This window comes from Miniopterus natalensis, chromosome 6, assembly GCF_054644295.1.
Source record: "Miniopterus natalensis isolate mMinNat1 chromosome 6, mMinNat1.hap1, whole genome shotgun sequence".
In the NCBI taxonomy this organism is placed as follows: Eukaryota; Metazoa; Chordata; class Mammalia; order Chiroptera; family Miniopteridae; genus Miniopterus; species Miniopterus natalensis.
This window is the reverse complement of record NC_142086.1, coordinates 61,732,140-62,769,023: the sequence shown is the minus strand read 5'-3', so window position 1 is coordinate 62,769,023 and position 1,036,884 is coordinate 61,732,140. Positions and strand designations below refer to the sequence as shown.

Sequence of the window (1,036,884 nt, the reverse complement as noted above, 5' to 3'; positions counted from 1 at the left end):
TAAAGAAGAAATAAAATTTCCCACCATGTAATGATGTCATGTGTTAATTGTAGGCACCAGTAGTAAAATCCAGCAGTTTAGGAATAAGCAGAGGGTTCCCAAAGAAGGAAATCTGTATAAAGGAAATAGGATTTGAGTTGGCTTTAGATGACACGTTAGAGATAACTAGACAGAGAGGAGAAAGAATTGAAAGAAAACAGAAATAACTTGTCATTTCAATGGTGCCGCCCTACCTGACCCAGTTTGCCTGAGTGGAGTTGTGCAAACACTCCTGGACCGTCTCTGCCACCGGGAGTACATAACACCTCGGTTAAGTTTTAGAAAGCATGAAATGAAGCATGCTACAGCACAGTAGAGTGTTTTCCGGCTTGGTCTTTAAAGTTCTTCCTTAGCAGTTTATGTCTTCTCTCCCAAAGCAGAAAACAAATATAAGTTCATGGCATTTAAGCTCACTTCTTTCTTTTCTTTTCTCTCACATTTCAGTGTGAAAAGTGAACTTCTGAGTAGAAAATCTGGGAACTTATATCTAAGTGTTTTTAAAAATATTATGGCATCTCTGGTTCATTCTAAACACAAAGATGCACTTAATTAACAAAAAAATAATAGTAGTAAAAGAATTGAATAGAAATATAACAAACGCAAAGTAGTTCCTAAGTAACTGCTTAAAGATCATACTAAAATATTAACTAAATGGTCAAAAAAAAAAAAAAAAAAAGATTAGATAAGTCCAGATTAAGTACTACTGGTAGGACATAGAGCATTTTTACATATGATCAATAATGAAGTTGATAAATAAATTTTATTGAATTGGTAGGCAATGCTAATTATACTTAGCCCTGAAATAAAGCTTCAATGTGTTCAGAAAAAAAGCAAGAATTTTATTAGTTTAATTACTTTTAAGCCTCTGCTTTTTGCTTTTATAACTGCATTTGTGAACATGAATCCAAAGTTTTGGCGAGGTTTATTCCTTTCACTAGCAACTGGGTCAGAATCTGCATATAGGCCTTACCTTCTGCAAAAGGCAACCATCTGGACAGAAAAGAAAGTTGACCTAATAAAACCAGCTTAGACATCCCCCAAACAACTTGTGTATATTACCGAGGTCTAGATCTTCACCTGGGCACCAGGAGGGATAGGGAGTGTAGTTGCTCATTAGAAGAAAAACCCAGACTCAGATCCTGCTAATGAGCTAGTAGGAGAAAGGTTAGATGCTCTGGGGATTGCCCAAGCACACCTAGTCCAAATGGAGTGGCCAAAACTTGGCTAATGAGATGCACAATATAATACTCCTTAGCTAACAGTTCCAATGTGAGTACTCCATAAAACACATTTTCCTCCCTCAGTGTCCCATTCTGCCAAGAGGCCTTTTCAAATCTCCTCACAAATGCAGCAGTATCACCCTCTCACTTTCCCCTACGTCTAAAGGTTACTCCCATGCTGTACATCATCTAATCATGACTCCTGAGACCTCAGCAAGGTCTCCTACCCAGGTCGCCAGGTCTAATCAGGAAAGCAGAGCTCCCTACAGATCTTTCTAAAGGGATATTAAACACAGGAAATAGTTACAAAGGTGCTGGAGGAGATGCAAAACCTTAAGGGGTGACGAGAGAATGCTTAGCTTAGCAGAAAGCTCCCATCATCCCAGGAGCCAGGAATGCTCAATAGAAACTGGGACCACAGAAGGAAGAGCCGAATGGTAAACTGGTACCACAAGAAGAGGCACAGGCATTACCATAATTTTCTCAGCATGCAAGAGGGGAAATAAAACTCTGGCCTCTTGATTTCTCTGCCTTCCAATTTCTTACTAATTTTCTCTGTTGGCCAAAGCAGATGGAAACCAGCAGTGTCAACCGCTTGTGATACTGAGCTGGTGAAGGCAGGGAATGAATCTAAAACCAAACACTTGTTGACATAAGAAACATCCAAACCTGTAGAGAATTTTTATGAGTTTATTTGAGTGAAACTGATGACATGTTCCTAGAAACAAAATCTTAAGTGCTCCAGAGAGTAACAGCTTTGCAGTTTCTTTTATACATTTGAAATTAAGGAGGGAATGTAAGGAAGATTACCTGGAGGTGGGGGAAGCAAGGCTGGGATTGGACTACAGAATGTTTAGGTTGGATTACAGTTTAGTTAAGATTATGTGCTCTCACCTGCCCGGTGTGGCTCAGTAGTTGACCGTCGACCTATGATCCAGGAGATCGCAGTTCGATTCCTGGTCAGGACACATCCCCAGGTTGCAGACTTAATCACCAGTGGTCGATTCCGAGTGCAGGAGGTGGCCAATCAATGACTCTCTCATCCTTGATGTTTCTATCTCTCTCTCTGTCTCCCTGAAATCAGGCATTTTTTAAAAAAAATTCTTAAAAAAGTTATGTGTTCTAACCTAGGTGTGATGTAACCTTCGGAACACAGAAAAGTACTGTCAGCATTCTCCCTCTCTTTAGGGAACCTGGTGTTTTTGTTAAACAAACAACAATAAAATAAGAACACAAACATCAGAATGGTAAGCTCTTTCACCACTACAATCATAGAATGTGAAATAGCTCCCTGCATTCTTCTACCCGCAATCATCTCTGACCTCTTGAACAAGAGCCAGGAGTTAGTCACTTCATTTTCTAGGGCACCTACAACCTATCCATGAAGCTGAAGTAAAGGCAATAACCTTTAAGATATGATAAGTCAGTAAAAGTATCTAATGATTTCATTGGATCCATGAAATAACCAAAGTCATGTAATTCTTCATGAATAGTTATCTTGTATTACTTCTTAAGAAAGACTGGACTGAGTGGCTGTAGAGAGTGTTTTCCCTGCCCTGACACTCAGATTCCCTATATTTCATCTCTGACCTGCTCCTTACACAGTTATCATCATCTTCCTGGGGTTATTATATTATTCATTGAGATGGTATATATATTTTTTCCTTATACATGTAGATAAAACTGTTCTAACATATTTATCAATTGGTTTTCTGAGCCCATAAAGCACCTGAAAATCTGATTTCCTAGTTTGTCTATTTGATTTTTTTTCCTTTTAAAGTCAGTGTTTAGTTTTTGTCAAAGTAATACATTCATAGCGTTTAAATACTCAAATAGTTCTGAAGTCATATGATAAAAAGCAGTCAGCCATTGTTATCAGACTTTTCTCTCCATAGAAAATAAATTTCAACTCTTTTGATTACTTTATGTGGCATTTTCTTTATATTTATAAATATCCTGGTACCATTACTTTTACTCTCCAACTTTTATTTTGAAAATTTTCAAAGCCACAGTAGCATCAAAAGAATGATACCTTTTCCTGAGATTCACCAGTTCTTACCATTTTGCCACATTTGTCTTACCCCTCTCTCTTTTGACTGAACTATTTGGATGTAAGTTGTACATATTATGACATTTCACAATCAAATACATAAGCATGTATCCTCTGAAATAAGGTCATTCTTTTCCAAATGCCTTGTGGTTTTTTTATGACACTGTTTAAGTAACTCACAAGCTATAAATTTCAAATTCAGAAGTCGAACTGATAGTGCAGCATATCAATTGATCATTAGAGGATTGGTATTTCTATTTGGCCTACTAGCACATTCCTGATGCATTTACCTGCACATCATAAAATCTGAATGTAGCTCCCTGCATTTCTCTACCTATTATATTCTCTTTGATAGAAGTTATGAGTTCCATTTCCATTGTTTCCTTCAATCGTTAGTAGAACACCTGTCTTTTACATCTACTAATAACTTTCGGCTGATTTGAACAGCTGGTCACTTAGAAGGATCTCACACATACTTGCAACTGTATAAGAATTGCTTTAGGCAACACCAAGACATTTGGTGTAAGATGTTCTTTGGATCTTCCTGCAACATCCACACTTACTTTACCCTAAAAGCAGAAGGAACTGAACATGATGAAGGTTTCAGCCTCTATCTTAATAACCCTGTCTTCCTCCGCAGGCATATCCAGACCACCATTTACATGTACGCTTACACTGCTTGCCTCAGAACCCCCTATGAATGCTGCAAGATGAGAGACCAACATATGTTACACAGGAAGTGGCGCTTTCTTGCCACCTATTAATCCTAGGGCACCAGTAGTAAGAGTTCTTCTCCTTCCACAATTTGGAAAACACTCTACAAAGAAATTCACTTCTGCTATATCTAGGAAAGGGCATGGGGAGGTGGCATGTGAACTAGCCTAGGAGTCCTGAGCTGTTCCTGCCTAGGACAGAGGTCCAGGTGCCTCCTCGACCCTCCTTCCTTTACATACTCAGGAATCAAGGCAAGGGAGGGGACCTATTGAATCCTGATCCTAAGAGTCTAAAATACATCCTTGCTGAAGGTATAAAACAAGGATTCATCTGGATCTCGGCTGAGGCCGGGGAAGAGACCAAGAAGAAAAGATAGAATATGCACTGTTGGGTCGTTTAGGAAAATAAGTTGAAATTTAGGTCTCCAGTGGGAAGGCCCTTTCATTTGCAGCCCAGAATGTGTAGCTAAGACAAGAGCAGATCTTTAAGGGTGTTTTAGGTGCAGGAAAGTTAATCTTTGATTTTTCTTTTTATTTTGGAGAATTTAGTGACCACATGTCTCTTCTTGTCAGATTTACCTTTTTGGCCAATAGAGATACAGATCATTTATGTTGGTGCTTGCCCAGTGTTCTTCAATGTCTATACTTTTTTGATCATGGAAAGTTTTTGTTTGTGTGTCTAGTGAGAACCCTTGTTTATTTATAGCTTATAAAAGAGCAATCATTAATCATTAGCTTTTCTTCAAAATGATCCTTCTAGTCCAGGAATTTTGGCCAAAGATTAGCTTGGCTTTTAAATCTCTCCACTCGTGTTCCCTTTTCCTGCCTCTCTTTTCATGGGCAGTCAGAACAAGGAACCAGGGCATCTGAATCTTTCCCAACTAGAAGAGTGATTTTCTAACTTTTTTTTAACCCATAAGAGGAACGCCATTTTGTATTTAGCTGGTTTTATTTTTTTTTCCTAAGAAAACCCAAATTCATGTCTTTCTTCCCAAGGAGTACTTCAACTGTGCAATTTATAAAATTAAATATTTAATAACTCCCATAGACAGGCTCAGGCACTGTTTTCTAAAACAAACGCCTCCTAAAAGAGTTAATAAAACCTTGATTTATATAAGAATATGACATTTATATTTCACTTATAAAATTACATAAACAAAAAACATTTCAGAACTTAAAAATTACATAAACAGAAAACATGTAAAATTATCATAAAGGGAAATGCCAAATGGTGTTTTATATTAATGACTTCTAAATACTTAAAATGGACACAGAGGAGGAAAGAATCTTTAAAGGTGGCCTTCACATACATTTTTTTTTTTAACTTATCTGAATTGTTTGGAAGCTGTAGTATGGAATTCTACAGTCATGTTTCTCGAAGTGTTCTGCATAGATCAACAGTATCAAAATTTCTAGTATGTGTGCTTAAATGCACATTCTTCAGCTCTATCATAGATACCCTCCTGATGATTCTCACCTACACTAATGTTTGAGAACTATTATAAGGGGGAAGAAAAAGTGAAGTAATTATTTGAGAGAAAAGATTTTTAAAACATTAACCATCAACAATAACTATAAATATAACAGTAAATGCCCACGTATTTGGAGATGAGTGTTGAAATGTTATTTACTAATGAAATGACATGGTGTCCAAGTAGGGTACCATTAATGCTGAGTGGATCATTGTTGAAGTGGGGTGATGGGAACATAAAGTCATTATTATTCTGCTTTCATATGTATTTTAAATTTTCCATATTACAAAGTCTTTTAGCATGTTGTTACATGCTGCTCCCAAATTAAAGAAACATTGAGCATAGAGTGACTTACCATTTTCCACATGAGGAACTAAGAGAGATTAATTCCACTTGTCTTGAAATCATTCAGTTCACATCTGGTATTTAATCTAATTGTGATTGTGTTGATACGATTAAACACACACAAATTTGTATTTGAAAGTATTTTTTTCTTTTGAAAACAATATTCTATGTTACAATAGTGATTTAAAATTATGGGTGATTTTTTTTTTTTTTTTTTTTTTTTACTTTCTTGGCATTTTTCATAGTGTTTCTAGTAGCACTTATGAATTATAACAACTGTGATGTGACATCACCTTTCATTTTCTGATATTTTTCTTTCCCATATGACCTTGTCTCTCTTGAAAATAATACTCTTACTTTGGAAAGACCACTTTAATATCTGGGATCAGTGGAAAGGGTCATGTCTCATTTATTAACATGTTGGAGTCTTTGTCCCTTTAGTCTTTTTTGATCTGAAGAAAAATAACTTCATTTTTTTCTACTAGCCCCAAATACTCTGAGGCATTGAACTTTTAGCCTCTCAATGCCCGGCAGCTTCTTTTTAAAGAGCTAAACTCTTCTTAGATTGGTTTGTACAAGTAAAACAATTTGAAGTACATCCATAAGTTTTATAAGATCAATAGACTGGTCTGTGCAGGAGATGGCAGAATGGTACTAAGAGCTGTCCAAGCCACAACTTTCTTTTAAACAGCTCAACAGTCATTTTAGACAACAGCAAGACTGAACTAACCAACACATCCCAGCTTCTGCCAAATATACTGTTGTGTAGACAAATGGTAGTTGATTAGCTTAATCTAAGTCAAGGTTGGAAAAGTCTACAGCCATGAAAGTGGAAATAGTCTAAGACTTAGAGAATATTATATTATAAAATGATGTTTTAACATTTATATCCATTTAAAGGAGTAGGGAGATTACAAAGGAGGAATCCAGAGGACAAGAGCTTAAATAGAAGAAAATATTTTTTTAAAATCAGTTCACTTCCTGTTAATAAATGCAAAACTAGGCTGTTTGAGGGGAGCATGCTTTGCCTCTCTTTCTGTCATTGGATGTTGTTGACTGGGCTTAATTGGTAGTGAGTGGTGATGACCTGGGCTTCTACATATACAAAGTCATTTCTAGTCAAAAATACATTGTCTACATAAACAAGCAAAATTAAATTGTTTAAGTATATAGTCTTTGGTGTTAAAATTATGAAGCAAAACAAAGAAGCAGTTCTCACAAGGGTTGAGTTAGGGATTTTTTTGTAAGGTGAGAGGGAGGATTATAATTGGGAGCTGGTGCACAGAGGGCTTCAGGGGTGCTGACCGCATTATCTTTCTTGAATTGAGAGGAAGCTACATGCATATTTGTTTCTACAATAATTAATTAATCTATATAACTATGTTTTATGCCTTTGAATGTACATTACATTTTGCAGTTTTAAGAATGTTTAAATAAAACAAAAAACTGAACATCTGGTTTGGTAACCATGGCTCTGACCAATCTGGAACAGCAACCAAACTAGAATTTCCAAGATGTATTTATATTCATGTATATATGAATATTCACATTTTTATACATTATTTTATTTCTTCAGCAAATGCACCTGAAGCAACATTTCTGGCATCTGGTTAAATTTAGAGGAACCCACTTTCAGCTAATAGTTCATATTGAAATTTTTGGTTTGAGTTCTGTTATGCTTTAAATCCTTTCTTAGCTTTATATTCTTTTATAATGTGATCTCACATTTCCTAATCAGCTCCTCTAACCTGTCTTCTACAAGGTCTCCCAGTCAAATTTCCAAGGACATTTGATGTTCTCTCACTAAACATGAAGCAATACTACTTAGAAGTAACACTATTTAGAAGGCTCCCCTAGTGCTCCCCAGTCCATGCAAAAATAGAGCCCAGACTAAAGCTGAGATAGCATAAGTCACCTACACCTGACCACAAAGCTGAAGATAGGGTTGGGTTTTTTTTTAGGCCAAGAGTAGTACTCATATCCTATTACAACCTAAAATAAATCCTATTTGAATGAATGACTATGTATATAATTCATTTAATCCTAGGCTTTAACCTTTGGTAATAATCAATATCCATAACTTCGTTCATTAGAATTATAGGAACTCTTAACACTCTTAAACTGGAGCCCAGACACTCCCAGGGAAACCCTAGCCCACCGCTTCGCACCAAATAAGAAATACAAAGAGATGAAAGAAGACGAGGGGGAAACTAAGGCTTTCTAAAGAGCGCTACATCTGTACCTGCGGCGGGGTTACTAAAATGGAACAGAAGACACGTGTGAGCTGGACTAGGCGCAGTGCCAAGCCCCTGTTAGTTACTGCTCGCCATCCTGACAACATCTACACAACATCTACCCCTGTCACTGCTGCAAGTCATCTCCGAGCCCCCGCACCTCTCAGCCCCAGCTCCCCACATCCTGCTCCTCGTATTTAGTCGGCTTCTCTCCATTTATTCCATTGCTGTGCCCAGGGCTTTTTTGTTCTCTGACTCCCAACATTTAGTGTTTAGTGTTTTTTCCTTCAGAGCTACTTCTGCTTCTAAAAAAATAAGAGCCTTCTGCAGCCTAGATTTAATTCACCCAAGAAAACAGTGAAAATGTGGGGGTTTGGGGGCGGGAATGTGCCCAGGCCGAGGGTAGGTGCTGCTCTCCCAGCCCCACTGCGGCGGTGCCGGCGGCTCTGTGCGTGCGGGCGTGGGGCTGGCGCCGCGGTCCTAGGACGCTTGGAACCCAGGCACCCAAGGGGCAGCCACAGGAGCTTCAAACTAATTTAAATATTTGAAAACTCCTTAGAGAAAAGCTCTATTTTCCCAAGATAAGAGTACAGTAAATTATTGTAAACAGTTTGCTTAGAAGACAAAATATTTGTCTGAGCTGTCAGTGGAGAGAGAAATTATAAAAAGCACCTTTGGTAGTAGAAGGTTGGGAACTACTGCTCCAAGGAATACGGATTTAGGCTATTTATATCCTGAACAGAACCTAACATATGCAAGAACGCCATAAATATTAAACAACTGCCTTTCAGGAGTGACATTGTGGTGAGCAGCTGACACTCTGAAAGCGATTAGCAAGGCGTCCTCAAAGAAATCCTTGATCCTGTGCCACTACGGAATGAATGCTACCGCGAGGAGACTCCGCACAAAGGGAACTGGGCATTATAATGCTGCTTCCAAGCCTTATGAGGTTCGGAGGAAACTGGACTAAGTTCCTTTGGCGGTGGCAATCAAGCTTGTTCATGGTTGGATGTGGTCGTTTATTGTCGCTAGGGACTGGTTGGTGTGTCCCAGGAGGTAGGCAGGGTGCCTTTGCTTTGGTTCTCATGGCTGAATGAGAAATTTCATAAAACACACACTGAATAGATGTGTTCCTAAGAAGTTGTCTATAAAACGCACCCTTGGATGACCCGAGTTCTACTGCACCTCTGCCACGCCCTTGAACTGAGTATCCTGGGCAAAGTTGCTTAACTTCTCTCAACCTCTGACTAGTGAGAATAATAATATGAAGTTGAAGATCAAACAATACATGTGAAAACATTTTGCAAACTGTAAGGAGAAATTTTTTGTGAAAGGGCCGGAACTATTTTATTTTCCCCATGAACTTCAATTATATTATTAAATACGCTGTTATTCTTGTCAGGTTCAAGGGGTAATTATCAGCATGATTTGTCACCAAAACAGCATGTGTCAATTGCATCAGAGTCAAACAAATTTAAATTCCTTATATATAGCTTAGAATCACTATTTGTAATCTGTAAAGATAAAGGCTTGTTAAATTAGACATGAATATTTAAATATAAGGCAAAGAATACACAGGTATAGATAAAAACCATTTAGGTTACAAATAAACTCATGTAAATACATTTATGATGGTTTTAGCATATAAATAATAGATGAAATGTGCAAAAACTTAAAAATTAACATTAAAGCAAATTACCTTTGAAATCTGTTTGAATCAAATAAAAAACAATATTAAATATTTGTTTTACAAGTTTAAAACTGCTTTGATTGCTCTGGGCTGAGTAGTATGCAGTGAGAGATTGATATATATGAATTTTTCAGACTTCTTCCTTTTATTTTTTTCTCTGGCTCAGTGTCTGCTCCTAAACTTTTTTCTTAAAAGGTCCTAGTCCTTTATTTCACTGAGGGAAACAACAAAACAACAATATAACATTCAGAGAATTAAAGGGTCAGCTACCTGCTTTATTAGAACAGAGTCTTGTGCTCCAATGTGTTGCTTCTCTAAAGCAGTAAAATTGCTAAAATCCACATTGCCCTTGAAGAGAAAATAAAATACAACAGTTGCAAATAGGTTGGAAACTGACAATTCCTGTGTCAGCCGCTCTAGGGATGTGGTAGGAAATTGACTTTTGTAATGAAGTGTTACTCATGCCTTCAAACACGGGATTACTTGTTGTGCCTCCTGGGGTTAAGACACGGATGTCACTCTCTCCTTCAAAACCTCATGCTTCTTAAAATTGTGCTGGCTTTCTGAATTCAACACTTAGAGCACACAATTATTCTTCGTTCATATACTTACTGGTCAGGGAATGTTAGAACACACGTGATGCCACAAATATCTAATCCCATTAATTTATTCCATGATTCAGCATTAATTTACTTGCACCCATCAACCACCAAACACTGAGTTAAGCATCGTAAAGACTAGGTTAGACTGCCCCTTTCATGTATTTATAATCCAGGGATCTGTGTGAATTTGTGTAACCAACTATTAAAGTGGAATATAATATTTATAATGATAGAGATGGACACAGGATGCTGCAGAAAAGAGAGGAGTTGCTAAATGTCCCACAGGCATACAAAGTAAGAACAATGATCATGAAAGTCATGTACACACCAAAACATTCATTTAAATATCTATAACAATATATGAAAAATAAACAGTATACTCTTAAACAACCAATGGATAACAAAAAAAACAAAAGAGAAATTAGAAAATATCTTGAGGCAAATAAAAATGAAAGTACAACATACCAAAACTTATGAGGTGCTGCAAAAGTGGTGTTAAGAGGGAAGTTTATAGTGTACACACCCCCATTAAAAAAGAAGACATATCTTAAATATTCTAACTTTACACCTCCAGGAACTAAAAAGAAGAACAACCTAGTCCCACATTAGCAGAAGGAAGAAAATAATAAAGATTAGAGCAGAAATAAATAAAATAAGAAATAGAAAAACAATGGAAAAATTCAATGAAACTAAGAGTTGATTTTTTGGAAAGACATGCAAAATTGACAAGCAAAATTGACTAAGGAAAAAATCTTAAATAATTAAAATTAGAAATGCAAGAAGAGACATTACAACTGATACAACAGAAATAATAAAGATCATAGATAATTATGAACAATTATATACCAACAGGTTAGATAACTATCTGAAATGAAAATTAGGAAATCAATCCCATTTATAATAGCAATGAAAAGAATAAAATACTAAGGAAGTGAAAGACTTTTACACAGAAAACGAAAGGACATTGATAAGAGAAATTAAGACACAAACAAATAGAAAGACATTATATGTTCATGGATTGGAAGATTTAATGTTGTGAGAATGTCAATATTGTCCAAAGCAATCTATAAATTCAATGCAATCCTTGTCAAAATCCTAGTCACAATTTCTACAGAAATAGAAAAGAATTCTAAAATTTATATGAAATCACAAAAGTTCCCAAATAGTCAAATCAAACTCAATCTAAAGAAAACTAAGCTGGAGACATCACACTTCCTGATTTCAAAATATAATACAATGCTGCATGATACGGACATAAGGACAAACATATAGACCAATGGAACAGAATACAGTCTAAGAACAAATTCAACCATATATGGTCAACTGATCTTCAAGGCGGTGCCGAGAATACACAATGGGGAAAGGATAGTTTCTTCAACAAATGATGCTGGGAAAACTAGATATCTTCATGCAAAAAAATGAAATTGGATCCTTGTCTTAATAACACCTCCAAAATTAATTCAAAATGGATTAAAGACTTAAGTGTAAAAGCTGAAATTGTGAAACTCCTAGAAAACAAAACATGAAAGAAAACCTTCATCGGCTTTGGCAATGATTTCATGGATATGACATCAAAGGCACAGGCAACAAAAGCAAAAACGGGCCAGTGGAACTGCGTGAAACGAAAAAGCCTGCGCAGTAAAGGAAAAAATCAACAGAGTGAAGTGGCAGTCTACAGAGTAGGACAAAGTACTTGCGAACTAAAATATCTGATGTGTTAATTTCCAAAATAACAAAGAAATGAAATGGGTGAAACTGATTTTAATAACATTGAATTTAAGAGAGCCAAAATATTATTTTATCGATAAAAATTTCATACTTTTGTCATACTAAATGTTTCCGATTCATTGTGTATTTTACACTTAGATACTTTTTAATTCACATTAGCTGCAATTCAAGGGCTCAACATCCACATCTGGCTCGTGGCTTCCATATTAAGTAGTGCAGGTATAGATAGGTAATGTCTTAATTGTTAGAATAGAGCTGTATATAAGATATAATAAAAGTGTGGGGAGGGGCATTTAAAGCAGCCTGTAGGACAGAAAAAGCTTCTGAGTGAGGAGAGGGCTGAACTGAGACTTGAAGGAATCAAGGGAATTATCTATCGAGCATAAAACTCCAAGCAGAGCCAAGGCAAGGGTCAAGGCCGGGCCTGATCGACTCAGTCAGAAAAGCTACCATGAACCACTCTTAGCTCAGGGAGTTTATTACTTGCACTGAGAGTGAAAGGAAGACCAGCTAAAAGTGCCAGCACCCTGAATCTTTTCCTGCACACCAAAGGGTGACACAGAACATAAAGGTGCTGGTTGACTGCAACATGAACCCTAAGAGACCCCATTGCTGAGGAGTCACTTCCAGACGCAGCTGAGTGGCGTTGCGGTCTGAGGCTACCGTCTAAAGGAGGTAGGACCCAAAGCCCCGCGCCTCATTAGAATGGGGGAGACTAAGCAAATAAATCCATTTTATCTGCTTCTAGATTTGATACATTTATCTGTTTGTTTCTTACTCAACTTGTTTCTGAAAGAATTCAAAGAAGATTCAGTTTTACCTATAACGTGTACATCTCTCCCACAGAACATGAAGCCTGAGCCACCGGACTGATTTTATGTGACTGAGGTTCCATTTTGCATTTGTCTGATATCAAAGCTCCTTGTTATGAGAACTAAAATGACAGAGGGGGTGAGATCACTTCAAATCCCTTTAAGGGATTAAATCTTGTCACACAGTCAAATCAAGCTTTCTTCCTTGACTTAATCCAATGTATTTATAAGTTTATAGTCTTTTCTGGCTGTTGTTTTTTCCCTTTTAAGGATTATTCCTGAAACCTGTCTGCACATTTATGAGAATTATTTTCAGTTTTTTCTTCTAGCCCCAAAGTTACTTATAAATGCTGTTCGATATTTTTCCAAAGGCAGTGAAATATTCCAAGTGACCTTATCCCACCTTGTATCCTAAGACTAGCAGCCCACATCTGGACTATTCCCCAATTCTCAAAATATGACTGGCTCTGTTGTCCAACTACACTAATAGCACAGTGTTTGTAGCTAACATTGATTAATTACTATGTGCCAGGCACTATGCTGAGTTCTTTGACAGACATTAATCCATTTGATCCTATGTAACCCTATTTAGTAGATGCTGTTCTTATTCTCATTTTATAGATTAGAAAACATATAGGTTAAGTAACTCCAGTTAATTCATCCAGTAAGTGAGGGGATTACAATCCAAGCAGCCTGGCTCCAAAGACAGAGTACTTTCCTCTGTCCTATCTCTGCCTCAGTGCTGTACACAACTGACAAACATTTACTCCATTCCATATAATTTAAAGCTTCAAACACGATCTCATGTTCAAGCCACCTAATGTGTATTTTTAAATTAGCTAACAAAAAATACATAAGTCACCTTGTCCCCAATTTTCTTCAGATCCTCTTGAGTCCTACTGGGGTCCCTAGTTGGAATGTGGATTCCATAGCCGCAGCTGGGATTCTCCTCTTCATCCTCTGAAATTGCATGACTTCAACCCAAGGCTTTCTTACCAACCTTCTGTTTTCCAAAGTCGGTCACATAAGAATATGTTATCACCACGCCCATAGAGTTTCAAAAACACAACCAGCCCCAGAACAATAGTAACAGCTATTACTCTATGCAATGTTTCTCTTTACAATTCTATTTTCATAAAAGTTGAGTAATTGGTCACAGACAAAAGTATGGTAATTGCCAGATGGAAGAAGGGTTAGAACAGGTAGAAGAAGGTATGGGGGGATAAATGGTAATGGAAGGAGACTTGACTTGTGGTGGTAAACACACAACACAATATACAGATGATGTACTGTAGAATTGTGTGCCTGAAACTTGTATACTTTTATTAACCAATGTCACCTTTAAAAAAGTGGAGTAACAGATTCCAACACATTTCTTAATTTTTAGGTCATTATTTTCAAACAATTTTTCAACATTAATACACCCAAAGGATAGTACCCCCTTCCATCAGTAAGGGGGCTCATTACAGCAGTGACTTGAGGATATGGAGATGAATGGGTGCCAAAAAAAAGAATGTGTAACTACACAAAAGGGTTGAAAAAAATGTACCCTAGGTGAAACTTATATTCCCTCTCAACCCGAGAATCACCATTCTGAATATGAAATTAGAGAATCTGTGATTACGTGAATCAGGGAATCATACAGATCCCTAAGGTACACGAGGAAGACATTGAGGTCCAAGTTTTACCTGGTGTCGGGCATTTTGTTCCAATTCCTTAGAAGCTACCACAAGTAAACTTCATAACACTTACAAGATATATTCCTAAAGGAGATAAATTATAAAACTGAGATTTTTTATAACCTTTGATTAAAAACAACTCTACTTAAGAATACAGCCTCCTCTCTCAGAGAACAGTGCCAATAATATTTGACTCATGTAAGAAAAATTGGAAATTTTTAGAAGTGGACTTTCCAGTACTCAGCTCTTTCCTTCCACAATTCTATAGGGGATACCTGAAGAATGATGAAATAAACTGCCTTCAGGATGTTACATTAAATATTGATGGACCAGATCAGAGATAAACAAAGCTCTTTCAAGGCTCTTATGACCAGCAACACTTGAATCTAATAAATAAGTCTTTCTAATATGTCTGTCAGAAGATGTGGTCATGAAATGATGCACAGAAAAAAGATTAAGTACCCAACACCCTTCAAGCAATGTCCAGGGAAGTAGCACTGGGCATACCCAAGAGTTAAGTAATGGCAATATCTTAATAATAATATACAGGTGAAGCTGTCTTATTTTGGGGTCCTTCAAATCTTGGTTCAAATTCTGGCTCAGCAGTTACTACTTGTGATAATTTGAGAAGGTGGTTCTGAGACATTCAATTTTTTCAACTCTAAGACTAACAATACCTACCTCATAGGGTTTTATATAATAAAATAATCAAATAAGGCATATAAACTGCTTATCATAATACCTGACACAAAGTATGCACTCAATAAATATGAGTGAAGCATGCCAAATTCAGAGATGGCCCCAAAGATTCCCTCCTCTCCTGCACACACCCCATATAATCACTTCCCTCGAGTGTGGCAAGAACCAGTGAACATGGTGGGGTATCATTTCCATGTTTAAGATTCCTAATCAGTTGACAATAAGCTAATCAAAAGGAAGATTATCCTCAGTGAGTCAGGCTTAATCATGTGAATCTTTTAAAATTAGAAGGATTCACCTGCTGGCTTCAAAGGCAAAGCCAACAACCATATTGTGAGAGAAAGTATCAAGGGCAAAGGTCTGAGGGTGATCTCTAGTTGCTGAGGGTAGTCCCCTGAAAATCAGCAAGAAAATGGGGAGCTCATAGAGATGCACAGAAATAAATCATACCAGTAACCAGTGAGATTGTAACAGGATCTCAAACCTCAGGGAGAATGCAGCCCTGGCTATTTTAATTTCATCCTGATGAGATCCTGAGCAGATGATCCAGTTAAGCCATAATTAGACTCCTAACCTATGGAAACAGAAAGATAATAGATTTGTGTTGCTTTAAGCACTAAGTTGGTGGGAATCTGCTAAGCAGCTATAGAAGGTTAATACAAGTAGTACCTGTTGTTCTTGTGCTACTGTTACTATTACTATAAATTAACATCATGCAACTATATTCTTTCTGAGTCTAGGCTTACCTCAACTTTCTGATAATGTTGGCATCTCCTATAGCTTGTTTAATAAGCAGAAAGTGCTGGTTAAGATAATAATTATAGAATATATTTGGTATTTACATTTCACTTTCATTTACTGGTAACACCTGGGATGTCACAGCTCCTTAGAGTAAAGAGCAATTAAACAATCACTCCATTTTTCTTATTTGCAACATCTCAGCTAGTGGACCTCATTCTTAAATTAGTTAGAGAGCCACCAAGGAGGACTAGTTCTGATCTTTGCATTAAGCAGTAATGCAGATGGTTTAATAATATTGAGACTGATGAGATTCCTACCTAACTGACTCCCTTCTCACTAGTAAGTAAACCATACAACAGACTCTATTTTATATTTCAGATTCATGCATCTTCATTGATAACATGGATGAAGCCATAGCATACAAGAAAAAGGTGTCATATATTATTTGTAAAAAGTAAGGGTAGGCAGCAACAATTATATCAGCAACTGATGACTGGAAGAGATTAGAAGATTTAGTGATCATGGCTATATTTCCTTTAGAAATGACAACCAGAAGCCACCCGTATCTTGTTTACGATCTCTAAAGGCAATCTTCTAAATGTCTCACCGTTATGACATGAGCTATTGGTCAAAGTGGATATTGTTTATGTTTTTAAGTAAGCATTTTTTTCTGAGTTTTCTTAGAGGTATCCTCAGAAATAACATTTTTAGACTCGATTAGAATGATCACAAGACTTTTTTCCCTTGACAGTTTGAAGTGATGAATTATATTAAAAGATTTCCTAAGCTTGAATCATCTATACTTTCCTGGAATAAGTTCTACTTGGTCATGATAGATGATGGCTTTTAATGTAAAGTTATATTTGATGTGCTTATTTATTTATTTATAATTTGACATGCTAATATTTTATTTATAATTTAATATTTATTTATAATTTATATTACTAAACTATATTGACCTAAAGTTTGTTTTGTATTTTTTTGTCAAGTTTTGTTATTAATGTTCTAGTTTTAAAAATCAATTTGGATAGTTTTCTCCTTTTTGCTATGCTATGCAATGTATTATGTAGTCTAAGCATTATATGTCTTTTGAAGTTTTAAACAATTGGGCAACAAACCACCTTGCTTCAGAGATATGCTAGAAATAATTATTTTATAACTATAATCCATTTTCTATGTTGTTCTAATTTATTTTTTTAATTATTCCTGATTCAGTTTGGAAATTTATACTTTCCCAGAAAATAATATATTTTGTCAAAGTTTTCCAATTTAAAACTTTTATTTATTTTTTATTATCTTTCTTAATTTTAATCTTGTTGGCTTTCTTCTTAACTAGAATTGTTAAGTAACTCACCTTAGTTAATCTATCAAGTCAGCTCAATTTTGAGAAGTATCCTGATAACATTTCCAACCCAAGCTTTCTGCAAAAGACCACAGGTAATGGCAAGGTGATACCTTAAACTATTCAATTACAATGAGTGATGATAATTCACTAAGTGAAGAGCATTATGTTTGGGTTTTTTGTAACATGTGGAATACCAAAAATTATGCAAATTATAGTTGAAATATGGGAGAGAGTTCAAGGAACATATTCTGCTAAATGACAAAGGAATCCCATCCCACAGGAATGAGATAAAATAGATGTAAACACAAATATGGCTTTAAAAATGGTGTCCATTTTATATGCATCCTTTCAAAACATAGATCCAGAGCATAAAGTAGGATCACCATCGATCATATATTTATGAAGCCAATTAAAAGATAATGTTTTACAGTAATAGTATATTCAGGTATAATGCAAAGAGTAAAATAAAAAATTGTCTTGCTGATCTGATTAAAGTATAAGATAAATGGATTGGCAACTCAGATTCAGAACATAATTTGTTTTTCCCAGGAGAGCTGCTCATAAGAACACAATGCGATGTCTCTATTATGTCTGGCAGGATCATTTATGGAATATTATCTTCTCAATATATTAAGTTAATCATTTTTAATTTGATTTAAAATGAGCTTCTGGATCCTTAGCCCACTCTTCTCCACATCAGAGAGGTAGAGACATAGTCTTTTGGGGGTTCAATTTGTTTTCATGGAACCAAAGTATCTGAAAGCTCATGTAAGATACCAAAGCTATTTTCTGATTTTAGCACCATTCTGGAAAACTTTGAAAAAAACATTTGGGCAAACTGAAAGGTACAGGGTTAACTCAGCTAATGCCTAGACTGCATACTTTTTTTTTAACCCTCACCTGAGGATATGGGTTTTTATTGATTCTTTAGAGAGAGGAAGGGAGAGAGAGAGAAACATCGATGGGCTGCCTCCTGTATGCGCCCTGACTGGGGATCGAACCTGCAACTTAGGTCTGAGCCTTGACTGGGAATCAAACCCAAAACCTTTTGGTGTACAGGGCAATGCTCCAAACAACTTAGCCATCTGGCCAGGGTTAGACTGCATACTTTTAAATTAAAATGTTTTCAATAATTTCTGGATGGTTCATGCAGCGAACTAGAAATTGTGATAATGTAAAAAGGTAATAGGCATAGATACTGAAGTACTTGCAGTGATGGAAGACTTAGAAATCAATAAGAAAAACGTGTTTTATGCACCTAAAGCTTGGATGAATACAGTATTGGGGGAAAACCAGGAGCTTGGTCAACGATAGCAAGGAAGCAGAATAAAGAGTGACATATACTTTAAGGAAATGAGAATTTCTATAGAAATACAGAGGAAGATATAGTGTGTGAGTGACAGCGATGCGCGGGACGTTAGAGAAATGACTGGATGCAGAGAGTTCGGGTAGAAGTCTATTGTAATAGTCCATGCCAAAAAAAAAAAAAGAACCCTTGGTTCAATTCATTTCAACAAATATTTATTAAGCACTGACTGTACACCAAGTACTCATCTAGGTACTCAGACTAATATTGTGAACAAAAGAACTAGCATCCTTGCCCTCCTGTGGCTCATGTTTCAGCAATTGGAGGAGAAAGCGATAGGAAACAGAGACTGACAGCAGGAGACATTGAGAGCTCGGGCTGGCAGGGCCTTCTTGATGCTGATGGTCAAGGGAAGGAAGACTTTCAAAATCAGCTCTATGGCTTTAAACCTAAGGAAAAGGTGGAGTAGAAAGACGACTGATAGCGACGGAGCAACCTATTGCTGTGACAAGGACGACAATCCTCACGTCCTAAACTGGTTACAGCAGGCCAGAGGGTAGGCGGAAGAGACAGGAGAGGTTCATCAGCTAACAGCAGGGCAGAAACAGCGGAAGGCTGCTTGCGTTCCTGAATGCATATTAGAAATTTGAATTAACTTCCAGGTGGCTCTTTCCAGGATTGTCCAGAAGAGAAGAGCCAGGCGCAATCAGCCACCAGAAGACTCTGGCTCTTGCTTGTACGAGAACTTTCCCCAAAGCTGCCACCACCACCCAAAGGAGTAAACGCATCTTCCTTACAGACTATGCACCTGCCCCAGAACTGGCTCCGCTTCCCCCTTCCCCACCCCCTCTACCTTTAGACGATGTGGATTATTTATTCTTCAAACTGTTTCCATCAAAGAGCCCATCAACTCCAGTACTAAGACATGTTTTCTTTTCCACCTCGCCCTGCTGCTGGTGCTTCAGGCTGCGTGCCCCAGGACCTGGTCCTTTTTGGGGGAGGCAGGGGTAGGTGTGGGGGGAGGAGCTAGCATAAGGCTCAATAAACCTTTTCTTTCAGAAAAGCTTTCAGTCTTGCAAGGGTTTTGTTTAACTGCTGAATGCCTCCGGTGCCAGCAGCAGGAACATGAAGATGAACAGGGAGGTGCACCGTCCTGGAAACGTGACTTGTGTGATGACGGTGGCAGTTCTGGGTAAGTTGAAACTTTGATTCAGGTAGGATATCCTTGGGAAATATGCAACAAGACAATTGAAAAGTGGTTTTGAAATTCAAGAGAGAGGTGAAGCTCTGAGAAATCTGGTTAAGGGGTTATTTACCAGCTATCGTCATGTATGAAATCACCAAGAGAAAGCGGCCAGAGACGAAAGCCGGACGCTGATGCTTCTAAGAATACAACTGTAAAAGTCAACCAAGAGGACTGGGTTACAATAGTGACAGGGATGGATACGGAATAGCCGGAAAGGAAAACTGCTGGGATACCACCAAAGTAAGACTGACCTGGGTTAGACAGTTTCCGAAGGGAGTTATCAATACCAAAATGAGCAGAGATTGAATAGAAAAGACCAGAAAGAAAAGTGGGAGTTTATAGGAAGAAAAGCTAAAAGGGATTGTTAGTTAACGATCAGAGATGGAGAATATTTATGTACACTAACCTTTGAAGAAAGCTTGGTGGTAGGTTAGTTCCCAGAGAATTAAACTCCCCGGTCACTCATGAGAGTGAGGTCGAGGGTTCTTGGGGCGCCGCTGGGGGTGAAAGGAGCACTTTTCAGAAACCCCCACGGGAGGCTGGTATGTGGAAGATTCTATTGGCCTGGGGTTGCATTTCCCTGGTTCCGATTTCCCATTTTCCTCAAGCCAGTCCTGAGAGAGGGCAGCTGGGAGTTCAGCAAAGCCAGAAACAAGGCCAGTGCCCAGAGTGTCTGTTACGTGTCGCAGCCAGCGTGGGTCAGCATCTGAGCTAAGTCAAGTCTGTTGAGCCACGTGGGGCACAGGGGGGTGTGCCCCTGCAGCAGGATTCACAGGAGCCAGGCCCTGGAGCCAAGACAGTGTGGCTCCTTTGCCCAGAAGTTTGTATGTTTAGATTTCACGCCCTTGCAGTGGCACATCCATCCTGGCCAATTTCCCGTCTCCAGGCGTATTGACAGGCGAGCATTTCCCCAGGCCACTCAGCCCTGACTGGGCCTGTGTCTCCACTGCCACTGTCCAGCTCCTTTGCCCATCAGTCAGCGGGGAACAGGCTTGGGAAAGCGTTAAATGCAGCCTATTTGTAAAGCTGTATCGATGGCATGCCTATGTTACCTGGTCCCCCCTTTCACTCCTTTCCTGTTAAATAATAACCAGGTTATTACCACGGCATCAGGATGTGTAGTCAGCAGGTCGAAGTAATTTTTTTGTGTGTGGGAGAAATAATTAAAAGGGATTTGAGTATGTTTATAAGCTGAAGGGGAGCAGAATGTACCACCCAAAATATGCCTCTTTCGCAAAGGATTATTTTGAGCTGATTATTTTGAGAAACCACAGACATAAGGGAAACTCTGAAAGGTGTAGAAATTCCCTTTTTGTAAGAGAAACTCACATTAGAAAGGGGGTTGTACCAGGAAGAGAGTTATTACCAGAGATCACTATTTTCCCTGAAAGATTTATCTCCATGGCAGGACAAACATTTCCTCTTCTCACCTTCCCATGAATTGCCTTCCTCCCTTTGAACCCCCAGACCCCTAGCTCCTTCCTTAGCTCTGGATCCTACCTAAGACTCAATTATCTGGCTGCCTTTTGAATCTCATATCTTTGTGGGGCTCCTTTATTATGTATGTAATTAAATTTTTTTTCTCATGTTAATCTGTTATTTATTACAGGGGTGTCTCAGCCAAGAATCTAAAAGAGTAGAAGTAAAATGAATTTTCCTCTTCTACAAAGTTAAAGAGAAAAAGGTACAGTCAAACTGAAAATCCAAAAGCAGGTGGTGATAGAACAGTTCTCGGAAGAGACATGATCACCTGGAGTCGACCAGAGTCAATGAAAATACAATAAGGCATTTCTTATGTCAGGCAAGCAGGGGATGCTATATGAACAGACTTCGAGTTGCAGAGAATAAATCAGAGGGAGTTTATCTCTGAAGGCTTAGGTTTTACTAAGTATAATAGGAGGAAGGTGCTATGCCAGGTTTTCAGGTGATAAGAGTGATGAGAAAGGTGATAAAGATGATGGAAATTACTTACATTATCACCTTTGTCTTCCAACACCTTAGTGAAATTCAGAATTTAAACCAAGAAGGAAAAGAAGAGAGAGTCTAAGAAAGGGTCATGTGCTTATGGGAGATACTGGAGGAAGATCTGAACTTGAGAAGGGAAAAAAAACAAACACTGCCTTTCAACTCATTGGAGGATGGCTTTAGAGGGTGTAAATTCAAAAGAAAAAAAAAAGAAAAAATTAATTCCTGGAAAAAAATTTATGTGAAAAGGCAGAGGTTCCAAAAAAAAATCTAGAATTTACTTGCTTTGGTAATTAACATATATTATCATCACACATATTTTGAAATTGATAAATTTCAGTAACAGTGTCATATAAAATGTTTAGTTATCAAATGGAACTCTGCTTAAAAAGCCAGTATTTTAATCTAATAGAATTAGTGAGCATGAAAATGTAATAAATTTATAATATACTGGTTTATGTGAATGGATATGTAAAAGTGAAGCTGGGTGTTCACATTCATTTATTACCACAATCATTGCTACTAGTGGCAATTGAAAAGATTTATTTGCATTTCACCAGGTAAGACAAGGAAAGCATTTTATATGGATCACAATTCCTGAAAAGAGTATCTGAATTTGTATCTACTACACTGCTTTTCAAAGAGTGGCATAATCACAAGGGAAATTCACCGTATGCCTGATTGCAAATGTCTTAGTTGAAATGCACTTTTTTTTTTTAAGTGTTTAATCCTTTCCAGAGACAAACAGTGTTTGATTTAATGATGGGGTAAAAGGACTGAAAAATAAAATATGAATAAACTGAAGTCACAAAAATGAAGAATGGATGAAACAATCCTATTTCAGAGTAATTCTAAAAATTGTTGTCTTTGAAAAATCATTCACTTTGAGTGTGTTCCTTATTAGGGAGCTATTTTTCATTTTTAATTTCTCTTCATAAATCAAGTTTTTGGCTTTGTTTTTAAACTTTAACTGATGATCTCAAAATACAATGTTCACTTCACCATAGTGTAGAGTCTATAGCACTTTTTTCATGTTTTGTACCATGATTATTATTATGAATAAAAGCAAAATGCAATCAATATTCATGACACTTCATCTCAATGAAAAATGACTAATGCAAATCTAACAAAATATAGTACAGATTGAAAAGATGACAATTTTAATAATGATACTCAAAGAAATAACACAAAGTAATATAATTACTTTAAGAAAAGTAATTCTTCTTTAATACTTGTCTTGTTTTTCCTGTTTTATGTTTCCTATCCAAAGTTGCTTTACATTAAAATAATTTGCCATTTTCAAAAACTAAAGTGGGTCTCAAATTTAGTTCTCAAATATTTTTTAAAAGTTCTCAGTTTTTCAGTTTGAACAACACTATTACACCAGGCTATAGGTATCCTGTGTGGACACACCAGGCTGCCAAGAACACCACATAGATTCTGAAGCCAAGGTGTTTCTTGAACTTTGTCTGCTGATTGCATGCATCAGAATCACTTAAAATACGTACTCCTGGGCTATCTCTGAGACCTATTGAGCCAGAACTTCTTAGGAGTGGTAGCCAGCAATCCGCAAATTTAACAATTTTTCTAGGAGACTCATTCACACTTAAGATTGGGAACCACTACCTAGTGTTATGTCATAGTGTTATCAGTAGGGTGCCATCTGAGGTCTTGAGGTGGAAGTGGAGGTCTTAAGATGTTGCAGGTGGACATGGAGGTCTTGAGATGCTGCAAGGAAAGGAATTTCCTGAGACTCACAGTGGAGGATGAGTGATCTTTATTTCTGTGGAATTAAACCCCTGGGTTTCTAATATCACATTTCCCCCCATCTTGCCAGGGAAAAGTCCAACCTTGTCTTCAACAGAGCTAGAATTAAGGCCACTGCCCAGAATCTCCACTCCATATTAAAGCACAGTCTAGTCCAGCATCCTGTGTGTGGAGTCTGCAAGGCCATGGGTCATGCAGCTTCTAAGGCCACATAGCTATGGAGAAAGAGCAGGTGAGCACATGGGGCAAGTGTCGGCCACAGAGCAGAACAAGAGAGAGGGAGCTCTTTGCCTCAGGGATTTTACCCTTCCTGGTGAAGCCACCCAGATGACCATGCTTAAAATGTCTGACCTCCCCTTTGCTCTCTTCTTAGTATTAATATTAATAACTACCAATTATGACAATAACAATAGCTTAAAATTTTTTATTGTTGGGGATGCAGTAACAGATAAGTGAAAATAGACTGAAAACTAGAGTGTTGATTTCTTTGCTTGAAATATATACCATTATAGACTTAGCCACCTACATTTAGTTAAAAAAAAAAAAAAGTGATATTGTCCTACCTATGGTAGGCATAATTCTAAGATGACTCATAATACATACACAGCCTGCATAATCCCTGAAACTGAGAATACGATGAATTTTTCTCCCATTATTAGGTTATATTATATGGGACAGTTGATTTTAAGAAAGAGAAATTACCCTGGGTGAGCCAGATCTAATCAGGTGAGACCTTAAATGGAACTGGGCTCTCCCTGAAGCCAGAGATTCAACGCTTAAGAGAGATTTGACAAGATTCCCCATTGCTGGGTTTGCAGATAAAAGGGGCCATGTGGCAAGTTATGCTCTCAGCCTCCAATGACAACCAGCAAAGAAACAGGGACTGTAGTCTTACAACCACAAAGAACTGAATTCAATCAACAATCTCAATGAACCAATTTTCTCCCAGAGCCCCCAAATGAAAATACAGTTTGCAGACACTTTGCTTTAAGCTCTGAAAAAAACCTGAGCAGAGAATTCAGTTATTCCATGTCTGAAATTCTGGCCTACAAAACTGTGGGCTAACAAATGGGTTTTATTTTAAGCTGCTAAATTATGGTGATTTGTTTCACAACAATAGAAAACTAATACGTACCCATTTTGCTCAAAGGTGACTCTGGCCTGTGGTTGATAGGTGCTTTTTAAGCTCAGCTACTCTGATCCAAACTTGACTTCTCTGAACCATGCATATGAATGAGATTGGTGTTATGAATCAGCAGATTTTAAATAGCAAAGTTAGGTTTATAGAATCACCAAGGTCTGTGGTGTCTAGGTTTTAAAAATGCATTAAGAAGCCCTGGCTGGTGTGGCTCAATGGTTAGAGCATCAGCCTGTGCACCAAAGGGTCACAGGTTTGATTTGCAGTCAAAGACATGTGCCTGGGCTGCAGAATTGATCCCAGGCACCGGTTGGGGCCCATGCAGGAGGCAACCAATTGATGTGTCCCTCTCACATCTATCTCTCTCTCTCTCCCCCCCTCTCTCCCTCTCTTCATCCCTCCCTCCTTCCATTCTCTAAAAAACAATGGAAAAAATATCCTCCTGTGAGGATTAACAACAAAAAAAATTCATTAAGAAATCATTGATAGAAAAAGCAGAATCCCAAATAGTTCAAAACTCCATCAGGACTGATTTTTAAAAACTCTGTCCAAGTTTATATGTTATAATCAACATTATAAGGTAGATTAATATTTTAATCTCTATAACCAAGGAGGCATTAGAACTTAATGGGAGTCGATGGTTCAAGATTGTGCCCTAAAGCTGCCAGCCTAAGACCTCATTCTCAGAACAATTCTTCTCTCCACCAGAGAATCTCATACTTCTATTCAGCCAAAATCAATCATTTTTCTCTTAATGTGTTCATGAGTTACATCTACTTGCCATTATTTCTCGTAGTCACACAAGCATTTCATTGAATATTTCTATAAATAGTTCCCACATGCCCATGCTTCCTTTAATGACTTTGGGAGTCTAATAAAGTGATTAGAACTCCTTACCCCTGCTGTGGCCTCTGCTAAACGAAGTGAAAATACCCCTCCTGCTGGGGTTAACCCGCCAGCAAAATTCAAATGACCCACCAACAAGTACATCTGCTGTAATTTGACTTTCTTTGCCCTTGTTACTTTTTCCTACTATACTATAAGACCTTTCATTTTTCCCTTGAGGCTCTAAATTCCTTTTCAATTATTTATTTGTGGAGGCACTTCTACAGATAAAATCAGGCTGATTGGTCTTCTAGCCTTCCTCTAACTATTGGAGTTTTTAACATGTCACTTGCTCTCCGAAACCTCACAGCTTTCTAATTAATATGTGTTCACACATGACAGGGGCATCTGATTTGCCTTATGTATTCCTTAATTGTTCAATTATGGGTCCCAAATATCCAGATGAACAGGTGTATAGTTGTGATCTTGCCGAGGAAAAATGTGGCAGTGAATCTCTGAAACACAGAGTCAGTAAGATTTTGACAAGTAGTTTTGCTAGCTTAGGAGGTAATATAGAGTGGCAGAATATTTAGACATAAACTGTTCACCGTTTTCTCAATCTTCAAGAAATGTGAGAAACAAAACTGGGTTTGGTAGAAGAATTTCTCTTATTAGACTTTCTGATTCACAGGTTTCATACTGGTGGAAGGAATCTTGGTTCTTTGGCAGTTTTGCCTTTAGCCCTCCCGTCTGGTGAGCAGCACCTGGTCTTGGTTCGGGCAGCCGGCCTTTCCCACTCCATCCATGGATCAGTCAACACTGAAAGTGCCGACTCCAGGATGCACTGGTCGCCCAGGCCTGGCCGCGGAGGCCGCGTCTCCAGGGGGGAACGCATCGCCATGGTGGGCCAATAATAGTCTGGAGACTTTCATAAAACTTCGGGGAAAGTTTTCCTCTGGGGTTTCCACATGGCTTGAGAAACCTCTCAAGCTGTTATTGACCAGATTTGCTCTTACCTAGGGGAACCTACCCGAAAATGACAATGATCTAGGAGAAACCAAAACTGAGAAGAGAGAGTGACCATCTCAGTGTCCCATCCTTTGAGATGCCCCACTTAGCCCTGCCTGAAGGTACACTGCCCCGCATTTTCAATTACTGGGGCCAATCAACCCGCCTTCCTAGCTAGCTCCTTTGGGCTGGGTTTTTAGCCTTGCACCTGAGGGAATCCTGCCTTAGAGGAAAGGTCTCTCTCACAAAAGTTAAATCAATTCAAGACTCTACCCTTTGAATTTAGTAAAAGTGACATTATAAAACTAATTTATTGACTTAATAATTTTTGAACGGAATATAATCAAACTCCCAAAATACACCTTTGGTGATCATTTTAAAGGCATAACCATTTACATAGTTTGAATTTTTCCTGTATTTAAAGGTGCTTCAATGATATAATCTCATTAATTCTTACAATGTCCTTTTGCGCTAGCCAGGGGACAGGTATGCTTATCTAATAATATAACAGTCCTGTTCTCTCTTACACTTCCTGACACATTTCAGTGAAGGTGGAATAACACAGCATGAGGTCACCTGTGTAAGCACCTAGAGAAAACAATAATTACTTCCCTAATGGTGTAGGTAGGCTATCACTGTGCAAATCAGAATAAAAATTACAGCACAAATGCATCACCTGTGAGGAACTTTTAATAATGTAGGTAGGTGGATATAAAATGTATGCGATACATATTATATGCATTATACAGTCTTTTAATCAACACATTTTAATGAAAGTCCTTCTACTTGTACTTCATTATATGTAAGTTATATCTCAGATATTTGTATAATTCATAATTATAAGAATATATTTATTAAATGGTTACTATATGTAAATCCTTATAAAATGTATATTTAAAGTATATGAAAATATAAAATTGAAATATGCTAAAAGTAAATTTATATGTTCCCCATTATATTTCTCCTCACTTTATAAAAAGTTTTCTCCCCCCTTTCAATAATATAGCACCTATTTAGACTCCTTAATAAAGCAAGATTGGGGTAGAAGATATTCCCACATTGCAAATACTTTTCTTATTAAGATCCAAATTACATTTTAATTTTTAATAAAATTTTTTCTAAAATATATTATACAACCCTGGCGATTTAATTTGCTCTTGATGAGCAGGTGGCCTCTTCGTGAGCATCCTTCTGGGTTATAAAATCTTAAATGCTTCTGGACCTATTAAAATATAGAGCCGTGTAAACCCAAATGCTATGCTTTATGAATTCATATGTCTGCTCTTGATAGTTTCCTATATTTTTTAATTCTGTGGAATTTGTGTACCTTTCAATAAAATCCTTATTACTTTCTATTCCAGCTAGATGTTTTAGGAATGTGTACAGGAGGCAAAAAATCAACTACATGACCCAGTAATTCCACTCCTCAATATAACACACCATAATACAATTTCAAAAATGTTCAGGGAAGCGCTATTCATAGTAGCCAAAAACTGGACATAATCCTAATGTCTATTAACAGAACTGATAAATTAATTTTAGCATATTCGCACAATAGAATATTACATAGAGAATGAATTACCTGCACAAAATGATATGGGTAAAATTCCTAAACAAGAAGTTGAGTCAGTTAAGCTGAGCATAAGAAAGCTTGGTGCATGGAGGTTTGTAGTGACTGGAACCAGATCTGGGGTGCCAGGTGTCAGTAACATTCTGTTCTTTGATTGTAATCCTGGCAACACAAGTGATGACATTGAGCTGTGATATGATGTGTGCACTTTTCTGAATGTGCTTTATAGTTTGGTAAGAGTTTACTCAAAAATAAAATAAAAAATGAATTGATAAATGCCTTTATTTTTGTACTGAGCACCACTTTCAAAGCACATGTATTATCTCATTTTATTCATCCAGACAATAATTGTTTGTTCGTTTTCTGTCGTGATTCAAGTCGTAGGCAAGAGGCTGGGGATGCAGCACACATTAAGGCAGACACCTATGGTCCCCGTTTTCATGGCGTTAACAGTCACGTCAGCTTCATGACCACCCATAATGTTCCTGCAAGGTAGGTAGAAAAGGGATGGTCTTTTGAGTTTTGTTTACCTACATAGAATACTATTAAAAGTACTGATATGCTTCAGAGAAGAACCCATTTGAGGGGCAGCAAATGCAGTATGTGAGAGAGAGGGAAAGATTTAAAAGTGAGAACACTGAGGACAAGAGAACAGATCCCAGAATGCAGGAGAAGGAAAGAAAAAGTCTAAAGTGGAAATTATCAGGGGGTCATATGCTGTTAGCAGAGCATGGACTAGAGCCAAGAACCTAACCCCTCAACCACATCAAATTAATTTTTCTTCATTGCTGCCATTTCTAGTATGCCAACGAATCCTTTATACCGTGCACACACCGACACGCATACTTCAAATAATAAGCTTTGGTCCTGTGTGCATAGTCCACCTTCATCTGGTGGTGCGGTGTGTTCTCAAAGGGGCATGCAAGCCGAGTTTCACGGGTTAAAACCACGGTGGAGATCTTTGCTTTCTCTGGCAGCAGGGAGAGCTAGAATGGAAAAGGGGGGAAGATGAGAAGTGTGAGGGTCAGAAAATTGAATGGCATTAACTGAAAATGTGGGAGGAAATTTCTCTTTGTAACCCATCAGTTTGGATAGTGAATTTCTGAATACCTTGGGATTTATCAACAAAATACTTCCTACGAAAGCAAAGATTTAAGCAAGAGACAATGCCATGTGCCTGGGGCCCCGGGGAGAAGTTTCCTTTATGTGTCAGTCCAGGTCCTGCAAGAAGCAGGCAGTACAGTGGAATTAAGTGTGGAAAAGATTTACAAGGAGTGACTGAGGGGAAGCGAGGAGCTTGGAAGAGCCAAGGGACTGCAATGTAAGTCTGATTCTTATAAAAGAGACAGAGAAGGAACAAAGGCTGGTAAAGAGTCTTAGACTAGAGGCACTTCTAAAAAATTTTAGTAATAGCAACGCATAGCCCTCAAACCAAAGCTGTCCGTCAGACACATCCCCATCCCCTAGCAGTGGGCCTGTAATAGTGCCCTGCTGTGCTCTGCCCTGGGCCGGGGCAGCCTCCAGAATGTGAGGATAATGGTGTCTGGGGATCTTTAATATGGTAAATCTTCATCTGGGGAAATGCTCTTCAGACCAAACAAAAGCCCTTGTGTGTCTGATCCAGTTTATAAGCTCTGTTCTATCTATATACATCTCTCTGATGATGTCAAGGGTGACTTAGGACTGGTGGCAACTTGAGTTGTTGACAACTTGTCTTTTTATCTCTGGATACGTAGAAAGAACATCAGAATGAACAGCACACTTGTCTACCCACAAGAGTATTAAGCTTCAGGTGTCAAATATTAAACTCAGCACTTTTTACCACTAAACCTACCTCTTTCATAGCCTCTTTCTCAAAGAACTGCAAGGTCAGAAACCTGCCAGTCATCTTGTATTCACTATCCCTCAGCAAGTCTAACCTTATGTTATACCTGGCCAATATCTTTTTTAAAATTTTTGTTCAAAATATTACAGATGTCCCTTTTTCTCCCCAATGACCCGTTCCAGCCTGCCCTACCCCCTCCCCAGTCCCTCTCCCCACCATTGTCCGTGTCCTTGGGTTGTGCATATATACATATAAGTTCTTTGGTTACTCTCTCCCCCTCCACCCACCCATCCTCTATCCCTCTGACATTCATCAGTCTCATCTATGCTTCCATGTCATTGAATCTATTCTGTTCATCAGTGTATTGAGTTCTTTAGATTCCACGTATAAGCGAGATCATGTGATGTTTGTCTTTCTCTGCCTGGCTTATTTCACTTAGTATAATATTCTCCAGGTTCCTTCCACACTGTCCCAAAGGGTACAAGATCCTTCTTCTTTATAGCTGCGTAGTATTCCATGGTGTAAATGTCCCACAGCTTTTGTATCCACTCATCTACTTGTCCAGTCTCTTAAAAACCTCTCAGACAAGCCCCCAAAATCTCTCAAATAAATCCCCTTTTCCCTGTCTCTATTAATACTGCCTTGATTTATATCTTTTTCTAAAGATATAAATTTTGGTTATGCCTCTAAATTTTGGTTATGCCTTTACATATTAAGCATTAAATCTCTTTCAAGTAAGTGTATTATCTCACCTAATCTTCATAGTAAGAGTGTGACAGTGTCTTAGTTTAACTTCTAAAATCGTACATGAGAACGGTCTTGGGTAGAAAGCAGAGGTAAAGGAATGAGAAGGAAAAGTCAATACAAGATACATTATCATGGTTACTACTATAAGCAACAGGAGCTGGGATATCTGAGAAATAAACAGAATGCCTCCAATAAATGACCATCCAAAAGGTGAGACGTTATGGTAAAGTAGGGCTGCTGTCTCTCTTGGTAAGGACTGGCAGATGGGCCAGATTTGCACTGATTGAGAGGCTCCCACAGCCCAGTATCAGAAAGAGAAAGCACACATTTGAGATATACAACACACACTATTACCATAGAGAAGTGAGTCTGAGCTCACATGGAACTGTGAAGCACAGCTGCATCTAAATCCAAGGTAAGCCAAGGGGAGATGACAGAGCACCAAAGACATCTGTTTCTGATAAGGAAAGAAAAGCTTTGAGATTGAAGTAACCAAGCAAAGTAACCAAGCTAGGATTTATAACCAGGTCTGACTCCAAAGCTTGTACTTGTACTACTATGTGCAAGAAGTTTCAGCTAACTTCAAAAATAGAAGGCTGCAGTCCCAAGACTGCCCTCAATTTGACACCAATTGTAAGTTTAGGGGAGAGAAGTTCCCAAAGCCACCCTTAGTTTCAATAATTCACTAAAAGGACTCATAAAACTCACTGGAATCTATTATACTCATGGTTACAATTTATTACAGGGAAAGTAATAAGTATAGACTAAAATCAGACAATAAAAGAGATGCATAGGGCAGAGTCCAGGAGAGCTCCAAATGTAGGCTCCCTTGGCCTGCTCTCCATGGACTCAAGATGCACTACATGTGACAATACTCATGGGGTATTGCCAATCAGGGACGCTCACCCAAGCATCAGAATTCAGAGTTTTTATTGGAGGTGCATTACATAGAATTGACTGATTGTCCATGTGGTTAATCTCAGCCTCCAGGTCAACTGATACCCATGACTGCTCCCTAAATCACATGGTTGCTCTCCCTACCATAAGCTTATAATGTGTGACTGATCCCACCCTAAGATTTGGTAAGGGCCATCCCCCATCCTGACCAAAGATACTCCTGTCAGGTTTGACATAGATTACCTCTCAGAAGCTGATGGCCAAGGCCAGACCCCTCTACGAGCAATGCCAAATTCTTGACTATACACTATGAAATATGATTAATCATCTCCACCATAAAATGTAGGCATGACTGTGTCTTTCCCTTCCTTGAACACCTTCTGTGGCTCTCATCACCTTCAGAGTAACGTCCTTACTGGGCATCTCAAGCTCTGGCCCCTGTATACCTTTCCAATCCCATACCTTGCACTTTTACTTTTGTGTACCCTACAGCCTTTCCAAACCACCAGCACTTCCCCTAATGACCCTGTCCTGTCCTCGGCAGCCTGACTAGTAAAAATGGGTGACAGCACATAGACACTTTACCAAAAAAAAAAAAAGTGACTTTTCTTCTTTTTCCTTTGAGTAGTTCAAACAGAATAAGACAAGCTCCTGAGACCTATGGGTGTATGTGGAGAAGGTGCCTTTTGATGAAATGTCCTTTGAGGAGAGACAGTGCCATAGAATCAGAGAGAAGGAGGGATATACTCTAGCCTGGCAGGTGAGTAGCTGAAGTAGAATTGAGTCTCCCAACTTCTTTTTCACGTTTGCAGCAAAGACAGATTACTTGGACCTCCATCAAACTCTCCCACGTGTGGCCCTTTCTTATTTCAGGATTTCTGCAGATGCAATAACTTCCCTCCAGAAAGCAAATGCAAATGCACATGTGCACACACATCTATGTTTCAGTACTCAGCTCAGAATGTCCTCCCTGACCATAGTCCCTTTCCTCTCTCTTCTCCAGATGGCTCACTCCCCTTTTTCTTTATTGCATAATTCCCTCCAAATCGTTATCAAGGTGTATTATTACTGCTTGTCTACATTTTTCCTGTGGCTGTGAACTCTGTGACAGAAACCATACCTTTTATCTTTGGGTCTTTATCATCTAGCACAGGGCCCAATAAAACTGGGATAAATATTTATAGACAGTATGAGCCAATAAGGAAGGAAGGAAAAGAGAGAAAGGCAGGACGGAAGAGAGAAAAAGGAAAGGAGGAGAAAGTGGGGGAGGAAGGGAGGGTTGAAAAATCAATTGGTTTGCAGCTATGCAGAGAAGGGATTAATGCCAAGTTTAATAGAATACTATCTTTTGAAATCCCCCAATCCCCAGCCCCCAAGCAGCAACCCTGATTCTGATGGCAGAGTTTAGTTAGCTCAAGGATAACACATGGCATCAGTTGAGTGACATTAAACTGCTCATGAGTTCATGCCCAAACCAATTCCCTCTGCAGGGAGATAACATTTCTGTAGTCTTCTGTGGTACTTTTAGAATCTCTCCAGGCTATGGTGGCAACAGATTTAGTAGACAAGAGGGAACTAGCAGCACATCACATGAACTGAACTGGAAAATGTCCTGGCCAATTAACAGCAAATGTCTGTGGCAATTAACAAACAGCCTGGGAACAAAGACTGTCTATATTGTTATGCTCAGTCCTGGAATGTTTATTGTCTCTTCATGTCTTTGGTTTTATAGTTTCAACATTTGAAAGATGTATATTCTACTCTTGCACTAGTTTGTAAGCTCCCTTGAGGACTCAAACCCATCTAATGTATCTCTTTATTCACACAGCACCTAGCACAGTGTTTGACTCAAAGTAGAAATGCCATAAATATTTTTGAAATAAATAAAAAATTCTCCTCCAAACCCGAAGCTATAGTTTAATCTTCTACCAGGTGTCCTCAGCATGGTTGGGTATATAAATTAAATAGTGTGGCTTAAACATTTCTTCATACTTTTTAGTTGCATTTATCAAAAATAAAATGGAAAAGTTAGGTTTATATCAGGAAGGACATTTAGAGGTCATTTAGTTCGACTCTCCCCTTTCAGATGAGAAGCCTATTAAATTGGCTTGTCTAACATGATGAAGCTGGAAACTTGGCAAGACAGATGTCAGAAGCCAGTCTCCAGACTCTCAGTCTAGTGCGCCTTTTACAGCAAGTCTTTTCTTGCTACTTCTTTCTAGTAATCAAGACAACAGGGTGTTTTTATAAAATAGCTTAAGAAAACATAAAACACTTTGGTACATGTTGGTAGTTTTCTCACTAACACACACTAACCAGCCTCGAATCTTTGTTAGTTTACATTCAAGAGCCACTTCTGATGGTTTGCCATCAACCCTTTTGTCTTACCTCCTTGAAAAAATAGAGGCCAGCAGCCAAGTTCACGTTTTATTTCTGATTCCTTCCTGCCTACTTCCGGTTGCTTCTGATATACAAATTTATCCCAACTTAATTTCCTCTTGGTTAACCTAAGAAAAAAAGGCTGTCCTCTTCATTTCAAACCCAGCCTGCCCTCCTGGCGCTTGATCTAAGTACTTCTCATCAATAGTCAAGAGATTTGTTCTCTAGCCTACCCTCTCTCCTGAGGCTCACATCTCTCTCCAGCGACTGGTACCACACACAGGCTCCAGCTTCTTCCTTCCTAAAGCCTCCTGACCCTCTGTGCTCGAATACCTGCTCCCAGTTCTATGCTCTCTCATTCAAACATTTTGCAAAAACACACTCATCTCACTTTGTAGCTTCACTCATTTCTCATCTCACTATAGTCTGCCCTCAGCCCCCAGAATGCTACCAAAATTACTCTACCCAAGGGCACAAATTGCTTCCTGATTATCAAGCACAGAGGGAATTCTCAGTCTCATGTGCCTACCTTATTTCTTTCTTTTCTAAACAACTCCCTATACTTTCAGTTTTCATTATTCTGTACTCAATTGATCACCTGAAATGTTTTTGATCATGATCATTTTTTTCCATTTTTCTGTGCGGGTTTTTCTTCTTCTGCTTACAATTGAAATGTCCATTTCCCTCAAGAAATATAATCATGATTTCAAGTACCAATATATATTGACCACCACCAAATCTGTATTTTCTTCTCAAGAAATTCCGATATTCAAATATATGTATTCATATAACTAATGGGTTCCATGTTCATGCAGGATAAGCACCATAAACTCAATATCAAAGGTCAGTTTAACATCTTTGACCCTCTCCCCATCTTATACAGTAGAACCCCACCAAAATGTTCTACGTGGGTGTCCAAAAACTGTGTCGGAGAAAATTCAATGTCACTTAGTGTAATGTTAATTGAAAAGCCATCTATAAAATTGTAATAGGCACAAGAGTAAAGATAGTGAAACATATATTAAATATAAATAAAAACATATATTGACTATAAAGGACTGAAAAAGTCTTAAGTGGTCACAAGGCACTCACTGCCCCACGACCCCTCACTCTATAGTCCTTCCCCCTATTTATTTACTAATTTTTCTTCTTGCCCTTGTTGTTCCCTCTTTGAAAACTGGGGCTGAGATGATTATTGGAACCAATCACAAATTCCGTTACATCCAAATTCATGTTAAGAATCAAATTTGCTAAACATTTCATCTTACCTGGTGGCATCACCATCAACCTAAGTGGTATCTCTTAGAATAAAAACTTGGGGGCCAATCCTCCTTTATGTTACACTCTATACGCAATTAACCAACAATTCTTAGAACCTGTATGTCTTTCAAACTGACTTTTTTAAAAGTCCCCAAATGTTGATAATGTTTCCTGACTTTACCCCTTTCTGGACTACCCACACAACCTTGTCTTGCGTCACTGCATCCTGGCCTGTTCCATTCAAACTGCAGAACTGAGATTCCAGAGAACGTGGAAGGTACTCAGGCCCTCTCTGGCCCTACATCCCATAATCCTGCTTGTGATTTTAAAACAGGCTAAGGTTTTTCACACCTCAGTGGTTTGCAGTTTCTTAGATAGAATCCAGAACCACCTTATTGTTCACCTGGCAGATGCCCATTGCCCTGTTAAGACTAACCTTAATTTCATCGATGAAGAAGCCATCTCTGGTTTTTCCTTCCTCTCGCCAATAAATGCAATTGACCATGCTCAATTTTTGGTGTCTACTCTTTATATGTATTCGTGTGTCTTTTAAAATATTTATAACATTTAATTACTTTTTAATAACTTAGTCACTTTTTTCTCTTTCCCACTAAAATTGTAAATTTATTGAGGAATGAGGCCAAATGCGATTCAGGGTGCAGATAGTGGACACAGGGTATGCATAATTATTTTTAAAGCTACATTACGTTTTATGCATTGTACAATATACTCACCATTTCTTAAAATGAGAAAGTAAAAGACAATACTAAGATGAGCCCCTAAGGTCATCTGGAAGCAGACATCCAGTTAAAAACAATAGGTAGGAAAAGGGAAGCTAAGACAGAAGATCTAGATAAGACAAAGAGAAAGACAGAGTCTGTTTGCTGTCACTTCCCAAATCATGGTCCCTCTTTTGAAATGAATCTTTTGCCTTGTTTTCTACTCTTTTTTCTTACCTCATTAGTGAGAGAAAGCCTCCATTGGCCAGAAACATGCACCAACACTGACCCCTCTAACTCAACATCTAGATAAGAAACTAGCAAAAACACCAAGCATGAAGTAATAGAGAGAATTTCCCCCCAAATAAGTTTGTTGTACCCTCCAAAATTACTTCATGTACTATTATTGTACACAAATGACCTTACCTAGCCTCTTATTCTCTTTCAATAGCTCTCATCTCAGACCCCCTAGGGGACTAACAGGATTCTAACTTTACCTTTATGTCATAATTTAAATAATAAATTATTACAAATAATACATATCCAGATTTAATGTTTTCCTCATCGTCTGCAAGTACCTATCTGAAGAAGCAGAACATGTTGATGGGAGCCAGGTGTTCCAATGAAAGTAATGTGACAGTGACAGCTTGAGAATTTTGATGCAGAAAGGACTTAGGGGCTGTCATTTGACTGGAATCAGAGGCTTAGAAACCTATCTGAGGGATGTGTCAGCCACACATGCTCACTGCTTGATTGGAGAGTATGTTTCCTTTGGGGGAAGGTTAAGGAGAGAAGTGTGGTTGATAGGGATTGTGAAGGGGGTACATCTTCCCAAGCCATCGTGACACGAAACAACATATGTACCTGGGTTGTTGAGATTTGGGGTTTGGGTTTTCACTTTATGCACACACCAAAAATAACAAAGCAAAAGGTTATAATTAAAATACCTGAAAATTAATGAGTAATCATAGTGATGGCTATTTCTGAACCGGAAAAAAGTAAAATTATATGAAAGGGCAATGATGGGAATCAGTGTAAAAGTTTCTTCAGACTATGTTTAAAGGTATAGAAAAATTAGTACAAGAGCCCTGCTTCTACCTTCCTTTATAGGCAAGCTTTAAGTTTAATGATTGGGCATTATGTCTTATTTTATATCACTTGCTTGAAAGATGCTATTGCATGTATTGACTAAGGAAACATTACTAAATTGTGGACTCAATGTCCTGAAATTCACTGAAGGCAGAATAGCATGGGTGGAATCTCTTACTTGCCTTAGCTTTTATTTGAAAAGAATTTGCAGTGTGTGCCATCAGACGGCCACACATTTTCCCTAAACAATAGGTTTTATCCCCTAAACTCTTTTTAGTTACAGGGTGGCATAATGTGACAGTAAGTGTCTCCAAGTACTAGTCAAACCAAATTACGCTCTTGAGTCTGTGCGTGCTCTGCCTGTTGATGGCAATGTGCCTGCTCTATCGTCCTTCCTCATCAGCTGTCTTGCTAAAGTGTGCAATGAGTAATGACTACAGGGTGATATTTAATAAAAATGCGACCCGTGACTCTGAGCCAAATGTGACCCCTACTATTCTTCTACTATTAAAGACTAATTACCCATTCCCCATGCAATTACAATTGCGGGTGGCAGAGATCTTGGGTTGCCAAAATATGCCGGTAAACTATTTAATTTTTAAAATTTCTCAACATATGAAAGGCTAATATTGATATAGAAATGCATAGGAAGTAAAAAGTCTGGCTCTTGGGAAAATTAAATGTAAATAACCTTGCTTCAACTAATTTGGGTGAGAGTTGCAACATCTTTTTAAACTAGCTTTTACATAGGAGATGAAATGAAGATGCCAAAGATTAATGCTGTCAATTTAAGTGTCCAGCATGTATCCATAAAGGCAAACATATAAATCTAAAGCAAACAGAATTGCATTGCTTAATTTCTGCTTATCATTCATTACACAATTGCCAGGAAGTTAACCATTACATTTTGCAAATCCATCACATCTTAAATTCATTTTGGAGAAGTTCCTTCTTCCATTATTGCACTGAGCTTTTATGGACCTCTGATGGCTTTCAGAGTAATCGGTACAGAGGATCTGTAAGATTAGCATAGACTAAAGTTCTGAGAGAAAGCAGATGAATGTATTCTCCACTCTTCTCTAATTTTTTTCAGTGCCTCAAAACAAAGAGCATGAGCTCTTAACCTGGGCCATGACACTTTGCTTTCAATGGTCAAAATGCTAGCAAGGAAAAAATAAGTTCAGGATTTCCAGTCACCTGTTGCTCAATATGGACATAGTAAGCAAATTGTAATTTTTATAATGCCTAAAGCCCACTGTTTTCAGCATTGGAAAAAATAATTTAATATTATTTTGTAAAGTAAATCTATTTTGTAATAAATTAATTTTCCAATAACAATACACTTCATCTACACCCTCATATTTCTTAGTTTGATATTTTATTAGTTTTGCAATTAAATGACCTCCCTTTTTCAGACAGTGGGGGCTAAAGAAGAAGATGTAGAAATGTTTCCTGCCTTTAAGATGTGTGTGTTTTTAATAGGTCAGATAAGCATACACAAATATAGATACAAAAAAGATAGCATACATGTAATAATAGAAGCAGGTACAAGGAGGAATAGAGGTGCAATGGAGCAAGTGGTCAATTTGAGAAAGGAAAAGAGTAAGATGGAACCTGAATTTTGTCCAGCGGCCTCACAGTGAAGACGCCTGTTGCACTGAATCGTGAAAGATAAGAGGTGTTTGCCATGTATGTGGTGATCTAGAAACAGGCCCACACATTCTTTGACACTCCCCACACCAAGAAATGAAGTCTAGTTCCCCTGCTCTTGAAAAAGGGTGGTCAATACTTCTAAGGAGTAGAACGCAACGGAAGTAACACTGTATGACTTTCAAGGCCAGTCATAAAAGATGCTGCAGCTCCCACCAGACTCTTGTTTTATTGATACATGTCTTTTTGAAGACCAGAGCCATCCTGTAAGAAGTCTGACCCTCCTGAAGCTGCCATGCTGAAGAGACCATTTCAAGAGAACACATAAGGAGAGGTGCCCAAGGAGGCCGCTGTTTCAGATTCCAGTTTTCTGAGTCATTCATGCGTAGGGGCCAACATGTGAGTTAACAAGTCTCAGGTAATTCTAGTTCCAGCCACCATCTAATTGCATCCACATGAGAGACCTCACTCAGTAAGGACCACGTAGCTAAGCCCCACCAACTCCAGTACCACCCCTGAGTGTTGGCATAATTTATTACACAGCAGTAGATAACTATAAAGGAGACGGTCGGAGCAGCCTGACACAAACTATGGAGGCTCACAACAACACCCTGGCGTTTCCAAGCGAGAACAAGTAGCTGAGTATGGCCAAAGGATATAGTTTGTGTCAGGGCAAGACAAGAGACAGGACTGAAGAGATTAGCAGAAGCCAGGTCATAAGCGGTCCTAATAATTTATGCCAAGGAGTTTGATTTTTATCCTGGAACCAATGGATATTCATCCACATTTTGAAAACATGTGTATTTATAAATATTAGTTTATTACTTGTGAAAATGTCAGGATACTATATTAATTTGTGAACACACACACACTACATTGTGAGTGTAAGAAATAGCATGCACCCTGGCCGATGTGGCTCAGTGGGCTGGGAGTTGTCCCATGCACAGAGGGGTTGCTGGTTCAATTCCTGTTCAGGGCACATGCCCAGGTTGCAAGCTCGATCCCCAGGAGGGGGGTGTACTCAATGTTTTCTCACATCCATGTTTCTCTCTTTCTCTCCCTCTCTCTTCCTCTCTCTAAAAATCAATAAAAATATTTTTTTTTGAAAAAGAAAAGAAATAACATGCTCTGTGTCTTTAAGTCTCTGGAAACGCTGAAGAACTAACTGCTTAGATTAGCACTTCACTTTACTGAAATCAAAGCAGCCCCTCCTGGCTAATGGCTTGTCCAGACATATTACCAGTCAGGGGTTATTTTGTAGTCAACAGCTTCAGTGGCCTTGGCTTTATTTAGAAGGATTTCAGTGCTTCATTGAAATGGTTCATCTAAGCACTGTGCACACGGTTAACCTTTTGTGGCTATCAAGATTACTTAGTAAAAGTCTTTAATTATAAGAACCCGGAGTGGAACAGAGATGAACATATTTGCCAAGTTCACACAGCTATATAGCACTAAAGCCAAAAATCAGATTTATACGTTTTTTCAAGTAGTGGTTCTCTGCAGAACACTTTGGACTGGCCAACTAGCGGCCGTGGTGAAAAGAAACCAGAATTGAGTGGTAAAGTCCTTAACGCTTGCTTGCAATTATGCCCATAGAAATATTTTGGGGGCTGGCAAATACTAACATTTTGACGATCTATAGCTGCAGTTCATTATTATATGTGTAGCAGAAAACATGTATCTGGAGTTCATAGAAGACAAGAGGAAGAAAAGGGTTTCACAGCATAGGGTCTGCTCGCTGTATATATTACATAAACATTTATTTTCACAGTGTATTTCTAGATTAAAGGGACACATTTGAAGAATGTGACTAGATCTACTTAAGGTAAATTTGGGGAGATAGCCTGTTATAATGAAAAGACTATAAACTCTAGAAACAATATTGCAGGGTCTTGTCCTATTGCTTCTGAATTTCAGCTTAAGGTCCAAGACTGAGAAAACTGGATGATAGATTCTCCCTACATTCTAAAGAACCACACAACCGTGTGGGGCTGTAACTTAAGGCAGCAAAATCGGTGCAGCAGCTGACCCTTACTATCTGGCTATATAAAACAACTAGTTTACCAAAGAGTTTAATCATGGTAAAGAGTTATCGGCCTTGCCTGGCCAGTGTGGCTCAGTTGGTGTGAGCATCACCTGGTACACCAAAAGGTTGTGGGTTCAAATCCTGCTTATGGCACATACCTAGGTTGTGGGTTTGCTACCCTATCAGGGCACGTACCGGAGGCAACCAATAGATGTTTCTCTCTCACATGGATGTTTTCTCTCTCTCTTCCCCTCCTCTCTCTAAAATCAACAAACATATCCTCTGGTCAAGATTTAAAAAAAGAAGAGATATTGGCTTTGTTGGAGTATGCCACCCGAGCCCCCAGTCCCAACCTCAAGATAAGTCAGAACACATTTTTTAAATGGTAAAAACATCAGGCATCTCTAAAAGGGAACCCTGGGAAACTCACTCCCCACCTGCCTATGGGGAGAAACTGGTATCATCCCGGACCCTTTACAACATAGAGACTAGTCCCTGCCTCTCACCTGGAGGTCTCTAGAGGGAAGAAGGTTAAACTGATCCGACGGCGAAGCAGGTAGAGAGGGCAGCCGTGGGGAGCACTCTGCGCCGAAACTGTCAGGGAGGCACGTGTGCGTTCCCGCCTGCCAGACGAAAGGCAGGGTGCCAACATACAGCCGGGCCCAGGAGCAGGGCATTCCACGGGGGGCTGGAAATGGGCCTCACTGTGGGGAAGCGAGTGTAAGAAGTCAGCCAGGCCCCACGGCCGGTCAGCCGCGGCACGGCTCAGCGAGTGAGCGCTGGCCCGCAGGCCAGGAGGTCAGGGCTTGATAAGCGGCTGCGGGCTAGACCCCCAGTAGGGGACGTGCTGGAGGCAGCTGATCAGTGACCCTCTCTCATCATCGATGCTTCTATCTCTCTCTCCCTCTCCCTTCCTCTCTTTGAAATCAATAAAACATACTAAAAAAACAACCACCAAGTTAGCCAGGAAGTGATCTCCTGTGTCAGCCAGCATCTGGAAGCTGCCATCAATGAGGGCACTGAGATGTGAATCGCTAGAGCCTTTCTGCGAAAAAGACATTACTTTGTCCTCCTACTCCCATCCCCCTCCAGACCCCCACACCCCCCGACACTGACTCTGAAGCAGCCAACTACACAGTAAGTGGAGAGGAGTGAAAAGGCTACAGGAGCTTCATCGCTTCTCATCTCTGCTGCCCCCCCAGCTCAAAACTTAGCGGAGCCTGAGTAAAATTTGAATTAGATGGATGTTTGAAGATTTGTTTTAAGAAGGATTATACTTGGTAATACCTGGAAATCAAAAAATCCTTACCCTGAAAGTGACTTGAAAGTTGTACAATCTCTTGATCAAGTGATGGGGAGACACAAAGGATCTTTTCCGAACGCCAACTTGGAAGAAACAAAAATCTGTGCCCTGATTATAACCTATCAGAATATCACTCATTCAGTGAAGTGGTTATTTAGAGAGGAGTCTGAATGTTAATACTGTTTCTTCAGATCTGTTTGAACCCAGCTTCATTCATGAAAGTGGGACCATGAGACCCATGTCACAGGCCTTGGGAGGAATAACTGAGGAAATACATGTATAACATGTAGCCCATCGCTAATGCTAGCATTCTGTTGCTTCTCTCCCTTCTCTTAGTTACCATATTTTTTTTTAAAAAAAGGGTTAAGGCAGCTTACAACTAGGCTGCTTTATTAGAAATTGAAAGTCAATGTAATTAAAAGGAATGAGTGGCGTATGAGCCAACAAAACAGCCAGTTTTGTTAATACAATTAGGCCTCAAATTTGAATTTATTAAAGATCAAAAAAAAGAGTTACGAAATTCTTATCTGATTAAAGGAAACTTTCCAGTTCTTCAGGAAACAAAAACTCTTTTGGGGTGTGAAACCATAAAATAATTTTATTATATAAAATATTATCCAAGAGACTCTCCTTTTATTTATTGCTGTCTAGAGATTCCAAAGTTTATAACCCAATTATATTGCAAAGGCTCATTATTTCAGTCTGTAATTTGAAATTCACAAAGATGTTTGAGGCCAGTCCATAAAAGCTGCTTAAGCCACAAAATAGCTCATGGTTGTGCTGTTACTGCCATTCCCTGAGATCCATTTCCTGGTAAAACAGGGGCCTTGAATGTAGCCTGTGTGTGCATGTGTGTGTGTGTGTGTGTGTGTGCACGCGCACACACGCGTGTAAGCAGGCACCCATGCACCCTCACAGAAAATAGAGAACACATTTTAAAAAATATTTTCTCCTCTAATTCATCAAATTTATCTTCGATGTCCTTCCTATCCTTCAATGTTGCCCACCCAGGCCTGGTCCATAATGTCCCAAGTGCTCTGTTTTCAAATTATTTGCTTTTCTTTCTCCAAACAAAAGCTCATATTGGCAAGGGCCATCTGAGTTTAGGAGGAAAACAATCTGATAAAAATAAATCCATCCATACTAACATGAAAACGCCTAAAAGCCATTTACAATTTCCAGAAATGTGGCAATTTTATCAGAGCATTCATTTTAGAGCTCAAATATTCTAATTATAGGAATTTCAGATAGCATAACAAAATGAGGTAAAGAATATCTACCAAAACCCAATCAACATGGCCTGTGCCTTAGAGGTCCAAGCCTTTGTACAGCACCCGTCCAGTGATGTCCTGAGCTGGGACGATGGACCGACAGGGTAAGAATCAGTTTACACATGGGCTGTGTATGAATTGGGCCTTTCTCACTTAAAGTTTGACTACCTTTATTACAAAATCTAATTCAATATATACCTCTCATTTATACTATATATTTTTTATTTTTTTAAAAATATATCTTTATTAATTTCAGAGAGAGGAAAGGAGAGGGAGAGAGAGAGATAGAAACATCAATGATGAGAGAGAGTCATTGATCGAGCCCCCAACCTGGGCATGTGCCCTGACCGGGAATCGAACCCTGATCGCCTGGATCCCAGGTCAACGCTCAACTGCTGAGCCACGCCCAGCCAGGCTATACTATATTTTTAATTAAACTGGATCACTTGCAACAATTGTAGATATTTCAAAATTGTTAATAATCAAGTTAAATGAGAAAGAGAAGTCTGCAATAGAATAACCCCACTGGAAAAAAGAAACATCTACTTGATTTGTCTAATGGGAATGAGCTGTGAGTTTACCTAAAACAGAAGCCAAAGAGCTTCTTGAACTGGTGAGGCCCACACAGCAAAGACTCTGCACTTCAAAGGGCGTTTATGTTCCTGTTCTTTTCCAAGATTTTCAGTGTTTTGGAAATAGCAATCAGGCTGTTCACTTAAGTGTGATGAATGATTTTTGGAGCATCTCCTCTTTAAATTTAGAGGACTTTGGAAGCGGTAAACTGTCCCAGTAGTCAACAACCCTTAGTAGGCTCCAGGGAGCAGAACAGTAGATGGAACAGTGAAAGATTCCTCAGTCACCCTTTATGACTTACCATTTTCTCTCTGAATTAGGATGTGTTGTTTAATAAATATTGGTGTTTATTTGGTTGGAGCAAAGCATTGTTAAAGTGTTTTGCAAACAGAAAGAATGTCCTTAAATTTCTCTAACCCTCCTTATTTTTAGAGGCTGCCTGGTATGATGACCCAGAAGACAGAAGCCTGAATTTTAATGCTATGTCTGTTAGTAAGCCCTTGTTGTGACTTTACTCAATCAATAAAGTTCTCCTTTTTTTTTTTTTCAAAATATGAAGAGTTACACTACACTCTGTACGGTCCCCTCACTCAACCCTGGCTCTTCTTAAGCTCCACTGCATGCCCCTTAAGTTACTGCCACCCCACAAAACCCACGCTGACCCCGGCAATATTCTTCAAGATTTGCTTTCAACACTGCAGTTTATACCTCCCAATGAGTGAGCAATGACCGCTGGGCCACTTTGCCTTAATATTGTTAAGTCATCTGCCTACTCATCTCGTTTTGTCACTTTGAGATGTGGTAATTGCCTACTTTATTACTGATTCAGAAATTCTGCTGTTTGTGAGTGTCTGCTATCACTTTCTAGTTCCTCTCCCCACCTCACAAGCTCCATAGCAAGAAAATTTCATAAGATGATATTTTTCTGTTATTTAGTACAAACCACACGGAAGCTATAGATCAAGAGCTTCGTGCTCCACCCCGTAAAGAAACGGGAGCATGTTTGAGTTCTAAAAACCATGATGACTTTTTGGTCTTAAGTGATTCCATTATCTTCTAATCCTCTACATTCAGGGCCTCTGGTTAATATTTTTCTTTAATAGCAGGAGTCTATAAATCTACTTTGTAACCAAATGTATTGAATATTCCTTCATAACCTTTCTAAAATTATCCTTTCACTTTTATTACCCAGACTGTCCACTTTTTCTTCTTAAATTAGTCTAACTTTCCTTTGTCTGCTCCATTTAGATTTTGGATTCATCAGCACGTTAATGGGAGCCGCAACCTTGGTAATAGAGGAGATCACTCAGCAATACCACAGATGGAGAGCAAACTTTAGGGTCAGGCATAGAGGAGGCATCAAAGAAAGTGATCAAAAAACATTCACAAGGGGGGAAAAATGCTTGGTAAGGAAAAAAGTAAGAGTGTTATCCAGGAAGCCATGAAAAGAGATATTTCATGTGGTAAGTGGGAGTAGGATGCATACATGGGACAGACTTCCTGTGAAAAGATAATTTGAAGAGATCTGACAATATGAAGATAATTAATAATGAAACAAAAACAGTTGCAAATGACAGTTTGCAAAAAAATTGCAACATGAATGGTAGATGAGTAAGGTTCCACCATGTTTACAGGTGAATGAATGAAAGAGTTAGAATGTAATAGACAGAAAGGAAGAGGTACAAGGGAAGTTGCTGTTTGGACTGAGGTTAAGAATGTTTATAGAAGTAGCTAACAGAGAGAAAAAGATAAAAAGTATAAGAAAGAGGAGAACTGAGGTAAACATTTTTAAAGTGGCCAGACCCAGTGAAATCTGGAATTGGATAATAACAATTTAAGTAAAAGCAGGTCCCCTCAATAGAAACTTTTTCCCAATTAACTTTTCATTTCTGTGACTATTGTTTTCTTTCCACTCTAGTTACTTAATGACCACATCTATATTTGAAGTTCTGCTTCACCTAGTCTCTATGTAAGAAAGAACATTGTCATTCTATTGTATCAATGTATCATAATGTTTACTATTACTCACCAATAAACATTTTTGCAGGGTCTGCTTTAAATGTAAGTGTTTAGGTTTTACATAAGTGCTCTGCTGATTAAGCTGGTATTTTTATCTTGTTCTCTGCAGATTCCTATGTAATAAATAAGAAAAGAATGCCCTCAAGTTATAAGGCACTTTAGAAACACAATTATATTAGAAGAAATGTATTCTCCTGGAAATAAAACACACCGTAACAGAGGTTTGATGAAGGGAAGGACATACTTTGAAAATTTTATTTCTCAGTTAAAATATCTGCTGCAGCTTTGAAAAGGGAATCGCTAAAGCTCTCTTAAATTAAATAATACCCTACCGACAAATACCAAGAGGGTAATGTTCAGTTTTACTAGAGTTTATTTGACACCTGACAAAATAATTGGATCTAAGACAATCATTAAAATCATAGGCTACTAAATTACACAGTGAAGAGTCTATAGGTCTTGGTCTTTTAACCCAAGGAAAAGGAGCCTCAGTCCACTTGTCAATCACTTCCTTAGATATGGCCTCCCATTTGGGATAATGTGTTTCAAGTAGTGGAAGTGTTGCAAATTAAGCAGCAGCTCTGTTTATAGAGACAGTATATACATGACTATTAAAACATAATATGAGTGTGACATCTGATGGAAACAGTCACACAGAGTTCGACCACAAGCATCTGTCTCTGTAGTCGCATCCCACAGCAATTCCAGCTCAACTCCTGGGGGATGCCCCATGATGAGTTCAATGGTAAGAACCCACACAGCCTGGAGCAGGGAGTCTGTAGTGTTTCTTCCCCACTTGGAACAAATTAGCCCTCCCAGTTTCAGTCCTCAATGGAGGTGAATATAGATTGGTTTCTATTTAGACCTAATGCTGTGTAAGCCACCCACCAGTGTTCCTCTCTGTTCTTGTGGAAGCGAGCACTGCAGGGCACCAGCTGACCAGGTCCAGCACGTGCTCACAGCTTTGTCCTACAGCTCCAGGAGATTAGACAGTTAAGCCAATCTTACTTAGAAAAAAAGTTCCGAGTTGATGAAAATATATTTCTTTCAACCCATAAACAGCCTATTCTAAATACACCTGGAACCATGCTGGCTTTTAGATGAAGCTGTGAGTGTAACTGGAGATAGGTAGAGGTTCATGGCCACAATAGAATGCTATCGTATTGAAAGGAGGGATTAATGTCAGTAGCTGGGGTCATATTCCTTATTAAATACATGTATGTAAAACTCAGGATTAAAATTGGAAATATGTATTTTTAACAAGTCTTTTTTTTTTTTTAACTTTTAGGAGAAAGTCATGATTATAAAAAATAAAATTTGAAGTCATGCTTAAATATTTTAATTTTTGCCCTTTTCTGCCACCCATGACCTCAAGAATTCAAATAAATCAAAACCTCCTCCTTTAGAACAAGTACAGATTATAGTATCTATAAACATTATGTGGTACATGTGCAATAAGGAATTAATTAAACAAATTTGCTATTAACTTGTCTATAGTGCAAAATGTTACTATCACTTTTTATATTTATTGTAAAGATGCTGCGAAAACCCAAGAAAGAAATGTCTCTTGAATCTCATTTTCAAGAAAATCTGGCTTTCTGAACAAATAATTTGGTTTTTATATATGTTTTTATATAGTAGGAGTTTTAGAACTTGCTTCATTCTCTACTTTTACTGCTGGGATACTCAGAAGAAATCTAGAAGCATGAGAGACTAGCATGCAATTTTGTACTCACTGCACCATGGACTCTATTGTATTTATTCTTTCACCTCAAATTCTTTATCTATTTACTTTTTAAAATGTATAACAGTACAGTCCTATGAATATTTGAGAGCTCTCTCAGTTGGCTTCTGTGTCTCCTTGACATATACTCATTTTCACCAGGTTCTTTTTCTTTTTAAATACTTCCTTCCATTCTGGCACTAGTAGATTCTCCAGATTCATCTTCTGTATTTTCTGTTCCAATCCTAGAATCAACCATTTCTCCAAGGAACCCTGGTTCATTTTATTGGGAAATAGTATTGGAAACCAAGACAGGGGTCTAGGTGTATCATTCAGACTAGATCCAAACTGACAGAACAAGAAAATATGTGTGTACACTAACCCATATAACCATTTCTGTTTGCAACCATGTGCATCTCTATCAACTAAATGAGAGTTTATACTGATGTCTCCATTTCATCACCACATGGATTATTCTAGCCTTATCTGTACTTTCCTACTCCACAGTGAGACATCTGGCTCGGACTATCCACCACTCACTTACCTAATGTTCAGTGCCAACATTGGTACATATATAGAAGTTTCAGAATTATCAGCCTTTCCCCTCATGGGAAAGTCTTTATCAGTGCCTATGCGAAGTTTCTTTGCTGTTAGTCTTACAGACGCCACTCATTTCCAAAAGGACTTAGGTCAGCACCATTCCCTCCCACTCTATTCAATGAGGTTGTTTCAAACATTTGTAATTCGGTTAAATTCTCTCATCACAGTGCGCAGTCCTTCTTGGGAAACGCTAACCTCCTAATTTTAAAAAAATGATAGTTATGTACATTAAGTTTCACTCTTTATGCTGTAACATTCTATGGGTTTTAACAGAAGCATAATGTCATGTGTCAGTCATTACAGTCTCGTACAGAATAGTTTCACCACCCTCAGTGTATCCTCTGTGACTCACCTACTCTCCTCACCGCCAAACCCCTGGAAACCACTGATACTTTATGGTCACGATAGTTGTGCCTTTTCTCAGTGTCATATAATTGGACTCTCATAGTGTGTAGCCTTTTCAGATGGGCTTCTTTAACTTAGTAAGATGCAGTTCAGGTTCACCCATGTATTTTTTGTGGTTTGGTAATTTCTTTTATTTATTGCTGAATCACATTCCATTATATGAATGTTCCACACATTTCTATCCATTCAGCTATTGAAGGGCATCTTATTTTTGCCATATTTTGGTGATTATGAATAATTCATACATAGTTTTCATGCATCTACATTCAACCTCCAACAATTCATCAAAATTGCCATTTAAATGTTCCTACCAGCTTATGGTTGCACTTCGGGTGAGAAGATCTTGACTGTGACTCTCTGGATGCATCTGTTTTTACAGATTTCTGGGTGGCATGTAGTCCTGTGACCTCAATTATCTTATGGGTTCAAGGAAAGTTGTTGATTTTCCATTTGTTTAGCTTTTTCTTGCTGTAGGTATAAAACTGCAGACTTCCAAGCTCTCTCCATGTTGGAACTGAAGCCAGAAGTTCTATTTACTTTTCATCAAAGCTGTCCCTATCGTAAGTTTTAAAAATAGAGAAAATTATAGCCATGGAGAAAAAATTCTAACCTATAATTCTATCACTTGGAGTCACAGTTTTCTCTTCAAGACTTATTTGTGTTCAACATTTAAATTTTAATATTATATTTTCACAGACTTTAAAAAATTACCATAAGTATTGATGTATTTTATCTTCCATAATAAATATGCCAAGTTCTGCTTCATATTTTGCAGACCATGGAGCAAAGCATGCATTGTTATTTTCTCCTCTTTAACTTTGCGACTAGTAAAAATTCCTCCAGATATTGCCACATAAAGTTAGATTTTTACCAAGTTCTACTCAATCAGCTACTAGATTTACTAGATTCATTCACTTCATAAAACTTACTAATACTTTCAGCACATGAACACTGACATCCTCTAAGCTACTCAGCGCCACAAACATTTGAGACATATAATTGCAAAAGAGAGTGAAGCATAAATATAAGGTGTAAGTGCAGAATGAATGAGAGTTAATGCTTTTATAAAGGTTAATTACATAAAAACTAAGTAAATGCTTTGGACAAAACTAAATAAAGATCATCAAATAAGGAATGAACTATGGAATGGAAAGATTTGGAGGAAAAATCCTTAAAAAAAATCTAGGAAGTGTCTGCAAGTATTATCTTACTGTAGAAACTATTAACAGTAAATAATAAATAACTATATTATTTATATTGTCTTTATATTGTGTTTTTAATATGGTTTTTATTATGTTTTTGTTATAAATTTGACTTGGAATCCCAATCATCTGAACATGCTCCATAATAACAGTTAACATTACTTAGCGCTCACACAAATGAAGCATTGTTTTAAGTGTTTTAGATGCTGCACCTTTAATTCTTGCAATAGTTTCATGATATAAGTTCCATTTGTATCCCCATTTTATAGATGAGAAAACAGATGCAGAGGCCATGAGAAACTAACCCCAGGTTGCACAATTTAAGGAAGTCAAAGAGGTAGTTGCCCTTATCCCATGTTTGTATAAATCAAAAACCAAGTTATGAAGAAAACAATATAGCCGTTTCACATAAAGTTAAACAAGTTTTTGGTACAACCCAGGAATTCCACTTTTGAGATCCTACCCAAGGGAGATAAAATGATATGTCCACACAAAAACCGGCATGGGAATGTTCACAGCAGAATCATTCACAATGGGCAAAATGTAGAGACAGCTCAGAGTCTGTGAGTGAAAAGATAAACGAAATGTGGGTTATCCATACAACGAAATATTATCCACAAATCAGCAAGTACTGAAACGCACTATGACGCACGAATCTCAAAAATGTTATGCAAAGTGAAAGGAGAAAAAAAACGACAAACAAAAGATAGCATATTGTATGATTCCATATATGTTAAATGTTCAGAAAGGGCAAATCTAAGGAGACAGAAAGTTGATTAATATTTGCCTGGAGCTAGAAATGAGATGGGAATAAAATCTAAATGGACACAAAGAACTTACTGGAGTGATAGGTTCTAAAACTGAATTGTGGAAATGGTTGTAAAACTCTGTAAACACACATCTTTGAATTGTGTATTTTAAATGGAGGAACTTTATGATATGTAAATTATACCTCAATAAAGTTGTTTTTAAAAGTTATGGACAGGAACTACGTAGAAGAGATGGTTGCACAACTTTTGAATGTACTAAATGCCTCTGAATTAGACACGTTTAAATTGTTAATTTTATGTTATGAGAAATTCACCTAAATAAAATCTAAATAACTAAAACGTTATGCACATGGACAGGAGTGTAGGTTCTTGTACTATTTTTAATTTTTATTTTAGTTTTCAGTGTATTTTTTTAAATTTTATTTTTGTTTAAAATATTACAGATGTAACTTTTTCTCCCCCATGACCCGTTCCACCCCGTCCCATCCCCCCCCCAGTCCCTCTCCACACCATTGTCCGTGTCCTTGGGTTGTGCATATATGCATATAAATTCTTTGGTTACTCTCCCCCTCCACCCACCCGCCCTCCTCCATCCCTCTGACATTCCTCAGTCTGATCCATGCTTCCATGTCATTGAATCTATTCTGTTCATCACTGTATCAAGTTCTTTAGATTCCGCATATAAGCAAGATCATGTGATGTTTGTCTTTCTCTACCTGGCTTATTTCACTCAGCATAATTTTCTCCAGGTCCATCCATACTGCCCCAAAGGGTACGAGATTCTTCTTCTTTACAGCCCCATAGTATTCCATGGTGTGAATGTCCCACAGCTTTTTTATCCACTCATCTACTGATGGGCACGTGGGCTGTTTCCAGATCTTAGCTATTGTAAACTGTGCTGCTATGGACATAGGGGCACATATATTCTTTCTGATTAGTGTTTCAGGATTCTTAGGATACATTCCTAGGAGTGAGATCACTGGGTCAAAGGCAGCTCCATTTTTAATTTTTTGAGGAACCTCCATACTGGTTTCCATAGTGGCTGCACCAGTCTGCATTCCCACCAGCAGTGTACTAGGGCTCCCCTTTCTCCACACCCTTGCCAGCAGGAGTCGTTTGTTGATTTGTTGATGGTAGACATCCTAACAGGTGCCAAGTGATACCTCATTGTGGTTTTAATTTGCTTCTCTCTGATGATTAATGACTTTGAGCATTTTTTCAGTGTCAAGTAGTTTTCCAAGTACAGGTCTTTTACATCCTTGGTTAAGTTTATTCCTAGGTATCTTATTTTTTTAGTTGCAATGGTAAATGGTATTGCTTTTTTAGTTTCTCTCTCTGAAAGTTCATTGTTGGTGTATAAGAATGCCCTTGATTTCTGGATGTTGATTTTGTATCCAGCTACCTTGCCAAATTCATTTACCAAATCTAGTAGTACTTTGATGGCGTCTTTAGGGTTTTCTATGTACAATATCATGTCATCTGCAAATAATGATAGTTTTACTTCCTCCTTTCCAATTTGGATGCCTTTCATGCTTTCTTCCTGTCTGATGGCTGTGGTGAGAACTTCCAGTACTATGTGGAATAAGAGTGGTGAAAGTGGACATCCCTGTCTTGTTCCTGTTTTTAAGGAAAATGTTTTTAGTTTTTGACTATTGAGTATGATGGTGGCTGTAGGTCTGTCATATATGGCCTTTATTATGTTGAGGTATGATCCCTCTATTCCCACTTTGCTGAGAGTTTTTATCAGAAACGGGTGCTGGATTTTGTCGCATGCTTATTCTGCATCTATTGATATGATCATATGATTTTTGTCTTTCATTTTGTTTGTGTGGTGTATCACATTTATTGATTTGCGGATGTTGTACCAGCCTTGCATCCCTGGGATAAATCCCATTGGTTGCGGTGTGTGAACTTTTTAATGTATTGTTGGAACCGGTTTGCTAGTATTTTGTTGAGGATTTTAGCATCTATGTTCATCAGGGATATTGGCCTGTAATTTTCTTTCTTTGTAGTGTCTTTATCTGGTTTTGGGATTAGGATGATGCTGGCCTCATAAAAAGAGTTTGGGAGTTTTCCCTCCTCTTGAATTTTCTGGAATAGTTTGAATAGAATAGGTGTTAATTCTTCTTTGAATGTTTGGTAAAACTCGCTTGTAAATCCATCTGGTCCAGGACTTTTGTTTGCTGGGAGTTTTTTGATTACTGCTTCAATTTCACTAGTTGTTATCGGCCTACTCAGGTTTTCTGCCTCTTCTTGATTCAGCTTTGGAAGGTTGTATGCTTCTAGGAATTTGTCCATTTCATCCATGTTGCCCAATTTGTTGGCATATAGTTGCTCATAGTATTTTCTTACAATCCTTTGTATTTCTGTTGGGTCAGTTGTTATATCGCCTCTTTAATTTCTGATTTTATTTATTTGGGTCCTCTCTCTTTGTTTCTTAGTGAGTCTGGCTAAAGGTGCATCAATCTTATTTACCTTTTCAAAGAACCAGCTCTTGGTTTCATTGATTTTTTGGTATTTTTTTTTTTAGTCTCTATGTCATTAATCTCTGTTCTGATCTTTATTATTTCCTTCCTTCTACTTCCTCAGGGCTTTTCTTGCTGTTCTTCTAATTCTTTTAGTTGTTGTCTTAGTGGTTCATTAGATCTTTTTCTTGTTTCCTGAGATAAGCCTGTAATGCTGTGAATTTTCCTCTCAGGACTGCTTTTGCTGTGTCCCATAGATTTGGGGGTTGTTGTATGTTCATTTTTGTTTATTTCCATGAAGTGTTTGATTTCTTCCTTGATCTCATTGGTAACCCATTCATTGTTTAACAGCATGCTATTTAGCCTCCATGTGTTTGAATATTTTTGAGTTTTTTAATAGTGGTTGATTTCTAGTTTCATGGCATTGTGATCTGAGAAGATGCTTGATATGATTTCCGTCTTCTTATATTTGTAGAGACTTGCCTTGTGTCCTAACATGTGGTCTATTTTTGAGAATGTTCCATGCACACTTGAGAAGAATGTATATTCTGCTGCTTTCGGACGAAATGTTCTGTAAATGTCAATTAAATCCATTAGGCCTAGTGAGCCATTTAAGGTCTGTGTTTCCCTGTTGATTTTTTGTCTTGATGATCTGTCCAATGCTGAGAGTGGGGTGTTAAAGTCCCCCACTATGATTGTGTTGCTGTCAATCTCCCCCTTAAAGTCCCCCAAGAATTTTCTTATATATTTAGGTGATCCTATATTGGGTGCATAAATGTTTATAAGGGTTATTTTCTCCTGTTGGATTGATCCCTTTAGTATTATGTAGTGACCATCTTTGTCTCTTGTTATGGTCTTTATTTTGAAGTCTATTTCATCAGAAATAAGAATTGCTACTCCAGCTTTCTTTTCCTTTCCATTTGCATGGAATATTTTACTCCATCCCTTCACTTTTAGCCTGTGTGAGTCTTTTGCTCTCAGATGGGTCTCTTGTAGACAGCATATATTTGGGTCCTGTTTTCTTATCCATTCAGCTACTCTATGTCTCTTGATTGGACCATTTATTCTGTTTACATTTAAGGTTACTATTGATATAAACTTACTTAATGTCATTTTTCCTCTTTATGCTGACATACCTTTCTCTCAGTAGTCTTTCTTTTCCTTAGAGCAGTCCTTCTAGCATTTCTTGCAATGCTGGTTTGGTGGTACTGAACTCCTTTAGCCTCTTTTTGTCTGGGAAGCTCTTTCTTTCCCCTTCAATTTTAAATGACAGCCTTGCTGGATAAAGCAATCTTGGTTGCATGTTCTTGCTTTTCATTACTTGGAGAACTTCATGCCACTCCCTTCTGGCCTGAAGAGTTTCTGTTGAGAAATCAGCTGTCAGCCTTATGGGGGTTCCCTTTTAGGTCACTGCTTGACTCTCTCTTGCAGCCCTTAATATTTTCTCTTTGTCCTTGACATTTACCATTTTAATTATGATGTGTCTTGGAGTGGGTCTCTTTGGGTCCCTCTTGTTTGGAACCCTCTGTGCTTCCTGAACTTGTGTGGCTTTCTCCTTCGCCAGCCTAGGGAAATTTTCTGTCATTATTTCCTCCATCAAGTTCTCTAGCCCTTGCTCTCTTTCCTCCCCCTCTTGCACTCCTATAATGCAAATGTAGCTTCATTTCATGTTGTCCCAAAGCTCCCTTAGACTGTCTTCATGCTTTTTAAGTGTTTTTTCTTTTTGCTGCTCTGATTGAATGATTTTTTCTACCTTGATTTCTAAGTCACTTATTCTATCCTCTGTTTCACTGAGCCTGCTTTTAATTCCTTCCAGTATATTCTTGATATCAGAGACAGCATTCTTTACTTCTGTCTGATTTTTGTTTATGTTATGTATCTCTTTTTTCATGTTTTTCCTAAAGTCCTCGATCTGATTCTCTATTGCGTTGTTTTGCTCTTTAAGTTCCTTGAACATCTTCATCATCCATACTCTGAACTCCATTTCTGATAACTTGCTTAACTCCATCTCATCAAAGTCTTTTTCTGGCAATGTTTCCTTTTTTTTTAATTTGGGTGTTGTTTCTTTGTCTCCCCATTTTGGTAGGTCTTAGTGTCTGTATCTATATATTAGATATATTTGCTGTCTCCCAGTCTTGTGGGATGGGATTTTGTCTTGTGGATCCAGTGGAGCCCAGAGGTGTGTTTTCCTTATACTTCTGAGCTCCTTGCTCTAGGTGTGTCCCTTTTGTGGGTGTCCTTTTTGTGGTTTCTTTATGTTCTCCTGTTGTGGTTGGGTCTAGATTATCATTGGCCAGTCCTTGGGAGGACTATCCTCTCAGGTTGGCTAACTGTGTCTCAGCTCCAACCTCGTCGTGTAAGCTGTTGTACAGGTGCTGGCAAGGCAGGACAATACACAACTAAACTTCCAGGAAACAAGGGGTATCTTACAAAATATCTTGACAGTCACAATGAAAACAACCCACGTGAAAACAGAACTGGGAGAGTGAAGGGAGAACACACACACACACACACACACACAGAGAAAAGCTTAAAAAAGAGAGAGAAAGAAAAGTAACGCTTAGAGAGAAGTATATTGTTGTTAATAGTGATAAAAATTTAGAAAATAATAATAAACTAAAATGTAAAAAATAGAGAAGCTACTGGGAGAAAATAGAGGCAGAGAAAAGATTCTGAAAGAAGGGCCAGGAAAAATGAAGGGAGAGAATAGGAATAGGATAATAGTTGAAAATGAGAAAATAAAAAAACAATAAAGAGAATAAGAGAAACTAACAAACAAAAAGACAAGAAGACAGAAGGGAGGATAACAAAAGAATGACAGAAAAGAAGAAGAAGAAGAAAAAAGAAAGAAAAAGTTATGCCAATGGATCGAGAGGAGAGAGAGAGAGATAACCCAGGCAGGGAGGGAGTCCAGTAAGACATTTGGTGGAAACTATAGAGGACAGCAGTAAAGTTGGTTATAATGATAAAGTTGCAGTCGTTAAACAGGGATATCAAGAAAGTCTTGATAGTAGAAGCAAGGATAAAACAAAACAAAGCAAATACACAAAACAGAGAAACAAAACTAAAATCAACCTAAGCAAAACAAAATTCTTTTACTGGAAAAAAAAAATTAGTTAAAAAATGTTTTTTAAAAAATTTTTTTAAATTATTATAAAATTTTAAAAAGAAGAAAAAACAAATATTTTTTCCTTTTCTTTCTAAGGGAAAAAGATAAAAAGCAAACAAACAAACACAAATTAAAAAAAAAAAAAGAAAAAAAGAGAAAAAAAGACAGTCAATCGGGTTAGTTTCTTCCGGGCAACTCATGTTGTCTGAGGGTCACTGTTTTGTGTGCTGGTTTCAGTTCTCCTCGGAGGTGCTTGTGTATCACCCAATGTGAGGAGCCGTCTAGGTTTGGCTCTGGTGTCCTTAGGTAGATGGTTGATCTGAGGCTCTCTGTGGACCACCTCCTCTTGTCAGCTATTTTGCAACCTTGCAGTTGCCTGGTCTTACTCCAGAGTCTTCTATAGAGTCTTTAGGGTGCAGGGTGGCTAGTGTAGCCCAGGGTGTCACTCCTCTTAGAGGTTTTGCTGTCAGGCGCTCACTCTGTGGGTGTTAGTCTCTGCTCCACCGCCAGCTCCTCAGTCCCTCCCCTGTCCTCTGATTCTAGTCCCCCAGGCTCTGTCCTGCTGCAGCTTCAGATTGATTTCAGCCTGTTGCCTTTTCTGTCTGGGCCGTTTCAGCAGCCTGGGCTTGGTGGGTTCAATTAAAGAACATTCTGGTGAGCCCTTTGCCTGCCCAGCCATCAGCAGAGGTTTTCAGTGTTTCCTCCAGATCCCAAACAACAGTCCCTGAGAGTCTTATTCCTGTAAAGTCCTCCTGTGAGCTGCTCTCCTTCCCCCTCAGGACTGTGTCCTGCGGGGTGTCTGGGGCCTCAGTGAGCGGGACCCGCTCCTTTCCTGTTGGGGGCGGTGCTCCTGGCTGCGGGAGAGGCCAGCGGGCTCCGCCCCTCCCTGCTCAGCTCTGGTTGGCTGGTCGCACCAGGCCCGCCCCTCAGACCGTCTACTCTGCAGTCCCCAATGGCAGCCTCCGCTGGTCTGTCCTCCCAGGGCACGCCGGGAAGGTGGGAACCAGTTCCCAGATCAGACTCACAAACACACAAAGCAACACACAGGCAGAGTCTGCAATGCAAGGTCCTGCTGCCTGCGTGCCAAATCACCCAGCGGGAGGGGACCCAAAGTCAGCTCCATGCAGGTCCCCACACCGCTGGTCTCAGCAAAACTGGGGCGGCTCCACGTGCCACCAGGGCGCCCCTCAGGGCTGGTCACAGATCCACAGATCCCAGCCCCTCCCACCGGGAGCTCAGGGCGGGAGGGCTCCTCCCCTTCCCTGAGCCATGCAGATTAAATGCTTTCCGAGGCTCAACACAGTGCCCCAGAGAGGGGCAGAGGGTCCCCATGTGTGGCTACTCAGTCCCAACCTCTGGTCTCTTACTACTCGGGTGACACACGCTTTGGGACAGCCTTCCCTATGGTCAGTGCCCTGAGCATTAGATGCTAGTCACGTCCGCCATTAGAAGCTTTGTTTCTCTAGGAAGGAGCCGTCCCCTCCTCGCAGACTCCCCGCTCCCTGGGCCCAGGGTCCCTCTGCCCTATGCGTGGGGCGCTCCCTCCCCTCTCTCTGCTCCGGGTGTGGGTTCCCCGCTTTTGGAGGCCGTCCGCACTCCCGAGGGGAGGGAGCTTTGCAGCCTCCAGGCCTCGGGGCTCAGAGCCCAGCACAGGCTTCAGGGGGGCTCCCCCTTCCTACGCCCCCTCTCTTACCGGACTCCGTGATGTGTCCTCAGTGCTCCCCACTCGCACTCCGTCCACTCAGGTATGTTTCTCTGGTTTTCCCAGCTGGCTCCGTAGGATTTTAGGAGGAAATCGAGGCCGTGGCTGGGAGCGGGGCCTCTGCCGCTTCTCACCGGGCCGCCATCTTCCCTCCTCCTGTATTTTTTTAAAGTTTGTTTTAAATGTTCCTATTAATGTATTTACTTTTATAAATGCAATTCATATTGTCCAAAGTTTAGTTAACTTTTTTTTTTTTCTGTAAGGGGCAAGATAGTGGAAATTTTAGGCTTTGTGGGGTATATGTTGTGTGGAGCAATTACTCAACCAGGCGGCTATAACAGGAAAACAGCCATAGGCAATGAGTGAGTGAGTAAGAATGTTTGTGTTACAATAAATTTCCTTTATGAAAACAGAGAGTAGATTAGATTAGTTCCTTGTGCCATAGTTTGCCAACTCCTGCGGTAGTTAACAATAAATGCTTCAAGATGCTTAAGAAGGATTTGGTCAAAGAAGTGTTTTTTGAAGATAGACTTGGTGGTGATGTACATGATGATTGGAAGGAGGAGGAAAATAGAGGCAGAGAGAACTTAAGAAGCCTGAGGTTCAGCAGACTTGGTTGGAGGCATGAAGACAAAGGAGCGATGTATATTGTGTGAATAGGTCAGGTGTTTGGATTATATGTTAATCCCCTGTAGGACTTAGAACTTCCTCTTTTGAGAACTCATACAAATAGATTATGTGTCAGAGTAAGTCAATGTTGATTTTTCTCCTTCCATTTTTCTTTCTTGGCAAAAACAATAACCAAAGAACTTACGGATATTCAAAAACAAATCTCTCTCAATGTTTATGGGTGTGAATATGGGTATGTGTGTGTGTGTATGGGTGTATGTGTGCTTATGTGTGTGTATGTGTATATAGGTATATGTGCGTGTATGTGTGTATGGTTTGTATGGTGTATGCGTGTATGTGTGTGTGTGTGCGTGTGCGTCTATGTTATAGTCCAAGGAACCACAGGAACCAAAGACCCTAAGAAAATCCATCAAGTGTTTTAATTTTTAATCATATTACTTAGTAAAAAAAATAATGAGGATGTGACAATAAGAATGATGCTGAGGAGTTCATGTCTCACAAATTGCCATAACTCTAACACAAAGCAGGGTTGATGACTGAATAATCTCCTTTGAGAGGAGATAGGAACTAGTCCACTTGGTCCTTTATTTCTCTCCACAAAATTCTCTTTTATAAAATGCTGGCATGGCAATTTCCTGTGAGTCAATGAGCGAGTAGAGTTGACTACACTGTTTAGCAGATGGAGAGAAGACCCAGGGGGATTTTAATTTATTTGGTCAAGATTACTCAATAAAATATCCTTTCATCTAGGAAAAAGACAAAACACTATGAATTCCTAACTACATGACCTCACAGCCACAAACTGGAAAGTGAACAATCCAGTTAATGAGCCATTTTTTGTCTATTTGATGACAAAACATTGGTTTGACTCATATTACTTTTAAATTAGCCAGCTGTTTGGGTAATGTCATGCAAAACAACTGGAATTCCAAACCACCCATTACTTCTTCCGATTTAATTGCATAGCCTTATAACTGTTAGCGAAAGAGCATTCACTCATTTGTTCATGCACTGTTTACTGGATAAGCCCTTAGTGAGCGCCAGCTCTTTCCCAGGGCAGGGCACTGCACTTAAAGGAAATAGAAAGATGAGTGAGACACAGCCTCTGCCTGGGAAGTGTTTATAACCGCATAGGGGATATAAGACAATGAAACAAGTATTGGTAAATAAATGGTAGAATGTGATAAGTATCGTATTTTGACCAAAAGTCAGGTGCTTACAACCTACCAGACTTCTCTCTTTGAGGAAAGAGCGTTTGATGCCGCTCTGGTATATTGGACTCAGGTTTTAGTATTGCCACTTAATAGCAGTTTGCCATCTGCTTAGTCACAGCTTTTCTGAGTCTTAGTACCCTCATCTATGAAAGAATAGGTTGCAATATTTTTGTTAATGTTTTTCCGACCAGTGCTATCTTGAGTTTCAATATTTTAAGTAGGAGAAGGATCGGAGTTAGAGTGCCTTTCAGAGAAAAGAGAAAGCTGTGATGAATAGGTGGAAACATAGATGTTCCTGAGGACACAATGGATCTTAATTGATGCCGATGAGTTAGGCATACTCTCTCAGTAAAGGAAACAACATAGCCAGCTATATATGTAAAAAATAATAATAACATAGAGAACAAGACCTACATTTGTGGGGTAAATGTCAGAAAATGAAATCTGCCCAGAAAACTGGGTGGAGGTGGCAGACTGAAAGTAGACAGAACTGTCTATGACCAGTATTTGGTGGGAAAAGAAAGAAGTCTTTGGGTCATCTCCTCTTCTGCATAGACAGGAACATGGGGAAAGGGAAAGTGTGGGAGTGGGAAAGGCTCTCCAGCGCAGGAGTTAACATCACAGCAGGTCCGTCTGGGTGCTGACAAGCCACACTGCACCAGTAGAAGAATGAAGCATTCGTATCCCACAGTGCAGGGAATGAAAGAGGCACCAGGATTTATCAAGATTCGGTTTCCATAGTTGATGTGTTGTGGATGCCTCGGACCACCTTATGGAAATCTCTAGGACTATAACTGACTAGGTGAAAGGCAACCTAATGAGTGAACATTATAGGAGGGATCTGGAAGTTTAATTCACACAAACATTAGGATGAGTAAAACAATCTTTAGTTCAATATTTGTGCTAGAAAGTCTGTTGTAAAGAGCAGCCTTTCTTTTGAGTTAAAATTAACAAATCAGTATCATTTAGAGCAGCAAAAACAGGAACTTTCTAATTAACATGAGCTTCAAAAGCTGTGAAATCTTATGAGTATCTGAGATACCTGAAGGATTGACCCCTTCCCCTAACGTCTCACTGATAATGATTTTTATCCCAGAGGACAAGGCAAAGCAGAAAGTTTAGAATTTGGGCGGACCAAGTGTAAAACTACAGAATATGGGCCTGGATATGGATCTAGACCCTGGGATCAAATCTATGGCACAGAGGCTTCTGTAAGTATGAGTGGCCAGATGTCCTTCCCTCTCCCCCAAATACAATCCAATTCCCTTTCTTTTCCCCACCCCTCCCCCCAAAGAAAGAAACAAAGCCCAGAATGTCACTCTGAACCTTTCTTTTTGCTAGAAATGTAGAAAAATTTCAGTGAATAAATATCAGTGATAACAACAGGGAATCTACCCTCTCTCTGTCTGGAACCAGAGACTACAAAAGGCAGGCCAGAAAGCCACCACAGTAGCTCCACAATGGAAGAACCCTGGGGAACAGTGGAACAATGGGGAAGAACCCTCCTAAGAGTAGACTCAACTCAGCTCTGTCGTCTCTGCCCTCAGGAACTTCAGGATATCCAGAAATTCGGAGAAAGAAAAGCCATGCCACATGAATCTGGATAAATATGATGGTCAAGTGCTTTTAGAGTGAATATCTGATCCAACCAATATTGGGTTTGGGCACCATGAGCAAGTCCTACCAGGTGCATTATCATGAGATTGAAGTCCCTTGAAGAGATGGTGGCCTTCCATACTAGCAAGCAGCTGTGTGATATGTCCTGTTTCACCAGGCTTGGGATTAGTGGATCTGCTGCAGGTTAATTTTCTCTATAGCTTGTAGAACACCAGGGCCAGCACCAAGCACTACGAGATATTTAACCACATCAAACATGTCTATTGTCTGATGCCTTTATTTTCTTAGAAACAGCCATGACCTGGGGCTCCTCTTCTTGCACTTTTTGGTATCTTCAGCATCTGAACATAAGGTGAAGTTAAGGTGAAAACTGAAGTCAGTCCCTACAAGCCTGACTGTGGGATGTGCCCAAGGGGAGCAGCACACCATCCTGCTCAGTGACTCAAGGGCATTTCCAGAACAATCTAAGAGGATTGCTTTGTGGGAGATTAATGACCTAAGGGATCATTTCAAAGAACTGTTGGGTAATAGGATCATTACAGAATCATAGTCCATATGCCTCTTCAATTGTGATAGTGAAAAGAGAGTCTGAAAAAAATTAAGAGTGTGAATTATCATACTGTTAATTGCTGAACTAAAAGCGATCAATAGACTTCTTGTTAAGAACACCTAGAGTTCACCTTGTTAGATTTGCAGAGTGGGTCTTACCAGATAGCAGTTATAGCTGATGAATAAAGGGAAGAGAGCTTTTATCAGAAGAGCAAGGTTACATCCATTTGAAAGGATGCCTTAGTCTCTCTCAGGGGGCCCTGCTATAAACCCTCAATAGACAAGTTTGTTTGTGACAGGAACTTTCTTTCCTTGATTGGAAACATCTACAGTCTCTTGAAGGTGATATGTAAATTACTTCTCACCTGGGTGTTAACAAAGGCCCTGCTACTCAGGGAGCACTTGCTGTCCATGTCCCACCCAGATCTTCTCAGTGCTCACTTCTAAGCAGAAGGCTGCTTGCTGTGAGTAAATGCAACTTTTTATTTGCTACTTTTTTTTCTAGCACAGTATGCCAGTTACCAGGGCAAGACAAAAGTGGTAGTTCATGTCCTTAGAAGCATGCCTCAAGCAATAAAGTGTGCTCCTCTCTCTCTAGAGATAATTCTAAGGTGTGTTCTGCACATACTCCCAGAGTTCCCTGATGGAATCAAGCTCCAGTTACTCACAGTTGTAAAATTTACTCTCTATTGCCTTCCCTTTCCCACTTCACTTCCCTGCTCCCCTACTGGCGTTTCCTGGGACTACCTCACTACTGGCTCTCAAATCTTTGTCTCTGTTTGGTTTTAGAAGAATCCAAACAAAGACACTCAACAACAAATCTTGATATAAATTAATCTCAAATATTTTTTGCTCTAGGTTGTTCCTAAAGATTAGGAACACAAACATATGTATACACTTTTCATTTAAATGCAAAGCTTCTATCTTTTTCTACCTCTTGACCCAAAATAAAAAGAAAGGCCAAAAGTTTGTAATTTTAAGATACAACCCACATCTTCCCTACTTGGTGGTCACCTGAGCATCTTAACTGAGGAAAAGGGAAAGAGGAGCTCAGGTCTGCAGCCTCTAGGCCTTTTAACACCTTGTTTGAAGTTTAGCCCTCGATATCACCCTGCAGCTTAGTAGAAGAGCAGAATGTCACATCCCACCCAGACCCACTGAATAGTCCAGCTTTTTGAAAACTATTATTATTTTACAATTTAAATGGTGGTTTGTTAGCTATCTTAATTAATTTGTATTTTGTATTGGATCACAGCTACTCAGAGTTGTATTCATTATATTTCTGGTTCATGGCATTCTTTTTTAAAATTGAATTTATAGGGGTGCAGTTGGTTAATACAATTATATAGGTTTTAGGAGTACGATTCTACGATGAATCATCCATATACTGTACCCTGTGTTTACCATGCCAGGCCAAGTTTCCTTCCATCACCACTTGTCCCTCTTTTACCCTCTGCTACTTCCCCCCACCTCCCTTTCCCTCTGGTAATCCCTGTGTCCATGAGTCTTTTTTTTTTCCTTTGCTTAATCCCTTCACCATTCTCACCCAGCCCCTAACTCCCTCCCCTGCATTTTTTTTTTTTTTTTTTTTTAAACAGGACCTCCGGGCAATTCATATGCACATTATAGCTGGAGTGTCACTGTTCTCAGACCCAAGGCTGGTCTTTTGAAGAAAAAGGAAGCATTATTTCCATCAGCAGATCTTAGCAGCTGCAGCTCTCTGCTTAGTTGTAGTCTATTATTGCTATGTCAAGTAACACAAAGAGTTCTAGAATTTTCCTTTGCGTAGGGCTACCTGGGTATAGATGAGATTTTGACCAGTTGCCACTAGGTGTAATAAGCAGCCAGGTGTAACAATGCCCTGCAGCCAAAGAACCAAGAACACATGTAATTGAACAGGTTGAGTTTATTACTCAACTTGGTTTCCTGAAGAGAGAACAAGCATCCTGGGGAATCCCCGGGTGTCTCAGCAAGAGGTTGTCAGAAAGGACTTATTAAATGATTTGGATTTTAGTTGAGTGATTTTGGAGAAGGTCCAAGATGTCAGGTTTTGCAGTGAATTGAGTGCTATCAGAAAGCAGGGATAATTCTGTAACTGGGTATCTCAATAAATCTTATCTATAGGGAGGGCAGCCTACAGTGAAGCTAAGGCTATAATTGGAGAAACCACAGCATGAGAGTGAAACAAAATGTAAATCTGTGTTTTCCTTTGTGGTGTCTCAGATCCCCTATGCCACATTTTATCACCCCTTAATTTGAATCGAGGGATTAAGGATACATACTATTTGTACAACAAAGCCTTTATACAAGCCAAATATTTCCTTTTATGCTCAACACAAGAAAGGATGATATATTCTACAGAAAGGGGGGAGAGCCTAGTTGTGATGGATTTCTTTTATTTGGTAAGCAACTTTTTATTTCCATCTACAGTTTGTAAAATGTTCTCATTATTCTTAGAATCCAGGGATTTTTTTTAATCCTCACTCTAGGATATTTTTTCCATTGCTTTTCAGAATGAGTGGAAGGAAAGGGGTGCTGAGAGAGAGAAACATCAATGGGAGAGAGACACATTGATTGGTTGCTTCCCACATGTGCCCCGACCCGGATCAGGGATCAAGCTTGCAACCGAGGTACATGCCCTTGGCTGGAAAGGATCCCGGGACCCTTCAGTCTGCCAGCCAATGCTCTAACCACTGAGCCAAACAGGCTGGGTCAAATCCAGGGATTTTTATTAGGACATATTTGACCTGTCTTTTCCTCTCAATCTTGCATGGAATTTGCTAAATCCCATCAATATGCTGATTCCAATCTATCTTCAGAATAGGGCATTTTTTACTACTGCTTATGAAATTAAATAATTTGTCTTATATCCATTCCTGTTTCTCCCTCTAGAACCTATATTATTTGAATTTTAGGGTTTTTTAATTTATTCTCTTTTATGACTTTCCTCATTATTTCCTTTTGTGGGTGTTTTTTTAAAATTTATTTTAAAGCATTTTTTTAAATTTGATATTTAAGACCACCCATTCAAGTCTTAATAATTGCCATTTTATCTTCAAAATAATTTGTTCACTTTTTGTTTCAAACACCAAGTTTCTCAATTTCAAAAAAATATTATTTATCTCCTGAACTGCTTATCAGTCCCCTTTAGCAGTACTTGGCTAAGAGCCACCATTGGTGGGATTTTATTTTTCTCAGTGGGATTTGGCTCCAACTGCTAATCTACCTTAATATGTTCATACCACAGGTGAAGAGAAATGGAGCTGTTTCTGCATCTGTAGGCTACCCAAATTTTAGTGTGCCTATGGGTCACTTGGAAATCTGATTAAAATTCTCGTTCTAATTCAGTAAATCTGAGTTGGGGCCTGAGATTCTGCATTTTTGTTAAGCAATCAGGTGATACAATTGTTTTGGGGATCAAGGACAACCTTATGTATAACAAAGGACTAGACTGTATGGAACAGCAGTTTGTCAGTCCCAAATAGATGCATCATGGAGGCTTTTTTGCTTACATCCATATGCAAAAGCTATCATTTCCCAGGCCTTGGTGTTAGAAAGGATGCACACCACCTGTTTGGCTATCCTTGCTGGCTGGGGGCGACTGGTAGGTTTTCCCAGGAACACTCATCTTCCTCCTGGACATTTGTGGTTCTCTGTAGGGCAAACTCTCTCTCCACGTAATTTTGATCAGCACCTCATAGCTCTCCATCATTGGTCTCTAGAGGCATTCTAAGACCAGAAGGACAAAAGGTCTTTCATTTCTCTCCATCTGTTCTGGGAAGAGCCAAGGCCTGGCTCATGCCCTCCAGGCCCTAGTCAGTTGGTCCAGCAGCTGCTTGGCTCAGGAAGGGTAGTTTGCTATTGATTTTGGATTTGGGGGACATGTTCCAGTTGCCATTTTCAAATACAGAGAAAGCCTCTACTATATCTGTTAAGCCAGGAGTGGTTTTCATGATAATAAAAAATGTATACATATTTTTAAGTTTAGTATCTCTGCATTTGATCTAAGTTTCTGTAAAGAGCCCAGGTTTTAAGCAGAAAAAAGAGGGGGAAATAAGATGAAATTGCAGGGGACAGAGTTAATATCCTGTTAGAGGAAATTCCCTGTGACATTTCACTGAAGAAAGTCAAGATGATATTTTAAAATTCAGGGTCCTGAGCAACTAAAAAAGACAAATATATAAGCAATTGAAAAGAGGGCAGAATCACCACCAACTCTACTCCTCTTTCTTCTATGGGAGGATCCTGACATTGTTGGGCATATGGGTAAATGAGAATAAACTTGGTACCTGGGTGTTCCCCCTCCCTGTTCTTCAGGGAGGGTGGCATCATCTTTGTACCTTTCCTTGGCACCATGACAGAGGAAGCCACGCCTATGTGCTGGGCAAATGCTAGCAGTCTTAGTTCATGTCTGTTCCTTCCTGGAGACGTCCAGATATAAATTATAAGAGACTTTCTCTTTTTTTCCAAAAGTCAAAACTATATTTTTTATATTTATTACAACTGGTTAAGGCAACAGTGATGTATACTCCACAGGGACCATTTTTACCTTGTTTTAATGAGGTTGGTCTGTATGGAGTACAAGGAACAGAGCAGCTGCAGGCAGAATTTAAGGGGCTGCTCTGAAGCAGGAAAGCTCTCCCTGAGGAAGGAGCTGTGCCTTTAACAGTGTGACCTAATGGAAGAGCTCCAGACATAAAAATGCAGCATTCCCAAGGCTTGAGGCTTTCATTCTTCTGTAACAGCTGCGGTGAGAAAAACTCCCAGAGAGACTGTAAAGGAGCAGTGGCATTGTCATTATCATTCCTGTGTAAAGAAAAACTCTTTTATGTTTAAAGGTTTTCTTTTTCCCCATTTTATTTATTTTTCTTTTGTAATAGTTCTATCCATTTTATAAGATATCTCTGAAAACTTTTAAATGTGATTTCAGGACCAATACACTAGCTCTAAAACAGTAAATACTCATTTTCAGCTATCCAATGCAGTTCTACTTAAATTATTTTCTTATAAAAGTTCAAAAGATTATCTGTTTACAGCCTTCATGCCATCTCTGGGATGGTGGGGCACGTGTGTGAACCAATAGCAATGCAGTAAGAGTTCAGGAATCTATAGATAAACTCTGCAATGATGAAAACTTATTAAGCTATATTTCACCTACTACATTGGGGACGTAATCATAAGACTATAAATCTAGAAGAAGCCTGTGGAGGCTATCAGACTTATACATTTCTCTCCAAATAGCTCAAAACCATTCAATACTAATGGTTGTTTTCTTTATAAACATTTTCCAGTCCAGAAAACCCATAATTTTCAAGGTTTTTAAAATCATCCAATTTATAGGAAGGGCTTTTATTTATCCATCTAAAACCTCACTCTTTTTAGTAATTTTTATTTCAAAAACTGTAGGATTTTTATTTTCTAGAGGAACCAGGAACGTCAAATGAAGAAACCGAGTCCTGAGAGTGGTCAGGACTGGAACTCTGTCTTCTGACTGTTAACCCAAAGTTCCTTCCAGTTATTCTGCATGTAATAGTTTTGTAAAATACCTTCACACACCACTATTCAGAGTAACTTGGTCTTTTCCTTTGTATATTGTTAGTCTATCACAGTATAAGAAAGGATTATAAAAGAATATATAAATGCAATACAAATTTCTTTAAAGGTATGCTGCAACTGGTTAGCAAATTTTCATGAGTTAAGATAAAATTGTTGAATCCATGTTATTTTACTCATAGGCAAAATGAAGAAATTGAAAGAGATAATTTCTAAGACATCTTCCTATTTACCACTATTTAAATCAATTCAGTTTTGCTTTATGAAAGTTTTCTAATACTTTCAACATTAAATGTTACCCACAAAAATACCCAGGGCTTCATGATATGTACATTTATAAAAAGAAACGGACATGAACTTTACAATTTAGCGGAGTGGTATTCATGGAAAAGATCTTTCTGAACCCAGCCTGTGTTTCATTAATGTTATGGGTATTTTGTCTGCAGTTATGATCTTACACTTTATGTTTTCCAGTTCTTTTCTGAGCTCCTAAATTTTTATTTTTTTTTTAGAAATCAAGGTTAATCAATCCATCAGAGATCGGTATGACATTCATCTACAAATTAGAATTTCTTTTTATACTTCAAAGCTTCTCTCCCACCCTCAGGAATACACTATAATTTCAAAGACATACTCTTCATAAACAGAACACAGAAATGAATGGGACGTGGGGAATGGATTAGAATTGGTCTTTGGAAAATAAGAGGGTCTCAAATTGCCCATTCTTTTGATAATCTGCACTGAATGAATAAGACCGTGGGTCTCCTGCAACTTGCTGCAGGATTTCTTCCTGGCAATGTAACGGAGAATGGAATGGTATCTCATCCCAAAGGAACAAGTCATGTCAAAACCATCACAACTTCCTTTAATTTCCCCCCTCTTCTCAAGGCTTCAACTGCACTTTACCCCATTAATCTCATGATCGACAGATGCCCCCTCTTATAATGTTGCTCTAATGGAGTCTCCTGATTATAATGGACTCCGCTTCCTTTCCCACCTGAAAATCTCTTAGCGTCACTCATTCTATGTCTGCATTACATAGAGGAAGCTGCCAGGGCTTAACATTCAGCAGATCTGCCTGGGTCCAGTACTTCGCAGCTAAGCAACCTTGTGCAAATTATTTAATCTCTCTGATTTCAGTACCCTTAAAACGGGACTACTACTACTTCCACCACAGGATATTGTAAAGATTCAAGATGAAGTAGGTTTATGTCATCTATGTAAGTGGGCTTAGTAGATTGGCTCTAGTTGGCACACCATAGGTGCCAAGAATTTGTTATTTTTATCTCTGAGGAAAAAGTGTCTTTCTTCCTCAGAAAGGCTAATTTATCCTGTCTCCTGTGGGATCACCAGATGCCCTCCACATCTGCTCAGTTTTTTTAGTCATTAAAAAATGGTCCCTCTGGGCTTACAGATGTGTTCACATATACCCTTTTTCAGTGTATAACTCTATGATAGTCAATAAATGTATACTCTCATGTAACCATCACCACAATAAAAATAAAGTTCAATTACCCCCCCAAAATTCCTCTGAGCCTTCTCCATACCCCCAGTTTCTGGCCACCATTGATCTGTTTTCTATTCTTATAGTTTTGCCTTTACAAACATGTCATATAAGTAGAATATGTAGCCTTTTAAGCCTAACTTCTTTAATTTTGTTTAATGCATTTGAGCTTTCTCCATTTTGTTGCATGTGTCAGTCATTTGTTCCTTTTAGTTGCATACCATTGAATGGGTACACCATAGTGTTTTCCAGTTGTGTGTTCTCCATTCTCCAGTTGAGGGGCATTTGTTATTTACAGTTTGGGGCAATTATAAGTAAGCTAAGGCTGAGTTTTAAATTGCCTTTGTTGTACAAATTATTTTTTCATTTTTACATTTAGCTATTTGAGGTTGAGAAGTAGTTGCCTCTTCCATCTCTACAAATTCCCAAATTCATAGATTCTATTATAGTATTTTTCATTTATGCTTACAACAGTTTCTATCTGAGCTACCTTCTTATAATATTTTGCCAGACTCAGGCTATGTTAGCCAAAGCTTGTTTCTATTATTCTGTTTTCCAGTCTTTTCCCCTTAGAACAAAAAGTTCATGAGATACATAATTAGTCATCCACATCATTGTGAGCAACAGTTTTATGGTAAGTTTTGTTACTGCAGAGCAGGGAGATATATTCCAACATCAAATAATAATTTTCTTCCCACCTGCTTCCCAGCCTTTATGCCAATGCAAGAAATTTTGGGTTTTCTATTACAATACTGCCAAAATTCTAGATATCAATTTTACATTAATTATTTTATAGTGGAGTAGCAAACCCACTCACTCAAAATCTAGTGACTAAACACAACAAAATTTACTTTGCCCCAGTGCTTCTTTTTTTTAATTTAATTTTTATTGTTGAAAGCATTACATATGTCCCCCTTTTTCCCCCACTGACCCCTCCACCCTGCTCCCCCCCCCCCAGGCCTTCACTGCACTATTGCCCATGTCCATGGGTTATGCACATATGCATATAAATGCTTCGGTTCATCTCTTCTCCCCTCCCCCTCCCTCACTGCTCCCTGTCTCAGGCCGGCAGGGAGAGGGCATTCTGCTCACTGTGTCACTCAAAGAGCCAGCCTGACAGAAGTGCTGTCTCAATATGCATTTCAGCTATTACTGTAACAGCGGGAAAGAACTGGCCAAAATAAGATACAAAGCCACACCTAACTTCAAAGAAGGTGAGGAAATACAATCCAACCTTATGGCCAAAAATAGAGAGCTAACGGTGTATGAAGAACAGCACGACTACAACAGGGTCTAATCCCCACCCCCAAGTGTTTGGCTATTTCTTCCAGCACCATTCATGTATTATATCCTTTGCTCAGCAACTTCAAATGCCCCCTTTATCTCTTACTTGATTCTCATAGGCCATAAGTCTGTTCATTTAGGTCTTTGTTTCTTCCTGTAACTGGCCCTCCAGCACCATATCCATCTAAAACACTTGAAGAGGTGGGCAGGTCCTCCTTCACTACGCTTCTGTTCCACACATTGTAGGGACTCTTGTTTCCACTTATGTATTATTTACAAGACTTATTTTATCAACGTATATACACAAGTGATAAGCAAACAAAGACAATCTAACAATAAAGAAATACATAAATAAAGCATGAATATTCTCCCTTCTCCTTACCAGTCTCATTCTACTGCTAAAACATATCTTTGATCTATGTTTTGCCAGTTATAGTTTATACATGAACATGCATATTTTTATAGATTTACAGTATACTGCTTTGGAGGGCTAACTGTTTAACATAATTCGGATCACATTATCCATATTGTTTTACTACTTGTTAAAATTTAATTTGGTTGTGGATGGGAAACATGATTTCAAAACTTTGAAATCTGTTAATATATTTTTATGGTTCAGCACATGATTTATCTTAGTGCATGTTCCATGTGTTCTTGAAATGAGTGCAAATTCTGCAGTTGTTGGATACAGTGTTTTGTAAATGTCACTTAGAGCAAGTTGATTGATAGTGTTGTTCAAGTCTTCTATGATGATCTGTACTGATATTTTGTGTAATTATTATATACTGAGGGAAGTATTAAAATCTCTAACTTTGGGAATTTATCCATTTCTCCCTTTAATTCTATCCATTTTTGCTCTGTGTGTTTTAAAATATTAAGTCTATTCACTTAGGATTATATCTTGATGAATTGACTTTTTTTATTATAAAAGAATCCTTTTATGTGTAATGATGCTTCTTGCCTTGAAGTCAGTGTTGTCTGACATTGGATACATACCAGTGTGCGTATGCTGAGTGTTTGCGTGGCGTATTTTTTTCCATCCTTTCATATCATATGGATCTTTATTATTATATTTACAGTGGCTCTCTTGTAGGCAGCAAATAGCTGGTGTTTGCTTTTTTATGCAGTCTGATAAACTCTGAATTCAAATTATTAGTATAATTGAGATCAAATCTCCATAATGTTATTTGCTTTCTATTTGCTCTTTGTTTTTTTCATTTTCCTTTTCTGTCTTGGGGTTAGTAAAATTTTTAATGTTTTATATTATCTCTTTTATTGGCTGTTTAGCTAATATTGCTTTGTGAAGTGTTTTGCTTATTTTTGTTTGTTTTGGCACGTTTCCCCTAGGGGTTACAGTATACATCCCTAATTAATCACAGTCTTCTTGAATTAATATTGTGTCACATCACATATGATGTAAGAAACAGTGCTAAAATTCAGTTTGCATCACTCATATTCTTAGCACTAATGTGTCAGATATTTGCTTCTATGTGTATTAGAAATCTCACAATGTATTGTTTTAATTTTATTTTATGTAATCTATGACTTAAAGAATTTAAGAAAACAAATTACCTATAATATTTTATCTTTACCTGCGTATATAATATTTCCAGTATTCTTCATCCCTTCTTGTATTTCTGAAATCCCATGTGGTATCAATTTCCTCAGCCTGAAGACATTCTTTTAGCATTTCTTGTACTCTGGCAAATTCTGCTGGCAACAAGTTCTCTCAGTTATCATTTCTCTGAAAATGTATTATTTTTCCTTCATTTTCAAAAGATATTTTTGCTAGATCTAAAATTCTAGGTGAGACTTCCATTCACAGCCAATGAGGGAACAAGATTGTTTTAGAATTACCTCTTTCTGCCAACTAGAAAACGGAAAAATTACAGAAAACAACCATTTTCAGATAGTGGACAATCAGTAGCATAGGACTGTGATCCCTGAGAAAAGGAAAACAAATGAGTTGAGTCCTGTCGTTTCCTTGGCTCTCTGATTGGAAGTTATTCCCAGATTTTAGCACAAGGAAGACAAACCCAAGAAGAGTCCAACAATACCACTGAATTGAGAAGTCAGAGATTGAAGACCAATGCGGCTGGAATTTACATAGTTTAAAATAATGGAATACACAGAGAAGGAGTTTTGTCAATTTTCATGGGGTCCTTTTCTTCCAGGATTCAGACTCCTTACATTTTCTGTATGATTTGGTTGCCTTTAAACAATCTTGCTTCTTACGTTTCCCCCAGAATTTTATAATTATTAGCAGCAGAAGAGTGAGTCTGATATGCTTTATTAATAGAAGCCAGAAATTCTATAATTTTTTTTAACCTACAATATATCTTAGATACCTTTCACATTAATATTACATATTACATCTTACTCTTTTTAGTGCCTGAGTAACATTCCATAGCGCAAACATAGCACAATTTATTTAACTATTTTTCAGTGAAAGACAAGTTAATTATAGGATTTTACTATTAGAAATAATGTTTTATTACAAATATATCTTTTACACAAATTTTACAAATTTGTTCTAAAAATGTTATAGGTTAGAGTCCCAGAATGGAAATTTTGGTGTCCAAGGGTCTAAATATTTAACATGTTTATAGTACTTACAAATAGGCTCTACCAAATTAAATTTTACAATATATATTTTCCTGCTTCATTTACTCATCAAGAATAACTTCAGAATCAACTTATCAAATTCCACTTGTAAATACCATTAGAATTTCTTTCATATTTTTAAATTTTTTATTTATTTTTATGTTTTCCATATAATTTTAATTTTCTGTTATATTTTTAGCCTATTAAAATTTCTGTTGCTGGTGTCATTGGTGTTGGTTATATGGTTAATAAACTTTGTTTTATATTTCCAGCAAAAATTACTAAAACATTAATTAGGGAAATTTTGAAAAACACAAACAAAAAGATTTTAAATGAGGGAAAAAAGCATTCCCTTTCTTCTTAGGACATTTTTCAATTTATTTCATATGCACAGGTTTTGATTTTAAACAAATTGATCATAATGTATATAAAATATCATAAGATACTTTTCTACTTAACGTATGAAAAGCATTTCTTCTCTTGTTATATACTCAGGTTTTTTTTCAGGTTTGATTATTTTAAATAACACTGTAGTGATTATGTACAATTCATTTATAAGAGTTTCCCAGAAGTGGAATTACTTGGTATTGTTGCATATTTAATAAATATTGCTAAATTGCTTTTTAAAATATTTGAATAGTTTGCATCCACATTATTAAAGTATCTATTTCATTATACCCTTGACAAATATTTTTATTTCTTCTAATTTCATAGACAAAATAAATGGTTTTCTGTTTTTTTCAACTTACAGGTATTTTATCAATTATAAAGTTGAACATTGTTTTATAGGCTTATTTTCAGTTAATTTTCTTATATTGAAAATTATTAATGTCTTTCAGTCACTTACTTTTGTTTCTCACCAGTGCCACTCTCATCTACTAACAACCTGATCACTGCCCCTCACTTATTAAAGGCTTTGTAAAGTCACTCAGACTTTCTTAATTTCTGCAATTATTCTGGCTATCAATGTCTATCTAATATCTTTGCCTCTCATTTTGTTGATTTCTCATTTCCAATGACTTCCATCCTTACTTCCTATTTGCCACACTCTCCTGTCTCACTCATCATGGCAAATGTTTCTTAATGTCATCAAGTCATAAATTTAGAATTTCCCTTTGACCTTAACCTCTCTCATCCTACCAGCTCTCCTAGTGTTACCATAATACTTTGTCATTACCATAATACCATAATTTCCAAGTACCGAAGAATTACCAATATTCTCCGTCAAAATCTATGACCTATCTGTAAAACACTCCTTATTTTCAGATCCCAAACTCCATGAAATATTTTCATTACCATTTTTTAGATTTTACCTCTCTGGCCCTTTGTGTTCCATTATGTATATTATTTTAAAAACTCAACCCATCTGAATCCACCTGTCCTCCTCCTTTCTAAGCATCCTTGATGAATACTGCTAATGATTGGCACCCTTAAAATTCAAGATCGTTTGCCTCAACTGAGCCTTCAGTGCTTTGCAGAAATCCTGTGTATTTCCTCTAGTTGCTTCCACTTACAACTGTCAACAATTACTACCATAAACTTCTTCCCTTTCCTTAAACTAGCAAGAGGCCTCTTCTAATGTCACTTTCAGAACCCAATCCCAATTATTAGCTCATAGAAAACAGCAGCCAAATTTTTCTCAACTTCTTTCCACTCCATTGTTATTTTACACTCCCCCATTCTCCCTTTTTCCCTGACACAAAACGCAAGGTGTTCTTTCTCCTAACGAAAGTCAGTGGCCTCCATTCTTCATCCTTTGGTTTTTCTGTTTCACCAAACACTCCAGGTCTCTCCTGTGTCTTCAACATCTCCAGTGATCAAGGTTTTTTTGTTGTTTTGTTGTTGTTTTTTTTGGTCAGCATTTAACTCTATTTAAGTTTTTCTCATATTTAGAGAGATAGAGGAAAGAAAGGGGGATGGAAGGAAAGAAAAAAGCAAAAGAAAGGGGTCAGAGAAGGCAGGAGGGAGAAAGAGAAACTTCATACAGGGCTCCATTGACTAATACACTTGACAAATAAAAGGTTATGATAAACGTTTGTGGAACAAATGCTGAAAAGCATTAAGTTTCAGAGTGATAAACCTTGATTTATGAGCTTCATGGTGTCAAGGAAGAAAATTGTATCATCTTTCTGGAACTGTAGGTATAAATCCAAATAATGTCTTAAAAGACATACCTAAACCCCTCCACCTATTTTGTGAAAACAAATATCACATACAAACAAAAAATAAAGTATGATGCACATGTATGTTTCTTAATCATATACTATAATGGAAATAAGGTGTAGGTTTTTCAGTAGAGGTAGAAACATTTCAAACAGACAGAGGGCACTCTTAACTGAATTCAATACAATTCCAATATATAAATTAACTTTACATTCTAATTATGTTATAAACATATTATTTGTGTGCATTTGTATTTTATTTTGTTCAGATTTCACTGGTTTAAGTTAAAAGGAAATTTTGTACTTCTCAAATCTTAAAAATATTTCACTGTGTAGCAACTTTAAGGGTAATGATTTGCTTTAAAAATAATGTCATTCATACATGTCAATACAGCATTTCTTTCACAAATTTATTAATCTTATCTAATTACTTGGTTCCATAAATTATTAAAAAGAGTTCAAAATTTTATCTTCACATTAAATGCTCCAAGTGAATACATTTTAGAATAATTTAAATATTAAAAGCAGGAGGTATAAGCTCACTGTACATATGGATTCTTATAAGATTTCAGACTACCTTTAAGAATAGATTCCTTAAAATTTTTTGAATATACACTAAGACCTGAAATTTATTATTTCACGCACCAGATGTCACTGTTTCTCCATGCCAGTAAAATGAGCTAACAAATTTTGGCAGTTAAAAAAAGACACAATTTACTCTGTAGTTCTATTCTTAAGTGGATACCCAGCAGAAATGTGTGTAAAACAAAAAACAAGACCACAAACGTTCATAGTGACACTATTCCAAATATCCCAAAGTAGAAAGTTCCGAATGCCATTCGAGAGGAGGTTGGATAAATGCGTTGGGGGTATTTACACACAGTGGAAAACTATGCAGCAGCGAGAACAAAATAAACTACAGCCACAGGCAACAAAATCTCAAAAAAATGTTGAGTGGAAGAAGTCAGATAAAAAAGAGTATATTGTTAGGATTCCATATCTTTTATAAAGTTCAAATACACGCAACACTCATCTCTGGTTTAGTAGTTAGGTTAGTGGTTACCACTGGGGGGAGATTGTGACTGGAAAAGGGAGAAAGGAGGCTGCTAGGGGTGTGGTAACCTCCTGTCTCTTAACCTGGATGGTTGTCATAGGGGTTTATTCAGCTTATGAAAAATTATTGAGTTATAATTTTATGATTCATAAAATTTCGTTTGTGCTAAAATGCAATACAATTTTGTTTGTGTTATAATTTATTTAAATGTTTAATAAAATAATTATAAAGAATTCATTGAAGCTAAGTTAATAAAACCCTTGAAGGCCTACTTGAGATACAGTTTACATTGAATGATTATACATATTGGGTAAAAGTCGAGAATTCCCAAGCTTTCCCCTTGAGTTGATTTCAAGTCCCTGAATATGTTTGTTTGACTCCCATGGCTGCTTTCTTCTGTTCCGAGAAAAATTCCTTCACTATTTCTTGCCATCCATCCTGCTCTGGATACAGGAAACGCACCTTTCGCTGATCAGCTTCATTCTCCATTACGCCAACCATTTTCTTCTACTGACCCTCTCCCCTCAGCCTCTAAACCTGTTTAAGTTTCTTCTATCTTCAAAAACAAAATAATCCTCTCTGCTTCTCTAGCTCCCTCTAGCTAGTATACTATTGTCCAGGTAGAAAATACTTTTTCTCTACCCTCTTATGCTCAGTATTTGAGGGCCTGCAAATGAAGCTGACAAAAGACAAATTAGCAAGAGAAAAAAATACATTTTTTCCTTTCATAGCCAGGTGTCCTTGGTTCCATATCATCTCCTCCCAAGCACATTTCCTATGGCAACACATAACTCCATGAATTTTGTTTTTCCTAAGGTCACGAGAAGCCTTGATACTGTAATCAGCTTTTGCATCATTTCCGGAAGCATTTCACACCACTGAGAACTACTCTTTGGATAGAGCTAAGCTGTCTGGAATTCATAAGTCCTCAGCTACTGGAAAATGGTGTGTGTGTGTGTGTGTGTGTGTGTGTGTGTGTGCACATTGGGGGAGAGGGGTGAATTTAGTCCTTTGTACTCATTTAAGCCACAGCATTAGTATACATTTTTCTTTAGGTAAAAATAAACAGCAATATCTTTATTCCTCCACATTAATTACATTATATATGGATTGATTTTTATTATTGTGTAGATAGATTATGTTTACTATGAATCTATCTTTCACATGATAAAGACAGCATTAAAATTATTTGTTAAAAAGGGGAGCCACTGGATATGACAGTTTGAGAACCACTGGTATAATTTGTGGACCAGCTACTCTGTTAAGTGAGGGTCAAGTGATGCTCCCTGGCTGACCATTACCACCTTCCAGTTTCACAAATAAACCATAGTGATGGCCAGAGGACAGAAGCAAAACTTACTTACTCATACAAGATTCTCATTTTAAAGCTGATTCGTCTCTTCAGTGCCCCAAATATTTCAGTCTGTCCAGTGCCTAAGGTAGGTCCTAAGGGGATATTTGCAATAACTCCAATAATTTTGATCTCTTGCCCCATTCTTGCCTACCATCAACCACCACGCTCTTTAAACTCAGTTTAACTCAGACATTTAAACTGTCCACTATTAAGAAAAGGGGTATAGTTGCTGGTGGCTTATTAAATAAATTGTTCTCTTGGTGTTGAAGGGTGTGTGACAGTAATGATCTGTGTCAGGCAGAGATCTAAAAACTTTATTATATTCCCTCATTTATCCCTGCTATGAGGGAAATACTTATTACCATCTGCATTTTGCAGGTGAGGAAAGTTAGGCCCAGAGAAGTTAAGTAGCTTGCACAGGATCACATTTCTTTACAATGAAAGAGCATTGCAAATATGAATTCCCAGTGTTGTTACTTATGTCTAGGGAAATTCTACCGTAGTATGAGAGCCAACGTTACACAGGCATCTAAAACAAACAGTAAATTAGTGTGGGATGAGTCTTCCTAATATCAGGAGATGTGACTGAGTCTCTGCTCACTTGAAATGGGGCATAAGATAGAGCTGACCCTACCAAACTTGGTTTCTGTTGTGCTTGTTGATTTTTTTTCTTTGCAGAATTTCTGGATGAAGGAATGTCTCATAGCATATGTATCTATTTCCAGATGCAAAGAATCTGAGCAGAGGCACTTCGGTAGCCCTATGAATGGCTTCAGAAAGTGTCTTTTTTCTCTGTTGCCTTCAGCTAGGAATCGCGCAAATTGAAAAGTGATACCACTTTTTCGGATGATTATTTTTTCTCAGTATTACAATTTTTTTAAAGCTCTAAAACACCTTAAATGACTTTTGTACATTAAATGATATTTTGACATTATGATTTCAGGCTAGGACACACCAACCTATTTATCACAAGATCGTCTAGTAAGAGAATATCACCTGAACAAATTTGAATTCTACATTATGTTTGGATATACTCAAAATAGATAAGTAGTATTTTCTTTGATTTTTTTTTTGGGGGGGGGTGTATTGTGGACTTGGACTATTGCCAACTATTTTGTAGCACTCACATTTCGGCTCTATTTTGTCCTAACCACCTTTATCCTTAAAACTGTTTGTCTGAGCTAGACCGTAAGTGAAGTTTTATGTAAAATATCCAAGAGCCTTAGAAGGACTGAAAAAAAAAAAAAGGTTTAAAATGGTATAAAAAGGAGAAAAGCATCACAAAAAATGGTATAAAAAGGAGACTGTATCTGCCAAATAATTATTTCCTTGCACCCACCCATCCCATTCACTCTACTATTCACCATCTTCTCTCCCTCTACTAGCAGGTGCAATAAAGTATAGTTATATTACATTTTAGGTACAAACTGTGTTTACTTTCAATTTTTTGTTACTACTTATGTTAACTTGTTTCTGTTGTTTAATTGAGATGTTTTTCTCTCTGCGAACATTTTTTGGTTACCTTGGATTGACATGGAACAGATCATAAAATTTCCCATTTAAACAAATGCTAAAATTGTGTAACTTAAGATCTTTTATATTTCAGTTTTCAGGAAAAATTAAAGTTGCTTAGTAAAGAATAGATGTACTTATCTTTGACTTTTAGACCCAAACTCAGATTGCTTCTTCTCTACCCGGCCAGGGTTATATCTACAGAGCTCCCATTGCACAATAGGAATCTCAAGGAGGTGCTCCAGGCGTGACCTGGGAGAGCGGCTGTGATTTAGCCCATTGTTTCCACATAGAGAACAAGTGAAAAGAAGCATCACTGTGAATAGGACACCAGTGGAAAATTTTCTCTCTTGTTATCTAACAATTACAGTTAAGAATCCCTGGTAGTATCTTATATATTACACCATAATTATCATGAATCTGATAAATTAAGGAATGGATAAATGGGGGAACTCGGGTACAAATTAATATTGACATTGATAAATCTCCTTGTACTTGTTAACGAAAATGAAGAGTAGAAAGTATTCTAAGAACTATAACACATGAGAACACAAAAGCTCGGCAAATTTCTCCTCTGTGACTGGGTTGTTTCCTTTCATCCCTCCCTGCTCCCTGCCTCCTCATGCCCATTTTAAAATAAAAATGTCAAGGGAAAACTAATCAATAGTATTATACCAGTATAAATGTGTATAAAAATATAATAACATTAAAAACAATAAAACTAGGTACTTTAGTTTATGTAAGGTAAATTGTGCTGGCTTAAAAATTTCTTCCTGAATAATTATATTAAATTTTCAACCAAATATTATTTTATTATACCTTTTTAAAAAAAATTTAGGCCTTGTTTCTATAATCATTAGAAGCTAAATACGTATATTTCATGTGGTAAAACACTGTCTTTTGTATCTACTCAATTACAGTTTAACAGGGAACTCCCCAGATCCAATCTGTCACCCTATTCTGCCCTTGTCTACTCACTTAACTTTAATAGTAATATATTAGATTAAGTTGCAAAACTAGTCTTTTTTCCCTCTTAATCTTAAAAATAAAATAAAATGGGTGGATATAGTATGAACTCAGGTGAATTCACTGGCTTAAAACTATTCATTTTTATCTCATTTCACAACCATCCACAAAGTCACTGAGCATCTGAAAAGCACCTGGACTGTGCTGAGCACTGAGTATTAAGAGGGGAACAAAAAAGACAGAATCTCTGCCCTTACGGATCTTAAATCCAGTGGGAACAATAAAAAATAAGGCAGGCAATCCCTTGTGGGGTGTTGTCTAGAAAGTGGAGGATGGCTGTATGCAGTCCCTTCACTCCTCTCTTCTTTCTCACCCAGAAACACTTCTCTAGCTAGAGGGCAGTATTGGGGGAAAAACTTACTCTCTACAGTTGGAGTTAGTAGCACTCTCCAAGATTTAGGTATGCCATTTTACACAAGAGGAAAGTGAAATTAATAAAACTAACTTAATTTTCCACCCAAATTTACATATTAGTTAGTAGTAGAAATGGAATTTGAGCCTCTTGCATCAGAGTTCATAACCAAGGATGGCTGGCATATCTTTCACCATTCATCTCTGCAGATGGCGAAGCCGTTCTTCCCAGAGGAAACACTGAAGAGAGTAAGGAGGGAATTGTATCAGTGGAGCCTGGAAACACTGTAACACTGATTGCCTGCTTCTCTGTTCTTAGGATATGTTTCCAAAAGGTGCTGGTTGGAGAATATCATTGTCCCAATGGAATACGGTTAAAAAGAGACAATTTTAAACCAGAGAAAAAGTAGGGGCATGGAGAGAAGAGAGAAGTTGAACCTTAAACAATAAGACCATATAGCAGCCACCTAGCACTGCAAGATCATTTATAAATAGGGGCTGTGTTGGCCAACAGAGGCAACACTAGGGCCTACAGATAGTGGGAAGCCAACAAGCAGAGACAGATGTTGCAAGCACTGAATCCAGAGCAGCTTTGAGGGAGCCGACTTCTAGTTACCCAGAGAAGTGCCCCTGCCCAGCTGTCAGGCAGGGAAGACAAACCTGATCTTACACATAGGCAAAGTAAAGGAATTATGTCTCTGGTTCCTGATATTTGGGTCTACTCATAGATATTGAAATGAATATTAACTTCATTAGATTAGAGCGTCAAATTGATATAATTTTAATAGCTGCTTTTTAGCAGGCATTATTCTGTTTTATTTTTTTTTCATGTCACTGAATATATTTTATTAATTTGCTTGCTGAACTTTAATTTTCATGAGAGGAGGGAATTTGTCTGTCTTGTTTACCTCTGAATCTTCAGTGCCTACAAGAGGAACTGACACAGAACAGAGGTTCATTAAACAAATATTTCTTAGGTAACTGACTGGTGGAATTGATTAACTCATTAATGGTGGACAAGTATTCCACAGACTCCTCCTGAGCCTTGGGTAAAGGAGGGTAAACAATGGTGTCAGGAATGAGAGTAAAGAAGAAATGTTTCAAGCCTATAAAAAAAGAGAAGAGGCAGCCTCAGAGATGGAGTTGGGTGTTAACAGCTTCACTGCCTTGAGAAAAATCGTTACCTGGCCCAGCCACCGTACAGTGGGTTTGACTGATGTACTAATCCCTTCATGCTGGTGGACTGCGGGGCTATACCTATGAGATTATTCATTCCTTGGTGAGATGCGATCTAAGTCACTGACTCAAATCTCACTAATGACTTTAAAGATAATTTTTATTTAATGTGGTACATTTAATTCATTTTCTTTCTTCTTCCCGTATCTTTTAAGTTTGTGTGTAAAATAGCACCTCAGATATGAAAATCAGAAACCTCAGACATTTGTGTTAAATTCCTGACACACTGACTCACTTTCAAGAAAGGTAAAATCTTCCTCTTCTCTCCATTTAAAAATTAGGTGCACATGGTATAAAGTTGGATTTAGTTGATAACTTGGGAGAAAATGTGAAGTAGCTTTTACCTTCTGAAACCAGAGGGGGGAATTTTAGCCAACAATCTAAGTTTAATACCTAGCTCAGGGCTTAGTTACTACCTGGAGTCAATGTTCTTGTACCATTCGGCCTCAAAGGGATTTCTTACCTTGCTCTAAGGATACAATAAGTGCAGAGCCCATACTACCTGTTCTAGACTTCACATTTTTAAGATAACTTTAACCAAAGGTGGATGCTTATAGATGAAGTAATTTAATTCACGTGTCTCATCTTTGATATTTAAGCATACCCAAAATGCAGATTCTTCTGGCACAGTACCCTGTCCTCTTATTTGAAGATCTACTCTACCAACTCCAGCCTACCAGTCATATTCTTGTTGACTGCCCTCCAAACCCTTGCACTTACTCGATTGTCAGCTATTCTTATCTGCATATTCAGTCTCTTTAGAGAAAGTTTTCTTTATCTCTTTGCTCTAAAGTAATGTCTCAAAGGTAATTTTAAGCTGTTCATTGGATAAATATTTAAATTTCAATAGTTGTATTTTATTTTATGTGTATTAGAAAAATATATATGAGTCATTTTTGCACATTGATTTTTTTCAAAACAGGCAAAAATGATGAGTTGGTTTAAAGAGAAATATTAAGAAACATGTTAGTATATGTAGAGGGTAGAGATGGCAAAAATCCAGAATGACTTCTGTTTAAGAAGTGCTACATTAATGTAATCCTGATTTTTATTGAAAACTCCAATTTCATTGTCACTTTCTCTAGTATGTGCTATGCTTTGCCTTATATCCCAGCTACCATAAGGCCAGTGGATGTCAGCTGCATTCTTCATTATCTTTTCCAGATCTTGACTTTCTCTGTCTTCATTTGAAAACTGTCCTCCTTTGAAGCTCATATCTTCAAACTATAATACTCTACAAGCCCCATCTTTTCACTGTGGACTATGGTCAGATCAGTCTCTTATAGACATAAAAAACTTGAACATTCAACTCATAGTCTTATCCTCTAGAAGTGTGTGTGCGTGTGAGTGTATACAATTAATAAAAGTAATATACCTCTCTACTTGTGAAAATCTGGAAAATACAGATATTAATGTTGTTTATCATTATTAATAATTTTTTTTAAATGTTAATAATTATCAATTTTGCTTATATATCACTTTGTTTATACTTTATTACTTGGAGTCTTTATGTTATTAAGGTATCTATCTTTATAGCATAATATAACAAATATAATATGGCCTTTATAACTAATTCTTAATAGCCTAGTATAAGTATCAACATTTAATAATCCTCTTATTGCTGGATACTTAGGTAGTAATGAACTTTCATTGCTATATAAATGAAATATAGACATCTTTGCATGGACATCTGTGGATAGTTTGTTTCTCCAGTTTGCATTACCCTACTTGGCTAGATTCTCAGAAGAAGAGTTGCTAGGTCCAAGGTCATAACAATTTTGAAGTGTAACTGGGTAAACTGAGGCCTCCCAAGGGCATACATAAAGAACAATAGATGGTTAGAAAGTAGCAAACAACCCAGCTTTGGTGCTTTTGTGGTCTAAAGCTATTCCATCTGCAATCAGCCTTTTGTTATGCTGAGTGGGCCTTGGGAATTGAATGGACTTTTTGAGAAACTCAGAAACACTGGGAGGAACAGAAGTGAAAGAAGGAGAGGAGCGGCATGTGAGAGTAACCAAGGGTAGTGAAACCCTGTGAGAATGAATGGGGATGGTTAAAGGAGGGATAATGGGGTTTAGGAAAAACCTTTTATATGGAGCCTACATTCTCTTTCACAAAAAGCTTGTAATGTTTGTTCACACTTTGTCTTCAAGAAGTTCAGACAGGTCACATGGAAATTCACAGAGGCTGGTACACAAAGGCTTATAAATGCAAACTTCAAAAGAATATCTGCAAAGCTTGCATGCTATGAATCTATAAAGTAGGTATCTGGGTTAAGGCTATAAGCTTTGGAACACAAAAAGCTATGAAAGAGGCTTTTAGCTGCTGCCTGATGGTTTTAAATTGGGGGGGGGGGGAGCATGGAGGAGGTGAGACTTATGGAGGGCAGTGGAATGATATTTTCCAAGTTTATATCTTAAGAACTAGCTACAAGTATGCAGGGGTGGACAAAAGTAGGTTTACAGTTGTTCATATGGAAAATAATACAATAATTAATAAATAAGTTAAATAATAATACAAGAATAAACTCTATTTTTGTTATCCGAGAAAAGCATGGATGGCCTTTCTCTGTTGCTAGTGGGAGTAGGGTCCTAGGGGTACTGCTAGAATAAGCATTTCCAGGGGCCCCCATGGGAGGATGAGACGTGGTAGAAGCTTTATTTGTGTGAAATTACATACCTGAGTTTGCAAAGTCCCATTTCCCTTAAACCAGTCCTGGAAAATGTGCAGCTGGGGATTCAGCAGAGCTAGAAGCAAAGCTGGTATCTAAAGTTTCCATTCCATGGTGGAGCTGGGCCCATTGTGTGGTGTCCACAAGGCTGTGAGCCATGTTGGGGACATAGGGGAGCTGAATGAGCTCATCCCCTGCAACAAGAGTCCCAAGAAAGCAAGAGAGAGAACTCCTTTGTTTAGGAGTTTATACAGGGTGGGGCAAAAGTGGGTTTACTGTTGTTGGTTTGAAGAATAATACAATAATTAATAAGTAATAATACAAGAATAAACTCTGTTTCTTGTAAACCTACTTTTGCCCCACTCTGTATTATGTTCTTGATGAGATGCAATAGCAAGTAGATATCGTATCACCTCTCTGTGGTTTATTATTGCAGAGAGAGAGATGCAAGGCTGACTAATCAAGCCTGAGTCTCCTGCCAGCTTACTGTGAAAACATGGGTTTGGAGGAACATGTTAATTAATACCACACTGATATGATCAATCCAGGGGAAACATGTGAGAAGTTCTGCAGTACAAATGACCTGGTAGCTTTAATGAGAAATGGCATGAACTGGGGTGAGGAGAGTTGTTAGTACGCAATACAAAGATGTTCACATTACAAAATGCTTGTAATGTTTGTTCACACTTTGTCAAAACACGGGACACTTTTCTAGACCTACTGGACCCCAATATTCCAATCATGCTCCTTCCAGACTTCTGATCAAAAGGCTGAACCATTCACCTAAATTTAGTACCTAAACTCCAGGTATGCTCTTACTTTGGACCACTTCTCTCTACACAAAGTGAATGACCAGATGAACTGGCTGATGCCCTGTCCATTGAGAGGGTTACCCTTACCACTGTATTTCAGGGCCATTCTTTAGTAGGGAATGTAGTAAAAATAGAAGATTTTCAGCTTGAGATCATATATAAGACAATTCATGCACAGGTACAGCTCAAACTTTCTTCCTTCATTGGCTGGTAATGGAGAACCCTGTCCGTGAAGCTGTTAATGCAGCGGTCGTGAGTGACAGGGTGGTTGGGTCATCTCTTCTTGCAGCTCACTCATGCTCTGTGAACCTGTTTGAGCCCAAACCTCTACATACCACTTTCATCTTACAGCAGATCGCTGTTGGGCTTGCCCAGTGTTATGACTTGATGGGTCCTGTATAGTTTTACAAAGAATTACAATTCTCTTTCCCTTAATAATTATAATTGGTACTTTTGGATCATGAATTTGTGTTTGATAACGGAGGAGTGTCTTTTTCTCGACAGTCCTATCAGATTCATATGGGGTAAAGCAAACCATTTTCCAAAAGTAAGGGCATACGGTAAGGGGAGAAATGTAGCATATGTTCATTGTGCAAACTGGAATGCTAGGATGGAAAGATAAATGTTATTATCAATAGATAACAATCTTATACTTAACAGAAAAAACCATGAAAGTGATGAAGAGAAGAAACCTCAAATGTACATACTATACAAAGAAAGTTGGCAGAAAAATGTTATGTAATATTTGGAATGGGTTACTTTGTCTCTGTCTATACAAGAGTTATTAAGTCGTTTTGTATTCTAGTAGTCTTTCTTTTTCTCAATCATTAGACAATCATTTTATTTCTATATTGAAATGAACTCTAAATCATATTTAGAACTGTTTGCTTTAGCTATTTAAGACATGCTTTAGTATAGAAAATTCTCAGATATTTATGCTAAGCCATCCAACCAATAAATAGAGCTTGGGCTGCACATACTATTCTTCAATTGACCAATCGACCTTAAATGTCTAAAAAATCAGTGTTGTGGATTTGAATAGTTTCAAGTAGGTCTGTTCTAAAATATGTACAACATATTCCATTAGTACATAATTGTTGACAGAGAAGAACTATGATCTGTATCTCTAAGATTGTCTTTCCTTATTGAGCTGGAAGCTGGCCACCTTGGAACACATTCTCAGCTAATGTTCAAATTTGGCTTGAAAATCTCACTTCATTTTTGATACAGTCTTTAGTAGCATTCCTGAAATTAGTTTTCAAAACTATAAATGTGTTGAGGCTCTCTGGCTAGCTAACTATTGCTTCTGTTATGTAGTGAGTTAGCAACAGGTAATGTGGTAACAGTGTTTGGACTGTGCCATTGTTGGCAGTGAGAAAACACCACCAGGTGTTAGACCAAAGGAGTCAGGTTGGACTTTGGTTCAGCAACCTTGGTACTTAAGTTCTGGTAAGAAAGAATTCAGAGTCAAGATTCAATCTATAAGAGAAAGTTTATTTAGAAAGTCACAGAGGTAGAAGAAGCGAGCTGTAGAAAAAATGGGGTCAGAAAGCAAGTTACAGAAGCAAAAGATGGGCCCTTGGAGCTTAGGAGAAAGAAAGGTAAGGTAATACACCTCGGGGGGAGGAGAAGTTGGGAGGGGAAAGGCAAAGGCACAGGGCGAGGTCCTAGGAGACCAAGCAGAGCTGGGTCCTCCGTTTTGAAGGTTTTTATCGGGAGGTCTCAGGGGAGGCTCCCAATAGAATATTCATCAGCTTTCCAGGTGTATCCTTTCAGGGTTATGGTCTCTACTGATTGGTCCAAGCCGGGGGGGGGGGGGGGGGGGGGGGCGTTATTAGTCAATGCAGCTGGTCCTGATGTCAGCCATGGTCTCCTTTGTCTGGTTTTGCTGCTTTCCTGGACCTAGAGCTGAAACACAACTGAAGCCTAAATGTTATCCCTAGGGTTAGCGGTTAAGGAAGTGATTGTTCAAGGGCCTGCGTGTGTGTGTGTGGGTGGGGGAGGTGCCACATGATAGCACTCTTCAGCCCCTTGTTCATTCTCTGAGGGAGTCTACCATATGACTAGTGACATGCCAGGAGACGAAAAGTCAGGGTAGGGTCAGAACCACATGACCAGTGATATGAAAGGTCAGGGGCCTAAACCACAAGACTAGTGATATGCTAGGGGAGGAAAGGTTACCCAGGGTGCAAGGTCCTTGTTTTCCCAGTTTTGCCCGTTGCTAGGCACCCAGGGCTTTCTGTCCTGCTGAGCTTCTGTACCTGGCCCATGTGTGTCTAACTGCCTATCACTACACTGGTTTGAAGTTAGAAAGAACAATACAGCCTTTTGCAATCTAAACAATCCTTTTCAATATCATCTTAAAAAAGTAAAATCTTAGCAAAATCGTAAGTAAAAGTCGTATTAGCACAGTAAGGTTAAATTCAGTTGTGTAAGAAGGACTTATGTCATAAAATTGATAGAGCTTAATTATAATTATTAAAATCTACCCATGAAACAACTTGAAAAGTGGATCTCTCTATGCTTTACATTATTAACATTAATTAATGATGGATTTAGAAGCTTCAAAAGCAAATGCTTATGAGTCAAAATCCACCGTTGGATAAATTCACAAAATGCTCAAAAGCCCATATGTCACAGTTGAGTTCTAGAATGCCATGAGTTCAACTAAAAAGTACATTGAAGTGGACACAGGTGATTGAGGTGTTAACACTCACACCAAATCAGATGATGAATTATGTCTCCACCAAAAATGAATAGAATTATCTTCTTGGAACAAAATATATCAGCCAAGGTAATTTTTTTTTTAGATCTGATTTGACCAGATCTTCTTGGTTCCCAGCTTTAGTTTGTATTGCCTATTTGTCTAAAGCAAGTCACATGCATTCACATTACAGCCAAAAGTGCAAAGGTTCTCTTAGAAAAGCTTCCTAATCTCTTTATTTTCTGGGCTTTAGTTTTGTTTTCTTGCTTTTAGTTTAAGGGCTTCACACCATTTAAGGTTTTAACTCTGTTCCACATTAATAAAGTTTTAAGGACAATGTTTGCCTCAGCCCCAAGTCTTAGGGAAACTGAAACAAAGAGACTGGGATTCTCATTTTACTTAGGGTTTCCCAGTTCTGGAAAGGTTAATCCCCTCAAATATTTCCCTTTAGTAGGCACCTCCAATTCTTTTATCCTGCAGAAGAACTCCTAGGGAAATGCAAATCATTGCAAGAATCCGATACAGGTTTTTTCTCCTCTCTTTTTTCCTTTCTTTTGTTTCTGTTTGAAAGACTAGGTAGAAAGACTAGCAAGGCATCCATTTTTATCTGCTAGAGAACACTTTTCTGTAGTCTTTGGTGCTTACAGTAATTAGGAAATAGAACTGCTTCTGATTTTTGTTACATTGTCTTTCACTCCAGTCTTACTGTTTTCATGTTTGTCTAAAGCAACTTCCGATTTCACATCTGCCAGTTACCCTTGGTCTCATTAAAACTTCAACTGAAAAACCTTTCTTTCAAAATGTTTGACCCTATTTAGACAGGCCTAGCTAAAATTCCTTCCATTCTTTAGTATTAATTAAATCCACCTTTCCCTTGGCAGTTCCATTGTAAAAAAATAACATAATAAAAGTGAATAAAAAGAAATCCAGTCAAAGTAGAAACAAAGGGGAGGGAGAATGAAAGTAGAAGAAATGGTTACTTGTTGGGACTCTTGAACTGTATGGTGATTGTGTGCGGATACATAGTAAGAATTGTAACTAGTTTGCCTTTTAAGTTCACTCTCATATTCAGAGTCCCTTCTAAACTGACACTACAGAGGGAACATCACAGTTATTAAAACTAAGCAGAATGCATCCATCTGGCGAGCCTTTCAGGAACCCAGCCCACTAATTTTTGCTGTGGGTTGGATGACTCACCCCAAGATGCAGCACAGGGAAGAATTTCCTCATTTTGCAGAGCTGCCAAATCTCATTCATTGGAGCAGACGCTCCTCATTTGGGGCTCATTTTCAGATAGTTGTTTATCCGTTTAAATATTTTATTTTTTTTTAAAAACCTCCCTCAGTAGAGGGAGTTTGTCGTGATTTTCTAAATAGAGAGTCAGCATACTCCTCCCTCGCCCATGATGCTTCGGCTTTCTGGCCACTGAGCCTAGTTTTCCCTTCCCCGGCTCTTTCACCTCAGCTACAGCTCTTGGCCTCATTTGTTCCTTGAAGCCTCCAATTTCTTTTTCTATTGAGAATTTACGCCACTTGAAAAGAAATCTTTTTTCCCCTGCCGTCTTCCTTTTAAAGCTGTTCTTCTAGGCTCCTCTTCACTTACCCCCTTTATTTTAAACCCTCCCAACGACCGTGTAGCGAGCGCACGGCGCAGGCTCGGGCGCGGCACCCTCCCAGCATCCCGCCCGCCCAGGGGGCGCCTTGGTCGCCCCGTCACTCAGGAGAAACAAACGCACCTCACCCCGCAACCCGCACAAGGTCCTACAGCCGGGCGGGACAACGCCGAGCGTTACACGCAGCCATTCGGCTCCGGAGGCACACGTTAAAAAATAACTTTTAAAAAGTTTTATTAGATACAGAGACGTTGTACAAAATACGCAAATTATAGAAGAGCTCATCTCTCTCCCGCCATGTGACAAGTTTTCCGTTGCCGGGCACTTGCCATCCCCGGTTCCCCGGCCCGTGCAGCCCCCTCGGCGCGCGTGTCTATTATGACTCAGCGCGGCCCGTGCGCGCCAGGCGGGGACGCCGGCGGGGGCGCGGGGCCGCCGCTCGGGGGCGAGGGCTCGCGCTCCGCCCGCTTTACGGCTGCTGAAAACCGGCCCGCGCCCGGCAGCCGTACCGCAGACGGGCCCGCGCCCGCGCCGCTCAGGTAATTGGAGTCTTTCTGCTTTGCAAGTGTAGCCAGAAGCAGCTCGGCGCTCCGGGGCGGCGCGGTCTCGGCCGCGCGGTCCGGCTCCCTCCCGCCCCGACGCGCACGGCTGAGGCGCTGCCGCACCCTGCGCGGGTCCCGGGGCGCCGGGCCGGCGTCTAGCCCCGGGGGGCCGGGGGCGCTCGGGCGGCGGCGGCGGGGGCGGCGGCGGGCGGGAGCAGCGCCGAGGGGCGGCGCGCGGGCCCCGGCTGCGGTCGCCGCGGGGCCTACGCCGGCCCCAGCGCCCCGGTCCCCGCCCACCTCCGCCGGCCGGCCGGCCGTGTCGGGAGCGGCGCCCCGCGCCCGCGTCTCACGTGTCCGCACGCGCACGTGCCCGCCGGGGGCCCGCGCCGGCCGCGAGCGGGGCAGGTCCCGCGCTGGCGAGGGGAGCGCGCGGGCTGGGCGGCCGTCGGGGCGGCCTGCTCCAGGACTGGTGCCGTCCCGGTGCCGGGCTCGCTCCCTCCCCGGCCGTGCGCTCTCCTTCTCTCCTGCGCGGCGCTCCATCCTCTGGTCCCCACCCGCCGCTGCTTCCACAGCCTTTACTTTTTTTTTTTTAATCTTCCATTTTGCCTCTTTTTTGGGGTATCTCACCTTTGGGTGTCTTGTGTTCTTTCGTCCCTCTCTGTTCCGAAAGCAAGTACACATACAGGATTCTTTACTTTCGCTGTGCTCTTTAGCAGCTAGTCATTGCTTGCTGTGGCTTGGACATCCCGAGGAGCAGTCCTGAGTGGGCCCTGGTGTGTCCATGGGACCGAGTTATTGAGCTGTCCTACTGCCTCAGGTAGCCGTGCAGGGCACAGACATGGGTTTGTCTGAAACCGACCTTCAAGACCTAGATGACGGGCCTGCCCCTGTCAATGGACTGCATCTTGACAAACATAAGCGGTTATACCATAGGTTCCTGTAGTGGTCACTCCATTCACTGCAGTCCACCAACAGTTCCTTGAATGGCAATCGAGGACAGCCAGTGACAGATGAGAGAAAAGAGATTCAGTTACTGTCTTCCAGAAACTCCATTCAGAGACACCCCCCCCCCCAAACAATTTGCAGTAATCTCTGATCTCAAGACTTCTGGGAAATATAAAAGTAACTCGTCTTCACTGGGTGATCTAATGTATTATACACTTTTACTGTAGGACCAACAAGAGGGAAATGATAAAATATATTAATTGCTTACATAAAGCATTTTCAGGTTCAAGTTGAGAGCTCAATATTTATTTAGTCAACAAATATTTATTGAGTGCCAAGCATTGTTCTTGGCACTGCCTTCTTGGAATATACATTGTAGTGGAGGGAGAGAGTATATATAATAAAGAGAAAAATACAAGGTGATACTGTAACACGTGCTACTGAGATACATAAAGCACAAAAGTGTGTGTGTGTTTAGTTTAGAGGAGGATTGTAAGGGAAGACTAGAGGTGACATTTCAGTAGACTTCAAGCAGGTGTTTTTTCTTCCGTGTTTTATTTCCAGCCAGGAAACTCAGTCTTCAGGCTTCAATGGAAAGGGAAAGTGCACTCGGTGAACCAGAGGAGAAATGACTCATATAGACACGCCTCCCTGTCCCTGACCCCTGATTGGTCTGTCTTTATGCAAATGAGGACTCCAGGTCCTCACAGTTTGTTTGGTCCAAAACACAGCTCTGATTGGTCAGAATGGAGCTGCTCTGATTGGTTTGTTGAGGTGGGAAATATAGTTGCAGAGCTCTGATTGGATGGGTAAAGCCACAGCCCTGTTGGTAGAAATACAATGTGGGGAATTCCTTTGTAAGGACTGGGTCAGGTGGCGCGAACATAGTGCTAGTGATTCAGAGTGAGAGGCAAACAGCTTACTGCAGGATCTCCCTGAAGCGCCCTTTGTGTAAGATGCCCTTGTATGGAAATGGCTTCTAGACTCTTTTTTTTTTTTTAATTTGAGCCCAGTTAAACCACTGAGAACCCTTCTTAGTAGGTATCTTCTTTCTCAGGGTCCACAATAAGTATGTTAGAGAGGATGCAACAGAAGAGATTATCTGTTGCTGGGATAATGCGCTATATGTCTGTAGTAATAAGGAAGGAATACTGTATGGACACATGCAGGTGGAGGGAGTGGATGTTCTTTTTGGCTCATTTCTCTTCCCTCCTCATGGTGAGTAGCAGGCAGTTGAGGTCCAGGATAAATTTGTAGGAAATGTTCTTTTTTTCAATTTGGTCAGGGATATATTTGATGAGAGAGTACTTCAAGATTCTGAGAATTTCTTGAAACAAAGAACTTGGTGTTTTGTTAAGGAAAGAAGAGGAGGAACTTCTACCTTGAGTTCTCCATGGGTGAAGACTTGAAAAGGAAGTCGAGATAATAAAATAAAGGTAGATACAAAGGAGGAAATAAGCAAGATCATATGAAATCTGGGAAAGGCTATGATGAGGAAGGTGAAAACATTGAATCTTAACTCCAGCGCTGCTGTATAAATACAGTAAAGTTCTAAGAATATTACTGTCACATCAAAGAGACACTTTATATTTTACGACCAAAGTAACGTAATGGAGAACAGTGTTGGTGGTGAATTTACTTATGGAGAGGCAGTACAAGAGGTCTGATACCTCTGGAAAGAGATGATAGCTTGGAATCAGTTTCAGGTTGCATTTTGAAAATGATATGATAACACTGGACTGCCAACATATTAGGTGTGGAGGAAAGATTGTATTTTAACAACATTGCTCATGGATATTGAACAATTTGAAAAGATGGAGAAAATTGTTGGAGTTGGAAATAGTAACTTGTTTGAGATGACTTTCTTTCAGTTATTTAGGCACCATTTGTTTATTGAATCCTAATTATAAAACAAATACTTGTATGAGATCTTGGCAGGGAATGGTGATACCAAGATGGAAATGACAGAATCTCTGTTCTCAAATTATCATTTCTAGTAGAGGAAAAATAAAAGAATGTACATTAATATTCTGAGAAAATCGATGGCTGCCTTATGAAGAGTACTGAGGACTTTGAGTGATTAAAAAAATTATTATGGAAATCACCAGACACTCAAAAATAGAGAAAATAGTATAATGAACTCTAGTGTACTCAACACTCTTCAAAATCTATCAATATTCTCTTGATATTGCATATTGTGGGAGAGTAGAGAAGGGAGACATTGTTTCTGTTTGTAGGTCAGAATAGGAAGACACCACGAAGCCTCTCCTATATGGAAGGGTAGAAAAGAAGATCAAAGTAACTTGTAGAATTCTTGGCTCTAGGCTGTACCTGTTGGACTTGCTGTGCAGCTTTCTGTTGCTCACTTGATCTCTTTATTCTTCCCTTTCTCTGGAAAATGTGGTTGTTACTCTACCTACATCAGGGGGCTGCAAGCTACAGGCATCAGGCCATATCCAGCCTGTTTTTGTATTAAAGTTTTATTGGAACACAACTGTACCCATCAGTTTATTGTCTGTGTCTGCATTTGTCATAGACTATGTAAAGTTGAGTAGTTGAGACAGAGAGGGTATGGCAAGAGAAGCCTAAAATATTTACTGTCTGGCCCTTTACAAAATGCTTGCCAAACCCTGTTCTGCATGATCTCTGAGATTCCTTTAGCTCAAATATGTTAGATAATCTATTGAATAGCAGACTAAAGATTAGTAAAAATAGCTAATACTTTTTGAGAATTTACTTAGAGCCAGCACTGTGATTTTGGTTTGTATGTGGTAATTCATTTAATCTTCCCCCAAACTCTATCAGGTCGGTTCTATTATTTCTACAAATGAAACTAAGACATAAGGTGGGCAAGTAACTTGCCCAAAGTTACATAGTAATAAGTAGTGCACCCAGGCAGTCTTCTGTCAGCATCCATATCCTTAACTGTAATGCTACATTTTCTTTGGAGGCATAGAACAAATATGTATGTGTGTAAAGAATTTTAGGTCATCACAGAATGAAAATTCATAAATCAATGATTTGCACTTATGTAAAATCCTATATTGTGATTACAAATGTAAAGTCTTTAAGATGCTGACTAATCCTGAATATACATTACAGTAGAATAGTGTATGAAATTCAAATGTGCCTGGATAGAAAATTCTAGTACATCATCATTTTCTCAGGAAGGCTAACTGGATTTTTGACAGCAAAACACTTTACTTAAAAAGTAAGTAAATATAAAATGATACAACACTAGGAGCCTATTATTGATTCTTATGATACTATTTATCAGTTTTTAGGAGGCCATCTCTAGCATGTGACATGATTGATGGAGAAGATTAGGAGGTAGGGCCCTAGAGTTTTAGTTTTTTTTTACTGCAAAATGAGGAGGCAGCTCATTTTAGGACTTCCTACAACTAAAAAATATGATTATGTAATTTTTTACATGGTACATTCAGAGAAATGGATGAGGTAACAGTGTTGAAGAACAGATTTGTTAAGTCAAAAATTTAAGCTCCCCTTTTTTCTCTCTATACACACAAAAACACATGTACAGATGTGTATAAACATAAATATAAGCCTGTACATATAACTATAAAATCAGTGTGATTTATAGTTAGTTATATTTGGTGTGTAGGCAGTTAACCATCTGTCCTTATATTTGTGTTTTTGTATTTGTTTGAAGGAATAGATAAAAATTTTTCCCCCTGACCTGAAAACACAGTTATGTGGAAAGTGAGTCTTGATGAATTCCTTGACCTCTGTGATCTGGAAGAGTGTGTCATATTTTCTTTAGCAAAATTTGATCCATTGCTCAATTTGTTTGCCAGTTAAAAGCAAATAGTATGCCTGAAATCAGGGTTTTCTGTTTTGCACTATTGCATGGGATATTGATGTCAGACAAAATTGTAATTTAATTGTTTTGACATTTTGATCTGAATGATTCAGATAAGAAAGACAATTTATCTTGCATAGAAACCTGGTATTTTGAGCTCAGCATGGTTTTTCACTAACTACTTATTTATAAATGTGGTTTCAGTTTTTCAAAAGATAGGTTTTAATCAAATAGGAAATTTATGCTCTCAGTATTAATTACCAAAGTATGACTTGATTGGAATATATTACAGATATTTTATTTTTTAGATATTTCAGTCATGAAAAAAACTTTAGAAGAGCTATAAATCTTTTAAAACAGATAATGAAAATTTATTTTATATTTTTTTACTTTCATTGTCTGTAATACAAGTGTTGTCTATATTACAGGTGGCTTTTCACTTTTTCACAACCTTAACATGTAAAATTATTCATGAATTTCTTCAGTTTTAGGACTTTATTTATTATATTGGTCCAGCTTTATCTGTTGGTAAATTTATAATTCTGCATAATCCGTGCTCTCTTATTCCTATGTACTGAGTCCAGTTATCATTGGTGATAAAATAAATTACCTCAAATAATGCATTCCTAAATGTACTTTGGGTCTCCGTATCTTTTTACACTTAGAAACTTGAGAAAAGAAAACAACACAAGTCAGAAGCACTTTTAAACACATCATAATCTCTCTGTAAATAGTAGTGTCTTTTTTCAGTTTTTTGTTTTTTAATTTAACGCCTACTCAGTAACTTGACAACTTCCTGGGGCACCTCCTGATTCTAAGAAGCACTTATATCCTAGTCAGCTCCCAGAGGGCACCATTTAGGGTTTTTGAACCAAACCTGAAAGGTATTCCCCTCTAGGCTTCAGAACTCTAAGAGTGTAACCAAAGTAAACACCTTCTGGTGCACTTGCAGTACTTCTTTGAAATGCTGGTCGTAGAAGTCAGCTTGAAATTTTTAATTACATTTAGGTGATAACAGCATCCTTTATCTGACCTTCTCAAGTGATGTGAATCTGATTGAGAATGACTTGGACTATTTCCCTAAATTTAGTTTTGCTAAATTCCCAGAAAACCTTCCAAATAAGAACAAGATATTTTCAAGCAAAATGACTGCTAATTATTCAGGAAGCCTACTGCTCTTCTGTGTTTATGATTGTGAAAATGCTTCATGGCTTTACTGCTTATTGTTGAGATGAGACAGTGTGTGAGTGATGTTTCCCAGGGAGGCTCTGGTTCCTAAAATAAACCCCTTTCTAGTAAGTCACAGCTGAAATCGTACAGTGCTAGTGTTACCGGTGGAAATGGAGTCCTTGGGGTGCTGTGAAAAAATAATTTCCTGAGGCCCCCATTGGAGGATGGGGTTTCCTGGAAAGCTTTATTGTTGATGTAAAATTAAGGAGGTTCCTCTCAAGGGTCCCATCTCTGTTCATTTCCCTGTGGAAGTCCAATCTTGTCTTCAGTAGGGCCAGAATTAAGGCCACTGCCCAGAATTTCTGCTCCATATTAAAGTCCAGTCCAGCGTCTGGCTAGCTTAGCTTGTGTTCCTAGCTGCAGTCCATTGCATGTCGACTGTGAGGCCATGGGCCTTGCAGCTCCTTAAGGCCACATTGCTATGGAGAGAGAGCAAGTGAGCTCACAGGCAAGTGCCGGTTACGGAGCAAGAGAGCAAGTGTGAACAAAAGGGAATTCTTTGGGGCTTTTAACTTTCTAAGTTTTCGTGCACTTCTGATGGGGTCCACCCTGTGGCCAATCCATTGTTTCCCAGGCTAGACTGACAGGCAAGCACTTTCTCTACATCACCCCAGCTTCACTGTGCATGTGCCCATCTTCCCCTTTGTTGCATCCCTTCCCCCAGTGATCTGCAGGGAATGGACCCATGGTTTCCTGGTGATGATGCCCAGATGACTGTGCTTAAAATGTCTGGCCTCCCCTTTGATCTCTTCTTATTATTAATATTAATTAGCTAATTACAATGATAATACTAGCTGTTGTCCCTTTTAGATTTTCCCAAAGATAGCCCAGTCATCAAGGTTCTAGTGGCTAGCTCAGAATTGGCCATCCTAAATGATTTTCAAGTCCCCACCTTTGAGCTGGAAAATAAGATGATGATTCTCTAACTGGGGTTCTGTGAGCTATGTTGGAGGGCTCCAGGCCACATATTAACATGGCTATCTTCTTGGAATGTCAAATTTACAAAAAAAAATATTATGTTAGAGAACATAGTTAAGTAATTTAACTGGTAAGTTAAATGTTTGAAAACATAAGTGAATTGTCTTTGACATCTGACACAAAATACATGCTTTTTAAAATAAAAGTTGAGACTTCAAAAGAAATTTCTTTTGGCAGATCTCTATAGAATATATTTTCAGACTCTAGGAAAGGACATAGGTTGATACATATTTACATTATATTTAGTCCCATTAAGTTTATTTTTTAACCATCAAATATTCAGATTGTTACCATTATCCACCTGCTTTGGTTGACTTGCTTTCCTGGTGGTTATCCACAGTTATCTCTTAGATTTGTGGGAATAATGTTTCTCTTTACTTTTTCTCTGTTTTCCTATATTCCTGGCATTGAGTACTATAATTACTGTAATTTTAGATATACAGGAACTATAAATATACAGGAATTTGAATTTCTGAATCTATAGATATACAGAAATTTGCAAAGGTAATACAGAGAAGTCCTGTGTTTCTTTTACCTAGTTTAAAACTTTTGTTGTGGAATGTTAGACATTCATGTACTTGAAGATAGGGACCCGATGATACCCTGCGGTTTCATTCATCTCTATGACTAATCCTTTCACGTATGCTGCACTTGCCCAGAAAAAACTTAGTAGAGAAGTTGGGGAAGCCAATAGAAAGAGGGGTCTTGTCTGTAAGCAGCCTTATATCTACTTGTGGAACCCAGATTGGAGGAAAATAACATTATTAAAATCACTATTAAATGACACTGTGCCACACTTGATTTTATGGGTGTTAATGTCTACAATAAATGCATCAGGATCACTCACTTTCTTATTTTATTTAACCAATATTATATGAGGGTAATTATTCTATTACTAGGGTCTCCAAAGTTTTTCTGGATAGGTTTTCTTAGAAGTATTTCCAGGCAATCTGGGATTTTGGTCTCACATATTGTTATATTAACAGTGTAAATGTATTGTGAAAGTACAGATTACATATACCTTAGTTTTAATAGCTTACTTAAAATAGTTTTTAGCTTTATTTACTTGAAAATTTGTGATTTCAAACATATGGAATAGCTATCTTCTGGCTGGATTTCAACTTTATAAGTAATAAATTAAAATCTTTTTGGAATTTGGGTGATACTATTGAAATTTCGTACTCTGATAGTAATAGCTGCTTCTCCCTTAGCCCTTCCACATTCTTTTTAGGTTATTTGAATAAAGCAAAGAATTCCTGTCTTTCCAGTTTTTACTTGGTTATCTAAATATTTCTTATAATATTGTTGTTATTGTGATAGTTAATTAAACATTAGGTCCAGATTATTGTCATCTTAATTATGTTCCTTGTCAATTTTCATTTCAATACAGATACAGACATATATGTATAAGTATATATGTTTTTTCATTTTCTTTACTAATTTTAAGTCGGGTATATGGTAAGGGCAAGGCAGAGAGTGAGCATGTTCAACTTCTCAAATATATTTTATTCTTTTTTACCAGTTGAAATGATTTTTCCAAAATCCTTAATTTCACTCAGAATGAAAAATTTAATTTATTTTAATGGTTATTAAACATTGAACATTTTTAAAGTTAATTTTAAAAAGTCTTGGTATTTACTTTTACCAACAATAACATGATATGCTGCCTTTGCTCTCTAACCTCTGTATCAACATCAGTTTGGGAATGTTGGTGTGAATCTCATGGGACTGAGGGTTTAATTTACTGCCAGTATTAGAAACAGTGATATTGGTGAGATTCAAGTGACTCATCATTACCAGTTCTTCCCCTGAATGGAAGAAGTTGCTTTTGACTCTGTTGCTATCTGGTGTCTATTAAAAAAAAAGCAGCTGTTATCTTCTTTTTTTCAGTATCAAATATAAAAATCTAATTGTGTGATTTTTTTTTCATATCATAGTTACCAAGAATTCATTTTTAAAGCGAGCAAAAAGCTACATAATAGAAGCTGGATGTGCTTGTATTATACCCTAGACATTTTCTTAGTACATACCCAATTTGAATTTCTCTAAGCAATTTTTATGATAAAAAACATCACAATATGTTCAGGATGAAGTAGCTTACAAAACCTGTAAATTAATGTTTGATAAAAAAGCACATTCCATTATATTCTATATCTCTGATTGTTTAAAGAATTACTCTATTGCTCATATCTTTGCTTTATGTACTTTTTGAGTAGTCAAAAAGAAATCTTTACCCCTTTTCACAGCACACGTTTTTGTCTACATAGCTATTCCTTCCTTCACTTTAAAGACAAAATTGCACCGAAACCAGTAAAACATTGCTCATTAATGCAGCGCTAAGGACGGGGGGGAGTGAAGGAAGGGTCTCGCCAGTTTGGCACCTACATTTCGGTGGCTCTCTCTTAAGCCGTTATAAACTCTTGGAGGACGTTTGCTTTGGCCTCGTCAGGCAACTCATGTCTTCCTTGACCCACTGATTATATATATATAATCATCTTGAAGAATTTTAATTTTTTAAATTTATAAAGTGGTACACCGCACCCTGCCATGCGAGGATTATTGTAAGAAGAAGTTAAGGGGGACTGTGGGAAAACGACATTGTCATATATACGTGAGCATCTTTGGCGTTAGTGGACCCCGGGTTTAGATCAGTTTTCTTTCTCAGCATTCCATCATTCGGTGATTCTTCACGACGTGGTGGGTCTCTCTTTTCTCCTGTGTGAAATAGGAATGATTTTTACCTACCTCAGAAGATTATTTTGAAGTCTAATCTGATAATAATGTATGTGAAACACATAGTCCATTGCCCGGCACTTGATACTTAATAAACGTCATTTCCCTTTCCTTTCCCCTCCCCTTTTCAACATTTTCTCCTTCTCGCCGCCTTGGGAAGGGAACCTGGTAAGATCAATATGGGCTTCGATGCAGCCATCTCATTCTCTGTTCTTTGCCAAGCCCCAAAGAAGGGGCTTCTCTTTCCCAAATGAAAGTCTTTGCTGAAGTTAGTGTCGGGGTTTCCTTGTGGGTGAAAGACTGGGGAGATTTTACAACTCGCCATCCACTAACAGTTGTCTGCTATCTGATCGCCTGACATTGTCTCTGCTTTAAAATCTCTGGTGGCTCCTCACTGCCTTTGGGATGAAGCTAAATTTCTTCGCCCACTGAAAAGGCCCATTAAAGTCTGGCCTCCATTAAAGGCTCCACCCTCATCTCCTGCCTCTTATCCTAAACCTACTTCTTGTTATAATTCCGCCAACCCCACCCTGAATATAATTCTCCTTTCATCTTCTCATCTTTTCACACATGGATATGTTCAGCTTTCTCCCTTCTCTGAATGACAGGTGTCTATGTATCCGGCAAGACCCAGTTACACTGTCTCTTTTTGTGAATGTCCCCTCCGCCCCTAGCGCCAGGCACCCTCCCTCCACTGTGGTCCTGTGTTCCCTTGCATATGTGGCTACGTTTATTAGCAGTTCTCAGCGTGTCTTCATTCTTCCCTCCCCTCATGATCTGTTTGCCTCCTGGGCACCGTTCTCAGAGTGTGCTTATTAAACTGATCAAATGAATTTCTCTTCAGAACAAAATCTGAGCACCCTGTAATGTGCTGTAATAATAGCAGCTCAATCTAAAGATACTCCCAAATTCCACCCCCACCGCCCATGTGAAGATATACTCCTCCAAGTAGATGTAATCTAATGGGTGTGCTTTACCCTGAGCCTTGCTGGCTGCACAGAGGTGGCCTAAGCTCACATCAGGCAGGATTAGTGGTTGAAGATACAGCTTCATCTTACGATTTCACTGCCTTTTGCTGCTTAGGTAAAGCTGGTATACTTAAAGCGAAGATGGATTAATAGACAGGAACTGAGAATTTCCTTTACCTGAAAGGGTCTGTGAATAGCCCGTAGAGCCGGGTCTTGCCCCTTTGCAAGATCGTAAAGGTGGATGATATACACGTGTGTGTGTGTGTGTGTGTGTGTGTGCGTGTGTACTTGCAGGGATGGTGGGAGATAGGTGGGTGGGTGAGGGGCAGCAATGAAGAGGATGATGAATCCTTTATTTGTACAAGTGAAGTTTGTTTCTTGATAGTCCTCAAGGATACCTGAGGTAAGTAGGTAAGGAGAACATTTGTGAGTAAAGACGCAGGAAGCTTGAGAGTATAAAGTATGTTTAAGAGTTGTATTGAGCCTATGTTACGTTTCTTGGGGCTACAAAGATGGTCAGAGTATTAAGTCAGCATTTCTAGGCGGAGGGAAACCTGAGGGAATGGGCAGGAGAGTCGGGGGAGGTGGCCTGAGGGAAGGGATGGTCCAGAGGAGCGGTTCCCAAGGTCCTTAGGAAATGTCCACCCGTCTTTGCCAAAATGAGAAAATAAGGGTTATGCAGTGAGTTTTTCCACTCTCTTTTATTCCGCAATTATATCTGTCTTACTGTTTTGAATAATGTTATTGACAAAATACCTCAATCCTCTCATATGTTTTTTGTTTTGCTTTGTTTTAAATGTATCGGTCCACGAAGTCCAAAAGATTCAGAGTCTGTAATGCTATTTAGAGAGAAAAGACCCAGGTGAGACCTCTAAATAGAAGACTGAAGACTGGGAGATATGGAGGACTAAATGCTTGGGGTGAGAAAGATGGGAAGAGACTCGTGTGTTTTAGGATGGAGGTGATGTCAGGTTTGAGGATAGCGGGGAAGTGGGGGAAATGGAAATAAAGGATGTTTGTTCAGTTGGCTTTCTCAGGGCCAGAGTTAAAGAAAGCTGGCATGTGAAGAACACGCTGCGGACAGTGGCTTGGAAGAATGCTTATTTGGAATTCTGAGTTTCTGCACTGATTTCATTCAATAATCTTAGCCCAGTTTTAGAATCGCTGAGTGCCTCGCCCTCAAAATGGGAATTAAAATGCCGATTTTTAGAACACTAGGATTCTCAGATGAAGTGTACCACTGTGAGCTTCAAAGATGGTTTCTTCACTTTGAAATAGGATTCAGCTGAAGCTTCTCAAAGTGGTATTAGAGTTCATAATGAGAGCAATCTTGTAGCTTATTCATGTTTTCAAAGCCACCTGCATGTCATATCGCGTGTGCTCTGTAATTATGAAGTGATGTGAAAAAAATTACTTAATTTTTTGGAAAGTAGCCTTAACACGTTAATGGGATACCGGCAACGTTCCTGAGATGAAGGTTGAGAGCTGCTTTTCAGGTGTTCTGACTTTATAGGAGCGTGAATGCGTGCTGCTAAAGCAGGTGGAAACAAACAAAACAAAAAACAATCCCCCGCCCGCCAGGAACACCCGTGAATAACCCCCAGCCAATGAGAGGCTATGCTGGAGCACATTCGGAGTTACGCCCGGAATCAACAGTGGAGTAAAGCTCAGGGAGAACTTGGTTTTTCTTCTTCGTTTCAGCGAAGCCCTGAGTGAGTTTTCCTTTTGGATGGGGAATTGAAAGAATTCAAAGATCAATTTTGTGTTTGGTTAGCTTTTTTGTTCTCGTGTAAAAACAGCGTGGGAAAAATGGGAATATTTAGCATTTATTCCTATTTGAAGAAGTTTGGATGGAAAGACCCAAGTGCTATAGATCATGCATGTAAGACTTGCTTAGTGTGTCATTTTCTGATAGCAAAGCACAGCTACTTAAAAATAGAGCATTACTCTGATTTATTATATTAATTTCAAAATGACTTTTCTGTGAATGTTTTCTTTGGAAAAAAAACATTTTATGTTTATAAACTTTTTTTTCTAATCAGCATAATGCAGTCATTGCAGAACATTTAGGAAGCCTAGAAATGTATAAAGAAATGGGAGAATTCACTACCCAGGGATGCCCTTTAAAATCTTGCCATTTCTTCTTCGGATTTTTTCTATTTTATTTTCTATTTTTGAGGTTATACCAGACATTTTAACATTCTGCTTTCTCAACATAACATATATAGTATGTTTTAAATATCATTTTAAACTCTATCAATATAATTATTCGTGACTGCGTGGTACAGCGTCTTACTTGAAGATCATAGACCTGTTTGTGTTGTTGGACGTCGAGTCACTTGCATAAACATTACATGTTTAAATTAATCCAGGTTTGTTTTGCTGTTTTTCCCCTTCAGCTGTGGACGCTTATTGAAAAGACCCTCTAAGATTAGACTTTTCATTCCTTCTTTCATCCTCTCAATTACATGTGAACTAATTCCTGGAACTTTTCCTTCCCTATTCTTTGTAATCTGAAAAACTCATTGTGTCCACTGCTGGTCTGACAGCCGTAGCTTAGTTGTCACGGATGTACTGCAGTTGTCCAGAGTGTCTGTGGCGCCTTTCATTAAGTTACCATGAGCCTCCACAGGAGGTCTTTATGCAGCTGGAGAGCCATAAATATACTTTGAGAGAACATATGCAAAGAACCTAAATAGAACGTAAGGAATTAAATACTACTTATTCACTGTACGGTTTAAAATTTTTTGCTACTATGAAGCATTTACCTCAGCAGTATGCAAAATGAAGTGTTTTTTGCCAATCTTAATAATGATGGCTGCATGAATTATTGATTTTTTAATGTATAATTTATTTTTTTATCCATCTCAAGAGTACAACAAGAGTTTGTCAGTATTATAAACATTTTATTGGCTATTTGGGTCATATCTGAGTTTAATAATTATATTCTTTTCAATACATTTTTATCATTTTGTAGGAAAAGATGGATAGTGTTGCAGACAAGATTACTGAACAAAATGCTTGGTTTTTAGATTCCTTGATAAGGCTCTGTGGATTTTCTCCTGGTTTAAGATCTTTGTATTCATACTGGAAAAAATACTGCTACTTTGTGCCAAAGTAGATTGCTGTCCAAGTGAATATGTATTTCTTTGGGAAACTTTCCTAAACATTTCTTTCCCCAAACTCTATGGTAATTATTTTGAAAAGTGTTTGTGAAATAAAATAATTCAATTAAGAATGTTGCAATTATTTCTGGAAATAGTCACAAAATATGATTATAAACCAAGGTCTTCATTTTTTGATAGTATTAGAGTTTCTCTTCCACAGTTCTCTTATACAGTATACTTAAATAACCCTACGGCAATATTCTGTGTATGTATGTGTATGCACACATGTGTGTATGTGTGAGTTTGTTGTTTTTCAAATACCTGTATGTTAAAATTACTTTAGCCTGGCCGGGCTTGGCTCAGCGGTTGAGCGTCGCCGACCTAGGATCCAGGAGATGGGGGTCCGATTCCCTGTCAGGGCACATGCCCTGGTTGCGGGCTAGGCAGCCGATCAATAGCTCTCTCATCATTGATGTTTCTATCTCTCTCTCCCCCTCCTTTCCTCTCTCTGAAATCAATAAAGATATGTTTAAAAAAAATAAAATAAAATTACTTTAAAGAATGAAAAGCTTATCTGTCATTATGTAATAGATCTCATCTCATTGATGTGGAAATAATAAATTGTGTGTTCTATGGTGGTATTTCACTTAGACTATTTTAGAAGTTTTTTATATAACAAGATATGATTCACCCTTTCCCAGTTTTATTGCAAATATGTCTTTAACTTTTAATATCCTATACCTTTAATACCATTGTTTTACATGGAGGCATTAGAAAAGTATTAGTTTGCCCATAGAAGAATCATGATTTTTGTTTTTAAATAATTTTCCTTAAATATTTCTTTTAAATGTTATTACTTATTTACGTAAAGGAATCGTTATAACCAGTGCCTTTATCCTTAGTTGTTACAAAATCCTTCAGAACTCAACATAAATACAGTTCTAATGAGCAATTGGATAAAAGGATACATCCCCTGTCTTTCCAAATGGAAATAAAATTAGAATTTGTAACCAATTTGTTTTTGCAAATCTACTGACATCATAATTAAAATTTCTTTTTCTATGGTTTTTAAGTTAATTGAATAGTAAAGTAATTAATTCTCAAAATGTTTAACAAATATCCATTACTATGGACTATTTAAAATATTTTTAGGAACAGAAGTAGGGAAGGACTATGAACACCAATGAAGAGTTGCTAAGATGAAATGGAAAAGTCTTCAGTATTCTATATGTTTCTCTATGGGAGGTGCTGAGGCTCTGAAAAATAAAGATAGATTTGGAGTCAAAATGGACAAGCCTGAGATAATGTAGAGAATTAAGTCAGTGTTGGTAGAGAGATGTGAGGATATGCATCTTTGAGTTAGGAGATGATCATTCTCACGGCACACTCTTCAAGTGAAAGTGAGAAAAGGTGAAAGGTCCATTTAGGACAACACTCAGCGAAGTCACCTAAAATAAGCCAGGTCATACCACGCAGTTAGATTTAGGGAAGGGCCCTATGGAATCTCGTTTTTATTTTCCTTTTAATGGTTTGATTGATTTATAACATAAAGGGGCTTGTAGACGCTGGTTTATAAAAATGCTGACTCAGCAGTCCCGTGCCCTGTTCTGTCATCTCGTTAGAAAGCTACTTGTGAACAGTCTGGGTGCCTCTGGGCTTTAATTGGCCACGAGAACGTGCAGAGTTTTAAAGGGAAAGTAATTGTTCAGCCTCTGATAGCTTGGGCATAGTGAACCACCTTCTTTAGATGAATGCCACATAAAACAAACTATTGTACAGAGGAGACAGGAAAATAGTTTTGTTGCTGGGTCTGGAAGGAGGGATTTGCAGGTTTTGTGAGATCCTGCAGAGAGTCAAGCAAAATCTGCATTACAGCACATTATCTCCTGTGGGGAAGAACCAGCAGGACTGCTTGTGGTTCTCAACTGTCTCTGCTCTGTACGCGTGTGTCCTACTAAGTAAAAAGCCTTCCGCTCCTGGAAACAGTAACAATGTTGGAACACTGAAAGAACAGGATTAAATAACAATGAAAAATATCAACTCTGTGGGAAGGACTTCATTGCCAAGCTTGACAAGAAGCCTGGGAGTCAAGTTGAAGGGTGGTTAGAAAGGCTGATGTGACCTGGCATACACTATTTTAAGAAATAGATATCACATTGGAAAGGGAGAAAACCATTAGGTTGGATGAAGAATGCTTGATTTGTAGGCATATCTGAAGGCTTTTTTGGTGAGAATACTCAATACCAAATTTAATGCTACAGTTTAGTAATCCTCTCCTTCCATTTTTAAAATTTTGTAGTCAGATTTTCAAATTTACGTTCTCTCTAATGCACCTGTTTAAAAAGAAGTAGAAGTGGCTGAAGAATGCAAAGTTGAGTAAGAAATACATTTAAAAGTAATCACTAGAGGGTAGAAGGCTAATTTTAGAAATTATGAAGCTGATGTGTGTATTGGTGGGGAAAATAAGGAATTCCAGAAAACCTCATATTTCTTAGTTACGGTATTTCCCGGTTTTAATCTTTATTATTTTCTTGGTTTAGACCTTATTGTCTTTAGTTTGTAGGCTGATTCCACAAACCAATGTTCAAGTCCTTTAAAAGTGTTTTATATTTAAAGCATATGAGACTGTAGTACCACCTTTTAACCTGTATTTGTAACAACTTTTAGCTTAAAGTTAAACAACAATCAGTTTTATAGTAGAACTTTAAAAGTTAAACTCTAAAATAATTTTAAAGTTAGTTGTTAGATTCATTTTTTTGGGGTGTGATTTTACCCTAGTTTCTTATATTTACTTATTGTAATTCTGGCATTTTTCAAGGTGAGAGAAAAGCTGTCTTGTCATTAAACCATATACATTGTCTTAAGGAAAAAGCTCATTACTGCTTCACATAGCAGTGGTAGGGTAGTTTGTTAGCGTCAAACAATTTTTAAAATAAAATTGTTGCAATTATGTTTTCATTTGACAGAATTTGTCTAACATAATAACCAGTTGCTTCAGGATTTTAATGCATTAAAGTCAGTTAAATAAAATGTTTGGTTTTGACAAAATTCCAAGTGAACATTAAATTAGTTTAATCCATAGATTATTTTTTATTGGATTAACTGTCATTTTCAAGTAGATAATACTCTAAGAGCCTATTATGATTCATTTTTCAAGTGAATATGTTAAGTGAAATATCAAAGTGTTGCTGATATTTTCCTTCTTGTAATAATTGGAATAAATTCTTGTAGAATACACAGGAAGTTAGTGACCACACTGTCATTTTTAAGCATTTTACAACATTTATTGAGCAGATGGTTTATATATAAAGAAGAAACCTTGATATCGTACTTTAGGAACAATGCTTTCATCATTAAAAGGCTTTGGTGATTTTAAAATTTATCTTTTTTGCAAAAAAACCTTTTTTCTTGAAGAATCCTTCTATTAAAGAGATTGGGCGTATATGAATGATTCTCTGTGCATATATTTTTAAAAATAATTGTTGAAGTAATTGATATTAAAAAAAGTAATTTGACATAATTGAACTGGAAAACTTTTGTCTTCACATATCAACACAATTAGTAAAATATGCTAGTGACCATTTCCCAAACAGGAACTGTTTTTTATTCGCCTTCAAATCCCTGAGTCTAGTGCAAGTGTTTGTCGAGCTCACAGTACATATTCAATGATGTTGACTGAATGAGTTTCAACATCTTCTCTCATAAAGTCTTACTTGTCACTATTTAATCAAGCTAAGATGCCAAATTTGTTGTATAATCCATTGAAAGTTCAAACAAATTTAAATGTTTCCAAATACAGTTGTTAATTATATTTGAATTACTGTGCTTTTCTGCTGTGAGGAGTAATCATCTGAATTAAATCAGGTGTCTAAACTACAATGTATTTTTCCATCTAATATGTTTGCAATATTTTATCAATTTTCCGTGCATAGAAAATATGTTTCTGATATCAGTCTTTTGTTTTGGTCAGTTCTTCGATATTTTCCTTCTGCTTATTAATTTATACTCATCTTTCTTCCTTGTAGTCTTATACCCCGATGTCTAAAAATGCATGCACCTTTTTCCTATTATTTTTATTTCAAAATTTTCCCTTTTCTTAATACTTCCACTGCCCAGTCTTTAGTGTATTTGCCTGTTGGTGGGTATATTTGTTAAGAGAAGTTTGCTGTAACAAAGACACCCGGCATTTAATGTTGGGTTGAATAAGATAGAAGCTTGTTTCTCCACAAATCGATGGTAGAGTAGTCCAGACTGTCAGAGTGGTTAGCTCCACAAGGTGACCAGTCCCAGGTTTATTTTCTCTTACTGTGCTGCAGTCTCCCAAGACATTGTCCTTGTTCGCAAGGTTAAATCTGAATCACTGCCATGTCCCCATTCTAGTTTTAGAAAGGAAAGAAAGAGCACAAGTACAAGGCATGCAATTTCCTTTTAAGCAAGTGGCCAACATTTTTGACACTCCATTGGTTAGACCCTGTCACATGGCTACGTATGGCTTCAAGGAAGCTGGGAAGTGTGGTCTCTCTACAGGTGCCCATCTGTTCAGCTAAAACTCTGTTACCACGAAGCAAGGGAAAAATGGATTTAGGTGACCACTGCTAGTTGCCAAATTGCATTTAAATTATACTGGTTGAAACAATTATTCTTGTTTCTTTTGTCCAAAGAGGCAGTTAAGGGAAGGATACAGTATTCCTGTTTTTGTGGAATGTGTCTGCTCCGACCTAGCAGCGTGGTGTGTTAAGCATCATTAGTAAGACTCCCAATGAGAAAGGTAAATCTTAGGGAACGTTCATTGTGCTTAAGGCCGGGTGAGCCCATGTAAGGACTTTCCCTTTAGTATCAACCTTAACAGAATTTGGGTTGGAGGGGTTATATTAAGGGTAGTTTGGGTTTCATACACAGGACACCTCTGTACTTAAACATTTTTCTTAGTGTTCAGGTCACTGCTGTAATTTTTCATTTTCTTTTGCAGAACTTTGGTGAAGTCATAATTCCCAGTGATCCTTTTAGTATATTGTCCATTGTCTGAACTATCTTAGATTAATGAATGTAAAACTTATTAGAAGAGTTTTTCTTTGTGATTTATATATTCTATCTTGGAATGTAAGGCTTCTCATATTAAGGCACAGTGGAACTTGTTGCATTGTGGAAGCCAAGGGAATTCAAAGACTCTCATATATTGCTGGTGGAAGCCTAAAATATCAGTCATTTAGAGAGCAGTTTGTTAAGATTTATGAAACTTATGAATGCATATACCTTTTAATACAGCATTTCTATTTCTATACTTACACATGAGACATGACGTATTTATAAGGTTGCTTGTTACAACATTGCTTGTAATAGTAAAGATTGGAAACATCCTGAGTAACCATCAATTAGGGACTGGTTAAATGAACAATAGTATTTGCAAAAAAATGGAATACTATATAGCTATATAAAGTGATGAAGCTGTTTAAATACTGAAATGAACAACTCTATGATTTTGTATTATGTGGAAAAAAAGTGACGAAAAATATGTGATAAGATTCCTGTGTAAAAAGGGAAAAAGATAATATAATAATATATGTTTATAAGCACACAAAATATCTCAGATAATTTACAAATGCATATGGTGGAACCAAGACATCTTTATTTAGGAGTTACACTGTAACCTTCCCCTTAGGAAACTTAACTTTATCCTTCTGAAATTGTCTCTTTTGAGAATCAGGATTTATTTTCTAGTCTTGATCTTCTGGCACATTCAGTGATCATGTCTGTACCTCATGAGAAAATTCTGAGTTAGAACCTGTCTGGGACTGAGGAGTTCAAATCATTCGTGCAAGACAGCCAGGTGCTCTTGCTGTCTCTCCATCTATCTTCGCCTTCAGTTAGCTCTTAATCATGTTTATTATACCTTTTCCAGTTTGAAGATCATTCTGTTTGATAGAACTAAATAGGAATCGAATAGTTCCACTTTCTCTATCATTTGTTTCCATTCATTCAGCAAGTGTCTATTGAACGACTAAGTACACAGCACTGCGCTGGATGCCTGGGGAAGTACGGCCCTGGAAACTGGACTCATCCTCAGAGACCACCAGCGCAGTGTGCGTGTGTGTTTGTGTTTGGGGGGAATTGGTATCAGAGACAGAGGGAGGCATCACCGAATTCCATTTAAAGTATTTCTCTCTGTTTTAAAGTTTCAAGATCTCTTTGTTTCTTTGCTTTACTGTATTTATTATTTCATTAAACTTGAGCACAAAATCATTGTTTTTTGCCAACCATAATATTCTAAGTATTTACCACTAAGCATCAGTTGTGTCTCACAGTGGAATGAATCCCAACCAGATGTTGTTTCTTATAAACCATCTATATAACCAGCTTTTCCCTGTCCATATTTGTGTTTATTTTCCTATATCACTACCCTTCATGGATGGGAGAGATGGCAATATCATCTAGGTTTCGGTGTCCTATAATTTTCTACCTAGGACTGTGTAGATTTTTTTTTTTTTCTGACAAGCATGAATGTGGCCCAGTATAAAGGCCACAGTCTTTGGAATTAGAGGAATTTGTGTTCAAAGGCTGACACCTCTTCCAGTTAGCAGGAGGATTTTCCCTGTGTGTCTTAAAAATGTCATACCTAAATTTCCAAATGTGCAAAATGGGGCGAGGCTAATAATACTCATGTGGGTGAATGTTAATTATCTCCTACTGTTTGCCCTGCCCTGCCAGTCAACTTGAATCAGTAGATCTGGTTAGTGGTTGAGGATTGTTACTACCTTTGATCTCAGCCAGGAGGCAGAGAGGCAATAGGATTGTTGAATTTATTTTTATTTTTATTTTTTTAAATATATCTTTATTGATTCCAGAGAGAGGAAAGGAGAGGGTGAGAGAGAGACAGAAACATCAATGATGAGAGATCGAGCCAGCAACCTGGGCATGTGCCCTGACTGGGAATCAAACCCCGATCGCCTGGATCCTAGGTCGATGCTCAACCGCTGAGCCATGCCCGCCGGGCAGGATTGTTGAATTTTGAAAGCCTTCCTGGCAATCTGAGGTAATCTGCCCTAAGAAAATACTATTTTCTGCTTAATTAAGCCTCATCTACAGAGGACCTTTCATTTCTATACTCACTTTTCAGTGTCAGGAGCCATGATCACATGTTATTTTCTCCTCTGGCTAATAAGTTACCTGACCTTCATGAAGGTAATAAGTTACCTTTCCCTTCCTGTGAACTCTCATTTTATATGTCAATGGAATTCCATCTCAAAGTTGGGACATTAAATGATTTCCCATTCATGATTACTCTGTCTACTTGCCAACAAGTTGTTCTTACTGAAAAGACACTAATGTGTCTAGACATATTTAAGAGCTGTTACAAATTAAATTAATCATTAAGAGATTTTCTTACCTCATGAGAATGATAAAAGTTGCAGATTGTGTGTGTGTGGGGGGGGGGGGTATGGTAGTAATTACGTTGGGGTAAGAAAGATAAAATATATCTATTTGTTCTGGAATTCACTATTTAATTAGATGTTATTTGAAATGAAGAATGCTTTCTTGATAAGTTCGTATTTTGAGTCTAATATAAAAAACATCCTTCACAACTTGGCTCAGTGGGAATTATATACATTCTCTAAATAATGCCTCACTGAATATAACATGTTTCTAGTGAAAATTTCTTCAGGCCATTGATTCACAAATTTTAATTAACAAAGTTGAAATTAAGTTTCTTTTAAAAACACTGAATCTAGTCATGAGGATTGAGTTTGAAAATTCAGGTCACAGGTTTCCATTTATAAATGAAACATTCTCAAGTCATGTTAGGGATGAACATTTTTGACTGAAGAATTATAATGTAGTAGTTAATGAGGAATGAAAATTAAAGTGTATTTTACCAGGGTGATTTTTGTCATTGCTGTAAGTGTGAACCTAGCTAACCTATAAACAGGAGTATTTGAAAATCAATAATATTTACATAGTAATTGGAGTGAACAGTTTGATAAAATCTGTATTTTGTAGTTTTGTTTCTTAAATCCTCCTGCTACCACTCAACTTTAAATCTTTTACTTTCTTGCATTTAAACCGTATTTCTTTCTCATGGGACTCTCTTTTGCAGAGTTGCTCTGATTCTGTTCATTCCTCAAATGCTTGTTGCATGTCTGTGTCGGGCATTATATACTAAGTGTGGGATCCGAAAATGAGTGGGACAGGTGTTTTGCTTTCAAGGGTCTTCTAGTATGCTACTGAAGACCTGCATATGCATTTTCATTGTTATATTTAATTCTCAGAGCAGGTAAAATAGCTGAGAATTTTGTTAATAGAAAGCATTTATTAAATGTTTAGCCTTTTTCCCTATTGTATTGGAATGGAGCACAGGCACCATCCTTCCCTGTTTATTAGTCATTCACAATTTGATATTGACACTGTCCTTAGAATAAGACTTGGTTATATGTAAGAATATAAGACATTATCAAGGAAACAACTCAAATTTGGGAGGAGAGGCTTTTTCATAGGGATTAGGAAAAGATTTAGCTCTTTAGTTAACAGCTCATAGCAAAATAAATTCTAAGATAGAAGTAAAAAAAACAAGCTACTGATAAATTAGAAAAAGTAAAATTGAGTATCAAACATCGGGAAGGGAAGGGGATTTCAAAGTCTAAAAGCAAAGAAACATGCCATTAAGGAAAAGATGGACTGATTTGATTAAATTAAAATTTACCTGCATAAAATAATTGGAAGGGAAAGAAAATGAACTATTTGCAGAAAACAAAGTGGACAATACTGATGTTGCTGCGTATATAAAATACATTTCAGAGAAAATATTAAATTATGAATGAGATATAAGGGATGATCATAAAAATAATGAGTCTAATATTTTATATAACTTGTAAAATTTGTTTCTTTTAGTGTCATAGAAAAGTAGTTGTAGGGATTAAGTTAGAACAGAAAAGAGTAATTTATGGAAGGATTGACTAAGTTTCTAATTAATGATACAAACTGTTACATTGGAAGAATCACAGTCTGTGAAATGCCAACATAAATCAGGCACTCATTCTGCAAACATTATTTGAAGATTTAATATGTTCCAGACACCATATTAACTGCTAAAATGATAAGTATGAATGATAAAGATCTATTTCTCAAGGAATTCACAGCTCAGGAATGGAAGACTTTCCTTCCATCCCCTCCTCTCTTTTTTTGTAAGGCTAGGTCATCAGTACACATACTCGTCTGTCCCTTGGAACAAAACAAAACAAAACAAAACAAAAAACAAAACAAATTAAAAAACCCCCAGATTTATTGAGTCCTCAGAAGGAAGAGGGCCTTGTGGTAGGTGTATGGATTTTAAGATAAAAAATGAGACTGTCATTAAGGTGTTAGTCAAGGAGATAGACAGAGGAAATGGTGGTTAAGAGATACCAGAGATAGAAGTTATTCCAGAGAATACAATCTCTAGCTCTATGAAGGGAAACGCACACTGTGTTGGTACATTCTAAAAATTAACACCAAAATATTAATGCATTTTATTTGTTTAATTTCTACACTTAACAAAATTAAAAATGTCACTGCTCTTTTTAAATATAATGCTTAATGAATTAAATGATCAAATCCTTGTGATAATATCATTCCTTGTCAAAGACCCCATTCAAGTTTATTAAGGTATAAGGCGGTTTTGCCAAAAATCTGTCCTTGTGTTATTCAAAGGCTAAAATTAGACAAGTAGACAGTCTTCTTTTTTGACATAAAGGACACAATTATTACTGATAGAATGAATTGTGCACAGCAGGAGAGGAACATAATAGCCAAGACCTTTATAGCAATGAGTTATGTGCAGATTCTTTCTGTGTTTGACTGTTATTTTCATTAATATTTGCTTTTTTATTTGCTGTCATATTTCCCCCTTCTCATTTTCAGTATTCCTCTCTTTTCTTTAGTTTTACTTCCATTTTATAGTTAAGGTAATCTCTCCTGTAGTGTATTATAATGTTCTAGTTTTCTCAGTTTATTCAAGTGGTCCATTTAAATTTTACATTTAAAATTTTTTTCTAGGTATGTAAATGCCCATAAATGAGTATGATCCTTAAAATATGTTTGCGTGCTTTATAAACTTTGAAATAAACTATACATTTTGCATGTTATAGAATTGAGAAGGTTAATATTTTAATAATAGTAAATAAAAGCTCAGGTATGGATTAATTCTTATAAACAATTATGTACTTATCAAATTCAGTATTTGTTGCATTGTGTTCATTTTTCCTGTTGATCACTGGATGCTTGTTTATGCATTGAATGAAGTGGTTTTATTAATTATACTCAACTGAACTTTGGTCAACAAACCTGTTTTAAATTGGAATTAGTATCAAAGAAACTAGTTGTCTAGGGCAGGTGTTGAAGCCTCAGGGACCAGATGTCTTTTTAAAAAAAAATTGTCTTTATTGTTGAAAGTATTACAGATGTCCCAGTTTTCCCCCCATTAATCCCCTCCATCCTGCATCCACCCTCCACCCCCAGGCCTTCCCCATAGTGTTGTCTGTGGGACCAGATGTCTTTTGAGCTATTGGTCTCACAAAACATTTCCTGTGGAAATTGACCCTTACTGGCTTATAATGAGGACTGAAGTTCTATGAAAATTAAGGAGCAAAACATACAGCAAAATCATCCAAAATGTGCATACAGTCTTCAGTTATGAAATAGACACCTTACGGTCACTCTGTCATGTAACTGGAGTTTGGACCAACTGTGGTTGCCTTGATATGGCTCTGGGGCTGGACTCTCATTCAGGTGACTCCTGGCTCTGTGTTCTTTCTACATTTTTTTTTTTTTTTTGATATTTTGTTTGTAACAGGAATAAAACCACATGGCAAAGGTAGGAAGTAAGAATAAATCAAGACTCGTACTTAATGTGTGTGTTCCAGTGGAATGCTTATACAGACACCTCCATTCATTTTTAAACAGGCGCTTGCTATGGATATGCGCTGAGACTGACACCTTCAAATCACAGAACATCATGTTGAGTGAGAGCTAAGGAGCAGCGATTTGCATTAAGTTGCTGCCTAAATTGGTTAATTGGCTTTCTTCAGAACTCCCTTGTTTAAATTTTTTTTGAAATAATAACAGCTACAGCATTAAAAGACGTCCTTCTAGAGCAGGATTTTGCAAGCTCTGGTTTAGCTGTTCAGTTCTTATTATCGGGAACAAATCTGCAAGTGCCCTGGAGCAAAAATTACCCGCACATAGATTTCCTCTAGGGAAGGATTAAAACTGGCAAGTCAATGAGCTAAAGAGACTTAGCATTTTTGGTTTATAAACATTATAGGATAGGTGAATATTGTCCTGAGGAACTACACAAGTATTATTCTTTCACTGTTATCCATGAGTTTTTTCTGTGGGAACTGTTATGAAATAACTGTAGGATAAACTTGGTAAAAAAGAAAAGGGGTTTCATAGATTAATGGAGAAAAGTCATTGGCTATATCTGTGCAGGAAGAGTATGACTGGAGAAGAGGTTACTACATTTAACTGAAAAGAAAGTGGCCATTTTCCTCAATTATCAGTTCTTTAAAATATGGCTTATTTGTCATTTTGCATGTGGAAACTTTATGGTCTATTTACGATGCAAATTTTTAAATTGCCATTAATATATTTTATAAATATTTATTGGATGTGTTTTCAGAAACTTATGACTGCTTTAGAAGGGGAAATTTTATCTTGCGTTTTGAATTGTATGTTCTGATATATTTTTATTTATAGAAATGTGCAATTGTAAGATTTATGGCAATTTAAATTTAGCTTCTGGAAAACAAGACTTCTTCCCTGTACTGACAGTCTTTAACAACGTTTCTGAGAACTGAAGCATTAGAAGAATAGTACTGTCTTATGTGTTGTGAAGTCACACAAATAACTAAAGGCTGTTGAAATTAACATTTAAACTGTCTAGGGTATATATAGGAAAATGTTTATAAATCATTTGTTCAAATGGGGCGAAGAGGAGATGAGTCAGTTTTAGACATCAGATGTAATTTGGGATATCTTTTATCCCTCTAATTCCACAAAAATATAAGGCTCATCAATAATCTCATTAAAATATATTAAATGTGCATTGGAAATCAGTTGAAAAGATATTCAGTGGTAGTATTCATGGGTTATTATGAATAAATATACTTTAACATTTTGTATACATATACATAAATGCCAGGTAGTTTTTGTTTTAAATATAGTCTTTTTATCCCAGTAACATATCAGAATATACTTTTTGGCTGACCTGCACTAATAATAGTGGAAATCTGTCTTTTAAGTATTTGTGGTCTGATAAGTGTGGCTATAGCTCCTTGTGACTTTAATTTAAAAATCTCCGAGTTTGAGCTTCTGTTTAATGTTTTTATCCGTCAAATTTGAATTTTCTTTTATGTAAATTGCCACTTAATTGCTCATTTTTCTGTTGGGTTGTTTATATCTGCCTTACCAAGTTTTATACCATAGAGTTTCATTGCCTTCTTTAATTAATATTTTTCCTAAATTTATAATTTGTTTATTGAGTTTATTCATATCTTTTGCCATATAAAAGTTTTTAAAGCTTTGTATAGTCAAATATATCTGTTTTCTTTTATAATTTTATAATATATTCATATTGACCATGGTTTTTAGCTATAAGTTCAGTCTCTTCAGTAGATAGAGGTCTATACAGAGTTTCCTTGAATTAGCTTTTATAGTTGATGTCTTCTTGGGAGGTTTCCACTTTGTAAATGTTCTTCCTCTATTTCTTTTTTCAGTGTCCTGTAGTTTTCTGAGTAAAGGTCTTTTACATCTTTGGTTAAGTTTATTCCTAGGTATCTTGTTTTTTTAGTTGCAGTGGTAAATGGGCCTTTTTTTTAGTTTCTGTTTCTGAGAGTTCATTATTGGTGTATAAAAATGCCATCGATTTCTGGGTGTTAATTTTATATCCTGCTACCGTTCTGAATTCATTTATTAACTCTAGTAGTTTTTTGGTGGAGTCTTTAGGATTCTATATGTACAATATCATGTCATCTGCAAATAATGACAATTTTGTTTCCTCCTTTCCAATTTGGATACCTTTTATGTTTTCTTCCTGTCTGATGGCTGTGGCGAGGACTTCCAGTACTATGTTGAGTAAGAGTGGGGAAAGTGGACACCCCTGTCTTGTTCCTGTTCTTAGGGGAAATGGTTTTCGTTTTTGCCCGTTGAGTATGATGTTGGCTGCAGGTTCATCATATATGGCCTTTATTATGTTGAGGTATGATCCTTCTATTTTCACTTCTTAATGTTTTAAAGGTAATAGAAAATATTCTGAAATATCTGACTTATTATTTAGAAACATGCTGAAAAGACTGAAACACATAACCATAGCACAACTTTTTTATATAAGTGAGCATAGGTGTTATAGGCTGAATTGTGTCCCCTACCCTCCCCGCCGAAAAAAAAATCATGTTGAAGTCTTAACCCCTAGTACCACAGAATGTGACCTTATTTGGAAAGGAGGTCTTTAGAGAGGTGATTACATTATTGGATCCTAATCCAATATCACTGGTATCCTTTGAAGAAGAGGAAATTTTGACATAGACATGGACAGAGCTTCGGAAGACCATGTGAAGACGGAAGATCTATAAGCCATGAAGAGAGGCATCGAAGAGATTCTTCCACACATCCCTCAGAAGGAGCCAATCTTTGTTTTTTTCTTATTCTCAGATTTCTAGCCTCCACAACTATGAGGAAATAAATTTATGTTGTTTTAAGCCACTCAGCCTATGTTTTTTTTCTTGCGGCAGCCCTAGCAAACATTTAATTGGATCTAGGGTAAGTAGAAACAAATACATTCTGAAAGTCCTAGAATGTGAAAAGGAAAGCGGTTTCATGTGACTGAACAAATTACATATACAACGGAAAAGCGATCCTAGTTCTTCCATATTTTTCACTCACTCACTCACTCACTCACTCACTCACTCACTCACTCACTCGCTCGCTCGCTCGCTCACTCACTTAATTCCTCAGCATTTACTTAGTTCTTAAACATTTTGTTAGGCTCTATGGGCAAAAAACATTTATTTGGTATTGTCTATGCTCTTGAAGAAATTCTGTTAGAGATGAACCAGCCCAAACCGTCTTTGTTAATGCAAACATTTTCAAGTATATGTTGGTTATAACATCAACCTTGTATACAGAAGGCAGCACTTAAAAAAATTATGGTTTAGGTCATTACTGCTATTTTAACAATCTGATTACGTGTCTTCAGCTGATAAGGTGTCGCAAATAGAGATCCGTTCTGTAACCTAATATTATAGAGTGAGGGGGGACATTTTTTTTGTAAAAATTCTCTACCACTATCTCCATAATCTCTACTTCACTGAGTTTCACCCAAGTGCGAAAATGAAAAATTATAACCTGCCAAGCATCAGTGGCAGAGTGAAATGAAAAAATTGCCAGTTAATAACAGTGATGCCTCAAAAAAATTTCCTGGCCAATTTAACATTGCTTCATCCAAGGTCACTTCTCAGAGCTGATTATTTTTAGTAATTTGCAGATGAGACCTTTCTACCTTGGTCATGGTTAGTGAAGATCAGAAAACGCCAGAGAAGGTTTAAGACTCAAGGTTATCTGTTTTACTCAAATAAGACACAAACCACAGTTCCACTTTATTTTCTTAAAACCTAGCAGAAAACAGTTTTCAAAGAAATGAAACTTAAAGCCTGTGTTCTCTTTTATTGGAGAAAAAAAGTTATTCTAATGTAAAACACCGGGGGTAAGGGTAACAGAAGAACACTATTTAGTAAATCCTTAAATAGCATTTCATGTGGAAAAGAAATCCTCAGGTAGTTTCCTAGAATTTTAGTCTGATGATTAAAAATAAAATCATTATAGATTGTATTTTATATAACTATTATGACTGGCTATGTAGATCATTTTTAAACCTCTAGAAAACTTTGAAATTTATTTTGTCCAAGTTGAAATTACATAGTAACTAATCCTTTATAAAATAATCTTATTTTTCTTAAGCTTAAATAATTCAGTGAATATAGACATGTAAATAGAAAACTATTTTTCCAGTCACAGATAAATTTTATCGATTTTTTTTAGTATATATTTTCCACACCCGTGTATATATCTCTGGGTGTAGAGAAGAGAGAGAGGTGAGTAGAAGGGTAGATTTTTTTTAAATGAGTTCACACTGAAGATACATTCATATTTTATCTAGCAACTTGCCGTGGACATCTTCCTATGTCAGTAATTATTGGCTTACATTCTCATGTTTAATGGCTTCAGGTTGCACCCATAGAACCTGATATTGATGAGCATTTAGAATAATTAGTTTTTCACCATATAAACAGTTCTGAAATAAATAAAACTTTCTATATCAGATTATATCATAAATTTTAAAAGTAAAAATGATCGGAAGTTATAGATACCTGTGCAAAATTTGCTCTACAAAGATGGAGTTCCCAGCGATGCCACCTTGGCCTGTTTTCTTTTGGAAAGGTTTTTAAGCTTGAGTTCATTTTCTTTTTTTCTTGATTAGGGATATTTGGGTTATCTATTTCCTGTTGAGTGACATATTTCAAGGAATTTTTGTTTTATTGGTATTAAATTTATTGGTATAATCATGATATTCTCCCCTTATGCTTTAATTTGTATATAATCTGCGTGATGTCCCGTCTCTCATTTCTGACACTAGTAATTTGTGTCATTTCTCCCCTTTCCTTGATCCGACCGTCTGGGGGATTATCAATTTTACTGATTTTTTTCAAAGAACCAGCTTTTGGGTTTATTGATTTTTCTATATTGTTTGTAACACCTTCTATTTTATAGATATCTGCTTTTACCCTCATTATTTCCTCCTTTCTGTTTATTTTGGGTTTCATTTTTTCTTTTTAGTTCCTTACCTGGAAGCTTAAGTAAGATGATTTAAGGGTTTTCTTTTTTTTTCCAGTATAGGTATTTAAAGCTATACATTTTCTTCTCTACACTGTTTTAGTTGTATCCATAAATTGTGATGTAGGGTGCTTTTATTTTCAATTCAGATATTTCTTAATCATCATGATTTTTTCTTTGACCCCTGTGTTACTGAGAAGAGTGTGGAATTCTAGTATTTGGGATTCTTCAGATCTATTTCTGGTATTGATCTCTCATTTAATTTCACTATGGTGGAAAAACATACTTTATATGATAAGAATCTTTTAAATTTATTAAGATTTGTTCTCAATGACCAGAATATGGTTGATCATGATGGTTAGTCCACATGCACTTGAAAAAATTGTGGAGTGTTCAACAAAGGTTAATTGGGTCAAATCAGTGGAGAGTAGGGATGCAAACCTGCTACATACTTACTGACTTTTTCCTGTACTTATTCCATCAGTTATGAAGAAAGACATGTTGAAATTTCCAACTGTATTTTTCTACTCCTCTTTAACTTGTGTCAGGTTTTTTTTTTTTTGTTTTGTTTTTTTAATATACCTTTATTGATTTCAAAGAGAGGAAGGGAGAGGGAGAGAGAGAGAGAAACATCAATGATGAGAGAGTCATTGATCCGCTGCCTCCTGCATGCCCCCGAGTGGGGATCGAGCCCGCAACCCGGGCATGTGCCCTGACCAGGAATCGAACCCCAATCGCCTGGATCCTAGGTCAACGCTCAACCCCTGAGCCACGCCCGACTGGGCTAACTTGTGTCAGTTTTACGTGATGTTTTTAAAGATATTTTATTAAATGTGTGAACCTTTACTAATGTATGTCTTATAATGAATTAGCACCTTTATCATTGTGTAGCTCTCCTTTTTTTCTGAAATCACCCATTGCCCTCTTACCTTCTTTTCTGGTATTAATGTAGCCGTTACAACGTTCCTTTGATTAGTGTTTGCATAGTATTTCTGTTTCCGTCTTTTTACTTTTAATTCCTTTTACCTTTATATTTAAAGTAGTTTTTGTTGTTAGGTAGAATATAGCTCTTTAGTCAATCTCTCCCTTTTAATTAAGTTGCTCATTCAATTTGTAATCTATGTGATATTTCTATGTTTGGGTTTAAATTAAGTGTCATGATGCGTCTTTTCTATTTCTTCTATCTGTTGTTACTTTTCCTCTCTTCTTTCTTTTAAAGCAACGTATTTTATGATTCCTTTCTATCCTTACAATTTCCCCATTTTCACTTTTTTTGTTCCCTTTTTGTTCAGTGGTTATTCCATGTTCTACAACATAATTATTAACTTATCAGAGATCACCATCAAATAACATTAAGCTGTTTCATGTAAAAATGTGGAAGCCTTATAAAAATATACTTCCTTTTCCCCTTCTCTCATTGTTTTCTTGCTTTTATAATTTTGTCTCTCCATATGTTATAAACTTTGCAATAGTTCACTATTAATTTTGCCTTAATTACATTTTAAAGTGAATAAAGTGAGAAAACTTATATTTTGTATTTACCCAGGTATTATTTTCATAAGTCTTCATCTTTTTATGAATGCAAATTTCTGTTTATGTCATTTTTTTTCTATGTCAAGAACATCCTTTCATGTTTCTCATATGCTGGCAAAGAATTCTCTGTTTTTGTTTGTTTTGTCTTAATTATTTTACAAAAATATTACATTGGACCTGGATTTCTCAGCTGATGGTTTTGTTGTTTTCCTGTGGTTGTTAGTGTTTTGTTTCAGTTTTCTGGAGTTTCGACATTGTCTTCTGTCTTTCAGTTTCTGATGAAAAGTTGGGTATAATTCTCAGGTGTTTTTTTTAAGATAATACATCTTTGTTTTTTTAACGGCTCTCACTAAGGCCTGATCCTCTGGAGTCTCCTCTCAATGTCGCTGTTTTCTGATTTATTGCCATTCTAAATGGCAGAAATTTTTCTCCCAAGCACTGTGAGCTCTGAGAATTGTTTATTTTACTGTTTTATAGTGACTCTTTTGCTGGCCTTCTCACATAGGACAGATGAACAGCCTAACTGCTGTAGATTTTTAGAACTTTCTCTATATTGCATCTATAGCCTCTTTCTTCTTTCCCACAAATTGACACTTCCTTGGCTTCCTCAAACTCCAGTCTTTATCTCCTCAGCTCAGTGAGGCAGCCAAAGACTATCTGGCTTCCTAATTCCAAGCTACGTCTTGGAAACTGCCTCCTTGCAGCAGACTGGGGCAATCACAGGGTACCCTTCCTTGGTTTCCTTCTCTGAGAAATCACAATCCTGTGTTACCTGTTGTTCAATGTCTAAAAAGAGTGTTTTTATATATTTATTGTGGTTTTCTTGTTAAGGAGGGAGTGTGAGTCTGGTTTCTGTTACTTTATTTTTATTGAAGTGGAAGCCTACAATTTCTTTTGAACAAAAATGTCCAGTGCCAGAACATGTTTGAATCCCACTGATGTGCTGATGTCTTATATATATATATACCTCCACCTGCTTGTAGATTGCTTATTTAGCTACATACATACCACACCAATTTAATTATTTTATTCATTTAAAATTAATATATATTTTAATTATAGTTAATTTTAAGATTATAGACTTGACACATTTAGAATCTTATGTAAATTTCTAATATTCCTCAGGTATGTCTTTTTTTATTACTGGTAAGATCAGGGGGAGCCCCAAATTATGTCCTGTAGAAGTTTGAAAACCCTTGTGGTGGGTATAGGGGATGAATAAGGTGTTTTTTATCGTCAATGTTATTTTCCCTGAGCTCTTGCTCTTTATTGGGTAAGATCAGCTTAGAGATCCTCTTGTCTTGTGCTTCCCAAGTTTACTCTCTGCTCTGTTGACTCAGATGTGAAACTCAGCTTCATTTACAAAACCCACTCACAAAGGCCTATGAGATTACATTTCAGTAAATATCTGGGTTTGGAGGAACATCATTGCAGTGTAGTAATACAAACAATTTCACATAAAATGAGACATCCCTATCTTTAAAAGTTCTTTTGTTACCCCAACATCATACTTTTATTTTACCCTGTGCTTTACCCCATGCCCTGTCTTTGCCTAATTCAGTCTTACTGATGTCCTTTTTCTCTAACACTCTTTTCCTCAACTTTCGCCTCTCTACCCACCCACCTTTAAAATTTTGATCATTTCCAGTGTTTAGCGATCCCTTTGGTTATATTAGGGCCTACTCAACTAGAACCTCTTAGCCCTACTTTAATCCAGTAAGTCATCACTGACTTTTTTCTAAATTCTTGCACCCAAGGTTAAGATAAGTGACTTTTTCACCCCATTATATTTGTAAAAACAATGCTCTATATTTTTGCATTTTATATTTCTATTTTAGTGTTTAAAAATGGAAGGTGTGTATTTCCCTCAGAGATTTACGGCTGTGGTGGCGTTCCAGATGCTGCTCCCTTCACTGTGGTTTTGAGGGTGTTATACTAAGGGAAATAGGTTAGACAGAGAAAAGACAAATACTTCATGATCTCACATTTGGAATCTAAAAAACACACACACAAAGAAAACACTTTATTCATAGGAAAATATCAGATCTGTGGTTACCAGAGGTGAGGGAGGGATTTGGGAAAGGCCTTCAAAGGACACAAACGTGCACTTATACAATAAGCACTAGGGATATACTGTACAACAGGATTATAGTTTATACTGTTGCATGATATACAGGGTGGGTCAAAAGTAGGTCTACAGTTGTTCATATGGAAATAATATTATAATAATAAAAGAATTAACTCTGTTTCTCTTACCACTGTAGACCTACTTTTGCCACACCCTGTATATGAAAGTTATTTAGTAAATCCTAAGAGTTTTCATCCCTAGGAAAAAGAATTTTTGCTTTCCGTTTTTATAGTGTCTGTATGAGGTCCTAATTAAAGTTACTGCAGTAATCATTTCTCAGTACAGGGGAGAGGTAAAAGTGGGTTTAAGAGATTGATATCCAAAATATATAAGGAACTCATACAACTCAATACAAAAAAATGAACTATCCAATCGAAGAATGGGGAGAGGACATGGAAATTACTACTTTGATTATCAGTACCTAGTAACTCACTTCTCTTTGCAAACACTTCAATTTACCTGATAATTTTGCTTTACTAACTAAGACTTGTTTTCAAAAGTGCTCACAGGCCCTTTATGCATTCCCTGGAACTGATAACTCCTTTCTCATAGCTGCCCTAGGAAAACCACATCACTGAATATTTATCTTAGCATAATTCAATTGGATAATTTGAAAAGCTTACTATGAAATTATTCATTGAACAAAGATGATAAAAATTTATTTGTATACCGTTGTCTAATAAAAGTGGTTTATTTTTACATTATCATTGCTTAAAACCATGGCTATGTGTTGTTTGGAACAAGCTCTTTGATACAGTTACATTTTTGTAAAACTTCCATTAATTTTTACACAATGAAAGGATAAATTATGAAATGCATGGTTTTTACGCTTAATGGGAACAAAATTCAAACTGAAGTCATTTTTAAATGCTCTTATACACCCAAAAATAGTAATTTTTTTTTTTTTTAATTTGAAAAGAAGCACAAAGTATTGGCAAGGCTGTGGAGAAAAGGGAACCCTTGTGCACTGTTGGTGGGAATGCAGACTGGTGCAGCCACTGTGGAAAACAGTATGGAGCTACCTCAAAAAATTAAAAATGAAACTGCCTTATGACCCAGTGTTTCCTCTTCTGGGAATTTATGCTAAGAAACCCAAAACCCTGATTCAAAAGAATACATGCACCCCTATGTTCATTGCAGCATTGTTTACAATAGCCAAGATTTAGAAGCAGCCCAAGTGCCCATCAGTAGTTGAGTGGATAGAAAAGCTGTGGTGCATTTACTCAATGGAATACCACTCTGCTATAAAAAGGAGGAAAATTTTACCCTCTGTGACGGCATGGATGGACCTGGAGAGCATTATGCTAAGTGAAATAAGCCAGTCAGAGAAAGACAAGTACCGTATGACCTCACTCACTTGTGAAATTTAATGAACAAACTGAACTACCAAGTACAATAGACTCATAGGTCGAGAGCAGGCAGACAGCTGGGGGTGGAGGATGGGGGAGGGATTGAGCACAAAAGGAAAAAAAAAGAGAGAGAGAACTCATGGGCATGGACAGAGGTGTGATGACTGGGGTGGCGGGGACGGGTGGAGGTGAAAGGGCATAGACGATAAATGGTGGTGGAAAAAAAATATGTATGTATTACATCAGGAAGTGAATAAACTTGAAAACCGATTATATGAGAATATTATTTCAACTTTTAAATTATTTCTTATGTTTTTAAAAATATAGTTTTACAAATGTAGGTATTAATTGTAAGAACCTCCCTTATTATAGTGACTTTTAAGGTTAAGTTTTAAATGAATGTGGTTTTCCTGTCGTAAAATACATATGCTTTCAATGTAGATTGTGATGTTATTTTTTTCAATGTGAAGTTTATTTTTTCTTTTCTTTTCTTTAATCTTGGTAGAGAAAATAAACAAAGTTTCATACTCTGGTTAAGACTTGGATCTGTAGTTTTCTTGGGGGTGGGTGGGATGTAGCTATTTACATACCATCTGCTGGTTATCAGATGTTACGTAAGGGACTCTGTGCTAGTGAAACATTCTTTTGCCAAAATAAAACATTGTATATCCCTGTCTTTAATTTCCCTGCTTCCAAATTAATATCCTAGCAGTTTGTTTTCTTTTTTTTAGAATTATATTTACATGTTATGTTTAATTGAAAATGGTGTTGATACATGGGTTAGGATGCATTTTTCTGATAAGGTATATATAAAATGGCGCATGTTTCTGATTTTTACCTTGGATATTATTTTCTGTCTCTAAATAAGTTCTGAAAAAATAATATCTGAAGAAAAGCTAGCTAAAACTTGTAGCTTATTTTATTTTTGGTAAGTTTTGAAAAGTTTTAAATTCAAGTGGAACATTTAAAATTTTTCTTTTCTTGAGAGCATTTGAAATCTTGCTCCTGGGCATATGTTGTCAGCTTGTCTCAAATGGACTCTTATGAAAAAATAAAAATTGTCTTTTCTTTTTTGAAGAGAAGAGATTAATTTTCATTATAGGACCAATGTGGCACCAAGTGATACATGGCACCAAGCTAAATAAATGTCCTGTGATTGCTCCTTAATTGTGTCCTGACTGGGGATCAAACCTCCAGCCTTTTGACGTATGGCAGGATGCTCCAACCAAATGAGCTGCTGCCAGGGTGAGCCTGGTAAGCTTTTTAAGGAAGTAGAAGTAGCAGGCTTTACCTTATAAGTCTCTTTGTATTCTGGAGTTTTTCTAAGGCAAAGGCTCAGTTATTTGAATTCTCCAGATTCAAAACTCTGAAGCTCTGACGTTATAAATATATATTTTCATTTCTGTGAGTCAGCAAGGTATCTCTCCTCTCTGTGTGTCTATCTCTCTGTCCCTGTCTTTCTGTTTCTTTTACATGCACACACACACACACACACACTCACATTCACACACATCCCACCTATAAGACATCACATCAGACAAAAATATTAACGAGAGTTTTACTAGAGGTAATAATCATGGCTCAAATCAACATTTGAATAGTGTGCTCAATATATGGACTTTATATTAAACACGGGGATCGCATTTTCAAAGGAAATAATTTTCTCATAGGTTTTTTTGAAGCACAAATCATTCAACATTTTCGACATTAAGATCAAGGTTAGCCCTCAGCAAAGTTGGTGAAATGAGTGAAGGCATGAAAGGCTTTGTTTGGGGGGGTACGTGCTCCCTGCCTTTCTTTCATTGCCCTTTTCTTACCCTTCTATTTTCAACATCCCTTTCAAGAAAAAAAAAGCCACATACAATGGCATTCTGTATATCCCACAGAGTCCAGTGGGGTCACTGTCCTCTACTTTGTGTCCTGTCCTTTGTTCTGGGATTGATATGGTTGAATGGACTATTTTTGCCGTCATATCACATTACCCTGAACTTTGAGACAACTAACCTGGTTAGGTGATACATTACCCTGAACTTCGAGACAACTAGCCTGGTTAGGTGATAAGACTGATGTTTAACAAACTCTCATTTGCTTTATTAAAATGCTTAAACAGTGAGAGTACCCCTGAAATCCGCATAGAGTATCCCGTGAGGAAAACACATCATTTGTGTGCATAGATTCTGGTTATACTTAATAAATTAAAAATGTTATAGTTAGAACTCATATTCTGTCACTTCAAAGTAATTTTGGCTTAATTTACACCAAAAATAATCTCTGTAGAAGCAGAGATCAGTGATGGTAACCTACTGAAGAAGCATTCTGAAATCTCTTACACAAATGCATTTTCTTTAAGCTTTCTTACAACAGAGATATGTAATAGGTTGGGTTAAGTTTGAAATCAGAACCTAAAACAGGGTGGCAGCAATGGAGTGACACAGGAATAGCTGCTCATTACCAGCTGAATGAATTGAAAACAGATGAAAGATAAGTTCTGTTTCCCAGGATGTTGCTGCCTGCCAGAACTAATCGCATTTATTTTAACCCACCTCAGGCTTTAGACTGCCTGTTTATCTCATCTGTGGGAAAATGTCTTTCCTTATTTATGACTTTGCTACTCTTACATTGCTAGGTCATTGCCAAATAGCGCTTAAATATAACAACATAATTATGTCTTATTATTTCAGTCTTTGTAAAATCCTAGGATTTCATAACACTATTTTACTTTCTCTTTATAAAATTCAGTTTGTGAACAGAAGTACAATAGGTACTTCTTTCTCTTTTTATAGAGTAATAATTGACTTAACAGTATATTAGTTTCGTGTATACAATGTAATGATTCAATATGTATATATATTGCAAAATGATGACCACAAGAAATCCCGTTAATATCCATCACCGTACATAGTTAAAAAAATCATTTTCTCACAAGGAGCATTTTCTGAATAACTGGTGTTTGGATTCCCACTTATAAGCTTTCAGGAGTTTCCCTCTCTTTCTCCATCTACCCTTTTTGGCTTGTACTTCTCTGCATTTGCCTCCAGGTCTTGTTTTGTGGTCTTCTTTGCCAGTGGTGTCTTTGTCCAGACAGTGTAGGGCGTGCTGGCTCTGCCAGGAGGTAGTATTCCTATGCAGACACTGAATCATGGTCTTGGCCTCAGTGGCATTTAGAGCCCAGAACACCTGCTTTTAAATCTCAGCTTTGCTGCTTACTAACCCTGTGACTTGGACAAGCACCTCTCTGTGGCACAGTGTCTTCATCGTTATATAATGAAAGTAATAATAGCGCCTACATTATATAGAATTGCTTTGAATATTAAATGATTTAATAAATGTATAACACTTGATATATTGCTTGTCATACAATTAATATTTATTAGCTATTAGTGACAACATCATGATCACTTTTATAACTTTTCTGTAGGTAACAGTAGTAGAGAAGTAAGTCTTAATTAGTTGAATTCTTTATAGCAATTGCATTTTGTAACAGTGAAATATTTATTAGTGGTTTATCACTGAAATAATTGAGAGCCATATTACAATTACTAACATTTTATATTCAGAATTTTGAATGTGTTGTGTGTTATATTATGTAATTGAGGGTGGGGTGCAAGGAGAAAGTTGTTATGATGCTTAAGGTTACTTGTAGTAACTTTGTTCTGTACTACTTTCTGATGTAGCGAAATATTTAGATTTCTAGGAAAGCGGTATAAAATTGAAGCCCATCTGAATGATACATAAAGGTCTTTCATTTTTATTTAAAAATGCCATTAAGCTTTTAATTGATGTGCATACTGTTTTGTCGAGTTGCCAAGGAAATTCAATGACAGCAAACTTAGGAAGAGCTTTGCCTAGTTGGCAAGTTTTAAAGAATCTCTCCCAATGGAGAGAGGAATTTGCTTGGATAATATAAAACAATACCCAATAAAAACATCCATTACATTTTATTGAATTATATTCAAATATAAGTGTCTCTGATGTTCTGGGATTTCAACGTATATCTACAAAAATTCCGCTTGACCTCAGTCCACTTCTTGCTTTCTGCTTCATATTGAAAATGGGATGTGTTACTTCTCAAGATGATACACTAGACTGGGGCATGTCAAGTTACGTTCTCCCAAGCCACATCTGGCCCTCAATCTATTTTCATAAGCAAAGTTTTATTGGAACACACAGCAGCCATGCTCATTTGTTTACATACTGTCTATGGCTGCTTCACATTGTAGCAGCAAAGCTGCATAGTTGCAACAGAGACCATATGGACAGCAGAGCCAAAAACATTTACTATTTGTACCTTTACAGAAAAAAGTTTGCCAGTCCTGAAGTAAATAGATCTAAATACACACATGAGCACTTATTTCAACCTGATGTTTCATACTTTTTCTGCAGGGAAAATGACCTCTCCCCATAAGATTTTACTATGAGTATTGATTAAAAATGGCTACTGTTTCATGTTTGTTAGTATTTCCCTTTTCATTTGGATTATAAACCCCCATAGGATGATCAATGCTGTAGGAATATCCTTATATAAAATATAAAATATTGCAAATAGAAAATAGGAAATGTGACTATTAAAATATTGAATGGGACAATGGATTCATCTTTTATATGATCACATTATTTTGTGAAACTTAACTAATTTGTTAAAGCAATTTATTGAGGTAAAAAAAGCACATTGAGTTAATAGTTCATATGACTTGAAAATAAAATAAAATTAAGGGTATTAAAAAGCATTAAAACAAGCTATTGTGAACATCATCTAGTTCGTTCCCATCATTAAAAATAACCCTATTGCCCATCCGGGTGTGGCTCAGCAGTTGATCCGGGCGATTGGGGTTCCATTCCCGGTCAGGGCACATGCCCCGGTTGCGGGCTTCATCCCCCGTCGGTGTGCAGGAGGTAGCCGATCAATGACTCTCTCATCACTGATGTTTCTATCTCTCTCTCCCTCTCATTTCCTCTCTCTGAAATCAATAAATATATATTTAAAAAAAAAATAACCCTATTTATTGATGCTTGAGTTCATTCAGCCCTGTGTTTGTATATATGGTGTATTTCTCCTCAGCATTTTTCACCAATTTTCATCAGATTTTCTTTCACTTTTCCTCATTTAGTTCTATCCTTGTTAGGTGTTATTTTCATAACTCTGCAAAATTTTTGGATTCTTTAAGTTCTTTCTCAGTTTGGAGTCCAGAATTGAGAGCACTCACCTAGAGCTCTCAACAGTGCAAAAATGATAGGGAGATTGACCTCTAATCCATGTCATCTTGTGAGAGGTATTGTGCATCATAATTCTCATCAGCAAATAAAATCCAGTAAAGACCACCTCCCTAAAGTCTCTTTTCTCTTTTTAAAAATAAATTTGCATGAACACTGGGAGTAGACTTTACTAGGAGCAGAATCCAGTGAGAGTTAGTCCTATGGAAGGATTTCAGGACTTCCTGTAGTTCATTTGCACATAAGTATAGTTTACCTGCTTTGGGGAGATGCTGCCGATTATTTAAAAATCAGAGATGAAAGAAGCCCCAAAGCAAGGCGATTTATTTGGTTTCTGGTAAACTCAATTCTGTTTTGTAGCCTTTGAAACATGGATTCTATGAGTGATACTATTAAAATGCATACTCTAGAGTGTATTGTTAATCGTTATTGCTCTGCTGGGCCTCAGGGCTCCCTGTCTGCATTGTAATGCAACTTTTCTTAAGATTTACATTTGAAATACCAATGCGTCTTAAGATATCTCATATATTTCTATGTATCAAATGGGATTCACAAGAAGTGAGGGCTTGCCTCTGAAATAGAAATATTAAATTTTTCTTAAAAAGGTGTAGAACATTTTAAAACAATTTTTTAAATATGTTTTTATTGATTTCAGAGAGAGGAAGGGAGAGGGAGAGATAGAAACATCAATGAGTCATCGATCGGCTGCCTCCTGCACGCCCCCCCAATGGGACTGAGCCTGCAACCTGGGAAATGTGCCCTGACTGGGAATAGAACCATAATCTCCTAGTTCATGGGTCAACACTCAACCACTGAGCTAAGCTCCCTGGGCAAACCGATGTTGTTTTTATACTTCTGAAATAAAATGTAACCCTAGTGGTTGTGTTTTAATGCTCCAAGAGGTAGGTGAAGTCATCAAGGACATTTATAGTATAAATAGAAATGAACAATTGGTACTTCATTTATAATATAGTTCAATGCACCAGCCATTTATTGAGCCTCTATTTTGTGAAATCCCAGTTCAGACTGTGGGGAATGCAGAGATGATGTCTGATCTCCATGTTTGGATGAAGAGTTGAAAACAGACATGAGCATATATACGTTTTAGGGTGTATAGTTTCATTACCGTGACTAAAGCTCCCATCTTTTGAAGAATATAAACAATACCAGAAATGGAATGTGGAGTTCCAGATGAATGCACCAGCATTTAATTGTTACAACAAATACATGCAGTAAATATTATTAATTCTATAGATAAAGAAATTAGAACCTTGTTAGTTTGTCAAGATTTATAATTAGTTCATTTCTCTAGGATCTAGAATTCTAGCCCATGATGCTATGGTTGCGTTGGCATATAAAACGCCAAAATCCATGTTCTTTCTATTTGCCATGCACAGATTTTCTTTTATGCAGTTTACCAGTTCAGCAAATACCTATGACTAATAGATGATAGATACTGGGCTAGACCCTGGATTGGATTCCATTTTCTCTGAACATTATAATTTACACTTTCTTTTTTCAGAAGTGGTTTTACAGTAGCTTTACAGTGGCACCGAGCACTTAGTATATGATCAAAGAACAATTAAATGAATAAACAAAGTGATAGATTGCTTAATTTGGAATTGCTTAAATTACAAAATCTAGTGAGACTTTACCTTGCTGATATTTCCCTTTTCCTTGGCAACTTAAAATACAAAAATTAAAGCTTTTAAAGTTTAGCTTAAATTGTATTTGCTGATATTTCCATACAAATACTGAGTACCTGGAAAGTGTGTCTTGAGTTGGTGAGTCACACTCCATATTGTTCTTAATAAACACAGAACCCTTTTAATAAAAAGAAGCAATTGTTCTGTATGGCTGACATTTATTTAGATAACTGCTTTAGAATGTTTTCTTCTAATTGAAAGATAAGAGGAAAATAAACTGGGCAATGGTTATTAAGGACTGGTTTAGCTTTTCATAGAGATTACATTTTTCCAGTTACTGGGTTATGATGTTGAAAATGAAGGGCAGGTTCCTTGTTGGGGGAAAGTGTTACAGTAGCCCTAATGCAAAATCTCATTAAAGCAACTGTCAGGATCCCTCAATTTTACCATCACCTCCCCTATTCTGTAAGAAGCAGCTGTCGTTCTGAGTGAGTGTACTGCGAAAGAGACATTTACAAATAAATGAAAAATGTCACAATTGATTTTACTCCTTCCAGGATACTGGATGTCAGCTTTGTCACAAACTCTCTTCTTTACTCTGTTTTAGATCTCCCTGCTGGACACTGGTAACAGCTTTTGATGGTTTAGGGACTCTCTCATTTGACCCCAGGTAAGCCCTATATTGGTGACCTTTTATAAATATTTGTAAAATATCCAGCAGTTTGAGAATATAAAAACCTTTCCCCACTTCTTTCTGTAACTGATGCATTCAGATGTTGGTAACGTTTACTTACATTTTTGGATATTGAGGGAAATTATTTCATGCATTACAAAACATTGTAAAATTATACCATTTTATTTCATATGATCTTTTCCAGTACAATGATTTGTTATGATCATGCTTAATCTAATAATAAAACTAAAAACAACGTTAGTTGTAAAGAAGATATCTGGGCATGCTTTTCCTATATTTTGAAAAAACTCAATAGATGTCTAAATTTTTATCACTCTTTCAAAAATAATTTTATCTCGAGTATGTAAGTCTGTTATATAATTTATATAAAAGATCATTGATACACATTGGTTATTGCCATCACCTTAAATCAGCCTATAAGCAGTATTGCTATCATGCTAACATTATTGAGGTCTTAACTCTGAGCCATTTACTGTGCTAAGCAATTATATGAATTAGCTTATATAAATGTACCACAGTGGCACTTGAATCCTAAGTTAATATGGATTTGGGAAAAAAAAAAAACTAATTAGAAATTGCTAGCAGTATTTTTTATTATGGATATTAAATTAAAGGAAAGTAAGTCTTCATATAATTATATTTTAAGAGATTTTAATCAATATAATTCATTATAGATCATGCTATCACTTGAGATTATTTAGCTTTCTACTTGAAAGATCATGGGATGGACTAATTAGGTATATTTTGCTTCTCTTGGAAAATAGAAGTTGAAGCAATTCACTGACTCATTCAATAAATATTTATTGAGCATCTATTAAGTGTCAAATACTTTACATTGAAGACATGGTGGTGAAGAGTATGTATCTGCTTTCTAAGAGTTTACAGTTTAGTGGGAGTCAGTCAAGACAATGGGCAAGTACAACATAGTGTGATGAGCGAAAACAATAAGGATAGGCATGGGAAATAAGGTGAGCAGCTAAGCCAGGCCAGGGATTGATGCTCAGGGAGTGATGTGGTGATGGAAGGTGGAAGACTATTTGGTTACAAAGTAGTTTATGGCATCTAAAATACAGTAGTTAAGATAGGGAGATATGGCTAAAGAATTAAGGAAGGGGCAGTTCATGAGTATGCTCATGAGCTATATTTAGGAATTTAGTTATAATTGTGAATGATGGTAGTTAAACTAGGAAGACTTCATCTGGTACTGGACATTCTCTCCAAATCAAGCTGGTTGAATTTTCATAGTGCCCGAGTGCTGTATATATTAACCAGGAAGCTGAGCCAGTCTTCCACTTTTTTTTAAATACTATTTTTGAAATATGTTTTTCTTGATTTTAGAGAGAGAGGAAGGGAGAGGGAGAAAGAGAGAGAGAAACAGTGATGAGAAAGAAACACTGATTGGCTGCCTCCTGCAAGCCCCCTACTGAGGATCAAGCCCACAACCCAGGCACGTGCCCTGACCTGGAATCGAACCTGTGACCTCTTGGTGCATGGGATGGCACTCCACCAACTGAGCCACAGCGGCCAGAGCAGGCTTCCTCTTTTATACCTATATAAATAGAATTTATTTCCTAGAATATAAGGTATTTGAGAGGAAGGACCAGGGCTGATTTACCTTATTTTCCTAGGATTTATTGCAGGACTTTTGCACATAGCCAGCTCTCAGTATTTGTAGTGTGAGATTACAGAATCAAATGTAAAAACCTGGAAAACTGAATAGGTTGATCCAACAGGGTCTCCCACTAAAGACTGACTGTTTATCGTCATATACTCTTCTTTGCCCTGACCAGTTGTCACAAATGGTAAAATTCTTTTCAGCATCTCCTCTTTACTTTTAGATTCATAATAAGAGTCTTCATCGAAGAAAATCAATACGAAATGCAATTTTTGAAATAAACAATGTGTCAACTGAAAAATAACAATTATATGTCAATAAATTTTCTTTAAACAACCAAAAAAAGGTTAAGAAGAAACTAAGAAGAGGTGAAGAAAATAATTTAGCAAAAGAAGAAATAGCCAAAATATTAAATTTTTAACTCTAGAAAATATATATTCAAAAACACATTATAAAAGCTTTCTTTTGTAATGAGATATAGAGAAGATGTGGTAGCAATCATTAAATTAATATGATATTGTAAGATAATGTATTAAAGAGATAGATTTTACTTGTAAGAAAAAATAATTTAATGAGGAGCCTTTAAAAATATGGTGATTCAGCCTCGCCGGGCGTGGCTCAGTGGTTGAGGGTCGACCTGGGATCCAGGCGATCGGGGTTCGGTTCCTGATCAGGGCACATGCTCGGGTTGTGGGCTCAATCAGTGACCCTGTCATCATTGATGTTTCTACCTCTCTCTCTCCCTCTCTTTTCCTCTCTCTGAAATCAATAAAGATATATTTAAAAAAAATATATATGGTGATTCAGAATTACCAAATTACTTTTGTAGTATATATTAGTTTATAGTGTCGACAGTTATAGAAGCAGAGATACCATTCTGTATTTCTTACCATTGTAAGGTTCTCCATTCTAGAGACTCTGACTGGTCTTTCTGAGATTTTTACTTGAAAATGTGCTGCCTATGGTCACCTTGCTGCCAGATTGTCCTTGAGACCAGAGGAGCATTTCTGTGAATTCTTTTTGCTGTGGCCACATGAAGTTCTGGAAGGACTATAAAGATTCACCTAAGGCTGCACAGAGTAGGATATAAAATCTAAAACCTAACTATATAGAATATTCAAGCATTCGGGGAAATATGAACAAGGATGCCAAGTTGCATATAGAATCTGTCCACCTTAGACTAGCCAGTCATTGCCTTGCTGCCTATAGTGTAATGTTAACATTTTGCAAAATGAAGGTGAGTCAGTTCTCAAAGAAATGATGCCTGGTGTTTTGGAATAATTGGCATTTATGTGGGTTGCTATCAGTCAAAATGCAGGTTAAGAAGAACTGAGAGTGTGTGAAGGGGATCTGGATGCGCTCCCCTAAAATATGCCTCTTTGGAATAAGAACTATTTGAGCTGAAGGTGTTTGCCTTATCTGCCGAAAAGCAGAGCCTCCCAAAAGAACTCAGAAGTCATTAAATCGTCTTCTGAGTAGCAACTCTGATTTCACTATGTTACAGAGTAGGAGAAGGCTTGTCTCTGCTGTTTGCTGCTGGGGTGGAGTTCTTGCTGTATTCCAAGAAGATGAATTTTCTGAGACTAGCATGGGAGGATACAACATTGTAGAAAGCTTTATTTCTGCGGAATTATACCCCTGGGTTTCCAAAGTCCTATTTCCCTCAGTCCAGTCATAGAAAAATTCATATAAGAAGTGTAGCAGAGCTAAAATCGGCGCCCGTGCCCAGAGTTTCCTTCCCGTGCTGGAGCCGGGTCCAGCACAGCATCGGGCTAGCGTAGCTTGTGTTCCCCGCTGCAGCCCATTAGTCCCCTGTGTGTGAGAGCTGCATGCCTGCCTGCCGCACCAGCAATGCAAGAGAGCCAGGAGCCAAGTGAACGAGAGTCCAAGAGAGCCCAGCCGCGTGTGGCTCAGTGGCTGAGCATCGACCTAGGATCTAGGAGATCAGGGTTCGATTCCCGGTCAGGGCACATGCCTGGGCTGCGGGCTCCATCCCCAGCCGGGGGCGTGCAGGAGGCAGCCGATCAATAACGACTCTCTCATCATTGATGTTTCTCTCTCTCTCTCTCTCTCTCTCTCTCTCTCTCTCTCTCCCTCCCTCTCTCTCCCTTCCTCTCTCTGAAATCAATAAAGATATATTAAAAATAAGAGTCCAAGAGAGATGAACAAAAGAAAGCAAACTCCTTTGTTTAGGGGATCATGTATTGCCAAATGTTCAAGCTCTTGAAGTGGCCATGCCCATTCTAGCCAGCCATCTCTTGTCCCCAGGTGTGATTGACAGGCAAGTACCTTCCCCCTGTCACCTCAGCTTTACCAGACATGTGTCTACCTTCCCTTTTTCGGATCCCTGGGGAATGTGAAATTGCAGCTTCCTGGTGAAACTGTCCAAATGACATGCTTATAATGTCTAGCCTTTTTCCTTTGCTCCTGTTCTATTATTAATAACTACGTAATTAATTAAAACAATATCAACTACACCTAAACAGACATTGCCACAAGGGTCTTTTTATCTTTCCATGAAGCCATTTGCTTTTCTGTAATGGCCCTTTCTCCTCCCTCCCCCTGGTAAGTTAAGTATATAGACCCCAAATTCTACTTACCCCTTGTGTTACTCTTTTGTCTGTGGACCAATGTGTATGCCCCGTGCACATGTTAATGAATTTCTGTTTTTCTCTTGATTTGTCTTGTGTTACTCTAATTTACCAGATCCCAAACATGAACTTAAGATGGGCAGAGGGAAAAAATATTTTTTTCCTCTCCCACAATTGACTGCCTAATGTTCCTTAACAACTAATCACGCTGAGTACTTAGGATTTCACTTTAGGGTCATTTAATAGGAACTTGCTTCTCCAAGGTGAACACTTGGTCTAAACTAATTATTGGCATCTGATCTGAGTTTAGCAGCCCTGCCTATAGTCTAAAGCATACTAACAATGAAGAGATGAAAGCTGAACCACAAAGGCACTCTAAATGTCCTCAGAATCCCTCTAACATGGGCTTTTAGCAAACACATCCCCCTCTGTCTTTAATAGCAAGTATGAATTTCTAGTAAGTAAAATAAAGATTTGATAATTTTCTTTAATGTAAAAAAGAACCCAAAGAAATCAGCCCCAAATTCATAACACCTTATAATAGAACAACAAATAACTTTTAATAAATAAGACAAACATGATTATTTCCTTAGGGTAGGGAATCGAAAGTTCACATAATAGAATTTCTCTAGTAAGAGCGAGTTTAAAAAAAAAAAGGCACAAAGAAATGGCCAAACCTGCCAGTGGGATGGACACACTGCAAGCTGGAAAGTAAAGGGGGGGTGGCTTCTGGCTGGGCCGGGCGGTGGTCACAGCGTGAGGCGCAGGCTGCCTTGTTTCTGGGTAATATCCTGTGCTTATTCATTCCCTTGGTTTTCTTCTTTTGCTTCCACTTTCTGGCTCTGACAGCACCTCTTCTATACCATTACCCTGAGAGCTCCTTAATATCTGCCTTTAACAAATTTTCTCTGTACGTTAAAAAGGCAATTAATTGTTAAAACACAAACAACAAACAAACAAAAAACTTGCAGAGCAAGTGGAATAAAACCAAACAGCTTTCTATGAAAGCAACTACACTACTATCAGGAAGACCTCTTGTGAAATTTTAACCACAGCATTGAAACTGGCGTGTTGACAAGGAAAACTTTTATTGTTTTTAATTGTCTTGACAAAGGTGTGTAAATCTCCTCCATTCCTTACGGTTTATTGAATGGTTGTTCATGGCTTGTCTTGTCTTTTTCTTCAATGTAGCTATGCCATTTCCAGGAACTGAGACAAAAGCAGTCTTTTACATTAGGACAAAGCCTCTTCCCAGGAATACAGTGTGGCTCATGACAACTTATTGCTTGGACACTAGGGAATTTATATTTGGCTTTTCTTAATGATAGGTATTTTGAATTTTTCTATAGAAAATTTGATAAAATTTTATTCTCTTAGTAGTTGCCACCCATCTATATATGTTTTGCCATTAGGACATGAAAGGGGGGAATCAAAACATCCCTCAAACTGGAATAATACAGTTTCTATTTGGGACACATTTGTCCTACTGAAAGTAAGGTTTTGCACACTGAACCGAAACTTTTCTCACATTTCTTTCTTACCATATTGCTCCCCTTCAACTCCAAACTCTTACTAGATATTTATTAAAATTCAGGTAACATGAATTTCCGAGGAAACTTTTTAGAAACTCCTTCCTCTCAATACCTATTATGCTACATCTCACATTCCACTTAATTTTAAATGCATTTAATTTTTAATTTGGAATGAAGTAAGATAAAAATTATGAAGAGAATTTCATGAAGAATCCTGATAGAAATTATTTTTGTTCATCATTTAGCTGAATGATCTTTTATAAAATTTTTAGACTAATTTGTTTTCTTCTAAATTAGAAAATTGGAATGGAATGTGTGACAACATAGCTTAATGTGTGCCAAAGCACAGATTCAGGTCAGGAAGATAAAGGACAGTTAAGTTAAATAATATGAAGGTTATTTGTCTAGAGATTTGACAGATGAAAAGGTACAATATGTTTATTTAAGAAATTTAAAGTGGGTTAAACAATCAACCATTCAACATATCCTGCGTATGTAGACTGTGCATGAAAATGTACTGGATGCTATCAAATATTTTAAAAAACATTCAAGAAGCATTAGTGGGCTCCATTTGTTATTTTCATTATTATGGAAGGTAGAGGAGTTCAGTATCTTTCCTGCTACAAATAGTTTACAGCGATAGGAAAACAAAATAGTCAGTGACAAAAATAATACAGAATTGGAGACTAGGAGCATATTTCAGTAGATGCTATTTATGAGGTGAAGACCGCATAAGTGAGAGTTAGTAGAAAAAGGTTATGTCTGTGTGTGGTAGAATTTTCAGGGAAGGCATTTTAGACCATGTGACTTGAACTATATACTGTGATAGATGGGGACAATCTGGGTAGATGAGGGAGGTAAATAGAAAACTTCCTATTTTTTTTTCTTCCTTGGGTGACTGAACAGCATGCACTCTAGGAGGTAGTGTCAGGAAGGAGGTAGTGTCAGGAAGAGTGGTGTAAGAAGGAGCCTCAGTGACTGGAACAGAGGATTTGTCCTGGGAAGTTACTGAATGTGGGGAGAAGTAGAGTCAGGGTCTTCAAAGCCAGGCAGAGTAGTTTAAACCTAGGCAACGGGCTGCTGTAAGTTCTTGCGCTGGGGTGCCGTTAGGAAGTGAACATGAGCTGGATTGGAGGCAGCCTGGCCGGCTGGGAGGGAGCAGTGGACATCCCTCTATGCACACGAGGAGTAAGCTGAATTAGGGTAGTGATGGGGGGAGTCTAGGAAGAAATACAGTGTAAGCCATCAGGCTATATTTTAGTGATACTTATTTCTTATTTACAAATTTGACACATGCCAGAGACAGTAATTAGCAATCAGGTTAAATTATTTTGATTGCCTCTTTTACATTTAATGAAAAACATCTTTAAAGAGCTACTTTCTAAGATGTTTTATAGTCCACTCTCTCCATAGTTTCTCTTTTGCTGTTCCTTCATTCTTTCCAGCTCCCTCTTCCCTTGGCCCTTTTTGCTCTGTCCTTTCCTTTCCATTTTCTCATCTAAAAGCACACTTTTAGGGTGGCTTTTATTAAATTATTTTTTAATAACCATCCATCATTTAATATAAGTATTATCTAAACATATTTTAAAGTCACATAGGCTTAAATTGAAAACATAGCAACCTTCTTATATATCTTTCCAGTTCTGCTCCTAAGGGACCATTTCAACTGTTCTATTTTTTCTTCTTATAGCTCTATGCTTTTATAGTTATTTCTTAATATATAAATTATTGATGTTATCGTTGACTTCTTTTTTGGTTTGTTTTTTGTGGAGAATTTTTTTGTTTGTTTTGTTTATTTTATTTTTTAAATTTATCTGTATTATTGAAGGTATTACAGATGTCTTCTTTTTTTCCAGTTGACCCCTTCTTTTTTAAGATCTGTAATCAATGTGCAAACATTTATTAAGCACCCAAGAGCCTTACTCAATCTATTGAGAATGGAATTATAAAACATATTGGCTGGTATTTTATATTACTATAATAAAATTTTGGCAGATTGCTACTATTAAAGCAGTAATATAAAAATAGTGCTTAAGGTCAGAGGCAAGGAACATCTTCAGCATAGCTTCATTTATGAAATGTGCTAAATTAAAAGACACAAATACTTCTAATTTTGACACCTTCCCCAGTAGGTTAAGTAATCTTAAGTTTTGCCTAACTGAATTTATAATTAATTATGAAGTTTGCTAGTTTACAATTTTGGAAGGATGTTTTTAACTTTAATATTGTAGGTTTGATTTACCCAACTTTGCATTTTTGTCCACCAAACTGAGGTGGACCAAATAAGTGGCCTCACTGTGGTGGTATATGGCTTTCTTAATTGAAGCTCCCAATCTGCCCCCAAATTGTCACATACGTTGGGTCCTCCTGGACACAAATCCTATATGTGACTATTTTCCTATGTGATGATCTTCTCAAAGCTCTGATCCTGCTCCCAGCTTTACTTTGTTTACATTATATTAAAAAAAAAAAAAAAAAGTCTGATGCAAGGCAGTTAAAAGAAAGACTTAAATTAAAGCCACTGTGTTATTTTCTGTTGGCTAAATTGCTATACACTTTGTTAAGTGGGCAATTTTTTTCTCTCTTTTTTTAAACACTAAAAGTCTTTATCTGTTGACCATTGATGTGTGTTATCCAGGATAAAGTCAGAGATTCAACTAAGTCTTTAATTCTGAGGCATAGAAGTGTTTAAAGTATGCTTATGATGTGTCCAATCAAGCATTTAGTTTCAAAAATAAGTTTCACTTTGTTGTTCATCTTTCTGGGGTAGACATTCATTTTTTCTCCTTGTATTAGAGAATACAATACATATTTAACAACATTTTAAATAATGATAAAATGTATGTGGTAAAATAAATATTTAGTTCTCTATCTTTTATCTATTAAGTATGAATTCCCTATAAAAAGCATAACTTGAATAATAAAGGTTTCCACAGTGTGTGTTTTGAACATCACATACTTTATTTTAGGCAGAATGTCAGTCTAAATGTTTCCAGTCTGCCCTTGACTTTAAATGGAAATAAATTCATTCAGTTTTCTATAGGTGCACTATTTAATGAAACCAAGTGTCTGTCCTGATGTATGATACAGGCGCTTTTTGTAAACATTTCCCAGGTTAATGTATGGTCAGTGTATGGCTAATATATTCCCAGATGCTGCAAACTTTTTTGTATAGGGGTAGACAAAAGTAGGTTTATAATTGTATGTGAAACAGTTTATTCTTATTTATTATTGTATTATTTGTTTGTATTACAACTATAAGCCTACTTTTGCCCACCCACCCCTATATTCTTCAAATTTATTTTTAGCCAGTTTATGTAGAGAAAAATGTATTTATTTATCTAAATTCAACACATGCCTTTTAATAAAATCATGTTTAGGGAAGGACTGGGTATAGATAAATGTCAGAAAGAGGTGTATTCTATTGTTAGAATGTCAGAAAGAGGTGTAGCCTCTCGAGAAAACATGTAACATATCAACATATCGATGGGCTTGAATGTGGCTTGATGCTGAGAGGCTAAGCTACTGCATCCAGATCAGCTGCTTACTAACTACATATCAATTGCTTGGTGATCAGGAAATACTGGTTTAAAAGTAGTTTATATCATAATATAGTTTGCCACTTAGAATTTTAATGTGTTTTATGAAATTTATTGTATTGGGGTTAATGTTTAACAAATACTAATATTTCCATTCAGTGAAACAGGACAAAGACTTCGGATTAGCTTTTTCATGTCTGATTTTCAGGAGCTATATTTCTGGCATTCGGTGGGAGATGCCTGGACTCTTTTTTGAAAACATGATACAGTGGAAAAACATAGGCTTTGGCATCCATGGTCCTTAGTTCAAATTTTGCCACTGCTACATTATGTATACCTGGGCAAGGTTTGTGTTTTGTGCCTTACTTTTCTCCTAGGCACCCATGGGGACAGGGTGGGTAGCTATAATACAAGTGTTAGGGCTGATGAACCTGAGGTCTTGAGAAGTTGTGCTTTGTTGAAAGTGATGCCTTTAGCAAACAGCCAACTTTTGTGTCTCCAAGTAAGGTTTTTGCAAATCAGGTTTTATATGAGTGACCTAAATTCTATTTTAGTCAGTAATTACTACGTTTTATATTTAGAGTAGATATTGTTAGAAATGCAAATAAATAATGCAAGTTCCTTGCATTTAAGAGATTTTAAAGCTTGGGAGAGTGGAGGGGAGACAAAAATGCATTTAAATGACCATGTGGAAGGTGAAATATCCAAAGGTTGTAATAGTTGGGAACATAAGTCAGGCGTGACAGGACATGGAAGAAAACAAAACAGAACTAATCTAGATTGTATATTTAGTCAATGAAATGCCTGAAAGGTGTTGTGGCTTATGTGAAAGAAAACTGAAAATGACCATCATTTGTTTAGGCTCTAAAGTTAGTAGGAGTTTCAATTAGTAAGTATAGTCTGTGCTAAAAACCATTTGCCAAAATAACTCTTGGTATGAATTAATTCTAAAAGTGTTCAAACACTTCACTACAGGTTCTATGCAATGTGCAGCCCATGGAAACACTAAAATTAGAGTGTTCTATACAGAGTTTGCTAGTAGCATTTACAAATGACAAACTACATTTTTGTTCTAAAGGGATTATGGACTTAATGAGCGCACTCTACAGTGTGCCAAAATTTATGATAAGAAAAAATAATTAAGCAAGACAATGTAACTGCTTATTGATGCTTAATGGAAATGCTTATGTACTCATTAAGTTTTAGAGGATGGAAAACTTAGTTTGTATCTTAATTCATTCCACTTGGGTTTAGGTGGGAATTAGGTTTAATGAGTTTTAATAATACCCTTGAATTTGATATTCATCTTCATCTAGGACACTTAGCTCTATACTACTTTAAGTAGTACATTAAGAAGAAGATAAATTCTTTCTTTGCTTTCATCTGTTCTTGAAAAAATTTGAGTGTATATGGTTTAGAATTAGAGTAATTTTTCATTTCTTGTGATTCAGAAAATGGACAGACTGGGATTTCTAGGAACATTCTTTGCAGTAATGGGTGATTTCTTGTTTTACATCTAAAGGTGTTGCTATCAGATGAGTATTAGGTAATTCTGTGTCCTTAAATACACTAAAAATTGTTTGTAAAATTTGCTCTTATTTTGATATAGTCTGTGAAATTTTACAGTTGGATGTAACTACCACATTATCTTTTACATATATATATATATATATTTTTTTTCTGTAAAATATAAATTGATTCCAGAGAGAGAGAAGAAGGGAGCGAGAGAGAGGGAAACATCCATTTGTTTCCCACCCACCCGTTCATTGGTTGCTTCTTGCTTGTGCCCTGATCGGAGATGGAGTCTGCAACCTGGGAGTACTGGGACGACACTCTAACCAGCCAGGGCAGAATATCCTGTAAAATATTTATATTTTCTCTACGAAACAAAAGAAAAACTAAAGAAAAATTACTGATTCTTTTGCTACCCATTATGCTTTTTTAACTTTTCTGTAAATAAAACGGTATCAGATTTCATGGTTTTCTAAGCTGACTTTTATTGCTAACAATATATTTTGAATATATTTTCATGTTACTAAATACAACATAACATAATGACTGCAATTTAATAGATGTACTGGAGACTAAGTTCTACCACAATTTATTTATTGAATATATTGTTGGACATTGAACTAACTTCCTTCCTCCCTCCCTTCCTTCGTTCCTTCCTCGATACTACAAAGACTGCTGCTGTGAGAGTGTTAGCTAACTACAGGCACATGGTTTAGTATGTTCCAGCTCAGTGTTTTATAACATTATTTTATTTTAACATCACCTATGGTTTAGAAACTACAACCATTATCCTGTTTTACAGATAAAGAAACTGAGACTTAGAGCAGGATTTAAAGTATCTGTGGCTTCAAAAATTATTATCTTAACTAGTAAGCATACAGCCTGTCTTTAAAAAAGAAGAAGAGCTACACTGATTAAACACTGTAGTTAGTATGGTTGAATGAGCGATTTCTTGAGGAAGATAGTGATTTTGATGATTAATGAAGAAGTTCAAGAGGCAAACATGGAATCAAAGAGAGCTCCTGTCTTGTCTTAAGTCGGAGCTGCTACAGGCTCCTACTAGACTCTATATGGAACTTCTTTCTCTGGCTCTCTCATTTCTCACTTTAATTCTAATAGTTTAACTTCTCTGTCATCAGGCAACTGTATTTCAATAAGGTTTTCCTTAATATAATACAGATTTAAGATGATAAGTGAAATTGTGAGCAGTTTTAGTTTACATGTCAGGGAAAGGAACATGTGTAGCCATTAAGGTTAAAGGGTCCACAGAACAAAGTGGAATGATTCACCACTTACGTGAGCCTTCTATCTGCTGGGTTTTATCCTTATGTAAAAAAGATGTAGAATATTTTGGGCGACTGCTACTGAATTTTCTCGTAATTTTAGCAAGTATATATCACAATTGTGTTCTTTTTCTTTATAGGTCAGTATTAACATTTATTTGAACATTTAACATAATTGGAAAACTAGATAACGTTCCTCTTTGGCTTGCCGCTTTTCATTGTAAAAAATATTTTCCTGTTTCTTAAGTAAAAAAGAATACATTTTCTTTGTTGAAAAAGAGAAGCAGTTTTAGAAAATATTGATCGCGTTTTCAAATCTGGTGGTTCTTTCTTAATATACAACAAATCACTTATAGAATTGTTTAATTTTTTTCTCAGCAAGTAACTTTTATTAAGAATAGCATATCTGCAAAGCTCACTTTTTTAGAATATGTGTTTTTGAAAAGCAAAGATTCATATATTGAATGAAATTATAAAATTTATAGTGCATTTTTACAGAAATACATTTTGCTTCAATAACAATCTGTAATTACATTATAATTACATTATAAAAAGAACCTTTGAAGCCATATATTTTTATTTTGTTAAAATAAAATAAATAATAATGATGTCCAAATTTGTTTTACATGTTTAACATGTAACAAATTACATTTTGTTTTGGCCTTCTTATGCCCAACAGAAACTTAAGTTTCTTATTCATTGGCATACATAGAATTATACACCAACAAGCACTGTACACCTAGTGTGTTGACTTTTTAAAAAATGCAACTTTACTTTTAGACTACTATGAATTTCACTATTGTGAATATAAGAAATTGAACTTTCTCAGGAGTTTCAGCTCATGTAATATCTCTTGAAAAAAATTAAAAAAAAATCTCAAGGGCCTGTTATACTGCTCTTGTGTTTGATTAACATCAGTACGATTTTCTGTGTTAAAATGTAAAGAATTATTTTAAACTCTGGGGATCATTTCCTTGGTTTGTTTTCTTCGCACTGGAAATATTTTGTTACAGAAGAGTCCTTTAAGTGGTACCTCTTCATTCGGTTTTCCGTAAACATGCCATGGAATTTTTCTGTTTCACATTTGCTCATGGAGAAATGTTTGCATCCACTTGCTAGCCAGTTTCTAACATCATGGGGTGGGAATCTGGAAGGAGCCTGCACTACTGGTTTGTGGGGAGCTAGTACATGGAAAGTTGAACCATTTTTGTATTTCTTTTTAAGTATCTCTTTGTTGGGAGTACCCCAGTGTCACCCGAGGTGTAGTGTCTGATTCACTAGGAGCGCTCACAAGGCTCAGCGTATAGCCATGGCTGTGATCTCGCACAGACAAAGGAGAAGGTGCCCTGGAGACGTCTGGGAGAAACCGAGCACAAGCTTCCGGGGCCCTCTTCCAGGGAAGTCACACAGGAAGCACTGCGTTCCTACAGCAATGACTGGTGACAATCGTGAAATGGTGCCAACCAAGGAAGTTTCCTAGAGGCTCAGCACCCAGAGTTTTATTGGATGATGGTCATATACACAGAAATTACAGACTCTAGAAGAAAAGCAGGGGTTCAGTATAAACTATATTATTTATACAAACAGTGTAGGTACAGTATGAGTCTTTCATCAGCTATGGGAATGGTGGGAACCCTCCTGAAATTCAAGGTCTCTACTACTAACATATTATGTCTGAGCAAATCACTTTTACCTTTTCAAATCTCAGTTTTCTTCTCTCTTGAATAACAAGATATCTAGGTAATATAAGAAATAATTTCTTATTCTCTAGTAATTGAAATCTCAGTTTTATGTAGATTGTTTATTGGTCTGTGTAGATCAATGAGATCCTTTTAAATTACTTTTTACTCTCACTCCCAGAAGTGATTTATTACAGATGAGGATTAGAGGCTTCTATTGCACTTAAGTTATTTGTTTTGATTTTTCCTACCTTTATAAATTTTCAGATCCAAATGCAAAGTTGTGTCTTATATGTTAAAAATTCAGATGGAGAAATTAAGTTATTGACTGCATAGTCTTCAAGACAATGGGTATGAAAGGTGACAAGGCAAGTATTTAATCCCTATTTTACAGAGGAGAGAACAGTAACTTCGAGGAGTGGTCAACCTGTAAATGCCTGCACAGCAAATGCATCGTAGAACCTAAGAAGAATGTATCCTAACTACCCGACAGGTCATTCTTAGAGACTTTTGGAACCTCCAGTGACTGGAACATAAGTGTGGCTCAGTAAATGTTAGAGGGATAATAGTTGAATAAACTTGGAGCAGTTTAGTCATCCTCTCATCCAACAAACCTTTTTTAGAACCTAGTTATCAGAACATTTCTCCACTCTAACATTCTGCTATGATTTGATTGACGGTTTTTGTAATTACCTTCGATATTTTCAATTCACCTTGGACCTGGCTTTTGCTCTTAGAAACTTCATCCCTTCTTAGAACATTAGTTTGTGCCTTTTTCTACAAGTTTCTCCTTTACTCACTTCCCGTCTCTCATTTACTGGGGCTTCCTGGTAAATTATAAATTTTATTTGTTCTCCTGGTCCACTTTTATGTACCATTCTGGTTTAGAACAGACAAATATTTCTCTTTGTCCCTGCTCAGACCATCTTTGAGATAGAAGCTCCCAAAAGCATCATTTCAAAGAAAACCCTGTGATAGAATAAAATAAAGCAATTTGCCATTTTCAAATCAGTGGCCACTCTGGTGGAAAATATGTTCAAGTGTTCTTGTAAGTGAAAGAGAATTACAGTGCTTGCTGCTGTATTATTTCTTACAGTGCTTTAAATGTCCTGTATTGACATTTCCCTTCTTAGTTGGATTTAAAGAACAGCTCTTTAGATGCTGTTAGATAATTTTATTTTGTTTAAAATTCTTTGGCAATTGAATTGGAAATTTTTTTTAATAATTCTATTTTGTAAATATTTTTCTAGAGTAACAGGTAACATAACTGTAACTGATTTTTTGGTATTAAAATGCACCTACTAAATTATTTCCAAAGATTCATTTAATTGAATATAAAAATTATTCCATACTGAAAATATTATATGTTGACATCAAGACTCCATGTTTTGGAATTGTATCTTGTACTTTTAGTACCATATTTTACCCAGCACTTTTATAGTTCTGTACTTAACTATAGGCATCAAAGGAAGGAAATACTTTTAAGTATCAGCCGCCAGAGGGAAGGAAGGGCAGGGCCTGGGTGGAGGTCGGCAAACAGGCAAAATGAAGACATCTGTAACAGTATCAACAATAAAAATAAAATTAAAAAATATGTAAGGATATAAACACAAGTATCTGATCCTACAAAAATGTATAACAAAAGAACCATTTAACTAAAAACATTCTGTGGAGCTATGGAGTAGTCATGGTAACAAAAAGTTATACTTGTTTTAAACATTTGTATATTTTATCATGTGGAAAGGCTTTTAGTTCTTAAAATTTTCCGTTTTCCTCTCAAAGTTCTGTCTAAACTATCTCCTAGATGAGAAACAAATGTTTGGCTTATTTTAATGGTTACATTAGAGAATCTACTTAACATTTTAAAAACAGATTTTAAAACAGTTACGGGGGAATATTTGATATGTAGTAAAATACACATACAAAGTGTAGAATTTGTGAAATTTTGACTTACATATATACCTGTGAGATCATCACTGCACTGAAGGTAATGAACCTGCCCATCACTCCTCCTGATCCTTCTCGCCTGCCACTCCCAGCCCCAATGTCTGTTCCCACTGCTCTGCTTTCTGTCACTGTATTATTCCTGTTTTCTCCCTCTCCCCCTCCCCTCCCCTCCCCTCCCCCCCTCCCCCTTCCCCTCCCTCCCCCTCTCCCTCCCCCTCCACCTGTGTTTCTCTTACACACAATGATTTTGAGGTTCATCCATGGTTTAGTGTATTTTCATACTTCATTTCTTTTTATTTCTGAGTAGCATTACATTGTACGCATATTCTATAATTTGTTTATCCATTTACGTATTGAAGGATTTAGGGTTGTTTTCAGATTCAATCTGTGAACATTTGAGTGTAAGATTTTTATAGGTAATATGCTTTTATTTCTCTTGGGGAAATACCTAAGAATGGAATGGTTGGGTTGGATTGTAGGTGTATTTATTTAGACCTTTAAAGAAGCTGCCAGTTCTAAGCAGCAATGCATGAAAGTTGCATTTCCTTTTCAGCCTCCCCTGTTTTTAATTTTGCCTGTCCCTATCGTGGCAGTGGTGTCTTGTAGCTTTAATTTGCATTATCCTTACGGTAATGGGGTTGAGCATCTTTTCCTGTGCTTATTTGCCACCTGTATATTTTCCTTGGTGAAGTTCGTAAATAACTGTGTTCATTTAGAAAGTGTATTTGTTTTCTAATATTGCTCCTTGAGGATCTTATTTCCGGATATAGGTTCTTTATCAGCTGTATGCTTTACAAAGTATTTCATCCTAGTCTGTGGCTTGTCTTTTCCACTTACTTAGCACTGACTCTTTCACTTATCATTTTCAACTCACTTTGAATCACTCTTTTGGTGTCATATCTAGAAAGTCTTTGCCTAACCCAAAATCACAAAGATTTTTCTTTTATGTTAAATTTAATTCAAGGTTCCATTGTGAGTTAATTTTTGTATATGGTGTAAGTTATAGATCAAAGTTTACTTTGGGGGGTTATCGATGTGCAATTGCATATTCCTCTGATAAAAGACAGTTGCTCCAATGACTTGTCTTTACATCTTTTCCAAATTGAAAGTGCATATAACTGTGGGTCAGCTTCTTACTCTTTATTTTCTTACACTTATTTTTCAGTCTTGATACCAATACACAGTCTATTTTAACTGCTTTTTATACAATTTTTTTCAAATAATTAAAAATTGAACCTTATGTTTTAGAAGGAAAATGGGTTTGCTCTCACCTGCAGTAGATACATTTCAAATCACACTAAGTTTTCTTTCCAGTAAGAAAATAAAGGGCTTTTGCAAGGTTCATAGGAGTTCATCTGATTTAGGTTGGAAATATTTTAATAAAATTCAAGAATTAAAATCTTTAAATATGTATTGATGTTGATGGCACTATTTAGCTGGAAGAATAATAGTTAAGAACTACATATAAAAAGTACAACAAATTAAAATACTTCTATTATCCCTATTTTTGTATTTTGGGGATTTTTTTGTTTGCATCTAGTTGACTGTAAGAGTGTTCATAGTTGAAACAGATTTTCGAATAGTGACTACCACGATCACCAAATAACAGATTATCATCCTCACTACATTATATTTCGTTTTACATCATTGCATAGATATTTGAGAACAAAGACTGTGAGTAATAGCACAGAAGAATCATGTGGACAAAGATATGATAGATTAACAAAATAAAATAGCCCAGTATGGCTCAGTGGCTGAGCATTGACCTAGGATCCAGGAGATCAGGGTTCGATTCCCGGTCAGGGCACATGCCTGGGTTGCGGGCTTGATCCCCTGTCGGGGGCGTGCAGGAGGCAGCTGATCAATGACTCTCATCATTGATGTTTCTATTTCTCTCTCTTCAGCTCCCTTCTTCTCTCTGAAATCAATAAAGATATATTAAAAAAATAAATAAAATAAAAACTATAACCTCTTGGAACTTGGAATAATAAGAAAGGACTTTATTATGTTTGAGAATACCTTTAATACTCAAGTGATAAGAAATTAATTTTTTGAGTGGTAATTGCTAATTCTCTTTGGAAAATCTACAATTAAGTGACTTTTTTGTGGGAATTGTGATAATCATAAATATGGGTCTTATCAACTAGGGTATTTGATATAAGTGAGAAAATAAAGTTATATTCTGCAGTCTTTATACTCTACTGTTCAGCTTAGGTGGGCAAATGAGCTAGATCAAATGCTATTTTAGTGGTGAAGGAGTTGTAGTAAAAATATGCTAATAAAGCTAAGGGTCAAATCTTAAGGCACATGTTTGTCCCAGTTAATTGTAAAATGTATAATTAATAAATCATATATGAAGTTAGTGTGGGCTTTGGATGGCAAGATAGCTTTTCTACTTGATATGTTGAAAAATTTATATCATTTTTCCTACCAGTAAAGATACTAAACAATTTCATTATTTTTAACTGTATTAATTTGACAATTATAATAGGAAATTTACTAAAATGAAAAGTGAGTTTTTGAAGTGATATAACTTTAATCTTTTCCTCATTTTCATTTAACTTCATCTTCTATTAGAATTCCAGAAAGCCTAATCATTTTCTTAGCTTTCCTCACATTTACCCCATTGCTTTCTAGAAGGAAAACAGGCTCATTGTGGAAGCTCAGGCTTTTAAAATCTGTTTATTGTCTTTTCTTTCTTCCCTATAGATGTGTTTTCTTAGATTTAGAAACACACACACACACACACACACACATACACACACAGAGAGCGGGAGCGAGAGTGAGAGAGAGAATTAAGCAATTCGGAATTTTCGTATTACGTGGACTAGACATATTTTAAGGTAAGAGTACTTAAAGCAAACACAAAGAACAGGAAATAGTTCTTTTTTAAGGATAAAAATATTAGTCATTTTAGGAACAAGTAGAACTGATTTAGACTTTACATGCTCAAATCCTTTTTATTTTGAGTTATCTGTAGAGAAGGCAGCATATTCAGTTCATCGTTTAGGTGGGGGAGAAGATACCACCCCCCCTGACTCTTCCATGCTTATATCAAGCAAGGAAAAAAGCCTGCTGTGGGAGACCAGATGGTCTGAGCAGCCTCCTGGCTCTCTTGCATGCTGGTGTGGGGGTGTCCTCGTGCAATTCAAAGACGGGAGGTAAGAGGGGAAGAATGCTTAGGAAATGCCTTTTTGTTTTCCACACTCTTGTCCAAACACTTCATGTGTCAGAAGTGAAGGCTTTTTTTTACGAATTATTATGGGTCATTTACTTCTAGGCTTTCTCTTCCACTAAATTATACTTAATAGTTCTCAAAGCTAAACTAATACAATAACAACCCCCTCCCCACCTTTATAAATTTTGCACAGTAGTTTATAGCACTTACTGACCTGTATTTCAGGTCCGTTATAAACTCCTACGAACTTAAGGCATCTGAAGAGTGAAGAAATTGTGCTTCTAAAGCAAACAGAAAAATAAAAGTTCTCTATGCCTTCAACAGAACACACTTATTAAGCATGTTTTTAAGCACATTTTTTAAGTTATGTGCTAGGGACCCTGCAAGGTGCCATGAAACATAAATGAGATAATCTACTAGTGCTAAATTAATCTGTCTGTCCAGTCATCATCCAGTTAATTACAATCTTTGTCTCTGCCCTTTCTCAGTCATACATATATCCCAAGAGAGTTGCATTGAGCAATTAATTGGCCTTCCCTCATTTTATCTCATTTATCGTGCACTTAACAGTTGTAAATATTAAAGTTTTACCTTTTAAAAGATCATAGACCAATTGATACCAAAACAGATTTTGAGTGTGCAAGGGTTTTTACCACCTTCCCTCTAGAAACTGAGCTGGATTATACTGAATTCTGAGTGACCAGCTAACTAATGATTCCTAAAGGGCCTAGCAATGAATTTTTTAAAGTACGGATGAAAAACATTCTTTCATTAATTCTTATATTTCCTTCTTTCTCTTAGCATGGTTTTCCTGCTCCTTGACTTTTCACTCAGCCTTTAGCGTTCAGGGGAATGACTGCTAGGCATCCTTTCTTTTGTGCAGGTTTTGGTGTCCCCCCCCGTCACAGCTGCCCACTAAATGAATTTGATTTTCCCTGACTCTGAAGTGAAGCATAGTTGTTTTGAAACATCTTGTTTGTCAGACATCAAGACTGCTCACAAATGTGGCACTCGTCCAGGCAGAGACTACGGGGATGGAATTAATAACTGAGCAGGTGATTAACAGGAGCGCACTAGGCCAGGTCAGTTTTTGTTCATGATCTGTGAAGTCCCTGTGTCAGTGATGGACACGAAGGCCAACATCTATTTGATTTTCCCCCTTTTTTTCTTTATGTCAAATAGACAAATACAAATGAATATTCTTATATTTACATACAAAAGTTAACATACTAGAGACTATTTATTGTTTTTTTCTTTTAAAAATAAATCTTGAAAATATATTTGTATTACCAATTATAAAGATTCATTTTTTTTCTTTTTCTTTTTTAATTGAGGTGTCACTGGCATACAACATTACATGTTTTAGGTGCACAGCATAATGATTTGAGATTTCTACATATTGCAAAATGTTCACCACAATAAGTGTAGCTAGCATCCGTCACTATACATAGTTACAAATTGTATTTCTGGTGATGAGAACTTTTAAGATTCATCCCCTCAGCAATTTTCAAATATGGAATACAGTATTATTTACTGTAGTCATCATGCTGTACATTACATTCACATAACTTATTTATTTCCCAGCTGAAAGTTGATACATTTTGACTCCCTTCACCCATTTTGCTCACCCTCTACCTCCTGCCTCTGGCAAACCTGTTACCTATCTATGAGCTTGTTCTCTATTGTTTTTGATTCCACACATATAAGTGTGATAATACAATATTTGTCTTTCTCTGACTTATTCCTCTTAGCATAATGCCCTCAAGGTCCATCCTTGTTGTGGCAAATGACAAGATTTTATTCTTTTTTATGGCCAAATAAAATTACATTGTATATATGCACCACACCTCATTAATCATTTATCTGCAGATGGACACTTAGGTTGTTTTCTTATCTTGGTGACTGAAAGTAATGCTGCAGCGAACATGGAGGTGCATATATCTTTTTGAGATAGCATTGTTATTTTCTTTCAATAAGTACCCAGAAGTGGAAATGCTAGATCACATAGTAGTTCTATTTTTAATTTTTTGAGAAACCTCCATACCGTTTTCTATAGTGGCTGCACAAATTTATATTTCCATCAATCCAACAAAGATTGCCTTTTTTCAGCATCCTTGCTGTTACTTGTTATTTCACCTATCTTTGATAACAGACAGTCTAGCAGGTGGAAGGTTATCTCCCATGTTTGATTTGCATTTTCTTGATGATTAGTGATGTTGAGCATCTTTTCATGTACCTGTTAGCCATCTGTATGTCTTCTTTAGAAAAAAAATGTTTAAGTCCTTTGCACATTTTTAAATAGGATTGCTCATTTTTTTGCTATTGAGTTGTATGAGTTATTTATTTATTTTGGGTATTAACTTCTTGTTAGATCTATAATTTACAAATATTTTCTCCCATTCAGTAAGTTGTCTAATTTTGCTGATGCTTTTCTTTGTTGTGCAAAAACGTTTTAGTGTGATGTAGTCCTACCTGTTCACTTTTGCTTCTGTGGCCTTTGCTTTTGGTGTCAAACTCAAAAAATCGTTGCCAAGACCCATGTCAAGGAACTTACTGCCTATATTTTCTTCTAGAAGTTTTATGGCTTCAAGTCTTCCATTCAAGTCTTTAATTCATTTCTAGTTGATTTTTTATATGGTATAATATAGTGGCTCAGTTTCATTCTCTTGCACTTGGCCCTCCAGTTTTCCGAGCACCATTTATTGAAGAGACTCTCATTTCCCAATTGTACATTGTTGGCTCTTTTGTCGTAAGTTAATGGGCCATATATGTGTGAGTTTATTTCTGGGCTCTCTATTCTGTTCCCTTGATTTGTATGTCTGTTTTTATGCCAAAACCATACTGTTTGCATATGCTCATACACATATGTCTATCCACATGTATCTATATCTAATAGTGAATTTGATCAGTACCTCTTGTTGGGCATTTGGGTTATTTCTAACCTTTGCTATTACAAACAGTATTGCAGTTTATATATCATTTAGCACATGTCAAGCATATCAGTAAGACGAATTTCCAGAGGATTGTTGGGCCACAGTATATTTCAGTTTTGAAAAAAAAATTGCCAAATTGCCTCTCTGTGGTGGTTCCGGTTTATACTAGTCCAAACAATATATGAGGCTTTCTTTTTCCGCTTTGGCAAACCATTAAAGTGTATTGTCAAATTTTATATTCTTTCCAATCAGTGGATATAAAAACAATATATTAGTGTAGATTTCACTTCATTTCTCTAAGTGAGCTTAAACACCTTTTCATACATTTTAGAGGCATTTGTTTCTCTTTAAATTATTTGGTAGATAGTTTCATGGGTATGGTTTTTCATACAGATTGAATGAGGCCAGAAGATCCAATCCCACTGACAATTGTACAGAACTCTTCAGGAACATAAATATATCTTTTCTAAGGACTTATTTTTATTCTCAGTAGACAATTTTGATATACATTTTTAGGATTGAGTCTTTGGACTTCTCACTTTTATACTGTAGGGTAGCTGACTCTACATCTTTAGGTTCACACTTACTTAGTTTTCTTCAAACATGGGACAATAGAATTTCTAAATCAAATGCAGGTTTATATACCCAAATGTCTTGTTGATTTTTCTTTTTTAAAAAATTCTTCATGGCTAATGTCATCATGATGTCTGGATTTTACTAGTCTTAACTCTTGAGGGCAAATTCATTTTCTTTAAATCTAAGGTATTGACAGGACACTGTTGCTCTCTGCTACTAACAGCACTTTTATATATAGACATAATATTACTTTTTAGTCTTTTAGACTTGGTTACAGTAGTTTTTTTGTTTTATGTTCTTTTACTCTATTGCTTACCAACATACAGTAAAATAAAATACATTTTGACTTCTATTATGAATTACTAAGATCTGTTGATCTTCTCTTTCCATCTTCCTTCTGGTTTGTTTTACTCATCTAGTTGTCCTTGGGTTAATCAACCGGGATTAAGAAATTGCCATGTAAAATTATCTGTTCTGTCTTCTTTATTTCTTTTCCAGTTAAGTGGTCTGGTCAATAAATTGTGATACTTGTCATCTCTGGATTTGAGCCTTAAAAGCTGAAGCAAAAATCTCTAGAGCCCTCTTTCCTTTTGGCCCAATGATAGTGACAGGCAAGACTCAGCATCGTGAATACACCATTGCTTGGTTCTTTGAGTAACTAGTATGAACAGAGCCTCCTGCCAACCCACAATAGAAGCAGGGTACAAGCCACAAATATCCATTGTGTTAAGCCATGATGATTTGGAAGTTTTTTCTGTAGCATGATTAAGTCTATTATGTCTGAGAGGGATATGCTTTTAAAGGTAATAAGACGGTAGACTCAACAGGATATTGTGATTGACTAAAAGTACCAAGTGAGAGAGAGAAAGAGAAATATAGGCTAATGACTTGTAAAAAAAGATTATCTATTAGATTTAGTAGGTAGGTTACCATTTGTGATCTTCAAGAGCGTAGTTTTGATGACATGATGAAGGTAACTATACCAATGGACTACAGAGTAAATGGGGGATATAGAAGTAGAGACAACTAGGATTGGAATCAACATCATGAATTACGGTACTAGACTAGCTGACTATGAAATGTCTGAATTGGAGCAAAATGTAAACATATTTGCTCCAATTTTAAGAAAATTTTACAAGCTATATTACCAGAAAGTGAAGTTAATGTAGTATAAAAAAAACAAAACAAAACAATATGACTACATTTAATAGAATATATAAACAGCCTTGGGAAGTGAAAGATTCTCAATGAATAATAGGACTGCAGCTATTTCTGTTTTCCTTTTAAAATTCTACCTTCAATTTATATGACAATTATATAAAGAAATTTATTATTTATTTCTAAGACTTCAGTTCTTATTTGATTGCTTTTCAAAAACATTAATTTTAGTTTTCTAAAGTTGATATTTTAAGAAATGAAACAGGTATCATCTAGTTTCTATTTAGCTAACAATTCAAGTGTAATTTAAACTGTAAAATAGACACATTGTCCATTGTGGCTGTTTTGCAAATACAAGTAATGCCATATTTACATATGTTTTATTGTCACCTGTAAATGAAACATAATGACTTAATACAAAGTTATTAAATAGCAAGCAGCTGAGATACCATTATGCAAAGTGATGGCAAAATTCAGCATAAATCTGTAATATATTAAGTGCTGCCAATTATGTAATTTTATTCTAAGTTGTATATAATCTGCCAAACTGTAACTGTGTGCACTTTTGAACATGCTGCTCCATGAATTATTTTTTTTCTATTAAGTTTTAAAAATCTTGAATACTCACCAAAGTACCAGGCCATTTTTTTATAATATATGTGGAATCTTAATAAAGAGTCTGGAAAGCCATGCACACTTGCAAGAGGAAGCAAGATATATCAGATAATCAAAAAAGTAACATGGGATGGTTCAATGTGGCTTATTTATTAAATATGTAGTGACAGTTGTCAAAATAGCTATTATAGACTTGTATTAATATAGAATCTAGTCAAGGTTAAGCATTTACAGTAAGTGTTTTATTACAGCAAACACTGCACTATACTCCTTAGGGTCAAATCTGCAGGCATTTAATTTCAGCAATTGCTATAATAGAGGCATTATGATAATGTCTCAGCCTCTCGGGCACACATAGAGGTTGGATGCTATTATATTTTTTCTTTTCCTCTCTTTTAAAGCCTTTGTCTATAATCCACACATTACTTGGAAAAGGAAGGATTTATACTCTTCTTTATTTGAATTTTGGAACTTAGTTTTAAAGGTTGAAATAAACGTCGTCTAAAAGAAAAAAGTAATGTTATGTTACAGAAAAGGGAATAACTTTCCACATATTTTAGATTTTTGGATATGAGGCACTCATCATGAGGACCACATCTATTGTTTCTGAGTCTCACCTTCAAAATTAATGAACAGCAAAATGTTTTATATTTCCCGTAAGTAAGCTTAAACCTAGTTATTCTGTCAAACTTTTTGGTCATTGATTTGCTATTTTTAAAGGAGCATGATTTTATAAGGTGATTGTCTTTTATCGAATAACTTATTAGCGATAATTACTGTCAGCAAGATTCTTACAGTCTAAGACATAAACTATAATTTAAGAATTTGGTATTACATGGTAGTTACGTGTGTAACTTGTATATCATTTTTTACTGAGGTTACAGCAAGAGGAGTGTGAATCTATTATTTTCTTCACTCAGATATCTGGAAAATACACAATATTGCCAAATTGTTGCAGATTTCAGTCATCCAAAAGTATATTTTGATTTTGGGGCGTGTGTGTGTGTGTGTGTGTGTGTGTGTGTGTGTGTGTGTGTGTGTGAGTGAATTCCTAGTATTGGGCTCAGTCAGTAGATATATTATGGTTTGAGTTCTAGCTTGAATTTGTTTATTTGTTAACTAGTTTTTATTTTAAAATAGTAATTAAATCCATATACTGTTGTTGACCTGTGTTCTTTAGTTGTCTTTTTTTTTTGAAGGCTGGAAATTTTTTATTTTTTAAAAAAATATATCTTTTTTGATTTCAGAGAGAGGAAAGGAGAGGGAGAGAGAGAGATGGAAACATCAATGATGAGAGAGTCATTGATCGAGTCCCCAACCCGGGCATGTGCCTTGACCGGGAATCGAACCCTGATTGCCTGGATCCTAGGCCGACGCTCAACCGCTGAGCCACGCCCGGCCGGGCGAAGGCTGGAAATTTTAAAGTGTAAAGATATGCTCAAAAGGGATATCAGTTACATTTTATCAGAGAATATGTTATATCACTCTAATTTCAGAAAAACAGCATCATAATTTTATCATTCTCATCTGTTGATATTTTTGAAATGTTTTCCTTAAATTAAGTATTTAATTAGACTTGTGGTATAAGAAAAGACATGATGAAGCCATTAATATCATTAAAAAACAAGACTGATCAAAATCTTTATTTTCCATAAATAATAATATTACAGTTTGGAACAGGAAAATTGAACAAGGACCCAACTACTCTTATTCCTATCTAAGCTTTCTGAAGGCTAACTATGTCACATCGTTTGAAAATAAATAAATTTGAGTTGTTTCCTGGACACAGGAGTTAGTATGACACCTACATTGTAGATGTTTCCTTGACCGCCTAGTTTTTGGTTAGTTTTAAAAGATACACAATCTGAAAGCATACCTGTGTCATCTGTGTTCTTTAATTTATCTGTGCCCAAGGGTAATGACAGCATCTCACCTCTGATATTAGCAAAGCCTGAGCAAGCAGATCTTTGGAAGCCTATTATCTGTGCTGAGCCCTAATGAAAACAATATCTGTAACACATAAATTACATTATCTGTGATTATTTATGAAGGTTAGTGAACCCAGATTGAGAGAGAAAAATGTGTGGGGATAGAGGGCCTTTAACTGTAGCCAGGTCTGTATCTCTTGAGATAGTCTAGGTTACTCTATAAAAATATACTAGTCAGTTCAGGTTGACAAGTGCAAATTTATTCATTCATTCATCAAGTATTTATTGAGTGCCTACAATATTCCAGGCACTGCTCTAAGTACCAGGGATACTGTGGTAAACAGGAAAGAGAGCAAGGTCCATACTTTCATGAATCTTAATGGGAGGTGGGATATAGCGAACAACAAAAGTAGAAAAGTAAAGGATAATGATAGTGATCTGCAGAGCATGAAAATGGGAGTGATGTTCTAATAGGCAACGTGATAGAGTCTGTAGATTAAATCGTCAAGAAGAGCCTCTCTGAAGAGGTGACCTATGTGCATATATAAAACTTACATGAAGGACCCAACTGTATTTTGAAGCCTATGAGGGTGTTCCCAATGAAAAAATACACCTCTGCTGTGGTCTGAATGTTTATGCCCCTCCCAAGTTCACATGTAGAAGCACTAATTCCCAGTGTCATGGTTTTAGGAGGTAAGGCCTATTGGAGATGATTAGGTTTAGGTGGAGCCCTGCACTATCATCTGAAGGTCTCCTAGAAGAGTGTACAGGTACAGACCTGGAAATGAATTTGGGATGTCCTTGGAATGGAAAGAAGGTCACTAGGAGAAGACCCTAGTGAATAGGGCAGAATAAAATAAGAACAGGTTCGGCAGGAGCAGGATCATGTAGAGCTGTAGGCCAGACTTACGTATTTGGATTTTCATTTTAACTGAGAGTGGAAATTATAGGAGGGTTTTAAACAGGCAAGTGACATGGTCTGACTTATATTTTTTAAAAATCTCACTAGTTGCTGTTTTAAGAATACGTTGTCAGAAGAGGAAGCGTAAGTCAGAAGACCACTGCAGAACTCTAGAGGAGATGGTGGCTTGGGAAATTCTGAGTGATAATAGTGAAGAAGTAGACGGGTAGGTGGGCTCTGGATTTAATGATAGGTTAAGTTTGGGAGATGAGGAAAATCGAGGAATCAGCTGTAGCATTGAAATTTTTGTTTGGAATATCTGGATTCCATTTGCTGAAAAGACAACTTGTAGAAGCATACATTTGTCTGTGGGGGAAGGGAGTCATGATTTCTAAGCTGAGAAGCCGATTAGATACACAGACAGAGCTGCCATGAACACATATGAGTCAGGGTCTTCTGGGAGAGGCTAGGGCTGGTGGCGAACACTTTGAGACCGTCTGCATGTAGATGGTATTCAAAACTGTGGTATTGAATGAGGTCATCCCCAAAGCGTTTATAGATCAGTAAGACTTACATTTTTGTGATCTCTGGGAAAGAGCAGCTGGTGAAGTAGTTGGAACACTGGATGTGTGTGCCTACAGATGCAAAAGGAGGCTATGCCCCAGAGGAAGGCAAGCGAAATGGTTTTGCTTGAAGGAGAAATTTACGGCTCAGTGAAACAAAGTACACACACACACACACACACACACACACACACACACCCCTTAAAACTGGGAATAGGGTGAAGAGCAAATACCTGCACATATTGTGTGTTTTTTGAAGATTTTGTATGTACTTCAACTTCCTACAAACCTACTCACAAAGTTATTTTTAAGTTTTGTTATTGGTACTGAAAACTTATCTTTATTTTTATCTTTACTGGTTCAACAAGTAATTGTCAGCCACCCTAGCATAACTTTCAGTGCGAATCTCCATCCTGCGTGATGGGTAAATACCCTAGGGAAAGATGTCATAAATTTTTATTTTATACCATCTCAGGGAACTGTTGTTATTTGCTGCTATGCATTTTGTTAGTTCTTTGAATTTTCACTAAATCTTAAGACATTATTGTGGACATATTAAAGCTGTATTATTTATCAAGCCAGCATGATATCTCTTGCAGTTATTCACTGGAAATGCACTAACTTGGTCCAATTCAAAAACTCCCTTTCTCCTGGCTTTTCAGTTTTACACTTACCCTTACTCTCATACTCTTTCATAAATTCTATATTTCAGATATATTGATTTATATTGAATAACCCATTCTTATTATTCATATTTATTTTCCCATTCTAAAAGAAAAAACAAAGCTTTTTATTATTTGAACATGTAACAATATGCATAATAACACATATTCTGAAATTGGCTGTTACTCAGTTTCATTTATTAACACTATTATTCTGACAACTGAAGTACCGTAAATGGATTAACAAAGCTATGCTATTACACATACTCTGGAGAAACTCTCAGGCCAGGCTCTGCATCAGAATCCCTTGTGGAGTTTTAAAAAATACAGTAGCTAGGGCCGAGAAGCACTGCATGAGGCTGTATTTTAGGAGTACCAGCTGAGCTCACTATATCATAGAAATATCCTAAAATATTGATTTCAATCTTCTGCTAGTGAAAGGCAAGGGGCAGAAGCATAAAAACTTTGTGCTAGCCTGAAAGAAGAAAATCGACACCGGTAACATGACTTTGAATGGGTGAGAGCAAGAGAACAGTGTTGATGGATTAGAGCAGTATTGTTCTTCTACCCTCTAGGATGTCAAGGTTCAGAAGGAGTCATTGCCCAGGTTCCTTGTCAATTCAGAGACATCTGAAGATGTGGAGCCACGGGATAGCAGAACCCCCGCCTTGGACCTGTTAGTAGTTCTCAGTCATAAGACCTCACAGTGTTCTTATCTCCAGCTCATTCTGCAATCAAAACACTTATTTTTTACTTTAAAAAGAATGACACTACAATTCACATTTATTGTAGAACAATTATGATAATAATCTGACAAGCAGAAATAACTACTTTTACACTGTTCTCATGTTAATATTCTTCCAGACTTCTCTATATCGGCAGTAGAATATGATATGAGGCAAGTATATTTTCTGGTTAAGAGCACAGACTCTGGAGCCAGGTTTACTAGTATTGAATCCTTGTCTTGTCACTGACTAGCTCTAAGACTTTGGGCAAGTTTCTTGCTTTCCTTATGCTTCTGTTTTTCTGTTTTTTTAGCCTATAGAGTGGGGATAATAATGCTATGTCTCTCATCGGGATGTCATGAGGATTAAATGCATTAATATATGTAAAGTATTTAGAATAGTGCCTTGCACATAACAAGCTCTCCGTAGGTGTTAGCTATACTATTACATGTGTAAAAAATATAATTAACAAAGATTGGATAAAGCCACATTGAGCAGCTTTGAAAAAAATTGCAAATTTCAATGAATATTTATCTATAGATTAAGTAATTATTTATTTAGCACTGACTGTGTGCCCAGCACTATCATCTAAATTAACTTTTTAAATAGTGTTCTGCTTTATAGATTGTACTGCATTTTATTTAATCAGCTCCCTAGTAGTACACCTTAGAAATTATTTCAATTGTTTAAATACTGTAAATAAAACCATATTCCTTGAAGCTAATTTTGTGCACACATCTATGGTGAATTTCTAGAAATGTCTGTGGCAAAGGGTATGCAGGTTCCAAAGGCTTTTATTATTTACTGACAAATTATCATTCAGGGAGATTGTATCATTTATGGTCACATCAGTGAATGAGATTGGAAGGTAAAGATCTTGAGCAAATGTAGTTGACTGAGGCATAAATCATTTCTGGAGGATAACTTGAGAATTTCAAACCAACATGAGACATTAGAAAGGTAGGAAGAGCCATAAAAAAAAACCCCACAGTCAATAAATCAAAACTGATTTGAAAATTTTTGTCACCAAGTTAATCATTTTAGTAAACTTGCAGCAAGTGGAATACTAGGTTATTAAATATTAGGGCCCATGATGGTTTTTAATCTTTGTATTGCATGTTAGGGTATTTCTTAAAGCTAAGCAATTATCTACATATTTGAAAAAGCCACAAATAAAAAATTCCTTTATTTTTTTCACTTAGAGGTTATGGTATTATTTGTATCTGTTCACATTAGTTAACAAAACCCAAAATATCTTGTTTTTTGGGAGATTGGTACTAGATATTTCCTTTGTGCCCCAAAGACTAGCATTAGAAAAACATAAAGAAGAACAAATTTTCTTTCTTGGAATTTTCTTGGAAACTAGGCTTATTTCCTAAAGCTCCCTACTGTCCACAAGAGTGAACCTACCTACTTCTCCCTTTGGGTATGTCTTAATCGATTAATCAGAGCCACTGATTTTTTTCTTCCATGGAGATATACAAACCTTTTAAAGGCTTGTCTTGATATTCAATCCAACTTTGTCTTTCTTGTTTTATGTTGAATATGATAAAACAATGCAATTAATTCATTGTTTGCTCCAAGTTGAAATATGTACTTACAATTCCACTTTTTAAACCTGGTGTTTAAATTAGTCAATATTTAGCAACGCACTGATAGGTAAGATTTAAAAGGACACTAAAAAGGTTTTTATTTCTTGGATTTTAAAAATTGAAATAAAATTACAAATTTATTATAAATATAAATGTTTTAAAATTCATTTTGAAAGAAAATTTTTATATTTTATTCATTGTGTCCATCTCAGTATTAAAAAACACAACAAGTCCTAGCTGGTTTGGCTCAGTTGTTAGAGCATCATCCTGTGGACTGAAGGGTCCCTGGTTCGAGTCTGGCCTAGGGCACCTACCTCGGTTTGCAGGCTCAATCCCCACCCCAGTCAAGGCACGTGCGGGGGGCAACCAATCGATGTGTCTCTCTCACATCAATGTTTCTATCTCTCTCTCTCTCCCACTTTTACTCTCTCTGAAAGGGCAATGGAAAAAATTCCTTCAGGTGAAGATTAAAAAACACACAAAAGGAGTATAGCTTATTGAATGTCAACAAAATAAAACCCACAGTTACATAAATGAGCAGAGCAGTATTTCCCTTTTAGTAGTATAACATATTTATTAAGTTATTAAGTTCTAGTTTTAGTCTTCTGGGTCCAAATTTCAATACCACTATTTGCTTGGACTAGCTGTAGAACCTCTCTAAACCTTAAGGTCTTTATCAGTAAAATGGGCATAGTAACAGGACTTTTCTCATAAATCTTTAGTTTCTTTTGGTGGTGCAATGGGGATTAACCAAGAAAATCCCCACTACATTTAGCACTATTTGAGAGGTAATAGATATTCAATAAATGTTAGCTATAGCTATTTCAGTGAAATGCAAGGAAAACATTTAAAAACAGGTTTCCATTAGTATCACATGTTTCCTTTCTCCACAGTTGCTGCTGGTACGGAATCCAGAGAGGTGAACAGATTTCCCCTTCTTAATAACACAACCACAGCAACTACAGCTGTGACTGAGGAGAAAGCAGAACTAACATCTCTTCGAGGGGAACCCCCTGATTCAACAGACATTATTCATTATTGGAAGGCTGTGAGAAAGACTGATAGACTAAGGACCTTGGCTGATCCTCTGGGGATAGATAAACTGAAAGATACCCACCCGATAATCATTTTTCTTGTTAACCTTGAGATGGACAAGACTCCATGAGTCGTCCAGGTTTCTTCTGAGAATAGGTCCACAAACTACATTCTTTTCAGCCTGGCCCTCTGTATGTATGTCTTAAGTCTCTGAGAGATAAAAGGTTAAATAGGGAATTGTGTTTGGATTAGTTGGACAAGTAGGACTTTATCAGTCCATGACAGATAAAGTCACAACAAACTACAGAATATTTCCTGATTCATGGTGCTGTAGTAGTAAGTATTAGCATTCTTTATTACTCTACCATAGCATAGAGAGTTTAGAGGATGTCTCTGTTGTATCTGGTAAAAGAAAACTTGCTGTTTGAAGTTGGTAGTAAACCTGAAGGATGGAGCTTGGAATGCAAACTTCCTATCATCTTTCCTACAGGGCACTTGATGCTTGGATGAGTAAATGAAGTAAGACAAGTGAAAAGTTCACCTTGCGTGCTTAAAGACCTTAGAAAAATTGTGATTACTATCTCAGGATTGCTGTAACAGAACACATTTTGTACTTTTTCCCTCTCAGAAAGTTCGGTCTTTTCATAATCATGAGTTTTTAATTCTCATGTTCAAGTGCAGCGTTAGCATAGAATGTACAGACTTCTTCAAAGAGCACTTCTGTAGGTTTTTGTTTAGTTGGTTTATGAGTTTAGATGTTGTGGGTTTTGTTTTTTTGTTTTGTTTTGTTTTGTTATTGGTCATAATGTCCCATCAACATAACTCTGTACTTCTCAATAATTACCAAAATTTTTATTCACTTAGCTGAAATGATTTTTAAACATTTTACTGTTGCTCTAATAACTACTCTTAAGGAAATACCTTAAGTATTAAATAAGTGATATACCTGTGTGAGTTATTTTTTAAAAGTGAGATTCAGCATAAAATAGCTATAATAGCGAGTCATGTTCAAGTTTTCATAGTATAAATTGCCTGATTGAGAGACATTATTCAGCAATTTATTATGAAGAAAGCTGGCCTAGAGTTTTATAAGATATTTTACAGGCTAATGGAGTTTTAATTTTGGAATGGAGTATTTCTTTTTTAAAGATGGGGTAGTAGGCTATATTTTTAGACCTTCCTGAGGGAGCAGTCCATGAGAAAGTAATTAGAATCAGTAGTTGGGTAAGGATCTTGACCAGTGATCAGGAATGATCTACATAATTCTGATATCAAGGAATCTGTTCTTTGAGCCTTTTCCATCTATAGGTGATTTATAAGATATTTAAAGTGAATATGTTTACCTGATCTCATCTATAGAATGTGCAATGTATGAGAAATCATTCCAGAACTGCAAAGTTTTCTGATTTGGATCCTCACTAACAGAGATCTTTGCTTCTGATAAATTCTCATTTCCATTATTTATCTGGATAACAATGTACCTAAACAACAGTTATCATAAGCCCTAAGAGATAGGTCTGAATTCTTCCTGTAGGATATATTATGGCCTAATGTTTTTCTTGCAAGGATAAATTTTTTAGCACAGGATTTGAATGTAATGTGGGAAGTATTTCTTCAGTTGTTATGTGTGTGAGGTGGTGTGTGTGTGGGGGGGCGGGGCGTGGAGGGTATTTCTCGGATTTTCTGGCTATCAGTTGCCCTACTTCCAACTAAGCAAGTAAGATGGTATGTGGACAGGCTAGCAAGTTGAGTGCTCAGACTTACTGTAATCAAGGCTTTCAAATTCTCTTCTGGGGCAATATGAATAAGCATATACATTCCTTAGGTCTTGTAAGATAACATTATTCCAGAAAACTTCTTCTCATCAACCATCCTAATGAATTATTTTAACTGTAAATTGCTTAGTGAGTTATCTTACTATCAGCATAAACTCTTTAATCCATATACAGTATAGTTGGGCTCAGGGACAATTTGAAAGAGCAGTAGAATAATTACTAGGAAATATTTTCTTTGTGTTGGTATATGTCAGGTGAGTTTCTAAGAGTTTAATGAGTTTTAACTGATCCAATCCTCACTTTTGAGAAAGATATCTATTAATATCCTTATTTTGCAGATGGGAAGATTAAGGCATGAAGAGATTTTTGTAATTTATACTTGCTTAAAGTTACACAGCTAATAAGTTAGTGAAATTCCGATCCACACAGTCTGGCCCCAGAGCCCACACTCTTAATCAGTATGGCTACATTGCTTTCCTGAAAAAAGGGACAAAGCTGATTTTTATGTAGTAAGTAAGGTTGTCTTCTTATGTAGACATATAAGTTAAAGACTTTACCCTCAGACTATGGCTAATACCATTCAAACTCATGAATCAAAAATCCTTGGATCAGTTGATTTTCTTGTTCATGGACTTTTATGCCTGTGAGCTAACAGTGCTCCTCACCTGACACTTATCTTTCTAACATGATAGAGGACAGATTTCCTGTTAAGACACCCATCATGTGCAGCATGTTAACAACCTCAAAAGTAATGATGGGTGAGTAATAATTGAGACTAATACTGATGATTCATGAAAATTACTAACAGATGCTGGCACAGTTCTGAGAGCTCTATCATATTACACGGTCATTGCTGTTGTAGTTTATGAAATAGTCTACAGATTTCTTGATTTCCCTGTGATGTTTACATGGTGCCAGCATATGGATGTGTAAATTTAATGGTTTATTATTTTAGATTGTAAATGATTAATAAGACTGCCAGGATTTTTTTGTGTTGTTTTTTTTTTTTTTTTAGTCAGCTACTTTAGGGTGTAGCTTAAAGGGAGGAAAAAAAAGACTACTAGTTTTACTATCTATGTCAATTACAATACTTTGACATAATCATATCATTGCCAATATTGAACTTTGTAATCTATCAAAGAACTTAAAGGCAGCCTGGCAAAGTAGTTGGAACATGGGACAATGAAGTTGTTTAAATTCTGTGCTTAATGCTTCCCCCTGATGCGACTCTAAGCCTATTTCTTACCTCCACCCAAGTTTCTTCTACTGAACTGTAAAAGATAAATTATTTCATGGCATTGTCAAGAATAATTGCAAGACCCTGATCATCTCTGAGCAAAGGATCGTGCTGAGAATGGTGCTGAGTCTAGGCAACTTCGCTTTGACTTTTATAGGCTGTTCTTCCTTCTTGTTCCTTATGTATTTCATGTTACAAGGACTACAGCCTACACTACTCTCTAGTGCTACGCTTTTATTCCTGAACTGGTCTGAACTGCGGGTCTTCTTAACACTAGTGATCCAGCCTAGTAAACCAAAGAGGGGCCTGTGGAGACAGTGTGCTATGGCTAGTATTTTGCAGATGTGCCTGCTGATAAGCATTATGGAGATCGTATAGATTTCTATGTCCTTTAGAGATTCTGACTTCCTGGGCCCGCACTGGGACATAGGAATATATATGTTTTAAACAGAGATCCAGATGATTTTGATGATAAGGCAAGCATAGAAAGCAGGAGTAAGTTATGGAATTCATAATCCCTATGCCACTTAACAGTGCTGAAAATATTTAACTTCCTGAGACCTAGTTTACAGGTGCCTAATACGGATGTTAGTTCCTTTTCTCTTAGTTTTGCTGATGGAATCCAGAGTAAGTAAACATTAAGTGGTTAATGCTTTGCTTCATTTTTTGGCCACCTCTTAGCACTTTCTAGTGGTATACTGGTAATTGTAACAACTGGCTCTCTAGAAAGTCAGCAATTGAGAAGAGATGTGCACGTTCAGCTTTGGTGCGCTGGAAGAATCTGGCGTCACTGTCTCCAAGTTGTGTATTTCTTCTGAAACCAAATTTCAAAGATGCCAGCTAAGGGCCAACCTTGCAAATGGGCCCTTGTAAGATTGTAGTCTCAGGCGTGTTACATTAACCCTTCTCTGCACCTTCTAACGAGCCTCTCTCTATACAATCTTTTTCTCTCTCATTTCCATCTCCATATTGCAGCAGAGAGGGCCATTCATAATGCAAATCTGATCTTATCCTTCCTTGGCTTAAAACTCTTCCCATGTATCTTTTCTAGTTCTCAATAAATGGGGAAAAGGGATTCACTGGGATCAAAATTGTTATTGCAATGAATATATTCTGATTTTGTAATATGATATATCCATTCACTTATTTTAACTTTAGGACCCATAAGAGTTTCCCACTGAATGCTGTGATTGGGAATTCCCTTTACCACCACTGCTCATTTCCTGGACAGAGTTGGTCTCTCCTTGCTTCGAATTGCCTTAGCAATTTAAGTTTTCCTTTCATAGCACTTAATACTTTCTCTTCTATATTATATTTATTTAAGTGTATTCTCATCTTCATATTATAAGCTCTTTGAGGAGACAATGCATGTCTCACTCTTTTTGTTGCTCAAATTAGTTCCCATAGCAAAATATTTAGAATGCGCTTAGCTTTCAGTAAATATGTTGAAGGAGTGAGTAAATGACTAAAAGTGAAAAGTAATGATCTGTACTTTATCCTGACTAGTTACTTACCTAATTTTATGAGTGGCCATTCAGGTTAAAAATCCCAATAAACTAACAAAATTAGTAGGATATTTAAGTGGAAATTAATTACAAGTCTAATTTTGAAAGATCTAGTCATAGACTTTGATTTAGTGAAATGAGATTTAAGTGCAGATTTTTTTTTTTTACTCTTTGCATCAATTTTTAAGTAGTTAGAGGCTTTTATTTTCATTTTCTCCCTCTAAAACCACATTTCAGTGGAAGTTATTGTTTCATTAAGGCTGTGCTAAATTATATACACAGAACATATTTTTAAGATTAAGTGAAAATGGTGAGTTTCTACTCAGCCAGAAACTATGTTATTTCTTCATATCAGAAAGTCAATTAGTTCTCTCAAGTGACATTCTGATATATTTTTTATCAGGCAAAGATATATATATATATACTCTCAGTATCCTAATAAAGAGAATAATGAGAGAATATAATTTGTTCATGCTAAACAATTTTTAGTGTTTATCAGGTCTTCAGGAGTAACCTGTATATATGTTCTTAATAGTAAAGTTAAGAGCTCTTAGATTTGGACAGCAAAAGTTAACCTAAGAGAAGTTGACTCAGTGTGTATACCTGCATATATAATTTCTCTATACAAATTTAAAGTAAATATATAGATTGTTAAGCAAATGTATATACTTATGAAGATATTATCAGGACTTTGTGTGCTACTGTCTATTTTGAAATGCTAAAGGCAAAATGTTAAATTTTCATATCTGTTACGTGATAAAAAGTCTCTTGAGGACATGCCATTGTTACGTCTGTGGCAACCATAAGCATGTTGTCTCTGGCTGCAATATGGAGATGTATGATAGCAAGCCCACGTGCCATTCTAATGGTGCCTTATCTAGTCTACTGTGACAAATAATTCTACTCAGCTTGTCAGTGGTGACAGCTGAGACTTTTTGCTTAGATGCCTTGACAGTGCTTGTATTAAACAGCTAGAGCCATACACTCCATTAAGTTTTTGTAAAATGAACTGCCTGCTTCTTGCTGTTTTGCTGATAGTGGCAGCAGTTGTAAGCTAATCCTCTCCAGTTGTGGATTGCTCGACTGAGTGCCTTCACTCATTGACAGGTAGTAGATCTCATAGTTTTAGTAGAGTGGCTACAAGGTTGATAGCTATGATAGACATGGCCTAATTTATTTTATAACAGATTTTCTAGCAGTTATTTACTTTAAATTAAGCTCCAGATATGTCCCTAAATAGGAGAAAAATGACTTTCTAGATGGTGAAGTCATTGATAATTTTTTCTCAACATTTATTTGTACGCTCTTGGTACAAAAGGCATAAACACGAGAGGGCATGTCTCTGTTAACTACATCTACATTTAAGTGGGTCTGTGCATTAATGAAAGCTACATGTAAAGAACATATGTTTAAGTAAATTTCAAAGAAAGTAAATAAGGATTTTATATCTTAGGCAAAATCAGATCATTGGAAATACTGATACTTGATTGTTTTTAATATATGGAGAAAATATAATTTTGAATTTTTTCTCCTGTAAATGGATAGTAATTCCTTTGAGTTATTTCTTACTACATTTATGTGTGTTACGTGACACAGTCAATTCCAACTCCTAGTGACACTATGAATGAGTGATGTCCACAATGTCCTGTCCTCGACAGCCCTGCTCAGCTGCTGTAAACTCATGCCTATGGCTTCTTTTATATAGTCAATCCATCTCATATTTGGTCTTTCCCTTTTCTTGCTGCCTCTTATTTTTCCCAGCATTATTTTTTCCACCAAAGAACCCTGTTCTCATGATGTGCCTGAAGTAGAACAACTTTAGTTTTGTCCCTTTTGCCTCCAGCAATGTCTGAGGCTTAATTTGCTTCTAGGATCCACTTGTACATCTTTCTGGTGATCAAAGGCATTTGTAGAGTGTCCTCCAAGACTGTATTTCAAATGAAGACTTCTTCACCATCCAACTTCTGCATTCTTTTAGTAATTGGGAATATGAGGGTGTGGATAATTTTAATCATGGTCTCTAATGACACATCTTTGCTCTTGGTAGTCTTCCCTAATTCTTCTATTGCCACCCTCCGAGTCTCAGCCTTCTTTGAATTTCTTGGCTACGGTATCCACTTGAATTGATGACTGAGCCAACAAAAGCAAAATCTTATAATTTCAGTGTCTTCGTTCTCTATCTTCAAGTTGCATATTCTGCAGTCATTATTTTTGTCTTCTCAATTTTCAAATACAGTCCTGCTTTGGCACTTTCTTCTTTCACTTTCATTAATGGCTGTTTCAAAAAAAAGGTTGTTTCATTTCAACATTCTGCCAGTAAGATGGGGTCATCTGCATACCTTAAATTATTGGTACTTATTTCAACAATTTTACTCCTATTTCCTCTTAGTGTAGCCCGTTTTTGTGTGTGATGTTTTGTGTACAGATTAAACAAATAGTAAGACAAAAATGCATCTTTGTCTGACACCTTGGTCTATAGGAAACCATTCTATCTTCCCACATTTTATCTTGACAGTAACTTCCTGTCCACAATACAGGTTACACATCAGGACAGTCAAGTGCTGACTGAAGCACGCCCATTTCTTTCATATCAACCCAAGGCTTTCCATGATCCATGCAGTCAAAGGCTTTACTATAATCTCTAAAATATAGACTATCCTTCTTCTGAATATCTTTGGAGCACTCCAGTATCCAAACAATTATTGGAGTTAGATCTAGAGTGTCCCTTTCTTTTCTGAATCCAACTTGAACATCTGGCCTTTCTTGCTCCATATAAGGTAGACAACTTCATTGAATCACCTTTATCATCACTTTGTTTGTGAGGGAAATCAGAGCAATAGTCCTATAGTTACTGCACTCCTGAGTATCTTCTTTCTTAAATATTGGGATGTTTATTGAACATTTCTAGTCTGTGGGTCACTGTTTTATTTTCCATATTTGTTGACATATTTTTGTTGGGAGTTTTACAGATTCAGTCTCTGTGGCTTGAAATATTTCTATCAGTTCCCCATCTATCCCTGGTGATTTATTTTTTTCCCAGTACTTTTAGGGCAGTTTTCATTTCCCTTTCTAGAATTATAGGTTCTTCCTTATAGGATCATCTTCAAAGGTATCTGTCATCTTTAGTGTCTTCTGTTTAGATTTTCACCTTCCTTTTATTGTTTCCTCATCAGCCAATGTGCTTCCTTGTTGGATATTTAGCATCATAGTCTAGGTTTGAATTTCCCTTTTATTTCCTGAATCTTGTGGTAGAGATCTCTGATGGTTCCTTCTTTGTTTTCTTCTGTCTCCTTACATTGACCATTGTAATAGTTCTCCTTATTTTTATCTGATAGTTATTGAAAAACTGTGTTCAAGTTTTTCAATCTGCTTTTATCACCTTTAACTTTTAATCTCTTGACCATCTTTAATAATTTGTAGTGTTCTCCTGTCATCCATCTCAATGTTTTCTTTTCTTTTTACTGCTGGCATTGCATTTTCACATTCTTCCAAAATAACATTTGTAATTTCAGTCCACAGTTCTTTTGCTTTTCAGTCAATTAAATTTAACAGTGCATATGTTTTTTATGGGGACTTTAAATCCATCAAGAATGCTATTTACATTATATTTTGGCACTATGGTTCCTTTAGTGCTCTTCTTCAGCTTTACTCTAATGTTTGATATTAACAGTTCATGGTCAGTATCACAATCTGCTCCTGGTCTCGTTTTGGCAGAGAAAACACAGCTTCTCCGTCTCCTGCTTCCACTTACACAGTCTATATGATTTCTATATTGGCCATCTGGTGATATCCATGTGTACAGTCATCTGTTCAGTTTTCTGAAGCATGTGTTTGTGATGGACAAGTTGTTGGCTTTGCAGAAACACACGAGCTAATTTACTGCCTCATTTCTGACCTTTAGTCCAAGTTTTCTGACAACATTTGATACTGCTTTATTTTCTACTTTTGCAGACCAGTCACCTACATTTACCAGCATGTCTTGACTTGGTGTGTGATTAATTTCTTCTTGGATAATTGTATAAAAGTTCTCAATTTCATCTTTTTCAGCCTCTGTAGTTGGAGCATAGACTTGAATAATTATGTTAATAGGTTTTCCCAGAAGTCTAATTGATGTTATTTAGTCAGGCCTTGTGTTGTAGTTCCTAACTGCCTGGACAATGACTTGCCTCAGTATTAAAGCCACTCCATTTCTTCCGAGTTTGTCATTTCCAGAGCAGAACAGTTTTAAATTGCCTTACCATCTCATTCCAGTCCATTTTAGTTTGTTACACCAAGCACGGCAGTGTGTGGACATTCCATTTCTTGCTGTAAAATTTCTAGTTGACCTTGATCTGTGCCCCTTCCATTCCACGTTCTGACTGTATGTGTTGTCCAGCATTGTACTTTCCTTTCACCTGTGTGCAGATCAGCTGGTAGATGTCCTTCCCACTTTGTTTTAATGTTGTTATTAGCAACAATACTATTCACACTTGTTCTTTGAACTTCCCCTTTGAGCACTAAGTCATATATTTTGGATTGTTTCATCATTGAGTTTTCAAGGTAAAACAAACAAACAAACAAAAAGTAAGAAAACAGCAGTGGTTTACCATTGGCTTCTGCTGCTCAATATGTGAGTCTAAACCTATGTTCTCATGTCCATAGTGTCTCAATCCCCAAACACCTATAAAATGTAAGCACCCCTGTGATATTGTACTTACACATTGTATTAAACTGTATTATATAGTCATGTTCCTTTATTTCTTCCTCCATGGAAAGGTATACGTGTAATTATTCTTCTCTAGGTGTTGCAAAGACAACTTTTCTAAACATATACCTTAAATTTGACTTGAAAAGCCAATAAAAACTTTGGTGCTCCATTTGTAGGTGGTTTTAATATCCTACCTGTGATCACTGGATGTTACAGTGATACAAAAATAAGTGTTTACAAGGTTGACAGTTAATTTTTATAGAAGTTTAGAAATCAAATTCTTAAAAAAAAATTCATATAGCATATTCATATTTTTTATAGTATTCTGTGTTTTTTTTTCAAAAAAGTTAATCTAAGTTCTTATAACATAGAATACAATAACCTCTTATAATACCTCACTGGGTATATTGTGCCTAACAGCACTTCGGTGAAATAGGAAAGTTCTGCTATGGTTTTGAAACACACTTTTGCAGATGTTAGTAATTATATCGATTTGGAAATTAAGTTGTACTTTTGTCTCCAAAGCTTTTAGATCTCTAGCATAGGATAAAATAAATTTTAGTTATATATGAGTACTCCTTAGAGTGTTGTTATCTTTGTCCCAGATTATATATACTCTTTCAGTTAATGTTCTAAAGATGAGGAAGTATTTTATTCAACTGGGTGGGCGAGATTTTATGCTATAAAAAAACTGTTCTCTAGTATGGAATTAATTAACTCTTCACATGACATAGCCAGCAATTAGAGACCTAAAAGCAGTAATCTTACAAATAACTTAGTGCTCTCTAATAGTGCATTTACCTAGTGCAGGTGACTGTATCCTGCTGTAGGCCATTTTGCAGGCAAGGCTTTCCTAGGGCAAGGAAAATTACTTCATTATTGTAGGAGAAATGAAGGTTTTTGTTGAATCAGAAAGCGACCCAGAAAAGGCTCGCCCACAGGTCCACCTGCACCTTAATTGGGAGGAAGCTGTTAGGTCACTTTGAAGAATAAAATGTGCACCTTTCTTTTAAGAGAGACTGGGACTGGGTCTCATCTGGGCTTCTTTCAGTGGCTAGAAAGCCATCTTCTAGTGATGAGTAAGACAGCATCCCACAAATCTTTCTGCCCCAAGCTTTTCTGCCAGTGGCTCACTTTGAAATGCTAGTGGCCAGCAATTGATAGAGGTGGTTTTTTTCTCTCTCCACTCTTTCTGTTAACAAAAATAGATTGGAAGACACAGGGAATTCAGGAGACAGTCACAAAGAAGTAGTACTGCCACTGAAAGGATTTAGAGGAATGTCCTTTGGGGTATTAAAAAAGAACTTTTTATCTTGTGAGCCCAAGGGAAAATTGCAGGAGAATCTGGTTTGCTTCTTTTAGGGATCTGTATCATTGAATATGTTAGCCAAGCCTGTGCCATTTTAACTGACCTTTGATCTTCCTCTCTCTCTCCCATCTGCCTGTCTTTCTCTTGGTCTGTCTCTATTTCTCTTTCTCTCTAGCTCTCTTTGTCTCTCTCTCTCTTACTGTTAACCACATCTGGGATCTGTGCTAGGATATTAAATAGACATATTAAAGTAAGAAAAATACCTAATATGTAGGAGGCACTTAAAATTGCAAGATAATTGCAAGATAATTGTATGGATAAATTCATCTGTTATATTTTATTGAGTCAAATTATAGCTCTGAACCTTATCAAAGGATCTAGAATACACAGAACCATAATCTTATACAGTACATTGAAAATGTCCTGTGGAAGCTTAGCCCCAAAACACAAATAAATTGAAACAATGTATATTGCACTTATGACAGCTGTTTAATAAAATAATGTAAATCACATATTAATAGTGAACTAGTTTCCACTCAGAGTACCGAATTTTACCTCCAGTACCTAGATGTGAGTCTTAGAGGATTCATAGAATGTCCATAGGGTACATAACACAGTACTTGAGGTTGCAAATGTATGGGAGAGCATGTTTGTTAAACACATAATAGATCAGATGGGAAATGTAAAATGAGCATTAACTTTAACACTGTTTTCTACTCAGGGATTTATCCAATACTTTAGATTATACTTAAGAAAGCAACAGAACATATAAATATAGGATGGTTTAAAGTGAAGTTGGGGGTAAAGTGAAGACTTGTAACATTGTACCTTATTGTTTTTAAATTAGGAATGGCAATGTAATTTTTTGCACAGGCTCTGAATGATGGCTGGCTCTTTATATATCACCTCAGAGTATTTCTGTGCCATTCTGGGACAATTCTTTCAGAGCCATGCCAAATCTAAGCTGGAAATTGCAATTACTGGTACCAAGAGGTGTGTATAGGCTTCCTCCTAGTATGAAATAGGAAACCACCTCCTGTCCTTGTCAGTCTCCAGAGTACACACTGTTTGGTTATCATATCTCATGCCAAAATCACACAAGTCTCCTTATTCACTGTATAGCTATTTGGGGACTGCCAAAAAAGTAGATACTGGTAAGTAAGTCTCCCACTAGGAAAGCCTATAAAGTAAGTGCCAGCTGCTCCTAGGATAGAAAAGTGGATCCCAGGGACAGTTAGATGTTTCCCATGATAGAAACATACCTGGTTTCTATTCTTGGTGTCTTGGCATTCTTGATTACTTGTGTAGAATGTTAATATTTCAGCATGTACACATTTAGATTTTTGTGTGTTTAATTGTATATACTTATATCACAGGTGATAGTTTTAGTGCTCATTAAATAGTAATACTCAGTTTGTAAAAAGTAAGCATAGTGGTCTCAGTATCAAGGGTAAATGACTAAAATGATACAATTTGAAAGTTTTAATTGATTTTATTTATAGTCATTCAAATTCTTTGGGGTACTGAATATTTTGCAAAGACCCAGGAATACAAAGATTAAAAGGTTCATAGTTTTGGCTGTAAAGCAATAAATCTAGTGGGAATGACTTTTAGTCAACAATTTAAGCTCATCAAGAGGGTCAACTTAATTGGCAAAACATGGTCTACTTTTTCTTATCTAACTCAGAAAATGTTGGACTACTTAGAGAAATAATTTAACTCTTTAAAAATAAATTATGTCTGTTAGCTGGCAAGCTCTGTGCTACTAGGTATCTTAAAACAGACACTAAAAACAAAAAGAAATAATAAATTTAGTCATTTAAGTCACATTACAAGTCTCTTTTTAACTAGGGGTTTATATGGGCTAGAAACTTTTGGACATTTGTAAACAAATTTTACAAATGTAGGAAACTGTGTGGTAGTAAAAGTGCTTCTTTACTGGAAAATATTTTTTATATAGCACAGGATTATTTGACCTGTCAATCCAATTTGGGGGAATAATAAAAACAAACTGTACATAAATAATCAGGGTCCAAAAGAGATCATCCTGACAGAATTAGTTAGATCTACATCTGCACAGTAGTTTTTCCTTATGTGATGGATAATAATGAAGCCTGATGTTCCCTGAAAGGTCAAATGAAAGAGACATCTGTGGTTCTGCATATAAAGCTACTATTTAGCAGGTGCAGGAATCTAGGCTGATTTTCCAAGGATAATTGAGTAGGGAGTGGACCTATGTTCTTCTTTTTAATACAATTTGAATATCAATTAGTGTAACTGTTTATACACTTTAAAGTCTTGATGTGTCTTATATAATATCTAAGAAGGAAATTATATATGAACTTGTCCTCTAAAATGGATCATAATGAGCTATTTTCCCTCTTCACTTACATTAAGAGGAAAGCATCTTAAATTGTAGGAGGAAGAAACTAGTTTACTAGTTTAGGCACAAAGAAGAAATTCTGATAGCATTAAATCCAGAACTGGCTGTCAAAGAGGTTTTAAATTTTTCTTTCTTTGTGCCTTTTAAGAATGCAATAGGTAGTAACTCAATATGGATGGTTTAGGTGTAGTCATTTCTTGAAGGGTATATACAAAACGATTTCCTAAGGTCAGTACTGCTTCATAATTCTGTGCTTTCATTACCCATTTTAAAATTTGTTCCATAAATTGCTTGTCCACTTTTAGTAAATGGCTATATTTCCTAGAGAGAAGGTTGAATCAAGAATCTCATAAATTCAGTGATGCTATTGTGGAGAAAGGTGTGAGCCTTATAAGTATCAAAATATTACATTCAGTAAACTTTCCCATGTCTCCATGCACTGGGGCTTTACAATCTTTTATTCTCTCTGTTTAATTAGGTATCCCAGACATAAATTAGATTTTTGTTTACTGTAACACAGCTGTACCCCAAAGGAAAGGGTTTTGAGTTAAAGCAGTTATTTCCTGCCCCAAGGACTTTATGAACCAATAAGCTTAGGACTCAACCTTGAGCTGATCTACTGAAAGATATCAGGAAGCACATAGACATTTTCCCAGTGTTATAGGCTAAAAATATTGATATTTTTCCATTTTTTACTGAGCCAAAACTTGTTTTTTTAATTTTTAAAAATTTATTGATTTTAGAGAGAAAGAGGCAGAGAGAGACAGAGAGATGAGAGAGAGAGAGAGAAAGGGAGAGAAAGACATTGATTTCTTATTCCATTATTTATGCATTCATTAGTTGATTCTTGTACGTGTCCTGACTGGGGATTGAACCCACAACCTTGGCATATCAGGACAGTGCTCCAACCAAGCTACCCTGCCAGGGCCAAGAGCCAAAACTTTCAAAGTTTTTTGTATAGATTCTACTTTACTTGGTGATCACAACAAAATATAAATTCAGAAGCACCTTGAATGTCTTGATATAAATCTTCAAAAATATCTTCTGTGCTCTTATCTACACTAAGACCTACTTCTTGTAAATATTATCTTAGTTATCAGAACAACTGTTAAAAGAAAACTACACATTGCTTTAAGTAATTGTAACAACCTCTAGTACTAACTAAAGTTAACAATTGTTAGTAAAACTAAAGTCAAAGCAAAAGGATATTTGAGAAACGAAAACAGTCCCTTTACCAGTCAATGAGTATCACAGAAAGCTTACAAATAAATAATGGTGCCTTAATCTAAATCTTTTTAAAAAATAATGCAGAGATGTGTCAAAACAAGAACAATTGTTACCATTTTCAATACTCTGGCCAAGGTTGAAGCAGAAGCAATCCCTCACAGATATTAAAATTAGATTTATGCCAGTATTTACTAAAGGGACACAGATGGGTAAATCATATTGCTTCTACCGTTTTGTTACAGATGTTTGGTGATATTGTTTAAATTCAAATATGTGTTTTCTCTGTAAATACTCTGAGCAGGGTTTTCATTTATACATTATTTTTGAAATTAGCTTGAACACGCTTTCCAATACTAGTATCCTGGATTTTCTTGGCTTTTCATTGTTGCCTTTCTATCTCTTTATATTTACAGCTGAAAAGTTGATGCCAAATTTTGTAAAACATGTTCTCTTCCATGCTGAGATCCTCTATGCCAACCATCTCCCTGGAGCGTGCGCTTTTTAGTAATAAGCTCTGAAAATGGGAACTGATAATGGAAATACTGGCAGCGCCTTGTACAAAGGGGTGCTCGCCTGTGTTTCTATAATTAGGAATGTGATTAGAAATAAGAGATGCTTTTGGTCTTCAATTTCAAGCCATGAAATGAAGGGATTTGAGTTTGTCTCACTCTTGGCAGACGGTGAATTTCAGCCACACTGCAGCTTTCTAAGTCTGGTCACGAAGAGCCTGTTCTTTGAATTTGTTTTTCAAACAAATAATAACTCTGCTTTCTTATTCTGTTCGCAACCCTGGATACATGGATACATTTTTAAATATAGTTATGTTCCTGATTGTCTTCTTCATGTTCTCAGGTTTTATTCTCTGGTTTCTCCCCACCATTTCCAGAGTTGGGTGTCTTCCCATCTATGATATAAAGCATTAGATAACAAAATAATAACAATAATGTTGACCTGAATGCTTATTGTGTACTGTGTATATACTTGGTGAATTACATGTATTTATTATTTAATTCTCCTGTGAGCCCTACGCAGTTCTTCCTGCTATGATCCCCATTTTACAAATGATGGAAGCAGAATTATATATTTAAAAAGTAATAGAGTCTATATGCTCTGTCATTGTGCTATGTCACCACCCTTTATTACAAAGCGCCCCATCTGAGGATAACCATCTTACTTAAGTCAACCTCAGTCCCCTTTGTCGTTCATCCATACCCATTCTCTTTCACTTGACAGGTATTGGATGTTAATGGGCACCTACTGTGTGCCAGGCAGCACGCAGGGCTCTGGGGATGCAATCACCAATGAGTCCAGTCCCTGCCCTGGAAATGCTTACAGATAATGAAATAACTGTAAACAGTGCCTCAGACAGTGGATCCCAGACTGTGCACCAGGTCACCCCAGGTGCTACGGCAAGTGCACAGGGGAGCTGCAAAACACTGACATTTCTGTGGGAAACACAGCAACATTTCTTAGGTATTATACGAACTACTTTCAGTTTATGTGCTTTTTCTCTCTCAAATGGCTACTAAATTAACAAATACTTCTCAAGCTGTTTAGACGTAACCTTTTAAAAAATAGAGCTATTTGGTATTTCTTTTGGCCTAAAATACTATGAAAAAAATTACTAAGGGCACTATGGACAGAGAAATTTTGATATTTTCGTCAGAAAACTTTAAGGAATCCAGCAAACAAAACTGAACTATTATAGGAACCCAGGATTCAGGAGAACAAAATGGAGCTGCAAAACTGATTTTGCAAGTGATGTCCAGTTGGGTACACAGAAATACTTGTATATTTTTACCACAAAGATATTTAAATAAATCCGATTTAAATGAGCTTGAGTGGCTTCAGGATAATAGTTCATGGGAATTCAAATTGTAAACGTTTTTAAGAAATGCGTCAAAATGCTTTTCTTTTAGCGAGCGAGCTAATTCTATGATTTGGCTTATGTCTAAATAATAAAAACATAGTGGGCCATCCGTCTTACTAATTTGAAGATGGCGTGTTTTGATGCTTTATTACATTGCTTTTAGCCCGAGGCAGACCGCATGCACGGGGTCGGAGGGCCTGCCGCGCTGCCCCGTTAGGGATCTGTGGGGCCAGCCGCCCGGTGGGCAGATGGCTCCTGGGAGGCGCTGGCCCCGGTGGCTGCCGGCTCCCAGCGCCGTCTAGGCAGGGCCGCCGCCAGCCCCTCCCGGCAGTGAGGCCTGCAGCGTGTCCAAACGCCTACCGCTCTTTCATGAAAAGGTGATTATGTGGTGCTAAGAGGATTTGTTGACAAGAGGGAGAACTTTTATTGCACAAGTTTGCTTTCAAGGAAAAAATAAAAAGAGTCAATGAAAAATAGCAGTTGGATCATTTTCTGGAAGATTAGAGAGATTACCACTGGGACTCGCTCCCATTATCTCAGAGCGAAGACTTAACTATACTTTTCATATCAGCGAGAGCGGGAGCGCAGGATGAGAAAATAGGAGTAAGCCGTTAGGGAGAACCTAGGTAGGAGAAAACAATCTGAAATGTAGGATGGGGGGGGGGGAGAAGAAGATCATCGGTTAACAGACGATCTGGACCCCACCCTTGGTTCTGCCACTCAGAAATATGGCCTTAGGCTTGTTACTATAAAAGAGCACTGTAGGGTGGAGTAAATGGGACGATACAGGTAAAATACGCAGGGCAGTGCCTCGCGTACAATCCTTGATCAGCCCCATCTGAATGCTAGTAAAAGGACGACTTAATGAGATATACAAGTTTTTTTCTCTTGTGTTATATAAAAAAAAGTCTGGAAAGTTGCAGTCCTTGCCTGGTGAGGTAGCTTCATAATTTCCTTAGCATCTTGCTCCTGCTTCGCCGCCCTGGGCCTGGGACTTTCCAGCTCCTGGTTCAAGAAGGTACAGAAGCTCCATCCATCAGACTCGGGCTCCAGGCAGGAAGATGGGGAGAAAGAAAAGGGGAGCACGTGTGACAGCTCTGGGCCCCTTTAGATGAGGTTTCGGGGTGAGGCTAAGGTCAGTTTTAAGTTTGAACACACTACACAGTCTTCCAGAAAATTCTACCAATTGTGTATCGTTTTTATACCTTCAACAGTTTTGAATATTGTAATTGGTTTCATCTTTGTCTGCCTGGTATGGGAACGGTTACTTCTAAGTCCCATTCTTTGGATATAATGAGATTAAACTACATACAATTAATTGACCAGCATTTTGTTTAGTTACCTGTTTACATCTTTGCCTGATTTTCTGTTAATATACTGGGTTTTTATCTATTGGTTTACAAAAGTTCTTCCTGTATTAGACCCTTTCTGTCAAGATTTACCCCCTTTTTAAGTTTCCCCCTTTCTGTTTTTAAAGCCTTATTTATAGTAACCATTTTCCATACATCGTAACAGTTTTTTTAAGTAGTTAAAGATGTCATGGTTAAATATATCATGACAGTTAACATTTTCATGGTTGTGGAACAAGTTTAGAGGGATCTTTATCATCACAGAGTATACAGAGCATTTACTAATTTGTTCTAGCATTTTTAAGTTTGAATATCGCCAATGAAATTTTTTATTTTCTTGGAATTTGTTTTTCTGAAATGAGTAAAGAAAGAAATGCTAAGTACTACTTTTGCTTTTATTTTCCAATAAACATTCAGAATTCTTAATAGTAGTTTCTGAATTATGGTCTTATTCCAGCTGATTTGAAGGACCAATTTTATCATACGTAATCTCCCTATGTATCTGATAAATAAAATAAACCCAGGTGGTTAAATTGTGACTAGTGAACAAAGGAGATCCATTCATTCACAGAACTGTTAGTGCCCCTCTTCTTTTATTCATTTTTTTCATCAGGGCTGTGCTCAGTGCTAGATAGTCACCGTTCACGATCTCTGACCCCAAGAATCTCACAATTGAGGTCATTTATATTTATATGAAAATTAACTATGAATCTATTAGAGATCTGTACTGGGATAGAATATTAGAATAATGAAGTAATGAATAAATTATTTCAAGAAAGTTTATAGAGACAAGTTTTGTCCTTATACTCTTGTCAAAAAAACTTTCATTCCTCAAGTATTTGAATATATAGGTCATAGAGTACTGGTGTTGAAACTCATCTTAAAGAGTGTCTGTTTCTACCCCCTCATTTTACATATTGGAAAACTGTGACCCAAAGAAATGAAACGGCTAAATCAAGATCATATCTTGAGTTCTTGCAGAAGTCAAATTAAAACCTGGATTACCAAATGGTCCTTGCATTTGGCTTATCAAGTTATTTCCATAATATATAAAAAAAAGATTCATGGTAATAGAGCTATTTTGCTCCCTCCCCTTCTAACATTTTTTAGCACTGTCGCTTTATTTCTGAGAGTTAACCATGTTTTATTGTACATTATAGAACTCTCTGTTCTCCCTTCTTGCATCTCACATACCTCTGTTTTCTCATTAAGGGATTTTCTTTTTATGTGTATTGGTTCTCTTCACTGTCAGATTAATTCTTCTGCCTTTTATCCACCCTGATTATAGAACTTTTGTAGGGATATGTGTGGGGACGGGTGACTCATTTTTTTCCTCCTATGTGCATTTGTAAGATTTCTGAAAGTTGGTCTCAAAATATATACATGGTTGATGATGAAAAAAAGAGAAAAGACAGACAGTATTACAAACATAATAGTTTTTAAAGATGTAGTAAATCCTACTAAATAGAAAATTTAAAAAACCTCAAAAGGCAACTTTCTTTAGTGAAACACTAGTATCTGGCACTCTGCACCCCATTAGTCTCATCACAGAAAAAAATGAACATAAAGATGAGGCCATCATATTATTAGGGACAATTATGTTTATATTTAATAAGTTGGCTTTCTTTGCTGTGGAAAGTTTAGAAAGGGAGAAGCATTGTTTTTAAGGTGCTAAATGAGTGTGTAGTTGATTAATTAGTGGAGTATGACCTTCAGTTACCATGCCCTTAAGATGAGGGCCAGACAAGTGCTAAGAGCAGTTTATCTTTTGAAGACAGCACCAGTGTTTCAGAATAGAGAAAAATAAATAGCTTGATCATTGGTTTAAGCATCTGACTTTTGGGGGTTTATGTTATTTAATTCCCCTCAGTAATTCTTCAGCAGCATTGATGGAAGCTTTCTTTTAATTTGTATACAATGTCTGAAGAGAGTGAAAGTGAATTTTATGGTCATAATACTCTTGAACTTAAATTTTATGCTGTGCTCTATGTATAATATACTTTTAATAAAGGGTAAGTTCTAAAGAACAATAATCTTTCAGGAAGGGATATTCTCTCAGATCCTAACTCTGACACCATTCTACACATTTGTATCTAATAGGGTAGCTCTCTGCAGGGACCGTCCCTCATCTCCATTGTGGGCTGCTGTTGAGAGGATTAGCATTCCCTTCTTCCTCATTTTTGTAGATGCATATGTTAGAGACTATGTGAGCCCTATGCATGCAAAACCAAAATTCAAATAAGCATGTAGTTCTTGATAAGTGGGCAAGGAAATGAGCAATTTCACCCTGGACCACAAGTGACTGATTAGCTCTGGAATTCTGAAGTTGAAAGGATAGTTATTAGCATAATGTTATGCATAAGGAATGTGGTGGATGTCACTGTACAACTTCCAATATAATATGCCATTTGGGGCATTTTTATTCATATTATGGTATAGTGGTTACTTTTTAATTAGATTTTCCTGTAGTATAAATGAAAGGTAATGCATTATGTGCGTAATGCTTACTCATTTAAAAACCGAACTACGTATTTCTGAAACACAAATATTATTGTAATTTTTCATTTTGTTGGTTAAAATAAAATATTACATAACACACCATTAAAGTATGACTTTCATTATTAATCATTTAGTGACTTGCCCTGGAGTTGCTACTTAGAAATTTAGTAGCTATTTTGCCTTTTCAGGAAGATGCAAAGGATTGCACTTTCATTGGAGTGCACAGCACCTCTTGGGTTCTCCTCTTCGGAGAAAACCTGGCACATCTTTACCATCAGTCATATCATGTTAAAATAAGTTTTACCAAAATTTGTGTTCTAAATTTCCAACTCATTTAAAAGCTAATATAATTCTGCATAGATTTGTAATGCATTCATGCTTATACAATTTATCTTCACTTTTCCTCCTATTTTTCATGTTCAAAACAACAGGAATAGAATAAAATGTTCAGACATTTTGGTCAAGATCATGGTTCTTTATTTAGCCTTTCTCTTTGATATTCTCAGCCACTAGCATTAGCAGGATCTTGACATACTCCAAATATGCTGTAAAAGACACAAATCAATCGGAGGAGAGGAGGGTGAACGGAAATGATTACATTAATTGCTTCAGTAGCTCTGTCTGTGGTTACTAAATAATTTGTTCAACTGAAAATTGGAGGTGAATTAAAAACAACACTGGAAGCTGCATCTTGTCTCTAGAATGTTCTTATGTTACCTGTTTTACAGCCAGATCCCTTGGAATATAGGTGGGATCTACCAACTCATAAAGGTAAAGAGTTGTCCTAGTAGAACTTCTTTGGGTCCAGTTACATGGTTTCCAGTATTCCTGGATAAAGACTCACTTCATTCTAATTTTTTTTTTTTTTAATTTACTTTCAGAAGGTTTGGGTTTATTTTGGTTCTCTCTTATACCCGCCCTTCCCCCACCAGCCCCACTCCAGAAGACCTCAGATATTCTTTTGTGTGACTAATAAAGTCTAGGGAGTAACCATTCTCAGTTCCCATAGATTCCCTGAATATTGTGAACATCCTTTATTGGTCAGATTCTTTCTATTTCTCTTGGCTACATAGTCTTTACTGTATCTGGTCAAATCTTACTTCTGCTTTATTTAGTAGTATCATAAAGACTAAAAGACACATTTAAATACAACAGAATAGACTGACTGGTTCAGGAAAACTCTTCCCAAGAAGTTATTCAACTATATTCATTATAAAATTCTAGTTTTAAAGTCCCCACTAATGTTATCATAACTTTGTCACTCTATTCCAGGTATTTATGAGAAGAAAACAGTCAGTAGGGAAGGTAGGAGCAGCTCATGATTATTGGTTCTTTCACCCTCCTTTTGGCTAAAAGATTTTCTTTGAAGTAGATCCTTTCCAAATTACATTCCCCTCACCTAGTTCCTCAAATGCTGATTACACTTTGTGGTTCTGATTGTTGATTGAAAATGGGAGGGGGGAGAAATAAAAGGTGTATATGTAGTGTGTGTAATGGGAAATTGAATTACTTGATTTTATTTTCAAAATGGGCCAGAGGAAGATAAATGAAAAAATAAGGAAAACAAGACTTATATATTGCAGAATGAATGTGTGTAATATTAAGTATGTATGATATGGAGTATAGAGACTTCAAATATGTGTTGTTTTTCACTATTTTTTCTTTTCAAATAAAGTCCTTACATAAGCTTAAATATTGTGTATAACTTATTTTCTTGTGTCAGCAAATGCTCCATGACATTTAGGTTACTGGCTATGAGGGAAAACTGGCTGTGACATCTGTCAGCACATTGATTTCCAGGGTTGATGCAGATGGTCTGAGCTGATCCCTGGTCTCCCCTCACCACTCCGTTTGTGTCCCTTCCAAAGCTACCTGACCTTCTGAAAGAAGTCCAGTCATGAAGGGTATTTAAAAGGTATAGTCACTTGAAAAAAATTTTTAGGCAAGTTCAAAACTTACTCAAAGATATGTAAATCTGCAGAACAAATAGACAAACTTGGGTGTTGGGATGGTTCCTTTTTCCAGAAGTAGTACAATAAATAGAAAGGATTGAACTTGAGAGCCTACAAGTTGCCTCAGTAGTTACTTACTATATGACTCCAGTAAGTTACTTTATCTTTTCAGCCTTAGTTTTTTCAGCAAAAAGGGTTAATAAATATCTCAAAGTTACAAAGGGTTGTTTGTGAAGACTAAACACCTCTGTTAAAGTAATATTTTTGGATACCATCTATGGAACAGGCACTATAATAGGCATTGGGTCTACCCTACTGTAGAAAATAGGTATAAATAAATTATAAATAACTTATTAAAATGTCCATGCCCTCATGGTGATTACATTTCAGTTTGGAGGGATAGTAATAAAAAATAGATCAGTAAGATACATGCTCTGTATGATAGTGATAAATGCTGTAGGGGAAAAAATAAAGCAAGGAAGGACAATAGAGAGCACTGGGAAAGGACAGGTTGCAATTTTAAGTAAAGTGATAAGGAAAAGCTTCATTAAGATTATTTTAAGCAAAGACTTAAGGAGGTGAGGGGGAGGCACTAGGTATGGGGAAGCACTATCACATTAAATATGACAATTTATGTAAAAAATCTTAGCACAGCTGCTGGCTCAAAGTACAGTAAGCATTGAGTAAGTGTTGTCAAGTATTGTTATAAATAAATTAATCTGGGTTTTAAGAAAGTAATTTTGTTGTGAAATTTGTAGTTTCACTCTGTGATCACAGAAACAGCATGCGGCTGAGTTGATAGTACCAGTGTTTCATTGATTCTCTCTTTGTTGTGTGAAAACATAATCCAAAGAATAAGGCAGACTCACAGTCCCTTGTCAGAAAGACGATTGTTTCAGATACATTTTTTTCCAAAATTAAAAAAACAACAACCTTAAAATATTAAAATAGTAACTATTATTTAAAAATTCATACAGAAACTGATAAAGCCAAGCTTTTTTTCCTGTTTGTTTTCTTACTAGAAGAGTCTTTTAAAACACTTAAAGCTTTTTCTTTACCTTATTATTGAAGAAAGTGGGCCTGAAACATTGACTTTTATCCATCTTGAATTTCATGGAGCATCCAGAATGATGCATCTTTCCTTTCAAATATTTATCCATCACTTCCAGACAAGTCATGTAAGAGGCTATAAATAACAGACAGCTAGAACAGGAGAAAACAGTTTTTTTAATGCCTTGTGCTAAAACTGTCACTCTGGCAGGAAGTAATAACTGAATGCTGCATTATTTAAGGCGAGGTAATAGACTACTTCCTTTTAGAAGCAAATTACTTGAGGATCCGCTGCCTTACCCTCAGAAACCAGAGTTTCCTGAGTGAAAGACTATAGTTGTGAGGTTTGAGGTCAGGTGATTGGCCACTGAATCCTAATGCTTTATACACCAGAGAAGGGTTTCTTTTGAGGATTCTAGTCATCATTCATCATTAAACAAAAAGTGTTGCCAAGTGCACACTTTTCCATGGGGTAGGCAATGGGGTACATTATCAAAGCATAGACTTGGAGCTAGAATGATCTCCATTCGAATCTACTACTTACTAGTGTGATTCTGGATAAATTACCTAATGTCCTGGGATCCAACTTTCTTGCCTGTAAAATGCAAATAGTAGTAATACCAACTTAACTGAGTTGCTGAGAGGATTAGGTTAAATGCTGTTTATAAGGATCTGGACCTTATTTTTTGGTGTCAATAAATCAATACTACTTATGGATGATTTAAAGGTCTCAAGTTACAAAATAAATATACAGGTGTTCAGCTGTTGAGTTTTAAGTGTAGGTATTGCAGTTTCTATAACCTGTTATAGAGGTGCCAAGGAAACATTAGTCTTTCCTGTTACCTCTCTTCCTCTGATTTTTTAAAGTTATAAATACTTTGTTGTTGCAGAAGATCGTGTTCTATTTGAAGGCTCTATATTAAGTCTCAACCTACACAAATCTTGTGTGTCAAATGTCTGTCCAGTTTTAAAAAATCATGTGGTAAATGTAAGAGAGCAGAGTTGTAGACTAACACTATTGTGCACATTAATAGCCCGGGTTGACAGGGTTTGGGCTAATTTGAGTGCCAGTGTATTTAAAATACAATTTCTATTCCCTTAAATAATTATAATCTAATATATTAAAGTCCACTATTTAATATGTCCTACTCTCAAGTACCCTTATTTATAATATTATTTGTGATGTACTTGCTTTCGGATGATAGTCATGACAGTTTTCCCATCATAACTGCAAAATATAAGTCTTTTATCTTCTCTTTCTAGTGGCAGTTATTACTTTGTTCTGTAGGATAACAAGCCAAGGTGGGCCAATAAAGAGAAAATGAAATTAGTTGTTGTGCTCTTCACTTTTAAATTTCTTTATTGTGGATAGGTAAATCTTTATAGGGGATTGAGTTTTACTTTCACTTTTTACCTCATATTAAAATAATTTTATCATTTTTCTTGATGTGCTGTGAACTTAAATTTATAATAGTGTACTTATAATAGTGTTTTATATTGCTATAGGATCACAGTGTTATGTTCAATATTTATTTATGATTTTAATCACTTTTCAAGTTCAGAACTATCAGGATTTCATAAAATTAAATTTTATTTGATTTCTCATTAACATTTTTGATATTTTAAACACTGTTGATAAAACTATGACATTGCTGCAAATTATTTTGTGATACACATTTCTGAACATTGTTAATCTTCTGAACATGTAAACCTTTGAAAACACTATATTATTTTTTAATGTATAATGGTCTCTGATTTTATGTTCAGTAAATGTTTTATTCCATGACTTGTTTTGAAGAACAGGTGTAAAATCATAGGTATCAGGAGGAGGTTGGGCTGCACTGATCCTATGTCGTAAACCTAAACTGTTAATTTCAGAAAATTAACATTTTTACCTGGATTGTAAGTGTTAAAAAACAAAGTTCATACTTGTTTCTTATCTGTGGCTTTGACAGTGCCTACTTACTTAAATGTTTGTATATTCACTTAGGTGCTATCTACTTATTTAGTTTTATAATTTATTAGCTATTGAGTAGGCTTATTTTAAAGTAAATAGTATTTAAAATTAAGCAGTTTGTTCGGGACATTGTTATATTTTGATGTTCACATTGCTGTTGTATATACCAACATTGTATTTTACAGTCTCTTTAGGAAGTCTTTACCTGTTGATGACATTTTCATGTGGGAGCTGAAGGAATGAATATTCATATACAGAATGATCTAGATAATGTCCTGAGAATTCTATTGTTAAATTTCTGTGATTTAACAGAAAGTTTTTCAAATCATTCCTTTTACTGTCCATAAAATAAATAACCATCACTGAAAACAGCCATCAAAATATTAAAATGCAAGTGTCATTATTTACATGTTGAAGGCATTTTGCTTTTATAAAAAAAAAAAAAAATCTGAAAAATATACCCAAGTGGTTAAAAAATAGCAAAATCAGTTTCTCTTAGCCAAGTAATCAGAAAGCTGCACAAAGTCTCTATATAATGCTCATTAAAGAATATTTATATTTGTGAAGCATATCCAAGTGTGAGAATAGTTAAACAATTTAAGCAAATGTATATATGAGACATTATGCAACTTCTAAGAATATTTTATAAGATTAGTTTATGACAGAGGAAATGTTCACAATAAAATGCTATATTAAAAAGGCATGACTATATATTCACTTTGATCTTAGTTTTGATTTGTAGAAATATACACATTCACATATACCTTCATATATATGCATTTATTTTAGGATTTAATAAAGCTCAATATTACTTCTGTTAATGCTATTTTTTTAAGATATATTATCAGTAAAACACATTACTAGTTTGTTTTTAAATAAAGTTTTAGTAACAGGGTGATGATTTCATTTCACCCCTTCAAACAGGCTCCCTTTTATTGCCATGTAAATGGAATATAAACAAAAGTATTTGCTGTTGTCTTAGTTATTCAAATGCATAATACGCACTTGTTGCATTTTAAAAAAATATGTCTTTAATGACTTCAGAGAGAGGAAGGAAGAGGGAGAGAGAGATAGAAATATCAATGATGAGTCATTGATCGGCTGCCTCCTGCATGCCCTCTGCTGGGGATCGAGCGCAGAGCTCAGGCATGTGCCCTGATCGGGAATCGAACCGAGATCTCCTGGATCCTAGGCCAATGCTTAACCACTGAGCCATGCCAACCGGGCTTACATTATTTTTAAAATAATGGCAAGATTTTAGGACTTTTCTACATGGCCTTCATGCAGTAGGTAATTATGGTGTGTCTAGTTTATATCAGGCTCTCTGGTAGGCCAAGGAGATAAAAAAAGGAATAAGAAATGCGTGGGTGTTTTTTGTTGTTAAAAAGAATTTAGTGAAGAGCAATTTTACAATATAGTGCTTAATTACTAATATAGTAGAAGTACATATAGAAAGTTATGAGACCAAGAATCCCAACTCTGGCTGGGGTTGTTAAGGAAGGCTCTAGAGAGTGATGCATCTCAGCTCCTATTGGAAACTGGAGTCAAGGATGAAGTAAGAGGGCAAAGGGCTTTTTCCACACACAAGACCATATGAACAGAAATATGTCCATGACACTAGGAGAAGTTGCAGAAGGAAGACCGGGCTGTTAAAAGAAACAGATAATATTATGCGAACAGTTTGAGCAGAATCAGTTAAGGAAACTATAAGATTATCAGGTTACAGTTATAATAAAGGTAGGTATAAAATATGCTTTTGCATGTAAACTCAGTATTCAGGAATAGTGAAAGAATTGTTCCATGTGAATGAATTTTTCAATAAGTGTTTTGGAAGGGACACTTTATTCATTATTGAAAAATATATATTTCACTACTTTTTGCTTCATTAAACAAACATGGTTTTCCCCTTTGTTTTGCTTCTCTTGGAGTTTTTGGAGTTTATATATAGCTGTGTCTGCCTGGACTATTTATTTAGATAGCTAGAACTATTTCTTTTAATGGACCCAGATTGCTTTATTTTTGTCATTCTCATGGTTGCTCTTTTTACTTGTCTTTCTCCTGATAAGAAGCCCTGGACCTATTTCTAATAGCCCTTCTCTAACCTAATCATTTGACTTAATCAACTTTGGAATTTATGATAACACCATTGTCTAGTTAAAAATATTTGCCCTGGCCGGTTTGATTCCCAATCAAGGGCAAACACCTTGGTTGCAGGTTCAATCCCCTTCCCCAGTCTGTAGGAACATGTGAGGGAGGCAGCCAATCTATGTGGCTCTCACATTGATATTTCTCCCCCCCCCCCCCCATCTCCCTTACACTCTGTAAAAAAACATTGGAAAATTATCCTCAGTGAGGATTTAAAAAAAAAAAGTCTTTGTCACTTATTTTCTGGGTTGTTTAATTAAGGTTGGTGGCATTACACTATAGGTTATTTCTAGATAATTTTAATGCTTTTAAAACTTTATTCATATGCATTGAATAATAAGTTTGTGTATTATTGAGTTCTTTCATATGATGGAACTTTTCATATCCTGCAGCAAAAAGGGAAATTAAACAACCCAGGTGTTCTCTTAAAAGAATTTTGAAAAATTATGTACTTTCTTGAACATTTTCAAAATACACATCTAAACTTTTCTTAAGTTTTATTGTTGCAAAAGATGTAATTTCTTGTTAACATTGCCATTAATTGTATCCAGTGGAATCCAGATATCATAATACTTTGATACCTGTCATCATCTATGTAAAGATACTTGAGCAAGCTCATTATTAATTAGAAAATATACATCATTTCTTTTTCTTTTCTTTTTTTTAAATTCTCATCAGAGGATATTTTTTCCATTGCTTTTTCAGAGATAGTGGAAGTGGGAGAGAGAGAGAGAAAGAGAGAGGAGAGAGAGAAACACTGATGTGAGAGAGACACACCATCGCCTGGGAACTGTTGACTGGCTGGCTGTGATTTCTTTAAACAGACAAAACCCCTGGTCATTTTTATGGTTTGATCAGTATGTGAGAAGAGGAAAGGCATGGTCAGCCTCCACCCAAAGAGGCCTTTTTTTGTAAGGTGGACTTCTGCTCTCCCTTCTCTCCTGTGCTTTGACAAAGGGGATCGGCCAGCAAGGATGCTTGCCCCAGGGCTCCATTCAGGACCAGGATCTCTGGAGAGCAGGGAAAGAGTCAACAGAGCCAGGGTTTCTGGCCCTCGGGGCACCATTCCTGATCTCAGGTCCAGGCTTCTGCATATGTAAGTGTTGGACTTTGCATGTCTTCCTGAGGCACAGGAAAGTCATTTAAGGGGACTGGCATTGTTAGTTGCCAGAGGGAGACTAAAAGCTTGGTGTGATTCAGTGAATAGGGGAAGACATTCAGCTTTTCACAACTTGAGTCAAATTCTGGAGGGAAAAAAAATCACTTAAGGAAAAGCTGTTAAGAAATGCATGCTGACACACCCAGCCCACAGTCTAAACCCCCAAATCAGGGTCACCTGCAGTGTGTACTCTACGCTCCTTCTGGTTCCCCCTCCTCTTCCCTGGATGGAGAACCATTGTCAGATTGCTTGTCATCTGGATGGCTTGTTTCAGCTTAAAAAAAAATTATATCCAGAATAAAAATGTCATTTCATTGTCTTGAAAATATAATTCTAAGAATGCAAAGTGTTAATTAATGATACTGTGCCCCCATTCAAGACTTATGCAATGGTTCTTGTCGTGGCAAACACTGTTTTCAGCCGAGGGAGTAGATTCCCTGCTCTCATGAAGATTATATTTTAGTGGCAGTGGGATGGCTGGGTGCATTGTTGAAGGAGACAATATACAAGTAAACAAATAGGTAAATAAGATATTCATAGATACTGAAGTGGCTTGAAGAAGGGAAGATAAAGTGACCAAAAATGTTGACTTTGGAACATTAGAAAATTTCTGTGTGATGATTTAGTGTCCTTGCTGTGCAATGCTTTTGGAGATACTCCTGTTATTGAATATGCATAGTCAAAATAAGAAGCCAATTCCAAGTGAGTGGTATCTAAGGGTTGCAACATCTCATTGCTATTTAGATGCAACAGTGAAGTTATAGGAGGTTGAATGATTGTTGACCTTGAACTTAATAGTAGGTAAAGCAAGAAGAATACATAACAACAAATACATGGAAAGAGGACAGGATGGGGTTGAAAAGATTCTATATTTCTTTTTTTCTGTCGCAGGCAGAGATTTCCCTTCAGCTCAGTTGATGAAAATGTATCAAATTTAAGGTTACTGCCACATTAGTTCACAATATAGTTTTGTTGTGTTTTTAAGCAAAGAGATCCACTTAAAATGATCTTCATGAGAGTAAGCCCCTTAGGTGGCAAATAGTTTACTCATAATCATTTACTTATTGACTGAAATTATCAGTGAGATCCTGGTAAGGGTTAAACAAAAATAAATGATATACTATTTACGGTTTTAGTGAGTTTATGGTCTGCCAAAGATATTTAATTTGTATTCACATGTCTTTGGTGCAAGAAGATATTTATGTGGCTTAAAAGGGGCATAAATAAAATGAGATGAAAACTTAAAATGAGGGAACTCATTTTCAGTAGGAAGGGCAAAAGAAAGCACCATGAATGGGAGTGGCTGTGGAAGTCTTCAAAGGAGGGGTGTATCACTAAGGGAATGCAGTGAAGGATGTCCAGGTAGAAAATGTAGAGTGAATGTAAGTATGTACTTGGGAAGGTACAATTAAGAAACATAGACCATAATTATTGGTGCTCAAGAGGAATATAAACAAATTTGGGGAAGGTTAATTGATACTCTGGGAGTCCTGAAGAATATCCCCTAAGTGGAGCCTGAGACCCTATATGATGATTTTTCTTTCTCGCGGGATGCAGATAGGATTTAAAAAACTATGAATATTATCTCTTGTTTTTAAGCAAGGTATGCTAAGGGATATGTGCCTGTTTTCAAAAAATAAGCTGCACATCTGCAAAAAGTGGAACAAATATCACCTATAAATTCTCTATTGAAAGTACTTTTTGGTTAAAATTTATGTTTATAAATTACATTTCTAAAAGAGACCACAGAAGACCTGAGCTATGACTGGAATCCATGATGGGAGCGCTTTCTCCGCCCTCAGGAAAGTGATGGAAGGGCGGGATGCCTTTTCTATCTTTCTGCCAGGCTCTCGCGTAGGCTCATTACAAAGACAGTGGCTCCGTCTCGGGCCACGTTCATGTCTATAAAGATCCCCAGCCTCAGGGAGCGGGGAGCAAGGGCACAGGGAGCACTGGGCATTGCTGGCACCACGTAGAGGAAGAATGAGTGGAGAATGGAGCCCATCTGTCTCTTGGTGTCTTGTAATTTCAACTTTGTTGTAATAAATATTAAAATGTAGTGTGTCCATGACAGTTCCTAAAACATTTGGGGTCATATTTTAGTGAATTAAATGCGACACTAAAGAGTTTGGGCTTTGTTTTAACAGGTAAAGGACCTGAAAATTGGCACTTTTTGTTCATATTGTTTTAATTACAAATGACTTACTCGGAGTTATGTATTAAAAATTTTATTTGGTGTTTATGTGAAAATTAGTTTGGAGGAGAAGAAACTTCAGTCTATGCCCATGTAATTGGTAATATTTTCCCCTTACAAAAACAGTTTTCTAATGTACTCTAAAACGTCTAAAAATAACTTGTTTTTTATAAGATTTTTTTCACATATATATTAGAAATCTTAGGTCGATTTAAACATATTTTCTGGCAAGGCATTACACGTTTAATAGGTGTATTTTCCAATATCAGCCTGACTAAGAGAATTTCAACCTTATATACCGTGTCTGAGAAATATAATTCATGCATATATTAAAGGGAATTACAGTTTAGGATGGATTCATAATGATATTGCCATCAAATTTTATGGATCAGTGGAGATTATTAGACTTTCTGGAACCATGCGGTTTTAATAAAGGCCTTAGGTGTAGAATGAATATATTATTTCTTTTTGCTACCCACAAGAGTTTAGATAGTAGATGGCAAATAATGCAAGCAAGCTTTCATGTTATATTAATCAGTATGGAAAGGAATCTTAGATGCTTTCTTTATTCCTAAATGTGTTTATTTCTTAATGAGAGAATTAGAAAATGGTATTTCAACAGCCCTGAAAAATCAGTTTATCTGTTGGCATTCAGCTGAGACCATAACCGAGTAAAATACTAAAGTGGCTTCCAGTGAGGTTTATAATTAGAATTACTGGAGAGTTTAAAAACAATTATTAAGCAGGACCCTTCAAAAATTCTGATTCTGTAATTCTGGTGTGGCCTTGGACTATGTGCTTTTCAATAAGATTATGTCTGGGAAACACAGCTACATGCGATGGGTGGTATACAATAGAAATGCAATAGAAAATAGGAACTGCCCCTTTCATTTTGCTTCCTGGTTTGGCCAAAGGAACACATCAAAAACCAAGTGATACTTTCAAAGCTAGTGAATGATGAATAAAATTAATATAAGCAAATATATATATATATATATATATATATATATATATATATATATGCATTAGAAGTGGACCAAGTATTATTTATATTTTGTTTTCTCATTGTAGTAAAATATAAATAACATAAATTTGCTATTTTAACCATTTTTAGGTGTGCAGTTCAGTGGCATTAAGTACATGGACATTGTTGTCAGCCATCACCACCATTCATTTCCAGAACCTGTTCATTTTCCAAAATTGAAATTTTTTACCCATTAAACCGTAAGTCCCTATTTCTTTCCACATCTCCTGGCAACCACCGTTTGATTTTCTATCTCTATGAATTTGCTCTAGGTTCCTTATATAAATGTGATTATACAATAGTTGTCCTTTAGTGTCTGGAATATATTTCACTTAGCATGTATCAGTATTTTATATTGGTATTAATATTGCACATGGTGAAACAAGTATTTTCCGATAATTTATCAATTCTTTGGCAGAAACTACCATCTGATTCTTTTGTATTTTTCCTCCCTTAAAGCCCTTCTGTGGTATTTACTACACACCACATATATCACATATGCTAAAAGCTAATAAGCAGTTATTGTTTGCTTACTTTAACTCCGAAGCAGAATATTTATGTGGTTTAAACTCAGTTTAATAATTTAGCCTGGGGACACTGACTGGGAGTCAGCTATGATTCTGGAACAAATAAAAGTGAATTCAATCGATCATTGTTAAATTAGAACATTTCTATCATCAGTGCATTTGTGGCAACATTTTTGTGTTTTAATGTACTGTGCCTTTTTTTTTTTTTCTTCCTCTTGGCTATCAGGGGCCTCAAAGACAAAATTAATATTCAGTCTCAGTAACTACTTCATTTTAGCAGTCTGATTGCATGGTTGCCTATAAACATGAGGAATGTGGAATCATAAATTATTTTTTTGGTAGCAAATAGAGTATCAAAAAACGAATGAATCAATGAACCAATAAATAAATATAAATAAGCTAAATCATAGAGTTATTTATTTCTAAACTCTACATGTTTGCTTGGTTGTCAACTTTGGATTAAACTCAAACATATAAGACTAAAAGGAGAAGGAAGACTTCAGGGCCAACCTCACATGGCAGGTATTGGGGTGTGGATTAGAATTTGTGCTCTTACAAAATGTATACTCCTGAAGAATGTTACTAGTTTACACTTTTGCGTAAACTTTGCATAGCTCTTAAAAAATGATATTTATGACTAACTTAAATGTTAGGCCCTTGAGTGAAGTGTTCTTCTTTCTTGATTCATGAATAAATAAAATGGTACACAAAATGCATCTAAAATCAAATACAGTAAAATAAATATAATTTTTGGATTTAGTTTTCAAAATGAGATTCAGATTGTCACTATAAGCATGTACTTGGTGGTAAAAGTTAATTAGGATATAAAATATTTCTCTTCATAATAAAATTACTGCTTCCTGTTTCTGATTAAATAAATGAATTGAACAAAATTTACACATCCAGTGTTAGTATATCTCACTGTAAATAATGAAGTGAAGCATGTGTCAGTCATTGAATCCAGTCATCTTTATGGGTTTTTATCTCAACTCACATAATTTATACTGCCTTCAAAATGGGCTCATAAATCTTCAGAGATTTTTTCAGCATTTACTATTTACATAGGGTCTCTGCCCATCATCAGTTTTAGGGAGCTTATTCACCCCTGAAGGCTGAAAACAGCTTGAAAGCATGTGGGGCTTTGCTGGTGAGCATCCTTTAGAAAGAATTCTGGGCTTTGGGACCTGAAAGTCTCTGGCTGCAATTCTGTCTCTGCCATTGGCTTATGAACTGTGAGGCAGTGATAAAGTTACTAAACCTTTATCAGGCTTCATTTCCCTCGTTTGTAAACTAATGTGATAAAATTTGTGTTGGAGGATTATGGCAGGGACTCAGTGACTTACTGTGTCAATCCCCTGCTCCAGATAAGTGCTCAATACATTGTAATTATTGTGGCCAATAAAGATAAAAATAACAATGAGCTGCTTGTATTCTAATATTCAGTAGTTTTTAATGGTACGTCAAATAGGAATACATCATAATAAACTCTAGAGAATGTGAAAAGCACCTTTTTCACAATTCCATATTGTTGAAGGTATGATCCTTCCTGCCAAAATTCAGTAAGAATCCAGAGAAGAAAGTATGAAAGATTTGTTGTTATAGAAAACTTAAGGATTCACTCTAGCAATAGGTTTTTATCAAGTTAATAAAGTCCATTAAGTAAATGAGAACCCAGTGACATTTATGTATTCAGTAATTAAAAAAAAATTGACCAAAGGGAAATAGTGTTTTTACTTAGAAATATATTAATACATGACAGCATAGCATTTTTACATAATGTATATGGAAACGTCCCTGCAATATCAAACATATGTAAGCACCTAGGATTCAAAATTGGCTAACTATCACCATTGCAGACAAGGAAAACAGTTGATGAAAGGAAATATTCCTCTATGAAAGGAGAGCACAAAATGAATTTTCATCTATAGGCTGTGAATAGGAATTAATTTTGAAAATTTGTTCAAAAATAGAAGGGTACAGTTTTAAAGGTGAAGGTACACACCCACACAGGCACACACACTCATTCAAGAGTGAATTTAATTGAAACAAAAACAATAGCAGTAAAGAGTACAAGAATACATTTAAAATTAAGACAGCATAAAATTTTAAGTAACTGATATTTAGATTTTAATTCTATTATTATAGAATTACTTTAAGCATAGTTGCTTTTGACACCTTAACATTATATGTGTTGAAAATTTATTATTACTATTTTGTGCTGAAAAAAAATATTTATTTTGTAGATGAGCTGGGAATAATTAATGCACATATTTATATATTCTGCCTACTGTATCTTTTATTTTAATAATTGATATAACTCTTAAATAATATTATATTTGATTAAATTATCTTTAGCACAAATGGATTAGACAAAAATAACCCCAATTCTTTTTTCTCTTCTTAATATATCTTTATTGATTTCAGAGAGAGGAAGGGAGAGAGGGAGATGGAAACATCAATGATGAGAGAGTCATTGGTCGGCTGCCTCCTGTGCCCCCCCGACTGGGGATCGAGCCCACAACCTGGGCATGTGCCCAGATGGGGAATAGAACCCGTATCTCCTGGATCAAAGTTTGATGCTCAGCCACTGAGCCACACCAGCCGGGCAGTAACCCCAGTTCTGATGATGTATTTTCTGCTTGCATTCCGGTTTTCAATTGTATGTCTAAGTCACTATTAACATTTGTAGTCTCTTTCCCTAGTTTTTAACTTAAGGACTTTAAATTTTGGTTAGGAATATATTATACTTTAAATATGATCACATTTTTACTTACTAGCACTTTAATACCAAAAATAATAACAGTTTAGGTAAACATGGCCTTTCTGGTTCACCAGTGCTTTTCATGTATATTCTCATTGACTTCTCACAGCCTCCCTGTGATGTGGCAGAGGATTACTTTCACAGCTTTATAGGTGATGAAATTGAGACTCCCTGAGGATAAATTACTTGCTCAAGGTTGCATTGCTAGTAATTATCAAAATTGAGACTTGGACTCACTCTGAACGCTCCTGTGTGCATAGCAGAGCTTACAGAATCAGATGCCTGCAGGAGTGAAAGCACATGGTGAGGCAGCCGAGCAGAAGACACTGGGGGTGACGTGGTTAACTGAGAAAGCCCGCCCTGCCCCAAGGGAACAGCAAATCCTGGGTGTGGCTGTGTTGCCTGGAGCAACTCTGGGGGCAGGCTTTCCAGATTTTTAATTTTTTAAGAGAAGCCCACAATCCAAATTTATGTGGAAATGCATTTTTAAAAAATGTTGACAGTTCATTCAAAAATTGAAAAAATGGCCTAAGCAAGACAGGCCTGAGGGCTGCTGCTGCTGTGTTTCCAGTGTGGGGTGGATCCTCACTCCTGTGTGGAGCGTGTGCGGGGCCACTTGATGATTCATGCAGCTAGTGTAAGGTGGTAGAGGTGTGACCCTAAGTCCCATCTGTGGGATTGTCCCCGTGCTTACGACTAAGGAGTATTTAGTGACAGCCTTTATCGGTTGATTTTCCTGATGGACTGTTTATTCTTTCATCTGTCCAACCCAAATATATTGCATGCCAGCCATGTACCTGGCACTGTGGTGCAAAGAATAATATCGTGTAATGCCTGCTCCAAACATTCTAGTGGTCAGCACATTTCTATAAACAGGAGTTGTTGGAAGCAAAATGGAAAGCTTCATGGTGAAGGTGGCATTGGCAAGTACTTGTTTCCCGTGTAAAATTGCATTCATTTTTAAACAGAGGTTAAGCAGTGTCTGTACGTCCACCTGTGTGAGTAAATAACAATTTAAACATATCCTGTATTTCATGATTTCATACAACTATCCCTCACATAGGCAACCTTAAGATAAAAAGTGCACCTTATTTTAAAAAATGGTTTCTAGTATAGTACTATCTTGTTTCTGTGCAGATAGAATAATACTAGATTGAAGATTTAATACTTAATCACAACCTGGGTTTTCAGTATCTTTGTATTTTCTGACCATACTTTTAATATTTTTTTCTTTTTTGATGCCGCAGAAGGCTTTCACACATATACTTTTATCCAAAGATATATTAGCTCTGTGAAAATATGAAAGTGTGAAGTATACAATAGATTAAAAATTAAACTTGTGTATATTTAACTCTTGCATGGGTATATCTGTAGAGATAGCACGTGTGTGTGTGTGTGTGTGTGTGTGTGTGTGTGTGTGTGTCTGAAGGTTGAGATTGAGAGAGAGGAGGAGGGGGTAAGTGAGGGAGATATGGAGGGAGGGAAAGAGAGAAAAAATGAAAGGTGTTTCATATCATTTGATGAATTGCACTGAGTCCAATAATGAAAACCTGTGACTGTATTTCTCTGTTGCTCTTCTGTCAGAGTTCAGAGCCTCATTTGATTTATGACCTTAGGAACTAGATTGGCATACTTGCAGTTTTTTTTCTTCTGAATTTCTAAATGTATGCATACTTTTATAGACCGTTCTTTTATATACCATTTCATACATGCATATGCATGCCAGACATACAGAAAATCTGTGCTCTTCATAGTTTCTGATTGCTCTGATTATTAGAGTCTTATTTTTCAATTCCCTGATAAATCATATATATCTTTCGTTTCAAGTACTGTTACATTCTTACTGGAAATAGACTAGAGGGGGAGAGGGAAAAAATAGCAAAGAGAGGAAAGAAAGTGTTCCTACACACACTTACCTCTACAGACACACAGACACAGGTGGCTGAGCGGAATGTAAACTGGTCCTGTTTTCCCATGTGGCAGGATGAGTTCACTTAGGGACTGAACATGAGACCTGGGTGCCCATTCCTCATGTCTCTTTTGGCATAACTAGGACCTTGTTTTAGACTATTAAAATCCTTTTAGGCATTAATAGTCTGAAGACATTATCCCTGTGTATCTTACATGCAAATAATATTTCTTACACATTTTCTGAGATCTGGAGATATGTTATAAAGCACATAGATGGAAGAAAATGTAGAAATCTGCTCTGATAAAGCTGTCTGTTTCAATGTAAGCAGCAAGTCAATAATAACAGCCATGATACCAAACATTTTTAAAGTAATTTTTCTTCATTCTGTGCAATGAACTGAACCTTCTGATGGTGGTGGAATATGGACCAGGGATTGGGAGGGGAACTATAACAATACAAAGGTACTTTCTGTTGATAAGAACCTGTTTGTGTGTGTATCTTTGTCTTTGAAATTACTGTGAGGGACATCAAGTGTCTATAGATTATCGATTCTCAAATAATATTCTCCAAGATGCTCCATTAAAAAGGTGATTAAATACATGTACAAAATACTATAGACTCATTTCTTGTGGAAATTCATAGCCTATGTAATATATACTGAGGACTCTTAAAAGAGTCTTTAAAGATTAATATATGCCCACCATTAAGAAGCTGTTGAATTTAGTTTAACCCAGTGTTTCTCCACATCATTTTATCATCGGCCCCTTTTCTCTAAATAGCTGTGTTAACATCTCATAGAACTGGTGTTCAGAAGAAGATACTAGGTAAAAATCAGCTTTGGAGGTGTAGGACTACTCTTAAGAAACTTATTTTCCATCAGATTCCACATATAAATGAACTCATGTGGCACTTGTCTTTCTCTAACTGACTTACTACTTTCCAGGTCCATACATGCTGTCAGAAAAGGTAAGATTTCCTTCTTTTTACAGCCTAGTAGTAATGAATCAAATAAACTAACAGACAAAATCATAGATGCAAAGAACAGATTGACAACCGTCAGAGGGGAGAGGATTTGGGGGCCTGGGTAAAAGAGGTGAAAGGATTAAGCAAAGAAAAAACAACTCATAGACACAGATAATCGTGTGGTGATTAGCAGAGGGAAAGAGGGATGGGGGGTAGAAGAGGGTAAATGGGGGATAAATGGTGATGGAAGGAGACTTGACTTGGGGTGGTGAGCACACAATGCAGTATACAGATCATGTATTATAGAACTGTACACTTGAAACCTATATGATTTTATTAACCAATGTTACCCTAATAAGTTAAAATAAAAGAGGAACTTATTTTCCTTTACAGTGTGATTTTAACAGCAAATGGGTAGTCACGGTTGTAGTTGCCAGCTATTACTGAGGAATGAATTCATGTTATAGGACATGTGGGTACACAGTCACAGTTATTTGTAGAGGAAATTAACAATGCATAATGTGGGAATATATAAACAGAAATGCCTCAACATACCAAGATCCAATGAAGTGTGTTTTCCTTTTCAGATATAGACACTGATTGTTTTATCATACCCTTTAAAAGTAATTCTGTGTAAAAATAATTTCTTGGCTTTAGCCTAAGTCTTTTTTTCTTTCTTCCTGCATTTGGTTCCATTCACTTGTTTTATATTTGCTAGAAGAATAACTGATTAGTTCTTTAATAAAGCCTAGGTGTTCCCTTACCTTTTTCAGGAAGAGAAAATACTTTCTTACCTCCTGTTACTTTGGTCATGTGTCCTGTTCTTTAGCTTTTTATCACTTCAGAGTTGTGCTACCATTTAGAACATGATTTAAGAATTATTGTTCAGGAAGCTCGATGATATGTCTGTGTGGTGTCATTGAACTAAATATTTCCTGCTCAAGTGTCATCAGTGCTTATAATTAAGCTCCTTGGTAACCAACACACAATTGCTATTTAATGTCTGTTTTGACTTTATCTGGGCTATTGGCCTTTGTAAAGTTGTAATTGAGGGGACAACTTGGTTTGTTATGTAGTGTATCTTAGGGACAAGTTAAACCCTTTAATGGATATACAGTATGTAGCCTGTAGTGAGGTCCATACTGCATGTGAACAAAACCTGTAGGAAGGGGCATTGAAAGAGGGTTGAAAAATAGTTTTTGAGCATCTTATGCTAATAGTTCTTTGCATTTGTATAGAATTTTAAAAAATCTGGTTACGTAAATGCTTTATCTCTTTATCTTTTTAAAAAATTAAAGCAGTAAATTAGGCATTATTATTCCCATTGTTTGAAAGGAAAAAACTGGGACACTGCTAATGTTAAGTGATTCACTAAATATTATGTGGTTAAAAAGGGACAGAGCTCAGACTAAAACATTTTTTTCTAATCCCCTGTTTATGCTTTTTCTAAAGTTAGACTTTCATGGTCTTCAAATCATATGCAAAAAGTATATTCTATTTTGTAATCTCTGCCTATTAAATATTTGAATTAGTGGCTTCTGCCTCCTTTATTTTTAAATGATATTTTAAAGTAAACTTATTTAAGGAATCAAAACACACATAAGCAGACAGATCATGGGTTTACAACTTAATGAAATTTCACAAAATGAGCACCACCACGTAATTCACCACCCAAACCAAGAAATGATGTATTACCAGCATCCCAGAAGCCCCTTCCACACCCATCCCAGTTTCTGGCTCTTTCTTCCTAAAGATAACTGCTGTCCTAAAACCTAACATCATAGATTAGTTTTGATATTTAGTAACTTTATATAAATGAAATTTTCTATGAACTTTTAAAAAAATGCCTGACTTATTTCATTCACATTTTTTCATTCACTTTGATACAGATAGTGAGTCCAAAAATACCCTTATAAAGACATTTGATTTACAGAAAGATGACACTGAACACCAGTAGAGAATGGATAGAATTTTCATTAAATAGTGCCAGATCAATTGAATATCCATTTGGAAAAAAGAAATTTGGACTCCCCCTTGCACCACACACAAAAATATTTTCCAGGTGGATTACAGATCTAAAAGTGAATTGTAAAACAGCAAAGATTTGAGAAGATAACTCTGTTAGCCTGGTCATCCGAGAAGCATACACTAAAATGGAATTAGAAGTGGAAAAGAATGACTAGGAAAAATACTTTTGGGGAAAAAATGGAAGAATAGTCTAGGGAGGAAGGAAGAGCTGTGAGACTATAATATTGGTCTGACCTGTTCAAACGAGGGGAAAGGAAGGAGGGCAGGATGGGGAAGTACCGGACTACAGTGGAGTTCTAAGAAAGTTAAGCAAGGCCGGTGGAGTCCTGTGCCAAACCCACCCATCAGAGTAGCCGCACCCGTGATTACTGGGAGTAGACTATGGGAAGCAGTGACTCTCTGAATCTGGGGACAGATTTCAGAGTGCAACAGCTGGGCCACCAGTTGATGATGCTCCTCGGAGTTGGAGATTCATCGCCACTGCAGAGCTGTCGGGGGATATCTGCATAATTCTGTGATCGACAAAGTTTTCTTAAAGGGGACAGAAAACACAAATCATAAAGTGAAACGGAAATCATACTCCATTCAATTAAAAACTTTTGAAAATCAAACGACATCATTTGCATCTGATGAGAAGCAAAACCACAGGATGAGGAAAGATACTAGTGATACACACAGTCCACAAAGAACGCATACATACCAAATATAAAGAATTCCTAGAAATAAGTGAAAAATAGTAGCACAGTAGAAAAGCGGGCAAATTCTTAAACAGGCAGTTCACAGAACAGAATATTCAAATAGTCAGTAGCTAAAAAGTATTTATTTGTATTAATTATCAAGGACATGCAAGTAAAACCGTATTGAAATACCACCATAATGATTCCTTGTAAAATACTGACTTAAAAAATGTTGGCATAGATGTTGAACAAGTGGAATTTTCATACCCTATTAATAGAAGTTTAAATTAATAAGGCCATTTTGGAAACAGTCACTATCTACTGCAGATGAATGTACACATACCTTAAGTTCCAACATACATATCTGCTCCTAAAGTCATATATAAGAAGGCTCCCAGCAACACTGTTTATAATGACCCTAACCTAGAAACAACCCAAGTGTTCACCCACAGAATAGATAAATCAGTTATGCTACATTCATGCACACAATAGAATACTATGACTAATCGAAGTAAACAAGTGCTTCTTATATTTATTTAGCTTGTTTATCATTTTTGGCCGTAATCGAAGTAAACAAGTGCTTCTTATATTTATTTAGCTTGTTTATCATTTTTGGCTATTCCCCATTTTCATGTTTTTGTCTGTTGGGTTTTTGTTGTTGTTGCTTAACTCAGTAGAGCCAGCATTGGGGTGGAATATATTCAGGATTTCTCTCCTTCAGGTGTTTAAAATTTCATAGGAAAGAAAAACATGTAAAGGAAATACTTTTATGTAAGTATAATTTGTTAAGTGGTGAAAGAGAGGCTAAAAACTAGTGCCTTGTGATTTCAGTACAAGAAGTGATTTTTTTAGTGATGTCAGATTTTATAAGGGAGGGAGTATAGAAGCTGATTCTTAAATTATTAATAGCATTTATATGTATGGACATAGCAGAGTGGAACTTAGACTAGTGTTTAAGGAAGTGTTCAACAAAGGTTTGACAGATATTGGAATAGATATTGGAAGGCTCTTAATATCATTAGCCAAACGCTCAAAAACTTATAAATTGAGGTATTGAGAAGGTATTGATTTATAACTTTAAGATCTATCAGTAAACTTCATGTTATGTTCTTCTTTCTGACTTCTTCTACTTAATCTCATTGATGCTTTAGATTCTGAGCTTCTATGAATCTGAGTTCATTGAACACACACACACATTTTTTTCCTCACTTATTTCCAGGAAAGCAGTAGCAGATTATTTGAAGCTTTAGTTTTTCTAGCCTTCCTCTCCTGGTGTGTCATAATATTTAGTAGTGGATGGTTTGCTTTTTGTATGCTAGGCATGTGGTTTATATCATTTATGTCCTTGACCTAATTCCTCTTGGTATTCAGAAGAGGAAAGAGTGGTTGAACCTTTTTATTTCATTCTATTCTGCCATAGTTTCTCTAAAATTAATAAAGTACCCATGTGTGTCCAGTAAATATTACCACAATAAGAGTTAGAAACTACCACTAGCAGGAATAAAAATGTATAGAGAGCATTTAACTTTTCAAAGCTGTTTGTTATTTCCTGATTTTTTTAAAACAAAATTATTCTGAGATTATGATCATGAAATCAATGACCATCCTAAAATCAATGAAGAACCTTGTATAGTAGAGAATTGGAAAGGGCTAACTTGGCACCACTACAGTGTTCTTTTTTTCAAGTGCTATAACTATTACCATGAAATAACTAGCAGAAACCTGTTAGATACATGAGATTTGGCAAAAAAAAAAAAAAGTGATTTTTTTTCTATTTTAGTAAGCATGTCACATATGTGCATCTAGACAATGAATGATATTCCTTCAGAAAAGCTCAAGTTGAGAAGCTGCTTTTATGCTGCACATCTTTTTGATTGAACCATACTTTTTGAATTGATTCCAGGACGAGTTTATGAGCCTTGTAATAAATTTACTTATTTTAGAATTTTATCTTCATTTTATTTTTGACCAAGCTAATACATTGATTGACAACATGCATTAATATTTTTAAATCCAAAATAATTGAATATAAAAGAAATTCACCTTGTACATAAAGACATGAAATAAGAGTAACTAACAAAAGTTAAATTTTTAGATTTCTGGATTAATATTTAGAACAGTAACAATAATCACTTAACTTGTTAGGAACTCACTATAATATCTGAGTTAGAATGCCAACTTAGACTAGAAAAATCTCAATAGATATCCTCTCAACAATGATTTTGAACTTTACTCGTATGACACTAAAGCAGATTCTATAAATATTACATGGTGAAAAGTAAATGATGAAGTGCTTTGATAAATAGCAAATAATCAGTGAGTGTTAGCTATTGAGTTATATATCTTTAAATATCTTTTCAAATTAAATTATTAAAATTTCAATAATTTTAATATAATTAACTACAACATGACCTTGATGTAAAGAGAAAAAGAGACTAATTCAGAAAATTCAATGTAATATTTACTTTATATTGAAAAGTATTTTCAGCTGCTGAGCTTACACTTTGTACGTTTAGCTACTTAACTAATGAAGAGGATTTAAACTATTGTATTTTACCAGTTTTAAAATGCAGATGTTTTAAAACACATTTTGAGAGCCCTAAAATTAGTTATCAAGTGTGCCTATTATCAAGTGTGTCTTAAAACCGCTAGCGTCCAGGGTGAGGGTGTACATACCCAGCATTGCCTGTGCGTGCACAGACTTGTCTTATCCATATTAACATCTGTTCATATTAACATCATGTCAGCTGAGTTATGTGTATTAATGGTATCACACACATTGGGTTTAATTGTTATTTAAAGTGTCTTCAGAAATACAACACTGTGATTTGGCATTGAAATGGAAAGTGATTGTATACACAGAAAGGCAAGGCAGAACAACTGAGCATATATTTTATATCAATGGAGCAAATATCTGTCATTGAAGGACGAACTACAACCTTATATTTTCTTGCAAAGCAACCATAAAGCACTTTACATGGATGAAAGGAAAATACCCTGAAGTAGATGGTCTATTACATTTCGTTACTAAGATTTATGTAAGAGGATGGCCCATCACGCACAGAGAAATGGAACTGAAAGAAAAAAGAAATTGCCAAATCTCTCAGAATAGATAAAGAAATTTCAAAGCAGACAGACTAGCATAACTGATTCACGCATTGTGCATGTTGTTGAATTAACAAACTTCCTATTGACTTTGAACAGAAGCTGGTTAATATCTAGCTAGATAGGATTTAGTTGAGAGAAAAATGGAAATACAAATGAATGGGGTAACATCATCACCAAAACACACAGAATTGGTGTTCACCATTTGGAAGAAAACTCCAGAGAGAAAAATTGAGTATTATTTTAAGAAATACTATATCACCATTACTTTTGATGGCACAGAGCATTCTGTGGAAAATTAGGAAAGTTTACAACTCTGAGTCAAAAGAGATTCGGAAGATTTGGGCTCTAAAGGTGAGGTTTAGGAACACTTTAACAAATTTATTTAGCTTATATTTTACCTCTTATATATGGAAGGCTAATATGTTATAAAATTATTTCTAAATAATACTTTTTTATAAGTAAAATGAAATATTCTAAGTGGGCAGAAGACATTTTGTTATGGTTTCATTGACAGTTTTCATTCTGGTACTGGCATATAAAAAATGGATCATCTACAATGGATGGCATCTTGGAGTTGAGGAAATATAGTATCAACAATAATGAAAAATTATAAATGTAGTTTTATAACATCACCCTGTTGTAAGCTCTATTATTATCTATCAGTAATACTATACTTTCAATTGCCTGCCTTCCTCTTGTGTTGAAATTGCAGTAAAGATCTTTTTTCTTTTCTATAAAACTTTAATATTATACTTATTTGTATTGATTTCTCAAAAACTATAGTTAAAGGCTGTGATGAATTTCAGTATATTGCTTCTTTATGGCCTTAATCAGTCCATGTATTTTCTTTGCCAAATTTTGTGTGCACTCTTGTGGACAAAGTTTCTATAATTTCAGTCGTACTCTCAGAGGAATTTGCTTTCTAAGAATCATTGTTAGAGCTCTGGTTGGGTAGCTCAGCTGGTTAGAGTGCTGTCCAGATCCACCAGGGTTGCTGGTTTGATCCCCAGTCAGGGCCCATACAAGAATCAACCAATGGATGTATAAATAAGTGGAACAACAAACTGATGTTTCTCTCTCTTTCTAAAATCAATTTAAAAAATTAAAAATAAAAATCATCGTTAGAGTAATATATGCAAAATAGAATATGATCTTTAACTGAAATTTGTCTTTCCACCTTTGATTTGTTTAATTAAATTTAAAATTTGAAATTGACCCATCCTTTAGGCTATAGGTAAATATATAATAATATAAAAAGAAACAGAGTTCGACAAGAAGGATTAGAGAGAAGGATAATGGCTAGGCAACTCTTTCTGCCTTTTTGTTTAGGTGGTTTCATTTTAGTGAAGATACACCCTGCAGTTTTCAAATATATGTATATGTACGTATGTATAATTGTGAGTTTTTTTAGGGGGATGAGGTAATTACTGTAGGGCTTTTGATGCAATAATTTCCTACAGATGACATTTTCTGGATATGTGTGACATAAAAGTGAAAAAGGTCATTCCTTCATCCACATTAATAACTCTCTTTCTTGGCAATAACTATAATTTATGGAACTAGTGTCATTATAACTTGAAATCAAAACTATCATTAAGTTGTATTGCTATTGAATTTATATTATTTTCTTTAAGCTAACATAGAGCAAAGAGGAACAGAAACTTGCTCTCTGAGTTTTCCTGTAGGAGTATATTTTGTTTTTAAATTTTGTTTTCAATTTAAATTGAGACGTAGTTTAGATTCTTTACTAACGATAGGAAAAGAACTCACAAGACTGAGTCCTTAAAGGGAAGGGACAGTAGCAGACTCATTTTTTTATTCTCAGATGCCCCCTTAATGGTTATCTCAGAGTAGATATCCTGGTTATCCTGTTTGCCTCTTCAGATCTTTTCTTCTCTCTGCCCTGCTCCAGGCCGGAAAGTTAATTATCAGCGAATTGTACAAACTCACATTCTAACTCTGCTGGCTTCAGCCAATGGGACACACAAGCAGGTGCTCAGGATGTTTATTCTTAACCCCTGTGGGGCTATGCTTGACAGATGGAAGCAAATTTCTCTGACTGTGGCCACATTCCCTGTGATGTGACCCTTTCAACAGCTCCTACGCTTGCCAGGTTCCAGTGACACTGCCCCCTCTCCCTGCCCCCTTCAAGACCCAGGAGCACTCTACCCGACTCATCCTCATGTGCTTTATTGCTGGGTGCCTCAGCCCCGCCCTTACCTCTCCATATGTGCCCTCTGTTTACCCCTGGAACTTTGCTTGAAAGAGTTAATATTAGGTTTATGTTATCCAAGACAGAATTTTGAAATGAATGTAAGAATCAGAATATGTGGAATATAATAAACATTTCATTTAAAAAATGATAGAATGCCTGCCATGCATTGTAGGCCATTAAAAATGTAATATGTGGTTACTTTTCTAGAATATTTTCCAATTTTGTATTGAAAATATATATTTGTAATAGAAAACCATGTTTTTATTATTTTCAAAAAGATTAATATGGTTACATTTGTGAATTTAGGCAAGCTGTTAGATGTCTCAGATTCCTCAATGTTTTCTGCTATAGTTTTTGACTGACAATGCAGTTTTCACTGAATAAGGGTATCTAATTTGGTGTTAATATATGTGTGTTTTTTTTTACCTTAAGAGAGTTTTAAGATACTCTATGATTGGTCATTTTTACATTGGAAAGTTGTTATTATTTACAATGATTAAATATAAAAATTGAGTCACCAAGATAGACAGTGATTTGTTCAAAATCATATTTATTAAAATTTTGTAGGTTGGTTTTGAATGATTTAGAAAGATCTTTTCCCCATTTTATTATAATAATATGTTGCATCTCTGAAAATACGAAAGAATGATTTATTAAAAATGTCATATTCAGTACAATATTGGAAGTTAATTATTGGGCACTTTTTCTTCTTTCTGCCTTCATCATAGGAAACTCACCTGAAACAAATAGTCATTTTCCTCTGCACAATTCTATTAAGAAGAAAGCACACAAGAGAAACATAAATTTTGTCTTATTATTAAAGCTAGTAAAGTATATTCATTTGTGGAGCAAGTGTATTAATATTCTGTATTAAATAAAAAGCCATTGACCCAGAGACCTTTTTCTAAGTACAATTAGTTTATCTTAAAAGTAATATGTGTTGGAGCCTGTAATTTCTTTCAGGTTATTAATAGGAATGCATTGTTTAGAATGATCAGGAAAATCAATGTTGAAACCCTTATGGACAGGATGAACTTGGCGTATCATTCTTGATTGTTATTTGATAGGGAGAAGTGTGGCCTCTACCTGTATAGAGGTCTCACTCTCAATTAATTATGCTTAAATGAAAAGATTCAGCTTCCTTAAAAGTCCTTGGCAATTAAATTGTTCATTAACTTGTGGTTGGAACATACTTACAATTCTTTTTTGAGGAAAATGTTGACCTTGTCCATAGTTATTCCTCAGGTGGCATCTAGTCACGATGGGTTTAGGTTGAAGGTCTTCAGCATCAACCACAGAGTCCTCTGACTTGCTTTTTCATTGGTAACATAGCATATTACCTTCAGTTCTTAGAAAATACTATAACTGAATTCATAACTGCCCAACTTTTGTAAGTTATTTTAATAATTAACATTAAAAATTATTTGAAGGATATGCAGTTTATTAATTCTTCTGCATTATTGGTGTTGATTAAAACTTTTTTTAACTGATACATGTGAGGGGTAGAACATTTTCCAATTAGTTGCTCTTTACTACAGTGACTTAGAACCAGGAGGAACCCTACTAGGCAGGACATATCTAAATGCTGGGCGCATGTGGCGTTCCTGGAGCTGGTCCTGATGCCTGTTGGGGATGTTTGTACTTCTCCCTCAAGCTGACAAGTGGTGAAGACGTAGCATTTAGGATGATACAGGCTATTGCCCAATCTCAGAAAAAGTCCTCATCTCTAGTAGGCTTAAAAATACAACAAAAAACAGAGTTATTTTTAAGATTTAAGAAGCTAAATTATCTAAAATGTCTAGCATAGTGCCCTATATATGGTAAACATTCAATATATACTAGTAATTGCGATTATTTGATAGTATCATTTTAAACTTTAGCTCAGAAAAAGTTCTGTTCTTTTAGAAACACTTTTACTGAACTCCTTGGACTTCTTACTATCCCAGTTTGAAACAAAGAATATAAGTAGTATAAAATTTGCTTCTATATTTATTATAAAAAGTTATTAGGGGTATCTTCAAATTATATTTCCTTTATAAGGATTCATAGGAGAAACTTTGAACAGATTTATCACAAACTTGCTTTTCTCGTTCATCAGAAAGCTTAAAACAAAATCTAACCTTTCCTAGCTGACTTATGGTTATTAACAGTATCAGTTATTTTGCAGAAATGTGATTGTGTCCTGAGGCCTAATGAGTTGCAAAGAAATATTTGGCCCAACAGCGAGATGCATGAGGCAAGATTACTTCTGGAGTTAAGGAAAGCATTTCTGTTGAGAGAAAAGCTGGGAATAGGTAACTGAAAATTTTATTATGATGAGATTATCTGTAGGAAAACAATCAGGAGAATCCTAATTTTGTGATAAGTCTGTGGAAATTCACTTCATGGGAAGGTTAGTGTGGCTGTGTTATTCCTACTACATTTGAATTATTTCTTATAGCACTTATTTGGAACCATTGCCTACGGCATGGCAGGTGTGCTCCACTCTACTGTAGTTGGGCCATTTTTCGAAGCCCGTGAATAAGTGGCATCCCTTGAAACTGTTCAGCGCACAGTCTTTGTGACCTTATATGTGGCTCTTTGTTTATTATGTACTGACATCCATGTGTTTGACAAGATTATTTCATGTAACAAAGCAAAACAAGTCTGTGATGTAAAGCCCAATTGATACTAGGTAGCTGCTTTTTCATAGTAAATTTTATTATTAAATAATATTATAATGTTTACAAAGTAAATTTTTTAAATGCCTATCTAAATATAGTAGTTTATCACTAGAGTTTAGAATCTACCTTGTTTTCCCATTGAAGTTACTGCAACTCCTTTTCAACAGTGAGTGAAGTACAAATAATATAAAATGGCTTTAAATCTTTATAGACATATGTGTTTGGAAAACAATATATCGAGTTGTGAAAATGACACCGAAAAAGTAATAGACACTTTAGTTTGTCATATTTACCATGTTTCTGGGTCAACTGCAATTCACCAATCCCTCTAAAGTGTGACAAGCAAGTAGTTTAATTAAATGGAAAAATACATGTAGAACCTAAGTTTAAAGTGATTAATTAAATAGCATTGCTTCTTCATAACCTCTAAAATATTTTATTTCCAAAAAAATCATAAGTCATGGTCTTCCAGTACATATTCCTGTAGCCACTTGACATATTGCACATAAGATAGCCAGACTGCAGCTAAGCAAAGCATCTCCCATTGACTCTAACAGTTTATCAATGCATAAATCATGAACTATGAGAATCTTTTTATTGGGTTTTTAGAAGCATAGAGTCTTATACTGATAAGCAACTAATGTTTCTTTAATGACTAATTTTAAATACTAGCATCAACTGATACCTTCTTGGTGACATCAGTTAAATATTGTGTATGTCTTAAAATGTGTGTACCAATGTATGTTTACAGGTTATTTATTCAGTGTGTCACAGTTGGCAGTTTAATGGTCTGATGAATGTTTAGTTTCTGATACGTAGGTTGAATGACAGTTCTGTTTGGTGCTCTTACCTCTGGCAGGTGCTGTGTTCCTCCAATTGCTGCTTTGTCTCATAATTTAAGGAAATATTGATTTACTATCTCACTGGGTTGAATGTATCTGGCATTATACATGCCAAATGATGCAAATTTTTCAGCTCCTGAAGTTACTTGATAGATCACTGGAACCAAAAAAGTCCCCCAGGTCTTCATTGTGTCTTCAGAGCGTAAGATGGAAGAATTTATAGCATACTAAGCAACTCGTGCCATAGTGGGACATTCAGCTGCTGAGCCACGAGGTTAGCTGGCTGTTTTTCACTTTTAAATATCAGCAACAGTTTTAATTTCAAGGTAGACTTTAAACTCAGCCCCATGGAAATTGTGTCCATGTCTTAAACAATTCATGCAGAACTTCTCAGTAGACTTGAAAGAAAGAGGGAACTTAAAACTTGTTTATCCACAAATTAAGGGAAAGATGTTTTCCTTAAATTATTATAAGTATGTAGACAATTTTCTGCTAACAGTAAGGAAAAAAAAAAAAAAGAAAGAAACAAATAGGCCTGTGGTTAAAAATGGAAAGTCCTGGATTTCTAAGGCAGAGGGAATTCACTGGACATGAGGTCAGGTATCTAGGTTCTGGGCCTGGCTCGGTATCTAACTGTTGATTAATTTTAGGAAAGATAGCTCCTTTGTGTCTCATTTTCTTTCCTGTAATTTTCTCCTAGCCCCCGCTTTTATATTTGGGGCAGATAATTTTTATGGCTTCTTCAGGTTCAAAATATTCTGTATTTCTTTTTCTTTTTAAATTGTTGACACTGTTACTGCTGTCCACTTTCCTCCCCCACTTTGCCCACCTCCACCCAACCTCCCCCATCCGTCTGCTAATATTCTGTATTTTTATAAGCAACATTGTGCAAGGGATTTAAGTGTCTTTATTAAATATTATTGGGATGAGATGAGACTTATAAAAATCATTTTCTGGATTTCCACATATATTCTTCTGATTTCACAGACAGCAAGTTACGTTTTTAAAAAAGTGAACATTATATTGAAACATACCATATATTAAATGTGCCAATTAAATATATTAAGCTTAAATTATTTTTTATAGTAAAAATCATACCATGAATTCTCCACCCATTAGAAAACAGAAAGTTATAATTACTCCAGAAACTCTCCTTCCACCCAAAGGTAGTTATCATCCTACGTTTTAATGCTGTAGATTAGATTTGTCTTTTCTTGAACTTTATCACGTGAAATCTTAGAGTATGTGCATTTTTTGTGTCTGAATGTTTTCATTCAAAAATATGTTTCTGAGATTTACCCATATTGCTGCTGGATCAACAGTCCATTTGTTTTTATTACTATATATTATTCCATTGAAAGAATATATCGGTTTATTTAAAACTGTTGAAAACTGTTGATTGTTTCTATGAATATTATTGCTCTGAATATTTGTATACATATCTTTTAGTGAATATTTATATGAATTTGGGGGAGATATATACCTAAAATATAATTGTTAGGTTATATTATAAGCATATTTTCAGCTTTAATAGACACCAGGGAGTTTTTGAAAATGGGTGTTCCGATTTACATGCCCAGCAACAGTATATGATAGTTCCAGTAACAATACTTACTTAAAAACACTTGGTATTTTCAGAATGTTTAATGTTAGCCATTCTGGTGGGTTGAATGGTGGTTATTTTTTTTTCTAGATGACTAATAAGTTTGATCAACTTTTCATACATTTATTGGACATCTTTTAAAATTTAACTTACGAGTCAGGGAAGCCAAATTTTATCAATGGATTTACAGTATAATGGTTGGCTCTATAAAAATTTCTGTTCCTGCAAGATAGCTCTAAAATGAATTTCATTGCTCCTATCTAAAATGCCATGAAATCATGGGACTCAAATTTCCCCTAGTCCAATCATACAGTGTTCTTGGCAGATGACAATATCTGTGCTGTTTTTGAAGCAGCCCATTCAATTTGGGGAAGCTCAGATTGTTATTGGGGAAGCTATTTCTTATATTCAAAATCTACATTCATATAATTTTAGTCTGATGACCTAAATACTGTGTGTGTTTTTTGCAACACGTAATAAATTGACACTCTTTGCCATCTGTCAAGCCTTTACATATTTGAACAGAGTTATTTCTCTAGTGCCCCTAGGTTCTATATTTGAAGGCTAAATCTACTTCTCACAACCATTTCACATTTGTCTTGCTTGCTAGACCATTCACTCTTCTACACATTTTTATGAACATACTTGAATTTGTCATTGACTTTCCAAATCTGTGATGTCTGAAATTGCACTTAATTTTCTATGTATTATCCTGAAATGCTGAATTGCAACCAGTATGATCTATAAACAATTATTAATTTTCAAGGTTGAATAATTACTATAATTAATGGGAAGCAGACCTGCTATCACAGGAAAAAATTCTATAGAAATGCAAGTCATAATTTAATAAAGAGCCAAGAACAGAGCCCATTTTTATAAGAAATAATAAAGCATGTAAGTGAATAGTGATGAAAGTGGCCATTGAAAACACAAGTATGTGTTGGTGTTCACAATTGTGTTCATTCTACATTAGACAGTTTGCAGTCTTAAAAATATGTACATATGGATTTTACGTAAATGACCTTATTTTTTTCCCTTGAGAAACTAGTTTTAATATATGTAATTTAACATGAAGAAAACATGAACTTAAGTAAAAATACTGGCTCATTTGAGCATAATGTATGTGACCTACCTCTAATGTTAGGTGTTATTACTTTTATTATTTGTTGAATTCATCATGTGGCAGGTTCTGGTCATTACATATTATTTCAGTTAATATTCACAGTGTAATTAATGCAGTTTTACAGGAGAAAATGGATGTCAGAGAAGGTAAGTAACTTGCTCAGAATCACATTGAAAGTAATCAATGGGGCAAAGTTTGCATAGAGGATTTTGAAACTCCAATGCCCATGCTCCTTCATGCAAATTTTGTTCTCTTGCACTTGCACATGTTTGTGAATTGTATTAGTTTCCTAGAGATGCCATAACAAACACCACAAACTAGATGGCTTAGTACAACAGAAATTTATTTTTTAATAATCTGGAGACAAGATGTCCAAAATCAAGATTTTGTGAATGTTGATTCCTACAGAAGGCTCTGAGAGAGATTCTGTTCCATGCCTCTCTTCTTTCTTCTGGTGGTTGCTTTAAATCTTTTACATTGGTGGCTTATAGATGCATCACTCTGTTCTCTGATTCTGTCTTCACATGGCATTATGTCTGTGTCTAAATTTCTCTCTTCTTATATGGACACTAGCCATTGGATTTAGGGCCCACCTTGATTCAGTATGATTAGCTTGATTTAGCTTGATTACTTCTGTAAAGACTATTTTCCAAATAAGCTCACATTCACAGGCATCAGGAGTTAAGACTTCAACAGATCTTTTTAGGGGACACAATTTAGCCTGCAACCTGCACTTATAGGAAAATGCATTATGCACATTCATCTGTATTTGGATATAGTTAGCATGGAACAGCAAAGTAGCATTATCGACACCAGATGTTTCTAAAGTAAAAAATGGATTTTGATAATTAACATCCCAGTAAATGTTTCTATGCAGTAATCATAGATGTAGTGCAGTTGCCAATGGTAAGAGGATAAACCCAAATTATTTTCAACAGTTTGCAAGCACAAGTGAATTTTAAAGTCTTAAGTAATTACAATTATGGAATTATTACTTCTAAAACAAATACAGTGTCTTCTCTAATTTAAAAAATAACTATACTCCAACAAAAAATTTATCATTTTTAAGAAAGTCAAATCTTTATAGATATTGCCCGTGAAGAGTGGCTTAAAATTCATGGCTTCCAAATGACATCAAATGATTTTATTTATGTGTAATATCTGCTTTTTAAAAACAAACCAACATGGAAACAGCATTTGAAAGCACAAATGTGCATTTGCGGGTACAAATTTGACTTATCTGCCACTGCAGAGTAACAACCACCATTTCTTTATAAAAAATATTTAGTTGTGGTTAAAAACACAGAACATAAAATTTGCTGTTTTAACCATATTTAAGTGTACAGTTAAGTGCTATTAAATATATTCACATTGTTGCACAAGTATCTCTCAAACTTTTTCATTTTGTAAGTAGGAGGTCAGTATGACTCTGACAGGGGTGAGAAGAGAATGGAGGTGGAAGAAAGTGGAAGCAAATTAAATCAGAAGGGGATGGGACTTGTAGGTCATTTTAAAGACTCTGGCTTGTTCCCTGGGTAAAATGGGAAACAGTAATGGGCTTGTGAACATAGTAATGACACACCCTGGCACACACTTGTACATAATCACTCTGGCTGCCATATTGATTAGGTCACCTGAAAAGATGGTCAGTCTAAATTAATGGTGTGTGGATTTTTTGGTTTTTTTTAATGAAAGAAAATAAGACATTTTGACATATGAGAGGTAGGCCAATGGAATACTTTCTGCTGGAGGACTTTCAACATATATCAACCACCAAATATATTTTACAAGCCTACTTTATGTTGGAATTATTCAAGATATTGGTGCTAATAGGTAAATGATGTCATCTGCCTTCAAGAAACAATTTAACTATAATACAAATTCAGTTTCATAATAGAAGTAAGAATGAATAGTATGGGATTTAGAAAAATAAACATTTAGTCTGTGGCGATCTGCGATAGCTTTGTAGATGGGAGTATATTTGATTTAAATCAAAAGGCATAGTAGAAAATCGGCAGATTAAAAAGGTGGAGACAGTCATTCCAAACCATTGCCTTGTTATTGAAGATATTGAAAATGTACAAATATTATTTATGTTTATAACTGAATTTTACTTGTTTTTTAAAGGTAATTATTTTATAAATTCTCTAATTTTTGTTTCCTCAGATTTAGTAATCCTGTACAGGACAAGTTTCTCAACTTAGTTATAGGTGATATGCATTATCGATACTTGGCTGAATGCAGTTTGTTTTCAAGATGTGGCTTAACTTTTGGTCTACCTCTTTCTTTCTAATGATTTCTGCTATGAATTCATAAAAAAGCTGCACATTCCCGCTATCTTTATTAAACATTCTTGAATATAGAAAGTGAATTTCAAGAGATGATTTGTTCATTTAATGACTTTTGGAAACAAGTATTCTATTTTTAAATTTACCATTTGGGGGGGGGATACCCAAAGAAGCTTTGAGGTTACATATTTCTAGTTCCAAAGAGAGACTGTTTAGGGATGACATTTGCACTTGAGAGGTGCTGCAGAAACGGTTCATGTAGTTAACCTTCATCCGAATTGCCAACCTCTGCTTTATCCCATGAAACAACTGGTGAAGGAGAAAATGTTAATTAGGAGGCCTTTCAAGATTAATTTTTTTCATTTTCAGAAAGTGAAGTGTTCGCTACTTTCCACGTTAAATAAGGTCCCTAGCTTGGCAACATGGGCTTTGCTACAGTAATTGTGTGCTCGCAGCAAATACTTGATGGTGGAGAAGACAAGTGCAAAAAGCAATTTTTGTAACAGCCAACCAGAACAGCCTGTTCTGTTCCCAATAAATTAATAGATTTAACCTTGCAGCTTTAGCAGTGTTATTATGCAAATATTCTCTGAGTATTATAAAAGCCAACTGATTCTCTATAGAGAAAGCTGTTTCTTTCTTCCTGAGAATTCTAAGTGACTAGATAATTGACGCATTGTATAACCGTGTTACCTGAAGAAAAAAAAATATTTTCAGTAAATCTACAGAGTTTTATTTTATGTTCCAATGTTTTCAGCAATTTACAGAGGCTTTTACTTAGAACAGTATTATTTAGCACAGTAAATTCAAGTGTCCACAGACAACCTCCTAGAAAAGAAAGGAATAAAAAATATTGTATGGCTCTTTACTTTGTATTATGTTGATTTTAGTTCTGGCAGAAATTAAAATTTCCTTCAGCATTGTTGAAATGTAGTGGTCTGATCATGCTGAACGTCTTCAAAGCAATATGTTTGCGTTCCAATTCATGATGGGCTAGAGAATTGTGCACTAATTATTTGATCAAGTTGATAGCCACTTTGGTTTTTAAAGCTGATCTTAGATTTATACCACATATGAAACACAGTTGAAAGTTCACTCTTGGTAATTGACCAATTGTGAAGACCACTCAAAGTGCTCTTCACTGGATTGAAGTTCCGTGCCTAATGAAGTCTTCAAAGATTTAAAAATATTTAAAAAGAGAAACTATGAGTGGGAACATTGACGACTTCCTTGTAGAAAGGCTCTAGTCAGTCAATGGGGAAAATGATGATCTTGGAAATTAGTTCAACCATTTTATATGAACAATTTGCATATATTATTTTTGGATTTATTATAGCCAGTATTCACCTTATGTGGGCTTTATATTATTAGGTTATATAAGATCAATTTTTTTAATATGTACCCCAAAGTGTTTGTAAAACGTCATGAACCTTACTGGATATGTGTCTAAACTCCCATTGTCTAGTCCCTTCCCCGTCAATCAGGGGTGCAACAGATTTGGAGAGTGTTAAATGCAGCTTTTTGGCAAAGCTATAGAAGTGGCAGGCCTATATTATCTAGTCCCCCTTTTACTTCTTTCCTGTTAATAATAATGAGATCATTACCAACAGCATGAATAACATTACATGAATCTTGGTCACGGATTTTCTTTTAAGTGGTGCAAATAGATTATTCATCCTTGAATAAATGTTTTGTTTTTTTGTTGTTGTTTTGTGTGTGTGGTTTTTTTCGTGTGTTTTCTTTATTGCCAAAACTAGATTTTACACTAGTTAGGAAGAACAGGCTTAGAACCTACATATTTACTTTTGTATATCTTGCATTCTAACATAAATACTAGTATTGATCAGGTAAAATCACACACAAAAATAAAGGGGAGGGACGTCCAAAGTGTGGGTAGGACTTAACTGACTGAGAAGAACAGGGAGGTGTATTTCAATCAAAGGGAACAGATAAAGTAGGAGGCACTGAGCTACTGGGGGAACGCTGGCCCTGAGAGACAGAGGAGGGGAAGCTGGGACAGAGAGGAGAGAGCAAGCCAGAGGCCAGACAACCTTGCAGGAAGTTAAAAGTCAAGGAGAACCAGTGCCTGGGGCAAAGAATTCAATGACTGTTAGACTCCTTTTTCTTGTCAATAGCTACCCATACCCAGTAATTCATTATCTGGGGTTTTTAACGTGTAACACACATACACGTTGCCATATATAAAAATTTAAAACAGACTGGCTGATGATTAAGAAGGGTATAATCACTTTATCAGTTGTAAATTGAGATGTACCTTAATTCATTCCTTTTTTTCCTCTTAGATGCTTAACAAGAATTTTAGCTAACCAGTTCAAGATGACCACAAAACTTACTTTTATATTAAAATGTAGCTATTTCTCCATAGTATCAACAATATGATTATACTTTAAATATCATAGTAGAATATTAAATTAATTTCCTTATTTTAAAATTCATGACTAATTTAATTTTCAGTATGTTCTATAATTAATTTTCGTAGCTCATAAAGAAATACTGGACTTCTAACCAACTTGCATTTGAATAATCTCCCCTGTTGCTGAGCACAAGGATTCCATGCATATTAGGAGCAAGACTTAGCAGGCAATGGGGCTTCAGAATGTTTTCCATCTATCATCTACTGGTTCCTCATTTCCTTCTAAAAAATGCTGTTCCCTTTTGGCCTTCTCTTTGTTATTAGATGGAGCCTACATGTAGGATGTCGTAGTTCTGAAACTGAAGACAATTATTATCTTGATAATTTGATGTACTCCTGTGTGAGGGTGTATACCATTTAAATCTCTCAGCATCAATTTATTGATTTTGTTCAGTGTCAAAGTTTGAAGCACCATCAATAATCTCAATACAACATAATGCTATGCATGGCCCAGAGTTTAGATATTTATTGACTGAGTTGAATCTTACAGTGTCAAAGGGAAAGCACACGTAATGGGATAATAAGTACCTATGACGATATTAAAGCAGATTTAAGAAGTGCACTCATGCTGTTTACATGTCTCAAGCATATTTTTGGTTTCTTTTATAATATGTAAGAATGATAAACCATTTTCTACTTTAAATTCTGTATTTTACCATTGTAATAACAAATATTATAAAACAAATACTGAATTTTGATTTTTTATATGTTATAATTATTATGGCATGACTACTTGGAAAGAGCCAAATGTCCACTTAAGTAGACAAATTTCAATATAATAGGAATTTAACCAGAGTTAAGAGTGTTCAAATTGAACCTATTATAACCAACTTATTTTCTTTGGCTTTAGTGTGCTCTTTTAAAATTGTATGTAATAAAAATGTCAAAATAAGAAGGAAAAAACTAATTAAAAATTGCAAAATAGTAGCAAATATATAAACTTTAGTTTCCTAATACAATTATGATTTATATATAATGATAAATGGATAGAGTAGGTATAGATAGATAGATGATAGATAGATATAGAGAAGTGTGTGTGTGTGTGTGTGTGTGTGTGCATGTAATTAAATATATTTCCTTTTAACATCTTTGAGCCACTTGGTATTTCCTGAACTCTACCTTGGTAATAGAAAATAGAAGAATGGAAAAAATATAAGTAACTTTTACAAAAGAAATGGTAGTTCAACTTGACAAATTTTAATCTTGCTTTAACACTAGAGACTAATATTCATCATACTGTGCATGCAATTTAAAGTGAAAATGAGAATCCATTTTTTTGAGCTATAGAGTGTTCAAAGCTTGGGTTGTTTAAAATAGCTTAGGTTTTTAACATTGTATTAGGGAGAGTTTTTAAAGAAACATTTATATTCATGTCAATTTTTAATTTAATTTTTGTTAGGTTTCAATGCATTACTTTTAGAGAATATATAGGCTTTAATTTTTTTCTCTCATAGACAGGTACTTATTAACGGAATTTGCCATTTCATCCAGTGATTTTACAGGTTAAAGTCACAAACTCTCCTTACACGTAAACTTCTTTGTATATGCTAGATCCATGTTTTTCACTCTCATATCTTGAAATTAAAAATGGTATTACTACTTATACAATTATAGAACCCATATAATATACTTCATGCTTTTAGTGTTTGTGGAGATTCAGTTGGATTAACTAATAAATATTACCTCTCTTTGATGAACAGAAATGACAGAGTAACTGTTTAAACAGTTATTCAAAATTTTTAAAGGAACAAGTAGCCATAAACCCTTGCAAAATATCAGTTTACAAATATATAAGTGCCATTCACAAGTTAAACTCATATAGCCTATTAATCTTAGTATAAAATAGAATTCACGTTTTATAAACCACTTTGGGTAGCTGCATGTAGTCATAATGAATATAATTGAATTTCTTTAAACTATTCAGATTTTCAGTTATTCTAAGTATCTTCACCTAGATTAGGGAGTTTTTTGTGTATTGTTAAAATAAGCTGTAATCAAATTAAAGTGGATTTCATTTTCTGTACTTTTTAAAGACTAATATGACATCTTATAGAGAGAGGCTATCTTTTATGATTGTGTTCTATAATTTATAAATGGTGCCTGGGCATATAGCAGTTATATATTGATTAAATGTGTAGTTCTTTTAAAATTTTATGTACATTCCTGATCACAACTATTAGAAAACTCTGAATGGAAGTTTATTTCCTTACCCTTGTAAGGAACCTGACTCAAACCAGCAAGCTATATCATATTTAACATTGAGGCATTAGGTGAACTCCCATTAAGTCAGAAATAAAGACAAGGGTTTCCTTGTCATCTGACCACTGTGAAAAAGTAGATTTTACCAAAAAAAAGTTTGCTTCCAGATTGTTACTCTTGATTCAAATGTGTTGCTTTCTTCTTACTTTATAAATGGTTACTGGAGAAATGTTTTGTGGGGCAAAAAATTAAATTTGGAGTTTGGATCCTACACTGACTGGCAATTTAACCTTGTTCTAGACAATTAAACTGTTATCTTCAGAATCTAATGAGTTACAACATCAACAACAAAAATCTATGTTATGAAGTTGCTACAGGGACATTCTGAGGATAATAGATATGAAAACACTTTATAAGGGCAATAATAGATTTGGGATGATTATTAACATGGACAATGAAAAGATAAGCTAATTATTTATATTTTGTGAATTTTGAACCTGTTTCATTCCCCCCCTCATGAACTGTATATCCTGCTCATCCATATTTTTTAGTATTCTCTTCAAACATGATGTATTTTCTGCCTACTCCAACCTGACATTTTTAAAAAATATGTTTTTATTGATTTTAGAGAGAGAGGAAGGGAGAGATAGAAACATCGATGAGAAAGAAATACTATCAATTGGCTGCCTCCTGCACACCCCCTACTGGGCATAGAGCCTACATTCCCAACCTGGGATCAGACTGGTGACATCTTGGTTCATGGTTTGACTCTCAACCACTGAGCCACACTGGTCAGGCTACCCTGACATTTTTATTAGTCTTTTTCTTATGCCTATATTCCCCTTTTTCTATGATCCCTGTTCACTAAAGTAGTCCTCAGCCTTCCAGATAACAAGAACTAGTCTTTAAATTTCCCACGCCTACCTTCTTTACCTTGTTCACTAGTTGGAAAAATCCCTTCCTCTTTTTGCCTGTTATGGAGCTTCTCCCATTCTTCTTATTAATTATAGCATTCAGCCTCTGAATCCCCTGCCAATCCAGAGTAGTCTGAATCAGCATTATGGACATCACCAGGGAGCTTGTTAGAAATGCAGAATGTCAGGCACACCCCAAACCCATATCTCTGGGTGATTCTTAGGGATATTACAGTTTGAGAAGCACTGCCCTAATTAATTATAAACTTGGGAGTGGAGAGAAGGTGAAGTCAGGGCTTCTCTGTCTTGCCTTAGTGCCCTTCACAAGGCCCTGCATCATCCATTGCTTTGCACATAAATAGGTGTTCAGTAAATAGATGTTGAGTTGAATTTTATTTTAATATTTTGAATTAAGGAAAATCCAGTTTTAGAAAACTCAGATATTAGGAAAGGATGTTTTAAAGTCAGAGCAAGAAAAAAAGCTGTTCATTATTGATGCTACTCATGTCAACTAATCAATATTTCTTGATCATCAACTACTACTCTACTTTTTCATGCATAAAATATTAGTATGGATCTTTGATTGTATAAAAATAAGGTCTTCAGTCTAACCTTCACCTTCAAAGAATTCATTTAGATAACTGAATCAAAATGTGGTTGCTTTGTCATTCTTGTAAATATTTAATATATGCTATTGGAAGTCAGGATGGAACTTTAAGGCATTGCGTTCTAAGAATGACTGGAAAATATCAAAATGTGATTTTATTAAATTATTTGAACATATCAATTCATTATTTGTGTTGTTATTTTTTTATAAAATGTTGAATGAACCCATAAACAACAATTTTTTATTTATAATTAAAGATGATTATATACTGTAAGATATTTTTTGTGTATGATTTTAAATCGTGATATTTTCCCCTTACATACTTAATTAAAAAGATTTTTGTGTGTGTAGAATTCCATAACAAATTTAAAAGGGTTATGAGTACTATTAATTCACATTTACCTATCTGTCTATGCTAATTATTGCTAATTAAATTAAGTCCATCTCTAATTGGAGGTGGTTTCTTTCCATTGCCTAGAAAGTTGCAAGTCTGCTTATCCCTGCAATCAGCTGATATGTGCTTAGGGAACAGAAACTAATTTTAACATTAGCCCAAGCAAAATGTAATTAGAACAGCTAATCTGATAAAAAATACCCCAGGCAAAAATTCCTTTTTTTATGTAATGCCATTTTAATGGAAATGGTCTTTTTATGAAATGCAAGTGACAAAACTTGAATAATGCCTGTGAGCTTTTTATTTAATTTTGTGCCTGCTAATTTGTTAATAAAGGGAGAAGAGGAGCACTTCGTTCCTACCATTTTAGACATGGAATAGATTTTAAAGTAGAATTTTTGATGTAAATGTTCACTTTTACTTAAAATAACTTTTTTAAAATAACACACCTAGGCTCTATTTGATCCTCTGAAAGGGTTGTGTGTGTGTGTGTGTGTGTGTGTGTGTGTGTGAGAGAGAGAGAGAGAGAGAGAGAGAGAGAGAGAGAAAGAGAGAGAGAGAGAGAGAGAGATGATGACCCTAAGTGGAAGAGCTTTGGGAATTATGCCATGTTGGTCATATTTTTCATCATTGCTCCTTCCCATTTAGTCATTTTACTATATCCAGAGATTTGTGCAACCATCATCAGAATTGATTTTGGAAGATTTCATCACCCCCTCTCACAAAAGAAATGCCATACACATTAGCAGGCATTCTTTGTTTCTCCCCCACTTCCACCCCCAGGCAAGTATTAATCCGCCTTCTATCTCTATAAATTTGTCTATTCTGGATTTTCCAAATGGAATCATGCAATATGTCGTCTCCTGTGACTACCTTATGACTAGCTTCTTTCAGTTAGCACAGTGCCTTCCAGGCTTATCCAACTTGTAGCATGTATTTATTTCATTAGTATTTATTACTGAATAATAGTCTCTTGTCATTAGGCACATTTAATTTATTTATCCATTCATAATTTGATGGGTGTTTGGGTTACTTCCACTTTCGGGATATTATAAATAAAGCTGCTGTGAACATTTGTGTGCCAGTTTTTGTGTGAACCTATGTTTTCTTTTTTTTGAGTATATAACCAGGAGAGGAATTACTGAGTCGTAATCGTGTTTAGTCATTTGAGGAACTGCCAGATTGTTTTCCAAAATATTTCATCATTTTATATTCTCACCAGCAGTGTATCAGAGTTCCAATTTCTTCATGTTTTCTCCAACACTTTTAATTATTTTTATTTGTAGTATAGCCATCTAGTGGGTGTGAAATATTTCCTTGTGGTTTTAATTTGCATTTCTCTCATGATTAATGATCTTTAATATTGGCAATTTGTATGTATTTTGAAAAAATCTATTCATATCCTCTGTCCATTTGTTAATGAAGTTATTTATTTTTTTTATTACTGAGTTTTAAGAGTTTTTGGGTACTTATATATATAACCTGAATACAAATCTATTATTAAACATATGATTTGCAAATATTTTCTACTAGTCTGTGGGATGTCTTTTCATTTTCTTGATGGTATACATTGAAGCACAAAAGTTTTAAATTTTAATGAAGTCAAATTTATCTATTTTGTCTTTTTGTGTCATATTTGAGAATGCTTAGCCTAATCTAAGATCACGGAAATCTTTTCTTATATTTTCTAAGAGTTTTATCATTTAAGCTCTTACATTTAGGTTTATGATACATTTTTATTAATATTGGTGTGTGGTGTAAGAAAGAGGTTCCACTTTATTCTTTTGCATATGAATATCCAGTTTGGCAACACCATTTGTTGAAACAAATTTTCTTTCCTATTGAATTATCTTGACTTCCTTGTCAAAAGCCAATGACAAACTGTGAAGGTTTATTTCTGCACTTCCAATTCTATTCCATTGATCTATGTGTTTACCCTATGCCAGTACCATGTAGTCCTAATTTATAGACAAAGTCTGTAGCTTTGTAGTAAGTTTTTAATTCAGGAAGTATGAATCCTCTACCTTTGTCTTTTTTTCAAGATTGTTTTAGCTGTTCTGGGTCCCATGAATTTTCATATGAATTTAGGATAAGCTTGCCATTTGAACAACGAAGTCAGCTGGGATTTTGATGGGATTACACTAAATCTATAAATAATTTGAGTAGTAATAACATCTTAACTATCTTAAAAGTTTCAATTCATAAATGTGGAGTGACTTTCCATTTACTTAGATCTTTAATTTCTGTAGTTTTCACAGAGAAAGTTTGTACTAGCTTTGTTAAAATATTTTCCTAAGTGTTTTATTATTGATTTTTTAATATTTACTGCATATCCTCCATCTTTGCTGAGCTCATTTTTTTACTTTTTTAAATTGTGTTAAGAAAATTTAATATGAAATCTATTCTCAACAATTTTTTTAAAAAAAATCTTTATTGATTTCAGAGAGAGGAAGGGAGAGGGAGAGAGAGATAGAAACATCAATGATGGGAGAGTCATTGATCGGCTGCCTCCTGCACGTCCCTGACTGGGGATCAAGCCTGCAACCCGGGCATGTGCCCGGACGGGGAATCGAAGCCCGATCTCCTGGATCCTAGATCAATGCTCAACCGCTGAGCCACGCCCGGCTGGGCTCTCAACAAATTTTTAAGTGTATAATCCAGTATTGTTAACTATGGACACTATGCTCTGTAGATCTCTAGAACTTGGTAATCTTGCATACTGAGTGTTTATACACATTGAATAACAATTGACCATTTCCCCCTCACCCCAGCCCCTGGAAACCACCATTCTCCTCTCTGCTGTCCTCTGTTTGACTGTTTTAAACATGCAATATGTTCCTTTGGTGACTGGCTCATTTTCACATAGCATGCTGTCCTCAAGGTTCATCCATGTTGTAGCATATAAGGATGAACAATATTTCATTGTATGTATGTAATATTTTTTATCCATTCCTCTATAGATGGACATTTAGGTTATTTTCATATCTTGGCTATTGTGAGTAGTGCTGCGATGAGTATGGAAATGCAAATAGCTCTTTGAGACCCTAATTTCCATTCTTTTGAATAAGTACTCTGAAGTGGAATTGCTGGATCACGTGGTTATTTCTGCTTTAATTTTTTTAAAAAAAGCCTCCATAATGCTTTTCATAGTGGCTGAACCATTTTACACTCCCATCAACAGTACACAAGGGTTGTAGTTTCTCCACATCTTTGCCAGTACTTGTGTTTTTTGTTGTTGTTGTTTTGATGATAGCCATTCTGAAAGGTGTGAGGTGATATCTCATTGTGGTTTTAATTTGCATTTCCCTGACAATTAATGATATTAAAACATAATGCAATCCTTATCAAAATCTCCATGGCATTTTTTTTTACAGAAGTATAAAATTATAATTTATTACAGATTTATACTTAATTCAGTGAGAAACATTACAGCTATAAGCTGTATTTTATGTTTTGTATTTTATACTATTACTGTTACATACATTATGTCTATACATTTTACCAAGCCAATAGTAGATTGTTATAATTATTACTTTGTATAATTTGTTAGCTTTTAGAGATGCTGCAAGATGAAAGTATTTATTTATGGTGTTTGTTATGTTAACCTTCTTATTTAACATTTCTTTTTCCTATTATTTGTTTCTGTGGATTCAGGTTACCAGCTGGCGTGATTTCCCTGGGATGATATGGTTTTAGCAGGGCTCTCTTTGTCTCTTTCTCCAGTCTCTTGGTTAATCTGTCTAACACGATGAGCAGCTCTTAGGCTCCAGTGATTGCAGGCATAGTTTTTGAGGCTGGTCTCTGAGATTGTTCTGATTCTGATAGGGTTCTTTTTAACTATTGTTTTTCCTGGTTCTCTCTAATAAATTATTTGGCCTATTGTTTAGTCCCTTGCTTCTTTGAAGCTACCAGTCTTTTCTTAATTGCTTGCCACTAAATATCCATTGTTATGGAGAGCACCCATTAGGCTCGAAAGACCCCAAGTCAGTTTCCTTGGAAGAGCTTCAGATCTCTCTGTTTCTATAATCTGCTTCTTCCACCAGACAAAAGCTCTGGACCACTACTCAGGAACTAGGAGCTGGTTAAGTGGCCTGCCCATCTTGGAGTGTTATTCCTGCTTTCCAGGCAGGGTGCTTGTGGGTTAGTACTCTTTGACCTTCTTCTCTTACCTTTGCCAGCATAGAACTTCACCTACAAGTGAGCTGGATCGAGGGTGCTTAGGTTACCGCAGCCTTGTTCTGTCATGCCTCAGTCGAGTTATGAGTGGGGACTGAGTGGAAACAGTGAATCCATACCTTCTTAGCCATACTTACCTGGAATTTAGTCTCTACAGTGCAGGGCAGGAGAATGGTGATAAAATGCTGGTGGTCTAGCTTTTCTGCAGATATATTTTAGCCCTTGGATGAGAGTTGGAGAGGGAGGGAGAGGGAGCCTTATCTTCTTGGCCCCCTGCACTAGCTGTGGCGCTTCCATGATACTGAGCTGGGGAGAGGGAAGGAAGGAAGCAGGTTGTGGCCCAAGTACAACAGACTCTTTCTTGCTGTACTGCGGAATAGTAGATTCTCTTAAATAAATGTTTTTTTCTTGTTTTGCTTTTTTCCTGTGCACCCCTAGGACAAGTTCCATAAACTTTAAAAGGTTGTGTTTCGTACTTTTCACCTCATGTGGTTGTCTCATTGGCGCGGGGGCCTGGAGAGCCCCTCAGGCTGCCGTTCTGGAAGTGGTCTGTTACCTATGTCTTTTAGCATAGGGCACCATGTAAAAATTACTGAGATGCTAAGGGACCATGAGCAGAAAATGTTTGGGAGCCTTTATACTAGGACAAGTTACTAAACTTATCTGTGCCCCAAAATTCACATCTTCAAAATAGAGATAATAATATACACCATGAACAATGGTTTTAGGATTAAATCAAATACATCTATAAACATTCCTGACACATAAGAAACCAATCACAAATTTGACTGTTTTTTTTTACTTATATCTTATATGTTTATTATATGTATGCTATATTTTAAAATGGTGTATAAAATAATGTCATTATTATTATAGCTTTAAAATATTTTTAAAAATATTTTGCTCCATTTTGTTCCTAAATTCTATCTGATGAAAGTGATTGATATAGAGCATCCTGTTTCTAGAGACACAAGTGAACTCATGTTTTTCATGAAACTAATCAAATGGACTGTAAGTAGAAACCAGTAAAAGAATAAATGAAAACCAAAAGCTCTGCATCCCTTTAAATCTGTAATCAAAATAGAAGCCTCAGTTTATGATCTCTCTTGGGCAGTAAGATCCAGTGTAGGAAATAATGGCCCATCAGGTCTTCACATCTGGTCATTACTTATCAGGATTTTCTTGGCCTTGGTCATTATTGTCTAATTTGGGTACGTTTAAAACTGAAAGGCAAAGCCCATGCGACTTGAATGTATGAAAGCCTATTGTTTTTATGACATGGAGAGCTTACTGCCTTTCATTTGCTTAACTTATGTCAAACTTTCAATATTTTTTCTTAGTTGAAGTGGTCTATAGGGTCCTAAGTCTTTCTTAAGGCACATTTTATCTGAAAGCTCCAAGAATATTTTCTTAAATATTGTTTAAAAAATCAAATGTCCCTCTTTTAAAAAATATATATATATATTTATTGGTTTCAGAGAGAGGAAAGGAGAGGGAGAGAGAGATAGAAACATCAATGATGAGAGAGAGTGTTCGATCGGCTGCCTCCTGCATGCCACCCCCTCCACTGGGGATCAGACGTGTCATGCCTGCTGGGCCAATTGTCCCTCTTTTAATCTTTGTTTCAGTACTAAGAAATTTTCCAACTCTAGTATTCAGAATCTATACCCAGAAAGCTACTTTTGTTTCTTACTGGCAAAAATATAGATAAACAATGCAATTGAGATTATGTTGGAAAAGTAAGTATGACATGATGTCTTTGAATTGCCTTTCAGCACTATAAAAATAACTAGTTACTATTTAAAATTAGGGAGTGAAATCAAAGCAGTAAGATTTCCCTCTCTCAGTCAGGAATCATTTAGCTAAAGAGGAACCCACATGCACCCAAACTAACTACACAAAAAGGGGTTCATGATAAGGATCCTAAGAATAGCATAGAAACCCCTTTACTGGCAGTGTCATTGGGCCTCACAGGAACTGGAAATCTACAGTTTCTTCTCTGTCTTTAGGGACATCTATTGCCTCTCTCTCTTTTTTCCTTTTCACATTTATTTTGTTCATATCTGAAAACTAGTTCTCTTTGCAAGGCCCTCTGTGTTCCTTCATAATTTTAGTCCGTATGTGGGGACCAAGTACCAACGTTGGTCCCCTTTTGCTGTACGTTTTCCCATCTCTTCTCCATAGCTCATTGACTCAGAATAGGTGACCTAATTCCAAATTCCTGGTAGAGAAAATATAATTGGCTGAATTTGTGTAAGTTGTCTGCTCTTGGTCTAATTACTGTGACTGAGAGGGTGAAGTCTGCGTTATGTTGGGCTGTTCTTCTGAGAGTTCCAGGTAGAACTGGTTCACTAAGAGATAAAAGACATCTTTGCAGCTCTATTACGTGCTGTCTAGTAAACTCCTTGAGGGAAGAGATCATGTCCTATTAATTTATTTCCCCAGCACCTTGCACAGTTTTAAAATGAATATTGAATAAAATAATCTTCTCCATTTCAAGGTCAATTTGCATTTCTGCCTTGAGGATGCTTTGATGTTGACGCAAATGAAAAGATAGCAGTCCCTTGTGTGTGTGTGTGTGTGTGTGTGTGTGTGTGTGTGTGTGTGTGTGTGGCTATTATTAGGTAACATTTGCCAAGGAGCAATAGTTGACCTTTTTTTGGACAGTGGACTACTTCTCGTCCACCTTAAAGGCATTTTCATACCTGGGGATAGAGCAACAATGACAGCACCACTGCACCTATCCATTCTTATAGACCAGTGGTTCCCATACTATTTTTACTAGTGCATTTATACTAAAATTGTACATAAAACGCAAATAAGTAAAAGGTATAAAAATAGAATGCATGGTTGGAGCAGGTGTGCAAGCCAAGCTCTGTCCCTTAGCATTCATGCTCCCGTCATCCTTCACAGGGCTCTCCGCCAGCCCTGGGGGCAAACCCAGGCATAGGGCCCTTAGGGACCCCGAGACTGTGGCTTGTGACCCACTGCTTATGGATAAAGAGCGAGGAACTTTTAGTGTAACTTGCTCAGTTTTTGAATACATGTATCCTTCTACTTATACATGAGAAAGTGATGCAGAAGATTGTATGAAGACATCGGAAAAAGACTTACTGTCTTTATCTTCCCATTGCTGCAAGTTTCTTAGAGGCAAAATTCAAAGGCAGAAGTTCATTTGGTCAGTAAACCATAACGGAGCATCATATGATACATTTTGCGTTTGGCATAAAAATGTGAATGAAAGGGCCTCTGTTATCAAGACAGAATTGTATCCAAGGAGAGCATTTTTTTTTTTTTTTAATTTCACTGTCCTTAACTTAAAATAACATACTTTGAACCATCAATGGAAAGGGACTTATTTCTGCTTATATTGCAAAAGTATAGAATTTTTTTGCCTGTGAGAATAAATGTTGAAGTAGCAACTTTTTATAAGCAAATGTGTTTGTCTAATACTAATGCATCTTCACAGAACTGTAGACATTAGAACTGAAAGGGACCTTAGAGTTCATTGTAGGCACTGTAATTGCCTAATAAGTATTCATTCATTACTTCTTAATTTGCAACAGAAAATCTAGTTTTGTTCAAGGTGGGTAATGGATCTTAGCAAGGGGCAGTACCATCCCTGTCAGGGGCATTTAGAAAAATTTGAACATGTCTTAGAGTGTCAGAAGGACTAAGATAATATTGACACTCAGTGTCCTTGGGTTGTAGATGCCAAATATCCTGGAATATACACAACTGTCCTGCATAACAAAACATTTTCTAGCCTAAAATGCCCTAGGATTCCTAATAAGAAACACTGGTTTAACCAAGTGCTCTTTATCCAGTTACTTTTTAATTAGTGTATCTGTGTGACCCAGCTCTGGATAGTGAGGTGCAAGGGGGAGTACCCTAGAGGATGAGGATGATGAGAGACTTCGGGGGGAAAATCTTTGTGGTATCAAATAGTCACATATGACTTGCTGTTTAGCGAAGCCTGTGTAATTCCTGAAGCTGTGGCAGCAATCTTACAGCAAAGACCAAAGGCCACTGACCAGCTTTGAAAGAGTAGACAGGGCAGCTCCTGCGCGTCTGTTGATCAGCATGGCATGTCTTGTTGTATAAGTGCTATACTGCTTGGTATGCAGGGAAAAAATAAGTCCTTGGTTAAGCTGTTATTAGTTGATTTTTAAAATGTATCTACAGTTGAAAACAATCATGACAGATATAGCTATCACTTAGGAAACACATGATCTTTGCCCCTCCTGCCATCCCTTTGTTTTATCTTTGAAAAAAATGTGGGGTCAGGCAGGTGTAGTTACCTGAAAAAATTTACCTAGTTATTTAATGGCAGGTTTGAGGTTCAGACACTTTTTTCCTTCATTACTAATCTGAATTTCTCAACTATGGTGTGTGGGACTTTTTTCCTATTTTTTTGAAAAAGAATTTTTATTTTATAATTGATTGCATTAGAAGTCTACATGTACCCGATGAAAAATAATAGACATACCATGAAATTAAAACAGTATTTTGAGTGTGTTTTAAAATTTAACCTTTTACAGGGTTCATTCCCTGATATATGAGGGTAATAAAAGTAGCCTTTCTTAGAAAGTCTTGCTAAATTCTCCAACAGGTGCAACGGAATTCAAAGCACCTGGTTTTTAACAAAAAAGTCTTGCACTCAAATAGACTCTTACATAATGAAAATTATAAAATATTTAAAAATGTAAAAGCAGTGATCATTTGTTAGTTGTCTATCAGATACATAATTTAACAAAATTCTAAAATAGTTTAATGATTTTGATTTTGCAGTTAAAAAACATACAACACTTCAAAACATAAAACTTATACGTGATAAATAAAACTATTACTTTACTGTACAATACTTAAAAATTTATCCTTACAAAGCAGTCATTGCATCTGTGGGAAGATAGGACAGAGATAAAAATCAGAGTATAATCTTTTGTTAGAAAGATGAGTAAACAAGCAAGCACTTATATAGAAATTTTAATTTTGTGTACAACATAGAAGGGACAATTACTTAAAATAGTTTCTGTGCCTAGAATTCTGTTCAAAAGTAAAATATCGTTTTCGCAGAAAGATAATGTTCATTAGAAAGACCTCGCAGTGATGAATTTGAAGGTTTCCAGTAAGTCACTTTATCAGATTCTTGAAAGGTTGAAGCATGCCTCTTTCACACCCACTAAACAGACTTAATGACACAAATTACAAGAGTAAATTGAGGTGACAAGGTAGTGACACTTTATATAACTGATTCAGAAAGGAAATCATGCAATTTTAGAGCTTCAGAAGATATTAGGGATTATTATCTTGTTCAATATTTATCATATTTAAATAGGTTCAAGTACTCACTTAAATACAATGTATCATGGACCCCTGAGGTTCATTTCCATTATTCTTACTAAAAATAACTTAAATATGTATGAACTTGAAACTACATCTACATTTCCTAAGCTTATAGCTTTTCTATAGTCATAATACAAACAGAAGTCTCAACAAATATAAAAACAATAACATTAAAATTCAGTTTATTTCATGTGATGTATAATATTTCATGAAAAGAAATGATTAATATTGAATTTAATATTTAAGAAAATAAAGTCTCAGATAGCGTTCTTTTAAAAATCTATTTCTACATATTTTACCTCAAACAGCTTTGTTTATAATCACATATTGGTGGTAAAGTTTCATAGATCTTATCTAACGTAGTTTTAATTTTACCTTTATTCTTGAAAGATAATTTTACTGGTTTTGTGATTCTAGATAGGTCAACATTTCTTCCTAGGATTTTAAAGATATTATTCTACAGTCTGCAGATTTTTATAGTTACCATTGATAAGTCTACTATCTAGCAGTGGGACTACCATATATCTGTCTTTTCTCTTTAATGGGTTAAAAATATTGTTTTGGTTTTTGACATTCTTTAGTTTTCTTATTGTGTTTCTAGGCTTTCATTTATTTTTCAATCATGTTTAGAAGCCATGGTGCTTCCTGGGTATATAAAGTCATTTCTTCTTATCAGTTTTGGAAAGTCCAAAGCTGAATAACTCTTTAAATATTGCTTTTCCTTCATTCTCTTTCCTTGTGACCACACTGAGATGATTATTAGCCTTTGCATTTGACCCTAAAAAGGGCTGAAACTCTCAAAATATTTCATTACCTTTACTCTCTTTGATTAATTTTGGCTAATTTCTTTAGCTTTATTTATTTATTTTTTTAACATTGTATTCAGTAAGCTGGTATTTAGCCATACATTTCTAGTTAAAACAATTATATTTTATTTCTAAGGTATAATCTGATTTACTTCAACTCATCCTAGTAATTTTTGAAAATAAAGTGTTGCCTTGTTCTTTTCTGTGTTGCTATATTTCTGTAAATATATCACCCATCATTATTCCATTGTGTCTAGCTGTGAATTCTAATTTATAATTTCCTTCCTAGTGTAAAACTTTTTTGGTTATTTCTGCCAAATATTTTTCAAGGACTCTTGTTTTCAGTGTGTTTGAGAGCTTTATTTATGAACTCAAATGTGACTCATCTGTAGAAAATTTGTGGCTTTAATTTGAAGATACCTTTCTTTAAAAAATATTACATTTGATTCTGCTGAGAATTTGGGGGAATTACTGACCTTGGGAAAACTTAATTCCCCTGTAGGTCCCCAGAAGAATCTGGGGGTGTCAATAAATTCTTTCTCTTGCACAGTTGTTACTGATAGTATCCATTTCAATTCTCTCTTTTATACTGTATTTGTTTACTTAGTTGTTGTTTTGGCTATTTGAAGTTTCTGTTACTTCTACTGAAACCTTAAATGTCAGAAAAAATATATTTAGTGGAACATCTAGTTGTTTTGTTGTGAAAATGCCTCAGGGTTATCTAGTCTGCTAAACAGCTCAAGGTGGAAGTTTCCTTGGTAATAGTATTTTTGCCAGGAAGTTTCTATTTTTAGCAAACAACTATATGACTGCAGAAGTAAATTGGTAGACTTCTATTTTTTTAAATAGCACCACTTTGAAAATAACTTCACTAACATTTGATTTATTGAACTTTATATTCCTCATGGAATGTGTTGACACCTAGTGATTGTAATCTTAGATTCAATCTATTTAATGGACGAAACTATTATCATAATATTCTTCCTAAGCACCTAAAATCAGTTCATTGGTCTCTGTGGGGCAGCCGTGAGAAAACAACCTACCTACTAGCAACCAGGCTTGCTTGCCACACTGAAAACACGCTAAGTAATTTTTATCTTTTTATTTTTTTAAAAATTATTGAATTTCTACTTATTTTTCAGGCATGTTCTAAGTTCTAAGGTTACAAAGATTAACAAAACCAAGCCCATTGCCACATTGTTACATTCTAGTCATGGCAGACAGACAACAGCCAGTAAATAAGTAAATAAACAGGACAAATAAAAAATAAGTGTGATGAAGAAAATAAAGCAGAGCGATGTGAAAAACAGACATGACGAAGGAGTATAGCTGGCTATTTACATTGTATTGGGGTGACGGCTCCCCTGAGGAGGTGGGGGTTATGGTGGAGAACTGGGGTGAGCATTTGTGACCAAGGCTTCAGCAATTGCGATGGCCCTGCAGGAAAATGGAGCTGGGCATGTTTCCAACCGAGAGGAACAAAAAGTATCTCAGTGTCGTTGCAGAAGGGTGATTTATTCTTAAAAGAAGAATGTTATGACATTGAAGAAACAGACAAGAGGGAAGATTTTGAATCAGGGAAAATTGTTTGGATTATATTTTATGTACAATAAGAAGACATGTTGAGGGTGTGAATTAGTTGAATGATTATATATTTACATATATATTATGCACATAATATATATTTATATTATAATTTATAATTATAAATTACATATTAAAATTTCAATTAAAATTTGTAATTATACTTGTTACTTTAATTTTACATAAAATTATAAAAATAGTTACCATATTCATAAATATTTTAATAAATATTATATTACATTGTGTCTCACATGGACTTAAGAACCACCACTGAAATTTGTTGCACAGATGCCAGAGAATGCAAAGGCGGTTGTGAGCTATTCATACATCGGAAATCATATCTTTTATTGATTATCTTCGTTAGGTTAAATATATAGACATTTTGTTCCAAGAATCCTTTAGTCTTTCTTTTTGAACGGTTTTCTTGATATAAAATTGACATATAATAAACTACACATATTTAAATTGTATAATTTGAGGATTTTTGACATAGCTGTACACCTGTAAGTTCATCATCACAATCAAGATAAGATTGTCATTACCCACAAAAGCTGTTCCCTGAGCCTATTGAATCCCTCACTCCCTTTCCTCTCCCCAATCCCGGGCACCTACTGATCTGCCTACTCTCATTATTAATTCGTTCTCTCACTATATGTTAGAATTTCGTATAAATTGAATCGCTCAGTATGTACTCTTTAATCTGATTTATTTTGCTTAGAATAATTGTTTTTAGAAGTACCCATGCTGTAGCAAGTGCCAGCAGACTGTTGCTTTTCATTGCTAAGGGGTATTTTGTATGGATATACCACAATTGTTTATCCGTTTACCTGCTGAGGGACATTTGTATTATTTTCACATTTTATCTATTACAAACAAAGATACTTTTAACATTTTTGTACAAGTCTTTATATGAACATGTGTGTTAATTTCTCTTAAGTAAATACCTAGAGGTGGAATGGCTATATCATAACTTTTAAGAAACCGCCAAACTGTTTTCCAAAGTAGTTGTACCGTTATCATTTCCACCAAAAGTGTATGAGAGTTCTCATTTCTCCACATCCCAGCAACCTTTGGTATAGTTACTCTTTTTAATTCTGGTCAGTTTAGTAGGCATGTAATGCCTACCTTCTCTGGTTAAATTCTGTCTAATAGTTTCTTGTTTTAATCAGTATACAGTGGTGTCCTAGTAATGGATATTATACAATATTTAACTTCATTTTTATTTTTCTTCTTCATCTTTTAGGGTAATTTATTAACCCAACCATCTATTCAACGTGAGTTAAATGAGTATATACCAAGTTCCAAGCACTGGAGATACAATAAAGAGTGAGATGCTATACCGCTCTCCAAAATCCAATGTAATTTTAATATATTCCCCATGCTTAATATTTTCCAGTTTATGATAGACTTATGTGGGCGCTTTCTATAAGGTTAAGAGATACGCACATCAGATTATACCTCAGCTTTCAGAGACCTCACACTATCCTTGAAAAGGCCAACAGATAATTGCAAGACATGGTAGCAGAAAGTAAACTCCCAGAATAAAGTACTAAAAATAAATATCCCTGTAGATATTTAGAGAGGATTTCCTGGAGGAAGTTGAACTTCTACCTTTTAGTAATTGATAAAACGTCAATAACTGAATAATATGAAGAGATGAGATAAGTGAAAAACAGCAAAATTCTTTACATTTAAAGAGCAAAGAATATACTGAGTTCACTGGGATGACTAGGTTCCTGGGGATCATGAGAGTTCAGGGTACGCGGTGTTATCCTGACCACAGGCATTCAATACTAAGTGAACGGTTTTTGATAGTTAAATAGGATTCTTAGTTATACAAGATTATTCTGTAGACTTTATAACTTTTAATGGTATAGTGCTCAGCAAGAAAGTAAAGAAGGCAGAGGCTAAATATCCCACGAAAAAGTTTGTTTATGTTTAACTTTATGGACATCTTTAAAGTATATTCTACCCTATGCTGCGAGTTACTTTTCCATTTACTTCATCCTGTAGCAGCTAAAACAACATCCTGAAATTCTGGGGGAGTGTGATCTTTGGCCTCACAGGGTCGAAGAGTTTTTTAAGTCTGTGCATGTTCTGTGCTTATTTGTACACTAAATGCTTTACATTAGAGACTCTCTGGAAAGGGAGATTCTGCTTTATTTATCTACCAGTTCAAAAAGTCGAACGCCATGAACTATGAGATGCTGACAATACTTATTCTAATGCAATGGACTATAAGATGTGGAAGCTTCAAACTGAAGGTCATTCACTCACTAATATATAGCTTTCTTTTTTTTTTTTTTAAACTTTTTTCATGTGTGTGATATGATGAAGTGTTCTAGTGCTGTTCACTTACTACAAAAGTGGGACCTTGGAAAAACAAACTACAGAAATAAATAATTGCCTTTTATGAGTCCTGCTTTCTGCATATACTGACTTAAAAATTATAATCAGTGAGTATCCTACAGTATATTAATATGAGAAGGGGATTCTTTTATAATTGAATAAAGAATATGTACTTGAAGCAAAAGAGAAACATTTATTAGAAGTTATTTTTGATGTTTTTTTATTAGTATTGGCATTTATGAATTATTAATTATAAACCCATACAAATATATATTTGTTTATAATACCAAAAACAACCATGCCAGGGGATAAATGAGACAAGGTTAAAGACACATACACATAATGCACACACACAAACACATATGCCCACATATATAACACATACATGCACGCACACAATGTGATGGGAAGCAAATGTAAGCTTCAGAAGGTAGGGAAATATTAGCAATTCATGCCCTATCCATTAACTAGATAATATGAGACCCACTTATCTCATAGTAGTTACCTTCTGAAGAGCATAATTTGTCCTGTGACAAAGGAGTCTACATATATTGACATAAACTGGACAGCATGTCCATCCCCAAATTCTTAACCTAATTCCTAATGTGACGGTATTTGAGGTGTGGCCTTTGGAAGGTGATCAGGTCGTGGGGGCTGAGCCCTCATGAGTAAGATTAGTAAGTACACATATAAAGGAGGCCCAGAGAACTCCCCATCCCCTTCTGGCCTGTGAGAACACATAGAAAAGATGCCCATCTGTGAACCAGGAACCAGACACTGAATCTGCTGGCACCTTTATCTGGACTTCTCAGTCTCCAGTACTATGAGAAATAAATTTATGTTATTTATAAGCCACCCAGCCTATGGCATTTTGTTAGAGCAGCCTGAACCAACTAAGACGATAACTGATTGCTATAGCTTTTTAATATATTTCAGGACAAATTTACCATGAAAGGAGAATTCCTTTTAAAATTTTAGTTCTGGGTCCATTAAATTGTCACAGTGTTGGATAAGATGAGAGGTCTGTATGTGATGCAACTTGAAAGGCCATTTTTTCTTATACTTCAGACAAGTGGAGTTAATTTTCTAATTAATTTTTGCATATAGCTATTGGCAAAAAACAAAAGTAGAGTTCAAGTCTGGAGATTCCCAATTTGGCATTTTTTCCATTACAGTACTCTTCTTCCTAACACCTATTTAACCCCCGCTTTCACTTTTATAATTCCTCTCTACTTGTTCAACAAATAAATTCTGTAACTTCTACAAATAAATTAAATAAACTCACAGTGTAAAATTTAGCCAAAGAAGTGCTTGTTATCTGAGACTGATTGGTACTGGTAAAATGCCAGTTAAGGTAAACACATGAAATACCAATAAATATTTTGTTATAAATGTTCACATTTATGTTCAATTGATTTTTGACAAAGAATAGTCTTTTCTACAGTAGGGCTGGGACAACTGGATACCTGCATGCGGAAGGCTATAGTTTGATTCTTAACACATACCACACACAAAAATGAATGATAGGCCTCAGCTTGAGAGTTAAAACTATAAAGCACTTAGGAGGAAATGTGAGAGTCACTCTTCATGACTTTGAGTTCTGCAGTTGTTTCTGAGTTATGATACCAAAAACACAAGCAACAAAAGAAAGAATAGATAAATAAATTAGACTACATCAAAATTAAAACTTTTGTCCTATAAAGGACACGGCCACGAGCGTGAGAAGACATTCTGCTGAATGGAAGAAACGATTTGCAAATCATATATCTGATGAATGAATGCAAATATATATAAAACAAATATAAATATGTATTTAAAAGTGGGATGCTAGCTGTATTCCATAGTGCTGTTAGCAGAAAACTGGTATATACTTAATTGCATTCCTTTGCATCACTCCCTTTTAGTCTTAATATAAAAAATTTTGTAGTGTAACCTTCTAAGAACTTAAAATCATCCAAACATGAGAAGCCATAGGCAATTTACCATCAACTGCCATTTGAGAGGATATCCTCACCTTTCCTTTTCTGTTTCTGGAAAGCAATGGGTATAATAAATAGAAGAGACAGAATGGAAATTTGGTGCATTTGCAAGTAGATGTATTTTCTTTTGGAATACTTCCTTTGCACAAACAGAATATTATTTAAGCTATTGTCACCTACACAGTTTATCACTTGCCAATATGTTTGTTTCTTTCAAGTTTACATTCTTGATCCACTGAAGTAACATATCACCTATTCCAATTTAAAATAAAAATTTTATGTAATATGAGCTAAATTTAAATCTGTAAATCTGATCTGAGGAATTTCTAACCTTCCAACTATCTCTCTCTATAACCTTGGCAGCAATCCCTATTTGTCATTAATTTTATAACATATAATTATAAAAGAATGCTGTTTTGTAATGAGTAAAACAAGTTTATAAACTTTATGAATCAAACGCTGAAAATATATTTTCTGTTTGTAGATTTTTTTCAAATATATCTTTTTATAAAACAACAACAACAGGGTTTGACTTCATATATGACTCCTTTTTAAATTGACCTTTTCAGGTTTTCTTGAATTAATAGCATTGTATGCAGTTTTACTCTGTTTAGGACTATGATTTGAAAGGATTCAGAATTTAAACTTTAAATGAGGCATTTTAGAAATACTGAAGTGGAAAAGGAATTTTGCATGGCTGATTTTTTTAATCAAAAGCTTTTTTTTTCTGTTTTGTTTCGAATAGGAATGTTTTTCTTTTTTAAATAAGAAAGTGCATTATTTGAGTCAGATCTTCATGTATATTTTTATCATTAGAGTGGAAAGACCTAGTCCTTAATCTGAACTTTGAACCCAAAATGTTCTGCAGACAGAATTCAGGCATTTGTAATACAGCTACAAGGTTATGTGTGCTTGATATATGTAATTTATTTATTCATTTATTGAACTTCAGCCTCATTTGCCACGAGTGTTGAGATGCCGTGAACAGAGCATGAAGAACAAGGAATATTAGTAGAATAAAAAATAAAGACAAGATAAAAGAAAAGCACAAACTTACCACCTGCTGTTCATACATGCTCACTAGAGTTGATAGCTGAATTTGGCTCTAAATCTTCTGGCAGTCAAAGTAAGAAAGGAGACCTGATCTCTTCCATTATATTCAGTGTTATAATTTTAAAAAATACGTCCCTTCCTGTCACTTAATTCTGAAAGAAATTTTTTGTAGCAAACTTTCTACAGGGAATTGCAAATTATACGGTAATGGAGTTTTTGTAGTGACCAATTTCTTTGATTAAAGGCCTGACACTGAATGCTAACTCCCGGAAGATGATTCTGGGTTTCTGGAGGTAATATAATTCAAATTTCTAGTCTTCTGGTGGTTTGGTTTGATCCAAGGAAAGAATGTAGGATATAGAGAAGCGTGTCCAGGTTTTAGTTTCTACAACTTGCTTTCATAAACTACTTTATCAGAGGGATCAAGATTCTCCTTCTAGAGCGGAGCCAGGTAAGATACTACAGGTAAAAATACTATAGGTAAGATACTATTTAGATAAGCTTTATTATCATTTATTTCTGAAGAGTCCTCGATATTAGCTACCATATTTACTTCCTGGAACTTTTTGGTAGTCCTTTGTGCTAGAATAATGTGAAGATAGGGAGATGTTAAGATGAAATGGCCACTCTTGTTTCTCATACTCAGGAGGCCTGTATGCTGGGAATGACTCCTTTTCATAACAAATCAGTGTTCTCACAAATCGGATGTGGTTAACCGCAGTTTGAATATCTCTTCTTTCAAGTTGTATATTAGTTACAATGCTTTTGCTTATCAATAACAAAACATGTGATTTGGACTGGAATAATGTTAAAGTGAATTTATTTGTAGGCAGAATTATGTGGTAGGCAAAATTCTATGAAGTTATCCCACGATTCCCAGTCCCTGGCATACACGCTTTCTCAGTTATTCAGTTCAACATGCATCTAGGTACTGCTGTGAAGGGATATTTGCAAATATAACTAAGGTCTAAAATAAGTTTTATTTTTTAACTGACAGATTATCTGGGTGGTTCTGAACTAATCATATGAACCTTTTAAAATTAGAGAATTTTTTTCTGGCTGGTTGAGGAAATCAGAGATTTGAGGCACAAGACAGATTTGAGCACCATTGCCTGCTTGAAGATGAAGGACGCTATTTGGCAAAAAATTCAGACAGCCCCGAGAAGTTGAGAGAAATTCCTAGTTAACAGTCAGCAAGGAAACAGGGACCTTAGTCCTACAACCTCAATGAACTGAATCTTACCCGCAGCAAGAATGAGCTTGTTGTTGATGAAATGGTTTTTCTGGGGAATAACTCAGTCTGACCAGAAACCAGAAAATTGATTTTAGCCTTGCTATATCCTGAGCATGATGTCTGTGCTGAAATACAAAACAGTGAGCTAATAAATGGGTGTTGTTTTAAGCTGCTGTTTGTGCAGCAATAGAAAATGAGTGCAGCTATATCACTGAAATTTCCAGTGTAGTGTGGTCTTTAGATGTGATTTATAAAAGTTTTGGCGCCATTCCTCTGAAATTCTCATGGCTTTGTCCCCATGTTTTCCCTCTAGGGGAAAACTGGCTGCAGTAGCTCCAGTTTCAAGTCCATACACTGCACCTTCCAGAAGTAAAGAGATAGCCTATTCACGCACTTCAGCACATAGCATTCCCCAGTCCACCTTGATGATTCAGTTTGTTTCGATCAGTGGGAAAATCTGGAATTGGGTTGGTGGGCAATATTGGAAGCTAAATTTCAAAAAGGCCACTTGAGTGAGATTGTATCAAATTTTATACAAAATTTCTCATTCCACCATCCCCTCCATGCAGATAAAAGTAGCTCTTATGAGAGCAGCTTGATTTTTCCTACTAACTTCATGGCAACAATAGAGCTATGCTTCCAATTTATATTTTCTCATATATTATGGCTAATTAAGTAAAATACCCAGTTTTTCTACTTTCAAGTAGGTACTCTTATTTCTGTTTAAAATCAGACCGTAGTACACTTAATTTTTTTTTACTCACCAGATCATCGTTTATTGTGAATGAATATAACTGAGGAACAGCCAGATGGAAGAGATGCACAGGGCAAGGTGTGGGGAAAGGGCACCGAGCTTCACTGTCCTCTCCACGCACCTCTCTCCACAAATCTCCACCTAGTTCATTCCACTTCTTAATGACAAACATTTATTTTTTCCAAATTATAGACTATGTAGCTTACTAGATATTTTATTCATACTCTCTATGTTTGTTTGTTTCTTGGTAAATCAGAAACTTGGGATCCGTAGGCCAACATTCTGCATGAGGGTGCTGTATCTCTCTGATCTATCCGTGTAGAGAACATTTCAGGATAAACACAAGAATATTTTACAGATCTGATAGACTTTTTTCTTACCTTTATCCCAAGACATAAATTAATTATTAGCTAGGTAGTATGAATTATTGATTCTCAGTATAACCTTTAGACTACTTTCAGAAACAGGATTGGTCACAATGGTCTCTTGATGAATTGTTTAATAATTTCTAATGGGATAAACAAGTGTATATCTTGTCTACCTTCATAACACATCATAATGTTATGATAAAATTTTCAAATGAATTCTAATCGTATGGTCACTCTTACCCCCCAACTCAGCTGCAGTCCATGCAAAAGAGAATGATATGCTTTTTCCTTCATACTGGTGACAACTTTTTAAGGTCAAAAGCTGGGAATAGCTATTATTAGTCAGTTGACTCTACTGTCTGATTACTGTCCAGGAAGAATGATTAAAGATAAACATGTCTCAAATCCAAGTCAGTTTTGGAAGCTGTTCTTCATTGTTTTACTGAATTAAACCCACAAAGCATCTGCAGCAGGCCAATTATTCTCGACACTTAGGTGTGCATTTTGCAACAAATTTATCTTAAATGCTTCATCAGAAGTTATGTTGTATAAAGTCAGAAATTGCACGGGTTTGATGCTGTGATTATTTTATATATTTGCTAATTGTATGGGCTTTGAATGTTTTCCAACCAGATGAGAATTATCAGTACTACTTATCCATTGATGGAAAAAGCCCAGGATTCTTTAAGAAAATACTGGTGATATTCTCACATATTTTACTGATTTATTCCTTTTTTGGGAAACTTGATATTTAAGAATGGGGAGGCATTCTCAAATTTCATTAGGGAACAGGTTTCCTGCTTTCAGTCTGGCTAACAGTAGAACATATTATATCTGTGTATTATTTACTCCCATGAATCAGCAAAAGCCTAATTTCAAGAAATACTGTGTATAATTTAGGATTAGGATACATGGTTACAGAAAACATTCTTGCATTGTATTGTTTTGGCTCCCCAATTCTTTTCTAATGGCTCTGTTACAAAGTATTCTAAAAGAGAGGAATAAAACATGTTACAGACCTTATTTACAGTTTGGGGTTAGGGGGTAAGGTGGACTGTTACGGATGAGGCTTACATATGGCAGTGTCCTCTATGAGGATCTGTTGAAGGGATTTCTCCTAAATTTCTGTTCTGGGAAGACCTGAAATTTCCCTAAGCAATTGGTTTGATTTATTTTTTTTTTGGAGAATATAAATGTCATGATTCATTATGTTTCTTTTTTTCCTTTGATTGCTAAAATGCTCAGACTCGAATGTTTAGTTTTCGCCTCACTGACACGTATCTGACTCCAAATGTTTTGCTCATCAGTCTAAGTCATTTGACTTTTTCTACCTTTATTTTCCATGTGACCTCATTTCCCCATTCACATTTTATCTCATCATATAAAATGTTCTTAACCAACAAATAGTCATCTGTTGGTAAAAGCCATTCTCTCTAATGGAAGGTATAGCTCTAGGAAGATGCCAGAGACAGGTGAGCTAGAAAGGGGCATCCACCTAGCCAGCTGGACCACCAGCTAGCCCTGTGGCGAAGGACTGAGCACATGTCTGAGACAGGCTACTGTTAATCTGTTATTCCTTGTCTTTGTTTGCCTGCTGTGTTTTTTTTCTTCCTTCCCAAGGGGGCTAGCCTCATACCTTTTACGTATTGAGACCTTTGCACAGAGTTCCAAATATGATGATGTAGTAAGAGAGATGTTCTAAATGAACCCAGTCTGTATCAGTAAAAGCGAACTCCACATTTGTGTTAGATATAATAGAAACATATAGTAATTAAGCCCAATGTAAATGCATATATTTTTCATTGCATCAAAATAATGGGGACTCTGTTAATGTAGTGATTCTCTACTTTGGAGATAAAGAAGAAAAAAAAGATGTCAGGGCAATGTTAACCTAACAAGAAAAACAGATGCCTGTCCCAGGGCCACCTAATCAGAATCTCTGTGATTTAGCCCGTGTGTGTGTGTGTGTGTGTGTGTGTGTGTACATATATTTATTTAAATAAATCAGTCAGTCATCCAAGGAGGACTCTGATGTGCAGGTAGGTCTGAGAATCACTGTGATAATAATGTAAATGCTATTTAAAACCTAGCTCCAGAAAACAACTCTCTGAGTTGTTGGGGGGGAAAAAGAAATGCTGGTAGAAAGATATAGCTATGGATATAGATGTAGATATTTGAGACACATTACTATTCACTAAGACACAAATAAAATGAGTGTGAGATTTTTGTGTTGCTTTTATCCAAAGACCTTGTTTTGTATAGAAACAGAAAAGACCATGGTATGTTTGGTTTTGTTCGGAGTTGAAAATGACTTTTCTTCCCAGTGACCTGAAAATCTAGAGTTTAAACTAGAGACCATCCTTCGAAGTGAGGTTTCACTTCCTGAATACGAATCTGAAGATTTTCATGGTGAAAAGGGAGGGAAGAGAGCAGGCCTTAGAGCAGCTTCTTCCCCATCTTGCTGGTGACTCATTTTTTTTTTTAATTGTTGCATTTCCCAGAGAGACTCATTATAAAGCTGAGACTGAAGGAAGTAATTAATTCTGGAAGGTTGATATTGGGCTTGCTGTACCAGAGACTCTCGGTTTGTCTGCTGAAGTGTGAAAATAATGCTGTGGACTGCAGATAGGGGGAGGCAAAAATGACGCGCAGTCTTTTGGCACACATCTACCAACATACAAATTCTAGAACACCTCCCATTCGTAAGAAAACATTGTAATTAGAAGAAAGCTGGGGAAGGAGCAACCATTTTAATCTTTCGGTTCAGGAGTCCAAATGTATGCTTCTCAGAGACCCAGGATAAAAGTTGCCTTAGGTTATTTTTTTTCTACAATTCTAAAATATATTCTCAGTGTAGTAATTGCTTAAGGACCTATATTTCATGTATTATTATTAGAAGTGCCCCTTCGAACTAGTTCAAAATGCTTCTGCTTCCTCATGGATTATTAAATATGTGCTGAGACATGATGCTTTAAAGCATTTCTTTAGAAATATAGAAGTATTAGAGCACATTTTCTTCAGAGTCCATTGATATGTGTACAATTCAGTCTAAAAATATTTTTTTGTAAGAACACTCCTTCCTTAGCCGTGAGATACGCCAGTGAAAAATTCTGCAATGAAGCATTCTTCTATTTGGGGAGTTTATCTTTCTCATTGCCTAACTGGATTTGAGATCACATATTGTTTAAAGTGTTTACAGTTCTTTAGTTTTAGTAATTTGTATTATTAAAATTTTAGTAATTTTTGTAATTAATCCTGATTCGAGACCATTGTGCAATTGATTTCTCTGAGGTTATTTACTAACCAAAATGAGAAGTTAAAGCCCTGCTTTGTGCAATTCAAAATGAAGTCATAGAAATTTAGACCTATAAAGTCTGTACCCTCGTTATTTAATTGATGCAGAACCTGGGAATCAGAGTGGCTAAACGATGCCATCAGAGTACCTAATAGCACAGCTAGGATGCGAAACCATCTTCCAAAAATAGAAGAAAAGGACCTGACTTTTGTTGTCCAATTTTTGCTCTGGAAGACATATACTATAATCCCTTCTTAACAAGATAAAGAAATTGAGGTCTGGAGAGGTTAAGCAATTTAACAAAGTCCCCAGGATGATGAATTTCAGAATTCAGATTAGATCCCCTGTCTAAATTCAGGTGTGTCTCTTCCCAAAGCCCCTGGAATAGCAGTTCTCTTTCAATGGCAGGATCGTGCAGGCAGTCAGCTCAAATATGAGTAGAAGAAAATAAGGATATTTGTGTCAGCTATGGTATTTAAATAAGTCAGCAGATTATGGTAGTAGGACCTGTGAGAGCAGGAAGAGGTGATAGGAGAGAAAGAATTTTTCAAAAGGGGACCTTTTTTCTCTCTCCCTCCCTCCCTCCCTCCCTCTCTCCCTCCCTCCCTCCCTCCCTCCCTCCCTCCCTCCCTCCCTCCCTCCCTCCCTCCCTTCCTTCCTAAAATGTCCTTCTTCTAGTTGTTCTTGAAGCCATGCTGTGTATATAAAAATAATCCTGTACACCTGAGAAGTCTCCCACAGCATCACTGTGTAGTAACCTACAGAAAATAACTGAGTCATCAAGAAAGGTAGTTTATTTTCAGCATGTTCCCTTTAATGTAACAGGATGAAATTCATTAACAAATAGCTCCATAAAAATATATAACTTTACTGGGTTGACATGGGCTAATAAAATTATATAGGTTTCAAGTATACAATTCTGTGATACATCATCTATATAGTGCACCATGTGATTCCCACCCAGAGTCAAGTCTCCTGTAAATCCGTGCGTGGTTCCCTTCCCCCTTCCCTGCCATCCCTCCCAGCCCCTTTCCCTGATAAACGCCACTGTGCCATCACGTCTATGAGTTTTTGTTCGTTTGTTGGCCTCGCTTCAGATCTGAGTGCAGTCCTGTGGTTCTCGACTTTCCCCATCTGACTCGGTTTGCTCCAGCGCGGCCTCCCCGCGGCCCGCCTGTGCTGTTGCGGGGCAGCGTTCATCGTTGCTTGCGGCCGAGTGGCATCCCCTGTGTGTGCCACGTCTCCGCGTTCAATATCTGTTGAAGGACACTCGGTTGTTTCCGTGACTTGGCCACCGAGAATAATGCTGCAGTAAATATAGGGGTGCATCTATCTTTGTGAATAGCTGTTTTCAGAGTTTTCGGGCAGCTACCAGAAGAGGGGTTGCCGGGTCATATGATAATTCTACTCTTAGTTTTTTGAGAAACCTCCGTACTGTTTCCATTCTCACCAGCGGTGAAGGAAGGTTCCTTTTCTTCCGCTGCCCCCTAACGCTCCCTGTTACCTGTCTTGTGGGTGGCAGCCGCTCTAGCAGGTGGGCGGTGGTGCCTCACTGTAGCTCGGACTTGCATGTCCCTGATAGCTAGAGAAGATGAGCACCTTTTCCTATAGCTGAGGGCCGCTTGAATGCCTTCCTGGGAAAAGTGTCTGTTCAGGTCCTCTGCCCGTTTCTTTAATTGGCTTGTCTGTTTTTCTGTTGTGGAGTTGTAAGAGTTCTTTATATATTTTGGACTTTAACCCTTCATCAGAGGTGTTGTTTGCAAGTATCTTCTCCCATTAAGTTGGTTGCCTTTTGTTTCCTTGACAGTTTCTTTTGCTGTGCAGAAGCTTTTTAGTTTGATATAGTCTCGATCATTTATTTTTTTCCTTTGCTCTCTTTGTCTTTGAGGTCCAATTCATAAAATCTCCTCTAAGACCATAAGTTTAGTACCTATGTTTTCTTCTGTGTAATTTATTGTTTGGGCTCTTATATTTAGGTCTTTGATCCGTTTTGAGTTAAATTTTTTGTATGGTGACAAATATCAGTCTAGTTTAATTCTTTTGCATTTGTCGTTCTAATTTTACCAGGACCATTCATTGAAGCAGCTTTCTTTTCTCCATTGTATTGGACTCCTTGTTCGAAGATATTTTGCCCATATACACATGGGTGGGTTTATTTCTGGACACTCAATTCTGTTCCATTGTTCTGTATAAAATGTATATTAAATATTCAGGTTATTTTAGAAATTATTATTTGTGCTATTTTTTTTACCACTGACATTATATAATATTGATAGGCCATGATGTACATCAAACTTCTCTTGGAAATCCCCAACCTCTTTACACTTTTATATTGGAAATAAAGAGGTCAAAATACATATATTTTGTTTGCAAATGGTACTATGCAGTTTTTCTTTTTCTTTAAGCTGTAAGTTTATTAGCACTGTGATTTTAAAAGTGACCGATGTTTTTTTAAATGCTTTTTTTTTTTTAATTTCACAGTGGGGAAGGGAGAGGGAGAGAGAGATAGAAAGATCAATGATGAGAGAGTCATCGATCAGCTGCCCCCTGCATGCCCCCTACTGGGAATTGAGCCGAGACCCAGGCGTGCACCCTGAACGGGAATCGAACCCTGATCTCTGTGCTGTGAGCCATGGCTGCCAGACAGTGATTGGTTTTCTTGATATCAAAAAATGTATTTAACTTTAATGCCTATGTGCTTCATATTCATAAGTTCTTATGGTTTCTATATTTTCTAAATGAAGGACTTAGCAACCAAGGAGGCAGAATAACTAATTAAAACATTCATGACAAGATATAACTCAGGTATTACTCTTAATATTATCTTGCAGATATCTGGAGACATAAAGAGAGAGAGAAGCAACAATATCCTTCTGAATTTGATATGTTTGAAATAATATTACATTTAGAAAACGGAGTGGTGTGCTAATACATTCTGTCAAGAAAGTTGACTGAATTTGACAGCAATCTTATTAAAAATATCCAGAAATAATTTGCTTTGTGAAAGACAGTGCAATTTTTATTTTACTTTAAACAAAAGGTTCCAGAGGATTCATTTTGACATAAACTTTTATTAAAGTAACTTTTGAAGTGTAATTTCAATTTTTTAAAGGAATAGTACTTGTTTATTATCTTTTTTAAACAGTGGATTTCAATATATTTATAAATTTTTTAAAGGAAGATACTGGCATGGCTCTTAATAAAACATTTCTTAGCAAATATTAGAACTCATTTATTTTTCATAATGATAAATAATCCAAGATAAATGAGTTGTATATAAATTATATATGGTACATATATAATTATTGACATAATAATATGTTGACATATTATATGTACATATGGATATATGCATATACAGATATGGATATAAATAAAGATAAAGTCAAATAAGGATATAGATAAGAAAATATCTTGTTATAATCTAGATTATTGTTAATTGGAATTTATGAAACACCATATATTTTAAAGCTTGAGGCAAAATAAAATATTTTTCAATTAAAGAGATGGAACTAAGGTGTTGGAACTCAACCATGAGATGTTTATCAGCAGTGTCATAAATGAAAAAAACAACCCATCAGCATCATTATAAAAGTGGGTGTTGGGGATACAGATGGGACAGCTGTTGTTCTATAATTGTGACTAGATTAATAGAGTTTTACAAGCCATTTAAAACATTGCTAGGGAATACATTTTAGTACCAATTTGGGTGTCTTTTGCTTAATAAATTCTTGCCTTTTGAGTTTAAGTATTTGGCTTGAAATCCCAGATACAAGTTTATTAAAAATTGTAATAGTTCTTAGAGACTATAAAATGAAATGAAGTGCACAAAATGTGTGTTTCCAGTGATTGACTTTAAAATGATTTTTTACATCACTAATTTCAATATTTTCAACTCAAGCAGACTGTTGTTGAATTTAAATTATTATTAAATATTTAACCAGAATGAGAAAAAGAGAGAACCAGAGAGAGAGAGAAAGAGAGGGAGAAACAGAGGAAGAGGGAGAGGGGGAGGGGGAGGGAAGAGGTAGGTGTGGGTGTGTAGTGTATCATTTTTGAGTAAAATTTTCTTTCCATTTCTTGGTAGTTTTTTAATAAAAATAATGTGTGCCCTATATTAACATGTTATGCTAGTAATTACAAAAACAATAATATTTATGTGAAACAGGATGCAACTTTAGATATGACTGGTAATAAAGCATAGTTAGTATAGTTAATAAGAAGAGATATGTGCACTATTCTGTCAAAGGATTTTTAAATTATGATTAAAAATTTACCTTTTAAAATCAAAGCATTTGGAATATGACACCTGACCCCTACTTAGTATTTAATAAATGGTCACTGTTATTGATGTTACTCTATTATCCTTTGAAAATAAGGCCCAAAATCCAATGGAAGTTTCTGTGTCCCAACAAATCAGAAAATATTAGAGGGAAGAGAAACACTTAGGTAGACATACCACTTATACTATATTGGAAGTTTTTAGGATTTTTGTCAAATGAACAGTTGGAAAAATATTTGTTTTTATCAGTCAGTGTTACATAATCTAAAGGGTTGGCAGCTATTGATATGAATACCCATTGCTTAAAAGTACAATCACTTGATGAATTTTTTGAGCAAATATATGTGTGCTTGTGTGTTCATAAGTTTCTTGATTGTTAGAAAAAATTCCCTTAGAACAGTGGAAATCCCATTTGGAATGACTATTTCCCTATGACAATTTCTTTCCCCAGGCCCCTTTAGTTCCTTGAAACTGGCCTGTGTACCTTAATGCTGATTCTGAGGGAATATGACATATCACATATTAAACTAAAATATAAAAGTCTTGTTCAAATAAAAGAAGTTAGATGTAAAGTTTTAATTAACAGCTATTAACAATCTTTCTGAAATTCACCTTTCTCATAGCTGCAGGGCAAGGTTGTACTTCTCACAGTGTGCTCAAGGATGACTGTTTCTAAAGATATGCTATATGCTGACTATGGCTTATGTGCTTTTATATTTTGAAACTGACTATTACAAGCAATTGGGTAATTCTGAGAAAAATCTTTAAAAATCCTGTAAGCCTTTTGAATATTTTAGTAAATAAATATTGATATAGTGATATGGCAATCCCATGTTCATATTTAAATGTATTTTGCTTTTTAAGGAGGGTATTACTATTTTAGGAAAAGGCAAATAAGAGATTGGCAAATATTTGAGTTCTGAAGTATTAAAAAAGAATTGAGAAAAGTCCTATTTAATGCATATACTTAAAGCTACCTATAGATAGGGAATTTTTAAAAAAATATATTAGATTATTTATTGCATTTATTATAAACATTCAACAAATACCTACAATGCTATTTTATTTAAAATATTTATAGATCTAATGTACTTTCTTATAAAAAAATTTCCACAACATTTATGTGATGTTTTTGATGGAATGGTTTTATTTTGCAATAAAATTTCCACTCTTAAATTCATCATGTATAGACTGTGTATCATATTCAGTGCTTCTTAACACCAGCCACCTATGAGGATCACTTGGGAAAGTTTGTTAAAAATGCAGATTTTTGATCCCCCCCATTCAGATTCTCATTCTGGTGGGACCAGAAATGTGACTTTTCACAAACCCAGAGTTGATTCATGGAGGTAGATTCAGCATACATTGAGAAGGACTGTTCTCTAATAATTGAAAATAAATATTAACTTGTAAGATGTATTTTTTTCTTCTAAGGAACACATATCATGTTAATTTCATCTTTTTAGACATTTCACTTGTAATTCCTTTTCCAGTTCCACAAGTGTCTTCTTTATTTTTTCTCATTTAACCGTAAGTAAAAACATGTCTTAGGAGGGAAGTTTTTGACTTGGCAAAGCTATAATCTAATTCATCAGACTTTAGTCTTTTGAGAGTAGTACCTCAAAACAATTAAAAACATAAGTTTCTTCTTAAAGTATTTAATTCTGTTTTAATTAGCAACCTTCCACTTTTTTTTACTTAGTCTCCCCTCACCTGCACTGACATTGATACAGTTTTCAATGAGTCGTCATAAATATATCTGCATCTGTATATTCATTTTGGAAAATTCTAAGGGTAAAGGATCATTCTATACTAAAAATTATTGCGTTATATAAAATGGATCTATTGTATAAATTACATCCACATAAAGCTATTAAAAAGAGCAATAGCTAGCCTTTTTCTATGCACTTGTAAGACACAGTGAGGCTAAGTCAGATACCCTAGAACACAGAGCTAATACATATCAGGGCTAGAATTTGAACCTGATAATCTCTCTTCAGGGCACTTGTAAGCATTTTTTATGACTTACCTGATTTTTGATCCTTTATATAACACTATGAAATGCTAAAATTTATGTAATTTTCTCATTTTACAGATGAGGAAATAAGCCTAAAATTTAAGTAACTTGCCCAAGCTCATAGAGGTTACGGTTTAGCCGTAGAATTGAAACCCAGAGAGATTGACTTATAACTTACATCTATTATTGTTTTTAGTTGATTGACCAAGCCACAGTTATCCCTAAAGCCACAGAGATGAGTTTTTATTTATAAACAACTGCCATAGGTGGTGGCATTGTAAGTGCGAAATCCAGAAAACCATATGGTCTAGAGTTTTATTAATAACTTGCCTTGCTGAGATCCAAAACTTGACATCCAGCACAAATTCTAGAAGACTAAGGCTAAGTAACTGTCCCTAAACTGACAAGTGGTCTGGGAAGGAAATATCAGTCTCCTTTTAACTTGAGTGAGAATAACCTCTTATTTCCATAATCAATCTTATGAAGGAGTTGACTGATTTTTAGAAGTATATTAGTAAATAGGTCATGTACTAAGAATCTGTGATTTGTCACTCTGACTTTCTGACATTTTCTAGACTAATTTCCTGAAATCTCATACCCTGTTGACCACTATAGGCACTAGTAGCAGTTAATAATGATAACTCACCATTACTGAGTGGTTATTATCTAACAAGTTTTCTGCTCTACTGCTTTTAACTCATTAGTACTTAGAAAAACCCTAGGAGGCAGCTGGTACTGTTTTAATCCCTTCTTATTTTTCAGATGAGAGAATCCAGGCATAGTGAGGCTGAATAACTTGCTCAAGGACACACAGCTACCAAGCAAAGCCAGGGTTTGAGCCCTGGCGCTCTTGCTTGGATCTCAGTAATTAATGACTACAATAAGCCTATATCTCACGGATACAAACTCTACAAGAGAGTCTCCAGAAGGGAGGTGTTCACTTATTCATTCATTTCATGTTTATTGATTGCCAACTCCCTGTTATGAATTACCATTGCTGGTAATTAAATATGGTATTAACTATGCAAATTTTATAAATGAACGTGCTATCTTTTTTTTTTTTTTTTTAAATATGTCTTTATTGATTTCAGAGAGAGGAAGGGAGAGGGGGAGAGAGAGAGAAACATCAATGATGAGAGTCATTGATCGGCTGCCTCCTGCACGCCCCCCACTGGGGATGGAGCCCACAACCCGGGCATGTGCCCTGACCGGGAATTGAACCTAAATCTCCTGGATCCTAGGTCGATGCTCAACCACTGAGCCATGCCCAGCCGGGCCGTGCTATCTTTTAATGTATCTTTTTCTTGAATTTAATAATGAGTGGACTATTTAAGAGTAGTCTTTATCTCTTAATTATTTTTTATTCCAGTCATCTTCTTGTTTTGAAATATATATATATGCGTGTGTGTGTGTGTGTGTGTGTATATGTGTGTGTGTGTGTATATATATATATGTATATATATATATGTATATATATATGAACTGACGTGGCATAGTAGTGGTAGGAATAACCTCCAGAGCATTTCCATTTCTCATTCTCTTTTAATGTGTGTGACATTATGGCAGTTAGATATGTAAAAATTGAGTAAAAAATCATTCATTTAGTATGTCTCACTAGTCCTTTCCTTGAATAATAATTCCCTATGGTATTTTGGCAAAGTCAGGTTCTTATCTAATTTAAATGACTCAATTGAAGCAGCTTCAGCTGGGGGTTGATTCTAGAGGCTAATGGATTGCTATGAAAGGTTTTTAACATTTGGCCTGATTTTCCTCCTCTTAAAATTTTAGAGCATTGCTCTGGGTAACTTTCTGTAAGGAACTCAGCCTCTGCTTCTCCCTTGTTTCATGTCGTTTGTGAGTCACTGCCCTTCTTGATAGGTATGATATCTCCTGTGGGATGGTAGTTCCTATAGAGAGAGAAAATTGTACATTCTTCCTCCTTGAATGTGGGCTGTGCTCTGCATAAGTGTACCAAATTATATATTTATTGACCTTTGATTTAAATTTTGAAAATTTAAGTCTAAACCAGAATTCAGACAGATCAGCAGCCAGTCACTTACTAAATTGATAGGTATGAAATCCAAGCCCATATTTCCCAATTTCTATTACACAGCATATCTAAATACTTTTCCTATTTTCATAGATATATGTTAAAATTAAAGCACTCTTAAGTGGATATTGAATAAAATCTTTATATACATTTTAGGCATATTGAATCTATATGCCTTTTTCAAAAGGGAAATAATGCTTATACTGTTGGGTGGAAACATAATGATTTTTTATGAGTAGGAAATACTGTGAACTTTCTAGAGGCTGTCAGTCAATAGTTTATTCTTATTGATTGACATGTGTTTCTTTTAACCTTTACGTAGAGACTCTTCAATAGGTTAAATAACTTTACTGTTGTTTTCTGATATAGCTGCCAAACTTTCAGCATTAAATATAATTAAATATAATACATTGAGGCAAGGGTCTTTCCAGAAGAGCTTTGCTACCCTTTTCTTTTATCACTACCTGGCCATATATATATATAAAATAAAATAAAATAAAATAAATATATATATATATATTTTATTTTATTATTTTATTTTATTTTATATTTTATTTTATTTTATTTTATTTTTTGTATATTCTAACTCTTTCATATCATAGCTGTGGCTTCTGGTGATAGTCTGTGTTTTAGAGAGAAACAATGAAGAAACTAGATTTATTGTAAATTTTAAACATGCCATTTTGTGAAAATTGTCTATATCATATAATAGACAGTTACACTTTTCCACAGGCTTGGAGGTGATTTTTTCTTATTTCTACCCACATACTATCAGGGAAAGTGCTATCTGGCCACATTTGAGACTTAGGGATAGAATATGCATGTTGGAACAAATCCTTGAGTAGCAGAGCCCCATACTGAGTGACAGTTCACTTCTCCTGGTCCCTGCTGAGAATCACTGTGCAAAGGTTTGTCTTGACAGGCAGTCCTATACAAACCAGAGCTTATCTGCTATAGGGCTTTGATAGTTCAATCTATTTTTGGATAGATTTTACACTTTGGTGCTTGGTATGTTGTCTTTCTTTCGGACAGGCAGTTGGTGGCTATATTAGCATTTCCTGAAAGTGTTATAGCAATTCTCACATCAAAGTAATCCTGCTTCTTAGTGTATACCCAAAGAGTTACATTTCAGGGCAGGTGAAACATAATTGATACCTTTTAATCATTTAAAATCTCTGTATACACTAGTAGCAGTTGAATAAACTGAATCTGTCACACCCAGGCCAGTTCATTATGGTCTAATTCAGTAGTTCTCAGATTTTAATGTGCATTAGACTCACTTGAAAAGATGGTCCAAAAACAGATTCCTTGTTCCCATCTACAGAGTTTCTGATATTTATTCTGGGATGGGGCCTGAAATTTTGCATTTCTAACAACTTCCCAGGTGATACTGATTCTGTCAATCCAGGGTCCTCATTTTAAGGCCAAGTAGATTATGGAGTATTGTCTAAACACGATGCTTAAGTCTGTGAATGGGCCCGATCTCATCTGAGGCTCACACTGGAGAACCACCGATCTAATATACTGATAAGCGAACGTATTATGTAATGGACCTGATAGTAAATATTATAGGCTTGTGGGCCGGACAGTCTCTGTTGCAATTATTCACCTCTGCTGTTATAGCAGGAGAGCAGCCATAGACAATACACAAACAAATGGACATGGCTGTGTTCCAGTAAAATTCCATTTATCAAAACAGACAGTAAGCTGTCCCACAGTTTGCCAATAGATTGGCCCATAGCTTGCCAATCCCTGATCTAATTCATCAAAAAGAGACGTGTATCTTTTCCTTGCTCACCAATCACCTGTATCCTTTATAGTAGCCAGCAATAGTGTGTCCAATATTGAGCTAGATGCTGGGGAATATTTAAGAAGTATGAGTATGATATTTCTACTCCCCAAGGTTAGAGTTTAGTAAATGCCTAGGCTGGAATAGATTTCATGATATAAGTGAATTTTGGAAAATAAGCAGAAACTAGACAAAGGAAAGCAGAAAAAATGAATTAGCAAGGAAGACCAGCTAGAGCAAAGGCATGGAGGAAACATTCAGTGTGTTCTTCCAATGGGCAGTGAGAAGATCTGTGATACAGAAAGGGTTGGAAATGTTAAGGGTGACAAATGCCCTTTAGTATTGAGCATACTCTAAATATTGGTGCCGTGATAGGTGCCGAGGGTACCACAAACCAGGACATAATTATGCCTTCCAAAGTCTTAGAGGTAGATCACGATATTAAAGAACCTCAGAGCCACATATAAGTATTTGGAGTTGATATGCTTAGCTCATGGTGGGCTTTCAATGGATGTTAAGCTGAAAATAAAATTTATGTGATTGACAACAGGGAATTTTTATTAGTTCTTAGTCAGTAGAGTGGCTTAAAGAAAACTGTTTTAGGAGAAATCATTGTCCATAAGTTAGTAAAATGATAACCATATAAAAGAATGCTTGTTAATAATATTACATTAATCCCATAGAAACTTTGCTAAACTGAAATATAGCCTGTGTTAGGTTGTTCCTTTCCTTGTGTTTTTGTTGTTGTTTTATTTTATTTGTATATCCTCTACTTAAAAAAATTGAGAATTTGTGTTTTAACATGTTTGTATCAAGCCATCATTAGAAGTAAAGACAATTTCCAAAGAGTTGTACCAATTTGTCTTTCTGATTTAAGTGTATATCATTTGAAAGACTCTTTATAAAGAAAAATTCTCTATAGACAAGTAGGACTTTTTATTTCTGAGATTTTATTCCTAGAACATTAGATACAGGGCCTGGGTGACATCTATTATTAAATAAAACATTTAGTGGGAGACGATGGTAAGTATTTGTGTGATTATTTGAATGAGATAATCTCTAAGCTTCATTCTAGTTCCAGCATTGACTAGGTAATACTTGAAAGGTCCATAAGGAACTAATTCAGGAACATTTCCCCAAGAACCTGAAAAAAATCACATCTTGGTTAATGTATCTCAGTACTTAAAAGTAGAGTTCATTTCACTTAGTAAGTAGAATCTTGAACTAGGGGTTAGGATAGGCAAGGATTAGTCAAAGGCACTGTATTGGACAAGATGACATATGAGTTCTCAGCTCTCTACCCAATTTATGCAGTTTGGGTAGTTTTGGGGGGAGTGGCTGGTCTTCCTTTCCCTTTTATTTTATTTATTTATTTTTTATTTTATTATTTTATTTTTTATTTTTTTAATTTAATTTTTGTTTAAAATATTATAGATGTCCCTTTTTCTCCCCAATGACCCGTTCCACCCTTTCCCATCCCCCCTCCCCAGTCCCTCTCCCCACCATTGCCTGAGTCCTTGGGTTGTGCATATATGCATATAAATTCTTTGGTTACTCTCTCCCCCTCCACCCACCCACCCTCCTCCATCCCTCTGACATTCGTCAGTCTGATCAGTGCTTCCATGTCATTGAATCTATTCTGTTCATCAATTTATTAAGTTTTTTAGATTCCACATATAAGCGAGATCATGTGATGTTTGTCTTTCTCTCCCTGGCTTATTTCACTCAGCATAATATTCTCCAGGTCCATCCATAGTGTCCCAAAGGGTACGAGATCCTTCTTCTTTACAGCTGCGTAGTATTCCATGGTGTAAATGTCCCACAGCTTTTTTATCCACTCATCTCCTGATGGGCACGTGGGCTGATTCCAGATCTTAGCTATTGTAAACTGTGCTGCTATGAACATAAGGGTGCATATATTCTTCCTGAGTAGTGTTTCAGGATTCTTAGGATACATTCCTAGGAGTAGGATCACTGGGTCAAAGGCAGCTGCATTTTTAATCTTTTGAGGACCCTCCATCCTGTTTTCTGTAGTGGATGCACCAGTCTGCATTCCCACCAGCAGTGCACTAGGGTTCCCCTTTCTCCACACCCTCGCCAACACATGTCTTTTGTTGATGTGTTGATGGAGCCATTCTGACAGGTGTGAAGTGAACATAGATGCTAAAATCCTCACTAAAATACTAGCAAACCGAATCCAGCAATACATTACAAAGATCATACACCATGACCAATGGGATTTATTCTAGGGATGCAAGACTGGTATAACTCTCACAAATCAATGAGTGTGATACATCACATAAACAAAATGAAGGACAGAAATCATATGATCATATCAATAGACGCAGAATAAGCATTCGACAAAATCCAGCACCTATTTCTGATAAAAACTCTCAGCAAAGTGGGAATAGAGGGATCATACCTCAACATAATAAAGGCCATATATGACAGACCTACAGCCAACATCATACTCAGTGGGCAAACACTAAAACCACTTTTCTTAAAAACAGGAACAAGACAGGGATGTCCACTTTCACCACTCTTATTCAACATAGTACTGGAAGTCCTCGCCACAGCCATCAGACAGGAAGAAAACATGAAAGGCATCCAAATTGGAAAGGAGGAAGTAAAACTGTCATTATTTGCAGATGACATGATATTGTACATAGAAAACCCTAAAGACTCCATCAAAGTACTACTAGATTTGATAAATGAATTTGGCAAGGTAGCTGGATACAAAATCAGCATCCGGAAATCAGTGGCATTCTTATACACCAACAATGAACTTTCAGAGAGAGAAACTAAAAAAGCAATACCATTTATCATCGCAACTAAAAAAATAAGATACCTAGGAATAAACTTAACCAAGGGTGTAAAATCCCTTTTATTTTTAACCATTGCCGGGATGCAGATGACACCATGCCATTTTTAATCCAGTAAAATACCAAGTAAAAGGTTAGGAGAAAAGTTCCATGTAGCGTAGATTTCCTGGGATTTGTAGCTTAGTCTTAAGCATCTCTGTGAGCATGCCTGTGCCATTTTTGTTAGGGTTCCTTCCTCGTTTTCAGTGTTGAGGGAGAGGAGAAGCCTACATTTGTACTGAGACAATAACTGGTTTCTTGAGACCACAGCCTTGACCATAAGTAGAATCTCAAGGCACTTTTAAATAAAAATTGAGGCTAAGGTAATGAACTTCAAACTCCTATTTCATATTCTTTTTATTCCCCACAAAGGAAATATTTTAGAATGTCCTGAACTGCGTGTGTGGGTGTGCATGTATTTGTGTCTATACTAATGATGCCACTAATCTTGAACCAAGGACTTTGACTTGATAAATTTGTCCAGAATGTAATTCACGTATTAACCAAGTTAGGTTACTCTTATCAAGAAGCTCTGAAAATAATGAGAAAAGAAGGAAAAGAAAGAAAAGTTGTTTGAGACTTCCCACCTGGATGAACGTATAGGATCTAACTTATGCATTTGAATTTTTTCCTGAAAGCAGAGGAATTTAAGATTTAAATTCAGAAATATTATTTTATTCTGTATTTTGTGGTGGAGTACTTTATAACATGTTATTATTCCTGTTATATAAAGCTTAAGGAAGATGTGAGATTTTGAAATGAGGGAGAAAATAATAGAAATGCAAAGAGAAAATAAACTAACCTAACAGAGGGCAAGAATTTTTTACCCTAGTCACAAGCTTGTGAAAATATTGCATTATTGCTTATCACAGCCCATAAATATGAAATATTGAAGAACTAATCTTGGTGTAGGAGATATAAAATAATAGGGATTATCAATGTCCTAAAATACTAAGTAATATATCAATCAGTTATTGAGTGCTTGGTGCATGCTGGGCAATGTGCTAGACACATTATATGCAATGTCTCTAATTCTCACAATAGTTTAACCTGTGTTTTATCCTAATTTTAAAGTAAAGAAATTTATGTTTAAAGAGTTACAGAAATTACCCAGGGTAACACAAGTGTTCAATAGATGTGCCAAGCTTTCAGTCCTAGACGTGCTCTTCCTACTGCACATTTCCCACTTTGGGTAGCCCTTTTTCCTCAAAGAGATAGTATGTAACTTTGTATCCAGTTATGTGGCTTCTGCTTTATCTTTTATTGTGTTTAGTAGTGCATGTCACAAAGTATGTGTGTCATTTAGGCTAGTTAAATTATGGTACAAATGTAAACATAAGTACAAATGAGAGCAAGAAAGCGAAGTATTTGTGTGTTTGTGTATACATTTTGTCCTTGAAATAAAATGCTGTGCTCAAAAAAAAAAAAAAAGTCTATTTAGAGATTCTTGACTTCTAAAAAAGAAAGAAATACGGGTGCTTACAATAGAAAAGAACTGATAAAGTAACTCTGAAAAGCATTAACTAAAGAATAAATTCAGGAGCCAACTTGCAAACTATCTAATATAGCTCTCAATTAAAATTGATCACCTCTGTTTTTTGATTTATGACTAGGAAATGGGCTTTGACTGTTAGGCTCCTGGATGAAGAGCCCTGGGTTCAGCTTGTCAGAGTCCTGTAACCTCAAAGACCCTCTGGTTGCCCTGGGATCATTCGGTTGAGGTAAGTCCTAATTTCTTTAATTAGAATCTTAGACGTTTACTCTTGAATGAACTTTTAATAAGGTAACTTAATATAACTCTATAAAGTGCCAATAGCGGCAAAGGCTTATGCATTCCAAATTCTACTCATCTTTTACTTCATGGACTCGAGCCCATTTTCTGTGCAGAGTATTATCTAAATATTAAATTTCTGTGTGGCTGTTGCAGTTGGTACAATTTTCTTGCCTTTGTGGTATCAATTCGCTTTTATACAATTGTAAATTTTATTATACATAATCAAATTAGTCTCACTTTTTAGTTTAAGTTGTTCCAGTGATTTTACTTTCAAACGACAACAGTGCAGTTTGTTCTACAATATGGCACAGCTTTGCATTGCTTATTTATTCCAAGTTAATACGGATTTGTTAACCTTGTGTAATATCTGTTTGCGTATTGGCCACACATGGGCTGTGCACTTCCATTTAGGCAGTAGATTTTGAAGACATGTTCTGAAAGGAGTTTATAACCCTTGGAGTCCTCCAGTTTGGAGGGAGGAGGGGTAATGCTAGGGTGTGCTTAGAATGCTTTTTTCTACGGAGCACTAACTGCTGTGAACATTCAAATGCTGGTTCAGGCTTATTTCGTATGAAACTTCCCATGGCATGGTGATGCAAAGGCCCCGATGACAGCATAGAAGTAAGAGCTAGGAGATCTGAGGATCCCAGCGTGGCCACCAACACGCTTCAGGAACTCGGATGCACCTTTTGAGTGTTCCCTTGATTCTGCATTGAAGGAGTTAGATTAAATCAGAGAAGGGTGACAAATTCCTGTCCTTTGAAGATCAGGCTTATAATACAAATCTGTGAAGTGGTTGGGAGTGAAAGAGTGGGGAATGGTGGGCCTGTGGGGAAGAGACGGTACCCCTCCAAAACCATTCGTGTTCAAGCATTTTAAACCTGGACAAAAAAGTAAATTGTGTGGAGTGGGGGATTGAGTATGGCCATTGGATTGAATAAATTCTAAGACCATTTCCAATTCAGTAGATGGTTGTAAAATTTTGTTTCTGTGCAAAATACAATATTGCTTAGCACCTGTTGAGCTCATATGTCTTTCATTTTTGTGGAATTAAAAATAAGTAAAATAAATATAAATAGTTTTTGCTTTGGATTTCCCTTGGAATTATACAGCAGGATTAAGGGGAAATTATTATTTTTTTTGACCATAAAATACTTAAATGATTCATCAGTTAAATATATGTGTGTGTGTGTGTGCATATGTATGTGTTAATATTAATAATTGACCTAGAATGAGAGCCTTGAATCTAGTACTATACTCCAAGAACTGAACCTAGCCTGGAAAGTAATGGTTGGCAGTTTTTTCTTCTTTTTTTAAAATTAATATTTTAACTAACATTTTAATACAAATATTCTATATAGAAAAAAGAGAAAGTGGTAGTTTAAATAAGTATATTCTCTAACAATTTTAGCTCTATCCACTTTTGCTCTTTCTTAATTTTCTTTTTATAGTGATGACATATACATATTTCTTTTTATCACCTTTTACTGACTTTCAAACAGATATTTTAGCTGAGAAAATAAGTGCATTTTATCAGATGTTAATGGCAATTAGGCAACAAGCCTAGTGGAAGATGGGAAGTGGGCCAAGTCAATACACTCTAGGGGTCTTATCTATTCTCTTTGGCTCAATTTAAATCAGAATTTATGTCTACTAGGAGATTGAACTCATGACTGTAGAGAGCCATGTGTGTTATCCCAGTGATAAAGAGAAAATCAGAAGGACCTAGAATTTTTATGCCTTTAGTTGGTCCCTTCCATTAGCTTCTTTCTTTATTACTCTTATAGCTTTTCATTTCATGATTTATATGCCTTTGTAGACAGATTCAAATTACTTTGGGCGTGATAAACTGAGAATGGGTGTATTGTGTGAGGCATGCTTTATTGATACATTTCAGGTAATTTTTTCCACTGTTCGTAGAAACTGTTACTGACTTAAAATGTATACTCTGAAAATAATGTTTTAAGAGGCTTTTGCATTAGACTTCATAGCCCAGCCTTGTAGTAATGATTTAAGTACTTGCTGTCTACTTCTTTGATAACCAAGTAAAGAAAAAGTACTTGGATGTTAATGTTCACACTATCTAGACCTGATTTACCCACAACATCTGACAATGACAAGTCTCAGCACTTTTTTTTTATTAACTGAAAAAGTGAAATGTCAGCAGGTATAATCGAAGGTAAGCCATACAAGGAGGCTTTGTAATGATGCTATTTATGTTTAATTGCCTTGTTTTATGGAAGCATTTTATAAAAAGTAATTACCAGTGTGACTAAGCATTTTCTTTATTCTCTAGTCCTATATGTTTATCTTCAGTTGTTTGGTAACACATAGAACATGTGGACAAAGTAGATATTTAAACAACAAACTCAAATATTTATTACATTTCTAGGCTTAGAGAATTAATGACAGGAATGTCTAATCCATTGCTTAGTTCACATTTGCAGTGTGAAAATAAGTAATGCAAGTTTCTAAATTGAGATAGTTAATTGCCACCTTTCTTGTATATATACCCATAAGCAGTTCAGAAATAAGAACCCTCAGATTTAAATTCCTTTCATGCTACAAAAGATGCTCTGATATACACTTAACATAAGTTCACCTTTAGCATTTGACATTTATTAGTCATGGCTTTCCAATGAAGTGTTTAATTGAAATCAAAGTGCCATTGTTTTTAATAACGCAGAAAGAATGTGTATGAATTAAATTTTTAAAAAAGACAGTGGAGTTAAGAATATTTTAGCTCCTATGTGAATATTGTAGTTGTTTGAACAATTTTATAAAATATTCTTATTATCAAAATCTAATTTAAGGTTTAATGATGCAGTAAAGTTGAGATGTTCACAAAGAAACCAGAATAATAACAGTAAAAATTTAGCCACAGCTTAGTACAATCTAACCAAAATTTTCTGGTCAATTAGATGTGACTGTGTTAAACAGAGACAAACTGCAAAAGTAATTAGAAATCACGTATTAGTGAGTAGCTCAATCCTGGAGCTTGTTAAAGGCATTTTGTGCTGCCTGTGATTTGCTACCCCTTCCTGGGTCTCTTTACACCAAAGTAGATGCAATTATTATGATTTTTATTTTTCTTGAGAAGGTTCTTACTCAGCTATTTAATAAATGTGATTTGTCCCAGAATTTACTCCCCACAATTTTATTTTTCTTAAGAAGCAGCCTAGGGTACAAGACTAATTTTTATTTTTATTTTTTTTATTTAGAAGAAGGCAGTTAAATGATCTAACAGCAGCAATTCATTGGAAAGAATAAAACCTAGTATCATAAACATCCTTATAGCACTCAGGAGCTGTTTATTTCTAACCCAGTGGATTATAGGAGAGTCTTGCTGGTATTGGAAACCCCACACAGGAGAAAAATAGGGAAGAACACTGACGGCAAAATTACTGAGGTGCTTTTTATCTGTCCTAAAGTACCCCTCCCCCAATGTGATTTCGTCTAAACAGTGATTTTTCTAGTTAATCTACTCAGCAAGAGATTAGCTTTGTTAAGACTCAATCTATAAGCATACCTTGTTTTATTGTGCCTTGAAGATGTTGTAGTTTTTACAAATTGAAAGTTTGTGGCAACCCTCTGTCCATCACGTCTATTGGAGTCATTCTCCAACTGCATTTGCTCACTTCATGTCTCTGTGTCACATTTGGGTAATTCTTTTAATATTTCAAACTTTTTCATTATTATTATATTTATTATAGTGATTTTTTTTTAATATGTCTTTATTGATTTCAGAGAGAGGAAAGGAGAGGGAGAAGGAGAGAGAGAGAGAAACATCAGTGATGAGCTGATCAGCTGCCTCCTGGGTGTTATAATGATCTTTGATGTTACTCGGGCAAGACCCTCCACCAGCAAAAAGATCACAACTCGCTGAAGGTTCAGAGCATGATTAGTACCTTTTAGCAATAAATTACGTACATTTTTTTAGACATAATGATATTCACACTTAACAGACTACAGTATACATAACTTTTGCATACATACATAGATACATACATACATAACACACAACATAATTTTATATGCACTGGGAAACACAAAAATTTGTGACTTGCTTTATTGTGATATTTGCTCCATTGCAGTGGTCTGGAACTGAACCCACAATATCTCAAAGGTATTCCTGTATGTCTTTTAATACATTTTATTAAAATCATTGACCTATTTTTGGTTTGTTCTATATCATGCTATTAAGTAGTATAAAATCCATAAAAATAATTCAAATATAATAAATATTTAAATTTTATTATATTATTGCTGATAGAAATGGTGATTTTTGTATTATTAGGCTCTGTCCATGAAAATGAAATTATTTAAATTACTTTTTATATTTTCTTTAAGAATGTTGTATTTCAGAAGACAAACTTGAAATAGTTTCTTTTTTAAGAAATAAAAGGAAATTATTTATGTAGGGAATGAAGTCAGTCATTAAGAGCTAAGTAATACTTTAAAGGGAAAGAACCTCGAGTTATCAATGTGTTAGCTTTTATAGATAAGTCAATTATTAGATACTTCCTGCCTAATTGTATAAGTTTTTTGAAGATTTTTGCCTATAGTTTTTATGTAAATTTCAAAGATATCAACTTTAAACCATATTAATCAGGTTGGCAACAATTCATTTAGGACTTCATGCTGAAAATTATCTTTACACAAGTGGCTTTATTTCCTTATGTAACTGAAATAAATCTGTAACATTTCCTTGCAAATTTGACATATGGTCTCTTGTTAACCTAACATGGTATGAATTTCATGCTTGTGTATTTATGAAGTGCTTTCTTGTCCTTGAAACATCTTTTTATATATTTTTTTCCAAGACAACTATTTCTAAAATTTATTTTTTCAAGCTGAATGTTCACATTTTAAATCAAAGATTGTACCTTCGCAAAACTCATTCTCTCATTTTTCTTACTCTTTAGTATATACAGTGTTTCACCATATGCAACATGTTAATATTTTTAAAATAATCTTTAAAATTTTATAAAGATAATTTCATACATATATTTATGGTGAGCCTATTATATGTCAGATACTATATTAGGTACTGGAGAAGCAAAAGTAATCATGCTAGAGTACTTTCCCTCAGGATGTTCACTGTATGGTGGGAACACAAACGATTACAATATAGTACACTGTTGTGTGAGCATTTAAAAAGTAGCACAAAGGTGGATATGATTTTTTTAAACACCCAAATACTTATTTTCAGCCCAGATCAATCTCTTTCACTTCAGATCCAAGTATTAGTGTGATCAGCTTTCTGAGAGCTAGAACACACGTCCTAAAAACCAATTTAACATAACATGACATATAATTATTATATGCATGTGTGTTACTACTTTATATTAAAATATGACAAATGGGTCAACATTTATTTGAAATTACATATTTCTTATTTTTCTGTTATGTAATTGCCATCATTTAAACAAAATATCATTTAAATAAATAATAGTAGAATAATTAAAGGCAGCAATTAGTAGTAATTAAACAAGACTAATTAAATAAGTATTATGTATAAAAATATAATATTTTTATAATGCTTTTTTGTTTCATTATCTCCTCTGATACATAACTTACTTTACCAATTTTTTGAACTTGTATTGGATATTTAAATTTTTTAGACTATGCACATTATTATTAATTTTTAAGATAAATAAATTGGAGATTATTAATGGAGAATTTAAATGGGAAAGGGCTAAACAGATGTTGCCTATATTGAATACAAAATAACAATGGCATGTTTCTTTCTGCCCCGTGGTAAGGAGGATATTTTTACTCTTCCCTTTTCCTTTCCAATAATACTTCTTTGAACTGCATGCAGCTTTTCAGTCACCCCTCTTTTCTTTTAATAGTGAAACTGAATATAGTGACATGTCAAATTTACTTTGATTTGAAGTTCTGCTCTTATCAAGCCTCCGTTACACTAATTCCTGATATTATCCCGATGTGATAGCATCAAGCTAAGTGTTCTGTCAACAAAATTATCTGACCACCTATGATTTCACTTCCTAGGAGCCACCGGTGTTTAAACATTGAGAATCAGAGTCTAGAGGTGTCTCTCTATTTGTACCTACAGCCTTCTTTGGGTAGACCAGCTGTCTGTCAACCAGCAATTTTACTTTCATAAATTTAGCATATAGGCTATTCCTGTCTCATGTATCTGTCATTTTTGCAGACTTCAGAGTACATTGTATGACACCATAAGTTAAACCCCTTTTTCCTAGAGAGTGGTTAAAGGACAGAGATTTGAACTTATAAAAACAAATTGGATTCCAAATGCATTATAGTCTTAGCAAAGAGCAGAGAAAGTCCTTTGAACTTGGCTACCCTTTTCTGCTGATATTTTTTTGGAGTTTTGAAGTAGTCTTAGTTTTTTCTCAACCTAAACATCAAACAACTCAGGTGCAGTCAGTTCATTTTTTTCTAGATTCCTTAAGGCCCCTTAAAGTTCATCAGACAGACTTAGAGAAACAGCACATAAATGTCTACTTTATTTAATTTTTTTTTTTCATTCTCCTCTTCAGTGTATTTCCAAATTAGAAAAGAACATTATTCTTATCACAAAATTTGAAAAAAAAAAAAAAAAAAAGTATGGCTTATCTTGTAGGCACTTGTCTAATGAGGATATATATTTCCATTTCTATAAAGTCCAAAATCTCATTATGTCCTTCTGCACTTTTTGAGAAAAACAAAAAATTATCAGAAGTTTTTATTGTAAAATTCTCAATATCACCAGTGGGAAAATTATGCTCCATTTAGTGGTGTTGTAGACAAGGTGTGCTGGGCATTTAGTGGGTAATATCTTTGCATTGTCTTTGGTCACAGGTTTATAGGCTGATGGGGACTTGTCAAAATTTATGTTCACACTGTCTGTGGAATATGCAGGTAGATGAGTGTGGTAGGCAGGCTAATGGCCTCTCAAAATGTTCATGCCCTCTTTCCTGGAATTTGTGAATGTGTTATGTTATATGATAAAGAGGGGTTAAGGTAGCATATAAAATTAAGGTTGCTAATCAACTGACTTCAAAATTGGAAAGATACCCTTGATTATCCAGGTGGGCCCAATGTGATGACAAAGGTCCTTGAGTGTGGAAGAGGGAGGCAGGGAAGTCAGTGTTCGAGGGATGTGATGCCTGAGACTCAACCAGCCATTGTTACTTTGAAGATGAGAGTAGGCAAACAGGGAAGGAACAGAGGTGGCCTCCAGAAGGGGAAAATCAAAACATTTTCCCCTAGAGCCTCCGAAAAGGAACTCAGCCTTGCTAGTACTCTGATTTTTAGCCTTGACAACTTGATTTTTACCCATTCAGACCCATTTCAGAATTCTGGCTTCCAGAACTGTAGGCTAATAGATTTGTGTTGTTTTAAGCCACTAACTTTGCTGTAATTTGTTACAGCAGGGATAGGACATTACTGCAGTCCTCAAAGTCCAGTGTTTATTTGAACAAGATATCAGTATTCTTTATATCGGTGTTCTTTGTGTTCTGTGGTTTCATAATATCCTCATTAAAAATCTATAAGATGATTTGAAACTCTATTTTTCAAATCATAACACCTAAGAACTAGAGGGAACATTTTTTACGTTGTTGGCATGATTCAATACATTATTTGATTTACTGTAAAAACATGATTGTTAATAAAGTCTGACTAAATCTGGTCTCCACTGGTATAGGATGACACATCTCTTATCAAAGTTTCTCTTTTTGTTTGCCTACATGGTTGCAACCTTTGAATCATGAAATGTAACATTATTTCTTTTTTATAGAATAATCAAGTAGAAGTAGGAAGCATGATAATATTTATGGTGTGCCCACAAGCTAATACATGACCTTTTTGACTAAGCATTGCTTTCTTTGATGGAGACGAAAAAGCATTTGACTGATTTAGAAGAACTTGCCTGTTTCATCTAGGACTTGTAAAATGTACACGTCCTGTGTACTTTCACATTCTCTTTTCTACCATGCCCAATCCAAAATCCCTTGTTTCCTATTGTGTCGAATGTTCCATTTTGGTTACTTACCTCCCTAATCCAATTGTAAGTGTCTTGCTACCTGTCATTAAAGTAATGTCAGCATAACCCAGAAAAGTGAGAATGATTATAATACCAATGTTAGCATAACCCAGTTGGTATTATAATTATTCTCATTTCATTATCTGAACTTAAAATTAAACTAGCATTACTTCAATACAAAGCACATAGTTAAGCCACAGGCAAAGTCAAAGACAACTATTAATGATCCTGATTACAATGCACTTCGGTTGCACACATAAGTCACATCACTCAGATTGACCCAACAGTGGATACTCCATTATTACGAACTGCAAATCATGCTTGCCAATGTCAGTGGTTGGGGAAAACACCGTGATAGTAACTACCAAAAGTAGGTAATCTATGCCATACCAATTTGAAAATAAATCGAGTGTTACATTTAGTCTCAGTTTTTTTAGCCATATGGGTTTTGTACTTTTCCCATAACCTTCTGTACCCATTGATGAAAACTGGAATGTTTTGCATCCTGAGGAGGGGTTCCTGGGTTGTAGGAATTTTAGTGCTTAATCTTGAATAGTGCCAGGCAAACCTGAAATACTTGTTTCCTTAAGACCAATGATAGCTTTTGATATAATTGGTACTCAACATACCTAAAACATAGTCTTATTTCCCATACATGCTCACAATATATTTTCTAACTTGATGTTTTGCACTAAATTGATCAGGCCAGAAACAAAGGAATCATCATATTAAATTTCCTTCCCTTAACCCTTTTTTCTAGTAATTCACTAACATTCCTGACATATTTTAATTTTTTCCTTCTTATTTGCTGAGTCTAGAATGTTTTCTCATGCTTACAAAAATTACAAACACAGAAAGATATACAGATAAAAGTCTGTCTCCTTTCCACCTTGTTCCCAGTCTTTTCAGTTTTCACCTAGACTAAAGCAGTTATCACTTACTAGTTTCATATGCACCTTTATGAATATAAATGCAAACACAGATACAATTTCTTACTGTCTCCTTTGGCAATAATAGCTACAATTTGAAACAGAGAAGAATTAGTTTCATAATAGCGGTCAGAGGTCCTTAGCAATTCTGAAATGCATCAGGTTAAATACTGTAGCCTACTACCCTGAGGGTAAGACAATTATCTTGAATTAGATCTTGGTTCTGCTCTTAGGAGAAAGCTCTCCAGTCTTTGTGCTCCTTTGGGCCTTACCCTGTGGAAGGATCTTCCTTTATCCTTTGTAGTTATAAAGAAAGCGGTTGGACATTTGGAAACTTTGAGGTCTTTTAGATGTCTCATATAGTTAGTCTCTTTGTAAATACAACTCTCACAAAACCTTTTTTCCCCCCTTCAATATGTCTGATTCTAGTCAACTGTAGATGCCAAAAGCCAGTTGACTTTCTTAGATAGTCTATGCATACAATTATCGTTTTATGTTGACTGCAGTTAGTAATAATTTTACCACTTCTTTTTCAAAATATATATTTATAATTTAATTTCCTTATTTAATTATTTTGGCTGGTATCTCCAGCACATAAATAATACTAGTGGTAGTGGGCTTTTGTCTTGTTTCTGATTTTGTTGAAATGCTTGTAGTGTTGCCCATTAAGCACAACAGTGGCTTTTGGGCTAAGCTAGGTATGTCATTTGGAAATTGCCATCTAGTATTATTTTATTGAGTATTTTAATCTGAAATGGTTATTGAATTTTGACAAAGGCTTTTTAACATCTAAAAAAATAAAATATTTTTCTAAGATATATTAATATTATTATAAAATATATTAATAGACTTTCTAATATTGAAAATTCTTAAATTCTTCAAATAAACCTCAGTTATGATGTATGATTATTTTTGTGTACAGTTGTATTTGATTTAGGATTTTTGCTTTGATATTTATACATAATGTTTACTTAAGTGTGTGTGTGTGCATGTGTGTGTGTGTGTTCATGCAAACTTTTTGGACCAGGAGGTTTTATTCTTTAACCTATGCTCTAGAAAGATGTTAGAAGCATTGAAATTATCTGTTCCTTAAAGGTTTTAAAAAATTTCCCCATGAAACCATCTGGGACTGATACTTTTGAAGTTATCTAGTGATAAATTTCCCCATTTCTTCCGTGTAAATGTCTTTAGATTTTCTATCTCTTCTGAGGTCAGTTTTGTAAATTATATTTTCTTAGAAAATTATTAATTTTATCTAGATTTTCAAATTTATTTGCATGGTGTTTAGCAAAATAGTCTATTTAAATTTATTCTGCCTGTGGTTATTTTTCTTTTGTCTTTTATAATTATATTTTTTATTTCTACTTTATTCCTTTAAAAAAAAATCAAGCTTACCAGTGATTTCTTTTTTTCCTTTCCAGCTTTGAATTTGTTTGTTATTTCTACTGTGTTTTTAGTTTTCTAATCTGCCTTTTTCTGTATTAATTTGTTCTTTTTTTGCTTCAGTGTAATTTGCCATTCCTTTTCTAATTGTGGAAGTAGATTCTTAATTTTTTTGTTGTTGATTTTTTAAATGGATAAACTACTTAAGAACAATAATTCTTTCCTGAACAATGTGTTTAAATTTAAGAACTACATTTTGCAGGAAGAATGGGAGTTACATAGTTTATGCAAAAAATGTATTTTTATAGAGAGGCAGAAAACAGTATGGCATATTTTGCTGGAGCAAAACATTTGAATGGGATACTAAACTGAGCCATTTCATGGGAGATCTCTTTACAGATTAAGTAGTGTGTAGTCTGATATTGACTTTTTCCAGGCATATAAGGCTTGTGGTGATGAGTAGTGAACACTTAGGTATGTGTCTGTGTTTTGTATATATGTGTATCTCTAATTTGCCAACAAACTTTCTTATTGATTTTCTTTTTTCCTTAGGATTTTATTATAAAATCAGTCAGAGGGTTAAATAACTGTGTGAGTTTTTAATTTCCCTCTCTTTATAATCTTTAAATTTATTTTTAGATTTTAGATTTATAGTTTTAATTTTTTTCATTTGTGGGGGAAAAAGCAAGTATTAGATGGTGAAATTACTTTTTATAAGTAGCAGTTCTCTGAGGGATTGAATAACTATGTGACTTCTGTCATTAGGAACCCTAAGAAGGAATGTATAGCAGGATTTGAAAGAGGGGTGTGTGTGTGTGTGTGTGTGTGTGTGTGTGTGTGTGTGTGTGTGTGTGTGTGTGTGTATGAATGTATAGAATTGTTTACTTCTCCTAGCCATTGGTCATCTTTTGTTTGTTCTAGCAAAGTGACTGCTGTGGACTGAATTGTGTCCCCCCCAAGTGCATACGTTGAAGCCTTTACTCCTAATGTGAGGGTATTTGGAAATGGGGCTTTGGGAAGATGATTAGGCTTAGATGAGGCCTTGAAGGTTGGGACTCTCATGATGGAATTGATGTTTTCATAAGAAACGACACCAGAAAGCTTGCTTCCTTTTTCTCTACTCGCTCTTTTTCTGTTTATACTCACATGCACCAAGGGAAGGCCATGTGAGGACATAGCAAGAATGTGGTCATCTTCAAGCCAAGGGAAGAGCTCTAACCAGACAAGGACCCTGATTTCCAGAACTGTGAGGGATACATTCTTGTTTAAGCCACTCAGTCTGTGGTATTTTGTATGGCAGCCTGAGCTAAGGCAGTGGCATTTTGTTTCTTTTATGGAAGCCTCTGCTAACTATTATGTCTTTTTTCTTCTTTTTTAAATATTTCATATTATGTCTTTTTCAAAGTAGTAAAAAGAAAATAGTTTTTACCATGGTAGTGATTATAATGGGAGACTGGGAATCTTTGGAAAATGGAGGGTTTTGTTGTTTTTTGTATTTTCTTTAAAGATGCATGTATGTTTTTTTTAAATGCATGTCAGGAAGACTATATAGAGGTATAATAAAATGTGAGTTTATATTGTATAATGAAAATATTTTAAATTTCTAATTCAGAAAGTATTACTTAATGCTTAAGTAAATTCTTGGAAATTCATGATTCCTGTGTGAATGAATATTGACAAAGTATGAAATGAGGACAGCGTATTTCCACATATGCAATATTACAGAGCTGTTTTTTAAGATTAGAAGTTAAGATGTGTTTTAAAATGAGTTGGGTTAGAATGTGAATATCATTGAAGAGCTTGCTTTGGGATTAACACCTATAACTGTGATTTTTAATCTTTCTTTCAGTCCTGTCCTACTCAGTGGATATGACATTCTTATTAATAATGGTAGTTTAGGAAGCTTTTTATGCATTATATCACTTAGTTCTCACTACTATTCTTTGTGAAAGATTTTATTATTTTCATTGTGCAATAAAGAGAGAGTTATATAACTAGATTGTGGAAAATCTAAGGTATAAATTAATTTATGCCCTTAACCATTGAATTAAAATTTTTTGAGAATGTAGCTAATGAATGCCTCTATTAGATAAAAAATCTGGTGAAATAAAAATCCAACAAAGTATTTCCCCTGATGATCACTTTGATACCTTTTTGTGAAATATCAAGTATAATCTTTAATTAAAAAAATAGTGCTTCTACTTTGCTTATGTCCTGAAAACACACATAGTCTGCCTTTGACTGATCCAGTTCTGCGAAAGCATTTAACAGAGCAAGACACATGGTAGGCTCTTGAGAGAAACAGGACATAGTTCCTATTTCCAGTGACTATCAGAAATTATTTCATATAATACTTATTTTATAAAACTATAACTTGAATAGTTCATCAATGATTTCAATAATTCTTAAGGAATTTCATCAGATAAAAGCCATTTACCTGATATATAATAGTAAGAATTTCTAATCAAAATATTGGCCTGTTCATAGTTATTTTTAATGCCTGTAATTCCACTTTCTCTTATGTTCCCAAATATGAATCTGCATGGCCAGCTCTCTGTTGTTGCAATTTCTAGGCTGTAACTTTGTTCATAGTTCTATTGTGTAGGCAGAGATTTTAAGCCTGTAGCCTGCTGTGTTTATTGATCTATTTCTTAATAACTCCGTATCAGGCAATCACATGATTCACGAACGGTCTGGGAGGGAAGAAACACATATTTCATCAGTGGAGACTGAAGTAGCCATGCATTTAGAGACTCTCCTAAGATTTTCAGCCTCCTCTGTGTTATACAGAATGACTGGGACGCGCCACAGTGAGACTTTGACACAAATCCAAATCACAGCCTTCTCGTTCTAAAATATAAATGTTTCTTTAGAACCATTCTGATATTTGCCTAAGGTTGTTTTCCCCTTTATTTTGAATAGCATGTGAAATTTTCGAAGTCCCAAATTAGGTGATGAGCCAAGCGGTACTCAGTAACGCTCAGTCCTCGCTGGCAAACGTGCTTCTCCACGCCACGGCTCTGCTGAGCGACTGGCCTTCTGCCCGGTGCGCCGGGCCAGGCAACGTGCAGCTCCTCTGGTGTCGCCTCTGCTCCATGTACTGGAATGAGATTTTTACTATGTACGCTCATTCGCAAAATCACTGGTTTTTAACATGGCTTTTAAAGAAAGTTTGTCAAAAGCGTGGTGCCAGAGAGCATTAAAGTTTCTCAGTTAAACAGAAAGCTCGCAGCGGCGTGAAGAGGAAAGTAGTCAGTGAACCCCAGTGAGCTGTGCTGAAGCCCAGGCAGCCAGCGCGGGCCCGGCCCGGGGGCCTGGGCGCAGCTCTGCGCGAGGGGCCTGGTGCGAGGGCGGGGGGCGTTTGGAGACGCCGCTGGCGCCTCGGTGCTCCATCTGCCCTGGCTCCTGGTCTCGCGGCCGCACCTTACTTGTTCTCAGACATGCCCTGACCTCTCGTGTCTCTTTGCCTTGTCCTTGCCATTCTTTCTTCTTAGAGCCCCCTTAGCAACCTTGCTTGCTTGGAAATTCCTATCTCCTGCTTTTCAAGATCCCCGCCAGTTCCTTTTTATGTGTTTCCTGATATGCCTAGCTAGGAAAAAAATAATAAAAATAGAGGTCTCGTCTCTGTGTCCCTATAGCACCTCCAATGAATTTCTGTTTTAGCATGTTTTTCACAAAATAATTGTCTCTGTACATATCTGTCTTTCTTTATTAGACTCTCAACTCCTTTAAGGCAACAGAATGTTATTTTTATTATTATTTATGATCAACTGCTTTTGCTAAGCGGGGAAAGTCCCAATACTTGGAGATCACTTTGCTTGCAAAGCGCTAGATTTAAGTACTGAAGTCCAGAGAAGTTATGGCAAAACGCTTTTGTTCTGCATAAAAATACCTGCAAGATTTGGGGTAGGTGGTGGCGGCGAGACCAAGTGCAGGGACACCATTGCCGAGGCCGCTGATGAGCGAGGCCGGGGCTTAATTGATGGGTGGATCCCATGCCGAGCACGCTGTTTAGATGCTTAGGAAGAGAGGCTCTGCCAGTAGTCATGCCTTAGGAGCATTTTGGAAGTGAGAGTCCATGGCATGTGAGAGCTTTATATTCTCCTCTGTCTTTTCTACAAAATACTCAGCCTCTGTTGTCCACCAGTGGTTTTGCTGCTGGAGGATGTTTTGAGGAAACAAAAAGTGATGCTATGGTTTTCCTCAAAGTTGTCCTGGGTTGAAAGCAGAGATAACTTGTCTGGGGATAGACATGTTTGTCTATTGATAGTGAAAGCCTCAGGACTGGTAGTATTTCTGGGACATGATGATCCTCAATGAAAGAATTAATAAAAGGATGAATCATGAATTCTTAGCAAAGTGCAGGAGGAGCCAGTAATTGATTTTAACTTTTCCCCCCCCAGAAATTGAAACTTTTAAAAAATTAGCAAAGGAGGGGAAAGGCACATCATAACCTGAAGAGTTTCTACCATGATTTGCAGCTGCAGAAAGCAGTGGTTTACAGGTTAGAATTGAGGGTGCCAACCACTTGCTGTAAGGTCTCAACAACTCAGAGTAGGGACCAGCAAGGGCTCCTGTCCTGGCTCCTTTCGGTTCTCAAAAAGAGTAAACCACAGTGCCTCAGTTCTACATTTTAGAATCTTTCCTTCCCCTTTGGTAAAATACATATTTCCCTAGGGTGTATGTAATGTACTTTATCTTTTCATGGAAGCAGCATAATTTAGTGAAAGACAATGGAGGTCATATGTTTGAATCCTTGTGCAAACACTCTCTCACCTCCATTAATTACCTTCAGAGTAATTAGTGGAATAGTAACATATGAAACTGAAATAGAGCCTGGCCTATAGTATGTGCTCAATGATATTTCTCTCTCTCCCCCCATCTTTCATCCACACACTTGAAATAAGAAGTCATCAGCAATATCCAAGGGTAAACATTGATAGAGTAGGTGAAGTGCATGTAGTAGGAGCTCTTGAGGGTAGCATCCTAGACACAGAATGAGTACCCGAAAAAGGGGAGCCTCAGGCTCTGATGACAGAAATTCCCCCTGTTCGAATTTTGTGTAAGGCTTCACTTTGGGGTAGCCCTTTGCCTTGTTGTAATTAGATTCTTGGCAATAGAAGGAAACCTGTCCAGAAACCCAGCTTCATGCTCACCCAGTCCTTGCTTAAACTATGGAGACTGCTATATAGATTTAATGTTTGTGTACCCCTCAAATTCATGTGTAGATATTCTAGCCCCCAAGGTGCTGGTTTTAGGAGGTGAAGCCCATGGGTGGTGACTACATCAAGAGGGTGGAACCCTTGTGACTGGGATTAGTGCCCTTAAAGAAGAGATACTGGAGAGCTAGGTAACCCTTTCCACCATGTGAAAACACAGAGAGAAGTGTTATCTGCGATCCAGAAAGCAGATCCTCACCCAGACGCTGAATCTGACAAACCTTGATCTTGAGGTTCCCAGCCTCCAGAACTGTGTGAAATTTCTGTTGCTTAAGCCACCCAGTCTGTGGTATTTTATTATAACAACCTGAATGGACTAAGAGATGTTTCCAGAGTGTGGAATGGCTTAATGGTCTTGTAATGTAGATGAGTATTCAGTCTGTCTAGGGTTGGTTTAACTCCTTATTTTCATTTGGATCATGAAAAAGCAGATACTTTTTTCATATTGCTGGATCACTAGGTTAAAAAAAAGAAATTTGAGCAACATTCCACAGAGAGATTAATTGTTTGCTTCCTACTAGGCCCGGTATAGACTTTCTTTATCTATAAAATGCTTATGTCTATAATTCATAACAGGTTTTAGAAAAATATGTGCATGAAAATAATTATGCCAGCAAGCATTCTGTCTAGTGATGATGGAAGTAGTTTCATCCACGTATTTTTTCTTTTGTCAGTAGAAAATAAGATGTGTTACTCAAGAAATTCAGAATTAACCAGAAAGTCTGTTTTTCATTTATACTACCAAAATTATTTGTGTATTTGGCAGCTGGCATTAGTTGACTATTTGCATTATTTTATAATGGCTGCACTCAGTGCTCTGTTGTTAATTTGTATGCAGTCAGTTTATCTGGAATGATTCAGATGTTTTAAATGTATCTGTTTTTAGATAAGGGGAAAAATCATTTTTCTCTTTTAACGATTTACATAAAAGATCCAGATGCAAATTTATTTGCCTGGGCAAGTCTTGCCATGCTTTTTAACAGATGAAATCCTCGTTTTCCATCCAGATTGATTTGAACATGGTATGGTGCCTTATTAATTGGTAAAGATACAGTTATAAAGATGCTCATGTTTCCTGCTTAACACTGTTTGTTAACTTGGGGAAAACAGGAATATGTAAAAGGTAGAAGCAAGACTTGTATACATGACACACTTTGATGGTGTAGAGGTTCATTGAGGATTACTTTTCAAGTAAAGTAAATTGTTATCGTCAGTGAACAGATCTGCCAGCAGAAGTTTAGAAGTAGGGCCACACCAAATTTAGTTACATGTCGTCTTCTACACAATAATAATAACTTTGTTTGACTACTGCTTCGTGGTCTACAAAACATTTCAAGTGCATCTTTTAAAAATCTATAATCCCGTATGAAGTAGATAGAGCAGGCAATGGTTTTCTTCCCATTTTATACTCAAGGAACCTGATTCTCTGAAGGGTGATGCTGCAGAAAACAGTGGAAGGTCTGCAATTGGTTCCTTCTTGTTCTGATGCCTCACTACCTCTCCACGCGTGTGAAGCCTGTGCATGGCACCACACTTCCAACGTGTTCGCAAAGAAGCCTTTCCTGCCAGGGGAAGGAGCCTCACTGGTGATTCCACAGTGAAATATAAAAAGATGTTGAACTTTCTAACCTAATGGGAAATACATTGGCTGGCTTGAGTCTCACACGTAAATCATTTACTTGTTCATCATGGAACTATGATAGGGACTGTGGGTAATACAGATAAGTGAGTCCCAGATTTAGTGTGATCTTTGATTCAATTTTTTTTTTTAGTAGTGGAGAATTTACTCAATTGTATATAACATCACCAAGGCAGGCCACATGGCTTTGTCAGAAGACAGCTACATGTTTGACATGTGGACAGGCACTGGATGGCCTCTGCCAGCCTCTTGCTGACATTGTTGCTACTTTCTAGGTATATAGGTTAACTTTATAATGCAGCCATTTATAGTGAATTTTTGGCAACAACTCAGAATTGGCAATATTATAAACATGGGCTCTCATTCCTGTGTGAGAAGAAATTTTCTCATCATAGCTAGTTGAATTGTACATACTTATTTAGAGTTCTAGTCAATTGCTTTAGTTATTTTTAAAATTTACTTTCAATTTTTGTTCTTTGTGATTGTTTGTGTCTAATAAACAGAGGTCAAAGAGAAATGAAATTATTTTTTGGAGGGCAAACATAGTGTGTGATCTCTTAATTCCTAGTGATCCCCATAAAGCTGAGACAGTACCCAAGGGTTCTTCATGGGCTCTTTAAATGTAACCTTCCCTTTCTGATCTCAGATCCTGAATCCTTTCCACAACAGTGCACACTGCAGTCTGTCACCTCGTCTCACATGTCAGATTGTCTTAAATCCCTTCTACTTCTAAAGAAAATACTTGTTCCAAGAGAATGGTGCTATACCAGAATCCATTTTCAAGAAGTTAGCGGTACCTACCTTACAATGATAATTGAATATGATTATTCTAATTTGAAAATTTTAATGGGGTCCCTGCTTATGGATTATTTTTATTAAATATCTTTGATATTTTTTACATTGATGATAGTTGGAAAAGCTAACACACCTGCAAGTTTTAATTGTAACCAGAAGCTAGTAAGCTCCTATTTTAAAAGAAAGCTTCCTAAATGTGGAGTAAAAGATATTTTTAATGTCTTGTAGTAGAAAAATAACAAATGAAAACTTACATGACATGTAAAATGTGTGATTTACAATGTTCGAGAAGCAGTAATTAAATGGAAAAAATAGATTGTGTGTAAATGGTTATATTTATTATGATTTATCTAACAGAGAATATAAATAATTTAAAAATCCTATTGTATTTGAATGATCTGTTTTGTGTCACTCTGCAGGTAAACATGTTTCATATTTTAGAAAGTTTCACATTGCTGAGTCTATATGTTCAGCGTTATATGTTCCAAATACATAGTTACGTATATAATGTACTTATTTTGAAACACCTATTGAATTTTTCTGTTTTTTAAATGAAAGAAAATAGTGTATCTGGGGAAATAGTCTTTCTATAAATATATCTTCTAATTTATTTGGGACCTCTTCATAGGAACCTGTTGAGTAATTTAAAATGACTTTGATGTCATTTTGTTACATAAAAAGCATTTTTTTTTTTATTTAAAAGCCTGAGATTTAAATTGCTGTCCCAGTGGTTTATATTTCTGAATATCATTACAAAAAATTTATTTCCAAACTACATTACTTCAAACAGCATATCCCAGTCATTAATTTATTTATGTTCTATTTGTTGATGACTGTAAACAAGGCATGCTATGGCTGTGATTCAGTGTGTCTTCCTGACCTTTTGAGCCAAATTTCTAAAGCTTGGCATGAAGTACACTTGAAATAAACATCACTTACATGTGCAAATCGGATAATTGCTCACACAGCTACCTACCAATTAGTCACTTATTAATGCAATTAGCTGGATTACAGCTAATTTGGGGTAAAGAAAAAAAAATATGTCTTTTTAAAATGAGCCTAAAATCTTTCTTAGTAGTTAGTTTCACTTAGGATAAGAAATTCTCATTCTTTGGCAAATACTAGAGTTTGAGCATAGTTTTAGGTATTGAGGATAGTACCCAAAAATATGGTCACTTGTTCTGGGTACACATACAATATTCATGCCTCCAGTCTTAGTAGGAATGATTGCTTTGGGGAAATGTGAATCATTGTTAAGCTGCCTCTTTCCCTCACCCCCACATTTAATTTATTTATTTGTGTTTGTTATTTACCTTTATCGAAGTGTAATTACACATAAAACTGTAAGATGTTTAAAGTGTTTATAGATGATTTGATTCACACTGTGCAATGATCCATCCCCACTTTAGTTGATTAATACGTGCATTACTTTGTTAGTTTATTTATTCTGGTGAGAACACTTACGTTCTACTCTCATAGCAAATGTCAGTTATACAATACGCTGTTATCTGCCATACATAAATAGATCCTCAGAACGTACTCGTCTTATAGCTGAAATGTTGTGCCCTTTTACCAGCCTCACCCTATTTCCCCTCACACCTAGCCCCTGGCAACCACTTTTCTACTCTCTGTTTCTGTGAGTTGGACTCTCATCTTTTTTAGTTTCCACACAGAACTGATATGCCGTATATGCCTTGCTGTGTTTGGCTTATTGCACTTACAATAATGCCCTCAAGTTTCATCCATGTTGTCTAAAATGGGAGCATTTCTTTCTTTCTCATGGCTGAATAATGTTTCATCTTTTTTAACCTTCACCTGTAGAAGAACACTTAGAGGTTGCTTCCATATGTTGGCTTTTTAAATGAGGCTACAAGAATGGGAGTACAGGTGACTCTTCAATATATGTCTCCTTTGGATATATACCCAGAAGTGCAGTTGCTGAATCATATTGCTTCCCACAGCGGCTGCACCAGTTTCCATTCCCATGGGCAGTGCACAAAGGTTCCTCTTTCTCCACATCGTCACCAACACTTGTTATTTGTTGTTTTTTTTATGATAAAAATTTGTCCATTTACCCTTACTAGTGGATGAATCCCACTGCTCTGCCTTTGAGTCCCTTGATTATTTCTTCTATATAATCTAGTCTTGATAAGCCCACCTCGTGTGTTTTTTAGTTCAGTTATTGTATCCTTCAGCTCTGTGATTTCTGTTTGGTACTTTCTTCTATTATCCTTCTCTTTGTTGAAATTCTCACTTTGTTCATGCATGGTTCTCCTGATCTACATGAGCATTTTTTTTATCATTATTTTCAACTCTATCAGGATAAATCACTATCTCCATTTCAGTAACTCCTGTTTCTGGATTTTTATCTTGTCATTTTATTTGGAACATATTATCTGTTTCTTCATGTTCCTTGACTGTCTGTGGTTCCTGTGCATTAGATAAAACGACTACCTCTCCTAGTCTCAATGGACTAGTCTCGTCTAGAAGAAGAGTGTTATTATTCATCCCAGCCCTAGCTTTTTATAAAAAAAAAATTATATCTTTATTTCAGACAGAGGAAGGGAGATGGGGAGATAGAAATATCAATGACGAGAGAGTCATTGAGGGGCTGCCTCCTGCATGCCCTCTATTGGGGATCAAGCCCGCAACCCGGGCATGGGCCCTGACCAGGAATCAAACCCCAGTCTTCTGGATCCTAGGTCAATGCTCAACTGCTGAGCCACACAGGCTGGGCCCAGCCCTAGCTCTTGGTTGTTCCTCAAACCTTTGCGATTGTCCAAGCCGTTTTCATTCTTCGTGGCTCCCAGTAGGTGAGGATTTGTCAAGACCTATTTTGATATGGGCATTTTCTTATTTGCTTAATGGATAGGAGTCAGTAATCTTGTTTCTGGACTTTTTCCAGATGGAATTGCTTCATTGGTACCTCTACAGTAGGTGTGTCAGTGGGAGGAGATGAATCCAGGAACCTTCTATGTTGTCCTTTTGGACCAGATTTGTATACTTTGCCTCAGTAGTTCTCAGTAGTTCGTAGCCAGTTTCTAGCTATGAAGCTTAGCAAAAGATAAAACTACAATTTCTAACAAGCCCCTGTGACTGAACTGTGGTTTTATGCAGCCTCTTAGGTTTGAACAAAAATTACATAAAACTTTTGTATCTTATTTCCTTATCTGTAAAAGAGTCACAAGGAAATTGTTAAGAAATGATAGGTCAATGAAAGCATATAGTTATCATAATGATAACTGTCACTTACTGCCCCAGTTACCTACAACCCTTTGAAAATATCCTGCTTTGTTTTCTTCTTATAGGTTATAAACTTATAGTTTACCTAATTTTCCTAAGATCACACAGTGGTAGAAGTCAGACTCTAACTTAAGTTTAGCCAACTCCTGAGCTTGGCATCTTTAACAGATGCCCTCTACTGTGCCACCATCTAATCCAAAACTTGACACTAAAGTGATACCTTTGCCCGGCTGGTGTGGCTCAGCAGTTGAGCATCGACCTAGGATCCAGGAGATTGCGGTTCGATTCCCGGTCAGAGCACATGCCCGGGTTGTGGGCACATGCCCGGGATGGTGACTCTCTCATCATTGATGTTTCTATCTCTCTCTCTCTCCCTCTCCCTTCCTCTCTCTGAAATCAATAAATATGTATTTTAAAAAATAAAGTGACGCCTTCATTAAATATTAAGTGAGAAAAAAGAGGAACTAAAACTTATAGTAATTTTTGGATTTCAAATTGTTCTGTTAGAATTGGGGCCACACGGTCGCTAGACTTTGCCAAAAGTCATCCTGTGGCAGTTCTGCCATGTCTCTCTGTACCATAATAAGCTTACTTAGAAAATCGGATTGGTGTGTGCTGCTCATTAGAGACCAAATAGTAACTTTAACATTTGCAATAACAGTACCATTAATAGAAAAATATCTCCTTAATGTTGTAGCTTTAAAAAATAAAACCATTAATAATTTTTTTAAAAAGTATTTTCTTAATTATTGAGCTGTAGCCTTATAATGTAGAATTTATAATAAATATGTATCATTTACAATGTAATATTTGAGGCTCCTTGATGTAAAAGAGAGATTCCAAATAATGACCGTGAATAAAGAGACATAGCCACAATTTCAGGAGAAATTACCCAATAAAGTTACTTTGTCTTTAAATGAGTTTCTAATTTTTAAAGTACAATATCTGATCCTATTATGAACAGTGCAGTAAAACATTAGATTGATATCATTTTATTATATTAAATGTTCTACATTGATCTATAGATTTGACTATAACTTGAAAATATACTATGAATTTAAGTTTCTAGTTCTGTCCAGAGGAAAGTATGAATATAATAATTAATACAATGAAATCTTAGGATTCTGGGCACTGAAGCAGATTATTAAGAAAGAAAAATGTTGAAGTAACATTTATCACAAACTCATTCTTTGACTGTAGCAGAGAAAGTTCAATGAATTTTCAGTATATCTAGTGTTAATGGGGTAGAAAATGAAATCTACCTATGAAAATGGTCAAGTTGATGAAAATTGTAGGGTGAAAATAAATTGAAATTGGATTTTTTAAAGGTCTGTACATCAGTTTTCTTATTTTCTTATTTTCCCTTTGGGTTGGAAAACTCAAAAATAGAAAAAAAGATTAAAGTCCCAAACTGTTTGCAACTAAAGTTAACTAATTAACTTGCCCTCTCCCCAGATTTTAAATTAGAGGCTTAGAAAGAAAAAAGAGAATAATAGAGTTCTTAAAGAAGAGGAGGCCTTGAAAGCCATAAATTCCAGCCTGCTCTTTGTGATCCAGAGAGATTGAAATTTTCCCAGGAACACAGACGTAATTATTGCCTGAGCCAGGGTTATCCACGGGCCCCCTTCTTTCTATTACCTATTAGTTTTTATCAAAGTTTTGATTAAACACCATTATTCACTTACCAGCTGAATTCTAAGTAGAATTTCTAAGTGGTAATTGTGATTTTATGTGCCATAGTTCATAATCTTTTGCTTTAATTCACAGTTTTAACATAGGCAACTTTTGTGTATCATATGTGCAGTTCCCTTTCTTAAGATTTAAAAATAGAAAACAAAAATACATATTGTAGTGCTATTAGGTCAGGGTTTACAGTTAGTTCTCAAGGATGAATTTATAGAAACTTTGATCATTAATAAAATGAGTCGCCACTAACTTTTGGGAAATAAGGGTAAGGATATGTACTCTGGTAGCATTTGGGGGACTGCAGAAGAGGAGAGAAATAAGACCAGTGATTAAGTAGCTAGAAGTAGATGCAGTAATCGTTTTATAGTGTGAATCTTATAACTAAGAACCATCAGGGAAACTTATTTGGGTGCTGAAAGATAATCTGAAGCAAATGGGAACCAAAATTGTTATGGGGAACTTGAAGTTATACGTGTAAAGTTACTTTCTGCCTGCCTTTGTTTCTTTTCTACTTCTGTGACAGTGTGAAAACAACACAGAGGCAGTAAATGGTCAGAAAAATAAAGTGCAATCTAGTGATTTAATTTGGACTGGATAACACATACACAATCACGTGCATGGGCGCACACACACACACACACACACACACACACACACACACACACACACAGAGCTTGGCTATTGACAAATTCAGTATAGCAGCCCAATAAAATATATTAGATACTATACTAAATAGAAAAGATTATTTTAGTATTATACACATATTTTTGTGAATACTTAGACTTATAGTGTCATCTAAAGAACAGATTTTATTACCATCATGGGGAGCATTGAGGGTTATCTTTTGACATTAAATAATAGGTTTTTCTCTTTCTATCAGACCCCCCTCCCTCCCTGTTCTCACTTCCCTGTACTTGACCTTATACTGAAAGGTGGTCAGTTTCCTGTGGGTTTGCAATTTTCAGAAACTTACCATATTTTATTATAGGAACTGAAGAGGTGGGGTAGCACTGAATATCAGTCATATTTGTGTCTTTTCTAGGTAAGGTGAAGATTCTTGAGGGTGAATTCTTTTTTATTTTTGAATGTATGATATGGGGCAGCTTTGCAGGTGACATAGGTTTTTATATTCAGAAGAACGCCATTTTTCAACAAAACAACAAGAAAAGCAGTTTTTATTATTTTCTATCACTCGAGTTTTCACACCATACAAGACCTGCCTGCCAAAATGAATGTGATAGCCTCACCTATCAGTGTGACAGTGAAAGAAGACACCAGAGGAGAGAGAAAGCCTTCCTGGTGCCAGGCACCAATCTAAACGAGTGAATTACTGTTGCCACTTTGAATGATGCTCACACACAGGACCCTTGGGAACAGCGACCTTACTTCCACTGTGGGGTCTACTTCAGGATCATTTCAGATAAACACCCTTCAATAGTTTTAACAGTTTAGGCACTTTGTCCTCAAATTATTGTAATACTCATGTTATTTCAGAGGCAGCTTGAAAGGAAAGAGACTTCTGATTTCTCTGGAGAGTGCCTCTTTATATTACCCTCTTCTCTCTTACCCTGCTCGGGTGTTACTATGCAGTGTTTACATTCAGTTTTGATATCATGGTTCCTTTCTTGGGTCAGTTTTGTTTTCTAGAAGTTAGTCACTATTCATTTCTTAGATGTGGCTATTGGCCCATGAGTCCTGGAGTTTTGAGGAGGTCATTTTGAAGCTATCATTTTAATGTGTGCTCAAAACCCCTGGTATTGTTGATCTTCACCTAACGTCTCACTGAATCCTTGAGAGCCAGTGCTTTCTTTAATTTACCCAGTTTACTCAGGCTCTCGTGAGATGTGAGTCAGAAAGAAAGAAATGTAAGGGATGGGCAAGGGTGTATGGTGTGCACATGTCAATAAGCAAAGCTATGAATTGCAGTAGCTTATTTTTCAAGCAAATTTAAAAGGCATCCTCTTCAAGGAGCCTTAACATAAGTTTATGCCATTTCGGCCACTATCATGACTCCTTTGTCATTATGATTTCTTTCTAGCATTATCATTAGTTAGACACTAGCTGAATCTTTTTTCTTGCTCTAGAGTCCTCCTTTAACTCATTCATTTAACAAATATTTTTGAGTGTCTACTTTGGAATAAGCACTGTTCCAGGCACTTGGCATATATCAGGAACGAAAAAGTGACACAAATCCCTGCCCTCTGGGAGCTTACATTCTAGCAGGGATTAGAGAACATAAAGTACTCTATTATGGACTGAGTGGGCTGGAATCACTTCACTGTCTGTGGACCTTAGGAGAGCCAGCACATGCAACTTCACATTTTCTGCAATACACAACTCCTGGGAGGGCCATGCGCCTGAATGTGCCTGGGAAAGACGCTCCCTGGAATTGTGTGGTACACATCCGTGCAGCCTGGTTGGCAGCCCTGCTGTGGGGCCATGTCTAGTTAGAAGCAACAGCTTTTGATTTAGTCCCGCATGGTCTCTTGGAGAGGATAGGCCTGAGTTTTCTAAAAGAGTGGTTTTAAAAGTTGGTGAAAATAAGCACAAATGAGCATTTAATGGCAGTAACTTAAAGAAATTAGAATTGACTGCTGTTAAACAGAAATAATTTATGCGTTAGCAAAGGATATCAGAGGACGTCAGACTTCAGATCTTCCCAAACCCCAGTGAGAGACATGGTCAAGTTGTTGGCCAGGCTAATATTCCTGTCTAGTGTGAGATCTTTCCAGTTATCCACTAAACTTATCACTGGAAACATCAGCATAATTACCGTAAATTGCAAGCAGTACCTTTTGCAGATCATGTCATCTAGATGTAACAGCATTCAAGTTCTGAGTAGAATTTCTCATTGCCTATCAAGCACCATCGTGCTACATTGCCCCAAAGTTACACGGTGTTGACTAGACAGGCCTGTGCCAGTCACTGTCCACTGCTGGTGCAATGCTCAGAGGCAGACCATGCTCTGGCTTAAATGTGCCAGAAGGCTGAGCCTGGATGCCTTTGCCAGGTCTTACCCCATCTACCCTCAAGAGATAGCTTCTGACTTTGGGACATGTTTATATAAGTGTACAGGGGTTGACTTTCTTTTGCAGCTTTTATTTTTTGTTTTTATTTTCTCAAATGTCCAAAAATAGATTATAAGGAATATCTACACTAAGAGTAACTTCCTTATTGTCTTTTTCATGCACATATTTTTTCCTTGTGAAGTTTCTGATGTAGAGCTGAGTGAATGAGCAAAGAATGCATTGGCAGTGAAGTACAAAGGTTTTGGCTTTGATGGAATTGAAAAGTTTGTGGTTTTAATCTGGGCCAACAAATAAAATAGCTGTCAATAGAACAGAAACATAAAAGTAAAGAGACCTATTAGAAACCATTACCTTGACTCTAGTCTGGGACATTTTGATATAGGTTATGTAATAGTCCTAGGAGAAGCAAGTCACCTAAACAAGCTGGTGGAAATAGAGGAAAGAGGTCTCAGAGTACACAGAAAACCTTTCTGGCAAGTTACTATTTATTTACTTTAGCTTTAGCAATTTCATTTTCCTTCCTTTGAGTCAGAAGATGATAAACTTGTTTGGAGAGGCAGTGCTTTTCCTGGCAATGCATTCAGTGAGGAAATCATGATTTCTTTTATAAGTAAGCATAATTAGACAATATAATAAGGGTATAATAGTCTTTAGCTGGGAGGTAATATGATTTAGTGGTTAAGAAAATTAACTTCTGTGTGAGATAGAACTAAGATTAAGTTTTAGCTCTACTAGTTACTGCTGATGACCTTGGGCATGTAATGTTAACTCTGAGCCCAGCCTCTTCATTTAAAAGTGGAAATTATAACACCTAACATAGGGATGTTGTTATGTGGATTAAATTAGATCATGTAAAAAACTTCTGGTGTTTGATTCAAATGAAATAATCAACCAATTGTTGCTATTACCATTATTTAATTATTTGGAGATTATATTTAGTAGTTTTTAAAAAATAATCCTACTTTTCTTGGAACAAATTAGGGAGATTGCTACATTTTTGTCTATGACATGAGCAGATTATAGAATATGGTTAAAAATTTTAAAAATCTTCTGATCACTCCAAAAGTCTTGGTTTCTGTGGTAGAAAGAATTAATAGTTACCTTAATTATTGCATTATGCTATGGCCAAAAATCATACATTTGATTGAGGTTGTTTGCCTTATTATCATATAATAAATTTTTAAAATGTTTTGTTTTTTAAATCCCATTTTAATTTTTAATTTTGCTGGTATATTTACTCTAAAAACTTTATTATTTGCAATTTAATGCTACCATACTTTGAATACATTAATATAGTATGCCTTTAATTTCATTAATTTATCACATGGGTTGTTTGGTTTTATTTATTAAAATTTGGGGTTGAGTGACAAAAATGGGTTTATTTTATGTTTATTTTAAAATAAAAGCAACCAAAGCTAGGAAATAGCATCTAACCACTGTTATGACTTCTTGGATAAGTGTTTGGAGGAGAGTCTTTTAATAATCATTTTTTCTCTCCAAGTATTTTATATTATTTCTTCAGTGGCTTTTTATTGTTGTTGTTGTGGGAGAATCTCATGGATTTATTGTTATTGTCATTGATATTTTGTTATTTAAATAAATTATAAATTGTAGTTGTATTATACTGCTTTTAGAAAATGTTGTTTATAGTGTTGTTCAGATATATATTTTTTTCATCTCCTTGGTATGCTAAAGGCTAAATCTTGGAAATGTTTTAACATCCTGATGAAAGAATATCCTGCCACTGTTGTTCAAATGAAGTCATGTATTAGTCAGGGTTCTCTAGAGAAACAAAACCAGTAGGGTATATAGAAATGTATAGAAAGAGATTCATTATGAGAGATTGGCTCACGGAATTTTGAAGGCTGATAATCCCACAGTCTCTGTGTGAACTGGAGGCCCAGGAAAGCCAGTGGTGTAGTTCCAGTCCAAACCCAAAGGCCTGAGAACTGGAAGAGCCAATGATGTAAGTCTGAGTCTGAACGTCCAAATATCAAGGGGCCAATGGAGTGAATCCTGGTAGAAGTCCAGAGGTCCCTAAGTCCTAGGGCACTTATGTTCAAAGGCAAGAGAAGATCCATGTTTAGGGTTTAGGGAGACACAGTATTGCTAATATATAGGTGCATGTGATTTGGTGACAAAATGACCAGAAATAAACATGAAGAAGTAACTTGGAGCCTGATTCTGAGGGCTTTATATGTTTTACTAAGATGTTAACATTGCATCTTACACACAAACTAGAGTCATTTAAGGTTCAGCAGTAGAAGAGTTATATCTATGGCCTGTTACTTAGAAAGGTTCCTGCAATGAAAGTACAAGATAAGAAACTACTGGAGAGATTGTTATAAGAAAATAAGAGAACAAAGTTTTCATAGAATTTTGGAGGGAATTTTAATATACATGGAAAATTCCAGGGCTATTTCTAGAGTAAAACTGACAACATTTCATGACTGACTGAGTTTAGAGAGCGATGGAAAAATAAGGAAAAGAGTAGTCACTCCATGAACAAAACCTCTCCTCTACAGGCTCATTAAACCTGCACGCTTAGACAATGGCTTAGGTATGAAGGACACAGGCACATGTTGGCCACAATTTTTGCCTTTATAAAACTCATTGCTTGCTGTTTCTCCTAGTGAGATTTTAGTTTTGATGATCATGACAATAATTTATGAATAAGACTAAACTTTCCCAAAATATAAAAATTAATCAGTGCGTTAAGTCTGATTGCTTTCTTGACAATTTCAACCTTTTGTCTTCAGTATTTTAATGTCATTGGGCTGGTGTGCTACTCTGTTTCTTCCTAAATGACTTAGAGAATGAAAATGAAAATAACGTGTGCAGGGGTTTTCAGGAATAATTTATTACTGCATTAGAGAGAAAGAGAAATGTATTACCCCCCAGATTTTCATTGCAGTTTGCTTTTGAGTATTTGCAGATTCAAATTGAGTAGAGAGGATGTTAATTAGCGTGCAGATTTTTTAATTGTCTATAATAGTTACCTAATTGGTGTTTTCCTTAAAGAATGAATTTAAGGAAATACGATTTGAAAAATGTAGTGTTGTTAATCACGCTGATCAAAGTAGTAGAGACTATTGATTGAATAAAATAAGCAGTTTTTATTGTTTAACTGCAGGCTTTTTTCTGAAAAACAAAGAACAAAACAACAACAAAAACCCACAAAACCCCCCTAGAATTAAATGTTGTTAATAATTACAAACTTAATACATAACAACTCTGACCTAAATCTGGGTAATTTATAAAGATTAATTTATTAATTTTCATGACCTGAATTAGGCCTTCTGCCCCTCGGTCATTTGCCCACCGCACCCTTTTCACTGCCCACCCTTCCCTCCCCCAGCACTGTTCATCTAAACCACAGCTGCTTGCAGTTGGGATCCCTTTGCCCTGCATGTGGCCCTCTCTTACGGAATGCAACAAATAGGTACAGCTCTACCTACCTTCTGTGGCATCCATGTGGTCCACCAGAAACACATGTATCCTTGCCATGCCAAATGGTGAGAATATAGGCTGTTCCACTGGGACGCCCTATCTTAGCTTTACTCTCTCTCTACAATGTTCTTTTCCCACTGCTTAGGCAGGCTCTGAGACAGACCTGCTTGTTAGCTACCCAGACGGACATCTAATCAGGAAATGTAATGATTGAATCCCTTTTTGGAAGCCACCCCATAGAGTCCTTCAGTACAACACTCAGGTCCCACTCTCGGCTTTAAGAGAGACAGGAGCCTCTCGTTATGAACATGGATTCCTCACGAGATAGGCCTTGGGATAGCCCTGTTCTTTCATTTTCTACAGAGGAGACGAAGTGCTGGTTGATAATAGCAGGGCCAGATTTGCCTCCTTATAGTAGGTTCAAGCCGTGTCCCTTCTTTAGATGGCTCATAGATTATTCTCTCTTAAAAGTGTAGTACTTAACACCTTTGACAGTTCCTCACCAAGAGCAAAGTTCTCACATAGCATCCTGTTGCAGGCACATGCTTATTGCACACCTACATACAAGTGGACTCTGCATACCCTTTGCTCTCCTAACCACAAAAGTAAAAGAAAGTAAACTTCTAAACAAGAGACACTCTCTCAGAAAGCCCTGGCTTTCACTTTGTCCAACCTCAGGTTAAAATTTTTTAATTATATGCATATTTAATTTAATGATTTACAAATTTGGTTGTTTGGTTTTCATTTCAGCTCTTCCAAATGGAAGAGTGAAGTTTGTGTTCATACATTGAGAAGTGACAACTGTCAGTAAGAAATGGGCACACGCCCCCTCAGTCCCCTGCTGCCACTGTTAGGGTTATAGGCTTTCTAAAAAGACAGAAAAGTGTACTAAAATATTTGAATATATAAAAATATTTTAATAGCTTTATTGAGATAATTTACATACACAAAATTTATATACACAAAATTATTTAAAGTGTATAGTTCAGTAGCTTTTATTACATTCACAGAGTTGTGCAACCAATTACCACACTCAATTTTAGGACATTTTTCTCAACCCTCCAAAATAATCCCATACCCATTTGCAGTCACTTTCCATCTCCTCATCTTCCCAGCCCCTGGCATTACTAATCTACTATCTGCCTCTACAGATCTGCCTATTTGAGACATTTCATAAAAATAGAATTATATAGTATGTGGTCTTTTGTGACTGGCTTGTTTCATTTAGCATAATGTTCTCAAGGTTTATGCATGTTGTGGCATGTATCAGACTCTCATTCATTTTTTATTGTAGAATAAAATGCACCTGGGCAGCAAGTTCTTTCTTTTTATCCCCAACCAAGGAAATGTTTTTACTAATTTTAGAGAAAGAGGGAGGGAGGGGCGGAGTAAGAGAGAGGGAGAGAGAGGGAGAGGGAGAAGGAGAAGGAGAGGAAAAGAGAAACATAGATGTGAGAGAAAAACATCAGTCAGTTGCCTCCTGCACATGTCCAGCCCAGGGATCAAACCTGCAACCTGGGTATGTGCCCTGACCTGGAATCAAAGAGCAACCTTTTGGTGTAAGGGAGGATGCTCCAACCAACCCAGCCACCTGGCCAGGGCAGCAAGTTCCTTCTTAAAGGGCAATATGAGTGTCACATCTCTGTAGCCAAAATGACTAAAACAAGCATCTTTTAAAAAGAAGTGCTTCAGTCATCTGGATGTGCACTCTGAGAATGATGAATTAAAAATAAGCCTCCAATGCATATTCATTCATTGTCCTCTCTTCCCTAGCAGTTGGAAGGCACCTTCTTCCTTTTTGAATCAACTTTCTTCAAGTAAGAATATTTACACACAGTGGGAGCTCAATAAATGCTGTTGACTGACAGATCTAGACAAGCAAGGCAAATATTTCTTATTTGGACCTAAAGTTTTCTTTTCGTTAACACTGCAGCACCACAGCTCTGGAGCCGCTGCTCACTGAAAGCTTCTCATGAATAACATTGAAGCATATGCTCCATCCAGTCCCTAGTGCCTGAAGGCTTCCTGAATTCCACAGACCTCATTGTGAACTGGAAAACTCATCTGTACGCCCTCAGCTATGAAATTTGCCACTCAGAAAACTACATATTCATAATTTGAGAACCTGTAATGATGCATTGTAACTGACAGATGATCTAATCTCTAGGTGCATATTGCTTTTGATTTTACTTATTGAAGATGGAAGAGATTTCTCTCATTTATATGATGGATCATTATATACTTCTTATGAATCATGGTGGCAGTATCATAAAATTAAGAAATTCCATTGATTCAGTTATAAAGGGCTTCATTGCTCACCATGCACGATAAACCTGCATTATTGTTTGCACATAATATACATATTTAAGGACATAATCCATTTCAGAGTGCACAGCACTCTGTGTGATCATAGAAAAAGCCTTTAAAAAAATAATTCCCTTCAATTCCTTTGTACAAAAGCAATGGAAACAGCTTTGGAAAATAGTGGAAAGCCATACATCATGAGGAATTAATTAACTAAAGTTTATTGCTTCATCCGCTTTAATTGCAATCTCAGTAATAATAAGTAAAGTGATCATGTGCCTTTGTCAACTATCCTAATCTTTTCAAGGGACAGAATACTACAGTCTCCTCCGTGATACCTTGGACACCATCCCAGAAACCCCATCCTACCCTTTTGTAAGGCACCACTCTCTCTCTGTGAAATATACATTAAATTAAGGGAATATTTTAATCACAACATGCATGTATTTCATAGTTTATTTTAGCAAAAATATAGGTAGTATATTAAAAAATGATGATACAACCCTTTGCCACCAACTGTCTTCCTTCTGTTGTTCTGACACAAGGATGTGGTGGAAATTAATAAATAAAACTGGAATTCAAGTCTCTCAAATGATTAAAGAGTTTGAAAATATTGAAAAAATATATTTACACTTAAAGATTGTCAAATGTTAGAGGCATGAAAGTGAAAGTACATTTCCTAGAGATGATGAAGTGAAATGTACCTAATAATATCTAATGTAGGCCTGAGCAACACTACTTTCTCCTGGGAGAAAACAATAGCTTGGCTATTACATTTCATTCTTCTTTCTGTCTTGATGTGAGGTTTGATTTCCTGAAAGACGGAAAGTTAAAGGAATGAAAAATATAGCACAGTATATCCCAACTCTAAACTTCTGTTCGATGTGGAGCTTGGTCCATCTACTGTTTCTGAAATTCTACTACAATTATATACCTGATAAAAATGAGAATTACTTCTTGGGATGAACAGCCCAAGGGTGCTGTCCCAGAGTTAGGGGTATTCACACTGCACTGGAGAGTTATGGCTAAATCCTAGCCAATCCTGACCCTTTGCAGAGCTTCATCACTAGGATTAGAGTCCTATCTGCTTGGTGTGATCAAATGGTGTGAATTTTGCAGCCATGGCAAACTGCCAATCTTTAGGCCAAACCCAGTCCACAGATCTATTTCTTTAAATCTCCGCAGGACCTTAATATATTTTTTTAATACCTTCATGAGTGCCACAATTCCAATGTTGGTTTCTTTAGCTGCCTTATTTGGGGGCATCAACTTTATCTGTCTGGCTCTGAAATGATTGGTGTTTGAGTTTCCCGCAGTGGCTAGAGAAGGCTGCAGAAGTGACGACAGATCCTCAGTCCTAACCTCAAATTCTTATATCAGAAATTTCAGAGGATTTTCAGGGTAACTGTCCTTTAAAAAATACTACCTTGTGATTCTGATGTACAGGCAGGGGTGAAAACTATTGCGATAGTACTTGTCTGGATAAAAGGAGCTTGCCTCACTAGATATATTAACTAGATAACTATACACTGATTCAAGACTTAGACTGTTGCAGTAGTTATCAAGGAAAACACAGTTTCAGTAAATAAACAAAACCTATATTCAGTGATTACTGTGTGCTGAGCATTTCATGCATGTTTTGCTATTGAGTCTTCATAGTAATGGGACCTTTTCTTACTCTTCCCTTCTTGGTTTCTTGACCTTGATCTCTATGTTATGTTCCTCTCCCAATCTGCACATGCCAAGGCCCTCACTCTTTGCCTACTTACCCTGGTGCATTTGCTTCGTAGTAGTTTGTTTTTCAGCTGAAATTATCTTACTTGTTTACTTTTTGTTACCTTTTTCCTCTTCTGGAATGTAAGATCCATGAGGACAGATCTTTATTTTGCTCATGTCTATATTCCACAAACCTAGAATAGTGGGTACTTCATCATCAGAACTAAGTCGATATTTTTATATCAGTGAATGTCTGTGTATTTATTGTTTTCCTTAACTTCCTGTCTTCTTTTGGGTATTGTCTTTCTTTTCCTTTTGATTAGAAAATTTGAAGACTTTATTGAAGCCAACTTTTTAGTGTTTTTTAAAATATGTTTTTATTGATTTCAGAGAGAGGAAGGGAGAGGGAGAGAGAGAGAAAAACATTAATGATGAGTCATTGATCAGCTGCCTCCGGCATGTCCCCCACTGGGGATCGAGCTCAAAACCCGGCATGTGCCCTGACCCGGAGGGGAACCATAATCTCCTGGATTATAGGTTGATGCTCAACCATGGAGCCATGCTGCTGGGCTTTTTTAGTGTTTTTAAAGAAAAGAAAAATTACTGTAGAACATCTTTATATTTCCAAAATAGTATCTCAGTATTACTATAGTTTTTGTCACCCAACCTGGATTATCCTGTTGTATAGGGTTGATTTTTAAGAAGAATAAAGTACATGATAAGAGTTCTTTCTTGTTTCTAAATTATCAATCACACTTACTGAATGGTAGATTCATGTACCTCACAGAGATATTGTTATGGTTAATGCCTGTTTAGTAATTTCAAAATAGTAAGACACCTTGAATCCCTAAGAGGAAAATAGTTCTATAGATGTATATAATTAGGATTACAGTTTTCTCATCTGTGGACCGCAGAGAGAAAATACCTATTCACATTCACAAGGGTATTATTGGGATTAATTAATTAATGTTTACAAAGCAGCCGGAATGTAGGGGAAAACACATTTTCTTTGCTATTTAAAGTGTACTTTAAAGGTGAGGAGACAAATTGTGTTTGCACTTTAGAGTTATTTGCTTATTTATCTTGAATGTGCAGATACATTGCTGCTCTTGCACCTGTCCTTTCCCACCACAGAGCAGACCCTAACGCCCTTCGTACTTCTGTCCTTGGGCAGACCGTGTAGCCCTTTACTTTTTATCTCTATAACGTAAAAGTAAATGGTCAATGCACCATATATTATTTCTTCTTTCCAAAGCTATCTCATTTTGAAATACAGAAAGGTTATTTTAGTCCCGTTTTATTTTTCCTTTGCTGACATGACAGACTTTATTTTGTCCTTTGGATAGGATTTTATGTAAAGCTACTGATTCTTGACATTTTCTACCCAGACAGCTATGGATTTGATGCTATTACTCTGGTCCTTTGCTGTGACTATTGCTGGTGACTACCTACTGCTGCATTTTAATTAAGTGGATATTAAGACATTGGCTCTAGAGGATATGACAGCCTACAGTCATGTTCTCCTCCTGCTGTATTATTTATTTATTTAGCCTTATTCTGTTTGAAGTTTTTGAAATTAAAACTAAGTGTTCATGACTTTTTAAATGGGTTCCAAATGTGAATTTTGGCTCTAAAACTTGTCAGCATCCTCTACTTCCCTATTCACCTTTGCCTCATTACCTCCCTTACAGCCGTGTTTTCAGTGGGTTACAGTGGGCTCTCCTCAGTTGATATTGGTCCTTTTATCCTAATTTTGTGCATATTTCACAGCCAGTGATTGTGAAAAGGCACAAGCATTATTACATAATTAGCTGTGGTATCTTTATACCAATTTCTAGTTAGTTAACTGGTATCAAATGTCCAGGGCACAGCCAGGAGCTCTAGTGAAATTAGTGTCAGGCTGTCATCTGATTATTTTTGCATGATCCCTTGCTTGTCAAAAAAGCTTTACAGAAAAAAGGAAAATTATGCTTGTTATTCTTGTGCAGAAGAATGATTAGTCTATTCTATATTTCCCTCCCACACATACCCTCACTTATCTCTCCTTCTATGACAAGTAGCCCTAAGATTTGTTGTTTTCAATTTTTGTTTAGGAACATTTGTTTCTTAATGTATAAGAAACTTAGGGAAAAATAAGACATCGTGATGAGGAAAGATAGATCAGGTATAAAACTAAATTGTAAAGTTATATAAATGGCATAGGTCCTTGATAGGTTGGAGAAATGCAAGGTTTATTTGAAGGTTAGATAAGGGTTATGCTATGGTAATCCAGAGCAAGAGACCATAACTCAACTTCTCTTCTTCTACCCTCAAGATACAAAAGCTAATATGCTTCTTGTTTTTCCTCTAGTGCATTATCAAATAACTATAGATATTCTGATATAAAGTTAGAACATCTGGCTAACCATCTCACTGTGCTTGTTACACATTGTATAAAAAATAATTTCACAAATCAGAAAAATAATAAAGTTAAACTTCAACTGACTGGTTAACATAGTTGGCTTTATTTTGCTTTAAAGACCCTTGAAGAGATGAGATGAAGTCTTTAGAGTTTAGAGTTGGATTGGAATTCTTTAGAGGTGATGGATTTTTTAGGTTTTTTATTTCTCTTTCCAAACTGACAAAATATTTTACAAGTTAATTGTAATGAAAACATCATGCCCCCTACTACATGAATGCGTTGTTTTATTTACAGTTCTGGATTTTGCAAAACTAAATTATTGGATTTCATTGTTTTGACAGAGCCTTGCCAAATTAACTTAATAACTCTTTTAAGGTGCTTTTAACTAGAGCTAGAGCTGCAAAGACTAGAAGGCTGTATTAAACGTGCCTCATTTAACACAGGGTTTGCCAGGAATATGCTTTGCTCTCTTGACCTCAAGATTTGTTAAATATTAGTTAACTTATTATTTTTCACCTTTAAAATAGTTCAACAGAAGATGGAACTATATCAGCTTATACATTAGGATAAATATTTACATACTTACAAGTAAATAAATCACTATGCTGCAAACTATTGTCTTGTTCTGTGGCATATACAGTTATTTGCTTGGTTAGTTGGCATGTTAATTATTTCATGTAAAATAATCTCTCCCACTTCTATTGGTGTTCTATAATAAAAAGTCTTCTGTCTTGAATCAGATGTTGACTTTTTAAAAATGTAGGATAGAAAAAAGTGTACATATGAGTATGCAGCTTTGATGATGCTATCAGATGTGTATTTGTCTAAAAACTCCAGTCACATTATATGAAGATGGGTCTTTGCAGTACATTCAGACTTTGGTTGAATAGCCTATGTCTGCTTTTATTTTTTGTGTTATATTAACTTAGAGTCACCTATGGTCTGATTATTATAGACCCTGTACCCCAATAGTTAGCATAGTGCTAGATGGAATAACACAATTTTTGTTGAATAAATAGATTAAAGATGTGGTAGTAAACATTGGAAGTTTGTTGTGAGGGGAAGAAAGCGTGAAACTTGAAGTCACTGAGCAATGTTAGCAAATGTTTATGGGTTTAGTATATTGAAGGTTTCACAATAGAAAAATAACAGGTTTCACTGACATATCTTTATCAACTGGACAAAATGTGATAAATTCGTTATGCCAGGCAGAAATTTCTCTATTCAACTTGGAGAGTAATCCTTTAACTCAGAATTGCTAAATGATTAGTCTCTTGTTTGCCATGAACCTTATTGTCTATACCCTTTGTTCAAGCAATTAATCATGCACTACCTTGCAACGTTTCTCCTTGGGTTCTTGCCTTGTGTAGTACTTAGCTCTTCTATTGTTTATGGCCCCAGGACAGCATATCTACAACTACATTATTAAGGCAGGACACAAGGGGTGTGTGTGTGTGTGTGTGTGTGTGTGTGTGTGTGTGTGTGTGTGTCTATGATAATGTACTCTGAACTCAGTAAACATTAAGAAATATTGCAGGTTTGATAGGGTTTTGAAGAATTCCAGAAGACTGAGTACAATGAAATAAGGTAGGACTAAATAATATCCATTAAAAGAGTGACTTTTGTGTAATTATGAGAAAGGACATAGCAGATAAGAGTTTATCCCCACCCTTCACCTCCCAAAAAAGAATTGAAAACATGAAGGGAACCTGTGGGCTTGGAAATAACCAAGAGTTAGTGAATATCGACCAGGAACAGGGGGAAGGACCTAGCTCAGTAATTTGCAGGACATAGTGACAGCGCGTTGTATTCTAAGTACCTAAAGTTTTCAAAGCCTTGTAATATATTAGTATAATAAGTCTGCTTATCTAGGCTTATCTGTGATCAATCTGATTTCCTTCAACTGCTAAATTGATTTGGAGAAATGTGTATTATTTCTAGTGATAAATGAAGACTGGGTAAAATTAACAGCACAGCAGAGGCATATTGCATTTGTAGATTAAAGAATCATTAAATTCAGCTTTAGACAACACCATAGAGAAAGGTGACTTATCATAGATTTCCATGAGCAAAAGTGTCTGGGAAGGTAGCCTAAAAAACAGAAAGGAAGTCAATGTACACATTAATAGGAGAAAAGGATTGCTATAGCAACAGGTCTGTAGCACTAGAAGCAAACTCATACTGTGCATTAAAAGATAATAAATGGTAAATGAATTGATAAGTTATATTAGAAAATGAGCAAAGACTAAATAATGTAAGATGTTTGCCCCTTCTCAGTTCAGGTAATTCAGAGGTAGTTCACTGAACAACATTACAGACTAAGAATTGTTGGACAAGTGTAGTTGTTAACATCAATTTCCCTTCGAAATAGGGCTTAAATCTACTTTTTAAACCTGCTCAGGACAGAGGTATATTGATAAATAGGGAATGAATATTTCTGGGTTTTTATAAAATCAGTGATCAACTTGAATGTCAAATTTTTCTGCATAAGCTGAAACTTCGTGTGCCTTCTAATAACTTTTTATACATTTTTCTTAAGTATTTGTCCCCACCTGATTGAAAAAGATGTTCCAAAGTAGTTCAAATAGTTCAAAATCTCTTTTGGAGTTTTTGTGATATGAAGATTAGATAAAAAGTAGATGATAGGTACATATAAATAAATATTCCTGTTACTCTCTAGGGTAGACTGAAAAAGAGGGACTGGTATCTTTTGCTAAGTTCTTTGGTATGAGTTCAGGCCCTGTCATGAAAGGCTTATAGGCTCTGCTTCTTGAGGGAGAGAAACAATTAGAGATCCTAAAACCTTAACTTTAGCCAGAGGAGTCTCATTGGAATTTGGTATTTTAGATCCAGCAAAATACAGCAACAGAACGCCATGGATGGTAATATTACTGAGTGGTATTGATCACTCAAATCTGTTTTATTAGAGAAAAGAAAAAGGCAGGGGCATAAGGAAGAGGAGACTGGAGGGTGCTTACATTTTCAATACTACCGAGTGCAGGTGAACCAAGTACAGAGCTCTGTGAGGCTCCGCCGAGGGCCCAGGGGGACAGACCTGCGCAGGCATCGCTCCTGGTTACCTAGGTCACAGGTCTCTCACCTCAACCTCAGGGTATTCTAATGCAAAAAATCAAAAACAAAACAAAAAACAGGAATTAGGGAAAAAGAAACCGGACTTCTGTTCAACCAGCATTGGGGAGGAATTTGAGAGATTTGTGTTATAAGGAACAGAAAAGATCATGAAAAGATGAACTAGGTCTTAGGTAAAGAGATTGTAATGAGCCTGTAAAATTTGGATCTTCTTGGGTACTGGAAAATTGTCATCTCTTCTACTACTGAGATCAGTGTCATTGTAAGAACACTGTATCGATTAACCCGTATTGCTTCATTTGTTCTGTGTGGTGGCCAGTAGTACACGAACAGAACCCCAAGACTGGAAGAGAACACAGCTCACAATATTGGTGTGGAAGCCCCTAGGGAGCGCTCGCATTGCTACCAACTGTGGCAGATTGTATTGTTTCTTTTACTTTCTGTCCACTCAGCTGCCACCAAAGAATATCAATGCACCAGAAGGGATTAAGGTTGGGTAAGAAGGGAAAGGAGAGTCAACAGACCCTGCAGAGTATTACTGAGTCAGTCTGCCCAACTGTGACTTAACAATTATAAGAAAGTTATTTTAAAATGCAATTATTTGAGAAAGTTGTGAAATGTCCTAACTACATCTTTAGCCCTCACCAAGGATTGAACCCACAACCCAGGTATGTGCCCTGACTGGGAATTAAACCCAAAGCCTTTTGGTGTATAAGACAGCTCTCCAACCAACTGAGCCACCCTGCCAGGGCTAAATGGCTTTTAAATTTTTCACAAGAGAAGCCAGTTAGAGAATAGTCATGGTGAATAAGCACTTGGCAAAATTAGGTCACTTCAGATTATTTAACATGTGTTTACAGTACATTCTATTAATGATTATTTGTTTTGATTCAGAAAAGAGTGAGTTACTGGGCAATAATATAGGGTGTACATCTTAATAGGTGCTTGGGAAATTGTAAATAAGACATAAATCACCACCATACCTATAGTCAAATTATTTGTCCATTGGTAGTTCTGGATGAACTCATTCAGAATCATTGGTAAATACAATATTTTACCAATATTTGTAGATAGTTCTTTCTCCTAATTACAAAGCAAAGCAAAAGTAAATATATAAAATCTAAGTATTGTTGAAAAATGGTTGTTTTATAACAAATTTATTTGTATGGCTAGTTTTCTCATAAGGAGAACATAATTTAAATAATTATATAAACTAAGACTATTCAGTTGTTTTGAAAAAGGATTTATATTAGTCCTGAGTTTTTTCAGATCTTAACACATAAGATACAAAAAATACATTATCTAACTGGGTGCTTTTTTATCAGAATAGAAGTGGTTTGAATTGTGCCGGTTCAAAGATACACTTGAGTCTATTCAGATTCAAAATGCTTTTGCCTTTATCCTCAAAGAAATTATTTGGTTTAACAATTACTTTTTATATAAAAAAGAATAATAAAGCTTGGAAGTCTCTAATGTCTAGTATAAATCATCTAATACAATTACAGTTGCTGAGCAACTAGAGAGAATGTTAGAAGTCCAAGTTTCAGAGTAGCAAAAAGCCCCATTTGTAGTAGTTGTGCAGTTATTTTCATCATTTTCATAGTGAAGTATATGAGAAAACTTGATTTTGTGAGACTTTTAAATATATTTAATGGTTGATGACAAACAAGTTAGAAACAGAGAGTAATGACCTTTTGCCATATATGATTGTTCTAATTGTTACTCAATAAATCATGTCAATAACATTAATTCATTTACTGTATTTTTGTTTTTTTGTTTTAGAAGTGCTACACGAACTTTTGGTTTTACAAAATAGAATGGTTTATATAATAAAACCAATACTATGAATATAATCTTCCATCATATTTATCCTTTATATTTTGTTCCTATTAAAGAAGGATGAGGAATGGAACAGAGTAGAGAAAATATAAGAATGAAATAAAGAAAAGTGAGGGGTTATCTATATCCATTGACATTCAATTGTTGGAGGCTGGTAACCATTCTCTTCCATAGTCATTGATTGGCTACCAACCCAGGGCATTTTTTTCCTATAGTACTTAAGTCTAACCATCACAGAAAAATATCCTTTGCATAGAAGCTATCAAATGTCAGACAGTATGGTTCTTCCCATATGGAGCTTACCATCCAATTAAAATTTTTGATTTTAAAAGATTATTTTCACTTTTTACTAACACATATTGTAATGCATATTTCAATTGTTGAGAAATAAGTTACTGTGACTATCTAGTATTAGAATTATAATTAAGATATTGCTGATCCTTTAATATTATTTCACTCCTGATATGGGGATTTATACTTATTTTAAAACCAAAATTAAGATTTATAAAAGAGCACTGTTCTCATGAGAAAATTTGCATCATGGAAAAGTTAAACAATGGATTTACAAAAGAGTAAGTAATAGATTTTTCATAACACTGGGGAAGGAATGTAATCTTATCATTGAATTTAAAAGCTGAAATTACTAGCCCAGCATTTTGAATATAATTATTCAGATGTGCTCTAATAGTATGGCTAATTCTTTGAATATATGTGTATGATTTCCTTAAATATTTTTATATGCTGAAAATAGTCTAATGCTAAGACTGGCATTTCTCCAACTAATGGGGTAAAACAGCTATGCATGGGTTATGTGTGCGATGATTTCACTACTCTTTGTCACTCTCTCTTTATAGTTTTGGGTGTGTTGTCTCACAAAAGTAGTGGTAGAATGATTATAAAATATGGGATTAAGTGAAAGTATTGGACATCTATGGAGAAGCTGGCATTTTTAGATCTCAGTTCTTGTCTAGACATAGCTTTTTAAGCAATTATTCTATTAATTAAATATTATGTGTTCAGTTGGGGAAGCAGGTAATGACTTGTAGAGATCCATTAAGTTATGAGACTTTGTGGAGTCTTTGAACTAAAATTGTTCTCAGAAAAGAGACCCAAACTTACTGTATTCTTTTTTGCTATTGATATCATTTGTAGTTACTTAACACTTAGAAACCAAGGTACAGAATTTGCTTTAGGAAAAAGGAGAATCCTTAAAGTTGCTATTTGAGAACAAAATAAAAACGAGTTACTCTCCAGCTGTTCTCTAATGCCTAAATAAAAATGGACTGACGGTCTTAAAATAATCAAGTTATTGAGTGATTAAACCTTTAAGTAAAATGTAAATAGCTTCGAAATTGCACTGAAGAGCAGATATCCACTTAACATTTTAAAAGCAACTAAATTATCTTGGCTGAAGAAATGTTGTTTTTCTCGCACTGTTTTCCCACACATTTTTAAATATTTGGTACTTCTTTATAAGTAGAGTAATAATAATTATTGAAAAGCAAGCCACCTAAATATGTAGAAAATGATTTAATAAAAATAAAAATATATTGCCTAACTTTATTAAGATATAGTTCACATAACATCCACAATATATAAGGAACTCATACAACTTAACAAAAGGAAGACGAACAATCCAATTAAAAAGTGGGCAAAGGACCTAGACACTTCTCCAAAGAGGACATTCAAATAGCTAAGAGACATGAAAAAATGCTCAATGTCACTAATCATCAGAGAGATGCAAATTAAAACCACAATTTGGTATCACGTCACACCTTTCAGAATGGCACCATCAACAAGTCAATGAACTACAAGTGTTGGCGAGGGTGTGGAGAAAGGGGAACCCTAGTGCACTGCTGGTGGGAATGCAGACTGGTGCTCCCACTGTGGAAAACAGCATGGAGTTTCCTCAAAAAATTAAACATTGACCTGCCATTTGACCCAGTGATCCCACTTCTAGGAATATATCCTAAGGAACCCCAAACACCAATCACAAAGAACTTATGCACCCCTACGTTCATAGCCGCGCAATTTACAATAGCTAAGATCTGGGAACAGGCCAAGTGCCCATCAGTAGATGAGTGGATGAAAAAGCTGTGGGGCATTTACACCATGGAATACTATGCAGCTGTGAGGAGGAAGGATCTTTTATCCTTTGGCACAGCATGGAGGGAACTGGAAAGTATTATGCTAAATGGAATAAGCCAGTCAGAGAAAGACAAGTACCACATGGTCTCACTTATGTGTGGAATCTAATAAACAAAATAAGCTGATGAACAAAGTGGATCCAGAGACACAGAAGCATGGAACAGACTGAGAGATCTCAGAGGGAAGGTGAGGAGGGAGAGTGGGTGGGGAGAGATTAATCAAAGAACTTACATGTTTATAAGCATAACCCATGGACACAGACACTGGTCTGGGGAAGGCCTGGGGGTGGGGTAGATGCAGGGAAAGGGGATCAATGGGGGTTAAAAGGGGACATCTGTAACATTTTCAACAATATTCAAGTAAACAAACACAAACAAAAAAACAAAAAAAAAAGAAGAAGAGGAGGAGATTAGAACATAGACACACAGAAGAAGAAAGTCCCTAGAATAAAATTAATCCTACTGACATTTTGATCTTGGACTTCTAGCCTCCAGAAACATACAAAATAAATTTCTGTTGTTTTAAAAAAAAAAAGACATAGTTTACATATTATACATTTTACCACATAAAGTGTATAATTTAATGTTTTTCAGTAAGTTCACAGAATTGTCCAACCATCTCCACAATCTAATTTAGCAGATTAGTCCTCCCCAAAAGAAATCCCATAACTATTAGTAATTGCTCCCCATTCTACCTCTCTCTACATGCCAGTCATTCCATGTGGAACACTCAAGATATCATCTTGGGCTAGGTGGTTCTCTGCCTGAGTCTAACCTTTAAAGGGACTGACAGCTAAAGGCTGACTTCTAACAGTGCTCCTAGGAGTGGGGCCACAGGTCCTCTCTTGAGAATGGATGACAGATTTAACAATCTGAAAATTCTGAATGGAAAATACTATTATCCCCATTTTACAGAAAGAAAATACTGTTATCCAGCTGTGCAGATAATAATTACCTGAAATGGGATTCTAAACTAGGATTGCCTGACTACAGAGCCCTATACTTTATAATGTAATTCATTTGCTTTCTCCGGTTTTTGTGTGGTGATAGAATTTTCAGAAAGACACCAGGTTTTTGGGTTTTTTTCAAGCTCATGTATGCCTAAATAACTTTCCACTGATTTGACTGTAGCTAATTTACATTTTATTCTGCATTACATTTTATAGTATATTTTCTCAGATATAATATGATCAGATAAGGCTATGGGTCCTTACAGCCACTTGGTAAACAAGACAGGATAAGCATTATTATTTCCTATTATATATTCAAGAACAGACACAGAAGTGATTATGTGACTTTACATAGTCACAAGGTAAATAAGAAAACTTGAAATTGAACCTGGCTGTTCCAAGTCCATAGTTTGGATATAGTATTCTTCATTAAGGATTCGTTCATTGGGAACGTGCTTGTGTACTTGAGTGTTTCAGCCTTTAGAGGATTTGAAATTTTATTAGCTCACGCACTAGGTCTTTATGAAGTCCTACTTTAATTGAATATGAGTGTTCCTCTTACATCAGCATTTTCACTACCCTACTTTTTCTTCTTCTCATGAATACCGTAATAGTCACCCTTTGACGTATTCAACTTCTGCTTGTAGTTAACAAAAATGTACACAGAAATTTCACAGTGAAGAGAAAAAACAGCAATAACTCTGTTGGATCGGACTTCCATTTGTTGCTAATAGGTTCTGGTTCTTGCGCATACAACACACTCAACTCTGTCCAAATTGGAGCATAAGGACAATGGCCACCCCGTTTTATCGGTTATGGCATTCACTAGATGCAAATTTAACTTGTGCTAAAATATTCTTTTCCGTTTTGCTTTTTCCCTGTACATATTTTTCTTTTGTGGTTTGCTCATTTGACATGTGGTCATACTGCTAGCTTCACTAAGTCTTTTTTTTTTTTACATGAATTTGTGATTTTTAAGTGTAAATAACTAGTCCAAATACTAGGAGTAGAAATGTGCAGAACAGACTTTAACAGTTAAAATCTTTCTTTCTCCCTTTCTCTCATCCTTTTTTGTATATTATTTATAATATTGGTCCTTACCTTCTGTTTCCTTTTTAGCTAGGCTATAGGTTATTACTAAGATGTGAAGCATCACATAAAAATACCTTCAATTTAAAATAAATCTAAAAAGAAAGTTATATTTTTATATGTCCTTAAAGTTAAAAATAAATTTTTCTTATTGCTTTTATTTTCTTTGTTTTTTATATATATATTCCAAACTAAGTTAGTATGTGATCTTCTTTAAGGCTTATTTTTATACTTTGTCCACTAAAGATATCTGGCTTTTGAATTTTTATATTGGTGTATTATCCTTTTAAAAAATAAGATTTACTTGAAATCTGAAGGTTTTTTTAGAATTATAGAAACATTATTAATGGCAAATGAATAATTTGGTATTTTGAGTCTCTTAATTATTAAAAACATATAGAAATTTCTCACATACTGGTATAATTTGATATAACAAACTCATTATGAAGAGTTAATACTTATGACATAAGAAAATAGAATATGAATTTATTCTTCACAATATGTATACTAAAGGTTAAAAAATCATTAAACAAGGCCTCTCTATATCTGATTAATGTTTCCTCAGGTAGTGTTATAGGACTATTCATGCAATATGGACACATACAAATAGTTAAGTGAAACACAACAGAAAAAGGAAGGCAAAAACTGGGGAGTCTACTTTTTAGTGGACTTTTAAAAATTCTAGAATATTCCCATTTATGAAAATATGTGAGCTAGATACTGTATTTGACATATATTGCATCACAGAATAGAGTAAATGCTGCAAAAGAAAGTCAGTAGAGGAACTACCCTTATTAAAGAGGCATAATAAATTTGTTGAACTTGCTGAAATTCCCATCGTTCCAGGAACATGGCCATCACTTTAATATCTTTATCATTACATAGCTATACTTGGTGAATTATTTCCTCCTAGAAAGGAAGCTCCTCTGATTATTTAATGGAAGATGATAGAAAAACAGGATTTGGTTTAGAGAAAGCTTTAATAATCTACTTAATGGAACAATTAAAGGCCATTTTGTGAAGGGACATCAAAAGATGCTAGACACTTATATTGATTCCAGAACTCCCAAGCCTGTACAAGTTCATGTAAAGTTCCCTGAGGGGACATTACGGACACCAGTTAGAACCTGAATCTTGTTCTCTCTTTGGGGCCTTGATTTAGATTGAGTTGCAATTCCAGCAAGTTCATTTTGGGGTTTAAGATGAATGCTGTTTTCATTTGCCATGAATCAGTGAAAGATGTGTGTCCTCCTTTACTGTGATACCGTGTGTGTGTGTGTGTGTGTGTGTGTGTGTGTGTGTGTGTGTAGGAGTTACCATAATGATAATGTCCAGTTTAACTTCTACTGTCAGAAATAATTTTTTATGATTGAGTACTTTGAAGAAACAGTTATTTTTGACAGATATCTTCCAAAGTGTAGTAGGCCAACGCTTTCCATTACTTAGAAGTTTATGTTGCAATTAATTCATCCTGGAACTTTGACTGCGAAGTTGTTTCTCGGAAAGAGTCTATTTAAACATTTTTAAGCCTTAGATAAATGTCTGGTAAATGCAGCTTGATAATTTTCCAGGCCAAAATATTGCCCTATGACATTTCATAACATGTATTTCTATCACGTTCGATATGTTTCATATAATTTGTCATTATTGACAAAAAATACAAAATTGAGTTTTCCTTGGCTTGTGCTATAAGGGAACCAAACAATTTTAAGAGAACTAGCTCTAGTTTTACAACACTGTTGGCTTCACCTCTTTATAGAAGTAGCCAGCAATACAGCAAAAATGTCAGTTTAGACAATGTATTAATTTGCTAGGGCTGTTATAACAAAATACCACATATTGAGTGGCTTGAACGACAGAACATTATTTTCTCAAGTTTTGGAGGCTGGTAAGTTCAAGATCAAGGGGTCGGCAAAGTTGGTTTCCTCTGAGGACTATGAAGGGAAGATCTGTTCCAGACTCTGGCTTCCAGAGTTTGTCTTCATCGAACTGTGTCTTCACATCATCTTCCATCTGTTTTTCCTCTTTTTCTAAAAATACCAGTTATATTGGATTAGAGTTCATACCGATAATCCCATTTTTACCTAGTCACCTCTGAAAAGACCCTACCTCCAAATAAGGTCACATTCTGAGATACTGAGAGTTGGGGCATCAACATGAATATTTTTTAGCGGGACACAGTTCAGCCTATAACACCTACAGTCACTCATATTAAAAAATGTGCTATGGTTATATTTTTCAGTCTTTTCCGAACATTTCTAAATAACAAAAAAAGATTTTTCAGAATATTTTTCTATGATCTATAAAACACTATATGGAAGTCACTAAGGTCTCTAAAAGTGGTTTTGAAGCCCAATCGTTTCATCAAAGTCAGCAGTAGAGCTGAAAAAGGAATAAGTGATTGATTTTGTCTTGGCTCAGCCATTAACCATTGAATTTGCCCTGGGCACAGTATTTAAATAATCTGTGCAATTCTTCATCTAGAAAGGGGAGTCTATGTCCAAATTTACTCTTCTTATAAGGACATCAATTATATTAGATTAGGGCCCACATTAGTGACCTTATTTTAACTTAATTACCTCTGTAAAGACTGTCTCCAAATGTAGTCACATTCTGAGATACCGAGTGCTAGAACTTTAATATATAAATTTGAGGAAAGATATAATTGAGCATTCTACCCATTACAGAAATTCCATGACAGAAATTTAGACCCCTACATTATTTTTAAAAACTAAACAAACATTGGGCTTGTTAATAACCTCATCCATTGTCAAAATATGTGCTCATAGGTTATGATTATATTTGCCTTTGGTTGTATATCATACTACATATACCTCAGTGATATACAGAGGGGTAAATTGTATTCCCATCCCCTCCCTCTACCCCACACACAAGCGCATACTCTCAATCATTCCTTTAGTAACCTGAAATATGGTATTACCAACAAGGACACTGACACTTAGATGGAGTAATTAGCCCAAGATCATCCTGTGGTAACCCAAGCAGCAGAATTTGATTTCTAATCCAGGTATGTTGCATCCCAAAGCTCTTGCTTTTAACCACTATTTATTCTTTTTTTTGTTTTGTTTTGTTTTTAAATATGTCTTTATTTATTTCAGAGAGAGGAAGGGAGAGAGGGAGAGAGAGAAACATCAATGATGAGAGAGTCATTGATCGAGCCCGCAACCCGGGCATGTGCCCTGACCGGGAATCGAACCCTGATCACCTGGATCCTAGGTTGATGCTCAACCGCTGAGCCACGCCCGGCTGGGCTTAGCCACTGTTTATTCTGACCTTCTTGATTTTATCTTTTTCACACTGCTTTTCTCCTCACCCTGACACCTCTTAGCTTGCATTTTATAGTAGAGCTAGAATTCCTGCAGCCAGCTCAGTGACTGCGCACACTGGAGTGCCTAAGCCACAGGCCTTGTGGTATTAACAGACCTGGTAGCAAACCATACAGTGGAGTATCCCAAGGCCCTTCATATACTTGAGGAGAAAACCATCCTAGATAATGCAAAATGCGGTGAAATTATTTTAGTCCATGCCTTTAGTCACGGGGTGTTTTACAAGAAGTGCAAACTTAAAGCTGATAAATTTGACTTTAGCTGCTTTTTTTTTTTTTTAATTTCTTTTGGTGGCAGGGTAACAGATAGCAAACAGACATCCAGGAAAAAAGGAAACAAGAGACTGAATAATCCACAGGAATCAAGTAAAATGACAAAATCACCTATAATCTTAATAAGACTTAGAATTATGTCCTGAATTGTTTTGTTATAGGGTGCTTAGCAAAATATTCAGCAAACACCTTATATGAAAATATGAGAATGTGATTCTTATCAAAAGTTCTTTAAAGTAAAAATTGATATGACTACATAGTAACACAATTAAAAACAAATACTTTCCAAAGAGGATTAGACATATTTTATCACCCTTCTTAGAGTAATGCATTTAGGATTTTAATTTTACAAGCATAGCTTGTAGCTTCTTATAAACCCTCACTTTACCTCCATCGTCAATCAGCATTTTAGAATTATTATCTAGCTTTCATTCAGTTTATCTTTCTAAAATAGTCTTATCAGGAAACTTGTGCTCTTCAGATTGTGGATAGCTACATGTTCACTGTCAGTAATAAAAACAGATCTGTATATTTCTATAATAACTTTATTCCACAGGAAATTCGTGATCGCATTTTGCTCTTCAAAACACAACTCCCTGGGCTTCCTTCATCTGATAACCATTTCAGATTAGTCATTGATTTGTCTCTGTTGTTGGTATCAGGTTGCAGGCTCTTAAAGGACACAGACTGTGCACTCTGTTACACATCTTTACCCCGTAGCATCCTTTGAAATGCCAAGAACTCTAAAGTCGTTTAATAAAAATCACTTGCATTGATTTTTATCTTTGCAGCCACGTAGGGGAGACAGGTGCCATTTCCTTTGACTTTAAGATGGTTGAACACTCCTGGAGCAGAGATTAGGAGCCATATCTCCAACTCCCAAGCCCAATCCTCAACCTATTAGTGTGATGCACAACTTCTCTTTGAAACACTCTAACTGCAAACATCAATGAGCCACATACCTGTGTGCAGGGCCCGGGGTCCTAACAGCCATTGTCTACAGCTAGCTAGAATTTTCTTTGAAATTATGCATTTGATCTTTAAAAAATTCTATATATATTATATTGCATTTGTTGTACTTATTTGAGTATAACAACAGCATTGCATGTACTTAGCATAAAGTAAAGCAGATGTAGCAGAAAGCCACATTGCCTTTTCAGGTCTTATCTCCATCCCTTACCTGTCACACCTGGAACATTCATGCCCCAGATTAAGAATCCCTGATAAGATATTTCACAGAAATCTCTTTGCTTTAAGGTTGACTATAAAACTAAATGTTTCAGATACAGAAATTCACATGGATAGTACAGATTCACAAAGAGGCTCTCATTCTATGAGATAGAACTTAGAACATTTAGTTTCATGGGACTCTGAGTCCTGTTGAAGCACAGGAGGGTCACTGCGAGGTGAGGGGGAAAGGAGGGGCAAAGGCAGGCTTTTGGTCTTCTACCCTTTGCTTCAAACTGAGCAGCTCCATTCCCACCTGCTTTACGTTTAAGATTTTATTTTGTAAAAGTTTTCTTTTACTATATTTTTCTTTAAAGAAAAGAGATACTAATTGAATTAAATGAAAGAATGAAAGTCAACGTAGAATTTTGAATGTCTTTGAATACATAACTTTTTTCCTTTATTCTATTAGGCATTTATTTTTATATTGACTTTTTTCTTACCAGTATTCTTTTAAACAACCAGCAAAAAGGAACAAGTATGTCAAAGCTAAGCATCACAGTGACTTCGAGCTAAGTGTCATGCATGTATTTTATGCCTGACTGATTCACAATCCTATCCTTTCCAGATGTCATAGAACTTTTCCGTGCAACTTTCAGTAATGGAAGTTCGAAACTGTTTTATGCAGTCCATTATATTGTTGGACACCTCTCCATGTTAGTCAGTTATTTCTTTTTTTTTAAGATAATCTTTTTTGATTGATTTGGGAGAATGAGAGAGAGATACATCAATTTTGTTGTTCCATATACTTTTGTAGTCATTGGTTGCTTCTTGGATGTGCCCTAATCTGAGATTGAACCTACAAACTTGGTGTATTGGGTCGATGCTCTAACCCACTGAGCTACCTGGCTCGGGGAGTAAATTCTTTCTAAAACTGAACAAAAATCTCTTTGCTATAATTTTTGACCCAACCTATACAGTCTTTTAGTCTACAGAAAAGCACAGACCACAGGTATTCCTTATCTCCCAATAACCCTCCAACAGAGGTAGATTTAATGTGAGATTAATAAAACTTAAGCTTCAGGCTCCTCATGTCCAGGAACCACTTCATACAATAACATGAACACCTTCTAAGATGTGGGTGGTGGTGATTTGAAGTATGGAGTCAGAAGCTACTTGATGGTAATTTGTCTAATCAATGTGTAAAATTTTTAAGTGGAAGTTTCTCTAGCCAAGGTTTTCTGTTCTCTGGAATATATTTTGTAATGTAGCGTATGCAATTAAAAGTGCACACCCTAAATATTCTTTTATTTTTGATTGATATTGCACAAAATATAATTCTTTGAGTGTCATGCTTGTAGTGTGCTGTAGTGTATAGCAGCACTATAAACACTGAATACATTTGCGACAGCTGAGAAATAAAAGAAACTTAACAGAGGATTTTTCCTAATTTGCTAACAAACCTAAAATTTTATATGGTATTTACAATGACTGTGAAACCAAAAAAAAACTTTTCTAAAATATCATTAATAAAAAATAAGTATCAGTTAACCATGCCAAAAAAACTCTAGCCTCTCTGTAAAAAATCATTACAATGCAATGATTAAGGAAGCAATCAAGGATATACAGCCAAAAATGTAGGGAAAAGAGTGCTATATCGCTGCCCACATTCTCAAAAAAAAAGGAAAAAATGCTATAAAGGTGTGCCAAGCAGCTAATTAATAAAAAATGTTGACATTTACAAAATTTTTGACAATTTAACATTCTAAATATATATTCACTTTAATAACTAATTTTTCATTTGTAAAATTGTGTTAATTTTTATAAAAAGCCCCTCTTGCATGAACCTTAAGCCATCAAACAACTGATTCACCCTCCAAATATTCAGAAACAATGTTAGGTCGTTGTCTTCTCTTTCCCAGGTCAACATCCTGAGGTGCTTTCCAGCATGGTTATGCTTCCCAGACCTGTCCTCAACCACTGATTCAGGGCCCGTTTGCTCATTGACTAAGGTTCCACTTCCCTGAGGAAACTAGGAATGAGTAGACTTGAATGCTTGGGAGAAGGCGCAGCACAGCTTAGTATAAAATAAGTACATGTTTAGCATCAAACATATAGCTTAGCAGCCTAGAATTTCAAGTTATTAACCCTATTATATTAGCAAATACATCTCACGTTAGCTTTACAATTCAGCTCCCTCACCTATAAAAACAGATGACAATACCTAGCTCAAGTTTGATGAAAATATTTGTGTAAGTAAATAAATAAGTAAATCTGCTATATTACTTGGCATATAGTAGATGGTCAGGTAATGTTTATTATTCTTTTCATTAGTGTTTAAACAGAAACCCATAGTCTTTTCTGTACTTTTCACAGATATGGACAAAGTTTGATTATGTTTTTAAAAAACTTAATGTTTCTCATTTTATAATTGATGAAAAAGCCTGTGCTCTCCTGGTGAGCTATCAGGCAGATTGAGCAATCTGCGATAGTCACTAGTCACTGCGATCGAGCCTGGCTAGGCCTGGAGGAATTTCAGGCAATTATACAGAATTCTGACTTCCTTGAGGACCTGTGGTTGTCAGCTGATTCCAGGAGCTTATGGTAGAACTTCTGCTGCTTCTCTGGGCCGTCTGTGTTCAGTGCTGGGCAGGAAGCCAATTATCTGGAAGGAAAGTAAGAACATGGGGCATTGTTTAAACTAATTTCTTTATATATGGTTCAGTTATCCAGACTGAGAATCACCAATTGCTTTGCCTTCTGACAGCCTCTCTCATGGTCATTACGTATTTAGCACATTAAGTTAAAAAAAAAAAAAAAAAAAGAACATTTGAGGGGAGGATTGGAAGGATAAACATGTATTTTTAGTAGCATTGAAAATGAATTTGAAGTGAGGGAATGAAGTTGTGGTTAAAATCAACTGAAGTAATAAAGATAACGGTAGTAATAAATTATGTGTATATTTAAATTATCTGTGACGTTCATGTTTCTACAGCCTAGGGTAGCAGAGTCACATAATGTACAAGTTAGAAAGACAAAAACAATTGAGGTGATTGGGCTAAGTAGAGAGAAGTAGTTCTATGTGATAAAGAGGCACACACACACACGCACATGCACTCCACAAATAAATTACTAGGTAGAGAAAAACTGACAGACCCAGGATGGGGAGACAAGAGGGAGGGATCTGAGCCGCATGGCTCCTGCCTGCGCACGAGAGCTGCCCTGATCCAAAGAAGTGTTGCCATGTGAACCTGTGGCTGATGTTTTGTTCTCCAGCAAAGCTGGAAATCTGGGATTTTACGGTAAATCATGTAATATAAAAATACTGGACCAGTTCAAAATGAAAACAATACCTTCTGGGCCAAATATAAAGTTAGCCAGGGCTGGTCTGACTCCTGCATAGGTATTTGTAACCTCTGCCCACAGTGAGCTGAATAACTGTTATGGAAACACATAGCCCGACACAGGGCTGGGATCAGGGCCCAGGGTGAATGCCAAAGTCAGCTCAGAGGGGTGGCCTGTGGGCTGAAATGGCTCTCGAATGATAAGCGGTATATTGTGGATCTGAGGATAGATTTATTTGTGGTATTTGTACTTGCATCTTTGGTACAGGAAAATGTATGTGCAAAGGCAGAGGAGTGTGAATGGTGTGTCTTGTTCTCAGATGCTCAACCAAGATGTGACTGTGGGCATTGTGAGGGTTCGGGGAGAGAATGGATGGCCTGCTTTGCTGGGGAATGTACAAACGTGGATTCTTATTTTGTTTTGCCGCCCACTGGCAATTCAGTTTTAGTCCCTGTCTGTCTATCAAGGGACTTAATTTTTTCTTCTTGATATATTTACAGAATTTTTCCCAAATAAATAGGACAAAAAAAGAAAGTGAAAAGCATTCAAACAGAATTTCTGTCTCTCCACATAACTATAGCATTTAGATATACTTTACGAAAGTAATTTCTGCTGAAGCTATGAAGAGGATACAAAAGATGTAAGTAGTTTATATCTTTATACATGTATGCTTTTGGAAAAATTTACTGCCATTGAAGTAGATATAAAACCTGGTTTGCTCTTCCTCACAAGGGTCTGGGTTTTCTGGGGGTTTTTTTTGTGATTATAAAGAGAGAGAAAATGCAACTTACTTTCTTAAAAAAAAAAATCCTTGCAATTTTTCTCATTGAGGGGCCCTAATTAAAATGTTCCATTTGAAGGACTTTTTTGCCAGCACAAATTCTCATTAAGCAAATGCTTTATATTCCTTGCTGGAGTATAAGGCTGCAGTATTCCTAGAGGGCAAATTTGCAGCAACCCAAATACACAGCAACATATATTATTCCAATATCTTAAAACATAGTCTGTACTAGAATTTTTTAATAGGAATGTATTGGTCAACAGATTTTATACTTATCACTTGGGAAAAGTGAAACCGCACTTTAACATCGTCTTTAATGGAGTCTGCCCATATAGCAGAGGTAAGGACAATCTCATTCTCACATGCGAGACTCTCTTCATCTTTAGCATAGGAAAAAAAATTGATTTTGTCTGTAACACAAAGTATTTTGTTTTGCAATATTATTTTAGGATCTGCCTTCTGGGTGTTTTTATATTTTTATTTCCAGAGGATGCCAACAAATTTCTGTGATTTTTGTATAAAGTAAAATTTGTTTTATTTGAAATATATCAATTCTTAACATCTACCATAAGCCATTAATTTTTTTATGTTTAACACTTCCTATTATTCTTGGAGATCACAATTAGAGGGGAATAATCATCATGCTAATTTAAATGGATTATGAGTCAGATTAAGTTTCATAAACTAATTATTTCTTACTCATTTTATTATTATAAATGCATACACTTTTGTTTAATGTCATTTATTTTTAATATCTGTTACATTGAAATTATAACTAAATTACAAAGTTAGTCTGTATATATTATTCAATATTTCATTTATTAATTAGTAATTATAAGGAATTATGATTTTATTTTATTTTAATGAATTTAAGCAAGAAGGCATTCTAGGCATGTACCCTTCTTAACAAAAGAATAATAGAAGAGAGCCTAAATGATTTATTTTATTAGAAATATAGAATTTATTTTGAAAAAAGATTTTAAATTAATTCTTATTAATGTTTTGAGGAAATTTTATTTCAAGTAATAAAAAAACTATAAAACCAGTATTAAATCTGCCACTTATTGCTGCAGTTCTCATGGTTTAGTCCTGTTTAACTAAACCTCTGCTTCAGGCACGCAGGCTTTCCTTCATTTGAAAGAAAGGACCAAGTTGTTACCTACTTCTAGGCTTTTTCTCCTGCACCCATATTACCCCTCATTTCCCCTTGGACATTCCTATGGTTGGGCCCTCAGATGTTATCTCTCTGTTTTAAATGTTACCTCCCTAGAACCCTTTTCATGTCTTGTTATTCTCTCACGTCTCATCCTGCTCTATTTTATGTAACCCTGTTACAATTAGTATTTATCTATTTGCTTTTTTCTCATCTGTCTCTCCTACTCCAATGTAACCTCCGTGAGAACAGAAAACATTTTTGTATATCAGCACCTAGAACAGACGGCAACAGAGATAAATGTTTAAGAGTCACCGAGAACCACACTACCTGGTTTGAATTTTGGCTCTGTCATTTACAAGACCTCAGGAAAGTTTCTTATCCTTTTTGGGTGTCATCTGTAAAATGAACAATAATACAACAAGGATTACATGAATTAATATATGTCGATTACTTGGTATATAATGAGGCTTATTAAATGTCATGAAGCTAGATAATCACAGTGTCTGGTACGTAGTAAACAATCAATAAATATTTCAGGAAGGAAGGAAGGAAGGAGGGAGGGAGGGAGGGAGGGAAGGAAGGAAGGAAGGAAGGAAGGAAGGAAGGAAGGAAGGAAGGAAGGAAGGAAGGAAGGAAGGAAGGAAGGAAGGAAGGAAGGAAGGAAGGAAAGGGTTTTATTGTCAGAAAGAGCAGGATTCGATGCAAGTTCCATTATGACCTTGGCAAAGTTATTTAACTTTAATGAACCTCAGTTTCTCACTGTATAATGAATGTTGTGTTGATGTTCTCGAGGTTTTTGTAGGATTGAAATGAGGTGGTCTTTATACCATATTTTATGACTGACTTTTACTTGAAAAAATATTAGAAGCCCTAGAAATTGTTCCCACTGAAGAACTAGGGTGTTCAACAGCTTCGTTAATCGTCCTTAACAGTTCTAGTCATTAAAATTGTTTGATTATAAATAACAAAAACAATTCAACTAACTTTAGCCTAAATGAATGAAGAAATTAATGAAAGCACATTTATTATAAAAGATTGAACAAGAATTATTCATGATATGTTCACAACCTAAATTTACTGTTTTCCATTACCCTTTTAAACTTTATGGATTCAGTCTTCCCCTTTCCTGGATGAAAACCCTGGTAATGTCATGACTTTTATTTTCATTCCTACAAAATAGAACAGTCCTTCAGTAACTTTAAATCACAAACATAATTTCAATTCAGTAATTAGAACATGCTGGCTTATTAGCTTTCTATTGCTGTAACAAATTAACACAAATATGATGACTTAAAACAAAATAAAGTCATTGTTTGATAGTTTTATAGATCAACAGTCCAATATGCGTAAGATCAAGGGATCTACAAGACTGTACCTTTCTTTCTAGAAGCCTTGGGAAAAATCTACTTTTTCCAGCCTCTAGAGTCTACCTTCATTCACTGAGTTGTTTCCCTTTCTCTTCTTAAAAACCAACAGCAGCAGATCAAGCCTTTTTTACATCACATCTCTCTGACACTCCTTTCTGTTTATTATTCTTCTACTTTTAAGGACTCATGATATTAGATTGTGCTCATCAAAATAATTCAGGGTCATCTTCCATGCCTATGTCACCTGATTAGTAACCTTAATTACATTTGCAATCTTAATTTCCTTTGTCATGTAACATAATAGGTACACAAGCTTAAGGGATTAAGACAAGGACATCTTTGGCAACCATTATACTGCCTGTCATGTCTGGCCAAATATTAAGAAAACCTGCCTTCTAGATTGGCATTTTCTGTAGATTAAGCTTTATAAGACAAGAGCCAAGACACTTCCGTCTTACTTTCTTGTGGTAGCAAACACATTTTACATTCCAGAACTTTTCACGTGGTCCCCCTAAAGTCCCTCTACTCTGGCTAATGACTCGAAGTTACCATTCTCCCAGTTCCTTCCCTTTTAAGAAAAACAAAACAAAACAGAACAATGGATTAGTCTCACAGCACAGCTGTTGCTCTCTACTAAGCAAGTTGTTCATCAATTCCTTCATCAAACCTTCTCTTACACTTTCTCTGATCAATATTAATACTATTAATCAGGCTAAGGGGTCTGAGGGTAACAGAACAGGTTCTTGAAACCATTTCTTTGTGAATTCAGTTGCTGTAGGGTTAAAGAGCTGTTTTTCTCACATTCATTAAGGCAAAAAGAGTCCATGTATCCTGGTACATAAAGTTGAGACACTATACCATGAAATCCAAAGGCCAGGCCTTAGGAAAGACTGAAACTAATGAAAAAGCCATCAGTAATCGAAACCAATTTTTCTCTTTATCCCTTATATCTGTTTCTTAATAGAAATGAGCTTTATTAATCTTTTCTTTCTGTGAATTACTGTTCTGTGGTCCCTCATCTCACATGGGTAAACATGGCTATGGATGTAGCTCCTGACATTACATGTTACAAGCCTGACTTTAATTTTCTTTCAGTCTCAAATGAAAATTCCAGGGAGCAAAATCTCTGATCTCCTTAGTTCGAGTTTTATGTACAAACTGATCCAATCAACTGTAACCTGTGGAATGGACCATAGTACATAGAACAAAATGTTCCATTCCTGTGGACTTGGGAAATAGATAAGAGAGAATCACTGTGACTTGGCAAACATTCCAAAAACTATGTATCATATTCATCTGTAAATCTTCTAATAATAATAATAAAAGAGAAACAGTAATCATTATTATTATAAAAGTATATTGAGAGCCTATTATGATCAGGCCCTGAATTATTATATGGAACTATCACCTCAACTCCTTGTGGAGGTTCAGATGTTTTCCTTATTTTAATAAAAATAAAAGTTGAGGCTCAGAGAAGTGAAATAATTTGCTAAAGGTCACCCTGAGATTAAGTAGTGGCCATGACCTAAATCCGCATTACTCTGACTCCAAAGTTCATCAAAAAGATGTCAACAGAATGATATCTAGTGTATAATTTTAACCAAAAATGGCCTGTTTCAAATGTTCTGTACATTACTAGAGTTTATATCACTATTCATGCCTATAACTGTAGCAATATAGCTATATCTCTCTACATCCATATCATATCGATACCTGTCTACCCATACTGCTCCCTAAGATATACATTTAAAAGTTAATACTGGCTACCTCTGAGAATAGAGTCATTTGTTATTTAAATTTTATATTTTTGTTAATTATCATATATTGTTAATGATCCTAAGAAGATAATTTTGTTTGTTTTAGAAAGAACAAGAAATGTTGAGCTTATTTTTTCTTTTGCTAGGTTTCTGGAGAGTGAAAGTGTTTCTTTAGGTTGCTTCTTGTCTGCTTTCTTCTAGAGCTCAGACAGAATTGTCCTGCTGTTTCCTTTTTCTAAGTAAAATCTTCCCAAACAACATGGTGGCTAAGACACTTGCATTATTCTTTGTAAGGTATGGGTTTGATCTGCTGAGTGACATTTATCTTTTCCCCCACCCTAAATAGTGCTATAGCTTTTAAATTATACTATAGATTTTCTTCCTAGGTCCCTTTAAGGATTTCTTGCTAAAGTTTACAAAAATATCTTTCCTTATCAACCAAATCCATCAAATACTTACTGAATACCTATTTACACACATATAAATGCTCCTTTATATTAGCTATTTAATTAAACAGTAACAAGCTTAAGATTCCATTTAGAAACCAGAGGCATAACTTACAGATAAATCTTGTGGATATCCTGGCATTTTTTGAAAGCATGGTTTAGATCCTCTATTTTTTACCTTTCTAATTTAACAAAAATAACAGGAATCATAAATAAGGCTTAATTTTGTTCTCAAAATAGTAAATAAATATTTCTTTTGATTCTAAAGTAATACATAACTTGTTTTAAAATATCAAAAATCAAGAAGGATGCAGGTAAAAATTAGACAATAATAAATCTATAATGTAGAGATAACTGTTTTTATATTTTTAGCATATGTCATATATCTTGACAAAAACATAACACAACAATATGTTAGACAATTTGTATGTCAATAAATAGTTTTGCATTAATAGCTATAGATTATTGCAGTATTGTGTAATAATTAATTTTTTAAAAATCTCTTATTGTTAGCATTTAATTGCTTATTTTTTCATGTTGTAAACAACACTGATAAATGTTGTAACATAACCTCATTTGCAGACTTATGATTATTGTTTGGGAAAATTTTCTTGGAGTGAAATTTTAAATGGAATGACTTTTCCTTAATTTTTTAGATATATTTGCTAAATTGTTCTCCAGAAAAGTTACATCATTTCTGATCTGCCTATGAAGAAATAAATTCTATTTGACTTGCCTTCTGACATAAAACTCATACCCAGGACAAAATATCTAAAACAATTGTTTTCAGACATTGGAATGGGGGTCTCAGCACTGTGATTGCTGAGAAAGGGGAACTAAATAAGGTGAGCCTTATATTTGCCCTGCCTTCTACTAAGAGGCAATTTCTAGAATATGCTAAAGGGATAAAGAACTGAAACATGTCTCAAGCTGAAGAGATAGAGATTAAACTTTGGGGAGAATGAGCCACCAGCACTTTATATGTGGATATACTTTTGGAAAAAATAGAACTACACAAAGAAAGAGCTTCAGAAATCTGCAGAGAACTTTGAAATATTTAACTTAATAGCAATTAGTACAAAGTATGAAACTTCATGATGTTGACCAAAGAACAACTGGTATGAAAGAGCAGTTACCAGAGAGCTCCAAATTGAACAGTTTCAGAACTCACACCAGCTAGAAATTATTCATGTTTCCACCAACAAGAGTGGAGAGACCTGTTGACTGGCCAGGACATCCAGTAGAGGTCCAAAATTGTCACACACTTTAGTGGTAAAGGCTCTATCATAAAGGCTACTCTAGGTCTTCCCTAAAAAAAACTACAAAAAAATTCTCAAAATGATCAGGCTACTCTACAAATAACATCCTACCCAAACAAAGTCTAACATGTTTAAAGGAATACAATAAAATTCATCATTGAACGACCCAAGTCACGGTGTTAAAATGTTCTGCATCCAATCAAAAATTACCAGACATTCAGTGAAGCAGAAAATTGAAACTCATAATCAGGAGAAAATTAATTAATAGGAAGAGACCCAGAGTGATTAAATTAGCCCACAACTTTAAAATTACTATTATAAATATGTGCAATGATGTAAAGGCAAACAAGAACCTAATGAGGAAAAAATAGAAGATATAAAAAACCTAGAATGTTAAAAATGTTAGAATTTCCAAATTGAACTTCTAGGAATGAAAAATAAAGTGTTATAAATGATTTTGCTGGGTGAGATTTACATTAAAACAGATACTGCAGAAGAAACTACTGGTCAACTGAAGGACATAGAGAAAATATGCAAACATATATATAAAAGAAAAGGGATTGGAAAACATTAACAGCTTTGGTGACCTGCTGGTTATCTATATATCTATCTATATCTATACCAATATCTGTATCTATATCTATATATCACTGGGTTTATTTGTGACATATGTGTAATTAGAGTACTACAAGGAAAGAAGAGTGAAGGAAGGAGAGACAAAATACTTTAAGATAGCAATTAATGACAGAATATTAGTTTTGATTTGTTTAGAATTTGGTGATTATAAACTGATAGATCCAAGAAATTCAACAAAGTCTAAGCATAATTAACACAAACAAAATCACAAGTCACATAATATTCAAATCGACTAAAAACGAGTGACAAAGAGAATAGATGGCAACACCAAGAGAAAAAAGACATGTGGCATATGGAAGAGGGTAAGAAAAACCATAGACTTCTTGTGAGAAACTATCTAAGCCAGGTGACAAGGGAAAAACATATTTAAAATGATGAAAGAAAAAGAAACACATTGACTGAATATTCTATATATAGGAAAGTATCTTTCAAGAATAGAAGCTAAATAAAGACTTTCAAAAAAAACAGAGAATTTATTGTTAGGAGACAAGAATTACAATGACATGTTCAAGGACACTTTTTAGAAAAAGTAAACGTGAATATACACAGAGGGGCAAAGTATAAATGGTAAATGTGTAGGTTAAAATAAGAAAATATTTTTCTCGCTTTTAATATATTTTTAAATGATTCACTGTTTAAAGCAAAAATAATACTCCTGTGCTTTGTGGTTTATAACATGTATAGTACTAAATGTACGGCGTGAGCAGCACACGCGGCAGGGGGAGGGCAGGTGGTAGCAGGTGTAAGTTTCTTGTATGTGAGACTGTGTATTATTTGAAAGTACAGGGGGAGAAGAACCATTTTTTCTTTACTCTCCTGGGTTCAGTGGCTGAGGGCCCTGCAAATTAAGCTGACAAAAGACAGAATAATAAGGGGAAAAAAGTAGATTTAGATGTATATACCTACATGCACTTATATATACAAAGGAATGGGATTCCGGGAGGAAGTTTGAATTTGCGGCTTATATGCCGTCTTAGGCTGGACACAGGAAAGGGAGTTTGAGCCTTCTGCGGGGAGGGAGGTAAATCATGGGAAGATGAGAGGAGGGATTGTAATGTAATCAAGGGTTACTTAGCATGTTTTTTATTCAAATATGTCATTTCAAGTGCTAAGAGTTGTCTTTAGAGAAGTCTTTTCCCTGCTAAGGAAGAGGTAGACACCAGTACAAATGTCAACTTGCGTCCTGCTTTTAAGCAGAAAGCGGAAAGGCAGAGAGCTAATTGCCTTCAGCTCAAAACCATCCTCATGGCAAAGTGGCATATTCTGGCCTCTTCAGAGGGCAGCAGGGATAATAGAAGCATTTTGAATTAATAATGTCCCTTATGCTCTTTATTAATTTTATTTTAAAGATTTTAGGACAAAGATGAAGTATAATTGTGCTATATTTTTAATTAATCAGTCATGAAATATTTATTAAATGCTTATGAATCTGGCAGACCTAAAAACAGCACATGCTCTCAATGTGTGCCTTGAGAGTTGGAAGACAGGGCCGTGTTTGCCCAGCATCTTTTTAAAAATATTGAGAAAATAAAAATTCATTGATAAGCTAGAAGAGAGGCGAGGGGCACAGCGAAATAAGTATTTAACGCTAATTTTAGCAATGGCACCTCTGTCTCAGTTTTTATGTTTACTCATTCTTAAAATTGCTCACATATTGTGAGCCCTTGGCTCTTAAGGCGATCAGATACCGTATTTTCTAGGGTTTTCCCGGGACTTTTTTTTCCTCTCATAGATTTCTCCCCTTTGGGCTTATTTTTTGAGAAATCCATCCAGAAAAGTTATGTTTACCCCTTCGTTTGTTCTCTGATCCCCCTCATCTTGTCGCTGCAGAGAGCCAGCCCGGCCTTAGAGAAGCCTGTCTGGGGGCGCTGCGGCGGGCAGGCGGCCGGCGCCCTGGGCCCTGCCTCCCGCTGGGTGCCCGGGGGCAGGCGGCCGGCGCCCTGGGCCCTGCCTCCCGCTGGGTGCCCGGGGGCAGGCGGGCGGCGCCCTGGGCCCTGCCTCCCGCTGGGTGCCCGGGGGCAGCGGGCGGGCAGGCGGAGGGGGCTCAGCGGGAGCAGTCTCGGAAGCGCTAGGGGCCCGCTGCGATGCTGAACAGAAGGGCTTTCCTGGAGTCATTTTTTCTAGGAGGGCTTGTTCTGCCACACTGTGACTTCATTTAAGAAGAGGGAGGGGGGCTGAGGGGGGAGGGGGAAGAAGGGGGAGGGAGGGGAGGGAAAGGGGGAGGGGAGGGGGAGGAGAGGGGAAGGGGGAAGGAGAGAGGGGAAAGGAGAGGAAGAGGGAGGGGGAGGGGGAGGGGAGGGAAAGGAGAGGGGAGGGGAGGGGGAGGAGGGGGAGGGGGAGGAGGGGGAGGGGGAGGAGGGGGAGGGGGAGGGGAGGAGGAGGGGAAAGGGCAAGAAAATGAAGAAGATGGAACAGAAGGAGAGTTAAAGAATAAAGAGGGTAAAAGAAAAGAGAAATGAAAGAAAAATAAAACGAGCTGCAAAATTAAAAGTGGTGATCTGCTCCCTCAGTTGGAGCCAAGGCGCTCCGTGTTGATCTTAGTAAGTGATCGTTAGCGCTGCTGTGTGTTGGCCGCGATCATCTGTTAAGCTGGCAGGTGAACGGGAGGAATGGATGTTTCCGAGGACAGGGAGCCTCACCTTGACCCCAGCCTCACCTTGGAGGAGAAAGCTGTGGCCCCCTGAGAGCCTGGCGATCTCTCCGTTTAGTCAGGGCGCAACAAGGTCCTGCAGCACATTTGCTGTTATTTTTTTGTCTTTTTTCTTTTTATTTTTGTGTGCGGTGAAGAGGCTGAAGGCTAGAAGATATTTTACCTCACCAGGAATGACTGGGTTCTAGCAAAATATTATCAGAGCTGACTTAGATCATTCTTTGTCATGGAGTTGGAACTTCTGTTTCTAGGACTGGTCATTTCAGGGTGTCTTGAGGGGAAAAAGCACGTTTCTCCGGGCTAATAATACCCTTCAAGCAGTTTCAGTGCATTTTGAAACAATGACATTCTACTATTATTCTGTTATCTTGTTGTTGCTATTAAACCGTGGTGTTCTAGAGTTTCAGCTGTAGATGTTTTTCCCAGCTTTATTGTAGATTTTTAACTTGTCTTAAAATTCTCAAACTGATGAGTTCACCATTCTGTTGTAGATCAGGCTGTTAGCACGCATATTCCTTTCCTTTAACGATTTCCTTAGGGTTTCTCTTGAGGGAGTTTTGCCAGCGTTTGCTGAACAATGGGTTGTTATATGTAAATTAGTCAAGTGTGTTGTGTGTACGTATGTGCGTGCTCGTCATTTATAGTCTCATGATGATGTCACCAGTGGAAATAGGACTGCTTCCACCGAGTCGCAAGGAAAGCATTTTGGAGACCCATGCAAGGAGGGTGAGGTGTAGTGGCAAGATTTATTGGAGCAAAAAGAAAGACAGGAGCCTGCTGTCTCATCCAGGACCCGGTGGCCCAGCTCCACCTCCCTGTGGAAGAAGTCTGGCTTCTGGAGCCTCAGATCTGCATTTGTTCCCACAAAGCCCAGAAGAAGGGCCATTAGCCCAGCATTTGCAGAGCATCAGAGCTTCAGTAGTTCAGTTCTGTCCATGCCAAAGCTTCCGTAGTTCAGCTCACCCTCTGTCCCCCGCCAGCTGGCTTAGTCTCTGTTCCCTGCTGCACTCTGGCAGGTGCTGCACTGCTGCAAGCAGACCCATGCTTGACCCCCAGGGCTGCTGCAGAGAGAGAGAGAATTCGTGGGAACAGACGGGCAGCCAAGGGGCTCTGTTAAGCTTTGTTATTGGTGGAAGTGGGGTATTCTCCAGTGGAAGTGAGGGATGCCTTTGCCCACTGAGTGCTGGGGGTTGGGTTCTTACAATATCTTGAGAAAAAGAATTTTTTGAGACTTGCATGGGAGCCTGAGTGGTCTTTATTTGCATGGAATTATATCCCTTGGTTTGTAAAGTGCCAATTTCCTTAATCCAGTCCTGGAAGATGTGCAGCTGAGCTAAAAGCAAAACCAGCATCCAGAGTTTCCTTTCCATGGTGGAGTGGAGTCCGACGCAGCATCAGGCTGGTTCTAGTCCATTAGCCCCTTGTCTGTGGGCCATGTGGGTGAATGCTGGGGAGCCAGGAGAGTGCGCCCCCTGCACCTGGAGTCCCAAGAGTCCTGCAGGAACCAAGAGAGGGAACTCCTTTTTTAGGAGTTTATCTCAAATCTTCCTGTGCTTGCAGTGGCCACACCTGCTCTGACCAATGACCTGTTCCTGGGTGTGACTGACAGGCAAGTATCTTCCCTATTTTACCCACACTTTTCTGGGCATGCTTCTGTTCTTCCCCCATCTAGTCCCTTCCCCCAGCTGGGGACAGACCAGTGGATACCCTGGGGAGTGTTAAATTGCAGCTTCCTGACAAAGCTGCACAAATGGCATGCCTATAAAATTTGGCCTTCCATTTGCTCCTTTCCAGTTATTAATAACTGGGTTCATTACAGTGGTATCAATATTATCTCAGGCTTGGGAAAGAGCAGGCTTTCTTTCAAATTAACCAATCTCTTTCCTGGCTTTATGTGGGATTGTGCTGGTCACTCCCCCGGCGCCAGCTTTGCTTGTACAGCGTCTGCACCCAGCAAAGGAATTTCCCCTTTACTGGTTCTTCCTCCCCCTGTAATCTGGGGGAGCAGCCAGTTGTTCCCTGGGGAGACTGGAAAACCCTTCTTCCTCCCCGGTGGGGATTAGCATCCCTTTAGGAAGGATGCTGCTTTCCTCTGGGGAGTCTGGAAACTCTAGCTTCCTAGTTAATTCAGCTTAATTAGATATCAGGCTCTCTTTTCTTTTGTTAATATCTAACTAGCTGTTTATGCTAACAATAATACTATTAAATATACATTTAAACTTTAACTGCTTTTTCTTTTTCAAATGATACTTAGACAGCTATCATAACTAGTCTTTCCACGATCATCAGACTCACATTATGAGGCTGAGTTTGCTAACAAGAGTGCATCACTTTAAAACGTTTTGGCATTTGAGCCAAGATTTTATGGGATCCTCATAAAAGTGCATAAATCACTAAACACTATGATTACAGGCTTGTATTTAGTGTTTTGATACACAGTTCTTTCACAATCGTAAATAGTATTGTTCCCAGCAGCAAATTAGAATGCTTTGTAGTGTGAAGGAGGAAAAGTTTCCTTTCTTTCCTTCTAGGTTCTTTTCCTTTCCTAATAATTAAATTGACATACGACAGATTAGCAGGAGAAAATGAATTTAATTACAAGAGCCCCGTAAGAATTTGAGGCCTGAAGGGCAGCCAGGTAATTGAGGCTTATGTAGCATCTGAGCTAAGAAAGGATGTAAGGGGGTTGGGGATACAAAGGGGAGGAATGCCATTTACAGAAAGGCTATGGAGACGTGTGCAAAATAGAGGTTGACCTGCAATACAAATAACTTTCTTTGGTTAAACGTTATGTCTGGCAATAGCTCCCTTTGTGGTACAGGCCCTCTTTCTAATAAAAATTCCGGCAGTTGAGGGGAGAGGTGAAGAGTCTTTCTGAATCCCCTGCGGTTTGATTGTGTTTAGCTCAAAGTAGTCCTCATGCCAAAGTTGCACATTGGGGATAGCCTGCCCTGAACTCTGTCAGTAGTATCACTCCTACCTACTTCCAACTTGGCACCTCTGTGTCTGTTATTTTTAGGTGAGTCATTGTATATCTTAATTATGTGAAATAACCCACAAAGCATCAGTAATTGTTAAGCAATTCTGGTGTGTGTGTGTGTTAACATATAATTAATATAGTTTCTTGGCTTCTTTATTTAATAAAACTGTAGTGGAAAGGTCATTAAAATGACAGTACTCTTCCTGCCATTAATTATGACTTATCTTTTTTTCTTAATGGATACTTGTTACAAATAAAAGAAAGTTATTTTCTGTCCCTCTATCAATGCTGATTTTCCTAAGATTCTGTATGCAGTTTTATGGAAAAAGAAACGATAGAGAATTAAAAGTTTAGTTAGTGATATTGGAAGGATACTTTTGCCTACTGGTCAGTCAATCCTAATACAAAGCACTGAGTAGGCCTTCATTTTTATTTATTTATTTTTTTGGACCAGTTCTTTGCTATTATATTCACATGTATTAAGGAGTAAATATGGATATGTGCATATTGCATTCAACTATTTAGAATTATAATATCAAGTATGTTTGGGAGTGTCAGAAAAGCTTGAGTAAATGAACTAGATGTTGGAGGGTTAAGAGTCAGTGGGATAGAAAATCGTGGTGATAAAGTAGTGACATTATTGAGTAGGCTGTGGAACAATGGACACAGGAGAGCATAGAAACAGTATGACTATGTTTCAGAAAGATCACTCTGGCAGATATAGAGAGGATGGATTAGAGGAGAGGAACAATTCATTTAGTGAGTTATTGTCTTGGCAAGGGACGGTAATTGCCTCACCCAGAGGAAATGGAAAGTTAAGGAGGCGGATTTCAGTGACATTGATAGGACCTAATGACTATTTGAGGAATGTGGGAGGGTGTATTGAAGAATAAATCCTAAGTTTTTGTTTAGGGCAACTGGGTGGATACTAATAGTCAGAACCAGAATAGAGGAGGTAGAACATTTTGGGCCAACGTTTCTGAGCATGAGAAAATCCTGTTTAATTTACCCCTAACCATTCATCTTGTACAATGCATTTCCCCCCCTTTCCTAGCTAACCTAGCTATCTGTTTAACAGCTATGAGAATCAGAAAATTCCAGCCTAGGACTTCTGGGCTGTAGCCAACCAACAAAGTATGATAATTAAGGGTTGTCTTCCACCAGGTGAGTTTCTCCGGTGATAAGAGTTTCCTCCAGGAATAATTATCTTCCCGGTAAGGAGACACCTTTAAATGGAAATTTCCTTTATACATGTAAGTTTCCTTTACAAAAGGGGACATTTATATTCTACTTCTGGGCAGTTAAGGGAGGTAAAGAGAACCAGTTTGCTGTTTCTCAATTGCTGGAAATCAGCCACACTTCTAAGGAGGTATGTTAGGGTGTGTGTTCTGGTAACCTTCAAGCACATCCACCTAATTCTTGGAACTGTAATCTCGGAGATCCATCCTGGTTGCTGAGCAGGGAATTTCCTTCCTGTAAGGGTTGGCAGGATTACAGTTTTGAGAGTTCTAATCCTTTCTCTCTGTGGATAGATATGGTTATGACCAAATTGTTTTTCTCTCTGTGTTATATTTTTTTATTGAGAACATAAGTACCAGATTTGTGTTGTTATTGGATGTATTATGACATTTAACATACCCAGGGTCCCACGTTTTGTAACATACAATGCCAACATGCAAAACTTTAAATAACCATTTCTTTGTTTTTTCTTTTCTTTCAAATTTTCACATATATCTTCCCTTGAAAGTCAGAACTAAACATTTCAATAACTAACCTGACTAGCTCAGGGAAGGCCAGCATGGCCGCCTTGCAAGCTCAGAGACCTAACATAACCATAAAGGATGGTCTGAAATGACAACTCTTTAAACTAAAAGTAGGTTATGATGGGTAGTCATGTCCTAGGACAGTATCCTCCCTGACAGAAGTCAATCTTTACCTTAACTAAGCCTGTCTATTGTCTTTTGCATCTACAATAACATTCCTTTGTAATGTCAGGGTAACTTTCCCTTTCCAGACCCCACTGGAAAAGACCCTAGTGCACCAGGGTGGAGACAATAAATTCTCTCATTTGATCATGTGAATTGTTGACTGTTAACTATCCTGTTCCCACCTAAGTAAAAGATGTACGTGTTTATCAGTTTACTTTTCATCCAATCCCAGAGGTTTCCCAACTTTGCTTTCTCCCACCTCCCTGATCTATCACCAGGGAATTTCATGGAATCCACTGCGTCATCTCTTTTGATTGCAACATATAAAATAGGTTGCAAAATTGCCTTTCTCCGGAGCATTATCTCAATTTGTTGAGATTTTGCTTCCTGGCAGTTGTCGACAGTTAGGCTCAAAGAAAGTCACAAAAATTCTTCATGGGTTTGAATGTTTCTTGCATTGACACGTGTAGTTTAGCTGGAACCCTCAAACTGAACGATAAAGAACGGCGTTTGTAATCCTTCTTTGCCCACTCTTTCCCTGGAGTTTGCTTTAGAAACAGAATGTTGGAAACACAACTAGGTGATGTGGTTAAACATTTTTTGTTGTGAATGTTTTCTATTATGTCGTCTAAGTTGTTTTAAAAAAATGTGCTCAGTAATTTTATAGCAAAATCTCAGAATGCATTAGAAGACATGTTCAGTCTCGGAGACTTTCTTTCCAAGATTCAGAAAATTTTGATAATTTTAATAATTATGTTAGTTTCCTTTTCACCATTCAGTGAAACTATTTGGCCTAATGCTATCCATGCCGTGTGTGTGTGTGTGTGTGTGTGTGTCATACGAAAAGACAAAATTCAACCAGGTAAATCTGAAGATCTAATTGGCTTTATTAAGCAGTTCACGAATGGAGCAGAATCCCATCTAGCAACTAGAAGGCTCTCAGGGGGATCGTACAAAATGAAAGGTTTTTGTAGGAAGAAGGGTGGAGCAAGGGAGCTGTTAACAAAAGAAAAGAAAGGATTATTTTTAGACCAGGACATCTAGTTTTAGGGATGGTTCCAGAGGAAAAGCAAGGGTTTTAGCATACGGATTTCTTCTATCTATGGGGCATGGATAGGGCCCATGGGACAGATTACCTCATTGGTGTTGACGAGACAATTTCAGACTGATGGGTTTAGATCAGATCTTTCTGGGAAAGATTGAAAGGTCAGTTAGGTCAAGTATTAAAAATTGAGTTTTTGTGTAATGGGCTTTAGCCCAAGGGACTTCATTTTAGGTCTGTGTTTTTTCTCTTTATCAGTGTGTTTTAAACGAATGCATTAACTGCCCTAGCCGGGTTTGGCTCAGTGGTTATAGCGTCAGCCCGCAGACTGAACCGTCCTGGATTCGATTCTGGCCAAGGGCACTTGCCTAGGTTTCAGGCTCTGTCCCCAGCCTGGTCGGGGAGCATGCGGGAGGCAGCCAGCAGTGTGTGTCTCTCACATCACTGGTTCTCTCTCTCTCTCTCCCCCTTCCACTTTCTCTGAAAAGCAGTGGAAAAAGTATCCTTGGGTGATGATTAAAGAAACAAAAACAAACAAAACACTAATGCATTAACTATTTTTTTCTCTTTCATTTACTTCTATCTTTGAATCTTTTTTGAAAATTTTCATAGATACCCTCATTCCTTTATCCTTGTAGCTCATAATTATTTGCTCTTGCAGATAAAGTTTTAAACTTTAATTTGTGTTTTTTCCCTCCTGATGTAGCTTCTTTAATTCACCTTTTCTTATGATGGTAATTTTATTCATCTTTACAAAATCTGTTGAAGGCATAGTGTGTGGTAGTAACTGTGCTAGGTGCCAGAGACGTAGTGATAGACACAGAAATGGTCTCTGACATACGGATTGTAAGGACAGAAATAATTAAGTACTATATACAATACTATGTGATAAGAGCCGTGGTGAAAGGACAAGTTCTGAGTTGTTAAGGGACATCTGGAAAGTACATAGAAGAGATTGTGGTGGAGGAACAAACTTTCCCCTACCCTTAAGGTTCTTCTGGCTGGTCTAATAATCAAATAGACATGAGACAGATTAGCAAGAGAAAATAACCAAATTTAGTACATACATATGTATGGCAAACCCACATACATGAGACCCACATGCAGGAGAGGTTCAGAGATAGGAAGGGGGGTTGCGGTGTATAGGAACCCTGAGCTGGGGATGAGGTCATGCTCCCTGGGGGTCATGGCAGGGTGATAAGGAGAGCAGATGTTTAGTAAATAAAAGTATGCCCTGACAGGTAGGTGGGTCAAAAAGGTTATCACTGATAATCCCTTTTGGGCAAGGGCTCTAATTCAAATTCTTCTAGGAGGTTAAGGGGGGATGGGGCAGAAATTTCTCTTGATCCTGCAGCTAAAGTTGCCTTTAGCTCAAAACAATCTGCATACCACAGAAGCACATCTTGGGGTGAGTCATTCTGGACCCCCACAAGGCCTCAACCAAGACTGACTTCAAGAAGAATCCTTGTGTATGAATTAGACAAAGGGCAGGTGACAAAGAAGCTTTCCAGGCAGGAAAGGCCAGAGAGAGACAGGGAGAGGGGAGGAGAGGGGAGAGGAGGGGAGAGGAGAGGGGAGAAGAGGGGAGGGGAGAGGAAGGGGGGGAGCATGTGTGTCCCTGCTACCTTATTAGTATGGGGCAGAGAAGAGGAGGGGAGGGGACAGGAGGGGAGAGGACAGGAGTGGAGGGGAGAAGGAAGGGGGGTAGGGGGGGAGCATGTGTGCCTGTGGTGCCTCATTAGTATTGAAACTATTTCAGTGTAGCTGACTGTATGTTCTGTACAGCAACAAAAACTTTTGAGGTTTCTGGTGTTTATATTTTTACATTTTTCTTTGGCTCAGATATAGAACTCTTTATTCTACTGTCATAATGACTTCCTACATGCCATCATTTAGCTCTTAGATAATGGGAGCTTTATAGGTGTTTGACTAATTTCAGGTGCCTAGGGCAGATATGTAAATACATTCCCAAGTTTGTCATAATGAGTGAGGATTGATGTGTGTGTTTATTCTCTTATGGGGAACTCAGAATGTGATGACTGTAGTGTCTCACTGACAGACATTCCATCTCAGGCTACTTTTGGTGAAGGTAGGTAACACGGCATATATGTTACTTTATGCGATTGTACTAGACAAAGAAGTACTCCATTCTGAAATGAACCACAGCCAGGATTTTAAATCAGAGATTTGTGGCATTAAAATGATTGAATGTGCCTTAGATAATAAATGGTCCAGCTCCCTCATTGTACAGATGGGGAAACTGAGACACAGGTAATGAAAGAGAGAACTCTAACTGTGGGGGGAATTTTTTAATGTCATGTTTGTTTTTATTTCTAATACTTTTGAGAAAACTTGTCTAGTTGTTTGCCTTTTCTATTGTTTACATAATGTATATAATCAATTTTTCATTAATAAGCTAGTAAATATGGTATGTTGCTCTTTTCAAATTGAAAATAAAAGAACTATTAAAGGGGGAGACATTTGAGCCTTGAATTTTTTCTTTTTAAGTGGTCTGACCAAAGCTAAAAGTTAGGGAATTCTAGAGGGTGAAAGTAGAATTTAAAAAAAAAATTGTTTTAGTGTCTAATGGGTCACAGAACTTAAATAAATTGACTGATTTTTGTGATCTACTTTCTCTCTCACTTAAAAATGAATAAAGGTAAATCTCCAATTTGTTGGTCATCCTTGCTAGAGATTATTTCCTGTGAGGCACAGCAGTTTCAGTTGCACTCACTGTGTACCTATTAATAAAGCAGTGCAAATATCTGTATCCTCTCGCAGGTGAGGACCCGAGGCACGCCCAGGGCGTATGGAGCATTTCTTTATGGTCTCTCAGCTCATAAGTAACACCAAGGGTACAGCTGATGTCAGAATGTAGTGACATCGGTGCTCTGTTCCCACTGGGTGGAAGGAGCCGTCAGCGAGGGGGGGAGGCGGGGGAGACCATGGGAGAGGGGAGGGGAGAGGAGAGGCAGGAAGGAGGAGGTTTGGCTTGTCGTTTGCTGATTCTCTGCCCCTCACAGTGTGTAGCAGTCGGACGTTATTGCTCTCAGTGCTCATAATCGTCCTCTGAAGTAGGTGCTATCCCCATTTCACAGCTGAGGAAGCTGAGTCCCAAAGAAGCTGCACTCCTCACCCAGCTGCCCAGCTCCTGTTGGAGACACCCCGAGCTTGCCTTCCACCACTGCACAACCTCGGGCCCCATGCTCTTATCTCTGTGTTTTTAAAACGGTTGTTGCAAAATTCGCTTTAAATTTTATTTTATGTCTACAAGAGAAGCAGATGGGAAACACTAAAACAAAATTCTGGCTCCACACCGTGGTGTATTGGTAGCATCCACCCTCTTTGGGGGGCGGGGGACGATGTAAATGCACTTTGGGACTAAAGCGAAAGTAGGGAATTAGAAGTTAATATTCAAGCGGAAACAAAGCCACGTTTTGTGAAGCACGCATTAATAGCAGTGCATTGGATCAAAGGATGTGATCTCACTTCATAGTAAAACAGGTCCAGCAAGCCCAGGTAACTCAGGAAGCAGAATGGTAATTATTCACAGGAGAAGGCAGGCAGGATACTGTTACAATACTACAGTAGAAAGTCAGGAGGTCACCGAGCTCGCAGGTAACTGAAACGCCTTGGAACTGTTTGGCCCCCTTTAAAAAGAAATAGTAAAATGGGAGAGAATGAAGCAGGTTTGCCTCACACGTCCTTGCAAGGTAAGTGCCAGCAGCCCCGGGAACGTGTGGTCAGGAATTTAAGCAGCAGTGTCCATTCCGGCGTTACAGGGTGTGCGTGTGGGTGTGCGTGTGCGCGCCCCGCCGAGGCCCAGGTGTGCTCCGAGGGCGGGGAGCAGAGGTGGGGGTTGTTTCGGAAGGCGCCAGCTGTCTGCAGCCACTCGACCAGCACAGACAGACGCATCCGTGGAGCACAGGGGGAGCCTTGTGCTCACGCCCCGGTGGAGTGGTGGGGAAATGGTGCAACCAGCCTCTGGTACATTTTTCATGTTAGACCTTTTCCAACAGTGACAGAATATTGATTTTTGTCTCCCCTTGTACAGTTTTTATTTGTAATCAAGTTATTCCATTGCTGGGATTTATTAGCTAAGTGTCCTTGTCCTAATGTAACTATGTTTTGAAGGTAGAAAACAGGATCTCAGAAGAGAGCAAGTCAGTTGGGAGAGCGGTTTATTTTACATGTCTTACTTAATCAGATACCTTTGTCCTTTGAAGGCATTGGCTATGTTGACATTGGCTTGGCTAGGCCTCTATGGTTCCTCATGTTGATAGAAACAAGTACAAGTTTGCTCACACTTTTCACCTTTTTGAGGGAGAAAAGTTCTTTCTTTAAAAAAAGAAAAAAAAAGAAAATGGGCCTAATGCTTATTTTTTACCGTGGTTTTTAGTGACCTATTCTCTTACGAATTATTTGCCACCTTTACAAGTAACATTATAATCAACAGTCTTAAAAAACCTATGTATAATGTCATTTTTATTTGTTTAATTATGTTCTTGTGAAGGTACCACCAAAAAAATCCACAAACCACCTAGTTTTCCATAGCGTACGTATGATCAAACATATATAACCACATCTGTGAGATATAACACATGCAAGAATAACAATAAGATGATTATAGACATGCCTGATGATAAAAATATAGCATCCAGTTTATAGTTAAATTATCTTCCATAATACCTGCGTTTTTTCTTTATTTTCCTGAATCATTTTTCCACTTAATCTGCTTAAGAATCTCAGAATCTTATTATTTATGTATGTTTCCTAAATACATTTTTGAAATACTGCATAAAATGCTATTGTAGAGCATTTTTAATTTAAAGATTAGTTTAAAAAGTAATTTAGTGCATTCCATTAAGAAAAACATGGCAAAAGGCTCCTTTAGCACAATTCTATAAAATAATTTATTTTTGTTGAATTATATGATTCTTACTTGTGCCTGACTAAATTGTGTGAAGAAGTATGTGTTGTTTATGTAATAATGATTTTGTATAAAATGTGTATGAGTGTTTGGCAACCACCTGCGCAGCCTCGCCGAGGACTGGGTGGCTACATCACCTGTGCTGGCATTCAAGGGACTGCAGTAAACTAAGGAACCACCAGGCCTCTCCTCTCTCCCCTGACATCCCTTCATGTGTCAGAATCATGAGTAATATTTCGTTCTTATTTTAGAGTCTTAGACTATGTATAGATTTTCTGTTTGTGTTTTTTTTCTTCTGACACTTCTATGTATGTTACCTTTCTGGTGCTAGGTCCCACTGTAAAAGGGGGATATATATACAATTACTTTTAGAATTAATAATTAGTTTGTATAAGGAAAAATGCACAAAGTTTAAAACAAAAGCTATAGTAAATAATTTGAATGTTGTGGTTTCAGTTAGGAAATGATGTGCGTACATCTATAAACCTGCTGTAGTTGGGGAATGCTTGTGAGATCAGTTCTATCCCAGGGTATTTTCCCTTGCACATTCCATGGAAACCTTTCAATAAGAAATGTGTTCTCTTCTCATCTTATCTGAGTTAAACCTATCCTTGGTAGATCTATAAAGAGTTCATATATATCTTCTTGGAATATTGAAATGGTTCCATCAGAATTGTATTTGCCTTAGGATTATTAAGTGAACCTATTAATCAGGTGAGAGTTAATGAGAAGCAAAGGTACTTGGTTGTTGGTTTTAAATTATTTCTGGATTTATTTTAAATTAAAAAGGAAATCACTATGGGGATAATTTGCAGCTTTATTTGTATGAGTGAAGGTAAGGGGTTTTGATAAGTGTGTTTAATATTTTATAAAAGAAATCTAGATAGATCCTGAATTCTTCGTTTATGTAATGTTCTAACATTATTCTATATCCCGTCCTATAACTGAGCTTGAGTTTAAAAGTATCAAAGTAAATAAAAAGACATTTTGAAATGTTTAATTTTGCCTTGACTTACAGCATTTATAAAAAGATTCTGAAGTTCTACATATGAGTGTCCTCTAATAGAAACAACTGTATTCAAATACTACATTTTGTACAGTAAACAAGTGGGTGATTTGTGTGCTTTGGCTATGAAGATTATAAGTTACAGTAGCTTGTTATTAGACCTCCATCGTGTGCGTTGAATAATGTCTTCAAGACTATGTATCCTATCTAGATTGTCACTGTAGACAGTGTCAGTGATTATTCATTTTAGTGCTATTTCCTGTAGGTCTCTGACATGTTTTTATACCCCAAAGCTAGTTGAGTGAGCCCTGGTTAGTGGAGCCCAGAATCTATCACCATTTAACATTTCCAGTGGTATTGGGAACCTCTTTTTCTCCAAATGAAAGTGAAGGTTATCTCTTTGAGCATTGCCATTTGCTGAGAAAAGGAAGCATCACTTCCTTGCATAATACCTGCAAACTCACGTGCACCACTGAGTGGCACTTGGGTTAGTCGTGACAGTAGTGAAAGGTTATGGCTGGGATGACCGAGGGCGGCAGCTTCCTTCTTGGCAAGGAACTCCCTGGAAAATTCCTGAAGCTAAGGTTTCTCCAGAGGCTACCCTTGGACAGGTAATGGTCACTTACCTTTTTTCTACTTCTCTCAGAATTTTTATTGACTGGTAGGGCAGACTCTAGTCAAAATTGTAAAAAAAGGAAAGAATCTATTATTATCCAGCTATGTTCCTCACCCCTGGAGGCCCTCCTACCTCAGCAACTCAGACCCCATGAACTTTTTCCATTTTATTTCTTCCCTCTTCCTTGGTCAAATATGTCCAAGGCCACTTCCGTCACCGTAAAGGATATAAAATGCAAATTCATTCTTGGGGTTATTTGAATAAAGGGTACCTCTGAGTTCAATACCAGAAAACCTCGTGAGAGATTTCTTTGGGTGGAGTCTCCTCTGGGCTGCTCAGCACAGCCTCGGCACTTAGGCTGCCTACTGCCAGCTGCTTGGATGTGTTTGAGCATCTTGTAATTATAGGCCTCCTTTGTACCTCAGTTCTTCTTAGTTCTCTAGATCTAGGAAACCACACAGGTCTGCAAAAACTAGAACACAGAGGAAAATGTCTCTAAGTCCAGAAGGGCTGGGTACACCCTGTGGAATTCAAGGCCAGCTTTAGACAGCAATCAGCAGAGAGCTCTTTGCTAACACACTGAAGGAGAATTTGGTTGTCAGAGTTAGGGTGGAAAGTCTGTAGATTATTCAATTTTTCAAGGTAGGAGGGAGCTTAGAGGGCCTCCAGTCCAATATTTCAACTTTGTACAGTAGCAAACAGAGATCCCATGAAGAAAATTGTCTTTGATTTCTCAGAAGCAGTTGCCAAGTCTCCACCCTAGCTGTCCAGAGCCTGTAATTTTATAAAGGAATTTGGCACATTATTTTCTGGAGGCATTTACTTTCCTTTTTAAAAAGGGAAAATCGGGCTCATAAGTGCTTTCCATATAGACATCTTTTAGTTTCTATAGTTATGACCTGAAAAGAATTGTGCAGTATTCAATCAGGCTATTGAAACCTGGTCCGTCTCATTTGGGTTTTCTCTTGACTCCATGAAAGTTTCACTGACCTTTAAGACATTTACTTAACTTTCATCACAACCAGGAGAAGTTGGTTTGCCTTGAATGTTTCTCATGATACAGCCAGTTTTTAGAAATTATTTTATTTGGCTAGTGAAAGAAAAAAAAATCTAGGCAGAAAGGTGCCTTAGTGTCTGTGCTCCTAAGTTGCAGCCGGAGGGCAGCAGGACCGTGTTCGCCAACCTGTTACACTGGTTCCCGTGCATGTTTACTCTCTGTGGTGGAGAAAATATCTCTGCATTCATCGTCCTGAACCATGCCTGTGAGTGCCTTGAAATCTTTCTAAAACTCCAGAGAGGACGGGCCAGTTTGTGAGTCTCCCTTCCCAGCTATGGACCTTTAACAGCATTTTCAGTTTAGAGACATGCAAGGGGCTCTTGCTCCAGGAGGAAGACTTTCACTCTCTCATAGTGATAGGGTGGAACACAAAGAACTAAGACATCCTGGAGCTGATACTTTGATATTGAGATAGCAGGGTGTTTTGGAGTTGAAGTTCTGCTGGAGAGGCCTTATCTAAGGACAGAATCGAGAACATTTGGAGCAAGTAAAATTGCAGAGAATGTTAAGGCATGAAATCCCAGGTGCGTCTGATGTACACGGGAAAAATGCACGTGAGGATGGCTTCGGGACTTTCCCCAGGTGCAAGGCAGAATCCTTGGAGCAGGCAAATGACATTTGGATATGAACTCTGACATAGTGTATAAGAAATAGTTAATGAAAACAACATAACTGAGCTGAGGAGATCCCTTTTCCTTGTCTTTTTAACTATAAATAGGAACTTTACCTTATTAGAAATAAAATAGCAAGCAAGATCTTTGAATGGGACATGAGATGAATGTTAGAAACATGGTCCTTAGTTGAAACCTGATGCTGAGGGAAAAAGCAATTTTCAAACACTTTGAAATTTAGAGTTTGTTCCTATACTTTTAAATGGTGTGAAAAACACAGTTTAATCCCCTTTGATTTAAATGATATTTTATGGCACTGAAATTGTTTTAAAGGGAAACGTTTTAAGTTTCAATTAAAGTCACTATAAAATCTTCTTGAAGAAAAGGTGATGCATACCTACAGGATGACTTGATTGTTTAAACATTATTATTAATAATGCAATTAAATTTTTTTCATATATTTAAAAGATTGGATCTGCCTTTGAATATGCTTTCTTTTTCTTAAAGAAACGAAACAAAGAGTCAGTAATAATTTGATGATTATACATGTATAAACACCATGTAATTGCTAGGTTGTATGCCTATTCTCTAGAATTTGGAAAGAGTTTAAACAAATTTAGCTAAGTCAGGGAGGCAGTAAGCCAACATGTGTATTAAAGTTTTTTGGGTGGGAAGATTATTAACCAAACATGTGCTTAACTTATTATTGGGAGATATTACACTTGATACATAACGTTGAAGGGAAAATGGGTGACTGAGAAGATTGGGAAGAAAATGTGATTAGGATGAAAACACTTAAAAAGGGCGTTGAGCTTCCGTTGATCCCTTGAGCTTCTAATCTCTCTTCAGGAAAAGTATATGTAAATAGTTTTGTATGACAGGGCTATTTTGTTGCTCTGTTGATAGATGTTTAACTGTCTCCACAGCTGAACAGTTTGGAAGGTGCATTTATAAATGCTTTTATGATTTATATTGAAATGTAACCCACCTGTCATCTTTAAACCCCTAATCAGTGTATTGCAAGTTGTGTATTGTGTGCTAAAAAAACAGAGTATGACTTAGAGGATAAGTATAAAATCCTGCCTACTAAAAAAACAATCTCCTAAGAGACATATTTTGGAAAAGTCAGCTACTAAATTTAATGTAATTCATATGAACATGCAAAAGATGTGCACATACACCTGTTAAACAACAAAATCAACTTGCTGTTTAACAATCAGACAGTTCTCATTTTGAGAACTGATTAAATTCTTGGAACCTTTCATCTCTGTGATTCATTTTCTCAAAAGTGAGTTCCTTTGAAAACAGGGCATGAGAAACAAGAGAATTGAAGGGTCATCCTGCTTTGTCTTCCTCTTTGTTTATGGACCTTTAATGCAATCACAGGCAAGTCTCATCTTCCCTTCCCTTAAACTATTAACAAATCTTGCAAAATTCTACATCGCATCCACGTTTCTTGATGGCAGATTTCCGAGGTGGAGAAATGTACTCTGGTGAAAAGGGGAGCGTGCTTCCACTCTTGCCAATTCTTGATTATAGGTATTGTTGTATTTTTCTTGGCTATTGTTATAAATATAAACAGGTACTTAAGAATTTATAGAGGAACCTAGGGATTTATAGAGAGTTTCATAGAGGAGATGGGATATAAACTGACCCTGGCAGGTTTGGTAAAAGTAGAATAAGTAGCCAGAATGAAGAAAGTCTTTCCTGACGAAATGAACACTAGAAAAAAGGCCTCAATGGAATCTATCCAAGTAGTCACTTGCTTTAGTCTTCTCTCTTATTGAAAACAAGAAGGATTTTCCAAGAATTTCTACTTTGAAATAGGCTACAAGTTAGTAAGCACAATAGAAAATAAGGTTAAAATAAAACAACAGTTAAAATTTGTATACAAAATATACACCAGAACATGTAAACAGCTACCAAACAGGTCACAAATGTGCTGTCAAGCCTCACAGCAGCCAAAGGAAATTAAGAAATTGGTTTTAAAATTTATGGTGTTCAAATGATATAAAAAGATATCAGTTATTAAAGAGATGCATAGATTTCTCCATTAGAAATGGCTTTAGAAATCAGCATAATTTCTCTAGGTCACAGGAAACAGGCCTACATAGAAGAGAGGGTTTTTATTAGGCAACAATGAGAAATACAGTTTGAAAAGATATAGAGGAAAAGAAAATAGTATTATTGAACTCATATCAGAATCTTAATATGGACAATTTTCTTTTGAGCTGCATAAGCTTCTGCACCATTTTCTGACATTTATATAAAAATAAAATACACAGAAAAAATGTAAACATAAATCTGAAAATAAAAAGAAAGAAAAATAAAACAAAAAAATAATTAAGAGCCCTGGCTGGTGTGGCTCAGTTGGTTGGAGGCCTGTCCTGTACACCGGAAGGGGGCGGGTTCGATTCACAGTCAGGACACATACCCAGGTTGCAGGTTCAGTCCTTGGTCAGGGCCTGTACAGGTGGCAATATATCGGTGTTTCTCATCCACATCGATGTTTCTCTCTCCCTCTCTCTCTCTCTCTCCCCCTTCCTCTCTCTCCAATAAAAAAAGAATAATTAAGAAATACAGGCAATAAAATTTAAATTATTATATAACTGAAATAGTCACACTGTTAAAATTTCACAATATAAAATAGGTCATTTTGAAAAGTAGGCAGCTATATATATTTTATAAGCATGTGGTATTACTCAACGTGTCTCCTCTCCTCTGGAGTTTCTACTGGATTTTATATAGGTGTTTATGTTCATTTTGGCTACTGAGGGTTCAGTCCAGTCACTGCGGCAGGTTTGGTTAGGGAAGGGGAAGTAGGCAGGGCAGGGTCAAAGAGTAAGACTAAAGAAAAGCACATTGGTATGGATGATATTCGTATTACATTATAAATCTACTTTGGAGACTTGATAAGCTTCAGGTGCACTGAGGTATTGATACTGCCTTAAGTTTTTATTTTGGACAAGGGTAAATAGGAATTTGTGGGGAGAGGGGGAGAAAAATTTAGTAAGAAAATAGTAATGTTTTCATTCCTGAGTTTGAGTTCCCGTCAGTTTTAGGCTTATATTTTATATTACTTTTAGTTTAGCATTTGACCTCTAGGGATTTCTTTTAGGCATCATCTTTTTTTCTAGATTACAAAACTTGTAATTTTGCTTATATTTCCAGGAATTAGTAATTACTAAATTGTATTTATCAAAACACTCTTGTGTGACTTAATAACATAATTCACATTGGCATTGGTATTTAGTTCATAGAATCTTCTGGAAAGATAGTCTTCGCATGTAATTTGCATTTACCTACATTGATTAGTTAGTAAATAATTTATCTTTATAATCACATAAATAAAAAGGAGAGGTAATTAGTATTCATTTGGTACTAATTCAAAGGAGGCATTTACTAAGCTTATATGAATCTCACAACTATCTTGGCCTTCTCTCTTCCAACAAACACACCAACTTGTGCCCTTCTAAGACCTCTAGGTACTGATAGTTTCTGCTGAACTACCTATGGTTTGTTCCTTTCTGTCATTCAGCTATCAGATCAAATATCATCCCAGCTATACCTTCTCTAGTCTCTCCAACTAAAGCAGCCAGTCTCTATCTCAATGCCTGTGATTTTATTTCTTTCACTGTCTCACCATAAGTCATTTTTTGTATATTTGTTTATTGCCTATATTCCTGCAGTAAAATGTTCTCTCTCTGAGATGAAAGACCATAGCTGACTTGTTTATTGCTGTATTTCCAGTGCCTAGAACCATAGCTAACACACAGTATATTTTCAAGTATAATTGTAATATACTCAGAACAAAAACAAACATAAAATGCAATTTACATTTATTCCAACATGAAAATTAGTTGAGCATAAAGTAGCAGTTATTTAACATGGTAAATACAAAACAAAATAAAACAAGATGCCTTAACTAAGAAGAAAAAAAAAAGGTAAATAAAAATGTCTTAAAATTGAAGGAGACCTTTTTCTAAAAGAAGGAGCCCTCCTTTAATGCGGAAGGAGGAAGGGGTTGCGGAAACCACATTTCTGGCTCACATAACTGATGAGAGTATAATAAGAGATTGGGAACAGTGCATCAGCATTCAAAATCCGAGAATTTGCTTGTCCTTACTTCTTCTGGCCCTGGGCTTACCTAGAAGAGCTCTCAAGAAGTCTAAGTATGAAGTAATGATGGTGGCGGTGGTGGTGGTGATAGAGGAAGCATTTATTAAGTGTCTGTTAGGTGCCAGGGACTATTCTAAGTGCTCAACATGCATTATTTTATTTAGTCTTCACAACCACCCAGTGAGGAGTATATATGCTCAGTCAATACAAATATAAAATAATTATGTGACTATACCATCCTTATAAACTAGAAAGCTGCCCTCCTGTTCTGTTTGAAATTCATCATCCTCCCCATCCATCAGCACGTAGTGATGAAGAGCTCAGTTTATTTGACACAAAAAGAAATAAGTTTGAGAACTACTGGAGATTAAATTGGTGTTTGCTTATATTAATGCGGAAGGAGGAAGGGGTTGTGGAAACTACATTTCTGACTCACATGACTGGGAGAATATTATTTTTAACTGATTTAGGGTATGTAGGGTGGGGAACAGTTTATAGATGAGAAATATAACAGGACTGCTTTAAACAAGATGATTTTGAACTGTAAGTGTTATATATTGATGAAAATGTCCAGCACTTAAGTTGCAAAAATGACACTAGGCCTTGGGAGAGAGACCTAGGATGAAGTTAAAACACTTGGAAGGTACTGAAACTGAAGTCATAGGTGGCCTCATAGATAGATGAGATTATACAAAGATAGATGTTAAAGTCAGAAGAGGGGGAGAGCGATGGCAGGGCCTAGAAAACACTAACGTGTAACATCTGAAGGGAACTGAAAGACACTGAGATGGGGCTGTGGGCGGGAGAGAAGATGCAGTGGCAGAGTTTATAGGGGTGCGTACTGGGGTTCCCATGCAAGGGGTGAGGCATCCCACCCGACCGAACAAGGCGGTAGCCAGGATTTGGCGGCTCAGAGGGAATGAAGGTGAGGCATGGGAGAGAAAGGACTTGAGGATTCCCGGGAGTGAGGGGCAAGGAGAAGACACCATTACAAAGCCAAGCCATGAGAGGCCCGGGGTCGCAGAAGTCCCCTAAGGGTGTGGGCAGTGAGCACAGCAGGGAGTGAAGGAAGGCGGGCGACCCGGGGAGGCCCTTGCACCGCCAGGGTTCCAGGCCTCTATGCAAGTTTCCGTTTTCACAAATGAAACGGTGTCAGTGAGGGTGAAGGTGCTGGCATAGGAGTGCCCGAGGAAGGCGAGGACTTGGCCCGTCAGGAGCCGGAGGGCGCGCTCCTTCGGGCAGGGAGGTAAGGAGAGCGCGCGTAATGACAGCCCCCTGGTCCCCGGGAAGGGGGCGGCGGGCGAGCCAGAGGGCCTGCACGGGGCGGCAAGGGTGACTTCAGCCAGCCAGAGCCAGGGCGGCTGTGTGGGGCGCTCAGTCCACGGAGGGAAATAAACCCATCGGGCAGAATCAGCCTCAGGGAAGTTGGGAGGTAGGGTCAGCGAATGTGGGAAAAGCAACAGGAAAAAATTGTGGGCTGATTATTAAGACATGAGTAAGTTTGTGTGTGAGTGTGTGTGTGTGTGTGTGTGTGTGTGTGTGAGTGAGTGATTGGCTTGTCTGCAGATTTAGCCAGAGATTATTACTCTGGAATACGGATTTAAGCTTTGCCATGCACCGCCCACCAAGCCTACTCCAGCTGGTTACCTTCAGGTCGCATGCCACTGGCCGAGCGCCGAGCTAGAAGACAGTAGCTTCATTCCAAATTCACCCAGCTTTTGAAAAGCAGCGGGACACCCAGGCTTCTCCACTGCCCCTAAGCTTTTACAGTGGTATCTTCTCACTCATGTAACATTAGAAAAAAACACATGTATCCCAATGACCATGGAACAGGAATGAGACAGACCTTTGCCTCTGTTTGGACAAAGCAAAAATAAGATTGGGATCAATGTTTATTCACTCAGAAATTTCAAGACCATTGGATAATTAGTGATTCACATTAGAGTTTGTATGATTATGTTTTTATTATTACTAATGAAAAGGACAACTAATACAATTGGGCATTTAGTAAATGCCAGTAAGGGGCAAAGCTAGGATTTAAACAGAGGACATATCTGACATCATTGGTTATTAACCTCTGCGTTTCCCAGGTGTACCGAGCTAACGAAAGGAAAAAAACACACCAAAAAAACTCTTTAAGTAGTGTTTCAAATAGTTACCATTTCTATTTATATGCAAAAATTAGTGACTATTAATTTTTATTACTGTAAAGAGCAATATTTTTTTCACAGTGCATTGTATAGCTATATATCTGCTTTCCTACGGATACTGTGTTTTATATAAACCGACATAACTTCCTGTATGCACACACTGTTTTCTGTTTGGGTACATCATGAATTCTCTTGTCCTACCTTGCCTCACATTCTTATGATATTTTCATCATATCTACATTCCTGGCACTTTTATTGAAGGTGATAAAGCTCTAAAACAATAGTTTGAAGTAAATAGGTTCTACTAAATTCAAGACTGTTTTGACAATTAGCCTTCAGTTTGAAGTTTTAGGTGAGGAACTGATGTAGAGGGATATAGATTTACCTCTACAAAATACGCTGTAATGAGGTTTTTAAACAATAGGTGTTTTGCTCATGCAGAGGATATTTCCTCTTCAGTGTTTGTAACTTAACAAATCACATGAAAAAGCCATAAACTCCTTTATATCATCCATAAAGAAAATAAAAAATGTTGCATCACGTAAGTTTGACTTAGTCAATAATTCTAGGCTTAGCTTTAGGGTTTAAAGAGAAAATTATTCCTGCTACACATTTTAATTATACTATAAACTTTGGGAAATAACTATTGATCAGCATCTGGCATGAGGAAGTTGCTGCTTTCTTGTTCTGTAGCTAGTGAAAGTACGCCATACAGGCTAAAAATGAGGAATTTCAGAGGAACCAAAGGGAGTAGACATACAGCAAAGGACATTTTTTTGATTGAACTTGAGAACCTTAAAAATTAGGAGACTTAAAGATCATCTCCTAGATGCAACTTTCTGCTAGAAACTAGGAAACCTCATTTTAGTTAAGAATTATATTACCATGTTTTAAGGAAAAGCTATTATTTAATGGTACTTTTGCTTATCTCTGATATTTTAATGCAAAAATAGGAGGGCCTAATTAGAAACCTTTTTTTCAACTTACATATTTAAGTTCTCCAAAGCTTATATAGAGTGGTGAACATTGTGATTATTATTTTAGAAGTAATTATTTCACACATTTTTATCTTTGAATCAGTAAATTAGGTCAAAACCTTCATTCTGTTAAAATTAGACATATCTAACATCTATGGTGGTAATGATGATGATGAAGATTAGGAAGAGAATAGTTACTAGTGCTGTTCAATTCCAATAGAAATCCCCAGATTGGGGTGAGGTGAAGAAGGAAACGATTCAGTGACAAAGAGCTCAATTGTGATACGGCTGTGAAAATAGCTGGGCTGGAGGTGGCCCTGGGGCCACGTGCCCTGGAGGCAGGCCCCTCTCCTGCCACCCAGCTGTGCTCCTAGCAGGCCTGCTTTGCCCTGTGCTCATCTCCTCCAGGCCACCCTGGTCTGCTCTGTTCTCTACCAGTTTGCCCTGGCCTCTGCTGCTCTGCTCCTCTCTGCTCCAGCAGGATTTTAGTGTTTCAGCTGCAGCCAGGGAAACAGTCTTTGGTAGAAAGGGAAAGTGCACTCTCAGAGCCAGAGGGGACCTGCTTATATAGACAGAAGTCCCAGCCCCTGGCCCCTGATTGGTCCGTCCTCATGCACATGAGGATCCAAATCCTCACAGCATGACTGTTCCATAGGCACTGCCCTGTTTGGTCATAATGGAGCCACTCTGTTTAGTCCCTAAAGAAGCTGATGGGGGATATAGCTAAAATGCTCCCGTTGGCTGGGGCCTTAAGCCTCAGTCCTCCTGGTTGCAACAGGGCTCCAGGAACTCCTTTTTAAGGGCTGGCTCCATGGCAGAAGCACAGCGCAGGCAGGCAGTTCAGCCCATGGGCAGGCAGTCCAGCACTGGCTTCTCCCTTAAGTGCAGTTTGCATGACAGGCTCCTGCTCATAAACGGCTGCTAAGCTCTGCTTAAAAAAAAAAAAAAAAAATTTGAGCCCATTTAGCCACCAGGAGCCCTCCTTAGTAGGTATCTTCCCCACCACCCCCTCAGGGTTCACAATATATATGTCTTGTAGAGCTTCAAAATTCTCTGATTAAACATTCTATAATTATTCCCTCTTGAATTTAAGAATCTAATTAAAAGTGTGGTAATTAAACTTTGATACTGTGTTTGTTGCCTTGTTTGGTCAGTTTGGGGGCCTCAGTATCTTTATGACCCCAGCCATTAAAGATGCTATTTTGGGAGCATCAGCAGGGGGTCAGTATTGGCTTTTCTTGCCACAGGACACCCCCTACCTCCTCACAGTGGGAACTAATGAGTAGTAATCTTCACCCATTTCTTCCCAGCCCCTTTCTTCCTAACCCACAAAGTAATTACATCCATTGGTTAAAGAACCTGTTAAGCAGTCCATGTGGATAATGCCCTTTAAAGTGACTCCAGATGCAGTGGTTTGCACTAATCAACTTAATTTTATGTAAAATCTGAAACTCAAAATATGACTTTTGAAACACAATATGCAAGTTTGTGGTATTTCTTTATAAAGAAAAATGCAATGTTCTCCAATTGTGCTTTAATTTTTGGGGCTGCCATCTACTTTTCTTTGTAACTTTTGTGTATATTCTGGGTATAATCTGGTAAAGATAGGTTATAGACAGTCAATTTTTAGACATGTCAGTTATATGTAAAATTTCCAAACTTGCTTTAATTTTGTTTTAATCTTAAACATTGAAAGAGAAGCTATTGATAGCTATAGATTGTCTTTCATCCACATTATAACTCTTTCCAATGGTATATATTGAGAATTATGTAAAATAAGGCACGTTAGTCAGTGTAGTGCCTCTGAACAAACATTGGTCATAGGATTTAGGCATTTTATAAAAGTTTATGTTTTTAAAGGGGGTATGGGAAGGCTACAGTATGCCAGGTACTGATCCTGGGAATTTTATCCATCACTTCATTTTATTCTCACAACAATATATAAAGCTATTACCAGCTTTCAAGTTACCCTATGTGTTCAAGTCATCTTGCCAGGAAGCAAATTAATAGAGATGTTAATGTGGAGATTATGAGATCCTGGTTCTTGTCTTCTTGAAGGAAAGATTTCAATCAAGAGACAAAGTGCAGCAAAGTAAGTAAGAATTTATTGGCTGCAGCAAAAATATACTTAGGTCAGTGAAACAAGGAAGGGCATAGAAGTTAACAGGAGATCCTAGGCTGGTCTGAGAAGTCAGAGAAAAGGGGGCCTTGGAGACAGGTTCAGGAGGTTCGCCCAGGATAAGCTGCCACTGCCCATTGCTCTCCTGGTTGCAAAGCTCATGGGGTCCCTTAGGAGGAAGAAGGGGTAGGAAATGGTGTGGGCGTACTCCCCTGGGGGAGAGCACACACTAAGTCCTTCATCCTGAGCATATTTATCTCTCTATTGCAAATGGAAACCTTAGGGGAGGTCTCAGGGGAGGGTCTCAACAGAATCTTCATCAGCTGTCCAGGTGTGCTCCTTCAGGGTCATGGTCTCCATGGATTGATTGGTGCCAAGGTCATTAGTCAGTGTAGCTGGTCCTGAGGTAGCCCCGGTGTCACTTGTCTGGTTTTGCTGCTTTTCTGGGCCTGGAGCTGAAATACAGCTGAGGCCTAGATGTTATCTTTAGGGAGGAAAAGGTGGGAGGGGAGGTCTAAACCACACGACCAGCCATATGAAAAGTCAGGGGGTCCAAACTGCATTACCAGCAGTATGCTAGGGGAGGAAAGGTTACCCTGGGGGTGAGGTTCTTGTTTTCCCAGTTTTGCCTCTTGCTAGGAATCCAGGGCTTTCTGCCCTGGTGAGTTTCTGTAACCTGGCTCACTGTCCTTGCTCTGCTCATGTCTGTCTAACTGCCCATAACAGAAAGAGGACAGTTTAAGGAGAGAGGTGATATTCAATTCCTCCTTAGAGAATGAGAAGTTCACCAATTCGATAAATGGAAAAATTATTTTGGAGATAAGAAACCAGCTGTACAAAGGCAGCTGGCATGACTAGTGTGTTCGGAGAATTTCAAAGATTATACTAAGAGCCCAATAAACATGTTACTGGAGTTATGACCTTGTTTTTCTGGGCTAGTATAAAACATATTTCAAGCCTACTGATTACAGTTGAGGTTTAAGGCTAGTTAAATTTTAAACCAAGTGGATGATAGTATCCTGTTTTTATTTCATCTCCGCACATGTATAACTATATTATCAAGGCATCCTAGAAGTGGAGCAGTTGCAACCAAGGGCTAAATGTGTCCTTAAAATGAATTGGATGATGTTTTATTTGTTTTTTCCAATCATGAATTTTAACAAACCAGGTTCTCTGTCCTCCTGACAGCGGAATGAGTTGTACATCAGTCAAAAAAAAAAAAAAATCACATCACCCAAGACAGATGCTTATTGCATCCACCAGAGTAAATAGGACGTTTGTAAAATGTTTAAATAGCAAAAGTATACTTTTCATTGCAGTGTTCTTCATTTATGTAGACCCCAGTCAAGGTTATTTTTCCTTGAGCACTCACCTTCTCAATAATGCTTTTATATCCATATATATTATCCTCACACCCCGGAACCCTAGGTAAAAATCTCTTGAGGCCAATGCTTGCCATGACATGTCATTCACATAAAATGCCTGCAGTCATATCACACATGTTTTGTCAACCTGTACATTCTTAATCACTTTGCTGTGCACCTGCTGCAATGCAACCTGTCAGTTTGGCAGGAAACAGGGCCAGGAAATCCCCATGCTCCCTTCTTGTCCACCATGCAAGTATTTTCACTTGGCGCATTAAGTATCAGTAGGAGAGACTGGAGTTAAGAGGGATTGCTATTCTGTTCTCATATAAGAGCAAATTCTTGAAGAAAATCTGGTCCTTTCCACAAGACAGCTCATCTAAATTGTGGTTAACATCTCTGAAATATGCACATGAGCTCATGTGCAACCTGGTAGCACCCTCTCCATGTCTAGGATGCCTGATTTCTTTCATATGGAACCAAATAAATTTAACATGAGTGTCACTTCCTTGATCACTAATTTTCAGAAATAATCAAAAGCAAGAGTGAAAAAGTAGATTTTAGATGATAAATAAAATAAATGTTCACCATGTACACACATGCAAAAAACTGTGAAGAAATTCAAGAGAGATATGAACCTTTTCGTGGACCACCAGCTGACTGATCTCAGATTAAGGAGTTTTGTTTTTATGTGCACTTTTTAAGAGGCAGGATAAATAGATATTTTCAAAGGAATTTATAATACAAACAGCATTAAGATGATTTCAAACTTTTCTCTAATCAAAGATTGTATAATTCGTTTGATATCCTAAAATATCCCTGTTAGGGCATTTTAATTTTTCTCCAGAGAAAAAGAAATACGTTTTATTTTCTAAAAAAAAAATAAAAAATTCTGGGCTCCTTAATTTATGATTGAAGTCGCTATAATTTGTAGTGTAAAAATTGGAATAGCAAAGAATTTTCTGTGCTTTTGTTCAGCATTTAAAAGCAATCTCAAATTAAAGTAATATATTGCCAGTGAGGATTAAGGTGGTATTATTTACCTATTTTTTGTATTGCATGAATCATTAAAACTAAGTGTGAAAGTGCTATATATATATTTCTTAATATGGAGATAAATGCTTAGGAGAAATTAAAATACCTCTATACTCCTTATATTAATTTTTTAAGTTCCCCATTACTAATCCACTTAAAAATGGATCAAAGTGAAATCCTGTGATCTTTTGGAAAAAATAATATGTATATTGTGAGACCTGTACAAAAACTTAACATTTCAACTGGATATATTTTTATTTCATATGTTATAATGCATAGTATACATTTTACTGTAATCAGATATTAATCAATAGAACAAATAACCTTGGACTTGAACAGAATGATACATTTTACACATATAAAAATACTCTTTAAAATTATTATATGTGCAAAGGTAGGAAAGAATATTGATTAGTGTTTTTGTTGTTGTTTTAAAGATATGTTTTCATTGATTTCAGAGAGAGGAAGGGAGAGGGAGAGAGAGATAGAAACATCAATGATGAGATCAGCTGCCTCCTGCTCACCCCCTACTGGGGACCGAGCCCGAAATCTGCACGTGTCCTGACTGGGAATCGAGCCGTGACCTGTTTTATGGGTCGACGCTCAACCACTGAGCTAGTGTTGGGTTCTTATTCTAAGACTCTATCACAGTCAACCAACAGGAGAGGCAGGACCCATTGAAAACAATTGTGGAGTAGTTGAAGTTTGTTTTTACTCTTCAACTTGTTAGCCGCCTTTTCCTAGTAACATGGCTAACCACCCTCTAGCCCCTTTCCCCTTCTTATGATACTTGGGCCTAAAAAGACCCAAAAGTTATTCACAGTAGATTGTTATATTTGTAATGGTGGAATTTGAAGCATAAGTGGAAGACATGTTTTTGTGTGACAGCCCCATTTATGACCTACAAAAATATCACAGAGGTGACATCTGTTGAATTTTAAGGTTGATGAGGTCTTATTTCCCCAGTGACTGGGTCATACCTAAAATTCCACAGCCTGAAATCTGTATAGCTAAAGAATCCTATTGACTGTGTTAATGATTTATTATCTTCCTCTGTTTTATTACATTTTAACTGCCATCATTTTTAGGATGGCCTGAAGGAGAGGTATTTTGGACTAGGGTCTTCTTATAAGGACACTAATCTCATGAAGTGTCCCTACTCTCATGCCCTCATGTAAACCTAATTACCTCCCCCAAATTCTCATCTCCAAATACCATCATATTGGGGATCCGGGCTTCAATTTAGGAATTCTGAAGTGATACAACTATTCAGCCCATAGCATGTGCCATGCCAACTAATGACTTAAGACTCCTACCTTTCCAGGTCCATTTTCATATATTTTACATCTGTGTAGATACTCGTTTCTCCACCTTTGTATCTCCTCTAAACTTTGTATCTTGGTAATTCAGTGTAACAGTTAAACTTATGAAGTTGATCAATGTACTCTTAGAGCCAAATTAAACTGAGGCCTCCTTTCACAGATCAGCCATGGGGTAAACAGAGATTTCCTCAGTCTCTGCTCACTTCTCCACTCTGCCAGTAATAGGCATCCAGAAAAAGCCCTCTCCCCCAAACCCCAAATGCAACAACAAAAGTAAATATCATTTTGAATATAACCACTTAGTTCCAGGGCTTTTTATTACCTTTCAACTTTGTTTTTTAGGGTTCATTTTTATTATAAATACATTTTACTTAGGTTAAAGAGCCATAACTATTAGTGTCTACAGCTATGGTAAGTGTTTGAAGATATGTAATGTAGGATATAAGTTAAAATTGTTATGTAGAATTGTAAGGGTGAACTAATAAGACCAATAAAGATCTTAGCTCAGTGTAAGGAAGAACTTTTAAAAATGGTGTGGTTTTTTTTCCTCATAAGAAAAATAATTAGTATTATAAGATAGTGAATTCCTTATAAACAGGTTTAGTCCAGCATAAGTCAAATTGCTCCTAGTTAGGGATAATCTAAAGGAGACTCATGGGGTTATATGTGATGGTATTTTAAGATGCTTCTAAACCTAGAGTGTTCTATTCAAATGTTAGTTTGTATGTATATGTTTGCCATAAAATGAACTTAAGAAAGGACACCAAGTGATATCCTGGACCCCTCAAATTTGGTCACTTAGCATCTGACTTTGAATTATCTTTGCAATTAACTTTTGATGTACAATAAAGTGGTAATTATATAGGCATGATTTAATAAGATCTTAAAAAAATAAACAAATTTCATAAGGTACTTTGAGGAAAAACTGTATTTGAATGATTAAATCTCACTTGAACTGAGCATATAGTGAATTATTGATTGGCAAGTCGAGAACCCAGATGAAAGATTTCTATATATTAGTTATATATTAGTTAATGCAATTTTTCCTCAAGTCCTTTCCAAGTCTTCTTTTTTCCCCCCACCTTAATGGAATTAGGCCAAACTCTTGAATTATTACCCTTTAATCCTCTAAGAATATTTATGGCTGGTCAATTAAAACTGCTGAAAGCTGCATGAGAGAAAGTGTTCCTGTGAGGGGGAAAAAACTAGAACATTGCAGAAACCTACATTTTCTGGATTAGGGTTTTAAAAGCACCTTAATTTATAGGTTTTACTTCTGGGATTGTTCCATGTTATTCTACATCTTGAGTCTGTGATAATTGTTTATCCATTTATGAGAAGGAAATTACTCTCCTCAGAATTTTTCTTTCTGGCAGAAAGCTCAATATCTGTTCTGTTATTCTTTCTACCCCTGTAAACTACAAAATAAGGTTAATTCTTTTTTTCCTCACCCCCCCCACTCCCACTCTACTGCTATTTATTGAAGACAACATATATCTGATGTCTGACTCTCTCATAATTAGTGTGTCTCAGAAGAAGCATAAAATAAAAAAATGGCCAGTTAGGTGAAAAAGGAGCCATGCGTCTATCCATTATTTTTATTAAAGAATACATAAAAAGAAAACTCAATGGGCCAATGTATCCCAAGCCCCTAGAATAATCATAGAATTTTAAACCTAATAATTTGCCACTGACTTTTGTAATCACAATTTCTTCCTTTGTGTCCTTGTGGAGGGTTCTTAATAAAATGGAAAACATTATAGAGAACTTAAAAAAATAGACTTCGGTTACTGATTATATGGAGGTTAGAGATATTTTTTTGTTTTGAGTAACAGTATTTTCATAAAACAATTATTAAAAATAAAACCACATAAAATAATTAACTTACTATGGGTGTCTTTACATATTATAAATATCTGATTATGACCTAGAAGACCAACTGAGTTTTTCCCCCCCACAGGAACACTTTCTCTCATGCAATTTTCAGCAGTTTTAATTGACCAGGCCATAAATATTCTTAAAGTTACTAGATAACTAATTTTAATCAATATTTTGAGTGGAATAGCAGACTCTACCTTAATGATTTATTTATTTATTTATATTTATTTATTTATTTATTTATTTATTTTTAAATATATCTTTATTGATTTTAGAGAGAGGAAAGGAGAGGGAGAGAGAGAGACAGAAACATCAATGATGAGTCATTGATCAAGCCCACAACCTGGGCATGTGCCCTGACCGTGAATCGAACCCTGATTGCCTGGATCCTAGCTCGATGCTCAACCTCTGAGCCACGCCTGGCTGGGCTACCTTAATGATTTAAATACAAATGCAAATTTGAAAGCCGTATTATTTTTCCCCTCATGAATCTGGAAGACTTTTTGGAAAGATGAATGCTTCTAGATGGTGTTAATATTAGTTAAATTGAGTGGTACAATTTTTTAAAAAATATATCTTTATTGATTTCAGAGAGAGGAAGGGAGAGGGAGAGAGAGAGTTGAAACATCAGTGATGAGAGAGTCATCGATTGACTGCCTCCTGCATGCCCCCTACTGGGGGTCGAGCCCGTAACCCGGGCATGTGCCCCAACCCGGAATGGAACCTTGATCTCCCAGATCCTAGGTTGACTCTCAACCGCTGAGCCACATCCGGCTGGGCAGTGGTGCAAATTTAATCCTGTATTTCAAAGGTATCAGTTGGCAATGTCTTTAAGAAGAACTTCCCTTCCTCTCCCTTGCCTTCACAGGTGAGCAAACAAATAAATTCACCAACCACATAAACAGAAAATACACTAACATTTTTAACTGGACTTTCACTCTAAATATCAAACTATCACTTTGTCTTCAATGACAACCAAAGCCCTGATTCTGTACCTATAAAAAGAACTTCCATTTCCACACCTGCTCTTTGCCTGAGCCTTCTACAGTCTGATTTCTACTGCTACTGGTATTTTGATGCTGCCCTAGGAAAAGTTACTAATTTAAAACTAGAGGTCTGTTTCATACATCCTTTTGTTTGGCTGCTCACCAGCACTGAGCACTATAAATGTGTAATTTATTAAAATGATGTAGATGATCTTTGTTAATCTAGTAATCAGTGTCATCATCACTTAGCTAAATGCTACGAGGATGCTGCCTGGGCATATATAATTATTGTTATATAAATTGCAGTGATGAATACCTTTATTAGTAGGCTACCAAATACATTTCTCAAATGTACTTTGCCATTTGTTTTCTGGGCTTAAGTTAAAAGAGCAGATGCTCCATTCAAATATTTTTCAGCACCTTTCATTACTCTAGATGCAGATATGGGGGTGAGCAATACCTATAATGTCTCTCCTCTCACGGAGATTGCATTTTAATTGAACATAACAGAAAGGAGACAGATAATGAAATGAAACTACAAAAGCATGAGGTTATATCAGCTGGTGACCATTATTAAGAAGAAAATATAATAAGGTTGTGGACACAAAGGAAGGGTATGGGGATCTGACTTCTTTAGAAACAGTTGTCAGCATGGAACTCTTAAAGGGTGTAATATTTGACCTGAGCTCTAAATGAGGGAAATTATATAGCAATGTGAAGACCATGGGAAAAAATGTCCTTAGCAGAGAAAATTGCAAGACTTAAGACACTCAAACTTTCTGAGGAAGAAACAGAATGTCAGGGAGTCCGGACTATTGTGAGCAAGGACAAAAGAGCTATGAGACAATTAGGGGAAAGAGTAGGCTGTGGCCTGGTAATAGAGCGCTTTGCAGCCTTGGACGTTTGGACCAGATCCTAAGTGTAATGGGAAGTCATTAGAAGGTTTAAAAAGTGAGGCAGTGACATGAGCTGATTTATGTTTTGAAAAGATCACTCTGGCTTTCTGTGGAGAATAGAATGAAAAGGGCAGTTTCTTTTCTCCAAAAAGTTTGCCATGTTTGTAGTGTGAAATGTAGTGTGTTGGAAAGCACAATGACCTGCTCGCACCTGTGCCACTCATTAGGATTCAGTCCTTCGCACTTGGCCTGTCACTCGGTAAGCACTAACAAATGTAACTAACGGTCTATCAACGCAACGCAGAATTGACTTTTAAAAAATAGAATATGTGCCTGAACAAATGCCTGACCAAATAGTTTTTAAATAAATTTAAATGTGATGCTTCTCTGATTATAGACTCACCTTTGCAAAGAAGCACATGGAAATGAATTTAAATGGTTATTATAATGGATTTTAATTCAGTTCCTCAAATACTCGAGTGCTTAGCATGTGCTACATACTTTCTGAAAAATTGCAAAAATAAATCAAATATGAACATTTCCTTCAAGAAACTTGTATTAAAACTTAAAGGCTCCAAAAAAAGGTCTATGTATTTTGTGGCTCTGCAAAAAATTTGTTTGTATCAACATCAACAATTCATTAGTCACAAAAATTTGCTTTGAATTCCATTTAAAGACATGAGACGTTTCACATTTCTACGGTTTTTCTTTGTTTCATGTTTCCATTGGTAATTCTTAGACAGGTTCATTTCTAAGTGAGAACCCAAACTGGTTCTACTGTCTTTCCCTCAATTTATTTAATCTCCTTCATTTTATTTTGTAACAAAATGTGATAGTATTTATTTTTCTCTTCCTATATTTCACTTATTTGCAGTTATTTTTCTACATCCTGTTTATGTTTGGATTACCAAAGACTTTAAAAAATGTTCTCAGCAGCAATTTCCCTGTTATGATCATTGCCATTTTCTATACTGACTGTGATTATCCCCTATCTACATAAACAGTTTAGTTTCCTGTCCCTTCACTTCTTATATTACTTTCCACTTTTATTTATGCACTCTTGATTGCTAAACCCATTTTACTTTATTGAATTATTATTTTCAATATTCACATCTATTCTTTTAAGACTTATTTTTTGAGATTTGCATAGGGTTTATAACTAACAATAATTATTTGCGTTTTATGTCATTTCAGTATCAAGCAGTTGATACTTTTTTATCATGATGGTAATTTTCTTGGTTTTATTACTTTATCTCCCAAGTAGCTTTAAATGATCATCCTGAATAGAAATGTATTTAACATATTCTGCATATTTTACAAATATACTCTGCTGCCTTCACACACAGATACTTTGCCTGGGTAACAAATAATCCTTTTCCTCCCAAAATCTTTAAAGGCAATGCTTATCAGCTTTGTGACATTTACTAACATAGAACTAAAATTTGAGGCAACTCAGCTTTTTGTTTCATGTATAGATAATTGGAAGACTTTTTCTTCTATCTTGAAATTTTAAAAATTCACTATGCTATGTCTAGGTATTACTCTACACTGTTTTATTTGGGGAGTGGGGACTTGGCCATTTAAAACTACACATCGAGGTCTTTCTTAAATTTAGAGAGGGTCGATTTATTGCTTAATAAATTTTTGCTTTCTCTGCCATTCACTGCCTGCATTTCAATTTTGAAAAGCATATTTTTATCTCAAGCAATGAATTCTTTCTGATCATGTATTATTCTGATCATTTCTGTTACTGCTTGTTTTAATTTTTTAATGTAATCTCTTAAATTTATTTTAATGGTGAGTAAAATTTTTTTCTCTCTCTCTTATTTGTTGATACAAATGCTTCAGATGCATCCAGTGGCCTTGACTCAGCAGACTGTTCCTTTGCAGGCTCTTACATTGCAGAATCTTCTCAAACATCTGACTTTTGTCAGTAAGTTTGGTCAAATATTGCGGTGTTACCTGCCTCATGTTGCATGTTTTTAGTTCTGACAATGTAGAAAATGGGTGCAGAGTTAAAACTGTGGGCAAACTCAGAAATAGAAGTTTTTCTTTTTCATTGTTTCTTTGGACTCTGACAGATTTCCTGTGATATTCTGCCCTTCGTATTATAATGCGTTTCCTGGGTTAGAGACATGAAGCTGCAGCGTCTGGTGTTCCTTTACTGCGCTGTGGCGTGTTGGTACTTCCCGGGATAGGTGCTTTCGAATGGAGCCAGGCAGCACTGCTGAAGAACAGTCGGTCCATTTGTATAGGGTTTGCTTGGGGCAGGCACTGCCTGTCTCACCTCCAAGTTCTTTGTGTGAATGGGTTTTTGAGGGAATCAAACAGAGGGCACTCCACTTATTTTTCAGGCAGACTAACTTTATTCAGAAGGGTCAAAGAAGATTGACTCTCAATATCTTGTTTAGCCTAGTTACACTACTTTTGAAAAGCGTTGATATTTCTGGCTTGGGAATAGTACCATTTCTTGGTTTTCAGCTCACATATAAGGTTTCTTTCATTTTTGTACACCAGCATCCATTTTTAATAGACATATGGGGCAGGAGAGAGTAGTCACCTGTGCGCAAATACAACATCTGGAAGCCTCAATTTGAATTAATTTTAGCAATGTAAACACTCATTTTGGTATTAAAAATCTGGCAAGAAGGAGCAATGGTAATGTTTGCATTAAAATCATGATAGAATCCAATTGAAATATTGAAGTAATATGGATTAAGCCTAGGAAATATTGTTTCTTTATGTTTGGAAAGTTTCATGAAACTTGGCAGCATCATCTATTTTTCTCTTCTGAATTATCAGTATGTTAATATTGAAATGATACCAAATGTAAATCAAATGATGTTATTTAAGAATGTATTGATTATCTGTGAATGTCTATTCTTTAAAGCATAATTTCAGGCAAGAGTAACTGAAACTGCAGGCACAGTCAGTGAGGGCTACCCATCTACAGGGCTTGCTGGTGAGGGTACTGCGTCAGAAATGAATCATTTAGGAACCCGGCTGATTTCACTTAGTCTACCAGAACTCTGTACTATAGGTTGAACTATTAAAATTGTGTAGGAGTTATTTTTCCTTTTATGATTTATAATGATTATAAAGTATGTTTTAGCTCATATTACACAGAACCAAGTTTGTTTCCACTGATATTTTGTTTAATCAGCTGACTGGATTTAAATTCAGAAGCATCATAGTATGATGTAATGCTGATATTTGAAGGTCTTGTTGAAGCTGGACTGAGAAAAATGATAGAGCCAAAATGCATAGAGAGATAAAATAGGAAATCGCTCAAATTATTCTAGCCAAGTGGCTACTGTTTCCAGTGAGGGTGTTGGTCTGCAGTTTAAAGAGCAGACTTTCACTTCATCAAACCCCTTCCCTCGTTGCTTCTTTCCTGTTTTTATTGTAGCCAATATTGTCAGTTTACGCAAGAGAAAAAGATAGACTTCCTTGTCCGAGGATCGGATCCTCGAGAGCCCTGGCCTCGGAAACATCTGAAGCGGTGACCCCACCATTTGGGGCGTTCATTGTGTCCAGCCTGCCCACGTTTGTGCTCTGCGCCTGCGTTCTGGTGTCTAGCAGTAACTAGCATAGCTGTGTAATTACATGGTTTGTTTTGTTGTAATAGGTTTCAAAGCACTCTATCATTATGGAGCTGTTTGAATTGTGTTCACTATATCATCATAAACATATAAATTGAGTCAAATTATTTACTTGGCTAACCGAAAACCACAAGTTATTACAGCGTTGTCGCTTTCAAAATGTTGCGTGACCGTCAAACCATTTGATTCCCTTTGTTCAGGCTTGAAGCTCAAAAACTTTGTAATTATTTCCTGTAGCATATTAGGTACAGCTTTTGGAGAAGCAATAGATGTATTCTGTAGACCATGCAAGGGTCCCACATAACTATTTAGACGTGCTTTATAATTCCCATAGCAGCTTGTGGCTTATTTGTAATTGATAACCTTTGTTAAATTCTGAAGTATTTTTTCCCTTTGCCGAAACTTAGACTCTTCCAGCATATAGCAAAACAAACTTACCTTAAAATTTCAGATACTCTTATTAAGTAGTTACCGTTCCTCAAGATGTTTCTTTTCTATGAATTTTCAGTAAGCAATCTAATTATACTTTAAACTACTGCTGGTCTATCAGGCAATAAAATTGTTTATAAACCTTGCTATCTTATAATCTCTTTAACTGATTCTCTTTTCTTCTTCTTCAGGGTTTTAAATAAAGACAAGCAAAAGGATGTGGGATTTACATCTACAGTAGCTTCTTCTAGCCTCTGGTTCTACCCCCGCCTTTGATTTCCCGCCTCCTCGGCTGCTGCCTCCACTGTTTGACTGTGTGTGTCCTTATTTCTCTCATTCTCCATCCCTTGTCTCTCTGCCTCTGTTGAATCTAAAGACAGGTTCCCAACATTCAGAGCCAGAAGACACAAAATATTTATTTTATAATTCATGCATTAAAAACATTGTATTAATGGTCGACAAGACATGACTGAATTATCTTGCATTTCTATAAAAAAAGAAAAGAACACTCCTGGGAATTCTGCTGATTCTTTTTTTTTTCTTTTTTCTTTGATATTATGATTCTCTTCTTCTTATATACCTTTATTTAATTACGATCAAGACCAGGTGATTGTATGACAAGTCTCTGTCAAGTGGGTAAAAGGATATTTTTCTTTAATGCTAAAGCAACTGTGAAAGGAGTTTCTTTTTAGTTTATTGCAAATGCAAAAGTAAGTCTCTCTGGGGACTGGCAGCTCAGGTAGGTGTGTCCTATTTTCCCTTAATGTTTTTGAAAAGAAGTGAAAAGTTCACTGTCACAATCTCCCTATTTGTCCAGGCCATGGTTTCATATTTCAGGTTTCATATTTTGTGAATGTCCTTATGATATTATCTGTATCCTTACTCTCTGGAACATGTCTATAAAAACTGAGACAATGACACTAACCTTCGCCTGTGGTATACTAGTGAAATAGAAGACACACAGGAGCAATGTTTTTCTTCTGTGTTAGACGTTCTTTAGTTGAAATTATAATCCATTTAGAAATATGAGGGGCATGTAGAAAATGCAGAAAGAACATGTCAGAATATAGACATGATGTGAATAAAAGCAGAGAAATGTGGAGGAGTACAGTGGTTAAGGGAATGACGAATTGCCCACTGTGCCTGAAACTAATTTGCCCGGGAAGGAGTGGCTAAGAAAAGGAAACCAAAGTTGTGAAAACCTTTGTATGCCACAATATCCTTGCTAGAATGTACGTAATACCAGACAGTGTTTGTTTATATATCATTCCGCAGGTAATATGTGGTTAGATATTAACTAGCTCCTGCTTTATCTTGATTCTGTGAATAATACTTACTAAGTAAACATAAGATAAGATAATCATACAAAGATTAATATCTTCATATGTAAAAATCAACCAGTTGGGGAATTCACATATTCAAATGGTGTTTTCTGACCAATACTTAACTGATACTATCTCTTGGAGATACTGAGACATAAAATTAAAAAAATATATATTTTTCTATTATCAAAAAGAATGTCTCTCTTAAATATAGGTATGAAACTGCTGGGGAAATACTAGTAAGTAGAAACTAGAAATATTATAAATAATTCCATTATACATCCAATTAAAATTTTACCCAGAAATGCAGAGACAGCTTCAATATAAATAACTCTTATAATGTCATAGTTTATTTTTTTAAAAAATCACTAATATTAACCATTTTTAATAAAATTGAGGATATTGTTGAAATATGAAAACTATTGATTAAATGGTAGCTCAGAGCACAGACTATATATGGGGTCACCTAGCTGTTTTCAAATACTGGTTCTATTACTTCCTAACTATGAAACCTTGGATAATTGATATCTTGACATTTGAGTTTCTTGATATGTAAATGAAAATTGTAAAAATAATTCTGATGATTAAATGAGATAGAACATAGAGAACTGCCTAGAACAGAACCTAACACAGAGCATTAGCTTAATAGATGCCAGCTGTATTTATTACTTGAATCTGCTTAAAGATTTGCAAGCAAGAAATGCACAATTTTTAAAGTCATTTGGTTAATTATTTTAACTGAGCAAGTTAATTATTACAAGATTAAAAAAATAAAAACATACATTTTCTGCCTTTAAATATATAATTTGGTAGACATAAATAATCACATATAGAATGTATCATAATATTGGCAATGCATTATGCAATACTATAATGCAAATTAAGTAATAATGTTTTATTTAATTGGGCTAATCAGGGAAGATTTTCATCAAGAGATTTTTTTTTTTTTTAGAGAGTGGTTTTAAGGAAAACTGTATATACGACATGCTAATTGTCACAAATTTAGAAAATACAATAAAACATTAACTAAAGTAAAAATTACCCATAAAGCCCGGCCGGGCATGGCTCAGCGGTTGAGCATAGACCTAGGATCCAGGAGATCGGGATTCGATTCCCAGTCAGGGCACATGCTGGGCTGCAGCTGATCAATGACTCTCATCATTGATGTTTCTATCTCTCTCTCTCCCTCCTTTCCTCTCTCTGAAATCAATAAAGATATATTAAAAAAAAAAAAATACCCATAAAATAGTAGCCCAGATTTAAAAAAAATAATAATATTTTGGCATATTATGTTATGGTCTTTATATGCATGTCCAACATATATATTTAAGTAATATTTGATCATTTCTTATGTTGAAATTTGTTATTATTTTCCCCCCTCAAAATTATTTTATATAAATTTGACAGTTTATTAAATGTGGGTCTTATGAGTGAACTAACACTAAGGAAAAGTCATTCACTGGCTTTGGGGTGAAGACTGAAGGATAGGCAGTAAAGATAAGAAAATAGCAAATGAGTTTTATTCAGTGAAGGATGGGGTAATTTATTTGGTTTAAAAGAGCAGGAAATAAAATTCCATATTTGAAGGTGAGAGTTAATACCTAGCCCCGTAGCACAGGCAGGATGACACTCCTCGGTGCAGCGGAGAGTGTACCAGAGGCCTCCGCTCACATCACATTGACTGTTCAACACCTCGGTAATAGCAAGTTTTCGCTTAATAGTCACTTCACCTTTGACATGTGGCTTCACCCTCCTCTTGCCTTGTTTTTTCATGTTTAAAATGAGATATCTGAAAGATAGGTCCAGAATCAATTATGTTCCATTCTAAGCCAAACCTGTCACAGAGCCACTGGGTAGAGCGAAGGGAACACACCGCAGCCCTGTTCACCTTAGAGCTCCTCATGGACACAGCGCCCCCCCCACACCCAGCATACGCCCCAGAAATGCCCGAGACCATAAACCATGAATAAGGCTGGAATGTCACCCCCCACCCCAAAGTCATTTTTTAAAGATACGTGTTTTCTGAAGTGGATTCTGATAGCTATCAGTTTGGGTCATCTGGCTAATAGTTTTACTTTTTTCCTGAAACTGGCAATAAAACAAATAGAAACCAATGTGCTGGGGTTGGGGTATGTGACTCAGTTCTTTCCAATCGTGCTGTCCCCTCGGCTTGGACCCGGTGACCGTCCATGAGAGAACCGAGCACAGGCAGGGGCGGTCCGTCAGAGCTTTCTGTGGAGGGGAATGTTAGGGGAGAGAAGGGACTTGCGCTTCTCTTTAAGGTAGACGAGCGGGGCTGCTGGAGACAAATAAATATTGTACTCAGTGGGTGAAGCAGCAGCCCTCAAGACACTGGGAATCAAGCAACAGAAGGAAGGTATCCCCGAGAGGCGGGACACAGAGGCGACTCACCAGCTTGCCAGCTCTGCCCAGGTGAAGACCCCGGGCTGCTGCGCTGGCAGAGGGAACCCAGGCAGCGCGGGGTGTCTCCCAGCCTCCATGGGGACATGGATGGAGCTGGGAGCTTGGGGACGCTGTGGTCACAAGAGTTTCTATTCCATCTTATTGTTAAGCTCCTTCAATTTGGATTTCAGCCATTTTAAGGAAAAGATACCTAATGTACCTTCTTATATGTCATTTTTCTGTCCATTTTCTTATTCTTGAGTTCCTTTTAAAGTCAGACATACCTCAGGCCTGGCTGAAGTCACACGGAAAGATCTGACAAATGTGCCTCAAGTATGTAAGCTGCAAGAACGACAGCCTTTAGAGTGATTTTCAAATTAAATTGTTAAAATGTGTTTTTTAACCTAGTACTTTCTGAAAAATCTATTTTTCTGTGCACAGGCTTACAGCTATCTTCTATTAGGACTGGAAATTGACTTTCTAGCCACTGACACTTGACAGGATGTTTATTTCCCTTTATAACAATTGCCAATTGTCCACCAATTTCTCTTCTCTGGGAAATAACAAAGGTCAGCTGTGATGAACTACACTCTCTGTAGCCTCTCTCTCTGACAATTTCTTTATATCCATATTTGACATTGGTCGTTCCCTCATTTCCCATAAAAGAAAAAAAAACTTAAGACAATCAGTGCAAAATGCTGCCAGTGAGGGTGGGGCAGTGTGAAGACAAAGGTGTTTGCATGGTCTTCTCACCCTGACCACTAAAACCTTACCCATCGAGGACAGAATGTCAGCTCTGATGCACTTTTTTCCTTCCTTTGAAAAAGCTCTGCAGCTTTAAGATAAAATGTAACCTTGCAGTTGCTAAGGTAACTGGATTTTTTTCCTCCTTAGGAATAGCGGAACAAATTAGGTGAAGAAAACTTCTGTAAATTGTCAATACATGGATGCCCTAAGGCTGCAATAGCTAAATGGTTTGTTGGAATCCTAGGAAACCTTATAGGGGCAAGTCGCCTAAAAGGTGTGTTTACTGTTGATCTGACTTGTTTCTTGAGCAATTTAATGCAAATGGATAAATCATAGCCCTCCATTTCTAGTTTTCATACCTTTCTTCCCCTTGTTAATTTTATGCAACTGAATGGCTATCAATGTTCATAACAATGAGGCCCAGGATAGAAAATGTTTAGATGCAATAAAACATGATAAGGTTAATTGTTGGCAATGGTATATTCATAATCAGCACTAATTTAGAATTATGTATTGCTGCTGTTCCCAGGGGCTTCCTTGTGGAGTAGCATCATTCATCTCTCATCACTCTGTTGGAAGGATTATTTATAAAAATATTTGGAATTAGAGACTTGTGGTTTGTACAAGAAAATCCAGTCATTGTGTTTGCTTTCAAAGTATCTCGATGTATTTTGATATTAAAACACATTAGTAATATCTGAGATACTTTATGGTCTCTAGGATGCATATTTTTCTATATTTTAATATTCCTGAAATTAGGATGCATCTTCCAGTTGATGATACCTTAAAATTGCCATTGACCACTGCTTTGCTTTTTAAGTATTTGTAATGTATATGACAATCAATGATGTCATAGATTGGAGGAAATATAGTATTGAATTATTGGTTTGAAGGACTTCTGGTAAAACTTACCTCGTAAACTATTTTCAACTTCTCTTACTAACTAGCGCTTTACCAACAAAACACTGAATTTTCAGACCCATCTTTAGTGAAACCAGCTGTCACAGCAGTGTTGTTGATGTAAATCTTTTCATCTGCAAGTGCTCTGGTGGACCATTTAGGTGTCACAGGATCATCTTTCTCTATCTTCCTGTGAAAGCAGTGCTTCAAAACAAACCAGTAAACAAAAATGGGTTCATTCTGCATATTCTAGGAAGGAAAAGCTTTGTTTGCTAGTTAGTTGTGTTTCATTGGTATTGTCCCCATTCTGTGCCCAAGCATCTGATTAACAAATAACACACATTCGTAGGACGCCTGCCCTGGGACAGAAGGTCTGGCTTGTGTTGGGCTTTGGAGGCAGTTGACTTCAAATCAAGTCACTCACTAGCTGTGCCACCTGGCAAGTCAGTTAATCTCTCTCAAACTTAGATTCCCATCTGAAAGGGGATAATTATATTACTGATTTGGTTATTGTTCAAAGAGCAAATTAAGTTCAGTAATATACAGGGTGGGGCAAAAGCAGGTTTACCGTTCTTTGTATGGAATATAATACAATAATTAATAAATAATAATACAAGTATACATTCTGTTTCTTTTACTCACAGCTGTAAACCTACTTTTGCCCCATCATATATTGCACCATAACTGATAATCAATAAATGGCCTTTGCCTTTTTTCCCTTTCTTCCTTTTACCTACCAATTGAATTATTTTTTCTTTTGTACCAAATTAATGGAACATACCAAAGTTTTATGTGTCACCATTTTGAAGTTATTATTTCAATTTAATATTTCTAATCTGATAAAAAGTTATAACTAGGAAACGTTAAACTGATCTAAGCTGGGAGACTGAAAGAGCTAAAGCAGTTGACTCATGAAGTCCAAGCTGAGGAAAATAAAATTTTAGCATCAATTTTCAAAATAATTTTGTAATCCCTATAATCTAGAGATTATGTATTTCATATGCATGGTATGTGTTTTCTTGTTTTATATTTTATTGTATTAAAATCCCATTAGATAATTAAAAGAAAGTTGTACTCCAGTCTCACTTTCATATATTTACCAATATTATTTATTTTACGTGATATTTTTAGGACTATTTCTGCCTGTTTACCATCCTTGGTCCACCTATGATGGTCAAGTGTTTCAGGCAGTCATTCTCATTTGAAACTTTATTTGTTACATGCTGGGAGCTCTTTTAAAAGTAAGAATTTGATTTAATTTTGTTTCAGCAATTACTTCCAATTTTCCAGATGTATATTATTATCAATCATACAAGGAGCATAGAAGATTGAATTTTCATATGGCCTATTAAGAAAAAAAGTACTTAAATATTCTTCAAATGATTCTTCATTCCCAGTTCTTAACTGGCCATGAATTTAATCAAGAATCCAAGAACCTGTTGATGAAAAAGAAACATAATATCAAAATTAGTATATTTGTATTATGCTTACTGTGTTAAAGTACATTATACATTTCAAGGCAAAATGTATTTTAAAAATGCTTGATCACAACTTTAATTCAATGTTCAATGACATTGAAAAAAGACCTGAAACTTAATATAAATATGGTGTTAACCAGAGCTTTGGTTGTTTAAGATGTTCTTTAATTGGGGTAACGTATGACCCAGAAAATATCCCTCAAGTTTCATTTCAGTCACTCCAAAATACTATTATTTAATTTATTTGAGCATGTCCAGCACAGCAGAACCTTGGTTAGAGACAGTGTGTGTAATTACCTTGTCCACTGCAAGATGTTTAGTAAGTATTTGAAAGCCTTTTCTAAACCAGTTGAGATTAACTCTTTGGAACTCATACTTTATGGTTTAATTAAAAGAAACTTGCAGTTCAATCTCACTTTCATTGCTTTTAGATCTGTTTATTACTGTGTTTATTTTTTTGAGCCACTAACTTTAGGGAATTAAAAATAAGTAAAAACATCAATTGCTACCTGGCTCCAAATATGTTTGTACATAACAGATGGTTGAAATAAAGATCCTACAGAATTTTCATTAAAGTTTTCTCAGCTCAACTGCTAATTTATGTTGTGTATTTTAAGGCTGAAAATAAAATTGTGTCAAATGTTTTTAAGAATGTTTATATAATTATAATTATACTGTAAAATCTATATTAAATACTTAATATAAAAATAAAATATGCTACTTAAATGAACAGAAAGAGGCATATTTTGAAAGCATCCATTTTGATACTTAATAATTATTACTATATAGCATATTTGATTTCATGTTAAAAAATGTGGGATGATTATGAAAGCATATCAAGTATAATAATGAACTCTTTAATCAGAACAATATTTAGCATGGTTATTCAGAATAGATTATTCACTTGTAACTGGATATAATAATTTTATAAGTTGAGTCTATGGAAGATACTTAATTTGTTTACAGAAATAATGAAAATAAAGAGATACTTAACATTTTGGGAGACAGTACTGCATAAATAGAAAACATACATTTTGAAGTCTAGAAGAGTATTTGGCAGAAAATATGTGCTCAATAAAGGTAATTAATTTGATTTAATTTTTAGAACTAAAATATTTAATTACTTATGTTCTTTTGTTTTTCTTTTATAAGGCTCACATATGATTAATCATTTAATTTTTTACAAGTTCTTCTAAAACTGCTTAAAATAATTTGATTTAAATGTAAACAAATTCAAATATCACAAAATTTTATTATAAGTATTCATGGAAAGTATTACTTTTAGAAATTATGTTCTCAGAACTTTTGGTGTCAAAATAGATGTTTGGTGGGAAAATACTTTTGTTCAGAATGCTTGGGCATGGATCGGAGCTTTCCATTGTTCTATTCATTTGTTAGTGTATGTTTCATTCTTTCCATGGTGGTGAAAGAATGCATATCATAAAGTAAAATTTTATCTTATTAAGAAGAAATTATCTTTGTTTATTTAAAAAAATTATTTCAAGGTAATTATACACTTGATGAAAAGGGGCCAAAAATAGGACAAAGTTTTTATATATCTCCAAACCCCACTTCCCCTAATATTAACGATGTAATAGGCACAATACAACTTTAGAAACATTGATATCACTATTAACTAAGGTAGAAATCTTATTTATTTTTCCTCTAATGCTTTATTTTTTTTTTTGTCCCAAGATCCTATCTAGGATCCCACATCTCATTTAGTTATTTCTTCTTAGTCTCTCTAGTGTGTAAACGTTCCCCAGTCTTTCCTCTTCCTTCATGAACTTAACACTTTTTGCGGAGTGCTTATCAGTTATTTTGTAGAGAGTCCCTCAGTTTGGATGTGTTTGATTTTTCTCATGATTGGAATGAAGTGGTGCATTTTTATAACAACACCACCACTGAAGTGATGCTATGTTCTCCATATGTGCGCCATATAAAGGGACTTACGATGTCACCATGCCTTCCTGCTGGTGATGTTAACCTGCTCTCTTGTTAAAGCAGATGTTTGCGAGGACTCTCCACTATAAAATTACTATCTTAATTAATTAATAAATATCTTCAGGGAAATACTTTGATATATGCAGCCCTGATGTCCTAGTGTCTAAGCATCATTCTGCAATATAAGGAACAAGGGCTCCTTGGAAAATTGGTCGATTCCAGGTGGGGCAGTATAAATACAAGATGAACCTGAAACATCTTGTAGTGAGAAAGTTTTAGGAAGTACTCAAAATAGATGCAGGTAGACACAAAAAGCACATGAGCCAAACAGAAGAACCCTTAACGGCTGAAGCTAACACAGTTTGAATGACAAAATAAATACTTTTGGATCTTAACCCATAGAATAATACACATCCATGAGCCCATAGTGATATAATATTTAATTGAATAAGTAACTATGATTCAAAGCGGATGTCTTAGCTTGGACTACTAAAACAAAATACCACAGATGGGGTGGCTTAAATAAGAGACATTGTTTCTCACAGTTGTAGAGTCTGGGAAGTCCAAGATGAGGAGGCCAGCATGGTTGAGTACTGGGGAGAGCCTTCTCCTTGGCTTGCTGGCAGCTAGCTGCCTGCTATTTTCTCACATCGAGGGCACAGAGAGGGAGCTCTCCTGTCTCTTCTTCTTAATGAGGTTACTGACCCTCCCCTGAGAGCACCACTCTGATGACCTCGTCTAAACCTAATTACCTTATGGAGCCCCTGCCTCTACATAGGACTTTCACAGCTGAATTGTGGGAGACACAACAGATATTTAATTCGTAACACTGAGTAAGATACAAGTATTCCTTACAGGAGAATTCTGATTAATAAAACTGGAAGGATGCAGGGCAAATAAACAATCACCATTAGAAGTCAACAATATAGTAATGACATTTGTTCTCTAGTAGGTCCTAAAAGTAGTAAGCAAAAATTTGAGGAGAAACAGGATTTGCATACTCTCTTTCATTTTTATCATTAATAATAATTTTTAAAAAACACACCAGTGTTTCTCTATCTATGCAGTTTTCTTACCACATGTCTAGATGCATCATTTTCAATGCTTTATTCTCAAATAGAGAAAATTATTCATTTTTTAAAACTTGTAGTCTCTGGTTAGGTACCGAGTTACAGAACAAAAATATCAGGTTCCTTTGACTTACAAAATGTAAAAGCTTGAAAGTTGCTAGAAGTCACTTAGTTCAACATGTTCATTTAACAGACGTGAAAACTACAGCACAGAGGTCAAGGAACCTCAGATTTGCAATGGTCTCACCCTTTCATTAACTTCGTAGTGGTCCATGCATGATTAAAGAAATTTGGCTTGTTTAGAAGAGATAGATGCACAATTTTATTTTCAGAATAAGTTATTAGCAAATAGAAATTAACAAGCAAACTAATGATAATTTTATAACAGCCAATTTTAATATTTAGCTCATCAGATTATAAAGCATAGTTAAAATATTCATAGCTTAGTATAAAATTGTAATTATAATAAAAATGCTTATAAATAGGAAGCTGTGAGGAAATATATATTTAGTTGGTGATATAACAGTTTGGAATGATAACCTAAATAAATCTAAATATCATTATATTGGACATTTTTTTATTTATGGATGATTCATTGACTAGTTCACAGGTACAGTGGAACGTGAAACTCATAAAGTCCCTGTCCTACAGAACTTATATTCAAGTGGAGGAAAATATGCATATCTTAGGAGATAGCATTTAAGTTGAGATCGACTAGGAAAATAAAGGAACAAGTCATGGGAAACTATCCAAGGAGGGCAGCAGTTTGTACTGAGGCTGGAAACAGGGCAGATTAAAAGAACACAGGGAACGAGGAGGGGGGGCTTGGTATTTATATTTTGGATTTAATTTTAAGAGTTTGGATTTATATTTTAAATGTAGTTGGAAATCATTGAAGGATTTTAATGAGGGGAGATTATATATATGTGTGTGTATATATATGTATATATACATATATATATGTTTAAGACTTAAGACAACCTAAAGAGCTTTCCTTTTGTATTTTTCTTTTTTTTATCTTTATTGTTGAAAGTATTACAGATGCCCCTTTCTCCCCCCCATTAATCCCCTCTACCCCTATATCCACCCCACCCTCAAGGCCCTCCCCATAGCAGTGCCTCTGTCCATGGGTTATGCTTATAAACATATAAATTCTTTGATTAATCTCTCCCCACTCACTTCCCCTACCACCACCCTTCCTCTGAGATCAGTCAGTCTGTTCCATGCTTCTATGTCTCTGGATCTATTTTGTTTATCAGTTTATTTTGTTTATTAATTCGACATACGAGTGAGATCATATGATACTTGTCTTTCTCTGCCTGGCTTATTTCACTTAGCATAGTACTCTCTAGTTCCCTCCATGTTGTCCCAAAGAGTAAGAGATCCTTTTTCTTTACAGCTGCGTAGTATTCCGTGGTGTAAATGTACCACAGCTTTTTTATCCACTCATCTAGTGAAGAATTATTCCCACTGCTGTATTGGGGTAATGATGAAGGACACAGCTAATAAAAGTGCTCAGATATGTTCTTCACCTTTATTCTTATTCTATCTTTATTACCCTTCTTTTCCTCTAAAAACTGTAGACTTATAGAATTGTGATTGAAGAATTATATAGCTTTAGATCATTCTTTTAAGTACTGTATTATATATTTAAATATACATGAGCATGTGTGTATGTACACATATGTGCTACTATGGTTATATAAATATATTTGATATAGATCATACATGTTGTTCTGGAAATAATTATATTTTTGCTGTGATTTGATTGAGAAAATACCTTTGTGCATATGGCTTTAAGGATTCCTTTCAATAATTCCTTCAGTTAACTCCACCAAACTATAAGTGGGTGTAAAATATTTATATATATGCAAATAAGTAAGCAGATCTAAGTTGTAATCTTCAACATTTGTTTGAGATTTCTTAGCCTTTTCTGTAAAATGGTACCTACTTCAACAGATGTTTGTAAATAAATGACATAATGAATGTAAAGAATTAAACATTATGCTAGCATATAGTGTATACTCAGCAATGTTATTTAAAATTATTTATAATCTGATATAGTGAAATATTTTAATTTTAACCTTCCCTGCTCTATCTTTGTTCTCAAAGCCATCTTTGTTTCTTTCTTAGGGCACTTTTCATAGATCTCTATAAGTTTATCTTTCTTGCCCACTGAGAGAATTCTGCATATGCTACCCAGCAAGGGCATGGGGGGAAGGCTCATGGTAATTTGGAATGTGAAAAGAAACCAACGAAATAACATTTCCCATATTGCATAAATTTTAAAATAAACAGAATTTGGAAGCTGAAGGGCAAGTTCAATTGGGGCATTTAAAAAAAAAAAACATGAAAAAATAGATATGGCTGGGGTTTCTTTTTTAGATTTTATTTCCTGCAATTAAAAAAAATGTGTATTTATTTATAATATATACCTAGTATAGCTTTATTTATGCTACATAAAATGGACTGTAACTAACTTAGAGTGATTTTTGAGTAATTCTTTCCAGAAAAGGTCAGGATGGTATTCTTATTTCTATTGTTTTCATTACTTGGATATTCATCAAATCTCATTGTTGTGTGCTTTGTAGAGAGCCTCAATCAAAGCTTTCTATAGACCTTTAACCAAAAAGAAAAGAAAAAAATCAAAATATGGTATGAATGTCTTTGAAAAAGTGCACTGTGTAGTGTACTTTATACACTAAGAATAATTATTGGTGTCTTTTTAAGATGGATATTTTAAATGCTCTTTGCATATATTGATATTTATGACTGAATTAAATAAAATTACTTTTAACCCAACAAAATACCTGACATACCTTTGAGTTATTAATGAAAGATAGTTCTGTCCTCACTCTCTGAAGAGGACATTGTTTAACACAAATGAAGTATGCTACTTAACATTAAATAGTTTGGGAGCCGAGTCAATCAAAATGCATTTGTTGACCCTAAGACCATGCCTGTATACCACTTAGAATCATGTAATGATCAACCAGTAGTCAGTGCCCAATTCACAGCTTGAGAAACAATATCTAGTTGATAAAACTATAATTCATGTAAAATAATATAGAGCGCAATGAAGAGCAGAGGTTAAATCCTGGGTTCTAGAACCAAACTAGCTGGGCTTTGGTTCCTGATGCAGGAGCTTTGTGACCCAGAGGAAGTTACATACTAAACGGCTGTCTCACTTTTCCATACATAAAGTGGGAAGGATACTAAAAGTGCCTATATAAATAAGATTATTATGAGGATTAAATGACTCGAGTTGTGCAAAGCAATTAGATTAGCTTCTGGTACTAAGGTAAAGGTCTTGTAGCATTTGCTCTTATTACTAAGGACTTACTTGGTTTTGGCAAATGGAGAGCGTAAAGTGTAGTTTATCATCAGAATTCAGGAGACAGAAATAAATCACCAGGGGACAACCTCATCCTTACAGCACTTCCAGAATGTTAATCATCTTTCTAATGGTAGATAAGATTTAAGTTTGCTGGGTTATAAGAGTAAGATATGGGGGTGGAAATACAGAAAGTATTTGGGACGCAGTGAGACTGCTCATTAGAATTGAGTGGAAGATTCTTGCACGTGTATAGTGGAAGAAGAGGCATGAAGACCACATTGACTTGATCCTAAGTTGTGAGGAATCGAGGCTGAACCAGTCGCTTGCCTGTGAAATAAGGTGACCTCTACTCCATAATGATTCATCTGCTTTCACCTTGAATTTTGTAATTCAAAAGTTTATACTTATTTTGTCATGTAGAAATGATTGAATAAACGCAAGTGTTTTTAATAGATGAGATCAATCCAGCGGTGGCAGAATTTTGTGTTGAGATGAGTTTTTCTTCTGACATGTTTGCCAATGTCAAAGTTTCACAATTTATTGGAAACTTTAAAGACAAAATTATTTTTGTGATTTTGAGCCCTGATGGAGGCAGGCAGTGCAGCTTACAGTGTCTCTTTCACCAGAAACGCAGAGTATAACGTTTCATTGCTTTCTCCCCAGGAGTTGCTGCATTACCAGTTAGGATATATCTAACAGCCTATCATTAACCAGGCACCATCAGATCATCAAAACAGAGAAACTGCTGAAGCTGAATTAGATATTCTCACTCTAATAATGAGTATCGTGACACTATATAAAATCCAGACAGGAGCAACAACAAAGAAAGCCCAGGCTAATTTTCTGTACTTCCAAACATTAGATTATTAACTTTATTTGCTCGTCCTGGCTTGATTTTCTGTATCTTACCAGGTATGGGAAACATTGGCTAAGAAAGATATGAGCAGAGGTGGTTGAAAGAGAAATTAAGTCCACTGAGATTTAATGATATTAAAATGAAAAGTCATTGAGCAGTAATTACTACTTCATTACTGATTGGGAGATTGCTGGGCTCTCCTCTGCTTCCTTCTTCCTTAATCCTGCTGGATACTGGGGTGTCTTCAGTGCTTCATTGGTATGGTTTGTAAGCAACAAAACACTGTAGTGTTCTTTATCTTTGGTGAATTTTGCATGAATCGTAACACTGCTTTAAATTCCCAACACTTAATTGTATGACTGTGACTCATAGCAATGTATTTAAGATCACTGTTAGTGCAATGTGTTATTTAGAAAGCAGTACTTCGAAATTTGTAATAGGAAAGATTATCTGCCCGTTGGCTCTGCTGAACCTAGATGCCTTTTTGCTCTTCTAATTAAGGGCACTTCTATTGAATAACAAAGTCGCTTTTCTTTGAAGAGGAAATTATTTGGAACTTTAGTTTTCTAAAACCAGCCCTTTTCTCCCATGGTATGGGCACACTTTTCGTTTCAAATCCTTGATAATTGAGGATATTTTTTCTCTACTTCGAACTATTCTTTCTTTTACAAGTTCCTGTTACAAATAGGTCTTCCTGTGTCTCCTGGAAATCTCTTTATGTCGTGTGAGCATTCAGTTATTAAATGGCATCAGGTGTTTGAAAAGTTGAATCAGGTCTCCAAATTGTAAATCCTGACACAGTTCATTTTTATAGGGTTTCAACCAACTCTGGTGTTCTCTTTCAAATACTCATCACAAAGTTTCTTTCCTCAGGTAAAACCATCTATATAATGAAGCCATAGCAAAAAAAGAAAATTAGCCATTAGTATAGTTCAGTTAAAATTTTGATTGCCAACCATTTTGCCCTATGAGTTAGAATAACTGATGTTATTCAAAGATATCTCCTGTAGGATATCTAGATATTTATACTAAGGTATCTTTAATTTTTAAAAGGATATGAATTCATAGATTCTATGAATATATTTTCTTTCAGTGATAAATACACTGAATTGATATAGTGTACCTATCCTGATCTAGACTTTATTGAACAGCATTTAGGCTTAGGAACTAGATAGAATTGGGTGCTATATATATAAGACTATATATATATAGTCTTAAAACCAAACAAGTGTGTGTGTGTATATATATATATATGTAACTCGAGATTCTCTCCTTAGCTTTCCACTTCTTAATCCTGCTGGACACTGAAGTATCTTTGATGCTCCACTGGCATGGTTTATAAGCAACAAAACATTGTAGTGTTCTCTGTTTTTGGTGAATTTTTCTTGAACTGTAACACTGCTTAAAATCAAGAGAGAGAGAGAGAATTCAAATCAAGTCATTCAGATTGATTATGCATAAAATGGATAAAGAAGTATTTATTTCTGACTACTAATCTGTTAATCCAGATGGCTTTAGATGGCTTTATATTAGTAACTCTCAAATCTCACTTTGAGAAACTCTAAATCTAAAGTCATAAATGAAAACTTTCATTTCAGTGTCTAATTTAATAACAACATTACAAAGCTTTAGGTATTATTTTTTTGGTTTTATGATATATTAAGTTTAGTCATTCAAAAATATTTATTTAAATACCAACCATACGACAAGTATTGTAGGAGGCACTAAGCCAATAATACTCAGCAAGAAAAACATCCTTGTTCCAAAGGACACAGAATCTGGTGAAAAAGAAAACTAAAAAGTAATAAAAATAAAGTTTGCAGAATATTACAATAGGGAAGTACAGGATATTGTTTTATTATCTTAAGTCTTTTACCTGCCATCCTTTTTGGTGGAGCTATGATAAGGTTTATGAAAGAGCGTGTCTGCAGAAAGTCATGTAATCTATGCCCTATGAAAGCAAGCTAATATATTTTCTTAAATGAGTACTGCAAATGCGCTGTCCTGCCTAGCAATAATATTAAGGTCTTGCTTTTCCATTTGTAGGGTATTAGCTTCTGCAACTTCATACAATTCTAAAAATGAAGAGATTCACACATTCAAAGGGTTTCCTGTAAAGTTAATTTGATGTGATTTTTCATATACAGGTTTGAAAATCAACTGCAAAAGATGTTCACTTTCATGTGTATTATTGTTCTACCTTAATAAGCATATATCCAAAGCTGTAGCTCTAACAGTGTTAAAAAGGGACTATCTCTTAGTTGTCTGGATGTTCTTTGTAGAAGTTGGGAGCCTCTGCAGATGCATCAAACTTTCTCACGTTCATGTAGAATAAAAATATAGTTTATAATAAAAATTCATATCCATGTGTCTTTGACATAAACTGTTACCAATTAAGAAGAAAAACCAAACCTCACAGGTATACTGGCCATTACATTGTCTTCTGTAGAATACTCTGATCTGTCATTTTCCTTTTTAGTCCCCTACTTCAACATTTGCAGTTGATTGGTAGTGGTGGTGATATGGGGCAAAAGCCAGGAATTTTTTAACTTTTGAAATAAAGCACACACATTCTTCCTCTCTCTTTCTCTCCCTCCTCCCACAGTTTGGTACTTGAAAACTTTGAGTAACAATAAATATCGGGTTTCTAATTGCACATCTTTTGATACGTAATTGTGTTCTTTTAGGCTTTCTTCTCTAATGACTACCTTATATAATATATTTCAGTATATGGTAAACAGTACTGCAATGTAAGTTAGGGGATGGTTTTCTACCTGAATCTCAACTTTTATAATCACTTCTTCTAACATTTTTTTCTCTAAAGTATAAAATTAATAGGGGATCCAGAAAGTGTAGTAAGTCAAGCAAACTTTAAAAAACAGAGATAGAATACTTTGGATCATTGCCATGTTATTGGTGCTTTTCATTTTCTATATTTCTGTTCTCATAATGATGGGAGGACAGTGATTATTCATTCTGCAAAAACAATATATAGAGAAGCAATGCTGCATAACCTCATGTTGTTATGATAAATGAATTATATTATGGAGAAAACTGTGCTCTGATGGTTGAAAATCTAATTAACATCTTGCTAACTTAGATTTCCTTTAAACCTAAGGGTGAGGGTTCACTGTTCTCAATTTCAAAATATTTGGGGGGTGGGTGAGGCATTCTTATATGTATGCTTTCCATTTCCATAGAGATGGCATTTTGGGACTGAGTCTAGTTTTAATATATGTTTTCTCCATTATGGGGAAATCAAGGGATTATTTACTTTATGCTCTGCATGTACATCAGAGAAGAGTCATTGCTTATATAATAATCTGAAATTGTTTTAGAGTCTAAAATCCCTACCCCTGGACACTGAATATTTTGTTATAGCATGCCTGTACTTGTTTCATCTATGTAAAGTCATATATTTAATGTAGATAGTTTTTAAATGAAAGTCAAAAATAAATGAATTTGAGAATCAAGCCACCAGGTAAAAGCTATTTACATGCTATTATTACTAAAGATCACTTGGTAAAGGTAAAATCAAACAAAAGTTCTGAAGTAAAAGGCCCATCCCCAAATGAAAGATAGGTTATTATTAGAATTACTGTGGCAATCGTTTAATCAGGTTCCCCATGATTTTAGGACCAATACCCAGTAGTTTTTGTTTTTAACTCTCTTAGAAAATCCAAAGAGTACAATAGGAAACTACTTTAAAAGTGAATTTTTTTAGAGCCAGTGGAATGACTGTTTAGAGCAGGAATCAGCAACCTATCCCATAGGCCAAATCCATCCTGATGCCTGTTTTTGTAACTTAATTTTTACTGGGACAGAGTCACACTCATTTGTTATTTATTGTCTGTGGAACTGGAGAAAGTGCTAGAGCTTTCAGAGGGGCACAAGATAACATGTGAGGGTGATAGAAATGTTTTGCTTGATTGCGATGATGATTCCATGGGTGCATTCATGTCAAAACAGATCGAACTGTTCATTTTAAACATGTGCAGTCTAGTGTCCTTCACCTATACCCCCAATAATTGAAATAAAGAAAAAGAGATATAGAGATAGGAATCCAGCTTAAATAATAAAACACATAGAATGCACACCCAAACATTTTATCATTAAATTCAACGCATATGAAATCACTCAGTCAAATTGCCGTAAACGTTTTGCCTTAATGTCTGTACCTATTTCACTAGGGACCAATAGCAGCTTTTCACCAACAATTAGCATCCCCCAAAACATTCTTTGAGTAGCACTACTCTAGGAAACACTAAAGAAAGCTGGGTTAGGGTCCCCATTCCTCGTAGATATTACAATTTGTATAGAAATGAAATAGTTACATAACTATAGGACAGGCTATGGTGTGGTTCCAAAGGCAGCGATTTAGGGCTTAGCAGTGGACAACAGAATGGAAAACAGCATGGCCTTTGGAAGCGATCAGGCTGGGATTCAAACCCACTTTCTTTTCCCTTCTCTCAGACTATAGGAAAGTTATAAAACTGCCTGAAGTCAGTTTTTTCATAGGAGGAAATGATAACAATAATATTCCCTTCATGAAACTGTTTGTGTCTCTCCTTGGCAACATGCATGTAGTAGGTATTCAGTAAATATCTGTTAGCTGAATAAAGTGCCTAAAAAATTTCAGTTCCAGGGTTGCTAAGCAACTTGCCAGAATATAGTTACTAACAATTGCTGATCTCCTGCTGGTTTATGATTCCCATCTGACGGCTGGATTTAAAACATTTTAAAAATAGGAGTCATTTAATTAGAGAATGCTATATTAGTATTATAGGCAATATTTGTAGGATTCAAAGGTAATTTCTCTCCATATGAGTATTTTAATTTTCAGGTTACATGCATGACAGAGACAAACATTTGTTTCATAGATGTCTCCTACTTTTTGTGGAATACAAAATATTTCTAAAAAGTATATATATTTCTTTACAATCAGTTGCTATTTTAAGTTCAAGGTGCATGTATTAAATGTAATTTTTATGGTAATATGTTTGTAAAGTAAAAGCACATTCTAGAGTTTTGGGGTGTTTTGTATTTTTATAAAACAGGGATCTGAAAATATCACGCAACACTTACCAATGTTAGGTGTAGATGTCTCCATTTTCCATCTGTAAAACAGGATTAATGAGAGTCATACATATACTTGGACCTGGGCCAAGCACTTTTTCCATCATAATCTCATTTAATCTGCATAACTAATCTACAAGGTTAATACTAGTATTATCACTTTATAGAAAAAGAAATAGGTTTACAAAGGCCATCTTATATGAGAGGTGGTAAATGGAGAAACTTGCATCAGATTCTTTGATGTCACATTTTCTAGAAGGCCTTTCTTCCATACTGAACTGCCTATTATTTGAGGTTCTTCCATATTTAAAATTCTAATCCTGAATCTCTTAGACAAAACTTGGCCACAGAGTGCGTTACAACACCTTTGTAAAGCAAAAGTCTGAGTTGCCCAAGTTCCCCAAATTTACTGAGGTTTACAAAAAGATATTCTTTAATAGAATTCTCAAATTATTGGAGCACTTGTATCTCTAGACGTCCAAGACTGAATAATCGGAATCACACATGGCTTGGTTCTATAAGTGATTGAGAGACCTATCTTTAAAATTCCTGAAATTTATGACCTGTGAGAAATTTTAATTTTTATTAGTTAGAAAAATGGATTTGGAATAGTCCATTGAAGACTTACTTCCTTCTTACTCTCCAAATATTCTTGAAGTTGTGATAGAAAAAAAGAGTAGCAATCCCATAAGTGCTCTCTAAATCCATTCTACATAAATTTCATGAATTTTTTTCCAGGTTTCCAAAGCCTTACAAGAATTTGAGCCCCTCAGTACTTCCTTTTTTACTTTAATGGTTTTTAATTAAATGCCATTTTAGAAAAAAATAAATACTGTATGTTTGTCCTGTGTAAACAAAATCCTTGACACAAATTCCACAATAGAACTAGTGGTAAAGACGGGAGGTTGGGAGTCACACTGCCTACATTTGAATACTGTTTTCCTGATTCCCACCTGTGTAACACTGAGCAAACCTTTGTGTGCCTCAGTTTCCTTAGATATTGAATAGGAATAATATCGGCACCTGTCTGATGGGATCATTTTGAGGTTTCATTGAGGCAATCTTCTTTAAAGTACTTAGGATAGTGCATAGGTTGGTATATAGTAAATTCTGAATGTGTTTACTTTTATTAATCAGTTTCATTTGTATGGATTTAAAACATTTTTGTGATTATGCGTTTTAATCTTTGTTTAACAAAAGAATAAAGAGTGAGCGGAGGAGAAAGTGTATCAGTGAAGGCAGGAGAGGGGAAGAGAGAGTCAAGAAGGAAGAGGGAAGATGGAAGATGAGAAGGTGACATGTGAAATAAGAGCTTAGGTCTCTTCTAGTTCTAACATGCTTTAACATGTAATGAAAACTGTATACTCTTGTAATTTTATATTCATGCATATTGAATATATAAATATTCCTTAGGCAATTTGATTTGCTACTGAAGCTTACAGACTTAATAAAGGAATCTGCTACTTACAATCCTAAAAAATCCCTGATATATAAATGTGCTTAAATAGGGCAATTGCCTTGTGTGCAGCTGGAGCATCATAACTTACCTATAGTACATTTAGCTCTAGAAGGGTCAAATGTATAATTTCTCTACCACATGATGCTGATTTTTCTATATTAGAGTTATTTTGTCCAGGTTGTAGGTTAAAAGCAACTCTGGACCTTTTCTTCTTTCAAATGCAGCATGAGTGCTTTCTCTGCACATGGTCACATGTTAAGGTAGCACAACTCTTGCAAGAGAAAATGTATAAGGCTTCCTGGGAAAGCAGAGTTAAAGGTTGCTCTTTTATGGTTTCTCTTGGATCAAACTTACAGGCATAATATGAATATGAACTTTTTCTAAGACTAACAATTCCTTTCTTAAATGCTGATCATGTTAAGGAATGGGTTTTGTAATTTGAATTTTTAAAAACTCCCTGGGACATGCTGTTTTCTTAAGGACAGTTATAGGCAGAATGTGGAGTAGAATGTAATAAAAATGAAATTTAGGAAATGAAATTTAGAAATATTGCAAATTGTTCTTCTCTGTAATTTTATAGTCTTAGGAAAAGTCTTAGTAAGAACTTTTAAATTTTGTATTTTCTTTGGCCTTCTAGATTCCAGACTTTTTATATTATCATTGAAGATTAATAATAATATCCGATGTATATGCATATACAGTTATATATATATATGTGTGTGTATATATATGTATATACTATGTGTGCATGTATATTTTGCTTTCCGTTGTCTCTAAGTCATTAATAAAGATTTTTGCTGAGATTTATTTTCAAATAATAAATATATTTTATTTTGGTAGACAGCCATTTTAGGGACTTATAATCAATTTTCTTATATAGATATAGCTATGACTACAAAATGCTATTTTTTACATTTTATTTTTACATATTTTAATTAGACATCTGACACCTTTGACATGTGGGACTTGACATACTGTTAGTTTTGCCAGCTAAACCCTCAACTAAATTTAATTCTTTAAAAAGCAAAATAGGTTATTTTGGTGTCTTCTAAAATATCATTGAAGTATGCAAGCACACAACCATGTTCATGGATGTGCTTGTAGAATTCTAAGTTTTAATGACTGTTAAACTTATCAAAGCCACTGGGAATCATATTGGATAACATTTGTCCCCTTGCTGCTCCAGTTACTATTACTGCTTAACAAATCATCTCAAAACTGAGTGCCTTAAAACAACAAAAATTATTTTATCTTTTGTGGATTATGTGGCCAAGGAATTTGAGCAGCAAACTATGAAAATGGCTTTTATTTCCTCCACGATGTCAGAGGTTTCAGGTAGGAACATTTGATGGCCAGGGTGACTCAACATCTGGAGGCTGGAATCATCTAGAGGCATCTTCACTGGCATGTTTGACTGGCTGTAAGTTGAGTCCTGGACTGTCAGAAATTTTACTCATGGCCTCTTCATGTGGACTTCCTCAAAGCATGGCAGTGGGGTTCCAGAAGCAAATGTTTCAAGAGAGCCAGTTGGAAGCTTTATTGCCTTTTATAACCTAGCCTCAGAAGTTACATAATACCACTTCTGTCATCACTGAAAGCCTTCCTGGTTACAAAGGATAGGGAGAGTTGCCATTAACAGCACTTCTCAATAGGAGGAGTAACAAAGCCACATTGTAAGAAGACCATGTGCAATGGAAGCTACTGTTGCAGACATCATTGGAAAATAGAATCTTCTGTATTGGTATAAAAAAAAAACAAAATCCATAATCAGCCATTATTGGCTCTTTGTGTATTTTGCACCACATTGACTTTAGTGCCATCAAGAGCCTCAAAATTTCACCAGAACCAACATTTTAAATGAACCATAGTATCAACATCTAATGCCATTGCACTTTGCCTTTTACAATAGAGGTAAGGATGATCTTATAATTTGTTGTAGACAGATGATCAGTGTTCTGTCCTTTATGACTTGGCCAAAGAAAACAAACAAAACAACCCTTAGTTACAGTAGCTAAACATCCAACAGAAGAATATGTCTTCACTGCCATCCAGTAGGAGAAGTGTGGAATGACAGCAATACTAATTTACCAAATAATAACATATTGCAGTAGCTGTCCGACTCATGGAATTCCTGGGCTCATAGTACACTGATTTCAGTGGCAATTCTCAAGTTATTATCCATTGACCACTTGCATCAAAATTGTTGAAGGCAGGGTCAGTAAACTACAATCAAAAGACTAAATCTGGCCTGGAGCCTGTATGGCTCTGTTTGCTAAGAATGATTTTTACATTTTTAAAGACTTGTAAAATGCAAAATAGCACAAATAGTAACTAACACAATAGCAAACCAAAATTATATATGTGTGTGTGTGTGTGTGTGTGTGTGTATATATGTATATGTATATGTGTATATATATATATATGACAGAGACTACCAAAACTTAAAGTATTTCCTATCTGGCTCTTTACAGAGAAAGTTGGCTGGCCTAGCATACCTGATAAAATACAGTTTCTTCAGTTTCACCAGTTAATTACTGAATGTGAATCCTGTGGCAGGGTGGTGGACCGTGGGATGGGAGCAGGGTGAGCAGTGAATTTTGGAAACCTGTATCTCTAAGAAATTCCCAAAGAGATTTTTTAATGTCTGCTAAATGTTTAGAACTACTCATTTTGATTGCCTAGAAATACTTGGAACCATGATTGGTTCGGCTAATATGACCAGATAACTGATTTTCATTATTATCTATTGCTGTGTAAAACACAGATTCTGTTTATCACAATGGATTTTGTTGCATCATAGCCAAAAAACAGTGAGTTGAAAGCTTTCTGACTCTGACCAGGTAGCTCAGTTGGTTAGAACATTGTCTTAATATGTCAAGACTGGTGTTGGATCCCCAGTCAGGGCACATACAAGAACCAACCAATGAGTGCAGAACAACAAGTTGATGTTTCTCTCTCTTTCTCTAGTCAATTAATTTTTAAAAAATTAAAAAAAAGAAGAAAAGAAAGAAAGAATGAAAGTGAGCTTTCTTTTCCTGAGAGCAAAGATCCTTTTAAATTTGGAACTTTACATTTTTGACATTTTCTTGATACATTTGTTGTGTTCTTAAAGATGACAAAGCCTTTTTTAAGTTCATAGGAAATTCTAGAAGGTAGTTCCCTAAAACATGAAGGTTGTGAACAACTTTGTTTTTGCTTACAATTTGAAATAATTTTAGTTTGCAACTATAAAGGATTAGTTAAATTATACCTTATTCATAATATGGTGTATTTAGCAATCATTAAGTGGTACTGTAAAAAAATAATTAGTAAAATAGAAGGATGGTCATACTGAATGTAAAATTTAAGTAGGTTATGTAAACAAGGTGAAGCAATTCCATTTGTATCAAATAGCTATATTTGTCTATATGCCCATATCTCTTTATCCGTTGATGTATCTATCCATCTACCTGTTTATTTTCTTTCCTTTCCACCTATCTGTTTAGAGAAAGGATATTAAGAGAAACGACAGAAGGATATACCAAAACATTAATAATGAACCTGCCAACTTCTACTTCTGTAATAGAGTATTATATAAAAAAGAAAAGAAAGCTTAAAGTCTCAAATGACATCACTTCCTAAATTGAAGACCTATAAACCTCTGTGTCAGGTAAAAAGTATTCAAAATGGGTAAAACATATCTTCATGAATCACTTTCCGCTGTGGTGCGAATGCGATTTTCAGGAGGCAAGATAAGACTAAAATGACTGCATTAAAGTAGTGATTATATTCTCCAATTAAAACAGCAAACTAGGGACAGCTTTCTAAATGATATGGTAGGAATAAACTTCCAAGCTCATTATGAAACAAAATGCTAGCAGGCATGACTCAACTGAGGTGACCCCCCCCCCCCAAAAAAAAGGCTGATTGTATTTATTACCTCCAAAGGTGTGAAGGGAGGTTATTCTTGAACACATATTTTGCACTACATAATTTGTCTGTTCTCTCCTTCTTCTTTTTTTTTTTTTTTTTAATTGACCATGGATAACAAGGCTATATATCTTTAGATAAAATTAATATAAAGAGTTCAGGTAATAAAATGTGCTTTTGTTTTTCTTTTTCCTTCTTGGTACAAATATATCTTCAACTTGAAATGCTGTAATCAAAATAAACTTACATTACATCATCTTGCCTCAAAGTGTTTAGCACAACACAGTCAAGTATTGTTATAAATACCTGTTGGTTAATTGTTAACTTTCTATTATCACACTTTCTTTCTTCCTGCCCTAGGTTTTTCTTTCTTAAAACCATTAGTCCAGTATCACTCAATATTGATTCATAGCCTAGGCTCTCATTGCTCTCTCCTTTAAACCCTTTGTTCCAAGCATACTAAACTCCTTTCAGTTTTTTCAATCTAAGATAATTTTCCATAACTTTTTGCCTTTCACCTTGCGTTTTCTCTTATCTTAAATGCCCTTCTCCTACCTAATGCTTTTGGAAAACACGTATTCATTTCTAGGGCCAAAGATAAACATTTCCTTGGTAAAATTTTATTTTTTGGAACTTCTAAATGCTACTTTTTTAGTACCATTAATCCCCCATACCCTACTTTGTACTAATGCTATTATAATTTGTTCCTCTCTCTAACGTGGTACATATCACCTTACATTGCACTAATTTTTCTCTATAACATTTGAAGAAGTTTCTTGTTTTCTTTAAATTTGAATCTCCTGCATTCAGCACCTACTAAGCACCCAATCAGTGTTTGTCTCATGAATGAATCAATATTCCCCTTCATAACTCATTTAACATTAAATATTCTGACCTGATTACACAATCCTCAGGCTACAGCTCAAACCAGTTGCTTTATCCCCACATTTTATACAGAAATTGCATGTGACAGTAATTTCCCTGTCACCTCAGAGAGAATTGAATGAAGAATAAAGCGAGGTGTGTTTGCTCCTAAATGCTGGGTTTGGGCACCCATTGTGTCTGCTTTTACTCTGAGGCACGCATTACTAGAAGTGAGGAGCCCTGCCCTCAATCTAGTGAAGAAAGCAGACATGCACAGGTAAGAGAGGGAAATACTTGATTGAAATGCAGCAATGGCAGGGAGGTTGCTGAATTGATTATATATGTAACCCATAGAATTTAACATTATAAGCTATGGTGTTGCTTGCGAAAGTGGTAACAACATAGTCTGTGCTAAATATTTCTATTTAGGTCTGGGTGTAAGGATGCCTGTCTGATATCAGGTTTGGCCAGTGAGTTGGGGGACCATATGTCACTGATTGCTTGGTACTGTCCAAGTTTACACTTGTCGTAGGACAACTGATGATTTTTAATCATTTTAGTGCCTTCCCCTTTCAATTTCATTAGTGTCCCAGTGAGAATGATAAATAATACATCACATTAGAATTGAGCCATCTCCTTACGGGATGGAATATTAATAACAAGAGCTCATAATGCTAGGAGGTATTATTCATTTGGGGCTGCTAAATATATTTTCATATTTAATCTTCACAACAACCCTGTGGGGAGTTTCCATTATTATAATAATCCCAGTTTTACAGATGAGAAACTGAGGCATATAAAAGTTCAGAAATGTGCCCAAGTCATATGCTAACGAGCAAAAGAAGAAAGATTCCAATTCGGTCTATTTTCAGAATGTGTAAGCTCAACTGCTTTACTACACTGCCTTCTGGTTAGAACAATTTTATTCAAGTCCCACAAGTATATAGAAAACTGGGTTATTAGGACCCATGCTACTCATTCATTCATCCATTCATTCTTTCTTTTATTCATTTCACAAATGTTTAATGACTATCTACTATGTGTCAAGCACTGTCCTAGGCACTAGGAACACATCAGCGAAGACAGCAAAATTTCTACTATTAGGGAGTTTGCACAAGTTTCAAGATTTGGGTGTTTATGCTGAGTTTTCATGGTGCCACCTTGCAGATGTTTTGTTGAAAGTCAATGTTACCACCTATGTACACGTAAAACAACCACAAAAACAAGTTTGGCTGGGTGAGTGGGGAGGGAGGAGGCAGCCTTGAATACACTGCACGTGGTTGATGAGCAGTATCCGTTTCCCTGGACCTTGGCACGGGACAGTCATTTAATTCAGGGAACATTTATTGAGGGCCCACCATGTGCCAGGCTCCGTGTGAGTTTCCTTTAGGCAGATGGCCATGTTAATCTTGGAACAGCAAGAAGAGAGGTCCCTCTCTACTTTATATTTCTATTATTTGTAATTGAAATTAATCACTTTTTAATTACCTTTTTTTCTTGATAAACACCTAACACACAGAAACATATACTCTGTCCCCAGTGGTTAGGTTTCAGGGAAATTAAGATACCTAAAGCTAAATTATTAGCAAGTCTTTCACTCTCATATATAATTGTGTTTAGAGAAAAGCTCTCAGGTGGATTTTAATGTCACTGTTTCTGAGAGTCTATTTAGATATGGCCTTGGCATATCCTACCAGGGGTTTTGACCCCATTAGATGTGATCTCTTTAGCAGAATTCTTATTTGCAGCATCCCACTTGCACTGAAGGGGATCAAGCAGTTTGAGTACTGACAAAACAAGTGAGGACAATAGAGAATTTTACTAAGCCTGACATGCAATATTTGGGGCATTTTAATTACCAAAAAAATTAGTTGTTTTCCATTCCCACTACTGTTAAAGCATTTGGGAAGTGTTATATAGATGTAACTTGAATGCAACTGTTTGTAGCTCCATTAAAGGTTAAATTTGCATAAAAATTAATTCATTAAATGAAAACTGTACTATATTGAGGGTACATTATACTGTGATTGACTAAAACTCCATTTCCTAGATTGACAATGAGGCTTAGTTGCAGTTAGATAATGCTGGTAAATAAATATCACGAAACTCTTAAAATGAATCAAAAAGTTGAGGAGGTTGAGCCATCTGAATACTAACCTTTGGGTTAAGTTCAGCTAAGACAATATATGTGTCTATAGTGAAACATATTTGCTGGTATATTTGTTCTTTTAGTCCCATGAGATATAATTCAGTATACTCAGTAAATAAACCTCTGATTTAAACTAAGAACCAGGAAAGTGAAGATCCAAAAACACAATAGAGAATGTTAAAATGGTAGTTGGTTGGGCATCCTCTTGTGAACCAAAAGGTTGCTGGTTCCAGTCAGGGCACATCCCCAGTGGAGGGCACTCAGGAGGCAGCCAATCGATGTTTCTATCTCTCCCTCTCCTTTCCTCTCTCTCTAAAACTCAATAAAAAATCTTAAAAAAAAATATATGAACATGAACATGGAGACTTGCCGAGTAAAATGTAAACGGGAAAATTTGATGATCTGAGTGGTTTGCTGTGACTCTTCTGTCACGAGAATCTGCTGACTTAAAAGACATTGTAAGAGACGTTCATTAAACATTTATGTATGTAATTAAAGGCTCTCTAAGTTAAGAGCTGGGGTATGCATCTTCTAGATAATTCATTGAATTTGCAGATTCATTTGTGGTTAGTGTAGATTTCTGAAATTTCTACATCCATTAATAATAACGTACTATTTTTTTAAAGGCTCCTTATAAAAATGCTTCCAGAACCTAAATGTAATTCAAAGGGTAAAATTCATTGCCTTTACAAAATGTAATTGGAAACACTTTTTCTTAGTCTTAGAAAAGATTTAAATGGTTATTCAAGTAATGAAAATGGTACAGTGAAAAATTATGGCCTCCTTGGCCCATCAGTTATGCCATTGTCTTCTATTTATACATAACCTTTTCTTGAAATAAAACTATGAGGGGAAGCAGGGTTGGCCACCCCAAAATATGCCTTTTGGGATATTGCTTATTTTGAGCTGGATATTTTTAAGGAAAGAAAGACTCAGGAAAAACCTTTGACCTTCCCTCTAACTACCTAAAATAATTCAGAGGACCTGCTCCGGGAAGGGAGATATCATCATAGATAACTGTAGTGTAATATAAATGGGGTCTGATAGGGAGAGGCCTAGCTAGGTTCTTTTGATCAAAGTTTTCTCTGTGTCTCATTGTTGAAGATGGCCCAGCAAACACTTGTTTACCAAACATTTGCTTTCTGTCTCCATGTAAATTGCCTTCTTCTTAAGTCTGAATCCATACCCCTCCCCAACCTTCTCTGTAGCTCACATGGTATAAAAACTGTAACTGCCCCTCTGTCCCCTGTCTCATTCTTATGGAGCCCTTATAAATACACACATAATAATCTGCTCATCTTATCCTGTTAATGTTTCATGTTAATTTGGTTATTAGTCCAGCCAGAAGAATTTAGAAGGGTAGAAGGAAAATTATTTTTCCTCCCTACCACTACAAATACAATTCACTGCAGACTTGAAAAGCTGGCAAGTGTATCATATCAGGAGATTCTACCAATTTCCACAGTTACTTTAAAGCAATCCCTTTCACATTCAGTGCCAAATAAAGCAAGTTCAGAGAAGGTCCCCAGACTGATTTTTCTCGTTGAAAACCACGAGGTTCCTTTGGGTTTCTCATCATTCTAAAACAACCAGCACCTGCTTTGATATTCTCTTCAAGTTTTTTCTTGAATTTTGGAAAGCAGTGAAGCATTTGAGAGTGTAATGATAGGAATATAAGATGAGCCAATGAGTCTGATTCTTTGTCTTAAAGTCCTGCAGAGAACTAGTGATGACGCCCCTCAAACACAGTGACTGGACAAAGCTTGTGTGGTGGACTCGGACATACCTGTGCAGGAGGGAGTGCTCTGTGGAGAAGGGTATTAAAGTTAAATAAAGAAAACCAGCGAGAGGGGGGCCGGAGGTGACTGGGTTGTGAGGCAGGCTGCCCATGAGGACAACAGCCAGTTGGCTTTGTCTGGTGTTTCCTCATGTGAGTGGGGACCCTCGCGGAGCTGAGGCCCTTTTCCACGGGAGATCCTGACATCACGTAGGAGAGGAGCATGTCCAGACACAGGTTCCCAGCAGAAAAGGCTTCACACGGAGATACTGAGGTGAAAGAGAGCGATACTTGGTAGTGATCAAAGGGGACTTTATTATACCTTTTCTGGCCAGGAGGGTTTCTCCTTTCCCAGGACTGGGCTCTGTCAGGACTCATCACTTCTGCTCTTTCCTTCTTTCTGCAGCTCCAGTCACTCTACTGTGGCTCTCTCTGCTCTGTTACTTTACACATAAAGGATGTTTAGTAAGACTTTTTTTCTCTCTCATAGCATTACTTGAGGCCAAAGAACTGGTAGCAACAGAGGTACCAAGCATTGTTTCCTCCCTCCCTCCCTCTGTCTCTCTCTCTCTTTCTCTCTTTCTCTCTCTCTCTCTTTCTCTCCCCCCCTCCTTTCTCTCCTCCATGCTGCAGGAACTAGAATCAGCCCAGTGAGTCTGAAGGAGGTGAGGAGGGAGGCCAGGGAGAGTGAGAGTAGACTGAACCCCTCTTTCTTTCTGCTGGCGACTAAGACCAGGCCAAGCCTGACTAGGGAAAGGCAAGAGATTGTTATTGCTTGTGAGATACATGCCTTGGTTTTAATTAAACTGTACATTTTAATGTTGATTAAAAGAGATGATTATACAATTCTAAAGCACCCTATGCTGTGAGTTGTGTCCAAGAGAGCACCTAGAGGCTGAGGAGGAAGATCCAATGAGAAAAGTTTTAAACTGTGATTGGAGGAAAATAGTTATCACCTGATTATAAATGTTGAGCGTGTCCTAAGAAACAGGCCATTGGTCAGTATAATATGTTCTTTAAAATTTATTTGTAGGCTTACTTTGGAATCTGTAAATGACTAGCTTGTTAACTTTAAGAGGGGACAGATTAATAGTGTCATCCTGCTGGCTGTGTTCAAGGTGGAAGGAAAACAAGGAAGTTCAATGAATGAATAAAGGAGGCTTTGAGGATCGGCGTGTCTAAATGAGATCGGGGGGGGGGGGCAGTACATAAGGTAGGAGGGGCAGAATTCTGCTGGTGTCTAATTAATTCCTGCCCCAACTTGCTTTGTCTGAATGAACCTTGACAAACTAATTTGTTCTCCATTGCCAATGTTTGCTAATAACGCTTCCTTTCTCTGGGACATCTTTTATGTCCCTGACATGTGAAAAACACCTTCTCCCCCTGTGTATCACATCTTCCATGTAACCTTGCACCACACCGCAGTGAGCCTTCACCTCCAGATGGAACTCACTGCTTGTTTTTTGTTTCAACATTGAACAATATCCAGACTTCTTTCAAAGTCCCTTTATTGCTTTATTGCAACTGTTTACTTACAGGTCTGTCTTTGTCTATTTAATGTATGAGCTCCTTGAGGGCAGGGACTTTGTATTCCTAAAATACAAGCATGTATTCCTCAAATTTAATGTTATGCTTAGAATACACTAGATGCTCAATAACTATTTATAGAATAAATGAAAGAATATATTTAAAGAGTGACTTTGTCCTCAAATTAAGTGGAGAGCAGATAGGTCATCCAGACGGAGTGTCAGGACACCAAGCAAAGATAAAATCTGGATATTATTGCCCAGAAACTCCATTTGTTACATAATTACCTTTTTCAGTTCCTCAGAGTTAAAGATTATGTTACTTCATTGGTTATTGAAATTTAAATTTAAACAGAGTGATTCAGTTACTAATTGCATGTGCATTCAAATCTATTTATTTTTAGTTTGTGTGTTTTTTTCCTCAGGGAATCTTATGTGAAACAAATCTTAGCACCAGTAGAGTTATGTAGTTGAAATTAAAAAAAAAAAAGTTCCATTTGTATATTTCTTTGTTTCTTTTTCTTCTTGCATTACAAATAGTGTAATGTGTTTGTTGAAACTGGGATAAATTTTAATTCTTGATGAGTTCCTTCAATATTTAGACTACTTACATTCAATCAGTGTGAAGTTGGTAAAGACTATCTTCTACAATCATAGTAAATTTAATTATATTCGTTGTTGCTTGTAGATAATGTGATTGCTTATATTCAGTTTGTTATATGAGGCATTTATAAGCACTTAGCCATGCAATCAATTGTTTATGTAGTAACTATCTTTCAAAAAGTAATTATTTCCACAGTATTGGTGTGTTCTCTTAAACTATAACACACAATCTCCTATTTGTGTTTTGATAGTAGAAAAAAAATCTAATCCAGGAAAATGGGAAATGAATTTGGTGGACATCTGCCTTGAGAATAACTGTGACAACAGCTCCTTAAAAATTATTTCATGGTAGTGTACTTCGTGATATTGGAATAAAGAGAGCTTTAGTTTGTAGAAGCCAGGCCAATTTTCAACTGCTTTTGCGGTAGCATATGTATTTGTTTGGGGCTCTTAGCGACTCGGCTGGCATGAAGTTATTGGTGAACTGCTTGAGAGCTATTCACAAGGCCATGGAGGGGTCGAGGCTACCTGAAAATAGACATCTTAAATGCCTTGAAATCAAGTGAAAATAGATTCTCTTATCAGAGCTTACTATACTGTAGGTAAAGCAGATCCTGTGTGTGTTGTACTGCCTGCTACAGGCAGGCCCTAGAAATGAGCAGTTGGCAATTGTTCTAGGAAATTACATCACAGAGGCGCATCACAGAGGTAATTCCCCGAACTTGAACAAGATTGCTGAGCACGATACATTGGAGAATGCCGCTGCTGAATGATTCATTTGGTATCTGGCAAAGATACCAACGTATACAGCGTAGATATGTTCATTCAATGGTGATCTGGGAAAGCAAAGAAATTGAAAAAAAATTAAGCAGGTCTTTCTGGAAGCCTATCTGTTGAATGGTAAGTGATAATTTGTTATCTCCAGGCAAAGTGAAGTTGCAGGAGCACTGAGAACGTGAGAAGAAAGGTTCTTATTTCAGTGATCATGTACCCAAAGTAATATCTTTAGTTCGCATGACTTAATTGAATACAGGCTGAAGCACTCATCATCGGATTAGAGTACATCATTTTTTTTAGTTTATTATTATTTTTTAGATTATGTAATTTTCAAAAGCAAACCAATCCCTTGGATTTGTTGGTGGTATCTTGTGCTACTTTATGAATTGATATTTATTGCTTTTGACAAGATTTGTCCTCACTTTGGCATCAAATTCTTAAGGTTAATTGTCCTTCAAAGGATCTGCTCATTCTGTTTCCTGGTCAGCCCATGATGGGTTTTAGGTTTGTTGGTGTGATGATGGGAATCTTGGGGCCCGGAGGTGGATACTAAAGTGATGCAGACTCTGGCATGGATGATTGGGCATAGCTGGAGTTACCTCCACAAGGTTATTTTAAGATAAAATAAACTAGACATACTATCAGGCAATAAGTGGTAAGGCATATATGCTACATTAACCATATCATTTACTTTTAGTAAGCTACTTAATTATTTTATTCCTCAGGATCCTCATTTATAAAATTATATGGTTGTAAGATTGTAAAAATTGTAAAGATTTTTTTAGCTCTATTTGCCTATGATTCTGAAGTAGCACAGACACTACCATAGGTAATAAACAACTCTGATTCCTTCCTTTAAATTTAATATCATTGAGAACCAATTGAGATTTGAATATCTATGTTAAATTATTACTGTAACTAATAATACCAAAACTAATAATTGGGACTATCTAATTATAAGAGAATGTACCCATTGGGAGTCTTCTCTGTTTTACATAGAGAAAATCCTGAAGACTCTGCTCCAAACCTGCTAGAACTAATGAATTAATTCATTAAAGTTGCAGGATACAGAATCAACAGTTGTGTTTCTATGTACAATAACAACAAAACATCCAAAACAGAACTAAAGAAATCACCTAGATATTAATAACCTTTATTGGAAAGCATTTCGGATAGACAGGAGTTTTGGAAACACAATCTTTGATGGTATTAAAGAAACAAATGATATTATTTTCCAAAAATTACTTTCTCTAAAATATTTATCAGATTTTCTGAAAACCACTCACAGTGCAGGGTGTTAGACATACCTCTAGCTAACTTAGATGGCAGACTTGCCTTTTAAAAGAATAAAATAAAATAAAATGCTCTAGGTTACTACCTAATGTGTTTGTCTCATAATTATACATTTAATTAATTTGACTGTGCAGTGTTAATTTCAGCCAACTACAGAGTAAGATCTAATGTGATTTAGTTGGAAATCTTATTTAATATGTAGCAGAGTCTAACTGGTGGCTTGAAGAAGTATTTAGAATATGCTAAATCCAGTAACAGCTACAGTAGATATCAGAAGAGGCTGAAGATTATATATACTTCTTTACCAAGGAGAGAGGAGACCTGAAGGCTATAAAAAAAGTCTGCACTGTTTGCAGATGATGCTCAGGATGAGCCTCATAGATGTGGATAAATAAATATGCAGAAAAAGTAAGGAACTTATCACAGGAATTGTGTTCTATTGTAGAAAGTGAAAACTCTCTTAGATGGAAATCCAATTTAAAATACATTTTTCTGTGCAAAACTGGAAAAAGATATGTCGCTTTGAAAGCAGACTTACAGGCAAGAATTCCAAGAGAGCCCTGGAAATGACAGCAATTTGATTAAAGATATTGAAGAACATGGGGAAAAAAATAGTTTTTCTATTTTAATTAATTCTTGAAACGGTAGACAGGAGAAGGAAAAATGGTGGACTCATCGGATATTTGAGCTAGAACAGATAGTGTACATATTGTTGTAATTCTAGTGCCCTATCTTCAAGATAAATAAAACAAAGTAAAGATCATATAACATGCTCATGTCCCGTCATTAGCGGCAGCACTAGGATTATAGTTGTGCGGCCTATTGACCATTTGGAACTAGAAGAGGCTATCTGGCAGGCTTTTCCCCTGTTGCAGTTAGAGAATTATATCCTAGCTTTACCTCCGATGACTTGCATGATCCGTACGTAAAACTTGCATAACGCTTCTTATGAACCAGGCTCAGATTTAGACGTGAATTCATCCCGCCGTCCTGACGGCCTGGCCCGGCCTTGCCCTCCAGCGCGCCGATCCTGCGCGGCTCCTTCAGCGCGGCCGCGGGCCGGGTGGGTGTGTGGGATGGCCTGTCACTTCAGTCCTGTTCCGGAAACGCTGAGCCTTCTGTCTTGGATGTGTCAGTGTAAGAAGTGTCCAGATCTGGAAACATTTTAGAGAGTTTATTTGAGCCAACTGACAGCGATTGCCAAGAAGCAAATTCTCAGCGGGTGGAGAAAATGCTCCACAGAATGGCAGTTTGGCAGTTTATTTTATACATTACAATGAAAGGAGGCGGCGTGAGGAGGGTGACATGAAATCGCTGGTGCCAGATTAGGGAGGCAGGAGAAAGCGAAATGGGGAAACCTCTGACACGGGATAAAGAATAAAATGGAGAGACACGTACTTTTTTTATATTTACAGCACATAGAGATGGTATTTATGCAGCAAGATAGCAATGAGGGGTTCAGTGGTTTCTTGCTCTAGTGAGAACATTGTGCCCTGGAGTCTGGAAAAAAGGGGGTTACTCTGACATCCCAACGGTATGTAATCGGAGATGCAAAGAGACAACAGACAGGCTCAGTTAAAGTAAAGATTGACCTTTGTCAAGGAAGCTACAGGCCTAGGATATGACTGCCCACCCTGACTCACTTTTAGTTAAGAAGCTTTCGTTTCAGACCATCCTATGTGGTTACTTTAGGTCTGAGTTTGTAAGGCCACCTTGCAGCCCCCTCCTGAGCTTGTCAGGTTTAGTATGTGGCTCCTTTTTCATCCACAGGTGCACACTCTCCCTCTGCCTCGGTCTCTCTTGGATCAGTCACTCTGGGGGAAGCCAGCTGCCGTATCACGAGCAGCAAGCACTATGGAGGGGACCATGTAGTGAGGAAAAGGCCTCTTGGTATCAGCTGTGTGAGTTTAGAAGAGGGAACTAAGGCCCCAGTTGAGCCTTCTGACGACTTCAGACTCAGCCAGTAGCTTGGCTGAAACTTCATGAGCTATTGTGAGCCAGAGACACCTGGCTAATGGGCTCAGAGACCCTGCATTATATTTAGGCCACTCTTGCCGCTGTATTAACACTAAATTGTGGTGTGTTTTTTAATGACATTCATTGTTTCTAGTTGTTAGTAAACATGATTTTTAAAGGCTGCAGTTTAGGATCTGCCTTAACTGTGGGAAAAAGTTTTCTATTGCCTGTAATTTCAAAATAGGAAAGCCTCACAAGTAGACCAGAGAAAACGTGAGGCAGAAGAGAGTTGTGATATAAGTTACATATGCACAGAAGTTAAGGGAAGGTGAAGAAGTGTGATGCATTCGCTGAGAAGGTGCTGAGGATGGACCCTTACCTCAGACAGATAATTGCCTTCTGTCTGTAAACTGGGAGCTGAAACCTGTTTCCTTGGTTACAGGGGACTTGCTGCTCAACAGTCAAAAGTAAAATGATTTCAAGTGTGTTTATTTCATAGCTGAGTAGGCTAAGAGAAAATATCAGCTTTGCTTATCCTAATATATTCTCTTTATATGACTCTGGTGATGTCAAGCTTAGCATATTATCTAGCTGGAATCACTGATACTCAACAACTGAAAATATTGGGAAATGTGGTGTGTTTCATGTGACCTAGATATAAAAATTCAAAATGAAAGACTGACGAATAATTCATGGGGAACATTTTAAGGATTAATATAAATACTTCAGTCACATTATACCTGTAATGGTTTATAAAAGATATTTGAAAATTTGTATCAAGGATACTGGCATAAAACAAATGAGAAATTTATAGCTGAATTGTATGTTTTACCTAAATAGCAAATAGGGAGAAATGAGAAAAAAATATTACAAAATTATAACAGATTAGATGCATTTTTAAATCTGTTGTGGCAGATTTTACAGTAACTATACCCCATGAGATATACTATATATCTGAGAAGTCTTCCAAGACTCCCTTGACCCAATTAGTTGACCTATCACCTTTATTTACATGTAAAGACACTTAGACTTATTTGTGGCATTGTGATTATTGGTTTCATGTCTGTTTCTGATCATATCTGTCATGGTATCATTAGCTAGCAAGGACTAAGTATTATATGTATTTTTTAAAACGTATTGTTGACATGCAATATTATATTAGTTTTAGGTGTGATTCAAATGTATATAGCTTATTAAGTGATCACCACAGTAAGACTGGTAACCATCTATCACAGAACAAAGTCATCACAATATTATTGACTCTATTCCCTATACTGTACATAACATCCCTGTGACATTTATTTTATAACTGGAAATTTAAACTTCTTAATCCCTGTCATCTTTTTCACCCATTATCCCCACACCCTCCCCCCTGGCTACCATCAATTCGTTCTCTGTATTAATGATCTACTGCTATATTAAAAGAGAAAAAAGTAGCCCAAAACTCAGTGGCTTAAAAACAGCAACCATTTATTATCTAATCATTCCTATAGATCAGGAATTCAAAAGCATTTAGTTGGCTGGTTCTTCCTCAGAGACCTGCTACATGAAGTCTCAGTTAAGGTGTTGGAGGGGGCATAGCTCGGTCGCAAGGCTGTGGGCAGGAGGGCACAGCTCCTTGCACTCAAGACTTTCCCAAGGGGTGGTCCGAACATGGCAGCAGGTTGCCACAGAGCAAGAGATCAAAAGAGGAGAAAGCTCTTACACTTTTTATCCTCAGAAGTTGCAACATATCACTTCTGCTGTTTCCTGTTCATTGAAAGTGTGTCAAAAAGGGATTTCCTAAAGAAATTTATCTTCCACCTTTTAAAGCAAATGTTAAAGAATTTGGGGACACATTTTAAACCACTACCTCAGTGGTACAGGAGCGAAGGGTACAGTTATATGCGATGTTTTTGAGAATTTTCTTTGGAGAAGGGTAGCAGAGAGATGACATTAACTGAAATGAGATGTGGTATGAAAGGAATTTTTTTTCATTTTAAGGACAATATTAAGATCTTAATCTTTCTCTTAACCCTGTATGTACTCTCTTTGTAATTTGTCTTTGCTGCTCTTTCCTCAAGAGGTACAGTCTATTTGTCTATTTCTCTACTTCAGTAATTTGGGCTGGCTTTTGATTTGCTCTAACCAATAGAATATGGCAGTAATAATATATCAGAAGTTCTGAACCGAGGACCTAAGAGAACTTGTAGCTTTTGTTCTCATTTTCTTGCCCTTCTGAGACCACACTGTTAAGAAGTCCAGAATATCGTCCTAAGGGAGAGAAACCATGTGGAGAAAGACCCTGCTTATAGCCAGTTCCACCCTCTAGACATATGAATGGAGTTGTTTTGGGCAGTCCATCCCCAAGGGAACCACCCAATGACTGCCAACACATCAGTGACCCCAGGCAAGACCAGCAGAGGAAACTTCCATGTGAGCACAGACCAAATAGCCCACCCACAGAATTGTGAACAAATAAAAATGTTATTCAAGCTACCAAGTTTTGAGGTGACTGTATGCAGCAATAGATAACTCCTTCACTATATAAGAAACAATTACCAATCTGTAGATGTAATTGAACAACCAGTCAGTTGTAAATCATTTCATGAATAGGTACTTTTGGTATTTCCTGCAAAATTTACTTTTACATCTCCCCTGACCAACCTAACCTTATATCAATACTGTATCTGAAACGTAGAGTATTTAGACTGCTTTTTAGAACTATTGCAGTTCTTTCATTTGAATACCTTTTTCTCATGATTGTTCCACCAACTTTATTTCTCACCTGTTACTTTTAATATACGAATAAAAGGAGGTATCCAGAGATGATTACTCCTGCTGCTGTTATCATTGCCACGACCACTACAGTAATACAAATTACCTTACTATTGGTCAGAGCCCTTCCATGAACTTAACCACCAGCAACTCATTTTATTCTAACACTCTGTGATCTGGGCCTATAATATCATGTCTTACAGAAGAGGAAACCGAGGCTCAGCGTGGTTAAATTAACTTGCTTAAGGCCACACAACTAGTAGGTGACGAAAAGTAACTGGAAGGAGATTTGATTGACTCCATGCACTATTTTCCTAACTGGTTTTATAAGTCATTTAGTTCTACATCAAAATCACTTTCAAGACATGCTCCCCAAATTTTGTTTTGTGATTTGCTAAAAGACAGGTAATTTTGGTCCACTTTTTAGAATATATATATAGGGGAAATTTAATGGTCTCTAAGGACCTGACAGTCATCCTACATGGTATATATCATTTCTATTTTTATGGCACATAAAAGAGGAAGACAAATAATTTCCCAAAGGTTATATAACCTAGGAACTGGTAAGGCTGTACAGCACTAACAGAGGTCTGTGGGGCCCTAAACCTCCAAATCTTTCTATTATGCTCCTTTTCCCTTTTCTTTGAATTTATATCTATTGATAACTCTATTTTATTTCCCAGAGTCCTAGTTCTTCCTCAAGTATAAACTGCTAGCAACAAGAGCATTCTTTAGGCTCTTCTCATAAATGTCATTTCTTCAGGGAGGCCTTTCCTGATCCTCCCAAATTAGCCTGTTTTTCCCCCTGTTACATACGACCAAGGCACCTGTCCTTTCCTTTGTGTAGCATTTCTCACACTTTAAATTCTCCATTTCCATCTCTCTCACTAAACTAGACTCTCCAGGAAGATGAAGACATTTTGTCTTTTGCACTGTGAAAACCTCAATCCTCGCAGAGAGCCTGGTGTGAACTGGTATATGAACTGTTAGTCTATGGTCAGGACTGGTGAAATGGCATTGGTGCATTTAAATGGAATGTATCTGACAGTCTCATAGGGCGGTAAGAAAATCTCAATAATAAGAGTAGAATAAATACAGATTTGAGATGGGACAGTACTTTCAGGACATAAAGGCCATGTTAATGTGAATTATGTTTCATTAGAAGCCTGTCAAGGAATCCAAAGAACTGTTATCTTTGACAACTTTTGGTTGTTGTGCTATCAAAGTACACATCTTAGGCCTTTGCTCTCAAGGAATCAGTGTTGACTGCAAGTTCGTTTCCATGGACACCTAGCAATAGAAGATAGAAAATAAAGCAGAAAAAAACAAGGCATTGATATCATATTGTAGTCTTAATAAAGGCAGAATTAAGGAAAAGTACATAAAAATAGATCACCCGTTCCACTAAAGAAAAGGGAGTCTCATACTGATATGATTAAAATAAATTTAAGTTCTTTTATCATTTCTTTTTATCACTTTAAATTCTTCTTGTGAGATAACAGTATTTAAATAAACAAATAGGTGAGATTTATGTCTCTTCATGTCCTAATTATTCATTCTGATGATTACTAAGCTGAATAATTTCTCTTTGGGAGGAGATAGATAACCCACAAACAGATGACTTGAGACCAGGTAGAGAAAAAATATGGTGGTTTTATTATTCGGTTTCATACTGCAACATTAATACTGCAAAGCCAATCATAGGACATTTTCATACACTTAGAAGTAATTATTTAAAATAAGTACATAAATGTGAAAAATATAATCTATGCAAATCTATGTAAATGGATTTAGTGAATTACTATATAGCATTACTTAGTGGGTTGCTCAGGGTTTCATTAAGTAAAAAGACTAAAGACCTGGGTTATCAAGAGAAAGCTCTTTTGCTCTATTTCAGTTGCTTTAGGAAGTTCATCTGGTCCAAGATGATCAACTTCTCATTAATCATAATAATTAGGGGTAGATTTACTGAGCATTAGTGTAATTTTCAATCATGCTAATAGTTGTGCAGTCCTCTGTTCATTAATATAAATGAGGTAAATTAGAACCATGACATTATAAAGAAGAGGCAGAAGCTGCAGGAACTTTCATGGATCCTCCCTAAACCCCATTAATTTAATTGTAATATGTTGTTCCTCAATACTTATTTTCATTTTCTTTATTTTCTGTTGCTAACGGTTCTTCAGATTGGTTAATAAGCATACTAACCTCTTCATTTAAGTGACTGCTATGGTGTGACATTCTTATCTTGTCTCATTACCTCTAACCCTTTCTCATGTGTTCAGTCAACAAGCATTTATGGAGTAATCACTCATGCTACTTGAAATTTGATATATCAGCACAATAGAAAAGAATTAAGAGACATCTCATCTTCCAGGAGTTCACAGTCCAGAAGTCACTGTGGATTGAATGAATATTATTACTAAAAATGTAAAAGCAATTTCAAAATATAGATTTCTCTCTTTATGGTGTCATTAAAATTTTAATTTATATCTGAAAGATGTCAAGATAGATTTCCTCCTTCATCTCTCATATTTTTGGACATTCCCAGAGAGGCCTTTCCTGAAAACGCTGCCTAAATAAGGTCTGCCTTTAATGGTCTTTATCTCAGCTCTTATTTTTTCCCTCATAGCACTTAAATTTTAGAGTTCATATTTCTTGTGATTATTTCTTTACTTCTCTTCTAAGTTGTAAGCAAATTGAGGGCAGCAACTGTAACTATCATATTGTTTGGTACATTGTGATGCCCAGTTAATATTTCCTAGTGAATAAATGAGTGATCCACTGTATTTGGGGGGCTTATTCAAAGAGTAAATTCTAAGGACATTTGATTGGCCTTAGAATTTAGAATAGGACCCCACTGTCCTTTTGTTTAAAAGAAAGTCTTGGATTCGACCTCAGAAGGTTATTTCATTTAGTTGAGAAATGGAATCATTCTCATTAGCAGAATTTATTTATTTATTTTTTAAAATATGTTTATTAGAGAGGAAATCTCACCTAATTGGAAGAAAAAAATCTCTGGACCAGGGGACTTCTTGACTCCAACTTTATTAGATCTATGGACTTGTAGTGACTCATCTCATTTTTCACTGAGTAAACATTCACTGCCTTCTTTTGTGCTGGGCACGAAGAATAACTCTGGGGACATCATACATGATAAGGTCCCTGTTTTATTTATTTTTATTTTTTTATTTTAAATATGTTTTTATTGATTTTTTTTTTTTTTTTTTGAAAGAGAGAAGGGAGAGGGATAGAGAAATAGAAACATAGATGAGAGAGAAACATCAACAATCTGCTGCCTCTTGCAGGCCCCCCACTGGGGACTGAGCCCACAACCCAGGCATGTGCCCTGACCGGGAATTCAACCAGTGACCACTTGGTTCCTGGGTCCACCTTCAACCACTGAGCCACACCGGCCAGGTGAAAAGGTCCTTTTTTTTTTTTCTTTTCTTTTTTTTAATATGTCTTTATTGATTTCAGGGAGAGGAAGGGAGAGGGAGAGAGATAGAAACATCAATGAGAGAGTCATTGACTAGCTGCCTCCTACATGCCCCCTTCTGGGGATGGAGCCCACAACCCTGGCATGTGCCCTGACCAGGAATTGAGCTGCCATCTCCTGGATCCTAGGTCGATGCTCTACAGCTGAGCCACGCCAATAGACTACATTGCAGCTTGCAAGGTCCCTTTTTAAAAAGAATGTAGTCTAGTTGGAGAAACAGTAACACGGGCTACTCAATCAACTAGCAAACAAAAGAAGTGGGATTTGAACTTACTGCAAAGAACTGAAGTCTGTGCTTTTTCCTTAAAACACACAGCCGTTTCAGAAGAGTTTGTACTTCGTTAAAAACAACAATAGTAACAGCATTGTGGGTCTATCAGAGTTTAACAGGGGTTATATATTCTGCATTTTTGTTTTTAATGTGGCCAGAAACTGGGGTATAAATTGGGAGGGGGGTAGGAGAGATGATAGAGAGAAAGGGAGATAGAGAGATGGAGGAAGAGAAGGGGAGAGAGAGGGAAAAAGAATGGAAGGAAGAAAAAAGAAAAGAAAAGAAAAGAAAAAAAAGAAAAGAAAAGAAAAGAAAAAAGAAAAGAAAAGAAAAGAAGAAAGAGAAAGGAAGGAAGGAAGGAAGGAAGGAAGGAAGGAAGGAAGGAAGGAAGGAAGGAAGGAAGGAAGGAAGGAAGGAAGGAAGAAAGAAAGAAAGAAAGAAAGAAAGAAAGAAAGAAAGAAAGAAAGAAAGAAAGAAAGAAAGAAAAGAGAATAAGAATAAGAATAAGAATAAGAATAAGAATAAGAATAAGAATAAGAATAAGAATAAGAATAAGAAGAATGAAGACCAGGAGACCAACTGTGGAAGCCATTGCTCACCTTGGCAAAGGTAATGAGACAGTAAGTGGCAGTAGAGATGGAGGGGGGAGGGAAAGACTGGATTCCAGAGATGCTGAAAGGGAGACACTCAGTAGGTCCCAGTGATGGACAAATGTAGGAGTGAGGAGAGACACACGTGGGAGAGGGAAACTGTGGGTGAGACAAAGGGTGAGGTCACATAGATCTTTCTGTGGCTTGAGCACCTGGGTGGAGGATGTTCCTGTTCACTAAAGCAGGAGTGTATGCCGAGAGACACATAGAGGAAACAGAAACATTTCAGGTTTGTGTTTCTTTTTAATAGTGTGAGGCAGATTGAAAGGGACCCTGAGCATTTGCTGGGATGTCATAGGCACATTTCTGCTGTTATTGTAGCTGCTGTAGTTTGCTGCCATGACCATTACTGTTGCTGCTGCTGGAGGTCCTCCCACTTTTGAATGTTTCTTCTGAGCTATGTACTGAGATAGGTTACTCTGTGAGTATTTTCTTTGCAGTCCTCACAACCAGCCTATGAGATAAATGTTCATCTTTATTTTCTGCTGGGTAAACTAAGATTCAGTGAGGTTAATTATTGCTAAATGACATTGCTAAATGTCATGAAATTAATGAATGTCAGGTTGGAGATTCAACCTGACGTCAGTGCCGATTCTCTTTTCAGTCAATTTCAAACCGTTTGTGTTTGAAGCACCTGTGAGACATCCAGGTTTGCTAATTTGCAAAGTGTGGATAATAACTGCCTAAATACATCTGAAAGTGTGAAAGTGAGGTATGCTATCAAGAGTGAAACATTGTTATTAAACAGCCCCTAATTTTTCATGCCATTCAATATTAATTACTTTCTAGAAAATAATGTGTTTAAACTATAGATTACCAAATGGTTTGCAATACTAATAAAATCCAGGCTAAAGTTTTCTTGGGAATGCATAATTTGTCCTCTGTATAATGACTTCAATAGACTTTCAAAAGTTTGAAGCTAAAATAAACTTTAGAGATTTTTTTTATAAAAGGGTTTATTTATTTATTTTAAATATGTTTTTACTGATTTTTAGAGAGGGAGGGAGAGAGAGAGAGTTATCTATCAGTTGCCTCTCCTATGCATCCCAATCAGGGGTTGAACCCATAACCCAGAATGTGTCATGACTGGGAATCAAACCAGTGATCTTTTGGTTGCCTGGGAGGACACTCAACCAAGTGAACCAAACTAGTCAGGGCAATTAAAGGGTTTATATGAAGAAGCTGAGATCTAGGCAGAATTTTCAGCTGACAGCCCTTATATTGTATCTGGAGAGACATGTTTTTCTCTCACCTGCATATTGAAGTTGCATAGTGTCAGTATCTTTGTCCTGGTCATGAACTCTCTGGTTGGCTACAATCCCCATCACTCCCTAATTTATTAATCCCAGACATTTTTCACTCAGTCTGCCTAGCCTCATAGTTCCTATGTTTGTGACACCTAATCTGGAGCCATATTCAGTACAGTAAAGAAATTAATTCTGCAGGGGAGAATAAAATCTGTGGTTCAAGATTTCATATCTTTTGGTTTATTAAATTCACAACTAGTTCCCCCCTCTCCTTCCCCATGGTGAAGCATTTATTAGTCTACTAGGGCTACCAAAATAAAATAACACAGACTGGATGGTTTAGGAAACATGCATTTTTTTTTTTTTTTTTTTTAATCTGGAGACTGGGAGTCCAAGATCAAGGTTCCAGTAGGGCTGGTTTCTCCTGAGACCTCTCTCCTTGGCTTGCAGGTTACTGCCATCCAGTTGTTTCCTCCTCTGGCCTTTTCCCTGTGCATGTGCGTCACTGGTGTCTCTTTTTCTTCTTATCCGGACGCCAGTCATATTGGATTAGGACCTATTTGTGTGACCTCTGAAAAGCTTAATTACCCAGTTGTATTCTAAAGTACTGGGAGTTAAGACTTCAGCATATGAATTGGATTGGAAGGGGGACACAATTTTATCCATAACAAAGAGTTTTTGTTGAGTGAATTAAAATATTATTTTGAACTGGTTGAGCCTGCCTCTTACCTAGAAAGCCCATTGTGTTGCAGGTGGAAGTGGGGTCCTTGCGGTGTCACAAGAAAAATAATTTTCAGGCACCCACCAGGAAGGATGAGGTCTGGTGGTAAGATTTACTTGGGTGAAAAGAGAAGGCTGCCCCTGGGTTTTCAATTTTCCGTCTTCATCCTACGCCATGGAAAATCAGGGCCAGAAACAGGGCCAGTGCCCAGAGATTCTGAGCCATATTAAAGCTTAGCCCAGCTCCCAGCTGTGGTCTGCTGCTAGGACGTGGTATCCAGGTGCCGCCTGCAGCCAGTGTTTGGAGTTTCTGTGGATGTCAGGCACATGGCTGCTAAGGCCCTGTGGCTATGGAGAGAGAACGTGTGAGTGTGTGGGGCAGGCCGGTGTGCTAGAGGGAGAATTCTTTGCTCCTTGGGGTTATATCATCTCAGGCTTGGGAAGGACTAGGTGCTTTTTAAAAAAAAAATTTTTTTTTTATATACATCTTTATTGATTTCAGAGAGAGGAAAGGAGAGGGAGAGAGAGAGACAGAAACATCAATGATGAGAGAGTCATTGATCGGCTGCCTCCTGCAGGCCCCCGACTGGGGATCGAGCCTGCAACCCGGGCATGTGCCCTGACCGGGAATCGAACCCTGATCGCCTGGATCCCAGGTCGATGCTCAGCTGCTGAGCCCCCGGCTAGGCGAGGCGCTTTTTTAAAATAACCAATCAACTTCCCAAACTTCCAAAGGCTTCTGATGGGTCCACCCCCTAAGCAATGATCCCTTTCCCAGGCTAGAGGGACAGACCTGATTGCCATTTTGCTCCTCCTGGGCCTGTGATTCCCTCCCCCTTTATCATCCTTCCCTTCCCCGGTGATCTGCGGGGAGCACAGCAGCGGTTCCCTGGGGAGCGCAGGCAGCGCAGTCTCGGGGTGAAGCAGGCGGGCTGGCGCTCCCCCTTGGTTATGCTCAGGGCCGTCCGATTCCCTTTCCTTCTTCCCTTTATTAGCGTCTAGCCGCCTGCACTAACAATCGCTCTCTTTTTACCCTTCGTGAGAGCACTGTTTTGTGTTACGATCATTCACGTACTTGGTTTATCTTCATTAGGAGGTTGCAAGTATCTTGAGGGCAAAAGTCATAGCTCTGTGTCCATTTTGGAATAAATATTTAAGACGTAATTATTTTGATTTAAAAAACAATACTTTCAATCCTGATTTAACACTTTCTGGTCAATTTTACTTGTTTCAAAATGAAAGCAGAATGAATTAAAGGGTTGTTTTAGAAGGAAGGATTATGATTATTTTAAATCACTGAGATAGAAACTGATAATATGGTTTAGTCAGTCATTAAACCATATGTCTGGTTGCAATGAACTGCATGTGTTTGTATCAAGTATATTTTTGTATCGTTTTGTTTATGTAAGGTTAACATAGTTCTAATGGATATTGTTATTAAAATATCTAAATTTTAAAAGATTTATTTTATTTCATTTAATTGTGTTTGTAGGAAAAACATGTTAATATGTATCTCTTTTACCTAGATAACAAGAACTTATTTCAGGTTTAATTTTGCATTCTAGTAACCTAAATAGGAATGGTCTCACCTGTATCCAAATAAATTGGAAAACCCAGTGGATTTCTCTATAGGGACACATAGGAAAAAAAGTATTAACATATGTGTGTATTATGCTACATTTAATTTGTCATTGACCTAACTTTGTCATAGAAGTTTTCACAGAACTTGTCAAATTGAATTAATCACGAAAGGAAGATAAGATGTGTGGAGCGTGGCTTATTTATGTTTTCTTTTCATTGTCTATTTGCTGAAGCATTGCTTTAAGAGCATAGCAATGACTGTTGAATGTCAAGTCAACCAAGTCCATACCTGCCTCTTGCATTTTGCAGGTTTATTTATCAAATAAGTTCATGGAAATAGATGAAAATTTCAGCTTTTTGCTGTCCAGTTAAATTTCTAGCACTTAAAGGCTGAATATTCTGAGTCTTTCAGTCTTTGACTTTACCTTGTTTATTCATTTGTTAACCTAGTCAATTTTCAACAAACCTTCATCAAGAATCTCCTAGGGACAAGCAATGCCCTTATTAGTTGTGTGACCTGAGTAAATCACTGAACCCTTCATGTGCCTTAGCGCTGTCACCGGGTAGAAAGAGTTGGCACTATTCACCAGGGCTGTTGAGGGATTAAACGTGAGTGTTGTGAAAACTCCTGGAACATGGCTACACACATGGTAGGGATCACCCCAATGTTATTTTTCTTTCCTTCCAATCTGGCTCCCTGAATCTACATTTTTATTTGTGATTGTCTGAAATGTAAATGACAGCAATAGAATTATGGAACTTTAAATTTGGAGGATATTTTAGCAATATTTCTGTTCTTCCTCTTGTTAGAGAATTTGAAAGTGGGTCTGGCCTGCTCAGGAGATACAGTTGTGTAGTTGGAGAACATTTATTTAATTTTATCCATGTATTTTCCGTGATCATTATAGCAATAGGCAGGATGGTGAGAGAAAAAGAGAAGAAGGGAAATAAAGAAGAGAAAAAGATAGGCGGAAAGTTTAAACTGTGTTGGCATTATATCCCCTGTGACTTTTGTGATGTAGCAAATGTCTAATTACTCCGTCTTCAGGCTCTCTCCTCTCTCTCGCTCTTTCTCTCCTCTCTCCCCCCTCTCCCCACACTCTCTCCCTTGCTCCCTCCCTCCCTCCCTCTTAAAAAAGACACTTTAATTTTCAAAATGGACTTCATTTTTGATATTTTACTAATTTGGGAAATTATAGAAACTTGCTTTACACTCAATTTGGTTTTAATTAGTTAATTGCCCTTTAAAAGAAAAGTATTTGCCAGTTTCCTTCAGAACTAGTGCACTAGCATCAGGATACCATCTGTATGTTCTTAATATTGGAACCATACAATAGTACACAGCTAAGGATACAGTTCACACACCAGCATACTGGGTTCTGTTCCCACTGCCTTCCCTGAGGGACTTAACAGCTCTCTGAAGCTGACTCAATACCAGTCTTTCTGCTTCCTTTGCTAGATGGGGTTAATTATGATTGTTGACTGTGACAGTAATACTATATTAGGAGAACTAATAATTCCTATATGAAGTGTTCGTGCAAAGGAGTTCTAAAAGGCATCCATGTGGCCCCCGTTATGTGAATCATTTTGTAAATAAGACAGCATTGTTGTGGTAGGCCGAATTCTAAGACGGCCCACAAGATTCCTGCCTCCTGGTCTACCTACCTTGCATAATCCTCTCCTCATGAGTGTGGGCAGAACCTTCAAATATGCTGGGAGAGTTATTCCCTTGATTAGGTTACCTTCCATTACAAATGGTGAGGAGATAGTCACTACCATGATTATATTATGTTATCTGGAAAGGGAATTGGAGTCAGAGGCTTTCCTGCTATCCTGGAAGGAAGCAAATATCTATATTGTGAACTGCCTGTGGAAACCATGTAGTAGGGAAATGTGGGCAGCTTCTAGTTGCTGAGACCAATCCTTGGCCAGAAGTAATAAGAAATTGGGGACCTCAGTCCTACAAGAGCAAGGAACCAAATTCTGCCAACAAAGTGAATGAACTTGGAAGAGGACTCCTAGCTCTCAATGAGAACCTCAGTGTGTCTGGTTTGTGAGATCCTATGCAGGAGGACCCAGCTAAGCCAAGCTCAGACTTTTGGTCCAAGGAAACTTAGATTGTAAATGTGTTTTGTTTTAAGCTGCTAAGTTTATGGCAATGTGCAAAAATAGAAAATGAATACAAGTTTGTAATGTAAACACAATAGACATAAGTAATTCTGTGCTTTAATATTTAATATGATTCATGGGTTTGGTAATTTTTCAATTAGTATTTATAAAGTATAAAAATAACTTTTATTTTGAAAGATCTGAAAGGAGTTTTGCAAAATGATTAATTAGTGGTTTTATAAAAATATTTTTTATTAATTTTTAGAGAGAGGGGAAGGGAGAGGCAGAGAGAGAGAGAGAAACATTGATGTGAGATCGAAACATTGATTGGATGCTTCCTCAATGGCCCCTACCGGGGATGGAGCCTGCAACCCGGGTATGTGCCCTGACCAGGAACTGAACTTCAACCCTTTAGCGTGCAGGACAATGCCCAGCTGAGCCACACTGGCCAGGGCTAATTAGTGATTTTAGTCATAATTTTTATAAACTGTCTTATAGCTTTTGATCATAATTTATAGCAGGATATTGTTGTTTTTTATGAAGTACAAGAAGCAGGTGAGCCTATACATTATTAGTCATAGTCAGAGTTATTTGTTTTAGCACTAGTCCAGTTTGTTTAGGATTTTTTTTTTTTATGTATCGTCTTGTATTTCTGGTAAAGAGCTATGAGCAAGTGCATTTCCGATGTGTTTACCTTGATTCAGTGACTGAACTGCTGATTATGAAAGTAGCTGCTTAAGCTCAAAATTACTGTTTATCTTACTTATTAGAATGTGATACTAGTAAGACCAAACCTTTATGTGTGTGCCATAGATTGCAAGTGTGTGGATAACTCCACTCAAACTCCACTCTCGGTCTCAGGGGTATCACCAACAGTGTGCGCTCACCAAATGGATGTCAGCAGCACAGTCCTAAGTGAAGTGTAGCAAGTTATTGTTAGAGGCCCACAGGAATTCACTGTGTGATACTGAAATGTTTTCATTCTTTTTTGATCCCAATGAAGATGTAAAAACAAGTAGATACTAAAACCCAGCTTTTACATTTCTCACTTCAGTTCAACCCCAGGATGTGGCAAGGGTCCTTGGAGGGTCTATCAGATATTGCTTTCATGTGGTGGAGAATTTCTTCCAGTACCAAGCTGTGAAAATTGCCAAAATCTCAAGGCAGTGATTCAGAAAACATAGGCATGCATGAGATTGGAGGCAATTTTGTAGATGGCGCAATGGAATATTAGGCCAAATAGGATGTAAAGAAACAGCAGTTTTAATCAGCCCTAGCTCAAGCTTCTGAGTAGACAAGCAGTTTTATTTCTCTTTCAGAATTTTTATGCTTTTACCAAAACTGTGACCAAAAAGACAAAAGTAGAGACTGAGTTCCAAGTGGTCAGGGACCATGCCAATGAATGACTGATTTTTTCCCTCTGGTATTTAGTTAGTTCTGTCATTTTTAAACCTAAACAAACAACTAGACTAATATTTTACTAAGCAGAACAAAACGAATTGTGTTAACACACATGATGACACATATTCAGTTTCTTTAAAAACCAATTGTAATTTTTAAAAATTATTTAACTCACATTCATCTACAATTCTTGGTAGGATTCAAATGTAGGGAGGAAAGAATCTATATGCGACTGCTGCCTAATAAAATATGCAACTGAAATATAAAGCCTAATTGATATAGTTATTTGCACATAGCGTTATTTGCCCATGAGGTTCAACATCCCATCTCTTTCTCTCTTTCTCTCTCTAGCCTCTCTTCCCCCCCACTCCCTTTCTCCCTTCTTCTCTCCTCCTCTCATTACTTTAATCTACATTTCTCTGTGTTTTCCAAAGCGTTGCTTTCCCTATGGTTATAATAGAGAAACAGCTGCGATTTCAGACGTCAACTTCTTCATTAAAATCAACTGCCTCAATAACGACTCGGAATCACAGTTTAAACAAATGTGTTACCACCATGACTGCATTATTATTGGGTGGGGATCACAGATCCTTAAGGAGAGTGAGAAAGATTTCTAGGACTTCCGAGCTCAAATATGAAACTTCCATCTCCCTTAATTTCAGAGTTGGCAATATCAAGCTACCATGAAGGCAAGAAAGGCATGAGCTACCTCCCCTCTTACACCGCTGGTCTTCCTTCCTTTCCCCCCTGCTCTTCTGTCCCCGTCTGTTTCTTCTCGGTAATAGTGTGGCTCTGGAGACCCAGTAGTAAGATTGAGGTGAACCAAAGAAAAATGAATTTATTATTTTTTTGTACGTACTCTCGCTGCTTCTCGCTCCCCTTTTGATTCTGTGTCCATGGAATTGGCGTGGAGGTGACGCAGGTTGGCACACTGGCCAACGGGAATGAAGGGAAGGGGAGGGGAGGGAGGGGAGGGGAGGGGAGGGGAAGGGAAGGGAAGAAGGGAAGGGAAGGGAAGGGAAGGGAAGGGAAGGGAAGGGAAGGGAAGGGAAGGGAAGGGAAGGGAAGGGAAGGGAAGGGAAGGGAAGGGAAGGGAAGGGAAGGGAAGGGAAGGGAAGGGAAGGGAAGGGAAGGGAAGGGAAGGGAAGGGAAGAAGACTGAGCCCTGTGGGGAGGCACCTGCAGGAGGGAGAGTGGAGCGGCTGTCCCGAGACAGCGGGGCGTTCCCCAGTGTGACAGCGTGGGTCCTGGGTGGCGGGTCGTGATGAATTTAACAGTTAGCTCTGAGAATTCTAAAACTGGAGCATGCGTATAGGTAGAGCGCTCTCCGTAGGCATGATTTGGTTGCATTTTTGTCTGATCAAAGTTTAGATTCCTGAAAATTATGTATGTACCTTTAGTATGGAATCTTTTAAAATGTGTAAACATTTATACACCTACTAAGTCTAAATAAGTGGATCTGTTCTTAATGAGTTAATAATATCAATATCTAAAGAAAGAATGGTATTTTATTTAATATACAATTTGTACTCCATAAAATGTTATATATAGTATTGGAGAGAACTCATAAAAGACAAAAAGAGTAGAATGAAACAGCCTTGCCTATGGTCAAGGATTTTACTCTTGGAATATATTACAATGATTTCATTATATATGGTCAGAATGTTAGATTTCAGTGAAATATTAAGAGACCAAGCAAAACTTATTTACGTTTATACAGTTTTAATATGTGCCAAGCACTGTTTTAAAAGATTTACATGTTGGTAATTGACATAATTGTTGCAACAATCCTATGTAGCAACTTTTATTATGCCCACTTTACAGATGAGGAAACTGAGGCAAAGAGAAGGCTGAAATGCAGAGAGGTGAATAAACTCACACAAGGACATTCAAGAAAGGGGTGGGATCAGAATTCAAATCAGGAATTTTGCTTTAGAGTTGAGGCTCATTCCACTACCCTTTGCAATGTTTTAGCATCAAACGTGGCAGTTTGTTTAGAAAATAGGGGGGGGATGAAGATTTTAAATTGAAAATTTCTCTATTTTTTCTGTTTACATATAATTTAAAATTATTTAACCAATTTTAATGTCAATTTTAAATTATTATCCTTGGTTGAAAAATAATTTATTCTGAGTTTATTCCCTCTTTTCTGTAATATAATTTTTAAAAAGGAATGTTTAATGTTAGAGATTCATAGCTAACAGAGTGTCTATTACAAAGTATAGAAAGTCATTTGCTAATAGCCAGTTTATTGGTGTATGTGGCAACGGGCAGGGAAAATTTGTTAATTTTGATTAACTATGCCCTGTTAATGTTTATTATAATAGATATACATTTTACAATAATAACAAAAAATCACTGTCTTGAATTACTCTGGAAGGTGGATTTATTTTTCCTGATATGGCCAAGATTGGAGTCTTAAGAATTGACATCGGTATTTAAATATAATTAAACATTTAACTATATAGTGTTCTTGTATATTATGAAACCCCATTACACCAATAATTCATGAAAGGAACCAATTACATTTTAGAATCCAAGAGGCTTAGGAAAACCCCATGAAATGATGCAACAGTTTCCTTAGTGGTTCCTGTATTTAATGTATTTTATGTAGATAAATGTTTAATTTATTTTAAAAAGAAATATTAACTGGAGACTATCTGATGATAAACAATTTTACTTTCTCTGTATCTCTGCAAGTCAAGAAGTAATTCACATGCATGATTGGAATATTTATTTCTCTTTGGATGAAAGGAAACAGAAACAGGGGGTGGGGTGGGCTGTAATCTCTCAGAAGAGACGTTGCCTATTTAATACATAAAAGAAAAAGTATGTCTTAAGATAGTTTCTAAGACAGTCTTCAGAATTTCTCAGTAAATTGGTTTTGGCTCTCTTGACCTTTCCTTGTAGCTCTTATTTTCTTTCAAGAATTTTTATGCTCTCGTCTAAATTTTTCTTATTTGTTCAGATCTGTATATTCTTCAACTGATCACACTATTGTAATAAAAGACTTACCAGGATGTGCTATGATTAAAATTTTGTTCTTGTCTTATGCAAGCATTTTAAAAATTATATAAGTAGCATATAAAATACATAACGATATAGCACTCGATTTTAGCTAATTTAAATGTATTCGTCTTACCTGAAAAACAACAAAACAAAACAAAAGCCAAACAAACAAAAAAAGAAAACAAAGAAAAATGTTACAAACTTAATGGATAGGAGTGCTACCCAGTATTATATATATCATGTCCTTGAAAAAGTACTTATATTATTTTTGAATTGGTACATTTACATGCTTTTGAGATTCTATAAATCTTAATTAAGCAATGGACTGCTTCTAACATTCGACTATTTTTAAATGGCCCCTCATTACCTTCAGGGTAATGTCTAAACTCTTTATAGCCTAAGAAGCCCTTTATGATTTGACTTTTTCTTGCCACTGAGGCTTTATGTATGGTCACTATCCAAATTCTGGGACCAGGTTCCCTCTCTCTTACCTCAGTCCACAGACTAGAGGGGCTTTTCACCTCTCGCTTAGTTGTTGCCTTCTTCCGGAGGCCTGGTCTCAGCCTGCCCTAGGCGCGCTCTATCACAGCACATGTCGCTGCCTATTGTAGTTCCTGCATATTGTCGCTGCATTTGGTCATCTGACTCTTCATCAGTCTTTAAGATTCATGAGGGTGGTGACCGTTTTATTTGTGATTATATTCCTAGAACCTAGTATAACAGGCCCTGTAAGAAGCATTTGTTGATTGGGTGTATGAGTTAAAAAGAAAATGATGTTTATAATGGTAACCTAAAGCACTGAGAGATAATGAAATATTTTCCAAATTTCTAATGACTTTTTAAATTATTCAATTAGAATATTTGATTAATGAAAGGAAAATGTTCAAAGTATGGTACTTTGGGTTAACAAAATTGTTTACAGGGACACATTTTTATACACATTAGGCTTGTTATTTATGATATAAAAATTTTCTTCTCACTTGGTTATGGATTTAAAATGTTAACTTTCCTATGTTTTCAAATTAATTAATTGCAGTTTCAGTCACATCTATTATATCTTTAAAACTGCATTTTTTAAAAAGCTGAAGCTTTCAAAAGTTAGTGCAAAATACAATGATATTAAATTGTATTTAAAACTGAATATTTATTTGCAACTTGTATTCATTAGTTCATAACAGATACAAATAAAGCCCTAGGGTAAAGTCTAGATTTTGTAAACAAGTCTTAAATTGTGACAACAAAAAACTTACTTTTTCTCTTTAAAAATTCAAATTGGTAAATACTAACAGAATGTTAATTTGGTTTTCCCCATAATCATAGAGACTACTGCACAGGAGGAAAAACCTCATTCCCTTTACCCTTCTAGGTTCAAGGGTTGAGGCCCTCCACTCAAAGCAATAAAAGACATTAAAAAGAGGAAAAAAATACAATTTAATTACGTATATCTGGGAGTTTCACAATAAAATCAGACTCCAGGAGTAGCAGGGAATTGAAATTTATATACCATTTTAGGTTAAACAAAGGAAAAGTGGTTTTGGGTTTCTGGGGCAAGTTATGGGAAGGGGAAGGGAGGAAAAATATGATAAACAAGGGTTAGCTTGTTATGCATGTGAGTCTCTTGAGTGATAAGAGATTCCTCCAGGGGCAGTTCTCTTCCTGGTTTGGACATACTTTAGAGTCTGGACAAAATGTATAATTTAAACTCTGTAATGACTTCACTTATTATTTGTTCATTGTTTTTGAATATAAAATAAACTTTAGTTATATCTCAAGATAAAATTCTATTCTTAAGTTATGGGCAACCTAGAATATTTCTGCTGTGTCATCTGATCACACTGGCCCAGCGGGGAGCCGCTCTGCTATCACATTGTCACGCCTGAGCTATCCGATAATGTCATGCAGTGTAGTTTACCCGGGGTCCACGACCAGTCCTGGACCAACGAGAAGAGATGAGGAAAAGGGAGCTGTGTCTCATAGGAAATAAATATCATTTTCTGAATCAATTCAGAAGATTTCAGTTCCAAAAATATTAGATATAGTTGGAGGGTTTTTATAGTTCTATAAAACAAATTAAAGTCAGGGATTGATTTTTTGGAAGGTAGTTTTAAATAAGGATTGCATGTTTAAAGTTGTTTATATGGAAAGCTGGGAGGAACTTTTCAAAGTTGATAAAGCAGGAAAAAGCTGGGTTGTATAAAGATAGGATAAAATTTAAAAGCTCAAGACTGATATAGGGATCATCTTCTACATAGACAAATGGGTTTTCACTGCTGTCCTGCCAGATCAGTGGCTCTTAGCACTGTCTGCACATTTGGGTCATTTTGGCAGCTTTTAAAAACAATGCTGGTGGTTGGCCCTATTCCCAGTAGATTCTGATTTGATTGGCCTGGGGCGTGTGGGACACAGGCATCCGTGCTGTTTAAATCTCTGCAAGTGATACTGTTTGCAGTCAGAAGCTGCCCTAGAGCTTATGTCAACTTGGAAATTGCATTGTTGCCTTCTATTCAACAATAACATTAACAATATAACATTAAACAACATTACAGAATCCTGTTCACTATCAACAATTAGCACATTTCCATAAATAAAAATAAGAGCATTTATGCACATACTATCCACAAACACCAGTTTCTATCACATGTTACAAGAGCCTTGAAATGAACAAAAACTTTATTGGGGAGGAAAATAAAACCTTGTTATTTAGGGAATTAGTTTCATGGAACAGAAAAGCATAAAACTAATTAATATTTTTAATTTACTTTCCAGTATATTTATTCTTAATTTAACACACTTTTATTGGGTAACAACTATGTGGAAGGTACTGTTGTAAGTGCTGGGGATAGAGCAGTGAATTAAAAAGAAATATTCTTGTCTTCATGGAGCTTATATTTTATCTGGGGGGACTTAAAATTCATTTGAAATTTAATATTATGGTTTCATTTTCTTTTGTATTTCTTTTTAGGTTATCTACAAATTTATATTTTGTAATGTGAAGTGCCACAAACTTTTAAAAATAAACATTTAGATTTTAAAATTGAGTCTAATAAAATACTTAAACTTATGAATGATGTAGGTAATACCTTGATGTGTCAAAATTATGAAAATATTCTATGAATGACAGATAATTGAGACCACATTCCTGGCATCCATATATGAAAACCGAAATCACTTAATTGCTCAGTGATGTAGGAGAAAATAGAGTTGGAAGCTTTACTTATATTTATGGAAGTGTATTCTTTTGAGTCATTTTAATTTTATTCATTCAGCATATGTTTTATTTAAACTTTGTAAAAGAACATTAGCTGCCATTTAGTATAATCAGGTATGTCCTGAATCCTATTTTAAAACTCATCACCCTATATGCAAAATTACAAAAAGCTGGAAGACAGATGAAGCAATTAAAATATGTTTCTGTATGGAGATAGCTGTGGGAAAGGCCGTCCTTGAGAATACATTGATTTAAAACAGTGGAGCACAAGCTTTATTGTTCACTTGAGAGAACAGACACATAATAATCTTCACTATGAGTGAGTATTATGTTTGGAAATACTGGCATTCAAATTAAGTACCATGTGTAAGTACCATTACTGTGTGTTTTTGCTCATGACCAAATAAAACCTTCAGGAAAGGGAACGTCCGTATGAACACTGTGCTTCTAGTCTTGTTTTTCTGTACATCATTACCTGGCAGTAGATCTGAGTTATTGAAAAGCAGTTAATATTCAACTTAACCTGGATACATGCAAATTATAAAATAAATGATAGTTTGCTAAGCAATACCATTGCTTAAATGGCATAGTTAGGTTCCTAGAATGATCTGTTGGAACAATTAATTTTGATATCTTGTGACCTATTAACATTTAGTTCAAGGTTTAACAACATACGCCTGAGGGTATGGCAATGAATGTGATGGAAGTTAATTTAAGAACAATTAGGACTTATGCTTTTATCATTCCTGCACTTAGTGCTCTGATAACCACCTGTAAACTTGCTGCGTTTGACATATAACTCCTTATACACAAACTTGAAGATTGCATTTTCTGTTATTGTGGAATAAGAGCTGCAAAAAAAGGTGGGGATCAGTTGTGATACAACCATTGTTGATTCGGAGAAATGTAATTTCTTGGGCTTACTAACAATGAACTGATCAGAAAACTTTTCTTGTCTGTTTCCAAATCCAATAAATATTTTAAACTCACAAAGTAATGCATTTTTTCCTTTGGTGCAGATAATACCTAGTATTGGGTAAGATGTTCTTCTTGTGCATTTTCATTTATTGTATCTCCATTCATACTAACTCCCTACACTTTACCCTTATTTTAACAACAAAACAAATTATTTTGGAGACTGGATTTTATCATTTCTGCTTTGTTTCTTTTGGATCATTCCTTAAATTCATAAATAGGTGCTTCAATTTTCTAATGGCTCTGAAATAATAATCAATTTCTTAGAATTTCTCTTTTCTTAAGAAAAATGATATTCAAAGTATGGAAATATATGATAATTTGCTTTTAGAAACTGAATAAAATATACTGATTGAAGAGCATATTAGTTCACTCTGGAATGACAGTAAAGATGATTATATCAAAATCTAGTCATGCATGCCTCTAAAGATCACCTAGCAGGGAAACATCTTCCTGAACATAAAATTGTGGAAATTAGAATGTTATTTTAGATGGACACGTAGGGAAGTGGTAAACAACCCATTCTGTCTTGTTTATTTGAGTAAAAACTATGGGAGCTCTGGAGCTCTTTATTGGGTCTTGTGTTTTTTTCTAGTCCACTCTCTGCCAGAGAGAAAGAGAAAGAGGCATATAAAGGCCATGAAGAAGCTTTAAAAACAAACAAAAAAAACAAAATGCCAAACATCTGTATTCTCTTCCCCTAGGAGAATCTAACAGGGTTGGGAAAGGAGGAGATTAGGCATATTTCTTTTGGCAAAACCAAACAAACCCTCCCTAAGCTTTCTTGTTAAGAATCTCTATAATGAGAAACAATGAAAGCTGTAGAAAGGATTTAAGTAAATTAAGAGGAGTTCTAAAAAAAACCAGCAACAACAAAAAAAACAAGTTATGAAGCTTCAAAGAGAAAAATGAGGGTGTGTGATTGGAGTTATCAGAAGATGTTACCATTCATTGATTGTTCACCATTTTCCCCACTCCTGTGAGCCAGGGTGTTAGATGCTAGAGTTGGGGGGTGGGGGTGGAGGTGGGGCTCAAACAAGTCTGTCTGTCTCGGAGACTTGAAGAGAAGCTCCCATGAGAACAGGTACTTGATCTGCTTCCACTTGCTCCTTCCCTTCCTCCCTCCCCCCCCCCCACCATATCCCAGCAAAATATAAAATTGCAGTTGTAACAAATGTCATAGGGGAAGATATACATGACCTGATAGACTGAGATGGGGGATTGCCTGAGTAATGAAGATCAAGGGAGACTTCTCAGAAGAGGTGACTCAAGTAGTCTTCATGGAGAAAGCTCCATTTCTGCTGAGGATTCTTATCTGAATAGATAAGTATTAGGATATAGATGCATAAAAAAATTTTAAAAATGTATAAGTTATTGTTATTAAGAGAAAAGAAAAATAAATTAAAAAAACAATACATGCATTAGTTTCCCAGGTCTGCTAAAACAAAGTACCACAAACTAGGTAGCTTTAAACAACTGAAACTTTTTATATTACAGTTCTGGAGGCTAGAAGTCTAAAACCAAGGTGGCAAGGCCATATGCTCTCTTTTCTGAAGAGTCTAGGGGAGACTCTGCTCCATGCCTTTCTCTTAGCTTTTAGTGTTGTCAGCAGTCCTTGGCATTCCTTGGCTTGTGGACACATCATTCCAGTCTGTCTCTGCCATTACATGGTGTACTCCGAGTATGTCTCTGTTTCCATGTTCAACTTTCTATCTTTTTATAGGACATCAAGTTTATTAGGTTATGGGCCCACCCTACCTCAGTATTACCTCTTAACTTGATTACATATGCAGACTCTTTCTAAATAAGGTCACGTTCAGAGGCTGAGTGGGCACGAATTGGGGTGTGTGTGTGTGTGTGTGTTTGTGTGTGTGTGTGTGTGTCTATTCAGAACAATTTGAATCCCAGAAAAGGGCTAAAAATAGCAGGGACATGTCCAGATCTTTTTTTAGGTGTCCTTGTAACTGGAAATAGTATTTGGCTTGGTATTTTTGTGAATACTTGACCCCAACCATGTATGTGATAATGGTTGACCGAGTGCTGCAAAGGCCCTCAGAAGAAGGGGGGTGGGGTGTAAGTACCGTGGGCGTAAAATCAGAAGCAACAGTTCACTTAGTATTTATTTCTCCCTGGCATTCCATCTACAAATTACACTCTTCCATTGTTTTAGGGATCAACAAAGCATAGTATAATACAATTCAAATGGCACCGACCAATATGTAATAGTATAGCAAGAATGGATGGCAATAGACACTAGTTAACTAAGATTTCTCCTGTAAACTGGTGGGGAAAACCATAAGATGTAGATATGCTCATGTAAAATTACAGAGTTTCATCTGCAGAGAGATTATCCAGCTGTTCTGTGGTTAATACAAAAGAAGGCAATATGAATTTCCTTCACCAGATTGTGATTTTGTTAACCTGCGTCCATTTCAGTTTAGAAATTGTCAAAATTTTAATTTGGTTTAAAGATAGATCTTATTATTAATATATCTTATTTCTCTACTAATTATTTCCTTAATTTATATAGTTTACAACGCATTTGTTTAATTAATTGCTTACACGACTCAACTCTTCTTTTCATGGTTTATTTATAACATCTGTTGCTTGTCAGTGGCAAGCACTATTTAAAAGTTGCTTTTGTACCAAGCCTATCAGAAGTGAAGAGCCAGAAGGGATGATGTTTCTTCGCCTATTCATGCTTCAGGGTTTGCACTCTCCTATAAAATTGATTCTGGCAGTTTAGGGACAAAGTAAAATGGCAGAGGAGAGGAAAAATAACACCTAGAAAATGAATGGCAAAAAAGCATGGTGACATGATACTTGAGAATGCATTCTTCTCTTTCACTGACTATTTTTCAGGTAAGTCATTTTAGGTGAATTTACACAGCTAAGCCAATTGGTTAAAAGTAAAAACAGTCAGATTATTATTTTTCTCTCCAATATTGTAATGGAAATAATCTCCTTAACTTCATAAATACTTTTTAAATTTTATTAGTTTAGAAAATTAAAAACTTACGGCATGAAAATCAAAGTTATTATTTTAAAGAATTCAGCTTTTGTCTCTAAAAATAGAAAAACTTCCAATAACCTTTTTTTCCCTAACAAACAAATACATCATTCACTTTGAGAGAGTTGTTTGTGTTCTTTTATGTTGATGAATTGCAGGTTTTTCAGACCACATAGTTTCATCACATAATTTTCTGACCTCAATTATACTTCTCAGAATACAACAGGTAATGATTAATGGACTTGTTCATAGGGCCTTTTAAAAGTTGCTCTTAGAAAATGAGATAAAATCATATTACAGAAGTTTCTACTAGGACAACTTGGATTCAGCAAGGTTGCATATCAGTTGGGATTTTAAAAATCTGTGCTTTAAATCTTAACCTTTAAATTGCTCATATGCTATGACTCAAAAAAAAAAATAGTGAAGATACAGAGGTGTAGTGATTTATTTCAAAAGTCTAATAATACATCCTAACTGGATTGCTTGTGTCATCCAGAAAAGAGACAGTATTACATGATTATTAGTAACATATGAAAAATACATTGAACTAGAGACAGTATCAGTTTACTACGTGTTCTGGGACAAGGGAGTCAAGAGAATTGGGAAGGAAGAGAGGGCACAGACGATGCAGTTGTCCATCCCACTAGAGCAGTGATTTTCAACCTTGTTCCTCTCATGGCACACGTAAACTAATTACTAATATTCCGCCGCACACCAAAAAATATATATCTTGCCAATCTAACAAAAAATAGGTATAGTTTTGATTTATGCACACTGGATGGCTATTGTTGCGTTGGCTGATATCATTTTTTATGTGACAATCTAGGGGAAGAAGAGGTCAGTGCCCCTGGCTAAATAGTCAGGTATGGCATGTTTTTGAAATTCTTGCTGCATACTGTTTGCCAATCTTTGCACTAGAGCATAGCAAATAATTTTCTTTGTGTTAAGGCCTGCTAAATTTTAAGAAAACCAGATGTATATTATAGTTTTTATGCAATATAAATTCTGTTGACCAACCTTTATTTAATTAAATAGCTTGATTTACCTATACTTCCTGTCTTCTTTCTAAAACATACTGAATTCAGGTCCAGGCACACAGAATGCTCTCATAGTTGCCTATCTGGGCACTTCTGCTCCTGTCTCTTGAGGTGTATGTCTACCAGTTACTTACCTTATTGAAAATCAGTGGATCCTTAATAATTAAGAGAGCTGCTCACCAGCATGGCTCAGTGGAAGAGCGTTGACCCATTGTCTAGGAGATCGAGGTTCGATTCCTGGTCAGGGCACATGCCCGGGTTGCGGGCTTCATCCCCAGTGGGGGGCATGCAGGAGGCAGCCGATCAATGACTCTCATCATTGATGTTTCTATCTCTCTCTCCCTCCCCCTTCCTCTCTCTGAAACCAATAAAGACATATTAAAAAATATTTAAAAAAAATAAGCTTATTCTAAAGCCTATCACCCCCCTTGTTGGTTTGACTTGTGCAAAAAGAGAGAAAGTTAAATTGAGGGAAGACAAAAGAGGTGGATATAAAGCAAAATCAGAGAAGAAAGGTAGGAGAAAAGCAAAAAAGATGCTGAAGGTTGGTGAAGATGACAGAGCCAGCGTGTGTAATTAGGTTTCCTTGCATTAAGATTATCTTCATGCTTTATACTTTGGAATCATTGAACTTGTAATCATTGTGAGGGACATCACTGGAAAGATCCCTTATTATTATTTCTAATCTCCAAAAGCAAATAGACATCTGGGCATTAAAAAGTATTACTTGATTTGTTTTCTGTAACAATAGGAGCTGACATTTATGTTGCACTAACTATATAGCAGTCACCCTGCTTTGCGTATTATACATGCATTCATTGGATCCTCACCACAACCAATGATGATGCTTTATTATGATCCCATTTTACAGTTGAGGAAACTGAGGCAGCCAAACACTGGGTGGGGCCTATTCATTGGAAACCTGTATCCCCCTCCCACCAACTACACACAAATTCAGGTTGTTTTGGATGCTTCAAATTGCAGACAACATGCTGTTTTAGATTTTGTTTTCTGGGTCAAACACCTCATTATTCACTTGAGGAAACTCAACTTCAAAGAAGGAAAAAAGACTTCCTCTAAGGCTTGCAATAGGTAGGCTTGCAGAAAGTGAATCCTAAGGTTTAACTTAGGTTTCACGATCTGAATTCAGTGCCCTCCATCATTGAATTTTGGGGCAGGTCAACAGTACCCTTAACAAAATCTTGATACATTTTAACTTCATATTCAAACCTATATAACTATTGCACATTTTAACTTACAAAGTTGCATATGAATCCTTGAAATAATCTGCAAGTTAGACCAGAATCTGCTAAAACACCTAAAGGTGAGGCAACATTTCAACACATGGAGACTCATCTTTGGCCAGAATGCATATATATATATATTTCCCCGTGCCCTATTTCAGGCAAAACCTTTATATTATTCTATTTGTATATGTAGGTTATGACTAAAACTCTGTCTGCAAAACTGTCATCAAATTGTATCTGCTTATGCTAGCAGTGATAAGAAGAATCATCTATTAGAAGTAAAATACTCATCAAGCTGTAGAAATAATGAAAATCCTGCCTGATAAATATTAATTTAAAACTATAACTTTATGACTGTAAATGGTCAAAACATTTAATTAGGTTTATAAAAATAAAAGTGTAAACACAATTGCTGATGATAAATTTACTACTAGATTTTCAGTGTTTAGGGAGATCAGTCTCTGTTTTTGAATTGGAGCAAAATAATATGGCGAGTAATGCACCTACTTTATTTTGTATCTAGGAATTTCACTTAAATGTAATAGACTTTTCTTCATTCCACTTCCCTGATGTTATAAAAGTTTTCCCAAAAGGAGTTCATTTACATTAAAAAGCAGACCAACAGCAGTAGCTGATATGGAGAATGGTATGTTTAAAAGGTAAACATTTTCCAGTTACCTCTACAAAGATTTATTTGTAGAACTGTCTTTTTATACTGCACACGCTTTACTTAAGGTGTCTTGGCCTTGACTTTCATTAGACTTATTGGAAGTGTTTTAGGTTTTGTGTACTTCAATTTACTGAAGAAAGCATATTTCTTGAAATACTTATAAATGCATCAGTTATTCATAGAATTATGCCCTTGATTAGTGTCACTGACTATAACAGTCCCTGATATTAAAATGGAATGGTAGCTTTACATCTGGAAGCCAGCCTTCTGAATTGTACCTGTTAAGTACTTAAGAGAACAATTGGCTAAATAGCCACAGAAGTGCATGGGTAATGTTCACTAAGGAATTTCAAGCTTTGGGCACAGACATTTTTCAATTTTAAAGTTATCACACTATTATTCTTATACATAACTTTTTGCTCATAGACTCTATCAGATTTTACAGAAGGATGCAAAAATGCTTTCTCACTCCAATTGGAGAACTTCTTATTTTAGATGCCAGACAGGTATATTTGAAAGACATAGAAATAACAAATTAGATATTAGCTCAGAAGTCAGCTTTCTCCAGAGGATCTAGTACCTATTAAAAGAATTGTCAATTAATCTAACAGTTCATTGACCTCCCTACATCCTAAATATGTAATATACGTAGTTATAGCTCAGTTCAGTTCAACATGCATTTATTGATCACCTTTTATGAACCAGTTTCTTTGTTAGGCTCTGGAGACAGAAAGATGAATAAGGCATGATTCCTGCCCCTGAGGGGCATCCGCTTCATCAGGGAAAGGCACATAATGTCAATGCAGTGTGGTGCCACAATAGAAATATAGGTAAGCCCGTTCTCAGCCTGAATATACCTTGTGATCTTTCTGAAAGTCTTGCTAAGATTATATCGATCAGGAGTTGGCAAACATTTTCTATGCAGGGCCAGAGAGTAAATATTTTCAACTTTGCTGGGTGTACAATCTCTGTCACAACTACTCAGCTCCCCCATTGCAGCTCAGGAACAGACGTGCAAAATATAAATGAAATGAGAATGAGCTACCTCTAAACCTCTGGTGTAGATAACCAGTAGGTTTTACCTTTAACTTATTCATTCCTTCCCATCACACACACTTTCTTTATTCTTTCTCCTCTCCTCTTTCTGTTTTCTCATTCTTTTATTTTTTTTCAATACTGAGTTGAAGCCACAATCCTAATTATCATGTCACACTGACAGCACTGAAAACAAAGAGATTTCAGTCCCTTGTTTCATGATAGAAGTCTCCGTAATAACAACTAACATTTTAAAACTCTTTGTATGCAGAGCGTGCTCAATTAGAAATTATTAAATTCTTAAAACTGCCCTGTGAGGTAGAAAGCATTCTCATTTCACAGGTAAGGAAAGTAAGCCTTAGAAAGGGGCAGGGATTTGCTCAAGATTATGCAGCTGGCTGAAGACATGAAGCAGCCTGCTAATTGTACCATATCATAGCCACGACCTTTAAAATATGGCCCCGCGCACAAAAAACTCCAGTCTCATTTGTGGGGTCAGTAGCTGGGGTGACTGACCAACTGGGACTGAGGGATTTCCCCAGACAGACTTTCAGTCCTAAAACTGGGAAAATTCTGAGCCAACCAGGACAATTTCATCACTATCAACAGCCCCAGCTCTGTAAACTTGGAATCACTTGGAAATCTTGTTAATCGGGCGATGCTAATGCTGCTTATCTAAGTTTCCACTCTGAATAATAAAGTACCCTTGTCCAAGCTCAATGCAAACCCAGACCTCGTCAGTCAAAAATCTGTGTTTTAACAAGATTCTCTAGTAGATTCACACGTGCAAGTTGAAAGAGCTCTGTTCTAGTTCATATCTCATTGAGTAAGATAATCTTTACCTGTGCATATTTTTCCTGGTGGACGTGAGCCTTCCTGAATATAGCCAAAGCTGTGCAACTCCTTTCGCCAACCTGCCTTATTTTACCTTTCTGGGAGTCCAGATATCTCTTTTCGTACACATTTACCTATTGGCTCATCCCTTCTTTTTCTTAATACCCCAAAACTTTCTCGAACCCACTTATTTAAGCTCAGTGTTGGAGTGTTCATTTCTGTGGCTGTTATTTTACACACACAAAAATTATTCCCTTTGAAAAGACAAGTGTTCAGCATTAAAGGAGGTCTTAAAGTTATTGACTTTTCAACTGTAAAACTGTCCATCAGAATATAGTATATAAATTGTGACCACAGAAGACAGAAAGAATACATCAGCCTGGTGGAAATGAGGAATTCTGAAGCACTCCTACTGAGATATGTTGTGACTTTGAAAGCTGGGTTCACACTTTCACAGCATGTATTGGTCAAACTTCCATCTGAGAAAAAAACTTAAAAAAGGAAAGAAATATCTTTATTGATTTCAGAGAGAGGAAGGGAGAGTGAGAGAGAGAGAGAGACATCAATGATGAGAGGGTCATTGATCGGCTGCCTGCTGCACGGCCCCTGCTGGGGATCAAGCCCGAAACCGGGCATGTGCCCTGACTGGGAATCCAACCGTCATCTCCTGGATCACAGGCCGATGCTCAACTGCTGAGCCATGCTGGCCAGGCCCATCTTAGAAAAATTTAAGTTACCATGTTAATAGTAAATTGGAAAAGCCCTTTCATGAAACCATATATTTATAAAAGTTATTTGGTATATATATATATATTTCATTTTATTTTAAGTTTAAGAAATCAAAATAGTCATCTTTGCTTTGGTTTTAAAGAAGTCTTAGGACTTACTTGGAAATGATATTGCTGCCATAAGGCATCTTCAGAACATTTAAAATTCATGCTTCCTAAGTTAATTTATGAGACATTCCAACAGCATTTGGCTAAGAGCAGGAAACTGAGTTTGCACTAAATACAGTTTGAAATATCGGCTGTGGTTAAGATGTTCAAGGTAATAGCCTTAAGTACTTCCTATTGCTCTGAAAATAAATCCTGTGCCTCCAGCTTGCTAGGCTCCCAGCTCATGATTACCTCTTATCTTTGTACATTATTGTTCCCACCTGGAATGCCTTGCCCTTTTTAAAAAAAATTTTTTTTCAGTCGCAGTTTACATTCAATATTATTCTGTATTAGTTTCCAATGTGCAGCATGATGGTTGGACGATCATGTGTTTTACAGATTTGCACCCCCCCAATATTTCAAGTATTCATCTGGCCCTATACATAGTCATTACGATATTATTGACTGTTACCTGTGCTGTAATTCATGTATATGACTATTCTGTAACTACCAATTTGCACTTCCTAACGCTTTTACCTTTTTCACCCCCCAACCCCCACCCCTCTATCAACCATCAGTCTGTTCTCTGTATCTATGAGTGTTTCTGTTTTTTGTTTTTGTTTTTTTTGTTCTTTAGATTCCACATATAAGTGAAATCATATGGCATTTGTCTTTCTCTGTCTGACTTATTTTACTTCGCATAATAACCTTTAGGTCCATCCATGCTGTCACAAAAGGTAAGATTTCATTCTTCTTTCTGGCCAAGTGGTAATCCATTGTGCATATGCACCACCACATTTTTATTCACTGCTCTATTGACGGGCACTTGGGCTGCTTCCATGTCTTGGCTATTGTAAATAATGTTGCAGTGAACATGGGGGTGCATCTATTCTTTTGAATTAGTGTTGTGGGTTTCTTCAGATATATTCCCAGAATTGGAACCTCTGGGTCACAGGGGAGTTCCATTTTCAATTTTTTGAGGAAACCCCACACTTTTCCATAGTGGTTGCACTAGTCCAGTCTGCATTCCCAACAGGGTATTACACCTGATAAGGCTTAAGATCCAAAATTTATAAAGAACACAGCCAATTCGACACCAGAAAAACAAACAACACAATTAAAAAGTGGGTAAAAGATCTGAATAGACACTTCTCAAAAGAAGACATATAGACGGCCAATAGACATATGAAAAGTTGCTCAAGGCCATTAATCACTAGAGAGAGGCAAATCAAAGCCCTGATGAGATACCATCCCACACCTGTCAGAATGGCTCCATCAATCAATCAATAAACAACAAGTGTCAGTGAGATGTGGAAAAATGGAATGCCTTGGCCTTTGATTAGGCCTGTTTGAGACCCTGAAGCTCTTTAGCACCTACCCCCCAGTTCCCCAGTGCTAGGGAGCTTTCCAAGAGGATGCCAGCCATCCTGACAATTGCTTCCTCTGCCCCCTGGCACTTTCATCTTTGCCACAACCTCTGATGCCTCAATTTGGAGGGTGAGTGGTCTTTCCTTATTTCTCTATTGTTTGTCATGACTCATTCTTGTCTTCATAAATGGATCAGACTCTTCTGATTGCATGGATTGTATCTTTTATATCTGAGTCTTACCAAAACCCAGAACTGGACACATATTCGATGTGCAATAAATACTTGAAGGATTCATTTGACGTGAACATTATTTAATATCACATATGTCACTTATTTTGCCATTATGTGGCTTCTAAACCCAAATATAGCTGGTGGAAGGCATTTTTGTTTCTCTGTTTTAATTTTTTCCTCATAGAACATAGTTCTTTGTGATTGGGAGTCTGAGGTAGAGGGAAAGCAGAGAGCAAAACCCTTTCATCCTCTTGCTAAGTGTATAGGGCCCTTGGGACTTTTAACAGCCGCCTCTAAATCAATTGAACAGATCTTTTCACTAAAAGATGGGATGTAGTTTCCGAAATATTGAAAAGTTCCCATGTCAAGTTGTTATTACAGTTTGCATTTTACATTCAACAAAACATATTTGGACATATTTTTATTAAACCTTTATTTTTCAGATTCTGTAAGCATCTGACTTATGCATTCTTATGTGCATATACCTCCGAAAGGATGAGTATACCAGTTTCTTATAGGTATACTCATTTCATCAGTGCAAAATTTCTATTTCTATTTAATCCAATTCCTAAAAATATATTTGGTTTTATACACAACCCATTATCTTAGATAGAAAATTAGATGCCAAAGATAAATAAATAATCAAAGAATACAAATTAAGTGTCCTGGGATCCCTCTTCTCTCCTCCAAGCCATACGTGTGCCTGACCAATTTCTTTTATAGGGTAGAAAATGTTACCATAGGGGCCAGAAAAAGGTAATGCTGTATAGGTAACCATTTGCACTGCTAGTTAAATTTGGATCAACTCACCAATTGACAGGTGTCAGATGGAGAGTTAAAAGTAGGCTATCTTAGACCAGAAAAGCTGGGAGAAGTAAAGTGCTAAAAATGAATTTACCTCCTAGGCTTGAGGAGAACATGTGAGGCTGGCCCAATGGCAGAAAAACCTGGAGGAAGACGAGCCACTCAAGCTGCCTAGAGGCAGCTGAGCAGAGTTAGGAAGATGGAAAAAGAGGTATAGGGTGAATATCCCAGTGCACGCAGTGATGGGGCCAAGAAACATCCAGCCGCTCATCGAAAAGGAAGTTCCTGGGGCTGCAGATTCACCGTGTCTGAGATGAGACTCGAGGTACTTTATTTTAGAAATACTCACCCAAGAGATTCAGATCATCAGCTAAGCTTTGAGAAGTACTGATTTCTCAGAATTCAGGAGGCCTGGCTCCAGGCCTATTTTGGAACCAGGAATTCAGGCAGAGGTTTCTTAAACTGACTAAAGAAAATCAGGTAGTCTTCCAGAATATCTCTGGCCCAGTCAGAACTGGACTCATGCAGCGGTGGCACTTTGTGTTTCATTTTGAGGAGTTTGGGTTTTCTTCTGTAGGGGAAGGAAAGCTCCAATGGAGGCTGGGGCTTCAAGCTACACAACTTTCTAGAATCTCTGTTAGTTCAATGCCTGGTCAAGCCATCATTGCTTATAAAGTGTCACTACCAAATTATACTCTTATATTGAGCAAATGGATTACACTCAGTAAAAACTGGTATAAGAAAAGGTGTGTTTTTGTTTTTGTTTTGTCATTGTTGTTTTAGAAAAATGCCCTGTTTATTTTATCCTTATATTTAAGTATGTTGTGAAAAAGGGGAAGCCCACATGCAATATTTTTATGATATTCTTCTAATACATAGAATCAGTCTGATGATGAACAGATGCTAATGCTAAATTGTGTCTTTCTAGACCAGTAATTTCAAATTTTAGCTGCCTCAGAACCACCTGGAGAGCTTATTAAAACACAGCTTGTTGGGCCTTACTCCTGGAGTTTCTGATTCAGACTTGGGTAGGCATAGAATTTTCATTCCTAGCAAATTCTCAGGTGGTGCTGATGTTGCTGGTCCCAACACCATACTTTGAGAAACACTGTCCTAGAGGGTAAAGTGAGGAAAAGGAGGGATCAATTTTCATTACTGTTTGTCAAATTTAGTGTATTTAGCATTTAATTTTTGTGAAAGTATTGCCCATAGAATAAAAACTCAATATATCATATATATATAATACATATATATTATATGTATATATATATACACACATGCATATTTAAAATATCTTCCTTTCTATTGAGAAAAAAAGGTAGATTTTATAACAAATTTATGAATCCATAATTTTAGTGTTAAAAACTTTAATTCTGAAAAGGTATTTGTTTTGTTCATTTGTTTGAATTATTACACTCACAGATGTGAAATGAGATTTTCCAAAAGTAGCTGAGTATTACACAAAATGTTTCAATTAGAAGTACTTTTAAAACTCTATGTTGAATGTGAATGAATAATTTGTACTGGATATAAAGATATTAGAAAAATTATAATATTTGAAATCTTAATTGTACTAAAATTTATTATATATTAATTTTGCACTATCACAACCCTTAGTACTTCTGACCTCAGGAATTTGTGATAGACATTATCATAGGCTATTTTCTTAAAAAATAAATAGTAAATATGGACTCTTTAAATTCAGAGGAATAATAAAGTAAATTAAAGGATAAAGAACTATTTACTCATAGTACATGAAAAGGTTAACAATTATTTTTTAGCTCTGTACCGATGTTCAATAACATGGGTTTATATTATTTTTTAAAAATATGATTCTAATTTTCTAAACAAAGAACAAAACCTATATGCATGTGCATATCTCAGGGTCACCATAAATATTTACAAAAATTTTTTTCTTGTAATGAGAACTATCAAGACTGACACTTAGCAACTTGCAAATATACAATGTGGTATTATTAATTATAGTCGACGTGCTGTAGATCACATCCTCATGACATTTTATAACTGGAAATTTGTTCTATTTCTGTGAAAACTGCCATTGAAATTTTAATAGGGATTGTATTGAATCTGTAGGTTACTTTGAGTAGTATGGACATTTCACAATATTAACAATATTAATTTTTCCAATACATGAGCCTGGAATATCTTCCCATTTATTTGTGTGTTCTTTAGTTTCTTTCATCAGCGTCTTATAATTTTCAGCATACGTTTCTTTCACTTCCTTGATTAATTTATGTCTAGGTATTTTATCCTTTCTGATGAGATTTTAAATGGAATTGTTTTCTTAATTTCTCATTCTGATAATTTGTTGTTAGTTTATAGAAATGCAACAGACTTTTGTATATTGCGTTTTGTATCTTGCAACTTGACTGAATTCCTTTGTTTGTTTGTTTTGTGGCATCTTTAGGGTGTTATATACATAATATCACATCATCTGCACACAGTGACAGTTTTACTTCTTTCTTTCCAATTTGGATGCCTTTTATTTCTTCTTTCTTTTTTTAAAATATTTTGTATTGATTTTTTAGAGAGAGAGGAAGGGAGAGGGAGAGAGAAACATCAATGTGAGAGCAAGACATCAACCTGCTGCCTCCTACATGCCCCCTACCAAGAATCAAGCCCACAACCTGGGCCTGTGCCCTGACCAGGAATCGAGCCAACAACCTTTTGAGGTATGGGATGACACTCCAACCAACTGAGCCACAAAAGCCAGAGCTACTTCTTCTTTCTTAATTGCCCTGCCTATGAATTCCAATACTGTGTGGAATAAAATGATGAGGTTGTGCATTCTTGTGTTGTTTCTGATCTTAAGATGAACGTTTTCAGCTTTCCACAAATGAGTATGAAAGCTGTAGGCCTGTCATACTTGGCCTTTATTATGTTGAGGTATGTTCCCTCTATACTCACTTTGGTGAGAGTTATCATAAGTGGATGTTGAATTTTGTCAAATTCTTTTTCTGCATCTGTTGAGATAATCACATGATTTGTATCCTTCAATATATTAATGTGGTATATCTCAGTGATTTGCACATGTTGAACTACCCTGGCATTCCTGGAATAAATCCCACTTGATTATAATGTATGCTTTTTTTCAATGTATTGTTGAATTTGGTTTGCTAATATTTTGTTGAGGATATTTGCATCTATATTCAATAGAGATATTGGTCTGTAATTTTCTGTGACATTCTTGTATGGTTTTGTTATCAGGGTAATGTTGGCCTCATAAAATGAGTTTGGAAATGTATCTTCCTCTTCTATTTCTTGGAAGAGTTTGAGAAGGATTACTATTAATTCTTATTGGAATGTTTGTGAGAATTCACCAGTGAAGCAGGCTGGTCCTGGACTTTTGTTTGTTTGGTAGGTCTCTGATTATTGATGCAATCTCCATGCTAGTAATTGGTCTATAAAGATTTTCTATTCATGATTCAATATTGGAAGCTTGTATGTTGCTAGGAATTTATTCATTTCTTCTAGGTTTTGCAATTTATTGGTGTATGATTGTTCAAACTAGTCTCATTATCCTTTGTATTTCTGTGGTAGTTGTAATATCGCTTTCATTTGAGATTTTACTTGAGCCCTCTCTTTTTTTCTTGGTGAGTCTATCCAAAGCTTTGTCAATTTTGTTTATCTTCAAAGAACCAGCTCTTAGTTTCATTGATGTTTCCTATTGTCTTTGTAGCCTTTTCATGTAGCTCTGCTCTGATCTTTAGTTTTTTCCTTCTACCAACTTTTGACTTTATTTTTTTTCTTTTTCTAATTCCATGAGGTGTAATGTTAGGTTTTTCATTTGGGAATTTTCTTGTTTCTTGAGGTAGATATTTATATGAACTTCCTTCTTAGATCTTCTTTTACTGCATCCTATAAGTTTTGCTATATGTATTTCCATTTTCTCAAGGTATTTTTTTTTTTTTTAATTTCTTTTGGTTTCTTCATTGACCCATTGCCTGTTCACTAGCATGTTGTTTAATGTCCACATATTTATGAATTTTCCACATTTCTTTTTATAATTGGTTTATTTTTATACCATTGTGGTTAGAAAAGATGCTTGATATGATTTTAATCTTTTTAACTTTATTAAGACTTGATTTGGCTGAAGATATAATCTATCCTGGAGAATGTTTCGTAAGCACTTGAGAAGAATGTATTCTGCTTTGGGATGGAATGTTTTATATATGTCTTTTAAATCCATGTGTTCTAATGTGTCATTTAAGGTATGTTTTCTTACTGATTTTCTGCCTCAATGACCTAGTCATTGATGTAAGTAGAATATGGAGTCCCCTACAATTATTGTATTGCTGTCTATTTCTCCCTTTAGGTTTGTTAATATTTGCCTTATATATTTATATGCTCCTAGGTTGGGTGCATAAATATTTATAAATTTTATAGTCTCTTGTTTGATTGACCTCTTTATTGATGTGCAATGCCCTTATTTGTCTCTTATTAGAGTCTGTGTTTTAAGATATATTTTGTCTGTTAAAAGTGTAGGTTATATTTATATATTTTGATAAGTTTTCATAATGATAAACAAAAGGACTGGAATATCCCTGGGTAGTCTCAAAATACATTCTCATTTATTTATTGATGTCAAGAATCCAACAGCAATATTAATTAGCTAATCTTTTATTCTAAATGCAACATCTAGATTTTTTTAAATGATATCTTCCTTAATTTTTACCTTTATTTCAAGCTTACTTATTGGTTTCATATCCAAATAATGTATTTATAAAATATTGTATATTAGAAAGAAGCAAAGTAAATAAAATATTGATAAAACAGTGTTTAAGAATTTGATTTTTTGGCTGAAACATTATTTGGCTGCTTTTGAGTTTAATCACACAAGGTGAGCATATTTAATGAGTAAGAGTTTAGACCCTCCAAAGGTAAAGGTTGATGATTAGAACTGGTGCATTTAGAGTTAAGGGATAGATCGTGATTAACCCCAAACTGAATATTATTGTAAACTAATCATATGTAACACATGGTTGAAACCTGGCCAGTAATATCGCTTTTCATTCTTATTCCCTACAGAGAGAACCAGGGGACTAAGAGAGGAAACTTTTCTATCTATAGTCTAAATAAGTAAATTATTAGACAACAACCATATGGTCTAAAACTATTTAGCTTTATTTTTATTTGCTCAAAGTCAATTATGCCAAATCTTCCAAAGGGATAAATGAACACTGGGGAATATTTTGCTGAAATAACACTACTTTCTCAGAGCCTCAAAGCACTTGACCTTTTCTTGGCATCTCCTGTCCGTTCCCATAACTTGTTCTGGCATCATGACATTGTTTCTGTGTTATTGCTTCAAAACGTTTGTTTGGCAGCACATTTTTCTTAATAAAGATAGCTTTTTAAAGTCATGCCATTTTTCTCTCTGAACTTAAGGAATGCTTATCTCAAAGGATAAAACTGTGTGAAGTCATTGATTGGCCAGCTTTCATCAAACAGTTTTTAGCCAGCTGATAGGAAAAGTGAAACAAGTTTCTCTGATGAGATCTTGCTGCCCAGTGGCTTTTAGTGTAATTATTTGGTGCTTCTTTAGCAGGCTTTACCCCAGCTGTTTGTTCTAGTCTCAGTACAACCTTGTCTACAGATAGTCTAGTATCATAAGGCAAGGATGTTCTTTCAGTACGGGATAGTTCAGGGCTCTTAAATGCCAATAATTGTGCATCTCCCACTGGTTTCTCACATGTATCCTACAAGTTCACACACTTTAAAAATTACATATGCACAATTAGATTGTACAGTGTTTAGTATAAAGCAATATAAGGAGATTGCCATGTTTTAAAAATATACAGGTACTAATTTCAGAATTGCCAGATTTAACTGCCTACTAAAATATCTTGGCTCTTGAGATTTGCACTATTTCTTGATTTACTACATAACACTTATTCTTCCTGGACCTGACTTTGCCCCTTTGATTAATAAAGCCCCTTTAAGGAATGCCAGTTTTATACATGGCCCTGTTCCCTTGGTGAGAGCTGTTGGACCCAAAGGTGGACTTTTGACATAACTTCATAGATTCAGCCACTATAGAGAACCTAACTCTGATTATCCCATTTTGTAGCCTGAGAAATTGCCTCACTGGCCCAGTTTATTGGTAAGTGGACAACTTCCCATATAAAAACTCAGGTACTCTCAAGAAGTGCGTTTTTCATTAATTATAAATAAATTTAATATGTAGATAAAGAGAAAAGGTCAGTATTAAGGTGAGCTGAGGAAGAGTTGGAGAATCTTGATGGTGTTCAAGTTCATAGCTCTAACTATGCCTAAAGCCTTGGTGCATTTTGGCCCATAGCTCAGCTTGGTTGTTCAGTGAGATGCTCCAGTATTCTTATATAAGTTTTTCTATTTTGTTTTATCAAATTTGAATTGGGTTGCTGCTAGTTATAGACAAGAAAGTTCTAACTAATACAGGGGGACAGCAGAGGTCCTGTGATATATGTGCCAAGAGGAAGTGGTCTATCCTGCTTGGAGCACAATGCTAAATTGTGTCCCTCCAGAATTCTACCAGAAGACTATACTTTTTGGATATTCTAAGACTATGCTTTGTGAATCAATTGGTTATTAAGGATTATTTTAATAAAATTAGGTAACATTATGACTAGAAATCATGTTAAAACCATAGAAAAATAGTAAAAGTCTATCACTATTACAGTCCATATGAGTGTTATTATCTACATTATAAAAGACTACTGCTTTAAAAAAAAGTCCTAAAACAAGAATGTATAGCAATGCCAGTAAGATTAATGCATGTAATATGTCTGGAACATACTGAGTGTGTTCAAGCATGAATCCTTATATAGGAGACAGTGAAGAGAGTATGGTTAATATTCTTTGAGGCATTGCAAGTTAATTCAGAAATGAAGTATTTATTCCTGAATAAACATTTTACATAGTCACTGTCTTCAGTAAACTATATTTTCGTCACAGCAGTGTGTTATGGCTCTTATCTTTTTATCCCTCTAGAAAAAGATTGGAAAAGCTCAGGCCTTGAGCCAAATCTGGCCCATGGAACCAAGCCATGCCCATTTATTCACCACTGTCCACGGCTGCTTTCACACTCTGATGGCAGAGTTGAGTAGTTGTGACAGAGGACAGATGTCCTGCCAAGCCTCAGATATACTACCTGGCTATTTCCAGAACAAATTTGCCAACCCCTATTCTAAACACTCATTTCCTGTTTCATGTAAGAAAACTGATTTTGATGTAAATATATTTTTGAAATATATTCAACTTTTCAGGAACAAAACCACCGTGTAAATTAAAAACAAGTGTATACATTTTTGTATTCCCTTTGTCTAGTAAATCCTGTGTGTACAAATGTATTTGATGGATCAGTTAATAAATTGACCAATTCTTGTGACACAGGTTCTCCTGATTAAGTGTTCCATCTGGAAAAACAATTCTTAGAATCAGAATCACATTCATGAATGTTTTTTAACCTGAAAGTTCCTTCAGAAATGGTCCTTCTTATATACAACTCTCTTGATTGTATATAGCTCTCCAAGATTGCTGGAGGTTTTCCTCAGTTCCTTCCTCTTGCCTGTGCTGATTTCACTCCTTGTTTTGATCAGTCTTGAGAGCCAACCTAAGATTAAGAATTTCCCACAAGCTTCAGGCATAACAGGGTTTCGACCTTAATCCCCTGATATTGAAGGTTCATTCAGCTCTGGGTGGCTCACTCTAAGAAAATCGCATCCAACACTGACTAAGTTAAAATCTCACCTCTGTCTTTTACCAGAGTGCTGTTAGGTGGGCTATCTAACTTTTACAATGGCCCAGTAGGCTCTGCACGGTCAGAAATATATACATGCACATGTGTGTAATAGTGGTCTCGCCGCTGCTGACGCATGACAGGTACACTCTCGCCTCTTGTTCCTTCCCCACAATGTCCCTTCTGTCTGGAATGCAGTCTCTTAGATATCTGTGTAGTTTATTTTCATATTCTTCATGATTTCCCTGGCAACTATATTGAAAACTGTACAAGCCCCTGCCATACATGCCCTCCCTATTTAATGTTCCTATTTATTTTTCTTTAGTACTTATCATCACCTGACATAAAATATATTTTACTGCTCCATTTTATTCTATTAGAAATTAACATCTTTGACTTTAGAAAATTTTGACTGCTTTGCTTCATGATGTACTTCTAGTACTTAGAATGACTGGTTCTCATAAAAGATAGGTTGAACAAAAGAATAAATGACATGAACCATTTGGCAATCGTATGTATCATTCATTCATTTGGAAAAGATATAGGTGGTATACATTAAATGCATATAAATTATAGATTTCTATTCCACTTTATTACAGATAAAGTTATAGCTTTTTCCAGGATTAGAAACACTTTTCCACTATTGGAGCAGCTCACTGGAATAAAAGTAGCCAACATTTCCTATTCCTCGGAGTTAGAGTTTAAATCCTGACTCCAACTCTACATATTCTTAGGGCACTGAGATTTTATTTAATTACATTTCAAATCTACAATACAGTAATGGGCAGATAAAACTCATTTTGCACATTTATTTTCTCTACCTCCCTCCAATAATCTCCTTGCTTCTCTCCTACCCTCCTCACTTTCACAGGGCCCTGGATTTCTTACATTCGTCATAGGTTTAGGAATGCTACCTGCAGATTTGAAAGACTTAGGTTTTTATTCATACAGTATCAGTCATGTACATACTAGGAAACAGGGATAAAGAAACATTACGCATAATTATAAATAAATTGACTGTAGATCATCTTATGGAAGCACAGATCTGTAAAGGTCATAATTTGACCCAAAGAAAACCAAATTAAAAAAATCCTACCGTTATATTCTGAGATGAAGCTTAAAAACACAGCCTTTGGTGAATTTAACACTTCAGTATCATGTTGAGCTTCACTGTTTACCTTGTGAAATGAAACCATGACAACAACATTTAAAGGCATTTTCCAGACTTCCCTGTTAGTCAATGTATATGTGTGTGTGCATTTTTGAAAAGCTCTTGAAAGAACATGAGAAGCAGATTCCAAGTAAAACTACCTGAACATTAGGGAAAAGCTCTCCTGCCATTAGAACAGCACGTTAAACAGGAGCTGCTGGAGTGGTCGCTCCCCTGGCCCACCTAGTGCCAATTTTTGTTATCTTGTCTGAGACCTGATAAAGCATAAAGATGCTTAATTTTAGGAAGCACTTATGGTAATACCTATTTGTAACAGCTCAGGCACTAATAAATGTTTGTGTCTTTTCCTGTCTTACTGAAATTATAAAGTAGGATGTATTTTAGTAAACAGGAAAAGGAAAATAATAAATCACTTAGTTACACAGTGGCAGTTAAAAGTCAATTTAGACCTAAATTCCCAAATTTCTGCTAACGTACGTTAAACTCTAATTTTGCTAATTAAATAGAGTCATCTTAGTTTTGAAGAAAAGCTTATGTACATTACTATAATAAAATTGATACCTTACCAAGTATTTTGGTGTCAGAAATTTATACAAACAAGTTTTGTAAGGGTTAAAGTCTCTTAAAAATTATTTCAATGTCATATAGCAATGATAACATTTAAAAGATTTATCATAAATCATGTATTCATTTTTACTTTTCAGTTTTGTTAGCATATCCATTGATAAATTAGTCTTCTATGTTTTATTTTTGTCTTTTTAGAAAAGGGGGCTTTTCTTTATATTTTAAGTTCCTCCTTATCAAGAATTTATCTACACTCGGTGAGGGGCTGCTAGTATGAATAGTATAATATTCAGTTGAAATTACTTCAATATTTCAACTGAAGAATAACATGTATTATACATTTTAATAAATAAAAAGATCAAATTATACTATTTTTTTCATTTATTTCTTTATTCACTAAAGATATATTAGGTACCTTTTATATGTAAGTGTAGTTTAGAAATAGCTCTGTGACATTTCAGAAATTTTTAGGGAAAAAAATTGTTTCTGCTTTGAATTTCCACCCCAAAATCTTATCAAGGAGACTTGATAAAGGTATGATAATTTCTGCTAAAATTAATTGAAATGATTACCAGATGTGAGAAATTTTTAAATATTAAGTTTGCAATATTTTTTTCATAGAAACTATAGAAATAAAAGTTGTTATATGTTTTCCAGATAATCCAACTTTAGCTTATATAACATGCATTTAGAAATAAAATTATTTTAAAGAATACGAAGTATTAGAAGATTATAAAATATGTATTTTAAAAATACAGCAAGGGTTGTAAGTTGAATCCTTCAAAAAGATACATTGAAATCCTAAACCCCGGTATCTATATGAGCTTATTTGAGAATGGAGTCTTCGCAGATGATCAAGTTAAAATAAAGTATACTGAGTTTAGGATGTGCCCTAAATCCAAAGCCACATGAAGACACAGAAACACAGAGGGAAAATGTCATATTATGATGGAAACAGACATGGGAGTAATAGGTCTTCAAGCCAAGAAAAGTCAAGAATTTCAGAACAGATTCTCTCTCAGGGCCCCCAGAGGGAACCAATCCTGGAAATAACTTGATTTCACACTTCTTGTCTCCAGAATTATGAGGGAGTAAATTGCTATTATCTTCAGACATCTACTTTGTGGTAATTTGTTATGGTAGCCCTAGGAAATTAATAGAGTAAGTCTTTAATTTATAAAAGAAATATGGCCAATTAAAGAAAAATCTCACTAAATTTATTTTGAAAGTCACAAAAGATATAAACACGAGCTTCTCTCATTTCAGGAAATTTAGCCATAAGATAAGTTTATAAAATTAATAGGCAGTTCCAACATACCATTTAGGATTAGGTATTGTGGCATAGGATAGGAAACCAAGTAACAACTTCAACAGAATAGCAATTTCACTGTTACTGAAAGAAGTCCAAAGGTAAGCAAGAAGGCTCCATCTGTCCTATTGTTCCCTATACTTCTCACATGGTTTCTACTCTGGGTCAAGATGATTGCTTGAGCTCCTGCCATCAAATCTACATTAGTCGGCTGGAAGAAAGGAGGTGAAGGTCACACCCTTCCCCTTAAAGATACTTCTCAGAAGCTAAACAATATACTTCTATTTCTATCTCTTAGGCCAGAAGTTAGTCTCATGGCCATAGCTTGATGCGAGGCCGACGGGGTGCTGTAGCCTTCTCTCCCAGCAGCTAGATGCAGGGCTAAAGAATCAGGGGTTCTCTATTACTAGTAAAAGAGAGGAGAATGGATATGGGGAACAACCACTGGTCTCTGCCATACCCAACAAATCCAGAAATGAAGCCAGTCCTTTTGCAGCACAAACTTTAATAAAAATCATTAATCTTTACCTTACGAGGCATCAGTTGAAGTCAAAGTAAGCCACAAGTGAGGTGGACCCCTGTAATCAGGACTCTCCATTCCATTGGCTGAGCATCTCAGGGAACTTCATGCTTCTTTCAATTGCCATTGATGCCACCCTCTTTCACATAGACACTGTAATAGCTTCTTCGTAATCTCCGTACCTCCTTAGTCTTGCACCTTGCAGTCTTCGTCTTTTATTGATTCCCAATATCCTAAAGATGATGTCTGAGATTTCAAACGTGGCTCACAGAGTCCTGTGTGAGCCTCCTACCTCCCACCTTCACATTCTCCCACTCCTCACTGTGTTCCCTATGCTGGTCATTTTAGGTTTTCCTCTGGTCCTTCATTGTTTAATGGTTGCTTAATAAGCCTTCAGTATTGTCCCACTGCCAGCATTATTCATGTCTACCGTCCTTACCCAGACAACTTCTACTCATATTTTAAATCTCAGCTTAAATGCTGTGTTCCTGTGGAACCCTTCTTCAGCTCATTTTTATTAGCACAGTAAATTTTCTATGCTTATTTCTTGGTCTTTTTTTAAAAAACTATCAATCTCATTTAGAATTTCTTGTTTAATATCTGTTTTCCTCACTGGAGAACTACCTCTTTTGTTTCACTTTGTTCTTACTGTTTTATCTCCAATGCCTGATAGTGTGCCTGGAATATACTATTAGTAAGAGTTCACTAATTATTAGATTAAAATTATTATTTTTTTAATCCTCACCTGTGGAGATGTTTTTATTGCTTTTTTAGAGAGAAAGGAAAGGGAGAGAGAGAGATAGAAAGAGAGAGAGAGATGTGAGAAACATTGACCGGTTGTTGCTTCCAGTATGTGCCCTGACCAGGATAGAACCTGCAACCCAGGCATGTGCTCTGACCAGGAATCAAACCCTCAACCTTTTGGTGTACAGGATGATGCTCCAACCAACTGAGCTATTTAGCCAGTGCAAAAATATTCTTTAATTCTGTCAGAAAGCTACTCATATATTTTTTTGTAATTCTACATTTGATTTCCTGGAAAAGTCAAATAGCTATTTTATATGAATGGCCATGAGTCATAATGGAGTTATATATCTTACATAGAGTATTTTTGTTGAAGACGTAGCATAACTACATACCTCATAGAATGCATGTGGCAGAAATAACTTAATTGATTTTTAATAGTTTAGTCACATTGATTTACACAAACATGTAGCTTACACCCTATATCCTATGGAACTGATTTGTGGCATCACGGATTTAACTAAGTAAAATAGCTAGCCCTTCTTTTCTGAGTACCTGTTGTGTTGTAAACACCAAACTAAATATGAATGTATTCCGTTGCTAATTCTCACGGCCATCCTGCAAGGTACATGGAGGTAAGTTGCCCAAGGTTACTAAGTGGCAGATCAGGGATCTGAATCTGTCCAACCAATTCAGGCACAGCGTGGATGTCAGAAGGAACAGGGGAAGGTCAGGGAACTCTATACACACCAGAAATCCCCCTTCCTGCAATCTCATCGCACTGACAGTGTGTCCTAGTTTATCCTGCCAAGCTTTCCAGAGCCAGCACGCTGCTTTGCATGTGATTGGCAATCTATGTTTTCCTGAAAATGCTCTCATCTAAATAAAATGATTTTAAAGCCCTGAATGAAGACTCAAACTAAGAATAAAAACATTTCAGTCTCCTCCCAGAATAATTTTATTTTTTAATGATTTTCCCCCACTTTGGGTTATGTCCCAGAATCACTAAATAATATTTCCAATTGCTCTATCTTTTTTGGCACTAAAGCAATTCTCTACTTAATTCTCTGCCTCAGAATAAAACAAAATCAGTGTAGAGCATTTGCCATTCCCTTCTGTCTCCTTAGGGCTGTTTTTGAGACACATGTGCACTGCTTAGGTTTCATGGCTTTTGCTACTAAGCAGAGTTCCTGAAGTTCATTACTGCAAGAAATCAGAGTGGCAAGTCTATGAGAGGTGGTCCCGCAACACCATGTCTCACTCGGTTAGGGTCTCATAAAACCTGTCAGAAATGATATCAGCATCCAGCGCAGTCATGCCACCTTTTGGATAAGAGGTCTCCATGTTTATATTCAAAAGTATCAATCACTCTAAATACCAACTCCTGCTTGTCTTTTCATAGCAATATTCCCATCTGCAGTAAAGATATACGGAGAGGACTCTTCCACGTTCATGGCTCTTATATCAATGTCAAAATTAGTGTATAAAGCATCCATCATATATACATACAAGGTGAGCTGAGAAAGTCTTTTGCAAAGTCTTGTATATTTGGGTGTACTAGGCTTTTTGGAAACAGGCAAATTGACAGGTGCCAGGACACTTTTCATAAACAAAATACAAAACGTAACAGGCTTTGGCCTAAGATCTCTATTAGTATATCTGTCCTGAGGTCTGTGTTCTTAATTTTGGAATTACACTAGAAATGTTTATAAATGGCAGAAATACTTTTATTTTTGTTTTCAGACATGATAAACATAAGCTGTTCATAAACAGATGTGAAATACTTATTGGTTGATTACTTATTGGAAATGGAGAGTTAAATAAGCTCAATTGTGGTCATCCCCAGCTTACTAAGTACGCAAATAAATTAGTTTATAGAGTGGGGTATATTTTTACTACCATAGATGACATGGCATTCAACTTATTAAATGAGGCAGGTGCCACACCACTGTGTGGTATTTTTATGCATAAGAAAACTGATTCCTCACATTTAAGAGCCATGGCACTCCAAAACAACATAATCTACACAGTCCCCCATTCAGACAAGGTACCAATGTTTAATACCCATTGGCACGGTTAGCCTTCCATACACAAATAGTAACACAAAGGCTCGCCCTTAAAACTTTAGAATCTTAATGGAGGCTTATCTCTTTTAAAAAATGTTCGTATTGCAGCATTTAACTTTTTTTTTTTTGCCGATTTATCATGTTGAGGGAGGCGGTTTCCTGATTTCCTCTGTACTTTGTGAAATATCATTTTTTAATTAATGGACCACCATACTCTCAGTCATTGCTGATGATTTCTATTACTGTGTGACACAATATTACACACTCCTGCTATCGTGATTTATATCTTTAAAATAATGTTTACATAAATTATGTGGCCTACACTGCTATTTATTGAATGGCACCACACGGCCTGTCAAGGGTGTTCATGTAAAAGAACCCTACACGCCACCTTATTTCATTTATAGAGCTTAGGATGGCATCTGCCTTGCATGTGGTGGATGTTCGATGTATCAATGAGTCATTTTTTTATTTGGTTGTCAACAACTGTGTGTTCATCTAACTACTCATAGTGGAGCTATAAATATATAAAGTATTATTTTTTGTTTCATTGCTCATAAGCTTCAGCTAGACATGGCTTTGGCAGATTCTAATCAGTAATATGATATAGAACATTGAACATGCACTTATTCTTGTTCCCAGGAAACTAATTGAATCATTAAGTTATAGCCATTAGAAAACTGACCAAATGGTATGAACCTAACTTATGAGCTTACCAATGATCTCATTTCGATTCACTTAGCATTTTCAGCTCCTTTCCTCCTTCCCTTTGCCCTGTGGAACTCTGTGAGGTGGCTGCAGAGCATAACTGCATCCTGCTTAAGAACCACATTAATCTGAGCTCCCTAAATCTATGATTGGAAATACTTAAGAGCCTGTTCTGCTGCATCAAATAATATTACTCAGTATATTTATAACTGTCTTTTTCTTATGTGGCTTCAATTAGATGCCTCCAAAATGTACATACCTGATGAACATCTTTAGTGTCAGCCTGAGACCACAGGTAGAAGCTTTAAACTGAGCTATTGGTAATCAGGAGCTTGTTTTCTAGGCCAGGAAATATGTGACCTCCATGAGAGAAGGGACCAGAGCTCTCCTGTATCTCTGCTGAATCCCAGACCCCATCACAGCACATTACACATACTTAGCACTCAATTAACATAGAGGAGTGGATAGATGGATGAATTAATGAATCAATGAATTAATTTGGAACATCTACAAGCTCTTTGGGGGCATGCATGGTATTCAGCACTCAGGGACCACTCCCTGCCGTGGGGCCTCGCATTAGTATCACCCGATTCCCAGACTTATGATTGGCGTTACTGTGGTAACACATGAAGGGTTGGTAGGTCTTGGTTCTTGCTGGTTTTAAGGAAAATCCAGATATTACTTCTCAGTTGTTCAACACTAATATTATTGTTTATAACAAGATTTGTGAAGAATTTTCATAACATGAAAAGAATGCTCTGTCGTTGTGTCAGCTCAACCTATTGCGTTTAAATGCGCGTGAAAGCATGCCATTCTCTAGGTTCACCTTTCCGCTCCAAAAAAGTCCCAGCTCTCCCCCCACGACTCGATCCTGTTCGTGGTGCTGCCATCCCACCGGTCTCAGGGGAAACCCAGAGCTGTATTTCTAGTACCTCTGGCGCCATGGTGGTTTAGGCCTCTGAAAGTTCCCCCCTGAACTATCGCATGCCGCAGGGTGTCCTACCTGTCCTGCCTTGTTCTAACCATAGACGGTGTCTGACTGCTGGGCCACTGTCTCAAAATATCGCTGAGATTCTGCCTCTGCCCAGGTCAGAGCTCCAAAGGCCCTGCAGTTCCCCCGGCCGAGGGTCAGACTGCCCGCGTTTGCCATCCATTGCGACGGGCCTGGCTCCCCTCACGGCCGGCTCGCTCTCTGCCCCTGGAGTTCCCCCGGGGCTGTCTACCCCCAGCAAAGGTACGTCTCCCTCCGGGAGCCTGGTCTGCAAAAGCTTATTCACTATTATAATGCAGTTTGTCTTTTGGGAGAAAATGCTATCATTTTCAGAATACTGACTCCAGAACTTAAAGCGGCAGCATTTTCATGGCCAGTAGGAATAAATAGGAGAGTGGGAGATAAACTCTTGTACGATTTTGTGATTATCATTGGGAGGATGGTGTACCAGAATCTCCAGCAAGTGAAAGAGATTTGTTTTAAATAGAAGGAAAAAGAGCTAGGAAGCAGTTGCTGTTCACTGGATGTGCCCAGGCCATTCATTCCTTCCTTCCTCCACAAGACTGTCAACTCCATAAGAGCAGGGACCACATCTCCTTTGTTAAACACTGTTTTCTCAGTGTTTGGTGCAAAATATATGTGTTCACTAAATACTTGAATAAACAAATAGTTCATGAAATACTTTGTGAACTATGGTACACCTTGTGTATACAAAGATAAAAATGATATAGTTCTGATCCTCAAATAGCTCACAAGGCATTAGGGACAACAAGCATGGTAGGAGTTGTTAAAAATCAATGTAAGTGCTATAATAAAGATATGTACAGAATTCACTGGTCTCACGGCTTTTTCCATCAGGTGTTTTATATTGAACTTGTGGACAAAAATGCCAAGTTTCTTCCATTTATTCTAATTTCCTTTTGCAGTCTTCTGATGCCAGTGCTTCTTATCTGCAAAACTCTCTTGTGTGGCTTCTGGCATGTTACATTGCTTTTTAATGGGGTTAAGTGGGAGGGGAATATTTATTCTTCTATATTTACATCTTTTTTAGCTTAAGTTGTAAACTTCTTGAAAGTAATTATTTGTCATGATTTTTTGTATCTTTGGAGGCATGTTGCAGAGAACCTTTCTCATAATAGGTGTTTTGTCATTGCTTCCTAATTGATAGATTAAATGCAGTAAATTCCATAGATTGCAAAATAGTGTTACATTTAAAGAATGTGGATATTATAAGGGCACTAATAAGTACTTTGTAACTGTTAATGGAATTATCCTGTATTGGGGGCTACGAGTTCTAAAAGAGAAATTTCAAGAATCTTAATAGTCTACTTGATTTTAGAGAATAGAGAATTGGATAATTATCAGAAAAATGGATTATGGTTTTGGCTCAGATTACAAGCCTACAGTGTAGCATACACTATACCACTAGTATCTTCTCAAATGTGCCTCTCACGCAAGCCCATAATATTTGGACAGTTAGAGAGAATGGTGCGATTAAAGGTTATAAATATTGTTGCTTTCCTATAGCCATGGCTAGTTAACTCAGTTAAAGTGTAGTGTTAATAAGGCCAGGGTGAAGAAATTAATACCCTTTGTGGTCCAATTACCTTTTATTCTATTTCTGACCAGAGACTAAACACCAAAGTCTAGACTGCCAGCTCCCAAAGGCATACTTCAGCTGAGGGAGATTAGCTGGGAATATATTGATGGATCAGCAGAGATCAATTTTACTAGGGAAAGGCAGCTCAAAGCACATATTCCACTAGCATCATTTTAAATGTCCCATTTATGCATCCATTCAAAATTTGTGGAGTGCCTACCTTGGATCCAGCTCTCTACTAGACTCTGGGGATATAAAGATGAGTGGGACACTATATCTGCTCTGGAAGAGCTCTCCGATTTATTTTAAGGGCCTTGTCTTAGTTCGTTCAGGCTTTTATAACAGAGTACCACAGTCTGGGTAGCTTATAAACAACAGAAATTTATTTCTCACGGTCCTGGATGCTAGAAGTCTGAGATCAGGGCCCGGGCATGGCTGGGAAAGAGCCCTCTCCGAGGCTGCAGGCTTCTTGCTGTAACCTCACCCGGTGGAAAGGGCTAGGGAGCTCTGTGGGGTCTGTTTTGTTAGAGCACTAATCCCACTCATGAGGGCTTCACTTTGTGGTCTAATCACCTCTCAAAGGCTCCATGTGCTATTGCTAGCCCATTGGGCATTAGGGTTCAACATACAAATTTAGAGGGGGCACAAACTTTCAGACCATAGCAGACTTCAAAGTTCCTAGAGTTGGTTGTTTTAACTGATAGTAGGATTGTGAAATTTTCTTTCTTTGGTTGGTTGGTTAAAAGATATTTAAACTTAAGCCACAATTTTTACCTAATATTCTTCCAATACAATCTCTTGCCTTGTCAAAATGTTGTCTAGACCTAAATAAGTATTAAATAAACATTTACTTTTAAGTAAATATTCCATATGATCTTTGTAAATTTCCTGAAGCATTTGAGAAGGCTTATAATAAGGCAAATTTGCTATCTAGGAAGTAGAATATTTTACTACATGCTCAAAAATGGACATTAAAAACAACAACAACAATAAACAAGTCAACAACAGTATTATTTGAATTCTGTCCATGTATAAAGTGTTAGTCTGGGTCCTAGGAAAATATAGATTGCAAATATAGTTTCCCAACTTTAAGAAGCATTCAAATCAGCACTCAGGTCATAACATTGTGCCCATTCGGAATATATTATACAAGGGCAAGGGGACACAAATGTAGGTTTACAGTTGTGACTACACGAAACTGAGTTTATTCTTGTATTATTATTTATTAGTTATTGTATTATTTTTTCATATGAACAACTGTAAACCTACTTTTGTCCCACCTTTTAAGTATGCACAAAATACAAGAGATTTTTAAAATTCAAGCATAGTCTTGATTATAGTATAATTATGCCTCACTGTTTCTGAAAATTATTTGGGGTATCTTATAAGTAACATTCATCCAATAAGAAATTAGTGGAAAAGGAAGGAAAGAAACTGATGGGGAATGACAGGAAGTTTATGTCTCTCATGAACTTTGTATCCTTTCTGTGAGAAATGAATCTATTTGGACCTTCCTGTAAGCCATGAGAAAATGAGAACCATCACTGGCCACGAAGCTTTCATTATCAGAAAGTAAAATGTTTATCAACTTCTTAGTTGTTTCTGGCACAAAATCCTAGAAATACTTTACACCGTATCATGCAGAAATGCTGAATGACATCAGAGTCATTGTGAACTAAAATAAGTTTATAACAAATGTGTCTGTTTCTTGACATCAGTAATAAAAATGGAAAGTTTCATATTGGAATGCAAGGTAACAAGGGTGATTCTACAGGAGACCCAGCTATGATGGACAGAATGTGGCACTTTCTCAGAGTATTGTGCTTTTATTGAGGAATATAACTCAGATTCCTTAGATGTCTGTTTGGGTTCCATATCCCTTTCTATTTTCCCTAAATATAATTTATCTCACTCAGTTTATTGATAGGGGTTGGTAGTAAAATGATAGTCATATAAGGTTTACCTTGTAAAGGTAACACAGAGTTTGGAGGCTGTAAAATTCTGTGGGACTATGAGAGAGCAGTGGAAGAATTCTTTAATGTCAGAAAACACTTGGTTCCACCATTTTTGGTCATATTCGTATAAACTACTGTGTTCTTCTCTCCTTCAGTCCCCTCCCCCACACAAACGTGAGGATAATAGTGTACGCTTTCCCTGTCATATGAAGTTTATGAAGTTGACAATAAATAATAGATACGTATGGGTTTTGTAAACCACCCAATACTTTAAAATGCGTAATACATAAGTTTATAATACATACAATTTATATTACAAAAACTAAGTATAAATACATACATATTTTTATACAGCAAAATATTGTTAAACTGGGCCAACCTGCGTTAAAATTCTGACTGCTTGTCGTGACTGGTGTCGCCCAGTGGTCAGGTGTCTACCCGGGCACCAGAGGGCCTGGACTCCCAGCCACGGGCACGTGCCTGGGTTGGTGGTTCAATCCCTGGCCCCGGGAGGCAACCAACCAATGTGTCTCCCTCACATCAATGTTTTTCTCTCTCTCTCCTTTCCTCCCTTCCACTTTCTAAAAATCAATGGGAAATGTTTCCTTGGGTGAGCATTAGCAAAAACCAATCTGACTGCCCAAGTGCTCTATGGTGAGTGTCTATGTATAATTATAAAAATCTCTGTGTGCTTTGTAGAAAGTCGAAAGCTCAAGTAATAGAAAGAAAGTAGGAAAAAAAGGAAGGGGGAGGAGACAATAAATAGCCCCGAGGAGTGGAATACTAAAATGCAAAAAGGCCACAGTGGATACTTTTTCATATTAACATAAAATAATAAGTGTCTGATAGATGAGTGATGCCTTAAAGAGAAAATGCAAAATTGTTATTTTTCTTTATAGGGAACACATTTTATTAGACGTCATAGGTACGTGGGTATGAGAAAAAGTAAATGGCTTATAGGTAAAAAAATTCACTTTTCTAAGAATATTATTGTGTGTATTATATTGAAAAAGGCTTAAACTTTTAAAAAATCTAAGACATTTTCTCCAGAAATCTGAGAGAATATGATATTAGAGTGAAAAAGGGGCAGCAAACTTACTTTTTTGCTGTTTTGCTTGTTGATAAGCTGAATAAGTTGAAAGAATTGCATACACTCTGCAGAGGGTAGCAGCCTTCAGCCATCGGAGCAACACGTCCAGTTAGGGAGCTGAGTGATGTAGTGAATCGCGGAGGTTCAACTGGTGCACACACTAAGGGTATGAGTCGAGGGTGGTCCTGCCACCCACACCAGGCCTGCAAATAGCACTTTATGTATAAAAATGTTTATTATGTATGAAAAAAATGAGAGAAAATGAAAGTGTCTAAAAGCATCTGTTACCTCTTGAGATGATTTAAGTTGTGTAACTAAAATGCTGCATTTCAGACGGAATTTGGATCAAATTGTCACTTTCTCACTTTGGTTGGCAGTAATGATTGCTTTTGATTCTAGATAGTCAATATATAATCCGCTGGTTCACTTTTCTAATTATGTTAGTGTGTCTCCAATGGAGGGCAGCAAATGGGGTGCACTGGAATCTAGGTTGTGATGAGGGTTTTAATGTCCATAGTTGAGGAGGCAAATGGAAAATGTTTTCATGTGTATGCATTTTATCTTGTCAGTGATGGGTAAGACTGGCCAGCACTACCCACTGAAAACCTATTAAATGAGGCAGGATAATGGGTGGTTGAGCAAACATGCACAAATCCTAGCTCTACTGTATCCTAAGCATGTGATCTTTGCCAAGTTCCATGACCTCTGTGATTCTATTTCTTCATCATTCAGAAAGAGACGATAACATGCACTCTATAGCATTATCGCGTTTGTCAAAGTGTTTACAATGTACAGTTTTGGCAACTGCTGTTGTTAGTGTGGAAATTTTCAGAAATAATTTTGACTATATATTTTTAAACCTTTTCATGCAGCATCTTCAAATACATCAAGGAAGGAATCATAAAGGTAGAGTGCATAAGATTTCAAAAAATATTTTAATAGAAAACACTGGAAGTATTTCTTTTAATAGGCGAAGTATAGAATCTGAAAAGTCTGGGAAAAATTCAAATCTATATTTACCCCCATCTTGATTTTATCTCCCTCTAGCGATTCTAACCAGTGAATTATGAAATTAACAATAGAAGAAATATGTTTTCTACTGAAAGACTTGATTCTGCAGATTGAAGGGGCTTATAAAGCTCCAGGCAATATTGCTGAGATAACACACACTTCTAGGTATATTCTCAAGTATGCTGGAGGCCAGTGAATCTTTGAAGATAGGCAAGAGATAGATATTTGGGTACAAGTGGGAAGAAGTGTGTATATCCAGAAAATTCAAATTGCTGACCCAATGGGAGGTAGTAACTTCCTGTTAAAGATGAAAAAGCATCTGTGGTTTAAAGTAAGGGGGAAAGACTGCCTACAGGGGTACCAGGCTTCAGTGTCTTTATGCACAAGGCAGCTCAAGTAATGAATGGGGCTGGCTATACGGCAGTAGGAGTGGGGGCAGCTATGGAGTGGTGCGCTGGGGAGCACATCTAAAGAGATCCCAATGGATTATTCTGAAAACTTATGAGCATGCCTAACAAGCATTTCTACAAGTTGAATTTGGCCTTCGATCTCTCCCCTCTGTCCCTAGCTCATGGGATCCTCTGCATTCCGCAGCAATCGGAATAGGAACCTCCACTCTTTAGCATTATCTCTGCTATCTGTTTCCACGAAGGATGAATGAATGGGTGGATTTGAAGGTTTGGATTTGTGTATTCATTTCCTCAAGTGCTTCCTACCCTCAGAAAGAATGTTAACATCTTGCCACCCCCTCATAAATGTACACATCTATGCGTGCATGTGCATATGAGCACACGCACACACACACATACACACACACACATCCCACTCCTCCATGGAACAAAATCTTTCCTTGTTCATTTAATGTGTGTTGCCTTTGGAAATGGTAAGTGCCAATCAATATATCCAATAAAAAATTAAAATTGTGCTAATGGGTGGGAAATGAAGTTACATACCAGTACTTCCTTAAATGTTCCCAGATCTAAAGCAGCACAGGTGGAGATATACCACGTGAAATGCAAAATTGCATTCCAGTTACAGCTCCAAATACATGTCCCACAAATTTTTACCAAATCAAAACCCTTAAGGAAAAAAACAATATATAGTTTTATGTAATATAATCAGTTCAGTTGAAAAGGCCCATGTGGCCAGTTGCTTAAATATAAATAAAAAACTTAGCTCTGATAATCCCAAAACTATGTTAATTCCAATTTACAATAACTTGAGCATTCAATAAGATCATCTCCAAATTTTTTGGCTTCAGACTTTCTTTTTTTATTTTATCCATTAAAGATAAATGTTGTTGAAAGTTATCATAGTCTTAATATAGTGTGTTTCTAGACAAAAACAAACAAAGAAAACAAAAACAAAAAGAATATCAGGCAGATGTAAAACATGGTAGAAAGTAATTTGCTCCCCCTTACCTGGAATTTATGTGAAATACCTTGAAATGGCAGATGGTTGTTTTTTCAGGTCAGAGCAGGCATTTATTTTGAACACCCAACTAACAAAAAGTAGATTCTATTTGCTTGTTTTTAAGCCCCTTATCTTGTATCTAGATGGAACTAACCTAAAACTGTATCTGGAATTATTCACCTGCAAGAAGGCAACACAAGTCAATACAAACAAGGGCATTTTAGCTAGAAACGGAAATTAATCTGCAGACATCGTGCAATCCAGGTGTGAGCTGCTCCCCAGCAGAAGGCCCAGCAGCCACCGCTTAGCAGGGTGGAAGCTTCCTTCTGCCGGGCGACAGCAGAGCGGGCCGGGGGCTCACCCTCCTGCTCCGCGCGTTTCAGGCCCCATCCCTGCTGCTTCCACGAACCACACGCTTTCAGAAGCATCTTTTACTCGGAGAGGAAGTTGGTCTGAAACATGGGTCACACAGTAGAGAGACTTATTCCAAAAACAGCAGATATGCTGCTATGATGAAATAATTTCCCTCTCTTTTTTTGTTATATTTTTACTCACTTTAAAACATGGAAATCTCTAAATACATGCTTAAGGATAATTGTTACACTTTTGACATAGAATCAAAATAAGGATTAAGGTTCCTAACATGTCCTTGACAGAACTGGACTCGGCAGCTAATTCTGCACTATTTTCTCATTGCCAGAAGTAATTTTATAAAGCCTATGTTTCAGACATTTTAAACGAATAAGCAAATATTATTAAAGTGCTTCATAAAAATTCTACCTCAGAAATTCAATGTTTTCCCTAAGATCTAAAAAATCGATGCATTTAAAACTGAATATCTTCTACATGACTAAAGGAATGTTACGGAATCCCCTAAACTGTATTAAAATTCATAAGATAAATCATCAAAATCATGTATCTTTAGAATCTAAATCTAATAATTAAGTATTATACTAAACTATTATATAATATTAACTATTATATACTTAACTATTTCAACTTTCAACACTTTTGTCAGAAAACAAAATTTTGAAAGTAAAAAAATCAATATTTAATTCTGTTACTTGCAAATTAAATAAAAAGTCTTAGTTTAATCTTAAACGAATCTCTTACTTCAATGTGTTTCTATGTTTTCCATTTATAAATGAATATATTTTTAGGAAATAAGAAGTCCCATAGATTGTATATTTTAATGATTTAAACTGTGGAATTATTGATTCTTTTAAGAAGTAAATGAACATTATACATTCTTCCCAGAAAAATGGAAATATGTATATAAAATCAAAATTTGCCTGCAATTACAAACTATTATCATTTTGTGAAACCTACCAACAGTCCACAAACTCATGATTGAGAACTTTTCATGAAGGATGACAGATGTCTACTGGAAGAACTGAAAATCTGAAGCATTAAAACTCTTCCATTGCCATAGTTCAGCCTTCCTGGAGCAGAGATCATGGACCTGTCTCATGTTCCCATGTCTCTCTCCTTTGGGCAGCTGTTTTCCTTAACAATCTCCATTCAAGTAAAGCTAAAATCCCACTAGGACTTAATCTCTTAGACATATTATTTAATTTTTAAATTTGGGATCTAAGCTTAATCCTGAGAGAGACTTCTGGTTTCTAGTCAAAGGTTGCACCATGCAAGGTTTACTGAAAACACACAAGGACACTTGAGTGGGTCCCTGTGGTTTATTACGAGGTTTACAAGTATAAGACAAACTAGAAAGAGTAGGTGTTGGCAGAGCGAGAACATCAGTTACAAATATATGCAAACTGAGACAGAAAAGTGTCATCTTTGGGAAAAATATAATTCGATGAAATAGCACCAACTTATATATGAGTATGTATTTGTAATTTAATATGATTACTGTAATGTCCTTATTGAAAAATGAAATAAATCTAATTTGAAATATCTTGTAATAAAATGACTGTAGGCAAGGACAATGAAATGAAATGCAAAGCCACCAAGCTGCTCTGAGGTTTCCTTATGGAGCAAATGCCACAAAAATGATTCTCATTATAAAAGAAAATGTATATTTGTATTCCCTCAAGAGGAAAAACACCCAATGAACCTTTGTGTAAGCATTCAAAAGCTTTCTTTAGCATCTTGCAATAGGTTTTTAAAACTTACTTTTATAAAGTACTTTTTGTCAGGCAATATATATGTTAAAAATTAGCAGTTCCTCCAGTTGTAAAACCTTGACATTGACTATAATTGAGTAGGTTAGTGTCGTCGTGTTCATAAGTATTACCTGTCATTTGAAATATGACAGTGCTGTAACTGCGAGACCTTGGGGATGCTTGTGTGTTGACACTGCCATCTGACTGCCTTAGAAACTGCCAGACAGTCCTCTTAATGCCTCTGACCCTGAGATAATTAACATGGCCCTAGAGGCTTCTGCCTTTTGCATTTGCACACTTGTTGTTTAATAAGATGTTTGCTGCTAGCTGTGCTTCTCTCTGATTTTAAAAATAGATCTTTAAGGAGAATGGTACTTCAGTCCATTAAGTTTCTGTTGTAGGTGTGACCTTTGTGTACAGGTTGCTTATATACCAATTTTGTTGCTTTCCTGAAAATTAAAATATATCCTAAAACTGTGTTTTTAATCCTAAATTTGATTCCTATAAATGTATTTCACAATGAGGCAAATAACCAATCTGAAATATAGGCACTAACTTTGACAGTTGTGTATCATGTAGACTAACAAATGATAAAATAGGAGCCAAAAATAAAAGCAAGTTTAAAAGGCTTCAGGGCAGATTTGATGGAATCGTTGTTTCGACATTCCCAAGGGCAAAGAGTTAAAACACCCTACTTCTACTTCCTTTAAGATAAGAGTTATTGATTTACAATTAGCACTGTGTAGAATTTGCAAAATTAGTTTGTAAATTCTGAAGACCTTTTTGTTAATCAGGTTTAAGAAAAAGGACATTTTAAGTGTTCTAGTAAAAATCTTTACTGTAAGAAATCATAAAATTGCAGAATTTACTATTAACAAGTTGCTGTATTTGTTGAATGTATGTATGTAGGTAGGTATTTATGTCTTTAATATGTTTTTATTGATTTTAGAGACAGAGGAAGGGAAGAAGATAGAGAAATAAAAACATAGATGAGAGAAACATAGATTGGCTGCCTCCTGCATCCCCTACTGGGGATCGAGCCCACAACCAGGGCATGTGCCCTTTGTTCATGGGTCAACGCTCAACCACTGAGCAACACTGGCCATCCAGGCTATTGAATGTATTTAGTTATGCCAAAGTCTTAAATGATTGTATGTGAATAGTTAAAGGAATTGGGAATGTGTGTAAATGTATATGTATACACATATACATACATATATATACAGGGTGTGTATATATATATATGTATATATGGTTCTTTCCCTCCAGTTATAGAAGTAATATAAATTCATTATAGTAAATTTGAAAAGTATTGAAATGTATAAATAATAAAATACAAAATTTTCTAGGTTCCAGACTCTAGAGGTAATGATTGCTAATATTTTTGTCTATTCTCTTTTCCTCACTTAGATTTTTTCTGTTCTAATATTTTTTATTTTTTTACATTTTTTATCTTCACCTAAGGATATGTTTTTTAAATTTTTTATTTTTCTAATTGATTTTTAGAGAAAGAGGCAGACAGGGAGAAAGAAATATTGATGTAAGAGAAAAACATTGATCCGTTGCCTCACATATATACCCTGATTAGGGATCAAACCTGTGACACTTTTGTGCATGGGATGATGCTTCAGCCAACTGAGCCGCACCACCAGAGCTATGTCCTAATTTTTCAATAAATATAATATCGATGTGCTTCAAATATTTTTAAAGGCTTCAAAATATTTCATCGAATTATTATTACAATATTAAGTAGTGAAAAGTTACATATATTAGAATATTAAGTGCATTAGAACAATATTAATCAATTTAAACTAAATGAAATGTCATTTTATATTGATAATATTAATTTATCTCTATAATTCTTTGCTATAGTCTGTAAAAATTAATAACACCTAACAAATAAAAAGTAATTCCTAAATAAATTCCTAATTAATAAATTCCTAATAAATAAATACTCCAAAAAAATAAATATGTATACTGGCAATATGCATATGGTGAGCATGCTTTTCAATTGAGTAAATTTGGTGTTTTCTGATTCTTATATCAGAATTTTGTTGCTCATTGTTTATGAATGTCTCCCATGTGTTCACTAAACAAACATTATTTCCACCTTATAGTATCAGGACAAAGGCAACACCCATATGAAACATATCATAAATACAAATATGATATAATTCAATCAGTCAACTAACCCAAACCCAGGAATGTGCTTGCCCAGATGTTCGCACGTTTTACTCCCCCGCTTTGTTTGAGTGTCTTTGCTCAAAGTCCCCTTCTTTTGATGTTCTCACTGCGACCTTGAAACAGGGCCTCCGATCTGGCTTCTCTAACCCAATATTTTCAACATCGCACTCTCACTACCAGAAATTTTATTACAAATATATTCATTTAACCGTGTTACCAAGCTACTCAAGAGTCTAAATTCCTTTAAATTGTATCAAGTTTTAATTTTTTCTAATCACTGCTCTCAACTTTACTACTTCCTCTAACAGTCCCTTAAAAGGGACTCCTGTCACCTTAGTTTGTTAAAGGGGCCTCAGTGTTTAGGACTTGCCTGTTTCTTGCCACTCAGCACAGGCTAAGACTGTGGCCCGTGTTTCTGTGATGGAAAAAGCGGCGAGGCAGTCAGGCCACATGACAGCGCCTTCCTTCCTCCAGGGCTGAGGTCGGGGGGGATAGATGGAGAGGCAGTGGGGGGCCCTTGGTTCTGGCTCCTTGCAAGGGGGTGGCTGTGCTGATACGATGGGCCATGCATGTGTTAGTAGTTTTACCTTAGCTCTCTAATTTTCTGAGGAACATGCGACTATCACTTAAAGGACTTTTTAACCTCAGCAGTGATGTATAACCCCCACCCCCACCCTTTAAGTTGATCCCTTGTCCCTTTACTTGATCTAGGAGCCTAGGGGACCCCTTCGGTGCTAGTCAGAGCGACCAAATCAGAATCAGACTGGAGGAATAAATGACGCTTTGCTGTCTGAGAGGGGAAATCTAAGGATGGTGGAGAATGAAGTCAGTGCAGAGCCTGCCTCGGTGCACCTCCTAACCCTGGACCCCTGATTGATGGAGCACATAGATTCTCACTATAGGACAGAGGCTGCTCTCAAATGAAGAGAAAGCAGGCAAGGGGGGTGATTGTCAGGACAGTCCAAAATCTGGAACCCAGATTTTGGTTTAGAGCAGAAGTCAATACAGACTATAATAACATCTATAAATAAAAACATGAAGTGAAATACTTAACTTTTAAAAAAATGACTGAGAAGGATATTAAATAAAACTTGCATATTTATATCTTTTTTATACATAAAAGAATCCTTTAAAGAGAAAAAGATTAATAATGTTTTTGACATGGAATTACTTTAATAATTACCTCTATAATGAGAAATAAGAAAAAAAAAGAGTTTATTAGCATTTTAGATAAGACTCGACTTGCCTAAGACGTAAGTTTATTGTCTGAACCACATTATTATAACCAACACACTGCCTATGGAGTCACACCTGGAGCAGTATTCACAGCTTCTGGTTTAGACATTTGATAAAGTCATATGCCTTGTATATCCCCAAAGCGTCCCTAAAAATACCACAGAAATTATACTTTTAAACTAGTCATCTAGTTCTACTTGTAATTTCTGCAAATTCAGCATTTGAATATCTGCCACTAAGGGCTTTTTTTTAAATTTCTAATAACTCTTGATGAACTTTAGATCAGTGGTTCATAACTAGGGGACACATCAGAAGCACATGAGGACCTTTAAAATAAACAGATTATTGATCCCAGGTTGAATAATTGATGACTCAGAATATCCGGATTTAAGAACTGAGGACTAGCCTTTTCTTTAAAGTTTCCCCTATATGGTGACCAAATAATCTGTGAGGCAGACTTGGACACTTTGAAAGGGAAAGTGTGTTATTAATAATTGTTTTGGGACCAGTGGTGTAAATTGGGATCGTACAAACCAGAACAGAGGCCATTCTACACAGGGATGGTCTGTGCTACCAGTCCAAACAAGCAAACCTGTCTCTGGTAGTTGCATTCCTCACATTATAGGATCACATGCACTGACAGGCTTGGAACAGTTCCTCTCCTGGCCAGGGAAAATGCTGAACATTCTTTTTAAAGAAAGAAAAAAGAATCTGCTTTCGTTCATACAGATATCTTAGAGTAGTATATCATAAATTTTGAAAGGGATTACACAGAGTTCTTAGGTTTTTCGTTTTAAATGTGGCATATTTTTCATGTCGACTTCTTTATAGTTGGATGTCATGAATCATAAAAAATAGGTAACATGCTGTTCTACTTTGTAGTCTTTGTGCTGGAGTAGTTTCACAATTTACCATTATTTTGCTAGTTTTAAACTTACTGGAGAGGTGGAGCAGAAGAAAGCAGCTTAAGGTGAAGAAGTTCTGGGGTGTGTACTGAGTGCCAAGAGTTTAGTGTAGCAGGAAAGCTGTTCTCCACTTTCCCATCCCGCTTGCACTTAAACCAGCCTGATTTGGGTATATATACATACCTTTGGCCTATTCACTTAGTCATGTATTTCTTTCACTCTTTAGTTTCATATTTTCATAAATTTGTGCAAGATTATACCTAACACTTCCTACTAACAAACACTGTAGACGTTTTAGTTTTGCTTTACAAAGCTATTGAGAGCTTACATTTCTGAAAATATGCACACTTGTGAATAAACATACATATTTGATTCCAGCCTAGATCCCTCTTTATGACTCTTGATCTATGTCAGTCTGCTCATTTAATGTCTTTATTTGGTTGTTTGGAACACTCATAAATCAACATGTCCGAGCCTCAATTTATAATCATTTATTAGCAAACTGCTCCTCTCCCAGTGTACCATTTTTTAATAAACTGGCCCCATTGTCCATCCAAATACCCAAATCTCAGAAACCCATTAATTAGTGGAATAATGTTATTGTTGTTTCTCTCCCAACTAATCAGTACCCTTCATGAGAACAAGACATGTCTTTTGTGTTTTTTCCTCATATTTCCAGCACTGAGCGGAGTGCTTGATGTAAAATAGGCACTCAGTATTTGTGGAACAAAGGACTAGACGTAATTTCACCTATCCTGAGATACTTCTATCCTATGGTAGTACACTTACAGCGTGCCATTTCCTCAGGGGTGAGTGTGGTGTGGAGACCAGTGCTACAAATTATAAATCAGAAGACCTACTCTGTTCTTTGTGCCCCATCTCAACCCCCACTTCTTTACTCGGTAGCATATTCTCTATCACTTTACACCTCTAAAGCAATAGTGATCTCTTTTCCATCTACCATAGTATATTATTTCAAGAATCAGTTGCAATAATAAATTTGGAACTGTTTTGTAAACTGTGAAGTCATTTATATATATATAAAATAAAGCAATTTATTTATAAAGTCCTTTACGGTTATAGGCAAGTCCATTCAGTCTCCACGAAGAGTGTTCATTCTTCTGTTCTTTTTCAAGATATACAATATTAATTCTTCACTAAGATATGCAGAAACCAATATTAAAAAACATGCATCAACTCAGGGCCCAAAAATCTTCATGCCTGGGCACACACCAAGTAACTGTAGATACAGTGTCTGCATGCCGCTGCATATTTACAATACATTTTTATTCATTCATTCTTTTCCTGCCTTAATTTTTCTGTCAGCCTGAAAAGTTGCTTTTTATTCATGTCATGGCCTTATTTTCTGCAACTGCCTCTTGGAATACATTATTATTGATATTTTGCATATTGTGGATATAGCACTTTCCATGTGAAAATTCACTTTTCATGCTGATGCTATGTTTTCTAGGTCTAATGTCAGGAATACATTATTATCAACAACGTTTTGGAGTCTACTGGTTTTCATTTGGTACTTCTTATCCGCAAGATTCTTCAAAATATATCCAGTATAATTAATACTTTTGGCACCTCTAAGATATTGGTATGTAAGAAAATCTACATTTTATATCTAGAGGTTGAAGAAACCACGTTGAGCGCTTGCTGTTTACAGGAATTATGTTTGTAAAGTTTCATAAAGTTTTCATCAGAGCAGTCTTTGTTTTCCTCTCTAAACCTCCCTAAGTAGCCATCAATTACACAAAGCTTTGAGGTCTTTGGAATTTTGATAAGATTCTTGGGAGGCAATATTGGGGCCAGAGTTGTAAGTCTTTTATTTAGCAAGTTCCAGTAATCCCTTTGGTCATGTATGACACTCAGGCAAGCATCCTTTTAAAATGCAAAGAGATGCACATCCTGAGAAGTATGGTTTCTATGTGTCTTCTTAAAATGTTTACCCAGTGTCATTGTAGCTCTGGGTAAATGCTCCCTTCATTTCTTCTCTGCTTGTGCACACATGTAGGCTATAGACGTACATATAAATTAGTGGCAAGGAATGCACTCTTTTTTTATAGTTCCTTCAAAGGGAGTTTTTAAAAATTCATTTTAGGTTTAACATGAGATCTTGAACAGGAATCAACTGTTTAGATTTGAGAAAAATGAGTAGAATGCAATCTGTCTCTCCCTCATCAGTCTGAGACCATCCTGCCCCATGTGTATTGCCTCTGGTGTCACCTCCTATTTGTTCAAATATTTAGACCATAAATGCACTTCTTATCTATCTCATTACGTATCTTGAGTTTTGTGAGAAGACACTACAACTGTTATCTTCATGGTAATTCATTAATCATGAGAATTTTGAGCTGACACAGAAAACTCAAAACATTCATCGACATCCATATAATGCTTAAGCCTAGAAAATGAGCTGCATGAGTTTGTCTTTGGCACCTTTTCTAACATAAAATCTGACAACTTTAGGTGTTTATGAAGGGATGAAATTCTGGTTTCACTTGATTGTTCCATGTGACAGACAGATTCTTGACAATTTTAAAGGAACTTATCTACTCTATGGCAGCTTTAGATATTTTGGGTTTCTAGGAAAGCCCTAATGCAAAATTAGATGTCATGCTTCTGTAATTTTTGACTTTTCTAGAAGGTAAAATTAATAGGCTGTGCGTTCAGCTATTGAAAACTAACAATTAAGAGACTTTACAGTATTGCTTATATAATTATAGGACTATGCTGCTTAAATCTAAATGTATGACCAGGTAGGCTGATTGGATCCATTAAAAATGTTGATAGAAAGAATCTTAAATGTATCAAAGTTGATCAGTTTTTAATTTCTTTCTAGCATCTCTTGCTTCTGGGTCATACTCAGTTGTTAACTGCTTCTTATAGTCTAAATCAGCAATTTTCAACCTTTTTCATCTCATGGCACACATAAACTAAATACTAAAATTCTGTAGCACACCAAACAATGTATTTTTTTCCGATCTGACCAAAAAAGTACGTATAATTGTGATTCATTCGCACTGGATGGCTGTTGTTGTGTAGGCTGTTGTCGTTTTTTTTATGTGACAATCTAAGGCAAAAGAGGTCAGTGCCCCTGACTAAATAGTCAGGTATTGCATATTTAAAAATTATTGCTGCACACTGGTTGAAAATCATTGGTGTAAATTATTCTTTTTGTTATAGTTATTTTTATTTTGGTGGACTGTTTTTTTTGAATGATTCTAGTCACATAAGGTCAAGGAGCAAATGTTCTACTTGCTTTTTAATGTTTAAAAATTATTTCTCCATAATAGGGTGATGTTTTACATTTTTATATATTTCCCCCATTGAACATCAACCCTAAAGACATTATGTTCTAACATAAAACTTTGCTGATAAGACCTCTAAAAGTTCTTTGGTTCTGGTTCCTTTGTAGAAAATCCGTTTTTCCATAAAAGCGTTTAGAATTTTCTCTTTTCCTTTGATCTCATAAGACTCGGGAGTCTTATTTTCATGCTGTGTAGCACTCTCCATGCATACTCCATCTGAAGACCGAATGCCCTTTCCAAGACATTTTTTTTCTATTAGTTCAAATGTTTTCTTCTCTCCTCCATCGTCCCTGTTATCTCCTAGTATTCCTATCATATTTTTGGAATCCTTTAACTTTATTTTATATAGTCTTTCAATAATGATTTTTCCTAACATATGGAGAGATCTCCTTGATGATTTTTTTTTTAGGTTACTATTTTATTATTGTCAAAAAACTAAGAAAGGTCTGATTTTAACCTCTTTGCAGACCAGTTAGCCTGCCAGCGTTTCATGGATACTGGGGGAGTACATGAGACTTTTGCATTAGGAAAAAGAAATGTGTTACTCATAGCTTAGTAGGTAGCATGGGCATCACCATGTTTGTGTCAGTCCCCGTATCTCTAACTCTCATGGGGCAACTGCTCAAATATTACAAAGGAGAAATTTTGAGCTTAGAGAACTGGAATCTTTTAAAGTTGGCATGAAGCATGCCTACTTTCTGCTCCAGAGGTAAACCCCATCTCTCTTCCAAGGCTATAAGCACACCTGCCCTTTGCTCTGGAGAGAAGCACTAAAGCTATTTTCCAAGGCTTCTTGTTATTTAAATGTCCTTGAAGATAGCACAAAACAAAAGGCGTTCAGTGCCATGCTTCACAAAATGTACAGAAATATGACAAACTCAAGCATCTCCCCTCCACTTTTTTGTTTATATTTTTTTATTTCAGTTTGAAAAAATATCTACATATATATTTAGTTTTCAGAATTGAAAGTTTATTCTTTGCCTGATTACCTACATAATCTTGCTTTTTGAGGGGTGGAGGAATACAATATTATCTTAAAACACTTTAAGGTAATTTTTAAGAGTTATCTTCTATTCTCTAGGTAAGTGCTTCTTTAACTTTCTTGTACACATGTCACATAGGGAATTTGTTTAAATGCCGATTCTGGTTTTGTAGGTTTGAGATAGGGCTTGAGATTCTAAATTCTAAACAAAATGTGATGCCACGCTATTGGTCATTGGGCAGCCCTGGGTCTATTATCATTGTTTCCTCAGGCGTCAGGCAGTTCTGTTTGTTGATCATAGTTTAGCTTCTCACACTTGTAATATTCTTCATAAGTCAATGTTGTCCACATTTGTAAATGTAGGTCTCAGATGAATAGTGGCTGATCTAAGCCCCAGTGAAGGTCTTTCCCTCAAAGCCTTCTCCACTGGAGAACTGACATGGGATTTCTTCTCAAAGAAGAAAAGCTTCCTGGCTGGGAACATTGGAGTCAAGAATCCAAAAACGTGTTTCCCCCTGTAAGAATGACAAAAACAGTATCAAAAGTGTCAAAATCAACTTTCAGAACTCTGGAAATATCTAAACACTTGCAATAATCCAAGAAATATTTATCCAAGAGAAACTGCTGAGTTTCAGTAACAATAGCAAGTATGGTGGCATTTGGATTTGACCTGTTTTCATCCCCCTTATCCTAGCACTGTGGGAGCCTCAAAAGCCATCGTCCCTGCAAACACAGTGAAAGCCAGCAGCCTAGTTGTCACTGGAGGGAAAAGACTTGTTTTGGAGCCTCCAAAAACAACGTTCTCAGAGAACTGTCGTTATTTGATCTTCCTGGCCATCCTTGGAAACCTGCATCGCCAGGGCATGCCTTTAATTTACCTGCACTCTCAGAGCTCATTCAGTGAAAACGACCTTTTCTGTGTGAATATTGTTCAGAAACAAACAGTGGCAATTGTTTAATATCAAAGATGCCCAAGAAGACAAGAAGGGTTGGGGAAACAAGAGGATGATTAAAATAATTAAAAGAAAATAGGGAGAATGAGATTGGAGGCTTTGGGAAGCTCTGACATATTTCTGGGAATTTAGAAGTTCATGCACATGTGTCGGGCTGTGTACATGTCAAGGAAATTTCTGAGAAAGACCAAACTTTCACCTCTGGGTGACTTGGAGTTTCTGTGTAAGCAGGATGTGAAGGTAAAGGCAACCTTGTAAACTGCCCACCTGAGTGTTAAAGGCATAACCTGACATATACATATAGCCTCTTGGCTAAATCTTAGCTCCAGGCATTTAAGAAAATCTCTTTGTACCCATTAGATGACCACTAAGCTAACCAAGCAGAAATTTCAGTGGCCAGAAATATAGACTTTATAAATTCAGAAAGTCTCTAAACAAACCTCACAGCAAAACCCAGTTTTACAAAGTTGCCACGATTATACGATTTAAAATACTCTGTTTTCAACAGAAGATTATAAGACATTCAGAGAAAAGAGAAAAAGATTTAGACCATTCTAAGTTATAAGGTATTTAGCACAAAATTATACAGCCAGGCCCCGGCTTTTTCCATAAAACATCCTTTCCTAACAGTGAATTCCTTAATTTTGGATTTTTTTGCAAACTGAGTAGGTTGAGAATTTTCCACATTATCAAGGTATGTTTTGCTTTTGTTTGACAATGTGTTTCTTCCCTTTTGTACTTTACTATAAGCAGCAAGAAGAAGGCAAACCACACTTTTAATATTTTGCTTGGAAATCTAAGATTGAGAGGAAACACGTTTTGTTTCCAATTTTCGTTTTACTAGTAAAATTGAATGTTTCTCTGTGCAGGTTTTCCAATTGCATTTGTTCTGTGAGTTGTCTGTTTGAAAGAAATGTCTTATATGCTAGTTTCTTGTGTTTTTTTCCCTTATAATTCTATAAAAGTTTTTAATATAACATAATAATCTTTTGTTCATCAACTTTACTACGAATATTTTATCTAATCTTGTATGACTATTAATTTTTCCTTACATTTTGTGGCATGTAGAAAATTTTGATTTACCAAATCTGTCTATTTTTAATGTATTTTGTTCTTTTTTTTACTCTATATTCTACATATCTTTTAGTATGTATATACACATATATATATACACATTTTTTTAATATTCTGTTCTCTTGTAGGTTATTAATTTAAAGATATTTTATAATATTATATACAATACTTTTTAATCTAGCTGGGATTTATGTTTATGGTTATTGTAAATTAAGTATTTAAGATGACTTTTTAAAAAATTTCATTTCTGATGCTACAAGTTTTCCAGCTCTTATCTATTAAATAGGCCTCTTATTTTTCAAGTTTTAAAATACTGCCTTTATCATATTATTATCACAAGTTTTTTTTTTTTTGGCCATATTTTTATAGTATTATTTTACAAAATTAAATGCCTCTTAACTTACCCATGCTAAATGAACTTTATGAAAATGGGGGAAAAAGTTTGTATTTCCTTTAGTGTTATGACAACGGTTTTTGTTTAGTAAAGGGACTTTGATGAGCAAAGTTTCTGTTTTTCCTTCTCTGGTTGTTTATAGTCTTATAATAATTTCATTCTTTAGATATTTATTGAGAGTATACTTAAATGAATATCACCTGGTAGATTTTTTGATATTGAGAACTCACTTTCTACAAATAACATGTCTTTTAAGAGTTGTGATATATAGCTCTGGCCAGGTGGTTCAGTTGGTTGGAGCATCATCGTATACACTAAAAGGCTGCAGGTTCAGTTCCTGGTCTGGGCACATACCTAGGTTGCAGGTTCAATCCTTGGTCAGGATGCCTATGGGAGGCAACTGGTAGATGTTTTTCTTCTCTCTCTCTCTAAAATCATAACCTCAGGTGATAACTTCTGCCCTAAAAAACCAAAACTAAAACAAAAATTAAATAAACTTGGTCAGTTTATCCAAACTGACTTTCAAATTTGAGTTGCATCAGAGATTTTAGATGAAATCTTATTAGAATTTTCAGCATAATTTTTTGTTTAATATTTTGATAAAATGATATAGATCAAAGAATAGTACACAATTTTATATGATAAAAGCATAGGTGAAAAGCTCTGGCATTTTACAGTCTATTCCAATTCCTGTATCTAATATTCACCTTTCATATATTCACAACTGGCAAATGCCTAGTTTTAAATAACACATTTGTGTGTGACCTTTTAAGAAAATTACCAATGTCTTTGTTTAGAGTGCAGAGGGCATGGATTTCACAGAGCATTTCTCACTAAATGGAGTGTATTACTCCAGTATCATGGCCATGTTGTCAAGAAGTGGCACTTCATTAAGATAATGTGACCTTTAGAATATTCTCCCAACCTTTTAGTGTGTCTTTGGTGGTGGGATTTGTTCTTTAATTTCTGTGACTTTTTGATAAATTGGAAATAAGATGTAATTGAAGGCTATAGTCTTTATTTCCCTTCAGCTATATATATATATGGGGTGTGTGTGTGTGTTTTCTCAAATAGCAAAAAATGTCAGGTAAAGGATAGTTGTTCAAACTAGGGATTATCTGCCAAGAAAATGTCTATTAGAGCTAAAATCAAGTTGGTGAGTTTATATCTATTGTGGAAAGGAAGAAAGTGAGAAAATGGCTATGTAGAAGAAAGCAAAAATTGTTCTTTTTGCTACTGCATTTTCAAAAAAAGTTGAAAAAGGACCCAAAGCCTTTTTCTTATTTTGTGATGACAGTGAGATATTTTTTCAGTGTGCTTGGAACAATAAATGAAAATTGTTCGTTCATTCAAAGCCATCATCAAAAGTAAAAAATTAATTTCTAAAACCACTTTTATGTAAGAGTTAAAGTAGACAATTTAATGAAAGAGGAAAGAGGATGCCAGTTCTGGTCAGCCCAGAAGTGGCATTTCTTAGAAATCATTTATGTGTCAGTTGATTTATTTATAAAGTTGAATTTTATGATCATAATTGAATCTTTCACTTGATACTTGAGTATCTTGAAATATATCTATCTCCAAGTATTGTTTCTATTTTAATTTATAGACTCTTAGGTGCCACAGCATGTATTTTTTAATCATATCTTTGACAGTTGTAACACTGAGATTATCTTTGTGATGTATTTAAAATGGAGCATTCAGATCACACCCTGAGAGCAGCATTAGGGAAAATGTCAGAGCCTCCCAGCCGGGCGTGGCTCAGCGGTTGAGCATCGACCTAGGATCCAGGAGATTGAGGTTCGATTCCCGGGTTGCGGACTTGTTCCCAGTCGGGGGCGTGCAGCAGGCAGCCGGTCAATGACAACTCTCTCTCATCATTGATGTTACTATTGCTCTCTTTCCTTTTCCCTTCCTCTCCCTGAAATCAATAAAGATATATTTTAAAAAATAAAATAACATATCAGAACCATATGGTGAAAATAAAGGTGAATAGGTTTTTTTTGTTTGTTCGTTTTTCTACTAGATATGTGGCCTTTGACAAACCATTTAGCCTTCCAAGCTTTAGTTTCTGCATTAGAAAAATAACAGTGTAAAGTGGGAATGCATTCAGTTGCAAGTAACAGAAAACCTAGGTATCGTAGTTTTAAAAATAAAAGTTGATTTTTCTCAATAACCAGAAGGCAGGAAATAGGTAGTCCAGAGCTGATGTAGATGCTTAATGATGACATCAGGGGCTCCCTTATTTCTATATTTTTTGTCTGTGGTTGTAACCCCATAGTCACAAGAGAGCTGCTAAACTTCCATGTCTTCTGTCTGTCTTTCCAGGCAGGAAGAAAGGAAAGACAACAGTTTTCTCCTAATGAGGTTTGTTTTTTATTGAGAAAGGGGATTCATCCCTAGCAGAGTTCTCCCTATACCTCATTGGCTAGAATTATGTTATTTAATGTCTCCTAACTGCAAGAGGGCTGAGAAATCAAACATTTACCCTTCGAGACTGAAATAGAGGAAAAAGGAGAAAGCTGTTGAGAAGGGGTGTTGACTAAGCTAATCTATAAAATGTGCTACAATTAAATACTATGTAAAGTATCTTTACCATACCGATGCTCTAGAAATAGTATTAATTCAGTTGAAAGGACTTAAAATTGTCATTATATTTTACTATGGCCTCGTCTAATTGAAAATGTTATCTTTAGTTCTGAGTACATATTAGAGTTAATGCACCTGCAAAAATATGAGGGGAGGATTTCAGTTGTTTTGAAATTATGTCTCATAAGGAAGAGAGGTAGGAAGTAAGGTTGTGCTATACTTGGAAAAGATAAGATTTAGTAGAGGCCTAAGTGTTATTAAAGTATTTGGAAAGAGAAATATATGTATTTACTGTGGTTTACTAAAACTAGCACCTGTGAGGAAGATTGATATTTGCATCAGTATAAAAGAACTTCTTTCGATTAGTGCTGTAAACTTCAGCTACTGTTGAATTAGAAATGACATAACCATCTATTGAATCCTATAGATTGAACATGGAAAAGTCTAATAAATGATGTTAATTATGTTTACAGTCCCCTCCAACTCTAAAATATGATTTTTTTTTTCCATTTTTGATTGTGGCCTGTATTAGGCAGAATTCTTCAGAGAAGCAGAAAAAATGTGTGTGTGTGTGTGTGTGTGTGTGTGTGTGTAATTGGCTCACATGATCATAGACACTGTCAAGTCCCAAGATATGCAAGGTGAGTTGGCAACCAAGAGACTCAAGAGAACCAGTGATGTAGTTTCTGTACAAAGGCCAGCAAGCTTGAGATCTGTGAAGATCCATATAGTTTCAGTTCAAATTCAAAGGCAGAAAAAAAGCCAGTGCCCCACTTTAAAGGCCATCAGGCAGGAAGAATTCTCTCTCACTTGGGGAGAGAAGTTTTCATTCTATTAAGGCCTTCAACTGATTGTGTGAGTCTCACCCATAGTAGGGAGGGCAATCTGCTTTACTCAGTCTACCAATTTAAATGTTACTCTCATCCAGAATCATCCTGACGGGAATTGAACTGTGACCTCATGGATCACAGGTTGACGCTCAACCACTGAGCGAGACCGGTTGTGCCAGAATATGGTTTAACCAAATATCTGGGCGCCCTGTGGCTCAGTCAAGTTGACACAAAAATTTAACCTTCACATGGCCAAAAATGGATAATTTTTCAATGGTGTATTAATTTTATATTGCTGCAAAACAAGATACCACACACTTATTGGCTGAAAACAATACAAATGTATCTGTTTCTATGGTCAGGACTTCACACATAGCTTAGCAAATTCCACTGCTCTCAGTTTCACAAAGCTGCAATCAAGGTTAGCCAGACTGCATTCCTTTCTGGAACTGCGGTCCTCTAGAGGTGGCTTTTGGAAGAATCCATTTCCCTGTGGTTATAGAACTGAAGCTCTCAGCTTGTAGAGGGTACTTATAGTTTCCTGCCTTGTGTTCTCTCCTTAGACAGTGAATATCGTAGCAGCTTGCTTCTTTATGGTCAGCAGGAGAGACTCTCACCCCTGTCACTAAGACCGTCTTATATAGCATAACCTAATCATGAGAGTGATATCCTCTATAGTCCATTATTTAGAAGCTAGTCACACTAATGGACACAAGATTGCACAAAGGTATGGATGCTAGGAGATGAAAATTTATTGGAACCACCCAGATGGTTTTTAGAACTGAATTTTGAAGTACACTGAAGGTCAAACTTGACTGTGGCTTCCAAAGCTTAAGAATCAACTGAACAATTAAAGAGGAAGCTGGACAAGAGAAGAAGAGGTGTTTTCATTCCTAATTATAATTAATAGAGTTTGCTTTGACACTGACTACTTTGGAGATTGTTTCTCATCACGACATTACTCATTCAAAAATGACCTAATAAGGCAAGAGCTCTTATGCTTCAGAATCTATCCATTAGGAAAAATAAAAAAGGCAGAGAATAATAAATATAAACTACAAACATAGTAGAGCTTTAATGATGTCATTTTTATAGTCATTACCAACCTGACAAATGTGCTTGAAATAACCACCCTGTCATTCAATTTACATAGATAGAGTGGTGTCCCTTTGAAAAGCCAAAGTGACTCTAGATATATTCTTATAGCTCAAAGTAAATAAAATATGCTAGGACTTTTTGTATCCATGCTCTGGCTGCCAAATCTCAAAGTTTTTGGGTGTGTGTGTGTGTTTATGGCGGAGCTAGTACCTCAGAAGTTTCCAGTAATGTAGGAGTCTTTCTGTATTTTCCCTGACTTGCTTCTCTAATCTTACCCTATTGACAATTTATAACCCCTGCACCATCTGGGGAACAGACTGTTGGCTGCCAAGGAGACTCATTAACATTCCCCTCCAGGAACTCTTGCTGTTTAATTAGGCTGTCTGCTGGATTCAGGCAGTGAGAGCCTTAGGTGGCTATGTAACAAATCCATGAGTCCATGCATTTCAGATGTCAAGGTCACTAAGATTTCTACTTATACTCAATAAAAAAAGGGAACCCAGATTGTTGGCTGCCAAATCCAAATTTTCAATGACTTTATCTTCAAGGGAACTTTGCATAAAAAATTGATACACTAAGTTGTCCTCCACTAAATTCATAAGCTGTCACTGCTGTGTTGTTTGACAATATTCTAACCCTTAGATCGCCTCGTCTGGCCTTCAGGCCAACCTTCTTGTCAAAACTAGTCAATAGTGTTTGTAGAGCACTATTCAAACCCAATACTGAGACTATTATATGTGCCATAATTAAATACATCCAATTAACTGAATTCTCTGAGGACAGATTATTGAAAGTGTTAGCATTCCAGACATATTTGATGTAAATGGAACAAATGGTATCCTTTTCAAATGCCAAATTGGTGAAATTCTGTTTTAAGAAAAATACCACCCAACTGATGGTTTGGTTAATGGTTGTGGAAAATGTGTCAAGTCAGGTTTTCCAAATTTAGGGATGGAACCATCACAAGTATGTGTCAACCAACTCTAGTACTTTTTGGCTGAGTTAAGTATTCATCAATCTACTGATTCATTTCACTTGTCAAAAATTCACTGATCATTCACCTTTGGCTAGGACATTGGTTTATTGCTATGAACATAATGGTGACTTAGACTAGACAAAGAAAAAGTCTCTATTCTAGCAGAAGAGGCAGTTATTTATCAAACAATCATAAAAAGTACAATCGCAATGATAAGTAAACATATCAATTTCCATGAGATCTCATAATTCAGAGTGTTGACTTAATGTGCTCAACAGGGAAGTGTTTTGAACTGATGTTTGAACTGATGAGATGGGAGTGATAAATTTGGAATATTGAGGTAACATTTAGGGGGAGGAGATAGAGAGAGCCTCTGAAAAATGAAAAAGCACATGCAGATGTCCTGTATCAGGGGAGCAGGCACATCTGAAAGAAGGCTGGTGGAGTTGGTTTTCAGAGAGTAGGGGAAATTGCAATGTATGAGGTCTAAGGAAAAGCTTCTTCAGTCTACCTAGATTGTTAATCTTAAACTTGTCTATCTGTTGCATCTAGAGAATCACCTTCCAGGAGTATCCTTAACATCAGAACCTGGCCTATTTCCCTCAGGCTGTCTTAGCCTAACCCTTCCTCTCATTAAAGGAAAAATAAGTGACTAAGTTAGTGGGTTCAGTTTTACTTTCCCCCCACTTGCCAGTCTTGACTAATAAAGAAGATGGTTAATTTTCATAAACCTCATGGTGAATTTAGAATTATCAGTGGCATTACTTTAAAAGGGGTCTTTTCTGGTAGTGTATTAAAATGCTTGGGCCAAGAAATAGTTTTTAGTATTAACCTTTAAATAAAATAACAATATCTTGTGTGAAGACAGATCTTTTCAAAGCTATTTCACCTGCTTCTGTATTTTCTTCAAACGTCTTTTAGTAAGCTTTTCTTTTTGTCCACATCTATAGAGGAAATGCAATATTGTTTTCTCTGTATAATTATTATTATTTTGGTGATTATATATATTAATGGTAGACTCTGAACTGTGTTTAATGCTTCAGTTTGTTTTGAAAAGAAACAACTCTCACCTCCCGACTGTATTAATCAAATACTCATAGGCTCTCTTCTAAAGAGAGAGAGAAGCTCATTGGCTGCAAGTGAAATCATAATCAAGGTTCAATATATTAAACTCCCCTTCCTTCTCATTATTTTAGTTATAAAGAAATATGTGGGGGAAAAGAAAGAAAACTTTTAAAGTAAAAATAGAATTTCATCTGCTTGTTCTCAAAATGCTATGATATGATCTCTGTTTTGTAGGTTTCACTAACCAAAAAAGGTTACAAGATGTGAGCAATCTGTCAAATACCCCACAACTGGAAGATGCTAGAACTGACATATGGCATTGTTTTAAAGATTTTGAATTAATGCTTTTTCTCTGGATATTTCTTTAAAAATGAATCAATTGTATTTTATAATGTTCTCTGTTTAACAATATTTAATATTGCTAATATTTATATAGGTACTATAATTGAAAAAATGATGCATATGTAGCTCAAAATGATATTTAAAATATAGGCATTCTAGTTGCCAGCTTTATTACACTAGCTATTTTATTATATTAGCTGCAAGGTATATGTAGTAGAATGAGATCTGGGAGCCAAGATGGACCACAAGCTATCTGTGAATTTATGAAGAAATACTTTTATAAAACATAATATTTCTGAAATTTTATAAATAGTCATACAGTCACCATCCACTTTTCTTTCTTTTATTTTTGAATTTAGGAATATGAAGTATTTAAGAAAAGAGCAGCACAGGGCAATAGCACTCATTAAAATGTCAGAAACTATTACCAATGGGAAAAGCCTAAATGAATCAGAATTAGTTCATGTGCAGATGAAAAAGCTAATGGTCTTTTCGTAAGTCAATAATAATTTTTAACAGCAGGGAAAGATTTTTTATGAGCAGGATTGTGATCAGCTGGTTTTATTATTCAGTGCAAATAAAATATGAGAAAACAAATCTAAACAGAAATGCTTTGTCTATTACAGATGTTTATTGCTGTTATATATGTTTTCCTATTTAAAGTCTTCATTTATAAACCACTCAGATACACAGCCTTATATTATTTCCCCCAAAGGAATTAGGTACTCTAGGCTGTTCCATATATGGGAAAAGAGAATATAAGAAAAAGGAGAATATTAGCAGTGCTCAAATTTGAATCTAGAGACATCCAAACTTTAGAACTTTTTTCAGTCTCAAGAAATTTAGATGATTTATCTTGTCTTCCATTCATTTCCCATTGGTATGAAATAAATCAGGAATGCAGTTTAATCTGGCTAATTGTGAAAAAGTATTTTATAACCACAAAATTATATACTGTAGCAAATCGGTGAGCTAGTGCCCGTGTAATGTTGCCTGTTTCGGCCATTCCTAAGTTGTTGTAATGAAAACCTTGCATTAAGGGAGATATATGGATGCAGTTGGGTAAATATAGAAGTCTCCAACTGGATCCAAACAGATGGGCTTTACCCACAACGTGCACTCATACATCACAGTAGCAGATGAGCTCCAGCACAGGTGCGGGAGAGGCACAGAGGATTCTTGGTAAGTTTAAGAAAAAAAGCGGAAAAGCGGTCTTTATTTTATTTAACGTTTTAAAATTTTAATTATTGTCAGAACAGTAGAGACATGGCGTTGCATTAACTTTGAATGAAAAGAGCATTGAAGTCTAGTGCTTTGAGTCTATTCTAACTTTTGGATGAGGTATTAGAAATAGCAACTTCAGCTGGAAGGAAAAGGGCAGGAGCTTGTTTTGGTTACAAAATGTTCTTTGCTGTCCTGAAAAGATTATTGATAGAGAAAGAAACTCAAGGTCATAGGCCATGATGTTTTGCTCAGTCTATGGTAATCTTATTTCTAGAGATTGTTGGCTCAGCTAGTTCTTAGCAAGATGCTGTGAAGATAAATTTGAACTTGGGCTTGTGACACCACTTAACTTGTAATAATGATTGTTATCAGTGACTCTCTGTCCTGTTTGGAGGGCAGGATATTTGGCTATCTGTGTGTGTGTTTTCTAACAGTGAATGACATTTGAAATGCCTAGCTATTTCTCCCAAACTGGTGGCTATGGATTACTACTATATAGAACTATAAATGCATTTTTATAATTTAGGGTAAGAGAATGCTATCGAACCAACTATAATGGTGCCAGTTTTTAAATTTTTGTAGGCCTAACCTTAAGCAGTCATTTGCCAACATCTATTTCACTGTCACTTCCCCCCCTCCCCCCAATCTAGGAACTCACTTTATTTACTAAAGAACACTTTTTACTTGGTGATTAAAAGCACATATATACATATTTTAAATGATTTTGTTCTATATATATTTTTGTGAAATGGGGCAGGCTGTGGTTTCTGTTTGTTGAAACAGTATAAATGTTCAACATTAAAAAAGTCAAGCTAATAGGTAAGAATTCAGGGAAAGGAGATAATGGAATAATAAAGTTAAGTAAACTGTTTTTGAGGAGTTTGTATCTCAAGCTTTTCAGCAGTTTAAAACAAACAACTCCAGAATAAGATCATCTGTATCACACAACTATAATCAAATGTATAAAAATCAGTCAATTTTATAATGGCACCACTTTAAAAAACTTTAACTAATGAGTGGTCCAAATGTTTTCATAGTCCACAGTCCTGCTGAGTTACTCTGTGATATCTCAACAGCTCAGCTATCAGTTAATAGTCAAAGCTTCTCAGCTGTTAAAGCAGCACGAAGGTCAGAAACCCTGTATACCTGGAACCAGGACCACCCCAGGAATTCACCTTGGGTCTCTTCACCCTGAAGTTATCTGAATCTTACATGTCCTTTCTCTAGAGACAGGAATCAACAACAAATCAGGTGACAGAGCTGTGTTGCAAAGATGGCATTGTTATTGGGGTTGGGGAAGAGATTTGCTATGAGGGTAATAGTTAAACTTGGGGGGGGGGGGAATAAAATAAAACAAAGAATAAAAAACAAGCTCAAGCAATGTAGTTTCTGTTCCACAAATAAAGAAATTAAATGATGATGTTAGTCACTTTCATTTCTCTAAGTCCTAAGTCTAGAATATGCTATTTATTTTCAATTGTATCAGTCAGAAAACAGAGGTAAAGATGTAGTCAGGGAAGTGTCCCAGGGCTAAGAACATGAGAGCCTTCACTGCTCTTGCCTAGAGGGCAGGGGGAAGGTGGAACAGTAGTCAGAAAGGAGAGAGTTGTGCAGAGGACCTTATGGAAGGAGCTATGGCCCTCAGTCAAGGGACAGGGCCAACCTGCTGTGACATAGCAGGGAGGAAGCTGAGGAAGAAACATTCAGATCTCACTCCCTTTCTTTCTAATGATCTCCTACTGTTGCCTTCTATTGGCCAAATGCAACTAAAAGCCAAAGGGTGCGGAGCTTGTAGCCCACTTAGGTCAGCTTCTCTGGGCACAGAGTGAGACAGACAGTGGTGGAGTGTCAATCTGGAGGACCAAAGAAAATTTTGCAAATAAACCTTTCATGATGTGTACCCGGGTTTGTAAAATTCAAACTATATTGGCTCAGCTTTAAGCGTACAAAAGGCCTTTGTTAACTTATGAATATGATTTATAATACATAGTATAAAAAAGCACTTTAGCTAATCATTTATTGATTCAAAGATTCCTGTTCAACAGTTAAAATATATATTAATATTACATACTGGAGTGAGAAGTGAAAATAAAATTATAAATCAGCTAACCAGCATTTAACAAGAAGGGCGAGTCATTAGGAAGGTAGCAAGCAGACTTGGGAAATCAAGTGACTTTTGATGTCAGAGCTGAGTTTGAATTCTGATTGAGGCATTGCTATGAAGATCTTATGTAACTTACTTAACCATGGGCACTGTACTGCCCGAGGGAGTCACTGAAAGACCTAGTGCTATTGTTGCAAGGGCTCCCTTGTTAAAGTCTTACTATAAATCCCCGAGGATGCTAATATCAATTCTAGTATACCACTGAGCCTTGTGATCTTGCTTTAAAAATGTTAATGCCTGTTATTAGGCTTCTTTTAGAGTAAAAAACAAAAAAACAAAAAAAACAAAACAAAAAATCCTAAGTGAATCTACATAGAATTTACCAGTGGATATACTTCTGTTACATTTTTATGAGTTTCAGTGATATTCATTAAAACATTCCACAATGACACATGAGGTAAGGGTAATCCCAGTTCAAAAGGATGATTGTCTACCAAACCAATCCCTGTCACTAGAGATGAGAACCAAGGGTGTGCAATTCAAATCATTTTAGATACATGTTCGTGTTTGAAACAAGGAATGTAAGAGCAGGTGTCAGCATACAGTTTTCAACATATGGTAAGCTCTCCCAGTGCAGCTGGCCGCAGTGCTTGTCAAAGGTCAGAGAGACAAAAAGACATAAAGTCAGAAGTGGCTAGGTGCTTCAGAAGCACATTCCAGAAATGGCACCGTTATAAACCATAATTCCTGAACCAAAGAAAAATTACCCTTTTATCAGTAATGTAGAGTGATTTGAAAGCAGAATGTAAATTTAGTTATTTAAGTTTCTATGTATCAGAGAGCAACAGAGAAACAGAGGATGAATGAAGAAAGTCAGAAAGGCATATACAAAGAGAACAGTGTAATAGAATGTGCTTTAAGATTCAACCAGTTGGCTTCTTGAGCATCTATATTTACTGCACTCTGGACGTCAAGTAGGAATTCTGAAATGTAGCCACTGTCGAATGGCTGATTCAGGTTGGCTGTTCCACCGCTGTCTAGCACTGGGCGTATGGGAGGAGAGGTTGATAAGAGGATATTCACATTACAAGGAAATACAATTTTCACAAAGAGAGAATGACATAGCAGCCACCGTGAGAAAGAAGCAATTTGGTTTAGTTTTTACCTTCTCTGAGGAGTCTTTCCTGACCCTCTAAACTGGGGTTACCCTGCTCTCCTGAGGTCTCGCACCTCTCTGCACTATTATATTGCTATCATGCTGTGCTGTGTGTAGTTATTTATCTAAATTTTGCACTAGATCGGAAGTTCCATGAGGGCAGGACTGTCTGTCTCTTCTGTGTTCTATTTAGTGCCGTACACGGAGCAAAGTAAGTGGTCAGTACATGTTTGTACAGCTTGTAACCAAAAGTGCTTGTAACTGAAAAAGAGAGGAAACGGATTGAAGCTGTGTGATCCTGTGACTTTTAATGAGGAATATATATTTGTTCTTTATTCATTGTTCCTGGCAGCGCTTCTGAAACCCTTGGGATTTCCTAAGCTATAAAGGTATCTACTGTTAAGTTAATGAGATGAGTTTGGACCTCAGGTAGGGGCGGGGGCTGGTTGCCCAGAGACCCAGAGGTGTGTTTAGAGGGCGGGAACTTTCAGCCCCACCTCCCTGAACTCTGAGAAGATGAGGAAGGCCGGAGGCTGAGCCAATCCACCAATAGCCAGTGATTTAATCAACGCTGCCTGTGTAATGACGCCTCCATGAAAACAGGAAAGGGTAGGGTTTGGAGGGCCTTCAGGTAAGTGATCACATGGGAATTAGGGAGAGTGGCACCCCTGGAGGGGGCATGGCAATGAACTCCCAGTTTTCCCCCAGTCTTACCTCTGCCAGGCTTGGGAGGAGGCTTCTCAGGAGTTTCTGTGACTGAGGGCCAATTCAGAATGTAACCCTGTTGTTATGAAGTCTACTTGGTAATGCAGTGAAAAATTTAGCATCAAAGAGAAGTAGCTCTAATACTTGAACTGAAAGGAAAAACTCATGAAGAAAATAGTCCTGGAGTTAGAGTTACGATGTGTTGGTTTATAAACATTGGCCTACGTATCTTTTAGCACAATCAGTAACCATCCAGTGGATACAGAAAAATTGCTACCAGAATGCCTTTGGAAAAGTATGTACTTGGTATCGTCCATGTAAAATTGGAAGCATGGGTCCCTCTAAAATATATCCACCGTTAAGAAAAGTGCCAGCTAATTGTGTTGGCTAGATTTGCCATATGCCACATATGTTTTGATACTTTGGAGCAGAGGAGAGCTATCAAAAACTTGATTAAGAAAGTTTTAAATCTATAAGTTTTCAAAATATTATCTTAAACATTTTATATAATCCTACCCAAATGAATACATTAACATTAGGACTTGAGCATAAAATTATTAGACCTCTGTGAAGATTAGGTGAAATGGGGAATTTTAAAATACTATTAGGTTAGTTTTTATTACACATAATGAGAATCTCCCAGATGGTGTAGAAATCATTAAAAATTAATTTTATAGCCACTGGACTTGTCTTAAAGTGTCTTGAACTGATAAGCCTTTATAATTTTCTACTGTTGCTTCAGTTCATTGATGAAGCAAAGTGGCTGGCTTTTTAAAATTGATAATCTTATTATAATTGTTAAAATGTAATGTATTCATTTTGCCTAAGGTGTTTGAGTCCCCACACTGCCCCAAAATTATGCTTTATCACAGCAAATCTCAAATATTTCAATATTGAAAACCCTTTTTAACAAACTATTTGTTATAGACCCATATTATTATAATAGGCCTTTTAATATTTATTAGTCAAGAAAGTGCATGATAAAAAGCTGCCATGAATGCAGTATTGATTTAAGGTGAATATGTACTTATTAACCCAAATGACACTTATACTTATTTGAAAAGTGCATATATACTAATATTTAATACATATTATATGTAGGATTAAATGATTCTTGTAATAGCTTTACTGCCCTGTAGGGAATTTGTGATTTGTGCTCAACCATCGCTCTAGACCTTGTTTAAGAAGATAAACGATGTCAGTGTCATGAAACAAAGAGCATCAAAGAAGATTGCTGTATCAGTGGATCAAAAATGTGTCTAAAGTCTGAAACATGCCTGTGCTGAGGTCTTAGCTGGCTTCTTCTGATGTCACAACAGTTCTAGGACGGAGACTCCTCTTGGGTCACTGTGGTGTATTTATGCACCGCAGGGGCAAATGCAACCATTACAGTCTCTCGTGTTCTAATGAAGTGTATGTGCCTTTTAAAGTTCCTAGTTAATACCACAGCGATTTTCAACCAGTGTGCGCCAAGAATTTTTAAAATGTGTAATCTTGACTATTTTGTCAGGGGCACTGACCTCTTTCCCCTTTGATTGTCAAATAAATAAATGACAACAGCCAACACAACAATAGCTGCCCCCTGTGAATAAGTCAAAATTATACTATTTTTTTGGTCAGATTGGCAAAAAATGTAATATATATTTTGGTGTGCTGCAGAATTTCAGCAGTTAGTTTATGTTTGCCATGAGATGAAAAAGGTTGAAAACTCTGCCACAGACTAATTAATGCCACAGAGTGAGTCTGACATGGTATTAGTGTTATTATTGTTAATAATGTTTCCAACTCTGTTTTTAATTCTGCAAATTAGTTAAGCCCTTATAAACACATGCCATTATGTATCATAAATTTTTTACATTTATTTTTAGAAATAAAATCTCATAATTGGCTTTTTAAAAAATCCTCACTCCAGGATATTTTTTCCATTTCTTTTCAGAGAGAGTGGAAGGGAGAGAGAGAGAAACATCAATGTGAGAGAGACACATCAACTGCCTCCCACACACCCCTATAGGGGCTGGGGACCCAGCCTGCAACCAAGGTATGTGCCCTTGACCAGAATTGAGCCCCAAACCCCTCAGTCTGAGGGCTGATGCTCTAACCACCGAGCCAAATCGGCCAGGGCTAGAGTTGGCTTTTTAAAGGCTACTTGATAATATATCTCCATCTGTTCTGCCCAATTACCAATAAATAAGGAGTTATTTTTTCACTTTTTGTATCTGTCATTTGTGTGCATATAGTTTTTTCTTATAAAAATCAATTTTCATATATACATATATTACATATACATGTACATATATATTACATATTTGTAAATATTTACATATATTATTCTTAACATCTCTAGGAAAAATTACCACATTTGTCACGCTCCTGTAAAAAATGATTAAAATATTTAAACCGTGTCTCATGCCAAACAGACTTGTCAGGTTTGCTCTGTGTGTGTACACATTCACTAATTAATTGGTTGTGTCTGTTGACTACTGAGTGTCATCAGGACAACTGTGCACAGCCACCAATTCCTGATAGCAACATTTTGGCAAGTGCATATATTGGAAGAAATGAGATTTGTAAAACAGTTGGCAGAAAAAGAAGAGAAACAGAAACAAAAGAGCAATGAAAAGGGTAGGAAAATCTGAGCAATGCAAAATACGAAGAGAGATGAAATAGCTCGTTATTCAAGCCCCAGGTAACTTCTTGAGTCTGGTTCTCACAATGTTTCAGCAAAAACTTTGATATTCTTCATATCAGCTGCTATGTTTCTGTATTTTCCAGGACTTTTCCACTTCATATATTCTATATTTGTGTCCCTATAAGAATACTTGAACTTATCAGACCATGCAGGCACATAGATTCCAAAAAATACAGTCTCAGTGTAAAAGCTACAACATCAATATAGGCTGTAGAGTTTGTCATGGAGAATTTACTTCAACTGCCATCCAAGAATAGTGAAGGAGTCCTTGAGCCTTTACCCCAATGATGACAGCATAGCATTATGGTTAGGAACTGGGGAATCGTGTGAATTTGCATTCCCATCCTGCCATTAATAACTGTGACCATAGGCGAGTGACCTAACCTGTCAGTCTTGGTTTCCTTATCTGAAAATGAAGATCAATGAAGAACATATTTCAAAGGGTTTTAATGAGACTAAAGGCATGGTGTAAACTTTCAATAAATGCTAGCTGTTGTTATATTTATAACTAATTTTCTTAGATAGCAAATAGTTGGATATCTACATTTGAGGCCATGTAAAATTATCTATGCATGTCTGAAACAAAAGTGGTCATACTAAAGATTTTTTGGAAAGATTATCTTTCGTCTTTTGATTCTCTATTATTATCTGAGTTAGCTCTGCAATTTTAAAAAGGGAGATGGTCTATCTATCTTGGACAAATACCGCTACTACAATGCTCATTGTCACAAGCATCATGAAAAGGTTCCCAATTGCCTTTCTTGCTACCGATTATAATTGTAGCATATATGTTAGTTATTGAAAATTGAAAAGGTAAATACAGGTTTAAAGAAGCAACAAAACAAGTCTTTCTACTTCTGAATAATAATATCAATGACAGTTTTTATGCATGTACAGAGGTAGGCAAAAGCAGGTTTACAGTTGTTCATATGGAAAATAATATAATAATTAATAAATAATAATACCAGAATAAACTCTATGTTTTGTGTACTCACAACTATAAACCTACTTTTGTTCACCTCTTGTATTTTCATTCCTTTTCTTTTAATTCCTCAGGCTAGATTATAAGAGGTAGGTTATGGATATAAACATTTTAAGACCTTTGATACAGCTATTTAAAGTGATTTCTAAAAGTTTTGTGCTCATTCATACTGCTAGCTGCAGTGTTTTGAGATGGCCAGCCTCTTCACAACCTTGTTGGCACTCAGTGATATTTTTTAAATACCATCAAAGACTTCTAGAGGCCAGACTTATAAACTGAATAGCACAATTGCCTTTACACCTCAGTTATTAATGAGAGACTATTTGGTCAGTAATTTTTTTTCCTAAGCTAAAATTAATTCTGCATGTTTTATATTTGAAAGGGTTAAACAGGATCAATATTTATCATACAGATCAGTAAAGTTGCCTTGAAAAAGACTTCCTTGGTTCTGTAGCAAAGAAGTGATTGCAAGAGTGGTCATCTGACAGCTTTGAGATCAGTCATGGGAATACAGAGCAGCTCTGTATTACTCTTCAACATCATCATCCTAAGTCATGTCCAAGGTAGTCATACAGACAGTGTAATTCAATAGCTCTAAAGAGAGGTTACCACAGTTACCTGGAGCATCAGACAGGAGTCGTCTTCCTAAGCTCATTGTATTAATACAATTATTTTTCTGAATTGAAGTGAAAATGTTCGAGTGCTGTTTTTCTTTAACTTCATTAGTGGCACGCATTATATTCTTATTTATTCTAAAGCATCATGAAGAATGTATTTGAAGTCAGTTCTGCGATGTTATTTCAAATAACTCCTAGATGGCTTACTTGACCTACAGCTAAATTTCAGAGCTTATGTTCACTGTTACTCAAGGGGAGAATGGAATGGAAATCAGTGGTTATTATGCCATTGAATACTCATTATTAATGGACATCATTCTCATAGAAGATGGTGATTGGGATGGAATGATAGTTATAAAAAGCAAACCTCAGTTAAGACTATGGCCACCTATTTAAAACTGCAAGTCCTCTCCCCTTCCTTTACACCCCACTTCCTATCTCTATTTAGGGTTTTTTCCCCTCTGTGCACCATCTTACATACTGTATGTATTTATTTTTTATTGATTATTGTTTTCCTCATCCCACTAGAAGGATGCTCCATGAAGGCAGGGATTTGGTCTCTTCTTTTCGCTGCTCTATCCCCTGTGTCTAGAAGAATACCTGGCAGCCCATAGCAGATGTTCAATTACCACTTATTAAGTTAATTAGTAATCTTACCCAAAATTATATTTTTAGAAAATGCAATGAAAAACAAGGTAAAATCGGTGTGATGTATTTTTGAGAATAAATGCTGAATTGTGTTTAACTTTTGACTCACACCTCTGAAAGATATAGCAACATAACATAATGCTAATTAAAGTTTTTAAAATGCAAGAACATATCTGGTGATATGTAAGGTACATTTAGGCCAGATTTTTATTATTGAACATAAAGCCAGATTTGCAGTACCTGTTGCATACCACCCTTTACCATCCATCGAAGCTGGGGAAATATGGCATTTGGGGTAATGCTGTTATCTTTTTCTCTTTTCATTCAATAATTTCAGTCTTGGTTATTGAAAATGTGTTGGGGAACTAAATACATTGAATTTTCAGCCTTTGTAACAAGAGTACATCAAGTAAAACTTATTCAAAACCACTTGTGATCTGAACACTCCCTAGATATTTGATAATATTAAGGAATTGATGTTAGTTATTTTAGGTAGATACTGGTATTTTATTTATGTTAAAAATGGTCCTTATTTAGAATTACATAATAAGTAATTACACATAAAATAATATGTCTGAGGTTTTTTTTCTGAAATAATATGAGTAAGAGTAGATGGAAACGTGGATGAGGGTATACTGATAGTGGAGCTGGGTTACCAGGGGTTGATGGTTAATATAATATTCTTTCTACTTCTGTATATATTTTCTTCATAATAGAAGAAAAACAAGAAGGAGATAAAGAAGAGGAGAGAAAGGAGGGAGCGTGCAAGAAGACAAAAGTATCTATGAATGGGTAGAGACATATAAGCAACTATTTATAAAACAATTGATAAGACAGAGGTAAATAAAATTATTGAGTACATATTATATATCAATCACAGTTCTGAATCTTTTAATCTTCATAATAACCATATTAGCTGAGTTATTTTATAATTATCGATTTTGAGATGAGGAAATTGAAATTCAGAGTGATTAAGAAACTTGTCCAACACATAAATGGTGAAGCTATTAAAGTTTTATGTCATTGAATCATTATAAGGTGCATTATTTTTTTTTATATTTCTTAAAAAGAAAAATTTAGAATTTTTATTTTAAACTTATTGAAAAAAACTTTTAGGCCTCTTTACAAAAATATGTTGTTTTTTTTATCATATATCGTTCTTTATACATCAAAAAGAAAATACAAACAACATAAATAAGCTCTTTCTAAAACATTTTATATTTAGAGGATGACTCATGCAAATCTCTTTTTGATTCAGGGTTATGGATTCCTCTATTTTTTCATGTAATACCACCCTCTGTGTCATTAAGGGAAGTAGTAATACAATATTCATTAAAGGAATGCTCCACTGTTGTCTCTGGGACTTTATTACAAGCCAGTGGCACCCATTCTGCAACTTTTGATGCTGGCATTTTCCAGAACACACCAAAATATATTGATGGAGTGTTTTCATCATTGACCAGGATCTTAGAGTTTTCTAAAATGATACTTAAAAGGCTTCATAAGTTGAAACCTAGAATAACTGCACTTGTCTACTCAGGCCCAAAAGAATAATGAAGTTAGCATATGCACAAACAAGTAAAATTATGTGACGAGTGCCACCTAGACTAGGGTGATTGTAAAGACTCATTTTGAATTAAAAGATAGTAAAACGTGTGTGGGGGGGCAGTACATGTTTCGGAATAAATAAATTAAGGTAAATTTCTTAGCTGGGTAATGGGTGCACAGGTGCTCATCATATATGTATAAAATGTCTGTTGGAGGAGGTCATTGAGAGAATGTGACTGACAGTTGTCCTGCAAGCTGGACCCAGGCAACTGGAGGCTCCTCATCCCCTCCCCAGTCCTTGGAATGCATGTTCTGCCCACTGTTCCCACAGTGGGACCCATTTCCAAGGAAGAAGCCTTGAGAGAGCCTTATGTTGTTGAGACCTGAGACCATCTGGATGGCATAAGTGACTGAACCCAGTTAAGGCCTCTAGATAAGCATACGATTCTGGGGGGTGGGCTCAGAGATCTACTTATCTTGCGGTTGCCCAAGACCAGCCTCGTCTGTAAGTTCCTTTGCTTATTGAACCTGTCATCTACCAATATGGAGTGGCCTGCCACTTTTTTTGGTCTTTCTTTGCCCTCCACACACTAGGGCCAATTTACAAACCAACAGTGTTATAACAAAAGATTAGATGAGACAGGAAAGATAGGTTGAGACCTACACATACTGAATGTTATATTTCGTGCTAAAGAAATTTTTACTGAAGAAAGTTCTCAAGAAGGGCAGAGGAGAAAACAGATATGCTTAATTTCGAAAGGCAACTCTGATAGAAGCGTAAAATATAGACTAATTATGGCTGGGAGCAGCATTAAGGGGACTAAGAAACACAGGGGACAGAGCACAGGTGAATCTGGGTTACTGTCAAAAGTAGGACAGAGAACTGGGTGAGTGACAAAAACCCTCTGAAATTTCATGAATAAATATCAGGCATATCCTGAATTGTTGCTTTCCTCATCTTTGTGAAAGTCAAATCTTAAAATAGAAATTAAATAAACAAAATATTAAAATAAATTACTTTGGACTCTGGATGTTTTTGATGTCTAAATGCAATACGTTTGTTTTATTTAGAGGTTCTGGTTAAAGGTTGGAACATAGACATATCTAGGGAACTGACACTGTTTTACTTAATACCATATTTAGCTTTGAAACCTATAAAGTCAGTGTCTCAAATGCAAATAACTTTTAAAAGTACTCTTTCGTTTCAAAGATATTGTTCCAATGTAACTCAATAGTACAAGGGATATGTGTGTGGTAATTATTCAGTATCTATTAAAGTCCCATGATAATTGGCATATGGTGTTATATAACAGTACATAATAACATATGATGACTGTAATTAAGCGCATTGACTTAAGACTTTGTCTTTTAACTACCCTCAGTGGATACTGAATGAAGGTAAATTAAAGGTTCATTAAGCTGTGTTCAGAAGGAAAAAAAATGTTTTCAAATGGCAGATGTACTGTGAAGTTAAATGGATTTATTAAGATTGGCTCTTTAGTGTTTTCTCAAGTGCCAAGTCCAGACTAAACTCTTTGAAGTGTTTTAAGAAATTGAAAAAGAACATTTATTTTCACAGTTTATTTAATGTTTTGAGCGTTAAATGTGTAAAACAATTGGGGAGAACATTGGAAATTGGGCTGTTTCTACATCAAAGTGACTTTTGGTGTGTTTTTTTGTTTAATGTTCTGTGTCTGAAAGGAAAAGCAAGGCAGAAGGGAAAACAATGCGGTGTGCTGGGGAAGTAGACAAAACATCTGCGCCCAGCATTTCCCATTCTGATTAGCCAGAATTTACATTTCTAAAAGAAAAGAATTGGGCTTTAGAGTTTGAATGGGAGGCACAGACAGTCACAGGCAGGGGAATATTTTTATTCCTCAAGGCGTCAGGAAGGTATTTAAAATGCCAAAAAATGTAATGAATTTGAGTTTCTTCATATACTTATCATTCTGATAGCATTATTAAGGGTGTGGATAAGCACAGCCATTTATTTAGTAATATTATTATAAATGCAATTTCAGCATTCTAATCCTCTGGCACAGAAATACTGACTCTAATATTTGCTCTTTAAAAAAAATAATTTCTGATTCTAACATCTTATAGATAGGAAAGGGCTTTAGTTTTTCACAACTAACAAACAGATACCGGTATAGATGTGTGTGTCTCTCTTATGAGCAAACGTGTGTGTGGATAGGAAAGGGTGGAATCATTAACCTGGCAAATGGACAACAAATCCTGAAGGCAAAACGTTCTTACCTGAAAGCTTCCCTGGTGTAAGTCTGGAATATATGGGTTTACTTCTGTATATGTTTTCGCAATTCTACTTCTAGCCTGTATAAAATACCTGTACTCTTACTGGGAACAGTTTTATAAAATGAAGAAATTCTTGCTGGGGTTCAGGAAAGAAAGTTGCAGCAAAAGGCAGAGGAAGAATGATAGGAGCTTGCAATACACTCTTCTTTTTAAAAAGTTTCATTGAAATAAAAAATCATAGATCATAAAATGCACCCATATGAAGTGTTCCATTTAGTGGTCTTTTTTAATCGAGTTGTGTTCTTTATATATGCTGGCTAAAGTCCCTGATCAAATATGATTCGCAAATATTTTCTCCCATACTGTGGTTCGACTTTTCACTTTCTTGATGGTGTCCTTGGAAGTACAAAGGTGATTTTGATGAAGTACAATTTATCATTTTTGTTTTTTGACTTGTGCTTTTTACAATACAGTATTGAGATACAAGAATGTTGAGGAAAAAAACACACTGGGCCTTAAGTATATTTTAAAAAGAAAGTTTTCTAAAGCATTTTCGCATATAAGCATCTAGATTATGCTGAATGTCTAAAGTGGGAGGTGGGATGTTGAAGTCAACAACTCCAAGTCAAAGAAAGTTTTTGAAACTTTGGAACAAGGAACAGGCTAGGGAAAGTGACTTTTATGTGCATCTTTTCTGGAAAGGAAGATGAATGTGCAGACGTTTTTCTGAATCTCTAGGGGAGAGATCCCTGAAGAAGCAACGGATGCAAAAGATCCAACATCCAAATAACTATTATTATTCTACTAAATTATGTAGGATACTATTGGCATTTTCCTTATTTAACTTGCTGTCTTTAACAATTTGTTTTTAGTGAATATAAGAAATGTTATACTCTGAAGGCAGTGTTTCACATATCCCAGAAATATACAGACTCTATAACAATTATTAAGGTATTTCTGTGGGTTTTTATGGGTAATCTAACCCTGATTTTTCTTTAAGGTCTTAAATCCTTAAACTAGAAATGATGCCATCAAAGTAGTTTTCAGGTTTCCATATTTACCTTAATGTAACTAATTTTCCAAGTTCGTGAGGGTGCGCTGTCCCAGTAAAATGTGTAGAGTGTGTCTTTATAAAGTGTCTATCTCCCAAAGTTAGCAGCATTTGCTTACACACTTGACCCTTGAATAGCATGGCTTTGAACTGCACAGGTCCACTTACACATAGATTTTTTTCAATAAATATGTAGAGTACTCTAAATGTATTTCCTCTTCCTTACGATTTTCTTAATAACCTTTCATTTTTCTCTCACGGTGGCTTTATATGGGGAGAACCTGCAGTAATCACCTTTCATATACATCCCTTCCTTCCTGTTCCACAATCTGGACATACTTTCTACCAGGCCCTGGTATGTACCTTTTTTCTCCAGTTTTCTCAATTAAGAGAGTAGCCTTGCTTAGATCCTACATGCAAGTACTAATTCCCAGCTTCCTGCTTGAGTTACCTTCATTATTTCTTTAAGTGACTTCTTCATTCTTAAGCCGTATCTAATTTCTCAAGGAACTGCTTTAGTTCTTGTTGTAACCCTCCTTAATTTCGCCACTCCTAAATTCTTATTTTAGATCTCACACTTTACTTTTTGATTAAGCTTCAAGTGTATATATAAGTATGTTTTATTTTTGCTGCTAGAGTGTCATTTGCTTGAGGCAGTTTCTTGCATAGTATTTTGGTTTATAATTTCATAGTTCCAGTGCTTCTACATATTCTTGTTACTTAATTAATCTTAAAGATGATGACTGACAGCCATCATAGGTGCTTACTCTGTCTTAAGAACTGTACTAAGGGCTTAAAATTTATCCATTGATGTCTCACAGTGACTCATAACTGCAGTCATTCTGTGTTGTGTGTATGTCTGGAAGACTGTTTTTGACTTTTAGAAACTTCATGTTAGATATGTAGTTTTTTTATTTCTATCCTGTTGAGTCCATAATATGCATTATGCAACTTACTTTGAATATCATAAAAATTAGTCTAATTCCAAGAATGTCTGATTGCCCCTTTATAAAAACATGTTTCATTTTAGCTTGAATTTATTGCTCAGAGATGAAAAATGAACCCTGATGAACATCAATATTATTCATGGCAGTTTTTATTGTAATTTAGGAAGAAGGCAGAAAGGGAGAGGCACTTTGTTTTAAGAACAGATGATTTAGTAAACCCTAATTTTGATGCATTAAAAAAATCAAGCTTGGTATAGTTTTTTCTTCCCTCCCTATTTTTAAAGAATACATAAAAATATTTTCTTTCCTTTGGAACAATTTGTTCATGCTTTAGGAGCCACTTAATTAAATTATTACCTGCTGGAGCACCATCTGTTTTTGTCCTATAAATAAGAAGCATGGCTTTCTTTTACATAGGCTTGTAGAAGGTGCCAAAAAGCAATAAATATCATCAGCAGATGGACTGAGGCACTTCAATCTCTACACAGTCAGTCTTGATTGTTCTGGGCATAGCTAAATGGATTTTTCTGGATAGGTTCCTTTCAAAATGTATTAAGTGCAGGAGGGGAGTTGTATTAATCTCCCATAGATCTCTTTACATGCACCCCCTCAAGACACAGGACCTGATTTTGTTTTTAACTCTTCGTATATCCTCATTACACTCTTTCTTCTTAATGATATATGTAAATAACTTTATCATGTGTTTGAGGGACTTGAAGTTGGTAATTCTGGGATGGATTTTCCAGGGGTCACTGCTGCAGAGGCAGCTTCCTTCTTTCTCCTGCTCCCATTTCCCCCATTTCCCTTCAGACAACCTTCACATTTGACACACGGCCCAGAGTCTCCTATTTCACCCTTTCACTCTAAGCTCTTATGGTTTGAATTCACTTGTGGTTTTCCCTTTCTACATCAATAATATTCAGGATTTGAGGTGGCTGGGTGTGGGTGGTATACATGTGAGTAATTAACTAATATTAATCAATTTTACTTGTTATTTATCTTTCATTAATTATATAGAATTGATCACTACTACTTAAAACATACATCTATGAATGATCTCATTTGGTTTTCACACACGCAAATCTAGTTTTACCTATAAAGAAAAGTGATTTTCCCTGGAGTTCTTAGTTAGTAACTGGGGATCCAAACTTCAAGCCTACTTCTCTTGATTCCTAATAGTTTATAATTTTAAAACAATGGCAGTTATATTGGGTTTTCCAGTTTTTCAGTTGCCTTTAAGTACAATATTTAACTTCATTCATCAAGTAAGTCTTAGAAGTACATAGAATAGGCATTATATCTACTTTTAAAGTCTGAACGAGCTGAAATAATTACTGTAAGACACATTGCTGGTAAAATTGCAATTATTTACTCTAAATTCCATATTCTTTCAAGATGTCATACCTATTTGAAGCCTATTATTTTTTGAGCAGCTACAAGGTTCCAGATACTGTGCTAGGCTACAAAGATGAAAAATAATGAGACAAATTAACTACAGTTAGGAATCTGAACCTGAAGATACACCAGACAGAGGAAGGGCATGTGCAATGTGTGCCTGGCAGCAGGGAGCAGAGTGAAGGGTCAGAATGGAAATTGAGGCTGGGCCATCAAGGTCCTGTATATAGCATTGGAGAGGAGAGTGTGAAATGTGATGTTAGTGCAGAATAAAACACCTCATAGGCTTTAATTTGTCAAATGACAGTGGTGAGAATTGTATTTTCGAAAAATAGCTTTACCGATCTTCTGGGTATTTATTGCTGAGTCACCAACTACCCCTGAATTTTGTGGCTTTGAAAGTCACCATTTTATTATGTCTCATGATCTAATCAGGAAAATGGGCCCCCTGGCCAATTCTTTTGTTGCACAAGCTTGTCACTCAGTGGAGATCAGCTGGTGGCTGGTCTAGTCTCACACAATTGGAGTTTGGGTTTAGATGCCTGGGCTCAGCTTCTTCTCCGTATGGTGTCAGAGCCTCTCCACATGGTCTTTCCAACAGGGTAGTTGGACTTCTTTGTGCTCAGGGCTCCAAGGATTTCTTCTTTGTGAAAGTTATTCATACCTTACCTACAGTTCTCATAAGACGCTTCAGGAAATAAATGTTGCACTATCATTCAATCTGTTAGTTTAAGAGCTGCCACATTTAAGTTAAACGATTGCTCTTAGGATGTATATGTAGACCTGAAATAGCATCAATATAAGTGTGAGGAAATTATTAATTCTTCAGGGGTTGTCAAAATTATGAATTTAGTCCAACAAACATTTGCATGGTCAAAAACTGTGGGCAATAAAAATGTGAATAATAATTATTGGGAGCAGACCAGAGAAAAAAAAAGTTTATTGAAAATTAAAAATTAAAAATTGATTAAAATCACAAGCGTAGGCAGCCAGTAGCTTTCAGGGTGAATATAAAGTGTATTCGGGGAAGACACAAGTAAATTTAGTGAGGCCAGAGAGTGGCAGCTTATATCTATGTGTGAATATGAGAGGTTTCTCATTTCTCCCCTCTTTTCCTCAGAAAGATTCAAGGAAGCTACATAATGGGGATTATGGGAAAATGCCATACTACAAAATTTTGTTAGGACTTTATTGCGGGAACATCGAGTGATGTCCTTAAATGTTTTTGTTGTTGTTTGTTTGATTGTTTTTAATCTTTAGAGGAATTCAAAATATGCCTTCTTGTGATAGTTTTCTATCATTATAGCAGACTGGATAACACAAATTCTGAGGCCACACTGCCTGGATTTAAATCCTGTGTGATCTAGAGCAAGGGGCTTCCTCTCTCTCTCTCTTCTGTCTCCTTATCTGTAAAATGAGTTACATGACGGTGTTGTTCTGGTGATTAAATAATTAGTATAAGTAGAGGGTACATAGTGGCACGTAAATGTGCTTTCCCCCCCCAATACTATATAATTTAGCGCAATTAAACTAATCAAGGTAATCTGTTATTTACAACTTGTGTTGCCATGTATGTTTCTATTTCCTGAACTTAATTTTGGTTTTCTATATTCTTAAAGATTATGCTTCTTTTCAGATGGAAACTATAATATTTCTATTATGTTGGGCTCTCAAGGGTTTCAAATTACTCAGGACACCATGAAAGAACTCCACTCTTTACAGGATTAAAAAAACCGACAAAAAACAAAACATAAAGAAAGGAAAGAAAAAGAATGTTTTGGTTCCTAAAATATGATTGGGATGTAGAGATTTCATTTGGGGGCTAACTACAGGTGATAGTTACAGAGGATGATTGGGAGAAGTCTCTCCAGTCACGACAGTGGAAGGGGCTCTTTGTAGAAGTGTTAGGGAGGAGGGTCTTTAGTTCTTCATAAATAGAACTCACAAGCGGCATGTTAAGGATAAGTTGAATTTTACTATTATTTTGAAGACTCAAGATCTGTTGGAAAGGTAGAGCAAAACATTATCTTTGGTTTGGTCATTAGGTCATGATTTCAAATTTTAAAAAATCCAATGATTCTTTATAGTTCAAGATGTAGCATTCTCAATATATAAATAATAATAAAATGAACTCTTTGGGGGCAGTTATTTTATTATTTTTCAATGAATTTATGAGACATCAATAGTGAAAAAAGTAAGAATAGAAAAGTAAAAATGAAATCATGGGAAAGCCTGAAGTAAGGCAAAAAATATAAAGAAGAGACAAAGGTGTATTATGGGAAGAAAGTAAATGAGAAAAGAAACTAAATTTCATGTTGGTAAAGTCATAATATTTGACATTAAAAATTAAAGTGCTATGTGAATTTAAACATTTTGTATGCATTATTATAAACTACGATTCAATGGTGTCTATTATATAAAAGTTCTGTTAAATGTTTTACATTTAATGTCTTTGTGAATATTGCATTTTCATGACTTTTGCTTGACATTTAATTTCATATCAGCATTACTTTTATGTGCCATTGGAGGTTTTTCATTTTTTCATAATATTCCTGTTCATAAATAAAATATAAATGACATAATCAGTACCCAGTATAAGTTTGGGTAAATTGTTTAGTTGCTTTAATTTACCCAAAATTATTAGTATGCATGTATGTAGATTTATAATAAAAATTAATGTCTAATGTCAAACTGTCATACAGATGTAATATATTGATAGAGTATTTTTCATCTGTTTTTTCTTATTTAATACATTCTCTTTCATTGAAAAGGTTAACAGTTTCTAGTATTATCATATGTAAGGAAAGGTCACTTATAGAAATAACTTGAATTTTCTACTTTAAAAGAATGTTTTGTCACCTTTATTTTCAAATATAATTTTATTTTTGTATCAGTGGGAGCCTAGAAGAAAATATTGTAAAAATATATCTTAGTTTAGCTTCAAGTATATGTATATTTATGAATATGGCATCTTAGAAGAAAGAATAGCAAAATCTTGGGCAATTTGTTTCTTTTTTGTTATTGTTGCTTGAGATAATTCTTGAACAGCATTTCAATCTTGATTTTGTCATCAACTGTGAATAGAAAGCATCACAATTCTTAGTTTCCTTATCGTTAATGTATTCCTACTATTTAGGAAAACATAGTAATTCACTTAAACTAATTTTTAGCCCAAAGATTAAGTCAGTTAATACATATGATGTTTGTCTTATAAGGAGCATATCATGCTGTTAACTATAATGAATTTCTATCATTGGGTTAAATTACCAATTTTTCTTTCTTTAGCTCATGGTCTAACAGTTTGAATGGTAAAAGTTATACATTTGGATCTTACCCTTGGATCTTTAGCTAAGTTATAGATTTCCAGAATTTACCCAGTATAAATTTGGGGTGGTTCATATGATACATATTTTCTCCCTAACTGAACTTTGAATGGACATAAACATACTGTACCAATGTGTTTTCCTGGGCTGCTTTCTTTCCCACCAGTTAATCTCAGTATCATGATATATTAACACTTTTTCCTCATAACACCCTAAAGTAACAAGTCTGAAGAGAGTGATTTCAGAAAATGAAAGGTGCTTTTACTGGGTCACCACTCTGGGCCCGAAACAGTCTTTCTGTGTTAGGATTTTAGGAAGCATAGCAATGCGAATTTTAGAATAAAGCACCTCCAGTTTGTAGAAACCTGTCGATACTGTTTGAAGAATAAAGATATTTAAAAAGTAACCAATAAAGCACCTTTGAAAACTGTGAAAAATAGAGTGCTTAGTGTCCTCGTGTAGATAAAAGCTTCATCTGTCCCCGGAAATCCAAAGCCATAGTCAAAAAGCAGCAATTTAAGATCATTCACGCAGCTGAAAGGACAGAAGATTGCAGCGCATCTACCGAGCTAAGAGGCTTCTCCTGGCTGGCAGCTCTCAGAGGGCCAAGTGGCCACTGTGCCTGTTAGCTCCTGACGCCCTCGGAGCTCTCCCAGGCCCGCGTGAGCCACACCTAGGGGGAAGTAGGACAGGATGGCCCGAGGGTGTTAGTAGCTGAAGGCAGGTCAGAAGCAGGTTGAATGTGAACAACAGCTTTCAAGTTCTAAGCAGAGCTGTTTTGCTGTTTGTCCCTTCGCAGCAGGAGGAAGGAGAAATGTTGTTGAGAGTGTTGCTAAGAGGAGATCTAACGCAGAGGTTGTGGTCCTTTCCTCAGAGCAGTGTCCTCGGAGGCAGTCGCCCTCATGCAACACCCCGGTGCTGGGGTGCTGGGGTGCTGGGGTGCTGGGGTGCTGGGGAGCACCGACGCCCGCCTGGGCCGGGGGAGCAAGCGCGGAGACCCGCTAGGCCCTGCAGGCAGAGCGGCCCTTACGCAGCCAAGGATCCGGGCGGACCATTCACACTGACCTGAGACTCCCCTGCTTGTGCTCACATTTGTGACCTAATCGGGGATAAATAAACCAGTAAGATCTCTGAATCTGTTAACATCTGCCAGAGCTGGCGACTTTTAGAGAGTCTGACTGTTGTAATTTTTAAAAGAATAGATTTTGGAAATTGACAGGTCGGTTGTGATACTCCAGCGGCTTGCACTTATTAGTTGTGAGAATTTAGGGAAAATACTTAACAGACACCTCAGCTATAAAATGAGAATAATAATAGTGCCTAACATATAGGATTATTTGATTATATGACACAATGTGTGTAAAGCCCAAACCTTGTAGTGGATCCTGGCTCATTTTAAGGGTTCAATAAATGATCTATTAGCATATAATTCTGGATAGCATAACATGGGAATATCATTACTTTTATGTATCAAAATCTAAGTATAAAAGATAATAAGGAGACTCCTAGATTTATCTGACTAGATAAAGTATTTTCCCAACATGGAAATCTGCAACTCCGAAAAGAGATAACGTAGAAAAAATAGAATTAAGACCAAACCCTTCAGCTGAGACTAACAGCCTTATACATTAGCAGGTGGGACCAGGTGAAGGCTGATAGAATTTGAGAAGACCCTGCAGATACCCTTCTTTGCCCTGACCCCAGGGAAGCTCAGAACTACATGAAAACTAAATTATCGTGTCTTTCTTTAGCTAGACTATCAGAGTTTTTTCTCCTTCATTCTTCTTTTTCTTGTATTTTTGTGGTTTCATCTATCTCATGCATGTGCATTTCTAACGTAAGCCACTTCAAATACTCTGAAGGTGGAAAGGATGTAAATTCTGTAGCAGTAGATTAATACAGTACTTCTAGAGATTTTACAATAAATGGGAATGATGACCAGGAGAAAAAAAAAAAAAAAAGATACTCTAGAATCTAGGTAGAATCAAAACACCAAAAAGGACTGGAAAGGAGTCCATGCAGGAGCAGGATCTGTTTACACATCCCAAGGTATAAAGAGTTTTGTGATATTGGTGAGACTTCAACTGGAACAATACATATTCTAAATAATACTAAATGTTCAAACTCCCTGTTCAGGAAACACAGAGTATATTCTGTATTGTTTCAGTTCACTTAAATTAATTCTTCTGTTTGCCAAATCATAAATTAAAATACATCATTCTAATATTGAAAAACATTACCAGAAATACAGGAACCCAGGTGGGTCCAATTAACCATTCAGTTAGAGTGTATTAAAGACAGTAATTGCGATTGCACACAGGTACCTAAAGAAAGGCAGCCCACTCAGGGAGCTGACCAGGTGGTCATACATATGCAAGCAATATAAAACAAATTTACACAAACCTGCTGGTTTTCATCGAATAATTTTCCCTCAAATGGTTTTTGACTGCATTTTGCAACTTATAGCTCATTAATTTGGCATGCTATAAGGGTAACTTTTACATATTATTTAGTGATTAAGGTAACTCCGGCCCCAGAGTAAAGTGAGTTTTATACTCCCCAGCTTTATTATCTGCTAAATTCAGCATACTATTACCCATTTAAGAGTAGGCTTTGATGAATTTTTTTTCTAAAAATAAAGCACAAATAATAGGTTCCCCTAACTCCATATACACTCTAATTTCAATTAGTGAAGCATGAAGAACAAATAATTATTGTCATTTCTTGTATGCAGTTGACACACAACATTGCAATTAAATAAGGAATTCTTAATGCATTTATAGACACTATAGCAATTGCCAGGGCCATTTCACAAAACCAGATGGAAAAAAAATCTCATTATACTGGAAAATTAAATCAGGGAATAGAGTCTTCTGAATTACTGTTTTTATAGTTTTATCTTTTGCCCTGCTTTCAAATTGAGGCCATTAAAGCTTTCAACAACAGAAATGTATTCTGCAAATATGGGCTTTATTTGTACAAACTAGGTTCATACTGAAAAATTTATGTCAACTGTTTTTAGCCTTTAAGGCATATTCTTAAACTTAGATTTAAAAATTCCTCTGGGCATGCATACAGTTCACTGGTACAGCATCTAAAGTATAGTGCACAGAGGTGCGTAATGAATGCCTTTCCATGATGCACTGACATTTCTAAGAAATGCCTTTGCCTCAAATCAGTCTGCTCAAACCAGCAAATGAGCTGACATTCAAAGCTTTAGGAAATGCTATATGAATATTTTTCCCCATCATACAATAAAGATTCAATCATAGAACCGTCATAGAAAATTGAGAACCTGCCTTATGTTTTAGTTAATCTGCCAGATTCATTTATTTACTTTTCTTGTAAAATAAATTGTATAAGTAGGAAAGTCTTTAGATGGATTCCTAATTCTAGTAAGATCTACACTGTTTGAGTTAAAATACTATTGGTATCATCATAGTCAATGAATCAAATCAACCACCTATGAGAAACATGTTTTTCTACATCAAACATATATAACTCCTGTTCATAATTATCACTAATTACTGGAACTGTTAAACTGAACTCTTCAGCATTATGGAAAAGCTCTGTTTTTATTTTTTGTTTGTTTGTTTGTTTGTAAGTAGACTAACAAGAAATTAAGTTCTGCAATAACCAATAACAGCATATAGATTTGTTGGTGGTAAGTCAAATGCAATAATAACTTTTTATATAACATTAGCCACACTTCCTCTCATCTACCTGAACCATAGCTAATGGTTAACAGATGCTTCCTACTCTGAAAAGCGCTTGAGTACGCCACCGCAGTTCCCATCATCTGCAGGTTCTTATTATTAGAACTGAAGGCTCCTAGCCATAATGAAGATTTATTCAAGGCTGTACTTGAATATTTGTAAGCTCCAAATATGTCTAATTTCTTCAACTCTGTAGAATTTCTGCAGTGATCCTTTGTTAATGAATCCCTTACAATGTGTTAGACATAATTATAAGCACCTCCAGTTATTTGCCTTATTCATCATTTCCATTTTACAAATGTGGAATCTAAGCATAAAAATGTTAAATAACTGGTCTAAACTACGTAACAGAGCTAGAGTTTGAACCAGGTAGTCTGACTGCAGCGTCTGCAAATTTATTTTTTATTGATCTAAGCCTGTCATAGCCTAGAAAAAAAACACCCACCAAAAACTTTTAGTTCAACTAGTTAGTATCTGCTTGTTTTCCTTATAAAGGGATACGTGTAAAGTAGTCTTCCCTTATCCATGGTTTTGCTTTCCATGGTTTCAGTTACCTGCTATCAGCTGTGGTCTGAAAATATTAAATGGAAAATTACAGAAATAAACAGTTCATGTTTTAAATTGTGCGGCCTTCTGAGTGGAGTGATGGAATCTTCTGCTGTCCTTTTTTTTTTTTTAATGTATTTTTATTGATTTCAAAGAGAGGAAGGGAGAGGGGGAGAGAGAGAGAGAGAAACATCAATGATGAGAGTCATTGATTGGCCACCTGCATGCCCCCTGCTGGGGATCGAGCCTGCAACCCGGGCATGTGCCCTGACCGGGAATTGAACTGAGATCTCCTGGATCATAGGCTGATGCTCAACCGCTGAGCCATGCCGGCCAGGCTGCTACTATCCTTTTTGTCCTGCCCAAGAGTGAATCTTCCCATTGTCCAGCCTCTCCACCCTGTAGATGCTCCTGGCCTGTTTGTCACTCAGTAGCTGTCTCAGTTATCAGGTTGTCCTGGCATCTCAGTGCTTGTATTCAAGTAACCCTTATTTTCCTTCATAAAGGCCCCAAAGTGCAAGAGTGGTGATGAAGTCATTTTGGATATGCCAATGAGAAGCTGCAGAGTGCTTCATTTAAGTGAAAAGATGAAAGTTCTTGACTTAATAAGGAAAGAAAAAAAAATGGTAACTGCTGAAGTTGCTAAGATCTACTGTGAGAATGAATTTTCTCTTTGTGAAATTGTGAAGCTAAAAAAAATCTGTGCTAGTTTTTCTGTTGCACCTCAAAAATGCAAAAGGTACAACCACAGTGCATGATAAATACTTGTTAAGGAGGAAAAGGCACTAAATTTGTGGGGGGAAATGTTTTGGAAAACTTTTCAGAAATTAAATGTTTGAGAGACAGACTACATTCACATATCTTTTATTGCAGTATATTGTTATAATTATTCTATGTTACTGTTAGTTACTGTTGTTAATCTTTTAGTGTGCCTAATTTATAAATTAAACTTTATCATAGGCATGCATGTATAGGGAAAACAATATATATGGGATATTATATTATTTGAGGTTTCAGGCACCCATTGGGTGTCTTGGAACTATCCTCTGCAAATAAGGGAGAACTACTCTCTATAAAAAAATAAACATTTTAATATAGTGAATTTTAAAAACAATTTAGCCTTTGGTGTGGGCCTGGGTGGGAAGGATCTAACTTAAATGAATAAGATATTTTGAAAACATGGAGAATATATTCAACATTTTTTTAAAAATTGCTCTTTATAGAAAAAACCAGTGGCACAACATAGACTATAAGGTTGTTACAGATATATTTTTTAAAGAAATGCCACACATTTCTATGACCTGCCAACAACAAAGTACTTATCATTTAGAGAAAGATTCATGGGGTAGATTCTAAAATCTCTTTTTTAAAATTACTCAAGTGGAGTAGCTGTAAAGTACTATGACAATATAAATTAAATGAATCTTGTGCATCAGTAATAGAAAATATATGGCCGAATGGCATAATATATGATATTTAAGACATGCTAATTCTGCTGAAGATTTCTTTTTATAATATAATATTTTCATTGCAGTTGGGAATCGAAATGTTCTGGTAAAAGAAATGTGATGTGTCCTTTACTAGTCTCATAAGGCATAGGTGTTTTAAAGAAAGTTATATCTTTCTGGGAACCATGGATTTTGTTCTCACTCAAAATCAAATATAATATCAAAGTTTTATTTACTTAGTAGTTTCTCACTCAGTTTTGTTTTTGAGTTCATTTTAAATTGGTTGATTAAATAAAACAAAACTCTGAGGGAGAAATTTATGTTATATTTTTGCAAAAGCTATCCTATTTTCCTTAAAGCAAGATAATTTTAAAGAAATTTATATATATGTGTATGTGTGTGTGTGTATTAAACCAATAAGTGGTTAAAATTCTTTATTGTACATGTTATCACTTACTTATTTCCTTGGTAATTTTCCTGAAATACTTGGATTTTGTTACATCAAGTGACTCCATCTACCTTTGCCTCAGATACTACTCTCCTGGAATTTAGTGAAAATTTATAAATGTGTAATGAGTCCAAAGTGGTAGTAAAGATGTCAGGCAGATATCCATCATAATGAGGAGTTAATATCTGTATCTGCATTACATTCTAATTGATGGCTCTGTCTGATATTTGAAAAGCGTTAAATTGCTGATGTACATGTGATGGAATGCCTATTGTCAGGCTAGAAATGAAAACCCTACCTCATCAGGACAGTTGTTTTTTTTTTTAAAGTGATTTGTAGAGAAATGACTTTGAATGGTTGTATTAGAGGTCAGAATTAGAGATCTTACATTTTAGTAGTAACTCCTATGTGTCAAGTCTCCCTTCAACATAAACTATATTCTATTGCCCTATAATTCAATTTTTGAAAAAGCCTCTAGAGAAAGAGACATGAGATGAAAAAATGAGATGAAAAAAAATCTAGAAGACCACATTGGGACTGCGTTTTAAGTAAATTAATCAATAATACATGAACTGAACAGTTAAAGAAGTAAATATAATATCATGTCAAGATAGCAGGAACATAGTGATGTCTAAGCCAAACAGGACAATCTGACTAGTGCTAAGAAATCACAGTGTTTTTTACTATACATTAAAATAAGTTGAATTGTGGAGTACTTAAGTATTTAAAAGTTTACCACCAACTTTTCAGTCTCATATTTTTATAAAACTGCACTTACTTTAAGAAGTGTGTACCTAAATATCACTTTCTCAGCCTTAAAAGAACCATTCAATTCTGGAACTCGGTTTCCACTTCTGGAATATCAGGGTTATCATGAATTTTAGAGATTCTACATTTCTACTTCTTTTAGGTTTCCCTACCCCTAGTTTCTCCCCTCCCCCTCCCCTCCATTCCTCCTACTTAACAGTGACTTGATTCTTCCTCATCAGTCATCCCATCACCTCCTAACCAAGCTGAGTAATTATCACTCGCTCCCTACTTGCCTCCCTTTCTCTACTTGCCCTGATGTGACTAGAACAGTGCACTTGCTGCGCTTCCTTCAGGCAGTCTGGAAACCGGCCAGGCAGAAGGGGGCCGCGCAGGAAGGCGCAAGGATGAAGGGTCTGCAGGCCCACTCCCAAGGCTGGTCCCGGGCCTGCAGCCCCGAGGGCATCCCGGCATGATAACCATCGGCATGGCATGCGGTGTTTTCACAAATGGTGTAGTCTCTCCACGTAGATGGAATGTTCAAAAGTCAGACGAGCCAGTCACTATTATACAGGCGTGTCTGTGCACATGAATGTTACTCAACCGTCTGCTTTTCCCCACAGTGTCTCGCCGAATTATAGAATGTCTACTACCTTACTGAACTCATTTTACCTCTTCCAGCGATCCTTGACAGTTCTCCTTCCTCTAATACTACAAATGTTTCTCCTGACCCATGCAGCATTCAATGGATTTGTTAATCCTAATGGCGAGACTGTGAGACTTACAGTGTTATCAGACCCATTTCACAGATGAATACCCTGGGTTGCAGAGAAGTTCAACCTTTTGTCCGAGATCACCTTCCCTTGATTTTGTCTAAATCTCTGACCCATGTGCTGCATCTTTAGCCACAGCATACTACTCCGGGTTTTCGTGTGGTCCACACACCATGCATTCTCATTCTGCATGCTCATAGATCTCCCCCTGCGTGCATGCCCTCCTCTCACAATGCTGGTCTGCCCTAGTTACCTCCTTTTCTTTAGTCAAAAATACCTGAGAGGTCACTTGGGATATTCTTTGCCATATTCTCTGTAGAATCAATCACCCCTGATTCTCCCTTCTATTTTGCATATCTTGACTTATTTATTGCTTATGTATTTGACTCTCTGATTGGACGATGCCTTTCTTGGGGAATAGGGACCTATCCCAATAGCTGACATGCACTGGATTCTCATATTTATTGACTCAACTCTAGGTAAGCAAAAATCGTAGTTTATAGGGTAGTAGATGAGAATCTAGTCAGAATTACAATTTTTATTTTGTAAAGTTTAATATTTAATTATATTGAACTTTTTTAAACATTCAGAACATTTTAATTGCTATGATTTTCTGCCAGCCAGGACTAGAGCTGTGTATACACATAATTCTGTGCATAATGCCATTCCCTTTATAAAGTCCTTGTTTGTATTTTTTTCATTAGAGTTTATGTGTCAACCACTGGCTATTAGGCAATTGGCTAATCAGTTGTCAGGTGAGTTCTGTTCTTTACCAGCAGTAGGGCACATAGAAAAATCACAAAACATAGTGAGGGATCTTAGATTCCAGCTGGGGTGACATATCTAATACACAGAAAATTTAGTTATAAATACTCTTAATCTGCAGCCATAACACACCGATGGGTTACTGAATACAGACTGAAGACCACTTGTAGTTAATTAGCCTAGTTATCCTAATGCCACTCTGCAGGATACAACAAACTGTCATCCAAAACTGTGTAGGGAGGAAAACCTCCATCTGCCATTCCTGTAGCAAGGTTATGAAACCAAACTCTCCTAGCCTGGCAAAAGGCTTCCTTCTTTGGATGGATGCCATCCCAGATTTTTATTTAAAGTTGAATCAGTGGGGCCAATTCATGTCACTAACTCCATGGAATATCATGGTCTTCTGTGGCAGCTTTAATATTTCCAGTCCTTTTAATTACTCATGACTATGTAAGGTACTGTATCTTGCTTCTTGTATTTCTAGAGTTGCTGAATAGGCAGAACAACTTCACTTAGTTGTTCTGCTTTCTTATCCTGAATTTGAGTTTTTAAAATTAGCTCTGGCAATGTAAATCATTCCAGGGCCCTTTGTTTCTTCCCCTTTAACCTACCAAATAGCAGTTTTATTGCTTTCACCCTTAATTTTTTTCTTAAAGGTGATTTTGAAAACGAGTAAGCTTAAATTTTGCCTTCATTGTAATACATTATCCTCAATGCAACTGTGCATTTGAGACTTACTCTCCAAGCTTCCAAGGTTTGTGTGTGTGTGTGTGTGTGTGTGTGTGTGTGTGTGTGTGTATTTGGTGTTCTCATAAGCTTTTCCACCAAGTGCCATCTACTTTTATTTTTAGTCTTCTTTTCCCATAGTAACATCAATAGCAAAACAGAAATAATTAACTTATACACGATTTTTCTATAGCGGCAATGCATTTATGCTGATTATAATCACTAGAATTTTATGGACACATAATATGGTTTATGGTTTTGTTTTCACCACTGAGGCTTTCTTTATTGTTTATTTTAAGAAACTATACCTCTTTTGTTTCCACAGGTAAAAAGATGGCCTATCAAAAGGTCAACGCAGATCAGAGAGCTCCAGGACATTCACAGTATTTAGACAATGATGATCTTCAAGCCACTGCCCTTGACTTAGAGTGGGACATGGAAAAGGAGCTGGAGGAGCCTGGTTTTGACCAATACCAGCTAGATAGTGCTGAGAATCAGAACCTGGAGAATTCGGAGACTGCAGACCTCAATCTTGATTCCATTCAACCAGCAACTTCACCCAAAGGCAGGTTTCAGCGACTTCAAGAAGAGCCTGACTATACCACCCGCTATACAAGATCTGCACCAAAGAGTAACCACTGCAACTTTTGCCGCCTTTTAAAAATACTTTGTACAGCCATCATCTTATTTATTTTTGGAATTTTGATAGGCTATTATGCACATAAAAAATGCCCTTCAAATTCAACATCTTCAGGAACACTTGATCGCCAGTTATACCAAGAGATTCTCAAGACAATCCAAGCAGAAGATATTAAGAAGACGTTCAGGTAGGAGAGAAGAAATGGATGTTGGTGGGAGGCATTTTCTGGGAAAGATGTTTCAGGGAGTTTTGAACAGGTGATTTTGCCATATGTAAGATTAACCTTGCAGGCTAAGGGACATAACTTATCCATACTTTTTTCACAGAGGGGGTGCACATTTTCAAATTTATCATATTGTAATACAAATTCATCATGCTGCTTTATTAATTGATAATAAGAACCATACATACTATGAAGACTGACAGATTTGAGCCAGTGCACTTTCTCCATCTTGGGAAGCCCAGGTAGGCCACATTGAGATGCAAAGACTACTGGATGTACATGTAATGCAAACTAAGGCATTAGCCATATGATTCAGTTTTAAATGACTTCAGAATAAAATAAACCTGCTTTATGGGCAGAAGTAACTGCCTCTTAGGGCCAGGAGCTAAGACAAGCACTGGTAGTATTTGGTCTCCTACATCCCTGAGCTTCCCCATGAGCACATTTTTATTGAAACACATTGGGTTCTATATATCAGGCAATTCTAAAACCCGTCTCTCTCTTTAAGATAAGTTTGCGTGCAACTTTTCTTGTAAAAATGTGTTGATTTTTAAGTTAAATGATAAGAAAATATTTTTTATCAGGCCTTAATATTAGTTCTTGGGAAAAGCTTCATTGATGTCACATAACCAGTCGGTAACTGGAAAATGTTGTTGTTTGTTATATTAGTATCATATATGTTGTTGTAAAAGGTTCCCTAGTTTACATATTTAGTGAAGTGAGGAACTGGAAGGGGGAGATTATACTGGCTTCCACATATATTTTCCATATTTGCCAAGAAAAGACAGTCCTAGTTGAATCAGATGGATGCTGTTTGTAGGTGGATGAAGAAGAGGGTTACTGCTTTCCCAGGATATTCTTTCAGAGTTACACTGACTTATTACAGCCAAGATGTTGGCATGAGTTCATTTCTAGGGATCATCTAGGGAGCATGTACAATGAAAATGCATTGTTTAATCTATGTGGTTAAGTATCATGTGTATTGGGGTTGGTGAATTATAATTCTCTTCCTGAAGATCACATCTGAATGACTAATGGGATTTTGTTTCCTACCCTCTTCTATGTCTGCTGTTCACTGTTGCATAAGCATCCATTAACATGTTATACACAGATAATAACACTTTCCATGGTCCTTCCTAATGTAAAATTGTTCATATTAAATCAAGCTGAAAGACAGCTATTGTCTTATAATGAGTGATTGTAGCAGTTGGAATCCAACTGGGACAACAGGAAACTCAGGGAATACTTAAAGCAGAGGGAATTTAAAGTAGGGAGATAATTTTATTGGTGATGAAAAACTGAGAAGCCATTCTGGGGACACTGGGGTAGCCCAGAAACTAACAACAAAATGAAACCATAACTAAACCTAGGATGGAGGGACAAAGAGAGTTGGGGTGACTTGGTGGATTCTCCTCACACAGCTCCAGTGCACTCTGCCCTCCCTCTGCTGGAGCCCAGGGTGAGTGGCTGCACAGGAAACTTTGTGCGTTGGCTCTTTGAGAGGGCACCTGCCTTTCCAGCTGTCTCTCCCTGGCGGACAGAAACCCGGCTGCTCTTCACAGCCAGATGTTATGTGGGCACCAGATGTCTGGTGCTCTGGGCTGGGGAGCCCAGCCTGGGGTTTAGTCCCCAGAGTCCTCAGTGGGAACCCCCACAGCTGAGATATCCCTCTGCACCTTCAGCTGCTGCCTGTGGGAGCCCAGCCTGGGGTTTAGGCCCCAGAGTCCTCAGTGGGAACCCCCACAGCTGAGATATCCCCCTGGACCTTCAGCTGCTACCTGTGGGGGCCCAGCCAGCCCTCTCGCCTGCTCACTTCCTACCAGTCTCTATGTGGTCTCCACTTTTCCTCCTAGGTTATGAGAGTGCTCTCCAGCTCATCCTCAGTTGCAGTTGATTATTCAGCATGGTTTTGCTATATTTTAGTTGTACTTCCAGTTTGGTCCCGGGAGAGTGTCAGTGCAGCTTCCACTCAGTCCGTAGCCCTCTTGGAACCCTCTCCTCTCCAGTTTTAATGAGCTAATGCAGCCCTTGCCTAAAGAAAAGCTAGCCGTGCAGTTCATGGAGAACCATGGGCAGTTTCATGGTTATCGAAGCACTAGAAATACTCCTTTACATACCTGATTTTTCTCTCCTTGGGTACCACAGAAATATATCTTTGCTGTTATGATTTTGTGCAGATGCAAGGCTTGATGATGGCAATGCCATCAGCAACTGTTCTCCAGTCTCCAGCCGTACTTTGTCACCATCTTTCTGTTCCTCCTCTGTCCTTCTATTTTATAATTTTTCATCTCTGTCTTCTCTATCCTTCATTTTGTTTGTTCCCCTTTGATTTCGGTGTTAGAGGGGTTGAGAGCAGAAAGGCTGGGAGAAATGAAGAAGGCAACGAAGCAACTGGCATTTAACTGGAGAGAAGGGTGTAAACGTATAGCAAAGGTGCACAAAATTGAATACACACAAATGATAGCAGGGTAAATTTAACAGTAATGAAATGATGATTCCTAAAGGAAGTAATTATCCATTCTATTGTTCTCTCCAGACAACACATGGTCATTGTCTTAAATTTAATCACAAAAGAAATACATAGGATACGTTTCTTTAACGTATTCATTTTCTTGCTCTAGGTTTTAGAATAAGCAACTGCTTCATTTAGTATTTCTTAGTGTTATGCAGAATGACATTAATTCTCTTAACTGACTGGGTCAACTCACAGATGAGAAGTCATGTCCTTCCAATTCTTAGGCATTTGGCCAGAGTAAGAGCAACACCCACTAGTAGGATGAATGAGGATTGTTGATGGAAGGGCCTTTGACTACAATGATCTTCCCAATCCTGACCTGTTCAAATACTATGCATCCTTTGAGGCCTGGCTCAGGTGCCAACTTCTCCATGATGCTCTCTGATATCCCACTAGGTGAGTTCTCTCACTCTTCCCTTGCAACTCTCAGTACACTTCATTTTCTCTCTTTCTGTCGGCATGAATCACCTTCTACTTTGCAGTGGAGAAAAAGGACTATGAGTCTGACATAGCACTTGAGTGATATTATGCAGAAACTCAGTAAATCTTTACTGCAGGCTAGAATGAACTCAGAATACAGACCTCAATAAAGCCTTCACTTCCATGTAGATGATTTTTTAAAAAAATGAATGTACAGGTGGTCCCCAACTTACAAAGGTTTGACATAATTTTTTCATCTTTATGATGGTGCAAAAGCAACACACATACAGTAGAAACCATACTTCACATTTTGCATCTTAATCTTTCCCAGGCAGGTTATATATGGCACAGGACTCTCCCCTGGTGGTGGGCAGCAGCAGTGAGATGATTTTGCTCAACTGTAGGCTAATGTAAGTGTTCTTAGTGTGTTTAAGGTAGGCTAAGCTAAGCTATGATGCCCAGCAGGTTAGGTATGTTAAAAGCATTTACAATATTTTCAACTTATGATGGGTTTATTGGGATGTAACTCCATTGTAAATCTAGGAGCATCAGCATACTTCTAGTTATTCATGTATATTATTGAAAATTGAAACTAAAGTCCTACATATAGTTTTACATATATATATATCATACGTTTGATTTTTGAACGTATTTTATCTACATTCTCATAGCACGTACTAAAGAGTTGATTTTGAAGGGAAAGGTTTTTCTTTTCCCTGGGTATACATGGGCTGAATGCCTACTATATTCCAGTTTTTAATGATATGCTGTCTAATCTATATGGCATTCTCTTTCTATAAAGAAAAAAATGAAAGAAAAATTTTACAAGTAGTTATTTCTGTGATCATAGGTTTTATGGAGGTACAAAGTGGATCCCCTCACAGTTCTTTTATGCCCTAACATTTCAGGAAGAGTTTGTTTCAGTCTCGGTCCAGCTCCGCCCAAAGGATTGCTTTCTTCCTTCTCAAAGATCAAATAAATTCAGAGAATGCTCCCTCTCTCTCTCTCTCTCTCTCTCTCTCTCATCCTCTCCCTCCATCCCTACTCCTCCACACCCAGCATTCATATGCCTACAAATTATTTTATCCTCAAGTTTACATGCTAAGATTAGGTTACATACTTTCCTAGTAAGCACGTTTCTTTTTTAAAAATAATTTTCATGGAATCTATCTGATGTAAAACATCAGGGCTAAGTTGTTAAGGATCAAAATTCAGGAATCCGTAGTTTTTCAAATTTGATTTTTGTTGAATTCTTAGTGGGGGAGGGTATATTTTCCATAGATGACTCTTTTTACATAGATGACTCTTTTGCAGTGACTATGTTCTATGGCCCATGAAATATTTCCATCAGATATGCTAAGGTCATCTATGCTTGCCAGCTGCCTATCCTGAAATACATTCAACCTTCAGGCTTGTCACATTTTTCTTACATCTTTTGCTGCATTGGCTATAATAGGCTTTTTCGTCCATTCACTTCTTGATCTTATTCATTCCAAAAAAGGAGTGAGATCAGTCAGATGTAGTACAAGGTAAAAACAAACCTTTTTCTTTGAGGATCAAGTATGTCAGTTTCCTGTGGATTCACTTGACTTCCCAACACTCTTTCGATAGAAAAGTTGCTAATGACTACGTTCAGTATAGTATAACTTAAACACGGAAAGGTTGGAAACTGGTTACACACTTCTCTCTTTCACGTTCTTTTCAATATCAATGAAATCAAGGTTTAAGTGGCACACCTGACCTTTTGAGATTTGCAATTTGAAAATCTCAGTCCATGTGTTAGCAATTAAGCAAGCTATTTAAATATTGCAGCTTAAAGTATTAATTTCATAATCTTCAATGGGGGGTTTACAGGGAAAATTTAAATTAAAATATATGTGAAAATCAATTATTTATACAATATTTATCCAACCAAAATTAAGTACTTTATTACAGCCACGTGAAATGGATGTTTCTAGCTGATGGGAGGGAAAGGAAAATTGACTGGTGATTCAGATACCTAAACACGAATGATGAATGCTTTCTCCCCACTGCCCCCATCCTGGGAAACTATCACCGAATAGAGAGGTGACTTTATTTTCCAAATGTTAGATCCTTATATGTAATCACAGTGTGATGGTAAATCCTATGTATCAACTTGACTAGGCCACAATGCACAGGTGTTTGGTCAAACATTATTCTAGATGTTTCTGCGAAGGTATGTTTACAATTAGATTAACATTTAAGTCAGTAGACTTTTAGTAAAACCAATCACCTTATATAATGTGGGTAGGTTTGGTCCAGTCAGTTGAAGGTTTAATAGAAAAAGACTAACATTTCAGAAGGAAGAGGGAATTCTACCAGCAGAGTGCTTTTGAACTTGAACTGCAGTTCTCTGGTCTGCAGCCTACTGGCTGGTCTATCCTACAGGTTTTGAACTTGCTAAGACTCGACAACTGTGTGAGCCAATTCCTTAAAATAAAATTTTCTCTCTCTATATGTATTTCCAGTTAGTTTTGTTTCTCTGGCGAACCCTAACTGAAAATACATGCAGATTTAGGGAATGGAAATAAACCAACATAATTTGGCTGCTGTTTTTGTTTTTTTACTATAGAATAGTTTATTCAGATGTTAGGATTAAACTTAAAAATATGAAACATTGATACTGAAATTTAAAAAAAAATGCCAATGCCCATCTTTAACCTTACTTTAATAATTAATTTCAGATCTTATTGTAATGTAGTAACATCAAATATAAAGATAGAATTTGAAATTATATTCTGTATTCAACAAGTATTTCAAATAATTTTTAAGAGATGCTTAACGATTTTCTTCAACTTATTAGATTGTGGCATCAAAATGGAGTCAGCTCCCCAAGCAAAAATGTACTTTCCAAATTTTACAAAGTTTCATTCTCATGGGGAAAAAAAATGGCATTGAGGTTCCCTTTTCTTTCATTATAACTGGAGCAAATATATTAAATTTTATATGTCTGATTTGGGAAATCAGTTTCTGTCTTCAATAACTGATTGTGTGTTATAGCTGGGTCCTTTACAAATGAAGTGCACTTCTATTGCTTAAAAATTGCTTTCCTGTGCAACATGATGTAGTAATGAATTAAATCCAAATGAGCCTTATATTCACAATGTCATAATATGTAACTCGTCCCCTGTGGAACTTTTTTATTATCTAATACAAGGCAAGCTAATGTCTTCCTCTCATGGCTCACTTCTCAGAGGTGTATGCAGCTTTCAATTTTAGAAATAAAAAAAGAAAATTATGATTTGAGATCAAATTACCTTTTTAGAAACTCTCTAAATCACAGAGAGCACCTTAACATGTCCCAAAATATGCAAATCAAATTCTGCCAGAACAGGATACAAAAGAATGGTTTCGTTTCTATGGAGCACATTTCTATCTGTGAGAGAAAAAGGAAACTGAATATTTTTCTTTGAGCAGAAATGTGTGCAGGTGGTTTTTACTTTCAATAAAAATAAAATAAGTGTGGGCGTTTGTTCTCTATTTCCTCACTTGGTTTCATCATGTGAACTCTATTCTGTGGGGAACAACTTGTAAGATCTGCTTGTACCAATATTGTACCTCAAGCTTCTACATAGATTTAAAAACTCTAATTTATTAGCCTGGTAATTTTTTGTAATTTGACAAAGCACATCAGATATTCTCTTATTGTAGCTGCCTTAGTTGTGTCTGGGTGGCATATTGGAATTTAACTGAGTATTTTAAAGTATGTCTTGCTATTTTTGTGGACAAAGAGCAAAGGTAGAAAACTGTTTATTTTAGTCCAGTGGGGCAGCCAAGATAAATGTGTCAGGTTTTCACAGGCGGCTGCTACCTGTGGCTTCCTTTCTGTTCTTCTCTTGGCTGAGGATCTTGCAGAGTTTCTCTGCATCTCCCTCTTGCTCACCACAGCTGGATCTGCGTCAGTTGCTTGGCATAACACATGATCCAGATTGAAGCCTTTATTCCACCTTGTCTTATTTTAACTAAAGAACCTAAATTCCTATAAGATCTGTTTCTTCTAAAAATTTTAATTATATGTCAATCAAATAAAATATAAGCACATTATCTATTTATATAAAAAAAGTACTAGAGAGTTAGAGGCAGTGCCAAAACTATCTATATACTGTTATGGGGAAAGGAGACACCTCAACTTGTCAATAGAAGGGTTTGTATTTTTTTTAATCAAATTGATATTCCAATTTAAAAATAACACCGAGAGCCTACCATCACAAGACTTTTTCAAGGTCCTTTTAAAACCAGTGCATTTAGTCATGCATCTATTTATTTAATGAATATTTATCATGGGCCTACTGAGTACTGGGCTACAAACACAGTGAACAAGACATACAACATACTTGTACTTATGGCGTTTATGTTCCCACTGGCCACACAGAGGTGATGGGAACATACCCATTTGTGAAAACTAATTATAATGACACAAAGTTACACATTGTGGTGAACAGGAAAAAGGAAGAAAAGAGAAAGACAGAGATCATGAGAGAGTGGAAAGGAGAGAGGGAGAGACAGAGATTGACTAAAACTTCACAAGCCTCCAGGGGTTAGTTACGGAGTGAGTTGGAATTCAAATGACTGTCACTGTTGTCCCGGAGGAGGGACCAGCCTGAACCTCTCACCCAGGCCACCTGTGGCCCTCAGGAGGGCTGCCCCTTCTCCCTGCCCAGGGGCTGCCGTAGAGTTCTCCCCCTACGAATGTACTTGCTCTTTACGACTACCTTTGCAAACCAAAGAGCCGACAAAAAGAAAAAAACTATTTTTAAAGAGTGAGTTCAACCAGAAGCAGGAAGAGACAGTGAGATCTGACCATGCTCCAATTTCTATTCATTTGCAATACTCAGCATAGAGTTTAACTCCTCCAAATAAGAAGCACTGTGCTCCGCTGATCCCTCTCTTCAAAACCATTGACGCTAGCAGGCCGGGCATGGCTCAGCGGTTGAGCTTCCACCTATGATCTCGGAGATGCCAGTTCGATTCCAGGTCAAAGCACATGCCTGGGTTGTGGACTCGATCCCCAGTGGGGGGCCTGTAGGAGGCAGATGATCAATGATTCTCATTATTGATGTTTCTATCTCTCTCTCCCTCTCCCCTCTCTCTCTGAAATCAATAAAGATATATTTAAAAAATAAAATAAAACTTTAAAATTATTAAATATAGAGTAACTTAAAGTTATGATTTTTCTTCTCAAAATAGCCTCGTTTATAAGGATTGCTTCATCACTCCCAGTTGTTTTTTCTGTTTTCATAAATTTTGCATTACATATAGAATTGGTATGGTATGAGTAATAAGAGAAAAAGATCCTTCTTATAGTCCAGTCTTATTCTGAAATAGCCATTTTAAGAATGATGTGTTAATCCTGGATTCCTGAGTTATTATTTCTTATTTAATCAGTTGCAGTCTTTTGAAAGAGTTATAGCTTGCTAATTATATGCAATTATGGCCTGACATCCAGTGGTGCATGTTAACTTTTTAAGACTGCAGGCAAGATCAGTGAGGAAAGTTGCTTTACATACATGAAAGTTAAAAAAAATTTTACAAGGATTTTTCTTAATATCTACTTAATATCAGATAGTGAGGGACCAGGCATTGGGAGGGGTCCTTGCTGTAGCCTTTTAGAATTCCCTTTTGGCAAGAAATGTCCCAAGAGGGAAGAAGTTGGGACCAGAGGATTTTCCAAGGCTCTAGGAGTGGGTTCTCAAAACTGAGAAAGAAGCATCGCTGTGGGAATCATGAAGGTGACCACAATAGTGATTGCTCCTAGCAATTTTCACTCCAGAAATAAAATTATTTTCCTGTCCTGGTAAATAGGGCCAAACTGAGTTACAGACAGTATCTATATGAAGTATTAGTACAATAATTTTTAAGCAGGATAAAGAAATTTGAGCATTGTGGGAAATGTCACTTGGGAAGATAATTTGCTGATTGGTTTGAGAAGCATGTTGTGAAAATGACGTAGGGGGACAAAAATATTAGGAAAGGTAGACAATAATTTGGAGTGAGAGAAACAGGATGACAAGAATCAACAAAATGAATTAATTTTTCCTTCCGCCTGATGACTCAAGAGAGGGTTTCTGGATTAGAAACCTGGGTTAGAATGTAATCTAGAAAGGCAGTGCTACTGTGAGAATCTAGTCTAGAAAATTCTTAAAAGGGAAGAGAGGCCACCGCATAAGCTAATGGGAGAAAGAGTCAACAATATAGCACTGGAGAAATGGCAACAGAGCTGTCCAGGCAACAGCTGAAAGGCCCCCCTCCAGTAGCTTGCGTGGGCTGTGTACAAGCACTAGGGAGAAGGTGATGATTTGCCCTAGGGAATATGTATCCAGTCTGAGTCTGGGAAGTGAAATAAGCATGTAAAGAGGAATTCAGAGAAAGCTGCAATACTTAGCAGAAAACCAAACACACGTCTAGGTCTCACTTGACCTTGGAAAGTTGCCCAGGACTTTCCAGAATCTATATCGAAATTGCACACTCAGTGTTTGATAGAGGTCACACAGCATTTTTCTGTGGATTAAATTGCTTAACGTAATGGTCATAGGAGTATTTAAGTCTGGTGTTTCTGATATCCCCCAGAGTTCTGGGAAATAGGAGTATGCACTCAGAGCTGTTATTGAAGTTAAATACCAGCTCAGGTGCTATAGTAGTAATCTAGGTATAAACCTGATCCTTTGTAGGTAGCTACTAAAAATATGTTTAGGAAAAGAAAATCATTTAAATGAAGAGTTTCCAGTTGCTCCTGAGTTAGTTTCATCCTGAGGCTGTTGCTCACTACTCAGCTGTGGTCCACAGATAACTTTAACACAGGTCACTTCTGGAGCATTTAGACTCATGTTTCTCATGATTCGGTGCTACCAGTAACCTTCTCCAGTCAGGCAGTTGGGAAAGGGTAAATTAGGTTCATTCCACACATATCATTATTGCCTGCAGTGCCAATACTACATTTCTGTCTCGGCATATCATGCTCTTTTGAAGATTTGAATTGAGAGGAATTTCTTTCATAGCAGCACATATAATTTAGAAACAGACTTAGAATTGGTCTGCCTGGAATCAAATCCCAGCTCCACTCTATACAGCTGAATGATCTTCAGCAATTCTTAAACTTATGATGGCACAGTTTCCTCATTATAAAACATTTCTACCTTCATATAAATGTACAAATATCTTAAAAAATACTTGGAAAAGGACCTTGAATGTTGGAAACAATATTATCTGCTAATTTTTTTGTTGTTCTGTTAGTAGAAGGTCTTCAGCCATTATCCATTGGTAATTTCTTATCCTTCATGGGCTGGCTTCTAGGAATGGGGCCTGGTTCCTGGCTCTTTTCTATCTCGTCTCTCTCAACTTAACTCTCCTCTTCCCAAATTTATGATATTTTATTTTCTTGTCTTCTTTTAAGTCATGCCATTTAAATCTCACCTTCCATATTCTAAGTACTTTCCTAAAACAGAGTTACTTCTCTGAGAATTTTGATGTCAACCAAAATAATACCTTTTTGTGCAAACTATGTGATAATATTTGTAGAATAAACTTTATTCCATGTTACAAACAAAATAAAATACCACAGGTCTCAACACATGCTGAGACAAAATTCAACTTTCCTGTTGAAAGTCACGATCTTTTTTCATGACATATTTTAGCAGTGGGCAGATGAGAAGCAGGAGTCCATTTAAAAAAAATCATACCATAAAGGCACATTAACGTATATAAGTTACCTAGAAATGGTAAGTTCTGATTATAGAATTATAAACAATTTGGTTAAATTAAAAATATATTGAGAACCTCCTCTATACATGGCATTCTGTTAAATATGAAGCGTAGGTGGTACAAAGATGACTAGATCCTCTAGGAACATATACTCCTTAGGGGAGACTTATATGTACCCATGTATATGTAACTATGACACATGGTAAAATGAGTGTAAGGGATGCAAATACTGTGGGAGAGAGGAAATAAATTCAATTTTTTAAAAAAATATATATCTATTGATTTCAGAGAGAGGAGGGAGAGGGAGAGAGAGAGAGAAACATCAGTGATGAGAGAGTAATTGATCGGCCGCCTCCTGCACGCCCCCTCCTGGGGATGGAGCCCGCAACCCGGGCATGTGCCCTGATGGGGAATTGAACCCTGGTCTCCTGGATCCTAGGTCGACGCTCAACCGCTGAGCCACGCCCGGCCGGGCAGGAAATAAATTCTAGAGGAGTAGCATCTATTAGGCCTTCCCAGGAAAATAGGCACTGAAGGCTGGAGATGGCTTCGGTAAATTTTTATATGGGTATGAGATGTGACTTCTAGAAAGCTTGAACAAATGCATGGAGGAAAGTAAACACAAAGAGATAAAGGAGGCTGGCTATGGAGCGAGTACTGTTGACAAAGACTGCTTTGTAAAAGATAAGACTTGAGAAGTAAGTTAGGATAATTTTACAAAAGGCTTTGGAACGAAGGTGATAAAAGTTTCTCCTGATACAATGAGAAATCATCGAAGGGGTCTGAGTAGAAGAATAGCAAGAGCAGATGTGCCTGCACTATCCTTCATTCCCCGAAGGATAGATTGGAGACGGTCACAGTTGCCACTGTCATAGCAGTCACTTGATAAATGTTCGTTATGTGTCGTCAGTGAGGTAGGTGTTGGGGGAGCGTCAGTGAAGACACATGCTGAAGTGAGTGGCCTAGGGCACACAATTGATTTCAATCTCCTGCACAATTTTGTTTAAAACTAAAATTCCCAGGCTTTGGAATTACAGTATGTATATCAATTGTTCTTGCCAAATATCTTTAAAAGGTGTAAGGATTTCCTGAGTTACCTCGCTAACAAGTTAGTCCATCCTAGTGTCACAGATACTTGCAGAAGACATGAAGCCCCTGGGTCAGAAATGAAAGACAGCTTCTTGCAGCAGTCAGCGGCATAGTAGCATTGCTGCATGAGTTCCTTGAGCCCCGCTTCCCACGGGGTGATGAAGGGGCCTAGTTGACACCTGAACATGCAGTAGTTATGAAGGAGGAACCTTGAACCGAGAGACCAAATTTTTTTTTCTTTTTTAAGACAGTAAGCATGGCTATGTATTGCTCCTGAGGAGACATTGTATTTATCTTTTCAAGGCTGTAAACAAACCTGACCTTTTCTCGGGAGGAAACTCTCTCTCTGTCTTCCAAGGCTGTTTGCTATATACACATAAACTTGGAAAACCGTCCTGAGCAAAGGCAGCCTGTGCCCTGCTGACAAGATGTGCAGAGCTCCGGGAGAGTCGTATGAAGACCCAGGCTTCATCTGTGGCTCGGGCTTGTCAGGGCTTAGCAAATCACTTAAATCTATGAAACGCCTGCTCCCCGTGGTAAGCAGGTAGTAGGAGTGCAGTTCTCAGAGGAGCACAGGGTAGTCTCTGCTGTCCAAGAGCATAAAGGTTTTGTGAAAGGTAGAGAGAAAAAGACATCCTAATGGAATTCAATGTCATATTTGTAGTAATACAGACACTGACGAAGTGCCATCAGGAGAGAGAAGGATTTTCATTAGAGGAATATTCATCACGTGGCCATGGCGGCAGTGCTTTCCACACTTGGACTTAGCTTCACAGCAAAAATAAACCCCAATAAGTCAAACCACAGCTGAGAAAAAACCTGGGACAGTCTGGAAGGGATGGGAATATTAATACTTGGAAATAGGACTTTGACACAGCACCCTTTTAGTTTATGGGGTGTGTGTGTGTGTGTGTGTGTGTGTGTGTGTGTGTGTGTGTATATATATATAATTATTAGACCAAAGTGAACCTAAATCATCTTTCATTGTCCTGAATACGTTGCTTTGGGCTTTGAAAAACTAACTAGCCAGCCCTAGCCAGTTTTGCTCGGTAGTTAGCATGTCAGTCTAAGGACTGAATGGCCTCAGGTTGATTCAAGTCAAAGGTGCGCACCTTGGTTGCAGGCTCCATCCCTGGCCCTGGTCAGGGCATGTGAGGGAGGCAACCAGTTGATGTGCCCTCTCTCACATCCATGTCTCTCTCTCTCCCTCTCTCCCTCCCTCTCTCCCTCTCCCTCCCTTCCTCCCCCCCTCTCTCTTTTTTCTCTCCCTCTCTCTCTCCCCCCCCTCCACTCTCTCTGAAAAGCAATGGAAAGACTATCCTTGGGTAAGAAGTAAAAAAACAGAAAAGAAAAATTAACTAGCTTTATGATACTCAGATGAACTATTACTAATCACAGCGTGCCAATTAACAACAGGAAGGCAGAGTGTTAGCACCAAATAGAAATTTTGTGATATGCTCTAAAACCTAAACCTTTTAGCCATGGTTGAAATGTCACAATAATGCATCAGGATTTAAAAATTCTTAGAATGAAAAGTTATGCCTAAATATTAAAAAGATTGCGATGTTAATCGCTCTGTAGTGTTTCTTTTGTGGCGTGGGAGGCTTAGACCAATTATGATATATAAGCAATTATGATATGTAAGCAATTTCTAAGGCAAAATGTGATGGCCATATTAATTTATTTCAGCTTGTTCAAATCAGGGAATCTTTTCATAGCTGTGCTTTCTTTTTAACAATTAGTTTACAGGTTTAACTGATCTGTGGTCCTTTCTAAATTTTTATTTTAAACTAAGATGAATTTTTGAAACTAAAGCATCTATAAACTTGGTTTTAAATGAAAAATAAATATGTTAAAATGTCATTCACTAAATAGTAAAATATGTTTAGTTCTGTCCATTTACTTAGCCCGTCAACATATCATCCATATTAGAATTATATTTTCAGAAAGAAATACCTATTTCTCTATTAGTTATTTAAACTAACTCTGATTCCTGGATACAGAGTTGAAGTTCTTGACAGATCCACTTGCATGATCTCTTACAGCCCCAACAAACCAACAGACAAAAACTTGTTTATTTAGTATTTACATTATGCTTGTTTCTTCAGTCAAACTTCATTATAGATTTGCCAAAGGTTAGGCATAGTTTCTTGACATATTGGCACCAAAATCTCTTCAAGGCACAGGGTGATTAGCATATATACTTGGCTTTATTTTTATTTGTTCAAATACAAGGTACTAATAGAAACATTTTTAAAAGCTATATGTAAAAACCTGAACATTTGCAAATAACAGATAACATGCTTGTCCTAACAATACTCTCATACCAAATCTACAAGTATAATGTTAGCATAAAAGAGAACACTTTCAGTAGTAGCTGTAAGTTTCTTCTATATTATATATAATGGATTTAAAAATAATCCCCTTCGAAAGTATTTGCTGGGCATCTGTGTTGTGAGAATCTCAAGGTCTTTAAGTGAGGGAAAGATAATGGATCATATTACTACTTCAATAAGATACCTGCTTATTTTGCTTCTCTTAAGTCATATTTAAGAATTTCAACATTCTGGATAGCTAAAAATACCCCCCAAAATTTCAGCAGTGTCTATAAAGAAACTACAGAACCAAAATGAACTGCCCCAATGCTTTGTTTATCAATGAGTGTGTTAGTGGAGCTTGAATCACCCAAAACATAATTTAATAAAACATAAAAAAATAATAAAATAAAAGTAGCCTTGGGAACCACAGTGAATTATCACTTAGCACTCACCGAACGATGCCCTTTAATGACAACAGCGACAGGAAGCGGTAAGCAAACCTTCCAGCTGTGAACAGGCCAATCAGCACAGGGCGTAGTGGCCCCGCACACACGGGAACCACGACTTGCTTGGTTACCTCGTTTATTCAATACTCTCTAATGTCTAAATCAAAGTTTCTAATGCATTTTTAAAAATGCAAGTTATAAAAGTCTGCAGTAGGGTTCTGGATCAGCAAGCGCTGTCAGGATAGATTACAGTCCTGACTCCCTCAGCTGTAGCAGTAGCGTGATGAATGGAGGGTGACACAATTGCCCATTTATCTCCTGAGATTACTGCTTTGATGCTATTGATTCTTCCTGTGGCTTCTTGGACTGAAGATTATAGCTCAGGTACAGAGATGTAATCAGGTTTTTAAAGTGTGGTGTTAATATGGTCCAAGATTTACCTCCTTGGCTAAGGTGTGCTGGTCAGTAGATACCAAGAAATTAAATCATTGCTTATTATTGTATTTGATAACTTTAAAAATTAAAAATGTACTTATGTTGTGTCAATTAAGTAATAAACCCACATTCTTAAAGTGGGCTCACACATTTATTCAGTGAACATTATTAAGTATATTTTAATAGTGCAGAAGATACCAGGGCACAGACAATTTAAAAGTATGGATGTAAATTAGGATTCCTGGTTTTAAAAAGCTCAGAGATTATTAGGATGTAGGAAATGGAAATGTTTGATGAAATGATGCAATTTGACTAAAGTGTGATATAACCAAGCATTATGGAAACATTTATGTAAGAACTAATAGCAAGGTTTTAAATAATAGGGATAGCTTCACAGAGGGGTGGTAAAAATTGGAATGAGATTTTAAAGGCCGGGCAAAGAAAGGGACAGAGTGTATTCCAGGTATAAGACAAAGTTCCCCTTATCAGGAGTCTTTGGAAATGGCCTTTGGTTCCACATGGTGGGAGTGCAGGGCTTGTAAGGGTAAGGGGATCTGAGAAAGGGGGAGAGAAAGGGGGAGAAGAGGAGGGGTAATGAGCAGGGGGGTAGACAGACACATACCTACTCAGAGAGAGACAGGTTGCCGTCAGATGGTATGCCTTCTGAAAATGAGTTTGGATTTTCTTGCTTCATTTTTAACCTGACAGCCGAGGAATCCCTTAATGAGATACATATTTTAAAACAAGAACAGGAAACAATGTTGAGGATGTAGATTATATGATGTAAACATTAAACCAGGGTGAGGAGATAAGAAGGCTGTTGCAATAATAATTCAGGTTTTTGCTTGAGCTGCTATTAAAGGTTGAATCAAAGAAAAGTACATGGGAATTGCCCAGCAGGAGTGTCTCAGTTGGCTGAGCATCACCCAGTGCCCTGGAGGGTTGCCAGTTTGATTCCCAGTCAGGGCACAGGCCTGGTTTTCAGGTTTGGTCCCCGAATGGGGCATATGTAGAGGGCGAACAATCGATGCTTCTCTCTAAGCATGCCCTCAAGGGAGAATTTAAAAAAAAAAAGCAAAGTGCATGGAAATAGATTTAGATAATATTGTAGAGGTAACATCAAAAGGATTTGCTGCTTTAGCAGGACAAAGAAGTAAGGAGCTCAGTTCTCCAGGATTGTACTTTCCTGACTCCGAGGAAAATATAATTTTAAGTGAGTTTACCTTTGTTTTCTAGCTTTTCCACGCAATCATTTCACAACCATTGCCTGGGAGCCTACTTTAAACAAAGCCCAATGCTATGGACTATCGTGTAATTGCATCCCCTCTTTAATGTGCAATTTTTTGTGACATTAAAAACAAAATATTATCAAACAAATCCTCTAAAAGATATGGATTTCTGAACAGTGTTTGTAGAAGCATCTGGTCTTTTGTATTTAGAATTTTATTTATTTGGGACCTGTTATTAAAGCAGAGAGTTTAATCTCATGAAAAGGGACTGTGTGTTGTTCCACTAAGCTAGTGCTCATGCAGTTCTAACTGAAATGACAGGAGTGAAGACCATTAAAAAGTAATGCTTGAAATCGATCAGAGATAATGAAATTGCATTGGCCCAAGTATTAATCAATTTTAATAATTGTGTGTTACAATGATCTTGCAATAAAAAGGCTGTTATTTTCAATTCAGTTCATTTAAGCTATGTCTACATGATTGTAACACAACTGGTTGAAAAGTGTAGCCATTTTCAACACCTGTGCTATATATAATCTGATCATTGACCATTTTTTCCTTTGCAAATTCCAAACAAAAACTGAATTAGCTAATTAGTTGATAATACTGTTCAAACCAACACTTGTTTTTTGTCATATATATATAACCTTAAAAGGGTATTCAAGTAGAGCAAGACTAATCAGGGCTAATAAAAAAATCAATAATCCAACAAATGGTGTGTTGATTTATAAGTCTCTCATAAAGCTATTAAATCAACTTATTAAAAAAAATATTGATGGAGTTGTGGATAGCCCTTCTAGTTTCTCTAATAGTCCCCTTCTAGAGTCAGCTCTTTATGTGGTATCCTACATTCTTGTGAATGGTTATTAAGAATTAATTCCTTCCAGTTTAGGTTAATATTTTTTCTAATCCCAACTGAAGACCATTAATGAGGTTGAACCTGTTCACATAGCACAAGCAATAGAGATTTGCTAAAGTTGATCTTAAAGACCTGGCTAAATGCTTATACAAATATGCAAGTGTGTTAGGGGTGCTGGGCCATCACTCTGGTGATATACTTGGCACCTAACTTGTCTTAGGTTCTTTGGCCATGAATGTTAACAAAAGATGAACATGTATGCAACTTTCTGATTATATATCACGCTGACTTTACGGTTGTACCTGGTTTCCTTGTGGCCTACAAAGTGAGCGGTAGGAAGGTTCATAACCAGAACCTGGGTAGAGTAAGGAGAAAGGTAAGAACTTACCTTGGCTACCTCTCCTGGGCAGGGAAGGGACAACACTTTCATGAGTGGGCTCCAGGGGTTGCAGCTGTACCTATAGACTGTCCCTTCTGGCTGAGGGACACCGTCTTTTATGAGACTACCTGGAAATAGTTGTTGCTCTATGGGCAGGATCCAGGTATTTCCAACATCCATTTAAAAAATCAAACCTACATTTCCATGAGCATTGCATTTGTGTTTATCGATTAGGGGTGACAGGCTTTTACTATTTTAATTAATAACCTGAGTACTCCCTGTATACAGGACTTTATACCACACATTGTTGATCCAGGACAAGCCTAGACTCAAGATGAGTTTATCTGTGCTTTCCTTCTGGCCACAGGTTGGTTTGACTCTTCAGCCTAACTAGAATGCACTCTTTTCCTTTCTCTTCTTCAGAATAGAGCCCAGTATTTGGGAGAGGCTCGTAGGTGCATATAAGATAAACAGGACAGGTCCCTGCTTCTTTCCACTGGTTTCATTCCTTTGTCTGTGATCTCTGCACTTCTTTCTTTCCTGTCCTATCCCTTCCATCACAATGGTGATACATTGCAATTATTGAAAGGAACTAGGAATAAAAAAATATGTGTATGTGGTCCTGAATTGGTAGTTGATTAAACTCAGCTTTGCATTGTTAAGGGAGTTAGAGAAGAGGTGGCACACACCTCGTAAATTCATTTTACAGAAGATTTTTAAAATCATGTATACTCATATAAACTTACATTCCTGACTGCCTCAGAACAGAAACGTATGCCCATTCTGGACCCTGGTTGATTGCTACTCGGCCACTGCAATCAACAGTGATAAGGATGTGTGATGGGTGATTTATGCAGTGGAAAAATTTGATTGTGTGGATACCAGATGAGACTTCTGGATTCCACTTGACTGTGAACCAAGCCTGGGATTTTTTGCCTCAATCTTATTTTTTTTTAAGTGCTTTTCAAAGGTGTGGTGAGACATCAAAATATTAAGTATATCTTTCTAAATGCTTATGACTGGGTGTGGTGAGATATCATATATTCAATGCCTTTAAAGGTTGGCTTCAAGAAGAAAATTGGTTGGCATATCATTAGACAAAAAGAAGGAGCCTTGAGCATCACTACCTGAGAACTGTTAGAAATTGTAACCTGGTAATAATGTAGGTTATGAATTGTACATTTTCTGTTTAATTTGGCTTTTTTTCCCTTCTAGGACCTGGGGTTTGGCACCCAGCCGATTTTATTATTCCCCCCCTCCATGACCCTGACCCCAAAACATACCACACACACTCTTTGCTGTATCCAGTTAGAGAGAAATTTCTGTGGACATCTTTGACAATTGTTTTATAAATGTTTAAAATAGGAAAGAGAAAGAATCTTTTGGAAAAGCCCTTAAGCTAAGGGGAGAATCTAGATTGTGGAGATATTTGTTGATCATGAGATGCTTCAACTTCTGAGTTGTGCCAATGACTAATGCAGCTCAGGACATTTATTAAAGCTTATGGGTGATGGTGCTTATAGATATTAAGGCAACAACCCCAAGTCTTGATTTCTGCCATGAAACCTTTTCAGGTTTCCAGGTCTTGGCACAGTGCCTATCCACACTAGTAGCTTGGTAATCTGCCCAAATAAATACATTTCTTGACATGTTCTTGGTAATATCACAGAGAAATGTCCAAATTCTTGATCACGGCTTCAGAGTGTGACCTGTTTTTTGGTTCGTTTGTTACTGTCCTTTCCTGTTCCTGACCTCCTCTTTCTACAGGGCCTCTCTGTTGGCTACCTGCCGTGGTCCAGGTGCACCCTACTGTTTACCATCCTTGTGCCTCGGCCCGAGCTGCTGCTTCTGCCTCAAATGCCCTTGTCTCTATGTCTAGTGAATACTTACTCAGCTTTCAGGAGTCAGCCCAAGCATTTCCTCCTCTGGGAATCCTTTTCAGCCCTTACCAATCTTCTATTAAACAGCACTGAATGTATTGAATTGTGTGTTCTTACAATGTAATAGTACTGAGCACGTAAACATTGTTGATTATTGGTTTTGTTTTGTTCTACCAGATGGTAAGTTTCTCGAGTAAGCGCTATGTATCAGCCACTGTGTGTTTGCTTTTTGTCTAACAGTGCAATATTCTTTCTCGTGTAAAGATACTTTTTCCTCTTGAGGAAGGTAAAAAGAACATGAGAGTAACCATCTAAGGTATTCTCTAGATAAGATTTCAGGTGCCTGTATTGTTTTTGCCCGTCTCTTGTCTTTAGTGTGTTTGTGGCTGTGTGTTTAAGTGGACTGTCCAACTCATTCTCACTCTGTTTAAATATTTGACTTTCTTCTCTGTACAGGGGTCTCTGCCATGTTCAATAAAAATATAGAAATGATTAGGGCATAATTCAATCTTATAATCCATATGTTAGTTCTGTTTTTAGCTTTAAGTAACGGAAAAGTCAGTTAACAGTGGCTTAAGCAAACAAGGCAAGATGTTTGGAGCCAGGTGGTTACTGTTGTTGCTTCAGCTGCTCCGTGATGACATTGGGGCCCAAGCTCACTTTAACATGCTGTATTCCAACCTCAGTGTCTTGGCATTTTTCATTTTTCCTCCTCATGTTTTTCACCTCATGGTCATAGAAAAAGCTGCTGCATATATATGCAGAAATCAGGGAGGGAAGGCAGCACTAGCCACATCAGTCAGTGTTATCAGGGAGAGCAATGCTTCCCCAGAATCCCTCAGCAAGTCTTCATGTTGCCAGATTTCTGTCCATTGCCCTCCCCCCCCTCCCCTCCCACCTCCCAGCTGTAAGAGAGGCTTTTCCATCTTCTTTCTAAAATTGGGCAAGAAAAAAAAAAAAAGCAGAGGTGAGAAAGGGTGATGTGTTAGTTAAGAAAGAGTGTGTGCTATGTTTTAGTAGGTGATTAAGACAGGTGCTTCGATGGTTGTCATTTATGGTAGAATAAGATTGTGTCAGGTGACATTCAAACAGAGCAACATGGATGTCCTGAGAATGAAGAGATTGTAACTGATAGGAGAGAAGGTTGTATTCAGGAGCAGCTTTAGGAAATGATATTGTCTGATACAAAACTTGAAGGTAATATTATTTTAACAGGCAGAAATTGCAATAGGCAATATATTGAAGTAGAGGGAGAAGCAATAAAGCTTTGTATTTAGAGATCAATCAGTTCAGGGATCTGGCTGCAGCTTGCAGAGCTGGGGTTAGTGAGTTAATGAGATAATGGGAGTGGCAGCCTGTGGAAAGCAGCAGCGCTGTGCAACAGAACTCCCGGTGGCGACACACATGGTCTATGTCTGTGCTGTTTATTGTGGTAGCCACGAGCCTCATGTGGCTGTTGACTGCTTGAAATATGCTATGGTGACATAAGAACTCAATTTTAAATTTTATTCCATTTAAATTTAAGTTTAAGCAGGCACATGTGGCTGGTAGTAACCATGCTGTAGAGTACAGGTTAGAGCATTGTGGTCATTCTAAGTTGAATTTGGGTTTTGCTCTGAGAAAGTTGGAGAAGCCATTGGAGGGAATTGAGGAAAGGAGTAAACATGATCCAAACTGTGTTTTGACAGGATCACTCAACTACTTTTTTGAAAATAGTGCAGAGTAGGGGAGGGTAGAGAGGTTATTGCATTAACCCAGGTGGTAGATGGTAGTGGCTTGTATTAGTTTTATTAGTTTGGCATAAATGGAAGTGGTTTAAAGAGGCTGGATTCTGCAAAGTCAATTAAACAGAATTCTCTGATGGGTTAGATGTGAGAGAAAAAAGTAATAGAAAATAATTCGGCCTAAGTGACTAGAAGAATGCCAATTATGTCATGGGAAAGACCAAAGAAGGCACGGTTTTTGTAGAAGAGCAGAAGCTTGAATCCATAACCTGGCAAGTTTGAGATGCTTAAGACATCCAAGAACATATGTTAAATATATAATTCAGCAAAACTAGCTTGCAAATAACGTTTTTTCGAGTTGTCTGCCCTTTAGTGGCATTTAAAGTCACGAGATTAGTTGAGATCCCTAAAGGAGTGAGTATAGATTGAAGAGAGATGATATGCACACACTGGGTCTTGAGGCAGGCAGTGTTTGGGGTTTGGAGGGGCTAGTGGTGTTTGCAAAGAGCATAGATTCTGAGGAGTATGGAAGCAAAAGCCTGATTTAAATGTAATCAAGAGAAACTAGAAGGAAGGAATTAGTGATAGGATAAATAAAGAAGGTGATTGATTTAGAAAGAAATTATAAGTTCTAATAAGTTCTGATTGTGCAGGATATAGGCTTAATTTGATAGAGATAAAAGGAGAAAAGTCCATTTTAAAGCAAACATAATTCCTTTTATTGGTTCTTGGATTATCTGAGCTGTCTCAGTGCACACAATATTGACAATTTCACTGATTTAGAGCCGTTTTGTTATCAACCTATCAAACTGGTATTTCAAAAGTAATTAAATAATTCCATTTTTAAATTCAGTATTAATTCAGAGACATGTTAAAGGAATATATTTTCATTTCAAATTAAGAATTATAGCTTATTTTCTGAGAAAATATAAATAATTTTACAAAATAATGTAAAGACAGGCCTGTTTCTATTATGTTGTTGGGCAGAATATTAACAGACTCTGAAGAAGTAGAAGAAATGTAATTTGTATTTCTCCCAGGTAGGCTGTATTCTTAATGGGACTTTTCAGTGATTCTTAATCTGGAAATATTACTATTAAGCTCCATTTACATTGTTATGTTTATGCTGATTACACTCACTCAAATGTGTAAAAGTTTTCATACCATGTTTACACTATAAAACAAATATTATGAAAGATAGACTACATAAAAAGATGAATAAAAACAAAATATTGTTAATAAAAGTCATATGGCATACCTATAAGTAATCAGTTTAATCTTTTATACTGTTAGACGCTTTTCCTTTTTATGCAGTTTGTATTTATAATCAAAGATTAGATACATGAATAGAAGTAGATTTTGTGTGGGGTGTGCGCATCTGTGGTTATAATCATCCTCCTGCTAGGTAATGCAGACGGTTGTGAGGGTTACTCTCCTGCATGATGATCTTACATTATTATTGTACAACTAAACATAAAATTACTATATTAACTATATTATATTTAAAAATACATTTTTTGTTGAAAAAGAAGTGTTTGCTAATATAACTAATTTCAATATTTCCTTAGAATGAAATGTATAGGGTTAACTTAAAGATTTCCAAGTTCTTAGATGTATTAAGAAAACAGTTGTCTTATTTTTCAACCTTTAGAGTAAGTGAAATAATGCTCAATATTAAAGTTCAGCTGCTTTAAAGAATCATAGGGTCGTCTGATTAGTGTCATTTCCCCAATTTACCCTTTTTCCCTCTCTTGTGTTTTTAGTAGGCAATTGTAAAGCCTGACAAGATTTTATCTCTTAGATATTTTTCTGTATTCTCTTCATTGCACAGAAGATTGAAAAAAATGTCCTATTATATTGTTTCAGTTCATTTGGAAATTGAACAGCAGATATAGAGAAATACAAGGATAAATGCTGTTTCAATATCAAGATTTAGATAGGAATGAATCTCATAAAAAGAAGTGTGACAAGGTCGACATTCTTTTCTTTGCTTATTGCTCTGACTGGTTAATTTCGTTTTTGATACTCCCGAGGAGCCTTTCTTTCATTTGTACAATTAGTGTTATGGAAACTCCATTAGATATCATTGCAAGAGTGTCTTTTATTTTCAGCAGACCACTAGCTATAAAGCCCCAGGACACTCTTTTCACTTTGGATTCTTTGTGACTTCTGTAGGTTCTTAGGATCACTGAAAGTTAGAACTAGAAAAAACCTTAAATGTCACCAAATCCAATGTTTTACTTTTATGTGATAGACCCAAAAGTCAGAAAGATGAAATCTGCTCAAGATCAAAAACTAGTTGACATCATTTTTAGGCACATAATGCATATGGTTAATTTCTCAAGTAATGACCTACCTGGCATCTGCCTAGTGGTTTCTGGGTGTTTCCATAGAGTTATATGCAGTGAAGTTCAGATGTGTGTCCATACATATTCACAATGAATGTGTCTCGTGTGTAGGCATGGTTTGTATGCAATTACATTTGCTTCTCTCTCTCTTTTTTAAAAATTTGTTTTCTTTTTCCTAGTATCTTACATGTGCTCAAGTGCTATGTGACACACCAATAAAGAAAACTGGGTTTTATTGGAGAATTATCTTAGGCAGTAGTGTCAGGGTTACTTATAGCCAAAGTTTAACCTGCATTTGCCACTTTTTTCCCAGCTGCAGAGTTCCTTATGCACATGTTTCCATTGTATCTCCTGGAAGTAATTATACTATTATACAGAAGCCATACATTCATTTAATTTGCTGTGTATGCCATTGACTTCCAACTCCTTTGTGGATCCCTCTCATGACTGTTTTGTAGCTCAAGATTTACAGCTGTCATTCATTGATCCTACGTATCTGGCATTTTGAGTACATTTTTAATCCTTAAACAACCCTGACACCTAGATATTATTTCCCCCAATTTATAGCATTAAATGACATGTTGAGTAAAAAATATAATGGAGTACAAATGCAGTATCCATTTCAGTAATTAATAAAGCTATCTTGAAGACTTGTGTGGGGGTGGAGTGTTAAATATGGGAGGTGAAGTACAATACTGAAATGCTGAGTAAGGAATAACTGAAAATTGATAGTACATATATAACTGTTCTTAAATACATAACCACCTCTATCCTAAGTGAGACCATGAATGCCTGTCTGTCTTTTTGGTCTTGGCCCGTTGCCATACTCCTTGCTTTTTAAAACATTGGCTAAATTTAACTTCAGCAGTGCATATGTGCAATGGAATACTACTCAGCCTTAAGAAAAGTGGGAATAATGCCATTTGCGACAACGTAGATGGACCTTGAGAATATCATCCTAAGCAAAATAAGTCAGACAGAAAAGTTAAGAACCATATCATTCCACTGGCATGTAGGATAGAAAACCGAAAGCTACAAATGAGCAAACAAGAAAAACAAGCAAAAAGTCATAGTCACAGACAACAGTTGGTGGTTACCAGAGGGACGGGGTGGGGGGGTAGTGAAGGGTAAAAGGGGTCAAATATGTTGTGATGGAAGATGATCTGACTTTAGGTGGTGGGCACACGGTGCAATATACAGATCATGTATCATAGAAATGTACACTTGAAACCTATACAATCTTATTAACCAATGTCACCCCAATAAATGTAACTAAAAAAAAGAAAAAAATTAAGTTCAACATCATTTGTACAGAAAGGACAGTCTTTAGTAAGTGCCAGTTCTTAGAGGTGGCTTAGTGCTCTAAGAAATTTCAGTCAGGAAGTAGCCTTCAGAAAAAGCAACTGAACTCTTTTAATATGCTTTTAGTCACTGACCCATATCTCTTTTCTAATCTGGCATGCTTGCTTTTCTTTCTTCCTGCTAGGTAATTGACCAAAAAAAAAAAAAAAAAGGCTATAAATTTTATCAGAATAATAAAGCAGAAATCAATTTAACAAAAATAATGATTATATAGGTTTGAACCTAATAGAGTTCAAATCCTAAGACATAAAATATAAGCACATGGAGTAAAAATATAATATTCTATATTAACCCATGATTTTTTTCCTGCTCTTTTCTCTTTTCCTATCATTGAGAAATATAATTACGTTGTATTTCTTATGTTGCCTATAACTCTTTAGTTAACAAATAGATAGCCCCCGTTCTATTACTAATGCAAATAATCAGTTTTGCTCAACAAATAATATCTGCCATCCGTTTAAACTCCTATGATTACAAATCCCATACATGTTCTAGAGAGCAGATTTCCCCATTGGAAGGAATGAGTTAATCCTCAGTTAATGAAAAGAATTCTAATAGAGCATCATCATTACCTGTGAGAGGTTTCTTTCAAAATTATTTAACATACTTGCCAAGAAAGTTGATAATTCATTGTGTTGGGAAGATGCATGAGGACAGATATTTATTTTTACAGTAAAGGGGAAATCCTTGAATTTCCTTTGCTAACATCCCTAGGCTCCTCTCAAAGAAGATAGGCACGCAAGCACACGAAACACAGATGAGTATAGTAAGCATAAAATACCCAACACCATAAATCTTATAGTGTGATTTTGTAGACATGTGATAACTGATAGTTAATAGCCACCATTTTAGCTAAAGAAAATAATTAAAAATTGCTGGTGAAAATAATTAGAAGTTAGAGGAAAACCCAAATTCAACTGGTAGCAAAAGGTCTATAGAAATCAAGTCCAGCACCTTGAGATGATAATGTCCCTCAGAGCAGAGCAGGGAAGTCCTGGAAGAACCTACCAACAGCAGGAACTGGAAGATAAAGCTAATGCCAGGGAAAGGTAGATGCCTTCATAAAAAAAAAAATTAAAAAATTAAAGTTAAAAGAGTAAGTACATATTTAGGTATTAAATGCCAGAAAACATTGGCAATTGGCCTGAAAGAACAATTTTAGGAACCAGACAGAAATTCAGTCTTAGAGAAAAATGTTAAGAATAAGTCCTGAGAAACCCACTGGAGCAGTGTCTTAAACACAGGAACCAGAACACTGACACAGGAGACAATGCTGAAAACCCTCTGCAGGCTCTATGCTCAGGTGTTATGGGGAGAAGAATTAGGGATACTAAGCAAAAGCAAGATGCCTGAAAAGCTCATCTTTCAGGTTGGTGACCTGTGTAAACCAGCCCCTCATGGTGAGAAGATGGGGTGAGGTGGAGAGCCAGAGTCTCCCAGGGGCCAGAGCTTCTGGGTTTTACAGGAGCCAAAGTAAGGCCAATTCAGTTCAAAAGGAAGGGAAGGCTATAAAGGACAAACACAAAGCAGGGGCAGGGTGCAGGTGGAGCCCAGAGTTTAGATTTGACCTGAGGGGAGGCAGGCGGCTCTGAGGGAGTTACTAAGATCTAGAAGGTATTTGGTGCGTGTGTGTCTAGCTCAGATGGTCATTGGACATTCTTCAACAACATGGATAAAGCACACCACCCCTGTGCTTTAAACTTCCCCAAGAAGGGTGGGTTAGGGTGGCACCGAGGCTGCAGGTGGCAGGTAAGTGACCCCAGGTGTAGATTGAAGGACTGATTAGGGGACCTCAGGACTGACAGTCTGGTGAGAGAGGGGAAGAGAGAACTTTACTTCTATATCTGTTTGCTCCTCTTGAAGCCATCTATGACAGACATTACCATGCACATTTTTATAAGCATGCCTGAAGAGAAAAATAAAAATCCAGCTTTTTCTTTGGTCTGGAGATGCTAAATGAGATTTTCACAGTAATGAAGCTGTTCTTCAAAAATGACCTCATACTTTAAAATCTGCTAGCAATTAAAGGCTTGATTGATGTAGGGCAACACTATTTAGCAGATTTCTACTTTCTGAAGAGTCTGGAGTGAATACTAGATTTGGCAGTTAAGAGGTCAGAGCGACCTTATGTTTGCATAAGTCAATAAAATGTATGATGCTTACTTGAATGACTCATCAAACAGGCTTTGCTTTGGCAAAGATAAACATTCATAAGTCCCCAGTTAAGCTTTTGTTCTGGGAACATAACCAAATTATTCACCAAATTTTACCCTTTAACAAGGTGATGGACAGCCTGAAGATTGGAGTTATAAAATTTATTCATCTTAAGTATGTCTCTTTCTTTATATTAAAGAAAAATATTTTTCAGTACATAATAACATTCTCCCATTATTAAAAATTTGGGAATTCAAAAATATGGAAAATAAAAGATGGCTTCATTCCTCCCACCACAATTGACATATTGATGTTTCCTTTGAGCAATTATGCATATTTCCAGAAAAAAGTACCATCTGTATTATATATTATTTTACCCAGTTTATTTAACCTAACTTTATATCATTAGAATTTTATAACACAGTCTTCCTTATTATGTTTTTATTTATTCTTGGTAATTATTATTTATAATGATTGCACACTCTATTATAAAGTGACAAGCCAAAATTTATTTAACCCTTCCTTTTGATTGTACACTCTGCAAATTATCTCCATTTTTAACCCTATAAATAATACTTCTATAAGGGACCTTGTGCACAAAATATATTCCATATTTAGAATTTTTTCTTTAGACCAGATTCCCACAAGTGGAATTAACATAATAAAAGGTTGACCCAATTTTAAAATCCTTTGATAAAAATAATGTCAAATATCATCTTTCCAAAAGGGCATTTTACCATTTCATTAATGTAGCTCAATTAGAAAATATTTTTTTTCTTTTCTTCCCAAATGTCTGCTCATGGGGGTGGGCAGCTTAAGTTGGCTGGAGACAGTGAAGGGAGTCTCAAGGGCAGAGGATGGTAGAAGCCAATGCCAGAAGAGAAAGTATACCTGAGAGAAGGCTGGGGCACTGAGGTTCTAGAAGTCAAAGGACATTCCAGCAGATTGTCACAGTGTCTGTTCTAGATGACTGGAGGCAGAGACATGGAGACTGAGAGTCTGCCAAACAGTGAATCAGTGCCCAGAAGAACAAGGATGGACAGTCACCCAGAGGCAGAGATCCACATTTTCTTGTCTTAAACCCTTGGAGCCAGGTATGTCTTCAACCCAGATGTTTTGAGATTTTTAGACATTTTTAGATTTACACATTATAATAATATATAGTACATAACACCCCCACAGGGTTTTGGGTAACACAAGTAATAAAAACAGGTTAGTATTTTTTCAGCCAAACATATAATTCTTGGTGGGATAACATAAGATTCTAAAGGTAGCCAAATGTTGGGAAAGATGAGGTTTCTCCACCAAATATGTTTGCTTCAAAGTTACAAAAAATAAAAATAAAAAAGGCTTTGATTTTCAGAGGATTTTGGATTTAGGAAACATAAAAATTGTGAATGTGCGTTACCATTGGCGGTTTGCCTAAGTAGGTAAATTACACTATAGGGTCTAGATAAGACTTAAGATGTTTATTTATTTATTTTTTTATTTACAAATATATTTTCAAAGGTCATATTAACTAAATATTTTAAGTGTGTTTTGTTAAGAATTTAAATATTTTTTTTCTCCGTGAATTTTTCTGTTCAATGAGATATTAAAAAACAATACAAACCTTACCATTTGACAGTCAGGGATATTTTCTCTATACTGTCTTCTGGTGGAAATGGAATTTTCCAAGCAAATATTTTGATTAAATATATGGATGATATAAATGATCATACTCAGGAAAAATATAGACAGATTTGCCTTTGTGTTTACTCATTTCCGTGACCATAACTGCTCTTCTCCTGTTTAAAATATACCCTCGTTCTGATCATCATTAAACATAAAAAGCAGCATTAGGTATTTGTGTAATACATGAAAAAGTGACTCAATGAGAGAAAAAAGTTTGGTATTCCTTTCTACTTTGCAATTTATGTTGTGGAAATGCCTCCCCCCCCCCCCCCCTTCTTTATACATACAGCTTGATCTTTCTTAGGAATACAATAGTCATCATTTTTAGACAAGAAGGATGGGAACATACAACCATAAGCCTAGAAGAAATGATTTATTACTTCTGCCTCTGCTATTCAAACAGATAGTTTGCTGTCTATATTATTTCAAATGCTACACAGTTGCAATTCATATATCTTCTCTCGGAACCACATTCTTATTTCATTATTCATATTCAAAGAATTTTGTGCAACTTCTAACCTAAGTCATTCTTCATGTAATTTAAATTCATTACCTCTAACCCTATTTTCATTTGAAACAAAGAGTAAGTACTTGTCACCAAATTATATCTGTTCTCATGTCTGAAGATTGTATTAGTCTTCCACTTTCATTTCTCCCCTGTAAACAAAACCAGAACACAACATTTCTCTAAATCATGCATTGGCAGTTACTTCTATGCCTTGTGTAGTTGGGCCAACCAAAAGCAAAACACAAACATCTCTTACAGAGGTAACAGTGACAAAAATGGTAGAAATTTACCATTTAGTCAACTAGTATTTATCTAGGGCTATTTGGGTGATAAGGCACAGTGTGGTGACAAATAAACATCAATAAATTAAACAGCATGAACTGATCTGATATGAATCTGTCCCCTAGTGGCTTAAAGTCTAATAGAGGAGATAATATGAATGAACAAAGGAATTTAAATTCAGACAAACCTGGGTTTGGGTCTGAGCTCTGTCTCTTGCCTATCTACATTAGCATTTTTTGGCACAGTACTGAAGACCTCGGTCCCTTGTTTCTGATTGATAATAATAAAAATCTAATAGGATCCTTGTGAAGATGAAATTAAATAATGCATTATAGGTGCCAAACTCAGCTCTGGTCCTCAGTATCAAACACAAGTTACAAAAGTAACTATTCATTTCTTGAAAGAAATATTAAGTAACTATTATGTATCAGGAGTTTATGTGAGACTGGAGGATGAATTAAGCATAAATTCATGCCCTGTCCTCAGAGAGCTTATAGTCTTTTGGGAACATCAATTATACAACAGGTAACTACTTCACATTGTAGTAAGTGTATGACAGAGGCAAGACAGAGGGCTCAAGGTGCAGCTGAAAGGGGTTCCTGACACCATCTGGAGGGGGCAAGCTTAGCTGTCTGACAAATTGAGACCCAAAAAAAGAACTGGGAATTAATGAAGCAAAGAAAGCAGAAGAGAAAAAAATATATATATATATATGCCAAAGGGGATGTTCAATAGCACAGTAATTTCTGAGAATTAAAGCTTAAGCCTGACTTGAGCATGAGGATTAGAAAGAAGAAAGAAAGAAAGAAAGAAAGAAAGAAAGAAAGAAAGAAAGAAAGAAAGAAAGAAAGAAAGAAAGAAAGAAAGAAAGAAAGAAAGAAAGAAAGAAAGAAAGAAAGAAAGAAAGAAAGAAAGAAAGAAGAGAAAGAAAGAAAGAAAGAAGAGAAAGAGAGAGAGGGAGAAAGGAGAGAAAGAGAGAGAGGGAGAAAGGAAAGAAAGAGAAAGAAAGAAAGAAAGAAAGAAAGAAAGAAAGAAAGAAAGAAAGAAAGAAAGAAAGAAAGAAAGAAAGAAAGAAAGAAAGAAAGGGTGATGTGAGGAAGGGTGGAGGGTCAGATCGGGGGTGTCAGCCATGGGAAGAAGTTTGCCTTTTATGTGAAAGTTAATGAACAGTTATTGAAGTGTTTTAGCAGAAAAAACAACAACAACAGGGAGCAGTGAGATGAGTACCTAGGGAGCAGTGAGATGAGATGAGTACCTAGGGAGCACTGAGATGAGATGAGTACCTAGGGAGCACTGAGATGAGATGAGTACCTAGGGAGCAGTGAGATGAGATGAGTACCTAGGGAGCAGTGAGATGAGATGAGTACCTAGGGAGCACTGAGATGAGATGAGTACCTAGGTGTGCTGGCACAGTTGAGAAAGTTCCTGTCTGATCTATGTTTTCTCTTTGTGTAAATCATTTGCCGAGGGTGGGGCAGAAGGGGGTAAGGAGGCATGGGGTTGGTGGGTTTCAGGATGTGCAGGATGTTCCTGAGTAGCTGCAGCGGCCTTGAGCTGACTCTGAGATTGCAGAAGGGTGCCGGGTAACCGTGGGGAATAAAGTGAAGTGGAGTCCCTAAGCACGCGGCCGTGGATGTGGAGGGAAGCTGCCCGGATGCCCCTCCAGGGGGGATCACTGCCCGGCCTGGAGAGCTCGTCCATCAGGTGGCCTCTGGCCCTCAGCTCTGTCGGGGCCCCTACTGCTGCAGAAAGCTACCCCCAAAAAAGCATCTGGAGTCTCCTCGCTTCTGGAGAACCCATGCTGCAAAACTTGGGGATATCAACCTGAGAATTTGTGTGACAGTTTTTTCAGCAGTTCTCAATTGGCCGCATTTCAATACAGATTAGGGGGAGCGCTGCTGCAGTCTAGGGTCAGGCATCTACCAAGCAGGTGAGGCAGAGGAACAACTGAGGATGTAGGTGAGCCATAGACTCAAGTGATGAATATGTGGCCTACTTGGTCATAGAGAAGAATGTGATGACAGGAGATGTCCGGCGGGGGGGGGGGGGGGGGGAGCGGAATGAGAGAGACCAGATGATTCCATGGACTAGAGGAGGCAGCGGGAGTAACAAAGATATTCAACAGGAACTATTTTAAGAAATGCTAGACATTTATTTTAGTGTAGAAATTTATACATTTGCTAAGTATGTATAGACAGACAGAGCCGCTGGGTAACAGATGTGATTGTACATACTGACCTGATGCTACAATATTGGGAATCTACATCTTGTTTCCCTCCACTCACAGTGGTCAGAGCCTATCCAAGCTAGAAATAAGTCTGAGCTCAGCATTTAATGGTTTAATGTGCTCTGCTTCTAGAGTGTTTATCGTGTAACAGGAGACTTTTTATTCAAAGGATCAAGTCATGCTAAATAACCTTCTTCATGCAAAATAAACTCAGTTCCATTAAAATTTATTTTAGATAATTATTAGATAATGAAGAGAGTCTGTGGTCTACCCAGAGATGAGAGAGGGATTACGGAAAAACAATGCAAAATGGTCTCAAATCTGTTTCTGCCAACTTTGATAGGAAAATATTCATTTTCTGAATAAATACCAGTATTGTGCTTATTTGAGCTTTTAGTCTGAGCTTTTCCCCTGTCTGCCCTCTGGTGGGACTTCCAATAAAGCAACTGACAAGCTAAGATAATTAGTTGTGGGAGAATTCAATAGAAAACTATGCATAAATCAGGGATGAAGTGAGATTCTGAGAGTTTTACTGATCTTACTTTACGAAGTAGGGCCTACTGCATGTACTCCTAACAGCATGCTAGGTGAAGTACATTTTGAGGAATGAATGGCTTCAATCACATGAACTGAATAGAAAAAATAATGAAAAAGACTCAAAGCCACTATTTTCCTTCATTATGTATGTATGTTTCTTTGTAAGGGCTTGATAAAATAGTAGTAAGAAAACCAATTACTTAACTACTTTGCCTTTTGTATGCAAAGTGATTTTTCCCTTTTACAAAAATAATAGTGGTTTTTTTCTTTTTACTAAATTAAATTATGATTTACTGGCATCCTATAGATACATACTCTTTTTCCAAGATCTGAAATGGATCACTTATATAATCACACACAAAAACATGCACATAAAGTAAGTGGCCTCATTTTAATATAGTTGCCAAATTATCTGCATTCTTAGGTAGAAACACTGACTTTGATTGTGACATTCTTTTAGGAACAGATCAACTAATATATTCTAAAGTAAATTTGGAGTTAATAAAAGCAAACTTGTCTTTAAATCTTAATGAAACCTATTTTACAAATAATTTCTTCAAAATTTTTTATTGCTATCAACTTGTCATTTACTCAAATAAAGAAAAAACAATGATACCATGATCCGCCATCACAATTTCACAAACTGGAACCTATCTTAAATAAAAAAGAAACAACAATCTCAAATTTTAAGAATTGCGTTTAATTTTATGAAATACTTTGTTGGCACTCACTACATCTCCCAATTGACATCCTAATGTTTTCCTAACTCCCACTGCATAAGGAACTAACCTTCCACACTTAGCCTACCTACAACATCAACTTTGCATCTTTTTCTAAAAAATATTTTCTTTCCTCTTCTTACACAGCCATTTGGTCAGTTGCTGTGATGGCAGGATGTCATTTATTTGAGGGAAAATGGTGGTATGTGTTGGTTTAAAATTATTTGCTTTTTATTTATTAGTAATATTAAATATTTGAGTTTTTGTTTCCTCCATTTAGAAAACAAATAACCATAAAACCGTCTGTCAGTGGCACCAAAGTAGTGGACTGAGCCTGAGCATGTTCAATCCATCATTAGAGAAAACTCTGCCTTCCTTGTAGAACTGGACTCGTGTGGTGTATGGTACTTAAAATCTTGGACTCCAGAGAGCCACCTGCTTCTGCTGAGGTATTCAGACCAAGGCTCATGGAAGCTGGCCAGGTCTGTGCACTGCTCAAACCCATTGCTTACACGTCTGACAGTAACATCTGGCAGCACAGATGCTGGATTCTAGAGAGCCATAATTATGTTGAGAGAAGGGAGAAGTTGTCTTACACAGTTATTATCATGCTCCTACCACAGGCATTAGAAAGAAGCATTTTGTACCTACCCACCAGCATAGGTTTTCTCAATTTTGGACATAAAATTTAGAGATCGTATACAATACTGAGATTAAGAGTCATGATGTGTTTTTAAGCAACAGAAAGGTTTCAAAAGAGCACAAAGGATGTGATGAAAATGTGTTGTTGTGTCCAAGTGCCTGTTCAAAAGCCATTGAGCTAGGTGCAAAAATTCGTAGGCTAGCCTATACCAAGATAAGTTGATGACAGTAACCTCTCTTGGTTTCACACTCAATTCTGAAGCCACTCATAAATAAGGCTGTCAGATTTTATATGAATGAAAGGAGTTTGTCTGAGCTTTGTTTAGCTCAGCTGTTAAGAATTCCCTTTTCCCATTTCTCTCTCTCTCTCTCAGACAGATTATCATTAAAAAGGATATGACAGGTGCCAGTGCATCTATATGTTGTTTGTCTCTAGAAGCAACATCTTATCTGCTGAGTGCACCCACAAAAATAATGGTCTGGAATCTCTTCATAACCTTCACCTCTAGGACTCTGAAATTGAGATTTGTAATTTGGTAGCAAAGTAACCTGTTTAGAGAGCCTGGTTTAATTTGCATTTGTTTGCCAGAGTTAATGGGAACAAGTAATGGTCATTTAAAAAAAATATATTTTTATTCATTTCAGAGAGAGAAAGGGAGAGGGAGAGAGAGAGAAACATCAGTGATGAGAGAGAGTCATTGATCAGCTGCCTCCTGCACACCCTCTGCTGGGGATCGAGCCCGCAACCCAGGCATGTGCTCTGATGGGTAATCGAACCACGATCTCCTGGATCCTAGGTTGATGCTTAACTGCCAAGCCATGCTGGCTGGGCAGTAATGATCATTTTTAAAGGAATATAAAGATGATGAAGGTGGGCATGTACAAGTTTTATTTCTCTGCTGATTATTCTAAAAAATCTGAATACAAGGCTGTAATTCATCAATTTATGTATTCTTTGCTTCATCAAGTATTAATGATAGTCTACAGTGTGTAAGGCATCCTGGTATGTGCCAAATGCCATTAGTGAATGAAACTGACATAATCCCTGCCCTCCTGCAGTTTACAGGTTAGTCACAGAAGTTACAAATGCAGATACTTTGAGGACAAGCAGATAGAGAAAATGAGTGAAGCTCTGAATATAAGCCTATAGTTAGTGGTGGAGACTGTGCCTAAAGGAGAGTGACTAGTCTACTGGACAGAATTCATATTCAAAATTTATTTAAAGAATGCATCATCCCTTGGTGGGGGTTTGAGGGGAGGCACACCTGGGGCCTGAGCACTTTGGCTCTCTGCTTATTGAGTTTGAGCTTCTGATGGTGAATCAAAGTAGGGATGTTTCAACTACCCTGAGAATTGTGTCTGCTTTTGTGTCTACCATTTACCACTTACCATGTAATCAACTATCTGCAGCCCGGGAACTGGGAGAAATTAGCGACAGGGACCAGGACGAGTTTTCAGGTTCCTGCTCACTGAGCCACTGCGTTTTGCCTAGCCCAGCAGGCAGCTGCCTTAGGCACTGCGGGCCTCCCGCTGGCTGGTGCTCATGCTGGTCAGGCCTGATTGCTGTTTGCTCTGGCCAGAGTCAGCAGTTCTGGCCAATATGCTCGGTTGCTTTACTGGCAATGGTTTTTCGGCCACCAGCATCCTATTTATCATCCTATAAACTGACAATAATAGTTTTATTTATAGGAAATAGTTTATTTGTTTTCTAAAGGGTGAACTATCATGAGATGGCTTTAATGTGAATGTAGGTCAGACTACCGAAGGCCAGAAATTACCATATTTTTTTGATTGAGCATCATAGCAAAATAAAAAAATTAAAAAAAGAACATAACAACACAATAGAAATGATTTGACTGTACACCCTATATATACACATATCACTCTATCATATATTATACAAGTAACAAAATCTATGCAAAAACATAAAATGTTAAAAGGATAAAATGTATTAATATTGCACACTTTAAAAGATGGTCATCCATATGCTACACATCAAAGGCTAAAAAATTAATAATGATAAATAATATCAACAATAATAAAATAACAAATACTAACATTTATTGAGTGTTTATTACCTTCTAGGCAGTCAACATCAGAGAAATGGAGTAATACCAAATATATTTTTAACTCGTTTCAGTATAAAATAAATTAATGTCTACTCTATTACTGCCATTCATTTTCATTGTTTAATAGATTAAAAGCAATGTCCTCCTTGAAAAACTTACTTAGCTCATCCATACCTCTCTTTTCTCATCTGTAAAGTGGAGGTAAAATATTACCTTTATTATTATGGGGTTGTTAATAGGATGAAATGAATTAATATATGCAAAGTATTTACAACAGTCTTGGTACAAAGTGCTATATAATAATAGCATGTGTGTGTGCTTTTGCTTTCATTATTATTAACATCATGTGCTCAAACAATAAAGTCATTTTGCATCTGAGCAGTGGAGAAAAAAGGAAGATTTGCAGTTTGTCATCACATTTACCCTGTTTTTCTCACTCCCGAGGAATAGTGCACAATATCTTTGACACCTAAACTGTGAAGAATTTAGAGTGAAGGTAAATTAAATAAGAGAGTAGGATCAAAGTCCCAAATATCACATTATCTTTGATGAAAGCCACTGTGTGAGTTAGAGAATTCACAGCAAATTAGAATACTCGTCTGACCTCAAATCTCTGGGTTTTTTTTTACGGAGTTAAAATAAGTTTGAAATTAATAGGTAAGCAATCTTTGAGTAACTCTAAAGGGAGGGGATGTCAGAAAGGGGATTTGGAAGTGTATGAGGAAGTGAGAGGAGGTCTTTAGATTTTGTTATCTTAGGGAAATTGGCCACGTTCATATGGCCTTCAGATTTTTCAGACTCATCTGTGTCAATGGTTCCTCACTCCAGCTACCTATAACAACCCCTTGGAGCGGTTTTAAAACATAAGACCTTTGACATCTCTGGGGCAGTGGGGCCTGGGTATCAGCAGTTTTTCAAAGCTCCCGGAAGAATACAGAGAACCGCTGACGTGTTCTACAAGCCCCTGGGCTAGCGGGTGCCTTCGACACTTGCTGCTTTACCAGGTACCCACCTGCGTCTCTGCAGTTCAGCATCTCATACTCCAGGGCTCGAGTGATAGAGACAAATCTGGCTCACTCTAGACAGAAGCTACAGTTTGACTACAGAGAATGTAGTTCGGAAAGCTTCTGATCACAAAGGAAGAAGAGAGGAAGATTAATGACAATATTTATATTGGGAATTATTTCATTGTACTGGAAGTGTATAGCAGGTTGTTTTTGTTTGTTTCTTCATTTTAATGGCTCTTTCTATTTTATCCTGGGTCTTGAATGCAGCTATTCATGTGTGGTTATTACTCAGACTGATGTCTTCATAAATAATTTGTACTTCCCTAGATATTTATACTTATTTCACGTAGAAGGTCTAGGCAGTGTTTCCCTGTGGTTGTGCATTGAAATCATGTGAGGAGCTTTTAAGAGATGCAGGTCCTTGGGCCTCACCAGGGACCAACTGAATCAAAATCTTTTTTTTGGGGGGGGGACAAAGAGATTGAAATTGTTTTCAAAAGTTCCCCAAATAATAACCATGTGACCCAAGTTTCAGAACATGTATTTAAGAGGTGTTGATAAAACAATAATTGAGAAAAACAAAGATCTGCATTCTGAGAGAAAAAGAAAACAGTGCAGTTTTAAATTTGGCAAAAATTTTGAGGAAAAAACTAGAATATATTCTTACAGAAAATTTGTGGAGTATCTTGGAGGTGATTATTAATGAAATAGCGATTTAAATTTATGCCTGTTCAAGGAGGTAGAATATGTGACCCTCTGAGGCTGCTGTTGGAGTAAGGGTTCTAGTTTCTAGATTAAATTGTCAGACGTGAGTATTTATTCTTCAGCATTTTGTCGCTAGCCCAACACCTGAGTAAAATACTGGAGTAACAGATTTGAAATGAGACCACCATTCTTTGGATGTATGTTAGACTCTATGTTCTTTATTCTTTAACCAAGTCAGGTCCAAGTGATTTTCCTAACACTATAATGAAGTGTCTTTACCTAACAAAGCCACTGCCACTCAGTGTTACTTTCAGCTCCTCTCCCTCCTCTCTATACTTCTTTGTCATTAAAAAAAGAAGCAAGAAATCTACAAACTGTTGTCAAAGTACCTGTCCTCTGTCAGCATCCTGGAAAATTTTAGTATCTAGTGAGTTAGAAAAGTCAATAAAATAATTATTTAAATCAAAATTTAAAAAAGAATATATTTGTATTAGCCTTGGGGTTGCCTTCTAACAATTGCTACACTTAAATTGATAAATTTGTGCCCCTTTCCAGCATCAGTGAGTTCTGTCACTAGAATGATAAAAAAATCCTCTACATCCAGGTAAAACACAGCATGAAGTGCAGAAGGCAGTATTGTGTCATTGCAAAAGCTGTAGTTTTGAGCTAAATCTTGGTTTAGATGTTGGCTCAAGTGTTTGCATGCTACATATCCTTCAGTTCTCTAAGCCTCAGTTTATTGTTTGTAAAATGAAAAGAATACTGCTTACTAGTTAGAGTTGTTATGATTAAGTAATAGAATACTTCCAAATTAGCTGTCATACAGAAGACACTGATTACTAAATGGGTTCTATTAATGTTTTAATTCTGTGTCTGTATGGAAAACTAACAAACAATTCTGAATTAGTCTCTTTATGAGGAGAGGCTAGAAGGCTCTAAGCTTGATCTGGACATCTATTATTTCAACCATAGTCCTATGGTGTGTCACAGGACCAGCTTGCTGTCACTTGGCAGTTGTCTGTCCACAATTAGCTAGCTGGAAATGAAGAAGAACTCATGTCTTAACTAGGATTCTCAAATGGACTGTAATCTCCCCGAGTTTAACTGGACAGTTTTCTCATGTCTTAGTTTCTATGCTTTGGGGTGGATGTAATTTGAGCAATTCCAGGCGGTGATTCAAGGTTTCCTAAATAACTCCAGGTCTGCAGTTGATTGGCATGTAGAACCCATTCTTTCCCAAGTCATGAACGTGCTATTCATTTAATTAATCAAAATAGAACTTTCCCTAAAAATTAAAATGGGTAGTTCTAAATAATAACCCACCCACAATAGCCAAAAGCTTATAGAAGAGGCTTGTATTTCTTCTGTAAAATTTTTAAGTACTTTGTGGAAGAAAATGGTCTTTTTTTTCTTTTTTTTTTACCTAAATGTCTTAGTTTGGGAGATTTCTTTAGATATACAACCAGAATTCAGGTGGAATAATGTATTTCTTCAGTCATCAAACATTTGTTGTGTGCCTGTTATAAGCAGGGCACATTCAGCTTTTCGCTGCATCCCTGTCTTTAACATTCCACAGCCTCACACTTTAGGCACATGCAGTAATGTTACTGATTTTGTGGCCTCATCTGATGAGAAGGGAAGTCATTCCAGTGTTTGTCTCAGAATAAGGGCAGTTTTCATCTCAAGCAGAAGAACAAACTCCAATGACCATTGGGGGAAAAAATATATCTAAAGCAAATTATGTTTTTGTCGTAACAGTGGTGTGGCGCAGCACAGCATCCCCAGTATTTCCAGCCTTATATTCAGCCATCAATATAAATATAGACAAAATTCTGATCACTGTTTGAAATTCATTAGAACATACCTTAATGATTTTTTTAAAGTAACAAATCACATTATTCTAAAGAACCTTTTTCTGTGGAACTCTAATGTTTAAAATATAAATAGCAATAGGTTTGGCAGTGAGGAGTGTTCTGCCAAGAAACAAAAACAAAGGGAGTTTTTAATCAGGAAAAATAAATTCTTGAAATGTCAGAAGATATGAATGAAGTTCAATGTATTTGAAATCATTGCATTTTCACAGTGACATTGCAATGTATTACTCATGTGTTTGTGGTGATGCTGGTATAAACAAACCTTCTATGCTGCCAGGCATATAAAATTATAGCACATATAATTATGTACAGTGCATAATACTTGATAATGATAATAAATGACTACATTACTGGCATATGTTTTCACTATACTATACTTTTTATCATTATTTTAAAAGGTACTCTTTCGCCCGGCCGGGTATGGCTCAGTGGTTGAGCGTCGACCTAGGATCCAGGTGATCAGGGTTTGATTCCAGGTCAGGCACATGCCCGGGTTGAGGGCTTGATCAATGACTCTCTCATCATTGATGTTTCTATCTCTCTCTCCCTCTCCTTTCCTCTCTCTGAAGTCAATAAAGATGTATTTAAAAAAAAAAAGGTACTCTTTCACTTATAAAAAACGTTTGCTGTAAAATAGTAAGCTACACAGGCTATACAGGCTTGTGGCCTAGGAGCAATAGGCTATATAATATAGCCTAGGTGTGTAGTAGGATATCCCTCTAAGTTTGTGTAAGTGCACTCTAATGTTTGTACAACCATGAAATCCCCTAAGGATTCATTTCATAGAATGTATCCCTGTTGTTAAGCAACACATCATAATCAAGCAACTGTATCAAAAATATTCCAAAAGAAAGTTACATTGTTGTTGATCTGTGCTATGTACAGTCATGTGCTGCAAAACCACATTTTGGTCAATGACAGGTCACATCTAAAGACAGTGGTCCCAAGGCACCCAGCGGGAGGGGACCCAAAGTCAGCTCCCTGCAGCTCCCCACTCCGCTGGTCTCGGCAAAGCTGGGGCGGCTTCAGGCGCCACCAGGCGCCCCTCAGGGCTGGTCACGGATCCCAGCCCCTCCCACCGGGAGCTCAGGGCGGGAGGGCTCCTCCCCTCCCCCGCGCCACGCAGACTCAGCGCTTTCTGGGGCTCAGCACAGCGCCCCACAGGGAGGCAGAGGGTCCCCGTGTGCGGGTGCTCAGCGCAGTCCTCTGGTCCCTTACCACTTTGGGACAGCCTTCCTATGGTCGGCACCTGAGCACGAGACGCCGGTTGCAGTCGCCATTAGAGGCCCTGTTCCCTAGGAAGGCGCCGGCCGCCATTAGAGGCCCTGTTCCCTGGGAAGGCGCCGGCCGCCATTAGAGGCCCTGTTCCCTGGGAAGGCGCCGGCCGCCATTAGAGGCCCTGTTCCCTGGGAAGGCGCCGGCCGCCATTAGAGGCCCTGTTCCCTGGGAAGGCGCCGGCCGCCATTATAGACTCTATTCCCTAGGAAGGCGCCGTCCGCCATTAGAGGCCCTGTTCCCTGGGAAGGCGCCATCCCCTCCTCGAGGACTCACCGCTCCCCGGGGTCCCTCTGCCCTGTGCGTGGGGCGCTCCTTCCCCTCTCTGCTCCGGGTGTGGGATCCCCACTTTTGGAGGCCGCCGCACTCCCGAGGGGAGGGAGCCTTGCAGCCTCCAGGCCTCCATCCTCGGAGCCAAGCACAGGCTTCACAGGGTCTCCCCATTTCTACGGCCCCCCCTTACCGGACTCCGTGATGTCTCCTCAGTGCTCCCCACTCGCACTCCGTCCACTCAGGTAAGTTTCTCTGGTTTCCCCAGCTGGCTCCGTAGGATTTTAGGAGGAAATCGAGGCCGTGGCTGGGAGCGGGGCCTCTGCCGCTTCTCACCGGGCGGCCACCTTCCCTCTGATGCAGTCGCTTGCATCTGAGATTGGGAAACCTGGGCAGGGACACTCTTGTTACAAGGGCACACTGGTGGTGAGGGCAGATTCTGGTTAAACCCACGTGACAGAATTCTTCCCAGACATGGGCCAAAGTGATCTGAAGTCACCTGGAAGGTGATGGCGTAAGAGGAGGCAACTGATGAGACACTGAGGATGGGGGATTCTGGTTAAAATGACTGCACAGAATTTTTGCTAAAACTGGGCAACGCAGAGAGGAATGTGTAAGCTCAAAAGTCAAGGCCTAGTTGAAAAAGAGCTCAGAGCTGTCCAAGTATCACTTGTTCAAGGAGAGAATGTTTGTCTCTTGTTAATCAAGGGTCTTGACCAAGAGTCTAGACTGTCTCTCAGCCTCTCCCCTCCCATTGTTTGGAGGGCAGTCCAGCAGGTCAGGCAGAGAAGATACTTTCCAAGAATGTTGGATTTACATATTGTTACATTTAATTGGACAATTATTTTAATATGTTTTTATTTTATTTTTATTTTTATTCTTTTGTAAACCTCACTGGAGCATACTTTTTTCATTGCTGTTCAGAGAGAGTGCAAGGCAGACAGAGAGAGAGAGAGAGAGAGAGAGACGTTGCTGTGAGAGACACACTGATTGGTTGCCTCATGCTCCTGGGCTGACTGGGGCCAGGGATGGAGCCTGCAACCGAGGTACGTGCCCTTGGCCAGAACCCAACCCGGGGCCCTTCAGTCCATGGGCCACCTCTCTAACCACTGAGCCAAACTGGCTAGGGCTTAATATGTTTTTGTTGATTTCACAGAGAGGAAGGGAGAGGGAGGGAGAGAGAAACATTGATGATGAGAGAGAATCGTTGGTCGGCTGCCTCCTGCACGCCCCCTACTGGGGATCAAGCTCACAACTGGGCCTGCGCCTTGGCCCGGAATTGAACCATGACCTCCAGGTTCATGGGCCAACGGGCCAGGCTGGACAGTTATTTTTGAGTAGTGTCATCTCATGTTCCTCTGTTATGGAATAATTGAGGTCTTTCCTTGTTCTTGGTGTTAAAATAGTTTAGTCAAGCATTTTAAATGTGGAAGGCTTAGTGGGAATTAATACATGCGTACATTTTGAAAATTCAATTGCTAATAAAGGGTTTGATTAATCCATGGCAATATTTTCCCTCTGTTTTCTTAAGTGTTCATAAATATACAAAAGCAAAATAAATCATGTAAGTTATAAAATAATTAACTAATTAATTAATCAAGAATCAAACATATGCAGTATTTCACACAAAAAAGCAAATAGAAACACAGAAAATCAGTTATAAACATTTACCATAAAAAGCTTAATGTTATCTAAGATCACTTAATTTTAATATTAATTGTAAGGTCCTAATATTTAAACATATTTGGCATAAAGTATAAACTGAGTTTTGGGCAAAAAGCTATTAAATTTACCCTTTTCTCTGTTTCTTAACCAAGTTTTAGCACCGTATTTTCTCTCCCTTAAATTAGATGAACTGACTTTCCTTTTTCCTATAAGAGACCACATTTTATTTCTTCCAAATGTCTTGCATTCCCTCCCTTCACCCCAGCATATTGAAAACTTACAGTGCACCAGGTTGTGGGGTCTGCATAGATACCCCAAAGAACATCAACTGCAGATTGAAATCATACCTTAATGTTAAAGGGGTGGTGGAAGTGTAGGGGACACATTTTGCTGTGTTTATGATAGAGCCAGAGGTTTCTATTTTCTTCCGCTTTGACTGATTGCACCTCTTTCTCGTACACAGCTAATTCAAATTATTTGTGCCTCTTGAGTATATTATATGAGCCAAAAGTTGCACCACCTCCTCATACTGTTTGCAGACTCTCTAAGTGGCTCTTGCCAGCCAGCACTCAAGGGGAAAGTGAATATTCCATGATATTCAAATAGCTTGATTTGATGTCGTTTTTAAAGAAAGCTTTGTCAAGTTAAAGGTATAAGAGAGGCATATCTTAAAATTATTTGTTCATATTAATGTGTATGTTTGATTCTTTGTCGTCTTTTCTCTCTTTAGTTAAGCTGAGATACCTGTATGCTATTTAAATACTTTAAATATAAAAAACTATGTGTTTTTTAAAAACAGTTTCTGACCATATAAATATATAAGATCTCACTTTTCAAAGATGCAAGTGATATTTAGATTTGAGGAAAACCTAGATGAAATTATTTAGCTGGGAACTGACTGTGTCTTTCTAGTCTCAGGGCTTGAGAAAGGATATCTGCTACAAATAACCTCTGATTTAATCATAATGACATATGTTATTTCTGAAAAGTATCTGAAGTGAACTACTCTATTTACTTAGTTCAAAGAGGCAGGCAAATCTTGAGTTATGGTTAAGATGTATATGAAATGAAACTCATGTTACAACTAGAGGACACAGCAGGATAGGTTTGAATGATTGAAAAAAATTCACTGATTTTCTACTTTAAAAAGTTTATAATGTGGAGTAAAAGTTCAGAAGGTGTGCTCTTTCTACTCCAGATTACATTAACTTATTGAAAAACACATCTACACTCTTTTTAAATGATGAATGGCACATTATTCTGCGACGTTTAGGTGAAAAGTTACAAGTAGAGCAGGTTCTTGAACAACATCATTTCATTCAAGGTAATTTCTTTATAATTTTGACTAGATGCCTTAGCCACTGAACTCTTATTTATATCAAGTACCCGATGGTAAAATTGGTTTTGTTATACATATTTTTGCTTAGAGTTGCAGACTTATCTATGACCTTGAGGGCTTCCTGTAGTTTGCAAATGTGGTTGCTGATTTTTTTTCTCTGTGGCTACTTTTTGTGTGATAGACTCTGTAATTGGAAGGGGGGTGGGGTAGATATGTTAAGGCTTTTAAGTAGCTTAATTAGGCAAATTTAGCATGAACTAAAACTGGTATAGCCAAACCAATGTGAGGGTGGAAGACAGCCAGGATAAGACTGAGCGAGTTCCAGAATATTCTACCCGTGTAGTGAGAGCACGGGAGGTGCCTGAGTTTGCATTTTTTCATCTGCTTATTGTCATTCCAGGGATCCATCCTTGACTAGTAAAAACAGACCCATGGGGTCATCGGGCGATATTTTCCACTTCCTATTATGTTGCAAACTGTTTTGTTTTCCAGTCCATCCGCTTGGCCTCACGAGGTAGAGTTACCCAGAGCGCTCTTGTACCTTTTTTGCACCTTTTGTTCTATCCGAGCCTTGTGTGAGTCCCAGGGTAGCAGCTGCTCACACACCAGGGAAGGAAATTTGATGATTCCTGAATGTACACAGGAAAGGGCAAGGGCTATGTTTGTTCTCAAGAAAGGTGCAAAGATTCCACTGTCAACAGCGTAGAAATTTGAATGTGGAACAGGTTCTTATCCTGGCATTTTGCCAGAAATATCTAGTTTTATTGAAGTCCATAAACCCAATATCATGCATATTCACATGCTTTATATGGGATGTTAGAAAAGTGATTGCACATCTTATTGTGTCCGCTGGCATTTTCTTTTTAAATCTAATCAATTTAAGAACTAATATTAAGTCTAGTTCTAAGTCATTATTTTAAAAATAACCTTTTATTGTTTTGTTTTAAATTAACAAAATAAATGCATTTGCATTAAAGGAAATTTAGATAATATACCCATGCAAGAAGCCAAGGAAGCGAAGCAGTAGTCCAATTTCTCATTCCATGTTAAAAATATATATGTGCAATTATATATCACATTTTCTATATGAGTACATTTTTTAAAAGATATATGTGTTGTGCATGCAATAGATGTGATATATGTGGCATGCCACAAACATATGTTTTGTAAACTCTTTAGTCAGTTCTAATAGAGCGAACTTCTTTCAATCAAATATGACTACTGTTTCATCAACATTCTCCTCAAATTAGGGTAATAAAGAAGTAAGAGAGGAAACTGAGAAACTGGTTTGAAGTAATAATTTAATTTATTCTAATAAAAAAGCATTGATTTGATTATCTGCAGCATTCCAAACATTTTCTGAGGGGTAAAAATGGTACAGAAGAGATAAGTAGATATTGAAAACTGGCTTGTATAGAGTGAATGCGAAGGTTTAGTAGTATCTGTTACTCCAGGCAGAAAACTGTTAACTGTCAAGAACGTATACATAATATCAAATTGAGAATGTTTGTAAAGTATTAAATTGTGCTGATTAAAGAAAGAAAGTCATGCCAACCTCTTTTTCTGTGAAAGCCATAAGAGCTAACAGAGTTTGGAGGCATCCCTCAGGAAGGACTGAGAACCACGACGGGCATCCTCTAATGTGCATCCATCCACTCCTGAACTCCGTCTGAGTCCTTGAACTCCTACCAAGTGTAACAGAAAACAAAACATTAGAAGCAGTTAAATTGTAGGAAAAGGTAAATGGATGTGCTGTATCTTTGAAAAAATCTATACCCTCAAATTAGACTTCTTTTCTGCCAAATACTCTTGCAATAAATTAACTCCAGCTACAAATCACAGAAACCCTTTGGAGTAAAAAAATGAGAGGATGTTGTGCTTGTTTTCAAATGATGCACCAGCATGAGAAGTTTCCAGAATTGATAAGATATAGTGTGACTTTTCCTGGCCGGAGTGGCTCAGTGGTTGAGCATTGACCTGTAAACCAGGAGGTCTTGGTTCAGTTCCCGGTCAGAGCACATACCCAGGTTGCAGGCTCAATTCCCAGAGAGGGGCTCATTGATGCTTCTATCTCTCATTGCCTCTCCCTTCTTCTCTCTGAAATCAATAAAAATATATTTTTTAAAAAAAGATAAGTGTGACTTCCTGAAAATACTGTATGATATAGCAAGCAGTATCTTTAGTTTTAACTTTAAAAACACTTTCAAAATTATTGTTAATATGTAATATTTCTCTTTTAATAATCTAAAGTCTGAAAATATTATATTAAAATTTAATTTTTTTATTAAATTAAAATTTTTTCATATAGTTTCCATGAAGAGCTGAGATAATGAAATCAGTTTTGAATTTTCTTTAATGGTTCAGTTTAGGATTTAACAATGGAGATTGAGAAAATGGATTCTGTTCCATTAGTGGTCTTTTTTTCCTCCAACATGAGCTTATAGATATTTAGTACTTATTAAAAAGTTAATACTATATGCTGTGGATACCAGACCCATGAAACATTTTGGTTATTTTTCTATCAACAACTTTCAGCTGGAATTTTATCATTGTTCTAACACAAGAGTAAGCATATGTATACTAAGGAAAAACAGAGATCATTAGATGAAAAGTACAACAGGATTTTTTTGTAGCTTTATGGGTTTTTTTTAAAAGTACGCATTATTCAAATTAATTATACTAATTAATTACCAACCCCTTAAAAGCCCCATGAAGAGAACGAAATGGCATTTTGGCTGATCTTAACTATTAGATTGGATCAGCTATTAAACACAATTTTAAAAATGATATAGTCCTACAGATAAAGATTTGTTTTTAAGTAAAATAGAGAGATAAGCTTTCTCCAAATGCTTGACTCAAATATACACATTTCAGTGATTTTACACCAATTTTCTTATTGCTTATAAAGTATTTATACTTATGTGTTTGTTGTTTTGAAATCGGTATATGAGGGAGTTAGAACAGTTCTAGAGTTAGAACAGCTGGGTTCGAGTTCCGGTTCTGCTCCTTACTAGCTGTCACCATGACCAGGTGATTTAGTTGCTGTAAGTTTCAGCATTTTAAGTGGAACAGTCCTAGAAGTTCATGGCTACAAGGCGGAGAGAGTGATTGTAAGAACAGAATAAGATAATTATACCTATAACTTTTTGTCACATATGTATGTTATTGCTGTTGTTGATGATAGTATCATGCCTAGTGATTTCGTAAGACTCTGGGAACATGGCTGGAAAGGTTTATTGCTTTTGGTTCAATGTCATATTCTCATTTTATAAGTATTTTTTTTCCAAACTGGGTTTTTATTTCTTTTTATTTGTTCTTTATTGCTTTTTGCATCCTGTCCATGATGTATCCCTTGTCATTTTCTGTACTGCCAGTTTGGAAATATCTAAGAGTATATCATTACGTAGGTTCAACCAGACTTTGATGATAGCTGTTTTGTTGGATGGGGGCTATTCCAGTGATTTGTTACATGTTGCATAGGAATAGATACCTGGAGACACATATTTGTTAACTTACTGATACAGCTTGCAGTTGCAGGTGGTGGTTTACACAGTTTAACATCATTTTCAACTCTCTGGTTGAGAATATTTCATCGCATTTCTTTGATATGAGCGAGTTCTACACATTTTATTCCCTCATGTTTAACTTTTTACAACCTGGTTGAGTTTCACTTAACTCCATTTAGATTTCATACTGTATTGCTCTGTTTTCCCTGAGTAGCTGGTAGGCAATTTTGTTACATAATGTACTTGAAGTCCTTTTCTGAAACTATATTTCTCTTCTCCTCTTGAACCAAATAAATAAATAAGCAAATAAATAAATAATAATTGGAAAATTATACTATTTTTTGTTAATTTTCTATATTTCTGTATTAGCACATGAAAATAAGTGAGTTACAAGAGGACTTTCTATTGAAACCTTTAAAGATAAAATAAATTGTCATTCACACAAAGTGTTTGCCTAGAAAAGAGATGAAAGGTACCCTTTTTGTACTTGTCACTTCTAAGTAAACCTATATTCTTTGATTATATAACTGCTATTCTACACATTTATTCTGAGAAAGTTAGGAAGGATTCACATGTAGATTCATATTCAAGGATGTTCGTTGGAATATTATTTATAATAGTGTTAAATTGGAAACAAAGCTAATAGTCCATATTGGGGAAAGGATTAATTAAATTATTGAATAGTCATATAACTTAATGTAATATTGCCATTAAAACATGTATTCATTGGTACATTTTTAGAATATATTATAAAAATTATAAAGTTATAAAATTATGCATTCAATATCATTCAGTATAGAAAATATACTGTATATGAGAGACTAGATGGAAATAACACATGATGCTAGTGATGGATGCCATCAGAGTGACAATACAGGTAATTTTACATTCTTTGTAATTTATATTTTTCCCTATTTTCTTAATTTCTATCATAAATGTGTGAGAGTCTAAAAGTTTAAAACAGGACAATTATCATTAGTTAAAATACAATATGTAGTCAGAATAAATTTTTTCCCTCTTCTATGTTATGATACTTTTTTCAAAGACAAAAATTCTTACAAAAATACAAGAATACAAAAATACAAAAATACTTTTTCTCTTGTATGCTATAATACTTTTTTTTTTTTTCAAAGACAAAAATTAAATTCGGTGCTATTATTCTGAAATTTTGTACTCCCATATTATCTCATAAACTTATATCATACAGAAGCAGTGCATACTGAAACCAAAAGACTAGGCCATTTGAGGCTATAGTAGAGATCATTAAGGAAGTCATCATGCTACTCTTTGTAGAGTTGCACATTGCTCTCCAAAGAGGTTGAGATTTCTCATGACATACAACCAGTGAGTAGTAGAGTTAAGCCTCTTGATATTCAAATAGAAGTGGTTTTGCCCTAGCTGGTTTGGTGAAGTGGTTAGAGTGCCTACCTGCAGGCTGTAGGGTCCCCAGGTTTGATTCCTGTCAAGGGCAGGTACCTAGGTTGCGGGCTCAGTCCCCAGCTGTGGTCGGGGCAAGTGCGAGAGGCAACCAGTGGATGTCTCTCTCTCACATCAATGTTTCTCTTTCTTTCTCTCTGAAAAACAATGGAAAAAATATCCTTGGATGAAAATCAAATAGAAGTGGTTTTGCATTGCTTTCCAAATGCAGTTGTGTATATAATACATCGATTGGACTTTATTCATATTAGACAAAATGTACACTTGGAAATACTACAGTCGCAGTAGGAGGTACTGGAGGTATGGGGAGCTGTGTGTTTGTTCATTTAGTCTTTCATTCTTCTAGGAAACATATGCATAATCCCCTGCTCCAGCTACCATGTTGTCAACGAGAACTGGAGTCCATATTTCTTTTGATTACCATTAGTAAGTTTAGTCTAGATCCAACAACTGTTTTGATTATTGAATTATCTTTGCAGTCAGTGATCCTAAAATATTAGTTTTATGCATAGACAAAATGTTTATACATCTTTGGTTAAGTAATCATTTTGCTAACCCTCAACCATTATCCGAGTAATAACACTTGTAGTTAGTTCTTCAGTGCTTAATATCCTACATCAGTGTTCAAAAACACTATAAATATTTGAATTTAGTAATATAATAGTTACACACTTTTACTATTCCCTAGCATTTTGTGAAGAACTATCAAAGTTTGAGAAATTGAAAAGTCCTAACCTTCGAGAAGCATTCCTTGCAAGAAAAATAAGAAATGTATACATGAATGAGACCCAACGTTTCTTATGACCTATATATATATATATATATATATATATATATATATCATATGAAAACATAGTAATCATATGTAATAGTAATAGTAATAGTAATAGTAATAGTAATAGTAATAGTAATAGTAATAGTAATAGTAATGTGAATTGTGTATGCAGGAAATGAAAAATTCAGCAGAGTCAAGGAATTTAGTTGAAGGCAGTGAATTCTAACTCTCATTCAGGACGTGGGTCTTTGAAAAGAAGGAAGGAAACCATCTTCTGAATTTTCAACGACTGTATACTGATTGTTTTCACTGAAGAACCTTGTTGCTCTGGATTCAGACTTATTTTTTGATGTTTCGGATGGTGCTAATTAGAAAATTTTAAGCAAAGCAGCCAAAATTATTCTTAAGTACTCTATTATTTTTCATTCCTTTGTCAAGTAAAGCCATTCCACACTGGCATCCTTTAAAAATATTTCAATGAGATTTTTGAATAGTTTGAGAAAAAGAGTGATTTTATTTTTAAGTCTTTACCTTTATTTATTCACCATATTATGTTTGGTGTACATGTTTTCCAACTTTCTGGACCATTTACTGGTCTATTTTAGCTAAAAAATAATGAGACTAGTGACACTGCTTCATTTTTATGTTTCCTCTTACTCTGTTGAGCTTTCTTTCTCAGTGCATTCAGGCTCCCTGGCTGCCAGCACACTGATCTATGAAAGCTGTATTTATCTCTCTGTCTTCTCGGCAGGCTATGTTGTGTGGAGTAGTATGTAGTATATATATAGTATCAGCGAATGTGTCGAATCGGACAACTGTAACTGTAGTCTATGGATTTAAAAAAAGTGTTCTTTGATTTTGACCCATGAAAGAATAATTTTCAGTACCTTAACAGACTTGTCAAATATATTATACTTTTAAAAATAATTCTTCATTTCATGTATTTATTTTTTTTACCTTCTAGACCTCCCGTTCCATGTACTTATGATTTTCTGAAGGATTTTATCATATCATTGTCTTAGTCATCTTAAAACACTATTTAGGACATAATAAATTTTGGAAAGATTTATGAATTGCAGTAATGTACCCCTCATCCACATACATATATTACATTTAAAAGTACCATAAAATTTGGACACATTAAAATGCACTAATATATTTTGTGTTTCAAATGATTGACCAATCAATATAACAAATGTTTTAAAATATTTCTTATTATTACAAGTTAACCAGTGTTTAATAGGCCTTCCCTTCATTCAGCCAATACTTGTACTCACTACCATATATGCTCCCATCTAAACAGCTTTTTATGTGCCACATTTGTTGTTTCAAACATTTTAGCCATTGCTTGTTATATCTTGATATAACCATAGCCATTGCTTGTATATCTTGATAGGTGACAGTTAAGTTTTTACAGCATTTCCATCTTATTTAAAGAGAAATGTTGGGGCAATTATTTGAATACCTAATTGCATTTTTCACATTACCCTCAATATATGTTAGAAAATAAAAATTGGAAAATTATATTATGACACAAGTAATAAAAAGCAATTTTCTTGTACTTACAGAAATAGAACAAAGATGAAAATAATCAAACATGTCAAGGATGGTATATTTTTTAGACTCAGTTGGATAGTTTTTGGACTTATACAGGTGACAGGTATTTTTAACTGTGAAGAAAAATTGAAGATCATTCATAAAACCTGGTAATATATTAATAGAGGTTATGTTTAAAAATTGAGATATAATCTGGGAGTTTACATGTATAATTATATATGGTTTGTATAGAAATATTTATACATATTATATATATAAATATACATGTATTTATATATTATATGTATATATATTTTTAAATTTGGAAATACAACACTAAACAGAGCTCTAAATCTCACATTCAAATTTTGCCTATTTACTTTCTTGTACAATATTAGGAAGCTATTGTGGCATTAAGCAACCAAAAATTCAATGAAGGTAATTTTTAAAGCGAGAATGAATTCTATTTTTTAGATGTACAGTTTTTCTTACTTTTCTGTTTTATTGTATTGGTGCAAATTTTATGACCCAACATTATAGAGTCAGTTTTATGAAATTTATAAAAAATCCAAGGAAGTTCTTGGCTTTTGACTAATTGGTAGATAGGATGCAGTGTCATATAAATGTGCAGAGCTAAAATAATTACCTTTTCTCCAAGAAACAAGCATGCTTAGTTAGTACTTTGATAGGGTACCATGTCTAGAAGAGAAAATCTGTCCATGTTATTTTGCCTTTCCTTTTGAGCCACGTTTTCAAACAGCATTGTTTTCTTTTTTTAATTCTCCAGATTAAAATTCACGTCATTGTCAATTGAATACATATTTTTAATATGTAAGCAGCTTTATCACTGTCCCATGCAGTCATTTATTACATTCTACTCTTCCAACTTTTGAGATAACTTTTTTCTTAATTTCATTCTTTTTATTTGCTTAACAGTGCCCTTTAGTATCTGACAATTTGATTGCTTTGTTCTTTAGTTTCACAACACCTTAATAATATAATTTTTTAATATTCTGTTTTCTTTGTTAATTTTGTGTAATTTTTTGTTCTTCACATCATACCATATTGCAATTACATGTATGCGAGTGTTTAAAATTTGTTTCTTTTTCACCCAAAGTACTTACTACCCTTCTTGTTGTTTCAACAGTTAATCAAATGATATACAATCATTGAATTGGCCTTTGTTTTTCTACTTTAGTTTCAATAGCTTAATTATCTTTTCTGATTTTAGTCAATGCTGTAAGTCGTCCATATGCTCACTCAGTCTGTACTAGTGATCTAATATTAGGTTCCAAACATACAGGAATTATCATCTCAATATTCAGATGTCATACTGGGAAGAGATACATATAGGCACAAAATTAGATGTAGCGGTGAATCATAAAATATCGACTTCCTTTGTATTGCATATCTTCAGATTTTATCTATGCTTGCCATCTTTTTGTATTCAAGCAGTTATTTATGTGCTAGCAAATATACATTACGGTATGCTATTCATCTGGAAACTATTTTGAAAAGACAACATTCTGTTTTGATGTTATAAAAGACAATTTTTATAAAGCCTATTTTCATCAAGAACTGGTTTATTTGAATCTGTGCATTTCATACTGAATGATTTTTATGTTTGCATGGGTAAAATAATTGTAAATATATTTTCTGTGGCCATAGAACTGTAACTCTTTCTGCCCTGCTGCCTTGGAAAATACCTTAAAAACAACAGCAACAAAAAACACACTTCGGTTTCTCTGCATTTCAATAAATAATTTCTTGTCGGACAAATGCATAGTAATCAGTTATTATAAGAGCAACATGTGTGTTTACTAAATAGAAGAGAAGTGCTTTGCACAAGCTTGACCAGCAGTTCTCTAAACCTTGGTGCAGTCATACAAAAATGATACATTTCAAGCCTTAACCCTCTGGCAGGTTTGCACTTAAATCAGACATTTTTTGAGGAGATATTGGAACATGATTCTAGTAAATGAATACTGGCTCCCCAAAGGAGACACACTCTAATGCCTGCAAACTTTGAATGTTACCTTACATGGCAAACAGGACTCTGTAGAGGTGATTAAGTTAAGGATTTTGAGGTGAGGAGATTATTCTGGATTAGTTGGGTGGGCCTAATATAATCACAGGGTTCTTATATGAGAAGGAGGAAGGCAGAGTCAGAAAATGAAACATGATAATAGAAGTGGGGGGATGGAGAAGGAGAGAGAGAGTCCCTGTGTCCCCCAGTAATGTATACACACTTTTAATTATTATAAAGGCAGTGTCTGTAGTTCAACTGAGTTTTCAAACTTCCAGTAGCATTATAGGTTGTATGTCCTTTGTTCGAAGCTTAGTCTGTCTGAAAAGGAAGAATCATCAATTGAACTATCAGCTATTAAAGTGTCTATACATGTTTTGGGGACAACATGTATATATACTCACAAAATAATCTACAAGCAATACTATTATTTACTAGTACTGTAATGTATCCTGTGACAGTAGACTGTTAATTTAATTAAAATAAAAAATACCTCTTATACTGGTTGCGGTATAATGAGGTAATTTGGAGCCTGAACTCTGGAGCCAGGCTGTTCCCAGCTCTCATTGCTCTTGTAGACAAGTCATTAGACCATACCCTGCTTCCACTGCTTGAGATAATAAACTTGTGTTTCAAAGGAGGATTAGGGAAGTTAATCTATGTAAAGTACTTTGAAACATTGTTTGACTTAACTTAAGTGCTATATCAGTGTTAGCTATTATAATGTTATTTTAATTGAAGTAAATTTATCTAATATACATGTGCATTTTAATAGAAAAGATGCTTATACACATAGTTCTAAAAAATCATTTTTTTATGTGTCCCAAATGTACATTCTGATCCCCATTATCATCAGTCAATGTCAAAGAAAATAATCTTAGATAAACTAATCTGGTCAATTATTTATTTATGTGCAAAAAAAAAAAAAAAATTGAGATTGATTCAAAGTTGAAATGTTCAAGTCAGGTTACTACTGTAGGGTTGAATTTTCCTTCTCTCTGAAGATTGCCAGGAGACTCATACAAGAAATGAACCTGTTATTGCTGAAATAAACAATGCTTTAAATCAATGATTCGTAAACTTTAAAGTATATCAGAATGATCTGAGTGTTGAACACAAAATGCTGGTCTGCATCCTCATAGCATCTGATTCGGATGGTCTAGGAGAGACCTGATAATCTGCATTTCTAATAGTTCCAGCCGATGCTGCTGCTGATCCAGTGGTTATACTTTGAGAAACACTGCTCTAAATCTTTAAGCCATATCAGAACCAATCCTGTGAAAGATATAAGTTTTCTTGGCTTCCATTTTAAATGATCATTTTACATAAGAATAGCTAATGCTACATTAGGTTAGAAGATTTGGGCACATTAATACCTATCAAAATATGAAAAGTACAGATTTAATAGCAGATTCAGTTTCCTATTGTGAGAGATTAAGAGTTACTTTTAAATGTCACTTGGTAAAGTTATTGAAAACAAAAGGGTTATGAATTTTTATTAGGTACTCCTTAACACTATACTATTTCTTTGTTCAGAAATATCTACCCTCCTTGGTCTTCTAGCTCAACTCACTCTTTAAATTATTTTTTTCTGGGGTGCCTTCTCTAATACACGAGACTTGTTCTATTTTATGAATTCTAACACATAAAATATACTTCCATTTATACACTGACCAAATTGTAGTTTAATTTATTTGTACATTTTTTTCCTTTATTTGTCTTTATAATTCCAGCAACTAGCTTAGTGCTGGAATATGACAGACACTAAAGATATGTTAGATTAATGACTAAGTAAATAAATGATATCTAGTGTGTTGTGATAACTTCTGACCTCTGTTAATGATAGATTAAAAATATTTATGTATCTCTATACAGATTTTATATAAGTATAGAGGGGTAATGTATATAAAAATAGAGATTTTGTATATAAATAAATAGATATTTTACATATATAAAAAGATTATATAAATGGAAATTATGTATAATTAGGGATTACATATGTAAGTGAAGATTATATATAAATACATTAATTTATATATAAATAGATTTATGGAGAGATTATATGTACATAATTAAATAAATATAAATATATAAATATCTCTAGATATAGATATAAAGAGAAAGCAATCTATATATCTACCTATTTATCTATCTATGAAGAGAGAGTGAGGGAGAGATAGGTAGGTAGATATGATGGCTACCAGAGTGCTTTTATCAAGACTAAGTCCACTATTCAATCTTACTTACTCAGGAAACATCATCTCACATTAATGGGGTTTGCATGATGAAACCAGTATCCCAAAGTAGTTCACAGGTTGTTCTTAGAAATTCAAAATACTTATATATTGCCTTCTTTTGTATCATGAATATCTGTGTGGTGCTCCTGGTTGCCTGGATACCCTTGGATACTTGTAAAACTGTAGCTATTTGTATGTTCTATATATAGACTTGATGTGGTTTCAGGGAGAACTGTCTTAGCTACTGTCACTGTTATAAGGATTTTGAGTGAATTCCTGGCATTACATTTTTTATTTTTATATTTATGGTGGTTTGTTTTGTTGCCTTTAGACTACTTTATCAGCTATCTTAACTTGACATAGGCCAAGCCTTGAAAAACTATTTTTGACAATCAGTGTGTTGACACAGTGTGGGTATGTACAGATTTTTGTTTGCATCCAAACACATTCAGTGACAGCAGTAACTCAGATTATAAGCATATTTCAATTTCTACAGTTGTGTTGATTGTCTAGAACAGCTTTTTGAGGCTCACTTAGTAGGCCATAAGTGTCTGTTTGCAGGTCCTGATGGGGGAACTAGGAAAAGGTAGTTGTAACCTACAAAATGAAAATATCTAGCCTGCAATTAACATGCACTTAATATATTAGAATACGGTTGACTCTTGAGCAATGTGGGAGTTAGGGGTGCCAGCCCCTAAACATCTGCATATAACATTTGGCTTAAGTACAGTTGCCCCTTGTTATCCACAAGGGATTGGTTCTAGGACCCCCACCCCCCAGATACCCAAATCTATGGATGCTCCGGTTCCTTATATAAAATGATGTAGAACAATGCACAGAGTCAGCTCTCCACATTCACTAACTCTTAACTGCACATCAAAAGACTATTTTCAACCCACAGTTGGTTGAATCCCAGATACAAAACCTAGAGATATAAAGGAACAACTGTCTATTTATTGATAAAAATCCACCTACAAGTAGACCAGGGCAGTTCAAACCTGAGTTGCTCAAGAGTCAACTGTACATTGATTTCGGTAACTGAATTTCGCTGAATTATGATTATACTCTGAAATGTATCAGTGTCAGCTTTGGCTCTATAACAAAATGCCACAGACTAGGTGGCTTAAACTGGCATTTATTCTCAGAGAAAGGAAGCTTTGGTGTCTCTTCCTCTTAAGGACACTAATTCCATGGGGTGAGGGGATTCACACTCTTAACTTTCTCTAAAAGTAATCCCTTCCCTAAGCCATTATGTTTGAGGGTTAGGGCTTCAATGCATGAATTTGGGGGAGGAAAACAAACATTCAGTCCATTAACGGTATATGTTGAGAATTTATTATTTAGATTTATTAAAATGAAGAAAGAGTGAAAAGAACATCAGACATTTACTTAACATGTAAAAATGTCTAATACAATTACACATTAAGAGCTTGTAACAGAGTTATCCTTATAGTTCTACGTCCAACACTACTTTTTTACTCTTCTAGGTATTATTTGTAAATCTGTTACCATTTGAGAAACCCAATAAAAAAAAGAGCATAAAAATTATAAGAGAATTTTCAGGGCATAATGATTGCTAATGAGATAGTAAAATCAAGCCCACAGGGAATCCTTCTGGTAAACTCAGTTCAGCTCCCATGCAGTTGTATATCTGTTGGTAAATGCTTGGTAATAAGTAGAAAGGAGATAAAAAAATTTAATTTGCATCATTAATCCATGGAAAGAAAAGAGGACTCATGCCATTTTCTCTATTATTTAGTTATCATCATGAATATTACTATTTTAATTATGATTTATAATATAATAATTATCAGTATTATTATTGTTCCCAAATATTTCTTATGTGGCACACAATTTTATAAATGCTTTAAACCATGCAGTGAATACATTAGGTAGATTCTTTTATTATCCTCATTTTGCAGATGAGAAATATGTGGTATAAAAAGGCTAAATAATTTGCTCAAGTCACATAGATAGTAAGCGACTGAGCTGAGCATGAGCCCAGGTCATTGAACTCTAAAGCTCTGTCCTCACAGACAATGGGGTATATATACAGTTGCTTGTGAGTGAAGTACTTGACCAGGTGAACATTTCTGCTGTGTTCCACACCTTCCATGATATTTGGAAGCACCCATGTTCTTTAAGACCTTTGTCTATTATTTTGTTAGGGGGGGCAGTATGGCACTGGACCTAAATATATCCCCTTGTAGCAAGATCCATTGATCCTAGGCTTTCCACATGGTATAGTACTAAATACATACATACATGTGCGTATATATATATTTAGAAACAGTTGATATCACATCTCTTGAATTTTCTGTTTTCCAGGCTAAAAATCCTTTTACTTTAATACAGTTCTGAGCCCTTTTACTTCTTACTTTGTTAACGGAGTATGAAGCCGAGCATATGTCAAACAATTATATTTCATTCAGTATATTGAAAGCGCTGTCGGTGTTGCTTTTGTCACCAAGTGGCCGTCATTTTTCCATCCTCAAAATGAGAATATGTTTCTTTCATCCTTTTATCAAGTTCTTCATGTTTTTGCCTTTATAGTATGTCACTATTAAATTTCTATTAAAATTAATAGAAATTAAAATTTATATTAAAAAATTCTCTGTCTTATTTTCTGCCACTGTCACTTCTCAGAAGGCACTGTGCCCTGTACTGTGCTTGGTGTTGCCTCTGCCTGTTCTTAGGAAGTTTCTTTGACCCTCTTTGCCCATAGTCACCTGCCTGCCCATTTCTTAAAATTCTTACTGTAGGTCTGATACCATCTGGTTGAATAGAGTTTGCATGAGAATGACTTTAATTCTGTTAGATTAATTCTCCTTTAGAGCCTCAGAATTCTCTTTCTCGTCTACATTAAGTAAGGCTCAAGGTGCTGTATGAACAGTTGAATCTAAGTAATTGTGAGAGAGGGATGTTTTAAGTATGTAAATCCACAGATTATGACCCAAATTTATTTTAACTAATCATTAACTCTATGCTACAGCTTTTAGCAATATTGTGACTATTACAACTGAGTGTTTTATTTTACTAAGTTATTTTATTTCATGACTCCCTTCTCTTCTTCTAAAAGTCCTGAGGATACCTGACTACCAAAAATAAAGCAACAACAGGCAGTTGGAAAAATCCCATATGTGTGTACGGTAGTCCCTAAATAAGTGAAGTTAATTAGAGCTACATGTTCTTCACAGTGCTTAATCGATTGTTTCAGTGCATGCTTTGAGTTCTAACCTGCAGCCTGCTGCTAGGATATAATAGAAAATGCCCTGGCTTTGCAATGTGACTAATTTAGTTGAATGTTAACTGTCATTTACTAGCTGCGTTACCTTGGGCAAGTAACTGAACTTCTCATTTGACTTCTGATTGTTCACTTGTACAAAACAAGGACAGTAGCAGCAGCGTTGCCTGCCTTACTCTAAGGACTGGATAAGATAATGCACATTAGGTATCTCCTTCTGTGCTTAGCAGATGATTGCCTCCGTCAAGAACAGCAGTTATTGTCATTTTAACTATCGTACAATAGCTTACGTATTCTGGTGGTTGTTTAGGACCCTTGTTCTTTTTGCCTCTGAGCATTTTATGGATGAGGGATAGAAAAATCCTTTGGTGTTTCTTGACTCTGGGAGTGATGTTCAGTGTTTGAAGCATAGGGTCATTACCTGTCATCTGTCATGCTTGGGAGAGGCTCTGAGGCGAAGAAGAATGAAGACCTACAAAGCAATCGAAACACATAAAGACCTACTACTAAATGGAGGGCTGGGGAGACCACAGAAAATCTGTATTCTGATAAACTGGGACAATCCTTGATGTTATCTATAAAGCTAAAGATGTGCATATTCTATAATCCAGCAATTCTACCAGGCGTGCACCCTAGAGAGACTTGTCCACGTGTGCACAAGGAGATGTGTGCAGGGATGTTCTTAACAGTGTAGTTCATAATAGGAAACAGATGAAAAAGGTGTCCCTTTCTCTAGCTATGTGGTTACAGTGTAGTATATTCATACAATGACAGCAAAAATGTAGGAAGTAATCTTTTTGGTATCAGCACTGGTGAATTCACAAACATAAGACTGAATAAAAAAACTATATGCAGAGGATGCATGCATCATGATGTATTTATGTTTTAATATATCAAAGCAGTATTACATAGATACATATTATACATATCAATGACAAATATATAAAAGCATAAATTTGTGGATAGGAATAATTAATATGAAACTCAGGATAGCAATTTTATTTGGAGAGGCAGGAGTGTGATTGTGGAACTGGAAACGCCTTATTTCTTAAGCTAGTATTACAGAATTATTTTAAGCCTTTTCTGTATCTAAAATACTTAATAAAATAATGTAGTGCAATATGTCAATTATAAACACACAGTCAAAAATAAGCCTTTTAACTTGCTTGTTGTTTTTGTTCTTTTTTTTACTAGGTCATTTTCTCAGAATTTATACCTTCAAAATTGTAGTATTTTTATTCTGAAATTTTTTTAATTATATTTTGTACTTATTGGGTGAGATTTCAGTATCAGATTTTAGAAGTCATCCAATTTTCACTTCTAGTAACCTATCTCTGTACTTCTTTCTACCTAATTATTAAGCAGTTGGAGGTGTCAGCCTGCGATATCGAATGGCATAACTTACTAAGGCAAGAGTTTAGATATTTGACGGTTTGAGTGATGTCTGACATATTGTAAATTTTGAAGAAATGAACTTAGGGAACTAAAATGAGGAAAATTACTTTAATTTTAGTGTCTGTCTTCATTATACAGGAGTCTTGCATACAGATCATTTTATGTTCTGAGCAAATTCTCTGCCCGGTGTGGCTTTCCAGCTGCAGCCTTGACCTTCTCATGTCACACAGGGCTCCCAGGCACCAGTCAACAACTGCAAGATCTCCATCAGATTTCCTTACCTTTTCTTACTACTTTTCAATTGACTGAAAAATAATTACTGTTTAGCTAATTTAAAAATAAAAGCATCCAATTCCCTCCTTTGTTTAAATCTTTTAGAAAATAACCAAAATTATAAATAGTAAAGGCCTATTATTATTAAATGTTACCTTTCAGAAAGAAATAAATAAACATCTAAAGTGTTAAACTGTTTCTTTATTACACGTAACTTGCATTTTCTGTATTGCAAAATACTGTGAGTTTTAAGACCAAGTACAGAAAACTTTCTGGCAAAATATGCTAACATTTTGGTTATTTCAATGCAAATTCCTTCATCTGCTTATCTGTGAAGAGTTGATTGTCTTTCCCATCTCTCTACTAGCACAAGTAAGTTTTGTATATCACAGATTCTGTTCAAATTAATTAAAAGACTTAGCCTCTTTCTAAGAGTCTTTGCTCTACTAGGGATTACTTCAGCAATAGAAGAACAATGAGGGAAAATTCCCCAAGAGAGGGGGGATGCAAAAATGATACATTGACCAAAAAGATCATGTTAACAGTTCTTTAAGCCATTCTTTTATTTTCTGACTTTTCATTTTATAATATATAAAATTTAAATTTGCACTGCTTGCTAGCATCTAAGAGCTGCTATTTCTTTTTTTAAAAAAATTATCTTTATTGTTGCAAATACTACAGATGTCCCCTTTTTCCCCCATTAATCCCTTCCACCCCCACCCACTCCCCACCCCAGGCCTTTACCACACCGTAGTCTGTGTTCATGGGTTATGCATATATGCATATAGATTTGTTGGTTAATCTCTCTCCACCCACCCCCACCTTCACTCTGACATTCATCAGTCTGTTCCATGTTTCTATGTCACTGGATCTATTTTGTTCATCAGTTTATTATGTTCTTTAGATTCCACGTATATGTGAGATTATGTGATGTCTTTCTCTGCCTGGCTTATTTCACTTAGCATAATATTCTCCAGGTCCATCCATACTGTCCCAAAGGGTATGAGATATTTCTTCTTTACAGCTGCAGAGTATTCCATGGTGTAAATGTCCCACAGCTTTTTTATCCACTCATCTACTGATGGGCACTTGGGCTGTTTCCAGATCTTAGTTATTGTAAATTGGGCTGCTGTGAACATAAGGGTGCATATATTTTTATGATATGTCACCTTGGCTGCTGTAGTTGGTAAGACCCTGATGGCTAGATTACATTCATCCAGAAGATATCTTGCTATATTTCACTGGCAGATATTCATTCATTCATTCATTCATTCATGCATGCATGCATGCATGCATTCGGTCATTCATTTCATTATCATTTTTACACATCCACTGTGCATCTGGTAATTGTTGCCCTGCAGAAACTAGCAGGATTGGAAATAAAAACAGATACAACTTTATAACAACAGCAAGTGCCTTTACAGAAGCACTGATACAATGATGTGAAGATTCAAGGTGGATTACTGCCTATCTTTGTTTATGGATCCTAGAATTTACATTTTTTTATATGGAATGAAATTATAATAAATTATTATTTTACTCTCTATATTTATATCACCTCAATTATATGAAGACTAAAATTTATACTAATTTAATTTTTAAAAAAATTTAATATGTCAGGCAACTATGAGTTATTAATCACGGTATGGCTATCCCATGAAGATCTAGGATATGCATCCACTCAGTAAACATTGATCACCTTCCCTGTTATGTGCCAAGTACCATTCTGGCCTCTGAGTGGAGTTGGGGAGACTACAGAGAAAGTATATACATAGTCCTTGCCCTCAAGGAGATGATAAATCCATAAACACAATATTAATGTGAAGTATAAGTGCTTTAATTGCACACAGCCACTTGCAGGGCTAATTCATTGCTTCTCCATTTGTCTTTTAAATATTTTTCTTAGTTAATATTTATTTTTCCTCTGGCCTGATTGTATTCATGTGCTCTTACACAACATGGGTTAATGCATCAAACTGCATTGCCGATTCTAGGTCAGCAAGGATTAATGCTCTGCATATAAAAACGCTCTCTTTATTCTGCAATACAGGTTGTTGACTCTGTGATGAACTCTCTTTCTGTCAGTAATTTTGTACTCTGGTAGGCAATTTCGACTCATAATACCTGACTACAATAATGCTGATGTTGGACCTAACACAAAGAAACAAAGGAAAAATATTAGGCATGATGTTAAAATGCAAATTTTATATCAGTTCCAGGCCCATTCAGATGCTTAGGGAATCAAAGAGTGAATATAATCAAATATTTCAGGAATGGTGGAAGCTTGCATCATAAATTCAGTGCAGCTCAGAGTCTGATCAGTAACTATATGAGTAATAACCTAGGACATGCTGGTCATGAGAATGCTCTGATTTGGGGGGTTTTGAAAGAACAAAGGGGCAGTTGTCAAAAATGATGTCAGGGATTCATCTGCATAGTAACCTCAGAAATTATGCCCTAAATCAAACAATATATGTACCTGTGGGTAAAGCTCTCTACAGGTACAGAAGAGAGGCCTAAGTGGGGAAAGGAAGGAAAGGCTTCACTAAGGAGTAAGTTTTGGATGAGTCCCCAAAGGTAGCTGTACTCTGTGTATTTATTATTTTACTTTACAGTAAGCATTATCTTGAGGAGATGCTGAGTAAAGTAAAACCTTTTATGTAACAAATAGTCTCATTGATTTGTTGAAGAAGTGGGTGGGAAACTCACACCTATTTTAATCCCCACTTACTAGAATCTGCTTGAACTATGTAAGAAAGCTCCTATCCATTTCCAAGGAAAGGATGAGCCTCAGGGAACCCCAATGGACAGCTTCTTCTATAACAGTATAATTGAGGTGTTATGTAATCAGTGATCCAAATAAACATGCTTGTTTCCATAAAATAAAATAATTGAAAAATATTTTTTAAAGTATAAAGACTGAACCCTGGCCCGTGTGGCACAGTTGGTAGGGCATCCACCTGTGCACTGAAAGGTTGCTGGTTCAGTTTCCAGTCAGGGCTCATGCCTGGGTGTTGGTTCCATCCTTTGATTGCTGGTTCCATCTACAGGTTGCTGGTTCCATCCCTGGTAGGGGGCATGCAGGAGGCAGCTAATCAATATTCTGCTATCACATCCATGTTTCTCTCTCTCTCTCCTTCCCTCTCTCTCTAAAACAATTGATTAAAAATCTTAAAAAAGGGGAAAAAAAGCCTGAAAGTGCCAATTAGTTATATAATTGATTAATTTATTTAGTAGTAATTCTCACTTCATTTTGTCATATTTTATTGCCTCTTATAGTGTCCCTAAAATAGGTAAAACAAATTTTGCAAATGCATTAGGATTGTCTGCCGTGCTCTTAGAATTGCATCGAGGGGTGAACTCTATCTTGTGGCAAGATGTACTTCAAAGAAAAAAATCTCAGGACTAGCATAATATGTATTTATAAATTCACATAAAACTACTTTCCAAAATAGTGGTTAAATTAACACAACTACAGATTTGCCACTGGAAAATTAATTTTGCAGTCTTAGGTTTTTAAGATTCAAAGGGGTGATTGTTAAAATAATTGAAATTATGATTCCTGTGAGCTGAGAGGCATTAGATGCTCTATCGTTTCTTTCATAGATTCATTTCATCACATCAGTTGAACAGAAGGTTGGTTTTTACCTTCCCACATGGGAAAACTCACTGTGAGGCTGCTTAATATATTCTGCCATCATTTCCTAGATTAGCAGATAAAACTTGGTTCATAATGTGTGTAAAACATTCACTAATTTTCCTCCTGAGTTTCAAATCATTAACCATGAAAGATAGAAGAGAAATAATTATTATTAATTATTTTTCCAAGTTAAAAAAATAATTGCATCCATTTTAATTGTGACAAAAGTCACTACTTTTGTATTTTTCCCCCTCAGTCATGGCAAACATTGATATTAGTCAGACATTCTTGGCACCATTTCTGTTGGCTCCTATCCAGTGTACATTCCTCAAGTAAGTAGTTTTTTATTTACTGAAATAATGCTCTAATCAACATATTTATTTAACATTATCTAAGGCAATTAGGTATTATTCCTGATGATATCAGTCAGTTTAAGATTTTAGTTATAGGCAACATAGATTAAAAAAGCTGTACCCTTTAGAGCTAGAAGAGACCTTGGAGATTACCTGGTTTATTATATCTTTCACTTTTCAGATAAAATGTGGTTCAAGAAGACCAAGAGGCTTTTTCAAAGCCATGGGTGTATCAATGGATTTAAAATAATAAGATACTACTACCTCCTTAGATTTTTGATGTTTTGAAAGTCACTTCACTTTTGTGAACTTTCTATTTTCCATCTACAAAATGTCAGAGATACATGTTTATGCACATGTAATACAACAACAATAGACTAAATGTCAACGCCTTAGGCAGATTCAGGCTCTACCGCTTATTAATGTGTCCCTTGTCAAATTATCTGTCCTCGCTGAGCCTTGGTTTCCTTGTTGTAAAATGGGGACACGTAGCTCACAGAGCTATTTCAAGTGCAGATGTAATGATAGGTATTAACTTTAGAGGTTTTATATTTCTGCACTGAGAACAGGGCTATTCCTCTACACAGGTCCCGATGCTTGAGTGATGGTCAGAAGAAGGGGAGAGCGTAGCCACTCCAGCATTGGCCCTACTTTCAGGCTGCAAAGGATGGTGGTCTCTATGCATGTCCCACACAGACATGGGCTCATTCTGTACCGATAGTCTCTGCTGTCCAACACGGGGTGGATCAGAAGCAATTTTGCCAGTATCCCCCTCTCTTTTCTTTCAGTATCTGGCTCTCCCCTGTCTTTACCTCCTTCCACAGCACACCAAATATTTCAAGTGCTGGGGGCAAAATCTCCAACAGCACCTCCACTGGTCACTGCTTGGCTTGGGAAGTGTTTGAAGTCTTCTGCTATTTTGTCAGTGTGCTGCTTTGGATCACAACTTGATCTGCTGTTTCTTGGTCCTGATTTTGCAAATGTCAAGTCACAGGGACATTGAACAAGAATTTACTTAGAAAAGATAAGAAAATATTAAATAAAATATTAATTACTATTTTCTATGAACCAAATTTGGTAAATGATGTCATTAGGACTTTATAAAAGACAAAAATGGTTAATTTGTGTATGAAAAGCTAATTGCCCTTTCTTGGTGCACATATATTATATGTCTGTCCTCATGTGACTGCACAGTACATTCTATGCATACATGTGTGCTGGTGTGTGTAAACTGAAGCGCGCAAGAAGGTCATTGCAAAGAATTTGTCAAAATATTGAGCATAAACATCATTACCTCATTTTAGAAGCAGATGTTATTTTTAAAAAGCGATATGTTAAAACTAAGTCTTTCGATTAAGTGATTCTTACATTGGAACAAAGTTAACAGGTTGAATGAAATTTTGCTTATGGCATCTGTTGCCATTTTTAGTAGGTGATTAGTCAATTTCTTTTTCTTGCAAGTATCTGACAGAAACTCAAACAGAAATGAATCATAGTTTCAAGCTCTTGCTTACCTCATCAGCACCAAAAGGAGAGCCTGGAAATCATCCCAACAAATTCAAGAACTAAATTCTGAAAATGCCTTAAGGGGCTTGACAGAAGTATTTAGCAATTTGAAAATTACAGCTATCTGTCACACCAACTTTTAATGAAAGGTAAGCTACAGCAACTCAGAAATGATGTGACAAGAAAAACTCCAAGTGAAAACCTCCCTTTGAATGTTTTAAAACATATTTGCCCATATAAATATTGAGTTGTGATTGGGTTAACTTTTACAAAGGTGGGCTCATTACTAATCGGGAACTTACTATGCAGATGAGATGATATATTTTAAAAGCCAGAGCATTAAGAAGTGTGATTCAATCATGCCTGGCCGGTGTGGCTTAGCTGTTGAGCATCAACTTATGATCCAGGAGATTGCGGTTCGATTCCCGGTCAGGGCACAAGCCCGGGTTGCGGGCTCCATCCCCAGTCAGGGGGCGTGCAGGAGGCAGCCGATCAATGACTCTCTCATCACTGATGTTTTTGTCTCTCTCCCTCCCTCTGCCTTCCTCTCTCTGAAATCAATAAGATACATTAAAAAAAAAAGTATGGTTCAATCAATGTGTAGGAATGATATTATTATTGTATTTGCATTCAAAAATCTTAAAGTTGTTAAAATACTTATCTATTTAGGGGACCTCATCCTTGTAACTCTGAAATAGTCATAATATTAAGAGCATCAAATCATTCAATAATGAAGTTTTTTCCCTCCACCATGTTAATATGGGCATCAGACCTAAGATTTAAGAAGCTACTATGGTACAAGAATAGAGTGTAGCTGGAGCCACTATTTAAGCAATGTAACATTATTTCCTTAAAGCTTAGTAAAACTTTGGTTTCTAATTCTCTCTTTCTCTCTCCCCCTCCCCCAAGCTTCTGTTTTTGTCTCTGTCTCTCCAAGACTATGTAATCCCCTAGCATAAATGATCATGATCGTGCACTAGTCTTTTAACATTTCTTCTTTTTTACTATAAAGTTACAATATGCATGTGAATAGGTTAATGCTGCAAGGAAAGCTGACTTATGCCAGTAAGGGTAGTTTATTTGGATAATAACTGCAGGACTGTGTTAGATAACATCCCCCCTTTCCTCACTTATTTATTATTTCAAAATATATTTTGGAGAATTTACTGTGGGTCAGGCACTGTTCTAGGTGCTGGCAGGGGGAGGGGCAGTGGATAAAACAATTTCCTGATTCCATCGTGCTTACATTCTAGTGGGAGAAGACAGACAATGAACAGATAAATGAGTAAATATATCATATGTCAGATGGTGCAAAGTTATGAAAAATTATGTTATAAAAAATCAAGCAGGCATTTTGGGATGGATGACATGGAGAGGAGAAGATGTGAAATAATTTTTCATAGAAGACATGTGAAGGCCTTTGTGATAGGTGATCTTTGAACATCTACTAAATAATAACTGAGTTGCATTTCAAGCAACACCCTGAAATGGGAGCATACTTGTATGAGTGGCTGGTGTTGGTTGAGCATATAGGTGGTAAAGTCAAAGTGGTGAAAAGAACAGAAATTGTAGGCATTTTAAGGCTTTGGCTTTAATTTTGAATGAAAAAGGAAACTATTAGATAATTTGGGATAGAAGAATTATGGGATGTGATAGATTTTTAAGAGCATTACTCTGGCTACTTATTGGGGAAGATATCAGCTGGGCACAGAGAACAGTAGCAGAGAGACAACCTATAAGCCTACTGTAGAAATCCAGGTCAAGATAGTGATTCTTTATTTCAGTGTACTGATGTTGGAGGTGGAAGTTTACATCCTGAATTAATTTAAAAATTAGAGCCAACAGGATTTGCCAGTGGATTATACATTGAGAATGGGGGAAAAAAGACATTAGTTGATGATGGCTTCAAGAAGTTTTTGGTCTGAACCACTGGAGAGACGGAATGGTCACAAAGCTAAAGTAGGGAAAACTGAGGAAAACACATGTTTACACGAGAGGTGTTGGTTCAGGAGCTCTGGTCATACTGATTTTCAGGCCCTTATTATAAACTCAGTTGGAGATGTTGAGAATGAAGTTGGTTATTTGCATTAGGAATTGAGGAAATAAATCTGGATGAGAGATATAAATTTAAGAATGAGCAGCATATGCTTGGCCCATGATTCAGCCATGAGCCTGGATAAAATCACCTAGAGAGTAGCGGTACCCCAACATTCACAGGTTGGGGGGGTAATGAGGGACATGCAAGTGAGGTGGAGATGCTAATGCTAAGGTACACTGGTTTTTCATTTAATTTTTTGTTTGTTTTAAGAATACCTCTTTTTGGAGAAAGTTTTGTTTGTTTTGCTTTACATTTTTAAAAAAGTGCATGTTTGTGATTCGAGGACTTTCTTTAGTGCTTGAACAACCTTGATTCCCTTGCTGAAATTCTTTAATAGGCCTTCCATTTGGGGGGATGAGGGATTAAAAAAGGAAAACCTGTATATCATTTTTAAAATTTGTTTTATTTATTTTTCACCTACTGCCTCCTAAAATCATAATAGGTACTGGAGATAAAAAGATAGCCTACACTCTATTTGAGGGAAATAAGAATTCACAAGTGCAAGACAATGTGATATCACCTGGTTAGGAGTCAATGAAGACTAGAGACTCTCTTGCCGTACAAATGATTTTATATAAAGTTCTTCATATGCTCCTTATCTGGAAATTGGAATAATAATGCCAATTCATAGAGAGATATTAAGATTAAATAAGACGGTGATGAGAGTATTTCATATAGTGATGAATATATAGAATGAAAAATGGGTTCCAAAAATGCTAACTTCTTTTCCAAAGTGTTTTTAAGACCAGCATTTGGGACTGTAGTCATATTTTGTTAAAGGGGAGCCAGTTCAGGTGTGTTTATGATGCCCATATGCTGTATCTAGTCTCCTTCCTAGTACTTCTTGATATGAGCATTCAGATCCATTGTCTAGGGAACTCCTCACTCTCCCCTAAACATTACCTGAACACTGTCCCAGGTTCTTCCTTTCTTGTTTCGTGTAACCCGAATGTGCCTTCTTTTCTCCATTGAACAAATCCACCTCAATCCCAACAATAGATAGTGAGTTCTTAGGTGCCCAGTGAATGTGCTGGCTCCTGTTTAATGATAACGAACCCTCCTAGCCCTGGAGTAGACAATCCTTGTTCAAATTTCTGATGTTAGTCATGATGTGCATCAGTTTCCTTATCTGAAGAACGAGAATGGAAATGAACTACATCATGGTTGTTATGAGGAGTCAGCGAGACTATGTATATCAAGCACAGTGCCCAGACCATAGTCAACATTCACATGTTAACTGTCTTCATTATTATCGGTATGAACTCTTAATGCTTAGTATGTACTACTAAAACTAATTGCATCAAGAGATGGTTTTGAATTTTTTTGGGTGTCTTCCCAAAATATTAGTTATAGAACCATAATGTTTTCTATGTGTACTTGTATATTAAAAGCTTTTACTTGCCAGGAGAAGCCATTAGTCTGGTCTTTAAATGCTTTTCCTGGATAATTTCCCACTGTCCTAAGCAATTCACCTTACAGATCAACACTGGTTTACATACTAGCTTCTCAACATGTCCTGTGATTTCTCTTACAAAACATCAACACATCTCCAAAGGGATTCTTTCTTCCTCTCTGTCTGTCCCAATCCTCAGCATCCTCCAGACTCCCTACTTATGAATATCACATGCACCTGCTTCACTCCACTGGGATATGTCTCTTCTTTAAATTTATAAAACACTGTTCACAATAATTCTTCAGAAAACCAATTATTTAGCCAGAGAACTGAAAGCTAGAAGGTACTCTGGGGGTTATTCATTCTGAATAATTTATATATACATGAGGAATCTGAGGCACAGGGAAGTCAACTGATATGTCCAAGGTTACCCAACCTCTGATAAAAAAGCATTAATAATTATGATTTGTAGAACAGCTACTCTATGGCAGGCATTATTATAGATGTCAGAGATGTAGAAGTAGATAACTCTCTGACATCAGAAGTAGACCCTGAGACAAAACCATGAATTTGTGTGTTGTACTTGAGAGGTGACCTCAGGAAGCCCCTGTAGAGAAGTATGAAAGTGAGAGGAAAGCAAGAAGCCAACAGAGGAACAGTACTGAGATTACTTGCTGAGGGCAAGGCAACTGCAGTTCCGTGTTGCTAGAAGACTCTGTGAGACAGTACAGAACAGTGCTTCTCACACCATGGGGATTTTTTCAGGGAGATGTTGTGGAAGATTCTCTGATACTTTTTTTATTATTAGGTCCAACAGAAATAAAATTACCCTGTAAAATTGCTTTATAAAGGTTTTAATTACTTGTGCTCACTTTCTGTGTTTATTTTATCATGGATCAATAACAAACCATGCTTAGAACACTTTGAATGACACACTGGTGTGGAATATGCTTTAGAGCTGTCCCCAGGCTTCACTCCTAGCAAGGCTGTAAGAAATCTTATACTCAAGATAAATTGTAAATTCTAGAAATTGAATAGTTTTCCTAGAGAACCTGAATTATATATAAATGAAAAAAATGAAGTTTTTAAAAATACTTTTTTATACTTTAAATGAATATTTTTCTATTTCTATATGTGATATCATATCTGATCATTTTTACCTATCATAAAAGTCAGTTTGCACATGGACAATACTTTATATATTAGTCCCCCCAAATTTATAACCGATACCTAAAATTAGATACATTAGCTACATACGTATAAATAAATATACCAATATATGAACTACACCTCCATATTCAGGATTTATACACATATAATCCCACCATGAAGCCAGTAACTTCTATATATGCTAGAGCTCCTTCACGTTGCCTTGATGTGACAATGTTAGAGGAGAGTTTCATGACAAACAGCATGATGAGGGAGAAGAAACTTTAAACAAAAGGATCTCACAGCTATCTAGACTGAAACTTGCTTTTACTGACAGGAAACTTACCTGTAACCTAGAGTACTGCTCAAGTTTTTAAATTTTTTATTGCCCAGTACTTTTTCCTTTCCAAGCTGTAGGGATTTTCATAAGGTCTCTATCATTTTTTTATTTTTCTTTTTTTTTATTTTTTTTTTTAAACATTTTATTTTATTTTATTTTATTTATTTATTTTAATATATCTTTATTGATTTCAGAGAGAGGAAAGGAGAGGGAGAGAGAGAGACAGAAACACCAGTAACGAGAGAGTCATTGATCGGCTGCAGCCCGCAACCCGGGCATGTGCCCTGACCGGGAATCGAACCCTGATCGCCTGGATCCTAGGTCGGGGGCCTCCTGCACGCCCCCAGCTGGGGATCGAGCCTGCAACCCGGGCATGTGCCCTGACTGGGAATCGAACCACCATCTCCTGTATCTTAGGTTGATGCTTAGCCACTGAGCCACACAGGGACAGACTTTTTTTTTTTTTTTTTTTTTTTTAATGTAAAAGAAATACAGTGAATTTTAGCAATTAGGTACTATCCAATGTAAACCTTAGACACATTGATTCATGCATCTCAAAAATAGATCTATTTGTTGTATCATTGGAAGCTCAGAACTCAGATATTATTTATTCAGTGCCTATTTACATCTGGAATTGCAGACATATTTTAAGGACTATTTGAACAAACAGTTTTAGGTTAAGCATTCAGTTAGAGTCTATGCAATCATTTTGCCTTTGAAAAGGAGATTGTGTTGGCCAGCAGAAAAGCCTAATTTGTGTTTTTATAAGTCTGAGGATAAAAGTGGAGGGACCTGCTGCCAAAAAGCACAGCGCTTTCTTCCAGGCCTCTTTGAATGACACTGAAGGTGGAATAGATCCGGGCTCAAGTGGGGCTTTTCTCTGTGGGTTTATGCTTCATCTAGCAGGAGACAAGTTGAACTGCAGTTAGACAGGCCTGGAGGTAGAAAGCAGGTTATATTCTCAACATCTCGTTTCTTTTCTGTCTTTAGGAGTCACATATGACTCTTGCTGGATATTCTGATCTCAGCCTTATATTTAAATATAAAAGTGAGTGAAGTATTTTCGTTGTGGGGCTTTGCAGGAAAGCAAAGGAAGTTGCTCTGGTAGCCGAATAACTCTTAAGCAAAACAAAGCATCTTAATTGATTAGCGTCTTCAAAGTTTGCATTTTGATTAGAATTTCTGTTTTTCTGTGATAAAAATGTTCAATAGTCTTTTCTTTCAGAAATTTTTTTCCAGTCAAAACCCCATAAGCGTGTATATTTGTTCTCTAATTTTTCCCCAAGAACTTTCTATCTTATGTCAATTAACAGCTGATATCTTTACATAAAATGTATTTTAAGATCAAATGGCAATATATAACCAACTTTTCTAATATAAAATTAGCATATGCTCATTGCCAAAAATTTAGAAATTACAAAATAAAAGAAACATAATAATAACTCATGATCCCTCTCAGATCAGCCAATCCCAACTTAACATCCAAAGAATTTCCATTTAAGAATGTCCATGGTTTCTCTAAAAATCATGTATGTGTTTATACACATACATACACATACATAAAAGAGATAGAGATAATTGAGTTAAGTAATTTCTGCTTAAAATTTCACTGTTTTTCTGTGTTTTTAGTGTTTTTCTGTGGTGTTACAAATTTTATGGACATTGAAAATCCATAGCATGTGATTCCATTATTTAATTACTTCCTTACTATAAGATACTTTTGTTTGAAATGCTAATTGTAACGTTACAGTGACCATCTTTGTCTACTTTCCACTCTTTGGAGTAGAAATACAATAGCTGGGTCAAAGGACATATATATTTCTATTCATTTTGTGAATAAAACAGGATTGCTATTGAGATACATTACATTAATTTATACTGTCACTTGTGGTGCATGAGGTTCCCAGTTCCACAAATTCTTCTTAAATAATTTTATGCGACACCCCTTTACCCAGATTTGACTACTTTCAAATGTCATGCAGTTTATTCTCACAATATGCTTACAGGTTGATATTGTTTGCTTATATTTTATCTTAAATGTACATTTCCAAAAGTAATGTGTATTTATACTGTATCTTCCAATGATTTGTGTCCTTCCTAATTACCATCCTGTACTTTTTTTCTGCTGTCTGCTCTCTCGGGTGAGGTGGCTATTTTAGGTATTAGGAAGAAAATTTCACACACACTGATTTTTATTTTTGGAATATTGATATTGTATCCTCCATCTTTTCCATTTTTCTCACGCTTTTAATTTAACAAATCTTGGAGTGCTGTGGGGAGTGTGCTGTCAGTACAACTTGACACCACATTTTCTTCTCTCCAAATTTGTCAGTCACACTGTGCTAGGTTGCAAGTTTCCCTTTTTCTCTTTACATATAATAACGTAAGTGGTGTTTGAAACCTCCCAAGGTCAAGGGAGTGTGCCTCCTTCACTATTGTAAAACCCTTGCACACTTGCAAGCACACTCTGAGCGTTCAGTGAGTATGGGTTAAGTGAATGGGTGAATGCACGCTTGGTAAAGGCTACCCCCTGCGTGCGTGGGTCAGCAGTCCCATATGGCCCTCTCTACTAGGCTTTAGCTTCACTCTCACTTTCTCTAGGGAATTTCCTAGGTGTCTGGCCAAAGTGACCTGACGCAAGGCTTTAGAACTGTAGTCTCCAGATCTCATTCTGTGTGCGCAAAAAATCTCTTCTCTTAGTTTGCTTGAAGCAAGGTTGCTATTCCCAGGAGACCATGGAGAAAATAACACAGGTTAAGCCAAAAATAAACCTGTAAGCATAGAAGTAGATAAGATTTTATATCTCTGCTTTCCAAAGACCAGAAGTATTTTCACTTAGAGGGCTCTTGCCCTCTTGAAGGTTCCCTACTCCCTCCCCACCCTTCCCAAACCCTATCACCATCAATCTGCTTGAAACTACCTACATTAAGCTGTTTTTGATTTTGCTTAAGCTTAATTTCTTCATTTATTACTTTAATGACTCAGTGGGCTTCAAATGTTTGAAAATGTTCTGTTTCTAATGCGCCACAACCATGAACCTGATTTTAGCCTGAGGAATGCTGCAAGTTCCAAATTTCAGAACCATGATGACTGACATAGCATGCGTCCAATAGAATGAGTGGCGCCTCCAGCTCCGTCCCTGGGAACTGTCCTCACATTTGATCATCAAGCTGCCAGAGCTGTGAATTGTGTCTGTGAGCATTTGGGCTTTACCTCGATTTATTTTGTGCATCCATTAGCAAGATGTGTCCTAAAGTATCAGAAAAGCCTGAGGGAGCTTGTAAGGGTATTACATTTAGCATAAAACTGGACATATTTAAGTGCATTTGGTAGACTATTTTTTTAGTCTTGGAATGCTAAAAAAATGTTCTATATATATTAGTGGTAATTGCCCTGGCCAGTGTGGCTCAGTTGGTTGGAGAATCCTCCTGTACACCAAAAGGTTATGGGTTCAATTCCCAGTCAGGGCTCATAGGGGATGCAATGGATGTATCGATCTTTTTTTTCTCTCTCTCATATTGATGTTTTTCTCTCTCCCTCTCTCTTTTTCTCTCTCCCTCTCCCTTTATCTCTAAAATCAGGAACATATCCTTGGTAAGGATTAAAAAAATTGACGTCAGTAGATGAGTAGATAAAAAAGCCATGGTACATTTATACAATGGAATATTATGCAGCTGTAAAAAAGAAGGATTTCTTACCCTTTGCAACAGAGTGGATGGATCTGGAGAGTATTATGCTGAGTGAAATAAGCCAGTGAGAGAAAAACAAATATCACATGATCTCACTTGTAAGTGGAATCTTATGAACATAATAAACTGATGAACAAAATAGGTTCAGAGATATGGAGGCATGGAACAGACTGACATATTTCAGTGTGTGTGTGTGTGGGGGGGATTACAGGAAGCGATTAGGCAAAGAACTCATATACATACATGCATAACCAGTGGGTACAGACAATAGGGTGGTGAAAGCCTGAAGCAGGGGCAGGGGCTAGCAGGGAGGTGGTAAAGGGGGAAAATTTGGGAACATCTGTAATACTGTCAACAATAAGATAAATTTAAATTAAGAAAAGAAAAAAAAAATGCCAACAAAATCAGTGGTAATTACTTCTTTGCTTTATGCCTTTTTGGCTTATGAAAGGTTTCATAGGAAAGCTCTCCTTTCAGATAGTGTGGGAAACCTGTATTACAATTATGTGTGTATGTATATTGCCTTATGCACATACATATAATTGTAAGATAGGCAAAGATAAATTGATATAGATAGATGTGTTGAATGGAAGATGTTTCCGGGCATTTAAGCATATATATATATTTCAGCATATCATGGAAAATACACATAGAAACAAAAGACAAAATTTTAGAAAATAAATGAGTATGTGAATAAATTAGAGAATGGGAGACATTCCTTGATGTATGCAGAAGAGGTACCAAAACATGTATAGAGAACTAATGAAGAAGAATGTGAGAGGAGAAAGGGAAACTCCTGAAAAGCCAATATATAGGAAAGAAAACAGTAAATAATGTATGATGATAAGACTGAGAAAATATAGATAAAATAAGGAAAACCAGATAGGAAAATCAACATAGAAATAAAAAAATGCAATGATAAAAAAGAGTAAGATGAAAAACATGGAAAAAGGGCAGAGGAGCAGAATAGAACAGCTACTGGGACGGGCACTCTTATGGAAAGTGCGCATCTGAGAACACAACACAATGTGTAGGACTGAAGTGCTCAATTAATATTGCGAATTAAAGGTTGAGCAGATAAATTAGTGGATCAAGTCAATACTATGTCTGATTAATTCAAGTTATTTATATTAGGCTGAGCCTTAATATTAGCCTTGTTTTCAGAAACTACTACTGGAAACTTCAGAAGGTTCAAAATTGAGGGCAAGTAAATCACATAGGTGGGTAAAAACATAAAATAGATCATTTGAATTTTAACCATAAGTGACATTTTTATCAAAAATAAACAAACAAGCAAACCAACAGGTAAAGGGTAATAGCAAACATCACATGAGCAGTTGGCTTTAGTTTCCAGGGATGTAATGCTGGATTTTCAGAGTGCCTTAATTTCTTCTTACAACGTAACAACAGCTTCCCGCATCTGGTTTTCAGGATTAAACATTCACAAAGCGAAACATCCTATTTGTATATTTGGGCTGACAATTCGGGTGATGGCACATTAGAGCGCATTGTCACTGGGAGGCATGGTTCCGCGTCATTGTAATTCCTCCACATCTGCGTCTCCTAGACGCCTCTCCTCGCATCTCCTCTCTCCTGTTAGCCTTTGTTAGGATATTCCTTCATTTCATGCTTTAATAGTGGAAGCTGGAGGCACGTGAAGCTGCAGGAGATGTATTCAGTCTTCCCATTATCCAATGTTTAGACTTAAGTGCTTAAACATATCTGAAAAGAAAAAACAACAACACACACACAAAGAAAACCTGCTCTCAGGGGATCCAGAATCAGACACTGGCAAAGCCATGCTGTTCTGTCCCTCATGAGATAAAGAAAGGGTGGGTTTAACGTCAAAGGAAAGGAAGGGAAAGGAAGCAAAAATGGACAGCACGCCTCTTGAGAGACAAAGTGTCCACTGTTTCTTTAGCCTGGTCACTGTCCTCCATGTGACTGCTCTGCAGGGAGTCGCAGCGCTCAGCCTGTCCTCAGCTCCAGTTAAAGGGTCTCCTTATCTTGCCAATGCTCATTTCTTTCTGTCCCTGCTGGCTTGTACTCTTGCTGTTGACCAGTTTGCATTTCTCATCCTTGCTCCACCAATTTGGGTTTGTTGATTCTTTGAAAGTCTAGGTGAAGGCTCATCTCTTTCATCCAAACATCTCTTGTTTTGCCAGCTCCGCTGCCATTGGATCTGCCAGGTTCAAGGGGGTAAAAACATTTCCCCCCCCTCTATCTATTTTAGGTTCGTTGGCTGGGGCCCTGCAAATTGGACTGACAAAAGACAGATTCATGACAGAAAACTAACAGAAGTTTATTAGCACTTGCATCCTGAGTAAAAGTGGGAGTTTTCAGTGATGAAAAAGTGAAAGGAGTGGTTAGAACTTGGGTTCATATAGCATCTTAACAGAAGAAAAATATTTTTGTAAAGCAGTCACGTGACAAAGGGAAACGTTTTGAGTTTCTAGGGACAGAAAATTGTGGGAAAAGACACAGTACTGGGACACTAATGGTAGATAAGAGCTAGTTTTAGCAAGCTTCATAAAATTTCAAGGTAAATGAGAACAGAAGGAAACTACTTAAATATAATAAGACTATTCAAGAAATAAATAAGAAACAAAAATTATTTTAAAACAAAATTTTAAAACTTAATGAAATCTAAGAACTACAAAATTTAATGATGAGACATAATCACTATAAACATTTAAAAATACAATGGCTTGATGAATTAGCTGAATACGTAATAGAGAAAAAACAGTTATATTTCTCCACACAAGCAATTAAAACCTATACTAGGAATATTTAATTCTCAAGAGTAACAAAACCAAATGGAATACTTCATAATTTTAATATGAAAATGGCATGTTTATTTTTTAAAGTATAAAATATTTTGAAGAATATACATTAAGATTTGATCAAATGGAGAGACATATTGTCTCCATTTATGGGAAGATTTCATATCAAACATAAATTTTCCTAAAATTACTATTTAATTTAATGCAGCTTTAGATAGAATCCTAACAGTGTTTTTTTTTTACTTAATTGAAAAAAGATTCCTAAACTTTATATGGAAGAATAAATATTTGAACAAGCCAAGGAAATTATGAAACAGGATAATAATTTTTGGAGGTTTACTTGCTGATAAACATTATAAAAAGGTGCTGAAATAGAATCCAGATAAAAATAGTACATCAATAGATTAAAAAAAGAAAGGAAACTTGTTATGGAATAGAACAGAAAATCTAGTAAATGATGGTTATAAAAGTAAGTTGTTGTTTTTTCTAAAATAAAGGTAATATTTCAAATGGTGGCCAATGGAAAAATTTGTTAATAAATGACTTTGTGTAATTGGTAAGTTATCACAAAGTAAGTTGAGATTTTAACATAAAACATATAAAATGTATTTCTGTGAAAGGTTAAACATGTATGTGCAAGGTATAAAAATAATTATTAGAAAATATTTAAAAATAAATCAAGCATTCTTTATTTTTAGTATAGCAGCTAGGAGAAGAGTCTTAACCTATGAGGGAAACCAGAGACTAGAGAAGAAACAGTAAAACGCTTAATTTTATAGATATAGTAAAATGTATTTAAATTGTTATATAATATGGTAAACAATATTAAAAATTGCAAGATTCATGACAGAGATAGGGTGGATATTTATAATGTACAGAGAGTTATTTCAAATTTTTAAGAAAAAGCCAAACAAACGAGAAGAAAAATTAGCCAAAAATTGCATAGGGCATTCTCAAAAGAGCAAGTCTTAATTGCTAAACAAAATGTGAAAAGATACTCCTTATACTCTGTAGTTTCCATGAAAATTCGAAGATAGATTTATACTCAGCAATCCACTTCTGGGAATGCATGTAAAATAAAATTGCTAGTACATAAAATATGTGTACAGAGATATTCATTTCGTATTGGTAGAAACTAAAAATAAAGTTAATCAGCATCAATAGAAGGATAATTCAGTGTTTATGGTATACCACAAAGTGTAAAATATTAGTTTGCAATCAGTGAAACAATTAATAATTAGAATCATTTCAGATGACTTGGAGGAATTTCCAGGAGATTAAATTAATTATAAGTAAGATATAGAAAAATATGTACATTTTTATTTTACCTCTTTTGTTGTAAAACAGTTCATAAATAGGTTTGTATAGGGTATATGTACATGTGTACGTATGTGCATGTGTTCTAGGAAAGCATCCTGGAGAATGCGTATCTGTGTAATTATATATTCATATTATGTATAACGGTTACATGGGTTGTTAACATGGAATATGAAATAGTGTGATGTGAGTAAACAAGAGAAAGGCAAAACAAGGAAAATGGAAAGAATAAAATATGAGAAAGGGAAAAGTAAAAAATAAATCCCAATAAATTATGACCAATTTTACATGATTTTATGTATGTATATAAAATTAAATAATAAAGGTAAAAATAAAATAAAATATTAGCTCCTAGGTCCATGGTTACTGTTGCATTTACTTTCCAGTGTTCTGTTTTGCCATACCGCCTATATCTTTTAAAATACTTTAAATTTCCAAATGTTGGATATTGAAATAGTTATTTTGCAACTTATCTACTTTTAATATTATTCTAATTATAGAGACTGAGCTGTATTTATTTCTTTATTGACATTTGCGACAATTACCATATTTGCCTAGTGTTTCGATAATAAGACCTAATGTTTTCCATGTTGTAAAATTTTATTCACAGTAAATTAAATCTAACATTTTAAACAAAAAGCCCTATTAGCTCTGAGCATCCCTTATATTCAAACCAGGATAGAAATCCCTTAATTAGGCCCAAGTATTAAACGTTTAAAATAGAGCAATTTATTTTAGTAAAGCTGGGGGTGGGAGAGAATGCTCCAAATTAAAGTGATACACATTTTAATTTAATCTATTAAAACTGCCTTGGAAAAACACCAAACAGACTCGATACTCCAGAGTCTTTATTATGTTTTATGCACATGCTCAAAAATGCTCTTGGGGAACAAGAACTTGAATAATGGGCAGAATTTGAATAGCACAACTTTGGAGAAAAGGCCTTCCAGATGGAAATAAGTAATAAATCCAAGAGGAAGTAGTTCTGTGATTATTTTTGATCTAAGGCTGGCATTGCCTATTTAATCTAGTGTATTCAATTTAGAAATACTTTATTTACCTTACTTTTAGAAAACTGCCTTTCTTTTATACCAAACCCTGTGTTGAAAACATCTGTATATTACTTTTATTGCAAAATAATAGGTGCGCCGTACATTCTCTGAGATGACTATCACTAAAGTAGATCCTAGGATGTATCGCCTCATGTTTTCTGGTGCCAACCGAACCCAGTGTGTCTAAGTCTCTGGGAATTTCTTGACTAACAAGCAATGATTCCATGTAAAATTAACATATTTTGATGTGCAATTATATTTCTTAATTGGAAACTTATGCACAAGGAAGCACTCTGAGTTTTCAAGTTTTGTCCTTAAAATAATGTGTCCGTTTACAAAAATATTTGCCTAATCCAAGAGTAGCTAGGCTTCTCATTTTGTGATGCCAGACATACTGAAGCAAATGGGGAAATTCCATCACTCACCAAATTGTTTTGCTTAAATAATGAAATAGCCACATGTTGGCTGTTTGTTTTTTTAATTAGGATATCCAATGTTATTCAGACACTTCTGTGGGATAACTATTTTAAAGTTCTTTTTTTTTTTTTTTTTCCAGAGAGTAATTTAAAGGACATTTTATTACTCTCCCCTGAAGAATAACAGCAGTGGAGGAGAGCAGGTGAAACAAGCAATCTAGAATTGTTCCTGTTACTTCCAGTAGTAAGATTCCTATCTGGTGTCTATACCCATTAAGAAAGCAAATAAATGCTAGTCTATTTCTAATATATTTTGTAGAACATCTATGTACACACCAGGGAACTATTAACTGACAATCACACTGTCTGCAAGAGCTAATTAACCAAGCCATAGTAAGATGGAAAAAAAAAAATCATATTCTATTAATGTGTAACATAAAAGGAAGCAGAGCTAAAAGTGTCTATTAGGTTTAAATCGTGTTACAGTTAGATTCTAGAATAAAGTCACATCTTCTGAAAACATACAAGGTCTTTTTTGAGAAGTCAAAAGGAAAAAACAGTATATACGTCCAGGTATCAGCGATGACACACATCAGTGATCAGGAAAGCATTTCTCTGTAACTCCCTTCCCTCCTTCCTGTCTCCCCCCTCCTGTCCTTCTTCCCTCTTTCTCTCCCTCCTTTCCCTCTTGCTTCAGTTTGCTCTCTCCCTTAGCTCAGCATTGATTTATTGATCGACCGGGAGGGACATTTTAAGTCAGTTTTCCAAGAAATGAGCTGCTGTGAGAGAAATTTAAAAGCCTATTTGTCTCTACACTTCAGAAAATAACGAAGGAGCTGCTGATTTAAGTTATGCGAAATATTTGAATCACCGTAGAGGTCGCTGTGATGCTTTACAAGCCAGAAGCCGAGCCTTTGCAAGACAGGTTGCCTAGAGCTGGCTGCCTGGGGCAGGTGAGGGGAGCAGCCAGTGGCAGTGGCGCCAGCCTCGGGCGATGGGCGATGGGCAGGCCGGGCAGGAGTCCGCGCGAGCTTCAAGTACAAACCGCTACGGAGCCTGCCCGCTGGAAGCAGTGTACAAACAGCAGCTCAGGGAAGCAGGGATCATGAGGAGATAGCTGAGGTTCCAAGAGGCTAAATAACTTGTCCAAGGTCTCACATCTGGCCAGTCGGAGAGCTTATGCCAGGCTGGCTCCCAAGTCCTAGGTTTAAATACTGTGGTTGCTGCCTCTAAACCATCCAACAGGTGGGAGCACTGCATAGATCAGTTTAGAAATAAAAGGAGCAACAGGGCTATAACCCGACCTAAATATTGAAAAATAGGTGTGGGGCTTTCTCCTATAGACAATAAGGGTGACAATACATTATGCCATTATAGGGAACATGATATCATTAAGGCGAAATACCTGCTTCCTGTGTCTGGAGTCTTCCCTTAGCTCACAGGGGTGATAGGGGTCAGGTACATAAAAGCTAGTGCTATCTGCTGGTCACTGACTAAATAATCACAGGATAGTAGCTAAGTGAAACATTGTAATCAAATGGATATTCACAGCTATTGAAGGCATGGAAACCTAGGCATGTTAGTATCTACCCTTGTCCTGGGCAAGAGCAATCTGGAAAGGTACTATGTGCTGCTGTAGTTTAATAGCTTCAGAAGACAAAGAGTGATGCACTGAGCAGCAGATGGGAACCAGTAGTCACTGAACTAAATTCTTTATAGGGATTATTATATTTAATTATAGCAACTCTTAATAATCTACATACTGTTATCTCCATTTTCCAGTGAAGCAACTGAGGCTTAAAGAGCTTTAATAACCTGCCCAAGGTTCTTTAATTAGTAAGTGGAATAATAGACATTTGAACACATTTTGTCTCTAGAACTACATTTTTAATTCGCACCACTACTTTGTCCCCTGTATTTCCTTTCTAATATGAAGTGGAATATCCCATGTACTTTACAACTCTGTACCTAGGGACTTTAAGAGGGAACTCATAAGATTAAATCAAAATGCAGTGACCCACAATGGTTTTTAAAAAAGTAATGGGAAGAAAGCCTGTGAAAATTTGAAAATAGAATTTTACTATTGTTCTTTACAAGAAACGCATACTCAATATGAGCCAACATGTCTATTTTATATAAATAACTAAAATTATTTTTTTTCAAAACAAATATCAAGACATTTTGGGAAGAAACACTGACATTGCTGTTATGTATAGAGGTTATGTTTATTAGTGTCAAGTATCTGATGGCATTTTTGCCTAATAAATAATGTACTGAATTTATAGTGTTCATAAAAAGCATAGAAAGTTAGATACTTCTTGGAAACCAGTCATTGCCATTGTGTCAGCTGTCACAGCGGAGCTGGAACTGTTTTGTGTCTTTGAGATGAAACATGAGTTTAGTAAAGGATGGCTTCCTGACAGTTATTTATCTGGAGAGGCCATACACCTCTAGATTAATTGTATGTTTTGTACAAATATCAGTTACTGATTTCGTTTTGATAAATCTATTTATTTTCGGTCGGAGCTTTAGGTGAGTGAAGATATCGCTCGCCGTCAGTCTTCTTTGGCTAACCTCTGAAAAGTAAAAATCAAATGTCATAAGAAAACCATTTTTCTCTTATCGAGCCTTCAAAAGACAACAAACATATTCTCGTGCTGTTTGGAAGAAGTATGAAGGCAGTAGAAACATTGAGAATAAAATTTGAAGCACTTTTGTTCATTCTCACTAATCTATCAACTTTAAGCTATGTCCATATTAAAATTAAATGTAATTAAGGATACAGGGTGGGGCAAAAGTAGTTGTACAGTTGTTCTTATGGAAAATAATTCAATAATTAATATACAATAACATAGGAATAAACTCTGTGTTTCAAGTACTTATAACTGTAAACCTACTTTTCCCCCACCCTGTGTGATTTCATTTGCACACATTCTTTGATGATTTAAGCCGTAACCATTAGGGCCTGCAGTTCCGCAGTCTGTTCTTGTGCATTAATTTGGATCCTTATACGTAAAGCCTGGTTTTGTTGTAGTAGCTACTTCACATTGCACAAATAATGGAATGTATTGCTGTCAGTTAAGGAGGTTTGGTAGTTTTTTACATGTTTATTGCTACTTTAGATAAGACAACTTGCTTTCCTCTATATGAGCTCATTTAGTGGTTCCCAGTGACCACTGGCTCTCTTCTTTCCCAGCTGAAGTTACTTAACATCTGCATGTAGTCAGATCACCATCACAGCCTCCGAAATTACTATTAAGCTGAGATAGGAGAGTCTCTAATTTAATTTTTCTGAACCTGTTTCCTCATCTCTAATGTTTCAGTACAAATACTTTTCAGGGTTGGTACATATATTGATAAATCCTTATTATTAGTGCTCGTTCATCAATAATCCAAAAAGCGTCTCCAAGAAAATTTTGCTATGTTCCCATGTTAATATTATGCCTCTTTTCCTCTAATAAATACCAACACTTGAATCACAGTCCTGACACATCTCTTGGTGCTTCTCCTCCTGGAACTTGGCCCTGGATTCCCAATTCTTCTTTATCCAGCGACTGCATCAGAATTAAAACCTTTGCAGGAGCCTTACTCACCTGTTATCTAATTATCTGACAATTGGCTGCCCACCTGGAGTTGTGCACATAGTCCAGCCTTAGGTTTCTCATTGCCAGGGTATTGCCACTCCTCAGGCCACTTCTGTGGCTTTCTTAATGTCCCTTTGAGAATCCTGGCCTTAGGAATTCTACAAGTAATGCCCCTTATCTGCTGGGTCAGAAATCATCTTAGTTGGTTACCTCCCTCATTCTTGGAGGTGATATAGTTGTCTCCGTACACCTAATTCATTAATTCAGCGCTTGATTTCTTGCCATGTAGGCCAGTCCACACTGCTTCTGCTGAAAAGTTTTAAGACAATCTGTCAGTTCAGGGCCTGACTCTTTTTATGATTAAAATAATTCTTTTGGATGGGCCAGGAAATAAGATGGTGAGGATTAGTTTAGTCAGGCAGACAGGCTGGGGGGTAATAAACATATTCCTGGAGGACAATGTAGGACTAAATGGAATTATCTCTCAATAGAATGATTTATTTTTTATTAATTCTATGACATGATGACATGTCGGTAGATCCTTAGTGGATGAATAATTTTAGTGTCAATTTGTAATCATTCTTTCCAAAGATAACTTAAATGCATTTTCCAGTCTGCCAATAATCTGTCACAAGTGTACTGCCTAGATTCTGATTTGGTCTGTAAAATTCTTTTTTGACTTCTCATCTGACAAAAAATAGTACAAATGCAGTCATACAAAAAAAGATGACCAATTTTGAATATGACATACCCTCGTTTCCCATTTCCTCATCACTTCACATATCCCAGTGTCATTAATTCTAAAACAAAATTAAATTTTGCTATGGTCATTTTCTTTAGCATAATTGTTGGTTCCATTAGCTTTTAGGAAATAAGTTGAGTTACCTCAGGCTTAATGAGGCCTCAAGGGGATATAAAAATACTCTTCATTAAAAGATAGATGCAAATAGTTCCCACAGATTCATGGAAAGGCAGATAACTATTTAACAGTTCTACCTTTCTAGAGTATAAAATGTAAAAATAGGGGTCAAGTGACTAAAAAAGCTTACTTGGGCCAACTACATAATGTAAAATAAATAAAGTGCTAGACCACTGGGGATGGAGGTACGTTGTGAACTGTAGCTCTCACTCCCTGTCTAAAATATCCAGGTGCTCTCCCATCCCAGCAGAATGTTGAGAGGCAAGCATTCCAGACCTGTGATTGTCAGACCTTCGAATTTAAACATTAGACCAGAAAAGAAATTGTGGGGAAAAGAAGCAGCAGAGATTATAGATTTTTAAAACTTCCAATTTTAAATGTGAGTAACACAGGATATGAGGATACCAAATTCAGTTGGAAGGGAACAGTTTTTCAACCTCTGGAATGTATCTAAAATGATTCACATGTACCATAGGTGTTTTGTATATTCTTGTTTTCAGATTATGTTTACAATGTAATAGAATTTTAAAAGTCAGTACAATTTTGTTGGCTTTATCTCTGGGTATACACATGCTAAGGAACAGCCCAGCAAGGCAGATATACCCAAAACCTGCAGAGGGAGGTGTAGAAGAATATAAAAATAAGGACTTTTCAGTTCTTTGGGAGAAATATTGAGGAAAGCCTGGCCACCAACTGCATGTTCTCATTTATAGTCTGCAGTCCTCACAGTGTTTGTTGTTTTTCCCCAGAAATAACAGGCAAAAAAGCAACTCTGCTTTGTACCACTTTCTTGCTTAGGACTCAAATTAAATGTTTTGTTCTGTTTATTTCACATGGACCAAAAATTAGTTCAAGTATTCCCACACAGCATGACTTAATTTGGAAATATTCACATATATTTTTAAAGTCTCTGAAAAAAGTCTACTGGCCATCCATGGAAAGTAACACGAAAGGTGGCAATTAACAGAAGTTGCTTGGTTGGTACTTATTTCTCACAGCTTAACAGAGTTCAATATAATTATGTAACATTATTATTGCTCTGAAAAGAGCAGTGACTGACTATAAGAAAAATCAGAGCTTTCGTTTTAACTATGCACCAATGTAAGTATTAGTGGTCTTGAGCAACCATGGACCTATATGAAAATAAGCTTGTGCCCAAATTTCTAAGAATTAAAACAAGGATTTAGAGTAGCAGGCTCTAAAGAATTTGTTCATTTCCCTTACTTTTTTTCCTTATACTATCTCTTGGTTTTTGTCTTCATTAGAGCTTGCATTTGTTAGCAAAATCCAAATGTATTGGCTAATGAGAGAATTTGAATCATAATTTGTGTATATAGACCCATAGAAATGGTGGAGACTAAGCAGAGAACACAAATGAATAATGCTTGTGTTAATTTAACTGTGCTTAATGAGTAGCCTTATTAAATTTCTGGAAACCACTGTGGTATATTTCAGTTCTTTGCAAACTAATTTTTTAGGATAAAATGAAGCATGCATTTATTTAATATATTATGCAATTCATATATAAGTATACTTCATATACTTTATATATTATGCAATATTCATGTATTATGTAAGTGTTCCATAGTAAATAATTAAAGAATATTTATTAAAAACTCACAGGTTATATTAAAAATCCCCAAATGCATATCAGAGAGTACATTGGACTTTTTTCTTCTGTACTTTTGTTTCTATTTCATTTGTTTTTGTTCTTATTTTTACTATTTTTTCCTTTAGATTCCATTTAAGTTTATTTTGCTGTTATTTTCCTAATTTCTTGAAAATAAAGCTAAATTATTGAACTTTTGCCTTCTTATACATTGTAAGTTTAAGACAATATATTTTCCCTCTAAGCATTGCTTTAGCTGCTTACCCTAAGTAATACTATGTCATATTTTTATTATCATTTATTTAAAATATTTGATATTACTATTTTAATTTCATTTTTGACTTATTGGTTATTTGGAAGGATTGTTTAATTTCTAAGCAACTTGGATTTTCTGCTTATATTTGTGTTTTTGATTTCTAGCCTAATTTCTCTGTGTTCAAGAGCATATAGTCTATAAGATTTAAATGTTTTAATGTCTGTTGAGACTTGCTTTATAGCCTACAACATGGACAATTTTGGTAAATGTTCCATGTGCGCTTATAAAGTTGTTGGGTATAGTTTTCCATGTATTGCAAATTGGCCAATTTTAAAATTGCATTTGAACACCTATTGCCTTTCATTTCTTTTTCTACTATTCTATTTAGTTACTAAGAAGGGCCCGTTAAAATTTTTAACTGTGACTGTGAATTTGCATATTTCTTTTGTACTTTTAATTCTTGCTTTATAAGTTTTGAAACCTATCTCACTTAGCTAGAGATCAGGGTGTTTTGTTTGGTTTAACCACTCATTCACATGGCCACTCAATAGATATATGACTGTGAGTGTGATAATAGTTATCCAATGGCAAATTCCAGGAAATATGAATGGGACAGTATAAAGTGTACTTTGCCCATTTGACAAAGAGGTTAAGATGGCTTGGCCAGATTCTGCCTAAATCAAAGGAAGCATGTACGTTTCCCATACATAGTGGATACTCAATTAGATTACTAATATTTTTGTTTCTTCCTCAGTCTCAGAACATATTAGCTTTCTGTGTGTGCTTTTATCAACTGGATTCACATCACTGATATTCAGCCAATAGTATGAACCTAGGCACACCCACATCAATGCAGAAGAAAGACATCATTGACCTAGATTCAAAAATGGTCACCATTTCAGTTTCTACTGGAAAACTAGCAGTTCTCTGAGACTCTGCTTATTGATTTGTTCTCCAGACTCAGTGTTGTCACCCTGCTCTGCCAGACTTCATTAATTGCTATCTCTAGATTCAGGACCTGAGAAAATGATTATTACTTGGTGCATTCACAGATGTTTCTATTCACCTCTCCGTACTATCTGCATTTACACATGGACCAGGGCAGAGGTTCTCAAATGTTTGGGCCTCAGAACTCCTTCACAATCTTTGGCATTATTGAGCTCTCCTAAGGGTTTAAGTTTATGAAGGTTTTATATGTCCCACTGATTTATTAGGATTAAAACTGAGAAATTTGTAAAAGATGTATTAATTTATGTAAAAATAATAAAAACCTATAACATATTAACCAAAATAAAATATTTTGTTAAAAATATTTTTCAGAGAAAAAATAGTGAGAAGAGTAGCATTGCTGTCTATTTTCTGCATCTTTTTAATGTCTGGCTTAATAGAAGACTGCTAGATTCTCATATTTTCTTCTGTATGTGGTCTGTGACAATATGTCATTTTAAGTGAAGTATACAAAGATAATCTGGCCTTGTACACATATGTAGTTGGAAAAGGGTAATGTATTTTAAAAGCCTTTTCAAGTAATTATGGGTAATCAAAATTATATCAAAACTTGACAAGTGGTAGCTTTTTAATAGTTGTAATTTGGAATCTGAAATGACATCAGTAAACTTTCCATACATTATTATATTAAAATAAAATCTCCAATCTTACATTTTAATTGGGTCTTTTGTCCATGCATAAGTTCGTACCATACATTGCTCATTTGGAAAATATTGCGTCACTAATGCAGATCTTTCAGATGTTGATATATTCTATTATATGACATTTTTAAAATTCACATTTATTCATATTACATCTGATCGCATCAGAAACATTTTTATGTATTAGAAACTTGTAAAGCTCATTGTGACAAATCGAAGTTTTTTAAAATTCAAGTTTTCACTCAAAAGCTTGAATATTTTCAGTCATAAAAAAAACTGTCATGTTATTTTCTTGAAGAGGACTGCTAATTTTGAGAAATGTCTCCTAGTTACCAAAGTCTGATATACCATAGTTTACCTACCCATAATAATTTCAAGTAAAAATGGTTTCTCATGGAAAGAAATACTAGGTCAGTGTACAATTAAAGTGCTTTTCTGGATACTGTCTCGCTTCAGTTCAGCAAAGTCCTTGATTCACACCTCTCATTTCGTAACAAACATTTTTAAAAAGACATGCTTGGTTTGAGATTTAAAAAAATTAGTGTTACAGATTTATCAATGTTGAATAAAGCTGACTTTCTTTTTTTCTGCAAGTGGGTGATAGTGAAGAATTCAATAGCTATTAGTTAAGTTTGTTACCACTGCCTTTATTTGTGCCAAAAGGCAGGCAATTTTACCCACAGTTCCTTTTGCATCATCACTTCATATTTCAACACAGTGAAAAAGGCAGATATTATTATGAAAATAATTGTGATGATCTCAGAGATCCCAGAAGGGGCCTCTGGGACTCCCCAGGGGCTTCCTGACCACACTTTTAGAACCATTGGACTAGAAAGTCACCTGCTGAGGCCCAACTATTGGGCTTGGGCCAGGGCAGAGAGGCAGATTTCTACATCTCCTTCCTTAAAACTGGAGAATCATTCTAACTCTTTCCTAAGCTCATTTTTATGTAATTTTGAATTTTATGTACGGAATTTGCACTTATGAACATAAACCACCGAGAGCAATGGCTAGCGCAACAGGTACTCAGAAAATGTTGGTAATGATGACAGGATAAGCAGCGGCAACTATTGTGGATATTTACTTGAAGGCATTTGAATTGTAAGCTCATTTTTGACACTGTCATACAGTTCTTAATATTAGCGGTAGGGCATTTTCCTGTTCGGATACCTTTCTTGAATTCTTTAGTTAAACTTTTGCTTATCTGTGTTTTCTAATTTTCATTTCTGCAGTAAATACAGTTACTTGCACAATAAAAAAAAATGAATGAAAGTTTTAACTGGTAGATGATTTTAATTTTTCTAGTAAGAATAAGGAATCAGTGTCTTAGACCATTGCTTCCAGACGTGACATCCCCGCTGTGCTCCTGCCCTGAACTGTCAGTGACTTTTTGCAGGAAAAAAAGAAAATACGTAAAAATTTAAATTTGGTGTTTCGCATTTAAATATCATGGGTCGATGTATTCAGATAGCACGAACTGTTTCAAAAGAAAGAGGGGGAAGGTGGCAAGTAGGGCTTTATAATTCCGATCATGAATCAAGGTTAAGGTCATGTGTATGCTCTGATGCAGGGCTTATTTGAGACAGATGATTTAGAAGGTGCTAGACACTGCCCTGCCCATTTTACATGCTATCTCGTGTGATGCTTTCAAAAAACCCATACGGGCGAGGACAGCAGTGGGGCGCGGCCCAAGGCAGGGCGAGGCGGAGGTGAGGACGGGTGGGCAAAGAAGGGGGAAGGGGGGACATCTGCAGTGGTGTCAACATTAAAAGTATTTAATAAGAAACAGCCAGTTTGCTAAAAACAAACAAACAAAACCCCATAAAATGTTACTATTTAACATATTACAGTGTTGTAACTGAGGCTCACAAGATGTTGATGTGCACAAGGTCATCTAGCTTGTATTGGAGAACCAGAATTTAAGCCCTCTTTTGCTGAATCCAAAATCCAGAATCTTTTTAATCTCTTTCCTACTCCTGCCAAAGCTCCAATTTCACACACACACACACACACACCCAACCTCCCCTGCCAATCTTTTGTTGACACTTAGCTATCCAAGTATCCTGGATTATTTATTAGGTTCAGTAGATTAGGTCCTGGCCCACTAGGAATAGTATATGTCAGAAATACACCAACATCAAAGCTGCTCATTTCTTGTCTAGCAACAAGCCTCTTTTTTTCTTGATGTATACCATAGTGGTGAAGCACTTAAATGACAGCTTATTCAAATAGCACAACGTGAAATATGCTTTCCTTGTCAAAACTCTGTTTTCTTTTTAGCATTTAGAGTTTTCATTTTTATTTCCATACTGTCATGACTTCCAGTGCCCAGACATCTTTACAGATTGATTTCAATGCATTTCATAAAATTGACTGTATTAACAATTGGTTTTCACATGATTTATGCAACTTTAATGAGGATGATTTAATAGAGATTTCACTCTTGGGTGCTGAAATGAGCCTGCCCATGGAGGAAAGTAGACCTGATGAAGAGTGATGAGCGATGGTTAAGTTCTTCCTGATGCTGATTATTGCCCTGACAGACATGATCTCCATTGCTCTGAAAATAGCCTTAACCTATTTGCAGTGTCACAGAAGGATGATGTCTTTGTATTTAAATATAATAATTGTCCCAATTCTATATAATTACCTTCATTGTTTTAGCCAGTCTTATAGTAGTACTCAGTATTTAATTTGCTATATTGAAAAATAAACTAAAATAACTATATATCATGTTAAAATTATATTTTCAACATAGTCTTAAAGGTATATTTATTTAGTACAAAAATATTTACTATGAATATTTGTTATGATTACCATTTACTGGGTACAAGACACTATAGTCAGAGTTTGGGGATGTGTTAAAGAGGGTAAGGCTTACTACTTGTACTTTAAAACTTTATTTTTTAAGATTAATCAATTCCATGAAAACGGAATTTTGTTAGCGTTTCAAGGAGTTTAAAAAATTCTCAGTAAATATGCTTATTCTGAAGTATGATGGAGACCTGTCACTTTTGTTATGATTTTATTGAAATAGAAAATGTTTCTCCTAATATTTACTTAATAGTCTTTCAGTTATCTGAGGGGTCATTGGATCATGGAGTAGTGACTCTTGTTGATATCAGAAACATCCAAACCTGTAGAGAAATTTTATGAGTTTATTTGAGTTAAACTGATGACAATTGCAGGGAAGCAAAAGCTCAATGGATTGAGAAAATGCTCTGGAAAATGGTAGTTTTACCACTTATTTTATACATCAGAATCAAAGGGGAAGACATAAGGGGGGTTACATTAAATCATTGGTAATAGGGGAAAGCTGCGTCGGGAGATCTCTGAGATTGGATAAAAAGTAAGACACATAGACACATGCTTATTTTACATTGGTGAGTACAGGATAGTTAACAGTTAACATTTACAGCACATAGAGGTGATATGTGAGAGGCCAAGATAACAACGAGGGGTCTGTGGTCTTGTGTTCTGGTGGGAGACTGTGCCCTGAGAGGTCTAGAATAAAGAGGATTGCTCTGACATTCCGAAGGTGTCTTATCTTGGATGCAAAAGACCATAGACAGGCTCAGTTAAGGTAAGGACTAACTTTTGTCAAGGAAGATACCAACCTAGGACATGACTACCCAGCATAACCTGCTTTTAGTTAGTAAGTTTTTATGTCAAACCATGCAGGCCTCCCCTGAGCTCGTCAGGTTTAGTATGTGGTCCCTTTTTGGTCCACACTGTTTAGATCAAAGGTCCCTGTAAATTTTGGTACCATCCCCATTTATGTCATCGCATTAGACAACCAAGCAGATGAAATTGAAGACTTGTCATGTTTCACTGATCAGATTCAATGTCCGTTTTGTAAGTGTGCTTTTAGATTTAGTTTAGATAAATTAAAGTGACTTCAAGTGAAAAGGACCTATTACAACTATTCCTGAAAAACAGAGATAAAGAAAGTCTCAAACCTTGACACTATTAACAGTAAGTGTACTATTCTTGTGTAGGACTGGTACATTCTGTAAAATCTTATTAGCCTCCATGCCTTGACAGCCTGTATTTTAATGTCACATTTCTTCCTTCTAAAATATATTTTTATAAATGTTTTGTCATGAGATACTACTGTTTTTTCTTGCAATTCTAATATGCACTCAATATTAACCAGAGATGAAATTATGTCCTATATAAATATGCACAAGGGTGAAACATACATAATTATACCCTTGGACACTTTTTTTTCTGCTTCAGGTAGTAACAGATACGTTGGCAATTTATTTTATATCTATCTTCTGGTTTTAATCCAGCTTATTTTGCTATTTATACAAAATAAGTTGAAAGAAATATCAAATTAATTAAACAAGTATTTATTGAGCTTTAAGCTTGGGACTTACCTGGAGGTCACCAACCCCTTCAGCATGCCTTGCAAAACTTGCAAAGCATACATCTATGTACCATATTGTCATTCATCACAAAAAGAGAGGGCATTAAGATCTCTTTCAGATAATCTACTGCTGTGCTAGTTTTTAAAAAATGAAATATACAAGAAGCAGTTGTTTCTTTCTTGTTCAAATGGTTCCCAAATGTTGAAATTTGGGCTATTATATTTTTGAAATACTTTGACTTCTTCTGTCTTACTTTCTCCTGAGCATGAAGATCTCTTTCCTTCAGTGTCACACCACTTGACTTAATTATTTTATCCAAATACTGTGTGCTTTCTGACACTCAACATTTATATCGCTTTTGGGAAGCATCTAAGTTCAGAAGACTCTGTTCTTTCTAAACAGCAGTGTAGCGTAGTGGGAATCTGAAATTCGAAGTAGTATAGTGGAAATCAGACCTATTTAATCTGGGGCAGTTTAGATCTTTATTATATTACCTGACCCTCATTCCCCTTATCTTTAAAATGGTAATAATAGTTACATTAGGGTTGTTTTGTGTGATGACTGTGCACAGTGTTTTCAGTCCCCGTAGTACACAGTCCATACACGACATACAGTTAGTGTGTTATTTCCGGGGTGAGCAGCAGCTGAGCCTGCCCTTGCTTGGCACGGCGTTAGTGGCTGGCCGGCAGGGAAGGTGCGGGGGTGCTGCCTTTCCCTCCGAAACATCTCACTTCTTGCTATCATATGATATCATTTTAATATGCATTTTAGTCTTACTATTTTCAAAGCAGAATGAAGATATTAAAAAAGTCAGTTCATGCTATAGAGTTTTTAAGCTCACTACACCCATAGAGCATATGACTCACAACTTGACTACTTTGGATACCAACTCAAAGAGCAGCCTTAAGGAAAAGTTTGCCTTTTTAATATATGAGAAATATCCACGGGTTCCGTTTGAGTGTGTGTGTATGTTATTGCATACACACATCAGAAAATCTCAGTGGAGATTAGTAAGTGTGCTACTTTTTATCTGTGTATTGCTAGTATGTTTCTTTAGATGTGTTATTTTTCTACTTATTTACAGAATAACCTTGGCATTCTCCCTGGTAGTAGGAATACTACATGCATCACCTCTTTCGGTTCTAACATCAGCGTTGCACCGGGGCTCATCGAGGAGCAGGTGTTGAACATTGATATAAACAGAATTTTCTGTTTCTGTCTACCAGAGCCAAAATCCTCCCATTCCCAGTATCCCCTGGCCAACGGAATGCGAATGCCAAACTAACTTCCAAATTCAGGTCTCAGGGGTGACTTCATTATGATGACTGCCATAATCCTGGCCCGAGGCCGTTCTGGTTTTAAAAATTAAGGCAGAGTAAAATTTTTGTCAAATGGCTACCTAGTGATTTTAGGTGACACACTTCTAGTTTGCAGATTTCTCTGAAATTGGTACATTGAGATTACATTGCAGTTCGTTGCTTAATAACATTTCTTAGCAAAGCTGCCTAATTAGAACAGAACTGTTGCTCACCATAAAACCCCCAATTGTTTATTATGGGGAAAAGCGTTCAGAAAACTTGAAGTTTTCAATAAAATCTAGGCATTTTAACATCCTAAGTGATTTGAGATAACTAATGAATAGAATCCTTTGACCAAACCATTTATAACAATAAGGCTTTATTTGAAAGGCGACTGACTTATTTAAAACAATTTATATTTAAAGGTTACATAATTTCAGAACTCATATGGCCTTTGTTTTTCTGGGGTGCGGTGGAGCATTGAAATTGGTGTCAGCAGTTTGATAAATTGAAATACCATTTTAGAGGCAGTAAAATTAAAAGGTAATGTTAAGAAGACTGTACTTGAACAGGTATTTTCTTATTAATTATATTAATTATTGGGAATGTTAAGCAATATTTATTAAGAACAAGTGTTTCCTCTGTCATCATTTTTAGAGACTTGTATTTTTATAACCATGTATATACCAGGCTAACATCTTTTAGAGTACATTTTTTTATATCGATACAATCAATCTCTTCAAATTAGTATGAAGGGATTCTCATATTTCCTTAAATTTAGTCTACTGCCATAATATACATGATTTGTATAACTCCATCAGGTAGAGATAATGTGAAAAATGATGTCAGATCAATCAATTTTGAGCAAAGGTCTGTATTACAAGTCTATGGAGATGCAGGAACTTGGTTCGTTATTGTCAGTTGCTCTCCGGGGGTTTCCCTCTCGAATGTCATGGAATAGCAATCAGTACTTACAAGGAAACCATGTCTTAGGTGCTCAAGTTTGTGTATTTCTTTTCTGGTATTTTAAAATCAACATTATGAAAAACACAAAGATGCTGTATGCATTTTAATAAACTTCCTTGAAAACACCACTGTCCTGGGCTGACAAGGCGGTAAAGAAATCTGCAAGGGAACCAAAGCTTAGGAAAGTACTGTGGCAAGTGATGAAATCAGAAACCTAAAACTTTGAGGATTAGTAGCAGGTGGCACAGGAAGCAAAGAGCTGAGGTTCAAAGAAGAAATAATAAAATTCTTATGGCATTGAAACATTGAATCAGCAGTTTGTAGTTCTTCCATAATAAGAATGTGAAGTATAAACAATTTTTAATTTAAGAAAAATTTCTGTCTTTCAAAAATTGTAATTATATTCAAGCTCTCTCAGAGAGCAGACCAAGAGATGGAACGCTGTTTCATCTTATGAGGTTTGTATAACTTCAGACCAAATTAGATAGAAACGATGCCTGAAGGAACATCACATACCAGCTTTACTTATAAAAAGAGACATGAAAATAGTAAATGAGATGTTGGCAATGCAAATTACATAATCGCTAAAAATCATAATGCATTCTACTGAGTAGAGTTAATCTGAGGAATGCGAGTCTGAGTGAATACGAAATAAACCAGTTAAAGTAATTCATCCCATTAAAGAAAAGGATACTGCGATTATCTAAATAAATGCATAGAAATTTCTGATCAAATCACTCATTAATAAAAAATAACACCTCTTTAAAATAAGAATGAGAGGAACATCTTTAACCTGATGTTTAGAATACAATGTGGATGTCCACTATCACACCTTATTAAATAACCTGAAACCTGGAGGACTCTCAGAAAACTAATACTGGATGACAAAACAGACCACACAAGAATTCGTAGATTAATTAAAATCACCGTGCTGTAAGTTGCTAAGAGAGCAGAACTCAAGTGTTTTCATTACAAAAAAGAAATGATAGCTATGTGGTGTGTTGGAGGTGTTCACTGACACTGTGCTGGTAATCATTTCGCAGCATGTAGTGTGTCAAGTCAACATGTTGTACACCTTGAAGTTACACGATGTTACATGTCAAATATGTCAATAAAGCTGGGGAAAAAAAAAATATATATATATATATATATTTATATGGTGTAAGCCCTGACAGTGGCTTTTCTTTTTGTAACCCAAGTGCCTGATTTAACCTTTGATTGCTGAGGGATCCACTTCAAAGAGGCACCTGCTCTAAAGAAGGCAATCTCTAATAAACCCATTGCCAGCCACACACTAGACAAAGAGCCAGGCAGCCTCCCCCGCTGGGGCTCCTTCATTTAAAAAATCTTGGTTAAATTGGATAACTGACCATTTAGGCTGCTGGTTTGTTCTCTTCCTGTGCTTTAAATCCCTGCTAAGTTTTTAATTCAACAATAAAGAGTGAGCCAGTAAAACATTAGGTGCCCACCCTCAACTCCAGAACACCAGGCCTGTTCATGAGCTCATCCTTTCCCCCTCTCTCTCTCTCTCTCTCTCTCTCTCTCTCTCTCCCTCCCTCCCTTCCTTGCCCCACATCACTATGGGTTATGGAACAGGTATAGGAATAAATAAATTTATAGGCTTAAGCATGCACACACAAAAATGAATTTCATATTGGTTTGACAGTCTGTGGTTGGTTTTATCATGATAAACTAATTTTATTGTATATCATTGTGGTCATAGCATCATGTCATTTGGCATGTAACTTGTATCAAAAAGAGTTCTGTCTCTTTCATTTTAAATAGCAACAGCTTTGTATTAGTCACATAGCTGTATATGAAATCATAGCAACTGTAATACTCTCTCAACCAGAATTACTCCTTGTTTTGGAAATGAGTTTTAAATGGATGGTGTTGATGTCCACAGAAGGATCAGAACTAATAAAAGAACTAGTTGACATTAATCATTCTCTTCTCTGCAGTCCCACAGTGCTTTATTAGTTCTTAAGAACTTAATTCATTCTGTTTTGATTTAGTACAATTTTTGTGCAGGCTCATCGCCTCTACCCAACCGGGAGTTTCTTGTGTAGTGTCCGGTCTCATTCATCTTTCGTGTCCCACTGCTATTAATAATTGTTCATATATGGAACAATCACAACTAAAAAAAATAAAGATTTTCTCTTTTTTTAGAATGTGCTTCTTGAATTTCTTTCAGAAATTTGATACAACTGTACAGAAGTGAAGATGACACAGAAATTTCCAAGGCGATTAAGACTCAATGGACTTCTTTGGGCCTCGAAGATGTACAGTTTGTAAATTACTCTGTGCTGCTTAATCTGCCAGGCCCTTCTCCCAGCTCTGTGACTCTGAGCAGCAGTGGCCAATGCTTTCATCCTAATGGCCAGCCGTGCAGTGAAGACGCCAGGACACACAGCAGCCAAGATCTGCTCTACTCATACGCAGCCTATTCTGCCAAAGGAACTCTCGAGGTAATATGACCATTTGTCTCTGTCATTTACGGTGAAATAGAATTAGAAAACAACAGCTTTCATCTAAATTGAACTAACTGGCAAGATGCAACATACCAAAGTAACCATTAAATGTTCTCAGTGTGGAGGTGCCAGGAAAGGAAAAGGAAGATCTGGATTGTCCGACCCTTTCCTTGTCATGTTTTGGAAGTGAAAACACGTTAGAAGAATTTAATTCAAAAGTGTTGAACATGTGACTGAGTCATTCACATTTTGCTGAACACATATAGTTCATGTTCATTTCATTCTCTGTTTTTGAAAGGCAAATTTTAATAGATTGATTAGGACAGACGCAATGGAAATGGAGACAGTTGGGTTTTGAAACCGTCGGCACACAAGAACCACAGTGGGAAACTGATGTGATCATTCACACATTTAAGACTGGAAATATTTGAAACCTAGTACTTCTACTTTCTTGAATGGAAAACACCTGAGCTAGGGGGCCAGCTGTGGATTATTGCTTTGCTATTTTGTGCGTTAGCTGGGTTTTTTTGTTTGGGGGTTTTGTTTGTTTTTGCTGGTGTGTTTTTTTGGCATTGTGGTTAAGTGCATGGCTTCTAGAGCCACATGGACGAATTTCTCTCTCAGCTCCCCAGTTACCTGCTGTTACTTATTCATGTAAGGCTGTCTCCTCATATCTGTGATGTGCACAATCATACAGTGGCACCTCGGTTTTCGAATGTACTTTGTTCCGGAAGCCCGTTCGAGCTCTGACATGTTCGAAAACCGAGGGATCCACAGCCCGCAGCTGGGCCTCAGGGTCTTGCCCTCAGCGGATGCTGCAGGGCCTGTTCCACTTCTGAGGTGTGTTCGAAAACTGAAGCATTTACTGTCAAGTTTACGGCGTTTGTAAACCAGAATGTTCATCAAAGGAGACTTTTGAAAACTGAACTATTTCCAACATCATAACTGTTGTGAGAATCAAATTGACTAATATAAGTGAATCTTGGAGGACAGAACCTAGGCCGTAGTAAAGACAATATGCCAATTAGACACAAGTAGTGTTAAAGGATAAAACAAACACCTCCATATGGAGAACACAATTTGAGAACTTAACCAGGCAAATTAGATGAAGACACTGACAATAACTTTTTAGAATTATACTAATAACTTAAATCTACTATGGTAAATACATATTAATTTCAATATCTACTCAATAAAGGATACACTAAGTTATTTATATGGATTTTTAAGCTCTATTTGTATTATGATTTTCAAAAGCAAAGCAATTTATAGGTGACTATTTTATATGCACATAGAATACTTGCATATTTCATGTACATGTTTTAGACAGGTGTATTATTGATACCCACATTTCTAATTAATACAACACTGGTGATTTTTCTATATGCCTTCAGATCATTTCCTAATTCAAATCAAGCTTGAGAGGTTGCTGCTGCTGATTCAGGCATACCTAATTTTTTATTTTGAGTACATTGTGTTTGCATGAATTTCTATCAGGCAGAACCATTAACAACTTCCTAAATTATTCTAGTTTGACTGCCAGCAAAGCTCCCCACTACTTTGCTTTTGACAAGGTTATTTGTAGAAGAGGAGTGCCCCTTTTCTTTGAAGAGCTGTCATGTCCATTCATCATATGACTGTTTTGTATAAGCTTCCAATTTTTGCTTTTTGGTAACAGTCTAAACAGCATTTGTGATATCTGAGATCTACTTCGAAAACCTGCTTAGTGCCAGCATGATGGATGGTGTACTTTGCAGCTTCTTTGTAATTCATCGAGCACTGGAAAGGTGACATTGTTTACCCCATCATAATGACAGGTGGGTCAGTAAGAGGTTCCTAAGGAGAGTTGTCCTGTCAGATGCAAAATACATATTAAAATGGATACATAAATAATTTAGCATGAGTGAGGTTAGCTTCCAAGAATAAACAGTAATTTATATTTTTATTAAAAGGTAAATATCAACTGTAGTATCAGCATAATGTTAAAGACATTGGTAGTGAGTGTTGACAACGTCTAGTCAGTTGTACAAATAGAATGAATGACTTTATGTGATTCCTGTGCAATTATTTCTTTTGTCCTTTGTGAAACCCACACAGATGCAGAAAGGAAAAGGAACAATTAATATTTAATATGAGTTGGTCAGATTGGGTCAGCCATGTTCTTAGTTTTGAACAGGGGATTTGTTTTTAGTCCAATATATTTTATGGATGTCAGAGTTTTCATTAAGCATTATTTTGTGTCTGACAGATAAGCCAAATCATGCAATTTTCTGTAGAAAAAATTTTTTTTTTAATATATCTTTATTGATTTCAGAGAGAGGAAAGGAGAGGGAGAGAGAGATAGAAACATCAATGATGAGAGAGTCATTGATTGAGCCCGCAACCCGGGCGTGTGCCCTGACCGGGACTCGAACCCTGATTGCCTGGATCCTAGGTCAATGCTCCACTGCTGAGCCATGCCCAGCCGGGCAAATTTTCTGTAGAAATTTATTTTCACCAACCCATTAATTGTGCTTAAATATTTTTATCAAGACATTTATCATTACCTCATTCCTTAGAGAACCCAGAAGCCAGCACCTTCCTGATTAGGTTAATGACTATAGGTTGGCCACTTCAGTCCTGGAAGCCTTAATGTTTGTATTTGCATAAGGGGAAGAATAATATCTCAAGTGGTTGTTGTGGGCAAGAAATGGTATAAACCATGTAAAGTGCCTGGCGCTTGGAAAGCACTCTATAAATGTTAGCTATTATTATTATTATGTGGCATAAAGTAGATATATTCAAGTGGAATAAATTAGGAAAATATCAGAACTATCTATCATGAAACTTGGAAGTACAAACTTTTACTGTATTGTCTGAATATAATCTTCTTGTATTCTGTTTAACATGACAAATATTAATCACCAGGGAGGAAAATGCCTTGATAAGCATGAAGAAATAATGAACTATATATAAATCTCTGATCATAGTTTAATTGAAAACTGAAAACTCAATGAAACTAGGAATGAACTATTTTATTTTTAAATGCAGAATTACAGATTCTGTCAAGTTGGGCCTGAAGAGCGTTCTTATCTTTGTTTTGTAAAATACCAGGATATATGAAATCTGAATACTATCAAATAATTTGTTAAAATGTCTTAAAGAGTAAAAATATAACCACTTCATGGAATCTTTGAATAATTTCTAGTCAGATGTCTATTTTCTCATGGCTAGGAAAAATTTATCTTCTTGTTTTATTTTAAATATTCTCAAACAAAAACAAACTTGAAGGCAAAGCTACATGCATTTGGCTCTGAAGATTTCCTGTTATAGATAAAAATATCAGAAAGCTAAAGGAGTGCAATGGGATTGTATTATTGTCTGAGTATGAAGATTAAGCTACTGTCTCACCAACAGAGAAATGTAAGCTTGGAGCTGTGTTCAATGCTGAAAATGACTTAGCGTTTATTCAACTCCTTATTTTTCTCTTGGAATCCATCTTTTGATCAACAATGAACAGTTGTGAGATAAATGGCTGTGAATACAATTGTATAAAGTTGTCATTATTTTTTTAATTACATATAATCCCTTTGCCCAAATCCCATCCATTTCTGATATTATGAGCTTTGTGCACTGAGTTAACCAAACAATTCCACAATTTCTGCTAATTAGAGGGTAATAATTATGGGACTAGTTTCTACATATTTAAGGTATATATATATTAAAGTGTATATTTTTCCAGTATTTAAAATTTAGACAGAAGCATTTACAAATAAAGAAGTGATCTGTTACAAGATATTGTCCCTAGTTAAATATTTGTTAGAAAGGCTACATCTTCTACCTGGGATAGAGAACAAAAGCATATAAAATATAAGTTTTAAAACAAAAATTGTTGAATTAATATTTTAGTGAGAAAGTATTTGACTATAGACTAATTTAACTAAAGTTATGTGTAAAGTTTCTGAATCTCCACAATTAAGTGTCATTTGACAGAAAATTCTAGGTGAGCCTTTTTATTTTTACTTTTGATATGATGAGGTATACCACTTATAAAGTGGTAATGTAACTTTCTTAGAAGATTTAATTTATATTTTAATTTCCATGAAATGCCAGCACTTTAAGTATGTAGTTTACATGTCAGATTTACCTCACTTTAGAACTAGAGGGATCTGTGTAAAAGTTGATCCTTAAGTTTATGCACTATTTTGGCACACTAATCTAATTGATTTTAAAAGGCAGAATTATGCCATATTACTTTCATTGACTCTAGGAAGAATTCCCTTGAATGAATTAGAAACTCCTTCAATATCCTTGCCTTAATAAGTTGAATATCATTTATTAAATAAAGTGCCCTGTGATTATTAATGTTTCTCCATATATTTTAATTTGATATTGAAAGATTCACTGACTAATATGGAACTTAGCCAGCTGGGTCTCACTAATATAACAAGAATCATTCAACATTCAGTGAATACATACTAAGTGCCATTTATATGCCAATCACAGGGGACAAAGTCATTAATAAAAAAGCTTTGGACACTGCCTGTATGTAGCTGGAAGTCTAACAGGGGAAACTGGCAGTTAGGTAAACAATTACAAAACTGCATTACTCAGTGCTGCTAGCTCGGATATGAGCAAGGTACTTAAATATCCTAAACTTCAGTTTCCTCATCTGCAAAAATGGACAGATATGTCCACCAAATATGAATGTTCTGAAGATAGACTGAAATGATTGATACAATCTCCATAGTAAAATGTGTAGCACAGAGGACATGAAAGGTTAAGTATTGATATTCTTTTTCCTTTATATTGTGTGATAAGTCCTGTCCAAGTTAATCCTCATAATAAACATTTGCACATGTACATGCACATGGACACACACACACACACAAAGGCTCTAACCCGCCCGCCTTTGGAGTAGAGGACAACTCTCCAACCAAGCCAACTGGCCAGGGCTACCTCTTCTTGCCGTTAACCACATAAATAGTGTGTTGTCCCGTGACTTTACAAGGTCAAGTACAGGTGTCCCATTCGTGTCCTGGACTGGCTTAAACCAGCTTGTTCCTGCTATCGAAAGTTGATTCTGTGGATGTTTCTAGTTCTGGTCTGGTATTTAAACCACAGAAGTTTTTAAATACTACACATCAGGGTGTTTTTGTTTGTTTTTGTGTGCGTGTGCCAGAGATTAGTTTTACTAACTTACAACTTCATAGCACTCGGCGAGACTGGAGTGCCAACGACAGCCCACCTACATTCGGGTGGGCTGGACAGAGCCAAGAACAATGCCATCGGGTAGAAAGCGAGAGTGCACCCAGGGTCCACTTCAGACCTTGTATGCCTTCCATTCAGGGTCAAAGAGGCAACTCAGAAATCATTAATTGTATAGGAAGTGACAGGATTTCCTTGTGTGTGTTTTTTTTGAAAGGGGAGTCCCATGGTCAGATAGAGTTTACCTCCTAGACGAAGCTAACGGAAGATCAAGAATTTCCTCAAATTATGTCAGATACAGGGGTGAGCAAAACTAGGTTCATAGTTGTAATAAAAATCATATTACAATTCATTAATAAACAATGATACAAGAATGAAATCTGTGTTTCCCATACTCACAATTGTAAACGTACTTATGCCTGCCCCTGTGTATCCTTTCCTGGGATACTTCTAGCTCCTGGAACATTTAGCAAAAATTATCTGCTGAGCTTCTGTCATTGTCCTCAAGCACCTGGAACTGGTCCACCGGCTCTCAGCCTAGACTTTCAAGACAATGATCCTATTTCCCCATTGCCTTCTGGCTTCACCCCAGGGGAAATGATTGAGTCTTTCCAGGATGCTTGTCTCTAGAGCAATTAACCAGAGCTGCTGCTGATGCTGTAATTGATTTTTTAAGAGTCTTATTCTTAGGTCACTGTAGGGAAACAGAGTAAATAGGTTAAACATGGGAAAAGTGATGAATTTACAGAAACTCTCATAATCACTTCTCACTGATGTTCATGAAAATATAAGTAGAGTAGGAGTAATCAATTTTACACTAATTTATTTTATTCATTCTCACTTTGGGAAAGAATAATCTAGATCCAGTTTCTCTATACTTCTTTTGTTTTAGGATTTGTAGACCAAATGAGGTTAAATCTTCTTTTCAGTCTATAAACCTTCTTTTTGCATGAATGGTCTCCTTTTCCATAAAAGCTGAAAAACTGACCAAGACACAGCCCTCTCTCAGCTGCGTGTCCACCAGCTAACTCTTGCTTCGAACTGTTGGGCACCACCGAGCTGTTGCTCTTTCCTTCACCGATAAAGTTCCTCAGATTCTATACTCATCTAATCCTCACAAATGCACATGACTTTGTCTGTTGACTTTGGAGACTGTAGACTTAAAATATAGAAATACAATCCTGACAGAACTGCCCTTCACTTTGGTTAAATTGCTATATTATAATTTTCAACTTAATTTTGCTATCATTCCAATGGATGTGTATAGGTTATATTAATTTTAAAAACTGCAAATATGTTAAATAATTACTGTATGCCAAGACACTGCATTTAGTATAACATTGTAGCAAATGTTTTCTTTCATCAAGGGTTTATTAAAAGAAAAAAGGATAAATACGACAAGCCATCCCTTTTTCTGATTGCTTAAACCAAATACAGCAAAATGTACTGTGTTTTGCATGCTTAATGCTGAATTCAGTTGGCATATACTAGTTTTGCTCGCTACATGATCTCCCTTCTGATTGGTTAAGAGTCCATTTTCACTGATTAGTACTTGTGTTGTTTCAGTTATGAAATATTTTCAATAAGTAAGTATAAGTTTAAAATTAGTTATTTAAATTAACAATTATTTAATATTAAACTATTAAGTATCTGATGTAGCTCCTTTCTTATCCTGTTTCTATCATCTTGGTCTTGATTAGGTAGAATAATGTTTAGAGACACAGTTTGAAAATCTATGATTGATTAGTGATGTCTGCCACTGGGACTGGGTAGGAAATAGTGATGGTTTTTATGCTTCAGTACATTGTGATTTTCCTGATAATGTCCATGATGAAAAGCTCTTGCATGAACCTGAAAAAGAAGTGCTAATAAAATTCTAACAATCTCTAAATATTGAATCCTTCTTAAGTACCATTATACTCATGCTGTTAAGAAGGACAAAGGTAAACATCAGAGATCATTTTGACTTTACAAGTTTCTAATAAGCATAAGCACTTTCATTTAAAGGATATTCAAAAGCTAAATTATATAAGCTAGTAGTAAATTTCTAAAGTAAAACTTGTATTGAGATGAATGATACTTCTGATCAATTATTTTGTCAGTATGAGAACTGCTTGAATTTACCATTTCTAATTTTGAGGAGAAAATTACTGTTTTAGTCAAAGCTGGCTTTTCAAACATTCTGTACATTCAGAATCTCTCTTAGAGAGGAACTAGGAAGATTCAGAGTGATTGATTTGATTGAGAATGTCAAGCCTGAAAATTTTCAAAGCATATATCGTTTCCTATGCATGAATAATTTTTGCTGCTTCAAGGTAGAAGAGAAACATGGCACTGGATTATTCCTCAGTGTGGAGCCCAGGCCACCCTCAGAGACACTTCTCTGACCCAGTTACATGTTATGATGATTCTATTTGTTTTACTTAGCTGACTACAGGAAATAATTTCATTTCTGTCTTCTGTTGATTCTGCCCCGGGTACTCCTCCATTTTTTAATAGAACCATAGAACTGTCATTGGTGGGATGCCCTCTGTGTCCCCACCTGTTCCTGGTGGAAGTGGGATTCTTGGGGTGCCACGGGAACAAGAAATTCCTTAGGCCCCCACAGGAGGATTAGGTATCATGGAATGCTTTATTGATGATATAATATTAAGGGAGTTCTCCAAGATGCCATTTCCCTCCTTCCCACCTTGGAAAAAGCCCCATTTTGTCTTCAGCAGAGCTAGGATTAAAGTCACTGACCAGAGTTTCTGCTCCATATTAAAATCCAGTCCAGTCCAGTATTTGGCTAGCTTAGCTCGAGTTCCCAGCAGCAGTCCACTGCACACAAGGTCTGCATGACCATGGGTCACGTGGCTCCTAGGGCCACATGGCAGGCTAGCACAGGTCACAGAACAAGCTAGAAACAGGAGTGTAAGAGGAACAAGAGAGAGAGAACTCCTTTGATCATTTTAACTAGGAGCTTAACCAATGAATCCTTCAGGATTTCATGAGCTTGCAGTGGCTTCACCCTGGAGCCAATTATCTTTAATCCCCAGGTTAGACTGACAAGCAGGCACCTTCCCTACATCACCCAGCTACACTGTGCATGTGCGCATCTTCCCTTTTGTTGGGCCCCTTTCCTGGTGATCTGCTGGGAATGGACCCGTGGCTCCCTGTGGGGAGTGTAAAACTGCAGCTTCCTGGTGCAGCTGCCCAGAGGACTATAATTATAATGTCTAGCCTCCACTTTGCTCTCTCCCTATTTTAATATTAGCTAGCTAGTTTCTATGGTAACAGAACCACTGACATAATAGAATCACTGTTTAATATTTTGATGTTTAGTCATTGTCAGTTGTCTGGTTTACGATTCCTTCTAATCACATATTTTACCATAGGTACAAGATAATTGTATTTTAATGTTTAATGTCTGTTTCTAAAGTGTGCCAGTCTTCCTCTCAGCTTTTTCTATATGGCCCACCACCCTCTGTTGTCATCTCAATACTTCTATTTTTAACCAAGGATAAAATATTTGGCTTTCTGTCTGAATTGTTGCTGTTGTTTTAAGTTATTTGTTCTTAGTTTTAAAATTAACATATTATTTAAACAAAATTAATATGGGGACTTTTTTATATTTCTCTTTGGTAAAAAAATTTAAAACAAAACAACTAGTTCCATTTTATTCTGGACCTCTCAGTACTCTCTCCTACGTGTCAGTGAAGTTCACAATGAAAAAAAGTACATATGGAGTGAATAGTTCAGTGGATACATAAATTCCTGCTTATTTGACATTTCCCAAAGGGACTAGTCATTTGGACGTAAGTTAATCATAGTAGCCCAACCAGTTGAGTGGACGATTTTCTAGTGTGACAGAATGAATGCAATAAGAAGAGGTGCCTGCAACTAGAATATGTGGAAAGAAATGGCTTGACATTTTATCATATCATTGTATATTGATTTGTGTCTAAGAAAAATTCACTGTGCTTTCTTCCAGCTGTGATTTTCAGCTTGCTTGAAGGTAAATAGGAGACATTCAGAAAGGACCTGGTTCAGAGGCATTCTTTGAAAGCAATAAATACATTTTTAGTATCACCTGTCAAACCACCAGAACACTGAGACTTCTATAATTACTGATTTTTAATGAATAGTTTCAAAGTACATAAGACAAAATAAATTGATATAATGATGCCTGTGTTGAGGAATATTTTTGTGAAAATACCCTATTTAATCTGTTGACATGAGCTATTTGTAAAAGATGAGTTGAAAAATCCTTTAATTGAAACTGCCATTGTTGATGCAAGTTATTGCTATTTTCCAATAGTATAAATGTTCTTTACAGAATTGTATTTTTGTAGCTGCCATGTCTTTGTGGTATGTATACAAACAAAAAAGTCACAGACTGGCCTACATCTTCTGAGATCACTGTGATTTTCCCCCCAAGTTCTCTTAAATAAGAAAAATATGTTTATTAATGTAACCAATTGAGTAATAGCCCTGTTTTAAGATGCTCTCAGTGAATCACAAGTAATTAGTAGGTAGCTTAGAAATTTGAAATTGGAAAGTATGAATTTTCTCATTTTTCAATGTGGTTATTAATATTATGTGATGATTTATTTAATCAGGTCTTTAAAATCACAGATCAACAGTTATGTATATCATATTGATATTAGCAAACTCAAAAATTGTATTAGTAAAGCAGTGATTTAATCACATTTTAATTGGAACAAAATTTTAATCAAAGAACATTCTGACAGAAGTGTTTTTAACAAATTAGGTTTTCTTGGCAAATCCATTTGAAAGTACAGGTTAACTTTTCAGAGATATTTTACAAGCTGTAATCATTTTAATGTAAGACATAAGCCAACAGTGTGTGCTGGACACCTGGGTGAGAATAGGTACACAATGGGCCCATCACCAAGAAAAGTTCCCATGGGGGTGTTGAGAGAGACAGAAACATCACTCTGGGGTTCAAATTAGAGAAAGTCCCATATAATTGAGCAACAGAGAAATACAATTCATCAGACAGGTAACATTTGAAATGAGCTATAATGTATTTAGCAAAGTTTTTACAACTGCAGATGAATGTAATTGCTAAGGAAACACTCTATGCCAGAAATGTTTCTTCTAGCCAGCTTACCAGTCTCTCAGTGGTATTAACATGTTCTTCTGAAAACAGAATTCTTTCCTGAAGTGAGACTTCTACAGAAGCCCTTTTCATAAACTGGTTGAAGTGCATTAGCTCCAATTGCAAGGGGGGGGTTTGGGGGGGTGGAGTTTAAGATCCCGTTCCTTCTTTTCATACTTTCCCTACTTTTGCCACCGCTAGCTCCTTATCAGCACCTCAATGTGGATGTGCTCTGGATCGAAACAGCACATTGCATTGTAATATAATTTTATCATTGAAAAACCTAACAACTGTTTTGAGGATAGAAATTACAGAAAATAAAGATGAAATATATCGTCTTGGCTCATAGGAACATGTGTTTGATAAAACCTTCAGTGAAGTGCTTTTCAAGGAGAAAGGAAAGTGCATCTGTGTCAGAGGACACTCATTAGGACCTCCAGAAAGACATGGCATTTTTATATTAATAAAAGGGGGCTTGTAAAAATGAGAAATACCAGTGCAGAAGATAACTGTCTGGGGTACTGGGAAAGATGACAGAAATAGTAGTAGTTGGGAGCCATGTGCTAAAGTCCTTGAATGCCATGTTGACACATGTGGCAGCACAGGTTTTACCCTGCAAAACCCAAGGGGTTATTACTAGTAGCTGGATGCGTGCACAACCTGAGCAGCTGTGCGTGATGGGCTTTGTGCTTAATTTGGGTAACAGTGGAGAGTCTTTGAATGGGTTTTAAGCCTGAGAATGGTGGGATTATAGTTAAACCTTAAGGGAATTAATCTTGCAGGTTTTACAAAGCGCAGAAATGCATGTGTAGAATATAATAAGCTTGGTGGTCTGTTGGAAGCACCAACTGGTTTCACAGCTTAGCTAGAGGAGTGAGTACAAAGTAAGCAGGACTCTCAAACTTGTTCTCAGGCGACCCGAGAGCCGCTGTGCCTGACAGGAGGACAGGGGTCAGGCTCGCGGTGGCCGGGCCTGGGCAAGACGTGACACGGGCTCTCCTTGAACATCTCATGCCACTGTGAATGGCCTTCTCATACCAAATGAGCCAGTTGCTGTCGCTCCTCCTACAAGGCTTCATTTCTCTTTGTTTTTTTCCCTTTCAGGCTGAAGTCATTGATGTGAGTTATGGAAATGCAGAGGATTTAACAAGGATTACAAAGATGAGAAATGTAACAAACCAGATTGCACTCCTGAAATTAGGAAAATGGCCACTGCTTTATAAGGTTGGTCCAATGTTGGTGTTTTGGTGATGGGGTGAATATTTTGTTTGGCTTTGTTGAAGTTTTATGCACCTGTGTGTGCGTGTTGAGTGAGTGTGTGTGGTGTGTGTGTGTGTGTGTGTGTGTGTGTGTGTGTGTGAGTGAAAGGGGGGGGCACACAGAGGCAGAGAGTGTCACAGGAAAATGGCTTTTCCAAAACAGAACATTTTAAATTAACATTGTTAAGAGAAAGAAATTGATGTTTTTATTACTTAAGACAGAAGATACCTTAAGCCAAGTATTGGTGAATTTGTGAGACCTTGACAAAATTGGCATACTCTTCATAACAATACCTATCTGGAATGCTAAAAATGAGAATGACACTGTCCTCTTCTTATGATATATGTGAAACTTTTAATCTATTATCAAAACTTATTAATTACTATCTGTTTTATGTTAGACTAGTATCTAGCTGATTTACAGTCCTTAGTGATTGATTCTGTCAACTGTATGACTTCACATTTACTAACTGTGCTCAGGAATTTAATTGAACTATAATATGCTAAGGAGAAGCAGAATTTTGATTTATTTTACTTAAGCAGAAGTTTATTAACACTCATCCACTAGATGCATTTACATAACTAAAGCAGTTTGATCTAAGTATCCCGTAATGAGCCACCATCATAGCCAGCCACTACTGCTCATTCTTACTGCATCTTCTTTTTCTATTAAAAAGAATGGTCAGTGTAGTTATATCACTGGAACTCTCTGGTTCTAAAGACATATGGGATTTGTCCTCACTCAGCCCTAAAGGAGCTTTGTTAATTGCCAGGTCTGAAAAAGTTTTCCGAAATCTGTTGGCGCACTCTGTAAGGAGACAAGAGAACATCCTGTGCCTGATTTTCATTATCTCCCAAGGATGCCCTTCCACTTAAATCAGTGTCTGGTACATAACTGTCCAGAGTCTTAAGATGGTCATGAAAATAGAGTATACAGTGATATAAATTTTTGCAGGATAATTTGTCAACATGTATTAAATGCCTTAAAATAATCACATTTTGATTCATTAATTCCAGTTCAGTCAATAAATTGTAAAGGGGAATACAACAGAGTTGATAAACACAAAGATGACCAGTGGTGTGACAGAATATTAGAAAGGATATGTAAGTCTGGTTACGTATTGACATTTATGTTACATTTGTACAGCTGGATCCTATAAAGCAATTACAGTGTAAAGAAGAAGAATGATGGATAAATTCTTATAAGTCAAACAAATAAGTTATAAAGAGGACATTTATAATAATTATAGTAATAATGATTATGTTATTGTTATTTGTTGGTATAACTTTGTTAGTTATATGGGCTGGATATTTTTCTAAGTACCTTTTATGTGTTATCACAATAGTCTTCACAGTAACTGTATTTTTGAGATAGAGAGGTAACTAAGGCAGCAGAAGAATAAGTGACTGTCTCAAAGATGAACAGCTACTTATATGAAACAATCAGGATTTACATCCAGTCTGTCTCATCTCAGATCCTGAGTCTTTAATGTGTTTGTTTAGGTGTGTGTATGGTGTAGTTAGAGTAAACTAATGGATAGAGAGATAGAGATGATGATGATGATGATGATGATGATGATGATAGATAGATGATGATAGATAGATAGATAAATGATAGATGATAGATGATAGATAGATAGATAGATAGATAGATAGATAGATAGATAGATGATAGATGATAGATAGATAGATGATAGATAGATAGATAGATAGATAGATAGATAGATAGATAGATAGATAGATAGATAGATAGATGATAGATAGATAGATAGATAGATAGATAGATGATAGATAGATGATGGATAGATAGATGATGGATAGATATAGATAGATGATAGATAGATAGATAGATAGATAGATAGATAGATAGATAGATGATAGATAAATAGATAGATGATAGATAGATGATGATGATAGATAGATAGATAGATGATAGATAGATGATAGATAGATGATAGATAGATAGATAGATAGATAGATAGATAGATAGATAGATAGATAGATAGATGATAGATAGATGATGGATAGATAGATGATGGATAGATATAGATAGATAGATAGATAGATAGATAGATAGATAGATAGATAGATGATAGATAGATAGATAGATAGATAGATAGATAGATAGACAGATAGATAGATAGATGATGGGTAGATAGATAGATGATAGATAGATGATAGATGATAGATAGATAGATAGATAGATAGATAGATGATGGATGATTGATAGATAGATAGATAGATAGATAGATAGATAGATAGATAGATAGATAGATAGATAGATGATAGATAGACAGATAGATAGATGATGGGTAGATAGATAGATGATAGATAGATGATAGATAGATAGATAGATGATAAATAGATAGATAGATAGATAGATAGATAGATAGATAGATAGATAGATAGATAGATAGATAGATAGATAGATGATAGATAGATGATAGATAGATAGATAGATGATAAATAGATAGATAGATAGATAGATAGATAGATAGATAGATAGATAGATAGATAGATAGATGATAGATAGATGATAGATGATAGATAGATAGATAGGTAGATAGATAGATGATAGATAGATAGATAGATAGATAGATAGATAGATAGATAGATAGATAGATAGATAGATAGATAATGAAGATGCTAAATTGGAGTTTTTAATTCAGATTTTAATATATAAAAGAATGGATATTTCAAAACGAGCTACCCAACACCAGTATTTCAAAGGAAACAGTTGAAAACATGTTAGACTATTATTAAACTCCTTACTTTATACAGGGTGTAAAAGGTTTGAAGATTTGGGGAAGAGGATTTTACAAATAGGAATTTTGGAGAAATATAAGTTCCATTGCAAGCCTGGTGACTGGGGCTTCAATGGAACCACATGGAGGGCTTAATGAATATCCTCTGCAGGATGGGGGACATAGACTGGCGTCTGACTCACCCGAGAGTCCTAAAGTAAGAGGTAGGTTTCCTTAGCATCAAACATAGGAGCAGAATAGGAGTGTTTGTGTTGGAGCTGGAAGTAGAAAAATGTGTTTGTTTCCCATGGTAACACAGTAATGTGAGCTGGATATTTTTCTAACTCCTTTTTTTGTATTATTACATTAACCTTCACATTAACTATATTATTGAGGTAGGGGTTATTATTATTATCAATTTATAGATGAGTGTCATTAGTCAGCGAGGAAGGAAATTAAACGGAGTTCACTCCTCCAACCACAGACCTGCTCTGGTGGAGGGGCAAGAAGAACTTTATATCAAGGATAAAGTTTTGATCATGGTATGAGAACTAGGCATTCTAATTATTTACTTAAAACAGTTGACACAAATTGAACTTTTGACTACCACTAATCAGAAGTCTTCTTCTAGGTGTTTGGGGAAGAATGTTCCTCTCTAGGAATGTTTTAAAAGGACAGAGGGAATCAAAGTAACATCGCCCTGGGTACATCACATGAAACCTGTTTGTTCAACCTACCAGTGATAGTGACTGAAATGTTGTTAGTGGGCAGGGGCCAATTATATAAATTGGGTAGATGGAAATAAGGCTATTTTCTACCGCTTTATATTTTCCTGAAATTTTAAATTGTCTACAATGGTTGTGTATATACTATTTTGTAAGAAAAAAAGCCTTTAAAAATTCAAGTAGGCATAAGGCATTAAAAATTTTTTATAACAGTGCTTATAGGCCAAATAGTCAAAATTCTTACTAGTAGATAATGGGTTAAGAAAAAGCAAGTTGCTTTTTATTTGTAGTTGACTGCTCCAGAGAATATTTTATGAAAGCCTTTGGCCACATCTATAACATAGTGAAGTAGTGGTTTATCTAGAATAGGACAAAATAATTAAGAACCTGGTCTATTTTCCCAGATTATCTTTCTTATAGGCCTGTGAATAGATTTAACAGAGTTCTCTGCAGGATCCCCCCTCCAGGCAGAGAACCTTGCCTCAAACTTGGCCTTGCCTTCTAGGCCGAGGAATCAAGGCATCCTTTCTTTCACCTTCCATTCTAGCCATCTCCGTTTCTTGCAGATTGTCCCAGAGGTTTGGGAGATTTGCTGATACTGTAGCTATTAATGCACATTCACAAAGCACAGAGGAAAAAAAGCATGGATTAGACAGCATGGTTACAGCCACTCTTGTTTTACCCGCTCATCAAATATATCCTGGGGCTGACATGTGAAAGGCAGAGGACCAGTGGACTTCGATGTGAGTCACAACTATGAATCGTGATTAAAATATGAGAATCTGCACTGAGAACATGCAGCTGAATGAGTAATGAGAAAAGTTAATGCTATTTGAGCTGAGCAGTAGTTCCTCAATCATAGTTCAAAAACGAATTTGGTAGGGAATCTTTGAATGTGAGGGAGGAAGGCAAAGGGGAAGCATAATGTGATTATTAAATTGCCTCTTAAACAAGTAGAAAAATAGTCTACAGCCGAGAAGGAGGAGATATCAGTAGTTCCACCGTAAATACTGTGTACTTGTTAATTTAGTCTCCAGGAATCGGATTGATGAGAAAATCCCCTCATTGTGTAGCAGGAACTGTGAAAGGCAAATGGCTTTTAGATACATGCTGCAGGAAGGAGCCAACTGAATTCTCCAGGGCTAGCTTGGACTAGTTCCCTTTAGCTTAAACCTCAGAGGAAAGGCTTTATTTTAACTTTGTATTTCTGGCAGTTTATTTTATAGGAGAGTGCTTTAATTCTTCAGGCTTTTAGACAAAATATTCTCTTACCTGTCATAATGGATTCACTTAGATTTCTCTCAGTGACAATCTGAGACATAGCAAAGCAGATTCTAAGATCCTCACAAAATCCCAAATTGCCAAATAGCACTCTAGTAAGGAATTTATTTTATAAAATGCAATAAAAGCATTTGACTTTCTTTTTAGAGCCATTTCACACACACACACACACACAAAAATCAATAATAAAAAATTACTATGTACTCCATGACAACTAGACATCAAGAAAATCCCAGTGAAATGTGAAGGCTGGGCCATTGTCTGTGTCCACATCGCATATCAGCCCCATATCTTGTAGGAGTCAAATTTGTATGCAGTAAAGTTACCATGAATACATGTCTTATGCCTTTTGGGCATGGTAAAATTACACTAAAAATCCACAAGTGCTATTGCTATTTTTGTAAAGAAAATAACATACAGCATCTTCCTAGTGCTTACTGTTACATAGTAAGATATCAGTAAATATTAGCAGATTTTTGCATTTTCTTATATACATTTTTATCCTTATAATTACAATTTTAATGATCCAGGAATCCAAATGATTCTGTAGTTTCCTACTAATAAAGCAGTTTTTTATACATGCATTAGATAGACTTTATGTTGAATATCTATTGTGTATTGTTTGTACAGTATGTAATCTACCTAACCACCACTTAAGTCCATAGCACACTTATGTAGGTAGGCCTTTTGGAAGAGCCTGGAGGGAAATGATAGATAGGAAACAACTGTTAGGTGTTTATACTTCTGAATAGATTGTTTCTGACAAATTAGGAATGAGTGGTACTACTTGAAGAAAAATAAATGCCACATTCTTTGAGTATACCTACATAATAATATAATTTAATTAAGTTTACTATTTGAATATTATGACTAAACTTTATAGTATAAGTTAAAGAAAGCAAGAAAGAATGAAAGAGAGACAGAAGACAGAGAGACAGAGAGTGAGAGGAAAGGAAGGAGAGAGAGAGGGAAAGAAGGAAGGAAGGAAGGAAGGAAGGAAGGAAGGAAGGAAGGAAGGAAGGAAGGAAGGAAGGGAGGGAGGGAGGGAGGGAGGGAGGGAGGGAGGGAGGAAGGGAGGAAGGGAGGAAGGGAGGAAGGGAAGAAAGGAGGAAGGGAGGGGGGAGGGGGAGGGGGGAGGGGGGAGGGGGGAGGGAGGGAGGCACCCAGTATTCTAGTTTACTCCCTGAGATTACACATGTTTCAGCAATCTTCTTTACATATTATATATTCCTCTAATATCTGAAAGAGTAAGCTTTAGACATATTTTAACTTTCTGGCAATTATTTGGATGCACTGATGTTGATGTCTGTTGTGGTACTAACTTCTGGCTTTGTGATAATCCTACTCAGTCCTTTCACATTTCTGTTTTTCCTTCTGCTCCTGGGTCTGATTGACTCCCTTCATTTTCTTCTGCTGTAGATAGGTTTCCCAGCCTTTCCAGTCTTTGGTATTTGTTCTGCGCTCAACAGTTAATTTGTTTTTAGATAGTGAAGGACATCATGGTCAGATACAAGGATGGTACAGACAAGCTCAAGTCCAAGGTCTTTGGCTTAATGGTTATATGACTTTAGAATATTATCTAACCCCTCTGAAATCTTAGAGTTTGTTTTTGTTTGGTTGGTTTTTAAATCTCTACAATAGTAGTGAAAGTAAATCCAACTCATAAAGTTGTGTGTGAGTATTAAATCTGAAAATGCATGCATAAATTCTTAATAAATGTTAGTATCATCAAGCCCTTAAAATCTGAATGAGATTCTAAAAAGAAAGGGCATGAATTTGATAATGAAAAGATGACAGCTCTCTCAAACTTGCAAAACTGAACTGAAGATAATATACACATTAGATAAATTAATTACAGAAATATTGTCTCTCAAGATTGCACTTTTGCATTATTTAACAATAAGGATTATGTTGATAGCCTGTAGCTATAATTTGAATCTTAATTAAATGAAAATGAAAGTTGTCTCTTTAATTTTTATGTGGAATAAGGCAAATATAAATAAATGGAGAAATGCATGTATGCATGTTAAAGGTAAATATAACTTGACTATTAAGGAGAAATATACACAATGCCTTAACAGGAGAGTACATGGTGTCAATTTTTATGTTCTTTAGTATTTATTTTTATGCATAGACTTTTTGAGGTCATGGAATTATATAATATTAAGAAAATAGTGTTATTTTAGGAATTAAAATTATGTTACATTTCTAGAGTAGTAGTGTAAGCATCTAACACCAATTTTAAATTTATTTTGAAAATTGAGGTATTATTCATGACTCCAAGAACAGCATAAAGTTGCCTACATCATAAGATTGTTGTAGACATTAACTGAAATAATACATGTTAAGTACTCAGCACAATTCCTAGAATTTTCTAAGAACTCATTAAAAGTAAGCTAATATTTTATTTAATTACAACAAAATGTTTTATGAAGTACTGCATTTTCATTTGTATTCCATTTTCTTTATGGCCACTATTCTTTGTGGTCAAAATCTAAGATCTCTTTATTTGCTAATTGGTATAATCCCTGCCTTGCTTGCTGTAAGTAAAGGCTCAGTACTTCAGTAAAGGATTTGGATTATTTCAGGAATGATTATGGTATTGAAACTTTTGTTCAAGATTTTCTTACATTTGAATTTAGAATACACTATCCTAAAGTTAACTGTGAGATTTCACATAGTTCCTTTCACTCTGCATTGATATTGTATAGAGGTGATGAGTATTGAAAAAAATTTAAAATTTTAAAAATAAGTAAACTTTTGGCTATATACTAACAACTTTTTACAAGAAACAACTTGATGTCTAATTATTAATCATTAGCTATATGGCTCTAAGTTCTCTCTCTTTTTTTTTTTTCTGACTCATTGTCTTATAATAAAAACAGACTAATTATTATGTTGCCCGGAGCACATTGACAAGGAGTCCTCAGCAACAGCTTGTACTTTACTAACCTGTTGTCGCTATAAAATATGTAGAGACAAGTTAAATTACCTTAGGAAAGAAACATCATTAAAAAAATTAATACTTGGGGGAAAATTATCTCTCCCTAAAATTTATGTAATTAAAATGACAGCTATACAATATATTGTATCTGGTTTTAAATTCAATATACTTTTTTAAATTTTTACAACAAATTAACCTTTAATAAGCTATAAAACCTTATTATAGCTAAATGAGCTTAAAATATTCTTACTTGAACTTTGGAAATAATATACACTCAACAAAATATTATTTTAATAATTATCATAAGTTAATCTATTCTCATAAATATTAATTAACTTTATTTTTAAATTTATCTTTATTGTTGAAAGTATTACAAATGTCCCTTTTTTCCCCCATTGACCCCTTCTACTGAAAATGTATGCTGTTTTTGTGCAAAAAAATTAGAAGGATTTTATAGCCCAGTGTATATTATAGTTAAGAATAAAGATTTTGTGGTTTTAATAATGTGTCATTTGAAAAAAAACCTTTCTATTACAGATTAAAAAAAAAAAAAGTTACTTTTATTTACTAGATTTACATTTCCAAATTTTATTAAACCTTTACCTCAATTTTGTATATTTTCTCTTGCATTGCATTTTAGATTACACCTATAGATCTCATTTAGTATAATAGATTTCTTATGACATTTCTTTAATAATTAGTACATTATAGTCATCAAAACTCTTACAATAATAATTCCACTCATTATTGGAATAATTCCATATTTTAAATCAATTTTCTACTGGGAAATTTAAAAAGATTAGAGTCTCTATAATTTCCAAAATATACATAGTATAGTAGAAGACAAATTTTAACTAATATTCACAATCAAGGAAGAAACATCAGCAGATTATTCAATGAAAATCATGTTTATTCTTTCATTTTCAGTTATAATTTCCTTTTTGTGTTAGTGTAAATCTATTATTGTGTTAAAATTACTATCCCTACCTAGTATTAAGGAACATACTTGTTTTTCATAAGCACATTGATTACCTATATAAAACTTCTTTTATCATTCTCATACAAAGACAATTTTCAAGCAGTCTTATGATAAATGTCATCCTATATAAAATGAGATATTGAATAAAATTCAGGAGGAGCCCTTACAGTTCTAACATGCCATGCTAACTTGACATTGTTTCAATACCGAAATTAATGATTGCCTGTTCTAGTGCAATTCTTTGCCTTTAAATAATAGCATATCTGTAATTAAATAGTAGTGTAACTTGGTGATGGTGTTATGGATATTAAAAATCTGTGATATAATCTAAAATTTATTTTTGGTTCTGTTAAGAAAAGGACAATTTTAACATTTTATTAAAACTGGTTAAAAAAAAATTGATATTTCGCAGACTAAATGAAATTGGCCTGTCTCCCAAAAATACTGTTATATTACAGATCATCAAGTGTTGTCCTACCCACTTCAGATGCTTTCTTCTGGGAAGTTTTATGTGACTGCCATAGGGGGTTATCTAAGCCTTTGACACATGGGTGGAATGCCTAGTTTAAGGTTTTGTTTTTTATATTTAGAATACAAGGTGGGGCAAAAGGAGGTTTCCAGTTGTGAGCACCCCAAACACAGTTTATTCTGCGTTATTGCTTATTAATTGTTGTACTGTTTTTTATATGAACAACTGTAAACCCCCTTTGCCCCTCCCTGTATTAAAGAAAATGAAGCAAATCGGCCCCCATTGGCTTCCTGGGGTATTATACGTGCCGACCTATTGTCTGTTTCTGTGTTTGTAGTCATTGCTTTCAGCATGTTTTGAAGACAACAGTCTATTTTGAAGTAAAACAAAGATATTGGTAAATTCAAGATACGATTCTGAGTAGATCAAACAATTTGATAGGATCGCCAATGAAATAATTTCTAAAATTTTCAAAATTGTATACAGCGTTCTGGATTCTTTATTGTTTGTAGTTCATAGGCAACGGCGCTGCATGACGGTGTTTAAATGCTAAATCGGGTTCAAAGAGGTCTGAGAAAATATGGCAGAGTGAACTGAAGTGAAACATGGCTACACATGGGATATTGTATATGATGATTTGCAAACAATATATAAAAATATTTTCCTTGGGATTTAAAAAAATTCCTAGTATGACTTAGTAAATAGGTAGATTTTTGTTTTGTTTTTTTCTTTTTGCCTGGCTTCATCATTTGTGTGCTTTAATTGATTACAAAAAGGGGGAGATACAATTGACTTTCAAAATAAGTTGGCATATAGATCAGGCAACAGATAAGCCAGAAAAAAAGTTTTGTTTTACAATTAATTTGAGGCCCATTAAAATTCTGATTGATTGAAACATACAGTTCTAAAGTTTTTTGCCCTGAAACTGGGAAATGCGTGCATGTAGATGACACTTTACAAGTAGAGTAGGAGACCATGTTCGGTGACTTGAGAGGTTTTGAGATAGCCTCCCTGGCTTAAATTATATTTATTAAATGCTGGAAATTAAAAATTACTACTTTCTGTATTTAATGGGAAATTTGTTAAGATGTTACTGCTGTCTTATCGGTGGAAGTGTAGTTCTTGGGGTGCCACCAGGAAATTAATTTCCTGAAGCCCCCATGGAGGATGGGGTTTTGTGGAAAGCTTTATTGATGATGCAAAATTAAGGGGGTTCCCCTCCAAGGTCCCGTCTCCATCCATCCCGCCATGGAAAAAGTCCAATCATGTCTTCAGGAGGGCCAGAATAAAGGCCACTGCCCATAGTTTCTGCTCCATATTATAGTCCAGTTCAGCATCCTGCGTGTGAAGTCAGCAAGGCCATGGGCCATGTAGCTGCTAAGGCCACATGGCTATGAAGAGAGAACTAGCGTACTATGCGTAATATAATTTATAAAGGTTTTATTGAAAGGTGATAGGATAGTAACAATTTAGTGTACTTAGAATAGGAAAAAGTATAAGAATAGTATTATCTACATGTTGGGGCAAGGTAGCTAAAGGCAGATTCGAATTCCTTGCAATACTGATCCAGTGGTCTTTGCGTATGCATTTGTATCAGTTGTTTATTTGTATCTATAGTAAATTTCTTAACTCACATTCCATGGGAAAAATATAGAATCTGATCAGTTATATGAGGTTTGAATCCCAGCTCAACCACTTAATCACTAAGAGTCAGTCATCAAGCCTTTTAACCTCTATAAGACTTAATTTTCTTCCTTGTAAAACCAGGATAGTAGTGTCATCCTTATACCACCTCACTTTCAGTAGGTGCTCAATAAATGTTCATTATTATTGCTGTGTTGTTACCATGATAAAGGGACAGTTTTATTTCCACTGGAGATTTTTAGAAACATAGTTTTCTGAATAACATCTGATACACTGTAATTTACATTATTTCATGTAAACACAATCCTCACACTATCACTGATGTAGGGATGGTCACTGTGCTACGTGAGTAACCAAGTCTCTGAGAGTCTGAGTGTCTTACTCATTGTCATCTATGTATTGAACAGGAGAGCCAGAGCTGTTACTCCAAACCCTTTCTGACCCCCACAGCTCCTTAATTGCTCTGTGTTCATGAAGCAACCTCTACTTTCAGCTGCCTTCACTTAAACATCACCATCATTGTGGCCTCAATCATGGTGCTTTACAACTGAACAAAGAGTTTTTTTCAGGTTATTTTCAAATGATTCAGGATGAAAAACATACACCTGAAAAATAAAACAAATGCAAAAAAACCCCCAAAATCCCACATTTGGAGAAACCAGGTGATTTGCACATGTCATTCATACTATATTTTCATTTCTATTGACATCTTAAAATTAAAAATTTTCAAAATAAAAAAGTGCATGTATGGAGGAGGTGGGAGCTGGGAGTGAGGGTGGACTTACCAGGTTCTCAACAAGCACCTGAGAATGCTTCTCTTTCAGTATTAATGTAGCCTGTCCTCCCTCCCAAGGGAGCTGTTTGAGTGCCTACAAAACATGCTTTCCATTTGGACAAGCTTTCCATTTATGTGGGGTGTCTTTCAGTAAGCTTCTGCTCTCAGTCAACCAAGTATACTAATCAGAGGATTCAGGCCTACAAACTTAGCTGTCTAAATCTGACTTAATTTAAGGGGTAAAAAAAAAATGTTTTCCATGCAAAGTATGGTAAAAATCAACCAGCGGGTTTGATATGGTCATTAGGGTTAAAATTCTATTCATCCACATTGACTGAAGTTTGATATTTTTATCAGATTATTGACAGCCAGGAAGACATAGCCTTAGGCCCCTAAAAATGATAAACCTGAATTTGTGTTAAATTTGTTTCAGGCCTGAGTACCTGGTGAAATCATAGGGCACTTGTGCAGCTGAGCTCATTTGTTATTAGAGAAGCACCCTCATTAACTTCTTCGGAAAAGTGTTGCCATTAAATCTTATCTTAAATGTGAAGAATTTGTAACTTGGAAATGTTTATGAATATTTCATAAGAATCGTCTTAGGGTGCATGCTTGTATGTGATAGCCTGGCAAAGGGTGACAGATATGTGGAATAGTGTAATGAGTTGATGGATGCCTATGGAATGTTTAATGGGAAACTGAGAAGTGCCTGCTGGGCTGCTGTGAACATCTTCCAGTATTGTACTGCTTCTCGTTGGCTGTTAACAAAATCCTCACAGAAATGATAGTTGCTAATTAATGGGTTGAAAATGACAGGATTATTTTATTGCACTAACTAGGCCTATTAGAATTGTATCCAGAGGAAGCATCGGTGTTTTTTTTTAAAAATCAAAACATTTGAAAAATACCTATCTGAAAGAAGTAGATCTTAATGAGTAGGAGCACACTTTTTTTTTCTTCCAGGTGGGGATCCTATTTAATTATGTCCCCTTGCTGCTTTGATGTCTCAGAATCCCAGAGAAATTTCACAGTTATAGGAGAATATGAATAGTTGGCCCAAAAGCAGCAAAGACCAGGAGATACCAGGGCATTATCATTAAAAGCAACCAAGCACAAATTTACTCGGTTAACCTTAGCAAGAGAAAGGTATGCAAAAGTGGAAAATGGCATTTCTACTTAGTAGAATATCAGCTTCAGTTTGATTGGCTTTATTTTAAAATGGGTAGAAGAAATTGAGGAATATAGCTGGAAATGAGTGGTTTATCAGGAAACTGTGGTGGATTACAGAATTTGGAGTTACTTAATCCAAACAGAAGGAGGCCAAGGAGGAGAGCATTTAAAACAGTCTTTAAGCACATGAAGAAGTTTTCATGTGTCATAAAATTAGGATCTGTTCCAGTCTTTCAGAGGTTAAAGATCTAAAACATGGGCTTAAATTGTTGCAAAATATGTTTATGTTACACACAAATCATTTTTAAAAATAAAGCTTAGTAAATACTAGAAAAGGCTTCCAAAGATGGCTGTCCCATTTGGCTTCTAGAACTTTTAGAATGCCTGATTTTTATATAATGTTTATTATATATATATGAATTTTAATAATATTTTAATCTTTAGCAATTTACAGCAAGGTATGGAGTTATGTTTAATGCAAGGTATGTAGTTGCTACACCAGCTATCTACCTTTCTCTTTATACCACGTTAGCCCCTGTTAAAAAACAACAAAACAAAATCTTGTAAACAAAAAAATAAGAAGGCCCAGAATGTTATCACACATCAGTAATTGTTTTTTGATCTAAGAGACTAAGAAATTTGTCCTTTCTGAAAGCAGAGGACTTGACATTTACAAGCTCATTTAATTTGTTCTAGTAAAAGATGGTAAAATGTTGGACCTTTTCATTCAATTTATGGCAAATTCTATACTTTTTAAAAAGTCTGTTCCAAGAATGTATCAGCTTAACATGTGTCTTTATTTTTTTTTTTTTAAATCAAAGGGCCACTTTTGTGTATTTTATTAAGAAAATTAGTTAACATATTGTGTGAATTATTAATGTTTAATGTAAAAAGAGGACTTTGGGCGTGCATGAATTATTTTCATTTGTGAAGATGACCAGTGGCTATGCTACTCTGGCTAATAAAATCCCAACATATTCGGACTCTGCTGTCATTATGGAAAGAATGCTGCCACAACTCACTGCTATAATCTTAGCATGCCTTGCAGAGGCCATTTTAATGAGGCCCAGACTTGATTTTTTCTTGTTTCTTTACAGTCATTTGTAACTTTAGCAGAGTCAACATTGATTACATTTCATTTTATAACAATCAGGTGTGGTTTTTTTTTATAATTTCATAATTCTGATTGCATGAAAAGGAACTGGCCTAAGAATGCATTCCTACTCAGAGTCCCAGAATAGACTTTAAAAGGGAGAGAGCATTGAATTCCAATCTCCATGGCCTTGCCCATATCATTTTTACTATAGGAAATGGAAGTCCAAATTATTTGAAATGGGCTAATTAAGCTTTATGTTACTCCGGTTTCAAGGAATCTTTGTGACAGAGCTAAGATTAATTAGCTTATTGAATCTGATTATTGTAGACCATGATTTCTGTTAATAACCATGTTTATCATCTTAATGTCAAATTTGCTTCTAGCAATTTACTTGATCACATAAATGTATGATACATTGAACCTGCTGCATTGAGGGTTGAGAGGCTTATTTCTGCTATAATATGTCATCCCAGGTACTGCCCTCTCTCTCCCACAAAACAGTTTAAAGTATTATTATTTTTAAGTAAAAAATGTATCTGGGAAAACTCAAAAATCATATTAATATGCATTCCATTTCTCATATCAAATGTGATTATTTCATCTATAATTCTAGGTCCATAGAAACCTAATCTTATAAATTATTTAATCAATTCTCTTGGGTTATTTATCTGATTTAAGGTAAGACACTGATATTTTAAGTATATCTTTTTCTAATGGGGGAAAAACTATGGTTAAAAAATGTGAGAAATGTAAATATGATCATGGCAATATAGCAATAATGTAACAATAATTGCAAATCAATTATGCATCAGGATGAGAAAAGGAACAATATTTGATTTATATTTTATAGTCACCTGTAGAGTAGCCATTTTTCGTAGGTCTACCTCTAAATACTTAGTCTATTTAAACTCATGCTTATATAATTTAATATCAGATTCCTATAATGATTTAATGTGTTTTTTAATTGCAAAATATTAGGCTTCATATTATTTATATTTTACCTGTAGGTTCATGAATATGTGTGAACATGACTGTTTATTGTAGATTGCAACCTAAGTGTTTGATAGAATGCTGCAGTCACTGTGGGTTTGTGTTATCTTACAGCTCCACAAATATGTCTATACACATGAAAAATTCACCATAATTATTCACCAAATTTTAATTTGGTAGCATAATTGCAAGTAAGCAAGGTAATTTACTTTTCTACAAGTGCTTTATTTGAAAGTATTCAATTATAATATAAATTTCGTTTTTCAAACCAATGCCAAGAATTTTAATTGCTACACTGGGTTATCTTCCATATTAGAATTTTGCCTTTTTAATTTATTTAGGGAAGACTATCACTAAAAATTGTCTATATAATAAATTCTTAATTTTAACATAATTGACAATCAGGATAAGAAACTTGCACAGATCGAACAGTCGCTGCATACATCAAGAAGAGACCATTTATTCTCTTTTTTAACAGTAATGTAAGAGTATTTTGTAATGAATACTCTGTATGTAGATATGTCTGCATATGGTAAATAATTTATGTTTCCATCAAATTTTTTTGAATATACATCTGTGACAGACATAGGTGTTTTTATTTTGTTTTGTATACACTTATGTTTATTCAAAGTAATTTATAATGAGCATATATAACTATTATATTTTAATTTTTTCAACAAATTAAAATATTTTAAATAATAGGCAAGTTTTTAAATTATTTGAATACTTTAGATAAACTGGCAGTAGATAAATGGAGTTTTGTTAAGTATAAATAGGAATGTTTTGCAAAATACTCAAAATAGCATATTACAACAAAAGAAAGTAAAATAAATATATATTACATGGACATTATTTTTAATTTTAGGATGAATCCTATTCTACTATTCAGAGATTACATGGTCAAATTTCAGGATATTAGTGAGCTATGTGAACTCCTTTGTTTATTTTAACATGGCACAGTTCTGCTCTCCCATTTAAAATAGCATTGCAAAATTAACCAATGAGCCAGGGGCATTTTGGGGCTTAAATCCTGGCTTAACCTATGACATTGAGAAATTCACTTCACCTACAAGTTCATCTGTTCATCTGTAAAGTTAATATACTTGCCACAAAGTATTCACTAAGTGAACTTACAGTGAACTAACTTCAAGATGATACAAACCCATTTTCTCAAGTTAGCATTGGTAAATTGGACCTATAGCTTTTACATATTTAGGGTTCTTTTTAATTTTATTGGACATAATTATTCTTCCCATGCTCTCATAGAAGATTCATAAAAAGGCGTTATTCACTTAATCGAGAAAAACTTGTCAGAGTGGTGAATACAAAGAAATAAACCCTCACAAAATTCTAAGAACTATAACATCAAACACCTGCTATTTCTGGCCCTTTATTTTACTTTATTAGCCAGAACGCTTCTCAATGCTCATGTGCTTTTTTAAAAAGATTTTTTAAATTGACATTTAGAGAGAGTGGTAGAGAGAGAGAGAAACATTGATTGGAAACTGGAACATGGACGGGCGACCTCTTGCATGCCCCCTACCCAGGATTGAGCCCACAACCCCGGCATGTGTCCACACCTGTAATCGAATCAGCAACCTTTTGGTGCACCGGACAGTATCCAACAAACTGAACCACACCAGATGCTCATTTACTGGCTATAGATTACATTCACCTTTTGAAATGATGTCAGTAAAGATATGTCAGCACCGTGGAAGTTACTCTGGTATTAGAAAGCAGCCAGAGTGCTATGGTGGTAGAAATAAAATGTGAAAATTAAAGGTCACAGTCCAATTTCATTATGTACAAACATGTATTTACTGATTGAAGTTGTATGAAGAGAAAATTATGGCAATTTTCTGAGAATGTCATTACAAATAGCTTGATAAAAGAATACGTATTCATATAGAGGAGGTAGTTTACTTTGTTCGTCTTTTCCAGGAAGATCTTAAAATTCTCAAAAATTAAATATATTTTTTCCTGTATATTTCAATAAAAACTAGAATCTCACATGGCCTTTCCATTTATACACAATTGTGGAATTTATTTACCAGAACCACCACGTACAGCTGTGCCAGTCACAGTTTATATCTCAGGTGTCAACATGTACTACATAGACATGAGGAATATATGCAGCAGTTTTTACATCCACTTTCTGGCTGATAGTAGAATGTCTACTTTTAACAAAATCAGTAAATTATGTCAAATTTTCACCAGATAGAAGTCAAGTGTTTTGAGGACACTTGCCTTATATGCACCTCTACCCACATGGTATCTTTATGCATATTAGTAAGAGCTCAAAATTTAACCAATATAAAATTATGCCATATTTTGATCCTAAAATACAAAGATCAAATGAGATAATACATGACAATTCTAAGTACTATGCCTAGGTTTTCAAGAAAATATATTCATACTCTTTTAGTTATCATTATTAATAGTAATTATAAGAAAAAATTAAGAATATAATAATGATAATATGAAAACTCAGTCATTTCCTTTTCTAGAATTCATGATTACAACTCTGGTGTCCACCAGAGGAGGTTAGTATGGCACTTATGTGATGTAAACCATTCCTCTGTGTGTGTGTGTGTGTGTGTGTGTGTGCGCGCGCGCGCATGTGCACGTCTGTGTTTTCTGTTGACATAAATGAATTTCAATAAAAATGCACCCACATGAAAACTTTGCTTTTTATGAGCATCATTCATTATAAATATTAGTATTTGTTAGATAAGTCTGTATAAAATGATTAAGCATAAGAAACAACATATAAAACAGATTTATCATGAAGTACTTTTTATCTATCATTTGAACACAATGAATTCATTGTTGAGCTTACTTAACTAACAGAGGTTCTCCATTTCTCTTTGTGGTATAATTAAAAAAATACTTCTTTCCCTAATGAGGCTTTTGAGGTTCCCTTTGCAGAGGCATACTTGAACCCCATAGCTTTCAGCAGCTTTGGGCAAGAAAACAGTTTGGCAAGTCAGGTAAAAATGACTAAGCAGATATGGAAAACATTCAATTAGAACTTCTATAATTGGAGTAGATAAAAATAGAATGGTAAAAACAAAGATTATATATTTGGAGTAATTCGCAAATTAAGTTTACATTAACAGAAAATTCACTCCTTTTATCTTCCAACCTCAATAGCACAATCAAACTAACTTGATTAAGCCTCTGATTTACCAACTCACCTCACCTTCCCAGCCCAGCCCCATCCTCCATTCCAGAGGTGCTAAGGTATGCTAATTACTAGTGACTGGACCTAATTCTAATTAACAGAGGCTGTTTACATCCTTGGGGCAATTAAGCAAAAAAATTAAATATTTGTAATTGTGCAAAATAACTCTTGCAGTATGCTCACTTGAAGACCAAGGGTATAGAACCACTAAAGCCGATACGTTTCCATATATTTGCCATGTATTGTACCACACATTGAAATTTGCTTGACTTGATCATATCCAATAAGATTTTAACTCTGCTGTGCCAACAAGTTGCCCATATTTTGACTGAAATATGTGTCACAGATAATAAATTAGATTACGAGATGATCGCCAAGCCGAAGTTCCTAATGGATCGTCTCTTTCCTGAAATCCATAATGTTACAGCAAGAGTGTGGATTTATGATCCAATGCAAGAGAGAATTGAAGAAATTTTTTGACAATTAAATGCCTTTACTGCAAAACCACATATATTTTCAAATTAAAACACAATATTTAAGGAGAGAACAAAATACGAATATTCACTTAGAAGATTGCTATGTATATAAATGCTCACAGACATCAGAAAAATGCAGTTCGACGACTGTTCAATTTGAATGAAGATGCATCTCTTACCTTCAGCATCTCTTTCACTGCTGAGAGAGAACCCAAGCAATCTGTGTCTACAGAGAAGCCCCCATTTCGTGGTGTGTCACAACGAGTCTCTCATTCTTTACACTTGGAGAGGCCGTGCAGGTAGGAAGTGACGGCCGTGTGGCCTGTGGCACAGCCCAGCCCCGGGGGAGGGCTCTCCTGCCTCCCCAGGCCTCCGGGCTGCAGGTGGAGGTGAGGGCGGCAGAGCTGGCAGCTGGGGAGGCCTCGAGACAGGACGGAGCAGCGCTGTTCTAAGCCATCAGGGCTTGGCTCTTGGCCTCCTGGCAGGTTTGGAAGTGAGTTTCACAACCTCTTTCAGGGATTTGAGTATCTCAGCCATCTTCTCCTCTTGCCTTGAGGGTTTAGATCTCTCTTTAGTTCGTGAACCAGGGACGTAATTCCCTGCCTCAGCATCCAGTAGGCCACAGTCACTTCTCTGTAAGCGTTGCTAAGGCTGGGTATATTTAATGACCCTTTCTCAAGCCTGGCATCCTCTAAGGATGACTAGATCCCCACACACTCTCCTCTCTCTGCACTCAGTTTATCACTAAGTTGGCATTTCTCCTGAGTCTGTGCGGCCAGTGCTTTCACCAGCTGTGCTTCACGACTTCCATGAAGTCCACTCAGATCAGACCAAACAGGTCGGACTATAAATACAAGACCCACTGAGAAACCAATGACAGGTGGACATGCCAGTGTCTCCCAGAGGGGGACATCGGCAAGGAGGTGTGGACTCAGCCCATTGGGCAGCAGCTCCTCCACCACCTGGCCCAGCTTCCCAAGCATGTGTCCAAAGCCCAGCTCCACAGAAGACCCCCTCCATGGACCATCCACACAGACAATGCCTGCTCACCATGGAGCCTCAGGCCACAACAGACCCAGTGACACCCCAACATTCCACTTGGACCCTGCCAGCAAGGGCCATCCTGATTGGCCATCAATAATCTGGTTGGGGTGGGGAGAAATTTGTCTTTGTCTCCATGACTACTGAATGATCATTCTTTATCTCTACCTGTATGTTTTTGTATCAGCATAAGTCAAAATAGAGTGAAAATAGCAATCTTAAGTGTTGGAGTTTATAAAAATGTAAAACTTTATACCTCCTTATGGTATAAAACAGCCCTATGTATGCAGGTATCCCTCAGAGGAACTGTGGGTTTGGTTCCAGGCCACCTCAATAAAGCCAGTATTGCGAGCAAGTTGTCATCTTTTGCCAATGGAGGGACTTGCCTTTAATTGGTAAAAAACACATCTTTTTTGTTGTTGTTGTTTGTTAATCCCCACCTGAGGGTATTTTTTTCCATTGCTTTTCAGAGAGAGTGGAAGGGAAGGAAGGAGGACGAGAGGGGGCAGAGAGAGAGAGCTTGAGGTGGGAGAGACACGCTGACTGGTTGCCTCCTGCATGTTCTCCCATCAGGGGCAGGGAGCAAACCCACAAACCAGGACCATGCCCTTGATCAGGAATCAAACCTGTGACCCTTTGGTGGGCGGTCTGACACTCTAACCACTGAGACACACTGGCCAGGGTTGCAACATCTTTTTTGAGATGATGTGAGATGATAAAATGCTGGTGTGATGAGATCAGTGAGATGAATGACATAGACTTTGTGATGTAACGTTAGGGTTCTGTAAGGGTGACTTAAACACAAGCACTGTGTTACCATACAGTCCATCCTATCAAGAAATAAAGAGTTGGAACCAATATATTAATTTAGTAAAACGTCCACATTTCCAGATACAGAAGTATCTTCTTTCCTCAGTCTACCCTTCATTCAGTAAAGCAATCTCTTCCTTACACAAATTAGGTCATATCAATCCATGCTTAAAACTCTCCAAAGGATTCTCATTTACATAAAGACATTCTCCACTGACATAAAGACCAACATGCTAAGTATTACAAATCCCTTAGAAATCTGACATTTGCATAATTTATCTTGTACTTTTTTCTTAGCTATCACTTTTTTTTTTAGTTTCTAAAATAATACTATTTATTTTTCTACCTCAGAACATTTATTCATTCTAGTTTTTTTACGTGAATCTTCTTCCTCCCACTTTTTTTCCTATGCAAATCTATTTGACCTCCAGATCACATAAGATTACTTTTTTTAGATAATAATTCCCTGATCCCAAAGAATATTCTAGGCCTTTTAGGTAAATAACCCCTTTGTCTTAAAAATATTACTGTTTATAATTTTATGCATTTGTGTAATTTATTTAGAATGTGATCAAAGGGAAAATGTGTCTATTTTTTCTCTGCTATTACATCTTCAGCTTTTAACACCTTGATGCATGCTAGATGTTTCTCAAAAATTATGTGTTGAATAAGTGAATAACTAATGAATGTATTTGAGTAATATATGAGAGAGAAATTTCAAAACTGACTCAATTTTCAGCTCTAAAACTCTGTTGTATTAGCTGGAAGAGTAGCTGGGTCTAACCATCTTATATTGCTGACGTTCAAGGAAACAAGAGGAATCTCAGCCAGTGTATGACTCTCCAAACCCAGACCAGAGTAATTTTGAAAATAGAAACTTATCCATAGCATGCCAATTTTCCGGTGGATTTGCAGCCCTCTTCCTCTCCTCTTTTGCTTAATAGTGTCCCTTTTTAGAAGTCTAACTTAAGTACCTGTTCTGATGAGAAGGTGACTTTGTGATGCACCAAATGATATACTTATGTGACTACATTTAAATTCAATCATTTTCACAACCCACATTTTAATGTATTATATTCACTGTATACATAGGTAAACTGAGGCCCTCAATGATGAATTATTTTGCAATTGTACACTTTAGTCGTTGACAGAACTTAGACTGGAGAATTGGAATCCAAGACTGAAAAACTCATGTTTTTTTCCTATTCCACTTTGTAACAATTCCGTGAATATATCCAGGGAAACTTATGTAATACTTATCTATAAAGTAGGAGCTGTCATCTTACAATGTAACTTTTCCAAGGGTAAGATTCTATTTTTGTTTTGCTTGGCTTGTCCACGCAACAGTTTTACATTGCAGATGGAGGGAAGGTACATTTCTTTCCTCTTGCAGAATTTCACACTGTGTGTCCTTCATCTCAGTAGAGTTCAAATCTTCAATAATAAAGCAATCGACCAGTTGCAACTAGAGCTTTATTTTGCTCATCCAAGTAGAGAGATCACCAGACACACACCCTACAAGTAATGTACATTGGCAGTGACAAGTCAAACACAAAAGGAAATGTCAAACTTGGATTCATTTTACATGGCACCCTAGGGCAAGTGGGTATTTAATCTTAGCTAACTGCAGAAATTTATCCTTACCATTGCCAATGTACTCACTGAAATTACTAAAATATTCCAGCAACAGCTCTAGGAAAAGAAAGCCCATCCTACCATTTAAAAAAATGTAGTTCTTTTAATTCTGCCTGAAAGCTAAACCTCCTTGATGTGGATTTTAGTGCCAGTTTTTATTTTAGATTCATATGTAAAGTGCTGATGCTTTTGATTGAAATATACCTTTAATTAAAAGCATGAGAGATTTTTTGTTTTGTTTTGTTTTTAAAAAAATCTTCCCATTTGGGTTAAAACACATAGTAAATCTGTTGCTTGAATATATTCTATGCATAAAACCATATATTATGCCTCCTCCAAACTGCATACTTTAATTCCTAGTTCAAACCATCTGGGCTTTTTTATGGCAGAAGATATTATGTAATATTTTATTACTTCATGAAATTTGGAGGTAGAAAAGTGATCTAGAGTGATAATGTCAGGAAGGCCAATATGATAAAAAATGTTCCTGAAATTTATAACAATCTCTAAAAAAGATCCTCTATATATTAGTATATGTATTGTAAATAAACATGGATACCACAAGCCACACTCAAATATCAAAACCAATGTTTATGGGAATTAATCTCTGAATAGATAAGCGCTTTCCCAGAATTTTAGAAGCAAAAGAGCCATGCAAATTTGCTAAGAAATTGTGAGGAATAAACATTTTTCATGCTTTTTTCTTGATGGAATAAACCAGAATGTTATCTCTGTTTTCACTTCTTCACTTTAGATACTTGTAAATATTGTCCTTAGAGAGGATCCCAGGAGCTGCACTCACAGCCATCCACCCATTTCCTGGCAGGCCTCTGATCTTCCTGAAACTGGGAAACGGAGGAATCTCCATTTCTTCTTGGTTTCCCATGAGCTATCCAACTTGTTACCCTTTTCTAATTCTTCGATTTTATCTTGATTTTTTATTTTCCCCATCTAGCATTACCTCCACTTACAACCTTGAAAATACTTTCTACTTTTAAAAATCTATTTTGGAAAGAACAAGGGGAAGGATAATGTCCCCCAACCCCTTACTGGAATACATAAAACTATTACAAATTTTATGAAGAAATCTATATACTCAGAAAAGAGGTTTAGTGTTGTTAGTTTTTTTATTATTCTCTTAACTTCTCTGCGTTACACATTCACGGTAAGCTGAATTTGGAAAAAACCTTAGGCACCCTGCTAGGAAATAAGGAGGGGATGAGATTAGGCAGGTTGTTGCATCTCAGTGAAGACTATGGGAGATGCCAGTTAAATATACGTTGTTACCACTGAAAACATTACTTTTTGCTTAGGGATCTTTCTATGAGATGGAAAAATAACCTCTGTTAGAGAGAACCAAATTGGCCTTTTCTCTGCCTGATACATTTAAACACCTTCTACCACATAAACCCAGGGTGTATCATTTGGAGCTTGGTGGAAAATGGAGAACCCTTTGCACAGTCAATGGAATGTAAATAGATACAGACACTATAAAAAAGAGTATGGAAGGTCCTCAAAAAATTAAAACTACCATATGATCCCCAAATCCCACTTCTGGGTATATATCTAAAGGGAATGAAAACAGGATATGTAAGAGATTTCTGCACTCCCATGTTCACTGCAGCATTATTTACAATAATAGCCATGATATGGAAAGAACCTAAGTGTTTGTCAGCAGATGAATGGATAAAGAATCACATACACACAGAGGAATATTTTTCAACTTTAAAAAAGGAAAATCTGCCATTGGTGACAACAGGGTGGAATCTTGAGGGCATTATGCTAAGTGAAATAAGCCAGACAGAGAAAGACACACTGCATGGTATTACTTATATGTGGAAACTGAAGAAAAAACAATTCTCAGAGAAACAGTGTAGAACGGTGGATGCCAGGGGCTAGAGGTGGTGGTGGGGGAAATAGGGAGAGGCTGGTAAAAGGGCACAGACTTTCAGCGAGATGATGAGTGGGGTCCGATTACCTAAGTAAAGCGTCGTGAGTGTAGTTGGTTGTATAATTGAAATTTGCCAAGGGTACAACTTAAATGTTACCACCAAGAAAAACTAAATAAATGCAGGATGGGACAAATGGAGGTTTACAATTTTTCATGTGGAAAATTATTACAGTAAGTAATAAATAATACAAGAATAAACTCTGTATTTTGCTTACAACTATAAACCTACGTTTGCCGTATCCCGTATGTGAGGTCATGGATGGGAAGGATGCTTTCACAATGCACATGTATATTAACTCACCATGACATACACTTTACACATCTTACAATTGTTTATGTCAATTATACATCAATAGAACTGAAGCTAAAATTACAAAAGTTCACTGAAACAATAAATGATATGTAGCCACTTCAAACAGGGTGTTCTTGGTGGGCAGGACTGGACTGACCACCTCTGAATACAGTGTGTGGCTTACTGCACATTAACTGAACACTTAAGGAAAAGAATAATTTTATATCAAAAACATTTTAATTTCATGTATTAATAGAGATATGCTTTCCTAATAATTGTTTCATAGTCCATTTTTCAAATCTCTCTGTCTATAAACATCTTTACAGATAAATGCTAAGGCATTTAACTCTTACACAATTTTGGATCATTTGTCCTTAGGATTTATTCAGAATGAAATATTTATAATTAATTTTTGGAGGTTCTTCGGACCATTTTATATTTTCTTTATCCTGATGCCACATCACTGTATAGGTTGAAACAAAAGAAGCAGTTTTAATGTTTTATTTAAGCGTGTGAAGAAAAATTGCTTTCTTCTATAATTAAAAACATAAATAAAACCTAAAATAGGGTGAAAGAAATTTGCGATATTTCAAACTCAGAGGGATGCAATATTCTTGTTTCATTCTAAAAGCAAATTTAAACTATTACTTAAACCCCGAAAACAATGATACACTTAGACACACTCAGTAAATGCCAATTTTCACTTCCACAAAATAATTAAATACATTCTTGCTTCTCAAAATGTCCTTATACCAACAGCAGCTGCGTCATGTGTATGCTGGTGGGAAATTCTGAAGCTCAGGACCCACCTATGCCCTCTCAAAATCTGCATTTTAATAAGATCCCTATGTATTCATATAAACATTAAAGCTTGAGATGCAATGAGATGAATAACATATAATATTATTTTTCCTTTAGAATTACATAATTCTTAGATTCAGATTTTTGAAATATTTTTAGCAAGAGATAAATATTTACCTTAGTGGATAAATGATTATTATTTTATTTAAATTAGCTCAATAAGTTTAGTTACTTTAGAAAATATTTTCTAAATCTACCTCCAAATCTCCAGTTCACAGTTCTTGCTTTATAGGTCCATTTTAAAGGACTGTAACATGATATATGTTATTGTCTCATGATTCTTTAAAAAAAATCTTAGAATTTGTTATTGCAAACTAAGGTTTAGTGGCCTCTTCTAGTGTCACTTTCCATGTTTAAGGTCCTTAAGTAGGCCATAAGGTGTCCCAGTTTTACTTGTCATTGGTCTTGATAATAGATTAAAAAGTCCTTTTCAGTGTTTATATTTTCTCAAGATTCAACTGTTTTATCTAAATGCATTGATCAATTTGACAAACCTAAACATTTTAAAAGCATAGTAAAACTAATTTTTAATGAGAAAACATAAACGTGCTCAAATTCTTTGTGTATCTGTACAAGTGATTACTATCTTTGAGCTGATCTAGAATCTTCCACATTACCAGACTTTACATAATATGTTACTAGTCTGTAATTAAGCTTTTATTTTTTTTCTTTTAGGACTTGGCCTTGCAAATATGTAAGTAAGGATTCTGTTAGTCTTGTGGTTATTTCAATTTTCTTTAGACAAAGAATCTAGTTTAAATACTCTTGTTTCCCAGGTACTTTCTGTTTCATTTCCATCTGAAATGCCCAGCCCCTCATCTGTCCCTTCAGGCCGTCCAAACCCCACTTCTCTTGTGAGGCCTCCTGTTACCATTCAAGCTGACTCAGGTCTCTCTTTTAAAATATGCTGTAATCATGTTGTTGTTTTCTTCATACACATCTGTATCCTTACAAGACAAATACAAGGATCATATTTTATACTTCTTTTGTTTCTCTTCTCCATCAAATTGAGTAATATACATTTTAATTCACCTTAAAATAATTTATAATTGAGTGATTTTATAATACAGTAAATACTAAACATAGTAGAAATTTAATATGTATGTGTTTCACAAATGAGAAAAGGGAAATACTGAAGCATTTTAAAAATACATATTAGAAACCTTAAAATCTGACTTATGTTGCTACAATTACCCCCTCCCCCCCAAAATCAATCTGTGATGCGTATAGCATGGCTGAGGCTACCAGGAAATTGTCTTTTACTGTTCCGTTACTTGATAGAGCTGGTCAGGGAAAATTTTCAAGTCTTCGTCTGCTTTGTAAAACACTTAACAGACTAGTTGTTTCTACCATTTGAAAGTCTATGGCAGCAGCTGTTTTTACAACTTTAAAACCACCATGACGGGCTTTAAATACTCTTAAATGTCTCAGGGAGACGGAGACAGAGGGAGGGAGTCAAGGAAAAACATTTGGATAAAAATGAATTAACTTTAAATAGTTCTTCAAATAACCATTTACCAAACCCATCTCCCACCCCACAAGCTTCTGGAAGCCCCTGCCTCCTGGGGAGTCACCAGAAACATGCACATGTAGTTTTTACAAGGAAAGTTTGGGTAAGATTTATTAATTTATTCAGCAAGCCGGCAGTTCTCAAGAGGAAATTTCACTGGGTGGAGGAGGGAAAGCCATTCTGTCTTTCCGAAGACAATCTCGATTCCTTTATTCTCTGTTCCAACATCCTTGGGTTTCTGACTCAATCATTTATTATTTTCTTTTATTTTTTCTGGGGAAGAGGGCAGGGGGTGGGGACCTGGCTTTACTTCCGAGGACGAAGTGTACAGGTATCATCTCTGTTCTGGCGTCTGCTTCACTTTTCTCGATTCTGCAGTTACCCAGGATTTGGTCTTTATCAGAAACCCCCATTGTTAGAAGTCGCAGACTCAGTCAGCAACAGTAATAATCAGTAATAAATGTTTTAACTCTTAAAACAAACACGCAGGGTCACGTGGAGACATGGGCATAACATTTGTCCCAACATTGATAATTAGCTAAGGGAAATGGACTGAATTAAAAATATATTCGTAATACTCTTCTAAGGATTCAGATGAATTCGATATCCTCTTGCGCGCCTGTTTTAAGATTCAGTTTATAGTGCACAGCTCCAGAATGCTTTCTAAGCTAAGCATGAAGAAGCATTCATCCCAAATAAAACGTGATTGCAGTTTACGTTTTCTACCTGCAAGATCTTGCTCACTGTCTTTGCTGTTGTCCTATAGACCACCTATACAATTTGTGATGTTAACTAAGTTATTTCTTCAGTATACATTACAAAGAGTTTTTGTATCATCAAACAGGTCAGACATGCAGTTGGCACTCATTTTATGTTCCTTTTCTTTCTTCTGTTGGAGAAATAAAACAGTTCTGCCAACAAAAACGCCCCCCTTATCAAGGTTAAAGAAAGAGCGAGAGCATAGTTTGTCACTCCGTGAGCAACCACATTTACTTGCATGTAAATTAGCACAAAATTCACTACTAAGTTAGGACAAAGTCTCACGCGTTTGATAGGGCAAAGCAGAAGGAAAAAGCAGGGCCTTTTCTTATCTGCCGGAGGGACAAGGGTCCGCACCGTGTGACGGCTTCCTGGACGTCTCATTAGAGACCCCTGCACTAATTCTGGGAGTGTGCTTGACACATCTAGTGATTTGTTGCCACCTTGGAGATATTTCTACATTGTTCAACTAGAGACTAGGCTTAAGCTCTAGAGAGATTTATCTCTATCCCAAAGGTTCTCATCTTGAGGAAGGACTTGGATTCACTATGTTCCCAAGGAAACACACTAAAGAAGGGGAGAGCGGCAAAATGGTCTATAAATATCCTTTGAAAACAGAAAAATCATTTAAATTTATCTTTACACTCCCAACACCTTACAGTCCCACTATCCAACAACTCATGCCCACCTTGAAACAAAATGAATTTCTTCCCCCCAAATTAGTTTCATTTGTAGAAGAAACATACTTTTAACTAAACGCAAGTAAAATGCCTTGGAAATGGGAAAGGAAGTAGTAAAGGATTCCCCCCCCCCCTTTTTACTAAGATTTTTGTTTGTTTAATTTGTTTTTGTCCTGCTGTGCATATGTGTGTCAGAGGACATGTGCATAAGGATAACGTTCATTTACTCTCATGGTCCCGCTTCTAGAAGCTGAATATAGATGGGGAAGATAGCATGAAACACGCAGCACGTGAGAGCTAAATACTTTCAGGGAGGGAAAGGGGACTTCTAAATATTTTATTTTTTTATAGTATTACATTCTGTTTTCCACTTGGAAAGGAAAATATTCTTATATTTATTATATGCATGAATTAGTGTATCACTTAAAAGAACCCAAAGTCATTTGTGTGGGGACCTGATAAGAGAAGCTGGCTTCTTAATTAGTTAGCTTATCAACTCAACACATTGTTTTCTTCTTGCTCTTAAAATCCCTGTAATGACTTAAACTTCACAACCATTTGGTAGTGCCTGTTCTTGAAAGGCTTTAAGGATCAGATTCTTCCATCTGATAGAATAAACAATGTTTGTTAACAAAAAAGGCAATAAAAGCTTCTAAATTAAACTAATAGTAACAACAACACAGGTTCTACAGGGGTTATGGGTCACATTTTAAAATCTTGTAAAACACTCCAATTGAATAGTTAAGTCTAGTCAACACGGGCATTTTTTTTCTAGGGAGACTGGTTATTTAACTTTTAAAAAGGGTATAGTATCTCCTGTACCATATATTATAATAGGTACATGGTACATAATGCTTCGTGATATTGCAATAGGAAAAGCTCATTCCTTGTCAAATTTAAAATGTCATTTTCATACATTTTGAACTCTTAAAAAATAAAGACCAAAAGATCATATTTTCACTCTCTTGTTTTAAAATAGAAAGCATCTAAGCTTCTTAAATAATTAGTTCCTTATTTCTACGGGGAAGCTTTGTGACCTATTCGAATTCAATCTGTTAGTGTGATTTACTCACGTGTCAGTGTGATGGGGGGAAATTGACTTTTAAAAAAAAGCAAATAATTGATATAATTTACTTTTTTCCTATTTGTGTTTTGTCTTCAACTTCGTTTTGTTTTTTGTTTTTTGTTTTTTACTTAAGGTTGGTATTTGTATCTTTTAGTTTATAATAAGTATTATATTTAAAGCAATTATAATGTCATCATTTATGAACCATGATCCTTATATCTATATTTTAAGCCATAATTTCTTATTTTATGTGTTTTAAATGCAAATGTAAACATGTTGGTGATAACATGTCATCATGTTGTGGGGTATAATATTTATTTCTTGTATCAAATTCGTAATATATAGTCACCATGCCAATTATTTTGATCCTTGAAGGTATTAAAATTTATTAAGATATAAGATTTACATTTTCAAAGAGGCCATTATACAAAATATAGTATGTCAAAATGAACTGAAGACTAAAAGTGCATGTTTTATTTGTAATTTTACTTTTTCCCAATTATGCCTTTAAACCTGTTCAAAAGAGTTTTGAGTTTCTTTGTTCAGAAAGAGAATCCAAGAATAGGTTGCATGAAAATAAGTGGGTTTGTGGAAAGTAATGCAGATTATCTGTTGTGATTAAAAGGGAAGATTTACTTTATCATAAGCATTTTAGTTGCTGCAGGTTGCTGTGTTAAATGATATAAATTTTTGCCTTGAATAGTGGACAATTATATGGAAGTAGGACAGATTTATTCAGACCATAGGGACTAGCAGTGGGAAGAGTAGGAGGAGGAGTCTGGCAAGGAGACTTTCTATGCAGATTCTTCCAGCCTCACCTGACCACAGCCGGCTGAGCTGACTATATACATGTGTACGTATATATGTGCATATACAGGAAGAAATTGATTATAAGGGACTAGCTCACATGATAATTGAGGCTGAAAAGTGTCAGTGTCCCAGATCTACAAGGTGAGTTGGCAAGCTGGAGACTCAGGAGAACCGGTTGTATAGTTCTAGTCCCAAAGCTGACAGGTTTGAGACCCGGGAAGAATCAACATTGGAGTTTGAAGGCAGGAAAAAGCCCAAGTCAGCCAGAACAGTTCTCTCTTGCTAGGAGGAAGGTGAGCCTTTTAGTTCTGTCTAGGACTTCAACTACCGATGAGCCCACCCACAACAGGGAAGACAGTCTGCTTTATTCACATAAAGTTTCTAAATTCTTTCTAATCTCTAATTAACCTCCAGTGTTCTTTATATATTGGCCTTGCAGATAGATGGTTTTACAGAATTACTCAAACAATGCTGTCTGTACAACAGAACTTGCCTTGACTTCCTTCACAAGTGTTGAAATGTGCTACCCCTCTTCCCCATTAGATGGCCTTCTTTTGATGCCTCTATCATTGGAATAAAAGCACTAGGCTTTGGCCTATTGCCTATTTTTACTGAGTGTGCCACGAGGTGCACATCCCTGCATCAACTTAAATGAAAATGAACAAAAGTGAAAAACAGAACCCAGCCAATGACCTTTAGACAATTACAAAGAATTCTATACTAGGCTTCTCACCTAAAGTCTTTGAGGAGTACCCTGATTTACAGTTTTAGGTTATGGGAATATAAACTAGTATTTATTTTTGTAGCACCTTTAAAATATACCTGCAATTTAAATGATAGAAACTCTGTCTGTCTCTGTGTGTGTGTGTGTGTGTGTGTGTGTGTGTGTGTCAAGAGAGTGATTTTGTGGCCTGTTATTTTTTATGTTGGTAAATTCTAGTTACAAAATGCTTAACTCTTTTGCTTGCCTCATGGATAATTGTTTTCACTAATTGTCACTATCTGTCAATGGCACACAATAAATTGAGCCTCTGCAAATGCATGGTTGGTCGTCTGATTTTGAGTTGGGACTTAAATAATCTTTTCTGACACCTGAGGGGATTCTAGGAAGATTTATTCTGAAGTCATTTTGATAATTCAGTCATCCATTCAACAAATGCTCATTGATCATGAATGTGGTGTAGGCTACGTGCAGGAGTCCAGAGATATAAAAATGAAGAGAACTTGGTTACTGCTGTGAAAAGAGTTAGTCTATTGTGTCTGTGTTCAGTCCAGTAAGGGAAGGCATAATTCTTTCAAGACTCTAGCCCCAATCAATTCTCTTGGACTGCAGTTTGTTTCTGTAAAGCAGGTGAGCATTGCAGAGGAAGAGCTGCATGGTAGACATCAGCTAGCCATAGCTCTCTAGGCACAGTCCTGAGCTTCAGTCCTGTCTTCTGAATGGAGCGCATAATATATATTACCACCAATTTATTTTGAAGTTTGAATAACATGTTGAAAGTACCTAACCCATTGCATGTCACATAGAAAACAGTTCGTAATTAGTAGCTATTGTTACCAATATTAATATAGAAAAAAGATGAGAAAATTAACTTTTCTGATCCTGTGTATATACACGTTTTTCAGTGTAGAAAATTCTCTTGAATAACACAACATATAGCCTCAGCTCTGACAGCTTAAGCAGTACACAGAGCTAGACTTGATGGGCCTTTGGTCTTTAGGTCATGAAGCATAAGGAGAGAAAAAGGAGGTTCCCCGAGGGCAAAGCCAGACCCTGCCAAGTAGAGGACCTCCAGCAGCTCAGACCAGATGCATTGAGCAAGGAGGTTACAACAGGCACTAGGAAGGAGGAAGATAACCCAGGGAAACGGAATGCTAGCCAGGGAATTTGATCTGGTTGTGTGAGAGAGGATTCTGGAAACGTTCCCTGAGGGCCTAGAACATAGACAGTAGAGCAGGAGCTGTTAAAGGCACCTAGTTAGCTCAGACAAAAAGAATAATGTGGTAGGCCTGGCCGGTGTGGCTCAGTTGGTTGGGTGTCCACACAAGCACCCAAAGGTTGCCAGTTCCATCCCTGGTTAGGACACAAGCCCAGGTTGTGGGCTCGATCCTGGGGTACGTTTTTTTCTCTCTCTCCTCCCTTCCTCATTCTCTCTCTAAAAATCAATTTAAAAATCGTTTAAAAAAAGAATAATGTGGTGAATTTGTGGCTTACTACAGATCCTTCTCAGTCACTATGGGTTTGAAGGGTTGCAGCAATTTGTCCAAGACCAGGTAGCTTGCAGGTTGAAGAGCCATGTTTCAAACCCAAATCTAACTCTAAAACTCATATTGATAACCACTATTTGTGGTTTCAAAAAAAAATCTTTCTTTTTGTGGTACTAGAGTAAAGACAATTTTTGAGGACAACTTTATAGAGAAACTTACAATGGCCATGCCTATAGAAGCATGGTCAAGGACAGACAGCTGTGTCCTTGCTGCTTTATCTTTATCTGGCAGAAAAAAATGATTTGGGGCGATTTAAATATTAGGATCGGTAGAGGTACTGCCATGCAAGTGAGTTACTATAGTGTTGTAGACCCTCTGAAGTCCACCTGGATCAACAAGGTTTTCTCTTAATAGTTGTGTAAATAAATAGAAGTTAGAAGATTCTAAGCCTCTCAGTTTATCCATCTTTAAAATGCGGATACATTTAAAAAATCTTCCTATTAGGGTTGCTGTGAGGTTTGCATGAGTCAATACACGTAGTCACGTAGAAGAGTCTCTGGCACAGCATAAGTATTCACTAAATGTTAACATCATTCTATATTTCAAGAAATTCAGGAATGATACAGTATATCTATAGGCTATTTTCTCACTGATAATATCCTATGAAAAATAAATTATCTGATCATCTGCAGCCTCTGTGTTTAAGGGCAATTTCAAATGCTTCATCATTGGTCCAGTCTTGACTTTATAACAGTTTGTCAAATGGGCTTGTCGGTCACAGTGCAACCCACAGAGTGCTGGGCAACTCTATTTAGATGTTTCAGAGGCCCCTGCACTCAACATGGACAAACCTAAATACATTTCTTTCCCCTTGACCTTTCCACTTCTGTGTTTTTTCCTCAGTGAGTGGTACAGTGGTATATCTCCTTACACAAGTTGGAAATCAATAAACTATCCTTTATTCTTCAAAATTCCTTCATGCCCTAGAACCAAGGCTTACAACTTTGATCCTGTATCTTTCATCCTTCCTGTCTTCTCAATGGGGCTGCTGCTGCTTCACAGTGCAGCTTTCCCTGGCCCTGGCTCTCATTCACACGTGTCTGCTGTGCTTCTGTCAGATCATTCTCTAGAAAGACAGTTTGACAGTGACGCGTCCCTGCTTTAAATGTGTCAGTTGCATACACACACACACACTCCTCTGTGATTCTCTAACACCATCAGGTCAAATATCTGAAGTCCTAAATCGGTCATACAAAGGCTTCCGTAATCTGATCCTTTTGACCTGTTTAGCCCTAGCACCCATCATTCCTTGTCTCGTCCTGTTTCATCAGTCAGAATCTACCTGATTATAGTCCTCATGCAAATCCATGCTGGTCTCATCTTTGGGTCTTGCTAATGCTGTATCCTCTGTTTGGAATGCACTTTCTCAGTGACCAAAAGCTTTCAGACTCTTTTTTTCTCAACTGTCATAGGAAACTTTTCTTAACCTGGCTGCCTGTCTACTCCCTCGTAAAAAGCCTGATCATATCTGCATTACTGCCCTGACTATGATACATGTTCTCTGAGGACACAGTCCATAACTGAGTTTTCTTTGCATTCATTAGATCAGTAGCCCACAACCAGTATCCCATTGGAGATAATAGAAGCATTTTTAATGGTCATAATGATGAGGAAGCACTACAGGTATTAATGGCCAGGGACAAAAATCCTATATTCTTCATTGGATGAGACAGTTCTGCAAGAGGAAGTGCTTTCCTGCCTAGAATGGCAGTAATACCTCCTGTAAGAAATTCTGCTTAGACTCTATGAAGACAATTTATCTCAAGCGCTCAAAGCATAGCTGGGTCGCCCTACCAGCTTGCTACACCAGATTTCATACAAATCGGTCTCAGGCATGTAGGTGTTTAAAATTCCCTGAGTAACTCTGACTTACCCTTCTGTTTAAAAGTCACTAATCTAGCACTTTTTTTTTAACCCAGTGGACAGGAAGCTCACATTTAATATCCAAGAAGACTAATATATCCACCCCCTTTTTTAGAGATTCATTTATTCTTTATGTCCATTAGGATTTCTTCTGTAAGTTTCCATAATATATTTTGAACGTGCTTGCAGTATACATGCTAAATAATAAAAGTAACTGTAATATATTTTATTAAGAATTTGAGTGCAGATGTGCACTGGGCCCACTATTGCTTCTCAGAGGTTTGCCAAGAGAAATGAAGTGACTTCCCTGTCTGTACTTCAGGGGAAAATCTTCTTTTTTTTCTAATGGGTAGGGAGGCTGATATAATAGAGAGAAGCAGGAGCAGATGACTCGGAATGGCCATCAGGGCTCTTGAATAATCCCCCAGCCAAGCTCATACAAAAGGCCACCAAGGGGCTCTAGAGCCCGAGTAGGCAAACTTTGGCCATGAGCCACATCCAGCTCACAACCTGTTTTTCAAATAAAGTTTTACTGGAATATAATTGCTGGCCCATAGGTATTGTCTATGACTCCTTTTGTGAGAGTGCAGCTGAGCAGAGTAGTTGCAACGAAGACCATATCTACAAAGCCTAAATATTCACTACCCAGTCCTTTAGAGAAAATGTCTGCAGACTTCTGCTCTAAAGTAATGGTTTTCGGCAAAAAGATGACAGAAAATTAAAAGTTTAACATAATACTGCTAGCTTTTTATTTAACCATGTTAGTACATCAAAAAATCATTAGCTGCAATCAGCAGAATAAAATCTCCAAATAAAATTTATTTTCCCTCAAGATTGTTGTATCTTAAGCTGCATTTTTTACCATGAACTGCTGAAAACATCTTTATGTTGTTCATAAGCTACTTTATAGAACAGCATTTATGAACCAGCTATTGGGTCACATTCTATCCGAGCTTTAGTCATGTAGTCATTACATTTTTCAGATATAACCTATTACTCACTCACTGTGGGTAATTCACATTTTAAAATTGCCTTGGATTGCTTGTGGAATATCATATCAGCCCTTCCTTCAGTCTAATTCTTGAGTTCCGATACTTGATGTTAACATATCCACTTGGAGATTTGATTTTATATTTTTGCCAGTAATACGTACTCAGCAATGTAGGTTGGGTAACTTATCCTGCAGAGAACTAATGTGTGCATTTTCCATTTTACATAATAAATGTTATTTTAGTTTCTTCTATGTTAAAACGTGCCATTGCCACATATGATGAATTCTTAAAATTTAATGCCTATGAACACATTGTCTCCCCTTGAAAGAGGAGCTGGAATTCGGTGTATGTTAATAGTTGCTCACTGTACCCCAGAGCAGAGATCAGTGTCTAGAGTATAGGGATTCCCCCAGAAAGTACATGTTGAATGACAGTTAAATTAATGAATAATGCATTTCATTTTATAATTTTTACAAATAAGACTTGAGGGAACAAAGTATCAAAATACTTATATCCATCCATTGAGTTTTCCACATTCTCCTGTTGGGCTTTAGATAAATGTCAACAACCAAACTCGGCACACGGAGTAACACAAAGCAGGGTGATGTGTTCATTGCAAGGCTTTTTACCTGCAAGCCAGGAAATACAAGGCTCTGGGAACAATGAGTTCTGAACTGCTCACAGACTAAGGGTCTTCTATGGGTAAATGCTGAAGTTATTTGGCTTTTTTAGATGACTGATTGGCTAGTGATCTTCTTCCCTGCTCGGATCAGGGTAGCTGAGTGAGGGGAACAAAGAAGTCCATAGATGACATGAACAGACCTGATGTTTGGGGATTATCTGGTGTTCTCTGCTGATTTCTGAAAAGAGCTGTAAATTCCTGTAAGTTTAGGTTAAGTTTCTTTTATGAGTTAACACTGACAATTTCTATTTAGTCCCTGATATGTTACTCCATTTTAGTTTGGTTCTATGTAAGTTCTTAATGATTCTCTTGCCCATTCTAAATCAACTTGTAGTATATCACCTGCGTGTTCATCTTAATGAGCAGTGAAATGGACTGGATGAACTTGGTAGCTTTTGTTGGTTTGTTAGTATGAATTCTTACAAGTGGTATTCCTGAGCAAACACTATCATTCATTTTACTGCTTATGAGCTCAAGTTGTTGCATCTCATTATGGCTCTATGGAGAAGGCAGATCACTCTTCATGAACCTGATGAAACCTAATAAACAGACTTCTAAAAATTAATTTTCTTTAAGCTTAAAGCAAGAATCTCACAAAAGAAAATAATAAAAGAGAAATTCTTACAGTTCCTTTGAAGTCCATATTTCTTAGATTCATATTGTCCCATCTTAAGACTTAGAAGACATTGAATATTAAAATCTCTTTGCTAACTCAATCTCCACCCCCCACCCAATTCAACTGGGACAACCCTGTTTCTCAGCCTAGAATTTCTAATTTTCTTTCCAAAGACCTGGCCTCCAGTAAAGTTGATTCCTTTCTCTTATGTGTTGTGCATTTCTATACTGGATTCCTTTAAATCAGGGTAAAGCTAAATCATTTTAATTTAACTAGAAAAACAGTTTTAGGACTTGAAAGATTAACATTCAAATATGTGGAAAATGTGCCTTTGTGAGAAGCAGCATGTCTTAAAGAGATGCAAACTGCTATTTATTCTCATTCTTTTGTTAAATCTTTGTGTTTGCCTTAAGCTACCTTTGGGGCTATGTATTGGAACATTTGTAAGTGTAGGTTCAATGCAGCATGTTATTATATATTTATTTATTGAGATTGTTTTAAGCCGATCCTATCAAAGTAATAACAGCAACATAAGCATCTGCAAAGTATATGGAACAGCTTAGAGATCACTACAAAAATGCATGCAGCTGCCTTTCTGCTTTGCGTTCTTAAAACTCTGTTAATTCCAATTTCTCTATTACACATTTCTGATTCACTGAATGTGAAAGCTCATACTGAAGCACATCCAATTAGCTGTGATTTAGTCCATTGATATAAGGATGGGTAAAAGAGAGAAAACAGGAAGAAAATAATTACTGAAATATAGAAGTTTGGCAGGACTGATAATGACTGACGTACACCAGAAAGAAAGTGAATGATGAAATTCTACTGGACCAAAATAATCCTCCCCTGTTGTTAAGTGGAGAATGGCATCTAGCTCTAAATTAAAATACCAGTTGCAGTGGATACTCATTGTGGATTACTCAATACTGATGCCTTCACAGTCAAGATCTGAGGCTCTTTGCTCTGAATCTGAATTGAGACAAAAATACAAGAAAGCTGTGCAGATCCAGTAAATCCAGTTGCCCTTCCAGTGGGGGACAGTGTTAACTGATTAAATCTGCTCTTGTGACTGGCTAGCTGTTAGCCAGAGGCATGAGGGATAGTTTAATTTACTTTAAGAAGATAAACTGTAGAATGAATTTGATCATGAGGATGCAGAAAGCAGTAATCGATCTTAAGGTAAGAGGAACAAGAAATAATTCTCATTTTTTAATGTGGGTAATTATTTAAGCACTCTGAGTTATCTAATTTATAATTCTCCTATAATTTTTTTTCCTGTGGAACCTAAGTTATTAACTACTACCATATTCAAATAAAGTACAGTTTGGACTATATAATATTCTAAGAAGTAATACTTAAAGGAGAAAGAAGGAAATGAATAATTTTTTTTTTTTTTTTTTGGTAAATAATGGGCCAGAATGAATCAAAGGCAAATGTTTATTTCACAGACATATGTATTTCAGTGGATTAGCTTTTAGACCATTTTTATTTGTCTACCTTAATAAATAATAGCCCAGCTGGGGCGTCAAGGGTTTTAGAATAATAACAGTGATTTAGCACCCACTCTTTAAGGTAGTACACTTTTTCAGAAAGTTTTTCTTACTATTTGAAATATGTAGTATCAAAGATATACTTGCTTTAAGTTAATGCAAATAATATGTAAATTAATCCCCACATATAGTCTGAATTAATAGAACATATATTGTAGAAAGACAAAAGTATATTTTTAATACATTGTATTACATTGAATACATTGTATTATAAAAATACCTTGTACTTTAACAGGAGATTTTTCTAACATAATATGTTAGAAATATGTAGCAGAGAGATGTTTTGTACATACTGGTACTTACTGAAATTTAGTCATAATCTATTCATGTCTGTCTGTTTATCTGTCTGTCTGTCTGTCTTTCTCTCTTTTTCTCTCTGTGTATAAAATACTTTCATGAAAATTTCTGAGTAGTTAAGAAATGAAAGAATACATGAAAATTAGAGGCTGGCAGAAGAAAAGAATGATATTTCAAAGATTAATGAAAAGGAAGTCTTAAAAGCAATAGGAAAATTAATGAAAATAAATGACATTGATAGGTACCATGAATAATCTCTAAACTTAGCTTTAGGTGGAAATTACGTTTTTTCGGAATACTTTTTAAAAGGCCCTATGTCATGAGGCCTGATGGGAAAGACATGGGTTTTCAAGACAGACAGACACTGTTATTTTCTAAGTTGAACTACTTTGTGCTAAGAGATTAGACAAGTTACTTAAACTTTTGGCCTCAAGTTTGCTCATTTTTAAAAGGAAATAGTAACACACATCTTTCTGCATTATCGTGTAGATCTACCTGCAAAATATATGTCAGGATATGGGCAAATAATAAATAGTGCTTTTTACTTTTCTAAGGATAAAACTTAGTCACCTGTAAGTAGGTTGTAAAACAATTATGTAATTTTTGAGGCTGCTGGAACTAGCTTCATACTTTAAAAAGCTTTGAGAATTACGTAATGTGAGCAAAGAATACCATCAAGAAAACTATTTCCCATATTTTAGACCCTAACCGTTTTTATTCTGTTTTTTAACCCCCTACAATGTATACTGAGATCTGACATGAGTATCTTATCAGATAATCTCATGATTATATGTTATTAATTTTCTGTTAAGATTTTGTGTAGAAATCGGTTACCATAATTTCTCTTAAACTACTCCACACAGTGTTTCTTGTGCAATGATTTGGCCCACTGTTTCCATTTTTAAATTTTCTTTGAGTATCATACTATTGGAGAAGCTAGGTGATACCAAAGTTTCTGATAGGCCTTTTTTCCTGATTAAAAATTTAAATTACAGCAGTTTCCATGAAAATATGTTCAGGCCTGAAATGGTGCGGTTTCTCATTCCTTTGACTTTATGAATTGTCTCTGACGTCGCTTTGCTCTGCTCCTTTCCAGACGACAGCCACGGAGCCAGTCGGGCAGCAGGCTGGGGTTTAGCATGGGGCTCCTCATTCTCTTCCTGAAATATTAAAGGGCCATTTTCCTAGTCGTACTTTACTGTCAATATTTCTAAGTATACTATTGAGTTGTAGGAACTGTGAGCTCAATAGGAAAAAAATATTACTCTTTGTCCAAGAAGGGAGGGGAGGGGAGGGGAAGATGAAGAAAAACGCTGCCCCTTCTGAGTTCTCACCACCTGTCCGGTTCCTTTCCTGTCAGTGTCAGCCATCAGCTCGGAAGGTGGAAGCTGCTTGATTTGCAGAAATGAACTTGTTAGTGGGCAATCTCTTCTCCTTCACTGTGCAGATATAGAAGAAACTCGCCCTCCTTTATTTTCCATTATCTCCTGTCCAGAGAGGTTACAAATATGCAAGTATGTCCAAATGTTTCTGAACTAAACATTCAACAACTGCAGCCCTCTCTTAAAGTCTGATACGACTTCTCTTTGCAGATTTGACATTTGTAATTGAGACACATGCCTGTCCTGATTTCTATATTAATTTGCTATTGTTTCTGTCCGTTGTTGGCTTTATACAAGGCGCTCCCCTTTGGCGGCCTGCTCTTTGCTTTCCGAGCGAAGCCGGTGCTCGTTTCGACTCACGGGGCATGCTCGGCAGCTGCCTGGCCAGCTGCTCCGCGGCTGGATACTTTGTCTGATTTGAGTCTAGGGACATGATCAGGCTGCTTTCGAAATATTTAATTTATCCAGATGCCACGATTTTCAACTTGCTGTCAGTTGTGATGAATTTGTTTCATAATTAATATTTGCAGATATGACAATGTGCAGATAGTTCTTTAGATGCGTACATCAAACCTTTAGATGCTTTCCTCTATTTTGTTTTCTATTTTATTATTTTCTTCTTTTTTATTAAGTAATTTCCTCTTCCTAATTTTGTTAATTTTTTAATTTATTAAAATAAAAACTTCATTTCTATTTAAACTATATATGAACTATACCTGTTATAATTTTTAAGCTGAATGTAAGTTTCACTGTATTTCAAAAGTTTAACTGTTATGTGCTCTACTTTTCATTGCATTCCAGATTCTTTTTAATTACTCTGTGATTCAAACTTATTTGGGAATAGATTAAGTTTGTTTATGGCTCTATTGTTAATTTCTTAGTTGATTGGATTAAGGTGAATAATATGTCCAATAAAATTTTAGTTTTTAGAGTTTTTAAAAGATTTCCTTTGTGGAAAATTTGTGTTAAATGGTTATCCATGGGTGTATGTGTGTTCTGTGAGAAATGTAATTCTTTATCTTAAGTTTGTTATTTAATTTTTTAATTCCTGTATATCCTTATGTTTTTTGGCTTTCTGAATTATTTACTTATTTATTTGACCTGTACAAAACAATTGCTATTAGAGAAGTGGATTTAGATAAAACTTCTGTCCAATGCCAAGGTGATGTCTATGGATTCCTTGACAGATTGACACTTCCTATGCATGAACTCTGTCTTCTGGGGGAGTATTCATGTTTTTTTATTGCTGGGCAACTCCAGTTATTTCAGTGTCTTCTTATATAAATGTCAAGGGCTCCATGGAGATACTTCTAGGACTATTCTGGAAATATTGCTCCTCAATCCAACATCATATCCAAAGCACACTTTCTAAAGATGAAGTCATTTCATTTTGAAACTTCTGGGCGTGGACATGTTAGAACCATTGTGATCTGAAATTGAATCCTTATATAAAACAATTAAAAACACAATGGAATCATTTGCTCTGCTCTTTTCCCAATAGTATACTCTTTATTCCTGTTTATGTTTCCATTTTTTCTATTATTTTTAAATAAATGTTCATATTTTCAGTATTATAAGCTACATAGCCATGGAAATAAATTACAATACCTCATTGAGCCACAGTTTTCTTCCATTAAAACCAAATATATACAAGAAAAATAATAAAAGTATTCTTAAAGATCTCCTGGGGTGGTTGTGACATTAATGCTAGATAATCATCAAGCATTTGGGAAAGCCCTTTTAAAGAGAACTAATCTAATTGAAAAAGTTTTAATAAAGAATAATATTTTTATATCTCTTTTAAAATTAAAAATATGTTCAAGGATGTTATTTATGGTGCAACCCTAGTAAGCATGAATGTAGAAGTTATGAATGATAAAGGTAAAGGTATTTGGTCTGTTCTCGGACCCTTAAATATCTTTAAACCTGTATGTGGGATATGTAATCAACTGTGAACCTTGTAATAACTGCGAAATATAATAGAATTGCAAAGGATTTGGAAGCATGTATTTCTTTGACAATGTAAGCGTATTTTTCTTTGTCTATGAGCAACTCAATTATTTGGTTCTGAAATAAATTAAGTAAAGCTTATTGAGTCTGATCAGCCCTTGTTTTCAAGGGAATTGTAGTTCAATTTCATTTTTAATTAGAATTGAACATTGTGGATTTCTTAATTCTAGTAAGCAAGATCCAGCAATAAAGTATGTACTTAATTTATATTAAGTTTCTAAAATTTAGTGCAGAGAGTGAGTAATATGTCTGGTTAATATTTAAACATCTCACAATGTTCTGTTGTAGAAATTTCCATTTACAAAAGCTGCCGTTCTATAACAAATTGCTTTCACTTTCAAATAAACCTGTTATCACCACATGAGCAAAACTTATTCAATTAAACAAGAAAACAAAGTAATTACTTATTCCCCTTTGATGTGCACAGTAGCTTATAATTTTTTTAGAAATGCCTAGGAGTGGTAGGTATGTTGGCTTAAAATCATTATTGCTTAAATATAATTTCTTTAATAAAATGTAGGTGTATTCATAGGAGACAGTCATTTCTATATAGGAAACTGTTCTCTTATGAGAGAAAAGTAACTTATTTTTCAATGTGGGAAGAAGCCACGCAACATAAAATCAGTTGTGCTGATGTTCTTTTCTCCACTTTTTCACGCTCATTTCTGTTTGTGTTTGTTCATTGGTGCTCTCTTGCTGTTCATCACATTGGGGCTGGTTGAGAACTGCACACCCGAGGTTCCTTCGCCTTCATTTCTGTGCATCCAGGCGTCAAACTGGATGTGTCCTCTGCACAGCAGCAGGAGGGAGAGAAAGGAAGGAGGGAAGCCTGCAGTGGGCAGCTCAGTCACCCGGGGGACGGCCGCTGGGACAGGACACTGAGCTGTACTCCAGATAGCGAATGTAAAAATGCAGCAGGCTGATTTAATAGTTAATGTGGTCTTCAAAAGGTTAACTCAGAGTCAGAATGGACCCTTGCTACCTTATCTATTTAAAAATTATCTAAAAAATACGGAATGAAAATGCACATATAGATATTTTTTGCTTTTCGACAAAAGGGAATAGTGATTCTCAAGAAAATCAAAAGCCTTTCTGGACCAAGGAACTGGAAACTCTGACTGTGAGTTCTGATGTGTTTGTGCTGTAAAAAGACTTTGTCAAATTCTACTAGATGGAATTTCAAAGAGGATCTGTAAACCACATGGGGACAGGACACGTTTGGCAACTATAAATCTTTCTAATTAGTGACATTAAAAAGGATGATATGGAAGTTATTTCTATTCTGATTGAATTTTCTGCCAGATGTTTGCATTAGTTCCCTAAAAAAAAGCTACAAATAATTCATGTCCATGTATGTATGTGTAATTCTTTAGCATGCCTGGGAATGAAAATACCCTTTAGCTGTTCATGTCTTATTATTTATCCTATGTCTGGCTAAAATCTCAGGTTTTATATAATTGAATAAATTAATTTCAGGAGGTGTTGAGGAATTATGTCTCAGTGAAGTAGATTGCTTTATTTAATGAAGAAAAATCAATAATAAGGGAACAAAACAATGTTTCCATGGTTGGTAAGAAAAATGTAATAATCATTATCCTAATTTTAAGAGACTTAAAGCTAATATTTTAAGTAATAGAATTATAAAAATTTAAAAACCCTAATGCAGTGTGGGGAAAAAATATTACTTCTTGGGTTTTAGGACTTTTTAAATTTGTGCTGCCTCCAATCTAACAAAAGGAAATGGAGCGCAGTAATATGTGAACAACAAAGGAAGAGCACCTGAGGTTTTGTGAATATTCAGTTTGGAAGCAAGCCCATGAAATTTCATCATATTTATGGCAAAACATTTTTTTCAGGATGACTTGTTTTCTTTTTCTTTCTTGATACCACTCTCTAGCTGGTATAAGTGGGGGGAAAAAATCATATTCCCTCAATTATTAGCCTGGTCCCCCCCTCCTCTTCCCCTCCCCCCTCCCCTTCCTCTCCCCCCTTCCTTTATTCCTCTCTCCCCCTCCCCTCCCCCTCCTCCACCCACTCCTTCCCCCTTTTCCTTCTCAACCCTCCCCTTCCTCCCCTCTTCCCCACCCTCCCCTCCTCCTTTGCCCCTCTCCCCTCCTCCCCCTCCCCCTTCCCCCACCCACTCCTCCTCCTTATCATCATCATCGCCGCAGAAGAAAACCAAAATGAAACCCCTCACACATTATATAGCATTTTACTCTTCTCAAAATCCTTCAGACACACCACCTCCTTTGAATCTGCTAACCATTTTGTGTGACTGGCGGGGCAAATGTCTTCTCTTTTTATGGATGAGAAAATCGAACTGCATGGCATGCCCAGCATCCCTTGGCTAATGTCAGGTCCAGTTCAAGTCCATGTTGGTTGCAAGCCAAGCTACATAAAAACAACTAGATAAGTTCAGAAATGTTCCTAACAGCTGTAAACATCCTGTAACACTTGTACATAGTGCAAGATTTGAAGTTTTTCTACAGTGAAATGTTAAAGGTAGTTTGACATATGACTTTTTTATGTTAATATCCATTTAAGTTTTCTCATCTATTCCCTTTATATCCACTCACCTTGTGGAAGAGTTATATATAAAAATTTCAGTTAAAAAAGAAACACTGCCAAAACTTGACTTTTTACTTAATGTTTATGTGATGATTCATAATGCTATAAATTGAGAAAACATTAAACATCAAATATACATCTAGTCAACAAGGCCTTTTTTTTTCTTTATGTGCAAGAAAATTGGGAGCTCTGTTTAGTATTCCTGATATAGAAACAATTTTGTAGGCAGTAGAATTAGAAATGTGAAATATCAAATCTTTTTTATTTATTGACACTATGACAGATGCCCCCCATTTTTCCCCTCTTTGCCCCCCTCCCCCCCTCCTCTGACCTTCACCACACTGCTGTCCATGACCACAGGCTATGCGTATATGTTCTTTGGTTAATCTCTTCACCTTGTTTTATCCAGCCCCTCCATGGACCCTCCCCTCTAATATCCGTCAGTCTGTTCCTTGTACCCATGCCTCTGTTTCTATTTTGTTCATCAGTTTATTTTGCTTATTAGATTCCACATATAAGTGAGATCATATGGTATTTGTCTCTCTCTGACTGGCTTATTTAGTTTAGCATAATAATCTCCAGGTCCATCCAGGCTGTTGCAAAAGATAAGAGATCCTTCTTCTTTACAGCCCCATAGTATTCCATGGTGTAAATGTCCCACAGCTTTTTATCCACTCATCTACTGATGGGCACTTGTACTGTTTCATGATCTTGTCTATTGTAAACTGCGCTGCTATGAACATAGGGGTGCATATATTCTTTCTGATTAGTGTTTCAGGATTCTTAGGATATATTCTTGGAAGTGGGATCAACACATAGAAAAATCAGAAAATGGCAATAAACCTAAATAATAGCTAATTATGGAGATGCGTTTAGAGATATTTTGTTCTGTTATTATCCATGAGTCTCTCTCCATTCATTATGGCTTAATTAAATATATTCTTAGTTTAAAATATTGGCAGCATATACTTAAAATTTTAAAATAGTAAATTTTTCAAAGACTAAATGATGTGGAAAACTCTGTGCTTTTTCTTTGATCTTATTTATTCCACTAGAGTATTATGTAGTCCCAGAGATGCACCCATGTGGTTAAGTGATGCTGTGTTCTCTCTCCATCGCCTGTCTCTTCCTCTCTCATACATTCATATGTAAGCACAAAAAATAATAAGTCGTAAATCAGAAGCTTATGTACTTTTGACTTAATTTCTAAATATAGATGGTGCTTATATTGTTTTCTGTTCTTTTTGAGCATGCCTTGTTTGGTGTAAAAGTAACAGAATGTCTACAGACAGAAAGAGAAATGCCAGCACTTGGTAATATTAGCAATATATTTACTAATAGAAACTATGTATCCCCCCCCCTCAATATTGGCTATAAAGTAATGAAATCATGGTAGAGAAATTGTTAAAGATAAATACCCTTTAATAGTTTCAATTCATGAAATACCTTCCCAGAGGAAAAGAACCCAGGCACTGTGTTATTTATCCCAATCTCAAAGCCCTCTCCCTGAAAATAAAAGGATTTAGGTTTATACTTTCTGGTCCCCACTCTGTCATTGTGTTCTCAGCCTAGGGCCTAGAATAATGGATTCATGCTACATAGGTGGATCTGCCAGGCACAGGAAAGATAAGGAGCGGAGAAATAAAATAGAGTGCTCTTCTCAACACTTTGAAGCTACAGTTGGGAAAATAGCATCATATTTTTAAAGTTCTTTTTAAAGATTAGGCTTCTTTCATGCAACAGACATGGCAAAGGTTGTCGAAAATATGAATTTAAAAAAATAAAAGATGCAATATCACATTTTTTTCATTATTTGAAAGCAGTATGATTTAATGGTAAAAGCACAGAAACATAAATTATGAGGACACATTTCTCTAGTCTAAAATCTGCTATTAAGCCCTGGCCAGTGTCGCTCAGTTGGTTGAACATGATCCCACGCACCGAAAAGTTGCGGGTTTGATTCTGATCAGGGCATATACCTAGGTTGCGGGTGCAACCCCCAGTCAGGGTGCCTATGGGAGGTAACTGATTGGTGTTTCTCTCTCACATTGATGTCTCTTTCTCTTCCTCTCCCTTCCCCTCTCTCTAAAAAAAATCAATAAAAACATTTAAAAAAAAAAGAAGCAGCAAGGTGGACGGAATCACTTTAAAAAATAAATACATAAATAGATAAAATCTGCTACTAACTATGTGGTCTTTATCTAGTCATCTTATGTCATGATTACTTTATTTGTGAAAACAGAATAATTCCACAGGCCACAATGAGAAACTGAAGTGCAATAAAAATGTATCTATATTAAGGATACCTAATAAAATATGAGATATCCCCTCCCCCCCACTTTCCTCCTTTATTCCCTGCCTTCCTTCCCTGCCTCCCCCCTTCCTGAATTATTATGATAAAAGTTGAGAATACTTTCTAGAACTCTGACAACAGACTTAACTTTTTTTTTTTTAATATATCTTTATTGATTTCAGAGAGAGGGAGGGAGAGACAGAGACAGAGACAGAAACATCAATGATGAGAGAGTCATTGATCGAGCCCGCAACCCGGGCATGTGCCCTGACCGGGAATCGAACCCCAATCGCCTGGATCCTAGGTCGACGCTCAACCGCTGAGCCACGCCTGGCCAGGCAGACTTAACTTTTTGAATACATTTTTTTTCTTTACAAAAGCAGGAGGTCGTTGCTTCTTTTTAATCTCACTAGAATTATTTAAATAACTTTGGATACATCAAGTTAAACAATTTGAAATCCAAATAAAGATGTTCAGTGAAATAAAATGATGCTGTGATTATGCCTTGAATATATTCAGTCTGATTACAGTGAATATTCCTCACAAAAATAGCCTTTTTATTTAACTAACAAAGAAAGGTGAGCATATTTATAAAATGTAACAAAAGCAAACTAGAATCTTGCAGACCTCTTTAATGGCATCCTAACAATACAATGCATAATAAAAGGGCCAAACAACAAAACTATTAACAGGGAAAGCAATTCCAAGAAGAAATAATAACATAAAATTTGAACTCCCAGGTCAAAATAATCGGTTTAATAGATTATCACATAGTACATGTCTGATATTTTTATTTTTCACATACATTGTTTTTAAATGAATATGAATATGCTATGAAATGTTAGAGTCATATATTTAAGTTTATTTTTATTTTTCTGTTACTATAACCATGAATCTTGAATCAAAAATGTACACAATCTGTTGTTTTAATACAGGCATATAATTCACACAGTATCGATCTCAGTGTCTTCTCAGGAAGCAGGTGCATCTGACGCGCTTTATAAATTCACCCTTTCGCCAGTCTATTTGTCTTTGTAAAAGATGGCTGTGTAATTGAAAGAAAAGGTGTGCTTTAGTGGAAAGATCACCAGACTTGAATTCTGAAAACTTTAGTTTGACCCCTGGCATTACTGGTTATTAGCTCTGACCTTGGATCAAGCTCTTAACCTTCCTGGATCACAATCTCAGCAACTATACAATGGGAATTGAAATGACATCCCAAGTGCTTTGAAAAAAATCAACAAATAACTTCTAAGACAGTTTCTCACTCATAGTAGATGTACAATCATTACTTGATGATTTGGCTTAAAGATAACTCAGAAGACCTGGGATATAATCACAATTATTTTCCTGAATCTTCGTATAAAGTTTGGCTGATATTTACTTTATGTGGAAGTATTATTTTGCTAGGGCTGCCATAACAAAATACCACACACTGGGTGGCTTAAAAAAAAAATTATTTCTTCACAGTTCTGGAGCCCGAAAATTTAAGATCAAGGTGTCCACAGGCTTAATTCTTCCTGAGGCTTTTCTTTTTGGCTTGCTGATCACCACCTTCCCATTGTGTCCTCACAAGCTTTTTTCTACTATCTCTCCCCCTTCTTATAAGGACACTAATCATCCAGAATTAGAGCCCACCCATGTGACCTCATTTAAACTAAGTTACCTTCTTAAAGGCCCTACTTTTAAATACAGTCACATTCTGAGGTGTGCTGGGGTTAGGACTTCAACATATAAACCTTAGGGTACAAGATTCAGCCCGTAGCAATGGACCTTAACTTTATCTGAAAACTAAGGTCTTCTTATGTTAGATTTGCTCTTGTTTTCCACATGAAGACTCAGGAAACATTTCTAGCTGTGGAGGCCACAGAAATGATTCGAGCACTGGACTAATGTTTTGAAGAAGCTAAATGACGGAGGAAAACACAGGCTCCCCCCTTCGGTTCTTGATTACAGGTGGTAGTGGGGGATCCCAGGCACTGTAAGCAGTGAAAATAAGAAGAACAGGGTTGACATTCAGTGGGCTCACATGGGTGAGTTGAAAACTCTGGGAGTGTCTGTGAATGGTTTCAGCCTAGCTGTGGAATTTAACGGACATCCCCTTGCTGGACACTGTGAGGAAGTGGACTGTCAAAATGACGATAATAGCACCCTCCTTCTGGAATAGAAAAGACGTTTTGGTTGAATAGTAAGAAGAGAAATCAATAAGGAGACTATTTAAGTTGCAGGAGCTGGAACAGGGCCCTTTCTCTCTTACTCTTCCCAGTTTTGATTTTTTAATGACCCCCCGCTCAATATCTGAATATCATGCGCCACCCAGAGCCGACATGCTGTGTGCCCAGGGCACTGGCAGTGCAAACCTGTGTTGGAGCAGACTCTACCCAGGGAGGTTTGAGTTTTGTCAAGTCTGTTCATTTGCCGTATCCTGTCCATGGATCCGTAGCACCATTGATTTCAGAAGTGGTTATTTGGCAAATGATAGAACCTAGCTTTATATACTATGCACAAGGAGCAATGTATTAATATAGTTCACAGTAAGAAATATGGCATTAGCCACCTTGAAGTTGGCAAAGACATTTCACTTACAAGATCCTATCAACACAATTTCACATGTTCAAATCCCAGTGGGCTAGTCTCCACCACACTTTACTCTTATATAGCACATAAAACAAAATAAAATCAAATAAAAATAAATGGGTTTTAATTATATATTTTAGAGAATTATAAGGAGGCAACATAACACACTTAGCCGAATGTTTGCTTTTCATTTCAGAGACAAGATGGCTTAAGACATTCTAATGAATGTGCATAAATGACACCACAGCAAAATGTATTGATGAGTTTTTCAGTGAGTGGGTATGAAGTGTAGAACAAAACAGTGCTCATAATGCATTTGTACCCATATGCTCTTCATTCATTCATTCGTTGATGCATACATTTATTTATTTATTTATTTATTTATTTATTTATTTATTTATTTATTTATTTATTTATTTTTAAATATATCTATTGATTTCAGAGAGAGGAAGGGAGAGGGAGAGACAGAGGGATAGAAACATCAATGATGAGAGAGTTGTCATTTATTAGCTGCCTCCTGCGCAACCTAGACTGAGGATCAAGCCCAAAACCTGGGCATATGCCCTAATCAGGAATCAAACCATGATCTCCTGGATCCTAGGTCGATGCTCAACCGCTGAGTTACACCCAGCTGGGTGATACATACACTAATTTATTCATTAATTCAGTAATAGAAAAATGTTTTGGTTCTGGTACTATAAGAGGCATTGGAGATATAAAATCAACCTATGAAGTTCCTATCTTCAAGCAGGTCACAATCTATTGCTACCAAAGTTAACCACTGAATTACTCTTAATTCCTGGGGATAAAAAATAAAATTTCACTTTGGAGATGAAAGCCACTATAAATGCTTCATATGATGTCTTATTTGTTTGTGCAGACATGACACAACTTGAGTGAATTTGACTATGTTAGAAACAGAAAAGTGTCACAGGATGACTAAGCGCCATTTCTGTTACTAGTCTAGCAGCTATCTTGAGCATGCTGAGATTTTAGCACTCATGAACACTTGGGCAAGGATTAGGTTTCCTCTCAGCACCTAGTGGTTCTCTGAGCTAAATAAAAGAGGGTGGGAGGCATTGTGTAGGAATCTGGTTTAATGATTCCTATTTTCATGAAAACATAATGTGATTTTTGAAAATAATAATTATTATTATTATTATTTTTTTTTTTTGAGGAGGCAGAGGAGGAGGAATTCTTGGCTTCAGGGTATTAGTAATTACCAAATATGGATGTTTGAATGAACTTGTTCAGTAACATTACACAATATTTACCTTCTCTCATAGGAATAAAATGCTGGTTGAAGTACTTATTTGAGTAGAAATATTCCAAATATAAGCAAAATGTTTATAGCTGCATTAAAATAGTATTCATTTAACCATGCATGATTTATTGCAATTGTCATAGACATGCAACAGGTTTTAGGGTATAAGCACTGTGAAATCATTTTGAAAGATGAAATTAGCATTTCATTATACTTAATAAGAGAGGAATGATTCACTTAGGAGAGTTTTAAGGCATAGAATCTAAATACTTAAATTTTCCTTATTTTGTCCCTAATAAAAGTTCAATGAAAAATTAAAATATTAAGATGTGATGTAAGAAACCACATCATAAAACTATTTGAAATATATTTTAATCATAGAAATTGTGTTATTTTTGAAAAGTATATTCCTGACCAACAGTTTTAGAGCAAATTTTATGTCTGCAATATATTTAAAGGTATAATAATTGTCTTCATTAACAATTTCTTTAAATCATAGGATTAGACTACATGTTTTTTGTTGTTGTTGTTTGTAACAGAAAGGGTCTTTAAGGATAATGTTGTCCAATCCTTGCATTGTATGGATGGTGAAACCAAGGCCTAGAAAGATTATATGAGTTGTCACATAGCTGTTTAAGTGTCAGGGTTGGTATCAAGATCCGTTACCATCTCCCAGCCTACTGCCTTTCATTTGTCTTGTTATGGGTGGTTTATTTGCCAGTAACAAAAACACTCAAAAGGGGAGGAAAACTTCGGCCAATGCAAGTGAAGGAGCTGAGCTGGACATGGAGCCTGTGCATGGTACTCCCTCTCTTGTCCACTCTGATCTCTGTTTTCTCTGAATTCCTCTTTCGTCACCAGTTTCCTTAGCAATGCTCATAGTTTTCATGCCCAGAAAACGCTAGTTTGCAGATTAAATTCCCTGTAGTCAGGGAATTTATTCTGAACGTGGATGCCACTGCTCATAAGGTGCTTTGTGTGAATTAGGAGACTATGCCCCTCCAGGGAAATACAGCCTGGGTGTCAGTGAGCCACCCTAGCCAGCAGCCAAGCCTGCCTCTCCATGACCTTATCACCTTCAGGCCCAGCACCATCTTCCTGACTCATTTTTATGTCTCCATTCTAATTTCTGACTGACCCTGCTTATACCAAATATTGTCTTAGTTTACAAGGTAGGAATCAAGACAGAGAACCTCAAACTTATGACATATATAATATATTTGAGCAAGAGAAGCAAAGGATAGTTGAAATTCCATGTCAGGAAATCTTGGCCTTACATTTGCCCTCTCTTTTTATGAATTAGACCTTCCTCCCCAGTAGACCTGTCATCCTCGGTCTTAAGTTGTGCGAGGTCATGAGCAGAGCTAACAACGTTCACCTGTGCACCCAGGGACAGTCTGCCACCAGCCGAAGCAGACAGCCCAGTTGACAGCTAGCTCCTTCCTTTTTGCATTGGCTTGCCTTTGAATGCATTTTTAAAACAGAATCTCACTAGAATACTGGATCTTTGAACATTTTAGGCAAGCCTCACCTCCCCGTGTTCAAAATGCAGTGCTAACAATGCAGAGGACACTTTTTATTTGATTTAATATAGGCCAACTTCATTGGAAATCAAGCAATAGACAATTTCTGAAATTGAGTCACTGGATTGAGCTCCTTGTTTAAAACCTCTATAAGGGCAGGTAGACGGCACCAGGAACCAGATTTGACAGCGTTTAAGAGGCAGCCACCTCAGGTTCAACCACTGCAGGTGGAAGGTGGAAAGAAGAGACAAAATCACATACAAGGCTGTCTCTTCAGGGCTATAGGGAGGTAATCAACTCTAGCTAAAGATAGTTTATTACTAAACCACATTGCTTCATTGTAAGCTAGCAGGTATAGAAAAATATCATGATATATACTGCTAATAAAGAGATCACAATGTATTACCAAATATAATCAGAACAGACAAAATATGCAGTGCTAGCTTTTTATTTTGAACTAAGTTAAACCTAAATCACTAGGTTTCATAAATGTTAAACAGTCAAATAGTTGACATTTTTAGAAGATATTTTTGAAGATCATTTAACTCTCTCACTGAAACTGGGTCAGCAAATTTATTTAAATAAAAAATGTGGATCACCACATCCCTGTCCTGTGTCCATGGCAAACATATTTCAAAGAACCACTTCCACTGTTGCCTGACCCTGAACCTGGCCACACAATCCTTCTCCTGGCAGCCACTCATTGCCTTTTAATTGGGCTTAGTACTCAGTGAAAACTGTTGGTCATTCCACTGGTAAACTAAACTTCCTGAGAGCAGGGACCTTGCCATACTTACCTTTGTATCCCCAGACCAGCACATCACTGGTGCAAAGTGACACTCAATACAGAGTTGAAATGGAGAAGTGGTCCAAAAATCATAAAAAATTGTGTTTCCCAAGCAGGTGATTCTCAAAAGACAACATACAAGTGGCCAAAATCACAAGAAATAATACATTTAACTTGTAATTTAAAAAATTTGGACAAATAATTTTTAGCTAGATTGTCAAATATTCTTTTTAAAGTAACATCTAATGTTGATGATATGAGGGGAAATCAGTAGAAGTACTAACATATATGGCTAGTAAGAATAAAAATTCTTTTAGGTTTTATGGAGGAAATTTAGTTTATCAAAAATAATGAAAACAGAAATACTTTCACTAGAAATTTTACCCAGGGAAAATAATTTCATGAAAATAGATATCTGTGCAATGATTTAGCAATGAGGAAGTTTGCTGAAATATAATATTTTAAAAAATAGAAACAATTTGTATTAGTAATAGTCAGGGATTGGTTAAGTAACATCTGTTTATGGCCTCTCTTCAGAGTATTATTTATATTGTTTACATATGTGCCTAGTATACAGCTATTAAAATTATATAAAAGTGTACATATCAACATGGACAAATATTTAGTGTGTACTGTTAAATGTAAAAAAAGATTGTAAAATAGTATTTATGCTATGTGCTTTTATTTTGTCAGTGTTCGTGTGTATGAGCATAAGCCCTGATAGGACGGCCTAGAAACTCTAGCGTGCTATCATTTGCCACCTTGACAAATAGGGAAATGGGGCTGTTTTGTTTGCTTCTTTGTTTTTGTTTTTATTTTTATTTTCCCCCTGTATTTTTTCTCAATTATTATGATTTACTTCAGGAATTTAAAACATGTAAATTTTTATATTTAAAAAATTGATTTGTAGAGCAGTTCTTATTTTTTCTTAAAATATTCTCCTATAGTGAGCAGAACATTCAAAGTCATTCTCTCGATCATTGTTTTAAGAATTGTAACTTCAGCATTTAGCCCGAGGAAGCCTTGCCTGAGGGCTTCAGTGTGAGCACTGGAGAGCCAATTGTAAATCTGGCCCCCTGTTCACCTATTCTTTCTTTTATTCCTCATTCTTTGTCTCTCCCTAAATTCTCCCACCCCTTCATTAAAACACTGACCGAGGGGGGGGGGAATGATAGACATCTGATGAGCTTGGTTTGCTACAGAAAGCACACAGGAGACAATGAAATTTTGCTTAGGTTCTCAGTGGTGGTGCTTTTTTCTTATTTTAAAAATAATACATACTTATTTACTACACCCAAAATTGGAAAGTACAAAATATTTTCAAAGGAGTTGAAAACATGCCATAATGTGGATTACTTACATCAAATATCAGTTATTTTTCTATCCATGATTTCCTTTACTTAGTTAAAATAATGTTATAGATACAAGTATATGTTTTATTCTTCCTAACACATTGTTTGCGGGTAGTTTTTATCACACGCTCTACTACCAGTCAACGTAAAACGTATAAATACGTTTCCCGCGTACAATGCGCTAATTGAAGTGCATTCTAGGTATTTTGTCAGAGGTCTCTTCTTGAAGAGCAGCTGCTGTGCCAAACCAGCTTCATTCTCAATTATTCTTCCATTTAGCAAGACTCTTGAGTACTTGCCGTGTGCCTGCTAAGGGCCAGGCGTCAGTGGCAGAGACGATCAGGCGATGCCTGCCCTCGAGTGGCCCAGGCGGGCACACGTGCCCTGCTCGCCGGAAGGCTCAGTGAACAGCAGTAAGAAGCAGTAACTGGGCAGTGAGGTGCGGGCTTGACTGGAGCCACCCAATGCGCCCCCGCTGCCTGCGCTCGATGGGCCTTTAGTCACGTCCCAGTTTCCCCTAATATCCACCACCTACATTTTCTCTCTCATGGGAAACAAATAGTACTGGCAAATCACTATTATTTTTTTCATATCAGGTAAGTCTCACTAAGAGGAGTAAGCTCTATAATCCCCCCCCCCAAATTAATTTTACAAGTTTAAACAAAGAGAACATGGGGTGTTTTCAAGTTCATCTGTCCCATCATAGTTATCTTTGGTGTATTTATTAAAGAACAGAGAGGAATCTTTACATTAAATATGCCTCAAATAATCAGGGGCTATTTTCAAAATGGTTAAAGACAGAACAGGAACTGACCCCTCAGGAGGAGGCCCCTCATTCTGTTATGTGTATATCCCTCAGTTGCTGTACCTGGGGCTTTGGCTGGGACATCAGGGCAGAGAACAGAGTAAGGAGTATAGTGGGGGGCCTTCGGGGGTTCAGGACAGTAGCTATTGGCCAAACAGTGTGTAAGTATTTTAACATTTTAATGACTGGTATGTCAGACTGAACCCTGGGGGAAATATATCAGAATACTCTAGTGATTTCTGCTCTGGGGAAGGACATGCTATAATGGCCCTAACATCTCTCTTTTTACCTTGTCTGTGGTTAATATCTGCTAATCTTGTGAAATTAGAAATTCCAGATCTACTTGGCCAATTAAAAAAGAGAGGGAGAAATTCCACATTCAGACAAGTGAAATCAAATATCGACATTATAGGAACACTGCTTAAATATTGTTGAGATAGAGAAAAAATGGGAGAGGCCGGTAGGATAACTCTCTGGCTGGGCTTGATAATTGGGAAGTCTGAAGTATCTGTTTATTTTAAAAGAACAAAAAATTCAGAAATGAAAGTTATCTTACCTCAGTCACATTCATAAGATGTTATTATATGAACTTTTAATGCATATGATAATATATTTTATGGTAATATTTTTAATAATTTATTCTCTTTTAGCTTTCCTTACTGGAAAAGGCTGGATTTGGAGGTGTCCTTCTATATATTGATCCTTGTGATTTACCAAAGACTGCCAGTCCTGGCTCTGACACCTTCATGGTGTCACTGAATCCAGGAGGAGACCCTTCTACGCCTGGTTACCCAAGTGTCGGTAAGTTTGTTGATAATCTTCATTATTCTTGTAATCATTACAAGGTTGTAATTTATAAGTACATGCTACCTAAACTAAGCAAGGGATAGTAAATCAAAGAATTCTTACCACTCCATATTTTCAAAAGTGATTTTTAAAAAAATTCTCAGATTACAGACTATACTCACTTGTTGGAATAAATATGTTTAAAAGTCTATAATAGATTTTCTGGCTGTAATCTTAATCAATTACAGTATCATGAACAAAGAAAAAACTTATTTTATATGTTGTGATTGATTGACTGATAAGAAAAATAACATCCTGTGTGATGAGCACTCACATGAAATGTCTGCTGCTTTGGGGTGGCTGTAATAACTTTAAGCCCAGAGCCTAGGGGTGCACATAGTCAAGCTGGGTGAATAGAGTAGTGAGAAAGGATGCTGGAGGAGAGTGGAGTTAATGTGATCGAATCATGTAGCTCCCTGTGAGAAGGGATCTCACTGGTCTGGCCGGCCTTTGGCAGCACACATCCTTCTCATTCCCTGGAAGCTGTGTTCATGATCGTGGGGGTCACGTGGCAGAGAAAAGACGGTTGTAATTTTGGAAGGTGCTCATTGCCTCATTGAATTTCTGCCCATGGTCATGGACAGATATACATTTACACAGATGTGCCTGAGGATAAAGCTCTGTGGACCTTCGTCCAGAGTGATACTAACCCATTAAGCATGACATTTCAGTCCGTATCTAAACTAACACAAAATTCATGCAGTTATTTACATGTTCTGCCAATATTTTTCTTGCTCTCAACGAAATATCACGAAATACTTTACTAATTATCTTACTCAAGTGGAACTGTTGTGACTTTACCAATCAATCAATAACTTGCTGCAAGAAAGAAGTAAATTGAGGTACGAGTGATAATTTGTGTTTTTCTGGGGGAGGATATTGATTACTGCTTTGTTTTCTAAAAATACCCCTTTAAGCCATGTAAGAATTTCATCTGGGACCTCATTGATCTGTATATTGTGCAGTCTACTGTCCCATTACTACAGTTTTTTAATAAAAATTAGGAGGTGCTCATCTGCAATTTCTGGGCATCAAAAATCTCAGTCCAGCTGCCTTATTTGCAAAAGCTCTCACCCCCTGGTTCGGAATGCCTCAGCTTCAGGAGGCTGCACCTGGCAGCTGAGTCTTTGTGACAATCAGTGGGCTGCAGTGCTGCTGGAAAGGAGGTACTTTATGAATACCCTGCTTAAGTTAGCAAGTTACCCAGCTGGCAACGTTACTCTTGACATTATTTTGACCCAGGTCATTTCATAAATGTAGAATTCAGTCATCTCTAGTAAAATGTTGGCTAGTCGTCAGTGATCTCAGGATGCTTTTCCCCCCTTTTATTTTCAAGTAATTTCTACTTTCAAAAAACTGCAAATATAGTTACTCTGTATGCATTTATCCCAGTATCCTCTAATGTTAACATCTTACATAACACAATAAAATGATCAAAGTCATAAAATCAACATTGATACAATGCTATTAACTAATTATAGAATTGATTCCAAATTTCCTTATTCTCTTACTATTTTTTTTTTTTTTTTTTTTTTGCTGCTGCAACATCCAATCCAGAATTCCATACTACATTCAGTTGCCTTGTTTGCTTAATCTTCTCCAATCTAAAAGGCTTTCTTTTATTACCTTGACCCTTTCAAGAATATTGAGTTGATTTTGTAGAATGCCCCTCAGTTGACCCAGCCCAATATTTTCTGCTGATTATACTGTGGTTATGCATTTTTGGCAGAAGAAGTGATATTCTCTTCTCGGTGCTTCATATAAGACAGTGCATACTGTGGCTGTGTCTCATGTCTCATGATGCTAACTTTAATCCCTTGTTTATGGTGATGTCTGACAGTTTTCTCCACTGTATAGTTACAATTTTTTTTCTTTTGTAATTAATGAATGTCTTCTGGAGAGATAATATGGGACTATGTAAACATCCTCTTATCATACTTTTCTCCATAAATGTTAGCATCCATCAATGGTTCTTGCCTATTACAGTTATTATTGTGGTGATTGTGAAATGATGATTTTCTATTTCCATCAATCCTTTAGAATACTTTTTAAAGGAATATTTTTACGATATGAGTAGTCTTACTTGCCACTTACATTCTTAAACAAAGATAAAATGACTAATCACTTTGGAAAAAATATGTCAGAATTTTTAGATTCAATGACAAAATAACAGTTCAATAAATGATATCATCTACTATATTACTTAGGTATTTATAGATTACTCACATGAACAATTCTTTTGCCAGAGTGAGCAGGGGAGATGATCTCTTTTGTACATATGCATCCTTAAATAACACAAAGGAAGGGAAAAGATACAACCCATTATATTTCTCTTTTTGCCCTGGATGCTAAGGATGTCTGATTAACTGCAATTGATCTATATCCCTGTTCCTGATTTACTTATCCCTCTTTGTTGAAATTTTCTTAAGTGTCTGTCTTAATGATTTTAATCACATTAAAAAAAATGCAACCCTCCTCAAAAATTTTGGGGGGAGAAAGAAGGAGAAGCCAGGTTGTGAATTGTAAATAAAAACTACAAATAAGAATTTGTTCAAAATGAACAATAGTATCTGATTTAACCTCTTCAATACCATCAGGTAAATAATTATTAGAGGAATTAATGTAAAACTACCTCTTTTTCCAGTTTTAGGAAGTTTGTTTTATTAACTAACCTAATGATTAAGTTCCAGAGAAGTAGTATAGAATGACAAAAATCCAGAGGTCATTTTAGTTAGTTTGTTTGTTTTTTAATATATGCAAAGTAAACAGAATAGTATAATGAACTCTCTGTGCCTCATTAGGATTCATCAACTATATACATTCTACCTGGGGATGTTTTGTCTATGCATCCCCTTACACCCACAGCACCCCTTGCTATTTTTCCAGATAAAATGGATATATACTGAAATGCACATGTTTTAACTGACTGAAGAATACACCTATGTAATTTCCATGCCTATTTAGCTAAAAAACATTTTCATCACCTTTCAAGTTCTGAGTCCCTTCAGAGTCACTCCCCATCACTGGCTTCAGCTAACCACCAGTCTCACTTTCCTCATGGTACCAAAATTTAGAACATGATAAAAATGGAAACATGCAATATGTGTGTATTCTGTGCAGATGCTTTTGCTCAGAATAATGCCTGCAGTGTTGTGGCATGTATCAGTAGTTCATTTCCTTTGATTGCTGAGCATCCCACGAATTTCGTGTTGGTTCAAGTAGGTGTTTTTAAAGAGAAGGCCGAGGCGCTCACTCTTCCACAGGACGTGATCCGAATGGACTGCCCACAAGCACAGGAACTTCCTACACGGTAATTCTGCTCCGTGGGTCTCCCTGCATATTCAAATATTCATGGATTATTATAGAATTAGTGCTAAGAGTAAACATTTTTAAATAACCTTTGCTTGTATTACACGAAAAACGAATCTTACCATTCTTTTAACAAAAACAAGACTTTCACTTCATTTAGTCTATTAATTATCTTTTCTGAGCCATATTTTATTCAAAATAAGAAACGTGGAATATCTACACCTGTGTCTATCTCTATAGCCCACAGATTTTAGTAAGAAAATGCAAAACCTCGAGCTTTACCCGACATTGATATAGGAGCTTTGAGGGAGGGGCCCAACCTTCTGTGCCCTAAGGGACTCTCCAGGTAATTCTGACGCAACTGAAATTTGAGAACCACAAAACTACAGAAATGTATTCTTTATCTCCCGCATCTGAATGGGACCTCGGGGCTGCTGACCTGAACTTGGTGATCTCATGTTGCTGTTCCCTTAGCGTCTTTCTTTGCTGCCTTTCACGTTGCTGCCTCCACCTCGGTCGGAAGTGAGAAACGTGTGCGTTTCGGACCCTCAACCCAGTTGTTGTCTCAGTAGGCTCTCCGTGAATATTTGTTGAGTGAATAACTTGTTCTGTTAGCATGGCTACTTTTCTTTGATGATTCTTATTCCGGGCTATACCTTGATTTTAAGTAACCTAATTAAAATTAATTTTTTAAAAGTCTATGTAAGCACTTATCCATGATAGGTTTGTTCACAAAAGAATTTTTTTCTCCTTAAATGCTTCTGTCAGTTCTCTCTCATCTCTTCTGCCACTCAAAATAACAGAAAATCCAATGATTCAAAAAGTTTTGAAAGTCTAATTAAGATATTAAGATGACAAAAGTCTAATCTATTCTCTTAGTTTCTTTGATATTTCCCCAAATAATGTCAAATATTAAATGTCTAAATTATCAAAAAACTTCATCATAACTGTTTTTACCAGCTTGCTACAAATGTTTCAGCCACTTTAAATTATGATCCAAGCAAATCTCATCCAGGACCGTGTGGTTTTAGAACTCTAGCAGGCTTGTAGCACAGTTCTATTGTCAGTTTGAAACACAAGCAACTTGAACCTGTGAGCTAGGGACCCAGGTAAACAAGGCATAAAAACAGATATTTACATTAATTGGTAATAATTATAGCAGCAGTGATCAGTTATAATCCAAATGTACTTAGCCTAAAATTATTAATCAATCAGCTACATAGTGTGAGGCTCAAAACAAAGAGATAATCCGAAAGATATGGAGCGATCATAACAGTAGGGAGCTGAGAAATGGATATCTTTAATGAGTACTCCACTTGGTCTATGTTGAAAAATGGAAAAGAAAATTCTTCCCCAATTTCCAAGCATTAAGATCACTTTATATCTGAAGGACTAGAAATAGTAATAAGAGTTATAAATTATTTCCATATGCTTCCTTTAATAATTTACCTTCTGAAATTCTGTTGGCTACAGAGTTGATTTTCATTTTAGTGCTGTCTCCAGACAACTGTCCGGCTAATCTGTGGACTACTAGTTAATTGAAATCCAAGACATTTCTTTCATCTTGACTTAGACTTAATTCTTCCTATACACTATTTCCTGAAATTCATCCTGATTTATAGTGTTGTGTCTGTGTCCCTCTCTCTATTTGATATAATCTTGGTTGTTTTGTTTTTCTTTGTTTTAAATTCTAGAGAGGAAAGTCAATCATTTCGTTGGTCTTACTCTAGTGGAGGGTATCGAACAACACAGTATATTTAATATTCCCAGTGTTACAATTCAACGGATCTGTGTGTTGTTTACCTACTGTCCGACATCATCTCTGCCAACCAAAACCATTTAAAGAATATCAGTGTAATTCGTGACAAGCCTTCACTGGGTGTTCTTGGTCCAGTTAACTTGACAAATGTCGAAAGGCTGACTTGAGTTGGCACTAAATCAACTGAGACAATGTTAAACTATTCCCTGACTAGAACAGCAGAAAATATAAATATATGCCTAGTTGTCAAAGCAAATACGAGATATTCACAGCATGAAATGCCTCGTCAGTTGCTTAAGAAAAAATAAAGTGTCTGTATCTTTACTGTTTGACTGTAACTGGTGGTTCTTGTATGTGTTCCAAAGGCTTCGGATTTATACGAAATGTCCTTCAACTTGATTCCTCAAACCACTTAAAGGGTTGCTCATTGTTAAGCTGTTTGAATTTTTTCAGAAAGTTTAATTTACAACATTGAGAAGAGAGCTTATTTAAAGTTACACTGTTCCTTTCAAAAATCTAAATTTTGTTTTGAAAAATAATTTTGGTTATATGCTTTTCTAGTCTCAAACAGGAAAATATCCAATTGTGTAAATGTCTAAGATTATATCCTTTTAAAGGACATTTTTGAATGACTATTGTTTATAGCAAATTTGTGTCATATAGTGTATCTGTCACTCATAATGTTCTTTCATTGTACTGGAGGTCTCTATTTTAAATTAAACACACACTCTACCTGTTTAGGAATCAAGTTTCCATAGAAGTCTATGGTGATTCTAAGAGGATGCTAAAATCCACTGCTCAGAAAGAAAATGATTCATTGATAAATTTCCATTACAATGAATAAAATGTTAATGAACAAAATCAACTAGGTAAATTTAGAAATCTAATTGGTGTATTGAAAGATTCATGAGTTGGATAGTGTCCATAGTAAATAGAGAGATGCTTGAGAATTACAAAATGGAAGGTTTTTATAGGCAGAACCTGGGCATGACAAGAAAGTTATTAGCAAAAGAAAAGAAAGGTTTCTTTCAGGCAAAGTCACCTGTCTTTGGGGAAAGGGAGGTAGGGTTCTTATCAGGCAAATACCTCACTAGTGTCCATCAGGAAATTCCAGACTGATTGGTTTAAGGTCACATTCCTGGGAGGGGCCGAAACTGCAATTAAGTGTTGGTTTGCTGTCCTGGGTGCAAGTGATTCCATCTTGGGTTTGCTGTTTCTTTGTTTCTTTAATTTTTATTTTTCAACCACAGTTAACATTCAACATTATATTAGTTTCAGGTGTACAGCATAGTGGTTAGACATTCATATAACTTAAGGAACAATCACCTAATAGGTCTGGCAGGACCTGGCACCACACATAGTCATTGCAGCATTATTGACCATATCCCCTATGTTGTACTTTGCATCCCCATGACCACTTTGTAACTGCCAAATTCGTACTTCCCAATCCCTTCACATTGTACATCTTCTCATATGTCTACTGGTCATCTGTACGTTTTCTTTCCAGAACTGTCTATTCAGGTCCTCTGCCCAGTAGAACAGAGAGCTCAAAAATAAGCCTATGCCTGTAGGGTCAGTTAATCCGTGACAACAGAGGCAGGAATATATGATGGGGTAAAGACAGTCTCTTCAATAAATGATATTGGAAAAACTGGACAGATACATGCCCAAAAGTGAAATTAGACCACTTTCTCATACCATAGACAAGAACAACTGAAAATGGAGTAAAGATTTAAATGTAAGAGCTGAAACTACAAAATTCCTAGAAGACATAGGCAATAAATTATTTGGTATTGCCCTTCGTAATATATTTTTAGATATATATCCTTAAGCAAGGGAAACAAAAGAAAAAAATGAATAAATGAGACCACATCAAACCAAAGAGTTTTTGCACAGCAAAGAAAACTGTCAGTGAAATGAAAAGACAGTCTACAAAATGGGAGAGGTTATTCACCAATGATGTATCCCATAAGGATATCCCCAAATATCCAACATTTTTGAATAAGTCATATAACTTACCACCAACAAACAAACAAACAAAAAACTCCCCGAAAAAACACCAATTTTTTTTAACAGTAAGAAGCAAATTGGAACAACATAATTAATTTTTCATTTTTACAGCACTTCTTTATCTTATTAGATTTTTCAAAAGAACTGCTTTTACTACCACATTTTATCGATAAGTGAAAAACAGCCTTCATTAAAGTGACTTGATTAACAAGCAGCAATTAAATCCCAAGTTGCCTAACTTCTAACCTAAAGAGGATTCCACTAATATTACTTTGCATCCACCGTACAACTGAAGTATTTGAGATTTATGGAAATAAGTTGCATTTGCTGTGACATCAGTAGACAAATGATCCAAATTTAGTGCTGAAGAAAGTTTAGCTTCAGTTTTATTTGTTTTTCTTCTACTTTCAATATATGCTTGAGGGTAATATTGAAGGTGAAATATTATTGTAAAATTATAAAGCTTACCTACAGGTTTAGACTGTGTCAATATAAAATCAGAACAAATTTAGATAGAATCATATGCAATTTCCAATATTTTTTCCAAAGTACAGTTTTGTACTTTTACCTATAGAAATGGAAATTTCATATAAAAAAATAAATAAATTGAACAATTAATTAACTAACCAAAAATGTGAGTAAAAACAACAAAGTCAAAAAGATTCTGTTTTATTTTTTTCTTTCTTTTTTTTCTCTTAAATATATCTTTATTGATTTCAGAGAGAGGAGGAAGGGAGAGGGAGATAGAGATAGAAACATCAATGATGAGAGAGTCATTGATCGGCTGCCTCCTGCACACACATACCCCCCCCCCCCCCCCCGACTAGGGATCGAGCCTGCAACCCGGGCATGTGCCCTGACCGGTAATCGAACCGTGGTCTCCTGGATCCTAGGTCGATGCTCAACCGCTGAGCCATGCCCGGCCGGGCTGTTTTATTTTTTCAACTAAAAAATTATTTTGTTTTGGAAAAGTTTGAGAAAGATTGGTACTACTTCTTGAAATGTGTGTTGGGATGAACCAATGAAGCCATCTGACTTTGTACTTTCATTATTGCCATGGTTTTCATTACCGATTTAATCTTTTACTAGTAATTTGTCAGTTTAGATTTCCCATTTCTTCATGATTCAGTCCTAGTAGTTTGTATGTTTCTAGAAATTTATCCATTTCTTCTAGATTGTCCAGTTTGTTTGCATCAAATTATTCATATTAATCTCTTGGTCCCTTGAACAATCTCTCTTTATTCCCCTAAATTAACAGTATCCAATAATATAATATTCAATTTTATTAACTATCATTTGCTTCCTAAATTTTCTTCAATCATTCAGTTATAATTTATTTTATGTATCTATAAAAATGCTAAAATGTATTTAATGTCATTTAAGATGTGCTCATCATCTAGATAAAAGCTTATTATTAGTTTTAATATATATTTAATTATATTTAAATTAGTCATATATTCAAATATATATGTGTATGTGTGTATATATATATACAGTATTTGACCTTTGTGTATTTTTCTCCTTTTGCAAAACCTATTATAGTAAAGATGTTTAGTTTCTTTACAGCTTCACTTCACATTTACTATAAAATAAATCTAATCTTCAATTAGATTTATTTGAAATTAGATTTATTTTCTGTATTTTACTTCAATTGGAAAAAATAGCTAAATAAATCAAGATATGGAACTATATGACTTTAGCTCTCCCCTGAGCAAATGGAACACAAGGACAAGACATTACTATGTCTGCTACAGAAATGTGGCTTTAACTCCATTCTCGGTTGTAACTTAGAAGGGCTAGAGTTGTACTATCTAATATAGTAGCTACTGGCCATAGGTGGTTATTGAATTTTAAATAAAATGAATTAAAATTTTAAAAATTGAAAAATCCAGTTATACCAGCCACAAGTGGTTAGTTTAGAGCATTGCCTTCATTAAGGAGAGTTCTTTTGGATGAGTGCTACAGATTAAATGTCTAAAACAATGTGATTTTATACAAAATTTGGTGGTTATCTACTGTTCTAGATCATCCGTGAGACCCTTTCTGTATACAATCTTGGGTAATTAAAGATTGCTTTTCTTTTTTACCACTTGAATTATTTAAAATCTATTTAAAAGCTGACTAAGAACCACATGTTGGGTATGCTTCATGAATTCTTTTACAGTTTAGTGTTGAACCAAAACATAGTTGAGCGCTCCTGAAGTAAACATTTCCAATTTCCAGTATTCTCTGAAGAGGTTTTGAATTTTAAGTATGTAAAAATAAATCTTGTGATGCCACTTTAAAGTGTTATTGCATTTGCTTCAAGCTGCTGGCATTGTAAATTTCCGTCTCATACAATTTCATTTGAGAGATGCATCCTGGATGAAAAAATGTGTTCTTTTGTTTTGCCTATCCTCAGACATTCACTCAGTCCTAAATTTTTCAGTGAGAATTGAAAAATTAAATCTTTGGAATATTATGTTTTTGAGATATAACCATCTCAGTGTTAGACTTTTCAGGAGCATAAACGTGGACTGCTTTTGTAATAAGCCAAACTCCAGCCTTTGGTATCTCTTTTGCATGTAAAATTAGCTCTGCCTAGTGGCAACTGTGAAGGTAGTGAATTTTTCCCGTAACACCTCAGTGACATAAAATGATGCTACCTGTATACTTACAAAGATTATGACTTACACGTATATACCCCACATGATTATTGAATACCCTTATTCCTTTGTACTTGGTACAGGAAATCCTAAAAGCCTTTCTTTCTTTCTTTTTCTCCTTAATCTTCTCATTAATTCCTCAGGATTTTGACTTGATAATACTTACAAAATTATATTCAGTAGATTTGTTAAAGGGATGGAAGGTTAAAATAAGCTAAACAGATTTCCTTGGTATAAAATTTTTAAACCTATTATTATTGTCATGTGTTTTCAAAATTCCAAAAGCACTGTAGTTTGGGAAATTCCCAAATTTATGTATCATGAAGGACTAGTATTCAATCAATCATTGTGTGATTGCTAGCCTGAGGCACCTGCCCCTTTCCCTTCCTGCCACAAATCCTTCCTGCCCTACATAGAGATGTATGGTTTGTACCTTAGTTTTTGCACATGTTTTTAGCTTAATATATGATGTGAAAAGTACTAATACAGAAAGTAGGAAAGAGCAAGGCTATTAGGTCACATGGGGATGGCAAAGTTAACACCTGCAGGTGCACCTGCTTATGAGTCAGCACGAAACAAAACACTCAGCAACAAAAAATAGTCCAGTTGATTGTTTAACAATTAAAGTTGTAATTAGACTTATAATTGAATTTTTGGTGTAGTCTACAGTCTAGAAAATCAGTGTATCCCAACTAATCATTTACTCAGCATGACCTATTCCAATTCATTGCTATCCATCTTCAAAAACCTGTTTTTTTGAAACTCAAATTTGAACAAAACTCTTAAACAGGGTCTCTAACTCATCCCTCAGCTGATTTTTCCCATTTTAGTGACAGAATAAAAAAATGCAATTTTGTCCTGTGAAAAATGATGAAGTGTCAGTTTTTTAGATAATATGGATATGTACATTTTCAAGCACTGGGTTAAAAAGATAATATGCCTTAGGCAATTATTTCTAGGATACAGCTCACTGAAATTTTCACCTGCTCCACAAGCACACATAAGTTGTTGCTATAGTATCTCTTTGAAAGTCTCCATCATTTTAATATTCCAAGAAAACTTAGAATCCATGTTATTAAACTGAATAATAAAAATTATTTAATAAGTTCAGTAAATATTAAGCTTGATATTAAAATGACTGTTAAGCACAGGCGAGCTTATTGTTCAGTAACCTTACTCAGAGTGATGCCTGACTTTTGCTACACTAGAGAAAACTGGACAAAACCAAGAACATTTCTTTAGACTTAAGATAACTATATAATACACAGACCAACCAGGACACTTGTGAGTGTAAAAGGGGTTGATATGAATAACTAGGTAAAATAACAGACATTTGGGTGACATGGTAAAGCTGAGATTCTCCAATTATATTTGACCATGGAATCCTGGTTATATTCAGTCAGGAGGTATTGTGGGCTGAATTCTATGTCCCCCATGCCCCAAATTCACATGCTGAAGTATTAAACCCCAGTACCTCAGACTGTATTTGGAGATAGGGTCTTTAAAGAGGTCCTTAAGTTAAAATGAGTGCTAAGAGAACTGGCTTTATGTTTAGTGGCTGTGGGATGGAATAGAAAAGGGTATCAGTTGCAGATGGAAAGAAGCTGGGAGTTTGGGCAACCTCAGGATTGGGGTTCAGCAGCGGGGTCCAGTTCCCATGAGGAAATTATAAAAAGTATAACAGGGCCCTGGTTTTACAGCAACAGAGGTGCTGGACAGGTCATTAACTTAGGAGAGGCAGAGGAACCAAGAAAAAAACCCAGTGACTGAGTTCCTAGAACTAGTATAAAGAGTTTCAGGTATGAGGCGAACCCCTGTCACTAAAATGTGAACAGGAGAGTGTGGGGATTAAGAAAAAAATACCTTTCTTCACACCCGCTAAGTTCTTCTGTGGGCCAATAGTACAAATGGAAGACAGTAGATTAACAGGAGAAAATACAATTTTAATATTAATTCCCAGGGAATTCATGTAAGATGAAAATTCCAAAGACAATAAGGTAAAATTGGGTATATAGGTCACTTTGAAGAGAGGAGAAAATGGGGAGACAGGATGTGAGATTTCAAAGGAAGTAGGCAACTTAGAGGTAGTTGAGGAAACGCGGAACATTTAAGGCAGGTCAATTTTTGCCTCAATGGGACGCTAGGGGTGATCTAGCTACCAGTTCCCTGGTTGGTCCCCTGTTATCTACCATATTTAAGTCAAATCAGGCTAAGATGAATAAACTAAGATTTATTTTCTGGAACAGGCCTTTCCATCTGAATCTCTTGGGCAGGAAAGGGAGAGGGTCCAACATTCTTTCTGAGTCTTTTGTTTCTTAATAACCAGATACAAATCAATATTCTCAGAAGGCAAGAATTTGATCCCTTCAAGTGCAAAACTCCCTTGGGCTCCCCTTAAAGAAAGTTTGGATTGACCCTCCCCTGTGCTGGGAGTGAGCCCTGGGGCACTGCCAGGTCAACTGAGGAAAAGAGGGAGGAGGGCCCAGGGAAGCGAGCGAGCCAGAGCCCGGCTGCTGGGATGCTGCGCCCCAAGGAGGGAAAGGCCTCAGCGTGACCGCGCTGGTGTGGCGCAGGGTTCAAGTGTGGCAGTTAGACATGGGGCAGGAGGCCTTTGAGACAGGCCCTGAAACACACCCTCTGCCCTGCAGTGGAACCCAGGGGAGTGGGCAACAGCAGTGCTGGCACAGGGGCTGGCATATAGTTCAAGGCTGTCCTCCAGCAGACTTCTGGAGCATAAGGTAAATCTCAGGAATCAGTGCAGCAAACAGCGGCAGTCACATCACACATTGACTGCCAAGACTAATCAAAAGATAGAGAGCCTGCATGAAATGAGGGGGTTGGGCCAGTGACCCCCCTTAGGTATCTTTCAGCTGGGACCTGTAAGGCTCAGGTGGCTGAGTGCAGTGTGGAAGGTTCACCAAGGTCCCTTGTTGTTTATTTTTTTCTCTCTTTTTAACTTTACTGCTGTATGTGAATAATGATTTATGGTTTTAGAGTTCTGGCACTGGAAGGGACCCTGGAGGTCATGAATGCACTCTGTTGTATAGAAAAATGAAGAAGTAGAAGACTTATCTATTTGATTGGCAATTAAATACCCGAGTCTATGAACGATGCCTTATATTTGCCTTTAATTCGTTATAGTGTCTAGCTTCATACTGTGGACATACTATTCCTGAACAAAAGAGTGACTGTTATTAATGATGTGGGGTCCAAAAAATAAGTGGTTATCATTACCTGAGGTGCTGACAGCTTTGAGAAATGTATCTTCTTTCCAAAGAACTGGACAAAAAAACTACTTTAAAAAATGGCCTATAATTTCAGAGGATTCATGGATCCCCTAGAAAACCTGTCTTTTGATAAACTCCCTTGTGGGCTTATGGAAACCAGATTAAGAATCCCTTTCCACAGGAATCTATTACCTATCTGGATAGACCCCATATTCAAAGGTAAAAGAAGGAAAATTATCATTTGGGGGATAACATTTTCTTGGAAGAAAAATGATTAAAACTAATAAGGAAATGTGTTAAGATCTGAACACTGATGTTTTCTGAAAGAAAGATAACCTCTACACATCACCATTTAAAATAACAAGTATTTTTAAGCTTTTAAGAGTTTCACGTGTGAGACGTGATATTCACAATTACTGCTAAACCTCTAAGCATTTTTATTTTCTCTTCCCTAAACCAGGAGTAAAACATAGGATAGGAATCATTTTGGCAAATACAACTAAAAAAAAATGTATATTTCCATTTAGTAGGTAGGTAGTTATAGAAGAAATGCCACAAATTTTGTAAATAGGAACATATTACTTAATTGGGACTGCTATAAAATTACATTGGAATATAATGGGTCAGATGGTGATGAAATATGACTCTTTCCGTAGGCCATCCTTCTCAATGCAGGGATGGATGGCCAAGCAATTTACATCAGATGGTAGGCGAGGATGGGGGGACTGAGCCGTTCAGCCCCTCTAAACCGCGCTGTATTTCCTGCCCTCGCACCCTGGAGCAGCCTTCAGGGGCTGGGGTGATGCCCACGGGTGCTTCCTGATCCCCTCTTGCTGGAGGGTTTCCTATCAGGCCCTAGGGCAGCGGGCCAACCTTTAGCATCCTTCTAAGTTCTATGTAGAGAAGGTGGTTCCCAGAGAGGAGTTTTAGGAGCAGCTTTGTGGCAGCCTTGCTTCTTCCAGTGACCCTGGGGTTGGGAAAGCCTATCAGCAACACTTTCGTTGCTGAAGTAGAGGAGAAATATGTATGATCATGTTTTCTTCGTTCTTTCAAGATATATTTATGCACCCTAAGGGCTCCCTCCTTTCTCCAATCAATAAGCATTTCTCAAGTGACTATTTTAAGCGAAGCACAAGGAGGCGACAGTCTCCTTAATCAAGAAGCTAAAGATACAGAAGGGACAGAGATACGTGAGAACTAATTTAAAAATAATGTAACAGTGAGCCAGGAAAGGAGGACGGGGTGCTTAGGGGCAGGATGGACACCTTTCTTGTCTTAAACGGTTGGCCACAGGGAGGTGAGGTTTCGACTGACTTTTCAAAAAATTTATTGAGATATAATTTACATACCCATAAACTTTACCATTTTAAAGTATACAATTTGCTGTTTTTTACTACGGTCACCGAGTTTATCTAATCCCCCCAAATTTTCATTGTTCTGAAAAAGAAACAATGTATGCATTATTTCTCTTCCCTCCTGCTCCGGACAACCACAAATCTACTTTTTGTCTCTATGGATTTCCCCTCTCTGAACATTTCGTACAAATGGAATCATACAGTATGTTGGTCTTTCGTGACTGGCTTCTTTCCCTTGGCATGCTAACTTCAAACTGCACCCATGGCATAGTATAGAGCAGTTCTTCATACCTTTCTTAAGGCTGAATAATTTCCTATTGTATGGATATACCACAGGTTGTTTATCCCTGTATCGGTTGATGAATACTTGAGGGTTTTTGGTTTTTCCTTTTTTTGGCCATTACAAAAAATGCTGTTACATAAGGTTCATACGCAAGTCTTTGTGAGGACATATGCTTTCAACTTTCTTGAGTATATACCCAGAAGTGGTATTTTTGGGTCATACGGTCACAATATTTAACTTTTGGAAGAATTAATTTTTTTTTTCTATAGCAGATTTGCTGTTTTAAATTCTCAACAGCAATTATGTGAGGTGTCCAGTTTTTCTATAATCTCTCCTTCACTTTTTCTTATTCTTCTTTCTTGTCTTTTTTTTAATTTTTATTAAATTTATTACAGTTAGCTTAGTGGATATAGAGAGGTAGCTCACTGCGGTTTTAATGAGAATTTCCCTAATGACTGAGGATATTGAGCATCTTTTCATGTGGTTATTGGCCATTTGTACGTCTTCTTTGGAGAAATGTCTGTTCAGATCCTTTAACTATGTGTTTTCCATTGAGTAATATTTTCGCTGATGACTGGTATGAGTTTTTTATTAGTGTTTGATTTCTGAATATTTTCTCCTATTCCATAGATTGTCTTTTCACTGTCTTGTTTGTGTCTTTTGTTACACAGTTTTTAATTTTAATGAAGTCCAATTTATTTTTTTTCTCTTTCGTTGCTTGTGCTTTTGGTGTCAGATCTAAGAAACTGTTGGCTAGTCTAAGATCATGAAGATTTACACCTATGTTTCCTTTTATGATTTTAGCTTTTACATTTAGGTCTTTGCTTCATTTCGAGTTAATTTATGGAAATGGTGTGATTTAGGAGTCCAGTTTCATTTTTTTTGTTTGTTTGTTTATTTATTTATCTCTTGTGAATATCAAGTTGTTTTAGTACCATTTTTTGAAAAGACTATTGTTTTTCCATAGTGCCTTGACATCATTTTTGAAAATCAGTTATGCATACATGTATAAATTTACTTTTCCCTCAGTTTTATTCATATTGATCTATGTGTCTGTTCTTATGGCAGTACCACACTGTATTGATTTCTGTAACTTTGTAGTGAGTTTTTGTACTTTGAGGAAAGTGTCAGTCCTTAAATTTCGCTCTTCTTGTTTCAATTATGCTGGGTACTTTGCATTTCCATATGAAGCTTGGACTAAATTTTGAAAGGTGAGTGGCTGGTGGCCAGCCAGCCAGGGGATCAAATTTCTTGGATAAAATGCTTTTCAAAACGGAGTGTCTGAGGGGAAAACAAAAAGGAATTTATCTAAAGTATAAGCCCAGCCGGGTGTGGCTCAGCGGTTGAGCATCGACCTAGGATCCAGGCGATCAGGGTTCGATTCCCTGTCAGGGCACATGCCCGGGTTGTGGGTTCTCAGCCGATCAATGACTCTCTCATCATTGATGTTTCTATCTCTCTCTCTCCCTCTCCTTTCCTCTCTCTGAAATCAATAAAGATATATTTAAAATAAATAAATAAAGTATAAGTATGAGATGGGTTCCAGAAAACAGCTAAACAATCACAGCACCAAGGCAAAGAGAAACTGGTACTTTGCGATTGTGTGTGGCTGGAACAGAGGATAAGGAGTTGTGTGGAGTGGAGGCTGGACTGTTAGGTGGGGTCAGACCGCAAAGCACTTGATTTTATAGGCCGCCTTTTATCCTGTCGGCGGCAGAGGGTCACTGGAGTTGATGGGGAGCCGCCTTTGTTGTTCCAGTGATGAAGCAAATACTCCTTCCTGTTACTTGTGAAACATTGGAATTCTTTTTGGACATCTGTCTGTCTATCTATCTATTATCTATCTATCTATCTATCATCTATCTATCTATCTATCTATCTATCTATCTATCTATCTATCTATCTATCTATCTATTGTCTATCTATCATCTATATCTATCTATCATCTATCATCTATCTATCTATCATCATCTATCTATCTATATCTATCTATCATCATCTATCTATCTCTATCTATCTATCTATCATCTATCTATCTATCTATCTATCTATCTATCTATCTATCTATCTATCTGTCTATCTATCTATCTATCATCTATCATCTATCATATATATATTATATATATATGTGTATGTGTGTGTGTATATATATTAAAGTAATATCACTTTCTCAAATAATACAAAGTGCTGTTTGTACAGAGTAAGTCTAAGGAGATAGCCTGGATATTTTATAGTTAATTCTTAAAGATAGACATTCAAAACAAACTGAAATAGTGACTCTGACTTACATAAATTTTTCACATTGGCAGAAGCCAAAGAAATAACAGTGTATTAAAATATTCTCCATTATTCTTCTTTCCATCTTCAAACATCCCTTTATTTTGTTTGTTCTTTGTCTGTTTTGTTTTGGTGCTTAATCCCTCCTTCGCAACTGCTATTGTCCTTAGATACAGCTTGTCATCATGCCTGAAATCTAATCACCCAGGTGAGTGAAGCTTGGCTTGTATTTTATTCCGTACAGAGAAGTCAGATACAATACGGTACTGATCTGTTACATGTGTGTTTTTAGTGCAGGAAAATTCAGCACGATATTTTTTAAATGCCCCAGATTGAACAATTTCATAATTTTAACTGTACATTTCCTGTACTATGCATGAAAAACACTGAGTGATAGAATTATGTTAATAATAAATAGCAACCACTATTCATTCTCTAAGTTTCCTCATGCCAAATAATTTTCAGAGCAATCGATGCCCTGAGTTGTATAGAGTTTTTCCATTGCACAGGTGAAAAAATTGAGGTTGAATGAATTAGAATATGGCGACTCTCCACCTACAACCCATTTCCATTTTATTTTTGTAACAAATTATTCAGTTACTAAAAAATAGCTTTGCTATAAATTATAATAGCATAAGTAACTTTCTGAAATGTGTTGATGGTCCAATTTGATAGCCAAGAAACCAATAATAGATTAAATTATGGAAATTAACAAGGAAACTAAGATAGACCCTTTACGACCTAAGTTTCTTTGGTGCTGTTTAGTTCACTGAGCCACATGGTCTTTTATCCTGTGTGCATCCTTTACATGCCTGTCAGAAGGCTGTGTGTGTTGGTTATGTTTTTTGTTGTTGTTTTTGTCCAATGATCAAACTAGAACAGTGAGGGGGGGAATCAATAAAGAAGAACTTACAGTGAAAATACCCAGTATATGCAGCGCAACATTAAAAAATAAAATTTCTGTTAGAAAGTATTAAAAGTGAAAGAGGGCAGTAAAAGGGCAAGAAAGAGATAGAATAACAAATTGAATGTGAGGGTATAATGAATGGAAATAGTATTAGAGTGACCTACATTTTAATCTGTAAAAGGGAAAGAGAGGCAATTGAACCAGTTTTGGTTAAAAAAACCCCAACACCTTCCTCTTTCTGTGCTGCACGATTCCAGAGTTTATCTCAATTCCCAAATAACGTCATTCCTGTCTTATAAACCCAGTTCTGCAAAAACAGCAGTTTAATAGTGACAAGCTATCTGTTATTTTCTCTGCCAAGGTCACTCATAATCATGAACTGAGTTTATGAAATCCAGAAAAATTCTACTACTGCTGCAGAAAGGTCAAAGTGTGTTTGTGTTGGCACCCAGGTGGGTCACATTACATTTGGCGGTTTCTTTAGCAGGTGCATAAAAATCAGCAATTCTGTTGGGCCGCAATCTCCTTGGAAGCATCCCAAGTGCAATCCAAAACCGGCTGAGAGAGGGCAGGGAGAGACCAAAAAATGGCTGATTGGAAGGTGGCAGGTTTAATAAGCAAGGGGACTTTTGAGGCCTGTCTCGGGTACCCAAAAGACAAGTAGACCTCTGCACCTGCCTGCTAAATCTTCATAGTTTCTGTACAGGAGTCTTACCTTGGTTTAGGTATGTATCCAGTCCAGATAGTTTCAATACCATATTAGTGTGTCAGGCTGTGTCCCTGGGGCAGCTAAGGCAAGTGAAAGCACGTTCCAAAAACAGGAGCGTGGGCGAGGAGCCTCCAGCTGACCAGGTGCAACTCAGGAGTCAAACCGGCGCTCACGCCTCCTTGATGACCTTCCCCAACAATTGCCCTGGGCTGCACTTCCTTTCATTTGCCTTAACTGTTTCCACTTTGCAGCACGCCTGCAATTCAGCAGTGGTAAGAGCAGAAGCCAAGCCCAGTAAATTCATGCAACAGGATGTTCAGATGCTCACTTTATGTTTATTCTGCCCAGAGGAGCTCTGTAGTTGGCTATAGTTATAAGAAACATGTCTGCTGCCAAAAAGCTTCCCCCCTCCCTCTCATCCTACTCTAATGGGTCATTTAAACTATGAAAATAATTTGGAAATGACTTTAAAATGTTGGATTGGAGAAGTAGATATGGATAGTATATTATTACTACTGGCAGCATAATAAACTAGATTTAGGAAGCATGTCAGCAATTCCTGCATTCTTTCATATTCATTTTTGTCACTTAATATTTGACAAATCATTTATTGAGTGCTTATTACATACCAAGCACATTAGTAAATATTGTACAAGTATTTACTTTTTGAATGTCACAGCAGCATATGAGGGAGGCATTTTCATTGTTATTGCTAATATGAATCCTCACTTGGCAGAGGAGGAAACTAAAGACAAAAGAGATTAAGTAGGTTTCCCCAAAATTACATAGGTCATAAGTGGAACAATTGAGACTAAATTCTAATCTTTGGACTCCAAAGTCTATACCCATACTCATCACATTGTACAACCAAAGTAAACTAGTTAGATAGCATTGTCACCATTTTGCAATAATAATAATGACAATAATAATAATGAAGCTTTGTTATATTGAGTAATTTTTCTAAAGTTCTAGTACTTTATATATTCCGTTATTCAGTATTACACTCAATCATGATTAATACTGTAGCTGCTTAATGCCATAGCGGACTGTTATGAAGTACTCAGTAAATGTGTGTTTCACTAAATAATATTAAAGAGACAATGTTTTAAAAATATCTTCTGATATATCTTCCCTTTTGAGATCAATTTCTCCCCTACTAACTTCCCTACCACATTAGACCCTGGAAAGGAGAAATTCAAATGCCACTTCTTAGAGAACAAGCATATGATGTAAAGAAAGTTTCTTTCCAACAGCAAGGACCTTTCATGGTTAGGGAGATAAAAGAGAGAGAGTGAAAGTGAGAGCATGTTCTAGAATGGTGTTTTTGTCTCCTGGATTCTAGAAAGAAATCACTTGGCAGGTACCACTCTAACTTGGTCCTACATGGTGGTCATAGTTGAAGAGAAATGGTTCTGTGCTGTGGTTGGCAAAGAGAAGTCCCCCTGAGGCATGGAGAAGTCTTCCTCAGCATTTGTGCAGCATGGGATGGAGCCAGGTGAATGTGGCATGTGAGAGCTCAGAATCTGTTGAGCTGGCATGGGACACCCCGTGAACCTAAAGCACTGTAATAGAGAATCTTGGCCAGGCAGCCTAAGCTGTGCGACTGAGAGCTAGAAAGTTTACACACGGAGGAGAGGTGAGTTCAACTCTCAAGTGAAATGTGAGATTCCAGAGGAGAGTTGGAAAAAAGTGTATATATTTCTTTTACATCCAATGACTCTCATAGCAGTTGGCAAAAGGATATTTAATAACCAGATGACACAAGCAAAATTGCCACCTGGTCTTGAAAAATGCTGGAAGACCCCGACATAATCTATGAGGGCAATACAGAGCTTCTGAATGAACCAAACACCATCCTTGAAAATTCGCCCCCCCCTAAAATAGCATGAAGGAGACAGACTGATGTTTCTTTAATTGGCAAATTTGTTCTTCCAATTGTCCAGGGACAAAGGAGATTCATTAGAAAGTGTATATCAGCTGCAATACAATTAAAAATCAAGCCTCCCTTCTTTTTTCATATTTGAGTGTAGTATGTAAATCTTTTTCTTATGTCAAGGATGTAATTGTATTACATTTTACGGAATATATAAATAAAGCATATTCATTACAGAAATTCAAACAGTGGGTAAAAATATAAAGAAGAAAGTTACAGCCTTCTGCAGCTCTGCCACACTGAGATAACCTCCAGTGATATTGAATGCTCACTCTTTCATTCATCTTCATAATATACTTATAACACATATAAATATATGTATCTATGCACACATATGCATAGATGTATTATTTTACCTAATGGGATCATATACATTCAATATGCTGTCTCTTCTGCCCGTCTACCCCAGTAGCACACCCCAATGCTCTTTACTCTTACCCCATCATAGACAATGGGAATTTTTTTTTTATTTCAATCAAAATGCATATTCACCTCACAAAAGATGCATAGTGAAAACTAAAGATTTACTCTTACCAATCTAGTGAAGTAAACATTATATATATGTTATATATGTGAGTGGTTAAAAATTCTGTCTAGATGGTCCAATGAGCCTAAGACAGAATGATGGAAAGAATAGTGGCATTTTTCAGCTCCTGTGTGCTGAGGTTAAAATCATACGCTATGAGGGCTGCCAGGAGCCTACCTCCACTTTCTCATTTCACAGGTGAAGAAACTGAGGTTGACAGTTTAGTTTGAAGAGCTTGTTAGAAGCGGGAAACATGCTACCCTCTGAATCCACACAGGAAACTAAGCATGTCTTATGAGTTGAACCACCACCTGTGAAAAAAAATAAAAACAATTACAAGGGTTACTGTTTATTGAGCACCTATTAAATGATAGAAACTGTGTTGGGCCTTTAAACAAATTTAGTCTTGCTAAATTTTAATATGAGATTTGTTAATAATTAACAAGAAATAATTACTTGTAAGTAATGTTAACACAAGTGTTATTTTTAAAATTTCATAGATGAAGAAAATAAGGAGCAAAGCAGGCATGCCTTTTGCTCAATGTCAAGCGGCTCCTGACTCCAGAGTCTGTTTCTGCTGTTACCCTGGGCTCCCTTCCAACAGCAGCAGCCCCCGGAACTGGGAGGCTGGTGACTCAGGGCTTGTTAAGCTCCCCTCAGCATTAATTTTCAGCTTTCAACTGATACTGCTGACATCTCCCCCTTTTGTCAAGTGATGAATTCAGCCAAATAGGCCTTGGATCATCTGATCTCTTTCCAGTTGGCTAGCCCAGGATCTACTAACTGGTAGAGCAAGTTTATGCTTTGCATTTTATAAGCAGAATTGATGCAATGTAAATTGACGATACACTTAAGTGGAGTATTTACAACTAAATATACTAGGTCTACCCCTAAGCTTTCTATTATACTCAGAGCCAGAGAGAAGGAAACAGTGATAGAATCAGCTACTTTTAGTTTTTACAAGGGTATATACTACACAACCACACAGTTTTGCTCAGGAGGAAAAGGGGAATAAAAAAGTAGGCACTGTTACAGTTAACACCCACCACAACTTGCACGCATGTAATAATAATAATAATAATGACAATGATATTGTTTTAGTCTATGTGCTTGCTTGATCATGGTGTTATGTCATAGTTTCATTAAAGAGTTGAAATAAATTTAGGTTCACACACAGAACAAGCACAGTGAGATTTGATGGTGTAAAAAGACCTGTGCAGATTTCAAAAGGCCAGTTCCATATACACAATCCATATCCTTCCTCACTTACTCAGCAATGCTCCTAATTCTAAAAACAGTCGTAGAGGATTATCATAGACCTCTGTAATAGTTTTCTAGAGTTGCCCTAACAAAGTACCACAAACTGGGTGCCTTCAAACAACAGAAATTTATTTTCTCACAGTGCTGGAGGCCAGAAGCACAAAACCAAGGAGTCATGGGCCATACATCCTCTCAGGACTTAGAGGAGAACCCTTTCGAGATCTTCCTAGCTTCTCGTGGTTGCCAGTAGTCCTTTTATTCTTTTGCTTCTAAGTGCATCACTGCAATGCCTGCCTCCAGCTTTACATGGCTGTCTTCCTTCTGTATGTTACTGGGCCTCCCTGTCTGTCTCTATAGTGAGATTTAAGACCCATGCTAAGCTAGTATGACCTCATCTTAACTTCTCTCTCTAAAAAAATCAATAAAACATATCCTCAGGTGAGGATTTTAAAAAAACTGAGTTCTTTGTTCCAGATAGGTGCTTTGGTCATACAGGGATAATCAAAAACAAACATGGCCCCATCCTTTAAGAGTAAGAATAAGACAGAGAATCTTAGTCACACAAATTAATCAATCAGTCTACTGGGAGAGGGCTGCAAAAGAAATGCCCAGCACATCCGAACCCATAACGGAAGATCCAGGGTGGAAGCTTATGCTGGATCTGAAGTATACTTAGAGGGGACTGTGTGAATAAGGAGGAATGAGTCCTTTCAGGCGGAGGAAGACCATGTGCCAAGGCCCTGGGGCAGGAGGTAGTATGACAAAGTAACCAAATCAGAGGGGGCACTGAGACTGCAGTGTGCTGAGAAGGCAATGAGCACACGCTATGATGAAGATTTAAGTGACTTGTAGGCGATCTTAGGATCAAGTGTTGTCTTCATCCCAAGAGCTGTGGAAAGTCACTGCAGGTGTCTATGCAGAGCGTGCTTTTAGAAAACATGCCTCTTTCTTTAAGAGAACAAACACCACTTTCTCTAACTTCTTCCTGTTCTTTCTCTGGGTATATGTTTGTGAAGGTGAACTTAAGAAAACTTGGGGAAACAGGTTTATGATTTCCGTGTTTGGAGCAGGAAGGCTGGAAGTCCAAACCCCACTGTTTGCACTGCTACCGTAGTAACAGTGTATCCCTTTAGTTTAAACTATGTCAAGAACCTGATGAAACCCAAAATCAAGATTAGTAATTGGAGACTTCCTATCCACTCATGTGCTTTCCTTTCCGACTAGGGATTGGTTAGCATGTGCAGTGGGCCAAGTGGAAGGGGACACCCTTGGCTGAACTTCCCAGGCATTTGAGGACATAGATTGAATTTTGTTTTCCATCTTTGTGCTCCCTGTGTGTGGCACAGTATCTGACACATAATTACGGGATGAATGGAAAGATGGATCACCCATATTCTACTCTCAGAGAGACTGATCGCTATCATTAATCACTTGGCCTTTTTCCATATTTTTGACTTCCTAAGAAGCACTGAAGTCACCCTTATAGTTTCTCATACTTCCTAGTTACAAATCCAGGGCTTGATTGGAAAAAGAGAAAAAATAATAACATTATTAGTTCTTAATAAAGTCTTCCATTCGGAAAAGAATATCTTTTCCCTTTATTTTAATAGGCCGGGTTACTTTATTTTCTTGTCTTTTTTTTTTTTTTTTTTTTGCTTTTGCTTTTGCTTTGCTACCCCCTGCCCTCTATTTATTTTACTTCATCATTCATCATTAATTAAAATATCAGGCAAGATAAACATGTAAATTCAATAAAAAAATTGTGCTGCTTCTAACAAATTATTATTATTATTATTACTTTTTAACCCTCACCTGAGTATATTTTTTCCATTGCTTTTCAGAGAGAGTGGAAGGGGGGGCCGAGAGAGAGAGAAACATCGATGTGAGAGAGACACATCGATTGGTTGCCTCCCCCACTCACCCCGACCAGCGCCAGGGATCAAGCCTGCAGCCGAGGTACTTGCCCTCGACCAGGAATCAAACCCGAGACCCTTCAGTCTGCAGGCCAGTGCTCTAACCACTGAACCAAGCCTGCTAGGGCTCTAACAAATTATTCTTATAGCCCAATGAAAATGAAGTCCCACTCAAGTAAGCCCTTACCTTGAGGAGAAGGTGCGGGGAGAGCAGCTGAGCGGGAAATGCCAAATGGAGACTGGGCTGCATTCTGCTTGTTTGGGTGATGCGCTGAAAATTCACTTGAACCCTTGAAACTCTGAGAAGCAAAGATATTTCAAAGGGCTCTGTGGCAGTCAGAGCAGTAATTCCAGAGGGTCCTTGACAGGCATTAGGGTGGGAGATTCCAGAATCAGGACATTGATGCCACTATGTCGTCCTCTGTGCGTTGTGCCCACATCATGAATCTCTTTTCCTCATGCTAAGGTTTCTGGTGAGGGTTGTGTTTGATAAATGGGAAAGGAGAGTGGTGGGAAGAGGATGCTACCAGGAAATTCTTCTAGAGAGGAGAGTCTGTCAATTTAAGGCGTCTGTGTGGGAGAACCAAGGGTTAGAGTAGGTTGTTTCCTCTACCCTTTATTCCTCTTGTTAACTCAATGGCCCCTGAAAAAAAAATTACCTACTTTCAAAAATAACATGTCTTTTATTGAGACTCTAAACTCCTAAAATAAAGTTAACTTAAATAAAATTAGCTTTGCTATGAATCCAGTCTTCTTTTTTTTCTGATAGTGGGTACTTTCACACACGTGCAAACAGCCTTGGTACGCTTTTCTTTATTAAAAATAGAAAGAGATAACCTTAGAATAACTTAGCATATAAATAGTTATCCTGAGGAGAAAAAAGCAGCTTTGAAACAATAAAATGTGAATTACACATAGTTTGGAGTATGATTTAATGTGTTCAGTAAACGTGCTACAAACCTATAAATTGTACAGCTTGCCTCATGCAATGACTTCAGTGAACCGTATTTTTCAAGGCCATGTAGGTGAAATGTAATAAGTGTTAGATTCTATTTGGCAAAACTCCATTCATTTTATTAATGTTATCTATGATATCTTTCTCTTTAAAAATAGCAGTAGATTTTTCTCAATTAAATGATAAATATTCATAACCATATAAATTAACAGACAAGGTGTGTATTCGCCCATGTGCATAGTGAAAAGTCAGAAGTACATAAATGGATGTATAACTAAGTTTATACATGTATGTACATGCTCAACATCAAAACAGATATTTCCCACATGTAAATATTTTTCCTTATACAGAATTAACTAGTACAAAAGATTAAAAATGTGGAATAAACCAAAAGGCTTATCTTTTCTTTGGACAACAGAAGAAAAATATAAGGTGTGAGGATGGAGGAGATAGAGAATGCTGGGTGTAGTAGGTTTTCTCCATGTCGGACTGGCTGAAATGCTGGTCAATCCACATATATGCAGAGATATCAGGAAGGTCACAATAGGAGTTGAGTTGCCTTCAGAGTATTAATGAATCTGGGACAGCTTATCTAAAGACACAGTGGAGTTTGGGGAATGATGGCAATGTGCTAAATAGTGAGGAAGGGAGCAGTCACTTCAGATGGGGAATGTGTTTACCTGATCTTAAAGATACTACATCACAGAAGTAAACAAGACATTTCACTAAACCTCCATCAATTTCGTCAGAACTAGCAATTTCAGACACTGCATAAAGGAATGGAGACCCCCCGCCCGTCCTGAATCTGGCCAGGAGCTTAGACTCATGATGTCATGCATGCCCCAAGAGGATCTGAAGAGGCTCTTACTCACATAAGAAGGCTTTCTGCAGAAAGCAGGTAGCTCACAAAGAGGTCTAAAATGGCTTAAAAAACAGAGAAAGCAAACTGGCGTGGGGAATTTTTTGGTTATATTTTTGGAGATGGAGCCAGGTTGAGGGTTCCTGCACATGGTCTGAACTGCAAGCACCGAAGGAGAAAGCACCAAGCTTTTTTTATTAGCTTGCCTATCTGTAGGGGCTGAAGGGAAGAAGAAAGGGTAAGGCTTAAAAGCTGTCGGCAAACACTGAAAACTGGAAGCATATTCTTTATTACACACAGGGATCTTAATGTACAGCCTACTGAGACCTCAGCTCACAAAATCACTAGCGCAGGATTCTGGTTGCGGGAAATGTATTCCAGCGTTAAGGCGGGTGCAAAGCACTCCTTCCAGGCTCTCATCTGGTTAGCTGAGGTATACGGAATCCTCAGACACTTTCCTGCCTGCCAGTCATAGGACATGAAGTGCTTCCATTCAAGATCTATCCCCCGGTGCCTTCAGAGTCTTGAGAGACGGAAAGAAGTACAACTCTCAGTAAATAATACCTCAGTGGGGACCATTTTAACAAAGGGAGGAAGCTCAAGATTTGTTTTTGCACTAAGGTGGAGCTCAGAGAATTGAGCGGCAGGCTGAAAGAAGGGGCACAAACAGGACAGCAGGAGGCAAAGAAAAAGAAATGTTTTATCTGTGTTAGCATTTTGCTGAGTTACATTTGTGTGTGTATGTGTATGTTAGAAAACAAAAAGACAGGGGTTTTATTCCAGTGCAAGCTCTCACAGAGAACTCAGCGTCGAATCTGCCACTTATTCTTGGCATGCTTGCACTCAAGCAGATATTCATAATTTCTCCAGCTATTATTTTCTTGAAATCAATGAACTCAGACAGATAGGGCACACACACTCGTTCAAAAGATGAGACTGTGGGGTTCCTGTTACTTTCTTTTATGACGTGTGTGTGTGTGTGTGTGTGTGTGTTTGGTTTTGTACTCTTATCAATTTGCAATCCTGATGTATTTAATTTCCTAATTAAATAATCTGATTCTGTTTTTTTTTATTTTAATGTCAAAAAGTTTAAATAAGAATGTAAGTATTCAGTATATAATTTCTTCAGGTTTTGGGTGTTCCCTGATCCCCAAATTATTCAATATTTCTTAAAAATCTAAATGTAAAACAGCATAGTTTTCTATATAAATAACTTATTGTAGATTGCTATTACTAAATGTGATTTACCCGAAGTCACCAGGCTACAAAGCAGTAAAGCTGGTTTCTTGCTTTTCAATCAGTTGTTATTCTACTTTTGTTTTCAGAGTCATAGAAACTTAAAGTATTTCCAAGTAAATTTAGGTTTTCTTGATTTGCAAGCTGGCTTGGAAGAAAAAGAATTGAAATCTAACTACCGCTTATTTTGAAACTTCTAATTCGCTGCTCTAATCTAGTTTTCAAATGTAGCAGGTTTTTCACTCAACATATTTTGTGAAATTGGTTGACATATAAAATAACTTCTGTGTCTGTGAAATAGCCAAATGAAAACTACCAAGGATGTGCCTTTCTGATAACCAAGAACCAGAGATATTCCATCACCTGAATCACTCAACACCTGGTAGGTTGAAATCATACATATAAAGTATTAGTTGTTTGCATACCTGTAAATTGTTGCCAGAATTAAATTTAGGGGAGGAATTTCACACTTATAACTTTGTACAATATTGTAGCTCTTTCTAGACCCTTGCCCATCTTCATTTTCCAGCCTTCATTTCTATTGGTTCAATAAAACTCCAATAAATCATTTCTAAAGAGAATTATCCAATTAAAGAAACAACAGTCATGTATCTTATTGATGACACCTTGATAATGACTGATACTTTGAGGAAGGAAAGGACTAGTGATGGAATCCGAACCAATCTTAAATTTAAAGTACACAGAAATCATTAACACATAACAAACTAATGGATATTTTGAAATTTATTGTAGATTGTCCAAAGTGCAGGTGAAAATGTAAACACATTAAACAGAATTAACTTATAACTTATGAATGATAGTAGAAAATGATTACACCTTATAATATTATAATAATTAGAAAATAGTAGGAAGAATATTTTCATGATCTAGTTTTATTAAAGAGTTATTGATACCTTCTAAAAAAATACTAATGATTTCTAGTAAGGACAAGTCTATCATATATATGTATATATGTATTTTATATTCTATCCTAAGGCTTGTTTTTTTTAAAAACAAAACTTTTACTTTTTTTTTTTTAATTTGACTTGAATTATTTAAACATTGCATATATTGTTTTTGAGTTTGATTAACTTCTAGGGCACAATAAAATGTTGAATATAAAATGAGATATATGTCTATTCAAGTCATAAACCAGCAAGTACATGAAGATTAATATTGTAGGCACTATATAAGACAAAGAGAAAATATAATGCCATTGTAACTACCTTTACTGACTTTTCAGATTGATTAAATTATCAAGTGAAAATACATATAAAAATTATTTTTTTCCTTCTTTTTAATGGAATGTATTGGGCTGACAGTTAATAAAATTATATAGGTTTCAAGTGTACAATTTTATAATACATTGTCTGCATATTGCATTGCATTATGTAGGAGATACATCAGAAAAAATGTTGCTATGAGAGATGTCAGAGATTTTACTGCCTAGGTTTTCCTCTAGGATTTTTATGGTTTTGAGTCTTACATTTAAGTCTTTAATCCATTTTGAGTTTATTCTGGTGTATGGTATAAGAAACTGATCTACTTTCATTTTTTTACATATAACGGTCCAGTTTTCCCAACACCATTTATTAAATAGACTATCTTTACCCCATTGTATGTTCTCGCTTCCTTTGTCAAATATTACTAGTCCATAAAGGTGTGGGTTTATTTCTGGGCTCTCTATTATGTTCCATTCATTTATACGTCTGTTTTTATGCCAGTACCGTGTTGTTTTGAAATTCTTAAGAGCCACAACTTGGACATCAAAAAGCTAGGATTATAGTCAATTTTTGCTACTTACTATGATATTAAGAATCTTTTAAACACAGTAATCCTGGGGTTTTTTCACCGTGAAGTGGTGGTAATAATAATAACAGCATCATCTACTCCAGAAGCTACCCAGGAGGATACAGTGTAAACTCAAGTTTAACATGCCTTGTTTAACCTTGTTGAATCCCAGTGTAGGTTCAGTAAATAGTAGCTCTTATTGTTGTTATTACCAGAAGTGGAATAGAGAACAATTAGGAGTTTAATTTTGATGAGTACAGTAATTACTAGATGTGTTACCTAATGTGACAAGAGAAATTTGAACAAGAGCTTGACAAATGGCTGGGGAGATGGTGAAAAGATCACTCACATGATGGAAATAACAAGCAGAAGCAGGGAGAACATGAGATTTTTGATCGTAGACAGAACAGGCTGGCTGGAGTAGAGTGAAAGCTCCATATTTTGGAAAGCAAAAAATAGTTCTAATAAGGACCTTGAAGACTAATGAAGAAATGGAATAGTATTTAATAAGCAACTTCCACCTCTACACTAAGTTGGTGATGGGAGGAGTGGGCTGTAAAACACAGAGAGAAGAACAGTCTTTAAGACCCTTATGAGTCAGAAATCCTTCGAATAATGGCTATTAAAATTGTAAGGAATGTCAAAGGCACGTATAACCTTCTGCCCCAAAGAGAAAATATTATTTCATTCACATTGAGGATCAAAGTGTCAGGGCCCATGAAGAGGCTCTCAAGAAGCTATAATTGATGCTATAATAAGACAAACTGGGCAGCAGAGTGCGTGATGGAGGGAAGGTGAGAACAGGGTAGAGTCATGAAGAAGAATTTGAAGCCACAAGGAAAAAGTGACTTGTGGTGATGAACCTGAAGACCTGTGACAGGTGTAAGATCTCGGTCAGGCATGATTTTAAAACCACTAACTTCATTTCTAGCAGGACTCCTGCTGCTGAAATGGTTTATTGACATGTGGAAGAGCTGAGAACATGTTCTTATTATTAACATTCCTATTGTAATTGTTCTTATCTGGGGAACTAGATGGTCCTAATACTTCAGATCCCCCATGTTCCCTGTGGAGCATTCTGCTTACAGTATTTTCAAACCACGCTGCATTCCCAGTCAATCATTTAACTCTGCTCACAATGAGTGATAGATTCTTCTCTTTTTAAAGTGAAAAATAATCCCTTAATTTTTTTTTTATCCCCCCTTACTATTTTTTTTATTTTTTTATTCCACTCGGCTTGCTTTAATAGACACATTCCATCCACATAGAATCTATTTTCTCTTTACTCTTTGAAAAATGAGAAAAGTAACCTACACTAAAGAATAGGTCATGAAGATCAATTGAGGGAAAGTGACAGGCTATGCTGCTGCATTATTTAGGCTTGACTCATCTTAAGGTGGTTACATTTATCATGGACCACTAAGAATTTATTGGGGAAAGGGATTTTTCTTAGGAACATCAAACTTAAGCTTCTGCCAACATTCTTACTTCATTATATTTCTTCCTTAGCTCTCTACTAAACATAAGGATCATTCTTATATTTATGTTGAAATCTAGAATTGTAGATATGTTAGAAATTATAATTAAAAAGAAAGCAAAGATCCCTTGAAGTAATAACCCATGGAACTCCACAACAGCCAAACACGGTCTCCTCTAGGGCTCTAAATGCTGTCTTGACGCTCCTCATTGAAGGAAGCAATACTTTTTAACATATTGAAAACAGATTTAATTCCCACCCACCAGTGCTTACTGCAAGCAGTAAAGGGACACCAGCAGTTACTGTACAGCCTCCAAAGTAGCAACCTCCTACTATCAGTTAAACTCATTACCTTTAAAATTCAATTCTTACTAGTACGCAAACATTTAAAATAAGTAGTCAATGATCATCTAGCTTACCAAAATTACCTCCCCCCAAAAAATACATGCTTACATTGCTTGATTTTTTTGCCAAGGGCAAATAGCTACTTGAATTAATGATTTTTCCAAGACCATCTTAGAAAAATATGCCATAATTATCCAGCTTAATTGGAATGACAACAACAAACCACTTCATTATGCTATGTGTAAGTGAGTAAAAGATTCTAGTGATAATAATAATTAAAATGCAAGGTATGTCTTCCATGTTAGTTACCCAATGGAGATAGAAATTACAGACCTATTAATTCAGTATGATCAGGCCAAGAAACACTTGTTTGCACGCACTTTGTCCCTTTGACTTAATATCTGAGCGGAAGCGTTTACCAATGCCTGTTATATAACAGCAATTCTCTGTTCCCTTTGCGTGATTACTGTGCAATTCGATGGCTCTAAAATCCTCAAAAACTTAAACAGTAAATTATATGAAATAGAGATATCATTAAATTTTATCTTGTATGAGTTTATCTTTTATTTATATTTTTAACTAAATCAATTGGCATACATAGTTAAAAGTGGATTAGAATGATAAAGCCTAGGAACAGAAAGGAAGGAAGGAAGGAGGGAGGGGAAGAAAACGAGAATGAGAAATCTGTCCCCCCGCTGCTTCGGAAGCCCCAGCCCGCATCCTAGAGGAGTCAGTTTAAACTGTTTTCATTGCGTCGTGTCATTTAGCTCTGCCTCCAAATGCTGTCTTTATGCTCCTATTTTGTGGCTGTTTGAACTGATGCCTTTGTCGTTGTTGTTGCTAACCCTCACCTGAGGATGTTTTTCCAGTGGTTTTTAGGGGGGGTGGGAGGGGAAGAGAAAGAGAGACATGGACGTGAGAGGGGCACCGGGAGTGTTTGCCTCCCGCAGGCTCCAGCCTGCGGCGGCCCTGGGTGCGGCCTGCGCTCCAGCCCCTGAGCGCAGGCCGGGCGGGTGACATCTCAAGAAAGGAGGCGACTGGGCTGCTCACACAGTCACAGGCAGTGACTCCGTCCTGCACGGCCCATCTGCCCCTTTCATTTACTTCTCAGCTTTTAAATAAATCAGCACTTAGTGTTTTCTTTTTTATGTGAATGTTGTTCACAGGTCAGCCACGTAGTATAATCTATTGGCGACAACTTCTCGTGTGGCTTTTCAGCCGCTTTGTTTCTTCGCTGTTGCTTTTCCAAGGCGGCTGTCATAATGCTCCCCAACTCTTGGTCCTGCTGTGGAGTCTCTGAACGGGCACAGATATATGACATGGCCTCGCCAGTCCATTCTCTCCGGAGCCACACTTGGTACTCATTGGTCTTTATTATTTTTTGATGAGAGCCTGATGGTTCCTTTGGCCTCTCTCCTGTTGCCTCTTTTCCTGGACCCTATGAATTATTCTCTTTCTTTTTATGTCTTCATCTTAGAGGAAAACATTCCCCAGTAAACTCTGAGAAACAGTGGGTAGAGGTAAAAGTGTTGAGGCATGGAGAATTTTGAAATGTCCTTATTTAGCCATTTAGGTGACTATTACTTGCCTAGGTATAACATTTTAGGTTAGAAATAAATTTTCTTCAGAATTTTATAATACTTTTTATTTTCAGTGTTACTACTGAAAAGTTCAGTACTATTTTAATTGCCCACCCTTTTTATGGAATAACCTATTTTGCCGCTTCTTAACCCAGAAACTTTTTAGGGTCCTTTTTTCTATATATGATGATGTGCCTTGGTATCAATCTTTTTTCCATTAATTTTCCTACACTTCTCAGTGGGTGTTTTCAATTTGGATACACATGTCCTTCAGTTGGGGGACATGTTCTTAAATATTGATTTGATTAAATCTGTCCCCTACTTTTCTTTACTCCCATTTCCTTTGGATGTTTGATCACCTACCCTGACCTCTAAGTTTCTTTTCTTTTCTCTCTTATGATCCATCTCTGTTTGTTTGCTTCTACTTCTAAAATATGCCTCAAATTTGCCTCTCAACTTTCTATTTAAATTTTGTTTCTGTTATCATATCTTTAATTTCAGGGAGCTGTTTGTTTTTGGTTCTTTTTTTTAAACTCTGATGTATCCTTTCTTAAATATACTGTGTATTTTAATGGATGTAGGATTTTTCCTATAACTGTGTTTTTTTTTTTCCAGTTATTTTTTAATGTAATATCTGTTTTCATGCATTTTTTGTTTGTTAGCTTTGTTTCATTTTTATTGCAAATTATCCTCAAATACCTGCTGACCCTATGATGACCTGTATATTTAAAAATAAATTACCAATCACCAAAAATATAATTAGAATCTATGCATAGCCATAGGGAAGTAGTACTTTTTAAGTGTTAAGGGTTTTGTGTTTTTTTCTGAGATAGGATATTCTCTCTCATATATATATATAGTGCTACCTTGCTCTTGTGTGTTCTCAACAGAGTGCAGCAATAGTTCCATATAGTAATAGATGTATATATATCTGCTGTCCGTTAACTTTCAAAATGTCAAATGTTAATTTCACATAGTAAACTGAACATACACATATATGAACTTTAATATGAAATTTTCTCATTTATTATCTCTATGTAATTCTTATTTTTTCCCCAGAAAATTCTAATTTACTTTCTCATGAAATTAACATATTGTTCACTGCTATTCTTAAGATGTCTGTTGTAATAAGAGCACTAGAGAATCTCGTAACATAAACTGGGCAATCTGTAACAAGTCTCTCAGTCAGTAACTAGAATATTGGTATAATTTTAACTCAGAGTATTTTCTTGAGCTGTCTACTCTTTCAAATATATTCCTAAAATAAAACTCTAGCCATGGAAAATAATGCATATGGAAATGTACTGTCTGTTTAAAATCAGTTCCTTAGTTAAGAAACTGCTTTGAAGACTGGTTTGACATTTGACTTGAGTTTGGGACATTAACACAATTGCTTTTTCATCACTTCCTTGTAATTTGAAGTAGTTATAGTGTGTGTTTTTCGCTAGCTGTATTTCAGGGGAAGTGGCTGAGTGTTAAAGCAGCAGTAACAAGCTTCTTCTTGACGACTCTATGTAATTAGGTTTACTGATTCAAAGAGAGAGAAGGAAAGAGAAATCAATGGACACATTCTCCCTCTCTCTCTTTCTCTCTCTCATGTTTTTCTTAGAAAACTATAAAGGCCTTACTCAGCTCTTTTACGCTAAGATAAGAGAATATACATCTTTATGCCCATGTATAAAATAAACCCCAAAGGGGTTTCATTTTAACACTATTGAAGGTGAAGATTGAAAATCAAAGATGAAAATGTAACAGTGAGAGAAGGGCAGAGAAGACAAAAGAAAACATGACGAGAAATGGAGCAGATCTAGGATCTGAGGATTTGACTGGGAGTCTCATAATGGTATAATTCCTTGGGTTGTAGATTTGGGAGTGGTATCTCCAGTTATCTGCTGCCCTTTAAATTTTTGTTTGTATTATTAAACTTTTTTTATATTTCTCTGAGTCAAATAACACACAGCCTATAGGGAAGGAATTTGTTTTTGGAACGTAGCTACTGAAACCCATGCTTGATGTCCCCAAAGCATATGTACCCTTACCAGTTACTTTTTACTTTAAGTAATTTAGTCCTAAATTCCATTTGTGAAACTGAAGAGGATCTTCTTTTGAGCCAGGTGTAAGATGGTAGATGGGTATAGTACCTCACACTTTGGATAAATTGTAAATTTTTATATGCATATCATTATAATTACAGTATCACAATAAAATGAATATAAGAGTACATTCATTCAAAGGGCACGTCACACATTAGTTTGGAAAAAGGAGACAAATAAAACTTAGAGAGGAGAAAAATAAAACTGAAAGTTTTAAACAACTTTTTTGTTCCATCTGAGAACATGAAGAAAATACATATCTGCTGGAAAATCTGATCGTTTTAGTGCAACAAAATCGTCTTTCTTTTAAACTGCTACAGGAGAATCCTGTGTCATATAACACTGTCTTCCATGTGATCTACTCCACCCACTGTTTAGAAATTAATTCTGGGATGATTGGAGGGATGATATATTTGATTGCATATCATTAGCACTGTTTTTAAGAAGAAAAGCAATTGTGTCTGAAAATTATTCAGTGAATGTTTGCAAAAACTGCTCTAGATTTTAGTCTAGAACACATGGGGAAAAGTGTATTTGTGGGCTAATTTCAGTGACCAGTTATGGTGCGGATTTGCTTTTGCATATTACATACAGTAGGTCTTTGAATAATGTCACTTTGTTCAATGTCATTTCATTATAAAGTTAATGAGAAAATTATATTTTTTGATTCCCAACCTTGGGCGCTGAGTGCTGTTTGCACATTCTGCCCACATCTGCATGGTTTTTCTCTGGGTGTTCTGGTTTCCTCCCACATCCCAAACATGCGCATGTCAGGTGAATCAGGCATCTAAATTGTCCCTGTGTGAGTGAGTTTGGGTGTGTGATATGTAAGGGGATGGAGGGGCATCCTGTCCAGCACTGGTTCCCATCTTGGGATCTGAGCTGCCAGGATTGATCCTGAACTGGAATAACTAACTTGGAAAATCATTGTTACTTGTTTTTATTAACCTTTCTTAACGGTATGCATAAATCACATTTATTTCAATATTTAATATTAGAAGTGTCTCTAGTTAGAAGTCTAGTGATTTTTTGGGGCCAGAACTATGCCATAGGAACTTATAATTTTTGTTTATATGAATTAGCCTCTGGTAAAATTGGTTTTCTTATATGTCATTTTGCTTAAAGTCACAGTTTTGAAGAACCAGTGTGTGACATTATGTGAGGACTTACTACTTACTGTAATATAAAATAACTATTGACGTGGCACTCTTACAGATTATATGATTTTATTACTTTTTAAAATTTTTGCAAAAACCCATTAAGAAAGGATTATTATCCCCCTTTCACAGAATGGGAAACATTCCAATTCGCAGTCTTAGTAAATTGCCTTGGGCTACACCACCAGTCAATGGCAGAAGAGAAGTCTTGTGCTTCCCAATTCTGTTTTTATAAAGATTAAATTACCCATGACCTAAACCGTCCCTGACCCTTGATAAATTTTTGTAAAGTTAGATTTGGTGAAAATTTTTTTATCAAGTCAAAACAACATGTGTGATTATCTTTCTTAGTCCAAAAATCAAAATTGCAGGTCTGAGAGTGTGTATTTCTGAGTAGATGAGACAGAACATTTGAAATGGGAAGTTTTAAAACTTTCTGAGATATAAAAGATAAAGATATGTTTAACATCAGGGATGAGGTTGTGATATATTTCAAATGGAATTTATTATGATTTTGTAAAATATCCAAGAAATTTGAAATCTACTCTAATGGTCCTATTTTATGAATTTGAATCTCTGAATGGTTTTGGTTTAGTTCTTGAACATTTTGCAAGGAGAGTAATAGCTACACATATCTTTTCTTTGCTGGAACCGAGAGCCTGGAACTGTTACACTGGAAATGTTTTACTTGACAGGTGTGCTAAATGAAAGCGCCAAGTCCCAGACATTTCTGAGGATCAAAGTGAAGAATTTAGGGAGCATTATTCGGGAATCCTATCGACTTCCTTCCAAACCCTCCATCTGATTGTGTGCTAAAATTTAATAACTAACTAATTAATCCTCGAGCCTCCATAAGAGATAACAAAATCCTACCTCTTGGTCTCTGAAGGATGGGGTTTTATAAATGTAAAGTTTCCCTTAACCTCTAAAAAAATAACTGGGTTAACCCAGCTACCGCAAGTGTGAAATTGCAGAGCTTCTTGCTAAGGTTGAATTTAATGTTGTCACATGTCATCTGAGAGCAGCTCCTCTGATCATGTTGCCACTGCACTAAGTATGCCCGACTACAAAGGATAAAAGAATGATTATTCCCACATAGTTCATTGTGAACCCAGAACAAAATAGAAAAAATGTTTTATTATTATGTGAATTTATCCACTTCTTCCGAAAGTCATTACCTGGGTACTACATTAGTTGGAGAGCAAAGATAATGGGAGAAATCTTCCATTATTCTTACCTAAGATTTTAAATATAAAATTTTAATAAAGTGGTTTCTAGTTTTTATTTCTTTTTAAGACATCCAATATAAGAAAATGAAGTATTAGAAACTTGTTTTATAAACCTATTTGTGAACCATAAAACTCTCCATAAAATTGAAATTATCGTTAACTACGGCTGCCTCTAATCTTATGCCCTGAGGCTTACAAAAAACGACTAGAATTTACAATTATTGCTGGTAAATAAGAGGGGATTATATTTAAAAAACAGCTTTATCTTTGGCATGTTAAGAGCGAGATGACGGGTGGCCCTGAGAGCCACATGCTATTCTTAGAGCTGCCCCGCTATTGACCGCAGTTGTGGCTTTGAGGGGTTCTCTCTGGCTTTCCTCAGAAGCAGAATGGGGGCACTGGACTTACGGATGTCCGCACACTCTTTCAGTCTTAACATGCTATGGTCCTGTGACATTTCTACCCTATTACAGAGGAAATTCAATTTAAAGGTATGAATGCTGTCATATTTTTTTCTTGCATTATTTCAATAAAAGTCCAGTGCAAGCAAACTGACAAGTTCAGGCAGCTTTCAGACCATAAAGGAGAAAGGCTGACAGCTTTTGTGAACCTCTTTGCTTTCAACTGGAACCAAGGAAAGAACCCTTGCTCTCTGGCCCTGAATGTCATAATGTTGTTATGTCCACGGTCATTGAAATGTCTGACAAGACTGTCGATTAAGAATGAGAATCGTTGGGCCATATTTGCTGTTACAAGGTGAAGAGTAGTTTGAAAAGTGTGGCATGAAGTATTCCAAAAGACGATTTGGCTTAGACAATATTAAAAACATTTCAAATGATAATAGATGCAATTATTTGGGGTAATTCACTTCTTTTTTCTGCATTTAGCTTCATTTTTTAAATTCCCCTTCATTTGTAATGCTTTGGACAATGCTAAATTTAGAATCCTGAAGGGCCTATCAACCGATATTACAGATAATATTATTTAGAAACCATTCTGTGTGCTGCACAAGTCCTTTGAAAATGATTTGATAACCACTAAAATGGCTATCATTCATCTTTCAAAATCTGGAATACCTGGGAGTTCTATGTGACCTTTAGAAAAACCATATCCACAAAAATGTTACTTCTAGTTTCCTAATCACTTTTAGAGGAAATATTACCATACTGAGATAAAATACTTTTACTTCCTTAGGCCAAATTCCTGTTGCAACATGAAACAGCAGATGCAATTAGGCTAAATAAAGCTCAGCCAGGGTATCTTCGAGTTTCAAGGAATAACCCTTAGGAATTAGCTCGCATAATTTCTTATCCACTGCTTTACAGGCAGATCTCATTTAATGTGGCTCACAGGTTGCCCCACAGGTGCTGCTGAGCAGCCACAGTACCGAAGTCACTGCGCTGTCAGCAAGGCCATTCGGTTGCTGTAGGGCCCCATTATCCGTTTTTTCCTCAGAGTGACCAAGTACCTGTTTATCTGTAACTCACTCACACCTTGCCTCTGAAGTCAAAGTAAATATATCTGTGCATTCTTCCTATCTACCTAGTATCAGGGGTTTTGTTTTCGGGCATATAACAAAAAGACTATCAACAGTGTGTTGCGCACATAGGGAACTGTGCTCACAAAAAGAGCAGCCTGATCCAAGGCATGGCGTTAATTCGGGGTCTCAAAGGTGTTAGCCTGAAGTCTCTGCCTTCTCCTCATTGTTCCTGACGGAGCCTCAAGCTACAGCTTTTACTTCGTTATTCCATTTGGACGGGGGAGAAAAAAAGACTTCTCTACAAAGTTTGCATGATCTTCTATGGTTTTTTGTTCGTTTGTTTGTTTCTGAAAAACGCTACCCCCAAAATTTTGCTTATATCTCACTGGCCTCGGCTAACATGGTGTTTGAGAAAAATAATTTCTTTACCTGGGCACATTGCCAAACGTAATGGAAGTGAGTTTCTGTTCAGAAAGAAGCAGGGGGAATTGATGCAGCGCCCAGCAGCCCCTGCCACATTAACCTTCAAGGATTTTAGGACAGCCACAGGGTCCCCGTTTTCTCTGCTCCAAGCTGAAGGCAATTTGGGCCCCCTCGAGCATTCTTTTTACCACCCCATGGAGAGCACCCTCCTCCTCGCAGAGTGAGGGTGGCCCTGGAGCTGGACACAGTGTCCGCTTGTGGTCAGGCCGTGGCAGTGCTGACCTTTGTCCCGCACGTAAGGCTTTTGGGTGACTGCCTGGCTCAAAGGGACGTGCAGCCAGCCAATACCGTCTGGGTATTCTCCCATGGACTCAACCAAAGCTACAACTATTATTTTTAGTGTTTATTTTATCTCCTCCTTTTAACTTATTAGCTGTCCATTATTTTTTTGCCCTCTCCCCCACCCCAGTGGTTACTCTCCAGCTCACACTATACATTTTAACATATTTCAGGCTGCATTCAAGGAAAAATGAGCCAATTCCTATACAGTGTAAGAAATTTACAATATACTTTCATTTCCCCCTCCCATCCTTTGTGCTATTATTAAATACTTAATTCTGCAATCGCTATAGACCAGGCAATATGTTATTATTCTTATTTTGCACAGCAGCCTGTATTTTTTAAATATTGGAAAGAAAAAGTATTTTATATATATATTCGTATATTTACCAATTCTACTTCTCATTCCTGCGTGTGTGTGCATCTGAGTTTCAACCTGGTAACTTTTTCCTTCAGCGTAAGGATGCGCTTTAACATTTCTTAGAAGTGTACATCTACTGGTAACTAATATTTTTTCCTTTTTTTCTTCTTGCTTTATTTTTCCTTTATTTTAAAGGGTGTTTTTACTATAGAGTGCCTTCTACTCCCTCTTAATTGCCTTTCATCGCTTTGCTGGAGCACGTCTATAGACTTGTAGCTCACATCGCTCCCGCTAAATCATTCTTATATTTGTTAACCTGTACGGGTAGAGTTTATTTTTTTCCTCAGAGAGCTTTTAAGAGTTTTTATTTACCACTGCTTTTCAGCAATTTGATTATGATATGCCTAAGTAGAGTTATCTTTGTGTTTCTACTACTTGGCTTTGCTTAAGTTTTTTTGGATTTGTACACTGTTATTTCTCATCAAATCTGGACATTTTTCTACAATTTTTCAAATTCAAATATTTTCCACCTCAAAAAACTGGGACTTCAATTTCCATATATTAGACAGCTTGACATTGTTTCCCGGGCCACTGAGTCTTTATTCTTTTACTTCAGCCCTTCTTTTTTCATCGTGCTATCTTTGGATCGTTCCTATTACTATGATTTTAAATTTACTGATGTTTTCTCCTGCAGTTTCTAATCTGTTATTTAGCCCTCCCAGTAAGTTTTCCATTGTGGGTCTTAGCTCCCTATTTTCATGAATCTTCCTAATCATATTAAATTTAATAACACGCTATAGATTTTTATGTAAAGCTCTTCCTGTTTTATGAAACCGCTGGCTGCATTTTGCCTGTGGTTATTCAGACCTGATTTAATCATGTTCTTTGCGTACCATGTTTTCTATTTTACAGAGCATAGCAACTCAGTATCAGGAAACTGAATATAATAAAATATTAATACTGTTAAATTATGAAAGTTTAAGCAGTGTTGATTTTTAAATCTTCAACATTTTTCTATGTAGATATTTCTTATTTATGAGAGGAAACAGATGGTGGAGAATTAATAGGTGTTACAGTTTACCATAGAAGACATTAGCTATGATAATGTTTCTCATTTTTAACATTATCTGTAATGTTAAAGTAACCAATACATATTATACATTAAGCAACTTAAATGGTCTACTTTAAATGGTTAGAAATTATTTTTTTATCATAGCAGGTTATTGATTTGCGAAGTTTAGAGTGACTAAGGTTCAGAAAAGGGCAGAACGTAAGCTTCTGTTTGAGATGCCTCATTTGTGGAGTCACAGATGACAGCAGATTTGGGACAGTGAGACCAGCAGCAGGTATTGCCAGCAACAGCCCCATTGTTAGAATCTTGATGCCACCTCTCAGTGTGATGAGATTGCTCTACTTTGGAGGATGATCCTCGGTGCCCTAGTTTTCCTATTAACCCACTTAGCACCACACTGCTCACTTGCCCTTCTTTTGGGCTAACTGCTGTGTCTTGTCCTATCTTTCATACAGAATCTTACAGGCTTTTGGTGGAAGCTCTTAATTTAGGATATCGGTACCATCGGAGGGTAGCGCCTCAGAGAACTGAAGTACTGTTATATTTTTCCACCTTCCAGGATAAAAGCATGCTGTTTGGATGAAAGCTGAAAATGTTTCAAGGAAATAGTCCTAGATAAAAATAGATAAATAAATGAAGTCAATGTGAAGAAATATTTTCAAATGGTTCATGAAACCATATGACGTTCTTTCATACTTTTAAAACTGAACAGTTTGAACTGTAAACACATGCCAGGTGATTGAAGGCAAAAGCCCTCATGCCTGTGAAATAAACACTTGTAGACAGGAATCTTTTTTTAAAAAAATACAATATTTAGTGAACATAGTGGGAATTCATATAGCTAGTGTACATCAAACTTAGATAAATTAACATTTAATATAGAACTTTGCCATATGTTGTTTACTAAATTCAGAAACAAGTAATAGCCCAACAACACAGTGATGCATGTTTATAAGAAAGTATTTGAGCAAAACATTACAAAATTAAGATTGATAGATTAAAAAGATATTTTAAGGCCAGAAATCTGAATTGAATACAACAAAATTAAGTTATTTTTATCCACCAGCATGTAGTTTAATATTGCATTAAATTGGTTAGTGCTATAATTAACTTTAATGGAATATTCATGGGTCCCTACCTACCTCCAGATTACTTTAAGACTAAGCATTGAATGCACCCTCTATATGTTTTTTTTAATTATTATTATTTTAGAAGTGATATAAATTCAATTATGCAGATAATCCAAGTAGGTTTTTATTTTTCCTCTGGGATGTCACTTTCATTTTAATGGCTTAAATGCTTCTTATCACTGTGCATAGAATTAATTGAATCTAGAATGATGCCTTTAATACTATGTGATGGAATACATTTAGTAAGAGAGTTGACATCCATGTATTGGTCAAAATTATTATTGAATCTGATAACCCCTGATTGGTATGAATTTAAAAAGGCGAAGTACTTCCATTTAGCATTTTAGTTTGAATGTAGCCACTCTTATAGATCGTCAACTATTTTATAATAATTTTTGTTTACAAATTCATTCATTGATTTATTAAACAAATATTTATTGAGAATTTACTATGTATCCTTTTAGAATATACATTCTACAGAGCAGAGACCTTGTTTTGTGTCCCTGTTGCCTGGCATATAGCTGCCCAAAGCTATACATTAAACGAATAAATGGTTCTAAACACTAGAGATTCATCAGCATAACATGAAACAGTCTCAGTATTCTAATTGTTTAGAGAGTAATCGCTTTTGTAGTATTGTGTAGAAAACTCACAGGAACCATAAATATAGAGGCTATGAGATCACTTAGGATAAAAAACTAACATTTTAGGAGCAGGGGTAGGGAAGGCTACCTTGCAACCACTAATATACTTTCTAATTCTATTGATTTCTTTATTTCAAGTATGCCATTTAAATGAAATAATATAATAAATATATAAAAAGAATAACATTTGTCTTTTGTGGCTAGTTTCTTTCACTTAGTATAATATTTTCAAGGTGCATTCTTGTGGTGGCATGTATCAGTACTTCATTCTTTTTTATGGCCAAATAATTTTCCATTATGTGGATATTTATTTTATCACTCATTAATTACGTATTTTTATATCTTACGCAAAAACTCTGATTTTTGTGTGTTCCATATTCTACATATTGGAATAAAAGACTCTGACCCAGTGTCTAGTTCCTGACACCCTACTAACTTGAGAATTACTTAAGAATTTCTAGTAAGCACTTCTGTTCCGCTTTCTACATAGGTCTGTGTTTGCTATTAAATTCAAAGGTTTCATTCTTTTTTAGAATTTTGTTAAAGCCTTTTTACTTTAGCTTCACACAAATGTATTCTCCCTACTGTTTTATAAGAAACATTTTTCTCTTCCCTGGAGCCAGTACCTGATGTCACAGAGTATGATCCTGACAAACAAAGCTGCTCTCTGATCTGAGCTCCTGAGCCTCTGGAGCTCTTCTCTTATCCTCCTGTTTTCCAAAGGGTTAAAGTTGAGTTTCCAGCCTAAGACTTAGTACAGTCTAGACCTGAATTCTCAAGATAAAATACAAAAGGTTTATTCACAGTTATCTTGTTTACACAAATGTAAAGAGATAAAAATTCATCCATTTGCTCAGAGTACCCTTCACTCTGGATGTTACCAGGGACCTAGTATCTATTTCTTCTTAGATCTAAATATTGACTCTGCCAAGTATGGTCTTTGACAGTAATCAGAGAATTTTAAAAATTAAATAAATTCCATCAAAACAAATACAACCCATATTATCTTGAATTCAGTGTAAAAAATACCTTATGTAGACTGATACAATTTCAATTAGCACACTATCTTTAATTCCAGCAATTTATATTTCATAGTTCCTGTAGCATGCTTAAAATGTTTATTTACTCTAATTAGCTTATGGTCAACAGTATCTTTCATTAGAAATATTGGTAATCCATCCCCTGCAGCATTTCATTTAGTGTGTTTATGGTTCTAGGATGATTTTCCTAATGAACACAGTGATGAAAAATATCATTAAGCAAAAATAAAATAGAATACCCATTAGGGCAAAAAGGTTTTGTTTTGTTTTTAGTAAAATAATGATCTGTGATTAGAATATAGCATTAAAACTATCGATAAGTTGAGGAGTACATCTTTGAAATTCTATCAGTAGCAAACATTTGATCTTGTGATTTAGTTCTAACAATTAGAGATAGACTGTAGGATAAAGGACATAGAGTTATCATAAAAAATGGGCAATCCATTAAAAAACATCTCAGATCACACCAGTAATAGTGCTGAAACTAACTAAAATAGATATGGATAATGTAGAAAATTATCTGAGAAACCACTATCAGTTTTGTGTCTACAATTATTATGAAATGTATTGTTAGAGATTGGGGAAAAAATCAGTCAGGTTCATTCCTCATAGTCTTGCCTTATGCATACATTTAAAGGAATGGCATTTATTTGCAATTTTTATATATTATTTAGTGATGGTGTTTTCCTTAAAGATTTTTCTTTTCTGAAATAATTTTAACATTTTTATAATTAAGTGAAACATACGTTTTTGTATTTTGTGGCACTGAAAAATGTATACCTACTGAAACCTCAGTATTAGAGTGCAAATCATCCAGCAATGGAGGTGACTAAGTCTTATATGGCACCAGAATAACATATTCAATCTTAGGATGTAATATATTTGAGATTCTATAAGTTTTTAGATATAAAGTCATGTATATTGGAAAAAATATATCCAAAGAAAGGTAGCTAGCTAGTGTCTCTAGTATCAGGTAGATAGATGGAATGTCTGTGCAAATAAAAATGACCAGCTTCTAAATTCTCAATGTCTTTCTCACACTCTCATTGATAGACTCAGATATTATATTGATTCCTGATGTTTTGCTGAAGGTGAAAGGTTATGGTTCCTTTTCCAAATTTGGTTAAAGCTATGCAGATTTGCTGCAGGAAACTGTACATGCAGGCAGATAAGTTCCAAAGGATGGTGGATCTCCTGGAGCTGTTCACAGATCCCCTAGGGATTTTAGGGCCCCAAGGTTAAACAGGGCATAGCTACAATAATAAATGCTACTCAGCCTTTGTAACAAGGCTAGGTATTATGAAAGGTCAAATGGTAGTAATCGTGTGAGTGTTTTTCAGAGTAAATCATGTAAAGTGTTTGGAATAAACGTTGACACATGATAAGCAGACAATACATTATAGATTTTTAGAAATAAAATTTGTGGAATTATATTGTTCTATTTTATTTATTGCCCATTTTTCAGTACTCTTAGTATTCTAAAAGCTAGGAAATGTCTGCTCTCAAACAAAACTACACTTTTAGAATTTTGGGCAAATCTTTCTCTATTAGTTTAATTTTATTCCTTTATTATACTTTTCAACTGTTAGTATGGCCTTAGTTTAATATTTTTCTTTACCCAAAATAACTAAGTTTTAATGAGTTTTATATATTCAAACCAATGAAACAATATCTGAGTATGCAATTATACTAAAGTATAAATCCTTTGGGGTCGATATGAGGTTGCTAGAGAACCAACTCATCAGTCTATAAATGGGTAAATAGAAGAAGTTATTAAGCATTTATCCCAAATTTCCCATAAATACTATAACACAGAGAAGTTTTCTGTTTATAAAAGCATTCTAGCTAAAACACAAAGAAGGAATGATAGGATTAAAATATCACAATTTTGTGAGCCCCCAATAAAATAATAAATCTAGGGTAAATCTAGGCTATAATCAACAATGTACATTGAAAAGAGAGAGAAGGAGAGAGAGAGAGAGAAGTTGATATGTAGAGAGAAACACAGATTATGTGTCTCTTGATGGATGTGCACAAGCACCTTTGAAGTGTTCTTGTGAAATCTGCATGTAATTACATCAATATTCTGTATCTATAAACTATCAGTTTGCCTGAACACAGAGGTCAGGTGAGTATTTTAAATGACACCATGAGAATAGAAGCAGCAACAGCCATACTGTGAGAAACTCTGAAACTAATAGCCGACTTCTTAGAAAATAAATCACAGTGAATTATGAGAGGGAAAGGGACGTACAGAATAAAGGAGACAAAATGTCTCTCAACCAAATGGAATGTGTGGACGGACCTACCTGTTTTCATGGTTTTGATTCAATGAAACTAACTGTTAAGCCAAAAAAAAGGATGATATTAAGCAATTACCTTAAAAACCTCATAGTGGAATAACAGTATTGAAGCTATAATGTAAACAAAGCATTTTATTAAAAGATAAGCACTGACATATTTACAACTGAAGTAAAATCATATCTGAGATTTGCTTCAAAATAATCCATTTCAGTGGGGTGTAGATGAAAATCTGAAAGCCCCCAAACTGGTGAGTTTTTAAAACTGGGTGATAGGGCCCTGCTGGGCATGGCTCAGGGGTTGAGCATCCACCTAGGATCCAGGAGATCTTGGTTCGATTCCCAGTCAGGGCACATGCCCGGGTTGCGGGCTCGATCCCCAGTCGAGGGCTTGCAGAAGGCAGCCGATCAATGACTCTCTCACCATTGATGTTTCTCTCTCTCTCTCCCTTTCTCTCTCTGAAACCAATAAAGGTATATTCACAAGAAAACAAAAAGAAACAAACCTGGGTGATGGGTACCCGAAATTTTATTGTTCTATTCTCTTTTTACTTGTTTATACATTAAAATTTTCCATAATAAAATTTTTGTAAAAATGAAATAATAAATTTTACACCTGTCACAAGATCAGTAAAGTTTTCTATGGCACAATGAAGCACATGTTTATATCCCAGGAATATAAGATTTGTTTACAAGGTATGATCTAGATATGCGATTGTTTTACTCTGTGAATGGTTACCAAAGCTGGTTTAGTGGTTATATTTTGTTGTATTCAGAATATTAAGCTAACCTGGTTTATGAAGGAGTTATATATGTCTTTTCATTTAATAATATATAAATAACCAGAAGGAACTATTTAATGAAATTATATGGTGAATAAATCTGCATATAGATACCTGTATACCTAAATATAACCTATCTATTTTCATTATAGATATCAATTATTTTATACCTTTTTGACTAAAATCAGAGGTGAAGATAATATATAAGCATGTGTAAATTGTATATGCCTAGAAAAGAGAAAAAGAGAAAGGGAAGACACAAATAATATAGAATTTCAAAATAGAGTCTATTAGTGAAAGTTTTCTTTATATTTCAAGGTATAGTCAATAAAAAACAAGTTTACCAGCAAAATTGGGCAATTTGAGTGACATTTACAATAATGATGACTTGCGGCTCTTTTCCTTTTTGTATTTTTCTTATGCTTTGAACAGAAGTTGTTTTATGGCATTTATACCAATGGGATCTATTTACCCATATCAGTGTTCTGTCTTTTTTTTTTTTAAATATATCTTTATTGATTTCAGAGAGAGGAAAGGAGACGGAGAGAGAGGCAGAAACATCAATGATGAGAGAGTCATTGATCAAGCCCACAACTGGGCATGTGCCCTGACCAGGAATCGAACCCTGATGTCCTGGATCCCAGGTCGACGCTTAACTCCTGAGCCACGCCTGGCCGGGCAGTGTTCTCTCTTAATATGCTTTTGAGTAATATGATGGAATAGGAGCTTGGAGTTTTATTGATTAGATTACTCAAAAAAGTAAATGGTCATTCAATGACCACACTGAAACTGTATTCCTGATTATAAATAGATGTGACTTGGTGGGAGGTCCCCAGGTTGACACAGGACTCTGTCCTCTGCCATGGTTTGTTCAACATGACCTAGACAAGGCCTTAGAGTAGGAACTCATGTTTTTTTTCCTTTTACCTAATGAAAGAGAAAAACTCTACAATTCCTGCTCCCCCAGTTATTTCTCATTTACTATGGACAATAAATTTGGTAATAGCAATGAAGTTTCATTGTACAAACAAGGTATGAGAGGCTATGATTTAGCAGTGCGAGTATGAATAATTCCTATTTAATCTGCAATGCAAGCACTAAAAAAGTTTTGTACAAAATGCAAGGCTAAAGTATACTTCACTACTCATTGTTTTGTTAACTGAAGAAACAAAAGAACTAAAAACCAATTTATAACGATGAAGTTTAATGAATCAAGGAAACCAAACAAAGCATCTTCTCAAGTTGCAAGTACTCTTCAAATTTTCCAATATAACATTCCAAGAGGACTCCCCAAATGAATACATAATCAATGCCATCAATAAAATCTAGGAGAGTTCAGAATAGCAACAAAGGCCTTTTCCATCTCAGAGTCAAGAGAGGAAATTACCGTTATACTAAGAAAGAGAATACAAAGAAGAAGAGTATTTACCATTATAGTGAAAAGAATGCAGTTGGTGATGCCATGGAGAGAATTCCTTCACTAGAAACAGGATCTCAGAGATAAATACGGATAGAGCACTAAAGCCTGAGAGAAAAGAGACTCAGCCTTACTGAGCTGTTACCAAAATAAATAGGCAAATAAAAATTATAACAAAATCAGATTAGTTATAAGGGCCCTGAGGCAAGAAACTGTCATCCAACTGAAAATAAGGTTATGTGGAACAAGGACAATCTGAACCACACAGTAAAATTTCTGGGAGAACCAGAATTATTACCTTAGTCACAGAGGTAAAAGTTATTACCATCTGATTATTAAGAAAGAACAGGAGAGTATTAATTAGTAGAATTCACTGCATGTCTTTTACAATTCATTACACAAAAATAGGTAGTAATAAGAAACTTCAAGATAGAGGCACCGAGCTAAGTCACAATTTCTGACCCACAGAAACTGAGATAATAAATGTTTGTAGTCTAAGCTTGTGAAAGAGGAATACGTTTTCCTTTGCTCTTCTATCATTTTGGCTGGTCTAATAATTAAAGCTACATAAGACAGTTTAACCAGGAAAAAATGACTACATTTAATTACATATATATGTACAGGAATTTCAACATACATAAGAAAGTCAGAGACCCACATACAAGAGCAGTTCAGAGACAGAAAGGAAAAAATGAGGTATATATGACGTTCTGAGCTAAGGAATGAGGGAAGGTGCCTTGGGGCTTCAAAGGGGGAGGAAGGTCATTTGCAGAACAATAAAATTAGTGGATGTTCAGCAATTAGAAGTTCACCCTGTCTAATAGACATGCCATAAAATAGTATCTCTGGTAACAGCTCATAATGGGTAAAGCCCCATAGGTTAGATTGTTACAGGTAGTTAAAGAGGGGCAGAAATTTCTTCTGAAACTGCCGGGTCTGGATTGCCCTCATCTCAAAATAACCCATTTACCAAAGTAGCACATCTTGGGGAGACCTATTCTGAATCCCTTAAATTACCCAACAATGGATTACTAATATACATGCTAAGGCCAAATCTTTCTGAATCATCCGTTTATACCCGCTACAGCCTAATGCAGGGCCTTGGCATGGCAACCACATAACCCATGTTTCCACAGTACCTGGAGTATACTAGAGAATGAATATTTGTTAGATTAACCCCGTGAATAATAGCAATCAAAGTCCACTGAACGCTAACAGTGTACCAAGCACCTTTCCATGTGAGGTAGTTTCAGCCATTACCCCCATTTTACAAATGAGGAAATTGAGGTCTGCAGAGGTTAAGAAACTTGTCCAAGAAGGGAGTTTCTAAGTGGCAGAGTCTGTCATTGAAGCCAGGTGGTCTGACTCCACAATAAAGTATTCTTAGCTACCACATTTTGCTGCTTCTATGTGAATCAATGAGCACTTGCTCAATGAAGGAAGGAATCATCTAATCCTGTATAACATTTAGACTTACACATTTACCAGTTAAATTTTAGTGACTTTTATTTCCTCTTAATATATAGCAAACAGTACTAAGGAACACTAAAGCTGTGGTTTCCAAACTACTTTTGTGAAATCACCATTTGTTTAAAAATATTTGACCAGCCGGGCTAGTGTGGCTCAGCAGTTGAGCATTGACCTAAGATCAAGGAGACTGCAGTTTGATTTCTAGCCAAGGCACATACCCAGGTTGTGAGTTTGATCCCCAGCAAGGGGTGTGCAGGAGGCAGCTGATCAGTGACTCTCATCATTGATGTTTCTATCTCTCTCTTCCTCTCTCTTCCTCTCCCTTCCTCTCTCTGAAATCAATAAAGACATATTTGTATATTTATTAATATAATAAATAAAAATAATACATTCTATTATAGTAATATATAATTCATTTACCAGTTCTACTGTACTATTGTATTAACCAATTCTGTAAAAACAAACTCTACCTATTTACTTACTTATTTATTTACTTTTACCCAGAACTCAGTGGATCATCTTGCATAACCACTGAGTTGCATTCAACTTTGGAGACTACTACTTAATTGAATGTAATAACCTTTTTGAAAATGTATTAACCTAGAGAACTTTATTCTCTCATATCTTCTGCCCTCACACACAAAAAGCCAGAGATGAATTAAGTAATTTTAAATAAAGAAAAGTATTTTAAATTCAGAAGATAAGGCTCATATTCTCATGAAATAAGAATTTTGGAAATATGAATTTCTAGACACTTCTTTCACTCTTGCCTTGTCTCCAAAGAAAACCTAAACATTTTCAAGTAAAGTATGTACTCTTTGCTGTAATTCTTGAAAGCGTGAATACAAAGTTTATTTCCCTAATGATTTTCTCAATTCTGCGTGTCTAACATTGATTTTTTCCCCTTTATATTTGTGATACAGCATCAACCAATAGGGTTTCCTATTGTTTCTTTCCTAAAACTGTGCACCTGCACCATCGATCATGCCTAGAAGAGCTAACACAGCTTTAGAATGAAAACCAATAACATGTTATGAAAATAGAGACAAGGCAGCTTAGAAGATTGATTCTAAATTATAGAGCCACTTACTGATCTGCAACCACCCAAATTCTCACAGATTGACGGCTGGTTAGTGAGCACAGGACAAACCACAGGCTTGCCTTCATGACATAAATGAGGGCAATTTGCACAGTGTGTGGTGTAGTTACATCAGAAAGGACTACAAATCATAGTCTTTCAAACTGATGGATCGAAGTAGTTCTGTTTCCAAGTTTCTCCATCTTTAATATGGGAATAAGGACAATCTTATATTTGCTCTAATGAAATCAAATAAATTAGCAAATTTGAAAGCTTTATAAATGGCTAATTAATATACCAAAGTGAAATATTACCTTAAGTACTATGATTACTTTTTGATTAATACTATTTACATTTTTTTCTGCTATAAATTTTTCTCTTAAAGTTTTTCAATGTAATTTTCAGTTCACAAGAGTTTGCAAAAATATCACAAAAACACACACCTTTTACTTAGGTTCACTAATTGTTAACATTGTCTTATTTATTTAATCGTTTTATGCTTACTCTATGCACTATCTCAGGCATACTTTTTCTATGAATTATTTGAAAGTTAATTGCCTTAATCTGAGAGTAAGTTAAAAACAGTATTTTTTAAAAAATATATCTTTATTGGTTTCAGAAAGAGGAAGGGAGAGGGAGAGAGAGAGAGAAACATCAATGATGAGAGAATCATTGATCGGCTGCCTCCTGCACGATCCCAACTGGGGATGGGGCCCGCAACCCGGGCATGTGCCCTGACTGGGAATCGAACCTAAGTCTCCTGGATCCTAGGTCAATGCTCAACCACTGAGCCATGCCGGCCAGGCAAAGACAGTATTTTATCCTATATATTTCAGTATGCATTTCCTGAGAACAAGGGCATTATTTTACATAACTACAGTTCAGTGATCAAAATCGGTAAATTTAATATTGATAAAATACTCTTGTTCCAACACGCTGACTGTATTCAAATTTTGATAGTTGTCCTAAAAATGTCTTTTATGACTACCTCTCCATAGAAACACTTTAGGAGGGGAATGTCAGCCTTCTACCAATGTTTTTGTTTTTTCATTATCTTGACATTTCTTAAGAGTACAAGCTGATTCTTCTGTAAACTATCCCTCAATTTGTCTGTCTGTACAGTGTCTTAATTTATGAATCTGCAGAGAAGTTATTAGGATAGAATTCTACAGCTATTTTTGAAGATACTCAAGAAGTGGACAGGCAATATGCTCTTTGCTGCTTGTGATAAAAAGAAAAAGTAGTGCATATCCCTTTGGGGTTATTAATAACTCCATTTCATTTTGGTTTTTGCTAAGAACTGTTAAAAGTTTTACAAAAACAAAAACTAAAAAATAAACAAAAATAAATAAGCAGTGAACTATGATACCAATTTTAGATCCATTGTGTTTTACTCAATGTATTAAGAAACAGAAACTAGTTTTGTGAACACATCTATAAACTGTTAGTTGTATTATCTAATGCTTTCATGGCCTTGAGACCTATATTGTATTGCAGTCATTCATCTTTTTCATCAAGCACTGAAAAGATGTTCATTCCCACAAAGTGCCATACTGTAGATAAATGCAGCCAGATTTCTCAGTAGCTATCCTTTGGCAAATTGAAATAGAGTAACTGAAAGAGGGTAATATATTAAGTGTGTGTTTCTTTAGGGAGTCCCAGATCCTAAAAATAGCCCTGAATCTCTAGGAAACTTTCATTTTTTTTTGAGTTAAAAATTCAAGATGACCATATGCCTGGGATGTAAATTCAGCAAAGACCAAGAAAGAACCTCAGATGCCAATTCCATTTAATCTTGTTAAATATAAATTACTTATTTCTACATAGTCTTTGGTTATGCATCATGATAATCACTGCTAAAATAGGCCACTGTTTCCTTATATAGGGTTTCCCCCCAAAATGTATACACACTTTGAATGATTATAAATTCAGTGTTTACTAACATAGAGTTCATTTGCAAAATTTACAAGAATCTACAGAAATGAGTACTTGTTTTTGTCAATGCCTGTTTTCAAACTGATGACCGTTCTGGTCCAGGCACTGCTAATAACTCGAAGCAATGGAATTGCCAACATCAAGAATCACTTCATTGGGTATTTGTGCATCTTCAATTCGTCAACTGTTGCCAGTTTCATACCATAAATTTTATCTTTTATGTATCTACATAAAAAAGTCTAGTGGATTATTTTTCTTTGTTCAAAGCTTAGTCTGGCTTCACCCATTATTTTAAATCAGTGAAACCTGAAAATGAGTGAAATTTGAGTGAGTTATCAGCTGTTAAAGTGTGTATACATTTTTGGGGACACCCTGTATTGTAATTTGTACAATAATAACACCTACCAGCCACATACCAAACTTTCCTGTATTATACTGTATTTTATGGGCAATGAAATGGCAGCTTGAATCAATCTTTGACCCCTGACTCCTAAGAAATATATGAACTGTTTCTGTTGTTCTAGTCCCTTTGTTACTTTGCATATTACTAAGCATTGCAACAAAGCAAGCATGGTTTTAATTTTCACCTGCCAAAACAGCTAAAATCAATCTTGCTGTATTCAGTAAACAACTCTGTTCATAGATGGGTAAATTTTATTTGCTGATGAATAGCAATGGAATCTTACAGTTAAATCATAACATAAAACCCATATATATGACAAATATCTTTTTTTTCATGACCATCTTCCTAAGTAATTATATATAATATGATAGACGAATATTTCTTATGACCTTATCATACAGGGTAAAACACAGTGATGATATAAGTCATGATTTTAATACAATGTAGTTTATTTTCAGTAAAGTGGAACAAAACACTCCCTAGACTAGGCCACCTTCCAGTACAGATGTGATCTATTTGTTAATCAAAAGCACACTCTCTTTGGTCATTTATTCAGTCAACAAACTGTTATCTATTACCTACACTGTACAAGATATGATCCAAGACCCTAGAAAAATAAAGATGGATTAAGACACATTGCCGCCTTCAGGGGACTGACAGTTTAATTAGGAAGGATGACATATCAGCAGACTATTAGAACACAGTGTGATAAATGCACAGATTCCCCGACTTGGGAAGAAGTAATATGAAGTTTCATCCACTTTATAACCTCCCCCTCTTCCCCAGTCTGGGTCAGGGGGTCTTTCTCTGTACGCCCCTGTGATTATGTGTATGTTTGCATCATGGTGTTTACCGCACAGCATTAAAGCCTGAATCCTTGCTAGTCAGGTGACTGACCAACAGAGACCACTAAGTCAGTTTTCTCTTTTTAAAATGAGGATAATTTATCCATTCATTATTAAATGAAAAATCTCTGTGCTACATAACGTTTTAGGTGCAATATTATGTGTTTAATAGTACCTTACTCAAAGGCCTAATGTGGTGACTAAATGAGATAAATTGGAAATCGTATAAAGCACTTAGCCCAGTATGTAGCACACAGTAAACTCTTAATAAATGTTGGCAATATAATCATTATTACTGCATATTTTTAGTGACAGCTATATCTTTTAGTGGTTTCTATATTTTTTCAAGCATATTCTAAATATGGGTTTTTTTCCAGATTTATGTAACATTATTTTCTTTTCTCTATTATGAAAACCTTAATATCTTAAGGAGGCTCAGATAAAGCTCAGATAGATGAAGAGGGCTATTTATTTCGAGAGTTTAATAATATTTAACTATTGAACCATTGACCATTTTATACTGAGGCCCAGCTCGTTACTTAATACGCAGTAGGAGGTTAATACATTCTTTTCAAATTGATTTGGCTTGATTTTATGAATTTTAGCCAGTTACAACTTTAGTATGAAGGTCAGTATCTTCAACTTAAGGAACATTAAATTACGCATTTAACAATGCTTTTTGGCATATGCTTTTCTCTCTGTCACCTGCAGGGATATCTTCTGAAATGAGAAGCCACTAAATTCTGTGTTGACGCAAAATTGGGTAAATGGGATTCAGTTTTTACCCCCAGATAGGAAGTTAAGGAAGACTTTCATTTTGGAAGTTAACTCCTTTGGGTTATAGGCAATCAAGAAAAGAACACCTGAAATAACTTTTATAATAAATTTATTTATTTTAAAGCATTGTGTTGAAGGAATTGCCTTCTATATACCAAATTATACCTCATAATACCATTTGCAGAACTTTGATTTAAAAAGCATTTCAGCGTCTGATTTTTACTCTCTTAATAGATTCATATATCTTAGGGTATTGCAATCTTGACACAAAATGCCAGGATATTTAATATGACCAACATTTGATGAGTCATGTTTAATATATAAAAAAGCACATCGAAGACATTTACTGTGTCAATTCTGTATCTTTTTGTTGCTGATGTTGTTATCGAGAGATGCATCACTAACCTTTTATTACCATCTTTTCTTCTGGATAATACTTCTTCAGTATAAATTTCCACTGGGACCTACAGTTATTAGACCAGGTAGAATGAAGCAAGCATCCCCAAATAGATTTTTTTTCTTGAACTAAATCCCAAAGCAATTGTTGTCATACACCAGAGGAGCCAGAAATCCAGGCCTGTGATTACAGTTATTGACTGCATTTGAGACATGTCTTACATTAAAAAAAAGAAAAACATTATAATACCTTGCCACCCAGTGTCATTTTCATATCACTATGTCTAATGAGTGGTCTCCACTTCATGGACAAACCTCGATTATTTATTTAGTCCATTTCAGCATTTTTATTGTCTTTGAGCCACTTCTGTCTTGCAGTCCTGCCTTTCTGAACTTCCTGAGATTTGAAGAGTTCGTATGAGTGTGTAAGTACATAGCAAGAAGGAAAAGAAATCCTGGGACTTGATGAGGTTAAATCTAGAGAAGAAAATACCCTAGCGAACCCCTCTCACTTCAGTGATGCTTTATATGTGGCATCCAAGCTTCGTCTGAATTATATTTTGAATTATTTTTCCAAACCCATTGACCCAAACACATTATAAATATCCAGGGGAGTAGGTCTAACTTTGAATCCTTATAGTAAGCACTGAGATACAAGTTTTGGGAAACAAAGAGATAGATCCTAGTCAAATGATTATTCTTTATCTAAGACAGTGCTGAGCTACAGTCATTGCTCACCCTAGTTTCAACCCTCTGTTGTTGAGATGCTTTTACCCTCCCGTCTTTCCTGCCAGTCCTAAACGGTCCTAATTCCTCTCTTGTTTTGGAGAGGTACATGTAGGGGTGTGGGGCACAGGTATGCCAGAGGGATTTGCCCCCAACCCACAGCCTGCTTGGAGTTCACAGTAGGGCCACGGCTCCATGGGATGCATGTGTATTTCTGATCCCGTTGGTTTATCTTGGAACAGAAATGCTGAGCAGCAATGACATTCAGTTAAAAGCAGGTTCAGTGGGCAGGAGAAGTTCCTCCTCATTTTCTAACAACAACATAAAAACATGAAGCAAGTATAATTCCCAGACAGAGAGACCTCAGGAGAGTTCTGTGTTCCATTTGTTACAATATGTGCTCTTTACCTTTCTGGGCAAGATGCACACATACCTTCCTGTATCTTCTGTAAGTATATAAGGGGCAACTGTCACAGTTTATTGTTTACAGTCTCACAACCTATGAGAAAGGGGCAATGCATTCATTTTTATGTTGAAGGTTAGGGCGCATTTGTTCTTTATGGGGGGATTTGACCAAGAGTTTCCCTAAACACTCAGGTTGTAATCCCTGCCATATTATTAATAGCACACTGCGTAACCACAGTCAGGCCAGCTTACCGCTTTAGTCTTATTTCTTCACTTGTAAGATTGAAGTGTTGAACTGGATGTTCCTAAAGGTAGTGTCCCCCAAACAAACAAACAACCATGATACATCCTGTTAAATGTTTCAGAGAGAGAGTTTGTTCAACCGGAGTGAGAAGTATATCCAACGATGCTTGCGATGGAGACAAAGCTGAGGGCCACTCCTCTGTGCAGCAGAAACATATGCAAGTTAGAGTTCCAGGTGACTGACAAGAAAGGGACACTACTTAGAGACAAAGAAGGCAATAAAGGGAATAAAAACACATCTCCAGGCCTGAACTTCCACAGTACTGGGAAGTTCATGTCCCCGACACTTCCATTCTTAATTCTTAATGCTTCCGCTACTTTTACGGTTTCTGTCCTTTGAAGCACTCATTGCCCCTGTCCTCCATCACCCTCCAGTTTCCCTTCTCAGCTAGAGTACCCACGTGAGGAGAGCACTGAACAGTTCACATTTCATTGTTTTCAGTGTTGACTATCTGGCTTAAAAATAAGACACTTTAAAGAGACAACTAAGAAAATTACAAGCAAGGCCTTTGCAGAAAGTTTTCTTAGGATACATTTTCAGTGAAGAAACTTCTGGGTTGAAGTACATGACTCTTAAAGGTATTGATAGATGTTGACAAATTGGCATCCTGGAAGATTATGCCTTTGTGGGAGAGCGCCTGCTTCTCTGAATCCCAACACTATTATATTTTAAACCTTTCTAAAGATGTTTCATTTTAATTTGCATTTCTTTGATCTGTCAAGGTGGAGTGTTTAAGTTTATTAGCCATTTATATTTCTCATTCTATGACTAGACTGTTCCTATCATTGCCCATTTTTCATCAATGTATCCATTTTTTGTAACGTTTCCTCTGGCTCTTTATAGTAATGGCCTCCCAGCTATTTCAGCATGAGAAGTAATGCCTCTAAAGTGAAGGTGTTCTGGACTGCCAATGGATTTGTTCCAGATATCAAGCATGTTAGAAGAAAGGTTATTTTTATTTTAAAAGATAAAAGGGCTGATTTTTTTTACATTTTTGAAAAAATGAAATATGTTTCCTTTTCTCTACATGAAAGGGTCTGAACTGAGCATTACATAGATACTTGAAAGAAAGTTATGTATGTAAAGTTGGAAAAAAGAAAAATTATCTGATCAATTTACACTACTTCCACAATATTCTTGGACTACATTTTGTCATGGATAATTGTATCTGTTTCTCCTGAAGTCTTATTGTCAAGCTTTCTGAGTTGATGAGCGAGCATAAGACCAAGGGTTCATCTACACAGGACTTGTGGTCCCTTTTGTGTTGTAGAAACTCCTGTCCAGAACTCACAGGGAAAGTGCAAGCATCTGGCTTCCCCTAGGACCAGGGCTGTGTTAATGTATGTCTTCTTTTGAGGTTGCTTCTTAATCTCTATGTAAAAGTAAAATATAAATGGGAATAAAATAAGCTAGAGATCCCTTGAGTAATAGGAAGAGATAAAACAATAAAAACAGGCTCCTACATTGAAAGCATAGAGCAAGACAAAGAATTACAATAGATTAAGGTTAGGTTTGTCTTCTAAATTTTTTATAATCAAAAATAATATAAAAATTTAGGATGTAAAGCCTGCTGTTCAAATCATAAAATACTTTTAAAGAAAAGGTTGAAGAGTGTATATATATATACATATATACATATATATATATATATTTTTTTCATGTTGTACAATCAACCTTACGGTCTAGGTCAGCTCATCTACTCTCTCCTACTGCACCTATTGTAGATATCATTAATCAATCCAGCATTATTTCTGACTGAGCCTAGACAAAACCTGAGAATGTTTTTCAACAAAGTTCTCCAAATAGCCATTATCAATCAAACAGTTGGCATTTAAATGGAAAATTGTTGTCATCTCAGTGCTTGACACTTCTGCTAGAGGCATGTGCAATTTTATCAACTTAGAGTGAGACACTCCGGCTTGCTTGTATTCAACAAATTGATTCTTTCCCTAAAGTCAGCAGCATCCTGACATGACAACCTTTCTCAGCTCTTGAGTGTCCCTCAAGACAACTTCTCAGCTGAAACACCAGGAAGCACCTGTAGGTCAATACAGGTACATATATGTAAAAGTTATTGATGTATCTATGGGAGAGTTACTTGAAACCTAAAATGCCAGAAATCCTCCACTGTCACCTTTGGCTATAAGTAGCCACATCTGTATACTCTGGTGTACCAATATTAAAAATGTCTATATATATTATAAGAAAGGTAAAAAGTTTTGCTTTAAATTGTGGACCAACTAATTCTGCCCTAGTCAGAGGGATTTTTTAGTGCCTGACTAGTTTTTCTTAAAAATATTTTCACAATGTTAGTTATTTTTGAAATTATCAAAATAAAGAGATCAATTTTCATAGAAGATTTATATTTAAAAATAGAATATCTATGTATACAAATACATATGTAAATAAATATATATCATACACATCTCATTCTGAGATTAAACTGGTTTGACTTGGAGTAGAAATACTACATTGATATGTGTAGCACTTTCCTAGGGCATAGCTCTTTCTTGGTACAGCTCCTGACATTCTAAGTATAAAGGTCCAGTAGCAAATTATGAGTATTTAAGCTATATCATTTGATAATCTAGTTTATTTGGTGGCAGATGTTATAAAACCTAGTGGAAATAAGCTTCTCTTGAAATGACTTCTCTTTCTTATTCAAATGTACCTAACATGTATCCTACGATTTCTGAACTTGTATAATCATGCTGCTATATTGATTTGAATTAATATGTTGATAGAAAATATATTGTATATTTTAATACATATAAAATTTTTGTGTATTAATTGTTACCTTACAGGTGTGTGTGAGGCACTGAATGAAAACCAGTTGGGAAAAATAAAACAATGTAATTTACATATTAAATACAACAAAATTATAGAGCCATAAAAACAAATTGACAAAATTAATTCAATGTGAGAGATGATTACTTTTTAAGAAGGCAAATGAGCTGATCCTTTAGTCAAGCAGACCAATATTTCTTCCTGCCTCCTGTCTTGTCTCCATCAATCCTTTGTGGGAAACTGCTTTGGAGTGAGGATCATTGCAAATGATCTGCTTTCAGTCTGAATGGCTCCCCACTGCTTACTAGAATGACTCAGACTTCTCAAGTTAGTAAACAAGGTCTTTTTCATGAGTCCTGCTTACTTCTCCCTTCATCTGTGTGATAATAGTCCATAATTATACAGACAAGTCTACATTATTTGTTCCAGCCATACCATACTTGGCATTTATAGTCCTCAAATATGTTATCCTGTTCCTTTCTCTAGTGCCTTTCCCACATGCTGTTCCCATCATCACTTGAGTTTATACCAACTAATGGCAACTTCTATAGTATCCGGTTTAAACATCTGAGAAACTCTGTGTAATGTGCTGCTCCCCCTCCTCTCCAGCACTGAATAAATGGGCTCCTTCAAAATGCTGGGCATTCCTCTTCGACTAGGCTTACCACTCCGTGCTGTAAATGGTTAGCTTACTCTAATTCTCTATAAGTTCCTTGAGAGAAGAACAACATCATATTTGTACCCATAGCACCGAGCCAAGAGCCTGATACTTGTAAATCCTTCATCAATATTTTAAAATTAACAAACGAATGAAATCGGGTTAATATAAAGTTACCTTCTGTTTTGTTTTCTGGTTTGAGCTTTAGTTTTAGTTAATTGTGTTTTGCCTCACTTTGTTGTGTGCATCCTCACGACGCTGGACGGGAGCGCAGGGGAAACAGAGGCCTGGTGTAAATGAGCTGCTGCCCTCAGGTGGTCTCTGTGAGCTTTTCTTTGCCTTTTGCTTGCTTGGTTGGTTGGTTCTCTTCCAGCCTTTCCTGCGGCTCCCCACCTCTCTCCTTCCTGCCTGACCAGGCTGTTCCTTTCACAGTGTCAACGCCTTCCTTTTGAAGCGGTGCGGTCGAGGCACCCTAAATGAATCGCCCCTGGAACTAGACGAACCCTTTGCTTTTGTAGGAGAACAGAAGGGGCTTTCACTTTGTTACCACAACACGTCAGGTCAGGCAGTGAGGGAGCACATCTTTAATCCGCCGAGTGGGCACCAGGTAGCTATGCCAACAAATGAAAAAAACAAACGAAAATTAAAACTTTTGGCACTAAAATAGATATCTCACTAGTAAATGAACATTCTATTGATGACCAAATATAAATGTTTATATTTTCCATTTTATTTTACTAGTCAATAGATTTTCTCTAAAATTCCGGAGAGTCATTAGTATAGTTAAATAAGAGAGTACAAAATATATGAGTTATTTTTACAAAAATAAGGTAAGAAATGTCTACTCAAATAACTAATGATGAGGAATATGTTATTTTGTTTGACCTTTTACAAAATTTGGTGGAGTAAATTTTAAAGAACTCATCAGACAACATTGACATATTAAAAAATATTGGCTGCCACAAAGATTTAGTTACGCAGAAATCCTAAACTCATTCAATATGAGAACTGAACCAGGATTGGAGGCCATCCTATGAATTCATTAATTTTTAAATTTCATTTATATGTTTATGCAACAAATACTTGTAACGTGTGAAACATGTACCTGACATTCTTTTAGGCCTGGGAATAACAGAGACAGAAGAGCCTATTGTTTTACTTAGTACAGGCTCCCTCAGCCTTGTTGGTGATATTTCTGTAATGCCATACATTTAATTATAGGTTCTCAAATCATTTGGGGGAATAGACGATGTAAATTAAAATATCTTAATTTGATTTCTGCATCCAGTCTGAATTATGTAACATCACAGTTCCTCACGTAGTTATCTGTGAGCCATTTTCTGGCAATACCTGCAGTGACACAGTACAGTGGGAACAGCGAGCATTGGCTTCGGAGCATGTATGCCCATGCTCTGATCCTCAACTCTGCTGGAAACTGGTTGTGAGATCCTGGATTAGCGGCTAGACCTCCCACCTCTTCAGGGAATAAAATTAGTTTTTCTCTAAATGTGCTCCCATATGACTCTGCTTACAGAAGCTAATAATTTGAAAATGGAAACTACCCCTTAATCAATAAATAACTGCCACTTCATCTGTATTTCCAAACATCTCATGGCCACAATTTACCAAGGAAGATCTCTTGCAAAAGCCACGCGAGCCTAAGCCTTCCTCCATACAACAGCACAGCCAAGTCAATGGAATGTAACAAGAGTGTATATGTTGACTGTCAGTGCATGTAATCTCTTAGTGGTTGTGTATGTAAGACAGTAACTAGATTTAAATACTTAACAGGTGGCATAAAACTTTGATATAGAAATAAGAGCAATAGGTCTGATGAATTAGAGAAATGTATAATGCAAAACCCTTTGTCCCTGTTTTTCTATAAAAGGCTGAGAAAATCTAAGTTTACACTTATGAATGTAATCTCCTTCCAAACTATATCGGAACCAAGTAAAAATGGCCTCATATATCAAGGGCCATCAGCATTTCACCACTATCCATGTGGTAGGATAAATTACTCTGACAACACACATTTCTGGGAACATCATATTTACTGAGAATAGCAATTAATCACTTACATTTATATTTGAATAAAATCTGTTTCCAGGAAAATATTTTAATTATTGTGTCTTTTATAATTTCGCTAGGCAAATTAGATGACTTGAACTATAAAATGGATTTTCAAAAAAAGTTATTACTTAAAATGGCAATCTACAAAATCACCTAAATCCAACTTTATCCTATGAGGCTTAATTTTACTGTAACTCATGTTACACATTTTGATTCATTTTAAGCCTGTAGAACATGTCTCTATTAGCAATATAAAGTGGTAGTCTTCAAGATTTAAAATGCAACTTTAAGCACCTTTTATAAATAAAGTCAATTTAGAGATCAGTGTTTTGTATGATCATTTCCTGTGCTTTGATTTATAATTGTATTTCTGTAAGAAGTTATTTTTATAAGACCCTTTTACCATCTAATGCAATAAATAATTATTATGTGATGCTGAAGGAAATATGTAATTTTAAATTGAAAAAAAGGTGGGGGACATGCATACTTTATTGAGCTCATTTTGAGTAGGATATATAACAATATTCTGACTCTCCTCATCATCAGTAAGAATGCCAAACTGTTAAGTTACTGACATGAATTTAAGTTTTACATAATATAATGATTTTGCAAATATGGAACTTTGTCATAAATAATTAATGTTATTTAAAAACCATGGACTTTCACCATGCTTATTACTTATACATAATTAAATGTGTTAATATTTTCTTTCTAATTTATTTTGCATACATTAAAATTTATCAATCCTAATACCTTTGTAATTTCTTTATACACAGTTTGTTGGAGAAATAACTAACAATAATAAACCTCCATCAAGCACCTTCTACGTGCAAGGCTATCAGATCCTATGCTAAATCATTTGTGATCTTTGTCTTATTTAATCTTCCAGTAATCTTATGACAAATGTACTATACCATAATTAACATGATTTTAATCTCTTTAGTGCTTTTAAACCTGATTACCATGAGGTATATTATCTTATAGGTTATTATTGATCCTAGAGATTATTTGCACATTTCTTTATTTGTTGTCATGAACTTTTTTATTTTTTATTAAGTACCTGCTAAGGGCCAGACAGTGTTGTAAGTGTTGCGAATATAGCTTGTGCTAAAGATATATAAATGAAGAGGACAGACACAGAGTTTATGTGTTAGAATTGCAGGTCAGGCACCAGACATATAAACAAATAATATGATAATTTCAAGTAGTGATGACGACCATGAGGAAAATAAAGCCAAGTGATAGCTGGAGAATGAAGAGTGAAGGAGAGGGGTGAGGCATGAGGTTACTTTGGATGGGTGATGAGAGATAGATGCTCGAGGAAGTAGCATTGAGGCGGGCACAGCAAGGGTGCCCGAGGGCCAAGCATTGGAAAGGGCCCTGAATAGGAAGGGACTGGTCGTTGTCAGCAAACAAACCAACCAAAAAATTGGCCCTGTGACTTAGACTCTGTGAATGAGAGAATGATACGAAATGGGCTCAGTGAGTTGGGCAGGAAGTGATTCAGTCAGCAACTTGTACATTTTAGCCTTAAAGTTTAGATTTCATTTCTTAAGGACAGTTACCTAAAACTTGGAATTAAACACAACTATTTGACCTCTAGGGTAGGGTATCCTTGTTTGAGTATTTTCACTCTTGACTGAGGCACAATATTCAATAACTCTGTAAAGTTAGATATTAACTTAGAGAAAAGTGAAAAGGTAAGGTAATTTTCTCTTCTGTCCAGTAAAAAGATGGGGCCACTTAGGTAACTTAAGTGATTTCTGTCCTGCAGAAGATCTTAAAAGAGTGACATTCTCCATTACTTTTTATTTTGGCACAGTTTATTGGTATTAGTACCATTATTACTTGATAAGTCTTAGTTATTGCTCCTTTTGAAAATGATCTGGCTCTACATCTTATACACTTATATAAATGTTGAGCTTCCGTTCTCTGTCCTCTATATATACACCATCTAATCTGACCTTGCTTTGACCTCTTTGCCTTTTCTTTTTGAAGTTAATTAAGTATTGGTTTTTGGAAATATTTCCCACTCTTTATTTTCCTACTCACGTTTCTTCACATCTTGTGCTCTTTTTCTACTTTTTGTTATGGTTTTCTGATATGTTTTTAAATAAAAATTATAGATGTTTTTAATATTCTACTTAAGATGGCAACTAGTTCCCTTAAGTTTTCTTCTGATTTCTATATTAAATCATATTTTCCTTGTGTTCCCTTACACTGAAACAAAACTGGATTATGTGATTGATAACTGAGGCCCAGTTCATATCCATATCCTTAGCATCAATATCCATTACTGTAGCTCGGTTCATTTTGAAGAAGAATCTTATTTTATTCTGTCTACTTAGTTTGTACATAATCTGATACCAAGGAAAGCACTGTACATGTTTTATACGTGTACCTCTATATTACAAGCCTCAATATGTACTGCTTCTGTGATGATTCCCTATATTTTCTATGTATTTGTCCTGTAAAAATACATTTCCACAATACAATATGATTTCCCCTTCCTTTTCATCTACTCATTTTCTAGAAATTATGTTCTCTAAATAAACCTAGAGAAAGAGATACATAGTAGGAGAAAGTGAGAAAAAAATCACCCTACTTTCTTTAGGAGGCAATAGTGAAGCAACATGCAACTGATGAATGGTTTCTGGAACATATAGATTGCATTCCTAATCTTGAATGTGTAAAATTGAGCAATTTTGTTTATTTTACTTTATGTTAATAAGCCATAGTGAAGCCTCCAATTGATTTCATGATTAAGTTCCATTGGTCTTATCTTTACAGCCTAGTAATCAGTTGTCTGCCAATCCTAGTTTTAGTATTGCAATGGGAATCTGAAAGACATGTGTCAGGAACTTGTCATAATATGCTGCTTTTGCAGTGGCCTGCCAAGAATTTTCATTTACTTTGTAGTGACTTGATTATTCAACATTATTTTAATATCTAATTTATAACATTTTCCCCCTCAATGTTGTGCAATCAGCCATACAATCTTAAGATGTATAAAAACTAACATACATATTTGAATATGATTGAATAATCAATCATAGAGGCTGCCTTATGGTAAATGGATTGGCCTAGTTTATTAATTTTAATATAATAGATGTCATCATCTTCTCTTGCATTATCTTTATCAAAATTTTAAAATATGCCTCTCTTTTTTGTGTGTCCTTATTTAAGTAAATAATTGTCAATAAAGACTGTATGTTGGACAGCAAATAATTATATAGTAGAATAGATATGAAAATGGATGAAAAGAACTGGGCAAATTGAGGTAACAGATTGCTGAATTTTTATAGAAGCTTGGTAGATTTCTTCATAAACTAAAAGCAAGCTTTATCTGTTTTCTCAGATGTTGTTTATAGACATTTTCAGCATACTTACACATCTTTGTCAATGAAATCACTTGCCAATGAATTTTAAAGTACATGGGTGTTTCATTATTTTAAAATGCATATATCTAATATTTTCTTTTCTTAAATAACTTTGTTACACATGAAGATATTTTTCAACATGAATTCTACATTGTTTTATTTTCTGTATATTTTGAATATCAACCTAAGATGATTGATTTTAAATGCAGAATATTTTTGAACTCTAAACTTTATAGTTGTGGAGGTATCGATGGAGAAGTTTTCAGAAGTCATTGGGGATTTTCTTTTCTATTTTGTTACACTATAGAAAAAAAAGCAGGAAAAAGAGAGAGATGGAGAGAGAGAAAGAGAGCACTTGTGTACTGAGATAAGTACTTACTTCTTGCAAAGTTATCTAAAATTTAATTGATTTATAAATGTCTTCTATCTTTACTTATAAAATTATTTGCAACTATCCCTTTGAGTAATTTGCCTCAATAAACTCGTAGGTTGAGTTAATCTCACCTAAATATCATTGACTCTATTATATATCTATGTTAAATTTACATTCAAGTAGGGTTTATTATTAATTAATTATTTGGAGTGTAATGTATTAATACAAAACTATAACAAACTAAGGTGCAATTTAGCTTTAATAGATCAAGAGAAAAGTTTTTTCTTTTTTTATTTTAAACTCTCTGCCCTGAGAAACTACTAAATCAGTTCAGATAACTTGTAAATTCATTAATTTACATAGTTAAACATTTTTCATTTATTAAAAAAAAAAAGATGTAAATATGTATGAGATACTGAATACATTTTAACCAATTTACTCTGGGAGCAATTCTTTTTCTTGTATCTAGGCATATTTTAATGTGTAAATTTGCAGAAGGAATACTATGACTTAATCAGATTATTAATTTTTTAGCATACTCTTTTTGAGGGAAATGAAAAATATAAGAGTAAAATGATAAACTGCAAAGTTTTAAAAATAAAACTTATCTTTTAAGGGGAAAATATAGATAACTGCTGAAATGTGACTGCTCCAATTTTATTATAAAGGAGAAAAACAACCAATTGAAAAATTAAACATAACTGTATATGAGTTAAGCTTTGGAAAGAGAGAAGAGTAGCATGAGCTGTGTTCTCATTTTCTTATATCTAGAATCAATATATATTATCGAAATATTTGATAAATCCAGAAACAGTGCTATGAAAGTACTAGGTGCACTAAAGGGAGGAAGGCTTAAAGAGAGTGCCTCTGGGAGGTGGGCTCGGGGTTCAAAGGGGAGGGATTGTAGTTGATTCCTTTTCATCTTAAGCTCAAAGGTACTTTTCATTTGCTGTCATGTACATGCATGATTTTGATGATAATATTTTTAAAAGTTGGGTATCTGTTAAAATCATCTATTAAGTTTTATTTTAAAGATCCTAGATGTCACCAGGAAAAAGCACAGAGACACCCTATATATCCACTGCTTGATGTGGAACCAAGTACTACAAAAGAAAATTCAGGAAACTTTCCGCAGAAAGCCTTCTGCTGCACTCATTTACGGCTTTATTCAGCAAATATTTATGCAGCACCTTTTCATGTTAGGCATTCTGTTAAAGCACTAGGAGATATTATGGACAAAAATATGTAACATCCCTGCCTCATGGAGCTTTCAGTCTGTAGGAGGAGATGGACAAAGTCTAAATAAATGCATCCATTAGAGGTAAAAATCTGAGTCAACTCCATCTGTGCTCAAATTAAAGGACTGGGAATGGATAAGATTTCTTCAAGGGCAAAATGCAGTCAAATGTACCCTAGAGCCCGGCCGGGCGTGGCTCAGCGGCTGAGCATCTACCTAGGATCCAGGAGACAGCTGTTCGATTCCTGGTCAGGGCACATGCCCAGGTTGCGGGCTCGATCCCCAGTCGGGGGCATGCAGGAGGCAGCGGAGCAATGACTCTCATCATTGATGTTTCTATCTCTCTCTCTCTCTCTCTCCCCCTCCCTTCCTCTCTCTCTACCTCTCCCTTTCTCTCTCTGAAATCAATAAAGATTTATTTTTTTAAAAATGTAACATGGATGTAGACAGAGAATTGGGGATCCCCAACATGTGATAAAAATGTGTAAATTAGAATCTGAACAAGCAACCCAGAAGGAGAAATGCTCAGGATCAGGGAATAATTTATGAGAAGCAGTTTCATTTGATCAGGAAAAAAAGGGGGGTGGTGGCATATGGCTGTATGCATTTGAAAAGCAGTCACAGGCTAAGATGCCCAAAAATCAGGAATGAAAGTGGTTACATTTTCTTCGTTACTGTGTTATTTTTAAAGCAACTGTGTGAAATCACTAATTGGTTCTTGTTTTTGTTCTGGAGTAGTGAGAGAGCACGTGGGCAGAGCCACTGGGAGACTGACAGCTCAGAGTCCCTGAGAAGATTGTGGGCAAGCAGCCAGAGCTTGAGCTGCAAACCCCAAGTGCAGAAAAGATGGGAGTCAAAGACTGTCCAGGTTCTAAAAGGCTAGATAAAGTCTGTAAACAGTGGTTTCTGATAGCTAGCTTCTGCTAAATGCCAAAGGCTCTGCCCCAAATCCATCTGAGTCCTGATACTGGTAAAAGCCATTTCACTCTCTGAATTCAACATTTTTCTTGTACGTGCTTTAAGTTGATGTCTGAACAAGTGTTGGAACGCACTTTACTAATCCTTAGTTCCTTTTTTGCCTTTTCATGGTGAGGGTGACACAAAGGATACTGTGTGTGTGTGTGTGTGTGGTTCATGTCATTTTGTTGCGTTGGAATTTACACTGTTCTAAATAAGCAAAACATTCAATGAGTAAATGAATGTTGGACAATTTTTAAAAATCGGGCTTTATTATAAGGAAGGTTTTAAAATGCGCCATATAATAAAGGAGCAAAGGAAGCCTTTGATAGTTGGGTAGCTGTTCACTAAAGAGCCATTCAGCCTAGCAGAGTGGTAGTTTTGCTTGTTATTTTTAGGATGGGGGTAATTGCTTAGACATCAATTATTCTTTCCAAGTAACAGGCTGTTTTGAATACTTCATTGGTTGTCATTATCATTATTAAATATCAAAATGTGAAGGAAAATATTCCCAGATGGTATTGTGAACATTCCCGTTGATGGATCAGTTCTTGGTCACATAAGGCTCAAATAAGTGCTCATCCCAAGAACAGAAGAAAAGAACAAAGTTAATTCTTGAGAATCAGGTGCAATCTTTATTTTTCTTTTGTCACATTCTTTGTAAGCTTCAGTCATTCCTGAAAGTTTCCATCTGATCACTTTAAGTAGTGAGACATTTTGGGTCACAACTGAATTCCTGATATATAATAATCAAACAACTTATTTTGAATTAAAAACTCAAAATAAAATATGTTGTATATGCTAATTTCGAGGGTATGCTCAATAATTGAAATGAAATTTGGAAAATTACCTTGATGCAAAGGTAGCCTCCAATTACACTATCAGATAAATTGTCCCAGACGTCAGATAACAGAGAATCTCACAAACAAAATTAAATTGTTCAATCACGTGGTTTATTGAATCAATTTAATACACCTAGGGAAGGGCCAGGAGGAGAGACGTGGGCTAGGTTAGTGTACTTAGGATAAGGTGCAGGCAGGTTGGAAAGACCACAGTACCTGAGTGCTGAGGTTCACAGTGTTTCTATGTTCTATCTCTCCCCACATTACTTTCCCCAGTGATTGTGTAGTTATGAGGTCCAGAGTTGTGGTTTTGAGCCAGGGACTCATAGAGGGGTATATATGCTGGTCCGATAGCATACATCTCTCAGAGGGGAAGACACAGGGACAAGTAAGCCTGGCCAATAGCTGCAGCTTCCCAATTAATGTGCTGAGCAGCCATAGATTTTATTTGTGTCTCTTGGGCAGAAGACATCTAGAGCCAGAATCCTTGTCAGCAGTGGCTAGCAGAATCAAGGCCTTAATGAATATTAAGTACTTATCTATTTTTTGTATGAGTGTTTAGTGCACAGGTGCCTTAGGTGTCTTTAATGCCTTTTAAAAATTCAGTACCTCTTGGTCTCTCCATCTTTTTTCTATCTACGTTTAACACACATGGTCTGCTTATTAACTACTTACTTATACTTAACATACCTTGGCACATTTTTGCTTATGTTTCTGAACTATAAGCTTATATATAACTTTTTTAAAAATTAAATATTCTCCCAAAAAAAGACTTTTCCAAAATTTAAAGCCAAAAGTATTTTCTTCATTATGACATCATAGAAAAAAGGCTGAAATTTCAGTACAGGTTTTAGTCAAAAGTATATTATTTTAAAAAGTGACTTGGAAATGTGCTAAATTAATGATTCTTCAGTTCTGGCTATGATGAATCGATAGATGCATACATATCAAAAGAGTAAACATTAAAGTAGTCTAAACTAAAGATTTTAGTTTTGATCCAAGTTCAAAATTGGTTAAGGTGAGGGATCTATAGAGTTACAAGATAAAAAATGTGTGAAGTTTTACAGAGAGATGCTTACAGTTCACTTGAAAAAAGGTGTGGGGAAAGCTTTAGACATTGAATATTGATGCGTTCTCCTTTTGGGACACCCAGTTGAGTAAACTTAGAATAAATGATTAACATTACTACTGATCAAAAGGAAGCACTTATAAGTAGAAAAGTTTTCTTATGGGATTATAAGTAAATAAACTTTTCCTTCTTGACTTTTCTTTTTGTCTTTTCTCTGTCAACCATTATAAATGTAGGCCTATGCACCCATATTTACACACACATATAGTTTTAATAAGATAAAAGGAAATAGCATCTAACATGGCTATCAGAGTATAAGAGCCCAGCCACAATTTATGCAGAAAATATCTAATGTGAAAAATTAACAAAATGAGAAATACTAAGACTATACACAAAGTAGACTAAACAAACATTCTCATAAGGCATTAACATATATAACTTTATACAGCTTTGAAATATCACTTTTAAACTAGTTAAATAGCACATATAATATGAAACACAACTAAAGAAAAATAAAACCTCAACACCAAATTCTGGTAAAGTTGTTTTAAAATGTGTATGCTAAATCATTGTTATTTATACTATAAATAAATGAAACATTCTTCTGGAAGACTAGAAGACTAGCATTAAGGCAATACATAGCCAGAAACATAAAGATATTTATATCCTTAGAAAATAATTCCAATCATAAATATATTTCAAATAAACTCATCAAGAAATGCAGAGAAAATGTACAAATGTATTCTTTCATTGAGTTCTAAAATAGAAATAAATTGGAACAAAAATGTTTAGTGCTTTAGAATGGAGTATTGTATTCAGTGGAGTATTGCAATAAAAAATAAAATAGAAAATGGTGCAGATGCACTTTTTAAAAAGTATATATATGTGAACTTTTTCCTAGGCATTAGCTTTCAGAAGTAGTAGAGTAAAATTAATTTTGAAACATAATTTGCCTCTGAAGACTCGATTTGGGTGTAATTGAATCAGCAGTTCAGTTACTAGAAACATCTTTAGCTTTGGACTTTGTCATGACAGTAAGTGATAAAGGTTATATGAAAAGTATTGTGCTAGTGACAAGATCACTGGTGTTAAGGGTAAGGATGGCCCTTTTTACTTTAAAAAACTAGTATAATTAAATGCTGTATTTTCTCAATGACATTCTTATAAAAGTATAAAGACAGCTTTTAAACTCATGAAAAACCCAAAATTACTGCTATCATGAAAGCTAGCGCCTAAGTGTCTTTGCTTTATTCAGGCAGTTCTTATTATGTTACTTTTAAACAATTCAAGGCTTTAGTAATGCAGTAGATGAAGTTTTCAATGAGATGACTGCAAAAAAAAATGTGTGAGAACTGTTGTTGTGACTTTATGATACATCAGTGACGTGGACTATAATGTGTGAAAACAGATAAGGCTCTGAGGCCAAGTCACCTAAATTGTTGCAGTAAATGACTGTATAATATTATCTTGGAAATATAAACATATAAAACCAAGGAGTAAATCAGTGTTAAGTTGGACTTTACAGAGTGCTAAGCAATTTTTTCAGGATACATTAAGTAATGAAAACCATCATAAATTCTGTTACAATTGCAACCTAGGTGAATAATGAATGGTAGTTAAGAAGTTTGAGTTAGAAAACTACCAGCCAACATGTAGAGGAAGAAAGAAAAATAGTCTAGCCAGCCATCATAGCTATCCAAAACGTAATGGTTTCTAATGTTCAATAGACCATACTAACTCCTTTTTATGAGACAAGGCAAGGTAAACTAAGATGCATCTATGCCAATTAATTACTCAGAAGCAGAAGAGAATAAATAATTATTGAAGTAATTCTGAAAGTGGATATAATTAGCACCATTAATCATCGTCCATAAATTATTCAATAATAAGCCTAGAAGAAAAATTAGTATTATCGTCACTTTTGTATTTAAAACTCGTTATCAGATTGCTGTCAACTGAAATATATAATGTCTTCAAATATTTTTTAATTGTTTTGGTTCAATTAATATTGTGAGGTTACACTAACTCCCACTGAATATGAATGAGTTTAAGAAAGCCAACTCAGTAATTATTTTAGTTCTAGAATTTCTATTAGATATAAACCCATTAGCTCTCCACACCCCACGCAGAAGCTCTAACTTATTGGCACTAATTTAAAAAATTCGAAATAGAATGTTAAAATAAGGAAGAGAGGGCATATATAAAATGAGATTATAATATCCATTCTTTATAAAGGCACTTTAGAACTGTCTGACTGGAAAAAAATTAGATGTGGCTAGTTTTATCCGTTATGAAAAATCCTGATGCTCAGTAATAAGAGTCTATAAACACCATCACTGTACACATCTGAGCATTCAAAGCTAGTGAGACGGGAGGAAACACTTTTTTATTTTTATTCTACCCTCTTCGATTTGCTTGGGGCCCTGCAAAATACACTCACAAAAAGTAGATGACCTGGAGAAGAACAAGCAGAAAGGTATTAGCAGACGCATCCTGCATGCGGCTGGGAGTACTCAATGGTGCAAATCTCGAAAGTGTGGTTGGGTAGAACTTGGGCTTATATGGCATCTTAACGAAAGAACAACGCATTTGTAGACCAGTGACCAAGGAAAAGGACTGTGTTTCTACGGGCAGCAAACTGTGGATTGATAAATACTTGTGGGAACTAATGGGACATAGGGGCACTTAGTAAAGTTTGTTGTGCAGGTTCCTCTGGTGCCGTCCTCGCACAGAGGGAGGATTTACAGTTGTCTGTGGTTATTAACTTCTGTCTTTTCTGGTAAAGAGGGGAGGGAGGACACTTCTATAAATTTATATCCTACTTTTAGGCAAGTAGGGGGAGGGCAGAGAGCTGCTCTTGTATCCGTTTCTTCTCAATTACATTGAGCTCAGCACCATTTTCAGGCCTGAACAGCCTAATTTAGGGCCACACATTCTGTTACCCTTCATCAGGCATGGAAATGTTTTTTTTGCCTAATGGGCTCCTGAGACTTTTTATGATGATCTGATTAATAGATGAACCTGAGTACTTGAAAAGCCTGAGAATCTTGCTTGATTTATATTGGAAATGGCGGTGGTTTATGCTGAAAGGAACTAAAATTGATGGGAGGTGTAAAAGGGGAGGTGAGGAAAGGTAATTGGAATTCTGCATTGATTGGGTTTGGGAAGAATTTGGAGAAATCAGTAAAGGTGGAGAGCTCAAATATATGAGATAAGAAAACAGAAGGATAGAAAGTATATTAAGAAGCATTTTTGAGATTATGAATGATGTCTTTTTGCATTTCGGAAAGACTTTAGTAAAGATTAATTGTTATGTGTTTTGTATTATTTGTTGAACATCAAGTATGAAGACAGAAGCAAGAATCATTTACTGGGTAACTCACATTTTCTAATTTGTGACAAAAGCTGAATTATTCAGAGTAAATTTTTAAAAAAGTTTCACTTTTATTAGATTGCAGTGAATTGTTTTTGGAATAAATGTAAATTCTTATACAGGTAATATTTGATCGGGTTGTATTTCTAAAGTGTGTTGAACGTTCATATCCTTCACCAATGCTCTCAGAAGCAGAAACTTTATGAAACTGAATGGCAAGCATTATTGAATTTTTGTACTATCTGAGCAATGCAGCATATAAAAGAAAAATGTATAAAATCTGTAATGTTGCTTAGGTTCTTTAATTTATCATTACTCATGGGAGATGGTGTGCCAGCCTTTATTGTGAATTTAGAAGTGATTGATAGTCTAATTGGTATTGGTTGATAAAAAACAAAAAGCAATGAGGTCAATGACAGTGATGTTCATAGTGGAGTGGGCAGATAATTGGAAAGAAAGAGGAAAGTAGTTCAGAGTAGTCTATTTTTTCCACTTGGTTTGATTCTGCTTTGATAAAGGAAAGAGTCTGCACTAGTTCAGCTTCATGCACTAAAATTAAATTGCTATAGTTTTGTAGCTTGTGTTAAGACTTGAGTTTTTGTACTATTGAGAGCAATGGCAGGTAACTGAAAGCCTGTTTAGCTCACTTGTGTCAAATGGGCTAAACTTTAATATCTTTTTTTATTTTATTTTTTTATTTTATTTTTAAAGATTTGGAGTTACAGATGCATAGAGAGATTAAATAATTTACTCTAGTTCACGCAGCTATTTAGTGTCAGAGCTGGGATCCAAACCCAAAATATTCTAGTTTTAGAGTGAATTCTTCTAACCATTAAACATGTTGCCTCTGGAAATTAATTCACTGAGGGAGAGGCCATATATGCTCAAGCAGCCTTCTCAGTTCCAAGTGAATAGGGTTCTTGAAGTTTTGTACTGAAGGAGGTAGATGAATTGAATTATATTTATTCTGGATACAAGTCAATATGGCAGGTATGCCAATAACTTAGTTATATATCCTTTGTTTCCTGTTTCTCAACAAGCAGAAAATCTACAAAGCCTAGAGGCAGGTGAAAGTGTGAAGTGATTCCCTAGGAACCATGTGTTGAAAGCCTCCTAGAGAGAAGTGCCCAGCCATTTCTTCTGGTATAGTGTGTATTCTTTAGCAAGCGTGCTGCTCTCAGGTGACATTTCTTTTGATTTGAGCATATTCTCACATAGGCCTGATAAAGATTAGAACAAATAGTAATGTCAGTATATTCCACTCTCATTCTTCTGTGCCTTCTCTGGGTGTTTTGTTTTGTTTTGTGTGTGTATGTGAGTGTGTGTGTGTGTGTGTGTGTGTGTGTGTATCATCGCTCTGTTATTTTCATGATGATCAGAATGTTTTTAAGAAATTGCTACCAATTTTGTAACATATAGAAATATGAAAAAAGCATTATGGGGGAATGAGGGAGGGAAAACTAAATTTGCCTTGGTGTTTGGCAATTGCGTTTCTCACATCTCTGTGACAGAGGTAGGCTTGTAACTTGGAGCCAGCTGCCAGTTGAAGTTAGGCTCCTATCCTTTCATAGAAATTGGGAGATGAAGATGCTTTCTTCCTTGGTCATGGCATTTCAAAGAGATGGTTCCCAGATCTGTGAAAAAAGTATTCCAGGCTTGTAAAACTGGCAAGAGGAGTGTTTAGCTTTTTTTTTTAATCCTCACTGGAGGATGTTTTTATTGATTTTTTTTTAGAGAGAAAGGAAAGGAGAGAGCAAGAGAGAGAGAAAGGTGAGAGAGAAACATCGATGGGTTGCCTCCCGTATGTGCCCCCCAAGGATCAAACCTACAACCTAAGTATGTGCCTTGACTGGGAATTGAACCTGCAACCTTTTGGTGTATGGGATGATGCTCCAACCAACTGAGCCACCTGGCCAGGGCGTATTTAGCTTTTTAAAAGATTTACATATATATCAATGTACGGAGAAAGAATTCACAATTACAAGTTTTAAAAGGTAAATACTCTGAGAAAAGGGAAGGGAGTCTCTTTTCCTTTTTTGCACTAGAGAGAATTTATTTTTCTTATTTAATTTGTATTTGTGCTAACACTCTTAATTGCAGAAAATGTAGAAAGGCCTGGCACTGCAACTTAAATATCTACATATTTACAAATAATCCCATCTTCCTGCACTTAGGGGTTTAAGAGAATGCCTGTAATTTTAAATAGACATCAAGGTGATTGTTTTGCAACCTAAAGTTTAGAGGTTGATACATGGTGGTAGACTGACCACTGTAGGGAGGTATGGATGGAGAAAAGTAAATAGTTTTAAGAAATATTTAGAAGGCGGAACCTATTAGACTTGGAGATTAATTAGATGTATAGGGTAAGAAAAACTCATTGATCAAACGATGATATAGAATTTTCTGGTTCGGTAGCTAAGAGCATTGTGGAGCCCTTCACTGATAGAGGAAGAAGGCATATTGAACATGGGAAGACTGAAGTGATGAAATAAGATGAGCTTAAAGATGAGAGTTTCTATAGGACTCACAAATAAATAAGTGCACAGAAGTGAGAGCAGTTCCCTGTGACTTCTCTCTGCCCAAGATGGTCTATATTTTAAACAGGCTATTTTCTTAACCCATGTCTTCATCACTTCCCCCCGGTCCCTCCCTTGTTCTGCTGCAGCAGGTAGTAAGTACTGCTTTCTGGAGTTACATTATTGAAGTACAGTTGTGAATGAAACAGCTTATTCATGATGACAACGCAATATATTCCTATAAATAAAAAAGAATAAGTTTACCTAGAACAAACATCTGCCGCGATTTTCCCCCACAATACAGCTGAGATAACGTGAATAAATCCCATTGGTATTCAGGGATGGTGACCTCCAGGGTTGGACGTGCAGTGAAATTTTGAATAATGGGCCAATTAATAAGTCTTGGAAACCGCACTTACCCAACAGTCTGCTTCGTGGCACCCTTTTTCATGATCTGTTGCTTGAGAGCGATGACGATGATTACAACAGCTTGGCTAAGATGTCTGTTGGTAAATACCCCCAACTCAGGCAGAGAAATTACAAACCTGTTGTCAGAACCCATATCTAGTCATTTGTATGATAAAGAAGCTGGCCCACAGTCATGACTGCTACAGAACAATGTGAAGGGCCAGTTCCTCAGTGTTTAGTTTTCATAGGAAAACTGCAAGCAATGAGTTCATTAGAAAAATGTTAACTTAAAAGCCAAGCTAATCCATAGATGTTTTCTGTTCTTATTGTTGTCACTGATTTGAAATTGAACTTGAATGCTTTAGTGAGGTCTTTGGGCTTGAGTTGCCACAGCCTCACTATAGCGCATTGTCCTACAGAGGCCCCGATTTACACATTTTGTTATCCTTTGACCTTATGGGCCTTTAAGTCTATGGCCTCTGATCCCATTTCTGTTTGTAGCTATGATTTTAGGATGACTGGTTATAAGAATTCAGATGAAATCCTGTAAAATTGCATCATACAACATAGCATGGCTTGTATTTTGTTAAGAGTAATAATATTTTTCAGCGTTTCTTAGATAGTTTTGTTATCAGTGGAAGTGGAGCGTCTACCAGTGGAAGTGGGGGATCCCTTTCCCCACTGAGTGCTGGTATCTAGAGAAAGAGTTTTCTAAGACTCGCATGGGAGGATGAGTGATTTCTATTGGCAGGGAATTATACTCTCCGGTTTCCAAAGTTTCATTTCCCTTAACCTAGTCCTAGAACATGAGCAGCTGGAAATTCAGCACAGCTAAAAGCAAAGCCAGTGTCCAGAGTTTCTGTTCCTTGGTGGAGCTGGGTCCAGCATAGCATCAGACTAGTTGCAGTCCATTGTGTGTGGGGTCCACATGGCTATGAGCCATGTGGGCAAATGCGGGGGAGTCAAGAGAGTGCACCCCCTGCAACAAGAGTCCCAAGATTCCCGCAGGGACCAAGAGGCAAGAGTATAAACCGAGGGAGGCAAACTTCTTTGTTTAGGAGCTTAAATATCCTAAATCGTCCCACTCTTGCAGTGGCCATGCCTACTCTGGATAGTGAACTGTTCCCAGGTGTGACTCACAGCCAAGTACCTTCCCTAAGTCACCCAGACTTTACTGGGCATGCCTTTAATATTTGCCTTCCCTTTGCTCCTTCCCTTAATTAATAATCAGGTTATTTGCAACACTATCAATTTCACTCCACATTGAAACCAAAAAATAGACCTAGGGCCATCCATATAGTGGCTAAATATTTAGGGGTACTCACAATTCTGTTTGTTAGAATAGAAATGTATCAAAGTTATCCTCTGATGCAACTCCTTGATTTGCATCCAAGGAAATAAGAGTTCCCGGTGGGGATAAATCCTAAGATAGATTCAATTGACCAAAAAGCATTAGGGGTTGGCAACCTCAGATTTTTTCGTTTTTATGGAACATAAGAGAGCATAACACCTGATGTAAAGAACTAAAATGCTACTTCTGATATTCAACGTCAGGTGAAAAATATTGTGGTTTGGCAGTGACTTATGTTTCATCATTTTTTTGCATCTATAAGATTAGGCCCACTTAAAGACAGAGTAGTTTATGATTTCTTCTCATTCTTTCTCTTTAAATATAGATTCATACACACACACTCACACATATAGACTATAGCATGCAAATACACGCAAAAGTACACACAGGTATTTAATGTTACAATATTTATGGCAGTTGGTTTTAGGATAATTAACGTTTGAATCTACAGTTGCAATTACAAAGTAAGCCAACTTTTGCTATGATAAATCTATATTCCTACCTTTCCCACATACAAAGCTCAGTATATAAAATTTCTGATATAATAAACACTTATCATTTCTACTGACAAATACCATTTTTTCACTCAGCTTCATGTCTTTATACACATTTGCTCCTTTAAAAATAAAGAATTAGCTGATTAGCAGCTGAATCTTTTCAGTAGCACCTGTGCCACTGACAGGGTGTCAGGGAAAGTGCCACATTATAGGACATATAAGTCTGTCCTTGGTTTTACGATGAGTAGAAACAAAATGTGCTGACTAAGTGACCTGAGCAACCTCTTGATGACATGATGTCTTGTTCAGACTTGTGATGAGTTTTAGTAGGTAATTAGTTTTGAAAGATTGCCAGACTGGTTTTGAACTCTATCAGACATTTATGGCCGAAAGAACTTCACTTCTGGTCATCTGAGGCTTAATGACAGAAGAAAAAGTGCCACTAGTTAGGTTATTTCTTGAGTATATGCTGCTCTATAGAAAGAATCAAATTACTAAATCAACTTTGAAAATAATCTGAAATCCTATTTTAAAAAAATTAGCAACACAGATAAAAAGAAATAGACTATTTCTAGCCATTTCCTGGGATTATTTCTCACATAACACATTGCTAAGGTATTTGTGCTTCCAGTACTAAAGCACTCTGAATAATCTACAGTTATGGAAATAAAAAATGAAAAAAGTTCTAAACATTGATGATTTTCTTTTCGTACACTCTTTCTGAAACATGATGCACTTATTAAATGATTCACTACCCTTTCTTCATATACTGCTGATATTGCTGATCTAAGGCAGATACATACCTCATATACATATTAAAAAAATTATCCTCAGACAAGAAAATTGTTAAATGCGTTGCCAGGCTTTCAGGACAACACAAGTACAATTTCGCAACACTGCCGGTTGACAAGGAGAACATTCTAAGATGTCCTACATTAATTACAGTGGGCTGGAGGGTGGAAGGAAGTCGAGAGAGGTTAATCAGCTAACAACAGCAGGGCAAAACCAACAAAAGACTGCTTATAATCCTTAACGTATGTCAAAACTTTGAATTGACTTCCAAGTGGCTGTTTCTCTGATTAAGTCAGGTGCCACTGACCATCAGGTCCCTCTGCCTGCCCAAGACCAGCCCAGAGTAGCAAAGGCTTCTTCTTTATGCACTATACACCTATCTCAGGACTAGCCCCGCTTTGCCTTCTCCTGTCCCCTTTGTCTATAGCCAATGGAAACTCTTTCAAAACAACTCACATCTCCCTTCCCAAACTGTTTTCATACATGAAAGAGCCTTTAAGCTCCAAGACAGCAGATGTGTGTTTTTCAATTAGCCCAACTGCTAGAGGTTCAGACTGCATGCCCCTAGACCGGTCCTTTTCTGGCTAGCATTTGGCTCAATAAGTCCTTTCTTAAGAAAAGCTGCAGTCATGAAAGTTGTTTTGTTTAACATAATTAAGCCTTTGCTTAATATTCATATTCAGAACTTGAAATAGTTCTGTTTTCTGTCTTTGATGTACATTTCATAGCCTTAAAACTGTTAGACTTTTTTTCCAGACTAAGTGAACAACACTTCTTTATCTTTTTTTAGACATATTTTCTAACTTTATCTACTCTTGCACCTCTTCTTCTCAGGTAGGAAAACCATCAAGGAATTCAGTTCACTTCCATCTTTACCCAACTATTGTTTAGTGTTCTTCATGCTATTAGGTTCATACTCTTAAATAACATTTTACAAATACTTGGATCTGTTGAGTGGAAGATGTAGAAACATGAACTAGTAATCTTCTCATTCACATGTTAACTGTTCATCTGTGTCGATATGGACCATTTCTGACTCAACTGTTTTCACTTTTTTTTGAACCATATAGACTATGAACAGCATAAAGGACACTAACTTGAAGTGTCCTACGCTAAATGTTTCATGTTTACAGCTGTGTATTCATCATCCAGGTTTAAGTGTAGAACATTTCTAGCATCCCCCAAATTTCTAACTCCTAAAAGCATCTTGTACTTCTAGAAACCACCTGCTTACTTGACCATAGGCTTATGACAGCATGTAGTTTGATTTTAGTGTCACTACTGTACCTTTACCATATGGCTAGAATATGAAAGGTGTTCAAAAAAAGCTTCTTAGAAAAGTAAGAAAGAAAAATTCTCTGCTGTATAATACTGAAATGAAAGAATTGATCAATATAGTATTAAGTATGCATTTTCTCAAAGATCTCGCACTTTATTCCATTTTAAAAGGGCAAAATGCCCAGTCAATAGACCACCTGCTTGTCATCCAGCAACACAGAAAACTTTTCCTCAGTTCAGAAATTTCCTGCTGGTACAAAAAGGCAGAGAGATATCTCAGTGGTCAGTTGGGGGTAGGATCGAGGAGTTCAGCACAGAGTTAACTGATCAAGCAAAGAGTGAAAAGAGTTGACCAGCACCCTCAAGCCAGCAGTTTCCTACACTGCTACCACTCGCTCAACTCTCACATTTTTTATATCAGTCTTATGGATTCTACCTCCTAAATAACTCCTAAAACCTCTTTTTCTCCATCTGCACTGTCTCCACTCTGATCAAAGCCCAAAGTCATTACCCCCTAGACTGTTGCAGCTGCTACCTGAGTTCAGTGCTTCCTCTTAGAATTTCCCGTGCATTTCCCTAATGTAGTATGAATGAGCTCTCAGAGCCCCAAGTCTTACCATGCCACAATCTTCTGTGTAAAATTTTTAGTGTTGCTGTAGTGTGTTTTCTTCAATTTTACATAAATGATAACACTATACATATATGTATATATATTTCATCTGACCATTATCCCACTCAACATGTTTTGGGATTTTTTAAATATAATTTATTGGGGTAACATTGTTTAAGAAAATTATACAGGTTTCAGGTGTACAATTCTCTAATACATCATCTATATATTGTATTGCATGTTCACCATTTAAAGTCAAGTCTCCTTCCATCACCATTTATCTCTCCTTTACCCTATTCTACCTCCCTCAGCCCCCCCTTTCCCTCTGGCAATCACCATATTGTCTCTGTGGTATTATTTTGAAATATGCGCTAATGAAAGTATTTCATATAGAAATTAGATATTTAAATCTCCGTTTCTAAAGGGACTCTTTAATATTTCTGTTCTAATTCCCATTCATATTTTAACTTAATTACGTATAACTGCATTTTGTCTTTCAGCTAAAATCTGTGTGATGAGTCTCACATATATTTTACTTACATCTCTCTTATCGAGAGGTGGGCTCTACGTATTATTATTTCCCTACTAATTTTTTTCTCCTCTCAAAATTACATAAATTGCTAAACATATAAGATTAGCATAGAAGTGGATTCATGAAAGTTTGTTGTAACTATATTTTAAAAGTCTATGCATTTTCTGTTAATAACTAAAATACAGATTTAGACTATTGAACCTATGTATTATGATATGGCATTAGTGTGACATTAGCTAATATTTTTAGACTTTCTTATTGCTTTTGACAAAGTATTCAATTTTAATACTGACACTGGGCCATATTAGCTGTAACATGAAATCTTACAAATCTAGAATATTATTGATATTTTTCATTAACACTTGAAATAATTTAGAAATTTTGAACTGTTCAAGTAAATCTTGAATACCTACAGAAAGTAGTTAATGTCTTCTTTTGTATTGAAAAATGAATTTGACTTTAACATAACACATTCTAAAAATAGCCATCTTGCTTTCATATGATTTATATTTTCTTTGGAGCAACCTTGCAATGTGTTGCTCTTTTTAGTTCATTTTATATGAAAGGCACTAGGAGAAAGTGGACATACACCGTCCTATTATCTGTTTGATTTGTGTATCTCAGTCACTCCGCAAGTGAGGCATAGAGCAGAAATGTTTATTTTCTTCTCATTGGAACCTCAAAAGAATGAAAATAGGTGACAGCAAGACAATGTGCACTTTCAGAAAGAGCAACAGGAGATTGCATTGGTTGCAGTTCTATTGGACAGTGTATGGATGGTATTTGTCACTGAGATAATGTGGGTCATTTATATTGTACCTATCCCGTGGAGCTCAAAGCACTTTATGGGTGCTCTCATTAATCCTAAAGCCTTGCTATCAACTGGGTATTTAGCAACTTTTATCCTCGCTTTATGGCCTAGGAGACTGCAGTTTAAAGGACGTCGTTTGTGCAGGTATTGGCAACGTGTTCAGAAAACAATCAGTGGGGTTAACTGTAGTTTGAACAGGTGAGAAGGACTTTTTGCTCTTTTTATAAAAGCTTTATAATAGTAATTGCCAATGAAGCTAATTGCTAAATGTAATTATTTAAAATATTCTGACCCCTCTTTACCTCTAAAATAGTTTTCATATCAAATCTGTGTTATTAATAGGACATTCATTTTCTACACATCCAGGATTCAAACCTTAATTGCTTACCCTATTGCCTCATTGCTGCTACTCTGCTCAGTGGTTTACCAAGTCTTTACAATTCTCCTTGTCCAGGCTTTCACGTGGATCTTTGCCTTTCTTCTTTCAGAGATATTCTTCATGTGCATACTACTTCTTGTTGAGAAACTGCAATAGCTGCTAACAGTATTGACACCAGAACCTTAATCTTGGAGTCTAAAAGAAGCAGACTCTGATCTCATTTCTCTTGCTTACCTACAATGTGATTTTAAGCATTTCAAAGTACCTGGGCTTTAGAGTTATTTCTGTAAAATGGAAATAACAATAACTGGTTTGAAAAGGTGTATCACATATAAAATATGGCAAAAGAATGAGGCAATGTATGCCAAATACCACATTCTGTGTCTGGCACAAATGGAATTTATTTTTGTTATTTTCATTGCATTTTCTTTTCTAGTTCTATTCCTTTCAGCGTATCATTTTCAGATCAATATTTCTGAAATCTATTTTCATGGTACTGATTCTCTGTTCAAAACCCAAAGAAATTCCCAGTACTTAATTACTTCCCACACTTTTTAATCTATTATCTAAAGCCCACCACAGTAAGAACTCTCTAAATCTACCTTAATCTGCAACATATATGATCATCTCCATTAGTGTTGGCTACTTGTCATTTCCTTTCACAGCTTTATTTTCCTACCACAGCTCATTTATTCATATGGATTATTTTGCCTGGAATCATCTCTCTTATATACATGTTTTATAGTTTGAAACTTATATGTTGTATAAGAAATTCTGTCAAAGCAAGGATCACACACCAGCAGATGCAGATGGAGAGAACAGTTCTAGTAATGGTGCTTTAGGGCTCTACCCACTACCTTTAAAGTATCTCTTAATGATCTGTGAGGAATCAAGAAAATTTGCTTCATGGAGCAGGGCTCTGACATGCTGACCACTGACCAGTCAGGGGACACTGTTGGTCACTCACCTATTAGCCACCGAATTCAACGCTGTTCGTTACCACCTTCTGTACCTTATTTCAGGTGTACCTACCCTCTCAGGCCTGCTAAGCTCCTTTGCTTTGCTGGTTCATTTCACATGCCTGGCGGAAGTCCTTGGTTTTTCTGGCTGCTCTGAAACTCTTTCATTTACAGAATAATTTCAGTCATGAAGCTGGATGTTCTGGATCTCCTGTCCCTTCCCTGATCATCTGCTGGGCTTCCTGTCCCCATCCCAACCCAAGGGCCACAATATTGCAGTTAAGTAGAGTTGCCAGACAGGAATCTGTTCTTGCTCTGGAATAACTTCCTGGGCTTTTTTCTTCTCCAGCTCTTTAAGATCCTACTCATTTCCTACCTCTTCTGAGAAGCATTCATGGTGTTGACCAAGAGTGACTCAAAAGGTTCTTGATACGTAGTGAGGGTGTAATATTACATCATTGTACTGTTAGGAAGACTAAATGAAGAAGCTAGAAAGGAAATTTAGGGCAAAGTGAATAATCTTTAATTTTGTTCAGGCCTTATTATCATGGAAGAGCTTTTAAGAGATGACTGTGAATGATGCTGTTTGAAGTCCTACACACAAGAACTAACAAAGACACCATGCCTATCCTTAAAGAACATTCCAGCTTATTAACTGGACCATTAGTACTGTACTGAGCACAGCCATACAGCCATGCCTCTCACTGTGCATTACAGCTTTTGCTGTGACTTCAGAGGACACTTAATATTTAGAGAAATAACCTTCCAATACACTAAAAAATATTACCTTAGTAAGAAAATAGAAGAAAATAGGCAAATAGGAAAGCATTATTCTAGGTTATTTTTTTTTTAAATGTGAATTTAGGTTCCATTTTACAAAATACTCTGAGAAAATGTACATCCATAGCAAAGTGCTAAATTGCATTAAAATATATATATATGGCTTTTTTGTAAGAAAATTCTCATATGTCTAAATTGGAAGAAAGAATTAATAGAATATTTATAACTAGAACTCTATGCACAAACAATTCTTGATGACCAATTAGTGGCTTATTAACTGAGGGAGTTTTTTCATGGTATGTGTTTTAAAATCTCCATTTTTTCGCCTGGCCGGGCGTGGCTCAGCAGTTAAGCATCGACCTAGGATCCAGGCGATCGGGGTTTGATTCCCTGTCAGGGCACATGCCCAGGTTGTGGGCTCGATCAATGACTTTCTCATCATTGATGTTTCTATCTCTCTCTCTCCCTCTCATTTCCTCTCTCTGAAATCAATAAAGATATATTAAAAAAAAAAAATCTCCATTTTTTTCTGCAAATGTATCTTCTCCTAATGTACACTATCACTGCAGCAAAATACTGGAGCGATGTTTTCCAAGCCACAATTCTATGGGTGATTAATAGTCTAAAATAATTTTAATGATATTGTAAGGGAAATTATAAGCCAGTAGGGGAATTTATTGAAATTTTTGATATCACCCATTCCAAATATGAAGGATTTTTCTGTACTTATAGTGAGATATTCACCACAACTTTACATATAACCATGTAAATACAAACAAGCTTTTTCAACATCAAGATGAGAAAGATTTCTCTTAAATTCCTGTCAGGTTTATAAAGTACTGTATAGTATTCAGAAACACATTTTGGAGAGGAATCTCTGAGTTTATTTAAACGATCACTCATGGACAAATTTAGAATCAAAATCTTAGAACTGGAAATACTTGGACATTATATATATATATGATGAGGTGAAAACTTTCCCTGAGCCACTTCCCAGTAAAAGGCAGAGCAAGGACCAAATATTGGTCTCTTGAATCCAGGCCAGTGTCCCTTGCTAGGTCAGTGTTTCCATATCAGAAACAGAAAATACACAAGAAACCATGAAGAGCTGGGAAGCACTTCATAGCTCATGTAACCCAACATCTGGGTCAGGAGAACAAGTGTGAATTATTTTCCACTTTTATAATTAGAAAACAACTGAGAAATAAGTAAATCCAGAATTAAAGCACTGTTTTTCTGCCTGTTTATCTAATTAGCCTCATAAAATAATGTGTTCTCATTACAATCTGGTATGAAGAATTTTATTGTAAATTAATGGTTGCATACTTTCACAACGACCACCAGATAAGACACAGCCACACAGTTTATTTGCTATCTTTAAAAAAATGCAAACTACTCTTTCTCTGAAACTAGAAACTTTGCAAATCATTTCAATGTTCATACCCTTCAAGTATGAGATGGAAAGCTTCTTGGGGGAATGCCTCTCAAGAGGACTGCTTTGCTTATGTGTGGAGTGCAGATGGCCAATTATTCCAGTTATGAATCTACACTACTCTCCTCGAAGTAAAGCACAAACTAGATATTTTATTTGTCTCTTAGTTTGTTTTTCTTATGATATAGCTTATGGTTTATTTCCAAATGTTCATGCTTGAAATGCTTTGGAAATGAAATAGTCTTGGCATAGATAAATGATGAATACAAAAGAACGGAAATATTTAAAATTATATGAAATAGGGAACCAGTTCTCATATAACCAATTATTCCTTGGAAATAGAATTAAGAAAACATTTGTCAATATCTGAATAGTATTACTGCTGTTGTCCATCTAAATGGTCACTTAAAATGACACATTTATAAATATAAATACAGTGAGATACAAACTACACCAAAGAAAGTCTTGTTTCTTAAGTAGAAAGAATCAAGCTACAGAAATGTCTTTAGAGAACATGTTGTTAATGATGACCATCATCTACCTGAAACATACAAATGGACTTTGTCTTTGAAGTAATTATATCAATGTGTTTTAAAAACATAAAAATCATTTAAAATATTTATAAAGATATATTCTCATAATTTTTTAAATAGCAATCAATCCAAGTATAGGACTCACTAGATTTCAATGAATAATATAATTAAATATTATGCTTATGTCCTGTATTATGACCAAAATAAAACATGCTACCTCTCTATTAAATAAAACTCTTAAATATAATAATAAAAATTGTTCTTTAATTGAGTATTTGTCAAGTTTAGAACAAATTCCAAGACTGCAGAACCACAAATATGCATATGACCAAGCCTTTTTGTTTGAGGGGAAAGAATGATAGTAACTGATATTTTAAGATCTTTTGCCCCAAATAATTTTACTTTACCAATATAAATCTTGAGTTTATATGTCTAAACACAAAACAAAAGTATTTTTAGTCATGAGAAAAGTTATCTAGCTCTTTTTGAGTCTGCATCATATCATATCATAAAAAATACCTTTGAATAAGCTAATTGGAAAGGGAGAACCCAAATTAAGTAAGAAAATATTAATATAAACAAGGACTTTTCCTCTTTTTAAGATAAAATTGTACTCTACATAATCTGTATGCTTTTTAATACCATAACATACAGATACTTGCTTTACTAACGAGTGTTACTTCTTACTCCCTTTAATGTGAAAGTAAATATGAGTGTACAACACATTGCCTAATAATTAAAATAATTACTAAGGATCATGGCAGGTTGCTTTAAGAGAGGACCAATCAAATAAAATGAGACCATATGTGTCTTCATTTTTAAGATTTTTGTAATTACAAGTTTTATATTATGAGTTTTAGACTTATGATTAGACAATACACAATTATTCACTTGAACATTGGGATGATCATTTATCTGGAAATAATCACTGAGCCTCTACGTTTTACTATGCAGTGTGCTAAGCTGTGTTAATAGAACAGTGAATTGGCCCCCAAGAAGTTTACACTCTGGTCAGTGAACTGACAGTAAAATTAGAACAGAACAGTGTTTACTAAATGTGTAAGCAAGGGATTATGTTGGGGCACAGGCAAGGACTAAGTTTCCCAGAGTAAGTGACATCTAAGGGTTGAAAAAACTGGCATCAGCCAGCTTTTACACCTACAATTTATATTAGTTTGAGAGAAGGTAGGAAATATGATGTAATTTTTTAAAAATAGTAATTTTTATTTTAGCTATGAGAATAACTATCAGTAATACAAATCCTACATGGCAAAAAATATGTATATATGTGAGTGTGCATTTATATATGTATGTGTGTATGTATTTATGCTCAGAGATAGAGAGAGAGAGCAAATGAGCTCCGAGAAGACTGTATAGGAAAAAGCACATTTAAGTGTTAAGTATTTCATTTTTAATAATAACCTAAACAACACAGTGCTGAACTTGACTAGCTTGAGGGAAGATAGTGATATTTATAAACAGCAGGCAATGAGATACTGAAATAATAAAAGACCAGCTACCTTTATTTACAAGAACAACAAAATAGCTGTAGCCAATTCAGTTCAGGGGAGAGGGGAGTAACTATAAATGTAGTGAGCTAAAATAAAAGGGAAACATTTGCACCAGTTATTTAACAGTCTTATTTCTGTCAAAGTGGAAGTCCTCTGGAGAAAGTCAAATAAAGTACATATTCTGGGATAACATCACTGATGTCAACTTGTTCATTAGGTATTTGGGTCATTTTCATAGAAATGTAGCACAAAATGTGTTTTAAAAATCCCTGCTTTTTAAGGTGTCTGATTGCTTGATTCTCTAGCAAGTTGGAAGTATTCACACTTTAGGTTTGTCAATCATTCGCTATAATTAATTATGATAGTTGAAAAGCTAGAAAAAAACAAGTAAAATCAGTTAGCTATTAAACTATTTATTTATGATTGAAATAAAGTGTTGTCAATGTGATTTTGATCTTTGAGTCACCAATTTATTTTTGAGGAAAGGACAGAAGCAAAAAGAAATGCTCTCAGTCCGATTTAAGCTTCTTCAGTGGCCTCATCTGAACAGACTGGTTACCCATTTTCAAGGCGACTCAGCAAACTATTAACTTGGGGTCTATTGATACAGTCAAAGGCTCTGCCACCTTTAATTCTGGGAAAGGTGAGCAACCTCTGTCTATTATTCATCTTGCTTTCTACATCTTCTTTGCTACAAAAAATGATGTAAAATATATAATGATTTAGACCAGTGCTTATGTACTGTGCAAATGAGTCACCTGGGGGTCTTCAACTCCAGATTCTGATCCGGACGGGCTGGGTGGGGTCTGAGATTCTGCGTTTGTGATGAGTTCCCTGGTCATGCTGATGCTGTTTCCCCAAGGACTGCACATTGAAGAGAAAGGATCTGTAGGATCTCACTTACATTATCTCACACAGATCTCATGTTTACACACACACACACACACACACACACACACACACACACACACACATGCACAGAGTCAGGTGCTGAGGGTTGAGTTTCACAGAGACTGTGCTATCCTTGCCAATGGAAACATATTATCCGTATTGATCCTCACAAGACCTTTATTTAGCAGCACTTTTTTTTTTTACATTATCTCACCTTAATGGTGCCTTAATTCTGAGGATCCCAGTGTCTGCGGTATTTAGTTTCTGATATTCTGGGTAAGTGGCACCTGATGTATACAGTAACTTTTCAGTTGAGTTCAAAATAATTCCACCTTGCTACACACAGAAAGTGCTTGCAGCTAACAGAGTACCTGCTTCTTCGCATATAACCAGATGTGATTGAAATGGGCATCAGCAATTTGAAAAGCATAATGCAAAAGCTATTAAGTATGTACAATTAGAAAACATTTTACTTATTTTTAACCTCATCACTTCTAAATTTCACCCACTGTGGTTCAGGCTCTGGGCTTCTAGAGCTAATGCACTCTTTATTTCAGTAAATTAGCATAATAAAGACTTTTCAGTGTCACCTTGCTTGTTCTGGTATTGTAGATGGGATGACAATATTATCATAATGAAATTATTTATATGCCACATTTCAAACAGTGAGGCAGTGATGGAGTCAAACTTGGGGCTCTATATCCAATTTCTTCTTTCTGGATGCATGTGGCACTGTATCAGGGACAGGATTATTAAAGAGTTGGATCAATTTGGATCTTTATCTAAATTACAAAGAATGCACAAGGTACAGAGAGAACTAGCTATCTCCTGAAATAAAAGATGGTGTCAGTCAGTCTTTATTGAGCATACACAATGTGCAGGGCATGATATAAATGCTGCAATCTAAGTTAGAGCACTAGAACATAATGTTATTGTACCCTTTTCATTGAGGTGTGTAATCTCCCTGATTTTTATCTCATATCCAATGGATTCTTATAATTAATGTGTTTTAAAATATAACTGAATAAAAATCATACATGTGTTTGATTTTATTCAGAGCCTCTTAATAATGTAAAAATGTAGTTCTTTTCTAAGCTTTTCTTCAATAAACAAGTTTTTAAGAAAAAAAACCAACAAACCCTTGTCTATAATTCAATCTTAGTGTTCTGTAAAGTCCTGCTTTTAGTATCTGCTCTCAGAAGCAAACTGTTTGTCAAGCTGCCATTAAGCTGAAGGTGAAAAGTTAATGAACCACTTCAGATATTTCAAAATTAATGCAAGTCTGTTAGTTATGCAGCCCAACAAATCAAAGATTTGTGGATGTTCAAGTATGGTCTAAAGTTCACTCATATGTGACTTTTAAGTGCATTGTTTCATATGGTTAATAGAGCATTGTAGAGGGAAACAGAATACACTTATTGATTTTTTATTAACAGATAAATATATCTCAAAGATAATTTTATTTATAAAAACCTTTCTTTTTTACCATAAAAAACCCCAGAGCAAGGTTAATGAGTGAGAGTTTGGGGGATGGATTTTAAAAGCCTGTGTAATATGTGCACTGTGGGAGAGCGTTAGCTGGGGAAGCATAAACATATACCAAGTCTGGGATTCATGAAATTATAATTTATTCTTGGGTTGTACCTGGGCTCCATTTTCTCTCTCTCTGATAACTGAGGCAGCTAAGTGACTAACAGGTGGGTGGCATATACAGCATGGAGACGCTGGACAAAGGGACGATTCACATCTCGGGCAGGCGGGAGCAAGATGGTGAGAGATTTCACCGTGCTACTCAGATTGATATGCACTTTAAAGAAGAATTTATGTGCATATATGCACAACCCAAGGACACGGACAATGGTGGGGAGGGGAGGGGACAGGGTGGAGTGGGTCATTGGGGAGAAAAAGGGACATCTGTAATATTTTAAACAAAAATAAAGTTAAGAAAAATAAATAAATAAAACCTCTTAATTTTTTATTTCTGCAATTTTCCACTTAATATATTCAGACCTCACTTGACTGTGGGTAGCTGAAAAGGGGGAGACTACAGAATTTCATTGTCTTGTGTACCCTAAAAGTATCCAAGGTAATGGCTGAGGGAGGAAATACATGAGGAGAGAAGCGGAGGAAATGGCTGTACAAAGGCTTTCCAGCTGGTGTGCACAATGCTTATGTCTTGATATATTTATCACTGTGACTCCAGGGCTGGTCACTTGTGGCTGAGAACAATTTCTCTGCGGTCCCAAAGTCCCCTTTAGTGTACCTCAGCCAGCTGTATTGCTACTGGCATCTCCTGTGCGAACTAGGACCCGGTTCATGGGCAGGCAACCCGTGTAGTCTCCAGGACCCCCATTAGAGGGCTCATGCCTAATTTAATGCTCCGCTATTGCCATATTGAAATTCTTCATACTTTTTGAACAAGCAAATGGTTAGGAAGCAATGAACTGCACTGTGGTCAAAATGCACTGCCACACGTCCATATAAAGCAGTTACTGAATTATTAGAGCAGCAGAGTGCTTATATAACAAAACCCATCCTGAGCCTGAATCTTCATTATTTTTTTTCTTCAAAGCCATAGCTTCTATGGTTGCCACAGGGCTAAGCTAAATATCATTTTTTAGTCCTGTGGTTTTCCAGTTGATAAATTAAGGAAAAACTTCTGTAACATATTTTCTCATTTATAATCTGCCTCCTGGAGGCTGGATACCAGTATCATTGAGTTCTGCACCCCCTGCAGTCCTATCAAATTAAATTTTGAGAAAAACTTTGGCAATTATTTTTCCTAATAAAAGTTCTGAAAAATAGAGCTCTATGTTTGTAAACATTATTGGCTGCCTGATAAAGTCATTCCTTTGTGTATTTTCTGAGTCAAGATAAATATATAAACTGAATAAGGTATCTTAGTTCTTAAGCACAGTTTAGTTCATTCTCTCCATTCTCTTTACACTACGTACTTGTGTATATTTCCCTTACTTATGTTATCATAGCTGTTTTTTCTTTTTATTTGTATTTAATTTTTATTTTCTCAAACTTATAGATGAATATAGTCAAATCTTCCTGCAAAACTTAATTTATAAAAATATTTCACCTTCTCCATACTTCCTTGTGTCCTTTCCCGTCTCTAACTCCCAAAGGCAAATACTCAATTGCTTTCAACATTTTTAGTTGTTAACTATTTTTTATATTTACCTCTCTGTGTCACAAGGGCATTTTAAAGAGTTGAATTCATGTTTCAGTTTTATCTATTACATTGACTTACCACTATGGAAGAGAAAGATTTAATTTTCTTTCAAATTCTCCATGTACCCTCACCCCTGATTTTTTCCCTTTTGTCTTTTTTACTATAGAATAATATCAATTTTGTTTTAAAAGGTCATGGCTAATGTTATTATGACTATGTAAATATTATTCACACCCTATGATGACTATATTTCTTTCTTGAAAAACTTTGTAATCCCTTTGAAGCTAATAGTTGTCTCATTTCATAGATTTCTTATTTTTCTTTGTATCTAGAAACTCTTCACATGCTAACTCTCTGACCTTACTGTAAATGTTCTCCCAGTTATTAACATTAACATTAACATCAACACAGGTCCAGCATTTCAGTTATTTTTGTCTTCTTGAGCTCCACTCCTCTCCTCACTAGGTCTGCTGCAGCTGTGCCATTTTAGCATGGTCCTTGGATGAGGGCTCCCACTTAAGAGTGCCAAACTTAATTATGTTGACTCAAAGTTCTTTGTATGGCTGGAATTTATTGACCAATGGGTTTTAACTTAGGGTGCCTTGGGTGAGTGCCTATATTGGTAGACTTCCAGGTTTTAAACATTTTTACATATTCTCCATTGACCTGGTCATATTTACTAGAAGTGAATTTTCTGCTGCCCTAACTCGAAGGAAGGATTCTGGGCGCCAAGAGAGGAAAACATCTGAAGAGCCTCAGCAATCATGACACCATCCCATTTTAAGTGGGAGACTCACCATTCGCGCTCTCTGGTGTCTCTCTGTTCAGCATCCCACTTCCAGTTTTCTGCAGGAGTGAAGGAGGAAGGAACAGGCACTGTTCACACCCACAGGGTGAGTGAGGGGTTCAGGAGAGACCCCCTCACAATCAGAATTTCAAGTCCTCCTGCTTCTAGCCCCTCCTTCTCTCCTGCTTTAATAGGTAGTTGGTGCTGGCAATTCCTACAGCTGTCTGTGGCAGAAGCAGCATTGCTTTTCAGCTTCCCCGTTCTGTTGGCTTAGGTTTCGGTCTCCTTGGTCTGCTATTATCAGTTGACAATAATTCATCTGCTTCACAGCTTGTAGAATCTTATTGTTAATGTCTTTTTTATTCCTTTGGCCCATGTGGATTAGTGCTTTTTTGGTTCCTTTATTGTCATTCCAGTGGAGAATGGAGGTAAGTGTGTGTGTGCAATCTGCTATCGTTAACTAACATGCATAGCAGTATTTGGATTGAATTTTTACTAAGTACCTCAAATCATTTTTAATAAGTAGACAGAGTGTAACTAAGGAATAAATGAACAAAATAAACTTACCACTTATAGTGTAAATACTTACTACAAATAAACACTTTTCTTCTAGTGTTTTTAATTTCTCTTGACAAAGGCTTCTGTTCCTTTCTCTCTTGAATACAGTTGGAAGCTTTAGGCAAAACCGATCAAACCTCACCTCTCTACTAGTGCAGCCCATCTCGGCGGCTCTCGTGGCAAAACTGATCTCTTCATCGACAGGTGGAACCAAAAACGGTGTCTGTAGCCCTCTAGAACTTCCACATAATGGTAACGTATTTAATGTCTTTCTGTGTGCCTTGTAGCTTTTGTAAGAACTGTGATCATTTTTAATCTCTTAAATTGACATGAATAGGATTGTGCTTTTTAAAAAGTATATATATGTATTTTTTGATGAGGTGAGTATTTACCTTCTCTGGCTCTTTAAGGGACATTTTTGGAAGGTAATTTTAATAAAGACTGAGGGTTGAACAAACTGAGAGACTGAAAAAAAGGGGAAACACATTTTGGACTGCAATAAAGAAAAGCAGCTTTACAAATAAAGCATTTTGTACTTTCATGAAAATCTGCTTAACATAGCTTCCCAGTTTCAGCTTCAGCAGCAGTGTTGCCTGCCAAGATTCAGCGGAAAGCAGTCAGCTATCTGGGGTATGAAGTCCTTTAGTAGAAAGCATTAAAGCCTAATTCCTGCAATTGACTAAAAAAATCCCTCTGTCTTTATGCATCATTGCCCAGGAGATGCTTCTCTTACTGCAGTGCAGTTTGTCAGGCCTTGTTGGACCACACAGGATAAAACTGAAGTCGTTAAGCTACCTGTGGTGGGGTGAAAGCCACCGGCTGCCTCTTATTTCTGCCTCCAGCCTCAGCATTAGAGTTCTAAAGAGGAGATTCTCTTTACAGATTGTTAAATTTGCATCTAGTCACTTTGAAATTCAACTTGAGGGGCTCTGTTTTTGTGACCAGACTTGGAGGCTCAACTACCCTTATCTCATTTCATCTGTTTTTCTCTTGATAACAAACGCATAAAAATAAAATGTTTTGAAGAAGCCTAAAAAAAAATATGAATACATTCAGAATTGCCCTCAGGTAGAGACATAGCTTTTCATAGATTGAGAGCCTCCTGAACTGATTATTGATTGAGCAAAGTGGGAAATACGGATAACAATGATAAGCCTGTGTCCTCGAAGTAGAATGGAGAAGCCCTTAAGGAGTTTTTGTTTTGTTTTGTTTTGTTTTGTTTTGTTTTGTCTTCTGAGCCCACAAACCATTATGGGCTCTATTTGTTAAAATATGTATTATTACAACACTGTAATAATACTTTAGTTGTAAGGAAAGCACTGGACCTCTAAAAGACTAGGTTTAAGCCCAGATTTAATTATTTGATTAGTTAATTCAATAAATATTCGGAACCCCTATGCGTTCCTGCCCCTGCCCTGTCCTCAGCGAGTCGACAGTCCTCATGCTAGCACCATACGCCACCTGCCTGCTGGGACCTATGCATCTGCTTCTGCACAAGGATATCTAACCTTCTAGTATCCCAAGTTGTCCTGAGGGTTCAATCATGGTGGACTTCTGAGTACTTTTGTGTACTGTAAAATGTTAAGTTAGCAGTTGTCTTCCTTATCAAATAACTGTATCAGTGCATTGCACACTATGTTAAATGTCTGCCTAGTAACAGCATAGCAAAGCAAACTCGCCAGCTGTATCTCTGCAATAATTTAGGACCATATATGAAGCTGAGAAGAAGTATTGAGATATATTCTGAAACCTGTTTATAACTCCAGTGTTAAAGAAACAACAGGATAGGCCTGTTTGCCAGTGAATTAAGCTACATCAACTTTTTCTCATGGATATAGTGATTATCATTGGTTTTAGAAAAACTCAAAGAGATGTATTTAAATTGAGATGATATTTCATGTTAGAACGGGTCCTTCTTTCATCATTTTAATACAAAGTATTACATTTAGATTTTCCAAATATTGATTGAACAGTCTGAGTTGTTAAATTTAAACCAATCTTAAATATAGGCTAATGACCCTTTACCCCAATGCTTTGGGTAATAATACTCATGACACAGCCAAGTTAATTAGCTTCAGAGTTTTCACATTGACACATAAACACACTTGTTGCTCACTATGACATATATCAGGATAAAGCATGAAAAGGATACAGAATGAGATACTTTATTTTTGGGGAATGAAAATAATGCTTATAATTTATGGATTACAAAAATAATTTAAAGCATATTATAATTATATCTTACTGTTGAAATTTCTAAGTATAATCCTGAGCTTTAGTGTAGAAAATCTTCACTTAGAAATTTAGACAAAAGTACATTAAATATGTGTGCAAATCTACTAATTATTTATCTCACCTCTTTAACCCTACCTCTACACCGAATCAGAATTCTCTAAAGTCCGGACATCAGTAGTGACATCTGCCTCTCATATTTGCTTTCTTAGCATTCACTTGCCCCTCTCCCATTTTGAACTATTGCCTTTATTTCCCAGGAATATAGTATGAGCAGGTTTGACTGCATCCCAAGCTATAGAAACATATCCTGAGTAGTTCAAGTTCACTGGCATATTACATCCAGCATATTTTAGTGATTGGTTCAAGATCTAAGTCTATCCAGACAGCCTAGACTCAATTTCTGGACTTTGAGCTGACTCAATAGGGCTGAACCAGAAAGCATGCAGCCTTGTGATCTTTTGATGGCTTTCTTGGGACCTTGACTGCATTGCCTTATGGAAGACTGCAGCCAACCAGGAACATATAGGTGAGTCATGGGGAGAGATAGAGAAAGAGAAAAGGAGAGAGGGAGAGAGGGAAGGAGAGAGGAAGATAGGGAGCAAGGGAGAGTGCCAGAAGGAGAGAGAAAACCTTGTCCACAGCATTTCAGTTATAAAGCCTTGTCTGAAGCCAAAGCTACTGAACTGGCCGTTGATTGAGTCCATACCTCCTCCCCTAAATTTTGTCAGTAAATTTATGTTAGATTTTCAGTTTCTCACAGCCAAAAGCTACATAACTAATACAGACCATGAAACTTTAAACAAAGGAATTATCTATATTCATGAAATAGGCTCTGCAAAGTGAAATGGAAAGCATGGTGTTTTTATAAAAGGCACCGAGAGAACTGAGAATTGCATGAAGCATAGAAAAGGGGCAGAATAAAATTTCTCACATATATATATAGTTTGCATTGAGTAGATAATTGAATATTGACTCTCTATCATTTTTCATTGTCTCACAGTTTGTGAGTCTTACCCATTGGTCCAATATGTTGTCAGTCTTTCTCCTTGAGAATCAACCAAAACATGGAAATTTAAACGATCAGATGTCAATCATAGCTTCTGATTAAAAACCACAAATATATTTTAAAAAGGAGAGAAGTAAGTATAAAATCTATTAATGTAATTTAGGGTGAAAATATAAATGCATCAAGTTAAAAGAAACAGTTTGATATTTTATGAATTATTTTTTAATGAATAGAAAAATGACTTTCTAAAGTGCTTAAAACTTAATGCCATAGTAATGATGTGATGACAAGTTTTACATAAGCAAATTTAGGTCATATCTTCTCATATGGATATATATAATTTATATACATATCCTACATTTATATAATAACTATTTTCTTATTCAAATTTTATATATTTCTAATGAAAGTTACTTTTATTAGAATAATATAATGTCTACTGATGTTCATAGCTTTTTTATATTTAAAAAATGTACATTTGTAATTTATTAACAGCTACTTAAAAGTATACATTATCATTTCTTGAGCAGAGATTTAAAATGTTGTACTGAACATAGTATCCACTAAGTTTTGCTATGCTAAAATTTATTGCCAAGCAGTACATTTTAGGTTTTCAGGAAATATCCATTAACTGGAAATGTTATTACAGTTGTACCCAACATTTTTTTGTTTTTGTTACATATGAGACCAATCAACCTGTTCAGAGTAGCCCCAAAAGAAAATTCCTCAGGAGACATATAAAAAGTAAGTTAAGAAAATGGAGAACTTGTTTTAGAGAAAGGTGAGCTTTGATAAATTCTAGCCATCAACATGTAAAAATATATCCAGAAGAACATGGTATAAAAATTTAATTTGTTCAGATGACTTGTATATAACATGCATGTAGATATGGTGACCACTCTTTATACAAAAAATTTCAGTGAGCTAGAATTCTTTAGGAAAGAATGATTGGAGTTGTGACAGATACAAACTAGATGTTAGGAGTCACTGAACTGCGCAATGGTGACACCCCAATTTTATGGCTTTTCAAGCAGTCAGTTGCACAGTGAACCTAGGAGTCTGAGCTGGAAGCTGATAACAGAGTATTCGTAGAACTAAAGATCAGCCTTCATGAGCTGCCAGTCTGAAGTCCTTGGACAAAAGGGAAAAATAGCTTCAGAAATCACTTTGAAGGACTATTCATCAAGGCTCTTAAACAGAGTGAACGTAGGTGGGAAACCTATTGTCCAAAGTCAACAGAAAGTACAGTCAATTCTCTATATCCTGGGGAGTGCAGGTTGGGTTGACTGAGGGTGACACAGATCTGTCATTCACCCAGAGTTTTGCAAGTTTCCGGCTTTCTGTCTCAACAATTTTGATTTTAGGAAATGATTCCATTTTGATTCAGTCTAGACACTTATTGTTTGTTTGCTAAAAGGCCTAAAGACCACCTGAGATGTACACTTTGAAGAAAACATTACTTTAACAAGTCTTATCCAATGTTTAATGTTTCTCAGCAATTTTTACAGGTTCTTACTTTCTTCGTACATTATTTCTCAAGTACCTGTCACTCCTTTCAAATTATAGCAGCTCCAACTAAATTTTATTGTGTGTGTGTGTGTGTGTGTGTGTGTGTGTGTGTGTGTGTGTGTATATATAATATGACAAAATCCCTTAGAGGTAACCCTATCTTTATATTTTGCTGATCCTTTTTTCACAATGGGCTAACGTTGTCATTTACTAACCTAGAAACTGCCAGAGATTCCTCAATGACTTTCCGGTTCTATATTCTGCTATTTCCTTCAGGTGTCCACTTTTCCTCACTATTATTTTATTTAGTATTATCCAAATATGTCATTTGTGTCTCCATGTTATAAGACTCAAGTATTCCCTAAAGCTCAGTGCAAATGCTATCCTCTCTGTAAAAATCCTGTTAGGGTTCTGCTTAAGTTGGAAGTAGCCCCCGGGACTCTCCCACCATGCTTTAGGCACTTACATGCTACTTGGCATCGTGGTACGATTCTGAGAGTATAAGCAACTTAGATTTCCATTAGAATGTATTGTTTCTACTTTATTTAGATACGCTTTCAATTCTTTGAGGTCTCCCTTATGGCCCAAGAGAAAAGAATATGTACTGTGTGGTTGTTAGGCATAGAGTTTTATATATATATTCATTTAGACTAAATTCCTTAATCAGGTCATTTAGATAGTCTATGTCTTATTATTAGTTTTAAAATCCCTTACTGTGAATATAGATTTGTCCATTTTACCTTATAGTTCTGTCAACTTTTTATTTATATCTTTTTGAGGTCATTTTTTAGGTGTTTATAAATTCAAATATATCGTATTTTCCTGGTTAGTTACAATACTTATCAAATGAAGTGATCTTTTTTATATCTATAAGGCCTGCCTTAAATTTGATTTGATCTGATATTAATTTAACTACACTAGCTTTTTTTTTTATTAGTAACTTTATGTTATATTTTTTAAACTTCCAATCTTTCTGTATCTTTTTCTTTTCAAATATTTTTTTTTGATTTTTCAAGAGAGGAAGGGAAAAGGAGAGAGAGATAGAAACACCGATGAGAGAGAAACATCAACCAGCTGCCTCCCGCACGCCCCCTACTGAGGATTGAGCCCACAACCCTGGCATGTGCCCTCACCGGGAATCAAACCGTGACCTCTTTGTTCCTAGTTCAACGCTCAATCACTGAGCCACACATGCTTTATTGTTCAGATAAAAATGATATTTATATGAAGACCTGAGTTTGAGTCCCAGTTTTGCGCCTATGTGCTTCATTCAATAAATGAAGATAATAAAAACTATTTAAATTGGTGATTTCAAGAATTATTGAGATCCAATGAGAAGTAGTGTATGTGTGAAAATAGCTATTATAAATTTTAAGACACTCTATTAATGTATGGACATTTTTCAACCAGTGTATTGCACATTCATATTAACTATATATGCACATTTGTATATGTTGTAAGGTTTTCTTACTGCTGAATTACAAAAAAAATTAATATTAAATCTTAGAAAACCAGAGAAAAGTTTTCATCTATATCTAACCAAAATATAAGCTGGAAAGATTTTAGAAAACTATATGGTAATGATTTTTTTATCTAATGCACACTTATCTGGATTATTTGGAACAAACTTAGAACAGGGAATTAAATCATTATTATAAAACAAACATATGAGTCCAACTATATGACATTTTTGAAAAGGCAAAAATGTGGAGACATTTGAAAGATCAGTGACTGCCAGGGGCTGCGGAGGGAGGGGGGGAGGCAGAGAGGGAGGCAGGGAGGGAGGCAGGGAGGCAGGGAGGGAGGGAGGGAGGGAGGGAGGGAGAGAGGAGGGGAGGGAGGAGGGGAGGGAGGGGGGAGGGAGGGAAGGATGCCTAGGTCAAGCACAGGCAGTATTCTGGGCAATGAAACTATTCTGTACGGAGCATATGATGGCTATTCTGTAATGCCGGATGTGTGTCATCATGCATTTGTCAAACCCATGAGTGTAGGAAACAAAGTGTGAACCCTAATGGAAATGGTGGACTTCAGTAGTAATGTATTAATATTGGCTCATCAGTGGCAACAAATGTTAACAATTGGGGGCAGGCTGCAGGATATTTGGAAACTGTACTTTCTATTAACTCTTTCTATAAATCTGAAGCTGCTCTAAAAAACAAACTATATTAATTTAAAGCAAACAAAAATGCATAGCATTTAAATTAAAACTACAATCCTCAGGCTTGAAGCAAATTTCCTATTTTTTATACATGAGGCACTCAGGTATTCTTTCGGGGTCTTTTTATTCTTGTTTTAGTTATAATTTTTACAGATTCAGTGCACTGATTTCCCATTTGAGTTGTTAGTGGGGTACATTCAAGGAAGAAGCAACTTATGTATCCTACTAATTTTCATCTAGCAGTCGGAAGTGACATTTGCAGGCTGGACATTACTAGAGCATGTCTGTTTTGAATTAGCTGCTTTGCTGTCAGCTCATTCCCCACCCCGCCCCAACACTACCATCTGGCCGCCCTTCAGCCTCCCCTAGAAACTTGCAGAATGCATTAGATACAGTATTAACACCTGTTATCACCAAAGGCCTTCAAAGGTCACTTTAGGGTTGTGGCTGGAGTCCCTCCTGATTGGCGTTTTTGCCCTATTTGTTATCAAAATTTTTGAATGTCAACATGAATAGAAGAACTCAGAAAGGCAGAGCAACTGGTGGAGATTTAGAGCACAGGAGAGAGAGCTGCAAACACTGGTGGGAATGAGGAATTCAGTATTTGAAAATATATATAGCTTTAAGAATCTTTATTCTTTTCATGTGTGTAATACTTTACGGCTTTCAAAGTGATGATGTAACAATGAATCATACAGGAAAGTTTAAATTATCTTCCACATGTTATTTTCCTGACATTAGAAAAGTATTTAAAATTCTTTGGAAATGTTTTTATCTGATAAATATTTTTTCTTTTTTAAAATATATGAGTTGTACACATCTCCCCAAGGTTGTCTTCTGTGTGTTCTCATGTTGAATTCTGTTGTATTGAAATATGAAGTTTAGAATTGCCTATTTATGGCTCTGCAGTTCTATGAGGCAAGCAATTGTATATTAGTAATCATTGCATAGCAAGTCCCGAAAATAGAGTCTACAAAGTGTTAAATAAATATTTGTCAAAAAAGTATAACTTGCCCGGCCGCGCATGGCTCAGCGGTTGAGCTTCGACCTAGGATCCAGGTGATCGGGGTTCGATTCCCAGTCAGGGCACATGCCCGGCTTGCGGGCTGCAGCCAATCAGTAACTCTCTCATCATTGATGTTTCTATGTCTCTCTCTCTCCCTCTCCTTTCCTCTCTCTGAAATCAATAAAGATATATATATTTTTAAAAGTATAACTTTAGTTACCTACCAAAAATGTAATTGTTCAGAATTATTTTGCTGATTATATTGGATAAATAAATTTGAATGTTTGAAGACATAAGAGTATAGAGAAACAAGCATCTATTTTTTTTTATTTTTTTTCAGAAAAAAGAATTGTCAACATGCAAGTTCAGACAGTCACAAAATTCAAAACAGTTACTAATGTTGTTGGATATTTAAAGGGCTTGACTTCTCCAGGTAAGTACGGTAAATAATTCATAATCTACACTTTATGTGAAACATCACAAAGAATTGCTCTATAGTAATTTAATAGCATAGTTATATATCCTACTTTCCGTGGAACCAGAGGTTTATACCACCCTAAGAGGGGGTCAATGTGAAACCAGGAGTAAATCTTTATTCTTTCTTAGCATATCTCTTCAAAAATAAATCCAAGTAGAGACTATGAGGAAATCAAAACAAAACCGAGAAAACAGGGTTTAGATTAGTTAAACTGGCATGTACCTGGCGAAGAAAAGCTATAAAAGCCAATGTCTTCTTTCTCTTCTTCCTTTATTAGCTATAACACCATTGAAGACATTTTTATTTTTAAAAAAAGAAAAGACCTTTTTAAAAATAAAATATTTCCATTTTAGTGGTATGGGTTTTTTTCCCCTTCAAATATAATCTCTTATTGTTAATCTGTGTCCCATCTCTGACCCTTGGTCTGCTGACAATTCTGCCTAATTTTTGCATCACTTTAGGTTTTGAAGTTGCTTATGAAAATGATCACCTGGTTAATTTTTAAATAATTTAATCTTTGTTATAGGATGAAAATTGAATCTTGAGATAATGTTATACAGGCTAAAATGTAAAAATAACTGACACATAGATTTAGAGATTAATAGCAATGCTTCCAAATACATTGTGAGGTTGAATCACATATTCTTGTCTGATGGCTTGTTATAGAGTAGAACGCAGTAATTTTTTTAGTGCATTTGCGCCACTTCTGTCAATTTGGTTGAGATATTTACTCTTTACTCAAGTTCTCCTTGAACAATTATTCTTCTCTATGACTTCAGTCATATTGACCCTATAATTGCTAACCCAGAAGTTTCTGAGATCAAGTTGGATATCCCTCCCAGTTTCTTGCCAGCTAACTCTTACAAAATTAAAGGAAGGTATATATTTTCTCTGATTTCCTTACAGTAGCAATTTTGAACAAACTCTGCTCAATAACACAAGATATAAATAAATTTGAAAATTGTTACTGTTGCATTTTAACAAATTCCCATCGTAAAGATCTCTAACGGAAGCATTAGAAATATGTATTTATCAACATTACTGCATTTGCAAGTTGTTATTGAAAAACCAAATTGTACAATATTATATTAGCTTTAGGGTAAAAACTTTCTTTATTGAAATTCAATATAGAAAAAATATTTAAATCAATTTAGCAGTAATATTTTTCAGTGAATATTAGCAAAGCTTCTCAAATCTTATTTAAATTCTCAACAAAAATATCACATAGTGTTAATGACTCTGAAAATTAGAAACAACCATCAATCTTATTAAGATTTTTAGGTGTTTATTTAGAATAAAGGCAATTCCAAACAGAACTTTCACACATATCTGGAAAATCAGTGAATAAATTCCCAGAGTTCCAACGTTTGCTCACACACTGTGTATACCATCACTTAAATGTTGATGAAATGTTGGCAGATCAAAGTCATTGCTGGCTCCAGCATCAGTGTGGGAAAATAACTAGCTTCACACAGTGATGTTGTTCTGATGAGGTAGCTTTTGATACCATGAGTCAACTGGTGAATAATTTATTCCACACATATGTAGTCCTTACTAGGCATCAGGCACTGTTCAAAGTGCTTTACAAATGCTAATAACTCACATGAAACTCAAAAGAACTGAATGAGGTATGTACTATTTTTATTCCCATTTTATAGTTAAAGAAACTAAGACATAGAAAGGTTAAATAAGCTGCCCAAGGTCACACAACTAGTAAATTGGATAGCCCGGGTTCAAACCCATGCAGGCAGGCTTCAGAGTGTGCCCACTTAAGCATCAAACTACGAGACATCTCCTGATGAGCAAATAAATTTATCTCTGCACCAGTAACACTCACTGACAAGAGTGTCAGAGAACACTCTCAAGTTGTGTTTAGACTGCCTTATTGATGACAAGAGTCAGTAATGTACATAGAATACCCATCCCGTGTGTCACTGAGGCCTTTGTAACAGTATATATAACAGTTTTTGTATGATCATATAAAATAAAATATGTGAAAAGGAAACTTTTACAGTAACTGGATGCCTTTCGATGTTGTTGATTTTATATTCTTCAGAGAAAGAAAAGAGGCTAAAACTCTAATTCCCTAAATACTTCATTTATTGCAAAATCCATACATGACTACCACATTTTTAATATTTAAAGCTACTAAATAACTGCTCCCTGAATGTATTAATAGTTCATTAATATTTACTGAGCATACACACATTGTTTACAGGGCACGTCCCGCTATGACTCTGGGAAAATGTTAGATAAAGGTTTCCTTGTGGCATATCTGTATGTCTCATTAATTAATATGCGTGCCGCAGAGGACAGTAATAGGAATATAAGCTCTGGATTCCTAATTGGGCTCAGCAGCTGCCTCTGCTTTGATATACGCAGATGTGTGAATCAAGACAGGGGTGAAAAATGTAAAGTAGTCTTAATTATTAGAACAATTTTGCATAATTGCTGCTCAGTTGTGCAGTAGGATTACGTAAATGTCATTAAATTTATTGTTAAGGCTTCTGTTTTCCTTTAATGGCCCTTGTTTCTTTCCGTTTGCAGACCGGTATGTCCTAGTCGGCAGCCACCATCCCACGGCCCCCAGCTACGGGGGGCCGGGATGGGCCAGCGGCACCGCCATCGCCACGGCCTTCGCCCAGGCCTTGACGCTGAGGGCCCAGGGAGGGTGGAGGCCCGGCCGCAGCGTCGTTTTCTGTTCCTGGGGAGGAACCGTCTTTGGCAATATTGGCTCATATGAATGGGGAGAGGTAAATGCACATTCTCCCTCTCTCTCTCTCTCTGACTACAGTAGACAAAGTAAAATTGTTGAAACGAAGGGCACGAGTGTGCATCTCACTCGGGATGTCACATCTGTTAGGTTGCTGAAGTCACCCAGAAGAATGAACGGGAATTAGAGTTAGAGCACGGCGACTGGGGTGTAGGATCTGCCACTGGCCCTGTTGCTCCAGGTCTACACTCCACACCCACGACAGTGTCTACCTGGTTATTGCGTAGCCCCGTGGACAGGCTGACAGGCTCAGCACAGGAAAGGGCCGAGTGATACATACCATAACCTTTCTTTTTAAAGCTTTCTAGAAATTATCTAGAATAAGGAAATGACCTCCTAGGTTAAATGTTTATAACCTCAGCATTATAGCTTAGCTAGGCAATATAGAGGCTAGACTCAAATAAGGTTTGTTTCCTTCCTCCCTCTTTTCTCCCCTGCCCCCTCCGGCCCTGCACACCCGTCCCCCTGCTGCTTCCTTCCTACCTCCATAAATCCCCACCTACCCACAGGAGGGAGCCTCTGTCCAAGTGAACGGGTCAGGGTTCGAAAGCAACTGGAGTATTTGGTTTCAAAGGCTTCTATGCCTGGGTCTCACACATACACTGTTTTTAATGGAATATGACGGCTGATAATTGGATTGATGCCATATTAACAGCAATGAAAACATTGTAAAACTCTTAGACATTCTATTTACTCTTTTTTTTTTTAAAAAAGAGGTGCAATGGAAATGTAGAAAAACCCTACAGTTTTAGCTAAAGAAAATAAAACTATTTTAGTTTATTCACTGCCTCAGCTTTCGAGAAAAAACTTCTAAATATCTAATTGGAAATTCTCTTGTTTCGTTTTTTTATTTTTTATTTTTTTATTTAAGCACTCAAAAAAAATCACATGTCTATTGAATATGAAAGAAAATATCTAAAAGGTATATAAAAGAAAGTACCTCGTGTGTTTTTAATTTGAGGGAAAGAAAAGTCTTAAAATTGAGAAAAAATTGACCGTGTAAAATGTATCAAGATTCACATGTTATAAATTACAATACTTTTCTGTATGTAAATTGATGGAGTGAGTGCTTGTTCTGTATTCAAAACAACTAATTCAAAGGAATCAATTCCATTACTGAAAGAAGCTTGTTAAATTGACAATTTTTTAGGAGGATGGAAAATATAAGAGCTAAAACAAGTTCCCAAACTTCTATTTCAAACTACTTACTTTAAGCATATAAGTAAGTTAGAAAAGCAATCTGGGGAATATATTTGTGATCTGGGCTGACTTTAATATTTCAGAATGTATTTATCAGAAAGAAAATAATATTTTAGATTTTGTTATGAGGCACATTTTAAGATAATGTCTTGAAGATTATTTTTAAATTCCAAAAATTTATTCTATATTATACAGCCTTCTTGATATCTATCTACTAACTTTCACAATAAATTTATGTTAATCCTAATATGTATATGTCTAAATTATGTTCTCTAAGCAGGTTTATCTGGCTAACATTAGTAATTCCTAACTTAAATATCTTGAACCCTTGTGCATGGGGATGCGCTTTGCAAAAAGTCCTTGAATTTGTTTGAACATCATGTATCATAGCCTTTAAGTTGAATCAATAATGTGATCTTAAGTGAATGTGGGCAATTATATTTTTTAAATTAAGTAGACGTTTTTGTGTTTAATATAATACAAATTCATTTTTAAGTTTTACCCAATTTTGTACCCTTTGGTGATTTTACATTTTCTCAAGCAACAGATACTAAAATTACAATTACAGTAATGTGGGGGTCCACAGGTGAAATGTTTATGCTAGAAAAGGCTCTTCTTAGTCATAAAGATTAGGAGCCGGTATCCTGGGATATTTATGCATGTATGCATATTTGACAACTAATTATGCACTTAGTCACTTTATGGTTTTTTCATGACTTTTTGAGCAAAGACATTTGAGTAAAGAAAATGTTGAATAAAATATATAGATTTGATTATTAGCTTTTAAAATATACTATTGCAGGTTGCTATATCTTAAAAAATTATTTCAATACAGTTTATGAAGCCAGTTTGTAACTATCTAGATGAGGAGGAATTTAGAAACTATTAGTTTTCCTGTTCAAAATTTACTCTCATCAGAATGAAACATTTTCTTTTAGACTGAAACCAATTTATGCTCTAAATATATTCCCTGATGAAGACGAGTAAGGGAAAAACTTGTTGACATGTCATATTGTCCTATTTAATTTTGTTTGCACAGGAACTCCTTGAAATCCAGATGTAATTAAAACAATTAGACTATTTTGGTCAATAAACTTAAAAATGAATTTTATAGTGAGAGAGTTAGAGAATTGACTCAATACTTGATCTTTGGGGAGAATTATAACATTTTACTAAATAGGTTCTTCAAAAACTACCATTTATTCTGTGAAGAAGTTTTATTTTTCACAGGCTATTGTGGAAATACTACACATTTTACAGTCAAAGACGGCTGAGTTCAAATCTTCTCTATCATACAACACAAGGCCTTAGGCAAGATTAACTCCTCCAAGGCTTGATTTATCAAATGAGCACAGGAATGCCTATATCATGAGGATTAAATGGACTAACATATAGAAAGTGTCTATGTGTTGGTGAGCAAATAGAGGCTGGCTTTCTAGAGTGCTTGTAACACTGGACTTTTAAAAAAATATTATGTGTAAAGCAGAGCATTTGAGTTAAGCTTTCTTTTTCTTTAAAATACTTACTAGTTTTAAATGAGTTGTCTTTTCACATCTCTTATAGAGGTATAGCTGAATTTTCAACATAAAATAGGAGTAACATTGATTCCCTAGGTATTTCAAGTCCTTGCAGGTTTCATCTTATAGTGTTGGAAGAAGAAATATATGTTCCTAAGACATGAAGTAATACAATTTTTAGGATATTTCTGTAGGACTGCCGCCATGGTGATGACCTATTAAATATTTGTTCAAAAGAGGAGAGAAATATCAGAAGGACTTTTTAGTGGTGGTACATTATTAATAGAATCATTAGTCTTCAATTTTGGGGGGTAGGGTTTAGCAGATAAGTGAAAAAACTATTCTGTTGAATCATTTTGTGCTAGTAATACACATGAAATGTATCAGGTTTTATTTCAGTTAATATGTGCAAGAACACACTTGTATTATGCTTCATTTTGCTCAGAATAAAGAGCCACTTTGTGCAAAAAGTAGCTCATTGCTTCAAAGGAAAGGGTTGGTTTATTAATCACTGAAGTAGTTTTCCCTTGTCTGTTCTCTAATTCAAAGACTAAAATTAAGTGCCATCACTCGACCAAATATTCCATTTTGTATTTTGAAGGTGAATCTCATAATACGTTAACCATTTAAGAACATACTCTCTTAAAATTTGACTAAAAAAAATTTTTTTTAATTTGACTCAAGAACATGCTTTAAAATATTTTATCAACATTTATGTTTAACTCATTGCATTTATTCAAAATTCTTTTATGATTGTGTACTCTTAATAAAGTATGAAATTGCTTTTTTTTAAAAAAAAAAGTTCTTGTGCAATGTAATGATTTTAAGTAGAGAGTGTTTATTATTTAATATGTAACTGAATAAATAGAATGTGTTATTTTTATTTATATTAGAGACATATTTTATTTTATTTTATTTCAGGATTTCAAGAGGGTTCTGCAGAGAAACGTTGTGGCTTATGTTAGTCTCCACAGTCCCATAAGGGGTAACTCAAGTCTACATTCTGTAGCTTCACCATCTCTTCAGCAACTGGTAGCAGAGGTAAGATGAACTACTTTGTTATAAAATGATTAGGCAAAGCTGTCATTTTCTCTGTAATGTGACACATCTAGATATTTTTTTATTTAAATTTCTCATTGTTGACACTATTGCAGGTGTTCCTCATTTTCCCTCCACCCAGCCCCCCCCCCCCCCCATTCTTGTGCATTGGTAGAATAGATGTACTAATTTTTCCTGGGTGTTTATCTAGTTGTGGAATTGCTAGGTCACAGGGTAGGCACGTGTTTGTTTAACCTTTGTAGGTACTGCCCAAGAGTTGTCTAAAGTGCGTGTACCAATTACACTACCACCAGCAATGCATAAATGACCCAGTTGCTCCCTATTGTCACCAACATTTGATATGATCATTTGCATAGATGATGGTGCTATCATTTTGGGTTTTAATTTTAATTTTTCTGTTGGTTAATAATATTAAGTATCTTCTTTCATACTAATATAATCAATGGCCATTTGGGTATCTTCCTCTGTGAAGACTTATTTAAGCCTTTTGCCTATGTTTGAAAGAGAGTTGTTCATATTTTTCCTATCAGTATGTAAAAGTTCTTTATGTATTCTCTATACAAGTCTTCCGCTGGTTAAATTTTGTGAATTATTTTCCCAGTTTATGACTTGACTTTTTATTCTCTTACTGGTAGCAACGCTATCTTTAATTATTCATCTCTCTTGTGGAAGTCTAAGTAGCACTTTTTTTGTTTTGTTCCAGTATCTTATTACACAGAACATGCTGAACTTAATGTATCCATTATTGATGTTTAAGGAGCATGATAAACCTTTATTATTCATTCTCATTCACAAACATTTGAGCTGTTACTATATATGTGCTTTCCATTCTCCCGGGAACTATGGGATGTTCTATAGAGAAGAATGGTGAACCCAGGGTCTCTAAATGAGTAGTGAATAAATGCTTTGTAATTGGAAAAAGCTCTTTCTTGAAAGTAATTTTCATTGGCCCCTTAACTATACAATAAAGGGTATACTGATCAGTGGCCTCTTAGTTAATAAAACACATCTGCCTTCAAGCAAAATAAGTTATGAGATTTAAGATAAAATAAGATTTACCCCCCAAAATAATTTTAAACATTAGGATGCGCTAGAAACACATACTTCTCTCTGTATATTTTGCTGTTCCACCTTTATTTTTTGAAATAATCTTTCATAGATCAAAAGATATTGATTTTGCCTTTAGAAAAACAGAATTTGATCATCCACATATTAGTCAGTGCTGTGTACATCTCAAATAAATAGTGATGAAATTTCTAAGAGGTTATTTTAGGGAAGCCTGAAGCATTTGTACATATGAAAGTAGTCAATCTAGCTAGAGTCTTCTTAAATGTTGCTTTCGAAGCACCTGCCAGAAGCTGACAAACCTGATCAAAATCAAACAATTGCATCAATATTGTAAAACTGTCTACAGGATAAATGGTGTTGTTTTATTTTTAAAGTCTAAAAAGTTAGCAAAGATATATTTGTTTTATAGGATGTCTAAAAAACAAGTTTTATTTTTTATATACCAACAACTGCCCACCAGAAAATATAGTACATATATCTCATTTCAATGATATGAATTAGAGTATTGAGCCCATAATCCTACTACAGTATCACTTCATTGTGAATACCTCATCTGTTGCAGAGCTCTATTATGTGATAAATTTTTATGGAGAATCCAACCGTGTATGACCTTACTTTAAGTGTGTAAGCAACAATAAGCATGTGAAATGCCCAGTTGCCTAGGAACTTATATTTTACCATGAGCATAAGACACGCATAAAAAGCTAAAATATAGGGGCAAGTGTGCTATGTGCTGTACTAGAATTTACAGGAAAGAGAAAATGTGATGGGTTTAATTTAGAATTATGCATTGTAGAACATTAACAGAACATTTGAATGTACTTGTCAGTACATTCAATGTACTTATCTTGAAGAAATTTAACCACCAGTCTTTTCAAAGCTCGATACTTCAGGTATGTAAACAAACTCCTCCTATAATGATCCAAAAAAGCATCTGTTCAAATCACACAAGCTGATGTTCATTTCCATTTCCTTATTCAAATCAAGGGAACAATTTCTGCTTCTGCTCTTCTCTCTGGCTGAGGGGTATTGAACTGCCACAGCTCTGTCTGTCAGGGTACTTGTACAATTATTACTGATTACCCGCCATGGTGCTGGTTTTCATTCCGCTGGGCCCTGCCTCTATTCTTTAGGGGGTATAAACAAAACATATGAGATATTTAAGCCCCAGAAGATAATTAGTTCAAATTCTTGAGTTACCAGAAGCCTGACTTTCAAATAACAGTTATTACTTAACATTTTTTCTTGATTTTATGCTTATACACTTTGGAATTTTAAAAAATAGCCCTAGTCATCTAAGATAGCCATAACAAAATGCAACTGACTGGGTGACTTAAAGAACAGAAATTTATTTTCTCACAGTTCTGGAGGCTGGGAGTCCAGGATAAGGTGCAGGCAGGGTGGATTTCTCTTGAGGTCTCTCTCCTTGGCTTGCAGATGGCCACCTTCTCACTGGGTCCTCACACGGCCTTTTTCTCTGTGCACACTCATTCCTGGTATTTTTTCCCCTTCTTGAATTAGGGCCCTACCCTTATGATATCATTTATATGTATTTACCTTTTTAAAGGCCTTACTTCCAAATACAGTCACTTTCGTGGTTAGGCTTCAACTTATGAATTTGGGGAGGGCATTTAGTCCATAATATTATTCAAAATACAGAGTGGTAGAGGACAGACATATGGTTGTAGAATTAAGACAGTTGCCTTTTCTTTCTCTCTCTTGTTGATCATTTTAATGCAGAGAACTAAACCAAAGCTTACATTCTATTCTGCTTGCTATGAATTATAAAAGTAAAATTGGCTTTGAAACATTCTTCTGCTGACTTGTTTTTCATGATATATGATATAGTTTTTGTATGTTTGTTTTTATCTTTTGCTTTGTTTAGTTTTTTAAGAAGAGAAATTCTCTGTACTTTCCTGTTCACTGTGAATTTTTTTTCATAGTGAATTCTTTTCAGTGCATTCTACTTAATTTATCTTCCTTTCTGCTGCTTCTACTGCTAGTAGTCAACTGAAGTGAACAAAAAGGCTAATAAACCGATTTAAAACCCTTTTTTCCCTTAATTTACCACTTCAACAAAGACTCACATTTAAAACTGTGATTCTATTGGCAGGTTTTTCCAGCTCTTAGGTTTACAAGGCTTTGCTTTGTCTTAAAACCAAACAATTCCTCTCATTTATTACTGTTTTACAAAGTTTCCTGTTCAGTATACACTGAGAATTTGTAAATTCTTTTTTATTTAAGTCTAGATATCAAAGGAAGTCTTTGTGAGATTATGGTTAAGACCCTGAATTTTAGAAAGCAGCTGATTTAAATATTTGAACTATATAGTCAAAGAGCAGTTCAAACAAATTTAGCTTGAACTTATACACACAATCAAAATTAGTGTCACATTCTTAAAATGACTTTATCTAATTTAGTTTTTATCTGTGACATTTTGTTTGGTATATAAAACAAAATGTCACTGGAGACCAATCCTCTACAGGACTCAAAAATGACCATTTACTCAGGACTAGTATTAGTAAATCATCATTGTTGACAGGCTAGATAAAATTGTTTCACCTACACAGCATTATTAATGCTGTACAATATAATTTGCCATTAAATAAATTAAACCTATTCTGATGAATTGTCATTTTTTTCCTACCTTATCTTTAATATGTTTTGGTTAAAATCCTACCACTAACATCATCAATTAATCATCTACATAGCAACCACAATAGTAAAATTTTCCCCTTATGACATATGACATTTTATGTAGAACTTTTATGAGTAATGAAATTAGTTTAAATAGACATGATTTTATGCTTAACAAAAAGGTATCACTTATTCAAGTATAGGTATTGGGGTAATCTTAGTATCTATTGACGTGTGCTTATCTTTGAGAAGTTACATAAATTATGGTTTCCTTCTTGTTTTTTTGTCTGTTATTTTTCTTTTTTAAGTGGTATCTTAATCAAACAATTTTGTATTTGTATTCACATTTTAGATTTGAATGGTTCACTAGGTTCTGTAACAAAATAATTTGTATTTATACCTTAACAATGTATTATCTGAAAGAGAAATTTTAAAAGCAATGCCATTTTCAAAAGCACAAAAACAATAAAATACTTAGAAATAAATTAAACCAAAAAGGTGAAAGGCCTATACACTGAAAAGTATAAGGCATTGATTAAAAAAATAAAAAATGGAAGTAGACACAAATAAATGGAAAGATATCCTGTGTATTTTGATTGGAAGAATTAGCATTGTTAAAATGGCCATACACCTCAAAGCAATATACAAATTCAATACACTATGAAAATTCCAATGGCATATTTCACAAAATACAAAAAAAAAATGCTAAAATTTATATGGAGCCACAAAAGACCCTGAATTGCCCAAGCAATTCTAAGAAAGGAGAATAGTATAAGAACCTCATACTACCTGATTTCAAGCTGCATTACAAAGCTATAGTAATCAAAATGAATGGTAGTGGCATAAAAAAACAACAGTAACATAGACCAGTGGAACTGAATTAACAGCCTAGACATAAACCCATTCATATACTGTCAACAAATTTTTGACAAGGGTTCCAAGAACATACAATGGGGAAAGGATAGTCTCTTTAATAAATGGTGCTGGGAAAATTGGAAGTACAAATGCGAAAGAATGAAGCTATCTTACACCCCTATCTTATACCACTCACAAAAATTAACTCAAAATGTATTAAAGACTTACATGTAAAACCTAAAACGATAAAACTCCTAGAAGAAAATGCAGGAAAAAAGATCCTTTACATTGATCTTGGCAATGATTTCTTGGTTAAGACATCAAAAGCACAAGCAACAAGAACTACTGTTTGGTATCATTTACATTGAAAATCTTAAAAAATAAAAATCAACTTCATAAAAACAGAGACTAGAATGGTGGTTGCCAGGGGTTGGGGAGTTGGGGGATGGAAATGGGATGATATAAGTAGGTTTTCAGTTGTAAGGAGAATAAGTTCTGAGGATCTAATGTACAGCATGGTGACTATAGTTAATAATACAGTAAGTATTGTATACTGGAAAGTCATTGAGAATAGATATTAAGCATTCTCAGCACACACACACACACATACACACATGCGCTCGCACAGTGACCTATGATAACTGTGTGATGATGGATGTATTAATTGTCTTAATTTTGGTAATCATTCTCCAGTGTGTATATCAAAACATCATTTTGTACATGTTAAATATATACAATTCAAAAAAATAAAGAAAAAAACTAAATATAAAATGAAAAATCTAAAAAAGCTCATGGAAAAAGTAAAAATAAATGCTTTGACTAAAAAAAAAAAAAAAAAGCTGGTTCTCTGAAACAATAGGAAATTTGTATACTAATGTTAAATAAGTGGTTAAGCACATAAATGTGTAAATGAACCTTGCTTTAAGTGGATGTTCTCCAGTGGGTGAGGTGAAACGTATCTATAGTCAGAAGAGCCTCCAGTGTGTCACCATGTGTGACAAACATCCAGAGATAAGTAGAACAAGCAATCTTTCCCAAACTTGTTTTATTCTAGAACCTTTTTCTACAGGTATCTTATGAAAATAGCCACAGAAATACTGCTTTAAAGAAATCCTATATGTGCGTAAAAGTTGAAAACTTTATAGAAACATATTTAAGTGTTTAATCCCTTTACTTTGAAAATGGATTTCTTTAAATGGCAAGATCTACAATTTACATACTATGACAGAAACATACCTCTCTCTCTCCCCTCCCCCCTCCCTCTGTCTCTCTCTCTGTCTATATATATATGGTAAGACTTTAAGTCACTTGCTCTTCCTTCCCTTTGATCTGGAATTTCACCTGCAAATTTATAGCCTTCAGTGTCCTACAACCTGACACTGATCCCTCCACAGTTACTACTGTTAACTACATTTTTAGTTGCAAAATGATCATTTAAGACCAAGGTGATGAAAGAAATTGAACAGCAGAAAAAATTGAGCTGTGTTCACCCTGAAACAACAATCCTCCTGAAGGCCATGATAGCAATTTTCTGTATGTCTGCAAGGAATAGAAAAATCATTTTAGTTCAGCCTAAGGAAGAATTCTTAAACAGGAAGAATTACCTGAAGGTGCTCAAATATGGCACAGATGTGGTGACGTGGGATCAAACATTTTTATGGATGGCTGCTTCAGACAACCTTTATTTATATAACAATTTACTCCTGAATTCATACTTTATATATGTGTGTGTTTGTTTATTGTTTTCATTTGTTTAGCTTCATAATGTATAAGAGAGCCTGCAATTGGTTTTCTAAGCTCTTCTGATTTCTAGGTTGTTAGCTTTCATGTTTGTTGTTTATCTGTGTTGTGCTTTACGAATTCTGGCTCTAAATCTATAAGCCATTATGATAACAGTTGGCAAATATGAGACCCTGACAATTTCAGATTCGGTGTTGACGTTAACAAACTGTTTTCCAGGGCACTGTAACTACATAAACATAGCGGTAGCTATAGACATTCATCTGTGATAAGCATCTCACCCTGAATCCCGCTCATTTATCTGTGACAGTCAATGGTAACTGTGAGAAGAGTTAAATGTGGCAGTAGCCTAGATGTAAAACTGAAATAGACATGAAACTAGAGAGGATTATAAAGAAAAGCTGGTTTAGAATCAAAGCATCACAACTGTTCCCTTCCCCACAGCACCCTTTTCTAAGTAAAGTAATCCAGAATTATTTCATTTGAAATGTTCAGAAATTGAATAAAGGATATTCATTTATAAATTATGTTTTACAAAGCTAACTTCATGTTTAGTCAGCTTTGAAATGAAATGGCATATTTTTCTAGCTACATATAGACTATCATCTAAAACATTATATACAAGTTTCAGTAATATTCAGTAGGTAATCAGAGGTTCAGGAAATAATAAGGTATTGAAGAATCCCCAAATGATGTGTCATGTTCCAACCTGGAAGAGATCCATAAGGATAACTGACATTTTCACTGTATCCTAGAAATAGGAATTTACATAAAAAATTATGTACATTACCAAGAGTTCCTTGAGAACTAATCTAGCTTTTTTATTATTGTATTGTTCTATTTGTAGAAAAATTATAAACTATACATGGGCAAAAATAAAAACATAATTAATAATCTATAATTTTACTATCCAGAATAAAAACCACTGAGAATTTTTTTATAATGCATGTAAATATACTGAAAGGAAACAGTCATCTGCATTTCCCCCCCCTTAATATATTATAAACATATATTATAATATTATTGGCACATGAGTGAATCTAGACAAAAATATAATAGAATTCATTGTAATATACTTACAATGTTTCTTTAGGTTTGCTTTTTTCTAAATAAACAAATAATGTATATTTAACAAATTTACCATTTGTTAACCAGTTTCTTTTCTTGAACATTTATATACCCTTTAAAGATTTTTTTCTTATTGCTAACAGTACATATACATATTTGTACATATTTGTACATATACATAATATACATATTTGTACATACCTCTTGCCCTTTTCCAACCAGGTCTTTTATCAGTCGTTAGATAGATGCTGATTCTGGAACCCTAGCACTTCTATGAAGATCTAATGGCCTCCAAGTTATCGCCACAGTTGCTGGCTTTAGGACAACGCTGCCCCCGCCATATTATACAGGGAAATGTTGCGCCTCGGAGCCTGCCCGTGAAGCCCACAAAGCTACTGACCCTGACTCCTTTACCAGGGCTCAGAGCCAGCCAGCATCTCTGCGGCCGTCCCATCCGAGCACTCGCCTTCACCTTCCTAACGCCATGCAGGCGTGTGCACTCGGTGGCAGCTAGATCTCACCCAGCAAACGGTAAAGTGATCATTAGCTTTCCAGCTGTAAATCCTAAAAAATGGAAAAAAAATACCCTCAAAAGACTCTAGCTCATGCTTTAGAGATGCAAAATTTCTTACATACCGCTGAGGCTAAGCATAAAATGCTGTTGGGGAAAAAACTTTAAAAGTCATTCACTTTTCAATTAAGAAAGAATTACAGAAACTAAAATATACTTATCTAAAGCACAAATTAGCTAACATTAACCAACACCTAGAAAGTCTCAGCATGAATATTAAAGTAATCATTAGATTCTAAGTCTGTTAAAATTACAATAATTTTGTATTCAGTGAATTCTTCAGTTTGCACAGGAGGCTCCTTAAATCTGAAGTTTTCAAGAGGCTGCTGTTCAGTATTAAATTTCCAATCACCAAATGTATCTCAAGGTAAAATCATAAAAAATTGTTACCTTCAAATATGTAACCATAGTCTTCAGTCAGAGAGTTTATTTAGCCAAATCTTTTAAAGTAACTCAGGAAATCTGTGCAGTTGGCAAAGAAAGCCATGGTTTTTGGTATGGTCTTTTAACCTGTCAGTGTCTGGAAAAGTAGTTATTAAAACAATACAACTTTCAGCTCCATTTGAGACAATCTTTTAGCATACTATGTAAGTTGTCATGTGATGTGTTAGAAATTTTTCAAAAGATCTTTTCATCATATTTAAAAAGATGGTTGTTCTTGTAGAATCACTACTTCATCTAAAACAAGTTATTTATGTCATTTTTTACTAACCTATTAGTATTTTGGAGATTACTGATTCCTTTCAGCCTAAAAGTTAAACGGTATGTTAAGATCAGGCTCATAATTTATCTGGATGAAATTCTGATGTTGTCTTAGGGAATTTGATGAGGAAAGTATAAGGAGAGATTGAACATCACTTTTCGAGACTGACACGTGATACTTTTAGTTATTTTCTGAACCGTTTTTAATTTTCTAAAGCATTTTACTGCATGTAAGGAATTGAACTTCTATATATATTTATAATTGAACTTCTTTTTTTTATATTCATAAACTACTTCTCTGCTTATTCCAATAACATCTTTTGGAGATAGGCACACAGGTTGGGTCAGTTCACTGCATTCAGGCATGTTCCTTAAAATAAACACACCTGAAAAGAAATCTGAATTTTACAAGTACACAAAATAATTACTTGAGAAATAAACCTCCCTAGGAAGTGGTACTAGTTGAGCAAAATAGTTAGAGATGACATTGCTGTGCTGTATAGGGTATGTATTCTCGGCCTTAGTATCATAATACTTGCCTCTCATGCTATTGAAAATACAGACAGAAATTTTTGGAGCAATGCTGAAGACAGTCAACCATTCTTCTACAGCACTCGCATAGTAAGCTATGTGCCAGGCATAAAACAAATATAATCCAAGTTTATTTCCATTTTTGGCTCTTTTTGTTTCACTTTCCTTTTATTCTCCTCTAGTCCCTTTTAAAATCTCTTTCCAGACTTTTTCATCAATCCTCTTTCCTCAAAGTTCTATCTCTTTTTCTTTCTTTCTAGGAATTTAATAATCAAATGCCTAATGTATCGCCTAATCTATCATTTGAAAATAATTTCCCACTTACATTACATTTATAACTGCAATTAATCTCAACTCAGTCACCCTCGGGGCTAGTACTGCAAGTCTGTTCACTTTTTAAATCCACCTCAAAGGGACGCACTTGGTATTTCAAGACTAGGTCACTGCTGATCATTAATTCCAACCCGGGTGTCCTATGTGAAGAGCAACAGGCTAGTGGACTTAGGAAGGCGTAGCCGAATGTGTGTTTGGGTGACTGGAAACTGAGAACTGAAAGCAGTACAGACTTCTTTTGCTGAGAAGACTAGAAAGGAAAATTAATATATATTGAGCATGTGTGCGCTAGGTCTTTTACTAAGTATATGCTTATATGTTATTAGTTATTTCATTGTGTTCTCTAAACAATAATACAAACTTGGGATTTCAGATAGAAGAGATACAATCTACATAGATTTGCAGCAGAGTTGCTGGTAATGAGATTAGACTGGCAGACTTAAGTCACAGCTAGGCTTACTTCACACTTTTGGAGCAGCTGGTCCTGAAGCAGAGTAAAATGATGGCCAACTGGGTCTCTTGTCAAACAGTTGTATTGAAGAGTGAGATAGTTCAACAGAAGGACCACTTCCCAGCCAAATGCTTTATTTTTGCAAGTGTGAAATTAAAAGGAAAATATAATGTAGACAAATATCCTTTAACTGATAGTAGTGTACACAGGTGCACGAATGGTAAAATGTCCTGTTATTTTAAAAGCTCATCTGTCGGGAAAATTCACTTAGAAAAAAATTAATCATTACATTCATAAAATAGACATATTTATAAATACAATTCACTGTTTATTTGAGCAACATGATAATAGTCAGTATTTTCAAACCACAAAGTATCTCTTAAAAGACATAATTATTTGCAAATACTATGCAAGTAACACAAATTATGTTACAAGATATAGTTTAAGCATGTTACACAACTGCTGTCATCACAGCTAAAATGCCACTATATTGATATTTGGATGCTCCAACATAACGATCCTATTTACTCTGTTACTGTGGCTATTAATTTTATGAAAAGTAGGAGCATAATTCAACTCACTTCATTTAGTGAAGAAAACAAATTATATTTTGATAATATAAAATTATTCTTAAAATGTGGCTCAATTGATTGGCATTGTCTGGTGCACCGAAAGGTTGCCTGTTTGACTCCTGGTCAGGGTACATGCCTGGGTTGCAGGCTCAATCCTTGGTAGGGGGCATGCAGGAGGCAGCCCATCGATGTTTCACTCTCTCTCCCTCTCCCTTCCTCTTTCTCTAAAAATCAATAAAATGCAATAAAATATCATGCATCCAATAAAAACAAAAATATGTAATGAGTTAGGTTATTTTCACAAGCACTGTGTGTATGTGTATTAGGTGTTGATAAGAACCAAAGCTAATGAGATTAAGGATTGATAGGAATTATAATTAACAACTGTATTATGAAAACCAAATTACATTGTTTAAATTTCCAGCCTTAACCAGCAACATAATTACTTTTTATTCTTTGTGTTTTTTTTTTCTTTTTTTGTGGGGGGTCGGGGCACCTGTAGAGAGGAGGTAGAGAGCTTGGCTGTGTGTGACTCTCTGTTAAGATAACAGAACTGCTTATTTCTGTTCTTATCAGTGGTGCTCTTTGCCTGTGTAGACTAGTTCTGAATTTAAATACCAGTTGCCTTAATGATTCCTGGTTTTACCAACCACATTAGTTAAGAATGGAGAGCAGTAAGCAACGTAGGAATCACAAGATTGATGTCTAAATGTATGTTTAGAAAGAATGATTTCAGCTTGACAATTTATTGGCTCTGGGATACTCGGTCAACTGCTTAACCTCTGTCAGCCTCAATTTTGTTTGTTTTGTCAATCTGTAGAACAGGTATAATAACTAATAACACTCTCTTACAGAGTTCAAAAAGTTATTATGGGAATCAAAAGATAGTGTGTCTGTTAAAAGCATAACTGAGGCATATTAAAATTTTTAAGAGTTTTATTTGAGCAAAAATTGATTTGAATAGAGTGTCACCAGAAGTGGTTAGGAGCACTCCACCAAGAGGAGCTAGGGGCAGAGCTTTTATAGAGAAGAGGCAGAAGCCAAACAAGGAATTTATTTGATTGGCTATGGCTTAAGTGGTTGCATTCTCTGGGAAAGTCTATTTGACTGTTCGTGCTTGGCTTTCCTTACATTTAATTTCTGAACATTTTGGGTTAGCTTCTGTAGCTATGAAGGCCAGCTCAGTCTAATGGCATCCTTGTATAATTAGACAACATATCAAAAGCACCTTTAAAAATCACAAACCATATAAACTTATTTTCCCATAACAAAGCTACATTAGATCAGATGATAGTTCAATCACAAGTTAATAACTTGTTGGCTTTACCCTGATCCTCAGAACAAGGTGCCAGAATCAGCCTTCACAGGCCTCTTTCTTCTTGGAGAGCAAAAGCTAAGGAGAGGGTTCTTCTCTGAGGCTCACGGAGCCTGCGTTCCCACCACGCACTCTCTAGCTCTAACCCTCCGCATTTAGGTTCACATGTCAGTGACCGGGAGGACTTTTGCTGCCCAGATGGCATCTCTCCTCAATTCTTCACCATTACTGGCTTCCTGAATAATAAACTTGATTGTGATTTTCAAAGTTCACATTCATCCTTCTGATATCTGTCTTTAGCAACGTTTGGCTGTGTGTGGAATGATACTTCCAACCTCTGGGGCTACAATTCTTAAACAGTTTTCCCAGAACGAGGCCTCGCTTGAACTCTCCACAATTCCTTAGGATGAAAGTTTTTAGATATGGCAAAGTTCTTTTGGGGGCTGGTTTAGAAATAATGAGAGTGTCATAATAAGGGTTACTTCACCACATTTGTTTTCCTTGTCAGCAGTTGCAATGTGTCTCTTGTGTGAGCTCCGGAATCTTACCTCTCAAGCAGTTGTTTAGGCCAAAAAGTTGGAGTCACCCTTTATTCCCCTCTTTATCTCACACTGCTCATGCACTTCCTGAGGATGTCCTCTTGACTCTACTTCCAAGAGAGAGTCGGAATCCATCCCTATCTCACTGCCTCTTCTGTCTCCACTCCTGTCCCACCTAAGATGTTTTCAGTAGCCTCCGAACTGCTCCACTTCTGCTCCCTGACTCCCACAGCCCGTTCTCAGAATCCCAGCCACTGTTATCCTTAAATCCTCACTCAGACAATACTGTGCTCTGCTTCTTAGTTTACTCTGTGTAAAAGCCAAGGACCTTATAATGGCCTAAAAGGCCCAACAGAATCTAATCTCCTAACTAACTGACCCCATCTCCTGCTGCACTTCCATCGCTCTCTGCTACAGCCAAGGTCTTTCACAGAGAGAATCTCTGTGTCTAGCTGATTTAAACTTTTCCCCCCAGCCCTCCCGTGTGCTACCACCGAGCCCTTCCTCCCTACTAGCGTAGCATGCTATATAATGCATTTCTCGACCAGGTGTACTGCCAGCCTCTCCCTCGGGAAGGTAAGGCACAGGAGGACATGGAGGGATTGCCGTTTGTTTTGTTCACGGGTGATTTCCTGGAATCTAAATCAGTACCTGGTACTTAGCAGGTTCTTCAGCAGGTGACCTATGAATGGATGAATCAAAAATACTTGTCCATCCATGGTGCCCTCTAGGGAATTAAAGGCAGAATTTTGTCCTTGCTCCTCCAAGAGCCTCACCAGCAGGTTCAATTATTAGCCCTCAGTAGGTCGACACAGCCTTTATATCAAGAGAACTAATGGCAGCTGCCTTCCCTGACACGCAGAGTAGTCCATGAAGACCGTAAAGATTAGACCCTTTCTGGAATCTACACCACATTCCATTACTACTCTTCAGAATTAGTTGCCCAGTATCCTAAACTAATTTAAACAGTTTCTAAGCAACTTAGTTCATCTAAAGATGCATTTTAATGGAAACGTTTACTTGGGAGTTTGTGTGCTTATAGCAGAAAATGTGTCTGATCCAGGTACAGTAAATAATTTTTTGGCACGGTATAGAAAAGCTGGCATTCCCAGGATTGTTAGAAACATGCAAGGGTGGGAAAAAGTAGGTTTATGGTTATGAGTATGTGCTTATTCTTGCACTATTATTTATTAATTATTGTGTAATTTTTCATATGAATAACTCTAAACCTACGTTTTCCCACCTCTGTATGTTTTAAAATTATTTCCTTTATTTCTTTTACCCTTTATCAAGATATTCGATCAAATACCACTGTAGTCTGGGAAAAACTGGCACCAATTTAAGTAAAGTGTTAATAGGCCCAACCAACGCAAACAGCACTGAAATGGAAATGCCAAGAAGAAAGTGACGCGATAAAACTGATGTTACTGGAATGAAAACTGCATAATGTTTAATAGCATGAATAGCAGAGATATTCACTTGTCAGAGAAATACTGCTGTTCGACAAAATACTTCAACTTTTGTTTAATTCTACATCAAAGATGGTTCTTTGAACATTTAGCATGATTAGTGATTTTTTTGTGTTACTCTTTCAAGTGAAATTGAATAGAGTGTGGGCAGACATAATGTGAATTAGAGAACAAGCCTGAGTTAGTTTGAAGTCCTAGGCCTTTCTTTACGCTGGAGTTGAATGAGGCTGCGATTTAGAATCAGGCTGTGTGTAGACAGTGTGAGACGAGCTAGCATTCTATTATTTGACCAATCTTTGTAGAATATGCTAAATATTACTTAGAAATCTCTTTCATGCCAGGTTTATCATTTGACTGGTGTGTATGGATTTGTTTGCATGTGTTTGTATGTGTGTGTTACATGCCCATTCACCTATGTGTAAATGAAACATTCATCAAAAAATAATTTTTATTAAGTGTGAATCTAAAAAGTTTCTCACAAAACTACCAAATTAATAACTAATGAAGTTTTTCATTTTCCTCTCACATGTTCTAATTTTACTTTCAAACATATATTAGGCCAAAGAAGCTGGACCCACGGTAAAATTAAATATTTACCTATGCAATGGTGCGTAAGACCACACTTTCTATGGAATTACATTTTTCTATTATTAACACACTGAGAAAGGGTGCAAAAAACATAAAAGTTGTGACTACTTGGACCATACTCCCTGCCAGGACATCTCCCACTTGAATGGAGAGAGCTGGAGGAGACAGCCACCCTAGAATATTGCTGCAGGTGGCCATGGGCAGGGTGTGTAATAAAAGACCAATCAGAATTGCTGGTTGCAGTGGCTGCTGGCATGGGCATAAAATGACAGGGATTTCTCTGTAGCTGTCTCTACGGCCACAGTGGGTGGGGATTTGCAAACCAGGATACTTATCATTATGTCTAAAAGTAAAATAAAAGCTCATATATTGGTAATCATTAAGGAAGGATGAAAAATTATATTTATTATAGTGTTTGGATATTGTAGAGAAATCTTTAAATTAACTCAAAGTTCTAATAAAACTAAGGGTGGCATAAAAAGATTTACACAAAATGTTTAGAAAAAATACTTTAAGAGAATAGTCTGACAAATTAATCAAGTAGTGGTATTACGAAAATAATGTTAACCCTCTCATCTCAGCAAAGAACGAGTGCAGATAGAACAGGATCCCAGAAATAAAGCCACATGTCTCACATTGGTTTATGTAGACTGATGCAGTGAAAATAAATTATCAGAGTGGTCACACACGTATACATACGGAATCTGCTTTTTGTTATTTGTTTTTTAAAAGATTAGGAGGGGGGGAATAAAAAAGGAACAAAGGAGACAGAAATGATCTCAAATATTTCTAATTTAAAAGAGAAAGACTTAAATTAGTTGTTGGCATATGAAATTTTAAAAGCGGGACTTTTTATTTCTGGATCACTGATCGGAATCCAACAGATGTTGTGTCATCAGGGACCAAAAGCCATTACCATAGTTTCTTATGTGAAATAGGGTAATTATCACAGTTCTTTTCCAAGTGTGGATGTGGTTATGTATATTATGCATTGTTAGAAGTAAGCTATGTACGGAACTTCATTGAAGCAAAAATAATAAAGTTAGATGGTATAAGGCATTCTCCTATTCCTTTACAAAATCCAATATAATCCTCATTTTAGATATGGAACATTATTCTTTATGAAACTACTATAAGAAGATATGACAGTCTTTAAATATGTATGTAATAGACAGTTGTCATTTTACTCTCCATTCCTCCTCCTGTCTCACTCACATGGTGTGGGTAGGCTTGTCCTGACCCTCCTGGTAGAGATGGGCCCCGAGTGACTTAATCCAGTCATCACAGCCCATCTCTATAACAACAGTGGTCGGTTTACGAAGGAACACATTACACAAAGAGATTCAATGGACAGTGAGATGTTGACTGTCTTTGAGAAAACAAGCTTTTTTACTTTCCTTTGTAAGCTGCTAGGAAAAATCACCTTTTTTTCTGCTGGTGGTGTGTATTGAAATTGTGACAGTCATTTCACCGGGAAGCCAGGAGTAGTTAAGAGCAACAGCATGGAGTCAGAGGGTAAGGCCAGAGCATGGAGAGCTCAGAGACACAGAGAGGAATCAGGTTTTTGGTGATAATATTCAAGCTGCTGGATCAACTCTTGCCTTCTTTTAGATTTCCCATGAAGAAAGTGATACATTTATCCTATTATTTTAACTGGATATTTTTTCTTCATTTAAAACTTAAATAATTCTTTATATAGAAAGTGTCATCAGAAGCAGGACCGTAACTAAAATAGACCCCGGCTGTGGCAGTGGACAACCTGGAAGGGTGTGATGGTGGAGAATGAAGACTCCCCTCCCCACCAAACAGGGAGGCGGGCAATCCTTGTTCCATTACAGCTGAATAGCTGGCTGAATTATCATCTTGTATTTAGGGATTCAAACCTAGACTGCACAGTTAAGGTACTGTGCAGTGTATATTGGTGGAAAATATTTTCAATAGGTTGGTGTGTGATAGCTATATTTTATAGCCTTCACAACATTTATACGACATAAAGTTACTTTGAAAGTACAATTGAACACAAAATGGAACAGACTTTTGGAAGCATGTGAATTATTTTGCTGCAGCAGAAGCATTTAGAATAATCTGTCCAAGTTTTGAGAACATTCTATAGCTGCCTGTCCTGGCACTCCAGATACACATCAGTTATTTCTTCTGTCCAGACTTGGTCCTCAGTTTTTCCCAATTATTCTGGAAGCTCCAGGAAGCCTTCCAATCAGTTTCCTGAAATTAACCAGAGTCAGTTCTGTTGTTTGTGAGCTAAGAAACCTAATGGACTAAACCCATTTCAAACATTAATTTTTCTATGTCTTTGTTAAGTATTTTGAATAATTTAAAAAATATTTTTCAAAATCCCCTTACAGATAAACATTCAAATAAGTATTTATTTTTAAATTGTTAACTTTAAAAATTATATTTTTCTTATTTTAATAGATTATTTTCCCCAACCCATTTTCATTTTATTACTGTTATGATTATTTTTACATCTAAATTCATTTCCTTCTCAGTTTACTTGCAGAGTCTCCAAATGACCTCCACTGCAATAGGCAGGAACCTGAAGGTCCATCCATTCCACTCCTCATTTAATGAGGAAATTTAGAGGCCTCGAGGCCAAAGGTCTCACAATTAGTGATTATCATTGACTTCTAGGCTCAAAACCCATGGTATTTCTACTTGCCCACACTCTTTGTAGGAGTGACCACCTCCCTGGGCTCAATTATTTTCTTAACGGCAGACATATTGAACAGAGAAGTGAGTTTCCAATTCAGTTCAGTAGGATATCCTTTGCTATGTTGAAACCACAAATGATAATACGTTCATAGGGAAAAAAAGTTAAATTCGTCTCTGGAAATGTTTCTTCAAAAGACTAAGCTTATATAAAAGATCAATGAACAAATCAAACACCATGTGCCAAGTGAATAAGTTGCAGCTTCTGTTCTGAAGTGGAGAAAGTGAGTTGATTTTATTTAATAGAAATGGAAATTCCAGAAAGAAGAGCAAAAAACGGCCTTTAACTCAAGTTTACACGTTCTTTCTGAATAGAATAAGAAAGCATGGTGTTTGAATAAAAAAAAAAATTTTTTTTCTACACTTTCAAATCCATCTTCTTCACTGTGAAAGAAAAGAAAGGGTTAATATTCGCCAAGTGGATTCCACTCAGCGGAAACTTTGAGAGGATTTAAAAGAATGTTTTTCTCATTATTTTTTACTCTCCTATTGTTACGCAGCCTTATTACTTCTTTGTAGAAGGTACTGCTCCATGCTCTTTAGTGACTGATGTGACTCATGTAATATTGATGATTCATTTGAGAAATTGGTCTTCCCAAATTTACATGTTTCTTCTCTTGCTAAAAATCTGTATGGAGAAATATATAAGGCATTCTGTTATCCCTTTAACATACCCCTTCATCTATAGGAACACAGAAAAAATATTTCTGTGAAATAATTCTCAGCGTGGCCTGTATCTCTTCATTCACTTATTTCCTCCTATATTTAATAAAATAGATATTCCAAAAAGTCTCTGAAGCAAAATAACAAGTATTGCTTTTTGGAGAGTCTCAGTAATCAACAATTTAGCAAAATAATCCCTAACTGTTAATACTTTATACCACTATTTGATAAACTCTACTCATTATAACAAGTAGTCACTTCTTTTGTATTGCCCATACTTAAATATGTATAAACATATATTGCTATGTATATATTAATTTTATACATCCTGAGAAAAAATCAAGAGGAGTTTGTACAAGTTTTCTACATGGATCTTAAAATAGTGGTATGACTACTGAGCGGGAATCAGAAAACTTTCTGTAAACAGACAGACTGTAAGTATTTTAGGCTCTGTGGGCCACATGATCTCTGGTGCTACTACTCTGTGTCGCCAGGGAACCAGCCATGGACAACAGTAAAGGAATAGGCATGGCTGTGTTCAAAATACACTTTGTTTACAAAAATAGGGGGTGCGCTATTTGGCTGTAGTTTGCTGAATCCTGCTTTAGAATGTGAAGAGTTTTTCCTGAAAGTATCATTTCACACAAGAAGAGAAATAAAATACAAAATCAACACAAGGTTGTAAGCATTATTTTAAAATTTCTGAAACAGAAACCAATCCTTAAATGTAGGTATTTGGTCTAGGCATTCCATTCCATAAAGTAAGGCCCTTTCCAACCAGGATTTATGAGTGCCCGAAGAAAGTGCTGCCTGCCAGCGCTGGACACCAATTTCTGTCTGAGATATCAGCGATTATGCATGCTACCAGTGTCTACCTAGTAAAAAACCTGGTGGAAAAGCTCAGAAGAAACAATTCTACCTTTTGGTTCATTAAAGAAGAAAAATAATCCCTGTGGAGCATGCATCTAATGATCTAGGAGGATGATTGCAGAAAAAAATAAATCAAAGCTTTTCCATAGGCTTTTTGTTTATTTCACCTTCACAAAGTAGAAGGAGCTTTATCCTGGAAACAGAATAAATATTTTCTCTTACATAATGAGAAGACTACCTAGGAAAAAAGAATTCATTTAGAACCTGGAATTCATCTTGGTAAATAACAGCACTCATTTAAAAAAATAGATTTCTATGCTCTGAACCTATTGAGTTACATTCCAGGGCCTGACTCAGAATTTGTCAGAGTGTTTATCACACAACAAAATGGTAGTAGGAGACGTTTCTCTATGGAATGAGAAGTTGGTGGTTTCTGAAGTCTCTTCTACTCTCTACGATTTCAGACTTGGTGAAAAAATCCTGCTAATAGCATCTTCATACACTGAGGAAATATTACCAATGATATGCGTTTGGCTCTTAATTTTCATGGGGGTACAATAGTAAGAGATTCACATTTAAAACAAACTGTATCTAAATAATGCGAGGTTTTTACACCAAAATTACTACCAGTAATTGAAAAAAGAAGTTGGTGCACTCTTTGTCAAAATAATACAGTTTGTTTTGTTTCTCTTATTAGTGTTTTAGCTATTATATTTTTTACCATGTTACAAATTTATGTTTCTGTTTTCAAGGAGAAAGTTTACCTACTCAAAGAAGTAGTTCCCAAAACTAACTCTTTCTCACTCTCTCTCACACACGCACACTAAATAAAACTGAGATTTTTAACTGGAAAGATGATGCTTGAGTCTTTCCATAGTTATACTATTCTAATTTTATTACATGGACTTGCAAAAAATTGGAGGAACAAAATTTCCTTCTCTGATTTGGGTGATATATTCAGGCAAAAGAATATTGGGGAAAATTATTAACCATCTCATTATGTGACACTTTTACTTTTTATAGAGAAAGAATATGACAAAATCAGAGAATTGGAAAACATTTTCGTTTGTCTAAATGTATAGAAGTAACATTATTAACTCATCATGATCTAAATATGAGATTAGATTAAGAATAATAAAACCTAAGCATAATAATGGAAAAAATATTTTCAGGGATAAAAAGCCTTAATTGGCTGAAATTTTGGAGAATGAAGTATTCTGATAAAATTTTCTGAGTAATGGGAGATGAACCCTTTAGTATATACCCATTTCATTGTAGAGCTCCTAAAATGACTAAATATTTTCTCTTGCCTTAGCAAATATAAATTAGTATAAATAATTTAATTTTATGATTCTTGAAGTTCATTTCAGAAAATTCACTCTCCCTTCTGTGATCTCATTTTATCAGTGACTCTTCCATGGCGTTTATCACAGCTGCCTTGTGATGTGTGCAGTATTTCTTCTGCCAGTCCATAAATGCCTTGAGGCTAGGGACCATGTCCGTATCTCGATTTCACCCTTCATGGATAACACAGTACCTCATATGTAATACATGCTCAATCAATATTGAATGAGAATCTTACGAATTTCAATTATGACTTTTCAATATTATATATTCAGAAATGGCCTCTTGCTTATAAGGACGTCAGAAGTAATGATGGTTAAGTTATAGACTCTAGATAATCAAAATCTGATTTTGGATCTGCTTCATTAAGTCATGGGCAAAATGTAAGTTCTGAGGCAATTAAAAAATGACATGGATAATGTCCAGAAGCTTATAAAAAAATTATCTGCTACTCTGCCATCACATACTACTCAAGAAGAAATGGCTCTTGTTTGTTTATTTTACACAAAAAGTACCTGTTCCAAATATGCATTAAGAACTCTTATAAAAAAATGGAGAAAATAATTCTACCATGCATACTATTAAAATATTGATATATAAACTCCTAGATTATTTATTAAGATATTCATATTTCTTTGTATCCACATTTAACTCTCTATAATTATATAACATTATCATATGGAAGATAATTTTTTAGTTTTAAATATATAAAATTGTTTTCAATATGTATAAACACAATTTTATGTAATCATTTTTAATAAGTTTTAATATATTTCAACCTTTAGATATGGCATATATTACTTAACCAATTTTCTATTTTTTAATATTTTAATTGTTTTAAATTTTCATAAACATTCCCATATGTAAATGACTATATATAATTATAATATATATTGTAATATATATTTATATATATATTACTATATTTTACTCTAAGTGGGGGGGGAATAGAATTCCCCCCCCCCCACTTAGAGTAAAATTCTTATAAGTGAAATGGCTAGTCAAAGGGTATGCAGCTATTTTTTGTTGTACTCCAAAGACATAATAGTTTATAATTTTTACAATAAAATATGAGTGTATATATTTATCCAGTATTTGATCATATTGAATAGTATTTTACATGATAAATTGCTGGTAGGAAGTAGCTCATTGTTCTATGTGTTCCTCTTGGATCATTAATTAATTTGTACTTTTTTTTGTTTCCATTATATCTTACTTGTATTTCATCTCTGTTACACTTTGTTTTACCCCTTTTTTTATTAATGTATTTGTCTTACAAGCTTATGGATAAATTTGTTATTTTTTTAAATTTATTTTGTATGCTATTATTTTTCTCCATTTGAAGTGCACAAGTTTTAAATTTTTATGTATCTGAGCTTTTAAACTTTCTCCTTTATAAGAGTCTAACTTTAGGGTTAAGCTTTGTAAAGTTTTTCATAGCCCAAAGTTTAAAAATTACTACAAATGTACACCTCTAGTTATTGAATGGTTTCATTTATATGAAATTTGCTATGTTGAATAATGTAGTTCCTACCCACATTCCCATTATGCCGATTAGCTGCGTACAAGGCATCGCAGTATATTGCTTAGTGCAGCGTGAAGATCCTGTAGAGCAAAATTCCCGGTCTGTCGGGCCATCCCCTTACCATGCCCCGCATGGCTTACCTGCGCGGCCAGGGGGAGCCTGCAACTAACTGTATTTTCAGTCTGGTTTCCAATTGTGGGTAACCAGCAACATTTATGGCTGATATCTAAATATCATCATTTTTAAAATATGTGCCATAATATAAAAATGGTTAGGAATCACCTTGACAGAAAACTATAATCAGATGAATTTCTAAATGAAGCTACTATCAGAAAACTCAGAAATGATGTCTTTGATGTTTTTTTTTACCTTACAAGGTTATCCATTGCCCAGAATGTGTCCACCATTCAGGTCGTATTGCAACCTCTGCATAAAGCTTTGGAATAGCTACAAAAGTACATCAAGTGTCAAACTTACATAACTTGTTTAAAGCAGGCAGAACAATAAGAATTTTTCAAAAGATATCCCAGAGTAAATTTTTCTTTTGAGATTTGCAGTGAAAAAAAATGCTGCTTCTTAATGAAGAATAATACTGTTTATCTCTTACAGTTGAACTCTGCATCAAAAGTGTTTCCTTCCACATTCCTTTAGTTCAGCGTGAGTGGTCTCAATTGCCATTCATTCTTCAGTGTATGGAGTAGTCAATCAGGCAGCTCTGAAATGTGCTAAAATAAAGCCCTTGCAGTTGAATTTGCAGATTTGAGAGACAGGATACTTTTCATCTGCATTCTTACTTCTTATCGTTGCCCTTAAAGTGTCTTAGAAAGAAAAGAAGACATTAAGACATATGGCATATAAAATGCTAATCAGGTAAGGTGGTACACACCGTTCAAAGAGAGAGATGATACCCACATAATGGATGATGATTATGAATGTTTAATAGCTGTGCCAACATACCAGTGCCTTTGTCAGGAAGGAGTATTCTGAGGGAAGCCTGTGTCCTAGATTGTCCATAATAATTCCAAGCATTAAAAGAATAGTCACATGAATTTAAGCATCAATGTGAATTGCAAAACACATATATGAATATACACACATATTCATACACAGATGTAAATTATATATGTCCATCCATACCTAAATATCTGTGCAGAAACACACATATAAAGATATTGCTGCATAAAATGGTATTATATTATTTCTAAATAATGCCATTAGAAAGAATTATGGTATGCTAAGAAGAACATAGTCCCCTTTATTTTCATCTTTTTCAGGACAGGATTCTGGAACATATGAATCTTTCTTTAATTGAAAACATATTCTAGCTCTTCTTACATTAAATATGTTGTATAGAGGTTGGGGCAAAAGTAGATTTACAATTATTTGTATGGAAAATAATACAACAATTAATAAATAATAATTAAAGAATAAACTCTGTTTCATGTACTCACAACTGTAAACCAACTCTTGTCCCACCCTGTATGTACTTTCATTTATATGGAAAATATAAATTCATGATATATTTTTAAAGTAAAAAATCATTTAAACAACATATTATATTATCATTTTGTGTGTGTTGATCTTAATACATATAACTCATACACATGTATATTTTGTGTATATATTCATGTGAATATACTTATATGTCTATAGACATAAATGTTAGTAACTAAATGTCACGTGCACTTAAATGATAAGAGTAGGGCCATGGAATTATTGGTGGTTTATTTCCTACTTCGCACTTTCTGAATTTTGGTAGTAAAGACATTAATTTTATGTCTGTGTCTTTTCCAAAGACCAATATATGTAATAATCACTGGTATAACAAATGCAATTGTTTTTCAATCTACTAGTATAAATATTGTCATTATGTTTCTTTGCATCTTTTCTTGGAAGCTTCATAGCAAGTTAATATCAAAACTTTCAAATTATTTGTAATACAGGCTGATAAAGAAATAGATGGATAGACAGATAGTATAGATAGCTAGGTAGACACACAAAGAGTGAAAGATGTGCTGTCTATTGGGTTTTCCTCATTTTCCTAGGCTCTAAGAAGCTTAGAGATAATATTTTGTAATAAGTATGATTAGCATGAATGTCTTGGTGTAATTTCTCCTTTTCTCCATTCCCTTTTACATAACGAAATACTTTTAAATGTCCTATGTTTAAAGCATTATATACTTCTTATAAGAAAACTTAAAAATTCATAGAAACTCACAAAAATGAAAAATTATTTATAATTCCACTATTTTGGAAATTATCCTAGTGTTTAATCCAAATGTATACTTCTATGCATATTTTACTTTTTATAAATCTTTTATGTGCTATGCATATTGTTTAATAACCTGATTTTTCACTTGATATATTAAATATTTTCCCATGTTATTAATTTGTTCTCTGCAATTGGTAATATATGTTAATATATTTCTATTTTAGAGCATTTAAACTAGTTTCACTTTCTCTATTACTATGATGATAAACATTTTTATATGTGTGTCTTTGTGCATACTTCAGCTGATTTCTAACTATTAGCAAGGCAGAGTAACTCTGCCTGCTTATTTTTTGGCATTTAAAACATTGTAAGCTTTTCAAATAAGCCTGTAACTTTAGAAGATCAAGAAGATTGTAAATTCCTCCTATGACTTGGGTTCCTAGTGAGACTGGATTCCAACAGCTCTGTGATCCTTCAGAGGCCAGAGATGAATGGAAGGTCAGTTTCTTATTTCCAGGTACCAGAGTGCCTCAGAGTACAACATAGGTTCAGCATATTCCAGCTCCCAGAATTTATGCTTTTTTTCACTATGGAAAAAAAACACAGGAAGGATATTTCAAATTGATAATACTGAGAGCAGAAGAGTGAGGCTAAGCGCACGCAGCAGTACCCAGAGGTCCTGGAGCAAAGAGTTTTAAACAGGGGCAGACCTGTTACCCTGAAGATTTCCCGGCGTTTATGACAGCGGGCATGCGGCCAACTGACTGGTTGACAGGCAGCTGGCTGAATGCTCCTGGAATAGAGGATCGAACAACTTTGAATTTTAATAAATCGTTATAAACATCAAAGAAAAAAAAAAATCAGGATCCTTAGATAGCAGTCATTCATATAAAATTCCATCTCATAATATCTTTAGAGGTTTGTTCGCAAATAGTAAATGCTTATGAAATAGTTTCAGGATAGACAATAGTCATTAAACTTGTGGTTAGAGCAAGCGGCAGATAATGAATGGTTCATTCAAGTGCTAAAATTCCCAAGATTAGTACTGTGTTGTTTTTTTTCCAAGTTAATTTTGTGAGAATAGCTACCATATTATAATGATGATGCTAAAAATACTACTTTAAATAGAGATATTAGTTTATATTTTAAAATGCATATGCAGTATAAATGAGTGTTACTTACAGCCGTAAGCCCTAGAGTCAGACACCTGAGTACAAACCACATTGAAGCTTGAACTTACTCCTCTGTAAGTTGGAGATAAATTATTTGTTTTGTTATCTAGCACAACATTGCAAATACTTGGAAAGCATTGGCATAGCGCCTCTCGCACAGAAAGTATTCACTTGAGGTTAGTGTGCAGATGATATTTAGGAAGGTGAGAGGAGGGACTTTATCAAACAGCAGATTGGTCTTTCCAAGGATTTATATGAAGCTGCTGCTCAGACAGAAAGTTTGTCATGAGCTCACAATTGATCCTAGTCTGCACAATTTACATCAGTTATACACATATATTCTACTGCAAATGCACTTATTCATTCTTCTGAAATTCTTTACATATTATGTACATATCATGTACTAGGTGCTAGGGATTCCGAAGTACCAAGAATGTGAAAATGTACTGCTTTCTGTTTCAAGTCTAGTAAAATTATAGTGACCAATGCAGGCTGAAAAGCCTGATAAAGTATGGGGAGGGGGACAAACAGTTGTTAGTCTTTGTCATGACTCTGTGTACTTGAATTTATATCAGAATCCTACATAGAATCTTTAGCTTCTGGAATTCTCCATTCTTAAAGGGAAAATATGGACTGAGTATTCAATGATTTGGGATCAGTTTCTAATTATTGCTATTAACTAGCTATATAAATTTGACAGTGTTGTGTTTTTTTTTTTGCATTTAGTTTAACACTTAAAATAAGAAAGTTTGGACTCAATACTTTCTAAGAATATGTCCTGATTTAAATTCAATAGGTCATAAAAATAACCTCTAGTAGAACAAATTCTGCTTTATGGTTTTTATCTATTCCAAACCTTGTTCATAAACTCTTACTTCAATTTCCACTCACTAACAACTGACAACTCCAAATAGTCTCTCCTGGTAGTATATCACATCATTTTAGAGAAGAACATTTATAGTATAGATCAAGAAGCTAAAATTTTCATTTGTTTTTTACATAAATATTTTGTCATTCATATCAAGTTAGTCTGTGGCTGAAATCAGATGTCATTAAAAAAGAGAAGGAACACTAACCTGCTTCTCTTTCTTCAAATGTAAATTTCATGAGAGTTGTGGTTTGAAAAAATAAAATGGGTTCCCTGGGACATTATGGTATAAGTGAAAAGCTTTTATGAATTCTATAAAATGTAACAAAGCTGATGGCTTGACTTCCCAGTACAAATGCAAGCTTACTTTTTTTTTTAAAGTTTAATTTTATAACATTAATGTTTATCCAGATCTTCAGGACTAGAAAAATTTATTTTTAAAAAGGTGAAGCTTGTAATCTGAGAAACTTGATGTGTAATGAAAGAATCGTGTTTAACTTCTAGCTCCATCATATTGACTCCATCACCTTTGACAAGTCATTTAGTCTCTTGAAAGTCTCTTTCCTCATCTTTAAAATTATATTTACAATATCTACATTACATGTTTATTGTGAAGGTTTCTCTAGACTACCTATGGGGAAACCCACCACACATGATTGGAACATAGTAGGCCCTCAAATATTTCAATTTCCTTTTTCTTGTTCAATTTGAATATCAATAATGAAAACTGTTACTTATTAAACTGTATAATATTCTGCTTGTAAGGGCTTTAGTTATTTCCCTTACAAAAGTTTGGGTTCTAATTTTTAAATTATTCTCTGTCACTGACATGGACAGAAGCACCATAATAAAATTGCCAGCACAATACTGTACTTCATCCATCTTATCTGCTCATGTCAAGACATTTTTGTCCTCTGTTAAGAACTTCACATACAAGGAGTCAAAGAAACCTGCTACTTCTCCTTTTCTCTTCCTAGATATACACTATAGCAAGAAAGTTCTTATATTTAAAAAATCATTAAGGTGATGAAAATGTCCTAGAACTAGGTAGTAGTGATGGTTGTACAACACTGTAAATGTATTAAATGCTACAAATTGTACATTTTTAAATAGTTCAAAAGGTGAATTTCTATGTTGTGTGAACTTTACCATACTAAAAATAAAAAGAGCCAATTAAAATGGGCTTTATTGTCTCAACAATGTGCGTGGCACACAGTAAGATGCTCAAAAAATAAGATTACTATATAATTTAGTGTTCAAACCAGTTAGACTTCTAAGGCAAATGTTAAACTGTATAGAACACAAGGTTCAAGATATGAAATGAAATTTTCTGAGGGAAATAAGATCTATGTACCTCCCACCTGAATATTACCATATTTTTCCTCACCTAACAGCAGATAAAGCATATATTTTTAAATATCTCCTTTCTTTAGGAAAAAATAGATGTATATGATTCAGAATCAAACAGTATAAAAATTGGGGGTGAAAAATGTCATCATTCCTTATTCCCATCCTTCTTTCCTGGATAACCCCTTTATCAGTGTCTGTGTTCTTCAGGAGATTTTCAACTCAAACACAAACAGTTATACGTGTATGTGTATAACATAAATATATTCTCTTATACAAACTCATCTGTATTTTGCTTTTTTCACTTAGCAATATACCTTGGGCAACTTTATTGAACAAAAGTGAATTATTTGTTCTTTTTCTCAGCTGTATAGTATTCTAGTGTGTGGCTATAATATGGTTATTTAATTGGTCCACTATTGCTGGACTATTAGGTCATCTCAACCTTTTGCTATTACAAACTATACAGCAAAAAATTATCTCTGTAAGGGCATTATTTCATTTAGTGATAAGTATATCAATGAGACAGATTCTCAGAAGTAGGATATTTAAGTCAACTTATAAACTCATAAATATGGCCAAATACTTCCAGAGAAGCAGTGCCAATTTATATTGCTAAAAGTATGAGAGCAAACTGTGAATGTTTAAATAAGGGTTTTAACTCCCTGTCCAAGAAGGCTCTATAAATGGAAAATGAAAGATAATTAAAAGTACATTTTGATATTTCACAAATCTGCCTGTGATTGATCCAGGTTATTCTTCTTCTAAGAATACTATTTTGCTTGATGATATATGAAACAATCTTAGGATTCATTTGTAGTACTGTGTGGAATATAAAGTTCAGGGCCTATCTTGAGTTAAGCCGTTCTGGGTATTTATGTATGACTTTGCTTTCCCAGCTTTACATGACTGTTGTGAACAGATATACACAAGGGTTGGATGCTCTCCTTTAAAACAGTGCTTAATATTATCTTTACAACTTATTTACATTTTAAAGACATTATAAAAAGTGATTGCACACCAATAAAGTAAAATAAGTCATTGTTAATGGGCTGAATTGTACCCCCACCCCAATTCATATGTTGGAGTTCTAACTCACAGTACATCTGAATGTGACTTTATTTGGAGACAGAGTCTTTAAAGAGGTAATCAGCTTAATATGAGGTTATTAGGATGGCAGCCCTAGCAAACTAATACAGTCATAGCAAAGTATACCTTATAGAGGCTTTCTGTGAATTATTTTATTATTGGCTTTTCTTGAGGATTTTCTTATTAGTGATTATACAACTTAAATTTACAGTCCTAAGAATTTTAGGTTACTTGTTCATTTCCAAGGAAGGTTCCCATTTGGAGAGACTACTTTATTTTTAAAGTATTTTCTTCATGTTTCACTCTTGGGTTTATTCAGATGAACATTAGGTATTTAAGCTTGATTTATTATTGGAAAATCTGTACTTCAGGTTGTGAAAGATTCATGAATAATCAAGCAGCCTTAGTGCAAAGACATATATACCTTTTGCTACTTATACTTTGTCTAATTTGCAGAGTATTGTATTATTTTCTAATTATTAATATGCTACTAATACAACCAATAAAATGTGCACATAATTAATAAGATTTCACCAAACATTTAAACTTTAATTACAAACTTAAACAACAAAATGCCTTAGTAATTCTAACAAGAGTCTCTTAATGCTTTAATCACCCTAAAAATTAAGCAAATAAGACTCTAACCATCACAATCTGGTCATTACAGTTCTGTCAAAATTGGATACACAATGCTAAATCTGTGGATGTAAATTCGTTTCTAAGTTCTGTTCTTATTCCGATTTTTAACTACCTTTTTTCAGTTTTATTGAGGTCTAGTTGGCCAATAAAATTGTAAGATATTTAAAGTGCACAATGTGATGATTGATAAATGTATACCTTGTGAAAGGATTTCCAAGTTAATTAACACATCCATCACCTCACATACCTTTTCTCAACAAATTTCAATTATACAATAGTGCGATCAACTATAGTCACAATGTTATATATTAGAGCCTCAGACCTTATTTATCTTATAACTTAAACTTTGTTCCCCTCTTCAGCTTTTTCCTTTCATCCCCTAACTCCTAGCCCCTAGCAACCATCATTGTACTCTGTCTCTATGAATTTGACTTATTTATTTAATTTCTTAGTTATTTAGATACACCTGGTAATTTTTGCACCTAACTAAATAGTTCGGGTTACAGATTCAGATTTGTGCAATTGATGCAACAAGTCAATGACTGAGAATCTGAGTCAGGAGCCTTCAGTGTGAATTCCAAGGTGATTCTTGAGTCTGTTTCCAGATGACCCAGTCCCACAAAGTATTTAATTTTGCCCATTTCATCAGTTAACCATCCAAATTATTGCCTCTCATATATCCATTTTTTATTGTAACATTAGTCATTTTCTCAAAATGATGATTAATTTTATTTTATTATATTTGTAGTAAGTTTGCTATGTTTTTTCTTTATTAAAAGCAGATAAAGCCAATTTTGCAGCTGCCAGTCTGTGTGGGGTCTGATCTGGTTTAGTTAAATTTGAAGTCCTCAGCCTATTTGGCTCGCTATATTGCAACATTTCTTTTTCATACTCTAATTAGAGTCTCAATATTGACATATCCTTATTTTATTTCTACTAGCAATAAATCACACATTTGTATATGCATTATAATCATACATAGCAACACAAACAAAATATATCGAATGTCTACAACATGCAAAACCCTGCGCTGGGTGTCATGGGATACTTCAAAGATAATTCTTCTTCCACCTTCTCTAATCATTATTCTTTAGAAAGAAGGTAATGCACACACATTTATTACTCTAATGCGAGACAGGAGAAAGTATGTGCCATTAGAGAAGCCTAGATAAGTCAGAATGAGTTTTTTAGGTAGTTTCATTTATATCGGGCTATGGAGATCTAAAACAATTATTCAAGAAGGCAGCATAAGGTATTGAATTAGGGGCAGTATTCCAGATATATCCTGGGGAAAAGAAATCTCCTAGACCAAATGCACAGTATGCATAAAGGTATAGAAACAGAAGCATAAAGATGGACTTTCTTGGAAAGCAAGGAGCTTTGTTTGGAGAGAGCAGAGACTGTTCTCATTCATTCATTCACTTATTCAGTAAGCTCCTAATTGGGGTCTCCCATAATCAGAATGCGGTAGGCACAAGGACCACAATAAAAAAAGAGAGAAAATAAGACTCCTGCACTTGAGCATTTTCCTTTCTTTAATTAGCAATTATTATGTGACAGATATTTTCAAAGTGCTTTACTAATATTAATTACCTTAATTTTCATAACATCATTGAGGTAGGTACTGTTATTTCTATTTCATAAATGGAGAAACTGATACATTGAAAAGAAACTTGATCAATTTACATTGCAAAGAAGTGGCAGTTCCAGGATGAAAACTCAGGCATCTGACTCCAAGGTCTGTGCTCTTAAACACTGCATTCTTCTACATGAGATAGTGAATTGGGAGATAAGTCTCTATGGATAAACACAGACAGACTGTGAAGGGCTTTGAATGACAAGCTAAGAAGTTTGACAAAATCAAAACTGTGATTTAAAAAGATCATTCTGGTTGCAGTGAAAAAGATTGATTGGAATGGAGAAGTTCTGCTGCAGGTGGGTGGCTATTGCTTTGCTCTAGATGACAGATGAAGTTTTGAGTAAGGGTGGTAGCCGTAATAATACACAGAAGAGAACTGTATAGGGGTAGAATTAACAGGAATTGGATAAGAGAACAAAAGCCAAATATAATGGCAGTGGCATCAGTCAGGATTTTGTAGATTACAAGTGACAGGAAGCTATCTCAAACTTGCTTAAGCAAAAATGAGAATTTATTGGCTCACAAATATGAATCAAGACATTCTGTCTCTTACTATTTCTCACATCTGCTTTCCCTTGCTAGCTTCATCTTCAGGCAGGTTCCATATATGTGGCTGTGAAGATGGCTCCTGGCCTCCAGAATTGCAGTATCCTAGAGGCTAGAAAATTGTCAAAAGGGAGCATTCTCCCCTATGCTTCAGCCACAGAGCAGGATATGGCTCTCAATGGCTCAGTTTATGTCAAATGTTCAACCCAGGAGCTGGAGTTTGGATCAACCTCTTTTCAATCCCCAAAACTGAGATACAAAGAAGAATTTTCCAAAAGGAGACATGAGACAGACAAACAATAAGAATTCGCTTCAGCACTATTTTGAGCCATAGCAACCAAGAGCATGACAGTTCCCTTTATTAGAAATAAGGTATTATATGAGAAAAAGGACAATATGAAGTTTGAGAAGGAAAATAGAAATGTTGAGTTTGAATACTGGCACAACCCTTGGGTAGAAATGACTACTGAAGAGTTTGAAACTATAAACTTGAGTTTAGGAGAAAGATGAGTACTAAATATAATATTGGAGTCAGGCGAGTAGTGAAATGGTTATTGAAACTGTGAACTTTAATGAGATTAAGAAAAATGATTGCCCAGCCGGGCATGGCTCAGCGGGTAAGCATCGACCTAAGATCCAGGCTATCGGGGTTCGATTCCCGGTCAGGGCACATGCCCGGGTTGCGGGCTCTATCAATGACTCTCTCATCATTGATGTTTCTCTCTCGCTCTCTCCCTCTCCTTTCCTCTCTCTGAAATCAATAAAGATATATTTTTTTAAAAAAGAAAAATGATTGCCACAGACGTAAAAGGAGATGTGAAGTCAAATGCTATCACTGAAATCAGGGGATAAGCATCCCAAGAATACAGATTGGCCCCTAAGATCAAAAGTCACAGCTAGATCGGAGAATGGCTGATAAAAAGCCATTTGGTAGAGGTGAACAGAAAATCAATAGTGATCTTGAAGAAAAGTCCAAGTACATCTAAAGCACATTGGGTGGAATTAAAGAATAAATGAGATAGAATAGAGTGGCCTTAAATTTCTAGCCAGCCTACTAAGTAGCTACCTATGTGACCGTGTTTTGGCTTTATTTAGAAACTAGACTTGAGGTTTATGTAGGCTGCAGATTTGCATTGAGAAAAGAGAGAAATGGAAGCTACAGGAAAGGCATCAGATAGTGAGTGAAGCGAGGACCTGAAGAGGAATTAGAAAATATATTCAAAATCTTTGAGTTTATCTTTCCCAACAGGTTAAATACCTGTTCTTCTGAGAAGGAGTAAATGAGAAGAGAGAAGCAAAATTTGAGATACGGAGTAAGAAATATGAAAGATGTCTATGTAAGAAACCAATTTTCATTCATTTTAGACTTTACTCCAAACAATTTGCATCTTGAAATTTTTAAAGTTTTAGGGTCTCCCTAAGTCTGCTGCCCCCTCCACTGGGTTCTAGTGATTGGCATGACTCCAAGGCCCATCAGAGAACATGAAAACTGAGTCTTAAATAGGACACAACAGGATTCTGGCCATTTGCTTCCAGGCTCCCTTGACCCAATAATTCTGGTTACTGCTATCATTACCTTCTTCTTTTCCCTCCAGGCACAAAAAATTATAAGCTGTAGTGCTTAAAGATTCCTCTAAATCAGATAGTTCATTGCTTTCACTTAGGTGAAATAGAAAGAAACAACAGCGGATATGGAGTGGTGCTTTGGCAGATCTGCCAAGTTACCTTTTGCAGTATGTGCCGTGTAAACACTTCTAACTTAATTCACTGCGCGTGCATCAGCCTTGAACGTTTAGTTGTATTGCTGCAGAAGTAATTTCCTGAGGTCATCTTATAATGGATGAAAACTTGAAGGTTCATGCAATTTATGTTCATTATAGATAATATTGTAGAACGTTTAGGAACTATCAACTTTCATTTTTTAAATGTTTGATCTAATAATTTTAAGGATAAAATATGTATCAGCTTTTTGGTAGCATATGTCCTTGCTGTGAAAAATCATATTCAAATATGGGTTGAAAAATGTAAACTCTTCTACATACTTTTTCTTAATAGATTTTAATTTATCTCAGTCACACTTCACTAGACTTAAGATAGGGAGAGAGAGAAAAAAAGCAGCAAATTTCCAGGAGTATTAAGGTTACAGTTAAGAATTAACCAAATTTAAAAATGCAATTCTCTCTTTAAAGAATACATAAAATAGAGACTTGTCAGGTATAAATTCCTTAGGCTGCTTCACAGGTATATGTTAAGATACAGTCACCATGCAAAAATATTTTGGTCTTATAAAAAATGTTATTTACTTTATAATTCATGTGTTTTGGGTCATAGTTATAAGGTTCCTGATACTTTTACTATTTTTTCATTCATGCATTGTATTCTACATAATCATAAAGTCCATAAGACATAATCATTATTGATATACATAGTATTTGTTCACTTTGCATGGTAGAGTCCATTTCTCCTTATATGTTCACAGATACACACCCATTCTGATGTTCTTTCATTTTTTCTGCATTTCCATTCTTCAGCTCTTAGGATCTTTTCATTCTGCCTAAAAACTTATTTTAATGTATATTTTAGTAGAGTAAGGAAGTTTATTGTTTTATTCCAGTGCTTCCATGGTTTGTATAATTTGAAAGAATTCATTGGACTTTATATTTAGGATATATATTTTTTTTTCTATAAGAATATTGTATATCTTGAAAGGTTGAAAAGGGTAAATGTAAAATTTTAAAAAAATACAAAGGAGAGGGAGAGAGTTCCTTTTACTTCTAACCCCATTTACCGTGATGATAAATCGCCACTTGCTGTCACCACTTCCTCCTCCATTGGGACTTCACAATCCCCTCTTCTCCCACATTGGCAGTCATTCCTTCTTTGCTAGATTTCTTCTGTCATCCTATAAACAGGCATTTCCCTCCACCCTCAGAAAATACACACAGGACAAAAGGGAAACAAATCAATAAGTGCTGCCTCTCTCTGCACTTATTGCTCTCTTTTTCACCCTCCAGACACCTGGAGAAATTGCTTTACTATGTCCATTTTTTAAAATTGTAATTAAATTTATTGGGGTGACTGGTTAATAAGATTATATAGGGCAATGTACATTTCTGTTATACATGATCTGTGTGTTGCCTTGTGTGCCCACCACCCAAAGTCAAATCACCTTACATTTAACCCCCTTATGGCCATTTTTTAAAAAGTCTTTGATCCACTTCTGCCCCCACCGTGATCTATCTGCAAGTTTTCTACTGAATGCAAATGTATTCTGCATTTGAAAGGGTCGACAGAGACCTCCTGGCTTCTACGAGGGTCAATGGATGACATCCAGGTGTCTCTTCAACTTTTAAGCTTCCAGGCTGCTCTGAATATTTCTTATCATTTTGATTATAAGGGATCCTTAATGACTTCTCTTCCTGCCTCATCAATCATGTTCATATTTATTTCTTCAATAGCCTCCCTCCACACTCGTGCACATGCATGTGCACACACATAGTATTCTCAAGTTTGTTTGTTTTTTTCTTCACACTCTACCTCTGTGATCTCAGTAACTCCTGTGGTGTGAACTACCATAGACACATCCCAGAGAGCACTGGAGCCTGTGGGCCAATTTGCCGACTCGAACATTCCCAGGTACCTTTGTTCCCATCGAATCCATGGCCTTGACTCCTCCATCACTCCTCCAACTTCATTGTCCTTCTCATATATTCTCTCAGCCAGTGGGTCATCAGTGCCCTTACCCAGTAGCTAGACATCTAGGTGTTATCATAGTAGATTGAAACTTACTGCCAGCATCCAACTGTCTAACATACAAAATCAGTAATTTCATATGGTTCAGCTAAGGGTTCTCATTTTCTTTCCCTCTTCTTCATCCAGTCAGTCACCAAGTTCCATTCACTTTGCTTTAAAGCCTCCATGTTCATTCATTCTTCTCTTTATTTCAACTCCCGCTGCCATAATTTAGGACTTTATTTATATTGTTGCCAAATTAGGTTAATTAGTACTTGGAGCCTATTTTCTTGCATTTTGAGGGTTTTAGAAATGTTGACATTAGATTTTCTTTAAAAACAGAGAGCTGTGAGTGGAGCCCTTGTTGTTTGCCTATCCTATATGATAATATTCCTTTTCAGTAATACGGCATTTATAGCCTAGTTCTAGATCACTATCATAGCTTTAACGCTAGCTATCCACAGCTCCCCCGCCAGACCTGTGGTTGAGTTTGCATGAGGGACTTGTTGCTCAGGGAAAAGCTTTGCCCTTAAATGACCAGGTAGCAATTCTAATGTGAAGGATGTGAATGTATCTCTTGCTCTTTCCCTTTTGAGGATTTTCTGCTCCTCTTAGAAATGTCAACTGCTCTTTGAGATCTTCCCCAAGGTCCTCATTACCCATCCCTGTAACATCAGAAGAAAATTAATTGCTTCTTTTCAATGTGTATCATAAAGAGCTCCATTGTAGTAACAATCATGTTGTATTAATTATACACCTTTATCTATTTGAAAAGCTTGCTATTGTGTTAGGTTTTTTGAGAATATAGACTAGGTTTTTAAATGTTGAATGAGTGAATGAGTGGATGAATGAATGAGCTGGAATATGAGTTTCCTTCTGTTTCTCAGTATTCTATCAGTCCGCTATCTCATTCATGACTAGTCTCACAGTGCTGGCACAGAGTACATCTAACAGTCTCACAGTAAGAATGCCACCACCTGCTGAATCATTTGTATCAACTATTTAGAAATGATGAAAAAATGATAACTAATATTTATACCATGCTTTGCAATTTTTAAAGTGTTTCCCTAAATATTAACTCACTTTTGCAAAAACTCTTCAAATGGCACTGTTACAGGGAGGCGTTCAAAAATGAAAGGAACTCATTCAAGGACACAACAGCCAGAAAGTGACAGAACTAAGAAATCACCCAGGATTTCACACTAAACACTACTATTTGCACTATGGATTCAGACTACTTGGGTTTAATTCTCAGTTTCCTCACTTAGTAGCCCTATGCCTCCTTTCTTTATCCCCAAAATTATGATGGTCTCCTTACCTACTTAATAGGGTCCCTGTTAAAGGTAAAATAACTTAATATATCTACAACTCTTAGCAGAATGTCTACCATTAATTAATACTCTACAAATGTTAATTATTATTATTATGCCATAGATCCTCTCTGGTTAAGAGGGACTAAACTGAAATCATATCTAGAATCTCTTTCTCTCTCTCATTCCACATCCCCTTCTTAACAATTAAATAGGCTAAATTCAAAAGAGCAGGTGAGTTAAGCAATACCGCAGAACATAATAAAATAATGTAAGTCATGTGAACACATGGTTAGAAGACCAATCACTCCTGCGTCAGTGGTTTCTGGATGACCTAACCGAAACTGAGCATAATCTAGTCTCATGAAACTCTCAGGATAGACTAATGGGCTGAACTGTACCACCCACCCCAAAAAATGTCATATGTTGAAACCCTAGCCCTAAGTAACTAGAAATATGGCTGTATTTGAAAATAGGGCCTTTAAAGAAGTGATTCAGTAAAACAAAGCCATTAGAGTGGGCCCTAATTCAATCTGACTGGGGCCTTGATAAAAGGAAATTTGAGCACACAAAGAAACACCAGAGATGTGCATACACAGAGGAAAGACCTAATGAGGACACAGTAAGAAGCCTACAAGAGAGGCCTCAGAAAAAAACAAACCCGCTGACACCTTGATCTTGTACTTCTACTGTCCAGAACTGTAAGAAAAAAAATTATCTTGTTGAGGGTACCTAGTCTGTGATTTCATTGTGGCAGCCCTAACAAATTGATATAAAGTCTGCTGCTTATTGTCCTCCCACAGGTTAATCAGGTAGAAACTGAGGCCTGAGAGACTCAGTGACTTGCTTCAGATCCCACAGATTCTGCCAAAGCTATAAATGGGGCTAATAGTACCCCAGGGACTGAGTTTGTGCTGTGTTAAATTAATTCAAATACAGCAGGAAATTCAAATGTCAGGAACTTAATGTACAAAGAGCTATTCCTTGTTGCAAGCCCAGGATATGTTTAATTTTGTCTGGATTAAGCTCCAGTCATTGGGTTTCTGTTCACTAATTAGCTAAAGAAACAGTTTCCTTAAATTTGGGGGTCATTTTCATGAGCAATGAGGCCTTTTATTAAATGTTAATGATTCTGGGTGATGTCTATGGAAGCTATAACAGGGTCAATGATATCAATGATTTACAAAAGAATTACTGAACTTTTAAATAATTATTAATATATTGTATTGATGTAGCATTGTTAAAGTCCCCAAAGCTCTCATTTCTCCTATTTCAAATTTTATGAGAAAAAGCTAATCCTCTGAAAACTAAGATAGAACCCTGACTGGTGTGGCTCAGTTGGTTGGAGCTTCATCCATTACATCAAAAGGTTGCAGGTTCAATTCCCAGTCAGGGCACACACCTAGGTTGTGGGTTTGATCCATGGTCAGGGCACCTACGGGAAGCAACTGATTGATGTTTCTCTCTCATATCAATGAATGTTTCTCTCCTCTTTCTCTCTTCTCCTCTCTCTCTGAAATCAATGCATGTCCTTGTGTGAGGATTAAAAAAGAAAACTAAGATAGAATCCAACTTTTTTAGAGAGAGAAACAAAAACTTCAGATAACAAATCTGCTTTTCTACAATTATTTTTATCATATGAAAGACAGGAGACAGAAGATAAAGCCAGAATGGATGGTAGTGTCAATATGGTGAAGAATGCTCTTGAAAAAGGGCTGAACTACTGTACAGTTTTCTTGAGAGGACCAGTAGTCTTCCAAATGAGATATTATCTGTTGTCACTCCTGTGAAAAATATAGCACCTGCCTCTGCATGTTTCTTCTACCTTGAACAGTTTTCCTGGGTGAGACCTGAAAGGTTGACTAACAGAGGAAAACAATTTGCCTTTGTTTTCTTGGATCAGCAGCCCATGAACTCACATTCTTTCAAATTCAAAGTTGAAGTGCTATTTGTCTAGTTTGCTGAATTCATCTATTGTTCAGGCTTCCTTGTTTGCATTGCAGAGAGAAGGAACATGTTCAGAAGCAACTTTACAAGAGACTACTCTAAAATATACATGGAGCTATTACTTATTGAACATGCTGTTCTGAGCTCAATGCTCTGTCCTAGAGTCTGCATGCTTATTATTTCAGCTTCCCTGGAAGTTAGAAGCTAATCTCATAGTACGCAATTCACTCACTCACTGATTCAATAAACATTATTAATGGAACCTGTTTCTTTTATGTTCCAGGCACAATCCTAAATATAAAAAATGAAAAACAAGATAAAAGCCCTAAGAGAAACACAGTCTAGAGCTGAACTGTTTAATAGTGTAGCCACCAGCCACATGTGAATTTTTAAGTTTAGATTTAAATTAGTGAAAATTAAATAAAATGAAGAATTCTGTTCCTCGGTCATGCTACCCAGTTTTCCAGTGCTTCATGGCAATATGTGACAGTAGCTACCCTACTGGGCAGTGCTAGAGAACATTTTCATCACTGCTAAAAGTACTGTTCTGGTCTAGACATTAGCATATTCCAATAACATATATTCTGATAAAACATAGTTTTAATTCTGTTCAGGATAGGCAGTAAATACTATGGAGCAATCTGACCCATTTTAGCCATGGTGTGTGGGGGAGAGGAAAGATAATGATAACCATATGTAAAAAGTAAACATCTTTTATTACTGTTGTTCTTTTCAACAAGGAAAACCTGATTTACAGTTGGCATCTAAGGATATCAATGTCATACTGCAATAGACAGCAGAGTGTAGAACCCTAGATCCCCAGGGCTTCAGAAAGAAGAACGTTAGTGGTCAACACAGATACAGAACTGCACAAAGTATTTCTCCAAGGTCAAGGAGTCCTGTCAGGGTTAGCAGAAAAATTTATAAAAGGCGCTCACAGGGAGATTCACCATTCCAAAGGGTGAAAGGAAAAAACACAAATTCAGGAGACAAAGCTGGGCTGAAGAACAAGTTGAGATCAAGGTATCAATGCTGGGCAATCGAGAAGGTTTTCATTAAATGGATACCTCAGCCCGGCTGGGTGTAGCTCAGTGGTTGAACGTTGGCCTAGGATCCAGGAGATCGAGATTTGATTCCCCGGTCAGAGCACAAGCCTGGGTTGTGGGCTCAATCCCCAGTCAGGGGCATGAAGGAGGCAGCCAACCAGTGATTCTCTCATCACTGATGTTTCTTTCTCTCTCTCTCCCTTCCTCTCTCTGAAATCAATAAAGATATATTTTTTTAAATAAAAATAAATAAATAAATAAATAAATAAATAAATAAATAGATACCTCGCTGCCTCTTCTCAATATATTGATTATGAGAATGTAGAAGTGATTTCCATGCCATTCTTTTTCAGAAGTAAGACTGGCATCTTTGGGTTGTGTGGGTTCATAGTTTAAGATTAATATGATTACCACAGCATGATCATTGAAGGCTTCTATTACACTGTTGTAATAAAAATTTGTTTCCCATAATTTTCTGATTGCACAGCTATGAATTCATTCCTTGAGGATTTGAATGGTAAGTTATGTTATGCAGAAAATGACAGAACATTATCACTAATTTGGGGACATGTACAAGTTAATTAGCACTCATAAACTATAATTTAATGAAAGAATGGTTATTTCACTCTAAAATGTAAAGGTTTTTATCATATTTTAAATTCTTAAATTTTTTCTCTCACCTGTATGAGTACAAAAGTAGTTCAGGGTACATAGTATATGAATATTTTGGAATTAAACACTGAAATTGTATTCCAGCAAGTCTCATGAGGTTATCAAATTTTGATTTTCAATCTTACCCCTTTCCATGGTTGCTTCTGTGGAATCCCCTGTTCTGGTAGGAATGTCTGTAGAGCACAGGTGCAAGGGAAGGGGTTGCAAAGGGAGCAGAGTTCAGGGTGGATTTTTGTTATAGGCAATTAGGGCAGTGTTTTCTGTGTGAAAGAACTGTTGTTGATAGAGGAGAAAAATGAATGGTCACAAAAGCAAACATAGTCTGTGGCAATTACTGTGAGGCAAAATTACAGATAAATGAAAGGAAAAAATTCAGGAAAAAGGAGAGTAGAGTTAATATTGAAAGGAGGGAAAAAGATTGTAAATATCAGTTCTTTTCATGTAGATAGTCAGCAGCTGGGATTTTTGTTATTTTCTAAGCATGTTTTTTCCTGAGTGTATAGTTCCTATAAAATAATGGTTCTTCTCTAGGGATAAATATCAGAATTACCTGTGGAACTATAAAATATAAAAAATATATAGTCTATATATGCCCACACCCTGCCTCTAAGAGATTCTGATACAGCACCTTTTATCCTGTGTTGGCCTAAAGAGCTCTCTCTGAAAACATGGGCTTCTTTACCTGTCTCTTGCATAACTATCAAGGGAATCTATTCTTGTCATAGTATTTGACCTATTTTCTCTTCTTAGGATCATGTGAGTTCACTTCTCTCTTTGTGGATTTACAGAAATCAAAGGTAGCATTGCCAACAACTTGTCGCATAAAAAGAAGAGATTATAACTTAAAGTAAAACAGCTCTTTCACAGCAGGAATAGCTAATATCAAACAGAGCTGGAGCCTCTGCTTGAGAGGGTCCCAACAAGGCAGTCTTGCTAATGAATACCCTGCTTTTTTGCCGTTTCTCCAAACCATCGAGAAGCTAGTACCCTGCCTTCGGAATGCATCCTAGAAAGACAGTTCAGAGGTCGGTGCTTTTCTAATGAATCGTATGGTTCTGGATCCTAGCAATTCTTTATTTAAATTAGCTCAATATTATTTATGAAACTGGAAGAGCGTTGTACTACACGTGATTGTGTTTGCAAACAATGAGAGACAATTCTGGCTAATCTAAGCAAAAGTGAATATACTGGATAGTATACAACTACTCAAAAAATGAAATCTGGAAGATCCAGAAATCAAAGAAAGTTGGGCATCACATAAGCAGGCTAGATCAAATTCACTGAAACAGACCTACTGGTCTGCTGTCACTGGTAGTGGTACTCCTAGATCTCACCAGCAGCTTCTCATTGCTACTGTGAATGATTTCCCAGCTGTCCCTGCATTTTTGCTCTCTCCCTCAAGACCCATAGTTGCAGGTGGAACCCTCTGATCACTGAGCCTCAGTCATGCGCCTGTGTCCTAGCTACAGAGCAAATGGAAGTATAGCTAGTCTCCTCAACTTTCTTGGGGGAAGGTGAAAATCTGAGGAATATCTCCCACTTCAAAATAATTTTAAAATAAGACAGCCCGGCCAGGCGTGGCTCAGCAGTTGAGTGTCGACCTAGGAGCCAGGCGATCGGGGTTCGATTCCCAGTCAGGGCACATGCCTGGGTTGCAGGCTCAATCCCCTGTTGGGGGAGTTCAGGAGGCAGCCAATCAATAACTCTCTTATCATTGATGTTTCTATCTCTCTCTCTGTCCTTTCCTCTCTCTGAAATCAACAAAGATATGTTAAAAAAATAAATAAATAGAAATAAAATAAAATAGAATAAGACAGTTGCTTAGATGAAGTGTAGCCTAAAGGGAAAAATATTTATGACAGAACAATTCATAAGCTCCCCTGGCGATTTATTTATTAGCTACACTGAGCTTGGGACACATTTGCTTTTTTGATAGTTAGGAAAATAAGTCTTAGAGCAGCGTCGAATATATGTTTTTTATTGAGACTGTTTATAACATTGTAGTCACTGACATGCATAGGAGTTGAGAGTCAAGAAAGTAAATACCAGCAAAAGGAAAGGTCTCTAGGGCAACAAGATATTCCTATAGTAAATCTTTTGTGTAGATGTTGGCCCACCTTTCTCCAGGCTGATGAACAAGGCTGTTTCCTTGGTTACATAGATTAGGAGGAGGCGGTGCCTTAGGAGTACAGAAGAGCTACATCAAGCCTTTGTGTAAATGTATGGATATATGAGAGGTGTTTGTGATAAGCCGTGCTAACTACTGCATGGTGCCAGCATAATTCAAATATGCACCCTTTGTTGAGAACTTCTCATTTAAAAGCCTGGGACTGGATGATCAAATCCTTTTACTGAGATTGCAGCAAAGAACCTGAAATTCTCATATGATAAAGGAAAACTATTATTTGAGCAATTTGACAATTATTGTTTGAAGAGCAGTTAGGGGAAAAAAAAAGACCTTGAGGATTATTTTCATATTTGAAAATGCACAAAGCCTGAACACTGGGTGCTCTAATTTAAGGTCACATTACTTACTTTTTGTCCTCTGTATTGTGAGATTTCATTTGTCTTCGATATTTTCAAACACTGTGACAATTGGACTCAATAGTTTCTTTACTGGCCCTCTTTCCCAGATCTGGACATCTGCTTGTTATCATCACTTCTGTTGACTCTAAGTTGTTTTGAGTAATTTTTTCACCATCTCAGTAAGTTTTTCTCACTGAAGTCTTTCTCACTCTGTATAAGTCACTTTTGGAGATAATACAAATGTTTAGCTAATTCTTATATGCATATGTCTGCAGCTACTTCTCCTTCTAAACACTATTTACAAACACTTCTTGAACACAGTGGAACGCTCTTTGATTTGTATTTATGTCAATATTATTTTTAGTGACGCTGTATTGGAAACAATCTCACATCCTTTATGTTTCTTCTGAAGCTTCCACTCTCAATCCATAGTCATAATAAGATTTATAATGGCTCATATTTTTATCAGTGTGGTGCCCTCTGTGTCCCCACCTGTTACGGGTGAAAGTGGAGTTCTTGAGGCAACCCTGGGAAAAGAATTTCCTAAGGATCCCATGGGAGGATAGGATTTTGCGGGAAGCTTTATTGATGATGTAAAGTTAAGGTGGCTCCCTCCCAAGGTCCCATTTCCCTCTCTCTCGCCATGGAAAAATCCCAGTCTTGTCTTCAGCAGGGCTAGAGTAAGACCACTTCCCAGAGTCTTCGTTTCATGCCAAAACATAATCCAGTTCAGCATCTGGCTCTCTTAGCTTGTGTGCCTGTTGCAGTCCATTGAGTGTGGGATGCCCATGACCTTGGGCCATGTGACTACTTAAGGGCACATAGTGAGCTAATGCATGGATGAGTGCAGGTCACAGTGAAACCAGACACAGTGGGTCTGAGGATGCCTGTCACTACTTGAGCCAAATTAAGCAGAGACAGGGTTATACACTGCCGGCAGTATGGGGAGGGCAGCGGGTCGTCCTGTAAATTCTGCTCTGACACCTCCTACTAGCCAGTTGATTATATAGGGTCAAGGAAGAAAGACTGCATGCCAGGGGTAAGGGGGTAGGGGAATGGCTGCAGGGTCCATGGTCTGTGTGTTTCCTTCCAGGGTCTTGAAGTCTGATAGCAAGGTAATTAATTTTCAATGGTGTTAAAACCCAGCTCTGCCAGTTCCTGGTACCAGAGAATGATCAGCATTCTCCAGGAAGCAGTCAGGATCTAGGCACAAAAACCAAGTCAAAGCATGCCCTGTTTTCTGTTCTCAAAATGCATTTTCTTTTCTGAGCAATGGACCCATCCAGACCCCAAGGTATCTCAACTTTTCATAGCTCTGTTTTTCTTCTTGCAGCACATCATTCAGTTTTGCAGGGTCTGTAAGAAAACCTCTTCTCTATAGTTAGTAAGGTGAATAATCATTAAACAACTATGGTCCTATTCCTATTAGGTGCCCTCTCCTTTTTCAATGGAGCAAGCAAGAAACAGGAATGCAAGAGTGGGCAAGAGGACAAGAGAGAGACAGCTCTTTGTCTGGGGACTGTAACTAGGAGCTTAACCAGTTCACACTTCAGAATTTCGTACACTTGCAGTAGCTCTACCCCCATAGCTGATTATCTTTTCCCCGCGTTAGACTGACAGGCAAGCATCTTCCATGCAGCACCCCGACTTCACTTTCATACCCCTATCTCCCCCTTAGTTTGACCCCTTTCCCCAGTGATTTGCAGGGAATGGACCAGTGGTTTCCTGGGGAGTGTGAAGTTGCAGCTTCTTGGTGAAACTGCCCAGGTGACAATGCTTATAATGTCTGACTGACCTCCCCCGTTGCCTTCTTTCTATTTTAATATTAGCTAACTAATTATAACAATAACAGTATCTACTAAAACAATTTATCAAAAGTGGACAAATGAACTACAGTGGCTTATAGGGTAGGCAAAATGATAAGGCCTATGACTATAAAGAAATTATTATTTTTAATAATTTCATGCATTAGTTATCTCTAAAAAGTCCCTAGTGTGTAACAGGGCTAAAAAGAAAAGACACAAAATAACCTTTTCTTCATTATTGTCAACCTATAAAATTATTTTGATATATTTTTAATAATGTCACACACAAAAATTTGCAGAATTAAAATGAAATTGTTGACATATATCATTGTTTCATATAAACACTTAATTACTAATTTTCTATTTATATTATTTTTCTCTAAATTTAAATTTGAAGATGACATCAATGGTATTATTTCATTAGCAAAGAAAATTAGCATTTTTTCAGAAATTAAAGAGACAAGGACAGAGCTAAAACTGAACTCATGAACTCCATGCTGCTTCCTGAGTTGTTGACCAATTAGACCACATATGCTACATTGAGATGAAGCCCATAAAGCACATCATAAGAGACAATAATACTGTTAAACCTTTTTATTTTTATTTTTTACTCTTATGGATTATTATTCACTGTAGCCAAACAAATATGCATACTTATGCACCAATACACATAGAAACACTTTAGATTACAAGATAGAGACAGATCTGATACATATAAGGCACTAAATAATAATATTCTATAATTTAATAATCACTGAATTAAATAGATAATTATGGAAGTGTCTATAAAAATGTAAATGATCGGACTTATACATCAACCATGATGATGAAATCTAAATGGTTAGCAAGTCAAATAAGATTCAATTCACTAAATTCTTATTAGCCAAATGGACGATGGCTCATAGGAAAGATACTGGCCCTGGCCAGTGTGGCTCAGTTGGTTGTAGTGTCATCCCAGACACCAAAAGTCAGTGTGTTTGATTCCCAGTCAGGATTCATACCCAGGTTGCGGGTTTGATCCCCAGGGAGGGCATGTATGGGAAGCAACAAATAGATGTTTCTTTGTCACATTGATGCTTCTCTTTCTTTCTCTCTCTCTCCCCCTTCCTCTCTCTAAAATCAATTAGAAAAGAAAATATCCTCAGATGAAGGTTAAAAAAAAAAAAGGAAAGATACTATATGAACTCTAAAATACTAGAAGCGTAAAATATTAAAATGCAATGTTTTTGTTATCAGTAAGACTGTCTACAGTACACTTACAGCTTTTCTATTATCACTGAGCCTGTACTTTATTTTTGACCACTCAAACTAAATCCTTTTAGATTCTGATTTGTTAAAGTCTTGTTCCTTGGCGCCATGCTGCACCCAAATCAAGGCATGTTATAACACCCAGTGCTGGAGCGATGTGATGTGTTGTTGTACTGTGAACGATGAATCCCACAGCGACTTTGTTTTACCTGTCTACAGGTTTTCTTTCAGGCCTCAGTTCTAGGAAGATCAGCTATGGTATATCTACGATGGATAACCTGAAGTGGGATTGGTATTGTTTCCTTTTTGTTTGGGTCATTAGGAGATATAAACCTAAAAACCGCTTTCTAGTGTACACTTTGGATAATCACCTGATTCTGTCTTTACTGTAATATTCTAATACCTATTTTTCCTAGGCCTTTGCTTACTAACTTGTAGTTTTTTGTTTCCTTAATCATAGTAATTTTCTGTACAATCTGCTTTTTTCCGCTTTAGGATGAGGTTAGGAATAGATGAAGTCTTGTGAGTCATAGAATCTAACACAAAAGTTAACTATTATATTATTCATCTTCTATGCAGTTTATACCACTCTGTCCTATACCATCGATACCATTTGCTTTGCCACCTGTATTTAGATGACAGGCTCTGAACCTTCCTGTATCATTTTTGTTTCTTGTGCAGTTACACTCTTTAGTTTATTCCCTTAAACCAACTGAAAAATTTAAGCACCTATTTGCTAAAAGGCACTACAGATACAAATATGAATAAAATAAACTATTTTTTTCTCACAGAACTTTCCATGTTAACAAGGGAAAAAGCTGTGTAAATCAATAACAACAGACAGAGAAACATGCTAATGCCCATGTTAGAAATAAGAGGACTGTGTGCTAAGTATATGGTGGTACAAGGGTGCAGGGCTAGTCACCCCAAGAAGTGCTTCTTTGGCATATGGATTGCTTTTAGCTAAGGGTAGTCTTAGCTTCAGGTTCAAGAAAATCTTCCATCACGCCCTTTACCTAAGAAAAAGACCTTGAATTAAGGGACTTGCCAATAATAAGAGATTATTAGTAATATCTTTTTTACCTACCTGTAAGGCAAGGCAAGTTTTTATTTACTAAACCTCTATATTTCTTATCATCCTGCAATGACGCGTTTGTTGATGGAGGAAATGGGACCCTTCCTCGGTATCGCAGGAAATGCCTTTCAGGGACCCATGTATAGGAGGATTCGGGGTATAGTGACAACATTTATTGGAGTGAAAACAGAAGGCTGCCCCCGGGTACACCTGCCTGGTGTCTCACCCGTGAGCAGGGGCTCAGCTCTGTCTCGCTGTGGGAGAAGCCCAGCCTCCGGGGTTGCAGGGCCGCACTGCCCCCACCGTCACCAGAGGGAGGGCCAGGCCCCAGAGCTGCCCTGCCACTAGCGTGGCAAGGCGTCAGCAGTCTAGCCTACCTTTGTTCCTGTCCGCCCGTGATCAGCGCTGTGCTTCTTTGGTCTGTGTGGCTGCTTAAGAGAAAAAGCATCTGGGCCTTTGTTAAGCTTTGATTATATTCCCTTGGATTTGGGAAGGGGTGTCTTCCCCGGGCTATTCTGGTACCTTCCCTTAGTCAGTGCCTCTCCTGGATCTTCTGGCGTTTCATGCCTTTGTCCCATCTGGTCTTTTTCCCAGATTTTCCCAGGCTAGATTCCTCCGTATGCTATTTGTCTTTCTCTGGCTGGCTTATTTCAGTTAGCACAATGTTCTCCAGGTCCACTCTTGCTGTCACAAAGAATAAAACTTTCCTCCTTTTTACCACGGAGTAGTATTCCATGGTGGTTGTTTTTGATAAATTGTCCAATTTGCCATGCATTTTTAACATTTCTGTTAACCACCTTAGTTTTAGCAATATGTAATCTATCCACTTCATAAGGAAACTCATCCAGGTCATTTTGATAAAAATAAGCAGGAGAAATCTCAGAATTACCCTGGGTAGAAGCCAGGGACCTCATTATCCTCTCATTCCCGCCTCCCATACCACTTTCCATTTCTCTACCCACCCACCAATTCACAGGAATCCAGCCTCTGAATCCAGCCTACTGTGGACACGTATCACTTGAACGTAAGCTATAGCACAGTTTTATAATTTATTAATAAGTACACATTTAAATCTAAAAAGTTTGTTAGATTTCCTTAAATCTCATGTTTTTCAAACTTTATTCCTCAATGATTATAAAAAGAGGATAATATTGACCAAATGCATTTGAGGAAAGCAGAATCAATCAAAATTGAGTTTTGTTCTTTCATTAATGATGGACTTTCCAGGGCCTTCGCTGTGCTAATGAACACCCCTCAAAGTGTGTAATTATTAGTGTTTTCCCATAACTTATGACTATTGAACACTTAATAGAAAAGATTTTATCCATTAAAAAGTTGCTACAAAGCCTGGTTGGCGTGGCTCAGTGGTTGAGCATCAACCTAGGATCCAGGAGATGCTGGTTCAATTCCCGGTCAGGGCACATGCCCGGGTTGCGGGCTCGATCCCCAGTCGGGGGCGTGTGGGAGGCAGCTGATCAATGACTCTCATCATTGATGTTTCTCTCTCTTTCTCCCTCTCCCTTCCTCTCTCTGAAATCAATAAAGACATATTTTTTAAAAAGTTGCTACTTATATTATGTGTTTTTTTTAAAAAAACATATGGCAATAACATAGTCATAATCATCATTACTTTAAAAAAATGTATTTAATTTTAGCGTTTCTCTATAGGGATATAAAAGCTAACCTGGCCCCAGGTTCTGTTGAGGATGGAGAAAATATGCCAAGAAGCCTAGTAGATATTAATATTTTTGAAGACTGTGTGATATAGACCAAGAATGTCTGGAGCCTTTGAAAAGAATAATCTACAATTCACAACCAGAATCTTTAAAATGTAAAGTATCAGCCTTTTTAAAAATGAGGACACGCTTGTCAAATGCTAATCTTGGAGCTACTTAACTGCTATTTTTGCAGCAGCAACTAGTGTTAGTACAGGGGGAAAAAAACATAAAAGCGCTTCATGCAATTTTCAGTAAACTTCATTTTATCTTTATATATAAAAAGAAAGCACCCTTATTCATTTGCATTTGGTACAGCTATACTTGACAGTATCTGTGAGTATGTGCATAGATGGCTAGAATTTACCCTTATTTCACTTACAGGAAGAATTGGCAGTCATTATTCTCTCTGCTTGTTCTTTAAATGTTTTTGACATTCAAAAAATAGTTGACAAATTTGCACACATTAAATCATTTAGGCTTTTGCTTAAATTTAAAATGAAATATAAATGGTACTGTTAAGAAATGTTTTTCTTTCCAAATCACCTGTAGGCCAAAGTGTGTTTATACATTGAATGTTTTTTCAGATCATATAAGTGGGCAAATGGATGCTTAAAATATAAAATGTGTCAAAATGGGAAGTTTGATTCAGAACTGGCCAGAGGGGGCTAGGCAGAGTCCTAGTGAAATAGGAACTCCAGATAGAGGTCTTTGGAGTTAGGGGAAACACACACACACACACACACGCACGCACACACACACACACACACACACACACCAATAACAGTATTATTATTTTGTCTTAATTGTCTTTGGGAGCCCACCAGCAGACTTGAGGAACCTTTTTCCAGAGAAAGCATAAGTACTATGACTTTTACTTTCAAAAACTGAAGCATTTAGCCAAGACCACTTGGCTTTTCTATTACCATAGCAAATAGAGAGTCACACTTTCTAGGCTTGGCGCATTTCTAATAGATTGATTACTTTTTCTCCATTTGTCACTTTCTTGGGCTGTTTCCTTTTATTTTTTTTTTTCCTTTTTTTGTGGAATCTAGGGGCTCTGATTTTCAAGGGACAGGGTTTCCTTAAATAAGAATTATTGATCGAATTCCCTCTTTTTACTAGTGTTTTACTAATAAGAACATTAAAACTCTGATATTTAATTATTTTTCCAATGACCCAGATCACAGAACTAGAACTCTAAGTGGAGCTTATAGGAAAAGCAAAAACATAGCAATAAAAAAAAGTCAAGCTATATTTATTGGGGAAATTATAACAGAATTTTTTTAGAATTCCCACATAGAGAACACACTATCAATTCAGGCAAGTTCCACTTAAGTCGATGACAAGATGCCTGGTATGAGGACATTCAAGCAGATGACTTAAAATGTCGATTTTCTGTATAAAAGTTAAGATCTTCACAAAGTAGACCGTTATTTTTAGTGCTGATTATATTGATTTTCTCTGTCATTCACAATGCCCTTGGTTTTGTTTTCATCATAAAGACATCGCCTGAAATTCCTGTTATGAGAAAGTAATTGTATTTCTTGTAAACTGTTTTCCTCTCATCTTTTATTTTTTATCCCTTCTCCATTTTCACTTCCAGTGCTTTGTTTTGTTTCTTTAATTTTTTTTCTCTAATGTTTATAGTACTTCACCCCCTGCCTCTAATCTAGTACTCACACTAACAGTAAAGAATATATCTGGGTTCTTTCAAATATGTTTTCTGATATACATTTGGGGATAATATGAACCAAGCAGAAATTAACCTTTTTTTCCAAACTAAGTACTGTAAAAACAAGTCTATAGTCCTTTTTATTGCTTTATATTTATACACATATGTATATTTATATTTATACACGTATGCATATGTATATATATGTACATATCTATCAAAATTGCCAGTAGAATTAATAAATTTACATGTACTATTTATTTAGCATAAAATTCAAAATTGAATGAATTGGAAAAAGAAATGCCAGGTAGAAATTATATCTTAAATTGTACTTCTGGTATATAGTAATAGAAAATCTAATGCTCATTCCTTCTGCCCAAATTCTTAAGTTTATATCTGTTATTGGTATCCCCACCTGTTGCTGGTAGAAGTGGGCTTCTTGCAATGTCATGAGAAAAGGAATTTTCTGAGACTCACATGGAGAATGAGTGATATTTATTTGTGTGGAATTAAACTCCTGAGTTTCCAAGGTCCCATCTCCCTCCATCCCACCAAGGAAAACCTCCAGCTGTATCTCAGCAGAGCTATAATAAACCCATTGCCTAGTTGAAGATACTTGCATAGTTCAGGATGGTATCAGGCCAGTTTAGCTTGTGCTTCCAGCTGCAGTCCATTGCATGTGGGGTCCGCATGGCTGTGGGCAAGTGCCAGCAAGCAGGAGCAAAGCCAGAGGAACAAGAGAGAGAATGCGGTTGTCTGGGGATTTTTACCTTCTAAGATTTTTCACTTGCAGTGGCTCCAGGCCCTCTTGCCAGTTAGCTTTGTTCCCAGGTTAGACTGACAGGCAAGTATTTTCCCTGTCACCTCAACTTCATTTTGAATGAGCTCATCTTCCCCTTTGTTCATTCCTTTATCGCTTTTCTGTTATTAATATTAGCAAGTTAGTTATGATGGGAACATATCCATATGAGAAAATCTTTAGCATTGAAATTTAATCATGTCATCCTGTAAAGCAATTCAAACAACTGCATATGTATTGCTGTAAAGTAGGATTTTGTGAGTTTCAAAAGTTTTAATTTTTATATAGTTCTGAAACATTTTAAGTGTAAACAAAACCTGTTAAAATATATATATAACATGTAAGTAGGTTTTGCCTGAGCCAAATGATGCTAGTGACTAAAAAGAAAAAGGTACATAATCATTTCTAAATCTGTACGCTCTGGATAACTTCAACTATAGGCAAGGCTTTGTTTCCTACATTGATGCTGACGACCCTTCCAATTTAAACCACCATCTGCCATCTCCCATCCCTCCCCTGGATTCCAAAGCTGTATTTCGAACTGCATGCTGGACATCTCCACATGGATTTTAATTCTCCCTAGTCTCCAAACAGTAGAATGTGTAATGGAGGTCAGAATAGACTTGTTTTTCTCTCTTTTAATTTTTTTTCCCATATACTCTAAGACCCGTATTTATACTGATTCAGTTTTGAAATTTTCCCTTGAAAGGAAACCCTTTTCATTCGTCACTAATCCAAAGAAAAAGCTTTAAGGGCACAAGAGGGAGGAGCAGAAGACTTGTAATAGAAAGTGATTGTTCATGCAGTGGCTCTGAATTAAAAGCCATCAAACAACAATTGACAAATGGTCTCTTGAATAAGAGGAAGGAACTTGTGTTGTTCTAAAAAGGGAGGAGGGAGTGCTCTAGACACAGGAAGATAAATTCACACCGAATTTCTGTTATATTCCCAGATGCATCTAGCCAGGGTGTGACATATCTAAAGAAACCCCACAAAATTCAATATATAGTAACTCTTAAATATTTTTATAAGCCAATCCAATTCCATTGTGCTCTTGAAATGCCTTCAAATGCCTTATTCTTGAAGTGAACTGGAAAATGGATAAACTTGATGTTACTGAACTAACGCGGTTCATTCACCTGCATGCATCAAAGCTCAGTCAAACGTGAACAGATTTTGCAGCAAAGAAAGTAAAAGTTTATTAGTTAAGGATATGTGCCAAACTCAGAGTCACAGGTAAGATCTGGATCCCCAATGGCTTCTAGGGGATGGGTTTTATAGGGAAAATATTCTTAATCATGGTGACTAAGAGAGTTAGGGTTGTAATCTCTACAGATTGGTCAGTGCTAGGGTAGAAGGTAATTGATCATTGCATCTAGTTTTGATATCAGCCATGGTGTCACTCTGGTTCAACAAGGGTATGGTCGGTGGGGTCAGTCTGCTTTTCTGGGCCTGGAGATGCAATACAACTGACACCTAGAGAGAGTAGAAGGGAGGGAGGGAGAGGAGAACAGAGAGAGAGAGAAAGAGAGAGAGAGAGAAACATGGATTGATTGCCTCCTGCCTGTGCCCCAGCCAGGGCCAGGGATCAAACCTGCCGCCCAGGTACATACCCTTGACTGGAAATCAAACCCACGGCCCTTCAGTGTGTGGGCCAACACTCAAACCACTGACCCATCCTGACCAAAGCATAGTAATAATATTTTTAATATTTTCAAATGTCTGTATAGCAAATACAATATTGAAGACATTTTCATATAGGTTCTCAATAGCACTATGAGAAAGGCCAGGCAGGTATTATTACACTCTTCTGGCAGAAGAGCAGAATTGGTGCATTTACAAGACTAGTCCAACCTAAGCTAGTAAGTAGCAAAAGTCCAGAATTAAAAGCAAATCCCCTAATCAAGACCAATGCCAAGAACAACCCAAGAGTAGCTGATTATGCACCAGCAGCCCTCATTGGTGAAGTTACCTTTTTTTAAGCATTAAATTTATATTCAAGTCTTTAAATATCTAACAGTGAAGGTAAATTTTTTGAACTAGATACTTAAAAGTAAATACACTCTCAGTCCTGTCAAGGATTGAATGAGTTTTACAGTTCCTCTGTTCGTATTTGCTATTGTATTTTCCTCATAAGTTATTCCACATTGTTGATAGTGTTTGTAGACACTTTCCAGCTATTCAAATATTGTTGGTTCTCTGGTGGTTTAATAAGAGATAAAGTGCTAAAAGCATTGTATCTGAAATGTGAAGCACACTGCATTACTAAAATGTTAAATATTAATTGACATGCTGTCTGCATGCCAGCAAACCTCAGTCCATATTTAAAAGTATATTTTGCATTCTAGGGCTTGTTAGCTTAATAAAAGTTAAACCAAACTATTAGATGCCAACTTACTCAAATAAGAATATTAGTGCTGGAATACATCAAAGTTCTGAAAGATGTGGACATAAAAAATTTATTCCTTTGATATTTAAGCACTGCAACGTAGGTTTTGCATTTCAGTTCCTGATTTTATGTATTAACTATTATATTCCAGCACATATTAAATGGTGAATTTAACAAATCTATGCTATGCCCCTCCTGTCTATAAGACAAAGCAATTTATACTGCATATAATACGAATAGAAGTAATACAGGCCTGTGCTCTCAAGTGGCTGTTGCATTGGTAAGACAGGTAAAACATGGGTGTAATCATTGTGATAGAGCATAGAGAGATTTAAATGAGAAGGGAAACAGGAAAGTGGTGGCTGGTCACTAAGCCCCAAGGCACTGAGGTCCAATGAATGTTGCTTGCCTCCAGACGGATGAGAGGAGGCTTCACAAATGTCATTGGACTATTTGAATGGCGTGGTGAATGATGGTTTTAAGTGCTTACTAAGGGGAGTGCAGAGTGCTAGACACTGCAGATTCAGATAAAAACAGTCCTGGTTATGGATTTCAAGATCTGAACTCCATAGTGATTTGGTATCTGGTACACTATGATGAATCTAATTGAAGATTAAATGTGCAGAGGAAGATGTGATTCATCCTGCCTGAGGGAATGATATTTTATTAGAGTTTTAAGTATGAGTGGATGACTCATAGATGAGAATTAACCAAATCAAAGATTCCATAGGGTGACTCTAATGACTCGACTCTTTATTGCTCCTGGAACATCCAGACAAGGGAATGTCTACATTGTATTCCCAAAGGTTTCTAGCTATCCGAATTGTCTTGCAATCTAGGAAAATTTAGCTGTCCTTCTTAATTAGTATGTCACTGGGTTTTTCATTATTTTCTTATTTTATTAATAGCATAGTTTAAAAAGGCTTTGCCCTGGCCAGTTTGGCTCAGTGGATAGAATGTCGGCCTGCAGACTGAAGGGTCTTGGGTTCGATTTCAGCCAAGGGCACATACCTCGGTTGCAGGCTCAGTCTCTGGCCCAGGTCGTGGCATGTGCAGGAGGCAACCAATCGATGTGTCTCTCACGTCGGTGTTTCTCTCTCTAGCTTGCTCCCTTCCACTCTCTCTGAAAAGCAATGGAAAAACTATCCTCGGGTGAGGGAAAAAAGAGAAGCCTTTTTGATCATTGATAGATGAAATTTTTACAGATAATTTATTTTTCCTTGTGCATTATTTTTGTGTCATGTCCTTCTATGATGTGATTCTTAAACCCATTTTCATTACTCTATAAATATACTCATGCCACTTCTTCTGTGAAGATTTGAAAAACCAAAATGGAAACCTTAAGTAAAGTTTGATGTGGGTATTTTGTTTATACATCTAACCATGGTGCTATTTTCCTTTAACTGACATCACAATTTATTCATATTTGATTTGTGCACTACTCTGAGAGTGAAATCTGTTCTTAAATTATTTTTGGCTTTGTAAATATACTATGTATATGCTATTTCTATAATCTAATTATGAATATTTACTTATGTAATTTGTGTTCACTTTGACAATTTATCTGATTTTTCATTGTAATCGTGAATCCTATCCTGTCTCCTGTGACAGTAAAGTTTTTTGGAGAGAATCAGAGGCTATGAATTTGAAATCCCTGATCATATTCAGTTTCTAACTTATTATAAACAAATGTTCATAATTGGAACTAATTATATTTTCACACATTTATTGAATACCTATTCAATACACAATATCTTCAATGTAGGCTACACAGATACACTCTTCAAAGAACTTAAGTCTTCAAGACTTATAGTTTGTATGTTATCATAACACTTAATGGAGATCATAAACATGAGAGCACTATGAAAACTGGGAGGTGCTAAATAAACTATTATCCTTATTTTCTGATATATATAAGGAAAACTAACTGGCTCTCTAATATTTTTGAACACTTGAATAATTGAAATGTAATTTAAAGAAATCCATTCATTATTATTGGCCCATGAGTCATCCTTTTCTTGCCTAGCACCTCTTAAGATGTAAGTAATTTCTCTAGGAAAGTTGTTGAATGCAATGGGATGTTTATACAGCTCTGTGAACTACAATGATTTATTGGAAACTCTGAGTCATGTTTCCTTTGCGTGGCAGAAATGTAGAATTTTTTTCATGAAAAGAATTCTGTATCAGGCATTTAATTTTAGTTTTGTTCATAAGAACAATTATAATAAGTAACATTTGGGGAGCAAAAATTTTTATTACTATAAATTATAAGATATTTTATTGTTATGCCGTTTAATCCTAAAATTAGCCTTAGGAAATAAGTACAATTATTAATCCCAATTTAGTAATTAGGTAAGGCATAGATAGTTTAAGCTTCCCACCCAAAGTTGCAGAGCTGGCAAACTACAAAGGCACATTTAAAGTCTTTTAAGAACACTCCCAAATTATCTAAACACAACCCTGCTGCCAAAATTAAATAGATAATTTTCTTTCAATGAAACATGACATTATATACAGTTCTTTTGATAAGTGAGATAAAAAATTATTATGTTTCTAGTAACTATTGAAATTTTAGAAATGTCACCTGTAATGAAAATTCTTTTTACATTTTGGGGTTTTGTAAGGTAAATTATATTAGCTTCTATTGAAAAATGACAGAAATTAGAGTATAACTTTATTTTTGATAGAGTATAGCTATATTTTATTCCCATTTTAAATAATATTTATTTTACATAGCTAAATGTCTAATTTGAAGAAGATTTCTGGTTGAACACACTTGGTTTTTATTAAGTCTTTGACAAATGATTAATGAAGCTCTTTATGTCATCTAAATATACCCCAGCATTTCCTAGCCACACACTTCCATAATAGTGTGGATTTCTTTTTCAATTACTTTGCCTTCACTCTTCTTCCCAAATTATTATTTGAGGCTTATTAGTCCAGTTGGATTGACCAGTGATAGTTAAAGGTATAAATCATTAAATAACAAATTTTCCCATTAGCCACAGCACCCTGTTTCTAACTATGTTTGCCACAGCTCTGGGGTCTAGACTAGTAATTTTCAACTGGAAATGATATGCCAGCTTTAAAGGGTTTAATTAGAAGTGTAACAGAGTAGGTGTTTTTAAGTCTATCTATACTGTTCCTATTCTTTCCCTCTGCAGATTCTGAAAAGCTTTGCCTCTACTTGCATAGTGAATCCTTGTTGCTGATAAATATATTGGGGTCTAAAAATTAATTGAAAACCAGTGGTCTAAAACAACGGCACTCTGGCATTTGTGGCCCCAGAAAATCCAATCAGACTGCTCTTTATTGTTTCTAGAAGAGTAGTTTCTCACTCTGGCAATGTAGCTCCAAGTAATTAAAAGCATTCTGGAGATTTTTGTTCCTCTTTAATCTAGGCTCAGGTTGGGCCTGGTGTCCCTGTGTAGTTGGAAAAAATAGGATTTTTCCAAAGTATCACAGGAAATGCATTTCAGGGGTACACTCATAGGAGAATTTGAGGTATATGGCAAGACTTATTGGAGTGAAAACAAACGAAGGGTTTAGGTGATGTCTCCTCCAGGACCAGGTGACTCAGGTCCATCTCGCTGCAGAAGTCCAGCCTCTGGGGTTGCAGACCCGCGCTTGTCCCCACAAAGCCCAGGAGGAGGGCCAGGGCCCAGAGCTGCCAGGCTGTTCGAGGCTCCAGCAGCCCAGCAGAGCCTCTGTTCCCCTCTGGCTGCCTGTTGGCTGCTGAAGGGAGAGCGAGCTGCTGGCGGGCGCCTTTGCTAAGCCTCCCTATGGAAGTCTGGGTTTCCTTGGATTTGGAAAGGGGTAAGCTTTCTTTCGAGCTACCCAGCCTCTTTCCTGGATCTCCGGAACCTCCCATCCCCAGTCCCGTTTCCCAGGTTTTCTTCCCCCCTTCTGGCTGCCAACTTTGTTCCTGCGGCTCAGGCCTCATAGTGAAGGCACTGCCCCTGCGCCGTCCTGGCTTCCACTGCGCACGCCTCAGCAGGGGAGTCCCGACCTCACTGCTTGTCCCTACCCCCGTTAACCTGGGGGAGTGGGAGTGGGCCAGTTGTTCCCCGGGGAGGCTGGAAAGCTGGTCTTTCCTGCCTACCCGGGAATTAGCGTTCGTTTGGCAGAGGATGGGGCTGTTCCCTGGAGTGTCTGTGAAGCTGACCCTTCCTAGTCATCCAGCTTAATTAGATGTCTGCTCCCTTCTTTTCTGCTCATATCTAACTAGCTTCCTACTGTAACACCTGTTCGTATTGCATTTTGGAGACTGAGCCATATGTTTGTTACATACTATACATGTATTGCTTATAGGTCCTGTAAAAGACATATATAATACATATATCCAATTTTCCTTACTGAGAAGATAAAGATACTTTTAAGGCTATTGATTGGTATTCCTAATTACAAGAAATATGTGATTGTTGGCCCTATGTTGGGACAGTTTAGAAAGGATCTTAACAATGTTCTTCATCTGCTTGGGCAGAATCAATTCCGCTGATTTCAAGAACATATTTGCAATAATAATGAGAGGCAAAGAAGTAAGAATCTCTAGTTGTGCAGTGGTTATTAATTCAGTATTTCTGCAGAGGGAATTTCAGAATAAGGCTGTAAATAAATAAACTTTCTATAAAGCAGGAATCTCTAAATATATGCCATTCTATGGGAAGCTCACACATTACAAAACTATTTGACTGGTGCCACCTTATTTGGAAGAAACAGAGGCACCGAACTGGCTTAATGGCAATAGCATGCCTAAGCAGAGGAGAGATGATATTGAGGAATCTGAGGCTGTCCTAAAGTGGGTTTTTTAGTGGAGGTCACAATTAGGATAATTAGGAGTTGGATCTGAAAAAACACCTTTGATATGGAATCCATTTGGAGGGGGTGTGTGTGTGTCCTTGCTACTGGGTTACGGTACATTTAGTGAGGTGGTGGTGAATTGGCTTAGCTGCAGGAATCCTTGAAAGTTTAATGATCTGAATGGGCAACCCAGAGAAATTAATAATGATGAGATCCTTCATCTGGGGAAGAGACAGACACTTTAGGAGCGATTGTACTTGAAACAGAGGCCAATTCTGCCCTCGCAACACAGGCTTTTACAGGAGTGTCCGCGTTGCACCCTGGGAAGGGCCAGCCTAACCGAGGACAGTGACGGCAACAGAAATACACTAGCTCTGTCTTCTCCTGGTCAGAGCCCTTATTTTGGGTCAAGTAGAAATATAAAAGAGCTATTGAGTGGTAAAATTTCTGGCTTCATATTTTCTTTAACAATTTCAGTCTTTTTGTTGTTGTTGTTCAAAATATTACAGCTGTCCCTTTTTCCCCCTAATGAGTCTTTAAATCTTACCTCATACAGTTAACTTAAGGGTCTCATTAAAAGTGGGAAGTGTCATCCTTCTTAAAGTGTGAATTCCTCCATGCTATACCACGTTATATATGACAAAATCTATACAGGAGTGCATTCTTTTCCAAGGTATCCCGATATAATAATTCTTTTTTATGATAAATGTGGAAATTTATGACCATATATCATTATGCCAGTGATTTATATTGTGTCATTTATTGGCTTAAAACTATGTGTGTATGTAACTGTGTAAATCTGTAAAACTATGTAAAGTGTGTATATGATATATATGTATATATACATATATATAAATTGCTTATAAGCAGACTTTTTGTAGGTGTAAGACAAAAGGAAGTATCAGAATGATTGTTAAGAAAATGTTATGTAGAAATGTGAAGTCTGTTGGAAATGCGATGGGATAAAGTGTTGCTATTCCTTTATTTGAAGTATCTGGAAGAACATTATACTCACTCATACATATTTTTTTCATATTTTCTCTTTTCTCCTTTCTTCAATAAGGCCTTTAGTAAAAAAAGAAAATAGAATATTAAATTTCATATGCAAATTTTCAGTAGTTTGCAAATGACCAGGGCAATTCTGCCTATTAAATTACTTTATTTCCACTACTGGTATTTTAAAATGTTGAACATTCCATTTATGTTGAAATATACAGCTCTACTTTCATATTACTGAGACTTACCATATTATGTGCTTTTCAAAATCTTCATGTTTCCTTTTTATAAGCTGTTACAGAAATGTTCTATTAATATGTGTGCTCTTGCTCCACAGTCTTATACTAGCTATGTTAGCAACTGAATATTTAATAAAAGTATAACAAGATGTGAAGCATGTATTACACAATGTATTAAAATTTCCTCTTTGCTTATGTTGCATTTTATACCATCACATTGATTTAGAGACATGCACTGATGAACACAATGACTTGCAACATTTTTTACAGGTGAGGACTCAAGTATATACCTATCGATGTCCACACTTTCTGAGTTAATTGCTTAATACAGTGGGGAGAATAAAATTCAATGTAATCCCATTTAATTTTAAATGGGTATACTTTCAGAGACACTGCTGATGACAAATTGGTTAGTATACATTTATCAGTGTTTTCCATGTTGTGGTCTGAATCAAATGCCACCAAATTATGTCTTTTCTTAAAGTTTTAAGCTTTTATTTTCTTGCCTTTCAAAATAGTAATGTACAAAAGGAGCTACACAAAAACAGCAACAAAAACAACAACTACTCATAGACACAGATAACAGTATGGTGATTACTAGAGGGAAAGGGGGATAGGGGAGGTAGAAGAGGGTAAATGGGGGATAAATGGTGATGGAAGGAGACTTGACTCAGGCTGGTGGACAGATGATGTGTTATGGAATTGTACCCCTGGAACTTATATAATGTTATTAACCAATGTCATCCCAATAAATTCTATAAAAAAGAAATTATAGGCAGCCTTTTAAATATTTATTTTATATCTGAATAATTATCTTTTGTTTATACTGATAGCTCAGTTTATATCTGCTAAACACAATAAGGCCCCAGAAAGTAAACAAAGTAACATATGTCAAGTTATTTAATATTGTAGGTGCTGAATAAATATGCTTAAAAGCTAAGAATGGTCTATAAATTATAGTTATCACCTGACCTATTGCTTACCAGTTGGAGCTTTTTGAACTTCTGAAATGAATAACACATTATATATTACCTGAGAATTCAAGAACTTGGAATTTCCCAGTGGTCCTGTATTATCTTGGCTCTAAACCAAATTATTGAAATTAGGATGTTCTAGAAGAGCAAGTCATGAGATGAGAATATTTTTAAGCTCCCTGAAAAATGTTCTCCAAAATGTTTTTGCAATACCCCTACCACTCTTTCAAATAGCAGTAGGCACATATTATTGCATTATTTGCTAACCTCTGTGCTGTTGCCAAAGATTCTTCAATGGACTCTATTCAACTCTACTAATTATGGTAACTTCCAAAAGTACTTTGCAAATCAATGTTCTGTACCCTTTAAAATACCCTTTAAAATATATTTTATTTGTATCATCTAAACATTTTTACAAGGAAGCATTTCCTACACAACTATATCACAAGGTTTTTTAAGATATAAAATTATGTATTTTCTTCATAATTTGTGTTTTCTAGAAGATGTCACACTAAGTAGGTATTCGGCAAATAGCTGTTGGTTGTGCAATATTTATAAAATATGATAAAATATATATTATTAACTTCTGTGATTACTTAATGGCATTCATATTGCAAATAACCCTGAGAGTTTAAAACTCTTCATTCTTATTACTTGAGAGAGGAGCACCTCCTTTCCCTATTATTACTGTCATGCTAGGTTTATGGTTCCTGAGCTCCAGATGCTTAATGGACATTTTCTTGAATGTTTGAGATCTGAACTGAATTGACTTAAAAAAAAATCCTCTCTTTTTTTTTCTTAATTGAACTTCTGAGCAGTCATCTTTAAGGATAGTTTCCTTGATGCAACCAAGGCAGAGGGCAGTAAACTCCAGAGCTCAGAACACAGGCTCAGGTTAGCCAGTCACCTTGGCTTTTATTAATGTGATCAACATAGTACAGCCTAAGGGGAGGTAGTGATAAGGTTTCAACTCCTGCTTCCTTCTTGACACACATTTAACTAGACTTGGTAGAAAAACATTGCCAGAAATGTAGGAAGGGGGTGTGTGTGTGTGTGTGTGTGTGTGTGTGTGTGTGTGTGTGTGTGTGTGTGTGTGTGTGTGTGTGTGTGTGCTGGTTACTTTAGTAGTAATGACAATTCATAACAACACTTATGTAGAAAGCACTTATGATGGACTTGTGCTGAGTGCTTTGCATTCATTATTTAATTTACTCCTTTCAATCTCCTCATATTGTACACATATTTACCTTTTTACATTGAAAAAGTCAAGACTTCAGGAAGTTAAGTAATTGCCCCAAATTTATACTGCTGAAAAGAGACATCAGTGCTTCTGTAGGGAGAATGCAAAATCATCTGTCTCATTTACAGTGTATTTGTGGGTCACGCTTTGATTGTAATATTTATATCAAGCACCTACTTATCACGATGTACTTTGTGATGTCAGGACATACTTAGGACTTCCTACATACGCCTAATGGGATACATAGTGTACATGAAAACAGATGTTGCTCAGCAAAAAATTAAGGAGGAAAATGCTTTCCAGAAGAGTTAAGACTTATGGGATTACCTGAAGCCACCCTGAGGCATCTTTGGCGCTCAAGATCCACTAATTTTCAGTTGTAAACCTAGACTAAGCTAGATGGTGTTTGTGTAGCTCATTTCTTCCCCTCCCCCTCACCATTTCCTCTTACTGGAAAAAAGTTCATAAGGTTGGGTTGACTTCATTTTTACAAACTTTTATAGCACCCATTTTACTGTGCGATCAATACAGGGCCAGTGGAAAGATGGATAAAACATATTACCTGCCCTCAAAAGACAAAAGAGAATTAAGTTAAACCAAGTGAGATAAGTGTAAGATTTCCTGGCACAGTCTGACCAAAATACTGGCCCTAGGTCTGGTATAAAAATTCCTAACATACGGGGCTTGTCACTGGGTGCTAGTCCTGGGGTGCCTTGTCTCTGTGCACAGTGCTCCTGGGGTACGGTGGTGGCCTTCAAGGCTCCGGTGAACTCGGTCCAGCAGTGCTGTCCCTCGTCTAGCAGTCATTTTGGCCCAGGGCTTCCAGGCTATGTGACGATGCTGTCATCTGTCAGACGTAGGCATGGTACTGCTGATGGTGTTATTTCCTCTGCCTGATTTCCCCCTCTCAGCACTTAACTTGCTTGAAATGGTAATGTGTGATCGAATGCCAGCCACATCCTTTTGCCCTCCTGCTTGCCAACTTTGCATTTCCCGGCTTTTTCTCCCTGTGCGTTCCTAAAATTAAATGAATTACCTCTAAAAATTCTGAAAGCCCCCACCTGATTTACAGCTGCCCTGTAACCCTGGTCATCGAGAGGACAGCAGACTTCTGCCCGCTATCTATCGAAGGATGTTTAATATATGTAAAGTAACTCCAAATGTTTCCTTGCTTCTGGGTTTACTTTTTTTGAAATGTCTGAATTTTTTTTAAGGGAAGTTACTAAACTGTTTCATCTACAGAAGATTTTGTTTAAATATTTCATTAAAAATATTTGCTGCCTGAGAGAGTTAATGGTGAATTGAAAACCAGTTTGGTTTTCAGTTAATTTTTTTAATGCCTGGCAGCTGGAATACAATGCTGAAACGCTGACATTGTATTATTTAAAATAGCATTGCCTGTGAGGCTAGGGGAAGCTATTTAAGACAAACCTCAAAAAAGCCAGTGAAATAATAGCTGAAGTTATGTTATGTCAGCCAATTCCTCAGCATGGAACAGCATTGTGAGGCCGGAGTTGTTATCCTTCATTGAGACATAAAATCTATAACTTGATCCTGTGGTATAGGAATTGTACCCACGGGCAGTGTGCTTTCATCCAGTGTGTTGACCCAAGGTCAGTTTGGATGGTTCTGCTTTACCTTTTCAATATGCTCGCAGTTTCATTTCGATATAATCAGAGTCCAGTTTTTGAAAGGGCTCTGGGGTTGTCATTCTATATATAGTTTACACTTCACGAAGAAATAGGTTTAGCTGTTAGAATGACCAACAGCAAACCTATTCAAGAAGTACCAAACTGGCAAAGGGACCTATGGAGTCTTTTTATCTGGTACGGTGTTTGTAAGTCACCGCTTGTCTTAAATTGAAAGGTAATTTTAACTTAGTTGAATATTCAGCAGCCTACCAGCTTCCTGTACAAACTGAGGAACTCCTTCCTCGTTTCCTTAGTTATGTGTAGGGGGTGAGGGGATCCCTAGACCCAGGGTGAAGGTGGTTGGAGTGTGGGGGACAACAATGTAACAGCTAAGTTAGAAACCCCTGCCTGCCGTTCCATGTGCTGTGGTCATGTAGCCAGAGGCTAGCAAAGCTTTTAATCTGTAATATGGAATAATAATACTTCTTTTACCATCTCCCAAGGTTGCATTATGATCCAATATAATGTCTTTTTCTAAGTGGTAAGTCCTTATGGAAGTGTCTCCTTTGTAGCAAGTGAGGTGGCTCATATTTGGTATATTTTGTTAATAATTTCCTATGTACCTAGAAAATACAAACACATGCAAACTATGTAAACAGGAATGGACCTCAAGGATTGCATGATTAATGTATGCAAGATGAAATTAAGGCCAAATCTGTATTTTTATTGAGGTTGAGTAGAATACATATAATGTCCCAAAAAGATATTGCTATTGCTGCAGTAAAGGCAAAGTAGATCACTTAAATGATTTTTAATTTCATTGGCTAGGCATCTGAGGAAAGAAAAGACTAGGTTCTATGAAATCATCATTAATAACAGAAAGGAATACAGCTGCTTAGGTTTCACAGTTCAAATGCCTCTGGCCACCATTCGAATGAGTAAAGCTGACTGAATGTGATACTAGTGGTAGGACGTTGGTCAATAACTTGCCTGACCAAGACACTCAAATTAAATTTAAAAATATCTATTCTGGCTAAAGAAATGCCTTCACAGGTGCCAGTTTTTAACACCTGCATCTCTCCGTGCTACTTGGTATTTTTGCATGATACAAAGGAATCGCTTTGCTTTTCATTATCTAGTACTGAAAGGTAGCTCTTCTTTGGGAATATTCAACACCTTACCTACACAGTTACAGGTATAAAACCTCCAGGAGTCTTCACCCCAGGAGTGTATCAGGAAGTGAAAAAGGATTCACTCTGTTTTCAGAACACTGGGCTTTCCAAAGAGGCAAGTTGGTAGGAGTCCCCATAAAAAGCATGAAGTTGCTACTGATCAGACTGTATGGTAGGACTCTCACTGTCCATTTGCCAAATGCTTGATTACCCAAGATATTTGTAAATAACATTTAGCTGAAACCTTGCCTTGTTTATAACACTCAAGTTCTCACTTTTAATTGGTTTTCACTTTGTTACAAAGATCTTTCTATTATGTCTTCAAAGAAAATTGGATTGTTATTGAAACATTATTATATATTTGAAAAATCTAGCACTGCACTTGAAAAAGTGGGAATAATTTGCTTCATGAATATTATATTGCATGTTATCAAATCTTTGTAGGTTATATTTAAAAGTATTTTTGAAATTGTATCATGCCAAAGAACCATGGGTAGGGGGGTTGAAGAATCCACTGATTTTTACTTAAATGGAAAATTATATACAGGGTGGGACAAAAGTAGGTTTACAGTTGTTTATATGGAAAATAATACAATAAATAATGACTGCTAGTACAAGAATAAACTCTGTGTTTCACCTGCTCACAACTGTAAACCTACTTTTGCCCTACCCTGTCCTTTCTGCCTGTTAGACGTGGTGTCTCATGTTATTGCTCAGGTCCCTTGTGATTAATGCTGAGGGGATTGGTATTCTTGCATGTTTCATACTTAAGACAACAGCATCAGAAAGATTCTATAGTTTTGGAAATTTTATTAAAGGTTATATTTTTAGTCAGCATTAATTATAAAATCCTTTAATTTACTTGTTTTTTATTTTTTATAATGTTTTTTTGTTTTTTTAATGTAACCTTCCCGTCATTTGTTTTGCATGCTTTGCATGTTTTGTATTACTAGTTTAAGAAATAGTAGTCTGTCTCCTAATATTCCCCTAGAGGTTGCACTTAGCTATGTGGTCCCTGATGGCCCACAGAGTTGTCATATATTCTTCAAAAACATATGGGAATATGCTTTTAAAGAAGAAATAGAGAAACTCCCCTCTGTGTCTTCCAAAAACACATATTAGAAGAATGGAATTATATCTTACCAAACCATCCTTTTAAATTTAAACTGATGGAAAAACTTAAAAAAAAAAAAAAAGTAATAATAATAATAAGCCTTTTTAAGGGACTCACATTCTTTAAACATATTCCAAATTCAGGAGTTATTACGGCCAACACTGGGTGCACTTCAGTGAGCATCAGACTCCAGAATCATAGAGGAGAGTTACAGCACAGATTCCTGGGCTCCGTCCCTCGAGGTTCCCGCTCAGGAGGATTTGTACTTTGATTAAGTTCCTGGGTGACACAGATGCTGCTGATCTATGGACCACACTTGGAGTAGCATTGATTTGGGGATGCCCTGGAAAGCTTAGTTTGTGCTAACAATTTAAATTATGTTTTTCAGAAAAATAATCTCAACTGTTCCAGAAGAGCTCAGTGCCCAGAAACCAATATCAGTTCTGTTCAGATACAGGGTGATGCGGATTATTTCATCAACCACTTTGGCGTTCCCTCTGCACAGTTTGCTTATGAGGACATCAAGACATTACAGGTAATTGTTTCTAAAAATGCAAAGCACCCACACACACACACAATGTAGCAGACATGCAGACTTTGATTTTATCCTGGCTATTTGTCTTTCTTATCAACTAGGTCACTATAGGAAGCTGCTTCATTTAGAGAGTTATTCTTGTTGTTCAGAAGCTTTGTAACAGTATTTGAAAACATCAGCTCTTTTCAATAGTGTAGGATTCAATTTAAAAAGATTTATACTGTCACTCACATTTTCACAGTGTGCTTTGCAACAAGAAATTTGCAGTAGTTGGATTAACATCAAAACATAATTGTAATCTTCAGTATTCACAGAAACAGATGACATGTGCAATAGATTCTCCTCTCCTTGCCCAAGGGAAAATGCATTTCATGTGCTGTATATTAATGCTCTGTGGATTAGCTACTCAAAGTTTTTCAATAGTTTGCCTTCCTTAAAAGATACAACTTTTTTGGGAAAATAGGTTTTCCCAAAAAAGAATATCACATAGGCATGACTCACCTTAATTAAGTCTGTGTTCATCCATCTATTCGACTTCAAGCATTTTAATCTTTCTCAGAATTTTGTCATAGGAAATTGTTTCTCTGTAGATATAAACCAGTTGAAATATTTTACTTTTTTTTAAACACATTGTGTGTGCCTTTTGGGGAACTCTTTTAAAGCCTCCAGGGTGGCCTGCTTGAGGTAAGTTTTACATTAACAACTTGGTGGCTGGAAAATAAAGAGTAAAGCCTGCTTTGTTCCTCAATTATAGATGTCCTTGAAAAGTTATATTTAAATTATATTTTTAGCCTGGCCAGCGTGGCTCAGTGGTTGAACACTGACCTAGGATCCAAGAGATCACGGTTCGATTCCCAGTCAGGGCGCATGCCGGGGTTCTGGGCTCAATCCCCAGCAGGAGGCATGCAGGAGGCAGCCGATTGATGATGTTTCTCTCTCATCATTGATGTTTCTATCTCTCTCTCTCTCCATCTCCCTTCCTCTCTCTGAAATCAATAAAAATATATTTAAAAAATTATATTTTATAGGCTCAGTTTCTGATATTTAATATCTTAATATGTAATAGCTTTTAGCAATACTTAGCTTTGTGTTTCTCTGCACCCCCTCCCGGCCCCCTATACACACCTTAGCTCCTCTATAAACAGCTAATGATTTCTAACATTAAGTTCATAGAGGGAGAAATTCTGCGCAAATCCTGTTGTGATGAGATAAATTCTTAGGTGATGCAAAAATAATCATTATGATTCATCTGATTTTTACATTTGGATTTCCATTGCTATTATTGTTGGAAAATGAGGTACATCTGTAGAGGTACCTTTTCTTTTATGCAAGTCCACTGTACTCACTTTAATGAAATCCATGTATTAAGAAATTAATTTTTTTTAATTTTCTGCTTGATATTTTGTAATATCTCTTTATCATTTCCCCATCTTAGCCCATCCAACTCCTGTCATGTCAACACATCGAATGATAGCTTTTAATTCAATACAGGTCTGATGCATTTTGGTTGTGTTTTAAGCCAAGAATTTAGAGGAGCAGCGTAGTACAGCCTTAAGAATGGGACTAATAGTGGACTCCTGCCTCTGGGAGTTACTAGACAAATTATTTAACTTCATTCAGAATTATTTTAGAAGTGAAGAACCATGGTGTAGTTATGGGATCTACTTCATAGAGTGTGATAAAGATAAATGAGATTATGCATGTAAAAGTCTTAGCTAACATTGAACATATAATAACGCCTCTATCAACCATAGCTACCATCACAATTATTATTGTCTGACTGTAGCTCCAACATATTAGTGGGAGGATTTCTAAACATTTTAGGTAAGAATGCTTAGTGGAAAGGAAAAGCTTATAAATTGTTAAGGAAAACAAGCTTCTAAGGCAGAAGAGGTGGCATTTGATTAGTATCAGCTGGAGGATGTGAGGTGTCAATAGAGAGATTTGGAAACTAGGACCAGCGGAGTTCTAAGAAGGCACTATTATCACTGAAACTCCTAAGGCTAACGTCTACCTATTGACTGAGTCTAAAGAAGCCAATTCATTTTTCAAATTATATCCAAACTGTCTAATTTCCATCATCAAAATAATGTTTTTATTATATTTGTTAGCAATAAGTAATTAAAAGAGAATCCCCTATGCTTTATATTATAACAAATTACCTTATTCATATTGCTTTAATGTGGAATCTTTTTAAAAATAGATTTGTCCCTTACAAAATATGGATCCCAAGGTGAGACAATTTTGTGTGGTGAACTCTCCAAAGAAGAGATAGCTTTTGCTTTCTGTGTTAACCTATAATAAATATTTCTATATATCAAGAGGAGTTATGAACACTGAAAGGATGTATCCATGATTTAAAGATTTACTCTATGCCAATTAGTAAAGTAGATAAGAAAATTAGAACTTTTTTATGAATTTGAAAGTAGATTTAAAAATATAATGTATACTCTTAAGTATTATATACATGTTATACATATAATATAATGTATAAAATAACACCTACTGCCTATTGAGTAATTACTGTGCTGTTTTTACATCATCTTGTTTAATACTTGCAATACCCCGTGAGTCTGCTATTATTATTAACACTTTTTGTTGTGGTTGTGGATGAAATGACACTTAAAATTTAATATTTTATCCAAGGTATAAAACTAATAAATGGCCAAGACAGAAGTTGACCTCAGATCTGTTTAACAGTAAGCTCACGTTCTCAATGATTACACTAAAGGTTGCAGATTGAAAGCCCAAGGGCATGATCCAGTCTGCAGATATATTTATTTGCTCTGTACTTTATTGAAAAATGGGATTTCTGGAAACATTGCTTCTTTTTTTCCATGGACACAATCGGCTAAATTGTGCATTACTCACTAGCTTGCCGTGCTCTTTATTAAATAATCTGCCATACTGTTTGTTCTAGAATGCAGTTAAGAGTAATATTTTTTCAACTCCTCTTTCTATCAAAAATTGGAACATGAATGATCCACCTAAAGGGCCACATGTTTTACCAGACTTGTGTTCCCTATCTTACCTGCCTGGACCCCATAGGAACTTTCATTACATCTATACTCATTTTGAGTAAAATAGTTGAAGTGGATAATTCCATAGTACCTTTCACTTTTAAAATTGTATATGTGTTCTAAGTGAAGCTAATTTGATGATTATGCTTATGTTTTTGAGAAGTTATCTATTTAAATTTTATTTGGGTGATTATAATGAAAACTTCAGTATTTCTGCCATTTTTTTAATCCAGCAAGATTGATTATGTATCTGTTATATATTCAGTTTCAGAAAGAGAATAATGATAATAGAAAAAATGTTTAACTGTAGGAAAACAAACTAGCTTTGTAGCTGCCACTTTGATTGGACATATGGGATATTATTAATTCTAAAAGTATTTTTATTAAACATGACATTTTATCATTTCTATTCCAAATATCTCATGCTGCCCATATTATCACCAGTGCCTTTTCCCTGTGGCTTCTCTGGGTGCTAATATATCACATAAGATTGCTTGAAACACCTTTCACCTATAGCTTTTCTTGTAGTCTTTAATTTTTCAATAATTGAATTTCACAAATGCATAGCAATCCATGGATTTGCCAAATGTTAGAATTATTTATTCCCATAAAATATTGCCCTGTTCATTGAAACGTATCTACTTGTAAGCTTCATTTAAATAAGGTTTTCAATATGTAAACATTGTTGCACCTGTTAGGAGAGGCATTCTGTGCAGAGTAAATACAATGCAGAGAGTGCTGAAAAGGAAATGAAAAGACAGATGCTTTCTGATTAAAAGTGCAATTTATGACAAGCTGGTGGTCCAATGCACATTTCTTCTGTCACTTAACAGCTGTTTCACATAATTTTTTTTCCAGATCAGCATATTTACTCTATAGGGCATGTCAGAGGTTCTGGCTTTTTTAGTATATCAAAAGATCAGTCCATGCCCCATATACCACAAATTCAAGCTCTGGTTCCTCTCTCTGATTAACCTTATATTTTTTGCTCTTCTGCTTGAAACATTATATTTTAAACCCAATTTACCTCTATAATGGAGGATTTAACATTTAAATGATAATGAGATAAAGCGGTATTATAGCTTTTATGTAGCAGGATTTCTTGCATAATTGCTTCAGTATCATTTAGTAACCCAGAGACTGAAAACCAAGTAGCATAGGTGTTTTGAAACTCCTATTAATTCTTTAGTTAGATAATGTTGATATCAACTTTGATTCTTAAACAGCAGCATAAGTGTGTATGTGGGTGTGTGTGGTGTGTAATTTAAAAATAATTAATTTTCATGTACAATACATATACAACACTACACTGAACATATACACAATTTGGAGCAAAATAACATACTTTACGTGTTGATTCTTCATGTTTTATTCCACTGAGTAGAAGAAAAACTTATCATACTTGAATTAGAGATTATTCTTTCATTACTTTTTCTGTTTGGAATTTGGTTGTTGTCATTGTTATGTTAACTGGTGATAACAGTTCAGACGTCAAGTAAAAGCTCTTGATTTAAGGAGTCAAATAGTTATGTGTAACTTTGCTTGATTGTACTGATGTTTTGTAGTATCTGATAGAATCTGTTTCATACCGATAGCTACTGAAATTAATGTCCCTTAGAAATGAGAAAAATGTGCCAATCAGAACCACAGGAAGGGGATTCTTTGTCTTCTCCCTAGTTCTGTCTTTGAGTTTCCTAAAACTTATTTTAGGAAAAGTACTTTCACTGTCAATCAAAATATTGTTTTATTATTCTCAGATCAAACTTACTTCATTTAGGGCAGAGATCCTCAAGCATTTTGTTCTAAAACCAATTTATCTTCTAAAATTACCAAAGACTCCCAACTGAAGAGCTTTGTTTATGTGGCTAATGTGTGCAAATATTTATTATACTAGAAATTAAAACTGAGAAAAAGTATATTTATTTATCAATTTATTTAAATGTTAATAATAAACTTGTTACAAATTAATATAAATAACCTATTTTTATGACAGTAAATTATATTCCCCAAGACAAGAATATGTAAATGAGAGCAGTGGCATTATGATGCATTGAATCTGTTGTTATATGTTGTTTTGCTTGACACGCGTAAAGCAATATGGTCTGACAGTCTTCTCATATAATGACAGGTATTTTTCTTCGATACTGCTCTGAACCTGGCCAAGTGTTCATTTCTTAAAGGTTGGTTACAGTGTGGAACCTGAAACCACATTCATGAACCTCTTGTGCCCTCTGCACTTGTGAATGCAGAGTGAAAATTAGAGTGTGAAGGTGTATAATGTCACTATTATCATATTACAAACATAGTTTTGATCTCAGGGACCTTTGAAGGTTTTCTCGACCGCACTTGCAGAAGTGCTGATTTGGGGAAATGGCCGTGGTTAAGCGAGTCCACTTCACTCTCTGTAATACCTGACGAGGCGTCCAACGTTGCTCCTTCTCGAGGATTTGGACTGTGACTCTGTATACCCGCGTGTGTCTGTCCAGGTCGTCTCTGGCTATTGCCATCCCGGTCACCTGATAGCATGAAGTAGGGGACATAGCACTCTCATAAACCGTGGCTCTACAAAGAATTCCACTTCTTAGAAGCCTTCCTTTAGAGGGGAAGGTTAAACCCCAATCAACAAACCCACCGTTACAGAGCAGGCTTGAAAAGCCCTGATGGCTCAGCGCAGGGAGGGCCCGTGGCCCAGGGAGCGCTGAGAAAGCGGCCGCGCGCCTGCAAGAGCCCGAGGAGTGAACAGAGATTGAAATATGAGACAGATATTGAAAAACAAAGAACGGAGAAACTCTCAAGACTCAAATGGATAATTCAAAAGAGCATACTTCAGATTGCCTAATGTTTTGAAACGGCTGCAAGGATAACGTATTTCCCCTCGTTGCTGCCCTTGCTTGGAATTCTAAAGAACGTTTATTCCTAATGCCTGTCATTATCGGATCAAAATACACAGCATGTGCGCTGCATTTTCACTCTAATGCTGTTCTCAGGGATTATCTCACGGTCATCCCTGTCATGAGGCAACTTGTGTTACTATGACCATGTCGTAAACTTGGCAACATTAACCTTAGGTTAATAGGGTAAATCTGATGTGATTCATTAAGATATTTGTTAATTCAAAGTCATTCATTTATGTAGCCAGTAGTTATTAAGTACCTGCTATAATCCGGCACCCTATTAAAAATACAAAGGTGAGTAAATCCTGCCCTTATGCTCTCCAAGTGGTCACAGCCAGACTGGGACTCAGGCATGTAAACAGTCAAATAAAGAAAGTATAGCTGAGGTTCTCTTAACTGACTTCCATGTAACAGACTTGTGGGATTCATTCACAGTTTTTGTTTCTTTAAAACAAAATGATCGCTGATCAAGGCTCTTTGAAGCTCGTCACAGTAAGATCTTTTCAGAATGTTTACACTCTTGTGTCCTCCCGGGCTCAGTGGTACGCTCTCCGGAGTCAGACATACAGGGTGGGGCAAAAGTAGGCTTGCAGTTGTGAGCATTCAAAACAGCTTATTCTTTATTGGATTATTTTCCGTACGAACAACTGTAAGCCTACTTCTGCCCCACCCTGTATTCTCAGATCTATATATGCCCTTTGGATTTGTTATTAATAACTAGATAATTTAATTGCCACATAAGCTTGTGAATCATGAGAATAAAATAAAATTAGTTCTAAGAAATCTATAGCAATAACACTCTAAAAGGTGAGTTGCTAATAAGGATTGATGTGTATTGTGCCAGGCAACTCTCAAAGACTGAGAGAAATTGTAGTAATCTAGATGCATTCTGCACTCGGGTTACTTCACAAATTATTTCCATCTCCCACTACATTCATAGTGCAGTGTAATGCTATAGTATTTAATTCTTATTTTTTCTAGTTTCCCATACAAAGGTTCTGAACATTTCAGCTTTCACTATTCTCAAAGTTAAGCAATAGGTGGAAGAGGGTATTATTCCTTAACTGAATTTAAAATGAGCCCGTATTTTATGTATATGATAAAACTGATGCTAATGTTTTATAGTAATTTATATATTCTTTTATAAACAAATAAAAATATAATTTTATTTCCAAATTAATTTTGAAAGATGAGGAAATAGACATGTTTGTTTCTTCTAATTTTAATGATAATGACCCATTCCTTTAAGTAGAATATTTTTGGCATATAAAACCATTTTGGGGACAAATTTAAATGACATTTTTAGATGGCCAATTGAAATGTTAAGAGCAGTTTTGGTGTGCATATGCTCTAACTGTGACCTCCAGAAGGAAATGGCATATGTGGAGATCATATAGCTGTGGATGATGACTATGAATAAATGTCTTGTCCATTCCCTAATCTCCACAACTTCTTCATACTATTTTATTTGCATCTGGGATTATAGGTCTTCAACATTTGTTTCAAAATTTATAGTGTTTCACACAGAAGCTTATAGTTTTGCTTGTTTCTTAATAAGCAATGTTTCTATATAAACTAAAGAGAAAGACAGAACAGTGACTTTGAAATTTTATAAATGTGAAAAGCAAAAAACAAAAACAATTGAAGTGAAGGCCACTTGGCTTATAAAGATTGCTATTGTGTCCTTGTGAAAGTTTTGGCTTTTTTACTAGTCTCAAGATAGCTGAAGTTATCTTCAGTTTCCTTTCATGATGTTCTGTCCCTGTGATTGTAAATGAATGGAAAGAATTTTGAAAAAGAACAAAGTATTTATCAATATTTTTATTTCTACTATCACTTGTCAATAGCTTTAGCATTGAAATTATTCTGACTCAATTTTCTCTTATCAGTGAAAATATTTTGAGATTAAATAGTGTAATGTTTAGGCAGTGCTGATAAGTGTGTAAAACCAGGAAAAAATAACCTGTAGCTTTTATGCACAAGGTCATTTTCAGTTTTTAAATTAGTATTTTATAATTTGAGTTCTATTTATCTATAATTCTTATCAGAGCATTAGAAATTTTATACCTATTCCATGTTTAGAGATGATTTCTAATTTATGACTCAGGAATACATACATGGAATTTGAATTAAAAAATAACTTTTGTGTGAATATTGCTGGGAACTATTCTTCAGCATAATAAAATCAGATTAGGACATTGCTCGTGGAAAAATACTTGAGGTTAAATTCAAGACTCTTTTTCCTCCCTGTACTGATCATCTGGCTCAGGTTATGAATGGTAGCTCATTGGCTATCATTGGTTTGCAAACTCCCACCAGTTCACAGGTGATTTTGGATCACCCAAGTGGTAAATGTAATATCAGAGGCTTTTTTTGGTAAGAGTGTGGTCCTAAGAATGACCCACAGATGCACCTGGCCAGACTCTCTCTGGTGGACTGACTGAAAAGAAGCCCTCGTAGACTCATTGACCTTTAGAGCAACATCAATCATTGAACCCAGGAAGTTGAATCCATTCTTCTGTAGTAAAAGGAAATAGAAGCTTGGAGAGATTCAAAAACTTAACTGAAGGAGTTAAGGAGATTAAGTACAGGTGTGATTCTCCCTGCCCTCAGTTCCGTGCTTCCATGTACAGCCGCGCTCTTCTGAACTCCAACTCCCTAGGCTCTGTCCCTTCTCTCTCCTGTTTTCTCAACTCTCTTCTCTCTCCTCTTCGGTCTGGCCTTTTTCACCTTGTGTGCACCTATAGTCTTGCTCTTCATCTCCTTTTCTTTTATCACCATCTCCTGCTTTTTCTATACATTTTTTTACTCCATCTCTGTTCTGTTTCCCCACCATTCTATTTTTAATATTTTAATATTGACTCAGGAATTTAGTCTGTTTCAACTCACTCAATGCCTTTAATTTGCTCACAGATGAAATCATAGCCTTGCTGTCCCCTAACATTTCTGGGTACAGGCAGTCCTACACTTGGAGGCCATTACATCATGTGGCTAAATACTAAATATTTAAATGTCATAAGTCAAGCTTAAAGAATGTGTTAAATAAAAGACATGTTGTCTCCTGATTTGACAAATACACACTTGAACTTATCGGGAAGGAAGGTTTGAATTTAATGTTCTCAGGCTCCTGAGAATCCTAGGCCAAAATGTGGTAACGATGGAAGAACTGACCCCTCCCACAGTCCCTGACCTTTGCTTCTTGACCTTTTCTTCTTTTCTGCCCACCCTTCCCCTGGCTCCATACTATGAGGGGCGTTATGTACATGTATATGGGCATCCTGGTCTGCACTTTTAAGCACAGTCCATAGCACCCATAAACAGCTGCTCTTGGCCCACTAGCTGGACATTGGGTTGCACATTGGAGACAGTCTTTGCTGGAGATGATGGACCAGGAGAAGGCTGCCCAGTCACTAGAAGCAGATATGGGACCATTTGAGCTGGTATTGCTGAGATTCTAGAACTCAGGCTAACTAGAACTTGACCTATAAAGGGAACCATGGACTCGACACATTTGTTTGTGTTGATTTAACATCTAAAGATTTTGGAAATGAAAAAAAAAAAAAATGACTAAACTTTAGAACCTGAACTTTAGGTATGCCAAACTAGAAAGTCCTGATGTAGGACATAGTATTCCTGAATAAACCTGCTCAAATGTCTTGAGTTTGTTACTTGAGTCTGTCACTAAGAAAACTGGATACTGAACCAACTTTCATAAAGTCTTTGGGAATATTAGCTGGTAGTTGGCTTAACCTAAAAGGTGTGGTTCTATTCAAAGGTTGTTCTAATCAATGAGTTCTAAAAAGTATGGCTATTTAATGGTTGTTACCTTGAAGGTACAAGGTACTCAATATAGCAAATCACTTATAGAATATAGTTGAAAACATTCAAAATTTTAAGCTTGCTCAACCGGACGTTGCTCAGCAGTTAAGCATCAACCTAGGATCCAGGTGATCGAAGTTCGATTCCTGGTCCGCGCACATGTCCAGTTGGGGGCATGCAGGAGGCAGCAGATTAATGACTCTCTCATCATTGATGTTTCTCTCTTTCTCTCTCCCTCTCCCTTCTTCTCTCTGAAATAAATAAAGATATTTTTTTTTTAAAATTAAGCTTAAAGAGGCCTAAAAGGAAATAAGAAGTTGTCAAATGGGAGAATCTTCTGCTAAAGAAACAGTGTCTGGGGGTGTGTTTTAAAGCAAGAGTTAATTTTAGTATATTTTCTTAGCAAAAGAATGCATGATGGAACCTTGGACAGATTCTGGGCAAACTTCAAGAGGTAGTCTGTTCTATTTTAAAGATTATGACCACATACTACTGTGAAAAGTTTGTAAAATTCTTTGTGTATGTGTGTATGTGATGAATCACACATGGTGTGTGTATGCATATTAAAAATTATGAACAAAGAAACATCTTTAGATTTTTTGTGAACAGAGGATCATTCAAATGTCTGTTTGAATCTTAATGAGAGAATATAAATTCTAAACTAAAAATACAAATCAGAAATCTAAAAAGAAAGTAAGGAGTGTTGGTTAAGAATTTAGTTAAAATTAATTTTGTTTTCTTATATTCTATTAGTAGCCACAGCACTTTCAGTTGTATCTTGCAAAAAAGAACCAGACTTTGTAGCATAGTATAGATAAAATATTTTATTAAAAAGAAAAATAAGTTTATTCTTTGTTAAAACACAATTAATGGTAATTTTATCTTTGTTGAATTAATGAGTAGATAGATACATTTTTAAATTAATATTTTTATCATAGCTACTATACACTTACAAACCTTAAGTCTCCTCCCTTCCTTCCTTCCTTCCTTCCTTCCTTCCTTCCTTCCTTCCTTCCTTCCTTCCTTCCTTCCTTCCTTCCTTCCTTCCTTCCTTCCTTCCTTCTTCCCTCCCTCCCTCCCTCCCTCCCTCCCTCCCTCCCTCCCTCCCTCCCTCCCTCCCTCCCTCCCTCCGTTCCTTTTATTTTTAATTAAATTTTATCGTGCTGCATATATGTTGTTTCTATTTTCTTATTTAAGATAATATAACATAGTTTTTATACTGCTTTAAATCATAATAATTCATAATATAATTGTATCATATTGATGTAACTATTCACCTATTATTGGATATTGGCTTTACCTGAATTTTTCTATGGGTCACATTTTATAGAATATTCTTAGACTTCATGTTTGTTCCTCTCTCTAGTCCTTCTAGGATAAAGTTTGGATCAAGTATAAATATTTTAAGCACCTCAAAATATTAAAAAAGTCTTTCCTGAATGAGGTACATTTTAAAACCTACTGGTAGAGCATTAGAGTGTTCTTTAATTTCACTCTTACCAACAGTATGCATTAATGTCTTTTTTCTTTCTTTTTCTTTTTTTTTTTTTTTTAACCAATGATAGGTAAAATGATAGCCTGTTGTTTTAATTGATTCTTTCTTATATTAACTATTTAGTATTAACTTATTGACTTATCAAAATATTTTGAAAGGGTATTCACTGTAGAGTCTGTATTTGGAACTGAATGTGTTGATATAGATCAAGATAATTTAATTTATTTCCAGATATAAAAACAGAAATTATATGGCAAAGATGTTAACTGGAGGATCCACCCTAATAAATTATAAATTTGTAATTAATAATGAGTACCAGGGTGACATTCATAAAGGAGTCTGTGTTCGAGTTTACTGAGGCATGAATCTTTCTGCAAATCAACATACTCACATTTTAAAGGCTGAACTTCAAGAAACTGTAAAGCATTCGAATCTGTGAAGCTGGAAAATAGAAAATGTGTGACAACCAGTTTGACAGGTATCAGAGATTGCCTTATGAAAGTCCCAATATGTTGTTCCAAACTACTATAAGGAAGCAATCTATAGAATTGCTTCAACAAGGTCATAGTAGCTTCTAAGAATGTGGGAGAGAGGGGACAATGGAAAAAATTGGAGGTAAACATGTATATAAATCAGCATTTAATGACTCTGAGGTCTGAAATTATAGGTATTGACTTTTAGTACTGAACAAAAGGTATATGTGTGTGCTCAGGGATGGGGGGAGGGGGGGTTGTTAAGAGTCCCAGGTCATGATTAATGTTTCTGTCTACTGGGCATGCCACCCTTTCAAAATAGCTGGTGCTGTTACTACACTATGATTAACCTGGAAGGCTACAGAAAATAGACTTGTACCTCATTGCACTCTATCATTCCCTGATGTCATTTTTCAGGAGGTGCCACAGGAAAAATGACACTTTGTCATGGGAGGGTGGGTGGATGGGAGTTAGTGTAAAGGTGAAAAGTATAGATTTCTGAATCTCATTGCTATTCGAGATATCTCTATTTTATTTGTTTTATTTATTGTTCATTTCTATCAATGTTTTTATATAGAACGTAAAGAATTTTTTTTTTTAAATGAAGAATGGAATTTAGCTTTTTTTAAACAGAAGATTTAACTCTGGTGCTTTAACTAGTGCTAAAGAAATACCAGACTCATAAGCCTAGAAGTTTTCTAAAACTATTTGTTACACTTTTTATGTTTGTGAAAAATATTCCAGAGAGGGGAAATAATGGAAAGGAACAAATATGTTATGGCAACAGGAAAGGAATTTAATCTTTCTCTTCCTCAAAAATATTAATAATCTTCATCAGTTAAGTTTAATTGAGCATAAACCATGTGTAGAACACTACACTGTGTATTAAGAACAGATAAAGCGATGACACAATCCACAGTGCTCGGGGAATTTATAATATCTTTAGAGCACCCAGGCATGAGTATAAATAAATAAATGGCAATAAAAGAAAGCCAAGGCTCAGTGCCAAGTGATTTCTGTAGACAATAAGGGTATCTGCACCATAGCCAACAGAGTGATTCATTTAAAATTGTAATTAATTTTATCTTCTTAGAATTTACATATATATTTTTAAAAATTTTAACATTGCAATGGATTCTTGAATGCTTTATAAAATATAGATGCACATGCCATAGATAGAATAAATCTCCAGGGTACCATAAAGGAAAAATAAAATCTGAGACTGTACTTGTCAGATCATAAATTGGAGAGATAAATTTTAGCACAGAGCAGATCTTACACATCTACAAACCCCTGTTCCCCTCTGGAGGTCAAAGTAACAGGTAGCACCGTGACTGCTGTTCTTCTACAGTGATATTTAGGGTCAGTTCCTGGAATCATCCAGGGATTGGCTACTGCTAGAGTTTATTTATATACAATAATGCCCTTTCAATTCAGAATCCAGACTTCGTGTAACACCGCCAGCCCAGAACATTCTTGAAATTATTGTTGACTATTTTCTTCTTCATAGCCTAATCAATACTTCTAACTTCTATATTTTTTTGTCAGTTACTCTATTGCTAGGTTCAATTTATTTTACCTTACAGTGTAACTCATTGCTATCACTTAATCCCCAACAACTGTTGTTTAATTCAGACCACTAATTATTCCCTCCATAGGGACTTTGGTCATCTAATTTGATAGCCTTTTGCCCACCGTTTCATCTAGAAAAACGTTTAAAGACTAACCTCTTAAGGAGCTGCTTCAGTTATGCCCCCCCTTCCCTTCCTTTTTCTGACTTAACAACCTTCCACATTTTCCAGTGATCAATTTTTCATGGTCCTGTAAATAATACAATCTTCCTCTCCAACAAAGTATTGTTTTCTCACGTAGGAGTATTCTCAAAGTAGATGTAGTCTCACGACACCTAACAGGGCAGGGCCTTGAAGACATGAGGATACTGGTTTTGCCCTAACCTCTTTTCTTAAGATATAGAACCGCAAACCAGTATAGTACACTTAAATAGATTAACCCATATTTACATAGTGCATTCATTTCTTGGGGCTGCCATAACAAAGTCACACCAACTGGGCAACTTAAACAAGAGAAAATTTTTGTTTTGCTGTTCTGGAGGCTAGACATTCAAGATCAAGGTGTCTGTAGGCAGGCCTGGTTCCTTCTGAGGGCTGTCAAGGAAAATCTGTTCCATGTCTCTCCTAGCTTCTGGTGGTTTGCCAACATTTTTTTGCATTCCTTGTCTTGTTGCAACGTAATTCCAGCCTTCACATGGCATTTTCCCTGTCTCTGTCTTGGTTTGTATGTTCTTACTTGATTATATTACTATTCTTGTATTCCTAATAGTGTTCATTTTATCCTATAGATTGCATATAAGATCCCTAACTTTTTGATTCCTTCCATTTCCCCTGTTAATATCCTTTTGTATAGATTCAGAACACTTGATATTAAATTTCAATTCTGTTCCTTTTAAAAAGCAGGTTGAGTCAGGAGGCCCTGGTAAAATACTGAAGTGTTTCCGAGTGACACCCTGTACATTTGTTTATGTTCCAGTTAGCTGAGTTCATTGGTCTGCATGATTATCTAATCACATCACTCTACAATATTGCAAAGTAGAAGTTGCATAAGCTTTCCATGATTGGTCATCGTAGAAAATAGAACCTTGATTTGCTGTGGTTCCAGATGGTGGTTTGCTTATAATAGTTTAGATTTAATCATGATCATTATAAACTAAATGAAGCTAAATTACAATGTCTTAGAATTTTCATGTTGTTTGTAACAATAGGCTCGTGCTGAAGGCGTATCGTTATCCATTGTAAAGACAGGAATATATTATTATCACGATGACATTTTTTTAATGTTGTCATTTTCCTTACCATAGAAAAATTAATACTTAATGTCAGTGCTTCAAGATTTGTTGTTTATTTGCTATTCACTTTTTAAAAATACATTCAAGTGCAACACTTTTTTAATGTAGAGAAGCCTGCCCTCCGGTAACATGACAGGTATGTGGAGATTATTACTAACACCATCGATTAGTTTTGAGAAAATATTTTAGTGTACATTAGTATAAAATGTCCCAAGTTTTTAAAATTATTTACTGGCAGATAGAAATTCAGTACACAGTATTTTATGCCAGCTGTCCAGGACCCAACTCTGTATGGCTTACAGAACATTTATTTTTACCACCTAAGTCATAAAAGTTGTTTTCCATATCTTCAGTCAAACTTAACTACAGGCAAGAAGAAGTGGAAAAATTACCTGTCACATTATTCACAAGCCAGACCAAGATACTGTAATACCATGGCCCACTAAGCTAATTTAGAAGAAAAAATGAAAAGCGGTTTTTAAAAGATGGCATTTATATGTAATATATGTAGAAAATTTTAGGGTTTTGACAGTTTGAGATTGTATCCTCTTTAGAGAGAATGCATAATGACTTTTATTTCTTTTGAAATATGCATAACTTCTTGAAGGTAACTTTCAACTCTCATTAGCACTTTTCAAAGCAAGTTTCCCATCTGTATGAAAGCAAAGGGTAAGGCAAACCTGAACTTCCAATAGATTGACTGTTTATTCATCAACAACTCAGTCATTTCTCCTCTTACTTGGGACTTTCACTCTGTTAATTAGTGAAGGGAAAACTCCACTATGGACATCTATTGTGTCCACCGAATAAGCAGCGCCAGAATATATCTCTTTTCCTTCAGTTGTGACAACCAAAATCATCTCCAGATATTGCTAAATGTCACCTACAGGGCAAAATCACCTCCAGTTGAAAATCACTAAATTACATGAATATTAATACCTACATTTACAGAGAGAAAGCTTTGCACAGTTCTTGGCATATAATAAGCACTCAGTAAATATTAGCAATGATTATCATATAACAAGCAGGTATTTATAATATTCTCTCTAAGAGCCATATAAAGGCATTGAGCTCTATCTCCATTCTTCCGTACATATGTGTGTATATATATATATATATATATATATATATATATATATATCCGAATATACGTGTGTATGTACATATATGTATGAGTACATCTATATTATCAATTTTCCAATTATTATTTAAAGTAATGATGATCATAGCAAAATAGCTATTATCTACAGATAACCATCAAACCTCATTAGTTTATGATATTTGCCACTGAATATTTTATAAATGACCAAAACTTTGCAGAAGAGATGGACTTAAATTTATCTTTCTTCTATTTGACCCTATTTGAGTAAAATACATACATAGGAAATGGCATACAGTGGAGTGAAGAGACTGTTATATATTACACAACATTATAAAGATTGTGACGAGGAAGATTTTTTAAAACACCACAGGTAGGTCCAAAATATATCCTAAGATACATTTTTAAATGCTACTTGATTCCTAGGAGCTTAAAATGGGAAGCATTGAAAGCCGAAAATGAGAAGCAGTGAATGAAAATGTAAAAACTGGATTAGGTAATTCCATTTTCTTAATGTTAATAATAATATTTTGATTTGTTTAGTTTTCTATATATTTTGAGGCTTTTTTTCTTTTTTCTTTTTTAAATATATCATTATTGATTTCAGAGAGAGGAAAGGAGAGGGAGAGAGAGATAGAAACATCAATGATGACAGAGTCACTGATCGAGCCCGCAACCCGGGCATGTGCCCTGACCGGGAATCGAACCCCAATCGCCTGGATCCTAGGTCGACGCTCAACAGCTGAGCCACGCCCAACCGGGCGAGGCTTTTTTTTCGTGTTATATAATTATCTCAGCTATGTGATGTAGATAGGGATTATTTTAACCTTGTTATAGACAAAGAGACTGAGACAAAAATCATACTCCTGTTAAGTGACAGGACACATAATATAACTCAAAGAATTCCCCCCTTATCCCACAAGTCTTCAAATGTTTAATCACAATTTCTGCTACAATAGCCAGTTTCCATTCTGTTTCACTGGTGGAGCCTTTTTCACATATTTAAATATCTTTCTCACTGTTTCAAGTTAACTTAATCCTTCACAGTGCACTCAAGGGTTATTCCATCTAATAGGCTTTGGTTAGGCTTTTAGTACATTACTCTACATGAATTGTATTCTTAAATATTCCCCTGGACACTCATTTAGTAGAGTTTTGTAGTAAGAGCACAATGACATTGTTAAGGTTAATGACTCAATGTTTTACAAGTTGAAACACAGTTGAGGTTAAATTGATTGCTTAGATCATTTTATTCAACAACATGAAGGCCTTGAGTGCAGGTGTTACTTACTGCCTTGAAGGAACATCTTTGTTATCCCCTTAATGGTGTGGTATTGATAGCGATAATGTATTGGCGAGCCTAGCACTACTCTAACAATGTTTCTGAAATGTGGGCTATAAAAGTTACTACTCATGAATTTACCTTGGCACATAGGTGCTCTATGATAACAAACAATTATAAAGAACCTTATGTATTACATGGTTGCTCATTTGCATTCCTGTCACACAGAAATCATTATTGATTTCACTATCCCAATGACAGTATTGATGATCAGAGATTCAGTCTCTTGGCCAAGATTGCACAGTTACTAACTGGCAATAATAATAATAATAATAGTAACTAACATTTATAGAGTGGCTACTATGTACCAGGCATTATGTTAAACATTTTAATGGCCATGTAAATATTAAGAAGGAATTTGAAGCCAGGCAGTCTGATTTCAGAATATATCCCTTAACTTTCATCCCACACATCCTCCCTATACTTCATGCATAGAGCTGGACCTTTAGTCAAGTCCTCCAACTTCTTCTGTCTTCAGGTTGTTCCCTTGTCTGTCTCCCTCATTCTAAGATCTTATGTTGATTGATGATTATATAATAGCTTCTCAGAACCATGATGGATAAACACGAATAAATATAAATGTTCTAAGTTGCTCCCCACTGGGAAAATACTTTTTATTTACCTGTGTATCTCCAGTGCTTAATGCTCTGGCTGAGGCACTCAATACATGCTGGTGAATTAAACTACTATTTCTAATTTGTATATTAGCAAGAAACGGAAAATATCAGTTTTATTCCAAATAAACAAAACTTAGTTATGGGCATTTTTTATGTACCAAGCTAATCCAACACTGGAAATTTTGTAAACGTGAAGGAGCACACAGCCCTTTAGGAACAACTGAAATTTCACAATATAGGTAGTTTTTGGTTTTTCTTTAAATCTTAAAAACATGTAAGGCTGTTCCTTCTCCAGTGACCCTGTTCTAATAAATTATTCCCAAATCATTACATTATTATCACAAGAAACATAAAGAACTCAAAAGCTTCCAAAGATTAAAAAGAAACAAACTAACAAAGTAATGAAGAGCATAATATCTACGACAGGATGAGACTAAAACTGGCATCAGAATTCTCATCAACAACTCAGGATAGTAGCAGGAAAGGGAAAATGCCTTTAACATTTTTAGAGGAAATTATTTTCAGCCTGGATTTCTAAACTCAACCTATCAATGAATTGTGAAAACAGAATCAAGACCTCTCTATTGCATGAGCTCACGTTTACCTCTCATGTATGTTTTCTTAGAAAACTGCATAAAAATGTTACTAAACAAAATAAGGGAAAAAGAAAAACAGTGATATAGAATCCAGGAAACAGTGACTCAGATTCCAAAGAGCCATGAATAGAAGAAACATGAATGAAGCTCTACAGCCATCAGAAAAACAATAACAACCACCACCCAACCAAAACATGGTCCAATTAGAAGAAGAACAGAGGCTTCTGGGAGGATACAAAGCACAATACAAAGCAAATATTTCCTAGAAACACTAGATAACCCCCCCAAAATATATATATATATATATAAGTAAATATAAATATATGTATATATGAAAGTTATAATTCAAATGTGAAACCTCCAATTTAAAATACAGTATGAAATTAGTAGATTGTAAGAAAGAGATAGATTACAGACAATGGATAGAGCAAGCAATATTTGGAATATCATGAAGACAGAAAGTGTTTCTTTACTCAATAAGGAGCAGAAAAAAACACGCTCAATAATCAGAAATTCTGTAGGAAAACAAAACAAAAACAAAAATGTGATCAAAATATGAAGCTGAGTAAAGTGTATGTTGATTTTAATCAGTAAATAAGAAAAGAAAAATCTAAATGAATAGTATTTTTGAGTGGAATAGGGTTATATGTCTTAATAGTCAGAAACATATATCATCCTGACATATGTTTGGCTCTTCCATGAACAATAGTTATATAATCCAAATATTATACATGTTGCTTATTGGTTTTCAACTTTTAGAATAAACCTATGAATAAATAATTTAATCATGGTCATTCAAAAGAATGTAGATAGATTCTTGTTAATATAAAAGTAAAAGTAACACATGTGACAAAATCAGATATGAAGAGAACATAGATGCATTAGTATATTACTTTTATATGGGGAGATATAAAGATGTAATTAATGGTTGATGGAACTAAAACAGATATTTAAGTATTTAAAAAAAATTTAAGGTAAATATTATAAGATATGTGGGAATTAAGAATGGTGTTTAAGCTATGTTTGGGTAAAGGAGTAGGAAGTTGATAGCTGTTTATGAACTAAATCTATCTTTATAGCAAAAGGTTAGTAGATTAATTTTTATATTACTAAAGACTAGTATTGGCATATGATTCAGGAAAATGGATAAAATCATCAGGATAACTAAAAACAAGTTCATGTGGGTAATAAATAGAACTAATTACTACTCTGGTGGTATATAAGTAGTAAACAAAATATTAGAACTATAAGGAAGAAGAGAGGGTGGGAGGGAAGAAGGAAGAAAGGAAGAGAGAAGGAAATTATTTAGTAATTGAGAGAAGAGAAATGATTTAGTCAAGTCACAAAACAGGGATTAGAAACCAGAGATTAAGTCAAGGACATGTTTGAGTCAAGCTAGTACTCTAGATTTGAGTACTCTTGTCTTACCACTGAGCAAAACCGAGAACTGAGAAACCCTGTGAAGATATCATGGACAGAAAAAAAAAATCTAGAAATATATTACCTGGATACATTTCTTTTCCAGTAAATGAAGGTAGAACATATATAATTTTACTTTACAAATGATGTTTCTTTAGTAGTGTAGGCTTCCTTTGACCAAACTGGTATCATTATTAGTACGGTGGCACTACCCATCACTGTATCTACAAATCAACATTAGTATACAAGCAGTTTAAGATAGTTGCCTTCATTTAAAATTACATGAAAAGTCAAAAATAATATTTAGATTAAACACTACTAATTGTTTTGTGAATGTAAATCTTAGGCCCATATCAGCTGCATAAGAGTAGGGCAAAGTCATATTTCAGAGTTTCTAATATTTTGTTTTTAAAAATACAAGGTACATAATATGCAATTTTACATTTTGAAAACTTCAGCTATATATAATCTTAAGAATTTACACCAATATTTCTAGTTACTTTGAAGAATTATTTATAATATTCTCATATGTATCTCTCTTGATAGAAAGAAAATTTTAAAGAAATCCAAAATAATTTATATGTACATACATTTAAAATTGAGTGTCTTGGGTGTGTCTCAGTGATTGAGTGTTGGCCTATGAAGCAGGCTGGATCCCTGGTAAGGGCACGCAGGAGTCAGCTCATCAATGACTCTCCTCATTGATATTTCTCTCTCTCTCCATCTCCCTTCCTCTCTCTGAGATCAATAAAAACATTTTTAAATTGAGTGTCTTTGGACTTGGAGAATTAGGGACTTTATTTATTTATTTATTTTTTTAAATGTATCTTTATTGATTTCAGAGAGAGGAAAGGAGAGGGGGAGAGAGAGAGATAGAAACATCAATGATGAGAAAGTCATTGATTGAGCCCGCAGCCCGGGCATGTGCCCTGACCGGAAATCGAACCCGGATCTCCTGGATCCCAGGTCGACGCTCAAGCGCTGAGCCACGCCCTGCCGGGCATGGGAACTTTAAATATTTTAAAATTTTAAATGTGTGTACACATGTATGATCTTAAATTCTAAAGAGTCACATCATATTGCATAGCAGATGTTTCCAATTTTAAGGTGAAAACTAACACAGAAACATACTAGATGAGCTCTGGAAGAGATTTGAAAGCCTTAGTATGTTCGTTTTGGAAACTTAAAATCAATTAATTTTTTCTGAGCATATCTTACCAGTACCTGCTTTTCAGTTGCCTTTTGTCCTTTGAATGCATTTTAGTCTTAACTAAACTTGAGCCAACTAACCAGACCATGTGCCATTATTCTATTCTATGACAAATGGACCTTGTTTCGTCTCAAAGGATTTGAACTTGAAATCACTCCCAATTGTATTAAAGCAAATGCCTTTCCTCCTGTCAACCACTGCTTAATTTAAACCTCCCATCTGCATTTCTAATTATGATACGGAAAAACCCATGTTAAACAAAGAGTTGTTATTTATTTATTTTCCCCTCAGGAAGGACAGATTCAGGCATATGGCTGAATGAAGGACAGCATTTTCATTTCACACCTTAAAAGTGCCTTCTAATAATTTTGTATTTTTTTAGGTACCTAAAGTTTACTTTTAAAACATATTTTAGCTTTCTTATGAAAGTTTACATAACCATTTATTTATAATGCTTTAAAATAATTAAGGTGAAATAATTAATAGCAACATATTACTTAACACTAAAAATGTAAAATGCATGTGTATATATTCAAAAGTTATTTCTAAAGTCTTATTTATCTACTTGGCAAAGTGGATGTTTTCCTTCATTGCTTTCTTATACCAGACACTAAATTGGTTTTTATTATTTTTAGCTCTGTGATTTTGGACACAATATGAAAAGTCCCATTTTACTTTGATAGAGTTATTGAATATAATGCATGTGTCAGAAGCACAGAATATCTAGTGATTTGGGGCAAATTATAAGTTCACAGCAATATAAGCACATGAAGAGTGTCAGAATCTTGCATGTTTAACTTTTTTACTCTTAAAATACCTTGAATGGATTGAGCACACTGAATGAATCATGCTATCATCCATAGAGATATTTATTGTTCTAGGTAAAAATTTCAGTTAATTGATAAAATGGTTAGGTGTACACCCACACGGCAGCTGACTCATGGATAGACAGAGGGTTTTATTTAATACATAAAGTCAATACCTTCCAGAAATAGCAAACATCAAAACTAAAAATCAGATCACTGACTTTGATTGGGGTTTTATAAATTTTTTAACTATAAAACATGCTTTTAGTGAGGATATATAGCCATAGTTATATTGTAGAGTATTTATCAGAAGTAATTACAGAAAGAGCATTTTCACTTTAACAAAATTAAACTCTGTTTTCCTTAGAACTTGTCAGCATTTATTTAAATTTCCATCAATTGTAAACACACAATAAATGTGTGATTTTGTAAATGATGTGTGTATATGTGCATGTGTGTTAATGTGTACTCACGTAGATCTAACTTTATCAATATGTACATGCAAATTTTTCTCAATTTCATTATATTTTTTTCTCCTTATTTTCCTATTTTTCTTCAGTCTACATTGGTTTTAAGGCTCAAATGGGGTATAGTCACTGGAAGTGAATCTTGTATGAAACTCCAAACACAGATACAAGTTAAAATGCAGAAGATAGTTGTGACCTTCAAACACAGAAATCTCAGAACAAGGGGCAGGAATCTCCTTTACTGACATCTCTTTCCTGACCTTTAACAGTTGGAGTGCCCCCTTATTTAGAGTATGCTTGGGGTTTTATTCTGTATATGATAAGATAAAATTAACAGATTTTAAGCATGAGAACATCCTCATCAGATCTGCATTTACGAAAAGGTGACTCCAGTGGTTAGGTAGAAGATAGATGAGAACCACTGGGACTCTATAGGAGTTAGAGGCCCGCTGCAAAGATCCAGACAAGCGGGAATGAAAGTAGATCTAAGGCGTGATCATGGGAACGTGGTGCCAACATTGGTTAGCATGAGTCGAGCTTACCGGTTCTGCTTCTACATACTGAATCGGAGCTAAGTGAAAGATCCCCAAATCATGACATCGTTTCTTTTTCTAGGTACTCTTTTAAAGAGCAAACTTTTCCCTTTCATGCTGTCTAGTCTTCAGACCCTCATCAGAACCAGCAGAGACATGATGTCAGTCATTGACTTGTGACTCCAAGGCCACTAGATCCTGTGCTCTTTGCCTCTTCCTCCCTCAGTTAAGACACTTTAGTGACCTGCATTCTGAGTTCTGTTCAGGTATCTGACGTAAGCAGTTTGTGCTACCCTATAGGAATTCCGTGAGAACGTTGTTTTTAGTTGTAAGCCTTTATATGTATATATTCCCATTAAAAAGAAATTGGATGAATCCATAGAAAGCAGGAACATTATTTGAAGAAATCATGTTATGCATATATGTAAAATGCAGATGAAGACTTTGCTATTGTAAATGAGTTGGTGAGAAAAAAGATAATTTAGATTTGGGGGAAAGCAAACAACAGGCTCATTTGCCTCCTTTTAAAATCTAATCATGGGTCTGATCTCTGCTTTGCTCAACCTGCTTTCTATAACCTTCATTTGCTCCTCAGTCTGAAAACACCTAAGATATATATTACTTTTTTTTCACCCATTTTAACCAACACAAGATTATACTTGTACAACACAGCCTCCCATTCTGTTGTGGAACAACGAATTGCAGCCTATATTAGCTCTCTGTTGTATAATAAATTATTGAATTACAAGCTTTTCAATAGAGTACATCCTCAGGGTGAGTGAAAAGCACTGCTCTGTTCACAGCGATGCCCTGTAACTCAGCATCTCTTGGTGGGCGAGGACCCAAAGGACCATTTTTCCTCCCAGGGCTGGCAGGGAAGAGCCCTGAAACCCAGGCCCACATCCTTTAAGCCGGGAGCGGAGCCGTCTGATCCCCTCAGCGAGTTTTATCCACTGTTCTTTATATTGCCACCATATTTCATGTATCCTGAAGGAACAGAGGGGAAAGACTGAAGAGGAGCAGAACAGAAAAAAAACCTTGCAGCTCCAAAGGAAGTTGAGCTATTTCTTTTTAGAGTGCTAAAGGATTTAAATCTGATGAACTCCTCAGAACACAAATGAATATTTCATGTCCCAGCACATTGGTTAGAAGCAGGCACTAACTGTAGCGAGGAATTTGGTGAGGGTTGCCGGATAGAAAAGCCAAACAATTGAAAGAGAAATCCTAATGTTTGGAGGGCAAGGGAGTATTTCTTTCCCTTTCCTAATAGACCAGCAAGGTTAGAGTATCTGGAAAATATCTCTTTTCTTGCACAGAAACGCCTTGCTGCTGGGATGTCAGAAAAGAACTGAGGGGGACAGGAAATAGTCAATGATGGAGATCTTCTTTGTCACATTCAAGACAAAGATATTTTCCTTCACTATAAATTCAGCTAAAATATTCATAATTGAGGAATAGCATTGCACAATGCCTTACCGGTGAAACCACCGCCTGTTTCCTGAAGGGTCTCCCTGGTAGGGCAAGGCATGGTGACACAACAGGTCGGCCCCCGCTGTCTGTGAACCCCAGCTCTGCATTCAGATACATGAATGGACTGTGCTGAATTTATTGTTAATCTTTATCACAATTTGGCTCTGCGTAAGACAAATGGAACAGTGCAGGGAAAACCTAACATACTCCTATTTCTTTTTCCTGGTTTGATTTTTCTAGCACAAATGTCAGAGAAGAGCAAAGCAATTTCAGGTCACTACTTGCTTTCTCTGTAAACAGCAAGTAGGTGGGCAGGGTTACTTCAATTTCAGCAGCGCGTCTGGCTGTCTGTGGTGATTTTGCTGGGTCAGTGCATATCCTTAACATAAAATTTAACAAGCAATTGAGTTGTTTATGTTGTTTTTTTGAAATGTCTTTCATGCCATACCAAGTGGGGAGGAAAAAGAAGACCACAAAAGCTATTGAATTGCAGCTCAGTCAATGAATATAAAAAGAAATTACACAGAGGAGAGGAAGCAGGTGTATTGTGAAGTTTGGCTTCTTTTATGAACATGAGGAAAATTCTGACTCTAAGCCAAACGTTTTTCGGATGAGAGTTCCACAAAAACATAGGCTATATATTTTCTCAATTCAGGTGTTTGTATTTATAAAAATAATACATGTGCACTGTTGAGAAAATCGAAAGCAAATCATAGTATAAAGAGAAAAAGTCATTTATAATCTCGTACCCAGTATTGAATTTTATTGTATTGTTCTCATATGTTTTCTCATTATTTTACATGGATGATACTAGTATGTATTTCATTTATAATTATACTTTTCCTTCCACTCTGCTTAATTAAAGCATTTTTGTTGCTGTTGAAAATTGTCTTCCACTTACAATTTGAGACGGAATCACATCTGTGTGCTTCTTGATAGATTCACATATATACACCACATATAACCCCATCTCTATTTTATAGGTAAAGGCAATAGAGTCTATAGAAATAAAAGCAGGATAAGGGGTTCAATATGTTTACTCTTTTTTATTTGTTAGTTTATATTTACTAGTTTACTAGGGTAAGTCAAAGTAGTTTGAAATGCTATAAAATCAGGTCACAGCTACCATGTTGTTCAAATGTGTTATAAACAAACATCTGTTAAAAACTGTGATTGTGTCTTTCTTCATCACACCTTCAAAAGAGGGAAGAGGCTGATGCCTAATAATAGGGATTTTGTTAAAAGGTATCTCGTAAGGTCAGTCATGATTCTGATTTAATTGTTCTGGATGGGGCCCAGAGTCAGTGGTTTTCAGACTAGCTGTCTCGGTGATTCTAATGTGCAGCCAGGACTGAGAAACAGTGGTTAGAATCAGATGATATGTGTGTGTGTCGGGCTGGGTAGGGGAGGGAAGACCAAATCTTAAATCTGAGAACTTTAGAATTTAAAGGAGATAGGTGCCCCACATTAATTGGAAACTAAAGTTCAATAATGTGAAGAATTTTGCTAAGGTCACCATGTCAGTGGCGAAGCTTGGATTAGAATCCTCTTTTTTTTTTTTTTTTTTTAATTTTATTTTTGTTTAAAATATTACAGATGTCCCTTTTTCTCCCCAATGACCCATTCCACCCTGTCCCATCCCTCTCTCCAGTCCCTCTCCCCACCATTGTCCATGTCCTTGGGTTGTGCATATATGCATATAAATTCTTTGGTTACTCTCTCCCCCTCTACCCACTGGCCCTCCCCCAGCCCTCTGAGAGTCTTCAGTCTGGTCCATGCTTCCATGTCACTGAATCATCTCTGTTCATCAGTTTATTAAGTTATTTAGATTCCACATATAAGAGAGATCGTGTGATGTTTGTCTTTCTCTGCCTGGCTTATTTCACTTAGCATAATTTTCTCTAGAATACTATCTTTTGATTCCCATTGCTGCCAGGTAGCACAGTCTCTAGTGTGCCATGTTCTACCGATAACATTAGGGGTCATTTTTGTTGTTGTTTTTCCTTTAATGGAAGATAATACTTTGCAATCTCAGATTGTAGGCTATGGGCTAATTAATTCAAAAAATATCCTTTTTATTAAAATATATTTTCTCTTAATCTCTCAAATAAATTATGTTCCTATATTTACATTTTCTACATATTTTTTTTTTAAATTCCAGAATGTATAATTTATTACAAGCATTTTATTTGCCAAATGAGTCCTTTGGCCAGTGCTTTATTTATTGAAAAGGGAATCCATCCTATAGAGTCAGACAGCCTGCGGCGCAGACACAAAAAGTATTCTTCTCCTGCTTTTCTTTTTATCTTCTCTCCCAGCGTTTCTTTCTCCTTCATGCTTCCACAGGCTTTGGCACAGCCCTTGAATGCAAAATCAGACAGCCCTCTAAGCATTTTTATAGCAGTGTGAAAGGTTGTGAAATTTGTCTTTTAAATAAATCTTTTAAACACAGGTTGATTTAATAATATTATAGGTTTTATAATGGATTGAATTCATGGAAATTATAATTATCTTTTATTTTTCCATCACAAGTTAATGAATGTCTGTTTTATGCAAATTGTAAATTACTTCCAGGGTGGCGTAATAGTAAAAATAGCAAATATTAACATTTTGCCCCATTTGCCTAACTTAGATTTTGTTTATCTCATTAACTCTTATTATTTCTAAAGTATTTACAAATGGAAATAAATGCTGGCTTTCACCACTATCCCCTGACAGTAGCACAATGCATACATGCAAAAAGATAACCCAGTTGACCCAAGTCCCTCATGACTTGGTTCTTCTTAGGAGGGACCATGGTTTATACTAAGCCATTTTCTAGGTTGAGCCAGTTTACCTTTGGACAACAGTACATATTTTCAAGACCACTGACTAGGATAAAAATGAAGACTCGGAGAAGAGATGTTTTCAGTGACAAGCTTGTTAGCCTATATGGGATTTAAACCATGATTCTGGCCTCAGTGTCACGGGTGGTCCCTCAGAGCTAACAGGTAAAAAAAGTAATTGTGTGCAGTTTGGAGCATTGTGAGAAGTGAAAAGTGTAAAAAAATATTTCAAGGATTTTCATGTAACTAAAGGCCTCTACTTAAAAATTAGATGATTCCGATAAAGGATGCATGGGAAAGATTTTCACTGAAGAAAGTTAAAATATATCATTATGACATTAACTTTATTAAGAAATGGAGGGTATTTATATGCTTTCCTTTTTTATCTTTGTACTTTACACGTTTGTTCCTGTGTGTATGCTTTTTCCACTTGAAGGCATACTGTTAATGAAAACATTGCTGAAGTTTGTTTCTACTATTCTCAGCCTTTTAAAAATCTCAGTAAAGTGTGTGAATGTAGGCAGGAATGTAGATGCGATGCAGCAAAGCTGAGAGAAAATTTGCTTACAAATGCCTTCCTTCTCCCACCTCCCTTCTACTGCAAATTGTTAGGCATTTCGTCTCATTAATGACTGGTTTTGACGGGCAGTTTAAAAAGTTACCTTGCCCGGTCGGGCGTGGCTCAGCTGTTGATCGTCGACCTGGGATCCAGGCGACCGGGGTTCGATTCCCAGTCAGGGCACATGCCCGGGTTGCGGGCTCGATCAATGACTCTCTCATCATTGATGTTTCTGTCTCTCTCTCTCCCTCTCTTTCCTCTCTGTGAAATCAATAAAGACATATTTTTTAAAAATAAAATAAATAAAAAATAAAAATTTACCTAGTTATGGATTGACAGTAAGGTGACAAGCAAGCGGTGTTCTCTAAACAAGGCCCTTAGAGCCTGTCCCTAGATATCCTGCTAACTAGTTCACTTATACTGGTTGAATCAGCCACCTTCCTTATGCTACAGTTTCCTCCAATGTTAAAAAGAGGGATTCATGTAATTCCTAATTTCCAGTTCTGAAATAAAAATTCTAAGTTTAAGATAGGGAGCTGAAAATAATTTCTAAATATTATTAATAAATGTATGCTTGTTGAGATTTTATTATTATTCATTTAGCCAGATAAGGACATAACCATACATTATCTCATTTAATTTAAAAATAGGAAAACAGACAGTCATTTAAGGAAAGCAGGTTTTTATCAGCTTTCTCTCATTCTTAGTAAGTTAAAAAGTGAGAGTAGCTGTGCAAGCAGCATGGAATCTGATGGCCTGTCATTACAGAAGAGGGATAATTACATGGATAAACACCAAAATGATCACTGTGGAACTGGATTTCATATTTTGACATTACCAAATGCAACTGTATAAAGAAATTCTGTTACTGCAGTCAGGCTAACATAAGAAAAGAACTTTCTTTTATACAGAATGATCTATGATGACTTGCTGTAAACAGATTTTATCTTCACATTCTTTTGATAATAGTTTGCATTATTGAACTGTAATCATAAAAACAATTTGACAATTTGAAAATCAAATATGGCCTCTTTCATAGTTGTAGCTGCTTTAACAAGTATCTTTTCCAGCCTTCACTCATAAAAACAGTAAAAATAGTACTTATTTTCCACTTTATAACCACTCTGTGGCCAAGACATACTTTATAAAAGTAGTAAATATATATGGCTATGGGTTTCTGTTATGTATCTTAGAGTGAGTTTATATACACAAACTATTTTGAAAAGAAATCTTTCAACAACTATACCCATGATAAAATCATAGAACTTACAACTAGGATGCCACTGAAATAACTAATCAAACTTCCTCACTCCCTGTTTAAAAACGTAAAGATGTCTCCTGATTATCTTCAAAATAAAATCCAAACCTTTAGATGGTGTATTAAAATTATAAATGATCTTTCATTACTTTATTTCCCTGCCATTGTTCAACATTTTAGCTTATTAACACCAAACTCTTAGAGTATCCAGCTACAAAGCAAGGAGTTCTTCATCTGTCTGCTTTTCCAGACTACATCTTACCTTTCAAAATTAAGCTCAGAAAGTATTCTTTTCAGGATGCCTTCCCTGAATCCCCAACCCATTATTTGGGATTAGCACCCTGTGATTGCCTCTGTCTTATCATTTACTTTGAGTAAAGCTATTTCTTCATAAACAAACATGCACGTATTTATATAACATATATACCTGTACATGTGAATATACTGTTACTGTATACATATGTGTGTGCATATATCTTTCTAGATCATGTGCTTATGTACATTTTCTGCCTTTAGTTCTCTCTCTACAGAAAAACATGCACACACACATTCATACACATTTCCATGTATTTATAGCTTCATGTCTTCTCATTTGCTTCTCAGTGTCAGTGACTGTATTTTATTCTTCTTTGTGCAAGGATAAATAATAACATGTAGCTCAATAAACATTTGTTTAACTGTTGCTGATGAGGGGAAAAAGGGAAGATATTAAAGACATTTACCTGTGACCACACAGGTGGCTGTGATGGTTTGGTCACACATTGTAAGCCCATGTCTTCCTGCTTACTGGTCTTATAATATATTATTATTATTATTTGCTATTATTATTAGCTGCTTTTAATCCTCAAATGATGCTATAAAATTCTCCAAAATATTCTGAACATTCTTGAGTAATAAAAAAGACAACTTTTTCTTTTTAATGGAATTTTTATCATGTATTATTCTGACAAAGATTCAAAGATATTAAATTCAAATAAACAGACATTTATTAATATATTTGAAATACTGAGCACTGGGAATAGAGAGTTTTATAAAACCCATTAATATAAAAATAATAAGTGTTAGCATTTATTGAGCAGCTGCTATGTGCCAGCTAGCATTCTGTTTTGCTTATCTCATTTAATTGTACTGAATAATAACATATAACTATTATTACTATAAATATTATTAAGATATGTCATTAATGCATAAATATAATCATAACACATAATAATACCCTTAATACATGATATTAAAATTCCAATAACACACATAAGAAACTGGCATCAGAAAGCTAAAGTGCATGTTCAAAGTCACCATAGTAAAGAGAATCAGAATTCATACTGAGGCCCAAAAATCCCGTTTAACTTAGTGAACTGTACTGCCTGTGTTGAGAGACTGGTGACAATCACTGCCGCTCTTTAGATTTGGATAGTCTATCAAATCACAATGGAATACCTTAATTATTATAGAGTGTGATGTGGTAACTTTGATTAGAACTCTTCCTCAGAGGCAAATGATAAATAACCTAAAATGAAATTAAATCTGAGCATTCAGCATTGCTAAAAATACCTTATAAATGTGATATTTGCTAAATTATGAACATATATACCTTGAGAGAGATTGAGTCATTTCTAAAATATTAGTCATAAATTTTTAAAAAAACACAACAGTTTTTCTTTTTTAATTTGCATTTTCTTTAAGTTGGTTCATAAATCAATTAATTACCATCAAGTGACCTGAGGGCAGAAGAAAATTGGGTCCAAATTAAAAAGAAAAAGGAGGCAATTTGTTTTAAGTCTGAAGGTTTAATGTTCAATCGAAGCTTAATCAGAAGTGACCCACTGTTTGAAAAGTAGAACATCAATGTCTTTTTAATTTCACTGTCTTTAAATGAGTACTTGGGAAAATTGAGATAACTGATTATTCTCAAAAGAAAATTAAGATAGTCTCAGAAATCAACTGAAAGCATATTTTTTTATATTTTTAATTCACAATGGAAATAGTCTATTCTGTTTTGGAGGCCGGATAATTTTTTGAAGTCAATCTTGGTATAGCCTCTAGAGTCTTCTATCAAGAGACAAATGCAGCCATACATGTCTTACCCACTGGGACTCTCTTCTTTAACACCTATTTATTCAGTTAAATGAGAATTTTGCTTTAGTGAATTGCAGAGTTAATTTGGTTTCTTTATTGATTTTCAAATGAATAAATAGAATGAATGATTAAAATGAATGCATTTAAGCTAAAGGAAAACATTACCCCAAACTTAAGATATTCCGGAAATTATTTTCAGTCCTTGAAATTAAATCTACCTGTGTTTCCTGGGATACACAGTTAAACAAGGGCTTTCATTTGTCTTTTAGTAAGAAGTAACAAGAATAGAAAGACAAAACTTGCTGAGGGATATCTGACTGTATTAAAGTGAAGTCACTCACATGTTGTTAAATGAAATGCCAATGGGGTGGGTGATGAGAAGGGACATGGGGAGGATTAGGAGGGATTTAAACTAACCGTTTGTGGAATTGTGCTCCTCTCGTTTCTCAACAATTTTACCCTCATTAGGCTTACTATTTGACCCCCCAAAAAAGATTTGAAAATAATAATAAAAGTAATTCAGTGGGTGCTAGAATTTCAGAAAGGCTAATGCCCCAGGTTTAATTTCCCTGTGTGTTTTCACCCAGACTATGAAACATGAGGTCATGACTATAAAGGAAATCTCTTCCTATTTCCAGCAAAGGAACGCTGAAGGACTACGTCTCTCAGGATTTGAATAATGTATTTGTTTCTTCTTAACCTGATGTTTAGATTCTTTTGCCCTTAACTGGAAGACTTTAAATTTCTCATTTCTTTCACAGTTGATTAAATACAGGCCTGAGAAAAGCACTGGCTGTTCCACGGAAAGCTTTTTGGAGGCTAACAGGCTCTGACCTCAAAGAAATGCTGTGGCTAAACTGACTGGATACCTAACCAGAGAGACTTTGTGTTACTAAAGACCACATTCAAGTCTGAATTCCTCATTTTTTGAGAAAACTTCTCTCCTTCCAAGATCTGAGAATACCTATTTTTCTTTTTCGACCTTGCAAACTTGTTTGTGGAAGTGCTGCATTTTCAGTGATGTAGCTATATACACAGAGCCCTAGTTGTTGTGCCATCGGGTCTGCCCCCGCCCTACCCCATGTGCAGCCAGAGTGCACCACTGGAGCTGAGCCAGTTATAAGTGAGGCATGTTAGTTGAGTTGGTAAATAGCTACGGCTTGAGCCCCAGGAGTGCCTTTCCCTCATCCATAGTGGCTCCTCCCTGAGCCTCCTCCAGGAATCCAGATCATTGGCTGTGACATAATTTATAATCACATATTGTGCATCTGATATTTAAGAGAAATCTATCTCTCCGAAGGATGCAAGCCAAGGCAGAGTGGCTCAGCTGGTTGCACATTGCCCTGTACACCAAAGTTGCTGATTTAAATCCTGGTCAGGGCACAAACCTGGCTTTCTCTCTCACATCGGTGTTTCTCCCTCCACTCTTGCTCTCTCTCCCTTCTTCCCTTTCCCTTCTCTCTCTAAAATCAATAAAACATTTAAAAAAATTAAAAGTGTATCTTACTAATTCTTTTGAAGTGACTTTTGCAATGTGTAAAGTATCGTGCACACTTTTGCCTAGGCTCTTCTTGGTATTCATGTTGATTAAAAACATCCTATTTTATCAGACTTAAAGTTTAATATATTAACTAGAAAAGAGGTTTCAGATGTGGGTGTTATAGTCAAAGTATCTTGTTCTATATATAAGCCTGCATTTAGAAAAGGGGGAAGAACTGCAAAGAATGATCTCTTCTGAGGAAAAAGCCCCACATTCTTTTATAGATACAAATAATGTCAAAAGTCATAGATTTCTACTCATTTTAATTTAGAAATGTTCTGATTGGTTAATTAGATCAGCAGAATGAAGTTCAGCAATCAACAGAAACCTTAAAGCAATTTAGAGTCCTTTTGAATCTTTAAAGAAAATTCAATAAGCATTTGAAAAACAAAATCAATAAAGAGTTTTAAATGTTTTATTCTCCTTTCCACAGGATCCAAGTTTTCTCTCCGAGGCCCTTTTCCCTAAAGATGCAACAAAAATTGAAGAAATGGATCCTTTTTTCAAACTTCATGAAACCATTGCCAAGGTAGGCAAGGGATGCATTTGTGAGCGGGTTGGGAGCGTTTTGTTCTTCTTTGTTGGTAGATGGAGGAGAGGAAAATAATGGATCCAGAGAAAACTATATATATATATATATTCATTTATTTTTAGTATGCACTAGAAAGGATTTGAAGTGCCTGCTATTATTTTACTAAGGAATAAAGATGCTAAGCAAATCAATCAAGATCGTACAGACCAATAACTGAAGATTTCTACTTAAAATCCTTAATATAATAATTAGCTTTTTTTTCTTAACCTGAAAGTAGATTTGTGGTATATTTTCAAGCATACCCCTGCATTTTAGATTACAGGAAATACAAAATGAGTCTTTGAATTTCTGTATTTTCAAAGTTTTGTTTCAGTATTTAAATACTTAGTTGTTTCAGGTCATTCTTAGATGCACTTAAAAAAAAAAAAAACCTCCAAGATTGTCATACGAATTTTTACTATGTAATAGTTTATAGCATGGAGAAAGTTTATAATGCAGAGAAAATTAAATTCTACAATATGGTGCAACTAAATGTAATGCCTGACCTCATATGACATCATAGGAATTTTTACATTTATCAACTATTTGTTTGACCTTTCATTTCCCGACTGTTTAACGTGTCATGATCATCTTTGGGGGTTAAAGTTTGTAGAGAATATTGGCATTTAGAACATTTAAAATGATCTATATTTATATACACTTACTTGAAAGATTGACAACTCACTCTTAAACCTACTTAATGAAATTTTATAAGGCTGTTTCCCTTCTTTCAGAAGAGAAAATGTGCTGTAATAAGCTGAACTCAAAGAGTGGCGACAGAATGAGCTCAAAATACAAAGGCTAGCCCCTAGGTCTCTCCCGAACATTTAAAAGCTGTGCACGTTTATTTTTTTCTGAACTTTGGTAATAAGAGTTGTTTGGATCACATTTTACATAAATTCTTCTAAGCTCAAAATATGGGCATCTTATCTGCATTTATAACAGTTTATTTTCCAATCTATTCCAGTGGTTTATTTTTAATTTGGTTTTTAACATCTCCATCTTTGATTGTTCATTATTATTTGGATTAAGGCAAGATGAAAATGGCTCCAAAATATTAACATTTTAGTATGCAAAATTTTGGTTGCATTCCTGATATATGGAGAGATGATAGAAAGTTAGATAGATACATAGATAGAGTAAGAGACAAATGGATAGAATGAATATATATATATATATATATATTTAGATAAGTATGTGTATATATACACACACAGACACATACCCATTAAATGGAGATGCTATCTATACTAAAACTATATATTATCTATATACATTATACATATACATATATATGTGTATATATATGCCCATTGAATGGATGTTGGAAGAATTCTATTTTTATGAAAAAATAAAACCTGCTTAGGTGCAGAAGCAAAAGTTCAGGAACTTTTTTTATGACTACTTATAATTTTCCACAGTTGATTCTGTTTCCCCAGTCATCACGTTTACCTTTGGGAACCACTCATGTCTCAGACAAAAGCTAACGGAAAATATTGTGCTTTAGAAGTTTAATCTTATTTCACCAATAGCAGAATGTGTGGAACCATAAAAAGGAATATCTAATAGATACTTCATGTTAAAGTCAAATTTTCTTTGATGAAGAACAAAATAAAAGTATAAATATAGAGGGGCTGAATAGAGCATGTATTAGGAAATATGGAACATGGGTTTCAGTTCTATCTTGACTACCAACTTGATATATTATTTAGTAGAAACTTACTTTTTTTCCACATTAAAAAGTAATATAGTCATAATGATTTTTCTTACTAGGATTCTATGATGTTGGAAAGATGATGTATAGATTTTCTCTAGAAATGTAATATGTATGTAATTGAGTATAATTACTAACACATTAAAAATACTAGTTCTATCAGAAATGTGCACTTGAAACCTGTATAATCTTATTAACCAATGACACCCCAATAATTTTGATTAAAAAAAAAGAAAAGAGGGGAAAAAATCTAAAACTTACCTCAAAAAAACAAACAAAAAAGCTAGTTCTAAAGTCTTTGAAGTAGCCCCTTACCTGCAATTTCAGAATTTTGTTTTTACTTTAAAGAAAAACAAAAAAAGAATAACTTAGAATAATTTAAACAAGAAATCACACAACTAGGCCAATTAAATGCTGAGAATACACTGATAAATTAATGTGCACAAATGGTGCATAAAATTTAATTTGTGAAGAGCTAAAGTCTTTATTGTGTTTGTTTCAATCAGGATAATGGTGGTATCATCCCAGCATATCACCTGTTTAGTACACTTCCATTCACCTAGTATTGTGATGTTATGCAAATACTTCTGGATTTTGTATAATAAGTTCCACCTAGGTATAAATTCTGCCACTGTCAACTATTTTTAAATGATATGAAATATAGAAAACACTTTATAAAATGACAAAGCGCAAATATTATTGATATTATGCCAGTACCAAAACATTTTCAATAAATCAGAATTACACCAATACTAAAACATTTCAATAAACCAGAAATATTGCAAATACTACTTCTATTCCTTCAGTAGATGTTAGAATTGGATACATAGCACTATAACAGTATCACATATTTTATGTTATCTAATTAAATAAATACAATAAATATATATATAATATAAATACTTATTCATGTAATGCAATCCATTATTTCTCCACATAATTTTACATTCTAGACCTTTTTTTTTTTTCTTTAAATATATCTTTATTGATTTCAGAGAGAGGAAAGGAGAGGAGAGAGAAAGAGAAACATCAATGATGAGAGAGTCATTGATCGGTTGCCTAGCCCGCAACCGGGGCATGTGCCCTGACCGGGAATCGAACCCCGATCGCCTGGATCCCAGGTCAATGCTCAACCGCTGAGCCATGCCCGGCCCGGCTAGACCTTTTTTTATAGATAACAAATATGATTTATGTCAAATTAAATTATAGTTTCTAAGTATTGGAAAGGTAATAATTTATCGTTGATGCCTTTCTGAATTAAAAAATAAACAAATATGTCATACTCATAATAGAATGTGAGCTGTGAGTCCATGTCCTTGAAAGTAGTTTTCCAATGTTGTCCTGTGGTTCTTTTAAAAAATATTTTTTACAAAGTTTAAATTTATCTTGGCATTTGTCTTTTTGATATAAAGCATGGAACCTGAGAAGGTAATGAATGAGACTCAATATTGATTTCAAAAGGTAATTTATCATGGCTTCAACGACAGTCATCTGGTACAGTATGAAGTTGCTAGAGGGCGGCACACACGGCATCGATGTTGAAGTGCTTCTTTATCCTCTGTAATTACCGCAAGAAATAGCATTTGTTTTTTTAATTATCACTGAAGCCAACCTAATTCCTCTAAAGGTTAAACATGAATAAAATACCAATATAAATCTTAGATGCTTAATCCCTTAATAAGTGAGTAAAAATCACCATGGATTTATGTTTTGAAATAGGCTTATTTCTCCTTCTACACCTAGGAATTTCTAGTTATGTTTTTAAATCTTCAGCGTTTAGATCATAAATTGTTATTAGTTATCTAAGCATTCTGATAGCCTACTGTAAGCCAAAGATCATTCAAAACACTTGAAATACAAAAACAATTAATACACAGGAGTAGGTCCAAGCCAGTAAACAGGTGCGCAAGTCATTTCACTATAGCACACTAAAAATGTGAGAGTAATATGGACAAAGTGTGGGAGGAAAGGTGATGGAGCTTTTCCCTCTGCCTAGGAGATTTGAAGAATTTACCAGTGGGGTGACATTTGAGAAATGTAAGCAATTTCAACATTTTTTTAATGTCAATGAGTTTTCTTGGAGAATTCGTTAAAGGGGAGGTTGTTGGTGGTAGTGTGTGAGAAAAAATGATATGTGTTTTGGAAAACAGAAGACAGATTTGAGAGACATTTTAAAGATTGAATGATAGAATATGTGATTTACTGGGTACAGAATATAAAGCAGACTGAAGAGTAAAGAATAGTTTCAATAGTTCTAGCTTGAGCAGAGTTGATATTATCGAATTATCCAAATTAGCACTGGCTTGGAGAAAGTAATAATGAGTTTGACATTGAACATGTGGATTTTTGGATGCTGTAGGGCATCTAGGCAGATATGTCAAGGCAATGGCTGCATATAGGAAGTTAGAACTCAGAAAGAAGTAGGATCTAAAAATGCATTACCTGGCATAATAGCCACTAGTCACCTGTGGATTTAAATTAAATTAGAAATAAATACAATTAAAATTTTATTTCCTCAATCTCATTAACCACACTTCACATGCTTAGTGAAAACATATGGCTAGTGGCTACCTCACTGTAGAATATTTTCATCATCACTGATGATGCAGATAATGTTACCCTGGCAACGCTTTTGCAGAGGAAGACAAAGGAAAAGGGAGGGGGCAGAAGGCCCCGGTTAGAGTGGTTCACGTGATACACACAAAGAGAATATTATAAAAAGAAGAGAATATTCAAAAGTATATTCACCAACCACTGCACATCCATTAGGATGGTTACTATCAAAAAACAAAACAAAACAGAACAAGTGCTGGTGAGACTGTGGAGAAATTGGAGCCTTTGGTGGGGATGCAACATGGCATCGCTACTGTGGAAAGCAGTAGAGGTTCCTCAAAAATTTAGAAACAGAATGACCATGGAATAGACCAATACTACTTCCAAGTTTATGCCCTACAAAGTTGAAAGTGGGGGTTTCAAAGAGATGTTTGTATACCCATGTTAATAGCAGCATTATTCATAATAGCTAACCTGGGGCAGCAACCCAAGTGTTCAAACATGGGTGAAACCTAAGGACACAATGCCAGGTGAAGTAAGCCAGTTTACAAAAAGCAGATACTGTAGGATTCCACATATATGAGGTGCTTAGAGCAATCAAGGCCACGGGGCCAGGGCGAAGGGGGACTGGGGAGTTATTGTTTAATGAACATAGAGATTCTGTTTTAAAAGGTGAAAAATGTTATGAAGATAGATGGTGGTGATGTTGCACATTATGAATGTATTTAGTACCATTGAACTGTACAAATAAAAGTGGTTAAGCTGGTACATGTTATATTATGTGTATTTTACCACAATATAATATTGGGGGCAGAAATATATTCACCCATTCAACTTTTTATTATAACTTTTGAACCAATTATTATGAATTAAAAATTTTTCCCCTTCATTTATCTCCAATTCTCAGTTTTTTGCTCCTCTGTGTAAGTAGCTTCACATGGCTTGTTACCCATTTCTTTGTTGCATTTTTAATACATATATTGTCCTGTGTTTATTTTATATATTTTTTAATTTAATTCATTTTTTAGCATTTTCTTGCTTACATTTTGCCATAATAGACATTCAATAAATGAGGACTGGTAGGTTGTATTTTAAACAAAACAAGACAAAACACTAAAGCTATGTTTAGAAGGAAAGGACTTTAAAAGTGGATATGGAAGACTTGGATGGCAGAGGAAAGGAACTATCATATAACTGGATAAACAGTACTTTTCTTCTGGAAACCCAAATGCTCTATATTATATTTTTAAATCTCTGAGTATGAATGGTGCATCCAATAAAACAAAAAATACCTTATACATGCAGTACCATGGAAACCAGCAAATTACCTAATTATACTTGTGAGCTTCCTTCAAACAATATCAGTTTATTAATTCTCTCATTGTTCTTCTTACCTTAAGAAAAGTCTTTTTAATTAGTATAAGATGTGCATACTAATATATTTTTTCTTCTTTGTCAGTGTACTGGAGAGTGGCCATTCTAATGAGTGTGTAGTGGTTTTATTGCGGTTTTAGTATGCAGTTCCTTAGTGGCACATGATGTGCTGCCACCTTTCATTCTTGCCATCTATCTGTATGTCTTGTTGGGTGAGGTGTCTTTTGACCATTTTTTACATTGGGTTGTGTATTTTCTTATATTGAGTTTTAAAAGTCCTTTGTGTGTTTTGAATAACACTTCCTTATCAGGCATGTCTTTTTCAGATATTTTCTTTCATTTTTTGTCTTACCTTTTTTATTTCCTTAATAGTGTCTTTTGTAGTAAAGAATAAATTTAAATTTTAACAAAGTTCAGCTTATCAATTCTCTCTTTCATGGGTTGTGCCTTTGGTGTCATAACTAAAACATCACCAAACTCAAGGTCATTCAAATTTTCTTACATATAGTTTGGCTTGCATTGCCCATCTGTTCTTACATGCTATCTGTGCTATCCATGAGAGCCCATAGCTTATTAATTGTAGTTGTTTTAAATTCCTGGTCTAGTAATTCCAATATCCCTGTCATGTCTGGTGGTCTGATGCTTGTTCAGTGTCTTCAATTGTGTTTTTTGCCTTTTTGTATGTCTTGTAATTTTTTTTTGATAGTCAGGTATAATATATGGGTAAAAGAAACTGCTGTAAATTGGCCTTTAGTGATGTGGTGGTAAGGTGTTGGGGCCGGGAAGTATTTTACAGTTCTATATTTAGGTCTCAGGCTTTTGGTGAGCTTGTGCCCCATACTGTGAATTTCACTAGGGCTTCTCAGTGTGTTTGTTTTTCCCTCCTAGGTGGTATAGGATGGCTGGAGGGAGCTGGAAGTTGTGTATTTCTCTTTCCCTTGCCCATGCTGGAATTGAGTATTTTCCTTTAATTAGGTCAAATAGATTCTCATAAAACTCCAGCTGTTTAGGCTCTGTTAAATAGTTTCTCCAGGCTTTGTTAAGGAGAACAGAATGATCTGGCATATTTTAGAATGTTTCCTATTCCTCTTCCCTGTGCAGGGAACACAAGAGACTTTTTATCTGATATTCTGTGAGGACCTGGTAAAACTCCTAGAGATTAAAGCTCACAAGTGTGAAGTTCCTCCTATGACTAGTTCCCCTGGAGATTTTAACTCTCAGAGTTTTCCCAGTCTTCTTCCAACAATTCATCAGGTACAGTTCAGGATTTCTTACCCTGGAACTGGTTCCTGCAGAGGTTACTTTGGTAAATTGTGATGTTCTCTATCCACCTGTCTATCCAATTTTGAGGGTAGTGGTTTGCCCTGTGACCTCACTTCTCTGACAGATTTAAGAAGAATGGTTGATTTTTTTTCAGTTTGTGCTGGTTTTTACTCTTTGTTAGGATGGAGTGGTGACTTCTAAGCTCCTTACCTGCTGGACTGGAAAGAGGAATTCTTCAGTAATCATTTGATGACATAATTTTTGTGGATTAATTTTTCACATTCTTATATATCCCAGAAACCACATAAAATATTTTACAACTTAATATTTCAAAGAGCCAAAAATGAATAAAATAAAATAAAGTGATTGTTCTAATTACATGTAGTTCATACATAGCCTCTGTACTATCTATAACTTAGGAAGCTTTCCTATCACTGTTTTCTGTAAGAAAAAGTAAAACCATTAGAGTCTGTCAGTTTTTGAGTCAGTATTAAATGCTAAAGCATGAATTTTTTACAGGGTTAACATTAGTCACTTGTGTTTAATGACTCAAAGAATATTCTTCCTTTTTAAATTTGTTATTAAAGAAATACAGCAGATGGCACTTATTTTCCACCTTCTTACCTCCAGTCTCTGAAATGATAGCATAGAAAAGATGCATAACAACAAATCATATTGTAATTGATGAATTCTTTAATCCAATATTCTATTATTCCTGCACAGTTCTCTATATTGAATTCCTGATGTTCACTGAGACACTTGTGACATTGTTTGCAGCAATATGAGGAACATTTTTGTTTCCAGTAATATTAAAACACTGAGTGGCAGTTAAATTATTATTACCACAATAATGAAATTGAGTATGTCAGAAATCTATCATTTTTTTTCCTTTGGGAAAAAATGTGACTAGAAGACATTCTTCATGATGCCTTGTCCCCATGTAACTAACTTCTGTGGATACCCAATTCCCAATACCAAGTGTACCTGTTCTAGCAAGGTATCAGTGAAAAGTAATTGAAGAAAATCTTAGCCCAGCCCCACCAGGTGGCTCAGTTAGTTGAGGGTCATCCCATGCACTGGGAGGTCACTGGTTTGATTCTTGGTCAGGGCACATGCCCATGTTTTGGGCTCAGTCACCAGTAGGAGATGTGCAGGAGGTAGCTGATGGATGTTTCCATCTCTCCCTATCTCTTTCTCTCTCTCTTTAAAACCAATAAAAACATATTAAAAAACTAAAAAGAAAGTCTCAGCCCAATATAGGATCTTTGACTGTGAATTTTATGTTATATTAATATGTTTTTCATTAGTATAGGATTTTTAAAAAACACTGTTCTTAAATGGATATGCATTTCTTCCTTTTCTTATATAATGTCAAAGTAGAGATATTGTACTAAAATTATTTGGATGTTATAATATCCCAAGGAGAAAATAGAAAGAATAACATGATATTTATTCCCATTATATATGTGAAGAAAGTGTCATGGTGAGATTAAATTGCAGAAAACAGTATTTGTGTAAACCTAGAAATCAGGGTAGTAATTTTTATATAGTTTGTATTCTAGTAATGTAGTTGTATCTGCCCTTACTTATAGCTATAAATTTTAACTCAATTCTGGGGTGGTATAAATAAAGGCTAATGGTAGTGTCCTCAAAGATAAAAGGCATTTAAATAATTTTTGTTTACCATTTCAGTTAATATTAATTGCATTTGACTGTCAGTCATTCTTTGGAGATGATTAAACAGGATCATTTTGATTAATAGAATTCCATTCTGCTATTACACTATTTTAAACACATGACTTGTGAAATAAAAATCTGTGATTATTTTCAAATGTCACAGTTAAAATATGTTTGTACTAGTTATAACATTCATATTCTTAGATGGTAACTGAAAACAAATCAATCTACTCATTCTGTAACTACAGAGTAAAGAGGCAGACTAAAATATAGAATACTTTTATTTCTCTTGAGATATCACTTTCAGCTATAGCTTAAAAATATAGCTCAGTAGCCTTATATAAATAAAAAAAAGAAAAAAGACCAAATATTTTTTATTGAGTTTTTTCAATTTCTAAGGTATATTGTGTTCATGAGCTAATAGAATTTATTGTGCACTCTTTAAGTGCATAGAAAAACTGACTATAACTTCTAATCTGAATGAGCAAATCTAAGTGTCTTCCAAGTGTCTGTAATGTTGATGTAGTGTTTGGGTAGAATATGAGAATATTGTATTCTATTTAACAAAGCAATGGTGATGATATTCTGTGATCTTACATATGTATACATTTGAGGTTATTCTTAAGCTGTGAATTTAAAGCTTTTGTTTTTATTGTTAAAAACACTTTTGAATTTATATATTTTTGCTATATCAAATTATTGTTACTAGATGCAAAATGTCTCCATAGAGATCTACACTCTGTGTGTTCATGACATGAGCTAAGCCAGAAAATATCCCAAATATGTATTTGCAATGCAGAGATTGTGCTTTGTAATAAAGAATGTTGGTTGGAACTACTCAGGGGATATGATGGGATATTAAAACCAACCTCTAAAACTTTAAAAAGAAAATATTATAGGTGTGTATTTTCTTCATAAATGTATAATTAAACTCGGTATCTTCATTTACTAAAATTGGAGATAGTGCTAACTATATTTTTTCTTGCCTAGAGAGGTTTGGTTTATTGTTTTTCATTATACTGCACAAATATGGTAGTTTCTAAAGGCATGCCTTATCCTATCAGTTTCTTTTTTGTTTGTTTGTGCTTTTATTACTCAAAAGTGAATTATTACACAATATAAGCTTTTCAAAATTTGACTCTGGTTTTAGAGAGAAGTTAATCATCCCGGTAGCTAGCTTGCTACATGTTAAAAGAGTAATTACTGCATATTAAGACAGGAATAAGTAGAAAGGTTGTTATTCTCAGAGCATACATTTTTCTTTTATATATGATAAAGACGTTTTAACATGTGTTACAGAATATAAATTACTGTGATATAAATCAAAATAGGAAGTTCTGGAATAGTTTTTATTTTATTTAATTGTTGACAATATTACCGATGTCTCCCATTTTCTCCCTTTTTGCCCCCCTCCACCCAACCCCTGACCCACCCCAGGCCTTCCCCAGGCTATTGTCTATGTCCAGTGGTTCAGCATATATGCACATATGCTCTTTGATTAATATCTTCCTGTCTTGCCCCCCAATTGAGATCTGTTATTCTGTTCCATGCATCTATACCTCTGGACCTATTTTATTCCTCAGTTTATTTTGTTTATTGGATTCCACATATAAGTGAGATCATGTGATATTTGTCTTTCTCTAACTGGCTTATTTTGCTTAGCATAATAGTCTCCAGGTCCATCCATGCTGTCCCAAAGGGTAATTTTTCAAAGGGTAATTTTAAAGACAGTCAACCTGCTTCAGGAAGCATTCATATCTAATTCAGGAAGCAGTAGTCTCATCCCATAGGCGTTAACTGAACTTTTGCGCTCTAAATATAAGTCCCTTTTACTTATTTCAGGGATCTTTCAATAAGTTGAAAGTTAATATAAATGTTAATGTCTGCATTTTTTCTCATTTCAAACAAGAGATTATTTGCTTTTCATACCATCCTCAGATAATATCATTCTCAAAATACTGTAGAAGTACAGAGTCAAAGGGCAGAGTAGTCAATGGATAACAAATTAGCTCCAGGTAGGCAGGTCAAATGTCCTTCCAAAAAATGCTCTTCAAACAAAGCCTCAAAATAATAAAAAGATTTAAAAGCCCCAGGCAATAACCACTTATTTAAAAAATATCTACTATAACAAAACAAACCAGAAGAATCGGAGCAGTCTTTTGGAGACTAGTGTAATGGACATTAATCATGCTACTTAAATGTCCTGGGGACGGTATGCAACTCCCTTATGGGTGAATATAATAAAAGGTCCCCTTACACACACACACACACACACACACACACACACACGCGCACACACCATGTGGTATAAACTAATCAGTGATACAAATTTTCAGTGTTAGTCACTCGCAATATTATTTATTCCTTGGGAAGCTATGAATTATATATAGTGTATCCCCGAAAAATGTATACACACACTTTGAATAATTATAGAGGCAGTGTTTATTAAAATACATTTCATTTTCAAAAATGAGTTATTAGCTATTAAAATGTGTATACATTTTTGGGGATACCATGTATGTATGTAAGTATCTATGTATGTATGTCTTTTTTTTCCAGAAAAATCTGAATGATATACTTAAAATAATAATAATAATAAAAATCTTTGGATCTATATATTTTGCTGCTTGTTGGAGTGACATCAAAACTATTTTTTAAACATCTAGTATAGTCAAGATTTGAATTATGCAATGTTTCTCCTGAAAAGCATGCCCCCCAAAATGGTATTTTAGAATAGAATAAATGTATTCCAAAACTATGGATAGTTTTATGATATTAAAGAGAATTTTAAGAATTGATCAAGAATTAGATTTGAAGAAATCAAACAAAATTTTGTTTGAAATGTATTGTATTAGAAAAGCAATATTTATTTTGACTCAATTAGTGTTTATTTATTAATATGTCTATTTAACTTTATTACATTTGAAATATTTGAAATTAAAGTGTCCTAAAACCATTTAGTGAAGGTTCAAATAGTAATATTTCTGCACTTTAAAAAATAAAAAAATAATGAACAATCATAACTGTCTTACCAAGTGATCAAGAAAGAGAATTATGGTCTTTATTATCACTAATTTTTAAGAAAGCAAGGAAGGGGTTAAACCATTTTAGAGATATTTCCTTCAAAAGTGAAAAAAAGTACAAATCAATTGGAATATTTTTGCTTGCTATTTAATAAAAACCAACATGAAAACTTGTTTAATAAAAATAAAGGAATTCTATTTCTCTCATGTAACTGGAACGTCTAGAAGAGACATTCTTCAGAGGTGGCTCAAATACAGCCCCAGAGCTCCTTACCTGTCACCCTCTCAGTTCTGCCCTCTTCCCTGTTAGACTTTTAACCAGTGGAAAAATGCTGCCAGCAGTTCCTGGAATCATATCTGTACATAGTCCTGTCAAAGCAAGAGATTTGATACTGATTTCTAGAAAGCCCCAGCAAAATGGACACCCCTTATTATTATTCTGAATTGGTGTTGTGCTTAATTTGTATCATTGCTGTGACCAGGGAAATAGCTATGTTGATTGGATTAAGCCTGGTTTGCCTAAAGTGATCACTGTGCTAAAGGAGGTAAAGTTACCCTAATTAACTCAGAACAATCTTTCTTTCCCTTGGAACTGGGGTCAATACCATTCATAATACGTGGCTGCTGCAAAATAGTATAAATTGCAGAGTAGGCATAGTGTTTCAGGGACAACCACCAAATCTGCTACCATTTAAACAATGTTTTTGTCCACAAATAAGTAAGAATCAGTATTTTGGAAAAGGCAAAAAGAGTGCTAAATAACGGAGGAATTTCTGTTAACAGGTTGCTATGTACTCTGCTATGTCTAGTCATTACAACCACCTGAAAGGAACAGGAGATGGAAATAAAAAAGAGTGAAATACAGATAGGAAGTATTCATAAAATGAGTTTGATTACTGCATTTACTCCTAGTTTCGCTGCATCCTATGAGTATTAAATGGACTTAATATTAGAAAACTCACTGTATTCAGGGAGCAAATCTTTTTTCTTGCCCCCTAGGTAGGTTTCCAGAGGTAATCACCATATTCACACTGAGACTCAAGGTCATTCCCAGTCTGTCACCTTGGACAGCTACTAAGAATTAATTGGATTTGACATAAACCTGTTGCCCAACCTGGGTTTAAAATGCTCATCAGTTATAAGCCTCTACTTTGAAGGAGGTTGTTGACCCTTAAAAACTTCAAGGAATCACTGTTTTCAGAAAGCCCCCTGTGAGGAGCTCTGCAAGCTGGGTCGAAGTAACTAAAAAACATCAAGTATTTTGGATGGTAGCTTATGTTCAAAATATGAGGCACTGTTAAAAGTATTAAGTATTTTAAAACATACATATTTTCTTTCCACCCATAAAGGGTTGATATTCTTGTCAATGTGAGAAACATCTAAAAGCACACCTCTGTGTGCAGCAGGATAGTTAAATGTTTTATTTCATTGCTTATCCAAGTACTTTATGTTTAAATGATTTTGTTTACTGAACAAGTGGTAATTCTTTAATTTAGACTTATCACTATCTATTTCAACTTTGATCTACAGTATTTTAACCAATATTACATGTTTGTCCCTGAAAAAAATAAGCATACAGATATTGAGCCACTGTGTACTCTAAATATTTTTCATTTTGGCTATTAACATTTATTCATGCCCCAATTTGATTTCTCATGCCTCAGTCTAACAGGTATTTATTTGATACATGGCTATCGGAGATCAGTCTATCAAACAGAACTCTGGAACTCTTGTTTCAGCTATAGTTTATAAGAGCTTCTATAAAGCCTAAAATTTCTTCTTGTCATATATAGGCCAAAGCAAAAATACCAGAATTCAATTTAGCTATTATATATACATTTTCAATTAAGTGCTTGAAATATTAGTAATAATACATCGTGGACTTAAGGATTGAAATATAAGACATGCACATTTAGAAATCTACAAAGATATTACACTTTTATTTCTTTAGGCTATATAAACATCAAGTTAAAATATAAAGGATATGGAGGAAATGTGTGACATTGGAATAATATGTGACATTGAGAAAATGGTGATATGCATCAAACAACTTAAGAACACATGGAAAACATGAAAAACAGTTTGTAAAACACATAAATGAACAAAACATTTGTATAGTTAGTATATGATTTATTATTACCTTAAATCAAGAGAAATTTTATCTAAATTCAGGAAATTTATTTTTAAAAATATTAGTCATAATTCCTAAATGTCAGCCAATTTATATGTTCTGTGATTCCTTTACACTTTTTCTTACTCATTTACTTCTACAGCAAAGAGTCAGATAAAAGACTCAGGTGCTCTTACTGAAATGGTTCATCACCCATTTCATTCATATCTTTCAGAGTCAACCCAGGGACAATCAAACTGTCACTGTCAGGAGAGTTTTCTGGTTTCAGTGAGTTATGGAATCAACTGTTTTTGGCTCCAAGTTGTATTTGGAAAATGTAGTCACTATGCCTGGGGACCATGTGCCTGAAGCTTTAAGAGCTGCCACAAATCTCTTTTTTGCAATCTTCTAACATATTTGATAGTTTTCACTTTTGCCAATCTAATATGTGTAAGCACTGCCTAACTCTGGTTTATATGAAATGCCTTTCTTGGCTAATGAAGTCAAGTGCCTTTACATATTGGCGATGTGGGTTTTCTAGATGTTTGTTTATATGTATGTTTTTCTAAGTGCCTGCTTAAGTCATTGCCAATTTTTTTATTGTATTTTTTATTGATTCATAGACAATATTTATTCTGGCTAGAACTTGTGAGTTATGTGTGTTGCAAAATATCTTTCTTCTTCCAGATTTTGAATTTTTTTTCATTTTTTATTGTGTTTTTTGGTGAGCTATTCTTTATTTCAGTGCAATCTAGGTTAGTAAAACACTCCTTTATGTTTGGTGCTTTTAGGGTTTTAAGAAATTATTTCATACCTTGAGAAGATATTCTTGTACTATTTTATATATCTTTATATTTTTTTCCTTTAACATTTAAATATTCTACCATGGAGATTTTGATGATTTAGTTAGAGGTGCAGTTTCTATTTTTCTACCTAATTTATTGAGAATCACATTCTTCCCCAATGATATACAATAAAACTCTGTTATATATCACATTTCTGTATATGTAAGGGTTTGTTTCTGGGCTTCCAATTTTATTCTTCAGTATACTTGTCCATTAGTGTACAAACAGAATACTGTTTTAGTCTATATCTTTAAAATAGGACTTCCTATCCTGTAGTTCAAGGTCCCTACTTAATTCCTCTGTAAGACTATCTTGACTGTTTTTCTTGCCCTTATTTCTTTCATATAAATGTAAAAAAATTGGCTTGTCAGATTACACAGAAGCCTTGTTGAGGTATTGATTGGAATTAAAGGCAATATATACGTGCCCAATAGATATTTGCTTGATCCAATACTGTTGATTTGTTCTCAGAAGGATATTCTATTACTAGCATCAAATGTAGTAATGTCAATATCAAGGTAAATAATTGAATATCCTAGTGTTAAAGGTTTTTTGTGTTGAAAGTATTTTTAAAAGTCATCCTTTCAACAACCAATTTTATAGATAATTAACTGCTGTCCATAGAACTGAAGATCAAGATTACAGTAAGTCTGTAGTTGAAATAGGACTCAGACAAAGCTCCAATTCCATTCATTTTTACCAAAATATGTGCTCAGCATCTCTACATATCCAGAGATGTAACAGTGAACAAAATAAGAAACTGTAGTTGCCCAGTGTTTCACTGTATCATACTGCCTAAATGAAAAATAAATAAATAAATAAATAAATAAAAACCCAATAGGCAAATCTTATTGAACACATTCTAGGTGTTGGGCACTGTTTTAGTTGGAAAGGATGCACCAGTAAACAAAAGAAGAGTGAACCTCATGGAACTGAGAGCCTATGGGAGGTGCACTTCATAAAAATATAAGTATAAACACAAACCAGGTATAAATACAAACTCTGCTAAGTCTCTTAGGGAAAATACAGAGTACTATTAGAATGAAATTATAGGTGTGGGGAGTACTGACCTAGTTGGGAGTTTCTAGGGAATGTTTCCTGGAGAAGTAATGTTTGAGTTTTTGATATAAAGTGTTTGTAAGAATTATCTACTTGAAGAGGGAGAAGATTTAACTATAAAGTCTCTGAGGAAAGTGGGAGCACAACTTATTCTAGAAAATGAAAGGAGGTTATGTCATTGGAAATCAGAAAGAAGACTAATGATGATATAAATCATACTGAAGGGTGGGGTTAGTTGATTAAATAGGACCTCATGATGCATCATATTGTTTGTAAAAGAAAGGAAGTACCCAAGACAGTATGAGAAGCGTTCCAGAATCAATGAAATGGAAGATTTCAAAATCAATACTTATATTCTTTGGAATAATGATGGGTGATTATATTGATTTTCATTTGGCAGTAAACAGCATCAGACAGCAGAGGTGACTCGTCTGAGTAGCAAGTGGCTCAAAGGTCTGACAATGATTAAGGAAAGAAAAGAGGAGACTGTAAGGAAGAGAGCCCACTGTAAAATAATTAAAATTTGTTAAATTTATAGAAACTTACACTTGAAGTCTAGTTTAAAATTAATTTATATGTAATTATAAATATGAATGTAAATTACCTGTTTAAATCGTCATCTTTTTCAACTTTGGTTTACTTCATTTCATATTTTTATGTTCAGAATTTTAAAATGATACTTCCGTCGCCATGTATTGAACTTGTATTAGACACTTATAGACTTATTTTTAATATGTTGACATATTTAAAGCAAGAGCCCTCTAAATACTTCAGATTTAAAATATAAGAACTTGTGCCTAAGTACTCAAAATAATATCACATGTAGCGGTATTCCTAACAACACTTCAATACTAGCTGATATCTGTTTCATGTTCCTATGTCCCTAACTGTCTCTCATATACCTTTTGCTGCTGCTTTGTCTGAATCTGCATTCAGGTTGGGACTACACATTGCATTTGCTTAGGTCTCTTCTCTTCGTGTACAGTAGTGCTTGCCTCCCCCAACACCCACAGTGCTGATCTGGCATGAAAAATAGGCCAATTGTCCTGTCATTAGTTTTACCTTCTGGATTTGTGTTGTCATTTAGCATATTCCTCTATCCCCTGGTTATCCTGTCAACTGGATGTTAAATTTAAAGGCCTGATCACACCTTAAGATTAAGCTTTTTTATTTTGGCTAGAATACAGCATGTATACATAATATTGCATTCCATCAGAGGCATGTCTTACCTAGTTGCAACATCATCAGTAATTCCAAGATTGAGTATTCAATGAGAATAATAATCATCTCTCCATTGTACAGTTATATTTTCCCTCGTTACCAGAAAATCTTATCTAGGGTGTTACTTTAGCATAATCAAGTGTTCAATTCCCCAGTATAATACTCATGAAAAGAGGTTACGCTGCAATAACGAAGAATTTCAAAATCTCGGTGGCTTAAAATGACAAAAAAATATTTCTTACTCACTTAAAGCCTGCAATTTTCCAGTATGTACTGACTCAGCATTGCACCTCTCTTTACAATCGCCAAAGTGGGGAAAGAGTGAAATGGGCAAACATGCAGTGGCTCTTAGATGTCTGTGCTTGTTGCACATCTTACTTCTATCCACATATGATTGGATAAATCAAGTCACATAGCTATGCCTAACTGCAAGGAGACTGGGAAATTCATCTCTGCTATTTATCCTACAGAGAAGAAAAAAGATACCGGTGACCAGCACAAATCACATTCGTTAACCATTCACAGTAATTTTAATTATAATTGATGATTCTGATCAGAATCACAGGTTTTGCTAACAATTGTAAAATGATTGCGAAAAGATTCTAATTTTATGTTGCATTTTGCCCTTATTAGCTGATATTCTTCTATAAAATTAAACTATTTTGTTATTCTATAGTTCTTATTGAAAAGCAGTTACATGTTTAATTCTTTTTCTCTGACACCAATTTTGAAGGAAGTGATATGATAGCTTCCTTTAATGATAATAATAGATGCTTTTGGTTTCCTCCCTTTTAAGTGTTTTTATATATTAATCAATTTTTGTAGAATCAATGTATTTCCATCAATTAAAATCATTTGTATTAGATGCTCAAATAGTCACAACATTGATAATAAAAAACTCAAGCTTTGTCCTAAAATTTTTTTGACATGACGTCATTAATCTTTGACAACTTCCTTGCTTTTTGGCACAAGATTTTCCAGACTTACTTTCCCTGCCCAAGACCTAGAACGAGCCATTTCTCCAAAGCTCTGGTCCCTTCTAGTGAAGGCTGATAGAATGAAGAATGTTGGAAAGAGTATCACCTGGCCCCTGAAAGTGCTTATTGTTGGGGTGATATTACTTTTGGAATTTAAATGGGCAGAAAAAGAAAATATGTACTTTGAAAATTCATATAACCACCTTGATTTAAACATCTCAGTGTTTTGCTTTTTTTATAACATTTTTTCCCCTGGAAAACTGTCATGATAATGTTATTACAATTACTTCCAAACTCCCAATCATGAAAGACTGAGTTACATTCACAAAGTGGACTCTATAGCACAGTAATAACTTCAGATTCTCTGGGACAAAAAGGAAAGAGAATCAGGGGTCAATTAATTTTTGACAAGGCTGCATATCGCATATCACACATTTGCATACTCACAAAGCATATTATTAAACAAGCACTTCGAAAATCAGTGATTTAGGATGCCTGTTTAACTGTGTTTAGACCACTATTTAAAAATGACACCAGATTTTCATGGAACATATTTTGGGAAATACTAGTGTAAAGTAAGTTTTAAGGATAAAGTTCTCCTCGATTCAGTCTATGCACTGAAGTTAAGACCTTCTATTATTATAATACATAATTTCAGATGTCTTGTAAACACATAAAAAAAGAAATATCTCTACCTTAATGATTTTCAGTATTTTTTTTATTCCAGAGAAAATAATAAAAATTCTATTAGATTGAATGAACTAATATAAAATAAAGCTTTTTGAACTCTGCAGTAAAAGGACACCATAAATAGATGTTAATGTTGTTTTCTGTGTCTTTGATCAGATTTTATTAAAAGATAGCTGAAAGTATATAATTTTTACAATTTTATCTGTAAAAAAACTCTTACAGTGCAATAAACTTCTAATCCATAGCTATTAATTAATTTTATATGAAATAATTTAGTTTCTTGTATTGCCAATAATGTAATTACATTCTTTTATTAAAGACATATTTTCTAAAAAAAGGACAGAAATACAGTTGTACACATAAACACACATGCACACACACACACACACACATATATATATATGTATATATATATATGCATATAAAATGAAAACTTGTACTAGCATTTAGAATCTCAACAAAGAAAGTATGATATATATTTTTGGTAACACATATGAAATATTAACCTTAAAAAGCTTTAATATTACACATACTTTATGTTATTTCATAGTTAAAATGTTAAGTATTTAGTTCTATAAAATGTTCATTAAAATCTTAAAAATTTATGTTGATATGTTTTGTTTTTTAAAGCAATTGGCACCTAATATTTTAGTATAAATGTGGATTTTGCATATATATTATTGAAAGTTCACAAATGTAGAGCCACATATGTGTTATCATTTAAAGGTGATATAGCATGTGCATCTTCAAAATTCTTTCTAAAAGTCTGGCATGTATAATATATAGGAAAGAAGATAACTTTATTATATCATTTAAGCTCTCAAAAGTAAACTTTATGGAAAAAGACAGGGATATTTATTAGTCTAATTTATCACTTGAAAGTTTTCTATTAAGATATATTAAGATATATGTGCTTATATCTTTCATCCAGGCCTTAACTATTATATTCAGATTATTTTCTCATTATTTTGCTTTAATGGCAATTAAATTAATTTTGAATCTCCGATTACAGAATTTCAGGTTATAATTTTTAAAGGATTCTCTTAGGTAGTGGACTGAAAAGTATAACCCTAAATACTTTGTGAGGATTAAGATCTAACAAACAATTTTTGGTTGATATGTTTGCTATTTAAGTTTCAGAAGAAAGCCTAACTTCCTGAGAAGCACAACGCTTTCAGGTAATGTCTGTGACATGCTTCGCACCTGGAGCCCTGTGTAAATAACTGTAAGAAGTGTCAGAACAAGATGAGCCTTAGTAGCACTTGGGTAACTGTCCACAGACTTCTTTGGCAGTTACTATGTCCTCATGGCAAAAAGAGTCTCTTCGGCAGCTCTCATTCCTTGCCTTGTTAGTGCTCTGAATTTATTGTCCATCAATTTCCCTTCGAGCAACCAGAGACAAAACAGTTACTTTATAATGGAGATTTGGCCTAGATCTGGTAGAGATTTATAGTAACATTGAGCAGAAAGCGGTGGGCACTGAAGCCATGCTTTGTCTTGCCGTCTGGCTCCTGCTGGGTTGTCACGTCCCAGTTCCCATGACTGCAGACCTAGCATATTTGCTTTAGGTACTTTTCTGAAGATAAAACAATTGAAGCATGGGGGTGGGACAAAAGGACTGCAGAAGCTTATAAGAGCCTCCACCTGTTCTTTATTCCACTTCCGTTGTTTTTAAATAGAGAATGGCGACAGTTTCTCTCTTTTCACTATTTCTTTGGCTTCCTCATCTGGAAGAAATGGTCATAAAAATGCAGACAGAGCAAACTGCTTTATGAGATAAACAAATTTATATAAAAGTTCATGACACGAATGTGCCTGATATGTAAAAAGCTGTTTTTAAATACTGGATATTAATCATGTTTAAAATACACAACTGAATGAGAGTTTGGAACCATAGTGCTCTTGATGGCAACAGTTCAAAAGAAGCATTCTAAAATCCAACAATTTTCTTGCCTTTACTTTCTTCCATACTTTAATCATTGTTGCATTATAAAGAATACTTTACTTTTGAATGTGTGCTAATGTTATATATATTTTAAACTTTCATGCTTTGCCAGAAAATGATTCCAAACAGAGTATTATTCATTTCAGTTGACTTTTAATTTTACTCTTGGATGTCTATTCCAATCCATGTGTACTCAAGAACTTTCCATAGATCCAAACACTTTTTATTTCAAAAACATCATTACTAAGCCTTATTGTATCTCATGGAAGCAATGCAACTTCAAACAGGTGTGTTTTTTTTTCTCTTTACAAATTTCAACTCCTAAAATAAGGCTAAGCTTTTACTTTTCCAATAAGAAGAATGAAATAATTTGCCTAGGGTCACTAAGCTTCTCTCTTTATATCTTCAGTTGTCCCTTTGGAAAACTAGTTATACATATTTAATTCAGGAAAAAGATGAACTTAAATGTTTTAAATGCTAGTGAATACATCTGTCCTGCTGAAGTAAGTTGCTATGGGCTACAGAGCTAATTCTTTTGGCAGAAGCTTCATTCTTATTGTTTGCATATAATGAGTTAGTTGGATGCCTGTAAGGACAAGATAATTTCTAAAAAAAATCTACAAATGGACGACACCTATAGATATGACATCAGCGACGTATTTCAAAGTCTTTTGACTCACTGTATTCTGCTCTCTGACCTCAGTACCATCATCTCTTAAATCTAAAACTGCTTGTTATTCTTTATGGTTAAGATAGCCCTATGAAAGAAATATGACAAAAAAACATATGAAGTAGTCTAGTTACTCAGAGCAATTTCCAGACTCCAGACCTTCCCTAGCTTTCAGAGACCCCCAGTGAAAAAAGATTTTCGCTCTGACACCTGCCAAGTTGTCAACTGCCCCTTTATTGGCTCTGAATGCATTGTTTCTGTGTGTATTAGTCTGCTCTGGCTGCCGTAACAAAATACCACAGACTGGATGGCTTAAAAATAGAAATGTATTTTCTTGTAGTTTTGATGGCCGGGAAGTCCAAGATCAAAGTGTTAATGATTGATGTCTGGTGAGAGCCTCTCTAAATATTACTTTACCGCAGAGGACTTAAATGTCTTAGCATTTTTTTATGTGAAACATTTTTCTCTTCTCTTATCAAAGATCCTTGACATTCAGATCAACTGATAGATGCCCTATAAAAAGGAACATTTATGAGAGTCTGGGTGTTGCAATATGGGATAGATCAGAATGTCTGGACTATTGGAATCATAAAAGCCTGGTTGCAAATCCTGGTTCTACTTCATGCTAGCTGAGTGATCTTATCTAAGTCACTTAACATCCCTGACTTTATCCCCTCATCTCTGAACTATGGATGACATCAGTAGGATAGCAATTAAAAATTATTTGTAGAAGTTTTTATTTTTTATTTATTTATTTTTTTTAAAGAAAAGTCAGTTTATTTTTTTAATATATCTTTATTAATTTCAGAGAGAGGAAAGGAGAGGGAGAGAGATAGAAACATCATTGATCTAGCCCGCAACCAGGGCATGTGCCCTGACCGGGAATCGAACCCCGATCACCTGGATCCTAGGTCGACGCTCAACCGCTGAGCCATACCCGGCCGGGCTGTAGAAGTTTTTATTACAATGTCTGTAGTATTACTTAAATAGCCTTTGAATATTGAATGTGTGTGATTTTTTTTCATTCTTGGAAAATATTTACTTAATATATTGTGTAATTCATGCACTTCACTGAATCAAAATTGTAACTACCTTTAGCTTAATGGCATTTTTCTTGATAATGGAAGAAAATTGTTGAATCAGTGACAAAGTATAGTGAACAAAATCAACAACAAAACTTTTTATTTGAGTATAATGTGCACATCAAAATAACTTTTCAAGGGCAATATAAGTACGGCTCCTGCCAAATATTTGTCATATGATTTAAGTCTTTTTATTCAATGTTATGGGTTTGAATGTACATATAGCATTTAATGATTAAATAATACAATCTACTCACATGAACCTTTGTGGAAAATGACTGGCTGGTTTCACTCTAATTCATTTCACAGAGGTTTTTATACAGCTAATCCAGAGAAAAAGAGAGTTTGGAGGATTTTTATTATTATAGGACAGCAACAGTCACTTGGGATACATAGAACAACATAATAGAAATATTGTTGAGTTTATGTAAAGTCCTTCACCATAGCCCAAAAGATTTTTGTAAGGTATGAATATGTTTTTATCCCTTAAAAAATGGAGACTAAACATGCCATAGTGCATATATTTGAAATATTTCCAATCCATTTCTTAGCATTCTGGCAAAGCTCTGTGATATGTTCAGGTTCTTGTTTATCATGTGTGTGTTTTTAATCCTCACTCGAGGGTATTTTTTGCATTTTTTGCAGAGAGAGAGGAAGGGAGAGAGACACATCGATGTGAGAGAGACACGTCAATTGGTTGCCTCCCTCAGGAGCCCCAACTGGGACCAGGGATCGAGCCTGCAAACGAGGCTTCTTGCCTTTCACCAGAATCAAACCCGAGACCCTCAGTCTGTGGGCTGAGGCTCTAACCACTGAGCCAAACCAGCCAGGGCTGCTTATCACATTTTAAATTTTGTATCAAATATTAAATGTAAGCCTTTCAGCAAGTCAAAGTTTGTATAATTCTCCACAACAGTGTATGCAATTCATTTTCTATTCCATAGATTCTTAAATACCTTGCACAAGCAAAGCTAGCAAAAACAAACAGGAACTTGTTTTTGAGAAGCAAAACTGCATTCTGGATTTTGACTGCCATGATTGCTCATGACATAAAATCCTTATTTCTATCAAAGTTCATGGTTCTTGAGTAGAAGCAATGAAACAGGACACTGTACTTCAGATTTCAATGTGTTGCCAGCCCATTTGTCTTTTTTTTCATTCTAATAACCTAATAATAAAAATGAAGATCATTATATAACTTATCTTGTATCCAACAGCTTTTTCAAATAAGCAATCCTCAAGGAATTATCACAGTCATGAACAGTGGAGCCTCGTTTGTGTACTAACCCTTTTCTCAGACATCGTCATGGCCTTTAATTAGTTGAATGAAGGAAACAGTGAAGAAAAAAGCAGATGTCAGAATGGGTGAAATGTTCAAGACACTGTTCTTTATTTTGCATATGAGCTTAAATTAAGGAGGTTTTTAAGATTTGTTGGCAGCAACCTCTCCCCTCACCCCAGCCCCACTCAAACACATATTCCGTGTGGGAGTTTTGAGCTTCATAGACGAAATGAACTGTTAAAATGTACCATAGTAATACTATATCATTGCTCAAATTTCTTCATCTTTGAAATGAAAAAAATCATATCCAGACTATGACTTTATATGTGATTGTAAAGGTGTGATATATATGTTATACATATATATATAATTTTTCATGGTGTTATACACTTAAAAATGTGAATATTTTTTATTCCTGGAATATCTGTCAGCAGTAGATATGTGAAAAATATTTTTGCCACAAACTTTTAGAGTTGTAATCTTAGCTCTAGAGGACATGGAGAATTACAGTCTTGCATCAAGTATCATGAACAGTAGTATCAAAACCGTTGAGAAAACGCATAGTAAAACTCATACCATTCTTACTATTGGGAAATGGAAGAAAAAGAAAAGCCATCTTATTGGAAGATAGACCATCACTTTAATTTATGATGCTACTTTTCAATATTTCATTGGCTCTTTATATATATGTATAATATATACATATATAATATTTGGATATTACATATATAAATAATACATATAACTATCTTTGTTACCTGGGAGATATATTTAAATATATATGTCTTTGTTACTTGAAGTTAGCCAAACAATGCAAAATTACTATAATGTTTAAAAACACACATAATTATTATTATGTGTATTTCTTCCTAAATAATAAAGAGCACATATGCTCTTCTTGTCTTGGATGGCATGGCATGTTCTTTATAATTGCTGAAAAAAGGGTGTTTTGAAAATTACCTTTGAAAATCACAGAAACTTTCATTAGTAAGAGACATTTTCTCTTACCTCAACAAGACTTCAGTATCATAAAACAAAGGGTACTGCGGTTGTATTAAAAAAAAAAAAAGCTCCTTTAAAGTACTTCATAGTTTCAGATCAGGTGCCCATGTTGCTTTAGACTGCCATTATTTCCTTATTTTCTATTTTCAGGGTTTGTCTGATGACTGCTATAGGTGCTGGGTTTTACAGTTGGTTCCCTGTGAAAAGAAAATTAATATGAAAAGGAAAATAAATAATATGCTTTTTTGTATGTCTTAAATGGCTTGCTACTGGCATTCTTAGGTCCATTGAAAGGGACTTTAGAGTCTGTCAATTCCAATCCCCTAATTTTACATATAAAATGGCTGAGACATTTTTAAATGGCTTGTCTAATGTCATTTGGCTAAAGTTGCAAAGCTAGTTAATACTATAGCTGTTTCAAGTCTCAATTTTTTTTTAGTCTAGCATACCATCAACTGCTCAGTATGTTACATCTTCTCAACCTAAATATTAGATAAGAGTTTTCCTTAGAGGAAATAACCATCTGAGAATTTGACTCCCATCTCTTTTGTTTCCTGCCAAAATTGTGAGTCAGAGGCAGGCATTGTCCCACCATTCAAAGATATATGACTAGAAGATCAGAGATAGCTATTTCGGAAAGACAGTGGTTTTTTTTCCTGTTGGGAACCAGGCCCTCTTTTGTGTTCCCATTCTAAGTCTCACTAGAATTCCAGCATTCTAGTAATTATTAAAAAATGATGTCGCCCAGCCAGGTGTTGCTCAGCGGTTGAGCGTCAACCTAGGATCCAGGAGATCGGGGTTCGATTCCCGGTCAGGGCACATGCCCGGGTTGTGGGCTCGATCAATGACTCTTTCACCATTGATGTTTTTATCTCTCTTTCTCCCTCTCCTTTCCTCTCTCTGAAATCAATAAAGTTATATTTTTAAAAAAAGATGTCTTTATGAACACATTGTTCACATAATTAAGTGAATAAATAATAATGAAATCCTAAGAAACTAATTTGAGATTTAATCACTGCAAATTGTGTACTAAAATCAACTGTAGTTCTCCAAATATAAGATAAATATCAGAGAAATAAAAGGTAAAAATAGCATTTCATTTGTGCAAAATAATTTTACTGTTGTTTGTTATAATATTTACCTAGTTTTCAGAGTGAAGACAGTAAAAGGAATTGTCATGATTTCCCCTAAACAGAATAAAGTTTTCTAAGTGGTAACTGATTGAGGTTTGGTTAAAAGGAGAAGCTGATGAACAAATCAGAAAGGAAGGCTCATTTACTGGTTTTAATTAGTGCTTTAGAATTTTCTTTTTCACCACTGTTGCAGGGTTACAATCTCTGCCAAAGAATTCAATCTAATAGGTGTCTGAGGAGGACAGATACGTTTTTGTTCATTTCTTAAAGGCAATAGTTGTGATACTTTGGAGGAAAGAGACTAATTATAAACCCTTCATATGCATTCCAGATTCTGAAATTACTTTCTGCAGTTGGACTGCTAGATTGAATGAAATTAACCTTGCATCATGTGTCCATAGCCTCAGAGATGCTTTTCATGTGTGCATCCCACACTTGCTGCGGCCGCTTATGCAGCCCGAATTACAGGGCCCACAGTAGAGTCTCTTTCAGACTTTCACAGGACTTCCTCAAATGTGGCTAATTACTCTATAGATAACTATCTGGCTTTGGGGAAAATAACCTGATAAGTTTACTTACTGGTTATTAAGAGCGATATATTATTTTTTAGATTGAAACTGTGGTGCTTCCTTACCTCGCTTGCTTGCTTCTGTTCAAGTAGAGATTGTGGTTAGATGGTATAGGGGAATATGGAAAGGTTTACTAGATAAATGAGTAAAGCATGTGGCGGGGTAGAAAATGAATAAGAAAGCTTTGCTTTTCCACTGCAAAGCAAGCTACAAGAGACAATCTTTTCTCTAAGCTCAGAAATGCTTTTTATGGTTTCATAATTGATTTACATGTATATAATTATATTATGAAGAAATAAGAAAAATAGGCACTAGAAAATGTATGGATGCCTCCAAACAATGTTGATTTTTGAAAGTTCGTCGTAATTTGAATTGAACATGTTATTTTTTAAATAAAGTTGTACATCTGTCTTCATTTAACTTCAAAATTATCAAAGCAATGCTTCCCAGAGTATCCCACAAATAATTATTTTTCATAGGTTTTATAATTTTCTTTATTCTACTTAACCAAAGATACTAGGTCCATACACATAATACATGCACACATTTATGTCTGTTATATTCTAGATTTACAAGGCTAAGGCTGAAGAGTGTGGAGGTTAAGGCTCCGGACACAGACATGATTTTTAATACTAGCTCTATTGTTTAGTAACCGTGTCACTTTGAGAACTTTAGTTAAACTCTCAATGCTTCATCTGAAAATTGATGATAATAATATCTACCCAGTAAGGTTGTTGAGAAGATCATATACCTCACACATAATAAACAATAAATATTAGGTAACATTATATATTTATTGAGAAAGCCTTTAATATTTGTATCCCTCCAAAGTTTGTGAATAAAAAAGTATAATGGAAACATTAATATTTTCCAGTGATTATAGCATGATTTTTTCATTGTGGGATATCAGATTCAATTCATCACAGCATTTTAAGGAAAATTCAAAATTTTGTTTAGATTTTTAAATCAGGCCACCTCCTTTCTTGCATGTTCAAGGAGTATACTCAATAAAGTGTTTACTATTTCTTGATAATTAGCAACCTGAGGTCCATTTTATAGTCCCTCAAATTTATTTGACTTCCCATTACTTGCTGTTCTAGTTATTAGAATGTTGGATTGCTATCTAGCAAATAGTATAGATATCAGTAGGTCTCACTGATAAATTCAGTATTTTATAGTTTTTTTGAAAAAAGCAAACATTTAACTCTATACAATAGAATTGATTTCAGTATTAAACATAATTAATAAAGTCTTAATTAGAAGCTTAAGACATTCTTAAAATAAATTTATTTTTTTATAAAATTTCATTTGACTTGAGATTGCTGTATTTCATTCAACTAGCTAGACAAAGAGGAGCTAGGTTTCTATATGTAGCATTTGGTTCTTTGTCTTTTAATGCTGTGTTAGTCAGCATGTTTCCAAGGAAACAGAATTCAGCTTTCAGCTGGGTACTGCCAAAGACAGATTTGGGCTATGCATAGGGCCTGCCTGAATCAAGACAACATGTAATATTAATCTTGTAATGGCTGAAAAAAGTCCATCACGATACTGTGTTAGACTCTTTTAAAACATTATGAAATTTGAAGGTACTTTGTATGACAGAAATAGCTATATTCTCTATTATTCTTGACTATCACCAACACAAATAATGCCAAATAACATCAAAGCTTTCTATAACCTTTGTGATGGAAAAAGTTTACAGGAGAATTGGAACAACAGAATTTTTCATTTTATCTGTCTACCTACCTACCTATCATCCTTTGTCTGTAGGATAGGAGCAGGGATTACCAGGGATGGTAATAAGGATGTGTACCTTCTGCTAATGTGTGCCTTCTGTGTGTGATACTAGAATCAGCCTTCTTCGCTCTGCAAGGTAAATTCTTCTCAAGCAAAGCCATTTTTATCAAATATCAGATATTCTTATCATTTCAAAAGTATTATTCTTTGCTAAACTTTATACTAATTATAAAAAATAAACTTATTTTTCTTTTTTTTTGGTGAAAAAGAGTAATATAATATTAAAGTAAAATTCTTCTTTATATATATAATTCTTCTTTACAAATATTTCAAGCTTTCACGGGCTGTGAAGCTGGGGAGATCCCCGCCAGGCCGAGGACATCAGATCTCCTTGTCTTCCCAGAGCGCTGACCCTTCCCTGAAGGCCCTCAATAAAATGGCTTGGTCCTACCAAAAATAATAATAATAATATATATATATACATTTTTTTTCAAGAGTTTTGTGAAGGATCGAATGCAAATATTAATAACTTTTACTTTGTATTTACTAGGATAATTAATTTTATATATAAAACTTTTTATTCTGAAATTTGTTGATTTGGGGTGGTTGTATTTGCAATATTAAAAATATCCAATTTTGAGAAGAAATATGAAAAAATACCTTATTTTGGAGTTGAGTATCAGACCTGAAGGGTGTGCATAGATAAGTGAAGCGATATGTGCACTGAGGATTTCCGTGGGACAGTAAGTCTCCTCCTGAGGCTGTTACCCAGCGGCTAGGAATGCGGCCTGTCTGGGAGAAACAAATAGACAATCAGCGCATAATTTGTTGAGCATGACAGTGAGGCTCCGTAAAGCAATTCTTGGAGAATTTTGAATATTTTCCCACTCTGTTATGTAACGTTCTGGCAGCTTTTAATTCCTTCTCCTAAACCTGCCCTCTCATTAGTAAGCCCGTCTCTGTGCACCTCCATCAGTTCTCTAGCGTGAAGCAGCCTAGTGTGATGGAGGGTCAGGGGCCTTCGTAGGCCTCAGGGCGTACAGCAAGGCTAGTTAGGAGTTAGTTTGCTAAAACACAAAATTCCTGGGAATCATTTGGCTTCCTCCTGAATTTTGCTTAGTTGGCTTTTTAAAAAAAAATCTTCACCCAAGTATGTGTTTTATTGATTTTATAGAGAGAGGAAGGAAAAGAAAGAGGGAGAAATATTAATGTGAGAGAGAAACATTGATTGGTTGCCTCCCATATGCACCCCCACTGGGGATCGAACCCAAAACCTAGGCATGTGTCCTGACCTGGAATCGAACCTGCAACCTTTGGGTATGTGGGACAACATTCCAGCCAACCGAGTCACCCAGCCAAAGCCTCGGTTTGCTTTTCTCTTAGAGTATAGATATAACTTATGTATGACGTGTCTAATACTCTATGGTCGAATTCAAGATTGATTCATGCTTTCATTAAGGAGCAGAAATATTCAAGGGCTATTTTATAAACAGTAAACTTTTTTATAAATTATTTTATAAAAAATGTAAGTACTTCATTAGGGAAGACCATTTTTATCTTTTTAAAAAAATTATCCTATATTAATCCTCATTGCTTAGAATAATGCCTTATTCCTGAGCACAATGGTACATCTGCTGAGAGGGGTATGAACAAAATATTCATATATTTTAAAGATCTCTTTAATAGAGCTAATGAATCAATGCTTCTATTTTTATGTAGTAAACCAAAAACAGTAACAAAATGGCTCTTAATTTGAATGAGTTATCAAAAGTTGTTAAAATGAAGTTATAAGCCTTTTTTCCTGCTCCTTCCCACTTAAAACATTCTAAATTATTGTTGTGTTTACTTTCATTTGTATTAAGTAAAACTAATTTGGAATGGAGATGAAAAGATATAATTACTTAAATTTCACTAAATGTTTTGAATTTTTTTCCCTTCAAAGCCTACCAAAGGTTTTACCTCATTACATTTCCAGCTTAAGGTGATGGTTCTTGTACTAATTTCCTATGACACTGTGAATTTCTCCCTCTTCATTTTGATGGTCCCTTAACTTGTATTTTCATCACCTGGGTAATGCAACTGACAAGTGTGTATATGAACACTGACACTTTTCATCGATATATATTGTAGTCAAGGAGAGTAATTTGCCCAAAGATCATAGCCTGCCCAGCAATTTATCTCACACCTGCCTAGACAGACACAACAGTCTAGCTCATCCATCAAAGTTCATGATGTAAGCTCAGTAGAATTTGAAAGTTACAATAAGAAAATGAAATTGGTGTAATCAAGATTATATGCAAGGTGATATGGGGTATATAGTTACAAGGCCATATTTTAAACCAATTACTTGTGAACGTATAAACAGTCAAGTTAACTTGAAAATGGATAGCCTTTTAAATTCATTTTTCACATTATGACTTCAAAACAATTTTTATGAACTTGAGATATAATAATTTCCCAACGTAAAAACATGAATTAGTAGAAACACTTAAAAGTCTTTGCATTCAACTTTGAATTATAAGCTGGCCTGTTAAATCCTAAATACATGGAAAAACAGATTGCAAATATAAATCTTTGTTTTGTTTCTGTATTGCCTTCACTCTTTCTGTTCTCAATGAATTTAAATGTTAGAATAAATTCTGACATTATTGAATGATAGCACAATAATCATTAATACCTTTACAGTTCATGCTACCTTTATGGTAGCATCTTAGCATTTTAAAAATGTTTTAATATATTATCTAAGTTTCAAAATTTTCTTCCCCAGAGTGAGCACTTGAAGCATCCTTATTTTACAGATAAGAAAAACTGAAATTTGGATAGGTTAAGTAAGAGACTCTTAGGCAAAGTCACAAAATTGACTATGGAAAGTAGAATAGAATCTAGATCTCCTGAGACCAGGACTTTTTTCCACAATGCAAGACTGCTTTCTGTGTTACTTAAATGTTTCAGAAAAAGCTGAAATGGGCCTCAGAGACCACCTGGCCTACCCTACCTGATATTAAATAAAAAAATAAGTCTGGAGTGAGGGGATAGAACTAAGAGGAGAACTCAGGTTCCTCAATTCATCCACAAGATACTCTTTCTAGAACAAGCTTCTCCAAATACTTGGTATATAACTGCTCATGTTACACTATATGAATTCATTGTCTCTTTTTTAGCACTGGTAATATAGAGGCAACATTTTCCAAATAAACTGTTCTAACCAGGAGATAATATATGATTTTTTTAAGTGCCTATTCCCAAAACTTGTGCATATTCAGGCACCAATTTAACAAGAAAAACTTCTGATTTGAAATTTAAATGAAAAACATCATTCTTATGTACCATGAGCCCACTGAACGAGTTTAAATTTTCTTTTACTCTTTATCTTAGCTTCGTAGATAGCAGAGTTAGTCCCTGGAGTGTAACTATGCAGCCATAGAAATATTACTTCAGGGAATATAAAATCCTTAAATATTGGTTTCAGCTTATAGTTGGAAGTTTTAGCACCTTGGTAGTGTAGATTACATTTTAATATAAATAAGTAGATGGATAAAAAAACAAATCCTATTTTTAGGTAGGCTTAGGAAATTAAAGTTTAAATAATATTAATGATAATAGCATTCAATTAAAAAACTAGAACTCTAGTCAATCTATTCATTCTTATTATAGCCATCTTCAGATTTCATACATATATAATAGAGCATACATTTTTGACAAATTCATATGACCTGGTGTACCTACCCTCAGTTTTCAAATATTCTTGTTTATATAAAAATTTGTGGAACTTAAGTTTGTGCTAGCAAGGACGAAGGGGAGAAAAATCTGAAGGAATTAAATTGAGCTTCTCTGAGTCAGATACTTCAAACTTCAATATTTCAGAGAATGAAAATATGAACAAAAGATTCAAATTGTCATGCATTTTAACACTTCAATAGATCTCCTTGTCTGTGAAATACAAAATTGTTTATTATTTGCCTGCATTTGGAGATTAGCAAATGGAAAGGATGGCTGAAGTCTCATGATGGGGTTGTGTTCTGTTCTCATTGTTTCTTAGAGTACTAATTTTATTGATGCTAGCACAGAAAGAGTAGCTCACAAAGATCTAATAGCATAACTTTTGGGTAAATAATGCCAGATTTAATGGCCAGAAGAACACTGAACTGGAAATTAGGAAATATACAGCTTGGTTTTCACTTGTCTTTAAGATTCTTTGGTGTCTTTAGGTGCTCACATAGCCTCAGATATCTGTTTGGGGTTTTTTTTCAGCTACAAATTAATGAAGTTAGACTTGAGGTTGTGTTTCTCCTTCTACCTGTGATTCTATTGTGAAGGGGCACTCAGAATACCTGACTTATTAGATGTACTGGTTTTGATACCCTTGAAATCTACCGTGGTTTCTATTTAAAGATAATTTGTGTTAATATAGCTCATTTGTCCTTTGATTAATTTGGGGGCATTCACTGCATAGTCCAGCCTGCAATGCAGAAAGCACACCCTGATCATACAGCACTGCAAGGTTGCAGTAATTACATTGTTTAATACCACACTCTCCTTCAGCTGGTAAGAATTACAGTACCTTCTCTTCAGATGAACTATTTCATGAGGCAATGGGTGACCTCTGGTTGCAGCTTATTATTCTAATAATTACCCAGAGAGATGGAGAAAACTGATTACCTTAATCTTTTTAGCACCTTTATTCTTTACAAAGAACTCATGTTGCTGTTAGAGTTACTAAAATGCCGTAATATCCCTTCAGTTTGGCTTATGTATCTATCAGACAGAGAACTATTGTGGTATTTGATAAGTTTTATGCCATGGCCACAAATCTTTTTTTATGAGATATTGTTTGCTCTATTATGATAACCTTAAGAATAGCATTGTAATTTTACTTTAGTATTACAGACTGCTTTTACTGCATTTTCAGATATTTTCATTTTTCAAGCACAAAAATGAGACTGTCTAAAAACCACAGCTCTACTATATATAAATGAGTTTTGGTCTTATTTAAGTGAGCCTGTCTAAAAACTATGTCTGTACTACATATAAATGAGCTTTGATCTTATTTAAGTGATGATAGAATAAATAATGGTGATCACACAATACAAGGAAGCATTAATGAGAGGAAAGAAAATAATATTTTAAGCCATTTTTGTAGCTTTATATTAAGTTTTTCCTGTATACAAATCTTAATAAGATTTCTGATCCTTTGTCGCCATAGCTGTCTCCTTTATAACAATGAATTTCTCCTCATCAGGTTTTGCCTTGGTAGCAATATCTGTAGTGTTTGTACATAATTTTTTTTGACAAAATGACCAGATTGCCTTAGATTTTCATTTAGTATAATGGATAGCTGAAGACCAAGAAGGACTTGAATGCAGTAAGACTAAACAAAACAAAACAGTATTACATCTTTATGCTGTGATGTTCTTTTTCAGATGCAAATTTTCTGACTGTTAATAGCCAATATTTATTAATAACAGCTATTTTTAATTATTTACTTTGTGCCAAGCACTGAATTAGGTGTTTTATATTCATTATTTTTGCTAGGTATCATCCCCATTTAACTAATGGGAAACAGAGTCTTAAAATACCTACTTTAGGGGACTTAACTGAACTTTTAGAAAACAGATTTTTCTATTACAGTTCATTAAGAGTCATTAAAATCAAAGCATATCTTATTGTCATATATTTCTCCATGGTCTTCTAACTCTGTGAAGCAAGTAAATGACAGTAAAAAGTATAGCCTAAACTAAGTATGGATTATTTTAGTTTTTTTATTCATTGCTAATCGTGAATTTCATGTGAATTAAGGGTAATTAATAACTTAGGACTTTGAAAACATATGACAATCTGTTTTAACCAAAATACAATAATATACAACAGCCTGAGAGTTGTGTCTTTCTTAGCCCCAGTGGTCACTTATGACATAAATTATATCACAATGCAAAACTGTTTATAGCCACTTATGTTGGGCTCCACTACAAAGCTTTAATTATTTTTTTAGAATGTCCCCAATGATATTCATCTTTACTCACTGAGGATGAAAACATTTTTCCAGCTTGATAAAATTAATCAAATGAGATTATAACCATAAAATCCTCAATACTTTATGTGGCATATAAAAAATTCATTACATTTAAGTTTTATTAGCATTGTTGTAAATATTAATATTTTAAGGCCAAGTTTGATAACTACATTGAATGACCAAATTGGGAAATATCATTTGTAGCAGTTGGAGTAATGTGATTAATTTTCTTATTTGGCTTAGAATGACTCTAAAGGCAGCTCCAACGGAGAAAATCCAAAATTTCTTTTATTAGTGGTAGTATATGTAATTGCATAATTTTTCAAGTGCTACAATGAAAGACACCATTCATTTGAAACATTCGGCCTAGTGTATCAAACACTCTTCTCGATGCTTGATAATTATTTTACAATCAATAATATAAAATGAAATATTACAATGAATTTTAAAATTGTGTGTTTATGTTTTAATCAAAATTACTAATACATTTAATTAGATTTTATATTTATATAATTTGTATAATGTTCCTGTTTTCCACTAACAGGAATTTTAAAAGTCCTAGAAGACATATAAGGTTTGTTTCAATGGAATAATGAAAAAGCCTGCTTGTTTTTGACCCATATAAATATCCATGCAAAATTGACCAGCATTTTGAAAAACTATGTTTCTTTGTAACTGGAAGAATTTAATGCAATTCAGGTCACTGGAAGAATTTAATGCAATTCAAGAGCAATTTTGAATATTCCTGGTATATAGGTAAACTAAAAAATTTAATAAAATTTAAATCCAAAACAATAGAAAGAAGTTTTAAGTGTGTTTCCCAGGAAAACATTATTTAATTTTGTCTTAAAGAAATAAATTAATTTGTAACACCCATCCATGATTTAGGACTTATAAATTAGAAAGTTTTTACTGAGGAAGTTAAAATAATAGTTTGAGCGTTTTCCCCTTATTTCATGTCTTCTATACATTGCTGCAAAATTTTAATTTCATTTTGGGGGGGAAATTAAAATAATCTCTGAAGTATTTTGCTATATATATCTGAAATTTGGGTACATGGAAAGCTAAATTATTTGAAGAAAAAGTATATGCTTTTCCAGCAATCGTATTTATTTTGTATGAATTTAACCCAGTGCTTTTCACTTTAAATTGCTAGCATCTCCTATCTTCCCTCTTAATGATAATTTCAGATAGACTAGAATTTGTTGTTAAAGTAATGCTAACATGAAATATCCATTGTTATATGTTGAGATAATAAAGTTAGATTTCCTTATGAGTGAATCTTTAGCTGTTTTGGTTTGACTTCTTATTTGTCCGAAAGAGTTAATCACAAGATACCTTTTACATGAGACTTTCTCTAGAGATTTGTACATTTTACAGATTATTTAGAGAAGACTCTAGAAGGTTGGTATCTTGGTAAAAATAATAACTAAATTCCTTTACAATTACTTGGAAAGAAAAAGAATTTCTCATTAGAAGAAATCAAATTATGTACACTAAATTACCATTTTCTAATTTTAAAGAGAAAATTATTTGTGTCTCCAAAAGTCAAACTACTTTAAGCTTTTATCTATAATGGGAGTGATTATAATATTTTAGAAAATGTTTTTTCTCATATTTTTGGAATGAATTATTGAAAACCAATGATTGTTTAATGAGCTTAAATTATTTCAATTCTTTATGTTACTATATTGTTATAATGCAAAAAATTGTTCTCAGATAAATTCTCATGAAATTACTTTTTTTTTTTTTTTCATTTCTAAGGCAATGTCTAACAATGCTGAGCTGTTAATATGTGATTTCTTTATTAAAATGCTACCAAAGGAGATCATTTTGTTCTACCTTTGGAATACTGCTATTTCAGTATTTAAACATACTGCACGTTTAATTACCAAAGCCTGGTGGAACAGGAGTTGCTGAGAGAGGAAAATGTTGCTGAATTAGAACTTGAACTAGAGTCAAGAGTTAATCATTTTTAGAAATTGTGCTGGCTTCTTAATAGTGCTTGGATGAAACTACCAGAAACACATTTCACGTTTACCCCATCTAGGAACATTGGTTTCTGACTAAGTCACAAGTGTCAGATAATGGGTACTATGCATTAATACCAATTCTGGCTTCATTTTGCTTTTCTTTTGCAGAGAGAGCTTTCTAATAATGGGAAGTTGATCCTCTTACCCTGTGAGTTCTATGGAGGAAAAAAATCTGTTAGTGCCTTTAAGCAATCATTCCTGCTGAACATGATTGCTTACTTTTGGCACCTAGGCAAAGAAAATAGGTTGATTTTTGTTTTTACTTTTTTTTTAGCTTCAGAAAAAGACAGGAAAAAACCTCTTATGGAACTCATTAGAAAATGTGAACTTCAAAAGACTTAACTAGCAATAGAAGAAAAAGCCAGTTAGGATTTATAAATCAGAACTTTGAACTGAAACGAAAGAGCAGGACTTACAACTCAATCAAAATGGCATGTGTCCAGAAACACTGGCCTATACATCTGTCATTTTTATCCTCAAGGTGCACAGGAAATAATTTTAAATCAAAAATATTTTTAATTTAGGTTTTATTGGCATGATTTGTGACTCCTAGATTTTATAAATCTGTTCATGGTCTTGTAAATATACGAAAACTTTGAAAATTTATTTAAAGAGTATTTTATAAAGTTACTCAGAGGTGTGTAAGCTACTTTGTTTTTCAATTGTTTTCTTAAAATACTGAGATTCAAGCTGGTGAGTCATCTTCCTTAGATCTCAGTTACATTTGCTATTTCAAGGTATAGTTATTTTATGAGGAATGTGAGTGAATTTCGTGGGAATATGTGTAGTTTTTCATTCTGAGCATGGACCTGCTCTTATAAAATTGTTTTCTTTTAAATACCCCTGAATCGTCTACTCTGTGTCCAGCTGATACTTCAGTCATCACCTTTTAAGTTTATCTAACCCATGCCAAGTACCCTTTAGCAGGAAGACTCATTTCTATTCTCTCTTCTAAGAATAAGACTTTTGCACAGTTTCTTAAACAAATTACAGCATCTTTATGTTTCAAAAGTGTGTTATTTTGAACTGGATATTGCTTTGCCTGCTGAGTAAAGGGGAGATCAGAGCAGCATCTTCAAACTAAATGAAAATGGATAACTATATATTACTCAAGGAAAAACAATGTTTGTGTACTTTTATCAGTCATAAGAATTTATTTTATAAAAAGTTCTGCCAAGGGCTTTATATTGATATATCCACATAACAATATAACTGTAGAGTTTTTAGAGTACAGTTAGATCTCAAATTTAACTGGTTTTAAATATTAATGACTTTATATTTTTAAACCTGTCTCGTGTGTGTGTATGTGTATAAAATTTATAAAATCACTAAAATAATTTTAACTTTTGATTTTTCAATTACTAAAATATTTTCAAGGTTCAATCTGCCAAAATTACCAAGGGAGAGATTGTAAACAGTCTCCTCAGATTTGTTCCTTAGCCCCGAGTTTGTCTCCTTATGGAAACCAATGTTCCCAATACCTTATGATAGATTCTTACTATAATAATTTCAATCAATAGTGGAGTTTAAAGATTAAATTTTTTTAAAGTTAACTCAAATGCTACCTTCCCAGTAATCATTATTAAGATTTTATAAACATTGTTGTTGGTTTTTAAATGTTTTTCTTGGGTATTTATTTATTTAGTGCCATTTTAAAAAAATTAAATTTATTGGGGTGACACTGGTAATAAGATTATACAGGTTTCAAGTGTACATTTCTATGATACGTGATCTGTATATTGCACTGTGTGCCCACCACCCAAAGTCAGATCATCTTCCGTCACCATGTATTTGACCCCCTTTACCCTTGACTGCTCCCCACTCCAGTTCCCTCTGGCAACCACCATACTCTTGTCTGTGTCTATGAGTTTCAGTTTTATATTCGACATTTGAGTGAAATCATATGGTCTTTAGTGTTTTCTGACTGACTTATTTTGCTTAGCATGGTAGTCTCAAGGTTCATCTCTGTTGTCGAAAATGGCAGCATTTTATCTTTTTTTGGCTGAGTAATATTTCACTGTATATATGTACCACACCTTCTTTACCCAATCATCTACCAAAGGGCCCTGGTTGTTTCCATGTCTCAGCCACCATGAACAATGCTGCAATGAACGTAGGGGTACACATATCTTTGTGAATAAATATTTTTAAATTTTGGGTTTTTTAAATAATTTCAATGAATATATAGTTGGAATAGGGATGCACAGAGATAGATGAATACATAGCACTTTAATGAAATGTTATATTAAGAAAAGAGGCATTATATTTAATTTTGACTATAAGGCATATTAGTTTCTGCAAGAGCCCTATTATATTATGGGGAAAAAATATCCTGAAAAAAAATTGAGAGCTTGGATTTATTATATATGCACTTTTTCCTACTTGTCTCAATTTAGGATGACATCCATTAAATCCCTGTTTGTAAGATGTTGAAAATAACATATAACTGCATATTCCACTAAGCCCCAAAACTTGATTGCTAGTATTTATTTTTTGTAATTTGTATTTCCAAGGATATATTTTTTGTAATAATAATTCTCAACTGTTTACTGGGTTTTTAAAAATGAAAATAGAGTCAATGCTTAATACAATTTTATTACCAAATTTGCTTTACTTCTGAAGGCTATTTGAGTAATCTTGTATTTGGCTGGATTTTGTTTTACATTTTGACAGTCATTTTATTTTTTATATTTAAAAGTGCAGATAACTTAAGCAAAGTTTTGTATAACATGATACGTATAAAATAAAGTGCAGTTTCCACTTAGGTCAGTCTTCAAATATTTTTAGAAGGCCAGGTATTGCATTGAATTATTCTATTTCAAGACACTATATTTATTGTTGTCAAAACACTATCTGTATTTGCTAATACCCACCCTCAAAAAAAACCCACTAAAAATTGTTTCAGGAATGTAGAGATATATCTAACTTAAATAGCAAAAGTGAATTATAATACCTCTACACTGCAATCATTTCTGCTTTTTTTAAATAACTATTTTATATGGTAACATCCAATATAAAGGGTGATTACGAACAACAGACATCTACAGATACTTCCAAAACCTTACTGAGAATGTCCTGTTGGTCCTAGATACCAATCACAGGTGCAGCCACAGTTAGCAGTATATGCATATAACTGGTTGTTTATACCATGTGCATATTTGAAACATTAATTTCATATGGCTGAGTGCTATCGTGACCATTCTGATAAGCTTCTATTGAACTACCAGCCCTAAAATCAGTCTGTATACCAACAGACACAAAATAACTTTCAAAGCACTGAAGTAATTTATACTACTCCAAACAACATTTTGAGTTTTGCCCTCAAATTTCTCTTAAGCAGATTAAAGTAACCTCTGTTATAATTTTCCCTGTATATAAAGGCACTAAACCTACCCCTTTTATGTGAATAATGGGCCCTATGGTCATCCTTTGTGCCTCCTGTACTACTAGAATGACCTGGACCTTGGTGTTTGACCAACTAAAGCAATTTGGAATTAATTGCTTGATTGCCTTCATGAAGCAGAAATAAAGTCACTTACTTAATTTATGTTATTAGGTCTGAAGGAAGTATTTTAGTACCGTGAACAGTTCTTCCAATTACATGGATATAACTTTCTGAGGAGTCAAGTAGTCATAATTGATGACAAATTTTACATCTTCAACATGTGGCCCTCTGAAAATCATACCTGTAGCAATGGTAATAGGACCTGTTCCATGATGGAAGTAATTTACAACCCAGTCTTATTCCTGTTAACTCTTATCACCATGGATACCCATGAAAGGCCACTGTCTTCTCATTTGTCTGATAAGGTCATCATATCTTTTGGTTTCACAAAAATAATGATTTTATTTTCCCCTTACTCAGGTCTATTTCATTAGTTTCCATTAAGTTTATCTTCTTTTCATACGCCATTATGTACATCCACAATATGAAGAATATTGTGGTTTTTAGTGCACTGCTGTTTTATAGATATATAATGTTTCAGAGAGTCTTTAGCAAGCCGCCTTACTTCTTTTGGTCAAGTTGCACTCTACATTAAGGTTTGCCTATCAGGCCCTAACTAATGCCTCGTCTTGTATGGAGTGAATTCCATATCAGGCATTCCACATAATTCATCAAGGAAAAAGTAAGTTGTTTTTCTCCTATTGATTTTTTCACACACTACAAGTCAGTCTCCTATTGATTTTCTTACACACTACAGGTCAGTCTTCCTGGTGTTGCAATACAAATTTCCAAACTTCTCTCCCAATTACACTGTGCTCCCTGGAGAGCAGCATCACCATAGATACAAATAGACTACAAACTAAATGTTTTGTAGTATTCAGCCACTACTTGCTTTACCTGTTGGTCATCTCCTCAGTTGGCACCAGCACCAAGAAAACAGGCCCATTATTTCTCTCTAGAGAGAGAGAGATGGCTAATGATTGAATCCATCTGAACTACTCCAATTATATCCAACCTGTTTAGGGCAACTGAAGAGCCCTGAGCTTGAGTAACAATGGGTTCAGTAAGTTATATCTTACCGATACATTCATGACATTTATAGGGTAGTTTGCTTCATAGGAATTCAGAATTGGCTTTGGGCACTTATGATCTCTAACTTTAAGTTCCTTGCTTCTTTGGTGTTCTTCCACCTCTTGTGCTGTTTCTAGCCAATCTAGTGTGTTCTTGAGAGAAATTCTTCTCAAATTTGGGCATCTTATTAAGATTCCTCTTCTTTTTAACTAGTTTCTCCCCATAGTTTCAGTACTGATTTCCAGATTGGGGTTCTTTCTGACTTCCTCCTAATCAAGTTGCATCAAACCTTTTTTTCTGGGTTCAGTCTTGGTTATCCAAGTAAACAAATGTGATGTTAATGGTTGTGATTGGTGAGAAAAATGTGGAGAGAACCTAGTATGATGAATCCCTGGCGGTGGCTTTAGTAACAGTGACACCTTGAGGGGGTGGGGGTTGTAAGAGCTGGAGAACAGCAATGAAAATAATTGGATCCACAGGACTAGAAAAATAAAAGAGATTATTTTATTTTTTATTTCTTATCGATTTTAGAGAGATGAAGGGAGAGGGAGAGGGAGAAAGGGAGAGGGAGAGAAAGAGAACATCAATCAGCTGCCTCTCCAATGCACCCAGACCGGGGATCCAGACTGCAACCTGGGCATGTGCGCTGACTGGGACTCAAACTTGGTAGCCTTTTGGTACGCTGGGCAATGCTCAACCAACTGAGCCTCACCAGCCAGGGCAGTTTTTTGGTTTTTTTTAAAGGGTTTATAAGTACTTTGTTGGCTTTAAAGTCTTATATGCTTGAAGAAACCTGTCTGTTGCCTTTAATGTTGAAGGATCACTGGCTTTCTTATCATAATTATTATTAAACCATTAAATTTATTAAAATTTTAATATGGATTTCTAGTGACTGATAGATGTCATAATGGTGTGTGTGTGTGCTGCCTGCATGTGCGCACACAAGATTCACCCACAGCAAGGCCTTGTGGATGGGGCATAGATCTCAGAGCATCAGAAACAACTTATTATGGTTTAGCCTTCATTTTCCATCTTTATACCCCCCTCCACACACACACACACACACACACACACACACACACACACACGCATGCACACACACAGGGATGCCTTCTTCTAATTCTCTGGAAACTACAGTTCATTAAACCTGCGAACTTATTTTACAAGTGATCAATAGAGTATTTTGTAAACTCCCAAATAAATATTTGAGATGCCTTGTGTGTGTATTTTCAATAGCAACAAGTCTGTGTCTTCCTTTGCAAACTTAAGTGGAGTGAGTTAATGAATTTAATTATTATAGATGGCCGATCTGAATAGTTTGAGCAAACAGTCTCTCTTCCTCAGTGGGAAATTTTTCTGCTCGAATTACCCTGATAACTGCCTCAGGTCTTTACCCGAGTAGGCGGTCTTCAGCTGTCTCCATATATTCCTAGTTAGATTAGACCTGACTGAAAAACTCAGCCTCAGGGATTTCAATGAGGAGTTTGAAAGGTTCAAAGGGTTGGACAGAGCCCGGTTGCTGGGCCATTAAATAACAAAATGACAACATTGTAGTTTTAATCAAGGTGTGAGCTCCTGTTGCTGGTGAAAATAGGGCTTTTCCACAGTCAGGAGAAAAGCATCTCGGGGACCCACGCCTAGGAGAACAGGCTGTCCTGGTTAGATTTACCGGAGCAGTAAGAAAGGACTGCCCCGGGTGCCTGGTGTCTCACCCAGGACCGGATGGCTCAGCTCCATCCCGCTGCAGAGTAAGCCCGGACCCGGGGACAGTAAGCCAGGTCTTGTCTTCACCAAGCCCAGGATGACCAGGGCCCAGAGATTCTGTGCCACTGGCCTGGCATTGGCAGGGAACCTGAAGCTGCCGTGATTTAGTTCAGTGCATGCCAAAGCGTAGCCCAGCTCAGCCCCTGTCCCCGCCTTCCCAGCTCAGTCTCCGTTCCCGGGTGTGCTCCGCAAGTGCTGTGACGCTGCAGCCAGGCCCACACTCAGGGCCCAGCCAAGCCTGGGCCGCGCAGTGCAACAGGCCCGCCCTTGAGGCCACCTGGCTGCTGCAGAGACAGCCTGCGTGAGCAGGGGACTGGGTGGAGGAATGCGCGCCACCCGGAGGGCCTTCCTTAGCTTTGATTGTACTACCCCAGGCTCGAGAAGGGGTGTGCTTTCTTTCAAACTAACCAATCCCTTTTAGGATCCTTCCCGGGCTTGTGCTGGGTCCTCCCCAAATCCAATCTGGTCTTTTCCCCAGATTTTCACCAGTTTGGTTCCTTCCGGGCGTACCTCAAAATGTTGCCTCTCATGTTGTCTACTGTGCATGCCCCCAGCAGAGAGAGGAACCCCCCTTTATTGTTTACTCCTGCCCCCCCCATAATCCGGTGAGTGGACGGGTTGTACCCCAGGGAGAATGGAAAGCTGGTCCTTCCTCCCTTCATGAGGGGCTGGAGGGATGTTAATCCCCTTGAGAGGATTCAGCTATTCCCTGGGGTGTCTGTAACTTCCAGACTTAAGCCTGATTAAGTGTAACTTCCATACTCAATCAAGCCTAGCCAAGTGTAGCTCCCTTCTCTTTTTTTTTTTTTTTTTTTTTTAGTATATCTTTATTGATTTCAGAGAGAGGAAAGGAGAGGGAGGGAGAGAGACAGAAACATCAATGATGAGAGAGTCACTAATCGGCTGCCTAGCCCGCAACCCGGGCATGTGCCCCGACCAGGAGTTGAACCCCGATCACCTGGATCCTAGGTCGACGCTCAACCGCCAGGCCCTTCTTTTTTGTTAACTCTTAGCTGCCTAAACTAACACTCCCATCTAGGTTTTCTGGTTGTTTCGTTTCTTTGTCTTTTGGCATTTTTTGGTCTCTTAAAATGTATTATTTTATCATTAGAAATATATAAAAAAAAAAGGTATTGTTTTTAACAAGGAACACAATATTCTGCTTAAACTTGATATTTGACAGAATATAAATGAGTGCAAGTGAAAAGAGTGCTTACTGCCGCCTACTGGCCCTGACTCCAATGACATGGTCTGTGTACTTACGACCCTGTGATATCATTTAACAGCTGAAACACAATAGGAGCTCTAGAGGGAGAACTTCAGAATCAACTTTAAGAGAATTTTGTGCTGAAGGTTTGCTACTATGAATATTAGTTGTTTTTGAAAGAATGGACTTTATACAGCACAGAGACATTGAGTTTTGAGGTATAGGCTAATGGCTGATATATGAATGATGCTAAAGTAAAACAGAATTTTATAGCAGTAAAATGTAATTTTTCCACTCGAAGTTCCACTTTCATTTCTCTGTATAGTCTTTTATGGGATTGAACTTGAACATGGTCTATAATGTGTAATTGCTTGTGAATTGTAGCAAAGTGTAAATATCTGCATGCCATTGTATCACTGCTTCTTTTAACTTGGGGTTTAGATGTTAACCTCAAAAGAAAAGGCCAAACAGAGAGAAAACAAGCATTTATTTGAGATCCAAAAGAAAGCCATTCAGAAAGCACTGATTCAAGCAGAACCGTTTCAGGGAGAAACCCAAATAGTGTTCCAATTAAGAGGTTAGGCAAGGGGTATTTATGCGAAAGGGAAGGAGAATACTTACATAAATAGAAGGGAGAAATGTCTATAGGTGCAGATAAGCTAACATAGATGCTAATTCTAAAGAATATCTGTAATTTTCAGTCACGTTGTCATAATGCCTGCTTCTCTGTTAGCTTTGCAAACAGTTGTTTGTAATACAGTGCTGCTTTAGGCTCAGTTCAAAGGTCATCTTGCCCAGTTTTAACATTCCAAGGTTTGAGGAGTAAGACAGTGCAAGACAGTTATTCTGGATGACAGCCCAGACTCTATTTTGAAGTGGCTCTGTTTATATTACTTATTTTTTTTTGTAAGTCTATAGTTCTTTTTAGCAATCTTAATTGGAATACCATAGTTCTGAGTCAAACCAATCAATATGAAATCTATTTCACCCATGATAAGCAAATGACTAGCTCCATTAACATCAGCAACTGCTGTGCCTGAGAAGTGAGAGAAGGCTGTATTTGCTAGTGATTTTCTTACCATGAAAATTGCCTATGTCATGCATTTCAGAAACTCAATTTGAGCAAAGATTCCTCAGTGAAGAATATAATAAATAAGCAGAAACAGAATTTGGAACTTGAGCTCAGACAACTCCAGATAAGTACAGTATAGAATCAAGTTGATAAGAGGGAAAAGGCGAGAAAAAAAGAATGACTTCACACACATTTTCACCTGCCTGAAAAAAGTTAAAAAAAAAAATGGTGAGGAAAAAAGATTCTCCTTACCTTTGGATGAAATTATAATCAATGGTAGCAAATCTTGGAGAGCTTTGAAGAGCTCAGAAGTGCCCTGAGGTTTACAACAATTGCTTTGAGATGTTATAAGTTCAGAGGTATTTTAACCTTAACATCACATTTCAGGAAAGCCTTGTTCTTTTGGTAGTTTGGTATCTTTAAACTACCTTTCATTGTTACACTAAAAATGTACTGTGGTGATTTTTACTGCATAGGAAATGTCTAATGTTTCAGTAAATAGGTTTTGTTTTGTATCTGAGAGCTCTCTAAAAGAATGTGCCGGTGCTTTCCATTTATTTATTTATCTCCTGAGGGAGGAAGAAACTTTCCTCAACCCTCCAAGTTTCTTTAGGCTGGTCTAATAATTAAATCTAGCCAAATTTAACAAGAGAATATAGTCAAATTTAATTATATACATGTGTATGGGAACCCCACATACATGAAACAGCCAGAGAGCTCCCTACATACATGAGAAGATCAGAGACAGGAAAGAAAAATGAGGTATATGTGATATTCTGAGGTAAGGATGAGGTAAAGCTTCCTGGGGCTTCATGGGGAAGAAAAACCATCCACAGGACAATAAGAGCAGATTTTCAATAATTAGAAAGTGCATCTTGTCCTATAGATAGGTCATAAAAAATTTCTGGTGATAACTATTATGGGAAAGGCCCTTAGTTTAAATTCTTTAAGGGAGAGGTAAACATTTCTTGTGAGATGCAAGATCTTGATTGCATTCAGCTCAAAATAGCCCATGTGCATAAGTGGCCCATTTGGGGGAGGTACATTCTGAACCCCTCTAATCTGTTGTGGACATTGTGCTGGGCATTGAAAATTCAAAAATGGTCATTTCTTGAGGAATTTAGGGTCTACTGCCAGTGATAGTTGGATCTATACAGATTAAAAGTCAAAATGTAAATGCTGGTAAAGGTTTACACTAAGTTAGTGGAGGCCAAATTGTTTATTAATTGTAATAACGAGGACTATGCCAAGTATAGTGGCTGAAACTACACCAATTGTCATGGCCAGGGAGGTTCACACTGGCTCCAGACAGTCCGAAGAAAAACCGTGGAGCTGAAGGCGGGTGAGACAATTCCTCTAGTCAGGTGACAGCAGGGCTGGCATACAGGAACAAACCGTCCTCCCGATGGCGGCCCGCCGGGCCCACGTGGGGGACAAACCACCTAGGGGGAACAAAACGGCACCCAGGGAGAACAATCCACCCCTCTGAAAGTCCTGGGCCAGCCTTCTAGGGCCCGTAGCAATAGCGGCTCTCAGCCAACGATGGGTCCGACATCAGTCAGCTACCAGGGCATCTGCCATGACTCTGCTGCATCATGTTGACATAACTGCGGCCTTCGGCTGGAGAAGGTGGCGAGAAAGCCTAAGTGTCTTCAGTTTCCCCACATTAATCTTTCCATTTCTCAATATAATAATTGTTGGGCCTAATCTTGTGCCACTTAAAGAATTTCATTTAAAATAAGTATTTATTATATTTACTTTTTTTTTTTTCATTCTATAGGCATATTTATACCTGTCTATGAACTAGAGGCTTAAAATTAGAAATGCATTGACTAATATTTCTGTAATTTTCAATTCCTTGTTATAACTCTTATCCTTAAATTTCTAAGATTTAACTATTATTCTAATATGAGGGGCGAAATTACACAGTTTATTTAGTCTATTAGGATACTACCGTATGTGTTGAATATGAAATGCCCTTACGGAAACATATAACAAAGTCAAAAGGAGGGATATCAAAGTAAATCAACATAAAAGTCAAAGGCTGAGTATAATTTACACTTGCTGGAAGACAGCTAGATAGAATATTGATAGGAATCCCAGATAATTATTAAAGGTTAGTAGGTCTCCAGAAAGCAAAACTTAAAGCAAAAAGTATAATTAATGACTGTATCTTCATAGCCCAATATTTTCAAAGAAAACTTAACAATCTAGTAACTTATCAGTGATTCACATTGAGTGCTTATTTAGTGAGAAAGAATATAAAGATCTTTACATATCTAGATATGTATATACTTGTATCTAGAGATACCTATATTTATGTATCCCTATCTCTATCTGTTTTATGTGTGTGTGTGTGTGTGTGTGTGTGTGTGTGTGTGTATGGAATATATATATATATATATATATATATATATATATATATATATATATATGCCTTTACCTGTATCTACATAGAGAGAGATTTATTATAAGCAATTGGCCCCAACCAGGGATCAAACCCACAACTTAGAAATGTGCCTTGACCAGAAATCAAACCCACAACCTTTTGGTGTACAGAATGATGCTCCAACCAACTGATCCACCCAACCATGGCAAAATCACAGTTTTTAAATGAGGAGCTGGACTCCTCACATGGCACTTTATATGGTTGGTCAAACCACACCTATCACATGGTTATCTCGTAAATGCAGAATTATTCTTCTCAGCCACTTCAAACATTCCCAAGGAATCCCCTACAATTTACTGCAATTAGCAGGATAAGTTGATTAAAATATTTCCTTTCTTCTTGATGAGGAAAGTTGTTTAGAGAATTGTCATTCTGACATTCATATTTCTTACTCTAGCCTTTCTCAAAATCTCCACAAGCTTCAGGCTGTGACTTTGAAATTTTCCTTTACCCAAGGGGCATTATTAGCTACATTCCATGAGTATTTACACCTTTCCCTATCACCTTTAGCTCTCTTTTCCTTTCTAATTCTAAATTCCATCTTTGATATTATTTCCAACTGAATTTAATTGCACTATTAAGCAAATACATTGAAATACCCTTCAAAACACCTTGATAGCTTTAGTAATATTTCCTGCACTGAGAATTATGCTTAGAAGGAATTTTAGTATATACACGAAATATGTATATAGAGAACATAGACATAGCAACTATATAAATATGCATAGAAGGTTTGATTCTGTAGTCCTTCATGGTACCTGGGAGAATTTTTTTATTCCAGAATTTCTACTATGACTTGTGGCTCACTCATATTTGGACAAGTGAAAAATGTGGCTGTGAATATAAAAGGTAAGACACAGGGAAAACAGCAGTATTGTGCCCTTAGAGGAATAAAGGAAGTGGAAGCAAACATCCAGGACTTTAAAACTACAGTCCCATATCTGTTCAGAGTTGAGGGGGATAGATTAAGTTGCAAGAGGGTCAGAAGACATGTACTGACTCTATAACCTTACTATTATGTAGCAAACTTGAGAAAAATGTGTTGGTTATACCAAATATGCTAAATAAAAATCACCCAAATTGTTGTTATTGTTGTTGTTATGTGTTTTATTTCATTTCAACCATTAAAATCACATTGCTTCCTGGGCTGTGGTAGAACCTAGAAGATAGAATTCAAGAACAATGAATCATAAAATAAAAAATGTAGTGAACATTTAGATAAAGAGCCAAATATGGGTGAGAGAAGTCTCTTAATATGCACGTTTTCTGAAACTTCAGAAAATGTATGTTTAAGAATCTCTTCAGAATTACAGAGGGAGGAGAGTAAGAAAAGTTTCTAGTACTTGAGGGATGAGAAATGTCAATTACATCAATAATTTAGTGTGTAAAAGTATTATTTATAGCATTTTATTTAACAAGCTTCCTTTATTGTTTTATTTTAGTGTAAAAATAGTGATAAAGGTTTTGTGGATTTTTTCATTATCATAGTCCTCAAACTCTATTTTCTCCATAAGATCTTAAATACCTCTACTGTCAGTTCACCTATGTTAGTAATTTTTCAAGATCCTGTTATATTTGAAGAAGGCCTATTATTGATCCACCAGTTGCCATTGAAATGTGCCTTTATATTTGTACTTGAATCTCTTTGTAATAATTACATTTATTGAGTTATGGCAATGAGTTATGCACTTTACACACATTTTTTTTAATCTTGAAAGCAATCTGTAGTAAATCCTATTATCAAATGAGGAAATTAAGCATCAGAAAAATTAAGGTACTTGCTCACATTTGGCACCTAAATTACATCATAGGATTGGAACTTCAGCCAAATTGACTCCAAAACTCACTTATATCTCCATGGTATACGTCTCTTCTCTTGACCACAATTCAGAATATATATGTGATATGAAGGGGGTAAAAATACATATTCTGGACTCCAATTATACAGTTTATTTGGAAAAGCTCTACCTTATAAAAAGCTAGCAATGAACAAATCCCAAGAATTTCTTTGCTCTTAAAAGCTTCTGTGTTCTCTTTCATAGCATTGGGATTTTAATGTTGCCTCTCTTCCTACCAGTTGTTGCAGTAAGGATGGCAAATCTTGGAGGGAAATGATCTAATAACTTTGAGGCAAACACCAAATGGAGGGGCTGAATATTTTAACTTGTTGAAAATGTGAAATGGAAAATACCATATGAGGTCCTGAGATGGGTAAGACTTTACAGCTGCATAACTTTATGTACTCTCACCTACAACATGAATTGGGTCAGAGACACAGAACTCAGTAAAGAAGCATGACTCCAATCTGAATTATTTAGCAGTACCATACAGGTGTTCAGTTCTGTATCTGTATCCCTTTCTTCACCTCTATGAAAAATGCAGCTTCCATTGGGAGACTTTTATCAATTTAGCTTCCTGGGTCACATGTCAAACCTACTCTAATGTGTTGAAAGTGTTTCTCTTTCTGTCGTAATTTCCAGGTTATTTTAAAGTGTTGCCAGAGTTAGAAACCCTCACTTGTCTAGAGTATATAAAATTTCAGTCTTTATAGAGTTTCATATTTTATGAAACTGTTAATCTGTAATTAAAGGTGTTATCAAAATTCTCATTTTTTTGTATTTTTTTCCCGATTGATAGTGGGTCTTTTAGGTTTAAGATTTTTCAATTTCCCTCTTGCTTATCAATTTTTATATCACTAATTTGTATCTCTTTCCTAATTGTATAGGCTAATGCCTATAGGACATGCAAAAATAATAGTGCTGATACTAAACATTATGACCTATTTCTGTTTTCAGACTAAATGCCTTTAGTGTATCTTTATTATATATTTTACTGTTTGCGAATATGTTAGTATTTTTGCAATAACATTCATAAATTAGAATGGCTTGCATTTTTATAGTGTAATATTTTTAAGGTTTAAGTCAATGTTAAACTTGTATCATAAAAATAATTGAGAAGTTTTACTTTTTCAGATACGCTCTAAAACAGTCTATTAATACTGGAATTCTCTGCTATTTAAAGAATATAGCTTGTGCATTTCAAGGCAAACCCTCACCTTCAAGAATTCTGTTTTGCTGCTGCTTTCTGAGACTTGATCCTGCTGGGTCTTTCACCACTCTTCTTAGTGCTTGTCTCGTTTATTTTTCTGTCACTTCTGCCTGATCTCAGGTTTGGTAGCCCGTCCATGAATTTTTAAAATATGAAATAATATCTGCCTCTAGGATTTTCTGAAAAGGATGTTTGTAGGTTTTTTATCTTGTTTGTTTTTCTTGTTATTACATTTCTGTGATATACAGAACTGATTGTGACAATTTGCCATGTTCATATGGGATTTCCTTCGTTTTCACACTTGATAAGTTTCTTAAAACTATAAATCGTTCTGAATTGCATCTTGACTAATGTAGAAATAGGGCCTAGAAGTGGATGTTTACTAGAAGAAAACCTAACTATCTTTGTTCGTAAATGAATTTTTGATAAACACTGGAATTCTATAGTGGACATTGTGGTCATCCCTCCAATATTTATTGCAGCCCTCACCCACTGAGTGGCAATCCTGAGGATTCCATGGGACTTATCTAACAGTTTATTTTTGCTACATATCTAATTGTTCTAAACTAGTGAAGGTATTGGGGCCAGGGTGATTTTTCTTTTCAATAAAAGATATGTGAGCCAAGTAGGCATGATCAGATTCTTATTCATGGTCAGGAATCCTGAGGTGGGGAAGAAAAAACTTTTCCTCTTCTGAATTTCTATTAGGAAGTTTCAACCACCTTTCAGCCAGGAGGAAAAGTCAGGTTTAGGAGGAAGCTGAGAAATTGGAGAAAAAGTAGAAATAATGGGGAAAAAGTATTTGGTACTTTTACTGAACTATGGGAACAAAATAAACCTGAAATTCTCTTTATTCCTGAGGTTTTCATTAACGTTTGCTAATGACTGTTGTTTAAGTTAGGTACTTTAGGGGAGTAGAAAATTTGGGAGCAGTCTAAAAGGCTCCTGACTTTAGGGGTTCTCTTTTGGTATCATCTTTAAGTTTTTTATAAGTATTTAGTAAAACGATTGGTACTCTTCAGTATTTCATTTCATCTATCAGATTTTTAAGGATGTAGAAACAGAAATTCAGGTAAATAAATTATTTAATCCCATAACAAGTCTTTCCAAGTAGTGTGGCAGTAGAGCTTTTGGGGATTTTCAACAATGGAGTTGGTAAACAAAATTAGATTTGGTGCTCTGTTGTTAATGAAATGTTTGCCTTAATGCTGTTAGGCTTTCTGGGGCTTGCCGTGTGTGTGTTTTCATTGCCTAATTTGGTGTGCTTGTGGTGAGATCCATATAGATGCCAGCAAAAAAAAAAAAAAAAAATACAAACTCTGGGATAATTAGGCATTTTTGTACAATACACACTTGCAATTTGATCTAGAGTGACTTTTTTCAATTATACATAAACCATGGTTTACAACAAGATCCCTTCAGGTTTTACAAAGGGAGGTCTCTGTTTTTCTACTCCTTCCTTCAAAATACTCTCAAATTGTAGACTCCACCATTGTAATTTTGTTGTAGAAGTTTACTGTGGAACATCTGTTGTGATTATCATAATGATGTTTAAATGGATACTTGTTGAAAAACGCACCGCATTCTTAGTCTAGTGACATACGCTGAGCTTTAGTGGGCACAGTTATCACCCTCTTTGATCTGTGCAGGTGCAATTAGTGCTATTTGTTCTTTTTTGTATCAAAGCTGCTATAATAAGCAGACACCATCCTTTCCAGCATCAGTACTGAAAAAAAAAAGATAAACTGATTTTTAAAAAAGTTCCCTTCGAATGGCGTGATACTTCCAAAATAGATTTAAATGTACAGGAGATATTTTTAGAGTATCCTTTGAGGAATAAACAACTATATATGTCTCTATTTGTAATCATCACACTTAGTACTATCTAGGACTCAAGACACCATAGATGCTGATACATTTTATTAGTAATAATTAGCCCAGTGGTGCCTGTAGATATTAAAATGATACTACAATGCCCTGGTTTAAAAAACATAAAAAAGGGTGAAGCTAATAATGGGCCATCCCATAGGTATGCAAAATAGAAAATCAATGACGCAACTGCTATTATTCTCTGATCTTGATATTTGCAAGTCTGCCTCTAAAAGGAGCGTATTGGAACATTTTCTAGTTTGGCCGTTAGTTTTATAGCAAGAGTAACAAATGTTCAAATTAATTCCAACATCCTCAGAAAACAGGTCTGATCCACAGTGTCTCCAGGGAACAATTCTTATCCCAAAACATTTAATAGGTTTTACCGAGCTTCTAGCATATACAAAGTACTTTTCTAGATGCTATGAAGATAAAAATGAGTCAGACATAGGTCATCCCTTGACAAGGTTTGTATCCTTAAAGGGAGCTGAGACACACACTCAAAGTTCTAATATGTGAAAAATGATTCAGTATTGTGGAAGAAATATAAATAAATGAGACTTCAGGGGAGGAAGTCTTTTCTTTTTCCTCCCAGTTTGGGGTATCATTTAGAAGTACCATTTAGCTTGGACTTCAGAGGAAAACCTTAGGGAACAATTGAGGCAACTGGCACTCCACACAGAAGAAAGAGTGTAAACAAAAGCCTAGATACATGGATGGGTTTGGGGGACACAAGCACAAGTTGTTTAACTGCGCTGTAAGGAACATAAAGGGGAAAACTAGGGCATAATATTGAAAAGGTGTGTTGGCTAGGCCCAGATTATGGGCTTTAGATATTCTCTTAAGGAGGTGATTTACTTGTCACTCACTAATGGGTTCCACCCTGACTGGGAGCTCTTTGGATACTTCAGTCAGTCTGAAGCCAACACCAGCCAAGAAAACCTCAGGATACAGACCTCCCGGGAGACTCAGGCTAGGCGTCCTGTGTGTCCTCTGCCGGCCCTGTTAAGCTTGTGCGGCTGGACTGTGGAAGCAGTAGATGCTAATAGATGTGATTTCTCCGAGGCCTTAGAGGTTATCGAGAATCCTATTTCATACATTGTGTGTTTTATGGATAGGTTTTCCTAGCCGCTTTCTGTTGAACAACTACTTAAAATGTGCTCTTATTAAAATTGTACAAAGAACTGCCTGTGGAAGCATATTGTTATTTTTGTTTCTCAGATGTAGAAATTGAGTTAAAGTTGTAGGGTAAGTCTAGAATTGAAAGTAAGATTTGGCTCCCGAACTCACCTGCCCATCATTCTAATTTCATAATCCTGTAAATCATAACTGTCCCAAGGCCAAGTTCTCAACTGAATTTAAAATATGATGGCAGATATCACTGATAGAATAAGACAAGGCATACAGGCAGGTATATATGTAGGCTGAGCAAAATTCTATGAAAATACATTTCAAGAAGATCAATTCTGATGACTGAGTACTAAGAGTCTCATACCTTTAAGAGTGAGGTAGAGCCAGCCTTTCTGATATTATATATTGAGTAGGTAAATTCATTAAAAATGAAAATACATGGACATTTGAAGTATTTTGCGGCATGTTTCATGAGTTATAGTTATTTAAGACACCACATTATAATCATTTATCACATGAATGTGAGAATCTCTAGCTTCATAATCTTTATGAGAAGACAGGATTAGGTCAAATAGTATTTGGTCTCAAACACCATGAAGCACTAGACTCCTGTTAATTCAACTATTACTTCAAATACATACTTATAATCCTGCAGCAAGATACAAATCAAAATGCTAAAAACGATACAAAGCACACAGAAAATTATCTGACAACATTCAAATAGTAACAATATTTGAAGCTCCAACTATTGTTAGGCTCTAGAGTTTCTGATTTGTGGAGCTCAACACTGTTCTGTAGAGAACCAATCCATCAAGTCTCCTGAAAGCACAATTTTTCTTTACATTCTCAAATTTTGTTTATATTTTATTATTTAGTTATGTGATAAAAAGCAGAGTGATTTCAAAGGAGGAATGTAGTGGCAAAATGTCTAGTCTCCAGCTTTGCTAATTTTTGCTAGAAAGATCTGAATCAAATCCATTATAGATACAAACTGAGGAAATTACAGGATCCACAAAATCAACATTGAACATGATAAATGTTAACACAAATCAATACATATAATTGTACTTGAGTCTTTGTGTTTTTTCCCTATTACCCATGTAGATGTCAGGCAACAAGGGTATAAGTGTAAAAAAGTTGTTTTCTCAAGCAGTTCTCTGCCTTGGTTGCTAACACACATGAAGCTCACTCACTGGCTTTTATCTTTATCTTTCTTCAGGAGCAGTGTAGGACATTAGCTCTACATTCATGAATGTGCCTGTAGTATCCCACTGAGGTTCCATAAGGCGTTCCTGCTCCATAAGCCCTCAACTCTGATCTATCACCAACAAATTCCATGTAACAAGTATATTTTCAATACCCACCCTTTGCCCTTTCTGGAACTAGACAGATTAAATATAGGGTTATGATAGAACACACGCAAACACACACACACACAAATCTGTGTTTTCACTGAGTACCAGTGAGTGCCAATTAAAAAGATATTTTTATATGCTATAATGTGTATCATAGGATTTTTTTCTCAGGCTAGTCATTATTGTAATAGGTCCTTTTAAATAATTGATAAATGCCAAATCCTTTAATACTTAGTTTCAAGGCATTTTAAACAATGTTGTACTTGTTATGTCGAAGGATGGGAGATTCAATGATGGCAGAATATCTAAAGGACTTTCCGATAGTCCAATTAAAATACTGGAGATAGCAAATTCTTATGATTTTCAAGTTATATTTGGGAATTTTGCTTTTAAGGATAAAATTTGTCATATTAATTTTTCATATCTAAAAGGATATGTCCCTTATATTTGTAATCAGCTATGTCTGCAGTGCTCTTCTGAGAGAAATGATATTATCTGTGAAGGCCTTGTTTTATTATAAATATTATATTTGGGATCATGTTTATTCAAACATACTTTAGCCTTATGTAAAAAATAAGCCTGAATTTTTTAAAATGCTAAATTGAAGCAATTGATTAGACTAACTTAAGAAGGATGAACGTTGTCATAAGGCCAATAAAATATGGGTTCAGAAAGCTCAGAAAACTTCCATGAGTGAGATTTAATACCTTTGTATTGATTTTAGAGAGAGGAAGGGAGAGAGAGAGAAAAAAAAAAAATAGATCAATTGCCTCCCCTATGTTCCCTGACCAGGAATTGAACCTGCCCCTTTTGGTGTACAGGATGACACTCCAACCAACTGAGCCACACAAACCAGGGCATTTAGAGCAATCTTAAAAATCTCATCAACTTTCCTGAATTCCTGGATGAAAAAATTATTACAAATGATAGAAAATAAGCTCCAACCTGTGTTTCATCATCCTTTCTAATATCACCCTTGTTTGTATTTTTGCATTTAATTCAGTTGTGGATGATTAATATTTTTTAAATTTTTTATGGAATATATATTTATTATAAAAAATTACATAAGAGCAGTAGAGTGGTTATTGAGTCTTAAATTATGGTGTTGGCTGTATCAGTCTAGCAAGCAGTGTTGTTTTGCTTGATGGCAAAGGAAAGGCGAAAAGGAACATGAGGGAGGAGCCACCATGAAGGTTTTCGGATGCTCCAGGCTAAGCAATATTGGTCATGGAAGGTTACCACTGTGGAAGTAAATGAAGACCACCCGAATGAGAACAAGCAAAGGTTATTTATTCAGGGCTTGCTATAGCAAGGGAACCACCTACCACCACTTGCCTTTAACAGAGACTCAAAGGCCAACTGAGGAATAGGGAAGCTTTATGTTAGAGAAAAGGGAAGGCGTCAGGTATGTCCTGATTGGAAGCTGCAGGCATGGAGGAGCTGGAGGCATGCTGCCTAGGAGCAGGGCATTCCATAGAGATGAACAGGGCATATTTGACTTTTCCTGGTAGATCTTATGTTGGAAGTGGGGTGAAAATTAGAAAAAATGTCAGTTATTGATAAGATATGGCTTTTTGGGGGTTGATTTCTATAGAAGTTGTGGTTTGGCTTCCTGGACTACTTATGGGGTCAGTGTTCTATTTTTATATATAGTCTGGTCTTTATCTGTTCAGTCTCTCACTACAGACATACATCTCTGATGACACATGTAATTAGCTGCTGATTTCACACGTGTGTTTACCAGAAATATCTCAGTGAAAAACCGCATTTGTAGACAGGAGAAAAAGCTGCACCAACTGGCTAACTTACTGACTTTACCATGTTAGATGCATATGGTCCAATGTATGGAGCAGAACTGAACAGCAGCAGAAGCCAACACCATGTAACTCTATAAGTAACAATTACTGTATTAATATCATAACTGTATTTGTAGAAAAAGAAAAATAAAAACAAAAATTATTTCCAAAGTCCAATTTTTCTTATAAGAAGTATCTCCATTTGCATCTTATATTTCAAAAAAAATGTACGTAACATGATGGGATTATTGTAATTGAGTCAACATCTACATTTAGGTAATATTAACTACACATTCAATTTTTCTATCTTATTGTTTCAAATTGCATGTTTTTCCATTTCATCTTATGCTTATTAAAAACTAGATGAATACCACACTAATTTATCTAAATTTCAATTTCCTGAATAATAGACTTTAGCTGTCATCAAAGCTAATGTATTCAGCTAAATTTATTAGACCCTCCAAATCTCCAATATTTATTTAGAGTTTCCTCTGAGGTTCTTTTCCTTGAGAAAATAAATTATGAATATGTTAAGCATGCTACTTCTAACATTTAGCAAGATAATAAATTGTGTTATAAAGCTGCACTAAAGAAAAGAAATCCAAAGCTAACCTTCCAATTCTGTTCTAGCAGTAGTTTATAGGGGTCTGGGGTCTAAGTTTTGTATTTCTCTCTGCAGGTCACAAAGCACAAAGGACACTATTATTCAAAAAAGACAATCTGTCCACATATCTTTATAAGGAATCATCCTCACTGAAGAATCTGGAAGATAAGATCAGTGTTAGGGCTTCCTTCAAAATACCTTAGGTTAAAAGTGTTATTTTTACTTTTGTTACCAAATCACTGGATCAAAATACCTTTACAGAGGACCTGCTATGTCTAAGTTTCACTAGGCTTAAGAGAAGATAAGAAAAGACTTAAAACACAATCACTATCCTGCAAAAATACAGAGTGGCGAGGAGAACTTGAATAAAAAGAAAAAGTTGCTCTACATTAAAAATGTTAAATAAATAAATAGACTTTGTCTTCCCATCCATGCAAGATCATAAGAGAAGTTATCAAAATGTTCCTAATTTTAAAACCCAAAGCTGCTAAGAATAAAACTTTTCTCAGTGGCCAAAGAATAAATGTAAGTAAAGAAAAACAGCAATTTCTTTCCCATTTCATATAATTAAAGAATCTGCCCAACCTACTAAATATGAATTGAATTAAATAAATAAAAAATAAATAAATAGTGTGATATATATATGTGTGTATATATGTATATATATGAAAATATTGGTATGGGTTGGAAGAATAGATTGTGTATTTGAATATGAAAAGGAATACAATGAAGAAAATATAATAGAAGAGATGAGCGATGTTTCTCATAATTAGGAGAGGATGGGTTTTCTACCACAGTGCCACAAAATATGCTATGTAATATGCTTACTATGTTTTATCTGGCATATACATTATTTCAATTAAATTTAGCTTCATTATTCACATGCCTTCTGAAAGCTTAGAAAAGTTTTCCACTGGAGATCTAATCCAGGGTTAGAATAGCAATCAAAATGAACTAGCTCTCAACATTTATTTTTATTTTTTGGTAAATAACCCTGAATACAAAGCATTCTTAGAATCTTGTTTTCTCAGCTTATGAACAGTTTTGTTGTTGTTTTAATGTACACAGAAATTGTTTTGCAAGCGAGTCATTAAAACTCAGGAATAAGCAGAGTAATTATAAAATACTTCAGGAGTCTATCAAGCTGTCTAGAGCTTCCCCGAGGCGCTAAAACCTGACAGCTTTGCCATTCTTTTACTGGTCTAAGGAGAAGCTGGACAATCCCCAATGCATGTACTATAATTAGCATTTTAAGTCCCTTTCTTTCCTTATTATTTATCCTAAGTTGTTAACTGGGAGGGAAATAAATCAACCAACATATATTTTCCCCTTTTTCCTTTTTCATCTTTCACTTTGATGTGATGAATACGTTTTTTTATATTCATTTTCTTAAAATGTGTTCATTCATATAGAACATTATGACATGAGTTGATCAAAATATTTAACTGACTCTCCTTTGGAAGTTCAGGCCTAGGCTTGAATGAGATTCTTACTCTGCTATCAATGAAAAATAAATCTAGATAAGTTTGGACTCTTGGCTTAAGGAAGAAAATAATTTTAATGACTAGTGGCTCTGTGAGGGAAAAAATGCTTTTATTTCATTCCTTTTCCAAATCTCTTCTCCCTAAGACTCTAGAATTACTTCTGGTCTTTTATGAAATAATGTCCTGCTCCAGTTTTAGCCCCTAATCATGTGACTGATTTCAAGCAAATCACTTGTCTTCAGGGGGGCCTGGGAGAATTTATAGAGTGCTTACCCTGGGTTATACGATAGGTGCCAAGAGTGTTACATCATAGCAAAAGATGCATTTTTGAATATTTTCCATGTACTATGTGTTTACTATACATATATATTCTTTCACTTCTTCAACACAGTAATCTTATTAAGTGAATGCTATATTAGCCATTTTATAGATGTGGAAACTGAGGCTAGCAAGTTACAGAATAGGGAAGTGGGAATTGCCCTTAACTTCTCCAAAGCCCATTTTCTTACAGTATGCTTTGCTGCCTCTTTTTCCCCATATGTGAGATATGAAAGTCAGAATGTATGAGATTCTCCAACAAACAATGTTTCACAAAGGTGAGTTAGAATAGAGCAGTGGTCTCCAGGGTCTCAAAGTTTGGTCTGAAAACCAGCAGAATCAGCATCACCAAGGAGCATCTTAGAAATGCAAATTATCTGACAGAATCTAAAGCTCTGGGTTGGGACCAGCAATTTGTGCTCTAACAAGATCTCTAGGGGATTCCACTGGTATGGAATTTAAAAGCACTGACTTCACCCAAATTGTCTTTGCTTGAGTCACGAATTGAACCTGTCTTAGCTGTGTGAATTAAGTAAGATATTTTATCTCTCAGCATTTATCTCTTCATAAAATAAATTATTTTTGCCTCATAGACTAATTGTGAAGATTAAAATAGTTAATATATGTAAAGTGCTTAGTGCAATGCTTGCAGTAAACTAAACACTCCGTAGATATTAGCTAGTATTACTATACAGTGGGTCTCCATGCTGTGAGAAGAAGGATTTCCTCTGTCCTAGGTCATTAAGTGAAAACATATTTGAAAGACCCTAGGAGATAAAATCTGTAAAGTTTATTCCTATCCTATGAATTTCATCAACAGCAACTTCTAGGCTATGTTTATAAAAGTACTTCTCACCAAACTTGTTTCTTAGAGCCATTTAACTTATCTTTATGACATACAAATAGGCTTAAAATATTTTTTTCAGTCTTTTGGAAATACAATAAAAAGTATGAACCAGGCAAATATGTAAAGTTTTGTTTGTTTTTCACTCTAAATTTTTTACTCCCTCCTGGTTCTGTTCTTGTATAAGTCACTGACTCTCAATACAAAAATCTTTCCTCATACAACCATTGGCTCTACACCTATCTGTATTTTTGTTCCCTTAAATCTTTAAAATTGGGATAGTTTGATAACTTTAAAAATTACTAAGCATGCTCACATTTTCCCCATTTTATTTGAAAAACAGATTTATGTGCTAACCCTCTCCCAGGTATGGACGTATCAAAGCTAAATGAGCTCTAGAATCCATCCAACTCTGGGCTCCACTGGTAACTAATAATTTCATCTAACTAAGAGGAAACATGCTTAAAGTACTATGCAAAAATGACTATGGGAGCAAAGAAAGAAAGAGCAGCTCTGCCTCAGAGGATGAGAGCTATAATCATCTTCCAGACAAGGCATATTTGAAAGATGAATCAGAGCCTGGGATGGAGAGCCATCCAGGTGGAGGAAACAAAATTTTCAGAGGCATTGGCTCAGGAACCTCACTAGTCTGGAGAACTGTGTCTATTATAGCTGGAGAGAAGCAGTGGGAGAAAGACTGGAAAGGAAGAAATGGGGGGTTAGGAAAAGATGTCTTATCAACCTGCCAGTCCTATAGGGTTGACTTTAATCTCATTTTGCAGAAGAGGAAAATGAATGGAGCCCATTGAGCATAAATGACATAGAAAATAAACAACAGATCACAAATTTAAGACTAGGTCTTATTCCAACCCTCATCTTGCACTCTTTCAGCTGTATTATATGCCTAGTTAGAACTTCCTTAAACAAGTATTGCATTCCTTATTTATATACAAGATTTAGATGCTCTGGTCTGACATATATTGAAAGAGCTTCTTTTAAAAATGACCCGATTTTCCACTTACTCAGAAAGAAGTGTTTTCCTGAATGTATCTTGGTGCTTTAGGCAACTGGAAATAAGCAGAAAGGGAAGAATGGAAAGAAATTAACACTGCTGGATTGTCTACTGTGAACCAGGGACTATGCCAGATATTTTATATATTGTATTATTTGAGTACTCACAACAGTTGTTTAAGTTAGATATTATTTTCGACTTCTTACAAATAAGGACTCCAAGACTGAGATATGAGAAACCTGCCCAAATAACTTGTTCAAGGTCATGCAGCCAGTTAAGTGCAAAACTAAGCCTAGAATCTGAGTGTGCTTGACCGAGGCCAAAGTCATCCCAGAATCTACTGTGTTCTTCGTGAATGAGTTCAACATTAAGATCAAAACAAGGCCACTAGATAATCTAAAAATATGGATGGAGAAAAAGTTTTAGGATAATGTCTTTAAGAAAAGACATGCTTATTCAAAGAAACCAGCAAGGCATTTCAAACTTAATCATATAAATAATCTTACATTTTAAATAGCTTTTGGATTCCAAATTTCTAGAAAGAATGATGAGGTTAGGGGAACCTATGGATGACAATAGGTCATGAGGCAGCCTGAAGAAACAGTGAGTGAAGAGGAGATATGGATCTATGGTTCTCAAGGGTTTCATTTGCCAACTCAAATTCTGTTTCCTTTGTGAAGGTATTTGATGCCTATTATTCCATATTTCCCCAAAAATTGGTGTTCTGTATAGTCAGATTTTGTCTCAGAATTACAAATAGCTGAACCTTTTTTGGCCAAGCTAAGTTCTAGAACACGACACTTCATCAAAGGAAGCTATTAGTACAAGCTCCTAGGCTGGAATCCATTAGTGTCTGAGAGACTGCTCGCCATCCAAGGAAGAGGGAGGGCTTCGATCCCTGTTTGAGCCTAGTGCAGGCTTCTCTACAAATCTTACTCAGGTTACTTCTTCAGTGTTTAGATGCCTTTCTTCAGGATTCTGATCTTCTAGGAATATCCTTGAATGACAAATATTCATTGTACAAAGGTGAAAAGTAAGTTTTTAAAAAATGAGCCCCATCTCCAGAGCACTCATGAGTATTATATGCAATTTGCTATATTTAGAAGTAGTTTATCTTGCTGAAGGCAAAACTATTTGATTACTTAACCATCTGTACATAATGTATTTCTTAAAATAAGAACAAAGAAACTTGTCATAGTTTTTTATTAACCAGATATTTTGCTAGTAGATGAGCTATAAGTCACTTAGACTAGGGAGTTCACTTGTGACTGTTTTTATTATTAAAAAAATTCTAAAAATTGTAAGTATAACCTATTGAGTGTCTGCAAGCATTTTTTCTACACCAGGGGCAGAAACTAAATATTTTGGCTATGTGAACCATAGAAGATCTGTTGCAATTACTCAACTCTGCTGACAAAGCAGCAAACAGACAATATGTCAGTGAATAGATGTGACTTGTTCCAATGAAACTTTATGAATAGTGACATTTAAATGTCATATAATATTTATATATCATGAAATATTCTTCTTTTGATTTTTTTCAACTATTAAAAATTTAAAAACCATTCTGAGCTCATGATCCTTACAAAAATGGCTGGATTTACCTGACGGCCATTGTTTGCCCATCACTGTTCTAGACATTTACCTTTTCTTCTCAGTCACTGTCACCATTTCAAGATAAGATTTATCTCTATTGCATAGATGATGAAACTGAGTATTAAGAACATTTAAATGACATTATATCACATAGCAATTGAGTCTTGCAAGCCTTTAATAATTTTCTTGACCTCTCTAAGTCTTAGTTTCTCTATATGTAAACTTGGAAGAAATATGTCTAAAGTAGTATAACAGGAATTTAATTAACTTATTTATTCAAACACTATTTAATTCTTCTTAGTTGTAAACTCTTCCCTGAAATACTAATATTCAGAAACTATATAGTGTGTAAAGCAGACCTTGACCTTGTCCACATGAAGCTTACAATTACATCTATAAAATATAAGCCAGTCAGGGACAGACAAGTATCACATCATCTCACTCATATGTGGAATCTAACGAACAAAATAAACTGATGAATAAAATAGATTCAGAGACGCAGAAGCGTGGAACAGACTGAGGAATCTTAGAGGGAAGGCTGGCAGGGGATGGGTGGGAAGAGATTAACAAAATAATTTATATGCATATATGAAGAACCCATGGGCACAGACGATAGTATGGTGAAGGCCTGGGGGGGGGGGGGGAAGGAGCGGGGAGGAGACAATAGGAGGGAGAGGGACATCTGTAATACTTTCAACAATAAAGAGAAATTTTTAAAAATTAGAATAAATGTAATTAATGCTTTGATAGAAAAAATAAAATGTAGGTCTGAGGGAAAATACAGCAAGGTGCTTATTCCAGTTTTCAGGAAAAGCCTTCTGGAAAACAATGGTGTGAGGCATTTATTTACTGAAAAGAAGAAATAGAAAAAAAATATTGCAGGCAAAGGCAATGCAAAGGGGAGAGAGAGTTAATCCTTTAGGAAAATAAGCCCTGGCCAGTGTGGCTCAGTTGGTTGGAGCATCGTTCCATACACTGAAAGGTTGCAGGTTTAATTTTCACTTAGGGCACATACCTGGTTGGGACACTTATGAGAGGCAACTGGCGAATATTAGAAATATCAATGTTTCTCTCTCTCCCCTCACCTTTCCTCTCTCTAAAATCATTAAACATATCCTGGAGTAAGGATTTTAAAAAAAAGAAAATGAAAAAAGTTTGATAATACTAGAATACAGAGGCCAAGACAAACAAAATAGAGTTCAAGACCTAATGCTAGAGAAGTAAGACGACATATAAAGACATGTTAATGTGTTTACACATTACCCTAAGACCAAAGGAAAGTCCTGAAGAGTTTTAAGCGATGAAAAAAATATTAGACTTGTATTTCGAAAAGTTCATTCTACTGCAATAGCAGAAATGAATTAGAGTATCAAGAATGGGTCCAGGAAGGCTAGTTCAAAAGTAAATGCTGTGGTCCAGATGAATGATGATGGTGGCTTAAATTAGAGTAATGGTAGAACAAAGTAAGAAAAACATTCAGATTCAAGAAACATTAAATAATTTGATTCATTTAAAAATATTTATTGCATCTCTCTCTATTCCATCCACTGTTTGAGGTGCCAGGGATAGAACAATAAACAAAATAAGCCAATACCTCTGTCCTGTTGTAAGAATAATGGACAATGTAAAGAATCAAAAGTTATTTCTAGGATTTTTCTTTTAACAGCTGGGTGGATGGTGGTCATGTGAACTGAGATAAGGAAAAATAGAAGTAGAAACGGCTTTGGTGTGTATCGATTAAAAAGTTTGACTAAAATTCTTTCTAGTTCTTCCCTAGGGTATTTTTCCTTCTGGGGCTATTCAGGACCAGAACCAAAAATAAAGAAATAGTAGGTTGATGACTCTCTAAAACAGCTTCAGTGTTCTTTTAGCTTTCTCCTACTTTTTATAACCAGAAAATTAAAAAACATTAAAATTGGAGAAAAAAAATATGACTCGAGTTACAGAACAAGAGCAGACATGTCTGATATAAACAGATATCAGAGGAAAACTTATGTACCATGCCTCCTTCTCCATCACTCAAAACAGACTTTTTCCCCCCAAGGTAGCAGCTGCTCTACTTTAAAATGGCTTATCTGGAGCTTTTACACACTAATTGAGTACGGCATTGATAGAAACTTGGGGTTTTGGAGTCACATATCCAAGATGGTTCCTATTAAGATCTCCCTCCACTGGTCCTACAAAGGCCCACCCTATTTTCTTTTTCTATACTCTGGGATCCCTTGAAAATAGTTAGTATTACAGATAATTTTCCTCACAAAGGTATTTTACCCATCAATATAGTTCAACTTCAGAATATTTGTTAGCTAATAATTATTCTGCATGTGTGCAGTTGGACTAACACAAATAGCTTTATGTCTTATGCTTTTTACATACAATAAAACAATGTTCATGAGTAGTATTTCCAAAATACCCCAGAGCTGGAGGTGGAGTCATTATAAAGTATCCTAGTTAGATGAACAGAGAAACTTAGGAAATGGAGATCTTCCTTTAAAATAATAAAAAATAATAAAATGACAAGTTTATTTCTTGACACATTATTTGAAGTGCCTCCGAAGTCAGAAGTAGGTATATTCACTAGGCAGGTTTATATTTATCTGAACCTCAAGAATAAACTTTGGGCTGGAGGCAATAGACTTGGCAATTATTCTACTTGTGTGTAATATTAGAAAAAATGGCAGCAAATAAAATTACCTAGTGCAATTGTCTGGAAGAGTATTAGCATTTGAGAGATTTGAAAATAAAACTAAGCAGAGGAATTAAGGACAAGCAGCTAAGAGGTAGGGGGTAAGTCCAGAGCCAGCAATCCCAGAAGCCAAGGAGAAGTTGTTTCAAAAATGTTTATTGTGCCAAAAGCTCCGCAACGGGTCATTGGATTTATCACAAACGAGTCAATAGTGACTTTGATAAAAATGGTATCAATAGCATGGTAGGAAGTCTGGTGCAGTGAAGGAAGAAATAAGTGTGAAAAAAGAAAATCAAGGCTGTGACAATAATAATAATTCTTTCAAGAAGTTTGGCCCATTAGGGGATAAGAAGGGGACAAAAAAATATATTGCTTATTTTTCTGTATGTTTTTTAAGTTGGGAGACATCTGAAATATTCTAATAGTGATAAAAAAAAAAAAAAAAAAAAAAAGAGCCAGTAGGAAGACATGAAAATTAAGGGGAGACGAAAAACTGATAGAGATCGCCGGTAAAGCAAGAGGGGATGGACTCTAGGAAAGATATAAAAGGTATATTTTCAGAATGACGCCCTTTGCTTGTATCGAAATAACATGGAAGTAGGAAAGATGAGGTATGGTACATTTACTTGTAAGCTATGTATCAGGCAGTGAAGATATTTTCCTCTGAAGATTTTTATTGTGAAGTAGGTAAAAGTGGGGGGAATAAAGTAAAATGATCCAGGTTTTAATATTCAGATAATCTTTTTGCAGGAGAGGATAGTATGATGTTGAATAGGAGAAAAGTCTAGACAGACATGGGTGATCATGAATTAATAGTGACATTAATAATTTATTAAGACAATGGCATCTCTAGCAACAAGTGTCTGGCAAATAATATGTTCCCTATAAATAGTTCTATGTGACTACCAAGGGAAAAGATATCTAAGATTACATCCATTATTTTAATTAAGGGCGCTTGAAAATCCATATGGTTTCTTTTGAACAATAAGCATTTACAGATGCAGTATGATTAGAAATTATAATCTCTTTTACAGGTTCAATTAAATCAACTTCATTTCAATAATGGTGAGTGATTAGAGAAATACTATCAGAAACATACTTTAAGTCATCATTCAAAGATTTTGTGTGTGTGTTTGAAGTTCTGCAATGTGGTTTACTAGATAATGAGTACAGGGCTTACAATTAATGGAAGCTTAAGAATGCTTAAATTAGGTCTTAATCAGGCTGTGAGTTAGCATGTATCTCATGTGCAGAGAACTTATCCACATCATCCATAACCCATTGACCTTAATTTTTCCCTTTCTCATAAAGTTTATTTTTAGTTTAAGGTATTTGACTGAGTAATTTTTGAATGAGATTATTGTTGCTTCTTGCTCTCTTCCAGACAAAACCAGGATAATTAGATTTATAAGAAGGAAAACAGTATTCCACAGTAAAAGGATCTAGCCTTATTTATCATCAAGAACACAAGGTTCTCAGTATATATTATTAAAATGGAGGTTAGCATTTATTGTAAATTCTATTTCAAATGCAATTTCAATATGCATTTATCTTTAGACACAGTATTCAACTTTATCCAAGTATCATTAATTATAAATAAATATACATTCACAAAAGGTTTACTTTATAAAAAATTATACTATATATTTTTTCAAGAGAAGCATACACTGTGATATATTTTTAATAATGATAAGGTATACAGAATATTACTTTGAGACATGATTTGAATTTATAAATAAGTGCTGATTTTTACTATAATAAATATAAAAATGCATTATGCTTGTATCAGAACTTATAGTTAAAAAGTAAAAACATATTTACAGATATTATCCAGTTTATATTATAAATATGCAAAAGCTGTTTAAAGGTTTAGCTTAAATGGTTTCCTTCCTTCCATGTTGATTGACAGTTCATTAAGATCAATAAGCTGCATTTGTGTCATCAGTCTGCAAGGCAGTATTGAAATACATTTTCTGCCTCTCTTGTAATCTATGTAAAAAGTGATAGATCAAAAATTATCTAAAGAGTACAGGGAAACTAGGGATACATTGGTATCCTCATATTCCTCGAACTAGAACAGAAGTTCAGGTGAATAGACTGGGAGCATACCTAGAAGAGCAATGTTGGTGCCTTATAATAGACTGAGTTTCCTTCTAGAGGAGTGAAAGAGAGGATAATGGACTCAGGAAATTATCTTTAATATATTATAATGGATGTGCCATGATAATGCAACGAACAAATTTCATAGCCCACAGTCACTAATGTACTTTTTGTGTATACGATGTTTTACCAAAATTCCCATTTTTACTCCATATTTTTATCACACACACAAACAATTTGAGTCCCTACCTCTAGCATTTTGTTGCTGTTTATAGTGACCACAGTGCTCTTATTTGACACCTTGTAAGTACCATTTGTAATGTTTTTTGGTCTTTCTGGCTAATATCTTGGCTTCCAACCTATAAACCCCTTAACAACAAGAACTACTTTTTAGCAATGATTCCAGGATTCTTGAATTGTAGGTGCTTCATAAGTGTGTCTTCAAAATTAATACCTCTAAGATAAAATGTTCTAAAATTAATTAACTATAAAATTAAGGATCATGTAAGACTGGTTAACTGGTGATTTCTAATAATATTAAGAACTTTTTTATTTGTTGGTCAATGTTGTTCTGTGAGATATCCTGTGATGTTTTAGAAGAAAGGAGTGATAAGAATACTGTCTATTGCTTAGCAATATGTGAAGAACAAAAGAGAAATCATGGAAATTTCGGAGCTAGACAAGGTGCTTTGTTTGTGAAATTATATGTGTGTGTTTATATATATGTATATATTTGCCAGATAATCAAATCCATAGTAAAACAGAGGTTTAATTTATTTTTGTTGGTTTTTCAACTATGTTATACAGAAGGAAATAATTACATTAACAATTTGCATCAAAATGATAATATTGATCTATTAAATAAATAATTGACTTCTTATACAGTTGAATTCATTGTTACCAATATATCCTGTTTAATGAGTAGGTGTTAGGAAGAAATGTAATCTTTATTCTTTACTAAAACACTGTTTTATTAAATTTTTGAAGAGCAAACTAAAACTACATTATTTTGTGCATACAGTGTTATGCTCTGAAAATACAATCCCCAAAATAAGCTATCAATAGAAATCCTTTGGCCTTTTTTGTCTTCCTGCATCATGTATATTTGATGTATGTTTCTGTAGCATTATTATAAACTTTGCTCAATCAATTCTCTAGTCTTTCTTTCTATGATTAATTACTTTGGATAATTTACCAAGTGCATGATTTAATAAACATACAATTGCCCTTTTGAAAATAAACAACTTCCACCCTCTTTGCCCCGCCAGACTTACAGTGGAATCTGCAGTGACAGAGAACTTAATTTCTGTTGTGTTAGTGGGGAGGGAGCAGGGAGGACAGCTAGCTCTGTTTACCCAAAGTCACACATTTTCCTTTAGAAGAACTTTCATGAAATAGATGTAAGATAAACAATAAAATACATTTTTAATATTTTTATTTCATTGTTGTATAAATATATGTATATCCCAACTAAGCAGCCTTGTGTAAACTAATGTAAGAGCATGTGTTTGGCACCAAATTTAGTTCTTCTGATTTTTGCTGTGTGATATACAGTCCACACAGTGCCTTCCTCACAGACGGAATTTTCTCAAGGAAGCCTTTCCTGACCCCTCATATTAGGGCCCCTGTGCACCTTCTCAAGAATCCTATAGCATATAACTATTTCATAATTATGGTCAGTATCTGTCTCTGCTCATGAGAAAAGCCTTGCATCGACAGGACAGGTATCTTTTGGGGGTGCACAAGAAATTTATTTTAAATAAGTAAATGTTCTATAGTTTGACTATAATGTAGAGAATGGGTTAGAGGCAGACATTCAGATCAACTGGGGAGTTTGGGGAATATTCCGGATGAAAGATAATGAGAATCTTAATACTGAATTTTAGCCACATTAAGGGTACGTATATTTTATGTATTTAGGGGTGCATTAATTTTGTGCAGCACAATTTAATGTCTCCCTTTGCTAGAAGTTTAGGCTGGATATGTCAAGAGTATGTCCTTGCTTCCTGTCCTCTGCTGATGTCACAGCTTTGGAAAGCAATCCTGAGGTCTCTGAGGGTGATCTTGCTCTGCTCATCTCCGAGATCTCTGAGTCCCCTTGCCCATGGCTGGCTGCCCTGGGGTTTCTTATCCACAGGACATCTGTTGCTAAATTGGGAGTTTTCAACAATAAAGTGACATAAATCAGAGTCAGGTCACGTCAGGATGAACATAATAGCCTTAAGGGCACCATGCACCACAAAACCATGTTATGAAGACTCTCACCAGACCAAAATTTATCAGATGATGCCTCTGCTCTGAAAGTTAAGGGAAGTGGGCAGGACTCCCCAAAGATCACTGAATCATGTCCATATGCCTAGGTTGAGTTTTAGGGTTTTTGGACTCCCTGCCCAACACACCACATACAAACTTACTTCCCACTTCAAGAACTCTACTTTTGTTACACTGGTTTATTCATATTTCTCTCAAAAGTCTATACTTCATTCTGTCCCAAGATTTTAGCTCATTTTATGCCCCTCACCTGGAATATTTTTCCCCTTTTACACTCTCAATTCTCAAGCCCAAAATATATACATGTGGTATACTTGCATGGTGTGTTTGATGTGGAATAAAATATTGGTACTATCTAGGAAAAAAAGATTTGTGTTTACTAATTTTCTACTGTTAACTTCTTTTTTTAATTGTGTAAAAGTGGTATAATTTGTCTCTAGCAGGAAAGTAAGTCCTAAGGAAAGAAACTGTCTTATATTTTTCTTTTCTTCCCCACAGCACAGTGATGATCACATAATAAAGGCTCAATAGATACTAATGGGACGGCTCATGATTCATCTAGTACCTGTCAGATTGTGTCTTACCATGCCATAGCAACCCTGTCTCTCAATTTCTTTCTCACACGAACCTATAAACAGGTGTTATGATTATCTCACAACACTACCTTCTACAGTGGAGATATATTGCATTTTAGGTCTGACTGAAGACATAAAAACAGTTCCGATGTGATAGTTTAACTTACAGCTTAGGTTTGAGGTATAAACTATGGTTACTTTAATTTTGAATTATAAAACAGAAGAAATCACACATCTACTGAGTGTTTCTGCCTGTAACTGAAAAGAAGTTACATTATGGAACCATGGCATTGGCATTGCTTTAGAGAACCTATATATATAACTAACTGCATTGTTCATGCATTAATAATAAACTCATTCAAAGGCTTCATGGCAGATACGGACACCATACCTGTCAATGAAATACTGTCATTGAGGGGACAATAACCAAACTCTAGATGCTCACAGTTTAATAACTAACTATATATATTTTTCTCTCTAGACTAGTAAGGGAAAAGTGTGAAAAAGTCAGAAAATATAAAAATACCTCCATATAAGGCAACAGATTATGATGCACAAAGTTTAAGAAAAAAATGTATTTGCCTCCATGTTTTCCTTTATTAAATTCCTAAAAACACTCTTTTAAACATTTGAATAGAACACAGAAGAGTAGAGGTTGAGGACAGGAGTCAGGGCCAGCAGTGTACAGGTGCACATCACAGTGCTGGCCCGGACTTCCGTCCCCAGCCTGCACTGTTCTGTGTGCACCCATGGCCAGCCCCTGTAACTACATGAGTGGACGCTGACAGCCAAGGCCCCCGCAGCTGCTTGTGTACTTGGATCCAGCCCTGAGTGCTGTCCCAGGCCTGTACTGCCGCGTGCACCAGCAGATAGGCCCTGCAGTGCAAGCCTGCTCGCTGCCAGCACTGACTCCTGTCCCTGGAGCTCACTGAAGTGCATGGACCTGCAGCTAGTCCCTGCAGCCAGCCAAGTGCGCACTGACAGTCTAGATTCCATAGCTGCTCATTCGCCTACAGTTGGCTCCAGCCCTGCCACTGGCTGAGGCCCTTGGCTATGCGTGTGTGCCTGCAGCCAGTCCCTGCCACCACACAGGCACCTGCAGCCAGCTCCACAGCCATGTGCACACAACCAGCTGTGGCTACCACCACCACCACCACCCTGGTCCCTTGCCTCTGAGGACCCCAATAGCCCTTAAAGCCACTCAGAATCCCGTACAGCTCTTGCTATCAAGGATCACGCAATTGTCAATGTCATACACTTGAGCTGCCCGAGCCAGTGAGAACTTCACCACTCCAAATGTCAACACGTTTGTGAATTTTCCAACTCTTGTTATTGATTTCTAGTTTTATACCATTGTGGCCAGAAAAGATGCTGGTTATGATTATAATCTTCTTAAATTAAGACTTTTATTGTGTGGCCTAACATCTGATCTGTCCTGAAGAATGTTCCATGTGCACTTAAGAATAATGTTTATTCTTCTGCTGTTGGGTGGAATGTTCTGTAAATGTCAGTCTGTCTGGTCTAATGTCTGATTTAAGTCCAATGTTTCCCTATGGATTTTCTGTCTGGATGAAAGTGGGATATAGAAGTCCCCTCCTATTACTGTATTGCTGTCTATTTCTCCTTTCAGGTCTGTTAATATTTGCTGTATATCCTTAGATGCTCCTATATTTGGTCATAAACATTCATAAACACTATATTCTCTTGTTGGATTGATCCTTTTATCATCATATCTTCTTTTATCTTCTTTCATAGCATTTTATCTTCTTTGTCTATTATAAGACAGTCTTTGTTACCTCTCCTTTCTTTGGGTTTTCATTTGTATGAAATATTTTTTCATCCATTTACTTTCAGTCTGTGTTTGTCCTTAAAGATGAAGTCTCTGGTAGGCAACATAATGTTTTATTCATTCAGCAACTCTATATTTTTTTATTGGAGAATTTAGTCAATTTACAATTAAGGTAATTATTGATAGTTATGGACCTACTATTGCCATTTTGTTCATTGTTTTCTGGCTATTTTGTAATTCCTTTGTGCTTTTATTATCCTCTTGCTCTCTTCCTTTGTAAATTGATCATTTTCTGTAGCATTCTTTTTATTTTTGTGTATCTTTTATAGGTTTGTGATTTTGTGATTACCATGAAGTTTTTATAAAATATCTTATATTTAGAATTGTCTCTTTTAAGCTGAAAGCAACTTTGGTTCAAATGCATAATAAAACTCTACATTTTAACTCTCCTAATTCTTCCACATTTTATGTTTTGTTGTCCCAATTTGCATCTTTAATCTTGTATAGTCATTAAAAATTAGTGTGATTATAGTTATTTTAACATTTTTGTCATTTAACCTTTATACTGTATTTTTAAGAAATTTACCTACCACCATTAAAGATTAGAGTATTCTGAATTTAACTATTTATTTACCTTTTGCAGTAAAATTTATACTTTCATATGTTTTTCTTTTACTAGTTAACATCCTTTTGTTTCAGCTTGAAGAATTTCCTCTAACATTTTTTATAAGACTGTAGTAGAGGTAATAAATTTTGTCAGCTTTTACTTATCTGAAAAAATTCTTATCTCTTTTGCAATTCTAAAAGACAACTCTGCTAGGTAGAGTATTATTGATTGGTCGATTGGCTTTTTTTTTTTTCTCAATACTTTAAATATGTCATTCTAATCTCTCCTGTCTTACAAAGTTTCTGCTGTTAAATTTGCTTATGGTGCTTCCCTGTATGTAACATCTTTTGCAGTTTTTAAGATGCTCTCATTGTCTTTAACCTTTGACAATTTAATTATAATGTGTCTTGGTGTGAGTCTCTTTGGATTTATCTTATTTGGACCTGTCTAAGATTCCTAGATCTGGATGTCTGTTTCTTTCCCCAAATTTGGAAGTGTTCAACCATTATTTCTTTGAATAAGCTTTCTGCCTCTTTCTCTCCCTTTTCTCTATCTGGGTTCCCCTATAACACTGATACTGATCCGTTTGATGGTGTCCCATATGTCCCTTAAGCTATCTTTACTCTTTTTTATTCTTTTTGATTATTGCTTTTCTGATTAGATGAAATCCACTGCCCTGAATTTGAGTTTGCCAATTATTGTATTCTTCACCTCTGGTTTCTGTTTGGTACTTTCTTGTATTTTCTGTCACTTTATTAAAATTATCACTCGGTTCATGCATTATTCTCCTGATCTTGATGAGCAAACTTATGGCAATTTTAACTTTTTATCAGGAAAATCACTCATCTTCATTTTATTAAACTCTGTTTCTGCAGTTTAATCTTATTCTTTGTTTGAAGCATATTTCTTTATTTCTTCTTTTTCCTTGACTCTCTGTTTGTTAGTTCCCTCTCCTATTCTTGATGGAATGGCCTCCTGTAGGAGATGAGCCTTGCCCTAGCTCTTGGATTTCTTTCAAGTCTTTGTGATTGTCCAAGCTGAATTCTTTGTTTTCAGTGGCTCCCAGTAACTGAAGGTGTGCCCAGATCTGTCAGTGTCCCAAAAGGAAGATCTCGGTCAACACCTAGATGCAGGCTAATTGGAAGACAAATGTTCAGTCAGCAACTTTGGAAGCATGCGATAAACCTCTTCAGGAAAAACTAGGATATGCACATTTCACTCTGCTACCTCTACATTGAGCCCTGGTGGGATAACAAGTGCCTTTTTGTCTGCTACTTTCTGTTAGAACTGTGAACGCAAGCCCCTCTGACCATCATAGCCAGGGGATCAAGGGATGTATCCCTTGAGTGGTAGCCACAAAAGCCAGGCACCAGACATGTGCACAACCGCTTTTCAGGGAGACACCAGTGTTTCTGAGCAGCGCAGAGGAAGTACACAAAGATGACACTTGGGTCCCTCCAATATCCAGAAAGGATTGCAGTTGGCCCCTAGATGTATGTTAAATTTGAAACCTGACCCTCCAGCTACAGGTTTTAAGATATGTAGATAGACCTCTTTCAGGAAAAGACTGGGAATTATTTTTTTTATTTTTTTGTTCCTGCTGCCTCTGCACTGAACCCTGGGGGGAAAGCCACAGCTAGTCCTCCCAAGATGTTTAACAACCATTTTTTGTTTGCTATAGTGTTGTGAGTATTGTAGCACAAGCCCCATTGGCTTTCAGGGCTAAGTATTTTGGGGATACTATTCCTCAAATAAAAATCTTAAAAGTTAGGGCACTAGATGCTGGACCCAAACACTTCTCTTCTCAGGGCGAAGCTATGAGTTGTGAGCTTCTGCCTTTTGTATGTCCCTGTGATGCAGTGGGTCTTAAGGCCTGAGTATGTCTCAGACTTTCTTACCCATTTTTATGTGGATTTTTTTCTCTTTAGCCTAGGAATCACTCAGCTAATTTCTAGATTTTTTTTTTTTCCCCAGAGGGAATTATTTTATGTGTAGCTGTAGACTTGGTGTGTTCATGAAAGGAGGTGAGTTAAGGAGCCTCCGGTGTCATCATCTAGGCTGGAACCTCAATGTTTATGTGTGTGTGTTTTAACATATTTTTATTGATTTTAGAGAGAGAGGGAAAGGGAGAAGGATAGAGAGATAGAAACATGGATGAGAGTGAAATATCAAACGGCTGCCTCCTGTATGCCCTCTACTGGGGGTCGAGCCTGCAGCCTGGGCATGTGCCTTGACTGGGCATCAAACCAATGACCTCTTGGTTCATGAGTCGATGCTCAACCACTGAGCCATAGCAGCCGGGCTGGAACCTCAATGTTTTTAACACAGGATTAATTCCCTGACCACCTGCCTCTAGGTTTGTTAAGATAATGAATGAGTTATTTAAGTATAAAGCACTTTAAAAATAATAGGGCTTTGTATAAATGTAAGGGAAGATTGCTTTGGCTTGACTGAATAAGGCTGAATTCCAGAGTTGGTGAGAAGAGTATGCAGTACGTCTCATCTCTTCTCACTTCACGGCGAGGCATGCACAAATCCCCCTCTTGGTTATGCAGCTGCAAATAGAACTGATGTAGTCTAAGCAGTCTACCCTGGGCCAGGCGACTTAGAAATCCCAAAATGTGTTGCCAGGTTCTTTCTGAAAGAAATAGCAAGGTGACTGGTGTATATTCCAGTTGTTCGAGCTGCCAAATGGCTCTTAAGAAAGCAAAACAAAACAGCTCTCTCCACCAGCACACAAAGGAGTCACCTTTCCCCTCTTTCCCTGGTTCTTTCATTTTAATCTTTTGTAATGTGTGGTTTCCAGACTCCAAAAGTGTAAACGAAACATGTCTGTTCTGTCGTTTCTATTATCCAGTGCAAATTGGCAAAAGAAACTAGAATGCTTCTTAATCTTCTTTAAAAATTTCTTTTTATAATGTCTTTCCAAATATCAGAGTTCCTTGCATGATTTGGATGGGGTGTGATGGAATAGAAACAGGATTCATATCAATCCATTGCAGGCGGCATAATCGGAACAGGCACTTTCCCAGGACTTTTGTGATCACTATGCTGGTGATAAAACTCTGCAAAGATACCTGAGGCATTGGGGAGGAAGTGGTTGCTACATTTGGGAGAAAAATATCTCAAAAACAAAGGGATACCGAAGTATCTTTTTCTCCTTTATTTCTAAGAAATGTGTTTCTCCAGGCATATAGGAGGTCACATTGAATTGTATTTTTATCATGTGTAAACAATTGGGAAATATAACTTTGAAATATTAAATAGAATTTGACCCTTGTTAAATATGTGGACTTGAATATTTAACAACATTTCATAGTTTATTAGTAACATTAACCCGGCCACATTTCACTGTGTGCCAGCTTTAGGGCTGTAAGGTATGTAGGAGATTCACATAACCCTGGTAAATATTAAATATCAGTTGAGAGAGGAGAGTAACATAGCATTTACGACCAGTCCAAAGTTCCTTTGAGATATATATGAATGCATATGACTTCTTTAATCTATTAAGCAGATGCTAGTTCACTGTAGTGCATGTATTGGCTTTCAAGCACAGTCTTATGGTGGGGGATATGCATGTATGCAAATTCCAGGTATGAGTTTTGGGGATGCCATTCAGAATTTTATATTTTTACATTTCATTTGAACATTGACCTTGAAGATGTATAAATACTATTAGTTTTGAAAAATTTTAGAAAAGTAATTAGGAATATAGTAAAGCATAAAGGAAAAGAGTGCCTAAGATTTTAAAGTAATTTTTTTAGGTTGAATTACATTTTTAAATGAAATCAATTGATCATTAATTTTGTGTGAAGCTTTACTTAGTTCAATAACCAGATATTGATTTTCAGTTTATCTCTACTGTTCAATTTATCGTGTGACATTCTGAAACTGTTTTATAAGGAATTAACAGTTTAAATATTATAACCCCAAGTAGGAAAGCAATTTCTTAATATTTAGTTAAAAAAAAAGAGGAGAAATTATATTTCTTTATATTAACCTGAGACATGAAATAGATACTGAGTTTCTCTTTCTTTATACAAAAATAAAATAAAAAATATGTTAAAAAAAGAGAATGTATAAAAGTATATTGTATGCTACGCGTTTCTGCTATCTGGATGTGTAAGAGTGTCTGGAATAATGAAAAACAAACAAACAAAACCCTTAATACTGAATGCTAGCATTTCTCTTTCTATTTCTTTCAGCTCTCAGGAGAAGTGATTTTACAAATTGCCAACGAGCCAGTTCTGCCTTTCAATGCTCTTGACATAGCTTTAGAAGTTCAAAACAGCCTTAAAGGTAATATTTCTTTAAATTATAGTCATTTTAGAAAATGAAAAACTGTTCAACTAATTTTCAACAAGAAATGGATAAAATTATCTGGTATACTAACTATGGTGATGCAGAGCCTCCCTTCCTATAGAGCATTATCATGGGAAGGGATGGAGAATTTTTGCTGCCATGTCAATGGGAGTGAGGTATACTTATAAGCAAGTGTAAGGCAACATGTAAGTTTTAAAGGATGTTCTACTATCTTTTATCAAAAAGATTTATAGTTTCAAGCTCTAGTTATTATTTATAGGTTCCATGTGGAAAAATATAGTTTAGGGACTTTTTTTTAACATTGTACCTAACATTTAATCAGTTCAAATAAGACTGGCCCAGAAGTTTCTTCTTGGGGATTGGTTTCTATCAGGTAGGGGCTCCATCCCATTCCACTGAAGTGCTGGCTCATCCTAGATTAAGCCCTAAAGCTGGAAATTAAGAAGATAATTTCCATAGTGTCTACTTCAATTCCTTCACATTTGAATATATCTCGTTCTGCAGGATTCTGACAGCACCCTAACAGTTACCTTCATTTCCACTTTATCTGCATATAAATCTTTCAATTAGGCTTATAATTTGTCCTTATTAACCAAATACTAAGGTCAGTATTGTAATTAAAGAATGACCCCTCCTTCTCTTTGAGTCACACATTTTATTATCAGCTCTTTAATGAGTCATTTGTAGACATGCACTCCTCAATGCAAAAGTCGATATTCTAACTATGGGAATCCTTGGAAAGTAGATCATTCTAAAGAGCCAAATATTTTCAATATCTGAAAGTTTAATACTTTTTTTTTTTTGACAACCTGGGTAGCTTCTTAACCAAGGGAATACTACAATCCTACATGTCCCCCCATTATTCTTATGACTTTTATTATGGTGACTGTAAAGCCATGACCTCAAGAACAATTGAGCAGTTGTGTAGAGCTGTTTGCTCCTCTACTAAATGGCCTCATTGCTCTACTTTGTTGTATTTGTCAGTCTCATGTAGTTTTCTTCTTTTTTTACTTTTGTCAAGCTTCTATCTCACTGCTGTGAGTGTGACTCCTGCAGCAGTCACTCTGCCCTCCACTTCTAATTTACTATTTTTAGAATATTTGGGGTATAGACACTGAGTCACCAACTATATGACATTTTGCAAAATAATAGCAGAGCTGGTATAAATAAAGAACAAAATATTCTGTGAATATTCGTATTATTTTTTCTGCAAGGACTTCTTTTAAGCATCTATTTTACTTGTTCAGTAGATTTTTCTCATTTTTATACTTCAGAAAATGCAGTTGGTACTGTGTATAATGCTTAAAACTTTCAGAGAACAAAAGGAGATTATTATTTATGTAACACAGATTTGTTTGTCTATAAAGGAATAACTGTCATTCATAGGAAGGAGACAAAAAAAGTATATGGTGAAATACTAACATTACATGATAGAATTATAAATGATTTACAAATTGCCTTTCTAAGTCAAAATTTTTTATGATAAATGTATACTGCATTTGTAATAAAGACATGAAGAGTTTTATTTTAATTTAAAGAAATAAAACCAGTGAAAACAAAAGTATTAGCACTATTGTAATGTTTTTGACTATTATTTTAATTAATCTTTATTGTTGAAAGTATTACAGGTGTCCCCGTTTTTTTCACCATTGATCCCCTCCACTTGGCATCCGCCCCCACCCCCACCCCCAGGCCCTCCCCACACTACTGGCTGTGTCCATGGGTTAGGCATATATGCATATAAGTTCTTTGATTAATCTCTCCCCACCCACTCCCCTAGCCCTGCCTTCCCTCTGAGATTCCTGTCTGTTCCATGCTTCTATGTCTCTGGATCTATTTTTTTCATCAGTTTATTTTGTCCATTAGATTCCACATATGAGTGAAATCACTATTGTAATTTTAAATGGCAAGTTCTATTATATTAAACAATTGAGTTTATTTGTAAAAATCCATAAACAAATACAATATTTTAGCATTATAATTACTCTATGAGCATTTCAAGCAACATAGGCTACTTCTGAAGGTCAAATAATATCCTAATGGATCATTGTTAGAATTGTATTATTACTCTTGTCTTTTTGGGTAGTTAGAGATCCCTTTCAAAATCTAAAGAAAAATATGTTCTCTCTCCTCAGAAAATTTCATATGTACAAAAAGTTTGCTACAGAGATTTTCACTGCAGGGCAGATACCACTAAGTGTATGTGAACCTCTCCCTAAAACCCAAGGTTGTCAGTAGATGAGCCAGGAGCATTTTGGCTTCTTGCTGTTATATCGGACTGCTTCAGCTTTGGTGAAGGAGTTTTTCTTTGATTGTTGATTATTTTTGAGCTTTGTTTTCTTTTGATGTGAAACTCCTTGAGTCTCTCCCTGTCACTTTTACTCAGAAACATGCACCAGACTTGAAATGTGCCTGATACTAGAAAAAACAAGACAAAGCAAAACAGAATGTAACCAAAAACAATAGACAAAGCATTTTCTTTTTTACCATGACCTGAGTATAAATATTTAATTGAAGGAATTTGATATGACACCTTTAAGCCAAACATTTTTGTATTTTAGTAATCATGGTTCAAACTTATTTGCTCTGTATCATAGTCAAAGGATATTCAAATGTTGTTAAATTGTAGGCAATTTGGTGTACCTGATTTCTTTTGACTACTTTGGTTATAACCTTATTTCTAAAATAGAATACTTGAATATACTAATGTGTGATAATGGACACCATTTAGCAACAACTAAATAAATATTTCAGTTTTAATTTTAGCTACAATGCTAGAAGATTTCATTAGCTAAACAGAATTCCAGTAGCCAAATGAAACATATAAATTTACTGCTAATACAAGCTTAAATTGTTGATATATTTTATTTTGTTATGACAGTTAGCAGTGAAAAGTCTTCAGTTCTCAATTACAGTTTAAAAAAAAAAAAAAAGTGACCTTTAGGGCTGAGCTATAAAACACTGTTTCTCCTTTTTGCAAAGAGTTTAAGTATGAAGGTCTCCGAAAACCCAATTGCATTTTCAACAGTGTAATTTTTACCCCTTGACAACCGGCCATCTTATTTATTTATTACACTAGTTTATGGTAGCAGCAGACCATTCTCTACCGTTCTCACAGCCACCAGAAAGAAGGATAATTTCCCAGTGAATAATTTGTTTGAGTTGATTTATTGGATGGTTCTTGAAAGCTTATTTGACTGAGTGACCTTGGCTCTTAATATTTGGTATATGCCAAACACATAATAGTTAGACAATGAATATTTATATGTGGTGCATGGAAATGTAGTATAAATGATGACTGATAGATAACTAATATGCTTCAGATGTATTTGTGAAAAAAGTTATGTACAAAAAATTTACATATAAGGCATTAGGACTAGTTTGCATGGGCAGGAGAAGGTGTGAAGAATAAAGTACCAGCACACCATTGAACCTGGAATGAGACTAAGGAATGAGCAGTTAATAACCTTACTAAGTTTATTGTGTCTCACTTTAACTATTTTTTAATGTAAAAGACAGGACTTCAAAATCATCAATGACTATATAATTCTGATTTTTTTTTTTTTGGTTTAATATCTACTATTTTTCTTTGTTGGACTTCTGGTTGTTAATTATTTAGCATTATTGTAAAAACTACAACTGACCAAACAGAGTAAAAGTCACTTTCATTTGATCTGGCAATGTACACATTTATTAGTGCAAGCCAGATTCAGCAGGAAACAATTTCGAACACTGTAGCTTGTAGCCCCTTCCCAATTGTCTCACTAAATGTACAATGGTTGTTGGCAGCATTTATTTCCTTCTGTCCTTTGAAAATCTACCAATGCTGATTTGGTCTAACCTTTTTTTATTAGCTCTGAAAATTCATTAGTGTCAATCACTTCATTTTAGGAAGAGGGGTGATATTTCAAAGTGATGACGCCATGGAGGCAAGCACTCTGTGTTGTTAGATTTGTAGCTTCCTATTTTCAAGTGTCACTTTGGTTCTCTGCTACAATCACAAGTGATTAAGGCTCATGTCATATCTTTTTTTTTTCCCTTTCTGAGAAATACAAAATGAATTTACCAATTGGTAAAATTAAATATGTGCTACGTAAATTGCATGATTCTAGTCCTCAGGCCATCTGTTTCCAGTTGGTTTTATTTACCACCAGTTCCAACTCAGAACTGGCCTGTAGGTTGTAAAGGATGAGCATAACTGGCCCTGGGTCCCGCTTGAGAAATCCAAAGCAATCCGTCTAAAATCCAAACAGTTCTGAATCACGCTGGATTTCTAATGGTTTGACCTGAACTGGCATTTCTGGAAATGACCTTTTTGTGCGACAAGGACTTAAACCCAAAAGCATTCTCTGAGTAAGCACATCTTACTGTGTTTGCTCAAATTGATGGAGAAAATTGATGAGGCTGACCAACTATTGGATACAGTTTCCTAAAAATATGTTTAGTATCAATCCCCATTATATTTTTGTAAGGGTTCTGATTATATATAACCATATTAAAGACTGTAGTTCGCCCTGGCCGGTGTGGCTCATTTGGTCAGAGCTTCATCTCATACGCCGACAGTTTACAAGTTTTGTTCCTGCTCAGGGCACATACCTCGGTTGCAGGTTTTGATGTTTCTCTCTCTCTCTTTTTCTCCCCCTCCCCTTCTCTCTAAAATCAATAAGAGTGTCCTTGAGTGAGGGTAAAAGAAAAGATTGCTTCCCATTTATTGATATTCCATACCTGGTTTCAAAAAAGAATTTGAGACAACTGGGCCTTGACCAGAATCAAACCTGATACCCTTCAGTCTGAGGGCCAAGGCTCTAACCACTAAGCGAAACCAGCTAGGGCCTTTTTTCAGTTTTTTGATTTAGCCAAACATTATTGAACTCACATATGTTGTTAAATATGCAACTTCAACTTCCTGCCTCACCGTGGGGGTGATAGTAAATAAACCACACATGAAATGAACTGATTCAAGAAAGCTTTTGCTCACTCTTCCAAAGCAGTCAATAGCCAGATCATGTCGTTGCAAACACAACACAATGGAAGCATCTGTGGCCCACAAAAAGAGCCCCTGGGTATTTTTAATTTCTGCACCAGCCACAAGCATCCATCCCATGCACTATGTTAAAAATTTTGCTAGATTTTCATCTGCCTTGGCTACCTGGATCACTGGATAATTGTGAGAATACAGTATAATCTTTAGACTGTGTTGCCTTTTTTTTTTTTAAGTGGTCAACCTAATTCTTCTAAATATGCCACTTTGACATCTTTGCAAAAAATTTTTTTTCTATTGTATTCAGTTTAGATATAATTATCCACTGGTGGTATATTTCATCATTAAATAATACCTTTTTACCTATGCATTGTAAAATCAACATTAGATTATTTGAGTATCTGTAGAGTACTAGCTTCCACATTTCTTTCGCTACCTGTGTCTGTTGATTTAACTTCTTTAAATAGCCGTCTGAGATGATTCATTGTGATTCATACAAAAGAATGCAGCATGACCAATGGCAAAGTAAGATAATACAGGACTGTTATTTTTCTTGGCTGAAATCATGTTGGGAATTTCTTTTCTTTTCTTTAGTGATACCACAAGATATTTTAAAGATGACATTAAGTAACATATATTTCCTCCCAAATAATCTTCTATTTTGCTTTTAACCAGTGTGTTCTGTGGAACATAAATCATACTTTTTGTTGTTGCTATAAATTGGTGAAGTCTAAGCTGTGATTGCACAATTTTTAGCACCTTTAAAACTGGGATAAGCTTATCTATAGAAGAATAGGTTCTGTGAAATACTATTAAAGCAAAAGGCTATATTGTTTGATATAAAAATGTAGCTTTAGACTATAACCAGTATATTTCACTCTTAATTTAAAATGAAATTGAGTGAGCCTTTAAAAATAAAGCCAGAAAATGGAAACAAGACATTTAAAAAAAAAAAAAAATGGAAATAAACTAAAACTTTTTGGAATCTGAAACTCTGAAGAGAGACCATAATAGTAGGTACTAAAATCATTTTTTAAAATAGTACAGTTGTAAATTTACCCAGGAGATTATAGAATAGTCATAACACACAAAGGTTTAGGCCATGCTGACACTCATCAATTTACGAAGTGCCTAAGGAAAAGAAGTAGTTTGCACAGGTCCCAGGTCCTAGCAGGTTAGAACACGTGTAGACTTACTGGGTGCAGCTAGCACTGTAGTGACGGCCTTACCCAGAACTCTTAGAGACCTGTGAGTAAGACTTGTACCAAGTACCTTTGAGCTTCTGCTCTGTTGGAATGTGTTTTGGGATCCTGTCTCAAGGATCCTTAGGAGGAACAAGTTTCCTGGGAAGCACCTTGGCACTTTGGGGGCCTCCATAGAGCCCCAAGTATTATGTTAAGTGTGTCACATTCCTTTTGACATTTAATCTTACTCAAAACTCATGAGTTTAGCCCGGCTGGGTGTGGCTCAGCGGTTGAGTGTTGACCTAAGATCGAACAGGGTTCGATTCAGGCTCCGGGCACATGCCCGGGTTGCAGGCTCAGTCCCCAGTGGGGGGCATGCGGGAGGTGGCTGATCAATGACTCTCTCATCATTGATGTTTCTATCTCTCCCTCTCCTTTCTTCTCTCTGAAATCAATAAAAATGTATTTTTTTTAAAAAACACACAAAAACCTCATGAGTTTAGCTGGGTATCATTAAAACTGATTTTAGAGATTAAGAAACTGAGCTTCGGAGCTGGTGTGTGTGTGTGTGTGTGAGAGAGAGAGAGAGAGAGATACTCAAGTTTAGGGCTTGAATCTGACACAAACATATTTGTGTCTGTCAGAATCCAAAGCCCCTGCCCTTTCCACTACAGCACTCGGCCTCGTGAACTGCCTTCAGGGGAGGGTGCTGTTGGGTGCTGGAGGACTAGAAGGCAAGAGACTCCCTGCATGGTAGGAATGTTTCCTCCGCTGTATTTTAAAGCCCCTCCTGAACTGGCTTGCTTACATCTCAATTTGCATCTCTATAGCCACTAACTAAGATACTTCCTTTCTTCCTTCCCCCTCTCCCTCCCTTTCTCCCTCCCTCTTCTTGAATTAATATTGATAGTTTATGATGCCCAGCTTAGTCCTATCCATAAAAGCTAAAAAAATTAAAAGGGTTTAAGTTAAAGATAGATTAAAACTCCAGAGGGGTGAGGACTGAGGGAAGCGAAGGGAAAACTAATGATGTTGCTTACAGCTGGAACACTTACCTCGACCACTTTAACACAGATCAAGTCCCAGAACTTTCAGGAGTCCCATTTGAGGTGCCCTTGATTTCTGGACAATTTTATTATTTTTGTCTCAAGTTTTATTTCTTCCCTGGGATCTACTAAGCATATTCTTGTACACGAAGAACTCTTCAGTCATCCTCATGAGCATTAATTTCATTTGACACTATTTATTCTCAATTTATGGATTATTTATAACAAGGTTAGAAACCTGTTAAGGTGAGAGATTTAATCTTATGTCTTTGCCTCTCTCCCAATACTTACAGAATAACACACAAAATAGGTCTCATGAAGTACTTGCTGAAAATACATTTGTTATATTCCTTTGAGATGAAAGGAAAAAATACAAACTTCCTGTTTGAAACGTAGAAGTACGTTTCAATTGTCTCTTGAATAAAATCAACATAGTTTCACTAGGGAATCTCAATTATTTTGCATTATACTAAGGTTGATTTTTAATATTTGTTGCAAATTATTTTGTGCTGTTATGCTATAAAAAGTTATTAATGCTTGGCTTTTCACCAGGAGCAAAATGTAGAAGGATCATTTTCAGAGACTGGATGTTTAAGTTCTTTACCCTTCTGTGTTACCCCTTCCCTTATTCTTCAGAGGTTTGATTCGCCAGCCCATGGAAAGAAAAATGGTGCCAGATCCACAGAATGCTGATTGAAGTGTGCAGGGAAGGGGTGTGATACAGCTGCCAGGAGGGGCCGCGGAGGGAGGGAGTGATAAGAAGTAGCACGTCTGAGAATGAAAGCATTAGCAAAGCTGTCACAGTACTTCTTGCACGCCTCTCGAAAATGAGTTGGTAGTGATTTCTGTTCAGTTTGTGGACTCTGATAACAATAACTTGCCTTAGCATAGTGACCTTTATGCTTAGAAAATGAAATAAACATTTTCCATTTTCCACAAGGAAACTGAACGACACTAATATTAAGTAATCTACTCAAGACCACATTGATGGCAATTAAGTAGACCAAGCTCTTCTCTGTTTTTTGATATCAAGTTCTTGGTTTTTAGACTCCATGTACATATTACTTCAAGATACTTATATAAACCCTCCCTGAGAGATATGTCTAGCTCCTACTTCATTTTCTTTGGTCAGATAGACTTATTACTTATTAAACCTGAATTGTTAAGAACCTCAATTAGTCCTCTCTTTGACATTCATTATGTCTTAAATGAAGTTTTATATATTCTTTGTTTTTATGGGTTATTGTTAGGCCATATTTTAATTCAATTCAATTTATTTAACTTACCATTACCCTAAAATAGACTCTTTTTAATTTTTTCTTTGCAACTATTATTGATTTCAGTAGTAAAGTAAGGGACATAAGATTTGTTGAGTATGTTCCAAACATCTCCCTGAGTAATTCTGTAGGCATTATTTAATATTTAGTAGCTGTGTGGTGGTGGGCAAATTACTGAGCATCTTGATGCGAATAAGACATTATCTTATAATTCAGCATTCACTCAACAAAAATTTTATTAAATGACTATCATATGTAAAGTATTGTGCTAAAATCTGGAAATACAAAGAGAGATAAAACATTTGTGGATCTAGTGGGGTTCTTTTCAGCCAGGAAAAGGTGAGAGACATGGCAGATAAAGATTAAAATATTACAGATGCCATGATACTATGATTGAAGTACACAGTTCACATGTTCAGTCATTCAATGAAATGCAGGCACAGTTTTAGGTGCTGGGCGAGTGGCAGTGAACAAAACAGACAAAAATCTTTTTCCCTCACAGAACTGACATTTTAGCAGGGATCCTAAAGATAATGAAAGCACAATCATCTGGGGCTACAAAAACCTACGTAGAAAAGGTTACATAACTTTCTGGGTCTTATTTAAAGAGACAAACGAGCTCCAATTAGCACAGAAATGACCATTAGGAGTCCTTGGAACATCAGTGACATTGCAAGATGATTGTGTGAACAGTGGAAGTGAAGCTACACTTCAATTTGTAGCCTCATAGCCCTGAGGTAACACACAGGCATATGCTGTGGATGGCAGGTTTCCTCTCCACTGTCGGGATTCTTTCTGGACCCAGCCAGTTCCTAAAGGTGTCAAATCTCTATGTCTGCACCGCCGTGAAAGATCGATTCATTTAAAGCTAAATAAGGTAGAATGGTACAATTCGTCTCGCTTGATTCCGCAGTAACGTCTTCAATTCTGTAGTGTATGTTACGTCAGAACAGATTTTTATTTCTTAATGGAAGACTCTCAAGGATGTCCAACTTGTTCTTGCTGTTGTTCAGTCTTTCGATTCCAGCATAAACTAAATGTCTTATCCATCTTGTTCATTCCTTGCGTCAAGATGCTCAGTAATTTGCCCACCACCACACAGCTACTAAATGGTGGAGCAGGGATTTGAACTCAGGTGGTCTGGCTCCAGGATCTGGTGGCCATAATCACTATACTAACATGACCTTTTTCTTAGTCAAAGGAATGACCTGTGTTCTCTTTGCTACCACCGTTCATATCAGAATGACTTTCAGTAAGTTAGACAAACAACACAGTAACGTATCTCGTGTTTTCAAAAAATAATGAGTCAGAAAGATCTTTCTTCTGTTTGTAGCCTGTCATTTACTTGCTTGGTGACCTATGGCAATTTACTTACTTTAATTAATTTTCAGCTTTTATGAGATAGACATGGAAATACAAGGTTTGGTGAATAATAGATGAGATAATTATATAATGTGCTCAACCCAGTACCAGGAACATAGTCTCTCAACCATCAGTACCTATTTGCTGGAATTGTTACTAGTGGTAATTATTATCCGCAGTATTAGTAGCGGTAAATTTAATAAACTTAGTGGAATACAATAAAGTTAGACAATATTTTTGGTGAAATTAATACATCATAATTATAAAAGGATGATTTGCTCCTTTGACAATGTCTCTTCTGAGATGAGCTCATTTTTCTTCACCAGCCGATCAACCCAACACTCATCAGCTGCTGGCCCCCGCCTCCCGCCTGCGGGAAAGTGCTGAACTCTTTCAGTCGGACGAGATGCGGCCTGCTAACGATCCCAAGGAGAGAGTCCCCCTGCGCGTCCGAATGCTGAATGACATTCTCCAAGACATGGAGAAGAGCTTCCTGCTTCAGCAAGTGCCACCAGGTTTTTATAGGTAGGATATGTGCTTCAAAATTTATATTTCATACCCCTCAATTAAACTTTTATGTTTAACTTTTCAGAATATGTATCTTCTGTGAACAAAAGTTTCTTAACAATGTAAAACATTTATTATATCTCTAACTTGAGGACCATTCTCCTTCCCCAAAGAACAGTTCAGCCGCATAAATATAGAATAAAGGAAACTTGGTTTAGTAGTACATATAGAAAATGATTTAGTTTAGTAGTATCATATAGAAAATGATGAAGAATTTTTTTACATTAAGTCAGTGTGTGTTAAACATGATATAGATACTGAAAAAAACACAGGTGAAATTATAGGTTGTATTGGGAGAAATAAACTTCTGTGAACGAATCAGAAGATGAACCCATGCTATTCTGTCCTAGTAGGACCAAATCTAGAGCACTGTGTTTCATTCTAGAAACTACATTTTTTCATTTAAATTTTTTATTGTTGACACCATTGCAGATGCCTTCCATTCCCCCCCACCCTTCACCCGCCTGCACCCAGGCTCTGCCCCCCCCCCCTTAGCCCTCCTCACACTATTGTCTGTGTCCAGGGGCAATGCATAGATGTTCTTTAGCTAATCTCTTCACCTTCCTTTATCCAGTCCCGCCCCTCCCCCTGCCCCTTTGGCATCTGTCAGTCTAGTCTGATCTATGTACCCATGCCTCTGGTTCTATTTTGTTAGTTTATTTTACTCATTAGAGTCCACATATAAGTGAGATCATATGGTATTTGTCTATCTCTGACTGGCTTATTTTGCTTAGCATGATAACCCCCAGGTCTGTTCATGCTGTTGCAAAGGGTAAGAGTTGCTTCTTTTTCACAGCCTCATAGTATAGCAACTACATTTTTAAGAGGGAGTTAGATAAGTTTAATATTCAGGGGAGAGTGGGATTTTGATGAATCTTGAAATAACTAGGGGAATAGAGATAATTGATTGAAGGGTCACAATAGAGTGATTTTTGAAAACATTTAAACAGTTTTAACAAATATTTTAGTAAAACAATTTTCCTGTGGAAGGGGACTCAATTTAGGCTCTTAGAGGATGAGACAACTACAACCCCTTTTTGATTTTTGAGTTCCTGATATAGCAGAAATTAAACTAAGAAAATGCAGTTTAAAAGAGTATTACATATTTAAAATTTTTTAACTGTTTGATTCTTCTATAAGACACAAAATTTATACATACCTTTTGGTGTAATAGACTCTAATATAATGTGTTCATGTGTCTAGCAATTATATATACATATCTATGTACGTTCTCTGTGTGTATGTATATGTGAGTAGGTATTTTTATATATGTTTTTATGAGTGTATATGTGTGTGTGTATGTATATATATATGGTGCAGGGTTTATCATGAGTCAAGGCAGGAGACAAAAAGATGTTAGAGGAAGAGTGAGGCAAAGACTATTTGGCCCAAAACTCTCATACTCTCACATATAAAAGGTCTCAAATTTAGCATTAACTTACATTCATCTATCATCTATCTATCTATCTATCTATCTATCTATCTATCTATCTATCTATCTATCATCTATCTATCTATCTATCTATCATCTATCTATCTATCATCTATCATCTATCTATCTATCTATCATCTATCTATCTATCATCTATCTATCATCTATCTATCTATCTATCTATCATCTATCTATCTATCTATCTATCTATCTATCTATCATCTATCTATCTATCATCTATCTATCTATCTATCTATCTATCTATCTATCTATCTATCTATCTATCATCTATCATCTATCATCTATCATCTATCTATCTATCATCTATCTACCTCTCTCTCTCTCTCTCTCTCTCTCTCTCTAAAATAATACCCTGGACTAGACATACTATGTATTTCCAAAGGATATAGCTAGGGCTAAAGAATTCAAGCATAGGAATACAATTCTTAATTATATATGAGAAAGAAGTTTTTAACAAGTATCTTAAGTAACTAAATATGATGCTTTTATAGGGTGATGAACTCATCATCATTGAGTAGCCCTAAGTCCCCTGGATATTTGGACTACATGAGATTTAAGGTGTCTTTTAGTACAAAAATTATGTGATCTGACAAATCGCTTGATCTCTTCATACCTTAAGTTTTATATCTATAAAATAAGATAATGGAATGAGACCCTTTTCTAATAAGAAACTTTTTCTTCTGGTATTTCATGATTTTTCTTTATGATTTTAAAACCAAATTCACATTTAAAATCTTTATTTTATATCATTTCTTCTCATGCTATGACTCTGTGCCATAACTGTTTGGGAAATATTCATTTATTAAAAGGGATGTTTTTAAGGCACTTTGCCTGCTCCATGTATTCTTGTAAGCATCAGAGCCATTGAAGTCACCTCAAGTTAGAATCACCTGCCCTGCCCTAGCCGATTTGGCTCAGTGGTTAGAGCATTGGCCCCAGGATTGAAGGGTCCTGGGTTCAATTCCAGCCAAGGGCACGTATCTCAGTTGCAGCCTCGATCCCTGGCCCTGGTCAGGGCTCATGCAGGAGGCAAACAATCCATGTGTCTCTCTCACATCTATGTTTGTCTCTCTCTCTCTCCCTCTCTCTCCCCGCCCCTCTCTCTGAAAAGCAATGAAAAAATGCCTCAGGTGAGGATTTAGCAAACAAACCAAAAAACACCTGCCATGATGAGGTTATATTACTGGGGCGGGAATGGGGACACGAATGAACAAGGCACTTAAGTAAAATACAGTGTATGGTAAATATAGTGAGTGCTAAAGAGACTAATTAAGCCACATTATTAAATACAGCATTTTAAAAAGTCTTTATCAAAGAGGTAAATTATATTTTTAGACTATTATATGTAAGATAATTCTATTTCTTTCACTTTTAACTTAGGAAAATTCAGAAATTAATAAAAACCATACATTAATACCTAGTTTTATATATTGTTATATAGTAAACTCCTTCCCTATTTGCCTTTCATGGCACTTTCAGTAGATATAGAAGACCCCTTATGGTCTGACTTATGTATCTGGTGCACATTTTATTACCCCTTCAATATTTATGGACTCAATTTACTTTATTATTTATTTTCCATAGAAAAGTAAATATTTGCCTTGCTTTGAGTTAACCATGATTAAGCAAGTGATTTTTTTCCTGTTAGTAATACCATTATTGGATACCTTGTCTTCCAGTGTGTAAGCTTGAAAGCATTGATTATAATGTTCTAACATATAGAGCAAACTTTAGGATTGTAAACATATAGTTCAGTATTTTGTCATTAAATTATTTCTATAGTTATCGAAGAAATACATGTATGCTATTCTTCTCCTTGGCTCTATTAATTCATGTATATGCCAACAGAACAAATAGAATAAATAGCTTCATTTTGATGTATCTGACTGAACTGCATCCCAAGAGTGCGATGAATTTTACTTCGTTTATGAAATATATAGCAAATCATCCTACCTTTTTTTTATTCGTAGAGAATTCACATTTCTAAGTATTCTGGATGCAAAAAATATTTCAAAATTATAAGGCTTCATGCTCTCCAGCCTTACAAGCTCCTCTTTTATGGGAGAGAAACAGTTCAAAGTAAAGTGGTGGGTATGACAGGGAGATATGCCACTTAGGAAAATGGAAAAATTGGTTATTTATAATGATAACTATAAAGAGAAAAGATAAAATTCTTAATTACATTGAACCAAAGAACATTTAGTGAACAGGTTTAGCTTTTTTTTTAATGTTAAACAACCCCTAGGGATGTTATTCGTGTAAGAATCTCACTCTTCAACCCGATGGTGTTATGACAATTGTCATCAAATATGCAAGGAGGAAGTCAAAAATGATTTGCTTTTTAAGAAAGTTGTTGACAGAACTTCACTGTATAGAGCTAAATATTGCATTTGGAATTTTTACTTTGTCCCAAAGGATACTGCCTCAACAAATGTGTCACTAAACACTGAAATATATTATTTTTGGAATATGCAAAAGAATTTTCTTCACAATGTGGCATTGGACAATTCAAAGATTTTTAAATCTATGGTGTTGGTCTAAAACTAACTCTCATTCCTATAAATAACCTTTCGTTGAAGATTGCTCTGTGCATGCATACTGATGGGACTTGACAATATAAAATCCCCACCTTCAAGGAATTTAATTTAATTGGAGGTAAAGTATATTAATCATAATTTAAATAAATTTGCAGAATACTTATGCAAAGTGCCCAATGAGTTCTACAGGCAAGAAGTGCTGTTGGGATTCAGTGAAAAGAGAAATTATTATCTTGTGGCAGTCAGAAAAGCTTTTACAGGAAAAGGGATGCATTTATCTGGACTTGAGGGAATGGGTAAGGTGCCCAATAAATTAGGGAGTGCTATAGACTTAATATTTGTTTCCTCCCCAAATTTACATGTTGAGATATAATCTTTAATATGATGGCATTTGGAGGCAGGGCGACTAGGAAATGATTGCCTCACGAGTGTAGAGGTCCACTCTCTCATGAATGGGAACAGTGGCCTCGCTATTGAAGAGACCCTAAGAGCCCCCGCCCTCCTCCCTGTGAGGACAGGTGTCTGGGAGTCAGGAAACTGTCCTCACCGACATGGGTCACCTGCTCCTGGGCTTCCCAACTCCAGACTGAGAGAAACAAATTTGTGTTGTTTATACATCACCCAGTCTATAGTGTTTTCTTTCTTTCTTTTTTTTTTTTTTTTTTAATCCTTACCTGAGGATATGTTTTCCTTGATCTTTAGAGAGAGAAACATCAAAGTGAGAGAGAAATATCGTGGGTCTGTTGCCTCTCGTACGCACCCCTATTGAACTCACAACCTCTTGGTGGACAGGACTATGCTCCAATCAACTGAGCCACGTGGCCAGGACTATCATATTTTCTCTCTTTTTCTGGTTAATCCTCACATGAGGACATTTTTCCACTGCTTTTCAGAGAGACTGGAAGGGAGGGAGGCAGAGGGAGAGAAAGAGAGAGGGAGAGATCGCCTGCTTGCCCCCCCCAAGCAGGACAACCCAGGTACGTGCCCTTGACGGGGGATCTAACCCGTACCCCTTCAGTGCTTGGGCTGATGCTCTAACCCCTGAGAAACACCAGCCAGGGCTCTAGTGTTTTCTCATAGCAGCCCAAACTGACTAAGACAGGGGACATTTCCAAGAGAGGACAGTGTGAAAAACATGCAAAGGACAGGTTGCCCGGGACATGCCAGGGAGCGAAAAGCAAGAAGTGCAAACGGTCTGAATGGTTATTAGGTTCATGATTATGGAGAGCAGGGAGGAATCAAAGTGTGGAGTCCCTTCAGTCCGTGTTGAGAGATTTGGACTTCATTGTTTACACAAAAGAGCCGTGAAGAAATCTGCGTTGTGAGGAAGAGTTATCTGCAGTTCCATGAAGGGGCCACTGCCGTTGGGAGAGAAGAGAAGCCTTCAGGAAGGCTCTGGCATAAGAAAGGTGTGGGGGGGCTGAGAACATAATTCAGTGTCAGTGAAGAACGAAGGGCTGACTGGGAGCTGGAGTTGAGGAGTTGGTGAGTTAGTGATTGAGTGGCTGTGGAAGCCTTATTTCAGGTCGTTGGGACTCCCCCGGGGCTGGGCAGATGAGGCAGGTGGTGGGGGAAGGAACCTCCTCTCTGTTTCTCCAGCCGGTTCGTAAGGCTCTCAGCACCTCCGGGTCTCTGTGTAGTGATATGATAATCTGTTGTTCAAGATAGTTCCTAAAGTCCCTCAAGCTCTAAGAATCTGATTCAGTGGACACTGACTGTATTACGACTCAGGCAATTTTTCTAATCCTGTGTAAAAGGAGCAGAGAAGAGCACAATGATAGATTATAACAGCGTAATAAAAAGCTGCAAAGTCCTCCACAGGTACTGAGCTGGGTGAACAGTGGGGAGCTGCTCATAACATGATATATACGATCAGGGATCATGTAAATGAAAGTGTGTTGAAAACTACAAAATATTGCAAAAATATTACTGCTATCAAAATCCAGCAATGTAAAATCTGACTTATTGCCCCCGAGGAGGAAGGAGATTATGTATTTTCTTAAGAATTCTCTCTTAAGTCTTCTCTCTGTCTCCTCCCTTTACTGCAACTCCAGTAGGGAATGCTCTCCTACTGGGGGGTGGAGATGAGATCTTCTGGCATCTGTGTATTGTTAATGGATTCTTTTTATTTAATTTATTTAAATCTCTATAGTTATTCTGCAAAAGCAGAGTATGCCATCTGGCCCAGTGAACCTATGCATTCTCCACTACAATATGTTTTCCTAAAAAATATAGACTATTTTTTAGAGAAGTTTTAGGTTTAGGGGAAAATTGAGCAGAAAGTACAGAGTTCCCATATAACCTATAACCCTTCACACAAACACACAGTTTGCTCCTTCCAATACACAGCTCCTCCCCCATTACTAACATTTTGCAAAGTGTAGTACATTTGTTACAATTGATGAACCAACATTGATACATTATTATTAACTAACTTTCATACTTAATATTAGGGTTTATGCTTGGTGTTGCACATTCTATGGGTTTTGACAAATGTATAATGACATGTATCCACCATTACAGCATCATACAGAATAGTTTCCCTGCCCTAAAAATCTCTGCTGCGCCTATTCATCTCTCCCTCCCCACTCCCCAAGCCTCTGTCAACCACGGATCTTCTTACTGTCTGCCTTTTCCAGAGTGTCATAAATTTTGAATCATACAGTATGCAACCTTTTCAGGTTGGCTTCTTAACTTAGCAATATGAATTTAAGTTTCCTCCATATTAATTTTTTAATCACTGAATAATATTCCATTGTATAGATGTATCACAATTTCTTTATCCATTCACCCACTGAAGGATTCAATTTTTTATAATTATGAATAAAACTGCTATATATATTCATGTGCAGATTTTTGCGTGGTGATACATTTTCAACTCATCTGGGTAAATACCAAGGAGCGTGATTGCTGGGTCATATAGTAAGCCTCTATTTAGCTTTGTAAGAAACTGGAAACTGCCTTCTAAGTGGTTGTACCATTTTATATTCCTACTAGCATTGCTAGAGAAATCAGTGGGTCCAGGTTCCCCGACATTAGTGGAAGTGGGGTTCTTGGAGCTCCACTAGAATGAGCACTTCCAAAGGCCCTCACAGGAGAATGAATGGTTTTTATTGGCATGAAATTATATTTCTCAGCTAGCACAGTCCCATGCCACTTAACCCAGTCCTGAAAAAGGTGCAGCTGGGACTCCAGTAGAGCCAAAAGTAGGGCCAGTTTTCAGTGTCTGTTCCATGCTTGTGCCCAGGTGTGACTGACTGGTAAGCAGCTTCTCACATCACCCAGACCTTCCTGGGCGTGCATCTGTCTACTGTCCAGGCCCTTCCCCCAGCGACCTGTGAGGAATAGGCTTGGAGAATGTCAACTGCAGCTCCCTGGCAAATCTGTATAAATGGCATGTCTGTGTTATTAGTCTCCCTTTATTCCTTTCCAGTTACATAACAACCGGTTATTGTAACAGTATCACTAACAATGAATAAGGCTTTTAGTTGCTCCACATTTCTCGCAGAATTTTATCGTGTCAATATTCTGGTGGTTTTTAGCCATTCTAATAAATGTGTATTGGTATCTGATTGTTTTAACTTGCAACTCTCTAATGACATGACGTTGACCACCTTTTTTGTATGTTTATTTTCATACAATGTGCTTACAGACATACATCTGTATATATGTCTTCTTTGGTGAGGTGTTTTTTTCAGATCATTTGCCTATCTTTTAAATTGAGTTGCTGTTGTTTTATTTTTAAGCTTTAAGAACTTTTAAAAAATATTTTGGATGCCGAACCTTTATCACATATATACAATGAAAACATTTTCATCATCACCACAGGGGCACTTAGATTTTCTCTTATGTTGTTTTCTAGGTGTTCTATAGTTTTGTGTTTTACATTTAAGTTGATTTAGCTTGAGTTAATTTTTGCAAAAGGTGTAAGGCCTTTGTCTAGATTCACTATCTTTACATTTTGATGTTTAGTTGTTCCAGCACCATTTGTTGAAAAGTCTATCTTTCTCCATTTAAATTTTAAAGTTTGAACCACTTTTTAGATTTTGGCACCAACCATTTCATGCTTGAAATTTAATATCTTATGAATAGACATTCTTCCTGGCTTATTTTAGCAAATTTCAGCAAGATTCCTGGCCTCGTCACAAATTGTTGCAGTGCTTAAGGGCATGAGTTCTTGAGGCTGCTGCTGTGTCTTGGTATCTCCTTTTTTCACCCAAGTCCTATACCAGCCTAAATAGTTTTAAAAGTAGGTGCATACTACTAACTGCCATCTTCTTTATTTAAGTGACTGGACTAAACTTCACAGACCTGGAAAGATCTTTGATTTTAAACTTTTAGTGTACAAGTAGAAAACAATAGAATTTTGAAACTTTTCTCAGCAAAAATATGATTTGCAAAAGTTTTCTCTTAATAGGCAACCCCAATATACGAGTGCAAAATATATCAACATGACCTCACATTCATACTTTGGGAAAGAACATCTGCATAAAAATCCCACGTTTAGTCTTTCTACTCACTTAAAGAGACAGCAAATAAGCAATAAAACTAATAAAGTGTCCCTGCATTATTGTTGCTTTATTCACTGTGATTAAGTGGGATTATGGGGTGATTTTACCAAAGGATAGGAAATTTAGTGTTGCTTTGGGGAGGAAAACCAGAGACCCAGCCATTGCATTTAGATTGCAATGGTTTTGACTTGAGGATGTGGGGAATTAAGAAGGAAGCAAACATAAGCCAGTGTTTAATGCTGACTGCTAGGTAGAAATGAGTCTCTGGGAAAGTGAACATCCTCAAGCTCCACCATTCAAAATAAATTAAAGGCTAATTTTTCTAAATAAAACTATCGGTTATGCTGCAATATTGTCCTATTGTTCTTCCTAATAGGATATTTCAGCTACACGGTGGTTAAGTAATCTGTTAGAGGCTGTTCAAGCAAATACGTTTATAATATTTCGTGGGGGGAAGATACTTCTCAGTTACAAACAATACTTCACTCAGGACTTTTGGGGGCACCATTTGTTTGTAAGCCGAGTGACAGCATATTTATGTGCCTGTACCAGTGTGTGGCTCTCTGGCTTTATGCCCTTGTTGAAGCTGCAGGGGCAGGTTTATAAGGAAGGGAGCCCTTTCCAACGGAGCTGTAGCTGGAATGGCCTTGAGGAATTTCAGAGGGTAACTTCAAGCCAGCCCAAGCCAAAACAATTTTTCATTAGCATTCTTGAAAGCAAGGAAATAGCAATGTAAATGTCAAGACACTTCTGCCTTGAAACAAGAATAAATAAAGCAAACAACACATTAAAAGCACTTTTCAAACACAAAAGCTCCCAAAACTTTGCTTTTGAAAGATGTTAGAACTGGTTTATGCTTAGGCAATCAATGACATTAGGCAGAACTATTAAAAAACACATTTCTCAGGTCATGGTCATGTTTCCCACTGATCATACATTTGACTCCATTACATGCATTTGATTTTAAGACTGGTAAGAGACTAACCCCCCCCCCCCCGAACCATTTCAGATTAACAGTGACCTCATTATATAGTTTTCATGGTGTTTTAATTAGAGTTAGTTATATCAGTGCTAACAGAACTGCATGTTCAGTATTTGATTGGGATAATAACTACTTTGCTCGGGTTCTACTTTTTCTTTTAGCGAAGTGTGGGTGGTCTGAATGGAGCTAAAATCCCTCCATTGTTTCTCTTGTCATTAATTCTATCAGCAATGCCTCCAATTTCTTTAGACTATGAAAAAATAACTCGTGCTTAAGAATTAACATAATGCTTTTAAAATATTTTAATACGGGCCATTTGCACAAAAGAGTCTGAGTATGAATACAGAGTGTAACAACCTACACAATATAAATATTGCAAAAGAGAGCTGAAGACCTGGCTCATACACAAAATCTTTATAATGCTGGTCATTATACATATTCCCTTTTATCTTTTTATGAATAAACATATATATCAGCTTTATAATTACAAATCCCTTTCATATTTTTAAAGCTTCTATTTCGAAAAGGAGAGAGAAAAAAAAGCTACCAAATTAAAAAAGAAGAAACCAATTCAATATACTGAAATCGAGCTATTTTTTTTTTAGCTTACTTTGTTAATGTTAAAACAGGGTGTATACCACTGTGGCAGAAAGTGTTCTCTGCAATTTGATTAGACACTGAAAAACTTTTTAAAAAATACTAAGTTGACAATGACCATTTTTTTCAGGGTAATTAGCCTGAGATTCAGTCTGCTAGTATCAAAACAGCAATCCATATGTGCACACTTTTTGGATTTTATAAAAATATATCTTTTAGGTTTGAGGTTTCTTTCCATCTAAACTGAGAAAAATATTAGTGTTGGTTATATTTGCAAGTCAAGACACATTGCCAGTCTGAGGGTGAGTTGTGCCTTTATGGTGTATTTAATAATATTAAGACTAATAATAATAACAATACTTGTCACAGCAGAGGATTTACTTTGTACCAGGCACTATGCTGTACACTTTCATATGTTATCTGTGACTCTCCTAACAATATTGCAAGATCGGTTTTATTACTCCTTTTATACAGATAAGAAAACTGAGGCTTAGGAAAGGTTTATATGTGGCACAAATGAGATTTGAAACTCTTGTTTTCTCTAAAACCACTGTTCTTTCTACTAGACAGTGCTACATACATTTGATCAAGGTTATGCCAAGATTGCTTAGAAGTCACTAATAAATTTAATTAGATTTTGGTTCAAATACAAACAAATATTAAATAGGTTGATTTTCACAAGGGCTGGTTAAATTTCATTTGTCCTACATTTGAAGGATTATATCTCCTAACCCTAATTTTTGCAAACATGCATCTGTGAGGCATCAAATGTACCTATACTTCTGGAAAAAATTATATGCCCTATTGTGCTGAATTAATAAAATTATCCCAAAATATTCCTTACCCTTTGATGTTTCTATAAACCTTAGATGCAATTAAAAGGGGGGGGGGGGGCATTTATCTGATAAATCTCATATATCATAGTTAGAAATATTTCCCCATAAATAACAGAGTGATTTAGATGAAGAATTATTCAACTGGGAATTTAGAGATGTGAGCTTAAGAACTAAAAGAAATACCAATCAGGTAATCCTATAAGTCAATTAACTTCCATGACATTCATTCTTTTAATTAAGATAAACTGGCAGATCTCTAAAATAATGGGAATATTAGTTGAAGAAATAATTATAACTAATATGAAATGAATTCTGATTTCTTTCAAAAATTATTATTACAATAAATATTGCAATGAGAAGAAAAGTAATAAAAATCTAGGTTCTCCATTATACCGTGTTAAACATTTTAGCACTTGTTTCTCTCTCCTTTATCTAATAGCCTATTTCATCCATCATCTCTACAACAGAGTTTCCATGTGTATAAATATCTTGCTAAAGAGAGTTAAAAAAACAGGATCATGCTCAATATTTTTTGTACCCACTGAAGCAACTGACATTTTGTTTTGCTATATAATGAAACTAAAGTGCTTGATTGCTGTATAGATCATATGTTTAGCAGGTCAGATGCTCAGATATCAATGCATATATGCCAATATCTAGATTATTAGTAGGTACATTTCTTCTTATAATAAGAAAGTAGATCTTTATATAATGTACACACACGCACAGTATGGAGCAGGTATAATATACTGAGGAGTGACACATGGAAGGGACTGAGAACATAGAAAGGACAGACATGATACTGCAAAGCACGTATCCATCCCTTCACCCCACCCCAGTGGAATTTTCTGTTCCGATGAAAGCTCACATGAGTTACTCTAGTTGAGGAGAGAAAGGAACAAGTGCGCCCCTTTTCCTGGTCACTCAAGGGTTTGCCAGCCACTCTTTTTAGCTGTGCTGCTTATCCAGTCTGCTCACTAAGGTCCTAAGACAATACCAGTTTTCCAACTTAAAAGGAAAAAAGGTTATTAACCTGAACTGAGATGACAGCAACTTGGAGATTTATAAGAACAACGGGTGAAAGGGGACTTACTTTCCCCATAGCCCATCATTAGGACTGAATATAACAAACAGTTTAGTACATCGCTGATGTAATCCTAATAAAAAATATAACAAACCCTCAAATTGCTTATGGTGAGACTCAAGTCTATCTCCTCCCACTCTATCTTTACAAGACAAGTTTCAATGAGAAAACTAGGAAGCAATCTAGGTACGCAAAGTAGGAATAGTTGTAATAGAGAGAATTAGAAGTTTGTGTGTTCAATGGAAGTGTGGGAGACTTAAAAGTCAAAGAAACTTCCACTAAGACTCATGGTATCAAGAGCTAACAGAACTGGAAGAAACGATCTTTTCTTCTAAGTGACAGGCTCAGGTGCCTGCCCCTCTCAAGCAGGCAGCTTCCAGGAGCTCTGAGAAACTCCGTGAGTCTCATTCCTGCCACCTCTCTACCTGTCTGCTTGAAACCGTTCCTGAAGAGTCCAGTTTCAATTTCTCTTCTGTCTCCCAAAGCCTAAGAGATTATTGATTTAAGTTTTGTATCTTTCTCTGTGCTTTGATAACATGCATTGACTACTTCATTCAGAAATAACAGCTTGGTCTTTTATCATGTTCTCTCTGGATCTTAAAGGAGCTGAGGACCTGCCTGGTGCTGCAGTTGGCGGTGGTGGTGGTGGTGGTGGAGGAAGGGGTGTACATGTCATGCCAGGTTCTATTGGGAATGTTCAATTCATAGTACATTTATCTGTCAAGCAGAGGTCAGGGATCAAGGATACTACCTAAAAATTTTTAAGAAATGAAATACTAGTCACATGTCAGGCATTTAATATACTTGGTGCTTATTTCCCATCTTCACAACATGCACCGTAATTGTTGGAGTTGGTAGGTAGCTGCACCCAGGGCTTTCTTGCTTCAAAACAGTTCTCTCTCTTTTATTCTACCACCCCCTCCCAGGGCATTTATGATTTCTATATTGCAGTCCTGAGTCAGAATTCCTTTTCTCCAGGAAACCTCAGTTTTTACTCTTACACACTTCAGCTTGATTGAATGAGGTCTGCACACATTATCTTCTTTACTTAAAGTCAACTGATTTTAAATGTAAATTACGTCTATAAAGTGCCTTATAGGTTAGTGGTTGACCAAACAACGGGATAGCGTAGCCTACCCAAGTTGACCCATCAAATTAACCGTCGCCAGAGATCGTGTTGCTGGAAGTAGAAAGGGAGGGAAGAAGATGAATTTGTAACATTTCGGAAGTAGAATCTACAGAACTTGGTGATGGATGAGATGTGAGAGTGTAAAAAGGGGGAGAAACAAAGAACTACAGATTTCTCTCATGAGCAATGGATTTTAACAGCTATGATGTGGACCGAATGAGTTTCTCTGTTTTCTAACAGGGGTTCTGCTGATTTCTTCTTAAGTAATATGATTGACATGGTAAGATTACTTTTCATAAGCGTTTTGAATAACTAAACACACTTGGGAAGAAATTTTGTCTGTATCTGTCTGGTTATATTTGGCTAATCCAACTGTAGACTAAAAATTCACCTTGCCTTCTCCTTCTCATCCAGAAATAATTACATGCAAATAGTAATCAGCTCTTTATACAATAATGTAAAATGGGAGGAAACATGGCCAAATATTTTTGGAAGGAATAGCTCTCAAATGTGCCAGTTAAAGTGTCTCTGATTTTTTTTTTACTGCTAATCATAGTAGGTCCCGTTTTCTAATCAAAGCTTGCATATGCTCCACCAGGGAGTTGGGAAGATATGCTAACTCAATCTAATTTTACAGAACATCCTCCAAAAACCAATAAAATGTAGCCTTGTCAGATACAAAGTTTAGGAAGAAAGAAATGCATGCACCAAGTATTAAGTATCCTCTCTGCAGTTGTTGCAAATTCCTCTTGTTCCCAGCTCTGCCCTTTTCTTGTCTATGAAGTTAAATAGACAGTTTTGAAAAAATTAAGAGTAGACATTTCTCAAAGCTGATCATAGTGTCAGTTTTCTTTCTAAAATAGAATATCAAATGGATAAATAGAAAATAATTCTGGGCATTGAAAATTAAGAATTAAAAATATAGGGAAACATTTCTAGAATTAATTTCTGGAGGCTGATGAACACATTTGTTCATTATATTTCAGAAAATGTTTGCCTTTCTGTTTTATGTATGTATTAGTATATGTCCCAAATGAAGATTCTGATAATCCATGAAGTCAGATTTTTTCAAACTTTTAAGTGATTAATTTTACCTACAATTTAAATAAGGTTTCGCTAAATTTCATTGATCTCAGCTCATTAGAATTATTTTATATTTGTAAATTTTCTAAATAATTGAAGGTTCCTCTAATTAAATAAATCAGTAGTTTTATGATAACCATTTTTTATGTCATCAAATTTTAGTGTCTCTTATGTACAAGGCATATGCTGAGTTTATTGGTTTCCTGTAACTGTCTTAACAAATCACTACAGACTTGGCTTAAAACAGCAGAAATGTACTCTCTCATAGATCTGGGGACCAGAAGTCTGAAATCAAGATGGTAGCGGGATCATGGTCACTCCAGAGACTCTAGGAGAGAATCTATTGCTTGCCTCTTGCTGCTTCTGGTGGCTACTGGCATTCTCTTGCTTGTGGCTGCATCCCTCCAACCTCTACCTCAGTTTCCATGTGCCTTCTTTTGCTTTGCCTCTGCGTAGCCTTCCTCCACCTCTCTTTAATAAGGACTCTTGTCATTGGATTTATGATCCATCCAAATAATACAGGATGATCTCCTTATATCCAGATCCTTAACTGTACCTGCAAAGACACTTTTTCCAAGTTAGGTACTTTTTATAGGCCCTAGTGATTAGGGCATGGACATATTTTAAGGGCATCATTCAGCCTAATATACCAGATAATGTGAGGAGTATGAACATGGATTGAGCAATAGCCTTATTTCCATAGACGGGCCAGTTATTAAGCTTTATTCTTTCAGTATCAATCCTATTCTGTATATAATGCTGTGAACCTGGGGCTGGGACACTACAACCTCTTTCTGCTTGGCCAGCCGATGCCTATTAGACTCTCTCATAGGAGGCACGAAAGGAAACCTGGAAGCCTGGGGGAAGAGGAGATGCTTCTTTTTCCTGTTTGCATTTTGTTCCTATTTTTGCTTCCTTTTTTCTTGTCACCCTGTCAATGAATGCTTTTTTGCCCAGGTGAGACAGTTCGCTGTGGTAGCAACAGTTAATTCTGATTTACACTTTTTCCACCATTAGCTAAACCAACCTCACAATGCTCACCAGAGACTCAGCACCAGCTGACTAGAGCCCCTTCCTCATGGTCTGGGTCGCAGTGTCACAGGGTTCCATCTCTGACCCAGAGACATTCATCGTAGCTGAACAGTGACCCCTATTCAGATCTGAGTTTCAGCTACATAGGACACCTTCTTCGAATTTCTGAGTTTTAATTATTCCAACCTTTCTATTTCCTAGACTTCCTGATAGTAGTCCCTTCCTGCTGTTTTAACCTCTGTAGTAGTTTATGGTTTCCTCTGACCTTATAGTCTAATCCAGATACAAAATATCTTCAAAAATAACTGTTGAGTAAGGTTAAATGTCATATAGTCTAAGAAAGAACCAGATAGAGTTACAGTATTTCAGAGGAACCAGAGGTTTTATTTGTTTGTTTTTTAGTTTGTTTTCTCCATCTGGGTAGGATCTAAGCAGGCATCATGAGGGAGGTGGTAATTCCGTAGGGCCTTATAAATAAGTAGACTTTGGCCTGTAAAAGAAGGGAATGGGAGAATGGAAGAACATTTCTCAAGAAAAGCTTTCTAAAAGGTATGACTTATGTTTCTCAAAATCTACTTAATAATATTTAGCATTCTCTTGTTGATTGAAAGTCATCAAAGTTGTACTTTCTGTTGTAATACAGCAAACCCCTGAAAGACTAATGAGTCATTTGCGCCTATGACTAAATAACTGTACATGACATGCTGCTGAAAACTAGGAAGCTGAGCGACTAGTTCAGCATTTAGTTGCTTGTCTATTTTATCCCTATGTTTTTATTGATTATTTTAAATTACTGTTATTTTGTCTAGCAGCTAGAATGTCCCGGTGACTGCCTCGGTTACTCAGTGTTGTTCTGCCTCCCTTCACAGTCCGTTGCGCTTTGTGGCAGTCTTTTGCCCATCCAGATGTTATTTTAATTTATTTTAGTTCAACTGCTATGTTTCAGAAGCATAACCTCAGAGTAAGTAGGAATATTACTACACATAAATAAACCCGTCCCTGTCTCACCTCAGCTTTCCCTTTCCGGGACGGGAGAACACAAGTGTTACTTTTGTGTAGTTCAGTGGCATTCGTGTTACACTGATAATCAGAAGAAGGAGTTTGCTGAGAGACTTTTGAGACCTAAATATTGTTAACTTACTAGGCCAATATCTATGGTCCTATAAAATGAACCTGCTTTATAAGATCATAAATAAAAGGATTGAGGATAAACATTCACTATTTGACACTGACTGAAAAGTGGTGTGTTAACACAAGTGAATTTTGTCGGGAAGGTTGGACTGAATTTGAGGCTATGAGTCTAACTATATATCTCCCTTTCCCTCATGTAGTGCATGTGGTTTATTGTGTCCACATAGTCTCTTTTCAGAGATTATAAATTACATCATGGATGGAGTCTCTATGATGAAAACACAGATGGAGCTTGAAGGTCAAGGCAGAAAACCGCATCCTAAATTTCTGTTTATTGATGATGTCTGGTACATTTAGCAGCACAAAGTGTCAACATTTAAATATCTGTCAACATTTCTAACATACACCATTATTTCAGGGCTTGATAATGTGGTCATTTATCCTTACTCTTCCTTAAATTATATGATGCAAGGCCTCAGTGGTGGGAGGACATCTTTAATTCTTTCAACAAGATTATAAAATATTTATTTGTTGTTGTTGTTGTTTTCTTTCTTCTTTTAGCTATTAAAGTGATAAACAATAAAAGTTAGAGCAAGCAGTTTTGTAACTAAAAAATACCACCACTATACAGGCAGAACACTTTTTATCCCCAAATGCATAATTCACATGAATGTTAAGAAGCAAAATGTTATAGCAGTTTATTACTTATATTTATGTTAAAAGAAAAGCTTAGGAATATTTTTTTAATAACCATTTTTTTAAATGTCCAGCTTTTTTCTATTCTCTTATCAGATGCCTAAGAATACAGTAAAGTATAAATAAGTTTGACTTATTGGTGTTTTCATAGGAAAATAAAAATATCTTAAGTAAAGTTTTATAATTCAATTAGCTGTTTAATTTAAAAATAGTTTGTAATTATGTGCTTGTTCTGTTCTGGGCATTATTCTGGGAACTCGAATATGCAAGGACAAAGTAATTTCTTTCAACCCTCTTTGGAAGGTTCTTTCCTATTCTTCTGGTAATTTGCAATATTTGTCAGCCTGAATTCATTCAGCTCTGCAATCATGAATGAAATTTCTTTGGACACCCCATCAGGAAGAATCACACACATCTAACCCCAGTGTGTTTTCATACAAGAATGTCACAGTGGTCATTTGAAAAAGCTCAAAGCATCGGCGTTACGGAAGCCATGTGGGCTACAAGAGTTGTCCCCGTGGTGGGGCAGGACATTCCCACACCTGACGTTTTAGGCTGAGGGAGGAGACAATTCCTCCTTTTGCCCCTCTTGTGTTCTTATAGCCAAACTAATAATAAAATTCACACAAAAACATATTAGCAGCACAAACATCAATTTAACAGCAATCATAAATGATGCTCCCAGAAATGATGAACCAGCCAGCTTTTCATACCTTTTAGACACACAAAAAGCAATACATTTGTGAAGAACTGACAGGACAAAGACACTTAGGTTTGGGTGCTCATTAGTGGGGGATCTAAATAGAAAGTGGGCTTGTGATAGTAAAAAAAAATAAAGAGGTTTGTGTACACAGGCTTCTTGGCTCTAGATTCCTTGACTCTGGTGATAAGGGGCCTTGCTTAGCCCCCCTGGAACAAGGGCACCTGTCACAGGGGAGATTTGTTTCCTGCATTCAAGGAGACAAGGGAGGGTCAATGTGCCCTTCTTGAACTGACTGTTTGTCAAGTAACTTTCATTCAAACTAATCAATATGCCACTAATATGCCATTGTGGGATAATTAGGGACACATTTCCTTGGGCCCCAACAAAAATAAGTGCTAAAATTCAGTGCTGAAGTATTTTAACTGAACTAGCACAGCCGCTTCCAGTGCTTTTGTTCATCCCTTATTTCTTACTGTATGTATCTTTTCCACCCTCTCTCCCCTCTAAGATAAAAATATGACCTTTTAAAGCCTTTCCAAAACTAACCTGGTCACCTCTATTTTTTATTCTGTTTTTTTTTATACCGCCTGGCTTTCCTTCATCAATTTTCACAGCTCTTCTCAGTCTCATATTTTACACAGTTCTAATTAGTCTTGGTTGCAGCAGTGATTTCTACCCCTGCTTTGAAAACATACTCCCAAGACATATCTTAAAACAAATAAAAAATACCTCTGTCAACTGTTCCTTACTACCAAACTCTCTTCCATTCATTTGGCAGGCACTGACTCAGCACTTTACATGTTTTAGCTTATTTAATTATTACGAAAACTCTAGATTGTAAGTACAATCATGTGCCACATAATGACATTTTGGCCAATGATGGATCACATACACAACCGTAGTCCCATAAGATTATAATGGAGCTGAATTTTCTGTAAGAAATGGAAGGATGCATGGTTCAGGAGAAATATTTTTTCTCTGATGGGAACAATATCTGTGGGGTTTGGCAATAGAGTCCCACTCACTCAGAGCACCTCAATTTTAAGTGCACAGAGGATATCCAGTCAGCCAGCCTCTGACCTGTGTCAGCACAGAGGAGCCTGTGCCCCTAGCACTAGATGTTCAGAGGTCACTGGAGCCCGCCCAGATCTAGCGTGATGGTCTCCTGAGTGCATGCCGTAAACTCTTTGTTGAGCAGCTAAGACCCTGTAAAAGGACACATCACAGGAAGTGCCTTAACAAGTATTAAGTGCTTTATGTGGTAGTGTGGAGCCAGCCTGTCTCTGCACTTTGGAAATATTTTTAAGTTGTAATGATAAAGCATAGATAAGTTGTATTTCTTCTATCAATTCAAAGCCAGCGAGAGTTCTTTGTGCCAGATAGAATCAATAGAACCAAAAACAAATTTTCAAAGTCAAAATACTTGAGTCCTCAGTTCTGCATCCTATCCGTGGTAAACACTTTTGTCTTGTAATGAATACCACAAAATTTCTTTCTTTTTTTAAAAAAAATATATCTTTATTGATTTCAAAGAGAGGAAAGGAGAGGAACAGAGAGAGAAATATCAGTGATGAGAGATTCATTGATCGGCTGCCTTCTTCATGCCTCCGACTGGGGATGGAGCCCGCAACCCGGGCATGTGCCCTGACCGGGAATCGAACCCTGATCGCCTGGATCCTAGGTAGATGCTCAACCTCTGAGCCACGCCCGGCCGGGCCCACAAAATTTCTTAATCTGACCACTGCTCCAAAACACAATAGTCAAAACCACATTGCCATGACAATCCCCTATGTTCCTTTATTTCTCCATCTTGATTTCTTATCGAACATTTAAAACACTATACTGTAATAAAAGCTATGTCAGTGACTCTGAGGCCATTATTAAGTAAAATAAGTGCTACCTGAGCACAAACACTGTGATACCACAACTGTCGATCTGATGATCGGATGGCTACTAAGTGACTGACAGGTGGGTAGTGTACACAGCGTGGGCACTCTGGCCAAAGGGGTGACCCATGTCCCTGGTGGGGCGGCAGGGCAACAGGAGATTTCATTATGCTATGAAGAATGGCATACAATTTAAAACTTCTAAATTGTTTATTTTTCTGGAATTTTCCATTTAATATTCTTGGACCTGGTCAACTACAAGTAACTGAAACAGCAGAAAGTGAAGCTTTAGATAAGGGGGAGGGGCGAGGGCTTTCTATTTTGACATAATTACTTTGGTGCCCATTAAATAACATAATTAGCCTTTATTTCTTAGAATAATACATTCATTTAGTTTGTGTTGTCTTTTATTCTTATCAATTTGTATTACTAATAAATGTAGTGTTTTGTTGTTTAACAAGCATCTTACTGTTCAGTTACTTGATTTAGGAGAACATAAAATTTAGCCACTTTTCTTCATAGGCCAGGATGGGACAGATTACATACTCCTCTCTCTCTCTCTGTGTATATATGTACATATATATTTGTATATATGCACATTTATGATTATGTACATTTATTTATACACACGCACATATATAAATTACATTTATGTATGCATGCATTTACATATATACACATATTCATATATCTCAAAAACTGTATAGATAAGTGATAAATATTTAAATAGCAAGAGTGAAAAACAAATGGTTCCAAAATACCATCAGACATACTTTTCTCTGAGCTGATGCTTTATGTGTTAATAAAACCACAGGAGGGCAAAGCTGGTATGTTTTACCCTTGATGTTTTCATTTATTCACAGCTGTTCAATAGTGAAATAACAATTGTTATCATGGTACCTCATCTCCATTTGGAAAATGAATCACAATTTTCAAATTCATTGGAAATAAGAAGCAACATTTTCCAGGCTGTATGGAGGTTGGCAGAGAGGTTCAATGCAGTCCTTTTAAATAATGTGTCAGGTCAAAATTTTACAAGATTAAGACTAGACATCATTAAAAATTTTGTGTGATGAGTATATCTGTATCATAGTTATTTGATTTACTTTAAAGATTAAAATACCATTTTTTTATTCTTTCTTTTTCATGTGTCCCCTGACCTTTGGGTTCAAGTGTTCAATAATCTTCATTATTTTTTACACATGCAGGAGAGTTTAGTGTTGAGGCTAATTACTTATTGAAAGTTCCCAGCATGCTGCTTCTGATTTTTTAAAATTTGATATATGTAATTTTTAAAGGATGAAATATCTGAAAATTCAGTTAAAAGTGAAAACCTAAATAAAATTGAATATATACTTGTTTGATCCTGTATCCTACCTTCTAGTTATTCTCAAATTAGCAGAAATCAAATTAGCACAATTATTTCCATATGTTTTTAATATATAAAAATAATTTCCATTTGTTGTTGTTGTTTTTAATTTATCTTTATTGTTGAAAGTATCACAGATGTCCCCTTATTTTCCCCATTGACCCCTTTCACCCCGCACCCCCTGCCTCACCCCAGGCCTTCACCGCACTATTGTCTGTGTCCACATATGTTGTGGAATTACATATAATATATAAAACATCGTATAAATAGTACAGTGTAATTCATATATAGTATATATTTCACAACTTTACTGAATTTGATGATTACTTCGAACAGTTACTGTTATGTTACATAATATGATGTCATCTGCAAATAGTGACAGTTTTACTTCTTTCCTATTTGAATACCTTTTGCTTATTTTTTCTAACCCACTTGTTCCCGTTAGGCTCCCAATGTTGTGTTCAATCAGAGTGGCAAGAGTCAACACCTTGTCATGCTCATGATCTCAGAGAAAAAGCTTTCAGTTTTTCACCATTTAGTATGATGTTAGCTGTGGGCTTTTCATATGTTGCCTTTATTATGTTGAGGTGTGTCCCCTCTCTAAATACTGATTGAGGATTTTTATCATAAATGGATATTGAATTTTGTCAAATGCCTGTTCTGCATTTTGTTCACAAGCAACTGCAACATAATCAGTAGAAATTTGCCTATCTAGTACTTATGTTTGGAAAAAACTTAATAGGCTTCAGACTAAGATGATTTTAGTTTTTTAATTTGCATAGTAAATTGTATGTGGGTCCATTTGTCTACAGGTATAAACCACAATGTTTTATTTCCTTACACTAGCAAAAGCAGTTACAGATAGTAATGCTTCAGTGAATTGTGAGAATATTTACTCAGCCGAGAGAACAGCAGGAGAGAGTTCCTTTAAAATATTATTCTTGTCACATTTTCAAAGTAAATATTTAGTAAGTTAACATGTGTAACAATTCTATAAAATGTGAAAGGTAATTTTTCTAGTCTTTGGGAGTAATTTAACATTAAAACATTTCTTTATTAAATTATTTAACCTTTAAGATCAATGTTCATAGTTTCAATAGGTCAATCACTCTACTTTGTACTTATTTTTTTCTTCTAGCTAAAATCAAACAAACATTATAATGTTCTTTTGGTCTTGAAGTTTTCAAATTATCCTGAATAATACACTTGCTATTCAAGAGCAATAATGCAGTTTTTACCTCAAGGCAGTCATTTTTTAGATGTCAATTTATGTATTATCTAAATTCTTCTGGTCAAAAAAGCACCTATAGTTATTAAGGAAAATATATGTTGTTAATAACTATATAATCAACAAGTATTGTACATCTAGATATATTTGATTGAAAGTAGCATAAAACCCTACTCAAATTGGCTTAAAGAGTAAAATAGTCTGACTCACATAATTGAAAGTCAGGAAGAGCAGATTTTAGATTATTCAATTCAGCATCTCTATCATATGACCAAGCAATAAGTTTCTTTGTGTTTCTCCGCTCTGCTTTCCATGATAGCATATGAAGGCTGAATTTTCTCCTGTTTTGGAAAATAGAGATATAGAATTTACAGATTTTTTTTTATCCATAATCCATACTATTGAAAGGAAGAAAATGGATTACCTTTGGGGCTGTCTCAGCAAAACAAGAAACTTCTGCTTTTAAATTCCTGCAGAAAGTCCCTCTTCAAATTTCATTTCCAAGATTTGGTCATACGCCCATTGCTGAAATAATCCATTTGGTTGAAGAATGGCCTATGCTGATTTAATTAGGACTGTGTTAATCCGAATCCATGTTATGGCGATTGGACTCAGAGGAACCACGTTAAGTTTATACCATTAGGATCTACCCCTGGAGCTTTACCCACAAACCAGAACACCTGGTGAACACTGCGTAGAATATTTATAGAGTTTACATAATATGCCCATAAAGAATATATGATACAGAGAGACAAGATACACAAAAACATTTATTACAAAGCGGTGTTTTCTAACTAATATACACATGAAATAATATATACATTGTCTAATATAGACATAGAATAAAGTGAAAACTTTTGTAAAATATAAAAATAAATAGTTGTATACCATCTATTATTCTAAATGTGTTACATGGGCAATACATTAAAATAATATTTATTTATTCATTATGTGCTTGGCTTTGGACATAGACTGTAAACTTTTCTTTCCTATCCCTGAGCACCTAACACAGTGACTTACTTACATTAGATTATTAATAAGGCTGTTGGTTATAATAAAGTAAAAAAGTCAATATTGGCTCACTTACTCACTTTGTTTAAATAGACACAGGCTAAATTATAAAATTTTGCCTTTGGAATGAACTTTTCAAAACAAATAGCTCACATCCTTTTCATTAGTGGAATCAGAAAATAAATGAAAAAAATAAACTGAATTACCTGTTTTGTTTGCTTTTGTGACCACAGCACTGCTGTTTACTAAAGATAATGAAGATAAGAAAGAACAGTGAAGACAGAACAAATGCAAATATTTGGTATATAGGTTAAAGGATAGTACATTAATTGCCAAGTGCCTATAGAGTATTCAGATGAGGTTGTCCTTGGAGGGTGACAGGTCTCTCTTGCTGATGAGTAGAGCCTGAAATACTAAAAATGAGTTCCAAATAAGTTTAGAAAAAAAAGTTATCTAGATATTGAAATTTAGGTCATACAATAAGAAAACAGCAGTGATGAAACAGAAATAAAAACAAGAAAACAATTACATGAATGTGAATAAGAAGTGGTCAGATGTATCAACATCTTCTCCAAATTCTGGAAGGTGCTGAAGATTCCTTAGTCTTTGTCTTATTTCTGTGCCCTCTTTTGATATAGTTGACAGCTTTGAGTGCAGAAATAGAATGTTTATTTGTTGATAAATCATCCAGCACTGTGCCATTCAAAAAGAGTGTGCTTTGAATATCTGAAGAGATGTTCTTTCTCAAAAAACTTATCTTGAGAAACAATGTAGTTAGGTGGACAGAAAAGTTTTGAGTCATTGGCTATAGAATACAGTTGTTCACTCTCTTTCCTGTTCTCTGCTATATTTTATATGTAAGCATAACAGAAACAGAATTGTTTTTATTCATTTCTTGGGCTGTAATTCAACAGTTGATCCATATTTTAAAACACAAACAGTATGATGCTGTGATGGTTAACTTATTTTTTTGTTTAGTGGGAAAATCCCACCAGCATTCCAAACAGATTTTAAAACTTCTGATGCATCAACACAGATATCCTAACTTTGTAATGCATACCTCATGTGGAATGTTTCGCACATTTTTCAAAAAGTGTCTTCTGAATGTAGCCAGTCATTTAAAGAACTGCTAAATCCACACCATACATTGTGCTCTAACAGTGATACTGATAGAGAATAGAGAACTGATGCCTATAGCAACAGAAGACCTTCCTTTCCCACAGGAAAGAAAAACACTACCAAATTATACCAATTATCTACTGATCCATTGAAAGTCATTCCAAAATTTAGTGACTTAAAACAACTATATATTTTGTCCATAGTTCTTTAATATAACCAACTAGCCTGGACTCAGTTGGGTGATTCTTCTGGTCTCTTCCAGGCTCCATATCTCTTGGCTGTTTTTATGTCTGTAGCCAGTGCTTCTCACTGGTGCAGAAAGGCCTCAGCTGAATGGCTTCCCTCTGCTCCTCATGTTCTCTCTTTGTCCAGCAGGCTAACACAGGATTGTTTACATGGTGCCCTGGAGGGTCTCAGTGAAAGGGAGGAAACAAGCAAGACCTTTTGAGGCATAGACTTACTACATATGCCACATTCTATTGGTCAAAGCAAATATTAGGGTTCAACCAGATTCAAGAGGTAGGGAAATACACCCCACCTCTTGACAAAAAGAACTACAAAGTCACATTTTGAAGTGGCCTGCATACAGGAAGAAGAATCACTATAGCCATTTTTTGCAAAAAAATCTACCACACACGTCTTTCTACATTGGTTGTCTGTGTAGTGAGTTTATGGCTTGACAATATCAACAATAATTTTAATTCTCATTTTGCATTTGCAAGTATAGCCCAAATTCACATTTGTACTATATATACTATAGTCATGTATTTGATGAATTCTCAAGGACATAGTATCATGTAACCTTTTCTAATGATACAGTAATCCACTATTAACTATGGAGTACAGTTAGTATATTCCCTGCAAAGAGTTAGCAACAATTGTAAGAAATTGAGTTGGCCTTTTCTCTTTGCATTCAGCATGTGTACCCAGTCAGTTTTGAAAGACATGACTTATTATTTAGTGTAATTTTATTTAGGAGTTTCTCACCATGGGGTATAATGAATGTTAATTCAAGTTTAGGTTGGGTGGCATCCTGGGCCCATTTGTGAATATAAGAAGGAACATTTGAAAGAGAGTATCATTTCCATCATTAATTTGTTAATTCACACTCAAGGAAATGACTCATGAAGACTTTTGGTACCTTTGTTTCAGAATTCATTTTCTTCAGAATTCCTTTGTTTTAGCTGAGTGGAAAAGATTTGTCAGTTGAGTAAAGATGCTTCATCTCCTTCACTGATGTTGCCGGAGTTATTAATTAGGTTTCTGAATTTGGCATTGCTCTTTCCTGGTCACCGTGATGTGTCATTGAAACAGACCCATTAAAATGAGTGATGTGTGTTGTAATTTCATTAGTGTCATCAATAATGTATTACACTTTCCTTTTAGTAGTCTCTTTGTGTTGTGTGTGGGTCAAGATGACTGTGTATGAATTACATTTATAAGATCCAAATTGTTACAGATGAGGGAGGATAGGCATGAGGGTGGAATTAATGTTATTTTAAACAGGATAACTACTAAAATTATTTCAATTAAATAATATTTTAATTAGGTCTGATGTCTCTACATGCCATACTGAGATACATGTTGTGTGTATGCAAATAGGATGGTGATTTACTGAATTAATAACACAGCCCATTCTTTCTGCAAGGAAACTTTTCTGAATTGGACTAAAGCAGGTGTGTGTAAGACCAGAAGTGGTTCACTAAGGAATATAATTCTCGTGGCTGTCAGGACAGACATCTGACATGGAAACTCTTCAAGTATACTTACTCTCTTTCTTTCCACCTTTTCTTTTTTCCCTTCCAGACATGTGCCTTTTGACTACCTAGTGGCTAATTGCCAGTCTGCCTTAATCTGAAAAATGTGGATCCATAAATGAGAAACAGAGACATGTCTGGTTCTCTGATATAGTACATATTGTTGAAACCTCACTCCATTCAAGCGAGGTTTAATTTTGGTGACATTACATAGAAATCCAAAGAACTTGGGCTTAGAAACTTCCATTGGAAGCACTGATCTAATTAAAATGTTTCCAAGGGCAGGAAGTATTTGCATACCAAAAAATGGCACAGTCGTAGTTTTGCTTCCCAGGAATAATTCTAGACTATTTAGGATTAATGATTGAATGTGTAAGAAAGTCCTCAGAACTAAGAAATATGTGGAAAAATATGTGATGAAATGTAAAAACATGACTGAGTTGTTGTTTTTCTTCTTCCATTCAAATATTAAAATTAAAATAATGTGAAGGTACGTTTTTAGAAAAAAGGCTCCAAATGTAGAAATTTATTTTATAAAAGCAGTGAGTTAAATGGTTTTTAGTATACAAAGAGAAATAAGAAAAGATGAGCTACTTCTGAAAATCAGTAGGGGAAATTATCTTCCTCATAAAAATTTAAAGAAGATATCTTTGGTATCCTCAATTTATTTTAAGGCAAAGCAATCTATCAAGGTGAAAAGCTTCTATTATAATGAAGATAAACTAACTTAAGTTATATCAGCAGCTACCCAAACTGGAGGTTTTCTCTTATATTATGATGAAAAACCCTAGTTGCTTTTTTTCCGACTAAAATCTCAGTATCTGTAGTTTTATGCTGATTTGTATCCAATTTGGGTAGAAATGGATATGAATGTTTATCTTACATAATAGCTTGCCACAGCCTACTACTTGAATCATGTAGCATATGGAAAATGTGTTTAGCTCCTTGTAGAATTTCACAAACCAAAAAAGGATCCATTTCTATTCACATGGTTTGTTTACAGTCATTTTAAAAATATGTTACTGTGTTGCTTCCTAGTTAGAAAAAGCAAATGTTGGCACATTACAGACTCCATTACATTGGTCTTTAGGAAATATATGTATTGCTTTCCAGTTAATAAAAAAATAAACTATAATCATACTTCTTGTGCTTTGGACCTAAACATTCTCTTTAGGATGTGTTTTTATTCTTCTACATTAGCTCTCTTCTAGATATTTTATAGTAGTATGGTTGAAATTTTTCATACATATATCAGAGCCTGTGCTCATGCTTAAAGGAAATGTCATGGAGGGATAATCCTATAACCTTTATAACCATGTTTTATTAATATCCTCTTATCCTTAAATAGAATATTAATAATATTAATAATATTTAACATTTAATAGCCATAGAATGTTAGGTAGGAATGTATTTCATGCCAGTGGGTTTTGAAAATGTAGAAAAGTCACTATAACAGTCTGAAAATCATAAAACATGCTCCCCATAATATATTAATTACACTAGTACAACTCATTTAAGGGCATTTCTGGATAACAAAGGTGATAATATTTTTGATTGTCAGCATGCTGATCCATATGCCCTCAAGGAATGGAAGTATTTGGTACAGCTTTTGAAAATATCTATTACACTCCTGAGTTCTGGAAATATATTTTCCAAGAAATGATTTACAATTGAACTTGAGTTGGATAAAGGGGAGGGAGAGAATTCAAAATTATAAATATTATGAAAACTGATTAAATATAGTTATTATACTAATTTATTTTTATTTGTAAATCAGTATAAGTTGTCTTCAAAGGAATACTTTTTTAAAGATTGAATAATGTTTTTAAATTTATTTTTATTGTTGAGAATATTACAGATGTCCCCCTTTTCCCCCCTGCCCTTGCCCCCCTCCACCTGGCTTTGGTCCCACCCCAAGCCTTCACCTCATTATTGTCTGTGTCCTTGGGCTATGTATATATGCATATAAGTTCTTTGGTTAATCTCTTCCTGCCACCCCTCTCCTTTTCCCTCTGGAATCTGTCAGTCTGCTCCATGCTTCCAGGTCTATGGTCCTATTTGGTTTGTTAGCTTATTTTGTTCATTACATTCCACATATAAGTGAGATCATGTGGACTGACTTATTTTTTTCTCTGGCTGACTTATTTCACTTAGCATAGTAATCTCCAGGTCCCTCTGTGCTGTCTCAAAGGGTAACGGACCCTTCTTCTTCACAGCTGCGTAGTATTCTGTTGTCTAAACACACCACAGCTTTTCATCCACTCATCTCCTGATGGGCACTTGGGCTGTTTCCAGATCTTAGCTATTTGTAAACTGTGCTGCTATCAACATAGTGGTGCATATATTCTTTCTGATTAGTGTTTCAGGATTCTTAGGCTATATTCCTAGAAGTGGAATCACTGGGTCAAAAGGCAGCTCCGTTTTTAATTTTTTGAGGAACCTCCACACTGTTTTCCACAGTGGCTGCCCCAGTCTGCATTCCCACCAGCAGTGTACTAGGGCTCCCCTTTCTCCACACCCTCGCCAGCACATGTCGTTTGTTGACTTATTGACTATAGGCATTCTGGCCAGTGTGAGATGATACCTCATTGTGGGTTTAATTTGCATCTCTCAGATGCTTAGCAATGTTGAGCCTGTTTTCATATGCCTATTGGCCATCTATATGTCTTCTTTGGAGAAGTGTCTATTTTGCCCATTTTTTTATTGGGTTATTTGTGGTGTTTTTGTGTTCATATGTGTGTGTTGAGTTGCATAAATCCTTTATAAATTCTTAATATTAACTCCTTATCAGATGTATCATTGGTAAATATGTTCTCCCATACTGTGGGTTCCCTTTGCATTTTGTGGATGGTTTCCTTTGCTGTGCAAAAACATTTTAGTTTGATGTAGTCCCGTTTGCTTATTTTTTCTTTTGTTTCCCTTGCCTGAGGAGATAGATCAGAAAAAAGTATTGCTATGAGAAATGTCTGAGATTTTACTGCCTATGTTTTCTTCTAGGATTTTTATGGGTTTGAGTCTTATATGTGAGTCTTTAATTCTTTTTGAGTTTATTCTTGTGTATCATATAAAGAGGTGGTCTAGTTTTTTTTTGCATATATCTGTCCAATTTTTCCTACACCTTTTATTGAATAGACTGACTTTACCCCATTTTATGTTCTTGCCTCCTTTGTCAAATATTAATTGGCCATAAAGGTTAAGGTTTATTTCTGGGCTTTCTATTGATCTACATGTGTGTGTTTATGCCAGTACTGTGCTGTTTTGAGTACTGTGGTCTTATAGTATAATTTGATATCAGGTAGCATGATACCTCCAAAAACATGTTTTCTCTCAAGATTGCTGAGGATATTCAGGGTCTTTTAACTTCCATATAAACTTTTAGAATATTTGTTCTAGTTCTATGAAATGTGCCAATGGTATTTTGATAGTAATTACATTGAACCTATAGATTGCTTTGGGTAATTTTAATGATGCTAATTTTTCTTATCCATAAACACAGTATATACTTTCACTTATTTGTATCTTCCTTAATTTCTTCAGTACCTTATAATTTTCTTGAGTACAGGTCTTTTACCTTCTTGGTTGAATTTATTTCTAAGTCCCTTATTTTGTTGTTGTTGTTGCAATAGTAAATCGGATTGTTTTCTTAGTTTCCCTTTCTGATAGTTCATTTCTGGTGTGTAAGAATCCACTGATGTGTGAATATTAATTTTGTATCCTGCTACTTTGCCAAATTCGTTTATCAGTTTTAGTAGTGTTTTGATAGAGTGTTGAGGGTTTTCTATGTACACTATTACAATCTTTGCAAATAACAATAGTTTTACTTCTTCCTTTCCAATTTAGATGCAGTTTATTTCTTCTTCTTGTCTGATGGCTGTGGCTAGAACCTCCAGTAATGTGTTGAATTGGAGTGGTGAAAGTAGACATCCCTGTCTTCTTCCTGACATTAAGCGAAACCATTTTAGTTTTTGTTCATTGAGTATGATGTTGGCTGTGGGTTTGTCATATATGGCCCTTATTAGGTTGAGGTATTTTCTCTCTATTCCCACTTTGCTGAGAGTTTTTATTATAAATGGGAATTGGATTTTATTAAGCGATTTTTCTGCATCTGTTGATATGATTATGTGATGTTTGTCCTTCCTTTTGTTTATGTGGTGTATCACCTTTATTGATTTGTGAATACTACACCACCCTTGCTCTCCAGAATAAATCCCACTTAATCGTGGTATAGGATCTTTTTAATGTAATGCTGGATCCGGTTCGCTAATATTTTGTTTGTTTAAGTGATTCTCTCTGAATTTAAACATGTTTGATGGATATCCTAACACTAAAAACCCACACTTTTTTAAAAATGGCAATTAAGAAAGATTAATTTAACATGAAAAGAGTAACATTTTTGTAGGTACCATCACATAGGAGAATATATGCCACTGTCTGAAACAGCTTCACCTTCATTTGGGAAAATTACATGCTTTTTCTGTATTATTTGGCTTCTTTTATTTTTACATCTATTATGATATAAAACTAATAAAACTAATATGTAGAGAAACTCCCATTATGTATTTTGTTAATTCTTACTATTTTAAGTCATTGTGATATAATCAAAACAACTTTTATACTTAAAATACATATGTATATATCTATGTATCTGCACATAGATATATGATTGCTTAAATGATTACAGTAGCATGACTGACTGACTTCTGAAAATCTCTTTATTTTTATTAATACTGTGGGAATAGCTGACAGAAATATCTATTTTAAATAGTGTTCTACTTCTTGAAGTAGATCAAAATTTTTCTCAGAGTCCAGCTCACGGCCAGAACATTGCTCATGACCCACGTGCCCCTCCAGTTGGAGGATGTTTTTCCCCTCCCATGTCCAGAGAATATGTTTCTTAATAAAAAGTTTGTGCCCAAATTCAAGAATACTTGAAATCTGGAGAGTATCTTTCTTTAACTGCTCTATTTAACTCATATAATGCCAAGTTTACTGATAGGAACAAAGGTGAAGGATATTGGATTATTAGGAATAGTCATTATTTAAAATGATCTGTTTCAAAAATATATTTACTGAAATAGCCTCTGAGTTCAAGGTTTTTTTGCCACTGCGACCCACCATGCACTCATGGTTAACTCAAAAAATTTTTAAGACACAACATCTATTGTTCTTTATTGCTTAAAATGCAAAATAACCTGCAATGATACAATTTACACCAACATTATTGAGGGTTTACTAAGTCCCTATCACTGAACTAGGCATGATAAAAATTTAAGTAAATTAAACCACCTTGTTGAGACCTCCTCTGTTTGCAACACTGAATTAGACCTGATAAAATGACATATTTCTCAACCCTGCCATATAGAGCATTGATACCATAAAATAATCTTGCAAATATAAGGTTTAGGGTCCCACAACAGAGAAGAAAAGACACTGGAAAAATAGAGAAGTGACTATCATCAGAAACCAGCTGAATATGAGAGCAAAAGAGATGACCTGCAGGGTCTGGCTTGAGTGATTGGACAGCTTTCAGTGCCCATTCACCACCGGAGTGCAGAGTGGGAAGTTCAGGAGAGGCTGAGGTGGAGGAGCCTTGATGAGATAGAAAACAATTATCTAGAACTCAATATAAAACTGAGTTTAATGCTAGGGATAAGTAGCAATTAATGAAATCTTATACAGTGACTGTTCCTCCATCTTCTCGAACTTAATTTTCACAGTGTGAGTCATATGTATCTTTGCCATCTTATACCTGGACTAAATCATTCTCCAGGTTTTATTTACAACCAAAACTGTGTTTCCCAAATAAAATCTATTAACCTTTCTCTCTTGTTTAAAATCCTTCACTGGTTTACTGCTGTCTAGAAGAAAAAGTGTAATCTCCTTAGTTCAGTATGGAAGGCCCTGTATGATGTGACCATGCTTGCTCCCCCAGCTCTTCTGCTATAGCTGCCCACGCTGGCCTTGCACTCTGGCCATACTGAAACACTGGCATTCTCTACTGAGAACACCATGCTGTTTTATAAACTCATACCTTTGTGTAGATTCTTCCTCCTACGTGGGGTGCTATCCCCACTTTCTAGCTCATTTCCTCTCTTAAACCTGTGTAACTGGTAATTCCCATCATCATTCAAGACGAGATTCAAGTGTTCTTCATTAGGAACTGTTTTCTAACCTTTCCCAGCAGCAGATCCTTTGTTATCACTAGACCTTATATTTCTTACATCACAATTTGACAACTGTATTTTAATTATTTACATATTTGCTCATTTTATTAGGCTATGAAATGTCAACTCTTTTAGCTAATTTGGATTGAGAATAAGTGAAATGATGAAGTGATCCATAGCTTTCTACCAAAATGCATCTCTTTCTATGAATGAATAAAAGTAGCCTCTTTAGACTTGCCCAAAGCCAAATTCCTCTTTCTTGGAATTTTGGATAAATTTCAGAGCACCATCTTATTAAACATCCCACACTTATGAGATGGTATTCTAAATGTTAAAGATATACAAAAGAAGATAGAACAGTATAATGAATTTTATTCCCCAATTTCAACATTTTTTTTAAGAAAATATGTCTTTATTGATTTCAGAGAGAGGAAGGGAGAGGGTAGAGAGATAGAAACATCAATGGTGAGAGAGTCATTGATCAGCTGCCTCCTGCATGCCGCCTATTGGGGATCGAGCCCACAACCCAGGCATGTGTCCTGACTAGGAATCGAACCACAATCTCCTGGGCCATAGGTCAATGCTCAACCGCTGAGCCATACCGGCTGGGCTCAATTTCAACAATTATTAACTTACGGTCAATCTTGTTCTGTCTATACTGTCTATAGCTTCACCTTCCTTTTCCTCTCAAACATTTTGAAACAAATCCCAGACATGATAACCTTTCATTTATAAATATTATTGTATGTATTTCTAAAAGATAAGGACACTTTTTATAAACATATTGATACCATTATCACAACTAAAGTACAAACGATTCCTTAGTATTAACAAATCTTCAGTGTTCAATTTTGCATTACTACTTATGTTTTAGTTTGTTTGAATAAAGACCTTGTAAAGCCTATACTTTGTCACTAGTTGATATGTTTCTTTTATTCTAAAGCAGTAGGCCTCAATTAAGGGGCAATTCCTCCAGTTCAGAGACATTTATGGTTGTTACAATTGCTGTGGACTGAATTTTTGTGTTTTCCCAAATTACATATGTTAAGATCCTTACCCCAACGTGATGGTGTGTAGAGTGAAGCCTTTGAGTGGTAATTAGGTTAGGTTAGGTCATGTGTGGGGGACCCTCCTGGTGGGACTAATGCCCTTATAAAAAGAGAAGATGGAGGGATCTCTCTGTATGCACCACCAAGGAAGTCCGTGTGAGACTGTAACCAGAAAGAGGCCTCTCCCCAAGAACTGTGGTGACCTGGACTGTGCTGGGACTCTGACCTGACTTCTAGCATTCAGAGCTGTGAGAAGTCTATGGCCTTCGGTTATAGCAGCCCAAACGGACTGAGACAACTATTGGGTGGAAGCCAGGGATACTGCTAAACATCCTACCGGGCACAGAAGAGCTACCGCAATAAAGAATTATCCAGCCTCAAATGACCACAGCACAACGTCAAGAAACCCTGGTCTAGAGGTTCCTCCTTCACCTATTTTTTATTATAATTTTTTTATTTAATAAACTAGATCATTTGTCTTATAGATTTTCCCACAATCTGTGTTTTTCTGATGACACATTGTATAGTATCATTTAATATATTTCTGTGTCCCTTGTATTTATTAGCAATTAGATTTAGAAGCTTCATCAGACTCAGATTCAATATTTCTAGCAAAACTATTTTATTTTATAAATAGCGTGATGTCCTTCCATCAGGAGGCACATAATGTCTGATTTTCTCATCACTATGGGAAACTTTTGATGATCAATGTCTGTATCTATGAATTCATTAGAGGTTGAAAATGATATAATTTTATCACTTCTTTATTGCAAATATCACTATTTCTTAAATATTCATTACAATGGTTGATATGCAAATAACATTATGCATAAATCACTTACACATTTTATATTTCTTCTTAGAAACATCCTGTACCACCTTGATGAGAAGACGAGCCAGTTTTCAATACTCCTGGAGGCTTGGGAGCATGGCAAGTCTCTTACATCAAATGAGACCTTTCAAGAAGCCCTGTCAAAGGTGTTGCACAGCATTAATTCAGCTCAGGTTTACTTCAAAGCGGGACTTGATGTGTTCGACAGTGTCTTGGTCGGAAAGAACTGAGAAAACTCTCAGCATTTTAAAAAGTTTGTTTACAGTTCCTCAAGCAAAAGCTCTAATCTGGTCAGATTTCCTGACATTGAAGACCTTCCCCCAACAGCTTTTTATACAAATCTAAAGCTATTATTAGATTGTATTTTTAACAGACATATAAAAGAGCATTTTGCACATTTAATATTTTTCTTATATCTGCATTTCTGAATATGTAAGAGCAAGTTATTGAAATAATACTTAAGATTTATCTATTAGAAAGAAATCTACTGTATTTTTATATATATAAAATATTTGGGGGAAAATGTTCCAAGAAGTTTTGGACAATCTTCACTCCTATGGATAAAGCACATAGGCACAGAAGTTGTTCCTTATGTTAGAGCTTTTAATGACCTACTTTCTGTAACAGAAATGGAGAGTTGATATGGCTTCAGATTAACTTCACTATTAAGTATTCAATATGAGGAATTCAAGTGTTCTGACTGAGTGATCGGTTGACCAAAACCACTTTGAATGTTTCTATTTTATGAAATGAAGTGCCTGTTCGTAACACAACTAGATGTAGTAATACACTGGTTATGGAATTGTATTTTTTTAAGTATTAATGAAAAAAAAGAGCCATAAACATTCCAGGGGAAAATCTCCAGGTAGCTGCACAGAGCAATTTAAATGCAAATTTTTTCTAACAACTTATAAGGTGACAAGCTTTGAAACCCTTAATTTGCTTCAGTTGATTTTGTAAAAAATTCAGAAGTGATATATGTCTTATGAGGGAGAAAATATTTCTTATTTCTTCCTGTGTTGTTTCTGTTGGAAGCACTGAAACAGGGCGACTCTAAAATGAAGCCAACTCACAGTCTTTGAAAACCCCAAGTATCTGAAAAAGCATTAAATTGCTATTTTTCCCACTGACAAAAAGGACTTACTATGAAAGAAGTAGCCGTTTTGATCAATGAAAAAAATTCCTTAATTCTAAGAGGAAACTTTTAATATGGTTTCCTTTTCTATCCTTAGTTGTGACAAAGATGAAAATAGAGATAATATTCATAATCTTAATTTTATGCAGGAAAAAAATAGTGTTGCTATATGAATATATCTTTCTCACACTTCAGATATGAGAAATCATGTGGAAAATGAAACTCTTCCTATTGACATTGTCATTGACTGGCCCTGACCCCTGTTATTTCCCAAAACTCTAGAATTCTGTTTAGGTGACAGTTTAAACTTTTAGCTTGCCCTTAGACATTGATTTAAAATTTTTTCTTCTGATATTGGATAAAGGAAATTCCCCAAGGAAACATAACTCCAGAATATTTCATGTGAATTTTTTCTCTAACTCAACACAACAAACACGCTCCCCCATTACACACAACCAGGGCAACCCTGCAGACGGCGCCTGAGTGTCTAAGTCTTTTGCTTTTTATGGATGAGCATAAACCTAATCTTAGTTTAAAGGAAACCTAAAGTTGAGGGGAAAGAATTAATCAGTATTGATTAATTGATTTATAAGGCTCAGCTGTTCCTACCCTAAGTAATGTTTATGTGCTCAAGGCAAAGAAGAGAATTGAGGCAATTAGCTAGATAATTCAAGCAGAAATCCATTTTCATTTGAATTGCTTGTGCACGTATTTTTACATGAGAAATGAAACTACCTTACATTTTATAAACCAATGTGCTTGTTTGTTTGAAAATTTTGCCACGTTGAGGAGTGTCTACAGGAAAGGACTAAAAGGACCAGACGGCTGAACACTCAACATCAGTGCCCCCTCTTGAATCACAGAAATCAACAGCAGAAAAGAGGTGGGATACACATACGGACCTGGGTGGGGCCAAATGACAGAATGCCTTATACCAAAGGATCTTAAATATTTAACAAAGCTTTAATGTGTTCATTCCAGTTTTTAATTTGGAGTTGGATTTAAAGCAAAGGCAAATAATTATCAGTTTTATAGTGTATCATTTTAGGACAAAATCTTAGTAAATTCACTCCCTTAGTCTGTAAAAGCATCGAAAGCACAAAATATTTTTGTTTGTACATTTTTGTTTAATGATTGTGTACCTAGGTAAATCACATTGCACAGATAAAAATCTCAATATTATGTATTCTTCACTTCTAAATTATATGATATATGATATTTTAGAACTGGAGTTAACTGTGGAATAACACGTTTGTGTTAGTCTACTTAAGAGATTATGTGAAGAGACTAAATTATAATTAAAACAGATGTCCACCAGTTTTATGGATGCTGCTCTATATCTTTGACTGCAACAGACCTCTTAACTAGGAACATTCCTGCTATGGCCTGATTACCTCAGAGTTCCTCCAAATTTATATCATTTTAACTTTTTCCCAATAGTCCCAAGTAAATAAAATCCTATGCAAGTTAATAAGTGTTTTTGGAGAATTGGTAGCAGGTTTCAATTCGTGCTGAGATATCTGAGTGCCTGTTAATTCTCACAATCCTTCATACATAGAATTGGGTCAAGACATAATAAACCATAAATGGTTATTCTGCCAAGAAAAGTGGCAAATGTCCACCACTCGAACTTGAGTTCAAAAAGGGTACACATGGGACACTCCCTTTGTGGAAGAGCAGCTATTCTGGAGCCAAAATGAAGCCTAACAGACTTTCTGGTCTAAGCTCTAAGGTGTTACCTTCAGCCAGGAAAAGCATCCATCATGCCATCAGGTGCAATACCTGTAGCCAAAGCGATTAAGCAACTTGGGTAGAGTCACATATTTAGCTAGAAGCAAAAGCACTCCTGGAATTTAAGCTTCTCTGCTTTGCCATGCAGTAAACCCAGCTCCTGCCCCGAGATGCTAGGCTTATAAACCACCTTTCCAGGGCACCCGTGAAACCAGCCGTTCTATCAAATGCTGCATGAACTGGAATCACTGCTTTAATGAAGGATTAGCTCATTCTCTGACTACCCGACAAGACTTTCCCAGGGAATCCAAAGGGCTGGGTACTCAGGAGGAAGTGGGGGAGTTTCTACCTGACAACAGAAGCAGAAAGGAGGGCACTGAGTTAAATGCTTTCATGAGAGCATATTTTAGCTCTGTGTTAAATCAGCGATCTAAATTGGAGTTTCTCAAAATGTGGATTTTGGGGTGTGAGACCCAGTCACCTTCATCTTCAGCAGGATTTCCCAGATGATCATTATGAACACTGAAGTTTAAGAATTTCTGATCTACATTAAACCTGAGAAAACATTATTTGGCAACATATCTGAAACAAACAAACAAACAAATGAGAGTCACAGTAGCAAGAGGTGCCTGAAGCTTTACTATTAAGAGAGAGAATAAAAGAAACCATTGTATCTCTCAAAAAAGGGTGCAGACACAGCTAATATCTGTGCCTGCGACTTGTCAGTCAATTTTTGCATGTATTTGTTTTTGTTAATTGAATCCCCACAACAACCTATTTTTTTTTAAAGTGAGGAAACTTAGTTGAGTAACTGGTTGAAAGTTCGACAGCTAATAAAAGCGTCTGAGGTATGTTTCTCTGCAGGGCCCTCTAGTATCAAGTCCTGTGTTCTTCACACTGTGTGCTGCAGAAAACACCAGAGGACTCATTTGGATAAAGTCACAGAATTGAGAATTTAATGTATTTCTGCGTAACTGATGAGACCGTGTAGTCTACCACGTCACTGGTTTAATGAAGGAGTTTGAAGAAACAAATTGCATCATTTCTTATGATGGTGGCCCACCCACCCCAACAATATGTGGATAGGTCAGAAGATCCCTATAAGAGCATTAAAAATCAACACACCAACACACCATTGTAGAATATCATGACAACTAGATGTAAAAGAGTAAAAAGAGTACAGAAGCCACACATCACACAATTTTCTCCCCAGAATTCCCACATAATTTCATTAGGGGGCAGAGGGGAGAGCAGGTGCTTGGATTTACAACCAAAGTTTCATATCATCCTTAAAAACTCAGAATAACTGATTGACATTTTAACTTATATAAATATAGAGCATCCAGTAGGTTTCCCCATTGGAAAAATAAATATTATAAAAATAAAATAAATGATGATTTATTACCAACTGCCTAATGATGAATCAGCATCTTTGCCTCAAATGAAAAACTATAATTATTTACACAGTAAATTGGTAGACCCAGCCAAAAGTGTTCTCAGAGACACTGTGTGATATAGGTAATTAATTACTACAAAAAGTAAGCTTTCTCTGAGGGGAGCACATTCTCGTCTCTGGTTAAACAGGCTATTTAAATGTGTTTTAGTCATGCATCCTCTTAATAGAAAGGAACTATTTTAAACTACCAATCCATGTGTTGAGCGGAAGTGAAATGGGTCCACATATTCCAATAATAGATCAACAACATACTAGTTTCATTAGAGGAGCAGGGAGGAAACCCAAGAGAAAACACAAAGAATGTGACATTTGAGAAAAATATTCTGCTTAGCTGCAGTAGTGAATCTGTCTTCCATGCATTTAAATTTCGAGCTTAAATAGCCTCATTAGACTCTGCAATTCTGAAAGATCTTAAGAAACTCCAGAGTTCTCAGCACTCCAGATTAAGTGCAAATATTTTTTAGCTAAGTGGGCTTGCTTATGAAATGCAAAATTTCAAGTGATATGAATTTCAAAGAAGAAAAGTTGCAAAATTTTTTTATTTTTTATTTAACCTTTCTTGGTCACCACCATGTCCACTCAATTTTCTGATTTCTATTTCTAGATATACTTTAGCAATGAGATTAGGCTTTTCTTTTTTTTACCCTGAGAAAGTAATTTTAAGATCGATTTGACTCAATATGCACTTATCTGTAAATCAGGCAGAGTCTTATTTCCATAATACCTTTTCATTACCCTTCGAAGCTGTGCACTGAAGAGCCTTTAGCACACCTGAGACTGCCGAGAATCCTAAGGCCTTACTTGTTGTGAGATGACATATTTCTGAAAGACGTTTATAATCGCATATTCAGATTGTATCTGAATTTATAAAGCAAAGGATTAAATCGAGGCACTTTCAGGTAGCACTCAAGAAAAAGATGCTGTTTCAAAGTTTAATGTTTCTGGTTAGATGATTTTCTGTTTGAAGTGTATAGTTATATAGTTTTCTGTAACCAAAATGGTGATTTTGATGTTTTCAGCCAAAATCTTATCATTGAAGCCAAAGAAATGCATGGCTACTCTAATTTTTTAAGCAGGATTCTGTCAAGAATTAACTCAGGATCAGCTGATTCACCTAGACAAAGATTTGATGATTGTGGACAGAGCCTAACAGTATTCTGTCTAATTCTTTTGATGTCTTAAGCCAATAAGCACTAAGGTAGCTTTTCTCAGAGGGAGGCAGGTTTTATTTTCCTGGGGCTAATTAATATGCACAACCTCAGTCCCCAAAGGACGACACAGGTGCCTGTACTATACCATATGCCATGTGCTATATTCCAACAAGCTCAAGAGATTAATATACAATCATTATTATGAATTATTATGTTGCATTGAAGCTAATGTTGGTCTTTTGTTCTAATTAAAGAATAAACTTGGCATCTGAAAGAAGTTTAGCTGAAGAAGTGCAGTTAGAGTTTCTATTTTAATAAACAACATATATTTTTTAATCAAAATGTGTAATTACTTAATTATCTAGACTGCTCAGTAAGTAAAACTCTCCAACTTCTTCAACGAATCTTTATTCACTATGTTACAAAGCAGATGAGCACTACTTGGAGTATGCTTTATCATTTAAAATTCTTAGCCATTGTTGAATCATGCTTTCAGTATGTGCAGTAGTGTTTTATTAATATTAATGATAATTATTTGTTTTCTTTTATATCAAGCTGCTGCAAATGCACTACCTTACTTTGAAAGTCATAAAAAATGCTATTACTCTATCAAGACACTTTTATCATGTCTATTTAATAAGAAACAAACAAAATGTTTTACTACACCATTGCAAATTATCTGTAGGAAACAAAACGTCCAGATGGTTAAGTGTATCTCACATGATTATATTAAAAGATGTTATAAATATTTCTATTTAGAAGCTGAGATAGGACTCTATTAGGTGGTTTAGTAGTTAGATTTCACACATAAAGGTTTAATGGCAAATATATCCCACACATTCTAACTTGCTCCTTGGAAAATATTAATTGAATTGTAGTTTGAAGGAAAAAAAAGTTCTCTAGAACATTTTGAAGGGCTAATTTGTTTTTACAGACATCTAGAAAAGCTAGATCATTTTACTAACAGTTTCATATATGTGTTTGAGATGTTAATATATACTATGCATTTTTTCAATCATGTCTACAGTGTAGCAATATTTAGTCATATAAAAGTATATAATAAAAATTTTCTCAGTTGTATAACAATAAAAAAGACCATAAAATAAATAATGTCATGTTTAGGATAAAATTTGGGGGGCAATATCTCCAATTAAATGTGCTTTGATTAAAAACAAATATCTCTGAAAGGTGTCTCAATGGCTAAATTGCACTGAACTGGTATAGTGTTGAATATCGTTCAAAATAATTAGATTATTATGTGATTCAGAAATCTTTACATTGTAAAGAAATGTTCATGGTCATTGTCTTTGTTGTGATTGATTTTTTAATGACATTGATTTAAAGGCATGCGTCTGTAGTTTTGAAATTGCTATATAGAGCTGAATGTCTAATCTCTATAATGTGTGACTCATTAAGCAGCTGATTTAGGAAAGTATGGTGAGATTTGGAGTGACAAAAATTGGATTAGGATACCACATACACTAATAATATGAGTGAATATTTTATATTTCACTTTGCTTAAAGATTTGCACATAATTAAAAACATAGCACTATGAAATGAAGGCATCTTTTAAGAAGTATGTTCTACTTCATAAATGCAATGACTATGTACAATGAAATGGTAATATTTAAAACACTCATTTAAAATATTAAACGCAGATGAAAACCACTGCTATGCTGTGTTTTGTTATCAAATACATAGTATTTTAAATGTGCAAATTACTCAGTTATTAGTATATATCAGTAATGAGCGATCTTGATGTAACCTGCATAAGCCTTGCTCAGGAAACTGTAGGTTTGGCATGTCTTCCTTGGCCCTCCCTCTTTTCCCCAGCGGGCGCTTCTGTTCCTCTCTTCCTGCTATTCTCTCTCTCCAGCCTCCCTTGCCAGTTTCAGTGGTGGGTACATGTGTGTTTGTTATGAAATTCTTACTGCTTTTCTGGATTAAAAATAAAATCCTCAAAGTAACGTAAAGTCCGACTAAGCTGGTCTGCTCCCGCAACCCCCGCCATCAGCGCGCACCTGGTCTGGCTTCTAAAGGACACAGTTCTGCACGCTCAGCCTCTTGCTTGTCCCCTCCTGCAGCCGCCCCGACCTTCCGGAGGCAGGGACGCCTCCCGAGGCGCCACCCTGCGCCCTGGGCGCCCGCAGGCCTCACTGCAGCGCAGCTGTGCTTCTTGCCCCCTTCGCGCCTCTTGATGTCTTCCCTCTCACGAAATACACTGGATCCCCCGATCACCTGCGATCCCTTTATTTTCCTCACCCCAGCCCGTTGCTGGCTGCGCTGCGCCTTCCCATCTCCCCTGGTGCCATCCGCCAGGCGGCAGCTTCCCATCCCCGCCTTGCGCCGCCTCACAGGCTTCAAGCCGAAGAGACGATCACACGAGTCCTGGGAGGCGATTCTCAGAGATGAGGAACCGCAGGAAACTGCTACCGAGCTTCGGGCTGGGGAAGCACAGAGGAGGAACCTGTGACAGCCCAGGAACCAACATGCTACTCAGCCCAGGAACCAACATGCCACTGAGCCCAGGAGCCAACATGCCACTGAGCCCAGGAGCCAACATGCCACTGAGCCCAAGAGCCAACATGCTACTCAGCCCAGGAGCCAACATGCCACTGAGTCCAGGAGCCAACATGCCACTGAGCCCAGGAGCCAACATGCCACTGAGCCCAGGAGCCAACATGCCACTGAGTCCAGGAGCCAACATGCTACTGAGGCTCCTAGAAACTTTGTTGCTGCTGCTGGCAAACCGCTGCTCGCTGGGGCTCAAAGAACCAGGACAGGGTTGATTAGATGTCTGGGAGCCCTTTGCACTCCCTTTGCTTTCCATGCAAGAAGCAGGAACCACAACCAAACCCAGAACCTTCCATACCTTTTGACCTTTATAAACTAGAGACAACCCAAATATCTATCAACTAGTGACATGTGACGGTATGTCGTGGTAGGTCCATACAATGGATTGCCACCCAGGAGTAAAAAGGTGTAAGTTGATGGATACATTGAATCTCAAGGGCATTATGCTAAGTAAAATGAGCCATATTTAGAAGTCCAGTGTTGGGAAGCAACTCTCCATGGCTTCTGTGATAGCTTTTGTTGAGGACTTTCTTTTCAAGGATGTTTACTGTTCAGAGTCCTTAATAGCAATACAGAATGTCTTCATCCAGGTCAGAAGACAGATTTGTCTTCTAACCTGTATAAAAATATTGTCTCTTGCCTTGGGCAAAGTTCAGGTAGGTGTTGCTAACAGCCTATTTAAAAGATTGGAGGTGTCTGAAGCTCAGGGTGGCTCAGTTGTTAGCAGATCCACTGGTGTGCAGACCTTCCTGGGCCCACCTTCACACCACCCTCTTGGGACTTGATGGGAGAATTGAATGAATGAGAATATGAACCATAAGCTGCTTGCTGTGCTGTGCATAATAAACTTTCAAAACTCAATTGGGGCATTGTCTCCTTACCAGCTGAATATATGGCAAGTCAGTCTAGTGGCCTCTTCCACTGTGCTGTTGCTTAGAGACTGCTTGACAATTATATCATGTAAAATCGCATGGACATGGAATTCTAGCAAAGGCAAATCTACAGCGACTGAATTAGAACAGAGTATGTTAAGGGCTGGACATAGGGGTAAGGGATTTATTGTAAAATGTGCAAGAGGGATACTTTTGAGGTAATGAATATGTTCTGTATCTTGCGTATGATGGTGGTCCTGCAATTGTGTATATTTGTCAAACCGTCATTAAATGTACATTGTAAATTGGTAGATTTATATTAAAATTCCATTCACTAAAGCTGATTAAACACATCAAGCAAGAGTTTGTAAAAAAGAACAGAAAAACTTAGGGAGGAAACTAACAAAAATTAATGAACAATAATTTGATAAAATGAAAACACAATCACTTTAAGGTCCATTGATTTCCCATCAAAAAGAATAAACATTTTGTCATCATAGTGCAAAATTTTAAAGCACTGAGTTTAGATAATCTTAAAAGTTCCAGAAAATAAAACAAGACAAAACAAAAAAATTTATAATTACAACAGGTTCTTTACAAAGGAATAAGTAATAAACTAACTAATAGATGCTCATCAATGACACCTTCCAAGCTTTAAGAAAAATTTATTTTATCCCATAATTCTATGAGCAATTAACTCTTTATATGTTGTATTAAGGTTCTCCAGAGAAACAGAAACAATAGGATATCTATCATCTATCCTCTACCTATCTATCTTTCTAAAGATATTTATTATAAAGAATTGTCTTGTGTGATTATGGAGTCTGAGAAGTCCCATGATCTTCCATCTGCAAACTAGAGACCTGGGGAAATCAGTGGTTTCGTAGAAGGCTTGAGAGCTGTTGGTATAAATTCCAGGTTGAGTCTAAAAGCCTGAGAACCAGGAGCACCAAGGGCAGGAGAAGATTGACGTGCCAGCCCTGCAGTCAGGCAGGGTAAATTCAACCCCCTCTCTGCCTTTTGTTCTCTTCAGGCCCTTTAGGAATTGCCCGATGCCCCCTGCCTTGGGGAGGGCCATCCGCCTTACTCAGCCTGCCAATTCAAACACTAGTTTCTTCCAGAAACACCCGCACAGACCGGTGTTTAACGGGATGTGGCACCCCCTGGTACAGCGAAGGCCACATAAAATTAACCATCACTTCAGTCCTAGCCCGCCTGCGTATTTTGGCCTCGCCTACATGCCCAGCTTTCCATACTCTAGCCTCACCGGCCTTCTGTTGAATCTTGAACTTTCCTGGAAGCTGCTGGCACAGAGCTTTAGGCATCGGCGCCGCTGCCGGGATGCTCTCGCCGCCCCTGTTTGCTAGTTGGCTCGTCCGGCTCATTCTCCAGATTGCAGATAGGTATTCACCTTTTCCTGAAATTGTGCCAGGACATATCAAATACTCTTATTGTTTGTTCCCATGGCAACATGTACTTCTTGTCCCAGAAATTATTTCAGTTGTAATTTGACTTTAGTGATTGATTCTCCCACTAGAATCTAGGTTTCATGACCATAGCATGAATGTCTTATTTACTCACCATTTTATCCCAAATGCCTCATGTATCTGTCACCAAGTAAGCATCCAGTATATATTTTTTCAATATCTGATTAAAAGAAAAAAATAAATACAAGAGGCGCCTTGGAGATGTCTAAGTGTCCTTAGTCCTGTTGCCTGGAGAATGGAAGAGAGAGTAACACACTTCTGTGTGCTTCGGACATTGCAGCAAGCCCAGGAAAGGTTCTGTCCCACGCGGTCAGGTAAGTGTCTGTCCAGCTGGGTGCTGTAATAGTGCTGCTCCTCAGGGCAGAGGTGCTCAGAGGCAAGGGCAAGAGAGGGGAGTGTCTACACTTCCTCAAATCATCCCCAACATCGCCTCCATCCTTAGAGGTAGAAGCATCTGTACCTTTTCCTTGGAAATCACTACATTTTCTACTTTCAGAAACACTTAAAAAGCACTTGTCCAAGAATCCATTGTTCCTATTCTATTTGTTGCTATAAAATTTCACCTGCTTCTAGCTTGTTTTTATCATTTTAGAAAGGTCTTAAAATGGTAAGGGGAAGAATCTTTTGTTCACTCTGTTGTCTTGAAATAAAAGATCCATGAATTCTAAATTTCAACGGTTATTTTCAAGTTGATTTACAAAGAAATACCATTTTTTACTACAATTGACTGTGAATAAAAACATATTTTCCCCATACCTGACAGTGAATAAAAATTATGGAAGGGAAGAGATTTTATGGGGACATTAAAGTGTGAAAAAATATAAGGTTAAAAGAATTACATTGTAAATAAGGAATTCTAAAGCAAGACTACATGTAAACAATTCTAGGGTAACAATCTGAAACAACAGTAAAACTTCAGGCAAGTAGGAAATAAATAGATTTGAAGCTATAAACTCTCAATTTTTGCTATGTCAAAGCAATTATATTTTCAGAAAAAAGATATATATATATAGCCTCAATTTCTCTAACATGAAATTATTTTGATCATTCCAGATAAAACAGTCAGGAGATATTTTGATCACAATCAAAGCAAACATGAAATTTATTGACTCTGTTTAATGGTTACATCTAAGTTTATGATGCACGTAACACATCAGCGCATTTGGGAAGTATAATTTTAACTTCCTTAGTTTACCTAGGGCCTCCCTGGCTAGGGATCCTTGATGAAATTTTAGTTTGAAGTCTTAGTCTCTTTAGGGTGCCCTGGTGTGTGAAAGGCTGTAGCTAGAAGTTGTTGTGGGTCTTTTTTCAAGTTTTATGTACCCGAAACCTTCTTGTGAGTATGTAGCACTTCCTTAAAACAAAAAGACAAGTATTTATCTATAAATGCAAGTTCAGTTGCAGAAGCAGAGGGCTAACTGTATGCGTCGATCTATGCTTTTCATATAATCCACAGATTTTGGTATCCACAGGGTCCTGGAACCAACCTCCTGCAGGTACCAAGGAATTCTAATTAAGTTTTGGGGGGAAGCAAATGTTATATGTGGATATTTGTGCAGGTGGTGGTGTCTGTACCCCTAACCCTGGTGTGTTGAAGGGTCAATTGGATATATCCCCAATAATTGTTTCTCTTGAGAACCCATACTGACACACCCCTGATACTCCTTGTGTGAGTTTTCTATTGGTATAAGAAAACCACCACAAATTTGCATCTTAAAACAGCAGTCATTATTTCACTATAGGTCAGTATTCCAGGCACAGCTTAGTTGGGTCCCCTGCTCAGTGTCTCCCAAGGCTGCAATAAGATGTCAGCCTGGCCTGCAGTGTTACTTTTTGGAGGTCTCCTTCCAAGCTCAAGTGGTTGTAGTTAGAATCCACTTTCTTGCAGCTGTAAACAGATGGTGGCTTGCCTTTTCAAGGCCAGCAGGAAAATGTCTCTGAACTGAAGGAATGACTAATCTCTCTCTTGAAGGACTCCCTTGATTTGGTAAAGCCCACTAAGGATTATCTCCCTTTTGATTATATCAATGTAAAAATCCCTTCAGCTTTGCCATGTGATGTAAACTAATCATGGGAGTGACCCCATTATACTTACAGGTAGTGCCTACATTCAAGGTGAGAAATGTATATATCAGGGGATAGAAATATTTGAGGTCATCTTAGAATTGTGCTTACCTAACCCAGTTAATTGTTTTAAATTGTCTCTGAAATATCTTTTGCATCTTTCATGACTTTAGTGTCTGAAGACTCAGGACATCAGAATTTAAGAGTTTGAGAACTTAAAAAATGAAAAGGTTTCCAAAAGTTTGAGATTTATAGAATTGCCTAGAATGAAACTTAAAATATCAGAATATTAAAAAGAAAACAAAGGCCAGAAAAGATTGAAATTTAAAAAAAAATAATTCTTACTGCTCATTGGAGCAATGGATGTTTCTATGATCTGCATGAAGTGGGGTCAAGATGCTCTCCTTTGGAATAGGCTGGAAATATCCCAGCGCCCTTTCTCATGAAGTCTCTGGGTTTTATCAAGATAATATATTTTCTCATGTCCCTCTGAATCTTTCTTTTCCTGGATATTTTACAACACCTTAGGCTATACAGTATAAAATACACTTTACATATCCTGTCAAAGTAATTCATCCCCCCTTAAAACTAAAGGTGTGGTTAAGACATTAAAAAGCACATTTATTCTTTTATTCTATATAATAGTTAATGAACACAAATTGTGTAGTATATAGGTTTTTATATCATGCTGAACATCATTCACATATTTTTTATGACCAGGAAAAATGATTTTACAGGGTACTCAGATTGCTAAGCACGTAATTCAAACTGTTGCCATGATTTCTACTTTGTTGATGAAAGCAACTTTTACGGCATGTAGTGCTTTTCATTACATAATAATGTTTATGAAGAGCTGTAGTTATTTCAGTTTCCAAGGTAAGCAACATATTTTCCATCTGAAACCTCTGCTTCCAACACACCATGTGTGACATACATTCCCAAATTCCAGAGTAAAATAATCATTTGTCAATCATCTCTCAATTTATTCTTTGAAAAAGCTCACATGAAAACTAAGCAAAACAGGTAGTAAACTTGTTGGATTTTCTCCAGGAGGTGTTAGTCTGAAAAACTGAATTAGCTTTGCTTTCTTGGGTTACCATCTCCTTTTCATTGCTCCCTCCTCTATCCCAGAAGCACATGGCATATGAGAGTTTATCCAGAGGAAATCCAATCATTTAGCTCTTAGTCCATCTCTGATGGCATTTCTTACCACAATGAATTTCCTCTTAGTTCATTACTGCTCAAAAACTGTGGAGAACTCTCCAGAAATTTCAGTGAGTAGATTAGTAAGCAAGACCCATTAGTAAATGGATTTTGAATTGCTGATTATATATAGGATTTTGATGTGACTGCTTTAAAAGAAATAAAATGGAAAAAGAAAGAAAAAAGTAAAAGAATAAAAGGAATGTATTAATTATTTGGGGGAAAAAAATGTACTGAGTTGATTATATATAACCATGATTCTATCAAGGACTAGTTCACTAGGAATAACATTTACAGTGTTACACAGGACTAATTCCTTGAAGAAAACTCTCAGGTTTTTTTCTCCAATCCACAGCTACTTGTATATTATAAAAAATTTTATATACAGTAATAGTCAGGAACCCAGGCAATCTATCATTTTTGATCAAGACAAGCATAAATCATTTATTTGTGATTTACCATTCTTAACTTGATTCACTGATTCATCTTCAGACAAGACAAGGTCAGTACAAAAAAAAAAAAAATGATTAAGCTTCTTGCCCTCAGGGGAGAACCGCTTAACCAACAAATTCATCTTCACATCTGACCTCATTGAATCTTGACACTGAGAGTACTGTAGGAATAGAAATAGCCCTTAATGGAAGATGGCCATTCACTGGAAATGTCTGTGTAAGAGTGAAAATAATGAAAAGATTAACAGTGAAAATATGGTATGTGTCACCAGCTATCCTAGTCTTCACCATGGAACAACCTGATTCACCTAATGTGCAATTATCTATTTCTTCCATTTTAAGTGATTTTTTTAAAAATTTTACTTCTCACCAGTTCCCTACCCTGTAGCACCCTAGTTTTGCACACATTCCTTTATTTCCTTCATGTAGTGGTGTTTCCCTGTGAATTAGGCAAGGTGAGGAGAGGGGGAATGGTAGTGTCTTTTAGATCTCCCAAAATGAAACCACAACAACCTGTAATCAGAAAGGATGCAATAATAGGCTTCAAATCCTGTCTTCTGGGGTCAGGGCACTCTTTGGCTTTCTTAATTCTTCCTCTGGTTCCTTTACCACCTTCTGCACAGAAATATAAACAAAGCAAACTTGTACATTGTCTTATTAAGCTCAAGCCGCTATAACAAAACCATAGACTGGGTGGCTTAAACAATAGATATTTCTCTCTCACAGTTCTAAAGGCTGGAAGTCCAAGGTCAAGGTGCCAGCATATTTGGTTCCTGGTGAGCATACTCTTGCTGGCATGTAGGTGACCATCTTTTTGCTGTGTCCTCACATGGAGGCAAGGAAGGGAGCTGTGGTCTCTCTTCCCCTTCCTGCTCCTATCATAAGGGCACACCCTCATCTAAACCTAATTACCTCTCAAAGGCTCCACTTCCAAATACCATCTCCCCCTCGTGGGTTAGAGCTTCAACATATGAATTTGGAGGGCACAATTCAATCTGTAGCATATACTCAAATCATACATACGTTGAATGTATTGCATTAAATGGAAAAATATTTCTTAAAATAAAACTGACAGTTGTTTTTCTTTTAAAATATGCTCAGCTTGGCTGGATTGATTTTTTATAGAGTTCTGGATAGTTTCCAAGTTTCTTAGCACAAGATCACAAAATACTTTTATTACCTGACCCCATTTTACTTGGTGTCTATATTCCCCTCCTCTCTGGCATTCATTCTACCCTCTAGCCACAATGTGTTTCTAACATCATCCCTCAAAACGTGTGATTCTTCCAGTGCCTTTGCACATACCATTCCAGTGTTTTTTCATCCCCTTTTCATGATATTAAACCTTTATTCATCCATAAGACCAAGTCCCAGTGAAGTCTTTCCTGACCTCTCCTTTCTCCTAATTACTCCCTTTTCTACTTCTATCTCATTTTGTTTATACTTCGATTATAACATCAAAGCCACGAGTTTTTCAATTACTTGGCTATGTTTCTCTCTCCCCTATTAGACTGTGACACCCTTGGAGACCAGGGTAGTTTATAATAAAACCTTTTAATTTGGCAAACCCAGATCCATGCCTGATCCAGAGTAACACTCAGTATGTGAAGAATGAATGAATTGGAACCACTGACGTAGGCCACACACAGAAGTATGAGGCCAGTTGTTTCTCAGTACTCCTTGGCCTGGAAATACTTGCCCCTTGTTTCACACAATCCCTCCTTTCCAGCCTGTTCAGCTTTGCCTGTGGTGGTACTGCTTGAGCTTTGCAAATGTGCCACATGGTTACATCTTCCCTTGCTGCCCCTTGCAAGAGATCTTGATGCTCTAACTCCTTTGTCACCTAAGCAGTGTCTCCCAAATACGCTTATCTGTAAAGCTCAATGAGGATGCTTATTGAAACACACATTCTTGAGCCCTGAGTATAAATGTACTTCTATTGAATATAAAGCTGTAAGAAAGGGACCTAGTGATCTCTGTTTTTAAATGTCTTCCCAGGTAATTTTGAAGAATGTATGTAAGAACACCATGAACTGAGGGTAAAATCGATTTTTTCCACCTGCTTGGGGTTAACGGCTTCCTCCAGCGGCCACTTACGTTAGCTTGGGACTTCATTAAGCAATAGTTCAGCTTCTTTCAACCTAAAAGAAGATTTTCACTTGAATGTCTTTCCTAAGTCTGGTTCCTTAGGCTTTTAGGAAACCCTTCCAATGGACCTCAGACATCTATCTCCATGCCATTTTCTCCATGCACAAGCCACTGCAGAAACTTGATCCTGTTGACTCTATGCCTAGATGCTCTCTGAGTTTGCTTCCCCGGTGCTGCCAGAGCTATTTCTGCCAAATCTTAGAATCGTTATGGGTATTGGCAGACTGCAAACTACTCTGATGAGATGTGACAGCTTATGTTCTCTGGGTTTATCTTTAATCAATCTAGATTCAGAATGTATGGATTCCCCGTAGAAAGTACAGATTGGGTGTCACCAGTGGGTTAAAAATAGGAATGAAGGCTAAATACTTAGCATTGCTATCAAAGTTTTGGCTGGGTTGTGGTTAGTTCTGAGGTCTTTAGTGGAGGAAGATTCAGTCTTAAGCTAGTTCAAGTGGTTGTTGGCAGAATTATGTTTCTCATGGGCTGCTAGGATGAGGGCCTCAGTTCTTTGCCACGTGGGCCTCAAAACATGACATGTACGTTTTATCAGATCTAAATGCAAGATTGAAGACAGAGTCTTTTTGTATTTAAGCTGGATAGTGACACCACATCATTTTATTTTATTTTATTTTATTTGGTATATATTCTCTTTATTACATGCAAGGCATTGGGTCTGGAAAACACTGAAGGGAAAAGGCTTATATTAGGAGGCTGAAGATCCAGAGGCAAGGTCATCAGGAGCCGTCTTAGAAGCTGCATACCAAGTGCACTTAGACCTGTAACCAGCAGAACGCAGGCTTTGGTACAGAATGCAAAATTCTGTCAAGTAGGTTATTAGTTGAAATCATGACAGATAACTTTCTTACTTCTATCCTTTGGTTTCTAGACATAAGTATTTTGACTTTGGAAGCAATAGCATGTATTCTTTCCCGGTTAAAAACATGTTTAATTTGTCTTCCGAAGAAATCAAGTATGTGTCTCAAAGCCGGTTACAGGACTGCAGTAAGTTACTGTGTCATTCTGTGAGGCCAACCATGTCTAGGAAATATGGTATAAGAGAAGACCATGACTCTAAACACACCCAAATAGTACCTTTTTTATTTCATGGTTAAAACTAATTTTCTAGAAGAAATACTTTGTGGTACAACTGGGTGATGTATAAAAACATTCAATGAGCCTACACATTGTGGGGCTGGAAGAAGCCTGATGGGCAGGGAAAGAAAATTTAAATCCAGTGTATATTTCTTAAAGAAAAATTGTTTTACTGTCCCAGATGTCCAGTAGAATCAAATGATCACATCATTATCACCTAGCTGGTCTCCATGGGAAATGGCACTGCCCTGGAGGATCAGTTTTTTCCTGCTGCTCTCAAAGTGAGGACTTGGTGGTGGTGAGAATGCCATCTCTGAACTCGTTGCCCCTGGTACCTCTGTTCACTTGTTTGTGAGCCTATTGAGTGAACGTAAGAGCTAAGGTGAAGACTGGAAAAGGAAGCTTATTGACATCCACGAAACAGTTTATCATTCCACTCTGATTATGAACCAACTCCCCTGAAGTTTAGACATTTTTAAAAAATAGAATATTTACATGGGCCTCAAATATTCTTACACTCTGGGCCTGTTCTGAAAGTTAAAGCCATATATCTATGTGCAGACTTATTTGCAAATGATCCATCTCTCTTAATCTTCCCAAGACTCTTGACTTTGGACAAACCATCAGTCTTTGTATGTGAATTGTTAATTCAGGCCACATCTCCTCCTAGGAAAAAGTGGAAAATGTATAATTATATATATTACATATATGTATACACACGCACATACTTTACACATTTTAAAGAAAAATCACTATGACTACTAATGTATCCCTTCTCTGACGTTCTCTTTCAGAATCACACCAAAGTGTGGCACTATTCCTGGGAAGACCTATAATAAGATGATTAAAAGAACAAACAAACAAAAATTGAGCATAATTTACAGATGGCTTTGCAAGCTATACCAATGTAAGCTGGAGATCAACTCACTAATCTTTCAAAGCTGGAACCTGACTTAAAATATTGCAATACCCACAGATGTTTCTTCTAAAAATTTTTTAAAAATAGCGAAATATATGAATTGGTCCTTGTGTTTTGAGGAAATAGTCGAATAGTCCCCATATCTCTGCTACCACTTCACTATTTTGTCATATCCCTGTGTTTTCATAAAATTTATCCCATCATCTGTCATGTATCAGTCACACCAAGTCATTCAGGATACTTCTATGACCTGCTTTACAATTCCTATCACAATGATGACATTAATTATAGGAACCGGTATATTCTACTCTGATATTATTATAGGTTAAATTTTCTCAGGAGCTGAAGATTTGAAATACATTGAGGCAAGATGGTGGAGGTATAAGAAACTACTTTTTAAGCAAAAGCTAAAGCTTCAGGAATTTTTCACTTAATGGGATAGAATAAAACTAATTTTAAATCAAAAGCTGGATAACATTTTCCCAGAGTTGTATTAATTAGGAAACAAACTCTGCAGTAGCAGCTATAATCAGATTCACTTTCTGATTAAGTAGCTACAATCTAGCATTATTTTTCATGATATATCTAAATCTGAACTCAGTGCAAAGTCTGAGTAACGCGGAGCTGTGATAAGAATCATTATTTTGTACCTATAAGTCACTAATGATGGCATTTAAAATTGTTTTTGATTTACTACTTTTTATAAAGATTGGACTCCACTTGACATTTTTTTACCGAATACTCCACTTCATATTTTCTACCAAAGTAGCCCTCTCTTATCACAAACCTCGATAAGCCAAAGTGGAAATTCTTCTAAATCTCCAAAAGATATCTTCTAAAGATAGCTCTTTTGGCTATCTACTCTGGGAAAATATTTAAAAGAAGTATTCAAGGTTCCACTGAGCCAAATTTCATTAATCACTTAACTTTTGTGAGCCCCTAATCTGCTGTGAGATAGCAGTAGAATTCTATATCCCCAGAAAAATTCTGTTAGTTCACAGCTAGTAGTCAATAACTTCCAAAAGATTTTAATATTTTCTATTTTCCAGGACACTTTCCTTTGTAAATGGTGACTGATCTTTAAGGCAGGATAGGAATATTCATCATCATAGATTTGATGTGGTTTCAGAATGTTTCCCAGAGGACCTGGCTTTCTCATAGTGTAAGAGACTGTAGGTTTGAGAACTACTTCCAGATGAGAGAATTAGGAAGAAGGGATGCAATAGTCTAACATGGCAATTCAAGTCAGGCTTCTCTCATTCAACTTTTTATTTTTATTTTTTTAACTGCTAGCTGTTCACCAAAATGGACTTCCTCTTTTCCTTTGGACCACAGCAAGGTTATAGTTCCAGCACTCCCTGAAAATGCATGTGGCCAAATGACTGAATTTTAGCCAACTCAATGTTTCCCTAAGTGATGTCCACCACTGTAGGCCTTGACAATGTCCTCCTTCATACTCTTTTCCCTTCCATAGTGACCCAGGATCTCATGAAAGCTGCAAGTTGATGTTGGCAGAGGCACCATTAGCCTGGATCACTGAATGTTTTGGGGCAACAATATGCTCTTCCTTCAACCTTCAACCTGGAACCACCTTGGGTTGTTATTTGGGGAAGAAATAATTTTTTATGGTGTTAATCCATTACATGTTAAGTGTATATGTTTGAGGTGTGTATGTGTATTTGGTACATTTTCCACTGTTTGACCTACCCTAAGTAATGCAAGTTTAGTATACTATCCACGTACTGTTGTTCTATGAAACTTTATGACCAAATAGCTACTATCAAAGATCTAAGAGCATTCTAATGATCACACTTTCTTCATCTCATGGTAACCATGACCACTTTGCCTCTGATTTCTATCAGGAAGCTCGTTTCAATGGCACCTTCTCCCACTAATGTTTAGCGTTTTAAAAACAAAACAAAATAATGGGAAGGAAAAAAAAGTTATGAACCCTGGCTGGTGTGGCTCAGTTGGTTGACCATGCACCAAAAGGTCACAGGTTTGATTCCTGGTCAGGGCACATGCCTGGGTTGCAGGCTTATTGCTCAGTAGGGAGCATGCAGGAGGCAGCTGATCAATGTTCCTCACATGAATGTTTCTCCCTCTCTTCCTCTTCTCTCTCTAAAATCAATAAAAACATATTTTTTTAAAAAAGCTATGAAAGCACTTTGCAAAGATTCTTTCATGTGCCTCATTATCTTTTTCTGGGCCATTTTAGGGAACATAGTAAAAGAGTGATAAATGTTCTCTAGCATTTCTAACGACTAAATCTTTGAGTTCCATTATACCAAAAAATATATCTTATTTCAACTTCATTTAGTGTGCATTGTCATTTAGTCTAGGTTTTGGTCAGCAAGCTGTGTAATTAAAATATTTCCAGCTGTTAGAACTAGCACAATTATTCCTGAATATGTTATGTCCTATTATGTCTACAAATTCAGTAGGTAAAAATGAAAAATCTAAAGATAACAAAATGTAAGAGATGGGGAATCAAGATGATTGTGGTTTTTGTTTTGTTTTTTAAGAAATAATATCTTCAGGAGAGGCGGGTACAGCATTTACAGGCAAAGAGAAACAGTTGTAACTGAGGGAAGAAGGACTGTTTCAAATAACAAGGGAAGTTCTATGGTGTTGAGGATTCATGATATACAATTTTCTCTGAAATTTTTCCATGTAGGCCCAACACCAGCTCTTGGACTCATGCTGTATTCTAATCAAAGCTCCAGCTTTCCCAGAAGAGATCTGGTGAGTCAGTGGAGTTCAACTGGTGGTATAATTTGGCAGACTGTAAGTTCAAATTTTGCATTTGATTCTTGGCTCCTGCAGCCTACATCTATAGCTGTAATATGATCATAGACAATTTGGGGATTTCAGGTTGTGCATTGAGAATTTAGGTTTTTGAGCTTGCCATTTTCTTTCTTTCTTTCTTTCTTTCTTTCTTTCTTTCTTTCTTTCTTTCTTTCTTTCTTTCTTTCTTTCTTTCTTTCTTTCTCCTTTCTTCTTTCTTTCTTTCTTTTCTTTTTTTTTTTTTTAAAGCTGTCTGTTGTTCTTTAAAAACATTGGCCAACTGACTCCACTGTTCTGGAATTACTCTTTCCTTTATTACTGTTCTAAAGCACAGGACACTGAGTTTTATAAAGATTTGCTTTCAAAGGACTCTACTCCAGGAGAACACAGTTGACAATTTAATTAGAAAATTCATCTTTGCAATTCTGCCAGAATCATAATCCTGAAAATGAGCAGGATTTTGTCTAGTTTCAGACCCAAATAACTAATCCCAGATTTTTTGAGCATCCATTGCAAGGCCGGTACTTACAAGTGCCAGTCAGAATTCTTGATTATGAACAACAGAAACATCTCTGGTTAATCTACACAGAGAATAAATACATTTAGCAACGATGGAATGGTGAAAATATCAATGGGAGTTTTGGAGAACTAGGTTGCAGAAAAGGCAGAGACAAAAGGAGACAAGCACAGCCGAGATTATACCTCTGGCATAGGCTGTCACTGGTCATTCCCGGAGTTTCTGAGCTGCTCTATCGCACCGCCTGCCAGCTCTCCCACATTCACCAGAACTCTGAATTGGGAGATATCGAGCATTTGGCTTCTGGGTAAAATTTGCCCTATTTTATCTATATGTGGGTAGTTTCTTTGGGAACTCTGTGAGGATAAGGAGTGACTGTTCAAATATTGGGTATTCCTTGTTCCTCTAACCACAATCAATATCATCAAAGCATCACTCATGCCACTGAAAACCTGCTTTACTAAATTAACCAAGGACTTTCCTCTGGAATTCTGGCATAATGCAGAGAAAGCCTTATCCTACTTTGCGGAATTACTGTTTTGATCCCTTTATTGTTTGTCAGTTTCTGAAAAACCCAACTCAGTATGGCTTTTCATTAGACAAAATGATATTTTGAGATAATTGTAGATCCACATGCAGTTGTAAGAAATGATACAAAGAGATTTCATGTACCCTTTATCTATTTCTCCAAATAGTTAATATTTAAAATCTATAAAACAGTATCATAACCAAGATCACTGACATTGAACTGTCAAGATGAAGACTGCTGGAAGCCGTTCCATCCTTGCTGCTTGACACGGTCCTTCAGGGAGGAGGCATGTGCACAGTCAATGCTCCATGGGACTTGGCCTATGGCATATCCCTCTTCCCATGCTTGTTCCCCTTTCTAACGCTCTGTGTCCTTACCCGAGTCACTGCACCAGAAAAGGGCATTGCCCTAGCTGGAAACTTTTCCCTAGCAGGGGGATTTGGATGGGACTGGAAAGGGCAATGATTCCGTAAAAGCCCCAAGGAGTACAGGAAAATCTTGTGCCACTTACGAGGAACTCAGACTGTCAGCACAAAGTTTAGGACTTATTAGGCCACTACCACAGGAAGTTCCCCACCGGGGGAAAGGCCTGGGGAAAAGGCCTAGGTCTGGGCCCCTGTTGACTCGCCTGCGCTGGGCCATCCGCAGAGAGTCCACAGTGAGTTCCCACAAGGACTGTATTACTGGGGGATGTTTACATTAATGGAAAACTCTGGGAATCCCCACAAGGAAAGAGCAATCTAGAAAAAAGATTATTTCAATCTACACCTGAACCCTTATCATACCCAGAATAATCATACACAGAATATTACAATGAGAATGGACTGCTGCAGGGAATGTAAGCCGAGAGACTAAGGCAGGTGCCAGATAGGCGGTCAATCACCACAGCTAAAAACAATCACACGCAGGCTACAGAGCCCTTACTCAGGACTTGCATAACCTTTACATAAGAAAAGCTGGCTTAGTTATTCTCCTTTTAGCTATGTGGTAGAGCAATAAAATAGTAACTTCAAAATAGAAATATAAGCAGTAGGTAAGACAAAAATTAACATACCTAAACAGATGTAAATTCTTTAAAAGATCAGATAAGAAGGTATATTCATTAACCGTGAAAGGCCAAAACAGAAACAGGAACATAACATGACGTCATGTTGTTTAACCAGCAACAAAATCAAATAGTATAAATACAGTTGTAACAAGGCAATAAAAAAGCTGCTGATTCTCCTGATGCTCTGAACGCTGTCTCCGTGTCCTTCCTTCATTCTTTGACGATGCCGTCCACACCTTTGGGGACCCCTGGGCAGCTGGGGCTGGACCCCGGCAGAAAACCTTTTCATCACCATAAGGATTCTTCTGTTGCTTATAGCTTCTCTTCTGGTCTTAAACTTTGTAGACCACAAGTACATTAATTTCCATAATTTTGCAATTTAAAGAGTGTTATATAAATTGAATTATATATTATTTAACTTACAGGGATTGATTTTTTTTTCACTCAGTGTAGTTATGTGGAGTTCCTTCCAAGTTGCTATGTGTATTGATAGTTCACTGCTTTTTATTGCTGAGCAGCCTTCCATGGTACGGATGTACCACTGTCTGTTTAACTATTCACCAGTTGAAGCACAGCTGTGTTTTTCTAATTTTGGTCTAGTACAAATAAAGCTGCTATAAACATTCATGTACAGATTTTTGTGTGAACATAAGTTTTCATATGTCTGAAGTAAATGCAGAGGAGTGAAATTGCTGGGTTGTACGGTGGATGAATGTTTAATTTATTAAGAAACTACAAAATTATTTTCCAGAGTGCTGTAACTTTTTTGTATTACCACTAGAATTGTATGAATGATCTCATTTCTCTGTATCCTTGCTTTGAGTTTATTTTGCCTTTTCTTGTCTAGGTTTTTGAGGGGGTGGAGGTTAGATTATTGATTTGAGACCTTTTTGCCTTATCTAATATACGCCTGCACTGCTTTATCTGGATTCTACAAGTATTTATATGTTGTTTCATTTTTACTCAGTTTAGTTCTGTTTATTTATAAATGTGTTGTTTAGTTATAGAGATTTTCTTGCTATCATTCTATTATTGATTTCTGGTTTGATTCCAGGATAATCAGAGACACAGTCTGCATGATTTCACTTCTTCTGAACATTTTGAGGTTTGTTTTGTGACCCAGAATATGGACTATCTTAGTATATATTCCATAGGCACTTGAGAAAAATATATATTCTGCTCTTGTTGGTTGGAGTGTTCTAAAAATATCAATTAGACTCTAGTGGTTGATAGTATTGTTGAATTTTCTAAATCCATTTTTGTTAGTTTTTTCTGTCTAGTTCTACCATTGTTGAGAGAAAAGTATTGAAATCTCCACTTAGAATTGTGGATTTGTTCATTTCTATTTTCAAGTCTATTGGTTTTTGTTTCATATGATTTGTAGCTCCTTTGTGTGGTAAACACACATTTAGAATTGCTACATCAACTTGGTGAATTAACCCTCTGATCATTTATATAACATAGCTTTCTGTCTCTCATTATTTTATTTGCTCTGATGTCTACTTTGATATTAATATAACTGTACCTGCTTTCTTTTTATTAATGTTTGCATGATATATTTTTCCCATTTTTAAAAAATTTCAATTTCTATCATTATTTTTGAAATGAGTTTCTTGTGGATAGCATAGAATTGGGTCATGTTTTTTAATCTCCTTTGCCCATCTCTGTTTTTTTATTTACTATACATAGACCATTTATATTTAATGTAGTCATTGATATAAGACTTAACTCCATTTTATTGTTTTACTGTTTTTCCTCTGTTTTTAATTTTTCTGTGTTCTTTTTTCTAACTTTCTGGAGTTTTCCAAATATTTTTGTTAATTCAATTTTAATTTATTCACAGTATATCCACAGTATATTTTAGCGTATTTTTGTATAGTGGTATTTTGGGGATTTTTTTAGTATTGCTATAGTTATCCATTGTATGTACAAAACTATCACACCCTGCTGGTGATGCCAGTTCAAGGAAAGAGTAGAACCCTTACCTCTGGTTATATACCCTCCATTTATAACACAATCATCTTAAACACATTTAGAATCATATTAATTATTATAAATTTGATTTTTCAATTAAACATGATTTAGAAACTCAAGACAAGGAGGAAAAGTTATTGTATTTACTCATATGTTTATTCTTTGCATTGTTCTTATATAACCCTGTTATTATATTTAACAATTTTAAAATTTACATTTGATTATTTCCATCTTTTATTTATTGGCTGACACTTTCTGTTTCTTTGCTGAAACTTTCTATAATCTTATTTGTTTTTATTATGTTCATCATTGCTTATAGAAGTATTTTTATGATGGCTCTTTATAATTCTACCATTTTGTCACTGCATTGGTATTTATTGGTTACCTTTTAACTCAATTAAAGATCTTGATTCTTGGTATAATGAGTGCTTTTTATTGAAATCTGTACTGTTTTTGTTATGAAGCTGAATCTTAATTAAACCTTCTGTTTTAATTGGCTTTCATTGACATTGCTGTGACAGGGGATGATAGAGTAGAGTCTTATTACCAACGGTGAAGACAGAAGTCCACATTCCGCACTAGACCTCCATAAGGACTGCTCCTTATTTCAGCTATGCAGAAGTGAGAGTTCTGCCTTCCTACTACTAGGTCTCCACTGATATTTCCCTGACTGGGAGGGATAGAATTGCCTTGTTAGTGTTCCCTCTGGACCCTCTACTGGTGCTTCTGTGAGTGCAGATAGAGTGGCTTTATTACCATTAGACAGTGATGAAAGTTCTAATTTTCTAGGTTACCCCTAAAATCACCCAAGTGGAGAACACCAAGTGGAAGATTATGCAAAAACTTTCAATACAGAAACATACAGGATGCTTTGTGATCTCTACCGAAGCCTTGGGGTAAAAAGGCTCAACACTGATCGTAGTATCAGCACTCATTTATAAAACTAAAACAAAACTATATTTATGGATGTAACTCAAACCTATAACTTTAGCACTAACCTTTCTGGAACTCTATTTCTACATTTCCAAATGCTGTTAAAAATCATGACTTAAGAATGTATCTTTCCCTGGCCAGTGCGGCTTAGTTGGTTGAGTGTCCTCCCATGCACTGAGAGGTCCCCGGTTGGGTCCCAGGTCAGGCCCCATGCCCAGGTTGTGGGCTTGATCCCTAGAGGGGGCATGTAGGAGGCAGCCAATGGATGTTTCTCTCTCATCAATGTTTCTCCCTCTCCTTTCCTCTCTCACTCTAAAATCAATAAAAAATTTTAAAAAAAGAATGTATCTTACCTTTGCAAACTTTTTTTAGTGTTCTGTATATTAATGACTCATTAGTTACTTCATTATTTTATTCATTAAAAAACTAGTAATTACCATGTTCTAGATATTTTATTTGTTGCTAAAAGGACAAAGATGAATAAAACATAGACCTTGCCCTCAATAATAATACAGTCTAGGAATATATATGTGTGTATATGTATATATATGTGTGTGTGTGCATATGTAATATATATATATTATAAAACAGTGTGGGAGAGTTAATCAAAATATAAATTATAAAATAGTGTGAGGGAGTTAATTAATTCTTAGATTGGCTGATGTCTGTATACTGCTTCTCGCTCACTGTAACATAACAAGCCCATAAATAATTTATAAATACTAACTCTTGTTCTCCAATGATTGTTGTACAATGACATCTAAGATTTTCATGCTTATATTCTTTATTATAGATATAAATTAACTTATATAAGCTACAAAACTAATTTTAAATATATTATTTCTATTTTGTTATTTCAAGAGACATTTTTTTTCTTTTAAAGATGTACAATCACATCATCATTTAATATTAGAATTAGAGAGAATTTGAAGAAAAACCAAAATCCAGACAATTGAAACCTGATTTTTCTGAATCATAATATAATACTCATCCCTTCATTAATTCATTAAACAAATACTTATTCAGTCTCTAGCCACACCAAATTTATCTGAATAAGGTAGGATAAAATAAATTTCTAGGTAACATGCATTTGAAGTGCCTTTGGTCACATAGTTGTGTGATGTTCTAAGGCAATGTTGGGGTAGACAGTACTCTAAGATAGTCCCTAAGATTCCTATCCTTTCATGTACATACCCTGTAAAATCCCTTTAGCGTGGGCAGAAGACTACTATGATGAGATATTATTTCCATCATTAGGTTACTAATCAGTTGACCTGGATTTAAACAACAACAACAAAAACTTATTCTGGTATCAAAGATGAGGTAAACTGCCATTTTTTGAGAGGAGGGTGCCACATGGCAAGGACCTAAGGATGGACTCCAGTGCAGAGAGCAGTCCCTTGCTGATACCTAGCAAGAAAACAGAGACTTCCATTAGAAACATTGATCAGGTGCTTTCCAGACACACAACTAGGGACTGAACCCACAACCCAGATATGTGTCCCGACCAGGAATTGAACAGGCAATATTTTTGTCTCTAGGAAGATGTTACAACCATCTGAGCCCCTGGGCCAGATCAGCAGCTCATTTTTATTGCATCTACTTACCCCATCATGGGAAGGCTGTAGTCACTACTCACTGACCTAGGGGCCCTGTGTGCCAGTAGTGGCTGCCTCCAGCCTTCTCTACTTGTGATCTTTTTCTGCTCATGCCCTTGATGTGTTCATGGTAACTTTATTCTCCCCTGGCTTTGTGAGCATCTCTGCCTTGTGCATTCTGTACTGCCTTATGGACTCTTTCAAACATTCCAAAACCATGGATTTCATGGATCACCAGTCACTATTCAGTGTAGGGCCTTCTCATGCCCAGAACTCTCACTCTAAGTCACTTCATAGATGGTTTAGTCCAGAGATTCTCAGATGTTTTGGTCTCAGGACCTCTATACTGTTACAAATTATTGAGGATACCAAAGAAATTTTGTTTATATGGCTTACATCTCTTGATAGTTATTTTATTAGATATTAAAACTGAGACATTTAAGAAATATTTGCTTATTTATTTAAAAGTAACAAAAGCTCATTACATGTTGACAAAACTAGTACATTTCTATTAAAAAAAACCCTATAATTTCCAAAACAACATATTTAGTAAGAAGTGTTACCATCTTACATTTTTGCAAATCTATTTGTTTGAATTATCATACCTGCATCTAAATTCAGCTTGTTGGGTATGTTTTAATTGATGTGTGTGAAGGAAATCTAGTCTCACACAAATGTGGTGTTAGAAATGGAAGAAGCTCATGGAAGCCCCTCAAAATTCCGTGGGGATTTCTAGGTCCTACACAGACACACACACACACACACACACACACACACACACACACACACACACACATCTATCATCTATCTATCTATATCTATCTATCTATCTATCATCTACCTATCTACATATATATAAATGGAACTTAAAACCCAAAAGCATAATGTACTAATATAGTAATTATATATAACATATAATTACATATAATTATAATATATACCTACATATATTTATAAAATAAAAATTGGTATGATATAGCTACATTAACTACAAGCAATGTTTCTGTCTGCACATGATTCTTAAAATAGCAAATAGAACAACAAACATAAAACTGTTTTGAAATGCTAAGGTTACGATTTAACTGCAGGCACGAAGAAGCAGTGGGCACTATCCTTAGGGTGAAGAATTTTAGTCTGCTTCCTTGTTTCCTGCCCTGTCACTTCAAGTCGAGTTCTCAATTTCTTCGTTAGAAAAAAAAAAGGGCTACGATTGGAGCCCAGAGTCCCACGGGATTAAGTGTTCTAACTTTTAATCATTCTCATACATCAAGTAAATGAAGCTTGCACCTCACAGAACTGACATCTGGTTTGAGGTTAATATGAAAGTCCTAACAATCCTTGTTCTGATTCCTACTTAGTGATAATGTGTGATAATGGATTAACCCAATAAAGTTCCTTCAGCTGAAGTTTACATAATACATATAAACGTGCTTAAAATGTAGATATCTCTGGAAAAACTATAATTGCTTTCATGCTTAAGGTATTTTATGGCCCTTAACAAATCTAAAATGTCACCTGTGTTTTCCTTCCAGGTACGCACATGCCGCAGATCTCTTGGCTCAGCATTGCATGGCCTTGGCTGGTGTGATGTGCAGCTAATTCCAGTTCGTGGGTGAAGGCAGCTCACACGGAGTTGTGTCACCTGCCTCCAGCCACACGTCTTATTTTCAAGCAGTGATCTCTAATCCTGTAAAATGCCGCCTTCAGTTCTGTTTGTACCTGACAGCTTAGCTGCCTTGTGCCATGAAACAATTCAACGACTTTTTTCTTTTCTGTCCTTAGCAAGTGACCCAGGCAACAGAGCTGCCATTCCTCACTGAAAGCTTGAGGAACTGAAGCCTGATCCTGTCTGTCCTTGGGGGTCGTGCAGGTAAGTGTGGTATGAAGTGCCCCTTTCCACACTCTTCTGAGAAGCTGACAGCCATTAAGGAAATGGTTTGGAGGAAAAGGCTGACATTTTGGAAATAACCAAGTGAAGAGCCCTAGAAGAAAGAACTTAAAAATAATTCCCAGCACGACTTTCTTTGGCAGAATAGAGCCAGAGGGCAAGAGAGGATTTGGGGTTTGCTGTTCTGCCTCACACCTCATAAGACCCAGTACTGAGGAAAAAACAGATGTCTTAGGAAAAGGGGAAAAAATGCATGCAACCCGATATATGCAAATCAGTGCTTGGAAAATAAACCCAGAATATGCTCCTGAGCGATATTCTTGGCAAACACAGAGAGAAAAACAGAGGGACAAGTAGCAAACTAACTCTAAATCATTATGCCAATGATGGTTTAATTAGGTCAAGGGCATTTTTGCTTATTTCAGACTTGGGATTTTTTCTTTTATGATTGGGCTTCGTAACTGATTTTCAGTTTTAATTCATTTGCAAGAAAATGTACTTCATACTGCCTTCATTATTTTATTTTCTTGACACTTGAAAAATTAGAGGCTCTGGCATCATTTTAAATTAAAAATATATTTCCCTTCTCTACTACGCAGATTTCCCCGTACATTCTGAACCTGGGTTATGTACAAAACTTCTGTCGACATCCCCAAAAGATCCACACTCAGCATACACAATATAGGTCAGCATGGCTTATAACCTGCTCAAGGTGCAGATCAGACAATTGCACTCCTTGGGAGTACATCTGAAATGAATTTAGAAAGGTCTGGAGGTTTTGTTTGGCAAAGAATTGAGCAAGAAATCTCTTGGGCTTCTTCTCAGGAATTTTCCTGAAGGAAACCTTTTTGTGTGTGTGTATATGTGACATTTAGAAATGAAAGTCAAACACTAACCCTCTGGTAAGGTCTACTTTCTTCTTTATCTGAATTAGCTCATACTCAGAGCATCTGAAGAACATTATGGGCATAATGTATATTTTAGAAAAAGAGCAATACCGGGAGGTTAGTTCCTTAACATAATAAAAGTATTCTTTTGACAAGATGGTAGCTAAAATTCTAATTTATTGTTAATAAAAAATGATAGCTACACTTATTGAAGTTTCATTATTCAACGGTCTTTTAATCCCCACAACAAAATTGAGATTTTATTTTTTACAGCTCCTAACCCAAGTAACATTATGTTTAGAGTAAATAATGATACAACAATAACAAAATGCCCTTCATTCTTCTAGTACAGGCATATGAACTTGCTGGTTTTGTAAGTTAAAAAAATGACCAAGTATCAAAATCTCATGTGGTTCAACTTCAATTATAAAGTGAGACTATCAGCAGCACATATATTACTGGATTTTCTCTATACTTGTATTTTTGCTTATAACCTAAATGCAGCATTACTTAACTGCTGGTCACTAGTCTTATTAAGACCACATATCCCATGAAAATAGTGATTGTGATGATCTTGATAAAGAGATAAAAATTTCCTGTATTCCTATATTTCTTATTTAGTTTAATTTTTTAATAATTTTTAATAATTTAAAAGCTGCTTTTGTGTGGCAACTACCTCAGGTGAAGATCATGCTATCTGAGTAAATAGAGAAATGATTCATTTTATTTTTACTAATGGACATTAAGCAGTTCATAACTTTTGTCATTGTTTATTAGTGGTTGTTAACACACAATTATGTTAAAGACTTTCTGCATTATAAATAATAACATATGCAACACATTTGCATCCAAAAATATTTATACAATGTCTCCAGTGCAAAATACATCACTATGCATACTTGGCTCTCTGTTTGACCCACATATAAACTTATTCATCAACTCAGGAAATATTCGTTGGAATTCCAGTCACTATGGTTGTAGAAACAAAGCAAAATAAGACATGATTCCCATCCTTTGCAGAAACAAAACAAAATAAGACATGATTCCCATTCACAACGCAGATTCACTTTAGTGTATTACCCAATGACAGAAAAGTTTGAACTTTTAAAACTGTTTAAATGCCTTTTAGGCAGTGAGCTTTTTGTCACTGAAATTCTTCATTGTTTTATTCATTTTGTTCTTTTAAAGAAATTCCAAATGAGTATCTGTCATTTGTTAAAGTACTTAGAGCCAGCAAAACAAAAAAAAACCAGAAACTGAGGTGTGATATTTGCCCAGATGGTACTCACTTTTCAGGAAAGGGAGCATAATGCTGTGAGAAGAACATCAACTTGGAATCTAACAGATTTAAGTTTGAATTCCACTTACTCAATATATAATCCATTTATCGCTAGATAATTTTCTTCTTGAGCTTTAATATTCTTTGCAATAAAGATGGAAATAATAATTATTTGTAGGGTTGATAGTTTTTAAAGATGAGTTTGGGTGCCTTGTTTCCACCAACAAAACAAGGAGGAGCCTATTGTTATGGTCAGAAGGCCCTTTATTGGGAGGCTACCTACTGATAAGAAGAAACTGTACCAGGGCTATGACTCCCTGTGCTTTCTTTTCCTCTCTAACACCTCTGTCTCTACTCACTCATTCTCATACACAACATTTTGAATGTATCTAATTTAAAACACTATTTTGAATAATAGAATAAAGCTGACCAAATCTTGCCTTTTTAAATTTTTCTTATCTTTTAAAATCTTTCCCTTTTGTTTTTATATGGACGTATCCTCTATATATTATAGATCAGACAGCCTATATTTGATGACATCCTATTTATTTAGTGTACTTTATATACAGTTAATATCTATGTTTCTTACCCTGCCCTTTCTGGAATAAACACTTTATTTGGCACACTAAATGTAGTAACTGACAATTCCAAATTACAAATTTTTTTATGGATTTCTGAAGTATTAAGGAAAATTAGACATCACTTTCACCACTGTGTCTGCAACACATGCTTTTCTGCCTATCTGTACCATATTTCAGGCACTAAATTCTCTTTTATAAAGACAGATGTTAAAAGCATGAGATAATGAGATTGCATGTGTAAACTACACAGCTATTCAACCAGTGCTTGGCACATAGTATCTTTAAAAGCTGCCAATAACTAAAAAACAACATTGATTAAGCATTTATCATGAGCTAGGTAATGTGTTCTTGGCTTTATATGCACTATCTAATTAATTAGCTTCCATGCATTATGTCAAAAATTACAACAATTACAGGAGATAAATCCTATTTAAAAACCCTTTATAGAGATTAGAAAACTGGAGCTAACAAAGATTAAGCCAAGAGAACTGGGAAGTTAGTGAAGTAGAACAAAAGAATTCAATGCAGAATCTTTCTTAAAAAGTGACCAAGCTTTCTGCTTTGATTAGTGCTTCTAGGCATTTTGAAAACCTGATATCAATCTTCTGGCTTCAATTATTGAAAAATGACAATAAGTCCTGAAGTTGTAGAGAAGTCTGGTCTTAATAGAAGTACAGTGTGTTCAAGAGTGCTCATGAAAGGCCCTAAATGCTCTTCACAGTCCCTATATTATTTAAAATTAGAACATTGAGAAATTTATTCATAGACCCAAACTTCACTTTGGGATCTACAGCCCAATGAAAGCATTTATGCTTCCATGCCATAGCAACTGAGTGCTTCTTTATTGTTCCTGGTCAGGTTGTAAAATAGTCTTATATGCATGCACCTTTAATAAAAAAGATCTCCAGGGAAACCTCTCAATTTAACCAAAATCTGAAAAAGGTTGTGGCTAGTGAAGCTCCAACATAGACTTTCAAAATGTACGCTTTCCATTAAATAATCAAAATTTTCTGAGGGTAAATAGCACATTCATAAAAGAGATATCTTGCTTTTCAGTGCTTTTTTATAATTTTAAAATTCTTCAATTAAATTCTTGACTATGGTTTGCTAAATATTTAAGCAGGTTAAGGGAATTACATCAAGTTTCAATCTGCAATTGTCATATTTAATATTCCTTCAGCCCAAAAGTCTTCTAATGACAGAGATGTGATGTGTGTATTTATATAAATATTTGTATATAAATACTTGTATATCTATTTGTCTATCATATATCTTTTATCTCTATATAGTGAGTGTATATATCCAAAAAATACCCTAAAAACAACAACATAAAGGACTATTTTGAAAAATTCCTGGAAATATAAAGATATGGAAATAGTTAAGATAAATAAGAAAAGCAACTTTAATAGCTGGCATATAAACTGGAGAAAACCACTTAACATGCGCGCACGCACACACACGAAGACAGTTACTAGAGCAATTTCAGAGAAATTACCCACTCAAACTAAAGAAAGGTGATCTAGACCAGTGATCAAGATCAGCAATGACCCAACAGATATCAGAATAATGATGCTGAGTGGTCCCAGCCTTTCTGTTCCTTTCCCACAAGAAATTCTGAAGTGCTAAGAGGGAGGTGGAGTATGAATTAGAAGAGCACTAATTCATGATGCACTCGGGCTGTCAGCATTAGAGATACAGAGCACTGTCCTTTATAAGTTAAAACACCAAGTAAGGATAAAGATCTGCAGCCCTAGGAGGAAAACACTCACTTCCAGTTTTACACATTTCCATTCTCTGTAAGTACTAGGAGACTGCACCTGGGATGTCACTCTGTGCTGTGAAATCACACAGTTAATTTTGCATTATGTCAACTGTAAGCAAGACCAGATAACCCTTGAACACCAAACAGTGCAGCATAACTAAAGCCGTTTAAAGAACCATTCCTTAGAATTGGGCCCAGGATCTCACGCTTTAAAGGGTGCCAGACATTCAAGTACCTACCACCTATCCTGCTGAGTGTTATTGATTAGATAATAGAAAACATACACGTCTTTTGTTCTATGCCCTCAAAACAAAAGGCAACTACGTCTGAATGCCCAAACGCAGTGAAATTTTGTGGGGTTTGCTGCCAATGCCAGCAAGAGATTCTTAATTTGAGGTGTGGTGAGGATTTGAGATATAGAATCACTAAGGTAACAGTAAAGAAAAAAAATAACTATAATGTTAATTCTTTCTCTCAGTTACCATGAATGTAATAGAATTGTGCATAATGAAGTGCATTGCCAAGTGTCATTTTTCTTGATTCTCTTTGTGTTTCAATTTATAGTGCTAGAAGTACTCACAAATTAGTGGAGTATGTATATAATATTTATAACAGAAATATTTTTTATTTTAATTCATGTTACTTTTACATTTGCACATATTTTGATTTAGCTTAATGCATGTGAAGACCAATACTAATTTTTTAATTGGTAATTTGCTAGACATTGAGTCCCTAAGTTGTAAATAGCTTGATAATTGTGATAATTTGTTTTTTACCTTTCAATTTTAATATTTTTTTTAGATAGAAAATGGCTTTTTTGAAAATATGTAGAAAAATAATTTTAAAAAATCAATGTTTATACTTGTTTAGCTCATAAGTCAGTACAAAAACAGCCACGGGGCAGATTTTGCCTAGGAGCCGGTTTGCTGACTCCTGTGGTACATCAATAACATAAATAGAAAGCGCAACATGTGAACATCCAGACTAGAAAAGCACATTAATGTCTTTTTTGAAGACAAATAGATTTTATGAAAAAATATGTAGTAAATTTATAATTTACATGTCTTTATTACCAATGTAAATATTGCTGGCCCCAAAATGAGCCCAAACATAAACACATTTAATAATAAATATTACAATAGTCTTTGATATTTTACCAGCTTTAGCAATATAAAATCTTAAGTTACATACATTTTTCCATTTTATCTTTCTGAAGATATTCTTGGTAAGGTAGAGATATGAAACATATTATATTAAATAGTTTGTTAAATTGATGTCTAACTTTTAATTATTTAAATATATGGTGTATTGTCCTCCATTTGTACTCTTGTCTTGGATGAGATAAAAGTTAAGGGAAGACTTGAAGCCAAAAAGTCAATAAATAGAATTAGTATATAGGAAGAATGATTCTATAGGGCAAATACACATGAATAACAAAAGGAGAATAGTTCATATTCTCATGGAAATTTGAGAAGGTATTATTATATCTATCACATAAGAATAGGCTACTTTTGACAACAAAAATATTCAGTCTTGGAAATTACAGCTATGATCATCAACATTAAAAAATACTAAATGGATTCACAACTTCATGGCTATTCAAAATCTTTTCTTATTGAAACAAATATAAAACTTTTCGCTTCTTCAGTTCCCTAGTACTACATCTATTAAATGCTGGTGATATTGTTACTCACAATCCTGCAACATTACTACTGTTGGCCCTAAATACTGGCTTCCAGTGATCCTTTCAAAACTGATTACTGTGCATTGTGATGACCACAAATGCAAGTCTCAACTAGAGTATGTATGAAAAGGTGAATGATAACTTAATATCTGGTCTTATTAGCTTTATCATTTGCAATTTTATAGTAGAAACATAGAACAGCTTATCTTCCAACCACGTCTTCTCATGAACTCTTTGGGCCACCATCATTATATTCCTAGAATATAATTTCTTGCCTTTCACAAACTAATTATCAGAAAGGAGGGTAGGCAGAGGCCTTATCCTTCCTATGGGTGGATTGAGAAGAAGCTTTTCATTCACACAAAGAATTTCTGTTCCCCATCTTTTAGGTCTTAAGACTGACTTAAGAAAACATGACATAACCACTTTAACTGAAGGCAACAGAGAAAATCAATCAGAAGGGTTCATTGGCACTGCAGAACAATGGCCTTGATAATTTTGGAGATTATAGGTAGAACCTGTGGACAGTATAGGGTGACCATGTTGACTGCCAGATACCAATGCTACTCTCAGGTGATAGAGACAAGAGGCAGGACTGTGGTCAAAACATGCACTGATGAGAGTTGATGCATTGGCCTGGAGATGTGTCTCATCCCAAGGGTCAGCAAACAAAGATCAGCAGACCAAAGCCCTGAATTTTTCCTTTGTCTAATAAGTGAGTATCATAAAAAATCAGCATATCAGCACCATTATGGTGGTACAGCTTGACACAAAACAGCTTACTGTTAACTACTACTATAGCCATTGAAAAGATCCATTCATCAGACTACCTTTCTGGAAAAGAATACTAGATACAAGGTCCAGAATGACCTTATAGGCATCTGATTGACCCCACACAGGAAGTAGTAGTGGTTTGGCCATTATCCCAAAGTGTAAAAATACAGAATCAGAGCCCATGAAGGTCCTCGTCTTTGTTTGGGGGGATCCTCTGATTAGGTATCCCTATCAGTCCCAGACAGTCTCAGACACTGGAAAAATATTTAGAAAAACTTTTAGTAGGCATATCTGAGGCCCATATAGGACAATTCCATGCTTGGAGTACCTAGACATTTTCAACTGAGGCATGCCAATGCGTGGGATTTCCTGAGATGTAGGGCCCAGGGCAAGGACTCCATTTGCTTGGGTCTAAATGTAGTATTGCTTTCAGTGAAAGCTTAAAACTTTTTCAATTACTTATATGGACCTTTGGCTGTATACGTAAAGCTCTGAAATCATAATTTATCATTTTCTTTTTAAAAATTCTCCTGAAAAAACCAAGCTCACTTTTGTTACCAGTATCTATATGAGTCAAAGAAGCAGAACCATTGTAAGTATTATAAGAATAAGGTATTAATTATAAAATTAAAACTTACAGAAATGTGGGAGGAGTCGGGAAAATGATAGTCTGGAATAAAGATTGATTACACAGAGCAGAGAAATAGTCACTGACTAGTACTCCCGGAGCAATGGCATAGGTGTCCAAATAAGAACTTTCAGGGAAAAATTTATTAGCCAGGCATGGTCAGCAACTACCATGGAACCATGAAGGAGGAGACCTGAAGAGGGCTATGAGAACTTGCTGCCTCTGGGTAACCACCATCGCTGTGGGGCTGTGTCCAAGCATCTGCAATATGTTTAGGGCTGCTACTAGTCCTCAGGGAACAGGCCAGGAAAGCAAGCTGAACACAAAGCGGAGATGGAGTGCAAGCTGGGGCTGATCGGGCATCACTATACCTATGCAGCAGCATATTTAGCTACAACGAACTTCTGGGAAAATGTTCCTGCTTCACCTTTGCCTTCAAAATGTCATGAAGGTTCCTCTTTGACCAACTCCAAACCAGAGTTATAAAAGAATAATGTTCTGGGAAATGAAGTGCCTTGCTTAACGACATCAACATTGCACAATCCAGCATACTTGGTTCAGGGCCAAGCAAAGCATTTATGATATTTTTCTCCATTTCCACTAGATGTTGTTTCAGTTGACTCTTTTTGGAGATTTTAGCAATTTTAAGCTCATCTCTTACACTTCTGTGGAAAAAGAGAGAGTTGATCTCCCTCAAAAAACACAAAAAAACCGTGTGATTGGCTTGCAAGTGTTTGTCTGAACCAATCACTGTATCTAGTGGAATGATATGTTCTGTTTGGCAGAGGGTAATCAGACCTGCTGCTGCAGCTGTTGATGAGGTCAGTCTTATCCAAGCTGAAGCACTACTAGTATGCTCGTTCAGACAGCTCTATTTGCAAATGTGAGTTCTGCCCCAGTTGGCTGAGAGTGTAGAAGAAATGATACTGGGCTTATTACACTAACTGAAGAAAACTGTTTGATGCCAATGAGACATAAGTCTTCATATTCAAAGAGGTGATTTAGCACCATGCAAGATTAATGTAAAAAAAACAAGCAAACAAAGCACATATGTATAAATCCTAGTGAAATTTGGGGCTCCAAGAATAGAAATAAAACATTTAAAATTTCTATAGAGGGAAAACAAATTGCTTACATGGCAATAATAATTAGGTTGTCATCAGAAGTTCAAACAACAATATTGAATGTTAGAACCCAATGGAAAACAATCTTTAAAGTTTTTAGAATTTTAGCCAGGCTGGACGTGGCTCAGCCGTTGAGCATTGACCTAGGATCCAGGCGATCGGAGTTCAATTCCCAGTCAGGGCACATGCCCGGGTTGTGGGCTGCAGCCAATCAATGACTCTCTCATCATTGATGTTTCTATATCTCTTTCTCCATCTCCTTTCCTCTCTCTGAAATCAATAAAGATATATTAAAAAAAAAAGTTTTTAGAATTTTAAACACACAACCAAACTAAAATTGAGGTATGAAATATAAAGATGTCTTTGGATATGCAAGGGCCGAGAAAAGCACCACCTACTATTCTGCTAAGAAATAATTACACCAGGATGTACTCCTGCACAATGAAATGATATGGGATAAATAAAACAGTGCTGAGAAAAGAAATTAGTCAAAAGTAATTATTGACGCAAAATATAAAAAAGAATTTTTTATAATAACGTAAACTAAAAATCTCAGATTTTGTGTTAGACAAGATGCAGAGAACAGTTGGACTGTTGTGGCTGAGCTATTTGATCCAAAGTAGATCAGTGGGACTTGATGAAATGGAATAGCAGAAATACTGTGTCTCAAGTAGGCATTGACTGTGTTTCAACTACAGCTTCTGCAGGTTCATCCATTTCCCTGACAAAGCAGCATATAAAATGGAATCCCTTAATCTAACTGCTATGCAATGGTTGCCCACTGGGCTGGTTAAAAGATGATGTCAACTGAGGGGCTGTAGAGTGGATATGTACACAAGGGAGCTCTATAGTTTATTATTAGTACTATATTCCTCCTTAATTCATTAGTAATTAGTTAGCATTTTATTAGATAGTTAATGTTCCTTTCAATATTCTATAGTTGAGTATTGCTAAGATTTAGAGTTAAATTAACTTGGATAGTTTTATTCCAATAAAATATTGGCCTCCCCCTGCCCTTCATTTTCTTTTTACTATTATCTAATAGAATAAGTTTCTAATCAAGTAAAATTATGGTATGTGTACATAAAATGAGAAATAAAAATACAAAGCCAGGCATAAAAGCAGTTAAGAGAGTGTTAGCAAATATGTTACAGAGATGGGCACTTGCAGATTGGAATTACAGCTCTCCTTTTATTCTCAATATTAACAGGCATGATTTGTGAGTCTTAGCAAGTGTCAGCTTTAAAAGGGCTATCAGGACTGGGGTAGAGTAGATATTATTCATTTCACTCCCATCCTGCCCTCTGTGAATACTTAAGATACTTTCATGCATCTAAAATGGATAGCTCTGACTTGTTTTTATATTAGGAAGTTTTACATTTCCCATATTATTTGTCTTCGTTAGGTCACAATAACTTTCTAGTTGTCTCAAACAAGGCCTTTTTTGCCTTGATATATTATAGCTTCAATAAAAACAGGGAAAGTCTTCTACGTCTAATTTAAAAATAAGTATTTTATGTTTGTAGTTAGTGTTCCCTATGGTTTATTCAATAAAACTAGCCATGCAACCCTCTACTTTAAAAATAAAAAATAAAAGGAAAGACGAGAACACATACACACAAAAGATCATTCATTTATACAATTGTCGTCTATAAAAATATAAAAATTTTTTCACATAGAGGCCAAAAATATAATAACAACAATTAAAAAGCTGAAATCTCTGTAACAATTTATAGTTATCTGTATCTTGAAGGATAATATGTAGGTGATGTGCTTTATTCTATTAAAAAATTACTGCAGCTTCAACTCTTTCTAATGAAATATTCTTTGAAATGTGACATTTTCCATCTCTGATTCACTCCACATGGAGCATATTTCATCTGTTCTTTACCTTATTATGAGAACATGTAAGTGGATTTTTTTCAGTTATGGATACAGAAAGGCATGCAGTGCGGAGGTCCCCACACTGTTTTTCTGAGATTGTTAACACCACATTAATTGTTGAGTTATATCACAAGTCACTTAGCATAAGAATAAAGTTTTATTATTTTATACTGATTATGCTATCCATAAATTAATTTTAATAAATCATAGTTTTTATGTAATAAACCACCAATATTGAGGTCTTATAGTGTCATATTAAAGAATTTGGTAAGCTTACCAAAAGAAAAAAACGTCAGACTTAAAGTAGAGGAGAAGCATGCCCTTCATCTAAGCAGGAAAGATGAGGCTGACAGGGCTGCGAGCATTCTTTGCAAGTTAACATGACTGTGACTGTGCACATAGCCTTAGTGTGAAGGTGACTCCAGGAAATATCTGGTATCTATGGGGCTAGCCTCTTAGAAACAAACAAACACATAGATAAGTAAATGAGGAAAGAGAAAAACTGTAATATCCATCTCCCCAAGGAACAGCAAACTCTGGTGGAGACCAAGGAAGATACTTTTATTTATTTCATAACCACAAAACAGCCAGTCAATGTTTTTCACATTCAGAAAATTTCCAAAGAAAAAAGGTATTAATAGAGTCTTGGTGTTTGTTTGTTATCTATTGCTGTGCAACCAATCAACCCAAAACAGTGGCTTAAAGCAGTGATGGTTTATTACTTATCATAAGTCTGTGTGTTGAATGGCTGCTTAGCTGGGTAGATCCTCTGATGATCTCACTTGGGGTCCCTCATCCTCTGTAGACATCTGGAGGCTTGGTAGGGCAAAGAAAATCTAAGACAGCCCTATTCTAAATCCTGAGCCTGGCTGATGGTGATTGGTTGGCCTTTTGATCTTCCTGCATGGTCTCTCATCATTTGAGCAGCTAGGTGAGCCATTGTGAATGAAACATGCTAGGAGGCCAAAGGAGGAAGCTGGAGAACCTCTTGAGGCATAGAATTCAGCTCTCATACAATACCACCTGCCGCATTCTATTAGTCAAAACAAGTTGCAAGTTCAGTCTAGATTCAAGGGGTGGATAAGTAGACTCCATCTTTTGATGAAAGGAGCTGCACAATATTGTGGCAATGTGTTTTAATCCAATCTACAGTCCCTCTCTCCCTCTCTTTCTGACCCTCTCTTTCTTTTTCACTGCTATCTGCATATTAACACATAAAGAATGCAGACTTTAGTCAACTTTTTCCAAAAAAAGTTAGATAGTAAATATTTCAGGTTTGCAGGAGCCTGAAGTTCTCTGTCACAACTATTCAACTCTACTCTTGTAGCATGAAATCAGTCATAGACAATATATAAAATAATTGGTTGGCTATATAGTAAAAAAGTTTATTCATAAAAACAGTGGCTGGATTTGGCACACAGGTAGTTTATGGAACCTTCGTATTATGAGTTAAATTGTATTCTCCTTCAGGAAAAGGAAGCCTTCGTCGTCCCCTTGGCTTCTCAGAATGTGACCTTTTTGGAAATAGAGTGCAATTAGTTAAAATGAGGTTATACTGGAATAGGGTGGGCTCCTAATTCAATAAGACTGATATCCTTACAAGAAGACGACCATGTATCGACAAAGACGGGAAAACACCAGGTGATGGATGGATGATAAAGGCAGAACTCAGAGTTACACAGCTGCAAGCCAACAAGTGCCAAAGATTGCTGGAAAACCACCAAATGGTAGGAAAAGTCAAGAAAAGATTCCTTTAGAGATGTCAGAAGGAGCATGGCCTTGCTCACACCTTGATTCAGACTTCTAGCCTACAAGATTGTGAGAAAATAAATTTCTGTTGTTTCAAACAACCCAGTTTACGGGACTTTGTTTTGGCAGTGCTAGGAAACTGATATACCTAGTCTTGTGTGCAATGCTGATGGACTGGAAAAAATTTTGTTTTCCTGCTTCTTTTCTCTATTTTATCTCCTGGTTGTTTATAAATCCTAGGCAACACTTGCTTCCTGAAAACAGAGCGAATGAAAAGCTTTGCACTTTTCCTTCCCTGTCGTGAAAATTGAGTGTATTACATGCCTTTGCTAACTGATAGTATCCAACATGATCAAATTATCCTCATTAAGAGTTCATAAGCAGTGTTTGATAAGACATTCTGTCCTTCCTACCTAACAGTTGTATTTCACTGGAAATTGGTTTATTTACTAATCTTTCTCAAATATTTAATTTTAAGCAACAGTATTGTTCTTTTATCCATAATGAGATTTTTTTCCTGGTACCTCAACACATAAAAAATAAGCCTGGCATGGTTGAAACCAGTATGGGAAAACTGGAGCTTTACTTCCTAGCTTTCTTCCTGACATGTGTTTTTTTATCTCACTGAGGACTTGTCAATGAATCTCAGAAACTAATTGAACAGAGTTAAAAAGAAATAGTAAAAAGAAGTTTCTTTAAATTTTTATAATTAACTAGATGTTTTATATATCCATTCTTTTCTCTACGGAGAGATGCTAATTTCAATAACGTCTGTCTGTGTGCCAGGAGGCAGAATTGAGAAAGGTTCTCCAAGAGTGGGCATGTTCCTGGCAGCAGCAGCACAGTGATGTGTGTGGTTGAAAACCTAGTTTATTGTTTTAACTGCTGGCAATATGTTCCATTGGAATGCGCTCAATTGCTAAGCATTTCTTTATAATGTAGACATGCTGTTTTTAACCAAGGTCCTAGAGAATGCCACACAGAGCCATAAGTATAATGCATTTAGAATAAATAAATCTATTCTGCCTAATTATATTTAAAAATTCAGCCAGGTAAACTACAAATAGAGATTATTTGTGAGATATAAATGTCTTTAATTATATAGTAGTCTTTATTTGCCTTCAGTAAGAAGGAAAAGAATGCAGGTAACTTAAAAACAGCCTGATTTTTTTTAAAATCATTGTAATCTTGCTTTTAGATGAAAGTCATACTTTTTTTTCTCACAGAGATCTTTACTTTCAACTATCAGCCTGGTTATGATATTTCTCTTTCTCACTCATTTATCTGGCTTATTTCTTTCCCACTGTCTTCCTTCTTCTCTAATGTTTTACTCTGCACATTTATTTAACACTCCTTATTGAGCAGGAGCTTAAGAAACCATGGAAAGCATTGTTAATGTGAGATGCGTGCAGACATACAAACATCTCTTCATGTATTTTAAGGTATATCAACTGACTGAGACCAACTGTTTTAAGCAGGATAATTGGGCAGAGAACAAGTGGAGGAGGAGGGCATAAATTTATTCCAACTTACAGTTAAAACAAGTCAAATATTCTGTAGATTGGGTTTTATTAATACCATGCTGTGAATGTCTACTAAAAGTGCAAAAGTGTTTTTATATTTGTTTAGGTTTATAGAATTCATGAAAATTCCTCTCTGTTATAATAGTTTGATTGTTTTCATTTCTTAGGTGAGCTCTCTGTTTTTTAAGAAAGTAATAGAAAAATCCCATAAAGTCTTGCACTAGCTTGTAGCTCACTGCCCTCAAGATTGCAGTCATTCCTGTAAGCCCACCATTCTTTCAGGACTAAATATCCCAAACTGATGTGTGCA

General features: G+C 36.0%; 1 protein-coding gene and 1 pseudogene across 3 annotated transcripts; one reads left to right on the top strand and one right to left on the bottom strand.

Moving 5' to 3' along the window:
• Positions 1–89,892: 89,892 nt before the first annotated feature.
• Positions 89,893–1,000,243, top strand: NAALADL2 (N-acetylated alpha-linked acidic dipeptidase like 2). Of its 3 annotated transcripts, XM_087818309.1 has the most exons (16): positions 89,893–89,916; positions 132,033–132,095; positions 261,820–261,927; positions 501,202–501,703; positions 598,423–598,696; positions 610,095–610,214; positions 665,624–665,774; positions 758,642–758,785; positions 766,788–766,880; positions 769,473–769,678; positions 773,337–773,456; positions 839,048–839,194; positions 872,009–872,104; positions 948,414–948,507; positions 958,708–958,906; positions 993,169–1,000,242. In XM_087818309.1, exons 4-16 carry the CDS (start codon positions 501,210–501,212, stop codon positions 993,365–993,367), a joined length of 2,337 nt encoding a protein of 778 aa, XP_087674435.1. In that variant the 5' UTR covers positions 89,893–89,916; positions 132,033–132,095; positions 261,820–261,927; positions 501,202–501,209; the 3' UTR covers positions 993,368–1,000,242. The 3 variants fall into 3 exon arrangements, with proteins under 3 accessions (XP_087674435.1, XP_087674436.1, XP_016073519.1); XM_087818310.1 differs by lacking the exons at positions 89,893–89,916; positions 132,033–132,095 and adding an exon at positions 195,117–195,205; XM_016218033.2 differs by lacking the exons at positions 89,893–89,916; positions 132,033–132,095; positions 261,820–261,927 and adding an exon at positions 334,647–334,749 and having other exon boundaries at positions 993,169–1,000,243.
• Positions 911,177–914,368, bottom strand: LOC148092931 (putative ATP-dependent RNA helicase DDX5 pseudogene; annotated as a pseudogene).
• Positions 1,000,244–1,036,884: the final 36,641 nt, after the last annotated feature.

What these genes read in the sequence shown, in the direction of transcription:
- NAALADL2 (XM_016218033.2), top strand. Translation starts at nt 334,707, where the DNA reads ATGGGAGAGAATGAAGCAGGTTTGCCTCACACGTCCTTGCAAG. An exon ending in AGGACATCAAGACATTACAG is followed by an intron (nt 839,195 to 872,008) that starts GTAATTGTTTCT and finishes TCCTTTCCACAG; the next exon opens with GATCCAAGTTTTCTCTCCGA. An exon ending in AGTTCAAAACAGCCTTAAAG is followed by an intron (nt 948,508 to 958,707) that starts GTAATATTTCTT and finishes TTTCTTCACCAG; the next exon opens with CCGATCAACCCAACACTCAT.